This window comes from Heptranchias perlo, chromosome 2, assembly GCF_035084215.1.
Source record: "Heptranchias perlo isolate sHepPer1 chromosome 2, sHepPer1.hap1, whole genome shotgun sequence".
In the NCBI taxonomy this organism is placed as follows: Eukaryota; Metazoa; Chordata; class Chondrichthyes; order Hexanchiformes; family Hexanchidae; genus Heptranchias; species Heptranchias perlo.
The window spans coordinates 12,985,186-14,138,618 of record NC_090326.1 but is presented as its reverse complement, the minus strand read 5'-3'; the positions used below and the strand labels follow the sequence as shown (position 1 = coordinate 14,138,618).

The 1,153,433-nt window shown below is 44.8% G+C and overlaps 2 protein-coding genes and 2 long non-coding RNA genes across 17 annotated transcripts; all 4 read left to right on the top strand.

Moving 5' to 3' along the window:
- The first annotated feature begins 17,745 nt into the window (after window positions 1-17,745).
- On the top strand, window positions 17,746-26,500 carry LOC137333001 (uncharacterized). The gene is made up of 2 exons (XR_010965776.1): window positions 17,746-17,847; window positions 25,246-26,500. It is a non-coding gene; the product is annotated as an uncharacterized lncRNA (long non-coding RNA).
- A 263,270-nt stretch (window positions 26,501-289,770) lies between these two features.
- vstm2a (V-set and transmembrane domain containing 2A) lies at window positions 289,771-299,415 on the top strand. 2 transcript variants are annotated; one of them, XM_067997052.1, is made up of 5 exons: window positions 289,771-290,195; window positions 291,383-291,552; window positions 293,962-294,012; window positions 296,153-296,516; window positions 298,336-299,415. In XM_067997052.1, the coding sequence occupies exons 1-5, from the start codon at window positions 290,117-290,119 to the stop codon at window positions 298,419-298,421; spliced, it is 750 nt and encodes a 249-aa protein (XP_067853153.1). In that variant the 5' UTR covers window positions 289,771-290,116; the 3' UTR covers window positions 298,422-299,415. The 2 variants fall into 2 exon arrangements, with proteins under 2 accessions (XP_067853153.1, XP_067853162.1); XM_067997061.1 differs by having other exon boundaries at window positions 298,216-298,370.
- Window positions 299,416-375,682: 76,267 nt separating this feature from the next.
- On the top strand, window positions 375,683-398,390 carry LOC137332981 (uncharacterized). The gene is made up of 3 exons (XR_010965773.1): window positions 375,683-375,765; window positions 396,881-397,033; window positions 397,165-398,390. It is a non-coding gene; the product is annotated as an uncharacterized lncRNA (long non-coding RNA).
- Window positions 398,391-400,067: 1,677 nt separating this feature from the next.
- fhod3b (formin homology 2 domain containing 3b) lies at window positions 400,068-1,146,310 on the top strand. Of its 13 annotated transcripts, XM_068000337.1 has the most exons (30): window positions 400,068-400,472; window positions 436,482-436,588; window positions 467,379-467,443; window positions 741,365-741,432; window positions 780,305-780,410; window positions 856,862-856,956; window positions 920,213-920,324; window positions 938,878-938,972; window positions 943,114-943,257; window positions 946,117-946,370; window positions 947,750-947,842; window positions 976,951-977,055; window positions 977,507-977,926; window positions 984,489-984,560; window positions 1,005,656-1,005,781; window positions 1,015,684-1,015,818; window positions 1,024,319-1,024,369; window positions 1,028,081-1,028,292; window positions 1,035,670-1,035,957; window positions 1,039,900-1,040,780; window positions 1,067,933-1,068,091; window positions 1,073,492-1,073,674; window positions 1,074,511-1,074,630; window positions 1,089,032-1,089,193; window positions 1,097,337-1,097,527; window positions 1,099,017-1,099,209; window positions 1,105,221-1,105,244; window positions 1,109,790-1,109,970; window positions 1,111,667-1,111,828; window positions 1,138,016-1,146,310. In XM_068000337.1, exons 1-30 carry the CDS (start codon window positions 400,308-400,310, stop codon window positions 1,138,096-1,138,098), a joined length of 5,052 nt encoding a protein of 1,683 aa, XP_067856438.1. In that variant the 5' UTR covers window positions 400,068-400,307; the 3' UTR covers window positions 1,138,099-1,146,310. The 13 variants fall into 13 exon arrangements, with proteins under 13 accessions (XP_067856438.1, XP_067856473.1, XP_067856465.1 ...); XM_068000372.1 differs by lacking the exon at window positions 947,750-947,842; XM_068000364.1 differs by lacking the exon at window positions 984,489-984,560.
- The last annotated feature ends 7,123 nt before the right edge of the window (window positions 1,146,311-1,153,433 follow it).

Genomic DNA, 1,153,433 nt, shown 5'->3' with positions numbered 1-1,153,433 from the left:
CAAGCTCGACACCATCCAAGATAAAGCAGCCCACTTGATTGGCACCCCATCCACCACCCTAAACATTCACTCCCTTCACCACCGACGCACCATGGTTGCAGTACCATCTACAGAATGCACTGCAGCAACTCGCCAAGGCTTCTTCAACAGCACCTCCCAAACCCATGACCTCTACCACCTAGAAGGACAAGGGCAGCAGGCACATGGGAACAACACCACCTGCACGTTCCCCTCCAAGTCACACACCATCCCAACTTGGAAATATATCGCCGTTCCTTCATCGTCGCTGGGTCAAAATCCTGGAACTCCCTACCTAACAGCACTGTGGGAGAACCTTCACCACATGGACTGCAGCGGTTCAAGAAGGCGGCTCACCAACATCTTCTCAATGGCAATTACGGATGGGCAATAAATGTTGGCCTTGCCAGTAACGCCCAAATCCCATGAATGAATTTTTAAAAAGTACAGAATCATGCATGAGGATACCAGCTTCCTAGCAGTTGTCTTATGTCTTCATTTGTGTCACCCTTATTTGAAGGGGAGGATGAAATGGAAGGGTGGATTCTGGAAGACCAATGCTGCCCTCTCCAGCACTGGCTAATGACAGCTTTGTGGCAGCCAGTAGCAGATACAATGAGGCCAAAGAGAACCTCATGACCATTACTATGCATAAGGGGTGCAGAAGGGAGAAGGGGAAAGGAAAGAGTAAGTTAGAGGCTGATATATCAATGGGTTCAAAGGGGAAAGGTAAATGAAAGGTTGACATACCAATGGGTTCAAAGGGGAAAGGGTAAGTGAAAGGTCAATATGCCAGCGAATTTTGGGGGGAAAGAGGAAGTGAAAGGCTGATATGTCAATGGGTTCAGAAGATACTAGGGTTTAATTCAAGTGCAGAATTTGACAGAATTAATTATAAGGAGATGTGTGAACAAGCATTCAATAACAGCATTAATGTAATGCAATCTACTTCTTCATTTTCTGTTAATATGATGTTACGTATATTAATAATAGGGTGAGATTACTGCAGGCATTATGTACAGTTGGAATTTTTACTCGCAGGAACAAATTGAGGGAACATTGTCACCCTCGCACATGATCTCCATTGTGCTATATACCATAATTAGGAGGTAATTGTTAATCCTGGGTGCACTACTCTACACACAGGATGTATAAGGTTTGAGTCAGTTTGAATGCTTGCCTTTAATTTGTCCTCAACAGGCCAAAATATCGTTAAAATCAAAATCTGTTCATTAACGTGCACTATTCTGTCCCAAAAGGGATTTTGACAGCGAGGGTAAATTTGCACTAACATTCCATTAGTGCTAACGTGTTAAATTATTTCACATTAATACACACTTAGCCAATGTGTTAGCACTAATGTACAGAGGAATTTAATCCTTGATGTATTATTTAACAATCCTTTAGCAGTTTAATTATCACACAGCTAATTCCCACCCAAGCATCCATTAAAGGCAGGGACACAACTGCATGAATAGATAGTGGACAACCGGAAATGATTATAAGACTTTCATTTAATTGAAATACTGACAGAAACCATGAGAGTGAAATCTGACGAGCACACAATCATCACCTAGATCGTCAAAAGAAACTTCGATCAGTTCTAATTTATAATCTATGTATGGCACCCAGTCATTACATATGTACATCTTCAGTGTATTCTTAGTCATGAATTTGGAAGCTATTGTTGGTATCACTTTTATTTCTCTTGCCCATGATTAGTTTATTGCAAATTTCCTGCTGACAGATAAAAATTTGTTTTATAGGAACATAGGAAGATAAAAACAGGAGTAGGCAATTCAACCCCTCGAGCCTATTCCACCATTCGATTAGATCATGGTTTCTGTTAGTAACACTGAGAAAATGAAGAAGACCAAACCTGAAATTAAAATAAAATTGAAAATAAAATGCTAGCATTTCTGAAATATTGTACGTTTTGTTCCTTACAGAGTGGGGTGGTGTAGCAGTGTAGTTTGGCATTATCTCAAAAGGATTTTTCATATCCACTGTCTGGTATACAGTGAATAATGGATGTCTAAGAGATTACAAGTTAATAATCTCATTAAAGCTTCAACTAATGTCATAAAGCATGACAGCGAATCTTGAATAACCCATCCTCCGAACTCTGAAATTAGGTTAATTATTTATTAAAAATAATATGTACATAATACTGGTCAATCTTCCATAGTGCACACTATGGGACAAAGCAGCCCGCTTAATTGGCACCCAATCCACCACCTTAAACATTCACTCCCTCCACCACTGGCGCATCGTGGCTGTAGTGTGTACCGTCTACAAGATGCACTGCAGCAATTCACCAAGGCTTCTTCGACAGCACCTCCCAAACCCGTGACTTCTACCACCTAGAAGGACAAGGGCAGTAGGTGTATGGGAACAACACAACCTGCACGTTCCCCTCCAAGTCACACACCATCCTGACTTGGAAATATATCACCATTCCTTCATCGTCGCTGGGTCAAAATCCTGGAACTCCCTTCCTAACAGCACTGTGGGAGAACCTTCACCACACGGACTGCAGCGGTTCAAGAAGGCGGCTCACCACCACCTTCTCAAGGGCGATTAGGGATGGGCAATAAATGCCGACCTTGCCAGTAACGCCCACATCCCATGAATGAATTCAAAAAAAGGAAGTCAAGACCAGACATAGTCATCGGGTGAAGTGGGGTGAGAGAACAGGGGATAATTGGACCAGGGCACAGAGACATATTTCAGTCACTTTTAAATTCATACATTCTGTCCTTATTTTTGAAATTTCTATTACAAAATTTGATTTCTACATTTATGATGTAAATGTGTCACTGTGTAATTGCACCCTCCTGGGTAGTGCTATAACACTGTAGTTAGCCCCTTCCTCCTCTCCAGTGCAGGTGTTATAGCACTACCCTCCTGATAGAGGGGGAAGGGGCTAATTACAGTGTGACAAATTTACACCAGCAGTTTGACTATAAATGTGGACATAGGAATTTATAATGGAAAATGTTGACAGGAAGTGCTTGCAGCCATTATAGATTATAGATAGATATATTTGTATTGTACGAATATATTGCAAAGGCTGTGGGGTTTTATTCAGTTTTGTGTCTGCTGTTTTCACTGAAAGCAGCTGTGATAACAGAAGCCAACAATCATTACAGTCTATGAAAATAATGCATGATATTGTTCAAGGTGAACAACAATCACTGCAAGTTTATGGAGTAATAATCTATAGTTAATTATTAGAAATAATCACTATTATGCTGCTCTGACATTTATGTATTACCATACTAGCGTAGTTACGTTTGGGATATGACTGCAAAAGTGCTGTTACATGGCTGTTCATATCCCCTTAAAAGTGTCGCCAGAACTGAAGGACAAATATCAACTAATTGATGATCCAGTTAGGACCAGTATAAGACCAATCGATCAATTATTTAAACCATGATCCTATTAAATTCAATTGAATAATTGAAACTGCAATTAACCACGCATCATGAGAGAGATTTCTGTCACCTGCCTCAGCTCCTTTGTTTCACTTAGACTTGACTGGTTTATACTGGGTCTACAGGAATGATTAATATTGAAGTATAATCTTGGCATGGGGCTGAGAGAGAAATGAAGTGACTGGTGTCCATCCTATAGCAGTATGTTTATTATATTCAGATACATATTACAGAACTGTTAGGTTTACTGTGGCCTTCCTCACAGGAGGAACCAGGATTAGAACCACAGATTTTAAGAACCATGATTTCAGATCCACAATGATTGGGGCAGAATAACTTCTAGTAGCTCTCTATTACTCCAATACACAAACACCCAATGGCTGCTGACCCCTCACTCAGTCTTAGCGAGCGACCCAGAAAATTTGGCGGGGGGCACATTATCTTCCCTCACCCCTTCTCGCCGCCTTTTTTGCCTTTTTCCCCCCCCCTGCCCTTTTGCGGTTCCCCTTGTGAAATACCTCACAGAGATGGGGCGATCTAGCATGCCCCTGAGCTTTGGCCAGGGAGTCATTGGTTTTTGTTGGGCATCCACTCTGTCCACAGCCTTACTGAACAATTATCCAAGTATTTCATGCAGCCTATTGGATACAAAATTGGCTTGACGACAGAAGACAGAGGGTGGTTGTCGAGGGTTGTTTTTCAAACTGGATGCCTGTGTCCAGCGGTGTGCCTCAGGGATCGGTGCTGGGTCCGCTGTTATTTGTTATTTATATTAATGATTTGGATGAGAATTTAGGAGGCATGGTTAGTAAGTTTGCAGATGACACCAAGATTGGTGGCATTGTGGACAGTGAAGAAGGTTATCTAGGATTGCAACGGGATCTTGATAAATTGGGCCAGTGGGCCGATGAATGGCAGATGGAGTTTAATTTAGATAAATGTGAGGTGATGCATTTTGGTAGATCGAATCGGGCCAGGACCTACTCCGTTAATGGTAGGGCGTTGGGGAGAGTTATAGAACAAAGAGATCTAGGAGTACAGATTCATAGCTCCTTGAAAGTGGAGTCACAGGTGGATAGGGTGGTGAAGAAGGCATTCAGCATGCTTGGTTTCATTGGTCAGAACATTGAATGCAGGAGTTGGGATGTCTTGTTGAAGTTGTACAGGGCATTGGTGAGGCCACACTTGGAGTACTGTGTACAGTTCTGGTCACCCTATTATAGAAAGGATATTATTAAACTAGAAAGAGTGCAGAAAAGATTTACTAGGATGCTACCGGGACTTGATGGTTTGACTTACAGGGAGAGGTTAGACAGACTGGGACTTTATTCCCTGGAGAGTAGGAGGTTAAGGGGTGATCTTATAGAAGTCTATAAAATAATGAGGGGCATAGATAAGGTCGATAGTCAAAATCTTTTCCCAAAGGTAGGGGAGTCTATAACGAGGGGGCACAGATTTAAGGTGAGAGGGGAGAGATACAAAAGGATCCAGAGGGGCAATTTTTTCACTCAAAGGGTGGTGAGTGTCTGGAACGAGCTGCCAGAGGCAGTAGTAGAGGCGGGTACAATTTTGTCTTTTAAAAAGCATTTGGACAGTTACATGGGTAAGATGGGTATCGAGGGATATGGGCCAAGTGCAGGCAATTGGGACTAGCTTAGTGGTATAAACTGGGCGACATGGACATGTTGGGCCGAAGGGCCTGTCTCCATGTTGTAACTTCTATGATTCTATGATTCTATGATTCTATGATTCTATGATTCTATGAGTCTATGATTCTATGATTCTATGATTCTATGAGTCTATGATTCTATGATTCTATGATTCTATGATTCTATGAGTCTATGATTCTATGATTCTATGATTCTATGATTCTATGATTCTATGAGTCTATGATTCTATGATTCTATGATTCTATGAGTCTATGATTCTATGATTCTATGATTCTATGATTCTATGATTCTATGATTCTATGAGTCTATGATTCTATGATTCTATGATTCTATGATTCTATGATTCTATGAGTCTATGATTCTATGATTCTATGATTCTATGATTCTATGATTCTATTCTATTCTACCCTTTTCATCCAGTTTACAGTCTACTCCCCTTACCTCAAAAGGGCTTTCGAATTATCTGTCAATGCGAATTGAAATCGTGCTATTTTATTAAAATTGCTCAATTGTGCAATGTGAAGGGGTTAATTAATAATTTTGTTGTGCGGGGTCCTTTAGGGAAGAGTGACCACAACATGATAGAATCCTTCATTAAGATGGAAAGTGAAGTAGTCCAATCCGAAACTAGGGTCCTAAATCTAAACAAAGGAAACTACGTAGGTATAAGGAGTGAGTTGGCTATGATAGATTGGGAAGCTTCATTAAAAGGCGTGACGGTGGATAGGCAATGGCTAACATTTAAGGAACGAATGCATGAATTGCAACAATTATACATTCCTTTCTGGTGCAAAAACACAAAAGGAAAAGCGGTCCAACCATGGCTAACAAAAGAAATTAAGGATAGTATTAGATCCAAAGAGGAGTCATATAAAGTTGCCAGAAAAAGTAGCAAGCCTGAGGATTGGGAGCAGTTTAGAATTCAGCAAAAAAGGACCAAGAGATTGATTAAGAGGGGGAAAATAGAGTGTGAGAGTAAACTTGCAAGGAACATAAAAGTGGACTGTAAAAGCTTCTACAAGTATGTAAAAAGAAAAAGATTAGTGAAGACAAATGTAGGTCCCTTATAGTCAGAAATGGGAGAATTTATAATGGAAAACAAGGAAATGGCAGAGCAATTAAACAAATACTTTGGTTCTGTCTTCACGGAAGAGGACACAAATAACTTCCCAGAAATGCCAGGGAACCAAGGGACTAGTGAGAAGGAGGAATTAAAGGAAATTAATATTAGTAAAAAAATAGTTCTGGAGAAATTAATGGGACTAAAAGCCGATAAGTACCCAGGGCCTGATAATCTGCATCCCAGAGTACTAAAAGAGGTAGCCATGAAAATAGTGGATCCATTAGTTGTCATCTTCCAAAATTCTATAGATTATGGAACAGTTCCTGCAGATTGGAGGATGGCAAATGTAACCCCACTATTTAAAATAGGAGGGAGAGGTGGCAGGCAGTGACTAGTGGGGAACCGCAGGGATCAGTGCTTGGGCCCCAGCTATTCACAATATATATCAATGATTTGCATGAGGGAACCAAATGTAATATTTCCAAGTTTGCTGATGACACAAAACTAGGTGGGATCGTGAGTTGTGAGGAGGATGCAAAGAGGCTTCAAGGCGATTTAGAAAAGTTGAGTGAGTGGGCAAATACATGGCAGATGCAGTATAATGTGGATAAATGTGAAGTTATCCACTTCAGAAGGAAAAACGGAAAGGCGGAGTATTATTTAAATGGTGATAGATTGGGGAATGTTGATGTACAAAGGGACCTGGGTGTCCTTGTACACCAGTCATTGAAAGCAAACATGCAGGTGCAGCAAACAGTTAGGAAGGCAAATGGTATGTTGGCCTTCATTGCAAGAGGATTTGAGTGTAGGAGCAAGGGTGTCTTATTGCAGTTATACAGGGCCTGTATTGTGTGCAGTTTTGGTCTCCTTACCGAAGAAAGGATATACTTGCCACAGAGGGAGTGCAGCGAAGGTTCAGCAGACTGATTCCTGGGATGGCAGGACTGTCGTATGAGGAGAGATTGGGTCGACTCGACCTGTATTCACTCGAGTTTAGAAGAATGAGAGGGGATCTCATTGAAACATATAAAATTCTGACAGGGCTGGACAGTCTGGATTCAGGAAGGATGTTTCCCCTGACTGGGGGATCCAGAACGAGGGGTCACAGTCTCAGGATACAGGGTAGGACATTTAGGACTGAGATGAGGAGAAATTTCTTCACTCAGAGGGTGGTGAACCTGTGGAATTCTCTACCACAGAAGGCTGTGGCGGCCAAGTCACTGAATATATTTAAGAAGGAGCTGGATAGATTTCTAGACACAAAAGGCATCAAGGGGTATGGGGAGAGAACGGGAATATTGTATTGCGATAGCCATGATCATATTGAATGCTGGAGCAGGCTCGAAGGGCTGAATTGCCTACTCCTGCTCATATTTTCTATGTTTCTATGTTTCACCTCGGTGGTGGGCATATTATTGGAATCAATTCTGAGGGACAGGATAAACTGTGACTGAGAAAGGCACGGACTGATCAAAGACAGTCAGCACGGATTTGTTAAAGGGAGGTTGTGTCTGACTAACTTGATTGAATTTTTCGAGGAGGTGACAAAGAGGATCGACGCGGGTAGCGCAATCGATGTCGTCTATATGGATTTTAGCAAGGCTTCTGACAAGCTCCCACATGGCAGATTGGTCAAAAAAGTCAAGGACCATGGGATCCAAATGAAGGTGGCAAATTGTATCCAAAATTGGCTCAGTGGCAGGAAGCAAAGTGTAATGGTCGATGGGTGTTTTTGCGACTGGAAGACTGTTTCCAGTGGGGTGCTGCAGGGCTCAGTACTAGGTCCTTTGCTTTTTGTGGTATACATTAACGATTTGGACTTAAACGTAGGGGACATGATTAAGAAATTTGCGGATGACACAAAGATAGGCCATGTGATTGATAGATTTTTTTTATTCGTTCATGGGATGTGGGCGTCGCTGGCGAGGCCGGCATTTATTGCCCATCCCTAATTGCCCTTGAGAAGGTGGTGGTGAGCCGCCTTCTTGAACCACTGCAGTCCGTGTGGTGAAGGTTCTCCCACAGTGCTGTTAGGAAGGGAGTTCCAGGATTTTGACCCAGCGACGATGAAGGAACGGCGATATATTTCCAAGTCAGGATGGTGTGTGACTCGGAGGGGAATGTGCAGGTGGTGTTGTTCCCATGTACCTGCTGCTCTTGTCCTTCTAGGTGGTAGAGGTCGCGGGTTTGGGAGGTGCTGTCAAAGAAGCCTTGGCGAGTTGCTGCAGTGCATCCTGTGGATGGTACACACTGCAGCCACTGTGCGCCGGTAGTGAAGGGAATGAATGTTAAGGGTGGTGGATGGGGTGCCAATCAAGCGGGCTGCTTTGTCCTGGACGGTGTCGAGCTTCTTGAGTGTTGTTGGAGCTGCACTCATCCAGGCAAGTGGAGAGTAATCCATCACACTCCTGATAGTGAGGAGGAAAGCTGTAGACTGCAGGAAGATATCAATGGACTGGTCAGATGGGCAGAAAAGTGGCAAATGGAGTTCAATCCGGAGAAGTGAGAGGTAATGCATTTGGGGAGAGCAATCAAAGCAAAGGAATACACAATAAATGGGAGGATACTGAAAGGAGTAGAGGAAGTGAGGGACCTTAGAGTGCATGTCCACAGATCCCTGAAGGTAGCAAGACAGGTAGGTAAAGTGGTTAAGAAGGCATATGGAATGCTTTCCTTTGTTAGCCGAGACATAGAATATAAAAGCAGGAATGTTATGCTGGAACTGTATAAAACACTGGTTAGGCCACAGCTTCAGTACTGTGTACAGTTTTGGTCACCACATTACAGGAAGGATGTAATTGCACTAAAGAGGGTGCAGAGGAGATTTACGAGGATGTTGCCAGGACTCGAGAATTTTAACTATGATGACAGATTGGATAAGCTGGGGTTGTTTTCCTTGGAACAGAGGAGGCTGAGGGGTGATTTGATTGAGGCGTACAAAATTATGCGGGGCCTAGATAGAGTGGATAGGAAGGACCTATTTCACTTAGCAGAGAGGTCAATAACCAGGGGGCATAGATTTAAAGTGATTGGGAGAAGGATTAGAGGGGAGCTGAGGAAATAATTTTCACCCAGAGGGTGGTGGGGGTCTGGAACTCACTGCCTGAAAGGGTGGTAGAAGCAGAAACCCTCAACTCATTTAAAAAATACCTGGACATGCACCTAAAGAGCTGCGACTTGCAGGGCTACGGACCAAATGCGGGAAAGTGGGTTAGGCTGGATGGCTCGTTTCTCAGCCAGTGCAAACACGATGGGCCAAATAGCCTCCTTCTGTGCTGTAAATTTTCTATGATTCAAACTATTTGATAATTAAATTTCCTTTTGAGCAAATAAAAAGGACTTTGAATTAACAGAAGTAGACAATGTGTGCCACTATTGGTGGTTAAACGTCTCTCATTCCTTCAAATATAATTTTACAGCCTTCCTTTTTTGGGTACGTGTGTCTCTACATTCTCAGCAATCACTCTGATGGTCAGAGGACCGCTCGCAACTGCTGGACAAAAACCTAAAAGCTGCGCTAAGACGTGTTGTGTCTGATAAACTCATGCCATTCCACGTTTGGATGAAAGAGAAAAAATTTCTCACTGAATGGTGGTCAATATTTGTTCAGTAAATTACACATGTGTGAAGTGCACTTACCTGTCGTGTGTGTAAGGTGCTTTCCACTAAAGTTAGTGCATGTGGATAAAACGGTGTGGTTGTCGCATATGGTTAGTCAGCATTTTCTATTGGCCATTACTGCCCTACTTAAATATTCTTAAATGATAATTGGTATCGTTATCTGATAAATTCCAGTGATTTCATCACAATGGCTAATCCCTCAGAGTGAACATCATCTGGAATCAACGCTTTGACTGCATTGGTTGGTGAGTTAAATTCACTCCACCATAACAAAAACTATCAGCAAAACAAGTGAACTGGAAATAGATGAATCCTGCTCCCCATGAAATGCTCAGTGATTTCACACTATAATCTCATTTTTTGGGTTAACATGATAATTAGAAACAGCTTTCTGAGTGTTTGGTATAATCCCTAACGACCTCACCAGCTCATAATCACCCGGGTGTGGAAATCACACTGTTGGTTTTCAAACGATCGACCAGCTCGTCACTGTCGTCCTTGCTTTGGAAACGCAGCATTTTAAGTCACTGGAAAATGAATCAAAAGCCTATGGGACAGGGAGATCGAAATACAAGACTCTCGTTTAGTTTCACTGGGGATGTTTTTGTGTTCTGACAATCTGCAGTCCCCTAGTTGTCAACTGAGGTCTGCTGGCGGCATATTTTTACTTCTTATTCGCTTTGATGAAGACATGAAAAATAAAACGCAACCACTCCAACCGTCCTTTCCTGCCCGAAGGATCGATCCCCGAGGAATGATTTTGACTGTAACATTTCTACAGAGATCTGGGGCATGATTCTTACTTGGAGCCGGAAACCCAGCGGGTGGGTAGACTGCCTAGGAAACCCGGAAGTGAGGTCAGTGCGTTGAAATCTGCGATCGCAACTCAATTAAAGGTAATTATTTTTGCTTCCGGGTTTCCCATGTGACAGCCGGTCAAATTGACAGGTTGGCTGCCTGTCAGGAGGGAAAGCATCCGGGGAATGGATGTAAGGTGAGATTGGGGGGGGGGGGGGGGCGGGGAAGGGGTCGGCCACTGAGGGGTCTCGGCCATCAGGAAGTCTCGGCCATCAGGGGGGGCAGGGGGGGGGCTGAGCCATGGGGGGGGTCTCGGCCATCAGGGGTGGGGGCCACAGCCATCGGGGTGACTCGGCCATTGGTGGGGGGGTCTCGGCCATCGCAGTATCTAAGCCATCGGGGGGGTCTCAACCATCGGAGGGATGTTCTCAGCCATTGTGGGGGGGGACGTTCTTGGCCATCGGGGAGGTCTCTGCCATCTCGGGGGGGTCTCGGCCATTGGGAGGGTGTCAGCCATTGGGGGGGTCTGGGCTATTGGGGGGTCCTGGGCCATCGGGGGTGGTCTGGGCCATCAGGGAGTCATGGCCATCAGTGTGGGGGTCTTGGACATCTGGGGGGACTGAGCCATCGGTGGGGTCTGGGCCATCGGGGGGGTGAATTTGGGCCATCAAGGAGTCTCGGCCATCAGGGGGGGGATCTTGGCCATTCAGGGAGGTCTCAGCCATTATGGAGCCTCAGCCATCGGAGAGTCTCGGCCACTGGGGGGGACTCGGCCATTGGCGAGGCGGGGGGGACGTCTCTGGGTGAATGTTGGTTTGAATCCTAACCAGCAATTTGTGGGAGGGGGGTGGTTGGGGGTGAATGAGAGTTTGTGATTCTATGCCAGAATTTCTCCTCAGTGGTGGGGAGGAGAAGGTTTATTGTTCAAACCTGGAATTTCAGCTATGTGTTTATGGTCCTTTGCTGGGGGGATGCATTTGGCCTTATGGTCATTTTTTGGGGGGTTATTTCTGGATATATACTCATTGCCTTGGTTCCCCATCTTCACTCAGTGGGTGGGGTTTGATTTTTATTTTGCTCGGTTGAGTGAGGGCCACATTTATTATTCTACCGGGGGATGTAGAAAGTGATGCAATGGTGGTGCTGTGGGGGAGAGATATATTTTCATTGGTTGCAGTTTTTGCCAGTTGAACTCCCATGGGGAGATGGGGAGTCAAAACCAATGAAACTTTTCAGGTCAACCAAGGGAGATATTTGAACCAAGACGGGGAGGGGAGGGGTAAGAGAAAGGGAGGGGGTGAGAACAGCAAAGGCAGACTGAGTGAGGGTGAGAGGAAGGGTAGGGAAGGGAGAGGCAGTGAGGGGGAGCAATGGGGAGAGGAGAGAGGGTGGATAGAGGTTGAGGACAGGGGAGGGGTGGGGTGAGGGAGAGATGAGGGGAGAGGAGGATGGGAAGGGAGAAAAGGGAGAGAAAATGAAAGCGGAGGGGAGGAATGGAGAGGGAGCAGGAGGAGGGGAGAGGGAGAGAAAAAGGTGAAGTGGTGGAGGACAGAAGCAGGTGGGGGGAGAGAGGGACGAGTGGGGGAAGGAGCAATGAGGCAGGAGCTTGAGATTTATCCGATTTCTGAAGGGGGTGTCTTGGTACTTCCCAAGATCTCAGCAACAAGTCCGATTGGTAGTTTCCTCGGCAGGTTGGAAGTTTGCTGAGCTATTTGCAGGACACGTCCACCTGATGCCAGCCCCAAGTGTAATTTTAGTAGATTCATTAATGAACTTTCTCAATCATTTCTGGTTGGCTTCTGTGTTTCATGATATTTGGGATTCATTCTTTGAGGTTGCCTATTGCTCTGAAGATTCGACTGTTGATTCTGTGTGTGTTTCCACCACCCTGGATTTCCATGGACCTTTACTCTTTGCAGGTTACACATCTTGCTGTATTTTTAAGGTACCCTACACTTCCTTATGTTTACAAACAACTTTAGGTTTTTTATTACTGACCGTATATTGGTGGAGAGAAGCCAGCAGACAACATATACCAATATTAAACCAGGAAAGACCTGCAGTCAACGTACTGAGGTTGAGCAGGGAGTCAATGGGAGCCACCAGCATCTCGCACCCACTGCAGTACATGGCGGTCTGCAGTGAGGCTGCACGGGGAGGAGGGCACGAGGAGCTGGCTCCAGATTCAGGCCAGGATTAAGGGCATGTACCAGGGTGAGCAGGAGAGAAGTGATTTGGTGATCAGTGCAATATAAGTAACATTCATATTTTGAACTTCCCAACAGCACCAGCACCAGGATTAGCATTAAAAGATGAAAAGCGTAACGGATGTCCCTGGCAGTTATTTTCTGCTGCATATGGGAAATGTGGTGGATTCAATCAAAGGGCCTGTCAACCACTGAGGGAAAAGAAGGACCTTTAGGAACTCTGGTGTGGAAAGTAGATTAATTAGAGCAGGTATGACAGAGAAGGAGAAAATTAGAGAAAGTGATGAAGTATTTACTGGAAGTGGGGTGGGAAGAAACACAATCTAAATAGTTGAGAGAGTCTGAGCTTGTAATAAATATCTATGGAAAGCCTATTGCCAAAGATGAAGAGGGAGAAAGCCAGAAAAAAGAAGGGAAGAGATGGACCACACAAAGGTGAAGAATGGATGAGAATTGGAAACATATTTGGAGTGCTCGAATTTATATTAGCAAAAGAGTCAAGTTCTTATAAAATGTTCTGATTCTTTCAAGTAACTTGACTGCAGAATATTCCAATATTTCAGATTTTGGCATCATTCTTAAAAATATAAGCTTGCTCACATACTCAACATTCATTCAGGATGTTAACAATTGATTTATTTTCTGAATCTTAAATTTAATTGAGTGGTGGCTGGAGGAGTGAATAGAGACCCAACACAAAGAACTCTCGGCCAAACGTTTGCCTGAGAGAACGGAGAGCCCAGCTGCAATACCTGAGCTGTTATTGATGTGTCAGTCACAGGTTTAAAGGACCAAATCAACTTTGGCTGCATCTCACCTCTGTTTCAATGGTGAGATTCAGAAGCCATGGGAAACCTGTGCCGGTGAAGTAAAATTAGTTACAGGTTCAGAATCAACAGAAAATTACCCACCTCAAGTATTTCAAGTAGGTAAATTGCCCCTTTTTAACGATCCGCCCGCCAGCATTAATTGAGGACGCGACTTCCGGGTCTCGGCTGCACGCGCGCATTCAAACGCGCCAACGTTAAACCCAGAAGTTGTGGTCGAGCTTGAAAAAGATGTTATTTTAACCTCCCACCCGCCCCCAACCCACCCGTTCTTTGGGGTTAAAATTACCCCCCCGAAGTCTGCCTGGGAAATCAATGCCCAGCTTTTTCTAAATAACTACGATTTCAGCAGGAAGCCTCATTAAGTACCTTAACCATCACTTGAAAACTGGAGTGGTTTCCAGCCAATCCTGCTGCTGTTAACATACCTTAATTCCTTCCACAATTTGCATCTCGTTAAAAAGAGTCTAATAATCGCAGTGAAAAAGACCCTGACATAAAATGAGTGGAGACAGTTCAGAGCTACGTAATAGGACAATCAAAACAGAGGTCAACCTGCACTGCGCTGTTAAAATACTGTTTCGTTGGAGGTTCTCCATCTCCCAGTTTTCTCTGTTTCTCTTCTAAAGGTCAGACCAAAAGTCTGACCGCCCTTGTGTACCCTGCTCAATTGGCCATTCTTCATCTCTAAGCCTGTACAACAAGTGCAGTCAGGTTATTTCCACAGTGAATCATAGAAATGTTAAAGCATGGAAGGAGGCCATTCAGCCCATCAAGTCCATGCCAGCTCTATGGAACAGCAATCCAGCTAGTCCTACTCTCCCGCCCTATCCCCGTAGCCCTGAAACTTTTTTACTTGCAAATACTTATCCAGTTCCCTTTTAAAGGCCATGATTGAATCTGCCTCCACCACCCCCTCAGGCAGTGCTTTCCAGATCACAACCGCTCGCTGTGTAAAAAAGTTTTTCCTCATGCCGCCTGTGGTTCTTTTGCCAATCACCTTAAATCTATGCCCTCTGGTTTTTGACCCTTCTGTCAATGGGAACAGATTGTCTCTAAGTACTCTGTCTAGACCCTTCATGATTTTGAATAATTCTTGATTTTGAATACTCACCATGGGAAGTACCCTAAATGAGTCTAACCCTGGTTGACTTTCAGCAAGTGCCACTGATTAATAGCCAGGACCGTGAACCCAGACTGATTTTCCTGCCACCCCATTCTGACTGGAATCAGTTAAGTCAACAAAGACTTCATCGAGCCTGCAACGTTCCCCTTCTGTATGTGCGTGCCGTCATTGGGTCCTTCAGAATCACTGTAGTGTGAGGAGATGTCGGTCTGTGTTCTACTAGTTCTAATGTTGCTGCCATTCTTTGCTCTGTCCTCCTCTGGCAGGTTAGGGTAATTTTGCGACAGGTAATAGATATCAAAAATCACGGGCAGCAGCTGCCCGAATTTCCTGAGCAGCACTGTGGGAGCACCTTCATCGCACGGACTGCAGCAATTCTTCTCAAGGGACAACTAAGAATGAGCAATAAATGCCGGCCTTGCCAGCCATGCCCACATCCCGAGAATGAATGATAAAATAGCAGATATCTAGTGGAATCGATGGAATGAAAATCAGGTGGGTTCTATAACCATCGGGCAATCCGCTCTACAAGATTACTGCCTGAAAGCTGTCAAGCTCCGTGTCAACATCCTTTCCTACAGCTGATTGTAGTTGGACCTCCTCTGCCATCTGCTCATTGGCAACGCCTCGTGGGATGGCGAAGCTGTGCAAAAGGCAACCGACCGCAACAATCTTGGAGACCCTCACTGGGCTATACTGCAACACCCCCGATCTGTCAAAGTTACGAAACATTTGCTTCAACGTCCTGGCTGTGGCCTGACTATCTCAGGTGTAAAGGCACCTCCCTCTCATGCCTCTTCACATCTTCCTCCTCATCCTTCCAGAACCAGCTGCGTGCTCATGGGCAGAATTGTCAGGCTGTTACAGTAAACAGCCCTGGGCAAGTGCACACAGATGGCAGATGGAGTCCCAATGGCAAACGGACAGCATTAATGAAATGGGATCAAAAAAAAAAGCACTGCAAGAATAATTGGCAAAAAGTCAGCAACATAAGCAGTGCCAATAGACAACAACATTTGCCATACCTAAACCGCAAACTTCTATTTAAGACATGGCAGCCAATTTGTGCATAGCAAGGTCCCACAAACAGCACATGAATGAAGGTTAATCTGTTATCTGTAATATAATAATAAATTAGTGAGCTGGCAGGGAGAGCTTGTAAAATAATAGGGATCCTTAAGAACGCTCAGTCCTACAGTACAATGATTCAATTTCTCTCTCTTCTAGCATCCGTGAAATGTGGGCGAGCTATGCATTTCTCACAACTGCCCTTGTCTGCACCCTTTTGTTTACCACACAATGTGCAAATCAAGTTCAGTCGCTCCTCTGATCAAGCTTTCAAGCTCAACTGTGCAAGCTCTCTCCTTAAGGTTTGTTTTATGGAAAATGTAAAAACATATTTAGCTTTCTAAGCAAAACAATAATAATTTACTGCCAGTGTTGCAAAGATTGCCCTCGGGAACTCTGTTATCTCTTCCTTTTCAGGTGACTAATCTAATGATGATAATTAACTCCAAGGTATGTGTTTATTTAGTCTTCTCCTCATTTATCGCAGCTTCAGTTCATGCCAAAACAAACACTGTCATTCTGAAACGGCCACCACCTTCCTGCTCAACACTGCCTGAATATCTCTGCTAATTAACACATCAGATTGCTCAGTTTTAAATGTTCTGCAGTGGGTTCCTGCTGCTATCACTTTCTATCTGGCAGTCAGAAAACGTAAGGTGACAAGAACAGAAAGACTTGCATTTATAGAGCGCCTTTCATGATCTCAGGATGGCCCAAAGCGTTTTACAGCCAGTGAAGTAGTTTTGAAGTGTAATCACTGTTGTAATATAGGAAACGCGGCAGCCAATTTGCACACTGCAAGATCCCACAAACAGCAATGAGATAATGACCAGATAATCTGTTTTATTTGAGGGATAAATATTGGCCAGGACACTGGAGAGAACTCACCTGCTCTTCTTCAAAATAGGGCAATGGGATCTTTTACATCCACCTGAGAAGGCAGGCAGGGCCTTGTTTTAATGTCTCATCCAAAAGACAGCACCTCTGACAGTATAGCATAGGGAATACTAACCTGGATTATGTGCTTCAGTGGGACTTGAACCCATAAACTTCTACCTCAGCAGGCAAGAATGCTACCCACTGAGCCACAGCTGATACAGGGTGGTTGGGTACAGCAGTCGCAGAAAAGATCCAGCCTGGAGGAACCGTTTTACAACCAAACCAACCTGTAGCCTTCCACAGTGGGTATGAGTTCAGTTTTGTTTTGTTTTGATAATGCCATCCATTCTAATAAAATAACAGAAGAGTACACGGGGGAAGGGGGGAAGGGGGAGGGGAGGGGGAAGGGGAGGGGGAGGGAGGGAGGAAAGAGGGGGGAGGAAGGCGGGAGAGGAGAGGGGGAGGAAATGGGGGAGGGGGGGAAGGGGGGAGGGAGGGTGGCCATCCCTGGGTCAGTGCCTGGGTGGACTAGGTGCAGCGAATACCAGATAATCGGGTGGGCTGGAACATACTCCTGTAAAGGAAACTGCCAAATTACTGATATTCTCTGTGCCCAGGTGACCCAGTGTATCCGGACACAAACTGAGGAAAATCTCCCCAATAGATCGACATCCCCACCTTTTCACCATGTATGTAGAAGAGCTGTGTACATTTGTGTTAACATGTATACATGTAGATGAACTGTGTACACATGTGTTAACATGTATACATGTAGATGAGCAGTGTACATATGTGTTAATGTGCATACACATAGAGAAGCAGTGTACATATGTATTAACAGGTGTACTCTGCAGAGTTCTCTCTTGAGCAGGAGAATTGAAGTCAGAGATTCTGCCTTGAAGGAACAGTCACTGCAGAGTCAGCCTGCATCATAATTGTCTCTTGAATGCAATGACCCTGCCCTTTTCAGAGACCTTCCCTGGAAATATATTCCACAAGACGATTACGTTTTAGGTGCAAAGGTCCCTAGGAGCTGAGGCCTTCCCCAGGGTATTTACTTGCACGATTTTATCAATTCTCCACGGAACCTTGAAAACTGAATACGTTTATCTCACTGACATTATACGAAAATGGTAAGTGAAAGAGGTGCAGGAATGTTTTTGGTGAAAATATTGCAGCAATTCAGAATAAAAGTGATGTTAACTAAATGGTTCAATTTTAAAGGGAGTGCGGGAACAGAGAGACCTGGGAAGGCGTATGTACACAAGTTTTTGAAGGTGGCAGGACAAGTTAAGAAGGCTGTTAAAAAGGCATATGGGACCCTGGGATTTTCAAACAGAGGCACAGGGCATCATTTTAGCACCCGCTATCGGGTGCGTTCCTGGCGGGGGGGGGCTCCGAAAGTCGGAGAATCCCGGAGTGGGTCGGGAGCCCGACTCCAACCCGCCCACTTCCGGGTTCCCCGCTGAAGCACCGACGTGCGCGCGCAGCCCCAGCTGGTGGGAATCCCGCAGGCAATTAAAGCCAGCGGGGTGCCACTTGAAGGTATTTATTTTGCTTGTTCAGGTCATTAACTGACCTGATTAAGGGATTATGTGAGGAGGGGTGGGATTTTAGAGCAAACTGGGACTGTTTCCCACACTGGGGGAAACACTCCTAGTTCAAATGGACCTGTTGCAGCTATCAGCCTGTGGCAGCTCCAAAGATCCATTTGACAGGTGGGGGGGGGAGACCCTCACCCATTGCAGGAGGCCACTCTGTCACTTGGGACAAAGTTTGGCCTCCACCACCCTCATCCTGACAATCAAAGTCACCAACCTGCACTTACCCCGGGGTCCAGAGACATGTACCTACCTTGCGGACCCCCTCAGATGTACATCTTCCGGATGGGGGCCGCCGTAGCTGCAGTCATGACCTCCTCGGAGGACGAACAGCATCACCAGCCTCACCAGCCTCGCCATCCACGCCGTCCACCTCTGACACGTGGAGCTCCACAACAGAGTGCTGTGACACATCCACCTGTACAGCAGGAGGGAGGGCAACCGCAGAGAGAGATGCGTCGCAGAGGGCACTACCCTCGCCATAGGGTCCACAGACCGAGGCTCAGCTTCCTGGACCTCTCTGAGCAGCAGTGCACACGGAGGCTCAGAGTCACTCGACATGTAGTCATGGACATCTGCAGCCTCCTTCATGCCAAGCTGCTCCTGGCTGGCCCGAGCACCATCTTCTTACCTGTCGCTGTCAAAGTCACCACTGCCCTCAACAACTTCTCCTCCGCATCCTTCCAGGGTGCAACCGGGGACATCGCCGATGTCTCTCAGTCGTCTGCACAAAAGAGCCCTGCAAATACACCTACACCCACTCTGCAGTGACACAATGGGTGGCATCAGTTGTGGGTCTTCATCGTGATCCTCAGGAAAGGGCATTATTGCACAAACCAGACAAGATTCGCGAAGACATGGCAGTAGTGGTGACAATATAATATGTAATGTGAGTTGGTCAGAAATTCAATATAAGTAAAAACCATGACAAACCCTCAAACACCCTTGTGCATCCCCTTCATACTCACGACACGTTTGCCTTACGCTGCCTACTGCACATATGTGATGCATGCCCTGTGGCTGCAGCACAGGTAGTGGCAGGTTGAGTGAGGCTGACCATGAAAGAGATGAATGAGAGGGTGAGTATGAGAGAGAGCCATGAGATTGTATGAGGATTGGGTTGAGTGGTAGTGGCGGGATGAGTACTGGCGAGGTGAGTAAGTGCAGGTAAGATGAGGATGAGGTTTGAGTGGGTGTGAGGGGTGATGTGACAGAGTAGTGTTGGCAGTGCAGAAGGAGATGTGGGGTGGGGGCGGTGATGTGGCAGATGGAGTGTAGGGGAATGAGTAAGTGTACTCACTTCGGCTAACCTACTGAGGTCATTGGAGCGCCTCCTGCACTGTATGCAGGTGGGCGATATGTTGGTGGTGCAGGTGACCTCCTCTGCCACCTCGAGCCAGGCCTTCTTGGTGGCAGAGGCAGGCCGCTTCCTCCCGCCCACCGGGGGGAAGATCTCTGTCCTCCCCCTCCTCCTCACCCCATTTATTGATACCTGGAGTGAGGCATCATTAAACTGGGAGCAGCCTTCCCCCTGGGCTGCTCCATGCTGTAATTTTTCCTATTTGTTGCAGCATGTGTCAGTGGAGGACTGCCCCTTTAAATAGAGCTCCTCCAGCTGACAGATCTTACTGCGCATGCGCAGCCCGCCCGACGCGCAGATCAGCAGTGGGGAACCTGGAGGAGCAGGTAAGTGGATCCAATTGGGCTGCGATCGCACGGGTGGCTGACTAATTTCACCGGGCGCGTTACTCACGCGCCCGATAGCCCCCCTGCCGCGAACCCGCAGCCCTGGTAACATCGGGCCCAAAGAGTACAAAAGCAAGAAAGTTATGTTAAAGCTTAATAAAACACTGGTTAGGTCCCAGCTGGAGTTTTGTGGCCAATTCTGGGCACCACATTAGGAAGGATGTCAAGGCCTTAGAGAGGGTGCAGAGGAGATTTACTAGAATGGCACCAAGGATGAGGGACTGCAGTTATGTGCAGAGACTGGAGAAGCTGGGATTGTTCTCCTTAGAACAGAGAAGGGGCGATTTGATAAAAGTGTTCAAAATTATGAGGGGTTTTGATCGAGTAAATAAGGAGAAACTGTTTCCAGTAGCAGAAGGGTCGGTAACCAGAGGACACAGATTTAAGGTGATTGGCAAAAGAGCCAGAGGTAATATGAGGAAACATTTTTTTATGCAGCGAGTTATTATGATCTGGAATGCATTGCCTGAAAGGGCGGTGGAAGCAGATTCAATAGTAACTTTCAAAAGGGAATTAGATAAATACTTGAAGGGAGAAAAATTACAGGACTATGGGGAAAGAGCAGGGGAGTGGGACTAATTGGATAGCTCTTTCAAAGAGCCAGCACAGGCACAATGGGCCAAATGGCCTCCTTCTGTGCTGTATGATTCTATGATTTTGCGACACTATGATTCTGTGATTCAATGAATCTATGAATCCATGGTTCTATAATTCTGTGATTCAATGAATCTATAATTCTGTGATTCTATGAATCCATGATTTTCTGATTCTAGGATTCTGTGATTCTAGGATTCCATGAGTCTATGAGACTATGATTCTATGATTCTATAATTCTGTGATACTATGATTCTGTGGGCACTAAATTGGGTCGTGTAGCACCCGTTGTTTCAGCGCTACGCGGCCTCTCCGACATCCAAGATGGCGTCTTGGATGTGCACGCACGTTTCCAGCGTGACGTGCACTGGACGCCATCTTGGTATAGGAGTTAGCGCAGGTGCAGATAACGAACGCTGGAATCATGTAAAGTAGGGAGAAAATGGCTTTAATCAGTGTACAGAGCTGATTTAAAGTGATCGACACCATTTTGGGACTTAGCGGCAACCATCTGAACGTGTCTTAGAGTGCCTTGAGGACCCCAGCCAGTGCTATTTAAAAGGACCATGCAGGATTTACAGGTTAGTGGCTGGATTATTGCTTCTGGCTGCCGAGACATTTGTAACTGTTTTTGGAGTTGACTAGGATATGGGGACATGGCCTTACATTTAGAGCCAGGACGTGCAGGAGTGAAGTTAGGAAATGCTTCTACACGCAAAGGGTGGGAGACGTTTGGAACGCTCTTCTGCAGACGGCAGCTGATGCTAGCTCAATTGTGAATGTTAAATCTGAGATTGATAGATTTCTGTGAACCAAGGGTATTAAGTGATATGGGGCTAAGGCGGGTATATGGAGTTAGGTCACAGGTCCACCATGATCTCATTGAATGTTGAAACGGGCCCGAGGCGCTAAATGCCACTGCCACTTGCTGCCTCTTGATATTTGCCACCATCTCCTGCAAGAAAGCGGGACGTGTGTCTGGGTGATGTGCCTGTCATGGTTGAATAGCTAGTGTGTGCGGCCTGTGAGTTGTGGGTGGGCGGCTTGAAACAGTGGTAATGTGTAAGAGTGAGAGGAAGCATCTGGTTGTAAGAGTTGAGTACTGATGGAAAGAGTTTGTTGGTATGTGGGTGATGGGGGTGTAGTGTGTGGTGCAGTTGGTAGGAGACGCCACTTGACAGTTGACCTCACTCACCTTGCCCACTCATGTCAAATCATTGAACTTCTTCCTGCACTGCATCCATGAACATGATGCTGTGTGCCTGGCATTGACTTCATCCCCCGCTGCCTCCCACTGCCTTTTGGACATATGTCTGGAGGGCCTCTTGTTCCCCCCGCCCCCACCACTGCGGATATAGGATGTCCCTCCTTCTGTCTACCTCTTGCACCCAAGGTCTCTAGTGCATCAACAGGAAATCTTGGTGCATGCACTCTCGCAGGCCTGGTACCAACTCAGGGCAGCAGATTGGTGAGGTCTGGCGTACAGATTGGAGGATGTGGGATTTAGTGGTGCACAACCTTTATTCAATGTGTTAACATAACTCATCAGTGTGTAAACATAGGGATGGGACCTGCATCTGTGTTTCACGTGTGCGATGTCTGATCTCCGTTCAGACTCCGTGCAGACAGTGGACAGTGGTGGTGGTAGAAAGTGTGAATTGCATTGATTCTACGTGTAAGGCCTGGAATGGAACACTGATTGCAGGTGAGTCCTCGGATGGGCTGAAACTTGCGTCCTGCCTGCGCAGGGGTCATTGGGCGTGGGGTAATAGCACATCACGCCACCTACGCCCAAAAACAGCCCTTATCCAATTTTTCCCCTTGTGATTCTACGATTCTGTGATTCTGTGATTCCACAATTCTGCGATTCGACGATTCTATAATTCTGTGATTCTATAATTCTATGATTCTATGATATGATTCTGTGATTCTATGATTCTATGATTCCATGATTCTGTGATTCCATGATTCTGTGATTCTGTGATTCTATGATTCTATGATTCTATAATTCTATGATTCTGTGATTCCATGATTCTGTGATTCTGTGATTCTATGATTCTATGATTCTATAATTCTATGATTCTGTGATTCTATGATTCTATAATTCTATGATTCTATAATTCTATGATTCTGTGATTCCATGATTCTGTGATTCTATGATTCTATGATTCTATGATTCTATAATTCTATGATTCTATGATATGATTCTGTGATTCTATAATTCTGTGATTCTGTGATTCTATGATTCTATGATTCTATGATTCTGTGATTCCATGATTCTGTGATTCTATAATTCTGTGATTCTGTGATTCTATGATTCCACAATTCTGTGATTCTACGATTCTGTGATTCTATGATTCTATGACTCTATTATGCTTTGATTCTTTTATTTTGTGATTCTATAATTCTATGAGTCTGTGATTCTACAATTCTGTGATTCTATAATTCTATGATTTTATGATCACACATCAATTGAAGCCTATCCTCCACACGTTCTGATATAGTCTCTCTTTTACTGTAAGAACCTTCCTCACTAATAATAGTCACAGGCCCTCTGCTCCTTGCATGTGTAACTCACTATAAAGCCCTTCTGTTGGTTGAAGAAGTTAAAAGTCGAGCCTGCAGTTTTTGCCGCAGGGAGCTGGTTAGTAAAATTTAATCATGACAGTTTAAATGCGTTAGTCACAGCCCCGAGTTTGCAGGCTGTAAGAGCTAGGCAAAACTCACACCAACACATAAAACTCACACTATACATTTTATGGTAACTAAACTCTCCCATCATCCTGATAAAAGCCAATTCCAAACTGCATGAACAGATACTACTGTCAAACATCTGCTGACATCTCAATCCAGCTACAAGAATAATTTATTTCCAATTAAGGTTGGTCTTTTTTAAATATGATAGAAATGACTGTAAGTCAACATAATAAAGGCTTTTATTTTGCATTATTTCCACTGGGTTAGTTAATACACATTTTATTAAAAAAAAGATTGGCTTAATGCGTCCACTTCTGGGGGAATCCAAAACTAGAGGTCATAAACATAAAATAGTCGCTAATAAATCCAATAGTGAATTCAGGAGAAGCTTCTTTACCTAAAGAGTGGTAAGAATGTGGGATACGCTACCGCAAGGAGTAGTTGAGGCAAATAGCATTGATGCATTTAAGGGAAAACTAGATAGGCACTTGAGAGAGAAAGGAATAGAAGGGTATCCTGATAGGGTTAGATGAAGTAGGGAGGAGGAGGCTCATGTGGAGCATAAACGCCGGCAAAGACCTGTTGGGCCGTATGGCCTGTTTCTGAGCTGTAGTTTCGATGTAACTCGAAGTAACTCAATACCTATCCCATTGTAGTTAAAGCAAAGTTTAAGGAACATATTCATTTTGTTGGTTCACGATGATTTCTGGCATGTTTAACATAAGAAAAGTATTTAATTCTATGCAGCATGTTTCTGACGCGATTACAAACACCACGGTCTTAGTTCCCAAGATCACATGCTAGGTTTGGGATGAAGAATTTCCTTCGGCCCTTGCAGGATACCAAACACACTGGCCTAGAATTTGGATCATGCTGTGCCCTTTCTTTCAGGCCCTCATCTCCCCATTGCGGCATCTGACATTTTCTTCAAGGTTTCAAGCTGCTGATTACCCTCTACACAAAGGAAACATCTTGTTGTCTGCCCTAAAGTTGCTCCTCATAACTCAAAACCTGCATCCACTCCTTTTGTTGCCCTTGGTGCTGTTCAGTTTTTTTTTCTCCGTGCTGTTAATTATCTTTTGTACCGTTTTTTTATATTTGTTCTTAGGATGTGGGCGATGCTGGCTAGGCGCTCATTCATTGCCCATCTCTAGTTGCCCTGAGGACAACCATGTCATATGGAACTTGAGTCAAATATAGGCCACATTGGCCTGCTACCCCTCCCTGAAGGATATTAGTTGGGTTTTTACAATAATCCAGCGCCTTTCATGTTTATTTTATCTGGTGCCAGCCCATAAATCACCAACTTTCACCGAATTCATTTTACTGCCCCATTCCTCCCCAGCCTCACTAGCTGGAATGGCGCGCAAAATAAGCCACTCGACCCCTCTCAACGATTGGAGCATAAGAGGGGAAGGGAGGGTAAACCAGAACCGGCCTCTTTGAAGAGAAAAATGGAAATGATAGGATTGAGGACCCGTATTATTCAACAGCATCGGGACATCGTAAGAACTGCCCATAAAAATAACATTTCCAAAATAGGGTCAACGGGGAATGAGGAATATTGAGGAATGTGATTTTGTTGGTGGGAGCAGTGAAGAAGCAGCCAATCAAAGTGCGCCTGTAAGAACAAGACAGCTAACGAGCCTTTTAATCAATGTGAAAAGTTCAATAACTCACCCGTGCAAAACGTTCCTGCGAAACCACTGAGCACTTGGTTCAAAAAGTCTGTTTCAGCCATCAGCCCCTAACATTGCAGATTCACCTCGGTCTCCAACTTCAGCATTGTCCTGAATCCAGTGAATCTCTGTTATAAAATCTCACGGCCTAATGGGACTGAAAGTTTATTAGTGTTCATTTTCCTTTCTCACGACAGTTTTCCTTATTTTCCAGGTTAGGGTGACTGACTTCCACGTGAATAAAATCGAATTTCTGAAGAAGAATGCCGCAGAATAGAACCATTTAAATGGAAATCCAGTCACACCCCGGGGACTGAGAATAATGAAAGAGCAGAGTGTGGGCAACCTAATTCATGTTCCAACACACACCAGACATACAGTACAAAACTGCTCATAATCGGCTACTAATTGGAACTAATTTGACAAGTTAATCAATCACACCTTAAGGACAGATGATGTGGGAGAGATGTTTCAGTAACTACCTTCTGAGATTGGGGTAAATAAATGTCATTGAATTGATTTAGAAGGAGTTCCACCTTGGATATTTGACTGAATTGTATCCACAACTTCCAATTTTCAGCACTTTATTCTCCATTCCGCAAGAAGCAGCCAGCTGGAATCCTGTAATCTACAGCTGTATCCAATTCCATCAGCATGGTTGTGCATCATCATCAGGACTGTGCACAGTCCTGGTCTCCACATTATAAGGAGGATATAGAGACACTGGAGAAGGTGCAAAAAAAAGATTCACAAGGACAATAACAGAACTGAGATGATATAGTTATCAGGATAGGCTGAACAGACTCTGGGGCTCTTTTCTCTAGAAAAAAAAAGCTGAGGGGTGACCTGATAGAGGTCTTGAAAACGATGAAGGGGTTTGATAGGGTAGATGTGGAGAAGATGTTTCCACTTGTAGGGGGGAGAGCAAAACTAGGGGCCATAAATATAAGATGGTCACTAATAAATCCAATAGGGAATTCAGGAGAAACTTCTTTACCCAGAGAGTGGTGAGAATGTGGAATTTCCTACCACATGGAGTAGTTGAGGCAAATACCATAGATGCATTTAAGGGGAAACTAGATAAGTATATGAGGGAGAAAGGAATAGAAGGATATGTTGATAGGGTGAGATGAAGTAGGGTGGGAGGAGACTCGCGTGGAGCATAAATACCGGCATGGACCTGTTGGGCCGAATGGCCTGATTCTGTGCTGTAAATTCTATGCAATTCTATGGTTGCTGCAGGACATGTGCTGTAGTGAAATTATAGCAATCTAGATCCGACCCTATTCTCGGTTTGATAAAAGCAGAACTCCCCATTTTTAATTGTAATTTATGATCCACTAATGAGATTGCGAAATACACGGTTCAGGAACATGGAATACCGGAGAATGTGGTTTCAGTAATGGAAATGGAAAATTGCCAATTGTGATGCTCTTGTTCCAATAAAATCCTTTAACGCTTCTCAAGCAGCCTTTGATCCAAACATTCATTGATCCAACTGTACAATTCTGGAGCAGGGTGACTTGATGAAATTTGAAAACAAAGACAGACTTGTTGTGACTGGGACTGGACAGACCAGTAATCTCGGTTCTGAAGAAATATAACGGCCGAGAAATTCAGCATAGGAAGCAATCTCTGCACCAGAACGCGTAGGCCCAAGGCACACCCGATATTGGGCCTTATTAACATCAGACCGGTGAGCTGCAGACACCTACTGGCCATCCCCAGGCATCTCGCCGGTGAAGACCCCCGAAATTTCGGACCATGGCAGTGGACTGCAGGTAGGTCTTAAAGACGGGGCAATGGAAAGCAATCGTGAGGGAGGGGGCTACCTGGAAGGGAGGGAGGGGGGGAGTGAACCGTGAGAGGGTCGATCGGGCGACCGGAGCGAGGGGGAATTGAGACATCGGGATGGGGGGGGGGAGGTCGATTGAGAGAGGGGTGGAACCGTGGCCGGCAGCGGCCTGTGGTTTTAATGTGGCACCAGGAGGGGTACCCCTGCTCCTCCCAACTCCACATTCAGGTAAGTATATTTTTAAAACTTTAACGTCCCCTGGTTAGGCCGCATGTAGACCTGCTTTTCATGAACACAGTAGGCCCGGCATTGGCTGCGTTCAGGGCAACCCAATTTTGCACAGGGGACCTCAAGCAGACATTAGGCCCCTCATTTGCATATGCAATGGGGATAATGTCTGTTTCAGGTGCGGGCCCTGGACGCTTACCTTTTTGCCTACAACAATATGGCGGGAGGCGCACTCCTGGCTGGTAATGAGCACACACATCCTGCCCACTACATTGGAAGCTTGGGCATCCATTTAGCACCTGAGAAACAGGCGCAGCACCATCAAATTTCTGGGTGGAGAATTCTTTGCCGGCAGAATAGCTCTAATTTTACAAAGACCACAACGGAGTCAATAATGCACCTCGCTGGGTAAGGTGAGGTCAGCACATTTGCATGATTCTGTGGCGCACTGCGTGCTGACTCAGTCTGTACCGGGTGCACCAAGGGCTCAGAGTTGGGCCCCGCAGGGCTCAGGGCTGCTGGTTGCCTGTCGTGCACCGATAAATTGTCCAGTATGAGGGGGTGAGAGAGGAAGAGAGGCGTTGGGCATGTGGTTGGGAAGTAACAGGGAGCAGTGAGGGTCCGGGGCAGAGGGTGGAAGGGGTTAAAATTGTGGTATAATGAAAGCTACTTTCTTCCTCCGCCTTTTTGATGCTGGAGCGAAGTGCGGTTTAAACGCAAAGCTCCACACTGATAGTAAAATATATGATGGAACCTCTGGAGGAGAGAAAGCTGCAAAACCAGCTGAAAGGAGCAGAACAAATGTCAGAAACGAGCACAGCCACTTTACCTACCCTGGTACTTCTATTGAATCATCAGAGGAGCTTACAGTGCATGTTGTTCTTTTGGGAATACAAGCTGTTTAGTAAAGCACTTTCCACGGCTGCACATGATGACTAGGGACTATAAGCCGAGGCTGACCCATTTAAAGAAAATGGCATAGATAGTTTCTTACAGTAATAGTTCTGTAAGATAGGATTCCCTTCTTTGACAAGTGTTATTAACGCACTGAACAGCAGAACTAGTATAAAGTACATTTTCAATTTGAGTACGGAATAAAATTATCTCTTCGCAGGAGTGCGAACCTTTAATGGATGAGGACTACCTTTCAGATAATCCCCCCAGCTCCTCTTTCCCCAGCTTTCTCCATCCCTCATGCCTATTATAGATATATATATATACGTTCTTATATTCTCAAGCTGGGGAAAATGGGCAAAAGAAATCGCAAAAGTTCCCATTGACATGCAACACCAGCAGTTCAGGTCACAAGAGTTGTTGTCAGGATCGTGAAATACTGGAATACTGGTTTACCTTGTTGTGACACAGTGGTCTGGTTGGGAGTCGACTAAGCTTATTTTGTATTTTGGCATTGGTATTGGCATTGGCATATTGACACCTTTAAATAAACCTCTTTTATCACACGGATGCACATGTATACTCGAGAATGCCCTGCACACTGTGGCATTGCTCGAGAAATGGGTGCACCAGCCTCATTTCACACCTGATGTTGCATTTAGAGCCCAACGTTGGAGTTAAGGTACGTGGAGGGTAATTCCGCAGTCCCACACCCTCAGAGGGAACCATGCTCGCAGGGAATGTGAATCAGAGCCACAGCGTTACAGCCCTATCTCCAACGTGCCTTCCCTGTGACTGTGCTTCCCTGCTGGGAGTGTGGGATTACAGAATTACCCTATTGTTGGACCAATTACTTTCTTCTACATCTAGCAGGAAGTGCTTAAGTACACTAAGAAAATCATTCTCTGCAAATATAGAATAATAATGAATGTGTGCCTTCCATCACATGGAATCTGATGAGCTATATTACCTGTCCTTACTGTAAAATTATCAATTTGACCCCAATTATGGGCCTCATCCCATTGCAACACTTGCAAACATGATCTATTAGCACCTTAGCCTCTATTGTGGACGATACAACATCTCTGGGCCAAGAGAGTTAAATATCTTTCACAGCCTCAACGTTTCAGTCCCTTGTCCCTCTTTTATCTGTTTGCTTGTTTGTGTTATTGTGCAATTAATGCAAATGGCAGATCCTGAAACTCACCAACTTGGCTCTTAAAACCAACAGCTGAATTCTACATGAGCTCTGTGATGGTTACGATCATTTGACGTCATCAACATTTTAACTGAAAGAATTACACCTCACTCCTGCGTTTTTTTTAAAATCTAGGCCACAACTCCTAATGTATCCAGCCTAAAAAAAAAATGATAGCAATGGCTAAAGAAATTACAAAGGAAAGCAAAGGTGAATCTTTTAGTGACATTTCCTTCTCGCCCAGGACTGCCAGACATGGATTGACCCTCACAGGAGCTGGCTGGTATATGAAATCTGCTCAATGCCTCACCGTGGGTAACGGCACTGGGGGTGAAATCGGTCTTGACGGGCATCGCAGAACGGGCGACAGCGGATCGGCCGCCTGATTTACATCCCGCCCGATCTTCTTTGCCTTTGTAGTCATCGGGCATGGTGTCAAGCGGGCTGCCGATTCGCCATCCGCCTGGTTTAACGCTACTGCGAAGGCCAATTTCACCCCCTCTGTGTGGAATGTCACTGAGACAAGAAAAGGAGGGGAGCCCCAGGATCAACGCCAGACCTTTGCGGAGTTGGAGTGATAGCATGAGGGTGGCAAGTGACCTCAGGTTTCCTGTGCTGGGGAAGTAAATAAAACTGCATCCTGCTCCCAATCGAACAAAACCACAATCCCATGTGTGGATGTTGGACAAAGATAGAGTCGGCTTCAGAAAGACCTCCCATATTCATCATCCATCCTCACACAAGATGAACGGACACACACACAAAGTACTGGAGGCCCATTGGAACATTAGGAACAGGAATAGGCCATTCAGCCCATTGGGCCTGCTGTGCCATTGAATTGGTTGATCTGCACCTCAACTCCATTGCTCCATATCCCTTGGTACTCTTACCTAACAAAAATCGATCCACCTCATTCTTGAAAGCTCCAAATGTCCCAACATCATCAGCCTTTTGGGGAAGAGAATTCCAAATCTGTAGTTCCAGCACTGTCCATATCACACTGTGAGTTGATAAATTCAGCAGATGGCAGGCTAGCTGAAGAGGAGAGAAAAGAATTTAAAAGCAAGCGAAAGGTTAAGCAAAAGTCTGGTCTCTTCCAACAGAAGTTAAAGGAGAGAAAAGGAACTTGAATTCCAGCTGGGAATGGCTGTGAGGTACAATTGCTTCTAGTTTTGGCAGTGGTTTAACAATCTGAAGCTGCCACCTAAGATCTGAAATCTAACAACAAATGTTCGGATCATCCCACAAATCTCAAATGGACTGAATTTCACGATGCTGAAGTCCTTTGTGATTAGGCTGACTTAGCCCTTAGGTTCAGCCCTTAGGTTCAGCTTCATCTTCAGCTATCTAACATCCCATAATGAGAAAAATTTAGACCGAAATCCATTGAAGCTTTAAAGAAATGGAGCAAAACTGCAGGATTGCTATCATCGATGGTAACTTCACAAAACCTCCTGCAACTCCAAAGTCCTTTTTAAAAGAGAAATCCATCTATTACTACTATCATATCTCCGAGGCTTATTAAAATCATACATTTCAATCCACACTTTTTATTGTTTGGTCCTCCCTGTCCATTTACCTTTAGTTTTACTTCTTTCAGATCCTCCGCTCTCTGTTTCAAGAATGATTAACCATTCAATGCATTTGTGGAAAAGACCTCAAGCTCCGTGCCCTGTAATTTGGGTCAGGAAAGACTTCATCACTGACACACCAATGTTTTGAAGCAGTCATAGACTCTAAATAGAGACCTGAGAGGATCTTATGTTCTGGTTCTATATTACAAGTCATTCATTTGACTTTCTGTCTAAGCTGATTCAGTGCATTACCCGCAATATTCAAGAACTCAGGGGAATTTGCCCTGTCGTCAGCCTCAGCTCCTGAACTCTGTTTGTCAAATGCAGATAATTCAAGAGAGACAATCTCAAGGACCTTCAGGTCACTGTACACTGTACACTCGAGCAGTGCCGCAGTACACAGAGCCTGCTTGAGTAAACTTGGGCCTCCGAATTTCACCACCATATTTCTTCAGCCCAGCTGGAAAAAATTTTCAGGTGTCGTAAACTTTGAGCTGTCAGTTAATTCGCACATTTATATCGATGTCGAGAAATGGTTTCATCCAAGCTATTTAAATAGTCACTCCAAGGAGGGAGTACTGAGGGAGTGCTGCACTTTCAGAGGTGCCGTCTATCGGATGAGATGTTAAACTGGGTCCCCTTCTGTCCTATAAAACATTCCATGGCACCATTGGAAGAAGAGCAGGGGAGTTCTCCCCTGTGTCTTGGCCAATATTTATTCCTCAACCAACATCACTAAAGCAGATGATCTGGTCATTTTGCTGTTTGTGGGATCTTGCTATGCGCAAATTGGCTGCCGTTTTTCCTACATTACAGCAGTGACTACACTTCAAAAAGTGTAGTCACTGCTGTAATGTAAAATGCTTTGGGACGTCCTGAGGTCGTGAAAGGTGTTATATAAATTTAAGTTCTTCTTCTTCTAGTCAAGCATTTTTAAATCCCATTGCATCTGTGTTGGACGCCACAGATGGTAAGTAAGTTACGGTACGGTACAGGAGATGGTGATGTACTTTGGGGTGAGGACTCTTAGTTCCAACCTCAAAGGCCAAATGAGACTAAAGTGGTGTATTCAGAATTGGCCCAGTTCAGCTCCCTTTGGTTCAGAATTTTGTTTGACTTTCAATCCATCAGCATATGTATAACTAAGATAAAGGAAATTAGCATTTAAAGATTACAGGCTGGTCATTCCTGGGAGGACTTTTGGGGAGGATCTAGAGCGGAGCAGAATTTCTACCCCCCCCCCCCCCCCCCCGCCCCATGGATGTGCCCCTGACCCTAAATCCTGGACTTGGAGAGGCCTTTGGGAAATCAAAATTGGAAGTTTTTAAAAATGTTTGAAGATCTTCGCCTCGCAGCCAGCATGGTGCAGCAGTGATATCCGCAGCATGGTGCAGCAGTAATATCCGCAGCATGATGCAGCAGTAATATCCGCAGCATGGTGCAGCAGTAATATCCGCAGCATGGTGCAGCAGTAATATCCACAGCATGGTGCAGCAGTAATATCCGCAGCATGGTGCAGCAGTAATATCCGCAGCATGATGCAGCAGTAATATCCGCAGCATGGTGCAGCAGTAATATCCGCAGCATGGTGCAGCAGTAATATCCACAGCATGGTGCAGCAGTAATATCCGCAGCATGGTGCAGCAGTAATATCCGCAGCATGGTGCAGCAGTAATATCCACAGCATGGTGCAGCAGTAATATCCGCAGCATGGTGCAGCAGTAATATCCGCAGCATGGTGCAGCAGTAATATCCACAGCATGGTGCAGCAGTAATATCCGCAGCATGGTGCAGCAGTAATATCCACAGCATGGTGCAGCAGTAATATCCGCAGCAAGATGCAGCAGTAATATCCGCAGCAAGGAGCAGCAGTAATATCCGCAGCAAGATGCAGCAGTAATATCCGCAGCAAGGAGCAGCAGTAATATCCGCAGCAAGATGCAGCAGTGATATCCGCAGCATGGTGCAGCAGTAATATCCGCAGCATGGTGCAGCAGTGATATCTGCAGCATGGTGCAGCAGTAATATCCGCAGCATGGTGCAGCAGTGATATCCGCAGCATGGTGCAGCAGTGATATCCGCAGCAAGGTGCAGCAGTGATATCCACAGCATGGTGCAGCAGTAATATCCGCAGCATGGTACAACAGTGATATCCGCAGCATGGTGCAGCAGTAATATCCGCAGCATGGTGCAGCAGTGATATCCGCAGCAAGGACGAGTCTCTGTGTCATTTTCAGCAAAACTAGAAAGCCCCTCCACCATCAGAAGAGATATTACTGCTGCACCTTGCTGCGGATATTACTGCTGCATCATGCTGCGGATATTACTGCTGCACCTTGCTGCGGATATTACTGCTGCACCTTGCTGCGGATATTACTGCTGCACCATGCTGCGGATATTACTGCTGCATCATGCTGCGGATATTACTGCTGCACCTTGCTGCGGATATTACTGCTGCACCTTGCTGCGGATATTACTGCTGCACCTTGCTGCGGATATTACTGCTGCACCTTGCTGCGGATATTACTGCTGCACCTTGCTGCGGATATTACTGCTGCACCTTGCTGCGGATATTACTGCTGCACCTTGCTGCGGATATTACTGCTGCACCTTGCTGCGGATATCACTGCTGCACCTTGCTGCGGATATTACTGCTGCACCTTGCTGCGGATATTACTGCTGCACCATGCTGCGGATATTACTGCTGCACCATGCTGCGGCTATCACTGCTGCATCATGCTGCGGATATTACTGCTGCACCATGCTGCGGATATCACTGCTGCACCATGTTGCGGATATCACTGCTGCACCATGCTGCGGATATTATTGCTGCACCTTGCTGCGGATATTACTGCTGCTCCTTGCTGCGGATACTACTGCTGCACCATGCTGCGGATATCACTGCTGCACCTTGCTGCGGATATCACTGCTGCACCTTGCTGCGGATACTACTGCTGCACCATGCTGCGGATATCACTGCTGCACCTTGCTGCGGATATCACTGCTGCACCTTGCTGCGGATATTACTGCTGCACCATGCTGTGGATATCACTGCTGCTCCTTGCTGCGGATACTACTGCTGCACCATGCTGCGGATATTACTGCTGCACCATGCTGCGGATATCACTGCTGCACCATGTTGCGGATATCACTGCTGCACCATGCTGCGGATATTACTGCTGCACCTTGCTGCGGATATCACTGCTGCACCTTGCTGCGGATATTACTGCTGCTCCTTGCTGCGGATACTACTGCTGCACCATGCTGCAGATATCACTGCTGCACCTTGCTGCGGATATCACTGCTGCACCTTGCTGCGGATATCACTGCTGCACCTTGCTGCGGATATTACTGCTGCTCCTTGCTGCGGATACTACTGCTGCACCATGCTGCGGATATTACTGCTGCACCATGCTGTGGATATCACTGCTGCATCATGCTGCGGATATTACTGCTGCACCATGCTGCGGATATCACTGCTGCACCTTGCTGCGGATATTACTGCTGCTCCTTGCTGCGGATACTACTGCTGCACCATGCTGCGGATATTACTGCTGCACCATGCTGTGGATATCACTGCTGCATCATGCTGCGGATATTACTGCTGCACCATGCTGCGGATATTACTGCTGCACCATGCTGCGGATATCACTGCTGCATCATGCTGCGGATATTACTGCTGCACCATGCTGCGGATATTACTGCTGCACCATGCTGCGGATATCACTGCTGCATCATGCTGTGGATATCACTGCTGCACCTTGCTGGCTGCGAGGCGAAGATCTTCAAACATTTTTTAAAACTTCCAATTTTGCATTCCCAAAGGCCTTTCCAAGTTTTGATGGTCCCATTTCCTCCGGGACCAGGTCCTTCCAAGCATGTGCGACCGCTTCATGCAGGCGGGACCAGTGTAGGCAGAGCTAGCGCGGATTCCACTGGCTAACATCATCCTGCCAGTCCCACCTCTTTCTGCGGAAAGGTTTGGGAGCCTCTTGAACTTCCAGTGGAATTTATGATGGGTGTAAAAATGAGGCGGAGATTCGTCGTCACCGGGGCCCCGGCCCAAATGCCCCCACCAGCCCAGATTGCATGATCTTTCTGCACCCAGATGGAAGAATCTTGGGGCTATCATTTGAAACTTAGGGAGAAGAAGAGGGACCTTCTGGGCCAGAGACGAGTGTTCTAAAATGGTGATTAATTTGGATGGACTTTGGTTTCACTATCACAGGCTTGCTGAAATTCGAAGCTAACTAGTCAATAGAAGCAGTTGTTAAGAAGACCTCCTTCCTCTCTTCAGCAAGATAACACAGTGAACTAAAACCAGGTTAACTGATAGACTTTGTAATGGCAAAGATTGAGTGACTAAATCATTGAGTGTGTACAGGAGGCGATTGAAATGAGAAAGTATAAAAAGAACTTGCATTTATATAGCGCCTTTTACGTTCTCAGACCATCCCAAAGGGTTTTATAATCAATTAATTGCTTTTGAAGTGCTGTCGCTGTTGTTTTATAGGTAAACACGACAGCCAATTTGTACACGGTAAGATCTGGCAAATAGCAATGAGGTGAGTGATCAGTTAATCTGCTTTTTAGTGATGTTGGTTGAGGGATAAATGTTGCCAAAGACACTGGGAGAAATCCCCTGCCCTTCTTGAAATAGTGCCATGAGATTGTTTACATCCACCTGAGAGGGCAGACGGGGCCTCAGTTTTACATCTTATCCAAAAGACTGCACCTCCGACAGTGCAGCACTCCCTCAGTACCCCACTGAGGAGTCAGCCTGGATAATGTGCTCTAGTCTTGGAGTGGGGCTTGATACATTTATGATACCTTTTTCCTGCTTTAATTCATAAGGAGAAAAAAATACAACTGGTGTCATGACAGCGAAAGTTTAATTGAGTTGAAGAATTCCTCAAATTCATAGATTGGATGAACATTCAACCCTGGCGTCTACTTCTGCGCCAAGGAATTCAGCTTCCGTGCTTGTGATATAAAGAACATTGTGACTCACTACAGAAATATGCTGGTCAGATGCAAGACGCGTCATCCTTCAAAATTTCTGTCCATGTGATAGTCATTGCTGGATTAAAAGATGTTTACTCAACTCAATGCTGGATAACAGGTGCAGACTCCACACCATGAGCTGAGATGCATCACCATCAAGTCCATGGATTAGGCAATCAGCTGTGGAGCGTAGCGACGGAGGTACGTGCCTTGATCTGGCAGTGCCTCACAATATGACTGATGGGAAAGTCTGCAAGACCTTTGTTTTGACAAACGGTCCACACCCAAAACATTGACTCCTCCGTTCTCTCCACAGATGTTGCCTGACCTGCTGAGTGTTTCTGTTTCTGCAAGGTCTTTGCTGCCAGCCACAAGTTTTACAACCAGACGAAGAAAGAGAAAAATGGCCAGGGAAATCGGGAATCAGCTAATATGGCCGGCAATTTCCCCGGAGCTGTTCCTGCCCTGCTGTTGTAACTTTTCCGGAGTGACTGCATATTCTCTACTCTGTATTGAAAGCCTAGCTACAGATCAATGAGGAGCATGTGATGCAACATGATGAAAAATGGGGCACTGCTGCCTTCCAGAGCGGATGCGTTGGAACTGGTTGGCTACATCAGATATTATCTGATTGAAAATAGCATCACTTCAAGAATGGCAGATATATATATATATATACAAATATGTCAAAATCTGCCCTTTTTCTGATCATTGTTAAGGTATATTTCTGAATGTCGCTTGCTATATGGTGTGTCTACATTTATATTGAGTCACATACAACAACTACCCATAACGGGGGTAAAATTGGACTTTGGTGGCAGCACAAAACAGGTGATAATAAGTCGCCCATTTTACACCTCACACAATTTTTTTTCTATTAACTACTGCTGTAGATCAATTTCACCCCCAATACGATATATACTATCATATAAATATTAACACAATGTCCAAATGACCTGTCATCTGTTAATTGTATCATGTGATTTATATCAATGATTGCATTCGGGTGATGTGTGTCAATTGGGGAATCTCTTGTATCCTTTTTATACGAGAGCTTATTCTAGGGTGTGGTGTGCATGCAAGGGGGATCTCTATGAATAAAGGCTTGGAAGCAACTGAAGACCAGTTTTCCATCCATCACCACTTGGATATCCAATTCTAACATCATCTTCCGTCCTCCATAAACTTGAGCTCATCCAAAACTCTGCTGCTCATATCCTAACTTGCACCAAGTCTCCCATCACCCCTGTGCTCGCAGACCTACATTGGCTCCCGGTCCAGGAACGCCTCGATTTTAAAATTCTCATCCTTGTTTTCAAATCCCTCCATGACCTCACCCCTCCCTATCTCTGTAACCTCCTCCAGCCCTACAACCCTTTGAGATCTCTGCACTCCTCCAATACTGGCCTCTTGCGCATCCCCGATTTTAATCACTCCACCATTGGCGGCCGTGCCTTCAGCTGCCTGGGCCCTAAGCTCTGGAATTCCCTCCCTAAACCTCTCCGCCTCTCTACTTCTCTCTCCTCCTTTAAGATGCTCCTTAAAACCTACCTCTTTGCCCAAGCTTTTGGTCACCTGTCCTAATATCTCCTTATGCGCCTCAGTGTCAAATTTTGTTTGAAAATCGCTCCTGTGAAGCGCCTTGGGACGTTTTACTACGTTAAAGGCGCTATATAAACGCAAGTTGTTGTTGTTGTTGCTGCTTTGTTTGAAAGAAAAATAAAACTCCAATACATTTTATTTAGTATAGATGCAGTCAACTTTAAGATTTCACAGGCGTTCGAAAGGATACAAATACCGACAGTGAAATGCAAATGTTTTTATTTGAAAATGAATATAATTTCCTCTGTGCTCACTTTAAACTCCTTTCTGCACTATTTTACTCTGCTTGTAAACCCTTTTGAGCAGGTTGGTGACTGTGTACTGTCATTTTATTTCCACCGAGGAAACTAAACCACCTTTAGTCTAAAGCAATCTCAAATTCCTGACAAAGTTTATTTACAAGTTGTGCACTCACACTCCTGAGTAATATCACTTTGATAAGCAGAATTGCTGCTCCCCAAAGGCAGGGGAAAATAAAAGTTCAACAAAGTTTCCTGAATTGTAATGACAGTGGGGCTATGATTGTTGAGGCATTGTATCACACTGCCTGACCTTGGGATGTTTAGCACTACCCTCATACAAAGAGAAGTAAATATTTCATTCTCCTTAACTGTCAAGTCTTACTTCATGAGTCCTTTTCCACCAAAATAAAAAAGATAAGATGCATTGGTTTTGCTTTAATCTTTAATAGGCTACATTGCTACAGGAATAGATATGCTTTGTACTTTACATTTCATAAACCAACTGCTCCCAGTAGCTTTACAGAGGTATGCTATGAGGGTAGAGTGAGCAGATCTAAAATGACAACTGCTGCATTATATACTATTCACTGTGATTGAATTCGAGCCGAATCTGTGCACTGCAAGAAACATTGAAAAGCAGTGTTGTGACAAAAAGAATATTTTGTCTTGCAACAGATGCTGGAAAATAACACACAGTCTAGCATGTGGTGGGAAGTTCAATTTTCTGATACGCTCATGCACAGCAACAGAAAATGAGATTGGGCTTAGGCTCCCTGCTGATTCCAGTCTTGCATTTACCTTCCCGCTCTGTACAGTAATAAAGTGTCAAGATAAAAATCACTTTACACGGCTGCTACTTTAAAGACATTTCAATAAGGTACAGTCATCACAGTTTGTCCTTGTCACACTCTGTATGTCATAGAATTCGTGTAGTCATACTTTGGTCTGCAAATGTTGCTTAAAGTTAGCAATCCTTAAGGACTAGGCAATGTTTACGTTTAATACAACAATGAACACTCAGCTGTAACTGTTAGCATTTCCTGCAATCGATCACAGTGAAATTTGGGCCCAAGATTGGATCACGTGTGCCCCTTTTACAGGTGTAATACGGGCGCCTAAGGGTCCAATATGGCGGGCGCTGTGCGCGTGCTCATTCCACACTGGAAGTGCGTCACCTGCCATATTGGTTAAGGCTGCTCAGTAGGCGTCCATGGCGTGCGCACAAAATTGGCATTAAGCCCATTGCGTGTGTTTGTGAATAGAGCATACATTCATTCTTCAATGACGTCAGTGTGTGTGTTCCTCTGATTGGTGAGTTCATAGAGTGTACAGGTACACTACCTAGCTGCAGGTATAACTGTATATTTTTCCCAGTGCGCATCTTATCGTGGCACCTCTGAAGCAAATGAAGTAGCGTAAACCCAACGGTTTTCATAGATAACCTTAAAGTCTATGCGAAACATTTCAATGCGCATCATTCCTCGCTCCCCCAATGATGGAAATCTAAGGAAAAGATTTACCCTGTGAAAAAACTCACAATCCCGGCCACAAATAATTTAACAACTTTGGGTGGCTCATTACACAAATCAGCTCAAAGTGCTCAAATTACGGCTTCAGAAGATTGCTGGATAACAAAGTCTTCAGATTTCTGTGACTGGTTCCACTTATATTGTACTGGTGTTTGGGGCTGATGTAAAGTGAGTGTGATCCACAGTTTCATCCTATAGCCACATTCCCCCAGAGATTACAGTCAATTATCCATTCAGATAAGCGAGATTCCCGTAACTGGTTACAAATGAAACGGGTCACGTGTCGACCACAGATATGTCTCAGCAGCTGCCATTCACAAACTCCCTGGGTATTGAGGGCGGGTAGGATCTTGCAGTTGATGTGCCTCATTGAATTGATCGTACCAGAGTCTATTTTTGGATATTGCCACAATATGCAACATTCTGAGAAAGGTTATAAGTAAAGATGTTGCTTAGCAGCCAACTGGTTCTTAGCACTTTTAGAGAAATTAATGAACTATGAGCCCATCTAGATGCAGCTCCTGGCTGAGATAACAATGGTATTGGTTAAGGGCCCAGTGGCCAGCTGCATCTGTGCATGTAGCGGTTGCAGGTACCCCTTGAATACGATTACCTTGGAAAGAGTTCGAACGTTCTCGCTTTAGATTGTGTTGGGATTATTCTATAAATATTCTTAAAGTATTGGTCTAGCTTGTCACTGCGGTCATTGCTGAACAGGGTGAGGTTTGAGTTCTTTCTTTGACACAAGCCAACATTTTCATTTTAAATTTTAAGAATTAGACTTATTTCAAATTGGACTGGACTTATTTCAAAGTGCCTGCCACAACTGCATGAAAATCGGATGAGTTCGATAATAGTCGGGCGATCCGCTCAGCCAGAAGACGAAAATTACCCCAATGAAACTTGTAGTGATGCAATCTGATGGTGCCAGCAGTCCTTCCAGTCCCTTGTCTAGGTGGGCAATCTTTATGTGTGGCAATGGGATTTGGTGGGCTATTTTACACTGGAAGCCAAACCAGATCCCATCCTCACCACTGCCCAATTCTTATCCCAGGGGGAGCTTCCAACTGCTGCTCTACCCAAGACCAGTTAACTCAGCAAAGCCCAGAAATTGATTCTGGAACCTTCTGCTCTATATGCGTTGTGGAACATTGCCCAGTGCTTTTACCCCCAGTCACCTGGGGGAATGAAGATGGAGATATTTGAGCACTATTCTTGTTCCTCACCTCAGGAAACCTGCATTCAAACTGTGATCACAGGAAAGGAAACACTTTTGATTGTTGTACTTTCAGATAGCATTTGCAATGAACTTGCTGCACAAAAATTAGACACCAGAATGACTACACTCAACTCCAATAGGTCCAGCACTGAGTGCGATGCATTGGTGGGGCAAAGAGAATGCAATAATAACTGGCAATCTGCCCATGGCTCTAATCAGAGAGTCTACCACTTCAGTGGGGAAACACAGAAACGTTTCACTTTGTTTCTTTTCAACACTGTCATTCCTTATCGCAATCAGCACACGAAGAGAAAATACTGATAAATCTCCCAAGGACACTTTCAATTTCCATTAAATTTAGAGGGAAAAAATCAGCTCATGGATCCAGCAGTAGAATGGCCCAATGTCATCGCACCTAATATATTGGCCATTTATCTGGAATAAATCATGGCTTTAATACAATTGAATTCTGATAACTACAAGGTAATTATAATGAGAAGTAATTTTATGTACACTTGCGTGTCACGGCAGTTTAAATTTTTCCAATAAAATATCTATTTGAGCTTGCTTTCATTTTTTTTTCTTCTTTGAACATCTCATAGACCTAAGTGTTATTGCTAACGAAATGTGAGAAGCTTAGCCATACCCCATCACCATGTTAAAGAGAATTTCAGGACACGTTCCAATTAAGGTAAGGCACATGAATACAATTAGTGCACAATCAGTGCATCACTGGTACTGTATTGGCGCCCAACATTAATATCTAGCACTCTCCACTTAGGTTCAGCGCTATAGTGAAAATCTCCTCCAAAAGATGTGTCTCACCATCAGTCATAGAAGAGAGTGCCCATACTGGCATTTCAGTTTCCCACATCATTCATTGTTATGGGTTTTCTGAATTACATTGCCTGCTTTGCAGCAATTAATGATGAATTATTGACAGTTTGTGCTGTTGAGAGCTGGATTAAGATGGATCAAACTCATTCTTGAAAGAACCCTTAAAGGCCAAGGCGCTGAAATTCCGGGGCCCCGCCCCAACACCCGGAGTATGTTGGAGCGAGACTCCCAGTTGCCGAATCTTCGAGATATTAGCCTCAGCCCAAATTCCAGAGCTGGTGGGGGAAGCCAAAGTCCCTCGACAGGCTGAAGACTGAATTTTTTAAAAATCTGTCCCCCCTGCATGGGGAGCAAAATTTGGGCAATATAAGGTGATCTTTCCCCTCTGGGATCAGTTACCTTTCTTCCCTCAGGTGTATGGGGCCTCCTTAAGGCCCAATATGGACCCACTTCTGCACACAGCAGGCATGGCATCCTCCAGACCCAATCTGGACGTGCTGACAAAGATCCCGGAGTAGCCCAGGAACACCCCCAGACGCACCCCCAAAGCTGGCTGCGGACAAGGAAGGAGATGGATGGAAGTTGCACCCCACCCTGCCCCACTGCACTGAATTTATGGTGCAACGTTCCTGGGACAGAATTCTAGGAGACTCAGGTTCCACCAATCTTGTGGGTGCAACTTTTTATTTCCACTTTGCCCAAATCAGGAACTTCGGTCCCCGCAGTACTCACCCCAACTAAATCACAGTAGTTTGTTTTTTGGAGTTCATTTTCAGCCAGAAGTGACGAGTGGATGATCCATCTCGGCCTCCTCCCGATATCCCCACCATCACAGAAGCCAGTCTTCAGCCAATTCGATTCACTCCACCTGATATCAAGAAACGGCTGAGTGCACTGGACACAGCAAAGGCTATGGGCCCCGACAACATCCCGGCTGTAGTGCTGAAGACTTGTGCTCCAGAACTAGCTGCGCCTCCAGCCAAGCTGTTCCAGCACAGCTACAATACTGGCATCTACCCGACAATGTGGAAAATTGCCCAGGTATGTCCTATCCACAAAAAGCAGGATAAATCCAATCCAGCCAATTACCGCCCCATCAGCCTACTCTCAATCATCAGCAAAGTGATGGAAGGTGTCGTCGACAGTGCTATCAAGCGGCACTTACTCACCAATAACCTGCTCACCGATGCTCAGTTTGGGTTCTGCCAGGACCACTCGGCTCCAGACCTAATTACAGCCTTGGTCCAAACATGGACAAAAGAGCTGAATTCCAGAGGTGAGGTAAGAGTGACTGCCCTTGACATCAAGGCAGCATTTGACCGAGTGTGGCACCAAGAAGCCCTAGTAAAATTGAAGTCAATGGGAATCAGGGGGGAAACTCTCCAGTGACTCGAGTCATACCTAGCACAAAGGAAGATGGTAGTAGTTGTTGGAGGCCAATCATCTCAGCCCCAGGGCACTGCTGCAGGCGTTCCTCAGGGCAGTGACCTAGGCCCAACCATCTTCAACTGCTTCATCAATGACCTTCCCTCCATCATAAGGTCAGAAATGGGGATGTTCGCAGGTGATTGCACAGTGTTCAGATCCATTCGCAACCCCTCAAATAATGAAGCAGTCCGAGCCCGCATGCAGCAAGACCTGGACAACATCCAGGCTTGGGCTGATAAGTGGCAAGTAACATTCGCGCCAAACAAGTGCCAGGCAATAACCAGCTCCAACAATAGAGAGTCTAACCACCTCCCCTTGACATTCAACGACATTACCATCGCCGAATCCCCCACCATCAACATCCTGGAGGTCACCATTGACCAGAAACTTAACTGGACCAGCCATATAAATACTGTGGCTACAAGAGCAGGTCAGAGGCTGGGTATTCTGCGGCGAGTGACTCACCTCTTGACTCCCCAAAGCCTTTCCACCATCTACAAGGCACAAGTCAGGAGTGTGATGGAATACTCTCCACTTGCTTGGATGAGTGCAGCTCCAACAACACTCAAGAAGCTCGACACCATCCAGGACAAAGCAGCCCTCTTGATTGGCACCCCATCCACCACCCTAAACATTCACTCCCTTCACCACCGGTGCACAGTGGCTGCAGTGTGCACCATCCACAGGATGCACTGCAGCAACCCGCCAAGGCTTCTTCGACAGCACCTCCCAAACCGGCGACCCCTACCACCTAGAAGGACAAGAACTGCAGGCACATGGGAACAACACCATCTGCACGTTCCCCTCCAAGTCACACACCATCCCGACTTGGAAATATATCGCCGTTCCTTCATCGTCGCTGGGTCAAAATCCTGGAACTCCCTTCCTAACAGCACTGTGGGAGAACCTTCACCACACGGACTGCAGCTGTTCAAGAAGGTGGCTCACCACTACCTTCTCAAGGGTAATTAGGGATGGGCAATAAATGCCGGCCTCGCCAGCGACGCCCACATCCCATGAACGAATATAAAAAAAATATTCTAGTCTACCTCTTTGCACTCAAACTGCTTTGGGACATCGGAACATCGAGATCGATTTGGATAAGGTGTTCGCTTTCACTCCAGAACATCTCTTTGGACTTTTGAAAGAACAGTATACAGTCCATCTCTCACCAGCTTAGATGCTATAACTATGGAATGGACATGCTGCAAAGAAAAGAAAATTCTCAATTCATCTATGAACTCCACTGAAAGTGATCTCAAGGATCAAACAATGATGCAGCAGGTGAGAACATGACTAAGGAAACTGTGCCAGGGAGTAATAACTGGTTTGTAGCAATGATTCCTCACACGGTGAGTTCATTATCTCAGTCAGACGATCAGAAAAGACACTAAACACTGATTTTTGCCTTGTCTATGGATACTGAGGTCAATTGTAGCACCTTACGTGCTGCCTAGTTAAGATCAAGTAACACAGCACAGACCAGGCATCGAATTGTCACTTTCTATTCTGCGCAGCTGAGTCCAATGTCGGATAATCCACTTGCTCACTGTTGGCAGAGTGGACTTTTTCTGATACTTTATCCTCATGCCAAACACAAGAGCTAGCTCCCATGGGCAAGCCTCTTGCAAACTGGACGGTAGGGGATCAGCCGCCCGTTTCACACCCCCCGCATCTTTCTTTTCAAGTGAAGTCAACGGTAAAGAAAGCCGGGCGGGGGGTGTAAAACGGGCAGCCGATTCACTATCGGCTGATTGGCACTACCGCCCGAGACCAATTTCAACCCCATGAGTGCAAGTGATGTGGGCTAATGTGCCCACCGCAAACAATGGTCCCATTTTTTTGTCTCTGGATTCAAGTAGGATTCTCATTACTCATCCACAGGACTGCAGAAAATAATTAGAATTAGTAATACCCGACATTTTTGTAAATTACCAAATGGGTTTATTCACAGATTGAGTCCTTTACAGCAGCAAGCACAAACAGCAAACAGTTGAAGTCAGGCCAAATAACACAGCAGCTTTGGACCAGCTCATGAAAGGGTTAAAAACGCAAACCCATTGACTGTATTTCTTTGCAGGCTTTATTTAAAAAGTTGTCAAATGGGCTCTCTAAGTGAAGTGGCTGCCTGATCCCTATGGATGCAATTTTTCTTGGAACTACACAGCGTCCTGCAGACAGAGCTGCGTCATTTTCAGCTAGGTCAAAACTTCAACTGACTGGTGCATCTAAGGCGTTGGATTCCTTTATCCATAAAACCCTTTGATGTAGCCCCCTCTTTGAGAAGTTGGTCCACATTCAGAGGTGCCATAACTCAAACAATGAGCTGCAAACTCTGTCACACAAAAGCAGATGCCCATCCACTCACAGCATTAAACCTATCCTGATTAGATTAGAAATAAAAACAGAAAATGCTGGAAATACTCAGCAGATCAGGCAGCATCTGCGGAGAAAGAAACAGAGTTAACCTTTCAGGTCGATGACCTTTCGTCGGATTAGGTTGTTTATCCGTAGCCAAGTGATGCACATGAAGATGTTTCTAAGACCCTGGGTGATCTGTGAGTCTTCTCTCCCTTGCTGAACAATTGAACAATAAAGCTTTCACATTATCCCACGAATGTAATTAATAAAATCAGTGAAGAAAAGGAATTCAAAGTCATTCTATTCACAGAGCTACGAGTGTTTGATAGTGACAGTCCTGATTTGGGCAATTTTACACATTTTCAGCTAGACTACACTCAGTGCGACCAGTGCTCACCAGCTATGAAATCCCATAAGAAACATTAAAACATAAAGGGACTGATTTTCCTCCCCAATCCAAGCACACCTCAGGTGGTGCACTAACCAAATATGCCACACTCCAACAGATCTCAACCAGTCCATATATCCAGGTTCAGGTCATATACTAGGTGCGTGTAGAGCCTGACACTGGGCACATGCCCTTAACAGTGTTTAAAGTGTTTGCTTGGAATTAGGCTAAGATGTCTGGCATCAGTGGAGGGACAGACAGTATAGAAATCTTGCTGCAGGAAATGTAGCTAAGTAGGGACGGAGTATTTCCCCAAGATGACCACAGGTTCTCTAAGGCTGCGGGGTAAAGAGCATGGCGGGAGAAGGTGGTCAGCATTAATGCTGAAAGTGCTGTTCAAAGAGCACAGCCTCAGTGCCGCGTTCAATGACCTCACCAGGAGCCAGGAACAGCAAGGTCGGACCCTGCAACATCTCCTCACAATTACGCACAACACCAACTATAACGATCACGAGCACTTCCTTCATTCATACATACATTCCTTCACTTTCTCTCCACCTCCCCATAGCAGCCCATGATTCTGCACTGGACACTACCCAGCACCTCCCTTGCCCTTCAGTAGAAGCCTGATCTGCACAAACTGCTGTCAGCTCTTTCCATGACCAGCCCTTGCACGCTGCAACTCACTGTCTGCACGGCACCTGTCGACGTTGGGTGGGGAGATTCCATGCCGCCGATGTCGTGTAATCTATATAAGCTTCTGCTGCTGTAGGTGAAAGCAGATGTTATGAGTTCCCCAATCAGCAGCAATGTTGCATCATCCGTCCCACCCAAGGACACCAGGGAACAGACTTGCCGGAAGGAGCAGGAGATAGAGAAGGAGGAGGCCTGGCCCCAGCGCGGGGTTTGTGCAACACTGAACATTCCTTCCACACCCCACCCTATTCAGTCCCTGGCACACAAGCTTGCTCACATCAGGAACTGCGTGTCAGCTGTTTGACAGAGGTTGCTTGTCAATAGGTTACCATGTTGTAGGTTGTAGCGCCCGTATGAAGTTCTGACGCGGTTTGCGGTGTAATGGAGCCGGGTGATTGATCCGCGGAATGCATGATCAGGACCCGATCCTTGACCCCGCTGGTTTCCCGCTTGTCTTCAGCTGAGAGCGCCAAGGTTTTAAGAATTGAGTGCCGAGGTTTTAAGAATCGCGGCCGCAGCCAGGAAGGGCTCGTGGAATTAGGGCGGCACCTCGGAAGCTTCTGGAGATCTGCATTAATCGGGGTTTGCCGGGGCCCGATTCTATTGTCTGATTGTTGCTGCTTCTCTCCTGGGTGGAGGTAGCAAGACATCTTGATGCCCCGAATTAAAAAGGAGACAGCCACCATTCTTCAGCAAATCCCCCAATTAAAATAATTTGAATTGTAAAGATAATTTCTTACTGTCCAGAAAAAACAATTTGTCCTCCTTAGATTAAGCATTGGATATAACAGAGGAGGCACTGGAGGAGAGAAACTATTTGCTAATCTGCCGAGATTAAAGCGACCATTGCAAATTTAAGGTCCTCATCCGATCCATTATGGGATGTTCACTTTGAGAATCGTCACCAATGTTGCTTGTTAGATGGGATTTGCTTCAGTTAGTAATGTTTCTGGAGTGTATAAACTGAATCTCATCTGGGAAAACAGCCAAGCAACCACATAGATTTAATTAAATAAAATCTGGAATTAAAATACTAGTATCAGTAATGATAGCCATGAAACTACCGGATTGTCGTAAAAACCCATCTGGTTCACTAATGTCCTTTAGGGAAGGAAACCTGCCGTCCTTACCCGGTCTGGCCCATATGTGACTCCAGACCCACAGCAATGTGGTCGATTCTTAATTGCCCTCTGAAATGGCCTAGCAAACCACTCAGTTGTAAAATCTCGCTACGAAAAGTCATAATAAGAATAAAACCGGACGGACCACCCGGCATCAGACCACTAGGCACCGGACACGACAACGGCAAAACACCAAGCCCAGTCGACCCTGCAAAGTTCTCCTCACTAACATCTGGAGATTTGTGCCAAAATTGGGAGAGCTGTCCCACAGACTAGTCAAGCAACAGCCTGACATAGCCATACTCACAGAATCATACCTTTCAGCCAACGTCCCAGACTCTTCCATCGCCATCCCTGGGTATGTCCTGTCCCACCGGCAGGACAGACCCACCAGAGGTGGGGGTACAGTGATATACAGTCAGGAGGGAGTGGCCCTGGGAGTCCTCAACATTGACTCTGGACCCCATGAAATCTCATGGCATCAGGTCAAACATGGGCAAGGAAACCTCCTGCTGATCACCATCTACCGCCCTCCCTCAGCTGATGAATCAGTCCTCCTCCATGTAGAACACCACTTGGAGGAAGCACTGAGGGTAGCAAGGGCACAAAATGTACTCTGGGTGGAGGACTTCAATGTCCATCACCAAGAGTGGCTCGGTAGCACCACTACTGACCGAGCTGGCTGAGTCCTGAAGGACATAGCTGCCAGACGGGGCCTGGGGCAGGCGGTGAGTGAACCAACACGAGGGAAAAACTTACTTGACCTCGTCCTCACCAATCTACCTGTCGCAAATGCACCTGTCTATGACAGTATTGGTAGGAGTGACCACCACACAGTCCTCGTGGAGATGAAGTTTCATCTGCGCACTGAGGACACCATCCAACGTGATGTGTGGCACTACCACCGTGCTAAATGGGATAGATTCAGAACAGATCTAGCAACTCAAAGCTGGGCAACCATGAGGCGCTGTGGGCCATCAGCTGCAGCAGAATTGTATTCCAGCACAATCTGTAACCTCATGGCCCGGCATATTCCTCACTCTACCATTACCAACAAGCCAGGGGATCAATCCTGGTTCAATGAGGAGTGTAGAAGAGCATGCCAGGAGCAGCACCAGGCATACCTAAAAATGAGGTACCAACCTGGTGAAGCTACAACTCAGGACTACATGCATGCTAAACAGCGGAAGCAACATGCTATAGACAGAGTTAAGCGATTCCACAACCAACGGATCAGATCAAAGCTCTGCAGTCCTGCCACATCCAGTCGTGAATGGTGGTGGACAATTAAACAACTAACGGGAGGAGGAGGCTCTGCAAACATCCCCATCCTGAATAATGGCAGAGTCCAGCACGTGAGTGCAAAAGACAAGGCTGAAGCGTTTGCAAACATCTTCAGCCAGAGGTGCCGAGTGGATGATCCATCTCGGCCTCCTCCCGATATCCCCACCATCACAGAAGTCAGTCTTCAGCCAATTCGATTCACTCCACGTGATATCAAGAAACGGCTGAGTGCACTGGATACAGCAAAGGCTATGGGCCCCGACAACATCCCGGCTGTAGTGCTGAAGACTTGTGCTCCAGAACTAGCAGCGCCTCTAGCCAAACTGTTCCAGTACAGCTACAATACTGGCATCTACCCGACAATGTGGAAAATTGCCCAGGTATGTCCTGTCCACAAAAAGCAGGACAAATCCAATCCAGCCAATTACCGCCCTATCAGTCTACTCTCAATCATCAGCAAAGAGATGGAAGGTGTCGTCGACAGTGCTATCAAGCAGCACTTACTCACCAATAACCTGCTCACCGATGCTCAGTTTGGGTTCCGCCAGGACCACTCGGCTCCAGACCTCATTTCAGCCTTCGTCCAAACATGGACAAAAGAGCTGAATTCCAGAGGCGGGGTGAGAGTGACTGCCCTTGACATCAAGGCAGCATTTGACCGAGTGTGGCACCAAGGAGCCCTAGTAAAATTGAAGTCAATCGGAATCAGGGGGAAAGCTCTCCAGTGGCTGGAGTCATACCTAGCACAAAGGAAGATAGTAGTGGTTCTTGGTGGCCAATCATCTCAGCCCCAGGGCATTGCTGCAGGAGTTCCTCAGGGCAGTGTCCTAGGCCCAACCATCTTCAGCTGCTTCATCAATGACCTTCCCTCCATCATAAGGTCAGAAATGGGGATGTTCGCAGGTGATTGCACAGTGTTCAGTTCCATTCGCAACCCCTCAAATAATGAAGCAGTCCGAGCCCGCATGCAGCAAGAGCTTGGGCTGATAAGTGGCAAGTAACATTAGCGCCAGACAAGTGCCAGGCAATGACCATCTCCAACAAAAGAGAGTCTAACCACCTCCCCTTGACATTCAACGGCATTACCATCGCCGAATCCTCCACCATCAACATCCTGGGGGTCGCCATTGACCAGAAACTCAACTGGACCAACCATATAAATACTGTGGCTACAAGAGCAGGTCAGAGGCTGGGTATTCTGTGGCAAGTGACTCACCTCCTAACTCCCCAAAGCCTTTCCACCACTATAAGGCACAAGTCAGGAGTGTGATGGAATACTCTCCACTTGCCTGGATGAGTGCAGCTCCAACAACACTCAAGAAGCTCGACACCATCCAGGACAAAGCAGCCCGCTTGATTGGCACCCCATCCACCACCCTAAACATTCACTCCCTTCACCACCGGCGCACAGTGGCTGCAGTTTGTACCATCCACAGGATGCACTGCAGCAACTCGCCAAGGCTTCTTCGACAGCACCTCCCAAACCCGCGACTTCTACCACCTAGAAGGACAAGAGCAGCAGGCACATGGGAACAACACCACCTGCACCTTCCCCTCCAAGTCACACACCATCCCAACTTGGAAATATATCGCCGTTCCTTCATTGTCGCTGGGTCAAAATCCTGGAACTCCCTTCCTAACAGCACTGTGGGAGAACCTTCACCACATGGACTGCAGCGGTTCAAGAAGGCGGCTCACCACCACCTTCTCAAAGGGCAATTAGGGATGGGCAATAAATGCCGGCCTCGCCAGCGATGCCCATATCCCATGAACGAATACAAAAGAAGGAAGAACTATCATATTCAGCGTCGGAACTGTTGGGTTAGTCAGATGATCATAGATCGGCAGAGAAATGACTTCTTTATGCCTGTCAATATGTTTGGAGGAGCTACTTTTCCCCAAATGATACTGCACAGAATGTTGAAGAAACTTCAAATACCTACAAACACGACAAGAGTTCAGCCAGGAGAGTGTCTGGAACCTTCCGGGATTCTACCAGATGAAGTGAAGACTCAGGTTGACTGTAAAATTAAACACAATCCCCAGAGTAATACTGTTTTACTGCTTTAAACCAGTACAGGACCTGAAAATACAGTGCAGTCAGTATGGTGGGCCCTTATAGCTATTCCTGTTCATTCAAAGTCATGTTTTGCTTAAAAAAAAAATCATATTATCCAATGCTGAAAAGACTCAGCAGGTCAAACAGAAACCGTGGTGAGAACAGACAAATGAATGTTTCAGATGCAGACCTGAAGCGTTAACTCCTTCGTCCTCTCCACAGACAATGATGGACCTGCTGAGAGTCCCGGCTTTTCCTGTTTTTGCTTCAGATTTCCACAGGCTGTCGTTTTTTTTTTTGCTTTTTGTTCAAATTATCCAACAGCTTGAATGAAGCAATTTTAATAAAACAGCACAGCAAAGCAGGACAGGAATACTAAACACACCATAAAACAACCATAAAAATGCACCTGATCATGGGGTGTGTGTGAAATCCAAGACTCAGATGTGCAGGTCCTGGGATTTTTTTTGACTGTGCTGTTGCAGATTGTGAAGACATTCACAATCACATTACATTCTGTAATGAAATGCTGGAAACACTCAGCAGGTCAGGCAGCATCTGTGGAGAGAGAAACAGAGTTAACGTCTCAGTTCAATGACCTTTCATCAAACTGCAATCTGTGTCTGACACCGAGCAATAAATGGCCACAAAATTCTTTCCTCATAGAGTGCCTGAGGCTTGTGCACTGTGGGCTAGGCTCTGTGTAGTGCGCATTAAACCCAATAACTGGCTGACTGACTTCCAGCGGGAAATTTTAATTGAGGACATTATCCCCCCATCATCTGTCTCATTCCGAGACAACTACAGTCCTGCCAGAGATCTGGAGGGAAGTTATAGCCACAGACACGGTTGTGATAAAAGCAAGGCACTGCGTACCTCTGTAGGTACAAAACATCAGAGGATTGACAATGAAGGCTATGAACATCTGGCCAGCTGCAAACACTGGCTAACCATGAAGCAGGAAAAAGCAGCTTGTTGCTATCAAGAGTGTGTGAACAGAAAAAAAATTAATGAAATTATTATCAATTCATATTATCACACTAAAACCACTCAGTATAAACACAAACTTCCATAGAGGTTTCTGACAGATGATGGATTTGCAAGTTGCTTAAATGTGCCAATGTTTTGTGTTGGTGAACCAAAGCATATTCATGACGTTGATGAAAGATGACATCTGAGACTCCATTTAGTGATAAAATGACACGTAGGTCTGGCTTTGTGCTGAATTGAGTGGTAAAAGCCTCATTTTATATGGACACTTTGATGTTAGGAAATGTTCAGCCATGTCAAGATAATGCACCATTTACTGCACAACTTATTTTAGGTGCCAATCTGCACTAAGAAGGAAGCACTTTTCATAAAAAAAGAACTTTTCTGCAACTGCAATTCAAAAGCAAACTGGAACAGTTTTACAGAAATCGTGGAGTGGGTTTCCTCGGAGTTTCTCCCCTCTTCGCCGCTGCAACCTGGAAACGTAGAATCATAGAAAGGTTCCAGCGCGGAAGGAGGCCATTCGGCCCATCGAGTCCGTGCCACCGCGCAAGTTTAGCACAAGCGCCGTTTACGCGCATAAACGAACTTCCACCACAGGTACATGCGGTGGTGGAGCGGGGAGAAGGGCGGAGGAGATTCCTAGAGTGTGACCTACCTGAGTCTGCACGGCATCCCTTCCGTGTGACGTGTCCATGCAGCAACAAAAAGGAGCCATTTCACCTGGTAAATAGAATTAAACGGGGAGTGGTAGCCTAGTGCTTCTGGTACTGGACTAGCAACCCAGAGGTCCCGTCATGGCAAGAAGAAGTATTTTGCATTGAGAATGCTTTGCCATCCAGCACCATCTTCCTGTAATCTTGGTGATTCACGTAATGAGGATAGAGCTTCACTGATGGTTTAGTGAGTAATTGCACTCAGTTTATAACTGAGCGGCACTCCAGTATATACCGAGTTGCCCGATCTCGGCCAGAGCAACAGTAGGGGCGCTACGAGTAAAGAGAAAAGACTTGGTTTCAGGTTTAGAACTTACAGCTGGTAAAATCAATAGGTTAGGATGGAGGTGGGGCTAATAAAATAAAAAAATCAGCCAGATTTGCTGCTGCCGGTCGCTATTCAGTGACCCCTGCTGGAACCTCGATGGATGTCAGGTGAGGCCAGAATCAGGCCTGGCGGTGATGCAGTTGAATTGCCTGCTAGCACTCATCAGGAAGGGTCACATGTGAAGAATGGTCACTTGAACAGGGTATCAGAGGATGGACAGTCACTCTGCAACTATACCCCGGCATGGATCAAATGCCTTCAGGACAGATGGGAAGGAGAACAGGAAAGAATGGCACTGAGATAGATGATGTTCACATCTGCCAATTGCACTAGTGTTCACAGATGCATTATTCTTTATGCACTATAATTCCTGATTGCCTTCTGCTGTACTTCCAAAGGAGAAGGTGTTGTGTGATGTGCAGTATAATTGCTACTGGGTCAGCACATCGCATTTTTTGCATCAATCTATTTTTACGTTTATTTGATTAGGTACCTCAGCGCAAAATAGGACTCTGTTCACAAAACCTTTGTTTACAAGCCACACTTAGCATTTACTTCATTTGAATTGTAGAGTGACAGCGCACAGTATGAATGATTGCTAGGTTTTCTCAAGTTGTTTTGCCAGTTTCCCAAGAGCTGATCGACATTGGTGATCCTAAAACGCTCATACTGTGGAAAGACAGCTCCCCCGAGGATTTACTGATGGTATATAATAGATCTGTTGATTTGTCTGACTCACTTTGGGTTTTTTTTTGAGTGTTGAATTTAATGGCCCACATATTTCTGTCAAAACAACGTTGAGGCTAATGGCGCTCGCTGTTATTTATGTGCAAATGGTACAGTAACTTCAGGCGAGGGGCAGATGCGCGGTTAAACGTGGAAATCCTAAAGTTGCTGTCCGAGATGCATCACTCCACCGTTAGCTTCGTGAAAACGGCATCTCGCTGCCTGACTCATCACTGAAATTCATTGGATGGCCTGAAGTTGCTGTATTTGCACGGTAGATAAGAACTAAACTCGTCACAAAAGATAGGGCTGGTGTAAAGTGATACAAAGTGACTGTCTCAGAAACATTTAATGTCCACGCGTATTTAATTAAGCTTGGATTCAGACAAAGGAAGCTTTTTAGCTGTCAGAGATTCTTTTAACGATGAGATAAGTGTTATTTACTGCCAATTAATCCCTCTGGCACTGAAAATTAACTATTACTAATGTGGAGTTTCATTCCTCAGGTTTTAATTGTTGTTGGAGATTTTAAAAAATGTCAAATTTTAAATTAAGTTTTTTTTAACTGTTCCTTTCTGTCTCTTTTTTTTCTCTCTCTGTTAATCCAATCTTTCTTTCCCTCTCTTTATTTCTCTTAATGAACCTGATTTGACATTGAATTCACCCACTCTAATTTACACTTCCTTCTCAGTCCTTGCGCTGTTAATTTCACGATCTGATTGATTGAGGAGATACCCTGTTGCTTGCCCTGTTCACTCAGGACAGACGCCCGTTTCCCTCGATGCGAAGTTATCAGCTCACACTTTAAAAACCTAAACGGGCAAGTCTAACTCACAGCAGGCGCCGTTAGATGCCCTGCCACAGCAAAATCTGGGCCAAAATTAAAATGCCATTGTGAGTAGTTACTAACTCATGTTGTGCCCTGCAGTGTTTATCTTTCGTGTCAATAATATTCCGAATTTGCTTAATCTTCTGAAGGCGGTGAATAACTCTCGGTGAAACCTCCAGGAAGTGAAGGCAGCAAAACTCCTCCCTGACCCGAAAATATAGTGAAACATTTGAGAATAATAAGTGACGCTATCCAGCCCCATTGTATCAGACAGATAGCATTCCTACGATCACAATGGGATTTGAGACACAGCCCAGCATCGAGTGTTTGATATATTATGTACACATTTACCTATATAACCTTCACACCTTGCTATAACCACAAATCCATCCAGCTCCTTTTTAAAAGAAATTAATCAACTTATAATTAGTTAGCTCCCATAGGTGACTGTTCAACACTTCTATTGCTCTGTGCAAAATATTTTACCCTCTAAGTTTATTTGACTTTGCCAATTTTGAGCATGTTCTACACGCCTGCAGACGCAATACAGGTTGTATAGCCTGCGTGCATCTGCATCATCTAATCATCTGCATCATCTAATCATCTGATTATTTTGGCCTCTCAGCATTCTAAGGCTCATGCCTCTTTCAATTTTCTACCTCAGAATTCTCTATCCCTGAGGGCTGAGGATGCTCAGTCGTTGAGTATACTCAAGACTGAGATCGATGGATATTTGGACACTAAGGGAATCGAGGGATATGGGGATAGAGCGGGAAAGTGGAGTTGAGGTAAAAGATCCGCCATGATCTTATTGAGTGGCGGAGAAGGCTCGAGGGGCCCACTCCTGCTTATGTTCTTATGTTTTTGCACCACTGATGTAAATCACGAGATAGATCCAGATCACAAAGGCCATCCTAGCTCATCCATCCCGAAGGAGCATACAGTTCTCCCATCGCTGCATCCAGCTGCTTCTTGAATGGGTCTATGGATTTGCCTCAACTGCCCTGTTTGGAGATCTGATGCTGCTATGCTATCCTCCTAACTTAGGATTGTGAGTCCTGGAATCACATTTACTGCTCTTCTCTGAACCTTCTCCAATGCACCAGTGTGATAACTTATCGATTACTGGCATCAGACTTATACTTCACCTGACTGATGGTGCCATGTAAGCATTGATGCGCCACTTAAATGGGAAAGGTGCACCAATTTCTATGACAGAGAATTCTACACTCTGCGTCATAAGTGACTGAGATAAAGAATTGAGTCCAATGTAGGGAACAACCTGGACACATTTGATTCTGCTTTATAGAGTGCGAGTAATATATGCTACAGGTACAAATTACAGCTGCTCAATTCTCCTTAGTACTGGTGCGGTAATCCTATTGCAGCCCTCAGAGCTAATGGGGGCGATTTTCGTTTCGAGCGCTATTTAAGCCGGGGGAGGGTGGGGGTCATTTGCCACCAGGTGAAATCAGCAGGAACCCCGATCCATTTTGCTCTGGGGTCCTCCTTATACTGGGGACACTGAACTGCCGGGGTGAAACGCACTCCTCAGTCAGCAACTCGCCGATCTGGGGTGGGGGGGGGGTGGGTGAGGCGGGGGTGGAGGGGGGGAGGTCGGACGGGGTCTGCAGCAACGGCTTAAAGGGGAGGGGTATAATCAACGGGAATGAAAAGAAGCAGCACCTCAGAGCAACAGGTAACATGTGTGAAGAACCTACAGCAGCAAATACATTGAGTCGGACCTTGCTGCTGTGGAGGGTATGCCCCATTTAGTTAGACTTTAGTTAGACTTTTTCCTGCACCCTTCAGCTCGAAAATATTTGCGCCATAACTTGCTGGGAGTGCGAGTTGATAACAGGGGCAGCGAGGGCAACGGGACATCTGGGACCAACAGTGTATCTTCTTAATCAATGAGATTTAAGGATTGAGAAAGAAACAGAAGAACAATGGAGAAGGAACTAGGGGGAATTAGGGTTAGGGTTAGAAAGAGAAATGGAGAAGGAAAGAAAGATTGGATTAAGTGAGAAAGATAAATGACACAGAAAGGAAAAGTAAGGAAACATTTTTAAAATTTTAAATGTTTTAAATTTCCAACAACTTATTACATGCAAGAATGGGATTGAACACTTTAAATAGTTCCCTTTCTGGGCCAGAGAGGTTGGTTGGCACTGCATTAACAATTACCATGTCGTTAAAAAGGTACTTAAGCTCTTAATTGCCAGTCCTAACTTTCTGCAGCGAGTTTAATGGGCAATCAATGTGCAAATCCAGCAGTTTCTTAAAAATAACGGGGAGGCTAATGACGAGGTGCCGTTTGTGCGAAGCGAACGGAGGAGCTGTGTAAATCGACCAGCTAGTTCTGGAGATTTGCAACTCGTGCTGATTAGGACATCAATCACGGCGTGCGTCGTGAACTCACTGTTGTTTTTCCAGCAAGATTCGACCCCTTACTTTTGGACGCCTTTAAGTCTCAAAACCCGTAAGCGACTGTCGTAAATATCTCCCTAACCTCCATCCAGCTTCCCCTGATTGCAGCTGAGGTGTCCCTTTAGTTTTCGCTGGAAATTGCCTCCTCCCGACTTGCGCTGCCCGCGATTGGTGGCTGGGAGCTGGCGGGCTGAGACTGGTGTGGCTTCATGGGTCATCTGACCCCGATGTGGATACATGTGGGAGCCCTCCTGCCCACTTCCCCCCGGGAACTCTGACCGCCTGGGTGGACATCTGCCCGAAGATCAGGACGGTTGGCGATGCGCTGCGCGGCAGCTAAGTCAGCGCGACTACCAGCCGTGTTGTCTTGGTTCCCTCGCTGCCCCGACGATAAGGGCAAAGGGGGCGGTGTCAACACGGAAATCGCCCTCAGTGGCTTCGGTGGTACCTCGGAACAAAGTGCACCGCATTTCCTTCTGCTCATCCCCTGATGTCCTGTCACATACTAAACGTCTATCCATGAATGCGATGCATTTATTGCAATGTATCTGAATCAGGCGCTCAAGCAGATCCGTCTCACTCTGTTCCTGCAGTTTCTCAGTTAAAATATGAATTGTGAGTCTCTGACATGAGGTCAGTTAAAGAGCAGGTTGATCACTGTAGCCTAGAAATGACTGTGGGTGATATTAGGGGACGGACACTGAACATGTCCCATTGATATTCCTCTCTCCATCGTTTTTCTGCAGGTGTTCACCCCTTTATTCTTCATTGACAGCTGCAATGAAATTTGCCCTGTTTAACACCGAGCTCAGCTCATGACCCGATTTGACCTCCATCACAAAGGTTCCGTGCTTTCCTCACCCGCTTTCATTCCTTTCCCAGCCCACTGCCATTGAAACCCTCAGCAAACCCCCTGTCCCCTGCTGACTCCATTGCTCCAGTGCTGACACTGAGACACAGATGGGCCGTACAGTATCAGACAGGAGTGAATCGTTCCCTTTTACCCGCTGCGTGTACTGTACATTTACAGGAGCTGAGACTGAGAAACACGGGCTGTACAGAACCAGGCAGGAGTGAATTATTCCTTTTTATGCTCAGTGTGTTGTACAAGTAAAAGGGAAAACACACAGTCTGGAAAAAAAAAAGATTTTTTTTTAAAGAAAGATGTACTCAAACTGCTTCCAAACATGATTAACTAGTCAGACATTAGTGTTAAGATTTCAGAGACAAAACAGGAAAACAGCTGAACAAACAGGAAGAGGTGGAGCTCAGCAGTGTGGCAGGGTTTAGCGTCGCATACACTCAGTCCCGCTGACGATGGTGTTGGTGGAGGACAATTGTGAGTGTGATCATTGTGCTCTATTAACTGAAAACAAATGGACGCCCATTTTATCAGCCTCGTGCCTCTGTTTTCCATTATTCCTGACTGCAATTATATCTTCTTTGCGCACACACCATCCCCTCAAAAAAAAACACTGCTAGGTATTATAAATTTTCACTGGACTGGAACAGTCAACACCCTGAATTTAATAGATCCTTTTCTACAAAGAGACTGATGCACAATATAATTCCGAAACATCAGCAGACTTCATTAAAAAAAACACACAAACCAGGTTGCATGAGTGCATATCTAGACCAAAGAATTGATCGAATTATCAGATTTTGCTTCGTTTCATATGGAGCTACTTAAATTTCATGCAGTTTTCGTTTATCTAGCAAGATCACATTGTGTCGCTATATGTGCCTCTGTTATAAACTCATCAGAACAAAGTGGCATTCGAGAGTGAACTGTGAGGGATGGTGAAGAGAATTTGTTGGGTGTTCAGCCCAGGAACATCCAGGAATCGTCACCCAGGAGACTGCATTATTCATCATGGAAACCATCAGCTGGAAAACAGGGGGCTCGAATCCATTATAGTAACAGGATGCAGACCAGAAAATGAATGAAAAAGACACGATACCGGCTTACTTTGCTTCTGGTAGCGGGCGAGTGGAGTCGAGTATAGGTGATTGAGGGAGAATAGGGAATACTTTAGGACCTATAATGCAGGCTACATGTCTTGGCAGATTACATTAAAAGTTAAAAGTAGGGCGGGTGGATTTTAAGGTTTGTCAGTGGACAGTAGCAGTGGGGATTAAAACTGGAAACCAAACTTTACTTGGATCAATCACCCCCAACAGGCACCAAAATAGAAAGGACTGCACAGTCATTGTGGGTATAAATTGTATTATAAGTTGAATGTCCTCAAAAAAAGCAAATCACAGCGATGCCAGCACAGAGGCTTGTATCAGTGAGTAAACTGAGTGTTTATCATTGGTAAAGCCTGGTTTGGATAGAGAGGAAGAATGGAGAAAGGTTTGTGAATGCCAGTTAGTGAACTTTAAGTTTTGTTTAATGCTATACCCATTGATAATTTACCATAGCCATAAAGCCCATTGATTGGATAAACATTAATTCAATGGGGCAGGAGGGACGATAACCGACTAGGCTTGTATTCCTTTGAGATTGGAAGATTGAGGGGTGATCCAGTTGAGGTGCTAAAGATGATTAAAGGATTTGATGGGGTAGATAGAGAGAAACTATTTCCTCTGGTGGGGGAGTCCAGAATAAAGTGGGCATAACCTTAAAATTAGAGCTAGGCCATTCAGCGGTGATGTCAGGAAGCACTTCTTCACACAAAGGGCAATGAGAATGTGGAACTCTTTCCCCCAAAAAGCTATTGAGGTTGGGGGTCAATTGAAGCTTTCAAAACTGAGATTGATAAATTTTTGTTAGCCAAGGCTATTAAGGAATATGGAACCAAGGCAGGTAAATGGAGTTAAGGTACAGATCAGCCATGATCTAATTGAACGGCGGGACAGGCTGGAGGGGCTGAATGGGCTCCTCCTGTTCCTGCGTAAATCACGCTTTCTGCTGTCAAACCAAAGAACAACTAATGACAGTCGTAACTAACCTTGCTTCAAAGAACCTTCAGCCTCCTATTTTGCTGCAGGTGGCCTGCAATTACAACCAGAAAAAACATCTCAGAAAATGTGGGAAGAATAAATATTACAGCAGGAAGGATTGTAACTTCTCTAATAGTCTGATAGCATGGCGCACACTGGATGGTCCAAGGCCCCGAGTCCTACTCTTGTTTATTTTGCACTTCAGAATTTAAAAACACACAGGGGGTGAAATTGGCCTTAGGCAGTGGTGCGAAACGGGCGATAGTGAATCGATGGCCTATTTTACACTCACCCGAGTTTCTTTTCCACTGAAGTCAATTGAAAAGAAAGCCGTGCGAGAGGCAAAGTGGGCCGTAGATTCACCATCGCCAGTTTCACACTACTGCCTAAGGCCAATTTCACCCTCATTAAACTTTCACTGGACTGCTTCTTAAAAAGGATGTTAATATTGATCAGTATTCTTTGATCTTAGAAGAGATTCTGGTGGTGAAACTCCCTCTTTAAAATGCTTGCAACAACAACTGAATGATAAGACGCAAGTCTAACTGAAGTTGATCTTGGCTTAATAAAGAATCAGTCATGTCGTAAATGAACTCCTTAATGGAAAACATTTCAAATCTCCAAAGGTCTTTCCTATGACATGTGCAATGAAGAAATGGTTCTTTTGCTGACAGGAACCTATTAGCTTGACTTAATAGGAAATGCTTTTCTTTTTCCCTCACACCCAAGATGCAAGTGATTGACTGCATACTGAAATAAACTAAACTCTTTAAAAACTGATGGGCCAGATTTTACTCTCAAAATGACGGTGAGGCTAATGGCATTCGCCGTTACTTAGGCGCAAATGTTTTTTTTATTCGTTCGTGGGATGTGGGCGTAGCTGGCGAGGCCGGCATTTATTGTCCATCCCTAATTGCCCTTGAGAAGGTGGTGGTGAGCCTCCATCTTGAACCGCTGCAGTCCGTGTGGTGAAGGTTCTCCCACAGTGCTGTTAGGTAGGGAGTTCCAGGATTTTGACCCAGTGACGATGAAGGAACGGCAATGTATTTCCAAGTCGGGATGGTGTGTGACTTGGAGGGGTGCAGGTGGTGTTGTTCCCATGTGCCCGCGGCCCTTGTCCTTCTAGGTGGTAGAGGTCGCGGGTTTGGGAGGGGCTGTCGAAGAAGCCTTGGCGAGTTGCTGCAGTGCATCCTGTGGATGGTACACACTGCAGCCACAGTGCACCAGTGGTGAAGAGAGTGAATGTTTAGGGTGGTGGATGGGGTGCCAATCAAGCGGGCTGCTTTGTCCTGGATGGTGTCGAGCTTCTTGAGTGTTGTTGGAGCTGCACTCATCCAGGCAAGTGGAGAGTATTCCATCAAACTCCTGACTTGTGCCTTATAGATGGTGGAAAGGCTTTGGGGAGTAAGGAGGTGAGTCACTCGCTGCAGAATACCCAGCCTCTGACCTGCTCTTGTAGCCACAGTATTTATGGGGCTGCTCCAATTAAGTTTCTGGTCAATGGTGATCCCCGGGATGTTGATGGTTGGGGATTCGGCGATGGTAATGCCGTTGAATGTCAAGGGGAGGTGGGTAGACTCTCTTTTGTTGGAGATAGTCATTGCCTGGCACTTGTCTGGCGTGAATGTTACTTGCCACTTATCTGCCCAAGCCTGGATGTTGTCCAGGTCTTGCTGCATGCGGGCACGGACTGCTTCATTATCTGAGGGGTAATGCAACTGAACACTGTGCAATCATCAGCGAACATCCCCATTTCTGACCTTATGATGGAGGGAAGGTCATTGATGAAGCAGCTGAAGATGGTTGGGCCTAGGACACTGCCCTTGCCGTTATTTAGTTGCAAATGGTACAGCAAGTTCAAGCGAGGAGCAGATGCACGTTTAAATGCCAATATCCAAAAGTTGCTGTCCGAAATGCGCCGCTCCGCGGTTAGCTCCGCGAAAACGGCATTTAGCTGTCTGACTCATCATTGAAACACAATTGAATGGCATGAAGTTGCTGTATTTGCATGGTAGATACAAACGAAACTCGCCACAGAAAATTAAGTCTTGTCATTACAAGCGTAAGTACCCATTTTATGATGTGATATGTATTAATTACTGCCAATTAACCTCTCTGGCACTGAAAATTAACTATTACAAGTGTGGAGTCTCATTCATTCAAGCATTAATTGTTGTTGGAGATTTTAAAAATTTTAAATTTAATTTTCTTTTTACACTTTTCCTTTCTCTTGACAAATTCTCCTTGTTTCTTTGATCTCTCTCTCTTAATCCAATCTTTCCTTCCCTCTCTTTATTTCTCTTTCTGTACCTAATTTGACATTGAATTCACCCACTCTAATTTACACTTCCTTCTCACTCCTTGCGCTGTTTATTTCTCAATCGTTCAATCTGACTGGTTAAGGAGATACACAGTTGGTTGCCCTGTTCACTCAGATCCCAACCACCGTACACCTTGGAAATGGCATCTCTGGTCTGGAGTCGACCATCAATCAGTAAAATATTTAATCAGTTTCTTGCAATAAAAAAAAGCATGAAATAGGAATCTAATTTTTAGCTGATAGCCAACAAAATTGTTACACGACCTAATTATGGAGCATGCTTCTATTTTATTTTCTAAGCTGAAAACACTATTTTGAAATGTGAATGTTATTAGAGAAAAGAAAGGCTTGCATTTTTATCATGCCTTTAATGACATCAGGATGTCCCAAAGCGCTTTGCAGCCAATGAAATACTTTTGAAGTGTAGTCACTGTTGTAATGTATGAAATGCAGCAGCCAGTTTGCACACAGCAAGGTCCCACAAACAGCAATGTGATAATGACCAGATAATCTGTTTTAGTGATGATTGTTGAGGGATAAATATTGGCCAGGACACTGGGGAGAACTCACCTGCTCTTCTTTGAATAGTGCCATGCAATCTTTTATGTCCACCTGAGAAGGCAGATGGGCCTCGGTTTAATGTTTCATCCAAAAGACGGCACCTCCGACAGTGCAGCACTCCCTCAGTACTGCACTGGGAGTGTCAGCCTAGGTTTTATGCTCAAGACTTGGACCCAAGCCTTCTGACTCAGAGGTGAGAGAGCTACCTCTGAGACACGGCTGACACCTTAGAGCAATATAAGATTTCAGAACAACTGAGAACATAAGCCTTAAATGAAAAGGAAGAAAAGTGAGTTGTTAAATGCTACTTATTTAGCCTCCCACTCGTTTATTGGCAGTCATAGCGAGTTACATCTAAATGGTTGAATTTTTGCATCATCGTCGGGCACAATACATTTTCAAACACTAACAAGAGCTATCGGCATTTTGTATTTCTAGTTATTAAAGGAGTGGCTTTTTTTAACATTAATTCGCCTACTTAAATCTTTTTCAATACAATGGCTTAAATCCTAAACTTTCAATGTTGACAGCAGTAAAATTGCAATTTCAAAATAATCTTTCACTGCATTCTCAATTTTATTTCAATAATTATTGACCAGAATAACATCATAACAACCCAGCCTCACTGGAACTTCTCTGGATGCAAACAGGATCTGAACGAAGTGATACCCGAGTTAGAAAGGTAACATTTCATTTCTGGTGAACAAAACGAATGCGCTAATGTGCAATTGGCAAGAAAAATTAATGCACTGAAGCAGTGAGGAAAACTAATCTACTAATGCTGGAACATCTTTTACGTTAAAGAAATGAAATTCAGTAACAGACTTAAAATTAAATTCTCAAAGTGCCAGAGCAATTGGAAAATTAACAGAATTATCGGGTGCTATGAATTTTGATCAATGGAGGTTTCATCCAGGTACAGCTGCAACTTGCCAACTCTTGAAAATTGGGTTGTGCTTTCTCTGCAGACAGGAAGATTACTGCTCTTGATTCATGTTCACATTCCATGCTATCGGGAGATTTTTCTTTTCTAATTGCAAAGCCACAATAGAAAAGTTTGGAACTCAATGAGGCAAACAAACTTCACATTCTGTATTTGACCTAATATCCAAAAAAAACCTTCATAACTAATGATGCTAGAGAGATTTCTCCCCCCAATTTCTTTCTCTCTTTTCTTGAAGACACCACATACTGGTGTTTGGTTCCACAATCACCAACACCACATACTGGGGTTTGGTTCCACAATCACCAACACCACATACTGGTGTTTGGTTCCACAATCACCAACACCACATACTGGGGTTTGGTTCCACAATCACCAACACCACATACTGGGGTTTGGTTCCACAATCACCAACACCACATACTGGGGTTTGGTTCCACAATCACCAACACCACATACGGGGGTTTGGTTTCCACAATCACCAACACCACATACTGGGGTTTGGTTCCACAATCACCAACACCACATACTGGGGTTTGGTTCCACAATCACCAACACCACATACGGGGGTTTGGTTTCCACAATCACCAACACCACATACTGGGGTTTGGTTCCACAATCACCAACACCACATACTGGGGTTTGGTTCCACAATCACCAACTCCACATACTGGGGTTTGGTTCCACAATCACCAACTCCACATACGGGGGTTTGGTTTCCACAATCACCAACTCCACATACTGGTGTTTGGTTCTACAATCACCAACACCACATACGGGGGTTTGGTTTCCACAATCACCAACACCACATACTGGTGTTTGGTTTCCACAATCACCAACACCACATACTGGTGTTTGGTTCCACAATCACCAACTCCACATACTGGGGTTTGGTTTCCACAATCACCAACACCACATACTGGGGTTTGGTTCCACAATCACCAACTCCACATACGGGGGTTTGGTTTCCACAATCACCAACTCCACATACTGGGGTTTGGTTTCCACAATAACCAACTCCACATACTGGGGTTTGGTTTCCACAATCACCAACTCCACATACTGGGGTTTGGTTCTACAATCACCAACACCACATACTGGGGTTTGGTTTCCACAATCACCAACACCACATACTGGGGTTTGGTTTCCACAATCACCAACTCCACATACTGGGGTTTGGTTTCCACAATCACCAACTCCACATACTGGGGTTTGGTTTCCACAATCACCAACTCCACATACTGGGGTTTGGTTTCCACAATCACCAACTCCACATACTGGGGTTTGGTTTCCACAATCACCAACTCCACATACTGGGGTTTGGTTCTACAATCACCAACACCACATACTGGGGTTTGGTTTCCACAATCACCAACTCCACATACGGGGGTTTGGTTTCCACAATCACCAACTCCACATACTGGGGTTTGGTTTCCACAATCACCAACACCACATACTGGGGTTTGGTTCTACAATCACCAACTCCACATACGGGGGTTTGGTTCTACAATCACCAACACCACATACTGGGGTTTGGTTCTACAATCACCAACTCCACATACTGGGGTTTGGTTCTACAATCACCAACTCCACATACTGGTGTTTGGTTCTACAATCACCAACACCACATACTGGGGTTTGGTTCTACAATCACCAACTCCACATACTGGGGTTTGGTTCTACAATCACCAACTCCACATACTGGTGTTTGGTTCCACAATCACCAACTCCACATACTGGGGTTTGGTTCTACAATCACCAACTCCACATACTGGGGTTTGGTTTCCACAATCACCAACACCACATACTGGGGTTTGGTTCCATTAGTACCAACACCACATACTGGGGTTTGGTTCTACAATCACCAACACCACATACTGGGGTTTGGTTCCACAATCACCAACACCACATACTGGGGTTTGGTTCTACAATCACCAACTCCACATACTGGGGTTTGGTTTCCACAATCACCAACACCACATACTGGGGTTTGGTTCCATTAGTACCAACACCACATACTGGGGTTTGGTTCTACAATCACCAACACCACATACTGGGGTTTGGTTCCACAATCACCAACTCCACATACTGGTGTTTGGTTCCACAATCACCAACACCACATACTGGGGTTTGGTTCCACAATCACCAACACCACATACGGGGGTTTGGTTCCACAATCACCAACTCCACATACTGGTGTTTGGTTCCACAATCACCAACACCACATACTGGGGTTTGGTTCCACAATCACCAATTCCATATACTGGGGTTTGGTTCCACAATCACCAACTCCACATACTGGGGTTTGGTTCTACAATCACCAACACCACATACTGGGGTTTGGTTCCACAATCACCAACACCACATACTGGGGTTTGGTTCCACAATCACCAACACCACATACTGGGGTTTGGTTCCACAATCACCAACACCACATACTGGGGTTTGGTTCCATTAGTACCAACAGCTCTCTCATCCCTCATTCAAATGAACATTCTTTATGTATGTGCCTGTCTGGTGAGAGTCAGCAGACTATTCAAATTTGTGGATTTCTTTGAGGATTTAGTTACAAGGACCTTCCAACAGATACAATTCACTTGGATTTTAGAAAATAACGCTTGGTGTGTGTGTGTGTTTTTTTAAAGTAGGTTCTAGCTTATGGAACGAATAGAAAATGAGCTATTTACATTATTTGGTGGCTTGACAACGTAAAACATGGGTGATGTCAAATGGAACAGTCTTGTTCTGTGATGCAATGACCAGTCAGGATTTGCTGTAACCTGTTCGGTGTCCTCTGTTGCTTACACTCTTCATAAATGATGTGGACGATTGTGCCTCCCTATGAATGCTCACAGTCTCCCTTCTATTTCTCATGACCTTACAATACTAGAAAAGCCATTACCTCGATCTGTATTAATCCTGAAACCAGGAAACCCTGTTCTTAGCCAAGTTTTCATTCAAAAACCCGGATCACATGTCCCTCAATTTTCTTTTATCTAATGTAAACAAGTTCTGTCTGTAGATTTCTCTTCACAACTTAGATTTCAACCTCTTCGAAGTATCTGTTTTACTCTTCTCTGCATCTTCTCCAGCACAGTTACAAACTTTTGAAGGTAAGGTGCCCAAAATTGCATACAATATTCCAAATGTAGCCCCACCCAATAATCTACAGATGGTTAGAAAAGTTTGATTAGACAGTTATAATATAGTAGAATTTGATTATATTAACATGAAAGTTGGCTTATACAAAGTATAAGTGGTTTTCTCGGGCGTACCGAAAACACACCTCTTACTATAAGCTCTGGAACGATAGGGATTATAAGGACAGGTCAGACTTGGACGCACGTTTTCGGGCTCAACTGTATTGTGTTTAATAAGATTAACAATGACACTCATAAACAGTACAAACCGTACAACCCTGGCTTGTCCAATAAGCCCTACTGTGCTAAATTAGCACGGCCTAATAAGAGAAACACCCCCTCCGTGAAATAAACTAACACAGGACCCTCCCCCCAGCACTAAAACCCTCTAAGGTTTGGTTGGGACTTACAATCACCCCCTCACACAGCTAAGTGGTCTTGTGGATGTGTCGGCGCAGGCAATATGCTCACCCCAATTGACCGTTGTTGCTCGCAGTTTCTTCTTGCACGTCTCGCTCCTGGTTCCATACCGCCGACGCAGTATCCAAGTTCCAGTTTGAGTCGAGGTCCGTTGATGAGGGATGAAGAGCAGCGCTCAGCTTCGGGCGGTGTTCCATTGAATCGAGCAGAGCCCCACTCAGGAGATTTGCTGTAGATTGATGCCGAGGAGCAGAGAGAAGAGACCAGAGCAGAGCCCAGCCGAGAGCAGAGCCGATACGATACTGTTCGATGTATTGACTCAGGTCATCTGTCTGGGCCCCCCCGCCCCGCCCTCCCCGTGGCCTGGAGTGACTCATAACCTTTGAAATCTTTGTGAAAAATGCTATTTTGTTATCTCGCTCCCAGGCCTTGCACCTAGAGAGACAATGGATGCTGATTACTGGGTGTCTGTCGTTTCCTGAGTTGACGGCCCCCATTAGCAGGTAATGGGTTTCGATCTCGCTTAACTGGAAGACAATGGCCCAGCCATCTCCTGCCTTCCACCAGGAGACAGTGTGTCTCTGAGTTACCTCTCAGGGTATTGTTTCCAGTTAAATGGCAATGACGTCAATCAGCCTGGGTTCCCTTCCACCCAGCCTGTCAGTGTGAAATGTCCGTTTGCATATGAATGCACCTTAGTCAGGTTAGTCTGGCTCGAAACTTCTGCCAGTCAATCCTGTTCTCGAAGCCACACCCACAAGCTTGCCAAACAGTACAGTTCTTTCTTGTGGGTATTGGATTTAAAATATGATTCATAAAAATGGCCAGAACGCTGGTGCTACAAAAGCGAGCCTCAGAAATCTATTCTATTTGCAGAATAAGGCCCCATCTCAGTTCAGAGCAGAACAATACAGAAATGCAGTGTCATGCAAATAGATCTTTTTTGCCAATATTGGATGATGCAGTAATGTGGAGAAATTCATTAGTATTGATTCATGTTGGATCACATTGCATCACTAAAGCTGACATACTCACTTTAAATTGGAAATTCTGTCATCTATGGAAAAACAACATTGAACGTGTTGTTGATGTAACGAATCCTGGTCCAGCAGTGAGTTATACCATTGACGTCGCAAGGGTTTTGATATGTTGGAATGAGCAGTTCCTTAAGTTAATTGGATCTAATAATTGATGAAGTTATTGTCCAGTGGCAAAAACTCCTTACTATTGTTGTACTTCACATTGATGTTCACATGCTGAACGCAGCCTTAGTTCCTGGAGTACAACTGTCCTCAGACAATCATTGGGCAGGAACACAACCAACACCTCAAACATCTCCCTCTTAAACACACAGATTGGAATGAAATTTACAGCTGTGAAAATGCTTACACTGTTTCGATAAAATAATGTAAAGAAGTTGTGATGACATGAAAAAATTATTTGTCAGATGTTTGTGGGATTAAAAATAAAATTGTTGGACTATAACTTGGTGTTGTAAAATTGTTTACAATTGTCAACCCCAGTCCATCACCGGCATCTCCACATCATTCCATACTTAGGGGGTGATTTTAAACCCCAAGAACGGGTGGGTTGGGGGCAGGTGGGAGTTGAAAATAGTTGTTTTTTTGGGTCGCAACCGCAAAATTTTCAGACTTTGCATTCCCAGTGGGAGGCCTGTACTTTTCCGCGCCAACGTTAAACCCGGAAGTGAAGCCGGGTTGCAGTCGCGACCCAAAAGACAACTATTTTCAACTCCCACCCGCCCCCAACCCACCCGTTCTTGGGGTTAAAAATCACCCCCTTAGTGTTGCTGTACTTGTGGTGCAATTTTATCCCCTCACTTTCCACGTCTCCTCACAAGTGCTAACCCACTTTACTCCTCGTAGATTAGTTAAATTGATTTGGGTTTGCAGCGACAACGTATACTGCCTTTCAGGTTATTAGACTAAGTTACAAGGCTTCTCAGAGCGCCCACTTATATAGTTCTCTTTGTTTCAAACATTTTACAGTGAACTCTTTGGTTAAATGAGCTTAACTGTCTAATGCTTACTTGAGCCTGTCAATGTAACAAAGTAATAATTAAAGGGCACAACCAAAATTTCCTTCCCAGGAAATCTTTCAATAGGACCTGATCCACTGTACAAAATCATTTGTTTTCAACAATCTCCATTGCTAAAAGGAATCTGAAGAGTTAATAAACTATCAAACCAAAGTAAAAGGAAGTAACTTAGCCTGAAATTTACAGAGCTGAAAGTAGGACGAAAGAGAAATGCAGTATTAGATTTTGTAAAAGTTCTGGCATGATCCACATTCACACTTCCCCAAACAATGCTGCAGGCAGATGGCTCAGATTGCATTCGGTCAATGCTACTGAAGGACCGGCTTTCCTTTCAGACCCAAGGTTTATTATTGCAGTGTTAGTCTCTGCAAGACTCCAGAAAGATTGCTTTCCAAGTTAGAATTTATTTCTCTTTCTAGTTTCTTTGTTCAAGCAAGGGATTAACAATTAACAGAAGATGCCAAACACTGACAGCACAAGATATCACCAGTAGGCTAAATGGATTTGGTCAAATTAGTCCATTTTTAAAATTATAAGCTAGTTTGGGTCAACGGGTAAAGATAATTTGGTTTCCCACAATGGTAAATTCCTCATTTCAAGTGGGCCAGGTGGTGGATGAGTCACATGGTTGAGGGGCACCAAACAAAAGTCAACCACTTTCACACAGGGAGGGAGGAAGATTTGAAGCATAATAACCTGCAAGCTACTTCAAAAAAATGCCATGATGTATGGAGTGTTTGAATCTTCCTAACCTAGCAATCATAAATCCCTATTATATATCACGGCTAAAGGTTCTGATGGTTAATTTGTACCTTGGACAAATGACCTTCCAAAGTCCAACTTCCCATCATCTTGAACCAAGTTTGAAAATGGGAATAAATTTCCAACCTTGGCTCCAGGTGGAGTGATGTTACCTTGCTATTCTGAGCTGCCATCTGTAAGTATAGAAATTAGACTTTCAGCTCGACCCCAATTTGAACTTTCTTCCTCAAATCCGTTCTTTTCTTCCATTTCTGTAACATTGCCCATCTTGACCTTCCCCCATTGCTGCCAAAACCCTATTCCACACACCACGTTTTTCTAAAGATTTCCTAGATGACTTTGTTTCTCGACTCTTCAAAAATACAAATTATTCAGAATGCCATGGCCCAGTTCTCCATACAACGAAGTCCCACACTCCAATCGCCCTTGTCTTTGCTGAGTCTGGCCAACAATTTTCCCTCCATTAACATCTCCAAAGCCGATTAACTGTTCATTTATCTCATTGCTGTTTGTGGCACCTTACAATTGTTTGACAGCTGCCCGCTGAGTTTACCTACATAAGAACAGTAACTACACTTCAAAAGTAATTGAGTGGCTGTGAAGAGCTTTGAAACGTTCTGATGATCTGAAAGGTGCCAAAGTTCATTCTTTGTTTCCAAGGGTTATGCATGTCATCAATAATAATACCCTGCACAGTCGGAGAACCTGCCCGACGGAAAGTTCTGGGCACTTATGCTGCAGGTTGCTTCCCATCATAGCTCTGTGAGTGCCAAGCTAATGAAGTATAGATGGTGAAGACAAGTCTCCATCAATAAAGTCTGTCAGTGTATCGTGTTCTGGATGGTTGGATAAGGGCAGTTGGGCAGGACCATTTCATATGAATGCATCTACCTGTCATGTCTCTCCGAAAGCAGCAGGTAGGTCTAGGTGGATGTCTGTTCCCCACCCTAGATGGATGTCTACACCCCTATTCAAGAAGGGAGAGAAGGCTTTAAACTAAATAGAGGGGGGAGGGCTCAGGTGGGGCGAAGTTTAGATTGATAAAGAGAAAAGACAAGGAAAGTGATGGGGGTAATGATAAACAGAGTGTGTCAGGAAGGGACAGAGCGTACAAACATAAGAGTGCACTAGCAAATGGGGCCGGGGTAGGAAAGAATGGTAAAAAGACAAAATTAAAGGTTCTTTATCTGAATGCGCGTAGCATTCGTAATAAGATAGGTGAATTGACGGCACAAATAGAAACAAATGGGTATGATCTTGTGACCATTACAGAGTGGTTGCAAGGTGACCAAGGTTGGGAGCTAAATATTTAACATTTCGGAAGGATAGGAAGAAAGGTAAAGGTGGAGGGGTAGCTCTGTTAATAAAGGATGAAATTGGTATAATAGTGAGATATGATCTTGGCTCAGAAGATCAAGATGTCGAATCAATTTGGGTGGAGGTAAGAAATAGCCAGGGAAATAAATCACTGGTGGGAGTAATATATGGGCCCCCTAACAGTATCTACACTGTTGGGCAAAATATTAATCAGGAAATAAAGGGGGGCTTGTAAAAAAGGTAATGCAATAATCATGGGCAATTGTAACTTTCACATTGATTGGATAAATCAAATTGGCAAAAATAGCCCTGAGGAGGAGTTCAAAGAGTGTATTAGGGACTGTTTTTTAGACCAATAGGTCGGGGAACCAACCAGGGAACAGGCCATTTTGGATCTGGTAATGAGTAACGAAACAGGATTAATTGATGATCTCAAAGTAAAGGATCCCTTGGGAAGCAGTGATCATAACATAGGATTTCACATCCAGTTTGTGAGCGAGGATCTTGTGTCTGAATCTACTGTATTAAACTTAAATAGGGGCAATTATAAAGGAATGAGGGTGGAATTGGCTAAAGTGGACTGGGTAAACAGATTAGATGGTATGATGGTGGATAAGCAGTGACAAACATTTAAAAAGATATTTTATGACTCGCAACAAAAATATATCCCTGTGAGGAGGAAAGATTCCACAAAAAGGGTGAACAAACCATGGCTAACTAAGGAAGTCAAGGATGGTATCAGGTTAAAAGAAAAAGCATACAACATGGCAAAGATTACTGGTAAGCCTGAAGATTGGGAACATTTTAAAAACCAGCAAAGGATGACTAAAAGAATAATAAAGAGGGAGAAAATAAATCATGACAGTAAACTAGCAAGAAATATAAAAACTGACAGTAAAAGCTTCTACAAGTATATATAAAGGAAGAGAGTAGCTAAAGTAAACATTGGTCCCTTAGAGGATGAGACTGGGGAAATAATAATGGAAAACAAGGAAATGGCAGAGGAATTGAACAGATATTTTGTATCTGTCTTCACAGTAGAAGACACTAATAACATACCAATAATAGCAGAAAATCAAGGGGCAAAGGGGAGGGAGGAACTAAAAACAATCACTATCACCTGAGAAAAAGTACTAGGTAAACTAATGGGTCTAAAGCCTGACAAGTCCCCTGGACCTGATGGCTTGCATCTGAGGGTCTTAAAGGAAGTGGCTACAGAGATAGTGGATGCATTGGTTGTAATCTTCCAGAATTCACTAGATTCTGGATAGGTCCCAGTGGATTGGAAAACCGCAAATGTAACACCCCTTTTCAAGAAGGGAGTGAGACAGAAAGTAGGTAACTATAGACCAGTTAGCCTAACATCTGTCACTGGGAAAATGTTAGAGTCCATTATTAAGGAAGTAGTAGCAGGACATTTGGAGACTCATAATACAATCAAGGAGAGTCAATATGGTTTTATGAAGGGGAAATCATGTCTGACAAATTTATTAGAGTTCTTTGAGGAAGTAACGGGCAGGGTGGATAAAGGGGAACCAATGGATGAAGTATATTTGGATTTCCAAAAGGCATTCGTTAAGGTGCCACATAAAAGATTACTGCACAAGATAAGAGCTCATGGTGTTGGGGGTAATATACTGGCATGGATAGAGGATTGGCTAACTAACAGAAAACAAAGAGTCGGGATAAAAGGGTCATTTTCAAAATCTGTAACTAGTGGGGTGCCGCATGGATCAGTGCTAGGGCCTCAACTATTTACAATATATATCAATGACTTGGATGAAGGAACAGAGTGTCTTGTGGCCAAATTTGCTGATGATACAAAGATAGGTAGAAAAGCAAGTTGCGATGAGGACACAAAGTGTCTGCAAAGGGATATTGACAGGTTAAGTGAATGGGCAAACATTTGGCAGATGGAATATAATGTGGGAAAATGTGAAGTCATCCACTTTGGGAGGAAAATTAAAAAAGCAAAATATTATTTGAATGGAGAAATACTACAGAATGCTGCGGTACAGAGGGATCTGGGTGTCCTTGTACATGAAACACAAAAAGTCATCATACAGGTGCAGCAGGTAATCCGGAAGGCAAACGGAATATTGGCCTTTATTTCTAGGGGGATGGAGTATAAATGCAGGGAAGTCATGCTACAACTGTACAGGGTGCTGGTGAGGCCATACCTGGAGTACTGCGTACAATTCTGGTACCCTTATTTAAGGAAGGACATACTTGCATTGGAGGCAGTTCAGAGAAGGTTCACTCGGTTGATTCCGGGTATGGAAGGGTTGTCTTATGAGGAAAGATTGAACAGGTTGGGTCTATACTCATTGGAGTTTAGAAGAATGAGAGGACATCTTATTGAAACATACAAGATTCTGAGGGGACTCGATAGGGTAGATGCTGAGAGGATGTTACCCCTCTTGGGGGAATCTAAAACTAGGGGGCATAGTCTCAGAATAAGGGGTCACCCATTTAAGACGGAAATGAGGAGGAATTTCTTCTCCCAGAGGGTTGTGAATCTTTGGAATTCTTTACCCCAAAAAGCTGTGGAGGCTGAGTCATTGAATACATTCAAGGCTGAGTTAGACAAATTTTTGATCAGCGAGGGAGTCAAAGGATATAGGGAAAAGGCTCGAGGGGCCAAATGGCCTACTCCTGCTCCTATGTCTTATGGTCTTATGGATGTCCACCATCAGAACTGAGGCTCATTGGCAGCTGTAGAATGTTACCATAACTACAATGGGTGGACAAAAACTAGGCCACATAAGGAAACCAGCAACAAATACAATGAGAACAATGCAAAAAAAACCTCAAATCAACACTGAGTATTGCAGGAATACAAAGTTCTCAGCTAATAATGCACTCCTCTTTTTTTTATTCGTTCATGGGATGTGGGTGTCGTTGTCAAGGCCAGAATTTATTGCCCATCCCTTATTGCCCTTGAGAAGGTCGTGGTGAGCCGCCTTCTTGAACCGCTACAGTCTGTGTGGTAAAGGTTCTCCCACAGTGCTGTTAGGTAGGGAGTTCTAGGATTTTGACCCAGCGACGATGAAGGAACGGCGATATATTTCCAAGTCGGGATGGTGTGTGATTTGGAGGGGAACGTGCAGGTGGTGTTGTTCCCATGTGCCTTTAAGAGTACAATCCATGCAGCAGCTATTATAAACAGGCACTCTGATTTCAGTGCATTCAAATGTAGCCAGGAGATCATTCTCAGAATTTTCAATCCCTTACTGAGTGTATCACACCAAAAATAAGATTGCCTTCAGTGCTTGAAACATGCCTGGCTGCAGAACGGTGCACTCTGTGTACATTGGGTGAGATAAGGTCACACAATCCTCACTCATCTGTTTGCCGTTGGCACTACCGATGCCTGCAATCCCACAATATGCTTGTGGTGAAATCCTTGCCTCTCATGTGATTCACAAAGGGGCTCGTTTTGAACTTGGTTACAGAGAATCACTGTGAATGCCGAGGTGGGCTGTGTGACTGGACTAGATGGCAGGACCCCTTCCAATTACATGGCTCTAATGTATGTCTACACATTGGTATTGACAAAGACCTAAAAAAAAACACTGCCCGCGACTCCTTCTAATTCACTGTTGTATTAGGCATGTTGTAGGGAAGCCTAGAGACAGGGGAAACATACTGAGGTGGGGGTCCACTGTTGTTGAGTGGCTAGGATGGCAGAGATGGGCATTAAAATTGGCAGAACGCAGAGAGAAGCTGCCACTCACAGTTCTTTCTTTCCATTTCCACCCAAAAAAGGGGAGTGAAATTGCTAATGATTTTTTTTTTTTGAAAAATCTGTTACTGTTTGTTCAAGCTTTGCTAATGGGCTTTCAGAGAAGGATGCAGGAGTTTTCCAGTGTGAAAAATTAAAACAACCGGGTAGGGATTAGCTCACCCGCTGAGCTGAGGTTTGTTCAAAATGGAGCAGTTAAATTCCCTGGCAGATTATCAGATCAGGATTTTTCCACAGTTGTTAATTGCATTGAAATACACAGAAGTTACAACACAGAAACAGGCCATTCGGCCCAACCAGACCCTGTCGGTGTTTACCCTCAAGGCAAGCAAATAGTTCCGATCACATTTACCCATGCTGTTCCCAGATTCCTTCAACCCCCTTTTTCTTCATCCACCTACCCAATTTAATCTTAAATGTTGACATAATTTCTGCCTCAACCGCTTGACAAAAGATTTTCCCAATTATAAATGTTAACGTACTAAATGTCATTCAAAAATCTTAACTTAGGAGGTAGGGCTAGTCTCACAGTAAGTGCCCTCTGTACTCAAGACATTTAATGGATTATGAGTGGATGTGCCGTAAAATTAAACGTAGTGGGGGCGGAATTAGGCCATGTAGCGCCCGTATTGTAGGCGTTATGCAGACTCCTAAGTCCCGAAAATGACGTCTGAGATGCGCACGCACACTTCCGACGGGAAGTGCGCAGGACGCCATCTTGCTAAAGGTGTTTGTGCGCTCAGCCCTAACGACCGCCAGCAACATGTAGAGTGGGGGGATGATGACCCGAATCAGTGTGCAATGCTAATTTGAAGCAACCGGTGAAATTTTGGAACTCCCCTCTCCGGCCAACACAGGGTCTTAACCTTGCACAGCTGAACAGGACCCCCCCCCCCCCCACCAGCGATATTGAAAGGGATCATGAAGTACTTACAGGTTAGTTGCTGGATTATTTCTTCTGGATGCTGGTGCAATTGCACGTGTTTTAGGACATTTTCTATACTTGGCTAAAGTTTCAATATTCTATAAAGTGGTCTGACTGGTCTTGCAGTACCTTTCGTGGCATTTAAAATGTAATGCTGACAAAAGTTGCTTCCAAACAGGGGCGGCCTGCTACGGCTTTCTCTGGAAATTGATCATCTTGGCCTGGGCTGCAGCAATCTGGCCTGGCACGCTGACAGGCAACAGCAAGGGCACTGGCAGAGTGGCAAGGGTGAGAGCAGGAATGCAGTCATCCTGAGAGAGGACAGCAAGTTCGTCTTGCATGGTGTCACTGCCACTCTCCCAGGGCGGTGCCTCAGCAATCCTGGTGATCTGTTGGATAACAGATTGCTGGACTGCTGTGATGCCCTGGAAGCCCCTTTCAACAGTGGTACCCAGAGCCATGATAGCAGCAGTCTGAGCTTCCAACGCAGCAGACTGGGGTCCAAATGCAGTCAGACCTTTGATGGCAGATGTTTGGGCTGCGATGGAAGCTCTGACATCGGTCACCAGACGCTGTATCATGGTGGACTCCACAGGTGTGCTGATGGAGGTGACCACCCGTTCCATGAGGGAAAGGATGGGCTCCAAGCTCTGCACAAAGCCCTGCGCCAAGTTGGAGCTGGTCTCCTCCGTGTTCCTTGACATTGTGCGCAGACTTTCTAGCAGGCTTTCCAGTGCACTAAGCATTTGGTGGTGGACACCCCTCAGCCTTCTTCTGTAGCCTCGCCCATCGAAGTCACCATCTGACTCCTCTGCAGCAGAACGAGTGAGCGACCTCGTCCTTCGGCGAGCTGGCACCTGTGGTATCCGTTCCCCCCTCCCTGACTCCTGTGCACTTGAGCCCAGTGTCTCACCATGTGCAGATCCCTCCTCTATCCTAGCCTCTGAAGTACGTGCAGTGTCTGTCTCTGAGCTGGTGGCTGCGATCGAGTGATGGTGTGTTTTCATCATCACTGTCATCGTCCTCTGCCTCCTCTGACTGGGCAGGTTCCAGTTCTTGAGTATCTGAAATGACAAAGGGACACGGGGTTGAGTTGTGGTGAGGGGAGAGGAGAAAGTAAGACGTGTGTGCTGACACCATCTGCAGCACGTGAGTCAGAAAAGATTGTGGGATGAGGGAGAAGTGGGAAGTGAGAAGGAGGATTAGGTATGTAGAGGCCCTCGTCATCGAGACCTCCAGCACCGCCAGTGGCCACAACCTCAGCGATGGCCCTTCCAATGATGGCCAGCACTCTCTCCTTCATGGGGGTGAGGACGTGTAGGCGAGCCTGTCCTCCTCCAGTTCTTTCTTGCTGCCTATTGTTATGCGCCACCTTCTCCTGCAAGAAAGAGGGAAGTGTGGATCAGTGATTGTCCTGCAAGATGTTTGGGTAATGTGGCTGTCATGGTTGAACAGCTGCCAGTGTGTGTGAACTCTGAGTTGTGGGTGTGCGGCTTACAACAGTGGTAATGTGTAAAGGTGAGATGAAGCATCAGATTTGAAGAGTTGAGTACTGCTTGAAAAGTTTGTTGGTGCTTCGGTGATGGGGGTGTAGTGCGAGGAGCAGTGGATGCGGTTAGTGGTGCAGATACGCCATTTGAAACTTGAACTCACTCACCTTGACAACTTCTGTTAAATCATTGAACTTTTTCCTGCATGCATTCACGTTCTTGGCGCTCTGCTGTTGCCATTGACCTCGTCTGCTCCTTCCTCTCACTGCCACTTGAGCATATGCCTGGAGGGCCTCTTGCCCCCCTGTGGATATAGGATGTCCCTCCTTCCCTCCACCTCTTGCACCAAGGCCTCTAGTGCATCATCAGAGAACCTTGGTGCATGCTTTTTTTGCAGGCACAGCCATTCTTCAAAATATCACAGGAATCACTTCTCAAACGACTCCCACCACTTCTTGCAGCCACAGTGCTCCTCCCCTTTAAGAGGTGCAGGCTGCCTTTAAGTAGCGCTAGCCGCTCGAGATATCAATGCCCCCCCCCCCAGCTGAAGCATGCAGCCAATCAACAGCTGGTAGAGCTGGCTGCTCATAACAATCATTTAAAACAGCAGGCAGCACGAATGTAACGTGCTGCCTGCATCGTAACCAACAGGCGCGGGTTAATCGCGAACCGCGATCCCAGCTTCCATTTATCGGGCTTATCCAATTTAACCTTCAGCAAGTCGAGACCCACACAGTGAAGCAAAGTCGATACTCAATGTTCTCAAAGATTGTGATAACAATACGCCATAAAACACTGGGCAACAGAAGGTGTTTCTAATAATAATATGGAGATTAAAAATTAACTGAATAAAATAGTGAATTTAAATTTCAGCAAAATCTGTTATTTGTCTTTTACAACAGGAAAACTCATCCCACAGAAACCAACACAGAATTATAGAATCATACAGCACAGAAGGAGGCCATTCGACCTATCATGCCTGTGCTGGCTCTCTAAAACAGCTATCCAATTAGTCCCACACCCCTGCTCTTTCCCCATAGCCCTGCAACTGTTTCCCCTTCAAGTATTTATCCAATTCCCTTTTGAAAGTTATTATTGAATCTGCTTCCTCCACCCTTTCAGGCAGTGCATTCCAGATCATAACAACTCGCTGCGTAAAAAAATATTTCCTCATATCACCTCTGGATTTTTTTGCCGATCACCTTAAATCTGTGTCCTCTCATTACTGACCCTCCTCCCAGTGGAAAATTTCTCCCTATTTACTCTATCAAAACCCCTCATAATTTTGAACACCTCTATTAAATTTCCCCTTAACCTTCCCTGCTCTAAGGAGAACAATCCCAGGTTCTCTGGTTCTCTCCACAAAACTGAAGACTCTCATCCCTGATAGAATAATATATCACCACTCCCTCACAACCACGAAAGGTTACTGATGAATATTGTAGCAAAGCCATGCAGGAACCAGTGAACTAATAAATTAATATAACATTAACCACGACTGAATCAATTAATTGATAGAGCAGTGAGTATCAATGAATTAATAAATATAGCAATGAGCTCCAGCAGAAAATGAAGTGGATAGCATTGAATAAAAAAATTAAATGGACCAGCAGTCACACCACCAATATCAACAAGTTAATGAAGTAGTTGGCACTAATGAATTAATAAATTTGCTAAGCAGCAGGTGCGCCAACAAACCAATGGAGCGACAAATAAAGTAATCAATGAAGTATCAGGCACCAGTGAATTAATAATCCCTTCCTACTGCGTGCACAGCCTCCAACTGACTTTTGCTAGTTTTACTGCAACTTATTTTTCATGGTGCTGTGAGCACTGATAATGTATTTGCCATCTGGAATAGCAAGTTAGAAGTAACTAAAAACCACTAATATTTCAGGTAACAAAGAGGTTTTTAACTTGCTACAGTTCTTAAGTAGCTAATACTGTATATTTGTGTAATATAAGGAGTTTACAGGTTTATAAAGCATTTGCGTCCTTTGAAAAGTTAGAGAAGGCGTAGCGAAGAGAGGTCACTGAAAGGAAAGTTCTGAGGGGGGAAGGCTGCAAGTAAGTAAGGTGAGGCAGGGGGGAGGGGGGATTTGGTCAGGAAACATGGGGTGAAAGCTCATAATGTGCCCAAGGCCTAAATTTGAAGCAGCTGCTTATGGATTACATAGAATTACATGGAGTTACATAGAACATGCCCAACAGGTCCATGCCGACATTTATGTTCCACAGGAGCCTCCTCCCTCCCTACTTCATCTAGCACTATCAGCAAATCCTTCGATTTCTTTCTCCCTCATGTGTTTCTCTAGCTTCCCCTTAAATGCATCTATGCTATTTGCCTCAATTACTCCTTGTGGTAGCGAGATCCACATTCCAACCATTCTCTGGGTAAATAAGTTTCTCCTGAATTCCCTATTGGATTTATTAGTGACTATTTTATATTTATGGCCCCTAGTTCTGGTCTCCCCCACAAGTGGAAACATCTCTTCTATATCTACCCTATAAAACCCCTTTATAATCTTAAAGATCTCTATCAGGTCACCCCTCAGTCTTCTCATTTCTAGAGAAAAGAGCCCCAGCCTGTTCAATCTTTCCTGATAGGTATAGCCTCTTAGTTCTGGTATCATCCTTGTAAATCTTTTTTGCAACTTCTCCAATGCCTCTATATCCTTTTTATAATATGGAGACCAGAATTGTTCACAGTACTCCAAGTGTGGTCTAACCAAGGATCTATACAAGTTTAACATAACTTCTCTGCTTTTTAATTCTATCCCTCTAGAAATGAACCCCAGTGCTTGATTTGCCTTTTTTTTGGCCTTATTAATGTGTGTCGCTACTTTTAGTGATTTATGTATCTGAACCTCCAGATTCCTTTGTTCCTCTACCCCATTTAGATTCTTATTATCCAAGCAATATATGGCCCCCTTATTCTTCCTACTAAAATATAAAACATCACACTTATCTATATTGAAATTCATTTGCCAATTACATGCCCATTCTGCAAGTTTATTAATGTCTTCCTGTATTTTGTTGCAGTCCTCCTCGGTATTAACTATACCCCAAAATTTGGTGCCATCTGCAAATTTTGAAATTGTACTTCCAATTCCCGAGTCCAAATCGTTTATGTAAATTGTGAACAACAGTGGTCCCAGCACCGATCCTTGTGGAACACCACTTCCCACCTTTTGCCAGTTTGAGTAGCTATCCTTAACCCCTACTCTCTGTTTTCTGTTTTGTAGCCAGCTTGCTATCCATCCTGCTACCTGTCCCCTGACTCCACATGCTCTGACCTCAGTCATGAATCTACTATGTGGTAACTTATCAAAGACCGTTTGAAAATCCAAATATATTACATCTACTACATTACCCTCGTCTACCCTTTCTGTTACTTATTCAAAGAATTCAATAAGGTTGGTCAAGCATGACCTTTCCTTCTGATATCCGTGCTGACTATTCTTTATTATATTTTTGGTTTTCTCGATGTTTTTCTATTACATCTTTCAGTAAGGATTCCATTATCTTTTCTATCACCGACATTAAGCTAACTGGTCTATAATTCCCTGGACTTGTTCTATCTCCCTTTTTAACTATAGTAATCACATTAGCTGTCTGCCAGTCTTCTGGCACTATTCCCTTTTCTAATGAATTTTTATATATATGTAATAGTGTCTCTGCTATCTCTTCCCTAACTTCTTTTAATATGCGTGGATGCAATCCATCTGTACCAGGGGTTTTATCCTCTCTAAATTTGATTAGTTCATCAATTATCTCCCCCTTTCTACCTTTATATCTTTTTTGATCTCTTCTTCTAATGTCATGTTCACCATGTTAGTCTCCCTGGTAAATACTGAGATAAAGTAATTATTTAATAATTCTGCTATTTCGCTGTCATTACCTGTGAGTTTATCATGTGTATCGCTTAGTGGCCCTATCGTTATCCTGATTTTTCTTTTATTATTTATGTGTCTGTAGAATACTTTACCAATTATTTTTATATTCCTTGATAATTTAATTTCATAGTTTCTCTTTGCCTTCCTATTTTTTTTAAAACTTCTTTCCTAACCTTTTCATGGTCATACAATGCAACATTGTGTAAGATGGGACGGGTACAAGTTCTTGATGTGGTGGCAAAATGAAACCTTATTATGTTGTGATCGCTATTGCCTAGATGTTCCCCTATGCTTACTTCTCTTATCTGTTCTGGTTCATTTCCCATTACTAGATCCAGCAGTGCTTCCTCTCTTGTTGGGCTTTTTACATACTGGGTAAGAAAGGAGCCCTGCAGACATTGTTAAAACTCCATTCCCTGCACCCCTTTACCTAACACTTGCCAGTTTATTTGGGGATAATTAAAATCTCCCATGATTATTATTCGATGTCCTTTACTCATTTCACATATTTGTTTACATATTTCTTCCTCCATCTCGTTTCCACTATTAGGTGGTCAGTAGTATATCCCTATTAGTGTGATCGATCCCTTCTGATCTTTTATTTCAATCCATATGGATTCTGTTTCTATCATTCTGTTAATTATCTCCTTTTTTTCTACTGCCATTATGTTATCTCTAATTAGTACAGCTATTCCACCCTCCCTTTCTTCCTTCCCTATCCTTTCTAATTATGTTATAATCTGCAATATTTAGTTGCCAGTCCTGTCCTTTATGTAGCCATGTATCAATTATTCCTACTACATTATTGCTTCCACTCCCCCTTTTTATTTTGGACACTGTGTACATTGCTGTACACGCAGTTTAATTCATCTTTAATAATTGTTCCTTTTACTTTATTTTTAACAGTCCTTTTATACTTCTGTTTTATTACTGTATTTGTTCCTTGACTGTTTATATTATCTTTATTCCTTATTCTGGTCTGACCTTTACACTCATCTCGTGTTTCTTTTATCTTTAAGCTTTTGTTATTGCTACCAGATCCCTCCCCTTTCTTAGCTGGGTAAGAAATAAGAGAGAACTTGCATTTTTGTAACATCTTTCATGACCTCAGGAAATCCCTAAGTCCTTTTTAGCCAATGAAGTGCTTTTGAAGTGTAAGCACTATTGTAATTTAAGATGAGGAGGATGCTTACAGTAGGCTGGGGTAGAGATCCACATGTTCTACTTATAATGTGACTATCTTGAAATTAAAAAAAAAGAGTTTTTAGCATCTAATAAACGGGGGGAGAAATGAAAATTGGGTGAAAAACAAAATGGCAGCCTGTCCTCAGCAACTCATAGCCCAAGGCCTCCATTGGTTGGGGAAGCTTTGATTCCCTCAAGATGCACATCTTGAGCATTACCCGGGAAACCAGCATTCACTTGCAGTCATGGACCACGTGACCACGAAGGGAGCCGTAAACCATTCCCTTGAGAAAAAAGGAGGGCACCGCCGATCGATGCAGGAATGCTAAAATTGGCACAATCAATGGGCCTTTTACTTGGGAAATCACCGGGACTGCTTCTCCAGCTAATGCTGAATACCCATGTCCAGATGTGGCAGAAGAGAGCATCTGTTGCCAATATGATGCTCCGAGTGCCATCTCCTGCTGGTGATTGAAAGGTTTGGTGCAGCGGTCACTTTGCACTGACTGGTGTGGGCAAAGGTTAGTGGCAATTCCATTAACATCAAGTCAACATTATTACACCTCAATGCAGAGTTAACGTATGTGCCAGCTCTATCACTGAGAACAAATGAAACCCTGGACAGTATTCAGCTGGAGGCAAATTTCTTTCTTTGCTCCAATTTTATCATTCCTGTCTTTGCTGCAAGCTTTGCAGGGATATTTCCCCTTAACTCTGTTATATATTTGCTGATTATTGAGAATGAGAGCACCATTGAATTTATTCTTGACAGTTAGTCATGAATAATTAAGGTGAAGTACTGACTATGCAGTTATCACTACAGTTTAGATATCTAAGAATAACAGCGGACTTGGACAGGGAAGTGTGCAATCGAGTCGAAGTATCCGAAAGGTGTCAGGAGAACGAATAGAAGCAAACTACTCAAAGTAACCTGTTTTTATTTATACCATACTGCAGCTGCCTAATTTGACAGTTTAACTCCTCTCCTTTGAGAAGGATGTCTTGTTGATGTATGTTGGGTTCTGCTTTGCTGTAAACACCACAGATTTTATCACCGGGAGAGGAAAAGGTTCAGGATATTTCCAGGTACCCGGGCATTGGTGGGGGGGGGGGATTGGGGGGGGGGGGGGGGCAGGACTGGAAAATCAGTCCAATATCTTTAATTATCTATATCTATCTATCTAGTAAAAGAGAAAGAACTTCCATTTATATAGCATTTTTCACAACCTCAGGATGCACCAAAGCGTATTACAGCCAATTAAGTGCTTTTGAAGTGTAGTCATGGTGGTAACGCAATGAAATGTGCCAGTCGATTTGCATACAGCAGGATTCCATATACAGCAATGAAATAAATGACTGGATAATCTGTTCCAGTGAAGTTGATTAGGGGATAACTGTTGGCCAGGAACTCCTGTTCTTCTTTAAAGAGATTTTTTATGTCCACCTGAGAGGGCAGACCATTGGTAACAGCTCATCCGAAAGACGGCCCCTTCAACAGTGCAGCACTCCCCCAGTACTGCCCCTCCGACAGTGCAGCACTCCCTCAGTACTGCCCCTCCGACAGTGCAGCACTCGATCAGTACTGCCCCTCCTACAGTGCAGCACTCCCTCAGTACTACCCCTCCCACAGTGCAGCACTCCCTCAGTACTGCCCCTCCGACAGTGCAGCACTCCCTCAGTACTGCCCCTCCGACAGTGCAGGACACCCTCAATATTGCCCCACCGACAGTGCAGGACTCCCTCATGACTACCCCTCCGACAGTGCAGCACTCCCTCAGTACTGCCCCTCACAACACAAAAGAAAAAGTGGCCCAAACATGGCTAACAAAAGAAATAAGAATAGTATTAGATCAAAAGAGGAGTCATATAAAGTTGCCAGAAAAAGTAGCAAGCCTGAGGATTGGGAGCAGTTTAGAATTCAGCAAAAAAGGACCAAGAGATTGATTAAGAGGGGAAAAATAGAGTATGAGAGTAAACTTGCAAGGAACATAAAAGTAGACTGTAAAAGCTTCCACAATTATGTAAAAAGAAAAAGATTAGTGAAGACAAATGTAGGTCCCTTACAGTCAGAAATGAGAGAATTTATAATGGGGAACAAGGAAATGGCAAAGCAATTAAACAAATACTTTGGTTCTGTCTTCACGGAAGAGGACACAAATAACTTCCCAGAAATGCTAAAGAACCAAGGGACTAGTGAGAAGGAGGAATTAAAGGAAATTAGTATTAGTAAAAAAATAGTGCTGGAGAAATTAATGGGACTGAAAGCTGATAAATCCCCAGGGCCTGATAATCTGCATCCCAGAGCACTAAAAGAGGTAGCCATGGAAATAGTGGATGCATTCGTTGTCATCTTCCAAAATTCTATAGATTATGGAACAGTTCCTGCAGATTGGAGGGTGGCAAATGTAACTCCACTATTTAAAAAAGGAGGGAGAGAGAAAACAGGGAACTACAGAACAGTTAGCCTAACATCAGTAGTAGGGAAAATGCTAGAGTCTATTAAAAAACATGTGATAACAGGACACTTAGAAAATATCAATGGGATTAGACAAAGTCAACATGGATTTATGAAAGGGAAAACATGTTTGACAAACCTATGGGAGTTTTTTGAGGATGTAACTGGTAGAATAGATAAGGGAGAACCAGTGGATGTGGTTCATTTGGATTTTCAGAAGGCCTTTGATAAAGTCCCACATAAGAGGTTAGTGTTCAAAATTAAAGCACATGGGATTGGGGGTAATATACTGGCATGGATTGAAAATTGGTTAACAGACAGGAAACAGAGAGTAGGAATAAATGGGTCTTTTTCCGGGTGGCAGGCAGTGACTAGTGGGGTACCGCAGGGATCAGTGCTTAGGCTCCAGATATTCACAATATATACCAATGATCTGGATGAGGGAACCAAATGTAATATTTCCAAGTTTGCTGATGACACAAAACTAAGTGGGATCGTGAGTTGTGAGGAGGATGCAAAGAGGCTTCAAGGAGATTTAGACAAGTTGAGTGAGTGGGCAAATCCATGGCAGATGCAGTATAATGTGGATACATGTGAAGTTATCCACTTCGAAAGGAAAAACAGAAAGGCAGAGTATTATTTAAATGGTGATAGATTGGGAAATGTTGATGTACAAAAGGGACCTGGGTGTCCTTGTACACCAGTCACTGAAAACAAACATGCAGGTGCAGCAAGCATTTAGGAAGGCAAATGGTATGTTGGCCTTCATTGCAAGAGGATTTGAGTACAGGAGCAAGGATGTCTTACTGCAGTTGTACAGGGCCTTGGTGAGACTACACCTGGAGTATTGTGTGCAGTTTTGGTCTCCTTACCTAAGAAAGGATATACTTGTCACAGAGGGAGTGCAGCGAAGGTTCACCAGACTGATTCCTGGGATGGAAGGATTGTCATATGAGGAGAGATTGGGTCGACTCTGCCTGTATTCACTCGAGTTTAGAAGCATGAGTGGGGATCTCATTGAAACATATAAAATTCTGACAGGGCTGGACAGACTGGATGCAGGGAGGATGTTTCCCCTGGTTGGGAGGTCCAGAACAAGGGGTCACAGTCTCAGGATATGGGGTAGGACATTTAGGACTGAGATGAGGAGAAATTTCTTCACTCAGAGGGTGGTGAACCAGTGGAATTCTCCACCACAGAAGGCTGTGGAGGCCAAGTCACTGAATATATTTAAGAAGGAGCTAGATAGGTTTCTGGACACAAAAGGCATCAAGGGGTATGGGGAGAGAGCAGGAATATGGTACTGAGATAGAGGATCAGCCATGATCATATTGAATGGCAGAGCAGGCTCGAAGGGCCGAATGGCCTACTCCTGCTCCTATTTTCTATGTTTCTATGTTTCTCCGACAGTGCAGCACTCGATCAGTACTGCGCTGAAGTGTCAGACGAGATTATGGGGCTCAAGTCTTGGGAGTGTGGTTTGAGCCCACAACCTTCGGACTCAGAGTTGAGAGTGCTATCAGTGGGCCATGGCTCATGCCTGATGACCACTGCTTTCTCTGAAGACTATTGTGGCATAAATGTACAGACAATGGCTGACTTCACAAAAATCAATGCTGTAGACACCAGCAGGGGCCATTTCCTGAAAGTCTACAGGTGAAAATCCCTTTTAATAGAACTGCCATCAATTTCATACGCTGACTCTGTTTATCACTTTCATCAGCTTCTAGAATAGAAAGTGATCAAAATAAAGCATTTTTGTCTCTAATGTATTACAGTATTTGCTTCTTTCTTTCAGTCATGGAACATTTGGGGTTAAAGGTGAGATTCAGTTATAGGAAATGGTCCAGCTTGTTTTGAAACATAAACACGGGAACTTCCTTGGAGCTGGCCCCGCTCCTGGTCCCCGCTCCTGGACCCCGCTCCTGGACCCCACTCCTGGACTCCGCCCCTGGACCCCACCCCTGGTCCCCGCTCCTGGTCCCCGCTCCTGGACCCCGCCCCTGGTCCCCGCCCCTGGACCCCGACTCGAACACGCCCACTTCTGGTTTTAACAGAGGCAGGTTGGGGAGTGGGCGACTAACCTGCTCTCCAGAGGCAGGTCCGTCATTTAAATATTTTATGAGGCTGCTTGCCTCAAATTTAACATCTGTTTCACATTTAACTCCTGGGGGCCGGGTTTTCTGGGCCTCGGGCAACCTGAAGGGAGGCGGGAACGGCCGGATGGAACAGGTAAGTGCCTTTCCAGCACTGCTTGTGGGCCAGGAGGAGCAGGAATGCTTCCCTCCAGCCCACCAAGCTACCCTGTGGACCACCCCGCGATGCAGTCCCCTCGATCGGTCGACCCTCCCTCTCCCGGGATCTCCTCCCAGCCCACGATCTTCTCCCCGCTCACCCTCTACCATCCCCCCGCCCCGATGTCCTCCACAGCCCACCGTCTCCCCCTCCCTCCTTCCCTCCTCTCCACTCCCCGGCCGTGGCCCCATGCCGCAAGCCTTCCCGTCCGACATCCAGCCAGACTCTCAATCTGGCTGCGGCCTGGAACTGGATTCAAAAAATTTCAATCGGGTCCTGCCGTTAAATTCGTCAGGACCTCCAGGAAACACGTCTTACCGGGTTTCCCAGCCTGCTACACCTCCCCCTCTCTCCCCTCCCCCCCCCCCGCCTCTCCGTAAATATCGGGGCCATTAACCCTGTTTCTCTCTCCACAGATGCTGCCTGACCTGCTGAGCGTTTCCAGCATTTTCTGGTTTTATTTCTCTATTTAGGACTATTGTGTTATCAGTTTAAGTGCTGTTCAATGTCAAATGTTCGAAAATAACAGCTCTGCTGGATCATCCTGGAGGTTCAGGGAGGGATTTCACAAAGCTTCGAAATGTTACTTTTGATTTGTCGCTTCCCTCAGGAAATAATTAGCCAAATCCAGCTGTGTGGGGGGGGGGGGGGGGGGGGTGGGGGGTAACTTTAACCTAACCCGCCACGGAATCGGATGGAACGGCAGTTTTACACCCCACCCAATATTACTCCCTGTTGAAGTCCGCTCGGTGTGGTCGGGGGGGGGGAAACAGAGCAGAAAATCGAAACTGTACTATTTTAATAATGTTTCCTCTTTAACTTTTTATGTAGAATGCAACCTCTGTAAAAAAAAATCATGTATTCCACACAAATCTGTAATTTAAAAAAGTGAATAATTTCTTGTTAAAGCATAATGCTTGACACGCATGAATTTTTGAGTGCTCCCTTAACACAGTTACAACCTGCACTATATTAAAATATCACATGAAGGAGTTTCACACAAACATTATTACCTGGTGCTCTACCAAAATCAAGCCAAGCTCTCTGGTCGTAGTGACAGAGGACAAGGCTTTGTTCATTGATCCTTCATTGTCAATGATTCTTCGCCCACTGAAAACAGAAAGTCATCCTTCACAGGCTGTCCATTCCCTAGCTCTTCACCTGAGATATTATAATATAATCTGATTCACACTCTGTCATGTCTGACATGGAAGGAAGGAAACTTTGCATCGTGTCAGAGCGCTAATGATGGCCTCAGTTTTAAACTGGTAGCAGAAGGTGTTACGATGCTCGCTCAAAAGGTGGAAGCCATTTGTTTAGACAATTCAGCTATTCTTTAACTTAACTTTAGTAAAGTATTTTGCTTATGAGTGTTAAAAATGTCACAGGTGTGGAAAGGAACACCTTGGGTAGAAATTCCAATCAGCAAGGTTTATGTACAAAAACCTAATGCACTCAGACTTCATTCCTGTGTGCACTATTTTATACAAGCGTTAACCCACTTAAAGTAAGTATCAGTTCACACTGTAAAAATAGCACACACAGGAATATAGTGCAAGTGCATTAAACATCATAGGTAGAGTTTGCCAATCAGAATTTCTACTCTCCAGTGTGAGAGTGAACCACTCCCATGGATTAAATGGAAAGTCTGTTTAATCTCCAAGAATGTACCTGAATTTAATACTCAGGAAATCACCCCCCCATGCGAAGATTCCGATTTCCCAACACCAGCCATTCTTTGAATGAGCCTGCAATTAGCAGCAAGTTCTTGAAAATTGCAGCTGTCATCCCTTGCACACCAGCAGCTGGATTGAAACCACCCAAACTAACTTCACATCAAACTCTGACAGCCAACAGAGAGCGATATTCTCATTCCATCGGTCCGCACTGGATTGAAGTCTAAACCAAATCTGAATCACCGGTTTTCCAATATACCGCATCACAACACACCCTAAACTCAGTTACTTAGAAAAGCTAGATCCTCATGTAAAGTTGCAAGAAATCCAACAGAGCTTTAAATACAGCACGGTTTTTATTTTAATCACTTATTGAAAACTGAGCTTGGATTGTTTCCGTGCTTTTCCCATACGCTCATTCTCTGACACTCGGAGTTCTACAATAATAAACTACCTCTTCCCATCACGCAACAGCTGCAAGGTTCATTTCCTGGTCCTTTCTAATGCCGCTAATGTAAAGCAAGGATTGCTGAAATAAACAACACCATAAAATATTTCACTGATGCTGACCCGAGAACTAACTTTAAAAAAGCTTTGACTGTTGCGTCTAGTTGCAGATGTGCTACCGCATTCTTCAAAAACTTAATTACCTACAACAACAACTACTTGCATTTATACAGTGCCTTTAATGTAGTAAAATGTCCCAAGGCACTTCACAGGAACGTTATCAAACAAAATTTGACACCGAGCCACATTAGGAGATATTACGACAGGTGACCAAAAGCTTGGTCAAAGAGGTAGGTTTTAAGTGGCGTCTTAAAGGAAGAGAGAGGAGTGGAGAGGTTTAGGGAGGGAATTCAGGAACTTAGGGACCAGGCAGCTGAAGGTACGGCCGTCAATGGTGGAGCAATTAAAATCGAGGATGTGTAAGAGACCAGAATTGGAGGAGTGCAGAGATCTCGGAGGGTTTTAGGGCTGGAGGAGGTTACAGAGATAGGGAGGGGCAAAGTCATGGAGGGATTTGAAAACAAGGATCAGAATTTTAAAATCGAGGCTTTGCCGGCCCAGGAGCCAAATTAAGTCAGCGAGCACAGGGGTGATGGATGAACTGGACTTGGTGCGAGTTAGGATACGGGCAGCAGAGTTTTGGATGAGCTCAAGTTTACGGAGGGTGCAAGGTGGGAGGCCGGCCAGGAGAGCATTGGAATAGTTAAGTCTGGAGGTAACAAAGAAATGGATGAGGGTTTCAGCAGCAGATGAGCTGAGGCAGAGGCGGACACCAGCGATGTTATGGAGGTGGAAGTAGGTTCTGTCCAGTCATGGATTAAACTGCCAATCAAATGGCAAACAATGTTTGATCTCAAAGCCCGCTTAGGCTGGCAATGAACAGGTTAATCATGTCTCAACAACAACATGAAGCTGCTGAAGAATGCTTCCCCCAATATGAAGGACTTTCTGGTGCAATTAGCTGACTATCTTGAGATCTTCATCTTGCTGACTGGTGCACTGCACTCTAGCATTCAGAATCCACAGACAGAATTGATTCTGGATTGCATCCAGTCCAATTTTCCAGTCAGTAGCAAACACAGTTGGCTCGCAAGCTTCACTGAAGCCATCTAAATGCAACAAACATGGTGTAGTTTCACGGAAGGCTTAGCTCTATGCTATAGACAGGCAATAATTCTATTCATGGCCAATAATAATTATTTTATGATTCAGTTTGTATTGCTTTTTCTCATTCCACTCATGGTATTGTGAGTCTTTATGACAATTAAATAAGGGCCCAGAATTTACTGTGAAAATAACAGTGAGGCTAACAGCGGTCACCGTTATTTATGCGCAAATCGGACAGTAACTTCCGGCGAGCGCACATGCATAGTTAAACGTGGAAATCCAGAAGTTGCTGTTCAAGATGGGCTGCCCCTCCATAAGCTGCACGAAAACAAAATCTCACCGTCTAGCTCCCCATTCAAATATATTGAACGGAGTGAAGTTCCACTACTGACGTCCTAGATATGGACTAAACTCGCCAAAAAAAGTTAGGGCTTGTCCATTCCAGTCTAAGTACCCTTTTAACAGCGTGGTAAGTCTTAACTACTGCCAACCAACCTCTCTGGCACTGGAAATTAACTTTTACAAGTGTGGAGTCTCATTCCTTCAGATTTTAATTATTGGAGATTTAATACAAAATTTAAATACATTTTTTTTCACTTTTTCTTTCTGTCTCATTTTTCTCTCTCTCTTAATCCAATCTTTCTTTCCCTCTCTTTATTTCACTTTCTGTACCTGATTTGACCTTGAATTCACTATTCCAGCTTACACTTCCTGGTTCAGACTCTGTGCTGTTCGATCTGATTGGTTAAGGAGACCCACAGTTGCTTGCCCTGTTCACACAGGTCCCAGATGCCCTGTAGAGGTGCTGTTTGGATCTCTAATTTTCAGCAGCTTTCAGCGTGAAAGCTCATGGAAAGTCTCCGGGCAAGGGCAAGTCTAACGAATGTCAGGCACCGTTCATTCACCGCTCACAGCAAAATCTGGCCCATTATCTTCCCTGAATCTTAAAATGTCATGATGTCAGGAAGGAATACAATCTTTGTAAAGAAGTTTGTTAATTTGCTCTGCGAATATACTTTTCGCCTTCATTGTCTTTAGAGTCTGTGCTTTCTGGTTATGAGGTGCATGCATCTCCACTGTCCTGTAGTATGACACTGAATGGGAAATGCAAATGTTGGTAGCGAGGGTGTACTATTCTTATATCGTCAGAAGATCGAACATCATATGAGGAAAGAGCATCCAGCCCAGGAGATCTGTTTCTTCCACAGAATTCTATAATTTGACCTCCCGTGGTCTCTACCCACTCCACATCCTGCAGTAAAGTTCCAAGTGCCTCTTTTACTCTCCCTTGTTATGTGCAAAACAAGTTCCTTTACGTTAATTATACATGAAAAAGTACCGCCTGCTTTTATTGATGTAATAGTGCATGTTAGCAATGCAGCCCATTCTCACACTGGGCTGGTCATCGGGCAGGGAGCGGGCAGTGCCATCCTCGCGCCCACCTGGGGTCCCCGGCGAGAGGCCCAAGCGGTTTTGATGGCTGGGCCTAATCTGCATTACGCGCTGGCAAACTGCGGGCACTGAACCAGCGCTCATGGGCGACCCACCAGTCCTGGGGGGGATGAGGGAGAGGGTTGGGGGGGGTGGACAGGAAATCCAGCGGCTCCTCCGACGAGCCGAGGCAGAAGTTCAATGTTAAAAGGGGGGGTGAGTCACAGCGTGGGGTGAGGGGGTGGAGGGGGAGGGGAGGCTGGACACAGACAGTTATGGTTCTGGAGATCTCCCTGGGGCCAGGACAAACGTTCATGCTCCAAAATCAGAAACAAACCAAAGACTTACCTGTTTCCAGAGCAGCCTGGTTACTCCACCCACTTGTACCTCAAAATTGCACGGGGGTTTAATACAAGCGCACAGGACCCCAATTTCCATGTTATGAGTAGACTCCCGTGTGAAAGGGCCCCCCCATTTGAAGGCCTCCAAAGAAAGTGCCAGCGGGCAGATTAGGAGCGGGAACAGGCGGTAAATTCAGCCCCGAGATTTTGGGAGCGTTACCGCCCCGTTACCTCCCCAAAAGGAGGACAATTATCGTGCCCCCCCCCCCCCACATGTTTAACACTGTACAATGCTGGGCCCTCTTCATCCACTCTGAACTATTGTGCCATATACTCACCGGTGTGCCGTTGCTCATTGATGCTTTTATGCAGAGATGCGGACAATTCTTAAGAGAACTATGAGGACTTGTTTGTGATTCTGCTGACCTCTATGTCCCACGCTCAGTCAGCCTTGCCTATGTGTCAGGCGTAGTCTATTCAATTCAAGCCGTGGAGCCTTGCATGCTTCGAGGTGCCAGTTCTGTCACCTGCCCAGAGGCACGTGCTGGGTAAGTGACTGGTGTCAACGTGACAGCCTCCTGCCTGCTCCTATGGTCTCGCTTGCATGCTGCAACTGAAGGCTAAATCTGATGGCGACCACTGATCTCCATGTGCAGAGACAATTGCACTACTGTGAGTTACCTGAATCTGTCCTCAGTGGCTGTCCCTAAAGTGTTTCCAACTGTGCCAAAACTGTCCGTCATCATCATGTCTTTGACTGTAGATATTAATGTTCCAACATGATTAGTCAGAGCATTCCTGAGGGAGGCTTCAACTATTCTTGCCTCCTGCTGTCCTGAGCTCTCCCCTGTGCTGTACGCTGCCAGATGGCACATCACACAACAAAGAGCCCTTGCTGCAAGACTTTGGAGGGTAGGATCTTCAACGCGACCGAGAAGAGCTCCTATTACCTCATGCAACGACCAGTTCCTGCTCCTGAAGGATCCTTTGTTCCTTTGGTGAAATTGTGAGGTTGGAATCCCAAGGCTAATTACCAGGCACCACAGCCCTGCTCCATCTCCACACAGCAAACGCCTGTTCTTCTCCAGCCACCGTCTCTGCCCCTTCCTCACCCACCATCAGTGATTTACTCAGGGTTACCCAAACTCGACAAACACCCTCAAAAATACACGCGCCTCACCTGGCACCTGCGTCTCGTGATGTGGGTGACCCAGAGCACTGAAGTGTAAGTGACTGTCCGACTATACAGGCTGGGATATTGAACTTACTGCAAAAACCAGGTGGCACAAGATAAGCACAAGTGTTATTTGCATATATTTGTTGTAACAACAGCCCATGATCATCGGGAATTTCCTTAGGGGAGGGGGGGGGGATTCTCGCAAATGGCCGGAAGTAAGATCGGCAGAAAGTTCAGATACACTCCCGTTCACCGAGCTTCTGCCGAAGTTATTGCAGCTGATCAGGAGAGTCCCCAGGAATTCCCAGCAGGTACATTTTGCAGTGGAGCATAAACACGGCTCTGAATGTGCTGACGGTGAAGATCGCCAGCACGGTGAATGTACAAGATTATCATTACACAAAGGGCACAATCTTCTCCATAAGCTTCAATGTTCCTCAGGCACTGTAGGAACATAGGAACTGCTAGATGATAAAAGACCAAGGTCCATCTCGTTCATAGGAATATAGGAATAGGAGGAGGCCATTCATCCATACGAGTCTGTTCTGCCATTCAATTAGATCATGGCTGATCTGTATCTTAACTCCATTTACCCGCCTTGGTTCCATATCCCTTAATACCTTACCTAACAAAAATCTATCAGTTTTGACATTTTCAATTGAACTAGCCTCAACAGCATTTTGGGGAGAGAGTTCCAGATTTCCACTATCCCTTGTATGAAGTTTCTACCACCTGCAAAATTCTTGAGTAATTATTTCTACCTCTGTAAGATAATTGGCATTGATTCTAATATATATTGATGTAAGGTAATTGAGAGTCATATCTATGTAAAACAGTGTGACAATTGACAATGATTCTTATTGCTTGTCTTGGCATTTTTCTTCACGTCACCTGCACATCCTTCCAAACATAACAGTAGGTTAAGAGGGTGTTGATCTGCCGTGTGACTGCCTCCCACACCTGCTAGACCTTCTGTTGGGAGGTGCATTGCCCACCTGATCCATCGGCGGCATTCTCCATCCCTCACATCTCCTACCCTAAGCTGACGGGCTGCAAAAGTGAAGTGAGCCTTTCTATGCCATGCTCCCTCCACTAACACTCCAATTTGTGCATTCCATAAGTGAAGTGACATACGGAAGGGTAGAAAATAATGAGGACTCATTAGAGGAATTATGTCAGTTCAGGGAGAAGTACTGAGTGGGGTGCCCCAGGGCTCAGTATTGGGACCACTACTGCTTCTAATTTACATCAATGACCTGGATTCAGAAACTAAATGCAAACTGATTAAATTTGCAGCTCATACCAAACTAAAAGGAACTGTGGGATCAAAGGAGGCAGTCCAGAAACGACAGAATGAGTTGAACTAAATATGGACATGAGCAGAACAATGGGAGATGAAATTTAATGCATACAAATATAAAGTAGCTTGCATAAGAAGGAATAATAAACAATATGTACACCAGGAATGGTGTTGCAATAGCTGAGGATGACGTGGAAAGATACTTAGGAGACACAAAACTCAATGTGTCCCACCAATGCAGAGTAGCAAGCAATCAAGACAATAGAATATTGCACTAAAGCCAAAACAGTAGAGTACAAGTCAGAGGAAGTAATGATCAAACTGTACTGGGCTCTGCTCAGACTGCACCTTCAGTACTGTCTCCAGTTCTGGTCAGACTGCACCTTCAGTACTGTCTCCAGTTCTGCTCAGACTGCACCTTCACTACTGTGTCTTGTTCTGGTCAGACTGCACTTTCAGTACTGTGTCTTGTTCTGGTCAGACTGCACCTTCAGTACTGTGTCTCGTTCTGCTCAGACTGCACCTTCAGTACTGTGTCTCGTTCTGCTCAGACTGCACCTTCAGTACTGTGTCCAATTCTGCTCAGACTGCACCTTCAGTACTGTGTCTCGTTCTGCTCAGACTGCACCTTCAGTACTGTGTCTCGTTCTGCTCAGACTGCACCTTCAGTACTGTGTCCAATTCTGCTCAGACTGCACCTTCAGTACTGTGTCTCGTTCTGCTCAGACTGCACCTTCAGTACTGTGTCTCGTTCTGCTCAGACTGCACCTTCAGTACTGTTTCCAATTCTGCTCAGACTGCACCTTCAGTACTGTGTCTCGTTCTGGTCAGACTGCACCTTCAGTACTGTGTCCAGTTCTGCTCAGACTGCACCTTCAGTACTGTTTCCAATTCTGCTCAGACTGCACCTTCAGTACTGTGTCTCGTTCTGGTCAGACTGCACCTTCAGTACTGTGTCCAGTTCTGCTCAGACTGCACCTTCAGTACTGTGTCTCGTTCTGGTCAGACTGCACCTTCAGTACTGTGTCTCGTTCTGCTCAGACTGCACCTTCAGTACTGTTTCCAATTCTGCTCAGACTGCACCTTCAGTACTGTGTCTCGTTCTGGTCAGACTGCACCTTCAGTACTGTGTCCAGTTCTGCTCAGACTGCACCTTCAGTACTGTTTCCAATTCTGCTCAGACTGCACCTTCAGTACTGTGTCTCGTTCTGGTCAGACTGCACCTTCAGTACTGTGTCCAGTTCTGCTCAGACTGCACCTTCAGTACTGTGTCTCGTTCTGGTCAGACTGCACCTTCAGTACTGTGTCTCGTTCTGGTCAGACTGCACCTTCAGTACTGTGTCCAGTTCTGCTCAGACTGCACCTTCAGTACTGTGTCTCGTTCTGCTCAGACTGCACCTTCAGTACTGTGTCTCGTTCTGCTCAGACTGCACCTTCAGTACTGTGTCCAATTCTGCTCAGACTGCACCTTCAGTACTGTGTCTCGTTCTGCTCAGACTGCACCTTCAGTACTGTGTCTCGTTCTGGTCAGACTGCACCTTCAGTACTGTGTCTCGTTCTGGTCAGACTGCACCTTCAGTACTGTGTCTCGTTCTGCTCAGACTGCACCTTCAGTACTGTGTCTCGTTCTGGTCAGACTGCACCTTCAGTACTGTGTCTCATTCTGATCAGACTGCACCTTCAGTACTGTGTCTCGTTCTGGTCAGACTGCACCTTCAGTACTGTGTCTCATTCTGGTCAGACTGCACCTTCAGTACTGTGTCCAGTTCTGGTCAGATTGTACCTTCAGTACTGTGTCTCATTCTGGTCAGACTGCACCTTCAGTACTGTGTCTCGTTCTGGTCAGACTGCACCTTCAGTACTGTGTCTCGTTCTGCTCAGACTGCACCTTCAGTACTGTGTCTCGTTCTGCTCAGACTGCACCTTCAGTACTGTGTCTCATTCTGGTCAGACTGCACCTTCAGTACTGTGTCTCATTCTGGTCAGACTGCACCTTCAGTACTGTGTCTTGTTCTGGTCAGACTGCACCTTCAGTACTGTGTCCAGTTCTGGTCAGATTGTACCTTCAGTACTGTGTCTCGTTCTGGTCAGACTGCACCTTCAGTACTGTGTCCAGTTCTGCACAGACTGCACCTTCAGTACTGTGTCTCGTTCTGGTCAGACTGCACCTTCAGTACTGTGTCTCGTTCTGCTCAGACTGCACCTTCAGTACTGTGTCTCGTTCTGGTCAGACTGCACCTTCAGTACTGTGTCCAGTTCTGCTCAGACTGCACCTTCAGTACTGTGTCTCGTTCTGGTCAGACTGCACCTTCAGTACTGTGTCCAGTTCTGCTCAGACTGCACCTTCAGTACTGTGTCTCGTTCTGCTCAGACTGCACCTTCAGTACTGTGTCTCGTTCTGGTCAGACTGCACCCTCAGTACTGTGTCTCGTTCTGGTCAGACTGCACCTTCAGTACTGTGTCTCGTTCTGCTCAGACTGTACCTTCAGTACTGTGTCCAGTTCTGCTCAGACTGCACCTTCAGTACTGTGTCCAGTTCTGCTCAGACTGCACCTTCAGTACTGTGTCTTGTTCTGGTCAGACTGCACCTTCAGTACTGTGTCCAGTTCTGCTCAGACTGCACCTTCAGTACTGTGTCCAGTTCTGCTCAGACTGCACCTTCAGTACTGTGTCCAATTCTGCTCAGACTGCACCTTCAGTACTGTGTCCAGTTCTGCTCAGACTGCACCTTCAGTACTGTGTCTCGTTCTGGTCAGACTGCACCTTCAGTACTGTGTCCAATTCTGCTCAGACTGCACCTTCAGTACTGTGTCCAGTTCTGCTCAGACTGCACCTTCACTACTGTGTCTTGTTCTGCTCAGACTGTACCTTCAGTACTGTGTCCAGTTCTGCTCAGACTGCACCTTCAGTACTGTGTCCAATTCTGCTCAGACTGCACCTTCAGTACTGTGTCCAGTTCTGCTCAGACTGCACCTTCAGTACTGTGTCTAGCTCTGCTCAGACTGCACCTTCAGTACTGTGTCCAGTTCTGCTCAGACTGCACCTTCAGTACTGTGTCTCATTCTGGTCAGACTGCACCTTCAGTACTGTGTCCAGTTCTGGTCAGACTGCACCTTCAGTACTGTGTCCAGTTCTGGTCAGACTGCACCTTCAGTACTGTGTCTAGCTCTGCTCAGACTGCACCTTCAGTACTGTGTCCAGTTCTGGTCAGACTGCACCTTCAGTACTGTGTCCAGCTCTGCTCAGACTGCACCTTCAGTACTGTGTCCAGTTCTGGTCAGACTGCACCTTCAGTACTGTGTCCAGTTCTGGTCAGACTGCACCTTCAGTACTGTGTCTCATTCTGGTCAGACTGCACCTTCAGTACTGTGTCCAGTTCTGGTCAGACTGCACCTTCAGTACTGTGTCCAGTTCTGGTCAGACTGCACCTTCAGTACTGTGTCTAGCTCTGCTCAGACTGCACCTTCAGTACTGTGTCCAGTTCTGGTCAGACTGCACCTTCAGTACTGTGTCTAGCTCTGCTCAGACTGCACCTTCAGTACTGTGTCCAGTTCTGGTCAGACTGCACCTTCACTACTGTGTCCAGTTCCGGTCACTGGAGACATTCAAGAACTTAGACAAAGCAGAAAAGATCCAGGAGGTTGATCCTCAGTTCAGGGTTTGGACTGTTCAGCAACCAGAGGGATGTAAGATAGTTAAAGGAATAGAAAAGTCCAGAATATTACTTCAAGCTAAATTTCCAGAGTAGAAAGGTGAACTTCCTCAGAGCATCTACTCGCCTAACCTGGGCAGAATGTTGCAATTCACCCCATTTATATCCGTAGACAGGATTTCTGCCCAAGATACAGCAGTAGAGCAGGAGATGTTCCAAAGAAATTCAGCCCTATGGTGTTGCGTTTTAGGATTTTACACCACTTTACCATGGAAGGATTTAGGTGTGATTTACATTTAAGTGTTGCATTTAAGCAAACGTAAGTTCACCAAGGACTAAAATCCAGCTTGCAACTGGAGTTGGAGGAGGGGGAGAGCTGTGTACACAAGTCAGATGTACGACTATTGTAGCGGTTATCCTTAATGATCTGGGACAGTAGGGGAGGGTTGTTGTCTTGTTTCAGATTCTTCCGGTAGACATTCATACGTAAGCTATTTGGAGGAACTCAATTCATGCAAAGACAGCGTGAGGAGGCCTGGCTGATCCCCTGCCCAGATGAACAGTAGTTTGGTTATTTGGCCAACCCCTGGGTGGATAAGAAGGGGGAGATATGGCCCCCAATTTCCTGTTCCCAGGAACAACAAAAGAATGAGACACATGTTGAGGGCCAGTTCCAACATAGGCTGCAGTGGGCAGGTCAGAACCTAGGCTGAAAATTAAAGATATAGCCATTGGAGTTATAAGTAGGGGTTGACAAGAAAAGAAACCAGAAGTGAACATTTAGCCCACTGTTCGGAATAGCATAGCATGTTCTGTTGTTTTTTATGTTACAGGAAACATTACAGAAGTTAAAGTCTGGAATTGCTACTTTGATCAGTGGTTTATACTCTGCAAAACAAACTGGAGTGCTTATCAGTTCCACATTGGAGAACACATGTGGGCCTTAGCAGAGATCACGACATCTAGTTCATGCAACAATGGGGTTTCATTGTCATATCCACCCTGGTTTTTGCTATTGTATAACTAGCTATTGGGCAGTACAGGTGAGATCCTGAACATAAGAGATGTGCAGTTCACTTATGAGAGCCACTGAACCTGAGCGATTGACTGAGGCTTGACCGGAAGTTTCTAACAACAGGGTCACCGGTTCAAATGAGTAAATGGTAAATTTAGAATTGATATTAGGAAATCTTCCACCCGATACATGATCAACACACGGAATGAACTTTGAGGTAGAGTAGAGGAGGTGAAAACCATGGAATCATCGAAGAACAAATTGAATGTTGCAATGGGGTTTCTGCAAGGTGTTGCTGGATGGATAAATTAAGATGGGTCGAATGAGCTTTCTCATCCAAAATTATCTTATGGTCTTGTGGCTGATCACCACAGAGTAAAACAGCCACTATTTTTTTTCAGAGACACTTGTACATTTATGTTTTCTTCAGTATTACAAATGATTCAACCTCTGCCTCATTGCACAATTGCCCCATTTTTGATACAGAATCCCAATGGGATATTACATGAGCCTAATATTACTTGGGTCTCTCTATCCTCTTTTCCATTGGCTTCTCAGCACAATGCTGTAACGTTGACCATGTTGCAACCAGGAAAAACAATGGTTTGGGTGCAATGTAGACAGAAAGAACAGGTTTAATAACCTGTCAGTAATTAGTTCCTTTACATGAAGAATGCCACTGCATGTATAGCTACCATCTGAAGACTGCAATTCAAATATTATTCTGAAGATTAAATATTGGAAGCAAAAACATCAATAAACTATGGCCATTTATCTCATGGCACTGTACCACAGTGATTGAGTAAACATGGCTGATCCTTATGTGATCAATATAAGTGCATGACATTCCATATAAAATTTAAAAGATTTTGTCTAATGAGCACTTGAATGTGGAAAAAGTACAGCAATTGCTGAGAGTAAATTGTTAATAAAATAGGGATTACATACTGGGAATCATTGTCATGAGGAAATAGTTCCTGTTAGGCAAACATTGTCGAGTGGCTGCTATTTTTCAATTTTTTCAGTTAACTATCAATAAAGATCCATTTCTCAAAATAGGCACATTAGATTTAAATTACCATTTTTAAAATTCACTCCTTTAACTGAATGTCTTCAACAATAACATTCACTGCCTTTAGCACTGCATTAACACTGGGTAAACAGATTAGATGGTATGATGGTGGATAAGCAGTGGCAAATATTTTAAAAAATATTTTATGACTCACAACAAAAATATATCCCTGTGAGGAGGATAGATTCCACAAAAAGGGTGAACCAACCATGGCTAACTAAGGAAGTCAAGGGTGGTATCAGGTTAAAAGAAAAAGCATACAACATGACAAAGATTACTGGTAAGCCCGAAGATTGGGAAAACTTTAAAAACCAGCGAGGGATGACTAAAAGAATAATAAAGAGGGAGAAAATAAATTATGAGAGTAAGCTAGCAAGAAATATAAAAACTGACAGTAAAAGCTTCTACAAGTATATAAAAAGGAAGAGAGTAGCTAAAGTAAACATTGGTCCCTTAGAGGATGAGACTGGGGAAATAATAATGGAAAACAAGGAAATGGCAGAGGAATTGAACAGATATTTTGTATCTGTCTTCACAGTAGAAGACACTAATAACATACCAATAATAGCAGAAAATCAAGGGGCAAAGGGGAGGGAGGAACCAAAAACAATCACTATCACCAGAGAAAAAGTACTAGGTAAACTAATGGGTCTAAAGGCTGACAAGTCCCCTGGACCTGATGGCTTGCATCCAAGGGTCTTAAAGGAAGTGGCTACAGAGATAGTGGATGCATTGGTTGTAATCTTCCAGAATTCACTAGATTCTGGATAGGTCCCAGCGGATTGGAAAACCGCAAACATAACACCCCTATTCAAGAAGGGAGTGAGACAGAAAGCAGGTAACTATAGACCAGTTAGCCTAACATCTGTCATTGGGAAAATGCTAGAATCCATTATTAAGGAAGTAGTAGCAGGACACTTGGAGACTCATAATACAATCAAGGGGAAATCATGTCTGACAAATGTATTAGAGTTTTTGAGGAAGTAACGGGCAGAGTGGATAAAGGGGTACCATGGATGAAGTATATTTGGATTTCCAAAAGGCATTCGATAAGGTGCCACATAAAAGATTACTGCACAAGATAAGAGCTCATGGTGTTGGGGGTAATATACTGGCATGGATAGAGGATTGGCTAACTAACAGAAAACAAAGAGTCGGGATAAAAGGGTCATTTTCAAAATGGCAATCTGTAACTAGTGGGGTGGCGCAGGGATCAGTGCTAGGGCCTTAACTATTTACAATATATATCAATGACTTGGATGAAGGAACAGAGTGTCTTGTGGCCAAATTTGCTGATGATACAAAGATAGGTGGAAAAGTAAGTTGCGATGAGGACAGAAAGTGTCTGCAAAGGGATACTGACAGGTTAAGCGAATGGGCAAACATTTGGCAGATGGAATATAATGTGGGAAAATGTGAAGTCATCCACTTTGGGAGGAAAAACAAAAAAGAAAAATATTATTTGAATGGAGAAATACTACAAAATGCTGCGGTACAGAGGGATCTGGGTGTCCTCGTACATGAAACACAAAAAGTCATCATACAGGTGCAGCAGGTAATCCGGAAGGCAAATGGAATATTGGCCTTTATTTCTAGGGGGATGGAGTATAAAAGCAGGGAAGTCATGCTACAACTGTACAGGGTGCTGGTGAGGCCATACCTGGAGTACTGCGTACAATTCTGGTGCCCTTATTTAAGGAAGGACATACTTGCATTGGAGGCAGTTCAGAGAAGGTTCACTAGGTTGATTCCGGGTATGGAAGGGTTGTCTTATGAGGAAAGATTGAACAGGTTGGGTCAATACTCATTGGAGTTTAGAAGAATGAGAGATCTTATTGAAATATAAAGATTCTGAGGGGACTCTATAGCATTGATGCTGAGAGGATGTTACCCCTCATGGGGGAATCTGAAACTAGGGGGCATAGTCTCAGAATAAGGGGTCGCCCATTTAAGACGGAAATTAGGAGGAATTACTTCTCCCAGAGGGTCATGAATCTTTGGAATTCTTTACCCCAAGAAGCTGTGGAGGCTGAGTCATTGAATACATTCAAGGCTGAGTTAGACAAATTTTTGATCAGCAAGGGAGTCAAAGGATATGGGGAAAGGGCGGGAAAGTGGAGTTGAGGTAAAAATCAGATCAGCCATGATCTCATTAAATGGCGGAACAGGCTCAAGGGGCTGAATGGCCTACTCCTGCTCCTATCTCTTATGGTCTTATTAAACTGTGATCCTGTTGTTAAAAATGAAAAAAAAGTGAAAAAATAAAAAGAAATAGAGTAAACACATATACTCCAACCTCACACTGCCTATATACACAGAGGAAGACTTTCAATAAAGAATTCTACAATTCATAACTGGGAATACTTGAACTATGACTGTATGCTCTTATAAGTCATTGTATATAGTTGGACTCTCACAGTCTAATCAGTTAATCATTTATTTGGTGTTTTGCTTAAATTTTGCATTTAAGAGCTACTACACTGCAGATAGAATCATAAGATGGCTATTAATGTTTTGTAGTTCTAGTTTGTTTGGAAAAATATTCTGAGATTGAGAGAAAATATATTATTTATTTTATTAGCTCCCTCAATATGTTTGTTTTTACTCATGTTTTTATTAATTAAAATGTTGGAGGTAATTTTCACCTCCCGCACCTGAGTGGTAATATAGCGGATCGCTCACCCCGATTTTCATCCCATTCATTCAAAATGTACCTCGTTGAGCCTTGATTTGGATCCTTGCTTGGTTGTTGACACCACCCCTGCATTGGGACCAGTGGTGGGATGTTGGGAGTTTCTGTGCTGCATTCTCCATGGTGGCGGGGGGGGACTCCCTCATCCTTGTCTTGGATAATTCTGATGTCCCACCCTCTGCTCCTGAAATATTCCCTTGGCCCAGGTTTACATTCCCTTTATTTCTGCTGAGTGTTCCATTGTTGAGGTTGGGTGATCCTTCGTGTTTAGTCCACTTCACTGTTTGCGTTTTGAAAGAAGAATAACATTTAAAAGTAAAACAAAACATAAAACATAAGAATGTAGTTTTAGTCATTAATTTGGTCCAAAGATAACAATCTGAAGTAGCAACTATCTGTCTAGGAATGAATCATTGCCTGTACAATTGTTCCTTTTCAATGAACATTTCCATTAGCAGGATGCTTATTAATTGCCGTGTCCTGTATACTGTTGTTAATTTCTTTTCCGCAGTGATAGATGTGCAGATTTATAACATTGTTAAAGGGTTTGCTTCAGGTCATTGATATCCTCTGCCAACTCGGGATGCTTTTCAGTGAGGGTTCTAGTTACAAAGGACAAAAGCCTTCTTTTGGCTATTGCTATCAAAGGAATTTCACCAAAAAAAAAACTATTGATTCTCACTGCAAGATGTGCTTTGGATTTTTAGTCTAGAGATATCTGGTTCTTCCACACAATCACATTCTAGCAGCTGCAGAACCAAAAGAATGGCCACAGCTCTGCAGATTTTTCTCCTGATGTGATTGTGGGAGTCTTTGGGTTACTTTACAAAGGTCATGCTTGGATATCTAACAGAAAGCTTTCACTATCAAACTCTGGAGCACTGTAGTCATCATACTTTAGTCATCATACTTGAGTATGCCAAGGTGATTGTTAACCTTTACCAGTTAATGAAGTTCAATGATTGTGCCCTTGTCTGTTATTTAATGAATGCTAAGCGTTCCTGCCATGCATCCTAATCATTTTCCTAGCAGAAATAAATTGGACCTTTAATTCGTCTTTCTAAAGATTACATTTCAAAGCAAATATTTGTACTCTTCAGGAAGAAAAATGGCTATTTGATACCTTCCCAAACTAATAATCCTGTTTCAGAGTGGAGTGTAATGTGTATTAATGAACTCAATGAGCTGTAGTCCTAATGACATAACATTTTTCTTTTCCTAACAAAAATGGTACACCTTTTTGCAGGATCACCAGTTGTCCATTCTGTGCTCATATCTCCATTTTCTTCATTTTCTTCAGCACTCTTTACATGTCTCCGCCATCTCCTTGGTCAGGAATGCAGATTGGTCTCATACACAAATGTCTCCGCCATCTCCTTGGTCAGGAATGCAGATTGGTCTCATACACAAATGTCTCCGCCATCTCCTTGGTCAGGAATGCAGATTGGTCTCATACACAAATGTCTCCGCCATCTCCTTGGTCAGGAATGCAGATTGGTCTCATACACAAATGTCTCCGCCATCTCCTTGGTCAGGAATGCAGATTGGTCTCATACACAAACATCTTCACACCTGCCACAAATGCCACCTCTTGATCAAGCTGCTCGCAGTCAGTCACCCTCTGAGATTGACACATCTCAGAGCAGAAGTTTAGGAGTAAATATCTGTTGGGATTCATTTTCAAAGCAGTACTCCCTCGGCAACCCAAACCCATTGTCCTTTCTCATTTCATGATATTATTTTACATGTAGCTTAACTCCATGTGCTGTTCACTCAGCATGTGCAGTGCTTTTTAAAAATTGTAATTACAGTCCAACACTGCTGTGTCCCTCCTTGCATCAGGAAATTTTGTGATTATGTTCTGAATAATTGAATACCAGGAATGACATGAGGTATGTGACCATTCCTGCCCAAATCTGCATTGATTTCAAAGGTGCTGGGGATGGAGAGCAATAGAAAGAGACAATAATATTGGCCCAGATTTTGCTGTGAGCGGTGAACGATTGGCCCTCGCAGTTCCTCAGCCTTGCACTCGCCCATAGACTTTCTATGAGCTTTTACACGGCAAGTTACTGTCAACAGGACAGCCATTCAGCACAGGGCCCTCTACAGGGCATCTGGGACCTGTGTGAGCAGGGCAAGCAACTGTGGGTCTCCTTAACCAATCAGATTGAAGAATCGTTAATAACAGTAGAGACTGAACCAGGAAGTGTATGTTAGAATAGTGAATTCAATGTTAAATCAATTCAGTGTTAAAGCGAAATAAAGAGAGGGTAAGAAATATTGAATTAAGAGACAGAGTTAAAAGAGACAGAAAGAAAAAAGGTTTAAAAAAATTTCTTTACTTTTTTTTAAATGTCCAACAATAACTAAAATCCGAAGGAATGAGACTCCACACTTGTAAAAGTTAATTTTCAGTGCCAGAGAAGTTACTTGGTAGTAATTAAGACTTGCCAAGTCATTAAAATGGTACTTAGACTGGAAATGACCTGACTTAACTTTTATTAGCGTGTTTAGTCCGTATCTGCGTCATCAGTACGGGAACTTCACACTGTTCAATACATTTGAACGAGGAGTCAGACAGCGAGACGGCGTTTTCGCACAGTTTGCAGAGGAGCATCGCGCCTCGGACAGCAACTTCCCGATTTCCGCGTTTAACTGCGCATGTGCGGTCGCCGCAAGTTACTGTCCGATTTGTTCGCTTCACCGTTACTTTTACAGCAAAGTCTAGCTCATTAAATATACCTGTTACATATATACCAAAGAATAGGTTTAAATTAAACAAGCAGTTCCCAAAATGGATGAGTAGAGGAATAAAAATAAAAATAAAGGCAAACATTCCATATAAAGCCTACAGGGAAAAGGGACCAGAGTAGGAAAATGTTAAAACTAAAATAAAGAGGGCATTGGAGAGGAGCATAGCAAAAGATGTCCCCCAGCAACAACATGTTATTTCCCACTAAACGTCCCCCCACCCACCCAAACTCGTTACCTCTGACTGAACCCCCCCTCCCCCCACTCCCAACACCGTACTTCTGACTGAACCCCCCCTCCCCCCACTCCCAACACCGTACTTCTGACTGAACTCCCCTCCCCCCACTCCTAACACCGTACTTCTGACTGAACTCCCCCTCCCCCCACTCCTAACACCGTACCTCTGACTGAACCCCCCCTCCCCCCACTCCCAACACCGAACTTCTGACTGAACTCCCCCTCCCCCCACTCCTAACACCGTACTTCTGACTGAACTCCCCCTCCCCCCACTCCTAACACCGTACTTCTGACTGAACCCCCCCTCCCCCCACTCCTAACACCGTACTTCTGACTGAACTCCCCCTCCCCCCACTCCTAACACCGTACTTCTGACTGAACTCCCCCTCCCCCCACTCCTAACACCGAACTTCTGACTGAACTCCCCCTCCCCCCACTCCTAACACCGAACTTCTGACTGAACCCCCCCTCCCCCCACTCCCAACACCGTACTTCTGACTGAACTCCCCCTCCCCCCACTCCTAACACCGTACTTCTGACTGAACCCCCCCTCCCCCACTCCTAACACCGTACTTCTGACTGAACCCCCCCTCCCCCCACTCCTAACACCGAACTTCTGACTGAACCCCCCCTCCCCCCACTCCTAACACCGTACTTCTGACTGAACCCCCCCTCCCCCACTCCTAACACCGTACTTCTGACTGAACCCCCCCTCCCCCCACTCCTAACACCGTACTTCTGACTGAACTCCCCCCTCCCCCCACTCCTAACACCGTACTTCTGACTGAACTCCCCCTCCCCCCACTCCTAACACCGTACTTCTGACTGAACTCCCCCTCCCCCCACTCCTAACACCGTACTTCTGACTGAACTCCCCCCTCCCCCCACTCCTAACACCGTACTTCTGACTGAACTCCCCCTCCCCCACTCCTAACACCGTACTTCTGACTGAACTCCCCCTCCCCCCACTCCTAACACCGTACTTCTGACTGAACTCCCCCTCCCCCCACTCCTAACACCGTACTTCTGACTGAACTCCCCCTCCCCCCACTCCTAACACCGTACTTCTGACTGAACTCCCCCTCCCCCCACTCCTAACACCGAACTTCTGACTGAACTCCCCCTCCCCCCACTCCTAACACCGTACTTCTGACTGAACTCCCCCCTCCCCCCACTCCTAACACCGTACTTCTGACTGAACCCCCCCTCCCCCCACTCCTAACACCGTACATCTGACTGAACTCCCCCTCCCCCCACTCCTAACACCGTACTTCTGACTGAACCCCCCCTCCCCCACTCCTAACACCGTACTTCTGACTGAACCCCCCCTCCCCCCACTCCTAACACCGTACTTCTGACTGAACTCCCCCTCCCCCCACTCCTAACACCGTACTTCTGACTGAACTCCCCTCCCCCCACTCCTAACACCGTACTTCTGACTGAACTCCCCCTCCCCCCACTCCTAACACCGTACTTCTGACTGAACTCCCCCTCCCCCCACTCCTAACACCGTACTTCTGACTGAACCCCCCCTCCCCCACTCCTAACACCGTACTTCTGACTGAACCCCCCCTCCCCCCACTCCTAACACCGTACTTCTGACTGAACTCCCCCTCTCCCCACTCCTAACACCGTACTTCTGACTGAACTCCCCCTCCCCCACTCCTAACACCGTACTTCTGACTGAACTCCCCCTCCCCCCACTCCTAACACCGTACTTCTGACTGAACTCCCCCTCCCCCCACTCCTAACACCGTACTTCTGACTGAACTCCCCCTCCCCCCACTCCTAACACCGTACTTCTGACTGAACTCCCCCCTCCCCCCACTCCTAACACCGTACTTCTGACTGAACTCCCCCTCCCCCCACTCCTAACACCGTACTTCTGACTGAACTCCCCCTCCCCCCACTCCTAACACCGTACTTCTGACTGAACTCCCCCTCCCCCCACTCCTAACACCGTACTTCTGACTGAACCCCCCCTCCCCCCACTCCTAACACCGTACTTCTGACTGAACTCCCCCTCCCCCACTCCTAACACCGTACTTCTGACTGAACTCCCCCTCCCCCACTCCTAACACCGTACTTCTGACTGAACTCCCCCTCCCCCCACTCCTAACACCGTACTTCTGACTGAACTCCCCCTCCCCCCACTCCTAACACCGTACTTCTGACTGAACTCCCCCTCCCCCCACTCCTAACACCGTACTTCTGACTGAACTCCCCCTCCCCCCACTCCTAACACCGTACTTCTGACTGAACTCCCCCTCCCCCCACTCCTAACACCGTACTTCTGACTGAACTCCCCCTCCCCCACTCCTAACACCGTACTTCTGACTGAACTCCCCTCCCCCCACTCCTAACACCGTACTTCTGACTGAACCCCCCCTCCCCCCACTCCTAACACCGTACTTCTGACTGAACTCCCCCTCCCCCCACTCCTAACACCGTACTTCTGACTGAACTCCCCCTCCCCCCACTCCTAACACCGTACTTCTGACTGAACTCCCCCTCCCCCCACTCCTAACACCGTACTTCTGACTGAACTCCCCCTCCCCCCACTCCTAACACCGTACTTCTGACTGAACTCCCCCTCCCCCCACTCCTAACACCGTACTTCTGACTGAACCCCCCCTCCCCCCACTCCTAACACCGTACTTCTGACTGAACTCCCCCTCCCCCCACTCCTAACACCGTACTTCTGACTGAACTCCCCCTCCCCCCACTCCTAACACCGAACTTCTGACCGAACTCCCCCCTCCCCCCACTCCTAACACCGTACTTCTGACTGAACTCCCCCTCCCCCCACTCCTAACACCGTACTTCTGACTGAACTCCCCCTCCCCCCACTCCTAACACCGTACTTCTGACTGAACCCCCCCTCCCCCACTCCTAACACCGTACTTCTGACTGAACTCCCCCTCCCCCCACTCCTAACACCGTACTTCTGACTGAACACCCCCTCCCCCCACTCCTAACACCGTACTTCTGACTGAACTCCCCCTCCCCCACTCCTAACACCGTACTTCTGACTGAACCCCCCCTCCCCCACTCCTAACACCGTACTTCTGACTGAACTCCCCCTCCCCCCACTCCTAACACCGTACATCTGACTGAACCCCCCCTCCCCCCACTCCTAACACCGTACTTCTGACTGAACTCCCCCTCCCCCACTCCTAACACCGTACTTCTGACTGAACTCCCCCTCCCCCACTCCTAACACCGTACTTCTGACTGAACCCCCCCTCCCCCCACTCCTAACACCGTACTTCTGACTGAACTCCCCCTCCCCCACTCCTAACACCGTACTTCTGACTGAACCCCCCCTCCCCCCACTCCTAACACCGTACTTCTGACTGAACTCCCCCTCCCCCCACTCCTAACACCGTACTTCTGACTGAACTCCCCCTCCCCCCACTCCTAACACCGTACTTCTGACTGAACTCCCCCCTCCCCCCACTCCTAACACCGAACTTCTGACTGAACTCCCCCCTCCCCCCACTCCTAACACCGTACTTCTGACTGAACTCCCCCTCCCCCCACTCCTAACACCGTACTTCTGACTGAACTCCCCCTCCCCCCACTCCTAACACCGTACTTCTGACTGAACCCCCCCACCCCCCACTCCTAACACCGTACTTCTCACTGAACCCCCCCTCCCCCCACTCCTAACACCGTACCTCTGACTGAACTCCCCCTCCCCCACTCCTAACACCGTACTTCTGACTGAACTCCCCCCTCCCCCCACTCCTAACACCGTACTTCTGACTGAACTCCCCCCTCCCCCCACTCCTAACACCGTACTTCTGACTGAACTCCCCCTCCCCCCACTCCTAACACCGTACTTCTGACTGAACTCCCCCTCCCCCCACTCCTAACACCGTACTTCTGACTGAACTCCCCCTCCCCCCACTCCTAACACCGTACTTCTGACTGAACACCCCCCCACCCCCCACTCCTAACACCGTACTTCTGACTGAACTCCCCCTCCCCCACTCCTAACACCGTACTTCTGACTGAACCCCCCCTCCCCCACTCCTAACACCGTACTTCTGACTGAACTCCCCCTCCCCCCACTCCTAACACCGTACTTCTGACTGAACTCCCCCTCCCCCCACTCCTAACACCGTACTTCTGACTGAACTCCCCCTCCCCCACTCCTAACACCGTACTTCTGACTGAACTCCCCCTCCCCCCACTCCTAACACCGTACTTCTGACTGAACTCCCCCTCCCCCCACTCCTAACACCGTACTTCTGACTGAACTCCCCCTCCCCCCACTCCTAACACCGTACTTCTGACTGAACTCCCCCTCCCCCCACTCCTAACACCGTACTTCTGACTGAACTCCCCCTCCCCCACTCCTAACACCGTACTTCTGACTGAACTCCCCCTCCCCCCACTCCTAACACCGTACTTCTGACTGAACTCCCCCTCCCCCCACTCCTAACACCGTACTTCTGACTGAACCCCCCCTCCCCCCACTCCTAACACCGTACTTCTGACTGAACTCCCCCTCCCCCCACTCCTAACACCGTACCTCTGACTGAACCCCCCCTCCCCCCACTCCTAACACCGTACTTCTGACTGAACCCCCCCTCCCCCCACTCCTAACACCGTACTTCTGACTGAACTCCCCCTCCCCCCACTCCTAACACCGTACTTCTGACTGAACTCCCCCTCCCCCCACTCCTAACACCGTACTTCTGACTGAACCCCCCCTCCCCCACTCCTAACACCGAACTTCTGACTGAACCCCCCTCCCCCCACTCCTAACACCGTACTTCTGACTGAACCCCCCCTCCCCCCACTCCTAACACCGTACCTCTGACTGAACTCCCCTCCCCCACTCCTAACACCGTACTTCTGACTGAACCCCCCCTCCCCCCACTCCTAACACCGAACTTCTGACTGAACTCCCCCTCCCCCACTCCTAACACCGAACTTCTGACTGAACTCCCCCCTCCCCCCACTCCTAACACCGTACTTCTGACTGAACCCCCCCTCCCCCCACTCCCAACACCGTACTTCTGACTGAACTCCCCCTCCCCCCACTCCTAACACCGTACTTCTGACTGAACCCCCCCTCCCCCCACTCCTAACACCGTACTTCTGACTGAACTCCCCCTCCCCCCACTCCTAACACCGTACTTCTGACTGAACTCCCCCTCCCCCCACTCCTAACACCGTACTTCTGACTGAACCCCCCCTCCCCCACTCCTAACACCGTACTTCTGACTGAACTCCCCCTCCCCCCACTCCTAACACCGTACTTCTGACTGAACTCCCCCTCCCCCACTCCTAACACCGTACTTCTGACTGAACTCCCCCTCCCCCCACTCCTAACACCGTACTTCTGACTGAACTCCCCCTCCCCCCACTCCTAACACCGTACTTCTGACTGAACTCCCCCTCCCCCCACTCCTAACACCGTACTTCTGACTGAACTCCCCCTCCCCCCACTCCTAACACCGTACTTCTGACTGAACTCCCCCTCCCCCACTCCTAACACCGTACTTCTGACTGAACTCCCCCTCCCCCCACTCCTAACACCGTACTTCTGACTGAACTCCCCCTCCCCCCACTCCTAACACCGTACTTCTGACTGAACCCCCCCTCCCCCCACTCCTAACACCGTACTTCTGACTGAACTCCCCCTCCCCCACTCCTAACACCGTACTTCTGACTGAACTCCCCCTCCCCCCACTCCTAACACCGTACTTCTGACTGAACTCCCCCTCCCCCACTCCTAACACCGTACCTCTGACTGAACTCCCCCTCCCCCCACTCCTAACACCGTACTTCTGACTGAACCCCCCCTCCCCCCACTCCTAACACCGTACTTCTGACTGAACTCCCCCTCCCCCCACTCCTAACACCGTACTTCTGACTGAACTCCCCCTCCCCCCACTCCTAACACCGTACTTCTGACTGAACCCCCCCTCCCCCCACTCCTAACACCGAACTTCTGACTGAACTCCCCCTCACCCCACTCCTAACACCGTACTTCTGACTGAACTCCCCCTCACCCCACTCCTAACACCGTACTTCTGACTGAACCCCCCCTCCCCCCACTCCTAACACCGTACTTCTGACTGAACTCCCCCTCCCCCCACTCCTAACACCGTACTTCTGACTGAACTCCCCCTCCCCCCACTCCTAACACCGTACTTCTGACTGAACCCCCCCTCCCCCCACTCCTAACACCGTACTTCTGACTGAACCCCCCCTCCCCCCACTCCTAACACCGAACTTCTGACTGAACTCCCCCTCACCCCACTCCTAACACCGTACTTCTGACTGAACCCCCCCTCCCCCCACTCCTAACACCGTACTTCTGACTGAACTCCCCCTCCCCCCACTCCGAACACCGTACTTCTGACTGAACTCCCCCTCCCCCCACTCCGAACACCGTACTTCTGACTGAACTCCCCCTCCCCCCACTCCTAACACCGTACTTCTGACTGAACTCCCCCTCCCCCAACACCGTACTTCTGACTGAACTCCCCCTCCCCCCACTCCTAACACCGTACTTCTGACTGAACTCCCCCTCCCCAACTCCTAACACCGTACTTCTGACTGAACCCCCCCTCCCCCCACTCCTAACACCGTACTTCTGACTGAACCCCCCCACCCCCCACTCCTAACACCGTACTTCTGACTGAACTCCCCTCCCCCCACTCCTAACACCGTACTTCTGACTGAACCCCCCCTCCCCCCACTCCTAACACCGTACTTCTGACTGAACCCCCCCTCCCCCCACTCCTAACACCGTACTTCTGACTGAACCCCCCCTCCCCCCACTCCTAACACCGTACTTCTGACTGAACTCCCCCTCCCCCCACTCCTAACACCGTACTTCTGACTGAACTCCCCCTCCCCCCACTCCGAACACCGTACTTCTGACTGAACTCCCCTCCCCCCACTCCTAACACCGTACTTCTGACTGAACTCCCCCTCCCCCACTCCTAACACCGTACTTCTGACTGAACTCCCCCTCCCCCCACTCCTAACACCGTACTTCTGACTGAACCCCCCCTCCCCCCACTCCTAACACCGTACTTCTGACTGAACTCCCCCTCCCCCACTCCTAACACCGTACTTCTGACTGAACCCCCCCTCCCCCCACTCCTAACACCGAACTTCTGACTGAACTCCCCCTCCCCCCACTCCGAACACCGTACTTCTGACTGAACTCCCCTCCCCCCACTCCTAACACCGTACTTCTGACTGAACTCCCCCTCCCCCACTCCTAACACCGTACTTCTGACTGAACTCCCCCTCCCCCCACTCCTAACACCGTACTTCTGACTGAACCCCCCCTCCCCCCACTCCTAACACCGTACTTCTGACTGAACTCCCCCTCCCCCACTCCTAACACCGTACTTCTGACTGAACCCCCCCTCCCCCCACTCCTAACACCGAACTTCTGACTGAACTCCCCCTCCCCCCACTCCGAACACCGAACTTCTGACTGAACCCCCCCCCTCCCCCCACTCCTAACACCGTACTTCTGACTGAACACCCCCTCCCCCACTCCTAACACCGTACTTCTGACCGAACTCCCCCTCCCCCCACTCCTAACACCGAACTTCTGACTGAACTCCCCCTCCCCCCACTCCTAACACCGAACATCTGACTGAACTCCCCCTCCCCCCACTCCTAACACCGTACTTCTGACTGAACTCCCCCTCCCCCCACTCCTAACACCGAACATCTGACTGAACTCCCCCTCCCCCCACTCCTAACACCGTACTTCTGACTGAACTCCCCCTCCCCCCACTCCTAACACCGAACATCTGACTGAACACCCCCCCACCCCAGACCGGTGAGCTCACTGAGATTGCTGGAACAGTGGGCGCAAATTGACAAGAAACAAATCTGGCCAGTCCCTGAACGTGGCTCAGGCAAGGATCTCAGGTGGTCCTCACACTGCCTGACTGAAGTTATAATCACTCCCATGTTATTTAAATGTCCTTAATTGCTCTCATTATGTTTCCTTTTGCCTTATGTTAATATCACTTCAGCTATCTAACCTTCTCCTGCCTCCCATTTAATTTCTTTACAGGCCCTTCTACTCCCTCTCTCATCTGTGTGTTGTTCCCCTGTTCTGTTTCAAGCAGTGTCCATCTGTACTTTATTCCAGCCCCGATGAAAGGCTCCACACCTGAATATGAGCTCTCTTCCATTCCCTCCACAGATACTGACTGACCTGAGAGTTTCCAACACTTTCTGTTTGCAATTAAAAATTATTCTAAGCTTTGTGTTCCAGAATATTTTATGATTATTTCCCTTGTTCAGTCCCCTTGGCAAAATCATTGGGATTCCCACAACACGCACCACAACACGCACATGTGGAATAAATAATTCTCCTTCCGCATTCTGTCAGCAGCGCCACATCGCAATGCAAATATCATAAAACCTTCCGACACAAAATCAGTGCAAGAACAGGCTTTGAACTGTAACTGACAAAATTCTGGATGAGAGAGCTCTTGTGCAATTGACACACTTATTTCAGTACAGCATCATAATCAACCTCCACATTTCTAATTAATTCGGGTATTATACACAAGACTATCAAAAACAATTTTTAGAAGGTCGTTGAAGCATTCCTTCATAAATTATGTCTCATTCACAATCATCACAGTCGCCCTGAGGTGGGAGGAAAGGCCAGAGATGATCAGCAGCATCATTCAAGCTGTGGTCGTCACTTTGTAGGAAAATTAGGAACAAGTCGAGGCCATTCAGCCCCTCAAGCCTGTTCGGCCATCCAATTAGATCATTTTTGATCTGTACCTCAACTCCATTTACCATGGTTCCATATCTCTCGATACCCTCACCCAACAAAAATCTATCAAATTGTCTGCCCCGACCTGTGATTCTGAGTGCTCTAAAGTCGGACACTAGTTTCATTGTTGACTCTGCTACAGTCTGTCCATCCCTCTGTTACTCCCATAAATAAGACCGCCGCCCCCTCCCCCCACCCCCCCCCATTTTAACCCTTACCGCCCAGTGCGAATGGAGCGGGTGGGTAGTTAATGTGGCAGTCGGGGAGTTGGTACCGTGTTACCCGTGGGTTTCCGCCCTCCCCCAGTTTTAATTCCTGGGTTTTTGGGAACATGGAGGCTGCCAGCTGCTGACAGATGGGGGCCTCACAGATTTTGAAATGTCGGGGTCTGATGACGTGATTCGGCCCACGACGTCATTTTAATGTTGAAAAGCGCGAATCGCGCACAGTCTCAGCGGCGCCAGCCAACACTAGCAACAAGCAGGATCGGGCCAGAAGAAGCCCAGGCACGTGCTCCTCCTCCTGGCCCAACAAGGACACCTCGGTCCTCCTTTATCATGGACTTTCCCCCAACCTCCTCCGGCTGCAATCGGCCCAGAGCTCCTTGCCTCGCCGAGGACCATTTCCTTCTGTCCACAGAAGTGTCCTGCTCCCGCCCCCATTCCCGCTCCCGCCGCCATTCCCGCTCCCGCCCCCATTCCCGCTCCCGCCCCCATTCCCGCTCCCGCCGCCATTCCCGCTCCCGCCCCCATTCCCGCTCTCGCCCCCCATTCCCGCTCCCGCCCCCCATTCCCGCTCTCGCCCCCCATTCCCGCTCTCGCCCCCCATTCCTGCTCTCGCCCCCGATTCCTGCTCCTGCCCTGATTCCATTCCCGCTCTCGCCCCCCATTCCTGCTCTCGCCCCCGATTCCTGCTCCTGCCCTGATTCCATTCCTGCTCTCGCCCCGATTCCTGCTCTCGCCCCGATTCCTGCTCCCACCCTGATTCCATTCCTGCTCTCGCCCCGATTCCTGCTCCCACCCTGATTCCATCCCTGCTCTCGCCCCGATTCCTGCTCCCACCCTGATTCCATCCCTGCTCTCGCCCCGATTCCTGCTCTCGCCCCGATTCCTGCTCCCACCCTGATTCCATTCCTGCTCTCGCCCCAATTCCCACTCTCGCCTCGATTCCTTGCTCTCGCCCCTGTTCCCGCTCTTGCCTTGATACCTTCCCGCCTCGGTTCCCGCTCTCGCCTCAATTCAGGCTCCTGCCCCGATTCCCGCTCCCTCCCTGATTCCCGCTCCCGCCCCGAATACCTGCTCCTACCCCTATGCATGTGCCCACCGGCCACCTCGTTATACCTGGCGGTTTCAGAAGAAATATTTAAACAAAGCCCAGGAGTTAAAATGGCCCGAGGAGTCTGTGGGTGTTTCCTTCCTGCCCCGAGCGCACACCCAGTTAAAATCGGGGCTGAAGATATTGGCAGCATTACAATCCGGGGAAATGTAACCCTCCCGCAACGGTCGGGAGACTTAAATCTCTAAAATGTGAAACCCAACCCCAGTGGAATTGAGAGCAAATTATTGACCTGGTTAGGAAATTGGCTTAGCGCCAAGGGACAGAGAGTAGGGATAATGGGCAGGTACTCAAATTGGCAGGATGTGACTAGTGGTGTTCCACAGGGACAATTCACTGTATTTATTAACGACTTAGATGACAGGATAGAGAGCCACATATCCAAGTTTGCCGATGACACAAAGATAGGCAGCTTTGTAAGCAGTGTAGATGGAAGCATTAAATTAAAGAGAGATATTAATAGATTAAGTGAATGGGCAAAACTGTGGCAAATGGATTTCAATGTAGGCAAATGTGAGGTCATCCACTTTGGACCTAAATAGGATTGATCAGAGTGCTTTTTAAATGGTGAAAAGCTCGAAACAGCAGAGGTCCAAAGAGACGTAGGGATCCAGGAACATGGATCATTAAAATGTCATGAATAGATACAGAAAATAATCAAAAAGGCTAATGGAATGCTGGCCTTTATATCTACAGGACTAGAATACAAGGGGGTAGAAGTTATGCTACAGCTATACAAAGCCCTGGTTAGACCGCACCTGGAGTACTGTGAGCAGTTCTGGGCACCGCACCTTAGGAAGGAAATATTGGCCTTGGAGGGAGTGCAGGGTAGATTTACTTGAATGATACCTGGTCTCCAAGGGTTAAATTACGTGGAGAGATTACACAAACTAGGGTTGTATTCCCTGGAATTTAGAAGATTAAGGGGTGATTTGATCAAAGTTTTCAAGATATTAAGGAGAACTGATAGGGTAGGTAGAGAGAAACTATTTCCGCTGGTTGGGGAGTCTAGGACTAGGGGACATAGCCTAAAAATTAGAGCCAGGACTTTCAGGAGTGAAGTTAGGGAACATTTCTACACGCAAAGGGTGGGAGAAGTTTTGAACTCTCTTCCGCAAACAGCAGTTGATGCAAGCTCAATTGTTAATTTTAAATCTGAGATTGATAGATTTTTGTTAACTAAAGGTCTTAAGGGATATGGGGCTAAGGCAGGTTAATGGAGATAGGTCACAGATCAGCTATGATCTCATTGAATGGCGGAACAGGCTCAAGGGGCTAAATGGCCTACTCCTGTTCCTATGTTCCCAACCCACTGCACGTGTGCCCGTTTCCGTTCTAACCGCAGTGGATATCAGGTTGTCCAAGTAACCTGCTCTGGAGAGGTGGGTCAGTCATTATAATATTTAAATGAGGGTTCTTTGTGGCAATTTTGGCAGCGATTTGGAATTAACGCCTCCTGCACGGGTTTCCCGGGAGTCAGGAAACTCGTCAGTAAAATGGAGGCGAGATTGAGCGGCACTTTATCGGGATGGTTAAAGGTCAGGAGGCCCGATCTGAATAAAGGCTCAGTGCTCAGAGCTCAGAGCTGCTTTCACAGTTCTCTCTGGGACACAGTTTGCAGAGAGTTCTTGATGTGAGAGACTTATTTGTAGAGTTCGGAGATGTTCAAACAGAGAACATCATGATGGGTGGTGCCACGGTTGCTTATGATTGGACTTTGGGTGAGGAAGAGAATGAGTATCATCAGCAGCAAGGGCGTGTTGTGGAGGGAGCTGCAGGTGGACAACAGAGAGGGGAGCAACAGAGGGGTCGAGGTCGCAGGAGGTACCACCCACCTAACAGGGTCTATAGACAGAGGCTCAGCTTCCTTGACCTGTCGGAGGAGCAGTGCTTCCGAAGGCCGAGATTGTCACTTCAGGTGATCGCAGACATCTGCACCCTCCTGGAAGGAGATGTGCTGCCTGCTGGACCTGGTGGCCACACATTACCAGTCGCTGTGAAAGTCACCACCACCCTCAATTCCTTTGCCTCTGGTTCCTTCCAGTTCGCTACCGGAGACATATCGAGGGTCTCGCAGTCGGCTGCACATAAATGCATAAGGCAGGTGACGGATGGATTGTTTCCCAGGACCAGGAGGTATGTAAACTTCCCCTGTGATGAAAATAGTCAGAATGAGCAGGCACTGGGATTCGTGTCTCTGGCTGACTTCCCACAGGTACAGGGTGCCATCGACTGCACACACGTGGCAATCCGAGCACCACCTGATCAACCAGGAGCATTCGTCAACCACAAGGGATTTCATTCCATCAACGTTCAGCTGGTGTGAAACCACAAGAAAAGGTTCCTGCAGGTCTGCGCCAGATTCCCTGGGAGCTGCAATGATGCTTTCATACTGCGGCAGTCCAACATCCCCGACCTGTTCAGACCTGGAACCTGCCTTAAAGGATGGCTGCTAGGAGACAAAGGATACCCCCTTCAAACCCGGCTGTGACACCACTGAGGAACCCCACCGATGAACATCTGGAGCGCTACAACACCAGCCATATGACAACCAGATGGGTCATCGAGTAAGCCATCGGCATGTTCAAGATGTGCTTCAGATGCCTGGACCGGTCTGGAGGCGCCCTTCAGTACTCACCAGTGAGGGTCTCCAGGATAATCGCGGTGAGCTGCGTTCTGCACAACATAGCGCAGCAGCGAGGACTAGAGGTGGAGGAGGAACAAGCCGTTCAGCACTCTTTATATGATGAGGAGGAGGAGGAGGAAGAGGAAGATGGGGCCCCCAACACCAGACTACCTGCTCACTTTGCTGCTCGGGATGCCAGGAATGCCCTAATAGCTCGAAGGTTCAGTTAGTCACTCAGTCTGGATCAAAGTAACTTTCCGGCCCCCTCCGCCCCCCCACCCCGCACCGCACTGACACAATTTACTCATTACACACGAACCATTTGGTCTCAGTCAATTCATATCTTCACATTCATCACCAAACAACTGAAAACCCGAGTTGCCACTTGCCAGGCAAGAATGGTGAACACTGGAGAGTGATGCAAATTAATACATTTCATGTGAACAAATAAATAAATGAAACTTAATAACACAACATTTGCAAAAACATCCATGTGCCGACCCTCGGTGAACTACAAAGCTCTTCCCTTCCTTTATCACTCCGACCTGGTGAAACCCCTGTGACTTCAGCAGAGGTAGGGACCGGCTGCTCTGATCCCTGCTCTGACTTCTTTGGTGCTCACGGCTGACGACCTCTGGGCGTTTGAGCCCGTGAAGGCTCCGCCAAAGACTGCTCCACTTGCACCTGTGCAGGGGCAGACTGGGACAGCAGGAGAGGAAGCGGCATTGAGGATACTGGTTCCGGGGGGGCAACGGGTGAGACGTGGATACACTTTGAGTGGAGTCCCCAATTTCATCATCCCTTTGTCATCATCCCTCTCGTGGGCCAGCGACACATCACTCCTGCCTCTCTATGGGAGAACACCTTGGAGCAGATCAGTGGCTAATGTACCTGTCATTCTGTTTAAGGCGGCCGAAATGTTGGCATCCGTAGTTTGCGCGTCCGTGGTCAGGGACTGTGCGTCGCGATTGAAGATCCATGGAAGAGGTCACTCTATCCGTGGAAAACATTCTCACAATGGCCTGCGACATCACTCCACAAATGTTCGATCTGGACTCCTCCATCCTCTGGGACATTGTGGACAGTGTGCCTGACAGGACTGCCAATAGAATCATAGAATAATAGAAAGGTTACAGCACTGGCGGCCCCATGCCCCACCCCCGCTCAGATCCCGTCTCTGCGTTATTACCGGGCCTAGTGTGTCATTGCTTCATAGTCCACTGGCAAGATTTACTAGTTGTAAACAATTTGTTTACAATTGTCAACCCCAGTCCATCACCGGCATCTCCACATCAAGATTTACTAGAATATTATTCCCCACTTTGGCAGACTCAGGATAGGATACTGTTGCATAAAGCAATCATCGTAACACTTTAGCAAGCTTTTGTACAACAGCTCGGATACTTTGGTTAAAAACGTAACTGGTTTGAAAATATCTTAATTATTCCATTACTTTACACCAAACCTATTTGACACGACGTTGAGGTCATTTTGATTAACGCAATAGTTCACCAGGATTCCTTTCATTAAAGTATGACAATGCTGTCACATCTGACAGCGTGCTGCAGTTACCTTGGTAACATTGTTAGTCCTACAATGAAATTTATGACACTCTAATGAGTAATTAATTGAGATATTTGTGTAGCAGGTTATAAAGACACAGCACGACATAACCCTAAAGGCTTACTAATGAGGAGTGTTTGAACAAATCTCCCGTTGTTTCATTCAACAGATCGGCTGCAAACCATTTCTCGAATGCAAAATACGTTAAAAAAAACCTTATAAAATTCAGCGAGCCTCCACATTGCAGTGAAATGGCCTAAGGTGTGTTTCCTGGTTTAATTTTGTACAATCCAGTGTCCAGTGCTTAATTTTTTCACCAATATAAACCGGACTACAAGGTTCCAGAGGGTCAGTTTTATAAGTCTGTGTTTCCAATGAGGAGCTTCATTCATCAGCAGTCTGGATTGGAAATTAATAACATGATTGTCTGACCACCGCTGAGCTAGGCCCCACACCAGGGGCACAGACTCGTACAATGGCCCCCGATGTGCTCTCATCCACCACAGACTTTAGGGGAAAAATGTCCTGTGACTTACGGCATGAGGTGGGGGGGCCTTGAACGCGGCCAACGGTTTATCGGAAGATCACGGGCGCGCTGCTCAACTCGCGACAGAATAAGACAACTCGGATCGAACGGTCGGGTGGGATTTTCACCGGTGCTGTGGGGATTCAACACCCAGGAAACCCGAATTCGAATTCCCGCGCCCGATGAGAATGGGGCACGCGAGGGGGTTAAAATAACGGCAAAGTGCTTCCCGCTCCGCTCCCACTGCGCCTCCGCCAGCCGCCGTTTTCAACTCCCAGCCTTTTGGGAGAGCGCCAACGACTCTCCCAGCAGGCTGGCGTGGGCCTCACGAATATGATGCGATTGGGACCCCACGCGATTTTAACCACGGATCGCGTAAGTCACTCGCACATTGCCGGACCTGCCAGTCAAATCTGGTGGGCAATCGTGAGCCGAGCCAGTAGAGAGTCAGACGCACCAGTAGCGTTAATGGTTTCCTTGTGAGCCAGGATGCAGCGGGAGCCTTGGGCACCACCCCCCCCCTGCCCTGGATAGTCTCCTCCCACCCCCCAACCCCGCACCTTCTCCCGACCGTGAGGCGCTCCCCGCCCTCCTCCCCGCCCCGACAACTTACCTTATTGTCGGGAGCCATTCCCTCGGTTCCCTATGATTGTTCATAGAAACAGTTTACAAATTGTGGAAAGGCTTTAACCATTATTTAAGGGTGGAGGGAGGGTCAGAATAAGAGTCTTGAGATTAAAATCTGTTGCTCAAACGTCCCACTTAAATAGACCAGCCTGGATTTTCTGGCCCTGATGAAGTTCTAATCAGCTGATTAGCATAATTAATCATGGCTTCAAGCATAGCTCTTGATCTTGTGCAGGGAGGCGGCCTAATCGGGGGACAGGAAATGGGTCACTTGTACTTCAGGTGAAATTTAAAGCGATGCAAACATCGAAGGGGGGAATTTTAATGCTGCAGAACAGTCAGGGGGGAGGGTTAAAAATTTTTAAAAATGGGAAACCCCACCCCAGTCCGGCCCTAACACGCTCACTTCCAGTTTTACCAGAGGCAGGTTTGGGGGGGGTGGGACGGGAGAGTAATCTGCTCTCTGGAGGCGGGTCGGTCACTAAAATGTTTTTCTGAGGCTGCATGCCTGACGTTTTACGTTGCCCAGACTTCGGGAAACTCGGAGGAAGGCGAGAACGGTAAGTGCTTTTCCAGCACTGCTTTCGGGCCAGGAGGAGCAGGAGGACTTCCTCCCCCCCCCGGAACCCAATGTTAACCTGCTTCCAACCCCAGGATTGGACCCCCCCCCACTCCACAATTGGACCCCTGCGATCGGACAACCTCTGCAATCAACCCCTCACCCCCCACCATTCCCCAAACCCCCCCCTCAAATGTCCGACCGGTGATCTCCTCCTCCCTCCCTCCCTCCCTCCCTCCCTCCCTCCACTTCCCAGCTGCGGCCTGGTGCATCAGGTCTACCCACCCGACAATCAGCAGCCTCTCAATCTGGCCGGCCACGGACAGGAAACGGATTTTAAAAATTTAAATCAAGTCCCGCCGTTAAATTAGCTAAATCTTAACCCCCCCCACCCAACCCCCGCTCTCTCCCCGCCTCCCCGTAAATATCTTCACATGGGCTCTGACCAAGGCTCTGTACAACTGAAGCATCACTTCTGATTTTTCACTATAAACAAGGGAAAGGGCAGCTGCTGTCACCATTTAGGCTAAAGTACGAGATATAAACTTTCTGGTCCTGGAAGTCAATGGACATTCCGGCATTTTCCAACTGTAATTTTGGCAGGAGTTCACCAGAACAACCTGAAACCAGGCCCGTTTATGCCAGGTCCAGACCCTGAGACGAATTATCTGGTCTTACAAGGTCATCGTCGCAAGTGGGGATGAAGGGGCGTGGGCCGGGGACAGACCCAGGGACAGACCTGGGGACAGACCTAGAGACAGACCCGGGGACAGACTCAGAGACCGCCTCAGGGGACGGACCCAGAGACAGACCCGGGGACAGAACCAGGGACCACCTCAGGGGACAGACCCAGGGACAGACCCGGGGACAGACCCAGGGACGAATTATCTGGTCTTCTGGGGGCGGAGCTACCACCTGTCCCTTACAAGGTCATCGTCGCAAGTGGGGACGAAGGGGCGTGGGCCAGGGACAGACCCAGGGACCGTCTCAGGGGACAGACCCAGGGACAGACCCTCCCCGCCCTCCCCAGCCTCTCCGCCCTCTCCTCCCGCTCAGTCTTCAGAGATGATTCCAGCCAATGGAAACCCCTTTCAGAAAAAGTTGACCCAAGCGCCAAAATGGATTGTGAACGAAATGAGGTAGAGGGAAATGAGGTAAAAGTTAAACATTTTAAACTTTAAAAATTCATAATAAAGTATTTTCAGTCACTAGAAGACAGATGGGATAGGTTAAAAAGAGTAAAATTAAAGCTAAAATCAAAGTAGACAAATGAAGAAAGTGGAAACAAAAGGGAAAAGGCAAAACGGGTTGTGCAGAGGGGGAATTTTAAAAGGTAACTTTCTGACCTTTCTATGCAGGTTGGAGCTTCATCTGTTAGAGGCATAGGGGGGAAAATTGGATAAGGGCTGTTTGTGGGCGCGGGTGGCGTGATGAGCTATTACCCCACGCCCAACGACCCCCTGCGCAGGCAGGACGCAAGTTTCAGCCCACCCCAGGACTCACCTGCAATCAGTGTTCCATTCCAGGCCTTGCACCTGGAATCAAAGCAATTCAACACATTCCACCACCAGGGGGAGCTCAATCTCTTAAAGGGAGGATGTTTGTCAGAGATCTTTTAAAGGTAGCTGGTACCTGTTATTTGCTGAAAACAACAGTCTGCTGTCTGCACAAGTCTGAACCGAGACCCAACGGCGCACACGTAAAATGCAGGTCTCATCCCTATGTTTACACACTGATGCGTTATGTTAAAACATTGAATAAAGGTTGCGCACTACTAAACCCCACATCCTCCAATCTGCATGCCAGCCCTCACCAATCTGCCGATCTGAGTTGGTACCGGCGAGAGTGCGTGAACCAAGGTTCTCTGCTGATGCATTAGAGACCTTGGTGCAAGAGGTGGACAGAAGGAGGGACATCCTATATCCGCAGAGGTGGGGGGGGAACAAGAGCCCCTCCAGACATATATCCAAAAGGCAGTGAGAGGAAGCGGGAGACGAAGTCAATGCCAGGCGCACAGCATCATGTTCATGGATGCAGTGCAGGAAGAAGTTCAATGCTTTGACATGAGTGGTCAAGGTGAGTGAGGTCAATTGTCAAGTGGCGTCTCCTACCAACTGCACCACACACTACACCCCCCATCACCCACATACCAACAAACTCTTTCCATCAGTACTCAACTCTTCCAATCAGATGCTTCCTCTCACCCTTACACATTACCACTGTTTCAAGCCACCCACCCACAACTCACAGGCCACACACACTGGCAGCTATTCAACAATGACAGGCACATCACCCAGACACACGTCCCGCTTTCTTGCAGGAGAAGGTGGCGCATAGCAAGAGGCAGCAAATCGCCATGGCATTTAACCCCTCGAGCATGTTCCACCATTCAATGAGATCATGGCGGACCTGTGACCTAACTCCATATCCTGTGACCTAACTCCCGCCTTAGCCCCATATCCCTTAAAACGCTTGGTTCACAGAAATCTATCAATCTCAGATTTAACTTTCATAAGTGAGCTAGTATCAACTGCCGTCTGCAGAAGAGTGTTTTAAACGTCTCCCACCCTTTGCGTGTAAAAGCATTTCCTCACTTCACTCCTGCACGTCCTGGCTCTAAATGTTGGGCTATGTCAACCACGTCCTAGTATTCAAGTGTAGGAGACCTCCAAAAACAGTTACAAATGTCTCCACAGCTAGAAGCAATAATCCAGCCACAAACCTGTAAATCCTGCATGGTCCCTTTAAATAGCGCCAGTGAGGGGTCCTCCAGGCACTCTAAGACACGTTCAGATGGTCGGGGTTACAACTGCACGTTGAGTTGAGCATTAAGTCCCAAAATGGTGTCTATCACTTTAAATCAGCGTTGCACAATGATTGTATCCATTTTCTCCTTACTTTACGTGATTCCAGTGTTCGTTATCTGTGCCTGCGCTAACTCCTATACCAAGATGGCATCTGGTGCATGTCACGCTGGAAACGTGCATGCGCATCCAAGACGCCATCTTGGATGTCAGAGAGGCCGCGTAGCGCCGAAACAGTGGGCGCTACACAACCCAATTTAGCGCCCATCGAATCTTAAAGCACAGAAAGAGGCCATTCTGCCCATCGTGCCTGTGCCGGCTCTTGAAAGAGCTATCCTATTAGTCCCACTCTTTCCCCACGGCCCTGCAAATTTTTCCTTTTCAAGTGTTTATCCAATTCCCTTTTGAAAGTTACTATTGAATCTGTTTCCACCACACTTTCAGGCAGCGGAATCAGATCATAACGACTCGCTGCGTAAAAAAATGTTTTAAAACATTCCAGAAATCTGGGCGAGTGCTGCTTCTGAGCATTTAATTCTGATTGCTCCCTGCCAGGAAAGTGAAATTGAAAATGTTGCTCCTAAATATCTATCTTTTATGTTTCGTATTTAGGTGTTTTACTTTGTATTTTAGGGTTAATATTACAGTATAAAGGCAATTCCCAATGTTGGCTCAGCACTATTGTTGTGATAAGATCAGTCAGATCAGGGACACAGCGATGTCCCTGAACTCGCTGTGCTAAAGTCACTCGATAATACAATCCAATAGTTGCGGATAGTTTTCGATCTTATTTCTTGCTTTCAAATCCTACCATTCTTGGTGAAGGAATCATTGTGAAACATTACCTCCTGATAGCTGCAAAATTGCAGCCACCTCACTTGCAGTAGAATATTGACGAGAGATTTCCAGTGTGTTAACAGTGCAGGAAAAATAGTGAACATCACAGCTTGGCTCAGTTTATTGTCATCTGAATGTTTTAAGCTCTCATTATACTCCAGCTAGTGGCTTTACACTGCTCCCCATACAGTGCAATGCCCAGCTAATTACCTTGCTGATCATAGAATCATAGACTCATAGAAAGGTTACAGCACGGAAGGAGGCCGTTCGGCCCATCGAGTCCGGGCCGGCTCTATGCACGAGCAATCCAGCTAGTCCCACTGCCCCGCTCTATCCCCGTAGCCGTGCAAATTTTTTTCCTTTCAAGTACTTATCCAGTTCCCTTTTGAAGGCCATGATTGAATCTGCCTCCACCACCCCCTCGGGCAGTGCATTCCAGATCATAACCACTCGCTGTGTAAGAAAGTTTTTCCTCATGTCACCTTTGGTTCTTTTGCCAATCACCTTAAATCTATGTCCTCTGGTTCTTGACCCTTCTGTCAATGGGAACAGTTTCTCTCTATCTACTCTGGACCCTTCATGATTTTGAACACCTCTATCAAATCTCCTCTCAATCTTCTCTGTTCCAAGGAGAACAATCCCAGCTTCTCCAGTCTATCCAAGTAACTAAAGTCCCTCATCCCTGGAATAATTCTAGTAAATCTTTTCTGCACCCTCTCTAAGGCCTTCACATCTTTCCTAAAGTGCAGTGCCCATAACTGGACACAATACTCCCATTGTGGTCGAACCGGTGTTTTATAACGTTTCATCATAACCTCCTTGCTTTTGTACTCTATGCCTCTATTTATAAAGCCCAGGATCCCATATGCTTTCTTAACCGCTTTCTCAACCTGTCCTGCCACCTTCAACGATTTGTGCACATATACCCCCAGATCTCTCTCTTCCTCTACTTCTCTTAGAATTGTACTCCTAGTTTATATTGCCTCTCCTCGTTCTTCCTATCGAAATGTATCACTTCACATTTTTCTGCGTTAAATTTGATCTGCCATGTGTCCGCCCATTCAGCAAAGGAGCCCCGTTCCTCAGTGCTCCAGTGGATCGACAGGCAGCTTTTTAACATTGGCTTCACACCAGACTGTAGCCATTCAGCACCTGGTGTGAAGCTCGAGCGACACAGGACTACATCTGAGTTACGTTACCCCTTTCACATCGAGGTGTATCCAAAACTGCTTCCCCTTGACTCAGCAGTATTGTGCTGTTTAATATATTGGGGTAGAAGGTGGACCTCATTGCACCTGTTTTATGGACTTGAAAAGGGCGCCACAAGGTCCAATAAAAGGGACCAACGTCATGCGCCCCAAGTACACAAAATTGGGTTGGGCCATTTTCTGGGCGTCAGATGCGGCCACCTAAAACAGGCATTGGACCCCTTGCATAAGCTAATGAAAGGCCTAACGCAGAATACTTCACAGAAAAGATAAAGGAAGGAAAGGGAAAGAAAAAATCCTTTGGAAATGACATACCAGCCAAGGAAGAATTCATGGCTCTCAATCACATGTAATTGTGACAACACTACCTGTCACAGTAGGGGTGGATGTGGCAAGTGATTTTTATGTTAAGGGCTCCTTCCAGTCACAAGGAAGAGATTTCTGTTGCATTGCACAATCTACAATGTCTAGTTGCATAAAGTAATTCATGGATCATCAGGTACTGTGAGAGAGAGAGATAGAGCTACTTCAGATGATGAGCCTATATAATCCTTAACAAAGCCTCATTTGGAGCACAGTGAGCAGTATTGGGCTCCACACTATAGGAATGATATTGAGGCTTTAGAGAGGGTGCAGTGCAGATTCACTAGAATGCTACCTGGTATGATGAAATCTATGTATAAAAAAAGCCTTTCTTTCGTTAGAACAACGCAGATTACAGAACGATTTGCTAGAATAGCGATTTAAAATTATGAAGGATGGGACTGTGTGGATAGAAGCAAACTGTTTCCAGTAGTTGAGGGGTCAAGAATGAGGGGCCATAAATACAAGATTAAGTGGAAGAGATTTAGAACAGAAGGCAGGCGACACTTCTTCACACAGAGAGTTGTGAGGCTGTGGAATTCACTTCCAGGGTTAGTGTTTGAGGCAGAAACTATGTCAACATTCAAGATCATATTGGATAGATGGATGAAAAAAAGGGAATGAAGGGATATGGGGAGAGGGTGAGTAAATGCGATTGGAGCAATTTGCTCGTGTGAAGGGTAAACACCGACACGGACTGGTTGGGCCGAATGGCCTGTTTCTGTGTTGTAATTTCTGTGTAGCTCTATACAAGCTTGGGCTATGTTTTTAGTATCTGATAGAAACCAGATTAGTGGAGGTTGGCATTGGACGTAGAGATTTCAACTCATACCCTCACTAGCATCAATCAATCAATGCTGAAAACATTAGCCATCCTGCCACAATGAGCATTTCAGGCAGGACACCTCCTGGGGTTTTTATTGCAGCAAATATAGAATTTTATTAAGCAATCTAAAAATAAAGTTGGCGAGATGGCCAGAGATAATTTAATTTGGGCAGCGTGTTCATTTCTGATCTTCACCCTCGCCCACAGGCAGTGCTCCATCTTCAGATATCAACATCTAGCTTATTAACCAAGCGACTGAAATTCAGATTCATAAATTTATCCAGGACTGTGTCAAATCTGAGACCAAAATAATTCACCTGGTTCATCAGCCTGCTGTTTACTTGATCAAGGGCCAAGTTGCAATCATTACTTAGATTAATAATAACCAGAGACAACACAGAAAGCCCAACAAGCAGACCAAACTTTCGATCGAATTGGACCAGGAATATTTTCACAAATGCCGGACATCACATCTTCTCACCCTTCTGCTGAACGTTGAGTGAAGACAAACCTTCCATCATTATTCCGGTAAACATCCAATCCGACCTAGAAAGCCAGATACGGCTGGCCTGCGGCTTCACAAACGGTGAGGGAGCTGCCAGAAAGCTGAGCTCACAAACAGCCCTGAGTAAAGGACTTATGACATGTGAAGGAAAGGAGTTAGACCGAAAGAACAGGAGGATACAGGCTTGTTGTAATTTAATCTCCAAGTACAGCTAACGTTTGATTGTTTTTACTGCAAGCGTGTAATCCTGGACTACAGAAAGGCACAGTTTGCAGCAGTGATGTGTTTATGTATTTAGAAATTGCTAAAGGGGACTTGAATGCTGAAGGCAGGAGATTAGTCTTCTGGCACTATTGATATTAACACTTTAGGGCTGATTTTAACTGTTGGTAGTGGGTCAGCTGCCCATTATACACCCCGCCTGACTTCCCTTTCCATTTATTGCTTTTTGTTGTGTGATGAATGAACGACAGGGCTCAGCAAATTCCTCTTTAACAGCAGCATCTTCAAGTAAGACAGAGAATTACCTCACAGACTTTAACGATCAGGGCAGTAGGCAGACTGAAATTGCCCCCGTTGCGTTTAGTTTCAAAGATGGCACCCGAAACATTCAAACGTTTCTGATTTTATACTTTCTAGAGGACCAACCATTAAAATGAGGAAAGCTGGGGGAAACCTGAAGCCATTGGACTGAACCAACTATCAACATGTGTGTGCGATTGGTGAACAGTCGACATTGTTAAAGCAAATTCCACATTGTGCACACTCAGAAAGTTGGTTTCTTTCTTTAAGTTTTTTTTAAATCATTCTTGGGATGTGGGTGTCACTGGCAAGGCCGTCATTTATTGCCCATACCCTTGAGAAGGTGGTGGTGGGCCTTCTTCTTGAACTGCTGCAGTCCGTGTAATGCAGGTGCTCCCACAGTACTGTTAGTATTAAATATACAAAAAAAATGCTTATTCTTTAATATATTTAATGCTAAGGATATTATAACAATGATGGCAATTCCAAAACTTAAAACTGAAGTTTACAAAGATAAATCTTCTGTGTTATCGTCAGAATCAATGAGGTTGGTGAATCAGTCAGAAGATGACACTGACTCCAATGCAAGCATTTTATTGTGGACCAGCTTTCAACAGCCTTCAGCTTGTAAGATGAAATTCCATTGAGATTTGACCTTCGCAGGTGCCAGTGATATCAACATGCCATCGAGGCAATTCTGCCTGAAAATAATGGCAGCTGCAGAGTAGGAAATGGGAGAAAAAGTTAAGCATCCATCACAGCTTCCATTCAATATAAATGATTGAAAAGGTCATCGCAGGAAAGCAAAATGAAAAACACCGTCCGGACACATGGAGTCGGGGAAGTGATGTAGGAGAATGTTTTGTTTAGAAAGCTGCTGGTGAATGTCCATTTGGTAAAGACAAAGCAAGCGGCCATTGAAAATGTCATAAAAGCTTTGGAAGCTCAGAAAGTCATGAGGGCCAAACTTTGGTTGGGCAAACCATCTACAGAAAATAGTTTTTGCGTATCTCACTCTCCCTTCAGACCCTGCCCCAAGCCCCCCCCCCAACCACCCCCCAACAATTGCAGGCAGACCTCCTCCTCTCTGGAACTCCCTCCTTAAACTACTCTGCCTCCCCGCTTCTCTCCCCATCTTTTAGAAGCCTTCTCAAAACCCTCCTTTTCGCCCGAGTTTTTTGATCATCTCGGCATCTGTTGCTTTATTTTATTGATTTATTAGGGGGCATAATCTTAGAATAAGGGGCTGCTCTTTCAAAACTGAGATGAGGAGAAACTTCTTCACTCAGAGGGTGGTGGGTCTGTGGAATTTGCTGCCCCAGGAAGCTGTGGAAGCTACATCATTAAATAAATTTAAAACAGAAATCGACAGTTTCCTAGAAGTAAAGGGAATTAGGGGTTATGGGGAGCGGGCAGGAAATTGGACATGAATTTAGATTTGAGGTTAGGATCAGATCAGCCATGATCTTATTGAATGGCGGAGCAGGCTCGAGGGGCCGATTGGCCTACTCCTGCTCCTATTTCTTATGTTCTTATGTTCTCACTCTCCTCTGTGTAGCACTGTGGGATATTTTCCATGTTAAAAACGCTATATTAATGCGAGTTGTTGTTTTGCTGTCTAAACCCATTGTTTTCCAATAACCAACATCCTGTTTTATTTTTGACATGAAAAAGTGAATATTAGTTCACAGCTGATTTCACCCGAATTTAGGAAAAATTAATGCCCAAACATCAGAAGACATACACACGCACCATTGCTTTCTGCCCAAAGGGTCTGCACAAAGTGCCCCAGCAACGGGCACGCAGAACACGGTCAGGGAAAAGGTCCAGCAAGAGAAGGGAAGGATTAGGGAAGAGGAAGGCTGAAATCACTGTTGAAGAGCCAGGCTTTTCAGGAAGCTCCTTCTACATGTAAAACTGTCTTAGGCAGTTCAGATCTCCGTCCTCTGTATTCAGAGCAACAGAAGCAGAGCTAAGTATTGCATGCCGAGAGAGGGTTACTGGAACATGGATTGCACTGCAGGGTATCAATGGGTAGCACATTAGCGCCCCAGTGCATTTTGTGTTTCTCTGTTTTCAGAAGCCAACAGAGTGAAATTTGGGAGCTATCTGTGCTCCTTACAGTCACCTCACGATGCATACTGTTATCCTGCCAGCTAATAGACAGGGAAAAAAAAAAAGCTTTCATGAATGCTGACGTATTGAAACCCGAGTCATGATCGAAGGAAAAAAATGTACATTTTGTCAAGAATAACAGTCATTGTTCTTGAACCACTCTGTGCAATACTGGCAACAGTCAGCTCCGCAGTGATCAGGAACTATACTGATCCCCAGATTACATCGGGGTAATTTAGGACACCTTCCAGAAGGAAAGAATCATACTTGTTTCAAGTGACAGGCAAATTCGATGTGTCAAAGTCTCAACCACAGTGCGACAAAATAATTTAAGACGCTTAACACAGATTCTGTCCAAAACAGATAAACCGCTGTTGGCATATACTTGCAAATAGTCCAGAATGTCCCCATAACAGACACATTGGGAGGAATTTTAACCCCCCAAAACGGGCAGGAGAGGGCGGGGTGAAATTCTTAAAAATGTGAAACCCGACCCCAACCCGCCTCGAACGTGCCTACTTCCAGTTTAACCAGGGCAGGTTGAGGGCGGTGGTCAAGTAACCTGCTCTCGAGAGGCGGGTCAGTAGTTATAATATATTGGTGAGGCTGCATGCCTCAGATTTTAGCAGCCATTTGGATTTAAAGGATCCAGCAGGTAAGTGCTTTCCCAACAACGCTCGTGGGCCAGGGGGAGCGGAATTGCTTCTCCCCCGGCCCCTCAAGCAAACCTGGCGAGATCTGCCTCCCTCCCCGTGATCTCTTCCCCACTCCGTGATCTCTCCCTCTCCGTGATGCAATGTCTCCCCACCGTTATCTCTCCCTCCCCGTGATCCGATGTCTCCCCCACCCCCACAGCAATCAGCCAACCCCCCCGCGATCCAATATCTCCCCCCCTGCAATCTCTCCCTCCCTTCCCCCACCCCCTCCTCCCCAATGCCCGACTGCAGCCTTATGCTGCAGGCCTTCGCACCCGACAGCCAGCCAGCCTCTCAACCTGGCCGGCTGCCGGCCGGGAAACGGAGAAAAAAAATTCACACAAGGTCCTGCCGTTAAATTCAGCAGGGCCCCCGCCTTTCCCGCCTTTCCGGGTTTTCCGGCCGCTGACGGTCGCTCCCTCCCGCCTCCCTGAGAATATCGGGGCCATTATGAAACAAAAAGAAAAAAATGCTTGAATCACAGCTGCCACTGTGGAAAAGTACAGAAGATTTCCATTAACTCTGAAAGTAATTTTTCTTTAGCAGCATCTCTGTGCTAATGCAAAGTATACAGAGCATCTGTTTACTTAGCAGTATAAGAACTTAACCTGCATGTAATATTAGCAAAACCTCTGTTAGACATGTTAGATAATTCCCATGGATTTGAATATGTTAATGTTATTTGAATGACATGAGCTGAAGCAGAAATTTAATCTTATCCCACACCGAATTGCTAATGAAGTTTTAAAGTTATAACAATTTAATTTAATTCATGAAGCACGTTCAGCCTTTTTAAGTGGGATAGTCTTTCTTATTCGCCGACTGTCACTGCCTGTACGGATAAGCCTTGGTGATTTTCTCTTCAAATTTTCCTCCCCCTTCCCTCTGCACCTCCTGAATGTGGTGACTCGAGATGTGGAAGGTTTTCCGCGGGTGGTGGTGACCTTCCTGCATCACATCCAAGTGTTCGTTCTTCATGTTTGAGCCTGGACACCAAGAGTTGACGGTTTTACCACATTGGCGGCAGTGCCTTCAGCCGTCTCAGCCCACATTCTGCGACTCCCCCCACCCCCCACCAAACCGCTCCGCCGTTAAGACCCTCTTGAAAACCCATCTCACTGACCACGCTTTTGGTCAGCCCTCCTAATATTTCCTTCTTTGGCTCGGCATCAATTTTCTTGGTGACACCTTTGTGAGGCGCCTTGGGACGTTTTTCTCAGTTAAAGGCGCTATGTGAATGCCTGACTCTAAAGTCCATCTCTACCTGATTATGTCCTGACCCAGCCTACAATGAGTGTTCACTGAAAAAGTGGGTCAGAGTGGGAACCTTGCAGACTAGCCTGGGGACCACCAGCCAGTTGTACTATTCTCAGTACCAACCTGGCTGAATTGATGAAGCTCGGATAAAGAATCATTGAATGGTGTACAGCACAGTGGGAGGCCATTCGGGCCATCGAACCTATGCCGGCTCTTTGTAAGAGCAATCCAGTTAGTCCCATCATGGTTGGAATCTTCTGGTCTGTACAGTTCCTGGTATGTGGAAAGAGTTCTTCAATGCTCCCATCGCTGGCCCACACGCGCATCGTCCCTTTCATTACCAACCTCCACTGGTCGGTCCCCCAGATTTCAAAAGCTTTCAAAAATTAGAAAAGTCCTCCTTTGGAAAACTGTCCATGGCCTCCCTTGACCCTACCTCCGCCATCTGCTCCAATTCTCCAACCTGCTATGTACCCTCCACTCTTCTGCCTTTGGCCAACTGTGCATTGCCCTCCCTTTCCTCCATCCGCCATCAATGGCAGAGCCTCCAATAACTCCGCCTCTGCACAATCAACTCTCGCCCTAAACATTGTCAGCTGGTGACCTCTCTGCCCCCCCCCCCCCCCCCGTCGAAAACATCTTCACTTTCCTTTCGACTAGCTCTCCTAACTTCATTCCTACTTCCTGCCAGATGTCCGTAAGTGTTCCTGGAAAAGGTGCTGTGTAAATGTGAATTACTGTCAAAGTGTTGTGTGTTGATGCAATTACCCAATAAGGCATTTGGTTTCAATAGATCTAAATAATTTTTTAGACTTGTACATGAAGCAGATAAGAGCAGATGTAGTCAAAATACCAAGCGAATCGAAATTCATGACTTTGAAAGCTTAGTTCTTGCTATTAAACCAAAAATTCCACAAAAAATAATTATCACCCACTGAAAATAACAAACCTCTCGCTTGATTTTGCTTGTCTCTTGTGTTTAATGGAGAGCGCAGGTGGAAACTTGAAAATCTTTCCTCAGGTGTATAACACACCATCAGCCTTTGAGCTGTCCATCTGTTTTCAGGGAAAGTCTGGAGCCTCTCTCCTCCCACGAACTCTGGTCCTCATGCTTCGGTGATTTGTGCTAATTTTTGTTCATCATTGGAATCTGGCAGTAAGGCAGTGATAGGCACAGCACATTCCAGGAAAGAGAGGAGACAGTGTCCTTCAGTGGTGAAAAGATGAGGGCTGGATTTCCCCACAATCCAGCAGAGTATGATTCAGAAGAACTGTAAGAAGCCTCGTTTGAAATCTGCATTTTAATGAAATGTTACCCCTCTAAGTCTGGCTCCAGGATCATACTTAGTGGGTTTGACTGAGTTTGAATTGAGTTTGTGCCTGATGGAGCCATTGAAGTTTATTCAGATTTATCACCACTGATATCAAATTGTGGACCGAACCATGAAAAGCTGATTCAACATTATAGAACTGGAACAAGAACAGGCTGCTTCAGTGCTCTTACTAAACCTCTCAGAACTTTGTATATTTTTAATTTGTAACAGGGCTAGACAGACTGGATGCAGGGAGGATGTTTCCCCTGGCTGGGGGGGTCCAGAACGAGGGGTCACAGTCTCAGGATACGGGGCAGGACATTTAGGACTGAGATGAGGAGAAATTTCTTCACTCAGAGGGTGGTGAACCTGTGGAATTCTCTACCACAGAAGGCTGTGGAGGCCAAGTCACTGAATGTATTTAAGAAGGAGCTAGATAGATTTCTAGACACAAAAGGCATCAAGGGGTATGGGGAGAGAGCGGGAATATGGTACTGAGATAGAGGATCAGCCATGATCATATTGAATGGCAGAACAGGCTCGAAGGGCCGAATGGCCTACTCCTGCTCCTATTTTCTATGTTTCTATGTAATAAAGTGATGTACTTGGCTCCTAATTCCATGAAAGTTCTACTTTATACCCCTTGTTATATCTTCCTGTGAATAGTCTGAGCATTTTATTCTATAATGATTACATAGCACCAGTTTAGCTCAGTGGTAGCACTCTCGCCTCTGAGTCAGGTGGTCATGGGTTCAAGCACATAATCTAGGCTGATACTTCAGTGCAGAACTGAGGGAGTGCTGCACTGTTGGAGGTGCTGTCTTTCATGTTAAGTATAGGCCCCATCTGACTGTTAAGTTTGGTGTAAAAGATCCCATAGCATTACTTGAAGAAGAACAGAGGAGTTTTACTCCAACATTCATCCTTCAACCAATTCCCCAAATCTCATTGCTGTTTGTGTAACAATGGGCTGCTGCATTTGCCGACAAAGCAACAGTAGCTACACCTCAAAAAATAATTCATTGGCACCTTGGGACATCCTGAGGAGATGAAAGGCACTATATAAGTGAACATTCATTCTAAGCAACTTCTCAAAGTCTTCAATCAATATAATTTCAAAGTGACTTTAATTGTTACTAACATTGCTTTTATATTTTGAGATTGTTTACATGATTAAAAAGGAGAGATGCTGTGAATATAAAGATCTTGTGGTATTATGATCTCATCTGAACACTTACAGGTTGAAATTATCCCATGCATTAGAGCTAGCTAAACACACTAAATGTGAGTTAATGGATAACAATTTGATGCATTAGCAAAGCATTAATTCATTTTTGTTCACACTCCCAACATTTCCCCTGACCAAACCGGATTAATATGCCTCAATGCACAGACCAATCAAGGCGAGTTTGGAAAATTGCTTCTGTTTGGTATCCAGCCCATGTTGTATTAAGGGGAGGAAACATTGCGGAGAGCATGGTGCACCAGCAAGACTTACTTTGCTGGACATACTGGATGAGAAAGAGAGGAGGGTCAGTGAGGTCCGAGCCCATGGGAGGAGGACCATCAGGACCCACTACTGCTCCAGGGGCTTAAAGGGTTAAATTATGAGGACAGGTTGCATTAACGTGGTTTGTATTCCCTTGAGTTTAGAAGGTTGAGGGGTGATCCAATCGTGGTGTTAAATGTTAAACCTATTCGATAGGGTAGATAGAGAGAAATTATTTCCTCTGGTGGAGGAATTAAGAACAGGGGAGCGTAATCTTAAAATTAGAGCTCGGCCGTTCAGGGCTGAAATCAGGAAGCAATTTTTCACACAAAGGGTAGTGGAAATTTGGAACTCTGTTCCCCCAAAAGGCTTTATAGAAGTCTATAAAATAATGAGGGGCATAGATAAGGTCGATAGTCAAAATCTTTTCCCAAAGGTAGGGGAGTCTATAACGAGGGGGCATAGATTTAAGGTGAGAGGGGAGAGATACAAAAGGGTCCAGAGGGGCAATTTTTTCACTCAAAGGGTGGTGAGTGTCTGGAACGAGCTGCCGGAGGCAGTAGTAGAGGCGGGTATAATTTTGTCTTTTGAAAAGCATTTGGACAGTTACATGGGTAAGATGGGTATAGAGGGATATGGGCCAAGTGCAGGCAATTGGGACTAGCTTAGTGGTATAAACTGTGCGGCATGGACATGTTGGGCCGAAGGGCCTGTTTCCACATTGTAAACTTCTATGATTCTATGATGCTGAGTCAATTGGAGCTTTCAAGACTGAGATCAATAGATTTTTGTTAGATAAGGGTATCAAGGGATATGGAGCTAAGGCAGGTACATGGATTTGAAGTACAGATCATCCATGATCTAATTGAATGATGGAACAGGCTCGAGGGGCTGAATGGCTTACTTCTGTTCCTTTGTTCCTAAGTCTACCTCGGCAACAATACTACCTCGAGCACACTGAGCAGCAGTGTACAACGTGGCTACAGCAAAGAAGCCCATATAATCTGTGTCTTCTAGAACTATACCTGCAGCTAAGGAGCAACATCAGCACTGCACTGCCAGTACAGGTGAACCATGGCATTCATCTTTTTGTTGGCCACAGGCTACTTTTGGCGAGGTGAGGAGACTTCACAGGGATCAGTCAGTTTGTGGTTCATCAGATACCTTGTTTCAACATGTACGATAAAATCAGCGGTGAGAATGCCAACGCAGCAGGAGAGGCTCACAGGGCTTTTCGAAAGATATGATGTTGCCAGAGTACAGGACACCACTGACTATTCCACACCCACATAGTTATTCAAGCACCTGAGCAACATCCAATGCTGTCCAACAAAAGAAAAAAACAACACTCGATCACAATCTAAACAGTCTGCTACCAACACCAAATAACAATACTTGTGAATGCAAAGTTTCTAGGGAGTCCTTGTGGCTTTCATATCCTCACTTATTTGAGGGTGAAGACAGGATGTGGCGATATGGGTCACCTACTCAAACCCTGGCTCATGACACCACTCTACAGCCCCTTACCTCCAAACAAACAAGGTTAAAAACTTCATTCAGCTACGACATTGGAGATCTGTTCATCATTTAAAAAATGATCAAAAATGCTGGGTGGGATTTTCCATTTCCTAGTGGTCAGTAAATGCAACAATTTTTTTTTATTCGTTCGTGGGATGTGGGCGTCGCTGGCGAGGCCAGCATTTATTGCCCATCCCTAATTGCCCTTGAGAAGGTGGTGGTGAGCCGCCTTCTTGAACCGCTGCAGTCCATGTGGTGACGGTTCTCCCACAGTGCTGTTAGGAAGGGAGTTCTGGGATTTTGACCCAGCGACGATGAAGGAACGGGTTAATTACAACAGTGACAACACTTCAAAAAGTATTTCATTGGCTGAAAAGCACTTTGGGATGTCCTGAGGTTGTGAAAGTTGCTGTATAAATGCAAGTCCTTGCTTTCTTTCATTAGGCTGGTAGGATTTATTTGAATGACTAGCAGATCTCCTATGTCATTGCTCAATGACATGTTTTTGCCTATAGTTATTCATAAATTCAGGTAATCTAAGATTGACAATAGCAACATGGATACAGAATTGGCTAAATGACAGGAAACAGAGAGAAGTGAACGATTGTTTTTTGGACTGAAGGGAGGTGTGCAGAGGTGTTCCCCAGGGGTCGGTGCTGGGACCATTGGTTTTCTTGATATATGTCAATGACTTGGACTTGGGAGTACAGGGCACAATTTCAAAATTTGGGGATGACACAAAACTTCAAAGGGTAGTGAACAGTGAAGAGGATGGTGATAGACTTCAAGAGGATATAGACACTCTGGTGGCATGGGCGGACACGTGGCAGATGAAGTTTAACGTGGAAAAATGCGAGGTGTTGCATTTTGGTAGGAAAAATGAGGAGAGGCAATATAAACTAGAAGGCACAATTCTAAAAGGAGTGGAGGAACAGAGGAATCTGGGGGTATATGTGCATAAATCATTGAAGGTGGCCGGGCAGGTTGAGAAAGCGGTTAAAAAAGCATACGGGGTCCTGGGCTTTATAAATAGAGGCATAGAGTACAAAAGCAAGGAAGTCATGATGAACCTTTATAAAACACTGGTTCGGCCACAACTGGAGTATTGTGTCCAGTTCTGGGCACCGCACTTTAGGAAGACTATGAAGGCCTAAGAGAGGGTGCAGAGGAGATTTACTAGAATGATTCCAGGGATGAGGGACTTTAGTTATGTGGATAGACTGGAGAAGCTGGGGTTGTTCTCCTTGGAACAGAGACGGTTGCGAGGTGATTTGATAGAGGTATTCAAAATCATGAAGGGTCTAGTCAGAGTGGATAGAGAGAAACTGTTCCCATTGGTGGAAGGGTCAAGAACCAGAGGACATAGATTTAAGGTGATTGGCAAAAGAACCAAAGGTGATATGAGGAAAAACTTTTTTACACAGCGAGTGGTTAGGATCTGGAATGCACTGCCTGAGGGGGTGGTGGAGGCAGATTCAATCATGGCCTTCAAAAGGGAACTGGATAAGTACTTGAAACAAAAAAATGTGCAGGGCTACGGGGATAGGGCGGGGCAGTGGGACTAGCTGGTTTGCTGTTGCATAGAGCCGGCATGGATTCGATGGGCAGAATGGCCTCCTTCCATGCTGTAACCTTATATGATTCTAGGGGGGTGATTTTAAACCCCAAGAACGGGTGGGTTGGGGGCGGGTGGGAGTTGAAAATAGTTGTTTTTTGGGTGGCAACCGCAACATTTTTGGACTTGGCATTCCCAGTGGGAGGCCTGTACTTTTCCGCACCGAGGTTAGACCCGGAAATAAAGCCGGGTTGCGGTCGCGACCCAAAAAATAACTATTTTCAACTCCCACCCGCCCTCAACCCACCCGTTTTTGGGGTTTAAAATCACCCCCAATGATTCAATGATTCTATGACAACTACAAAATCAAAATAATCCAACTATAATATTCGAAAAATAGCAAGTGTAGTTTTCAAGTGAAGGAGGGGGTCAATTGGACTAGGGTGTGCTGACATAAATCAGTCCCCATTTTAAAGTCATACACTCTGTCCTTAATATTATATATTTCTATTATAACTTCCTTTGCGCACCCACTGGTGCAAGGCAGTAATTACAGCGTGACAAGTCTACATAGGAAAAAGTTGCCCGGAAGTCCACACAGAAGTAAGGTTTTAATAAGCTATAGATATGTTGCAAGAGATCCTTGAGGCAACGTAGGTGTTTAATCTTAGCTGAAACATCATGGGGTTGATTTTGGTGCAAAGCGCAGATTGGTCAATCATGGGGCCGGGGGGTGGGACGGTGGGCAGGGGCGACCGTTCCACCCACCTGATGCCAGTGCACCATCACACTCAAGTGCACATACTGAGCTGCAGCCAAGAAGTGGGTCAGATCATTCAGCGACTGGGCGAGAAATTCGTCTTGGGATGATAATGAATCAGCAGCCCGTTTTACACTCTGCCCAATTTTCTTTGCCAGTGTAAAATGGGCTGCCGATTCACTATCACTATTACCCAAGACAAATTTCATCCCCCACCAACCCCTGGTGGTCAACTAGAACTGAGTTTTAACCAGAGCTGAAGCCAAATTCTAGATGCTGATCCTATCTTACAATCCTGACCCTGAGCAGAACTGACCCTGAGCTGACCCTGAGCAGAATGTTATGGGATTTAGTTGCCCAGTGACTAACTGTTTTCAGCTCACTATTAGTCGTCACATACCACACTTTCGGGCTCTTGCCAGCTGACCGTAGAGTTGGATTGTCAGTGACTATGGAAATATCTGTGGACACCAGATAAAGTTAGGGGCTGTGAAGGAAAGGGAAATAAAATGAAATGTATAAAATAGAATAGAAACACTCAGCAGTAGGTTACTTAACTCAAGTAAACAAGTTATTATGAGCTAGAAATTTCTGTTGATAATATTTATCACTTGAATGCTTAAGAGGCTTGTACAATAACATTTATTTTAAATAGGCTAATGGCTCCATTAAAATAGCGGAGAGTGTGATTTGATCTGAGCACATTAACCATTTACACCAGAACATCGCTCACAGTCATTTTCAGCCTAACGGGTCCAAATGCAAAATCGACTGGTGTTTGAGCTCTTGGAGACAAAGTGCACATCTCAGAAAAAAAAATTAATCAATTGTACAATGTGCATTACACCTATTTAGGGTCTTACAGTATTTATGGAGGCTGAACTCAGCTGGTGTTTATTACCAGTGGAAATTAGTTTTGTATTCTGAATTTATGCCAATTTTAAATAGGAACATAGGAACATAAGAACAGGAGTAGGCCATTCAGCCCCTCGTGCCTGCTCCGCCATTTGATAAGATCATGGCTGATCTGTGATCTAACTCCATATACCTGCCTTTGGCCCATATCCCTTAATACCTTTGGTTGCCAAAAAGCTATCTAGCTCAGATTTAAATTTAGCAATTGAGCTAGTATCAATTGCCGTTTGCAGAAGAGAGTTCCAAACTTCTACCACCCTTTGTGTGTAGAAATGTTTTCTAATCTCGCTCCTGAAAGGTCTGGCTCTAATTTTTAGACTGTGCCCCCTACTCCTAAAATCCCCAACCAGCGGAAATAGTTTATCTCTATCCACCCTATCTGTTCCCCTTAATATCTTATAAACTTCGATCAGATCACCCCTTAACCTTCGAAACTCTAGAGAATACAGCCCCAATTTGTGTAATCTCTCCTCGTAACTTAACCCTTGAAGTCCGGGTATCATTCTAGTAAACCTACGCTGCACTCCCTCCAAGGCCAATATGTCCTTCCGAAGGTGCGGTGCCCAGAACTGCTCACAGTACTCCAGGTGCGGTCTAACCAGGGTTTTGTATAGCTGCAGCATAACTTCTGCCCCCTTGTACTCTAGTCCTCTGGATATAAAGGCCAGCATTCCATTAGCCTTCTTGATTATTTTCTGCACCTGTTCATGACACTTCAATGACCTATGTACCTGTAACCGTAAGTCCCTTTGGACATCCACTGTTTTTAACTTTTTACCATTTAGAAAGTACCCTGTTCTATCCTTTTTTGATCCAAAGTGGATGACCTCACATTTGTCCACATTGAATTCCATTTGCCACAGTTTTGCCCATTCACCTAATCTATCAATATCGCTTTGTAATTTTATGTTTTCATCTACACTGCTTACAATGCCATTGTTAAAAATCATTGCAATGTTAAAATGGTGCAAATTTGCCCCTAGATAAAGATGGGTGTAACTCTATTAGGGGTAATTTTAACCCCCAAGATTGGTTGGGCTGGGGGCGGTTGGGTAGTCAAAATTGTAGATTTCAACAGCGAGACCGCACCCCGGCTCCAACATGGCCACTTCCGGGTTTAACCCAGGCCCGTTTGGATGCACACGCATCTGAAACCCAGAAGTCACGTCCCCACTTAATGCCAGCGGGCGGATTGTTAAAGGGGCAATGAACCTCATTGAAATAGTTGAGATACTTAACTTTTTGTGGATTCTAAATGTGAAACAAAGGGTGGTAGAAGTTTGGAACTCTCTTCTGCAAACGGCAATTGATACTAGCTCAATTGCTAAATTTAAATCTGAGATAGATAGCTTTTTGGCAACCAAAGGTATTAAGGGATATGGGCCAAAGGCAGGTATATGGAGCTAGATCACAGATCAGCCACGATCTTATCAAATGGCGGAGCAGGCACGAGGGGCTGAATGGCCTATTCCTGTTCCAATGTTCCTATGTTCCTAACCTCACCTGCACAGGTTTCTCATGGATTCTCAATCTCACCAATGAAATGGAGGTGAGATTCACGCAGAAATTGATTTCGCCCTTTGAACTTGTGATTGACACCTCTCAATAAAAGCTCAAGCATTGGCAGCTGGTCTCTCAGTTCTCTCAGGCAAACGTCTGGTTGAGAGTTCTTCTTGTGTTCAGACTGGGAGTTCTTTGTTGAGACAGCTTTAGGAAGACTTTGGAACCTCTCAAACTGACAAGATTAGGATGGGGGGGGGGGCGCAATAGATGTATTCGAGAGGACATCTGAGGAGGAGGAAAATGACCATCCACAGCAGCCACTTCGTGCTTTGTTGGGATATGCTGGTGCACAAGACAGAGGTGCACAACAAAGGCTGGAGAACCGCAGGGAGGGGACCAACAGAGGGGCCGACGTCACAGGAGGGACTACCTGCGTGAGAGGGTGTACAGGCAGAGGCTGAGATTCCTGGACCTCTCTGAGGAGCAGCGCCTACCCAGGCTCAGATTGAGTTGGCAGGTGGTCGCAGGCATCTGCAGCCACCTTCAGGAAGAGCTGCTCCTGGCTGGAGCTGGTGGCCACGCATTGCCAGTCGCAGTAAAAGTCATCACTGCCCACAGTTACTTCACTTCTGGGTCCTTCCAGGGCACCACCAGTGACATCTCCAGGGTGTGTCAGTCATCTGCACGTACGTGTATGAGGCAGGTGATGGATGGGTTGTTTGCCCTAGTGTCCGAATACGTGAACTTCCCCCGCGATGACATCAGCCAGAATGAGCGGGAAGTGGGTTTCGCCTCTCTAGGAGGCTTCCCGCGAGTACAGGGCACAATCGATTGCACACACGTGGCAATCCGAGGACCACCACATGAGCCTGGAGACTTCATAAACCGAAAGGGCTATCACTCCATCAATGCACAGCTGGTGTGTGACCACAGGAAGAGATTTCTGCAGGCGTGCGCCAGATCCCCTGGCAGTTATCGAGATTCCTTCATTTTGTGCGAGTCCAACATTCTATACCTCTTCCAGACAGGAGACAGACTTAACGGCTGGCTCATCGGAGACAAGGGATACACCCTGAAAACTTGGCTCATGACACCTATGAGGAACACCAACGACGAGGCACAAGTGCGATACAACCAGAGCCACATGACCAGCAGGCATGTCAGTGAGCAAGCATGTTCAAGATGCGCTTCAGGGGCCTCGTTAGGTCTGGAGTACTCGCCAGTAAGGGTGTTCAGGATAATCGTGATGTGCTGCATCCTGCAAATAATGGTGCAGCGGAGAGGGTTACAGGCGGAGGAGGACGAAGGTGTTCATCAAGCATCCTCTGCTGGCGGCGACATTGAAAAAGAGGAAGAGGATGAGGAGGATGAGGAGGAGGAGGAGGGTGAGGAGGAGGAGGAGGAAAATGAAGATGGGGCACCCATCCATGCATTTTGCTGCCCCTGATGTCGGGGGTGCCCTCATACCTCACAGGTTCTCATAATGAGAGTTGTAAAATAAAGTAATTGAGATACTCAGGCTGCCTGTCACAACCAACACCCCCACCAACCACGCCCCCTCTCTTTGCACAAAATGGTCCTTCAACCATGCATTCACCCATTTCACGTCCGCCCAATGGGTATCGTCATGTATTGGCATTCATGATGAATCAAATGAAAGGGATACTTGACAGTCAGGACACTATAATGGGCAAGACGTGGTAGTGGTGATAATCAGTAAATGTAATGTGCCAATATAAAAGAAAGGACAATGAACAACATAACATTTTTTCAAACACCCTTGTGCAATACCCTTGGTGAACTACAATTGCTTTAACATATGCTTTCTGTGTGGTGCATCCCCTGTGGCTTCAGCAGAAGTAATGGCAGGCTGCTCAGATCCCTGCCCTGACTGCTGAGATGCTCTTGGCTTATGCTCTCTGGGTGTTGGAGCCCGTGAGGGTGCCGCCAAAGACTGCTCCACCTACACCTGTGCAGAGGCAGACTCGGCCATTGGGAGAGGAGGCAGTATGTCAAGTACTGGTTGAGGGAGGGCAACGGGTGAGACGTGGGAGCGCTTTGAGTGGAGTCCCCACTTCCATGGCCCCTTTCGCCATCATCCCTCTCCTGGGCCAGCGCCACCTCACTATCACCACTCTCCTGGAGAGCAGTTTGGTACAGAACAGTGATACCTTGTAAGGTCACGGATAATGTATTTGTCATTCTGTTTAATGCAGCAGACATGTTGGCATCCAAAGTACACACGGCCGTTGTCATGGCCTGCACAGACTCATTTGCGAGTCGTGCATGAAACTGCCATTCTCTCCATTGCAGACATTCCTGCACTTACCTACGACAACAATCCACTACTGTTGGAGTTGGACTCCTCCATCCTCTCCGCTATTGTGGTGAGTGTGTGTGGCACTTTTTACAGTTAATTGGAAAGGTAAATCTGTACCTCGATCATTCTCCTTCTCATGATGGCCCCCGGGGTTCAGCATCTGTGTCCAGCTGAGCAGAGCTTGGAGAGGAGTGCGCCCACCAACGCAGACTCTCCACAGCTGACCCTGCCACCAGTGTCTGCTTGTGCTCACTTGTGAATTGTGAATCACCAGGTAACAACCCAACTATCCGGCTAAAATGACCCACCAAAGTGCCAGTATCTGCGCTGGTGCCTGGCTGGATGTCCTGTGATGGTGCAAACTCAGAAGGAATGAGCTCCTCTGAGGAATCGATCTCTTCCGTCTCACCACATTCTTCTTGTACTCGTGACGGCCCTGGAAGACAACAGAAAGCGATATTAATTAATCATTGGCAAAGTGACAATCTTTCCAATCATCATACTGAGGTCTGTCAGAGTTCAATCATTGATGAAATAAAGTCATCATGTGTGAAAGGTGTTTAAGTTCTGTCACCAGGCATCTGCGGGTTCCCAGTCTCTCCACCTCCGATGGATAGGGATGCCAATGTCCCACTTATTTCCATGGCCTCCTCCTCTGCATCTGTGAGCTGGACTATCTGTGGTGATCCACCTCCAGTCCTCGTCCTCTCCCTTGGGTTTTGCTCTCTCTTCTCCTACAAGGGGAGAAAGAACAGACCTGTGAGCGACTGAAGGTGCCGTATCCTTCCTTTCTCCTCCAAAATCCATTTTTGCATTGGCCCTTTAAATAGCGGACTTCAGATCACGGCGTGTGGGTGCGCAGTACGCCCGCTGCGCAGCCTGCAGACCCGAAACCAGGAAGTAAAATTAGGTGCCTTCAATTTAGTTGCAACCGCAGATTCCGACGTGCTCAAATTACTTTCTGGTTTCCCACGCGATTACCTACCCACCCGCTGAGATCCCGGCTCCAGGTAAAAACTATGCCCATTATCTTCTTTTAATTACAATGCGATGATTTTCTTCCTCAGGTTCTCTTTCACCAGGAATTTTCATGGCGTTTCTCCCATTTGTCTGTCAAACGTCTGCCAGTGGAGCAGGAGAAGCGCCCAGGAACGACCCAGCAATCTTTTTTGATAGCGAAAGTTGGGGGGTAAATAACGTCACTGTTGACTCACAGTGACCGTCAAAACACTAGGGTCGATTCTCAACTCCCCACCTAAAACTGACCACGCAGAATGGCCGCCCGTTATAGAAACCGCCTGACTTTCAAATCCATTTTTTATAACGGGCGGCCAATCGGCAAAGCCAGTTTTCTATTGGATGGTGAGTTGAGAATCAGCCTCCTCTAATGCCATTCTATTTTAAGGGAGAATGAAAGTCCAGAGGAAATGCTTTTTGCTATTATTTTCTTAAAAACACCAAATTTCTCAGCCGTACAGAGCACTGCCATGCCTGGTTTCCTCACCTCTGGCTACGCCAATGATGTCACCGGTGGAGTGAAGCCAGAGAAGCTTGGCTGATTTCAGGTGGGGCTGTGTCTTCATTGCAGTGTCAAAGGAACCCCCAGATTACACACTCGCCCACCCAGAACCGGGCTGTTCCAGATTGTCTGTTTATGACTATCTGAGGTCTCTGATCCCATTATAATCAATAGAGCTTCTCTGGGACATCAGCCCATCAGTACAAGGGCAAAGAGGCCTGATGTGATCCATGGCTCAGTGGTAGCACTCTGGCCTCTGACTCCCACTCCAGAGACTTGAGCACATAATCCAAGCTGACACTTCAATGCAGTACTGAGGGGAGTGCTGCACTGTCGAAGGTGCCGTCTTTCGGATGAGACATTAAACCGGGGCCCTGTCAGTTTTTCTTTTGGAGTCAAGGTCATGATTCTGTCTGGATCTGCAGACGGGGCCCAGTACCACCATTCGGCAGGTCGGTATTACCACCAGTCACACCCTGTGAGATCATGGGAATTCCTGGTCTTGGAAGTCCCTGCCCCTTGCCCCACCGCTGGCCTTATCAGGAGCAGGAAGAGGCTGCGCCCTTTCCTGGACCCACAGAGTCTCCAACGTAAGGTCAGGACCCAGCATTTCACAGTCCCAGCCTATGTTTTGGTTCCTCCAGTGAACACCCACCAGAATTTGGCAGGAGATCACCTAAAAGGCCGTGGATTTTTGAACCCAAGCATACAAGGCGCTCCCTAAACTCAGCTGGGCTGGAGGATAGTTAAATGGCATCCTGATATTCAACAAAGAAATGAACCAGGAAATTAAAGTGATAATTTCACGAGTCTGCCTTGCCAGAGTGGAGCCTTGCTCAACCAGCAGAGTGAATCAGAAATTGGTCACACTTGGCCCATGATCTTCTGACAATTTGGAAAATCACAGGAAATAAAATGACTCTATGGACCAATCAGCCCAGGATCCCTAGTGTGGGCTGTGTTTGACAGGTTGGTACCAATACTCAGCTAAGAGCACAGAGGCCAGTGTAGAGAAACACACATTAGGCCATGTCTCACTAAACTACTGTAATTCCTAAAGAGGTAATCAAAATAGTGTTTCAGGGTTATCCAGTGGATATAATTTAATCCGTTATCAGAATATATTTGATAAAAGTTTTACATGGGAGACTTTTTAAGACGATCATAAGGAATAGGAGCAGGAGTAGACCATTGGACCCTTGAACCTGCTCCGTTTAGGTTGAAGGACAATGGCATAATAACTTGCCTCTGAGTCAGAAGGTCGTGAGCTCAAGTCCCACCCTTAAGCACATAATCTAGGCTGACACTTCAGTGCAGTACTGAGGGAGTGCTGCACTGTCTGAGGAGCCATCTTTCGGATGAGACATTAAACCGAGGCCCCGTCTGCCCTCCCAGGTGGATCTAAATCAACCCATGGCACTATTTTGAAGAACAGCAGGTCAGTCCTCCCCGGTGCCCTGGCCAATATTTATCTCTCAACCAACATCACAAAAAAAGATCATCTGGTCATTATCACATTTCCGTTTGTGGGGCCTTGCTGTGCGCAAATTGGCTGCCACGTTACTTACATTACAACAGTGACTACATTTCAAAAGTACTTCATTGGCTGTAAACCGCATCAGGATGTCCTGAGGTCATGAGAGGAGCTGTTCAAATGCAAGTCTTTCTTTTTTTCATTTAGCTGGATTGAAAATAGAAAGAAGAAACAAAGAGCTTGCATTTATATAGCAACTTACACACGTCACAGACAATACTGTTATATAGGCAAACACAGCAGCCAATCTGCACACAGCAAGGTCCCACAAACAGCAACGATATAAATGGTTGGTTGAGGATTAAATGTTGAATAGTTCCTGTGATCTTTTACACCCACCACAACAGGGAGACAGGACCTCGGTTTACTATCTCGTCCAATAGCACCTCCGACAGTGCAGCACCCCCTCAGCACTGCACTAAAGTACCAACCTGGAAAAGGTACTCAAGTCCCAGAGTGGGGCTTACAACCCACAATCTTCTAACTCAGATGTGGAGATGCCGGTGATGGACTGGGGTTGACAATTGTAAACAATTTTACAACACCAAGTTATAGTCCAGCAATTTTATTTTAAATTCACAAGCTTTCGGAGGCTTCCTCCTTCCTCAGGTGAACGAGTTGACCTGAGGAAGGAGGAAGCCTCCGAAAGCTTGTGAATTTAAAATAAAATTGCTGGACTATAACTTGGTGTTGTAAAATTGTTTACAAATTTCTAACTCAGAGGCAAGAGAGTACCCACTGAGCCACAGCTGACACCTAAAGTAAGTGGTGCTAAATAGAAAAAGCTCTGCCTTGGAGCCAATGACTGCCCTGCTGTTCACGCATCGATGCATTAAGAAGGGACCAGCAGTGAAGAATTCAGAGGGTGATTCCTGCACTGCAGGCTTGTAAGTTTTGAGAAGAAAATCAGACAAACCCGAGTTGTTTTCTGTTTGGAAAAAAGGAAGATTTTGCGGTCGGCAACGATGCCACAACACTGTTAGGAAACCAGAATTCTGGCTGCCACTTACGCCAGTAGAAGGCAAGAATGCATCATACATTCGGGGCGGAGGAGACAGAATTTCGGCCTCACCCTCCTCTTCTGACATCAGCACTGAAGGGGCAGATGAAAGAATTACCCCTTCCCCCCCGCCACCACCCTAGGAATTTCTTGTCTGACAAAAAATGGGTGGAGGCCAAGGTCTCGCCCCAAATTCCGTTTCTCTCCTCCCTGCTCCCACACGCACACCACGCCTGGCCTGTAGTGTCCATCCAAGTCCAGGAGTTTTCAGAACTAATAATCCTCAAACAAAACTAGCAAAAAGATGATATTTTTGTTTCAGTGCTGCAATGGAACAAACTCCCATTAAAAGCAGGTGGGTGGAGAGATTGTCTTTGGAGAGTAGCCTTCATTAACATAATGAAACATATGGTTTGGATTGTACAGTTTCACAAATATATGAATAATTTTTCATACTCATAAATTTTCGCATGGAAATTTTGCAAATATTCCGGTTCCTATAATGCAGTGATTTAAATTGCACTGACAAGATTTATGTTATGATATTTTAGTATGCAACAATATCTGAGAGTCAAAGGCTTATTGCTACAATTATTCAGAATGGAATAAGATGCAAATGCATCATGATATCACAAAATATCCCCTTTCCGTTACAGACTGTGCGGTTTTTAACCCTGGTTTCAATGAGCCCTGGTGCTGCAACGGCTGGAAGGAATCTCACCAGAAGCTTCATGTGGATTGGTTACAGCCCATAATAATTAGCTATAAAGGGGGCTTCAGACAATCTGGGGAGAATATTTTCCACCCAAATAAAAGATGGAAAACTCAGCCTCACAGAAACTTGGACAAAAAAAGGTTTCGAACCAGGATCCAATTTTTGGACCTGCCAAAAAGAAATGGGTGGAGAATTTACCAACAGTTCAAAGATAATTCCTAATAACTGATCACCAAGTGTGAAGAGGCCCACATCAGACAGAAATCAGATATTTGGAACATCTCCTAATTTTGCCTCCATTTTTTTGAGAACATAAGATAAATTTGTCAGCTGCGCCTGCACAATGTCATTTTCCAGTTCCCACGTGTATTTATTTTCAGATGTTTAATAAAGGATCAAAAACTTAGAACAGATTGAAACTTAGAAAAATTGACCCTATTACAACGTCTAGAGTGCCAAACTGGATCATGGAAACTCAATCACTGATAACCATACACCTTTAAAATACACCGTACAACACTGGCAAAGTTTTACAGTGTTGATCACACCTCTAACACCTGAAGTATTGACTGGTCATTCACTAGATGTGGCTTGTAAGTGTCTTACTGTGGAATATACAGATAGTACAATAGATATAGCTATCAGCGGTAAAAAGATACCATGCAAATTGTTTTTTTAACAAAATGAATGTCTGACCAAGAATTTTGATCCCTACATATTTTTGAAACAATGTTCAGAAGAGTTATAACTCTGTAAAAATACTTACATCTCCAATGTTACCACTTCTGTCCTTTGAAGGCTATTTTCAGTAAAATTGTCTTCAAAAAGAAGGAAAAAAAAGAAATGCAACTATTTCCCCACAACCTAGAAAGTATTTGGCACATTTCTAGTCAACATTTGTATTCATCAGTATCTAAGAGCTCCTTACACTCCTTGTCAAAGTTCCCTATGCAGATCTGAAATGTCTGGATAACTTTTCCTTTGCCCCAGTTTTTTTTTACACCATAATACATGTTAGTTGGTCTGTAATGTCAGTGTACCCCCTGAGCACTAATTTTACAATCAGAAGTAGGAACCTAGGAGAGAGAAAAGGCCTTTCAGTCGCTCTAGTTTAATTTATTATCCGAGTTGTTTCAGAACTCAGTCCTTCCTCTGTTTATTTCTCAATCCTTAAATCTAATCTGTTTGTCCCATTGTTCACCAAGGTCCCAGATGCCCTGTTTCCCTCGCACTTCCTGCAGCTTTGTAGGCAAAAAGTTTTTGAGCTGACGGGTGCAGGAACAAGTCTAACTAACAGGGCATACCGTGAGATACCCCACTCCAGCAAATTCTGGGCCATTATCCCTTAAGTTAACCTTAGCTGCTGGTGACTTCCTACAGGCAAAACACTTGGGGATAGATTTTGACTTTGCGCGATAGTGTAAAACGAGTGATAGTGAGTCGGCAGCCTGATTTACATCTCTCCCGACTTTTAATTTCATTGACTTCAAAATTTGAGAGAGATGTGAATCAGGCTGCCAATTCGCTAGCATGGGTTTTACACTATCGCACTAAGTCAAAATTACTCCCCTGATGCCTATACTTAGGCTCCACTTACATGCTACATCTGATTGATTCCCACAGTGACTCGTGTTTCACCACTTTTCCTCAAGTCCTTTCCCACAGGTCACACCTTTGTCCAATAAATTGTGACAAGCCTTTTGGGATAAATGTGTATCGGTATAATGCTGCTCATTTTCCCCCGTTTGTTGAGTATATCATTTGTGTTTCATTGTCAATGTGTTGTCAAGGTGTCTTTGTTCCCATAAACTGAACAACACAGTGTTTCAAAAATCTAATAATCTGTCTCCCATTAAGATAGGGGAATATCTTTTGGTCTTTTGTTTCCTTTAATTTTACGAGTTTTTGGGTGAGGGGATGCGCTGAAGACCTAAACTGAATTTGTTAAGATATTTCTATTTGTGCTATATTAAAAGGGACATGGTGACCTCCAATTCTATATATTGCCCAGGCTCCAATTTTGGAGTTCCATGGCAGATCCAAAACCTGATCCAAATGACTTCAAAACTGGTTTCTTGCTTCTAGTTAATGTGTCCTTGGGCTGAAGATTAAGATGAACATCCCCTGCCAACAAAATTAGTTTCAGTCCTCTTATTTGGTATTCGTCCTATTAATTAAACAACAATGAATGAGAAGACGAACATTAGTCTTGCTTTTTGCTATGTCTCCTGCTCAATAAATCTTGGCATGCATTGCTCATTAATTAATTCACACTTTCTCATTCAACTATTGTTGTTGCATTATGCAATAGGGGAGACAGTTTAAGAATTTGTGAAGTGGTACTTTTCCCTACATTACAATAGTGACTACACTTCAAAACTACTTCATTGGCTGTAAAGAGCTTTGGATGTTCTGAGGTTGTGAAAGACGTTACATAATTGCAAGCTCCCATTACTTTTGAGGAGAGTAATGTGCACTGTCACCATTCAGAATAACAGTTCTGTTTCAGCCATCAATATGAAATAGAACTTTTAAAATAATAATTGCAAATAGCTCAGTACTGATGAACACAAACATAGTTCACCAAGATAATTCCGTGCTTGGTTCAGTATTTCTATAAACCATGAATAAAAACAGCCAATTTACAAATTCATTGTACCATAACTCATTTAACTACTCAATTAACTATTCAATCCAAACTTAAACCAAAACTTAACAAGAATCACTAAATACATTTACTGTGTGACGTGATACTGGGTCATAGAATCAAGGAAGGCCCATCTTAGCTCACTGACATATTGCAAATATATAGTGCTTTAAGTTTTCTATGATTTTCCCCCTTTCCTCTCTCCCCTCTCCTGAATGAGCCACACTGGCAGTGACAGCCTCTGCTACTTTGCCACAGTCATGGGAGGGGTAGGGGGCATATCATCTGGGGTGGTACACTGTGGGGTGGGTACACTATGGAATGGTACTCTGTGGGTTGGGTACACTGTGGGGTGGTACACTGTGTTTGTGTACATTGTGGGGGGTATGCTTTGGGGTGGGTACATTGTGAGGTGGTACACTGTGAGTGAGTACATTGTGGGGGGTATGCTGTGGGTTGTGTACACTGTGCGCTGGGTATATTGTGGGGTGGGTGCAATGTGGGTGGGGTACACTGGGGTGGGTACATTGTGGGGTGGGTACACTGTGAGGTGTACACTATGGGGTGAGTAGACTGTGGGGTGTGTACACTGTGGGGTATACACTGTGGGGGGTACACTGTGGAGGTACACTGTAGGTGGGTGCTGTGTGGGGTAGACTGTAGGGTGGTACAGTGTGGTGGGTACACTGTGGGGTGGGTACATTGTGGGGTAGGTACACTGTGGGTTGGGTACACTGGGGTGGGTACACTGTGGGTTGGGTACACTGGGGTGGGTACACTGTGGGTTGGGTACACTGGGGTGGGTACACTGTTGGGTGTGGAGAGTACACCATGGCGGTACACTGTGAGGGATACACTGTCGGGTGGTACACTGTGGGTGGGTACGCTGTGGTGTGGTACACTGTGGGGCGGTACACTGTCAGTTGGTACACTACGTGGTGGGTACACTGGGGGTTATACTGAGATGGTACACTGTGGGGTGGGTACAGTGTGAGGGGTATGCTGTAGGGTGTGTACACTGTGAGGTGTCTATATTGTGGAGTGGGTACAATGTGGGGTTGGGTACACTGGGGTGGGCACACTGTGGGGTGGGTACATTGTGGGCTATACACTGTGGGGTGTGTACACTGTGGGGTATACACTGGGGTATACACTGTGGAGGGTACACTGTGGGGGTACACGATAGTTGGGTGCACTGTGAGGGGTAAACTGTAGGGTGGTACAGTGCGGTGGTTCCACTGTGGGGTGGGTACATTGTGGTTGGGTGCATTGGGGGGGTATACTGTTCGGTGTGTACATTGTGGAGGGTACTTCATAGCGGTACACTGTGAGGGGTACACTGTGGGGTGGTACACTGTGGGTGGGTACGTGTTGGGTGGGTAAACTGTGGGGTGGTACACTGTGGGTCGATACACTATATGGTGGGTTCACTGAGGGGGGGGGGGTGTACCCTGGGGGGGTTATACTGTGGTGGGTACACTGTGGGTGGGTACTGTGTTGGGGGTGTAAACTGTGGTGTGGTACACTGTGGGGTTGTACACTGTGGGTTGGTACACTACGTGGTGGGTACATTGGGGTGGGTACAGTGTGGGGTGGGTACAGTGTGGGGTGGGTACATCCTGGAGTGGGTACATTCTGGGGTGTGTACACTGTGGGGTGGGTACACTGTGGGGTGGGTACACTGTGGGGTGGGTGCACTGTGGGTAGATACAGTGTGGGGTGGATACAGTGTGGGGTGGATACAGTGTGGGGTAGATACAGTGTGTGTTAGATAGTGTGGAGTAGATACAGTGTGGGGTGGATACAGTGTGGGGTGGATACAGTGTGCGGTAGATACAGTGTGGGGTAGATACAGTGTGGGGTAGATACAGTGTGGGGTGGATACAGTGTGGGGTGGATACAGTGTGGGGTAGATACAGTGTGGGGTAGATAATGTGGGATAGATACAGTGTGAGGTAGATACAGTGTGTGTTAGATAGTGTGGAGTAGATACAGTGTGGGGTGGATACAGTGTGGGGTGGATACAGTGTGCGGTAGATACAGTGTGGGGTAGATACAGTGTGGGGTAGATACAGTGTGGGGTGGATACAGTGTGGGGTGGATACAGTGTGGGGTAGATACAGTGTGGGGTAGATAATGTGGGATAGATACAGTGTGAGGTAGATACAGTGTGTGTTAGATAGTGTGGAGTAGATACAGTGTGGGGTGGATACAGTGTGGGGTGGATACAGTGTGCGGTAGATACAGTGTGGGGTAGATACAGTGTGGGGTAGATACAGTGTGGGGTGGATACAGTGTGGGGTGGATACAGTGTGGAATAGTGTGGGGTGGTTACAGTGTGGGGTAGATACAGTGTGTGTTAGATAGTGTGGAGTAGATACAGTGTGGGGTGGATACAGTGTGTGGTAGATACAGTGTGGGGTAGATACAGTGTGGGGTGGATACAGTGTGGGGTGGATACAGTGTGGGGTGGATACAGTGTGGGGTGAATACAGTGTGGGGTGGATACAGTGTGTGTTAGATAGTGTGGAGTAGATACAGTGTGGGGTGGATACAGTGTGCGGTAGATACAGTGTGGGGTAGATACAGTGTGGGGTAGATACAGTGTGGGGTAGATACAGTGTGGGGTAGATACAGTGTGGGGTAGACATGTGGGGTAGATACAGTGTGGGGTGGATACAGTGTGGGGTGGATACAGTGTGGGGTGGATACAGTGTGCGGTAGATACAGTGTGGGGTAGATACAGTGTGGGGTAGATACAGTGTGGGGTAGATACAGTGTGGGGTAGACAGTGTGGGGTAGATACAGTGTGGGGTAGATACAGTGTGAGGTAGATACAGTGTGTGTTAGATAGTGTGGAGTAGATACAGTGTGGGGTGGATACAGTGTGCGGTAGATACAGTGTGGGGTAGTTACAGTGTGGGGTAGATACAGTGTGGGGTGGATACAGTGTGGGGTGGATACAGTGTGCGGTAGATACAGTGTGGGGTGGATACAGTGTGGAATAGTGTGGGGTAGATACAAAGTGGGGTAGATAGTGTGGGGTGGATACAGTGTGGGGTAGACAGTGTGGGATAGATACAGTGTGAGGTAGATACAGTGTGCAGTATATACAGTGTGGAGTGGATACAGTGTGGGATAGATAGTGTGGGGTGGATACAGTGTGGGGTGGATACAGTGTGGGGTAGATACAGTGTGCAGTATATACAGTGTGGAGTGGATACAGTGTGGGGTGGATACAGTGTGGGATAGATACAGTGTGGGGTGGATACAGTGTGGGGTGGATACAGTGTGGGATAGATAGTGTGGGGTAGATACAAAGTGGGGTAGATAGTGTGGGGTGGATACAGTGTGGGGTGGATACAGTGTGGGATAGATAGTGTGGGGTAGATACAGTGTGCAGTATATACAGTGTGGAGTGGATACAGTGTGGAGTGGATACAGTGTGGGGTGGATACAGTGTGGGGTGGATACAGTGTGGGGTGGATACAGTGTGGGATAGATAGTGTGGGGTAGATACAAAGTGGGGTAGATAGTGTGGGGTGGATACAGTGTGGGGTGGATACAGTGTGGGGTGGATACAGTGTGGGGTGGATACAGTGTGGGGTGGATACAATGTGGGGTGGATATGCTGGTCAAGAGCAATGCCTGGATCAGATAAGCCTCTGTGTTGCATGATAATGAAAAGCATTTGACACCTTCCTCACTTTCTGCAGCACTGTGTTCTGATGACTGGGTCTATTTGGTTCTTTTCCCCAAATGTCCTTGAGTCTTCTGGCCGCTTTTAAACATCATCAGCATCATATAATAACTACAGACAAAGAGGGAGGATGTGTGCAGCAGCATCCTATCCCTCACCTCAGCCGGATTATTCATCCTTCTAACCTTTGTTGCATAATCACAAGAAAATCAATAATACTGCACAGGACATTTATAAAGAAACCTGAATGCTTTGTCTGATCAGAGAGCCAGAAGGAGCATAGATAATATTTCCAAAACACAGCCCATGATTCTTTTTTTGGTCAAGAAACTTTCAAGGTATACTGCTTGAGAAATGTTAACCTCTTCATTGCAGGCATTTTACCACAGCCTTCAGCTGAAATATTTCTTCGATCTTCTCATTTTGCTGAATAGTTATTAAATAAACTTAAAGCTAGATCCCGTGCGTGTGCTCATCCATCTCTTCCTTCCTTTCCCTTCCTCTCTTGGCCATTTTAGTCCAGGCCCACAGACCTCCTTAACACTGACTCTAACCGCGATCAGAGAGTATTGACGAGGTGCTGCAGTCTTATGAGGTATTCAGCCTCGGGCACGTTTTAGATCCTCGATTATTGCTTTTCATTCCTTTTGAATTTCTTTTTTATCAAACGATATTTTAAAGTAAGATGACTGTGTAGCAATATCTTCAAAACAAAGACTGCTGTTGAATTACATTTTTATCTGATTTCTGCTCTTTTTGTCCCGAGATAGACAGATTTTCCAATTGACCAGAAGCAGGCGCCGGTGCGAAGAACTGCCCCGACCCAACATGTAGTGCGCTGACCCCGTGAGTTTTTAACAGGGTCACTTTCATTGCGGCTGGCTGCAGGTACGGGAAACACGTGCGTTTGGAGAGAACCTATTGATAGGCAGAGAACTGCATCATGCTGCAGGATTTATAGTCCTACATCGGGACAGGCATTGCGATTTGCCAACTTTGAACTGCAGCAAAAGTTGGGTCAAATGATTATGTCTCTAAGGAGTGTAGGAGGCCCGAGCGGGACCTGTAAAATGTCTCCTCGGAGAAGGGTCTTATTTCAGCAGCGAATGCCACAGGACCGCAAGAAGAGTAGTCGGGGGGAATAAGGGAGGAGGATGCCCCCAGTGTGAATGGCACCTCCACATCAGAGTGCACCTGGAAGGTCATACAAGGGAGGAGAACCCACCATGGCCATCCAATAATGCAACGTGCTAAGCACGGATGGCAACTACAATTAACTTCCCTCGCACACTTTCTTTAACTACTTTCAGTCCTATCATGAATGCCTACGACACAGCAGGATGCCAATTACAGCCCACGATCTTCACACAGGAGCATTCCTTCACTCACTCCTCGTTTGCAGTCAGTCCAAATGTATTCTCTCATCTAACGCAGCTGAACTGTGCGTGTACCTATCATCACAGCCACTAAGGGCTGCATGCTGACACTCGGGCATTACTGTATGTCATCTTGACAACTTTGACTTTTTTTAAATGACTGGGTTGCCGGAGAAGACAGCCCATAATAAAAGAGAGGGCCCCATAACTGGGACTTTCCACATTAGCAGAAACTCACACAGAAAGTCGGCGATGCAGGCTTTTGCATCCAGATAATTCGGCCGCAGCTGCTCCCGATGAATCTTCCAGGATCAGCCTCATTTAACTAATCTTCCTGAGCTCCGAACAAGATCCCCACCTGAGCTGAGGAGCCCATCTTGGGACGGGAAGGGGGTTTGGAGTTGGGGGGGGAGGAGAGAAATGGTTGTTGCGGGATTCAGGAACTTGCAGCTGGGTGACTGCGAGGCAGCTGGAGGGGAGGACCAGTGTTGGGGAAAAAAAATTACATTTCACAGGGCACTCCCATCGATCAGACCACGGTTGCAATCCTTTCGGGGGTCTGTTAAAACTTTAATGCTCCCTCGTCTGTCTGAGAAACAAAGGGCGCCAGTCACAAGCTGGTGTCTCTTGCATTACTATGGCAGTTATGAAAGTAAATGTGAGGTCGTAATGTCAGCCCATCATTATCGCCAACTTGAATATTGGATGTTTTCAACAGCTGCCCTCATTTCCTGTGGCAGTCCCCAGGAGAAGTGGCACCCAGTGAGGTGTCTGGAGCGTGGCTCTGGGCCGACACACGGGGGGTCAAGAACAAGTGCAGTCATCGGGCTAAAGATTAGAGGCCAGAGGATAATTGGATGCAAATGGACAGATGTAATTAATTCATCCTTTTAAAGTCACGCACTCTTATCTATCTATATTACAAATCTTACCTCCAAGCACATTTCCTGTCAGCTTTTTCCATTATAAATTCCGACGTCCATACTTATAATGGAAACTGACCATGTCAGCTTGTCACACTGTAATTACACCCTCGCTCAGGCTGGGGTTGCAGTGCTTTTACTGGGGGTGGGTGCAAATACACCCAACAAGTTTTACATAGGTGGTTGCCAATATAAATTAGTACACAGGAAGTTATAATGGAAACAGTTGACAGGAAATGCATGCAGACATAAGATTTTTAATATATTATTGATGAAATTCAATAGTGATGCTCTGATCAGCTTGCAATTTTTAATCATACTGTCTTAATCGATCTCTCAAGATTACCTCTTCCATGTATAATAGAATAATATATAATAGTTGCACTGAATTTGACGTGTGCACTGAATGTTCTTGCAAAGATTTGCCAGAATGCTCCATCTGGTGCTATAAATAGGAGATTTGTGAGTTGCTTGGAAAATGGAAGGCTCTGTAACTGAAGGCATATTCTGAAGGACATGGAGATGACACAGGGCCACTGACATAAAACTGTTAATGCTGCTGCCACATTTTCAAGTTAAGAGAAGTTCTCCTGTTTGAGAGCTGGACAGGTGGCTCTTGCAGCCAGTAACAGATTCCCTTTCACAGCCTCTCCAGGCTGCTCCTGCTCCTCTTGACCTTTGTGTGGGGGCCTTCTTACTCTAGGGTGTCCATGATGATGCACCTTTGCAAGATGAAGTTTTAAGGCATGCATCAGGCTACCAGGTCATTTGAAACCTTAGCCAAGCTGATAGATAGCAGCTCTATCCAGACACCCCAAGCACATTTCAACATGTCAGCGATGTGCTCAATAATTACTCAGGTGGATGTACGTACCTTACTATATCTTTGTTCAACTCCTATCTTTGGCTTCGAAGGATAGCCTCGATCGGCAGGAGCCACTCTGAGACATGCCTTTGTGGGTCAAATATTGGTGAGACCGTGGATTGCCTTAAAATTAAGGTATCCAGGCGGCTGCCTGGGTAGTCAGTGTTGATGGTTGTAAATGAGCTGAATATTGAGAGATTGTGGAATGTTATTCTATTCATGTTATGGGGCATCACTGCAATCTAAAGCCCCTTGGATCTTCAGGAATCCTGCCGCCATAATACTGCATAGCCCTCTCATACTGCCGAAAGACCCACTTTGCGAAACTTTCTCCCTAACACTCTATGATCTCTTTCCATCTTAAAAAGCTTTCTTAAACCCATCTTTTCAAACAATCTTTCAGTTACCTCTCCTAACCTGGGCCCAGTATCTGTTTCTTTTTACTTTACCCTCTGTGAAACTATGGTAAATGCAAGCTGCTGTTGTTAATGACCAGAGGGTACTGGCTTCCTCAGGGTCATACTGATCACTGCCTCAGTCTTGTGGGATATCTACAGAAACAGAAGAGGAACACTTGTCAAATGTTGGCCGTGGAACACGCATTCATGTACTGCCTAGATGCCATCACTGTACTTGGCCGAGTGAGTAGGAGAAGAGTAAATAACAGAAGAATGGGCTTGGTGGGGTCCTCCAGCTTCACTCTGCCCCACTCCCTTTCTGTTCTCTCTTCCTGCCATTCACAATGCAACCTTCTCAAATAAAGCATGATCTGAAATTTCTGAGACTTTCTTTCCCTTCAGTTACGAAACTGATTTTTTTTTTTAGTGGAGCCCCATAAGATGTCAGTGTGACAAGCTTTCCAGTATAAGTTGCAGCTGGAATGTATGCCATACTGTAGTAAGGCCATGCACGATAAGTAATCACAAACTGTAATGTTGCCTGAGTGCTTCGAATGGGGTAGCAGCCAGTGTGCAATAGTTTGAGAGGAAACACCATGTGCCTTGCACCAGTTGCCTGTAAAGAGGAAATGTTGGATAGTGATACCCTGGCAGTTTTTTTCAGGTGTGTAAACTTCTTCCTTATTTACTCCCAAGTCCTGCAGCATAATAAGTGCCACCTTCCATTGTTCAAACTCCCAGCAGTAAGGAAGACATGAATTTCTATAGCATCTTTCACATCCTCAGGGCACTGCAAAGGGCTTTACAGCCAATGAATTACTTTTGAAGTGTAGCCACTGTTGTTTTTGTAGGGAACCGTGGCAGCCAATTTGTGCACAGTAAGCTCCCCCTAACAATAATGAGATAAATGATCGGTTAGTCTATTTTGAGGCTGTTGGTTGAGGGATAAATGTTGGCCAGGAGACCCCCAGGAGAACTCTCCTGCTCTTCTTGGAGCTCGCACGGAATAGCTAATCAGGTGAGTTCCTGAAGGCATCAGCAGGAACAGCGATGCAGAAGCAGTCAGGCAGTTGGTCTACTGAGCATCATTCCCACCCTGGGAGCATAGGTGAGAGAAAATACACCCTTATAATACATTCCCCTCTATGCTAAAGTACTTGGGCAAATAGCCCACAGAAGATAATTGATGCGTAGGCTTAGTTCTTAAAATAGAATGGATTCTAATTGTTGTTCCTTTTCTATTGTAGTTCATTTTCTTGCAGTAGTTTTACTTTGTAAAGTAGAGCACAGCAGAGAGCTAAGTGAAATAAATCCCCTATGGAAATTACCAGTATGGTAGCTTTGATAATTAGTGCATAGTTTAACTATTATGAAATGCCTCATTGCTCTTCAGAATCACGCCATACTTCCTGCAAGGGCTTTTGTAGCTAATCTGTCCAATGTAACTTAGTTGCCGATGCAACTTCTCTTAATGCAAAAGAAATAAGTAAATATCATAGCATCCAGCTGATACTGGACAATGTAATCTCTGCTAGCTTCAAATCAAGGTCCAGGAACAAAAAGGAATCCCTGTCCATTTTAAAGCTTTGAATTTGCTGACTTACCTCTGGTTGAAGGTAGCTCAGTACTACTGCAGCCTCTTCCTGAATTGATGGATCTCCTCGGAGGTCCAAGGTATGGATTAAAACAATCCCAGACAGTCTCACAGCAGAGTATTCATCCAATCACTGCCTGGTCTGGGGGTAGGTATGCAACGTTCCAATATTGGACCTCTTGCCAATCTCAGTGAGCTAGGCAGGTGAGGTGGTCTCAGTGGTCCTGGCTCCAATCTGAGCTATACATCCCATCAGCAGTAGTAATCCTAATGGGAGAGTGGGATTGCATCCACGTTCCCTGACAGAGAAGGGGATATTGTGAATCTTCCTGCAAAAGATTGGGCTTGGTATTCAGCTGCAAATATGAGCCCAAATCCAAGAAGAGCATAAATGCTCATTCCTAATCTAGCAGAACACATAAAAGAATGCAAGTCCCCAGAGGTGAAACACAGGTAACAAACGCAACACAGTAATATTTTCCTGACATTGATCGACTGAAACACTTGTCAGCGAGATCCCAACAGAAAATTGCTGCTGTACTTTCCAGACTAGTCGATGATTAACATGTCGTGACTGAAGTGTGCAGTGATGCTTATCAAATGATGTTACGGGCAACTGAATTCTATTCTTTTCCTTCCTTCTTAAATCTGGCTGAGCTGTTGCCTTGTTATGACAGCTGAGAGCAATCTGTCAACCCAGAAAAGCATGAAGAATGCATTTTAGTAACCTAACAACACATCTCCATGATAATCAGATGTCAGAGTTCTTTATTAATTCAGACTGACCTATGCAAACCGTGATTGCTGCCTTTAAAATCCATTAAGTGCATTCATGTATCAAGAAGAAGAAAAGTCACCTGCAATAGCCAATCATTAAATTCCAAGCAGAAAATGCAGCACTGCGATTTATTCCAGACGCATTAATCCCGCAGACTCTACTCTTTGAAATTTCACAGTACCCATTTGAAACTGCAGTAACTGAGCTTCCCTGATAGATCAATCAGTAACTGAGTCGTACAAACGAGAATGCCCTCGGGTTCAAGTCCCAGTCTATGCTGAGTCAGCTGATCTCAGCTGGGGCAACACAAGCAGAGCTACAAGTGATAAAGGGGCCAGGAAGTATCACTCCCGGTCAGCATGGAGTGACACCCGCTAAAAGCACGCACCTGGATGTTGGGTGGGAGGAGCAACGAGCTCAACTGTGATGGCCCTGCGGTGAAATAGCCGACGGAGACTCAAGTCTTGATCTCACAAAAACAACAAACACTTGCATTTATATAGTGAAATGTCGCAAAGCACTTCAGAGGAGCGTCATCAGACACAATTTGATGCCGAGGCACATATGGAGATATTAGGACAGGTGACCAAAAGTTTGATCAAAGAGGTAAGTTTTAAGGAGTGACTTAAAGGCGGATATAGAGGTAGAGAGGCAGAGAGGTTCAGGGAGGGAATTCCAGAGCTTAGGGCCTAGGCAGCTGAAGGAACGGCCGCCAATGGTGGGACGACGGAAATCAGGGATGCACAAGAGGCCAGAATTGGAGGAGTGCAGAGATCTCGGAGGGTTCTAGGGCTGCAGGAGGTTACAGAGAGAGGGAGGGGCAAGGCCATGGAGTGATTTGAAAACTAGGATAAGAGTGTTAAATTCGAGGTATTCCAGGACCGGGAGCCAATGTAGGTCAGCGAGCAAAAGGGTGATGGATGAATGGGACTTGGTGCGAGTTAGGATACGGGCAGCAAGAGTTTTGGATGAGCTCAAGTTTATGGAGGGTGGAAAGTGGGAGATCGGCCAGGAGAGCATTGGAATAGTCGGGTCTGGAGGTAATAAAGTCATGGATGAGGGTTTCAGCAGCAGATGAGCTGTGGCGGGGCGGAGACAGGCCATGTTACGGGGGTGGAAGTAGGTGGTCTTGGTGATGGAGCGAATATGTGTTGGAAACTCATCTCAGGGCCAGTCTGGCTCAGCCTCGGGCAATGGCCAGGGAGAGGACTGGAGTCAGTGGCTGGTGAACGGAATTTGTGGCAGGGACCGAAGACAATGGCTTCAGCCTTCCCAATATTTAATTGGAGGAAATCTCTGTTCATCCAGTACTGGCAAGCGATGTGACAAAGAAAAGGGAGTGGAAGGCTCAAGGGAGGAGGTGGTGAGATAGAGCTGGGTGGTATGACATGAAACAACACAAGCTCCCAATGGTCTTTGAGCAACATGTAGATCACTTTCATCACACAAATACAGTGGAACTGTAAATAAACGGGATATAAAAGGAGGGTCAGTGTGATATAAACAGAGGGTCAGTGCGATATAAACAGATGGTCAGTGCGATATAAACAGAGGGTCAGCGCGATATAAACAGAGGGTCAGCGCGATATAAACAGAGGGTCAGTGTGATATAAACACCGGGTCAGTGCGATATAAACAGAGGGTCAGCGCGATATAAACAGAGGGTCAGCGCGATATAAACAGAGGGTCAGCGCGATATAAACAGAGGGTCAGCGCGATATAAACAGAGGGTCAGTGTGATATAAACAGAGGGTCAGTGCGATATAAACAGAGGGTCTTTTTTTATTCGTTCATGGGATGTGGGCGTCGCTGGCAAGGCCAGCATTTATTGCCCATCCCTAATTGCCCTTGAGAAGGTGGTGGTGAGCCGCCTTCTTGAACCGCTGCAGTCCGTGTGGTGAAGGTTTTCCCACAGTGCTGTTAGGAAGGGAGTTCCAGGATTTTGACCCAGCGACAATGAAGGAACGGCAATATATTTCCAAGTCGGGATGGTGTGTGACTTGGTGGGGAACGTGCAGGTGGTGTTGTTCCCATGTGCCTGCTGCCCTTGTCCTTCTAGATGGTAGAGGTCGCGGGTTTGGGAGGTGCTGTCGAAGAAGCCTTGGCGAGTTGCTGCAGTGCATCCTGTGGATGGTACACACTGCAGCCACAGTGCGCCGTTGGTGAAGGGAGTGAATGTTTAGGGTGGTGGATGGGGTGCCAATCAAGCAGGCTGCTTTGTCCTGGATGGTGTCAAGCTTCTTGAGTGTTGTTGGAGCTGCACTCATCCAGGCAAGTGGAGAGTATTCCATCACACTCCTGACTTGTGCCTTGTAGACGGTGGAAAGGCTTTGGGGAGTCAGGAGGTGAGTCACTCGCCACAGAATACCCAGCCTCTGACCTGCTCTTGTAGCCACAGTATTTATATGGCTGGTCCAGTTAAGTTTCTGGTCAAGAGTAACCCCCAGGATGTTGATGGTGGGGGATTCGGCAATGGTAATGCCGTTGAATGTCAAGGGGAGGTGGTTAGACTCTCTCTTGTTGGAGATGGTCATTGCCTGGCACTTGTCTGGCGCGAATGTTACTTGCCACTTATCAGCCCAAGCCTGGGTGTTGTCCAGGTCTTGCTGCATGTGGGCTCAGACTGCTTCATTGTCTGAGGGGTTGCAAATGGAACTGAACACTGTGCAATCATCAGCGAACATCCCCATTTCTGACCTTATGATGGAGGGAAGGTCATTGATGAAGCAGCTGAAGATGGTTGGGTCAAGGACACTGCCCTGAGGAACTCCTGCAGCAATGTCCTGGGGCTGAGATGATTTGCTTCCAACAACCACTACCATCTTCCTTTGTGCTAGCTATGACTCCAGCCACTGGAGTGTTTTCCCCCTGATTCCCATTGACTTCAATTTTACTAGGGCTCCTTGGTGCCACACTCAGTCAAATGATGCCTTGATGTCAAGGGCAGTCACTCTCACCTCACCTCTGGAATTCACCTCTTTTGTCCATGTTTGGACCAAGGCTGTAATGAGGTCTGGAGCCGAGTGGTCCTGGCGGAACCCAAACTGAACATCGGTGAGCAGGCTATTGGTGAGTAAGTGCCACTTGATAGCACTGTCGACGACACCTTCCATCACTTTGCTGATGATTGAGAGTAGACTGATGGGGCGGTAATTGGCCGGATTGGATTTGTCCTGCTTTTTGTGGATAGGACATATCTGGGCAATTTTCCACATTGTCGGGTAGATGCCAGTGTTGTAGCTGTACAGGAACAGCTTGGCTAGCGTCGCGATATAGACATAGGGTCAGTGCAATATAAACAGAGGGTCAGTGTGATATAAACAGAGGGTCGGTGTGATATAAACAGAGGGTCGGTGTGATATAAACAGAGAGTCAGTGCAATATAAACAGAGGGTCAGTGTGATATAAACAGAGGGTCAGTGCAATATAAACAGAGGGTCAGTGTGATATAAACAGAGGGTCGGTGTGATATAAACAGATGGTCAGTGCAATATAAACAGAGGGTCAGTGTGATATAAACAGAGGGTCAGTGCAATATAAACAGAGGGTCAGTGCAATATAAACAGAGGGTCAGTGCGATATAAACAGAGGGTCAGTGCGATATAAACAGAGGGTCAGTGCGATATAAACAGAGGGTCAGTGCAATATAAACATAGGGTCAGTGCAATATAAACAGAGGGTCAGTGTGATATAAACAGAGGGTCGGTGTGATATAAACAGAGGGTCAGTGTGATATAAACAGAGGGTCAGTGTGATATAAACACCGGGTCGGTGTGATACAAACAGAGGGTCAGTGTGATATAAACAGAGGGTCAGTGTGATATAAACAGAGGGTCAGTGTGATATAAACAGAGGGTCAGTGTGATATAAACACCGGGTCGGTGTGATATAAACAGAGGGTCGGTGTGATATAAACAGAGGGTCAGTGTGATATAAACAGAGGGTCAGTGTGATATAAACAGAGGGTCAGTGTGATATAAACAGAGGGTCAGTGTGATATAAACACCGGGTCGGTGTGATACAAACAGAGGGTCAGTGTGATATAAACAGAGGGTCAGTGTGATATAAACAGAGGGTCAGTGTGATATAAACACCGGGTCGGTGTGATATAAACAGAGGGTCAGTGTGATATAAACAGAGGGTCAGTGTGATATAAACAGAGGGTCAGTGTGATATAAACAGAGGGTCAGTGTGATATAAACAGAGGGTCAGTGTGATATAAACAGAGGGTCAGTGTGATATAAACAGAGGGTCGGTGTGATATAAACAGAGGGTCGGTGTGATATAAACAGAGGGTCGGTGTGATATAAACAGAGGGTCAGTGTGATATAAACAGAGGGTCAGTGCGATATAAACAGAGGGTCAGTGTGATATAAACAGAGGGTCGGTGTGATATAAACAGAGGGTCAGTGTGATATAAACAGAGGGTCAGTGTGATATAAACAGAGGGTCAGTGCAATATAAACAGAGGGTCAGTGTGATATAAATGGAGGGTCAGTGCAATATAAACAGAGGGTCAGTGTGATATAAACAGAGGGTCAGTGCAATATAATCAGAGGGTCAGTGTGATATAAACAGAGGGTCAGTGCAATATAAACAGAGGGTCAGTGTGATATAAACAGAGGGTCAGTGTGATATAAATAGAGGGTCAGTGCAATATAAACAGAGGGTCAGTGTGATACAAACAGAGGGTCAGTGTGATAAAAACAGAGGGTCAGTGTGATGCAGGGATCCTTCTCACAACCTCTGGTCAGGATTATTTCCAGTCAGAAAATCTGGGTCTCACACATAAATAGCAGCCACTTGTGCAAAATATCTGTGGGTGGGTGGTATTTGTGGAATTTTACCTCAGTCAGAGCCTGCAACGTCAGGAGAGGAGAGACATGCCGGGGAAATTTTCGAGGAATAAAAACTACAACATATCAATCTCTCTTAGCAAATGCAAAGTTTTCAAATAATGATTATCTGTTTCTTACCAGAATGACTCATCAAGATTTCTACACTATGTGGACAATGATTTGTATATTATCTTTAGATATATATAGTATGTGTATTTTGTTAATATGCACGACATTGTACGTGCAATATACATTCTGTACATATAATTCATAAATTCTGTGTTCTATGTTTGAGCTGATAATCCTATGTACAATACAGTCACTTGATCCACTTGCCCCAGTGGCAGTTGAGGTAGAAATTAAACAGCTGTCTGTGGGCTCTGACTATCGCTGAGTATTGACTGTATCCATTGCAGCTCCCCTCACCATGACTGCTCCTCAACATTCTAAGGTGTCAACAGAACAAAAAAAAAAGCTGCCACTTTCTTTAGAGATGAATCTGGAATCTTATGCCGAGGGATGTAACGAGTTGCGTAATTTACATCTGGTATTGTTTCGCATAAAGTGACCTCAATTAAAAAGAAACAGAGATAGCTAAACAAACGTATCATTAACTCTTAGCTTACCTCAGAGATGTTAAAAAGTAAAGACACCAATCCTACATCCCCCATAAGGAGCCACACTCGAAGGGAAAGCGGGATAGTGAATTGGTGCCGGTGTTGCAGCCCCATCTCCGGACTGCATTCCCTTCAAGCCCACTGGGAGCACAGGGGTCGTGAAGTAAGAACGGAGGAAACTTTTGAAGCAGGAAAATGCCATTTGGCCCAACGAACCAATCTCACTTTTGTGGATCAACTCTATCTACAAGGCTTCTCATCATTTATAAAGCAACTGTGTCTGTTACTTTAACAAAGTTGTTAACCACTTTAGTTTAAATAGTGCACAGAGGAATTTCAACCTGCATATACCTTGATCCTTTATCACTGCGGAAACACCTCTAATTGAACCTGAAACGTGTTTATAATGCACAGTCCAATTTCCTTCCCGAACAACTGTATTAACATTGGTGTAAAAGATTCCTGACTGCCTTTCTTATTGATTTTTTACCCGTGTCCATGCTATTTGAACCCTTACCCGCAATGAACAATTTGTCCACTTCAACTGTGACACTTGATTTCAACTTAGAATCATAGGGTGCTGAATTGGGCTGTGTAGCGCCCGTTGTTTTGGTGCAACACGGCCTCTCTGATATCCAACATGGTGTCCTGGATGCACATGCATGCTTCCAGCATGACGTGCGCCAGACGCCATCTTGGTATAGGATCAGATAAAAGCTTTGCAGTCCTGCCACATCCAGTCGTGAATGGTGGTGGAAAATTAAACAACTAACGGGAGGAGGAGGCTCTGTAAATATCCCCATCCTCAATGATGGCACAGTCCAGCACGTGAGTGCAAAGGACAAGGCTGAAGTGTTTGCAACCATCTTCAGCCAGAAGTGCCGAGTGGATGATCCACCTCGGCCTCCTACCGATATCCCCACCATCACAGAAGCGAGTCTTCAGCCAATTCGATTCACTCAACGTGATATCAAGAAACGGCTGAGTGCACTGGATACAGCAAAGGCTATGGGCCCCGACAACATCCCGGCTGCAGTGCTGAAGACTTGTGCTCCAGAACTAGCTGCGCCTCTAGCCAAACTGTTCCAGTACAGCTACAACACTGGCATCCACCCGACAATGTGGAAAATTGCCCAGGTATGTCCTGTCCACAAAAAGCAGGACAAATCCAATCCGGCCAATTACCGCCCCATCAGTCTACTCTCAATCATCAGAAAAGTGATGGAAGGTGTCGTCGACAGTACTATCAAGAGACACTTACTCATCAATAACCTGCTCACCGATGCTCAGTTTGGGTTCTGCCAGGCCCACTCGGCTCCAGATCTCGTTACAGCCTTGGTCCAAATGTGGACAAAAGAGGCGAATTCCAGAGGTGAGGTGAGAGTGACTGCCCTTGACATCAAGGCAGCATTTGACCGAGTGTGGCACCAAGGAGTCCTAGTAAAATTGAAGTCAGTGGGAATCAGGGGGAAAACACTCCAGTGGCTGGAGTCATACCTAGCACAAAGGAAGATGGTAGCGGTTGTTGGAGGCCAATCATCTCAGCCCCAGGACATTGCTGCAGGAGTTCCTCAGGGCAGTGTCCTAGGCCCAACCATTTTCAGCTGCTTCACCAATGACCTTCCCTCCATCATAAGGTCAGAAATGGGGATGTTCGCTGATGATTGCACAGTGTTCAGTCCCATTCACAACCCCTCAGATAATGAAGCATTCTGTGCCCGCATGCAGCAAGACCTCGACAACATCCAGGCTTGGCCTCATAAGTGGGAAGTAACATTCGCGTTGGACAAGTGCCAGGCAATGACCATTTCCAACAAGAGAGAGTCTAACCACCTCCCCTTGACATTCAACGGCATTACCATTGCCAAATCCCCCACCATCAACATCCTGGGGGTCACCATTGACCAGAAACTTAACTGGACCAGCCACATAAATACTGTGGCTACAAGAGTAGGTCAGAGGCTGGGTTTTCTGCGGTGAGTGACTCACTTCCTGACTCCCCAAAGCCTTTCCACCATTGACAAGGCACAAGTCAGGAGTGTGATGGAATACTCTCCACTTGCCTGGATGAGTGCAGCTCCAACAACACTCAAGAAGCTCACACCATCCAGGACAAAGCAGCCCATTTGATTGGCACCCCATCCACCACCTTAAACATTCACTCCCTTCACCACCAGCGCACTGTGGCTGCAGTGTGTACCATCGACAGGATGCACTGCAGCAACTCGCCAAGGCTTCTTCGACAGCACCTCCCAAACCCATGACCTCTACCACCTAGAAGGACAAGGGCAGCAGGCACATGGGAACAACACCACCTGCACGTTCCCCTCCAAGTCACACACCATCCCGACTTGGAAATATATCGCCGTTCCTTCATCGTCGCTGGGTCAAAATCCTGGAACTCCCTTCCTACCAGCACCGTGGGAGAATCTTCAGAACACAGACTGCAACGGTTCAAGAAGGCGGCTCACCACCACCTTCTCAAGGGCAATTAGAGATGGGCAATAAATGCTGGCCTTGCCAGCAATGCCCACATCCCATGAACAAATAATTAAAAAAAGTTAGCGCAGGCGCAGATAACGAACGCTGGAATCATATACAGTAGGGAGAAAATGGATACAATCTGTGCAAAGATGATTTAATGTGATAGGCACCATTTTGGGACTTAACGCTCAACTCTACGCACAGTCTTAACCCCGACCATCTGAACGTGTCATAAAGTGCCTGGAGGACCCCAACCAACGCTATTTAAAGGGACCTTGCAGGATTTACAGGTTAGTGTCATAGACTCCCATAGAATCACGGAACCATGCAGCACAGGAAGAGGATGTTCGGCCCATTGTGCCTGTGTCAGCTCTTTGAATGAGCTATCCAATGAGTCCCACTCCACTGCTCTTTCCAATAGTCCAACAATTATTTTCCCCTTCAAGTATTTATCCAATTACCTTTTGAAAGTTATTAATGAATCTGTTTCTTCCTCCCTTTTAGACAGTGCATTCCAGATCATAACAACTCGCTGTGTAAAAACATTTCTCCTCATGTTGCCACTGGTTCTTTTCCCAATTTCCTTAAATCTGTGTCATAGAAGTTTACAACATGGAAACAGGCCCTTCGGCCCAACATGTCCATGTCGCCCAGTTTATACCACTAAGCTAGTCCAAATTGCCTGCACTTGGCCCATATCCCTCTATACCCATCTTACCCATGTAACTGTCCAAATGCTTTTTAAAAGACAAAATTGTACCCGCCTCTACTACTGCCTCCGGCAGCTCATTCCAGACACTCACCACCCTTTGAGTGAAAAAATTGCCCCTCTGGACCCTTTTGTATCTCTCCCCTCTCACCTTAAATCTATGCCCCCTCGTTATAGACTCCCCTACCTTTGGGAAAAGATTTTGACTATCTACCTTATCTATGCCCCTCATTATTTTATAGACTTCTATAAGATCACCCCTAAACCTCCTACTCTCCAGGGAAAAAAGTCTCAGTCTATCCAACCTCTACCTATAAGTCAAACCGTCAAGTCCTGGTAGCATCCTAGTAAATCTTTTCTGCACTCTTTCTAGTTTAATGATATCCTTTCTATAATAGGGTGACCAGAACTGTACACAATATTACAAGTGTGGCCTTACTAATGTCTTGTACAACTCAACAAGACATCCCAACTCCTGTATTCAATGTTCTGACCAATGAAACCAAGCAAGCTGAATGCTTTCTTCACCACCCTATTCACCTGTGACTCCACTTTCAAGGAGCTATGAACCTGTACTCCTAGATCTCTTTGTTCTATAACTCTCCCCAACGCCCTACCATTAACGGAGTAGGTCCTGGCCCGATTCGATCTACCAAAATGCATCACCTCACATTTATCTAAATTAAACTCCATCTGCCATTCATCGGCCCACTGGCCCAATTTATCAAGATCCCGCTGCAATCCTAGATAACCTTCTTCACTGTCCACAGTGCCACCAATCTTGGTGTCATCTGCAAACTTACTAACCATGCCTCCTAAATTCTCATCCAAATCATTAATATAAATAACAAATAACAGTGGACCCAGCACCGATCCCTGAGGCACACCGCTGGTCACAGGCCTCCAGTTTGAAAAACAACCCTCTGCAACCACCCTCTGTCTTCTGTCGTCAATCCAATTTTGTATCCAATTGGCTACCTCACCTTGGATCCCATGAGATCTAACCTTATGTAACAACCTACCATGCGGTACCTTGTCAAAGGCTTTGCTAAAGTCCATGTAGACCACGTCTACTGCACAGCCCTCATCTATCTTCTTGGTTACCCCTTCAAAAAACTCAATCAAATTTGTGAGACATGATTTTCCACTCACAAAACCATGCTGACTGTTCCTAATCAGTCCCTGCCCCTCCAAATGCCCGTAGATCTTGTCTCTCAGAATACCCTCTAACAACTTACCCACTACAGATGTCAGGCTCACCGGTCTGTAGTTCCCAGGCTTTTCCCTGCCGCCCTTCTTAAACAAAGGCACAATATTTGCTACCCTCCAATCTTCAGGCACCTCACCTGTAGCTGTCGATGATTCAAATATCTCTGCTAGGGGACCCGCAATTTCCTCCCTAACCTCCCATAACGTCCTGGGATACATTTCATCAGGTCCCGGAGATTTATCTACCTTGATGCGCGTTAAGACTTCCAGCACCTCCCTCTCTGTAATATGTACACTCCTCAAGACATCACTATTTATTTCCCCAAGTTCCCTAACATCCATGCCTTTCTCAACCGTAAATACCGATGTGAAATATTCATTCAGGATCTCACCCATCTCTTGTGGTTCCGCACATAGATGACCTTGTTGATCCTTAAGAGGCCCTACTCTCTCCCTAGTTACTCTTTTGCCCTTTATGTATTTGTAGAAGCTCTTTGGATTCACCTTTGCCTTATCTGCCAAAGCAATCTCATGTCCCCTTTTTGCCCTCCTGATTTCTCTCTTAACTCTCCTCCGGCAATCACTATACTCTTCAAGGGATCCACTTGATCCCAGCTGCCTATGCATGTCATATGTCTCCTTCTTCTTTCTGACTCGGGCCTCAATCTCCCGAGTCATCCAAGGTTCCCTACTTCTACCAGCCTTGCCCTTCACTTTATAAGGAATGTGCTTAAATTTCTCTCCATCCAAGCCCCTAATGCTATGGCTGTCCCAGTCAATGTTGGGAAAGTTAAAGTCCCCTACTATTACCACCCTATTTTTCTTGCAGCTGTCTGTAATCTCCTTACATATTTGCTCCTCAATTTCCCGTTGCCTATTTGGGGGTCTGTAGTACAATCCTATCAAGGTGATCTCTCCCTTCTTATTTTTCAGTTCTACCCATATAGACTCCGTGGGCGAACCCTCGGATATATCCTCTCTCACTACTGCCGTGATGTTCTCCCTAATCAAGAACGCAACTCCCCCTCCTCTCTTACCTCCTGCTCTATCTTTCCTATAGCATCTGTACCCTGGAACATTGAGCTGCCAGTCCTGCCCCTCCCTTAGCCATGTTTCAGTAATAGCTATAACATCCCAGTCCCATGTACCTATCCATGCCCTGAGTTCATCTACCTTGCCCATCAGACTTCTTGCATTGAAATAAATGCAATTTAATCTGGACTTCCCTTGGTCTTTGCCCTGCTTTCTCAGACCATCTGTCCGGTCATGTTTTGTACACTCTCCCTTACTGCCTTTTGTTTCTGTCACCACTTTACTTCCCACTGACTTCTTGCATCGGTTCCCATCCCCCTGCCACATTAGTTTAAACCCTCCCCAACAGCACTGGCAAACACTCCCCCTAGGACATTGGTTCCAGTCCTGCCCAGATGCAGACCGTCCAATTTGTACTGGTCCCACCTCTCCCAGAACCGGTTCCAATGGCCTAGGAATTTGAATCCCTCCCTCTTGCACCATCTCTCAAGCCACGTATTCATCCTAGCTATCCTGTCATTCCTACTCTGACTAGCCCGTGGCACTGGTAACAATCCTGAGATTACTACCTTTGAGGTCCTACTTTTTAGTTTAACTCCTAACTCCCTAAATTCAGCTTGTAGGACCTCATCCTGTTTTTTACCTATATCGTTGGTACCTATATGCACCACGACAACTGGCTGTTTACCCTCCCCCTCCAGAATGTCCTGCAGCCGCTCCGAGACATCCCTGACCCTTGCACCAGGGAGGCAACATACCACCCTGGAGTCTCGGTTGCGTCCGCAGAAACGCCTGTCTATTCCCCTTACAATCGAGTCCCCTATCACTATAGCTCTGCCACTCTTTTTCCTGCCCTCCTGTGCAGCAGAGCCAGCCACGGTGCCATGATCCTGGCCGCTGCCACCTTCCCCTGGTGAGCCATCACCCCCAACAGTATCCAAAACGGTATACCTGTTTGAGAGGGGGATGGCCACAGGGGACCCCTGCACTACCTGCCTGCACCTCTTACTCTGCCTGGTGGTCACCCATTCACTTCCTGCCTGTACTCCCTTTACCTGCGGTGTGACCAACTCGCTAAACGTGCTATCCACGAGTTTCTCTGCATCGCGGATGCTCCACAGTGAGTCCACCAGCAGCTCCAGCTCCGAGATACGATCGGTCAGTAGCTGCAGGTGGACACACTTCCTGCACACATGGTCGGCAGGGACACTGGTAGTGTCCATGACTTCCCATATCTTGCAGGAGGAGCATATCACGGGTGCGAGGTCTGCTGCCATGACTTGCCTTAGCTTAGTTACCCTTTTAAATTACGTTGAAATTAGAAAATGTTAACTATACTCGGGACCTAGGTTCGCTAACAAAAACACTACCTGCTATAAAAGCTGCTTAGTTTCCCAGCTCTTAGTTTAAACCAATGCCCTAATTTAGAGGAAAAAAAACAGTAATACTCACCAACCAATCACTTACCTGCTGTCCTGTGTCGTCACTCCTTGGTTTTCTGTTGTTGTTTTTGATCCGTTCAGGTCCGCCGCCGCTCTGGTCTCTGGTCTCGGGCCTCGGGTCGCCGCTCTTTTATCCCCGCTCTCGGTCTCTCTCCTCTGCTCCCGTTCAGGTCTGCCGCCGCTCTGGTCTCGGGCCTCGGGTCGCCGCTCTTTTATCCCCGCTCTCCGTCTCTCTCCTCTGCTCCCGTTCAGGTCCGTCGCCGCTCTGGTCTCGGGCCTCGGTCCACCGCTCTTTATATCCCCGCTCTCGGTCTCTCTCCTCTGCTCCCGATCAGGTCCGCCGCCGCTCTGGTCTCGGGCCTCGGGCCGCCGCTCTTTTATCCCCGCTCTCGGTCTCTCTCCTCTGCTCCCGCTCAGGTCCGCCGCCGCTCAGGTCTCGGGCCTCGGGCCGCCGCTCTTTCTATCCCCGCTCTCGGTCTCTCTCCTCTGCTCCCGTTCAGGTCCGCCGCCGCTCTGGTCTCGGGCCTCGGGCCGCCGCTCTCTATATCCCCGCTCTCGGTCTCTCTCCTCTGCTCCCGTTCAGGTCCGCCGCCGCTCAGGTCTCGGACCTCGGGCCGCCGCTCTTCATATCCCCGCTCTCAGTCTCTCTCCTCTGCTCCCGTTCAGGTCCGCCGCCGCTCTGGTCTCTGACCATTTTATCTCTGACCAGTGTCCTCTGATTTCTGACCATTCTGCCACTGGAAACAGTTTCTCCTTATTTACTCTATCAAAACCCTTCATGATTTTGAACACCGCTATCAAATCGTCCCTTAACCTTCTCTGTTCTAAGGAGAACAACCTTAGTTTCTCTAGTCTCTCCATGTAACTGAAGTCCTTCATCGCTGGTACTATTTTAGTAAATCTCGTCCATATCCTCTTTAAGGCCTTGACATCCTTCCTAAAGTATGGTGCCCAGAATTGGCCACAATAACCAGTGTTTTATAAAGGTTTAGCAGAACTTCCTTGCTTTTGCTCTCTGCTTCTATTTATAAAGCCCAGGATCCCATATGCTTTTATTAACAGCCTTCTCAACTTGTCCTGGCACTTTCAAAGACTTGTGTACATACACCCCCAGGTCTCTCTGTTCCTTCATCCCATTTAAAATTGTACCATTTAGTTGATATTGCCTTTCCTCATTCTTCCTGCCAATATGTATCACTTCACACTTCTCTGTGTTAAATTTCATCTGCCATGTGTCTGCCCATTTCACCAGTCTGTCTATGTCCTCCTGAAGTCTGTTACTATCCTCCACATTGTTTACGACATTTCCGAGTTTCATTTCATTTGCAAACTTTGAAATTATGCCCTCCATACCAAGGCTAGATCATTAACATATATCAAAAATAGCATTGGACCCAACACCGAGCCCTGGGGGACACCACTGCACACTTCCCTTCAGTCTAAAAAACAACCACTCATCACTAATATCTGCTTTCTGTCCCTTAACCAATTTCATATCCACGCTGCCACTGCCCTTTTAATCCCATGGGGTTCAATTTTGCTAACAAGTAAATTATGTGCTACTTTATCAAACTCCTTTTGAAAGTCCATATACACATCAACCGCACTACCCTCATCAACCCTCTCCGTTACTTCATCAAAGAACTCAATCCAGTTAGTCAAACACAATTTGCCTTTAAGAAATCCGTGCTGGCTTTCATTTATGAACCTATAATTTTCTAAGTCCCAATTAATTTTTTCCCGTATTATTGTCTCTAAAAGTTTCCCCACCACCGACATTCAGCTGAATGTCCTGTAGTTGCCGGGATTATCCCCCTCCCCTTTCTTGAACTGGGGTGTATCATTTGCAATCCTCCAGTCCTCTAGCACCACTCCCATATCTAAGGAGGATTGGATGATTGTGGCCAGAGCCTCCACAATTTCCACCCTTACTTCCCTCAGCAACCTACGATGCATCCCATCCAGACCGGGTGACGTTTCTACTTTATCCTATCAAATTTCTCTATTATCTCCTCCTTTACTGTAACATTGGCAGCATCTTCTTCTCTAGTGAAGACAGATGCAAAGTATTCATTTAGTACCTCTGTCTGCACCTTTTTGGTCCCTAATTGGCCCCTTCTTTTGACTACACTTTTACCTTTTATATGTTTATAATAGAATTCTGTGTTACCTGCTAATCTATTCCCATACACTATCTTTGCCCCCCTTTATTCCCCTTTTTCAGTTCACCCCTGTACTTTTTGTTTCAGTTTGGTTCTCTGCTGAATTATAAAGCTAACCTTTATCATAAGTATCCTTTCTCTGTTTCATTTTAATCGCTATATCTTTCATCATCCAGGGAGTTCTAGCTTTGGATGTCCTTCGCTTCCCCGTCATGGGAATGTGTCTAATCCATACCCGAACTATCTCCTCTTTGAGAGGCTCCCATTACTCATTTACTGTTTTACCTGCCACTCTTTGATTCCAATCCACCTGGGCTAGATTCCTTTCCAACTCACTGAAATTAGCCTTCCTCCAGTTTAGTATTTTTACATTTGCTTGTTCCTTTTCCGTAACTGCTCCAAACCTAATGATATTGTAATCACTGATTCCCAAATGCTCCCCCACTGAAACATGTTCCACTTGCCCCACTTCATTCCCCAGAACTAGATCCAGCACTGCTTCCTTCCTCGTTGGGCTGGAAACACACTGCTCAAGAGAGTTCTCTCGTACACATTTCAGGAATTCTTCCTCCTCTTTGTCCTTTACAGTTTTATTTTCACAGTTTATATTCAGATAATTGAAGTACCCCATTATCACCACTCTAAGGTTCATGCATCTTTCTGCAATTTGCCTGCAAATTTGCTCCTCCATCTCCTTCCCACTGTTTGGTGACCTATGTTATACACCAGCAGTGTAACAGCTCCTCTATTGTTCCTTAATTCTAACCAAATAGCATATGTGCGGAACCACAAGAGATGGGTGAGATCCTGAATGAATATTTCACATCGGTATTTACGGTTGAGAAAGGCATGGATGTTAGGGAACTTGGGGAAATAAATAGTGATGTCTTGAGGAGTGCACATATTACAGAGAGGGAGGTGCTGGAAGTCTTAACGCGCATCAAGGTAGATAAATCTCCGGGACCTGATGAAATGTATCCCAGGACGTTATGGGAGGTTAGGGAGGAAATTGCGGGTCCCCTAGCAGAGATATTTGAATCATCGACAGCTACAGGTGAGGTGCCTGAAGATTGGAGGGCAGCAAATGTTGTGCCTTTGTTTAAGAAGGGCGGCAGGGAAAAGCCTGGGAACTACAGACCGGTGAGCCTGACATCTGTAGTGGGTAAGTTGTTAGAGGGTATTCTGAGAGACAGGATCTACGGGCATTTGGAGAGGCAGGGACTGATTAGGAACAGTCAGCATAGTTTTGTGAGTGGAAAATCATGGCTCACAAATTTGATTGAGTTTTTTGAAGGGGTAACCAAGAAGATAGATGAGGGCTGTGCAGTAGACATGGTCTACATGGACTTTAGCAAAGCCTTTGACAAGGTACCGCATGGTAGGTTGTTACATAAGGTTAGATCTCACGGGATCCAAGGTGAGGTAGCCAATTGGATACAAAATTGGATTGACGACAGAAGACAGAGGGTGGTTGCAGAGGGTTGTTTTTCAAACTGGAGGCCAGCGGTGTGCCTCAGGGATCGGTGCTGGGTCCGCTGTTATTTGTTATTTATATTAATGATTTGGATGAGAATTTAGGAGGCATGGTTAGTAAGTTTGCAGATGACACCAAGATTGGTGGCATTGTGGACAGTGAAGAAGGTTATCTAGGATTGCAACGGGATCTTGATAAATTGGGCCAGTGGGCCGATGAATGGCAGATGGAGTTTAATTTAGATAAATGTGAGGTGATGCATTTTGGTAGATCAAATCGGGCCAGGACCTAGTCCGTTAATGGTAGGGCGTTGGGGAGAGTTATAGAACAAAGAGAACTAGGAGTACAGGTTCATAGCTCCTTGAAAGTGGAGTCACAGGTGGATAGGGTGGTGAAGAAGGCATTCACCTTGCTTGGTTTCATTGGTCAGAACATTGAATACAGGAGTTGGGATGTCTTGTTGAAGTTGTACAAGACATTAGTAAGGCCACACTTGGAATACTGTGTACAGTTCTGGTCACCCTATTATAGAAAGGGTATTATTAAATTAGAAAGAGTGCAGAAAAGATTTACTAGGATGCTACCAGGACTTGATGGTTTGACTTATAGGGAGAGGTTGGATAGACTGAGACTTTTTTCCCTGGAGAGTAGGAGGTTTAGGGGTGATCTTATAGAAGTCTATAAAATAATGAGGGGCATAGATAAGGTAGATAGTCAAAATCTTTTCCCAAAGGTAGGGGAGTCTATAACGAGGGGGCATAGATTTAAGGTGAGAGGGGAGAGATACAAAAGGGTCCAGAGGGGCAATTTTTTCACTCAAAGGGTGGTGAGTGTCTGGAACGAGCTGCCAGAGGCAGTAGTAGAGGCGGGTACAATTTTGTCTTTTAAAAAGCATTTGGACAGTTACATGGGTAAGATGGGTATAGAGGGATATGGGCCAAGTGCAGGCAACTGGGACTAGCTTAGTGGTATAAACTGGTCGACATGGACATGTTGGGCCGAAGGGCCTGTTTCCATGTTGTAAATTTCTATGCTTCTATGATTCTATGATTTTGAACCCTCAAGTACATCATCTCTCTTGTGCTGTAACAGTATCTTTGATCAATACTGCCACTTCCCCATCCTTTTCTCCACCCCCATCTTTCCTGAATACACTGTTGCCAGGAATATTAAGTGCCCATTCCCCACCTTGTTTGAGCCACATCTCCGTTATTGCCACTATATCATAATCCCATGTATCTACTTGTGCCTGCACCGACCTTATTTACCATGCTTCTTGCATTTTCGCACATGCACTCCAAACCCAACTTAGTGTATCTCGCATTTCCCCTTATCTGATCCCTCCTATTTCTGAACTACTCTTTATTCTAATGCTGTTTAACTCTTTGGCAAATGAATTTAAATATAGATAAGTGTGAGGTGATGCATTTTGGTAGAAAGAATAAAAAGGTGGGAAGTGGAGTTCCATAAGGATAAGCGCTGGGACCACTGTTGTTCACCATTTGCATAAACGATTTGGACTCGGGAATCACAAGTAAAATTTCAAAATTTGCGGATGACACCAAATTGGGGGGTATAGTTAATACCGAGGCGGTAACACAGGAAGACATTAATAAACTTCCAGAATGGGCGTGTAATTGGCAAATGAATTTCAATATAGATAAGTGTGTGGGGCGTTGTGGTAGGAAGAATGAAGAGGCCACATATTGCTTGGATAATAAGAGTCTAAATGGGGTGGAGGAGCAGAGGGATCCAGGGGTACAGATACACAAATCACTAAAATTAGTGATGCCAATTAATAAGGCCATTAAAGAAGCAAACCAAGCACTGGGGTTCATTTCTAGAGGGATAGAATTGAAAAGTAGAGAAGTTATGTTAAACTTGTATCGAACCTTAATTAGACCACACTTGGAGTACTGTGCACAGTTCTGATCTCCATATTATAAAAAGGCTTAAGAGACATTGGAGAGGGTATAAAAAAGATTCACAAGGATGATACCAGAACTGAGAGGATATACCTATCAGAAAAGGCTGAACAGGCTGGGGCTTTTTTTCTCTAGAAACAGTTCTGGTCTCCATATCATAACATGGATATAGAGGCACTGGAGAGGCTGCAAAAAAAGATTTACAAGGATGATACTAGAATTGAGAGGATATACTTATCAGGAAAGGCTGAACAAGCTGGGGCTCTTTTCTCTAGAAAAGAGAAGGCTGAGAGGTGACCTGATAGCGGTATTTTAGATAATGAAAGGGTTTGATAAAGTAGACGTAAAGAAAATGTTTCCACTTGTGGGGAAATCCAAAGCTAGTGGTCATAAACATAAGATAATCACTAATAAATCCAATAGGGAATTCAGGAAAAACCTCGTTACCCATAAAATGGTAAGAATATGGAATGCACTACCACAAGGAGTAGCTGAGGCAAATAGCATAGATGCATTTAAAGGGAAGCTAGATAAGCACATGAGGAAGAAAGGAATAGATGGATATGCTGATAGGGTTAGATGAAGAGGGTTGGGAAGAGGCTCATTTGGAGCATAAACACCGGCATAGACCAGTTGGGCCGAATGGCCTGTTTCTTTGCTGTAAACTCAAAGGGGGTTAAATTTGATAACCCCCGAATCCAGGTGCGGGGGTCGTGGTGTGCGATTAACCCACGCCCGGTCGTTCCAATGCAGGCAGCACATGAGCTTCGTGCTGCCTGCTCATTTACCTGATTCCAGCGCGCGCAGCCAGGCCTAGCTGCATTGTTCAGTGACTTCTCACCAGCAGGGGGTCCCGATATCACATGAGTGCCTTGCACCTCCTCAAGGCAACTTGCATCTTTTATGTACAAAATGTAAGATATGGGTCTGCATGTAGTCTGAACAGAGATCACACATCGCACACGTTAAACACAGATGCAGGTCCCATCCCTATGTTTACAAACTGATGAGTTATGTTAAAACATTGAATAATGGTTGCGCACCACTAAATCCCACATCCTCCAATCTGCACGGCAGACCTCACCAATCTGCTGATCTGAGTTTGAACTTGGAGAATGTGCACCAAGGTTCTCTGATGATGCACAACAGGCCTTGGTGCAAGAGGTGGACAGAAGGAGGGGCATCCTATATCCGCAGGGGGGCAAGAGGCCCTCCAGACATACGCTCAAGAGGCAATGGGGGGGCAGCAGGGGAGAAAGTCAATGCCAGGCACATAGCACCACAAACATGGATGCAGTGCAGGAAGAAGTTCAATGCTTTGACATGAGTGGTCAAGGTGAGTGAGGTCAACTGTCAAGTGGCGTCTCCTACCAACTGCACCACTAGCCGCATCCACTGCTCCAGGCAATACACCCCATCACCCACAAACTCTTTCAATTAGTACTCAACTCTTCCAATCAGATGCTTCCTCTCACCCTCACACATTACCACTGTTTCAAGCCGCACACCCACAACTCACAGGCCACACACACTGGCAGCTATTCACCCAAACATCCTGCAGGACACTCATGAACACATGTCCCAATTTCTTGCAGGAAAAGGTGGCATAACAGTAGGCAAAAAGTGCCAGTGGCATTTAGCCCCTCGAGCCTGTTCCGTCAATCAGTGAGATCATGGTTGATCTGTGACCTAGCTCCATATATCCGCCTTAGCCCCATACCCCTTAATACCTTTAGTTAACAGAAATCTATCAATCTCGGATTTAAAATTAACAATTGAGCTAACATCAACAGCCATTTGCAGAAGAGAGTTCCAAACTTCTCCCACCCTTTGCGTGTAGAAGCATTTCCTAACTTCACTCCTGCAAGTCCTGGTTCTAAATTTTAAGCTATGTCCCCTCATCCTAGTATTCAAGTATAGGAGACCTCCAAAAACAGGTACAAATGCATTAGCAGCCAGAAGTAATAATCCAGCAACTAAACTGTAAATCCTGCATAGTCCCCTTAAATAGCACAGGTGGGGGGTCCTAGAGGCCGTCTATGACATGTTAAGCTGTTCATGGTTAAGACAGTGCATCGGCTGGAGCCGTTGAGTGCCAAAATGATATCTATCCCTTTAAATCAGCTTTGCACACTGATCTAACACATATTCTCCTTACTTTACATGGTACTGGAGTTCGTTATCTGCACGTGCACAAACGCCTTTACCAAGATGGCGTCCGGCACATGTAAGCATGCAAGCGCAGTCCGGACACCATTTTGGGACCTTAGGAGGCTGCATAGCACCTAAAAAACGGGCGCTACTCGACCCAATTTATAGCCCAATGTAACTCAATGGCCCAGAAATTGCTTCCACTGGCGAGCCAACAGTGCTCACCGCTCCATAGATTTATACTAAACCACTAACTTACTTCATCGTTTTTTCATCAGGCACTTCCTTGAATAGGAAGCGTGGACGAGCCCAGCGTCAGTCTGGTGAAGCTAGGACCCTGGGAGAAGTGAGAGGATCGATCTCTCCCCTCAACCAATCAGATTGGAGCATTTTTGACAAGCTGCGTTAACTGTCTCTGCAGACTTGGAAAGTTAAACCAGGAAGTGAAAGGTACGACATTAAAATCAGTGTAAAAACAGTTATAGACAGCGAAAAAAAGAGGGTAAGAAATAATCGAATAAAAGAGACAGAAGGGAAATGTAAAAAAAAAATTAAATTTTTTAATTTAAATTTCTTTTAATGACCAAAAACTATTAAAATAAGAAATAATGAGAATTCACATTTTTAAAAGTTAATTTTTTGATGTTTGGCAGTCATTAATACTTACCGCGTTATTAAAACTTAGTTCAGAGGTGGTATTTTTAAGCATACCTGTTTTGTGCTGATATTACTTACTTTCCAGCCGGGCAGATGGGCAAGTTAACACTTTTTCAATGATTTCTCTGATTGCAGCGTGCGATGTCCCTTTAATTTGAAGCTGTCATATCGCCGGAGAACCAGTAGGAGCAAGTTACAGATTTCCACGTTTCACTGCACATGTGCGAACGCCGGAACTTGCTCCTCCATTTCGCCACTAACAACGGAGAGCGCCGTTGAGTTCACCATCCTTTTCCAAGCAATTTGTGCCCCAGTGTAACCCCCAGTCCACTGATCACCTTGATTCTCCTCTCGAATAACTTCATCCTATGCCCCTCCCCCAGCCAAATTAGTTTAAACCCTCCCTCATAGCACTAGTTAACATCCCTGCGAGGACATTGGTCCCAACCCTGTTGAGTTGCAACCCGCCCATCTTGTACAAGTCCCTCTTGCTCCAGAACTAGTCCCAATGGCCCAGGAATCTGAAGCTCTCCCTCCTGCACAATGCCCTTCCCTCCTGTCTTATCTTACCACTCCTAGACTCACTAGCGCATGACACTGGGAGTGACACTTTATCTAGCAGCAGGGAGCAACACTGTATCTATCAGTAGGGAGTGACACTCTATCTATCAGTAGGGAGTGACACTGTATCAAGCATTAGGGAGTGACACTGTATCTAACAGTAGGGAGTGACACTGTATCTAACAGTAGGGAGTAACACTATATTTAACAGTAGGGAGTGACACTGTATCTAACAGTAGGGAGTGACACTGTATCTATCAGTAGGGAGTGACACTGTATCAAGCATTAGGGAGCAACACTGTATCTATCAGTAGGGAGTGACACTGTATCTATCAGTAGGGAGTGACACTGTATCAAGCATTAGGGAGTGACACTGTATCTAACAGTAGGGAGTGACACTGTATCTAACAGTAGGGAGTAACACTATATTTAACAGTAGGGAGTGACACTGTATCTAACAGTAGGGAGTGACACTCTATCTATCAGTGGGGAATGACACTGTATCAAGCAGTAGGGAGTGAAACTGTATCAAGCATTAGGGATTGACATTGTATCCAGCAGTAGGGAGTGACACTGTATCTATCAGTAGGGATTGACACTGTATCAAGCATTAGGGATTGATACTGTATCTAGCAGTATGGAGTGACACTGAATCTAACAGCCCTAGAATGGGAGTGAGCATCTGTCTAATACCACTTCTCCCATCTCCCCTGATGTGGCGGGCAAATGATATACATAGTGGTACCAGTGCCTTTTGGCAGCATTGAAATGAGCAAATCCCCCTGACTCCCCCCCCCCCCCATATATGGATGGGGTTAGCAGCAGAGGTGCCTGGCAGGTACATGCCAACTTGGGGATGTTGGCCCCACTTGCTTTGTGTCCTGTACACGGTCACATCTACACCACAGTGTGCTGTGGGCATAATTATGCAGCGCTACAAATGTATCAGAACTCAAGCCTTTAACAGAGCTCTAGCTGTGACAAGAGGTTATGTTTGCTTGTGTGGCTGGATTGGCGATCAATCTGGAAGAGCAGATAGGGAATGGATGCCAAAGTCTTCAAAAATGATGTGTGTAGGCTGTCATTTCAAAGCCTGAGATGGAAATATAAAATTGCCTGCCAGCTGTCCGAGAGTTGTACTTGGAAAGCTCACCATCAGAATGAAAAATAAATCTCTAAACATTTTGTTTGTCTCCAATTGGCTCAGCTAGCTGGCCTCTTCGTTTTGGTTCAAGGTCTGCTTGGGGCAAGTGAGTTTGTTTCTAACACTGCCACTCGTGTGAAGTGGTTGAGGAATAGTGCAATGTTGGAACTGTCATCCTTCAGATGAGACATCAAAGTGAGGTGCCATGTGCCAATCATGGAGGATAATAAAGATCTCAGGATACGAATAACAAAGGAACTACATCAAGAAACTGTTCCTGTATTTATGTAACATCTGTCTAAATATCCCAAATAATTATGATTTGTGTAGAATACAATACTTCATATAAGTAAACGTAGGTTTTATCCTTGTCTTTTTAATTTAGTATTCAATGCAGAATTTTAGTATATTAAGACAACTATCTGTTTTGTACCTCCCATAATTCTGGAACGGTTTACTGTCTGTTGATGATGTTTTACATCAACTAATGTTTGCACTTCCTTCTTTCATTGTCAAATTGTATATTGGACTAAATCTCAAAATGCACTCTAGGTTCAAATGTATATTGGTGCTAAATCTATTTAAGCATTGGTGAACAGGTTCAGTGCAGATTAGTCCAAGTCATCCTGTGTGGGGTATTTGGTTTTCTAATTCTATCTGATTAATCATCCTTCCCTGGAGGCAATGACTCATGTTAAATTTTGAATCTACAGACATCGGCTATGCTCTGCTACCTTTACTTGAATATCCACTCTCCATCTGTGAACCCTAGAGTGAGCCCAGCAGGTCCATCATTGTGGCAAGGTCTGGGTGGGGGTGAAGGGCCATTATATTGAGCTCCCTTCTGCCTGACCTTTACACTTGCATACTTTCCAGCAGGAGGCACTGGCTAGCAATCCGAAGCAGGAACCTTGGCTGATACTTCCCTCCCTGGCCCAGAGATACTGAGGCCAATAATGGGGATCCCCCACAGCCGCTCCAGTTGAGATCGGCTAAGTCAGCACAGTCCATCTCACTGGTCCGTACGGCTCAGTACCGAACCATGGGGCTGAAATTCTGTGGGGATTCTACCAGTAGCTCCAGCAGGAAACCAGCAGAATTGCCAGAGAAACAGTAAGTGTAAATGGCTATGTTCAGCCGGTCACGCCAATTCCCTAGGGATTCTGCTGGTCTCCCACCAGAGTTACAGTGGGAGGCTGGTAGAACCCTGTGGGATTTCAGGGCCTAAGTATTTACTCACCAGGCTATCTGGAAACTCAGTGTGAGGTAACATCAATGCTGCCGTCAGTAGGTTGTCACTGGTTGTAATTCAGTGTTTAAGCAAAGCTGCCTCATCCACGCAGTATCACACACAGACTCAACAGAATAGTAAAAACTCACTCGCATACCAACTAAAGTCACTACTTAGGTGATAGGTTTCACCAGGTTGGCATTATCACTGTTTTTGTGGGGGGAGGGAGGAGGGAGGGAGGGGGGGCAGTTTGTGGGACTGAGTATTTGTTATCAAAGTTCAGTTGAAAGCAAGGTCTAACCATTTCCACTGCCTGGTGTAAGACCCCCGTGGATACACTCATCAGTCAGGTCTAGAACCCAGATTAAGCGGGGACTTGATGCTGCGGTGGTTCTCCTGGTGGGGGGAGGGGTGCAGGCAGCCCATAAGCATGTCTGAGAAGGAGGAACTAATCTCTTTACCCAGGAGAGGAGCAGCCTGACTGGGAGCAGCCATACGGTTGGTTGTCATTAGCCTGAATTTTCTATTAGCCATGTTCTGTCTTGCCTCATTACCCTTTATTGTGGGGCAATACCTGGTGCATTTTAATTTTATTAAACACCAGGTTATCTGTGAAAAATATCCAATTGATTACATTATATGAGTCACTTTTTTTAAAAAAAGCTACAAGCTGCAGAGGAGATTTACTAGAATGGTACCAGGACTGAGGGGCTTCCATTTCGTAGAGAGACAAAGGAAGCTGGTGGTGTTCTCCTTACAGCAGAGAAGGTTAAGGGCAGATTTAATAGAGGTGTTCAAAATTATGAAGGGTTTTGATAGAGTTAACAAGGAGAAACTGTTTCCAGTGGCAGGAGGGTCGGTAACCAAAGGTCACAGATTTAAGATAATTGGCAAAAGAACCAGGGGGAGAGGAGGAGACTTTTTCATGTAGAGAGTTGTTATGATCTGGAATGCACTGCTCGACAGGGTGGTGGAAACAGATTCAATAGTAACTTTCAAAAGGGAATTGGATATATACTTGAAAAAGAAAAAAATGCAGGGCTTTGGAGAAAGAGCAGGGAGTGGGACTAATTGGATAGCTCTTTCAAAGAGCCGGCACAGACACGATGGGCCGAATGTCCACCTTGTGTGCTGTATGATTCGATGATTCGAAGTTTAAAGTTACCTGAGCATATTGCCCATCCCCCAACCCTGCTTGTACTGTTTTTCACTGAGCTCTTTTCAACGACTGGGTCGCTGCTCACATGTGGTTTCCTGGACTCCTGATCTCCTCTCCCATCAGGACCCGTGCTGCTCTGCTGGACTCCACTCGACCTCTGTGCTGCCGTATCTGTGCTCTGTCACTCAGTCACTTTGAGTGTTATGGTAACCTGTTCCAGCCCACAGTGCCCACCCCCACTGCCATTGTTACTCGCTCAGGGAGCTCTAGGCCTGTACTTCAGGGCTCTGCTGGCTCCTCAGCTTCACTCCGCTGCAAATCAAGTTGGAGAAATGTTGTATGGGAGTGAATTTCCGCAAAGGTTCTCCTACTTGTCCACTGTCACTTCCGTGGAAGAGCCACGGAAACCCTGGGATAATGAATGTAAACACCAATACTTTACATTGTCATCTGAGAAACTTTAGTGATTATATCATTAATACAATAACATATTTGATATGAGTTCTAAACAGAGAAAGTCAAGATGTTAACTGTAGATTGTGTATATATGAAGTGTCCATTCTTTACTCACATCTCGACAGACAAGCAAGCTTCAAAAACAAGGCACTAAATGTGGATTATACTCATACTAAGCACATACCCTAAAACAAATAACATTGTCACAGAGACTGTTACCTGCACAGAAAAATTAATGACAGAATTCATTTCTTAAGAGTGACGTTTCTTTCTTTGTCACCAATCTTTATGCCAATGTACCACAATGCAGGAAACAGCTGTGCAACTGTTTCCACTGTATTTACATCAGTTATAATTTTCTTATCCTATCATGTTCAGTCATTACCACAATCTTTGTTGACCTACAATGGGCCTTGGTCCCCCAATGCCTCAAATTTAAAACATTCGCCTTTGTGTTTAATTCCCTCCACGGTCATGCCCTTCCCTATCTCCTCTAGTGCTACAATCCGTCCATCCAAACTCTCTGTTCCTCTGACTTTGGCCTTTTGTCACTTCCTCCACCTTTGTCCACCATTGGCGACCGTGCCTTAAGCTGCCTAGGCCCCACACTTTGGAATTCCCTCCCAAATCCCCTCCAGCTCTCTCTCCGTCTTTACAACCCTCCTTAAAACGCACCTCTTTAACCAAGCTTTTGGTCACCCCTCCTAATATCTCCTTCTTTGGCTCAGCGCCATTTTTTCTTCATGCCTCTGTGAAGCACCTTGGCAAGTTTTACTATGTTAAAGACACTAAATAAATGCACGTTGTTATAATTTAAAACAGCAGTAAATCTTCTTTCCCTGATCAATTATATGGTGTATGGATCTAAAGTTATCTCTCCCATGACTCCATTTGATTCTCTTGGAATGGAATATAAAAGAAGAGATGTTTTGCTACAGTTGTACAGGGCATTGGTGAAACCACATCTAGCATACTGTGTGCAGTTTGGGTCTCCTTATTTAAGAAAGGGCATAATTGCTTTGGAGGCGGTTCAGAGAAGGTTCACTCGACTGATTCCTGGGATGAGGGGGTTATCTTATGAGGAAAGGTTGGACAAGTTGGGCCTGTATACATTGGAGTTTAGAAGAATGAGAGGTGATCTTATTGAAACATATCAGATCCTGAGGGGACTAGAAGGGGTAGATGCTGAAGGGATGTTTCCCCTTGTGGGAGAGACTAGAACTAGAGGACACAGTTTAAAAATAAGGGGTCTCCCATTTATGATGGAGATGAAGAGAAATTTTTTCTCTCAGAGGGTCGTGAGTCTGTGGAACTCCCTTCCCCAGAGAGCGGTGGAGGCAGGGTCATTGAATATTTTTAAGGTTGAGTTAGATAGATTCCTGATTAACAAGGGAGTCAAAGGTTATAGTAGGTAGATGGGAAAGTAGGGTTGAGGTCACAATCAGATCAGCCATGATCTTATCAAATGGCAGAACAGGCTCGAGGGGCCGAATGGCCTACTCCTGCTCCTAATTCGTATGTTCGTATGTTCGTACGTATGTTTAGTCTGAATTCTGCCACGTCCACAGTGCGAGACTGCCCGAGCCAGAGTTACCAGCAGTATTCTCGGTGACTGTGACGGCATTGCAACATCCTTCTTTTTAATTCCTGACCTCTCCATGGGGATTAACTTGGTTGATTTCTGATGTATTTGACACAAGCATTCAATAATCACACATTGTCCTATACACAATGGAAACACCATATAATTGGAAGTACAAATTGTGGCAGTGGTTTTGGTGATGATGATTATGATGATGGTGAGGATGGTGATGATGATGATGATGATGTGATGGTGATAATGATGGTGATAGTGATGGTGATGGTGATGATGGTGATGGATGTTGTGTTAGTGATGGTGATGATGGTGATGGATGTTGTGTTAGTGGTGATGATGATGGTGATGGATGTTGTGTTAATGGTAATGATGATAGTGATGGAGGTGGTGATGATAAGAACATAAGAACATAAGAAATAGGAGCAGGAGTAGGCCAATCGGCCCCTCGAGCCTGCTCCGCCATTTAATAAGATCATGGCTGATCTGATCCCAACCTCAAATCTAAATTCATGTCCAATTTCCTGCCCGCTCCCCGTGGTGCGGGGATGTGATGGATGTCGTGTTAGTGGTGGTGATGATGGTGATGGAGATTGTGTTAATGGTAATGATGATAGTGATGGAGGTGATGATGATGGTGATGGATGTTGTGTTAGTGCTGGTGATGATGGTGATGGAGATTGTGTTAATGGTAATGATGATAGTGATGGAGGTGATGATGATGGTGATGGATGTTGTGTTAGTGCTGGTGATAATGGTGATGGATGTTGTGTTAGTGGTAATGATGATAGTGATGGAGGTGATGATGATGGTGATGGATGTTGTGTTAGTGATGGTGATAATGGTGATGGAGGTTGTGTTAGTGGTGGTGATGATGGTGATGGAGGTTGTGTTAATGGTAATGATGATAGTGATGGAGGTGGTGATGATGGTCACCTAAAAACTGATGAGCTGATTATTTATTTCATTGCTTTTCGTGGGACTTTGCGGTGCACAAATTGGCTGCCGTGTTTCCTACATTACATCTGTGACTACACTCCAAAAGTACTTAATTTGCTGTAAAGTGCTTTGGGACGTTCTGAGGTTGTGCAAGGTGCTATATAAATTCAAGTTCTTTCTTTCATGAGCAAAAAGGGGTTCCTCTCCACCTAAGTCCAGCTAGTCTTTGATCATAGGCACAAAATTATTCATGTGAATGTCTGTTACCCTGGGAGAGTTGATGACGCCTTCATTTCCCAGCAACCTATGATGCCAGGAAGACTGGCTAGATGGCTCTTTGGGGACCAGGGATATCTTCAGCCCTAGCTCACAATCCGCTTGGGACAGCCACGAACAAGAGCAGAACAATGATGTAAAGACACTGTCACCAGTTTCTTACCAGCTCACTTTTCTTCCAGATCTATAGAGGCACATGAGAAGTTAGGGAGAACACAGGGACATGTGGATAAGTTACATCAGCATAGAAATAGGTTAGATTTTCACAGAAGGTCACAGATCTTTCGAATAAGTTGTCGGCTCATGCAGTGGATGGAGATTTTTAATGTACTCCGAGTTCTGTTATCTTATATTAAGTGAGTTTTTTTGCTCTATCACACATTTTACTGGATGTTCAGTTTAAATTGTACACAATAACTTGTTGCACAACCTCTGTTAAATCAAAAATCTATCAAATTACAGCAAGATAAAAAATTTAACAGTACAAAAGATTTGGACTTTGGACTTGCAGCAAAACCATGAAAGAAGCCATGTAGTAGAAAATTCTGACTGTTTTTTTTGTGCAATTCTGTTATTAATCCTCCTGATAAATGAAAAAAGCTGTTTTGCCTGTAATAATTTATCCCTAATGGCACAACATTTTAACTTACCGTCTTTAGTACAGTTAGACCTTGCCTGACTTATGAGGATAAGTTTATTTTTCAATTAACCTAATTTACAAATGTTAATTGGCATAATCCACAAATATGTCAGCACTAATAGAAAACAATTACAATTTTCTAGTTTGATAAAGGGAGGACTGATTTTTCTCATGTTACAGGAGTCTATTTTAATTAAACTCATTTGCATGAATTACGCCGAATTCCTATAACCGAAAAATAGTATCTCTCTGATAGTATAACAATACGCCACCAGACTTCATAAAAATCAAGAAACAATTTTGGAGTTTTATAAAAACGTACAGCGATTTTGCAACTTTCCTTCTCCTCCTCTTTTACGTATGAAGACATTTTTAAAAAATGAATCTTACAACGCACAGCTGTGAACAAAGCAGTAAAATTTATGGGGTTGAATTCCTGCGGGGGTTCCCTGATCATATGCCAGTTCTCCAGGGTGTCCATGGATCTTCCACAAATGTTACCTTGCATGATCAGGTGAACTCCTGCAGAAATTCAACCCCCATGTTTTTTATATATGACTGGAGATACACAGGTTAAAATGTAGGCAGGCCCTTTGACCTGTGGAATAGCCAGGATACAAGAGTTCTGTTAATGATCCTGAGAAACACAATGAGCATTTTCTGTTCAGGATCATATCAGACATTAAGAATGGGTACTCTGGAGGTCACATCTCAAAAGCAAACAAAATCCCAGAACTCCAAGAGAACACTGTTCATGACTTATCTATTTAAATGTTAGAAATGGTTAGTATATTAATCATCTGACTATTGAGAATCTCTGATCTGTGGTGATGAAATCTAACCTTGGAGTCCCAGAAAGTTCGATAAAAGGTTTTTTTTCCTGTAATTATTATTTCCTTTTTTCACATAGAATCATTATTATTGTGATGTTTCACCAGAGACTCGGTCAAAAGCTAGATTTTGGAGTTTTTAAAATAATTTTGGAACAGTTTATATATTGTGTAAATCAAGTATTGTATAACTGATCTCTTACTGTATTCTTATTCCCAATTATCTTACTGGTAAATAAATCTGATTCTTAGTTTCAGCCTGAATGTAGTGATGTGACAGTGTGATATTTACCATCTTTTGGAGTGGTCAGGACAGTACTGGGGGCAGCAGCCTGATTTCCCGGGAGTATTCCCGTGTTGAAAGGATTGTTGCTATCCTGTTCACATCATGCGCATAGGGTCAAGTTTCAGTTCATGGGTCTGCTTGCGGAAACTGTTTATTTGCTGCGTTGGGAGAGAGCCTGAATTTTAACAAAAGCTCCTTCTGGCAAACGGAGAGAATTGAAAAGGTCAACTTGAGTTTAAAAAGTAAATGAGGCTCCTTAAGGATGATGAGTGTGAGATAGTGGGGTGACGTGACAGTATCGTGGATTTTTAAAGGGAAAAAAAATTACTATGGTTTTTATTAGATGGAATATATCTAGAGTATCCAAGCCTGTGACTGGAGTACGTCTGACTTCCGGGAGTAAATAATGAGCAAGTAATGAAATGGTCATTAAAAAGCTAAAGCACTTAAATATTCTGAAAGCACCAGGACCAAATTCGATGCATTTAAGGGTACTTAAATAAATGAGGTTAGCAATAGGGGGTGTGGTAGAAGAAACATTTCATAGCTCACTGGACACAGGGGTTGTACAATAAGCTTGGGTCATGGCTCATGTTATTCAAATCTTTAAAAAAAAGATCTAAGCATTACTCTCAGGCTGTTAGTGTGACAACTCCACTGAGGAAAAAGTACTGGGCACGATTTTAAAAGCAAAGTGCGGGTGCGTTGGGGCAAAGAAAATTGGGATTTTCTGGAGCGGGAAGGAATCCCGGCTCCAACCCGCCGAAAAACGCGGAGGACCCAGAGTCATTTGAGAGAATGCGCTGTTCCCAAACCCGCCAGCGGGACAATATTTAAACCAACAATTCAAGTACTTAAAGTACTTGAAATGTGCATAAATATAATTAACAATGGCAAGTGATTTCAACGCTGCCTCAGCGTGTTTCCCGTGCTGTGTGAAACACGGCATGGGAAACTAGGTGGGTTGCAGCCAGCAGCCATTTGGACGTTTAAATCCCTGTTTGACAGATGGGGATAAAGTGGGGATGAGTTATTGCAGCAGGGCACTCAGTTCTCTCAGACAGGCTGGGAGATCTTTGTGTTTAGACTTGAAATTCTTAGTTTACACTCAGAATTGTTCTGTTTCCAAATATTTACCTACTTTTTGGACCCCCTCAAACTGAGACCATCAGGATGGGGGGTGGGGGGGCGCCATGGCTGCATTCACCAGTACATCCGAGGACGAGGAACATCACCATCCTTGCCAGGCACGGCGTGCACTTCCGCTACTGGCACTCCACCACACAGAGGTGTGCCACAGGCACCTGCATAAGAGCAGAGAGGGGAACAACAGAGGGAGAAACGTTGCAGGAGGCATTACCCTCGTGAGAGGGTCTACAGACTGAGGCTCAGCTTCCTGGACCTCTCTGAGGAGCAGTGCATACGGAGGCTCAGAGTGAGCCGCCAGGTGGTCGCAGACATCTGCAGCCTCCTTCATGTTATGAACGTTATCATTCTCAACACTATTGCCACGTCTTGCCCATTCTTGGCTGCCTTTTCTGATAGTGCCCTTTCATATGCTTCATCATGAATGACGAGACTTGATGCCACCCAGTGAGTGCGTTCGCAGTGGGTGTATGTGTAGTTGTAGGATTGTTTTATCCGGGGTGGGGGAGGGGGGAGGGTCGGGTGTTGGCGCTGCTCTTTCCAGGTGGTCTCAGGACCACCTTCATGCCGAGCTGCTCCCGGCTGTGCTGAGTGGCACCTCATTACCCGTCATTGTTAAAATCACCACTGCCCTCAACTTCTTCGCCTCCGGATCATTCCAGGGTGCCACCAGTGACATCGCCGGAGTCTCTCGGTCATCTGCCCACAAGTGCATAAGACAGGTCACCAATGGATTGTTTCTCAGGGTGTCACAATATGTCAACTTCCCCATGGATGACCTCAGCCAGACGGAGAGGGCAGTGGGATTCCACGCTGTGGCTGGCTTCCCAAGGGTGCAGGATGCAATCGATTGCACCCATATAGCAATACGAGCAACTCCACACGAGCCAGGACTGTTCATCCACAGGAAGGGCCATCACTCCATCAACACTCAGCTCGTTTGTGACCACCGCAAAAGATTTCTCCACGTGTGTGCGAGATTCCCTGGCAGCTGCCACGATTCCTTCATTCTGAGAGAATCCAACACCCTGCCCCTCTTCCACGCACCAAACAGCCTTAAGAGCTGGCTCCTCAGCGACAAGGGATAGCCCCTGCACAAGTGGCTCATGACACCTCTGAGGAACCCCACTAGTGAGGAACAATGTCACGATAATGACAGCCACATCGGCACCAGGTCTATAGCTCAACAGGTGATAGGATTGCTGAAGATGCGATTTCGGTGCCTGGATTGGTCTGGGGGAGCGCTTCAATGCGCACCATTGAGAGTGGGTCACATTATAGTCATCTATTGTGTCCTGCAAAACATTTCTTTTTTATTCGTTCACAGGATGTGGGCATCGCTGGCAAGGCCAGCATTTATTGCCCATCCCAAATTGCCCTTGAGAAGGTGGTGGTGAGCCACCTTCTTGAACTGCTGCAGTCTGTGTGGTGACGGTTCTCCCACAGTGCTGTGAGGAAGGGAGTTCCAGGATTTTGACCCAGCGACGATGAAGGAACGGCGATATATTTCCAAGTCGGGATGGTGTGCGATTTGGAGGGGAACGTGCAAGTGGTGTTGTTCCCAGGTGCCTGCTGTCCTTCTAGGTGGTAGAGGTCGCGGGTTTGGGAGGTGCTGTCGAAGAAGCCTTAGCGAGCTGCTGCAGTGCATCTTGTAGATGGTACACACTGCAGCCACAGTGCGCCAGTGGTGAAAGGAGTGAATGTTTAGGGTGGTGGATGGAGTGCCAATCAAGCGGGCTGCTTTGTCCTGGATGGTGTCGAGCTTCTTGAGTGTTGTTGGAGCTGCATTTATCCAGGCAAATGGAGAGTATTCCATCACACTCCTGACTTGTGCCTTGTAGATGGTGGAAAGACTTTGGGGAGTCAGGAGGTGAGTCACTCGCCACAGAATACCCAGCCTCTGACCTGCTCTTGTAGCCACAGTATTTATGTGGTTGGTCCAGTTTAGTTTCTGGCCAATGGTGACCCCCCCAGGATGTTGATGGTGGGGGATTCGGCGATGGTAATGCCGTTGAATGTCAAGGGGAGGTGGTTAGACTCTCTCTTGTTGGAGATGGTCATCGCCTGGCAACATGACGCAACAGAGAGGGTTACTGATGAGGCCCGATGCCCTCATCCAGCATCCACGTCAGCCATCAACATTGAGGAGGAGGAGGAAGAGGAGGACGAGGAGGAGGGGGAGGAACCCATCGGCAGAGCAGCGGCTCACCTGGCTGCTCGTGAGGCCAGGGAGTCACTAATATTTGAACGATTCTCATAAGGACGTATGGAAAGTGAGGATAGTCCAGTCCTAAGACCGCTTGGAAAGAGCAGTGCCAACACCCGACCCCCCAACCCCCCCACCCCGGACAAAACAGTCCTACAACTACACATATACCCACAGTGAACGCACCCACTGGGTGGCATCAAGTCTCGCCGTTCATGATGAAGCACATAAAAGGGCGCTATCAGAAAAGCCAATCAAAAATGGGCAAGGTGTGGCAATAGTGGTGAGAATGATAACATTTAATGTGAATTTAACAAAAACCAAATATAAATGAAAAACGTGACAGTCTGTCAGACACCCTTGTGCATCCCCTTTGTGATCACAAAACCATCGCCTTTCTCTTCCGCCTACTTCTACGTGGTGCATCCCCTGTGGCTGCAGCAGAGATAGTGGCAGGTTGCTCTTGTTCATGCCCTGGTCGATTAGATGCTTTCGGCCTCCGCCCTCTGGGTTTTGGAGCCCATGAGGGCCCCTCCAAAGACTGCTCCACCAGCACCTGTGCAGGGGCAGACTCGGCCACCTGGAGAGGAGGCGGCATTGTGGGTACTGGTTGAGAGGGGGGCAATGGGTGAGACGTGGGGACGCTTTGAGTGGCGTCCCCACTTCCAGGTCCCCTTTCGCCATCATGCCTCCCCTGGCCCAGGCCCACATCACTCCTACCACCCTGCTGGAGAACAGTTTGGAGGACGCGTGTGATGCCTTGGAAGCCTTGTTGTAAAGTCACTGTCTGCCTGTTTAAGACGGCAGAATGTTGTTCACCATGACTCCGAATGGCCGTTGTCAGTGCCTCAATGGAATCATTTGTGAGCCATGCTTGAAGCTCAATGCAGGCTAGCCTTCTCTCCATCACATTCCCGCAATTACCTGTGCCACTATTCCACTAATGCAGACGGTGGACTCCTCCATCATCTGCTTTATTGTGGAGAGTGTGCGTGGCACCTGTTCCAGCACCTCGCGGATGTGCTGCTGCCCCTCGATCATTCACCTTTTAAAGGATGGCCCCCAGGGTTCAGCATCTGCGTCCAGCTGAGCAGAGTCTGGAGAGGAGTGCGCCCACCGACGCAGACTCTCCACAGCTGCCCCTGCCACCAGTGTCTGCTCGTGCTCACATGTGTGTGGTGACTCACCTGGTGCCAACCCAATTAATTGACTAATAGGACCCACCGAGGTGTGAGTATCTACACTGGTGGATGGCTTGCCAAGATGTGACGGTGGACCCTCAGAGGCCGGGAGCTCCTCTGAGGAATCGTCCTCTCCCATCACTGCGGTCGTTGAATGGCCTGTAAGAGAACAGAAGTTAATATTAAGCATCATCACAGATGTGTCATGTTGCGATGAGCATACTGAGGTGTTCAAAATACCAATCATTGTTAACATTAATTCATATTGTGTGTGATGAATGTTAAAGTTGTGTCATCAGATATTTGTGGGGTGCCAGTCTAGCCGTCCCCAATGGACAGGCACTCGAGGGTGCGTCTGATCTCCAGGGCCTCCTGCTCCGCATCTGTGAGGACCACTATTTGTTGTGGCCCCCCTCCAGTCCTCGCCCTCTCGCGTGCATTTTGCTCTCTCTTCGCCTACAAGGGGAGAAAGTACAGGCGTGTGAGTGAGTGATGGTGAAGTGGCCAACTGATGAATGCATTGGTTTGGGTGAAGCTGACCGTGAAAGAGATGCATCAGAGGGTGAGTATGAGACAGAGACATCACATTGGATCAGGATTGTGGTGAGTGGCAGTGGTGGTTCACAAATGGGGAGGTGAGGAAGTGCTCAGGAAGTGATGGTAAGTTGAGGATGAGCCTTAAGTGGGTATGAGGAGTGATGTGATGGAGTAGTGTTGGCAGTACAGAATGATGTGAAGAGGGGAGGGAGGGTGATGTGGAACACCAAATGTAGGAGAATGAGTAAGTGTACTCACTTTTGCTGACCTAGTTAGGTCTTGCTCCTGCTGGCGACCTCCTCTGCCACCTCGAGCCAGGCCTTCTTGGTGGCAGAGGCAGGGCGCTTTCTCCTGTCGGCCGGGTAAAATAGTTCCCTCCTCCTCCTCACTCCGGCCAGCAGCACCTGAACTGAGGTGTCACTGAATCTCGGAGCAGCCTTGCCCCTCTGCTGCTCCATTCTGTCTCCTTACCCCTTGCTTCAGCAAAATCCATTGGTGCAATGGCCCTTTAAATGCAGACGCTCCAGCTGACAGCAGGTCCTGCGGGTGCGCAGTCCGCCCGCTGCACAGCTTTCGGACGGCAAACCCGGAAACAAGGTTAATGGCCACCAATTAAGTCGCAATCGTGTGGGGAACGGTAAGGTTTTAGTATTCGGGTTACCCGCGCGCCCATTCACCCCCCACCACCCCGCTGCCATCCCGCCACCCGTTTAAAATCGTGCCCATTGTTTCTGTTATAAAGGAAACAGTTCCCAGGATCCTAGTGAGACTGTGCGCAACCAATCCCAGCCAACATGAGTTTGTAAAGGTAAGTCGTGCCTATTGAATTTACTGGAATTCTTTCCAGTTAGAAATGAATCAGTGTGAAAATAATGTGAAGTAATATGTGTCTTCTCTTTCAATATATATTCATGATCTTAAAAGCTGAAAGTTTCTAGGTGACGTAAAGCTTTGTAGCAAAATGTTCTGAGCAGTTGCTTCTCAATCAAAGAGACCTAAAGCCATTTAGCAAATTGGAACATAAATGGCACGTAATATCAAGAAATGTGAAATAAAATGATCAATCCTCAGTGGAGGCTCCAAACACAGGATCTCCTCAGGATTGAGTGATAGATCGGTGCCATTGGATGATGTTGATAGTTCACTCAAGGTGGCCTGCTGGTTTCCTGATGAATGGTAACAACCGAGCGTAGCAAAGAGGCCCATCAGCCAGATAGACAACATACTATGAAAGCTGTGGTCCATGATGTGGTTAGATGTCGCATGCAGTTGAAACCGCATTGTACAGCTCCCAAGTGATTAGCCAGTGTCAGGCATATAGGACTGAATGGGCTGTTGTGCATGATAATTGACTGAGCGGTCCAGGAACCACACATGTCTTGTTTCCACCTATTGATTTCCACCAATGAACAGTGGCATTAATGCCATTTTCATAGATCATGTAGCATTCTAACTGGATTGCTCTTTCAAAGAGCCAGCATGGGCTCAATGGGCCGAATGGCCTCCTTCTGTGCTGTAACCATTCTATGATTCTTACCTAGAGTTATAGAATGATACAGCACAGAAAGAAGCCATCCAGACCATCCTGCCTGTGCCTGCTCTTTGAAAGAGCGATCCAATTAGTCCCACTCCCCTGTTCTTTCCTCATAATCCTGCAAATGTTTCCTTTGGTAAACTACCAAACCAGCTTTGCTAGTTAATGCAGTAAGTTTGATTTTAAAAATTGCTCAATGCTGATTGGATATCTTCATTTTCTTACCAATAGAATTTTATTTGTCATGTTGGGAAAATTCAAAGGAAAAAAACTGAAGGAATATTCTCCTCGAAAATAATCAGAAATCTTCACAAGGTGGCATTTTTATCCTACCCCTCGAAAATTAGACCATTAGTTTGGCAATTGTCCAAACTTTAAATTGTCATTATATTGTAAAGCAGATAACGCCAAGACAAAGATATTGGCCCGGAATTTGCTCTTAAAATAACGGCGATGCTAACAGGGCCCACTGTTATTTCAGGGCAAATGGAAGAGCAACTTCCAGCGAGCACATGTGTGCAGTCAAAGGTGGAAATCCAGAAGTTGCTCTACCAGATGTCCTGTCCCTCTGGAAGCTGCGCGGGAAGGACAGTCGCGGGCTGACTCACCGTTGGAATGAACGGAGCAGTGCAAAGTTTCTCTCCTGTCCAGCTGGAGACAAACTAATTTACATAGAAAAAGGTGCACTCAGTTTTTTTTAGGTCTAAGCTAACTTTTAACGTCATGGTAAAGGGGTAGGACTGAAAATTAACTTTTAAAAATAGGGAGTCTCATTCCTTCCAATATTAATTGTTGTTGGACATTTAAAAAGAAATTTAAAATCTTTATTTTTTTTATGTTTCCTTTCTGTCTCTTTTATCTCTCTTTTAATTCAGTACGTCTCACCCTCTCTTTATTTTGCTTTCTCTAACTGATTTTACAATGAATTTACAGCACTGTGGGAGAACCTTCACCACACGGACTGCAGCGGTTCAAGAAGGCGGCTCACCACCACCTTCTCAAGGGCAATTAGGGACGGGCAATAAATGCTGGCCTCGCCAGCAACGCCCACATCCCATGAACGAATAAAAAAAAAATTACTGTTGTGGTTTGCAATTCCTGGTTCTCACTCTGCGCGGCTTGTTAACGATGCTTCAATCTGAATGGCTGAGGGGACAGGCAGTTCCTTTCCCCGCTCACACAGCTCACAGATGCCCAGGAGGGGACGCTGCTCTTTTCTCGGTTCCCCATTGCAGCACGTTGGCGACCAGAAGGCCATGGATAGTTTGTGGGTAAGTTTAAATCTAATAAGCAGCGGGCGTTGTTCGTTCGCTGCTCAGTTCAAAATCCAGGCCAATATTTGGATAATAATAAGATCCCGAAAAGGAATGTTGTTATTTTATAAAACAGCGACCGTTGCTGTGGAATTGTCTCCAGTTTTGGTCAGCACACTTTAAAAAGGCAAGAGGTCTGTGGAAAAGAATCAAAGGACATCAAGACTGGACCCATGTTAAACTAATGGCTTAAGGAGAGAGACTAAGTGAATAACTGCGGGGGGGGGGGGGTGACTGGGGAGTATTATCCAAGCATTTAAATGAAGAAAATCATTGGAATATATGGAGAAATTATTTATAACTATAATAAATTATAATGAAACCTCAATTCAAACATAATCTGGAAAAAAAGTATTTTAATGCAATGTACTTTCCCCAACCCCTCCCTTATGCCCTTCAAAAGATTGTTTAAAATAAATAATTTAAAATATCTTCTACCTGAGATGGGAGACCTCCTCAGCAGCCACATGGGGAGCTGTCATGTCCAGTTGAAGAGTTGCTTGGTCATTGGCAAGTGTTATTGCGCTGGGATGGACACTGAGGCCTGGGAAAGATGGAACTCCCCACGGATGGTAGCTATAATGGCAGCTCGTTAGAAATGGACCTGTCACATATTTCTTTTCCTAGCCAAGAAAACCTGACGTAACTGCTTTTTTGGATTGACTCAACCGAGAATATTTCCTTTCAGATAGGAGATATCACAAATCATGTTTACACTCTTGCTGGAAGATTGAGTACCTCCCAAGAGTAATACTGTCCTTTAAGCAGTAACTGCTTGTGTTATAGAGAGAATATTACACTCTGCAATCTGTTTATGGTAAGTTAACAAAATACGACTCAAGTTTGTTTTCACCTCTTTTTACAATTGGGTATAATTTTCATGGTGGTCTCAGAGAGGATTAGGATTTTACGGTGTATGAAGTTGAACTTGGTTGAAGTATTCAGGAAAAAAATAATTGAGTAGATTTCAGATTCGACAGACAGTAGAGGGAATGATAGGAGATGGATTTGTGAAAGGTAGGTCGTGCCTGACAAACCTGATTGAATTTCTTGAAGAGGTGACTAAAGTAGTGGACAGGGGAATGTCAATGGATGTTATTTATATGGACTTCCAGAAGGCATTTGATAAGGTCCCACATAAGAGACTGTTAGCTAAGTTAGAAGCCCATGGAATCGAGGGAAAAGTACGGACTTGGTGAGGAAATTGGCTGAGCGAAAGGCGGCAGAGAGTAGGGATAATGGGAAGGTACTCACATTGGCAGGATGTGACTAGTGGAGTCCCGCAGGGATCTGTCTTGAGGCCTCAATTATTCACAATATTTATTAACGACTTAGATGAAGGCATAGAAAGTCTCATATCTAAGTTTGCCGATGACACAAAGATTGGTGGCATTGTAAGCAGTGTAGATGGAAACATAAAATTACAAAGCGATATTGATAGATTAGGTGAATGGGCAAAACTGTGGCAAATGGAATTCAATGTAGACAAATGTGAGGTCATCCACTTTGGATCAAAAAAGGATAGAACAGGGTACTTTCTAAATGGTAAAAAGTTAAAAACAGTGGATGTCCGGAGGGACTTAGGGGTTCAGGTACATAGATCATTGAAGTGTCATGAACAGGTGCAGAAAATAATCAATAAGGCTAATGGAATGCTGGCCTTTATATCTAGAGGACTGGAGTACAAGAGGGCAGAAGTTATGCTGCAGCTAAGCAAAACCCTGGTTGGACCGCACCTGGAGTACTGTGAGCAGTTCTGGGCACCGCACCTTCGGAAGGACATATTGACCTTGGAGGGAGTGCAGCGTAGGTTTACTAGAATGATACCCGGACTTCAAGGGTTAAGTTACGAGGAGAGATTACACAAATTGGGGCTGTATTCTCTAGAGTTTCGAAGATTAAGGGGTGATCTGATCGAAGTTTATAAGATATTAAGGGGAACAGATAGGGTGGATAGAGAGAAACTATTTCCGCTGGTTGGGGATTCGAGTAGGGGGCACAGTCTAAAAATTAGAGCCAGACCTTTCAGGAGTGAGATTAGAAAACATTTCTGCACACAAAGGGTGGTAGAAGTTTGGAACTCTCTTCCGCAAACGGCAATTGATACTAGCTCAATTGCTAAATTTAAATGTGAGATAGATAGCTTTTTGGCAACCAAAGGTATTAAGGGATATGGGCCAAAGGCAGGTATGTGGAGTTAGATCACAGATCAGCCATGACCTTATCAAATGGCGGAGCAGGCATGAGGGGCTGAATGGCCTACTCCTGTTCCTACGTTCCTATGTTTCGGAGTGTATCCTCCATCTAGGCCTTGACAAAAGGAACAGCTAGTTGGGCTGACTGCCTTTTTTTATTCCTACATTATTATGTCTAAAGAGAATGTCCATGGGATCCAGGCAAAAACTGTAAATTTAGTTATAAATTTGCCAAACAAATAGTTATCAATGGTAATAACGCCAATCAGGACCAATGGAATCCCACTTCACCTGTTCTGGGATCTCTTCTGGTTATATGTTATAAAATTTATTCATTACCTTCTAAAAGCAGTTTAAGTAGAATACCTACATTTCTGGATAAAACCAAGTTATCTGAAACAGCAAATTATTCTGAGGAGTGTTGGAAATTGGGTGGATAAATGGAAGATGGAACTGAATTTTGAGAAATATAAATGGAAATATATTCGTACCAGAAAGAAAGTATGATTCCACAGTGAAAGACACATCATTATATCATTCAGAACAAGAAAAGTCTGAGAGTTGATGAACCGTTAAAAGCATCATCACATTATACAGCAGCAATTGTCAAAGGACAAAGAATGTAAAGGGATCTGCAAGGAGTGTTTGTTGAAGGAAGTGCTACAGCCTTCTATAAAGCACTGGTGAGATGATATATTTTAAAATGAAGCAATGTTGGTCTTTCTTGTAGAAGAAGGAGTTGAATTGAGACTTTGACACAACATTGTCAGACATGCAAGGCATGATTAATGGAGTCTCACTTTAATTGCACATTAAGAATGACATTATTTACTTGATCAATAAAAAGAGTTGACTAAATATTGTTAGAACCAGATCAATGAATGTGTTGACGTTAGATATGTAAAGAAATGTTTGGTATCGGTGCAGTGTCATTTTTCATTTTTATGGAAATGTTTTTCCTGGAAATTCAATATGGAATCCAATATTTCATTCTTGAGCATTGCGTTATAGAGAGAATATTACATTCGACAATCTGTTTATGGTAAGTTAACAAAATACAAGTAAAGCTTATTTTCACCTCTATTTACAATTGGGTGGAATTTTCATGGTGGTCTCAGAGAATTGTAGAATTGTACGGTGTATGAATTCGGCAGATTCAGCTTCTGGATCAAGGATCAGGGCTTGTTATGGATGCAGAGTAAGCTCGCAGCATGACTTGAGCCGAGGATTGGGAGCTGGCAGTATTGGGATGGGGAGAAATTCCTACACAAGAACTCCCCTGCCCTGCTTCGAAACAGTGCCATGAGGGAGAGAACGGAATTAAAAGCCCCCCTCACCCCACACTCCCATCAACTGCATCACGGGGGGGCGGGGAACAGCGTTTCCCAGGCTTCTCCGCTAGGAACACACAATTTTAAATTCTTGCTGCTTTCTTTAATCTGAACTCTATTAACAAGGGGGAGGAGATGGTAAAAAATCATATACTTCCTCTCCAAATGATTAGATTCGATTTGTACGCTTAAGGCATCTTCTGATACAGAATGTCTGAGGTGCATTTTGGAGGATCAATATTCGAGTTATGTAGGAATTTGTCAGCATTTTCTAGAACCAATGATCTATGTGGTGTCATAAACATTTATGAAATCCTTAGTTCTTCAGTATGTCTCTCAACTTACTTTAAACAAAATGTTCTCATCCTTCATTGTGCATTATCAACTCCAGAAATAACTGGAACTCTACAACATTAACAGTTCTTTTTATCTTTGTTCAAATGTACGTATTATTCCACATCTCTACTCCTAGTAACAGAGCAGAACGTTCTAACACTCCATTAAGTGAAACAATATATGACCTGCATCTCAGATATTTAAAAATTAAAGGGTTGGGAGCTGGCAGTATTGGGATGGGGAGAAATTCCGACACAAGTGCAGCAATTTAAAGGGCTGCACAATTATTTAAACGTAAATATACTTGTTGCACAAATAAAGGGGGTAAAGTCTGCAACTTTTAAAGTGAACTTGTGATGGAGTCTCGTCAAGGAAAAACTACATGGTTTGCAGATTTGGAATTGCTGCTGCAAGAGCTGGGCCAAAGGAGGGTCATCCTGTTCAGTGTCAGTGCAGTCACATATTTCAGTCACACAGGAGAGGAGTGCAGTGCACCTGGAAGGATATGGCCACCATTGTGAATGCAAACAGGACCATGCCGGGAGCAGATGCACAAAAGGTTTTCACACGTCAAAAATTGCAGCTTGGTAAGGCTATCCAAAACATCCCTGCATGGGTAGGCAAAGTATGTCTGTCACAAAGTTTCCTCTTACATTGTGACACATTAACTGAGGCTGCATGCAAAGCACGGGGATACTCATAGAGCACTTTCTCTGCTAAACATGCAGTCCATACTACAGCAAGGCACCCTTTCCACCTGCAAGTTACAACTTATGACACCCTTATATCTTTAAAGATGTGCCCTGAAAAATTCTTGCAACATAATCCAGCTGCAAGATTCATGTTCATTTATTCACACACACATCATTCAGGATGGACAACTGTATTTATAAAATTCATTCTTGGGATATGGAGCAGATATGTGGTCTGAAGCTCCTCACTAGGTCAAATAGGACGCCAAGGTTGCCAACGCTCTTTACAGCCAATTACGTACTTTTAAGTGTAGTCACCGTTGTAATGTAGGAAACACAGCAGCCAATTTGGGCACAGCAAGCTCCCACAAACAGCAATGAGATTAAAGATCAGATCATGTTTTTTTGGTGGTGTTAATTGAGGGACAAACATTGGCTAGGACACCAGAAGAACTCCCCTGCTCTTCTTCGAAATAGAGCCATGAGGGAGAGAACGGAATTAAAAGCCTCCCTCACCCCACACCCCCATCAACTGCATCACGGTGGGGGAAACAGCGTTTCCCAGGCTTCTCCGCTAGGAACACACAATTTTAAATTCTTGCTGCTTTCTTTAATCTGAACTCTATTAACAAGGGGGAGGAGATGGTAAAAATTCATATACTTCCTCTCCAAATGATTAGATTCGATTTGTACGCTTAAGGCATCTTCTGATACAGAATGTCTGAGGTGCATTTTGGAGGATCAATATTCGAGTTATGTAGGAATTTGTCAGCATTTTCTAGAACCAATGATCTATGTGGTGTCATAAACATTTATGAAATCCTTAGTTCTTCAGTATGTCTCTCAACTTACTTTAAACAAAATGTTCTCATCCTTCATTGTGCATTATCAACTCCAGAAATAACTGGAACTCTACAACATTAACAGTTCTTTTTATCTTTGTTCAAATGTACGTGAGAATCCCTACGTGGTCAGTTTTCGGTAAAATATTAAGATGCCTACGTGGCAAAGAAGCAGAATGCAAAATGGTTAGAAAGGGTTAATTAGTTAGTAACTGAGATTGATACAAGTGGCCTGGCCCTCCTGCTGGGCCATATGTTTGCTTAGTCAGCAGGCCTGCATTGTCTTATCAATGATAGGTCTTTGATGTGAGTCAAGGACTGGTCTGAATGTCTCCATGTTTATGGCAGATCAATATAGGGAACGAGCTTAGCCAAAGTTGAAAGACATTCCAGGTTGGGAGATAAGGAACAGAAGGGACAGGGAAGAACATTCTAAGTTGGAAAGTGAGGAAGTTATCCCCTTTGATGTCTAACAGCAGCATGATCAGCACATGGACGATTTATGATTGGCCGGAAATAATGTAACCTCGCATGGCAACCTATGCCCGGCTTATGATTGGTGTTGACCCTCGTTAAGTATGTTCCAACCCTATTGATTTGTATAAAAACGTGTGGATTTCTGTATGTTTTTGTTCTTGCTCTGCCAGCATAGAGGGACTCTATCAGGAGTCCAAATCAATGCTGCAGACTAAGAACCCTGCTATTAAAGATGTGTTGGACTTTAAAATGTATTCGACTTCAGTTATTACTGAACCAGACTGAGGGGAAAGAATCCGGATCGTCATTTGGTGGCAGCGGTGGGATCTTAACGGTCATTCACCGAGAGTTCGCGGAGTAAGAGGCGGATTATCTCAGACACGGAGGAAGGAAATGGCGCCCCGATGTAAGTAGTCTTAATTTACTACGTCGGTTTTCCTCCAATCCGTCAGTCTGACGACGAATCGTCCAATCGCTAACACTCGTGTGCGTCCTTACAAGATTCAGGTCAGTCTGGCGAATACACAGAAATAGCAGGAAGAGGTCAGTGGTCGAATATCACTGAGGGGATAACTTGTAAGCGGTAGGTCAGTGGTTAATATCACTGAGGGTAGTCAGGGTTTAAGTTCCTGATGATTGGATATAAACAGGAACTATTGATAAAACTTAGATGCCGCCAAAAAGGCTCAGGAATTAATTTGGAAAATAACAGAGGTACCTCAGCCAAAGAACTAATTGCTTTATGGAAACAGTACTGTAAAAAAAAATGGATAGAATTAAGTGACTAGACAAATGTTTAAAAGACAGAGACCCGAAAAAGAAAGGTTTTGTTGTTTAAGTGTACTGTCCCTTTAAAAAGCCTGTCTTGATCAGTGTTTTTTTTGTCGGTGTTGTGGGCCACGCCCCCTTCTTACTGTGTCTTGTGTGTTTTCTTCCTTTGTGTAATGTATCTGTCTTGTCGTGTGTTTAATTCTGATACTGCCGAATTAAAATTGGAGTTATTGAGGTTAAATGACCTATTAAATTCTGGTTCTTATAAAGTGTGGGCATGTTAAATTCCAGACATGGAATCTTCAAAAAATTGGCATTTTGAATGTTTATTTTGTGATTGGCTGTGGTTTAAAAAGAGGTTAAAAATTAACGGGATAGATTAAAAAAACTATCTGGTATCACTGTGATAGGAAAAGTCGGAAAGCTGGAACAGCTCGGAGCGTTGATTATAATCACATCCACTAAAAGTATGTGAAAAAATAGTGTGCAAAAATATAGTATAAAGCAATCCACAAATGTGAGAAGTAAAAAAATCAGTCAAACCTGTGTGAAGTGAAATTGTGAAGGTGGGAAGTTAATCTCAAAGGGAGAAGGATCAAGTTACTCCTACCACAAGAGCAAGTTAATATTAACCCCTTCCATCCCAAGAAGCCAGACTGTCATGCCAAGACCAGTTCAAACAGATAGAAATGACCCAGTCGGTTGAGAATTGTCTGAGGCTTGCCCAGAACACAGGTGAACATGAGGTAATAATTGGTATAGGTTATATTAGTAAAATTGTCCCAATCACTCGGAAATGCCAAAGGCTACAATTGACTGAGATATAAGTTTTCACGCTACAGTGAAAAATTGATAAGAAAGGAATGTAAAACAAATCATATGAAAAGGAAGCATAGGTTAGACAATTGGAAGTCCATTACTTGAGCTATGTACTGACACAGGGTACTAAACGCCTATCAGTTTTACCCTGCCACAGTATGATAAGGAAGTTTTGACAAGTTCTGGGGCTATTCAATTTTATTTGAAATTAATAGTAGAATACAAGATCTGACCAAAGAGGGGAGACCTTCCCTGACAAATTATATAACTCGCATTGAGAATGCTAAGAAAACTCAACAATTAGATCAACACCTCCTAACTCAAGTGTTAAAACAAAGAGCGACATGGAATGGAGGTGGACATCGTAAAAAGAGATAGGCAAATATGGGGACGTAAAGATCTGTGATAAGTGATATAGCAACTGCCTTTGCCTTAGTTGTTAACACCATTGATTTGACAACATTAGATCAAAAGGTCAGAGATTTAGGGTCTCGCATTAATGATGTATTAAAAGATAAATGAAAATACAGATAAGGAATTGTCTGAGGATCAAATGCTGACCATATATTTGCAAAGGATAGCTACAGTGCTAGAAACACATGCCCAAACCATTAATAAATTAATAAAAGAGGAATATAACGTATCTTAGCAAGCGGCTGCTAATGATATCTGCTTAATGTGGTTACATCTTGAAAACACAGAGATTAGGACTTGGAGTTAGAAATTCCAGTCTGCAGCCCTGCGTACATCTGTATGTGGGAGAGACAGTGTTTATTTCAGACAGGCTGCGTGCTTCAGAGAGCGTGGAACTAGGCAAATTCTCTCTCCTGTTTTGTTTTCTGAATTTGTTTTGGGTATAGGGATTATTCCTTTGGATAAATAAATAATAAATGAAGATTTGACAAATTAATCACTTGGGCTCTCAAGAAGAGCCGCAATGGATTTTCTGTGTTTCTTTTAAAACAGGTGACCCTGGGTTTTTTTTTTGGGACCACGTGAGTGTTGATGGTGCAGGATTACCAAGAGTAGTTACAAAGTTACGGTGCAACCTTTGCTGGAGAAATTTGGTGCAGGAAACGATCCAGTGGTGTTAAAGATTTAAGACTTTAGCTGCAGACATCAGCGGATACCAAATGTCACAGCATGGTGATATCAACCTGATTCTCTTCTTTTGAAAACATTTTGATCTGTTTTGTTTTAGCCTATTTGTTGTCTTCCGAGACAGAATGCTCGAGGTGGGGAGATATGGGAATTTCTCTAAAGTCATTGAATTGGGCATGATAAAAAAATCAATCTGGCATAAATATACAATCTAGTGGAAGTCAGGAAAGTGTAGTTGAGAATAGTAAATTGATAGCTTTCTCGTGGAGATATTTGTGTCCTTGCCTATAATGAATAATGAGAAAACTACACTCAATAGCCTGGCCACTACCCTGACATCGGGACCATGCAGGGGGAGATAAGCACTCTAGATACCCCTGATCTTTTTGATAAGATAACCTGAAAACCTAAGAGTGGCTACAGTGGACATAAAAGATACAAATGTATGTTGCCATCATCTGAAACGGAGATCAGGATGAAGAACATGATTACAAAGGCCTATGGCCTGGTGAGCTATTGCAACCACTCTTTAAACAAACCAGTTGCTTTTACAGGACTGAATCCAACAGGACATATGATGTGTGCTATGGAAAATGTTCGGAAATACCATGAGGAAGAAGAGACTGGCCAGCAGAAAGTTAATATCCAAGAACACTAAGCTCATTCCTATGAGATGCTGCTAGTATGCGGAGATACATGAAGAAGATACATTGAAGAATGAGTCTCAGACAGGCTCAGTTACTTGACAACAGCACAACAGGAAAATGGTTAATGTGGTCCAGGCGAGTGAGAAATCCTTTTAAACAAGGCACTGACACATGGTCCATAGAGAAACCAACTAATTAATGAAACAGTCAGGAAACACTGGTATCAATCAAAAGGACTGAAATTAAAGTAAAGAGGGACACAGTAATTTGGATTTCCAAAATTCAGGGTTAGGTTCCCGTCAGTTAACAATAAAATTGGGAGAAACAATATTTAGAAGATATCCGCACGATGGATACAAAATTATAAGATTATGAGGGGCCCAGATAAAGTAGACAGGAAGTACCTGTTTCCCCTAGCAGAGGGTTCAAGAACTAGAGGACGTAGATTTAAGCTGATTGGCTGGAACAAAATTAAAGGGATGTGTTACTAGACATGTTGTCACTGTGTGTCCACATAGTGTTGGACACAGCTAGAAGCACAGTGTGGGTTTAATAATACCGGTACCAATCGGGATATTAACTGTACCATGGAGGCCCTAGAGGTGGATCTAAAACCCACTTAAGTGGCATATGCCGGAGAGGGCGAATATTGTGTTACAACTAATTTGAAAACGTTTAAATATGCCAATCTAACTTGTGATATTTTAAGTCCAGAATTCTACTCCATTTCTGAAGTCCTGGTTTGGATTGGACCCGAGGAACTGGTAGAGATACATCGGCATAACCTCACCACCGTACAAGTTTCTGAGAATGTCAGAAAGGACTTAAAAGCATATCAGGACACATTTGGGTATCTGACACCCCTGTTGCCTAAATACTTGGAAGCATTGCGAATGGAGATACGCCTCTCCCAGAAGGTTTATTATAACCTACAACAGGACAATAACAACATTAAGCATGACATTGACCAAATTAAAGTCACCACCTGGTGAAATGACCCCTGGAATTTGGGACTGAATATACAGATCCATCCTTGGATTAGATTAATTTCATATGTATTAGTCGTAGTGCAGTTTGTTGTAATGTGCTTCTTGATTTTCATTGCATGTAATAAATGTAAGCAGAGGATGAAGGGTTTGGCAAAGATAGTAAAACAGAGCCTGGGTGAGAATGTCCCCATTGTCTCTGTGGTTTCAACTAAGAACACATCTTAATGGTACCGGGAGTAGCACCCGCTGGGGTAAGGTGCATGTAAAAGGGAAGACAATTATAGTTTGATAGGATTATCAGATGCTCTGCCTCTCTTCCACCCGGACTGGTGGCCAACACGAAGGGAACCTGGTTAAGATGAGGTACAGCATCTAACGGGATATTGTAGGGAGAATTTGGATTAAGGGATATAATGGGGAGGGCACCAATTCACAGGTGTAAAATGGTCTGAAAGGTACCATTCAGTCTAGTTAGGCTGGAAACAAAATATAAAGCACCATGGGATATTTGACTATGTTAGCCTTTTCAAACTAACATGAAGAGGTTTAGCTGACCAAGGACATTCGCAGCTTACTTGAGAGATGTTTAGAAGGAGTCTGTTCCTGAGAACAGATAAGAGTACAAAGGCGTATTGATGAAACATGTCTGTGTTCTATTGGGACTTCTCCAGTTCAAGGGCTAGTCATATTCATTGTTATAATTCTTATAGTTTATTGCTTACTTAAATGTTGCTGCGCTGCAGAACCTGCAGAACCAGTGAGCACCGTAATAATTGGTTATCATAAAATGATAAAAGGGGGGAATGAGAATCCCTACGTGGTCAGTTTTCGGTAAAATATTAAGATGCCTACGTGGCAAAGAAGCAGAATGCAAAATGGTTAGAAAGGGTTAATTAGTTAGTAACTGAGATTGATACAAGTGGCCTGGCCCTCCTGCTGGGCCATATGTTTGCTTAGTCAGCAGGCCTGCATTGTCTTATCAATGATAGGTCTTTGATGTGAGTCAAGGACTGGTCTGAATGTCTCCATGTTTATGGCAGATCAATATAGGGAACGAGCTTAGCCAAAGTTGAAAGACATTCCAGGTTGGGAGATAAGGAACAGAAGGGACAGGGAAGAACATTCTAAGTTGGAAAGTGAGGAAGTTATCCCCTTTGATGTCTAACAGCAGCATGATCAGCACATGGACGATTTATGATTGGCCGGAAATAATGTAACCTCGCATGGCAACCTATGCCCGGCTTATGATTGGTGTTGACCCTCGTTAAGTATGTTCCAACCCTATTGATTTGTATAAAAACGTGTGGATTTCTGTATGTTTTTGTTCTTGCTCTGCCAGCATAGAGGGACTCTATCAGGAGTCCAAATCAATGCTGCAGACTAAGAACCCTGCTATTAAAGATGTGTTGGACTTTAAAATGTATTCGACTTCAGTTATTACTGAACCAGACTGAGGGGAAAGAATCCGGATCGTCATACGTATTATTCCGCATCTCTACTCCTAGTAACAGAGCAGAACGTTCTAACACTCCATTAAGTGAAACAATAAATGACCTACATCTCAGATATTTAAAAATTAAAGTAATATTACTGCATTTCATCAATCTTTGCTCCTCCACCTGACTCACTAGGAGATGCGTAGCTGTTGTAACAATAACCTTAAAATAACTCTTCGAAACTGAAGGCGCATTTTAACTCTTGCTGAAAATAACGTTTGATTATGCCATCTCTCATTGCAAACTGCAAAAGAAATGCATTGTGTGTTACATATTGGGTTTGGGGGTGGAGGTATATAGGTATCAGTGAATCCTGGACACCTGAATCGAAAGAGAAAATTCTAGAAAGTCACGGCAGGTCAATCACCATCTGAAAAAGATAAAAATAGGTTAAGATTTTAGGTGGGACTCTTGACCAGATCAAAACGTTACCTGATCTTTCTCTTCAGGTCATGGCTGTACTTTGCTTCAGGTGTTAAATCACCCCCGGGTGTCAGGAGTCTTTTTTCGGTGCTGACCGATTCGTGGGGCATTTCTGCATTTATTCTTTCTATGAGATTTTCATGGACATTTCATAGAATCATAGAAAGTTACATCACAGAAGGAGGCCGTTCAGCCCATTGTGTCTGTGCCGGCCAAAAAAGAGCCACCCAGCCTAATCCCACTTTCCAGCACTTGGTTTGTAGCCCTGTAGGTTACAGCACTTCAAATGCTCATCCAAGTACTTTTTAAATGCGATGAGGGTTTCTGCCTCTACCACCCTTTCAGGCAGTGAGTTCCAGACCCCCACCACCCTCTGGGTGAAAAAATTTCTCCTCGGCTCCCCACTAATCCTTCTACCAATTACTTTAAATCTATGCCCCCTGGTTATTGACCTCTCTACTAAGGGAAATAGGTCCTTCCTGTCCACTCTATCCAGCCCCATCATAATTTTATACATCTCAATTAAATCTCCCCTCAGCCTCCTTTGTTCCAAAGAAAACATCCCCAGCCGATCCAATCTTTCCTCAGAGCTAAAATTCTCCAGTAAATCGGATTGAAGTATCCTCCAGGTCAATGGGACGTGTGAGAGGAAGAAGGTCAGTCTCACGCCTAATCCCAGTATCCATTCCATAATCATTCAGACAGTTACTGCTGCTTATAAGTATTTGCTGAATCTACTTTGTTTCACAAGTCAGTACTTTCCCCCCAGTATTTCCCCTCCCTCCTGGTACTTACCCACCCCCCGGTACTTCCCACTCACCCTGGTATTTCCACCACCCCCAGTACTTCCTCCTACCCTGCTGCTCTCACTCCCCCAGTATTTAACCCTCCCCCCCCAGTAATTCCCCCTCCCCCACTATTACCTTCTCCCCAATATTTCCTCCTCCATAGTATTACCCCCTCGCCCCACTATTATCCCCTCCCTGGTATTTCCCCTCCCTCAGTATTTCTCCCTCCCCCACTATTACCCCCTCCCCCGTTATTTCTCCCTTCTCCACTATTACCCCTCCCCCGGTATTTCTCCCTTCTCCACTATTACCCCTCCCCCGGTATTTCTCCCTTCTCCACTATTACCCCTCCCCCGGTATTTCTCCCTTCTCCACTATTACCCCTCCCCCGTTATTTCTCCCTTCTCCACTATTACCCCTCCCCCGTTATTTCTCCCTTCTCCACTATTACCCCTCCCCCGGTATTTCTCCCTTCTCCACTATTACCCCTCCCCTGGTATTTCTCCCTTCTCCACTATTACTCCTCCCCCACTATTTCTCCCTTCTCCACTATTACCCCTCCCCCGTTATTTCTCCCTTCTCCACTATTACCCCTCCCCCGGTATTTCTCCCTTCTCCACTATTACCCCTCCCCTGGTATTTCTCCCTTCTCCACTATTACCCCTCCCCCGGTATTTCTCCCTCCCCCAGTATTTCTCCCTTCTCCACTATTACCCCTCCCCCGGTATTTCTCCCTCCCCCAGTATTTCTCCCTTCTCCACTATTACCCCTCCCCCGGTATTTCTCCCTCCCCCACTATTACCCCTCCCCCACTATTTCTCCCTCCCCCAGTATTTCTCCCTTCTCCACTATTACCCCTCCCCCAGTATTTCTCCCTCCCCCGGTATTTCTCCCTCCCCCACTATTACCCCTCCCCCACTATTTCTCCCTTCTCCACTATTACCCCTCCCCCGGTATTTCTCCCTCCCCCACTATTTCTCCCTTCTCCACTATTACCCCTCCCCCGGTATTTCTCCCTCCCCCAGTATTTCTCCCTCCCCCACTATTACCCCTCCCCCACTATTTCTCCCTTCTCCACTATTACCCCTCCCCCGGTATTTCTCCCTCCCCCAGTATTTCTCCCTTCTCCACTATTACCCCTCCCCCAGTATTACCCCTCCCCCAGTATTACCCCTCCCCCGGTATTTCTCCCTCCCCCAGTATTATCCCTCCCCCACTATTATCCCTCCCCCGGTATTTCTCCCTCCTCCACTATTACCCTCTCCCCAGTATTTCCCCCACCCCAGTATTTCCCCTGCCACAGTATTTCTCCCTCCCCCACTATTAATCCCTCCCCCACTATAACCCCCTCCCCAGTATTTCCTCTTCCCCTGGTTGAGCTGAACTATTCAACTTATGATCAAAGATCTGTACTTGCATTACATTTAGCTCGGAGTCACACTTTACCTCATTTATTCTCACTCCTTCTCCTCACAAGTGAACTCCCTGCTTCTCCTCCAAGCAATCCACCCTGGAAGGTGAACAATTGGTCTGGCTCAGTGAGGCGATCTCATGAGCAACAGTATGTCAATTCATTATCACTAAACATGACTGAGTAACTCGATTAGCTAATAGTTTTATACTCAGTCCTATTAAAGGAATTCTTAGCCTGGCTTCTACAGAAACAGACCTGTCACTCCGTATAGAAAATCAGTGAAAGTAATCTCCAGAATACTCAGCAATCTAAATAAAATGATAGGGAAATAAAATGCAGAACATGCTTAATCTAACCTAAATTTAGAGCTATTTAAGTATCTAAATACACATTTGTTTAGGGAGCTTTATACTTACCTATTAATCGTGCACCTGTTAATTTATTTCCATTTGCTAACCGTCTCGGCAATAGGTGTCCCCCAGTGCAGTGTTGTTGTTCCAGCTGCTCCTTTGCCTCCCTGCTTCCACTCCCATGAGATGAACCCTACTATAATCAAATTGCACATAATTGAGTTTCTTTTTACACATAAACCAGTGTGTGGTAATTCCAGCTCAAGTTGAACCTGTCAAGCAAGGGCTAATAGCACTGTGTAAACAGAGAAACTCAGCAGGTCTACATAAAGTAGCACTTTCTAGTTTGTGTTCTCATTTCTTATAATTACACGGGATTTACTACCTTCTGTTTATAGAATTAAAATGCCTTTAAATGGGAAAAACCCAACCTCGGGTAGCTATGGGACTTAAGTTTTCATTTTTTGAGGGTGAAGCTCAACTTTTAGACCTCTTCCACCTTGTTTAGGTTTCACTCTTGGTTGAGACTCTGTCAGGTGGATGAACGTCCTCACCCGCGTTCCCAATATATGCTCCCACAAAACTCCATGTCTGGAGCACTAATTTGTAAAATCTACACCATGGGAGTACTTCCCTCCCCCGGTACTTCTCCCTCCCTCGTTTCCACTCTGAAATTACCTGAATACCTTCCCCCTGATATTCTTCCCTGCTGGATCAACCTGGCCTCCACTTGGCATCGCTCAGCTCGGGAACTACTTCCAGGAATCACAGGTACAAACCCCCATTCTGTCATGCTGTGGGGTAAAGTCTTGTGGCTGCAAAGCACTATGTCACTGCAAGGATTGGGTTAAAGTTTAAAAGTTTAAGATAGGGAAAATCAAAAACAAAATGGACTCGTTTCTCCCCTTGTCTGCTGAAAGTGGTAACTGGTGCCAGAGGATAGTTTATGGCAGAGTAGAGCTCAATGCCTTTGAGGTGAGTTAGTGTGTTTCAGTAGATTGTTCAACCATGGGGGAGGGTAAAAAAGGATGATCCCATTCCATTCTTCACCCATTGTCCACAGACACACCTTCCAGATGTGATACCATGACAAGTGATAATCCTGGCTGATGTTGATGGTGGGGGCTTGGCGATGTTAATGACATTGAATGCCAAGGGGAACTGGTTAGATTCTCTCTTGTTGGAGATGGTCATTGCTTGGCACTTGCGAGGCACGAATATTACTTGCCACTTATCAGCCCAAGCCTGGATGTTGTCCAGGTCTTGTTACATGCTGGCACGGACTGCTTCATTATCTGAGGAATTGCAAATGGAGCTGAACACTGTGCAATCATCAGCGAACAGCCCTTTTGATGGTGGGAAGGTCATTGATGAAGCAGCTGAAATAATTGGGCCTAGGATCCTGCCCTGAGGAACTCCTGCAGCGATGTCCTGGGGCTGAGAATGTTTGGCCTCCAACAACCACAACCATCTTCCTTTGTGCCAGGTATGACTCCGTCCACGTTACTGGACTTCGCACTTTCTCCTCTTTTCCACCTGGAAACTGAGTATTTAGAATCTAGTCCTGGCTCTCTTACATTTCAGTTCTGAGGTTGACATGAAAATAAATTATACATTTATATGGCAGTTTATCACTTTGAAATATCTTGAAGTACTTCACACCGTGAATTACTGTAGGACTGCAGTGATCACTGTTGTGTCGATAAATGTTCAGTTGGATCCTTTGGCTCTAGATGCTTCACATCAGATTCCCAGCAATCAAAACATTTTCACAGCTGAGTGATGAGACTGGATTCTCCTTTCTCAGTTGAGGTTGCACAGTCGATGCAGGGCCCCATCCCATCAGCCTGAGAGAGCAACTGTTTTATTTCAGCTGGTATTACCTCGTCATGTGGTTGAGTTCAATTCCTTTATTTCACTTCCAAATCACCATTTCACTGTAGCGAGTATCTCTCCCCGAGTCGTTAGACTGTGACCCTAGTGCCGATGCATCGCATTCCTCTCGCTAAAATAACCTGACTGAGAAAGCTCAGAGCTGTCGTTGGATTGCATTTGCAGTATCCTTTTTAGTACATCATATTCTGGAGGCTTCGGCCTTGAAGCAGTCTGTTTATAGGCTCACATCTCCAGTTTGCATTCATTATGAAGTAATTTGTAGTTTGCTTAAAACCTGCATATTTTTGTAAATGGAAAGCTTGCTCAGCTCAAACCTCAGTGAGCTGTAGAATAGAACACGAAAACAGCGTCAATGTAAAAATCTGCACTTTGCATCACCATTTCTTGAATGCAATAACAATAATTAGTCCATAATTGTCGTTAATTCTATTATTCTTTTCCCATCTACCCTCTTCTTATTAGTTTTCTTCTCATCTCGTCCAATCCCCTATTTATGTTTCCATTCTTATCTGTTCTCAGTCTGCATGTTCCTTGACATACCCCATCAAAAGTCTGGGCTCTCACAGCACTGCACAACATTAATTCGCTTGTTAATCCAAACGGAGCCCCAGAAAGGAAGAAGGGCGCTAAAGTTTCGGCGCCACGCGGCCTCTCTGACATCCAAGATGGCGTCTTGGATGCGCAAGCATGTATCCGGCGTGACGTGCACTGGACGCCATCTTGGTATAGGAGTTAGCGCAGGTGCAGATAACAAACGCTGGAATCATGTAAAGTAGGGAGAAAATGGCTTCAATCGGTGTGCAACGCTGATTTAAAGTGATTGACACCATTTTGAGATTTAACGCTCAACTCAACGCACAGTCTTAACCCCAACCATCTGAACGTGTCTTAGAGTGCCCCACCAGCGCTATTTAAAGGAACCATGCAGTATTTACAGGTTAGTGGCTGGATTATTGCTGCTGGCTGCCGAGACATTTCTAACTGCTTTTGGAGGTCTTCTAGACTTGAATACTAGGACATGGAGACATAGCCTAACATTTAGAGCCAGGACGTGCAGGAGTGAAGTTAGGAAATGCTTCTACACACAAAGGGTGGGAGACATTTGGAACGCTCTTCTGCAGACGGCAGTTGATGCTAGATCAATTGTGAATGTTAAATCTGAGATTGAAAAATTTCTATGAACCAAGGGTATTAAGGGATATGGGGCTAAGACAGTTGACCTCACTCACCTTGACCACTCATGTCAAAGCATTGAGCTTCTTCCTGCACTGTATCCATGTTCATGATGCTGTGCGCCTGGCATTGACTTTGTCCCCCGCTGCCTCCCACTGCCTTTTGGACATATGTCTGGAGGGCCTCTTGTCCCCCCACCACCCACCACTGCGGATACAGGATGTCCCTCCTTCAGTCCACCTCTTGCACCAATGTCTCTAGTGCATCAGCAGAGAACATTGGTGCGTGCCCTCTCGCAGGCCTGGTACCAACTCAGATCGGCAGATTGGTGCAGTCTGGCGTGCAGATTGGAGGATGTGGGATTTAGTAGTGTGCAACCTTTATTCAATGTTTTAACATAACTCATCAGTGTCAAAACATAGGGATGGGACCTGCATCTGTGTTTTACGTGTGCGATGTCTGATCTCTGTTCAGACCCCGTGCAGACAGCAGACTGTTATTTTCAGCAAATAACAGGTACCAGCTACCTTTAAGAGATTTCGAAGAAACATCCTCCCTTTAAGAGATTGAGCACCCCCTGTTGGTGGACAGTGTGAATCGCACTGATTCCACGCAAGGCCCGGAATGGAACGCTGATTGCGGGTGAGTCCTCCTGCCAGCCGAAACTTGTGTCTTGGGCGCGAGGTAATAGCGGATCACGCTGCCCGCACCTAAAAACAGCCCTTATCCAATTTCTCCCCCACAGTGTCAAAAGTCAGCAAGTAGACAGGAACTGCTTAACCGAGTATCCAGGGTAAGTTCAGCAATGCCAAGCTTCCGGTCATAGACTATGAGCTGATTGTGTGACCCACGCTCCCGTTAAAAAGTTAAAAAAGAAAGACTTGCATTTATATAGCGCCTTTCACGACCACAGGACGCCCCAAAATGCTTTATAGCCAATTAAGTACTTTAGAAGTGTAAGCACTGTTCAAATGTGGGAAACACAGCAGCCAATTTGCGCACAGCAAGGTCCCACAAACAGCAATGTGATAACGACCAGATAATCTGTTTTAGTGATGTTGGTTGGACGCCTCTGGTCTGGGAGCGGCATCACTGAACTTCTTTAGAATTATCGATATTTAGATATTGTGTGGGTTATATTATCACTGAATGTATCTAGTACAAATCTCAGAAGAACTTTCACATGATATGAGGATAATTAGACATCTACATAAGGCTTGGGACCAAAGAAATAATGATAATGCAAAGATTTTACTGTAAATAATTGTCCTTTAATTGTAAAATGTGCACAGCAGTACAGTTCATTAACTACTTCTAATCTGAAGAAGACACAAGTTTATCAATCAACCAGTTCCCTGTTATTGTAGAAAACAAGTTGGCTGCTTGATTTTTGAAATGAAGGTCATGAATTTCTGATCCAGGGCTATCTGTCACTTAAGTTTGCAAGTTCTCTATTGACTCGTTAAAATGGAGCACCACACTGTTATGAGGCATTTCTTTTCAAGGATAGAAAACTGACATTACTCAATTGGCTTCAATTTTTTCCCTCTTGCTCAAGGATTACATTGAATTTACAGCACAGAAATAGGCCATTCGGCCCAACTGGTCTATGCCGGCGTTTATGCTCCACATGAGCCTCCTTCCAACCCTCTTCATCTAACCCTATCAATGATGTGGAGATGCCGGTGATGGACTGGGGTTGACAATTGTAAACAATTTTACAACACCAAGTTATAGTCCAACAATTTTATTTTTAATCCCACAAGCTTTCGGAGGCTTCCCCCTTCCTCAGGTCATTCCCACACCACCTGAGGAAGGGGGAAGCCTCCGAAAGCTTGTGGGATTAAAAATAAAATTGTTGGACTATAACTTGGTGTTGTAAAATTGTTTACAATTGTTAACCCTATCAACACATCCTTCTATTTCTTTCTCCCTTGTACACTTATCCAGCTTCCCATTAAATGCATCAATGCTATTCACCTCAACTACTCCTTGTGGTAGTGAGTTCCACATTCTAACCACTGTCTGGGTAAAGAAGTTTCTCCTGAATATCCTGTTGGATTTATTAGTGACTATCTTATATTTATGACCCCTAGAATTGGTCTCCCCCACAAGTGGAAACATCTTCTCTACGTCTACCCTATCAAACCCTTTCATAATTTTAAAGACCTCTATCAGGTCACCCCTCAGCCTGCTCTTTTCTAGAGAAAAGAGCCCCAGCCCGTTCAGCCTTTCCTGATAAGTGTATCCTCTCAGTTCTGGTATCACCCTTGTAAATCTTTTTTGCTGCCTCTCCAGTCCCTCAATATCCATGTTATGATATGGAGACCAGAACTGTGCACAGTACTCCAAGTGTGATCTAACCAAGGTTCGAGACAAGTTTAACATAACTTCTCTGCTTTTCAATTCTATCCCTCTAGAAATGAACCCCAATGATTAGTTTGCTTTTCTTATGGTCTTGTTATCCGTTGTCACAACTTTTAGTGAGTTGTGTATCTGCACCCTAGATCCCTTTACTCCTCAACATCATTTAGACTTATTATCCAAGCAGTACGTGGCCTCCTTTTTCTTCTTATCAAAATGTAACATTTGTCTATATTAAAATTTATTTGTCAATTACATGCCCTCTCTGAGAGTTTATTAATATCTTCTTGTATTTTGTCTCAATCGTCCTCAGTATTAACTATATCCCCCAATTTGGTGTTGTCGGCAAATTTTGAAATTGTACTTCCAATTCCCGAGTCCAAATCTTTTATGTAAATTGTGAACAACAGTGGTCCCAGCACTGATCCCTGTGGAACACCACTTCCCACCTTTTGCTAGTTTGAGTAACTACCTTTAACCCCTACTCTGTTTTATATTTTGTAGCCAACTTGCTATCCATTCTGCTACTTGTCCCCTGACTCCACATGCTCTGACCTTAGTCATGAGTCTACTATGCAATACCTTATCAAAGGCCTTTTGAAAATCCAAATATATTACATCTACTACATTACCCATGTCTACTCTTTCTATTACTTCTTCAAAGAATTCAATAAGGTTGGTCAAGCATGACCCTCCCTTTTGAAATCTGTGCTGACTATTCTTATTATATTTTCATTTTCTAGATATTTTTCTATTGTATCTGGGTCGAATACAAACTGTAACTGAAAAGTCAGAAAAATGACCTGATACCAAGTGTCACCTAAAGAGACTCTAAATTCGCTGCCAGAAGTTGTGCAATGGTGGTCTCCTGATGAATGTCCTGCTGGTTTTTCCTTCCTAGATGAAATGCTTGTCATTTGAACAGTGCTTTCCCACAGCAACATGCTGAGATCAGGACAATTGGGTTTGGGGAACTGCAGGTGCAAATCTGCATTATATCACAGATTTTTTTTCCACATTTAATCTACATCAGTCCCATCAAGCGACGACTAAAGTCAAAAATTGCTGTAGCTGCTCCAGAGGAAAGACATTGTCCAGAATAAACAGACTTTTTCATCATGTTATTGCAAAACACCTGTGTCGGGAAGCATGGTCATTCCCCTCAGCTACTTAATGTATATCATCACATTACTCTCCACAAGTCATCTCCTCATCTTAAGGATAAGTAGCAAGTGAATAGTTGAGGCGGATCTGAAAAGAACGGGGCAGATGGCTGAGAAATGCTCTGAGGCTCAACAGTGAGAAAGCCAAGCCAATAAATTGAGCAAGAATGCTACCCACCCAACTCTATGCTACAAAGGTACTGAGTTCTCTGTGGTTTGAAATATGCATTTCTCCAACTTGGTAATCACATTTGAGATACAGTGGGAAAACAAAGAAAATAATGAAGGAGCTGGTGGGCAAGTAGCACTCCCTCAGTGCAGCACTGAAGTGAATGCTTGGATCATACACTCAAGTCTCTGGAGTGGGGCTTCATTCCACAACCTTCTGATTCAGAGACAAGAGTGCTACTGAACCAAGGCTGACACTCAATTTGTTCATGGTGCACAGAATGGGGGGAGAAATTACGGGAGAAAGCGGACAGGGGCTGGATTGGGAGGAATTCAGGCAGGAGGACAGGCAGGAGAGTGTCAAATGAGACAGATGCAACTGCGAGGATGGCTTTGATTTCATACATCAAACGGTCACTAATTCTTTAGGTTTAGTATCCAAGATGGAATGTGTGATGGACCAGGAGAGTTTGGACTTGTTCCTGCTCTCCAGGATGACCTTGGAGTAGTATAAGGAGATGGCCAAAGAAAGGGAGCAATGAGACTGCAAGAAATGGTCAAACCAGATCTGGTGGTGAGTAGTGAGGCCAACTGCTTAACAAAGACAAACAACAATAGCCGTTAAGGTCATAAAACATCCCCAGGAACTTCACAAAGTGGGGGAATCGGGGCAAACAAATACTGAGCAGGAGTTAGAAGATTTAGAGTAGGTGACTTTAGACATGGTGGGAAGAGATGTAGCAGGACAAATGGATTTAGAATGCAGGGCCATAATGGAGGAAGACTGCCATTGATGGTGGAGGCAAGAGAGAGGGAACACAGAGTAGGCCAGATTTGGAAAAGAAGGGGATTCAAATTAGGACAGAGGGCTGGAGGAGGTTGCAGAGGTGGATACAGAAGGTTGGAAAGCACAGGGGTGAGGAGGACTTCAGGAGGCTGACAATGAGGGCATTGGAGAAACTGAGGGGGTGAAATTGGTCTTTGATGATAGCACAATGTGGAATCGACAGCCCGTTTCACTCCACACCCGATTCTTTTCCATTGAAGTCACCTCCTGAGCCTGGAATTGATGAAGGCGTGGACCAGAGCTTCAGCAGGTAGTCCGAGTGAAGTAGTGACAACCGGGTGATGCCGCAGAGGTGAATGAAAATAGGTGGTTTTTGTGGTTGACTGGATTTTGGTTTTGAAGCTCAGTTGAAGGTGGAAGAGAGCTGAATAAGAAGATTTCGAATGTATCTAAATGAAACTTCTGATTTTTTTCAAGCCATTGTGACCTCAGGTTTAAAAAAGAGATATGAAAGTTGCAATTCAGTGTAATTAGTGTCCTTGAATATTGCATCTTTTTTTGAAAATCAGCAGCACAAAATTTAGACATTGTTCCAGGAGAAATGTACGTTTCATTCATTTTACTTAGAAACTTACAAAAAATGCACACATGCCACATGCTAGAAAAGGAGTTGGTTGTTCAAAGATGTTCATTCCATTTCTAAAATAGAAAGAAAAAGACAAGAAAGGTTTAAAGAAATTATAATAATCTCTACAGTAAAGTAATTAAGAAAACAAATGAGCTCAGCTGTGTTCTGCACCGTATGACAAAAGGCACAGACAATCAGTAATTCTTATGAATTTTTTCCATTTTGAGTAGTGCAGCATTAATGTTGGAAATGTCTTTTCGAAACAGCAACATACTATAAGCTCTGCACTAACTCTCTTTTTGTACAACACAGCAGACTTGACCAGGACAAGCTAAGATTGCACAAGTCCACCTTACAAATTTGACTCAGGAATTTTTTTAAAAATCTACCAGGAGCTGCAATGACAGTCATCAGCAACTTGGGCCAGGCCAAGATTATCCTCACTCATGCTGAGCTTTTCTGTGTATCCCCATTTCACCTGAAGTGCTCAGAGAGGGTTCACAAGGTTGCTTTTTATATTTACAAAATTAAACCTTGAGGCTTCAAGTTGCATTTTAGAAATACAATGAAGACTTTTATAATATCGATCCCTACATTACAACAGTGACCGCACTTCAAAAGTACTTAATTGGCTTTAAAGCACTTTGGGAGGTCCTGAGGTCGTGAAAGGCACTATATAAATTCAAGTCTTTCTTTCTTTAGATAAAGCAAACTAGTACATGTTCTTATTTACCTCTGCATGGCAGGGCTTGTTCTAACCCTCAGCTAGTTAATCTAGGTAGGATTGAAAGCCAAAGGTGGTTAGACTTAGTAAAGGTGCCACTCGGCTAATGGCTTGAAGTCAGAGGTTTTGCAACATGATTTGAAGACCATTCACTCAGGACTCAAAAATCGTGAGCAGCATAGTACTCTAAGCTCAAACGTTAAGGCCTGAGACCAAAATCACTGCAAAATTCAAGGTTCAGCACCCTGATGAAGGCCAGTAGCATCAGGATAGGTGTGAATGTCCAAGCTTAATGGTACAGACTGGCTTGGAACCAAGCTAGAACAACAGGTTGGGGGGGAGGTAAGATCTTGCAGGTTAGGAGGAGAAATAGCTCTATTGAAGTGTGCCTTTGTAAATAAAAACTGGGGACTTTCAAATGAATCTGATCCCACCACAATCTCAAGTTATTATCTCCGTCCAAAAAGAACATGGTGGAAGTTTTGATATATGTCGAGTACCTTGTGGTCAAATGGACAATCAGTAGCGTCCACATTCCTAGTACGGTCCCTTTATGTTTAGTCGGGACCAATCAGGAGATATTCTATAGTAAGCCTTTCAGAAGGCCTGCAAGATCTATTCCTCAAAGAAACAAAGAGATACCGAAGGCTGGTTGACCAAAGTAACAAATATTTTTCCAAGCATGTTTTTGTAAAGGAAAGCACTGTTTCCAAGAAAATACCGAACTATAGTCATTGTCCTTCAGAATTAATCCTGAAGAAAATTTGCACCCCTCCTTAATCTTAATCTTCCAAATGAGCAATGCAGCCAATAAGACTAACAAACTATCTCACTTTGTGTACACACATGTACTTTTTGGTGTATTCTTTTACTGCCCAAGTAGATTTAACAACCACGTACTTTTGGTTTTGCATTTCCCATGCTTATCTAAGCTTTTTGCAACCAAGTTAAATTATTCAAAACCATTATCAGATATGCTGACAAATGTGCAGGAGCAGATTTATTATTTAGCTGTTTCAAGCTATGCTAACAATCTAAAACTAGTTTCATGTCATGGATGGGAGGAGGGTTCATAGAGTCGCCTGTTTTATTGTTTATCAATAAATGACCTTACGATGCTCTGGCCAACAGACCAAGTAATAGGTGAGAAAAACTGACTGAAATTAAACAACAGAAATGCCTCACCATTACTGTTCAGAATGTCTTTAAAGTCTGGAGGGATGTATTTAAAACATATTGCACAATCCTCATAATTTATAAAAGAAAGGTCTTGAATTGGGTACATTTTAATTTTGATTGCTCCTAATCCAGATCAGAACATGCATCAGGAATTCTGGTGTGCACCTTCCTTGATTTTCCATCCATTACTTGAAATGCAAAAATTTAGCTTTATATCTCCTCCCTGAGGAAAGATCTTTCCATTAATTTAGGTACAAAATTAGCCTCTGGAGACCACTGAGCCATTGGTTTACAGCACAGAAGGAGGCCATTCAGCCTATCATGTCTGTTCCAGCTCCTGACTTGACCAATCCAAAACTGCTCTGTTCTTTCCCTGGAGCCTGACATCTATACATATATTTAATTCATGCTCAACTCCAAAGAGTACTCCAATAAGCAAACTCTCAAACTCTACGAACCAGAGTGTAACTTTATACACCAGCATCTGGTAATGTAGCGAGGTCAGGAGATGAACAGAAACCCTCGTCACTGTATTTAGCTTACTGGAAGTGTCCCAAACTTTCTTGTGATCTCTCAGACTTCATAAAGTGGTAGAATAAACGATCTATCAGACTATGACTGAAGCTACAGGACAGGTTTATTAATAATAGCATTACAATAGCAAAAACAATACAACACATTACAGTATTTTGCAGAACATTTAACTCGTACTCTCTCCCCGGATACAAAAAACAATAAACAAATGCACCACTTAGCTAACTCTAGCGATACGAAACCGAGACTGACTAACTCTTTACTTGAGGATTGGCATTGGTCCTTGGGCTCTCCGCAGTGCTGTGGAACAGTGGTATGAGAGAGAGAGTGCCCCAATGTATATGTCTACACAGGCATGGAGCTGTCAATCACCCCCTGTCTGCTCCTGCAGGATAACCAGGCGACTTGAGTTCATCTTTCATCTGTTTCCAGGTCACAGAGGTGGGAGGGGGGTGCGATTTTCAAATGTTTACAAGTTGAAAATGGGCGGAAAACAACATCCACCATTTTGGACACACTGATCAGATTTGTCTCTGCTCAAAATTTTAATCTAACTGGTACAAGCTCTTTGACTTGGGTTTGAGCATCAGAATCGGCACCTTCAAGCAGGCAGGATACATATCCCCTTCAGATGACTGACACCATATTTCAGAGAGAGTCCTGGTTATTTAGTGTGTGTTCCCAAAGATGTTTTATGTGATAAGTAAACTGCTGAAATACAATTGTTTGAAACTTTTTTACTTTCATCAAAGGAACTTTCTGGACATTTCCAGCTGGTGTTTCACATGAAGCTTTATTCCCTTCAAGGCTGGTGACAGCTGCTTTTTTAAGTCAAAGGGCTGGATTTTCCTTCAAATTTACGAATTGTTCCAGAGGGCATTTGGGGCACAAAACAGAGTAAAATGGATTCTTGAAGATGACTGCCTCAAAACCGAAGGCATACAAAAGTCTCATATCTAAGTTTGCCAAAGACACAAAGATTGGTGGCATTGTAAGCAGTGTGGATGAAAACATAAAATTACAAAGCGATATTGATAGATTAGGTGAATGGGCAAAAATGTGGCAAATGGAATTCAATGTAGACAAATGTGAGGTCATCCACTTTGGATCAAAAAAGGATAGAACAGGGTACTTTCTAAATGGTAAAAAGTTAAAAACTGTGGATGTCCAAAGGGACTTAGTGGTTCAGGTACGTAGATCATTGAAGTGTCATGAACAGGTGCAGAAAATAATCAATAAGGCTAATGGAATGCTGGCCTTTATATCTAGAGGACGAGAGTACAAGGGGGCAGAAGTTATGCTGCAGCTATACAAAACCCTGGTTAGACCGCACCTGGAGTACTGTGAGCAGTTCTGGGCACCGCACCTTCGGAAGGACATATTGGCCTTGGAGGGAGTGCAGCCTCGGTTTACTAGAATGATACCCGGACTTCAAGGGTTAAGTTACGAGGAGAGATTACACAAATTGGGGTTGTATTCTCTGGAGTTTCGAAGGTTAAGGGGTGATCTGATCGAAGTTTGCAAGATATTAAAGGGAACAGACAGGGTGGATAGAGAGAAACTATTTCCGCTGGTTGGGGATTTTAGGAGTAGGGGGCACAGTCTAAAAATTAGAGCCAGATCTTTCAGGAGTGAGATTAGAAAACATTTCTACACACAAAGGGTGGTAGAAGTTTGGAACTCTCTTACGCAAACGGCAATTGATACAAACTCAATTGCTAAATTTAAATGTGAGATAAATAGCTTTTTGGCAACCAAAGGTATTAAGGGATATGGGCCAAAGGCAGGTATGTGGAGTTAGATCACAGATCAGCCACGATCTTATCAAATGGCGAAGCAGGAAGGAGGGGCTGAATGGCCTACTCCTGTTCCTACATTCCGATCTCCCCAAACTTCCATTCACCCTCCTATCCATCTCCCCCAACTTCCATTCACTCTCAGATCCATCTCCGCAACTTCCATTCCCCTCCGATCCATCTCCCCTAACTTCCATTCACCCTCCGTTCCATCTCCCCCCAACTTCCACTCACCCTCCGTTCCAACTCCCCGCAACTTCCATTCACCCTCCGATCCATCTCCCCCCAACTTCCATTCACCCTCCGTTCCAACTCCCCCCAACTTCCATTCACCCTCCGATCCATCTCCCCCCAACTTCCATTCACCCTCCGATCCATCTCCCCCCAACTTCCATTCACCCTCCGATCCATCTCCCAATTACTTCCATTCACCCTCCGATCCATCTCCCCCCAACTTCCATTCACCCTCCGATCCATCTCCCCCCAACTTCCATTCACCCTCCGTTCCAACTCCCCCCAACTTCCATTCACCCTCCGATCCATCTCCCCCCAACTTCCATTCACCCTCCGATCCATCTCCCCCCAACTTCCATTCACCCTCCGATCCATCTCCCCCCAACTTCCATTCACCCTCCGATCCATCTCCCAATTACTTCCATTCACCCTCCGATCCATCTCCCCAACTTCCATTCACCCTCCGATCCATCTCCCCAACTTACATTCACCCTCCGTTCCAACTCCCCCCAACTTCCATTCACCCTCCGATCCATCTCCACCCAACTCCCATTCACCCTCCGATCCATCTCCCAATTACTTCCATTCACCCTCCGATCCATCTCCCCCCAACTTCCATTCACCCTCCGATCCATCTCCCAATTACTTCCATTCACCCTCCGATCCATCGCCCCCCAACTTCCATTCACCCTCCGATCCATCGCCCCCCAACTTCCATTCACCCTCCGATCCATCTCCCCCAACTTCCATTCACCCTCCGATCCATCTCCCCCCAACTTACATTCACCCTCCGATCCATCGCCCCCCAACTTCCATTCACCCTCCGATCCATCTCCCCCAACTTCCATTCACCCTCCGATCCATCTCCCCCCAAATTTCATTCACCCACCGATCCATCTCCCCCCAAGTTCCATTCACCCTCCGATCCATCTCCCCCCAACTTCCATTCACCCCCCGATCCATCTCCCCCCAACTTCCATTCACCCCCCGATCCATCTCCCCCCAACTTCCATTCACCCTCCGATCAATCTCCCCCCAACTTCCATTCACCCTCCGATCCATCTCCCCCCAAGTTCCATTCACCCACCGATCCATCTCCCCCCAACTTCCATTCACCCCCCGATCCATCTCCCCACAACTTCCATTCACCCCCCGATCCATCTCCCCCCAACTTCCATTCACCCCCCGATCCATCTCCCCCCAACTTCCATTCACCCTCCGATCAATCTCCCCCCAACTTCCATTCACCCTCCGATCCATCTCCCCACAACTTCCATTCACCCTCCGATCCATCTCCCCCCAACTTCCATTCACCCTCCGATCCATCTCCCCCAACTTCCATTCACCCCCCGATCCATCTCCCCACAACTTCCATTCACCCTCCGATCCATCTCCCCCCAACTTCCATTCACCCTCCGATCCATCTCCCCCAACTTCCATTCACCCCCCGATCCATCGCCCCCCAACTTCCATTCACCCTCCGATCCATCGCCCCCCAACTTCCATTCACCCCCCGATCCATCTCCCCCCAATTTCCATTCACCCTCCGATCCATCTCCCCCCAACTTCCATTCACCCTCCGATCCATCTCCCCACAACTTCCATTCACCCCCCGATCCATCTCCCCCCAACTTCCATTCACCCCCCGATCCATTTCCCCCGAACTTCCATTCACCCTCCGATCCATCTCCCCCCAAGTTCCATTCACCCACCGATCCATCTCCCCCCAACTTCCATTCACCCTCCGATCCATCTCCCCCAACTTCCATTCACCCCCCGATCCATCGCCCCCCAACTTCCATTCACCCTCCGATCCATCTCCCCCCAAGTTCCATTCACCCTCCGATCCATCTCCCCCCAACTTCCATTCACCCTCCGATCCATCTCCCCCCAACTTCCATTCACCCCCCGATCCATCTCCCCCCAACTTCCATTCACCCCCCGATCCATCTCCCCCCAACTTCCATTCACCCTCCGATCAATCTCCCCCCAACTTCCATTCACCCTCCGATCCATCTCCCCCCAAGTTCCATTCACCCACCGATCCATCTCCCCCAACTTACATTCACCCTCCGATCCATCTCCCCCAACTTCCATTCACCCTCCGATCCATCTCCCCCCAACTTCCATTCACCCTCCGATCCATCTCCCCCCAACTTCCATTCACCCCCCGATCCATCGCCCCCCAACTTCCATTCACCCTCCGATCCATCTCCCCCCAACTTCCATTCACCCCCCGATCCATCTCCCCCCAACTTCCATTCACCCTCCGATCAATCTCCCCCCAACTTCCATTCACCCTCCGATCCATCTCCCCCCAACTTCCATTCACCCCCCGATCCATCTCCCCCCAATTTCCATTCACCCCCCGATCCATCGCCCCCCAACTTCCATTCACCCTCCGATCCATCTCCCCCCAACTTCCATTCACCCACCGATCCATCTCCCCACAACTTCCATTCACCCCCCGATCCATCTCCTCCCAACTTCCATTCACTCTCAGATCCATCTCCCCCCAACTTCCATTCACCCCCCGATCCATCTCCCCCCAACTTCCATTCACCCTCCGATCCATCTCCCCCCAACTTCCATTCACCCCCCGATCCATTTCCCCCGAACTTCCATTCACCCTCCGATCCATCTCCCCCCAAGTTCCATTCACCCACCGATCCATCTCCCCCCAACTTCCATTCACCCTCCGATCCATCTCCCCCAACTTCCATTCACCCCCCGATCCATCGCCCCCCAACTTCCATTCACCCTCCGATCCATCTCCCCCCAAGTTCCATTCACCCTCCGATCCATCTCCCCCCAACTTCCATTCACCCTCCGATCCATCTCCCCCCAACTTCCATTCACCCCCCGATCCATCTCCCCCCAAGTTCCATTCACCCTCCGATCCATCTCCCCCCAACTTCCATTCACCCTCCGATCCATCTCCACACAACTTCCATTCACCCTCCGATCCATCTCCCCCGAACTTCCATTCACCGTCCGATCCATCTCCCCCGAACTTCCATTCACCCTCCGATCCATCGCCCCCCAACTTCCATTCACCCTCCGATCCATCTCCCCCCAACTTCCATTCACCCTCCGATCCATCTCCCCCCAACTTCCATTCACCCTCCGATCCATCTCCACACAACTTCCATTCACCCTCCGATCCATCTCCCCCGAACTTCCATTCACCCTCCGATCCATCTCCCCCCAACTTCCATTCACCCTCCGATCCATCTCCCCCCAACTTCCATTCACCCTCCGATCCATCTCCCCCCAACTTCCATTCACCCTCCGATCCAACTCCACCCAACTTCCATTCACCCTCCGATCCATCTCCCCCCAACTTCCATTCACCCTCCGATCCAACTCCACCCAACTTCCATTCACCCTCCGATCCATCTCCCCCGAACTTCCATTCACCCTCCGATCCATCTCCCCCCAACTTCCATTCACCCTCCGATCCATCTCCCCCGAACTTCCATTCACCCTCCGATCCATCTCGGCCAACTTCCATTCACCCTCCGATCCATCTCCCCACAACTTCCATTCACCCTCCGATCCATCTCCCCCCAACTTCCATTCACCCTCCGATCCATCTCCCCCCAACTTCCATTCACCCTCCGATCCATCTCCCAATTACTTCCATTCACCATCTGATCCATCGACCCCCAACTTCCATTCACCCTCCGATCCATCTCCCCAACTTACATTCACCCTCCGATCCATCTCCCCCCAACTTACATTCACCCTCCGATCCATCTCCCCCCAACTTACATTCACCCTCCGATCCATCTCCCCCCAACTTCCATTCACCCTCCGATCCATCTCCCCCAACTTCCATTCACCCTCCGATCCATCTCCCCAACTTACATTCACCCTCCGATCCATCTCCCCCCAACTTACATTCACCCTCCGATCCATCTCCCCCCAACTTACATTCACCCTCCGATCCATCTCCCCCCAACTTACATTCACCCTCCGATCCATCTCCCCCCAACTTACATTCACCCTCCGATCCATCTCCCCCCAACTTCCATTCACCCTCCGATCCTTCTCCCCCAAACTTCCATTCACCCTCCGATCCATCGCCCCCCAACTTCCATTCACCCTCCGATCCATCGCCCCCCAACTTCCATTCACCCTCCGATCCATCTCCCCCCAACTTCCATTCACCCTCCGATCCATCTCCCCACAACTTCCATTCACCCCCCGATCCATCTCCCCCCAACTTCCATTCACCCTCCGATCCATCTCCCCCCAACTTCCATTCACCCTCCGATCCATCTCCACACAACTTCCATTCACCCTCCGATCCATTTCCCCCGAACTTCCATTCACCCTCCGATCCATCGCCCCCCAAATTCCATTCACCCTCCGATCCATCTCCACCCAACTTCCATTCACCCTCCGATCCATCTCCCCCCAACTTCCATTCACTCTCCGATCCATCTCCCCCCAACTTCCATTCACCCTGCGATCCATCTCCCCCCAACTTCCATTCACCCTCCGATCCATCTCCCCCCAACTTCCATTCACCCTCCGATCCATCTCCCCCCAACTTCCATTCACCCTCCGATCCATCTCCCCCCAACTTCCATTCACCCTCCGATCCATCTCCCCCCAACTTCCATTCACTCTCCGATCCATCTCGCCCAACTTCCATTCAACCTCCGATCAATCTCCCCCCAACTTCCATTCACCCTCCGATCCTTCTCCCCCAAACTTCCATTCACCCTCCGATCCATCTCGGCCAACTTCCATTCACCCTCCGATCCATCTCGGCCAACTTCCATTCACCCTCCGATCCATCTCCCCCAACTTCCATTCACTCTCCGATCCATCTCGGCCAACTTCCATTCACCCTCCGATCCATCTCCCCAAATTTAATTCAACCTCCGATCAATCTCCCCCCAACTTACATTCACCCTCCGATCCATCTCCCCCCAACTTCCATTCACCCTCCGATCCATCTCCCCCCAACTTCCATTCACTCTCAGATCAATCTCCCCCAACTTCCATTCACCCTCCGTTCCATCTCCCCCCAACTTCCATTCACCCTCCGATCCATCTCCCCCCAACTTCCATTCACTCTCAGATCGATCTCCCCCAAATTCCATTCACCCTCCGATCCATAGCCCCCCAACTTCCATTCACTCTCCGATCCATCTCCCCAACTTCCATTCACTCTCCGATCCATCTCCCCCAACTTCCATTCACCCTCCGATCCATCTCCCCCCAAATTCCATTCACCCTCCGATCCATCTCCACCCAACTTACATTCACCCTCCGATCCATCTCCCCCCAAATTCCATTCACCCTCCGATCCATCTCCACCCAACTTACATTCACCCTCCGATCCATCTCCCCCCAAATTCCATTCACCCTCCGATCCATCTCCACCCAACTTACATTCACCCTCCGATCCATCTCCCCCCAACTTCCATTCACCCTCCGATCCATCTCCCCCCAACTTCCATTCACCCTCCGATCCATCTCCCCCCAAATTCCATTCACCATCCGATCCATCTCCCCCCAAATTCCATTCACCCTCCGATCCATCTCCCCCCAACTTCCATTCACCGTCCGATCCATCTCCCCCCAACTTCCATTCACCCTCCGATCCATCTACCCCCAACTTCCATTCACCCTCCGATCGATCGCCCCCAAATTTCATTCACCCTCTGATCCATCTCCCCCCAACTTCCATTCACCCTCTGATCCATCTCCACCCAACTTACATTCACCCTCCGATCCATCTCCCCCAATTTCCATTCACCCTCCGATCCATCTCCCCCCAACTTCTATTCACCCTCCGATCCATCTCCCCCCAACTTCCATTCACCCTCCGATCCATCGCCCCCAAATTTCATTCACCCTCCGATCCATCTCCCCCCAACTTCCATTCACCCTCCGATCCATCTCCCCCCAACTTACATTCACCCTCCGATCCATCTCCCCCCAACTTCCATTCACCCTCCGATCCATCTCCCCCCAACTTACATTCACCCTCCGATCCATCTCCCCCCAACTTCCATTCACCCTCCGATCCATCTCCCCCCAACTTCCATTCACCCTCCGATCCATCTCCTCCCAACTTCCATTCACTCTCCGATCCATCTCCCCCCAACTTCCATTCACCCTCCGATCCATCTCCTCCCAACTTCCATTCACCCTCCGATCCATCTCCTCCCAACTTCCATTCACCCACCGATCCATCTCCCCAACTTCCATTTACTCTCCGATGCATCTCCCCAACTTCCATTCACTCTCCGATGCATCTCCCCAACTTCCATTCACTCTCCGATCCATCTCCTCCCAACTTCCATTCACCCTCCGATCCATCTCTCCCCAACTTCCATTCACCCTCCGATCCATCTCCCCCAACTTCCATTCACCCTCCGATCCATCTCCCCCAACTTCCATTCACCCTCCGATCCATCTCCCCCCAACTTCCATTCACCCTCCGATCCATCTCCTCCCAACTTCCATTCACTCTCCGATCCATCTCCCCCCAACTTCCATTCACCCTCCGATCCATCTCCCCCAACTTCCATTCACTCTCCGATCCATCTCCCCCCAACTTCCATTCACTCTCCGATCCATCTCCTCCCAACTTCCATTCACCCTCCGATCCTTCTCCCCCAAATTCCACCCCAAACTCCACCCAAATTATTACTGCCACTACATGAATGGTGATGGGAGCTGCAGCAATATATCCCTGAATCAAGTACCACAATGAGGGGCCCATTTTGTGTGCTGCTCCTGAAGGTTGGTGTTATTTTGCCTGCTCACCAATGCATCAAGAAGGTGACTGATGATCTTTTCAGGATGGCTGTATAATTCATATCCTTCCCAATGGAAGCAGCGAAACAATGTGATACCGATCACTTTATTCTGCATGTGAATCCCAGATTCCCAGATAGCTGCCAAGATAGCTGATGATTCCCGTGAGGCTTCAACAAGCAGAGGAGAACAACAGATATAATGAGGCCTAATCCACTCCAAGAAGTGTGATATCGAGAACTCTAGGCATTCTGAGGTCTCATTTAAGGTGCTGAGTTAAATCTGGTGGCACCGTAGAAGACGGCCCAACTGGAGACTCCAGAATCGTTGCAGTGAAGAAAGACCTTACTGCTTCCAGAAGCTGAATTGATGATGAAAAAAGACCAGTTGGAAGGATCCTGCTCCCCACAACATGAGGAGGGGGTGCAGGAAGGAGAGGACGGGGGGGCAGGACAGCCAGCAGCCACAGAGGGGACAGCACAAGTTATTGTCCAGGGCAATTAATAAAGGTTCACCCACCCAACAAAGTTACCTTACACCTGCCTATTCTCTGCCCCCTCTCCCCACCACCTCACGTTGGCTCAGTCCCTCACTCACTGTCAACGATTTCTGCCCAAGGTCTGTCATAATACAAAAGTTTACATTTCTCTTGCCATCGTTCAAACTCCCAAAAAGAGAAAGCATATGCAGAAATTAAATCAAAACTCAGTGTACAAACCATGTACGCTTTACAGAACAGCATTCACCAAACGGTTCCAAAAATTCCATTCACCCTGTCTATAACTACCGGCATCTCCACATCATACTTAATACTCTGAGGAGACAGCAACATCTGCACTCACTTCCTACAGCCCACTGGTGCTGGGCACAAGTTCAGAGGAACTCCTGGTCGATGTCAGTACGGACCAAATACTCCCAACCAGGACTTGGAAGCTCGGTGATAGTGTTCTGATCAAAGGTCTATTGCAGCATTGTTAGCTGCTACTCTGATGGTCACCATTGCCTTTAGAAGCTGTTGCTGGGGTCTTGATGCCACGGAAATCTCCCGGGCTGCCCAGGGTGTTCTGAAGTTCGTGAGATACTTCCTGCAGATGTGGGTAGTGACTCCTCCCACTTTTCCATCATCCTAACTAGGTGCGTGGAATCCATCGTCACTGCCTGTCCGTGAGATCCATGCACCCCAATCATTGCTTTTTTGAGGACTGGGCCCCTGAGACCTGGGTCCCTGACTTCTCAGTGAGAGCGGTCATTTCTTCACCCTCTGTGGAGGAATGGCACTCTCCCGCTCTCCCTCTCTCCACAGTCCCAACTACTGGTGCTCAGAGCTTTACCCGGTGAAGCCCGGTCTGATCCATTTCAATGTCACAAAATGAGTTTTAAATTTAAAGAAGACACTAGGATAAAATGGAATAAATTCCATTGGTTAAAAGGAGTTAAATTAAACTTAAAATAGTATTAACAGAAAAGAAAGAGTATTGGAGAGAGGGCAGATGGTGTGAGCGGAAGTGTTTAGAATTATCATTGTCCTTTAAATGTCTCAATCGCCTGTAAATTGCTGGTATTACAGTAACTAAACAACTCACATATGAGTGATTCTATTAGTATTTCTTTCAGCCTCATAGTGTATGATTTAAAGCCTTAACACCAGCGGGCCCAGCGACTGAAATTTCTATTGCTTAATTGCAATCTGGATCTGAGCCTTATCTGATGCTAACTATTAAACAATAATTCCCATGCACATTCTCTATTGTTTCACTTATCACTGTGAGAACCTGTGAAACTGTTGCCAGCGCACAGAAAATAAACACAAGATAAGTGACTGGCAGGGAGTAACAAGGCTGTAACTCAATTGAGCAGGTCTGATGTCATCATAAACCACAAGAGTGAAGACTGAACAGTTCGTGAGCAGCAGCAAAGTCCCAAGATTGAATTACTGCCTTAAAAATTCACTGCAAGCTGTTTGTTATTCATTCTAATAGATGTAGTGAATAATTTAAATGATGTTTGTTTTCAATTTTTCCTATGGTTATGCAGCAGCCAAATTCTGCAGAGTGCAGAAAATGTGATACATACAGGAAAGTAACCATGCAGGTACAAGACTTGGAGATATATGGTGCTATATCACTGGATAGCTATCAACAGGATTGGCAATCCTCCACATCAATGATCAAATTTTTTAATGTATATGTTTATTTATAATATTGCTACCTGACAGTGATTGTCGGGTAGTATTCTAATTACTGGGTAGAATTATGTCAGACCACAAAAATTAAGTTTAAGCAATTTCTATTATCCACCAATAAGATTAGAATGTATAATGTACTAAAAAAATCTTCCATCTGGCAACTTTTTCCATTCTAAATTCCTATGTTCACATTTACAATGGAAACTGCCTATGTAAACTTGTCAAGCTGTAATTACACCCTCCCCCCCAGTGGTGGCACTGCAACAGCATCACTGGCAGTAATTACAGTGTGACAAGTTCACATAGGCAGTTTCCATTACAAATGTGGACATAAGAATTTATAATGGAAATATAAAAATAAGGACCGAGCTAGGACTTTCAAATAGGGACTGAAATGCATCTCTGCGCCCCGGCCTAACTATACCCCACCCTCAGGCCTCACTTAGCCTTGACTCCCCAAGTTCAATCCGATGGGAGATCATCTAGTATAGTATTGAAATAACTATTTGCTATCTTTTAAATATATTTTTCTCTCTTCCAATTTTCTCCCTTCCTGAACCTCCTAACTCATGCTGGGTACCATTCAACAGGCACTGGTTACTCTCCAACAACTTGTTTAGGTGGCCATTGGTCATGGTGAGCCCAGAACCGAACAGTAATAACCTATTCACTATGGGGCTGATCACCAATTCTGCCCTCATCCAATGTACACCTGCAAGTACATCCTCGCGAACGGGCACGCTCTCTCCCTCGCGCATGCACACGTTCTCCCTCTCGGGCGCCCCACGCTCTCACGGGCGCACACATACATACACTCATATACACACTCTCATGCCCATACGCTCGCACACACAAGCACGCATACACAAACTTCCAGCTTCCATTAGACAGTGGTCAAGAGTGGAGACCATGGATGATTTTCCCATTGCCAAGCCAGGTTCACCGAGGCGAACTTTAATATTGCTTTGAGCATTTTTTATTTTAATGTGGGAATTTAATTCAGCAAGCAGTACCTGGCAGTGATGATGCCTCATCTCACATTTTGTCCTGATGAAGCTTACAATGAAGCAATAACAATTGTAATGTAATCACGATTACATGGAAATAATTTGCTTTACTTATCAGGACATGCTATGTTTAGTGCATAACATAGTGCCTGTATGTCTCATATCATATTTATGAAGAAAGGAAGAACTTGCATTTATATAGCGCCTTTCACACCCTCAAGATGTCCCAATGTGTTTCACAGTCCATGCATACTGTTTTTTAAATTGTGGTCACTGTTGTGATGTAGGGATACAGCCACTGCCAATCTGTGCATAGCAAGGTCCCACAAATAGCAATAAGATAAATAACCAGATAACCTGCTTTTTTTTGGTCGTGTTAGATGAGGGATAAACGTTGGATAGAACAGAGGACAACTTCCCTGTTCTTCTTCAAATATCGCCATGTGATCTTTTACAACCACCCGAGAGGGCAGGGGGGCCTCAGTTTAACGTCTCATCCGAAAGACGGCACCTCCAACAGTGCAGCACTACCTCAGGCAAGGTTATGTGCTCAAATTTCCGCACAGGGTGATTGAGCCCACAACTTTCTGATTTAGAGGCGAGAGTGATGCCAACTGAGCCATTTCCACTTGAAGTGGTTCTCCGACAGTCCTGCTAATCCACCCAATTTCCGCTGTGGGCAGAGTTTGGCTGCATTGGCGATGACAAGCAGCAGTCTACCCACGCACAATGTTCTCAATATCTCAAATCGCTGCTGGCTCGGCCTTCCCCTAAGTATAGAGAAGGTTCATGAAAAGCCAGCGATGAGGATACGGTGCTGCTGACCTTTACACGCAGGCTAAGTGCTCAACCAGCCACAGACACAAAACGTACTGCTGCCTCCAGAGTAGTCTGGGAAATCCCCCTCAGGGTGTGCAGGCTCCTCCAGGATCTAACACTGCATCATTCACCTTACAGCATGGTGATGGAAGCCAGGGCTCTAGCTACAACCTAAATATGGCATTTATTACATTCCTTTGAATTTCTGATCTTGTTTCAACCTATTTTACATTTCTGGGCAGAAGCACCTTGCTCAACAAAAATACACTTGCTTCCCATCAGGAACAAACTGCATTTTATAAAAGCTCTTCTCCCCGACCCTAGTACAAGCTTTCTACATGTGGAAGTCACTCTATTTTTGGCAAGGATTTGCATTTTAAAAAAAGCATGGGTTTTTCATGCTGTCTGTCAAAATGATTCTTACTTTTACCTAATTAAATTGGCACCTCTTTCATTTTAGAGAAATTTACAGTACCAATGGCAAGAACAAAATCGCTGCATGAAATATTCAAATCCATTCAGGATCACATCATTTTGAGTACAAGTTACTTTTAATATCTCAAATTTTTTAAATCTTTCTTTCATTCCAAAGAACATACAGGATGCAATATGGTGAGACAGTATCTAACGAGTATTTTCAATGTCAGATCACATGAGCGCGTATTTAGCATTCTGTTCATGCAGTGCTGAATTGATGTTAATTGTTAACATCTTACAAGGATTGCTACACAGGAAGGAGAGTGAAAAGCCTACAATATAATTGTACACACAACATGGCAGAATATGTTCATTGTGTACGGGGCTTCGGACCGTCTAGCAGCAGTAGGGGTCAGGTGCTTCCAGTCTGCATGCACTGTGAAGCACTGCATTTCCCTGGTTCTTTTAACCATTATGGTTGTCCTGAATGAGTTCTCTTGCCGTGATGAGACTGCCTATACTCTGGATGATACAACTCATCCTGTTGTACCACTCAACTATTTCATGCTTAGAAATGAGCTAAAAGTGGTCCTGTTTATTTTAATTTTCAGCAGGGGTGGGAGACTGGTAGCAGTGGATCGACTGATCCTGAAACATCCCGGCCAACTTTCCTTTCCATTGGGGTCAGTGGTAAGGAGTGTATTCCAGGTGTCCAGTCCGCTACTGCCCGTTTTACCCCCGCGGGATATCAATGGCTCAGCTTTCAGTGCTTGAATTGATAGAAAACGAGCCTTTCGAAGAAGTCTTCAGCAAAGCAGAGTCTAATTCTTATTTTGATTTGATTCCCAACTCCAAACTGAAGTGTAGGACTGGAGAGAGTCAGGGGACAATGTGTAAGGAAGTATTTTAAATTGCGTGGGCGTATGGGTCAGCAGCGCATAGGAAGGGCTATGGGGATGATTTTAAACCCCAAGAACGGGTGGGTTGAGGGCGGGTGGGAGTTGAAAATAGTTGTTTTTTTGGATCGCGACTGCAACCCGGCTTTATTTCCGGATTTAACTTCGTCGGGTAAAAGTACAGGCTTCCCACTGGGAATGCAAAGTCCGAAAATTTTGCAGTTGCGACCCAAAGTAACAACTATTTTCAACGCCCACCTGCCCCCAACCCACCCGTTCTCGGGGTTTAAAATCACCCCCTATGTTTCCGCAGGGGGGCTGTGTTTCCGCAGGGAGGCTGTCCCAGACCTGTGTCGCCCTCTGCAACAAGACCTGCAGCCCACAGCCACAGCTGGCACATCTGTTGCAGTCAAGTTTACTGCGGCCCTCAACCTCTTAGATGAGGGGACCGAGTGTAATGTATACAAGTTTGCTGATGATACAAAAGTAGGTGGGAAAGTAAGCTGTGAGGAGGACACAAAGATTCTGCAAAGCGATATAGGCAGGTTAAGTGAGTGGGCGAGAAGGTGGCAGATGGAGTATAATGTGGGGAATGTGAAATTATCCACTTTGGTAGAAAGAATAGAAAAGCAGAATACTAAGAGAGACGAAGAAATGTTGGTATTCAGATGGATTTGGATGTCTTTGTGCACAAATCACAGAAAGTTAACTTGCAGGTACAGCAAGCAATTAGGAAGGCAAATGGTAAGTTGGCCTTTATTGCAAGGGGGTTGGAGTATAAGAGTAAGGAAGTCTTGCTGCAATTATATAGGCTTCTGGTGAGACCACACCTGGAGTACTGTGTACAGTTTGGGTCTTCTTACCTAAGGAAGGATATACTTGCCTTAGAGGGGGTGCAATGAAGGTTCACTAGATTGATTCCTGGGATTAGAGGATTGTCCTATGAGAAGAGATTGAGTAGAATGGGCCTATATTTTCTGGAGCTTAGAAGAACGAGAGGTGATCTCATTGAAATGTATTAAATTCTTAGAGGACTTGACAGGGTAGATGTTGAGAGGTTGTTTCCCCTGGCTGTAGAGTCTAGAACTAGGGGACATAGTCTCAAGGTAAGAGGTCGGCCATTTAGGACAGAGATGAGGAAAATTTTCTTCACCCAGAGAGTTGTGAGTCTTTGGAATTCTCTACCCCAGAGGGCTGTGGATGCTCAGTCGTTGAGTATATTCAAGATTGAGATCGATAGATTTTTGGACACTAAGGGAATTAAGGGATATGGGGATTGTGCAGGAGTTGAGGTTGAAGATCAGCCATGATCTGATTGAATGGTGGAGCAGGCTCGAGGGGCCGTATGGCCTTCTGCTGCTCCTATTTCTATTGTTCTTACGTTTTTTGTCTCTGGCTTCTCCAAGGCTACAACATCAGTCAATCTTCAGTTGATGTTTGCATTAAGCGGGTCACTGATGCCATTTTTGCTAACTATCACACTCCCCTGGACAACTGGAAACAGCAGGTTAGGGCACTGGGGTTTACATGGATTACATGCTTCCCGCATATCCAGGGCCCCATTGACTATAGCCACATCGCTATGTGGAGTCCTACAGTATGACCCCACTGCCTTGATGAATTGCAAGGGCTTCCATTCTATTAATGTGCAATAATGAACCTTGCGAAGATGTGTGAAGAGCTTGGCATAGTGAGCAGGCCGAGAAGCAATAAGTGTGTGCAAAAGCGGGAACTCTTTGGATGTACACAATACGAAGTGTGAGAACGGAAATGTGAGAATGAATCCAAGTCCTAACAAAGTAAAATCAGAGTGTTGTTTGTGTCAGTTTTGAGGCAGTAGCAGGCGTCGAGTGTGAATGTGAGCAGAAGGGAGGTGTAATGAAGTGTCCCGCTGTGATTGGAGGGGCACTTTTTGCGGGGTGGGGGGGGGGGGGGAGGGAAGGATTGATAGTGCTGGGGGGAGGGGGGGAAGTCTGGTGTCACATGGCTGTATTCAGAGTAAAAGAGATGTGAAGAGGAGTCTTACCTTGGCAGTTCTGGTAAGGTCATTAATTTTTTTCTGGCACTGCAGCCAAGTCCTGGAAGTGATGCTGCTAGCACTGGCCTGCTCCGTCACCTCTCCCCAAGCCTGCTGACTTATTTGGTGTGGCTCCTGTCTGCCATCTGAGGAAACTAGGACCTCCTCCCAGGCCCTGACTTGCTCAATAAGCACCTCCACTGCAACATCTGAAAATTGGGGTGCCCTGGACCTCGACATTGTGCCAGCTCCAGAAATCAGTTTCCACACACCATCCAGTGAAAGCAGCACCTCCTCTTTAAGAGCTGCAGGGCGGCTTTAAGAAGTGGAAGGTCCGTCGGATTTCCTGCCCTCCGAAATGGCGAGATACCTATAAGCAGCGCGATTAGCGTTGGCGGTTCTCCGTTCAAATCCAAAGGATCACGAAAATCAATCAGCCTCCCACCAAGGACATCGAGCAGACAGAGTGGATGCCCCACTGTCCACCCTTGCCGCACCCCACTCCCCCTCCGCCCCCCCTCCCCGATTCATGACACAAGTTAAAATTGACCCAAAGTCTTCAAAATGATCGGGTGTAGGGTGGTGCATACAGGGAGTGTCGGCCCTCAGCCCCTGGTCTTCTGTTCATTAATTAAATGGATAAAAAAACTATGATGCCTCGACTAGCGCTCCCTGCGACTGTTACTCCTCAACGTGCCGAGCCCAACCTGGGGATCAGTGCCTTTTTTAAGCGTTCATTTTCGGTGGCAGCACTTTTGCAGCGGGGGAGGGAAGGATTGGTAGTGCTGGGGGGAAAATCATGGCTGTATTCAGAGGAAGAGGGATGTGAAGAGGAGTCTTACCATGGCAGTAACAAAGATGCTTCTGACATTTGAGAATCCTTCTAATTCTATATTGTTTCAGTGTCCCATGATGGGCAAGCTGAACGTTCTTTGTTACAACCGCATGAGCAGGCCGGGAAGGATAGAATTCCCCTTGTCTAGCAGTTTCTAAGAGTTAATGATAGCTCCACACCGTCACTAAGTATTTCTTTGTTAATATTCTCGTACATTTTGAGATTGGTTGCTATCTTTTTTTTAACTGACGTTGGATTTGAGAACAACTATACCATAGTGCAAAACAAGGACACTTTGTGCAACTCCGAGCAGTCAAAAGTAAAGAAAATGTATCATCACCCTGCTGTTATCACACTGTCAGAAGACTACAACCACTGAACAACAAATGCTTACGGTGACAAAAGAGATCTGTTTATGCCGTAAGCATGGGAGTACAATTGATGAATATGTTTTTTGTTATTCGACAGTCACTCATTTGTATAAGTTATTACACTGTAGGGGGGTTGAGCTAATTTCCTACTAACTCCCACAGACCCCGCAATTTCCCAAAACTCCAAACCTTATTTTAATAATTTGTCACGCAGTGTAAGTATTTTAAAGTATACATTTTAACATCACACCCATACTGTGAAGTGCAGGGAGCAGGGGAGGTGTTTCTCAATTAAATCCTACGTTGCACAGTCCTTCTGTAATCTGATGGATGCGGAACTGCAGTGAGGGGCTTGTGCTGGTTGCTAATGGTTCACATTAAGCCTCCTACAGGTTCAGTGATAAATGACTAAAAACACAGGGCTGGGTTTATGTCTCGGTGTTTGGTACAAGGTTAATAATGAAACACAGCTCCACTCCCACCCACATTTAAGGGTTTACCTCTTATGTTGTATTTAAACAAATTCTAAGCCATAAATTCTGGAATACTTACAGCATTCAATAGCAGAAAATCTATTTGAACAACTTCATAAGTTGTGACTTAAAATAATAATGAGTTACCTCTACGTATTACACAGATGAGCAAGCTGATTCCAATGACTGTTACAGCTACGTTAGGGGGTGAGTGGGCCAATCCAACCACTAGGCCTAATATTTTAGATTGTCAGGCATACGGATAATGGTATGACGATAACAACAACAACAACAACAACAACAACAACAACTTGCATTTATATAGCGTCTTTAATGAAGTAAAACATTCCAAGGCGTTTCACAGGAGCGACTGTCAAACAAAATTTGACACCGAGCCACGTAAGGAGATATTAGGACAGGTGACCAAAAGCTCGGTCAAAGAGGTAGGTTTTAAGGAGCGCCTTAAAGGAGGAGGAGAGAGAGGCAGAGAGGCGGAGAGGTTTAGGGAGGGAATTCCAGAGCTTAGGGCCCAGGCAGCTGAAGGCACGGCCGTCAATGGTGGAGCGATTAAAATCAGGGATGTGCAAGAGGCGAGAATTTGAGGAGCGCAGAGATCTCGGAGGGTTGCAGGGCTGGAGGAGGTTATAGCGATAGGGAAGGGGCGAGGCCATGGAGGAATTAGAAAATAAATCAAATAAACCTGCTCTATCCTAGTCTCGACTCCACTGTTGTTCATTATATATTTTTATTTTTTCCTTCCCGATTTTCTCCCCTTCTCTCCTTTTATGTAGGTGTTGACTTCTGGGCCGTGAGTCTACCTTTGGTGCGTCGCCCAAATGTCCGTCGTTCAGAAGTAAGCCTCGACAGTAGGTGTGCAGGGCCACTCCCAACCTTCCCCAGCCCAACCAACCCACAAACCCAGGGGCCAGACAGGCTGCCTTGGGCCTATAACCTGCATCACTCCCAGCGCACATTCCTCTCAGGCCTACAGAAGAAAAGAAGCTGAGAGTGGGTTAAGGTAAACTAGGAGGGAGTATGAGGAAATAATTTCAAAAGGTGTCAAAAGAAGCAGAAAGGTATTTTCCAAATATGTCAGGCGAAAGATAATTATTAAAGGACCCGTGAGAGGATTGTCAATTTATAGATGATCACAAAATGGCGGATGTATTTACTAAAGAGAAGGATATCTGAGAGGAGGTGATTCCTGAAGTGGTTATGAGGGAGATGAGCGATATTTATGATGGATAAAAGGAAAATTTAGATAATTTAGTTTGGCTAATGGCAGACAAAGCACCAGGGCCAGATAGGATACATCCTGGGATCGTGAGAGAGGAAATTGCCGAGACCCTAGAAATCATATTTCAGAGTTCTACTGAGTGTGGACTTGTGTTAGGGGACTGGAGAGTGGCCATTGTCATCCCATGTTCAAAAAGGGAGATGGAGTTAACCCAGATAATTATGGGCCAGTTAGTGTAACATCTATGTTAGGGAAAATTTTAGAGACTTTAATTAAGGATGAACTTACCATGTATCTAGATAAAGAGAAAATAATTAGAAGTAGCCAGCACAGATTTCAAAAGGGATGGTCATGTTTCACAAACCTCATAGAATTCTTTGAGAGGGTGACAGACCTGGTAGATGGGAAATGCAGTGGATGTAGTGTACATGGACTTTAGGAAAGTCTTTGACAAAGTACCACATGGGAGATTGCTACAGAAGTTTTAAGGGGGATAGAAATAGGGGAAGGATAACAAACTGGATTAAAATCAGTTAGAAGGGAGAACACATAGAGTAGGAGTTAAGGGTAATTTTTCAGAGTGGTTGAAAGTGGGTAGTGGTGTCCCATAAGGTTCAGTTTTGGGGCCATTATTGTTCACTGTGTGTATCAATGATTTGGATATAGGCCTAGAGGGAGTGGTGTTGAAATTTGCAGATGATACCAAAATAGGTGCTATTGTTAATTCTTTAGAAGACTAAAGGAGGCTGGAAAGGGACATGCAGATGGGGAATTGCCTAAACAGCAGCAGATTGAATTTAGTGTCAGTATGTGTGAGGTAATGCATTTTGATTAAAAAAGATAAGTGCAGTAATGATACTGTGAATGGAAGTAGACTCGGTGCTGTGGAAGAACGGAGGGATTTGAGGGGAGAGTTCACAGGACGTTAACAGAACAGGATGACAAGGCTGTAAAAAAAGAGAACGATCTTTTAGGTTTTATCTCAAGAGATATTGGGGGGAAAAAAAATTGGATAAGGGCCGTTTTTAAGCATAGGTAGCGTGATGTGCTATTATCACATGCCCAATGACCCCTGCACAGGCAGGACGGAAGTTTCAGCAGACCCGAAGACTCACCTGCAATTGGCGTTCCATTCCAGGCCTTGCATGTGGAATCGATGCAATTCGCACTTTCAACCACCAGGGGAGCTCAATCTCTTAAAGGGAGGATGTTTCTTAGAAATCTCTTAAAGGTAGCTGGTACCTGTTACTTGCTGAAATTAACAGTCTACTGTCTGCACGGAGTCCAAATGGAGATCAGACATCGCACACGTTAAACACAGATGCAGGTCCCATCCCTATGTTTACACACTGATGAGTTATGTTAAAATATAGAATAAGGGTTGCACACTACTAAATCCCACATCCTGCAATCTGCACGCCAGACCTCACCAATCTGCCGATCTGAGTTGGTACCAGGCCTGTGAGAGTGCATGCACCAAGGTTCTCTGCTGATGCTGAGAGACTTTGGTGCAAGAGGTGGACAGAAGGATGATATCCTATATCCGCGGGGGGGAGGGCAAGAGGCCCTCCAGACATATATCCAAAAGGCAGTGGGAGGCAGCGGGGGATGAAGTCAATGCCAGGCGCACAGCATCATGGACATGGATGCAGTGCAGGAAGAAGTTCAATGCTTTGACATGCGTGGGCAAGGTGAGTGAGGTCAACTGTCAAGTGGCGTCTCCTACCAACTGCACCACACACTACACCCCCATCACCCACATACCAACAAACTCTTTCAATCAGTACTCAACTCTTCCAACCAGATGCTTCCTCTCACCCTTACACATTACCACTGTTTCAAGCCGCCCACCCACAAATCACAGGTCACACACACTGGCAGCTATTCAACCATGACAGGCACATCACGCAGACACATGTCCTGCTTTCTTGCAGGAGAAGATGGCGCCTAGCAAGAGGCAGCAAGTGGCAGTGGCATTTAGCCCCTCGAGCCTGTTCCACCATTCAATGAGATCATGGTGGACCTGTGACCTAACCCCATATACCCGCCTTAGCCCCATATCCCTTACTACCCTTGGTTCACAGAAAACTATCAATCTCAGATTTAATATTCATAAGTGAGCTAGCATCAACTGCAATCTGCAGAAGAGCGTTCCAAACTTCTCCCACCCTTTGTGTGTAGAAGCATTTCCTAACTTCACTCCTGCATGTCCTGGCTCTAAATGTTAGGCTATGTCTCCGTGTCTATGTATTCAAGTCTAGGAGACCTCCAAAAACAGTTACAAATGTCTCGGCAGCCAGAAGCAATAATCCAGACACTAAACTGTAAATCTTGTATGGTCCCTTTAAATAGCGCTGGTGGGGGGGTCCTCCAGGCACTCTGAGACACGTTCAGATGGTCGGGGTTAAGACTGTGCGTAGAGTTGAGGGTTAAGTCCCAAAATGGTGTCTATCACTTTAAATCAGCATTGTACACTGATTGAAGCCATTTTCTCCCTACTTTACATGATTCCAGCGTTCGTTATCTGTGCCTGCGCTAACTCCTGTACCAAGATGGCGTCCGGCACACATCACGCTGGAACCGTGCGTGCGCATCCAAGACGCCATCTTGGATGTTGGAAAGGCCGTGTAACGCCGAAACAACGGGCGCTACACGGCCCAATTTAGCGCCCACAGAGTATAAAACCGAGAGGTAATGATGTGTCTATATAAAACCTTAATAAGACCTCAGTTAGAGCATTGCGTGCAGCATTGGGCTCCACACTATGGGAAAGATATTGAGGCTTTAAAGAAGGTACAGCAAATATTCACTCGGAGGCTGCCTGGTATGATGAAATTCAAATAGGAAGAAAGGCTTGAAAAAATGGGGCTCTTTTTCATTAGAATAATACAGATTAGAGGATAGAGGTGTTTAAAATGATGAAAGAATGGGACAGGGTAAATAGAATCAAACTGTTTCCAGTAGTTGAGGGGTCCAGAATGAGGGAGCGTAGATACAAGATTAAATGTAAGAGATTTAGATCAGAGGGCAGGAGAAACTTCTTTACGCAGAGAGTTGTGAGGCTGTGCAGCTCACTTCTAGGGTTGAGGCAGAATCTATGTCAACATTCCAGATTAAATTGGATAGGTGGGTGAAGGAAAAAGAGGTTGAAAGGATCTGGGAACAGGATGGGTAAATGCGATGAGGACTATTTGTTTGCGTGGAGGGTAAACACCGACAGGGACTGGTTGGGCTGAATGATCTATTTCCGTATAGTAACTTCTATGTATGTCTATATGGGGGAAAGGTTCGCTAGGGTCCGTTTTTGGGCGTGGGTAGCGTGATGTGCTATTACCCCACACCTAATACCTCTGTGCAGGCAGGTTGCAAATTTGGACCCACCGGAACACCTAGCTGCAATCAGCGTTCCATTCCCGGCCTTGCACGTGGAATCAATGCAATTCACACTTTCCACCACCAGAGGGGGTTCATTCTCTTAAAGGGAGGATGTTTCTTAGAAATCTCTTAAAGGCAGCTGGTACCTGTGTACTGTGCATGGAGTCTGAACGGAGATCAGACATTGCACACGTAAAACACAAATGCAGGTCCCATCCCTATGATTATACACTGATGAGTTATGTTAAAACATTGAATAATGGTTGCACACTACTAAATCCCACATCCTCCAATATGCACACCAGTCCTCACCAATCTGCCGATCTGAGTTGGTACCAGGCCTGCGAGAGTGCGTGCACCAAGGTTCTCTGCTGATGCACTAGAGACCTTGGTGCAAGAGGTGGACAGAAGGAAGGACATCCTATATCCGCAGAGGGGAGGGTGGGGATGGCAAGAGGCCCTCCAGACATATACCCAAAAGGCAGTGGGAGGCAGCGGGGGACGAAGTCAATGCCAGACGCACAACATCATGGACATGGATACAGTGCAGGAAGAAGTTCAATGCTTTGACATGAGTGGTCAAGGTGAGTGAGGTCAACTGTCAAGTGGCGTCTCCTACCAACTGCACCACACACTACACCCCCCCATCACCCACATACCAACAAACTCTTTCCATCAGTACTCAACTCTTCCAACCAGATGCTTCCTCTCACCCTTACACATTACCACTGTTTCGAGCCGCCCACCCACAACTCACAGGCCACACACACTGGCAGCTATTCAACCATGACAGGCACATCACCCAGACACACGTCCCGCTTTCTTGCAGGAGAAGGTGGCGCATATCAAGAGGCAGCAAGTGGCAGTGGGATTTAGCCCCTCGAGCCTGTTCCACCATTCAATGAGATCATGGCGGACCTGTGACCTAACTCCATATACCTATCTTGGCCCCATATCCCATAATACCCTTGGTTCACAGAAATCTATCAATCTCAGATTTAACATTCGCAAGTGAGCTAGCATCAACTGCTGTCTGCAGAAGAGCATTCCAAACGTCTCCCACCCTTTGCGTGTAGAGGCATTTCCTAACTTCACTTCTGCACGTCCTGGCTCTAAATGTTAGGCTATGACCCTGCGTCCTAGTATTCAAATATAGGAGACCTCCAAAAACAGTTACAAATGTCTCAGCAGCCAGAAGCAATAATTTAGCCATTAACCTATGAATCCTGCATGGTCCCTTTAAATAGCGCTGGTGGGGGGTCCTCCAGGCACTCTAAGACACGTTCAGATGGTCGGGGTTAAGACTGTGCGTTGAGTTGAGCGTTAAGTCCCAAAATGGTGTCTATCACTTTAAATCAGCTCTGCACACTGATTGAAGCCATTTTCTCCCTACTTTACATGATTCCAGCGTTCGTTATCTGCGCCTGCGCTAACTCCTATAGCAAGATGGCGTCTGGCGCACGTCACGCAGGAAACGTGCGTGCGCATCCAAGACGCCATCTTGGATGTCAGAGAGGCCGTGTAGCGCCGAAACAACGGGCGCTACATGGCCCAATTTAGCGCCCTGAATGCGTAAATGTGTACCTATATAATAGCTTCATAAAATGCATGGATGAAGGACACCTATGTGTATAATAACTTCATAAAAAAGTTGTGTGAATGGATACCTATATACAACTTCATAAAATCTACTTTCTTAACAACTCAATTAGAAAAGGGAACAAAAGCAGTCATAAGTGCTCTTAACTCCTACACATCACATTTTCATACATCCTCACCGGTCTGTGTGGTAATTGGATTCATTCTCCACAAATCAGAAGAAGCAAGCAACAGGTCAGGAAGAGATTGACTGATGTCAAGATCACAAAGCAGAAGATTGCAATGACCATTAACTCAAAACAACAAGTGGCAATTAATAGTTTTAAAAATCTAATTCAAACAAATTATGTGTTGTCTTCTTTTTGTAAACCAAGATGTCCACTGCCCCCTCCCCCTTCCCACCTGGAATCCCAATGAGGGGATTCCTTGATCTTGCTCGAGGTGAAGGCATTGGTTTGATACTATAAATGTTGTATCCAGCTGCTGACAGCTGTGTTTGTTGATTGGCATCATGGTGGCATGTGTTGTATCTGCAGCTGAGTATCCTAATTGGTGTCAACCTTGCAGTCCACCACATGTAATGTTTGTCAATAGGTGGCTGCTGTCTTGTTTGAAGTATATCCCGAAGTGTTGTTAGTTGTCTGGGTGTTAGCTCATCGAGCTTCGGCTAATCACAATACTTCATTGACAATTCTTCGTACAAATACTGATATTGTCACAACTGCAAGTCTAAAAACAATCAAAGTATTGCATTATTAAAAAACTGGCCCTTAGCGACTGGAGGGACTTCAATAGGAGGGATTGGTTATCAATAAAGCATTGTGCAGCAGCGATAGGAGAAAATAGCTTTCATCCGTAGCTTTTAATTTTCACTTTATCAATAAGAAAGAAGATAAGAAATAAGAGCAGGAGTAGGCCACATGGCCCCTCGAGCCTGCTCCGCCATTCAATCAGGTCATGGCTGATCTTCGACCTCGGCTCCACTTTCCTGCCCGATCCCCATATCAGAAGCTTCAAAGTGTAACAAATCCCTTGTGGACTACACAAAGGAATGATCATTGCACCGTTTAATATTGCATCATCAATAATTTTTTGTTTTGTTTTCAAGATGTGAACAACACAGACAAGGTCACATCTGTTGCCCATCCCTGGTTGCCTTGAGAACTGAATTGCATCTGCCACCTGTCTCTCTGTTTTACTAGTCTATCTGTATCCTCCTGCTAAAAGACATACTCTGTTTAAGTCAAGTGAGCCAACGCATCGATGTGGTATTATTACATAAAGACAAACTGTTCTAATTGAAACAAACAAATCCAATCATAACTATTGCTCTACATGTTCACATGACCTGAAATAAAGCACCGTAACAATTCATATCAAAGTGTTGTCTCACCAAGTGTTGATTGTTGGAAAGACTGAAGAAGTACATATGCAAAAGACATGAGTATCCAATTCAGGTCATGAAGGTGTACTCCTGTTTCACCCTGGGTTATGCTTTTCTGAAAGTAGATATAAGGCAGTGTGAGCCAACTCTTATACAATTAAAATACTCCATCAGTTTACAGGAGCCACTGGTGCCACTGAACCTGAGAAGGTACCTACGACAGACCCAACTTTGGAACAATGGGCTGCTATAGGCACAAACCATGGAGCCATCACACTTAGGAGGTGAGTTCCCCAGGAGTTCTCCAGCTCATCCATTGTAACTTCATCGGTTCTATTATCGTAGGTTGTTATTAATGGTAGTGGTTCTGCATGGAGACTGCTTACAGTGGGACCCCCGCAGGAATCAGTGTTAGGGTCATTACGCCTCATGGTCTATATCAATAATCTGGGTGAAGGTGTTGAGGCAACTGTCCGCAAGTTCACAGATGACACAAAAATTTGTGCCAGTATTAGAGCCTTGAATGAGGGAAAATGACTAGATGTGATGAAGGGATGGACCCACATCTGGCAGATGACATTTAATGTAGATAAATGTAATGTTATGCACAAGGGTAGGACTAACACCAACCATGTGTATACTGTGCAGGGCTCTGAGCTACAGTCTGTGGAGCAGGAAACAGACCTAGGTGTTATAGTGGCTAAGTCTCCAAAGGACCACAACCAGTGCCAAGAGGCTATAGCAAAAGTAAATAGAGTATTAAGACATATCACGAGGATAATCCAATATAAGACAAAAAGCACTATAATGTCCTTGTACAAGACCTTGGTTAGGCCTCATCTAGAATACTATGTCCAGTTTTGGTCCTGTCACATAGTGGGTGATACAGAGACCCTGAGAAAGGTTCAGCGGAGGGCCACTAGAATGATACCAAGCGTAAAATCCCTTCATTACCACGATAGGCTTATAGAGAGCTGAGCCTTTTTACGCTAGAAAACGGTGGACTTTGAGGAGATTTGATTGAGATATTTAAAATAATGAAGGGACTAAACTGTGCCCATGTGGATAGACTATTTGAGTTAGACAGGTTAGGGTGAACCAGAGGACATGTGTGTACATTATATAATAAGCAAAGAACTAGGTTAGATGTCAGGAGGTTTTTCTTTTTGCAGAAGGTCATCGATCTTTGGCTCGTGCAGAGTGTGGATTCACGGCACGTGTTCTAAAGGGAGCTGGGCACGTTCCTGGCTATCACCGCACACAAAAGGTTGGGGTGGGCTGTTAGGTTTGTGCCTCATGGTCACTGCCGTCTGCTGGAACTCGTTGTTGATCACCTTCAGGGTTCAGAGAGGAGTTTCCCGCAATTCGTTTTCCCTCAATTGGCTTAGGTTTTTTTTAAAGCGGGCTTTTTGCCTCTCCCAGGAGATTACAAGGCTGGTGGTGGGTGGCGAGCATTGTTGGGGGGGGGGGGTGTCATGATGCTTAGTGCAACAATCCTCTATGGGACAGATTCAATGGTCCAGCTGGTCTTTTCCTGTCTGTCTTTTTCACATTTGTAACTTTATCAGCGCAGTGTGATTCATAACCTCAGAAAAAACAAAATTGGAAATTCTGATGAAAATATTTTTACTGCTAATATCATTAATTGCAATGAAATTTAATTTTAAAAAGCTCTTAAGTTCAAACCTTTTGTTGCAAAACAGTGGAGGGTTTTCTACGACCAACACGATCCGAAGCTGTAGTACATTTACGCTCATAGTTATTGCGGTTTGATTTATTACAGATAATATAACTGATTAAAATCAGATGAGAAAAATGTGATGAGGTTAAAATAATATTTTTGGATGATCACTGTCCTTAAAGCAATTTGATCAGATTGATATCGATCAAATTGAATAAATCTTCAACAACAGCAATTGAAAATCATTGGCACATCTCTTGATTAATCAAACTGGTTTTGATAATGGCCTGTTTTAAGATAAATGTGTGAATTTTATCCAAACTTTTGTTTCAAAATGATTACGTTGATCAATTATAGAAAGATAATATCTTAATAAATGCTCATTTAATTTAATTCTACAAATAAATTGTTCTGTATTTAATTAGATTTTGAATAAGGAATATATTGTATCCTTCATCCCAAACTGTTAATATTCATAAAACCATGTCTTTGAAACTGAATTAGAAGTAACAGGAGTGAGTGAGGTTAGATGGTGTGGTCCTTTGAAATGTTAGGCTATATCCATTATAATAATTAAAATATGCAGAGAATATTGATGAATCTCTGATTCACTTACACTTACCATACTCCTACACGGCTGTGATCATAATAAAGTAATTACGGGCAGATGAGCCACATTCAGATTTCCACTTTTCGTTCTTACCCACTTATTACCATTATCCTTATTTTCTTCATTTTCAGTACAGTTGCAATGGCTTTCTGAGAAGCTCCAAACCAGAAGGGAGCAGTCGGCTGAACACAAAACTTTCAGCCTGCACAATTAGTTCATGGCTTTGCCATTATAGATATTGCAGAAATTACATCGCATTTTGGAGGAGAAAGAACTTACTTTGTTTGTATTGATGCACAGATTCAAAGCATGATGACATGCTTATTGCGATGGCAAACCAGCACTCGTTGCGTTGGAAGTTTTACATTCCATTGGATCCCCCGATTTAGTTTCCCCCTAAATCGATATGAACAAAGAGTTAGTTTGAAGCCCAAGCAGTTGAGAGTTTGGCTCAGCAGGTCAGTATTCAAATCCCAATATCGTCTGCTACTCAGTCAGGTGGGGATTCATTACCTTTCATTTAGCAGCCAAACATTACAACCATGCTGCAGACCCCTGACTACCTCGGAGCAATGACACTGGCTAGTATATTTGAAATTAACTGCATTCCGTAGATATATTGTCCTATTTTCTTTACTTACATGTTATGTAATTTAATTACTGTCCACTAAACTAAACTATTCAAATGCTTGCATAGTTTATTCTTTATTTACACTAAGCCATTAAATTCTTTTAATCCCATTTAATTTTTAAGTAGATGTAATTCATTTTAATGAGCTATTGTGAGCAAAACAAATTAGTCCCATTATCTCATCCACTCAATGATATTCTGAAGTTTCATAATTCAGTAATTAAATGTAATGTTTTCAGATCATATTTGCAATGCATTTTATTTTACGAAAATTCATTACAGAAACCAAGAAATGACAGTGGGTAATTGTTTGTATGTTGGTAATTTTAACTTGTCTTATTACCATGCATAAATTGAATTCGAGACAGAAATTCTGATTGGACAGGTTCTCCTTTTCTGGCATGGGTTTAAAATGGTGCAAAAGCTTCTCTGCTGATGGGTCACAAACAGAAGTTAAGGCCACTATTTGGTGGAAAGATCCAATTAATTGTAACCACGCTGCAATTTCAGACTGTTCATAAGAATAAACTTACATTTATGTAGCACTTTTAGGCATCAAAATCTCTCAAAGCACTTCACAAAGTTATTACTTTTGAAGTGCAGTCACGGTTGTTACGTAGGTAAACAAAACAAGCTTCAGTAAACAAAACGAGAATCGGTAAACATGACAGGAATCGGTAAACATTGCAAGAATTGGTAAACACGACAAGAGTCACTAAACATAACAAGAATCGGTAAACAGAAGCAGCATCTGTAAACACAATGACCATCGGTAAACATAACAAGCATTGGTAAACACAACAAGAATCGGTAAACACAAGATTCGGTAAACATAAGAATCGGTAAACATGACAGGAGTCGGGCAACAAAAGAAGCATCGGTAAACACAGCAAGAATCGGTAAACTAAGCAAGAATCGGTAAATACGACTAGAACCAATAAACACGACAAGAATTGGTAAACACGACTAGAATCAGTAAACACAACAACCATCGGTCAACACAAAAAAACGATAAACACAAAAAGCATCAGTAAACACAACAAGCAACAGCAAACAGGAGAAGCATCGGTAAACTAAATGAGCATTGGTAAACGCAAAAAGAATCGATAAACAAATGAGCATCGGTGAATACAATGTGCATTGGTAAACAGAAGTAGCATTGGCAAACACAACGAGAATCGGTAAAAACAACAAGAATCGGTAAACAGAAGAAGCACCGGTAACCAGAACGAGCATCGGTAAACCGAACAAGAATCGATAAACAAAAGACGCATCGATAAACAAAAGGATGATCAGTAAACAAAACAAGCATGTTGAACAGAAGAAGCATCGATAAACAGAAGAAGCATTGGTAAAAACAAGACAAGAATCGATAAACATAAGAAGAAATGGTAAACACCACAAGCACCGGTAAACATAATGAGCATCAGTAAACACAACGAGCATCAGTAAACACAAGAAGAATCGGTAAACAAGATTAGAATCGGTAATCATGACAAGCATTGGGAAACACAAAATTTGGCAAAACTGGCAAGAATTGGTAAAAAGCAGAAGCATCGGTAAACACAACAAGCATCAGTAAACAGAAGAAACATTGGTAAACAGAACAAGCATTGGTAAAAACAATAAGCTACAGTAAACAGAAAAAGCATCGGTAAACACGTCAAAAGTCGGTATACTCAACGAGCATCGCTAAACTGAAAAAGCATCGGTAAACACAAGAAGAATCAGTAAACAGAAGAAGCGTTGGTAAAAACAATAATGATCAGTAAACAGAATAAGCATCGGTAAACATGACAAACATTGGTAAACATGACAAGAACCAGTACACAAGACAAGAAATGATAAACATAAGTATTGGTAAAAATGCAAGAATCAGTAAACAGAACAAGCATCGGTAAACATGACAAGCATCGGTAAATAGACGAAGCATTGGTAAACAAAATGAGCGTTGGTAAACAGAAGAAGAATCAGTAAACACAACGAGCCCGGTAAGTACAAGAATTGGTAAAGACGACAGCCATCGGTAAACACGAGCATCGGTAAACACAGCATGCATCTGTAAACACAACCAGTATCGGTGAACAGAAGAAACCTCAGTAAACACAACAAGCATTGGTAAGCAGAATATGCATCTGTAAACACAACGAGCATCGGTAAACACAGTAAGAGTCATTAAACACAACGAGCATCGGTAAACAGAACAAGCATCGGTAAACACAACGGGGGTGATTTTTTTAAAAAATTTGTTCATGGGATGTGGGCGTCGCTGGCGAGGCCAACATTTATTGCCCATCCCTAATTGCCCTTGAGAAGGTGGTGGTGAGCCGCCTTCTTGAACCGCTGCAGTCCGTGCGGTGAAGGTTCTCCCACAGTGCTGTTAGGAAGGGAGTTCCAGGATTTTGCTCCCCATGAACAGTGGGTTGGGGGCGGGTAGGAGGTGAAAATAGTTGTTTTTTTGGGTGGAAACCACAACATTTTCAAACTTTGCATTCCCAGTTGGAAGCCCACGTTTTACTCGCCACGTTAAATCCAGAAGTGAAGCCAGTTTGTGGTCGCGACGCAAAAAAGCAACTATTTTCAACTCCCACCCGCCCCCAACCCACCTGTCCTTGGGGGTTAAAGTTACCCCCAACAAGAATCAGTAAATACAAGCATCGGTAAAGAGAAGATGTATCGGTAAACAGAACGAGCATTGAAAAACACAACAAGAATCGGTAAACACAACAAGAAATCAGTAAATACAATTATTGGAACATAAGAAATAGGAGCAGGAGTAGGCCATACGGCCCCTCGAGCCTGCTCCACCATTCAATGAGACCATGGCTGATCTTCAACCTCAACTTCACTTTCCCGCCCGATCCCCATATCCCTTGATTCCCCTAGAGTCCAAAAATCTATCGATCCCAGTCTTGAATATATTCAACAACTGAGCATCCACAGCCCTCTGGGGTAGAGAATTCCAAAGATTCACAACCCTCTGAGTGAAGAAATTCCTCCTCATCTCAGTCTTAAATGGATGACCTCTTATCCTGCAACTATGCCCCCTAGTTCTGGACTCTCCAGCCATGGGAAACAACCTCTCAGCTTCTACCCTGTCAAGCACTCTCAGAATCTTATTTGTTTCAATGAGATCACCTCTCATTCTTCTAAACTTCAGAGAGTATAGGCCCATTCTACTCCAGCTTTCCTCATAGGATAACCCTCTCATCCCAGGAATTAATCTAGTAAACCTTTATTGCACCGCCTCTAAGGCAAGTATATCCTTCCTTAGATAAGGAGACCAAAACTGCACGCAGTACTCCTGGTGAGATCTCACCAAAGCCCTGTACAATTGTAGTAAGACTTCCTTACTCTTGTACTCCAACCCCCTTGCAATAAAGGCCAATATGCCATTTGCCTTCCTAATTGCTTGCTGTATCTGTAACTAATACTACATTGGTAAACAGAAGATGCATCAGTAAACAGAAGCACCGATAAACAAAGCAAGCATCAGTAAACAGAAGATGCATCAGTAAACGCAATGAGCATCGGTAAAGACAACAAGAATTGATGAACACAATACGAATCGGTAAACAGAACAAGAATCGGTAAACACGAGAACAATCGGTAAACACAGCAAGAATCGGTAAACAGAAGATTCAGTAAGCACAATAATAATTGGTAAACACAACAAGAATTGGTAAACGTGACAAGCATTCTGTAGAAACGATGTTCCATGAATAGCCATCATATCAATCACCAGTTGCAAAAGCAAAATTACCAATGTGTCCTTCCAGAAATGGGTTGGCTTCTCCGGGCCTGTAGATGGCCCTGTCCTTAGGGTTTGGGACGGGCTCTGCATCTTTGGGCACGGGAGTTCCACTCTGCCGAACATCTGCCAACATGCTGGAATAGGGCTCCTGGAATTTCAGTCCCATTGCCTTTCCTGATTCCAATTTTCTCCTGGTAACATTCCTGCAAAGCCTGGGGACAGTTCCGCAGGCAGCAATAATCCTCTGGCACCTCGCCCAAGCTACCGTTCTTCATGTAAGAGCCTGCAGAATCATCTCTGAATTCACTCTAGAATCACACTGGATTCACTCTGGCACACCTTCGTTCATGCTGTAACACTGAGAGTATCACATTCTTGATTGAAGTGCTTCTGAAGAACCATCTAACATTATAGTTAGTCAGCCTTCACATATCTGTATCACTGAGTCAGCTGTCACCACCTTCCTTGGGAATTGGAGCATCCCCATTAACTGATCCTCTTGTGAGAGTGAGGTATGTGCAGTCACCAGGGCACCAGGGGCTGGGCACAGAGCACCTCTCGTACAGCCTGATCTGTCTGGTATCACTCCATTGATTCTCCTCTTCTTCTTCCATATCGATCAAAAGGGGGAATTCCCATTGGGAAACCCAATGACAGTGCAAGTAATAGCGATACAAAAAAAACCACAGAACAATTAGCACAAAGGCTGAAGTGGAAACAGATAGAAAATTAAGAAAACTAGTGCAGGATTAAGGAACTCAGTGATTTGATCATCTTGCTTTGCGCTTTAAATGAATTTTCCCCTGCAGCTGATGCCCAGTGACACTGGATCCCCAATGTATACTGGAGTGATTTCAATCTCGCACAGCACCAGTGTCACAGCCGGCAAATGGCACAGGTGAGGTAAGGAAATCACTCCCGTGGAATTTAATGAAGTTCCCAGCTGTTTCAGGACGAACCTTCCTGTGCCTGCCCCCAGGGAAATCTGCATCTGGCACAAACAGAGCAGAGACCCAACATTATACAGAATCTGCAGCACAATTCAGCCCAACTGGCCTATACCAGTGTTTATACTCCTCACAAGCCTCCTCCCACTCTAATTACCGCCGTCCACCCTGTTCCCCGTCCCTCTCTTCCCACCTCACTCATGTATGAATCTGGCCTAGTCTCTACCCATTTTTCTAGTCCACTAGGCCCCATATACTGAAGTTCAGCCACTCACTGGACAAACTTGCTGAACCTAATGGGAAATACCAGCACTGGTTTTCATTTCTGTTACCTGTAAACATCATTGATATTCACAATCCGAGTCTTCAGTGCTTTTCCTGGCCCTATCACTTGTCATGTGGAGGACAGGAGTCCATGAATTATCTTTTAAGCATATCTTTGCAATCATTGTGCTGTGCAAGCACCATCTTCTGATTGATACAATAAAAGAATGACAGACTACCGGATAAACTAAGAGTGAATTCATTCTATTAGGAGTTTCAGTGCTTGTGGTTTGTGTTTAATGGGCGCTAAATTGGGCCGTGTAGCGCCCGTTGTTTTGGCACTACACGGCCTCTCTGGCATCCAAGATGGCGTACTGGATGCGCAAGCACGTTTCCAGCGTGATGTGCGCTGGATTCCATCTTGGTACAGGAGTTAGCGCAGGCACAGGTAACGAACGCTGGAAGCATGTAAAGTAGGGAGAAAATGGCTTCAATCAGAGTGCAACGCTGATTTAAAGTGATAGACCCCATTTTGGGACTTAATGCTCAACTCAACGGACAGTCTTAACCCCGACCATCTGAACGTGTCTTAGAGTGCCTGGAGGACCCCCCCGCCAGTGCTATTTAAAAGGACCATGCAGGATTTACAGGTTAGTGGCTGGATTATTGCTTCTGGCTGCCGAGACATTTGTAACTGTTTTTGGAGGTCTCCTAGACTTGAATACTAGGAGGCGGGGATATAGCCTAACATTTAGAGCCAGGACGTGCAGGAGTGAAGTTAGGAAATACTTCTACACGCAAAGGGTGGGAGACGTTTGGAACGCTCTTCTGCAGACGGCAGTTGATGCTCGCTCACTTGTGAATATTAAATCTGAGATTGACAGATTTCTGTGAACCAAGGGTATTATGGGATATGGGGCTAAGGCGGGTATATGGAGTTAGGTCACAGATCCGCCATGATCTCATTGAATGGTGGAACAGGCTCGAGGGGCTAAATGCCACTGCCACTTGCTGCCTCCTGATATGCACCACCTTCTCCTGCAAGAAAACAAGACATGTGTCTGCGTGATGTGCCTCTCATGGTTGAATAGCTGCCAGTGTTTGTGGCCTGTGTGTTGTGTGGCTTAAAACAGTGCTAATGTGTAAGGGTGAGAGGAAGCATCTGGTTGGAAGAGTTGAGTACTGATGGAAAGAGTTTGTTGGTATGTGGGTGATGGGGGTGTAGTGTGTGGTGCAGTTGATAGGAGACGCCACGTGACAGTTGACCTCACTCACCTTGACCACTCATGTCGAAGCATTGAACTTCTTCCTGCACTGCATCCATGTTCATGATGGTGTGCCCCTGACTTTGACTTCACCCAATCCCCCCCCCCCCACCCGCTGCCTCTCACTGCCTTTTCGGTATATGTCTGAGGGCCTCTTGCCCACCACCCCTGCGGATATAGGATGTCTCTCCTTCTGTCCATCTCTTGCTTCCAAGGCCTCTGGTACATCAGCAGAGAACCTTGATGCATGCACTCTCGCAGGCCTGGTACCAACTCAGATTGGCACATTGGTGAGGTCTGGGGTGCAGATTGGAGGATGTGGGATATAGTAGTGCACAACCTTTATTCAATGTCTTAACATAACTCATCAGTGTGTAAACATAGGGATGAGACCTGCATCTGTGTTTTACGTGTGCGATGTCTGATCTTCGTTCAGACTCCGTGCAGACAGTAGACTGTTATTTTCAGCAAATAACAGGTACCAGCTACCTTTAAGACATTTCTAAGAAACATCCTCCCTTTAAGAGATTGGGCTCCCCTGGTGGTGGAAAGTGCGAATTGCATTGATTCCACGTGCAAGGCCTGGAACGGAACGCTGATTGCAGGTGAGTCCTCGGGCTGGCCAAAACTCGCATCCTGCCTGCGCAGGGGCCATTGGGCGCGGGGTAACAGCACATCACGCCACCTACGCACAAAAACGACCCTTAGACAATTTTTCGCCCAATGTGTTTTGTTGGTGCGTTTTACCGTTTTTTGTGTGTGGTGAACTTTATCAGCTGCTCGTTGATCCATCCGACCAAATGGCACTGGGAGTAGAACCCTTAACAGCCTTTAAAAGGCAAGTGGATAAATATTTGAAAAGGAAAAAAATGTAAAAGTGTGAGGGGTAAGGGCGGTAAGTGTATGGCCCTTTCAGACAGCCGGCATAGGCTCGATGGGTTGAATGGCCTCCTTCTGTACTGTATAAGTCTGTGACCGGGAATTTCCTCGGAGCGCCTGTGACTCCTGTGGAGCAACTCTAACATTGTCAGATATGCAGCAGAAACACCGGTGAAGTTACAGCGATAGAGCGGGACCAGCCTGAGGAGATCCCCGGCCTATGATTCCGCCACTAAATGCACTGTCAGCTGAGGGAGTAGCATAGGAACAGGAGCAGGCCATTCAGCCCCTCGAGCCTGTTCTGCCATTAAATTAAATCATGCTTGCAGGTAGCTCCACAGCCAGCTACAAACCGTTAAGGACGACCAAAGACATGTTACTGGTATTTGCAGTGAAACCTGAAGTACCTGCATCAGGACCAGATCACCTTTACTGGAGTTTCTGTAGGATCATTCACCTCAGAGGCAGCATCCACTGCCACTTGTGCAGAACTCTGTGATGGGTAACGAGCTGCTGCCAACATGCATGCCAACTGATTGATCCTGTGCTACGTCACTCACACTGCTGCTGCAAAGCACCTCCTCACATAACCCATTGTCTGAGCGGGAAGTCAAGGAATCCCTCTCTCTTGGTGGCCTGTAACCATTATTGCAGTGAGTTGCAGCGAGCCATGACTACATCCTGGAGTTCAACGGCAGCAGTGGGAATATTCACGAGAAGTGGTACCTCTCTGCATGCGGCCTAACTTTCTGAAGTCACCAGTGTAGATACCAACACCATCATACCATAACAAAATTATTCATGTTGCTGGTCAGCTCTGATTGTAATTTCTGCCATTTAAATCTTTCAAAAACTTTTGCATCAATCGCATAGCCATACCTCCTTGTTACTAGTAACTTTTTTGCATGTTAATTCAATTCTATAAGCAAATGTTACTAAATGTTAAACTATCAACTTTGTAAAATGTTCTCTTTCATTCACTGACTTTTCTTTTCCGTATGCTTCCTTCGAAGGGGAAAAATATCATTGTACAGAATGCATACTGCATTGCTCCTCCTTTGTGAATTATAGGTTTCTGATTAAATTAAAATTATTTAACACCATCGGTGTTAAAATCGCCGATCGCCGGCAACAAAGCAGGAAATGCAGCTGCTACAGTTTAACCTCTGCCCTGCTCCTTTCCCGCTGCTCGAGGAGAGTTAAAAGCACCCTCTCTATGTCCTGTATATGTCTTTGATTTCTCTCCTCTTGCCTCTTGCAAATATCACATCTTTTTTTTTATTATTCGTTCACGGGATGTGGGCGTCGCTGGCAAGGCCGGCATTTATTGCCCATCCCTAATTGCCCTCGAGAAGGTGGTGGTGAGCCGCCTTCTTGAACCGCTGCAGTCCGTGTGGTGACGGTTCTCCCACAGTGCTGTTAGGAAGGGAGTTCCAGGATTTTGACCCAGCGACAATGAAGGAACGGCGATATATTTCCAAGTCGGGATGGTGTGTGACTTGGAGGGGAACGTGCAGGTGGTGTTGTTCCCATGCGCCTGCTGCCCTTGTCCTTCTAGGTGGTAGAGGTCGCGGGTTTGGGAGGTGCTGTCGAAGAAGCCTTGGCGAGTTGCTGCAGTGCATCCTGTAGATGGTGCACACTGAAGCCACAGTGCGCCGGTGGTGAAGGGAGTGAATGTTTAGGGTGGTGGATGGGGTGCCAATCAAGCGGGCTGCTTTATCTTGGATGGTGTCGAGCTTCTTGAGTGTTGTTGGAGCTGCACTCATCCAGGCAAGTGGAGAGTATTCCATCACACTCCTGACTTGTGCCTTGTAGATGGTGGAAAGGCTTTGGGGAGTCAGGAGGTGAGTCACTCGCCGCAGAATACCCAGCCTCTGACCTGCTCTCGTAGCCACAGTATTTATATGGCTGGTCCAGTTAAGTTTCTGGTCAATGGTGACCCCCAGGATGTTGATGGTGGGGGATTCGGCGATGGTAATGCCATTGAATGTCATGGGGAGGTGGTTAGAATCTCTCTTGTTAGAGATGGTCATTGCCTGGCACTTATCTGGCGCGAATGTTACTTGCCACTTATCAGCCCAAGCCTGGATGTTGTCCAGGTCTTGCTGCATGCGGGCTCGGACTGCTTCATTATTTGAGGGGTTGCGAATGGAACTGAACACTGTGCAGTCATCAGCGAACATCCCCATTTCTGACCTTATGATGGAGGGAAGGTCATTGATGAAGCAGCTGAAGATGGTTGGGCCTAGGACACTGCCCTGAGGAACTCCTGCAGCAATGTCCTGGGGCTGAGATGATTGGCCTCCAACAACCACTACCATCTTCCTTTGTGCTAGGTATGACTCCAGCCACTGGAGAGTTTTCCCCCTGATTCCCATTGACTTCAATTTTACGAGGGCTCCTTGGTGCCACACTCGGTCAAATGCTGCCTTGATGTCAAGGGCAGTCACTCTCACCTCACCTCTGGAATTCAGCTCATTTGTCCATGTTTGGACCAAGGCTGTAATGAGGTCTGGAGCCGAGTGGTCCTGGCGGAACCCAAACTGAGCATCGGTGAGCAGGTTATTGGTGAGTAAGTGCCGCTTGATAGCACTGTCGACGACACCTTCCATCACTTTGCTGATGATTGACAGTAGACTGATGGGGCGGTAATTGGCTGGATTGGATTTGTCCTGCTTTTTGTGGACAGGACATACCTGGGCAATTTTCCACATTGTCGGGTGGATGCCAGTGTTGTAGCTGTACTGGAAAAGCTTGGCTAGAGGCGCAGCTAGTTCTGGAGCACAAGTCTTCAGCACTACAGCTGGGATGTTGTCGGGGCCCATAGCCTTTGCTGTATCCAGTGCACTCAGCCGTTTCTTGATATCACGTGGAGTGAATCGAATTGGCCGAAGACTGGCTTCCGTGATGGTGGGGATATCGGGAGGAGGCTGAGATGGATTATCCACTCGACACTTCTGGCTGAAGATGGTTGCAAACGCTTCAGCCTTGTCTTTTGTACTCACGTGCTGGACTCCGCCATCATTGAGAATGGGGATGTTTGCAGAGCCTCCTCCTCCCGTTAGTTGTTTAATTGTCCACCACCATTCACGACTGGATGTGGCAGGACTGCAGAGCTTTGATCTGATCCGTTGGTTGTGGAATCGCTTAACTCTGTCTATAGCATGTTGCTTCCGCAGTTTAGCATGCATGTTGTCCTGAGTTGTAGCTTCACCAGGTTGGCACCTCATTTTTAGGTACGCCTGGTGCTGCTCCTGGCATGCTCTTCTACACTCCTCATTGAACAAGGGTTGATCCCCTGGCTTGTTGGTAATGGTAGAGTGAGGAATATGCCGGGCCATGAGGTTACAGATTGTGCTGGAATACAATTCTGCTGCTGCTGATGGCCCACAGCGCCTCATGGATGCCCAGTTTTGAGCTGCTAGATCTGTTCTGAATCTATCCCATTTAGCACGGTGGTAGTGCCACACAACACGTTGGATAGTGTCCTCAGTGCGAAGACGGGATTTCATCTCCATGAGGACTGTGCGGTGGTCACTCCTACCAATACTGTCATGGACAGATGCATTTGCGACAGGTAGATTGGTGAGGACGAGGTCAAGTAAGTTTTTCCCTCGTGTTGGTTCGCTCACCACCTGCCGCAGGTCCAGTCTGGCAGCTATGTCCTTCAGGACTCGGCCAGTAGTGGTGCTACCGAGCCACTCTTGGTGATGGACATTGAAGTCCCCCACCCAGAGTACATTTTGTGCCCTTGCTACCCTCAGTGCTTCCTCCAAGTGGTGTTTAACATGGAGGAGGACTGATTCATCAGCTGAGGGAGGACGGTCGGTGGTAATCAGCAGGAGGTTTCCTTGCCCATGTTTGACCTGATGCCATGAGATTTCATGGGGTCCAGAGTCAATGTTGAGGACTTCCAGGGCCACTCCCTCCTGACTGTATATCACTGTACCGCCACCTCTGGTGGGTCTGTCCTGCCGGTGGGACAGGACATACCCAGGGATGGTGATGGAAGACTCTGGTACGTTGGCTGAAAGATATGATTCTGTGACTATGGCTGTGTCAGGCTGTTGCTTGACTAGTCTGTGGGACAGCTCTCCCAATTTTGGCACAAGTCCCCAGATGTTAGTAAGGAGGACCTTGCAGCGTTGACTGGGCTTGGTGTTTTGCCGTTGTCGTGTCCGGTGCCTAGTGTTCCGTCCGGTTTTATTCTTATTATGACTTTTCGTAGCAGAGATTTTACAACTGAATGGCTTGCTAGGCCATTTCAGAGGGCAATTAAGAATCAACCACATTGCTGTGGGTCTGGAGTCACATACGGGCCAGACCGGGTAAGGGCGGCAGGCTTCCTTCCCTAAAGGACATTAGTGAACCAGATGGGTTTTTACGACAATCTGGTAGTTTCATGGCCATCATTACTGATACTAGTATTTTAATTCCAGATTTTTATTTAGTTAATTGAATTAATTGAATTTAACTTCGCCAGCTGCCGTGGCGGGATTTGAACTCATGACTCTGGATTTTAGTCCAGGCTTCTGGATTACTAGCCCAGTAACATAACCACTATGCTGCCGTACCCCATGTAACCATCTCTTGTTCTCCACCGCAAGGTTATTCTATTTTTATTTGTGCATGTTTGTGTCTTACTTTTATTTTTCCCTTTCCCTTATTGTGTCCTTTTTTTAAATGCTGTTTGTCTATGATATCTCCTAGCCCCGAGGAAGGGTTTAAGGCCTGAAACATCGGCTGACTGATGACGGATGCTGCATTGACCTGCAGAGTATTTCCATCATTCATTCCATTACTGTTTATGGGATCTGATGTTTGCCTAAAGACACTCTCAAAAACAAACCGAATCACATAGTGATGTCTGTTGCTGAGCACATAAGCCAGGCTGACACTCAGTGCAGTGTTGAGGAAGTGTGACATTGTTGGAGGTGCTGCCTTTGTTCAACTGAGACCTTGTCTGCCTGTTCAGTTGGATGTAAAATACCCCAGAGCACTGTTTGAAGTAGAGCAGGGAAGCTCTTCCAATGTCCTGGTCAACATTTATCCCTCAACCAACACCAAAGAGAGAAAAAAAAACAAATGAACTAGTCTTGTGTCTTCTTGGCTGTTTGTGGGATCTTGCTGTGCTCCATGGAAGCTGGTGGAACCCTGGCTCTGATAAACGTTATTTTGCCTCCTTTCATGAAAAGCAATGGGGTCAGTCCGAAATCCTGGCTCATTCAACACTCCACAGCCTGCCCTGGAGGGTGTAGGGAATATCAACTTTTCCAGTGATTCATGAACCTGGACAATAATCAGTCAAAGAAAGTCTCACTTACACAGTTGTTTCATTAATCAAAGTGATTATTTAATGATTTAAAAAGTTCAGGCAAGCATGAAGCAAATCAAGCAATACATACAACATTACTCTACCCATTAAACACTTACGCGGTCGCATCACGATTATGTAATGATTTAAACAATTCACGCAAGCAGCAAGCAAATCAAGCAATACATACAACCTTCAAAACCAAGGGTTGAAGCATCAAGACGGAACAGTGATCAGCTCTTTCATAGCTCTTCAAGTTTCATCTTCTTGGTGTTGAACACCCATCCTCGAGGGGAAGTTTCGTTCGGCTCCACCGACTGAGGTGAAGAAGCTGCCAAAATATCCCACTTTGATATGATTTTTGCCAATTGGGGTGTGAGTGAAAGATAAGACAAGTCCCATTTTGGCCATTTTGTACCCATACTATGGGTACGGTAGCATAGTGGTTATGTTACTGGACGAGTAATCCAGAGGCCTGGATGAATTATCCGGAGTCATGAGTTCAAATCCCACCACGGCAGCTGGGGAATTTAAATTCAATTAATTAAATTCAATTAATTAAATAAAACCTGCAATTAAAATACTAGTATCAGTAATGATGGCCATGAAACTACCGGATTGTCGTAAAAACCCATCTGGTTCACTAATGTGCTTTAGGGAAGGAAACCTGCTGTCCTTACCCGGTCAGGCCTATATGTGACTCCTGACCCACAGCAACGTGGTTGATTCTTAATTGCCCTCTGAAATGGCCTAGCAAGCCACTCAGTTGTAAAATCTCGCTACGAAAAGTCATAATAAGAATAAAACCGGACGAACCACCTGGCATCGGACACTCGGCACCGGACACGACAAAGGCAAACCAAGCCCAGTCGACCCTGCAAAGTCCTCCTCACGAGCATCTGGGGACCTGTGCCAAAATTGGGAGAGCTGTCCCACAGACTAGTCAAGCAACAGCCTGACATAGCCATACTCACAGAATCATATCTTTTAGCCAACGTCCCAGACTCTTCTATCACCATTCCTGGCTATGTCATGTCCCACTGGCAGGACAGACCGACCAGAGGTGGCGGTACAGTGATATACAGTCAGGAGGGAGTGGCCCTGGGAGTCCTCCACATTGACTCTGGACCCCATGAAATCTCATGGCATCAGATCAAACATGGGCAAGGAAACCTCCTGCTGATTACCACCTACCGTTCACCCTCAGCTGATGAATCAGTCCTCCTCCATGTTGAACATCACTTGGAGGAAGCACTGAGGGTAGCCAAGGCACAGAATGTACTCTGGGTGGGGGATTTCAATGTCCATCACAGAGAGTGGCTCGGTAGCACCACTACTGACCGAGCTGGCTGAATCCTGAAGGACATAGCTGCCAGACTGGGCCTGCGGCAGGTGGTGAGCGAACCAACACGAGGGAAAAACTTACTTGACCTCGTCCTCACCAATCTACCTGTTGCAAATGCATCTGTCCATGACAGTATTGGTAGGAGTGACCACCGCACAGTCCTCGTGGAGATGAAGTCCCGTCTTCGCACTGAGGATACCATCCAACGTGTTGTGTGGCACTACCACCGTGCTAAATGGGATAGATTCAGAACAGATCTAACAGCTCAAAACTGGGCATCCATGAGGCGCTGTGGGCCAGCAGCAGCAGAATTGTATTCCAGCACAATCTGTAATCTCATGGCCCGGCATATTCCTCACTCTACCATTACCAACAAGCCAGGGCATCAACCCTTGTTCAATGAGGAGTGAAGCGTTTGCAACCATCTTCAGCTAGAAGTGCCGAGTGGATGATCCATCTCGGCCTCATTCCCGATATTCCCACCATCACAGAAGCCAGTCTTCAGCCAATTCGATTCACTCCACGTGATATCAAAAAACGTCTGAGTGCACTGGATACAGCAAAGGCTATGGGCCCCAACAACATCCCGGCTGTAGTACTGAAGACTTGTGCTCCAGAACTAGCTGCGCCTCTAGCCAAGCTGTTCCAGTACAGCTACAACACTGACATCTACCCGACAATGTGGAAAATTGCCCAGTTATGTCCTGTCCACAAAAATCCAATCCGGCCAATTACCGCCCCATCAGTCGACTCTCAATCATCAGCAAAGTGATGGAAGGTGTCGTCGACAGTTCTGTCAAGCAGCACTTACTCACCAATAACCTGCTCACCGATGCTCAGTTTGGGTTCCGCCAGGACCACTCAGCTCCAGACCTCATTACAGCCTTGGTCCAAACATGGACAAAAGAGCTGAATTCCAGAGGTGAGGTGAGAGTGACTGCTCTTGACATTAAGGCAGCATTTGACCGAGTGTGGCACCAAGGAGCCCTAGTAAAATTGAAGTCAATGGGAATCAGGGGGAAAACTCTCCAGTGGCTGGAGTCATACCCAGCACAAAGGAAGATGGTAGTGGTTGTTGGAGGCCAATCATCTCAGCCCCAGGACATTGCTGCAGGAGTTCCTCAGGGCAGTGTCCTAGGCCCAAACATCTTCAGCTGCTGCATCAATGACCTTCCCTCCATCATAAGGTCAGAAATGGGGGTGTTCGCTAATGATTGCACAATATTCAGTTCCATTGGAAACCCCTCAAATAATGAAGCAGTCCGAGCCCGCATGCAGCAAGACCTGGACAACATCCAGGCTTGGGCTGATAAGTGGCAAGTAACATTCGCACCAGACAAGTGCCAGGCAATAACCATCTCCAACAAGAGACAGTCTAACCACCTCCCCTTGACATTCAACGGCATTACCATCGCCGAATCCCCCACTATTAACATCCTGGGGGTCACCATTGACCAGAAACTTAACTGGACCAGCCATATAAATACTGTGGCTACAAGAGCAGGTCAGAGGCTAGGTATTCTGCGGTGAGTCACTCATCTCCTGACTCCCCAAAGCCTTTCCACCATCTACAAGGCACAAGTCAGGAGTGTGATGGAATACTCTCCACTTACCTGGATGAGTGCAGCTCCAACAACACTCAAGAAGCTCGACACCATCCAGGACATAGCAGCCCGCTTGATTGGCACCCCTTCCACCACCCTAAACATTCACTCCCTTCACCACTGGCGCTCAGTGGCTGCAGTGTGTACCATCCACAGGATGCACTGCAGCAACTTGCCAAGGCTTCTTCGACAGCACCTTCCCAACCCACGACCTCTACCACCTAGAAGGACAAGGGCAGCAGGCACATGGGAACAACACCATCTGCACGTTCCCCTCCAAGTCACACAGCATCCCGACTTGGAAATATATCGCCTTTCCTTCATCGTCGCTGGGTCAAAATCCTGGAACTCCCTTCCTTACAGCACTGTGGGAGAACCTTCACCATGCAGAATGCAGCAGTTCAAGAAGTCGGCTCACCACCACCTTCTCAAGGGCAATTAGGGATGGGCAATAAATGCCGGCCTCGCCAGCGACGCCCACATCCCATGAACGAATTAAAAAGAAATTCACCCACCATTGCATTACAATGGCCGGTTGGCTGGACCACTCAATACCGTGTGAAACCTGTTATTTCTTCTGGTCCACGTGAACCCAGGTGCAAGAATTGTTATTATCTTTCCCAAGGATTTCACTGTCTGAGCACTGTTTTTCCAGGTCAGTTATTTTTGAGAAGCAAAGTTGTTTTGAGATCCAAAGGCCTGTTCAAAGCTTCTTGAAGCTCCTGCTCATTGCGACCTTTACAGTTTTAAACGTACAATGCCCAAGGTCCTAATGTAATTTCCAAATGGGCACAGTTAACCCTTTCCTCCAAATGTAATGTCCAAAGGTCCAAATGTAATTTCCAAAGAGTTTTGAATTCACAATGTTCAAGGGGTTTTAACCACTGCCCCATAAGGGCATCTGGTGAAAGGAAGGTGGGCTACAAATGACCCCAGGCCTTAATGTTGCTTCTGGTCCAGAGGGTGAAGGCACTGTCTGGTGTAACAATAAGCCATGATGGCCAGACGGTTCGATTCTTGGTCTGTGCCGAGAGATAATTTCAGACAAATCAGCAGCTGAAGCATTACAATTGGTCTCAGAGTTACAGGGAGGTGGGGAATGGGGAACATTAACCAAGGTTTCTATCTCTAACCATTATCCAGTAACCTCTGCTAGAAAGAGTGGAGATGTGGCAATTGGGTGAGAACAGGATAGGCAGTGATGCCTCCATGGTGATATAACCTGTTGGAACTCAATCTCTAGCCTTACATGTATAAAATGGACACTTGGAGAAGGTACCTTAGAGCACATGGACAACGAATCTCAAAGCACATGGACAAGGTATATCGGAGCCCTTGCACAGGGTATCATAGAGCACTTGGACAAGGTATCATGGAGCACTTGGACAAGGTATCATGGAGCACTTGGACAAGGTATCATGGAATACTTGGACAAGGTATCATGGAGCACTTGGACAAGGTATCATGGAGCACTTGGACAAGGTATCATGGAGCACTTGGACAAGGTACCATGGAATACTTGGACAAGGTATCATGGAGCACTTGGACAAGGTATCATGGAGCACTTGGACAAGGTATCATGGAGCACTTGGACAAGGTATCATGGAGCACTTGGACAAGGTATCATGGAGCACTTGGACAAGGTATCATGGAGCACTTGGACAAGGTATCATAGAATACTTGGACAAGGTATCATGGAGCACTTGAACAAGGTATCATGGAGCACTTGGACAAGGTATCATGGAGCACTTGGACAAGGTATCATGCAGCACTTGGACAAGGTATCATGGAGCACTTGGACAAGGTATCATGGAATACTTGGACAAGGTATCATGGAGCACTTGCACAAGGTATCATAGAGCACTGGACAAGGTATCATAGAGCACTGGACAAGGTATCATAGAGCACTGGACAAAGTATCATAGGGTACTTGCACAAGGTATCATGGAGCACTGGACAAGGTATCATAGAGCACTGGACAAAGTATCATAGGGTACTTGCACAAGGTATCATGGAGCACTTGCACAAGGTATCATGGAATACTTGGACAAGGTATCATGGAATTCTTGGACAAGGTATCATGGAGCACTTGCACAAGGTTCATAGAGCACTTGGACAAGGTATCACAGCATGGACAAGGTATCAGAGCAAGTGGACCGGGTATCAGAGCAAGTGGACAGGGTATCAGAGCAAGTGGACAGGGTATCAGAGAGCACTTGCAGAAGGTATCAAAGCACTTGGACGAGTTATTTGGCTGAATATAGAAATTTAAGAGGGGAAATGACAAAGGAAATAAGAGGGGCAAAGAACGAGTATGAGAATAGACTGACGGCCAACATAAAAGGAATTCAAAAGTCTTCTATAAGCATGTAAACAGAAAATGGGTAGTAAGAGGAGGAGTGGGGCCAATTAGGGACAAAGTATGGTGGATAAGCAATGGCTAACATTTAAGGAAGGAATGCGTGAATTGCAACAATTATACATTCCTTTCTGGTGCAAAAACACAACCACGGCTAACACAAGAAATTAAGGATAGTATTAGATCCAAAGAGGAGTCATATAAAGTTGCTAGAAAAAGTAGTTTAGAATCCAGCAAAAAAGACCAAGAGATTGATTAAGAGGGGGAAAATAGAGTATGAGAGAAAACTTGCAAGGAACATAAAAGTGGACTGTAAAAGCTTCTAAAAGAATGTAAAAAGAAAAAGATTAGTGAAGACAAATGTAGGTCCCTTACAATCAGAAACAGGAGAATGTATAATGGGGAACAAGGAAATGGCAAAGCAATTAAACAAATACTTTGGTTCTGTCTTCACGGAAGAGGACACAAATAACTTCCCAGAAATGCTAGGGAACCAAGGGACTAGTGAGAAGGAGGAATTAAAGGAAATTAGTATCAGTAAAAAAAATAGTGCTGGAGAAATTAATGGGACTGAAAGCTGATAAATCCCCAGGGCTTGATAATCTGCATCCCAGAGTACCAAAAGAGGTAGCCATGGAAATAGTGGATCCATTAGTTGTCATCTTCCAAAATTCTATAGATGATGGAACAGTTGCTGCAGATTGGAGGGTGGCAAATGTAACCCCACTATTTAAAAAAGGAGGGAGAGAGAAAACAGGGAACTACAGACCACTTAGCCTAGCATCAGTAGTATGGAAAATGTTAGAGTCTATTTTAAAGGATGTGATAACAGGACACTAAGAAAATATCAACGGGATTAGACAAAGTCAACATGGATTTATGAGAGGGAAATCGTGTTTGACAAACCTACTGGAGTTTTTTGAGGATGTAACTGGTAGAATAGATAAGGGAGAACCAGTGGATGTGGTTTATTTGGATTTTCAGAAGGTCTTTGATAAAGTCCCGCATAAGAGGTTAGTGTGCAAAATTAAAGCACATGGGATTGGGGGTAAAATACTGGCATGGATTGAAAATTGGTTAACAGACAGGAAACAGAGTAGGAATAAATGGGTCTTTTTTGGGGTGGCAGGCAGTGACTAGTGGGGTACCGCAGGGATCAGTGCTTGGGCCCCAGCTATTCACAATATATACCAATAATCTGGATGAGGGAACCAAATGTAACATTTCCAAGTTTGCTGATGACACAAAACTAGGTGGGATCGTGAGTTGTGAGGAGGATGAAAAGAGGCTTCAAGGAGATTTAGACAAGTTGATTGAGTGGGCAAATATATGGCAGATGCAGTATAATGTGGATAAATATGAAGTTATCCACTTCGGAAGGAAGAACAGAAAGGCAGAGTATTATTTAAATGGTGATAGATTGGGAAATGTTGATGTACAAATGGACCTGGGTGTCCTTGTACACCAGTCACTGAAAACAAACATGCAGGTGCAACAAGCAGTTAGGAAGGCAAATGGTATTTGGCCTTCATTGCAAGAGGATTTGAGTACAGGAGCAAGGATGTCTTACTGCAATTATACAGGGCCTTGATGAGACCATACCTGGAGTATTGTGTGCAGTTTTGGTCTCCTTACCTAAGAAAGGATAGACTTGCCACAGAGGGAGTGCAGTGAAGGTTCACCAGACTGATTCCTGGGGTGGCAGGCCTGTCGTATGAGAAGAGATTTTTTTTTTTTATTCGTTCACGGGATGTAGGCGTCGCTGGCAAGGCCGGCATTTATTGCCCATCCCTAATTGCCCTTGAGAAGGTGGTGGTGAGCCGCCTTCTTGAACCGCTGCAGTCCGTGTGGTGACGGTTCTCCCACAGTGTTGTTTGGAAGGGAGTTCCAGGATTTTGACCCAGCGACGATGAAGGAACGGTGATATATTTCCAAGTCGGGATGGTGTGTGACTTGGAGGGGAATGTGCAGGTGGTGTTGTTCCCATGCGCCTGCTGCTCTTGTCCTTCTAGGTGGTAGAGGTCACGGGTTTGGGAGGTGCTGTCGAAGAAGCCTTGGCGAGTTGCTGCAGTGCATCCTGTGGATGGTGCACACTGCAGCCACAGTGCGCCAGTGGTGAAGGGAGTGAATGTTTAGGGTGGTGGATGGGGTGCCAATCAAGCGGGCTGCTTTATCTTGGATGGTGTCGAGCTTCTTGAGTGTTGTTGGAGCTGCACTCATCCAGGCAAGTGGAGAGTATTCCATCACACTCCTGACTTGTGCCTTGTAGATGGTGGAAAGGCTTTGGGGAGTCAGGAGGTGAGTCACTCGCCGCAGAATACCCAGCCTCTGACCTGCTCTCGTAGCCACAGTATTTATATGGCTGGTCCAGTTAAGTTTCTGGTCAATGGTGACCCCCAGGATGTTGATGGTGGGGGATTCGGCGATGGTAATGCCGTTGAATGTCAAGGGGAGGTGGTTAGACTGTCTCTTGTTGGAGATGGTCATTGCCTGGCACTTATCTGGCGCGAATGTTACTTGCCACTTATGAGCCCAAGCCTGGATGTTGTCCAGGTCTTGCTGCATGCGGGCTCGGACTGCTTCATTATCTGAGGGGTTGCGAATGGAACTGAACACTGAAGATTGGGTCGACTCTGCCTGTATTCACTCGAGTTTAGAAGAATGAATGGGGATCTCATTGAAACATATAAAATTCTGACAGGGCTAGACAGACTGGATGCAGGGAGGATGTTTCCCCTGGCTGGGGGGTCCAGAACGAGGGATCACAGTCTCAGGATACGGGATAGGACATTTAGGACTGAGATGAGGAGAAATTTCTTCACTCAGAGGGTGGTGAACCTGTGGAATTCTCTACCACAGAAGGCTGTGGAGGCCAAGTCACTGTATATATTTAAGAAGGAGCTCGATAGATTTCTAGACACAAAAGGCATCAAGGGGTATGGGGAGAGAGCGTGAATATGGCATTGAGATAGAGGATCAGCCATGATCATATTGAATGGCGGAGCAGGCTCGAAGGACCTAATGGCCTACTCCTGCTCCTATTTTCTATGTTTCTATGTTCCTATATATCTAATGGCACTTGGACAAGGTATCATGCAGGACTTAAACAAGGTATCTCAGGGCATTTGGACAAGCTTTCACACAGCACTTGGACTGGGTATCAATGAACACTTGGACAGTATATCACAGAGCAAAGACAAGGTACCTCAGAGCACTTGAGCAAGGTACATCAGAGCACTTGGACAAGATATCACAAAGCACGGACAAGGTATCTCAGAGCACTTGGGCAATGCATCATAGAGCACCGCAACGAGATATCAGAGCAGTTGGAGAAGGTACCTCAGAGCCCTTGGTCAAGGTATCTCAGAGCACTTGGAAAGCTATTACAGAGCATGAACATGGTATCCCAGAGCACTTGGACAAGGTTTCAAAGAGCACTTGCACGGGGTTTCTCAGACCACTTGGAAAAGCTACCACAGAGCACGAACACAGTATCTCAGAGCGCTTGGACAAAGTTTCTCGGAACACTTGAACAATTTATCTCAGAGCACTTGGACAAAGTGTCTCAGAGCACTTGGACAAGTTATCACAGAGCACGTGGACATGGTACATCAGAGCACTTGGACAAGGTATCTCACAGTACATGGACATGGTATCACAGAGCACTTGGACAAGATGTCTCAAAGTACTTCGTCAAGGTATCGCAGAGCACAGGCAAGGTATCACAGAGACTCGGGCAAGGTATCAGAGCATTTAGACAAAGTATCACAGAGCACTTGAACCAGGTATCTTAGAGCATTTAGACAAGGTATCACAGAGCACTTGGACCAGGTACATTAGATCAGTTGGACAAGGCATCACAGAGCACGGACAAGGTATCTCAGAGTACTTGGACAGGGTATCAAAGCAGAGAAGATATGTTAAGCTTGTATAGAACCTTAGTTAGACCACACTTGGAGTACTGGTCTCCATATTATAGAAAGGATATAGAGGTACTGGAGAAGGTACAAAAAAGATTTACTAGGATGATACAAGAATTAAGAGGTTATACCTATCAGGAAAGATTGAATAGGCTGGGGCTCTTTTCTCTAGAAAAAAGAGTGAGGGGTGACCTGATAGAGGTCTTTAAGATTATGAAAGGGTTTGATAGGGTAGATGTAGAGAAGATGTTTCCACTTGCAGGGGAGACCAGAACCAGGGGCCATAAATATAAGATAGTCACTAATAAATCCAATAAGGGATTTAGAGGAAACTTCTTTACCCAGACAGTGGTAAGAATGTGGAGCTCGCTACCACAAGAAGTAATTGAGGCGACTAGCATTTAGGGGGAAGCTAGATAAACACGAGGGAGAAAGGAATAGAAGATAGAAGGAAATGTTGGTGGAGTTAGATGAAGAAGGGTGGGAGGAGGCTCATGTGGCGCATAAACACCAGCATGGACCTGTTGGGCCGAATGGCCTGTTTCTGTGCTGTACATTCTATGTAATTCTATGTGTTCATTAAAACAAATCTTGTAAATATAATGAAATAAACTATTGGACTGTTTCTATTTAATAGATACACTTTTACCATCTGATGCCCATTTAGATACAGCTCTGCCACATATTTTTATTCATTCTCGGGATGTGGGCGTTGCTGGCAAGGCTGACATTTATTGACCATCCCTAGGTTCTCTGAGAAGGCAGTGGTGGACCTTCTTGAACCGTTGCAGTCCGTTTGGTGAAGATAATATTATTCTTTTGTAGTGTTTTGATGCAACTGTGTTGCTTGCTAGGCCACTTCAGGGGGCAGTTCAGAGTCAACCACATTGGTGTGTGATAGAGTCACACACAGACCAGACCAGTTAAGGATGGCAGGTTTCCTCCCCTAAAGGATATTATTGAAGCAGTTGCGTTTTTATGACAATCCGACTGCTTCATTGTCACTTTTACTGATACCAGCTTTATATCTCAGATTTTGCTTGAACTGAATTAAAATTGTCAAACTGCAATGGTGGTATTTGAACTCACCATTAAGTCCAGGTCTACTAGATTACCAATTCCAGTAACATAACCACTACATTACTGTACCCCACTTGCTAGCAATGTGATTATTCAGTCTACTGTTATGTACAGGTACTGCTCTCAGACCAGCATCTCTCCTGTAGGATCAGAGGTCCACACAGTGGCAAAGGAGCACCATGCAGGTGTGTTTGGGCATACGCACAACTCCACTCCCCGGGGAGCTGATTTTTACTGTTATGATACTGCACGTAGACGGACCCATCGTCTCCTAACATTAAAAAGATTCCATTCCAACTTTCACATTTATCCAAGTTTCCAACCAACTGCTTTTATTTTGTGGCTTCGTGTTGGGCTAGAGTTGTACTGCACTTGGTGCAAACCCAAGTCGTGTGAGACTATCTCCTGAAGGTAGAGCTTTAGCAGAGTTAGATCCCAAGATAACATTGGTAGACTGTGGTAGTATACTGGCACTCTAAAAGGAAATTCATGAACGAGAACAGCAAACAAAAAAATACATTTCCCCTGGGGATTAAATAAAATAAAATATGGATGTGTGACTAAAAGAATTATAGTGCTTTGATAAAATAATAGATAATGGGTGACAGAGAAAACCTTAGTCTCTGCAATTTTAAGTAATGGTTATTTTGGATGAGTAGTGTACAGTTTTGTGAGATCCCTGAGGCTGTTTTCAAGTATCTCCTGTTCATTTAGTACTCAAAAAATTTGAATACATTTCTCCACCAAGAATGACACATCTGGCTCTGAGCAAATAGAACCAGATATCTCATTCATTTGTTATTATTAGATATTAAAGTCCTATCTTATTTTGCATTAACTGCTATTGTTTTGACCCTCTCACATTTATTACTGCTCTATATTCACTGGAGAACGCTTGGTATGACAGTGTCTGCTGGTTGCTATTTATCTTTATTTGGTTAGAAGGTGTCCTCTGTTGAAAACTTGTCTGATTTTGTTAAAGTGGCAGTGTATTCCACTTTGCTGTCACACAGCCCTAAATGTTATAAAGGGAGATAGCCATATACGTGGTAGCGTCTCTGTGTCATCCTTACTTTGCTTACAGTAGAACTGCTGGTTCGATACTGTATTTACATTACAGCAACACCACAGCTATAATAAAAAGGAGGGAGCACCAGAGCCTCCAGAGGTTCATCTTGAAATTTTGCCTACCAAACACAAACAAGTGTCAGCAGCACGCAATATTGTAACCTTTCATCTTTACTGGCTTGCTGTGGGCTAACTAGGCTTTGTTTGCAGAATGTGGTACAAGCATTTTACTTATTGCATTTTTTAAAAAGGGCTTATAGAGTCCTAAACCTAAGTGCAGGTTAATGGCACTCGGGTAACAGTCTGCACAGAATCTCTCAGTCACAGGGAATTGCCGGATACCTGCACTCTGAGCATTATGGAGAGCAGTGAGCTGTGATTATCTTTTGCAAAAACGTCCTGTGGGCATTCTGTTCACTCTATGGATGTAGATTACCACAGAGTCTTGGGGCAGAGGAGGCTGGGGGTCTGGTGGGGGGAGGGGGGCTGGGGGTTGCTGGGAAGGGGTCTGGGGGCCAGGGAGGGGGCTGGGGAAGGGGGCTGGGGAGCCACCAAAATATTGTTAGCCAAAAACTGGACAACCTTGGGGCTGATTTTCATGTCCCGCTGTAAATCAGTTTTAAATAATTAAGATCTGATGCAAATCCCAGCAGGACATTAAAGTGCTAATAGCACTCAATTCTCCAGTATTATTATTCACAGCACAAAGCTCAGATTTGAAAGGGAGCATACCAGTGGAGGAAGTGGAAAATTGCATGTTTAATTTAGGGGGACGAAGCCAACTAAAGGGGGTTGACATTGCTATGTTTTGGGGTATTTTCTCAACTTCCTTCTCTGAGATCGTCAAACAGATTCTTTGATTTTTCAACTGAGAAGCTCTTTTATTTATATCCCAGAAAAGAATTTCTGGAATTCTTTGGAATGTGACCACTTAGATTTACAAAGGAACTGAGTCATGGGCAAACTGAAGCAATCACACAGCATTGTATTCCTGTCTTCAGCCCGTAATGGTGAAACTTGCAGCATTGTATTGGGGTAGACTTGGTACAAGATTCTGGCTTAGCCGACTGTTAAATTCCTGAGCCCCGAAATTCAGGAGGATCTGCTCTGCTTGCACGAGTGTGTTGGAGTGGAATCCCAGTCTGCTCCTTAGCTCCAGGCTGGAGACCCCATCTCAAATCCTGAGGGCAGAGTTATTTGCATGGCCAGGGCAGGTGCAGCGTGCCTGCAAGTGTGCCCCCTCACCCCAAACAACTGGCAATGTTGGACCAGTGCTGTGCTGCTCCGAAAGCAGAGAGGAGGCCCTTAAGGAAACATCTCCCCTTCTGTTTCCAATGGAGCAAGTGTGCCTCTTGGGGAAGCTAATCCCCTGTGTACGATCGCAATCTCTTTTGTCCATATTTGCAACTATCTGTTTAGGTGAGGCACAGTGACTCCTAGGAGCCTCTCTGCGGGTGGTTACACAAGGCTATTGGTAATGGTGAGCAGCATGAGGAAACAGAGAGAGAGAGAAAGAGAGAAATAGAAAGGGAGAGAAAGAGAGAGTGCAAGAGAGTGAGAAAGATAAAAATAGTAACCAAAACTAAAATGGTGCCAAGAGTATATTCCCTAGTAGTACATGGCAATTCATGGCCAAGAGGTCAGATAGACAATCAGCCTCTGCTCATGAGGGTCTGAAACTTTCTGCACTATCTGTACAGTTTACTTTGCTTATATAAATCTGTAGCTGCAAATTCCATTTATATCCTTGTGAAAAGCTGCCCAGTAACTTCTGAGCCCTGTCTGGTGTTGTGAATGATGCTAGTGAAAAGCACCTGAAAATACTTTGCGGCTCACTGCTCCTGGAATGAAGTGTTCACAGTATTAGAATTGGACTGGGTGATAGGCTCCCTGTTAGTTATCTGGAAGGAGGCACTATTTCTATTTCTGCTTTCATATCTTGTTTCAGAAAGAAAAACATGTCCGAAACCCCAGTCACTTCACTTAAAAAATACTCCAGGGGAATTGCTGCAGTTTCTGAAATGTGGATGGCAGCAGTAATCACTGGCTTCCTTTACAGTTAAAAAAAAAAGCAGGCTAATCAGCTTTGTCCTGACTAAAACTGAAACCTTTATGAATCCCTACCTCCTGCCATTACAGAAAAGGAGGTGCCACTTTCCTCTCCTGCTCACAATTCCCACAAAGCAAAGTGCTGAAAAAAGACAGCACTGAAATGGGACATCAGAAGCCCGATTTTACCGATGATTTTCCCCTTCCTATTCTCAGCGTATTGTTAAACAACACTTAAATCTCCCAAAGTTCTGTGAATTACAGGGATCTGCAAACTACAGTTCCTTTGAATGATTTCCATGGAGTTTTTTTTTTGTTAAGTTTAGCTGTAAAGATTTTCAACTGTTAAACAACCTAATTGAAGTCACTTACAAAAAGCAGTCTCTTTATCAAAAATACATACGTTGAAGAAAGTAATACATCTAAAACAAAGCAGCTGTCGCACACTTCCACCACTCACATTACACTCAGAGCTCCACAATTTGCAAACATCATTTTTAATTGAAATCTAATTCTTTAAGTTGCATCAGAAAGCAGCATTTAATCAAACTAATTTGAGTCTGGCTGAGAATACCTGGGTCACACTTTCACAAGTATCAAAGCTGAAGAGGCTGGGAAATATTATTCATCGTGGAGAAAATATAATTAAAGTGAGACTTTGAATTCTAATTTTTTAACTTCTTTTTCTCCTTTTTCTCTGCTGTGTTAGGGATTTGGGGAATTAGAATCCAAGGTTGGAACCTCATCAATATAGAGGCTGTTCCATTGTGTAGGTCGTGCAGTGAGATAGTTGACCGTTGACTGAGTATGGAAGAAGCCACTCTTGGTCCAATTGGCCTGATTTGTGCACCTTTCTTTTCCTCTACCCCTGCTGTGCGTTTTAGGGACCTCACAACCATTGCCATACAATGTGAATCTGTGATTTGCTCCTAGAGATAATAGAATGGAGCGTTACTGAGTGAACAGCGCATTCAATTCAAATCAAAGCTCTCTAGAGAGCATGAAAATTCCTTCTCTTTGAAATCCATTTTTAACCTGTCACGCTACAAAGGATCATTATATTCTGTTCTCTTTAGCACAAAGTCAGCAAGCACATTTAGAAACAACAGAAGGACAGTTAGGAAACATTGAATGTCACACTAGTGCAGTGAAGCTTGGGTTTAGTACCTGGGCACGGTGGGAGATCTCCATGTCGTCTGATTACTGTACCTGACATAGGAGTGATTGATATTATCACTAAGGGTTCCTGAATGGTCTCTGTCCATCCCAATGATTACAAATAAATAAAGGACATTTCATATCCCTGCTTTTATCTTCATAATATCATATAACTCACAAAACCTCATGAGTCATTCCAGACATTGCACAAATATAGGAAAAATAAATACTATTGTATAATTTCCTTTTTATATTAAGACTCTTGTGCCCATAATATTCTTTGTAATATTGCAGTCAACCTCCAACATTGTCATTGTTAACCATGTGGCACAATGTGCTAATCCAACCATAAAATGAGCCCATGTGAACCATGTGACCAACATAAGCCAATCAGATTTTGAGAAAAAACATTCTCACCACAATGGGAATTCCCTGTTACCCACTGTGTTAATCCCCCACAGCAGTATTTTACCCACTGTGTTAATCCCCCACAGCAGTATTTTACCCACTGTGTTAATCCCCCACAGCAGTATTTTACCCACTGTGTTAATCCCCCACAGCAGTATTTTACCCACCGTGTTAATCCCCCACAGCAGTATATTCCCCACTGTGTTAATCCTCCATCACAGTATATTACCCACTATGTTAATCCTCCATCGCAGTATTTTACCCACTGTGTTAATCACCCATCGCAGTATTTTACCCACTGTGTTAATCACCCATCACAGTACATTACCCACTGTGTTAATCCTCCATCAAAGTATTTTACCCACTCTGTAAATCCTCCATCACAGTATTTTACCCACTGTGTTAATCCTCCATTATGGTATATTACCCATCGTGTTAATCCTCCATCACAGTATTTTACCCACTCTGTAAATCCTCCATCACAGTATTTTACCCACTGTGTTAATCCTCCATTATGGTATATTACCCACTCTGTTAATCCTCCATCACGGTATATTACCCATCGTGTTAATCCTCCATCACAGTATATTACCCACTGTGTTAATCCCCCACAGCAGTATATTACCCACTGTGTTAATCCTCCATCACAGTATATTACCCATTGAGTTAATCCTTCATCACAATATATGACTCACTCTGTTAGTCCTCGATCACAGTATATTACCCTCTGAGTTAATCATCCATCACAGTATATCACCCACTGCGTTAATCCTCCATCACAGTATATTACTTACTCTGTTAATCCTCCATTACAGTATATTACCCATTGAGTTAATCCTTCATCACAATATATTACTCACTCTGTTAATCCTCCATCACAGTATATTACCCACTGAGTTAATCATCCATCACAGTATATCACCCACTGTGTTAATCCTCCATCACAATATATTAATCACTCTATTAATCCTCCATTACAGTATATTACCCACTGTGTAAATCCTCCATCACAGTATATTACCCACTGTGTTAATCCTCCATTGCGGTATATTACCTGCTGTGTTAATCCTCCATCACAGTATATTACCCACTGTGTTAATCCTCCATTACGGTATATTACCCACAGTGTTAATCCTCCATTACGGTATATTACCCACTGTGTTAATCCTCCATTACGGTATATTACCCACTCTGTAAATCCTCCATCACAGTATGTTACCCAATGAGTTAATCCTCCATCACAATATATTACCCACTCTGTTAATCCTCCATCACTGTATTTTACCCACTGAGTTAATCCTCCATCACAGTATGTTACCCACTCTGTTAATCCTCCATCACAGTATTTTACCCACTGAGTTAATCCTCCATCACAGTATATTACCCACTCTGTTAATCCTCCATCACAGTATTTTACCCACTGAGTTAATCCTCCATCACAATATATTACCCACTCTGTTAATCCTCCATCACAGTATTTTACCCACTCTGTTAATCCTCCATCACAGTATATTACCCACTGTGTTAATCCTTCATCACAGTATTTTACCCACTCTGTTAATCCTCCATCACAGTATATTACCCACTGTGTTAAGCCTTCATCACAGTATGTTACCCACTCTGTTAATCCTCCATCACAGTATGTTACCCACTCTGTTAATCCTCCATCACAGTATTTTACCAACTGAGTTAATCCTCCATCACAATATATTACCCATTCTGTTAATCCTCCATCACGGTATATTACCCATCGTGTTAATCCTCCATCACAGTATTTTACCCACTGTGTTAATCCTCCATCACAGTATTTTACCCACTCTGTAAATCCTCCATCACAGTATTTTACCCACTGTGTTAATCCTCCATCACAGTATTTTACCCACTCTTTAAATCCTCCATCACAGTATTTTACCCACTGTGTTAATCCTCCATTATGGTATATTACCCACTCTGTTAATCCTCCATCACGGTATATTAACCATCGTGTTAATCCTCCATCATGGTATATTACCCATCGTGTTAATCCTCCATCACAGTATATTACCCATTGTGTTAATCCCCCACAGCAGTATATTACCCACTGTGTTAATCCTCCATCACAGTATATTACCCATTGAGTTAATCCTTCATCACAATATATGACTCACTCTGTTAATCCTCGATCACAGTATATTACCCACTGAGTTAATCATCCATCACAGTATATCACCCATTGTGTTAATCCTCCATCACAGTATATTACTTACTCTGTTAATCCTCCATTACAGTATATTACCCATTGAGTTAATCCTTCATCACAATATATTACTCACTCTGTTAATCCTCCATCACAGTATATTACCCACTGAGTTAATCATCCATCACAGCATATCACCCACTGTGTTAATCCTCCATCACAGTATATTAATCACTCTATTAATCCTCCATTACAGTATATTACCCACTGTGTAAATCCTCCATCACAGTATATTACCCACTCTGTTAATCCTCCATTGCGGTATATTACCTGCTGTGTTAATCCTCCATCACAGTATATTACCCACTGTGTTAATCCTCCATTACGGTATATTACCCACAGTGTTAATCCTCCATTACGGTATTTTACCCACTCTGTTAATCCTCCATTACGGTATATTACCCACTGTGTTAATCCTCCATTACGGTATATTACCCACTCTGTAAATCCTCCATTACAGTATGTTACCCAATGAGTTAATCCTCCATCACAATATATTACCCACTCTGTTAATCCTCCATCACAGTATTTTACCCACTGAGTTAATCCTCCATCACAGTATGTTACCCACTCTGTTAATCCTCCATCACAGTATTTTACCCACTGTGTTAATCCTCCATTGCGGTATATTACCCATCGTGTTAATCCTCCATCAGTGATATTGGTTAAGGGCCAGGAGACTTTAGAAAATCCCCTGCTCTTCTTTGAATAGTGCCATGGGATCTATTACGTGCACCTGAGAGGGCAGACAGGGCCTTGGTTTTAATGCCTCATCTAAAAGAAGGCACCTCTGACAGTGTAGCACTCCCTCAGTGCTGCACTGAAGTGGTAGCCTGGATTATGCCTTCAAGTCTCTGGAGTGGAGCTTGAACCCACAACCTTCTGACTCCGTGGTGACAGTGCTAAGTTTAACATCTCATCCGAAGAATGGCACCTCTGACAATTCAGCACTCCCCCAGTACTGCACTGCAGTGGGGCTTGAACATACAACCTAGTGAGTAATATCAATTGAGCCAAGATGACACTGAACAAATTAAGAACCATCATCACTAAGTGTGCATTTTTGCTTAATACTGTGCAGTATTTCTGGTATAAATCTGATCAGACTGCAGTAACTCAGCAGCAACTTGCATGCCATCATTCCCATCACCAGCTCTCTGAAGGATTCTTGTGAACAAAGCCTAAAACTGTTCTGATTTACAGGTTATAATCTTATTGATGGAGTGCATTCTGTTCCTAGTCTGTCATCCAGCTTTAAACGCATGTCCTGGGGTGAAATGCTGCTGCTGTGGGCCAAACAAAAAGGGGAACAGTGATGATGTTGGACTTGATGTCAGCTCCATGGGTGGTGTGGGGGAGAAAAGCGATGAGATACAAGATGTACCTGAATCAAGAAATTCTACGTCACCAAAGTCCACTTTAGTTGCACGCGTTTCAATGAGCAGACTGGAAGTGTCACTCCTGTCACTGATAGATGTGCGTGTCAGTACAAAAATCAAACACTGCATCAGTTTCTGGATAATTCTGGAGCATGTTTCTGCTCTTGTCCACTGGTTTGAGTGTTCAGCATTATTTTGTGCAGCACCTTGTCTTGCTCATGGCACTACTGGGTTGTATGACTGTAGCCATGTTTGGTGATGTTTTTTATTATCTTGCTGTAAATATGGGCATTTCTATACCATCCAAAAAATGACTGCTTAATACCTTTCATGTTGCTAATTAGAGGCAGACACCAGGCTTGGCCTCACACAAGGCCTGGCCTTGGAGACGAAGAACGTTAAAAAAATGATGGACAAATACAAATAGCAGCAATTGAACTTTGCATTTATATAGCACCTTTAATGTAGTAAAACGTCCCAAGATACATCACAGGAGCGATTATCAAACAAAAATTGACACCGAGCCACATAAGGAGATAATAGGACATGTGAACAAAAGCTTGGTCAAAGAGGTAGGTTTCATGGAGCGTCTTAAAGGAGGAGAAAGAGGTAGAGAGGTTGAGGGAGGGAATTCCAGAGCTTAGAGCCTAGGCAGCTGAAGGCATGGCCGCCAATACAGGGGCGACGGTAGTGCAGGATGCACAAGAGGACAGAATAGGAGGAACGCAGAGTTCTCAGAGGGTTGTAGAGCAAGAGAAGGTTACAGAGATAGGAGGGGCAAGCCCATGGAGGGATCTGAACACAAGGATGAGAATTTTAAATTTGAGGTGTGGCAAGAAGGAGAACTATAGAGCAAAACAAATTATACATAAGATCACATGGCCTATAAAAGACCTATTGCCTAAACATAAAACAGTACTAGTCCACTGGCTCAGTGCGGCGTGCATCAGTGTGAACTTCAAAAGGTTCCACAAGGTGGATTGTGATACAGCAAAATGGATAACAGCAAAAGAACATATGGCTCGGTCTCATTGCAAAACAAACATTTAATGCTATCAAAATTAACAAGTAAAAGAAATTTCTAAAAGAAAATCCTGAAAGCTTTGACTAGGTGTCAGCTTGGCTCTGTAGCAACCTTTCACCTCTGAGTCAGAAAGTTGTGAGCTCTTACCCCACTCCACGATTTGATCACAAAATCGAGGCAGATGTTTCGATATAGTATTGAGAGAGCACTGCACTGTCGGAGGTGTTGTCTTTCAGATGAGACGTTAAACCAATTTGCCTGTTCAGGTTGACATGAAGGATCCCATGGCACCATTCAAAGAAGAGCAGTGGAGTTCCCCTGGTATCCTGGTCAACATTTCTCCCTAAATCAACAACACTAAAACAGACTATCTGCTCATTCATCTCATTGCTGTTTGTGTGACCTTGTCATGAGCAAATCGGCTGCTGTATTTACCAACAGTAGCTAGACATCAAAAGCAATTCATCGGCTGTGAAGTGCTTTGAGAGGCCCTATTTTCTTTCTTTTGAAAGTTTACAAAAAAGTTATAAGCATTGAATTCATATGTCATACAATGAAACAAACCTCAAAACTAGAATGTCATATTTAATATAAAATAGGCTTGCAAAGCCAAATGGCTTCTGGAAAAATAATCGTTACCCAGTGACATCAAAGTGCTATTGTCCAAAGGCATATTTTTGCTGTGTTTTTACTTTGGGATTGAAATTTGGAAAGGCACTGCTAACTGAAGATATACCACCACGCATGGTGACTTCAATACAAGACCATCCCTTGGATTTGGTTTCGCTGCCAATGTAAAATCCAAGAGATATCAACAGCTGCAACAATAACTTGCATTTATATAGCATCGTTAATGTTATCAAAACATCCCAAGGTACCGCACAAAACCGGAGGCCAATGGAAATGGAACAGCTATGGGAAGTATTCAGAGAAGTAATTGAGCTTCAATAGGGTAATAGGCTTTGAGGAGACTTTTGAAGACTGAGAGATAAAGCAAAGCACAGCATTGGGATGTCAATTCTAGAAGGCAGGGCTGTGATAGTATAAGGGGCACTGCTCATTTTTTCACTGCTATGGTGAGACACCAGAGCCAAATGTGCAGTATAAAGGATCCGTGCTGGGGCCTCAATTATTCACTATATTTATTAATGACTTAGATAACACAATAGAGAGCCATATATCCAAGTTTGCCAATGACACAAAGACTGGTGGCATAGTAAGTAGTATAGATGGGAGCATAAAGCTACAAAGAGACATTGATAGATTAAATGAGTGGGCAAAACTGTGGCAGATGGATTTCAACGCAGGTATGTGTGAGGTCATCCATTTTGAACCAAAAAAGGATAGATCTGAGTATTTTTTAAATAGTGAAATCTAGGAACAGTGGATGTCCAAAGAGATTTAGGGTCCATGTTCTAGCCCTTTATATCTAAAGAGCTAGAATATAAAGGGGAGGAAGTTTTGCTACAGCTGTGCAAAGCCCTGGTTAGACCACATCTGGAGTATTGTGTACAGTTCTGGGCACCGCACCTTAGAAAGGATATATTGGCCTTGGAAGGAGTGCAGTGAAGATTCACCAGAATGTTACCAGGGCTCCAAGGGTTAAATTATGAGGAGAGATTACATAAACTAGGCTAGTAATCCCTGGTATATAGGTTAAGGAGTGATTTGATTGAGGTTTTTATGATTTTGAAATGAATTGATAGGGTAGATAGAGGAAAACTTTTTCCGCTGGTGGGGGAGCCTACAACAAAGGGATATAACCTTAAAATCAGAGCCAGGCCGTTCAGGAGAGAAGTTAGGAAACACTTCTTCACACACAGGGTGTTAAAAGTGTGGAACTCTCCCACAAAAAGCAGTAGATGCTAGCTCAATTCATAATTTTAAGTCTGAGATTTATAGATTTTTGCTAGCCAATGGTATTAAAGGCTATGGAGCCAAGGGGGGTGGATGGGAAAATGGAGTTGGGATCAGCCATGATCTCATAGGATGACAGTCCTATAGAATCTATGATTCTATAGGAAATTGGGACTAGCTTAGTGGTATAAACTGGGCGACATGGACATGTTGGGCCGAAGGGCCTGTTTCCATGTTGTAACTTCTACTTCTATGACAGAACAAGCTGGAGGGGCTGAATGGCCTACTCCTGTTCCTATATTCCTGAAGACTGCAGGAGTCTTTGAGCAATACTGATGCCATATGTGAGGGAAGACATCAGAGCCTAGTGAGTCAAAAACTCTACTGATACAGGAGTTGCATTGTGAATAGCGTCAGTAAACTGGAGGAATCTAGAAAATGTTTTTATGAGACAGGAGCAGGGGATACGACATTGAAACCACATTGATAGCCAAATTGAGCTAATGTAAGTCAACTAACGTGCATTTTCATGTTACCCAGTAGGTCCTAACGTAATCTCTGTAATGCTAACTGACAATGAATATTTGGAGCATGAAACTGGCTGTGGAGTGCATTCCTATAAATTCGGTGTTACCATCACCATGAATACGGAGATCCCTGATATGTCATAGCCATGGGACGCACCATTAAATAGGTAGACATGTAACTTCGGGAGTGTTCCACAGATCCAGATATTGTAAAGCCAAAGATGAAGATTAGAAGCTGAAACGGGGACATAAAGAAATTCTCGGGTAGGAAAATGAGACAATGTTGTGGAATGAAGAGATTATACCTCAGGGGAAGAGAAACCAGGTGCCAAGAGAGAAAAGAAAACATGTTGAGAGATAGCATAGTTAGTGGGGAAGAAGGAAATCCTGGGAAAGACGGCATAGATGCGGACGATAGAGGAAAAAAGAAGCCACGGGACAAAGAAAGAAGGTCCCCGGAGAAGAAAAGTATCCCACAGGACTGAGCAAAGAGACACCAACGGAGTTAAGAAACTTCAAGGGAAATGGGAATATCGTGAAAAAGAGAAGGCACCAAGAGAAAGAGGGGATACTGAGAGAGAGAGAGAGAATAAAGGAACAGGAGAAAGAGATGACAGATGGGAAGAGAGAAATGCTTATCCTGCAAATTATTTAAATCTGCGATTTACCAGGCTGTAATGTGACGCTAGGTTACACTATAATGCAAGGCTGATCTGACCTATTACTTAACCATTTATTTTTCCCAATAGTGAAAACAAAATAGACATGAAATACTTTTTTCTGACCATCTTATTTGGATTTAGTAGGGGTTTTTTGTGTTACCCTTGGCAACGGTGACAGTTAGAAATAGGATTAACAGCAGAATGAACTAAACAAACAATTTAAAGGTAAGGTTTTTAAAACAGTGCTGAATCAAAATGAAACATTTTGTGTTCTTTCCAAAGTGAAGGGTGATAAACTGAATGGCTCCCCGCCTGTTCATCATGATTGTTCATTGCCTTGCCTCTGGCTAACGATCTTTGATGGTACTGTATACACGCCCTCTGCTACATCGTGAATGCATTGCCATTTCTGAGTAATCTCACAGCAGCGCATCAGCACATGTACAGAGCACGTGGCATACGGCACATGGAGGAGTGGGAACAGAATCTGAAACTCTCCAGCTGGTGTGCAAATGGCGCTAATCCTGCTGAGGATGTGAAGGTTTATCTGCACCGTGCTCATCATTTCTACAATAACTGCAATGAGCATGGAGCAACAGAAAACTGGGAGTGTGTCACCAGGGTATTCAGGGAGTGGAGTTCAGGTGACATAACCTGCAAGAACAATCAGCTTCTGCTAGATAACATTGCCCAGGCCAAAATTCTAGAAGCCTCTTTCTAACACACTCCTAAACACTCCTTACTGTGGATAAATAATGCATTTGGTTGTTTTTTTTTTACATATATGTAATAAAATATCACTGGCCTCTTGTTTTATTCCAGTCTACACGAAATCTTTGATTGTGATCTTAGATTCATGAGTCTGGAAAGGGTCTAGTGCCAAGCAGTGATCGCCCGGGTACCATGTGATAGCAGGAAAAGTGGGAAGGATTTTTTTTTTCCTCGGTGTGTTAAATGGATCCTGTTAATGTTCAATTCACCGAATCCCTGTTTGAAAATGAAGGTTGGGTGTGTTCCACGTGTATTATAAGCTCTCTGCTCCCTTCTGTTAACTCTGATCATTTTTCGGTATTGCACCACTCAGAGCTGTTAGGGTGTGTATAACACGCGGTCAGAGGCAAACAATGTCCTGCCCATGTACAAGGTTATTGGATTGTTTAATTATCCATTCATATTGCAGTGGCCATTCTGATTATCATTTTAATAAACAGATGATCAAACGAGCGACAATCGATGGATAAAAAGAAACACTTTATTCGATAAGTTTACTGCCTATTTGTGAAGTTTGTTTTACTCTTTCCTGCGGCTGATGCTACTGAGATAACTTCACAAAATGGAACTGGTTTAGGAAGAAACTGTTTATCTTGGCCCGGCTCAGCGCGGTCCAGTTGAACGATAAGCACCGAGTTGTTGAGGGGAGCTGCTGTGGAGGTGGCATTGCAAAAATAAGACATTTACTCGTGTTTAACCGCATTAAACCTCCGCCCCTATACAAACCACACGCTCTGCAGCGATATCCAGCGGTCTAAGCTGCATTAGTTAAAATGCAGGGGGGGGGAAACAAATACTTTGAATACAAAGCAGTAAAGTGGTCTTTTGCACCGTGCGCATTAGTTGGATTTGTTACTAACACGAGTGTTGCGATGCAAATAATGGCACTGGTTTGATCCGCCTTTTGCTCAAAAGTGGGTGAATGTGTTGTTTTGCATGGCGCAGATCGCTCGGTTCTAACCATTCGGAGCGGGGACCGAGAGCCCTGGAAGTTGCAGTGTGTAAGGTTGATTGGTCTGATGGGCGGATATTTCCTGGGGCTGCTCACAGAATGTGATGAGGGTGAAGACGCAATGGGGGGAAGTGACTGACGCACTGGAGACAGGTACCGAGAACAGCAGCAGCTCTCGCACTATTCTACAGCAGCGTCTCTCACTCCCGAGCTGGGCTTTGGGCTAACCAGCTGCAATATAGCTCACCTCCAGAAACACTGATCTCCAACAAACACACACACACACACACACGCGAAATCAGCACACACCGGGAGCAGAATGCAGCAGCTCACACACCGACTCCCGAAAAGAATTACTGTTTCGCTTTTATAATTTGTCAGGACGGCTGGATTCTTCGCTGCTGATGTCTGTTTGGGATGATGGGGACCTTTCCTCTTTCTCTTGGATTTGGTTGCCTTTTTGTTTTGTGCGCTCATCTGGGTTTTTCCTCCCAAGGTAAGTCTGTGATTGTTAATAAATAAACTCCTTTTAACGCTCCAGTGATTGAGATTAAAACGAGATAGAGAGACAGAGATAGACAGGGGCAGGTAATGACAGAGAACAGTGTCAGGGAGAAGAGACAGAGGGAGAGAGACCAGCGAGAGGGAGAAACAGAAAGAGTGACATGTTGCTGTTTGCAAAGCTGCCCTTGCTGGTAACTGGACTTAAATATATTTACAAAGGGAGAGGGGGTGCAATTTGTTGGAATGTGAAAGGCAAAATAAAAATAGCATGGAAAATATCGCGGTGGGAAAAAAAAACTATCAGGGTTCCGGGCTGTTGGTGAAGGGATGGAGTCGGTCAGTCAGTTATTCAGATAGAAGGAAAAGATAGCCGACAATAAACCCGCAGAAACACGGACCATCAATAAGCTCCTGTCCGTCTAGCACATCCCCTGACTGTCCCAGCAGTTTAACAATTAACATGGCCCTGCAAAAAATACGGTGTTTGTGTGTGAGCTTTACTGTGGGGCTTAGTCTTGGCTATTCTGAAAGGAATAATTTGATTAAACGGTGAAGTACAGAGAAGATGAAGAAAGGCAGAAAGATTAAATGTGAGTCTGGGCAACGAAGAACGAAGAGGGGGAAGAAAGGGGAAAAACAGGGGAGCGGAGAAAGTGTGAAATGAGGGGTCATTGGGAGTAAAAGTCGGAGGAAGGGAACAGTGTAACGGGGGAAGTGAAGGAAAAGGATAAACAGAAAGTGAAAAGATCGAAGGAATGAATCAATGAAGATCCGATGGAGAGAAGATATATAGAGAGAATAAACTCATTACTGTTCAGTCACTTAATGTGAAGCATTACTTTAAGTCCCCACGTGAGAAGGTTGCATTATCTGCCCGTGCCGATTCTCATTTGTATTCACCGTCTAACTTGTATTTTAAAATGTATTATTATTAATTGTTATTATGAATACGAGCACAGTGGAAGCGGGCGGAGAATGCGAACTGGTTTAATAACTGGATCAACACCTGGTCTTTTAAAAAACAGCTGTCCAGCTGTTGCACGCCAGGGCGCTACGAGTGGAGAGAATGGGATCTGAGAGCTTTCCATTCGGGTTGATAATGTTTCCAGTAATGGTTTAGCAGGAGGAGTCAGCTTTAACTCCGTTTTTTGGTAAGGTCTGAACATTTCTTATTTCCAGCGCGATTCACTGAACTCCCAAAGAGTGTGACGGCGAGGGAAGGGGACAATGTGGAAATGGCCTGTGCTTTCAGGGGCAGCGGCTCCCCGTCCTATTACCTGGAAATCCAGTGGTGGTTCATTCGAGCTCCATCGGAGCGGGAATACAGCCCAGAAACCAGCAAGATCCAGGTACAGGTACCTCGATAACTCCGGAGTTTACTACAGGGCTGCTGATTCCGCCCGGCTCCCCTGTCCGCCCCTCTCCCCACACACCCTCACACACTCACATGCACTTCTCACACACACACACCCTCACACACACACACTCCCTCACACACACACACACACACACACGCACTCACTCCCTCTCACAACACACTCCCTCACACACACACTCCCTCACACACTCGCTCACACACACACACTCCCTCACACACACACTCCCTCACACACTCGCTCACACACTCACACACACTCCCTCACACACTCGCTCACACACACACACTCCCTCACACACTCGCTCACACACACACACTCCCTCACACACTCGCTCACACACTCCCTCTCACAACACACTCCCTCACACACACACACTCCCTCACACACTCGCTCACACACACACACTCCCTCACACACTCGCTCACACACACACACTCCCTCACACACTCGCTCACACACACACACTCCCTCACACACTCGCTCACACACTCCCTCTCACAACACACTCCCTCACACACACACACTCCCTCACACACTCGCTCACACACCCTCACTCCCTCTCACAACACACTCCCTCACACACACACTCCCACACACACTCGCTCACACACACACACTCCCACACACACTCGCTCACACACCCTCACTCCCTCTCACACACGCTCCCTCACACACACACTCCCTCACACCCTCACTCCCTCTCACACACACTCCCTCTCACACACACTCCCTCTCACACACACTCCCTCACACACACACTCCCTCACACACTCACTCGCTCACACACACTCGCTCACACATACGCACTTCCTCACACACACGGACCTACACTCTCACCCCCTCACACGCACTCCCTCACACACACACTCCCTCTCTCATACATACACACACATACATACTCCTCACACACACATTCCTAGCATAAACACACACACCCTCACACAAACCCACCCTCACACATTCTCTCACACACACTCCCTCACACACACAAACCCTTACACACAAAGCCTCACATACCCTCACACACACATCCTCACACACACACTCACGCACGCACACACCCTTATACCGCATTATTTTTACCATGTTTTTCATCATTTGGATCGCTGAATTGAGCCATTTGTTTAAGCCTACGCGATTGTTCCATTGTGGTCTTGAAGTTGGCTGGATTTGGAGAGCATGTATCTACTCAGTGCCATCTCCTCTCCCACACCCTTCAGTGCAAATCAAACGCTCCGCAGTAACTCGGGCACATAAAAAAAAACACCAATGTAATAAATAAAAACTATAGGCAGTAGATCAAAACTGCACTCTCCCTTTTGTGGTTTGATTTTTTTCTTCGTGTGCCTTTAAAAAAAGAATTTGTTGTAAAATGGTGCGAAATTAAGACGATGGTTTACACAGTATAAGGCACGTTGAACTATTTGATTCGAAATCCATGTTTTATAACTGAAGGGATGCTTTCATTTATTGCCCACAGAACTGAACGCGTATTAACATTTATCACCTCTCTTCAAATTGGGGTCTTGACAGATTCGCGAATGTAAACTCAACCGGAAAGATCTGTCCGCCTGTCAGTTGGACAAGAAAAATCTTAGCGTGGTTGATTAATAGGAGGGGGAGGGAGGCATAATGTGAGGAGAATAGAATCCAGATGTACAAGAAATAAAGAGCAGTTCTGGGTCGAGGCTATCATGCAGCCCGTGATTCGAGAGAATTGCAGCTGAATGGAGACATCAAGTTATATCGCCTTCAACGGACAGACGTTATTACACTGTGCTGTGATAGTGAGGAGAGATTCACTTTGTCTTGCCCCATTCTAATGTATCACAGGCTGTGATACAGGGCAGGTTTGATAACTGACCCCGTGTCCGTCCAATTACTTCAAAGAAAAGAGCAGCCCATCGACCTTGAACCAAGCACAGCATTGGGAAAAGTTAGGTCGTTATATCTCATGGATTACCGCGAAATATCTGTACACATTTATATATTTTGAAGACTTGCCAAGCGTTTCATGCGCATAGCCCATCAGCCATAACAAAACATAAGGCCACATCTGGATACCTGGATAGGATTGTTCCATCAATGCGCCCGGTTTAACACCAGATACAATAAACATGGGCTGATTTAAAACAGTCATTTAATTCACACTGATCTAAGCATCATGAAATGGAAGATTTAACACTTCATGCACCCCGTGACAGGGGTCCTATATTATGTTGGACTCAATAATTCAAGTTTGACACAAACAAAATGTAATGGTTTTTTTTTAGTGTTTCCTCGTACATGTCCATCCTGTAATATAATGGTGCCAGCGCTGGCGCCCTGTTTGCCCTGGGTGATCTTATGTTGTATTCAATTGTTTTGTCTTTCATGCAGTTGGACAATTTGCCACAAAGCGAAATGATCAACGACGAGACGAAAATAAGTGTGAGTAAATAAATGTCTCGACAAAATGGGACAGGTGTCTGCACCAACGTGTTCGATTGTACCTGTGTAAATGTGTGGGCGGGCAGGGGAGGGAGATGTGGTTCGTTTCTCAGATGTGGTCAGTTCTGCGGGTCTGAGTGGACGGCCAAGGGAGGCAGATGTGGTCAGTTTCTGAGATGCGGTCAGTTTCTGAGATGTGGTCGGTTTGCGAGTTCTGAGTCAACGGGCAGGGGATGGAGATCCGGTCAGTTTCTGAGATGGTCAGTTTCTGAGATGTGGTCAGTTTCTGAGATGTGGTCAGTTTCTGAGACGTGGTCGGTTCTGCGGGTTCTGAGACAACGGGCAGGGGATGGAGATACGGTCAGTTTCTGAGATGGTCAGTTTCTGAGATGTGGTCAGTTTCTGAGACGTGGTCGGTTCTGCGGGTTCTGAGACAACGGGCAGGGGATGGAGATACGGTCAGTTTCTGAGATGGTCAGTTTCTGAGATGTGGTCAGTTTCTGAGACGTGGTCGGTTCTGCGGGTTCTGAGACAACGGGCAGGGGATGGAGATACGGTCAGTTTCTGAGATGCGGTCAGTTTCTGAGATGCGGTCAGTTTACCAGCACTGCTACCGTCTAATGTCTACCAGTGAATACACGGGGACAGGAACATTTACGGGCTGTAGAAATAATGCAAACCCTGATACCAATAATATGATACATAATACATTAGTCTAGTCAATGGTTGTTGCTTTTGTGCGCGCGTCGCTTTCTTGCCGAACGCGACAAAGTTGAAGGGAAATATGCAACTGGTACTTTTTTACGACTATAATCAAATTTAACAATTGAAGTTCATTTAAATTCGATTAATGCTTTAATGGAGTAAAAGCAATGAATGATAATGTTAATTAACAATCTCGCTCCTTTAATTGGTCACTGTTGCTATCACATTGTGTGACCAAATACGCATTAGAGGTTTCCCATATTAAGCGCAACAAACTGTTTTGTGATTGTAAATTTAATCGGCGATATTGTGTTCTTTAAACCAATCTCAACCCGGGGATACCCAGACACACCAGTAATCCCAAACCGACTTTAGTCCTAATTTAGGACGCAATCCTTACCATGATCCGAGCTCTGACTCCATGTGCCCTTTAGCCTCAGTTAGCCTGATCCTAACTCACGTCATCAAATATCAACACTAATGTATCATGATCGTAAACCTCCATGGGGAACCTCACTTTCCTTTACCCAATGCTTCTGACGGAAGTTGCACCGATTCTCTTCTTTCAGCATTAACTAATTTACATTAGAGTCTTCTTTAACTCGCCTCTAACCCGGCACTCGTACAGCCCTTCGTCATCCTTCCGCACTTTCTCTCTTTGTAAAAACTGCAAATCTAACAATGCCATTAACACATTGGGTAATTACAGGAAGGTGTAGCATCACCGGACAGTTACTACACTGGCAAGACCTTGATTATCTCTGGTGCGGTACTACACAGCTCAATACGTCAACATTTCAGCCCTTGGACAAAATTACTATTTACATGAGACATGGCCAGCTGCATTTTTACAATGACTTGCTTGCTCTAGTGGGAATCTTAATGGTCGAGCTTTGCGCTGGACGGGGTGATGATAATAATAATGATGATTATGATGACGGTGATGTTAGTGATAATGATGGTGATGTTGGTGACGATAATGGTGATGGTGGTGATTATGGTGTTTGCGTTGATGATGGTGGTGGTGATGATGATATGCTGATGATGATGCTGATGGTCATGATGAAGGTATTGTCGTTGGTGATGATGGTAATATTGATGATGATGATGGTAATGGTGATGATGATGATGATGTGTTGTCGTTCCTGATGGTGATGGTATTGTTAATGGCGTTGTTGATGATGACGATGGTGTTATTGATAGTTGAGTTTTCGTTGGTGATGGTGATGTTCCTGATGGTGATGATGGTAATGGTAATATTCCTGATGGTGATGATGGTAATGGTAATATTCCTGATGGTGATGGTGTTGATAATGACGTTGTTGATGATGATGTTATTGATAATTGAGTTTTCGTTGGTGATGGTAATGTTCCTGATGATGATGATGGTAATGTTCCTGATGGTGATGATGGTCTCATTTCCCCCCTTTTGCAGACAGTGAAAGTGATGGGCAGCGACATCTCACATAAACTGCAGATCTCCAAAGTGCGGAAGGATGACGAAGGGCTGTACGAGTGCCGGGTGACCGACGCCAACAACGGGGAGCTGCATGAGTACAAGGCTCAGGCGCATCTCTACGTGAACACCAGCCATGCTCGGGCCCTCCAGGCGCTGGAGGCGCCGCCGCTGCCCCTCCACGACGGCAAGGGCTTGCGGAGTCCTCCCGCGGTTGCGGCGCCTCCCAGCGAGCGACCGGGCCGCCGCTCCTCCAACAGCGGAGAAGCGCATAGGGGGCAGACAGGAGCCACATCCAGGCCCGCGGCCACAATCCTCAGGCAGAGCGCCACATCCACATCAGGTAGGCAAAGCAGAAGCTTCACCAAGAGTGAAAGCACCAGGCGGGGCCCGTTCACGCATCCAATTCTTACCCCATCTCTATACAGCTCACTTATTTATGAAGCATGACGATAAGTAACCTGTATATATGTACTGGAAGCATACGTATATAAACTAATGATTTATAGAGATAAACAATATAGTCATAATTTATTGAAAAGGAATAACCTAACGATCTATATTTGATCTAGTGAACATATATATAGGCAATAGATGGATACATCGATAAAGTATCTATATAATTGATTCATAAAGCATGATGTGTAATATAATTTAGGTATATAATGTAGTAAGTACATATACATATAGATTAACATGTGCATATACATAGCACTATAGTTGGGTCATTATTTGTGAAGAACGAGCTACTGGTAGAACATTATTTATGTGGCACCTTTTATCCGAGCTGCAGGACGTTCCAAAGTGTTTCCCAACCAAATGATCATTTTTAGACGTGCAGTCACTGTTCCTATGTAGGCAAAATCAGCAGCCAATTTTGTGTATAGCAAGATCCCACAAATGGGATGAATGACCAGTTATTCCATTTTGGTGATGTTGGTTGAGGGAAGAATGTTGACCAGAATCTATAATTGATGCAGAAGGCACGTGTAGGCTAATAGATGGAGCCATATAATAGTTAATATATAGAAAACGCGTTTATTCATAATGCATCCGCAATCTGTATATAATGCCTTAAGTACATTTGTATATAAATCACTAGGCTAACAGCGAGCTACAATTGAATCCAATGACATCACAGCACAAGAGGCAAGTGTGAGCAGGTTATAAGGAAGGCAAAGGCACAGGTTCTTGGACGTAATACAAGCTATTTGTAAATTAATAGGATTATTTAGACTAGGTACATTTCAAAAAGTAATAAAGACCACGTGATGTAAGATCCGAGGGCCCATTGCATGGGTCACGTGTGCTGCAATAGTAGCAGGATTTTGTCACCACTGGTTTGCTGGGAAATAAACTATGTAAATATGCTAACGGTGGCAATGTATCCACATATAAAACACAATGTTAAATAACTCAGCACCTTAACCGGCAGATATGATGGAACTGCCCTTTGTGTTAACCGTTTACTTCATTTCCCTGTTAAGATATACAACTTGCCTCCTTAAAATCTATTCCATCCGGCCTGTGTGCAATGTGTGTGGTCTGATTGTGTAATTACAATGCTAAACAACTGTATAGCTTGTATTCTACTGTAATTATTTATAACATTATTGTGGTATATAATTAGCACCGTATGTAATGTATACATTATTATATACGTTCTCTAGTGTGTAGAGTGTAGTTTTGTTTTAAAATTATCTTTGATAAGATCGGATTGTGCCCCTTCGGGCGAGAACATATTGCCTCTAGCTGATTTATGATGCACCAGATATACCATTTCCATGCTGTTTTGTCCTTCCATTAATTAGATGTTGCCTCTGAGAATCCTGCTTTCTCCTTGAGATCAATATCAACCCCTTTGGTTTCATTAGGGCCGGACTGCATGTCATGTTGTAGTTTGGAATGCATGCCAAGCCAAGCGATGGGCATTAACAGACAATGCCAGCGTTAATTTGAAATACATGTGTTGAAAAACGTTACTAAGAAATATTGGGAAACAAAATCTTCCAGATGAGCGAATATTTTAACTTCTTCCGCAGGTACGACGATCGTAGCTGCGAGCGATGGATTAGGTGTCCTGCTTCTTTTTTGTGGCTTTGTGAAGGATGCTTTGCTATAGTCTTAGTGCTGACTTTTCCACTATCACTTTCTCTTTAAAGCAAAGAGCGATTGGATGGTAAAATCCACGGATTGGACAGCAAACTCGACTTTAAACTCCCACCCTCCTGCACCCAATGTACTGTAATTCTCTAGAAACGGGAGCCCTTAGAGAGGAGCAAACCAGAGAAATAAAGCACCACTGACGGCATTGCTCAGGAGATTTACTGCAAATGGATTTCATATTGATAACGAACAACTTTTGGGGCAATTCACACGTGCAAGGTTTCAAGTCTAGGGGCGTCCTCTTACACAACTGTGCACTAGGAGATCACTGGTGCGACTAAATCTGTCAATTAACGAACCGCATCGGCGCGTGACGACTCAACGCGTGTGCAAGATTTTAACTGCACCATCTCCACTTTAATGGTATCCTGGTCGTCCTTTGAAGTTTTAAGAACAGTCTTGATTTCCATCATAAATATCTGTGTAAGTGTGTGCAGGATTCTTATTACAATAGAGACACCTTCAGGACATGTGCAACTGCGCTCAGCACCTGGATGTTTAATTTTACTTGTACTAGTTTGATATATCAATCCGTTGGAATCTCCTGTATTATGTGCAGAGCCGACCTATCCCTGATAATTTACTGCTTCCCAGTGTGCTGTCATTGTACCCTTCCCCAGAGAGGGCCCCAAAGCTTCCCCTCTGCCATTTCCGATACCCGTTGTGACACCAGTGCGTTTTTTTTATAACTGGCTAAATTCTAATTTTAATAATACGACACTGTGTGATCCGTTATTTTTCACTTCTATTAACGTATTCACTCAAGCCTCTGGACAATCTTCCCTTATCGAAATGCAAGTTGTGTATTTAAAACAATTTTCGTACGGTCTGTGAGTGAACAAATCAAAAAAAAAGCAACTTACGGTATGTTGTGAGTGTTTTATTTTTTAAAAAAAGAAAATATTGAGAATTATCTTACGAATCGCGTTGATGTTGACTGGGTTATGTTTAATTTCTCTGTAATAAAATGTCATCTTCGTGTGATCCGCCCTCACCCAACCGCAACACGGTGAAAGTTAGACCGCAGAGATACCGACTGGAAATATTATGTAGAGACTAAATCACTTGGAATTAAAAAAAAACACAAGGACTATGTTCTATTATTTTACGTTTCGTTCGTCTTTTTTTTTCCCATCTGCATTTAAGGGGCTGCCCCTGCTCTCCTGGCCGGTTCAAACATTGCAGTAAGACTTGTGCTCCCCCTATATATAAATTTAATCATTTCATGATGCTTTATTATGTGGAAGGAGTTGGAATGAAAAGAACAACGCAGTATCAGCTTCTCAAACGAGGTTCTCTGTTAGTAAAACCATGTAGATTATAGGCAATATTCAGCACTCTAAATCTAGATCACCGTCCATTCATTCCCAACATGCGCTGGGAGGATTTTCCTACATTGTTGGGTCGTTATCTATAGATAAATAAATGTTCAAATAGGGCACCGGGGGAGTTTCTCACGATGGGTCATTGGGGTGCAAGATATTTTGCATATATAAGTTTTCTATGTCTGATGAAATATTAAGGTGAAATATATGACGGCCCGGCCTCGGCACTATATGGAAAAGTGACCGTCTCTCTTCTCCCATTTGCCCACAAACATGATGCAAGGACTTAAATTTATGGACACAGATCACGGCATCTCCTGCACCCACCACTGTCCTTTGTGATAATGGTGCATTTATCTGAGGCTCTTCTGAAACAATAACTGGCTTCATGAAGACGACGCCCCTTTAATCACCCGGTTTGAGTTCTGACTGCTGGGACATGAATCCCCAAGTTAAGCGGATGAGTGAGTATCCCTTAGGTGCTGACATTATTTGCCAAATAATGGGGCCTACAATAAATTATTCTCCAGGAGTTTCAGGTAATGGCTGCACCCGGAAATGACCCAAGACTCCAAGAAGATTCAACCCACCCCCATAGAACGGGGTGTCCCACATTTATACAACTGGTGAACATACAATGCACAACATTTGAATGTAACTCCTGGCAGTAACACCGATATTTACAATCGGCCAGTTCATTGCACAAATAAGGCGGGCTATTGCCCCATTTCTTATTTTCTGCTTTTCTCTAGTGCTGATAGAAAGGAGTAAGGGCGAGCTTAAAAGAACTACCCACACATTGCCTGAGATTCCTCTCTGTGGCAATGCCCATCTCTTCCAGTGGGAATTCTTTTCCTTTGAACTTTTCCCAAATGAAGTATCCAGTCAGCCACAGATGGTATGATTCCAACAAAAATTCAATGGGGACAGTGAATTTTTTTGAACACTTTGATCAATGACCATGCATACTAATCGGTCAAATTTCCCTCCCTCTCTCGGGAAGGGGAACGTGTTTAAGAGTGCATTTACACTGCAAGTTTAATGTCAGTGCAAAAACAATTTGTGTTTTGCATCAACATCAAACCTGCCTTGCAGTGTTCAGGTCCCACCGGGTCCGGGGTAAAACGGATTGAGACACTCCCCGGTGGAGAGAGCCCTAAACTGCTTGGGTTTGACACCATGATGTGAAATCTGGTTTACAATGTGCTGAGTGGCGTTGACTCCGGGGAATTTAGAAATCTACCAGATCATAATTGAAATGTTTGGACAGCGGGATGTTCCCCTGCATACTGCCTGGACATTAACATATTTAACTGTTGGGAGAGAGCTCTGAAACCCAAACTGCAGCTACCAGTCTGAGACTGGCGTGTAAATGCAGCCAAAGATTCACTGGGTAATTATTAACATATCTAAATTTGACACGTATTTCTAGAGGATTTTTTTTAACAAAACTAACCAGTTCTAAGAGTTGGTGAAGCACACACCACATTAGTAAGTTTCAAGGTGTAATGGACTTCAAACCATCTGAATTTCCATTTGCTTTTGATAGTGTGTGATTTAGTGTGGCGTCACTTCAGAATAGCTTCACATTACATTTAAAGGGATTCCAGACAAATCCTACAACAGGGTTATTCACATGTACATTCTATCTATTTCCAAACCATAACTCTCCAAACCTTTTCTTTCTTTTGTTGAATGTTCCTTCCCCTCTGTACCCCCCACCCCGCACCCCCAACCCACTATCTCAAAATGAACACATCTGATGAAAGGTCATCGACCTGAAACATTAACTTTGTTCCTCTCTCCACAAATGCTGCCTGACTTGCTGAGTGTTTCCAGCATTTTCTGTTTTTATTACTGAAAAAGTTAGACCCTGCAATTCTATCCCAACTTCCTGACTCCAGGAGCACACTGTATAGGGCAAACACCAAGGTTAGATCACAAGTGTGTTTGTCACTATCTCTCGGAGGGGTGAGGAAAGGAAGCCTGGCAGGACAAACTAATCAAGTGTGTGCTGTCGAAGTCTCCCCACCCCCTCCCTCTCCCTCTCCCCCCCTCTCCTCCCTCCCCTCTCCCCGCCTCCTCTCCCCCTCTCTTTCTCCCCCCTCCCCCTCTCCTTCTCCCCCTCTCCTTCTCCCCCCTCCTTCTCCCCCCTCTCCTCCCCCCTCCCCCCTCCCCCTCTCCTTCTCCCCCCTCCCCCCTCTCCTTCTCCCCCCTCCCCCTCTCCTTCTCCCCCCTCTCCCCCTATCCCTCTCCTCCCTCCCCCCTCTCCCCTCTCTCCCCTCTCCTCCCCCCCTCCCCCTCTCCCCTCTCCTCCCCCCTCCCCCCTCTCTTCCCCCTCTCCTTCTCCCCCTCCCTCTCCTTCTCCCCCTCCCCCTCACCCCCTCTCCTTCTCCCCCCCACCCCCCTCCTTCTCCCCCTCTCCTTCTCCCCCCTCCCCCTCTCCTTCTCCCCCCTCTCCCCCTATCCTTCTCCCCCCTCTCCCCTCTCCTCCCTCCCCCTTCTCCCCCTCCCCCTCTCCCCTCTCCTCCCCCCTCCCCTCTCCTTCTCCCCCCTCCCCTCTCCTTCTCCCCCCTCCCCCTCTCCTTCTCCCCCTCCCTCTCCTTCTCCCCCTCCCCCTCCCCCTCCTCTCCCCTCTCCTTCTCCCCCCTCCCCCTCTCCTCCCCCTTCCCCCTCTCCTCCCCCTTCCCCCTCTCCTCCCCCCTTCCCCCTTTCCCCCTCTCCTTCTCCCCCTCCCCCCACCCCCTCTCCTTCTCCCCCTCCCCCCCACCCCCCTCTCCTTCTCCCCCTCTCCTTCTCCCCCTCCCCCCACCCCCCTCTCCTTCTCCCCCTCCCCCCTCTCCTTCTCCCCCTCCCCCCTCTCCTTCTCCCCCTCCCCCCTCTCCTTCTCCCCCTCCCCCCTCTCCTTCTCCCCCTCCCCCCTCTCCTTCTCCCCCTCCCCCACCCCCTCTCCTTCTCCCCCTCCCCCTCTCCTCCCCCTCCCCCACCCCCTCTCCTTCTCCCCCTCCTTCTCCCCCTCCCCCTCTCTTCCCCTTTCCTCCTCTCCTTCTCCCCCTCCTCTCCCTTCTCCCCCTCCTCTCCCCTCTCCCCCTCCTCTCCCCCTCCTCTCCCCTCTCCTTCTCCCCCTCTCCTTCTCCCCTCCCCCTCTCCTTCTCCCCCTCCCCCCTCTGTTCCCCCTTTCCTCCTCTCCTTCTCCCCCTCCTTTCCCCTCTCTACCCTCCTCTCCCCTCTCCCCCCTCTCCCCCTCCTCTCCCCCCTCTCTTCCCCCTCTCCTTCTCCCCCTCCCCATCCTCTCCCCCTCTCCTTCTCCCCCTCCCCCTCCTCTCCCCTCTCCTTCTCCCCCTCCCCCTCCCCCTCCTCTCCCCTCTCCTTCTCCCCCCTCTCCTCCCCTTCCCCCTCCCTCCCCCCTCTCCCCTCTCCTCCCCCTCCCCCTCCCCCTCCCCTCCCCCCTTTCTCCCCCTCCCCCCTCTCCTCCCCCCTTTCTCCACCTCCCCCCTCACCCCCTCTCCTTCTCCCCTCCCCCCCACCCCCCTCTCCTTCTCCCCCTCCCCCCCACCCCCCCTCTCCTCCCCCTCCCCCCCACCCCCCTCTCCTTCTCCCCCTCCTCCCCCACCCCCCTCTCCTTCTCCCCCTCCCCCCCACCCCCTTCTCCTTCTCCCCCCTCCTTCTCCCCCTCCCCCCCTCTCTTCTCCCCCCTCTTCTCCACCCCTCCCCCTCTCTTCTCCCCCCTCCCCCTCCCCCTCTCTTCTCCTCCCCCTCCCCCCTCTCTTCCCCCCCTCCCCCTCTCTTGCCCCCCTCCCCCCTCTCTTCCCCCCTCCCCCTCTCTTCCCCCCTCCCCCCTCTCTTCTCCTCCCCCTCCCCCCTCTCTTCTCCCCCTCCCCCCTCTCTTCCCCCCTTTCCTCCTCTCCTTCTCCCCCTCCTCTCCCCTCTCCCCTCTCCCCCTCCTCTCCCCTCTCCCCCTCCTCTCCCCTCTCCTTCTCCCCCCTCTCCCCCTCCTCTCCCCTCTCCCCCTCCTCCTCCCCCCTCTCCCCCTCCTCTCCCCTCTCCCCCTCCTCTCCCCTCTCCTTCTCCCCCCTCTCCCCCTCCTCTCCCCTCTCCCCCTCCTCTCCCCTCTCCTTCTCCCCCCCTCTCCCCCTCACCCCCCCTCTCCCCCTCCCCCTCCTCTCCCCCTCCCCCTCCTCTCCCCTCTCCTTCTCCCCCTCCCCCTCCTCTCCCCTCTCCTTCTCCCCCCTCTCCTCCCCTTACCCCTCCCTCCCCCCTCTCCCCTCTCCTCCCCCTCCCCTCCCCCTCCCCCTCTCCTCCCCCCTTTCTCCCCCTCCCCCCTCACCCCCCTCTCCTTCTCCCCCTCCCCCCCACCCCCCTCTCCTTCTCCCCCTCCCCCCCCACCCCCTCTCCTTCTCCCCCTCCCCCCCACCCCCCTCTCCTTCTCCCCCCTCCCCCCACCCCCTCTCCTTCTCCCCCTCCCCCCCACCCCCTCTCCTTCTCCCCCTCCCCCCACCCCCTCTCCTTCTCCCCCCACCCCCTCTCCTTCTCCCCCTCCCCCCCACCCCCTCTCCTTCTCCCCCTCCCCCCCACCCCCTCTCCTTCTCCCCCTCCCCCCCACCCCTTCTCCTTCTCCCCCTCCTTCTCCCCCTCCCCCCTCTCCTTCTCCCCCTCCCCCCACCCCCTCTCCTTCTCCCCCTCCCCCTCTCTTCTCCCCCCTCTCTTCTCCCCCTCCCCCCTCTCTTCTCCCCCTCCCCCCTCTCTTCCCCCCCTTTCCTCCTCTCCTTCTCCCCCTCCTCTCCCCTCTCCCCTCTCCCCCTCCTCTCCCCTCTCCCCCTCCTCTCCCCTCTCCTTCTCCCCCCTCTCCCCCTCCTCTCCCCTCTCCCCCTCCTCCTCCCCCCTCTCCCCCTCCTCTCCCCTCTCCCCCTCCTCTCCCCTCTCCTTCTCCCCCCTCTCCCCCTCCTCTCCCCTCTCCCCCTCCTCTCCCCTCTCCTTCTCCCCCCCTCTCCCCCTCACCCCCCTCTCCCCCTCCCCCTCCTCTCCCCCTCCCCCTCCTCTCCCCTCTCCTTCTCCCCCTCCCCCTCCTCTCCCCTCTCCTTCTCCCCCCTCTCCTCCCCTTCCCCCTCCCTCCCCCCTCTCCCCTCTCCTCCCCCTCCCCTCCCCCTCCCCTCCCCCTCCCCCTCTCCTCCCCCCTTTCTCCCCCTCCCCCCTCACCCCCCTCTCCTTCTCCCCCTCCCCCCCACCCCCCTCTCCTTCTCCCCCCCCCATCCCCCTCTCCTTCTCCCCCTCCCCCCCCACCCCCCTCTCCTTCTCACCCTCCCCCCCCACCCCCTCTCCTTCTCCCCCTCCCCCCACCCCCTCTCCTTCTCCCCCCACCCCCTCTCCTTCTCCCCCTCCCCCCCACCCCCTCTCCTTCTCCCCCTCCCCCCACCCCCTCTCCTTCTCCCCCTCCCCCCCACCCCCTCTCCTTCTCCCCCTCCTTCTCCCCCTCCCCCCTCTCCTTCTCCCCCTCCCCCCCACCCCCTCTCCTTCTCCCCCTCCCCCCCACCCCCTCTCCTTCTCCCCCTCCCCCCCACCCCCTCTCCTTCTCCCCCTCCTTCTCCCCCTCCCCCTCTCCTTCTCCCCCTCCTTCTCCCCCTCCCCCCTCTCTTCTCCCCCCTCTCTTCTCCCCCTCCCCCCTCTCTTCTCCCCCCTCTCTTCTCCCCCTCCCCCTCCCCCCTCTCTTCCCCCCTCCCCCTCCCCCCTCTCTTCCCCCTCTCTTCCCCCTTTCCTCCTCTCCTTCTCCCCCTCCTCTCCCCTCTCCCCTCTCCCCCTCCTCTCCCCTCTCCCCCTCCTCTCCCTCTCCTTCTCCCCCCTCTCCCCCTCCTCTCCCCCCTCTCCCCTCTCCTTCTCCCCCCTCTCCCCCTCACCCCCCTCTCCCCCTCTCCCCATCCCCCTCACCCCCCCTCCCCTCCCCTCCCCTCCTCCCCCTCCCCTCCCCTCCCCCTCCCACCCTCCCCTTCCCCCCCTCCCCCTCCCACCCTCCCCTTCCCCCCTTCCCCCTCCCCTTCCCCCCCTCCCCTCCCCTCCCCCCTCTCTTCTCCCCTCCCTTCTCCCCCTCCCCCCTCTCTTCCCCCTTTCCTCCTCTCCTTCTCCCCCTCCTCGTGTATGTGTATATAGGACAGTAATCATGCATATCAGACAGTAATCGTGTATATCAGACAGTGATCATGTATATATATACATATCGGACAGTGATCATGTATATCAGACAGTGATCATCTATATCAGACAGTGATCATGTATATGTATATATATATATCAGACAGTGATCATCCATATCAGATAGTGATCATGTGTATATATATATATATATATATATCAGACAGTGATCATCAAAATCAGACAGTGATCATGTATTTATATATATATCAGACAGTGATCATCTATATCAGACAGTGATCATGTATATATATATATATATATATATCAGACAGTGATCATCTATATCAGATAGTGATCATGTGTATATATATATATATATATATCAGACAGTGATCATCTATATCAGACAGCGATCATGTATATATATATATATATCAGACAGTGATCATCGATATCAGACAGTGATCATGTATATCAGACAGTGATCAACTATATCAGACAGTGATCATCTATATCAGACAGTGATCATGTATATCAGACAGTGATCATCTATATCAGACAGTGATCATGTATATCAGACAGTGATCATCTATATCAGATAGTGATCATGTATATCAGACAGTGATCATCTATATCAGACAGTGATCATGTATATCAGACAGTGATCATCTATATCAGACAGTGATCATGTATATCAGACAGTGATCATCTATATTAGACAGTGATCATCTATTTCAGACAGTGATCGTGTATATATATATATATATATATATCAGACAGTGATCGTGTATATCAGACATTGATCGTGTATATATTTTTTAAATTCGTTCATGGGATGTGGGCGTCGCTGGCGAGGCCGGCATTTATTGCCCATCCCTAATTGCCCTTGAGAAGGTGGTGGTGAGCCGCCTTCTTGAACCGCTGCAGTCCGTGTGGTGAAGGTTCTCCCACAGTGCTGTTAGGAAGGGAGTTCCAGGATTTTGACCCAGCGACAATGAAGGAACGGCGATATATTTCCAAGTCGGGATGGTGTGTGACTTGGAGGGGAACGTGCAGGTGGTGTTGTTCCCATGTGCCTGCTGCTCTTGTCCTTCTAAGTGGTAGAGGTCGCGGATTTGGGAGGTGCTGTCAAAGAAGCCTTGGCGAGTTGCTGCAGTGCATCCTGTGGATGGTGCACACTGCAGCCACAGTGCGCCAATGGTGAAGGGAGTGAATGTTTAGGGTGAGGGATGGGGTGCCAATCAAGCGGGCTGCTTTATCTTGGATGGTGTCGAGCTTCTTGAGTGTTGTTGGAGCTGCACTCATCCAGGCAAGTGGAGAGTATTCCATCACACTCCTGACTTGTGCCTTGTAGATGGTGGAAAGGCTTTGGGGAGTCAGGAGGTGAGTCACTCGCCGCAGAACACCCAGCCTCTGACCTGCTCTCGTAGCCACAGTATTTATATGGCTGGTCCAGTTCAGTTTCTGGTCAATGGTGACCCCCAGGATGTTGATGGTGGGGGATTCGGCGATGGTAATGCTGTTGAATGTCAAGGGGAGGTGGTTAGACTTTCTCTTGTTGGAGATGGTCATTGCCTGGCACTTATCTGGCGCGAATGTTACTTGCCACTTATGAGCCCAAGCCTGGATGTTGTCCAGGTCTTGCTGCATGCGGGCTCGGACTGCTTCATTATCTGAGGGGTTGCGAATGGAACTGAACACTGTGCAATCATCAGGGAACATCCCCATTTCTGACCTTATGATGGAGGGAAGGTTATTGATGAAGCAGTTGAAGATGGTTGGGCCTAGGACACTGCCCTGAGGAACTCAAGCAGCAATGTCCTGGGGCTGAGATGATTGACCTCCAACAACCACTACCATCTTCCTTTGTGCTAGGTATGACTCCAGCCACTGGAGAGTTTTCCCCCTGATTCCCATTGACTTCAATTTTACAAGGGCTCCTTGGTGCCACACTCGGTCGAATGCTGCCTTGATGTCAAGGGCAGTCACTCTCACCTCACCTCTGGAATTCAGCTCTTTTGTCCATGTTTGGACCAAGGCTGTAATGAGGTCTGGAGCCGAGTGGTCCTGGCGGAACCCAACCTGAGCATCGGTGAGCAGGTTATTGGTGAGTAAGTGCCGCTTGATAGCACTGTCCACGACACCTTCCATCACTTTGCTGATGATTGAGAGTAGACTGATGGGATGGTAATTGGCCGGATTGGATTTGTCCTGCTTTTTGTGGACAGGACATACCTGGGCAATTTTCCACATTGTCAGGTAGATGCCAGTGTTGTAGCTGTACTGGAAGAGCTTGGCTGGAGGCGCAGCTAGTTCTGGAGCACAAGACTTCAGCACTGCAGCTGGGATGTTGTCGGGGCCCATAGCCTTTGCTGTATCCAGTGCACTCAGCCATTTCTTGATATCACGTGGAGTGAATCGAATTGGCTGAAGACTGGCTTCTGTAATGGTGGGGATCTCGGGAGGAGGCCGAGATGGATTATCCACTCAGCACTTCTGGCTGAGGATGGTTGCAAATGCTTCAGACTTGTCTTTTGCACTCACGTGCTGGACTCCGCCATCATTGAGGATGTTTGCAGAGCCTCCTCCTCCCGTTAGTTGTTCAATTGTCCACCACCATTCACGACTGGATGTGGCAGGACTGCAGAGCTTTGATCTGATCCGTTGGTTGTGGAATCGCTTAGCTCTGGCTATAGCATGTTGCTTCCACTGTTTAGCGTGCATGTAGTCCTGAGTTGTAGCTTCACCAGGTTGGCACCTCATTTTTAAGTAAGCCAGTTGCTGCTCCTGGCATGCTCTTCTACACTCCTCATTGAACCAGGGTTGATCCCCTGACTTGTTGGTAATGGTAGAGTGAGGAATATGCCGGGCCATGAGGTTACAGATTGTGCTGGAATACAATTCTGCTGCTGCTGATGGCCCACAGTGCCTCATGGATGCCCAGTTTTGAGCTGCTAGATCTGTTCTGAATCTATCCCATTTAGCACGGTGGTAGTGCCACACAGCACGTTGGATGGTGTCCTCAGTGCGAAGACGGGACTTTGTCTCCACAAGGACTGTGCGGTGGTCACTCCTACCAATACTGTCATGGACAGATGCATTTGCGACAGGTAGATTGGTGAGGACGAGGTCAAGTAAGTTTTTCCCTCGTGTTGGTTCGCTCACCACCTGCCACAGGCCCAGTCTGGCAGCTATGTCCTTCAGGACTCGGCCAGCTCGGTCAGTAGTGGTGCTACCGAGCCACTCTCGGTGATGGACATTGAAGTCCCCCACCCAGAGTACATTTTGTGCCCTTGCTACCCTCAGTGCTTCCTCCAAGTGGTGCTCAAAATGGAGGAAGACTGATTCATCAGCTGAGGGAGGGCGGTAGGTGGTAATCAGCAGGAGGTTTCCTTGCCCATGTTTGACCTGATGCCATGAGATTTCATGGGGTCCAGATTCAATGTTGAGGACTCCCAGGGCCACTCCCTCCTGACTGTATATCACTGTACCGCCACCTCTGGTGGGTCTGTCCTGCCAGTGGGACAGGACATACCCAGGGATGGTGATGGAAGAGTCTGGGTCATTGGCTGAAAGATATGATTCTGTGAGTATGGCTATGTCAGGCTGCTGCTTGACTAGTCTGTGGGACAGCTCTCCCAATTTCGGCAAAAGTCCCCAGATGTTAGTGAGGAGGACTTTGCAGGGTCGACTGGGCTTGGTGTTTTGCCGTTGTCGTGTCCGGTGCCTAGTGGTCCGATGCCGGGTGGTCCGTCCGGTTTTATTCTTATTATGACTTTTCGTAGCGAGATTGTACAACTGAGTGGCTTGCTAGGCGATTTCAGAGGGCAATTAAGAATCAACCACATTGCTGTGGGTCTGGAGTCACATGTAGGCCAGACCGGGTAAGGACGGCAGGTTTCCTTCCCAAAAGGGCATTCGTGAACCAGATGGGTTTTTACGACAATCCGGTAATTTCATGGCCACCATTACTGATACTAGTATTTTAATTCCAGATTTTTATTTAATTAATTGAATTTAATTAATTGAATTTAAATTCACCAGCTGCTGTGGCGGGATTTGAACTCATGACTCTGGATCATGTATATATATATATATATATCAGACAGTGATCGTGTATATCAGACAGTGATCGTGTATATGTATATATATATCTCTCAGACAGTAATCATGTATATATATCGGACAGTGATCATGTATACGAACATACGTACAAACATACGAATTAAGAGCAGGAGTAGGCCATTCAGCCCCTCAAGCCTGCTCTGTCATTTGTTAAGGTCGTGGCTGATCTGATTGTGACCTCAACCCTACTTTCCCATCTACCTACTATAACCTTTGATTCCCTTGTTAATTAGGAATCTATCTAACTCAACCTTAAAAATATTCAATGACCCTGCCTCTACCGCTCTCTGGGGAAGGGAGTTCCACAGACTCACGACCCTCTGAGAGAAAAAAATTCTCCTCATCTCCCTCTTAAACGGGAGACACCTTATTTTTAAACTGTAGCCCCTAGTTCTCGTCTATCCCACAAGAGGAAACATTCTCTCAGCATCTACCCCTTCAAGTCCCCTCAGGATCTTATATATTTCAATAAGATCACCTCTCATTCTTCTAAACTCCAGTGTATACAGGCCCAACTTGTCCAACCTTTCCTCATAAGATAACCTCCTCATCCCAGGAATCAGTCGAGTGAACCGTCTCTGAACTGCCTCCAAAGCAATTATGTCCTTTCTTAAATAAGGAGACCAAAACTGCACACAGTATTCTGGATGTGGTCTCACCAATGCCCTGTACAACTGTAGTAAAACATCTCTTCTTTTATATTCCATTCTCCTTGCAATAAATGACAACATTCCATTTGCCTTCCTAATCACTTGCTGTACCTGCATACTAACTTATTTGTGATTCATGTACTAGGATACCCAGATCCCTCTGTACCTCAGAGTTCTGCAATCTCTCTCCATTTAAATAATATACTGCTTTTCTATTCATCCTGCCAAAGTGGACAAGTTCACATTTTCCCACATTACACTCCATCTGCCAAATTTTTGCCCACTCACTTAACCTATGTCTATCCCTTTGCAGACTCCTTGTGTCCTCTTCACAACTTACTTTCCTACCTACCTTTGTGTCATCAGCAAATTTAGCAACCATACATTCGGTCTCTTCATCCAAGTCATTGATATAGATTGTAAATAGTTGAGGCCCAAGCACTGATCCCTGTGGCACTCCACTCATTATATCTTGCCAACCTGAAAATGACCCATTCATGTCTAATCGCTGTTTCCTGTTAGCTACCCAATCCTTTATCCATGTTAATATGTTACCCCCTTCACCATGAGCTCTTATTTTATGTAGTAGTCTTTGATGTGGTGCCTTGTCAAAAGCCTTCTGGAAATCCAAGTACATCACATCCACAGGGTCCCCTTTATCCACGTTGCTTGTTACTTCTTCAAAGAACTCTAATAAATTAGTCAAACACAATTTCCTTTTCACAAAGCCATGTTGACTCTGTCTGATTGCATTGAGATTTTCTAAGTGCCCTGCTATAACCTCCTTAATAATAGATTCTAGCATTTTCCCTATCACAGATGTTAAGCTAACTGGCCTGTAGTTTCCTGCTTTCTGTCTCCCTCTCTTGAATAGAGGAGTTACATTTGCTATCTTCCAATCTTTCTTTTTATTCGTTCACGGGATGTGGGCGTCGCTGGCAAGGCCGGCATTTATTGCCCATCCCTAATTGCCCTTGAGAAGGTGGTGGTGAGCCGCCTTCTTGAACCGCTGCAGTCCGTGTGGTGACGGTTCTCCCACAGTGCTGTTAGGAAGGGAGTTCCAGGATTTTGACCCAGCGACAATGAAGGAACAGCGATATATTTCCAAGTTGGGATGGTGTGTGACTTGGAGGGGAACGTGCAGGTGGTGTTGTTCCCATGCGCCTGCTGCCCTTGTCCTTCTTGGTGGTAGAGGTCGTGGGTTTTGAGGTGCTGATTGGGACCCTTCCAGAATCTCAGGAATTTTGGAAAATTAATACCATTGCATCTACTATCTCTGCAGCCACTTCTTTTAAGACCCTGGGATGAAGTCCGTCAGGACCTGGGGACTTGTCAGCTTTTAGTTCTAATATTTTTTTCAGAACCCTTTCCCTGGTGACTGTAAATGTTTTAAGTCCCTCCCTCCCTTTCACCTCTTGATTCACAATTATTTTTGGCATGTTATTTGATACTCTACAGTGAAGATGGACACAAAATATTTGTTCAATTCATCTGCCATTTCCTTATTCTCCATTATTAATTCCCCAGACTCATTCTCTAGAGGACCAATGCTCACTTTACTTACTCTTTTCCTTTTTAAATACCTGTAGAAACTCTTACTATCTGTTTTTATATTTCTAGCTAGCTTTCTCTTGTACTCTAATTTCTCCCTCCTTATTATTCTTTTAGTCAATCTTTGCTTTTTTTTTATATTCTGTCCAATCTTCTGACCTGCCACTAATCTTCCTGAAATTGTATGCTTTTTCTTTCAATTTGATACTATCTTTAACTTCCTTAGTTAGCCACGGGTGGTACGTCCTTCCCCTAGAGACTTTCTTTCTCACTGGAATGGATCTTTGCTGAGTGTTATGAAATATCTCATTAAATGTCTGCCACTGCATCTCTACTTAACCTAACCTAATTTCCCAGTTCACTTTAGCCAGCTCTGTCTTCATGCCCTCATAATTGCCCTTATTTTAAGTTTAAAGCACTAGTCTTAGACTTATTCTTCTCTCCCTCAAACTGAATGCGAAATTCAATCATATTGTGATCACTGCTACCTAGAGGCTCCTTTACAATGAGGTCATTAATTAATCCTGTCTCATTACACATTACCAGATCTAGAATAGCCTGCTCTCTGGTTGACTCTAGAATGTGCTGCTCTAAGAAACTGTCCCGAAAGCACTCTATGAACTCATCTTCCAGGCTACCTTTACCAATCAGATTCCTCCAATCTATATGTAGATTAAAATCACCCATGATTATCACTGTTCCTTTCTCACAAGCCCCCATTATTTCTTCCTGTATACCCTGTCCTACAGTGTGGTTACTGTTAGAGGGCCTATAAACTACTCCCACAAGTGACTTCTTGCCTTTACTATTTCTTATCTCTACCCAAACTGATTCTACATCTTGGTCTTTAGAACTAAGGTCATTTCTTTCTATTACACTCATGTCATCCTTAATTAACAGAGCTATCCCTCCAGCATTTTCTAGCTTCCTGTCCTTCCAAAATGTCAAGTACCCATGAATATTCAGGTTCCAGCTTTTGTCATCTTGCAGCCATGTCTCTGTAATGGCTATGTATATATATCAGACAGTGATCGTGTATATCAGACAATGATCGTGTATATATAGGACAGTGATCGTATATGTATATATATATATATATCTCAGACAGTGGTCGTGTATATGCAACAATGATTGTACATATCAGACAGTGATTGTGTGTATATATATATATATTAGACAGTGATCATGTATATCAGACTGAGATCATGTTTATTTGTATGTACATATATCTCAGACAGTGATCGTGTATATCAGACAATGATCATGTATATCAGACAGTGATTTTGTGTGTATATATATATATCTCAGACATTGATCGCATATATATATTGGACAGTGATGGTGTATATATATATATCAGACAGTGATCATGTATATCAGACAGTGATCGTGTATATATATATATTTGACAGTGATAACGTATTTATATATATATATATACACACGATCACAGACTGATATACATGATCACTGACTGATATACACGATCACAGACTGATATAGATGATCACTGACTGATATACATGATCACTGACCGGTATACATGATCACTGTTTGTGATCGTGTATATATATATATATATCTCAGATAGTGATCGTGTCATTTCAACAGTGTCTGTTAAACTGTGTCAGGCTCGGTACCTCCTTTTCAATACACTGATGGGAAATCTGTATTCGGAACTAGATATGGGCCGGATTTTGCTGTGAAAGTAACGGTGAGATTAACAGCGGTCACCGTTATTTATGCGCAAATCGGACAGCGACTTCCGGTGAACGCACATGCCGCAGTTAAACACAAAATTCCGGAAGTTGCTGTCCGAGATGCGCTGCCCCTCCGTAAACTGTGCAAAAACGGCATCTCATCGTCTGGCTCCCCATGCAAATGTATTGAACAGCGTGACGTTGCTGTACGAACGTCGTAGATATGAACTAAACTCACCACAAAAAGTTAGTCTAAGTACCCTTTTAACAACAACAACAACTTGCATTTATATAGCACCTTTAACAAAGCAAAACGTCCCAAGGCGCTTTACAGGAACGATCAAACAAAATTTGACACCGAGCCACATTAGGACACATTACGACAGGTAACCAAAAGCTTGGTCAAAGAGGTAGGTTTTAAGGAGTGTCTTAAAGGAGGAGAGAGCGGTAGAGAGGCAGAAAGGTTTAGGGAGGGAATTCCAGAATTTAGGATCGAAACAGCTGAAGGCATGACCACTAATGGTGGACGATTAAAATCGGGGATGTGCAAGAGGCAAGAATTGGAGGAGCGAAGAGATCTCGGAGGGTTGTAGGGCTGGAGGAGGTTACAGAGGTAGGGAAGGGCGAGTCCATGGAGGGATTTGAAAACAAGGATGAGAATTTTAAAATCGAGACGTTCCCAGACCAGGAGTCAGTGTAGGTCAGTGAGCACAGGGGTGATGGGTGAATGGGACTTGGTGTGAGTTAGGTTACGGGCAGCAGAGTTTTGGATGAGCTCAAGTTTATGGAAGGTGGAAGATGGGAGGCCGGCCAGGAGAGCATTGGAATAGTCAAGTCTAGAGGTAATAAAGGCATGGATGAGGGTTTCAGTCGCAGATGAGCTGAGGCAGTGGTGGAGATGGGTGATGTTACGGAGGTGGAAGTAGGCCGTCTTGGTGATGGAGCAGATATGGAGTCGGAAGCTCATCTCAGGGTCAAATAGGACGCCAAGGTTGCGAACGGTCTTGTTCAGCCTCAGACAGTGGCCGGGGAGAGGGTTGGAATTGGTGGCTGGGGAATGGAGTTTGTGGCGGGGACCGAAGACAATGGCTTCGGTCTTCCCAATATTTAGTTAGAGGAAATTTTTGCTCATCCAATACCGGAGGTCGGACAAGCAGCCTAACGAATCAGAGACAGTGGAGGGATTGAAGGAGGTGGTTGTGAGGTAGATTTGGGTGTTGTTAGCGTACATGTGGAACCTAACATTGTGTTTTCGGATGATGTCGCCGAGGGGCAGCGTGTAGATGAGAAATAGGAGAGGGCCAAGGATAGATCCTTGGGGGACTCCAGATGTAACGGTGTGGGAGCGGGAAGGGAAGCCATTGCAGTTTATTCTCTGGCTACGACTGGATAGATAAGAATGGAGCAAGGCGAGCGCAGTCCCAACCAGCTGGACGATGGAGGAGAGGTGTTGGAGCAGGCTGGTGTGGTCAACCGTGTCAAAGGCCGCAGACAGGTCAAGAAGGATGAGGAGGGATAGTTTACCAAAGTCACAGTCACATAGGATGTCATTTGTGACTTTAATAAGAGCTGTTTCAGTACTGTGGCAGGGACAGAAACCTGATTGAACGCAGAGTTGAGGAAAAGATGGGCACGGATTTTGGAGGAGACAACATGTCCAAGGACTTTGGAGAGGAAGGGGGGGTTGGAGATGGGGCGGTAGTTTGCAAGGACAGAGGGGTTAAGGATGTTTTTTTTGAGGGGGGGGTGATGATGGTAGATTTGAAGGGGAGGAGGACAATACCTGAGGAGAGGGAACCGTTAACAATATCAGCTAACGTGGGCCAGGAAGGGGACTTGGGTGGTCAGCAGTTTGGTGGGAACAGGGTCGAGGGAGCAGGAGGCCGGTCTCCTAGTCAAGATGACCTCAGAGAGGGCGTGAGGGGAGATTGGGGAGAAACTAGAGAAGGATGCAAGTTCAGGGCTAGGGCAGGGGGGAATTATAGGGGAAGTTTGGCTCGGTGAGCTAGGGGAAGGGAGGGAAGTGGCAGAGGCAGCTGAACGGATGGTCTCAATCTTAGTGACAAAGTAACCCATGAGCTCCTCTCACTTGTGCTTGGAGGTGAAGGTGGAGAAGGCAGGGGAGAGGGATTTAAGAAGATGGTTTGTAGTGGAGAAGAGAAGCCGGGGGTTATCTTTGCATTCCAGGACAATCCTGGAATATTGAGCAGTTTTGGCAGAGGAGAGCATGACCCGATAGTGCTTTATGTGTTCCAGCCAGATCTGGCTGTCCAGTTGTCCGCCATAAACGTTCAAGTCTGCATCTCTTGGACATAAGGGAGCGAAGATGAGGGCAGTACCAGGGGGAAAGACTAGGGTGAGAGAGAGTAATGGTTTTAATGGGGACAAGAGCTACAAAGGTGGAGGTGAGGGTGTGCTTGAGCAGATCGGCAGCTGCAGAAATGTCATGGTGAACGGAGGGCCAAAGGCTAAACAGTTGGGAATTTGAAAGTGCCGTTGTAAGTGACTTGGGGGAGAGTTTTTCCCAGGAGCGATCACAGAAGGAAGTGGGGTTGGGAGGGGAAAGGGGGTTGTGAGTGGAAAGGGATACAAGGAAGTGATCAGAGATGGCCTTATCCGCGATTGACATGATGGGAGTAGAAAGGCCATGTAAGAGGGCAAGTTCGAGGGGGTGGCCGTGAATATGAGTAGGGGAGTTTATGTGGAGGGAGGGATTAAGGGAGGATAGGAGGGCAGTGAACTCAGAGGGGAGAGAGCATGATGAGTTGAGATAGAGGTTGAAATCACCGAGGATGAGAAGTCGCTCGGTGCAGAGGCTGAGGGAGGAAAGCAGTGAAGATATCTCAACAACAGCAACAACAACTTGCATTTATATACAGCCTTTAACGTAGTAAAACGTCCGAAGGCGCTTCATAGGAGTGATTTTCAAACAAAATTTGACACTGAGCCGCATAAGGAGATATTAGGACAGGTGACCAAAAGCTTGGTCAAAGAGGAAGGTTTTAAGGAGCATCTTAAAGGAGGAGAGAGAAGTAGAGAGGCGGAGAGGTTTAGAGAATTCCGGAGCTTAGGGCCCAGGCAGCTGAAGACACGGCCGCCAATGGTGGAGCGATTAAAATCGGGGCTGCGCATGAGGCAAGAATTGGAGGAACGCAGGGATCTCGGAGGGTTGTAGGGCTGGAGGAGGTTACAGAGAATGGGCGGTAGAGAACGAGAATTTTAAAGGAGAGGTGAGAGGGGTGGAACAAGATGAGATGATCAAAGGAGGAGAAGGTGCCAGAGGAGTAGGGGGACAGACCAAGGTGTGATTTGGTGATAAGGGCCACACCGCCATCGCGGTGGTCTGGGCGGGGCAAGTGGTGGAAGATATAGCCGGGGTAGGGGGAAGCTTCATTAAGGGGGAAGGTGTCATCACCCATCAGCCAGGTTTCCGTCAGGGCCATGATGTCGATGCAATCATCCACAATAAGCTCATGGATGGCAAGGGCCTTGTTCACAAGTGAACGGACATTCTGGAGGGAGATGCGGAGAGGGGCAGTGATAGCTGATCCTCTGGCAGAGTCCACAGGGTCATCGCTGAGGGGGGTGAGTGGGATGGGAAAGAGATGGGCAAGATTAGCCCCCAGCGGGCACGGTGGGCAGGAAAGTAAACGAGGGAGTAGGATGGGGCAGTTGGGGTTGCAGTTCGGAAGGAGGCAGTGACGAGTGCCTTGATGGGCCCTTCGGAGGATGCCAAGAGAGGCACTGAGGGAAGCTGTAGGCTTATCTAAGAGGGAGTCAAGCCTGATACAGTGGCAGGAGAGTAGGAAGGTCGAGGAGTGCTGAAGGGTTGAGGTAGGGATTTGGGGGGGCAGAGTACCTGAGAGAGGAGAAATAAAAGGAGGCATGACAACAGAAGAGAGGGGCCTAGGAGGGGTAAAGAGAAAAGAAAAAAAAAGGTGAATAAAGGGGAAATAAAAGTGATGGGCTCGGGTCCGGAGCGGCAGCCAAAACACGCACACGAATGGACACAGGGAAACTCAAGTTATATCGGTGTGGTTACATAGCAAGATTAGGATAGATCTGTCCTAGTAATAAACAGCGTGGTAAGTCTTAATTACTGCCAATCAACCTCTCTGGCACTGAAAATTAACTTTTACAAGTGTGGAGTCTCATTCCTTCAGCTTTTAATTATTGTTGGAGATTTTTTTTAAAAATTGAATAAAATATTTTAACATTTTCTTTCTGACTCTTTTTTCTCTCTCTCAATTCAATCTTTCTTTCCCTCTCTTTATGTTGCTTTCTGTCCCTGATTCGACATTGAATTCACTATTCTAACTGGTTCAGATTCTGCGCTGCTCACTAACGATTCTCCAATCTGATTGGTTAAGGAGACACACAGCTGCTTGCCCTGTTCACACAGGCCCCAGATGCCCTGTAGAGGGCGCCACACTGTTTAGATCTCCCGCTGACAGCAACTGGTGGTGCAAAACCCCATAGAAAGTCGATGGGCAAAGGGCAAGTCTAATGAACGGTGGGGGCCGTTCGATCGCAGCTCACAGCAAAATCTGGCCCAATGTGCTTGTAAGGGTAGCTTATATATTCGTTCGAGGGCCAATTTTCAAAATGCTACCAGTTGGGGAATATATTAGGGAATTACAGACACTGCCCACCGTTTTCCATCCAGTAAGGTCAATGGGCATTGCGCCCATGATATGTGCAACTGCTAAGCAAGGCTCCGCCAGTACCAAGCAGTGTGAAAACCTACCTTCTCTCTCCTTTTTTGGTCTTTTTTCTTTATCTCTCCTCTTTGTCCTTTCTCTCTCCGCTTCACTATCCAGTCGTAGAAAGCAAGATTAAAGCTACCCAGGAAGGACAGTTCCAAGGCTCCCAGCACCGGTGACAGGCGCTATCTACAATTCTAGTGCAATCTTTTCTCTTTGCTATGAATCCCCACCTCCAGAGAGTGTGCTGTCGCATTTTGTCACTGGAGGTCAGAGGAAGGAAAAGTGTCTCACTGATAAAATCCAGGAATCATGTGGGCAAGGCAAGCGGGGAATTGTTTTTTTTTTGCCATTTGACAATCTGGGCTGATGGCCCCCATCCTGGTGCTTTAGGCTACAACATGTCACAGACCCAACGCAATGCTCCTCTTGATTGCCCTATTTAACTTTTGGGATGAATAATGCAACTGTGTCTTTCCCATTGCGCAGAATCATGGAATTGGATGTTTGCATAATCTGACACGAAGAACCATTATGATCAACATTCTGTGATACACAACTGGTGTGACAGGAAGGAAGGTGCTCCATAGTTTGGTTCGCAGTGTCTATTGATCCCACTGTGTTGGCCAATGAGTTGGAGGCAGGGCGGGACTTATGGCAGGACTCACGGCAAACGGTGTATTTTATAGCAAACAAAGCAAACAGCAAAACAAGCAATATCTATTTACAGAGTCCATTTAGAAAGAGTCTTTACCAACTAGAAACTGTAGCAACTTCTCCCGATAAAAGCAGGGTGATTTCTCCAGCAATGTGCAGTGAGTAGAGGGAAGTTACATAATACAAATTATGTGCATGAAATCAATCTGTCAGTTACAGCAGTGTAATCCAGGCATAATTGACAGGGGAATTATCCAATCGTCTCCATTCTGGCCAGGAATATTGGTGTCACTATATGCAGCTGGTTTTGCTGGCTATATTTCTAGCAACGTGAGTTGCCACTGATACAGATTCTCAGAACATCGGCACTTGGTGTACAGACTGACATTACCTGTCATTTTCCAACACTAACTTTATAAATAATACGCCTTTGTTTGGAAATACAGCCCCTGACTTGCTCTTGGGGACATAAAGAATCAATGAGGCAACACATGGGGGCGATTTTAATCCTACCCACCTGGCAGATACTGAGTGCCCTGATTTACTCACCCGTCAGAAAGCTGGTCAGATCTCGACGGCCGTGATTTTACTCAGGCGTCTGGATGGGCAGCTAAGCCGCCTGCCCAAGGCCTACAGGGTCCTTCCTTAAATATGCAGATCGGGCCCCGACTGTGATTTTAACTTAGGACTGAGCTGTGACGTTCCCACCAGGCTGGAGAGAGTCCCGGGACCTGCCGGGTAGCTGAAGACGTGCAAACAGGTAAGTTTTGTACTTTCCTTGTGGGGCCACTCCTGCTCCTCAGAGCCCAGCAAGGAAGGTTTAGCGCTCCCCTTCCCCGAACTCTCCCTCCCCCGAGACCCTCCCGGGTCCTCCGACCCCACATCTACCTTCATGCCGGCAGGTGACCAGCAGCTGACTCCTACCCGGCAGAATGTTAATGAGGCCCAGGAGTTAAAATAGACGAGCTCTCAAATCTTCTCCAGCGAGTGGAATTCCTCAACCCCCTCCCCCGCCTGCTCGAGATCCGGCCGGAGTTAAAATCATCCCTCGGTTTCGGAAGTTTAATGAAAATCGTAAAAGAGAAAAAGATGAAAGAAACAAAACTGCAAGTTATTGAGCCAAATGCAAATAAGCCTTGTGTTCTCCTTGATCATATTTAGAAGCAGAGAGGGACTACATTACCAGAGAATTCACGGCCTTGTATGCATTATTGCAAAGTAAACGTACACACTATTATCAGAGGGCTCCACATCTGAAGGACTTATGTCAATACAGGGTTAGAAGTTGTACCAATGCAAACAACTGAAATTAGACAGAGCTGGCCTGCAGCTGAACACCACACTGGGCCCTGTCACCAACTGATGATGAGCTATGGGCAGAGGGATAATTTTCTATGTCTACATCACACACATATAGGCACCACACTCATGCACACAGACATACAAATACACACCACACATGCGCATATTCACCACATACGCACAGACATACACACATACACACAGACATATATACACATACACAAATATACAGACATACACACACACAGACATACATACACATATCCATTTACAGACATACACACATATGCACACATACACACACATACACATATCCATTTACAGACATACACACATATGCACACATACACACACATACACACACAGACATAGACATACATGCACACAGACATACATATACACACCACACATGCACATATTCACCACATACACACATACACACAGACATATATACACATACACAAATATACAGACATACACACACAGACCTACACACAAATACGAACACATATACACAGACATACACACACACAGACATAGACATACATTCAGAGAGACATACACACGTATTTATACACCACACATAGACACTCACACCTTGATCCAACCAGGGGAAGGGTGAACACAGATCAAGCACTCACTGCAACACAAATCTTACAACAAATCCATGTCCTGCACCTCCATGGCAAAGGCTAATTCTCCACCCATGTGTAGTGCCAGCAGATGGTCACCAGATGTGCTTTATTGCTGATGATTTATCATCTCCACCATCACCTTAGTCAAAGTTTTAAAGAAATGCAGTATTTCTCCATACAGTATTCACCCGTTGACCCGACTGGCCCTATAGTGAGATCCAGGCCATCAAAGTAGTTTGTAGTTCTCCCTTGCCCCTCCCAAGTGTTGAAATACGCAGTAGCTACTTGAATTTTACTTAAGCCCTCGTGGAGATGGGAAGATAAATGCAAACTGATGTATTATCAGCTGCATTATTTCCAAAGAAATCAAACACACTTATGCCCTTTCAACAAATTAATGCGATGAGACTGAAAATAGCCATATTAGCAGCAACCAGAAAGACAGAGGAACGTCACCTTTCAAATATGGGCCTTTGTATGGGCGCAAGTGAATAAATGATTAGCACCTATTAGTTTTATGAGGTGAAATATTGATTTGACAGCACAATAATTTGAAAACACAATGTAAGTGAAGTTAGTATGACCTCGAAAATAGACGGCAGATATTCTGGACTATTAAATCCTTCAGAAATATCCAATCATATTCCAGAAGCATTTCTATTCCTATTGTGAGGAAGACCTTCACCTCAGCCAGCTCCTGCTGTCAGACACACAACTGTGAATTTAAAAGAAAGTAAAAGAAGAGAGAAATAAATGTTAGCCATTAAAATAATTTACAACCCAACCACTTTCTAGAATCAACTGTCTGCTGTAATTTTATCGCAATATTTTTCAGTTTCCTAAGTATGCTTTTTACTGCAAAGCTATTACAAATATGCCAAAGGCCTCGTACCTTCCCCATTACTGTTACCGCTATTGTAATATGTCTGTTACAAAGCAGTCCAATCATTTTAATGGCAGTATTTAAAATAAATACACCTAATGACCTTTCTGGGGTATCAGCGTTAACAGTCCTCAATTTCAGTAGACAATGTGCAGCTGTCACAGTGCAGGATGCCAGCACAGGGTATGGAACCAACAAAGAAGCCTGTCCGAGGTGGATTGCACCCGCTGAGCCCAATGTGCTGAATGCCAGATGTGGTGGATGGGGATAATGTCGAGTGGGCAAACAGTTCTCTCCCAGCGGGCAGAGGACACTCAACGAGTAACTGCGAACCCCCTGCTGTGAGTGAGGATGATTGCACGGTTCAAGAGGGAAGAAGTCCCAAGTGAGTTATAAAAATCTTCCCTGTGAATGGGATTATGGGAACTGGGTAGACAGTTGGACAACATTATGAACTTCTCAGTTCTGGGCCTTGTGTTTCAATCTGGCCAAACTACTGGGACAAAAGTCTCCTTTCTCTGGCACTTCCAGGATCCAAGGCGTTCGGACTTGAAAGGCCAAGAGTTGGGCTTGTGGAAATCAAACATTTTATTGACAATCTCCTACAGCATAAGCATCACAATCTTACCACTGCGGAGTGAGACTCAGAACTCAGAGTCATTAGGTCCTCGTCCTGGGAGAACCGGAGCATCACCTTCTTCCTTCCTCACGATGAGGAGAGATTAATTACTCCTTCTCTTCCTCATAGCTCTCCTGATCTGCAGTTCAAAAAAAAAGCCTATTGTTACATTGTTACACTTTCAGAGGTTTGTGGCAGCTGGTCGCTCAGCCACTATCGCCCGACTCTGAGACGTTTATTCCCACACCACAATCACTCATTGTCTACTATCAGGCAAGATCTAATTGTTTGTAAATATAATCAAGCCAAGTCACGAGAACATCCAAAACTGCAGTATCTTCGGACTGTTAACTAAAATGGTCAACAGGCCCATCATCCTCTATGATTTTGGCCAAGCTTGCAGTCTTGCTGTGCATTCAGTCCTTTTCCTTCTACAGTTCAATGAGCTTGAACTGACTCAACTCAACTTTTAGTAGGAGATCACATTCAGCCTCAAACTGTCAGTGTGCAGCACTCATTGACACTAAATTTACATTCTTAGTCAGAGAGGCCATGGGATCGCTGGTGCAACAGAGAGTGCAAGCCTGAGGCTGGTATCAAACCATTGTTGGGGCAGAATAGAGGGAGCGTTACCCTGCGTCTTGTCCACGCTATACATGACTTAGAAGGGCTCTGTACTGATGATGGCTAAAATGGAAATGGTAATTCAACCTATAGCACCAACATCTCTCACTTCAACAAGTGCAAATCACTAAAACCAATAGAAAGTTTTAAAATGACATTTTACCGTTACTGCAGTAACGGTTGTTATGTAAGCAAACAGAGCAGCCATTCAGCATAAAGCAAGATCCTACAAACAGTAAAATAGGTTTGTTTTTTTTGTATGATATTGCTTTAGGGAAGAATATTGCCCAATATACTGGAAAAACTCCCCGATCTTCTTCGACTTGTCCCAGAGCATTTTTAACATCACCTGAACCATTGGGATATGCCCACAGTCTTTGATTTAACACCTCACTTGAAGAACAGTATACCCACAAGACTCCCTCGGTACTGCGTGGGAGATTAAATAAGTGGCTGGAATCAACGAAAGAGGATGTTGAATGTGATCTGTGGATGGAATGGGTTTAACAGTCTTTACTTGTTCCATGATTTCTTATTCTTAATTGGATCACATTTCATTCTGTGCTTGGTTCTGCAACTTGATCAAAGATGCGATGAAAAGGTTTTCTGCACAAATGCTGGTCACAAACAACGAGGATTGGAGAAGGAGGGAATAGTAACAGACATGCATGTGTGTCTAATCCTGAAGGTTAAATGCCAATGACTTTCCAACATATACTGCAGGCAGACAGATAAAATACATTAAGCTTTAGTGGAAAGAGATTATAGCAGAAGGCCCTGCTGTTTTGTTAATTTAGAGGCCTGTGAGACCCCCTAGGGATCCTCATACGCGTCCTCATTAACAACACAATGGTGTCTTTTGGTGTAATTGCTCTGCTGTGGAATAGTCACTGTGTAATCCCAGGGCCTGGGGTTAAAACCTAAATCTGAGCAGCACATTTGTTAAGTAACTCTTCATCTGTTAATGATTCTTTTGGTCAAACAAAAGGGATTTTATAAGAACATAAGAACATAAGAAATAGGAACAGGAATAGGCCATAAGGCCCCTCGAGCCTGCTCCAATCAGATCATGGCTGAACTTCGAACTCAACTCCATTTTCCCGCCCGGTCCCCATATCCCTTGATTCCCCTAGAGTCCAAAAATCTATCGATCTCAGCCTTGAATATACTCAACGACTGAGCATCCACAGCCCTCTGGGGTAGAGAATTCCAAATATTCACGACCCTCTGAGTGAAGAAATTCCTCCTCAAGTCAGTCCTATATGTCCGACCCCTTATCCTGAGACTATGCCCCCTAGTTCTAGATTCTCCAGCCAGGGGAAACATCCTCATAGCATCTACCCTGTCAAGCCCTTTTAGTATCTTATATGTTTCAATGAGATCACCTCTCATTTTTCTAAACTCCAGAGATTATAGACCCAATCCACTCAATCTTTCCTCTTAGGACAAATCTGTCTTCCCAGGAATTAATTTAGTGAACCTTCGTTGCACCACCTCTAAGGCAAGTATATCCTTCCTTAGGTAAGGAGACCAAAAATGTACACAGTACTCCAGGTGTGGTCTCATCAAAGCCCTGTACAATTGCAGCAAGGCTTCCTTACTCTTGTACTCTAACTCCCTTGCAATAAAGGGCAACATACCATTTGCCTTCCTAATTGCTGGCTATACCTACAGGTTAACTTTCTGTGTATCGTGTACAAGGACACTTAAATCCCTCTGAACACCAACATTTAATAGTTTCTCACTATTTAAAAAATATTCGGTTTTTCTAATCTTCTTACCAAAGTGAATAACCTCACATTTCCCCACATTATACTCCATCTGCCACCTTCTTGCCCACTAACTTAACCTGTCGATATCCCTTTGCAGACTCTTAGTGTCCTCCTCACAACTTACTTTCCCACCTTGCTTTGCATTGTCAGCAAACTTGGATACATTACACTCACTCCTTTCATCTAAGTCATTAATATAGATTGTAAAGAGCTGAGGCCCAAGCACCGATCCTTGCGCGTCCCACTAGTTACAGCCTGCCAACCTGAGAATGACCTGTTTATTCCTACTCTCTGTTTTCTGTCCGTTAACCAATCCTCTAACCATGTTAATATATTACCGCCAACTCCATGAGCCCTTATTTTGTGCAACAAACTTTTATGTGGCACCTTATTGAATGCCTTTTGAAAATCCTAATGTACTACATCCACTGGTTCCCCTTTATCTACCCTGCTAGTTAGATCCTCAAAAAATTCTAATAGATTTGTGAAACACAATTTCTCTTTCATAAAGCCATGTTGACTCTGCCTAATCATATTATGATTTTCTAAGTGCTCTGTTACCACTTCCTTAAAAATGGATTCCAGCATTTTCCCGATGACAGATGTCAGGCTATCTAGCCTGTAGTTCCTTGTTTTCTCTCTCCCTCCTTTCTTGAATAGCGGTGTTACATTTGCCACCTTCCAATCCACTGGGACCATTCTAGAATCTAGGGAATTTTGGAAGATCACAACCAATGCATCCACTATCTCTGCAGCCACCTCTTTTAGAACCCTAGGGTACATGGGAACAACACCACCTGCACGTTCCCCTCCAAGTCACACACCATTCCGACTTGGAAATATATCGCCGTTCCTTCATCGTCGCTGGGTCAAAATCCTGGAACTCCCTTCCTAACAGCACTGTAGGAGAACCTTCACCACACGGACTGCAGCGGTTCAAGAAGGCGGCTCACCACCACCTTCTCAAGGGCAATTAGAGATGGGCAATAAATGCTGGCCTCGCCAGCGACGCCCACATCCCATGAACGAATAAAAAAAATGTAGGCCATCAGGTCTAGGGATTTGTCGGCTTTTAATCCCATTAATTTCTCCAGTACTTTTTCATTACTAATATTAATTACTTTATGTTCCTCACTCTCATTAGACCCTTGGTTCTCCACTATTTCTAATGTTTTTTGTGTCTTTTACTGTGAAGACAGATACAAAATATTTCTTTAACGTCTCTGCCATTTCCTTATTCCCCATTATAATTTCTCCTGTCTCTGCCTCTAAGGGACCAATGTTTACTTTCGCTACTCTCTTCCTTTTTACATACTTGTAGAAGCTCTTACAATCTGTTTTTATATTTCTTGCTAGTTTTCTCTCATATTCTATTTTCTCCCTTTTTATCAATTTTTTGGTTGACCTTTGCTGGTTTCTAAAACTCTCCCAGTCCTCAGGCTTACTACTCTTTTTGGCAACATTATAAGCCTTGTCTTTTAATCTAATACTCTCCTTAACGTCTTTAATAGATACGAAGTTCCAGATAAATACATTTATGGCAAGAAAGTAAAGTGCCGTCAGGCAGCTGAAACAGAACGTTACCCACGGGGGGGGGGATCTTCAGCAAACTGTAATGAAGGATAAACACCCCCTCTCTCACTGGGCAAACCACTGGGACATTTGTTTATTATCAAAGCGACTTACACTGAAAGTGCTGTGCGATTATAGCCACATTATTCCTCTATCATATTTACATGCTTCACATCAACACGGCACTGTGTGAGTGAAGCTACCTGAAGTATCCACCACACCATTCACATTTATTTTTATTCGTTCATGGGATGTGGGTGTCGCTGGCGAGGCCGGCATTTACTGCCCATCCCTAATTGCCCTTGAGAAGGAGGTGGTGAGCCGCCTTCTTGAACCGCTGCAGTCCGTGTGGTGAAGGTTCTCCCACGGTGCTGTTAGGTAGGGAGTTCCAGGATTTTGACCCAGCGACGATGAAGGAAAGGCGATATATTTCCAAGTCGGGATGGTGTGTGACTTGGAGGGAGAACGTGCAGGTGGTGTTGTTCCCATGTGCCTGCTGCCCTTGTCCTTCTAGGTGGTAGAGGTCGCGGGTTTGGGAGGTGCTGTCGAAGAAGCCTTGGCGAGTTGTTGCAGTGCATCCTGTGGTTGGTACACACTGCAGCCACAGTGTGCCGGTGGTGAAGGGAGTGAATGTTTAGGGTGGTGGATGGGGTGCCAATCAAGCCGGCTGCTTTGTCCTGGATGGTGTCGAGCTTCTTGAGTGTTGTTGGAGTTGCACTCATCCAGGCAAGTGGAGAGTATTCCATCACACTCCTGACTTGTGCCTTGTAGATGGTGGAAAGGCTTTGGGGAGTCAGGAGGAGAGTCACTCGCTGCAGAATACCCAGCCTCTGACCTGCTCTTGTAGCCACAGTATTTATATGGCTGGTCCAGTTAAGTTTCTGGTCAATGGTGACCCCCAGGATGTTGATGGTAGGTGATTCGGTGATGGTAATGCCGTTGAATGTCAAGGGGAGGTGATTAGACTTTCTCTTGTTGGAGATGGTCATTGCCTGGCACTTGTCTGGTGCGAATGTTACTTGCCACTTATCAGCCCAAGCCTGAATGTTGTCCAGGTCTTGCTGCATGCGGGCACGGACTGCTTCATTATTTGAGGGGTTGTGAATGGAACTGACCACTGTGCAATCATCAGCCATCCCCATTTCTGATCTTATAATGGAGGGAAGGTCATTGATGAAGCAGCTGAAGATGGTTGGGCCCAGGACACTGCCCTGAGGAACTCCTGCAGCAATGTCCTGGGGCTGAGATGATTGGCCTCCAACAACCACTACCATCTTCCTTTGTGCTAGGTATGACTCCAGCCACTGGAGAGTTTTCCCCCTGATTCCCATTGACTTCAATTTTACTAGGGCTCCTTGGTGCCACACTCGGTCAAATTCTGCCATGATGTCAAGGGCAGTCACTCTCACCTCACCTCTGGAATTCAGCTCTTTTGTCCACGTTTGGACCAAGGCCGTAATGAGGTCTGGAGCCGAGTGGTCCTGGCGGAACCCAAACTGAGCATCAGTGAGCAGGTCATTAGTGAGTAAGTGCCGCTTGATAGCACTGTCGACGACACCTTCCATCACTTTGCTGATGATTGAGAGTGCACTGATGGTGCGGTAATTGGCCGGATTGGATTTGTCCTGCTTTTTGTGAACAGGACATACCTGGCCAATTTTCCACATTGTCAGGTAGATGCCAGTGTTGGAGCCGTACTGGAACATATCACACCTATACTTGACACCGCAGCATTGTTATTATTGTTCTCTGTGGAATGCAGAGAGATGAATACTAATAGTGTCTTCAGGGACCTTTCCAGCGACTCAGATCTTTTTACTCCCACATGTTTCTTTGTGTATTTTTTTCTGTTAAATAAATTTGAAAAATTATTTTTTTCCCCCCAACAGTTTCAGCTGAAATAGATTTTTTTGTGCACTGGGAGTTTGTTGCATGAGTCAAAGGTAGTTCACGGGAGCCTGTAATGAGTTTATATTCAAACCTGTCCAAAACTTACCCTTTCCTCTGTAAAATCCAAACCTGATAACAAACTTTTACTTGATTATTAATGGGATTCAAGGATTATTTATGCAGGAGATTAGAAGCCCAGAGGCAGTTCATGATAGAGTAGTTGTACACATCCTGGGGAAGGTTTGATCGGCCAAATGGTTTCACTTATTCATAAGAACATAAGAAGCAGGAGCAGGAGTAGGCCATACGGCCCCTTGAGCCTGCTCCACCATTCAATAAGATCATGGCTGATCTTCGACCTCAACTCCACTTTCCAGGGTGGATATATTTCTTATGCCCTTAAAGAACACATTGTAATGGAGTGACCTCCCCGGCTGTAGGGTCATTGGCTCCAATCCCACTCTCAGCTGTTGTCAGAACTGAGTTGGGCCAAATTCAGGCGCTAGACTGCAATGTCCTACCTTTCCAGTTAAAGGAAGATACCTGGTGTTCAGAGACAGTGGCACGGGAAAGTCAAGGTACATACATATTGGAAATATTTTACCACCATCGGATGGGGGAAGGAAAGGATAAAAATTTTGCAAAAAAAGAACAAAATGAGGAGGACAAATCCAAACAGAAAAGGAAGATCATTTGGTTTTTTTGTCTGATAACGCTCCTGTGAAGCACCTTGGGACGTTTTACTACGTTAAGAGCGCCATATAAATGCAAGTTGTTGTTGATTACTGTGCTATTCCCAGTGCAAATGTCCACTTGAAAGGTAAACGGTTTGATGATATTGACACATTTATTCCAGTGAATGGGCAGTCACCTGTGAATGAGGACACGTGCTGAAAGAAAACTGTCTCTGGCATTAGTTTAATCGTACACAATCTAGTGTTTGCTCACCAGGGATAATTGGATGAAAGGAATGTTTTGCTCACCATCAGAATGTATCCGTTAAGAGGCTTTTATTGTATATTGTTCAGCAAAGAGCATGATTAATTACCACTTTGCATTACACGCACTTTACCATGGAGACATAATTCTGTTGCTAAGGCTTCCCCTCTCCTACTGTTAATCAGTAAAAGCATAGTCCTGATTTTAATCTGAAAATCATAAATATTATGAGCTCTTCAACACTGCCATCTTGCGGTAACAGGAAGTAGCAACACCAGGGCAGCCTGGGGAAGTGATGGATGGGGGTCCGCGGAGGCCACATTACAGATGCTGACTTGCTTCCTCTGCCTGGTTCAGTCAATCATTCAGGGGAGAAGTCAGGACATATCTCAAACATGAACAGTGTACTTACAACGTAAAGGAACATTCATGACTCGCTCATTGCTCTCTAACCCACACAATGGCAGCAACCCATTATTCAACACGAAAGCTCGATCAGACATGGCCTGTGGGTCACATGCACCGTTGACCCCTGGTAATTCAGCCCCTCAAAGCAACTCAGTCCTATTTGTGCTTTTATTTCTTATTTAGCGGTTTGTTGTCTGAATGTTGTGAGCCCAGGAAGGGCCGTGATTGATTGCCTCATTGGTGGATGAATCCTAAATCAGGACTGTTACTGTCAGCATCTTGGGAGATACGCAAATTAATATGGGCATGGGTTTAAACATTTTCGGACCTGGAGTTTCCTCCGCATTTATGCCCAGAGACATGCGTAATCTGGGTGCAAACCAAACACAGGGTTAAAAAGATCTTGGGATTTTGGGCGCGAGTGAGTTACGCGCGTAACTACGATATGCCCACGTCTCCTCCATCTTTTACGTCCGTCCATCAGACCCTCCACTCGAATGAATCTCCGCCCGCAAAACTCCCCCCTCCACCCCCGTCCCCAACTCTCAAACGCGAGTATGCTCCAATTGCGCTTGTTCAGGGGTCCCTCAACATTGCAACCAGATTTTCAGGTGCAGCAGGAAAGAAAGTCATCCTTCTGGTGTCCTGTGGCAATTTTTTGAGCGTTTTAAAAAAAATGATCCTCACTGAGACCTGCACCGTATTTTCTGTTCTTTTTTAATAAGTCACATTAAAAATTGAAAAGCTTCCCTGATTGCAGGTTTTTAAACACGTACCTGGGGCCCGATTTTAGCATCGGGTTTCGTGTGTGTTCTCGGCGGGGGGGGCCTCGATAATCCCGATCCCCAGGTGCGGGACCGGAACGCGCCGCGATCCCGGCCACTTCCGAGTTCCACGCTGACGTGCGGGGCTGCGTGCGCAGGCCCCGCTGGTGGGAATCCCGCAGGCAATTAAAGCCAGCGGGATGCCACTTGAGTGTATTTACTTTACTTGTTCAGGTCATTAAATGACCTGATTCAGCTGTCTTATTAGGAAGTGTGGGATTTTACCTTCAACTCAGACTGTTTCACATACTGGGGGAAACAGTCTCACTCCAACCGGACGTGTTGCAGCCAGCAGCCTGTGGCAGCTGCCAAGGTGCATTCCACAGGGGGGGGGGGAGAGACCCCTCACCCACGCAGGAGGCCACTCCGTCACATAGGGCAACGCCTGCCCTCCACCACCCCCCTCCGAGCCAGAGGAAACCCCGACGTGGAACTGCAGCCCCAGTGCGAGGAAACACCTACCTCCCGTGCACAACCCCTCAGACCAACACCTGCCAGATGGGGGCCGCTTCGACATCCTCGGAGGACGAACAGCATCACCAGCCCCAGCAGCCTCGCAGTCCACGCCGTCCGCCTCAGCGACGTGGAGCCCCCCAACACGGTGCTGCGGCACACCCACCTGCACAGCAGGAGGGAGGGCAACCGCAGAGAGAGATGCGTCGCAGGAGGCACTACCCTCCGCAGAGGGTCTACAGACCGAGGCTCAGCTTCATGGACCTCTCCGAGGAGCAGTGCATACGGAGGCTCAGAGTCAATCGCCAGGTAGTCGCCGACATCTGCAGCCTCCTCAATGACGAGCTGCTCCCGGATGGACCAAGCAGCATCTTCTTACCCGTCGCCGTCAAAGTCACCACTGCCCTCAACTTCTTCGCATCCGGATCCTTCCAGGGTGCCACCGGGGACATCACAGGGGTCTGTCAGTCCTCCGCACACAAGTGCATAAGGCAGGTCACCGATGGGTTGTTCCACAGGGCCTCGCACTACATCAACTTCGCCATGGACGAGCGCAGCCAGATGGAGAGGGCGGTTGGATTCCATGCTATGGCTGGCTTCCCACGGGTGCAGGGTGTAATCGACTGCACCCACATCGCAATACGGGCACCTCCGCATGAGCCAGGGCTGTTCATCAACAGGAAGGGGTATCGCTCCATGAACGCCCAGCTCATTTGTGACCACCGCCAGAGATTCCCACACGTGTGCGCCAGATACCCCGGCAGCTGCCACGATGCCTTCGTCCTCAGGGAGTCCACCGTCCCGCCCCTCTTGCACGCACCCAACACAGGCAACAGCTGGCTCCTCGGCGACAAGGGGTATCCCCTGCACACGTGGCTTATGACACCTCTGAGGAACCCCATTATCGAGCCGCAGCGTCGATATAACGACAGCCACATTGCTACCAGGTCTACAATTGAGCAGGCTATAGGGCTGCTCAAGATGCGCTTCAGGTGCCTTGATCGTTCCGGGGGAGCGCTCCAATACACTCCACTCAGAGTGGGATGAATTATAGTTGTCTGCTGTGCCCTGCATAACATGGCACTACAGAGAGGGGTGCCGCTGGAGGAGGCCCCATGCACACCCGCCACCCACATTGAGGACGACAATGAGGAGGAGGAGGAGGAGGAGGACGAACGAGAGGAGGAGGAACAACCCATGCGCCGAACACCGGCTCACCTGCGTGCTCGTCAGGCCAGGGAGGCACTCATATGCCAACGGTTCCCCTAACATCACACTGTGTGAGGCGTTCACATGTCATAACGTGCACAGACGAGGGTCCATACAGGCTCCCTCCACAGAAGAGTGGTGCCTGTACACCTGCACCCACTGTATTATGCCCAATGGGTGGGACGGGGTGGTCGTCGTCATGATGAGGCGCACGGAAGGGACATCTTGCACAAGCCGCAGAATTATGGACAAGAGGTGGCAGCATTGGTGAGAAAAAGAGTGTATTTCGTGTTGCCATTCAAAGACTGGAAATAAAAATATAACAAATTGACAAACACCCTGGTGCAATCCCTGTGTGCTCACGGAACTTTGGGTTTTCGTTTCCTGGCACCTCTACGTGGTGCTACCCCTGTGGCTCCTGTTCGTGCCCTGACCTGGTAGATGCTTTGGGCCGACGCCCCCTGGGTTTCGGTGCCCGTGAGGGCACCTCCACAGCCTTCCAGGCTGCAACCGGGGACATCCCCGGTGTCTCTCAGTCGTCTGCGCAGATGAGCCCTGCAATTACACCTACACCCACTCTGCAGTGACACACTGGGTGGCATCAGTGGTGGGTCCTCATAGGGATACCCAGGAGCGGGCATTATTGCACAAACCGGACAGGATTCGCGAAGACATGGCAGTAGTGGAGCCAATATAAAGTGTGATGTGAGTTGTTCTTTAATTCAATAGACGTATGAACCATGACAAACCCTCAAACACCCTTGTGCATCCCCTTCATGCTCACGACACGTTTGCCTTACGCTGCCTACTGCACATATGTGATGCATGCCCTGTGGCTGCAGCACAGGTGGTGGCAGGTTGAGTGAGGCTGGCCGTGAGAGAGATGCACGAGAGGGTGAGTATGAGATAGAGCCATGAGATTGTATGAGGATTGGGTTGAGTGGTAGTGGCGGGGTGAGTACTGGGGAGGTGAGTAGGTGCAGGTAAGATGAGGATGGGGTTTGAGTGGGTATGAGGTGTGATGTGACAGAGTAGTGTTGGCAGTGCCGAAGGAGATGTGGGGTGGGGGCAGTGTTGTGGCAGGCAGAGTTTAGGGGAAAGACTACGTGTTCTCACTGTGGCTGACCTACTGAGGTCATTGGTGCGCCTCCTGCACTGTATGCAGGTGGGCGATATGTTGGTGGCGCAGCTGACCCCCTCTGCCACCTCAAGCCAGGCCTTCTTGGTGGCAGAGGCAGGCCGCTTCCTCCCGGCCGCCGGGGGGAAGATCTCTGTCCTCCCCCTCCTCCTCACCCCATCTCATGATACCTGGGGTGAGGCATCATTAAACTGGGAGCAGCCTTCCCCCTGGGCTGCTCCATGCTGTAATTTTTTCAGTTTGTGGCAGCATCTGTCAGTGGAGGACTGCCCCTTTAAATAGAGCTCCTCCAGCTGACAGATCTTACTGCGCATGCGCAGCCCGCCCGACGCGCAGATCAGCAGTGGGGAACCCGGAGGAGCAGGTAAGTGGATCCAATTAGAGTGTTGCCTGCTGCGATCGCGCGGGAAACCCACTAATTTCACCCCCCGCCCCGGGAACCTGCACCCCTGGTAAAATCGGGCCCCTGATGTGCATGAATGATGGTTAGATGAGTTGAAACTTAAATTTGCATGCTGAAAACAGAAATATATGGTGTGGATTTGGTGATTTCCTCGAGTCCCTGTGTTTAAGATGATTTACGCCCATTTTAAATTTGGGCGTATTCTAATGAGATCAGGAAGATATTTGGGCGTAACTTTACATTCAGCGTGACATTGGGTGCATTTCGGGATTAACTTCCGAGTTGCACCCACAGAGAAAACTTTATTCCTACATGTAACCTCCATGACACGTACCGATGTAACCCACCAGATAAAAAGATTGGACATCCTGCACCAGGTGACTCTGTGGGAGAAGTTCCTATCGAAGCAGGAAGTAGCTGCTTCACCCTAACGATACATTTCCTTTCAAGTTTTTCCGAACTTAGCAAATGCCAGTCAAAAGTCCAGTACATCAAATCTCATCATCCAGCATGAACCATTAGTTACTGCTGTTATTGAAATATTTTACGCACACTTAGCTCACAAGAGTCCATAACAAGCAAAATCGTTCAACAGTCCTGACAAATCCAGTCATAGTTCCCTGTGATCTTGATTGGATAACTGTTCTGGAAGCAGTAGCCTGTTCTATCTGCACTTGCTCTCCACTCTTATCTTGCTGCGTCTGGGGTTCGAGGGCAAGAGAGGAAAATGGGGTTCGGGGGCAAGAGAGGAGAAAGGGGTTCGGGGGCAAGAGAGGAAAATGGGGTTCGAGGGCAAGAGAGGAAAATGGAGTTCGGGGGCAAGAGAGGAGAAAGGGGTTCGGGGGCAAGAGACGAAAATGGGGATCGGGGCAAGAGAGGAAAATAGGGGTTCAGGGGCACGAGAGGAAAATGGGGGTTCAGGGGCAAGAGTGGACAATGGGGATTCAAAGGCAAGAGAATAAAATTGGGTTTTGGGGACAAGAGAGAAAAAAATTGGGTTTCAGGTGCAAGAGAGGAAAATGGGGGATTCGGGAGAAGAACCCTGCTTGTTATACACCCCGCCCGTTACACACCCCGTCCGTTACACACCCCGTCCGTTATACACCTCGCCTGTTATACACCCCGTCCGTTATACACCCCGTCCGTTACACACCCCGTCCGTTACACACCCCGTCCGTTACACACCCCGTCCGTTATACACCTCGCCTGTTATACACCCCGTCCGTTATACACCCCATGCGTTACACACCCCACCCGTTATACACCCCACCCGTTACACACCCCACCCGTTATGCACCCCGCCCGTTATGCACCCCGCCCGTTACGCACCCCGTCCGTTATACACCCCGCCCATTACACACCCCGCCCGTTACACACCCCACCCGTTACGCACCCCGCCCATTACGCACCCCGTCCGTTATACACCCCGCCCGTTATACACCCCGCCCATTACGCACCCCGTCCGTTATATGCCCTGTCCGTTATACACACCGTCCGTTACACACCCCACCCGTTATACACCCCGCCCGTTACACACCCCGCCCGTTAAACACCCCACCCGTTATATACCCCGTCCATTATACACCCCGCCCGTTACACACCCCGTCCGTTATACACCCGCCCGTTATACACCCCGCCCGTTATACACCCCACGCGTTACACACCCCGCCCGTTATACACTCCGCCCGTTATACACCCCGCCCGTTATACACCCCGTCCGTTATACACCCCGCCCTTTACACACCCCACCCGTTATATACCCCGTCCGTTATACACCCCGCCCGTTACACACCCCGTCCGTTATACACCCGCCCGTGAGACACCCCGCCCGTTATACACCCGCCCGTTATACACCCCGCCCGTTATACACCCCACCCGTTATATACCCCGCCCGTTATACACCCGCCCGTTATACACCCCGCCCGTTATACACCCCGCCCGTTATACACCCCGCCCGTTATATACCCCGCCCGTTATACACCCCGTCCGTTACACACCCCACCCGTTATATACCCCGCCCGTTATACACCCCGCCCGTTATACACCCTGCCCGTTATACACCCCCCCCGTTATACACCCCCCGTTATACACCCCGTCCGTTACACACCCCGCCCGTTATACACCCCCCGTTATACACCCCGTCCGTTATACACCCCGCCCGTTATACACCCTGCCCGTTATACACCCCGCCCGTTATACACCCCCCCCCGTTATACACCCCCTGTTATACACCCCGTCCGTTACACACCCGGCCCGTTATACACCCCGCCTGTTACACACCCCGTCCGTTATACACCCCCCCCGTTACACACCCCACCCGTTATACACCCCGCCTGTTACACACCCCGCCCGTTACACACCCCGCCCATTATACACCCCGCCCGTTATATACCCCGTCCGTTATACACCCCGCCCGTTATACACCCCCCCCCGTTATACACCCCCCCCGTTACACACCCCGCCCGTTATACACCCCACCCGTTATACACCCCGCCTGTTACACACCCCGTCCGTTATACACCCCGCCCGTTATACACCCCGCCCGTTATACACCCCGCCCGTTATACACCCCGCCCGTTATACACCCCGCCCGTTATATACCCCGTCCGTTATACACCCCGCCCGTTATACACCCCGCCCGTTATACACCCCCCCCGTTATACACCCCCCCCGTTACACACCCCGCCCGTTATACACCCCACCCGTTATACACCCCGCCTGTTACACACCCCGTCCGTTATACACCCCGCCCGTTATACACCCCCCCCGTTACACACCCCGCCCATTATACACCCCGCCCGTTATAAACCCCCCCTGTTATACACCCGGTCCGTTACACACCCCACCCGTTACGCACCCCACCCGTTACGCACCCCACCCGTTACGCACCCCGTCCGTTATACGCCCTGTCCGTTACACACCCCACCCGTTACACACCCCGCCCATTACAGACCCCACCCGTTATATACCCCGTCCGTTATACACCCCCCCCCGTTATACACCCCGCCCGTTATACACCCCACCCGTTCTACACCCCCGCCCGTTATACACCCCGCCCGTTATACACCCCGCCCGTTATACACCCAGCCCGTTACACACCCAGCCCGTTACACACCCCGCCCGTTACGCACCCCACCCGTTACGCACCCCGCCCGTTGTGTACAGCCCATTATACACCCCGCCCGTTACGCACCCTGCCCGTTATACACCCCGCCCGTTGTGTACAGCCCATTATACATCCCGCCCGTTATACACCCCGCCCGTTATACACCCCGCCTGTTATGCACAGCCCCTTATAGACCCCGCCCGTTATACACCCCGCCCGTTATGCACAGCCCCTTATACACCCCGCCCGTTATACACCCCGCCCGTTATACACCCCGCCCGTTATACACCCCGCCCGTTATACACCCCGCCCGTTATGCACAGCCCCTTATAGACCCCGCCCGTTATACACCCCGCCCGTTATACACCCCGCCCGTTATGCACAGCCCCTTATAGACCCCGCCCGTTATACACCCCTCCCGTTATGCACAGCCCCTTATAGACCCCGCCCCTTATACATCCCGCCCGTTATACACCCCACCCATTATACACCCCGCCCGTTATGCACCACCCAACATAATTCTCATTTGCCCACATGGTGAGTCCAGTGGTTTTGCCAGGACCTCGCCTGGCTGCGCCCTTCAGCACCGACCCTGCTGGGGTTTGCAGGGTCAGTGGGAGGCACCTCATTAGCTTGGGGCAAGAGAGAGTAAGCTTCATTTTGGGCACCTCTCTGGTGCCGGCCTGCTGCATGTTGCCGGAAACTCTGGCCTCTTCCCCCAGTGGTCAACTCGGGCCCCTGAGAAACATGGTCAATCTGGCTGAATTCTGCACTATAAAAGGAAAAAAGTCTTTTAGTTCTCTGGCCACCCAGACCACTTGCCTCACTGGGAGGACCAGGTGCCAGTGCAATGCCAGGACCAGGAATGCTAACTCTCAGTTTAGGGAGTCCTTGCTCCGAGCCCTGCACCCAGCCAGTCATTCGCCTGACAGAAGTCACACCCCACAAAAGCGCTGAGGAAAGAACCAGGTCACCGCCATTTCGTCGGGGTTCCCATTGGGAGACCATGGTCGCTGGAATTTCAAGCCTGCACACTTTATTTACAGCGTAAGAGAACACTGTTGACTCACTCACTGCACCCCAACTCTCAAAATGACAGATGCTATATACACGTTTATACACCGGTACAGCCTGTACATGTTGGGCTCGATGTTATCAGGGCTGCGGGTTCGCGGCGGGGGGGGGCGATTGGGCGCGTGGGTAACGCGCCCGGTGAAATCAGTCTGCCCCGCGCGCAATTGCAGGCTGATTGGATCCACTTATCGCTTGTTCCGGGTTCCCCGCTGCTGAGCTGCGCGTCGGGCGGGCTGCGCCTGCGCAGTAAGATCTGTCAGCTGGAGGAGCTCTATTTAAAGGGGCAGTCCTCCACTGACTGATGCTGCAAGAAATTGGAAAAATTACAGCATGGAGCAGCCCAGGGGGAAGGCTGCTCCCAGGTTTAATGATGCCTCACTCCATTGGATGGGGTGAGGAGGAGGGGGAGGATAGAGATCTTCCCCCCGACGGGCGGGAGGAAGCGGCCTGCCTCTGCCACCAAGAAGGCCTGGCTCGAGGTGGCAGAGGAGGTCACCTGCACCACCAACATATCGCCCACCTGCATACAGTGCAGGAGGCGCTTCAATGGCCTAAGTAGGTCAGCCAAAGTGAGTACACTTACTCATTCCCTTACACTCTGTCTGCCACATCACCGCCCCCACCCCACACCTCCTTCTGCACTGCCAACACTACTCTGTCACATCACTCCTCATACCCACTCAAAGCTCATCCTCATCTTACATGCACTTACTCACCTCGCCAGTACTCATCCCACCACTACCACTCAACCCAATCCTCATACAATCTCATGGCTCTATCTCATACTCACCCTCTCATGCACCTCTTTCACGGTCAGCCTCACTCAACCTGCCACTACCTGTGCTGCAGCCACAGGGCATGCATCACATATGTGCAGTAGGAAGCGTAAGGCAAACGTGTTGTGAGCATGAAGGGGATGCACAAGGGTGTTTGAGGGTTTGTCATGGTTTTTACTTATATCTAATTTCTGATGAACTCACATTACATATTATATTGGCACCACTACTGCCATGTCTTTGCGAATCTTGTCTGGTTTGTGCAATAATGCCCTTTCCTGAGGATCACAATGAAGACCCACACCTGATGCCGCCCATTGTGTCACTGCAGAGTGGGTGTAGGTGTATTTGCAGGGCTCTTTTGTACAGACGATTGAGAGACATTGGCGATGTCCCTGGTGGCACCCTGGAAGGATGCGGAGGAGAAGTTGTTGAGGGCAGTGGTGACTTTGACAGCGACAGGTAAGAAGATGATGCTCGGGCCAGCCGGGTGCAGCTCAGCATGAAGGAGGCTGCAGATGTCCATGACTACATGTCGAGTGACTCTGAGCCTCCATGTGCACTGCTGCTCAGAGAGGTCCAGGAAGCTGAGCCTCGGTCTGTGGACCCTGTGGCGAGGGTAGTGCCCTCTGCGACGCATCTCTCTCTGCGGATTGCCCTCCCTCCTGCTGTGCAGGTGGATGTGTCACAGCACTCTGTTGTGGAGCTACATGTGTCAGAGGTGGACGGCGAGGCTGGCGAGGCTGGTGAGGCTGGTGATGCTGTTCATCCTCCGAGGAGGTCATGACTGCAGCTATGGCGGCCCCCATCCGGAAGATGTACATCTGAGGGGGTGCACAAGGTAGGTACATGTCTCCGGACCCCGGGGTAAGTGTGCAATTTGGTGAATTTTGTTGTTAGAAGGAGGGTGGTGGAGGCCAAACTTTGTCCAAAGTGACAGAGTGGCCTCCTGCAATGAGTGAGGGTCTCCCCCCCCCCACCTGTCAAATGGACCTTTGCAGCTGCCACAGGCTGATGGCTGCAACACGTCCATTTCAACTGGGAGTGTTTCCCCCAGTACGGGAAACAGTCCCAGTTGTTTCTAAAATCCCAACCCTCCAAAAATATCTCGTTAATCAGGTCTGTAAACGACCTGAAATACCAAAATAAATAGCTTAAGTGGCACCCCGCCGACTTTGATTGCCTGCGGGAGTCCCACATGCGGGGGCTGCGCGTGCACGTCAGCGCGTCTGTGGGAAACCCGGAAGTGGGCGGGTTGGAGCGGGGCTCCTGCCCCGCCCTGGGAATCCCCGATTTTCGGAACACCCCCGCCAGGAACGCACCCGATTGCGGGTGCTAAAATAGAGCCCGTAATGTCTGTATTTCGGAGTCCCAATCTGGGCTAGTTGCTACTGCTCAGGCCACGTGACCAATTTTGCCACTTTGCTGCTCTTGAGTATGGTGAAGGGAGAGTAACTGTTATTGCTATTTTCAAACCTTTGTACTAATATGTGGTTAATAGCTTCAGACTCGCCTGCCGCACTCAGAAGTGCAGTCTAAAGGCAGAGGTAAGGCTTAATTTAAATTATCCACTGTAAATGAGTAATTCATTTGCATCAAACCCACAACCATTAAAATGAGTGGGTCTTTAATAACCAGCCACATTTCTAATTATTAATCCTACTACACTACTATAATAAGCAATTAATAATATTTCATTAAACTACAAATATAGAGTTATAATTATAACATTGTATGACACATGCTATTAATAGTTATAATAACTGTTCTAACATATTTTGTTCTGTATTATAGGGTTGGAGTGCATTAAATAGATCAAAGTCCTTTAATGTGTTAGCAGACTCATAATATATTTCTACACGTGCTTGGCCAGTCCGTGTTTAGTCTGTGGTTTTGATTTCCAAGGATGTAGGGTTTTAACATGTGGTAATGGCTGTTCTCTTAGATGACTAAATATATCCTTTTATGATATTACAGTTGCTGATTTGTAATTTATTCAAGTTGTTGTTTAAGATGTGATGGACGATTTGCATTTGTTCATCTTTATTAGAAGATGAAGGTAGCTGACTATCAAGAACTGGGATTGTGGGGAGCCTCCACAATGGCTTACAATAACAACAACCACTTGCATTTATATAGCGCCTTTAATCTAGTAAAATGTCCCTAGGCGTTTCACAGGAGCGTAATCATAGAAACATAGAAACATGGAAAATAGGAGCAGGAGTAGGCCATTCGGCCCTTCGAGACTGCTGCGCCATTCAATATGATCATGGTTGATCCTCTACCTCAATACTACATTCCCGCTCTCTCCCCATACCCCTTGATGCCTTTTGTGTCTAGAAATCTATCTAGCTCCTTCTTAAATATATTCAGTGACTTGGCCTCCACAGCCTTCTGTGGCAGAGAATTCCACAGGTTCACCACCCTCTGAATGAAGAAATTTCTCCTCATCTCAGTCCTAAATGTCCTACCCCGTATCCTGAGACTGTGACCCCTTGTTCTGGACCCCCCCAGCCAGGGGAAACATCCTCCCTGCAACCAGTCTGTCTAGCCCTATCAGAATTTTATATGTTTCAATGAGATCCCCTCTCATTCTTCTAAACTCGAGTGAATACAAGCCGAGTCGACCCAATCTCTCCTCATACGACTGTCCTGCCATCCTAGGAATCAGTCTGGTAAACCTGGTGTCAGACAGAATTTGACACTGAGCCACATAAAAGGATATTAGAACAGGTGTCCAAAAGCTTGGTCAAAGAGGCAGGTTTTAAGCAGCGTCTTAAAGGCGGAGAGAGAGATGGAGTGGCAGAGAGGTTTAGGGAGGGAATTCCAGAGCTTAGTTAACGGCCGCCAAAGGTGGAGCATAGGAAATCTGGGATGCGCAAGAGGCCAGAATTGGAGGAGCACAGAGATCTCAGAGGGTTGTAGGACTGGAGGAGGTTACAGAGATAGGGAGGGGCAAGGCCACGGAGATATTTAAACACAAGGAAGAGAATTTTAAATTTGAGGCATTGCTGGTCCGGAAGCCAATGTAGATCAGTGAGCACAGGGGTGATGGATGATCGGTGTGAATTAGGATACGGTACTTAGTAAATCCAGTGGCCTGTGTGGATTTGATCCATACCAACTAGAAAGGCTCCTGGTGAGATCTGAGTGAACTAATCTCAGCTGGGATGGGGGGCGGGGGGGAGGTAGGATCCTATAATCATCACCACCCCCAGGCTTGGAAGTTGGATAAAGAACACTCAGGATTCCTGCTCCCAATTGCCACTCACTAGGGGTCATTTTCACTTTGTGCGATAGTGTAAAACGGGTGATAGCGAATTGGAAGCCCATTTAACATCTCTCCCGATTTTTATTTCCATTGAAGTGAGTGACACCCACATCCTGAGAATAGATACAAAGAAACCATAGATGATTTACAAGTAAGCAGGCCTCACAAGAGTGGAACGTAAAGTCTCAGCACCAGAGCCTGGTCAGCCTTCAGCTTTCTTTAATTCCCAAATCTGTCTGTTCAGCACCGCTGCCATCTGTGAAATATTTACTGTGGAGCCTGGAAGCTTGTCAATCCTAAAGTCGAGGGGATAATTAAAACCTTTCCCGGAATAATGTTAGTATCATTGTGGAATCCTACAATAAACAAAGCAGGTTGTAACCCAGACTCAGTGCATTGAGTGTTACAGAGGAGGCTGAAGGGTGATTTAATTGAGGTGTATAAAATTATGAGGGGCTTAGATAGAGTGGATAGGAAGGACCTATTTCCCTTAGCAGAGAGGTCAATAACCAGAGGGCATAAATTTAAAGTAATTGGTAGAAGGGTTAGAGGGGAGCTGAGGAAAGATTTTTCACTGAGAGGATGGTGGGGGTCTGGAACTCACTGCTTGAAAGGGTGGTAGAGGCAGAAACCCTCAACTCATTTAAAAAGTACCTGGATGTGCACCTGAAGTACCGTGACCTACAGGGCTACGGACCAAGTGCTAGAAAGTGGGATTAGGCTGGGTAGCTCTTTTTTGACCGGCACAGACATGATGGGCCAAATGGCCTCCTTTTGTGCCATAAATTTTTCTATGTTTCTATCTACAATCCTCTCTGCAGCCCACTAACCTTTAATTAGGATGTGACCATGCTATCCCCATTTTGTTTTAACTTAGTTGATTGGTGGAATAAGATGATACAGATGCATAAAGTTCCTTTGGGTGCACAGATGCCTATCCAGAGCTAACCACATTCTCAGCTCTTGCATCCATAGCTTTATTAAACTGAATGTGCTGCACTCCACTGGCACATTGCTGCCAACATGATGCACCAAAGGCAAGGACACTCAAGGCTAATCACAGCCTTGGCTGATATCTGCTTTTGAAATTCTTTGGGACTCTAAGTTGCTGACAAAAAAAGACTTGAACCTGTCTCAAACGCCTCGAACGCTTCGCATGCACTGAACTACTGTGAAGTGCAGTCACTGTTAACAAGGTAACGTCAGTGTAACAGTCTGGGCTTTCCTCCAACACCTTCATCTCTTGATGATAAAGTGATTTTCCCGGGTAGACGGAGCCTGACGTGAGCTGAAACCTGCCCTCTTATACCTGCTGTGGATGAGGAAGTGTGCCCAGGATTAACAATTACTGTTCATCAGTGATATTGGCCGTTGGGGATCATGTACTTTGCCCTACATGTTCTCCTGACTGTTCTGATAGGCAGTAAATGCCTCACTGACAGACCAAAATGTATAGGTGAAAACAAATAGTCATATTTATTTGCAAATTGAACTATACACAGAAACCATAATACACAGCAAGGTATTTAAAGTACAATATTTAAAGCAATGAAATTAGAATAAATCCACAATCTTACGTCTTCGGTTTATGTTGGTTCTCGGGATGTGGCAAGGCCGCATTTATTGTCCATTCCTATCTGCCCTCAGGGCATTAAAAGTCAACCATTCAGTATGGGACTGGAGTCACATGTAGACCACATTGGGTAGGGACGGTAGGCTGCCTTCCCTGGACGACGTTAGTGAAGCAGTTGGGTTTCTGTGAGAATCCGACAACTATTTTAGAATGGAACCGTCACACAGTGGAGTAAATGTTCCTCTGAGTTTCACACCAGGAGTAAATATTGGAACACCAGACACCTGGGCAATTTCCATCCAGGAATTGCGGACTGTCGCCTGGTTTAGTAAAATATTGACAACGTTAAAAGTATTCCAAAGGGGATTGGGTTCATTTCTGATTCAGCTTGGACTGGAGATGTGGGTGAAGGATAGGAATGAGATGAAAATTGGTCAGGTCAAGTCCTAGGATGACTGACAAGATGATAAAGTTTTGCGGAAAAATAACACATTCTGCTTTGGAAGATTACAAGGTAGATGAGGGTGACTGAGGCCATTTAGCCAATCTTAACTCACCTATCCATACAAAGGATGTAACAAAAAGAACTGCAAATGCTGGAAATACTGAGCAAGTCAGTCAGCATCTGTAAAGAGAACTAACTCTTACATCTTCCGAATTATACTCAGCCGACCTGGCCATATAATCAAGCATTTATTCACTGTGTTTATTGCTGCCTGACAATGATTCGACACATTAGGTGCAGATTCTGCCATGACACCCTGATCCCTTTCTGCTTCACCTGTAACTATTTCTACAGTAGGGGTAATTTTCTGACTTTGCACTCCAGGGTGTACCTAAATTAGTCCTCCTAATGACCATTTAATTAAGTCATGAAATCATGCACAGCACTCATCCACATTTCTGATACATGCTCCCAGAAAGCAAGGCTCCCTTCTGTGAGTGTGAAGCCTTAGTATCACCCCTATTGTATCTGGGACATGCAGCTTTCCCTGCTAACATGTTATACCTTGCAGAAACTGCAGGGATGACAAACATTATAAAAACCCAAATATTTTAACACCAGTGACAGAAAATGGAGCTGCTCTATTCAGTCGTGTAAGGGAATGTTGCCAAATGGCTGTAAGTCCTATCAGTGTGACAATGGTGAGCAACAGTCTGCGTGCACCAATGCCCTCTGACACCACTCACAAAGAATGGTTTCTGTGCCAATAATAAAAAAGCTCTTGTGACATGTAATAATATAGCCATTCACACTCAAGGTATTTACATAATTCTGGAGCTGTTTTCTCTGCTTTAATGACTTGTGAATGTCACTTGAAGCCAGAGACTGAATTGCAGCTCATAATTAGCCCTTGGGGATCTATTACTCTACATGAATTTTATTCTGTAAAACAGAACCTGTTATTTTTCTGAAAAACTTATCTTATTGTCAGTTGGCCCCAATATATTCCTTGTCTGTCATCAAAATATTCTTCCAGACTCTCTCACACACACACACACACACAATCCTCTTGCATACTGCATTGCCCAGTCACAATCCTTCTCTTGTCTCTTTCTAGATCCTCTCAAGTCTCTTGCACACACTCACAGTCCTCCACTCACACTTTTGCACACTCACGGTCCTCCTCTATCATACACACTCACAGTCCTCCACTCACACTTTTGCACACTCACGGTCCTCCTCTATCATACACACTCACAGTCCTCCACTCACACTTTTGCACACTCACGGTCCTCCTCTATCATACACACTCACAGTCCTCCACTCACACTTTTGCACACTCACGGTCCTCCTCTATCATACACACTCACAGTCCTCCACTCACTTACATTTTACACACTCACAGTCCTCCTCTATCATACACACTCACAGTCCTCCACTCACACTTTTGCACACTCACAGTCCTTCTCTATCAAACACACTCACAGTTCTCCACTCACTTACATTTTACACACTCACAGTCCTCCTCTAGCATACTCACAGTCCTCCACTCACACTTTTACACACTCACAGTCCTCCTCTCACATACACTTTTACACACTCACAGTCCTCCTCTAATGTACACATTTACACACTTATAGCCCTCCACTCACATATACTTTTAGAAACTCACAGTCCTCCACTATCATACACTTTTACACACTCACAATCCTCCATTCACATACACTTTCACACTCACAGTCCTCCTCTATGATACACATTTACACACTCACAGCCCTCCACTCGTACACTTTCACAAACTTACACTCACAGTCCTCCTTTAACGTATACTCTCACAAACTCACAGTCTTCCATTCACATACACTTTTACACACACTCAGCCCTCTACTCACATACATTTTTACACACTCACAGTCCTCCTCTCACATACATGTTTACACACTCACAGTCCTCCTCTCACATACATGTTTACACACTCACAGTCCTCCTCTCACATACATGTTTACACACTCACAGTCCTCCTCTCACATACATGTTTACACACTCACAGTCCTCTCTCACATACATTTTTACACACTCACAGTCCTCCTCTCACATACATATTTACACACTCACAGTCCCTCTCATTCTGTGTCTAGTGAATAGAATCATAGAATCATAGAAAGTTAACAGCACGGAAGGAGGATCTTCGGCCCATCGAGTCCGTGCCGGCTCTATGCAAGAGCAATCCAGTTAGTCCCACTCCCCCGCTCTTTCCCCGTAGCCCTGCAATTTTTTCCTTTCAAGTACTTATCCAGTTCTCTTTTGAAGGCCATGATTGAATCTGCCTCCATCACCCCCTCGGGCAGTGCATTCCAGATCCTAACCACTCGCTGTGTAAAAAAGTTTTTCCTCATGTCACCTTTGGTTCTTTTGCCAATCACCTTAAATCTATGTCCTCTGGTTCTTGACCCTTCCACCAATGGGAAGAGTTTCTTTGTATCTACCCTGTCTAGACCCTTCATGATTTTGAATACCTCTATCAAATCTCCTCGCAACCGTCTCTGTTCCAAGGAGAACAATTCCAGCTTCTCCAGTCTATCCATGTCATTATGGTCCCTCATCCCTGGAATCATTCTAGTAAATCTCTTCTGCACACTTTCTAAGACCTTCACATCTTTCCTGAAGTGCGGTGCCCAGAACTGAACACAATACTCCAGTTGTGGCCGAACCAGTGTTTTATAAAAGTTCATCATGACTTCCTTGTTTTTGTACTCTATGCCTCTATTTATAAAGCCCAGGATCCCGTATGCTTTTTTAACTGCTTTCTCAACATGCCCTGCCACCTTCAACGATTTGTGCACATATACCCCCAGATCTTTCTGTTCCTGTACCCCTTTTGGAGTTGTGCCCTCTAGTTTATATTGCCTCTCCTCGTTCTTCATACCAAAATGTATAACTTCGCATTTTTCTGCATTAAATTTTATCTGCCACGTGTTCGCCCATGCACCAGCCTGTCTACCTCTTCTTGAAGTCTATCACTATCCTTCTCACTGTATATTACCCTTCCAAGTTTTGTGTCATCTGCAAATTTTGAAATTGTGCCCTGTACACCCAAGTCCAAGTAATTAATAAATATCAAGAAAAGCAGTGGTCCCAGCACCGACCCCTGGGAAACATCACTCTACACCTCCCACCAGTCCGAAAAACAACCGTTCGCCACTTCTATCTGTTTCCTGTCCCTTAGACAATTCTGTATCCATATTGCTACTGCCCCCTTTATTCCATGGGCCGCAATCTTGATGATAAGCCTACTGTGCAGCACTTTATCAAATGCCTTTTGAAAGTCCGTATACACCACATCAACTGCATTGCCCTCATCTACCCTCTCTGGTACCTCATCAAAAAAACACAATTTGCCTTTAACAAATCTGTGCTGGCTTTCCCTAACCAATCCACCCTTGTCCAAGTGACTGTTAATTCTGTCCCGGATTATCGTTTCTAGAAGTTTCCCCACCACTGAGGTTAAACTGAATGGCCTATAGTTGCTGGGTTTATCCTTACACCCTTTTTTGAACAAGGGTGTAGCATTTGCAATTCTCCTGTCCTCTGGCACCACCCCCCATATTTATGGATGTTTGGAAGATTATGGACAGTAGTTCCACAATTTCCACACTTAATTCCCTCAGCAACCTAAGATGCATCCCATCCGGACCGGGTGACTTATCTACAGCTAGCCTTTCTAGAACCTAGTAAGGATGTCCATGAGCTGGAACATTAGACCCCTTCGAGGTGTCCGGCATTGAGGAAGCATGAAAATATTGAAGGAGAATAAAACAGAAGGGTTTTTTCAAAGAAATTTAATTAAAAAGAGAAAGTCAGAATGGTTGCATTAGGTTCAAAGACTTAGGCCCCGATATTTACAGGGAGGTGGGGAGGAAACGGTTGTGCCAGTCACTGGCCAGGAGACCCAGAAATACAGGGAAAGTGTAGATCCCGCCGAATTTAACCCAGGACCTGAATAGAATTTGTTTTACTCCGTTTCACGCCCGGCAGCCGGCCAGATTGAGAGGCTGTCTGTCTCAGGGCAGGAAAGTCTGCAGTACAAGGCTGCAGCCAGAGAGGTGGGAGGGAGGGAGGGATGGAGAGATCATGGGGGGGCTGGGGAGGAGATCACGGTGGGGGAGGAAGAGTTTGGATTACGGGGGGGAGAGATCACTGGGGGGAGAGATCGGATCGCGGGGGGAGGGGGGTCTGAAGATCGGAGGGGGAGAGATTGTGAGAGGTCTGAAGATCAGGGCCAGTTTGCTTAGGGAACGGGGGAGAAGCACTCCTGCTCCTCTTGGCCCACAAGCAGCACTGGTCGAGCACTACTGGATCCCACAGTTCTTACCTCCCTTTACCTGCTGGCTTTCCCGAGCCCCGGAAAGCGCGTACTGGAGGCGTTAAATCCAAAAGGCTGACAAAATCTGAGGCACGGAGCCTCATTAACATATAATTACTGACCCGCCTCTCGAGAGCAGGTTATTCACCCAACCTCCAACCCACCCCAGTTTATCCGGGAGTAGGCACGTTTGCAGTGGGTTCGGGTCGGGTTTCCCATTGTACATTGTCCCTCCAACAACATCACCAAAACAGATGATCTGGTCATTTATCTCATTGCTGTTTAATTTAACCCCCCCCCACCCACTGCCATTGCCCCTCTCCCACCCATCCTGGCGGAGGTTAAAATTTCCCTTTATTTAATCAGGCAGATAATCTGTGTGTACACTTAGCTTCCCAATTGAAATATACTTATTGCGGTCACACATCCAAATAAAACAAAACCTCTCAAAGTCTTCTCCAATCTGTGCAGTTGATATAAACATACATAAAAATATCAGCTTTCACATCATTGAAAACTAAAGTACAGAAACAGAAGTATCCTATCCTATTGAGGAAAGAAAACTTGTTGAATTGGATGGGGGACATTGTACATTTTTTTTAAACAATAAAGAACTTGCATTCATAAAGCACCTTTCACATCCTCAGGATGTCCCAAAGCACTTTACAGCCAATTAAGTACTTTTGAAGTGTAGTCACTGTTGTAATGTAGGAAATGCGGCAGCCATTTTTGCAGAGCAAGGTCCCACAAACAGCAATGAGATAAATGACCAGATCATCTGTTTTGGTGATGTTGTTAGAGGGATAATTTTGGGCCAGGACACCTGGGAGAACTCCCCCGCTCTTCTTCGAATAGTGCCATGGGATTTTTTTTATGTCCACCTGAGCGGGCAGACAGGGCCCTGTTTTATCATCTCATCCAAAAGACGGCACCTCCGACAGTGCGGCATTCCCTCACTGCCGCACTGAAGTGTCAGCCTAGATTATGTGCTCAGGTCTCTAGAGTGGGACTTGAACGCACAACTTTCTGACTCAGAGTTGAGAGTGTTATCACTGAGCCACAGCTGACATTTAATGAGATAGCACCTCACTTGAAACCATGCCTGAACATATAGCATATTATCATTTTGCAGAAACAAACAAAAAAAACAGAGATTTAATTTTTAAAATAAAACCAGATGCTCTTCAATGCCTGTAGCACTTAGTGCATTAAATGTTTGTGTTTAGAATTTAAGTCTTGACAGATGCATGGATACAAGGAAGGGTAGGAGCAGGCACTGGTTGACAATTCAATCCTTATCATCACGGAGTGAGCAGCACGAAAAACTTTGGCGAATCATGTCCCCCTCGCCCCCCTCCCCAATGGCTGTGCCTATAACAAGATGCAGCTCAGTTTCCCAAAATATGTTTCCCAGATCAGAGTCCCAGTGGTACTGAGCAAACTTCAACTCTGCCATGACTCTCTTGAGTCAGGGGAACCTGTGAGCGCAGAATTTGCAGCTGTGCAAAGCCAGCCCTGTCAGCCTTGAATATGTAACTTCTGTCAATGAACGTGGAGCAGCACTGACAGCCCACCTGACTTCCCAGCTGAAAGAGAAGAATGTAAGGATGATGTGGGTGGAGATACAACAGAGGGAACACTGCGGAAAAAGAGAAAGGGATGTAAGAAGTGAGTAGTCCAATTTCAATTAGCCTTCTGCTCCAGCACTCTGACCGTCACTGTTACAGAAAACAGCATCATGAAAATCTGGATATGGGTTAATGTTAAAGCTGTTAACCTGGAAGCTTCTCTATTGACAAAGGAGAGGGAAGATGAACATGATTCGTGCATCTTCTGACAATGTGCTGAGGAGTTTAGCTCTTGGTTTTTGTAGAAGATAACGCCCTGAAAGAAATACTATTAGATATATGTTACATGGAGCGTACACTACACCACTGACAAAAGAAATCGCTGTAATCTCAGCATATAAGGAATTCAATTATATAAGCCTCATTTTCTAAAGCTGTGTTATGCCTCCGTGGCATTTTTTTTAATTAACTGATTTCACAAAAGCCTCTCAGTTAAAAAGAAAAACCTTGAATTCCAGAAATCCAAAATGAAAACAGAAAAAGTAGACAAAGAGAAAGATAGGTTAAAGTTTGAGCTGTGAATGCTTTCGATGAAAGGTTGTATATTCTGTCCTCCCACAATCTACAGGTCCTTGAACCCCAAGTTTGATGTCATTATTCCTTAATTTACTTTGACTTCTCCTTTTTCCAATCCCTGGTGTTGTTCTGTGCTATGATCACAGCTGTTCAGCCAGGGATCTTGGTAAAGAACGGGGCCGATCGATCTGCTGTGCGTCTCCAATGTTTTCTGTTTTTATCACAGAGCTTATATTGATTTTTAAAGGTTACACAGTGTGCACTTTATATTTTTGATAGATACCAAATAATAAAACATAAAACATATGAGTACACTATTTGTGGTGTTCTCTCAGAAAGCTGAACTAACATCAGGAGGAACACTATCATTAACCCAGCACATTTAACAATTCTGTGTGTGTGTGTGTGTGTGTGTGTGTACTCCATCTTCACACTGTCGAGATGCCTCAAAACTGGATCATCCGATAATGTTATCAGGATTCACTGCTGAGAGAAAATCTCCAAACTAGACAGAAACAAACAAGAGGTCCTCAAATTAATCATAATTCTCCCCCTCTGATGTAGCAGATGTAAAAAGGCCTGAAGCTATTAAACTCCAGATACCCATCATTGGGTAGGTGCAGGTTGCAGACAGCACATAGAGAACTGGTAATGTGAGCCTGAGTTTAGAGCATCAGGATAATCCTGTCTGTGCTGGAAAATAAGTCAGCAAAATGTAGATTTCAATCATTGTGCCATTGTCACGGTGGGGCAGTGAATGTCTGCAATAATTACCAATCCAATTAACAAGAAACCTTTTCTTTCTTTTAAAAGAATATTGTTCTGATACTAACCATCAAAATGCAGCAAATCACAACATGGAAACGGCCGTTCGCCCAGCCAGTCCATGTTGGTGTTTTTTCTCCACACGAGCAGTATCCTAATCTTGTGCCCACTCTGTCCCCATATCACTTTAACCCCCTTTCCTTCAGACACGTACCTAACCTATTCCTAAACCTTGACGTGGGCCCCGCATCACAGGCTGTCAGCTGGAGGAGCCCTATTGAAAGGGGGCATTGCTCCAATGGCTTTTGCTGGAGCAAACACCCACACACCACAATGGAGCAGCCAAGGTGCAAGGCTGCTCCAAGGTTAAACGATGCCTCGCTCCAGGTGCTGCTGGATGGGGTGAGGAGGAGGAGGGATGTGTTTTACCCGGTGAACGGGAGGAAGTGGACTGCCTCTGCCACCAAGAAGGCCTGGCTCGAGGTGGCAGAGGAGGTCACCAGCAGCAGCAACATCTCCCGCACCTGGATCCAGTGCAGGAAGCGCTTCCATGACCTAACTAGGTCAGCAAAAGTGAGTACACTTACTCATTCTCCTACATTCCATCTTCCACATCACTGCACCCCCCCAACTCATTCTGCACTGTCAAGACAACTCTCACTCACTTAAGGCTCATCCTCGACTTACCTGCACTTCCTCAACACTTCCTCACCTCCCCATTACTCACCCCACCACTACCACTCACCGCAATCCTCATCCAATGTGATGTCTCTGTCTCATACTCACCCTCTGATGCAACTATTTCACGGTCAGCCTCACCCAAAGCAATGCATTCACCGGTTGGCCACTTCATCATCACTCACTCACACATCTGTTCTTTGTCCCCTTCCAGGAGAAGAGAGCACAAAATGCACGGGAGAGGGCGAGGACCGGAGGGGGGCCGCACCCTCGAGTGCCTGTCCATCGGGGACAGTGAGATTGGCACCCCACAAACATCTGGTGACACAACTTTAACATTCAGCACACACAATATGAATTGATGTTAACATGTGTTGCCATCTTCAACACCTCAATATGCTCATCGCAACATGACACATCTGTGATGATGCTTAATATTGTCTTCTGTTCTCTTCAACGACCGTGGTGACGGCAGAGGGCGATTCCTCAGAGGATGTGCCGGTCTCTGAGGGGGCACTGTCACATCTTAGTGAGCCATCTGCCAGCGCAGATACTCACACCTCAGTGGGTCCTAGTACTCAGTTAGTTGGGTTGGCACCTGGTGAGTCACCACACACAAGTGAGCAGACACTGGTGGTAGGGGCAGCTGTGGAGAGTCTGTGTCGGTGGGAGCACTCCTCTCCAGGCTCTGCTCAGCTGGTCGCAGATGCTGAACCTGTGGAATTCTCTACCACAGAAGGCTGTGGAGGCCAAGTCACTGAACATATTTAAGAAGGAGCTAGATTGATTTCTAGAGACAAAAGGCATCAAGGGGTGTGGGGAGAGAGCGGGAATATGGTATTGAGATAGAGGATCAGCCATGATCATATTGAATGGCAGAGCAGGCTCGAAGGGCCAAATGGCCTACTCTTGCTATTATTTTCTATGTTTCTATGTTACTAACCCTGGGGGCCGTCCTTTAAATGGTGAATGATCGAGGGACAGCAGCACATTTGCGAGGTACTGGAACAGGTGCCACGCGCACTCTCCACAATAACGCAGAGGATGGAGGAGTCCAACTCCTGCATGAGTGGAATAGTGGCACAGGTACGGGAAGGAATCTCTGAGATAGTGTCACAAGGACGTGAGCAACTCTCTGAGATAGTGTCACAGGTAAGTGCGGGAATGTCTGCGATGGAGGGAAGGCTAGCCTCCGTTGAGCTTCAAGCACGGCTCACAAATGAGTCCATTCAGGCCCTGGCAATGGCCATTCGGACTCAGGGCGAACAACACTCTGCCGCCTTAAGCAGGCTAACAGATACTTTAGAAGTGGCCTTCCAATGCATCACACATGTCCACCACATTGTTCTCCAGCAGGGTGGTAGGAGCGATGTGGGCCTGGCCCTGGGGATGGATGACGGCGAAAGGAGACATGGAAGTGGGGATGACACTCAAAGCGCTCTCATGTCTCACCTGTTGCCTTCCTCTCAACCAGTACCCGCAATGCTGCCTCCTCCCCAGCACTGAATACTAGGATACGGGGACATAGCCTAACATTTAGAGCCAGGACGTGCAGGAGTGAAGTTAGGAAATGCTTCTACACGCAAAGAGTGGGAAATGGCAGTTGATGTTAGCTCACTTGTGAATGTTAAATCTGAGATTGATAGATTTCTGTGAACCAAGGGTATTAAGGGATATGGGGCTAAGGTGGGTATATGGAGTTAGGTCACAGGTCCACCATGAGCTCACTGAATGGCGGAACAGGCTCGAGGGGCTAAATCCCACTGCCACTTGCTGCCTTCTGATATGCACCACCTTCTCCTGCAAGAAAGCGGGACTTGTGTCTGAGTGATGTGCCTGTCATGGTTGAATAGCTGCCAGTGTATATGGCCTGTGAGTTGTGGGTGGGCGGCTTGAAACAGTGGTAATGTGTAAGGGTGAGAGGAAGCATCTGATTGGAAGAGTTGAGTACTGATGGAAAGAGTTTGTTGGTATGTGGGTGATGGGGGGTGTAGTGTGTGGAGCAGTTGGTAGGAGATGCCACTTGATAATTGACCTCACTCACCTTGACCACTCATATCAAAGCATTGAACTTCTTCCTGCACTGCATCCATGTCCATGATGCTGGGCGTCTGGCATTGACTTCATCCCCCGCTGCCTCCCACTGCCTTTTGGACAAATGTCCGGAGGGCCTCTTGCCCCCCCACCCCCCCACTGCGGATAAAGGATGTCCCTCCTTCTGTCCACCTCTTGCACCAAGGTCTCTAGTGCATCAGCAGAGAACTTTGGAGCATGCCCTCTCACAGGCCTGGTACCAACTCAGATCGGCAGATTGGTGAGGTCTGGTGTGCAGATTGGAGGATGTGGGATTTAGTAGTGTGCAACCTTTATTCAATGTTTTGACATAACTCATCAGTGTGTAAAAATAGAGATGGGACCTGCATCTGTGTTTTACGCGTGCGATGTCTGATCTCCGTTCAGACTCCGTGCAGACAGTAGACTGTTATTTTCAGCAAATAACAGGTACCAGCTACCTTTAAGAGATTTCTAAGAAACATCCCACCTTTAAGAGATTGAGCTCCTCCTGGTGGTGGAAAGTGCGAAGTGCTGATTCCACGTGCAAGGCCCAGAATGGAACACTGATTGCAGGTAAGTCCTCGGGTGGGCCGAAACTTGCGTCCTGCCTGCGCAGGGGTCGTTGTGCATGGGGTGATAGCACATCACGCTACCCGCGCCCAAAAACAGCCCTTATCCAAATTTTCTCCCGGAGTGTTTCCCACAGCACGAGAAACACGCTGAGGATGCTTCAAAATCAGACCCCTGCCTTAATGTGGACAAAATTAAGTACTTCATGTATCTACTTAAGTCTCTTAACTGTCATCCCGCCGGCTTTAATTGCCGGTTGGACTTTCGCATTCGGGAGGTGCGCGCGCACCCAGACGCCTCAATAGGGAACCCGGAAGTCTGGGGGTTGGAGCCGGGTTCCAAACCCACTTGGGATTTCCGCGATTTTCGGAGCCCCCCCCCCCGCCCACCAACTTCATTCCAAAATCAACCCCATGGTCTCTGTTTCAATCCCTAACTCTGGTAATACATTCAACAGCATCACAAACACTTGTGTAAAAAAGTTTCTGCTGCTCTCTGTCCTAAATCTCTAATGTTTAATCCTGTATCTATGTGCCCTCATTCTGGACCCTCATCCACCCTACAGGACTTGGTGCCCCTTTGATTTAGTTTTGAGTCCACTCCCTTCATTTGCTATAATTGACCCTTTTATGCTCTGCTGCTACTTTGTTTTATTCGTTCAGGGGATATGGGTGTCGCTGGCAAGGCCAGAATTTATTGCCCATCTCTAGTTGCCATTCAGAAGGTGATGGTGAGCTTTCTTCTTGAACCATTGGTGAAGGTACTCCCACGGGGCTGTTAGGTAGGGAGTTCCAGGAGATCACGGCACTTCAAGTGCAAATCCAAGTATTTTTTTAAATGCGATGAGAGTTTCTGCCTCTATGCCCCTTTCAAGTAGTAAGTTCCAGACCTCTACCACCTTCTGGGTGAAAACATTTTTCCTCAGCTCCCCCTCCATTCACTTTAAATCTATGCCCCCTGGTTATTGACCTCACTGCTAAGGGAAATAGGTCCTTCCTATCCACTCTATCTGGGCCCCTCATAATTTTATACACCTCAATTAAATCTCCCCTCAGCCTCCTCTGTTCCAAAGAAAACAACCCCAGCCTATCCAATCTTCCCTCATAGCTAAAATTCTCCAGTCCTGGCAACATCCTTGTAAATCTCCTCTGTACCCTCTCTAGTGCAATCACATCTTTCCTGTAATGTGGTGACCAGAATTGTACACAGTACTCAAGCTGTGGCCTAACCAGTGTTTTATACAGTTCTAGCATAACCTCCCTGCTCTTATATTCTATGCCTCGGCTAATAAAGGAAAGTATCCTGTATGCCTTCTTAACCATGTTATCCACCTGTCCTGCTACCTACAGGGATCTGTGGACATACACTCCAAGGTCCCTCTCTTCCTCTACACTTCTCAGTATCCTCCCATTTATTGTGTATTCCCTTGCCTTGTTTGACCTCTCCAAATGCATTACCTCACACTTCTCTGGATTGAATTCCATTTGTCACTTTTCTGCCCACCTGACCAGTCCATTGATATCTTCCTGCAGTCTACAGCTTTCCTCCTCACTATCAATTACACGGCCAATTTTTGTATCATCAGCAAACTTCTTAATCACGGCCCCTACATTTAAGTCTAAATCATTAATATAAACCACAAAAAGCAAGGGACCTAGTACTGAGCCCTGCGGAACCCCACTGGAAACAGCCTTTCAGTCACCGAAACACCCGTCGACCATTACCCTTTGCTTTCTGCAACTGAGCCAATTTTGGATCCAACTGGCCACTTTTCCTTGAATCCCATGGATCCACGGCAAGTGTCGAGCCTCTTGAGTGTTGTTGCAGCTGCACCAATCCAGCTAAGTGCAGAGTATTCCATCACACTCCTGAATTGTGCCTTGTAGCTGGTAAAGAGGCTTTGGGAAGCCGGGAGTTGAGTCACTCGTCACAGAATACCCAGCCTCTGACCTATACTAGTAGCCATGGCATTTATGTTGAGTTTCTGGTCAATTGTGACCCCCAGGATGTTGATGATGGGGTATTCTGTGATCGTAATGCTGTTGAATGTCAAGGGAAGGTGGTTAGACTCTCTCTTGTTGGAGATGGTCATTGCCTGGCATTGGTCTGGTGCGAATGTTACTTGCCACTTATCAGCCCAAACCTGGATGTTGTCCAGGTCTCGCTGCATGTGGGCATGTACTGCTTCATTATCTGAGGAATTTTGAATGGAGCTGAACACTGTGTAATCATCAGCGAACATCCCCACTTCTGACATTATTTAGGAAAAGTCATTGATGAAGCAGCTGAAGATGGTTGGGCCTCGGACACTGCCCTGAGGAACTCCTGCAGCGATATCCTAGGGCTGAGATGATTTGCCTCCAACAGCCACAACCATCTTCCTTTGTGTCAGATATGACTCCAGCCACTGGAGAGTTTTTACTCTGAACCCCATTGATTTCAGTTATACTAGGGCTCCTTGGTGCCACACTCGGTCGAACGCCGCTATGATGTCAGGGGAAGTCTCTCTCACTTAAATCTGGAGTACAGGTCGTGTGTCTATGTTTGGACCAAGGCTGTAATGTGGTATGGAGCTCAGTGGTCCTGGAGGAACCCAAACTGAGCATTGGTGAGCAGGTTATTGGTGAGTAAGTGCCGCTTGATAGCACTGTCGACGACACCTTCCATCGCTTTGCTGATGATTGAGAGTAGACTGATAAGACAATAATTGGCCAGGTTGGATGTGTGCTGCTTTTTGTGGACAGGATATATCTGGGCAATTTTCCACATTATCGGGTAGATGCCAGTGTTGTAGCCGTACTGGAACAGCTTGGCTAGAGGCGCGGCTAGTTCTGGAGCACAAGTGTTCAGCACTACAGCCGGGATGTTGTTGGGACCCGTAGCCTTTTTCTGTTTCTTGATGTCACGTGGAGTGAATCGAATTGGATGAACGCTGGCATCTGTGATGGTGAGAAGCTCAGGAGGAGGCCGAGAAGGATCATCCACTCGGTGCCTTATACTTATTGGGCATGATTTTAGCGTGGAGCCGGGAACTGAACGGGTAGATTACCGCATGGGACACTCGAAAATGAAGTCAGCACATAAATGTTGGTTTAATATCCTAACCAGCAATTTGTGGGAGGGGGGTGGTTGGGGGTGAATGAGAGTTTGTGATTCTATGCCAGAATTTCTCCTCAGTGGTGGGGAGGAGAAGGTTTATTGTCCAAAGCTGGAATTTCTGCTATGTGTTTATGGTCCTTTACTGTGGGGATGCATTTGGCCTTATGGTCATTTTTTGAGGGTTATTTCTGGATATATACTCATTGCCTTGGTTCCCCATCTTTGCTCAGCGGGTGGGGTTTGATTTTTATTTTGCTCGGTTGAATGAGGACAACATTCTACTGGGGGATGTAGAAAGTGATGCAATGGTGGTGCTGTGGGGGAGAGATTTATTTTCATTGCTTGCAGTTTTTGGCAGTTCAACTCCCATGGGGAGATGGGGAGTCAAAACCAATGAACATCACATCAACCAAGGGAGATAATTGAACCAAGACAAGGAGGGGAGGGGTAAGAGAAAGGGAGAGGGTGAGAACAGTGAAGGCCGACTGAGTGAGGAGGAGAGGAAGGGTAGGGAAGGGAGAGGCAGCAATAGGGAGGGATGGGGAGAGGAGGGAGGGCTGATAGAGGGTGAGGACAGGGGAGGGGTGGGATGAGGGAGAGATGAGAGGATAGGAGGGTGGGAAGGGATGAAAGGGAGGGAAAATGAAAGAGGAGAGGAGGAATGGAGAGGGATGAGGAGGAGGGGAGAGGGAGCGAAGAAGGTGAGGTGGAGGAGGACAGAAGCAGGTGGGGGGAGAGGGGGAAAATGAAAGAGATGGGGAGGAACGGAGAGGGAGCAGGAGGAGGAGAGAGGGAGAGAAGGTGGTGAGGTAGAGAAGGAGGGAGGCGATTTGATGATCAGTGCAATATAAGTAACATTCATATTTTGAACTTCCTAGCATAAGCATTAAAAGATGAAAAGCATAATGAATGTCCCTGGCAGTTATATTCTGTTGCATATGGGAAATGTGGTGGATTCAATCAAAGGGCCTGTCAACCACTGAGGGAAAAGAAGGACCTTTAGGAACTCAGGTGTGGAAAGTAGATTTATTAGAGCAGGTATGACAGAGAAGGAGAAAATTAGAGAAAGGGATGTAGTATTTACTGGAAGTGGGGTGGGAAGAAACACAATCCAACAGTTGTGGGAGTCCGAGCTTGTAATGAATATCTATGGAAAGCCTATTGCCAAAGATGGAGAGGGAGAAAGCCAGAAAAAGGGAAGAGATGGACCACACAAAGGTAAAGAATGGATGAGAATTGGAAATGTATTTGGAGTTCTCTAATTTATATTAGCAAAACAGCCAAGTTCTTACAAAATGTTATGGTTCTTTCAAGTAACTTGACTGCAGAATCTGCCAATATTTCAAATGTTGTCATCATTCTTAAAAATATAAGTTTGTGCACACACTCAACATTGATTTAGAATGTTAACAACTGAGTATTTTCAGTTTATTTAATTTAATTGAGTGGTGGCTGGAGGAGTGAATAGAGACCCAACATGAACAACTCTCAGCCAAACGTTTGCCTGAGAAAACTGGGAGACCAGCTGCAATCGCTGAGCTTTTCTTAACACAGTTAAAGGGTCAAATCATCTCCTGCATGAATCTCGCCTCCGTTTCACTGGCGAGTTTGAGAAACGATGGAAAAGCCGTGCAGGTAAGGTAAAATTCGTTTCAAGTTCAGAATGCACAAAAAATTAAGTACCTCAACTGTTTAAATGACCTACATTACCCCTTTAACAAGCCAGCCACCGGCATTAATAGGGGAGACAACTTCCAGGTTTCGGCTGCACGCGCATCTAAAGGCGCCTGGGTTAAACCCGGAAATGGGCACGTTGGAGCCGGGTTGCAGTCCCGCTGATTAAATCAACAATTTTTACTGCCCACCCTCCCCCCAGCCCACCCGTTCTTGGGGGTTAAAATTACCCTCATTACGGGGCCAATTTTTGGATGGCCGAGCGGGTGCGTTGGTGGTGGGGGGGCTCGTGAAATGGCGGAATCCCGGAGCGGGTTCGGAACCCGGCTCCAACCCGCTGACTTCCGGGTTCCCCAGTGACACGTTCGGGTGCGCGCGCAGCTCCGGAATGCGGGACTCTCACCGGCAATTAAAGCCGGCGGGATGCTGATTTACATTGTTCGTCAGATAGTTGAGGTACTTGACAGACCTCATTGAGTGGAGATTTTGGCAGGGGTGTGATTTTGAACGATCCTCAGCATGTTTCCCGTGCTGTGGGAAACACTCCCTGTTGGAGCAGATGTGTTTCAGCCAGCAGCCAGTGGGAGATGCAAAGGATTATTTGACAGGTGGGGGGAAAACCTCTTTTAATGCAGCAGGGCACTCTGTCACTTCAGACAAAGTTTTGGCTGCAAGACCTTTGTCTTTCCACTCAAAATGATTAATTTATACCCAAAACTCTGCTGTGCAAACACATTTACCTACTTTGCGGACCCCCTCAAACTCACACCGTCAGGATGGGGGGGGCGCCATGGCTACATTCATCACTTCATCCGAGGACAAGCAACATTACCAGCCTTGCCGGGCATGCCATCCACCTCCGCCACGTGGAGCTCCACCACACAGTGCTGCACCACAGGCACCTGTATAACAGCAGGAAGGGCAACAATAGAGAGAGCGACGTCGCAGGAGGCACTACCCTCGCAACAGGGTCTACAGACCAAGGCTCAGCTTCCTGGACCTCTCTGAGGAGCAGTGCATACGGAGGCTCAGATTCAGTCGCCAGGTAGTTGCCGACATCTGCAGCCTCCTTCATGCCGAGCTGCTCCCGGCTAGGCCGAGCAGCATCTCCTGTCGCTGTCAAAGTCACCACTGTCCTCAACATTTTCGCCTCCGGATCGTTCCAGGGTGCCACCGGGGACATCGCCGGGGTCTCTCAGTCATCTGCACACAAGCGAATAAGGCAGGTCACTGACGGCTTGTTTCGCAGGGCCTTGCACTATATCAACTTTCCCATGGATGACCTCAGCCCGACGGAGGGGGCAGTGGGATTCCATGCTGTGGCTGGCTTCCCATGGGTGCAGGGTGCAATCAATTCCACCCATATAGCAATACGAGCACCTCCACATGAGCCAGGACTGTTCATCAACAGGAAGGGCTATCACTCCATCAACACTCAGCTCATCTGTGACCACCGCAAGAGATTCCTTCACGTGTGCGCCAGATACCCTGGCAGCTGCTACGATTTCTTCATCCTCCGGGACTCCAACATCTCACCCCTCTTCCAAGCACTGAACACCCGCAAGGGCTGGCTCTTCGGGGACAAGGGATACCCCCTGTACACGTGGCTCATGACACCTCTGAGGAACCCCACCACCGAGCAACAGCATCAATACAATGACAGCCACATCACTACCAGGTCTACAATTGAGCATGCTGTAGGGCTGCTCGAGATGCACTTCAGGTGCCTTGATCGTTCTGGGGGAGCACAACATGACACAACAGAGAGGGGTGCCGCTGGAGGGGGCCCCATCCACATCTGCCACCCATATTGAGGAGGAGGACGAGGATGAGGAGGAGGCAGAGGGGGAGGAGCAAACCATGGGCAGAACAGCGGCTCACCTGGCTGCTCGTGAGGCCAGGGAGTCACTGATATGTGAACGGTTCTCCTAACATCAGACAGTGTGAAGAGTCCAGTCCTCACCACCTGGACAGAGGCTGGCCACACCAGCCCCCTCCCCCAACCCCCACCCCGCCCCCTGCACAAAATATTCATGTAACTACACATACACCCACTGTAGAGTGACCCAATGGGTGGCATCAAGTGTGGGTGTTCATGGTGAACCTCATGAAAGGGCCTTATTACACATCCAGTCAAGAATGGCCAGGACGTGGCAGTAATGGTGACAATAATAATATTTAATGTGCGTTTAACAGAAAGCAAATATAAATAAAAAACATGACAAACCGTCAAACACCCTTGTGCATCCCCTTTGTGCTCACAAAACCTTCGCCTTACGCTTATGACTACTTCTACGTGGTGCATTCCCTGTGGCTGCAGCAGAGGTAGTGGCAGGTTGCTCGTGTTCATGCCCTGGTCGATTAGATGCTTTGGGCCTATGCCCTCTGGGTTTTGGTGCCCGTGAGGGGCCTTCCAAGGACTGCTCCACCTGCACCTGTGCAGGGGCAGACTCGACCACCTGGAGAGGAGGCAGCATTGCGGGTATTGGTTGAGAAGGGGGCAACGGGTGAGACGTGGGGCACTTTGAGTGGCATCCCCACTTCCATGTCCCCTTTCGCCATCATCCCTCTCCTGGGCCAGGCCCACACCACTCCTACCACTCTGCTGGACGACAGTTTGGAGGACATGTGTGAAGACTTGTGAGGCCAGTGCCAGAGTATCTGCCTGCCTGTTTAATGTTGTTAACCCTGAGTCCGAAGGGCCGTTGTCAGGGCCTGAATGGACTCATTGATGAGCCGTGCTTGAAGCTCCACGGAGGCAGACATTCCCGCACTTACCCACGACACTATCTCAGAGATGCCCTCACGTCCATGTGACAGTATCTCAAAGATGTCCTCCTGTACCTGTGCCACTATTCCACTCATGCAGGAGTTGGACTCCTCCATCCTCTGCGCGATTGTGGAGAGTGCGCGTGGCACCTGTTCCAGCACCTCGCAAATGCGCTGCTGCCCCTCGATCATTCTCCTTTTCATGGATGGCCCCCAGGGTTCAGCATCTGTGTCCAGCTGAGCAGAGCCTGGAGAAGAGTGCTCCCACCGACACGGACTCTCCACAACTGCCCCTGCCACCAGTGTCTGCTCACGCTCACATGTGTGCGGCGACTCACCATATGTGACCCCCAACTAACTAATGAGGTGTGTGTATCTGCGCTGGTGGCTGGCTTGCTCAGATGTGACGGTGCCCCCTCAGAGGCCGGGAGCTGCTCTGAGGAATCGCCCTCTGCCGTCACAGAGGTCGCTGAAGGCCCTGTAAGAGAACAGAAGGCAATATTAAGGATGATGACAGATGTTGAGCTGCTGAAGATGGCAAGGCATGTTAACATCAATTGCTATTGTGTGTGCTGAATGTTAAAGTTCTGTCACCAGCCGTTTGTCGGGTGGCAGTCTCGACGTCCCTGACGGACAAGCACTCGAGGGTGAGGCTCAGTTCCAGAGCCTCCTGCTCCGCGTCTGTGAGGACGACCTGATGTTGTGTCCCCCCCTCCGGTCCTCATCCTCACCCATGCGTTCTGGGCTCTCTTCCCCTATAAGGGGAGAAAATAGAGAGGGCTGAGTATGTGATGGTGGCGTGGCCAACCGCTGAATGCATTGGTTTGGGTGAGGCTGACCGTGAAAGAGATGCATCAGAGGGTGAGAATGAGACAGAGCTATGACATTGTATGAGGATTGGTTTGAGTGGTAGTGGTGGGGTGAGTACTGGGGAGGTGAGGAAGTGTTGAGCAAGTGCAGGTAAGTTTAGGATGAGCTTTGAGTGGGTGTGAGGAGTGATGTGATAGAGTAGTGTTGGCAGTGCAGAATGAGTTGTGGGGTGGGGGCGGTGATGTGGAAGACGGAGAGTAGGATAATGAGTAAGTGTACTCACTTTGGCTGACCTAGTTAGGTCATTGAAGCGCTTCCTGCACTGGATCCAGGTGCAGGAGATGTTGCTGCTGCTGCTGGTGACCTCCTCTGCCACCTTGAGCCAGGCCTTCTTGGTGGCGGAGGTAGGCCACTTCCTCCCATCCTCCAGGTAGAATATATCCCTCCTCCTCCTCACCCCATCCATTAGGACCTGGAGAGAGGCATCAGTAAATCTGGGAGCAGCCTTTCCTCTGGTCTGCTCCATTCTATAATTTTGGGTGTTTGCTGCAGGAGCAGCATTGGAGAACTGCCCCTTGAAATAGGGTTCCTCCAGCTGACAGCCTGTGATGTGGGTGCGCAGTCCACCCACTGTGCAGGTTGACAACGGGAAATCCAGACGCCACGGTAAGTGGCTTCAATTTACCCGCGATCGCGTGGGGAACGGACGGATTTTACTGGGCGGGTTATCCATGGGCCCAGTCGCCCCCCCCCCCCCCCACTGCCATTCAGCCTCCCTGGTAATAACAGGGCCCTGGTGTTCATTCTCCATGTGAGAAATAGTCCTAACTCCATGTGCCAGCCCTATTCCCAAACCCCTTTATCCCCCTTTCCTTTAACCATCTGTCTAACCTATTGAGTGTTGACATGGTCTGTGCTTCAATCACTAACTCCATTAGTACATTCTATAGGCTTATGACCCTGTTTTTTTTAAAAGGCATATTAAATAAAAATTCTCCTACTGTCCTAAATATCTTGCACTTAATCTTGTATCTGTCTCCTTGTTCTAGACCCTCAATCACTGGAAACAGTCTATTTCCATCCATCATTTTAAACACCTCTATTTAATATCTGCTCTAATGAAAAGAGCCCCAGTTTTCAAGTCATTCTTTGTATTTGTATTTCCTCATACCAGGCAGCATCTTAATTAATCTGTGCTGAATCCTCCAATGCAACGACATGCTTCCTATAGTGTGGAGCTCAAACTGCTCACCATACTCTAACTGAGGTTTTATACAGATTCTTCATTGCATCTCAACTTTTATATTCTATGCCCCTTGCCATAATACCCAGGATTCCATTAGTTTTTTTTATTACCTTTTTATCCACTTGAGGTGCTACTTTTAATGTCTTGTGAACCTGAACCCTCAGATCCCTCTGCTCTTCTACATCAACCACCTTTCCCTCAAAGTATAATTAATACTTCTATATTTTTAGCCAAAATGTACCGCCTCACATTTATTGACATCATCCTTTGATTCACAGAATTATTTACTATGCCTCCTTTTTATCAAATAGTACTCAAAAATGTATCTACTGCCCCAATCTCAGTATCTAACACCTACAGTGTTTTAATCTAGTCAATCATGTAATATTTTGCTTCTGTAAACTTATTACAGAGATGGGTAAACAACTAACATTTTTGGGCTACAATGGGACTTCAATAAACGTCAAACTGCACTACTGGTCCGGGACTACCTGTAGGCATCACAGAAACTCATGTTTCTAAAACCAAAATGAGTTGTCTGGAGTTCGCAGAATCTGCAACGGTTCTCCAATTGCCTGGAAAAGAGGTAAAAGATTTTTTTTTTCTCTCAATGCTCAAGTACCATCTCAGTTAGAAAAATGTTGAACTTTTTTACTGCACTTTTTAAAAAAATCTTTATCTACCTTCTCATTGTTTGTAATATCTCCCAGCAGCATGCATTGAATGTGCTTGTGTTGCTAGAGCCTGTTTCACATCTAAACTGTTTCTTATACTGAGTGCGGTAATGTAAAGTGGCTTATGATGAATAATGTAACTGTGTATGCATGTACACTGACAGCGTACACAGGACGCTCAAACAATTACAAATAAAAACAGAAAATGCTGGAGAAGCAAACAATTACAGCTCTACCAGTAGCTCATGTTTTCAACTGATGCTGCTGTGCAACTTTAAATTGGATGCGTTTTTACCACTTTGTATTTTACTTCATGCAGAGGCTAAAGTTCCTATATTTGTAATGGTTAAAAATTACATAGTGGATGCAGCTTAATTTAATGAATCAATGTAAAAGGAGATATTTACTTTCACATACCGATTTTCTTTGCTTGAGGATAAAGAAGATTTTAATGAATTACTTTTTTATTCTCTTTTGCTTGGCCATCACAGTTTTTCATTTATGTTTCATCCAACAGTTCAACTTGGCAAGGCAATGTGAGGTCTGGTTTTGGAAGAGTTTTGTGAGATTGTCTGTTCTATGGAGCCCTCTTTTATTCAGTGCTCTAAATTGCGTTCTTCAGCATTGTATAGATTATGTTTCATAAAAATGACTTTTCAGATCACATTTTGTAAGTGTGTTTTTTCTAGACAATACCTCACTAATGCAACTGTACAGATTTACAATACAACAGAGAGATAATATCACTTGCATTTACACAGCACCTTTAATGGCCTCAAAGTGCTTGACAAAAAATGAATTACTTTTTGAAGTGTAGTCACTGTTGTCTTAGAAGCAAATGCATCAGCCAATTTGTGCACAGCATGATCCCACAAATTGCAAATACGTTTTTGGTGGTGGCTGAGGGTTAAATCTACCGCTGTTTTTAGAATAATGCTACGGGATCTTCTACACCCACCTGAACAGGCAGACAGGGCCTCAGATTAACGTCTCATCCGAAAGACAGCAGCTCCGGCAGTGCAACACTCCCTCAGTCCTGTACTGAAGTGTCAGCCTGGGATTATGTGTTCAAGTCCTGGAATGGAGCTTGAACCCACAAATTTATGTCTCAGAGGTGAGAGTGCTACCACTGAGCCAAAGCTGACACCTAAATGTATAAAATGAATGTGCCCCACAGTCTTTCTAGCCACAAAAGGCATCAAGGGGTATGGGGAGAGAGCGGGAATATGGTATTGAGATAGAGGATCAGCCATGATCATATTGAATGGCGGAGCAGGCTCGAAGGGCCGAATGGCTAATCCTGCTCCTATTTTCTATGTTTCTATGTTTAGTTTAACACTACGCATACTCCGACTACGCATACTCCTTTAGAATATTTTTAAAAATTATATATTCAACACAGAATCTGTATGAAAAGAAAAACAAAATGGTTTGTGTGGAGAATAAAACACCAGCATAGACCTGTTGGGCCAACTGGCCTTTTCCGTGCTGTAAATTTGATGTAATTCTATGAAATAGATAGTGTGGTTTTTAGAGCCCATCTCTGGTTTCAATTACACTTATGCAGAAATCATGCTTTCATAGTGGATGGTGGGGTTGAGTGTAAAATAAACAGATCCACCCTTAATAATTGGCTAATTTGCCAGATTTTCAGATTGTGCAGAAAAATTCCAACCGCCCCTCCCCCATTTTAGCATGGGATGGACAATACTAGCTTAGAACAACCACGATTTCCCAAATTTACCCGTTGGAGAATTCTGGATGATGCTCGGATAATTTCCCAATTGGATAATGCTGGATTATTTCCCACCCCTCCCCCAGCTAGTGACAGCCGCAGAAACAAAGAGAATTAAAAGAACCTGCGAATTTATGGAAGACCCATGCAGTGACCAGCGCTGTCATAGAATCATAGAACCTTACAGTACAGAAGGAGCCCATTGTGCCTGTACCGGCTCTATGAAAGATTTATCCAATTAATCCCACTCCCCTACTCTTTCCCCACAGCCCTGTAACTGTTTCCTTTTCAAGTATTTATCCAATTCCCTTTTGAAAGTTATTATTGAATCTGCCTCTACCACACTTTCAGGCAGTGCATTCCAGATCATCGTAACTCACTGTGTAAAAACATTTCTCCTCATTTCTCCCGCTTGGTTCTTTTGCCAGTCTCTTAATTATCAACTCTCCTGCCAGTGGAAACAGTTTCTCCCTATCTACTCAATCAAAACCCTTCATAATTTTGAACACCTCTATTAAATCTCCCTGTAACCTTCTCTGCTCCAAGGAGAACAATCCCAGATTCTCCAGTCTCTCCACGTAACTGAAGCCCATCATTCCTGGTACCATTCTGGTAAATTTCCTCTGCACCCTCTCCAAGACCTTGTCATCCTTCCTATCATGTGGTACCTAGAATTGGACACAATACTCCAGCTGTGGCCTAACCAGTGATTTCTAAAGGTTTACCATAACTTCTTTGCTTTTGCACTCTATGGGGTTATATTCAGGCACACCGTCACTCAATCTTCCACTTGCAGACACCAGCTCAGATACTGACACTGCACGTCCTTTAGAGGGTAGGATAGAGGAGAGATCTGCACGTAGTGAGACACTGGGTACAATTGCGCAGGAGCCGGGGCAGGGGAAAAGGCTACCGCAAGTGTCAGCTCGCCAAAGGGCGAGGTCGCACACTAGTTCTGCTGCAGAGGAGTCATATGATAACTTTGATGGGCCAGGCTACAGAAGAAGGCTGATGGGCGTACACAACCAAATGCTTGGTGCACTGGAAAGCTTGCCAGAAAGTCTGCGCACAATGTCAAGAGGCATGGAGGAGTCCAGCTTTGCGCAGAGCTTGGAGCCCATCCTTTCCCACATGGACTGGGTGGTCACCACCATCAGCACATCTGTAGAACCCACCTGATACAGCATGTCTCAGCTTCCATTGCAGCACAAACAGCTTCCATCTAAGCTGCGTTACAGGCTCAAACTGCTGCTATCGTGGCTTTGGGCTCCACTGTGGAACGGGGCTTCCAGGGCGCCACAGCAGTCCAGCAATCTGTTCTGCAGCAGATCACCAGGATTGCTGAGGCGTCGCCCCAGGAGAGTGGCAGTGGCACCATAGAAGACGAACCTGCTGTCCTCTCTCAGGATGACAGCATTCCTGCTCCCACCCCTGCCACTCCACCAGTGCCCTTGTTGCTGCCTGTCAGCCAGCCAGGCCAGATTGCTGCAGCCCAGGCCGAGATGGTGCAATCTGAAACCAGGTCCTCCCGGCCCAGAGCTGCTCGAGGTCATCCTCCACGGCCATCTACACTTTCCTCCATTGAAGGTCAGCAGCCTTTCACCACCCATGCTCCAGCCACTGGGGATGCACCTCATAGGAGCACTGGGAAAGGAAAAGGCACACGGACAACAGGCACTAAGGGAATGCACAGGGTGAATAGTATCAGTTTGTTTGAATCATTTCACGTGTAAATCTATAAATGTGGTTATGAATTTGTATTTAGTGTTGGTTTTTATTTCTGCGATGAGCTGAGGGAGGAAGCAATGTGTAATCATAAGGAGGATGATTTGATGGTCATGTGGGAGAGGAAAGGTAAGGAGTGTGGGACTGTTGGTGAATGGGGAGGTGTCGTTGAGGTTACTGGTATCGCTCATTAATCATCTGATCATGCAGAGCCCTGACAGGCAGGGCCTGTCTACCTTGTTGCCTCTCTGCCTCTTCCTCCACTTCCTCCACTTCCTCCTCTTCCTTCTCCACTCCCTCCTCCTCCACTTCCTCCTCCGTCTCTTCCTCCTCCTCCTCCACTTCCTCCCTCTTCTAGCAGCTTGTCCCGCTCTGCGTGGCCACTCTGCATGCTCCCAGTCATGTTCAATTCCCAGAGGGAGCCCTAGCAGGTCACCCATGTCTGGAAGCAACTTTGATCAGCACACTATTTTGAATGCCACTAACATGGCATTTCATGTGTAAATCTATAAATATGGTTATGAATTTGTATTTAGTGTTGGTTAGGAGACCAGACCAAGACCAGCCAGACCACTCTCTATAGAATATTGCAACTTTATCCAAGTATAGGAAACTTCCACAAACACGCACAATTGTACCAGCAGCCAGAGTAACTAATCCAGCAACTAACCTGTAACTCCTGCATGATCCCTTTAAATAGAGCTGGTGATTGGTCTTTCATGCCATTTAACTCCTGTTCAGCTGTGCGAGATTAAGACAGTGTGTTGGATGGAGCAGGGAGTTTCAAAATGCCGCTGGCTGCTTCAAATCAGCATTGCGCACTGACTCACGTCATAACCTCCCTACTCCACCTGCTGCTGGCATTCTTTAAGTGCGCGCCCGCAAACACCTTTACCAAGATGTCGTCCTGCGCATTTCATGTCGGAAGTGTACACACGCATCTCGGATGATATTTTTGTGGCTTAGGAGTCCGCCTAATGCCTACACAACAGGCGTTACACGGCCCAATTTCGCTCCCTATGCCTTTGTTTATAAAGCTCAGGATCCCGTATGCTTTTTTTAACAGTCTTATCAACTTGTCCTGTCACCTTCAAAGTTTTGTGTATGTGATCCCCCAGGTCTCTCTGCTCCTGCACTTCCTTTAAAATTGTACCATTTGGTTTATATTCCTTCCAAAATCCATCACTTCTCTCTTCTCAGCATTAAATTTCGTCTATCATGTGACTGTCCATCTCACCACTCTGTCTATGTCCTCCTGAAGTCTGCTACCATCCTCCTCACTGTTTACTACATTTCCAAATTTTATGTCATCTGCAAACTTTGAAATTATGCTCTTTATACCCAAGTCTAGGTCATTAATATATATCAAAAAGAGCAGTGGGGGACACCACTATACACTTCTGCCAGTCTGAAAAACAACAATTCACCACTACTCTGTGCTTTCTGTCAGTTAGCCAATTTCTATCCATACTGCCACTGCCCCTTTAAGCCCATAGGCTTCAATTTTGCTAACAAGTCTATTATGTGGTATTTTATCAAACGTCTTTTGAAAGTTCATATACACAACGTCAACTTCATCAACCTTCTCCGTTATTTCATCGAAGAACTCAATCAAGTTTGTCAGACATGATTTGCCTTTAACAAATCCATGATGGCTGCCATTTATTAACCCTTGTTCTTCCAAGTCACAATTATGGTCTCTAGAAGTTGGGGTTAGTCTTTGCGCACATAAATATTAGAGGGTGTGAAGACCTAGAGACTTGCCCCTAACCCAGAGAAGTACACAGCTTGACTGCAGGAGCTTGATGCAGGTGCCACAGCGACATTATGCAGGTTAAAAGTACAGTTACCCCCTACGGTGAGTTCCCTATCTCTGCTGTGAAATTAAGGATAAGCTACCTCCCAACAGGGAATGGGGTGAAGAAAATGAGCAGGTAAGTTACCCACCTCACCTGCTGTCGTGCAGTTGTTAGCAGTTAAATTCAAAGCAACATTGACAGAGCTCTCCTGTATCCTGATATGAGGAGGTTTAAAGGTAGGAAAGGGAGAACAATAATGAGGGTGAAATTCCTCCGAATTATTATTTTAGTGAAAAGATCTGCCTTATTACAAAGTAGAATTTCTTCTTTTTCACGCCAACTTTCTTAGTAAGGTTATCGACAGGAGGAATGTCAGCACTAGCGCAATGTGGCTGCAGTCTGTACGATCTACAGGTGCACTTCAACAACTCATCAAAGTTACTTCATCACCACCTCCCTCCCCTGTGACCTCAACCACCCAGAAGGACAAGAGCAGAAATGTTGTGGGAACACCATCACATCCAAGTTCCCCTCCATGTCACACACCATCCTGACTTGTACCTATATCACCGTTCCTTCACCGTTACTGGGTCAAAATCCTGGAACTCCCTCCCTAACACCATTGTGGGAGCACCATCACCACAAGGACTGCAGCAGTTCAAGGAGAAGGCCCAGCACCACCTTCCCAAGGGCAACTAGGGATGGACAATAAATGTGGCATTGCCATCGAAACCCACATCCTGAGAACAAGGAAAAAAAGTGTCATCCACAAAACAACTTACATTAAAAGAAAGTCTGTTACGAACTCAGAGTCTGACTGTCAAAATTTAAGAAACTCCCCCCAGGAAACTGTAACTATCTTATCAAGTCATTAATGGGCCAAAGTTTTATTATTTATTCATCTTTTACATTCGATATGAAGACAATGCAAATCTCTTCTCCGTTAAGTTGAACTGACTGTATCTGCACATTCCAATAATCCTTTTTTCCATAAAGTAGGTACCATGTGAAAACAGAACCTCACTTTTCCCTGAAACATTTCCCATTTTGCATTCACACTTTCTGGAATTTTATAAATGTAAGTCTTCATTTACTGGAAATTTTGGAATAAGTGAATTATGGCTTGATCTGCTTATTTCGCTGTGTTTTCTGAAGCCTATGAAATGCCTGTGTTTATTGCACATGCAGAGTAGGAGTACAGCTGAAGCTATTTAATTACAGCGTGACTAATTGAAATCTGTTAGTATGAAATAACATTACTAGAACCATTTTAATTGCTTCATTTAATTTGCTCTGTTTAATTAAAGTTGTTGGGTCCAGCAAATTAAATATGCTTAGGTCACAGATGCTCATTTCATTCACATTCAAAATGTCTAAAGCACCTGAAAGCACAATTTTTTTTAACATATAACTGATGTACATTGTGGGATTAGTTTTGGATTGATACAGGTCTATGGGAGAGAGCAGGGCAGTAGGATTAGTTTTGTATTGATACAGGCCAATGGAGAGAGAGTCGGGCAGTGGGATTAGTTTTGGATTGATACAGGCAATGGGGAGAGAGTGGGGCAGTGGGATTAATTTTGGATTGATACAGGGCTATGGGGGAGAGGGAAGCAGTGGGTTTAGTTTTGGATTGATTCAGGATTATGGGGAGAGAGCAGGGCAGTGAGATTAGTTTGGGATTTCTCCAAAGAGCCAGCACAGACGTATGATGGTCTGACTGGCCTCCTTCTGTGCTGTAAACTTCGATGGTTCTATGGCAGTAGATGCCTGAAATGAGAAAGTATTCCATTTCCCAGCTTCTAACATCTTTTGGCTTGATATACACAAAGAAAATAACTATAACAAATTTGTTTGCAAGCCAGCGATGATAATCCTTGGATCTGGCTAGAGAAATCACAGAACAGTAGAGCAGAGAGGGGAGTTACAATTTCAGACTTATATCAAACCAGTTCTCTTTTAACAGATTAGACAGCAGTTCCTGCAAATGAGTCTGATCCCTACAATACAGAAGATATTTATTTTTCCGTAATCTGTCGTCGCAGAAGTGCGTGGCCTATAGGATCAGTAATTACCCTTTTTGCTGTAATCTGCGTACAGCATTAACCCAAGACTTATGTTACAATGTCATTCAGTATATTGGCGAGATATCAAACAGACAAGAGTTTTTTTTTAACAGGCTAATGCAACTAAAATAATGATTTAAAATCACATGGAAAATTGAAGCTAAAAGGAATTTGTCACGTACCTATGAACAGTACGACACAGAAACAATAATCAATAAAGTCTATAAAGGATTAATTTATCCTTTTCAGTGATTCTTCCCAAAGCAATGAAACATACTGTCCATGTTGTTAAACAAAATCCTTAATAATACAGTGCAAAATTGTATTTTTCTGCCATTGAGAACATCTCCAGCTGACCTCCAACTTTCAGAAGATGTTTCCTTTCTAGGATCCTGTTTGAATCATTTGAAGTTGAATAATTAGATGAAACGTGATGAGATCTGAATGAATTTAGATGTAAATGGGGTTCATGAGCACATAATTCAAACCTGTCTGTGGAGGTGCCAAACAACCTTAACCATTTTCCATTGAATGATGATGGAAACAGCTTGCTTTGAACTTCAGAACAAAAGAGCTTTTTGATCTGTTGAGTGGAAACTACCCACTGAAAGGTACACAGCACAAGCAAATCCATATTTTTAATAGGGGATGTGGGAGCTTTGAGAGTTTGAACATAGACACTGGAAGCTACTGAACAGTGAGCAGCACTGAGAAAACATTGATTGAATTGAAAACTAACTGTACAGCTGGTTTCAGAATAGCAAAGTTCTGAAAATGTTTAGCAAGGAATATAAAGAAAAAAACGTGCATTTATATAGCACATTTCACAAACTCAGGACATCCTAAAGCACATTGCAGCCAATTAAGTCCTTTGAAGTGGAATCACTGTTGTTACGTAGGGAAACACAACAGCCAATTTGCACAGAGCAATGTCCCACAAACAGCAATGAGATAAATGAGCAGGTAATCTGTTTCTTTTAGTGATGTTGGTTGAGGAATACATATTGTCCAGGACACCGGGGAGAACATCCCTACTCTTCTTCGAAATAGCGCCGTGGGATTTTTTAAGTCCACCTGAGAGGGCGGACGAGGCCTCGGTTTAACATCGCATCCAAAAAGACGGCACGTCCGACGGTGGAGCGTTCCCTCAGTACTGCACTGGGAGTGTCAGCCTCGATTATACGCTCAAGTCACTGGAGTGGGACTTGAACCCACAACCTATTGACTCAGTGGCTGACACCTTAACACCAATTTTAACCTCATTCGCCCGGCCTCAATGGAGAGTAAAATCGGAAGGGGTTTAAAAACGGGCGACTGACCGAAATCCCGCTCCGTTGGAACTTACCAGCTAGAAACTAATGAATCAAGGCACAGAGGCGAAAATTGTTACTCAGTATAAACACAGAACTGTGAGTGCTAAAGTTAGTGATTGTTTGAGCGGCTATGGATCAGAACAAATTAAATGGAAAGGAGTGTGTGTGTGTAAGGAGCATAAGCCTACGAAACAAATTGCTATTTGCAGAACAGCAAAGGAGGAAACTGTACATGGATCAAAAAAATTATACAAAGGAATACAAGAGGATATTGAGGGTGAAAGTGGATCCTGCAAATAAATCTTAACGTAAGAAAGTTTAGAGAAGGAACAAACGCTTAACATATTACGAGCAAATTTACAAATTATGCGAGAGTGGAATTAGGAGGGACTGAGCAAAATCCATAGAGAGCACGGAGCTGGAGCAGAACGAGTAAATGTGTGAAATTTAAAATGGAACTGACAGGAGGAAACGCAAGCTGTTGCTGGAGGGCCCACAGTAGGACAAACAATAAAACCAAGGACACCATAGTTGAACAGACCCTGGCCCAACCACTTTGCAAGTGGTGTTTGAGCTGCACCTCACAACTTGAGCCGTCTCTCAGAGATTCTCTCCCTGCCACTCCACTCTGCGTGGAGGGATTTCCTGTCCGGGCTGCTCCTGCATACCCTCCGCTTCCTCACCCTCGTCTTCTCTCCGGACACCACGCCATCTGTCAGAGGCAGGGGTCCCCGGTGGAGGGCCCTCTACGTGTAAGTCCTCCCCTGCACCATTGGGGAACTGGGGGTGGAGAGTGTTGCGTGGAGCGGTCACAACAAATAGATTTTTAAATCACTTTCCAAGGCCGCCTGTACTTTTTGTAAGGAGTCGAGCAGAAATTGATAGCCAAGTTCCGCACCCATGAGGACGGCCTCAACCGGGATCTTGGGTTCATGTCACGCTACATGTAACCCCACCAGCGAAAAAAAGTTATCTGTTTTTAATACAACGGGTTATTCTAACTCTTTCTCTGCCTTTCGGATGTGTGTGTGTGTCTCTCTCTCTGTCTTTGTGTTGTGACCGTTTGTGTATTCGGTAGTCTTGTATGTAATGTTTCCCTGTCTGAACACCATTCAAGTCCTTTGATTGCTTTGATAACGGGCAGTTGGAAAGATTATCTGTAATCACCAGGCATTGTTCTCTGACTATATATGCTGTACTTTTATGGAATCCCACACTCACCTGACAAAGGAGGAAGCCTCCGAAAGCTTGTGATTTCAAATAAAACTGTTGGACTATAACCTGGTGTTGTAAGACTCCTTACATTTGTCCACCCTAGTCCATCACCGGCATCTCCACATCATGTACTTTTTGTGGCCTGGATGAGTCCGTTTTCCATATATGCATGGAGTGTGAGAGATTGCAGCCCCTATTCCACTATTTGAAAGGGCTGGTCCTCAACCTTTAGCTGCACTTCAGTCCCACGCTCCTGATCTCTGGCAGGTGGGGGTGGGCAAGTCGGAGGACCACCTCATGGGTCTGCTCTTGGGCCTGGCCACGGGTCCAGGTTGGACAGGGCCCGTGGGGGCGGTCACTCCAGCTGCCTGCCTCTGTCCATGGCTTTCTCTATGCCCGGGTGGCCCTGGATGCTTGAGGCCTTCCGCGACCGATGGACACTGCAGGGACTGGAGGGCATTGTAGTCACTGCCAATAATATTATGATTTAATTTGCTGCGTTTCCTTTGTCTTTTGTATGATTTGGGTGTTTATTGGTTGTACCCCTCAGGGGCACTTTTGTTAGATTTCTTTTATTTTGGGTTAATGATACTTGGGCAACCCAGTGGAGTTGGGTAAACTATACTGGAATATGTAATATATTATATATTAATGAATAGTATAGTGAAGGACACATGACTTTAAGTATCTCAGACAAAGTAACTGGGGAAGACTCATGGGAGGTTGATATATATTTTTTAAAAATCGAGTTACTAGGAATCTTCCACTCAGCCTTTTAATGGGTTAGCTTTAGTCGGTTTGTCTGATTGAATGAATTTCAATTAAGATTTCATAATGAGGAGCAGGGAAGATTTATAAAACCCAAATGAGGTAATTGCTCTGTGCAATGATGATCAGTTCCTTAAATGGAGACACCTGTGTGTATCTGGACTTGACGCAAGAGAAGATTCTGTATGTGTGTTGGGCTGTGAGGGTAAGTTAAGCAAATGCTAGAATCAATCAGAATTCTTTGACTTTTGTTAAATGGGTGCTTGGTGATATTTGGCCTTTGCAGGTTTCTGTCCTTTTACTATTGATGAGCTACCTTCTTGTTCCTATTAGCCTCTTTTGATCTGGTGACTGTAGATCATTCTGGAAGGTAGTGATTTGAGATGAGACTTGTTTGGTGTCTTGTAATAAAATAAATTTAATAAGGACTAACTTTATATTAAAAAAAAATGAACTGAAAAGGATGGGGAAGGAAGGACCTGTGACTCCTAACTGCTTTGACAAGTTAACCTGTGCTGTTCTATGGAAGAAGCTAATGTGGAAGAGGAGAGATAGAGAGGGAGCTAGCTGTGTATTCTGCTCCAATATTGCTATTAAACTGTGTGCACTTCCAAATGCAACTAACTTTGTTAAAAAAAGTTTGTGTCTCTGTAGTTAAATGTTCTGGTCAAGAGGAGGGTAAATGTGCTGTCCAGGGGTAATAAGGCAAACAGACTAGGACAGTTCCTAGTTCAGTCTCTGCTCTGCTAGTTGATTTCAGCTGGTTAGTTGTTGGGGTATGATGACTGGTCTTCTTGACTTGGGAGGGGGAAAATCTGCTGTGGATCCTGCATCTGCATGTTACCCAAGGACCTGTGTATGTGGCTGCCAGTGAGGATAGGATTGAATTGGGCTTGGCTGTGATGCCCTTGCTGGTTGAATATCCTACTGATACTCACTGTCTAGGCTTATGAGACTGGCTGGCTGTGGGTGTGAGGCTTTGGATGATTTGGGGGTGATTTTTTTTAAACCCCCAAGAATGGGTGGGAGTTGAAGATAGTTTTTTGGGTTGCAACTGCAACCTGGCTTTATTTCTGCTTAATTTTGCCGTGGAAGCACAGGCTTCCCACTGGGAATGCAAAGTCTGAGAATTTTGCAGTTGTGACCCTAAAAAAACAACTATTTTCAACTCCCACCTGTTCTTGGTTTAAAATCACCCCCTTTGTGTCTGAGTTGGTGCCTTCACCTGATTTTAGTGGATGATATGTCAGCTCTCTAGTAGAAAGAAATCTGACCTACCCTAGACAAAGGGTCCCTTCAGAAACTGGTTTAAGAGCACCAATTGGAGACTGAGCTCCTGGAATTAACTTGAGGTTTTTTTAATGTGGAAAGACTTCTCTCTAATTGGGAAGTCAGTGAAGAGGGGGTCATCAATTAGGAGAAATTTCTTTATGCAGAGGGATGTTGGAGTATAGACAAGGGAATGATTGAGGCAGAGACCATTACATCTTTTAATAGAATATTGGCAGCAGAGGAAGATACAGTGCTATAGGAAGAGAGTGGGGCAGTGAGATTAGTTTTGGCTTGCTCTAGCAAAGAGCCAGCACAGACCTGATGGGCCAAATGGCCCCCTTTGGTCCCCTCAGCTTCTATGGTTGAGTGTGTGCAGTCAGCTTGTTCAGATCTTTGAGATTTTCTTTTTTTTTTCTCCACTAGCAGATGTGAAAGCCCTGACTGTATAGATCTGTTTCCAATGATTTACACTTCTGCTAAAAACATAGATCACAGCTATTCCTCCTGAAAAGCTGTTATAGCAGAGGTGGAACACATGCCTACTTCATAGCTGATCAGTGAAAGATCAATCCAGCAGCCTGTCAGAGATTGATGCTTTGAATTCAGGCCCTTGAGCACGGCCACTAATTTAAGACGAAGGAAATAACAACCAGGAGCAAAAGGTTAATGTTTTGGAGTAATGGGATTGTGTCGCATGTGGGAGGCTGCTGCTCGGTGACCTCTAGTGATGTTACTAGGTAATTACAAGTAGCGCAGCAACATTTAGAATGATCTTGGGATAACTGAGTAATTGTAGAGACAGCACTGCTAATACTGTAGTGCACTCTGTGATTTGGTAGCTTGATCTAGTGTAAACTGTTAGTTTCTCAGACTGGTACTATATAAATGACTGCTGCAACAGTTTTTTTTATTCGTTCATGGGATGTGGGTGTTGCTGGCGAGGCCGGCATTTATTGCCCATCCCTAATTGCCCTTGAGAAGGTGGTGGTGAGCTGCCTTCTTGAACCGCTGAAGTCCTGCTGTGTGGTGACGGTTCTCCCACAGTGCTGTTGGGTAGGGAGTTCCAGGATTTTGACCCAGCGACAATGAAGGAATGGCGATATATTTCCAAGTCGGGATGGTGTGTGACTTGGAGGGGAACATGCAGTCTGATGAATGAAGCAGGCGGCACATAAGTTTAACCATTAGCCCTGTGGTTATTAGCTTTTAAACGGATCCTGTTTTTGGAATACTCAGTGTTTTAAATATTGCAACTAATACAAGTATCAGTTTATTCTGAATGAGCACCAACCACTATGGTGGTATGACGGTGTAGTAGTTATGTTACTGGGCTAATAATTCAGAGAACATGGGCCCGATGTTACCAGGGCTGCAGGTTCTCGGCGGGGGGGGGCTATCGGGCGTGTGAGTAACGCGCCTGGTGAAATCAGCCACCCACGCCAATCATAGCCCAATTGGATCCACTTACCTGCTCCTCCGGGTTCCCCACTGCTGATCTGCGCGTCGGGCGGGCTGCGCATGCGCAGTAAGCTCTGTCAGCTGGAGGAGATCTATTTAAAGGGGCAGTCCTCCACTGACAGATGCTGCAACAAATAGCAAAAATTACATCATGGAGCAGCCCAGGGGAAAGGCTGCTCCCAGGTTTAATGATGCCTCACTCCAGGTATCAATACATGGGGTGAGGAGGAGGGGGAGGATAGAGATATTCCCCCCCCCCCCCCCCCCCCCACTGCGGGCGAGAGGAAGCGGCCTGCCTCTGCCACCAAGAAGGCCTGGCTCGAGGTGGCAGAGGAGGTCACCTGCACCACCAACATATCGCCCACCTGCATACAGTGCAGGAGGCGCTCCAATGACCTAAGTAGGTCAGCCAAAGTGAGTACACTTACTCATTCCCCTACACTCCGTCTGCCACATCACCACCGTCCCCACCCCACATCTCCTTCTGCACTGCCAACACTACTCTATCACATCACCCCTCATACCCACTCAAACCTCATCCTCATCTTACCTGCACCTACTCACCTCGCCAGTACTCATCCCGCCACTACCACTCAACCCAATCCTCATACAATCTCATGGCTCTATCTCATACTCACCCTCTCATGCATCTCTTTCACAGTCAGCCTCACTCAACCTGCCACTACCTGTGCTGCAGCCACAGGGCATGCATCACATATGTGCAGTAGGATGCGTAAGGCAAATGTGTCATGAGCATGAAGGGGATGCACAAGGGTGTTTGAGGGTTTGTCATGGTTGTTACTTCTATTGAATTTCTGACCAACTCACATGACATATTATATTGGCACCACTACTGCCACGTCTTTGTGAATCTTGTCTGGTTTGTGCAATAATGCCCTTTCCTGTGGATCACTATGAAGACCCACAACTGATGCCACCCATTGTGTCACTGCAGAGTGGGTGTAGGTGTATTTGCAGGGCTCTTTTGTGCAGACGACTGAGACGTCGGCGATGTCCCCGGTTGCACCCTGGAAGGATGCGGAGAAGTTGTTGAAGGCAGTGGTGACTTTGACAGCGACAGGTAAGAAGATGGTGCTCGGGCCAGCCGGGAGCAGCTCGGCATGAAGGAGGCTGCAGATATCCATGACTACATGTCGACTGACTCTGAGCCTCCGTGTGCACTGCTGCTCAGAGGTCCAGGAAGCTGAGCCTCGGTCTGTAGACCCTGTGGCGAGGGTAGTGCCCTCTGCGACGCATCTCTCTCTGCGGTTGCCCTCCCTCCTGCTGTACAGGTGGATGTGTCACAGCACTCTGTTGTGGAGCTCCACGTGTCAGAGGTGGACGGCGTGGCCGGCGAGGCTGGTGATCCTGTTCGCCCTCCGAGGAGGTTATGACTGCAGCTACGGCGGTCCCCATCCCGAAGATGTAAATCTGAGGGGGTCCGCAAGGTAGGTACATGTCTCTGGACCCCGGGGTAAGTGTGCAGGTTGGTGACTTTGATTGTCAGGAGGAGGGTGGTGGAGGCCAAACTTTGTCCAAAGTGACAGAGTGGCCTCCTGCAATGAGTGAGGGTCTCTCCCCCCTCAACTGTCAAATGGACCTTTGCAGCTGCCACAGGCTGACAGCTGCAACACGTCCATTTCAACTGGGAGTGTTTCCCCCAGTGTGGGGAAACAGTCCCAGTTTGCTCTAAAATCCCACCCCTCCTCACATAATCCTTTAATCAGGTCAGTTAATGACCTGAACAAGCAAAATAAATAGCTTCAAGTGGCACCCCGCTGGCTTTAATTGCCTGCGGGATTCCCACCAGCGGGGGCTGTGCGCGCACGTCGGCGCGTCAGCAGGGAACCCGGAAGTGGGCGGTTTCGAGGCGGGCTCTGGGATTCTCCGATTTTCGGAGCCCCCCTGCCAGGAACGCACCCAACAGCAGGTGCTAAAATGACGCCCCATGAGTTCAAATCCCACCATGGCAGTTTGAGAATTTGAATTCAGTTTAAAACATCTGGAAATAAAAAGCTGGTATTTAGTAAAAATGACCATGAAGCTGTTGGATTGTCATGATAAACCCAACTGGTTCACTAATGTCCTTTTTTTTGAGAAGGAAACCTGCCATCCTTGCCTGCTCAGACCTATGTGACTCCAGTCCCACACCAATGTGATTGACTCTTAACTGCCCTCCTGAAGTGGTCTAGCAAGACACTCCGTTGTATCAAAACGCTACAATCACAGACTGCAGCAGTTTAAGGTGCTGGCTTACTGCCACCTTCTCAAGGGCAACTAGGCAATAAATGCCAGCCTTGCCAGTGACACCCACATCCTGAGAATGCTTTTTTTTTAAAAAAGCATCAACCACTTACTCATTTGTGGGGAGGAGCAGGAAGGGAAAGTGGGAGTAGAAATGGCCCAGTGCTAAGGAGGCACTCAGTCTGCAGCAGCCATTCGGGCAACTGTACGCTGGTTGTTGCTGCAGTCTTCTCTGGAGAACAAATATTGTAATGTCAGAGATCTGCAGCAGAACAATTTCCCATTTAAGAGGCTTATATGAAAAAATCTTGTCTTTTCCATCCCCAACATTTTCCTGATTCTGAGGTGTGAATGATGTTGAGGTCAGTTCAGAATTTTTCAGTGCCCATTACTGACTGCGTAGTACAAATCCCAGTCACAGAATGATGTGTTTCCCTTGGTGCAGTCCCAGTGCTTCAGCTGAATTTTACCTGAGTTCTATTCCAATTATTTTCAGTTTCTCTCTGATGTATAAATGGCATTCTTGTGATAAGGGTCCTCCTTTGAAAAAAGATAAAGCCTCTGATCAGTGAACTTTGAGGTATGAAGGCAGAAGTCGTGGTGGGGGGGGAACAACTTCAAGGAGCAGATGTGTACTAAATAACTTTATCCACTTGTGTATTTAAACCATTATGCATCTCTCTGCACACAGTTACAGAGACAGATATTACAATGTTGGTAATCTGTGACACCTTGCCGAATGGTATACCACAAAAAAAATCACTACAAATATTGTTTGATGTTTTATCATGGTGTATGTTGTGAAAATGTAATTTTTGTTCTTGAGGTATTAGCTGCTAAGCTTTGGAAGGACTTTTCGCTCTGAATATCCTCCAAAGACTGGTACTTTGGATTGGCAGCCATGTCGCTGCCAAGACAGCTGGACTCGGGCCTCTGAACTCTTGTAACAACATCCTGGAGCAGCACAGAAAGAAGGTTGCTGGTTTTGTGCCTGCACAATAAGCAGGTTGGTGGTGCTGAGCCCAGTTGTACAACATTTAATGTGTTTCTGGCATGCTCACTTTCAGTGGCCTGTCTGAAGGTCGTGTGTACCCATCCCAAGCCATCTCTAGGATGGTGGTGTGTGGATTGAAGGACCAGCAGCTGTTTCACGTTGCTGATTCGTCCCTTGGTCTTGGTTGAAGATCCTCCACCTTGATTGGTGTACTCCAGAGAAGGCCTTTTTTGGAGGATTTAGCAAAGGGAGATACTTCGTCTGGTCTCTGGGGAGGCACAGTTGTCAGCTCTTGGGGTTTTCTCTCCCGAGAGAGAGAGAGAACCCAACATTTGTTGGGCTTCTTAATGGCCCTCTGATTATGGCAATGGTCTCTGGGCTTGATTCACTTTACCTGAAAAGACATTCCATCTGAAGACTAGTTTGTCCTTTTTTGATTGCATTACACAGGCTGATTATCATTGGGTGAGGTCAGCTTATGTGAACAGGACTATGGAGTGCCTAAGGAGCAGCAGCCTTGTGGTGTCAAATTGCCTACCAGTAGATAGCAACATGCCACTGAGTCACATCAGCTCCAGCCCCACTACTGAAGCTATGGCTGTTTTGGTCTGCCCCTGGGCACCTTTTGGGTGTCAAAATACAATGACACTGCAGTTAGTGGAGTGACCGAGTGGTAAATGCTATGATTTTAGCACTAAAGTTGGTATGAAAGTTTATTGATTAACAATCAATGGGACTCCTTTCTCAGCTGCTGTCCTCAATGGGCTAGAGAGCTGATCGAGATGATTGTTAATTCCAATTTTTTAAAAAATTGGAAGATTTATGAAACTTGATATTACTAGTGTACTTCATCAAATTTGACTTCAATAGTCATTTTTAGATCTGCAACCATGTAGCATTTCTGAGACATGATATTAAACTTTAAAAAAGAACTTGCATTTATATAGCACCTTTCACAACCTCAGGACATCCCAAAGCACTTCAAAACTACTTCATTGGCTGTCACTATTGTATTGTAGGAAACATGGCAGCCAATTTGTGCACAATTTTTCCCACATCTGTTTTTATGTGTTGCTTGAGGGATAAATGTTGGCCAGGATATCAGGGAGAACTCCCCTGCTTTTCACATAGTGGCATGGGATCCACCTGAGGGCAGACAGGGCCTCAGTTTAAAGACAGTAATGCACTGGAATGTCAGTCTGGATAATGTGCTTGGGTCTCTGGAGTAGGACTTGAACCCACAACTGTCTGACCCAGAGGCAAGAATGCTACCAACTGAGCCACTGCTGACACTTGTTACTTTTTCTCTGCACTAAAGCAAACTCCTTTTCAACAATCTTGTTCTGCTATACTTTAATCACAGAAGCATTTGCACCCTGTGATTCATCTCATCTGTTACTTGAGGGAGATTGTTCCTCAATATTGGTCAATGGGTGTATTATAGTAACATAATAGGCCTCCTACCGGAGGTACAAAACTAACTTGCATCTCTAGTAGAAAATTTTCTGGAATACAGAGAAATAGGGCAGAACTTTCAATGTTGGCAGGCTGCCAAATGGGCAGTATCGAATTCTCAAATTGGGCGAGGTGTATAATGGGCAGCCGATCTGATTTACCCCTGCTGCAGCTGAAAGCATTGCCTGTATTCTTTTAGAAAAGGGGGTCTCAAATAGTAATGTATCTTTAACTACAATATTTCCAAGCCTGTTTAAACATTTGTTTTATATTTTTAATGTGAGCAGTCTTTGATCACTTTGCTTGGTGTAAAGTGGTCATTCCTGTCACTGGGGTGTTGGACCAAAATTGGGTGTTGCATTGGTTTAAACAAATCATCGCATTTCATTTGAGTGAAGCACGGAGATGCCTTGACATAAGGGACCATATAAATACAAGTGTAGATTGTGTGTGTGGCTGCAATTTGTCAAATTAAACAAGAGGTGGCGCACTCTGAAGGCTTTCTACACTATTTAGACCATAACTAGATAATGATTGTAGCAAGGCACTTTTCTGTAGTCCTAATTTTGTCTGTGTAGATAGGCGCAGTGACTATAAAACCCTAGATTGCTGTAATCAGTTTCCACTTTAAAATCTTGAGGTTTGCAGTCCTGGTAAACTGCTATACCCATTTGGAAAGGAGGACTGCAGTGTCAATGGATTGCTATGAATGAGCATTTGGATAGAATTATATAGGCATTAAACACCAAAACAGTCCATGTTGGTGTTTATCCTCAATGAGCAGTGTCCTAATCCCATGTGTCCATTCTGTTCCCATATCCCTTTATTCCCCTTTCCTTTAACTGCCTCTCTAACCCAGTCTTAAATTTTTGACAGTCTCTGCTTCAATCACTAACTCTGGTAGTACATTCAAGAGCCTCACAACCCTCTTTTAAAGTTTCTCCTGCTCTTTGTCCAGACTGCTTAATTTAATATACCTATGTTCCTTTGTTCTAGACCCTCAATCATTAGAAATAGTCTGTTCCTATCTATCCTGTCCCATTCTTTCTTAATTTTAAACACCTCTCCAATCACCCCATACTCTCTTCTGTTCTAACAATAACAGCCCCAATTTTTCAAGCCTGTCTTTACATTTGCATTCCCTCATCAATCAGTATCCTAGTGCCTGTACCCTCTCCTTTGTCACTCAACCACTCATGTGGAAGTGTCTAACACTCTGCCTCAGCACTTCCTCAGAGGGTGTAGGGCTGGAGGAGGTTAGAGATGGGGAGGGGAGAAGTGAGGCCATAGAGGGATTTGACGACAAGGATGAGAATTTTAAAATCAAGGCGTTCATAGACCAGAAGCCAATGTAGGTCAGCAAGCACAGGTGATGGGTAAACTGGACTTGGTGCAAGTTAGGATATCAACAGCAGAGTTTTGGATGAGCTGAAGTGTATGAAGGGTGGCAGGCTGGTCAGGAGAGCACTGGAATAGTTGAGTGTGGAAATAATTAAGGAATGTATGAGAGTTCATCTGCTGGCGAAACCGAGGCAAAGACCAGCAATATGCTGGAGGTGGAAGTAGGCAATTTTTATGATGGGGCGAGGAAATGGGGTTGGTAGCTCAGCTCAGGGTCGAATAGAATGCCAAGGTTGCGACCAGTCTGGTTCAGCCTGAGACAATGGCCAGGGAGGGGGATGGAATCAGTGGTTAATGAACGGTGTTTGTGGCGGTTGGGAACCGAAGGCAATGGCTTTGGGCTTTCCAATGTTTGGAAAGCCCAAAGTCATCCATTGGATGAAATTGCTGCTCATCAGGAGTGGATGTTGGACAAGCAGTGTGACAAATCAGTGGAGGGGGGGGGGGGGGGGTCAAGAGAGCTGGTGTGAGAAAAAGCTGGGTATCGTCAGCTTGCATGTGGAATCTGACTTTGTGCCTTCAGATGATTCTGCTAAGGGGAAGCATGTATGAGGAAAAGGAGGGGGACAAGGATAGATAAGTATCCAGAGGTAATGGAGTGGGAAGAGAAGTCATTGCAGGAGATTCTCTGGCTGGGTAAGAGTGGAACCAGGCGAAGGCAGTCCTACCCAGCTGGACAATGAAGGAGAATGGGTGTGGTCAACGTGTCAAAGGCAGATGAGGAGTGATAATGCACCATGGGCGCAGTCACAGAAGATGTCATTTTATGACTGATTATGGCCTTTTAGTGTGTAGCAAGTATTGTATGATGAAAGGAGAAAAATACATTTGCACATGTTGTATTCAAAGCCACTCCCTGTATGAGAGCTGGTGAATGTCATGGCAAAAGAAAATGATTGTTGGACAATGCTACAAAGTAACCTGACCTTGTATTCCTCAGCATGCACAATCTTCACAATGCCTCAACTGAGAGCTAGTAACCAAACAAATTAAACTTCTAAACTCCAGGCTGAAGGCTATATTCCTCCACAATTCTGGAATGTTGATGCGTCACAAGGGGCCAATCCCAAGTGGCAGTGTATTGTTTTAAACACCACCACTCTTGTATTCCTCTTGTTCCACACAACAAGGAATGTAGGCCTCTGGATTTATTGCATTTTTGTTCGTAATTTATTGCCATGTTAAATTTTAACCACCTTCATTGCTTTCTGTTTCCCTTATCGTGTTTGATCAGTTTTCTACTAAAACTTGCTTTCACAGCCACATCTCTTTCCTCAGCAACTGTCTCCAGCTCCGACTAATTCCACCCTTCATGTTTCAGATCCACCTATGATTACATATATCTCCATGATATCCAGCATTCCTCGACCCCGCTACTCTCGCCGCTTCCTGAGATCCACACTCAACGCCATGCGCTGCCGCAGTCATGCTCTCAACCTCTCTTCAGCAGCACTGACTCACTACTTTGAGTTGCCCTGGTCCGCAGTTCCAATTCATCCTTTGCCTCATCCATCACTTTTTAATAAAACTTTTTTTTTCAGGTGTCAAGGACCACAAGCTTCAACAACTCTTAAATACCAATGCCCCTCCTGAGCCTTCTCTTTCCCCTGACCACCCCCCCCATTCCCTCCAATACCATCCTTTGTTGTGTTTTCACCTTCCCCTCTGACCCCAAACAATCAGGCCTCAGCTTCATCCCCTTATGCTCCCACCTCAATGAATTTTGAGCTCGACACGATGCTGGGCTCTTCTTCCGTTGGCTTCGCCTCCGTGCCCACTTTGGCCAAGAGTCTTCTCCCCACACAGCGGACCTTTTCTCCCATCTTCTGAATTCTCGTTCCACCTAGACCCCTCCCTCTGGCCTCTTGTGCTCTCTTGATCTCTTCATTGCGATCTGCTGATGTGGCATTGGCCATCTCAATTTTTCCACTCTCCTCACTCACTCTAACCTACCTCCCTCTGCAGCATCCTGTCATCTCTGCTCCAACCCTAACGTTGTCATTAAACCTGCTGACAAGGGCGACTCTGTTGGGCGAACAGACCTCTACCTTGCGGAGGCTGAACGCCAACTCACCGACACCACCTCCTACCTCCCCTGGACCATAACCGCACTGCCCAACATCAAGCTATAGTTTCCCACACAGTCAGTGACGACCTCCTCTGGAGGCCTTCCCTTCACAGCCTCCAACCCCATACAGCCTGATTCTATCTCCTTCCCAGGATTCTCAAATAAGACTACTCATTGTTTCAGCCTGTTCTTGCTTATTTCTTCCTATCTTGGCTCTCTCCACTTGTCCAGTCACTTCCAACCTACATCCATGATTCTTCCGATTCCCTCTGCCACTTTAATTGTTTCCAGTTCCCCATCTACTTTTCACCATTGACGTCCAGTCCCTCTGCACCCCCATCCCTCACCAGAACAGCGTGCTTTTTCCTTGAATGGAGGCCCAGCCAGTCACCATCCTCTTCTGCCTGGCTGAACTTGTTCTTACGCTGAACAACTTCTCCTTTGACTCCGCTCATGTTCCCCCAAATCAAAAGTGTTGCATGGGTCCTAGCTGTGCCTGCCTTTTTGTGGGATACGTGAAACATTCTTTGTTCCTGTCTTACTTGGATCCCCTCCCTTTTTTTCCCCCGGTACATTGACTATATCAGTGCTGTTTCCTGCTCTTGCCCCAAACTGGAAAATTTCATCAACTTTGCTTCCAATTTCCACCTTTCCTTCACCTTCACATGGTCCATCTCAGACTCTTCCCTTCCTCAACTTCTCTCTCCATTTCTGGGGATAGGCTGTCAACCAATATCTATTATAAGCCCATCAACTCCCACAGCTACCTTAATTACACTTCCTCCCACCCCGCTTTCTGTAAGGACTCTATTCCTTTCTCTCTCGATCACATCTTTTCTGACTCTGCCATCTTCAACACCAGTGCTTCTGTTTTTTTCCTTTTTATCCTCAACTATGGTTGACAGGGCACTTGACCATGTCCATCCCACTTCCTGCAGTTCTTCCCTCTCCCTCCCAGAACCATGATGAGGTCCCCCCTTTGTTCTCACCTTCCACCCCACCAACTTCCACATTAAACATATCATCCTCCAGTGCGATCCCACCACCAAACACCTCTTCCCCTCCCCTTTCAGCATTCCGAAGGGACCGCTCCCTCTGACACCCTGGTCCACTCTTCCGACACCCGTTCTCCTCCCCACAGCACCGTCCTGTGTGAGTGCAGGAGATACAACACCTGCCCTTTGACCTCCTCCCTCCCCACCGTCCAGGGCCCCAAACACTCCTTCCAGGTGAAACAGAAATTTACTTGCACTTCTTTCAATTTAATATACTGTATTCACTGCTCACTATGCATTCCCCTTTACAATAGGGAGACCAAACGCGAATTGGGTGATCGCTTTGCTGAACACCTCTGCTCGGTCTGCAAGCACAACCCTGAGCTTCCAGTCGCTTGCCATTTTAATTCCCTGTTCCATTCCCACTCTTACCTCTCTCTTCGGCCTTTTAAACTCATCCAATGATTATCAAGGAACAGCACCTCATCTTTCGATTAGGCACTTTACAACCTTCTGGACTCAACATTGATTTCAATAACTTCAGATCATAACCACTGCTCCCATTTGCTTTTTTTCAGACAGCAGGTGCTGGTAATGGTTCTGATGTTGCCATTTATAGCTCCTCTAGACCCACCTTTTTTACTTGTCCCATTACCACCCTCCTTGCCTTGCACCATCATCCTTTTTGTCATTTAATCACTCGTGCTCTCCACCTATCAGACCTTTTTTTTTCCCACCACCAAAAACCTCCCCTGGCTCTGTACTTGCTTTAAAAACTGTTCAATCTTCAACTTCTTCCGGTTCTGAAGAAGGGTCATCGACCTGAAACGTTCACTGTTTCTTTCTCCACGGATGCTGCCTAACTTGCTGAGTATTTCGAGCATGTTCTGGTTTTTTTTTGTTTTAACAACTTCACTTGTCTATTGTTTAGGCATAAGGCTATATGGGGTCTGAGTTGTACATTTGTACAACTGCTGAAACTGGCTGGATGTTCCACTGTTCTTCATCACTAGTGTGATGTACAGTCTCTTACATTAAGGTCATATCACACCAGGATGTGTGTGGAGCTTTGAGTCCTTTTTTTTTCACAAACTATGAATGTTTTAGTTTTTTTCATTGTTTATACAAGGCAGTTGGTGTATGACATGATTATAATTTTATTTGCCTATAGTGAGCTTTAAAGCTAATAATTTCCAAACTGTTAACAGATTGTTTGTTAGCTGGTAACTACTGTTATATCAGCTATTAAAAAAATAATTAAATGGCTTATAAAATTGTGCAAAAACCTATAATTAACAGCAGGCAACCTGACAATTTTTTTAATTGCAATTTTAAAAGTCCACAAATAAGCACTGTCTTAAACTGGAAACGTGCTCAGTGTGATTCTTTGATCTTCTCAACTAATTGCACGGTTGTATGGCAGAAAGTTTGTTTCATAGGGAACATAAGAACAGGAGTAGGCCCTCGTGCCTGCTCCGCCATTTGATAAGATCATGGCTGATCTGTGATCTAGCTCCATATACCTACCTTTGGCCCATATCCCTTAATACCTTTGGTTGCCAAAAAGCTATTTATCTCAGATTTAAATTTAGCAATTGAGCTAGTATCAATTGCTGTTTGCGGAAGAGAGTTCCAAACTTCTACCACCCTTTGTGTGTAGAAATGTTTTCTAATCTCGCTCCTGAAAGGTCTGGCTCTAATTTTTAGACTGTGCCCCCTACTCGAATCCCCAACCAGCGGAAATAGTTTCTCTCTATCCACCCTATCCGTTCCCCTTAATATCTTTTAAACTTCAATCCGATCACCCCTTAATCTTCGAAACTCCAGAGAATACAACCCCAATTTGTGTAATCTCTCCTCGTAACTTAACCCTTGAAGTCCGGGTATCATTCTAGTAAACCTACGCTGCACTCCCTCCAAGGCCAATATGTCCTTCCAAAGGTGCGCTGCCCAGAACTGCTCACAGTACTCCAGGTGCGGTCTAACCAGGGTTTTGTATAGCTGTAGCATAACTTCTGCCCCCTTGTACTCTAGTCCTCTAGATATAAAGGCCAGCATTCTATTAGCCTTATTGATTATTTTCTGCACCTGTTCATGACACTTCAATGATCCATGTACCTGAACCCCAAGTCCCTTTGGACATCCACTGTTTTTAACTTTTTACCATTTAGAAAGTACCCTGTTCACCCTTTTTTTGATCCAAAGTGGATGACCTCACATTTGTCAACATTGAATTCCATTTGCCACAGTTTTGCCCATTCACCTAATCTATCAATATCCCTTTGTAATTTTATGTTTTCATCTACACTGCTTACAATGCCACCAATCTTTGTGTCATCGGCAAACTTAGATATGAGACTTTCTATGCCTTCATCTAAGTCGTTAATAAATATTGTGAATAATTGAGGCCCCAAGACAGATCCCTGCGGGACTCCACTAGTCACATCCTGCCAATGTGAATACCTTCCCATTATCCCTACTCTCTGTCGCCTTTTGCTCAGCCAACTTCCTAACCAAGTCCGTACTTTTCCCTTGATTCCATGGGCTTCTATCTTAGCTAACGGTCTCTTATGTGGGACCTTATCAAATGCCTTCTGGAAGTCCATATAAATAACATCCATTGACATTCCCCTGTCCACTACTTTAGTCACCTCTTCAAGAAATTCAATCAGGTTTGTCGGGCACGACCTACCTTTCACAAATCCATGCTGGCTCTCTGATTAACTGAAAATTCTGTGTTCAGTCACCCTGTCCTTAATTATAGACTCCAGCAATTTCCCCACAACAGATGTTGGGCTAACTGGTCTATAATTCCTTGGTTTTCCCCCCCTCTCTCCTTTCTTAAAAAGTAGAGTGACATGTGCAATTTTCCAATCTAGAGATTATAGTTAGGGCATCCACAATGTGCTCACCTACTTCCTTTAAAACCCTGGGATGGAAACCATCTGGTCCTGGGGATTTGTCACTCTTTAGTGCTATTATTTTCTTCATTACTGTTGCTTTACTTATGTTAATTTTATCGAGTCCCTGTCCCCGATTCAATATTAGTTTTCTTGGGATTTCTGGCATGCTATCCTTTTTTTCTACTGTAAATACTGACACAGTAATTATTCAACATGTCTGCCATTTCCCCATTGTCAATGACCATATCCCCACTTTCAGTTTTTAAGGGGCCAACACTGCTCCTGACCACCCTCTTTCCTAATATAACTAAAAGTTCTTCGTATTGGTTTTGATATCTGTTGCAAGTTTCTTTTTATACTTTTTGTAGCTCTTACTATCTGTTTTGTGACCCTTTGTTGATCTTTGTATCTTTCCCATTCACCAGGATCTGTGCCATTTTTTGCCTTTTTGCATGCCCTTTCCTTATGTCTTATACTGTCCCTTACCTATTTAGTTGTCCATGGCTTTTTTTGGCAAGTAGAGTTCTTGCCCCTTGGGTATAAACTGGTTCTGTATCTTGTTAAATGTTTCTTTAAACATTTCCCACTGATCATCAGTCGTTTTACCCACTAACAAATTTGCCCAGTTTACTGTGGACCGTCTGTCTCATCCCATTGAAGACAGCCTTACCCAAGTCTAGAATCTTAGCAGCTGATTCACTTTTTTCCCTTTTCAAACACTATATTGAACTCGATCATGTTATGATCGCTATTGGATAGATGTTCATGCACAGTTAAGCTGTTAACTAAATCTGGTTCATTACTCATTACTAAATCTAGTATGGCTTGCCCCCTTGTTGCCTCTAGGACATACTGCTGTAGAAAACTATCCCGGACACACAAGAAATTCACTACCTTTGACAGTTGCTAGTCTGCTTTCCCTAATCTATGTGAAGGTTAAAGTCCCCCATTAAGACCACTATGCCTTTGTTACACGCTTGTCTAATCTCTGCATTTATACAATCTAACTTCAGAGCTGCTGCCAGGGGTCCGATATACAACTCCCACTATAGTCTTAGATCCTTTCCTATTTCTCCATTCAACCCATAAGGTCTCTGTTGGCTGCTTACCTCTCGTTATATCCTCCTTTTTATCATTGAATTGATTTTATCTCTAATCACTAAGGCTACTCCTCCCCCTCTTCCATTTTCCCTATCTCTCCTGTAGACCTTATAACCTGGTATATTTAGTTCCCAATCCTGACCATCCTGCAGCCATGTCTCAGTAATAGCTATCATGTCATACCTGCCAATTTGAATTTGAACCTGTAGTTCATTTAATTTATTCCTTACACTCCATGCATTTGTATATAGAACTCTTGGTTGGGCCACACTCCCTAGCCTGACCTTCAGCTTTGATGCTGGGATAATCGCCTTACGCCTTCTAGTTTTCACTTTATCTGTAGTGTCTAAAGTACACTTTCTGCTGCTCTACGCTTTTCCCTTTCACTTGTTCTTGAACAACTGTTTGTACTATTTGTATTGTAGATTTCCCCTGGGTCTTCCCCTCTCTTGCTCTCAACTTTACTCCCTTCTGACTCCCCGCTAAGGTTCCCACCCCCCTGCCACTCTAGTTTAAACCTTCCCCAACAGCACTAGCAAACACCCCTGGATAGTTTCTACTATGAAGCAGTTATATTTCTTATTCAAAGGCTGTGTAACCTTATTGATAAACATGTGCAATAAACGTCTTTACAAAGCTAGATGCAGGATGCTGTCAGTACATATTGTGCTCCTTACTTGTAGGGCGATATCTCGAGGCATTTTACAGGTAGTGGGATCCTGGGCAAGGTTAGGGAGGAGGAAGGGCACTGGGGAGAGGAGGCAGAAATTTTGGGTGGGCAGTGAAAAGACCAGTTGGGAAGAGATTTTGCAAGAAGGGATGTTGTAAGACTAAATTTGAGGGCTGTGGTGTAATGGTTGGGACACCTACACCCTTCCCAGGGGTCTGAAGCTAGAGGGGATTGCCAAGGTCTTGGAGGGACTGGAAGATGAGCCAGTGGTGCTTGGAGGAAGGAGATAATGGAAATGCAGGACTTTGTGCAGTTGTGGGTTGTCGCATGCTGAGAATTGTCATTTGTCAAGGTTGGGAGGCTGCCTAAAATATCAATCCAGGAGTGATAAAGGTGTGGATTACAATTTTGAACACTTGTGAAGGGATGGTTAGTGTGTTTTTCTGTAATTGGTTATTTATCTAATCAGCTGCTGCAAAACCAATTGAACAAGCCATTAACATTACTGCACACTTTTCAGATGTTTCCTTTGTGCAGTTCAGTATGTAGGCTCAAAATAAAACTTCAAACAGGACATTGTGCAACTCTGGATATGTAAAATCATTAAATCTGCCTGTAGAATTAGTCATTTAATTTTGGTGATGCCTGCACAAAGTTTCCTGTAGATGGGCAGTTTTACACAGTTGCAATTGTTAAACACAAATTCAGAGCTTAAACTGTTTGGGATGAGGATTTCTGAATGGAACTTATTTGCATTGAGGCCAGGGAATGATCTTTGGATATTGTGACTGCAGTCAGTCCCAGACTATCGTGAATGACCGCTTGTTCAGGTGCTAGTGACTGGAATGAAAATCCCACCAAAGGGAGAAAGGCCTCCCGAGTAGGGAGATACCAACAGTTAAAGCAAAAAGAAAATATCATGAGCCACTTGAGAAAATCTTTTACCATATAAATAACTGAGGTGGGGTGGGGGGGGGAAATAACTAGTACTTGTATTCTAGGTAAACACTGCAAAAAAAAAAAAAAAGTAAATACCTGGAGAGGTTACTATAATCTTTACAGGTTCATTAGTGGTGAAATTACAACACAGAATGGGCTGTTTGGGCCAATCATTTGGTGTTCATTCTCCATGTGAGCAATAGTCCTAACTTCATGTGCCAGCCCTATTCCCAAACCCCTTTATCCCCCTTTCCTTTAACCATCTGTCTAACCTATTGAGTGTGGACATGGTCTGTGCTTCAATCACTAACTTCATTAGTGCATTCTATAGGCTTATGACCCTGTTTTTTAAAAGGCATATTAAATAAAAATTCTCCTACTGTCCTAAATATCTTGCACTTAATCTTTTATCTGTCTCCTTGTTCTAGACCCTCAATCACTGGAAACAGTCTATTTCCATCCATCATTTTAAACACCTCTATTTAATATCTGCTCTAAAGAAAAGAGCCCCAGTTTTTCAAGTCATTATTTCTATTTCCTCATACCAGGCAGCATCTTAATTAATCTGTGCTGAATCCTCCAATTCAACAACATCCTTCCTATAGTGTGGAGCTGAAACTGCTCATGATACTCTAACTGAAGTTTTATACAGATTCTTTACATCTCAACTTTTATATTCTATGCCCCTTGCCATAATACCCAGGAATCCATTACTATTTAAAAATACCTTATCCACTTGAGGTGCTGCTTTTAATGTCTTGTGAACCTGAACCCTCAGATCCCTCTGCTCTTCCACATCAACCACCTTTCCCTCAAAGTATAATTAATACTTCTATATTTTTAACCAAAATGTACCACCTTGACATCGTCCTTTGATTCACAGAATTATTTACTATGCCTCCTTTTTTATCAAATAGTACTCAAACATATCTAATGCCCCAATCTCAGTATCTAACACATGCAGTGTTTTAATCTAGTCAATCATGTAATATTTTGCTTCTGTAAACTTATTACAGAGATGGGTAAACAACTAACATTTTTGGGCTACAATGGGACTTCAATAAACGTCAAACTGCACTACTGGTCCGGGACTACCTGTAGGCATCATGGAAACTCATGTTTCTAAAACAAAAATGAGTTGTCTGGAGTTCGCAGAGTCTGCAACGGTTCTCCAATTGCCTGGGAAAGGGGTAAAAGATTTTTTTCTCTCAATGCTCAAGTACCATCTCAGTTAGGAAAATGTTGAACTTATTACTGCACTTTTTATAAAAAAAAAAAAATCCTTATCAACCTTCTCATTGTAATATCTCCCAGCAGCATGCATTGAATGTGATTGTGTTGCTAGAGCCTGGTTCACATCTAAACTGTTTGTTTGTTATACTGAGTGCAGTAATGTAATTGTGTGTTTGTGTGTGTGTGTGTATGTATGTACACTGACAGCATACACAGGACCCTGAAAGTTGCAGGCATGCAACTATGAAAGTTGTCCTTGTAAGGAAAAAGCATAAGACTTTGCAATTTCACTTATTCTACTGGTGTGGTTGGATTGGAGTTCGAAAAATCCTTCTAGTACAATTTTTTTTTGTTTAAAATTGTTTTTCACTGGAGTAAGGTAGTTTGACAGTGGGAGGAATAATGATAGTTTGATGCAGGATTTACTGGTTTCACTTCATGAATGTTTGACCCAGAACTTATTCAATATCAACAACTACTTGCATTTATATTGTATCTTTAACATAGTAAAACATCCCACAGTGCTTTACAGGAGCATAATAGGACAAAAATTGGCATCGAGCCAAATGAGACATGAGGTGGGTTTTAAGGAGGGTCTTTAAAGGAGTGGAGAGGTTTAGGGAAGGAATTGGAGCTTGGGGCCTAGATGGCTGAAGGCACAGCTGCCAATGGTGGGGGATGCACAAGAGGTTAGAGAGGAATGCAGCATTCTGAGAAATGTAGGGCTGGAGGAAGTTAGATATGGGGAGGGAGAAGGCCATGGAGGGATCTGAAAATGAGGATGCAAATTGTAAAATTGGTGGACAGGAAGGAAATGGGTGAAACCCAGAAATAAGTGCATTTGATTTGACTCCCTAAGGCATAATATGTTTGTGCCATCAGTATTCCCTCTAAACCAATCCATGCAGTGAGATGTTGACCTGAGCAATGTACAAATACACTCAATGTGACCAGGAAATTTTACTGCTGGCCACTTTAATGTGCAATTTTCAGTATAGTCTTGCACAGCCTGTGTCTAGTAAGGGAGAAGATTCTCTTATTAAAAATGATTGGTGGCCAGCATACTGGCAGTCTCTGCTGCTGCAGCAGACTCTGCAGCTGTGTTTCCCATTCAACTCCCTGATGGAGGCTGGGCCCTTTGCCTCTGTTGTGCTAATGACACTGACCAAAAACCGGCTGGGGTCAGGGGGCATCTCTAGCAAGCTGGTATGCCTGCTCACCTTTCCTCTGGCACTGCAGCTGCATAACAAGCCCAGGCCTTTTGACGATACATGATTTTTACAATGTGGCCTGGTCCCTGCTCTTCATCTATTGATCATCACTCAAACGAGCAGTGCTTGCACCTCCCAGTTTTTAGGATGTCATTGTGAATTTCATTGGCCCAGAAGTTGCACTGAGCGATGAATGAACATCGCCTGCTGTTAGTTTGTTGGCGAGTTTAAAACAATGTGGGCTTTTGGGCAGCAACCTGCCTCAATAGTGAGATGCAAAAAGTGCAACGTTCTTACCCAGGCTTCTGTGAGCGGGGAAGGGATCTCTCGCGCCCTTCTCCCATCAATCAGCTCAAAGCACCCTTGACAAGCCACACAGGCAATCAGGAAATGAAAGCTACAACAATTAGTTCAATGTCAATCAGCCAGAGAAAGCAAAATAGAGAGGGTAAGAAATATTGAATTGAGACACAGAAAAAGGAAATTTTTTATAAATGTCCAACAACAATTAAAATCTGGCACTAAATTTTTTTTTTCCAGTGGGGCAAGGTCCTGCTGGCCCATTCGTTCAGCCGGCAAGTTGTCCTTCATGCACAGCTTTCAAACAAGCAGGGCAAATGGTAGAGCAATTCCAACCTCTTCCATTTGCCCTGAAATAATGGTGATTATGTATATTTTTTATATACATTAAAAAAAATAAAATCTGAGGGCAGAATGTCTCCAGGATGGACAACTGCTCTGGAGCATCTAATAAAATTGGTTGCTGCACTGTGATGGGCCAATATTCCCTTGAGAGGAGGAATTTTAAGAAAGGACTTGATTCTTAGGATCATACAGCATTGTGCCTGTGCCATTCTTTGAAAAAGCTATCCCCTGCTCTTCATAGCCCTGCAAATTTTTTCTTTTTCAAGTATATACCCAATTACCCTTTGGAAGTTAGTATTGAATCTGCTTCCATCACCCTTTTTCAGGCAGTGCATTCCAGATAATCATAACTTGCTGTGTTTAATATTTTTTAAAATGTCTTTTCTTCCCCCTTGGTTCTTTTATGTTAAACCTGTTTCCTTGGTTACCAACCCTCCTGCCAGTGTAAAGGGTAGATGGGGAGAAATGATCAAAGTCCCCTATAATTTTTGACACCTATTAAATTGCCCCATAACCTTCTCTGCTCTAAGGAGAACAATCCCAGCTTCTCTAGTCTCTCCATATAACTGAAGTCCGTCATCCCCAGTACCACTCTAGTAAATCTCCTGCACCCTCTCAGGCCTTGAATCCTGGAAGACTTGCTCCAGATGGTGGCCTCTGTCTGCTGCAGTGTAAACTGTTACAATGTTTTAAATTTTAAAAAAATAATCTTTTCATGGTTTTTTTTTCAGATCTCACCTGGTGACATTATTTAACTTTCCACCCTGGTAAACCTGCAAGTTTAACCATATTACTGGATGGGAATTGCCTTTTTTTAAAAAAAGACCCATTTATCAACAGGGCTCTAGGACACTTCAAGCTCAGAACCACACACCAGAGAAAAGGTAATGATGTAAATATTTTTGAAATTGCTGTACTAGTTAGCTTGACAAGTGAGTGAACACTGATCTTGAAATGTGGGTCCATGAACCAGTCTTCTGCAATTTTTTTTCAACTCAATCTTGTGTGCCTACAGCAGGATCCAGGCTGCCATAGTGGAACTGCAGAAAAAAGCTTGATTCGTCTTAAAGCAACAGTCACTGTGCAGTTATTGCCACTTTAATGTATTCACAAATGGAAATTTTCACTGTTGCATCATGAATCGGCTGATCAAATGTTACAACCACTTCAGTTACAGACAATCTTCAAGTTGCATCATATCAAATATGGGCTGATTCAGAGTTTTGTAGCCCAAGAATAGTAAATGGGAGTTTACGCATGTGCCTGATCCAATCCCTGATACTGTGACTGAAGGATGGGCTGAGTACTGGAGGTATATTTTTGTTGATCAGTGGAGAGATAAAGCAAAGAAAGAACTAGAATATAAACCACTTTGGCTTGTTCTTGTGAATGGAACCATGTGTGAGAAATGGGGATAAACTTCAGCAAAAATAAAGCTGGGAAAATACACTCTTGTTTCAAAAAAAGCCTGCATCAAAAAGCAATTTATAAAAAATAATTGAAGGACTTATGCTGTTGTTGCCTGAAATTATATGTACCTCACTTTTTTTTAATAAACAGGCTAAATTGCCTTGCTCATATGATCTTTTTCAGAAAGTGGCCCACATGAATCATAAAGGCACTAGTCAATGTGTATGCTATGCTTCTCAAATACTTACCACAGAAGAGAATCTCTTACCATTTACTGTGTCTAAAGCAAAAGCTTCCCCTTTTTTAAAATCCAGTAGCTCAATAATGTTTGGGAGGGTACATGCAAGTGGGAAGTCTCTGAATGGTAATACATGCTTGTAGAGAGTAAACCTGCAGGTGCTGTCACCATGGTCCTAAAGTATTCCACCTGTTTAAACAGTCTGTTATATCACAGTAGGATCATGCTTCCAAAAGCTCCCAAGTACCTTCTCACTGGGCATGTTTGGTCACCCTCCAACGAAACTAAGTGTAGCACTCTTGGACTTGGTGATGTGTAGCAGAACACAATGTATGGAAGCAAAAATACTTTCATAAATCTTTCCCAGTGAGAGTCTGAGGGTAATAAATTCCCTTCATGCACCACTTGCAGCCTTTGTTTTTAATGGAAGAAGACGCTTTCATGGAACATTTGCACGGAGCGTGAAGAGGGAAATAACTTCATCCAAATATGAAAAACTGGATTGATGGCCACTTTTTGCAAAATATCCTGATTAACTCCTGTAGTTTGTCAATTGGAGGAAATATTAGATTTAACTGCAGTCTCCTTAAGGATAAATGGATACCTGGAAGTAATAATTTGACTGAATTTTGAACATGTGAAGTTGCAGTGGTTTTTGTCCCTCCAGCCCACAGTATGTCTGTACGTATATTGCAAACATGCTGATTTCAGGTAGTAATCTCACCCTAGATGGCGTTTGTGACTCCTAATTCCTTTTACTTTCCCCCCCTCACTGGTCAGTGGGGGGCTGATGACCTGTATATTCACCTGCAGCAGATATGAGTCAACTTGAGGATTTATAACCACTTATTGGAGTTTGAATGATTTAACAGTTTGTTTATGGGACAGTAACAATTTGATTCACTCAATGTGACCAGAAAAACTGTGTGCCTAGGACACAGCAACGGCTACCTAGCACTGTGTGCACTGGAGCAATGCCCCTGATGGCTGGAGAAAGTCTGCAGTGGTTTTCCTGATCAGTGTGTACTTCAAGGAGGATTATTGCTGGTATATTAACAGGGCCTGTGATGGGGAAGTGTATCTGATGCGGGGGGGGGGTAAAACTTAAGCATTAGGTGTCTGGGCAGCTGTGGTATGAAGGAGCTTTTGGTTTCCAGGGGGCACTGAGGTGGCAAGAAAATGGATGCACAAAGAATGAGTGGCTGGGGTAGATCTAAATCGGGGGCAGCGGAGTTAGTAAAAAGACCACTGTATTTATTCTGCTCTGGATGCTAGGTTTCCTACCCAACCATTTTATGTACATACATACCACCACTAGATGGTGCAGACGGTGTGGTAACTGGTCATTTTAATAGTGACCATTTACCTCTCACTAATTGGGAAATGGCGGGCAGCACAGGTATTGGGGCTTGTAAATCTCATTAAGGAGAACATGGTGGCAGTACGTTTCCCTTTCGTTCCCTACTACAATGCCCCAATAAGTGACTTCTTCCTTAATTGTCTGGCTTGGAACCCCTTGCAACTATTGACAGTGTTGTCACTAACCCACCCACGAAAGGAAAGCCAAGTGTGTCTGTAACAGGAATAAGTTAACAACTATGGACATCTGATGCACTCTGATCACCCAGGTCACACTGTAGCCGAAAAATCGAAACTCCATCTAGAATGGTAGTTCTTAAATTCGATTGAACTGGAATATCAAACGATGCAATAACCTCTTGATATTCCCCCCCCCCCCCCCACCGATTCATCAAGTCCCTGCTTTACCTTTTTAGATAATTTTCAAAAGCACTTCTAACTCTGCTCATGGCATTTGATATTGAACCGAAAAAATGATTTTTTTAAAAAAAAAACCAAAACAAAAAGGGGGCGCCTTTTTCTTCAATTGAAATAAATCCAGACGTCGAGGGGGTTAAACGCGTTTACTTGCTTGGCTTTAAATCCGAGCCAAAATTAATTTAAAAAAAAAATAAATATTAAGAAGCAACGATTAAAATGCAAACTAACAGTAACGGGGCTCCGGACACATGTTTGGGCTGATGTCGATTTAACCACAAAGGCACCGCTGAAACGTGCCTTCATCTGTCTGAAGTTTCAGTGTTTTTGTGGAGGTGGTGAGGCTCGACTCGCCGACTTTAACAGCTGGGGGCGCTGAGCGGCCGGGGCCGGGGGCCGGGGGCCGGGGCCAGTGCTCGGGCAGGCGGTGCAGGAGCCCGGTCGGTCTCTTGCTCTCCTGCGGGGAGGGTGAGAGAGAGAGAGAGAGAGGGGGGTTAAATGATGGAGGGAGGGGGAGCTCTTCGCCCATCTCGCTAGACCTGGGACTCGCTGAGTGACAGCAGCTGCGGGCTGGGAGCGGGAGGTTTGCAGCGTCCCGGGAGCCGGGATCATTCTGCACCCCCCCCACCCACCCACCACACACCCCCTCCCCGGAGCAGCGGGCTGGGAGCGGGAGTGGCGGCTCGGTAACAGGCTCTCCCCGACTCCGCTCTCTCTCTGTGTATGGACGGGCCATGGCCACCTTGGTTTGCAGGGTCCAGTTCCTCGACGACACCGATCCGTTCAACAGCACCAACTTCCCGGAGCCGACCCGGCCACCGCTCTACACTTTCCGGGAGGACATCTCGCTCATCAACCAGATCGCGGGGCTGCACCGACTGCTGCAAGCTCCGCACAAGGTAGGTCAGCCCGGGGGGGGGGGGCAAACACCGCACCGGTCACCCGGGGGGGGGGGGGCAAACACCCGGGGGGGGGGGGTAAACACCGCACCGGGGGGGGGGGCAAACACCCGGGGGGGGGGGGCAAACACCGCACCGGTCACCCGGGGGGGGGGGGGGGGTAAACACCGCACCGGTCACCCGGGGGGGGGGCAAACACCGCACCGGTCACCCGGGGGGGGGGGGGGGTAAACACCGCACCGGTCACCCCGGGGGGGGGGGGGGGGTAAACACCGCACCGGTCACCCGGGGGGGGGGGGGTAAACACCGCACCGGTCACCCGGGGGGGGGGGGGGGTAAACACCGCACCGGTCACCCGGGGGGGGGGGGGTAAACACCGCACCGGTCACCCGGGGGGGGGGGGGAAACACCGCACCGGTCACCCCGGGGGGGGGGGGGGTAAACACCGCACCGGTCACCCGGGGGGGGGGGGTAAACACCGCACCGGTCACCCGGGGGGGGGGGGGGTAAACACCGCACCGGTCACCCCGGGGGGGGGGGGGGTAAACACCGCACCGGTCACCCGGGGGGGGGGGTAAACACCGCACCGGTCACCCGGGGGGGGGGGGGGGGGTAAACACCGCACCGGTCACCCGGGGGGGGGGGAAACACCGCACCGGTCACCCGGGGGGGGGGGGGGCAAACACCGCACCGGTCACCCGGGGGGGGGGGGAAACACCGCACCGGTCAGCGGGGGCCATGGGCCGAAAAAAACATCGAGGCTGTGTGTGGGGGGGGGGGGGGAAGTGATCGATCAGCTGTGTGTGGGGGGGGTGATCGATCAGCTGTGTGGGGGGGGTGATCGATCAGCTGTGTGGGGGGGGGGTGATCGATCAGCTGTGTGTGGGGGGGGTGATCGATCAGCTGTGTGGGGGGGGGTGATCGATCAGCTGTGTGTGGGGGGGGTGATCGATCAGCTGTGTGGGGGGGTGAGTGATCGATCAGCTGTGTGGGGGGGGGGTGATCGATCAGCTGTGTGTGGGGGGGGGGTGATCGATCAGCTGTGTGGGGGGGGGTGATCGATCAGCTGTGTGTGGGGGGGGTGATCGATCAGCTGTGTGGGGGGGGGTGATCGATCAGCTGTGTGGGGGGGGGGGTGATCGATCAGCTGTGTGTGGGGGGGGTGGGTGATCGATCAGCTGTGTGTGGGGGGGGTGGGTGATCGATCAGCTGTATGTGTGTGGGGGTGGGTGATCGATCAGCTGTGTGTGGGGGGGTGGGTGATCGATCAGCTGTGTGTGGGGGGGTGGGTGTAATGTTTGACAGCCCCCGTATCCTGGGGACTGGGCAGCTGGTGTTGGGCCGTGTATTGGATGTGAGTCGATGCAGAGCCCAGAGCCGGTCCCTCGGTCGCCGGTCTCTGCAGCGCCGAGCCGCCAGAGTGCACATTCCGCAGGCTACTGGGTACCGAACTACCAGGGGGGCATCGCACCCCCCTCCCCTCCACCCTCCGTCCACTCCCCCTGGGTCACTGCTGCAGAGTGACCCGGCAGGGCTGCCGTGTGTTAAGTGGGGGTGAAGGAGCTGCTCCACATTTCGCCACCAAAGCTGGTGTTTACAGACTGATTATCGTCAAGGAACTAAATCCTCTTCTCGCCATCTGTTCTCCTTGTAATCTCCAATTTTTAAAATAGCCCCTGCGTCAGGTTATATTTGGTCCGTTGCTTTAATTCTGTTTGATCGCGGACTCCGAACCTCCATCACCTGCTTCCTTTTCTATCTCCGTCCTCCCTTTCCCTCGGCATGTTTAACACTTTGAGATCAATGTGCTTGTGGCAACTTGTGAATCAATAAAAGCAACATTGACCTTACAACTGAACGTGACTGAGAGACACCCCCCATCCCCCGCACGGTGTAGGGGAGGGGAATGGGGAACGCCACCCCCCCACAGGCATGGTGGGGACCCCCCCTCCCCCAGGGCTTGGTGTGGGTGAGGGGTCTGGGTAAGCCCCTGGGCACGGTGTGGGTGAGGGGTGTGGGGACCCCCTGGGCACAGTGTGGGTGATCCCCTGGGCACGGTGTGGGTGAGGGGTGTGGGGGACCCCCTGGGCACAGTGTGGGTGATCCCCTAGGCACGGTGTGGGTGAGGGGTGTGGGGGACCCCCTGGGCACAGTGTGGGTGATCCCCTGGGCACGGTGTGGGTGAGGGGTGTGGGGGACCCCCTGGGCACAGTGTGGGTGATCCCCTGGGCACGGTGTGGGTGAGGGGTGTGGGGGACCCCCTGGGCACGGTGTGGGTGAGGGGTGAGGGGTCTGGGTGACCCCCTGGGCACAGTGTGGGTGATCCCCTGGGCATGGTGTGGGTGAGGGGTGTGGGGGACCCCCTGGGCACGGTGTGGGTGAGGGGTGTGGGTGATCCCCTGGGCACAGTGTGGGTGATCCCCTGGGCACGGTGTGGGTGAGGGGTGAGGGGTGTGGGTGATCCCCTGGGCACAGTGTGGGTGATCCCCTGGGCACAGTGTGGGTGAGGGGTCTGGGTGACCCCCTGGGCACGGTGTGGGTCTGGGTGACCCCCTGGGCACGGTGTGGGTGTGGGGGACCCCCTGGGCACGGTGTGAGGGACCCCCTGGGCACGGTGTGGGTGAGGGGTGTGGGGGACCCCCTGGGCACGGTGTGGGTGAGGGGTGAGGGGTGTGGGTGATCCCCTGGGCACAGTGTGGGTGATCCCCTGGGCACGGTGTGGATGAGGGGTGTGGGGGACCCCCTGGGCACGGTGTGGGTGAGGGGTGAGGGGTGTGGGTGATCCCCTGGGCACGGTGTGGGTGAGGGGTGAGGGGTGTGGGTGATCCCCTGGGCACGGTGTGGGTGAGGGGTGAGGGGTGTGGGTGATCCCCTGGGCACAGTGTGGGTGATCCCCTGGGCACAGTGTGGGTGAGGGGTCTGGGTGACCCCCTGGGCACGGTGTGGGTCTGGGTGACCCCCTGGGCACGGTGTGGGTGTGGGGGACCCCCTGGGCACGGTGTGAGGGACCCCCTGGGCACGGTGTGGGTGAGGGGTGTGGGGGACCCCCTGGGCACGGTGTGGGTGAGGGGTGAGGGGTGTGGGTGATCCCCTGGGCACAGTGTGGGTGATCCCCTGGGCACGGTGTGGATGAGGGGTGTGGGGGACCCCCTGGGCACGGTGTGGGTGAGGGGTGAGGGGTGTGGGTGATCCCCTGGGCACAGTGTGGGTGATCCCCTGGGCACGGTGTGGGTGAGGGGTGTGGGGGACCCCCTGGGCACGGTGTGGGTGAGGGGTGAGGGGTGTGGGTGATCCCCTGGGCACAGTGTGGGTGATCCCCTGGGCACAGTGTGGGTGATCCCCTGGGCACGGTGTGGGTGAGGGGTGTGGGGGACCCCCTGGGCACGGTGTGGGTGAGGGGTGAGGGGTGTGGGTGATCCCCTGGGCACAGTGTGGGTGATCCCCTGGGCACAGTGTAGGTGAGGGGTCTGGGTGACCCCCTGGGCACGGTGTGGGTCTGGGTGACCCCCTGGGCACGGTGTGGGTGTGGGGGACCCCCTGGGCACGGTGTGGGTGAGGGGTGTGGGGGACCCCCTGGGCACGGTGTGGGTGAGGGGTGTGGGGGACCCCCTGGGCACGGTGTGGGTGAGGGGTGTGGGGGACCCCCTGGGCACGGTGTGGGTGAGGGGTGTGGGGGACCCCCTGGGCACGGTGTGGGTGAGGGGTGTGGGGGAACCCTGGGCACGGTGTGGGCGAAGGGAGTGACAGCTTTTCTTCGCTGTTATTTTTGAAGTTTTGCCAACACTACACACTCTCTCCGTTTAGCTTGATATTTGATCACTAAGATCTTCACTCTTCCTCACTCATGCTATTAAGTACTCGCTGTATTCTTTTGGTAGATGTTGTTCAGCATCACCCACCCCCCCACCCAATTCCGGGTCAGTCCCAGCACCTGTACTAGGACCAGTGCCTCGTTGCACTAACCAAACTCTGCTGTGTGTCTGGACTTTGTTTTAAAGGTTGTACATCATTTCTTGATCAGGGTCTTGCAAGGTAAATTGTTTGCAGCAAACTAAATAAGTTGTATGTTGATGATTGCAGTCCACTGCACTTCTTTTACAGGTCAGCCTGCACCTTGCAGTACTGCCTTGGTATTGGCACACTGGCACCATCACAAACCGAAGAAACATTTCATAATTGGCATTGCTATTTGGACAAGTTTTTAAATAAATAATGTCACCAAGTGGAGTAGCTGGTTGGCATTCACTGTCTAGTTTCATACAGAGAATGGCCATTTAGGTATCATGCAGGTTGGCGTCTAAGAGAGGACAGGTAAAGAGGAAACAAAACCTCTTTGAGCCCAGAGAATAAAAGACAATCACTAAGTCTTTTACCTGCAGGATTTTTGTTTAATGTGTGTGATGACCCTTGAGGTGCAGTAGTGGCATACATTGTTCCAGTATCAAGTTTAACAGGCGTTTAATGTTCTGCCAGGAGTTGCATGCCCAGAGCGAAGGGAATACAGTGTGTGCTATCAGCATTGTTTCACACTTAGCCAGTGAAAGGAAATAAAGATTTTAAAAAGGCCTTTGTAATTCTTACTGCTGCATGCAGCATAATGTGTTGTGAGCTTCAGGTTTTTCACACTGGTAAAAGTTCTGATCAGAACTCCGACTCCCCCTCCCCCTCCCCCTCCCAAACAGTGAGGTAAGAGAACATTATTTTTTATTTTGGTGCAAAAATATTACCAAGGCTCATGAAGGGTTAACACCTTGAAAAGCCTGTATAGAAGTCTGTTTTCTTGCTTACAAGGAAGAAATGGATAATAAACATTCTGCGGCGGTGATGAGGGCATTATTGTGTTAGTCTCATCTGATTGTGTGCTAGGCACGTGCCCTCATTGTCTCTAATGTATGTTGCTATTGGAGGCAGTCTGAGCTGTTGGATTGTATGAAGAGCTACATTTGCCGACACAAGTCACCCCATGCAATGAAATGCATTGTGTGACAGTGTCTTGAGATATTTCAGCATGATAAGGTATTATGTAAATACAAACATCTTTAACTTGCCTTTTATTGTAATGCCATCCCGCCCTCCCCCCACAAACTCTTCGTTCCTCTGACTTCAGCCTCTTGTGCATTTCCCCACCTCTTCACCCCACTATTGGAATTCCCTCCTTAAACTTCTCTGCCTCCTTTAAGACACTTGATTAAAACTCACCTCTTTGACCACCCCTCCTAGTATCTCCTTTCGCTTGGCATCCATTTTTTCCTTACGCCCCTGAAGTGGAACGTGTTTTTATGTTAATGGTGCATTTAAATGGAAGTTGTTGGGCAAATCGTAGGTATGAGATATTCAATTACACGTCCCCTACCCACATGAGGTGTCTCCCCGCACATCTATTGTACAAGATGTGCAGATCGGAGGGGAGGCCTGCCCATACTTTAATCAGGGTTTGGTGATATTGTTGTCTTGGTTCACTGGAAGAGGTGTCTCACGCTGGGAAGAATGGGCATTGGGTCAAGATCCTTGAGTTTGTTACTCAATACCATCATTGGGGCACCATCAATACAAGACTACAACAGTTCAAGGAAAAGGCCCACAACCATCTCAGGGCAATTAGGGATAGCACCCTATCAAAGAAGTTTTTACAGTTAAAACAAACTGACTTGCTGTATCGCCCTTCACGTTTTAATCATTCTTGTCAGCAATTTCTGATCATTAAAAATCACACTGGCAACAGGAGGCCAATAAACCATGCTCCATGTGTGTATTTGAGAATGTTGTTTGGAGTCATGTCTTCTGCTCCTGCGCCTCCCCCACCAACTTCACAACAAAGTGAAAATGTAGCTTCTATTTGTATTGCTGAGAAAATAGAATATTGCTTCCTTCAGTATGGTATAAAGATGACTTAATGTACTTTTATCTCACTGGGTGCTTTCAACTTTAGCCTCTTCCTCTTTAGTACTAACTCTTTTTAAGTTCTTTCTCTCTTCAAAGTCTGGCTGACTCTAGATGTGAGTGCCTCTGTCTGGTTGCTTTTTCTTGCTGTAAAGCGATATAATTGCTAATGTTATGACTCAGTCACCAACAATCGTGACCAATTAATATCTAACCTAGAAATCACTAACTTTGAGGAGTGCCAATCGTGTGGACGTGCCACAATGTGTAGAAGTAGAGTAGACCTTAGCTGCTCGTTCCTGACCTCCTGCAGCCTGACATCATTGTTCAGCCAGTATGTGGTACACTCAACTTGCAACACTGAAGAGGTCTCCTGTTAGCACACTGCTGCTACAGAATTGGTCTAATCACTGTTAACTACATTCAGCTAGTCAGCCTACACTTGTGTTGCTTAATTAAAGTAGTCTTTTAAGTGAGAGACCAAATGGTAATTATATAGTGCTTTTAATGTCAGTCCAAAGGTGCTTCAGAGGCATAATGGGGTGGGGTTTGGTGGGGGAGGAAGGACACTGAGCCAAAGAAGGAGATATTAGGAGTGACCAAAAGGTCGTTCAGAGATGGATTTTACAGAGGGTCTTAAAGGAGTTTAGGAAGGGAATTTGAATTGAAGGGCCTAGGTTACTGAAACATGGATGTTGTTTGTTAGGTGAAGGGGATGGGGCTTTACAAGAGGTTGGCATTAGAGGAACAGAGTTTGGGGATGTTGTAGTGTTGGAGGAAGTCATGGAGATATTTAAACAGAAGGATGAGAATTTTAAATTTGAGTCTTTGGTTCTCAATCTCCCAATGTAGATCAGTGAGAACTGGGATGATGGGTTACGGCATTTGGTGCAGAATAGCATGGGCAGCAGAATTCTGGATTAGCCGTTGTCTATGGAGGATGGGAGGTTGGCATGTGGGGGTTAGGGTAGATCTTAACTTTGTACGATAGTGTAAAATGGGTAATATCGAGTTGGCAGCCCATTTTACATCTCTCCCATTGAAATCTTTCAAATGACACATGATGGACTTGTGGATGAAAGCCTTGCCCAGTGAGGTATGAAGTAGTATCAAGGCAGCATTTGACCGAGTGTGGCATCAAGGAACCCTAGTAAAATTGAAGTCAATGGGAATCAGGGGGAAAACTCTCCAATGGCTGGAGTCATACCTAGCACAAAGGAAGATGGTAGTGGTTGTTACAGGCCAATCATCTCAGCCCCAGGATATCATTGCAGGAATTCCTCAGGGCAGTGTCCTAGGCCCAACCATCTTCAGCTGCTTCATCAATGACCTTCCCTCCATCATAAGGTCAGAAGTGGGGATGTTTGCTGCTGATTGCACAGTGTTCAGTTCCATTTGCAACCCCTCAGATAATGAATCAATCCGAGTCCGCATGCAGCAAGACCTGGACAACGTTCAGGCTTGGGCTGATGTCTGGTTGACTGTTACTTGCCACTTAAGTGCAGACAATGACCATCTCCAACAAGAGAGAGTCTAACTACCTCCCCTTGACATTCAATGGCATTACCATCGCCGAATCCCCCACTATCAACATCCTGAGGGTCACCATTGACCAGAAACTTAACTGGACTAGCCACATAAATACTGTGGCTACAAGAGCAGGTCAGAGGCTGGGTATTCTGTGGCGAGTGACTCACCTCCTGACTCCCCAAAGCCTTTCCACCATCTACAAGGCACAAGTCAGGAGTGTGATGGAATACTCTCCACTTGCCTGGATGAGTGCAGCTCCAACAACACTCAAAGCTCAACACAATCCAGGAGAAAGCTGCCTGCTTGATTGGCACCCCAATCACCACCTTAAATATTCATTCCCTCCACCACTGGCGCACTATGGCCATCGACAAGATGCACTGTAGCATCTCGCCAAGTCTTCTTCGACAGCACCTCCCAAACCCGCGACCTCTACCGCCTAGAAGGACAAGAGCAGCAGGCACATGCGAACAACACCCCCTGCACGTTCCCCTCCAATTCACATACCATCCTGACTTGGAAATATATCGCCGTTCCTTCATCGTCGCTGGGTCAAAATCCTGAAACTCCCTACCTAACAGCACTGTGGGAGAACCTTCACTACACGGACTGCAGTGGTTCAAGAAGGCGGCTCACCACCACCTTCTCAAGGGCAATTAGGGATGGGCAATAAATGCTAGCCTTGACAGCGAGGCCCACATCCCATGAATGAATTTTTTTTTTAAAGCGCAAAAAGGTAGCTGATTTGATTGCTTTTCTGGGCTGAGTTGCCTTGTCATGTGGAGAGTGAAATACCATTCAGGGTTTGTATCTCCTAATTGCCACTCAGTGAGCAGTTGCTTCAAAGTGCATGTATGGATGTTTTGATTGGGGCAGCATTGGGTTTAATGTGCGATGCCTTCTATGACTGACTGGCTTGCTAACACTGGACACACTTTTACTCGGCCACTGGGGTGAGGTACCAGATAGCTGCTGGGACCTGTGAAAGTGCTCTCCAGCAAGGGTCAGAATGTTGCAGGAGGGAATGAATAAAAATGTGGAATTGTACAGATCATTGGTTTGTACATACCCATGTCAATCGGAATGGGGTATAAGTGATGGCGACCTAGATTTGGATTGTGGTTTATTAAGATGTTGCCTTCATGGATAGTAAATTGGAACTGAAACAGTGCTTTGCGAGTTAAACGGCCTTATTGTTTTACTCTGTTAACAGTGGGAAAGAAATATATCATCTCATCTTATCAGCAGAGAGCAAACCTGTCAACAGGCAAAAGCTTTAGAAAGCCAGATTTATTCAAGTTGTGGGAGGGAGGTGGCCTTGCAATACAGGAAGGCGGGGTGGGGGGGTGATACTACAGAAGCCACTGCAAGTAGGACTGTTGCTGCTGGGAGGTATTTTTATTAGTTTCTCCTTGCTCTTGTCACAGGATTTAATGTAGGACAGCACTTCAGTGGGGAAGCTTAAAACAATTGGATCAAAGATCATCATGAATGCCAGAAGCACATAATGTACGTTGAGACAAGGTTGTTGAACAAGGAGAGCTGGAGGAGAATAGTAGATAACTCAATGGCAAAAGAGCTTCCGTTCATTATATGTGTGTAATATTTTATATTTATTTGTTATGGGACTGAGGAAACTCAGTCTATCTTCTACCACCACCACTAGCTTCCCCCCACCCCCCCCCATGAATTTCCTGAATTGAAGTGTCTCACTACAACATTATCACTCCATCTAATAGTCCAGCCTCACTGACTAATCCCACAACCAATGGCACAAGTGCATTTGAGTGACGGATGGTGCTAGAACTAGAACATACCACCACCCAAAGAGGTGACTTCCTATGGGCTTTTCCTTACTTTCTTCCCCAATCCCCCCACCCCCTATCATTTATCCATTCCTCTCCCATTGCTTATTGTAGCTATTTTTAATGAGAACACTGATGTTGAGTTACAGCAAGCAATTTCTCCATATATCCTGTTGTCAAAGGATAGTTTAATCTTATCCTCATGATGTTTTTGTTCTTGTACCTGTTCTGGTAAGGATGGAGTGGGAGGGCTGCTGATCAGGACTAATGTTCCTGACTACTGCTGCTGCATTTTTTTTGGTGCAATTAATTTTTCTAGTTTGATTTTGTTTGAGAAGGACAGTTTTTTGTTAAGCTTGTGTTGAGGGAAGCCAATGTTGGAAAAAGGAGGGACTCGTCAAGAGGCTACAGGTTGTGACCTTTAACTGGGCCTGAAAATATAATTCATCCTTCGGGAGACAATTAATAATTGCTCTAACAATGGGGCTACTTGCCTCTTCTAATAATGTAATCTCTTGACTCCCACTAAATTATTTATCTACTCATCTGATTTCTTCCTAGTTCTGAGATGGAAGGCCTCAAGGCCATCAAAAAACTGTCCTTGTTGGCCTAGATTTTCATCTTGGCATAACTGTACTACCCAATTTATAGTAGTAACAGCTGGCAGGTAAAACCCACTCCCCCTGGGAAAAACTGTAGTCACATTTAGGGTTTTTGGAGAAGGGCAATGGAGTTATACATTAGTTTCAATGCCAGCCAGAGGTGGCCCTGCCATTGTAAATGTTTAAATTTTTTCTAAATATTTTCATTGTTCCCTCATGGTTTGGGTCCTGTCTTCAGAGCAATAACTCATTTGGATGTTCAAATGACATTGGTTTGGGGGAGGGGGAAAACACGAGAAGGTTTTTGGAAATTTCAGAAACCCCCTTGATGGCCAAAATTCATGTAAAGAGAATGAAACACTGATTTGAATATTTAACCTGCCCATTAACGGCATTTGTCAAGGTAGTAAGAAATCATATTTATCATGGGTGTCACTGGTAAAGAGCATGATGGGCAGTATGTTCACAGATGGCTGTGACCTATACTATTTTTAGCAATCTGCTCCAGCCTTGCATGCACCCTGTGCTCCTCTGACTCTGGCTTAATCCGTCTCTTCTCTTTTTCCGTCCTTTATCTTTCCCCCTCCCCTGCTCCATCATTTGTGGCTGCTTGTCCAGTCTCTGCACCCTGTCCTCTGAAGCTCACTCCGCCTTCTTACTTCCCCCCTTTTTTTTCCCAAGACCCTTTTTTTTCCAGCCCCCTGTTTGACTTCGACAGTATTTTCTCTTTCACTTTGAAATGTCTTCCTGTGTATGAGGAGCCCTGGAGAAATTGTGAAAACCTTTTTCTTATTTGCAAGTGCATGGCAGTGATGGCAGTACTAGTGAAACACATCATGACTTCAACATAAGAACATAAGAAATAGGAGCAGGAGTAGGCCAATCGGCCCCTCGAGCCTGCTCCGCCATTCGATAAGATCATGGCTGATCTGATCCTAACCTCAAATCTAAATTCATGTCCAATTTCCTGCCCGCTCCCCGTAACCCCTAATTCCCTTTATTTCTAGGAAACTGTCTATTTGTGTTTTAAATTTATTTAATGATGTAGCTAAATGTTCAAATGGACTTCAGTTATGGAAGAGCTCTTCATGAAAATGATGCACATTTTATGTCCCTTTCCCTGTCTGCAACCTGCCAGTGATGGTAGGTTTTGTACAAGTGTCAGATGGCCAGTAAGTTTCTGTGATGCTCTAGCATTTCGTTGTAAGCTGCACCACATACACTGGTCACGGTCCCTTTTGTTAAGCAGAATAGTGGTTTAGTGTTGCTGTAGAAGTTAGTCCTGGTAATGCTTTATACCTGGAGTCACACTCGGTAATTGGAGAGGCTCGAACTAAACATAAAGCAATTAGCCTCCAACGATTCACTGGAACGGGTTAGAGCAGGCCGGCTTCAACACCTCTCCCCCGCTCGTGCTCGCTGGTCCTCCAATCACAGCTTCACTTTTTCCCGCTCGCTCTCTCCGGCCGCTCGCGCTTTTCCCGTTGGAGTTTCAGTGCTGGTCGCGCGTCCCTCCTTCAGCCACCCTCACACACTCTGCAGTTAAATACCGTTTTAGATAAGTTTTTTATTTATTTTATATATAATAATGATAATAAAAGGTGGAGTAGGGAATTGGAAAAGCTGAGGGGGGGAGGCTCCACGGCCAGGGGAACCGCTTCGCCCTCCATTTAAAAGAAGCAAAATACGAAGGCTGAAAGAAAAAGATGACGAGCTGGTGAGCGAAGACGGACTGGAACCAGGAGGAGGTGTTAGCGAACTTCCTCTCCGAAACCCAATCCAGGGACCACTTACATCGAGAGACCAAATCCAGGGGCCACTTACATCAAGAGACCAAATCCAGGGGCCACTTACATCAAGAGACCAAATCCAGGGGCCACTTACATCGAGACTATAAAGTGGGAATCAGTGTGCCTCAGTGTGGGGAATGGTCATGGCGGCAAAAGTAGCTCTGACAAAAGGTGGATAATGGGATGAAGATATGACCGTGGAATCAGATATGACTGGTGGGGCCTGATATGACCGTGGAATCAGATACGACTGGTGGGGCCTGATATGACCGTGGAATCAGATACGACTGGTAGGGCTTGATATGACCGTGGAATCAGATACGACTGGTGGGGCCTGATATGACCGTGGAATCAGATACGACTGGTGGGGCCTGATATGACCGTGGAATCAGATACGACTGGTGGGGCCTGATATGACCGTGGAATCAGATACGACTGGTGGGGCCTGATATGACCGTGGAATCAGATACGACTGGTGGGGCCTGATATGACCGTGGAATCAGATACGACTGATATGTTATTGTCTGAAGCCTTTTGTGGCCAGGCGGATGATTGGATGAAACCAACGCAACGCCTGGATCTACCTGGTCTTGTGTCAAAATCCCAAAGTCTGAAGTCCTTGATCTCTACATTTCTCTCAGAAAAAGACATGTGAAAGAAGGGAGGAAATCTGGCTCAGGCCAGAAAGAAAGTTCCTTGACTGAACAATTCCCAAGCCTACTATTTGACTTCTCTACGTGCGATTGAAAAAAAGTATGAAATGAAAAGGACAATGGTGTTGTCAACAGTGGCTTCTAATCCGAACCAGTAACCACTGATCCTAAATCGTGCAGCGTCAGTAGCATGATGCAGGGCCATGTTGTCAATAGTCACTCCGAGCGGGGAGGAAAAGAAAGTCTTCCAAAGAAACCTTGAAAAAGTCAGAAAGAAGATACTTTATTTGAACAGTAAAGGTTAGAGTAAAGCAAGCATATTGCCATGAGAAGGAAGAGCTCCTCTTTTCCCCTCTTCTGGAGGCCCCAGAGATAATGCTTACAAGGTGTGTGCAGCAGAGAGTGTTATATGCTTGTGGCTTATGACTAATAATTATTAAGGCAACCAGTTGTAGTTGCGTAACAGATTAAAAGTATAGGAGGTCAAACAAGACAGGTAGGTGGCTCAGTCTTTGTGCCCTTTTTGTTAGGACTCCTCCTTCTCATATTCAACATGCATTCCAGGACGATATGATGAATGTTTAAAATGATAAAAGGTGGGATGGGGTAGGTAGAAGCAGTCTGTTTCCACTAGTTGAGGGGTCATGATGAGGAGCTATAGATAAAAGATTAAATGCAAGAGATTTAGAACAGTGATCAAGAGAAACCTCTTTACACGGGGAGTTGTGAGGCTGTGGAATTCACTTCCAGGGCTAATGGTTGGGGCTCAAAGGTCTGAAGTAACAAGTGGTCGTCATGTTTTTAATCCAAGGCAGGCCTCAGCCCAGTCATTTGCTCCAAATGCTGATGCAATGGTTCAAGCTAAGAGGTGCCAGGTATCAGGAGTAGCAGTAAATAAAATCTAAATGTAAGTAAGTACGAATATAGTTCATCTTCTATTCCTATTTTAATAACTTTTGCTGAACGTGGCGCACACCAAGTGCCAGGATATCAGGTCAGGCCCACCACAGAAAATGAGTTTGACATTCCTGGGTAGAGTTTTTTTTTGTACTTTTTAATATTCTGCAAGTTTTCAAGCAACATTCTTCACCTCTTATCTGGACACTGGCACATTCAGTAGCACACTGCCATTTACTAATCATTTCCTTATATGCTGGTGAAATGGATTCCAGTGGCATGAAGCAGTAACTGTTATATTCTGTCACAGACTGAAACTTTTATTTGAATTAGCTCCGAACAGTAGCATTTTCTAATTTTTCTCCTGTACAATAACATAGATTTCATCTTTCATTAAATTGAGAACCAGCCAACCCTAGATGATGGAGACAGTGTTTAGTATCGATTCTGGGGAGCATCTCGTATGGATGGAGTTGTAAATTCAAAACGTGTGCTGAAACTGGTGTGATAATGTGGTTATAGCGCCCTGAATCAAGGGAAGAGAGGTGATAAACTGAATCGCCCCCACTTTGTATGAGTGCCTTATTAGGTAGGGTTGCCACGCTCCTGGAGATCTCCCAGAATGGGGCCTTCATTACAATTGGCTATTACTTTAAAGGGAATTAGATAAATGTTTGAAAAGGAGGTATATAATCTGGGAGGAATGGGGATACAGGAGAGAGCGCCAGCAACAAGGGCCGAATGGCCTCCTGCTGTGCTGCAATTTCTATTTTCAGGAAAACTCCTTTTATTGAGCCCTAGCTCAGAGTGGTTTAGAAATGTTGGTGCTGCGTTGACTTTAGGACAATATGCCCTGTGAGAAGTGCCCTAAACACTGAGCCCGCTGCACTTTGTGCGATCTCTCGATTTGGTTCAGGTCAGTCTGTGCCACCTGGTTTTGACGTGTGAATTTCAAGTATAGATCGGCTTTGTTTGAGGTTCCCAGTTCAGAGTTATCACCATTTCAAAAAAACAAGAATAGGCTCTGCTGTGATACTTTGCGTTTGAATAGTTAGCCTCTGTTGACTAGGGTCAAGTATGAAGAATGACCATGCTAAGGTCCTGGAGGATTCCTGGTGTCTGTGCAAATCTACTCCAGCATGAGTCAGTGCTTTAAGAAAGGTGGGAAAATTAAATTGTGGTGGTGGAAAGGAGAGGCATTTTTCTTTAAGCTTTATTTACTCTCCAGTTGCTCCTGAGTTAGTTTAGAGAGAAAGTTGATTACGTTTCTGGGGGCTGCAATATCAAAATTCTAGGAATTCATATATTTTTTTCTAATTCTGCTTTATTCTGTTCAGCATTAAAGGCTTAAAGAAATTAATTTCTTGCAGATGTGCAGCATAAGAAAATGTGCATATTTTGATCATTTGAACTTCTTGTGGCACCAAGCCATTAGGAATCTGTTTACTTTGTGAGCCAGGAATCCTGTTCACAAATTGAAGCAATAGTTAGACTCTTACTGCACAGAAGGAGGCCATTCAGCCTGGCATGCCTGTGCTGGCTTTTTCAAAGAGCTATCCAATTTACTCCCACACCCCAGTTTTTTCCCCCATAACCCTGCAAATTAGTCCTCTTCATGTCCAATTGCCTTTTGAAAATTCCAATGGAATCTGCTTCCACCATCCTTTCAGGTAGTGCGTTCCACATCCTAACAACCCTCTTAAAAACAATTTCCCCTCTAGTTCTTTTGCTGATTATGTTAAATCTTTGACTCTTGGTTACCAATCCTCTTGCCAGAGGAAACTGTTTCTCCCTACTTGCTCCATCAAAACCCTTCATAATTTTGAATTCCTCTATTAGGTCTCCCTTAACTTTCTCTGCTCTAAGGATAACAATCCCAGCTTCTCCAATATCTCCACATAATTTATGTCCCTCATCCCTGGTAAACCTCCTCTGTACCCTCTAAGACCTTGACATCCCTCCTAAAATACAGTGCCTAGAATTGTACATAATACTCCAGCTGAGACCTAACCAGTGATTTGTAAAGGTTTAGCATGACTTCCTTGTTTTTGTATTCAATGCCCCTATTTACAAAGCCAAGTATTCCATACACTTAATTGCCTTATGAACTTGCCCTGCCACCTTCAAAGATTTGTGAATATACACCCCCAGGCCCCTCTGCTCTTGCACCCCCCTCAAAATAGTATCACTTAAATTATAATGCCTCCCCGTGTTGTTCCTCCCAAAATGCATCATCATTATCCGCATTAAATTGCATCTGCCATATGTGTGCCCATTTCTCCAGTCTGTCTATGTCCTCCTGAAGTCTGCTACTATCCTCCTCACTATTTACTATGTTGTCAAGTTTTGTATCATCTGCAAACTTCAAAATTGTACTCCCTATACCCGAGTCCAGGTCATTTCTATATAACAAAAAAAGCAATGATCCTAATACTGACCCCTGGAGTATTCTCTCCAGTCAGAAAAACATCTGTTCACCACTACTCTCTGCTGTCTATCCCTTAGCCAATTACATACCCAAGTTACCACTGTCGCTTTAATTCCACGTGTTTCTACTTTCTGAATAAGTCTGTTATTTGGTACTTTATTAAATGCCTTTTGAAAGTTCACATAGACAAATGTACTACGCTACCTTTATCAACCTTCTCTGTTACTTCATCAAAAAACTCAATCAGGTTAGTCAGACATGATTTGCGTTTAACAAATTCATGCTGGCTGACCCTTATTAGCCCATGCTTCTCCAAGTGAGAATTGATTTTGTCCTTGACAATGGTCTCTAGTGGCTATTAAACATCTTACATTAAATATAACAAGTATACAAATACGTCATGGGTGTCAATATTTGTCAAGCTCAATCAGTTAGACTGATTTGGCCTGTAGTTACCAGGTTTATCCCTCCTTTTTTGAACAGCGGTTAAACATTTGCAATCCTCTGGCACCACTTCCATATCCAAGGAGGATTGAAAGATTGTGGTTAGTGCTTCTGCTATCTCCACCCTTGCTTCCCTCAGCAACCTAGGATGTGGACTGGATGATGTGTTAACTTTGAGTGAGGCCAACTTATTTATCACCTCCTTTCTATCTATTTTTATCTACTCCTACCCCCCCTCTACTGTGACATTAACTTCATACTCTTGTGAAGACAGATACAAAGTACTCATTCAGTACCTCAGTCATGCCCACTGTCTCCACAAAGATTTCCTTTTTTGTCCTTAATCGGCCCCACCGTTCCTTTAACTATCCTCTTTTTATATGCTTATAAAAGATTTTTGGATTCCCTTTTATGTTACCCGCTAATCATTTCTCATACTCTCTCTTTGCCCTTTTTCAATTTATCCTTTTTCAGTTTCCCCCTGCACTCTCTTCTGCCTGGTTTTTGACTGTATTCTGTACCTGACATTTGTTTTATTTTAACCTCTATTTCCTTTGTCATCCAGGGAGCTCTAGCTTTGGATGCTCCATCTTTCCTCCTTTATGGGAATATGCTTGGTTTGTACCTGAACTATCTTTGCCTTGAAGGCCTGCCATTGCTCATTAACTGTTTTTCTAGCCAGTCTTTGTTTCCAGTCCACCTGTGTTCAATCCCTTCTCAAATCACTGAAATTGGCTCTCTTCCAGTTGGGAATTTTCACCTTTGTTGTTTTTGTTTGTCCCTTTCCATAACTACTTTAAACCTAATTATATTATGATCACTATTACTCAGGTGTTCTCCCACTGAAACACACTCCACTTGCTCTACTTAATTCCCCAGATCTAGATCCAGCACTGCTTCCTTCCTTGTTGGGATAGAAACATACTGATTATACTGATTAACAAAGTTCTCTTGTACACTTCAGGAATTCTTCACCCTCCTTGCCCTTTTACTCTCTTTCCCCCCCCCCCCCATCCATATTAGGGCAATTGAAGTCCTCTCTTATTTTTACACTTCTCTGAAATTTGCCTACAGATTTGCTCCCCTATCTCCTTCTCACTATTTGGGGGTCTATAATAAACACCCAGCAATGTAACAGCTCTTCTTCTGTTCCTTAACTCTAACCAAATAGAGTTTGCACCCTTTAATATATTAACCCTCTGTAGAACTGTGATATTATCCTTGATCAATACTGCTACCCCCACTCCTGTCTTTTTTTCCTTCCCTATCCCTCTTGAATACATTGTAGCCAGGAATGTTTAGTTCCCATTCCTGTCCATGTTTAAGCCAGGTCTCCATTATAGCCACTATATCATAGCTCCATGTTGCAACTTGCGCCAGTAGCTCGTCAACCTTATTTGTAACACTCCTCGCATTAACACACATGCATTCCAACACCATGCTAGTTGGCTTTTCTTTTATCCTCCATCTAATTCCAGCTCTTTCTACACCATATTCTTTGTTCTGTTGCTGCTTGTCCCTTCTATTTTTCTATGCACCTTGTCTCTCCTCTCTGCTGCTGTGTCCTGGTGCCCCTCTGTTGATGACAGTGGCCTGTCAGGGCATGCGTGTTATACCTGTCGTGTTTGGAAATGGTGATGGACAGGCATCTCCTGCTCTGATTGTATTATTTGCAAAGCCAGAGCATTAGGATTTTGATAAACCTCTGTTCCTGCGGACCCCCTCTGTTCCTGAAGTTTCCAACAGACATTACTCTCAGCACCGAGTGAAGTTCTGTAAAAATTGAATTTCTGGTTTGCAAACTAGAAATTTCTGACAATTCGGTAGTTTTTTATCGTGACTAGTGAATTTGATTAACTCTGATTCAACATTTTACCGACTGCAGCAAATGTGATTTCCAGCATATATCAAGTAAAGTTTGACAATGCTCTTCCATCTGATAATGTTTGGTCTGTGTGATATTTCTGACCATTCTATGGACTTATGATGTGAACTTGATAAATTGTACAACTACAAAAGCAGGGGAGGAGATGTGCATTTTTAAGAATGAGGAAGATACCTGTTGGTTCAAACAAACCCAAACTTTGATATCTCAACCCAACTACCTGCCATTTTACCTTATCCCTCCATTCCTACTCACTCCAGGTGCAGTGTGCTAGTGATGGAGCATTTGTTGTTCACAAATGGTGCACAGCTCCAGTTCCCTTTTAAGTGTTGGACCAACAGACTCTGCACAGAAATCAACTTGTGTATATGTAATACCTGTTCCAGTGTCAGCTTTTACATGGTCTGCACTGTACAGGCATATTTTAAAACTCCTATATATATATATATAATACACAAGTACTGGTCCTTTTATATTTTTGTGACTACTACTGGTGAAGTATCCTCTTTTACAGGGTGTGATGGAGTGGAAGTGTTTAACAGATCTGAAACAACTGATCTAACACAACTAATAGGTCACATAGTAGTCTGTTACTCAATGCTTACTGAAATTTAGGAATTTACACTTACAATGAATAACTTGCTATAGAAGTGTGAACAGAGTTTGTTGAAAAGTCCTGCATGGTTAGAGTCACCTTCCTTCTCCACCCCCACCAAAAGCCTTGAACTTCCAGTATGTCTAGTCTTATCAACTGCCTACCTTTTAAACTGACTGGGTTCCCTCTTTCCCCACCCTGGGCATCACAAGTTGACTGCACCCAACAGGTCATCAGTAGTTCACCTCCTTCATCTCGTGCATAGCACCTAACATCCATTCTTTAACGGCTGCATACTTTGGAGCCGCCTGACCCTTCCACCCCAATACAGATCTCCTTACAGATACTGAGTCCTTCTCTCCCCTAAATGTGGTGAGAGCTGATCAGTTTACTCCTATGGGCTTTCTGCATTTTCCATTCTTTCATAAATTGCAAATTTATGTACACACATTAATATCTCTGGCTGTGCATCCTTTTTTTTGGATCATCATCCACAGCTCATCCACCTGACTTGTCTTGTTGGCCTTTCCATAAATCTCGTGAGTTGGTTGCTAATGGTGTCATCAGCCACCCAACTGGTCTCGCTTTACAGTTCCTGTGGATTGCCTGGCTCTCGCGCTCTCATGCTTGCGCTCGCTCCTTCCACCAATGAGTCTTATAAGCTGTGTGGCCTCCTTACAAATTTCATTAAAATCTGTCTGCTTGTATTGTGAGTTGGAGCTTCTTTGGATTTGACACACTCTAGCCTTTATAATGAATTACCCTCTTGTGCAGTGAACATCTGTACATTATTTTTTAATAAAGCTGCACTCTGTATGCCACAGTCATTAAATCTTTCTGTGCAACATCATGGCTTCTGAAGCCAATTTCTATTGATGAATCTAGCTTGGAAACCGGGAACTATGACAGAAATAGCAGCAGAGGGAGGTACACAGTGACTGTGATGCCATCACTTCGTATGTATTCATGCTATGTTTGAAAACTTCACGTTTACTGTTTTCTTTATCTGTATCTCTTCTGGAACATTTTTGTGAAATATATGGTTCTGCAAAAAAGGGGAAAATTCCAAAGGCCTTCTGTCTTCAGGCAATCTCTCTAATTAACATCAATGTACAAGAGCAATGAGGAAGTGACTGAAAACAGAATATTAGTTTTATCTGATGTATGTTCCATATGCAGATGCTGACCCAGACTCCCAAGTAGTTGCACATCTCTCCAGATCAGTGCGTGCTGAGTGTTGGGTGAGCCATGGATTTTCGGGGTCGGGTCAAGTCCAAGCCGAGCCAGGGATCTAACTTTGCTCTTCGAGCCAAAACTAGAGTAGAGCCAAACAGAAAATGTGAGTCACTCTTCACTGTAAACTGAGAACTGTGGGATCTCCTCTGTTGATGGCTGCCTGCCTCGAACACATCCATTCCTATGAATTAAAAATAAGACAATAGTTGTGTGGTCAGTGATAGCTGGGACACCCAAGTTCAATTCCCCTTCTTGATTTAACATTCAAAACTATCACTGGGAGTCAGAGGGAAAGCTGGCAACAGAGGAATTGTTCCTGTTTTACTCCTTTACCCTTGCTCGTTCAGCCATGGAATAACATTTATCTCTCTGGATTTGAGCTGAGGTGTAAGTGTTTCTTCACTTAAGTTTTGGTGTTGCATGTGCTGGGGGGAAGGGGACTAAAATTACAAAAATAAGGTAGAGCCATCTAATGTGTTAGTTAAAAGCAATGAAGTTTGCCATTCACATTTAATAAATGGTAAAATGTGTAAAACACTCATTTACCACCACTAACGTCACTCAATTACTTTAATTGTGCACAGTTCTAAAACAGTGAGGTACATTGGTGATAATAAGTGTCATTATCATCTATGGTATTTCAGAATAAAGCCTTAATCCTACAGTTCCAGATCATGAAATGCTTTGGATTTTACCCAAGGCAGAAAGGTTTTTCAAAGTTGTCATAACCATTTTTCATGTTGGTATATCTTTCTTACCATGGTTATTACACAGTAATATTATGTAATGGGAGCATTAAAAATATACCGGTAAACCAGTGTGGGAGGCCATACATCACCTGCACTAGTCTGCCATTAGGGGATTCGTGCTATACAGTTAGTGTCACTAAAACAAAATGTTAAAAGGCAAGTCATGAGTAGGTACCATCACTGATGGATAAATATGTATTACACCTGCATCAAAAATTCACATGTTTAGCTTTTTTTAAAAAAAGCTAGTTAAGTGTGTTGGGATTGAAGATTATAATAATGATGATGGTGTGTAGACCTGGGAGAGGGAGAGGGAGAGGAAAGCTCCTTTAAACCTGGTGCTTCATATGTGATGGGACCAGGCACCTGTAGAATGCGACTGGACACAGCTGAAGAATAGTGTGGATTGCAAGATTTGGTGTTGTGGAGTTTTATGTCTTTATTGGGTTCTATGGGGAGGGGGGAAAGAGGAGTTTCGCAGAGGTGTTTTCAAGTTTACCTGTGGTTGTTGGTCTGATAAATTGGAGAAGATTGTCTCAACAAAATGGTATGGCAATTTGCACACTCCCTGTAGCGACAACAGGGTTGATGGGCCAAATGGCCTTTCCTTCAATATTTTCTTGAGTTCTTCTAGCCAGCCAATAGAATGCAGACTTTCATCCCATTTGAAACCCAGAGCCTAGAGGTTGAAAGGGTAGTGTTTTAACCTACAAGTGTCAGAATTCTAGTCAATGGCATTGGCTGACATTTATTGCCCATCCCTAGTTGCATTTGAAAAGGTGGTGGTGGGCCACCTTCTTTAACAGCTACAGTCCGTGTGGTGAAGGTGGTTCCATAGGCTTGTTAGGTAGGGAGTTCCAGAATTTTGATCCAAAGCTCCAAGGCTAGACCATACTCTATGATTCTCTCCACGGCTAGACCTTACTATATGATGTTCTCCACGGTTACCAATGGGATAGTCACTCTCTGTCCAATCTTGCATATGATGAACAGCTGCTTGGGAAAATGCTAGATCACTGCTGCACCAGAAATTTGAGCCTTCAGGAGAGGAGGGGAGGAGATTGAAAGGTCTTCTGATTACCTACTGAAAAGGATTGGGATTTTGTGCAAAAAGCAGTATGGATGATGTGATGGTGAGTAGTTTACAATAACTGCAGCCATTGTAGTTAGTTGAGAGTAATTATTCATTCTGCCCCCACATTCTATCAGACATGAATTAGTATTGCATGGAGGAGTGGAGGGACTGCCAGGTAATCAAAGAGCAGTACATGGTTTATTATTCCACAGCAATGAAAGCTTCAGTTGTTTTGTGAAGTGGGTGGATTTGTTTGAATTTCTTGGCCAAGGTTAAGGGTTATCTACCTTTTGCGTTTCTTTTGAAAGCCAAGCAGAATAATTAATTGATAACACTGAATCTGGTAGTACAGCAACAGTAGAAAGGAGTACTTGTTTTTAAAAAGGAGAGCACAGGTCATCAAAAACATTGGAAATCATGTTCAAGTGTTTGTGCTAGATCCGTACTTTTGTTACACATCCTTGTTACAAAAGGCTCTTTTTACTGCTGTAAACTAGGGTACTTCCAGTATAGGTCTGAAGGCACGGAATGGGAAGGATCCAAAATTGGCTCAATCACAGGAAGCAAAGGACAGTAGTACATAAATGCCGTGGAGTGTATCATATAGTACAGGCTATTTTTAAAAGTTGGTCTTCTAACCTTGACAACCTGGCCTGTCCCCAGGGCAGGATCTGGGGAGTGACGAGCTCTACAGTACGTACCCTCAGCAGTTCACCTCAGCCTGTCCCTATTCAGGGAGTACCTGGGCTGCAGCCTAAAGGAGATGGGCCAGGTTAAATGCAGCTCCATCTTTGCAGCTAATCATCACAACTCTGCTCCAGATCCCTGGCTTCTTCACATCAGCACTTTTTTTTAAAAAGAAAAGCAGAATTATAACTGCCAAAAGTTTCTGTACCTCTGCCTTTTTAAGCCAAGACTTTATACATCTCCTCTTACCTGGCAGTTTTCCTAGTTTCCAAATGTGAGTTCATAAAACTGAATTTTAATAAGGTTGTTTGACCCAGGTGGTTTTATAATGAATTCATGGAGAGAGACACCATATCATTATACAAGTGAAGTGCATTAATTAGTTTGAGGTCCTTATTTGACTGTGAAAGTTGCTGAATCATTCCTTGTCGCTTTAGTACAGAATGAGTTATTTTTATATACATTCAAATAATTTGGGATTTTTTTCTGTGAAGAATTGAGATGTTTTCTTCCTCTTCATCTGTTGAAATTCAGGATGGGTTTTTGGAATATTTCCCGTTCTTATATAATAAACATGCTGAAAATATATAGCAGGTTACTCAGCATATATAAAGAGAAAAGACAGTTTCTTGTTTTGGGTGTATGACCTTCATAGCAGAACCATAGAACTGTACAGCATAGAAGGAGGCCATTTGGCTCATCGTGTCTGCTGACTTCACTGGAGCAATTCCAAACTAATCCCACTTCCTGCACTCACACTATAGCTCTATATCTTCCTCTGCTTAAAAGAATTATCTAATTTTCCCTTAAAAGATGCAATGATCTCGTCCTCAACCTGTGGTGCATCATTCCATGCTCCAACAACACTCTGTGTAAAGAAATTTCTCTTACCCCCTCTCCTCGCTTAGTGATAATTTTAAATTGATGGCGTCTAATCACTGACTTCCCAACCAGAGGAAATTGTCGATCCCTTTTCACTCTTATCATAATGTTTCATAATTTTAAAAACCTCTTTAATCTCTGATCCACTGGAAATAGTCCCAGTATCTCAAGTCTCTCCTCATAACTATAGTTTCCCATCCCTGGTATTAACCTAGTGAATCTACGCTGTACACTCTCTATGGCTTTAATGTCCTTTCTATAATGGGGCACCCAAAACTGCACAATGTGGCCTAATCTTTTTATAAATTCATCATTATTGCCTTACTGTTATAATCTGCCCCACTTTTGAACCTAAAAATGCTGTTGGTCTTTTTATTACCTATCTACCCGCACTCTCACATTCAAGGGAATGTGCATTTCCACCCCTCGGTCTCTTTTGTTCCTCCACACTCTTCAATGTCTTTCCATTGTGTATACTCCCATTCTTTGTTTCCCTCCCAAATGTATCACCTCACCCCTCTCTACATTAAGTTGCATCTGGCACCTGTCACCTTTTCTGCCAATCTGTTGGTTATCCTGAAGTATTTTACCATCCTTCTAGCTGTTTGCCAAACCTTTTACTCCTGCATCTTCAACATATTTCGATATCATGCTCCTTATGCCAAAGTGGGGTGTGTGTGTGTGTGTGTGGCAGATGTGGACCCAGCACTGACCCCTGGGGCACACACTTCTCACTTCCAACCCTTTTATAATCTGAGCAACACTTATTAAACCCAAGCCTTCGTTTTTTGTCCACAACCCATTTTGTTTTAATCCATGTTACATTTCCTCAGTTTTTGTAACCAGTATCCTGTGAGACACTTTATTGAATGCCTTCTGAAAATCTATGTACACTACTTCTACTGTATCCCTTTTCACAAGAATGTCACTTCAAAAAAAAAATTCCCACACTTTCTATATTCTTTTTGGTTTTTTTTGTATTAACCAAAGCTTGATCGTATGCCAGTTCAGTTTTTATTAGCCTCAGCTCATTAGTATCACTCTTGCCTCTGAGTCAGAAGGTTGTGGGTTCAAGTCCCACCCCAGAAACGTTAGCACATAATCCAGGCTGATGCTTCAGTGCACTGTCGGAGGTGCCGTCTTTTGGATGAGATGTTCAACCGAGGCCCCCATCTGCCCCCTCAGGTGGACGTAAAAGATCCCATGGCATTATTCGAAGAAGAGCAGGGGACTTAGCTCCGGTGCCCTGGCCAATATTTATCCCTCAACCAACATCACTAAGACCGATTATTTGGTCATTTTATCTTATTGCTATTTGTGGGATCTTACTGTGCGCAAATTGGCTGTCGTTTTTATGACTACACTGCAAAAATAATTCATAGGCTGTAAAGCGCTTTGGCACATTCTTAGTTCGTGAAAAATGCTATATAAATGCGAGTTCATTCCTTCTCTGTTTTTGTTTATCCATTGAACTCTACTTTGATGTATCGCTTAAGGAAATGCATCTATATCTATAAGGTTTAGCAGAACACTGTTGGTCATGTCGACCGTTTAACCCATAGATTGTTGAATTGTTAAGGGAAGATTCCTGGACTTTTACTGTTTTTAGTTCATGCATTATGTTGCTTAAAAAAACATAGTAAAGCTACTCCCAATGTCAGGAGTAACTTTTTATTACTATAATATCAACCATCCAGAACTAAATTGTAAGTAATAATCAAAAAAACTGAAAGAATGTTGGCCTTTATCTTGGGGGGGGCAGCAGGGTGGAATACAAAGGGAAGGAAGTTATGCTTCAGTTATTACAGAGCCTTGGTCAGACTCCATCTGGAGTATCATGTTCAGTTTTGGGCACTGCATCACAGGAAGAATATACTGGCCTTGCATATTCACAAGAATGATACTGGAGTTTAAAGTGTTAACTTGAGGACAGGTTGCATAAATCTGGTTTATATTCCCTTGAGTTTAGAAGGTTGAGGGGTGATCAGTGATGATTGTCAATCTATATCACTCCCTCTGATATTCCTTCATTTGATTGTTATAAAGTTATCTAATCCACTTGGCCAAAGCCAATCCGAATCAGTCCACCACGGAGTGAATCATAGAACGTTACGACACAGAAGGAGGCCATTTGGCCCATCATGTCTGCTGGCCGAAAAAGAGCTATCCAGTATGATCCCACGTTCCAGCACTCGGTCCATCGCCTGTAGGTTACGGCACTTCGAGTGCACATCCAAGTATTTTTTAAATGAGTTGAGGGTTTCTGCCTCTACTATCCTTTCAGGCAGTGAGTTCTAGACCCCCACCACCCTCTGGGTGAAAAAAATTCTCCTTAGCTCCCCTCCAATCCTTCTACCAATTACTTTAAATTTATGCTTCCTGGTCACTGACCCCTCTTCTAAGGGAAATAGATCCTCCCTATCTACTCTGTTTAGTCCTGTCATAATTTTATATACCTCAATTAAATCTCCACTCAGCCTCCTTTGTTCCAAAGAAAACATCCCCAGCCTATCCAATCTTTTGTCATAACTAAAACTCTCCAGCCCTGGCAACATCCTCGTAAATCTCCTTTGTACCCTCTCTACTGCAATCACATCTTTCCTGTAATGTGATGACCAGAACTGTATGTAGTACTCAAGCTGTGGCCTAACCAATGTTTTAAACAGTTCTAGCATTACCTCCCTGCTCTTATATTCTGTGCCTCGGCTAAAAAAGGAAAGTATCCCGTATGTCTTTTTAATCACCTTATCTACCTGTCCTGCTATCTTATGGGATCTGTGGACATGCCCTCCAAGGTCCCTTTGTTCCTCTACACCTCTTAGTACACAATAAATGAGAGGATACTCCTTTGCATTGTTAGCTCTCCTCTGGGCAAGGCAGGGGGGGTGGGGTAAGGGTGTTAAAGTTTTATGTGCAGGACCCTTTACCATATTTGATGTGATGAGGCTATTTTGTTGTCTGTGTGCTATAAATGCTGCTGCTTTTATTTAGAACTGACATAGTATAAAACCACACTGTAATAAACTGCATTAGCTGTAACTCTTTAAATGTTTATGGCTTCTATTGCCATACAAATATTCCCTGAAGGCCTTTGTAGTAGTGTAGTAAAGCGCAAGCTGGTTCAAGATCTGCCTTGTCCTTACTGAGGTGGTGTTCCAGAATGTTAAAATGCTAGCATAGGAGACTGAGAGTTTATAACTAGGTTCAATCTATTCCAGTGTAAAACATGATAGACCATTCATTCTGACCAGTTGTAAGCAGATTGTAATGTAATTGTTGAGCTTGTTTGAGAAGGTGAGCAATTATCAAGCAGTAATGCCAATCCAATCACAACTTTGTCAAGCTCCATCAGCTTTGACATAGTTGTACATTAAAGTGGCAGTGTCCCCTTCAGAAGGTGTCTTCAAACTCATTTCACCATGTTTATATACGGAGACCACAATGGAATGAGGACAGGACTGAATGGTGGAGATGGATGACTATCCTGGAGCTTTGCTTCCTTGTCTTTAAGGGTCAGGGAGTATTTATACAGAACTCTCCCCTCGGAAGATTAAATGACTGGATTATAGCCCATGACTGAGAGGATTGTACCTGGTTTATGTAAGGATCAGCTTGATGGGCTGAACGTGCTTTATTTAATTCATACTTTCTGTGTGTTGGTTTAAAGTTGGCAGTTTCAACAGATGCTGCAAATAATTTGAACCATAATTAAATAACGATCAAATAGGCAAATAAGAGTTAAAAGTTCACTTTAGCAAATACACAGCGTATTGCAGTGTACACTTGACATGGAAGAAAATACAGTGGCACTGGAACTGAATTTTTGGAACACAAAGTCCCAGGACTTTAAGGTACTGGTAGAAGCTCCATTTAATACAGCAATACCGCTGCTTCTGACTGTAATCCTGAAATAGCTGCATAGTTCAGAGCTTTTTAAAAATAATTGTAATTTTGACTGTCATACACAATTCAGCAGTGCCTTAACTTCCAGTGGTGAGAGGGCTCCGAACTGTGAAGGAAACTGTACTTGAAAGGTTCTTGCCCAGCTCCTTGGGGAAGCAAACAGCAGCTTAAAGTGGAATAAGTTACTATGTTTCTGTCAGGGTTTAGAATTTGTCCACTATACAGCTCCATATTTGCATAGTCACGTGTGCAAATTGGGCAAACTACAGATTGCCAAATTAAACTGGGAATGAGTTAACTGGGATTATCTTAGTCAAAGCCCTGTATTGTATGGCACTTAGTAAGGTTAACCCTTCCACTATTAAATCATCATTTCAGCTTTCAAAGCACACACTCGTTTTTTTTTATTGTGCCCCCCCTACCCCCCCGCCCCCCCCCCCCAAGTGAAGATTACAAAAATGTCTTTTGGAAGGGTGTGCAGGAAAGCTCTCAGGCCTGGGTGTCACTGCCGTGTTCTTTCCTGACACCCATGCTTTCCAGTAGGGATCACTGATCAGCTGAACTAGCTGAAGGTTCTCTTGCCTCTAGCACAGGGCCATTCAAGAGATGTGTGGACAAATGCAAGATCATGAGAGTAAGGAAGGGGACTAAGCAGTGGGGATATAAACTAAATAGCTATAGACTGCAGGACCCAATACAGGAGAGGGATCAGGGGATGGGAAAGCTCATTAAAACAACAGCTAAGTATGGTAGCAATAAGGAAAGCTAAACAGATCTTTGGGTGTATAGCCAGAGGGTAGACAACAAATCCCAGTGTTATGTACATCCAAGATACTGATATGGCCACACCGTATTGTTCTAGTCACCGTATTACAGCAGAGAGATCTAGGCAGTGCAGAAAAGGGTAACCAAACTGGCACCAAGCTTAAGGTATCTAAGCTCTGAGGGTTGGTGAAAGAGCTGGAATTGTTTACTTTGCCCCACTCCCGAGCCTTCTCCTCGCTAATTGTTACTGAAATATTCACAAGATTCTTCAGACAATAGATAAGTTAACCCCAATTTGTATTCGATTGTCACAACTCAAGAACTAGGAAACAAGGACTTGAGCTTAAAAGGGAAGGGATACACTGCTTGGATTTAATTACTTTGCACAGAAGGTGGTGTTTTGTGAAAGGGAGGCAGATAATTTAAGGAAGAATTAGATGGCTACTTGAGGGAATGGGCATTATTTAAAGGTATTCAGTTTTGGGACTGGCCTCCAGATGGACTGCAGAGTCTTTTCTGGTCCTCTATATGCCAGTGTTGCTGTTACCAAGAAATCTGAGATCCATTCACTTTGCATAGAGCAAGAATCAAATCTGGCCCTTCCTGGTGTGTGTGGCTCAGTGCCATCTCACAATGTCGATACCCACTGAGTCATCAGGTGATGTTAGCAATTTTATTTCTAAAGTTTGAGTCTTGTATAAAGCTCTTTTTTTGTTGAAATGTACAGACCCTGATGTAAATGGTGTAAAGCTTTGGAGTACCAGTGTGCTGCATCATAGATTGGTGGGATGCAGGATCGTGACTCCAATCCTCAAAATTTTCAATCCTAGAAGGGTGTCTAGACCCAACATCCAAGCAAGAATCTGAGGTAAATGCTGAAGCAGAGCTAAAGAAGTTGCATCTGACTCTTTCAGCTCTACTTTGGACAATGGGTTGGACTCCCATTGAGAATGTTGGCAATGCTGAATACTCCGCACAGAGCTAATGAGAAAATAGCAAGTAGAGATTAGGTACTTTCCCAAGAGCTGGGAAAAGTATGTCATTTGAAGCCAGCCTTTCTCACTTCCTAGTGACTGGCCTCACAGCAGCATCGTACATTGGAGTAGGTTATCAACCATCTATTGGCCAGAATTGCAAGGGGAGCGAGGCAAGGGACTAGATGGAGAAAATCTCAAAGTAAGTGTCTTTGCCTTGCCAGGAATAAAATGGCCTTTTATTCTGTACATGCAAGTTCTACATTGTTTCTCACATTGTAGATCATTGAAATTTTCAAGCTTCACACAAGCTTCACACAAGCTTCACACAACTGGGCGGCAGGGAAAAGCCTGGGAACTACAGACCAGTGAGCCTGACATCTGTAGTGGGTAAGTTGTTAGAGGGTATTCTGAGGGACAGAATCTACAGGCATTTGGAGAGGCAGGGACTAATTAGGAACAGTCAGCATGGTTTTGTGAGAGGAAAATCATGTCTCACGAATTTGATTGAGTTTTTTGAAGGGGTAACCAAGAAGATAGATGAGGGCTGTGCAGTAGACGTGGTCTACATGGACTTCAGCAAAGCATTTGACAAGGTACCGCATGGTAGGTTGTTACATAAGGTTAAATCTCATGGGATCCAAGGTGAGGTAGCCAATTGGATACAAAATTGGCTTGACGACAGAAGACAGAGGGTGGTTGTCGAGGGTTGTTTTTCAAACTGGATGCCTGTGTCCAGCGGTGTGCCTCAGGGATCGGTGCTGGGTCCGCTGTTATTTGTTATTATATTAATGATTTGGATGAGAATTTAGGAGGCATGGTTAGTAAGTTTGCAGATGACACCAAGATTGGTGGCATTGTGGACAGTGAAGAAGGTTATCTAGGATTGCAACGGGATCTTGATAAATTGGGCCAGTGGGCCGATGAATGGCAGATGGAGTTTAATTTAGATAAATGTGAGGTGATGCATTTTGGTAGATCGAATCGGGCCAGGACCTACTCCGTTAATGGTAGGGCGTTGGGGAGAGTTATAGAACAAAGAGATCTAGGAGTACAGATTCATAGCTCCTTGAAAGTGGAGTCACAGGTGGATAGGGTGGTGAAGAAGGCATTCAGCATGCTTGGTTTCATTGGTCAGAACATTGAATGCAGGAGTTGGGATGTCTTGTTGAAGTTGTACAGGGCATTGGTGAGGCCACACTTGGAGTACTGTGTACAGTTCTGGTCACCCTATTATAGAAAGGATATTATTAAACTAGAAAGAGTGCAGAAAAGATTTACTAGGATGCTACCGGGACTTGATGGTTTGACTTACAGGGAGAGGTTAGACAGACTGGGACTTTATTCCCTGGAGAGTAGGAGGTTAAGGGGTGATCTTATAGAAGTCTATAAAATAATGAGGGGCATAGATAAGGTCGATAGTCAAAATCTTTTCCCAAAGGTAGGGGAGTCTATAACGAGGGGGCACAGATTTAAGGTGAGAGGGGAGAGATACAAAAGGATCCAGAGGGGCAATTTTTTCACTCAAAGGGTGGTGAGTGTCTGGAACGAGCTGCCAGAGGCAGTAGTAGAGGCGGGTACAATTTTGTCTTTTAAAAAGCATTTGGACAGTTACATGGGGAAGATGGGTATCGAGGGATATGGGCCAAGTGCAGGCAATTGGGACTAGCTTAGTGGTATAAACTGGGCGACATGGACATGTTGGGCCGAAGGGCCTGTTTCCATGTTGTAACTTCTATGATTCTATGATTCTATAAGTATATCAACAGTGTTTTAAATTTCAGAAGTGCACCTTAGTCTGTGCTTAATCCTTGTTTACTAAATATAACTACAGAAGAAAAAGATGAACTTGTAACTGTTCGAAATGGCCAGTTAAAGCCTATGAAACAAAACTACTACCAGCTTTAAACATGGACCGAACCATGCTGTAAATAACCTCTATTAAAATTGCAGTAGGCTGGTGATTTTTACAGACCAATAAAGGTGGCCATTTGTTTTGACAGTACTGCCGCCCTGGTTTCTGGTTCTGAATGTTACTGGTACGGGGTTCTAGGGTTTAGAACGGGAGTTCCAGAACACACTATGCTAGTGGGGCTTTCCAAATCTGAAATCTGCAGAATATTAAATATTTCAACTAAAAGTCCACAGGTTCTTGTGATGTCCTTCATTGAACCACTAATCTATGTTTGCCCCACTGAATATTTTATATTTTTCTTTCCAGTTTTTACCCACTTTTTGTCTCGTCCAAAATGAGATAAAAGCAGAGCTCTGTTTGCCTCCATTTGATTTTTTTTAGAGGTGCATGTGTCATCCTGATTCAAATAATTTAGTCTAATTGCCCACGTAACCCTTTTTGTGATCTGTCTTGACTCCAGTATTGTTATCACATGTTGTTTATGGGCTTTGTTATGCTGTAGGCTCTGGTTTGACATCATTAGCTCCTTTAAAGCGATGAAGACATGGTAGCACAGATTTGTATTCCTAGTTCCACATAATTCCATAGTTAGTTAAACTTGACCTGTGCATGTGTATTGTAAGTGCGTATACACGGATCCATGCAGTCGTGGTTTTGGCATTACTAAAAAGCTGACTGTCCCCAGCATCAATGATTTAAATGTGGACCATTCCAAATGACTCCCATGATGAGGCAATATGTAACTGAGTCATGCAGACCAGAAGGTCCTGGGTTTGATTCCTGGTCTCTACTGAGTTAGGTAGTGGATCTAAGGTGTTTTGTGGGTTTGCTACAGTTGATATTGGTGTTCCAAGTTAAGGAGGAGCAAATCAGCCAGGGTTCCTGTTTCCAGTGATATCCACTGGCAAGCAGGCCTTGCTCAAAAGTGAGTGAATGAGAACAGATTGAGTTTAGCTGCTAAAACTCTGTCTAAGCTTGCACGGCAAGAATGAGCACCTGGGGAAAGGTATCAGAGGCTGACCAGTGCCAATGGAACTGTAATTGGGGGGGGGGTGGTGGTGGCAGTTGTACCTCAGTCTCTTATAGACTGCCATTTCCATTTTTGATCTTTCTTTTTTATAATTTTTCAAAGTTTCATACTAATTCTAGTTGTATTAAAGACCGTGTGAAGCACAAGTTCATATTCAATATGCCACTAGATCAGTGACTTCACTCCAGTTAGACTGGATTTTGTATGAAAAACACAGTATAACTGGCTATGTGAAACAAATGTTACAAAATCATCTGGCAGTCCATGTTTCTTACTTTTATAGTTGAAGAATCTTTTTATGCAGGCAAGAATGTGCAAGCTCAATTACCAATCTGACAATATACTGCTAGGTGCCAGTGCTGTAATATGACAAGAAGGGCTCACTTTTTCTCTTCCAACGCCCAGAGGTGCTGGTGAGGACTGGGCATTTGGGCAGAAACCCTATATCGCAGGGCTCAGTCTGTTTTGCACACCTGATCTTTTTTTAAAAATTGGCTTAAAATATGCAAGGGTTTTATTTAAATATTGGGCTGGATTTTGCGGTGAAAGTAATGGTGACGCTAACAACACTCATTATTTATGCGCAAATTGGGCAGTAATTTCTGGTGAGTGCACATGCGCAGTTAAATGCAAAAATCCGGTAGCTGCTATCAGAGATGCGCAACTCCTCCGTAAGCGGCGTGAAAATGCCGTCTGGCTCCCCATTCAAATATATTGAACGGAGTGAAGTTCCTCTACGGACATCATAGATATGGACTAAACTCGCCACAAAAATTTAGGGCTTGTCCATTCCAGTCTAAGTACCCTTTTAACAGTGTGGTAAGTCTTAATTACAGCCAAACAACCTCTCTGGCACTGAAAATTAACTTTTACAAATGTGGAGTCTCATTCCTTCAGATTTTAATTATTGTTGGAGATTTTGCTTTTTCTTTGTCTCTTTTATTGCTCTCTCTCAATCCAACCTTTCCCTCTTCATTTCTCTTTCTGTACCTGATTTGACCTTGAATTCATTATTCTAACTTATACTTCCTGGTTCAGACTCTGTGTTGCTTATTAACGATTCTTCAACCTGATTGATTGAGGAGATACACAGTTGTTTGCCTTGTTCACACAGGTCCCAGATACCCTGTAAAGGGTGCTGCGCTGTTTGGATGTTTGGCTGATAGCAACTTACTGTGCAAAACCCTGTGGAAAGTCTATGGGCAAGTGCCATTCGATCGCCGCTCACAGCAAAATCTGGCCCATTAACATTAATGGAAATGACTGCATACGAGCACAAACAAAAGTTACCTTTTTTTTGGGGGGAATGCACAGTTGGTCATGAAATAATGAGGGTCACAGCAGATACCAAGTGACTTCTTACAGGGAGAAGCAGTTGTGATTACTTACATAGACATTGCAACATGAAACAGGCCGCTCCGCGCATGTTGGTGTTTATCCTGCACATTTCTGACAGTGAAATTCAATAGTGAATTTCTGAGTGGTCACTTTAAGTTTTTTTTTGCCCAGATTTTTAGCAGCAACAGTTTTGATTGTTCCAACGTAATAAATGGAATATGGGAATTCCTTTGGTTTTGTTTATTTGGAGGAGAGTTAAAGGAAGGATGTGCATCCATGTGTATGACTTTTACCTCCTCTCGATAATCAAGTTTGAGAGTCTTCTCGGCGCTGGATATGCCCTTCAGACATTGCACCATCAGGGGCAGTGACTGATCTATGCCATTAACTAGAAGCTGACCTGCAGATATTCTCTATCACAGGAGTGGCACTCGAGGTGGGGGGGTGGCCCTCGACCCTGAATTTTTATGCCTTGGGCCTCATTCTCACTTACCACATCAATCATCCAGTGTACACATGTTACAGATGATGTGTCAGGGCACCTTCTGTCTTCCTGTAGCAATCTGGCAGCAGAATGAAAGGGCCCTGCACCATTTCCATGTTGCAGGAAAACCGTGGAGTTACTGATTGCACCCACGTAGTGACAATCTAGACACTATGCTATTTATGGAAGTAGCTTTAAGGAACCCTATAAGAAGATTAGTAGGAGCATTTGGAGGTTATTTCTGCAGTGTTCCTCTTTTTGTTTTTCCTGTTGCCGCTTTGTTTATTTCTGCCCAAATATTTGTCCCAAAGGCTCCTGCCATTTTCCAATCACCACAGCAGGAACACCATTGATTTCCATTTGGGAACCCTCAGTGTCTTTTGTGGAAGACGATGAGGAGGACCAATGGCAAATCGGTTGTACCAGAGATGTTCTGCACCCAGCTACCGATACCTAAGCACACTACTCCAGCAACAGTGCACTGTGGAGGCTTCTGTTTACAAGGGACACTGACTGTGCTGTGCTACATGCTTCAAGATAACCTGTAGTCAAACTCCTCCTCTAGCAGTGCTGTGTGTGTAGCTGTTGACTTCACAACCACCCTTAACTTTTAAGCTTTGGGCTTATTTTCAGTCAACCACAGTTATGGTTTTCCTCTCATTCTTCCCTTCCCCACTGTTTTTATTCGGGCCTCGTATCAATATGGCCTATTCCTGTCAGCAAGGTACACGGACAGCTAGATTTTTGCCAACACCATTCAGAAATTTTTGGTGAGTGCGCTGCTGAGTCGTGCACCCAGACTTACCCCCGCCTGCTCAAACCTCCCGGCTTCCATTTAGTGTCCCATCCTAAACACAGGCATGTCCTCGTGTTCTGCTGGTGTGATATAAAGCTTTGAGTGCACCAGGCTACCAGCCAGCTTCCTGTCTAATCTTATTTTAATATCATAGTCACTTAATTTGATGAAGGATTTAGATTCACTGTTGCAGTTTTACCAACATCTACAGAATTCATTGCTCAGCAAATATTGTTCAATTGATTTTAGTCTTAACTGCCTGTAAGTGGTATTCAGTGGTGTCCCCCAGGGATCGGTACTAGGACCACTGCATTTTTTTGATATATAGTAATGTCTTGGACTTGGGTGTACAGGGTGTAATTTCAAAATTTGCAGATGACACAAAACTTGGAAGTGTAGTAAACAGTGAGGAGGATAGTAATAGACTTCAAGAGGCTATACAGGCTGGTGGAATGGGCGGACACATGGTAGATGCATTTTAATGCAGAGAAGTGCAAAGTGATACATTTTGGAAGAAAGAATAAAGAATTCTAGAGGGGGTGTAGGAATAGAGAGATCTGGGCTATATGTGCACAAATCTTTGAAGGTGGCAGGACAGGTTGAGAAAGCAGTTTTTAAAAAAAGCAAATGGGATCTTGGGCTTTATAAGTAGAGGCAAAAGAGTACAAAAACAAGGAAGTTATGATGAACCTTTATAAAACGCTGGTTCGGCCACAACTGGAGTATTGTGTCCAATTCTGGACACCTCTCTTTAGGAAGGATGTCAAGACCTTAGAGAGGGTGCAGAAAAGATTTACTAGAATGGTTCCAGGGATGAGGGTCTTCTGTTATGTGGATAGACTGGAGAAGCTGGGGTTGTTCTTCGAGCAGAGAAGGTTAAGGGGGGATTTGATAGATGTGTTCAAAATCATGAACGGTTTAGATAAAGTAAATAAAGAGAAACTGTTCTCGTTGGCGAAAAGATTGAGAACCAGAGGACACAGATTTAAGGTGATTGGCAAAAGAATCAAAGGCGACATGAGGAAAAAAATTTTTGCGCAGTGGGTAGTTATGATCTGGAATGCGCTGCCTGAAAGGGTGGTGGAAGCAGATTCAATCGTGGCTTTCAAAAAGGAATTGGATAAATATTTGAAGGGAAAAAAATTGTAGGGCTACAGGGAAAAGCAGGGGAATGATACTAATTGGATTGCTCTTACAAAGAGCTGGCACGGGCTTAATATGCTGAATGACCTCCTTCTGTGTTGTAACCATTCTATGATTCTAAGTGAGTAGCCCTATGGAATCAAACAACATAAAAAGACAATATAATTTAATCCAGATGCAATTAAGTAGTTTTTTGAGACAATTTTTGTACCTTTTTTTGAAAATAATTGCTCGAAATGCATATAGTTCCCCTACTTTATGTTCACCTGAAGGTTGACACTGGTAAGGAATTAACCCATTGACTGACCTGAGTCCAATTCCAAAGACTGAATAAGTAAACTGAGGTCATGGGTTGGGAACTGATATTGGATTAATGAAATAAACATGGAATTATGAAATACTTGAGGACATATAGCAGCCCCTATGCTCTTTAAGCAAGTACCTGGTTGAGTAGCTGGGAGGATGACTGGGTTTGTGCATTGTGGTAATGATCAATAAGTCAATGTTTGCTTCTCTGTTGCAGCTTGATGATTGTGCACTGCAGCTGTCTCACAATGGTACCTATCTGGATCTGGAGTCTAACTTGGCAGAACAGAAAGATGAATTGGAAGGCTTCCTGGAGGATCCTGGGTAAGGGAACTCTGTCGCCATAAAATGACTTTGTTTTCAATTGGGTAGTGGCCTACATGTCTAATTTTATCCTGTAATAACACAATATCTCAAGAGATTGTCCCTGACAAGGCATTACAACTTGAACCTACTCTGATGTTGTAAACTGACTAAAACTTTAGTTCTTTTTTATTCATTCATGGGATGTGGGCATCGCTGGCAAGGCCAGCATTTATTGCCCATCCCTAATTGCCCTTGAGAAGGCAGTGGTGCACCGCCACCTTGAACTGCTGCAGTCCGTGTGGTGAAGGTTCTCCCGCAGTGCTGTTGGGTAGGGAGTTCCAGGATTTTAACCCAGCGACGATGAAGTTGCTGTTGTGTGTACTGAGCTTGAGCATTGGGCGTGAGGACCATGCAAGACTGTGTGCTTCAAGATGGAGACTTACCATCAGAAAACTTTTTTTAAAAAATGATTGATTAATCAAACATTCTCTGGGTTTTTTTGAGTCTGGTTGTTTTGGTTAAATAGTAATGACTGATGACATAATTAAGGGAATTGACTTGGAAAACTGATGGTTCGCGGGAACTGGATTAACATCAATACAGATACATCTATCAACCCAAAGAGCTTTTGCAATTGTCATTTTCAACCATGTTCATTAATTCTGTTCCTTTGGTCATTCTTCCAGCCCAGGTTCCTCTCACCAGTTTAAATAAGTTATTGGAAACTGAAAACAAAACTGATTATAATTTGTTTTAATAGTTTCATTTATTAAAGTGATCTAGTAGTGAAACTCCCCGTTTTAGTTCTACCCATAAACTTATGAAGTTATATAGGGCTTTGTTCTGGCCTATTGCTGGCTGAGCTTGGTAATATAGTTTACTGTCCTTGTGTATATGTAAGTTAGAACCATAGAAAAGATACAGCACAGAAGGGGGCCATTCAGCCCATCGAGTCCGCGCCGGCTCGAAGGACAACCAGTTGCCCATTCTAATCCCACCTTCCAGCACCCAGTCCATAGCCCTGCAGCTTTCAGCACTTTAGGTGCAGGTCCAGGTCTTTTTAAAAGAGTTGAGGGTCCTTGCCTCTACCACCAATTCAGGCAGCGAATTCCATACACCCACCACCCTCTGGGTAAAAAGATTTTTCCTCATGTCCTCTCTAATCCTTCTTCCAATCAGCTTAAATCTATGTCCTCTAGTTCTTGAACTCTCCGCTAGTCGAAACAGGTACTTCCTGTCTACTCTATCTAGGCCCCTCATAATTTTGTACACCTCAATTAAGTCTCCCCTCAGCCTCCTCTGCTCCAAGGAAAATAACCCCAGCCTATCCAATCTTTCCTCATAGCTGCAATTTTCAAGCCCTGGCAACATTCTTGTAAATCTTCTCTGCACTCTCTCCAGAGCAATTACGTCCTTCCTGTAATGTGGTGACCAGAACTGCACACAATACTCCAGCTGTGGCCTTACCGGCGTTTTATACAGTTCCATCATTACGTCCCTGCTTTTATATTCTATACCTCGGCTAATAACGGAGAGCATTCCGTATGACTTCTTCACAACTTTATCTACCTGTACTGCCACCTTCAGGGACCTGTGCACATGCACTCCAAGGTCTCCCACTTCCTCTACCCCTCTCAATATATTCCCGTTTACTGCGTATTCCCTTTTAATGTTTGCCCTTCCTAAGTGCATTACCTCACACTTCTCCGAGTTGAACTCCATTTGCCACTTTTCCGCCCACTCCACCAACCCATTGATATCTTCTTGGAGCCTACAGCTATCCTCTTCACTATCAACTACACGGCCAATTTTTGTGTCGTCTGCAAATTTGCCAATCATGCCCCCTACATTCAAGCCCAAATCATTAATATATACCACAAACAGCAAGGGACCCAACAGTGAGCCCTGTGGCACACCACTGGAAACGGATTTCCATTCGCAAAGACATCCATCAACTTTTACCCTTTGTTTCCTGTTACTAAGCCAATTTTGGATCCAATTTGCCACATTTCCCTGTATCCCATGGGCTTTTACCTTTCTGACCAGTCTGCCATGTGGGACCTTGTCAAATGCCTTACTAAAATCCATGTAGTTGAAAATGCTTAAAGGAGTCAGGCTGCCCTTTACAAGAATAATATTGGTGGACTGGCGCAGTGTGAAGGCACCACACTTACTAGAACTACACATAGTTTCTTGAATACATCTGTGTACTCATCAAATTTGAAAGTATCCAATAGGTTGATAGCATGGCAATTCCAGAGCACCTATCCTGTTGTCTAAACACTCCCAAAATGGCCTTATTTAAAGATTACAGTGAACCTGAAGCCGACTGCCACCTTGAATACTGACAGTTGGGTGCATGCCATTTATAAGTGTCTATTCTGCTCTAAATTGACCTCCTCCCCATCTCCCCTCTTCTTTCTGTGCCCCTTTCCTCCCCTCCCATTCCTTTCCTAAAACAACACAATAAGTGTCCTAAATTGTTTTAATAAGCCAAACTTGTCTCCCTTATCACCCTTCTTTCCCTTACATTTTGCTTTCAGTTCTGTGCAAACCTGTTTTGCTTGGTGTATGACAATAATTGTTCAGCTTTGCAATCCACAAATACAAAACATACTTCAGTGGCAGATTGAGTGCTGGTTGCCACCTTTTGGAAAATATAGATGCACTCATTTATTCATCAGCTGAACACCACCAAACTCTGTTATACTCTCACCTAACCACTGTTGCTTTGTATTGTTCATGTTGGTAGTTAATGAAACTAGAGAATTTTAAAAAAATTGTTACTGTATACATAATATTAAGTGTGTGTATGGTGTGAATAAACTGTTACACACTCATCTGAAGTATAATGTAGTGCCTAATGGGAGTTGAAGCAGAATTCTCATGGATTCTGCACTTTTTTGCATAGGGATGAATGCTATTTGTTAAATATTTGGTATAAGTGGATTATTGCCCTGTGCAACTGTGTGGAAATCTCTTGCTTGCAATGGTAATGCTTCCACCATGAGGCAAGTGTACATTTGGGAGAAGTTCTGCTTAAAACTCCGTGGGCATAATTTTAGCCTGGATCCGGGAAGGGGGCAGAGGGGTCGAATCACGGACGGGAAACCTGGAAGTACAGGTTTCCCGATTTTTGACGTAAGGACGTCTTTTATTTTTTGTCAGTTTCTCATCCGATAGGCCAGCCTGATTGACAGGCTGGTCTCAGTCGGACAGGAGAAGAGCAAGAAAGAGGTAAGTGAACAGGTAAGTCTTAGATTGTATGGATTGGGGGGAGGGGGGGCATGGGGACATAGGGGTCACCAGGGGGTGTTAGTCAGCTTAGGGGGTGGTGGTGGGTCAGGATTGGGGGTTCGCTGCAGGTAGGCTTGTTGGGCCTGGAGGAAGCACTCCTGCTCCTCCGGGCCCACAAGCTGTGCTGTAAAGGCATTTACCTGCAGTTTTGGGCCTTCTCACCTCCTCTCACGCAGCGTGAGGAGAAGGCCCAGGAACCCTGGCCCCCAGAGGTTGAAATCGCAAAACCTTTCAAAATGGAGGCCCACAGCCTCCTTGAAAGGTTTTAGTGATCAACTTGCCTTCTGAGAACAGGTTGGTTGCCCGCCCCTTATTCCGCCCCAGTGAAAACTTGAAATTGGGGGGGGGGGGGGGGGGGAGGGTCTGAAATTTTTGCAATTTTCAATGCCCCCCCCCCCCCCACCGCCCCATGGGTCTAAGGCCTGTGGGAAATTGTAGGAAAATGTGTTAGAGATAGGACTAGCGGAGCAAATTTAAATGCAACAGTACTGGTTTTGTGTCAGAAGAGGGTGCTCTACTGTTGGCTCACTGAGGTGCCCTGGGGGCAGAAGCTGGTCTTGCAATGTTAAATCTCGGTAAAAATCTAATAGGCCATTTGGTAGTTCATTGGCATAGCACATGAGTGTTCCCAAAATGCCGTATCCAAGAGTGCACCTTCAGTTCCTCATGAGGTGAGTTCATGATCTTCAGAATACCATGAGGAAATAGCCAAGTGCTGCCCTCGGAGAGAGTCTATCTGAAGGTGAGTCAGACTATTCCACTCTTCTGTACCTTCTAGGTGCTGACTGATAGCTGAGTTGGCAATGGCCTGGGAGTAGGTCAGCTTTGCAGCCTTCTGGCCAGAGAAGAATGCACAAAATGGAAAGACCTAAAGAGATTTCCGATGGGCAGAGGATGTGGAGAGAGATGCGTTGGTATCTGTCCTGGTTCATCCCAAACAGTTCGGTAACACAGGACGCTGTGCTCTACGGACTGTTCCCCAGGACGCACACCGAGACAGATATCACCTGCGGCTGGAAGACCATCAGCTCGGTGAAGGAGGCCCTTTAGGCTGCCTGAAACATACTGGTCTTCCAGCTGAAGGAGGTGTCCACGGCCGACTGGCATGCTCCAAGATCCAAGAGTATGTGCTGCGGGACGCACTGAGGCGAGGTTCAATCTATGCAAAGGCTCCATGGGGAAAGGCCACCGTGTAAGACCACCCCACCTTGTATTGTACACCATGAGTCATAAATACTGTGTTTGAATTGTAATAATGAGATTGCCTTGTGTACGATCTGTAGTGTTCTTGGTTTGAAATGTACTGAAATAAAGTATATTTTGAAATCAAAAAAAAGGAAAGACCTAAAGAGAAATTAAGGTTAAATGAGGAGCAGTAGATTCACCACTATTTTCATCACCCCTACATTTTATGGGCTTGGAACTTCAGCAGAACAAAACTGGATGGAATGCTCTGCCAGTTTTTCAGCTCTGAAAATGTTGGCTCCTTGCAGGGGTATAGTTTCCTGGGCAATGGTTGCCATCTGGCATTTTGCCCAGTTTTCCATTATTTACAGTTGAGACTTGACCAGGAACCTTGCCACTTTACTCAAGCACAGGGAACATTACAATAGAGTCCAATTCTGAGCCCAACATTCACTGTACCTCTTGCAGAGCTCATTGACTGGTGAGATTCACTCACGATGTGCTCTGAAAGTGTACAGTTACTGGTGTACCTGTACTACCTGTGAGTGGATATAGAGGAAGTTCTAGCTCAGTAGGGTTAGCTCCTCTGACAGAAGGGTGAAATTGGCCACAGAAGTTTGAGAACAAGTGACATATGAAGATTGGGGTTGTTTCCCAAGGACTTTGGATTACACTTTTTTTTGTTTGAGTCTCCTAATGTTTTAAAGATGGTCTGCCATCTGGATTCACAGGGATGGGACGCAGTCCAAAACTACCTGCAGGTATTGAATTTATAAGGTTCCCGAATTTATGAAGCAGTGAATCTTTTTCCAATTAACCACAAGAACAAGGGATCCACATTATACAGTAAAATCTAGTGTGGGTTATTTGAGGGCACTGGGCATGAAGTATCTCGGTGTTGGGTTACTCCAGAAGCTTGTTTGGCAGTGTGCCTGCTCTCTGTACCTCCTCCTGTGGGAATATGTGAAATGGAAACTTGTAACTTTGAAATCAGTGGTTAAATGCTTTTTCAATCAAATGTAGAAAACTAGAGGAAGTTGTAATTCAGGTGTGAGTTTTTACTGACTTCCTTGTTGTAATATTTTACAGTTGATTAGGGAATGTAGCAACATTGCACATTACAGACTCTCAGCTTTCACCCTTTTAAAGAAAACAATCTGTTGCCTTGAACCATGAACTTGTGTTTTTTTTATTTAAGTTTATTAACTTCTCTAATTAGGAAGGCAAATGACATGTTAGCCTTTATTGCAAGGTGGTTGGAGTATAAGAGTAAGGAGGTCTTGCTGCAATTATATAGGCCTCTGATGAGACCACACCTGGAGTACTGTGTACAGTTTTGGTCTCCTTACCTCGGGAAGGATATACTTGGCTTAGATGAGGTGCAACAAAGGTTCACTAAATTGAGTCCTGGGATGAGAGGATTGTCCTATGAGGAGAGATTGAGTGGAATGGGCCGATACTCTCTGGAGTTTAGAAGAATGAGAGGTGATCTCATTGAAACATATAAAATTCTTAGAGGGCTTGACAGGATAGATGCTGAGAGGCTGTTTCCCCTGGCTGTAGAGCTTAGTACTAGGGATCATAGTCTCAAGAGGTCGGCCATTTAGGACCGCGATGAGGAAAGGTATCTCCACTCAGAGGGTTGTGAGTCTTTGGAATTCTATATCCCGGAGGGCTATGCTTAGTCGTTGAGTGTATTCAAGAATGACATCGATGGATATTTGGACACTTAAGGGAATCAAGGGATATGCGGATAGGGCGGGAAAGTGGAGTTGAGGTAGAAGATCAGCCATGAGCTTATTGAATGGTGGAGCAGGCTCAAGGGGCCGTATGGCCTAGTCCTGCTCCTATCTCTTATGTTTTTGTGCACCTCCCGACCACCCCCTGTCCCTCAGGTACTGGATGCACCACATGGGCTGAGCCAACAGGCAGGCAACCTACTCCTAGCCCTGTGTTAAGCAATCTAGGGAGTGGAGAGGTGACTGCCCTTCTGACATTTTAGTTTCTCCTCCCCTTCATGTGGGATGAAGCCTGGTATCTGCTCTCACTCTCTCCTGTTGTCTCTCCTGTAATGGCATAGCTGAGATTGGGAACTCTTTGGAGTAGTGTAAATATGAAATCTCCCCTTTTCGACTGGTTATGTCTCATCCACTTGCGTATTCAGTTCACACACAAAACCAATTCCACATGTGTCTAAGTTTTAAATGACCAATTATGTTTTGATCCATTTGAATGCAAGTTTCTACAAAGACAAACTGTATGTGAAGAAAGAGGTGCTAATATTTAAATCACTGGATAGCTTTTGCAAATCAGAAGTTGCGCATGCCTGAAGGAACTTGTGTTTATGCAGCACCTTATGTCCTCCAGATTTCCCAAAGCATTTCCCAATCAATGAATTACTTTTTTTAAAGTGCAGTCACTGTTAAATGTGAAAATCAGGTGCAGAATACAAATACGGATCTGATTGCATCAGCTGTACCTTGAGAACATAAGTTCATAAGGAGTAGGCCATATGGCCCCCTGAGCCTGCTCTGTGATTCAATAAGATCATGGCTGATCTTCAACCTCAACTCCACTTTCCTGCTCGATCCCCATATCCCTTGATTCCCTTACAGTCCAAAAATCTATTGATTTCAGTCTTGAATATACTCAATGAGCATCCACAACCCTCTGGGGTAGAGAATTCCAAAGATTCACAACTCTCTGAAGAAATTCCTCTTCATCTCAGTCCTAAATGTCTGACCCCTTATCCTGAGTCTATGCCCCTAAGTTCTAGCCTCTCCAGCCAGGGGAAACAGCATCTACTCTGTCAAGCCCTCTCAGAATCTTGTATGTTTCAATGAGATCACCTCTCATGCTTCTAAACTCCAGAGAGTATAGGCCAAGGCTCCAGTGTTCAACCTGTGGAAAATTTAAGCCATGTTATTTGGGGGGGAAAAAACCCTGGAGCCTGTTGATCCCTGGAGTTTGATCAGTGGAAGAGATTTCATTCAGCATTTAAGTCCAGTTTAACACATCTGCTTATCTTATAAAAAATTTGAGAACATCCGTCACATACCAGATGTGTTCAGTTTGATTTTTACATAAAAAGAGAAAGTTACTTCCTGCTCTTTTTTTCTGACCTTGAAATGACCTGGAGTGGCTGTTGAGATAACGAGGAGAGGAGCGAAGCAGCTGTCAATTTAAAGAAACCGCCAACAGTAAGAATTGACTTCTAATCGACTGCACGATTATTTTTAGATTGCGTCCAGACAGAGGCCATCTTGAGAGGTGTTTTTAGGGAAAGGATAGATTAACAGTTGAAGATGCAGACCTACCCATGAGCAATGACACAGGTGATCAGCTAAGATATACAATCTTTGTTCAGGTGGGTCCTAAATCATAAGAGAAACTTACTTTGGATGTAACCATCACCTGAACATTGATCGAATTACAGTTTTGAATCCCTTTGCAATAAAATTATGAAAGAATGGAAGAGATATAGAATCAGACTTTCCAGTGATCGAGGGGGTCTAGAAAAAGGAACTATAGGTATCAAATTAAATGTAAGACTTCTAGGGAAGAGAGCAGGAGAAACTTTCTGACAGAGAGCCATGAGGCTGTGGAATGTGCTACTTCCTCAGGTGAACGAAATGTTTTCATTTCGTTCACCTGAGGAAGGAGGAAGCCTCCGAAAGCTTGTGAATTTAAAATAAAATTGCTGGACTATAACTTGGTGTTGTAAAATTGTTTACGAATGTGCTACTGGAGTTGGTGATTGAAGCAGAAGCCATGTCAGCATCTTAAGAATGGGTCAGATAGGCGGTTAAAGGGATATGGGATTAGGATACTGCTCGTGTGGAGGATAACCACCAACATGGATTGATAGCCTGTCCCTGTGTTGTAATTATTCTTTATATAATGTGTATATTATTGGGGCGGGGGGTCTTTCATTAAGTTTTGGATCAATGATGACTGACTCGCTTGAGGATAGATAATGCACAATATCCATATTGTGTGATAACCAATAGGAAATGATCATTGGTACATAGTTTACAATGTACATTTATACACCTTTCAGAACTGTTCACAGTTGACCAGAACATTTTCATTTTCAAATTGTCTAATCTTTATGCTTACTATTAATTCCTTTTCTATTAAGTGTGGAATCATTATCCTGGAGAATAGCCCAGCTTTGTGCAGAACCTTTTACATTGGCACACAGTCTCCACATGAAAGATGTGGTAAGAAACATGAGACGTGCAGCTTAGTGCTGACAGGCTGGAGGATTTGAAGACCTTGAATAAACCGGTTGAAGAGTGGGGAAGTGGTGGTGAGGAGGAGGAAGGCTAATTACAGAAAGCCTGATGAAAATTGAAGCACTTGGTTCAGGAAATCCACCACCTTTTTATACACAATAACCTGAAAAAATTATCTCTCGTGCGTTATCGTATTCCTCAGGGTAACCACTTTTTGAAACCGCCCCAACATGTTGTCGAACTAACGTTTGTGTTCGAGCCATGAACACTTGCCTGAGGGGGATGGAGACTGATTAATCATCTGAGCTTATTGCTGCAGAAGTGGAATGAAAGATTAATGTTGTAGGTACTGAGAATGAGTAACATCGTCTGCTGTTTGATGTGAGCCTGTTTATGTTGGTACTATGGCTGTAGGTGTTTGATTGCTGATGGACAGTAATAGACTGTGGTAAAGATAGAGTCCTAAGTGATTCCTTCAGGACCAGTGCATTTTTATGCCTTGGAGCCTTTAAGGTGAGAGCAGGTATTTAACATGACGTTTTCTGGGCAGGGGTGAGGGTAGAAAAATGTAAAGAATGAGAATTCGTTCTCTGGGTCCTGATCTCTCTTCAGGAATCGTGATAAGCTCAAAGCACTTTGTAACGGTCCTTAGTTGTGATAAGCTATCTGATTCTGTTTCCATGCAAACCGATTGAAAAAGACCTTTGGCTAGTCTTTGTCAAACAAAACTTTATTTTTTTTAATAAAATGTCTGCGTTTGAGAAACATCGCATCAAAATACTTCGGCTGCATACCAGTAGCCAGTTAATACGATAATCTGATTTCTTCTGTACCGGTTTAAACAGTGACAGACTTGTGCCAGTGGAAATGTGTCCCTAGGCTGCTCTGTTTCAGAGTACTTTCTAAACTTTAGCTTCTGTTGACCAAAAGACCAGTAGTGGTATCCTGTTATTGCTCCTCTTGTTTCTATCTGTCACTGAATAGGTTGTATTTTTTAAGAAGCTATGCTTATGGCCATTCCTGAGCTGTGGATTTGATAGAATGTTTATTCTCCTGAGTGATATGTGGAGTTGAGTGCATTGTGGGAGAGCAAAATCAGAGACCAAATCTGTCTGCTCTCTCCTTACACCACCTAGGAATCTGCTTTGAGAGCAACAGGGGCAGAAATGGTGCATGGCATGGGTAGGATCAAAAGGAGAGACGAAAATAGATCTAAAAATTTGCTTTTTGTTCCTAATAAACTATCCCAGCACTCCTGACCAATTGGGAGCACGCATGCTGACCTCTCGACAACATTTGGGCCACATAGGGTGACTGAAGTGTGTGCTTACCCTGAGACCATTCTGTCCCCATTAAACCATCTGCCTGTTCCTGTGATTTTAGAACATTTTTAAACTCTGCATAGTGCTCATTTCAAACAGGCAGTTCAGTTTGTGAAGCTGCTTGTTAAATGGGAGCTGTTTGTTTTAAAATCCCCATTTAATGAGCAATGTGCTGAATTGAATCAACCTGCAGAAATTTTATAGTGCCACTTGGAGGCACTTCCCTCTGCATTGACGATAGCTTCGCTTGATTGCCTCTCGCGGACCACAACTGCTGAGTTAATGCCTTGAATTCCAGAGCACGGGAGGTGATCATGCGAGTGCACGTTTGGTTTGTAGGTAAATGCCCTGAGTGCTGTCATAAAACTCTAGTATTTTAATCAGTTGTTTTGTGAAGCTGCGCTCTCTGATAGAAACAAGTGTTCCTTCACCGAATACATTCTCAGCTCCACTCCTGATTTACAGATCTCCAGACTTCAAATGTAACATTTTTGCAGCTGTTTATGCTCTATAGCTCCCCCTGCACAGAGCACGGATTGCAGAAGGCAGATAACCGAACATTATGAATTCAGGGCTCCTATTGGTAAATTGTTGATCTTGGCATTTCCATCTACATGCAGGTGTTATCTTGCTGCTAATAATCTGTTGACTAGATCTACTGGCCTTAAATATTTGTGTTCATTTTTTTACCACGTGTCACGGGCAGCTTTATGCTACAATTGGCCTATTAGGGACACCTAGAAGGGAGGTCCATCTGATAAAATGTTTGTTTCTGTTTACCCGTTGGCAATGTTCATGGCAACGCCATTTATTATTTCAGGTGTTGAATGTTGGTAAAATAACAATGTGTCATTTTCTTCTGCTCAGAATTAGCTACTACTAACTCTAGCACTTATTTGTTCAACTTTCTACAATGGATATTAACTTGCATGATAAGTCAGCACTTTCCAGCAGAATCATTGCTGATCGGCAGTGTTAATCTTGTCAATCTGTGTAGAGAGGCTGGACCAGCATTAATTGAACTGTTGTTAACCACAAGCACCAGTGTCATCATTGGTGTCTTTAATGCTGTGGTTAAAGTGGGATTTGTTATGAGGGAGGCTCTTGGTCTTTAGAACTGCGAGGGGTCCATAGATTTTTAAAAACCTTATTGTAAAGGTTCCTGATTAATGCAGAGGATGAATTAATAGGGAGAAACATTTTATGGCAAGATTTTAGCATAGAAAATCCACATGTGTATGAATACATTTGATATGTTTGTTATAAATATTGGACAACAGAAATCCTCCTCTTTGTTCTTCAAGGATCCCAATAATGGAGATTCAAACAGTTGCTTTGGGTCTTTTGCCCTATTTCGTATTCAGCATTTTCTTCAAAAAAAAAAGTAATGCTGGAATGAGACTGGGTGTCTGATTAGACTCTAGACTCTCATGGAGAGAAATGGAAGGCTAGAAGCAGAAGAAACATGTGGGGAGGAGAGAGAATGTGGGGCACGAGGGCCCCTGATTTATAGAATGTTACTGGCAAAAGATCACTAACCTTTTACAAGTCAAGTTGGTCCAACATAGTAGAGACCGTGATGAACACCCATAGGTAAAGTGCAACTCCTGTGAGTAGCTGAGCAGTTCAAACCAGCTGAAGGTCCCATATTCAATGCCTAGTCTGTGCTGGGTGTCTCTCAGTTGGCGCAGCAACTGGAGTGTGTGTGTGTGTGTGTATCTAAGTCTAACTGGCAGTTGGATTTATTATTCTCAATGGTTTACACTGCAGTTGGAAAAGCAAGTTCCTTTTCTGGTTCAGGAGAAATGGGATCTATTTTCCTAGAGACTGGCTAGATTACTCTTTTTCACCCAATGGAATTGGTGTCTGAGGGTAATAGCACTGAGTTTATTTTTGTTTTCATGCCAGACATAAGCTGCTGTCTGTCAATGCTTCCAGGAGCTGATTAGTTAAGCACTTTTAGTAATCGCTTATTAACACATGGGATTCAATGGCTGTACTGGAGTTCATCCCTGAGATGTCGAGAGGAGGAGGGCAGGGGTCATTGCCATGGCAAAGACCACCAGGCGGGACTTTGGCAAACAAGGAAAGTCCTGTAATTTCTTTTTAAACAGGCAATGTTTTGCTTGTCTTTGCTTTTTAACCCTGCACTGAACATTCTTATCACACGTAGTGCTAGCAATCACTTTTGAATTTGATGCATTATCTGTTTAAACTATTCATCATTGATTATAAAACCTGTGATTTCAGTCTGTTTATGTCCCCTCTTTTTCCCCTCACCCATCAAACAGGCCAATTTCTTACTTCCAGTTTTTAAACTTTTCTAATTTTGTCTTAGTGGCACTTGGGTGAAGTGAATCCCTTTAATCAAGTTGTTATAATTCTGATGCTGGATATGTATCTGATCCAGGCTGGTTTATTATGCCCTGTTTCCTGGGGGTCATAGTGAGTAACGTTCCTATAACGTGGGTTGCATTTGTGTTCCGCTATATTTTAGTGTGGGAGAGGGCATGCATTTCATCCTTAATGTTCTACTGATGCATAAGGGTGTGATCCATCCCCTTTTGATTGGCTGGAAGGAGGGGAATGAAGTGATGTATGTTCTGTAACTATCAAGGGAGGGATATGTATCTGTTCTTGGTGTGTTGGGTTCTCTTTGCAAATTCCTGTATTTTGGACCATCTTGAGTCATGCATAACTCCTGAGGTGGAAGGACAGGATCAGGATGTTTTTAGGTTTATAAACCAGAGTTATCAAATTTTTATTAGGGTAGGGCATGCTGGCATACAGTTTCCAGAATTCTTTGTTTTACTAGTATCTCTTTTTTGCTGAATCTAACATTATATTGATAATCGAATCAAAAATTCTGACTTCAATGTGCATTTCATTAAAAATTCCTATATCTACATTTGTAATGGAAACTCCCTATGTAAACTTATCACACTAATTACACTCTTCTGCCAGTGGAGGGGCTGAAATTATAACAGAAATATAAAAATAGGACAGAATGTATGACTTTTAAAATGGGGGACTGAATTACATCTGTGCACCCTGGTCCAATGATAGGAACAGGAGTAGGCCATTCAGCCCCTTGAGCTTGTTCTGCCATTCAATTAGAACGTGGTTGATCTGTATCTTATCTCCATTTACCCGCCTTTGCTCCATATCCCTGGATACCCTTACCTAACAAAAATATATTAGTCTCTGTCTTGGAAGCTCCAATTGACCCAGCATCCCAGCCTTTTGGGTGAGAGTTCCAGATTTCTACTACCTTTTTGTGTGAAGAAGTGCTTCCTGATTTCACTCCTGTATGGCCTGGCTCTAATTTTGAGGTATTGCCCGCTTGTTCTGGATTCCCCCACCAGAGGAAACAGTTTATATTTATCTACTCGATTGGATCATTTTAAACGACTCAATTAGATCAACCCCCAATTATATATGCCTTTTAAATCTGCTTCACCTAAGACAACACTTGGTCTGGACTCCCTGTATGTAATGCCATGGGAGATCAAACTAATATTAATCGGCATGTTTTCTGCAGTAACAGCATGGTTTTCCTTTGGGTAGCTGACACTACTGCAGTCGTTGGAACAGGTGGTCCCAGTGAGTGTTAATATTTGCAGCAGATTTCTCCCACATAAACTTTTGGAAAGCTCTTTTTGTGGCACCCATTGTATTTTTTTTGCACAACTTGACCAAAATGAGGAGGAGAAACAATGGAGATGTAAAGATCAACAAAGTATAATACATGAATATAGAAGTTACATCAATGGATTACTAGCTCTTAACTAAATGGCCTTTCCTCTGTAAGCCTGAACAGTAAGCAATCGCAAGCTGGTTTGTTGTGAGGAGCGTACAAAATGTTCTTTCTTAATGTAGAAAAAAACATACATAGCTAAGAGCCATTTCTTCCCCACACTTGTACTTACTGCCTGCATGTGTGCATAAGTATAGAATTGTATAACTACCTTTCAGACTCAACTCAGCAGTTGAAAAATGGCAAATTAAGACTGAAAGTCTTGCTCAGAACACATGTGCCTGAAAGATTTGTTTTAAATAGCTGTTGGGTGTTTAGGAGGAATGCAGGTCTAGTTTCGGCAGTTGGTCTGCTATAGGTTGAATTAGCCAAGATTTGTTGAAACCAAATCTCTGTTGATCTTCTCATTTGCCCCATTGTCATTGCTGCCACTGCCATGAAGGGTAGCAAATGTTGTGCCTTTGTTTAAGAAGGGCGGCAGGGAAAAGCCTGGGAACTACAGACCGGTGAGCCTGACATCTGTAGTGGGTAAGTTGTTAGAGGGTATCCTGAGAGACAGGATCTACAGGCATTTGGAGAGGCAGGGACTGATTAGGAACAGTCAGCATGGTTTTGTGAGTGGAAAATCATGTCTCTCGAATTTGATTGAGTTTTTTGAAGGGGTAACCAAGAAGATAGATGAGGGCTGTGCAGTAGACGTGGTCTACATGGACTTCAGCAAAGCCTTTGACAAGGTACCGCATGGTAGGTTGTTACATAAGGTTAGATCTCACGGGATACAAAATTGGATTGACGACAGAAGACAGAGGGTGGTTGTAGAGGGTTGTTTTTCAAACTGGAGGCCTGTGACCAGCGGTGTGCCTCAGGGATCGGTGCTGGGTCCGCTGTTATTTGTTATTTATATTAATGATTTGGATGAGAATTTAGGAGGCATGGTTAGTAAGTTTGCAGATGACACCAAGATTGGTGGCATTGTGGACAGTGAAGAAGGTTATCTAGGTTTGCAACGGGATCTTGATAAATTGGGCCAGTGGGCCGATGAATGGCAGATGGAGTTTAATTCAGATAAATGTGAGGTGATGCATTTTGGTAGATCGAATCGGGCCAGGACCTACTCCGTTAATGGTAGGGCGTTGGGGAGAGTTATAGAACAAAGAGATCTAGGAGTACAGGTTCATAGCTCCTTGAAAGTGGAGTCACAGGTGGATAGGGTGGTGAAGAAGGCATTCAGCATGCTTGGCTTCATTGGTCAGAACATTGAATACAGGAGTTGGGATGTCTTGTTGAAGTTGTACAAGACATTAGTAAGGCCACACTTGGAATACTGTGTACAGTTCTGGTCACCCTACTATAGAAAGGATATTATTAAACTAGAAAGAGTGCAGAAAAGATTTACTAGGATGCTACCGGGACTTGATGGTTTGACTTATAGGGAGAGGTTAGAGAGACTGGGACTTTTTTCCCTGGAGAGTAGGAGGTTAAGGGGTGATCTTATAGAAGTCTATAAAATAATGAGGGGCATAGATAAGGTAGATAGTCAAAATCTTTTCCCAAAGGTAGGGGAGTCTATGACGAGGGGACATAGATTTAAGGTGAGAGGGGAGAGATACAAAAGGGTCCAGAGGGGCAATTTTTTCACTCAAAGGGTGGTGAGTGTCTGGAACGAGCTGCCAGAGGCAGTAGTAGAGGCGGGTACAATTTTGTCTTTTAAAAAGCATTTGGACAGTTACATGGGTAAGATGGGTATAGAGGGATATGGGCCAAGTGCAGGCAATTGGGACTAGCTTAGTGGTATAAACTGGGCGACATGGACATGTTGGGCCGAAGGTCCTGTTTCCATGTTGTAAACTTCTATGATTCTATGAAAGAATAAACCCTCCCATGTACAACAAAAAGACAAGTAACCCAGCATTCCCAGCACCTCAGCTAGCCTACTCCGACTGTAAAAGGAAATAGAGGCCTCCCTTTTACAGATATCCTCAACACATTCGGTTCCCTTCCCACTGTAAGTTCCCTTCTTGATGCACCAGGCTTTCTCTCTAGTGCTTCTGAAGTCCCAGACAACAGCTCAATACTTCATGCTGCTCAAAGCTTCATGGATTAATGTACAAGGCCCTCTGGATAGATACTCTTTGAATCAACACTTAAAACTTCCAGAACCAATACACAAGGTATCTTTAAATCTACACTATTTTGTTTGATATCATAGACACTTGATCACTAGTCTCGATTGCTTCATCTGTTTAAAAAGCGTACGGGATCCTTGGCTTTATAAATAGACGGATAGAGTATGTTTATTATTCGTCCATTGGATGTGGGCGTTGCTGGCAAGGCCACATTTATTGCCCATTCCTAATTGCCCTTGAGAAGGTGGTGGGCCGCCTTCTTGAACCGCTGCAGTCCATGTGGTGAAGGTTCTCCCACAGTGCTGTTAGGTAGGGAGTTCCAGGATTTTGACCCAGCGACGATGAAGGAACGGCAATATATTTCCAAGTCAGGATGTTGTGTGACTTGGAGGGGAACGTGCAGATTGCCCTTGTCCTTCTCGGTCGTAGAGGTCGGGGGTTGGGAGGTGCTGTTGAAGAAGCCTTGGCGAGTTGCTGCAGTGCATCCTGTGGATGATATACACTGCAGCCACGGTGCGCCGGTGGTGAAGGGAGCGAATGTTTTGGGTAGTGGATGGGGTGCCTATCAAGCGGGCTGCTTTGTCCTGGATGGCGTTGAGCTTCTTGAGTGTTGTTGGAGCTGCACTCATCCAGGCAAGTGGAGAGTATTCCGTCACACTCCTGACTTATGCCTTGTAGTCTTTGGGGAGTCAGGAGGTGAGTCACTCGCCGCAGAATACCCAGCCTCTGACCTGCTCTTGTAGCCACAGTATTTATGTGGCTGGTCCAGTTAAGTTTCTGGTCAATGGATGTTGATGGTGGGGGATTCAGCGATGGTAACGCCATTGAATGTCAAGGGGAGGTGATTCGACTCTCTTGTTGGAGATGGTCATTGCCTGGCGCTTGTCTGGCGTGAATGTTATTTGCCACTTATGAGCCCAAGCCTGTATGTTGTCCAGGTCTTGCTGCAGGTGGGCATGGACTGCTTCATTATCTGAGGGGTTGCGAATGGAACTGAACACTGTGCAATCATCAGTGAACATCCCCATTTTTGACCTTATGATGGAGGGAAGGTCATTGATGAAGCAGCTGAAGATGGTTGGGCCTAGGACACTGCCCTGAGGAACTCCTGCAGCAATGTCCTGGGGCTGAGATGATTGGCCTCCAACAACCACTACCATCTTCCTTTGTGCTAGGTGCGACTCCAGCCACCGGAGAGTTTTCCCCCTGATTCCCATGGACTTCAATTTTACTGGGCTCCTTGGTGCCACACTCAATCAAATGCTGCCTTGATGTCAAGGGCAGTTACTCTCACCTCACCTCTGGAATTCAGCTCTTTTGTCCATGTTTGGACCATGGCTGTAATGAGGCCTGGAGCCGAGTGGTCCTGGCCGAACCCAAACTGATCGTCGGTGAGCAGGTTATTGGTGAGTAAGTGTCGCTTGATAGCACTGTTGACGACACCTTCCATCACTTTGCTGATGATTGAGAGTAGACTGATGGAGCGGTAATTGGCCGGATTGGATTTGTCCTGCTTTTTGTGGACAGGATATACCTGGGCAATTGTCCACATTGTTTGGTAGATGCCAGTGTTGTAGCTGTACTGGAACGGTTTGGCCAGAGGTGCAGCTAGTTCTGGAGCACAAGTCTTCAGCACTAGCCGATGGACTTTGTTGTATCCAGTGTACTCAGCCGTTTCTTGGTATCACGTGGAGTAAGTCGAATTGGCTGAAGACTGGCTTCTGTGATGGTGAAGATATCGGGAGGAGGCCGAGATGGATCATCTAGTCAGCACTTCTGGCTGCAGACGGTTGCAAACGCTTCAGCCTTGTCTTTTGCACTCATGTGCTGGACTCTGCCATTGGTATAAAGGCAAGAACGTTATGGTAAACCTTTATAAAGCACTGGTTAGGCCTCAGCTACAGTAGTGTGTCCAAATCTGGACACCATATTTTAGGAAGGATGTCGAGGCCTTAGAGAGGGTGTAGAGGAGATTTACCAGCATGGTACCTAGGATGAGGGACTTCAGTTATGTGGAGAGACTGGAGAACATAGAAACATACGGTCAGGAGTCGGCCATTCAGCTCCTCAAGCCTGTGTCGCCATTCAGTTAGATCATGGCTGATCTGTATCCTAACTCCATCTACCTGCCTTGGTTCAGTAACCCTTAATACCCTTGTCTAACAAAAATCTATCAATCCAGTTTTGAAATTTTCAATTAACCTAGCCTCAACAGTTTTTTTGAGGGTGGGGTGGGTGAAGATAGATAGAGAGAGAGAGAGAGAAAAAGAGTTTCAGATTTCCACTACCCTTTGTGAAGAAGTGCTTTCTGACATCACCCCTGAATGGCCTAGCTCTAATATTAAGGTTATGCTCCCTTGTTCTGGACTTTCCCACCAGATGAAATAGTTTATCTCTATCTACCTAGCAACTCCTATCAATGTCCCTTTGCAATTTTTTGCTCCCATCTACACTGTTTAGTGTGCTACCTAACTTTATGTTGTCAGCAAACTTGGATATATGGCTCTCTATTCCTTCATCTAAGTCATTTGTAAATATAGTGAAATGCCAAGGCCCCAGTTCAGATAATTGGGGCACACCGCTGATCACATCCTGCCAATTGGAGTACATATCCATTACTCCTACTCTCTGTTTCCTATGTCCTAACCAATTCTCCACCCATGTTAATAGGTTGCCTCCAATTCCATGTGTTCTTCCTTTTGTTAAGTTTCTTGTACGGAACCTTTATCGAATGCCTTCTGGAAGTCCATATAAATAACATCCATCGATACTCCCTTATCAACCATGTGAGTTACCTCCTCAAAAAATTCAACTGGGTTCGTTAGACATGACTTTACAAATCCAGGCTGGCTCTTTGATCAGGTCATGTTTGTCCAAGTGCTTAGACACTCTGGGGGGAAAAATTGGATAGGGCCTGTTTTTGGGCGGGAGTAGCACGATCCACTGTTACCCCACGCCCAATGGTCCCAGCGCAGGCAGGACGAGATTTTTGTCAGGCCTGAGGACTTACTTGCAATCTGCGTTGGAAATCAGCGTTGAACGAGGATTCTATGCAATTCGCACTTTCTACCAGCAGGGGGTAGCTCCAATCTCTTAAAGACAGGCTGTCTGTTAGAAATCTCTTAAAGGTAGCTGATACCTGTTATTTGCTGAATATAACAGCCTCCTGTCTGCACGGAGTCTGAACTGAGATCAGACATTGCACACATAAAGCACAGATGCAGGTCCCATCCCTATGTTTACACACTGATGAGTTATGTTAAAACATTGAATAAAGGTTGCGCACCACTAAATCCCACATCCTCCAATCTGCATGCCAGACCTCACCAATCTGCAGATCTGAGGCTTCGTGCATCAAGGTTCTCTGCTGATGCACCAGAGGCCTTGGTGCAAGAGGTGGGCAGAAGGAGGGACATCCTATATCCACGGTGGGGGTGGGGGGAGCGAGCAAGAGGCCCTCCAGACATGCACCCAAAAGGTAGTGGGAGGCAGGAGGGGATGAAGTCAATGCCAGGCGCACAACATCATGAACATGGATGCAGTACGGGAAGAAGTTCAATGCTTTGACATGAGTGGTCAAGGTGAGTGAGGTCAACAGTCAAGTGGCGTCTCCTACCAACTACACCACGAGCTGCATCCATTGCGACACGCACTACACCCCCCATCACCCACATACAAACAAACTCTTTCCATCAGTACTCAACACTCTCACCCTTAGACATTACCACCATTGCAAGCCGCCCAGCCACAACTCACAGGCCACACACACTGGCAGCTATTCAACCATGATAGGCACATCACCCAGACACACCTCCTACAAGAAAGCGGGACAAGCTGGCACATATCAGGAGGCAGCAACTGGCGGTGGCATTTTGCTGCTCGAGCCATTCGATCAGATCAGGGTGGACCTGTGACCTAACTCCATATACCCGCCTTCGCCCCATATCCCTTGGTTCACAGAAATCTATCAATCTCAGATTTAGAATTCACAAGTGAGCTAGCATCAGCTGCTGTTTGCAGAAGAGCATTCCAAACTTCTCCCACCCTTTGTGTGTAGAAGTATCTCCTAACTTCACTCCTGCATGTCCTGGCTCTAAATGTTAGGCTTTGTCCCCGCGTCCGACTATTCAAGTGCAGGAGACCTCCAAAAACTGTTACAAATGTCTCTGCAGCCAGAAGCAATAATCCAGCCACTAACCTGTAAACCCTGCATGGTCCCTTTAAATAGCGCCAGCTGGGGGGTCCTCCAGGCACTCTAAGACACGTTAAGATCGTCGGGGTTAAGACTGTGCATTGAGTTGAGCGTTAAGTCCCAAAATGGTGTCTATCACTTTAAATCAGCGTTGTACACTGATTGAAGCCATTTTCTCCCTACTTTACATGATTCCAGCGTTCGTTATCTGTGCCTGCACTAACCCCTATACCAAAATGGTGTCTGGTGCACGTCACGCTGGAAACGTGCGTGCGCATCCAGGACGCCATCTTGGATGTCGAAGAGGCCGCGCCGCGCCGAAACAACGGGCGCTACACTGCCCAATTTAGCACCCATCATCCATAATAATAGATTCTAGTAACCTCCCCACAACGGACGTTCGACTAATCCAATCCAGCCAATTACCGCCCCATCAGTCTACTCTCAATCATCAGCAAAGTGATGGAAGGTGTCGTCGACAGTGCTATCAAGTGGCACTTACTCACCAATAACCTGCTCACCGACGCTCAGTTTGGGTTCCGCCAGGACCACTCAGCGCCAGACCTCATTACAGCCTTGGTCCAAACATGGACAAAAGAGCTGAATTCCAGAGGTGAGGTGAAAGTAACTGCCCTTGACATCAAGGCAGCATTTGACCGAGTGTGGCACCAAGGAGCCCTAGTAAAATTGAAGTCAATGGGAATCAGGGGGAAAACTCTCCAGTGGCTGGAATCATACCTAGCACAAAGGAAGATGGTAGCGGTTGTTGGAGGCCAATCATCTCAGCCCCAGGGCATTGCTGCAGGAATCCCTCAGGGCAGTGTCCTAGGCCCCACCATCTTCAGCTGCTTCATCAATGACCTTCCCTCCATCATAAGGTCAGAAATGGGGATGTTCGCTGATGATTGCACAGTGTTCCGTTCCATTCGCAACCCCTCAAATAATGGAGTCCGAGCCCGCATGCAGTAAGACCTGGACAACATCCAGGCTTGGGCTCATAAGTGTCAAGTAACATTCGCGCCAGACAAGTGCCAGGCAATGACCATCTCCAATAAGAGAGAGTCTAACCACCTTCCCTTGACATTCAACGGCATTACCATCACCGAATCCCCCACCATCAACATCCTGGGGGTCACCATTGACCAGAAACTTCACTGGACCTGCCATATAAATACTGTGGCTACAAGAGCAGGTCAGAGGCTGGGTGTCCTGCGGCGAGTGACTCACCTCCTGACTCCCCAAAGCCTTTCCACCATCTACAAGGCACAAGTCAGGAGTGTGATGGAATACTCTCCACTTGCTTGGATGAGTGCAGCTCCAACAACACTCAAGAAGCTCGACACCATCCAGGACAAAGCAGCCCGCTTGATTGGCACCCCATCCACGACTCTAAACATTCACTCCCTTCACCATCGGCACAGTGGCTGCAGTGTGTACCATCCACAGGATGCACTGCAGCAACTCGCCAAGGCTTCTTCGACAGCACCTCCCAAACCCGTGACCTCTACCACCTGGAAGGACAAGAGCAGCAGGCACATGGGAACAACACCACCTGCATGTTCCCCTCGAAGTCACACAGCATTCCAACTTGGAAATATATCGCCGTTCCTTCATCGTCGCTGGGTCAAAATCCTGGAACTCCCTTCCTAACAGCACTATGGGAGAACCTTCACCACACGGACTGCAGCGGTTCAAGAAGGCGGCTCACCACCACCTTCTCAAGGGCAATTAGGGATGGGCAATAAATGCCGGTCTCGCCAGCGACGCCCACATCCCATGAACGAATAAAAAAAAATAGGCCTAGTTTATCTCTCCCTTCTTAAATAGTGGAGTGACATTGGCAACTTTCCAATCCAAGGGGACAATTCCTGAATCGCGAGGTTGGGGAGATCATGACTAGAGCATCTACAATTTTCTCACCTTTTAATACCATGAGGTGGAAACCATCAGGTCCTGGAGATTTGTTTACCTTTAGCCTCATTACTTTCTCCATTTTCCATTTTTTTTTACTTATTAAATCTAGTAAGTTCCTCCCCTTGATTTATTTTTACGTTTCCTCGTTTCTTTGGTACTTTTAACCTCATCTCCCAATGTGATTGCAAAAGTTGGGGTTGTTCTCCTTAGAGAAGAGAAGGTTCAGGGGACATTTAATAGAGGTGTTAAATTATGCTGGGTTTTGATAGAGCAGGTAGGGAGAAACTGTTTCCACTGGCAGCAGGGCCGGTAACCAGACGACAGGGATAACTGGCAAAAAAAAGCCAGAGGGGAGATGAGAATTTTTTTTACGCACCGAGTTATTATGATCTGGAATGCTCTGCCTGAAAGGGTAGTGGAAGCAGATTCAATAACTTTCAAAAGGGAATTGGATATATACTTGAAAAGGAGAAATTTGCAGGGGAAAGAGCCGGGAAATGGGACCAATTGGATAGCTCTTTCAAAGAGCTGGACATGATGAGCTGAATGGCATCCTCTATGCTGTATGATTCTATGATCTAATGATTAAGGCTCCTTGAAATTGTGAACACTTCAATTCATTTGCAACTACTGCAATCTTACTTGTGGCTCGATACTTGGAATCTCCTGCAATAAGTAAGATTATGTCAGATTGTGCTGTTTTTAATAGAAAATTACAGTATCTTGCGAAGTGGGCTTGAATGGAACTTTTAGGACAAATTCCACTTCTGCCTTGGTCAGAGTGAGTAATCATAGAAAGGTTACAGCACGGAAGGAGGCCATTCTGCCCATCGAGTCCGCGCCAGCTGTGTGCAAGACCAATCCAGCTAGTCCCACTCCCCCGCCCTATCCCCATAGCCCTGCAAATTTTTTCCTTTCAAGTACTTATCCGGGTCCCTTTTGAAGGCCATGATTGAATCTGCCTCCACCACCCCCTCGGGCAGTGCATTCCAGATCCTAACCACTCGCTGTGTAAAAAAGTTTTTCCTCATATCACCTTTGGTTCTTTTGCCAATCACCTTAAATCTATGTCCTCTGGTTCTTGACCCTTCTGTCAATGAGAACAGTTTCTCTCTATTTACTCTTTTTATCTCTCTATTTATGAAGCCCGGGATCCCGTACACATTTTTAACCGCTTTCTCAATCTGCCGTCACCTTCAACAACTTGTACACATAAACCCCCAGATCTCTCTGTTTCTGTACCCCTTTTAGAGTTGTGCCCTCTAGTTTATATTGCCTTTCCTCGTTCTTCCCACCAAAATGTATCACTTCGCATTTTTCTGCATTAAATTTCATCTGCATGTGTCCACACATGCCACCAGCCTGTCTATATCCTCTTGAAGTCTATCACTATCCTCCTCACTGTTCACTACACTTCCAAGTTTTGGAATGCGATGTTAATAATGATAACTGCTTGTGGGATTTGTAGCATGTGGCGGAACTTGGAAAATAAGGCTCGAACAATTGAAACCCGACTAGCCCTGGCAAATCAATTCTAGAGTCTCCAAAGAGTTGAGCCGTGCTATCAAGGGGGACTGTTGTATACATTGGGCCGGAGGCAAACAGCGCTCACCGTTACTCGTGCAAATCGGACAGTAACTTCTGGCAAACGCACATACGCAGTTAATCGCGGAAATCCGGATGTTGCTGTCTGAGATGTGATCTTCCTCCAAAAGCTGCGTGTAATGGCATCTCGCTATCTGGCTCCCCCTTTAAACGTATTGAACGGTGTGACGTTTCTGTACTTACCCAATAGATACGAAATAAACTCACCAAAAAAAGTTAAGTCAAGTCATTTCAAGTCTAAGTTCCCTTTTAATGGTAGTAAGTCTTAATTGTCGAACAACCTCTCTGGCACTGAAAATTAACTTTTACAAGTGTGGAATCTCATTCCTCTCTTTATTTCGCTTTCTGTTTTGACATTGACATTGAATTCACTATTCGAACTTACTCTTCCTGGATCTGACTCTGCATTATTAACAATGCTTCAATCTGATTGGTTAAGGAGATAGACAGCTGCTTGCCTAGTCACACGGGTCCTCGATATCCTGTAGAGGGTGCAGCATTTTTGGAGCTCTAATTTCCTGGAATCTGCCGTGTAAAAGCTCATAGAAAGTTTATGGGCAAGTGCAAATCTAACGAATGGCGCAGCAAAATCCGGCCCATTATGTTTATTATGAATCATCGTGCTATGCGAACTAAAATTATTTGGTCTCGAATGCTCATCCCACATTTTTTTTAAAGCAGTGAACGAGTTACATTTTTGGCTAACTGTAAGACCCCATTCTTGTAAATTACCAACCTGTGTAGGATGAAATCGACCTAATTTCCTGTGGTATGTGAACAAACAGGAAATGGTAATCTCTTGCGGCACTTTGCATGGTTGGTAACTATCAGCGTAATGAGCAAGTATTTCTCATTTCCATCGACACAACTTGCTATTGAGACAAATGACAAAACTGATGGTGTCATTCAAGAATCTGAAATCAAATTTCATTTAGTTTAAAAGATGGAGAATGGTGCTACAACCTTACTCAAAAATGGTAGTGAGTGTAGAAAATATTTTTTTTTTCTTTCATTGATAAAGGTTCATGCATCACTCAGGTAAATGCATCACCACTGTCGAAGAAAGTCATTTAACACCAAACTTCATATACATCACTTCATATACATCACTACCTCATTACTTGACAAACTTTGACCTCTATTAAAGTCAGTTAATAGTTCCAGAATGATCCTAATCATTTATTTAGCAATAGTACTGATATGGTCATTACTCATTTTTAACAAATCTCTTCTAAGATAGCCTTGTTGAAAATCTTCACAGCAGTAACCTGAAGCATTTCTTTTTGGTTTTTGCCTTTCATACAGTCTTCAAATATCATCATAAAGCATTGGTTGGCTCTAACTGTGCATCAAGTGACAGGGAAAATGTTGTAATCTTTAAAGATGAAATTACTAAATATCTATCTAGATGAAAAGAAAATAAGTAGAAGCAGCCAATACTGATTTCAGAAAGGAAAATCATGCTTAACAAACCTAATGAGCATTTTTGAGGAGGTGACAGATATGGTGGATGGGGTGTACATAGATTTTGAGAAAGCCTTTGGCAAAACATGAAGGGGGAATTGGGAGCGTAATAATAAATTGGATTTGAAAACTGGTTAGAAGGGAGGAAACGGAGAGTAGCTGTTAAGGGCAGATTCTCTGGTTGGTAGCAGTGTCTCATAGGGATCTGTTCTGGGGCTATTTCTGTTCATTGTGGATGTCAATGATTTGGATATAGTCTAGAGGGATTGATGTCCAAATTTGCAGATGATCCTATAATAGGAGGTATAGTAAATAATTCTGACCAAATGAAGCTGCAAGGTGATATTGATAAGATGGTGCAGTGGGCAAAAAGAAGTGGCAGATGGAATTCAATGTCAGTAAAGTGAGATGGTACATCAACAGATAATTATTCTTTAGGGACAGGTGAGTGATGTGGAAGAGCAGAGGGATTTAGGGGTTTAGGTTCACAAGACATTAAAAGCAGTAGCTCAAATGGATAAAACCATAAAGAAAGCTAATGGAATACTGGGTATTATTGCAAGAAATATAGAATATAAAAGCTTAGTAAGCTAAGTACTTAGTTGGAGTACTGAGCAGCTTTGGGCTTCACATTTATAGGAAGGATGCTGAGGCAATAGAGGGGGTACAGTGCAGATTTATTAGGATACTGCCTGGTATGAGGAAATCTAAATATGAAGAAAAACTTGAAAAATTGGGGCTGTTTTCATTAGAACAAAGCTTACATGGTAATTAGATAAGGTGCTAAAAATTATGAAGTGTTGAGACAGAGTAGATAGAAATAGACTGTTTCCAGTATTTTGAGCGTCTAGAACAAAGATATACAAGATCAAATGTAGGAGATTTAGGACAACTTCCCCCATGGATTCTCATTTCCATTCAGGTTGGACCCCAACTCTGATTTCAGGTTGCATTTGTACTATAGCTACAGTACTGGAGCAAAGGGAAACTGCTTCGCAAAGATGCTACAGTTACGTTGTGTGAATACCTGTTTTTATTTTTTATTTTGACTGACTGTCAAAATTGAAAATCTTAGATCTTTTACGAATTGTCTAATTTGGAATATCAGCAGTCAACTAGGCACTTGGACATCTTGCTAGATTGACAAATTGATCTATCTTTCTTATCTTAGCCTATTTTCTTTATTTCCCCCTCAGATTTTTTAAATTCCCCCTGAGTTAGGACCTGCCTTTACTTACCTCTTTCCCCCCCACCCCCCTCAATACACATGCAATAACTCAATCCCTTATTCAACTATTCATAGTTACTTACCTTGGGCAGGATAATGGGCTGGCCCACCCCAAGGATATTTCCAGAAATAGTGTCAGTGCCACACTCTTGCTCTACTGTTTTCTGCTCATGTCCTCGCCAATATCACTGACTATAGTAAACTCAACTTCTGGAGTAACCCAGGGGCTAGTGAAATCAATAAATTTGAGATTCTAACAAAAGTATCCTAGATTTTCCAATCAGCATATTTTTACACTGTTAACCCATTTAATGTAAATGTTCTCCAATGTAAGGAAGTGTGCAGTAAAGATATGAGTGGCCATTAGATAATGGTAAAGGAGAGGGAGAAGGATTTAGGAGTGATCATTGACTGTGCTTCCTTCCGCACCTCTGCCCGCCCCCCGCCTGCCCCAAGGTTCCAGCTCAATGTTGGGATGCCATGGCCAAAGTAAATCAGTTTCTGGTCTGTACTGTCCATAAGGATTATATAAGGATTTGGTATGACCACTTAGGAGTACTGTCTCCAGTATATCATCTCTTCCCCTTCCCCCCCCCCCCAACCTAGTTCATTTCTAGAGGGATAGAATTGAAAAGCAGAGAAGTTATGTTATACTTGTATAGAGCCACACTTGGAGTACTGTGAACAGTTCTGGTCTCCATATTATAAAAAGGTTATAGATGCATTGGAGAGGATGTAAAAAAGATTCACAAGGATGATACCAGAACTGAGAGGATATCCTTATCGGGAAAGGCTGAACAGGCTGGAGCTCTTTTCTCTAGAAAAGAGAAGACTGAGTGATGACCTGATAGAGGTCTTTAAGATAATGAAAGGATTTGATAGGGTAGAAATAGAGAAAATGTTTGTACTTGTGGGGGAGTCCAAAACTAGAGGTCATAAATATAAAATAGTCGCTAATAAATCCAATAGGGAATTCAGGAGAAACTTCTTTACCCAAAGAGTGGTAAGGATGTGGGACGCGCTACCATAAGGACTAGTTGAGGTAAATAACATAAATGTATTTAAGAGGAAGGGTTAGATGAAGTAGGAAGGGAGGAGGTTCATGTGGAGCGTAAAAGCCGGCATAGACCAGTTGGGCCATTTAGCCTGTTTCTGTGCTGGAGTTTCGATATAACTCTATGTAATCTCTAGAAGGACATTAACTCTGGTAGAAGGTGCAGAGAAAAGCAAAAAAGATCCCTGGCCTGAAATGATTGAGCTATGAAGATACCTTGATCCCCTGGAGTGACAAATTTAGATCTGATTCATGTATTTAAGGTGATTAAAGCAATGAGAACCCTGCAAATATTGTCCGTTTGAGGTGATGGGAGTTGGATAGAACTAGGAGCCACCCATACCAGCTGAGGAAGCATGAGGAAAAGATGGCTGTATGAATGTGTTACTTATCCCAGAGGGTGATCGAGTTGTGGCGTAGGATTTGGAAAGAGATCGTGGAGACTAATTCCTTTTAGTGCTTCACAGAGGTGGACTTTTGAAAAACGAGATGCATATGGGAGTAAGAGTGGATTTTTCTGGACTAGTGCATGGAGCTTCTGGGTTTGAATGATTGCCTGAGAGGAATGGGAGAGGAACATTTTGGTTCCACGTAAGAGACTGTTAACAAAACTAAGAGCGGAATTGGAGGCAACCTATTGGCTTGGATAGAGAATTGGTGTCCCCCACAGATCTGTATTGGGGCCATAGCTTTTCACTGTATTTATAGATGACTTGGATGAAGGCATGGAGAGCTGTATATTTAGGTTTGCTGATGACACTAAGTTAGGTGACACAGTAAATAGTGTAGATGGGAGCAGAAAATTGCAAAGGGACATTGATAGATTAAGCGAGTGGGCAAAACTGGCAGATGGAGTTCAATGTGGAAAAGTGTGAGATCATCCACTTTGGACCCAAGAAAGATAGATCAGAGTATTTTCTAAATGGCGAGAAGCTAGGAATGGGGGAGTGGGACTAGCTGGATTGCTCTTTTGCATTGAGCCGGCACGAACTTGATGGGCCAAATGGCCTCCTTTCTTGCAGTAACCTTTCTATGATTCTATGATTTCTATGAACTGTGGATGTTTGGAGAGAATTAGGGGTCCAAGTACAAAAATCACGAAATGCTAGTGGACGGGTACAAAAACTAATTAAAAGGGCTAATGGATTGTTGGCCTTTATCTCAAGAGGGCTGGAACACAAAGGGGTAAAAGTAATGTTACAGCTCTATAGAGCTCTGGATAACCCCCATCTGGAGTACTGCATTGAGTTCTGGGCACTGCACCTTTGGAAGGATTGGAGGGGTGCAGTGCAGATTCACCAGAATGATACCAGGGTTTGAGGACAGGTTGCATAGTCTAGATTTGTATTCCCTTGAATATAGAAGATGAAGGGATGACCTAATTGAGGTGTTTAAGGTGATTAAAGGATTTGATAGGGTAGATAGAGGGAAACTATTCCCTCTGCAGGGAGAGTCCAGAACAAGGGGCAAAACCTTAATATTAGAGCTAGGCCGTTCAGTGGTGATGTCAGAAGAATCTACTTCACATAAATGGTTGTGGAATTCTGGAATTCTCTTTCCCCCCCCCCTCCCCCACCCCCGCAATTGAAAAGCTGTTGAGGCTAGGTCAATTTTTGTTAGGCAAGAGTAGTAAGGGTTATGGAACCAAGGCAGGTAAATGGAGTTAAGATACAGGTCAGCCATGATCTAATTGAATGGCTCGAGGAACTGAATGGCCTACTTCTGTTCCTATGTTTTAACAGAGCATTCCTCAATTGGCAACAGTTCTCTGGATTTTGCCACTTGCCTTGTGGGGGCAGAAAGAAGTGATTGTGCACTGTGCACTGTGCACTGGCATGGAATCAGCCGAAGGATGGGGGTTAGCAAATATGAGCAAAATAAGTAGTTTCACTCTGGTGTTAAAATGCTGAATGGAAAAGTCTTTGTATGTACTGTGCTACCCCATTCAGATGCTCAATGCTGCTTGGAGCCATCTGTGTAATGACTGCACTGGCTGGCATTCTTATCCAACATTTTCATGTAAAGATGTTGCTATAGCAAAAGCTTAGGTTGTTAGGAAAGTTGTGTAAACACTCTTGTCTCTCTTGCAATGATACAAGACATATAATACAGCCCAGTGTAAGTAACTTAGAGCACTACAGAGCAGTGGGATCCTAGCATAATTATAGGCTTTGTACTGGTGTCTGTGTGCTGCCATTGTTTCTTCACAAGGGTGAAATTGAGAAGAGTGGGTAGCTGGGAGTGATTGCAAGGCAGAGAGGTTCAGCAATAAACTAATTATGTTTCAGTGGTTTATCTCTGAACTTTGAGATTAGGTTATTGCCCATCAATCTCTCAGTGATATATATTTAAGTTAATGTACACTTTCAATTCTGAGGGATAGGTGGAATAGCTTCTCATCTATACTTCTGGCCATCTTCTAACATCGAATTCACTACTAATATCTAACCTATTCACCCATCTGTGATACACTAGCTGCGTACTTGCTGTATATCCTTGATCCAAGATGATCATTAAAGGATTAATAATCGTGATGTCGTTCCTGCAAATTTATCAAATAATCAGCCGTCAAATACTAGGAAATTCTATTTGTGCGTGAGGTTCATCCAAGATGTACAACTGACCAGCACTGAGTGCAATTGTATTTTAAAAGGAATTGATTTAATTCTGTGGCATGAATCAATTTACTGATTATCTGTGATCTGGGTCAGGCTAAATGAGTACTCTGAGACTCATGGTTCATTGGTTTGAACAGAGTGCATGTGGAAACTGCAGTTTCACACATCCCTGTCTGTGTTATGATAATTTTCTCCTCTCCCTTCTCCTGATGACATTGACTCTGTGCAGTTCTACAGGCCTCCAATATGTTCTGGTATCTAACCCAAGTGGTCATGTTAACAAGTTATTCAGTCATGTGCGGCTAGGGGTGTCATTGTTGCCTTTACCTAACAAACTCCAAACGTGTACAGCCACCTGCAGGATAAACCTGCTGGGTATCTGGTTCAAAACCATATTGTGGGCTATAAGTACATATAAAAATGATCAAAGGTTGTGTGAAAGAAGATGGCTCGTGAGCTGCTGGACCAAGGAAATGCCAGGCTGAGGACAGCAACTGGGATAAGATGTAGAGAGTAAGATTAGATGGGTGTGTTTGTTGCATACCTTTTTTGGAGGCTAAGAGATGTATTGAGAATTTTTCTACTGCATCTGAATTAGGTTGGGTGACTCTACAAATGAGCCTTCGTCCCAAATTTCAAAGAGTTTGCATGAAATGCTGTGAAGTAATTCTGTTTTTCTTATGGCCCAGATAGAAAACTCGGGCAGGTTAATTGAGGTTCCGCATTAAATAAAGTGCTGCGTTCAGCTCTTGTGTTTTTTTAAAAAATCACTATTTCCAGCCTGAATACTCTTTCTTTCTGTTTTCAGGAGGGGAAAGAAGCACAGTATGATCCTGCGGACACAGCTCTCCGTCAGAGTCCATGCCTGTATTGGTAAGTCAAACCTTTCCCTCGTAAGGAGAAGGTGAGTGGGTTTCAAGCTGGAACACCTAGCATCGAAATGGAAATTGACCAAAGAGCAATGAAAGTGAAACACAGCAAGCTTGACTGACTTGTAAAGTCTGGGGTTTATTTGTGGGATTGCACTGATGGATTTGTGTTGGAGGCATATTCAAAGAGGGTCGTTAAAGTTGATAGCCATTTTTTGGGGGGTAAATGTTCTCCGTTTCTTAACGTGATGGGTTATGAATTTGGTGCAATAAACAGTCTTGTAATCTAGAACACTGCGAAACAGACACCAGCATTCATATCTTGCAGGAACAGTGTGCCATTTCCACAGGAAACTTGCATCAATTGTACGAGTAAGTAGTGATGCTGTTGTACCTAGATCCAGTGCTACACAAATGAGTATCGGGTCTCCAATCACCACTACAGCTTATTTTACTCTCCATTGAGCTCTTCTGCTATGCTGGGTTTGCAACTTATCCCATTTACAGCATTTGTGCACAGAAGTCGATATCAAAACTTGCATCAGCCATATAGTACCAGCTGAAGGCCTCGAGCTCAAGTGCTTTGTGTTGTACTATTGCCTTTAGCTCTCCCAGCATAAGGTTAGTTGTCTTAAGCCAGGTAAAACTGAGTGCTCTAACACAGTAACACTTATTATGGGATTATCCCAGCAACACATTGGCACTACTGGGTGCCTGTTTCACCGTAGAGGATAGAGCCTTTTAAACAGACAGCTTAGATATCAAAGTGATTGTTGCTGCTTCTCTGATAGATTCATGCGCATTGGATAGGGTGCAGAGAAGAACAATAAAAATGGTTCATCTGCTAAGAGGATGACCAGTGGGGAAAGATGAGAAGCTAAAGCTCTATAATCTAGATAGTCAAAGGTTAAGTGGAGACCTCCTTGAGGTGTATAAAAAAATATTAAATGATAAAGTTAAGGTAAACTGTCAGGCTGGAAGATCTGCAGAATGTAAATTTTAGATTATGAAAGTAAATTTAGAACAGATACTTGGACCAACTTCACTCAAGGGTGATCAACATTTTGAATAATTTAGGAGTTTTCGGAATGTAGTTTGATGCTAGGCTGAGTAAGTGCAGGCTCAGTGGCTTTCAACTTTTTTTGGCATGCACCACTTTGTAAATATTCACAGCCATAGACCCACTTCCAGGGATCCCGTATACGAATATTTGAAAGACTGCGACAGCTACCCAAAGGGGAACAGGCCATTATTGCAGAAAATGTGTTTTGTTGTTGTACTGCAACGTAAATAATGTTAGTAAGTCAACATACGAGGAAAAATTAAGAAATTTGACGACAGATGGACAGAAATCTGATTATCTTGGATATCCTGCGATCTCCTTACAGATCGTTTCAAGGCCCGGGGTCCCAGTTTGAATGTTATTATGATCATCTTATGTACTTAATGCTAGAAAGCCTACAGAGAGGAGGCAGTTGGTCTTCCAGAGCAGAAATCTGTTTTCAGCTGAGACTGGTAGGAAGTGGAGTCTTTCAAGATGCATTTTAGTTTATGCATCTGGTGATGAGGCTATTAGTAATATTTGTGTGTGAGTAGTGAATCATTTTTTTTTTACCCACTTGCAGACTATATTTGGTGCTGGCTTTGCCACATGAATAAGTGGATAATATGGTTTCTGGCCTCCTGCTAAGCTTCTGGCCATGGTCCCCATTCACTGCAGTGAGGAGGAGCAATTGTCCACAAGCCTAGGCCATTCTGAGAGATTAGGGATTTACCTAAAGTTGCTAGAAAGGTGAATGAACTGTGGATATCAATTTATTTTGGTATCCCCTTCGCCTGGAAATTTACAGCTGACCTTGAGACAGATAACGATGTGATTCCAGATCCATATTTGCTCAGCACCAGCTCTGGATTTATCCCAGAGCAAAACCTTGCCAGGCTTTATGGCTTGATACTGAGTCGAGACCTTTAAAATTTAGTATATAAATCATATCTGCATGCAAGCTTTTAAGATTTCCAGACCTGGGCGTGTGAATTATGTGCCCATGCAACTAGGGTGTCTCATTTTATGGAGCTTGACTTATCATTCTGTAACTGTTTGAATTTTATGTACTCTGTGAACTAAAGCATTCTGTATAAGTGTGGTAATGCTAGGGAATTCCTTGACATCATGCATCACCAAAAAAAACCTTCCTGTTGTTTCCTTAAGGATTGGACCATTACAGATGAATTAATCAAGTTTGAGCCAAACCTAAATTACTGGTCATCATCTGTTTTAGCTCAAAGGAAAAGTGAAAACTTGGCTCATCTCAATTTTAATTTGAAAGCTGAGCTTGAAATTAGAAAAACTCAGTTACGAAGTTAAGTTACACTTGCTTTTTCAGGCCTGTTGATGTAGCGATGTTTTGCAACATTAAGCTTGATAACGTGCCTGTCCAGGTTTTAAGCTTCATTTCCCTGATTGACTTTCACATGTACACTACCTCGTAAAAAGTTTCTTCCGTTGAAAACTGGAGGATGAAATAGTGCACCAGCTGCAGGGTTTGCTGAGAAATCACACTGGGATGGGTGTGGAAGTCTGAGGGACTCTGGGCCAGGTAACTAATATCTGTCATACTCTTCCTTGATTCATACAAATCATTAAGCCTGGCCATCTAACAGAAGCGTGCTGACATCTGTGTATGCTAAATTACTAGTGCCTGGAAGTCATGGTTGTTGGTTAAGGAAGGTCCCTTGTCTTCTGAACTGGTCCTTGAGCCAGTGTTGAGGCCAATGGATATGGTGAGGAAAGTGTCAGGTGTATTTTATAACCAAGCTTTGAGCTTATTTGGTATGTTAAGTAAAAGCAAAGATAATAAATCACATTGGCAAACATGAAACTTTTTCTGTTTTTCACATTTTTATTTTGTCCCCCCTCACTTCAGGTTCCCTGGTGTTTGTTATTTCCCCAATCAAAAAGCTGGGGGTGAGTGATTTGCTCCCCGCTGTCGACCAGTGCCATTCTGTAACTTTGACCAATTGGCACAAAGTGTTCAGGTGCAGTGTAGGGATAACTCTCTCCCTCAAAGTTTGCCTTCATGTAAAGTAGCCTCTACACTCCCATCAGAGCCAGCCTTAATAGAATCATAGAAAGTTTGCAGCTTGGAAGGAGGCCATTCGGCCCATCAAGTCCATGCCGGCTCTAGCAATCCAGCTAGTCCCATTCCCCAATAGCACAGCTTGGCTAAGGGCATTACAAGTGGAAACCTGCATTCTAGCATTACAGGCACCAGCATGTCACTGTGTCTAAACACGGGAATCCTGAATGCCTGATTACTAGGATTAGCTTGTAGCTGCAGTTTTGTTTTGCAAGTTAATCCAGGCTGCAGCGTACAATTCTTCTGTAAATCAAGTCTACGTTCTGTTCTTTGTCACCTTATCCGATCAGCAGAGTTTCTTGTAATTGCCCTGAGGAACTGACACCTGTTGAAAATAGCTTTTAACTCACCTAATAAAGAATAATATATTGGAGGTGAAAATTTTGCTAATCTGCCTCCAGCAATTCAGGAAAAGAATCTAGGAAGGGAGTCTATTAGGAGAAAGGAAAAAACTATTCAATCAGCTTGTATAAATGAACAAAAATATGATATTGCAGTTTTTTTTAACCACGAGGATCTATATGCATTTCAACACTGATTTAATAACAGTAAAACAGAAGTGAATTGCCCTCCTGAAGGCCCTGCTGCTCTACTGGACTCTCCAGGGCCCATCAGAAATATGTCAAACTTCTTGCAGGTACTTGGTATGCAGGAAATAAACACCCAGCAGGCTGAGACCTTGCACAGGTACTGAGTGCAATGGAAAGGTTAAACCTGAATACTATTTCAAGTCAGACCAGGTCTGTAGTTCAGGGAGACCAAGTACAAACTGGTAAAAGGCAAGTTCAGGACTGATGTCTGGCAGCATCTCCATAAAGTGATTAATAACTGGAATAGTCTTCTGGTTAGGGGAGTGGGAAAATTATTCAAGAGGCAGTTGGAGGCTGTGAAGGTGGGATTTTGAGTTTCTAGGGAAGGATGAGCTGGATGGGCTCATCTCTGTACTTCATTTTGGCTGTTCCAAAATTGATATAATCCAGGCAATCACTAGGATCACTACTGACTATACCATTGAAGCAGATATTCAGATGGACAGACAGGGCATTCATTATAGGACAGCTGTTGTCCTCCCCACAATCTCTAAGATCCTGTAATGCATGCTCCATAACTTTGCTCTACTAAGAGGTTCAACCATGAAGAGTTGAATTCAGAAGGCATGCCACAGTAAGTGAGATAGTGGCCAAGCTTTGTTACAAACATGTGACACCTAACCTAACCCCTAAGTCATTCTCTTATAGAAGGAGTAAGTGTATAACTGTCAGCAAGGCTTTACTGATATGCTGGGATTCCGGTGGCCTGAGATATTTCTGGGCTGTACATTGAGAGTTCTGCCATGTCTGAGACAGTGGTCACTGACATGTTCCTGCCTTCGGCTACCTCTTCCCATGCCTGGTGCTTCAGGGAAAGGGGTGGTCATCGGTCAGTTAAATTGTGTGCCTTCTCTCCTTTGTGCCTTAAAGAAGGGCTTGCATCTTTTGGCCTGTCAACTGATTTTCTGACTCTCTAACGTCCAAACTACAATTTGATAAGTTATCTTCTAGCTTTGCCTTTTCAGTGCTATTTCAGCTCTTTACAATTCACAGCTGATATAGTGCTACTTCCTTTTTAGTTGGCCCATTGTGTGGAAGAGAATGTCCATGGAATGAGAACAGCAATATCGTGATCGAGCCACCAACGGTAAATTCACCCAAGAACGTTTAGTAACCCTCAGTTTACCCAAGAATAACAGTGTGTTTATGGGTCTTTCTACCCTTCTTGCTCTAGATTCTTTGGCTTCCAAATTTTAGAGTATTACCAAAAGTGTTGCTATCAAGGCTAGTATCAAAGGTTTCGGGAGCCGCCTATGAGTGTCTTTGCTAACTTTGATATCTACGCTTGTAATGCATCCAGGATAACGAACAGAAGAACGTTTTTGTATAAAAGATTGCGGAAGCTCCAGCGTAAAGTGGTTATGGGTGTAATTCACTTATGCTTAAAATTCCACCATAATTTGCGTTATTTCATTTCACTCTGCTCAGATTCAGCTATTACCTGGGCGGAAATCATGCGGAAACTCCAGGCTCTTGTGTGGTGTAAGTAGATTTAAAGGGCCAAGCACCAAGCCAAAGCCATACACAAAAAAAGCTTAACTTTGTCATATACACTAGCTCTGGGCTCATGTATTTTGGTGTTTTTGCGATTCTGTGAGTCACTCTGGTCAGTCAGGTCCTGCAGGTCCACATCGCTACATAGCTCTGTAACAAAATAAATCTGCCGTTAATGCCATCTGTACATCTTCCGCTTGTTGTAACTTTCCTAGTGTTCAATAAAATGTAATCATGCAAGTAACAAGTTATGCTATAAAGATTGTCTAGTGTCTTCAGTTAATGGCTTCCAGAATGTTTTATTAGATACATCATTTTCAACTATTTCTCTGACCTTTGTAAGAGGACCGAACTATTATAATAAGGAATGTTTAACCCACAGGATTCAAAATCATACTAGAAATCTTTAATTAATTTGTTTTCATTTGCTTCCTGTTGGCTTTTTTGAGTGACATGCAGCTGGTTCCCCATTAGCAGCAAGGAAGTGATCAGAAATCTCATCTCCCCCGCCCTCCTCTGAACACACCAAAATCTCCAGTTCTCGTCACAACTGCCAGTGAACATGAGCAGAAAGTCAAAGCAATCGTAACAAAAGGCACTCCTACCTGCCTCAAGTTGCCAACCACAGCCTGCATGTCTGCTAAATGATGGTTCACACTCGACACGGACACTGTCACTACAATGGGTCGGATTTTGCTCTTTTTAAAAAAAAAACGGCGAGGCTAACAGGGCTCACCGTTATTTCTGTGCATCTGGTACAGCAACTTCTGGCGAATGCACATGCGCAGTTAAGCATGGAACTCCAGAAGTTCCTCTACCAGATGCCCTGCTCCACCGGTGAGTCAGCCGGCGAGAACTGCACTTCGCTGGCTGACTCACAGTTAAAATGACTGCAACAGCGTGAAGTTTCTCTACTGCCTTGATGGAAATGAAGTAGTCTTGCCAAAAAAAAAAGGTATGTCAAGTTTTTTTTAAGTCTAAGCAAATTTTAACAGAATGTTAAGTCTTAATGACTGTCAGACAATCTCTCCGGCACTGAAAATCTACTTTTAAGTGTGGAGTCTCCTTCCTTCAGATTTTAATTATTGGACATTTGTAAAGACAAAATGTTTAACTTTTTTATTTTACTTTTTCTTTCTGTCTCTTTTCCTTGTCTTTTTAATTCAATATTCCTTGCCCTCTATTTTGCTTTCTGTTCCTGATTTGACATTGAATTCACTATTCTAACTTACAATTCCTGGTTCTGACTGCACTGCTTATGAACATGTTTCAATCTGATTGGTTAAGGGGTTACACAGTTGCTTGCCCCATTCACACAGGTCCCAGATCCGGGAGAGGGTGCCGCATTGGATTGAGGGCCTCATGAGAGGAACTCGGTGTGAAAAAGCCCATCAAAAGTCTTTGGGCAAGTGCAAGTCTAAGGAACAGCGGGTACCGTTTGTTCACTGCTCACAGGAAAGTCCGGCACAATATATCTGTATCTAGACTTAAGGATTCAGAAAGCCTACTCCTATCATATGGTCTCAATGATGAGACGAGGTCCTTTTGTGAACAGTTTTGCTGACTATCAGTTTAAAAACAAAGCATCGGCCTCAAAGTAAAGTCCATATATTCTTTTACTTGTAGATGTCTAGAATGAATGTAATAAGAATGCATCTACATCATAATTCTTGGTTGTCACTGGTGTGCTGAGCTGAAAGTCCTGAATTGAGTCACTAGCGGTATTTTCCAGATTACACTTCAGAAATAATGAATTTTTAACAGAAAATCACTAACATTCAAGTGGGAACATGTGGATGCTGTTAGTAGTTCAGTTCAACAACAATCTGACTTTAATTTTTTTTTTAAGTACCTGGAGGATTTGTGGGAAGGACTGTTTTTGTGCTGCTACTTTTAAGCCTGCACTGGAAAAGGGGAGGGGGTACCTTGGATTATTGTACTGCTTCAGATGTCTGGCAGACATGATCGGTTAGAAAGACATTGTATGATCAAAACCCTTCCTGTTTTCACTTCACACAACATCAATATCAACTTTCTTAAATGCTAGCCATTGTTCTCAACTAGCCCTAGCCTGTAGGGCATCTTTGAAGAGCCAGATGCAAACCTACACCTCTGGAAGAATTAGGTACTAGGGATCAAGAAGGTGACTGTTTAACATGCAATAAATGATTTAACACAAATGGCAGAGGTTGGGCCATTGGGGAGGGATAATGGCAACCAGTCTTGCCCTATTTGGGACTTTAGAGGCAGCTTTGATTGCTTCGAACAGCCTGATGTGAAACGCTGCTGTAGGAAGCCTGTGTTGGATGCTGTGCCTCAATTGTGCTGCAGCAGATGTTCATATCCACGGTGGTGCAAGCATTTGTGATGTGGTTTTCACAAAACTAAGATTAGAAATAACAAACTTTTAATGGCAGGTGTGATTTGGTGACCATGAAATGACTAGGTTATCCATAGTGTTATTGTGCGGGTCTCTTTCTGTGTATATATCTTACTAGATTCTTCAGCACCTACCTTGTAATTGTTTTCTTGGGAGCAGTAGCAATGAAAGTGTGTGGTTCATGGCAATATTGGTGTTTATTTATCCGTAAAAACCTAGCTAAGCCGGTTTGTTTTGTAACTAGTGCAGTGGGAATTGGTAGTCCATTGTTCTGTCTGTTTTACAGTAGTCCTGTTATAATTTTGTAACGACATTGGATTATTAGCACTAGGTGAATTTGGTTACTAAAGGAGTAATTAAAAGTATTGGATAGAAAATTGGAGGGGAGGGAGAGGGGAGAGAGGAATTGTGGTACTCTCCTGAATTCCCAAAATATGTTCCGAGGATGAGTTCTGCACTGGGAGTGGGAATGTGTAAAGTTACCCTCTAAATTTATTCGTGGTAGTCTGATAATGAAATAAAGGCTCAAGTGTTGCTCCTTCATTAAGTTATACATTATTGTGTGGGGAATATAGTAGGTAGACGGGAAAGTAGGATTGAGGTCGCAATCAGATCAGCCATGATCTTATCGAATGGCAAAGCAGGCTCGCGGGGCCGAATGGCCTACTCCTGCTCTTAATTCGTATGGAATGCGACAAGCAAACAAAGCAGCGGAAAAATGTATTCTTTGGAATAGCAACAACAGAAGAGGCTGACACTACAGAGAGGCTGGTAAATGTATAAGATAGCTGATAAAATAACCTGTGATCATGTGAGTGCTGTTTTGAGGGAGGGCTGTCCAAGTATCAATCAGTGACTATATTTATACATGAAAGTAGTGAGGAATGTCAGTAGTTTCATTGTATTTAAATAGTTACTGCCTTTGGGGAGGGAGAAGATTCACATGAGCCACGCGCCATTTCGAACATATATACATACATACAAAATTGACGGGCAAGAAAAGATCAGCTGGTCCATCAAGCCTGCCCCACACTTCATGACAGCTTGAGCATCATGACGCAACATTTGCCAACCCAACCCCTCTCCCCTCAGCCATGTAATCTCCTGGGAGAGGCAAAAAAACAGGAGAAACCCAGGGACACTAAGGGAAAAAATATTCTGGAAACTTTCCCTTTGACCCCCTCAGGCAATCGCAATCAGTCCAGGAGATAACATGGACCAAGTGTTACCTATATCGACACTTATCTTCTATATGATACGATCTCTGCCTCAGTCAAGAACTGGTCTAGCTCCCTCTTGAAGGCATGCAGAGAATCAGCACCCACCACACCAGCGGGCAATGTATTCCAGAGGCTCTCAATTCTCTGGGAAAAGAAGAACCGCCTAACATCTAGTCTATTCCTACTCTTGTAGTTTAAACGCTCCAGTATGCTAAATTGGAATAATCTATCAATAGACACGCTATTCAGCCCTTTCATTATTTTATAGATCTCTATCCGGTTGCATCGAAGTCTATGGTGTTCCAAAATAAATAGACCAAGGTCCTTAAGTCTAAGTAGCTGAGGTTTTTTAAGCTAGTAATCGTTCTTGCAGCTCTCCTCTGGACCTTTTCCAAGGCCACTATAATCACCCACCATGTGGGGGGACGCAAAATGGGCACAGTACTCTAGATTTCCTCAGGACATCATGTGAAAGTATGTATTTTAATACAATTTGTCATCTCATTTTATGTTTGTAAACAAAGGTTTTACAAATAGTATTTGTTAAAGGTATTGTGCCTTCTTAAGAACTTAGTCATGTTTCAGGGTGTTCTGAACATTTTGCCACAGAATGATCTTGGTGTGATTTATATTGAAATGCTTCTATTAAGTTAAATTTAGCTCTCAAAGGCTTAAATTAACTGAACAGAAGGGCTTGCAGATGTGTATTGGAGCCAGATGAACCAGTTTGTGGAATGGTCCCTTCAGGTTGAGACAATTCAAGTCATTTAGATCTTCCTGTGGACCATGCAGATTGATTTGTCTAGGATGGTCCTGTTCATTTGAAAACAGCAGGAGATAGTTTCTAGGGACCCTCATCCAGGGGAGTGGTAGCTGGGTTAATTGATAGCCCTACTGGCCAACCTCATGACGGGGAGAGGATGAGAGGTCAAGCTACAGACTTCCTGTCCAACCATGGAATAAAACGTACACATGGACTGCAGCAATGTTTTGAGCCGATCTGTTCAGTGAGTCAGTCGGGGAATCAGCGTGACCTCCTTAAGATAGAGCCGATCAGGGTCAGCAGAATTACTGACCAGAAAATTGCTAGTTAATCCACTAACAGTGTGGTGTGTTTTATTTTCTTTGTTATGAGAAATGATGCTGAATTAAGTCAAACAAACAGTGAGATTTACTATAAATGTTACTCTGCTCATTTAATGGTAAAATAAACCAGTTTCATCTCAATAAAGCGTTAATCAGTCCACCCTTGGAAAGATTGGAGAAGTGCACCAGAAGGCACATGCAAGATTACCATATCCAGTTCATTGTTGTGGCCCAAGTCACACTATTGTAGGACTAGATAGTACTTAGGCCCTCCCCCCCCACCCCCCCCAACACCCATTGGGGGAGGGTCCCAGAAGAATCTGACTCAAACCACCATTGGGCCCTTTTGAACCATAAGACCCTGAAGTCCCTCCCACATGTTAGGTAATCCCATCACCGCTATCACCATTATCAGTTGGTTCCTATCTTTATATTCATGCCTTCAAATATTCATGTAAATGTTCTGCTTGTTAAAATTAATGGACAGAAAATCATGGTATTGGGAGGACACTATTTTCTGATTTAAACTCCTGGTATGCTTAGTGAGTTTGCTGACTGATAGTCTTTAATAAACATAAAGTGCCATAAACAAACAAAAATTACCGCAAAGAATGCTCAAATGTTATTGTTTATATAGTTTCCAATTTTTTGGGATAAAAAATCATTAAGGCTCAGAAAATTGTTCAGGAGAGATTTATTTAAGTGCATATGTTACTATCTATCTATTCTCTATAAATAATGTTTTCTGACATCAAAGATTATTAACAGCTCTTTATTCCCATTTATTTAATCAATTATCTGAAATAAAAGCTTTGAGTACTCCATTTTCCTCCAGTTTCCTTTAGTATTTTGGGGAGAAAAAAAAGCAAAGAAATAATCAAGGTCTCGGGATGAAGAGATGCACTCTTTTACCATTCAACTCCTCGGCATGCACAGATTACATGCTGGGAAATTCTACAAATGGCACATGCTCAGAATGTACAGATGTGATTGAAAGTGCTCTCTCAATTATTATGAGCTACAAATATCCAGTCGCAGCCCAGGTTTTAGAGACCGGCCGAAGCCTTCAAGTAAAAACTTTAATGAAGGAATTAAAAGACAATTCCATGGATTAATTTAAATTTGTTATGAAATATGTAATTTGTTTTGTTTAAACCCTTACTTTAGAAATTAAAAATTAGTAAGGAAAAAATGGCATCTGAAAAAAAAATTCAGATGAATGTTGACAAACATTCTGCAGCTCTGCAGCTGCACCCAGTAGCCAGAATATGGAACTACTAAGTCATGGGCTTTCACATTAATGGGAAAATCATACTAAAGACACGATGGGTCAGATGTGGACACAATTTTATATAAACTCCTCAGTGGCGCACACTGGATCTCCAGCCTGCCCCAGATGAAAAGTTGCTTTCAGCATGTGGTTTATAATATTGGAGTGTTCTGTTTATTCTCTAGGCCAGCATTCGTTGAGTAACACCTTAGCTTTTAATTCAGAATGTGGTGTACTAGGCCAAATTTCATAGATCTTGTACCAATGAAATCCATCTTGTCTCAAGATGACTAAACACAAGTAAACTAGTCCCAGCAAAGCTTTTTGAACATTTTAAAAGGAAGGGTAGTTCTGTTAATTGTCACTGAATGCAACTGATATCTAAGTCATCACAACTTTTCTTCTGGTGGCTAATATAATTGCACATTTTAGTGACAAAGTTGGTTATCAGACTGCTTAATTTTAGCAGAAATAAAATATTATGTAGAGTAAGGCTGGGATCACACCAATTTGCCCATTTCCAATGATGCTGATGAACATGCCTGCTTTACTATTTGTGTGCTGGAATCTATATTTCTATATATATATATATATATATATATATAAAAAGAGATGACAGGATATAATATTTTTAATATACTGCAAAGTGGTGAAGTTAACAGGGGCTTGGTACCAAATTAAATAAATTTTTAAAAAGCCTGCCTTTTATCACTGCCCCAGATATGAAATGACTTGTTGGGTAGGCAATAAACTAACTTGTATTTGAGTAGACCCATTTCTGTGGGACAAAACTCAAATATAATAGTGATGCAAACTGGCTGTGCTTCTATAATGGCTGCTGGGACCCCAGCCTGTTTTTTTTACCTCACTGGGATCATAGGACAGTTGAGCCTCTAAGTAGATGAGGATTCTCAGTAAGATGACAGCCAGCTGTCACTGATCTTCTCTTACTGCCTGATGATTAGCCTGTAGCTACATTTCCAGACCTGTACACCTGATGACAGATTCTCCTCACCCTTATTCATTGGACGTATTATGGGGCAGGCAGATCTGGAAGCTGAAATCAGAGCTATGCAGCATTTAGGTCAATTCACTTTCATCTCTAAAAGCCTGATCAAAGAGTTTCAAAGCACACCTGTCCTTTGGAAGTCTACTGATGCTGTAATATGTGCAGGGCTGGAAGCTTGGACATGTGGTGAAAGATTGCTACTGTAGGGAGTGGGATTGAAACCCCTGGATTCGGCTCAGCAAAGCAAAATAGCAAGTTTTATTATAATTTCAAGTGTGGCATGGCTTAGCTTTCCCTAAGGGAGTTAACTTGAGTGCTGAGTATTTCCATATGAACCCTCTTGTTTTAATAATGTGCTTGTATCCCAGTATTTGAAGTGGAAGCTCACATGGTTTCAAAGTAGAGCACCAAGAAATGGCTTGAAAGAAAGTTGCTGGTTTGTGAATCCACGTATAAACGGTGTCGTTTGTATTTGCTCCAATTACGTGGTTGTTGCTGATTTAAAGGCAAATTAATGGCATGTTAAAAACCATAAAACATAAAACTTGACTGCAATATTAGCAGATGACTGCTTTACACGTTTGTATGACTTTCCTTTGTCTATTTTATTAAGTATTTATTAACTATTTATTTTAAGTGAGTTCACATTCCCATTAAAACAGCAGACGGGAATGTCATTCAAAAGTGTTGAGCATTACATTAATCACAAACAGTTATTTCTAAGCAACCTATTGTTCTATTGATCTTTTGTACCTCTCTGCTTCAGAACCTCAGGATCCAAGTTTGATATGTTCCAGAGACTGAACCAATTAAAAGGGAGTTTATGCCAGTCTAAAGAGCCAACAAATCGATAAAATGTGACTTAGAGAAACCCTTTTTTATTTACAAAAATGTAATGCTGATGTAAATGACTTCAAAACATATCACTTGAGTAATGTCATTGTGACCAAAAGTAACAATTGGTTCATAATATGAAACCTGGTACCACAGCCAGCTACAACAACATATATCCTGAATTATTGAAGAACATTTGTCCACAAGTCTCTAAATTACTTATTTTTCTTCACTTATGTCGTCCTTGAAGGCAGAATTCTAGCAGTATGGCACCGAGCAAAGACATTGGGCTACTTAAACCAGGCAAGGACCCACAGTTAGCTGCGAGCTACCGACCAATCTCCCTTCCGAGCGTTTGCTATAAGATCCTCGAGTGACTGATTCTCCAGCGTATATCTCCAGTAGTCGATACTCCCCTGGTCCCCCAGTGTATATGTCCAGTAGTCGATGCTCCTCTGGTTCTCCACTGTAGGGGCTTGCCCACTGCTTCTGATTCACACCTGGTGAGGGAACAAGAAACTAAATAAATTAAATAAAAAACCATAGACGGAAGTGAAAGCACAAAATGAACCTACCTTTGCACCCTGCTCCAATGTCTCCCTCTCCGATGTCCCCCTTTTCACGCCCCCAATTTCCCCCAATGTCCTCCCGATGACCCACTCTTCACCCCTCCCCCCCCTGATGTCCTTCCAATGTCCCACTCTTAACCCCCCCCCGATCTTCCCCCTCCCCCCACCCCCCCCCCCGTCTTCCAGTCCAGTGCCAGATCTTCCACTCTCCCCCCACCCGTGTGTTCCAGTCCAGTGCCAGATGACTCCCCGCTCGCTCTTTCTCGCACTCGCCCCTTCCCCCCACTCCCCCTCAGGCTGGCTGCCAGGCACGAAACCCAGAGAGGATGTTAAACTTCAGCAATCAACATGTGATTGCATCGGAAACGGTAAGTTTTGTTTATTTGGGTTTGCCACCTGCACTTTCACCCCCCCCCACCCCGCTGCCAACCCGCCACCATTGCAAAATCGAGCCCATATATGTCCAGCAGTCGATGCTGTGCTGAGCCCAGATCAGGAAAAGAAGTGTCTCCTAATTCCCAATTGGATTTATTGGTGACTATCTTATATTAATGACTCCTAGATTTGGTCTCTCCCCACAAGTGGAAACATCTTTTCTATGTCTACAGTATAAAACCCCTTCATAATTTTAAAGACCTCTACTGGGTCACCCCTCCACCTTCTATTTTCTAGAAAGAAGAGCCCTAGCCTGTTCAGCCTTTCCTGATAATTATATCCTCTCAGTTCTAGGATTATCCTTGTGAATCTTTTTTACACCTTCCACAGTACCTCTATAGCCTTTTTATAATTTGGAGACCAGAACTGTGCACAACACTCCAAATTTGGTCTAACCAAGGTACTATACAAGTTTAACAATGTCTCTGCTTTTCAATTCTATCTCTCCAGAAATGAACCCTGGTGCTTGGTTTGCTTTTTTTATGGCCTTATTAACCTGCGTCAGTGATTTGTGAATGTGTACTACTAGATCTCTTTGCTCCTCTACCCCATTTAAACTCTTATTATCCAAGCAACATATGGCCTCGTTATTCTTGCTACCAAAATGCAACACCTCACATTTATCTATAATGAAATTCATTTGCCAATTACATACCCATTCAGATTGTTTATTAACGCCATCTTATATTTTGACGTAGTCTTCCTCAGTATTAACTATACCCCCAATTTGGTGTCATCCGTAAATTTTGAAATTGTACTTCCGATTCCCGAGTCCAAATCGTTTATGTAAATGTTGAACAACAGTGGTCCCAGCACCGATCCTTGAGGAACACCACTTCCCACCTTTTGCAAGTCTGAGTAGCTACCTTAAATCCCAACTCTCTGTTTTCTGTTCTGTAGCCAGCTTGCTATCCATTCTGCTACTTGTCCCTGATTCCACATGCTCTGATCTCAGTCATGAGTCTACCATGCGTAAATTGATGTGAAGTACTTAAGGTCCAATTTGACACATAGATCTACACTGAAATTACAACATGAAAACAGGCTTTTGGCCCAGCCAGTCCATGTTGGTGTTTGTCCACCAGTAGTTCTAATCCAATATGCCTGTTGATGTTCTTGTATCCCTCTAGCCCCCTTTCTGATGCATATTTTTGTGACTTCCAAGTTACAGTATATACTATACAAAGGACAACAGATCCCCAGGAGTGATTGCAAGGCAATAATCTCATTTCTCAAAGGTTTCAGATGATCTCTCAAACCATGGAGGTTAGTTGCCATCTTAATCTTGAGACCACAGCCAGAAACTCAGTGCAGGGTACTAGTTGTGCTGGTATTTAGAACTAGTATATCTCCTGTGGTATTGATGACTGGCCAAGGACCTGAGGCTCAGGAATGAACAGTTTTATGTGCAAGGTGTATTCTTAATGGCGAGAAACTGGAAAGTACTGCAGTACAAAGGGATCTGGGGGTCCTAGTGCAAGAAAATCAAGAAGTTAGTATGCAGGTGCAGCAGGTGATCAAGAAGGCCAACGAAATGTTGGCTTTTATTGCTAGGGGGATAGAATATAAAAACAGGGAGGTATTGCTGCAGTTATATAAAGTATCGGTGAGACCGCACCTGGAATACTGCATACAGTTTTGGTGTCCATACTTAAGAAAAGACATACTTGCTCTCGAGGCAGTACAAAGAAGGTTCACTCGGTTAATCCCGGGGATGAGGGGGCGGACATATGAGGAAAGGTTGAGTAGATTGGGACTCTACTCATTGGAGTTCAGAAGAATGAGAGGCGATCTTATTGAAACATATAAGATTGTGAAGGGGCTTGATCGGGTGGATGCGGTAAGGATGTTCCCAAGGATGGCTGAAACTAGAACTAGGGGGCATAATCTTAGAATAAGGGGCTGCTCTTTCAAAACTGAGATGAGGAGAAACTTCTTCACTCAGAGGGTAGTAGGTCTGTGGAATTTGCTGCCTCAGGAAGCTACATCATTAAATAAATTTAAAACCGAAATAGACAGTTTCCTAGAAGTAAAGGGAATTAGGGGTTACGGGGAGCGGGCAGGAAATTGGACATGAAGCTGAGTTCGGATCGGTCAATGCCCTGTGGGTGGCGGAGAGGGCCCAGGGGCTGAGCGGCCGGGTCCTGCTCCTACTTCTTGTGTTCTTTAGATTTGAGGTTAGGATCAGATCAGCCATGATCTTATTGAATGGCGGAGCAGGCTCGAGGGGCCGATTGGCCTACACCTGCTCCTATTTCTTATGTTCTTATGTAGGTGTAGTTCGTGGGGATAGCTTTATCCATTTTGGGCTCTTCATTTTTAAACCGATAACAGATATTATCACACCAGATGCTGAAGATGCACATTGACTGATGACTGCAGATCATCAATTGCGACCCAATCATTGCAAGTTTATTGTGTGGTAACCAGCAGTCAAATATCAGAGGCAACACTGGCACTATGTACAGTATTGCTATATTTACAGTATAATACCTTTTTATTATAACTTATCATATCAAGATCCTGTGCTTCACACGTGATTAATTACTTTGAAGTGCAGTGGTTTCTTAGGTGAGCAAATGTGGCAACTGTTTTGGTCACACTAAGATCCCGCTCACAGGAAAGAGATAAATGAATTTTTTTTAATGCTATTTGGTCAAGAAAAAAGTGTTGGCCAGGGCACTAAGAGAATCTCCACTTTTAAATAGTGTAATGGTATCTTTAACATTTGCCTGAGCTAGAGATACAGGCACGTAGGACCTTGGTTTATTGTCTTCTCTAAAGGACGAACATAATTACATTCCACCATCAACTGAGCTTGGCATCTACATGGTGTAACTGATGTATGTGAAGTATGCAATACGAGACTTTTTGATCACTGGAGCCCCTTGCCATCAAATCTACTCTTGGACTGAAAAGTACTGATCAAAGGAAAGAAGATTGGCATCCTGTAAAGACTGTAAAATAGTGAGGCAGGGAAACATGTCTAGGAATGTTGCAAGTAAAGATTAAAGGATTAAATGACTGGTCAGGGCTGTGCACTTGATCATTCACTCATTCATTTATTCATACACTATTGAGGTCATCAGGCTATTCATAGCTTGGCAAGGTATGAATCTGTTTGTGTGTTGAATTCACATCAGTTTTTTGAGGAGGTTTGGTTTAGAATAAAATGTTGACCGTTTGTTATTAAATAGACATTACTGCCATCACTTTCATATTGTATTCCAGAATACCTAGGGATATCCAGCTCCAAAAACTTCACTTAAATGTCATCGTTTTAAATGGCAAAACAAGATATTTCACCAGCTGCAGTACAAAACCATTGCTCTTCATTCATTGATTATTTAAAATCTTGCTGCAGTTTTGTTGCAATGGCATTGCATTATTACATCACAAATCTCATCTTACCTGTAGTTACAAACTTAACGGAGAAGGGAGCTAACTGTAGGGATAGTGTTTCAGTATAAACCATGCCCATTCCCAATAAAGGGACTGCAGAGAGAGAAAATTAGGAAAAAAGCTTTATGAAGAAATTGTCTTGTTTTAAAGAGTAAATCTGAAGGGGAGATTGATTTCTCTATAAAGCTCCTCTTCCCTTTCTCAGTCCTGATACTGTGAAAATGAGTTTAGAAATCAATCTCTCAAAATATCCCCCTAATTTCTAAAATGTCTATCTCTGATCCTGTGATCAGCAAAGGGGAGCTGTGGACAGACTTTGCTATATGCAACCCAAACTTGAAGAAGCACCAAACAATAAAGTGCTTTACCAGGCAATCGGACTCCTTTTGAATGGGCTCTGTGAAGAGATTATCCGGAAATGATTGTTATGTGGAATGTGTAGCAATAATGAGATACCTTATGATATAAATAATGGCAATCACTGTACTTGCCTCCTGTAGAAGATTTTCTTCCTTGATCCTTGTTTGAGAATGGAATTTACAGAATTTTGGAACTACCTTCAAAGCTGAGAACTTGTAATGATTAACACAGAGACTCGGCCTCCAGGTGGCCTATACAAAGAAGTGTTGTCACAGCATTCGGGAATGTCTTGTCTTTCTATTCTCCTGGGCAGGTTCTGTACTTGGAACAAGAAGCATTAAAAAGTCTTAGGTTATTACCCATTCACCATTGGGGGTATTTTCCTCAGCATTGTTGTTAGAGAGGAAACTTTCTACAAATACTTTTAACCCTAGGATTGCTGGCAGCTCCCAGCAGTTCCAATCTCCCTTTTTTGAAAAAACATTATTCAGATTTCAATCATGGAAGTTTCAAATAACAAGAGAAGCTTTATTAATGCTTAAACACTTTTGATCGCCCCATCTTCCTTTTTCATGATTCTCCCCCAGTTTACTCTATTCTATGCCAAGATGTTGGTTCTCAGTGGAAACTGAGTGGGAACTTTTGGAAAGGCTTCTTAAGCTTGATGTGGGGTATCCCAGCTTTCAAGACTTGGTTTAGGGACACATTGCCAGTGTTGTCATCCCATGGTGAATCACTAAATGCTCCATATCACCGTGTATTTGCTAATCAATGTTCAGTAATATAACACAACATTGTTTTGGAATTTCTCAGTCTCTGATGCTGTAATCAAAATAGCTGCTGCAGTTCATTAACATTTAACTCACTGTGCAGCATTGCAAATGGAGCTCCCACAATGACACAGGGAAACATCTAGATAAGTAAAACTCTTGTTCATCGTAGAGTTGTATCACGGGCAAAGGCTAGAAGGAGGAGAAAGCTGTTTTCAGGATCTAATTGCTGCACTGAGCAAACTTGTGTATTCAATGGTTCATGACATAAAAGAGTCTGGGTGTGTTCCATTGCTGCAGTGTGTAATTATTGGCAAGATGTGATGGCCAGTTTATTGTTGAAGAGAGAATGCACTAAAGTGCGAGGGGAAACTTTTCTTTCAAATTTCACCAAGGAAAATTTATCTCAAATTTACCACCAGTGTTCTGCAGATTTCTTATGAATAAGAGGATCTAACAATCTTCCTCTTTTGTGAATTTGCATGTTTGCTTTGGATACAGACCAGAAGCAGTGCTTGAGACCAAAAAGAGTTAGGATTTCACACACTGAAGTCTCAGCCTTTGCATTTCCAGCAGTAAATGCAGCCATTCAGGATTGGGATGCTCAGTGAGCTAAGGCATGGCTTCAGTTAAGAGCTGGAGCTGTGGTTTGAATACGGTCTGCTTCTTAAGATACTGAAACTGTTTGTTGCCTTTTTTTTTTAACAGGTGGTTTAGGTGAGACCTGAGTTAACGTGACTCACATTTGGCTTCTTCCAAAGAGGAGTTGTAGTAACAAACATTAATAGAGCTTAGCAACGCACCTGGTTTGCCTGGGCATGTTACTGCATTGGTGAAATTCAAAATACTGCAATTGGTGCAGTGCTGCTATTGGTGTTTAATATCCAACTACTGAGCGCTGCGTGAGAATGGAGTGGGTTGACTCTCTTTGGCTTGTCCCTGCTTATGAGGAAGTGCCCAGCCTCTGCTGTGAACGTCCTTTCAGCAGCACTGCCAAAATCTGGAAATCTTATGTCTAAGGAATCTAAGGCACAAACCCTCTCCGCTCTACTGTAAGGCACACTGTATCATTGCTCCAATCCATTGTCCCACCTTTGCCTTTATCTATAGAAATCAGCCATTGCTGTATGCTCCAAGGAGGACACACACATGCAGTGTAATGTCATGCAAAGGATTTTTCCTCTGTTTTTCTGTCCAGAAGTGATCATTTTGGAAGGCATCTGCTTGTGCACAAAGATTGTGCTAACTAGTTTCCAAGCCAAAAGCATCTTTCAGTGGTATGATAATTTGAAGATGTTCTGGTTGTTCATGAGAAGACGCAGCAGTGATGTTCTTATACACTGGAATGTGAGGAGGAAGATCTGACATTTGTTTTTTGCACTGTCTTTTGTGTCGCACTTAGTGAGTGATAAGAGCTGGAAATCTCTCAGTTGTGCCAGGCTGAGAATTAATGATGGATTCCAAGTTTTAGTGATGTTTAGAGAACAGTAATATTTATATTGCGCCTTTCACAACCTCAGGACATCCCAAAGCGCTTTATAGCCAGTGACGTATTTGTGAAGTGTCGTTGCTGTTGTAACGTAGGAAACACAGCAGCCAATTTGCGCACAGCAAGGTCCTACAAACAGCGATGAAATAATGACCCGATGATCTCTTTTTAGGTGTTGGTTGAGGGATAGTTGTTTTTAGGTGTCGGTCAGGACACCGGGGAGAACTCCTAGTTTTTTGATTTATTATACCTGGCTTAACTCAGCTAATGTGTTTAAAATCAATGCATTTAGTTACATGGCTATCATATCAAGTGAAGTGTATACAATACCTCATAGATTTCTTTCATGAATAAGCTTTCTCCCACTAATGTTAAACTACTGATGGCAAACATTGACGGGAGTACTATTTCTATTCATTGCAGTGGAAGTTCACCTATTTTAAATATAGCCAACATTGGCTAATAGCGGTTTTCCATTACATTTTGTTTCATAAAGGCCATGGATAGTGCAGTGGGTTTCAACACTGACCCTTCACACCCAACACCTGTGTTTCAATCAAGCCCAGACTGATGGGATGATAATCTTGATAGTCTCCTCTCTATGTCTCTACTGGCTGTAAGGTCCTTACTTTGGGCAATAAATATTCCAGGTCAGGGAATGTGATTTTCAACAAAATACAAGAAGACATTAATGGCGCATGTAATTGGCAAATGAATTTCATGTGGAAAAGTGTGAGGTGTTACATTTTGGTTGTAAGAATAAGGAGGCCTCATACTCCTTGGAAAATAAGAGTCTAAATGACATAGAGGAGCAAAGGGATCTAGAGGTACAGATACACACATTACTAAAAATAATGATGCAAGTTAATGAGGCCATAAAGAAAGCAAAAAATGGATTTACAAGGATGATACCAAAATGGAGAGGTTATACCTATCAGGAACGATTGAAGAGGCTGAGGCTCTTTTCTCTAGAAAAGAGAAGGCTAAGGGGTGACCTGATAGAGGTCTTTAAAATTATGAAAGGGTTTGATAGGGTAGTTGTAGAGAAGATGTTTCCACTTTATAGGGGAGACCAAAACTAGGGATATATATTTGAAATATAAAAATGTCACTAAACAATCCAATAGGGAATTCAGGAGAAATCTCTTTACCCAAAGAGTTGTTAGGATGTGGAACTCACTACCACAAGGAGTAGTTGAGGCGACTAGCATAAATGCATTTGAGAAGCTGGATAAACACATTAGGCCCGATATTAGAAGGGCAGCGGGCTCACAGCGGGGGGTCGACTGGGCGCGTGGGTAACGGGCCCTGTGAAATCGGGGTGCTCCGCACGCAATCGCTGGTTAATTGAAGCCACTTACCTTGGCTTCCAGGTTTCGCGCTGGAAAGCTGCGCAGCGGGCTGTCAGCTGGAGGAGCCCTATTTAAAGGGGCAGTCCTCCACTGACTGATGCTGCAGAAAATAAGAAAAATTACATCATGGAGCAGCCCAGGGGAAAGGCTGCTCCCAGGTTTAATGATGCCTCACTCCAGGTATTATTGGATGGGGTGAGGAGGAGGGGTAGGACAGAGATCTTCCCCCTGGTGAGCGGGAGGAAGTGGCCTACCTCTGCCACCAAGAAGGCCTGGCTCGAGGTGGCAGAGGAGGTCACCTGCACCACCAACATATCGCGCACCTGCACACAGTGCAGGAGGCGCTTCAATGACCTAAGTAGGTCAGCCAAAGTGAATACACTTACTCATTCCCCAACACTCCGTCTGCCACATCACCGCCCCCACCCCACATCTCCTTCTTCACTGCCAACACTACTCTATCACATCACTCCTCACACCCACTCAAAGCTCATCCTCACCTTACCTGCACTTACTCACCTCGCCAGTACTCATCCCGCCACTACCACTCAACCCAATCCTCATACAATCTCATGGCTCTATCTCATACTCACCCTCTCGTGCATCTCTCTCACGGTCAGCCTCACTCAACCTGCCACCACCTGTGCTGCAGCCACAGGGCATGCATCACATATGTGCAGTAGGCAGCGTAAGGCAAACATGTCGTGAGCATGAAGGGGATGCACAAGGGTGTTTGAGGGTTTGTTATGGTTTTTAGTTGTATTTAATTTCTGATCAACTCACATAACATATTATATTGTCACCACTACTGCCACGTCTTTGCGAATCTTGTCTGGTTTGTGCAATAATGTCCTTTCCTGAGGATCACCATGAAGACCCACAACTGATGCCACCCATTGTGTCACTGCAGAGTGGGTGTAGGTGTATTTGCAGGGTTCTTTTTGTGCAGACGACTGAGAGACGTCGGCGATGTCCCCGGTGGCACCCTGGAAGGATGCGGAGGAGAAGTTGTTGAGGGCAGTGGTGACTTTGACAGCGACAGGTAAGAAGATGGTGCTCGGGCAGCCGGGAGCAGCTCGGCATGAAGAAGGCTGCAGATGTCCATGACTAACATGCCGAGTGACTCGGAGCCTCCGTGTGCACTGCTGCTCAGAGAGGTCCAGGAAGCTGAGCCTCGGTCTGTGGACCCTGTGGCGAGGGTAGTGCCTTCTGCTACGCATCTCTCTCTGCGGTTGCCCTCCCTCCTGCTGTGCAGGTAGATGTGTCACAGCACTGTGTTGTGGAGCTCCACATGTCAGAGGTGGAAGGCGTGGCCGGCGAGGCTGGTGATGCTGTTCTTCCTCCGAGAAGGTCATGACTGCAGCTACGGCGGCCCCCATCCGGAAGATGTACGTTTGAGGGGGTCCGCAAGGTAGGTAAATGTGTCTGGACACCGGGGTAAATGTGCAAGTTTGTGAATTTTATTGTTAGGAGGAGGGTGGTGGAGGCCAAACTTTGTCCAAAGTGACAGAGTGGCCTCCTGCAATGAGTGAGGGTCTCCCCCCACCACCTGTCAAATGGACCTTTGCAGCTGCAACACGTCCATTTCAACTGGAAAATCCCACCCCTCCTAAAATATCAGGTCAGTCAGGTCTATAAAAGACCTGAAGTACCTAAATAATTACCCTAAGTGGCATCCTGCCGGCTTTAATTGGCGGCGGGAGTCCCATATGTGGGGGCTGCGCACGCATATCAGCGTGTCACTGGGGAACCTGGAAGTGGGCGGGTTGGAACCGGGCTCCGGACCCGCCCCGGGAATCCCTGATTTTCGCAGCCCCCCCCGCCACGAACTCACCCGCTCGGGGGTGCGAAAATCAAGCCCATTGAGGGAGAAAGGAATGGAAGGTTATGCCTATAGAGTTAGATGAAGAAGGACGGCAGGAGGCTCGTGTGGAGCATAAACATTAGCAAGGACCAGTTTGGCCGAATGGCCTGTTTCTGTGCTGTACATTCTATGTAAGACATAGAAAGACTTGGAAAAATGGGCTTTTTTTGTTGGAACACTGCAGATTACCGGGTGATATGATTGTGTTTTAAAATTATGAAAGGATTGTACAGGGTAAATAGAAGCGGGCTGTATCCAGGAGTTGAGGTCTAGAATTAGAGGTTATGAATGCAAGACTAAGTATGAGATTTAGAACAGCGGGCAGGAGAAACTTCTTCATAGAGTTGTGTGGCTGTGGAATTCACTTCCAGGGCTGGTAGTTGGGGCAGAAAGTGTGAAAACATTTAAGATTAGATTGGATAGGTTGATTTAAGGATAAAGGGATCTGGAAATAGGGCGGGTAAACGTGATTAGAACTATTTGCTCGCTTGGAGGGTAAACACTGACACGGACTGGTTGGGCCGAATGGCCTGTTTCTGTATTGTAATTTCTATGTATTTCTGTGTATAAACTTCAACCCAATTCTTTGAGTGCAGGTCTAAAATACACAACTGACCATAATTTGGCACTAATTGGCAATCTAACTCTTAAGATGTCACAGGGATGACTAATGTGGGAAATGAAAATTGAGATTGACCCAATAGATTTTCTAAAATCAAATGTATCATTAACAATTCCTTCATAATTTAAATTTCACACTGAAACTTTTAATAAAACAGCAAAGTACGTCCGTGTTATTCAAGAAGAGAGCAGATTTCTGGTAAAACGTTTAAAGAGGGGGCAATGGGAGAGGGAAAATGATAGTGAGGCTCACATAAGCTTCAGACTATGTAACACGAGACCTGATGTAGCATCTTTTGTCTGCTTGACAGAAGCTGGGAACATTGGGTCTTCTCATCTGTAACCACTGTTGAGACTATACGGGGTTAAAGGACAAGAGCTGCTCACAGTTTTGGTTGACTGGCTGGAATTCCTATAGACATCAGCCTAATGTGCATGCGGCTGTAAAGGTCAAAGGCCAGGCTAATCCGGGGGTGGGGGGAGAGAAACGGTAAGAGTGATTGAAGCAAAATCAAAGACATTCTGCTCTTTAGCCAAGAGGGGAACCTCCATGGAGATGGGAGCAAGTTTCAGGGTGGGGGAGGTGGTGGGAAGGACTCTTTTTAAAGTCTCCTTGAATCAACTGCTTAAGCACTAGTGTTCCCATAGTAACTACACTTCAAGTTTTATACTTGGGAGGTGTTGCAAAAGTGGGGGAAGGTTAGGATGGGGATGCAGGCCACTGTTTTTTATTGATGAGGGCATATGTGGAGAGGGCAGATGCCTGGGAGTGAGGTTTGCATTGCTTGTGATTTACATGCTCTAACTGCTCTGTCTAATATTTAGAACTTTTAAACTTGTATTCCATCCATTTGTTAAATGTCTATAAATGCTATATATTTTACTCTTGTCGTTATTTATTAATTACATAAAATTACAACATGTAAACAAGCCAATCTGTTTATTGACTGTCAGAATTTATCAGAATACAAACTGCCTTTTCATTTGACATTGCCTAAGATGAACACGAGTAATTAAAAGTGAATATGAAGACTACAACAGTGTTTGCTCTGATATAAATTCAGGATCTGATATTACATTAGCCAATCGGGAGGGAGTTTTGAAATGAGCTATTGCTGGCTGTTTCGAGAACAAATGTCTGCCTAAAATCTCCCTAATAAGGCAACAGGGCCCCTTTAAGATTGGGTGTTCTAAGTGTTCTGATGACTCGGCTGGTGACTAGCTGAGCAAGACAAACCAGGAAGGCGTCTGATCCGATCATCAGTCTGTGCTGAGTTAGCAGATCTTAGCCACCTTAGGAGTGGGAATGTCAGGGCTGAGGGGATAATCAGCCACAATTCCAGATCCTGAATGTTATCTTCCAATCCCTGCTGGAAGTGCACGTGTGTAGACAGATGAGAACTAGATTCGGTGTATGTGTGATGCCCCTGTGGTCCAACACGCTGTCTAGGTTTGTTGAAAAATGGCCACTTGAATGAGGTATTGAAGGTGACCAGCATTTGTGGACCATAACCCAACAAGAGTTAACTCGTTCTGAAGAAGAGGTGAAAAATGTTGTGATTATTAAATCAATTTGTTTGTGTGCAGAGTTTTGAAAGTTTCTCGCTACAATTCATTCTGAGCCTTTTCGATTATCAATGATTAAGTGAACTAGTTCAGGCTGCTAACTCTCTCTCTGTTAAATATTACAGCAAATGTGAAACAAGAGTTGAGAGCAGGAAGGGTGGAAAGAGAATGAGGAGTTTCAGTGCGTTCCCTGTTATAAGTCACCCAAATAAGTCATTTTACCGAACTGTTGCTCATTCTCACAGGTCTGCATACTTGCTTAAAGGGTCATTGCTGTTGAGTAGCCATTGCCTTTGGTCCCCACCACAAACTCCTTTCCTTAGCCATCGACTCCATCCCTCTCCCTGAGCACTGTCTGAGGCTGAACCAGACCATTCGCAAGCTTGGCGTCCTATTTGACCGTGAGATGAGCTTCCGACCACATGTATGCTCCATCACCAAGACCGCCTACTTCCACCTCTGTAACATCACCCATCTCTGCCCCTGCCTCAGCTCATCTGCTGCTGAAACCCTCATCCATACCTTTGTTACCTCCTAGACTTGACTATTCCAATGCTCTCCTGGCCGGCCTCCCATCTTCTACCCTTCATAAACTTGAGCTCATCCAAAATACTGCTGCCGGTATCCTAACTTGCACCAAGTCCCTTTCACCCAACACCCCTGTGCTCGCTGACCTACATTGGCTCCCAATCCGGGAACGCCGCAATTTTAAAATTCTCTACCTTGCTTTCAAATCCCTCTATGATCTCGCCCCTCCCTACCTCTGTAACCTCCTCCAGCCCTACAACCCTTCTAGATTTCTGTGCTCCTCCAATTCTTGCCTCTTGCGCAGCCCCGATTTTTATTACTCCACCATTGGCGGATGTGCCTTCAGCTGCCTAGGCCCTCTGGAATTCCCTCCTTAAACCACTCTGCCTCTCCACTTCTCTCTCCTCCTTTAAGATGCTCCTTAAAACCTACCTCTTTGACCAAGCTTTTGGTCACCTGTCCTAATATCTCCTTAGGTGGCTCGGTATCAAATTTTGTTTGAAAATCGCTCCTTTGAAGCGCCTTGGGACGTTTTACTATGTTAAAGGCGCTACATAAACGCAAGCTGTTGTTGAGTAAAGTATCCTGTCCTGTAATTTACCTAGTTAGAAAACCAAGGGATTTTATTAGTGTTATAATTGTGTCACATGTGTCTGACAGGACAGCGCAATCTTATTTTTGTCCTTTTTAGCAACAATTCAAGACAAAAGAAATCACAAGGTGACTGGTCAATGGCAGTGATTTTGTAGCAGGCTGTTTCTGATACTGACTCTGCCAAAAAAAAGAGTTCATACAAATAAAACCCTTTTAAGCAAGCAGTTGCTCTTAGTGCAATGCAGGAGTTGGGGATATTGGAGATTATTTAAAGCTGAGCTGTCAGCAAATAAAATTGAAATTACTACCAAATAAGGAGGCTACAAATCTGGATAATTATCAAATGAAACTGTTCCATCAGGACCGAAGAATTTCAGAACGATGCAAAGATGATTTTGGAGTGTCAGAGAACAGTAAAGGTTTGCTCCAGTGTCATTCAAAACCCACCCAAAAAGCCTAGCAGATTATAGCTTTGGCTCATTTTAAACCAAAAGTGTGTATATATAGTGATTAATGGTACTTTTAAAATAAACACTCTTGATAGTTGTCTGGAGTCAAGCAGCAGGGTGATCAGCAAAAGCCGACTGCCAGGAAGGATGTTGAGGGTTCGACATGAGACTCATTTACAGGAAAACTACCAGATGCTTTACTGGGAAGATGATAGGGTTGGTATTCTGACAGGCGGTCAAATGGACTGCAAAAGTACTCCTCATACTTGCTTTGTTACATTGAAACATCTCGCACAATTAAGTGCTGTGACTGTTGTGTCGGCAAGTGAGGCAGAAACAGGAGTCGGCCATTCAGCCCTCAAGCCTGTTACTCTATTCATTTAGATCATGGCTGATCTATACCTCAATTCCATCTTCCTGCCTTTGCTCCCTATCCCTTGATACCCTTAGCCAACAAAAACTTATCGATCTCAGTTTTGAAAATTTCAATTGACTTAGCATCCACTGCCTTTTGGTGGGGAAGAGTTCCAGATTTCCACTACCCTTTGCGTGAAAAAGTACTTCTTGATTTCACTCCTAAATAGCCTTGCTCTAATTTTAAGATTATGCCCCCTTGTTCTGGAGCTACAACCCCACCTTCACATGGAAAATAGTAACCATGGAAGAGATGCTAATACTCAAAATATTTTAAAATTAATTTTTGAAAGGCAATATTTTTAGTGGGCAGATTGGTGATCGAATCGAACACTGGAAGTTATACCACACTGCCACTGATGATATGGCGCTGCTGTAAAATACCTGTACAGCATCAACAAAAAGAATTCCTTTGGTATTTATAAAGTAAAACTGGGGAAATATACCAATTGCCTATTAATTCATGGTGTTACTGCAATTAACCAAATAAAATATATGCAAACAGTTAACCACTTCGATTTGAAATGGCAGCAGATGACAGCAACAGGAAATGTGATTGTGACCTTTTAAGTACAAGTCCGGGGGTAAGTGCTAAGCATATGGAGTTCCTATTTGTTCAGGGCAAGGCGCCAGCGTCCTATTTGTCAAACCTAATGGGATATTTTTGTCATCATGAATCTTTGACTTGTCCATCTATATTTGTTACAGAAAGCACTTTTTTTAGATTGATGCCTGATAAAACCAATTGGCTCGGGGTCCATATAATTGAACATTTCATTTCATTTTAAGGCTACAGTATCTTACGTGCTTTGGGTTTATTATGGGCTTCCATTAAAGCTTATTATAAATCAAGTTGTCAGTGGCAGCCATTTGGAATGTAGCATTTGCTGTGCTAGCCAATATCTTGTTATGGAAGGTAAACATGCTGACTGGGAGGCGCTCAACGAGGAGAGCTGCAATCAGAAACATTGGAGTTCAAGTCTCGAAGCTCAAATTCACTAACCTCACTTGGAGAGTTTCATTAATTGCCATCTGTACTATTAGCTGGAGCATGCAGAGGCTTTGAATTCCAAGTGTTCCTCAATGCCCTCTACCAAAAACTGCTCACTCTCCTCCAATTGATGGATTCCCCCTGTTGGTTAAGCACAGAAATTGTGGAGAAATTTGTAGCCAGGATTGTTTGTTTTTGTAAAGGGTGGTGTGCACCTGATAGGAGAAGAAAAAAATCTAACTTGAAACCAATAAGTAAAAATTGAGACCTACCATTCTGCGCTGTTTCAAATCTGGTTAACTTAGCCTGATCACTAACATAGATTGATATTGTTCATTTGATGGGACAAAAACCACTCACAAATGGAGCTTGGGTTTGAGTAAATGAGGCTATGGAAATACCCGTCCAGATTTCATATTCAACTTTGGTTAATTTATATAGCTGTCAAGTTCTGAGATGTTGAATAAAAATATGTAAACTGATTCTATTGGGGATGATGTATAATTTGTACTTAGCAATAAGATTCTGTGATGAAATCAGTGTAATCTTTTGCACTAGTTAGTGAATCCCTTACATTAATGTCTAGTAACTACAATTTATAACAGATTTAAAAATATATAACTTTCTAAATGCTTTGTTAGGATTTAGATCTCTCTCTATTCTGAAGTCTTATTTGTAGTAATATATATTAATGTGCATGAGATCTTGGGATTTTGGATCATGTTATTCATTAGGGAAACTGAGAGCTACAAAAGTCTTCCTCTGACTGATAAGACAGTTACAATGTACGTGAGTGAATTTTTGAGGGAAGCAGGCGTCTTCATGAGTGGGACTAAGTATGCACTTGTGACGCTCCAAGAGTTGTCCACCAATCCGTTGCAAGATCAGTTCTCTTCATTGAGAATAGGCCATTCCTATTGAATGTGCAGGCCCATTGTTCATGTCCATGATGAGCTTCTTAGCAACAGCAGTAATCACTGCTGGTTACCATGCTGTTCTTCACGTTTGTTAATGCCAGAATTCCAGGGAGAACAAACATATAAAGGTCAAATCTTTGAAGCATCTCAAACGCCTATCCCCTGCACCTTGGAAAGTCGACTGAACAAACAGAATTGAAGGAGATCTGTAGCAGTTCTAGGAACAGCTGGTCTTGCTCTCAACTCGAGATCAAGCGATGGATTCAATTTTGTTTTTCTCTATAAGCCTAGTGAATGAATGGACTCAGTCTTGCATGTTGAGAACAGACCTATTTTAGTGAAAAACATGACCCAATAGTTCCTGTCTTTCGTTGTTGGCAGAGTCTGTGAGGGACACCATAGCAACAGCTGTAGTCACTAGTGATGACCATGCTGCTTTTCATGGGTCTTGCTGCCAGAGCTCTGTAAAAGATGAATGTAATTAAAAGCAAATGATCTCTATCTCATCAATACAAGCTAAATTGACTCTTAAAGAATATGTTTCTCGCTTGGTAGAATACCTCAGTCAAATGTGAGTGGCTGGACTACATAGCAGTAGGATACGTTATTGATGCCCATTAATACCCACACTAAGAGTTCCTGATCTCCAGCCCAGGAAGGTATCAAACACAAGCTAATATTTCTATTCCCCTCAGTCTTGGGAGGGGAAATTGAAGGGAATTTTAGGGCCTCTGTCGCTATCTGCTAATGACTGGATTATACGAAAATAGACAACATTTCAGCAATAGATGCCATCTGCCACAGACATAATGATCAGTGATGCAATAGAATTACCACTTGCATCAACCATGAAACTAACCATTGGCAGTTACCATTGCAGTCAATTACAAAGGTGCCGCTTATAACATATTAAGCGGACCGCCTATTTCGGGCAATTCATCAAGCTTCTTGCACCTCGATAAAGTGCGACTAAGTGCTTTTAACTATTTACCTGAGGAGCTGAGTGCCTCTGTGCACCGTCCACCCCTTTATCTGTTTTTATTGCCCCGGGAACAGCTGATTGAAGCTGCCTGAAGTCTCCATCAGCTTTTGGTTAAAGACAATCTGTCGGTGTTCATTTAAATAAGCCGTCACCATCCGATCTTGGATCGATTTAGCATTATGCAATACTGCCCCCACTATGCAATACCGCCCCCACCACTTTTTAACTCGATTAGGGATCCAATAAATTCATAGAATCACTGGCTTCCTTCTGTGCTGTAAGATTCATTCAGCCCATCATGCCTGTGGTGGCTCTTTGAAAGAGCTGAAAAATTAAGTCCCAGACCCCAGCTTTTTCCCTATAATCCTTCAAATTAGTGCTTTTCAAGTAAATGTCCAACTGCCTTTTGAAAGTTCCTATGGAATCTGCTACCCTTTCAGGTAGTGCGTTCCAGACCTCAACAACCTTCTGTGTGAAAAAATTTCTCCTCATTTCCCCTCTAGTTCTTTTGCCATTTATTTTAAATCTATGATCTCTGGTTACCGACCCACTTGCCAGAGGAAACTGTTCCTCCCTACTTACTCTATCAAAACCCCTCATAATTTTGAATTCCTCTATTAGGTCTCCCCTTAACCTTCTCTGTTCTAAGGAGAACAATTCCAGCTTCTCTAATCTCTCCACATAACTGAAATGTAGGCAATCACTACAGTTGTTAGATAATAAATTTTGTATTAAGCCACTACTTTTCCAACAATATGGATAAGGTTTGGTTCAGTGCAACTCTTCACCCAGGGTGGTTAGAATGTGAACTCGCTGTCCAATGGTTAAGACAAATAGCATAGATTTAAGGGGAAGCTAGATAAGTACATGAGAGAGAGAAAGGACTAGAAGGATATGCTGATAGGGTTAGATGAAGTAGGGTGGGAGGAGGCTCGTGTGGAGCCTAAACCCCGGCATAGACCAGTTGGGCCAAATGGCTTGTTTCTGTGCTGTAAGTTCTATGCATATAGTATGTATGCAGCTTTTGAACCTAGATCCTTATTTGTTCAAAATCTTCGGCATCAGGGTTGCCAACTCTGGTTTGATGTATTCCTGGAGATTTGATTCCGAAAGCTTGTGAATTTAAAATAAAATTGCTGGACTATAACTTGGTGTTGTAAAATTGTTTACAATTGTCAACCCCAGTCCATCACCGGCATCTCCACATCATGGAGATTTGATCACATGGCATTCTATCATGTGACAACACTCGTGCGATGTTTAATCACATGATATTTGATCACGTGACATTTGCCCACTGTTTGTAAATGTTATTCCATTTACCCTAGTTGAGTGTCTCAGTATCACCAAGCCCCGAATAAAATATTTGACTTATTCATCTCACTACAAAACAATAACATGATTTATAAATCAAAGAAAGAACACAGAAGAATAAAATGATTTAAGGATAAGTAATGTTTGAATAAAAACTACTTCTGTGATGTTTCTATAGAATCGACCGCAATGAGAAACAACAAGTAAATTCCACTGATTCAACAAAAACACCATCGATATAAGTAACCTCTAACTAAAGTTTTCATACAATTTTATGACTTTTTACAATACACAGCAAGTTATAAAATAATAAATAAAACCAAAACCTCATTCAATTCACTGACTCCCACTGAAGCCCAGCTTCAGGGAGTTGAGGCTCAGTCCTTTGGGAGCAGCACCAAACCTGCCTGACTTCAGTAATAAAACACATTATTCAATAGAGCACATCACAGGTCAACATGAACGCTCCCTCCACCAGTTTGTGTTTCTCTCTTTCTTCCCTCCTTTCCTCAGTTTATGTTTTTTTTTCTCTCTCTCTCCCCTTCCACAGTTTGTGTTGCTCACGCTCTCCCTCCCTCCCTCAGTTTTTGTCTCTCTCTCTCCTCCTTTCTCTCTCCCTCTTTCTCTCTCTCTCTCCCCCTCTCTTTTTAAATTTTTTTCTCTCTCCTCTCTCTTTCTCCTTTTTCTCTCTCTTCTTCCTTCTCTCTCTCTTTCCCTTTCTTCCCCTTTCTCTCTCTTTCTCTTTCCTTCCTTTCCCCTCCCCCCCCCACTTTTGGAGATACTGATGAATTCCTCTTATCGCCCTTTCCTAGTGGTATGGTAGAAATATTTGGCATGCAGTGTAGGGGAAAGCTTGTGCCCCACCGTTACCTGTCCCACTGTGAGAAATGCTATTTATACTTCACATGCATAAATGTAGATATTATTGTGCCATTCCACTGTGAAAAAGAAGAGTTCCTTTAGGCTCCTACAAAAATAAAATTGGAGTCCAATCTAATTTTTCCGCTTGAAGTGAGGATTGCTTTATCTTACTCGTTTTTCTTTTAAAGGTTATTTACATTGTATTGCCCTTTGCATTTGCCACTGAGCAAGGTCAAATCCCTTGAACTGGCATAATTTAAAGAACGAAAAACCCTTACAGCTTTATTCCAAAATTGGTCCTAATTGGTTAATTACTCAACTCTCTCTCGTTGTTGTATACCTACCATGTCTAAGAACAGTGTGAATGAATTTTGTGAATGACCTCCAATAAACTCTGCTGAAAGCATGTTGGGATAACAGAATTGCAGCAATTAGTAGCAGCTTTTTAGAGCCAATCTATGTGGGGGAGGGAGAGAGGATGGTATTGCCAGGAGAGTGTGCAACATTTAAGTACATCGGCAATAAAAAACACACAGAGGATTAAACTAATTGTTTTGAACTGGGGCAGCTCGCGTATGCATAAACTAAACCAATATTTAGAATTTATTTTTAATCTCTTCGATTGTTGGTCTTAAAGAGGATTAATTAAAATAACTTTTTGGCTTGGATGCACATAACTAAAATCAGTTTGGATCTAACTGGGCTTAACTGTAACTCAGTGTGCACAGTCTAGGCAAAGCCCAGGGATAATACAGGAATCTGTGAAAATTGCCTAACCGTTTCACTGATGGAATTTCTGTGGAGTGATGGAATGTGAAGGAGTATGTCGATCGTAATATTTTATCAAATTGCCTGTCTGCTGCTCCTTGGGGGGAGAAAATGGCAACAGTAGGTGCTGCCATGTTTAAGGAGCTTATAAGACTATACTACAGGGCCATCTCTAATCAGAACTGATGGAAGGGTGTATTGGCTGAAAATACATGCAGCAAATTCTCACCCGTGGATCTTCCACAGCATTGTTGGTGATCCGAAGAGCAGGAACTGTGGTGCAGGAGGTTTAAATGGCCACACCAGCCCACTTGCTGTCTCCAGGCTAATATTGGGAAAGGTTATCCAGGGTTCCTGTTCCTGTTCCTAATTATTATACGAGCCCTGTTGAGGGTGGATGTGGCTGCACAGTAATGCTCTCCTCCACCAATAGTCCGAGTCTGCCGACACTCTGCCTAACTCGCAGATAAGGAATGGCCATTTGGGTGTTGGCCTCATAGGGTTGTGAGCACCTACAGCACTGTACCCGAGCAAGATTGGTGGTCTCGTGATGGGAGGGGTAAGGATACCAATTTTAAAAATTAATTCTCTCCAATTTTATTTTTGTGATTCTCTTCCCATCTCCCTGGGAAACTCTCTCTTCCTTGGTCAATAGAGATGGTTATTGACCTCCTCCAAGGCCTCTGGTAATGAACCAGCCATTGAGAGGTATGCAGTGGGGTGGAGTCATTCTTTTCTTTCTTTTCTTTTTTCCTCCTCCTCCAGATTCCCCTGGAGAAGCACCAAGCCTCCTCAGTAGCCCAGACAGGATCAAAAATTTGCTTTGTGGGATATGGTATTGTTTTGCCACTCCTTGGCACAGCTTATTGGAGCCATTGTGCTGGCACTTTGCATTTGGTCATGGCAGATCGATCATTCGTTTCCAACAATGTAGTAAAATGACCCATAAGAACCAGATCTACATAACAAGAACTACACAGAGCTATCCATTTAACAGTAGGGAGTCTCTGATATCCCAAACAAGGACCCCCTGCAAAAACAACAGTCTCTCAAACACAATCCATCAATCCACAGTGATCAGAGAATTCAACAGAAACACCCTTTAAACTCTATTTAATCTTTTGATCCATGTAGTTGATCTAAAAGTTCTTTATAAACTGATATTAAAAAGTATGAGCCAGAGAACTATGGGCCCGATATTAGCAGGGCGGCGGGTTTGCAGCGGCGGGTCGACTGGGCGCGTGGGTAACGTGCCCAGTGAAATCAGGGTGCTCAGCATGCGATCGCAGGCTAATTGGAGCCACTTACCTGTGCTTCTGGGTTTCGCGCTGGAAAGCTGCGCAGCGGGCGGACTGCGCATGTGCAGCTTAGGCTGTCAGCTGGAGGAGCCCTATTTAAAGGGGCAGTCCTCCACTGACTGATGCTGCAGGAAATAAGAAAAATTACAGCATGGAGCAGCCCAGGGGAAAGGCTGCTCCCAGGTTTAATGATGCCTCACTCCAGGTATTATTGGTTGGGATGAGGAGGAGGGGGGAGGACAGAGATCTTCCCCCCCGGCGGGCGGGAGGAAGCGGCCCGCCTCTGCCACCAAGAAGGCCTGGCTCGAGGTGGCAGAGGAGGTCACCTGCACCACCAACATATCGCGCACCTGCATACAGTGCAGGAGGCGCTTCAATGACCTAAGTAGGTCAGCCGAAGTGAGTACACTTACTCATTCCCCTACACTCCGTCTGCCACATCACCGCCCCCACCCCACATCTCCTTCTGCACTGCCAACACTACTCTGTCACATCACTCCTCACACCCACTCAAACCTCATCCTCATCTTACCTGCACTTACTCACCTCGCCAGTACTCATCCCGCCACTACCACTCAACCCAATCCTCATACAATCTCATGGCTCTATCTCATACTCACCCTCTCATGCATCTCTTTCACAGTCAGCCTCACTCAACCTGCCACTACCTGTGCTGCAGCCACAGGGCATGCATCACATATGTGGAGTAGGAAGCGTAAGGCAAACGTGTCGTGAGCATGAAGGGGATGCACAAGGGTGTTTGAGGGTTTGTCATGGTTTTTACCTATATTGAATTTCTGATCAACTCACATAACATATTATATTGTCACCACTACTGCCACGTCTTTGCGAATCTTGTCTGGTTTGTGCAATAATGCCCTTTCCTGAGGATCACGATGAAGACCCACAATTGATGCCACCCATTGTGTCACTGCAGAGTGGGTGTAGGTGTATTTGCAGGGCTCTTTTGTGCAGACGACTGAGAGATGTCGGCGATGTCCCCGGTGGCACCCTGGAAGGATGCGGAGGAGAAGTTGTTGAGGGCAGTGGTGACTTTGACAGCGACAGGTAAGAAGATGGTGCTCGGGCCAGCCGGGAGCAGCTCGGCATGAAGGAGGCTGCAGATGTCCACGACTACATGACGAGTGACTCTGAGGCTCCGTGTGCACTGCTGCTCAGAGAGGTCCAGGAAGCTGAGCCTCGGTCTGTGGACCCTGTGGCGAGGGTAGTGCCCTCTGCGACGCATCTCTCTCTGCCGTTGCCCTCCCTCCTGCTGTGCAGGTGGATGTGTCACAGCACTGTGTTGTGGAGATCCACGTGTCAGAGGTGGACAGTGTGGCCGGCGAGGCTGGTGAGGCTGTTCGCCCTCCGAGGAGGTCATGACTGCAGCTATGGCGATCCCCATCCGGAAGTTGTATATTTGAGGTGGTTCGTTAGGTAGGTAAATGTGTCTGGACCCCGGGGTAAATGTGCAAGTTTGTGAATTTTATTGTTAGGAGGAGGGTGGTGGAGGCTAAACTTTGTCCAAAGTGACAGAGTGGCCTCCTGCAATGAGTGAGGGTCTCCCCCCACCACCTGTCAAATAGACCTTTGCAGCTGCCACAGACTGATGGCTGCAACACGTCCATGTCAACTGGGAGTGTTTCCCCCAATACGGGAAACAGTCCCAGTTGTTTGGAAAATCGGGTCTGTTAACGACCTGAAGTACCTAAATGATTCCCTTAAGTGGCACCCCGCCGGCTTTAATTGCCGGCAGGAGTCCCACATGCGGGGGCTGCGCGCGTATGTCAGCGTGTCACTGGGGAACCCGGAAGTGGGCGGGTTGGAGCCGGGCTCCAGACCCGCCCCGGGAATCCCCGATTTTCGCAGCCCCCCCGCCACGAATGCACCTGCTCGGGGGTCCAAAAATCAAGCCCTATGTTTCTATTGTACATATGTTCCAACTTACAAAACTAGCAAGAGCTGCTCAACAGCTTCAAAAAAGATGGAGGTTGAAAAACAGCCCTGAATGTAGACTCATGACACATGCAGATGAGGAGTTCCACGAATGAGATTCATGCAAATGAGGAATTATATTGACGAGACACATGCAGATGAGGAGTTATACTGATGATACAGTGGCATACTGATTTCTCATAACTTGTCTTGTAGTTGGACCCACTATTCCATCACTTTAATGGGGGGTGGGGGGGGGGAAGGAAAGACTTGCACCAAAATGCAATTTGCAGCAGTAGATTCAGAAATTTCTGAAGGGGGTTGTGAGTGTTTTAGATGCCAGTTGCATTTTCGAGGGGCTGTTTGCGGTATCCCCTCCTCCCAAAATCTGATTTTTGAAACTTGGTGCAGTTTTCTGCATTTTGCACTCTATTGTCATTCTGCTTTTAAGCCAAAAAATTCTTTTGGATGGGTTACATAATTTAAATATGAAAATGAAGTAGTTATACAAATTTCAGCACAATATTAAAAGTGCCATTCCTTCTGTTGGGAATCTAACCCCAGGTACACATTATCGGTTTGTGAACTGAAACCTTTTACAATGCATGCCAACAATAAGGGATCCAGTCGGGGCTGGTTCTATCAAGAAATTTGAGAACGTTGGATAAAGATCTGTAGAAAATTTGATAGAGGGGAGTGAGATCTATTGTGGGACCTGATACTGGGGCCATCCAGATGGACTGCAGTGTAGCAATCAGACAGCAGTACATGCTGTATCTATGAGAAAAATGTCTCACTATTTCATCTGCCCCTCTCCCAGATCCCATGGCAACCCAGAAGCAAGTGGATGTTATCTGGAATTAGACTACGCTGACTAAAAGTAAAAACTGCTTAACAGTTGAAGTAGCTTCAGGAAGGATAGGGATAGACTGTCATTAAAGCCATAGCTTAAAGCAGAACCCTGATGAAGGGTTCGCCTAAACAATAACCTGTCTTTTCTGCCTTCCCCTTAAAGGGTGTGGCCTGTACACGCAGGGTCCCCATTAAGGGACACGGCCTGTACACGCAGGGTCCCCATTAAGGGACACGGCCTGTACACTCAGGGTCCCCATTAAGGGACACGGCCCGCGTGTACACACCCCACAGCATTCTAAACACCAATAATTCTCCCCATCATGTTTTATGCTTGCCACCTCCCTTATCTTCTTGGGCATTTACATGATTTGCCCTAAGGGGTCTGCACAAGAAAACTCTTCACTCCAGTTCTGCACCAGAGTATGTTGAGAGAGAGAGAGACAGCGAAAAAGTTTGTCAGTCATGTTGCTCTACTTGTACTGCAGATGTTGAGGGGTATGGGAGCCTAAAGAAAAGGTTCCAAGAACTGTGTCTATATACTTTAAAGAAGCGTAAACGCAAAGGTTTTATGTAGGGGCAGATCTCTTGTTGAATGTTGGTGGTTCTTCTTTTCCCAGACAAAAGTCGACCTGTGGAACCGATGCCGGCTTGTGCAATGAGCACTGATTTGCTGTTTTCCTTCAAGACATTAGGGGATAAAGTTAATACTGAGGAAGATGTTAATAAACTTGCAGACTGGGCATATAAATGGCAAATGAATTTCAATATAGACAAGGGTGAGGTGGTACATTTTTGGTAGGAGGAATAAGGAGGCCACATACTCCTTGGAAAATAAGAGTCTAAACGGGGTAGATCTCTGGGTACAGATATACAAACCATTAAAAGTAGCAATGCAGGTTAACAAGGCCATAAAAAATGCAAACCAAGCACTGGGGTTCATTTCTAGAGGATTAGAATTGAAACGCAGGGTAGTTATGTTAAACTTGTATAGAACCTTAGTTAGACCACACTTGGAGTACTGTGTATAGTTTTGGACTCCATATTACAGAAAGGATATAGAGGCACTGGAGTAGGTACAAAAAAAGATTTACAAGGATGATACCGGAAACTGAGAGGTTATAACTATTAGGAAAGACTAAACAGGCTTGGGCTCTTCTCTCTAGAAAAGAGAAAACTGAAGAGTGACTGATAGAGGTCTTTAAGATTATGAAGGGATTTGCTCGGGTAAAACGTGGAGAAAATGTTTCCACTTGTGGGGGAGTCCAAAACTAGGGGCCATAAATATAAGATAATCACCAATAAATCCAATAGGAATTCAGGGGAAACTTCTTTACACAGAGTGGTTAGAATGTGGAACTTGCTACCACAAGGAGTAGTTGAGGCGAATAGCATAAACGCATTTAAGGGGAAGCTGGATACATACATGAGAGAGAGAAAGGAATAGAAGAATATGCTGATGGTGTTAATTGTATCTGTGATTTGTATCAATTAGTGTTAATTGTATTCAGGTGGTGGGTATCAATTGGGGACTCTTGTATCCATTTATGGGAGAGTGTATAATGTTGAGTTGTGTGAAAAAAGGCTTGGAAGCAACTGAAGACCAGACTACAGTATTCTATCCTTCACCACCAGGCTATCCAGTTACAATAGATAGATGAAGGTAGGTGGGAGGAGGCTCATGTGGAACATAAACACCAGTATAGACCAGTTGAGCCGGGTGGCCTGTTTCTGTGCTGTTAATTCTATGTAAAGAGCTGGACCGGTTTCTGGCTAGGATGGAGAGCACCTCGTACAAGAGGTAGGTAACCCTATAATGTAAATCAGGGTCAGTGTGATCTCCTGGACTAATTTTGATCGCCTAAAGGGATCGGAGAGGATTTTCCCAGGTTTGTTCCCTAATTGGCCTGTGTTTTTATTTGGTTTTTCGCCTCTCTCAGTAGATTACATGGGTAGGGATTGTTTGTATTGTGATGCACAAGGCATCACAACTATATGGGACAGGCTGAATGGACCAGTGGGTCTTTTCCTGTCCTTTTTTCATGTGTTCATATAGAATAGCTTATTTAAAGTGCTTTAGAAGTGACTTCTAGTGCAGCACGGAAAGTTTGAATCCTGCACTGATTTCTGCTGGTACATGGGCACAGTCTGTGTAAAATGTTGACCTGTTTGTATCTGTAGGGACCAATATCCCATTTCTAGAAATCACTTGATTTACAGAAACTGATATAATCATATTAGTTCTAATGATGGTGGCAGCCTGTATGTTAAATATATTAGAGGACTTCATGGGGTGAAATTTTTTTCAATTGCTATAAATTAGATATTTCCTAAGAAACGATTTGTCCCATAGGCTCTTAAATTACATTTTATGAATGTTTGCATCAATTCACAGGATGGTTTCGTAGATTGCAGAAGTTTGAGTTAGGACCCCCAGGACGATACAATTGAAGAAACTGTAGTTATTTGAGAAGGTTACAACTTTATTTACTGTTTACAAAGTGAGCAACCTGTGAAATCAATCTTTGCAGATCATTGCATATTAATCACTAGCTTCTTCAATGTTTTACTCCTGTCTGGAAACCTGGACTTTAGCCTTCCTGGGTTAACGTGAGGACTTTTATCTGCTAAGAATTCTGAGTAAAATCACATTATTTGGGATAGCTGCTTTTTTGACATCACCCTTGTCTGGTTAGTTTGGATAAAGTTGAGAGGTTAAAGAAGAGCAGAGTGCAATGTAGGAATCGAGTAGTATTTCAGCTTAGTTTTCATCTCAAAAGAAAAACATTGGGAGCAGTTGAGTCATCGATTGTAGAGAAGTGCTTTTACCATAGATTACAGTTAAAATATATTTCGCACTGTTACTGTGCCAGCAGCCACATCTATACCTTTAAGGGAAAACTCCCCAGTGAGTTTTAGTAGCAGGAATTGCTGAACTTGCAGCTTTATTTGGTCTGTGTTCCTAATGAGTGAGGATTTATATCCCGAGAACCGGTTTATGACACGATGAATTAATGAGAACTATCCACTTTAATCAGCAAAGCTTGTCCTTTTTTGTTTCTGTTCATGAATAATGATGTTGAATTAAGGTTCAGTTCGGCCTCACTGCACTAATGCGAACATTAATATCTTGATTTTGTATCACTTTTCTTGTTAAAATGTTTATGGTTTGCTCAATGTTAATTTTTCTTTTGTGAAGGTGGCTTAAATGAGTTGGAGTGGAAGGTGTCTGATGGGGTCCCTTTTTAACTGAGTTAGCTGCTGTATCAAATCAACTGTTTACTTTTAAGGTGATGATGCATGATAAAAGTCCTGTATTAAACAACAAAAAGTGTCTGGGTTAGATAATCCAATCCTCTTTGCTCTTGACTCTACAGACATGTTTCCCCCTCTGCAGTGTTCCTCCCTCCCCTCCCCTTCTTTCTTGGATGCATGGTGTCATTGTGAGGTTCTAGTTCCACAGGCACCAGCCACTCTTCAATACCTTGCTGACGTGGTTCGTGTAAACTTGGACAGTGACTGATTGCAAGTTATTTGGTGGTGGTGCACCTCACAGCTTTGTTGAGTGCCCACACTCTGCTCTATCCAGCAGGGGTCATTGGATCGTGAACTGCAATAGAAATCCTAGCCCACACCAAGTTCAATGTCTCGATTGCCATCTGAGGTAACATTGATGACATCGCTAGGAATGTTGCATAATAAATGTACACAGCACACCTCATCTAACCATGTGATTTTCTTTTGCCAGATTGATTCATACCGTGCTGCTAATCTGAATTTTCTTTCTCTACCTCCTAAAGTTTCTACGGCTGAGGTCAGTTAGGTCAGATGGCGAGCAGACTAGCTTCAGAGATTAGCTAGTTTGCTCTTTTTAAAAAAAAAGTAGGACCGTGTCCTGGGTCTGTATCTGGTGGGGCTCAGGTTCTGTAATGTAGAGTTGGCGAGGGTACAGAAGAGGTTGCTGTGTCTGGAACAATTGTGCTTAATGTTCCAAAACTAGGGGCCATAAATATAAGAGAGTCACTAATAAATCCAATAAGGAATTCAGAAGAAACTTCATTATCCTGAGAGTGGTTAAAATGTGGAACTAGCTACCACATGGAATTGTTGAGGTGAATAGCATAGATGCATTTAAGGGGAAGCTAGATAAGTACATGAGGGAGAAAGGAATAAAAGGATATGTTGATAGGGTTAGGTGAGGTTGGGTGGGAGGAGGTTTGTGTGAAGTATAAACACTGGCATAGACCAGTTGGGCTGAATGGCCTGTTTCTGTGCTGTAAATTCTATGTAATTCAGTTCATTGTTTTATTCATAAATGATTGCACATTAAAGAATTGTACAGCTTTGATGTGAAGCTGGACAGTATGGGCAAGTTGCAGCACCATTCAAGGCTTCAGGTTAGAAAATTCAATATGGAAGGGGAGGCACAATCTTTATCGGAGGTCCATCTCACTAACATATGGTTTCTTGTGATTTAACGGTGAAGTTCCTGACATCTGCTCTTCTGGGTCAAAACCTGCAAAATTCCTGTGGGTGAACTGCAAGTCTGAATGGAATTTGCTGTGCAGTCTACTGTAATATCTTCCCAGGATTCTGTAGGGCAATTTCAAATCATTGGATTTTTAGTAAATACTGCATTTGACCGTGCGATCCGTTAACTTTACAGGGATATAAACTTTGAGATTTGTCGGTGTGTTGAAAAATAATCAGGCAATTAAGTGATAAATGAATCGTTAGGGAAACTCCAGTGACTGGTGTGTCTTTGCTAAAATGTGTTGTATATTAAAAAAATAGGGTAAAATACTTAATTGTGTCAACATGTTTTTATAAATTCATTTTTTTTTAAAACTTCCCTATCTGCAGATTAATGGTCAGTGACAATTGCTAGAATCTGTGCAGATAAGATTATGTAGAATTGCATACCTGGACAATTGATTCTGAGATGTCTTCCTTGTTGAGTCTTAGCACTGCCAAGCAGTAATCGGTTTTGCAGCATGGAAATAGGATCTCCGTTGTTTTGAGGTGAAACTGATTAGTATATTAACGCTGCCAATTCCGTGTGAATGGAAGTCTTTATTATTTCCTTGAAGATTGATGTGTGGTGAGGATGCCTAAGAAACTTGGAATTTTCTATAACAGCTTGTAATTAAACTGCTTAGAGGAATGGAACAAATGATTTAACTATTTCTGTAACTAACTTGTCCGTCTGTAACTAATTTGATCTCTTGACATTGAGCTATATCTATGCCTCCCTCCTAGTAATCAATGAGTAAGACTTTGAAATCTTAGTTACTCAGATAGGCTGAAAGAAAGTCTGTTATACTTTGGAGAAGCGTAGACTTAGGGGTGATCTGATCGAGGTTTATATAACAATGAGGGGCCTAGGTTGTGTTCCTGTAGACCAATTGTTTCAACTGAATGGGTTAAGGAGGACCAGTGGTCACTTATACAAGATATGTAAGGGCAGAACTAGGTTAGATCTTAGGCTTTTCCCAGAAAATAGATGTCCAGGCTGCTGGCTTGTTTGTGAACATTAATTTACTGATTTCCTTAAAGCGGGAACTGGACCTGTTCCTCACTGGAGTGGAGATCACCTCATACAAGAGGTAGGTATCCTGTAGCGTTAATCAGGGCTAGGGTGGTCTCCTGGACTAGTTTTGATCACCTAAGAGGGCCGGAGAGGAGTTTTCCAGACTTCTTTCCCCCAGTTGGCTTGGATTTTATTTATTTTTTTGCCCCTCCCAAGTGGTTAATGGCTCAGGGGCTGGGATGGGGAGGGGAGGGGAAGGGAGTGTCTGTATTGTGTTACATAAGGCATCACTACACCACTGGGACAGGTTGGATGGACCAGTAGGTCTTTGCATGTCTGTCATTTTTCGTATGTTCGTAAGTGGGATTGTATCAGCCTCACTCCCTCCAGAGGGACCTGAATGTTCAGATGAGGTCCAACCAGACTGCAAATTGATTAAGAAACTTAAAGGCCATTTAATAAAAATCAGTAGATTGTTTGTTTGTTTTCTTTTGAAATTTCTTAAGAGTATTAAGTTAGAAGATGGCTGCTGCCTCTGTGCATAACTAATACCTTTTTAAAAAATTCATTCTTGGGATATGGGCATCATTAACAAGGCCAGCATTTATTGCCCATCCCTAGTTGCCCCTGAGAAGGTGGTGGTGAGCCACCTTAAATTGCTGCAGTCTGTGTGGTGAAGGTGCTCCCACAATGCTGTTGAGGAATTCCAGGATTTTGACCCAGCAACGATAAGGAACGGCGATATATGTCCAAGTCAGGATAGTGTGTGACTTGGAGGGGAACTTGGAGGTGGTGGTCTTCCCATGCGCCTCGTGCCCTTGTCCTTCTAGGTGTTAGAGGTCGCGGGTTTGGGAAGTGCTGTCAATGAAGCCTTGGCAAAATGCAAACTAATTTGTATTATTGGTATTCAGTTTTACATTATATACTTTTAGATGATTCCACTATTTCTAATAAAAACACCAAATGGGCTGGAGTTCAGAAAGGTAAAGAAAGGGTTAACTGAGCAGGGAGGAGTCACCTGTCCTACACTGGGCTATGTCCCAGGGAGCCAAAATAATTCAATTGCACTCAATTTAAAGCACAGTGCTCCTTGCAGTGCCCATTCTTTTCACTGGGCTTTTGCCCTCCTGCTGGTAAAACCACGTGTGCATTGGCGGTTTAGTAGCAACAGGGCAAAACCAGTAGCCGAGAATCCATGGCTGTTACCAGCCTGACTACTTGAAACCCTTCTTCTCTTCCCTATACTTGTACCAGTTGGTTTACTAGCACTTGCAGGCATAGAGCCAAGTTGGTAGTGTTTGAAATCCAGAGTAAAAACATGTTGAAAAGAAAAATGTATGTGGATTTTTTTCTTATCCTGGTGTCTGTTTAACAACCTTTCCTTCTCCCTGACAATTTCCCAGAAGTGACTCCATACCGGTAAAACCTGTGTGTTAAGGAGCATGGGGAGGGATTTGGACAGTCTGGCTGGATACAACTGTGATTAGCAGCCCATCACTCTTTTGCTTCAACCATGGGTTTACAGTGGTTTGAAAGTACTGTCCCAAATCAGATCTATTAAATATTAAATTAGATCTCCAAAAAATTTGATGTTTTGTAATTATGTCAATAGAGGCAAACAAGAGCTAAATGCTTGGTTTGTTTAAATTTGAATTTGATTCTATCGCAGTGCAGTATGTCGAGAAGGATATTTGGTTTTTTTCCCCATTGCAAGGCGAACTATCGTAGCCGTAACAAGGGAATGGATTGTTTTCCATAGTCTTTTGCTTACCTGTAACTACAGTTTTGTATTGTTCCATCTTGATTGAGTTGAGTTGATGTGGGTGTTTCTGTTGGATTTGAGTTCAGTTGCTAACCAACCAAAATGACCTATTTGGATTTACCATAATTAGTGTAAACTGGATGCTTTTCAGTTGATAAAGAAGATAGGTGAAGTTTTTTTTTCCTTCCATGATTTAGTCATTAAAGAACTGAAAGCTGTTCTAAATTTGTATTCAGTTGGTCATATTATTTGATGAGTGAAACTTGTTTATCAAAGAGCACTGAAAGGGATCAAATTCTAAACTAACCCTTCCATCTTTCCACAAACAAAACCAAGGCAGGGGAGAACCAAATGCCATCACTAATGAGGGAAATAAACTGCCTGTGTTACAGATGACATCACCGCTTAGCCTGATTTCTGATTCAGTTTATTCAATCAACTCATTTAGTTCCTGGCTTCTGCCTCATTGTTTGGACGCTGTAAATTTGTACAGCCTGTCTGACTCTCGCATTTGCTACCAATGTTGTTCTGTGCTTATGCCTGAATCCTCCAGCCTTGTGGTATTGTGAGATGGGCTTTGCTTGTGCTGAGATCAAAGTGAACTACATGAAGCTCACTTAATGCACGTATTTAGAACAAGAGGAAGGATGAAAGGGGAAAATGCCATTTGGCTTCTAACCCACTCATTAGAACAGACCCCACACTTTTTTATTGTCATGGACTTTATCTAATTTAGTTAACCACTCACTCGACTTTATCTTCAGTTAGAAAAGGAAATTCATCTGTTTTGGAAGCAAATAACTTATCATACTAGTCCTGCTAATTTTTATTTTGCTTCAGTCCCTGCCCCCTCCTCCCCAGGAAGGGGTGATATGGTACAATAGTGTTTCATCTAACTGTCAAAACTCACAACTCACCCAATCAGAGTTCAAAAACCGTTGTGGGCCGAGTGCATTGAAAGGCCATCATTCACATCTGCTGCCACCTGGGCACATGTGGACTACATTAGCATAATGAATAATAACTCTGTGCTTTCACATACACTTGTACTAGTTCCCTAATCACACATCTAGCAGACCTTCATTACACAGTTTCCTACATTACAACAGTGACTGCACTTCAGTTGTACTTCATTGGCTGTTAAGTGCTTTGGGATGTCCTGAGGTTGTGAATGGCGCCCTGTAGATGCAAGTTTTTCTTTCTTTCAGAACTGAGGTTTTATTCTAGTCTGATTGTGGAGTTGGTAATTTTAATTTGTTATGCGGGACTGTTGCTTCAGTAATGGATCCATCATGGCTGTTATAACTATCTCTCTCCCTACTCTCCTGTTTACTAATTTGATATTGCTCCATACCCTGTTTGTAAAATGTAGTAGCAGGCGTACCAACATCACTGCTTCAACGCAGCAGCTGAAAGCTTCAGACGGCCGAAAGGCATGGGACTGATGGCCTGCAGGTTTCTAGCATGACTGTGCAGCTTTCTGATCCCATACACAAGTTCCAGTATCAAATGCCTTCATTGGCTGCAGATTTGATGTCTCAGCACTTATCACAGAGCCCACTGCCTTGCAAAATCTAGCTTGTCAACAGAGAAACATTTCAGAAGCTCAATCACTTCAGTGAATAGAGAACTAGAAGGGGTAGTTATTAAACAATGTAGCACTTTCATCTTCAAAGAAAGCACTATCTGATTTATTAACATTGCCAGCTATATTTTTGATTTAATGACACATTAAAACCTATATAAATGCAGTGAAAGTCATACATGCCCTGCTGTTCCTCCAGGTGCAGTCGTGTGTGCCTGCTCACTCAACACTGCAGTAAAACTGGGCCTGGGGTCACTGTAGGGGCCGGGTCCGGGGATCACTGCAGGGGCTGGGCCCGGGACAGGGTTCGCTGTAGGGGCCGGGGCCAGGGGTCACTACTTGTGGTGGAGCGATTATAATCGGGGATGTGCAAATGGCCAGAATTGGAGAAGTGCCAAGATCTCAGAGGGTTGTAGGGCTGGAGGAGGTTACAGAGATAGGGACGGGCGAGGCATTGGAAGGATTTGAAAACAAGGATGAGAATTTTAAAATTGATGCGTTGGTGGACCGGAAGCCAATGTAGGTCAACGAGCACAGAGGTGATGGATGAGCATGACATGGTGCCAGTTAGGATACAGGCAGCAGAGTTTTGGATGAGCTTAAGTTTATGGAAGGTGGAAGGTGGAAGATGGGAGGCTAGCCAGGGGAGCACTGGAATAGTTGAGTCTAGAGGTAACAAAGGCATGGATAAGGGTTTCAGCAGCAGATGAGCTGAGAAGGGTTATGTTATGAAGGTTGTCTTGGTGATGGAGTGGATAAAAGGTCGGAAGGTCATCTCGGTCAAATAGGACGCCAAGGTTACGATCGGTCTGGTTCTGCTTCAGACAGTTGCCAGGGAGATGGATGGAGTCGGCAGCTAGGGAATGGAGTTTGTGGTGGGGACTGAGGACAATGGCTTCGGTCTTCCCAATATTTAGTTGGAGGAAATTTCTGCTCATCCAGTGCTGGATGTCGGACAAGCAGCGAGGCAAATCAGAGACAGTGAAGGGGTTGAGAGAGGTGGTGGTGAGGGAGAGCTGGGTGCAATTCAGTGTAACACACAAAACCTGCATGCAGCCGTTGAATCAGGTTCATATAAGCTTGGTATATTATGATATGATTTGCTTTATTACTAATGCAGTGTGTAAATGTTCTACGGGCCTATTTCTTCATGCATTTTACTGCATGTTTTCTGTTTAAATGGATATGGGGGGATGCTGTAGGGGAGGGCGAAGGGCCCCCATATATTCTTTGGTGTCCATGGCCCCAAGAATTCTTAATCCAGCTCTGGGCTTGAGGTTCTGCCATATTTCAAATCCAATGAAAAGCTTTTTAATATCCATGGGATTTTGGTGGTCACTTCAGTTTTTGCTTGGGGCACATTTGAATTATCTGGGATAGGAGAGAATCCACCTTTCTCCGTGACTGGAACTCGCAATGTCAATCACTCTTTTAGTTCGAGCAGTTGATTTTAGATGCAATCGCCTCAACTGTTTTGGTTATTGAATTGCTTTGGGCCTTTAGGTCGAAATATTACAATCCAGGAAGCTACAGACTCATTCATCCCTGATGGTTAGGCAATCAGAATTGCCTTTGTTCTGCATAAAAGCCAGCTAGGTGACATTGGGCCTGTGAAATTTGAACTTAAGCAGCCCAGTTCCCACGACGGGAGGATATCCCACATTGTAGCCCCGATTCTCATCTAATCTGCTTGGCGGGTTCGGGTCAGGTGCCCATTTTACTCAGCATCCAATATTACTCTTTGACCAGAGAGACAGGTAAAAGGCAAATGATATTCTTTAACTTGCTGTGTCCAATGCCATGGGAAATCTGCTAGTTCAATCGAAAGCCACAAAAGACACGGGATATTCCAAGGCTGTGTGGAAGGTGACCAAGCAGTACAGTGAAAGAAAAGAATTAAGAATGCCCAAACCTTCAGTCAAGTTTTGATTTGGAATTGGATGCGACCTGGGAGACTTAATGTAAATTAAGTACAAAGGAGGGAGTTGGTTTACAGCAGTCACCGCCACATAAAAATCTTCAAACCTTTTGAAAGCTTGACCTTTGAACTTTACACTTTCCCCTTATTGCCATTATGGTTTAACTGCAAAAGAAGGCAGGTTTCCTGCCTCTGTGATTAAATTGTCATCCTGCATCGGAGTTTATATTTTAGTCATCCAACGGTGTCCAAGTTTGTTGGAGTGCAACTATATGCTTTGGGATTAACTAACAGTAAAACACAGAAGGCCTAGAGCACAGACACACCACAGTTTGGACAATTTTTCTGTGGCGATGATATTTCACCTCTAATGCAGGAAGTGTTAATTCTTCAGGTAGGTACCATCAATGGTAAATACTTAGCTTACTGATCACCTCTACATCCTTTTTCTTTTTGGTTAACTTTTGTGGGTCTGGGTTCCCTGTTTGGAAACCTATGATTTGGAAGGCTTTCTATGTTTCTGCATTTGATGCTGCACAAATTGGAGTTCATGAGAGAATTGCAAGGGATCCTCTCGCAATATATCTGCTCAGTCCACTTTTTTAAAAAAAAAGTCTCTATAGTGAACGATGAAAGTAAATATGGCTAGCATTACCGTGCATGAATGCAGTGTGATGTATCATAATGTCTAGTGATTTGTAAGGGGTCTGGGGAGGGACTTTTACTATTGTGTTTTTTTAGCTCCATGTCAGTCCAGTTCTTCGCCCAGTGAGTTGAACTTTCCTCCTGAAGCATAATGGGCTCGATATTTGGAAGTCCGAGTGGGTGGGTTCGTGGCGGGGGGCTCTGAAAATCGGGGATTTCCGGGGCGGGTCTGGAGCCCGGCTCCAACCCGCCCACTTCCGGGTTCCCCAGTGACGCGCTTAGATGCGCGCGCATCCCCCGCATGCGGGACTCCCCCGGCAATTAAAGCCGGCGGGACCCCACTTAAGGCAATTAATGTGATAGTTCAGGTCGTTAGCAGACCTGATTTGTAGGATATTTTAGGAGGGGTGGGATTTTCAACTAAACTGAGTGTTTCCCGTACTGGGGGAAACACTCCCAGTTGAAATGGACGTATTGCAGCCACCAGCCTGTGCAAAGGTTCATTTGACAGGTGGGGGGAGGAGACCCTCACTCATTGCAGGAGGCCACTCTGTCACTTTGGACAAAGTTTGGCCTCCACCACCCTCCTCCTAACAATAAAATTCACAAACTTGCACACTTACCCCGGTGTCCAGACACATTTACCTACCTTGCGGACCCCCTCAAACGTACATCTTCTGGATGGGGGCCGCCATAGCTGCAGTCATGACCTCCTCGGAGGACGAACAGCATCACGAGACTCGCCGGCCACGCCGTCCACCTCTGACACATGGAGCTCCACAACACAGTGCTGTGACACAACCACCTGCACAGCAGGATGGAGGGCAACCGCAGAGAGAGGTGCATCACAGAAGGCACAACCCTCGCCACAGGGTCTACAGACCGAGGCTCAGCTTCCTGGACCTCTCTGAGCGGCAGTGCACACGGGGGCTTAGAGTCACTCGACATGTAGTCGTGGACATCTGCAGCCTCCTTCATGCCGAGCTGCTCCCAGCTGGCCCGAGCACCATCTTCTTATTCTTACCTGTCGCTGTCAAAGTCACCACTGCCCTCAACAACTTCTCCGCATCCTTCCAGTGTGCCACAGGGGACATCGCCGACGTCTCTCAGTCGTGTGCACAAAAGATCCCTGCAAATACACCTACACCCACTCTGCAGTGACACAATGGGTGGCATCAGTTGTGGGTCTTCATTGTGATCCTCAGGAAAGGGCATTATTGCACAAACCAGATAAGATTTGCAAAAACGTGGCAGTAGTAGTGACAATATAATATGTAATGTGAGTTGATCAGAAATTAAATATAAGTAAAAACCATGACAAACCCTCAAACACCCTTGTGCATCCCCTTCATGCTCACGACACATTTGCCTTACGCTTCCTACTCCACATATGTGATGCATGCCCTGTGGCTGCAGCACAGGTAGTGGCAGGTTGAGTGAGGCTGACCGTGACATGGATGCATGAGAGGGTGAGTATGAGATAGAGCCATGAGATTGTATGAGGATTGGGTTGAGTGGTAGTGGTGGGTTGAGCACTGGCGAGGTGAGTAAGTGCAGGTAAGATGAGGATGAGCTTTGAGTGGGTGTGAGGAGTGATGTGACAGAGTAGTGTTGGCAGAAGGAGATGTGGGGTGGGGGCGGTGATGTGGCAGACGGAGTGTAGGGGAATGAGTAAGTGTACTCACTTCGGCTGACCTACTTAGGTCATTGAAGCGCCTCCTGCACTGTATGCAGGTGCATGGTATGTTGGTGGTGCACTTGACCTCCTCTGCCACCTCGAGCCAGGCCTTCTTGGTGGCAGAGGCAGGCCACTTCCTCCTGTCCGCCGGGTGGAAGATCTCCCTCCTTCTCTTCCTCCTCACCCCATTCAGTAAGACCTGGAGTGAGGCATCATTAAACCTGAGAGCAGCCTTCCCCTCGGGATGCTCCATGCTGTAATTTTTCCTATTTTCTGCAGCATCAGTCAGTGGAGGACTGTCCCTTTAAATAGGGCTTCTCCAGCTGACAACCTATGATGTTGTCAGCCCACTGCACAGCTTTCCAGTGCAAAACCCGGAAGCCAAGGTAAGTGCCTTCAATGAGGCTGCGATCGCGCGCGGAGCACCCCGAATTCACTGGGCATCCAATCGACCTCCTGCTGCCAACCCGCCTCCCTCCTAATATCAAGCCCAATGTTTCTCTGTAGCAGTTGACCGATTTTTTTTTTTTAACGGCACTTTGACTTTAGATGACTGTTCAAAAACAGCACATCCAAAATAGTTTGTCATGTATATGATCTCCTAGGCACTGCAAATCAACAGATTGTACAGATTTAAATATTGGTACACGTAATGTGCTTATTTAAATATCGGTACACGGAACATGTGCACATTTAAATATTGGTACACAAAGCATTGCGCACATTTAAATATTGGCACATGGAACATGTGCACATTTAAATATTGGTACACAAAGCATTGTGCATATTTAAATATTGGTACATGGAACATGTGCATGTTTAAGTGATCTATTTTAGATCTAATATTGTGTAATAGACAGGGTTAATTAGTAATCTTATAGTTAAGGATCCTCAAGGGTAGAGTGATCACAATATGACAGAATTTCACATTGAGTTTGAGAGTGATGTAGTTAAGTCCGAAACTAGGGTCTTAAATTTAAACAAAGCCAATTATGTAGGTATGAGGGGCAAGTTGGCTAAGGTAGATAAGCAATGGCGAACATTTAAAGAAATAATTCCTAATTCTCAATGAATATACATTCCCTTGAGGAATAAAAACTCCATGGGAAAAGTCATCCAACTATGGCTAACTCGAGAAGTTAAGGTTAGTATTAGATTAAAAGAGGAGGTGTACAATGTTGCCAAAAAGAGTAGTAAGCCTGAGGATTGGCAGGATTTTAGAAATCAGCAAAGGATGACCAAGAAATTGATAGAGGGAGAAAATTGAATGAGAGTAAACTAGCAAGAAATATAAAAAAAATTTAAGAGCTTCTACAATTATGTAAAAAGGAAGAGATTAGCAAAAGTAAACATGTGTCCCTTCGAGGCAGAGACAGGAGGAATAAGGAAATGGCAGGGATGTTAAACAAATATTTTGTTTCTGTCTTCACAGTAGAAGACACAAAGAACATACCAGAAATAGTGGGGAACCAACGGTCTAATGAGAACGAGGAACTTAAAGTAATTAAGATTAATAAAGAAAAAGTACTGGCAAAATTAATAGGACTAAAAACTGACAAATCCCCAGGACCTGATGGCCTATATTCTAGGGTTTTAAAAGAGGTGGCTGTAGGGATAGTGGCTGCGTTGGTTTTGATCTTCCAGAACTCCCTAGATTCTAGAATTGTCCCCGTGGGTGGGAAAGTAGCAAATGTAACCCTGCTATTCAAGAAAGGAGGGAAGAGAGAAAACTGAGAAAAATAGGCCAGTTCGCCTCACGTCCATAGTAGGGAAAATGCTGGAATCTATTATTAAGGACGTACTAAAGGGCATGTAGTAATGTGAAATTATCCACTTTGGTAGGAAGAATAGAGAAGCAGAATATTTTTTAAATGGTGAAAGACTAAGAAATGTTGGTAATCAGAGGGATTTAGGCGTCCTTGCACACAAATCACAAAGTTAACATTCGGGTACAGCAAGCAATTAGGAAGGCAAATGGTATGTTAGCTTTTATTGCAAGGTGGTTGGAGTATAAGAGTAAGGAGGTCTTGCTGCAATTATATAGGGCTCTGGTGAGACCACACCTGGAGAACTGGTCTCCTTACCTAAGGAAAGATATACTTGCTTTAGAGGGGGGGTGCAACGAAGGTTCACTAGATTGATTCCTGGGATAAGAGGGTTGTCACATGAGGAGAGATTGAGTAGAATGGGCCTATATTCTCTGGAGTTTAGAAGAATGAGAGGTGATCTCATTGAAACATATAAAATTCTTAGAGGGCTTGACAGGGGAGATGCTGAGAGGCCGTTTCCCCTGGCTGGAGAGTCTAGAACTAGGGATCATAGTCTCAAGATAAGGGGTTGGCCATTTAGGACCGAGATGAGAAGGAATTTCTTCATTCAGAGTTGTGAACTTTGGAATTCTCTACCCCAGAGGGCTTGGATGCTGAGTCATTGAGTATGTTCAAGATTGAGATCATTACATTTTTGGACACTAAGGGAATCAAGAGATATGGGAATAGGGCAGGAATGTGTAGTTGTGGTAGAAGATCCGCCATATCTTATTGAATGGCAGAGCAGGCTCGAGGGGCCGTATGGCCTACTCCTGCTCCTATTTGTTATGTTCTTATGTAAATATTGGTACAGATAGCATTGCGTACGTTTAAATATTGGTTCACGTAGCATTGTGTACATTTAAATATTGGTACATGGAACACGTGCACATTTAAATATTGGTACACGGAACGTGCACACTTAAATATTGGTACACAGGATATGTGCACATTTAAATGTTGGTATAACGAACAAGTTCCGTTTAATTATGTGCACATTTCGAGTTGTGAAATATGTCGACCTTAAATTTATACGGAATATTACTTGCAAAAATATCAACTTTAAAAATAAGTCTCAAAAGTGAGGCCAAAGAAAAAAACTAAAAACCAAAGTAGATCTGTAGAAGTAGGTAGTATGTTTAGCATTTTCCAACTATTTTGATTGATAAGCATGGATTAAGACTCATAAAGTTTTAATTATCATATTCATAATCTACTAATAAGAGAGTCATAAAAGGACTTGATGTTCTCTAGAAGCAGCTCAGAGAACAAGAATCCCAAATAGGTTTCTGTCCTTTGAGACAGGACTCTTTATTTTTCCACAGCTGATCTCTGACTGACAGCCCTTTGATAGTATTTGAATGTAAAACAAGGACTGAAAAGTTCTAAAGCCGGGTGTGAAAAGGCCTCACCACCAGAGTCACAGCGGACTGTGGGAAAAATAGGAGCAGCTTTGTATCATTGCACAACTGAAAGTGGGAGTGACATCAAAATCTGACCTGCAGAACCAAAAGATACTCCGCTGAGAAAGAAGCAAGATAGCATTGTGCACTGAACTTTGACATCCTGTGAAGTTTGCATTTCCCAAGCCGTATCAAAAAGCTAACATTTTTAGGCTGGTGGTAGTGAACGTTTTATGTCGTTTTTATATTCCCTACAGCAGTGTCCCACTCTCCCTTTTCCATTGTCTTCTCACCTCCTTCTTGCCTCGTTTCACCTAAACCTTTCCATCATGTGAAGCTGAGATTTGTGGCCCTTTCAAATAAAGTTGCCAACTCTGGTTGAAGATATTCCTGGAGGTTTGGTCAAGCGACATCTGATCACATGATGCTTGGCTGCTCTTTGCAAATGTTACTGCATTTACCTTGTAAAGGCTGGGTCCCCCTTTGTAGTTGAGTGTGTTTGCTTGTGGTTTTGTGGCTGCAGCTGTTGTGTGAGAAGTTCTGAGAACGAGGAGGCCACCTGTGTACAGGTGAAGAAAGTACAAGGGCGCAAATCACCGGCGGCAACTAGGAAATGCAATCTCTACTTTTCTCCCGGGTTGCAAGCTGTTAGTGCCCGGGAGATTAATCTTCCATTCCTGGAGACTCCCAGACAATCCGGGAGGGTTAGCAACCCTAGTTGGAATCATAGAATCACGGAAAGGTTACAGGATGGAAGGAGGCCATTCGGCCCATCGAGTCTGCGCTGGCTCTATGCAAAAGCAATCCAGCTAGTCCCACTCCCTCGCCCTTTCCCCGTAGCCCTGCAACTTTTTTTCCTTTCAAGTACTTATCGTTGTACCCTTTCTAAATCCTGAATATCCCTCCCATAGTATGGAGCAGAATACTGCACACAGTGCTCTAACTGAGGTCTTATTAATGTTTTATACAGGCTTGTCATCATCTCTTGGCTTTTACGTTCTATACCTCTTGAGATAAAACTCAAAATTCTATTAGCTTTGTTTTATAGCCTTATCAACCTGAGGTGCTGCCTTTAATGTTCTCTGAATTTGTACCCCAAATCCCTCTGCTCTTCCATAGCACCGAGCCTACTTCCATTCAGAGTACAATTACTGCTATTTTTTTTAGCCCATTCCCCCCATCTTACCAATATCCCTTTGCAGCTTCCTTTTAGTCTTCTAAAGAATTAACTGTACCTCCTATTTTGTTTTAATCTTCAAATTTCAACACCATTCCCCCCAGGCCTTTGGGCTGGAAACAGTTTGCTTCGCAAACTCTGCGCAGAGCTGATTGCGTTGGCCAATCTATGCTCCTGCTTCAAATGCTGCATCTAAAACAGCAGGAGTAGTGGGTGAATTTTATGCTGTTTTGAATGAAATTTAAATGCATTACAGATTAGTCATAAGACCAAGCAGCACATTTATTAATCAAATTGTTCTGCCTTTCTACTTATAAACGTGCCAAAGATTTTAGTTAAACACTTCACCGAACGACAGCGCCCCTTCAGTTAAATCTGTTGAACATTCTTTTTCTATAGCTAGAAATCACAATGTACATCTCACTCCCCCCACCCCCCAATACCAGAGTAAAACCATCAACTGTACAGATAGTTTTTACAGACAAGGCACAGGTGTGGCAGGCTGAAATTTATAAGTTCATATTTCAGAGATGCTGCTGGAATCATTTTTTCCTTTTTCCTATTCTTTGTCTTGGACTTTATTCACTTTTTTTCTGTCATTTTCTGTAACTTTTTTCCTCTAACCCCTGTTTCCTCTCAATCTTCAACATGCTACAGCCACCAAAATCCCACATTATTGAGCACAATTGTCTTTTAGCCTTGATTGAAGTCTTGCTATTTCTTGCACAGTTGTGTACTGACTTGGGTTTCAGTTGGGACCTTATGTCATTGCACTGTATGTGTAGAAGGAGGGAGGGAAGGAAAGAGATACAATGTTGCCCCCATCAAGAGCTATTTTACTCCCTCGTGTATCCTTTGTGCTCCTATCAGTCTCCATTTTCATATAGTACCTACATTATAATGAGGGTAAGAAACCCAGTTGCACAGAGCCGGCATTTACCCTATGGTCTGATCCATGTATGTTGGTCTCGGAGAATTCTTTACGATGACTGTTAGACGGCAATGGTCTGCGTAGAAACATAGAAAATAGGAGCAGGAGTAGGCCAATCGGCCCTTCGAGCCTGCTCCGCCATTCAATATGATCATGGCTGATCCTCTATCTCAATACCATGTTCCTGCTCTCTCCCCATATCCTTGATGTCTTCTGTGTCTAGAAATCTATCTAGCTCCTTCTTAAATATATTCAGTGTCTTGGCCTCCACAGCCTTCTGTGGTAGAGAATTCCACAGGTTCACCACCCTCTGAATGAAGAAATTTCTCCTCATCTCAGTCCTAAATGTCCTACCCTATATCCTGAGACTGTGACCCCTCATTCTAGACCGCCCAGCCAGGGGAAACATCCTCCCTGCATCCAGTCTGTCTAGCCCTGTCAGAATTTTATACGTTTCAATGAGGTCCTCTCTCATTATTCTAAACTCGAGTGAATACAGGCTGAGTCGACCCAATCTCTCCTCATACGACAATCCTGCCACCCCAGGAACAGTCTGGTGAACCTTCGCTGCACTCCCTCTATGGCAAGTATATCCTTTCTTAGGTAAGGAGACCAAAACTGCACACAATACTCCAGATGTGGTCTCACCAAGGCCCTGTATAACTGCAGTAAGACATCCTTGCTCCTGTACTCTTGCAATGAAGGCCAACATACCATTTGCCTTCCTAACTGCTTGCTGCACCTGCATGTTTGTTTTCAGTGACTGGTGTACAAGGACACCTAGTTCCCTTTGTACATCAACACTTCCCAATCTATCATCATTTAAATAATACTCTGCCTTTCTGTTTTTCCTTCTGAAGTGGATAATTTCACATTTATCCACGTTATACTGCATCTGCCATGTATTTGCCCACTCACTCAACTTGTCTAAATCGCCTTTGCATCCTGTAACTCTCCTTCTACGCACTGTTCCATGAGTAAAAATCACTGCAACAACAAAAGGCATGGTTAAATAAATAATGTAATGGAAGAAGGTGATGCGGTAGAATTTCTTTCGAAAGCAACTGGTTCCTTGATTGCTTGGCTCTGATATCACAGTGAGATTAAAAGCAGCCAGTGAGGTAAGAAAGGCAACCAGGGAGGGAGTTGAAAGTGACAAAGTCATGTTTGTCTATAAATCTGTTTTCTTGGCAATTTATTCAGACTCAAGTGAAGTATTTAAAGTCAACACTGCATCTTATGAATGCCCCCTGTGTACTAGACTTATAAGAGTTTCATTTCACTTTACTGTTTCCTCACCTTTAGTACATTACCTGTAAAAAAAAAATTATCACTGATCTAAATTCTCTTGCGAAGCTTGTAATCATTGCATTTGCAGCTGACTTTGTTTTTATAGCTTTAAAACTGCTTTATTTAAAGGTAATACAATGGGACTTTGTGTTGGAGTCGCAATGAGTGGCATCATGGAACAGGAGGACACAGGCATGATTTCCGTCACCACTGAGTTCCTGATCTCAGCAACTATATACGTATGATACTTCCATAGGAACAGGAGGAGGCCATTCAACCCCTTGAGCCTGTTCTGCTGTATCAATGTTGTATGTTATTAATTCAACACTGATGGGTGAGAACATTGTAGCGATTATCCTTCTCTTGTATTAGTTTGTTGTTCTTTGATTAAATACTCTGGAGATGCTGGGAAACAAAAGCAGTTAGTTAATACCACACCAATACAAGTGGTTGTTCAGATATAAGTGAAGTGCCCAGTCAGGCTAAGTACTTCCCCCAAAGGAGGCATGGAAAACTGGAGGAAAAGTTTTCTCCCAGTCACTTGCCTGCGTCCCATGGAATTTGTCAGTGAATTTGGTGCCGGTCACCAACTCTGGTTCATGCCCATAGCTGGTGTTTCAGGGCTGCCAAGAAGGACTAGGGAGAAAATTGGGGACTCCATACCCTCAAAAATGTTTTTTTCTAAATGGAAGCTAAGCTTACGACCCCATATCCTCTCCATCACCAAGACCGCCTACTTTCACCTCCACAACATCGCCCGTCTTCTCCCCAGCCTCAGCTTATCTGCTCCTGAAACCCTCAACCATGCCTTTTGGTACCTCTAGACTCGACTAATCCAACTCTCTCCTGACCGGCCTCTCATCTTGAGCTTATCCAAAACTCCACTGCCTGTATCCTAACTCTTACCAAGTCCCATTTACCTATCAACCCTGTGCTCGCTGACCTACGTTGGTTCCCAGTCTGGCAATGCCTCGATTTTATTTTTAAAAATTCTCCTCCTTGTTTTCTAATCCCTCCATGGCCTCGCCCCTCCCTATCTCTTTAACCTCCTCCAGCCCTACAACCCTCCGAGATCTCTGTGCTCCTCTAATTCTGGCACTTGTGCATCCCCGATTTTCATCGCTCCACCATTGGCGGCCGTGCCTTCAGCTGCTTAGGCCCCAAGTAGAATTCCCTCCCTAAACCTCTCCATCTCTCTCCTCCTTTTAAGACACTCCTTAAAAGCTATCTCTTTGACCAAGCTTTTGGCCACCTGTCCTAATATCTCTTTATGTGGCTTGGTGTCAAATTTTGTTTGCTAACGCTCCTGTGAAGCACCTTGGGACATTTTATTATGTTAAAGGTGCAATATAAATGCAAGTTGTTGGTTTATGAAAAATATTTTGTTCCCCTGTCAGTTCCTAGGGCTGTGGTCAAACAAACTCCACCAAATTACTGCAGTTTTTATTGTGACCATCCCCAGTTTAATTTTAGCAATCTTGTCGGTCAGCTCAGTTATACCGGGCATGACTCCAAAGAGCTGCTATCTTTGGAAAGTGTTGACTTGACAGGAACACACGGGCTCACATTTTATTCTTAGACTGGTGCTGTCAGTTGTCAAAGCCAGTGCGTGAAAAGTCAGTGTCCCTCAGAGCTCTTGAGAATGTGGCTGTCTTGTTCCATCAAGCAGAGCTAAATGGGGAGACACAGTTGTTGTTTCTCTAAATGGAGCCTATGTGGACCACTGGGATTTCAAACACTTTGCAAACCTCTGATCTGGGGCTCAGTGCTGACCCACATCAACAAACATGTTCCCCTTATTCTGATTATTTGTAACGACTGTTAACTATGAATTGAATTTAAACTTTATTTTCTCTTTCTCCCTCACTCACCCCGCCACCCAAATATTCTCTCTTCTTTGCCTGAAGGTGTTGATCTCGTCATGCTCTAGTTCCACAGCTGTCAGCTGCACTCGGAAGTAACTGAAGTCTCCCATTGTTCAGGCAGAGAGTATCCATGGTACATTCGACCATGGGAATCAGGTGTCCCTGCCAAGGCTGATCCTGCCCACACAAAACATCCATGTGTCTGCACTTTCTAAAAGAGATCACTGGATAGAAATCAGAAAAGGATCCCTATCTGATTATCCCCTCATTGGCCCTTTAGTGATTTGATTCCAATATGACAGTGTTCCTCTTGAGTGGTGATGCTTATGGTAGCAAGCATAATTATATTCTGGGACACACATTTTTGGTTTTCTTGGAACAATGGATGGAATAGTGGTATGATGTCCCTAAAATACTGGTCACAAATCCTGGAATGCCATGTAATAAAAATGGATTTCGACTCTCAGTCGCTGTAGCATCACTGTCTGTTTTGAGCTGTAACAATCTATCAAGTGTTTTTTTCCCACAAGTCTACATTAATTCTAATTCTCCTGCTCGCTTCCAATTCCTTTTAATATCCCTTTTGTCAAGCAACTATCTAATTCCCTTTCAAAATACAGCAACAGTTTGTGGCACAGAATTCCACATTCTAACCACCCTCTGTAGAGGTTTTATTCTCTAACCTCCCCTTCTTTTGTGATTGTCCACAAGGACTGCAGCAGTTCAAGTACAAGGCCCACCACCACCTTTTGAAGGCAACTAGGGAAGGGCAATAAATGTCGGCCATGCCAGCCCACATCCCGAGACTGAATGTGCCCACTCATCACCCTCTCACTGATCTATCTCTACTCACCGATCAGAACCCTTGATAATTTTGAAGACTTCTCCAGGTCATCCCTACGACCCTCAGCTCCAGTGAAAAATTCCGGCTTTTAAAATCTCTCTCTTTGAGTTGTAACCCCTCACCCCATGTAACATTCTAGAGAATCTACTCTGTGCCTTTTCCATTGCTTTTATAGCCTCCCTTAACGGGATGCCCATAAGTACACATTACTGCAACTGAGCTAACTAAAGTCAAGTTAACTACGTCTTTTGTATACATAACCAAGGATTCTGTTGTCCATTTAATGACCTTTACTTGCACTGTCGCCTTTAATAAACTGTATTTCTGCATACCAATATAATTCTGATCCTCTTTAGCCATTTAAAATCTTACCATTTAAGGTGTATTTCGCTCCCCATTCCCATGCGGCGCCCCGCTCCCCGATGAATAAAAATGAGCCTATTTACATGAAGTCACTGCGCAGTGATTGATAGATTTATTCCTCAATACTTTGGGTATCAAAACCGTGGTTTCGCTGGATTATATAATGGAACAGGAGAGGGCTGTTTATTCACAATCTGGGCGGTGAAATCTAGGAATTCATTGACCTGCCAATCAGACTTGCTGTCTGAAAGTGGCTGCTTGAGATTAGATATTGACCAATGATGGAAAGTTGTCACTAAACTAATCTTGACGGATGTTATTGTTTAGATTTTCTGCATTCACATGTAAGCCAGATATTGGAAAATCCAGAACTACTTGAAACTTCACCAAAACAAATGTGAATAACAGTTTGACTCATTTTAACAACTCATTTCAAACTAGTCAACAAATACTTCCAACTTTGTAAGGGCAGTGAGACTCCTCTAAGTCGCTTTAAAGAACATTTATTTTTAATGAACAAAACAAAATAGTTCAGTCAGAAAGTTTAAGTGCTGCTACATTCTGAGACACGGTCAGCCCATACATAAAAAATGTTACTGATGATTTTACAGGCAGCTTTTGGCACTTTGGATTTTGGAGGTACACTAGAGTATACCTAGAGTACACCTGGGATTGAGGCGTAACCAAGAATCACTCTGGCTTCCCGTTGTCCTGTCATCATCTTGTTTTTTTCTGTTGCTTAAACAATATTTCATTGCCACACAGCATTTTAATGAATTTTAGCAAAGTGGGGGGGAGGGGTGAGGAATTCCCCTGATTAATAGAAAAGGATGACTTGAGAAGCTTTGGAACAACCATGTCCTGATGGAGACGCACTAGCTGCTGACTCTGCATAGACTTTTGCCTGGTTACATTTCTGTGAAACGCCTTGGGGCGGTTTTCTGTGTTAAAGGTTCTATCTAAATGCAAGTTGTTGTTGATGAACAGACCTCACAGGTGAAAGCGTTAAACTGCTTGTAGTCCATGAAAAGTTCATCTGTATGTCAAAGGCAGCCACGTGGTGTAGCTTCAGTCTCATTTCTCATGGAACTCGTAACGTTATACACAATCATCCGCACTCAGTGCTGATTGCACTTGAACTCGAGCTTGAAGAAAAAATGACTTGCTGCCCACCTCCAAAGCCCATTGTGTTTATTTCCCTTAATGTTTAACCAAGAGACTTGATTTGCACAGCCAGGAGAGGTCGCATTCCTGGGAAGCTCTGATGGGTGAAGATGGTGGATTTATTATTAGCTGGCGATGCAGCTGCCTGGCACTAATGGAAGCTCATTGTTCTGAGAAGCTGGTGCCTTTTGTGACCTTACATTAGGGCCTCCAGGTGATTTACGTGTACACTTCGCAGATTGTGTAACATGGCTGTGTGAAAACTTAATTTGGATCAGTACAAAAAGGAGGCTCACTACAAGCTATTGGAATGGGGCAAGAGAATGCTACTTCTGATCACTGAGGATAAAGATACTGTAAGATACTGAACCATACAGACCAGGAAGACACCAGTTTTGATGCCTACCTTGTGCTCAGTCCTGTCACGGCAGCTGTAGAGGTGCTACAATTGGCCTAAGTGTTCCTGGGCTTATGAGGGAAGATTCATTGGCCCCGATTACCAGGGAGGCGGGTTGGCAGTGGGTGGGGGGGGGCGACTGGGCGCGTGGGAAACCCACCCAGTAAAATCGGTCCGTTCCCCACGTGATCACTGCTAAATTGAAGCCACTTACCGTGGCTTCCAGGTTTCCCGTCGTCAACCTGCGCAGAGGGCGGACTGCACACCTGCATCACAGGCTGTCAGCTGGAAGAGCCCTATTTAAAGGGGCAGTCCTCCAATGGCTGCTCCTGCATCAAAGAACCAAAATTATACAATGGAGAGACCAGGGGAAAGGCTGCTCCCAGATTTACCGATGCCTCACTCCAGGTCCGACTGGATGGGGTGAGGAGGAGGAGGGAAATTTTCTACTCGGCGGACGGGAGGAAGTGGCCTGTCTCCGCCACCAAGAAGGCCTGGCTCGAGGTGGCAGAGGAGGTCACCAGCAGCAGCAACATCTCCCGCACCTGGATCCAGTGCAGAAAGCGCTTCAATGACCTAACTAGGTCAGCCAAAGTGAGTACACTTACTCATTCTCCCACACACCGTCTTCCACATCACCGCCCCCACCCCACAACTCATTCTGCACTGCCAACACTGCTCTATCACATCACTCCTCACACCCTCTCAAACCTCATCCTCAACTTACCTGCACTTACTCACCTCCCCAGTACACATCCCACCACTATCACATACAATCCTCATACAATGTCATGTCTCTGTCTCATACTCACCATCTGATGCATCTCTTTCACGGTCAAGCCTCACTCAAACCAATGCATCCAGCGGTTGGCTACGTTACCATCCCTCACTCACGCCTCTCTATTTTCTTCCCTTGTAGGAGAAGAGAGCCCAGAATGCAAGGGAGAGGGCGAAGTCCGGATGGGGGCTGCAACATCAGGTCGTCCTCAGAGAGGCGGAGCAGGAGGCGCTGGAACTGAGCCGCACCCTCGAGTGCCTGTCCGTCGGGGACGCCGAGACTGCCACCCGACAAACGGCTGGTGACAGAACTTTAACATTCAGCACTCACAATAGCAAATGATGTTCACATGCCGTGCCATCTTCAGCACCTCAACATCTGTCATCATCCTTAATATTGCCTTCCGTTCTCTTACAGGGCCTTCAGCGACTGCCACGACGGCAGAGGGCGATTCCTCAGAGGAATTGCCGGCCTCTGAGGGAGCACCGTCACATCTGAGCGAGCCATCCACCAGCGCAGATATACACACCTCGGTGGGTCCCCGTCCTCAGTTAGTTGGGATTGCACATGGTGAGTCACCACACACATGTGAGCACGAGCAGACACTGGTGGCAGGGGCAGCTGTGGAGAGCCCGGGTCAGTGGGAGCACTCTTCTCCTCCAGGCTCTGCTCAGCTGGACACAGATGCTGAACCCTGGGGGCCATCCATGAAAAGGAGAATGATCGAGGTGCAGCAGCACATTTGCGAGGTGCTGGAACAAGTGCCACGCGCACTCTCCACAATCGCGCAGAGGATGGAGGAGTCCAACTCCTGCATGAGTGGAATGGTGGCACAGGTATAGGAGGGAATCTCTGAGATACTGCCATAGGGATGTGAGGGCATCTCTGAGATAGTGTTTGCGGGCAAGTGCGGGAATGATGGAGGGAAGGCTAGCCTCCATGATCTTCAAGCACGGCTCACAAATGAGTCCATTGAGGCCATGACAATGGCCCTTTGGACTCAGGGTGAGCAACATTCTGCCACCTTAAACAGGCATGCAGATGCTCTAGCACTGGCCTTACAAGGCTTCACACATATCCTCCAAACTGTCGTCCAGCGGGGTGGTAGGAGTGGTGTGGGCCGGGCCCAGGGGAGGGATGATGGCGAAAGGGGACATGGAAGTGGGGACGCCACTCAAAGCGCCCCCATGTCTCACCCGTTCCCCCCCCCCCCTCTCAACCAGTACCCGCAATGCTGCCTCCTCTCCAGGTGGCCGAGTCTGCCCCTGCACAGGTGCAGGTGGAGCAGTCTTTGGAGGGGCCCTCATGGGCTCCAAAACCCAGAGGGTATAGGCCCAAAGCATCTAATCGGTCAGGACATGAACAAGAGCAACCTGCCACTACCTCTGCTGCAGCCACAGGGGAGGCACCACAAAGGAGTACCCATAAGCGTAAGGTGAAGGTTTTCTGAGCACAAAGGGGATGCGCAAGGGTGTGTCATGTTTTTTATTTATATTTGATTTTTGTTCATGGCACATTAAATATTATTATTGTCACCACTACTGCCACGTCCTGGCCATTCTTGACTGGCTTGTGTAATAAGTCCCTTTCATGAGGTTCACCATGAACACCCACACTTGATGCCACCCATTGGGTCACCCGACAGTGGGTGTATGTGTAGTTGCACGACTATTTTGTGCAGAGGGTGGGGGAGGGGGCTGGTGTGGCCAGCCTCTGTCCAGGTGGTGAGGACTGGACTCTTCATACTGTCTGATGTTAGGAGAACCGTTCACACATCAGTGACTCCCTGGCCTCACGAGCAGCCAGGTGAGCTGCTGTTCTGCCCTTGGGTTGCTACTCCTCCTCTGCCTCCTCCTCTTCATCCTCCTCCTCCTCCTCATCCTCAATATGGGTGGCAGATGTGGATGGGGCCTCCTCCAGCATCACCATCTCTGTTGTGCCATGTTGCACAGCACAACATACGACTATAATGCGTCCCACTCTGTCTGGTGCATATTGAAGCGCTCCCCCAGAATGATCAAGGCACCTAAAGTGCATCTTGAGCAGCCCTATAGCATGCTCAATTGTAGACCTGGTAGCGATGTGGTTGTCGTTATATCAATGCTGTTGCTCTGTGGTGGGGTTCCTCAGAGGTGTCACGAGCCACGTGTGCAGGGGGTATCCCTTGTCCCCGAGGAGCCAGCCCTTGCGGGTGTTCGGTGCGTGGAAGAGGGGCAGGATGTTGGACTCCCGGAGAATGAAGGAATCATGGCAGTTGCCAGGGTATCTGGCGCACACGTGAAGGAATCTCTTGCGGTGGTCACAGATGAGCTGAGTGTTGATTGAGTGATAGCCCTTCCTTTTGTTGAACAGTCCTGGCTCGTGTGGAGGTGCTCGTATTGCTATATGGGTGCAATCGATTACACCCTGCACCCGTGGGAAGCCAGCCACAGCGTGGAATCCCACTGCCCTCTCTGTCTGGCTGAGGTCGTCCATGGGGAAGTTGATATAGTGCGAGGCCCTACGAAACAAGCTGTCAGTGACCTGCCTTATGCACTTTGTGCAGATGACTGAGAGATCCCGGCGATGTCCCCGGTGGCACCCTGGGACGATCCAGAAGCGAAGAAGTTGAAGGCAGTGGTGACTTTGACAGCGACAGGTAAGAAGATGCTGCTCAGGCCAGCCGGGAGCAGCTCGGCATGAAGGAGGCTGCAGATGTCTGCGACCACTTGGCGACTCACTCTCAGCCTCCGTATGCACTGCTCCTCAGAGAGGTCCAGGAAGCTGAGCCTCGGTCTGTAGACCCTGTTGCGAGGGTAGTGCCTCCTGCAACGCCACTCTCTCTGTTGTTGCCCTCCGTGTTGTTGTGCAGGTGCCTGTGGCACAGCACTGTGTTGTGGAGCTCCACGTGGCGGAGGTGGACGGCGTGCCTGGTGAAGCCGGTGATGTTGCTCGTCCTCAGATGAAGTGATGAATGCAGCCATGGCACACATCCTGTCGGTGTGAGCTTGAGGGGGTCCGCTACGGAGATAAATGTATTTGCACAGCAGAGTTTAGGGTATAAATTAATAATTTTGAGTGAAAAGACAAAGGTGTTGCAGCCAAAACTTTGTCTGAAGTGACAGAGTGCCCTGCTGCAATAAATGAGGTTTTCTCCCCAACCTGTCAAATAATCCTTTGCATCTCCCACTGGCTGCTGGCTGAAACACGTCTGCTCCAACAGGGAGTGTTTCCCAGAGCACAGGAAACGCACTGAGGATCCTTCAAAATTGCACCCCTGCCAAAATCTCCAGTCAATGAGGTCTCTCAAGTACTCAACTACCTAAATAAGTATCTAAATTATCATCCCGCCGGCTTTAATTGCCGGTGGGAGTCCCGCATGCGGGAGCTGTGTGCGCACCCGAACACTTCATTGGGGAACTCGGAAGTGAGCGGATTGGAGCCGGGCTCCAGACCCGCTCCGGGATTCCACCATTTTCGGAGCCCCCCCGCCCCAATGCACCCACTCGGCCATCCCAAAATCGGCCCGTGTGTGTGTGTGTGTGTGTGTGTGTGTGTGTTAAACAACGCTCCTTTAATAATCTCAGAACAGCTCTCTTTGAGAAGCTATATTCCTGCTAGGCAACATGATTATTTGTATGCATGGAGTGTAAAGATGTAATATACAACTTCTGATATTTATAAATGTCTATAATGTAGGGGCTAGTTCTGTAACTGGCTAAACTTAACTGGTACCATCAACTCCCATTCTGCAAGAAATATCTCCTCAATTCAGTGGCAGTAAAGGACATCACTGCTCTTCTCCATTCCCTGCTGTGTGTCTCTTCACTCTCTCCTCCCTCCCACATCACAACCCCTTGCTGATCTCCTCCTCCCCATCCCACGTTCAATTAAACACTGCAACTACGTACGCAGCTTGTGAAAGGCTCTAGACAGCAGAATCGCCTGCTGTGAAATTGATTTCTTGTCAGTGACAAACTCCCAACTTTAATGTGTGCCCTGATTGCTCCATCAAGAGCTTGCAGACTTTTAAAATCTGGGATATTCGTTAATCCAACATTAGAGGTTTCATTTCGTCCCGTCCCCCCACCGATCTTGCCGAGCTCCCTGAGGGCACCGCCCCCTCTTTGCTGCGCTGCTGGGGGTGCCAGATTATGGAGACACTCCTTAAATAACCAGTAAGAGGAATGCCTTATTCAATGTAACTGGGTGCCCTTGATGAGCAAATGTGTTCTATGCAAGACTTGAGCTTGCATCACGAATTCCCAACAATTAGGTTTTGCACAGCATGCTATACCTCAGCAGCAGATCCGGCAGCTTTGCCTTTGGCTGCAGCCAGCTGTGCAAGACCTGTACATTGGGAATCACTGCTGCTAGTACTAGTGTCTCTTGGTACTGTGCAGTTATATTGTGACCCTGAAGGTAACACTGAAACTTGCTGTATCATCATTATGGCCAGCCATGATAGTTTGTGTCTAAAACACAGATTGCGTGATCCAGGTATTGGACTGAACATCTTGAACAGTATGTTATCAAATCATATCATGGCTATATTTTCCTTACTTTTTTTTTAAGTTGAGAATTGGCCATTTTTTATCATGTTCGGCCCACTAACGAAACTGCAGGAATGTGCAGCTGTGAGATCCTGAGAATGCAATTTCGTTTGTGGATATAAAAAGAACTAGCTAAACGTGATGTAGCTGTGATATTATCCTTTAATGCTTCTCAAGCAGCTAATAAACCAGTTAATCAGTATAAATGTCAAAGTTTGTTAATGCAGCTGTAGAAGGGACAATAATTGTGTGGAATGAACGTACGAACACATGAAAATGGGCAGGAAAAATCAGCTCATCCATTAAGCCTGCTCCACACCATGATGGTCGAAGCATCATGACTAGACACTTCCTCCCATTTCCCCCCCCCTCTGCAGCCATGTTATCTCCCGGGAAAGGCAAAAACCCAGGGCCAATAAGAGAAAAAAATATCCTGGCAAACCCCTCTCCGACCCCCTCAGGCAATCAAAACCAGTCCAGGAGACCACAATGGATAAGTGACGATTGGAAAAAGTACGATTTAGGAAATAAAGTGCTGACACATTGCTAACTGGAGAAATGTTGTGATGTGGAGATGCCGGTGATGGACTGGGGTTGACAATTGTAAACAATTTTACAACACCAAGTGATAGTCCAACAATTTTATTTGAAAATCACAAGCTTTCGGAGGCTTCCTCCTTCCTCAGGTGAATGTGGAGTCCACATTCACCTGAGGAAGGAGGAAGCCTCCGAAAGCTTGTGATTTTTAAATAAAATTGTTGGACTATAACTTGGTGTTGTAAAATTGTTTACAATGGAGAAATGTTCGCAGAGTTATGGAGGGGGAGCATGTGCCGCCCCCCCCAATATACCACAAACCATTTCAGAGTGAATAATTTGACAATGATTTGGAGGACTTTGCCAAAAGCTTAGAAGCAGCTGCACAAGATAAGCCTTGAATAATATTATAAGGTAGAAGCAGAGCATGTACACGACGTGAAGGATAGCAGTTATTCTGAAGGATGTATGCAAAAATGCTGCACTACACACCCAAAATGTTTGTAACTAGCAGGGTTATACACTGATGAATTCACAAAGAAGGAATCCCACTGACTCAACCCCTCACCTCCCGCCCCCTGCCCTAGGCTCTTGTTTTTAAAGGCAAGATTGGCACATAAGAGAGCACCACCTGTTGCATCCTGCACCAAGCATTGACCAGATCTCAGTACCTGTGAGGAATTAGTTGACTTACTCAACAATAGGGAGCGTCTGGAATATGTTGAGATTACAAAACTTGGATGGGTGAACAGAACTACTGGCATATTACTTCAATCACTCATTCTATGCTTTACCTGCATTGTGCATTAATGTGTCCAAATTGATGAGTGTGCTTAAAATGCTCGTAATATGCCATCCGTTCTGCTCACCAAGTCAGATGCACATGAGAAAAACCCTAGTAAATATCCCCCTCCCTATCCTCCCCTTTCCTTTCTCCTCCCCTTTACTTTCTCCTCCCCCCTCCCCTTTCTTTTCTTCGCCGCCGCCGCCTCCTCCTCCATTTTCTTTTCTCCTCCTCCTCCTCCCCTTTTCTCCTCCTCCTCCCCTTTCTTTTCTCCTCCTCCTCCTCCTCCTCCTCCTCCCCTTTCTTTCCTCCTCCTCCTCCTCCTCCCCTTTCTTTTCTCCTCCTCCTCCTCCTCCTCCTCCTCCCCTTTCTTTTCTCCTTCTTCTCCTCCCCTTTCTTTTCTTCTCCTCCTCCTCCTGCTCCTCCTCCTCCTCCTCCCCTTTCTTTCCTCCTCCTCCTCCTCCTTCTCTTCTCCTCCTCCCCTTTCTTCTTCTCCTCCTCCTCCTCCTTCTCTTCTCCTCCCCTTTCTTCTCCTCCTCCTCCTCCTCCTCCTCCTCCTCCTCCTCCTCCTCCTGCTCCTTCTCTTCTCCTCCTTCTCTTCTCCTCCTCCTCCTCCTTTTCTCCTCCTCCTCCTCCTCCTCCTCCTCCTCCTCCCCTTTCTTTTCTCCTTCTTCTCCTCCCCTTTCTTTTCTCCTCCTCCTCCTCCTGCTCCTCCTCCTCCTCCTCCCCTTTCTTTCCTCCTCCTCCTCCTCCTTCTCTTCTCCTCCTCCTCCTCCTTCTCTTCTCCTCCCCTTTCTTCTCCTCCTCCTCCTCCTCCTCCTCCTCCTCCTCCTCCTCCTCCTGCTCCTTCTCTTCTCCTCCTTCTCTTCTCCTCCTCCTCCTCCTTCTCTTCTCCTCCTTCTCTTCTCCTCCTCCTCCTCCTTCTCTTCTCCTCCTTCTCTTCTCCTCCTCCTCCTCCTTCTCTTCTCCTCCTCCTCCTCCTTCTCTTCTCCTCCTTCTTTTCTCCTCCTCCTCCTCCTTCTCTTCTCCTCCTTCTCTTCTCCTCCTCCTCCTCCTTCTCTTCTCCTCCTTCTCTTCTCCTCCTCCTCCTCCTTCTCTTCTCCTCCTTCTTTTCTCCTCCTCCTCCTCCTTCTCTTCTCCTCCTTCTCTTCTCCTCCTCCTCCTCCTTCTCTTCTCCTCCTTCTCTCCTCCTCCTCCTCCTCCTCCTTCTCTTCTCCTCCTCCTCCTCCTTCTCTTCTCCTCCTTCTCTTCTCCTCCTTCTCTTCTCCTCCTTCTCCTCCTTCTCTTCTCCTCCTCCTCCTCCTTCTCTTCTCCTCCTTCTCTTCTCCTCCTCCTCCTCCTTCTCTTCTCCTCCTTCTCTTCTCCTCCTCCTCCTCCTTCTCTTCTCCTCCTTCTTTTCTCCTCCTCCTCCTCCTTCTCTTCTCCTCCTCCTCCTCCTTCTCTTCTCCTCCTCCTCCTCCTTCTCTTCTCCTCCTTCTCTTCTCCTCCTCCTCCTCCTTCTCTTCTCCTCCTCCTCCTCCTTCTCTTCTCCTCCTTCTCTTCTCCTCCTCCTCCTCCTTCTCTTCTCCTCCTTCTCTTCTCCTCCTCCTCCTCCTTCTCTTCTCCTCCTTCTTTTCTCCTCCTCCTCCTCCTCCTCCTCCTCCTTCTCTTCTTCTCCTCCTCCTCCTCCCCTTCTCCTCCTCCTCCTCCTCCTCCTTCTCTTCTCCTCCTTCTCTTCTCCTCCTCCTCCTCCTCCTCCTCCTCCTTCTCTCCTCCTCCTCAGTGCATAGCTCTTGTCATTTTTTCTGTTGGCAACTTTTAACTTTTTCTATAAAGTGTGGGGGGAGAAAAAAACATTCCATCTATCTGGTGAAGTCACAACTGCAAGTATCTGTCTACCATCCAGCAAATGTGTCTTGTAAGTGGTGACAATGTGGAACTTGCTACCACAAGGAGTAGTTGAGGCGAATAGCATGGATGCATTTAAGGGGAAGCTGGATAAGTACACGAGGGAGAAAGGAATAGAAGGATATGCAGATAGGGTGAGATGAAGTAAGGTGGGAGGTGGCTCGTGTGGAGCATAAACACCGGTATAGACCTGCTGGGCCGAATGGCCTGTTTCTGTGCTGTAAATTTGATGTAATTCTATGTAAGCTACTTTCAGATAAAGGCTCTTATTTTTGATTATTATTCCTCATATGACTGTGTTATAATTAGGTGGAATCACTATTTGAAATGAACATATTGGGGCAAAAATTGCTTGGAGCGGCGAGCACTGTTATAGATTTATACTAACCCACTAACTTACCGCGGACTTTACTTTGGGAACTTTCTTGAATAAGAAGCAGAGAAGTGCCCAGCATCAGTTCTGGTGAAGCTAGAACCCTGGGAGAAGCAAGTGAATCGATCTCTCCCCTCAACCAATCAGATCGCAGCATTTTTGACAAGCTGCGTTAACTGTCTCTGCAGGCTTAAAATGTGAAAACCAGGAAGTGGAAGGTACAACAATAAAATCATTGTAAAAACGGTTATAGACAGCGAAAAAGAGGTCAAGAAATAGTTGAATTAAATAAGAGACAGAAGGAAAAGATTTTTTTTTAAAATAATTTTTTAAACATTTTTTTTCTGACCAAAAACTATTAAAATAAGGAGTAGTGAAACTCCACATTTTTAAAAGTTGATTTTTAGTTATTTAGCAGCCATTAAGACTTCCCGCACTATTAAAACTTAGTTTAGACCTGGTATTTTTAAGCGTACCTGTTTTGTGGCGATATGAGTTACTTTCCAGCTGGGCACATGAGCAAGTTGGCCCTGGTTCAATGATTTCTCTGATTGCAGCAGGTGATATACCTTTAATTCGAAGCTATCATAGCAAGTTTCAGATTTCTGCGTTTCACTGCACATGTGCGAATTACGCCACTAACAATGGTGAGCGCAGTTGAGCACTCCGTTATTTTGCAAACAATTTCTGCCCCAATGTTTTAGAGCAGGACTATAATTAACTTGACCGAATTGATCCTTGAATTTAAAAATGGGAACGCTCCATCTTGAAAGCATGGGTTGAGGGTGAAGGTAGGATATAATTTAATAAACTGGTTTAAAGAGTTGAAGGGGGAAAAGCCTTGTACCTGGGGATCGGTTTGAAGGAAGACTGAAAGACGAGAGATGAATATTCACCAAATACTGGCTGAGTTTGGGACTTCGATGATCAGATGATCTGTTTTTAAGCATGGCAACTCGTCAGAAGATTAGTAACCCAGAGTCCATGGTGGTGTGGATTATACATGGCCTTTAGAAACAATGGCCAGATGGGCTAGGTCATTCCATTCTTTCTCTGGTTCTTGTCCGAATAGTTCTTGCATGACCACCATGTGAGGTCATTAGAATGAGTTGTTTTCCAATGATCTCCCATGTACAATGTCATAAACAAGCTCATCCTTTTGACTTTCGCTGTGGCTGTAATCCTATGCAAATTCTGCAGAATCTGACTTCACATTCGTATTTTTGTTGCTTTTTGAAGGTGAAAGATCTCTCTCCTTTCTCTACAGTCCTCTGATGCTCCTGGGCTACACTATCTCTGTAACCTCCTCCAGCCCTAAACCCTCCCAGATCTCTGCGCTCCTCCAATTCTGGCCTCTTGCGTAGCCCTGATTTTAATTGCTCCAACATTGGTGGCCATGCCTTCAGCTGCCTCGGCCCTAAGCTCTGGAATTCCCTCCCTAAACCTCTCTGCTTCTCTACCTCTCTCTCCTCCTTTAAGTCCTTAAAACTACCTTTTTGACCAAGCTTTTGGTCATATCTCCTTATGTGGCTCGGTGTCAAATTTTGCCTAAAGGCACTATATAAATGCAAGTTGTTGTGTTGTTGTTACACATCTGCTCACTGTGGCTGAGAGGACATTTGAGCGAGCAGTCTGCTCCCTGGTCCCACCCAGTCCCATTCTGCAACTGCGCCTCTTGATTTTCTTTGTCCCCACAGTTTGGATTAATCTTACTCAGAACACCAGAGCTGAGAACTGGAACTCTGCACCTCTGAACTTCATGTTAATATTCAGATACACAGCTTTGTGTAAAGCTCATAGAAGATGATTGCAGTAAGAATTTTAAGAGAACTTCTGACATTCCTATCATCACAAACAATAGCTGTCGTAAAGGTTTATCTTTTTAATACTTTTTGTTTGAAACTTTTGCAAAATTATAGGAAACGAAACAGAAGATAAATGTCTAACAATAACATGCATTTTATATCCAATTATTTGAGCAAGGCATTAGACTATATAATATTCTTGCAATAAAAACAGAGCATTGGTTACACTTAGTGCACTGACATAAATGGATTGCTGAAACCTCTGCTTATAATCAGGCTGTTCACCACAATCAGGGTCTATTATATCATTGTTTGAAAAGGGCTTTACCTCACCTTGATAAACAATGTGTGTTGGTCACCTCCAGGTTGTTTACTGTGTTTTAAATCAGACTCCACGAGGAAGCGCTGTACTTGCCACCGTTCTAACTTCATCAGTCCAGTCCTGATTTAAAGAGCTACTATGTTCATGAAAAAACATTTGATAAACTTCTTACTGAGGGAGGGAGACGAGTTAGAAAAGGGCCTTTTATTTTCATCACAGTGGCATCATGATGCGTTGAGGCATTTTGATCTGATTGCATCATTGCATTCCCTTTGTTAATATGAAAAATGTTAGACAATTTCTTTTACATAGCAAAGAAAGTGCCCCCTTTGACTGTTTTTGTGCAGAGTGTGATTTTCACAAGTTCTGTTCCCATTTTAAGAATTGGCAGAAAAAACCTAATTTCTGAAACTTGGGAGATTGGAAAACTGTGGTTCTTTGTATACTATGTATCTTGTGAAATGCCATATACCTCATTCAGGAAATACTGCTTACCTTTCATATGTTTAAAATTCCAAAAAAATACATTTCTTTGGGGGAAAGTTCTATCTCCTGAATCCGACAGTGGGAGGACCTCTTCGCTTGCCTCCCATTGGACCGCAATTAATGAGTATAAATGACAGTAGCTCGTAACAGGCTAGAAGCAGAGCTTTGGCTGAGCTCTACATAATGCTTTTCCCAAATCCTCCACTACTTATCCTAGGTTTCTTAATTCCTAGAAATCTATATGAGAGTTACTGTGTTTTGCTCCCCCTCCCTAGCTCCCTCCTTTACTCTTGGTAAATCTGGCATGAAATAGCAGAATAAAGCCGTTTTCTGAATGATTCTTTGGCCTCTGGTAACCATTAGTCATGATTTTTTTTTCTTTGACATGCTCCAGGGGAATGAAAGTTATTCTAAATGAATTATTGACAGGCTCCTGGTTTTAATTGTCAGCAGATTTTATAAAGGCTGAGCTGCAGATTTTTTTCCATTTTCTTCAGAGAATCAAGACAAGCTGGGTTGCGCTCTTGAACAAGTAGAGTTTAATTTGGTGTGGGGACAATCCTTCTGAAGGCAACAGCTGCCCAAATGGTTACTGACCTAATGTGTTGTAAAGCAGAGGTCCCCTTCTGGTAATCCTTTCTGTTGTTTGTTTATTCCCCTCCTGAAGGCACTGACACATGTTAGGGTATAATTCCACACCCATTCACTACCTTGTATAATAGTGAATGTTCAATAGTGGGAGGGGGGTCTGAGCCTGATGCCATCCTCATTTAACATCAGTACATGCACTTCCGAACTGCAAAATAATTTTGTTGTGTGATCAAACTGTGCAGAGGACAGGGGAAGGAACGGTGTGTGGTTCCAGAGTGTGCATTGCAGAGCTCCCTTTCAAGTCCCAGAGCTTCTGCAATTTAAACGGCTTGCGATATATTCCTCGGCACCTCTAAGACATCCTCGACGTGATTCCTCCAAATCATGGAGAAATGATTTGGCAGCGTGCGGTCTGGTAAGGGTAAATGCTGTAAATCAAAGCCAGGTTCAGTCTAGAATGAAATCTCTACCGTGCACTAGGTTTTGGAAGAGATTTCGATGGACTCGCCGAAGCTCCAGCTGAGTCATTCAGAACAGATTGGCTGAGGCCAGCCAGGGAAATGCGGCACTCTCACCACCAATCGGCCTCCGTATTCCTGGGTTAGGGGAAGGGAGGGAAATTGGGCAGCATTCCTTTCTCTTGATCACTATCCATTGACCACTGCTGGAAGAATGTATGGATACCAGGTGAGGACAAGATTGGGCTTGACTGTTATGCCTCCTGTGGTTGAACAGCTTGCTGACTCTCTCTAGCTAGGCTCACACATGAATAACAGCAACTTGGACAAGTTACTGGACAGCAACTAGTGACCATGCAACCATAACTCTGCAAGTAGTCAACAGCTTTGAAGGAATGGGAAGAGAAAATTGGCAAAGGGAGAAAAATATGATTTGACACAGTTTTTGAATACAGATTCGACTCCAAGATCTGGCCATAAAAGGAGTGCTTGGCGGTCTAGCATTTTTTGTAACATTTCTCTATGTCTCTATTTTGTGCCTTTTGATAACTGTTGCCAACTCTGCCAAAGTCGAACAATCGTTCCAAAAGGATAAAGCCTTTCTTGATCCAGACAGAAAGGAGCTTTTAAGATTCCTCATTTAAATGAAAACTGAAGGAATCCCTTTTCTGAAGTTTCTATAGCGACTTATCTCATTTGAAATCAATCCACTGTCAAGCCAATCCACACCGTCTTTACTTCTCACTTTTATCTGACTTTGAATGCAGTGTTCAAGCTGATCTCCTTTAGTACTGTTATTACCTTAGGCAGTGAGGTCCCACGAGGGTGTTGGCCACATGCCAGAACCAGCCCGATCAAGCCCTTGCACTTTATATAGGATAAGACATGGGCTGGAGTGTGTTACAAGGCAGGAACATATGGAAGATGTTGAAATTATGTCATAAATGGCAAGAACAAAACTCAATGTTGCCACTCCAAAAGATATTTAATATCCTTCACACCACTTGGCCTGTGTTTAGTCTGTGTATGTATGTGTGTGTATATATATTATAAGTGTAGTCTTCAGGTGAAGTAGGGTTAGAGGTCGAGAGATAATGGGACCAGGATGTGCAGTGTTATTCGTTCCCCATTTTAAAGTTGTACATTGTGCCCTTATTTTTAGATCATATTTTGATTTGCTATTATTTATAGTTAAATTGCAAAACACACTGCAGTTTGAGAAGAGAGATGGCTGGAGTGTAGGAGTTTCTTTGACGTACTGGCTGAAGAGCTGAGCAAGACAAAGTGAAGGTGCTATAGTGCCAACACTGGGAGGAGGGTGCAATTACAGTACAACTGGTTTACATAGGTGGATTCTATTATAAACGCGAACATAGGAACTTATAATAGAATATTTTCAAGTGTAAGATTTTTAATATTATGGATTATATATTTTATATGACATCAGTTACTTAGCAGTTGGTTTCAATGATAGAAGCATGAGTGCATATCGTGTGATTCAGTGAAGCCCCATTTTACCACCAAATTAAAACTGCATAGATAGGGTGTTATAAGGTTAGAATGTACCCTGTATGTAACTAGTCAAGCACTGACTCTTTAACAGCTGGAAACAAACAGCTGTAAGCTGTTCTTCAATACGGATCCTTGAATTGGCAGTAAAGCAATTTCTACAGTGGATCATATATCCCTTAATTGACCAATTTCTCTCCACCCTCACATTTATTTTCGGAGCTCGGTTAGTTTGTCAGCATGGTTATTTTGACTTTGGACACCTCTGGTGTGCTGCATCACATTTGCTCAATTAGCGTTGTTAATTTGATAGTTGAAGAGAAATTATTTTTTGCAGATGCTTTCTTACAATATCTTTAGTACTTGGAAATTTTTGGTAATTTTAGTTCAGACCGTTAATATCCCAAAGTAGCTGATTTATTTTCCCTCTTTCACAGTGCGCACTCCCCTGCAATGTTCTCTCTGGGCAGCTCCTGCTGCTAGCTATGGACACTGAGGTGCAGCCTTCAGCATTAGCATTACCACTGGTGCTGATTCTAGCCTGGTCAATGCATAAAGACCATTTGTCTGTCATGATGCATCTTTACTTCTGCTAATTGAAGATAATCAGTCGGTTAAATCAGTGTACACTCCCTCTGTGAATATGTTGCATTAACAGATAAATCACAGGCAGCCTGAATAGTTTTTCCTTTCATTGGCTATATTTACATGAAGGTATCAGCTTGCTGCTAATTTGTTGTTAAATAATTTGTCGACTAACTTTCCTGCTATAATGTCAGCTGGTGTTTTGTGATATGGTAACTCAGGCAGGGAGTAAATGCATCAGTTTGGCTGGCGTAGCTGTTAGCCTAGGTGATGGGATTCATCCAAAAACAATTTTTGACTCTATCTTCAAGTTACCAGTATTTCCCTGAAATGACCTCAGACATGCTTTGAAGTGTTGAATGTTGAGACCATTATGTTGCCTTGTTGCGTACTGTTGAGTCAATACCAACATTTATGATATGGGTGTTCGTGGTTGACACTGGTCATTAAATTTAACTCTGTAAATTGATTTTGAATTAAACTTAACTTTGTAAACTCATCTGTATCTCTAAACAGGATACAAGTACAGGTGCTCTCATTTGCTGACTAGAGCACACTGGTTGAGAAAATTGGGCACCTTCAGGCCTGAATTCCTCTTTCAACGCAGCAGAAGAATGAATATTTTACTCCATAATTAATAGCAATTAATGAAACACCAGTACAATTTCTTAGAATGTAATTTTTAAACAAGCCATTAATTACAGAAAAAAATGAGCAATCTCAATTTTTTTTGCATTATCAGGATTTTCAGCCCTTGTTCAAATCATATAAATAACCCATATGATTATATATTGATCATCGGTTTACACCTTACTTTGGGCCTCTGGACCAATTGAAGATGGTTTTTACCCAGTGTTCAAACCCACAGCAAGTCTAATATAAATGACCTGGTGTGTGAATTGACTATTTCCACCAGCCGCTCCAGCCCAACTTGTTGCGTGAAACCTGCTCTGCTCAATACATTCCCAGTGTATGTGCTTTTTTTTAATTCATTCATGAGATGTGAGCATCTCTGGCGAGGCCGGCATTTATTGCCCATCCCTAATTGCCCTTGAGAAGGTGGTGGTGAGCCGCCTGCTTGAATCGCTGCAGTCCGTGTGGTGAAGGTTCTCCCACAGCGCTGTTGGGTAGGGAGTTCCAGGATTTTGACCCAGGAATGGCAATATATTTCCAAGTCGGGATGGTGTGTGACTTGGAGGGGAGGCCTCCAAACCCTGCTGCTAAATAACTGATATTTGCAGCACTTGCATCCTCCTGCAGTACCTGATAAAATCCTCCACTGCTGCAAGCTGCTTTGTGGACTTTAGGTTTTTCCCCCGCAACAAAAATGTTCAAGTTATCGTTGTATTCTCAGGCTATAAGCTCTACATTCAAGGCTGTTTCTGAAGTCAGATTTTGAGCTGACATTTCTTATCAGCTTTTGCTGATTTTATAGGTTGGCATGTATGTTGTGTGTCGAACGCAATGTTATTGACTATATTTTATACCCAGGGTAAATACAGTTCCTATAGGACTGTTCTGCTTTTCAGTTGGTCAACTCCATGAGAGGGTGAGTTTGCTGGATGGAGGTATGAGTAAGGCTGAAGCGCACTGACAGAGTTCAGAGGGAAAATCCTGTTGGTTATTGATTGTTTCACAGTTTTATTGTGTTGTTTCAACTTTACCAGGTTGAGTAAATCTTGAACCTTTCATTGTGCAGTCTATTCTCTGAACTAAGGAAGCATGGCTTGCACAGATTCAGAACATTACTGCGCTAATAACAGAAGAAGGAAAAGGGTTGAGGTCCTGCAGTCAGAGTTTCAGGAACTAGGGAGGAAGTTAGTAATCTCTGAGGTAGTAATCTCTGGATTACTCCCAGTGCCACGTGCTAATGCATATAGGAATAGTAGGATAAAACAGGTTAATGCATGGCAGGAGAAATGGTGCAGGAGGAAGGGCTTCTGGTTTCTGGGGAATTGGGATCAGTTCTGGGGCAGGAGGGACCTATACAAGCTGGATGGGTTGCACCTCAACAGAGCTGGGACCAATGTCCTCGCGGGCAGGTTAACTAGTGCTTTGGGGGAAGGTTTAAACAAATTGGCAGGGGCGTGGGCACCAGAATGAAACATTAGAAAGGAGAAACAAGGTGCACAGAGGACAGGGAGAGAAAAATAGCAGTAAACATAGAAACATAGAAAGTAAGAGCAGGAGTAGGTCATTTTGCCCTTCGAGCCTGCTCTGCCATTCCCTATGATCATGGCTGATCGTCTATCTCAATACCATATTCCCGCTCTCTCCCCATACCCCTTGATGCCTTTTGTGTCTAGAAATCTATCTATCTCCTTCTTAAATATATTCAGTGACTTGGCCTCCACAGCCTCCTGTGGTAGAGAATTCCACTGGTTCACCACCCTCTGAGTGAAGAAATTTCTCCTCATCTCAGTCCTAAATGTTCTACCCCGTATCCTGAGACTGTGACCCCTCGTTCTGGACCCCCCAGCCAGGGGAAACATCCTCCCTGCATCCAGTCTGTCTAGCCCTGTCAGAATTTTATAAGTTTCAATGAGATCCCCTCTCATTCTTCTATACTCGAGTGAATACAATCTCTCCTCATACGACAGTCCTGCTATTCCAGGAATCAGTCTGGTGAACCTTCGCTGCACTCCCTCTATGACAAGTATATCCTTTCTTAGGTAAGGAGACCAAAACTGCACACAATACTCCAGGTGTGGTCTCACCAAGGTTCTGTATAACTGCAGTAAGACATCCTTGCTCCTGTACTCAAATCCTCTTGCAATGAAGGCCAACATACCATTTGCCTTCCTAACTGCTTGCTACACCTGTATGTTTGCTTTCAGTGACTGGTGTACAAGGACACCTAGTTCCCTTTGTACATCAACATTTCCCAATTTATCACCATTTAAATAATACTCTGCCTTTCTGTTTTTCCTTCCGAAGTGGATAACTTCACATTTATCCACATTATACTGCATCTGCCATGTATTTGCCCACTCACCCAACTTGTCTAAATCGCCTTGAAGCCTCTTTGCATCCTCCTCACAACTCACGATCCCACTTAGTTTTGTGTCATCAGCAAACTTGGAAATATTGCATTTGGTTCCCTCATCCAAGTCAATGATATATATTGTGAATAGCTGGGGCCCAAGCACCAATCCCTGCGGTTCCCCACTAGTCACTGCCTGCCACCCCGAGAAAGACCCATTTATTCCTACACTCTGTTTCCTGTCTGTTAACCAATTTTCAATCCATGCCAGTATATTACCCCCAATCCCATGTGCTTTAATTTTGCACAATAATCTCTTATGTGGGACTTTATCAGAAGCCTTCTGAAAATCCAAATATACTGCATCCACTGGTTCTCCCTTATCTATTCTACCAGTTAAATCCTCAAAAAACTCCAGTAGGTTTGTCAAACATGTTTTCCTTTTCATAAATCCATGTTGACTTTGTCTAATCCCATTGATATTTTCTAAGTGCCCTGTTATCACATCCTTTTTAATAGACTCTAGCATTTTCTGTACAACTGATACTAGGCTAACCGGTCTGTAGTACCCTGTTTTCTCTCTCCCTTTTTTAAATAGTGGGGTTACATTTGCCACCCTCCAATCTGCAGGATCTGTTCCATAATCTATAGAATTTTGGATGATGACAACCAATGTGTCCACTATTTCCATGGCTACCTCTTTTAGTACTCTGGGATGCAAATTATCAGGCCCCTGGGATTTATCGGCTTTCAGTCCCATTAATTTCTCCAGCACCTTTTTTTTTACTAATACTAATTTCCTTTAATTCCTCCTTCTCACTAGTCCCTTGGTTCCCTAGCATTTCTGGGAAGTTATTTGTGTCCTCTTCTGTGAAGACAGAACCAAAGTATTTGTTTAATTGCTCTGCCATTCCCTTGTTCCGCATTATAAATTCTCCCATTTCTGACTGTAAGGGACCTACATTTGTTTTCACTAATCTTTTTCTTTTTACATAATTGTAGAAGCGTTTACAGTCCACTTTTATGTTCCATGCAAGTATACTCTCATACTCTATTTTTCCCCTCTTAATCAATCTCTTGGTCCTTTTTTTGCTGAATTCTGAACTGCTGCCAATCCTCAAGCTTGGTACTTTTTCTGGCAACTTTATATGACTCCTGTTTGGATCTAATACTATCCTTAATTTCTTTTGTTAGCCATAGTTGGGCCACTTTTCCTTGTGTTTTTGCGCCAGAAAGGAATGTATAATTGTTGCAATTCATGCATTCGTTCCATAAAATGGTAGCCATTGCCTATTCACCGTCATGCCTTTTAATGAAGCTTCCCAATCTATCATAGCCAATTCACTCCTCATACCTTCGTAGTTTCCTTTGTTTAGATTTAGGACCCTAGTTTCGGATTGGTAGAGTAAAGAATAGTTCAGAAATAGGAGGGATCAAACAGGGAGCAAATGCGAGGCAGTCGAAGATGAGTTTGGAGTGCATGTGTTTAAATGCACGTAGCTTGATCAGTAAGGTTGGTGAGCTGCAGGCACAAGTCGTCACATGGGACTATACAGAGACCTGGCTCAAAAAAAAGGGAGGATTGGGTACTTCGTGGCTACAAGGTATTCAGGAAAGATAGGGATTGATCAAAGAAACTATTATAGCACTGGAAAGGGATGATGTAGTTGAGGGGCCAAAGACAGAATCTATTTGGTTAGAATTAAGGAACAATAGAGGAGCTATTACAAACTGGGTATATACTATAAGCCACCAAATAGTGGGAATGAGATTGAGGAGCAAATTTGCAGGCAAATTATAAAAAGATGCAAGAGCTATAAGAGTAGTGATAATGGGGGACTTCAATTATCCCAATATAGGTTGGGATAGTAACAGTGTAAAAGGGAAAGAGGGGGAGGAATTCCTGAAATGTATATAAGAGAACTTACTTAAGCAGTGTGTTTCCAGCCCAATGAGGAAGGAAGCAGTGCTGGATCCAGTTGTGGGGAATGAAGTGGAGCATGTTTCCGTGGGGGAGTATTTGGAGAACAGTGATCATAATATCTTTAGATTTAGAAAAGTTATGGAAAAGGACCAGGAACAATCAAGCATCAAAATACTTAACTGGAGGAGGGCTAATTTCAATGAGTTAAAAAGGGATCTTACCCTGGTGGAATGGAATCAAAAATTGGGAGGCAAAACAGTAATTGAACAATGGGAGACCTTCAAGGAGCAGATGGTTCGGGTACAGAGTAGACACGTTCCCACAAGGGGGCAAGGAAGGACATCCAAAGTTAGAGCTCCGCGGATGACGAAAGATATAGAGATTAAAATGAAACACAAAAAGGAGGCTTATGACGAATGTAAATTTATAATACAGTAGAGAACTAAGCTAAATACAGAAAGTACAGAGGAAATCTATAAAAGGGACTAAGGGGGGCAAAGAGAGAATACGAGAATAGATTTGTGGCTAACATAAAAGGGAACCCAAAAGTCTTTATAAACATATAAATAGTCAAAGGAAGGGTGGGGCTAATTAGGGGCAAAAAAGGAGATCTTCTAGTGGAGGCAGAGTGTATAACTGAGATACTAAATGAATACTTCGCATTGGCTTTCATTAGAAAAGAGTATGCTGCCAATATAGCAGTAAAGAAGGCGGTAGGAGTGATATTGGATAGGATAAAAATAGATAAAGAGGAGGAACTTAAAAGGTTGACAGTACTCAAAGCAAAAACAAAGTCACCCGGTCCAGATGGTTACTGAGGGAAGTAAAGGTAGGAATTGCAGAGGATCTGGCTCCAATCTTCTAATTCTCCTTAGATATTGGGGCGGTGCTGGAGGATTGCAAATGTTACACCCATGTTCAAAAAAGGAGAAAGGGATAAACCCGGCAATTACAGGCCGGTCTGCCTAACATCAGTTTGGAAAAGTATGGGCTAATAAATTAAAGTCGGCATGGATTTGTTAACAGAAAAGTCAGGTCTGAATAACTTGATTGTATTCTTTGATGAAGTAACGGAGAAGCTGGTTAAGGTTGTGTGGTTGATGTTGTGAATATGGACTTTCAAAAGGCATTTGATGAAGTGCTACATAATAGACTTATTAGCAAAATTAAAGCCCATGTGATTAAAGGGACAGTGGCAACATGGATACACAATTGGCTAAGAGACAGAAAGCAGAGAGTAGTGGTGAACAGTTGTTTTTCAGACTGGAGGAAAGTATACAGTGGTGGTCCCCAGGGGTCAGTATTCGGACCACTTCTTTTTGACATATATTAACGACCTGGACCTGGATATACAGGGTATAATTTCAAACTTTGCAGATGACACGAAACTCAGGAATGTAGTAAACAATGTGGAGGATAGTAACAGACTTCAGGAGGACATAGACAGACTGGTGAAATGGGCAGACACGTGGCAGATGAAATTTAACGCAGAGAAGTGCGAAGTGATACATTTGGTAGGAAGAATGAAGAGAGGCAATATAAATTAAATGGTACAATTTTAAAGGGGGTTCAGGAACAGAAGACCTGGGGGTGCACATACACAAATCTTTGAAGGTGGGAATATAAGAGAACTTTCTTGAGCAGTGTGTTTCCAGCCCAACAAGGAAGTTGAGAAGGCTGTTACAAAAGCATCTGGGATCCTGCCTTTATTAATAGATGTGGAGATGCCGGTGATGGACTGGGGTTGACAATTGTAAACAATTTTACAACACCAAGTTATAGTCCAGCAATTTTATTTTAAATTCACAAGCTTTCGGAGGCTTCCCCCTTCGTCAGGTCACCTGACGAAGGGGGAAGCCTCCGAAAGCTTGTGAATTTAAAATAAAATTGCTGGACTATAACTTGGTGTTGTAAAATTGTTTACATTTATTAATAGAGGCATAGAGGACAAATGCTTTATAAAACACTGGTTAGGCCTGAGCTGGAGTATTGTGTTCAATTCTGGGCACCACACTTTAGGAAAGATGTGAAGGCCTTTGAGAGGGTTCAGAAGAGATTTGCTAGAGCGGTACCAGGGATGAGGGACTTTAGTTATGTGGAGAGACTGGAGAAGCTGGGGTTGTTCTCGTTAGAACAGAGAAGGTTAACGGGTGATTTGATACAGTAATTAAGGAGAAACTCTTTCCAGTGGCAGAAGGGTCGGTAACCAAAGGTCACAGATTTATGGTGATTGGCAAACGAACCAGAGACAACATGAGGAAACATTCATTTTAAGCAGAGAATTGTTATGATCTGGAATGCACTGCCTGAAAGGGTAGTGGAAGCAGATTCAATAATAACTTTCAAAAGGGAATTGGATAAATACTTGAAGGGAAAAAATTTACAGGGCTATGGGAAAGAGCAGGGGAATGGGACTAAGTGGATTGCTCTTTCAAAGAGCTGGCATGGGCACGATGGGCTGAATGGCCTCCTTCTGTGCTACAACATACTATGATCACCCTTTTCACCATTCTGACTCTTTTAACTCTTCAAATCCAACACCAACTCCAGAAAATTGTAAGTGAGTCCGAAGCATCAGAGTGCAATATTTGATGGTGATTTATGGCAAACGCTTTCCATACTGATGCAAGATAAAGCTATGGTTGAAGTTTTTCTTTGTTTTACTTTATTTAATACATGAAATAATTCTGGGTGAGTCTTCATTGTTTAATGCTTGTGTCATGCAGTCTTCATTCAAAGCTTGTCATGCAGCTGTGCTATGTTTGTTCTATTCATGTTTGGGGATGAGGTTGATGGTTTTTGTTTTACCCAAGGTTTATATTGTGTGTTGCGTTTCTTGTAGTGGTTTCTTCTCTTCCGTGAGCCACTGCTGAAGCCATTTGAGATGTGTGGTCTATATGCCACCCAACAGCTTGTGGTTTACTCCACAAATGTTGACTAGGGATGATGGGATATATCAGGAATCACATCATGCCTTGACTTACTGAGTGCTAAAACAACGACTGGTGTGGTGAAATCCCAGATGTATGCAAATACGTTGTTGATCCTGTATAGCATCCATTGATTGAAACAAAAACAATTATTGTTTTTAAAACTTGGGATCTCTTGCTACATTCACGTTTCAAAGGGAATGTAAACTTCTAATGACATTTCAGTGCAGCTCGAGCAGGCAAAATACTTGGACTGAAGCATTCAGAGAACATTGTTCTTAGTACTCAGGCATTATAGAACACGAATAGTCACATACAGCAATTATATTGACTAGTAATGATCACTCATTGGCAATTAATGGTCCAAGCTCTGCATTTCACTGATTTACTAATTGAACATAGGCACAGGAGTAGGCCATTCAGCCCCCTAAGCCTGTTCCGCTATCTAATGAGATCATGACTGATCTGTATCCTAACTCCATGCACCTGCCTTGGCTCCATATCTCTTAATACCCATGACTAACAAAATTCTATCAATCTCCGATTTAAAATTATTAATTGAGATAGTATATACTGCTTTTTGTGGGAGAGTGTTCCACACTTCTACCATCCTTTGCATGAAGAAGTGTTTCCTAACTTCTTTCCTGAATGGCCTGACTCTGATTTTGAGTTGATGTCCCCTTGCCCTCGACTCCCCCACCAGCAGAAAAAGTTTCTCTCTCTCTGCCCTATCAATTCCTTTCAAAGTCTTAAAAATCAATCAAATCACCCCTTAAACTTTTTCTATTCCGGATGGCTTGTCTTTTAGGCCCACATTTGGTGTCTGCTTTCCAGATTTGCTTTCCAATACAACTGTTCACTGTGCATCTTTTGTAAAGAAATAGTGAGTCATTTTCAACTTTGCTGCCAAGGAGAGATAAAAAAGATTTTTTACACTGTCCTCTCATGTCTCACATGAATACTGAAATTAGGCAGTGAAATGGTGATATTGTAGGGGGAATTTTTAGCTTTGCCGCCTGGGCAGTTGTCATGTAGAGCAGAGCCCACCGGCCTTTTGCTCCATTGATACAGTTCTATGATGCTAGGGATTGATCTTGTGTTCTTCTCTGAACTGTTTACAAGGTTTAAATATCTCTCTTGCTTGTCAGTAACCAGAACATGCCACTGTACTCTAAGCTGGTCTGACAGGGATGAGGTAGTGTAGTGGTTATGTTACTGGACTAGCACTCAAGAGGCTTTGACTAATAATCTAGAGATCAAATCCCACCATGGTCGTTTGTGAATTTGAATTCAGTTTTTTTAAAATCTGGAAATTAAAATAAAACACAAAGCTTTTGGACTGTCATTAAATCCCAACTGGCTCACTAATGTCCTTTTTAGGGAAGGAAACCTGCAACTCAGGTCCAAAACCAAGAGTAGCTGACCCTTAACTGCCCTCTGAAGTGGCCTAGCAAGCCACTCACTTGTATTAAACCGTTATAAGCAGTTCAAGAAGACCCATCACCTTCTCATTTAGGGGATGGACAATAAATGCTGGCTTTGCCAGCGATACCCACATCCTGAGAATCAATTAAGATAAAAGCAATATCTGCGTCAGGATACTTCCTCATATTTGTACTCTACAGTTTTGTCTGTACTGTTCAGCGTTTTGTTTGCTTTGTTAATTGCTGCTCGGCAGTGATTGCAGATGTTGAACATAAAGTAAACTAAAACTCGCACATCAGAATTCAGCGTATCCATCCAAGATGCATGTCCATCAAGATTTGCAAAAGTCTGAACTGGTGTATATTTTAGGTAAATACAGAGTTGCTTCTACAGTTGCAGCAAGATAAATGTTACTTGTTGACAGGTTTTTTCCACTGCTTGACCCAAGACCTCAGTAATATCAGTGTTTGAAGATAGTTGGTCCCACAATTTTTGTAAAATGCCTCCCTGGATAATTCTCTTTAACTACTGAGGTCTAGTGATGTAAAGTTATTTGTATTTGTTTACCTTGAGAGCTATCAGTCAATTGTATGGGTGTGTCTAGGATTATAGGTTGCTATCAAATGGGATTTTAGTCACACCTGCGGGGATAAGTAAATTAATAAAACAAACTTATGAGCAATCAGAAACCAATTTGTTTTTTTCAATTTGGGGGTATTTGGGAAATATATTAGAACTAGATGAGAATTATGGGCTCATTCAGCTTTATAAAGTTTATCTGCATTTATAATGAAAAATGACATTGTGTCCTAAATCTAAGTGATGATTACCCTGCATCGGCAGTTTTCAGTCACTTTTTAGGAGTAATTCTGGTGAAATTGGCAGCTTTAAACTTCTTGGAGATACTTGTCCAACTTTAAGCATTGAAGACGAAGGAGCTGGAAGAGCTTGGAAAATGGAATGAACAGCTGAAGGTTGGAGGTGTCCACAGACTCACTCCAGAATGCATTCTGACCTTCCCAGCTGTTTATTTCTTCAGCAATCATTGATTTGTTTCATGTTTGGGGTGTTTTATTTGAAGGCACTTTGCAGGTAGACTTAAAGAAATCCAAGATTATAGCAGCTAATGTACATCTGGCAAGTGTGCATACTTAGCAGTTGAATTGAGAATGAAATGTTTCAACATTGCTGAGGTTGCAAGAGGAATTTAGCAGGATGATTATTTTATATCTATTTTCATATGGCTGCTGGGATGGTACTGGCAACAGTGTGAAAAGTTTCTCTGATCTGGGCTAGTATCTACGTTGGATATTTGTCACCCCCACATTTGCAAACCTGAGACTGAAAAAGGATTTTACAAACCCAAATAATTCATTTATCAAACTTTGGAGATTTATAGTTAGTCTATAACGAACCTCTAGGTATATACATGATGAAAAATTGACACTTTTAAAGAAAGATGTACAGTGTGTACTGGGGTGAATGGGTTACATAGTGAATAGCTAATTTGTAAAGGATACACAGCATCACATGTTTCCAATCCCAATCACAAGAAGATACATTTTAGTTGTGAAAATATATATAAAAGTATATGTGGCGATTGGATAACTGGAAGAGATTACTGGGCAATATCCTAATCAAGCAGTTCAGATGGTTTCGAAAAAGAAGAATCGATACCAGAGAGTGATTACACATTGGTAATACAGATACCGGACTGATTACACATCGGTGATACGGATATCGGACTAATTACACATCAGTAATATGGATACAAGGGAATGATTACACATTAGTGATATGAAAATTGTAGCCAGCACCTGACCCCCTTATGTTTCAGGTTTGAAATCACCCCCTGGTATCTGTTACTGCTTACAATTACATAGAATGTACAGCACAGAAACAGGCCATTCAGCCCAACAGGTCCATGCCGGTGTTTATCTTCCACACGAGCCTCCATCTAACCCCATCAACATATCCTTCTGTTCCTTTCACCCTCATGTGTTTATCCAGCTTTCCCATAAATGCATCTATGCCGGTCGCCTCAATTACTCCTTGTGGTAGCAAGTTCCACATTCTAACCGCTCTCTGGGTAAAGAAGTTTCTCCTGAATTCCCTATTGGATTTATTAGTGACTATCTTATATTTATGGGGCCCCTGGTTCTGGTCTCCCCCGCAAGTGGAAACACCTTCTCTATGTCTACCCTATCAAACCCTTTCATAATCTTAAAGACCTCTATCGGGTCACCCCTCAGTCAATTCTTTTAGAACCATAGAAACGATACAGCACTGAAGGGGGCCATTCGGCCCATCGTGTCTGCGCCGGCTCGAAGAACAACCAGGTGCCCATTCTAATCCCACCTTCCAGCACCGAGCCTGTTCAATCTTTCCTAATGGGTATAACTTCTCAGTTCAGGTATCATCCTAGTAAATCTTTTTTGCACCTTCTCCAGTGCCTCTATATCCTTTTTATAATATGGAGACCAGAACTGTTCACAGTACTCCAAATGTGGTCTAACCAAGCTTCTATACAAGTTTAACATAACTTCACTTTTTCAATTCTATCCCTCTAGAAATGAACCCCAGTGCTTGGTTTGCCTTTTATGGCCTTATTAACCTGTGTCGCTACTTTTAGTGATTTGTGTATTTATACCCCAAGATCCCTCTGATCCTCTACCCCATTTAGACTCTTATTTTCCAGGGAGTATGTGGCCTCCTTATTCTTCCCACCAAAATGTATCATCTCACACTTGTCTGTATTGAAATTCATTTGTCAATTATACGCCCATTCTGCAAGTTTATTAATGCCTCCCTGTATTTTGTTGCAGTCCTCCTCGGTATTAACTATGCACCCCAATTTGGCGTTCTCTGCAAATTTTCAAATTGTACTTATAATTCTCGAGTCCAAATCGTTTATGTAAATGGTGAACAATAATGGTCCCAGCACTGATCCTTCTGGAACACTATTTCACACCTCTTGCCAGTCTGAGTAACTACCTTTAACCCCTACTCTCTCTTTTCTGTTTTGTAGCCAGCTTGCTCTCCATTCTGCTATTTGTCCCCGACTCCACATGCTCTGACCTTAGTTGTGAGTCCACTATGTGGTATCTTATCGAAAGCCTTTTGAAATTCAAATATATTACATTTACTGCATTATCCTTGTCTACCATTTCTGTTACTTCTTCAAAGAATTCAGTAATATTGGTCAAGCATGACCCTCCCTTTTGAAACCTGTGCTGACTATTCTCTTATTTTCGGTTTCTAGATTTTTTTTATATTCCATTATCTTTCCTACTATCGACGTTAAACTAATTGGTCTATATTTCCCTGGGCTTGTTCTATCTCCCCTTTTTAAATATAGGAATCTCATTAGCTGTCCACCAGTCCTCTTGCACTATTCCCTTTTCTAATGAAGGGAATTTCTAATGAATTTTTATATATATGTTGTAGTGCCTTTGTTATCTCTTCCCTAACTTCTTTTAATACACATGGATGCAGTTTATCCAGACCAGAGGTTTTATCCTTCTGTTTTTTTTATCTTTCGGCTTTTGTTATTTCTACCAGATCCCCGCCACCAATCTTGCTAGTTTAAAGCCTTATCCACCGACCTTTTTATCCTTTCTGCTGGGACTCTGGTTCCATTCCAGTTCAGGTGGAGCCTGTTCCAGCCGGTACAGGTCCTTCCTATTCAGTACTGGTGCCAGTATCCCATGAAATGGAACCCCCCCTTCCCACACCACTCTTTCAGCTATGCATTCACCTTTCTGATCTGTCTATCCATATGCCAATTAGCACGTGTCTCATGTAGTAATCCTGAGATTACCGCCCATGAGGTCTTGCTTTTTAATTTAATTTCTAGCTTCTGATATTCCCTTAGCAAGACCTCCTCCTTGTTCTTCCTTATGTCATTATGCCGACATGGACCATGATAATTGGATCCTCTCCTGCCCCTTCCTAGTTTCTCTCCAGTTGCTCCGACATGTCCTTTACCCTTGCACCAGGTAGGCAGCACACCCTCCTGGACTCTCTGTCGTTACTGCGGAGGATGCTGTTGATCCCCCGATTGTAGAATCCACTATGACTACAACCTTTCTATTCTGAATTTCCTCTTCCGTGCCAGGGGCGTGGGCATTCCCCAAATGCAGGGAAGAAGCAAAAGGGTGGAGTCTTGTTATGCTGAGTCTCCCGCCTCCCTATGCACTGCCATGGGATTTCCTCAGGCTTTTCCCACTGATGTAAGTGGGCCTAGGTTTGTAGTTGGCACAAGCCCATTGTTCTAATTTAAATGAGGTAGGTAGAAGTGTTACCCACTTCCCACCAAAGCTTACTCTCTCTGGGTGACCCAGCTTGTGGGGCCTGAAGAAAGCCAGTGCAAGAGCTGGTTCAAGAACCCTGTAGGCCGGAGGGTCTATGGAGGTCCCAGGGCAGACTGCAAATTGTTCCCCCTATCCAGCCAAGGTTGTTCAAAAGGCCTTATGTTCTCCAGCAGCAGTCAGAAGGTCCCGATGGCCAGGATCACAGCTGCAGGCCTCAGACTGGCGAGGTGCACCAGTGAGCTGTACCTGTCGGGCACCCATAGAGGTAAATCTACCTTATACCCTATAGAAGGTGATGCAGCAATTGTCTTAAAATCTTACAATAAAAAGAAAATAAAGAAAGACTTGCATTTCTACCTGGAGTACTGCATACAGTTCTGGTGCCCTTATTTAAGGAAGGATATACTTGCATTGGAGGCAGTTCAGAGAAGGGTCACTAGGTTGATTCTGGGTATGGAAGGGTTGTCTTATGAGGAAAGATTGAACAGGTTGGGTCTATGCTCATTGGAGTTTAGAAGAATGAGAGGAGATCTTATTGAAACATACAAGATTCTGAGGGGACTCGATAGGGTACTTGCTGAGAAGATGTTACCCGTGAGGGGGCATAGTCTCAGAATAAGGGGTTGCCAGTTTAAGACAGAAATGAGGAGGAATTTCTTCTCCCAGAGGGTCATGAGTCTTTGGAATTCTTTAACCCAAATGCAGGAAAGTGGAGTTGAGGTAAAAATCAGATCAGCCATGATCTCATTAAATGGCGGAGCAGGCTCGAAGGGCCAAATGGCCTGCTCCTGCTCCGATCTCTTATGGTCTTATAGTGCCTTTCATGACCTTAGGACGTCCCAAGGCACCCAATTAAGTACTTTTGAAGTGTAGTCAATGTTGCAATGTAGGGAAATAATACTGGTAACAAACCTGCCAAGAAGAAGGAAGATAATGAGGAAACATATAGCTTTTGCACAGTTCCAATTATGAAATGCTTGTGTAAGCTTGATTTCTTTTTTGCAATGAAAGAAATGCGTAACTTGGATCAATGGCTTGGGTGTAAACAGAATAAAACGGTGTAGTTACTGTGCCTCCCTACACTTCAAAAGTACTTCATTGGCTGCGAAGCCCTTTGGGACACCATGCAGTTGTGAAAGGTGCTATATAAATGTAAGTTCCTCGTTTGTTTTTACGTGGTGATACCAGGCCTTGTTGCTGTTTTCTTAATTGCCTTTTAGGAAATGGGCGAGTTCTATTTGGTGGATAAGTGCTGCCTATTTGATTTTGCTAAGTTTTCGATGACTAGTGTAGTTGTTTATAGTTATGCACAAGTTTTTTTTGAATCATGCAGTCCATATTGGTTTATTTGTAGGTGTCTTTTTTTAAATGAAACTTTTGAGAAATACCCTTAAACTGTATACTACAGTAATGGGGCAGCATAAATATTCATATTGCAGTTATGAAGTTTTGCTGAAGGAATTCACAAATGCCTACCAAAAATAGAATTTCATATACAAAAGCTTCATTTTTTTTCAAAGATATGTATTTGTTCCGCTAAATATAGTTTTGTGTGGATTTTTGAAAGGAACTGTAATTACAATAAACATTATGTCCACTTTGTGGGATAAACTGCACATTTTGGAGGGAAAGAGATGTTAATTACCTGCACTGGAAGAGTACTTTGTGAAAAAAGCACCATTTTTTCTAACCACAGATGGGAGATAAGAGTTCATTCTAAATCTGGAACAACTAAAACAGCTTCCAGTGGAGAACATGTTCACCTCTGCATGACATGATGATCAGTATATGAAGCAGCGATGGTGGAGCATCTCCTCGAGCTGCACAGGGTAGAAAACAGCCAGGTTTGTGGATGACATGTGGAATTAATTTGAATTTGCGCAACTGGCTGCGATGCCAGAGATGCGAAGGTCACGCATCGTGGCTCACCTCAAAATCTCATCTCCCCACTCCATTCTCTTTTTCCTTTTTTGAAGTTCAGAAACATTCATAATTTTATCTAGGAAATAATGTCTTCCCCTCCTCCTCTCTGTACCTTTTTTTTTTAGTTTAGGTTTTGGTTAGTTGCTGAGACTGGTATGGCATTTTGTCTTCAGTGAGCCTGCAGCCTGAAACAAGGCTTGCAACAAGAGCTACAGCAGGACCAGTTCTGCTGCGGCACCAAGGGACGATTTTCAGGATGTGGGTATTTACCTCCATTCCCATCTCTCCCTTTTTACACCCCCACCCATGAAGAAAAACAAGTTGTAGGAAACTTGTTCTTTGTGCAGGGGGGCATGGGCAGGCTGCAATATTGTGGAATGGAGGGTTTTTGGCAAACTGCCAGTATATTTTTGTTATTTATGAAAACTGGTTTATGTAAAGAAGTTACTTCAGTACTCAAAGAAAAACAGGAATCCAGAAATATTGTGGGTTTTACTGTTGTTGGGTGGTAGGGAGGGAAGAGAGAAACATTTAAAAAAAAACAAAATGGCAACAAACACTTTTGTAACTGTAGGATTTTGGGGTTTATCCTGTGGAACTTCCTACTAACTTCAAATATATTGGCAAAAAAGTATCTGGTGTAAAGGAAAGCTTATCACCACAGTTTAGGTGTAAAAGACACAAATCCTCCCATTCAATTCTGTGCTCTGGCCTCCCCAACTTGTAACTCAAATCCTTTCTAAGTTTGGCTTGCCATTCGCCACGATACTTCTACAACCATTGATCTGCTCAATCACTCCCTCAGCTCAGCTGTGGTTCAGTGGTAGCACTGTCGCCTCTCAGTCAGAAGGTTGTGGGTTCAAGTCTCACTCCAGAGACGTCAGCATAAAATCCAGGCTGACACTTGAAATCAGTACTGAGGGAGTGTTGCAATGTTGGAGGAGCCGTTTTTCGGATGAGATGTTAAATCGAAGCCCCATCTGCCCTCTCAAGTCGACGTAAAAGATCCCATGGCATTATTTGAAGAAGAGTAGAGGAGTTCTCCCCAGTGTCCTGGCCAATATTTATCCCTCAACCAACTTTACTATTTTAAAAAAAAACAGATGATCTCATCATGTATTTCATTGCTGTTTGTGGAACCTTGCTGTGTGTAATCTGACTGCCGCTTTTCCCAACATTATAACAGTGACTACACTTCAAAAGTACTTCATTGGCTGTAAAGCGTTTTGGGATGTCCTGAGGTAATGAGGATCTTTCTTTCCTTATTTCCACCTTTTTGATATCCTTGACCTCAGCAAAACCCTTACTGTCTCCCATCCCAATCTTATCCGCCTTGGTATGGCTCCTGTCTTCGCTCCCTCAAGACCAAAGGGCAATAACTTGAGTGTATCCGGCTGACAACTGGTTTAGACATACATCACCACATCTGGCTGGACCACATCAATGGCTATCAGGCTTCAATCTCCTCTGCCAAAACCGCTCATTACTCCAGGATTGTCCTGGAGAGAAAAAATGCCCCTGGTTTCTTTTCTCCACTATCGACTGTTTCCTTAAACCTCTCTCCCCTGCCCCCTCCACCCTCACTTCCAGGTGGAAAGAGCTCATTGACTTTGCCACCAAGTTTGAGACCATCCATCCGTTCAGCAGCCTCTATCACATCCCTCCTTCCCCTTGTGCACCAAATCAAACTTCTCCCCAGGCTCCGCCCCTGCCCTAGCCCTGAACCCCTGTCTGTCTCTAGTTTCTCTGCCATCTCCACCCATGCCCTCTCCAATTCACCACCTGCTTCCTTGACCCCATTCCCACTAAATTGCTGACTGACTAACTTCCCCTCCTTGCTCCATGCTGGCTGGCATTGTAAATGGTTCCCTCTCCTCAGGTATTGTCCTGCTCCCTTTATAAAACCACCGACATCAATCCTCCTTTTTCTAAAAAGAAAAACACCCTCGACCCCTCTGTCCATCTCCAACCTTCCTTCTCAAGTCCATATGATTTTCTCCAATCAAGTTTCTGCCTCTGCCACAGCCCTGAAACAGCTCTAACTAAAGTTACAAGTGACCTTCTCTGTGTGTATGATCATGGTGCACTGTCCCTCCTTATCCTTCTCGACCTCCCTGCAGTTTTTGCCACGGTTGACCATGCCATCCTTCTTCAATGCCTCTTCTCCACTGCCCAGTTCTGAGGGACTGTCCTCGCTTAGTTCCACTCTGATCTTTCTGATCATAGCTAGAGAATCTTCAGCATTGGCTTGTCTGCCCACCCCCGCACCATTATCTCTGGAGACCCCCAAGGAACTATCCTTAGCTCCGTCCTCTTCCTCTTGACATCATCTGCAGACATGGGGTCAGGTTCCACATGTACACTGACGACACCCAGCTCTGGTCCACCACCTCTTGGTTGTGATACTTCCTGTGGTGAGTAGTCTGCTGAGGCTCACATGAAACATGGCCGCTGGGTGGACTACCAGAGGGTGGCTGCTGCCTCCAGCAGGACTGGGTACCTTCAGAAAACATGGGGAGGAAATTTAAGATTTCATTTTTAGATCTTAAAATGAAAAGAATTTGCCTTTTTGTTCTGTGTTGTACCCTTGACAGCTGGAAGGGTCTGATCCGGGAAGTCATTCTACACCTGGATGTTTGTGTAGGATGTGTCCTTTCTCCTGTAATTAATTACCTTATTCCGCACTCCCATTTAGCCACAACACATCTCTTTATGATCATTGCAGAGGAATAATTGATGATATCACCATAACTCTTTTAATAGAAGTGTCGGGGGCATCATGCCCACTGCAAGCCATGTGTTGATAGTGATGAAGCGCTGTGACTGACATGATGGTGAACTGCTCGGTTTCCACTTGACGTACTGAGCTTGTGATTTTATTGTTGTATAATTGAATGACTTGAGAGCACAGCAGTTCATTGAAGTACTGATTGACCTTTGTGCTGTGGAAGTTATCGGCTTAATCATGTAACATGGTCTCATTGAAGAAAGAACGTTCCACCAAGACAATACTCATTCTAGATCATGCTCAGTTATTTCTGAAGGTCCTTTTATGTCAACTACATGGTCTGCACTGCAGTGAGTTTAAATGCTCTTATCCTGGCAACAAGGCACATAACCTCGGGTCGAAGGGTCATGTCTCTCATTGGCACCTTTATTATTGGACCCGACAAATGTGTCTTAAATAGACTCACAGACAAGAATGTGGTGGAATGTGGGGAGATAATTCAGTGCTGCTGTTTGGAAACACATGACCTATTGTACTTTTTTAGGTTGCATTTTCCTGGTATCAGCGGGTGAATTTGCTGCCAGTTCTACAGCTACTCAGCAAGGCCAGGAGCTACAAAATTTCCCCAAACACAGTGCATGGGCTCTCTGATCCTGTTGCTTTGTTAAAGTTGAAATCAATCAGTATGAACTGAATGAAGACCCAATATAGACTAAGACATCACAACCTGAGCTGCCACAGAATGTTGGCTTTTATTGCTAGGGGGATAGAATATAAAAACAGGGAGGTATTGCTGCAGTTATATAGGGTATTGGTGAGACCGCACCTGGAATACTGCATACAGTTTTGTTCTCCATACTTAAGAAAAGACATACTTGCTCTCGAGGCAGTACAAAGAAGGTTCACTCGGTTAATCCCGGGGATGAGGGGGCGGACATATGAGGAGAGGTTGAGTAGATTGGGACTCTACTCATTGGAGTTCAGAAGAATGAGAGGCGATCTTATTGAAACATATAAGATTGTGAAGGGGCTTGATCGGGTGGATGCAGTAAGGATGTTCCCAAAGATGGGTGAAACTAGAACTCGGGGGCATAATCTTAGAATAAGGGGCTGCTCTTTCTAAACTGAGATGAGGAGAAACTTCTTCACTCAGAGGGTGGTAGGTCTGTGGAATTTGCTGCCCCAGGAAGCTGTGGAAGCTACATCATTAGATAAATTTAAAACCGAAATAGACAGTTTCCTAGAAGTAAAGGGAATTAGGGGTTATGGGGAGCGGGCAGGAAATTGGACATGAAGCTGAGTTCGGATCGGTCAATGCCCTGTGGGTGGCGGAGAGGGCTCAGGGGCTGTGTGGCCGGGTCCTGCTCCTACTTCTTGTGTTCTTTAGATTTGTGGTTGGGATCAGATCAGCCATGATCTTATTGAATGGCGGAGCAGGCTCGAGGGGCCGATTGGCCTACTCCTGCTCCAATTTCTTATGTTCTTATGTTCTTATGAGCCTATTGCACCCAGAAGCTGATTCAGATGTAATTCAAACTAAACACTTTGTTCTAATGAAATAATTTTATTTTTGTGTTGTTTTGTCCCTCTCTGCACCACATGATATTTACCATCTGGATCATCAGGTTGGCACAATCTCCGGCTTCTGCTACTCCCACTTTGTAATTCATTCGTGTTCTCATTTTAAAAAAATCTTTTCCTCTGTCCGTTGGGTCAGTCCCCCTCCTGGTGCATTGCCCTTGCAGCAGAGCTAAGATCAGGAACTGTCCAGGAGCAAAGCCTGGACACACACCTATTCTGTAGAACAGCACAGATAAAAAGAAACCTGTGTAAATACTGACTCTCTGAAATAGAGCAAAATAATAGAGTAAAAATAGAGCTACAATGTATACAAGCATCAGGACGATAATGAGAGTCCAGCTGAAAATGTAACACGTCTTTTTTTCAGATTCCGAAAAAGCTGCTGTGCATTTCCAGCATTTTCTGGGTTTTCTTCCCTGCAGTTTTAAGGCCCCACACGTCCATGCCAGCCTTGAATAACAACCAGTTAATGTTAATTCTAGATTCGTCATCATTCTGCACCTGTGCATTAAGTGGCCCAGAATATTACGGAGATAGCTGCCACCTCAGCGACCTTTGCACTAAAATCGCATTCTAGAGACCCGAGATTACATTTAACACCAAAAGTCAGCATGACCTTGCAGTCGGACATCCTACACGGACCTTCAGATGTTGAACATCTTTCAGGTCCTAACCAAAACATGCGGCCTCGCGTTTCCTCAGGCCTGGGTTCACTTTAATGCCAGAAGTTCCTTATCTGGCTGCAGGAGCATCATTGGTTCCGATTCAAAACACCTTCCCTGTAATCACCAGCAGAACTTCAACAATTTCTTGGGATTTCAGGCTTCCTGCAGTTATTATTCTGGCACTCAAACGCTGTTTTGGGCCCAGTGTTGAAATTCTGGTCCATGATAATCAAACTTATGGTTTAGTAGGAAGGGGTTAACTTAGTTCCTAGTGAATGGAATCAAATAATTAAACAAACTTTGAACCTGCCTTTTTTTTTCCTTTCATTTAAATCCAAGAGTAACAACCAAAGTGGTTTCCACTGGAAACTATTTACTGATATAAAGTCTCTTATCACTTTACAAGCGTTCTGATGAAGCGATATCCATGCAAAAACAGGATTAAAACTTAACCCTCCTGATGATGATTTTGAAGTCATTTTATTTCCTCGCCATAAATTAGTGACAAAGGCCCAAGAACAGTAAACACCAGCACTGCCCCATCCCACACTCTTCAAGAGAACCAGTATTAGCATCACCGTAGGCTAATTTAGTTCTTCACCTTGTGGAAACCTGTGTCTCAGATGCTGCTACTACTTGATCCATTTAAAGAGAATCATCTTTATTGGTTTAAAGTGGAGGGTGATTCTTCATTCAGAAGTGTTCAGCCCCAATGCATTGTGCTATCTCATCTGTTTTTGTATCTGCCAGTTTTGTCTCCTCCCCAGGCCATATCTCTTAGGGTTGCCAACTCTGGTTGGTTATATTCCTGGAGGTTTCACCACATGCTTTCCTCCTTCCAACTGTCCCGCCCAGTCAAACAGTCTTTTTTCCCCAACTCCAATATATTTACAATTAATAACCAAAAGTGTTCAAAGAAAATGGAAAAAAACACCCTTTTTTTTGTTAATGCCTCCCATGAATTTTCTCCAGGCAGCGCCCAGGAGATTAATCTTTAATATCTGGAGACTCCAGGACAATCCTGGAGGGTTGGCAACCCTTAATATTTATTGAAGGCATTGATTTCTTGCTGCTTGCTCTCCTGTACCTTGTCCAAATGACCATTAGTAATGTGAATTTAGACAGTGACCATCAGCAGGTTATTCAATCCCATCCTGTCCTTGCCCAGCATCCTTACGTGACTTTCCAGCAGAGATTTACCATGGTCATAAGCTGGAAACCCGAGAACTGGGAACTAGCCTTGTGACCTTCCTGGGCCTTACGCTGAAATATGCACTGAATAAACATGCTGAACCATAATGTTGACATCCCTCCAGATAGTATTGTGCCTTTTTTTTAAGTTTATTTTTAAGATTTGCTTCATTGCATGTCTAACCCAGATAGCAAGCCTGTCCCATCTTGTCGTAGCCCAGTAGACAGTTTGTGAACTGAGGGCGGGTAACATGGACAGAGCACACAGCTGCTGTCTGCCACTGACATTGAAAATGGGCTCCGGGAATGTAGCAGAAGGGGTAGTCTTAAATTTAAAAAGCTATCATTTTAATAAGTTATGTTGGTAGACTTCCAGTATTACTGATGCCATAAACTTTAAATGTTAATGTTAAAGCATCAAGGTGTTGGCGTGGAGATTGGAAACGCCTGATGCTCACTGTGCTTCTCCACCCGATGCTGCAGTGTGATTAGTGGTTAGCCTGATTCCGGCCAGTACTTGCACCCAGTTACAAGGGAGTAGGTGCAAGTACTGGCATGAACACGCCTTTCCTTAGAGCAAGAGCCTCTGCGTTTCTCAGTGATATCGAGATTATGAAATGTTATGCAGAGAGAAACGCATACCCAGAAGTAATTGCAAGCAAGTAAATGAATTGAGAGTTTAAAATGGCATTACAAAGCAAAGCATAACTGAAATTACTGCCTTCAGATCGCTTCAAGGTGTGTGCGCATGTGTGTTATTTCTGGAGATTTGGTCATGTGATGGCCTGATCTCACAGCTTCTACGCATGTTATTGCATTTACCTTATAAAGGTTGGGTCTCCTGTACTTGAGTATTTTTGCTCGTGGTTCCAAGAACCAGGAGAACAGGGGAAACTGAAGGTGGGGAAGTGATTCACAGAGGGGAAATCAGAGGTGGGAGGAACTTTGATTCCACCAGTAACTAATGGTAACTCACTGAAATTGCAGTGGCAACACTCAGATTCCCTTCATAACCAACGGTAATATAATGACTCACTGATACTCTATATGTAACTGGTAGTAATAGGTGTAATGCCCCGATATCCTACCTATAACTAATAGTAATCCTATAACCTGCTGATGTTTACCCTGAACCCTTGGCCAGAAACCCCCTGCATCGCACAAGGTGCGATTAGGTTCCCCAGTTGATGCCACTTTTAATAGGCTTGATCTCTCTTCCTACCTCCTTGGACTCCAGTTCCGTGTGAAGATGACAACTCTGAACTTGAAAGCTCAGTCAGAGCTGATCTGTACTTGGACTTCACACGTCAAAACGAGCCGGTATAGACCAACCTGAACCAAACCGAGAGATCGCACAAAGCGCAGTGGGCTCAGTGTTTGGGGCACTTCTCACAGGGCACATCGTCCTAAACTCAGTTCAACGTTAACATTTCTAAACCACTCCCTGGGCTCAGTCTCAATAAAGGAAAGTTTTCAAAGAATTATAGAAATTACAGCACAGGAGGCGGCTATTTGGCCCCCAGTACCTGGTCCGAAAGTGGCGCTTTTCCTGTAACCCCATTCCCTCGATCCTTATATATTTCTCCTTTTTGAATATTTATCCCCATCCCTTTTAAATTAAGTTTTAGACTCTACGGGCTCAATTTTAAACTTAAATTGCGGCGGGGGTGGGGTGCTGCCAAAATTGCAAAAATGCAGAGCGGGTTCGGAAGCTGGCTCCAACCCGCCGACTTCCGAGCTTCCCACAGACGCACCTGTGTGCACGCGGTTGTCCTGAATCCAGATGTCCGGCCGGTGAAACCAGGCATGAAGGGCCGGATTAGGCAAAAATAAACTAAATAAATTAAATGAAAAACCATTGCACAAAATTAAAACGCAAAATCAACCTACCTTTCCACTCTACTCCGGTCCGATGTTTCCCTCTCCGATGTCTCCCTCAGCCTCAATGTCTCTCTCTCTCCGATCTCCCCCTCTTCCCCCCACGGTGTCCCTCTGATCTCCCCCTCTTCTGTCCCCCCAATCTTCCCCTCCCCTGATTTTCCCCCCGCCCCCCCCCCCCCCCCCGATCTTCGGTTCCAGCGCTGGATGACTTCTCGCTCTCTCTCTTTCTCTCCCCCCACCTCGCGTTGCAGCTCCTGTTGGCAGCCAGCCCATCACCTTCACCCCCCTGCTGCCAATCCACCACCATTTCAAAATTGAGCCCCACATCACTAACCACTTGTGGTGAAGGATCCCACGGTCTAATATCCCTCAGTTCAAGAACCTTCCTTCTTTCCTTCCCCCTTGGTTCTTCCAGTGAGAATTCTTGGTTTCTGTTCCCTTGTTCCCCATTTGCCCACCAGTGGTAATGATCTTTTACTATTTACTCGTACAATGAAGTTACCACTCACCCCTTACCCCTTTTACTGGCTGCTCCTCTCTCAGTGCTGTTCCCACGCACCACCTTGCTGCTGCTGTTGCTCCCTGCTTTGCAGGAAATGCTCGTCTCCACGCCCCCACCCAACCCCCAGTCCCCTTCTCTTCCTCCAACCCCCAGTCCCCTTCTCTTCCTCCAACCCCCAGCCCCCTTCTCTTCCTCCAACCCCCAGCCCCCTGCTCTCCCCTGACCTCCCATCCCTCATCCCCTGTCTCTCTCGTTCCCCGAGCCCCCAGTTCTCAGTCTCCACCTTTGCCCCAGCAGAAGTCTGATTACCAGTGCCGTGTGCAAAGCTAATGTCCGGATTAGTGGTTCAAGGCTGCCAGCGCTCTAGAATTCATTCAGTTTACACCAGGCTCACCAGCAGACAGCTGTGGATACATGGACTTGTACATGTGCAATTCCTTCCTCGCCATTTTTGAGAGTTCAAGTTTCTGGCTGCCGACCTTCCTCATAAATTTCATTTTTGACTCGAGCAGGTGATCTGAGCTCACCCTGCCCATAGCCCTTAAAAACTGTCTTGTGTCCAAACACAGCTAGCTGAAGTGGGCCTCTGAGTGCCAGAGGCTGTGCTGGAGTACAATGGCATGTAATGGGGTCATTCTCCCCAGTCTGGACAGGTCTCTTGGAAATGCTTTCTGACCAAGCATGTAAACAAATGCAAAGAAACACACTGCAGTTTGAGATCTGGCCCATCTAAAACTCTGCAGCTGAGGCAGTGAGTGGTTCTCACCCATTCACTGCAGTTGCCCTGGGCACAACTGCCTTGGCACAGCTTGTCAAACATTCTTGATGTGACTTGTCAAATATTTCTAGACTTTTTTTTTATTCCCTGTGTGGAATGCTGTTTGTGAACAGGGCAAGTCTTTCTTTATAAAGAGGGGTTTATAAAAGCTGCAGGTGCATGAAAGTTCAGATGAAGGCTCAAACTGCTGACTGATGTGCTGTGCTCTTCAAATATTTGATTTTAAATATATATGAAAGTGTTTTATATCTGTCATCTGAATGTAGAGATTAAATTACTGTCTTCAAATCACTTCAGGGTATCTGTTATTTTCTTAAATATATAATCATTTAGTTCATTAATTCACAAGGGAGTTTTATTTCCAGTTTTATGCAAATTGTCTAACCTTATTGTTATAAACTTGTGGGAAGCTGTTGAAGTATTTCCTATCTGAAGTTCATCCAGTGGAGGTTTGAGTTCCTTTGCATGGAGATCCTGCCAGGACGAAGAAGTTTGAAATGGCCGAGTTTGTAATGATGAGATTGCACGATGCAGAGGTAACTACAGCATTAGTGTCGTATTGCCTTACAAAACATCTTAACCATGCTAGTATCGGTGAGTGTCATGTTGTGTACCACCAGTGACATCTGTGGCCTTCTATCTGAAGGTATGAGAAGTACCGTAGGAAAGGAAAGTTTTTTCATAGTGCCGTACACCTTCAGGATCTCCCAAAGTGCTTCACAGCCAATGGATCACTTTACAAGGAAAGTCAACATTGTTATACAGGCAAATGCAGCAGCCCATTTGCAACAGCAAGATCCCACAGACAGCAAATGAATGAATAACGGTGGTGTTGGTGGAGAGAGAAAAATTAGCCTTTGTATTGGGAGAACGTTCTTGCTCTTCGAATAGCCATGGGTTCTTTTTCATTCACCTGAACAGGCTAAGGCTCGGTTAAACATTGGCCCTGATATGTGCGGGGGAGGCCAAAAACAGCCGAAGAACCCGGCAAGGCCGTGACGCGGAGGTCCTGCCCAACTTAACAGCAGGTCCTTGTTATCTTTTTTTGGGTCCATTGCCCGCCCTGCAGACGGACAGCCTGGCGAGTGGCCGAGATGGAAAGCCAGTGGCAGGAGGCTGCAGTTGGGGACACCAGGGGACAGTCCATGGCAATTGGGAGGGGTGTGGGGGGGTGGTTGACGGCATCGCAGCTGGGGAGGGAGAGAGGCTGATATCAGCAGAAGGGAGATGGAAAGCTTCCTTATGGACTGGGGTAGCACTTTTTTTTTATTCGTTCACGGGATGTGGGCGTCGCTGGCGAGGCCAGCATTTATTGCCCATCCCTAATTGCCCTCGAGAAGGTGGTGGTGAGCCGCCTTCTTGAACCGCTGCAGTCCGTGTGGTGACAGTTCTCCCACAGTGCTGTTAGGAAGGGAGTTCCAGGATTTTGACCCAGCGACAATGAAGGAACGGCGATATATTTCCAAGTCGGGATGGTGTGTGACTTGGAGGGGAACATGCAGGTGGTGTTGTTCCCATGCGCCTGCTGCTCTTGTCCTTCTAGGTGGTAGAGGTCGCGGGTTTGGGAGGTGCTGGCGAAGAAGCCTTGGCGAGTTGCTGCAGTGCATCCTGTGGATGGTGCACACTGCAGCCACTGTGCGCCGATGGTGAAGGGAGTGAATGTTTAGGGTGGTGGATGGGGTGCCAATCAAGCGGGCTGCTTTATCTTGGATGGTGTCGAGCTTCTTGAGTGATGTTGGAGCTGCACTCATCCAGGCAAGTGGAGAGTATTCCATCACACTCCTGACTTGTGCCTTGTAGATGGTGGAAAGGCTTTGGGGAGTCAGGAGGTGAGTCACTCGCCGCAGAATACCCAGCCTCTGACCTGCTCTCGTAGCCACAGTATTTATATGGCTGGTCCAGTTAAGTTTCTGGTCAATGGTGACCCCCAGGATGTTGATGGTGGGGGATTCGGCGATGGTAATGCCGTTGAATGTCAAGGGAAGGTGGTTAGACTCTCTCTTGTTGCCTGGCACTTATCTGGCGCGAATGTTACTTGCCACTTATGAGCCCAAGCCTGGATGTTGTCCAGGTCTTGTTGCATGCGGGCTCGGACTGCTTCATTATCTGAGGGGTTGCGAATGGAACTGAACACTGTGCAGTCATCAGCGAACATCCCCATTTCTGACCTTATGATGGAGGGAAGGTCATTGATGAAGCAGCTGAAGATGGTTGGGCCTAGGACACTGCCCTGAGGAACTCCTGCAGCAATGTCCTGGGGCTGAGATGATTGGCCTCCAACAACCACTACCATCTTCCTTTGTGCTAGGTATGACTCCAGCCACTGGAGAGTTTTCCCCCTGATTCCCATTGACTTCAATTTTACTAGGGCTCCTTGGTGCCACACTCGGTCAAATGCTGCCTTGATGTCAAGGGCAGTCACTCTCACCTCACCTCTGGAATTCAGCTCTTTTGTCCATGTTTGGACCAATGCTGTAATGAGGTCTGGAGCCGAGTGGTCCTGGCGGAACCCAAACTGAGCATCGGTGAGCAGGTTATTGGTGAGTAAGTGCCGCTTGATAGCACTGTCGACGACACCTTCCATCACTTTGCTGATGATTGAGAGTAGACTGATGGGGCGGTAATTGGCCGGATTGGATTTGTCCTGCTTTTTGTGGACAGGACATACCTGGGCAATTTTCCACATTGTCGGGTAGATGCCAGTGTTGTAGCTGTACTGGAACAGCTTGGCTTGAGGCGCAGCTAGTTCTGGAGCACAAGTCTTCAGCACTACAGCTGGGATGTTGTCGGGGCCCATAGCCTTTGCTGTATCTAGTGCACTCAGCCGTTTCTTGATATCACGTGGAGTGAATCGAATTGGCCGAAGACTGGCTTCCGTGATGGTGGGGATATCGGGAGGAGGCTGAGATGGATTATCCACTCGGCACTTCTGGCTGAAGATGGTTGCAAACGCTTCAGCCTTGTCTTTTGCACTCACGTGCTGGACTCCGCCATCATTGAGAATGGGGATGTTTGCAGAGCCTCCTCCTCCCGTTAGTTGTTTAATTGTCCACCACCATTCACGACTGGATGTGGCAGGACTGCAGAGCTTTGATCTGATCTGTTGTTTGTGGAATCGCTTAGCTCTGTCTGTAGCATGTTGCTTCCGCTGTTTAGCATGCATGTAGTCCTGAGTTGTAGCTTCACCAGGTTGGTACCTCATTTTTAGGTACGCCTGGTGCTGCTCCTGGCATGCTCTTCTACACTCCTCGTTGAACCAGGGTTGATCCCCTGGCTTGTTGGTAATGGTAGAGTGAGGGATATGCCGGGCCATGAGGTTACAGATTGTGCTGGAATACAATTCTGCTGCTGATGGCCCACAGCGCCTCATGGATGCCCAATTTTGAGCTGCTCGATCCGTTCTGAATCTATCCCATTTAGCACGGTGGTAGTGCCACACAACACGTTGGATGGTGTCCTCAGTGCGAAGACGGGACTTCATCTCCACGAGCACTGTGCGGTGGTCACTCCTACCAATACTGTCATGGACAGATGCATTTGCGACAGGTAGATTGGTGAGGACGAGGTCAAGTAAGTTTTTCCCTCGTGTTGGTTCGCTCACCACCTGCCGCAGGCCCAGTCTAGCAGCTATGTCCTTCAGGACTCGGCCAGCTCGGTCAGTAGTGGTGCTACCGAGCCACTCTCTGTGATGGACATTGAAGTCCCCCACCCAGAGTATATTTTGTGCCCTTGCTACCCTCAGTGCTTCCTCCAAGTGGTGTTCAACATGGAGGAGGACTGATTCATCAGCTGAGGGAGGACGGTAGGTGGTAATCAGCAGGAGGTTTCCTTGCCCGTGTTTGACCTGATGCCATGAGATTTCATGGGGTCCAGAGTCAATGTTGAGGACTCCCAGGGCCACTCCCTCCTGACTGTATATCACTGTACCGCCACCTCTGGTGGGTCTGTCCTGCCAGTGGGACAGGACATACCCAGGGATGGTGATGGAAGAGTCTGGGACGTTGGCTGAAAGGTATGATTCTGTGAGTATGGCTATGTCAGGCTGTTGCTTGACTGGTCTGTGGGACAGCTCTCCCAATTTTGGCACAAGTCCCCAGATGTTAGTAAGGAGGACCTTGCAGGGTCGACTGGGCTTGGTGTTTTGCCGTTGTCGTGTCCGGTGCCGGGTGGTCCGTCCGGTTTTATTCTTATTCTGACTTTTCGTAGCGAGATTTTACAACTGAGTGGCTTGCTAGGCCATTTCAGAGGGCAATTAAGAATCAACCACATTGCTGTGGGTCTGGAGTCACATGTCGGCCAGACCGGGTAAGGACGGCAGGTTTCCTTACCTAAAGGACATTCGTGAACCAGATGGGTTTTTACGACAATCCGGTAGTTTCATGGCCATCATTACTGATACTAGTATTTTAATTCCAGATTTATTGAATTTAATTAATTGAATTTTTTAATTCGCCAGCTGCCGTGGCGGGATTTGAACTCATGATTCTGGATTTTAGTTCAGGCCTCTGGATTACTAGCCCAGTAACATAACCACTATGCTACCGTACCATGCTCTTCCTAGCCCTCACGGAGTGCTGAAAAAGGCAGTAACCTTGTGGAGCCAACAGCTCCCACCTCCCTTTCACTGCTGAGTTTCCCGACCCCAGGGTAGAAAATTTATGGCACAGTAGGAGGCCATTCGTCCCATCATGTCCGCGCCCGCCGAAAATGATCCACCCAGCCTAATCCCACTTTCCAGCACTTGGTCCGTAGCCTTGTAGGTTACAGCACTTCAGGTGCACATCCAGGCACTTTTTAAATGAGTTGAGGGTTTCTGCATCTACCGCCCTTTCAGGCAGTGAGTTCCATACCCCCACCATCCTCTGGGTGAAAATTTTTTTCCTCAGCTCCCCTCTAATCCTTCTACCAATCACTTTAAATCTATGGCCCCTGGTTATTGACCTCTCTGCTAAGGGAAATAGGTCTTTCCTATCCACTCTATCTGGGCCCCTCATAATTTTGTACACGTGAATTAAATCACCCCTCAGCCTCCTCTGTTCCAAAGAGAACAACCCCAGCCTATCCAATCTTTCCTCATAACTAAAATTCTCCAGTCCTGGCAACATCCTCGTAAATCTCCTCCGTGCCCTCTCTACTGCAATTACATCCTTCCTGTAATGTGATGACCTGAACTGTATGCAGTACTCAAGCTGTTGTCTAACCAGTGTTTTGACCAGTCTACCATGTGGGACCTTGTCAAAAGCCTTGCTAAAATCCATGTAGACTACATCAAATGCACTACCCTCATCGACACTCCTTGTTACCTCCTCAAAAAATTCAATCAAGTTATTCAGACACGACCTTTCCTTAACAAATCCATGCTGACTGTCCTTGATTACTCCGTTCTTTCTGAGTTTATCCTGTCCTTAGAATTGATTCCAATAATTTGCCCATCACCAAGGTTAGACTGACTGGCCTGTAATTACTCGGTCTATCCCTCGCTCCTCATTTAAACAATGGTATAACATTAACAGTCCTCCAATCCTCCAGCACCACGCCTGTATCCAGTCAGGATTGGAAAATGATGGTCAGAGCATCCGCTATTTCCTCCCTTGCTTCTTTTAATAGCCTGGGATATATTTCATCCGTCCCTGGTGATTTATCTACTTTCAAAGTGCTAATCCCCTTAATACTTCTTCTCTTACTAAGTTTATCCCAAATCCCGGGCAACCCGTGCAGCAGCAGTGGATTTTAAATCGGGCTCCCAATTGCAGTGTGGGAGCCCGATTTCAATGTTAATGAAATGTCTCCCCTTTCCAACGCGCGACACCCAGATGCCATGAAGCCTGCCGTGGTAAAAACAGTAACTGGCACGTATGGGGCGGGTTAGGGTCGCGTTTCACGCCTTTGATGGTTTAACCCCCCCCCCCCTCCCCCAATCTCACCATTGCCTGCCTGTCAGGAGGGGGTTAATATCGAGGCCACTATCTCCTAAAGATAATAGCTCTGACCAGACTCACTCCCTCAGTGCCATACTGCAGCGGCAGCCTAAATCATGTGCTGAAGTCTGGAGTGGAGCTTCAATCCGTAACCTTTACACACTGAAGTGAGAGTGCTACTAGCCGAGACAAGCTGACATTTAAACAGAGTCAAACTGCTTCCCCACATGGACAGACGGACAGTGATATGGCAAATTGCCCACTAGCTACTCTCATCTACCTCTTAGCAGCTGACTCCATAGGCGTTAATGCCCAGAAGCAGCACAGCTGCCTATATTCAGATTGGTAAATGAAGGGAGGGCAACATTGATTTTGTGGGAAAAAAAATAGAAATGAGAACAAAAATGAACAAATCACAAACTTCTGTGTCTTTATAGCTTTTAAATCTCATGGATACATCAAAAATGTCCTTGTTTTCTCCAGTGTGGAGCATAAACACGGGCATGGACCCGTTGGGCCGAATGGCCTGTTTCTGTGCTTATACATTCTATATAAAGTCCATTATTTAATGACATAATGTAATGGGTTCGCAGCCTAAGGGAAGGGTGATTCCACTCTTTTCACTAGTGGCATGGTCCTATGCACGTGCATGTCTGTCAAAACCTGAAGATTTGGCCTCGTACTGTACTTAATGTACCTGGAGCAGTAAATATTGAGCCCCATGTTGGCAGATAGTAACCCAGAAAGAACCATCTTTGCAGGAGAGTTGGCGGATGTAAAAGTGGGTCACTCTGTTTTTATTCCTGAAGCTGCTTGCAGCGATTGCTAAATCTCTGTCAGACGTAGCCGTACCTTGTCAGACAGCAAACAGTTATGAAGGGAAGACAGAAGGAACAATTTAAAAAAAACACTTGCTTATGGACCGCTTCAAAAAAGCTTGTAAGAACATAAGGATTTACAGTGCAAGAAAACGTGTTTTAAAAATCTAATTGACTATATCCAATGTTAAATGTCTCAAACTATGTATTCTGAGGCAGTTAATTCACTTTCCCAGCTGTTTCTTCAGAAGTAGAAAGAATCCATTCAAAGGGGCAATAGAGTGCACCCAATGTTCTGCTCATCGGTCCTCAAAACGCTGACTCATTGCTGGGATACGGTTCCATTGGCACCAACTCTCCTCTGATGCGTCACTCAAGTCATTGTTTATGAAGAGCAGTAATAGAGAGTAAATATTAACCAATTATTTAATGGAGGGAGATGAAGAGGAAACGCTGGTGGCTTTAACAGCTGAACCTTCAGAAGAGGAGAAAATTGACCCCAAACGCCACCCTGCCCTTACCCTTGTGCTCTGATGAAAGGTGGTCGACCTGAAACGTTAACTCTCTTTCTCTCTTCAAAGATGCTGCCTGACTGATCGTTTACCAGCAGTTTCTGCTTTTAGTTTAGATTTTGATCTTCTCAAGTTGGGACTGAGATTTTAGGACAGAGTAGAAGGAACTTTATTCCGTACATGACGCATGCCATATCTTATCCCAGGGGAATGCAACACTGATACTTAATACCAGAAAGGGAAATGGTGTTTAATTCACCAGCACCAATGCACAAATCAAAAGGAAAACCCAAGCTCTTATATCTGGATGTGTTCTCTTGATGTGTAGGGAATTGACAAGGTTGATCTCGGCTGATCGCTTACTGTGGCAAAACGTTTAAATACCAGAGGACACAATTTTGAAGTATGAAAGTTAGGAATAAGAGAGCTTAATAAACCCGTGTAATTTATCATGGAAGCTTGCTATATCAACAGATAATTGGATGAGTTCCTGGAGAGAGAAGGGCTTGAGAGATATGGTGAGAATGAAGGTAGGGGGACTGATCTATCAAAAAGAGACCAGTGTTTTGGACTAATGGCCCTTATTGGGGACTTGGTGCTGGTGAGTAAACACAAATTGACTGTGATACAGAGGGAGTTGGTGTAAACTTTATTCTCATGTTAACAGATCTAAAGCTGTGCAACTATCCCAAAGCTAAACCTCATATTTTGATTTTTATTAGTCAGCATAAAGAATCTTCTCTATTCTCTGTAACACTTGCAGAATTTGATGGAGGAAATTGTTACAAGAAAGCACTCATTGTAATTGTCACATCGATCACATGTTCTATCTATAGGACAGAGGTTCCCAGTAATAAGCTTCAGATTATTTCTCAAAAGATCTACTGTAACAATGTTTTACTTGTTAAAATACTCTTTTGATTGACTCCTCCTGCGTGAATATTATCACGTCAAGGATATCAAGCTCAATCACAGTTGGCATCCATTCTAGTTGTTGCTATGCAAAATTTTGAACAAAAATAGAATTAATACCCACATAAAATGTACTGTGCGTGTCTGTGTGCTTGTGTGTCTATATGGTTACTTCCTGTGCCCCATGTTGATGTGACTTTCGTATACAAATTTCTTTTCATTGAAGGCAAATTTCTTCCAGCTGATTGGCTGAATTAATAATTGTGATTTAAATTTCTTAATTGTATTTGTCTTATACAAACTCAAGCAAGGAGAAAGCAAGCCAAATTCCTCAAAATACATCTTACAAATTACTTTATTCATTTCTTCCCCTTTCCGCCTGCCGATGACGCCAGTTAAACTAGGGAACTCAGTCTTCCATGTGAGTTATACCCCTCTCCTGCTTTACTGGGGTGGGAGATGTAGGTGGAGCTGATTTGCTGCCTCATCGCTCGTCCCTGATGCCTCAGGGATTTCCCATTGGAGGTAACAGGCCCGATACAATACGCCCGGCCATATATAAGCAGGTGCATTGTAATGTGCAAATGAGGGATTCATTTCCTATCATTTGCGCCAAAGCAACACTGGAAGCCTGGGATGCCTGTTCATCCCTTGTGTCCATTGTTACTTCGGGTAGCATTAGGGCCCTTTTAAAAGCCTGGGCAATTGATTTGCACAGGCCTATAACCTGCAGCACTGTGGCTATCAGCATTGCAGTGCTGTGCCATGTGGTGCAGCCACTCTTTAATTCCATTCCAGATGGAATGATGCAAATGGTCCTGAAGCAGAGAAATCTGAAAGCAGGGTAGGGGTCAAGGAGTGTTGTGATAGGTGGGCAGGCGAGCGGACCTGCTATGCCAAAAGTGAACACAATTCTGCTAAAGATGGAAATCTAGGCCTAACATTATAAAAATTACATGACCTTCAATAACATGAGTGAACTTAAATATCAAGTAGTGTCGAGCACCTTCACTAATGTTTTTACTTGAAGGCTGCAGCCTCTATCGAAAGCCTCAACTTGATATTTTCCCCCATAGCAATCACTGTCGGCTGAAGGAAGAAGCTGCAGTCTGACCATGAAATGTGTGCACATTTTGGTAAGATGCTCAGTGCAACTAAAGGGATATTTTGCTCCATGGTATAAAAGGATTTCTGAGTGTTTCCAAATTATGTGAAAATAATTTGCAGAATGAATTTTCCAGGTAAAATTTCGGATTTGTTCATTTTTCAGCTCAGAGAGAATGGGCTCGATTTTAGCACCCGCTATCGGGTGCGTTCTCGGCGGGGGGGACCCGAAAATCGCGAAATCCAGGAGCGGGACCGGATCGCGCCTCGATCCCGCCCACTTCCGGGTTCCCCGCTGACGCGCCGGCGTGCGCGCGCAGCCCCCGCTGGTGGGAATCCCGCAGGCAATTAAAGCCAGCGGGATGCCACTTGACAAAATTTAGTTTGGTACTTAAGGTCATTAACTGACCTGATTAAGGGACTGTGTCTGATTTTTGATCAACATGGGACTGTTTCCCACACTGGGGGAAACACTCCCAGCTCGAATGGACATGTTGCAGCTGTCAGCCTGTGGCAGCTGCAAAGGTCCATTTGACAGGAGGTGGGGGGAGACCCTCACCCATTGCAGGAGGCCACTCTGTCACTTGGGACAAAGTTTGGCCTCCACCACCCTCCTCCTGACGGTCAAAGTCACCAACCTGCACACTTACCCCGGGGTCCGGAGACATGTACCTACCTTGCGGACCCCCTCAGATGTACATCTTGCGGATGGGGGCCGCCGTAGCTGCAGTCATGACCTCCTCGGAGGGCGAACAGTATCACCAGCCTCACACGTGGAGCTCCACAACACAGTGCTGTGACACATCCACCTGCACAGCAGGAGGGACGGCAACGGCAGAGAGAGATGCATCACAGAAGGCACTAACCTCGCCACAGGGTCTACAGACTGAGGCTCAGCTTCCTGGACCTCTCTGAGCAGCAGTGCACACGGAGGCTCAGAGTTACTCGACATGTAGTCGTGGACATCTGCAGCCTCCTTCATGCCGAGCTGCTCCTGGCTGGCCCGTGCACCATCTTCCTACCTGTCGCTGTCAAAGTCACTACTGCCCTCCTGAACTTCTCCTCCGCAGCCTTCCAGGGTGCAACCGGGGACATCGTTGATATCTCTCAGTCGTCTGTGCAGAAGAGCCCTGCAAATACACCTACACCCACTCTGCAGTGACACAATGGGTGGCATCAGTGTTGGGTCCTCATAGCGATACCCAGGAGTGGGCATTATTGCACAAACTGGACAGCATTCGCGAAGACATGGCAGTAGTGGTGCCAATATAATGTGTGATGTGAGTTGTTCTGAAATTCAACCATGACAAACCCTCAAACACCCTTGTGCATCCCCTTCATGCTCACGACACGTTTGTCTTACGCTGCCTACTGCACATATGTGATGCATGCCCTGTGGCTGCAGCACAGGTGGTGGCAGGTTGAGTGCGGCTGACCGTGAGAGAGATGCACGAGAGGGTGAGTATGGGATAGAGCCATGAGATTGTATGAGGATTGGGTTGCGTGGTAGTGGCGGGATGAGTACTGGCGAGGTGAGTAGGTGCAGGTAAGATGAGGATGGGGTTTGAGTGGGTATGAGGGGTGATGTGACAGAGTAGTGTTGGCAGTGCCAACGGAGATGTGGAGTGGGGGCAGTGATGTGGCAGACGGAGTATGGGGGAAAAACTACGTATACTCACTTTGGCTGACCTACTGAGGTAATTGAAGCGCCTCCTGCACTGTATGCAGGTGGGCGATATGTTGGTGGCGCAGGTGACCCCCACTGCCACCTCGAGCCAGGCCTTCCTGGTGGCGGAGGCGGGCCGCTTCCTCCCGCCCGCCGGGTGGAAGATCTCTGTCCTCCCCCTCCTCCTCACCCCATATATTGATACCTGGGGTGAGGCATCATTAAACTGGGAGCAGCCTTCCCCCTGGGCTGCTCCATGCAGTCATCTTTGCTGTTTGTTGCAGCATCTGTCAGTGGAGGACTGCCCCTTTAAATAGAGCGCCTCCAGCTGACAGATCTTACTGCTCATGCGCAGCCCGCCCGACGCGCAGATCAGCAGCGGGGAACCTGGAGGAGCAGGTAAGTGGATCCAATTAGTGGTTTGGCTGCTACGATCGCGCGGGAAACCCACTAATTTCACCGGGCGCGTTACCCACGCGCCCGCTAGCCCATCCGCCGAGAACCCGCAGCCCTGCTAAAATCGGGCCCAATGAGTCAGAGACTGAGTTCACTGCCTGGGCTTTATTTTGTTGGAATTTAAGAACAATTTTTCTTTTATAGACAGATAGTTAAAATTTGAGAAGTGTTGCAGTTTTAGTATTTTTTTCTGTGTTTTTCACGTGATGTAAAATGATTTTTGAGCTTTCCGGTTAAACGTTTCACAAAGACCAGCTAATTATGGATAGCTGTGCTTTTCTTAATACTTTTAGAACAAAAGCAGTTCAATTAATGTAGCATTTTATGGGTAATGGAAACGAGGGAACTTTGGAAACATTTTTGAGCAAAAATGTTTCAGATGAAAACTGTTATTAACCCCTGCCATAGTGCAAAAACATCCACTTCCCTGAGCTGCCAAATTGTTGCCCTCAGTGTTAGTAAAACATCAGGGAGCAGAAATTCTGTGGGGATTCTGCCTATCTCTCGCAGGGTACCGGTGGAATTACGTGAAATTCCAGCCCCATGCTGTTATATCTTGCCAGTCATCTTGCTGCTTTATCCTTGGTTTAAAAAAAGTAAAATAAAATTGAGTATGTAAAGAAACTTATTATCGAGTCCTCTGGTTCTGTTTTCACAGAACAGAATTCAAGTCTTGAAAATATCAATAAAAAATTCACTGACAGCATGGAATGAAAATGCACTTTGACTGTCAATCATCTTAAATCAGTGGTGTGAAGATACATTGGGGCCGATTTTCCGATGGTGGAGCGGGTGCGTTGGGGGTAGGTGGGCTCCTAAAATCGTCGAAATCTGGAGCAGGTTTGGAGCCAGCTCCCGCTGACTTCCGGGTTCCCCAGTGACGCGTTCGAGTGCGCGCGCGCCTCCTGAATGTGGGACTCCCACCGGCAATTAAAGCTGGCGGGATGGTGATTTACATACTTGTACACATAGTTAAAGTACTTGAGATACCTGATTGAGTGGACATTTTGGCAGGGGTGCGATTTTGAAGGATCCTCAGCGTGTTTCCCGTGCTGTGGGAAACGCTCCCTGTTGGAGCAGACGTGTTTCAGCCAGCAGCCAGTGGGAGATGCAAATAAGTACTTGACAGGTGGGGGGAAAACCTCTTTTATTGCAGCAGAGCATTCTGTCACTTCAGACAAAGTTTTCGTTGCAAGACCTTTGTGTTTCCACTCAAGATTCTTACTTTCCACCCAAAACTCAGCTGTGCAAACATATTTGCCTACTTTGCGGACCCCCTCAAACTCACACCGTCAAGATGAGGGGTGGGGGGGCGCCATGGCTGCGTTCATCACTTCATCCAAGGACCAGCAACGTCACCAGCCTCGCCAGGCACAGCGTCCACCTCCGCCTCATGGAGCTCCACTGCGCCACAGGCACCAGCACAACAGCATGGAGGGCAACAACAGAGAGAGCGACGTCGCAGGAGGCACTACCCTCGCCACAGGGTCTACAGACCGAGGCTCAGCTTCCTGCCACACCGTTGTCTCCACACTCAAAATTATTACATCATACCCTAAACTCTGCTGTCCAAACACATTTCTGGACTTCTCTGAGGAACAGTGCATACGGAGGCTTAGGGCCCGATATTAGGAGGGAGGCGGGTTGGCAGCGGGGGGGTCGACTGTGCGCGTGGGTAACGAAATTGAAGCCACTTATCTTGGCTTCCGGGTTTCCCGCTGGAAAGCTGCGCAGTGGGCGGACTGTGCACCCGCATCAGAGGCTGTCAGCTGGAGGAGCCCTATTTAAAGGGGCAGGCCTCCACTGACTGATGCTGCAGAAAATAGGCAAAATTACAGCATGGAGCAGCCTAGGGGGAAGGCTGCTCCCAGGATTAATGATACCTCACTCCAGGTCTTACTGGATGGGGTGAGGAGGAGGAGGAGGAGGGAGATCTTCCACCTGGCGAACGGGAGGAAGTGGCCTGCCTCTGCCACCACGAAGGCCTGGCTCGAGGTGGCAGAGGAGGTCACCAGCACCAGCAACATATCACACACCTGCACACAGTGCAGGAGGCGCTTCAATGACCTACAGGTCAGCCGAAGTGAGTACTCTTACTCATTCCCCTACACTCTGTCTGCCACATCACCGCCCCCACCCCACATCTCCTTCTGCACTGCCAACACTACTCTATCACATCACTCCTCACACCCGCTGAACCCTCATCCTCATCTTACCTGCACTTCCTCACCTCCCCAGTACTCATCCCGCCACTACCACTCAAGCCAATCCTCATACAATGTCATGGCTCTGCCTCATACTCACCCTCTCATGCATCTCTTTCACGGTCAGCCTCACTCAACCTGCCACCACCTGTGCTGCAGCCACAGGGCATGAATCACATATGTGGAGTAGGAAGCGTAAGGCAAACGTGTCGTGAGCATGAAGGAGATGCACAAGGGTGTTTGAGGGTTTGTCATGGTTTTTACTTATATTTGATTTCTGATCAACTCATTGCATATTATATTGTCACCACGACTGCCACGTCTTGTTCATTCTTGACTGGCTTGTGCAATAATGCCCTTTCATGAGGTTCTCCACGAACACCCTTGATACCACCCATTGGGTCACCCTACAGTGGGTGTACGTGTAGTTGCACGACTACTTTGTGCAGGTACCTGTTGCGCAGCACTGTGTTGTGTTGCTCCACGTGGCGGAGGTGGACGGCGTGCCTGACGAAGCTGGTGATGTTGCTCGTCCTCCAATGGAGTGATGAATGCAGCTATGGAACCCCCCCCCCGCATCCTGACTGTGTGGGTGTGAGGGGGTCCGCAAAGTAGGTAAATGTGTTTGGACAGCAGAGTTTAGGGTATGATGTAATAATTTTGAGTGTGGAGACAACGGTGTGGCAGGCAAAACTATGTCTGGGGTGACAGAGTGCCCTGCTGCAATGAATGAGGTACTCCCCACAACTGTCAAGGAATCCTCTGCATCTCCCAATGGCTGCTGACTGAAACACGTTTGCAACTGGATGACAGTTTGGAGGACATGTGTGAAGCCTTGTAAGGCCAGTGCTAGAGTATCTGCCTGCCTGTTTAAGGTGGCAGAATGTTCTTCACCCTGAGGCCGAAGGGCCATTGTCAGGGCCTCAATGGACTCATTGGAGACCCGTGCTTGAAGCTCCATGGAGGCTAGCCTTCCCTCCATAGCAGACATTCCCGCACTTACCCACGACACTATCTCAGAGATGCCCTCACGTCCCTGTGACAATATCTCAGAGATGCCTTCCCTTACCTGTGCCACCATTCCACTCGTGCGGGAGTTGGACTCCTCCATCCTCTGCGCGATTGTGGAGAGTGCGCGTGGCACCTGTTCTAGCACCTCGCAAATGTGCTGCTGCCCCTCGATCATTCTCCTTTTTAATGGATGGCCCCCAGGGTTCAGTATCTGTGTCCAGCTGAGCAGATCCTGGAGAAGAGTGCTCCCACCGACGCGGGCTCTCCACAGCTGCCCCTGCCACCGGTGTCTGCTTGTGCTCACGTGTGTGGTAACTCACCATGTGCGACCCCAACCAAGTGAGGACGGGGACCCACCGAGGTATGTGTATCTGCGCTGGTGGATAGCTTGCTCAGACGTGACGGTGCACTATCAGAGGCCGGCAGGTCGTCTGAGGAATCGCCCTCTGCCGTCAAAGCAGTCACTGAGGCCCTGTAAGAGAACAGAAGGCAATATTAAGCATGATGGCAGATGTTGAGGTGCTGAAGATGACAAGGCATGTTAACATCAATTGATATTGTGTGTGCTGAATGTGAAAGTTCTGTCACCAGACGTTTGTGGGGTGCCAGTCTCGGCGTCCACGACAGACAGGCACTCGAGGGTACGGCTCAGTTCCAGCGCCTCCTGCTCCGCATCTGTGAGGACGACTAGATGTTGCGGCCCCCCTCTGGTCGTCGCCCTCTCCCGTGCATTCTAGGCTCTCATCTATAAGGGGAGAAAGTAGAGACGCTTGAGTGAATGATGGTGATGTGGCCAAACGATGAATGCATTGGTTTGGGTGCGGTTACCCATGTGCCAAATTGCCCCCCAGCAATTGAAAATAGTATTGACAAAAGAGCCAGAACATCTGTAACATCTGATTGACTGTACCAATCACACTCGCACAAAAACCTAGTGTTATACCATGAGGTATCCTCAATTCACCATGAGGAGTACTATGGTGTAGACCTGCAGTTTGAAGAGTAATTAAATTCTGATCTTACCTGTGTTTACTTAACAGTAATTAGATTTTGTGGTCTTAAAATCTATTCACCAATTGTGTTTTTTGTATATTTTAATTATTTCCCCCCACACACATAACTCTGAATTCCCAGTGAAAATTTATGCAAATCGCTGAAGTATTGAATAAGAATGGGTTAAAGGAATGAAAAAGTATCAGTAATCAATAACTTAATGTAACGGGTCCCTTAACAAACTGGCGTCCAGCATATCAGAAGCATAGCTTGGTATCGAAATAAAATTGGTATGTGTCACTGGTGACGTTAAGCCGGGCGCTATGAGTGGTGCAAGAGGCCAACGTTTTACTTATTACAGTGTGAGAAAGTGTTTCTGGTGATAAAGGATTATGTCCGTCTCATGAGCAAATACAAAACCTGGATTCTGTCGCAGCAGCAGGACTGATCAGGTCCTTTCTCCTGAATGGAAGAGAGACTGAAGAATTCCCATAGCCACAAGCAGGGCAACAGCATTGTGAAAAGATCAATTCACAAATTACCCAACACCGCCTCTCGTATCTCATTACAGGAAGTTGAATATCATAGAATAATGAGCCCATCATCCAAAACTATTTAAATCAATTGTTTGCCTCTAACAAAAGCTCCCTTTTAATACTTTAAATACAGTGATTGGTTCATAGCATCAAGGTCTTACAGCTCATTTAGGGCTGCCTTTACTATGGGTTTAAACGATCAGCCCTCAGAAATGGAGGACTAGGCTAAGATAAAACAAAAACATTGTGGGCTTTAAAGGGGGATTGCCATCTAGAATTTCTGACTCGGAAGCCAAACATTCCTGATGTAAACAGATTTTCTGCTTGACCGTATCTAATGTGAGGGATAAATTGTAGGTCTGGTGTAAGCTTTTCCGTATAATGCTGTTTTTGACGATCTTCAGCTTCTAGCTCTTCATAGGTAACGTTGAAAATGTGACCACAGACCTGTACCTATCAGTTGGGAAGTGCTGTTGCATTGCTTAGCTGCCGGGGGGGCCAGTTTTGGACCAACAGTCCAGTTTTTGAAATGGGCTTTCTGGAAATTTCTAAAATACAAATCAGACACCAAAAGCATGTTTTTAAAGGTGCATTTTCCCACTTACTTCTGTATCTCACAATGTGAAGACATTAGTTATCAGTTGTTGACATTTTTTATAAATTTACATTCTGAACAAAGCAAATGTCAGACCTCAGGCAATGATCATCTCACTCACCCCCAGCAATGCCATACCCTGATGTGGCCTCTTGTTGAGTTTTAGATCTGGTACAAGGTGACTACCCTGTGTTATAATTGCTCAGGCCTTTACCAGCCTGCCTCGAACTCACTTAAAGTTTCATGATTCATTTTTTTAAAAAGAATTAGTTTGACAATTTTTGTACTTTGAAATAAAGCAGCAATTGTAATCCTCTGTGTAGTGAGAAATGAATGAACAGTATAATTGGAAAGAGGATACTTTGTATTAGACCTGGGTGTGTCATGGTGCATTTAAACACTCAATAGCCTCAGAAATCTCTCACTCCAGTATACCGAACAACCACTTGCTCATTTTTTGAAGTTTGTGTCCTGATTATTTTGGACTGTCACAATAGGCTGCCACACATGTAGTTGGTGCACTAGTGTTTTTTTGAATAAAGCCGCGTTGAGAGAATATAGGAACAGGAGTAGGCCATTCAGCCCCTCGTGCCTGCTCCGCCATTTGATAAGATCATGGCTGATCTGTGATCTAACTCCATATACCTGCCTTTGGCCCATATCCCTTAATACCTTTGGTTGCCAAAAAGCTATCTATCTCCGATTTAAATTTAGCAATTGAGCTAGTATCAATTGCCGTTTGCGGAAGAGAGTTCCAAACTTCCACCACCCATTGTGTGTAGAAATGTTTTCTAATCTCACTCGTGAAAGATCTGGCTCTAATTTTTAGACTGTGCCCCCTACTCCTAGAATCCCCAACCAGTGGAAATAGTTTCTCTCTATCCACCCTATCTGTTCCCCTTAATATCTTATAAACTTTAATCAGATCACCCCGTAACCTTCTAAACTCGAGAGAATACAACCCCAATTTGTGTAATCTCTCCTCGTAACTCAACCCTTGAAGTCCGGGTATCATTCTAGTAAACCTACGCTGCACTTCCTCCAAGGCCAATATGTCCTTCCGAAGGTGCGGTGCCCAGAACTGCTCACAGTACTCCAGGTGCGGTCTAACCAGGGTTTTGTATAGCTGCAGCATAACTTCTGCCCCCTTGTACTCTAGTCCTCTTGATATAAAGGCCAGCATTCCATTAGCCTCCTTGATTATTTTCTGCACCTGTTCATGACACTTCAATGACCTATGTACCTGTAACTGTAAGTCCCTTTGGACATCCACTGTTTTTAACTTTTTACCATATAGAAAGTACCCTGTTCTATCCTTTTTTGATCCAAAGTGGATGACCTCACATTTGTCTACATTGAATTCCATTTGCCACAGTTTTGCCCATTCACCTAATCTATCAATATCGCTTTGTAATTTTATGTTTTCATCCACACTGCTTACAATGCCACCAATCTTTGTGTCATCGGCAAACTTAGATATGAGACTTTCTATGCCTTCATCGAGAACTAGGGGGCATAATCTTAGAATAAGGGGCTGCTCTTTCAAAACTGAGATGAGGAGAAACTTCTTCACTCAGAGGGTAGTAGGTCTGTGGAATTTGCTGCCCCAGGAAGCTGTGGAAGCTACATCATTAAATAAATTTAAAACAGAAATAGACAGTTTCCTAGAAGTAAAGGGAATTAGGGGTTACGGGGAGCGGGCAGGAAATTGGACATGAATTTAGATTTGAGGTTAGGATCAGATCAGCCATGATCTTAATGAATGGTGGAGCAGGCTCGAGGGGCCGATTGGCCTACTCCTGCTCCTATTTCTTATGTTCTTATGTTCATCTAAGTCGTTAATAAATATTGTGAATAATTAAGGCCCCAAGAAAGATCCGTGCGCGATTCCACTAGTCACATCCTGCCAATGTGAGTACCTTCCTATTATCCCTACTCTCTGTCGCCTTTTGCTCAGCCAACTTCCTAACCAAGTCCGTACTTTTCCCTTGATTCCATGGGCTTCTATCTTAGCTAACGGTCTCTTATGTGGGACCTTATCAAATGCCTTCTGGAAGTCCATATAAATAACATCCATTGACATTCCCCTGTCCACTACTTTAGTCACCTCTTCAAGAAATTCAATCAGGTTTGTCAGGCACGACCTACCTTTCACAAATCCATGCTGGCTCTCTCTGATTAACTGAAAATTCTCGAGGTATTTAGTCACCCTATCCTTAATTATAGACTCCAGCACTTTTCCCACAACAGATGTTAGGCTAACTGGTCTATAATTCCCTGGTTTCCCTCTCTCTCCTTTCTTAAAAAGCGGAGTGATGTGCAATTTTCCAATCTAGAGGGACAGTTCCTGAATCTAGAGAACTTTGGAAAATTATAGTTAGGGCATCTGCAATATGCTCACCTACTTCCTTTAAAACCCTGGGATGAAAACCATCTGGTCCTGGGGATTTGTTACTCTTTAGTGCTATTATTTTCTTCATTACTGTTGCGTTGCTTTGCTTATGTTAATTTTATAGAGTCCCTGTCCCCGATTCAATATTAGTTTTCTTGGGATTTCCGGCATGCTATCCTCTTTTCCTACTGTAAATACTGACACAAAGTAATTGTTCAACATTTCCGCCATTTCCCCATTGTCAATGACAGTATCCCCACTTTCAGTTTTTAAGGGGCCAACACTGCTCCTGACCACCCTCTTTTTCCTAATATAACTATAAAAGTTTTTTGTATTGGTTTTGATATCCCTTGCAAGTTTCTTTTCATACACTCTCTTTGTAGCCCTTACTATCTGTTTTGTGACCCTTTGTTGATCTTTGTATCTTTCCCATTCACCAGGATCTGTGCCATTTTTTGCCTTTTTGCATGCCCTTTCCTTATGTCTTATACTGTCCCTTACCTCTTTAGTTGTCCATGGCTGTTTTTTTTGGCAAGTAGAGTTCTTGCCCCTCAGGGGTATAAACCGATTCTGTATCACGTTAAATGTTTCTTTAAACATTTCCCACTGATCATCAGTCGTTTTACCCATTAACAGATTTGCCCAGCAGGATGTCAGTGAGTAGCAGGCAGGTAGGTTAGTGCAATACCAGCAGGTTAGTGTGGTATAGCTGTAACACTGAATGGATTTGCTCCAATTTTTAAATTAGCCTGAGGCCCACTATTTTGGAGAGAGCAGCATTCTGATGCAGTGTAGTAAACATAGAAAAACTGATGGCACAGAAAGAGGCTATTCTGCCTATCGTGTCTGTGTCGGTTGAAAAAAAGCTACACAGCCTAATCCTACTTTCCAGCACTTGATCTGTAGGTTATGGCACTTCAGGCGCATATCCATGTACTTTTTAAATGTAATGAGGGTTTCTGCCTCTACCACCCTTTCAGGTCGTGAGTTCCAGACCCCTAGAACCCTCTGGGTGAAAAAATGCCCCCTGGTTATTTATTTCTCTGCTAGGGGATATAGGTCCGTCCTGTCCACTCTATCTAGGCCCCTCATAATTTTATACACCTCAATTAAATCACCCCTCAGCCTCCTCTGTTACAAAGAAAACAACCCCAGCCTATCCAGTCTTTCCTCATAGCTAAAATTCTCCAGTCCTGGCAACATCCTCGTAAATTTCCTCTGTACCCTCTCTAGTGCAATTACATCTTTCCTGTAATGTGGTGACCAGAATTGTACACAGTACTCAAGCTGTTGCTTAACTAGTGTTCTATTCAATTCTAGCATAACCTCCCTGCTCTTATATTCTATGCCTCAACTAATAAAGGAAAGTATCCCGTATGTTGCCTTAACCACCCTGTCTACCTATCCTGTTACCTTCAGGGATCTGTGGACATGCACTCCAAGGTCCCTCTCTTCCTCTACACCTCTCAGTATCCTCCCATTTATTGTGTATTCCCTTGCTTTGTTTGACCTCCCCAAATGCATTACCTCACACTTCTCTGGATTGAATTCCATTTGCCATTTTTCTGCCCACCTGACCAGGCCATTGATATCTTTCTGCATTCTACAGCTTTCCTCCTCACTATCAACCACATGGCCAACTTTTGTATCATCTGCAAACTTCTTAATCATGCCCCCTAAATTTAAGTCCAAATCATTGACATATATCACAGAAAGCAAGGAACCTAGTACTGAGCCCTGCGGAACCCCACTGGAAACAGCCTTCTAGTCACAAAAACGCCCGTCAACCATTACCCATTGCTTCCTGCCACTGAGTCAATTTTGGATCCAATTTGCCACTTTCCCTTGGATCCCATGGGCTTTTACTTTTCTGACCAGTATGCCATGTGGGACCTTGTCAAAAGCCTTGCTAAAATCCATGTAGACTACATCAAATGCACTCCCCTCATCGACCCTCCATGTTACCACCTCAAAAAATTCAATCAAGTTAATCAGACACGACCTTCCCTTAACAAATCCATGTTGACTGTCCTTGATTAATGCATGCCTTTCTAAATGCTGTGCATCAGAATTGATTCCAATAATTTGCTCACCACTGAAGTGAGACTGGCTGGCCTGTAATTACTAGGTCTAACCTTTTCTCCCTTTTTAAACAACGGTACAACGTTAGCAGTCCTCCAATCCTCCGGCACCATGCCTGTAGCCAAGGAGGATTGGAAAACGGTGGTCAGAGCCTTTGCTGTTTCCTCCTTTGCTTCTCCTAACAGCCTGGGATACATTTCATCCAGGCCTGGAGATTTATCTACTTTCAAAGATGCTATACCCCTTAATACTTCCTCTCTCACTGTTTATCCCATCCAATATTTCACATTCCTCCTCCTTAACTACAATCTCTGCATCGTCCCTCTCCTTTGTGAAGACAGACGCAAAGTATTCATTAAGAACCATATCCACATCTTCTGCCTCCACACATAGGTCACCTTTTTGGTCTCTAATAGGCCCTGCTCTTTCCTTAGTTATCCTCTTGCTCTTTATGTATTTATAAAACATCTTTGGGTTTTCCTTAATTTTACTTGCCAGTATTTTTTTCATGTCTTTATATTCCCTGATTTATGGTTTTCAATAAAAACTGAACCTCCCAAACACTCAAAATCCTTGAATCCCATGCAGTAAGAATATAACTTGACTTATTCATTCACAGTGAACTGGTTGTTAGACTGTGGTATTTCCACTTTTTGAAATGTGATTGAACAGCGCTCTCACCACAGCAAGGAGTCAATTCTTTGTGGGGGTGAGGGGGGTGGTTGTAGGAATTCTGACCCCCCCCTGCCACCCCGGCCTATAAATCAAATAATATTTCTACTAATCAGTTTTTAAATGGGAATGTGGTATGTCTTAGTGATAGAGCATGCTTGCTGAAGATTTAGTATTGGTTGTGATTGTGCTGTGCTGAAGTAGGAATAGCATTAGAAGTGCAATGAAGTGGTCACAGAATGGTTGGTTATGTGGTTTAAATCAATATATTCCCAGAGAATAGTCTTCCACTGATCGTTCTTGTTTATTGTACACCAATAGAGTAGAGATTAACAAGGAGCAATGGCTTATTGGAGGTTTGTCATTGGCACCACTCTGCATTGTAAGATGACCTTGTGATCCGTGTGATCTTGAGATGTTGCTCAGGTCTTTACCCGCTCCAACCAAACAAAAGTAGAATTTTGTAGAGGCCTTAGAGCCCCTAATATTTTCTTCTTTCCAGACATGGTGATCTGTAAATACCTTTTTGTCAGTGATGTTTGGGGAAAGAATTGCACATCATAATAAATAGGAGCCTGCTCTGCCATTCAATAAAATCATGGCTGATCTTCTATCTCAACTCCACTTTCTTGCCCTATCCCCATATCCCTTGATTCCCTTCGTGTCCAAGGCTCAAGACCAATCTGCTCTGTTTCAAGTAATTTTGAATGCTGTAAAAAAAAACAAGTATTACCGTTCCACCTGTCTCAGACTACTCAAACTAGCAATTGACCAGTATGAGCGATCCAATGCATTCTATTGCCCAACTCCTACTTTCCGAACTATTCACACATGCAGGTACCTGCTTATGCAGAGTTTCCAGAAACCATCTACAAACAAATGCATGTCTGTACATATAAGGTACACTCATTTCTTAGATTGTGTTATGGTGATGGGCCAACAGTTTTTAATATAAATCAGAGGCCTCTATTGGCCATTGATTCTGCTACATAATGGTCTTGCAACTTTCATCTGGAGGCTAGCAGATAATCAAACAACGTTCATAGTTTTTTATTTAGACGAGAGTTGTTGGGAAGGAGATTTCTTAACTTGGTACCCAGCTTTTCCTGAATTGGCTGTTGGTCCAGACTAGTCTCAAATCGTGATTCTGGACTGTTACGGTGAATGTATTTCTCCATATACCCAGTCTATCATCATCAAGGTGGCTTCCTGGTCAAAGGAGATACCGGTAATGCAGACCTTCATGGGAAGGGAGAGAAGAGAGACTGGAATCAATATATATTTTTTAAAAAATCAACGGAGGAGATTTTTCCCTTTCTCGGAATTCTAAAGGTGGGATCGTGTTTTATGCTGAAACCAGTTCTCTCTGGCTGTCCTGTTTCTCAAAGGCAGGAATACAAATTACTTTTCTGAACAGTGGCCCATCTTTCTTAACTAATAGACATGAATTATAGTGGCTTGCTATAGGTGGCAAACCATATATTGGATGGCCTACAATGAGTGTTTTGATTTGGATGTCATATCCCCCCTTTTTTTAAATTTTCGGTTTTAAACAGATTGATCATTTTGCATGGGAGCTTATGACTAATAGAAAATTGTTGTTATTAAAGATTGGCGCCAAGCTATTCATGGCACGTCACAGATGTGCTTCCGTAATTGGATGTAAAAAAATAACTGAAATTGCTAATACTTTAATGGCAGCAACAATACTGAGGAAGAGCAGGCTCCGTATCACAAGGGTAAATCACACTATGAGCCATCACCATCTAAAACCTTTTCGATGGCTCCATTTTCTCTTGAAATCAATTGGTGAGAAGGCTGCATAACTTACCGACTACCAGTAGTAAGATGCAATGAGGATGTCTTGCATTGTCAGAGGTGCTGTCTGTCCAGTGAGATATAAATTGAGCCCCATCCATCTGCGCAGATGGTTATTAAAGATTCTATTTGAAAAAGAGCAGAGTTCTCAGTGTCTTGACCAACACCACTAAAAACCAATGAACTGCTCATCCATTGGCTTGCTTGCAAATTGGCTGCTGCATTTGTCAGACCTAACTGAGGTCTCTAAAATTATGAAGGTTTTTGATAGGGTAGACGTAGAGAAGATGTTTCCACTTGTGGGGGAGTCCAAAACTGGGGGTAATAAATATAAGATAATCACTAATAAATCCAATAAAGAATTCAGGTGAAACTTCTTTACCCAGAGAGTGGTTACAAACTTGCTACTACATGGAGTTGTTGTGAATGGCATAGATGTCTTTAAGGGGAAGCTAGATAAGTACATAACAGAGAAAGGAATAGAAGGATATGCATATAGGGTTAGATGAAATAGGGCGGGAGGAGGCTCGTGTGGAGCATAAACACTGGCATGGACCAGTTGGGCCGAATGGCCTGTTTATGTTCTGTAAGTTATATGTCAACATAACCTTGACTTCACCTCAAAAGTAATTCATTGTTTGTGAAGTGCTTTGTGATGTTGGAAGGTTGTGATAAAGTGCAATATAAATTGTCCCTATTCGTGCTCTCGCTCCCTCGCTGTCTCGTGCTGTCTCTCTCTCCCCTCCCTCACTCTTTTCTCCACCCCCCCATCTATCTTCTCCCCCCTCCCTCACTCTACCTCCACCTTCCCTGTCACTCTCTTTCCCCCCCCCCCCTCCCCCTCTCATTCTTTCTCCCCCTCCTTATCTTTCTAGTCATGATGTGGAGATGCCGGTGATGGACTGGGGTTGACAATTGTAAACAATTTTACAACACCAAGTTATAGTCCAGCAATTTTATTTTAAATTCACAAGCTTTCGGAGGCTTCCTCCTTCGTCAGGTGAACGATGTGAAAATCGTTCACCTGACGAAGGAGGAAGCCTCCGAAAGCTTGTGAATTTAAAATAAAATTGCTGGACTATAACTTGGTGTTGTAAAATTGTTTACACTTATCTTTCTAAGCACTACAAGTTCCTGGAAGAACCATCAGTGCAGGATTTAGAGAAATACATGTGACATAGTGGTCTGCGCATTCCATGTAATGTTTAATTAACCTAGTCTGGCAGATTGTGAACACGACTAGTTGCCTACAATAGCAGCAGATGGAGAATATTAAAAGAGCATGCTCAGAATGAGGCTTCATGTGGGTAAAACCGGAACAGTGCATTTATAGTATTACTGTACTCATCAAAGGAACTCCTTTATGTTTCCAAGTTCCTTTGTTCCTAAGCAACTAGAGAATGGCTGGAGAAGAATTTTTATAGTTGGATTTTATGCAACTCTTATTTTCTGCCAACAGATCTCAAGCTTCTTATTTTCTGTATTCCTTTTTTAGAAAAAAAAAATGTGGCAATTGGTCATTGAATATAAAATATGTGGCTAGAGCACATTATTCATGAATCCTTTTGCGTTCCTGATAGTTGGCCCGTGACTGAATACTTTTTACATTCAGTCACCCATCATAAAAGGGCCAGAGATTGTTGGAATTTCAAAGCCATGTTTTTGTTTTTTTAAAACTTTTTAAAATTTCTATTAATCTTTCCTACCTTAATAAATATCTTCCCAGATGTGATGGTAATTGGTGACTGGGTGATGCAGGAGGAGCTGACCTGTTGCTATGGAACCTGGTCTGTGTGGTTCTGTACAGTACACTTATTCATTAGGATATTGCTCCCAAAGATGTCTCAGTGGGTAAATACACCATATGGTGTGATACACAACCATTCAAAACCAGGAGGTATTCCTGTTGTAATCCCAGCTTTGGTTAATCACAACCAGGGTGGTAGAATGTTTAGCCTCATTCCCACTTTCCTCTGATTCTTGTTGGAAGTGTACATCTGTGTGTGGAGGTACATACATGAATGATGGTAACTTGGTATTGCAAGATGGCCAGTATGTGGAACTGTAGCCTAGCATGAGACATCACCTTTGAGAGGTGGATTAAGGGGAGACAACTGGAAGGGGATAAAAAAGGAGTTAAGTGCCATGTAAAAGTGTTTTTTATTCTATTCCACTGATCCAATGGCTGTTCTCATGGTACAAGTAATTAAAATGGTTGGCTCAAGTTAGTTTGTTGTTTACAGGTGGGTTTGTGTTTTTTTTTCTATTCTCTCCTTTCTTCTCCTAAAGATTTTCATGTTGGGTCTACAGCTTTACTAATGTTGTCCGACCTTTGGAATTTCATTCAAATGGCCAATCTTCATGTGTGATTATAAACACAGAGGGCTCAATTTTAAAATCAAATTGTGGGGGCGGGGGGCCTGCGAAAATGGCACAAATCCCGAGCAGGTTCGGAAGCTGGCTCCAACCCGCCGACTTCCGGGGTTGCTACAGACGCACCTGCATGTGAGCGTGCGCTTCACGAATCCAGAAGTCCCACTGGCAATTAAAGCCGGTGGGATGATAGTTAAAGAACCAAATGTACCTCATTGAGGTACTTAAGGTACTTTATTCCTGAAATAGTAGATAGTTAAAATGGTTTTCAACTTACCTGGGCGACTTTCCCACGGCTTTCGATTCAGGCCTGGTGAAATCAGGCGTGAAGGGCCGGATTAGGCACAAATAAACGAAATAAATTAAATAAAAAACTGTGCACAAAGTTTAAAAAAAACAAAATAAACCTACCTTTCCACCCTACTCCGATGTCCAATGTGTCACTTTCAGCGTCCGATGTCTCCCTCTCCGATGTCCCTCTCATCCCCCTGGTGTCCCCCTCTCCCCTCCCGGTGTCCCCCTCTCCCCTCCCGGTGTCCCCCTCTTTATCTCCCCCTCTTTCCCCCCCCCCACCCCGATCTTCAGCACCCTCCACTCTCTGTTCCAGCGCCGGATGACATCTTGCTCTCTCTCTTTCTCTTCCCCTCCACCCCCCACCGGCTGCCCGGCGCTGCAGCTCCTGTCGGCAGCCAGGAAACCTGGAAACAACTTTAATCACCATCAATTACATCGCAATCACGTCGGAAAAGGTAAGGTTTTTTTTCAGGTTTGCCACGTGGACCTTCACCCCCCCACCCCCCCTGCTGCCCACCTGCCACCATTTCAAGATTGAGCCCAGAGTATGTGATCACAGGGAGCCTTTGCAGCTGGTCACAAGTGGAAAACATTCCTTTTTTTCTGTTCGCTTCTGTAGCCAGGATGCTGAGGTCAATTGAAGCACCTATACCATTGCTCCACCTGAGCCAAATCAGCATTGATTACAGAGTGAACCTGGGGCTTTTCTGGTGTCTAATGGCTTTGTTCCACGACACGCATAGCGCTTAACAACTGGAGCCTCAGCAAAGTTGTAGCTGATTCAGTTTAAACACTTTTTATTATGCATTTGGCCATTGGAAATGCAATTTACTTGGGTTTTTGCTTTCCAGCCTTTAAGGCCTATTTTGAGAGACCTCTATGTTTGTCACCGTTGCCTCTCACTGCAACTTGTACTTATGTCATTTAATAGATGATAAAAATAAAACTCACCCTTCTAATTACCCTCCTTACCTCATTATCAGAATAAACATTGCAATAAGACGATGTAATTTGAATGATCTGGTAACATTCTTCCAATATGAGTTCTTTTATTACATCAAAAAAAATTGCAAACGTCAAAAAAAATTGTCAAGCAGATAAAAAGGGGTGCAGTGTAGATTCACCAGGATGATACCGGGACTTGGGGGGTTGAATTATGAGGACAGGTTGTGTAAACTTGTCTTGTATTTCTTTGAGTATTGGAGATTGAGGGGTGAGCTGATCAAGGTGTTTAAAATGTTAAAAGGATTTGATAGGGTGGATACAGAGAAACTGTTTTCTCTGGTGAGGAATGAAGAACAAGGGGGCATAATCTTAAAATTAGAACTAGACCTTTTAGGAGGGAAATCAGGAAGCACTTTTTCACACAAAAGGTAGTAGAAATTTAGAATTCCCTCACCCAAAAGGCTGTGGATGCTGGGGGTCGATTGGCACTTTCAAGACTAAGATCGACAGATTTTTGTTAGGTAAGGTAAGGGTATCAAGGGATATGGAGCAAAGGCAGGTAAATGGAGTTAAGATCAGCCATGATGTAATTGAATGGTGGAGCAAACTCGAGGGGCAGAATGGCCTACTCCTATTTCTGTGTTTCTAAACTTTTATTTACCTTGGGGTACATTGTGGAGCAACAAAACAAAGACTTTTTTTAAAGGTCATTTCTTTATTGTTTGTCTTCTAGAACAATACATTAAAATACAAAAAGCTGAAATGGGCAGATGACTTCATTTCTTTTCACTTTGCTTCTGGTCTAATACAGCATTGAATATACAGCAGCTCTCTGGCATTAGTTCACATTTACCTTCAGCCTTGGTTGGACAGGATAAAGAGCGGAATAACCATGAAACACAAAAAGTAACACACAGGTGCAGCAGGTAATCCGGAAAGCAAACGGAATATTGGCCTTTATTTCTAGGGGGATGGAGTATAAAAGCAGGGAAGTCATGCTACAACTGTACAGGGTGCTGGTGAGACCACACCTGGAGTACTGCGTACAGTTCTGGTGCCCTTATTTAAGGAAGGACATACTTGCATTGGAGGCAGTTCAGAGAAGGTTGACTGGGTTGATTCCGGGTATGGAAGGGTTGTCTTATGAGGAAAGATTGAACAGGTTGGGTCCATACTCATTGGAGTTTAGAAGAATGAGTGGAGATCTTATTGAAACATACAAGATTCTGAGGGGACTCGATAGGGTAGATGCTGAGTGGATGTTACCCCTCATGGGGGAATCTAAAACTAGGGGGCATAGTCTCAGAATAAGGGGTCGCCCGTTTAAGATGGAAATGAGGAGGAATTTCTTCTCCCAGAGGGTCGTGAATCTTTGGAATTCTTTACCCCAAAAAGCTGTGGAGGCTGAGTCATTGAATACATTCAAGGCTGAGTTAGACAAATTTTTGATCAGCAAGGGAGTCAAAGGATATGGGGAAAGGGCGGGAAAGTGGAATTGATGTAAAAATCAGATCAGCCATGATCTCATTGAATGGCGGAGCAGGCTTGAGGGGCCGAATGGCCTACTCCTGCTCCTATCTCTTATGGTCTTATGGTCTAACCTGTAAGTACAAAGTCAAAGCATAGGGCCAGCTCAAACATGTAAAACAGTGGCTGTGTTCAGTGCCGGGGTCCTCTATTGGATTTATCTAATGTCTTTGACTGGAAATCTTTCTTGTCCGATGTCGTTCAAGTTCTAGTCCAATGCGCAGCTGAGGCGTTGAGTGTCAAAGTTATCAGCTCCATAAACTGTCACTAACTGCACGTTGTGACAAGTACAATGCGTATTTGGTTCAGTTAGTAGTTACTCTGACCTTGTCTTTAATTGCATTGAATTTGTCAGTTTGTATTGGTATCTGACGAGCTGCCAGTATATTTGGCCGTTGGATTCTTAACTTTGTCAAATGAAGCAGATTTCTAGTGATTCGGGCAGTCTTCAATTCAAGAATATGTGTTGCTCGTTAGATATTTTAACTAGAGCTGTATCTCTAATGCACATATATCTTTTGCCCAAACTGTTTGTTCACTCAATCTTTCATATGAGAGAATTGATTTTATAAACCTTTTCGTTTTTGTTGAATTGAAGTACATCAACGTGAACATTACTGGAACACTCTTTTGTACCCGTATCAGATGCAGGTACTCCTGGGTCATATGTTGAATAAAGCTCCCTCTACTCTAACATTGTGCATTAAAACTAACCTTGGTAAACCATGACTGCTTTAACTGAAAATATTGTTTAACTTGTTTTTTAAAAATAATTAGTAGACATAATGTAACATAGACATTTGAATTTGTCTCCAATCTTCAAAGAGGTAGCAAAGTAATAGAGCATGCTTTTGCTGGTAATTGCGAGCCTGTAAATGTCATTTTTACGTAGATGCTTTAATTGAGAATGATCCTTGACAGCAAAATTGTTAGTCGCATTTGAATGCAAGCAGTGGGTTTGCAAACACCTAAAAATGTGTTCCCGTTATCTAAATTGCAGTCAGCAGCTGACTTAGCTCTTTTTTGAGCAATAATAAGTGATCTTAAATTGCTGTGATACCAACTCAAACCTCACTTTGGTTAAGTTAAGTGGCAGTCCAGAGGTTGCATGAATGGGACCCTCAAAGTTCTATAAGATAGGTTTAAGAATAGCGCACTGGTTACTTTCATTGTTTAGCTTGAATCTACCTGGAGTTACTGAATTATCTCTTGCAAACAGCAGGATGACCCTTCAAGAAAGAGAGCTGGGTCATATGTGTTCCTTGTCTGCATTCAGCTTTTGAATTCCAATTGAAAAGGGTTAATCCTGATGCTATAACTTACACACCATCACAACACCATTCTAGCTTGTGATAAACTTAATTATAGGGAGAAGCTTGGTGCTGTGGAGAACTGGGAGAGATGTCACCGCCCCTACCTCACCTTGTCTACGCCACTGATTGACTGTTAATGCCTTCTGAGATTTCTTCTTGGGATGTGGGTGACAGCATTTATTGTCCATACCTAGTTGCTTCAAGGGCATTAAGAATCAAACAGTTAGTGTAAAATTAGAGGTTCATATAGGCAGACCAGGTAAGGATGGCAGGTTCCATTCTCTGAAGAATATTAGTGAATCAGTTGAGTTTTTATGGCAATCGAGTAGGTTTCATAATTTTTGCTGGTGACAGCCCATAAGTTAACAGATTTATTGAATTGAATTTCATAATTTGCCATGATGCGATTTGAACTCTCGACCTTTACTTTGCTAGATGAGTTCGGTACCATGCTTAATATGAGTGACCTAACAAGCACTCCGATGCACAAACAATTGCTAGGGGCAACTAGGGATGGGGAATAAATGACCCTTGCTGTCGTCACCCACGCCCAAGAACAAAAAATATTAATAGATTCTACAGAAACTCAACAGGTTCAGAGATACAAGTATTGAAAATGTCAAAATACAGAAGTTTACATCCCTATAAAAGTAGGAGTACTGGGGCAAAGTTCCACGGGATCCATGAGAGGCAACACAGAGGGACTGACACAGATGCCAGCAGTCTGTGTTACTCTGACTCCCAAGGCAATCATGGCATCGGGCTTCAACTGGCTCGCGTTCCCTTTAATTAAGTCAGAATTGTATTGTGGTGTGCAATTACCAAAGTACTGTTCTCGAAATACTCTATACTCTTTCTCAAATGTCACTGTAATCAACAAGCAGATCAAATTACGTTGCAAGTACTTTAAATAAACTCTCACCAAATACATAAATGTGATTGTAATGAAGAAAGAAAGTTTTAAAAACTGCCTCCAATTTAATAGAATCTAAATAGTCACCTAGGGCTCAATTTTGAAATGGCAGCGGTGGGGGTGGGGTGCATAGCGGGGGGTGAAGGTGCAAGTGGCAAACCCAAATTTTAAAAAAACTTACCGTTTCCGATGCGATTGCAACGTAATTGATGGTGATTACAGTTCTTCGCGGGTTTTGCGCTGATTGACAGGCTGGCTGCCGACAGGAGCTGCAACGTGGGGGGGGTGGGGAGAGAAAGAGAGAGAGCAAGACGTCATCCGGCGCTGGAACGGAAAATCGGGGGGAGGGGAAGATCGGAGAGAGAGACATCGGAGCAGGGTGGAAAGGTAGGTTGATTTTGAGTTTTAACTTTGTTATTTAATTTCTTTTTGCCTGATCCGACCCAAAACCAGGTGTGAATCAGAAGCCGTGGGAAAGCAGCCCAGGTAAGTTTAAAAATCGTTCTAACTACCTAATATGTCACAAGTAAAAGTGCCTTAAGTACCTCACATTCAGTTCTTTAACTATCATCCTGCCGGCTTTAATTGCCGGCGGGACTTTTGGATTCGGGATGCCCACGCGTCTGTGGGGAACTCGGAAAACGGCGGGTTGGAGCCGGCTTCCGAACCCGCTCTGCAATTTTCGCAGCCCCCGCCCCCAATGCACCCGCAATTTACGTTTAAAATCGAGCCCCTAATGTTTATTCTGCACCTACCTTCATAGTTGAATGGGCTGGGAAAGGCTGGTTGTATTTAGGGATGAATTGGAACGGGATGGGTTGGGTTGGGCAGAGAGCTGACCTTCAGGAACTTTCTTTTGTTCGGCCACCTCCTATAAGTTCCCCTATAACCAGTGGCTTAACTGACCAAGTTGCTACACCCCCCTTCCATTGTGGTATCTTTGACTGGATCTCCACCAACAAAGGCTTTCTTGTTCTAAATTGTGTTTCCCTCTTGGCTTTTCTCCCTTCCCTGACTTGACTCCCTCACACGTGTATGTCTTAGTCCTGACTCCTCTGCATAGCCTTCCCTAAGAATGATCAAGGAGCAGCAGTGGTTAAAGTGGAATTTTGTGAGAAAGGACATTCAGCAGTTCCATTGTGGGATTTTAGTAAAATGGAATTCTGTGCAATATTGTTCCCACCTGTCATTGCACTTGAGTCCTAGCTGTTCATTTGTATGCCAGTCACCCAAAGACGGATGGAGGCTGCGTGTGGGCCTCGGATGAAGTGCAGTTTGAGTTGTCCCAAATGAGTTTGGTTAACGAGATCTCACGATAACGTTTGGTTAATCAGTTGCCAAAAATGAATTTGGTTAATGAGTTACTTTGCTCCCACGAAACATAAGGACAATCTATATTACAGAGTGAGGGAGATCTGCTTCTTGTGTATATATTTATATAATCTGGCACTTGGAACTTGCTGGGTCCATGGCAAAAGAGGAACCTAGAGACATTTCTACAGTTGAAACTCAAACCAAAACCCTAGCATATCTTAACTACTCGCTTTACAAATTTACCTTTAAATATATTGTAGTATTTGCTGGCAGTCCAAGAGCAGAAATTCACCAGCTGCCTGTTTCTGTCTAACTCTTTCGTCTCCTTTCCATTGTTGTAAGCACCACTGGATTTGCTTATTTAAAGAAAACTTTGCAGCCACTTTTAACCAATATTTTGTTTCTGGTGGACTGTAGAAGACTAACAGGGTTAGAAATTCATCTTGGGGAGATAGCATAAAGTGGGCAGCATCGAATTGGCCGCCCGTTATACGCCCTGCCTTATATTCAGTTTCACTGATTTCAATGGAACTAACTCTCGGGCGGTGCGTATAACGGGCAGCCGATTCGATAACATCGCTTTACACTACTTCCCCATGACACATTCCTGCCCCTTTATGTTTGATTTGATTTGTTAAAGGTCACAATCACAATACCTTCTATTAAAAATAGCGGTACAAGCAGGTGGGATGAGCAGTAGTGGTACTAATGGGGTCCAAAATTGGAGCAGGGGAGCAGGTGAGCAGTGACACTAATGGAGGGGGGGAACCTAGGAGCAGATAAAAGCAATGCTGAAATCAAGGGTAGGGAGCAAAGCAATGCATACGTAAAAGGCTCAGATCACATGCTAGTGTCTTTTAGTAAAAAAATAAATAATTTGAATGCAAAATATCAATGAATAAAGAAGCTGATTTATGAGTCTCATTAAACAGGACAATTCAGTCAGGTTTTAAAAAAAAATCATTTGATACAATTTTACATTGGAATGTTTTGCCCAGCAGAGTCTACTGCAACTATTTAACAACATTTTTTTTTAACACAGCACCTCTATCTTCCTACCCCTGGTTCTAATGTCCCTGATTTGGCATCAATTTTATTCCCTTCTGGGAAGTTTAGGTAGGGCTTGCTAGACTTGGCTGGGCCAGTTTGGGCTGAGAGATGGTCATTGCAAGGTTGGGTCAATAAGAAGGATGCGTGCTGCTAGGCCCCACCTGCACAGAAGAACTCCACTGAGCAACGTCTTAGGCGCTGAGAACTGTTGAGAGTGTTTGGTGAAAGGCTTGAGTCCCTAACAAATATGGAAAGTTGGTGTCTCTGGATGAATAGTACACAATGCTGTCATATGAGAACCTAACACAAAATAGCTTGCAGAAGGCAACATCCTATTCAAGAATTCTGCAACACCCAGCTGCATTGTTTAGGTAATGGATCATATTTGTAAGGCACAGAAGTTTCTTTGAACACTTTTAATCAAAATTTGATGCCATCTGTCCTGTCAAATTGTTGCAGAAGCAGGGCCTAATTTGTAACCATGAAGCTGCAGTGGTTTGTCTTCTACAGCTTTCAGAGACCAACAAAGGGTAGAGATTGTCAAATTGGAACTGTAGTGAATAAGGAACAGAGGAAATGCCTTTCTTTAAAACTGTTCAGAAACACCTTGCATGCTGTCCACTAAATGATTTTTCTCAGCAACATCTCAGACTCTGAACACTTCCTTCCAACTACCTCGCTGAATAAATTTCTCACAAAATATGGAGTGGATTATTGTGTCTGCACTAAAAATTGGAGTATATGAAATACTTAATGCAATTTTTAAATGGTTATCTTTTGAGTTGTAATGTAAAGCTGCATGACAAAACTTGGAATTGTAAGCATACCAGTGAAGGAATAGCTGGTGATAGTAGAAGATAAAGTCCATCTGTAGAACTTGCACAGAAGTTCAAACAAAAATTAAGAGTTTATGCATCTGCCTATAACACATTAAAAGTCTTGCATGTAACACACATTTCATGTGTCATGCTAACTACCCATTACACTTTATTGACAACATCCTTCTAATCAGCACAAGCAATGCCAAGGCAGGTCTTCTAACATATTAGATGGGGGAACTAACATATTAAGTTTTATGTATAGTTTCTGTAAATGTTGGACTTATTCCTGAAACACTGTTGATAGCAACCCAATTGCTATAAAACAACATATCCTCCAACTCACCATGAGCATATGCCATTGGAGATCGGTTAGTATATTGTAAGTATATACTATAGGACAAAGATTGAGCATGTGCTCAAGACTCACATTGATGAACCAGTTAAGCATCACATTTGTAATTTATGAAATCATTTAAAGCTCCGGAATGTGTTAATGCCATATAACAGTCCCTCGGCCAGGTGTAAGATAACATTTCAGGGTTTGTTGCTAGGTTACACTTATCAGAGCTTATCTAATACCATAATTAATTTTGACTAATTGGTTATGATTATGGAATTTACATGTATGATTTAGAAATACATTCCTAATTGCCCCTAGGATTTACTTTACCAAATACCAACATGATGAACCATTTTAAAGTTTGTTAAAGCTTTTTTTTGCAACATTATCATGCATTGCAGGAAATTGTTGACGATGATCCAATTGAACAACATTACGAAGCTATGTACGATTACTGCCACACCCACAATGCTCATAGTTCTGAGCAGATGCTGACTTGGCTTCATTCAGTGCAAGTTTGAAGTGTTTGATTGATCGTTAACTTGTGTGAGGTCTGCAGTTCGCAAAATGAATCAATGTCTGTCCCCGAATCCAGCAAGTACCAAAGCAATGTATGTTATAATGAAGCTCACAATCAATGTAGCAGGATCAGTAGCTGGAAGGTAGTGGGGTCCACCAAGATAAAGGAATTAAAACTGATTTCTATCTTGCACATATTGGTCTGCCAGAGGCGGTTTATAATATGCCTGCATTATGAATTTACTGTGTGAGGAAGCACTGTTCAGCGAGTATGTGTTAATGTTGGAATTTATCTACTCACTGTCACTGGCCCACTGGTAAGTGCACTGGGACAATGAATTCATCAGACTGGTCACTCTCACTGTAACTGGGAAGCACTTCCCTGTGTAGCTGCATCCCAGGTATTTATTTTTAGTATAAATCCATCACTAAAACATTGCAGAGGTTCGGTGGAAAGTTAGTGAATTACAAAAAACAGCAGGTGCTGGGCCTGAAGCCTGGCTGATCGTTCTTACAGGGGTGCTACAGTGCTCTCCAAGAAGGATTCCCCATGGCTGCTGTCAGCTGCATGGAGTGGCTTTTGGGCTGCCTTGAGTGATTTCACCCACTTGAAGGAGTTTGGATAACAACCAGTGCTATTCAAAATTCCATGTCCCACAGTAGCGTAACCACAACCATTCCAGGGAACCAGGAATGAGATTACACCCCATGAGAATGAGCGCGAGTTGTAATGGGGTCACGAGAGTTGGTGTTTGTGTCCTGACCATTGTGGATTTGTTGCCTTGTGCATTAATGCATCGGGCAAAGTTTGTCTTGATCAGACTCCCTCTCTCCCAATTCTGGGTCACTTCTCAGTAATTAACTTATTTTGACAGTTGCACCAATGTCAGCAGTCACATGTAAAGTGTGTGTATTGCACAGCGCTATACATTAGCTTTTACTGATTGGCCCAGTGAGGCTTGTTAAAATCCTGCCAGTTGATTCGCCTGCACCACTCTGCATGTACATCTTGCAATTACACTTATTGTAACCTTGAACCAAAAGACTTAATAGGGTAAGAACTGCTCTGGTGGTTATGTTCAGTGAAATCGTAAATGCATTCTTTTTGAATGCATGTACGATATAGCAGCACATAGCGGTGAGAGCACTTCTTCCACCTATATAACTGGCTGAACAGCCTTTGTATGTCGGTGAATAGTATCACCTTTATCAATTTTATCACTGATATCAATTTTAGGAAAATAGCCGCCTGGGAAATCATGACTGCAATAATGAACAATACTGCCCTGCGGAGTAGGGGAAGCAAGAAATAACTCTCAGATAATGGGGTTCTGAAGCACTCCTAATCAGGGGACTGCACTTCTTCCTTCCGAGTCCTGCCTACCCTTTCCTTTTCTCTCACCTGCTCCCATGATTCCTCAACAGGTGGTAGAATTGGTTCAGAATGGGCCCGATATTAGGAGGGCGGTGGGTTCGCAGCGGGGGGTTGACTGGGTGCGTGGGTAACGCGCCCAGTGAAATTGGGGTGCTCCGTACACAATCGCAGCTTGATTGAAGGTACTTACCTTTGCTTCCGGGTTTCGCGCTGGAAAGCTGCACATTGGGCGGACTGCGCATACTCAGCACAGGCTGTCAGCTGGAGGAGCCCTATTTAAAGGGGCAGTCCTCCACTAACTGATGCTGCAGAAAATAGGAAAAATTACAGCATGGAGCAGTGCCGGGGGAAGGCTGCTCCCAGGTTTAATGATGCCTCACTACAGGTCTTATTGGATGGGGTGAGGAGGAGGGGGAGGATAGAGATCTTCTCCCCGGCGGACGGGAGGAAGCGGCCTGCCTCTGCCACCAAGAAGGCCTGGCTCGAGGTGGCAGAGGAGGTCACCAACATATTGCGCACCTGCATACAGTGCAGGAGGCGCTGCAATGACCTAAGTAGGTCAGCCGAAGTGAGTACACTTACTCATTCCCCAACACTCCATCTGCCACATCACTGCCCCCACCCAACATCTCCTTCTGCACTGCCAACACTACTCTATCACATCACTCCTCACACCCACTCAAACCTCATCCTCATCTTACTGCACCTACTCACCTCGCCAGTACTCATCCCGCCACTACCACTCAACCCAATCCTCATACAATCTCATGGCTCTATCTCATACTCACCCTCTCATGCATCTCTTTCACAGTCAGCCTCACCCAACCTGCCACTAACTGTGCTGCAGCCACAGGGCATGCATCACATATGTGCAGTAGGCAGCGTAAGGCAAACGTGTCGTGAGCATGAAGGGGAAGCACAAGGGTGTTTGGGGGTTTGCCATGGTTTTTACTTATATTGAATTTCTGATCAACTCACATGACATATTATATTGTCACCACTACTGTCACGTCTTTGCGAATCTTGTCTGGTTTGTGCAATAATGCCCTTTCCTGAGGATCACCATGAAGACCCACAACTGATGCCACCCATTGTGTCACTGCAGAGTGGGTGTCGGTGTATTTGCAGGGCTCTTTTGTGCAGACGACTGAGAGACGATGTTCCCAGTGGCACCCTGGAAGGATGCGAAGAAGAAATTGTTGAGGGCAGTGGTGACTTTGACAGCGACAGGTAAGAAGATGGTGCTCGGGCCATCCAGGAGCAGCTCGGCATGAAGGAGGCTGCAGATGTCCACGACTACATGTCGAGTGACTCTGAGCCTCCATGTGCACTGCTGCTCAGAGAGGTCCAGGAAGCTGAGCCTCGACCTGTAGACCCTATGGCGAGGGTTGTGCCTTCTGCGATGCATCTCTCTCTGCGGTTGCCCTCCCTCCTGCTGTGCAGGTGGATGTGTCACAGCACTGTGTTGTGGGGCTCCACATGTCAGAGGTGGACGGCGTGGCCGGTGAGGCTGGTGATGCTGTTCGTCCTCTGAGGAGGTCATGACTGCAGCTACGGCGGCCCCCATCCCGGAAGATGTACATTTGAGGGGGTCCGCAAGGTAGGTGAATGTGTCTCGACACTGGGGTGAGTGTGCAATTTGGTAAATTTTATTGTTAGGAGGAGGGTGGTGGAGGCCAAACTTTGTCCAAAGTGACAGAGTGGCCTCCTGCAATGAGTGAGAGTCTCCCCCCTGTCAAATGGACCTTTGCAGCTGCCACAGGCTGATGGCTGCAACAGGTCCATTTGAACCGGGAGTGTTTCCCCCAGTACGGGAAACAGTCCCAGTTGACTAGAAAATCCCAACCCTCCTAATATATCAGGTCAATCAGGTCTGTAAACGACCTGAAGTACCTGGTTAATTACTTCAAGTGGCATCCCACCGGCTTTAATTGCCGGCGGGAGTCCCACATGCGGGGGCTGCGCGCGCATCACTGGGGAACCCGGAAGTGGGCGGGTTGGAGCAGGGCTCCGGACTCGCCCCAGTAATCCCCGATTTTCGCAGCCCCCCCCCCCCCCGCCACGAATGCACCCGCTCGGGGGGTGCGAAAATCGAGCCCAATGAAACCGAAAAGAAACTGTTCCTTTTACAAAGTGGCTGCCTCCTTCTTCAGCAGATGCTCGAATTCACTGACCACCTAAATCTCAGTCAGCAGCTCACCAATCGATTGATCACATTACCTCCTTGGGTATCTCCTCCTGCTGGATACCGTATAATTGTAAACTGCAGAGAGAGGTGTCGGATGAATTGCTCATTCGTCGTTGCCAAGCTAATGAAGTGGTAACCTATTCTTGGACACTTATCTCAGGAGGTTGCAGAGACTTTTATACCCACAACACGCACCGTCGTATTCTGTCTTTCCGATTTTGTCTTTTTAAATTACCTGCTGCTGAGTCGCAATTTTCAAGTGTGACTTTATATTTATTGAGGCCAAATTTTAATCTGTGCTCAGTAGGTAAGAATGCAAAGAAAAGATGGCTCATTGTGCTAATTATAAACAGCCTGCATCTGTGTCTCTCTCTCACACAAATGGGTGAAGGGCAATATTTAAAAAGACAAGGCAAGACATTGTGTTTCTGTGGGCCAGTATCAGCTGAGCACTTAAGGTGGCTCTTGGCCAACACAGATAATATTCCTGTAGTTCCACTGCTTATTCTTTCACACATATTCCAAAATTGTTCTGTCTCAAACTCACAAATACTCAGTGGGTGACTGAACTACATGGTGTGACACAAATCAAGTACATTCCAGGAAGGTCCCACATTTGTACCAGGTCTATGCTGTGTTGCTGATCTCAGTTGGGATGATATTGGATGCTCCAATTGGCTTCAGTGCCCGTGGGTTAAGGAGAAGAGGGAAATATATCAGTCTGGGTCTACTCCTGATTAGCTGTCCAACAACTTTGAATTGCACAAGTGTTGGCAGAAATAGCTCCACAATCAACTGGCAAATTCACACTCGCTCAAACCACTGACTACGTCACACCATTGGACACTGTCTGTAACGGTCACTGCACTGACCGCATCACACCATCGGACAGAGTCCGTAACGGTCACTGCACTGACCGCGTCACACCATCGGACACAGTCCCTGACGATCACTGCACTGACCGTGTCACACCATCGGACACAGTCCCTGACGATCACTGCACTGACCGCGTCACACCATCGGACACAGTCCCTGACGATCACTGCATTAACCGCGTCACACCATCGGACACAGTCCCTGACGATCACTGCATTAACCGCGTCACACCATCGGACACAGTCCCTGACGATCACTGCACTGACCGTGTCACACCATCGGACACAGTCCCTGACGATCACTGCATTAACCGTGTCACACCATCGGACACAGTCCCTGACGATCACTGCACTGACCGTGTCACACCATCGGACACAGTCCCTGACGATCACTGCACTGACCGCGTCACACCATCAGACACAGTCCCTGACGATCACTGCACTGACCGCGTCACACCATCAGACACAGTCCCTGACGATCACTGCATTAACCGCATCACACCATCGGACACAGTCCCTGACGATCACTGCACTGACCGTGTCACACCATCGGACACAGTCCCTGGACGATCACTGCACTGACCGTGTCACACCATCGGACACAGTCCCTGACGATCACTGCACTGACCGTGTCACACCATCGGACACAGTCCCTGACGATCACTGCACTGACCGTGTCACACCATCGGACACAGTCCCTGACGATCACTGCACTGACCGTGTCACACCATCGGACACAGTCCCTGACGATCACTGCACTGACCGAGTCACACCATCGGACACAGTCCCTGACGATCACTGCATTAACCGTGTCACACCATCGGACACAGTCCCTGACGATCACTGCATTAACCGTGTCACACCATCGGACACAGTCCCTGACGATCACTGCACTGACCGTGTCACACCATCGGACACAGTCCCTGACGATCACTGCATTAACCGCGTCACACCATCGGACACAGTCCCTGACGATCACTGCACTGACCGTGTCACACCATCGGACACAGTCCCTGACGATCACTGCATTAACCGTGTCACACCATCGGACACAGTCCCTGACGATCACTGCATTAACCGTGTCACACCATCGGACACAGTCCCTGACGATCACTGCATTAACCGCATCACACCATCGGACACAGTCCCTGACGATCACTGCACTGACCGTGTCACACCATCGGACACAGTCCCTGACGATCACTGCACTGACCGTGTCACACCATCGGACACAGTCCCTGACGATCACTGCACTGACCGTGTCACACCATCGGACACAGTCCCTGACGATCACTGCATTAACCGCATCACACCATCGGACACAGTCCCTGACGATCACTGCACTGACCGTGTCACACCATCGGACACAGTCCCTGACGATCACTGCACTGACCGTGTCACACCATCGGACACAGTCCCTGACGATCACTGCACTGACCGTGTCACACCATCGGACACAGTCCCTGACGATCACTGCACTGACCGTGTCACACCATCAGACACAGTCCCTGACGATCACTGCATTAACCGTGTCACACCATCGGACACAGTCCCTGACGATCACTGCACTGACCGAGTCACACCATCGGACACAGTCCCTGACGATCACTGCACTGACCGTGTCACACCATCAGACACAGTCCCTGACGATCACTGCATTAACCGTGTCACACCATCGGACACAGTCCCTGACGATCACTGCATTAACCGTGTCACACCATCGGACACAGTCCCTGACGATCACTGCATTAACCGAGTCACACCATCGGACACAGTCCCTGACGATCACTGCACTGACCGTGTCACACCATCGGACACAGTCCCTGACGATCACTGCACTGACCGTGTCACACCATCGGACACAGTCCCTGACGATCACTGCATTAACCATGTCACACCATCGGACACAGTCCCTGACGATCACTGCATTAACCGTGTCACACCATCAGACACAGTCCCTGACGATCACTGCATTAACCGTGTCACACCATCAGACACAGTCCCTGACGATCACTGCATTAACTATGTCACACCATCGGACACAGTCCCTGACGATCACTGCATTAACCGTGTCACACCATCGGACACAGTCCCTGACGATCACTGCACTGACCGTGTCACACCATCGGACACAGTCCCTGACGATCACTGCATTAACCGTGTCACACCATCGGACACAGTCCCTGACGATCACTGCATTAACCGCATCACACCATCGGACACAGTCCCTGACGATCACTGCACTGACCGTGTCACACCATCGGATACAGTCCCTGACGATCACTGCACTGACCGTGTCACACCATCGGACACAGTCCCTGACGATCACTGCACTGACCGTGTCACACCATCAGACACAGTCCCTGACGATCACTGCACTGACCGTGTCACACCATCAGACACAGTCCCTGACGATCACTGCACTGACCGTGTCACACCATCGGACACAGTCCCTGACGATCACTGCATTAACCGTGTCACACCATCGGACACAGTCCCTGACGATCACTGCACTGACCGTGTCACACCATCGGACACAGTCCCTGACGATCACTGCACTGACCGTGTCACACCATCGGACACAGTCCCTGACGATCACTGCACTGACCGTGTCACACCATCAGACACAGTCCCTGACGATCACTGCACTGACCGAGTCACACCATCGGACACAGTCCCTGACGATCACTGCATTAACCGTGTCACACCATCGGACACAGTCCCTGACGATCACTGCATTAACCGTGTCACACCATCGGACACAGTCCCTGACGATCACTGCACTGACCGTGTCACACCATCGGACACAGTCCCTGACGATCACTGCACTGACCGTGTCACACCATCGGACACAGTCCCTGACGATCACTGCACTGACCGTGTCACACCATCGGACACAGTCCCTGACGATCACTGCATTAACCGTGTCACACCATCAGACACAGTCCCTGACGATCACTGCATTAACCGCATCACACCATCGGACACAGTCCCTGACGATCACTGCACTGACCGTGTCACACCATCGGACACAGTCCCTGACGATCACTGCACTGACCGTGTCACACCATCGGACACAGTCCCTGACGATCACAGCATTAACCGAGTCACACCATCGGACACAGTCCCTGACGATCACTGCATTAACCGCATTACACCATCAGACACAGTCCCTGACGATCACTGCACTGACCGTGTCACACCATCAGACACAGTCCCTGACGATCACTGCACTGACCACGTCACACCATCGGACACAGTCCCTGACGATCACTGCATTAACCGAGTCACACCATCGGACACAGTCCCTGACGATCACTGCACTGACCGCATCACACCATCGGATACAGTCCCTGACGATCACTGCACTGACCGTGTCACACCATCGGACACAGTCCCTGACGATCACTGCACTGACCGTGTCACACCATCGGACACAGTCCCTGACGATCACTGCACTGACCGTGTCACACCATCGGACACAGTCCCTGACGATCACTGCACTGACCGCATCACACCATCGGATACAGTCCCTGACGATCACTGCACTGACCGTGTCACACCATCGGACACAGTCCCTGACGATCACTGCACTGACCGTGTCACACCATCGGACACAGTCCCTGACGATCACTGCACTGACCGAGTCACACCATCGGACACAGTCCCTGACGATCACTGCACTGACCGAGTCACACCATCGGACACAGTCCCTGACGATCACTGCACTGACCGTGTCACACCATCGGACACAGTCCCTGACGATCACTGCACTGACCGTGTCACACCATCGGACACAGTCCCTGACGATCACTGCACTGACCGCGTCACACCATCGGACACAGTCCCTGACGATCACTGCATTAACCATGTCACACCATCGGACACAGTCCCTGACGATCACTGCACTGACCGCATCACACCATCGGACACAGTCCCTGACGATCACTGCATTAACCGTGTCACACCATCGGACACAGTCCCTGACGATCACTGCATTAACCATGTCACACCATCGGACACAGTCCCTGACGATCACTGCACTGACCGCATCACACCATCGGACACAGTCCCTGACGATCACTGCATTAACCGTGTCACACCATCAGACACAGTCCCTGACGATCACTGCACTGACCGTGTCACACCATCGGACACAGTCCCTGACGATCACTGCATTAACCGCATCACACCATCGGACACAGTCCCTGACGATCACTGCACTGACCGCATCACACCATCGGACACAGTCCCTGGACGATCACTGCACTGACCGTGTCACACCATCGGACACAGTCCCTGACGATCACTGCACTGACCGTGTCACACCATCGGACACAGTCCCTGACGATCACTGCATTAACCGCATCACACCATCGGACACAGTCCCTGACGATCACTGCATTAACCGCATCACACCATCGGATACAGTCCCTGACGATCACTGCACTGACCGTGTCACACCATCGGACACAGTCCCTGACGATCACTGCATTAATCGCATCACACCATCGGACACAGTCCCTGACGATCACTGCACTGACCGTGTCACACCATCGGACACAGTCCCTGACTATCACTGCATTAACCGCATCACACCATCGGACACAGTCCCTGACGATCACTGCACTGACCGCATCACACCATCGGACACAGTCCCTGACGATCACTGCACTGACCGCATCACACCATCGGACACAGTCCCTGACGATCACTGCACTGACCGTGTCACACCATCGGACACAGTCCCTGACGATCACTGCACTGACCGTGTCACACCATCGGACACAGTCCCTGACGATCACTGCACTGACCGTGTCACACCATCAGACACAGTCCCTGACGATCACTGCACTGACCGTGTCACACCATCGGACACAGTCCCTGACGATCACTGCACTGACCGTGTCACACCATCGGACACAGTCCCTGACGATCACTGCACTGACCGTGTCACACCATCGGACACAGTCCCTGACGATCACTGCACTGACCGCGTCACACCATCGGACACAGTCCCTGACGATCACTGCACTGACCGTGTCACACCATCGGACACAGTCCCTGACGATCACTGCATTAACCGCATCACACCATCGGACACAGTCCCTGACGATCACTGCACTGACCGTGTCACACCATCGGACACAGTCCCTGACGATCACTGCACTGACCGTGTCACACCATCAGACACAGTCCCTGACGATCACTGCACTGACCGTGTCACACCATCGGACACAGTCCCTGACGATCACTGCACTGACCGTGTCACACCATCGGACACAGTCCCTGACTATCACTGCATTAACCGCATCACACCATCGGACACAGTCCCTGACGATCACTGCACTGACCGCATCACACCATCGGACACAGTCCCTGACGATCACTGCACTGACCGCATCACACCATCGGACACAGTCCCTGACGATCACTGCACTGACCGTGTCACACCATCGGACACAGTCCCTGACGATCACTGCACTGACCGTGTCACACCATCGGACACAGTCCCTGACGATCACTGCACTGACCGTGTCACACCATCGGACACAGTCCCTGACGATCACTGCACTGACCGTGTCACACCATCGGACACAGTCCCTGACGATCACTGCACTGACCGCATCACACCATCGGACACAGTCCCTGACGATCACTGCATTAACCGCATCACACCATCGGACACAGTCCCTGACGATCACTGCACTGACCGCATCACACCATCGGACACAGTCCCTGACGATCACTGCATTAACCGCATCACACCATCGGACACAGTCCCTGACGATCACTGCACTGACCGTGTCACACCATCAGACACAGTCCCTGACGATCACTGCATTAACCGCGTCACACCATCGGACACAGTCCCTGACGATCACTGCACTGACCGTGTCACACCATCGGACACAGTCCCTGACGATCACTGCACTGACCGTGTCACACCATCGGACACAGTCCCTGACTATCACTGCATTAACCGCATCACACCATCGGACACAGTCCCTGACGATCACTGCACTGACCGTGTCACACCATCAGACACAGTCCCTGACGATCACTGCACTGACCGCATCACACCATCGGACACAGTCCCTGACGATCACTGCATTAACCGCATCACACCATCGGACACAGTCCCTGACGATCACTGCACTGACCGTGTCACACCATCAGACACAGTCCCTGACGATCACTGCACTGACCGTGTCACACCATCAGACACAGTCCCTGACGATCACTGCACTGACCGTGTCACACCATCGGACACAGTCCCTGACGATCACTGCACTGACCGCATCACACCATCGGACACAGTCCCTGACGATCACTGCATTAACCGCATCACACCATCGGACACAGTCCCTGACGATCACTGCACTGACCGTGTCACACCATCAGACACAGTCCCTGACGATCACTGCATTAACCGTGTCACACCATCGGACACAGTCCCTGACGATCACTGCATTAACCGTGTCACACCATCGGACACAGTCCCTGACTATCACTGCACTGACCGTGTCACACCATCAGACACAGTCCCTGACGATCACTGCATTAACCGTGTCACACCATCAGACACAGTCCCTGACGATCACTGCATTAACCGCATCACACCATCGGACACAGTCCCTGACGATCACTGCATTAACCGTGTCACACCATCGGACACAGTCCCTGACGATCACTGCACTGACCGTGTCACACCATCGGACACAGTCCCTGACGATCACTGCATTAACCGTGTCACACCATCGGACACAGTCCCTGACGATCACTGCATTAACCGAGTCACACCATCAGACACAGTCCCTGACGATCACTGCACTGACCGTGTCACACCATCAGACACAGTCCCTGACGATCACTGCATTAACCGCATCACACCATCGGACACAGTCCCTGACGATCACTGCATTAACCGTGTCACACCATCAGACACAGTCCCTGACGATCACTGCATTAACCGTGTCACACCATCGACACATTCACATAAGAACATAAGAAATAGGAGCAGGAGTTGGCCATATGGCCTCTCGAACCTGCTGTGCCATTCAGTAAGATCACGGCTGATCTTTGACCTCAACTCCATTTTCCCGCCCGGTCCCCATATCCCTTGATTCCCCTAGAGTCCAAAAATCTATCGATCTCAGTCTTGAATATACTCAATGGCTGAGCATCCACAGCCCTCTGGGCTGGAGAATTCCAAAGATTCGCCACCCTTTGAGTGAAGAAATTCCTTCTCATCTCAGTCCTAAATCGCCCAACCCTTATCCTGAGGCTACGCCCCCTAGTTCTAGACTTTCCAGCCAGGGGAAACAGCCTCTCAGCATCCACCCTGTCAAGCCCTCTAAGAATTTTATACATTTCAATGAGATCACCTTTTATTCTTCTAAACTCCAGAGAGTATAGGCCCATTCTACTCAATCTCTCCTCATAGGACAACCCTCTCATCCCAGGAATCAATCTAGTGAACCTACGTTGCAGCGCCTCTGAAGCAAGTATACCCTTCCTTAGGTAAGGAGACCAAATCTGTACCCAGTACTCCAGATGTGGTCTCACCAAAGCCCTCTACAATTATAGCAAGATTTCCTTACTCTTGTACTCCAACCCCCTTGCAATAAAGACCAACATACCATTTGCCTTCCTAATTGTTTGCTGTACCTGCATGTTAACTTTGTGTTCGTGGACAAGGACACCCAAATCCCTCTGAACACCAACATATAATAGTTTCTCACATTTAAAAAATATTCTGTTTTTCTATTCTTCCTCCAAAGTAAATAACTTCACATTTCCCCATATTGTACTCCATCTGCCACCTTCTCGCCCAATCACTTAACCTGTCTATATCCCTTTGCAGACTCTTTTCCCAACAACTGATGTCAGGCTAACTGGCCTGTAGTTCTCTGTTTTCTCTCTCCCTCCTTTCTTATATAGCAGGGTTACATTTGCTCCCTTCCAATCTGCTGGGACCTTTCCAGAATCTAGGGAATTCTGGAAGATCACAGCCAATGCATCCACTATCTCTGCAGCCACCTCTTTTAGAACCCTAGGATGTTGCCCATCAGGTCCAGGGAATTTGTCGACTTTTAGTCCCATTAATTTCTCCAGTACTTGTCTTTACTAATCTTAATTACTTTAAGTTCCTCACTCTCATTAGACCCTTGGTTCCCCACTATTACTGGTATGCTTTTTGTTTCGTCTACTGTGAAGACAGATACAAAATATTTGTTTAACGTCTCAGTCCCTGATGGTCACTACACTGACCACGTGACACCTTGTACATAGATACCAACAGTCTGTGACGGTTGGTATCTATGTACAAGGTAGAAAGTCTAATACAAGTGGGATTTGAATGGTCAGTAGATTCCCTCTGGGCACTGGTAATCTTTATCGCTTAAAGCTGTGCAGGAGAGAATCAGATGATGGAACTGGGAGCTGTCGATAAAGTAAGAAACCCAGGGCCACAGGTTTTATTGCCATCATAGATTGTTTTCATACTAGCATGATGCCAGTAAAATAGCCACAGCTAGAACAGTTTTTTTATTTCTATAGTGTAGCTTGATGCAAATTTGATATCCATATCAGGCCTAAAGGTATGCTGCTGGGATTGAGGGTGAAGGGAGGGATAGTGTGCTGGGATTGGGGAAGATGGGAGAGGCAGTGTGCTGGGATTGCGAAGGGAGAGACAGTGTCCTGGGATTGGGGGGGATGGGAGAGGCACTGTGCTGGGATTGGGGGTGAAGGGAGAGGCAGTGGGCCAAGATTGGTGGCGAAATGAGAGGCAGTGTCCATTTTACCGCATAAAGCATTTCTTGGAGGCTTTCACTCAGTACAAACCTAACTGTGAACAATGTCGTTTCTCCTGCCACTCTGATCGACGCCCCTTTTTCTATTTTGATCCACTCGTCATGACAGAAGCCAGGAGATAATTGCTAAGTGCAATAGACATAAGGAAGCGAACAGACCACCTAAAATTAATATTTACAATAAAAACAGATCTGTTTCCATAATTGTGGTATTGTGGAATAGCATTAAGCAATTTGTCCATGAATTATAACTTGTCATTCATATAAATGGCTTATTTTTGATCCTTTCATTTTTCTCCTTACATATAAGTATATGAAGATTGAGATTGTTACAGGATTGGACTGTTACAAATGGGGAAGAAGTGGGCAACAATATGATTTTATCCTGAGCTTTTGACAGTACTATAAACTCTAAACTTCATGTATTCTTAGTGTCCTCTAATACTCAGGATTTGCACCAATTCACACCTGCAGTACAACAACCTAAAGATATATAATAGACCAGGTCCTGCACCATAAGTCCATTTGCAGTGCACAAAGAGGGCAATACACCAGGCTCCTCGCAGTATCTGTGCTCTCCTAATTCCCCCCCCACCCCACCCAGCCTTCCAATGCTGCTGCTAGCGGGACTCCATGGAATGCGGAATTGATTTCTCTTTTCCATCACCTCTATCACTTTAAAAATGATTGTGGGAATAGCCGGATGGCCTGTGCAACTGTTACAATTTATAATTCTGCTTTGAAAGCACTAACATCTTAGAATATTCAGTGCCAAGTCTAAACACTTTGGAACCAAGCCACATGGCAGCTCTTGAAGTTAATAATTTTGTCTGGGAGCATTTGGCTTGTACAGGATAACATTTTAGGAGACAAGTTAAAACATATTGGAACTAAGCTGTCCTCCCGGAGTATTGCAGGTTACGGAGTCAAAGAGCCATTACAGAATAGATGAGCAACAATTGGCAGTCAAGAGTGGGGCAGAATTCAGACCTAGTCAGGATAGACAAATTGACGCCCTTTTTAAAGTTGTAAGACTTCACCAAGACCAAAGTCTTCATGAAGAAGTGTTTGGCAAATCTTTTACTGTTTGCAGACTGAGTCATTTGCATAAACTGTATTAAAGCTTTACTTGTGGCTGACATATTCGTAAAAAAAATGGCACACAGATCTTTTGGCTTTTCTTGTTTACCAAACAAAAACCGATTTGCCGTTGCATAAAATTACATAGAAATTACAACACAGAAAGAGACCATTTGGCTCAACCAGTCAGTGTTAGTATTTATGTTCCAAACGAGCAGTAGTTCTAATCCCATGTGCCCATATCTCTTGATTCCTCTTTCCTTCACTATTTATCTAACCTCTTCTTAACGCTGGTGCTGAACAAATCTTTTGTGCTTCACAATATATCCCTCGTGGTCCAACTTTGTGACACGACCCTAGCTTGGTTCCATTTCTACCTGTTGCAATGCAGCCAGCACATCTGTTGCAATGTTTTCTCCTCTCATGTCCATAAGCTGCCCCGTTCCTTGTCTATATTTTGCCCCACGGTGAAATTATCTATAAGCTGACAATACCTAGACTTGTATCTCCCCACCACCACCACCACCATCTGTGACTGTCGCTGCGCTGTCAATTGGTGGATGAGCCAGAATGTTTTGCAGCTCCATGTTAATAAGATTGAAACCATCCTGTTTAACCCCCATCAGAAATTCTATGCCTTAGCCCTTGATCCTCTTCCTCCTCCCTGGATGCCTGCTCCGGTTCAACCCAACAATATGCATCCTTAGTATCCTGCTTGACTTTCAACTGAACTTCAAACCCCATAACCAGTCTATCGCCTATCAACCCTCGCCTTGCTCTCTTCAATGAGTTCCCCTTACCTCAACACATCAATGCAAAAATCTTTGTCTTTAGCAAATTTCTCAATAGCCTCCTTCACCGTCCACCCCTCTCTTAATGTTCTGGTCCAACTGTGTGCCTCCTGTCCCCCACACCCTACTATTGGTGGTAGGGCCTGCAGCCATCTTGCCCCTCACGCTCAAATTCTCTTCTTACACACATTTCTGTTGCTATATCTCTTCCCCATCTTATAGAATCATAGAAAATTTATGGCACGGAAAGAGGCCATTCGGCATGGCTAAAATTCTCCTATCTTCCAAACTCCCCTTGAAACCAACCTCTCCAACCATGTGTGCGTGCCAGTCGAAAATGAGCCACCCAGCCTAATCCCATTTTCCAGCACTTGGTCCGTATCCCTGTGGGTTACGGCACTTCAAGTACATATCCAAGTGTTTTTTAAATGAGTTGAGGGTTTCGGCCTCTACCACCTTTTCAGGCAGTGAGTTCCAGACCCCTACCACCCTCTGGATGAAAAATATTTTCCTCAGCTCCCCTCTAATCCTTCTACCAATCACTTTAAATCTATGCTCCCTTGTTATTGACCTCTCTGCTAAGGGAAATAGGTCTTTCCTGTCCTCTCTATCTAGGCCCCTCATAATTTTGTACACCTCAATTAAATCACCCCTCAGCCTCCTCTGATCCAAAGAAAACAACCCCAGCCTATCCAATCTTCCCCCATAGCTAAAATTCTCCTATCTTCCAAACTCCCCTTGAAACCAACCTCTCCAATCTTGCCTTCAGCTATCTTAATTTCTATCGTACTCCTGGTCTGACTCACCTCCAACTGTGAGAGGCCTTGGGATGTTTTGCTACATTAGGGCACTATATAAAGAAAGCACTCCTTTGGATTTTCTAACTATAATTCTCATTAGTCATCCAAAAAAACATTAAAATTTACATTCTGTATGGAGATCACTTTTTGGATGTTTGTTGTCCCAGTTGCATTTACATTTTTTTTAATAGAGATGAATCATGTCTCTGATCCCCATACTGAACAAAGTAGCACAAGTCTAGCGATCTGTCTGAGAAGTAAGGTGGTAGGGGTCTGGAACTCACTGCCTGAAAGGGTGGTAGAGGCAGGAACCCTCAACTCATTTAAAAAGCACCTGGATATGTACTTGAAGTGCCGTAACCTACAGGGCTACGGACCAAGTGCTGGAAAATGGGATTAGGCTGGGTGGCTCATTTTCAACTGGCGCGGACACAATGGGCCGAATGGCCTCTTTCTGTGTCGTAAATTTTCTATGATTCTATAAGATGGGGAAGAGGTATAGCAACAGAAATGTGTGTAAGAAGAGAATTGGAGTGTGAGGGGCAAGATGGCTGCAGGCTGTCTGAAAATGGGTGATGGGTGAACATACAAAAATGATGGCTGGGGAGACAACAGCTGGTCCATCGAGCCAGTCCTATACAGTCGTGTTGCACCGAGCATCAGGACCCCCAATATCTACCCCCCACCCCCTCCACCCCCATCCATTAGTAGGAACAGGAGTAGGCCATTCAGCCCCTCGTGCCTGCTCCGCCATTTGATAAGATCATGGCTGATCTGTGATCTAACTCCATATACCTGCCTTTGGCCCATATCCCTTAATACCTTTGGTTGCCAAAAAGCTATCTATCTCACATTTAAATTTAGCAATTGAGCTAGTTTCAATTGCCATTTGCGGAAGAGAATTCCAAACTTCTACCACCCTTTGTGTGTAGAAATGTTTTCTAATCTCGCTCCTGAAAGGTCTGGCTCTAATTTTTAGACTGTGCCCCCTACTCCTAAAATCCCCAACCAGCGGAAATAGTTTATCTCTATCCACTCTATCTGTTCCCCTTAATATCTTATAAACTTCGATCAGATCACCCCTTAACCTTCGAAACTCCAGAGAATACAACCCCAATTTGTGTAATCTCTCCTCGTAACTTAACCCTTGAAGTCCGGGTATCATTCTAGTAAAACTATGCTGCACTCCCTCCAAGGCCAATATGTCCTTCCGAAGGTGCGGTGCCCAGAACTGCTCACAGTACTCCAGGTGCGGTCTGACCAGGGTTTTGTGTAGTTGCAGCATAACTTCTGCCCCCTTGTACTCTAGTCCTCTAGATATAAAGGCCATCATTCCATTAGCCTTATTGATTATTTTCTGCATCTGTTCATGACACTTCAATGATCTATGTACCTGTCCCTTCGGACATCCACTGTTTTTAACTTTTTACCATTTAGAAAGTACCCTGTTCTATCCTTTTTTGATCCAAAGTGGATGACCTCAAATTTGTCTACATTGAATTCCATTAGCCTTGTAATCTCCTTGAAGAGGCAAAAAAAATTCAAAAATAACACTAGGCCAATTGTAGAGTAAAATGAGAATTTGGAGAAACTCCTCTCCAACCGTTGAAGGCAATCAAATGAGTTCCAGGAGACCATAGTGACTATGAACCACAAACCCAACATCCCACGCAGTGATATCAGCTACAGGCACCAACTTGACCAGCTCCCTTCTGAATTCTTGCAGCAAATTCACACCCACAGTAGACAGGGTGAAGGGTGTTCATTTAAATTTGCTGTCTGCTCACATTTGCACATAAGTAACTTTTGCGACATCATAAATTCTTCTGTGTTGCTCTTTTGCCCTGTTTTTCCAAAATCAGTCGTGTCCACAATTGGGATACCCTCCTGGTATGACCAGCCCTAACGGGGCACACTGCCCTCCACTCTGTTTTTGCACTATTTATTCTTCTACTACATAATGCACAATCCTCTATTATAATGAGCACGATGAGATTTGTTGAGATAAAATGCCACTGAACTGATCTTCTCTGGCAAATAAGAATCATCTTTGTTGTGTCCTTGGTGTCTCACTAAGGTGCTATTCTTCAGTGTCTATTTTCCATGACCTGCTCAGCAGATTTTTCTGGTTAGGTCAGATGCTTGCTTGTTTGGCCAGCCATTTCTTTGGCAGAACATTCATCCAAATGGAATGCACTCTGTCCATACCTTTACATCTGATCTTGTGTCAAATAACTTGTGGCAGTCAGTCTACCAACTTTCATTAAGCAACGGTTACAGTATTTCTGACATTGCTGCTAATATATTTCCATGATTACATCTTCATAAAATACAGAGCAATAGTAACTAAACAGTAAAAGTATCCAAGTGCTTAATGCGATACCACACTGAACTTTAGAGTGCAATGCATAATGATTTCGCTTTTAAAAACCAGCATTCATCTGCACTGTGCAAAGACTGGAAATTAATTTTTGGGTGATCTTTATTTACAATGTGATGCGGCTCTCTTGTGTCATGGAAAAGCTTTGTTGGTTGAGTTTGCTTGGCTTATCTGTGACATTTCAGTGTGTGTTGGACCCCCTGCTGTTAGGAGGAATTCACCTCCAGTGTTGCTTGATAGTGTGAACCTTGAGGATTTTATAGCTTGTTTATTATCCTGCTATTTATATCCTAAGCCACTTAGTGTGAGTTAAGAGACCAATCCATTTCTGCATCAGTTACTCTATTAGAATATATGCAGATATTCAATGCTTTCATTAAACAGGCTGTATGCTGTTTTTGTAATATTCTCCCTTGATATAAAACACTTAAACCATAACATGACACAAGTGTGATGGCAGTGGTTAGTGGCAGTAAAAGACAGCATGAATTCAGTAAAATTCAATGATAAAATGCTAATTCAAATTTGTGTTATTAAAATAAAATGTGTTTGGGATTATAAAGGCTCTAACTCTTCACAGCCATATTTTTTCCTTGGTACAAATATAATTCATTGAATTTTCAAGAATTAAATGCAGATTATGTTTTGTTTAAAACCTGGCAGTGGCAGGGATTAACACTGTGAATGTCATCCTGGGTCAATGACGTAGAACAGAAAAGCAGAATAGTCCATACTTTTTGTCTTGGTGGATCACTAGGTGTATAGCGCTGAGCCTGTACTATTACAGTGCAAAAAAAAACACAGCGAGAGGGGCACATTTCCCCAAGCTAAATTTGAATTAAATTGAACATTGTTTTTCGTAAGTAAATATACATAAAAGCATTCTCCGCCCCAAAGCTAAGTAACTGTTTGAACTAGCCTCACTTCGTTGGAATTAATTTTTCATGCAACGGGTTTTACCTCATTGAATTTGGTCATTCTGGTAGTTTGGAACAATTTGTTCTCAGCGATGCTTCCTCACTGGTGGATAAATCCTAAATCCACCAAGGGAAGAACAGGGCTGAGAATAGACTTTGCCAAAGAAACAGGTGGCCAAATTCAAACCACCAAACACAGCAGCATAAAAATATAACTGGAAATGGAAAGCGCGAGTCAGTGGAGCTTGGTAAGCCAAATAGCCAGGACATGCTGGCTACAAACGGGCTGAAGGATCAACACCTCTCATACATGCATCTCATATATGCTTTGCAGGTGATAGAAAAGATGGCTAAAACCACTTCCCCAGTTCAATCCTTGGTCTTAATATTATTAGGCAGGGCATATGTGTCTCTGGGTTAGGGAGGAAAGAATCAGCAAGGATTGCCATTCCTGACCCCTATCGAATGACTCCTGCCAGAAAGTGTGTGCATGTGGAGGAGGATATGATCACTCTCTACAATCGAATAGTCTACCGATGCTGAGCTAGGCTCAGACAAAAACAAACCCCTGAGTCGAGGTACCAGAGGGCAGTCAGTGTCCAATTACCTGTATTTCAGTATGAGGAGGTGAGAAAATTCTGTAGTGGGGGGGGAGGGGAGGGAAAAGAGTGAGTTACTAAAATTGAGCCAATTCCCCCGTCCCACACTTGTATTCATACATCACCTGATCACATCAATATTTCTCCGAGTCTTCACATGATGAACTACTTGTGAAGTGCAGTGATTGTTTGTTTTATAGGCATAATGCCACTGGAGCTGAAACTTTATAATGTCACAGTTGCGTCAGGAGACTTTCTACCCTACATATCTGCTCCCAGGCCGCCACTACCCAGCAATTCAAAAGCATAAAATATGGAAAAAAACGATCATCTGAGGAACACCAGTATGTGGGCAACTGAAATTATTGGACGATTCAGTGGATCCTCTGACCTGGCAGTTGTCAGGAAACCAACTCGCCTCTGTTCCTCCCCACACCACTGTTTCTCCTCTTTTCCTCTCCACAGCCCCCCAGTTCCTGCTGGCAGTCTTCACTCTCCCTCTTCCATCAGTTCATGCCAGAATTCTTTTTCTCTTTAACCTGTCCAGTTCACGCTGATACAAAAACCTGGAAATATTCATTAGATCCTGAGGAAAGGTTTAAGGCCTGAAATGTCTACTGGCTCCTGACTACTGAGTATTTGCAGCTTATTCTGATTTTATTTCCAGGTTTCCAGCATCTGCGGTATTTTGTTCTGCTGATACTGTTATTTTTGTCTAAAATATTTTTTTCTCCTCTTTGCTGTCTTGAAGTTGCTGCACGGTGGGGTCAAAACTCACTGCAGACTGGAATTCCTGATCTCTTGAAATGATTGAGTTTCAATGCCCCGGATTTAGCTAGGGTCAATAAAAAAAAATTAGGAAGCGGCGTTAACTTTCAGCTCCGATACATTCAAGTCCAAAGCACTGACTGTCCATGTGAAACAGGTCACGTGGCATATATGAGCCCCTTGTGGCCAGACCAGTGGGCTGGTGGACATTTGTTCCCTCTCCACACAGGAGTCCCTGTGCCTTTTTTTCTAAAGCTTGACATCACCAAATTGGGGCGATATTCAGCAAATTGAGCCTGAACATGACATAGTTTGTGTCTGGAATTTGGTTCATAGCTCACTTCTACTGGTGTTTTGTGCTGGTGTAATTTTTCTTCCACATGATTTCAACAATCAGATAGTGGTGAGTAGAACAGTTTGCATTTACGTAGCGCCTTTAATGTAATAAAACATCCCAAGGCTCTTCACAGGAGCAATATCAAACTAAATTTGACACTGAGCCAAATGTGATATTAGGACAGATGACCAAAAGCTTGGTCAAAGAGAGAGGTTTTAAAGAGCGTCTTAAAGGAGGAGAGTCTGAGAGGTTTAGGGATGGAATTCCAGAGCTTAGGGCCTAGGCAGCTGAAGGCACGGCTGCCAGTGGTGGAGCGGTTAAAATCGGGAATGTGCAAGAGGCCAGAATTGGAGGAGTGCAGAGATCTTGGAGGGATGTAGGGCTGGAGGAGGTTAGGAATAGGGAGGGGTAATTAGAAAACAAGGATGAGAATTTTAAAATGGAGGCATTGCTGGACCAGGAGCCAGTGTAGATGAGCGAGCACAGGGGTGATGTGTGAACGGGACTTGGTGCGAGTTAGGATATGGGCAGCAGAGTTTTGGATGAGCTTAAGTTTATGGAGGGTGCAAGGCAGGAGGCTGGCCAAGAGAGCATTGGAATAGTCAAGTTTAGAGGTATCAAAGGCATGGATGAGGGCTTCAGCAGCAAATGAGCTGGGGCAGGGGCGGAGATGGGCGATGTTACTGAGGTGGAGGTAGGCGGTGTTTGTGATGGAGCGGATATGGGGTCGATAGCTTATCTCAGGGTCAGATAGGACGCCAAGATTGTGAAAGGTCTGGTTCAGGACCATTCCTCACCCCAAGTAGAATTGTTGAACCACTTTGCACAGTTTTTGCAGTTATGTCCCTGGGCAATAAGCCAGAAAGGTGAGAGGATTCTATATTATTTTTTACAGATTGGGAAGCAAAAGCCACCAGGAGCAAATGATTAATGCAAAACAATGTGGTGGCACATCTGGTTGTTCTGTCCCAGAAGAAAGGTCCACTTAACGGAAGTCCCTAAGGCCTAAACCTTTACCTTGAGCGAGGTTCTTCCGGCAAGCCAGTGACTGATGAACAGTTCCCTTCAGACATATATTTCATAGCTACAGTGAAGGAAAGTCTCTGAATGCTACAGACTGTCACATTTAGGTTGATGTATTATAAGGATAGCCCTTTGGATACTCCTACTCTTAGGTATGCAAGAGAATAGACTGGCAAGTACCTAACATGCAGCAGAATTTGGATTGAGTAGTTCTTCTAAATCAACAGTCAAACATCTACAAACAGCAGCCTGGTTTGCTGAAAGCTCCCTCAGTGAAACCACTTACATGTATTATTACAAAGTATTTTTGAACCACGTATTTGTTATTTCTATCTTTTTTCACAACTTCATGGACATCATCTCATCACACTCCGGTTACTGGAACTACTTGGAGTTGAAGTTGGGGCAACACAATTGCCTTCTGCGCCCAGATCTGAGAAGCAGAAAAAAATTGGCGTGCATTCTCAGATCAGGTCACTGTCCAGTGATCTTTGCAGGAAAGTTCGCCTGTGTGGATGCTGAATGAGTACAGGATTGGGTTTAGTTCTGATATCCACGTGGTTGAATAGGCAGCCAACAAACACTGCCTGGGCTCAAACATCAATAATAGCCCGCAGGATGTATGGGTGGGTTACTGACAGGTTTACTACAGCATAAGTTCATGTCTTCAGGTGAGGAAATTGGAAAAAAGAAATTTTGATTGTGCACCCACCCATACCATATTCAGATATGTACATTAGACTTAAGTGTGTGCCACTAACCCTCCCGCGGGGCAACTAACCCTCCTGCAGTGCCAGTAATCCATCAGTACATCCAGCTGCGATGCCAGGAACACACCAGTACCTGTATGCTGGGGGATCTGGCAGTCTTTATTATGCCTTAGAGTCCAGTGAAGCTGGACTACAGATACTGTCAGTATCACATTGTTGCCATCTCTCTTGTAGTATCATACAACAGCACTGGTATTCACCCATTGCAGGTAAGGATGTGGGTGAGGTGCAATTCCACCATCTGATATTCACTCAAGTGATCAACAAGGCAAAGGAGTGGGAAGCTATGGAATTGTTTTATTTTTAATCCGAAACATCATATTTTGAAAATTGTTTTCCACCATCTGCTTAATGATTACCATCTGAATTGACTGTAGATTTTTCCATATGTTGGGTGACTGCTGCAATATTCATTGCTCAGAGTAAGACCAAGTAAGCTCCAAAAGGGATGTTGAGAAGTTCTCTGGAGGACTGATGACAATGGGAGAGTATAAACAAGCAGCATAAACAACAATGTTGATGAGATTAACTGTAATAGAAATTCTTCAAACAAAGCTTCTTCAAAATGCCATGGTTAATATTCCTGATGAACTCAGCTGTTTAACATGCCAGTTGATCTAAGTTTACAGAAGATGTGTTTTTAAAACTCTGGTATCTGATTATAGAGCATGATATTTGAAGCTTTACTAAAATAACTGGTCTGTATCAAGAGAAATGGGACTAACTCGAGCACTAATAGTGCAGACTGGCCAAGGCTAGATGTGGAATTTCAGTCTTCGACTTGAGTTCATTTTTGACTATCAAATAGAAATCAAGTGAAAATCAGCGAAAGTACTGGAGCCAATATGATCCTTTGTCCCTTTTGACAGTGAGAACTGTTCTTTTTTGCATCAGATTCCATACTGTCGGGATATGTACAGTGCACTTGGTATGTGCAGTATCTTGAGTTCTAGAACAGAGTAAGCACATGAGTCGCCAGTTAACAGCAAGGCTCTTGGGGTAAGCCCTTGACTTTCATAGTGAGTGCTGTATCTTGGGGCAAATACGTGCGCAGGGCAAATAAGTCCAGTATTGGCATGGCAAGTCACAAGCTCTCGGTGTTGAGCATTCCATTCAATTATAGAAAAAGAAGATTCTTGGGACAATGCCAGATTTGCTCCAGGCTACATAAAAAAATAATTCAAAAAAACATATTTCTCCCATTTGAACTTATGTAATTACTTCCATCGGATTGTTTGCCTTGTAAAAGTTATTGAAATGTGGCAAATGTGTTTAGTCAATGATATACATTGTGAAGGGACACTGGAGAAACTTTCATTAAACATTGAACAAGGCAAATTAATTTATGTACACCATCAAAGAGATGGAGCTGGAAGGGATAAGGGTGAATGATGTGGGAAATGAATTTCCATATTTCGGATATCCAGGTAGGAGCTGGGGGTGAGGGTGTGTGACCATCTCACACTGAACCCCTGAACTGTTGGTGGTGCAGTAGCAGATATGGGTAGGAGTGGGGGTTGAGGGTGTGTGACCATCTCACACTGAACCCCTGAACCGTTGGTGGTGCAGTAGCAGATATGGGTAGGAGTGGGGGTTGAGGGTGTGTGACCATCTCACACTGAACCCCTGAACCGTTGGTGGTGCGTAGGGGATATGGGAAGGAGCTGGGGGTGAGGGTGTGTGACCACCTCACACTGAACCTCTGAACCGTTGTTGCTGGAGCTGGGTGCCAAAAGCTGAAAAGCCTTCCTTCCCTCAGAACTGACATCCTCACTTCGATGAAGAAGATATTAAAAAAAATCACAAAAGTATCAATCAAGAAAAATACTTGACACGATTGCTATTTTAGGGGTAAGGTTGTTGCATGTAAAGTAACATTGGCAGAGAAAAGAAACTGTCTTATCTAATATTTTCCCAGTAATGTTTGACTTTAGCCAAGATGTGAACTTGTGGAATTTTATTTTCCAGTTAGCTCAAGCTTGACGGTAATGAGATGCTTTTGACAAATCAGATCTGAGAAAAACTTTCACTTCCTGGAACAATACCTCAGTAACAGAACACTGATTAGGTGAAAATGTGCTGTGAGCTGGCACAGAATGTTTAAACCTTATAAGTACAGTACTGAACACTATATCTGATAGTATAATCCAGTGCAAAGTCTTCTGACTGAATGCATGGAAAAGATGAACAGAATCTTTGCATTTCAATTGTTCTTTTAAGCACCAAGCCCTCTGACCTTAGACAGCTGTGAGTGGTAGTGTACACTATCCAGTCTGGGATCATGCTGTCGCAGTATTTATAAATGATTGTCTTCCATCGAGTTATATCAAAACTACAGCACAGAAACAAGCCATTCGGCCCAACTGGTCTATGCTGGTGTTTATGCTCCACACAAGCCTCCTTCCTCCTTACTTCATCTAACCCGATCAGCATGCCCTTCTATTCCTTTCTCCCTCATATACCTATCTAGCTTTCCCTTAAATGCATCAATGCTATTTGCCTCACCTGCTCCTTGTGGTAGCGTGTCCCACATTCTTACCACACTTGATGATGAAGGTTTCAAAGCAGAATGCTTAAGTGAGCAGATGATACATAATTATAGAAGGAAATGGGATGTTCTGAGTGAAGGGATAAAATTCAGAGAGGTGAAGAAAAGCTGTACGTGCTGGAGGTCTGAAATAAAAACAACTTTGGAAATGCAAAGCAGGTCTGTTGGCATCTAAAGAGAGAAAAAGGCAGGTTACTTTTGTAGTTAGAGGCCAGAGCCGGATAAATGCTTTGTGTGAGCAGAAGCCAGCAAAGGATTGGTTGGGAGCTGGCAGACATTCTGGTTGCTCTGGGCACTGTGCTAATTTCCATACCTGGTTGCCTCTTGGCAATGTGCTGTCTTACACAGAATGTGCAAGAGCTTTGTTTCAAAATTCAAACGCACTGCACATACCAGTGAAATTCCTGTTTTCCCCCACTGCACGAGTAGTGTCCTCAGCTGGCCAGTTAAAAATGGGCATCAAAGGCCATCCAGGTTCTTGCTGGTTCGGAAGGGATCCATTAGAGCTACACTGTTCATCTCTTGTTGCTAAACAGCAGTAAAAACATGACCAAGCAACTCAATATCACTGGACTACAACAATCTTTTATAAGAGGGCCCTGTGATGTCAGAATACCTAGGCTGAGGAAAAGAACTGAGCTAGCTATAGTCAGCAGGTCCATGCTCCTCCTCCCTTGTCACCACCCCTTGTTCCTCATGATATCTCTGATAAGTTGTGAAGCAAATTTAACAGTGATTTATGGTAGCAGTCCCATGTTGGGGTTTTGGTTGCTTTTCCATTGCTCCTCACCCAGGGGTGTTCCTTCTGATGGGATAGGAGGATAATTTGGCTGTAGGCTTCTGGCAATGCCACTATTAGGCCAGCCGGAAGGAAGCCCATGAGAGCTGTGTGGGCTGGCTTGTTTTGTAGTTGTTGTCCTGGTTCCTTGTTGTCACGTGCCTACCTTTACAGGTTACGTTAAACACTCTTATAAATCAAATAACCACTGGAGAATGGTGGAATATGGCATATATTCTGGTGAAGAAAACCCTGATAGTTTTTGAGTAGAAAGGCCATGAATGCATTTCATAGCCTTCCTTACTCGTGGAGTAAATTCTGTATTTCCCAACTACGTAGCCTGAGACGAGCTTCTCCTATCGACTGGAGCCCATCGAACCTAGCATCACTGTTTCAAATGTCTCAAAAAACTGCGCATGTTATGAATTACTTCTGAAGTGCAATAGTTGCAACCATTTTGCACATAGCAAGATCCCACAAACAGCAATGAGGTGAATGACTAATCTGTTTTTGGTGTTATTGGTTGAGGGATCAATTTTGGCCAGCACTGGTAAATTGCCTACCCCTCTTCAAATACTGCCATGGAATCTTTAGTATTAACCTGAGCAGGTGCACTTCCTTGGTTTAACGAATCATCCTAAAAATTACTTCTTAGAGCCCCACTCTCTCTCTTCTACATTGTATCAGCTTGGATCATGATCATGTTGGGACATTTTGGTATGGGGCTGAAATCCACAACTACATGTGAGGGTGCTACCAGCAAAGCCAAGCTGGTGATGTTCATCCCTTTACTAAATGAAGCAGCACCATAGGAATTGCTGGCACTTCATCCTTATATCAGGAACACAAGCTACTGCACCTCAAACACTCTGGATTAATCTGGAAAAACTGAGTACAAACAGCAAAGTTTCACACACCATTGATCTTAGCTGAGGAACTCTCACCCAAACAGTGTCACTCTCTTTAATAATTGAAAATTTAGGTGAAGGATCAAGGCCTTTAGTGCTTAACACAACCAAGGTTGGAAAGAAAAGTGGGAGAAGACTCCCACTAAAATAAGAAGTGGTAAGATAACACTAAGCTTGGGTTTGGAAGATTGTGGGAGATTGGTTCTAACTGAGTGAACGTCTTAAACAAATTTATCCAGTGAATAGCTGAGCCTTATAAACCAAAAGGGTTCCATGTTTAATCCCCAGCCTGTGCTGAGTTACCTGATCTCAGCAAGGTCACGAACAGGAATGTTACAATTGGCCCCTGGGTTAGGGCTGGATAATTGACTAGAGTTATTGCTGCTTTTCACCATTCAGCATGTGTAGACATTGGTTGAGGACAGGATTGGGTTGTCCATGCTACCTCAATGGTTCAATAATTTACCCAACATTCCCCTTCAAGCCTCAATTATAGATGATAACCACTCGAGCAAAGCACTGGAGTAAGCATGGTGCCTGTGGAACTGTACCCCTGAAAGGAATCCCTAAGGACAGGAGAAGAGAGAACATTTGTGAAGAGGAATAAATAGTTAATTTTCAGATCCAAAGAAAGAAAACTCCAATTTATGTAACACCTTCTCAAAGCTCCAATTGTTTCACGTATAATAAATTGCTTTGACATGCAATAACTCTTCCGTGGGCAAATCTAGCAGTCATTTTGCACACAGCAAAAACCCATCAGTCAGCAATGAGATGAATGATGATGGTGTTGGTTAAGGGAGAAATGTTAGCCAGGATACTGGAAGAACTTTCATCCATTAATGGCACGGGTTCGTTAGGGTCCATTTGAATCCCTGGAGATAGGGCCTTGGTTTCACATCTCATTTCGAAAGCTGGCACCTTTGACAAGGATGTGCACTCCCAGTAATGCAATCTAGAGTACACAATCAGATCTGTAGTGGCGTTAATCGACAACCTTCTGACTTAGAAGGAAGAGCGCTACCAACTAAGCCAAGTTCATACTGGCAAAGGATGAGCAGGGTAAAGAGATCGTGCTTAGGGCCTTCAGGATCGTGAGGGGAAAAGGATGGAAGGGAAAATAATTTGGAGCTTGTCTGGAACCCTGAACGTGCTCATCGAATTTCAAGCGCAGTAAACCATGACCTTGCAGAAGCTCATTTGCACTATGCTGACATGAGAAGCACATGACCATTGACTCTCCAGATCTTTATATTCTTAACTATCAACAGAGTCAATCTCTAAGACATCTGTCCTTTGTTCCAGCTTCACCCTATTTTTATGCCCATTTCATCAAAAAATGTTTTGTGTGTGTGGTTTTCTGGAAGTAGAAAATTTCATTTATTTTGGTATTAAAAGTGGTGCCTTAGAAGTGGAGTGCGATCCATTCGAACATTTCCTTTGTGTTAGTGATGTGGCTTCTACTGTACTGGCTGCAATTTTAAGTAACGTTTAATTTTTTTTTCAGCAGATCGCATTTTATGTCAGGCTCAGCACTGTGGTTTCCTCAGACAAAACTGCTGCCGAGGAAAAATTCCATTGTGCACTTGCTACATGGTGCCAATGCTCAACGTGTCCTTGGCTCTGCGGTTTCATACAGAAATGTCTAATAATCATTTATTGCATCCAAAAATGATTCTGTCTGTATGCGCGCACGCCTGTGTGTACGTGCAAGCTGTATGTGTGCATGTGCGTGTCTGTGTGTTGGTACATGTGTCTGTCTGTGCAATTGTGTGCGTGCGCACGTCTGTGTGTGCACGCGCCTGTGTCTGCATGTCTGTCTGTGTGTGACCGTAGATCATTTAATCACATCGCAAAACAAATACAATTTTAAAATATTTTTGGCAGTGAAATTGAAATAATAAATGGCTTGCCAAAGGTTTGGGTTTACAGTACCCAGGTGGGTTTTTAAGTTAAAATTACTGTCCTACCCTTGTCTTTTTATTTTGGCAGCACTTAATGTGGCAACTAACCCTTTGAGCACCACAATCTTATTTTTTACGGGTGATCTCTCGTGAGAGAGGTTTCAGTTGCTGGCTATCCCAAAGGCCGCTATGAGACTAACCACCTATCTTACCAGTGTTTACTATTGAATAGTCACCAGCTGCAACAAAACTATATCTGAGTGACTACTATGTACATGGCACCTGGGACCCAGCTGTTTGTAAACTCTGCCTGAAGGCATACAGTGCCATAAATGGTTAATCTAGGCAATGTACCTCAGTGTTCATTAAAACACAACTTAGACTCTGTGAGTCACAAGAATAAGTCTATAACTAACATAATAGATGAAAATATTTGGCATTCTTTATTCAATATGTGATTGACGTTAGCGTAAAGAATGTCTTCAGAATGTTTTATAAAGGTACTTTCTGACCTATTAAAATATGAAAATGTTCATAATTGCCCTTACTTATATCTTGGATTGTAGGGTTTTCTTTGTTCTGTTCATACTGTTTACCTTTTAGAAATCAGGAGAAGTTGGTTTTGTTCAGAAAGGGGAATTTATTTTGAAACTTAGTGCGATGCTGTTCCTAGCTTCAGAAGCTTTAAGCACGCCCTTAACTGTGGCACAGGTGACCCAAGGAAATGAAGTCTATTTCAGAATTAGCAATGAAACAATAGAACTCCATTGGTTGTGTTTTTATTCAGTTTGGCCACACTTCAAGAGGGATCTGATATCTGAAATTGCCTGGTTGAGATTTTGGATATGAAGTTCAGAACTTGGCTTGTCTTCTACCCTCCTCCTTTGCACCCAACACAGTTCCCACCCATACTGTTTAATTGCTCTCAAATGCCTTCAGCAGATGAAGGATGCTATATAATTGCAACTACTTGTTCTGAACATTGTATTACTAACTCGGTGGAGGAATCCCGCTATTCTTAACAGAAGAGTTTGGTTGAGTAAACTCTTGACTGTCTCATTTTGAAATAGGTTAACATTTACAGTTTAACATTAGCCGATTGCAAGAGCAATGTAAGAGCTGAATGGAAATGTGATATTTAATCTGTCTGATGTTATTGGGGAGGCAGCTGAATAAGATGTGTAAAGCAGATTGGTCCCTAAGATCAAACAGAAGGCTTTTATAGATTCCTAATAAAAACAACCAGAGCTAAATCATTCTGTGCTGCACCAGATGCTGCCATAACAGTTTGTAGAAACTGGATATCTGCTTCATTTTGTATGAAAATATTTGAAAGATTCTCACGGCTCAGTATTAAAGTGTGCTAAAGAGACCTGTTAAACCCCACTTGTGTGAAGAGAATCTCATTGCTTTTGGTCTACAAATGTGACCTAATTTGATGCACCTCTCTCTGTCAAACCCATTAAAACAGATGCAGCCATATTTTATTTTTGTGATGTGTCTTGCTCTCTGATCACATGTCCTCACTCCTAAAACTTCTTGAATGTTGACAGATCTGGTGATCCATTTTTAGAGGAAAGTACCAGCAGTCAGTGAAAATATTAATAAAACCAAGGGCCCCCGTAGGTGGCTTTTTAGGCTTGTACTGTGCGTTTTGTGTTCCTGAGTACTTGGCTGGTACTGAATGACAAAGAAGCTGATGGTTTCTGATTAACAAACAGGAACAAAAAAGGAAGGCTTCCCCCCAACCCTCCCCCCCCCACCACCCCGATTCAGTGGAGCCTGCCCCTGAATGCACTTGTAGCCAACATCAGCTAAGTGGGGCTCCAGTGACTTTTGCAGCATGAAATTTTAGCTTTCTGTGAGGGTGTCGGGAGAATAAATGATAAAGGGATTCGGGTAGAGTTTTTTCTTCAAAGTTCCAAAAAGCTAGAAGCGGGTATTTTGCATTAAATGTCCTGACTTCACCCCAAAACCTGTGAGCTCCTTTTCATTAAATATTTTAGAGTTTTCGAAGTAAGGAATTGAACCCCAAACCTGCTGGACCTGGGGGCAGGGTGCAATTTACAAATGTCTAAAGTTACTCTAACCAATGTTGGATCAGTGGAAATAAAACACCATTTTTGAATATGTTTTTTTTTTGAAGAGCTGTGATTTGAAACTTTAGGAATGTTTGTGTTTCTCTGGTTATTGATGAAGTCATAATGTTGTTCATACCTTTAACACTGGTAGATTAAGGCACACAACTCCTTAATCTTTACTGTTACTAGTATATATCCTGGGGAATTTTCGAGCATGAGACTGGGCTGTGGGTACGGCAGGGCCATGTGTAGGGGCAGCATTACAGCTCACGAAATGTAGCTTTATCATCTATAAGGAACGTTACAGAATCATAGAAATGTTACAGCATGTAAAGAGGCCATTTGGCCCATCGAGTCCGTGCCGGCTCTATGCAAGAGCAATCTAGCTAGTCCCACTCCCCCGCCCTATTCCCATAGCCCTGCAAATTTTTTCCTTTCAAGTTATCCAATTCCCTTTTGAAGGCCATAATTGAATCTGCCTTCACTGCCCTCTCTGGCAGTGCATTCCAGATCCTAACCACTTGCTGTGTAAAATAAAAAAAGGTTTTCCTCATGTCACCTTTGGTTCTTTTGCTAATCACCTTAAATCTATGGCCTCTGGTTCTTGGGGTTGTATTCTCTACAGTTTAGAAGGTTAAGGGGTGATCTGATCAAAGTTTATAAGATATTAAGGGGAACAGATAGGGTGGATAGAGAGAAACTATTTCCGCTGGTTGGGGATTCTAGGAGTAGGGGGCACAGTCTAAAAATTAGAGCCAGACCTTTCAGGAGTGAGATTAGAAAACATTTCTACACACAAAGGGTGGTAGAAGTTTGGAACTCAATTGCTAAATTTAAATCTGAGATAGATAGCTTTTTGGCAACCAAAGGTATTAAGGGATACGGGCCAAAGGCAGGTATGTGGAGTTAGATCACAGATCAGCCATGATCTTATCAAATGGCGGAGCAGGCACGAGAGGCTGAATGGCCTACTCCTGTTCCTATGTTCCTATGTTGACCCTTCTGCCAATGGGAACAGTTTCTCTCTATCTACTCTGTCTAGACCCTTCATGACTTTGAATACCTCTATCAAATCTCTTCTCGACCTTCTCTGTTCCAAGGAGAACAAGCCCAGTGTTTCCAGTCTATCCACGTAACTGAAGTCCCTTATCCCTGGAATCATTCTAGTAAATCTGTTCTGCACTCTCTCTAAGGCCTTCACATCTTTCCTAAACTGAGGTCCCCAGAACTGGATACAGTACTCCAATTGTGGCCGAACCAGTGTTTTATAAAGATTTTTTATAAAGATTCAACGTGACTTCCTTGCTTTTGCACTCTATGCCTCTATTTATAATGCCCAGGCTCCCATATGCTTTATTAACCACTTTCTCAAACTGCCCTGCCACCTTCAATGATTTGAGTACATATATCCCCAGATCTCTCTGTTCCTGTCCCCCTTTTAGAATTGTGCCCTCTAGTTTATATTGCCTCTCCTCGTTCTTCCTACTGAAATATATCACTTCGCATTTTTCTGCATTAAATTTCATCTGCCACGTGTCCGCCCATGCCACCAGCCTGTCTATACCCTCTTGAAGTCTACTATCTTCCTCACTGTTCACTACACTTCCAAGTTTTGTGTCATATGCAAATTTGGAAATTGTGCCCTGTACATAGAAGTCTAAGTCAATAATACATATCAAGAAAAGCAGTGGCCCCAGTACCAGCCCCGGGGAACACCACTGTACACCTCCCTCCAGTCCGAAAAACGACTGTTCACCACTACTCCCTGTTTCCTGTTACTTAGCCAATTCTGTATCCATGCTACTACTGCCTCTTTTATTCCATGGGCTTCAATCTTGATGACAAGCCTATTATGCGGCACTTTATCAAACGCCTTTTGAAAGTCCATATACACCACATCAACTGCATTGCCCTCACCGACCCTCTCTGTTACCTCATCAAGAAACTCCCTCAGGTTAGTTAAACATGATTTGCCTTTAACAAATCCGTGTTGGTTTTCCCTGATCAATCCACACTTGTCCAAGTGACTGCTGATTCTGTCCTGGATTATCATTTCTAAAAGCTTCCCCACCACTCAGGTTAAACTGACTGGCCTGTAGTTGCTGGTTTATCCTTACACCCATTTTTGAACAAGGTGTAACATTTGAAATTCTCCAGTCCTCTGGCACCACCCTTATATCTAAGGATGTATACTGGGAACCAGAAAATAATAGCCCCAAAATTGCGAGATTGTGCTGTCCGACGGGAGCATAGATCAGAGTATTTTTTTTTATTCGTTCATGGGATGTGGGCGTCACTGGCGAGGCCGGCATTTATTGCCCATCCCTAATTGCCCTTGAGAAGGTGGTGGTGAGTCGCTTTCTAGAACCGCTGCAGTCCGTGTGGTGAAGGTTCTCCCACAGTGCTGTTAGGAAGGGAGTTCCAGGATTTTGACCCAGCGACGATGAAGGAACGGCGATATATTTCCAAGTCAGGATGGTGTGTGACTTGGAGGGGAATGTGCAGGTGGTGTTTCCATGTGCCTGCTGCTCTTGTTCTTCTAGGTGGTAGAGGTCGCGGGTTTGGGAGGTGCTGTCGAAGAAGCCTTGGCGAGTTGCTGCAGTGCATCCTGTGGATGGTACACACTGAAACAACAGTGCGCCAATGGTGAAGGGAGTGACTGCTTAGGGTGGTGGAAGGGGTGCCAATCAAGTGGGCTGCTTTGTCCTGGATGGTGTCGAGCTTCTTGAATGTTGTTGGAGCTGCACTCATCCAGGCAAGTGGAGATTATTCCATCACACTCCTGACTTGTGCCTTGTAGATGGCGGAAAGGCTTTGGGGAGTCACTCACTGCAGAATACCCAGCCTCTGACCTGCTCTTGTAGCCACAGTATTTATATGGCTGGTCCAGTTAAGTTTCTGGTCAATGGTGACCCCCAGGATGTTGATGGTGGGGGATTCGGCGATGGTAATGCCGTCGAATGTCAAGGGGAGGTGGTTAGACTCTCTCTTGTTGGAGATGGTTATTGCCTGGCACTTGTCTGGCGCGAAAGTTACTTGCCACTTATGAGCTCAAGCCTGGATGTTGTCCAGGTCTTACTGCATGCGGGCTCGGACTGCTTCATTATCTGAGGGGTTGTGAATGGAACTGAACACTGTGTAATCATCAGCAAACATCCCCATTTCTGACCTTATGATGGAGGGAAGGTCATTGATGAAGCAGCTGAAGATGGTTGGGCCTAGGACACTGTCCTGAGGAACTCCTGCAGCAATGTCCTGGGGCTGAGATGATTGGCCTCCAACAGCCACTACCATCTTCCTTTGTGCTGGGTGTGACTCCAGCCACTGGAGCGTTTTCCCCCTGATTCCCATTGATTTCAATTTTACTAGGGCTCCTCCGTGCCACACTCGGTCAAATGCTGCCTTGATGTCAAGGGCAGTCACTCTCACCTCACCTCACCTCTGGAATTCAGCTCTTTTGTCCATGTTTGGACCAAGGCTGTAATGAGGTCTGGAGCCGAGTGGTCCTGGCGGAACCCAAACTGAGCATCGGTGAGCAGGTTATTGGTGAGTAAGTGCCGCTTGATAGCACTTTCAACGACACCTTCCATCACTTTGCTGATGATTGAGAGTAGACTGATGGGGCGGTAATTGGCCGGATTGGATTTGTCCTGCTTTTTGTGGACAGGACATACCTGGGCAATTTTCCACATTGTCGAGTAGATGCCAGTGTTGTAGCTGTACTGGAACAGCTCGGAGGTCATCGAGCCCCATTCACGATGCTTCTGATTTTAAAATTAATGGCCAGAAAATGACAAATGTCATCGATCGGGCCGGCATCCAATTCTCCAGTGTCCACTCCTGCTGAGGAAGAATATACGCTGGCAGCCAAGTCTTGTGAAACCAGAGCTGATAGGTACAGGAATGCTGCATCTCCCTCAAACAGTACATCGTTCATAAAGCCCTCACTTCCTGTCAGCAGGAACCCCTTGCTAGTATCCTAATGTTGTCAAATATGTCAGGAGAAGGAATGCTGTAAAGAAAATTGTGTGCGCTGTAGAGGACCAACTAGTCGAGATAATGGAAGATATAAAACCTATCTTGCTATACCTCTATATCTATAATATTGCTTTGGACTATGTGCTGACGTCATTCAGGACAGATTGGATTAATATAGGGATTGAGGTGGATGTAACATGGGCATTTTCATAAGATGTTTGATGCGAAGGTTTGGCAAACAGTGAGGTGGACTGTAAAAGTCTTCAGAAACATGTGGGCAGATTAGTGGAATAGTGGAGGAGTGTGAGCTAATATAGTATGGGAGGAAAAACAAGTAATTGGAGGGTATCCCCAATTGAAAAGATGCTGAAGGTTGTGGATGAACAGAGAGACCCAGGGGTTCAAATACATAATTCCATGAAAATGCAAGTACAAGTGGATAAAGCCATAAAAAATATCAACAGCATTTTATGTTTTATAAATCAGGGTATCAAGTACAAGAGTAAAAATTTATATGAAACATTGGTTCGTTCACAATTTTTAAGTGCTGTGTGCAGTTTTGGGCACCCTATTATAGAAAGGACATTAACATCATAGAAAGCGTACAGCGTAGATTCGCCAGGATAATACTAGGGATGGTATACCATAATTAGTAGGAGAGACTTCGATGATTTCCACTGGTGCAGAGAAAGCTAAGAGATCATTGCATCATTAAAGCGAAAATTGGATAAATATTTGAAACTGAGGAAGATGCAGAGCTATGGTGAGAGAATAGGCATTGGGATTAGTTTTGGATCACAGACGCAATGGGCCGAATGGCATCTTTCTTTATTGTAAACTCCTATAGTTCTTTGGTGCTTAAATGAGAGAAGAAGAAGAAATAGAGAGAGAGGGAGAAAAGACTGAATGGGAATTGTAACCTCCATTCTTCTGAATTGCTGGTAAAGTAATGGCATCACCAGTGTGCTAGTATTACCAATAATGACATTCCATATCCAAGCAACATTCCTGAATGTTTACAGATGCCATGATAGAACCACTATGCAATATAATGTGTGTTAGGATAAAGTTTGGTCCAGTAGCTGTTTGCATATTTAATTTTCTTGTTATAAACCCTTTTTCTTTGATTAAAAAGGATTTATATAAAATGCTGACCTCAGTGTGCAGGTTTGGCCCACAAATGTTGCTGTAGTCTGTTATGGTTAATGAGGGATCGCTACACAATGGCAGAATGCAACAGCCGAGGGTTATTAGTTTTTAGTGCTGGGATGGTGCAATGTGATATAGCTCGAGTTATGTAACCTGCAGTTTGTCTGACTCCGCGCCTTTGAAAAAGGAGCCTCAGGTCAGGGTTTGTTGGATTTTTCCAACAAGTGGATAGAAGAATGCCAAGTCTGTGGTCAGGTGACAGCGGCAGATGCCTCTGAGCCAAAGAAAGCTGCAAATGGAAAAGATACTCTGCTCTTTGTGTTCATCCATCACACTTAGCCTAGCTTCAAACTTCTCTGACATATGCCTTATAATTTCAAATTAAAGAAAATGACTTTAGCCTCTTGGACAAAATTTATTGTAATTTAAGAGGACTTGTTTTGAGTGGGCATTCATTCACAAAACAAATTATTATTCTGGATGTTTTAAAACCCTGGTGGTATTGTAATACAGGAAAAAAAAATCAATTTTAACTACCAGCTCCTAACTAGAGAAATTCTACATGCTGTAGCTCTTAAATGAATGACTGAAAATGATAGCAAAATACTGCAGATGCTGGAAATCTGAAGTACAAACAGAAAATGCTGGAAACACTCAGGAGGTCTGGTAGCATATGTGGAGAGAGAAATACAATTAATGTTTCAGGTCGATGACCTTTCTATTTTGACGAAATAGGTAGTTTTGACAAAAGGTCATCGACCTGAAACGTTAACTCTGTTTCTCTCTTCACAGATGCTACCTGATCTGCTGACTGCTTCCAGCAACTTCTGTTTTTACTATAAATGATAGTGATGCTTCATTATAGCACTCTAATATACCACGGATAGGACACAGGCCGCGTGTTCCTGCCGAGGGAGAAAGTGTATCAAAAACCTCTACAACAGGTGGCTGAGCTTTCAAAGCTCACCAGCCAGAAAAAGAAAATGGTATCTGACAAAGAGCTGCACATGTTCAAGCCCCTTTGGCACAGCATCCGGGTGCAGGGAGAGCAAAACCCACACTGGGGGCCCCTCTGGCCACACTGGGGCTCCCCCGGCCACACTAATGCCGTGTGCTTTAGGGAGCTCAGTTCATTAACGTCCAAGACATTAATGAACTGCCCACAGCATGAGACTCACACACCTGCACTTGAGCTATGGATTGCTGCATACAGTTCACAAGCCACATGGTGAGCACTACTGTCCTAGAACACACATTGACACATCTTTCTCTTTTTTTTCTCTCTCGTGCGTTCTCTGTTTCATTCGTTCTTACTCCCTCTCTCGTTCATTCTCTCTCTCATTCTTTTCTTTTTCTCTTGTTTAGTGCAGGCTATTGACGCAGTTTTTTTGATTGCTTAACTGTTCCTTTCATGGATATGACCATGCTGAGATTGAAGGGGGGGGAAAAAAATCAGCTGCCGTGTCAGTTTCCTGCTTTACAGTGACCCAACCAACATAGGAAAACAAAGGTCCTAACTTACTTCCACAGCTGCTGTATTGCCTGTTTGCCTTGCAGTCCCTCCAGTGACCCTATCACCTCATCCATAACTCACTACTTCTTCCCTCGGCCTCCTAATGCTCTTTCCTCTTGCCTGCAACTTGTTCCCCTCGGTGCCTTAAATCCCCCCCTCCCATTTGCTCCAACCCCCCTCCCGCCTGTAAATAATGCAGAAAGAGATTTATTAGTAGTAATAATTTTGGGGGGGAGGGAGGCTGTGTAATGTGTTATCCATGTATAATCTAATCTATTCCCAGCCAGTTTTGATGTGCACTATAATTTGTCAAACTATTGTGAAAGCTTATAACAGAAGTCCGACAATTAAAACTAGTAAGTCTGCTAAAGAGTTTTGTGTACGGTGTAGCACGAAGGCATATGGTAAATCAACTGTAATTGACCCATTAATCATGGCCAGCAAAGGAAGTATCAGTATTACAGTGCTGTGATCCTCGTTGGTGCTTTTCTCTCTGGTCCATTTCACCAGCACTGCTGTAAGTTCCTCACCATTTAATCCAGATTTTGCTTGAACAAAGAACAAATCTAGATGTACAAAATATTGGGTTCAAAGATAGCATTTGGAGAGTAGGTCCCTTGTGTGTGGAAAAGGCACGAGATCTGTTTGGGGAGGAGGCAAATGGAAAGAACATCAGTGCTGCTTTATTTCGTGCATTGTGTGTGTGTGTTTTTTTTTAGCCTCCCTGGTTTTCATCCTTTTATTCCTAAAGGTGGTGACATATGCTTGGATACTGTTTCATGGGTATCGGCAACTGTTCGGTTCATCACCCAGCTTGCCATTCTTCAAGCTCGACATTGAGTGTTGGCAAACTATTCAACTGTGATCAGCACATGTGTCCAGCCTAAAACTGGCCCCACTCACTCCCTTCACCACCGGCGCACTGTGGCTTCAGTGTGTACCATCCACAGGATGCACTGCAGCAACTCGCCAAGGCTTCTTAGACAGCACCTCCCAAACCCACGACCTCTACCATCTAGAAGGACAAGAGCAGCAGGCACATGGGAACAACACCACCTGCACATTCCCCTCCAAGTCACATACCATCCCGACTTGGAAATATATCGCTGTTCCTTCATCGTTGCTGGGTCAAAATCCTGGAACTCCCTTCCTAACAGCACTGTGGGAGAACCTTCACCACATGGACTGCAGCGGTTCAAGGCGGCGGCTCACCACCACCTTCTCAAGGGCAATTAGGGATGGGCAATAAATGCCAGCCTCACCAGCGATGCCCACATCCCATGAACGAATAAAAAAAAAAACCTCTACATTTAAATACATGCAATTTCCAGCAGGGGTCAAGAGACAACAAGTGTGGCAATCCTGACCGATATTTCCCTCGTTAACCCATGACTGATTCCACAGCCCAAATCTCCACCCAGCTGAAATCATCTGACTCGACACAGACTGAAGATTGAATCTGGGACCCTCCTGGTCTGTGTGATTCAGTGTTACAATGCATTTACTGGTCACCGTGACTCAACACAGCAATGCATTTACCGGTCTGAGACTGAACATAACAGTGCATTTACTTTTTTCTTTATTCGTTCATGGGATGTGGGCGTCGCTGGCAAGGCCAGCATTTATTGCCCATCCCTAATTGCCCTTGAGAATGGTCATTGAGTCTGAGACTCAACACAACAGTGCATTTACTGGTCTGAGATTCAATACAACAATGCATTTGCTGGTCTTTGTGACTCAGTGCAACAATACATTTATTTACACCACTAGGGAGCTTTCCAATTTTTTTTCATTGCAATTTTGTTCCTTTATATTATAATCTCTCTTGTCCACATGTATAATCAATATCTAATGCCCAAAGTATACAGATGAGCAATTTCTTTGCATTCTACAAAGAAAGTCGGCCAGTCACAGCGACTAGGCAAAGTTAGCAAATTATCATGTGCATAAACCAGGGCATTTTCATAAATGGACAAGTTTAGTTCATTCGAAACTGAACCCATATGAAGTTACACAAATCCATCTGAATCAGCATAATTTTTAAGGCTTCAATTTGAATTGGAGTTGATGCCGAGTTATTGACACCCCCCAGATTTCCCAGTGAGCCTCATTGTTGCACTGTAATCTCATAAATAATAACTCTTCCTTAATTATAACCGTAAAATTCTTTTTTTGATTTGTTACAAAAATATTGTAGCCTAGTCATGAGTCTCTCATCAGTTAAATATCAGTTTACTCAGACATGCCCAGTTACACTGTGCCTTATCACACCTGCCCAGTTACACACAGATACAAATACAGAATTTAACATGCAATTCATCAAATAGATGGCAAATCTAAATGTACTGGGTTATTGTTATGGATGGAAGACTGATGGTCAGCTAGCAGAGCAGTTCAAACTAATGTAGGTACATCAGTAGATCTTTTCGGAGTCAAATACAATGTTTTGGATGTGAAAGTGATTTTTTTTATATATGGCTTCTCTATCACGGAAATGGTGATGACTGATGTTGGTTATATTGGAGAGTCTGGTATGTTGGAAAGTGTTGTATCAAAGAGCTGCTAATGTACTTGTCCTTGAATTCGTCTGTACCGATTGTGAGATGTCACGTCACCAGTGTTACATATGGGAACTTTTATTATGACTTTGAGGATTTTAGTTGCTTAAAATGTTTGATGCCTAATAGTTTTCTAGTCTGTTTTAAAAGGTTCTTCTCTGAGATTTCTTTTGAAGGTTACCACCTGTATTTCTGTTAATGTTAGTTGTAATGAGATCAGTCGATGTGTTTCCAGTCCTAAGTTTTATTTAAGAGCAGATGTGTGCCTGTCACTAATGCTGTAATAGTGCAAAAGGCTACAGTTTTAGGAGAAGTTGTGTGAGTGACTCGTACAATACCTTGTGCTAAAATCAAATGAGCAGTTTGTTATCTGGCATTAGTAGGACACCTGTTCATTATTAAAAGCACCCCAGCAGATTGGGTGCACTGCTTAATAGAGAACTGTTACTGCAAAACAACTTGAATCAAAAGTATTATGAAATTGCTGTTTGTGTTAAGGATTTTGCTGCAGCTAGCGTAGACTTGCTGGGTGTAGGAATCAACATAGTAATCGGGGGCTAGGGATCAAGCACAGTTGAGCACCTATATGCGGTGCCATGAGACAGATTGGGAGCAAGTTCTGATTCAGCTGAGTCATCTAGATAAGGCACAAACTAGAAAGAAAGTCTTGCATTTGCACAGCACATCCTCAGGTCTCTCTCATTACTTTTTGAAGAAATTTGAGACTTTTCTGTTTCATAGCAAAATTTGGCTCCCACTTTTTGCTCACAGCAGGTCACAAAAACACCAATGAGAAGAATGACCAGTTAATCTTGTTTCGGTGGTAGTTGAAGGACAAACATTGACCAGAAGAACAGGAGAACTCCCTGCTCCTCTAAATATTACTTGGGGATCCTTAATATCGACATGAACAACTAAAAAAGGCGGGCAGGGCCTTGATATAACATCCCATCAGAAGGATGCCATCTCTGATAACGCAGCACCTGCTCTGTACAGCATCGATGTATCAGCTGACATTATATGCTAGTTCTGGAGTGGGGCTTGAATCCACAACCTTCTGATTCAGAGATTAAATCTAAACAAACTGACAGAACTTTGCCATTTCTAGTACCCAGGTGCAAGAGTGATATCGACAGTGGTCTAGTAACCAGGTGTGAGTGATATCGACAGTGGTCTAGTAACTAGGTATGAGAGTGATATCGACAGTAGTCTAGTAACCAGGTGTGAGTGATATCGACAGTGGTCTAGTAACTAGGTATGAGAGTGATATCGACAGTAGTCTAGTAACCAGGTGTGAGTGATATCAGCAGTGGTCTAGTAACCAGTTACGAGAGTGACACTGAATGACAAAGACCTGCAGCAGTGAAATCGTTCATCCTGTTGAGATATTTGTGACATCACACCAGTAACGGTGAGTTTCTGGGTCTATATAGTGTGTGTGTGAAAGGTCTCTCATTTACAAATCTGGAACAAGGATGGAACAACCATTCCACCAAAATACTGTTCCCTTCAAGTTTACAATCTTAGTCTGTCAGGGACTCTACTCCACCCACTTAATTTTCAGAAGGAAAATTGTACATCAATACCCCTAATCCCCAAAGGTGATGGAGCAAAGATTCAAGATATTATCCGTCTCCACTATTTGGTCTGCCCTCCTCCACAAACATTCAAGTACAGTGGAACAGTTTTCCTGTGGACTATTGATCATCTAATTTTATACCGGCAATCCTGTTCCCAGTGAGATGGTTAACACAGCTTCTTTTAAAGGAGTTAATTGACTTGGCCTCTACTGCTTTTGCAATGCAGAGTGTGACAGTGAATTTCAGAGATTCTGTCATGCATATAATTTTATTGACACAGCATGAATTGAGGCCATAAAAGTAGTACTTCATAGGCAGTATGACCTTGTTTTATATCTATCACTGACTCTGGTTGCTCCGGATAAATTTTTCAAGGACATTCAGTTCTATGGTTTGAAACTCAGGCCAAATTTGTCTATTATGGAGCCTCATAATTCACTCACTGCATCTTGGCATCATAAAAGCAGCATCACTTTCACCACAGAAGATCTGATTAGGCAGTGTCCAAGATCTTGACAACTGCAGGAAGGCAAAGCCAGTAAAGATCACGGCTTTTCTACTTGGTGTCCCCGAAGAAAACAAATGGAATGACTAAAAACAGGCCATTCAGTTATTGGTTAAATATAAAGCTCAGCGTTTCCCTTGTTAATGAGTATCTTGTTCTACACAGAAGTTGGTGTAGGATGATTTGAACACGAGTTGATGAGTACTACAGGAACCGGGTTATTGACGCCCAGAAACATTGTCACGAGTTTCAGACTTTTGCTTTGCAGCAATGGATGTCATCAAGTGCCACTTTACATCCAAGGAACTGAACACGACATACAATACCTAGAAAATACCGCACAAAAATATGAAGTTTGTCAGCATTTCAAACTCTCTTTTTGGAGAAATATCTATCTAACTAATGTAATTTTGAGCCCACTATTGAGGTGCATGCTGGAGTTGTGTGACATTTTGATAGAATATTTTGCCATTCGTATTGGTTAAAGGGGCATTGCCATTGATGGTAATAATTCCTGCAAAACACTTGTTTTCTAAATAGAGTGAAGAGATTGACATTATTGCATTGCTCTAATTCATTTTTCTATTTTTATCTGACTCAAACAAAGGGAGGATTGGGAAGTTAATATTCCTGGCTACAAGGTATTCAGGAAAATTAGGGAAGGAGAAAAAGGACGGGGGTGGAATGCCAGTATTGTTCAAAGAAACTATTGTAGCACTGGAAAGGGATGATGTACTAGAGGGTTCAATGACAGAATCTATTTAGATAGTGGAGCTATTATCCTGCTGGGTTGTATGTTATAGGCCGCCAAATAGTGTGAAGGAGATAGAGGAGCAAATTTACAGCCAAATTTCAGAAAGATGCAAGAACTATAGGGTAGTGATAATGGGGGACTTCAATTATCTTAACACTGTTATTTTCCCAGTCTATATTAAGGGCAAAGAGGGGGAGGAATTCATGAAATGTGTACAAGGAAACTTTCATGATCAGTATGTTTCCAGCCCAATGAGGAAGGAAGTTATGCTGGATCTGGTTCTGAAGAATGAAGTGGGGCGAGTAGAGCATGTTTCAGTGGGGGAAGCATTTGGGGAACTGCGATCACAATATCATTAGGTTTAGAGTAGCTGTGGAAAAGGATAAGGAACGATCAAATGTGAACATACTCAACAGGAGGAGGGCTACTTTCAATGAGTTAAAAGGGGATCTGGCCCAAGTGGATTGGAATCAAAGATTTGCAGGTAAAACAGTAAATCAGCAATGGGAGGCCTTGAAAGAGGAGATAGTTCAGGTACGGATTAGACACATTCCCATGAGGGGGAAGGGAAGGACATCCAAAGCTAGAGCTCCCTGCATGGTTATAGATACAGAGATTAAAATGAAACAGAAAAAGGAGGCTTATTATAAATGTCAGGCTCATATGACAGTAGAGAACCAAGCTGAATACAGAAAGTACAGCAAAGAGCTGAAAAAGGAAATAAGAGGGGCAAAGATAGTGTATCAGAATAGATTAGTGGCTAACATAAAAGGAATCTAAAAGCCTTTTATAAACATATGAATAGTAAAAGGATAATTTAAAAAAAGGTTAGGAATCGAAAAGGAGATCTTCTTGTGGAGGCAGTGGGCATGGCTGAGGCACTAAATGAGTACTTTGCATCTGTCATCATTAAAGAAGAGAATACTGGCAATGTCACTGTAAAGGAGGAGGTAGTAGAGAAATTGGATAGGATGAAAATAGATAAAAGGTTGGCAGCCCTCAAAGTAGAAAAGTCACCCGGTCTGGATGGGATGCATCCTCGGTCGCTGAGGGAAGTAAGGGTGGAGATAGTGGAGGTTCTGGCCACAATCTTCCTTCGATACTGGAGTGGTGCCAGAGGACTGGAGGATTGCAAATGTTACATCCCTGTTCAAAAAAGAGGAGAGAGATAAACCCGGTAACTCCTGGCCAGTCATTCCAATGGTGGTGATGGGGAAACTTTGGGACAATAATCAGAGATAAAATTAATTGTCACTTGGAAACATATGGGTTGATAAATGACAGCCAGCAAGGATTTGTTAAAGGCAAATAGTGTCTGACTAACTTGATCGAGTTCTTTGATAAAGTAACGGAGAGGGTTGATTAAGGTAGTGCGTTTGAGGTTGCGTACATGGACTTTCAAAAGGTGTTTGAAAAAGTACTATGTAATAGGCTTGTTAGCAAAATTGAAGCTCATGGGATTAAAGGGGCAGTGGCAGCGTGGATACGAAATTGGCTAAGAGACAGAAAGCAGAGAGCAGTGGTGAATGGGTGTTTTTCCAAACTGGAGGGAAGTATACGGTGGTATCCCCCAAGGATCGGTTTAGGACCACTGCTCTTTTTGATATATATCAATAACTTGGACTTGGGTACAAAGGGCATAATTTCAATGTTTGCAGATGACACGAAACTCAGAAATATCATAAACAGTGAGGAGGACGGTAGCAGACTTCAGGAGGACATAGACAGACTGGGTAGACACATGGCCAATGAAATTTAATGCAGAGAAGTGTGAAGTGATGCATTTTGGTGGAAGAAAGAGAGGCAATATAAACTAAATGGTACAATTCTAAAGAGGGTGCAAGAGACACCTAGGGGTGTATGTTTACAAATCTTTGAAGATGGCAGGGCAAGTTGAGAAGGCTGTTTTTAAAAAAAAAAAGCATATTGGATCCTTGGCTTTATAAACAGAGGCATAGAGTACAAAAGCAAGGAAGTTATGCTAAACCTTTATAAATCACTAATTAGGCCCCAGCTGGAGTATTATATCCAATTCTGGGCACCACACAGGAAGGATGTCAAGGCCTTAGAGAGGCTGCAGAGGAGATTTACTAGAATGGTACCAGAGATGCGGGATTTCAGTTATGTGGAGAGACTAGAGAAGCTGGGATTGTTAACCTTAGAGCAGAGAAGATTAAGGGGAGATTTAATTGAGATGTTCAAAATCATGAAGGATTTTTATAGAGTAAATAAGAAGAAACTGTTTCCAGTGGCAGAAGGGTCGGTAACCAGAGGACACAGATTGAAGGTAATTGACAAAAGAACCAGAAGCGAGATGAGGAGAATTTTTTTACGCAGCGAGTTATGATCTGGAATGCACTGCCTGAAAGGGTGGTGGAAGCAGATCCAATAGTAACTTTCAAAAGGGAATTGGATAAATACTTGAAGGAGAAAAATTGCAGGGCTAAGGGGAAAGTGCAGGGGGAATAGGACTAATTGGATAGCTCTTTCAAAGAGCTCAGGCACGGTAGGCCGAATGGCCTCCTTCTGTGCTGTATCATTCTATGATTCTAGTTTTGTTAAATTTAATCTTTTTTAAAATTAGAAACTGAGCATTTACTTTTAAGTTTTTGAAGCTGACTTGTACTGCAGGAAATATGTACCTAGAAATTACACTGTAATATTACTGTATATGGGCTTAACGCATTTGTATGATATTATCTTCTGTGTTATTTCACTGGCTCCCTTAACGCATCTAAAGCTGGTCAGTGCCGCTGTTAAAATAATGAAAAAAGGGATGTCATAAAGAAGCATTAACTGTTTGGTAACTTTTCGCAGTGAATTTCTAGGCTATAATATATATTGCAGTGTATGTATACTTAACATAAAAGTCAGCAACTTTAATGCTGCAACAATTTCCAGAATTAAACATGAAATATCAAATATGTTGGTAGAGCAAACCAAAGTAACCACATAGGCATTTGTTTAAACTATCATTGAGCATTTGTCCAGGTCTTTTTGTAAGCTTCTCAATGTACAAGAAGTAGAACTCCAGCCACTGTACAAGAAGTAGAATTCAGCCAGTAGAAGTCCAAAAGTTCCACATGCTCTAAATATGGGCTTTTTCTGGATTGAATCTCTTTCTGTCCAGTTCATTGCTGAGAGCAGTGGACGATTTACCATCTTTGAGTGTTGTTGGTAAAGCCTTCACTGTGGCACTGGACCTGACTTCATGTCAAGGAGTTGTGGAACTGCATTCATTCCCTGTCATTCCGTTGAGAGGGCCAACAAATCAATGTCACATCAGTTGAGATGAAACAAAAGATGTGAAAGAAGGGCAATGCAGAGGATCAAAAGCCCAGAGTTGAGGCTTTCGCTGGTCCCAGTGTAAATGAACCAGAGCCTGGTCTGGATCATTGGTGTTTGGCTGGACAGACTGCATCAAGCTGTGTGTTCCAGCTGCCTTTCTGACTAAAGATGAGAAGCAGAATGAAAAAAGCAGTTGTACTGTGAACTCTGCACAGACTGATAAATGAGAGAAGTGATGTCATTTTGTTTCTGTTGATTTGAAGATTTGGAAAGGAATCGATAAAAGATGGGCTTCTTTACATCAAGAAAACATGTATAGTAGTCATCATTTAATAAGTAGCTGCTACATTCTTCAATTCCAATCATTCTCCCAGCAAAGCAGTTCTGTACTTCCTATCTTCAAGCATGAAAATTAAATAAAGGAATATGGTATTATATTGCCTCATGTGCCCAAACTGCCCAATGGACAGTTGACTTGCAACTGCACAGTACAGAATGAATCCACGGTGTGCAAATTGGAGACGTATGGAAAATGCTCTGCCATTAGAAGTAACTAGTGCATTTATTATTACATTGCATAAGATATCTGAATCATGCTGAGGTCATTTAGGGATCATCGGTGCTGTGCCAAAGTTTTCTGCAAGGAACTCCTTGCACCTGATTTGTGCCCTGAAAGTTGTAAATTGGAGTTGAAATTATTTCAGAATCCTGGCCGTTCCAGGAAGTGGAATACAAGAACACTCCCAATACAGTAAGAACAACCATTTCAGCAATGCATTGGAGAGATGCAGAGAGGAGCAAGAAGAATGACCCCAAGTTTTAAAGGAATGAGCTATAAGGAAATAATTGAAAAGATAAAGTTCTACAGTCTAGAGAGAATGTGCTGAAGGACAACCTAATTGAAGTATACAAATTATTAATGTCCCAAAATAATACTTCCAGCTAGGCCAGGTCAATTGGATAAGAAAGAAATTAATAATAAGCTTAGCACATATTTCTTTCTTCAGAGAGTGATATAGGTTTGACTCTATTGCCGCACCTAATTTAGTTTATTGGAAACATATTAGAGAGGTTCAAAATACAATTATATACTAGACTGGGTGAACTGGAATACTAGAGGGACAAGATTCTATCCCTGCCACAGCATTGAATTGGTCCTAATTGAAGTTGCAAATGATATCTTCTGTGACTGTCACCAGGGTGTATGTATTTTCACTCCTCAACCTCTCTGCAGCCTTTGACACAGTTGACCACGCCATCCTCCTCCAACACCTCTCCTCCATTCTCCAGCAAAGTGGGATTGCCTTCACTTGATTCCACTCTTGCCTATCCAATTGTAGCCAGAGCATTTCCAGCAATGGCTTCTCTTCCCACTCCTGCACCGTTACCCCTGGATTCCCAGGATCTATCCTTGGTCTCCTCCTCTTCCTCATCAACTTGCTGGCCTTTGATAACATTATCTGCAGACATGGTGTCAGCTGAAACATGTACGCTGATGTCACCCAACTCTACCTGTCCATTACATCTCTCGACCCTTCCACTGCATCTGTGCTGAAGGACTGCTTGTCTGATCCAGTCTTGGATGAGCCACAATTTCCTCCGGTTAAACTCTGTAATTCCCCTCCTAAACCCCTCCGCCTGTCCACCTCTCTGTCCTACCCCTAGCCACTGATTCCTTCCTCCCAGGCCACTGTCCCAGGTTGAACCAGACTGTTTATTACCTTGGTGTCCTATTTGACCCAGAACTGAGATTCCAAACCTGTATCCTCTCCATCACAAAGGCTGCCTACATCCACTTTTGTAATATCATCTGTCTCCGCCCCTGCCTTAGCTCATCTACAGTTGGAACTCTCACCCCCAGACTCAACTATTCCAATGCTCTCCTCGTTGGCCTCCCGTCCTCCATGCTTTGTAGCCTTATATTCATCCAAAACTCTGCTGCTCATATCCTATCCCGGACCAATTCCCGCTCACCCATCACATCTGTTCTCGCTGACCTACATTGGTTCCTGGTTCCCCAGTGCCTCCAATTGAAAATTCTCATCCCTTCATGACCTCATCTCTCCCTATCTCTGTAGCCTATTCCAGCCCCAGAACTCTCCGTTTCTCTGACTCTGATCTCTTGTGCAACTGCCCCTGCCGCCCCCCGCACCATTGTCTTCAGCTGTTTAGGCCATGCACTCTGTAATTCCCTCCATAAATCCCTCTGCCTATCCAACTCTCTATCCTTCCACTCGTTCTTTAAGACCCTCCTTAAAACCAACTCTTTGACCAAACTTTTGATCACCCCTCCTGATATCTCCTCCTTTGGCTCGCTGTCAATTTTTGTCTCATTACGCCTCTATGAAACTCCTTGGGATGTTTTTCTCCTTTAAAGGTGCTAATCAAGTGCAAATTGTTCATAGTATCATAGCAAGGTACAGCACATGAGGAGGCCATTCGGCCCTTCATGCTTTTGCTGGCTCTTTGAAAGAGCCAATTAGTCCTTTTTTCCACAGCCCTGTAAATTTTTTCTCCAAGTATTTATTGAATTCCCTTTCGAAAATTACTGTTAAATCTGCATCCACCACCCTTTCAGGCACCGCATTCCAGATCATTACAACTTACTGCTTAAAAAAATGTTTCCTCATGTTGCTTCGGGCTCATTTGCCAATCACCTTAGCTAACAGTCTCTTAGGTGGGACCTTAGCTAACAGTCTCTTATGTGGGACCTTATCAAATTCCCTCTGGAAGTCCATATAAATAACATCCATTGACATTCCCCTGTCCACTACTTTAGTCACCTCTTCAAAAAACTCAATCAGGTTTGTCAGGCACTACCTACCTTTCACAAATCCATGCTGGCTCTCCCTGATTAACTGAAAATTCTCGAGGTGTTCAGTCACCCTATCCTTAATTATAGACTCCAGCATTTTCCCCACAACAGATGTTCTATAATTCCCTGGTTTCCCTCTCTCTCTTTCTTATGATGTGGAGATGTCTGTGTCGATATGCGCAATCTTCTTGGCGATCCTCTCCACTGTGAGCCGGCAGTTTGTGGTGTCGATAGTAGCCATGATGTGGAGTTCGAAATTGCAATTTTCCAATTTTTGATTCCAATCCACCTGGGCAAGATCCCTTTTTAACTCACTGAAATTAGCCTCCTCCAGTTGAGTATTTTCACATTTGATTGTTCCTTGTCCTTTTCCATAACTATTCTAAACCTAATGATATTATGATCACTGTTCCTCAAATGCTCCCCTACTGAAACCTGCTCCACTTGCCCCACTTCATTCCCCAGAACTGGATCCAGCACTGCTTCCTTCCTCGTTGGGCTGGAAACACATTAGTCAAGAAAGTTCTCTTGTACGTTTTTCATGAATTCCTCCCCCTCTTTGCAATTTACACTGTTACTATCCCAGTCTATATTGGGATAATTTAAGTCTTCCTTTATCTAGTCTATGCTTATTGCATCTTTCTGAAATTTGCTTCTCAATTTCCTTCTCACTATTTGTTGGCCTATAGTATACACCCAGTCGCGTGTTGTTGCATAAAAAGCCTTTTCTTGTCCTTGGTAAAGAACCAAGGTCAAGAACTTGATAATGAACCAAAGACAAGGACATGATAATGAACCATATAAATTAGATGGGTCTAGCTGACCTCATTTGGGGGGTGGGGGGGGGCGTGGTAGGTCTGTTGCTGGGCTAGGGAGTCAAAAATGTTTCATAGTTCTGATCCTGATCATTGTCCAGTGATTCCCACTGGTAAGTGTACATGTACACTTTTAAGAAAATTAGCAGAAGAACCAGAGGTGAAATGGTGGAAAAAAAATTTACGCAGCAAGTTGTTATGACCTGGAATGCACGTCTGAAAGGGTGGTGGAAGCAGATTCAATAGTAACTTTCAAAAGAGAATTGGTAAATACTTGAAGGGGAAAAATTTGCAGGGCTATGGGGAAAGAGCAGAGGAGTGGGAGTAATTGGACAGCTCTTTCAAACAGCTGGTATAGGCACGATGGGTCGAATGACCTCCTTCTGTGCTGCATCATTCCATGATTCTATGATTACATCCAGCATGACTGGCAGAAAAAGTAAAACTAACTTGGCAGAAATGGTCTTTGCGAATATTCTAATGCATCTCATTCCAATGCTTGCCTAACCTAATGTAGAATGAATGGGTGCATAATTCATACAGTATCATAATTCTGCAATGCAGGTACTTCATGTTAATGCAGCACTGAGTCCACAGCTGATCGTAAATGTTATGTGTTAATGTTTAGCTGGCCTCAGTCACAGCACGGGGTAGGATAAACAATAGAAAGAGTTTCAGGTATTTTTTTGTGAATCGTCGCTTCGAGATAAATATTGTTGTGAAGCAAGACGAAAGAGCTTCTCAGATGGCCTGATTGGTAGAAGCACTTTTTTATGTGACATCTAAACCATGCAGACCAAGAGGTCCCTGATTCAATTCCCAGCCTTTGCTGACATAGTTGATCTGAGCTCGGTTTGTAGCCTCAACGCTGCTGGGCTGAAGAGGAAGAAGTCAGTTAGGGTTCTTGTTCCTGATTGCCACCCACTGAGCCCTGCTGAAAGTTGGATGTACGATGGATATTGGTGAGAACAGGATTGCTTTCCGCTGTTCTCCATGGTTGATCTGATTTCTGTCACTCTTTATCCAGAATGGAGGTTCTTGGCATCAATTGAAGAGGCAGAACTGTCAGAGGAGAAGGGGGAAAAATTGATGCGGGGGTGGTTAAAAACTGGTCAAAAGGAAATCATATCCCTTCATTGTTTTAATTTGCATAGTGTGTACGATGTCATGCGGTTTAGAAGTGAGAGAGGGGCAACTGATGAATTTATCTTTGTTCTTTTAGAAATACAAATATTTTTATTTTGGGGTTAAATAAATTAATCTTTAGATGAGTGGACAACTTGTGCTTTGTTTTGAATTCTCAGTATAAACAATCATTGTTGGCATCAAGATTTATTTTTCTTGCTGTGAAGTTCAGGACATTTTTTTTCCTCGGGCTGTAACATTATTTATGGATTTGCTTGTTTTCCGAATGAATGGGAAAAACAAAGTGAAGGAAGCTTTTTGAAATAAACTTTGAGGAAATCTATTATCAAGTGCTTATCTTTTTACTTCCTCTCCGTCAAGAGAGAGTTTAACCATCGCTCCTTGACATGCAATGTCATTACCATTGTCTATTCCCCCCCCCATCATACTGGGAGTCACCTGGACTGGACCAGCCACATAAATGCCATGGCTACTAGACCAGGTCAGAAGCTGGGTATTCTGCAGCAAATGGCTCACCACCTGACTCCCCAGTTCCTCCCAGGCACGTCGGGAGTGCGATGGAATACTCTCCGGTTGCCTGGATGGGTGCAGTTGCAACAACACTCGAAGCTCAACACCATCCAGGACAAAGCAGTCTGCTTGATCGGCAACCCATCTACCACCTCAAGCAATAACTCCCTCCACCACCGGTGCACCAAGGCTGCAGTGTGTACCATCTACAGGATGCACTGCAGCAACTTACCAAGGCTTCTTCGACAGGATCTCTCAAATCTGCGACATCTACCACCTAGAAGGACAAGGACAGCAGGCACATGGGAACAGCACCACCTGCACGTTCACCCAAGTCACACACCATCCTGATTTGGAAATATATCATCGTTCCTTCATCGCTGCTGGGTCAAAATCCTGGAACTCCCTACCGAACAGCACTGTGGGAGAACCTTCACCACACAGATTGCAACGGTTCAAGAAGAAGGCGGCTCACTACCACCTTCTCAAGGGCAACTAGGGATGGGCAATAAATTGCTGGCCTTGCCAGCAAAGCCCATAACCCAAGAATCAATTTTTTAAAAAAAATTACACAGTGTGTTGTCAGACACTGGGACCAGTGCAATGCAGAGGAAATACTTTAGCTGCTCAATGTATTACCCTGACTGATGGGGCACGTGGCCAAGCAGAGTAACCAGAGGTCATTCTCACCAGCTGCCAGGAAGTTAATGACAGTGATGAGCCCTGGTTGATTTCACCTCTTGAGAAACCACCTGGTTTTTGTTTAACATCTCTCTCGAGGAAACCAAGAGGAGAAATTTGTAGTGTGGGGAATCGCAGTGTGAATTTGCTTCCTGCCATACCGCAGACAAACCTATGCACTTACCCCATCAGATGATCCATAAGTGTCTTAGAACAGGATAACACTTGGTCAAGTTACTTGCTTGAGGGCTGGCCACAAGGCAACCCCATAATTTATTTATTATATATTAGTGTTTTGTGGGCCCCCAGTTAGCTTTGCCTTGATGCCCTTTAACACAGCCTTTCCCATCTCACGATGGCAACCAGTTTTTTTGTTTAACCTTAACCAGGCCACATATCACCACTCATTCTCTCCCAACCCTGAGGGAGTGCTATATTGTCAGAGGCGACTTCTTTCATAAGAACATAAGAAATAGGAGCAGCAGAAAGCCATATGGCCCCTCGAGCCTGCTCCGCCATTCACTAAGATTACGGCTGATCTTCGAGCTCAACTCCACTTTCCCGCCTGATCCCCATATCCCTTGATTCCCTTAGAGTCCAAAAATCTATCGATTTCAGACTTGAATATACTCAACGACTGAGATCCCAAAGCCTTCTGGGGTAGAGAATTCCAAATATTCACAACCCTCCAAGTGAAGAAATTCCTCCTCATTTCAGTGCTAAATGTCCGACCCTTTGTCTTGAGACTATGCCCCTAGTTCTAGGCTCTCCAGCCAGGGGAAACAGCCTCACAGCATCTACCCTGTCAAGCCCTCTCAGAATCTTGTATGTTTCAATGAGATCACCTCTCATTCTTCCAAACTCCAGAGTGTATAGGCCCATTTTACTCAATCATTCCTCATAGGACAACTCTCTTATTTCAGGAATTAATCTAGTGAACCTTCGTTGCACCCCCTTGAAGGCAAGTATATCCTTCCTTAGATAAAGAGACCAAAACTGCACACAGTGCTCTAGGTGTGGTCTCACCAAAGCCCTGTACAATTGCAGCAAGACTTCCTTACTCTTGTACTCCAACCCAGTATCCAAGTTTGCTGACGATGCAAAGCTAGGTGGGAAAGTAAGCTGTGAGGAGGACACAAAGGACGTTAAATTGGGCTGTATAGCACCTGTTGTTTCAGTGCTACACGGCCTGTCCAAAATCCAAGATGGTGTCTTGGCTGCGCATGCACGTTTCCAGCGTGACGTGCGCCGGACACCATCTTGGTATAGGAGTTAGTGCGTGCGCAAATACCGAACGCTGGCTACATGTAAAGTAAGAAGAAAATGGATACAATCAGTTTGTAACGCTGATTTAAAGTGATACACACCATTTTGGCACTTAACACTCAACTCAACGCACAGTCTTAACCCCGACCATCTGAATGTATCTTAGAGTGAGTGCCTGGAGGACCCCCACAAGCACTATTTAAAGGGACCAAGCAGGATTTACAGGTTAGTGGCTGAAATATTGTTTCTGACAGCCGAGACATTTGTAACTGTTTTTGGAGGTCTCCTGTACTTGAATAAGGGGACTGCCTAACATTTAGAGCCAGGACGTGCAGGAGTGAAGTTAGAAAATGCTTCTACATGCAAAGGGTGGGAGAAGTTTGGAACGCTCTTCTGCAAACAGCAGTTGATGCTAGATCAGTTCTGAATTCTAAATCTGAGATTGATAGATTTCTGTGAACCAAAGGTATTAAGGGATATGGGGCTAAGGCGGGTATATGGAGTAAGGTCACAGGTCCGCCATGATCTTATTGAATAGTAGGCTTGAGGGGCTAAATGCCACTGCCACTTGCTGCCTCCTGATATGTGTCCACCTTCTCCCGCAAGAAAGCGGGACGTGTGTCTGGGTGATGTGCCTGGCGTGGTTGAATAGCTGCCAGTGTTTGTGGTCTGTGAGTTGTGGGTGGGCAGCTTGCAACAGTGGTAATGTGTAAGGGTGAGAGGAAGCATCTGATTAGAAGAGTTGATTACTGATTGAAAGAGTTTGTTAGTATGGGGGTGTAGTGCATGGGGCAGTGGATGCAGCTAGTGGTGCAGTTGGTAGGAGACGCCACTTGACAGTTGACCTCACTCACCTTGACCACTCATGTCAAAGCATTGAACTTCTTCCTGCACAGCATCCATGTTCATGATGCAGTGCGCCTGGCATTGAGTTCGGCACTTGTTGCCTTCCACTGCCTATTGGGCATATGTCTGAAGGACCTCTTGTCCCCCCCCCCCACCCCCCTGTGGATATAGGATGTCCCTCCTTCTGTCCACCTCTTGCATCAAGGTCTCTAGTGCATCAGCAGATAACCTTGGTGCATGCACTCTCACAGGCCTGGTACAAACTCAGATCAGTAGATTGGTGAGGTCTGGCATGCAGATTGGAGGATGTGGGATTTAGTAGTGCGCAATCTTAATTCAATATTTTAACATAACTCATCAGTTTGTAAACATAGGAAAGGGAGTTGCATCTGTGTTTCACATGTGCGATGTCTGATCTCTGTTCAGACTCCATGCAGACAGCAGACTGTTATTTTCAGCAAATAACAGGTACCAGCTACCTTTAAGAGATTTTTAAGAGACAGCCTGCCTTTAAGAGATTGGGGCGCCCCCTAGTGGTGGAAAGTGCGAATTTCATAGAATCCTTGTTCAACGCTGATTTCCAATGCTGCTTGCGGGTAAGTCTTCAGGCCTGACGAAAGTCTCGTCCTGCCTACGCAGGGGCCATTGGGCACGGGGTAATAGCGGATCATGCTACCCCCACCCAATAATAGGCCTTATCGATATAGACAGGTTTAAATGAGTGGGCAAGAAGGTGGCAGATGGTGTATAATGTGGGGAAATCTGAGATTATTCACTTTGGTAGGAAGAATGGAAAAACAGAATATTTTTTAAATGGCGAGAAACTATTAAATGTCGGTGTCCAGAGAGACTTGGGTATCCCGGTATAAGAAACACAAAAAATTAGCATGCAGGTACAGCAGGCATTAGGAAAGCAAATGGCATGTTGGCCTTTATTGCAAGGGGGTTGGAGTACGAGAATAAGGAACTCTTACTACAATTGTACAGGACTTTGGTGAGACCTCACCTGGAGTACTGCTACAGTTTTGGTTTCCTTACCTAAGGAAGGATATACTTGCCTTAGAGGCGGTGCAACAAAGATTCACTAGATTAATTCCTGGGATGAGAGGGTTGTCCTATGAGGAGAGATTGAGTAGAATGGGCCTATACTTTCTGGAATGTAGAAAAATGAGAGGTGATTTCATTGAAACATATAAGATTCTGAGGGGGCTTGACAGGGTGAGAGGTTGTTTCCCCTCGCTGGAAAATAGAGGGCATAGTCGCAGGAGAAGGGGTTGGCCCTTTCAGACTAAGATGAGATGGAATTTCTTCACTCAGAGGGTTGTGAATCTTTGGAATTCTCTATCCCAGAGGGCTCTGGATGCTGAGTCATTGAGTATATTGAAGGCTGAGATCGGTAGATTTTTGGACTCTAGGGGAATCAAGGGAAATGGGGATCATGCAGGAAAGTGGAGTTGAGGTTGAAGATCAACCATGATCTGATTGAATGGCGGCCCAGGCTTGAGGGGCCATATGGCCTACTCCTGCTCCTGTTCCTTATGTTCTTAACCCCCTTGCAATAAAGGCCAACATACCATTTTCCTTTCTAATTGCTTGCTGTAACTTTCTGTGTTTCGTGTACAAGGACTCCCAAATACCTCTGAACTCCAACTTTTAATAGTTTCTCACCATTTAAAAAATATTCTGTTTTTCTATTTTTCCTACCAAAGTGAATAACCTCACATTTTCCCACATTATACTCCATCTGCCACCTTCTTGCCCACTCACTTAACCTGTCGCTATCCCTTTGCAGACTCTCACAGCTTACTTTTCTATCTAGCGTTGTATCGCTGACAAACTTGGATACATAACACTCGGTCCCTTCATTTAAGTCATTAATATAGATTGTAGATAGCTGAGACCCAACACTGATCCTTGCAGCACCCCATTAGTTACGGCCTGCCAACCTGAAAATGACCCGTTTATTCCTACTCTCAGTTTTCTGTCCGTCAACCAATCCTCAATCCACAGTAATATATTACCCCTGATCTCATGAGACCTAATCTTGTGTAACAACCTCTTATGCGGCACCTTATCGAATGCCTTTTGAAAATCCAAATGTACTACATCCACTGGTTCCCCTTTATCAACCCAGATAGTTAGACCCTTAAAACCTCTAATAGATTTGTCAAACATGATTTTCCTTTCAGAAAACTGTGTTGACTCTGCCTAATCATATTATGATTTTCCAAGTTACCTGTTACCACATCCTTAATAATAGATTCTAGCATTTTCCCTCCTACTGATGTCAGGTTAACTGGCCTGTAGTTCCCTGTTTTTTCTCTCCCTCCTTTCTTGAATAGCAGTGTTACATTTGCCCCCTTTCAATCCATGGGGACCGTTCTAGAAACTAGGGAATTCTGGAAGATCAAAACCAATGCATCTTTTAAAACTCTAAGATGTAGGCCATCAGGTCCAGGGGATTTGTCGACTTTTAATCCCATTGATCTTTCTAAAACTTTTTCTTTACTAATCTTAATTACTTTAAGCTCCTCATTCTCAGTACACCCTCGGGTCCCCACTATTTCTGGTGTGTTTTTTGTGTCTTCAGATGCGATATTACAATATAGCACTCCCTCAGTACTGCACCAAAGTGCCCGCTTAGATGTACTCAAGTCTATGGAGTGGGATTTGAACCCAGAATCGTCTGACTCAGAGATGAGAGTGCTAACACTTGGACAAGCTGATACTTGCGTCACTACACAGTGCAAGCTACCACCGTAAAGAATGTAGCACGTTCTCACCACAAAGGCAGAAATCAGGGTATGAGTGCATCAATCCGCAATATCTGTCAGACTAAACACACGAAATTGTGTTTTAAGATCTTGAACCAAACCAATTTAGCAGTCTCTTTCTCCTCTCTCCCCTGACAAAACCGCTAACTCTCCATGGGGCTGGTTATCTTTCACCATTCAGAGTTGGGTATTCGGATTCAATTGGTTAAAATTTAAAGGATTATGTAAAAGGTGCTGTTGTGTTAAATTTACAATTTGAATGGCAAGTCCCAGAAAACATTCACCAAAATAATAATTTTTTTTTAAGAAGTGAATTCCCATAATTTGGTGAAATGCAGGACCTCCAGCAGCCAGGTACCTAAAACTGGCTGAGCTGGAGATGGAGAGCGAGAAGATAAAAAGAGAGAAGCTGCCACTCAGTCATGGAGAGAGATGTGGAGATGCCGGTGATGGACTGGGGTTGACAAACATTTACCTGAGGAAGGAGGAAGCCTCCGAAAGCTTGTAGATTTCAAATAAAAATTGTTGGACTATAACTTGGTGTTGTAAAATTGTTTACAATGGAGAGAGAGCAGGAGAGAATGAGTAGGAGCTCACACTGGGGGAGGGGGCACTGGGGGTTGGGAGAGAATGAGTCGGAGCTCACACTGGGGAAGGGAGAGCTGGGGGTTGGGAGAGAATGAGTCGGAGCTGACACTGGGGGAGGGGGCACTGGGGGTTGGGAGAGAATGAGTCGGAGCTGACACTGGGGGAGGGAGCACTGGGGGTTGGGAGAGAATGAGTCGGAGCTGACACTGGGGGAGGGAGCACTGGGGGTTGGGAGAGAATGAGTCGGAGCTGACACTGGGGGAGGGAGCACTGGGGGTTGGGAGAGAATGAGTCGGAGCTGACACTGGGGGAGGGAGCACTGGGGGTTGGGAGAGAATGAGTCGGAGCTGACACTGGGGGAGGGAGAGAATGAGTTGGAGCTGACACTGGGGGAGGGAGAGAATGAGTTGGAGCTGACACTGGGGGAGGGAGAGAATGAGTTGGAGCTGACACTGGGGGAGGGAGAGAATGAGTAGAAGCTGACACTCACTTGGTTCCCAGTGCAGCATCGCCTCAATGAATTTAAAATTCTTATCCTTGTTTTCAAATCCCTCCATGGCCTCGCCTCTACCTATCTCTGTAGCCTCCTCCAGCCCTACAATCCTCCGAGAACTCTGCATTCCTCCTATTCTGTCCTCTTGTGTATCCCGATTTCTTTTGCCCTTCCATTGGCGGCCGTGCCTTCAACTGTCTAGGCCCTGTGCTCTGGGATTTCCTCCCTAAACCCCTCTACCCCGCTTTCCTCCTTTTAAAATGCTGCTTAAAAACTACCTCTTTGACTAAGCTTTTGGTCACCTATCCTAATATCTCTTTATGTGGCCCAGTGTCAATGTTTGTCTGACTACGCTCCTGTGAAGTGCCTTGGAACGTTTTACAACGTTAAATGTTAAGTCGTTTAGTAGCTGCACCTTAAATCACTGTTTACAGTGATTGAGAGACCTACAACGAGGGGACATAGATATAATATTAAATATAAGAGGTTTAAGACAGAGAGCAAGAGAAACTCTTTTACACTGAGGGTTGTGAGACTGTGGAATGCACTACCAGAGTTAGTGATTGAAGCAGAGACCTTGTCAACATTTAAGAATAGGTTAGATAAGTGGTTGAAGGCAAAGGGGATAAAAGGATATGGGAACAGAGCGAGCACATGGGATTAGGATACTGCTTGTGCGGAGGATAAACACCAACACGGGAATGGTTGTGCTGACAGCCTGTTTCTGCACTTTAATTTCAATATGATTCTATGCAGAGACGAACAATGGCCACAGTTGGCTGTGTAATTAGTACTTCTGTCTGAAGATAAACCTTGTTGCAAGCTGTTTGTGATGTTCGACTTGGGATTTCTGCTTAATGCTATAGGGGTCATGTGTTGGATGGGTCAAAGAATGAGGCTCCTGAATTACAGCCTGACCTTGGTAGCTTGGCTATTACTAATGGGAAAGCTCCCTCTGGCCTGAAGGAAAAGGATGGTCTTTTCCACTTGGTATCTGACTGTCCACAAATGCAGTAACTTAAGATTTTGTGGTAGATTTCAGTCCAGTTTTGCATATTATGGAGGTTAATATGCTGGATGAATTTAATATTGGTTTAGGGCTGATGTGTAATCATATAGAGTAATGACAGTTTTAAAAAAAAGTCAAGCTGACATTGTCGTCCCTGTTTTGTGCACTAGTGCTGTCCCTGGTAAGTTCTACTGATGCCAAGCTGAGAGGCCAAGAAGAACTTTTCTTTCCCTTCTTGCTCACTCCTTTGCTGTGAGAGGTCCTGGTCCCTAAAAGAATGCTGCAGTGTTGACCCCATGAGGGTTAGAGGCACTTGCTGTTCCTCCAGCTTTAGGACAATTTATGGTATTCTTATTAAATGTGACTCAATGTGTACTGATTCATGAATGTGTGTACATTCTGTGAATGTTTTGAGGGGTTTATAAGAACTTGACACAGATTCTGGGCATCAGCTATGGAGGTAGCATAGTTAAGTGAGGTAAAAACAGTTCTAACCTGAAATGTTAACTCTGTTTCTTTCTCCACAGATGCTGCCTCACTTGCTGAGCTTTTCTAGCATATTTTATTTTTAATTTCCGATTTCCAGCATCTACAGTATTTTGCTTTTGATTTACTGTTAAGTGAGTCCATTAATATTTTATAAACTTTTAATTTTGTGAGCCTTTACCAAGTTCCATTCCTTTTGGTCTTAATGGGGGTGGGGGGGTTGCGATGTGTTGGTGGTCTAACATACTGGAAATCTTCACTGTCGTGGAGGTCACTTGTTGCTTGCCTGTAGGGATATACAAGCAAATGCCAATTTTCCCCTTCCTGCCTCAGATGACCTGACCAAGCACACACCAGCTTGGAAATCCCCAAACTGTTGAGATTTGAATACTGGGTCTCCCAGTCCACCACTATGAGGCAGCATGATTAATTTATTTAAACACTGAGCAGACTTCCACCAGAAGACTAGATTCTCCTCCTCCAACTTCTAGCTTTCTGTGAGTCAGATTTTATCAACCGTCTGTTGCTATTACTCATTACTGATGAGGTTAATGGGTTTCCTGGAGTCAGATTTGAACAACAAACTGCTGTCCACTAGACAGTGATGTGTTCCAAGAAGCCACTTCAGTTTTTATGGTTGTCTCAGTCAGTTATAGAACATTACACCACATCTGGAAGCAGATTCAGTAGTAACTATCAAAAGGGAGTTGGATAAACACTTGAGACAGGAAAACAGGGCTATGGGGAAAGAGCAGAGGAATGGGACTAATTGGATAGTCTTTCAAAGAGCTGGTACAGGAATGGTGGGCTGAATGGCTTCCTCCTGTGCTGTACCTACTATGATACTGTAATGATCTGACTGAATATTAGGCCTGGCAATCGGGCGAAGATAGAAGGTCACAAGATCTTTTTTGTCAATTTTCTTCCCTCCCCCAATCTCCCCTTCCCCCAGGAAAGCCAGCAGGATTTGTTAAAGGCAAATTGTGTTTAACTAACCTGATAGAGTTTTTTGATGAGGTAACAGAGAGGGTTGATGAGGGCAATGTGGTTGATGTTGTGTATGTGGACTTTCAAAAGGTGTTTGATAAAGTGCCACGTGTCAGCAAAATTGAAGCCCGTGGAATAAGAGGGCCAGTGGCAGCATGGATACAAAATTGGCAAAGTGACAGAAAACAGAGTAGTGGTGAACGGTTGTTTTTTGGACTGGAGGAGGGTATACAGTGGTGTGAAAAGTGGTTGGTACTAGAACCGTTGCTTTTTTTGATATATATTAATGACTTGGACTTGGGTGTACAGGGCACAATTTCCAAATTTGCAGATGACACAAAACTTGGGAGTGTAGTAAACAGTGAGGAGGGTAGTGATAGACTTCAAGAGGATATGGACAGGCTGGTGGCATGGGCGGACACGTGGCAGATGAAATTTAACTCAGAAAAATGCGAAGTGATACATTTCGGTAGGAAGAACGAGGGGAGGCAATATAAACTAGAGGGCACAACTCTAAAAGGGATACAAGAACAGAGAGATTCAGGGGGTATATGTGCACAAATCGTTGAAGTGGCAGGGCAGGTTGAGAAAGCGATTAAAAAAGCTTACGGGACCCTGGGCTTTATAAATAGAGGCATGGAGTACAAAAATATGGAAGTCATGATGAACCTTTATAAAACACTGGTTCGGCCGCAACTGGAGTATTGTGTCCAGTTCTGGGCACAGCACTTTAGGAAAGATGTGAAGACCTTAGAAAGGGCGCAGAAGAGATTTACTAGAATTACTCCAGGGATGAGGGTCTTTAGTTACATGGATAGACTGGAGAAGCTGGGGTTGTTCTCTTTGGAACAGAGACAGTTTTGAGGAGATTTGAGAGAGGTATTCAAAATCATGAAGGGCCCAGACAGAGTAGATAGAGAGAAACTCTTCCCATTGGCGGAAGGGTCAAGAACCAGAGGACATAGATTTAAGGTGATTGGCAAAAGAACCAAAGGTGATATGAGGAAAAACTTTTTTACACAGCGAGTGGTTAGGATCTGGAATGCACTGTCTGAGGGGGTGATGGAGGCAGATTCAATCATGGCCTTCAAAAGGGAACTGGATAAGTACTTGAAAGGAAAAAATTGTGCAGGGCTACGGGGAAAAGGGCGGGGTAGTGGGACTAGCTGGATTGCTCTTGCATAGAGCCGGCGCGGACTCAATGGGCCGAATGGCCTCTCTCCGTGCTGTAACCTTTCTATGATTCTATGATCCCTGGAACCATTCTAGTAATTCTATTCTGCACCCTCTCTAATGCCTTCACATCCTTCCTAAAGGCGGTGCCCAGAATTGGACACAATACTCCAATTGTGGCCAAACCAGTGTCTTATAGAGGTTTAACATAACTTCCTTACTTTTGTACCCTATGCCTCTGTTTATTAAGCCCAGGATCCCGTATGCTTTTTAAACTACTTTCTCAACCTGTCCTGCCACCTTCAAAGATTTGTGCACATATACCCCCAGATCTCTCTGTTGGAATTGTATAATTTAGTACACCTCCCTCCAAATTTGGAAATTGTTCCCTGTACATCCAAGTCTAAGTCCTTAATATATATCAAGAAAAGCGGTGGTCCTAGTACCAGCCCCGGGGAACACCACTGTACACCTCCCTCCAGTCCGAAAAACAACCGTTCACCACTACTCTGTTTCCTGTCCCTTAGCCAATTCTGTATCCATGTTGCTACTGCCCCCTTTATTCCATGGACCGCAATCTTGATGATAAGCCTATCGGTGGCACTTTATCAAATGCCTTTTGAAAGTCCAAATACACCACATCGGCTGCATTGCCCTTGTCTACCCTTTCTGTTACCTCATCAAAAAACTCTATCAGGTTAGTTAAACACGATTTTCCTTTAACAAATCTGTGCTGGCTTTCCCTAATCAAAGGAATCTTACAACACCAGGTTATAGTCCAACAATTTTATTTTAAAATCACAAGCTTTCGGAGATCACCTGACGAAGGGGATAATCTCCGAAAGCTTGTGATTTTAAAATAAAATTGTTGGACTATAACCTGGTGTTGTAAGATTCCTTACATTTGTCCACCCCAGTCCATCACTGGCATCTCCACATCATTTCCCTAATCAATTCACCCTCGTCCAAGTGACTGTTAATTCTGTCCCGGATTATTGTTTCTGAAAGTTTTCCCACCACTGAGGTTAAACTGAATGGCCTGTAGTTGCCGGGGTTATTCTGACACCCTTTTTTGAACATGGATGTAACATTTGCAACCCTTCAGTCCTCTGGCACCACCCACGTCTCTACGGATGTTTGGAAGATTATGGCAAGTACCTCCACAATTTCCACTCTTACTTTACTTAACATCCTAGATTGTATCCCATCCAGACCGGGTGACTTATCTACTTTAAGTACAGCTAGCCTTTCAAGTACCTCTTCTTTATCAATTTTTAGCCCATCCAGTAGCTCAACTATATCTTCCTTTACTGAGACTGTGGCAGCATTTTCTTCCTTGGTAAAGACAGGTGCAAAGTACTCATTTAATACCTCAGCCATCCCCTCTGCCTCCATGAGTAGATTCCCTTTATGGTCCCTAATAGGCCGCATCCCTCCTCTTACTACCTGTTTACTGTTTACATGCCTGTAGAAGACTTTTGGATTCCCTTTTATGTTGGCCGCCAGTCTATTCTCATACTCTCTCTTTGCCCCTCTTATTTCCTTTTTCATTTCCCCTCTGAACTTTCTATATTCTGCCTGGTTCTCACTTGTTTTATTAACCTGACATCTGTCATATGCCCCTTTTTTCTGTTACATCTTACTCACTATCTCTTTTGTAATTCAGGGAGCTCCGGCTTTAGTTGCCCTACCTTTCTGCCTCATGGGAATGTGCCTAGACTGTATCCGAACCATCTCCTCCTTAAAGGCCGCCCACTGTTCAATTATAGTTTTGCCTGCCAATTTTTGATTCCAATTTACCTGTTCTCATCCCATTGAAATTGGCCCTCCTCCAATTCAGTATTTTTACTTTAGAGTGATCCGTGTCCTTTTCCATTGCTATTCTAAACCTTATGATACTATGATCGCTGCTCCCTAAATGCTCTCCCGCTGACACTTGCTCCATTTCGCCCACCTCATTCCCTAGAACCAGGGATGAGGGACTTCAGTTATGTGGATAGACTGGAGAAGCTGGGATTTTTCTCCTTCGAGTAGAGAAGGTTGAGAGGAGATTTGATAGAAGTGTTCAAAATCATGTCTGGTATAGATAAACTAAATGAAAAGAAACTGTTTCCATTGGAGGAAGTAGGACACAGGTTTAAAGTGATTGGCAAAAGAACCAAAGGTGACGTGAGGAAAAACTTTTTTACGCAGTGAGCAGTTATGATCTGGAATGCGTTGCTTGAAAGGGTGGTGAATGCAGATTCAGTCGTGGCTTTCAAAAAGGAATTGGATAAATATTTGAAGGGGAAAAATTTACAGGGCTACGGGGAAAGAGCGGGGGAGTGGGAGTAACTGGATTGTTCTTCGAAAGAGCCGGCATAGGATCGATGGGCCGAATGGTGGCCTCCTGTGCTGTAACGATTCTAGGCATTCACTCATTGATGGAATACAACTGCACAACTTCCTGGTACCCTTCATTGGACCTTCATGCTTCAAGCAAAAAGTTTTACTGGCATATTTCCCCATTCTCAAAGGTTATCTGTGGCAAATTTTAAGTTTTTCTGCCTGCCAGTTGACATTTGTGATGGAAGAATTGATCTATTTATTACAGATAAAGAACTGTCTTGCTCTTGAGCCATATTTAACCGGTATTTTAAACGTTGCTGTTTTTCAAGTATTTGGAGAAAGCATAGTGGGAAATATTTTCAAGGCCCCAGTAAAAATAGTCAAAGCACAGGTGCAAGTTTGAGTCCTGTTCCACTCATTCCCAGCAGTGAGCAGGCACTGAGTGGGGCTGCTGTTTCACAATAGAGAAGAGGAGATTCAGGGAGGTCTATGCTGCCCATTCTACAGGGGCCATGGTGCCAGCCTGTGACCTATTCCCATCTGAATGCCCAACAAAGAAAGTGAAGAGGGAAACTTACCCAAATATGCCTTAAAATAAAGTGAAATGAAAAACATTTCAGCAAAGGCCACGTTTGCTTTCCATCAAGTATTCCTTTTTTTTGCAGTGAATATTGTCTGTTGTTTATGAAGGGAAGATTATAGCCAACAATTTTCTTCTTAACTGTGCTCAGGTTGCTCATTGCTCACAAATTACATGTGCAGTTGAAAATGAAGTCTGTTTTTAAGTGGATAAAACTTTTCACCCATTATAATCTCCAGTTTTGCTGTCTCTGCACTGTCTTCGTCCAGGCAGCTAGAGTTGACACCTGGGAGTGGGTTTGGAGCGAGTGGGAGGTTAAAATAGCAGATTTTTGGAGTGGGACCGCATCGCGGCTCCAACGCGCCCACTTTCAGCACGCCCACGGAAACCCAGAAGTCCCGTCCCCATTTAAAGCCGGCGGGCCGATATTTAAAGGGCCAATTCAGGTAGTTGAAACACTTTTTAGGTACTTAACTTTTTGTGGATTCTGAAACAGAAACGGATTTAACGACTCCTGAACGTGTCTCCTGTGGCTTCTGAAACACGCCATTGAAGCGGAGGCGAGTTGCATCGTAGTTCATTTGGCCCTTCAAACCAGTGATTGACACATCTCAATAAAAGGTGAGGTATTGCAGCTGGGCACTCAGTTCTCTCAGTCAAAAGTTTGGCTGGGAGTTCTTTGTGTTTAGATTGAGATTTCTTTGTTGAGACTGAGAATTCTTGTTCAGACAAATTTACCTACATTTTGGAGCCCCTCAAACTGACATGGTCGGGATGGGGGCACAATGGATCTATTCCATAGTACATCTGAGGAGGAGGAAAATGAAGTTGGGAAACCCATCACCAGAACAGCTGTGCACATTGATGCCCGTCATGCCAGGGATGCCCTCATCTTTAAACAGGTTCTCATAATGAGATGTTGAAGACTTGGAAATATTCAGGCCACCTGGAATAACCACCACCGCCAGCAGCAACCCCCCCCCACAACACCTTTGCACAAAACAGTCCTTCAACCATGCATTCACCCATTGCACACGCACCCAATGGCTGGCATCATGTCTTTGCATTCATGATCAAGCACATGAATTCACAAAAAGGACTCAATAATGGCCAAGACGTGGCAGTGTTGGTGATGATTAAATTTAACGTGCCATAACAAAGAAATAAATTAACAACATGACAGTTCGTCAAACACCCTTGTGCATACTCTTGGTGAATTACAATTGCTTAGCCTTTCTCTTTCTACCGCTTCTATGTGTTGCATCCCCTGTGGCTTCAGCAGGGGCAGTGGCAGGTTAGATACCTGCCCTGACAGATGAGATGCTTTTGGCCTAAGACCTCCGGGTTTTGGAGCCTGTGAGCACCTTGCCAAAGACTGCTCCACCTGCACTTGTGCAGGGGCGGACTCGGCCATCTGGAGAGGAGGCAGCATTGCGGGTTCTGGTTGAGGAGGGGAGCTTTGAGTGGAGTCCCCACTTCCATGTCCCCTTTTGTCATCATCCCTCTCCTGGGCCAGCTGAATATCACTCCCACCACTCTACTGGCCAGCAGGTTGGTGAACAGATGTGCCGCGTTGTAAGGCCACGGCTAATGTAGCTGTCTACCTGTTTAAGGTGGCAGACATGTTGGCATCCAGAGTCCGCACGGCCGTTATCATGGCCTGCATGGACTCATTTGCTTGAAGCTCAATGGAGGCTACCATTCTCTCCATCGCAGACATTCTCGCACTTACCTGCGCCACCAGTCCACCAGCAATGATGTTGGACTCCTCCATCCTCTCTGCTATTGTGGAGAGTGTACGTGGCATTTTTTCCATTACCTCGCAAAGTTGCTGCTGCACCTCTATCATTCTCCTTCTCAAAGATGGGTCCCGGGGTTCAGCATCTGTGTCCAGTTGAACAGAGTTTGGAGAGGAGTGCTCCTTCCGACACGGACTCTCCACAGCTGCCCCTACTATCAATGCCTGCTCGTGCTCATTTGTGAGAGGTGAATCACCAGGTGACAACCCAACTATCAAACAGGACCCACCAAAGTGCGAGTATCAGCGCTGGTGCATGGCTGTATGTACTGTGACTGTGCGCTCTCAGAAGGAATGAACTCCTCTGAGAAATCGCTTTCTTCCATTTCTGCTGATTCCTCGTGAAGGCCCTGGAAGACAACAGAAAGTGATAGTAATGATTCATCGCAAAAGTGACAATCTTTTTAATGACCATATTGAGGTCTGGCACAGTTACATCATTGATAAGATCAATTCAGCATGTGTGTGAAAGATGTTAAAGTTCTGTAACCAGCCACCTGTGGGTTGCGCGTCTCTCCATCTCTGATGGATAGGCATGTGACGGTCTGACTTATTTCCATGGCCTCCTCCTCCACATCTGTCACCTCCACTATGTGGTGTGCCACCTCCAGTTCTGCCCCTTTCCCCTGCGTTTTGCGCTCTCTTCCACAATAGGAGAAAGAACAGACCTGCGGGTGACTGAAGGTGATGTATTCACCCTATGAATGCATTGCTTTGGTGAAGCTGACCATGAAAGAGATGCATCAGAGGGAGACTATCAGACAGTTACATCACATTGCATCTGGATTGGGGTGAGTGGCAGTGGTGGGTGAATAAATGGGCAGTTGAGGAAGTCCATAGAAAGTGAAGGATGGTTGCTGCTGCTGAAACTTAAATGGGTGTGAGGATTGATGTGATGGGGTAGGCGAGCCATACAGATTGACGGGGGAAGGGGCCGGGGGGGCAGTGGGGGGGGGGGGGGGGTTGTTGAACAATGCAGGATGTGGGTGAATCAGCAAGTATGCTCACTTTTCCTGATCTGGTTCGGTCATTAAAACGCTTCCTGCACTTAACCCAAGACCTGGGCACCGTGCTCCTGCTGCTCACCTCTTCTGCCACCTCCAACCAAGCATTTTTGGTTACAGAGCCAGGTTTCCTTCTGCCATCCATTGGAAACATTACCTCCGTCCTGGCTCTTATTGCAGCCAGCAGCACATCCAGGGAGGCATCATTAAATCTAGCGCAGCCTTTGCTTTCCTGGACTCCATTTCTCCTTCAAAATCCATTCTTGGTCTGGCCCTTTAAATAATTGGCTTTAAATCGCATTATTTGGGTGTGTAGTAGGCCCGCTGCGCAGCTTGGAGATGCCAAAACTAGAAGCAAAGATAATTGACTACAATCGAGATACGATCGCAGATTTAAACGCACTCACTTTGCCTCCAGGTTCCCCACTCAAAAATCCACCCACCCGCTGACTTCCCACCACCATGCTAAAATCATGGCCCTGGTGTCTCTGCAGGTGGTTTTCTGAAAAAGAAACTATGTGCATTGTGACCACTATAATTCTCACTTGATCGCTGTTTTTTCTGTTGTAAACCAGTGCTCCTGCCCTTTGCCCTCTAGCCTCTTAACATGTATTTTGTTCAATACCAAGATAATTAACAACCCGATTCTATTTTAAAACTTCTTTCTCTCAGAGGCAGCACATAATCCATCAGTGGGTGAAAAATAAAAATATAGAAAGTGCCAGGTTTGCAGTTCAATATTAAACAAAGCACTTGTACCAAAATTTAAGTTGAAATTCTTTCCCAGATAATCAGTGCGTAGAATGCAAAAAAGATGTGTTGTGTTCTAAATGCTTTATACGGAGATGGTGTTGCTTCAGTGATGAGTTTATGTGTGGTCCAGTGGCAAATTTATGTTGGAGATTTAATTATTGTGGTTCCCAATACACTCCGATTCTCCTAATTTACATTGTTGGCTAAATGCACAACTTAAATTACAAGCCTAAGTACATGAAAGACTGAAATGGGGTAAAATATCTATTTTCTCAAGGATCTTGTGTCCAGCCCCCTCCACCAGAAAAATCTTGATCTTTGACCTTTATTTGGTGTATTTTCCAATACTTTTGCATCTTTCTATTAATCTTAAATGTAAGCAGCTTTTGGTCAGTTTTATTGAAGACTATTCTCGAATTGCCATTAGGAAATTCGTTCTATTTTGAAACTTATTTCTCTCAGAGACAGCACATAATCAATCAGTGGGTAAAAAAAGTTCTCGTTTTCTTTTAAAAATTCATTGCTCTGTTCCAAATAGGTCATTTGAACCCAGTCTTATTGTCCCAAGGAACGTTCCATCAGGACGCTACAAACGTACACTTTTAACAGTCCTTTTAAATGCTGTCCTGGTCGATAGAACTCTAGGAAAATTGTGTGTGTGTGCGTGCATGCGTCTGTCCGACCATTGTCCATTGAAAAGCTTTGTCACCTTCAGACTCAATTATTCCAATGATTTCCTGGCCAGTTTTCTATCCTCCATAGACTTTAGCGCATCCAAACTCTGCTGCCCCTTTCCTGTCTCATTCGCCCATCACCCTGTCCTTGCTGACCTACATTTTACTCCCAGTGCCTCAAATGATCACCCTTGTGTTTAAACGCCCTCCTAACTCTGTTAACCTCCTCGAGCCCTATAAACCTCCCCCAATCTCTCTATTCTTGTGACTCCGGCCTTTTGTGCCTCCCTTCATTCCACCATTGGATGCTGTGCCACTCTCTGGAATACTTTTTAAGCCCCTCCACCTCGCCTCCTCCCTTTTCTCCTTTATGAGCCCCCTTAAAGTTCACCTCTTAGACCAACCTTTTGGTTACCCCTCCTCTTTTCTCCTGTTCTTTGGATCGATTTGTCCAATCATTTTTCTGATGCCTCTGTGAAGAACCCTAGGGAGATTTTTTTTCCCCCAAGTTAAAGGCGCGATGCAAATGCGATTCCTGCCCACTGTGTCACTGCAGTAGAAGCTGAGGAAGAGTCTGGTCAAAGCACCAGTTTCCCCAGAACACTGACTATCCACATCAGATGCAGATCATTGGCACGCATGCATCAGTGCTCGAACATTTGTGTTATCACACTGTCCTCTTTGCAGAGATGGTAAGGGGTCGTAACGTAATAATGCGGTCCCTTTAAAAATCGGCATGGTGCTCCTGTTAAATACACAGGACTCTTCAGCCAGCCATAGTATAAACTACAGCTTGAGGAGCTGGCACAATCGTACAACCTAAATAAAGCTCTGGAAGTGCCACTGGGCTTTGTTTATTTTCATATTGCACTGACTGTGCTGTGTTCAAAGTCCACACTGCTACTTCAGAATAGAGCTGTTTTCAAAATGTTTTTATGACCTAGACAGCTCATGATACTCCGCTTCCTAACACTATCTTCTCTCACATACACCAGGAAAACAAAACTGAAACACACCTCAATTTCACGGTGATTAATGTTACTTTTTCCTGTGACATGACAAGCTGGCTGATGTATCATGAGCCTCAGGGCAAACGTTCCCTGACACAAATCAGGGCTTGATAGTGGGGAGGGTCGTAGACTCACTACAAGGACAGCTGTTAAAGTCAAATGGCTTGAATTTGCTCTGTGTGATAACAGTGTATGAAAGCTCATAGTGTTTGTATGGAGACTTTTGCTACTTTAGCATAGGCGTTAACCCATTTAGTACAGTTTGACCGAATTAAGATTGCTTTTAATACCCATCCTCCCCCTCTATTTCTGTTGATTTATTTTCAATGTGGGTGTATATACAGCTATACACTCAAAGTGCTGGAGTTCATTTCTAGAGGAATAGAATACAAAAGGTAATGTTAAATTTACGTAAAACCTTGGTTGACCACACCTGGAGTACTGTGTGCAGTTCTGGTCTCCATACTACGAAAAGGATATTGAAGCATTGGAGAAAGTGCAGAAAAGTTTTACAAAAATATTACCAGAATTGAGAGGATGCAACTATCTGGAAAGATTGAGCAGGCTGGGGCTCTTTTCTCTGGAAAAGAGAAGACTAAAAGGAGACCTGATGGAGGTCATTAAAATTGTGAAGGGTTCAATAGGGTGGATGTGGAGAAATTGTTTCCATTTGTGGGTGAGTACAGAACAAGGGGACATAAATATAAGATAGTTACTAACAGATCAAGTAAAGAATGTGGAACTCAGTGCCATATGGAGTGGTTGAAGCAGATCACATTGATGCATTTAAGGGGAGGCTTGATGCATACGAGGCAGAAAGGAATAGAGGAATATGCGGACAGGGTAGAGGACGAGGTAATTAGAGAGGGAGGAGGCTCGTATGGAGTATAAACATCAGCATAGACCAGTTGGGCTGAAGTGCCTGTTTCTGTGCTGTAGATTCTATGCAATATTTATATTTTTAAATAGTGAGTATTGATGACTCGTGCAATATAATGTACCATCTTAGCCTGTTTAAGAATTTAATTCCCATGTGACTGGAAACGTTCTCATCTGTTTGGAACTTGTTTGGATCAGACACTTAGCCCAGCAGCACGAGGGTGATGGCTTAACATGCACCTACCTAACTATATTGATAGAACTGGTGGGGAGAACTGGCAAAGTGATTAAATGGGTGGTGATCTCCCTCATGTCAGGCTCAGTCGCTCCTCTGTGTTGGGTAACCCATCTTGATACTACTTAAATAAAAAATATTTATTTTTCACAAACCAAGATGGATAGAAATAAAAGTTAACAAAAACCTGTGGAAAAATATATATTTTTAAAAAGGTGACATCCCTGTTTGGAATCTGGAATGTCTTTCTGGAGAATGCAATGTGTGGTATTGCAGCAACAGACAAGTGTGAAGTAAATGAGATTCAATTAATTGCAGGCTTTCTGTTTATGACACACTATTATTTACAATTTTGCAGTCCATTTAGTTCAGCGCTGCCCTGGCATGCAGCTGTTTGGCAGCTGTGACATCACCCGAGGAAGGAACCCTTATGTTTGCGAACACCTGTGTAATATAATGTGCCAGATGGGAGCTTGCATACCAGCCTTTGCTAGTCTAAGAATTTAATTCTCATTTGGCAAATTTCATCATCTGATTGGCACTGGCATCACTGTAAACACTGCCTCTGTTTCCCAAACAGTTGTGAAACAGCTAAGTATCTCGACATTGTTTACAACCAAGAGATGCCGGACCCCATCTATAAGGCTCAAATTGGGAGTGTGATGGAATACTCACCACTCACCTGGATGGGTGCAGCCTAAACAACATTCAAGAAACTGGACACCGTTCCGGACAGAGCAGTTCACTTGATTTCCTGCCCCCCCACCCCTGCCCCCGGGCTCAATATCCACCCTCTCCAACAACAGCACACTGTTGCTGCAGTATATATGAACTACAGGATATACTGCAGCAACTCACCAAGGTGACTGCTCCAAGATCCACTCCAAATCATTCACTGTCCTGATTTACATAGAAATACGTAGAAATTACAACACAGAAACAGGCCATTCGATCCAACCAGTCCCTTTCTATGTTTACCCTCCACACGAACAAATAGTCCTAATCACATTTACCCATCCTGTTTCCACATCCCTTTTACAACCCCTTTTTCTTCATCCACCCATCTAATCTAATCTTGAATGATGACATAGTTTCTGCCTCAACCATTAACCCTGGAAGTGAATTCTACAGCCTCACAACTCTCGTTGTAAAGAAGTTTCTCCTGCCCTCTGTTCTAAATCTCTCACATTTAATCTTGTATCGACAGTTCCTTATTCATGACCCCTCAACTACTGGAAACAATCTGCTTCTGCCTACTCTGCTCCATTTTTTTATAATTTAAATCACTTCTAACATAATTGCTCTGTAATCTACATTTGTTTTAATGATAAAAAACCTGATTTTACTGCTCCAAACCAATATCAAGATCATTGATATACACAGTGAACAGAAGTGGTCTCAGAACAGAACCCTGTGGGACACCACTACCCACTTCCAACCACTCTTGAGAAACTGTTCTTAACCCCTACTCTCTGTTTCCTCCCCTCTAATCAGTTTTTAATCAAGTATATTGTCCTCCCCCTTATTCCATCTCCCTTCATCTTCTCCAATAGTTGCCTGTGTGGTACCTTTTCAAAGGCTTTCTGAAAGTCCATGCACACCACATCCACCGCATTTTCCCATCTACCATATCTGTCATCACCTTGAAGAACTCGATCAGGTTTGTTAGGCGTAATCTTCCTTTATGAAATCCATGTTGGCTGATTCTAAATATTTTATCTTCATCTAGATATCTAATAATTTCATCTTTAAAGATTCCAAACATTTCCCTACACAGATGTTGCACTAACTGGTCTGTAATTGCCCAGAGTAGCTCTGTCTCCCTTTTCTGAAAATGGGTATTACATTGGCCACTCTCCAGTTCTCCGGAACACATCCATTCTCGATAGATTCCTGAAATATAATTTCTAGGGCTTCTGCTATTTCTTTTCCATTTCCCTCATAATCTGTGGATGTATCCCTTTAAGTCCCGGCACTTTGTCCTCCTGTAGCTTAACTAACTTCTCTAATACTTTCATAGGAACATAGGAATTGCTAGACGAAAAAAGACCAAGGTCGATCTAGTTCACCTTCTACCATCCTGGAAGTCACATGATACAACGATAATGGAGTTGTTGACGAATCACGGCAATCAATCTGTCAATTAGTCTACAACAAGCCCAAACATGAAGTGAGGAAAGCCCCGTTGGTGGAGAGTTTTGGGAACCATAGGTCCGAAGTCACCTGTTCCTCTCAAGCATGACACTTACCACATGTCATGTCTTTCCTTTTATTTATTATAATATCTCAACTTGCTTTTAACCAATTCAAAATTTATCTCCTCTCCAATATTCTTTTTATTTTGTAAACACTGAAGTGAAGCATTTGTCAAGAATCGCTGGTCCTTCGTCATCACTTGGTCAATTGGGGACTGTAGTGTAGTGGTTATGTTACTGAACTAGTAATCCAAAAATCTGGAAATAAATAGCTGGCGTCAGTAAAAATGACCATGAAACTACCAGATTGTGGTAATCTGGTTCACTAATGTCCTTTAGGAAAAGAAACCTGCTGTCCTTACCCGGTCTGACCTTTATGACTCCAGTCCCACACCAGTGTAGTTGACTAACTGCCCTCTGAAGTGGCCTAGCAAACTACTTAGTTGTATCAAACTGCTACAAAGTTGCAGTGGTTCAAGAAGAAAGCCCACCATCACTTTCTCAGGGCAGCTAGGGATGGGCAATTAATGCCGGCCTTGCCAGCCCACATCCTGAGATTGAATGATAAAATCAAAATTCCTTGCTTAACACCATTGTGGAAGCACCATCACTACAAGGACTGCACTGGTCCAAGGAGCAGGCTCACCACCAACTTCTCGAGGCATCTGGGGGTGGGCAACAAATGTGGTCTTGCAAGCACGGCTGCATCCCGAGAACAAATTTTTTAAAATACTAATTATTCAGCAAGAGATGGAACGAGGTGCTCAGTAAACTGAAACACTTTAAATCACCACGGAATCAACCTAAGCAGTGCAGCATTGTCATACCTTCAATATGCTCACTCAGTGTTTTGTATGAGCTAAAGTTTATGGAGGATGGAAGATGGGAGGCCAGCTAGGAGAGATTTAGAATAGTCAAGTTGGGAGGTGTCAAAGGCATGAATGAGGGTTTCAGCAGCAGATGGGTGAGGTAGGGATGCAGGTGGGCAGTGTTACGGAGGTGGAAGTAGGTGGTCTTTGTGATGGAGAGCATATGGGGTTGGGGAAGCTCAGCTCGGGTTCAAATAGGATGACAAGTTTGCTAAGTCTTGTTATGACAGCATTGTAAAACCTCTAATACGCTCTCTTAGTTTTGGTTGTCGAATGTTTTCTAAGATACTGCCCATGCTGGTGCAGCTAAACTGTATATGTTCCAAATTCATGTGTTTAAGAAGAATTTTGCTTTATTGTTACAGATTTAGATTTTTTTTAAATGGTCATTTTTCTTTACACCTTAGTGAAAATATTGAGATACAATGATTGTAATGAATGAGCCAGCACGTGTATATCACTTTTTTTTCATTTCACTGGTGTTGCATCATTGTTGTAGTTATCTCCTGCCCCTCAGACCAATGCAGCCCCTGTTTGTTATTGTCACAGTTTAGCTGGCCCTTGTCACACTTAAACTCAGTTTATGAACCTGTCTTGAAAATCATCTGTGAAATTAGATGTGGCTCCCTGACATTTTAAGTCCCAGTCCTAGCGTAGACCACCCACACCGGAACCGATCTTTACGCAGCACCATCCAGTACCCACATCAGAGTAAATGATGGCTGTTGGGAATGGGTTCTGACCACATTCTTCATCAGATCGACATGACGTAAGGAAGGGCAGATTACAGCGCACGTGCAGATCACAACACACGTCCATCACACTCTGCCTTTGACGTGCAAAAAGTGGTGATACTTGCAGCTAAATAAAACTGAGAAGTTTTTTTTTATTCGTTCATGGGATGTGGGCGTCGCTGGCGAGGCTGGCATTTATTGCCCATCCCTAATTGCCCTTGAGAAGGTGGTGGTGAGCCGCCTTCTTGAACCGCTGCAGTCCGTGTGGTGACGGTTCTCCAACAGTGCTGTTAGGAAGGGAGTTCCAGGATTTTGACCCAGCGTTGATGAAGGAACGGTGATATATTTCCAAGTCGGGATGGGGTGTGACTTGGAGGGGAATGTGCAGGTGGTGTTCCCATGTGCCTGCTGCTCTTGTCCTTCTAGGTGGTAGAGGTCACGGGTTTGGGAGGAGCTGTCGAAGAAGCCTTGGCAAGTTGCTGCAGTGCATCCTGTGGATGGTACACACTGCAGCCACAGTGCGCCGGTGGTGAAGGGAGTGAATGTTTAGGGTGGTGGAAGGGGTGCCAATCAAGCGGGCTGCTATGTCCTGGATGGTGTTGAGCTTCTTGAGTGTTGTTGGAGCTGCACTCATCCAAGCAAGTGGAGAGTATTGTGCCTTGTAGATGGTGGAAAGGCTTTAGGGAGTCAGGAGGTGAGTCACTCGCCGCAGAGTACCCAGCCTCTGACCTGCTGTTGTAGCCACAGTATTTATATGGCTGGTCCAGTTAAGTTTCTGGTCAGTGGTGACCCCCAGGATGTTGATGGTGGGGGATTCGGCGATGGTAATGCCGTTGAATGTCAAGGGGAGGTGGTTAGACTCTCTCTTGTTGGAGATGGTCATTGCTTGGCACTTGTCTGGCGCGAATGTTACTTGCCACTTATTAGCCCAAGCCTGGATGTTGTCCAGGTCTTGCTGCATGCGGGCTCGGACTGCTTCATTATTTGAGGGGTTGCGAATGGAACTAAACACTGTGCAATCATCAGCGAACATCCCCATTTCTGACCTTATGATGGAGGGAAGGTCATTGATGAAGCAGCTGAAAATGGTTGGGCCTAGGACACTGCCCTGAGGAACTCCTGCAGCAATGCCCTGGGGCTGAGATGATTGGCCTGCAACAACGACTACCATCTTCCTTTGTGCTAGATATGACTCCAGCCACTGGAGAGTTTTCCCCCTGATTCCCATTGACTTCAATTTTACTAGGGCTCCTTGGTGCCACACCCGGTCAAATGCTGCCTTGATGTCAAGGGCAGTCACTCTCACCTCACCTCTGGAATTCACCTCTTTTGTCCATATTTGGACCAAGGCTGCAACGAGATCTGGAGCCGAGTGGTCCTGGTGGAACCCAAACTGAGCATTGGTGAGCAGATTATTGGTGAGTAAGTGCCGCTTGATAGCACTGTCGATGACACCTTCCATCACTTTGCAGATGATCGAGAGTAGACTGATGGGGCGGTAATTGGCCGGATTGGATTTGTCCTGCTTTTTGTGGACAGGACATACCTGGGCAATTTTCCACATTGTCGGGTAGATGCCAGTGTTGGAGCTATACTGGAACAGCTTGGCTTGAGGCGCAGCTAGTTCTGGAGCACAAGTCTTCAGCACTACAGCTGGGATGTTGTCGGAGCCCATAGCCTTTGCTGTATCCAGTGCACTCGGCCATTTCTTGATATCACATGGAGTGAATCGAATTGGCTGAAGACTGGCTTCTGTGATGGTGGGGATATCGGGAGGAGGCCGAGATGGATCATCCACTCGGCACTTCTGGCTGAAGATGGTTGCAAACGCTTCAGCCTTGTCTTTTGCACTCACGTGCTGGACTCCGCCATTATTGAGGATGGGGATGTTTGCACAGCCTCCTCCTCCCGTTAGTTGTTTAATTGTCCACCACCATTCACGACTGGACTGTGCGGTGGTCACTCCTACCAATACTGTCGTGGACAGATGCATTTGCGACAGGTAGATTGGTGAGGACGAGGTCAAGTAAGTTTTTCCCTTGTGTTGGTTTGCTCACCACCTGCCACAGGCCCAGTCTGGCAGCTATGTCCTTCAGGACTCGGCCAGCTCGGTCAGTCGTCTTGCTACCGAGCCACTCTCGGTGATGGATATTGAAGTCCCCCACCCAGAGTACATTTTGTGCCCTTGCTACCCTCAGTGCTTCCTCCAAGTGGTGTTCAACATGGAGGAGGACTGATTCATCAGCTGAGGGAGGGCGGTAGGTGGTAGTCAGCAGGAGGTTTCCTTGCCCATGTTTGACCTGATGCCATGAGATTTCATGGGGTCCAGAGTCAATGTTGAGGACTCCCAGGGCCACTCCCTCCTGACTGTATATCACTGTACCACCACCTCTGGTCGGTCTGTCCTGCCGGTGGGACAGGACATACCCAGGGATGGTGATGGAGGAGTCTGGGACATTGGCTGAAAGATATGATTCTGTGAGTATGGCTATGTCGGGCTGTTGCTTGACTAGTCTGTGGGACAGCTCTCCCAATTTTGGCACACGTCCCCAGATGTTAGTGAGGAGGACTTTGCAGGGTCGACTAGGCTTGGTTTGCCGTTGTCGTGTCCGGTGCCTAGTGGTCCGATGCCGGGTGGTCCGTCCGGTTTTGTTCTTATTCTGACTTTTTTTAGCGAGATTTTACAACTGAGTGGCTTGCTAGGCCATTTCAGAGGGCAATTAAGAATCGACCACATTGCTGTGGATCTGGAGTCACATATAGGCCAGACCAGGTAAGGACGGCAGGTTTCCTTCCCTGAAGGACATATTCCTGCCCAATTCATGATGCAATTAAACGAGCTCCTCAAATTCCATGGGCATCCACTTGTCATTGTAAAAATAACCTGGGAATTGGGAGAATCTCTCCATTGTGTCAGTCTCTTCATAGGAAATAAGAACATAAGAACATAAGAAGTAGGAGCAGGAGTAGGCCAATCGGCCCCTCGAGCCTGCTCCGCCATTCAATAAGATCATGGCTGATCTGATCCTAACCTCAAATCTAAATTCATGTCTAATTTCCTGCCCGCTCCCCGTAACCCCTAATTCCCTTTACTTCTAGGAAACTGTCATAGAATCATAGAATCATAGAAGTTACAACATGGAAACAGGCCCTTCGGCCCAACATGTCCATGTCGCCCAGTTTATACCACTTAGCTAGTCCCAATTTCCTGCACTTGGCCCATATCCCTCTATACCCATCTTACCCATGTAACTGTCCAAATGCTTTTTAAAAGACAAAATTGTACCCGCCTCTACTACTGCCTCTGGCAGCTCGTTCCAGACACTCACCACCCTTTGAGTGAAAAAATTGCCCCTCTGGACCCTTTTGTATCTCTCCCCTCTCACCTTAAATCTATGCCCCCTCGTTATAGACTCCCCTACCTTTGGGAAAAGATTTTGACTATCTACCTTATCTATGCCCCTCATTATTTTATAGACTTCTATAAGATCACCCCTAAACCTCCTACTCTCCAGGGAAAAAAGTCCCAGTCTGTCTAACCTCTCCCTGTAAGTCAAACCATCAAGTCCCGGTAGCATCCTAGTAAATCTTTTCTGCACTCTTTCTAGTTTAATAATATCCTTTCTATAATAGGGTGACCAGAACTGTACACAGTATTCAAAGTGTGGCCTCACCAATGCCCTGTACAACTTCAACAAGACATCCCAACTCCTGCATTCAATGTTCTGACCAATGAAACCAAGCATGCCGAATGCCTTCTTCACCACCCTATCCACCTGTGACTCCACTTTCAAGGAGCTATGAACCTGTACTCCTAGATCTCTTTGTTCTATAACTCTCCCCAACGCCCTACCATTAACGGAGTAGGTCCTGGCCCGATGTCGATTTCTGTTTTAAATTTATTTAATGATGTAGCTTCCACAGCTTCCTGGGGCAGCAAATTCCACAGACCCACTACCCTCTGAGTGAAGAAGTTTCTCCTCATCTCAGTTTTGAAAGAGCAGCCCCTTATTCTAAGATTATGCCCCCTCGTTCTTGTTTCACCCATCCTTGGGAACATCCTTACCGCATCCACCCGATCAAGCCTCTTCACAATCTTATATGTTTCAATAAGATCGCCTCTCATTCTTCTGAACTCCAATGAGTCGAGTCCCAATCTACTCAACCTCTCCTCATATGTCCGCCCCCTCATCCCCGGGATTAAACGAGTGAACCTTCTTTGTACTGCCTCGAGAGCAAGTATGTCTTTTCTTAAGTATGGACACCAAAACTGTATGCAGTATTCCAGGTGCGGTCTCACCAATACCTTATATAACTGCAGCAATACCTCCCTGTTTTTATATTCTATCCCCTAGCAATAAAAGCCAACATTCCGTTGGCCTTCTTGATCACCTGCTGCACCTGCAAACTAACTTCTTGATTTTCTTGCACTCGGACCCCCAGATCCCTTTGTACTGCAGTACTTTCCAGTTTCTCGCCATTAAGATTATAACTTGCTCTCTGATTTTTTTCCTGCCAAAGTGCATAACCTCACATTTTCCAATATTGTATTGCATCTACCAAATCTCCGCCCACTCACCCAGCCTGTCTATATCCCCCTGTTGTTTTTTTATGTCCTCCTCACTCTCTACTTTCCCTCCCATCTTTGTATCATCTGCAAACTTTGATATGTTACACTCGGTCCCCTCCTCCAAATCGTTAATATAGATTGTAAAGAGTTGGGGACCCAGCACCGACCCCTGCGGAACACCACTGGCTACTGGTTGCCAGTCCGAGAATGAATAATTTATCCCAACTCTCTGCTTCCTGTTAGATAACCAATCCTCCACCCATGCCAGAATATTACCCCCAATCCAGTGATTCTGGACGGTACCTATGACTCCACTGCTGTTGGCTTATTGGTGCATTAATGTATTGATCGTTACTGAGGATATGTATGTTGGTGAAAAAGGGTAAGAAAATCCCAACTACCTATTGACATGGTTCGGGAATTGGTTAGGAGGTAGGATACAGAGTGGGGATAATGGGTACGTACTGCAATTGGCAGGATGTGACTAGTGGTGTCCCCCAGGGATCTGTACTGGGGCCTCAGCTTTTCACTATAATTATAAATGACTTTTGATGAAGGAATAGAGAGCCGTATATCCAAGTTTGCTGATGACAAGAGGTTAGGTGGCACAGTAAATAATGTGGATGGGAGCAGAAATTTGCAAAGGGAGTGAGTGGGCAAAACTATGGCAGATGAAGTTCAATGTGGGGAAGTGTGAGGTCATCCACTTTGGACTTAAGAAAGATGAATCAGAATATTTTCTAAATGGTGAGAAGCTAGGAACTGTGGAGGAGCAGCAGAGAGATCCAGGGGTCCAAGTACAGAAATCACTAAAAGCTAGTGGACCAGTACAATAATCAAAATAATTAAAAAGGCCAATGCAGTATTGGCCTTTATCTCAAGGGAGCTGAAATACAAAGGGTTGGAAGTTATATTACAGTTGTATAAAGCTCTGGTTGGAATAAAGCATTCAGTTCTGGGCACCTCACCTCAAGAGGATATATTGGCCTTGGAGGGGGTGCAGTGCAGTGCATATTCACCAGAATAATACTGGGGATAAAAGGGTTAAATTATGAAGACAGGTTACATAGGCTTGTGGTCACTTGAGTGTAGCAGATTAAGGGGTGATCTATTGGGGTGTTTAAAATGATTAAAGGAGTTGATCGGGTGGATAGAGAGAAACTATTTCCTCTAACGGGGGAGTCCAGAACAAGGAGGCATAACCTTAAAATTAGAGCTAGGCTGTTCAGGGGTGATGTCAGGAAGCACTTCTTCACACAAAGGGTAGTGGAAATCTGGAACTCTCTCCCCCAAAACAGCTGTTGAAGCAGGGGTCAAGTGAAAATTTCAAAGCTGAGATTGATAGATTTTTGTTGGACAAGGGTATTAAGAGTTACGGAACCAAGACAAGTAGATTGAGTTAATGTACAGTTCAGCCATGATCTAAGCGAATGGCAAAACAGGCTTGAGGGGCTGAATGGCCTACTCCTGTTCCTATTTTCCTACTTGCACCTCAAATGTTCTGTCAGTTGCATAAAGCAATCGGCCCAGAATTTCTGCAGGATTTCCGCCCAGATAATAGCAGAATCTGAGCAGAGTGAAATCAAATAGCGCAATTATCGAGCTTAAAAGAGAATTTCAAGTGTAAGTGAGTTACGCCCAGAACCACTTTACGCTGGAGTTTCCACGATCTTCTACATGGGTTCAAAAGTCCATTCGCTTGAAGCAGTCCCCGCCCACAAAACTGGCCACGACCCAGGGTGGAATGACGTGTTGCCTCCAGTTGCGTCCATTTGTTGGGGGGGGGGGGGGTTTCATCACACAGCACCCAGAATCTGGGGCACACAGGCACCCGTGGTCAAAAGAATCCATCGCTAATGACCTGCAGTGAGCAGCAGTGAATTGAAGCCTCAAAGGTCTGTTTCTCATACTGATGCTGCCACTACTTTTAAATTACTTTTTAAATTCAGTTTCAATCATTTGACCTGCTCTTGGTACATAAGACCTGTGACCAGCAGTCAATTAAACCCACTGATTGGCCTGTTTGTTCAGCTGCAGCAATTACTTGATCACATTATCAGTTTAAATTAGTTTAAATTCAGGCATCATGAGGCCCCATTGGCCATGTTCCAGTCAATAATCGATTACAATTGATAACACTGCTTGATTGCCCTGATTCATGGGAGGTTTTATGTTCGGGCTTATGTTAATGAGTTTAAGCGGAAACTTGGGCGTAACTCCACCTCAGCAAAACCACATAGTGTCCAGCTTATTGTGGTTCATTTTACTGAATGCACCCCTAGCGGAAACTTTTCAACAAATGTATCAAAGAAGCTGTTGCGTTTTATCTGCTGTGGCCAGCTGACTGCGGCTGCCCTTTTTTTAATACTGAGGCAACTCTTAGAATCATAGAAGTTTACAACATGGAAACAGGCCCTTCGGCCCAACATGTCCATGTCGCCCAGTTTATACCACTAAGCTAGTCCCAATTGCCTGCACTTGGCCCATATCCCTCTATACCCATCTTACCCATGTAACTGTCCAAATGCTTTTTAAAAGACAAAATTGTACCCGCCTCTACTACTGCCTCTGGCAGCTCGTTCCAGACACTCACCAGACACTCTTGTAATTACTTTTGCCCCAAGGGAGGAATTGGAGGTGTTGTAATCTGTGTTTCCTTTCTACGTGTCTGCCCGCCCCTGGAGCTGTCTTGCTCCTTACTTTGTGGCAAGACCTTTGTGGCTCAATGATCTTGGCTGTTGGTGTACCTGTCATCTTATGTGAGGGGACTGAAAGCCATGACGATGCAGTGTTGCTACAATTCGGAGCACCAGCACACGGAATAGATGGACGTGCTTGATTCCTCGGTGAGCCCAGTTCCTGATCTGTGTGACGAGGAGTCAGGCAGTGGCCGAGTATCTCCCAGAAGCTGGGAGGGAAGATCAGAAAAGCTGTTGCCACCAGGTTGCTGTTCCGTGCCACCTGGCAGCTATGTAAGTGCCATGATGCCAATGGCTTTAAAAGAAGAAGGCTCTTCAACCACAGAGGCATGTGAAGAGACACAATGGGTAAACTAGGATAATGTACTTTCAAAGAAGAAAACAAGAACGGTATGTCTCAAGATCTAAGGTTGTCCACTTGATTAGGGAATAGTGCATGGCATGAGGGATATGGACATGAAGATAATTTGCAACAAAGCCATAGAAAGAAAAAAGGTACAGTTGTTTTGGACGAGATGTCATGAGGAGCTCATCAGTGCAGTTAGAGATGTTTCCATTGTGTCACCTCGTGAATACAAATATTGTTCTGTACAATTATAATACAATCTTTGTGTAATTCTAGAACACATCTCAAAATAACCCAAACTGAGAGAAAACAAATACTTCCCTGTTCCCTTTAATTCCAGAGGTCTACTGATGTAAAGTTTGTTGTATTTGTTCACCTTAACAGTAGTCAGTCAACTCTTTGGGTATGTCTCGGGTCACAAGATGCTATCAGATTGGAACCTTAGGTTTTAGTTGCACCCTCATTGGCTGACTGAAAGTATCTGAGCAAAAGGAGCAATACGCTATTTCAGTAACCGAAGGGAACTGGAGCCTTAATCTTTTAAAGGTAGGAATATTCTGAGAAGTATATTAGAACTGAGTTGTTCTGGTCCAAGTTTACATCAACACCTTTTTCCTCATGTGGATGGTTTATTTGCTTTCTGACCACTTTCCTGAATTATCATTGCTGGAGTCCAACAGTTATCCCTGATCTGTGTGCGGTCCTTACTGGTTGAGATATCCATTACATCTTTCATCAATCCAGAAGGTGGAAAATATCAACATTTTACCACTTTGTACGGACTAAACCTACTGAGTGAATTTACAAATGGATGATCTATAGAAACGAAGATATAGAGAAATAGCACAATTGTTAATTTGCAATACATAGAACCAGGACCATAGTTGAAAAGAATTTGGTTCTTCCTGCTCCTTCTGACAAGCTCTTGAAATGTTGGTCTTTTGTGTAAGACATTAAGTGGCTGCTTATGGGATTTGCTCCCACACATATATCCATGCAGTACCAGAACTGCTGAGCCTTTGAAGCCGGTTGTTTTAATATTTTCCTTTTTATGTTGAGATTCTGTTTGCTAAGGGCAATCTTTGCAAAAACGTTTAAGTGTGTAACATCATGTGAACAACAGGATGATGATTTGGGTTCTTTGTGTCTGGCACTTGCTTTTTCACAAATTTCAACCAGAGTTTTAACACACAATGGCAATCAGAAATTACATTTACAAATGTTCTACCTATCATTAAATCTCAATAAACTTTCGATCAACAAATCTTTAGATTTGACAGGACACAAATTTCACACTTCTGAGGACAGTTAGTTACTTTTCAAAGAATGGAGTACTTGGGCCTCTTTTGAAGTACTTAAAACCAGTCTGCTGATTTGAACTAGCACAAATTTCCCAATCTGTATTCTTAGTAAAGAACATTTGAGAGCTTGGATAACATTGGGAGTGTTAGGGTACTAGAGGAACATGTTTCAATGGGCTGAATGGTCTTTTCTCCTCTGTGACTTTTCTTGTATTCTTCAGTGTTTTATTGGGGGTGCGGAGGAAGTGAAAGTCTTTCCCTCTTTTTTTTGGGATTGGATGTTGTATCTGTTACCTTAGTCATCACAGAGTTGCTGACTGATTGCAGCAGTTGACAGATTTGTGGTTAACAGTCATTTAGCCACTATGTTGGTTCTAAGCCAAGTAATCGCACAAGAATGTAATCATCACAAAGTTGTCCAGGAATCTGGTAAACATTTGACTTTTGGCACTTGCACTCCCCATTATTTTGCTGTGTATATGTCAAAACTTAATATGTTGGTGGTTATGGATGATTGAAGGGCGATCATAGCTAGGGCCAAGTAATGTTTGAGGTAGAGATGTCAGACTGTTGCTATTTGCTTGTAATGGACACACTAGCTGCCAATCAATATATGTATACTGTGTCCATCACTATATGTATACTGTGTTACACTCCATGACAAAATAACAGCTTGACTTGCTGAGCTGATACTACAGCATTAAAGTATGGAGCAGGAAAAGGCCATTCAACACATTTTACCCTCTATGTCCCAGGCACCTTTACAATTTGCATAGTCATAGACTGTCCCTAACTTAATGTACAGATTATCCACACTTAAAACTTTAAAAGAAAAAACATTGTCGAATTTCACACTGAGCCCAAAGTTGATTACATGTAACTCTCATTGTATCCTGACTGATGGGATTCCACAGATGACATTCCATGGTCCCACTAGGATTTGAACCACAGTGTTTAGGGAATTAGATCATGGGTCAACTCAACAAGGAGTAAGATATCTGCAGCAACATTTGCAGTACACAGAAACTCAATGAAGAATAGCTTCCATTCCCATTGCTGTACCTCTACAACTCACCTGGTATGTTTCTGCCAGTCAGTATCTCCCAAGATGGTGGATTTTAAGAGAGTATTTTATTACTTTTCACAAGGGCCAGCACTGTGAGGCTCTAAACAGCCCAGATCCTAGCTGGACAGATTGGAGCTCCGCATTCTCGGCAGATGGCCACGCTCCATGCTGTTGTACTGGATTTTTTCACCTTTGCACCTTGCAAAACTGCAGGGTGCTGTGAACAGAGTTGAAATACAAGCCTTGCACAGCAACTTAGATATAGTAAAAAGTCCCAAAATGCTTCACTGAGGCAAAAACTGGGAAACATTGGGAGAAGAGCAAGGAGAGATGACCAAAGACATGTCAAGGAGGAGGCTTGAGTGCGGCAAGGGAGATAGTATGGCAGACAAGAGAGTGTTCCAAAATGTGGGACCAACACTGTGGAAGGCTCTGCAGTTGATGGTGGAGCAGAAAGGCAGAGTAGGTAACAAAGCAGGCCAGATTCTGAAGAGCAGAGGGCATGTGCTGGCCTACACAGTTGGAGGAGGTAGGGAGTAGGAGAGGTTATGGAGGGCAATGATTTTGAAATTCAATGCATGGGGACAGGGAACCAATGGAGGTTGGCAAGCATGGGGCAATGGTAAATGCAGTATAGGATATGAACAGTGCAGTTTTGGATGAGATGTAGTGAGTTTGGGAGGCTGGGGAGAAAATTACTAGAGGCATTGAGCCAGGAGGTGGGAAAGATGTGGATGAGGGTTTTAATGGTAGCGGGTGTGGGTAAAGGTAGTAGCAGGTGATGTCAGAAGTGGAAATAGGTTGTCCAGGTGATGGCAAGCATGTGGGATCTGAAGTTCAGTTTAGGGTCAAATAGGTCACTAAGGTTGTGCACTTTTCGATTCAGTCTGAGAAAGCAGCTGAGAAGGGGAATCGAAATGTGAGCTAAGGAACAAGTTTTTGGTGGGAGCCAAAAGCCAAAATAAAACTCATGGGGGAGGCAAAAGAGAGGGGGAGAAAGCTTAAAATTTGTGAAACACTGTTTCATGGAAATAGTGCCTCTTAACCAAGTGTCCGTGTAGAATTATGAGCTGATTAATGTGATATTAATGCATGGGTTTTAAGTTATCCTGGGTCAGATAGATCTTTGCATGAAGGATGTTGGAGGCAGCCTAAGCTATTTTGAGTAGGTGATGCTATCTATAATTTTTCTGGACTGTTCCAGACCACCTGTTGCCATGCTTTCTGGAGATGGTATTACCACCGTATCTGATGACAGCAGAAATCCCATAGATTACAGACATATTTAGTTTTGTTACACGAGCAGTGCTTTTCTTTCCATTAATCTACTTTGAAACTATTAACAAATAATGTATAGATCACATGACCCCATAACCATGAGTTAAAATATCACTAAGTCTTGAGTACAGTGTCAATTTTAAATTTCTGACTGCTAATCTATTGGTAGGTAACTAACACATGCAGATATATAACCAACATGGCTGCTAGTTATACTATTTGCCCTTTTTCAGCATCAAGAGTAGGTTTTGTGGATTTTAATGAACAGAAAATCCCTGTGGAACTCCCCAATTTTCTGATGTGATCCCAGCATGCAAAACTCCACATTGCAAATGTGCATTCTTAAAATCCACCTAGCATTGTCTGTCTAAAGTAACTGTTTTGTTTTACACATAAACTTTGTAACTTCATTCCAGTGAAAATTAATAGGCTGTTGTGAAAAATTTTAAAATGAAATCTAATTTGCTAGTCATGGGGGGAAGAAAATTAAAATTGGAGAACAATTACTCTTTACCTTTTAAGGCCCAGGTCTGATACCAAGTAGTTTGAATGATTTCAGCTCATGATACAGGAATAAATGGTAGTTCATTAATTTTACATTATATTAGTGTTGACCTATTTTAAGCTGTGGCTTTGTACAAAAAACAGAAAATGCTGGCAACACACAATAGGTTTGGCATCTTAATTTTTTTAAAAAATTCATCAGAACTCAAAATATTACATTTGAAACATTAGCCCAATTCTCTCTCTCTCGCTCGGATGCATTCCAGCTTGCTATATATGCCTGTTTTTTGGATTTGCAGCATTCTTAGGTTTTTTTTATTCTCTTTGTACATGTCTTCGAATCAGTTAGAAATGTTATTTCGCATATTGTTCCACTTTGAAAACTATTGCGTCTGTCTATGGTACTTACAATGGCGTTGAACTTTATTCGCAGATAAGAAATGCAGTACCTGATTCCAACTACATTCATTCTCTTAACCCATCCCTTTATAATTGAACAATTGGACGACAGAAGGTTAATGGGAGATTTGATAGAATCATAGAATGGTTACACAGAAGGAGGCCATTCAGCCCATCTAGCCCATGCCGGATCTTTGTAAGAGCAATCCAGTTAGTCTCTTTCCCTGTAGCCCTGCAAATTTTTTCCCGTCAAGTATTTATCCAATTCCTTTTTGAAAGCCATGATTGAATCTGCTTCTACTACCCTTTCAGGCAGCGCATTCCAGATCATAACTACTCGTTGCGTAAAGAAGTTTTTCCTCATATCGCTTTTGGCTCTTTGCCAATAACCTTAAATCTGTGTCCTCTGGTTCTCGACCCTTCCGCCAATGGGAACTGTTTCTCTTTATTTACTTTATCTAAACCCTTCATGATTTTGAACACTTCTATCAAATCTCCTCTTAACCTTCAATCAAAAGCAAAATACTCCGGATGCTGGAAATGTGAAATAAAAGCAGAAAATGCTGGCGAAGCTCAGCAAGTCAGGCAACATCTGTGGAGAAAGAAACAGAGTTAACGTTTCAGGTATTTTCTGTTTTTAGTTCTCCTCTTAACCTTCTCTGCTCTAAGGAGAACAACCCTAGCTACTCTAGTCTATCTACGTAACTGAAGTCCCTCATCCCTGGAACCATTCTAGTAAATCTTTTCTGCTCCCTTTCTAAGGCCTTCATATCCTTCCTAAAGTGTGGTGCCCAGAGTTGGACACAATACTCCAGCTGTGGCCAAACCAGTGCTTTACAAAGGTTCAACATAACTTCCTTGCTTTTGTACTCTATGGGCTCAATTTTGAAATGGTGGCAGGTTGGCAGCGGGGAGGGTGGTGAAGGTGCACGTGGCAAATCCGAATAAACAAAACTTACCATTTCTGATGCGATCGCAATGTAATTGATGGTGATTAAAGTTCTTTCCGGGTTTTGGGCCCTGCAGCCATCCTGATTGACAGGCTGGCTGCCAACAGAAACTGTAACAGGGCGGGGCGGGGGGGGGGGGAGGCGGGGAGAGAGAAAGAGAGAGCGAGACGTCATCCAATGTTGAAACGGAAGATGTTGAGGGGTGGAGAGTGGAAGATCGGGGGAAGAGGGGGACATTGGGGAGTGAAGAGGGGGAGATCGGGGTGGGACATGGGGGGGAAGGGGGGAGATCGGAGAGGGAGACATTGGATATCGGAGCAGGGTGGAAAGGTAGGTTGATTTTGTTTTTTAACTTTGTGCAATGGTTTATCATTTAATTTATTTTGTTTCTTTTTGCCTGATCCGGCCCTTCACGCCTGGTTTTACCAGACGTGAATCAGAAGCCGTGGGAAAGCCGCCCAGGTAAGTTTAAAAAAAGTAGTTCTAACTACTTGATATGTCACAAGTAAAGTGCCATAAGTACCTCAGTGAGGTACATTTGGTTCTTTAACTATCATCCACTTCCGGATTCGGGATGCCTGCACAGGTGCATCTGTGAGGAACTCGGAAGTTGGTGGGTTGGAGCCGGCTTCTGAACCTGCTGTGCATTTCTGCAATTTTCGCAGCCCCCACGCATCTGCAATTTAAGTTTAAAATTGAGCCTTATACCTCTATTTATAAAGCCCAGGATCCCATATGCTTTTTTAACCGTTTTCTCAACCGGTCCTGCCACCTTCAAAGATGTGTGCACATATGCCCCCAGGTCTCTCTGTTCCTGTACCCCTTTTGGAATTGTACCCTTTAGTTTAGATTGTCTCTCCTCATTTTTCCTATCAAAATGTATCACTTCGCACTTCTCTCTGTTAAATTTCCTCTGCCATGTGTCCGTTCATTCCACCAGCCTGTCTATGTCCTCTTGAAGTCTATTACTATCCTCCTCAATGTTTACGACACTTCCAAATTTTGTGCCATCTGCAAATTTTGAAATTGTGCCCTGTACACCCAAGTCCAAGTCATTACTGTATATCAAAAAAGCAGTGTTCCTCGTACTGACCCCTGGGGAACACCACTGTATACCTTCCTCCAGTTCAAAAAAAATAACCGTTCACCACTATGCTTTCTGTCACTTACCCAATTTCGTATCCATGCTGCCACTGCCCCATTTATTTCATGGGCTTCAATTTTGCTGACAAGCCTATTATGTGACACTTTATCAAACAGCTTTTGAAAGTCCACATACACAATATCAACCGCATTACCCTCTCTGTTACCTCATCAAAAAACTCAATCAAGTTAGTTAAACATGATTTGTCTTTAACAAATTCATGCTGGCTTTCCTTTATTAATCTACACTTGGCGAGTAACTATTAATTTTGTCCCGGGTTATCGTTTCTATAAGCTTCCCCACCACCGAGGTTAAATTGACTGGCCTGTAGTTGCCGGGTTCAACCTTACACGCTTTTTTGAACAAGGGTATAATATTTGCAATTCTCCAGTCCTCTGGCACCATCCCCATATCTAAGGAGGATTGAAAGATTATGGCCAGCACCTCTGTAATTTCCATCCTTACTTCCCTTAGCAATCTAGGATGCATCCCATCCGGACCTAGTGACTTTCTACTCTAAGTATAGCTAGCCTTTCTAGTACCTCCTCTTTATCAATTTTTAGCCCATCGAGTATCTCAACTACCTCCTCTTTTACTGTGACTTTGGCAGCATCTTCTTCCTTGGTAAAGACAGATGCAAAGTACTCATTTAATACCTCAGCCGTGCCCTCTGCCTCCACGCGTAGATCTCCTTTTTGGTCCCTTTTCAGTCCCACCCCTCTTCTTACTACCCGCTTATTGTTTATATGCCTATAGAAGACTTTTGGATTCCCTTTTATGTTAGTCGCCAGTCTATTCTCATACTCACTCTTTGCCCCTCTTATTTCCTTTTTCACTTCCCCTCTAAACTTTCTATATTCTGCCTGGTTCTCACTTGTATTATCAACCTGACATCTGTCATATGTCCCCTTTTTCTGCTTCATCTTACTCTCTATCTCTTTCGTCATCCAGGGAGCTCTGGCTTTGGTTGCCCTCCTTTTCCCTCTTGTGGGAATGTACCTAGACTGTACCCGAACCATCTCTTTTTAAAGGCCGCCCGTTGCTTCAATTACAGTTTTGCCTGCCAGTCTTTGATTCCAGTTTACCCGGGCTAGATCCATTCTCAACCCATTGAAATTGGCCCTCCTCCAATTCAGTATTTTTACTCTAGATTGCTTCTTGTCCATTTCCATAACTAACCTAGGTGGTGTTCAAAATGATAAGGGGTTTTGATAGAGTAAATAAGGAGAAACTGTTTCCACTGACAGGTGGATCGGTAACCAGAGGACACAGATTTGCACTCCAAAATCATTAAAACAGATTCTCCACCACTCCCTGGGACAACTTTAAAGTGGAATCATCTCCATAAACCAGAGTTTGTTAAACAATATTTTCTCTTTGCTTTTGAGCACAAAGCTGAAAGTGATCCATTCACTTCTGGTTTCTTTTTTTCTTCTTCAAGCAAACAACATTTTCCAAATAATCCTTTCCTTGAAGGCATAGTACCTAAAAACTTCTTATGGGGGAAGTAGTGTTAAAAATCATTTTTCACAACATGTGAAATGGTGCAAAAAAAGCAGAACATTAGGTTGGGTCAGGTAAGTTAGGTTGGGTGAGGAAAGATTGAACAGGTTGGGGTCTATACTCATTGGAGTTTAGAAGAATGAGAGGAGATCTTATTGAAACATACAAGATTCTGAGGGGACTCGATAGGGTAGATGCTGAGAGGATGTTACCCCTCATAGGGGAATCTAAAATTAGGGGGCATAGTCTCAGAGTAAGGGGTCGCCCGTTTAAGATGGAAATGAGGAGGAATTTCTTCTCCCAGAGGGTTATGAATCTTTGGAATTCTTTACCCCAAAAAGCTGTGGAGGCTGAGTCATTGAATATATTCAAGGCTGAGTTAGACAAATTTTTGATCAGCGAGGAAGTCAAAGGATATGGGGAAAGGGTGGGAAAGTGGAGTTGAGGTAAAAATCAGATCAGCCATGATCTCATTAAATGGCAGAACAGGCTTGAGGGGCCGAATGGCCTACTCCTGCTCCTATCTCTTATGATCTTAGGTAATTCCTGGGGGTACCCACATATTGGAATAAAATGCATTGAGTAACCCATGAGGCACACCTCCTAGCAACCAATTACGCAAAGATTGGCAAAGGCCTTGGAAAAAGACGAGGGGGGTCCAATCCTTTTGTCTTCATGCTCCCCATAAGTATGTACAATGGAGCCTTGATAGCCACATGAAAAGTTTAAATATAAGTGCTATTAATTTGTATATATTAGTATATAGATGCTGATACAGATGTTCAGATTAGGATTTATCCATCAATGAGGCAACATTACTCAACCTTTCCAAACCTCCATCTCCAAATTCAAGCAGGAGAAACCAGTGAATAAGAAATTCAGTTACCTGGGATTCGACAGCTGGGATTACAGACTCTGCTTTAGGCTGTGCAATAGCATGGCCACCAAGTTGGAGGGGAGGAAAGAGAGGAACCTAAATGAGGGGAGTGCATAACTTGTTTTATTTTGTTCAAAGGCACTGCTGGGATTCGAATCCAGGATTGCTTATTTACAAGACAGGTGCATTAGCCACTTGCACAATAAAAATAGATTTAAGAATAAAAACATCTCCATTACAAACAGTCAGTTAAGAGTAAGGAACATTTCAGAAAGATGTCGTGTCACTTTGGCATGCGTTCACCTTGCAGATGCTATTTACAGGTCAGGCTGAGGGCTCATGGTATTTGTTAGGTTAATACAACAATGCATTTTCTGACAAGAACCTGCGTGATTTTTGCATGGAATTCTCAGAACTCAGAAATGCAAAAATTTATATTCTTTACTGTGTGTGCATGCATGCATATATGCGTGTGTGCAGCCTTGGTTTGAAGCCACCTATTGTGAGCAGGATCTCCTTAAGGAAGCAGTTGCAATCCAAAGCTGGAGATCCCCATTTCATTTACTTATCAGTTGCAGCGACATGGTTGGGTACACAAATCATTGTATTTTTTTTATTTTTTTTTATTCGTTCACGGGATGTGGGCGTCGCTGGCAAGGCCGGCATTTATTGCCCATCCCTAGCGAGATTTTTACAACTGAGTGGCTTGCTAGGCCATTTCAGAGGGCAATTAAGAATCAACCACATTGCTGTGGGTCTGGAGTCACATATAGGCCAGACCGGGTAAGGACGGCAGGTTTCCTTCCCTAAAGGACATCGTATCATAGTAGGTACAACACAGGAGAGGGCCATTCGGCCCATTGTGCCTGTGGCGACTCTTTGAAAGAGCTATCCAATTAGTCTCATTCCCCTGCTGTTTTCCCATAGCCCTGTAAATTTTTTCCCTTCAAGTATTTATCCAATTCCCTTTTGAAAGTTACTATTGAATCTGCTTCCACCGCCCTGTCAGGCAGTACATTCCAGTTCACAACAACTCGCAGCGTAAAATAAAAATTCCTCGTGTCGCCTCTGGCTCTTTTGCCAATCACCTTAAATCTGTGCCCTCTGGTTACCAACCCTTCTGCCACTGGAAACAGTTTCTCCTTATATACTCCGACAAAACTGTTCATGATTTTGAACACCTCGATCAAATTTCCTCTTAACCTTTTCTGTTCTGAGGAGAATAACCTCAGCTTCTCCAATCTCCACATAATGGAAGTCTCTCATCCCTGGCACCATTCTAGTAAATCTCTTCTGCACCCTCCCTAAGGCCTTGACATCTTTCCTAAAGTGTGGTGCCCAAAACTGAACACAATAATCTCGTTGAGGCCTAACCAGAATAATACTGCACAGAAGGAGGCCATTCGGCCCATCATGCCTGTGCTGACTTTTTGAAAGAGCTATCCACTATCCAATTAGGCCCACTCCCCCACTCTTTGCTCTTAGCCCTGCAAATTTTTCCTTTTCAAATTTATCCAATTCCCTTTTGAAAGTTACTATTGAATCTACCTCCACCACCCTTTCAAGCATTGCATTCCAAATCATAGCAACTTGCTGCATAAAAACATTTCTCCTCCTCTCCACCCTGGTACTTTTGCTAATTATCTTAAACCCTGTGTCCTCTGGTTACCGACCCTATTTCTCCCTATGTACTGTATCAACACTCCTTATAATTTTGAATACCTGTATTGAATCTCCCCAATTCTGCTCAAAGGAGAATCCCAGCTTCTCTAGCCTGCCTAATGTGTAGCTATTCCATACAGTCTGACGTGGGTTAGGTTTCTTGCTTCACAGACCTGTGTATGTGTTTTGAATTTGTGAATAGCGGGGACTGGTATTTGAATCTGCCAGCCACAGATATGCTGAGTTTTTGAACACACTCTGACCATCAGATAGCCTTGCATATCTCCTGTAATTGAATGAGGAGGGGAGGGGAATTGTAGGAATGAGTGTGAATCTGGGATACAAATCAAAGGAAGTCTGAATTTGGTTGGCTTCCTAAATAAATGAATCATTATCGACCAGGAAAGAAGCATTTTTTTTTTGTGTTTAACACGGTGAAGGATGTTGGTGCTGGGGAATAGAACTCTTTCCATTTCAGGTACCCAGCATCAGCATCAAGCAGTCCAAGCTCAGCTAAGGTGCAGCCAGATGCAGACTGAAATTCCCTTTACTCCACCTCGACATCATGCCTCAGTTCCGCCTCAAGCAGCACTGTGACATTCTTTATCCATTTCCCGCATAAGCCATCCTGTGGCCTCTGAATGTGCATTAGCAGCTGTTTAGTGGTCAGCTTGGCTCAGTGGTAGCACTCTCGCCTCTGAGTTAGAAGGTTGTGGGTCCAAGTCCCACTGCAGAGATTTAAGCACATAATCTAGGCTGAGACTCGAGTGCAATACTGAGGAAGTGCTGCACTGTTGGAAGTCCCGTCATTGGGATGAGACGTTAAACCGAGGGCTTGTCTGTGTTCGAATGGATGTAAAAGATCCCACGGCACTATTCAAAAAAGAGGAGAGTTCTCCCCGGTATCCTGGCCAACATTTATCTCTCTACCATCACCACCAAAACAGATTAGCTCTTCACTTATCTCATTGGTGTTTGTGAGACCTTGCTATGCACAAATTGGTTGCCATGTTTTCCAAAAGTCAACAGTGATGGTACTAAAATAATAATCATTGGCTTTGCAACTTTCTGAGGATGTAAAAGATGTAGCTGGAAGAACCTGAATGGAACCGGATAGGGACTTGGAGCAAGCAGTAAGATGAGACTTTCATCCCATCAGTCTGGGCTGATTTGAATTCACGTATCAGAAGTGCAAGGTCAGTGTCTAGCTCGCTGCACCACTCAGGTCCCAGGTTTGATCACTGGCTATGCTGAGTTAGCTGGTTTCAGCCAGAGCAGCGGTAGTTTTGCTATAATTGGCCTCACGTCTCTTGGCTAAGGAAATAAAAATCCTTATGTTCCAACTCCTGGGGCTCAATTTTCCGGGGAAATCGCAGGTGTGTTGGGGGCGGGGGGGCTCCGAATATCGGGGAAATCCCATTCGAGTTTGGAAGCCGGCTCCAACCCGCCGACTTCCGAGTTCCCCACGGACGCACCTGTGTGCGCGCGGGCGTCCCAAATCCGGAAGTCCCGCCGGCAATTAAAGCCAGCGGGATTATAGTTAAAGATCCAAATGTACTTCCTTGAGGTACTTAAGGCACTTTACTTGTGACGTATTAGGTAGTTAGAATGATTTTTAACTTACCTGGGCGGCTTTCCCACGGCTTCTGATTCATGCTAGGGGTGAAGGGCTGGATCAGGCAAAAAGAAACAAAATAAATTAAATAAAAAACCATTGCATGAAGTTAAAACTCAAAATCAACCTACCTTTCCACCCTGCTCCGATGTCCAATGTCTCCCTCCCTGATCTCCCCCTCTTCACCCCCTCCGATGTCTCCCTCTTCACCCCCCCCCCCCGATGTCCCCCTCTTTACCCCCCTGATCTCCCCCGATCTTCCCCCTCCCCCCTCTTCGCCCCCCCCCCCCCCCCCCCGCCCACAACCAATCTTCCGTTCCAGCACTGGATGACGTCTCGCACTCTCTCTCTCTTTCTCTCTCCCTCCTTTTTGTATCAGCTCCTGTCGGCAGCCACCTGTCAATCAGGCTGGCTGCCTGGCGCGAAACCCGGAGAGCACATTAATCACCATCAATTACGATGCGATCGCTTCGGAAACAGTAAGTTTTGTTTATTCGGGTTTGCCACACGGACCTTCACCCCTCCCCCCCCCCCCAGCTGCCAACCCGCCACCATTTCAAAATTGAGCCCGTGATCTCTATCCATTGACTACTGCTAATGCGTGTATGTAGGAAAAGAGCAGGCTTGAGTGTGATTTGGTTGAATTGCCTACATAAAGGATGGCTACTTGAATGATTTACCTTCAGGAAAGTAGGGAAGAAAATTGGAAGGGAGAAAATCTGATTTTCCCTTCACCATATAAGCAGATGATTATTTTACCACCCTCCTTGCCTTGCACCGTCATCCCTTCTGTCTTTTAACCACTCTTGTCCTCTACCCTATCACAGACCTTCCCTCCCCTACCTCCCCACCTTTCCCTGGCTCTGTACTTGCTTAAAAACTTTAACTCTTTTAACATTTTCCAGTTCTGACGAAAGGTCTTCGACCTGAAACGTTAACTCTGTTTCTTTCTCCACAGACGCTGCCTCACTTGTTGAGCTTCTCCAGCATTTTCTGTTTTTATTTCAGATTTCCAGCATCTGCAATTTTGCTTTTGATTATTGTAGTGTTTAGAAATGTGGTTTTGGTTTCTTTCAGCTCAATTAAATCATGTATCATACTGTAAATTACTGCTGTTTGAACCTAGGGTTCCAATAAAATTACATGTCGAGGAGGACTTCTGCTGTTCCCCCCCCCCCCTCCCCCTTTTGGCAATGCAAGGAGAGTGTGTTCAAATGAGAAACAATGATTGTAGAGAATGAGAAAGGCTTTTAACAATGAAATGATTAAAATCACACAATGCTTGCCATAGTTATATTTATTTCTATTTATGATCACTGTGGAGCTGCAAGAGAATTTTAAACAGCTGCTTTTGGTAGTATTGATGCCAATTGTGCAAAGCACAATATTACATCAGATTCAGTAAACCCAGCAATTCTGTACGGTTCAGAGTAGGGATATGCTGACAAATGCTTCCCGATGCCAATATACATGTCACTCTGCTGCTGCTGCCTCATCATTTTAAATGGTGCTGACCGTACAGATACATCCAGTGCTGGCACCCTCGAGGGGTGCCATATCTGTGTGAAATGTATCTTCAGTATGAGAATCCTCCCCAGACCAAGGAAGCTGAGCCTGTGTACTGAGCACGTTTAAGTGGGAGGAGAGAGGTCGTTCATTCCCCATCCGATGCCCCGCTGTCTTCCCTTTGGCCTGAGATATACGAGTGAGCTGCAGTTAAAGCTGTGTCACCCCCCTTTTGTCGATGATGTATTGGACAAACATTGAGCTGAAGTTTATTAAGGATTTACAGCAACTGGCGAAATGGCTCTCCTTGTCACAAGATAATCTTATAAAGCTTTGAGCTCTTCAATTGACAGCAAAGCTTTGGCCAGAATGAGGCAAAGATTTAATTGAGGGAGTCTGCTAAAACCTCCACAATATTTCTGAACATGACACAAGTCAATACAGCTGAGGTACCGTAGAAGCAAGATAGTGTGTTCAACGATTCAAGTACATGTGGATAAGAGGAGCAGAATGATAACTTATCAGGGTTGAAATCTCACTGTGAAATATTAGTTGCAAACATGCTATCACATTTGTATGAAATTCCTTTGTCTAATGTTTTGTTAAAGGCATTATCCCATTTATTTTAACAGAAGATTTTTATGTGGACCCTTGAACACATTTACTAATATTGTACAGTGTGATTCCAACCTATTAAAATGCAAACTCTCTAGATTGCACACTGGTACATCCACCATCAGCAACTTGCGGAGAGGGTCCCACCCGGGATTTCGTGTAATACCCCATTAGCGCAAGTGGACCCAGACTTTTAACACATGAGCCACAAAGAAGCAAGGGCAGTATATTTTGTTGCTAAATGTAGTATGATAGTGTTTGCAGGGCCTTTCTCATTATATGTACAGTATGCGTTTTGTTCACTTTCAGGTGGTCTTGCCTATTATCAATGAATGAAAGAAATGTTTATAGTCATAATATAGAGAATTTTAATGAGTTTCTTTTCTTGACACTAAATTTCTTTTACAGATGATGGTATTTATAACTGGAATTGTGCCAGTGAGGGTAATTATTTGGCACTGGATGATGCTCTGGGCCGGGTGCCATCTTTGTGTGCCGCTGTATTGAGGTTTTGGGAAAGAACTAGAAAGTTATAATTATCAGAGGAATATAAATTCTAACAGAACAGAACTGCTTCAATTTCTTTTTATTTAAACAAAATATTCTGAAGTATTTCCTTAGACTGCAGTGCAGAAATTAATTGAGACAGCAACAATCATACAGCATTCCTACATCCAGATACCATTCTAAATTTAAAGTAGTAGGAATGACTACAGCTTTAAATGAGAAACCCTTCGAACCTGAGTTATTGGCTAATGTAATGGGACTTACTTCAAAGGTCACCTCCATAGAGGAACCGCCTGAAGGCAGTGACCAATAATATGCTAATGATTTTATTTTGCAGCCCTGCCAGTGTTTTGTCGTCCTGATTTTGGCCATTACAGTAAGTGGGGACGCACTGCTACCTCCCGGATACCCAACTCCACCCAAGGATGTCATTTCTGCTGTTAGCAACCTTGCCTCCCTCCCCCCCAGCAACAAATATAAATGCTGTCGCCAGGTGAAGAGGTTGCCAGATCTCCTAGCCATCAAAGACCCGAGTGCTGAGCCACTTGTGTGTACTGGTGATGCACATTTCTCACTTACTAGCTTGTGGGGAGTTTCTGTAGCCTTAAGCAGGGCACAGCAGCCAGAACTACAGTCGCGAATTGCGGCTTTCAAACAGTTGTGTATGGTGATGTTTGCACTTGGCACGAGTTTTCCTAGCCCAATAATGTGAAATTGCTGGGTTGAAAGCATACTGGCGGCCCTGCTTCAAGTGGTTCTGCCATATGAAGAAGACATTACATGTGATCACTCATCTGTAAAGGCCATATTTTAGCTCGATCTTTTTCCCAACATCCTTTTCTTGCATGTCCATAAGCAGGCTGGGTCTGTTATTAACCAAGATCATGGGCATGATTTTAAATGGGAAAAACGGGTGGGTAAGGGGGTGGGGGGGTGGGGGGCACAAAAAATTTTAAAAATCTAAAACCCGTCCCTCTTTCGCATCCAACCCGTCCACTTCCGGTTTTCAAGGAGGCGGGACGAGGGGAGGGCGACCAACCCGCTCTTAGGAGGCGGGTCGGTCAGTAAAATTTTCAAGGAGGCTGCGGGCCTCCATTTTTACAGATTTTTTGTTTTTGACCCCTGGTGGTCGGGATTCCTGGGCCTTCCACTTCACGCCACGTGAGAGAAGGCGAGAAGGCCCGAAACTGCAGGTAATTGCCTTAATAGCACAGCTTGTGGGCCCGGAGCAGGAGTGCTTCCCCTAGGCCCAACAAGCCTACCTGCAGCGACCCCCTCCCCCACAACCTCCGACTCCCTCCACGATCTCCGACTCTGATGACTGAGCCCCCCCCCCCTCCGCTGACTGAGCCCCCTGATGACTGACCCCCTCGCCCCCTGACAATCTAACACTTACCTTTTCACATCCTCTCCCTGGCTGCTCTTCCATCCGACTGAGACCAGCCTGTCAATCAGGCCGGCCTGTTGGGCGGAAAACATACACAAAAAAATAAAATAAAATACGTCCTTCTGTCAAAATTGTAAGGACTTCCGGGAAACCCATACTTCCACGTTTCCCGTCAGGAATTCTACCCGCACCCTCTTCCCAGCTCCCCGATAAAATCATGCCCCATGTGTTTAATCTCCACCATATGCAGCTTAGCCTAGCTGACATCTGACATTTAATTCTGAATCAGAGTATCCTGCTCACTGGAGAATATCTGTCACTTCAGAAGGTGAAAAATACCTCATTGCTGGACTATTGCATGCAGGCTAAAGACTACCTGTCCAGGTTTTATTTATAGACCAAAGAGCAGAAACCCGAGCAAGGTGCAATCTGGTACAACATTCTAACTTAAACCATGTACAAACCGGGGTTGATCACTTTAAAACTAGTCCATATGGCCTAGAAATCTCTGTTGGTGCACTATTCAGGGTTAACTGGAGGTCACTAAAACATTTTGGAAGTAATGAAGCCTGCTGGATTACACATGAGTTTTATGAGGGTTGCACACTTTGGTGGCTTTGCACCCTATTTTTTGGATAGAGGATAAAGTGCTGAGGGGGGCACAAATTAATTCCTATGAATGGCCTAAACTGACGACTCATGACTGCTGAAAACACGAGTGAGTTATGATCAGCAGCACGAGTAGGCTATAGTGTAATCCTTCATGATTTAGATGAAAAATGTTTCAGGAAGGTCCCATTCTTATTAGTGCTAGAAATTTGATTCTATCCTCTTTGAGGCTACCCGTTCCACCAACCCTGCCCTCTTCCCTCCCCCTCCCCCCCCCACCCCCGTTGCAGCTTGTGGTGATGGGCAGTGTAAATCGATTGCAGGATCACTTTCTCCAGTCCCCTTCCTTGATGGGTAAGATTGGTGAACAATGGGTTCACACCATGTTAGTCCATCAGTGAACACATCACTCAGCCACCCCAGAGCTTCAGATTAATCTGCACTCGGTTATTTTGCAATACAGCTTGAAATCCTGACTGAACTCTAACTGCCCCCAAGCATACAGAGCATAATCGATTGAGGAAAAAATTCTTAATGTTACACAAATATACTTTTGAATACTGTTTGTAAATGCATTGAAAACTAGTCAAGATGATTGAAATTAAGCTGATTTAGGAGCATCGTGGAGCAATAGCAATACAACTTTCACCAGCAGAGTGCCAGGAATTAAGCAGTACATTATCTAAGCTAATGGTTTTTCTCAAGAGAACATTGACTTTTGTGTGAGTGTAGCACCCTAATTAATGAATGTAGTGCAGTTAGTTTGTGTTTTTTGAACCTGTGATATATGTAGAAAACACAGTGGGGACAGTGACCCACGGGAGACATTCCCTTTATTTTACCCATGGGGTTAGCGAGACATTCCATGGGCCAGAAATTGCTCCGAGCGGCGAGGCAACACTCACCGAAGTTCCTACAAATTTAATTAACGAAAATACTTACTGCGGGCTCTGTGGCGTTGAATTGCTCAAATTTGAACTTAAAAAAAAGTACGCAATCAACCCATCCTTTGAGCAGTATGAGTTGCCACATGGCTGGAAAAGTGTGTGGGGAGGAGATACGCCCACAAAATCTGTCAGGAAGATAAGTCATGCCCACAGATTCAGGCTGCATCGCTCAAGCAGGCAAGCAGACTTCATTCATTTAAAGTTAGTATTCTGTATGTCATTGTATGTAAAAATTTCAATTTTTTAAATAAAAAGTCAAAGAAATAATTGAATTGAATTAAAGAGACAGAAGGGGAAAGTTTAAAAAATAATAATTTTTTACACAGTAACTGCATACAATTTTGGTCTCCCTATCTAAGGAAGGATATACTTGCCATGGAGGCGGTGCATTGAAGGTTCACTAGATTAATTCCTGGGATGAGAGGGTTGTCCCATGAAGAGAGGTTGAGTAGAATGGGCCTATACTCTCTGGAGTTTAGAAGAATGAGAGGTGATCTCATTGAAACATATAAGTTTATGAGGGGGCTTGACAGGGTAGATACTGAGAGATTGTTCCCCCTGGCTGGAGAGTCTAGAACTAGGGGGCATTGTTGCACGATAAGGGATCGGCCATTCAAGACTGAGATGAGGAGGAATTTCTTCATTCAGAGGGTTGTGAATCTTTAGAATTCTCTACCCCAGAGGGCTGTGGATGCTGAGTCATTGAATATACTCAAGGCTGAGATAGATAGATTTTTGGACTCTAGGGAAATCAAGGGATATGGGGATCAGGCAGGAAAGTGGAATTAAGGTCAAAGGTCAGTCATGATCTGATTAAATGGCAGACCAGGCTCGAGGAGCCGTATGGTCTACTCCTGCTCCTATTTCTTATGTTCTTTAATATTTTTTTAACGACTAAAAGCTATTAAAATAAGGAGTAATATGAGACTCCACATTTTCAATAGTTAATTTTTAGTTATTTGGCAGTCATTAAGACTTACTGTGCTGTTGAAACTTAGTTCAGACCTGGTATTTTTAAGCGTTAGTGTTTGGTGGTGTACTTAGTTACTTTCCAGCTGGGCAGATAAGCAAACTTGCCGCTTTTTCAATGATTTCTCCGATTGCACCGTGCGATGGCCCTTTAATTCCAAGCTGTCATATCGCCAGCGAAGCGGTAGAAGCAAGTTCCAGATTTCCGCGTTTTACTGCGCATGTGCAAATGCCAGAACTTGCTCCTTCAATTCGCCACTAAAAACGGAGAGTGCTGTTGATCTCCTCCGTTATTTCGTGAGCAATTTCTGGCCCTGTGTATTTTACCCATGGGGACCGTGAGACATTCCATGTACTTAATAACAACAATTTGCATTTATATAGCACCTTCGATGTCGTAAAACGTCTCAAGGCGCTTCACAGGAGTGCTATCAAACAAAATTTGACACCGAGTCACATGAGATATTAGGGCAAGTAAGAGGTATGTATTAAGGAGCTTCCTAAAGGAGGAGAGAGTGGTAGAGAGGCATAAAGGTTTAGGGAGGGAATTCCAGAGCTTATGGCCTTGGCAGCTGTAGGCATAGCTGCCAATGGTGGAGCAATTAAAATCGGGGATGCGGCAAGAGGCAAGGATTGGAGGAGCGCAGAGATCTTGGAGGGTTGGAGGAGGTTACAGAGCTAGGGAGGGGAGAGGCCATGGAGGGTCAGTGAGACATTCCATGTATTTTACCCATGGAGTCAGTGAGACATTCCCTTTATTTTACTTATGGGGTCAGTGAGACATTCCCTTTATTTTGCTCATGGGGACAATGAGACATTTCCTATATTTTACCCATGGGGGTCTGTGAGACACGCCATTAGGCAGATTTTCCTGTAGCAGGGCACCGAATGGTGTCTGCCGTTAGACTTGCCCCTGCACCCTTCAGCTCAAAACATTTTTGCCCACTAAGTTGGTGAAAGTGTGAGCTGATAACATTGCAGCGAGGGAAACAGGGAATCTGGGACCTGAGTGAACAGGGCAAGCAACAGGGAATCTCCTTAATCAGTCAGATTGAAGGATTGGGAAATTAACAGTGTGAGGACTGAGAAAGAACTGTAAATTAGAGTGGGTGAATTAAATTTCAAATCAGGTACAGAAAAAGAAATGGAGAGGGAAAGAAAGATTGGATTAAGAGAGAAAGAAAAAAAAAGACAAGGCAAAGTAATTTTTTAAAACATTTTTAATTTTGTCAATTTTAAAATCTCCAACAACAATTAATACCTGAAGCCATGAGACGCCACGTTTGTAATAGTTAATTTTCAGTGCCAGAAAGATTGATGGGCAGTAATTAACAATTATCACGCAGTTAAACGGGTACTTGCGCTTGTAATGGCAAGTCTTAACTTTCTGTGGCGAGTTTAGTTTGTATCTATCGCGCAAATACAGGAACTTCACAAAATTCAATGCATGCCAATGGTGAGGCAGACAGCAAGATGCCATTTTTTGCGAAGCTAACAGCGGAACGACACAACCCGGACAGCAACGTTTGGATATCCGCGTTTGACCGCGCATCTGATCCTTGCCTGAAGTTGCTGCGGCATTTTCGCTTAAATAACAGCGAGCGCCATTAGCCTCACCATTACTTTGACAGCAAAATCTGGCCCCGTGTATTTTATCCACGGGATCAGTGAGACACTCCCCCTATTTTACTCATTAGCCCAGAATACCTTGTAACCCTTAGGTTTCTTTGTTGCCCGAGAGTTAAAAGGCCTTCCAAACTCATGCAACATAGTTATCATTCCTACTGCTTCTCGCTGTGTGTCCTCTGAATAAACTTCCAGTATAAACGCTCCAGGGGGGAAAAGGATACTATAACTTTAAATGAATACCATGACTATTTCTGTTAATTGAATATAAGAAGTATAAACTGAAAAAGGTGGAGAATATTCTGTTTGGGGGAACATTTTCATCATTCGTGAAGCATAGTGCATAAAGCTATAAATCCCTTTTTATTGAACCCAGCACTTTATTAAAAAAAAGTCTGATTACATGACATGCTTTACTAGTTTTCAGTCTGAATTACAATGTCATGCATCACATCATGTCTTGGATCTACCATGAATATATTCCTTTTTAACTTATTCAATCCCGTCCAGATAAAGTTAAGATTGTTGTAATTTAAAATCAGTACAAATGCATAACCAGTCTTATGAAACATATTTCGAACACTGGACCACAAAACCCTGACTGAAATAGGTGTTTGCAATTTTTATTGCTATTAGTGATTTTTATGTTTATCAAGATGGATGTCAATGGGAAATAGAACACTTTTCCGTTTGTTCGTGCCAGCATTGAGCATTCTCAGATTCGGTTTGGCATGGATAATATATAGAGTAATATGGAAACTCTCCAGTGGCTGGAGTCATACCTAGCACAAAGGAAGATGGTAGTAGTTGTTGGAGGCCAATCATCTCAGCCCCAGGACATTGCTGCAGGAGTGTCCTAGGCCCAACCATCTTCAGCTGCTTAATCAATGACCTTCCCTCCATCATAAGGTCAGAAATGGGGATGTTCGCTGATGATTGCACAGTGTTCAGTTTCATTCGCAACCCCTCAGATAATGAAGCAGTCCATGCCTGCATGCAGCAAGACCTGGACAACATCCATGCTTGGGCTGATAAGTGGCAAGTAACATTCGCGCCAGACAAGTGCCAGGCAATGACCATCTCCAACAAAAGAGAGTCTAACGACCTCCCCTTGACATTCAACGGCATTAACATCGCTGATTCCCCCACCATCAACATCCTGGGGTTCATCATTGTCTAGAAACTTAACTGGACCAGCCATATAAATACAGTGGCTACAAGAGCAGGTCAGAGGCTGGGTATTCTGCAGCGAGTGACTCCTCAAAGCCTTTCCACCATCTACAAGGCACAAGTCAGGAGTGTGATGGAATAATCTCCACTTACCTGGATGAGTGTAGCTCCAACAACACTCAAGAAGCTCAACACCATCCAGGACAAAGCAGCCCGCTTGATTGGAACCCCATCCACCACCCTAAACTTTCACTCCCTTCACCACCAGCGCACTGTGGCTGCAGTGTGTACCATCCACAGGATGCACTGCAGCAACTCGCCAAGGCTTCTTCGACAGCACCTCCCAAACGACCTCTACCACCTAGAAGGACAAGAGCGGCAGGCACATGGGAACACCACCACCTGCACGTTCCCCTCCAAGTCACACACCATCCTGACTTGGAAATATATCACCATTCCTTCATCGTCGCTGGGTCAAAATCCTGGAACTCCCTTTCTAACAGCACTGTGGGAGAACCTTCACCATACGGACTGCAGCGGTTCAAAAAGGCGACTCACCACCACCTTCTCAAGGGCAATTAGGGATGGGCAATAAATGCTGGCCTCGCCAACGACGCCCACATCCCATGAACGAATAAAAAAAAGAGTAAAATCCCCTCTCCACCCAAACGATGCATGTTAGACCTGACCTCAGCAGAGCATCCCATAATACTTCAGGGTATATATTTCCATTTCTCACACCAGCGATCATTCTGATTTCTCTGAGTGAGATTCCCAATAGATTGATGAGTAATGTTATGCCACGCACTTACATTTATCATAAGTGGGTGAAATCAACCAGCCACATTTCATGCAGAAGCCTTGCAGCTATCCGTGAGAGTAGACTTTCATCCCATCAGCAGAGCTGGATTCAAACTCAGACCCTAGAGGCGGTAACTCAGGATGTCACTCAGGCCTCTGGAATATTTTTGTCAACCTGTTACTGACTTTAACATTGACCTTATTATAACTGAGAACACAATCTAGATAAATGAAGAAATCTACATAATGTCGTAATCTTAGTAGCACAGAGGTAAGTGACACTGCTCCAACATGATGTCTGAAAACCTAAATGGCCTTGCGATTTAGATTGTCAATTTGCTGGAGTTACCTTGGTCATTGCTGCTGATTTGGGCAAGTATCCACATGGGGAGTCATTGTAAAGATTCTCAATAGGATCTTGGGGAAGATTTCCAGGATTTTTCGAAACACACTTCATCGATTATAATATACAAGATGCAATAAGATATATTCCAGCAATTTTGTCTTAAAAAAGTAATTGCCAGATAGAGAATGTTTAAAGATAATGTGCAGTCCACTCTTTGAGGTACTTTGTTAATTCAGTGGAAATCTGATATAGGTGCAACTTATTTGGCACAAGGTTTTCTTTTTTTAAAAAAAAACACTTCACTGCTTAAGGACCCAGCTGATTATGTGACATTGGCTGGTAGAGAATGCAACAGAATCGGATTTAGTTACAGCAAACCATTACCTCAACTGCATTCTCCACACAATTTGAAGAATGATTTATGGCCTCACTCATCCAAGGTGCTTTTTTCTCCATTTCACACTGAAAGTTTAACCTTAAAATAGCTGCATGCTTTGCAAAATGACTGTATTGCACAAAAATGAATGCTTCCTGCAGCTTAGCTGGAATGAAGATCTTTTCAAAGTCTAATTAAGTGATTTAGTCAGTGTGTAAGAGCGATGTGAAATCTTTGTAACTGAAAGCATTGATTTAGGGAAAGTATTCTACAGCTGCTAGATGCGAAACACTGAAGAATTGAAGGCTGCACTTCTATTTTAAGAGAATGATAATTTCATTATTACACATTCAACTACATGTTGAATGAATTGGAACATCACAATAATAATTTAAATGGTATTACAGTGACCTAGTTCAGTGTGAGAAGATTCAATGTGATAAGAACAGATATTAAAAAGAGGTATACTTATAGGATTTAATCACAGCAAAATACTGACAATTGCCTTGAGATTATAGACAATGCATCTTAAGTGCTGACATTACCAAGGTCCTTTTGTAAGTTGACTCACATCCTGGAAATTAAGTTAATGCGATCAAAAAGTTTGTGTTTTAAGCAGGGCACACAAGTAAGTAATGGGCAAAATTCATGGTGGCCTTCACTTTAGAGGGAGTTAATATGGTCAAGATAACTATAATCTGTCATGGAAGATTTGTCTGTGTATTTTGAAACATAGAAATATAGAAACATAAAAAATAGGAGCAAGAGTAGGCCATTGTGCCCTTCGGGCCTGCTCCGCCATTCAAAATGATCATGGCTGATCGTTTCACTCAGTACCCTGCTCCCGCTTTTTCCCCATATCCCTTGATCCCTTTAGCATTAAGAAATATATCTATCTCCTTCTTGAATACATCTAATGACTTGGCCTCCACTGCCTTCTGTGGTAGAGAATTCCACAGGTTCACCACCCTCTGAGTGAAGAAATTTCTCCTCATCTCGGTTCTAAAAGGCATACCCCGTATCCTGAGACTGTGACCCCTGGTTCTGGACTCCCCATCCATCGGGAACATCCTCCCTGCATCTAGTCTGCGTAGTCCTGTTAGAATTTTATATGTTTCGATGAGATCACTTCTCATTCTTCTAAACTCTAGTGAATATAGGCCACGTAGACCCAATCTCTCCTCATACATCAGTCCTGCCATCCCAGGAATCAGTCTGGTAAACCTTCGTTGCACTCCCTCCATGGCAAGGACATCCTTCCTCAGATAAGGAGACCAAAACTGCACACAATATTCCAGATGTGGTCTCATCAAGGCCCTGTATAACTGCAGTAAAATATCCCTGCTCCTGTACTCAAATCCTCTTGCAATGATGGCCAACATACCATTCGCCTTCCTAACTGCTTGCTGCACCTGAATACTTGCTTTCAGCGACTGGTGTACAAGGACACCCAGGTCTCGTTGCACCTCCCCTTTTCCCAATCTATCACCATTCAGATAATAATCTGCCTTTCTGTTTTTACAACGAAAGTGGATAACCTCACACTTATCCACGTTATAGTGCATCTGCCATGTTCTTGCCCACTCACCCAACTTGACTAAATCACATTGGAGCCTCTTTGCATCCTCCTCACAGCTCACATTCCAGCTCAGCTTTGTGCCATCTGCAAACTTGTGTAGGGTGTTTTGGGGTTGTTCTCACCCTATTGATCGGTGCAGATATCTGGTTACCGGTCTAGCCAAGGAACACTTATACCTCACGGATCGGGGGTTCAGGAAAGCAAGACTTATGCTAACGCACCCAGTTATGGATCACGCAGTCGAATAGCACGGAGAACACACAAACTCGGTGTTTGAATTGAATTGGAATGTTGGTTTTATTATACCGTCAACACGAAGAAAATAACAATACAAACGGTCCTACACAGTACATTGAGTTACACACACCCACTACAGTACTTTATCCCGCCAAACTAAGAGGTTGGTGGGGACCCTGGAGACACCTATCTCACACACACACACACACACACACACACACACACGTATGGTCGAGGCTCACCAATCCTTTGCACTTGCAGGTCTGGCTGACCAGTTCTCTCACGTAGAGTTTGTTGGTTTCACTGGAAGCTGCTCTCCTCCCTGAAGAGTGCAAACCAAGAGACAGCAAAAAGCAAGGCTGAAAAACAAGCGAGAGGCAGAACAAGAGCAAAAGCAAGAGAACGAACCAAGAGCCAGGCAGAACAAGAGGAGCAGAACAAGCCAGAGCCAAAGCAAGACTGCAAAACAAAAGCCAGGCACAACAAGAGAGAGCGAACACAAGAGAGAGAGGAGTTTCGAGTTTCTACTTATATACCCCTCTCTTGCAATGGTCTTTGTCACTTAAATGAGGCACTTCATGTCTATTTAAACAGTTCTTACAAAGTCCTTAAGAATCTTTGATGGCTTTTGATGGTCTCTCATCATGTTGCAATTGCTTTTCTCGATGGGACATTGTTAATTCCGATTTGTTGAGTACTTGCCACACAAGGCTTCCTTTTGTATCCAACGTCCCAGGTGTTGATCGGCTTTGCTTTAAAACAAAGACATGGCCCCACCTTATCCGGAGCAGTTGCCTCTCTCAATGGCCTACTGCCTTTCTGATCGTTGACCACCTGCTGTAGGTTTTGCATTAAAACAAAGACATGTCTGAAGCAGTAATTCTCCCACATTCCACTGTACGTGTTGTTAATTCGTCTGGTGACCTCTCACCTATCCTTCCATCTTAGGATTTTAGTCAATGGCCAAAGTTTTCCATACTCAGGGAAAAGGTGGAATTCCCAGAATTCTTTCACTTGGAAATGTTACATTTAGTTCCCTCATCCAAATCATTGATATATATTGTGAATAGCTGGGGCCCAAGCACTGATCCCTGCGGTACCCCACTAGTCACTGCCTGCCACCCTGAAAAAGACCCGTTTATTCCCAATCTCTGTTTCCTGTCTGTCAACGAATTCTCAATCCATGCCAGTATATTCCCCCCAATCCCATGTGCACACTAACCTCTTGTGTGGGACCTTATGAAAAGCCATCTGAAAATCCAAATACACCACATCCACTGGTTCTCCCCTATCTATTCTACTAGTTACATCCTCAAAAAACTCCAGTAGATTTGTTAAGCATGATTTCCCTTTCATAAACCCATGCTGACTTTGTCCAATCCCGTTAATGCCCTCCAAGTGTTCTGTTATCACATCTTTTATAATAGACTCTAGCATTTTCCCCACGACTGATATTAGGCTAACTGGTCTGTAATTTCCTGTTTTTTTCTCTCCCTCCTTTTTTAAATAGTGGGGTTACATTTGCCACCCTCCAATCTATAGAATTTTGGAAGATGATCACCAATGCATCCACTATTTCCAGGGCCACTTCCTTTAGTACTCTTGGATGTAGATTATCAGGCCCTGGGGATTTGTGCATTGCCTAGTGCATTGTAGAAAGAGGCACAGTACTGGGTTTGACCACCAATTCCTCTTCGTTAATAGATGCCAAGCATCAGTAGAAGACAATAATAGAAAGTTGTCAGTAGAGGATTCAGGGTTTAGTTGCCTTTGAGGCTATCCCTCTCACTCGGGAAGATTTCAGTCTGAACCTCCCCTACAGTGCTCTTTCCAAACCCTACACACTGTAAAACAACATTTTCATACATTGAAAATCTGAAATGTCTCAAATGAAATACCTGTGCTGACTATTCAAGAGTTTAAACCAAAACATCCTGGGATATGATGAACGTTCCAGCTTCCCTGACGCGAGATGTATAATAACGTTACATAATAACCTTCCACGGCTGCTAAAATATGTGCCTCCATTGCACAACAGTGCATTTGAACACAAATTGTAAAAGATGGGGGAAGAAAATCTATACCATGCACTTTTTAGTGCTGAGCTTATCGAGGGAGTTTTTCTCATTCTGGGATCTTACTGCAGCAAATATCTTGAGACATGAATGCTCAAAATACAGTGAACCACAACATATTCACATCCACATAGATCTCATTTGGCAGACATTTCAGATTTTTGTCAAATTGCTACAAAATACTGTTTTAAGCTCTCTGTCAATCTCCACACACCTGCAGACTATGCTCTTTTGTAGTGCTGTTTCACAGTATTTTCATAAATTCATTTAATTTAATGATGGATTTGCCAACATTAAAAGATTCTTCAGTGGTCTGTCCAATTGGCAACTGTTGCTCAGCCTCAGGCCTCAACTTTACTACCACACTGGTTAATTGTTTGAGTCAAACCACCAAAATGTTTGTGATGTTCCCCATTGCAGTTCTCCACTTGCACCATCCCGTGACAATCTTAAACCCTCAGAGCCGAGCACTCTGATGCTTTAGTTATTAAACCACAAACCAATATTTCGAGTTTTTTTTAACCCTCAGACTGCCCAAAAGGTTTTTCCAGTAAATCCAAAGCAAAGACTTGGAAGCCTGATCTGTTCACATCATGGATACAACCAATTGCCATTTTATTTATCAGAAACTTTTCTGCCAACGCGTATACTCATCAGAGGCCCACAGAGCCTGATATTAACCCTGGCAGTGGTGTTGGAGGACGAAATGAGGAAAGCTTCCTGGGAATCTTTTTTGAACTCTTTTCTCAAGCCAATGAATAACCATAATGACTGGTTTTTAAAAATAAATACACTCCCAACAATGCTGACCCATTCAGTAATCTTGGGAACAGATCAGAAAACAATATTTACAAACAAGTTTTTTCCTTATTTTGGAAAAAAACAAGAAAATCGACAAATTATTTTTCACTTGGAAAAACATGGGTTGATAAGTGACAGCCAGCATGGATTTGTTAAAGGGAAATCGTGTCTGACAAACTTGATTGACTTCTTTGATGAAGTAACAGAGAGGGTTGATGAGGGTAGTGTGGTTGATGTTGTGTAGCTGGGCTTTCAAAATGTGTTTGATAAAGTACCACATAATAGACTTGTAAGCAAAATTGAAGCCCATGGGATTAAATGGACAATGACAGCATCGATACAAAATTGCCGAAGAGACGTAAAGTAGAGAGTAGTGGTGAACGGTTGTTTTTCATACTGGAGGGAAGTATGCAGTCGTGCCCCCCAGGGGCGGTACTTGACTCTTTTTGATATATATTAATGACCTGGACTTAGGTATACAGGGCATAATTTCAAAGTTTGCAGATGACACGAAACTTATAAAAATAGTAAACAGTGAGGAGAAATGGGCAGACACATGGCAGATGAAATTTAATGCAGAGAAGTGCGAAGTGATCATTTTGGTAGGAAAAATGAGGAGAGGCAATATAAACTGAAAGGTGAAATTTTAAAGGGGGTGCAGAAACAAGAGACCTGGGGGTTTACGTACACAAATCATTGAAGGTGGCAGGATAAGTTGAGAAGGCTTTTTTTTAAAAAAAGCATAAATAGCAGCATAGAGTACAAAAGCAAGGACGTTATGCTAAATCTTTGTAAATCACTGGTTAGGACTCAGCTGGAGTATTGTGTCCAATTCTGGGCAACACACTTTAGGAAGGATGTCAAGGCATTCGAGAGGGTGGAGAGGAAATTTACTAGAATGGTACCAGGGATGAGGGACTTCAATTATATGGAGAGATTAGGGAACCTGGGAGTGTTCTCCTTAGAGCAGAGAAGGTTAAGGGGAGATTTAATAGAGGTACTCAAAATTTTGAGGGGTTTTGATAGAGCATATAGGGAGAAACTTTCCACTGACATGAGGGTCGGTAACCAGAGGACACAGGTTTAAGGTAATTGGCAAAAGAACTAGGGGGGAGACGAGGAGAACTTTTTTGGCGCAGTGAGTTGTTATGAACTGGAATGTACTGCCTGAAAGGGTGGTGGAAGCAGATTCAGTAGTAACTTTTAAAAGAGAGTTGGATAAATACTTGAAAAGGAAAAATTTGCAGGGCTATGGGGAAAGAGCAAGGGAGTGGGAGTAATTGGATAGTTCTTTCAAAGAGCCAGCACAGGCATGATGGGCCGAATAGCCGCCTACTATGCTGTATGATTCTATGTATACCAATATAAATGGATAATCATACACAATAATTGAAAGTTGAATTAAGTAACAGTAACCAGGCTCAAGTGAGATTAGGATCATTTTTCCTCCATTTGAATAAGGACATGACTGCCAGCAGAAGGTTAACGAGGTGACAAATACCTCCTTTAATAATGTTGGATTAATAGTTGGTTGGGAACAGGACTGGAAGGTAATTGGGTTTGACTGAGATGCTAAAAAATTCCATGGGACAGGAAGAGGGTGGGGTCGTTTGTCAGTATCTAAGGTAGCAGGCCAGGTTTAAATGGTGGGAATGTGAAGGTAGATAGATAATGTGGAGTTTTACTTGATCAACTTTCAAGGTCTTGGAGTATAAAAGAGACCATGAAACCTGGGCCATCGGGTCTGCTGCTTCCACATACTATGTAAAGTCTTTGCCAGCATGGACCCTATTGTGTGCCAATTGCTAGCACTCTCACCATTTAGTCAGAAGTCATGGGTCAAGTCTCATTCCAGGACTTGAGCACATAGTTTAGGCTAACACTCCACTGAAGTACAGAAGAAATGCTGCACTGTTGGAGGTCCTGTCCTTCGGATCAGATGTTTATGGTTCAGTTGGATGATAAATGGCACTATTCAAAAGAGCAGGAAGTTCTCCTGGTGTCCTGGCCCACATTCATCTTCTACCAACACCACCAGAAATATAGATTAACCAGTTATTCTTTCATCAATTGCCATTTGTGTGATTTTGCTGTGAGCAAATTGGCTGCTACACTTAACCGACATAACAGTACACTTCAAAGCAATTAATTTTATTCAAAGCCGTTTAGGATATTTCTGAGATGTGATAAGATGAAATATAAGTCCAAGTCTGTCTTTCTTTCCCATTTAATCTCCCTAGGAAATGTTCTACATAAATACTCCTTTACCCCCAAAGGTGATCAAGAAAATTCCAGAATATTCATCCACTGCCCCACATCGGCTGTGCACCTGTTCTGGTACCTCCCATGAGCAACCACTTTAATTCAGGACTTTAAATGGTGAGCTCGGTTGTACATGATCTTTGGGAAAAGCAAGCTTGATGGAATGAATTTTTTGCTCCATGCTTTCTTTTGCCCTTTATATTGTGATAAGGGATTTGCTTAATGAAGTATTTGAAGTTTCATTCATTTCACATTAGTATTTTGTTCGAAGTAGGTTTTCAGATATGTCCTGTCAACTTGTTAAGTAAGATTAGGCACAATTTGCTTCTATACTATGATGATAGAGAGGTTGGAAAGGGTCCTGTTGCCCCAATGATTGGCTTTTAAGCAAAACCATCCTGGAACAGCTCAGAGCACCCTGCGAAGAGAGATTTCTGTCTGGTTTCAAGTTATAAGAATTCCAGTTCTGTACATTTTGTAGGAACTTTTAGCAAGGCCAAGGCACTATTATTTAAAAATTTAAGCCATGGTGGCTGTATGGGATTTACTTTCTGCTTTTTGACATGTTGGCTGAATATATGAATTATTGAGACATCAAATGTTAAAAGTGCAAAGGAGTTCCCTAATGCCAGACCACCAAGTAAGCTTTGTGTCACAAAAGCTGTTCAGATGTATATTCTGTCATTAGCATCTCCTGGGTACCCAGTGAGATTTGCCTCTACCCTGACTAGGTGTACAACCCATTCATATAGTCCTCCTGTTCCCGTCACTCGGGTGATTAGAAATAATTAACATTGATTACCTGGCTGTTGAGAAAGAGACCATAGTAATTGGGCTTGGTTTTAACTGTTCCTGCCAGGAGCCCGTTTTAAACCCTACCCGATTTTCCTATCCATTGACTTCACTGACCCGCTGCCACTCATTTCCCGCCTGTTAGGAACAGTTTTCTGAGCAGGAGGCCTAGTTTCCTGCGTTCATTGCAACCGTGTATCTAGGTTACTACAATGCCACAAAACCCCATGAGCGTTTCCATCCATGGAAGAGTTAAAAGGATATGCGAGTAGCCCGTATTGTTTCTCTGTCCAATGGTCATTATTTTTCCTGTAGCATGCTGCCCCAGTCACTTCATGCATGAGGCAAAATTTTTTTTTTTTAGGAAGCGCAGCCTTACGTAAGTAAAGGTTACCATAACATCCCCACTTTGCAAACTTGCCCACCTCCTTAATGACCATGCTGAATGACTTCTACTATTGAAAACGTTATCAAAGCATTTTCTGAGCACTTTTATCCCAGCCTTGGCTAAAGGATAGCAATCACTGTCGGTGACACTATCATATTAATGCTTAACACGCTTGTATCAAGTTCTTCTCTACGATGTTTAATAGTGGCATTAGCCCAATTATTTTAAGCAGGTTAACAACTCAGAGAGGAATTTGCGAAAAGATCATGGCTGACAATAATTCCTACCCTCCAGGCACCAGTCGTTTTTTCTTTGCTCGGGCAAAGTGCCAGTTATCTCTGGCCATTGTCAACATGGTGCAGGTCGGTAGCTTAGCATACGGGGGGTTGTGGGTGTAAACTCGCGTGTGGGGGGATTGTGGGTGTAAACTCGCGTGTGGGGGGGATTGTGGGTGTAAACTCGCGTGTGGGGGGGATTGTGGATGTAAACTCGCGTGTGGGGGGATTGTGGGTGTAAACTCACGTGTGGGGGATTGTGGATGTAAACTCGCGTGTGGGGGGATTGTGGGTGTAAACTCGCGTGTGGGGGGGATTGTGGGTGTAAACTCGCGTGTGGGGGGGATTGTGGGTGTAAACTCGCGTGTGGGGGGGATTGTGGGTGTAAACTCGCGTGTGGGGGGGATTGTGGGTGTAAACTCGCGTGTGGGGGGATTGTGGGTGTAAACTCACGTGTGGGGGGATTGTGGATGTAAACTCGCGTGTGGGGGGGATTGTGGGTGTAAACTCGCGTGTGGGGGGATTGTGGGTGTAAACTCACGTGTGGGGGGATTGTGGGTGTGAACTCGCGTGTGGGGGGGATTGTGGGTGTAAACTCGCGTGTGGGGGGGGATTGTGGGTGTAAACTCGCGTGTGGGGGGGATTGTGGGTGTAAACTCACGTGTGGGGGAATTGTGGGTGTAAACTCGCGTGTGGGGGGATTGTGGGTGTAAACTCACGTGTGGGGGGATTGTGGGTGTGAACTCGCGTGTGGGGGGGATTGTGGGTGTAAACTCGCGTGTGAGGGGATTGTGGGTGTGAACTCGCGTGTGGGGGGATTGTGGGTGTAAACTCGCGTGTGGGGGGATTGTGGGTGTGAACTCGCGTGTGGGGGGGATTGTGGGTGTAAACTCACGTGTGGGGGGATTGTGGGTGTAAACTCACGTGTGGGGGAATTGTGGGTGTGAACTCGCGTGTGGGGGGATTGTGGGTGTAAACTCGCGTGTGGGGGGATTGTGGGTGTGAACTCGCGTGTGGGGGGGATTGTGGGTGTAAACTCGTGTGTGGGGGGATTGTGGGTGTGAACTCGCGTGTGGGGGGATTGTGGGTGTAAACTCGCGTGTGGGGGGGATTGTGGGTGTGAACTCGCGTGTGGGGGGATTGTGGGTGTAAACTCGCGTGTGGGGGGGATTGTGGGTGTAAACTCGCGTGTGGGGTGGATTGTGGGTGTAAACTCACGTGTGGGGGGGATTGTGGGTGTAAACTCGCGTGTGGGGGGATTGTGGGTGTAAACTCGCGTGTGGGGGGATTGTGGGTGTAAACTCACGTGTGGGAGGGATTGTGGGTGTAAACTCACGTGTGGGGGGATTGTGGGTGTGAACTCACGTGTGGGGGGATTGTGGGTGTAAACTCACGTGTGGGGGGGATTGTGGGTGTAAACTCACGTGTGGGGGGATTGTGGGTGTAAACTCGCGTGTGGGGGGATTGTGGGTGTAAACTCACGTGTGGGGGGATTGTGGGTGTAAACTCACGTGTGGGAGGGATTGTGGGTGTAAACTCACGTGTGGGGGGTATTGTGGGTGTAAACTCGCGTGTGGGGGGATTGTGGGTGTAAACTCACGTGTGGGGGGATTGTGGGTGTAAACTCACGTGTGGGGGGATTGTGGGTGTAAACTCACGTGTGGGGGGATTGTGGGTGTAAACTCACGTGTGTGGGGGGATTGTGGGTGTAAACTCGTGTGTGGGGGGATTGTGGGTGTAAACTCGTGTGTGGGGGGATTGTGGGTGTAAACTCACGTGTGGGAGGGATTGTGGGTGTAAACTCGCGTGTGTGGGGGGATTGTGGGTGTAAACTCGTGTGTGGGGGGATTGTGGGTGTAAACTCGCGTGTGTGGGGGGGATTGTGGGTGTAAACTCACGTGTGGGGGGATTGTGGGTGTAAACTCGCGTGTGGGGGGATTGTGGGTGTAAACTCACGTGTGGGAGGGATTGTGGGTGTAAACTCGCGTGTGTGGGGGGATTGTGGGTGTAAACTCACGTGTGGGAGGGATTGTGGGTGTAAACTCGCGTGTGTGGGGGGGATTGTGGGTGTAAACTCACGTGTGGGGGGATTGTGGGTGTAAACTCGCGTGTGGGGGGATTGTGGGTGTAAACTCACGTGTGGGGGGGATTGTGGGTGTAAACTCGCGTGTGGGGGGATTGTGGGTGTGAACTCGCGTGTGGGGGGATTGTGGGTGTAAACTCACGTGTGGGGGGGATTGTGGGTGTAAACTCACGTGTGGGGAGGATTGTGGGTGTAAACTCGCGTGTGGGGGGATTGTGGGTGTGAACTCGCGTGTGGGGGGATTGTGGGTGTAAACTCACGTGTGGGGGGATTGTGGGTGTAAACTCGCGTGTGGGGGGGATTGTGGGTGTAAACTCGCGTGTGGGGGGATTGTGGGTGTAAACTCGCGTGTGGGGGGGATTGTGGATGTAAACTCGCGTGTGGGGGGATTGTGGGTGTAAACTCGCGTGTGGGGGGGATTGTGGGTGTAAACTCGCGTGTGGGGGGATTGTGGGTGTAAACTCGCGTGTGGGGGGGATTGTGGATGTAAACTCGCGTGTGGGGGGGATTGTGGGTGTGAACTCGCGTGTGGGGGGATTGTGGGTGTAAACTCACGTGTGGGGGGGATTGTGGGTGTAAACTCACGTGTGGGGGGATTGTGGGTGTAAACTCGTGTGTGGGGGGATTGTGGGTGTGAACTCGCGTGTGGGGGGATTGTGGGTGTGAACTCACGTGTGGGGGGATTGTGGGTGTAAACTCACGTGTGGGGGATTGTGGATGTAAACTCGCGTGTGGGGGGATTGTGGGTGTAAACTCGCGTGTGGGGGGGATTGTGGGTGTAAACTCACGTGTGGGGGGATTGTGGGTGTAAACTCGCGTGTGGGGGGATTGTGGGTGTAAACTCGCGTGTGGGGGGATTGTGGGTGTAAACTCATGTGGGGGGGATTGTGGGTGTGAACTCGCGTGTGGGGGGATTGTGGGTGTAAACTCGCGTGTGGGGGGATTGTGGGTGTAAACTCGCGTGTGGGGGGGATTGTGGGTGTGAACTCGCGTGTGGGGGGATTGTGGGTGTAAACTCGCGTGTGGGGGGGATTGTGGGTGTAAACTCGCGTGTGGGGTGGATTGTGGGTGTAAACTCACATGTGTGGGGGGATTGTGGGTGTAAACTCGCGTGTGGGGGGGATTGTGGGTGTAAACTCACGTGTGGGGGGGATTGTGGGTGTGAACTCAGACGGTCTCACCACTGAGGTGTCCGTCAGCATCCTCTAATGCAGTGTGCCACCCGGCCACTATAGTTTTAATCTTTAAAGTGTCGTGCAGTGATGTGGATACAATTTCCCGGATCTTTGAGACAGTGATACAACCGTTTCTGGAACCTAGCCTGCCTGCTGAGAACTCGCCTCTACAATACTTTTTAAGGTGATCCTTTACCTTGCACCAATGTATGTTGCAGCTGTTGGTGGCAGCTGCATGCCTGTCCAATCTGAACATTTGTGAGCAAAAATGTGACAGGGATGGGGAGCATATCGTAGCTATGTCCGATTCATCCAGGACCAAAGATTCTGGGGAAGGCATCATCACCAATATATTCATCAGCCTCGTATTCCAATTGTTTATATTTCTATAGACGGTTGATGTAAATGACAGGAGTGGTGCTGTGCTGTGATGTGAGTCATTCGACTTGGGCGAATCCAGCGTATCCAAACCGGAAAATTCCAATCTTCCTTAGCTTTAAGTTTTAGTCGAATTAGTTATAGACACTTTGGGATCACTGTCTTGCTGTGCCTCCCTCCAGTTTTGTCCTTTGCCACTCCTTTCCTGAAGGTGGTGATTTGTGCTGGGACATTGTTCTGCGGACAGCAGTTACCCTCTGGTACCTTGTCCACCTGACCATTCCTCACAATTAATCCTGGATGGTTCCAGGCGTTTTGAAATTGAGTTCTGAATTCACCCCTGGTTCCCACTGGCTGGAAACCCTTTAAATGACACTTTATCTAAACAGTGCAGTACTAACAGCATCCTTGGCACCAATAACAGGGCTACAGAACCCATTGGAAAGCAGCCATTGACACAAACATTCAAAGACTCCATGAAATTTTCAAAAGGTATAAACCAACAGCGATAAGTTACTTCCATGCACTCTACCAGGAAACAAAGGAGAGGCAGATCATCTTGAGGGCTTGCCTTGGTGGTCTTGTCATTCAGCCGGCTTGCTTACTCTCCAATTCTGAGCGACAAACCATGTGCGGGGAAGTTGTATTGCATGGTTTATTGAAAAGAGAATTCTAGCATGCTAAGACAGAGTTTGTTATGCTCTTCACATAGTAATATAACATGGCCTAATCTAGGACTGGTATCTTTTGTCCAATCCAGAACTGGGTCTGGGTGGGATTTTAAGGTAGGGGGGTGTGTGTATGTGAAAGAGAGGGAGGTTAGATTACAAATACACAAAATACTTCTGTTGCACATTTGTGAACATGAAACTGTGGGAGAAAAATTGGATAGGGGCTGTTTTTAGGCATAGGTACGTGATGTGCTATTACCCCACGCCCAATGGCCCCTTCGCAGGCAGGACGCAAGTTTCAGCCCACAGGAGGACTCACCCGCAATCAGTGTTCCATTCCAGGCCTTGCACATGGAATCAAAGCAATTTGCACTTTCCACCACCAGAGGGAAGCTCAATCTCTTAAAGGGAGGATGTTTCTTCGAAATCTCTTAATGGTAGCTAGTACCTGTTATTTGCTGAAAATAACAGTCCACTGTTTGCACGGAGTCTGAACAGAAATCAGACATGGCACACATAAGACACAGATGCAGGTCCCATCCCTATGTTTACACTCTGATGAGTTACATTAAAACATTGAATAATGGTTGCACACTACTAAATCCCACATCCTTCAATCTGCACACCAGACCGCAACAACCTGCCGATCTGAGTTTGTACCAGGCCTGCGAGAGTGCATGCACCAAGGTTCTCTGCTGATGCACTAGAGACCTTGGTGCAAGAGGTGGACAGAAGGAGGGACATCCTATATCCGCAGGTGGGTGGGGGGGATGGGGGTGCAAGAGGCCCTCCAGACATATATCCAAAAGGCAGTGGGAGGCAGCAGGGGAGAAAGTCAATGCCAGGCGCACAGCATCATGGACATGGATGCAGTGCAGGAAGAAGTTCAATGCTTTGACATGAGTGGTCAAGGTGAGTGAGGTCAACTGTCAAGTGGCGTCTCCTACCAACTGCACCACGCAAAACACCCCCATCCCTCACATACCAACAAACTCTTTCCATCGTACTCAATTCTTCCAATCAGCTGCTTCCTCTCACCCTTACACATTACCATAATTTCAAGCCACCCACCCACAACTCACAGGCCACACACACTGGCAGCTATTCAACCATTACAGGCACATCACCCAGACACACGTCGTGCTTTTTTGCAGGAGAAGGTGGTGCATATCAGGAGGTGGCAGTGGCAGTGGGATTTGGCCTCTCGAGCCTGTTCCACCATTCAATGAGATCATGGTGGACCTGTGACCTAACTCCATATACCCGTCTTAGCCCCATATCACTTAATACGCTTGATTCACAGAAATCTATCAATCTCAGAATTAACTTTCACAAATGAGCTAGCATCGACTGCCGTCTGCAGAAGAGCGTTCCAAACCTCTCCCACCCTTTGCGTGTAGAAGCTCCTCCATGTCCTGGCTCTTAATGTTATACTATGTCCCCGGGTCCTGGTATTCAAGTGTAGGAGCCCTCCAAAACAGTTAGAAATGTCTCGGCAGCCAGAAGCAATAATCCAGCCACTAACCTGTAAATCCTGCATGGTCCCTTTAAATAGCGCTGGTGGGGGGTCCTCCAGGCACTCTAAGACACGTTCGATGATCGGGGTTAAGACTGTGCATTAAGTTGAGCGTTAAGTCCCAAAATGATGTCTATCACTTTAAATCAGTGTTGCACGCTGATTGAAGCCGTTTTCTCCCTACTTTACATGATTCCAGCGTTCGTTATCTGCGCCTGCGCTAACTCCTGTACCAAGATGGCGTCTGGTGCACGTCACATAGGTAACGTCCGTGCACATCCAAGACGCCATCTTGGAAGTCGGAGAGGCCGTGTAACACTGAAACAATGGACGCTACACGGCCCAATTTAGCGCCCTATGTTTTACTTTAAAGCAACAATGTAAAAACTGGATTTTTTTTTACTTGTTTTTGGTTATAAAGATCAATTGGACGGGTGGGTCACTCTCTGAAACCAAACTATCCAGTGTAAAACTGATAGATGGTCTTTCCACAGATTTTCCAAAAAAAAACTTACTTTGAAAAGACTTGTAAACCAACATAATTTGATGTTTAATATCCAGTGCTCTGCACCACCATCATGATTGATAGACGTGTTTCCTCTCCTTTACTCCCCCCTCCTGTTCTTGCACCCCAGTTTTTACTTTGGACTCAGACAAGGTAAATTCTCTTCATATTATCCAAGACTGCCACGTACCTCAACTTCACACGAGTTTTTGGGTTAAATTGACAGAGCATTTTGTTTTTAATAGGCTGCAAATTTTTGCCTAGTGACTGCAACCTATATGTCATCAGCAAACTGATGTTGGTAATGGAAAAGACAATTAGTATCAAACCTAGATGCAAGGCCAAGATAATTAAATGAAAGCACGGTGTTGTAACCTTGCCAGTGTCGTTCAGCTGGCCTATGAGTTTCTAGCTTATAGATATCAGCTGTTTTGTGTTGCTTTGGACTGAGAAATTCCTCATCATTTTGGCAAGGAGTTAGCAATGCATTGAATCCCAAATTCATTTACAATTTGAAATTACTATCTCATTTAAAAGCGAGTAAAACAGAATTTTTTTTGTGGGCAAGGCCAGCATTTATTGCCCATCCCTAATTGCCTTTGATTGACGAGCCACCTTTTTGATCTGAGTGGCATGCTAGGCCACTTCAGAGAGCAGTTAAAAATCAACCACATTGCTGTGGGCTTGGAGTCATATAGGCCAGACCACGTAAAGATGGCAGGTTTTCTTCTGTAAAGGGCATTAGTGAACCAGATGGATTTTTACAACAATCCAGTAGTTTCATGGTCATCATTACCGAAACTAGCTTTTTAATTCCAGATTTTATTTAATTAACTGAATTTAAATTCCCCAGCTGGTGCTGTGGCAGGATTTGAACTTGTGTCTTGAATATTCATCTAGGCCTCCTGGATTACTCGTCCAGTAACACAACCACTATGCTACCATACCCTCATACCATATCTGAATGCTGGAATATTTCTGATGGGTTAATAAAAGTTGGTGAGATTAGTCTCAATATCCTCTCACATGCCAGGCCTCCTCTTGCCTCTTTCTAAAAATTAATGTTTATTTTTCACACTGGGATATAAGATGCAGTGCAACCCAAAAACTAAAGGCAGCCTTGCTCTCTTCTAAAAGGCCTGAAATGTATCCTTTTGCCCCGCTCCACACCGAAGATTCTGGAGAACCGGGACGTATAGGTTGAATACGAATTGTCTTTTCCATATTAACATCGGTTTGCTGATGACATATAGGTTGCAGTCACAAGGCAAAAATTTGTAGCTTATTTAAAATAAAATGCCCTGCTGATTTGACACATTGGATAATGTGAGGAGAATTTACCTTGTCAGTTGTCTATTTCCCAAGGCTGGTCTGTGTAAACTTCGTGCCTCGATGCCTCAGTGGCCGTAGCAACGAACCAAAGTTTAAAACGTCCTTCACTTCCTCCTCTCTGACAAAAAAAAAAGTGAGATCAGGAATTTATTTTTCCATGACTGAGAGCCCATCAAATTCCATGAGGCTTGGCAGGTCTGGGCAGTCTTGAACCAGAGCGGAGTAAATATTTACTCAAATACTTCACAATGTCTGCATTGGCTATCGTGCTATGTGGGGACTCACTGTCTGCAACAATGTTCAACAACTAGATTCGACCTGCAGACTTTAGTTTGAATTTAAACTCGTCTCTCCAGAGATGAAGCATGCGACATATCTCCGTACACCCCCACCCACATTGTTTGAGAAGTTAAGTATAACACAACAATCAAGTTTTAATAAAATAAACCATTTTCAATCTGCGGTGTTGTAGGAGTATTTACTTTAATGTAGACAGACCTGGCAGTGTAATGCTATATCAACAGATAGGAGAGAAGTACCAAGGTATGTTTTCAAAGAGTCGATATTTTTAGCTTTTCAGTAGCAACAGGGAAGCTGGGCTCCATCTTTAATGAACCTGGTTCAAGTTCATGAAGTTAAAGGTCAGACTGTTAAAATGTTAAATTGATTGGATTTTATTTTGAAAATGTTGTGTTCTAGAAGGCTCTACCTTCTAAAACTTCCAGTTTTGTACTTTGTCCACTCACTTAATTGCAGAATGTGATTCAAAGCACAAATATCTGACGGGTCAAAAAAAAAATCGCAGTTTAACTGACAGAAACCCTCTGTGCAATGTTTAAATAATTTGATCAGTGTTAATAGATTCTGATGCCTGCTTTCAACCCAGCAGTCTGGCTGTCTGAAATTTCTAATCCTCTGTGCACAGCGGCTCTTAAACATCTGTTTTTTTGCCAGTTTAGCTTGAAACAAAATTACTTCAAATCTACAAAAGGTAGTTTTAGTGACACATAAAGAGCTGCCCCTGCCCTGCCCTGCCATGCCCCACAAACAATGATGCAGCTAAAATATAGAGATAAAGTTAGGGATGAGCCCCAAAGCCAAGTCCAAAAATAGGTAACAGGCCAAAATTCATATCTTAATAAATACTGAACTTTGGAATAATTTTTTTACAAGTACATGTGCAGAATGTGACAATTTACCATTTTTGGTTACTTCAAATTAGACATAGAGCCGTTTCTTTATAAATTATCAGAAGGTATATTGCAAACAATTAGAAAGGAAGGAGAATGAAAACCCGTGAATCAGCAATGGCACTATGTTCATGTGGCACTTTCAGAGTAACTGATACAAGAACACAATGTACAGTGACTTGATGTGTGTCGAGAATTACTGCTTCATATTTTGAGTGTGAGGATTGGTTTTGGTCCTTCTCCCTGGCCCTCCTCCATTGTCTGCAAGGCTAGGATACCGTTCCCCAGAACCCTTTCAGTTCCATTTGTTTTAAACCCATCCAGAATAGTGAGAGACGAAGAATGAAGGGGTTTAGCACCTTTGAAAGTAGATATATCGCCAGGCCCGGATGAAATGTATCACAGGCTGTTAAAAGAAGCAAGGGAGGAAATAGCGGAGGCTCTGACCATCATTTTCCGATCCTCCCTGGCTACAGGCGTGGTGCCGAAGGACTGGAGGACTTGCTAACGTTGTACCGTTGTTTAAAAAGGGAGAAAGAGATAGACCGAGTAATTATAGGCCAGTCAGTCTAACCTCGTTGGTGGCCAAATTATTGGAATCGATTCTGAGGGATAGCATAAATCGTCATTTAGAAAGGCACGGGTTAATCAAGGACAGCCAGTATTTATTTGTTAAGGGAAGGTTGTATCTGACTAACTTGATTGAATTTTTTGAGGTGGTAACAAGGAGGGTCGATGAGGGTAACGCCTTTGATGTAGTGTACATGGATTTCAGCAAGGCTTTTGACAAGGTCCCACATGGCAGACTGGTCAAAAAAGTAAAAGCCCATGGGATCCAATGGAAAGTGGCTAGTTGGATCCAAAATTGGCTCAGTGACAGGAAGCAAAGGGTAATGGTTGACAGGTGTTTTTGTGACTGGAAGACTGTTTCCAGTGGGGCTCTGCAAGGCTCAGTACTAGGTCCCTTGCTTTTTGTGGTATATATTAATGATTTGGACTTGAATGTGGGGGGCTTGATTAAAAAGTTTGCAGATGATACAAAAATTGGCTGTGTGGTTGATAGTGAGGAGGAAAGCTGTAGACTACAGGAAGATATCAATGGACTGGTCAGGTGGGCAGAAAGGTGGCAAATGGAATTCAGTCCGGAGAAGTGTGAGGTAATGCATTTGGGGAGGGCAAACAAGGCAAGGGAATACACAATAAATGGGAAGATACTGAGAAGTGTAGATGAACAAAGGGACTTTGGAGTGTATGTCCACAGATCCCTGAAGGTAGGACAAGAGATAAGGTGGTTAAAAAGGCATACGGGATACTTTCCTTTATTAGCCAAGGCATAGAATATAGGAGCAGGGAGGTTATGCTAGAACTGTATAAAACATTGATTAGGCCACAGCTTGAGTACTGTGTACAGTTCTGGTCACCACATTACAGGAAAGATGTGATTGCACTAGAGAGGGTACAGAGGAGATTTACGAGGATGTTGCCAGAGCTAGAGAATTTTAACTATGAGAAAAGATTGGATAGGCTGGGGTTGTTTTCTTTGGAACAAAGGTGACAGGGGGAGACTTAATTGAGGTATATAAAATTATGGGCCGAATGGCCTCCTTTTGTGCTGTAACTTTCTATGATTCCAAGGTTTTCCTCCAGTTCTGAGAGCAGAAGTGCCTGCAGCGTGGGAAGGAGTAAGTGAGATATGTTGGTGCATTGTTTCTGACTCCGACTCCTTGCTGCTTTGTATCCTAACACTACCTCTATGCTGTGTCTATAAGCAGTAATCCCACACTAAACTGTTCCCTTAAAGCAATAGTTTTTTTTCCCCCATTGTAGCAAACAAATCTATCTGTGCCAATGTACCCATTACACGATTGTTCCCACTAGCAGGCTGTGTTCAGGAACTGACATGTAGCGTATACAAGAGTATTATGATCCAATAAAACAGTATTATTTTTTAGTAATACTCTCTTTTCCTGTCATCCGATAAGACCACACACTTTCTGTTTCAGTAAAACTCTCTGACTTAGACTGTACGAAACCTTTGTTTGAAAGATTTTGTTTTTCCGCAGGAGATGAATCTTTCTTCCACATTGCTGCGTTGTCACCAGTTTGCTGATAGTCCAATTTTTGAGTGAATGATGTGGAAATTTCTAAAATGGAAAGTTTTTTAATATTAGTTTATTTCCCATTTTTTTTCAGAGTCTCGTGATATGGAGCTGTCAGTTAAAGTTGTCGAAGTTTTCAGTGAATAGCTAAGACAACATTAGGACTGATACTAATATTCCATCCTCCTGTCCTCCACACATGTCCAGCCCATGTCTGGTTTTGGACATGGCAGGAGGTCACAGCCCTAATGTGACCCCATTCACAAGTTCAGGTGAGAGTGAGCTAGCAACATCTTCAACATGAAAATAGGGAACGGTCAGATCATTTGGATCACTTTAAGTGGAAGAAGCAAGAGGTAGGATTCCACTCATTGGGTAAATTGGATGTTCAGATACAATCCAATTTGCTGACAGTTGCCTGTTGAAGATGTTCTATAACACAGGAGATACATTGATAATCTTGGTCACCAGCCTGTTGTGCTTGTGCCAAGGTTGAATTGCCTCCCAGCTGTTTGTGGTCTTACATTTTCAATTTGACTTTTGTTCATTATTTGATTGCAATTATTTAAAAAGTTTCCATCTGCATCAGGTGCAGTTAATTCAGAGAATGCTCCAAAAAGGTCTAATTGCATCGGAAACATTGGAATTACCTCTGGGCTTTATTTTTGGCAACGACTTAAAAAATATATATTAACCAGTCTATTAAGAACCTGCACATTGCTGATTTTATTATATCTTCAAAGGCAGCACTGTTGAGTTTTATCATTCACGAGTTTCTGAGCTTCTATTCCTTAAGGCAGCACAGTGCTTATTGTTAATGGGCAGCACATCAACCCAACAAAATTATGTCCTTTTTTTCTGTAATTAAAATGGCAGGTATACAGGAAAATTGATAAGTAATGACACAATGCAAAGGGAGTGACTTTTCTCACATTACAGATCTGTACATACCAACCTAGAAAACCAGCAGCTTCAGCACGTGTACCTGCTCAAAAATAACCCTGGATATAGAACTTATGGCATATGAAGACCAGGAGTTACACTGCAATTGCAGTGGGCACAGGCTTGTCATGACATAAGCTGCAGTCATACCCTAATGACTTCAATCATTTTTATTGCAGTGCACAAAAGCAGAGTTTGCAGCAGTGGTGAATTTAGAAATGACTGAAGGGGATGTGAATGCTGAAGGAATTAGGTTTATTTTCTAGACCAGAGGAAGTATGGGGGCTCTTCATACCCCAAAAATGGTATTTTTAACACCCAATTTGATGCATTTATTGGAATTTTGGAGCAATTGAGTGTAAATCTTAGTGTAATTTTAAAATTAAGTAAAACTCATCACTCTCAACCATACACCCCAGTTTATTTCCAAACGTGATAATTCCATAACTGCACTGACGAGAGGACAGTTAATGGATTCACACCAGAGAGCATTCTCCTCATCTCAAAATAAGGCTGCATCCGATTTTGAAGGAAATAAACTTTAGCACAAGACAACAGCAGGCCACGCCCCAGAAAGTTCTTTTAAGGAAAATGTAAAATTTTTAAAAGCTGCATTTTAGCAGCTTATTTGTTGTATTTAACTTCTTTGAAAATAAATATTTTAAATAAATCAGTATCCCCAGGAGTTTATTTTTTATCTGCCTCAGGTTTGTGTGGAACAAACAATGGGAGAAAGTAACCTTCAGTCCCACTCTCCAACAGACCTGAGTGGTTCTGACTGGCTTCAGTGTAATCTTCCAAATTATCTGATTGGTTCCGACAGTCTCTAGTCCTTGATACCGACCATCTCGAATACAGTGGAAAACAGTTGATTTTTATTGTGTCAGCTTAACAGGCTGATGATTATCATGTATGTAGGTAAAACAGCAAATGAGCAATGGGAGGCCTTCAAAGAGGAGATGGTTCAGGTGCAGACTCGACACATTCCCACGAGGGGGAAAGGAAGGGCATCCAAAGCTAGAACTCCCTGCATGACAAAAGATATAGCGATTAAAATGAAACAGAGAAAGGAGGCTTATGATAAATGTCAGGTTCATAATACAGTAGAGAACCAGGCTGAATACAGAAAGTACAGAGGAGATCAGAAAAAGGAAACAAGGGGCAAAGAGAGAGTATGAGAATAGATTAGTGGCTAACATAAAAGGGAACTCAAAAGTCTTTTATAAACATATAAATAGTAAAAAGGTAGTCAAAGGAAGGGTGGGGCTGATTCGCGACTAAAAAGGAAATCTTCTTGTGGAGGCAGAGGGCATGGCTGAGGTACTAAATGAATACTTTGCATCTGTCTTCACGAAAGAAGAGGATGCTGCCAATGTCACAGTATAGGAGGGGGGAATAGAGAAATTGAATAGGATAAAAATGGATAAAGAGGAGCTACTTAAAAGATTGGCAGCGCTCAAAGTAGAAAAGTCACCCGGTCCAGATGGGAAGCATCCTAGGTTATTGAGGGAAGTAAGGGTGGAGATAACTGAGACTCTGGCCACAATCTTCAAATCCTCCTTAGATATGGGAACAGTGTCAGGGGACTGGGAGATTGCATTTGTTATATCCCTGTTCAAAAAAGGGGAGAGGGATCAACCCGGCAACTTCACGCCAGTCAGCCAAATGTGGTGGTGATGGGGAAACTTTTAAAGACAATAATCAGAGACAAAATGAATTGTCACTTGGAAAAATATGGGTCAATAAATGACAGCCAACATAGATTTGTTAAACGGAAATCGTGTTTGACTAACTTGATTGAGTTCTTTGGTGGAGTAACAGAGAGGGTTGATGCAGCTGTTGCGGTTGATGTGAATGTGGACTTTCAAAAGGCATCTGATAACGTACCACACAATAGACTTGTTAGCAAAATTGAAGCCCATGGGATTATAAGGACAGTGGCTAAGGGACAGAAAGCAAAGAGTAGTGGTGAACGGTTGTTTTTCAGACACGGAGGGAAGTATACAGTGGTGTCCCCCAGTGGTCGATATTAGGACCACTGCTCTTTTTGATATATATTAATGACCTGGACTTGGGTATAGGGGACATAATTTCAAAGTTTGCAGATGACACAAAACTTGGAAATGTAATAAACAGTGAGGAAGATCGTAGCAGACTTCAGGAGGACGGTGAAATGAGCGGATGAAATTTAACACAGAAAAGTGTGAAGTGATGCATTTTGGTATGAAGAACAAGGAGAGGCAATATAAATTGAATGGTACAATTTTAATTGGGGTGCAGGAACAGGGAGACATGGGGGTGGACGTACACAAATTTTTGAAGGTGGCAGGACAAGTTGAGAAGGCTGTTAAAAAAGCACATGGGGTCCTTGTCTTTATAAACAGAGGCATAGGGGCCGATTTTCTGATGACCAAGCGGGTGCGTTGGGGGCAGGGGGGGGGTCTCCAAAAATGGCGGAATCCCAGAGCAGGTCCGGAGCCCGGCTCCAACCCGCTGACTTCCGGGTTCCCCAATAATGTGTTCGGGTGCGCGCGCAGCTCCCACATGCGGGACTCCCACCGGCAATTAAAGCCGGCGGGATGATAATTTAGATACTTATTTAGGTAGTTGAGGTACTTGACAGACCTCATTGAGTGGAGATTTTGGCAGGGGTGTGATTTTGAAGGATCCTCAGTGCGTTTCCCGTGCTGTGGGAAACACTCCCTGTTGGAGCAGACGTGTTTCAGCCAGCAGCCAGTGGGAGATGCAAAGGATTGTTTGACAGTTGGGGGGGGAAACCTCATTTATTGCTGCAGGGCACTCTGTCACTTCAGACAAAGTTTTGGCTGCAACACGTTTGTCTTTCTACTCAAAATTATTAATTTATACCCTAAACTCTGCTGTGCAAACACATTTACCAACTTTGTGGACCCCCTCAAACTCACACCGTCAGGATGGGGGCGCCATGGCTGCATTCATCACTTCATCCGAGGACGAGCAACATCACCAGCCTCGCCAGGCACGCTGTCCACCTCCGCCACGTGGAGCTCCACAACACAGTGCTGCGCCACAGGCACCTGCACAAAATAGTCATGCAACTACACATACACCCACTGTAGAGTGACCCAATGGGTGGCATCAAGTGTGGGTGTTCATGGTGAACCTCGTGAAAGGGTCTTATTACACAAGCCAGTAAAGAGTGGCCAAGATGTAGCAGTAGTGTGACAATAATAATATTTAATGTGCGTTTAACGAAAAGCAAATATAAATAAAAAACATGACAAACCGTCAGACACCCTTGTGCACCCACTTTGTGCTCACAAAACCTTTGCCGTACGCTTATGAGTACTCCTACGTGGTGCATCCCTGTGGCTGCAGCAGAGGTAGTGGCAGGTTGCTCTTGTTCATGCCCTCACCGATTAGATGCTTTGGGCCTACGCCCTCTGGGTTTTGGTGCCCGTGAGGGCCCCTCCAAAGACTGCTCCACCTGCACCTGTGCAGGGGCAGACTCGACCACCTGGAGAGGAGGCAGCATTGTGGGTACTGGTTGAGAGGGGAGCAACGGGTGAGAAGTGGGATGGCTTTGAGTGGCGTCCCCACTTCCATGTCCCCTTTCGCCATCCTCCCTCTCCTGGGCCAGGCCCACTCCTACCACCCTGTTGGACGACAGTTTGGAGGACCTGAAGCCTTTAAAGGCCAGTGCTAGTGGATCTGCCTGCCTGTTTAAGGCGGCAGATAGTTGCTCACCCTGAGTCTGAAGTGCCGTTGTCAGGGCCTCAATGGACTCGTTGGTGAGCCGTGCTTGAAGCTCAATGGAGGCTAGCCTTCCCTCCATCGCAGACATTCCCGCAGTTACCCGCGACACTATCTCAGGGATGCCCTCACGTCCCTGTGACAGTATCTCTTAGATTCCCTCCTGTACCTGTGCCACCATTCCACTCATGCAGGAGTTGGACTCCTCCATCCTCTGCACGATGTGGAGAGTGCGCGTGGCACCTGTTCCAGCAACTCGCAAATGTGCTGCTGCCTTCGATCATTCTCCTTTTAAAGGATGGCCCCCAGGGTTCAGCATCTGTATCCAGCTGAGCAGAGCCTGGAGTGAAGTGCTCAGGTGGGCAGTTGTGGGGTGGGGGCGGTGATGTGGAAGACGGAATGTAGGAGAGTGAGTAAGTGTACTCACTTTGGCTGACCTAGTTAGGTCATTGAAGCGCTTCCTGCACTGGACCCATGTGCAGGAGACGCTGCTGCTGGTGACCTCCTCTGCCACCTCGAGCCAGGCCGCCTTGGTGGCAGAGACAGGCCACTTCCTCCCGTCCGCCGGGTAGAAAATATCCCTCCTCCTCCTCACCCCATCCAGTAAGACCTGGAGTGAGGCATCAGTAAATCTGGAAGCAACCTTTCCTCTGGCCTGCTCCATTCTTTGCTGCAGGAGCAGCATTGTAGGACTGCCCCTTTAAATAGAGCTCCTCCAGCTGACAGCCTGTGATGCGGGTGCGCAGTCCGCCCGCTGCGCAGGTTTCCGACGGGAAACCCGGAAGCCACGTTAGGTGGCTTCAATTTACCCGCGATCGCATGGGGAACGGACGGATTTCACTGGGCGGGTTACCCACGCATCCAGTCGCCCCTCCCCCCCCACCCCCCCCCCACCCCCCCCCCCCCGACCCTCACAGCCATCCCGCCTCCTTGGTAATATCGGGCCCATAGAGTACATAGAGGCAAGGAAGTGATGCTAAAACTTCACAAATTACTGATTCGGCCCCAGCTGGAGTATTGTGCCCAATTCTGGATACCACACTTTAGGAAAGATGTCAAGGCCTTAGAGAGGGTGCTTAGGAGATTTACTAGAATGGTACCAGGGTTGTGGGACTTCAGTTATGTGGAGAGACTTGAGAAGCTGCAGTTGTTCTCCTTAGAGCAGAGAAGGTTAAGGGGAGATTTAATGGAGGTGTTCAAAATCATAGTGTTTTGATAGAGTAAATAAGGTGAAACTGTTTCCAGTGCCAGAAGGGTCGGTAACCAGAGGACACAGATTTAAGGTAATTGGCAAAAGAACCAGAGGGGAGATGAGGAGAATTTTTTTTATGCTGCGAGTTGTTATGATCTGGAATGCGCTGCCTGAAAGGGCGGTGGATACAGATTCACTAATAACTTTCAAAAGGGAATTAGATAGATACTTGAAGGGGAAAAGTTTTCAGGGCTGTGGGGAAAGGCCAGGGAAGTGGGACTAATTGAATAGCTCTTTCAAAGAACCTGCACAGGCATGGTAGGCCAAATGGTCTCCTTATGTGCTGTATCGTTCTATGATTCTGGACCTTCTCTGGAATGCTGCCTTTGGGAACCTGTTACCTTGTCCCATAATAATATTGAAAAACTGTTATACTGATCAGTCTGTGTGGTTTCTCTATTGGTGACAGATCTGCAGATCATGTGTGTTATATTGGAAGCTGTGTTATATTCAGGAATGTTGAATGAGGGCCAAGTTATGTAGATTAAGTGTGTGTTTGTAATTAGAAAAGGGGCTGTAGAAAATATGTGATTATACAGGTTGTTGTATGTTAGAGTGAGGGGTTATGGAAAGGGTGCTTTATAATTCCTGCTTTCGAGGAAGGCCTAAACAATGCAGAGACGTCAGAGGCCAGAGTATATCCAAGAATATTATCGCAGAGCGACCGTACAATGTGAAATTTAGTACACCCATGAATTGCTGATGGAAAGGACATGCCACTGGGACACGTTTGATTTTCTGCTTCTGGTTGCCTGGCATTGAAGACAAAACTTTTCATGGGATTATAAAACAATAAACCCACATTGAACAATGCCACAATTACATCCTGGTTATAAATAGATTCACAGGTCCGGGGTTCTAAATGCTCTCCAGACCTGAAGAATATTTTATAAGCTTGAATATGCTACCATCTGTTTTTTAATCCCTTCTAATATGTGCAACCTAAAACACGTTCCTGCCCCCCACCCCAACCATTCAATGTTGCAGTATGAGTTTTGCCATTGAAAGTTAGTCTTCTGGTCATCCCAACATTATAGAAGTTGTATTTTGGCACATGCCGTTTTTAGTCAAATCATCGAATATTTTACAGCGCAGTCCCTTCCTGGTAGATGATCACCCATAAGAGCGTGTTTTAAATGACTTCAGGTGTCTTGCACATGCTGGGCTTACACTACACACACATTTGTGGAGAGGTTGATCAAATAACTGACTGAGAAATTAAATCTAACTCACATGGAGTATTTTAGTGGGCTGCACATTTTACCCCTTTGAATGATAATTGTGTTTGTTTTGTAAGCTTTTGGTGATTGTGTTATTTAACTATTAAAGTTTCATAACACTTTTACAGATTTTATTTTTTCAAAGTTCTTGTATGTGGAAGAAATGTATTGCAAACTTGAAAAATGTTCCAGGCTAGTCATTCGTGCCAGGTTCACCGTGACCTGCCATTTTAAGGCCTGCGTAGATTATGCTGCCTTCCGAGGTTTAGTGTAGTTCAGTGCTGCCGCTATGTGTGAAAATCACAGAGAAGCGGATTTTTAGTGAAACCCATAATGTCGTTGGGGACTGCAGTAATTGAGCTAATCTTTGACCATTGCCTATTCCATTACGGGAACGTAGAGGGTGTGCAGGAGTGGTAGAGGTTACAAGTTGATCCAGAGTTAAAATAAAGCTCCCTGGTCCCATTGTTCATGTCCTGTTTTGAATTTCTCAGCATTATAATGGGTGGCAGGAGAGTGGCTGCTATCTATAAGAAGATCCATGTCAATGAGTGTAGTAATAGTGTTCTTGTCTGTCTTATGAGGAGATCCAACCCTGGTGGTCCAGCGGCAGAATATGCATTCATCATTGTGTCACAGATAGACTGATGGGGAGGGGGTTGTGCCTGATTCCCTGCAATGTAATCTTTCAGTTAATTTCCTCTCCCTCCAGGTAGATGTTGTTATTTTTATTGCCTTACCTTCCCTCCCCTCTTCCTCCTCCGATACGGAGAGCAAAAAACCTGTGCTCCTATTGTTCTTGTCTTTCCTCTCCAGGTCCACTTGATAGCAGAAGCTAGCAGTACACCAACTAACAGGTACAGCAGAGGCTACAGATCCAAGTCACTCTCTGTCCTGAACAACCTCTGCGCTCAAGCTCTGTGCTTTTGCAAAGATCCTTGTAATATATATTGTTCTGACACATCCTAGTTACAATTGATTAGTCAACTTCCAGAGCCACAATAATTAACACCTAGTCAGGGACCTACTTGCAGCTGATTGTCTGTTTTAAATTATCCCTGATGTGGAGATGCCGGTGATGGACTGGGGTTGACAATTGTAAACAATTTTACAACACCAAGTTATAGTCCAACAAATTTATTTTAAATTTCACAAGCTTTCGGAGGCTTCCTCCTTCGTCAGGTGAACGGTATGGAAATGACATTTTCGAATCCTTCGCATTTGAAAATCACAGAACAATGCCTGGTGATTACTGCCCATTGCCAAGGCAATCACAGTGAGCAGACAGAAAGGTGTCACCTAAAAAGGCCACCGAATATACAAACCCCCAAAAAAAAGAGAGCGAGAGAGAAGGAAGACAGTCAATGACCCGTTATATTAAAAACAGATAACATTTGTTCGCTGGTGGGATTACTTGTAGTGTGACATGAACCCAAGATCCCGGTTGAGGCCGTCCTCATGGGTGCGGAACTTGGCTATCAATTTCTGCTCGACGATTTTGCGTTGTCGTGTGTCTTGAAAGACGCCCTAGTAAGAACGGGATATGATGCTCGACTCATCGATCGACAGTTCCGACGGGCCACAGCGAAAAATCGCGTAGACCTCCTCAGAAGACTAACACGGGACGCAACCAACAGAGTACCCTTCGTCGTCCAGTACTTCCCCGGAGCGGAGAAACTACGCCATGTTCTCCGCAGCCTTCAACATGTCATCAATGATGACGAACACCTCGCTATGGCCATCCCCACACCTCCACTACTCCCCTTTAAACAGCCACCCAACCTCAAACAAACCATCGTTCGCAGCAAATTACCCAGCCTTCAGGAGAACAGCATCCACGACACCACACAACCCTGCCACGGTAACCTCTGCAAGACATGCCAGATCATCGACACAGATACCACCATCACATGAGAGGACACCACCCACCAGGTGCACGGTTCATACTCCTGTGACTCGGCCAACGTTGTCTACCTCATACGTTGCAGGAAAGGATGCCCCAGAGCATGGTACATTGGCGAGACCATGCAGACGCTGCGACAACGGATGAACGGACACCGCGCAACAATCGCCAAACAGGAGGGTTCTCTCTCTGTTGGGGAACACTTCAGCAGTCATGGACATTCAGCCACCGACCTTCGGGTAAGCATACTCCAAGGCGGCCTTCGAGACACACGACAACGCAAAATCGTCGAGCAGAAATTGATAGCCAAGTTCCGCACCCATGAGGACGGCCTCAACCGGGATCTTGGGTTCATGTCACACTACAAGTAATCCCACCAGCGAACAAATGTTATCTGTTTTTAATATAACGGGTCATTGACTGTCTTCCTTCTCTCTCTCTCTCTCTTTTTTTTGGTGGTTTGTATATTCGGTGGACTTTTTAGGTGACACCTTTCTGTCTGCTCACTGTGATTGCCTTGGCAACGGGCAGTAATCACCAGTCATTGTTCTGTGATTTTCAAATGCGAAGGATTCGAAAATGTCATTTCCACACCATTCACCTGACGAAGGAGGAAGCCTCCGAAAGCTTGTGGAATTTAAAATAAATTTGTTGGACTATAACTTGGTGTTGTAAAATTGTTTACAATTAAATTATCCCATTAGGAGACACTGGGTTTTCCCCAGTGTCATCAACCCAAATAAACTTAACAAAAGTATCCCCTTTTTGGAGGGGCACAAACACTAAACACTCAAATCATAAGAAAGGGACACAGGAAACTTATCAAATCGTATTATTTCCACTATCAAGCATGCCCTCCAGTTCCTGCGGTGCCCACCGGTCGCGGAAGGCTTCAAGCATACCAGTGGACACTGCGTGCTCCCTCTCCAGGGCCACCCAGGTGCGGAGGAAGCCGCGGAAGAAAGGCAGGCAGCCGGAGTGCCCGCCCCTACGGGCCGCGTCCAACCTGGACCTGTGGATGGAAACCTTAGCCAGGCCCAGGAGCAGACCCACAAGGAGGTCCTCTGACTTGCCTGTCCCGCACCGGGTGGCTAAAGACCAGGAGCGTGGGACCGAAGTGCAGCTTGCAAACGGTAACCATCAAGACATACACACTTAATCCCCAGCTCTAAGGGTGGCGGTTGATTAGGTGGCACTGAACTGCGATGGCCGGGCATCGAACACTGGTCAACTGCCTAGAAGGCAGCTATGTTTGCCACTCTACCACCATCACTCACAAAATCAAGTATTTGAAGCACTGAGCCCGACATTTTAGCAGATCCGCTGCGAGCAGGGCTCGAACCTACGGGGAAAACCCCATTGGATTTCAAGTCCAATGCCGTAACCTCTCGAAGTATGTATTCACTTTTTTCAGTGGTACAGTGAAACTAAAGTATAGGAAAGATTCGCAACAATGAGGTCATGGGCCTGTCTTGATGAAGGAAGTGGTGGTGTCGGGGACAGGACTGGATTAAATTGAAAGTTGCAACTGTCTGCTTCAATTAGTATCAATGGCTTTCATTACCTGGAGTCTCCGAATACTAATACAATTACTACAAGATTGCAAATACCTTTAGGCAAAGTATTTAAATTTACAGGATCTAACTTGTAATTTGAACTGAGTTTTTTTTTGGAGAAAGTGTACATCACCAACTGTCTGAAAGCAGATTTTATTGCAATAATAAAGTTCGTAATTTTAATACATGGAAGCACAAGCAAGATGTTTAAGATTCACTGAGACTGTTGGAGTTGCAAATTTAATTTTTTAAATTATTACCAATTCATTTTATTTAACTGAGAGGGATACAGAAGTCAGGCAGACTGAACTGGGGAGTGTCAAAGTACCAGGTTATCTCCAAACAGAAGCATTTAATTTGGTAGTGATGTTATGACATTAGCAGAGGAAATTACATTTTTCAAAGATTGGCTTTGATATACTTAGTTTTTTCTTTGAACAGTTATAAAACTTTAACTTTGTGCCTCTCTGTATGGTAAGAATTGCTGTATGGTTATTTGAGAAACTATCCTCAATATCTTTCTCCCCATTCCACGGTTGTAAATATTGTCAGGTAGCTACAGCCTTGTCAAAGAAAGCGTCAAAGGTCAATGGTTCATGGGAAGGTCCATCTTTTTATTGTGTGCTCTGTTGGTTCTTTACATGTATTTAGCAATTAAGCTCAGATAATGAAGCAGTCCGTGCCCACATGCAGCAAGACCTGGACAACATCCAGGCTTGGGCTGATAAGTGGCAAGTGACATTTGCGCCAGACAAGTGCCAGGCAATGACCATCTCCAACAAGTGAGAGTCTAACCACCTCCCTTGACGTTCTACAGCATTACCATTGCCTAATCCCCCACCATCAACATCCTGGGGGGTCACCATTGACCAGTAACTTAACTGGACTAGCCACATAAATACTGTGGCTACAAGAGCAGGTCAGAGGCTGGATATTCTGCAGCGAGTGACTCACCTCCTGACTCCCCAAAGCCTTTCCACCATCTACAAGGCACAAGTCAGGAGTGTGATGGAATACTCTCCACTTGCCTGGATGAATGCAGCTCCAACAACACTCAAGAAGCTCGACACCATCCAGGACAAAGCAGCCCGCTTGATTGGCACCCCATCCACCACCCTAAACCTTCACTCCCTTCACCACTGGCGCACCGTGGCTGCAGTGTGTACCATCTACAGGATGCACTGCAGCAACTCGCCAAGGCTTCTTCGACAGCACCTCCCAAACCCGCGACCTCTACCACCTAGAAGGACAAGGGCAGCAGGCACATGGGAACAACACCACCTGCACGTTCCCCTCCAAAGTCACACACCATCCCGACTTGGAAATATACCGCCGTTCCTTCATCGTCGCTGGGTTAACATCCTGGAACTCCCTACCTAACAGCACTGTGGGAGAACCTTCACCACACGGACTGCAGCGGTTCAAGAAGGCAGCTCACCACCACCTTCTCAAGGGCAATTAGGGATGGGCAATAAATGCCGGCCTCGCCAGCGACGCCCACATCCCATGAACGAATAAAAAAAAACAATTAAGGTTTTGAACCTTATAAAATGTATCATCGCCTTCTTTTTATAACAGCAATTTATAGCATTGTGCCTAAGTACTGTGATATCTGTGGAATGGAATGGGTTTTGAAAAATGCCTCACATGTGTGATAGATTTATAAAACAAATGGCTGCTGACAAATTCCAAAGATAAGGGATATTAGCTTTCAGTTAATATGGGACCATCCAGTCAGGCACAGACTAAGACAAATATTTTCGTGCAGGGAAGACTGCAGCTTTCTGTGCAGGGTTTTGTATTGGTGCCTCAACCAGGAATGTGCTCTTCATGGATTTTACAGCTGTGGGGGGATGTGTCAGTCAGTCAAATTGAGGGGCTTTTGGCCTTTGATTTGTCACCATCACTCACCTTCTCAGAGTTTGATATTGATGAAGTTTTAATCTTTTGTTTAACCTTTAGCCTATAATAATAAAACTTTTTTTCTGTTTTGTGCAGAAAAGCTCTACAATTCTTGTGGCCGAGAACTAAGAAGAGCCCTTTTTTCCCTCAAACAAATATTCCAGGTTAGTACTGATTGACACCTCACTGTTATGCAGATATCCCAGGTTAGTATTGATCGACACCTCACTGTTTTAAGGTGCCTTACGTTCCCAGCCTAGTGGCATGTTGTAGTTCTGAGATATTTAAATCTGAAGATTGCAGGTTCAATACCTGGTTTGTACAGAGTTAGTTGGTCTGAACTCAGGCAACAATTGGGCTGTTACTGTTAACTTCAGCACCCCTAAACTAGCAAGGAGAAGGTCAGGGTTCCTGCTCCTCATTGCTATCCCACGCCTGCTACTAGAAAATGCACATGAGTAGGTGCCCGATGAAAGCAGGATTAGGCTTAGTTGTGATGCTGTCTGTGGTGAATGGCCTGTTGGTACTCGATGCTTAGGCTCACACATGTTGGGTGCTATTTGGGATGAAGTACCAGAGAGTTATGGCTGCCTGTGGAGCTGTTCCCCAGAAAGAGTAAGCATCTTCAGGACAGGAGGGAAATAATTTGGGGGAAGGTGAAGAGTCTGAACATCTGGCACATGAATAATTCCACAAAGATATGAAGACCAGACTAATAAAGCAAGATAACTTGTGAGTAGGAATGGAGATGAGTTCAGTTGTAGTGTATTTCCGGGACCCAATAATGTAGGCCAGATGCTAGTGGAATGAAAGTTAGTTGTTGAATGCCAAAATGAAAATAGCTATTACGCAGGAAGTATCGGTATCTTATAATTAGTGGCTGAGTGAGGCTTGTGATTAACAGGTAAAGAACTGTACATAGCCAAAGCGAGTGATGATCTTGAAAGAAAGGATATTGCACCAAAAGTCAGGCTCTGTTTCAGCTCCAAATCATGACTGTTTAAACTCAAAATGGTGTAATTCCCATTCCAGAATGTGACTTTTATTCTAAGCCAGATAATGTGTGTTCAGTGAATGTTGTCTGGTGTGCAGTACGCAGTACAATGAAATGTGTTTCTGAGTTCATTGTGTGTGAGTGTGAGCTTCAGGCCACTCAGTTCCTGATCTAAGTTGCACAGCACGACCACTCACAGCAGGATAATCACAGACGAGGAAGTCCATTTGGCCCATCTTAATTCATTCACCCAGGAAGACCCTGGGTATGAGCTTCGAGCTAGTTTTGCCTTTAAGCATAAAAACAATGGGATTGACGCAGTGTAAATTGGTGAATGGAAATTCCTTCCTTGTTGCAGTCGATTCATGCTCCCATCACAGGATTTGTAATGTACCTTGAATAACCATGCTATTTTCACTTCTACTTTACGTGCTGCAAACTTACTGACGTGTCTTTGAATTAGTACAATGATCTTGACGAAAATATTTAATAGTTGCTGCTTTCATTCACACCTTCCCTTTAGGAGCTTTCCATTGTGCAAGTTTTTCTGGGCCTCCTGAAGGTTCTCTGTACAGTTGATGGCGGAGCAGGCTCGAGGGGCCGATTGGCCTACTCCTGCTCCTATTTCTTATGTTCTTATGTTCTTATAAGAGATCTAGGATACTTTCCTGAATTCCTATTGGCCTGCCTCTATAATATTTTATGAGGGGGTAACTTTTCTAGTATGTTTCTTCCACTGAATCTGAAAATTGCAGAAGAAGCATAATTGAAGGAAATGGAGAATTTGATTTTTCTTTGGTTAAAGAATTTTAATTATTATGCAGATTTTCAGAAAATAAGGCTGAATGCTGGTGTTAGAAGAAGCAGTACCATGAGCTGTTGACCCAGTGGAATCCAGGAAAACTTCATAATCATATAGCAGTCACTGCCTGACCTATAAATCATGAGAAAATTGTTGGATAGAATACTTTCAGTAAAATTGTTGTAATATCTCATTTGAAGATAGTTTGTTACATTAAAGTCTTTCCAAGCCTGGTTGACAGAAACATATCATCTTATAGGTTGAATGTCCCCAGAATAATTCTACTTGTCTTACACAATTAGACACAAACAGCAGTAAAGTACGAGCCTATGTGTACATGCCAGAAGTTTAACACGAGCAGTCAGTGTTTGGACCCACGGTTTTCATTGTCCACTCCTAAAGCAGTGTGGAGGCTGCCCACTTTTAAACTCCTGGGTTCCTGTAAGTGAAGCTATTCCCATTATGGTTTCAGTGCTACACACGGTGGGAGAGGACTAGATTCTGGGAGAGAAGTGATGGCTGAACTTGTCACAAATGAGCTAAGATGCTGCATTTGTGAAGCATTCCGTATAATCTACTGCAGACAGTGGCACTGCAGCTTTCAGTGTTGCTGAACTTTAGAAATGGAACATAAGACAGAAGAGCGACGAGTAAGAGAAGCAGGTTTTACATGTGCAATGAATATACATTCCCTTGAGGAATAAAAACTCCACAGGAAAAGTGATCCAACCATGGCTAACTAGAGAAGTTAAGCACAGTATTAAATTAATTACATTAAGCACATTGTTGCCAAAAAGTGTAGTAAACCTGAGGATTGGGAGGTTTCAGAAATCAGCAAAGGATGACCAAGAAATTGTTTGATGGAGAAAATTGAATATGATAATAAACTAGCAAGAAATATAAAAACAGATTGTAAGAGCTTCTACAAGTATATAAAAAGGAAGAGATTAGCGAAAGTAAACGTGGATCCCGGGGAGGCAGAGACAAGAGAAATTATAATGAGGAATAAGGAAATGGCCGAGATATTAAACAAATATTTTGTATCTGTCTTTACAGTAGAAGACACAAACATACCGGAAATAGTGGGGCACCAAGGGTCTAATGACAGTGAGGAACATAAAGTAATTAAGATTAGTAAAGAAGTAGTACTGGGAAATTAATGGAACTAAAATCCGACAAATCCCCTGGACCTGGTGGACTACGTCCTAGGGTTTTAAAAGAGGTAGTTGCAGAGACAGTGGATGCATTCGTTTTGATCTTCCAGAATTCCCTAGACTCTAGAATGGTCCCCATGGATTGGAAGGTAGCAAATGAAACCCTGCTATTCAAGAAAGGAGCGAGAGAGAAAACAGGGAACTATAGGCCAATTAGCCTGACGTCCTTGATAGGGAAAATCCTAGAATCTATTATTAAGGACGTAGTAACAGGGCACTTCGAAAATCATAATATGATTAGGCAAAGTCAACAAGGTTTTATGGAAGAAAATCATGTTTGTCAAATCTACTAGAGTTTTTTGAGGGTGTAACCAGCAGGGTAGATAAGGGGGAACCAATGGATGTAGTACGTTTGGATTTTCAAAAGGCACTCGATAAGGTGCCACACAAGAGATTGTTACACAAGATTAGGGCTCATGGGATTGGGAGTAATTTATTAGCATGGATTGAGGATTGGTTAATGGACAGAAAACAGAGAGTAGGGATTAATGGTTCATTTTTGGGTTGGCAGGTTGTAACTAGTGGGGTGCCGCAAGGATCAGTGCTTGTGACAGCTGTTTACAATTTATATTAATGACTTAGATGAGGGGACCGTGTGTATTGCACCCAAGTTTGCTGACGATACAAAGCTAGGTGGGAAAGTAAGCTGTGAGGAGGACACAAAATGAGTGGGCAAGAAGGTGGCAGATGGAGTATAATGTGGCGAAATTTGAAATTATCCCCTTTAATAGGAAGAATAGAAAACATACGAATTAAGAGCAGGAGTAGGCCATTTGGCCCCTCAAGCCTGCTCTGCCATTTGATAAGATCATGGCTGATCTGATTGCGACTTCAACCCTGCTTTCCCGTCTACCTACTATAATCTTTGACTCCCTTGTTAATCAGGAATCTACCTAACTCAGCCTTAAAAATCTTCAATGACCCTGCCTCCACCACTCTCTGGGGAAGGGAGTTCCACAGACTCACGACCCTCTGAGAGAAGAAAATTCTCCTCATCTCTGCCTTAAGTGGGAGACCCCTTATTTTAAAACTGTGGACCCTAGTTCTAGGCTCTCCCACCAGGGGAAACATCCTCTCAGCATCTACCCCTTCTAGTCCCCTCAGGATCTTATATGTTTCAATAAGATCACCTCTCATTCTTCTAAACTCCAGTGTATACAGGCCCAACTTGTCCAACCTTTCCTCATAAGATAACCCCCTCATCCCAGGAATCAGTCGAGTGAACCGTCTCTGAACCGCCTCTGAAGTGATTATGTCCTTTCTTAAATAAAGAGACCAAAACTGCACACAGTATTCTAGATGTGGTTTCACCAATGCCCTGTACAACTGTAGTAAAACATCTCTACTTTTATATTCCATTCCCCTTGCAATAAATGACAACATTCCATTTGCCTTCCTAATCACTTGCTGTACCTGCATACTAACTTTTTTGTTTCATGTGCTAGGATACCCAGATCCCTCTGTACCTCAGAGTTCTGCAATCTCTTTCCATTTAAATAATATACTGCTTTCCTATTCCTCCTGCCAAAATGGACAAGTTCACATTTTCCCACATTATACTCCATCTGCCAAATTTTTGCCCACTCACTTAACCTATCAATATCCCTTTGCAGACTCCTTGGGGTCAATTTTCGGATGGCCGAGCGGGTGCGTTCGTGGCAGAGGGGCTCCTAAAATTGGGGATTCCCGGAGCGGGTCCAGAGCCCGGCTCCAACCCACCAGCAATCAAAGCTGGCGGGATCCCACTTAAGATCATTATCTGGGTACTTGAGGTCATTTACAGACCTCACTAGTTGGAGATTTTAGGAGGATTCGGATCTTGGACTACCCAGAGCGTGTTTCCCATGCTGGGGGAAGCAGCCAGTGGCAGCTACAAAGGTCCATTTAACAGGTGCGGGGTAAACCCTCATTCATTACAGCAGGGCACCCTGTCACCTCAAACAAAGTTTGGCCTGCCACACCTTTGTCTCCACACTCCAAATTATTAAATCATTCCCTAAACTCTGCTGTCCAAACACATTCACCTACTTTGTGGACCTCCTCATACTCACACCGTCAGGATCGGGGTGGGGTGGGGGGTTCCATTGCTGCATCCATCACTCCATTGGATGACGAGCAACATCACCAGCCTCGTCAGGCATGCCGTCCACCTCCGCCACGTGGAGCTACACAACACAGTGCTGCGCAACAGGCACCTGCACAAAGTAGTCGTGCAACTACACATACACCCACTGTAGGGTGACCCAATGGGTGGCATCAACGGTGTTCATGGAGAACCTCATGAAAGGGCATTATTGCACAAGCCAGTTAAGAATGGCCAAGACATGGCAGTAGTGGTGACAATATAATATGCAATGAGTTGATCAGAAATCAAATATAAGTAAAAACCATGACAAACCCTCAAACACCCTTGTGCGTCCCCTTCATGCTCACGACACGTATGCCTTACGTTTCCTACTACACATATGTGATGCATGCCCTGTGGCTGCAGCACAGGTAGTGGCAGGCTGGGTGAGGCTGACCGTGAAAGAGATGCATGAGAGGGTGAGTATGAGATAGAGCCATGAGAATGTATGAGGATTGGGTTGAGTGGTAGTGGTGGGATGAGTACTGGGGAGGTGAGTAAGTGCAGGTAAGATGAGGATGAGCTTTGAGTGGGTGTGAGGAGTGATGTGATAGAGTAGTGTTGGCAGTGCAGAAGGAGATGTGGGGTGGGGGCGGTGATGTGGCAGACGGAGTGTAGGGGAATGAGTACGTGTACTCACTTCGGCTGACCTACTTAGGTCATTGAAGCGCCTCCTGCATTATATGCAGGTGCATGATATGTTGGTGGTGCTGGTGACCTCCTCTGCCACCTCGAGCCAGGCCTTCGTGGTGGCAGAGGCAGGCCACTTTCTTCCGTCCACCAGGGAGAAGATCTCTGTCCTCCTCCTCACCCCATCCAGTAGGACCTGGAGTGAGGCATCATTAAACCTGAGAGCAGCCTTCCCCCAGGCTGCTGCATGCTGTAATTTTGGCTCCTTTCTGCAGCATCAGTCAGTGGAGGACTGCCCCTTTAAATAGGGCTCCTCCAGCTGACAACCTATGATGCGGGAGCGCAGTCCGCCCGCTGCACAGCTTTCCAGCGCGAAACCCGGAAGCCAAGGTAAGTGGCTTCAATTTACTTACGATCGCATGGGGAACCCACCGATTTTACTGGGCGGGTTACCCACGCGCCCAGTCGACCCCCTGCTGGCAACCCGCCTCCCTCCCAATATCGGGCAATTTTTGTCCTCTTACTTTCCTACCTACCTTTGTATCATCAGCAAATTTAGCAAATACATTCGGTCCCTTTGTCCAAGTCATTGATATAGATTGTAAATAGTTGAGGATCAAGCACTGATCCCTGTGGCACTCCACTCGTTACATGTTGCCAACCTGAAAATGACCCATTTCTGTCTACTCTCTGTTTCCTGTTAGCTAACCAATCTTTTATCCATGCTAATATGTTACCCCCTACACCATGAGCTCTTATTTTGTGTAGTGGCCTTTGATGTGGTGCCTTGCCAAAAGCCTTCTGGAAATCCGAGTACACCACATCCACAGGATCCCCTTTATCCACGTTGCTTGTCACTTCCTCAAAGAACTCTAATAAATTAGTCAAACACGATTTCCCTTTCACAAAGCCATGTTGACTCTGCCTGATTGCATTGAGATTTTCTAAGTGCCCTGCTTTAATAATAGATTCTAGCATTTTCCCTATGATAGATGTTGAACTAACTGGCCTGTAGTTTCCTGCTTTCTGTCTCCCTCCTTTCTTGAATAGAGGAGTTACATTCGTTATTTTCCAATCTGATGGGACCCTTGCAGATTCTAGGGAATTTTGGAAAGTTCTACAATCTCTGCAGCCACATCTACTATCTATTCTACATCTACTATCTTTACAGCCACTTATTTTAAGACCCTAGGATGAAGTCCGTCAGGACCTGGGGACTTGTCAGCTTTTAGTTCTAATATTTTTTCAGAACCTTTTCCCTGGTGATTGTAAATGTTTCAAGTTCCTCCCTCCCTTTCACCTCTTGATTCACAATTATTTCTGGCATGTTATTTGTATCCTCTACAGTGAAGATGGATGCAAAATATCTGTTCAATTCATCTGCCATTCCCTATTCTCCATTATTAATTCCCCAGACTCATTCTCCAGAGGACCAACGCTCACTTTACTTAGTCTCTTCCTTTTTAAATACCTGTAGAAACTCTTACTATCTGTTTTTATATTTCTAGCTAGTTTTCTCTCGTACTCTAATTTCTCCCTCCTTATTATTCTTATAGTCATTCTTTGCTGTTTTTTATATTCTGTCCAATCTTCTGACTTGCCACTAATCTTTGCAGAATTGCATGCTTAGAAAAGCAGAATATTTTGTAAAAGGTGAGAGACTAAGAAATGTTGGTAGTCAGAGGGATTTTGGTGTCCTTGTACATGAATCTCAGAAAGTTAACATGCAGGTACAGCAACCAATTAGGGACAAATGGTATGTTAGCATTTATTGCAAGGGGGTTGGAGTATAAGAGTAAAGAGATCTTGCTGCAATTATACAGGGCTCTGGTGAGACCACACCTGGAATATTGTGTACAGTTTTGTCTCCTTACCTAAGGAAGGATATACTTGCTTTAGAAGGGGTGCAATGAAGGTTAACTAGATTGATTCCTGGGATGAGAGGGTTGTCCTGTAAGGAGAGGTTGAGTAGAATATGGTTATATTCTCTGGAGTTTCGAAGAATGAGAGGTGATCTCATTGAAACATATAAAATTCTTAGAGGGTTTGAGAGGGGAGACGCTGAGAGGCTGTTTCCCTTGGCTGGAGAGTCTAGAACGAGAGGGCATAGTCTGAAGATAAGGGTTCAGCCGTTTAGAACTGAGAGGAAGAAAAATTGCTCTACTCAGAGGGTTGTGAATCTTTGGAATTCTCTACCCCAGAGTGCTGTGGATGCTGAGTCATTGAGTATATTCAAGACTGAGATCGATGGATATTTGGACACTAAGGGAATCAAGGGATATGGGGATAGGGCAGGAAAGTGGAGTTGAGGTCGAAGGCCAGCCATCATCTAATTGACTGGCGGCGCAGGCTCGAGGGACCTTATGGCCTACTCCTGCTGCTATTTCTTATGCTTCTTAGAACATAAGAAATAGGAGCAGGAGTAGGCCATCCGGCCCCTCGAGCCTGCTCTGTCATTCAACAAGATCATGACTGATCTTCTACGTCAACGGCATTTTTCTGCACTATCCCCATATGCTTTGATGCCTTTAATATCTAGAAATCTATCGATGTCTGTTTTGAATGTACTCAATGACTGAGCCTCCACAGCTCTCTGGGCTAGAGAATTCCAAAGATTCACCACCCTCTGAGTGAAGAAATCTCTCCTCATCCCAGTCCTAAATGGCCTACCCCTTATTCTGAGACTGTGACCCCTGGTTCTAGACTCCCCAGCCAGGGCAAACATCCTTCCTGCATCTAACCTGTCGAGCCCTGTAAAAATGTTGTATGTTTCCATGAGATCACCTCTCATTCTTCTGAACTCAATCTCTCCTGATATGACAATCCCGCCATCCCAGGATTCAGTCTGGTGAGCCTTCTTTGCACTCCCTCTATGGCAAGTATATTCTTTCTTAGGTAAGGAGACTAAAATTGTACACAATACTCCAGGTGCGGTCTCACCAAGGGCCTATATAATGGCAGTAAGACATCTTTACTCCTGCATTGAAATCCTCTTGTAATAAAGGGTGACATACCACTTGCCTTCCTAATTGCTTGCTGCACCTGCATGTTAGCTTTCAGTGACTCATGTACAAGGACACCCAGGTCCCTTTGAACACCAACATTTCCCAATCTCTCACCATTTAAAAAATACTCTGCATTTCTGTTTTTCCTACCAAAGTGGATATCTGCATATTTTTCCACATTATATTCCATCTGCTATGTTCTTGCCCTGTCTATATCCCCTTGAAGCCTCTTTGCATCCTCGTCACAACTCACATTCCCACCTAGTTTTGTGTCATCAGCAAACTTGGAAATATTACATTTGGTCCCCTCATCCAAATCATTGACATAGATTGTGAATAGCTGGGGCCCAAGTACCGATCCCACTAGTCACATTCCGCCAACCTGAAAAAGATCCATTTATTCCTACTCTGTTTTCTGTCTATTAACCAATTCTCAATCCATGCCAGTATATTACCCCCAATTCCATGTGCTCTAACTTTGTTCACCAACCTCCTGTGTGGGACCTTATCGAAAGCCTTCTGAAAATCCAAATACATCGCATCCACTGCTTTCCCCCTTATCTAATCTACTAGTTACATCCTCAAAGAACTTCAATAGGTTTGTCAAACCGGATTTCCCTTTCATAAATTCATGTTGACTCTGCCAAATCCTATTATTATTTTCTAAGTGTCCTGTCATCATACCCTTTATATTAAATTCAAGCATTTTCCCTACTACTGAGGTCAGGCTAACAGGTCTGCAGTTCCCTGTTTTGTCTCTCCCTCTTTTCTTAAATAGTGGGGTTACATTTGCTACCCTCCAATCTGCAGGAACCGTTCCAGAATCTATAGAATTTTGGAAGATGACAACTAATGCGTCCGTGATCTCAATAGCCACCTCTTTCAAAACCCTGGGACATGGATCATCAGGTCCTTGGGATTTATTAACTTTCAGTCCCATTAATTTCTTTCAGTTCCTCATTCTCACCAGACCCTTGGTTCTCTTGTATTTCTGGGAGCTTTTTTGTGTTTTCTTCCGTGAAGACAGACGCAAAGTATTCGTTTAATTTCTCTGCCATTTCCTTATTCCCCATTATAAATTCTCCCGCCTCTGTCTGTAAGGGACCCACATTTGCCTTCGCCTGTCTTTTTCATTTTACATACCTATAGAAGCTTTTACAGTCCATTTTTATGTTTCTCTTATGCTCAGGGCTATAGTTCGATCATTGGCTACGAGCAATCCAACCCAATGGGAACTGCAGCCCCATCATACTGGGTCCCTGGTGTTGCTATGTAGACTTAAATTCGCAAGAATTTTTGATCAGGTTGCAAATTATTTTACAGTTCAGAGTAGGCGCAAGAGTTTAGGTTCCTAACAGTTTTGACATTTTTTTCTAAACAAAAAAAAGAACTTGAAAAATGTTATTTCCACCCCTCCCTTCAATATTACAGGTAGCTGGAGTTTTGAATTTAAATGCTCCAGTCTCTGGTGCAGAGGATCTCTGCGCTCGAGCAGTAATTAGCCGCACTCTACAGCATTACGCTGAATTATGGAATTACGGAAAACATGGAAACAGGCCATTTGGCCCAACCAAACTGTGTTGGTTTTTAACTTCCACATGAGCAGTATCCTAATCCCATGTACCATATCCCTTTATCCCACTTTCCTGCAACCACCTATCTAACCTATTCTTAAATATTGACAAAGCTTCTGCTTCAATCACTAACTCTGGTAGTACATTCAACAGTCTCACAACCCTCTGTGTTTAAAAAAAACATTGTTTCTTCACTGTCTGAAAGCTCTTGCATTTGATCTTATATCTAGGTCCTTTTGTCCTAGAGGGTGGGGAATTTCTGGATTATACTCTCCAGAATGTGGCCACCCGTGAAATAATGCAACAAAGTTTAGGACACAGTGTGGAAAGAGAGAAATGGGTAACCACCTGTAGGGACAGCAGAGGGAGACGGGACGCGGGGGGGAGGGAGATAGGACACGGGGGCGGCGGGGGGGGGGAGGGAGACGGGTCACGGGGGGGAGGGAGACGGGACACGGGGGCGGCGGGGGGGGGAGGGAGACGGGTCACGGGGGGGAGGGAGACGGGACACGGGGGCGGCGGGCGGGAGCGAGACGGGGCGGCGGGGGGGGAGGGAGACGAGACGCGGGGGGGAGGGAGATAGCTCACGGGGGCGGCGGGGGGGAGGGAAATGGGACACGGGGGCGGCGGGGGGGAGGGAGACGGGACACGGGGGCGGCAGGGCGGGAGGGAGATGGGACACGGGGGCGGCAGGGCGGGAGGGAGATGGGACACGGGGGCGGCGGGGGGGAGGGAGACGGGACACGGGGGGCGGCGGGGGGGGGAGGGAGACGGGACACGGGGGGCGGCGGGGGGGGGGAGGGAGACGGGACACGGGGGTGGCGGGGGGGGAGGGACACGGGGGCGGCGGGGGGGAGGGACACGGGGGCGGCGGGGGGGAGGGAGACGGGGGCGGCGGGGGGGAGGGAGACGGGACACGGGGGCGGCGGGGGGGGGAGGGAGACGGGACACGGGGGCGGCGGGGGGGGGAGGGAGATGGGACACGGGGGCGGCGGGGGGGAGGGAGACGGGACACGGGGACGGCGGGGGGGGAGGGAAATGGGACACGGGGGCGGCGGGGGGGAGGGAGATGGGACACGGGGGCGGCGGGGGGGAGGGAGATGGGACACGGGGGCGGCGGGGGCGAGGGAAATGGGACACGGGGGCGGCGGGGGCGAGGGAAATGGGACACGGGGGCGGCGGGGGCGAGGGAAATGGGACACGGGGGCGGCGGGGGGGAGGGAGATGGGACACGGGGGCGGCGGGGGGGAGGGAGATGGGACACGGGGGCGGCGGGGGGGAGGGAGATGGGACACGGGGGCGGCGGGGGGGAGGGAGATGGGACACGGGGGCGGCGGGGGGGAGGGAGATGGGACACGGGAGCGGCGGGGGGGAGGGAGATGGGACACGGGGGCGGCGGGGGGGAGGGAGATGGGACACGGGGGCGGCGGGGGCGAGGGAAATGGGACACGGGGGCGGCGGGGGCGAGGGAAATGGGACACGGGGGCGGCGGGGGCGAGGGAAATGGGACACGGGGGCGGCGGGGGGGAGGGAGATGGGACACGGGGGCGGCGGGGGGGAGGGAGATGGGACACGGGGGCGGCGGGGGGGAGGGAGATGGGACACGGGGGCGGCGGGGGGGAGGGAGATGGGACACGGGGGCGGCGGGGGGGAGGGAGATGGGACATGGGAGCGAGGGAAACGGGACACGGGGGCGGCGGGGGGGGGGGAGAGAGACGGGACACGGGGGCGGCGGGCGGGGGGGAGACGGGACACGGTGGCGGGGGGCGGCGGGCGGGGGGGAGACGGGACGGGGGGCAATAAATGGTGACGGGACCGATGGGACAGCAGAAGGAGATGGGACCCACAAGGGGACAGCAGAGGGAGATGGGTGACAGGGGGACAGCAAATGGCAACGGGACCAATGGGACAGCAGAAGGAGACGGGACCCACAAGGGGACAGCAGAGGGAGACGGGACACACAAGGGGACAGCAGAGGGAGATGGGTGACAGGGGGACAGCAAATGGCAACGGGACCAATGGGACAGCAGAAGGAGACGGGACCCACAAGGGGACAGCAGAGGGAGACGGGACACACGGGGGTGGCAGAGGGAGACGGAACACGGGGGAGCAGTGGGAGACGGGACTATCGGATAATTTATGGACTGCTTCCTGTGCCACATACTAGACAGGTTAAAGAGAGGAAAGAAAGAATGGAAGACTTGCATTTATTTACCGCCTTTCGTGACCTCAGGACGTCCCAAGATGCTTTACAACCAATGAAGTACTTTTGAAATGTAGTCACTGTTGTAATGTAGGAAAGGTGGCAGCCAATTTGCTCACAGCAAAGTCCCAAAAACATCAATGAGATAATGAACAGATAATATTTTTTAGTGATTTTGGTTGAGGGATAAATATTGGCCATCACACCAGGGATCATTCTTCCCGGGCTATCGATATAGTGCCACGGGAGTTTTAACGTCCACCTGAGAGGGCAGACGGAGCTCGGTTTAATGTCTCATCCTGAAGACGGCATCTCCGACAGTGCAGCACTCCCTCAGTACTGCACTAGGAGTGTCAAGCCTATATTTTGTGCTTAAGTCTCTGGAGTGGGACTTGAAGCCACAACCTCTGACTCGGAGGCGAGAGTGCTGCCGACTGAGCCATGACTGATTCGGAAGGTTAGGATGGTCAACGCATGTCTGCAGGGCCAGTGCAGGAGGGAAGGGTTCACATTCTTCGGGCATTGGAGCAAGTTCTGGAACAGGGGAAGGCCTTCTGAAGGGATGGCCTTCACCTGATCCGAAATGGGACCAGTGTCCTTACGCAGTGGGTATACAGAGCAGTGGAACAGGATTTAAACTAATATCGCACAGGGGTTGGAGAAAGTCTAGGTTTGAAACTATAGGGGGAGAGCAGGATTAATAGAGCAGTTGAAATTGAAGCAGAAGGATAAACCAAAACAAGTTAGAGGAAAAAGAGAAAGAAAGAGGCTATGAATCAGTGAGAGATAAAAAATATTATTGAAGGGGCAAGGGATATCAAAAAATTAACTGAAAAGAATAAGGATCAGCATCTGGAAAAATTGGAGGCAGGATTGAGAGGTATGTATGTGAATGCACAAATCATTCAACAAAATAAATGGAAAGTTAGAAGCATTAATAACCAAGAAATGATCTAGGACTGGGAAATTAATATTTCTGGTTTGCACATTTTCAGGAGAGATGAGAAGGGACAAGGGGTGGGGTGCGGGGGGAGGTGACAGGGTTAGTGAATGATTCTAATCCAGTGCTAGATTGCAAGGATGTCCTAGTGTGGTTGCTGTCAGACAGAATGTTTATCAATAGAAGGAAGAGGAGAACTGGTACAGTTGAGATAGAGGGGGAGATCTGCAACATGTAAAAACAACAGGGCAATGAGTTTGGGGCATTTTAACTTTCCCAGAATTGATTGGGTAAAGGTAATTCATGTGGTCAAAGTGGAGAATGGTTTTTGAAATGATTGCAGGACTGCTTCCTATGTTTCTAGTCCAACAAGGAAAGAAAGAATATCAGATGAACATTGAATGCATTTGTATCACATTTGTATGATAGGAGACTTAGGGATGAAGGAGGGAGTCTAATTGTGGAGGATGAAGGTATGGCAGAGATATTAAATAAATATTTTGTATCAATTTTATAAAATTACAGTAGATATGAGTCTGTAGGTGTACTCGAGGAGGATATGGAACAATTGTTGGAGATAACTGGAGAAAAGGAATTGGTTCTGGAAAAAAACTGAACACAACTCAAGGCAGATCAGTCACCCTGGGCTATTGAAATAAGTCAGAAAGGAGATAGCAGAGTCTCCAGTCACAATTTTTCCAATCCTCTTTAAGTATGAAAATCATGCAGTGAGACAGGAGATTAGTCGATGTGACTTTTTTGTTCAAGGAGGGAGAGAAGGATCATTTAGGGATTTTATATTTCTGTAAGATTGGTAATGATCTGTTAGGCTTGTGTATTTTCAGTTTTACCTTCTAAGTGCCTCTGAAACAACCACATGATTTAATTTTCTTTTACTGCTAGTTCAAACATCAGTGGAGAAGGATAGTGCTCCAGGACTTGCGTGATGTGATTGGTGTGCTGCCTGTTCAAGTCCATCCTTAAATCTAATTATAGAGGAACACCGTTTATATCAATTCAGATGTTCCAAATGAATTGAAGGGGTTCCTACATCAGTGATGTGATATCCTAGTTAAACGCAGATTAGGAAGGTTATCGTCGGGTATTTTTCAAACAGTATATGACTGGAGTTAGCTCAACTCACTAAGCGTGTTAACCTAGAGAAATCTGCAAAACAGAATTATTTACATTTGTTTCCATTTTCATAAACTACCTAAAAAGCTAAAAATTGCTTTTCAGTGTTTTTGTGAATTTTGTGCACATGACGGTGAGGACTGTTAGTGCTGGGCAGTGAAAATCCCATTTTGGACAGGCCGTGATACATTTTGCCATTGTTAACTCTAGACTTGACTATTCCAATGCTCACCTGGCCAGCCTCCCATAAACTTGAGCTCATCCAAAACCCTGCTGCCCATATCCTAACTCGCACCAAGTCCCGTTCACCCATCACCCCTGTGTTTGCTGACCTACATTGGCTCCCAATCCGTCAGTGCCTCAGTTTTAAAATCCCCTGTGTGGCCTCGCCCCTACCTATGTCTGACCTCCTCCAGCCCTAAAACCCTCCGAGATCTCTGCGCCACTGACCACTTGCGCTTCCCCGATTTTAATCGCTCCACCATTGGCGGCCATGCCTTCAGCTGCCCAGGCCCTAAGCTCTGGAATTCCCTCCCTGAATCTCTCTGCTTCTCTACCTCTTTCTCCTCCTTTTAAGATGCTCCTTATGACCTACCTCTTTGACCAAGCTTTTGGTCACCAAGTTGTTGTTGACTGGTTAAGGATATACCCTGTCAGTTGCCCTGTTCACTCAGGTCCCAGATGCCCTGTTTCCCTCGCTGCAACATTATCAGCTCGCACTTTCAGCAACATAGTGGGCAAAAATGTTTTGAGCTGAAGGGTGCAGGGGCAAGTCTAACTAACGGCAGACGCCGTTAGATGCCCTGCTGCACCAAAATCTAGCCCATCGTGTTAAACTGTTGTCCTCCAATGTCGAATTTGTACCAAACTTTGCTGGAGAACTCACTTGAATACGCAGCAGCAAGCATAGCAGCAAATCAGGAATGGCTGATACTCATCCAAGGTATCGGGGCTGGACACTGAATGGAGCAACAGGCTACATTTTCGTAAAAGTGTAAGATATAAACAATTCATGCAGATTTCCTATCTTCATATTTTAAAATCTCCTTTACCTGATTAGAATAAATAGAATTTCGATTTCACCCAATTTACTAGTAACAACAGTGCACTCTTGCATAGTTAATTAAAGTCGGTAATATTTTACACGCCAAGCTGCAATAGATGATATAAAACCATAACCCGGTACCCCTCTACAGCCTGGAATCTGATCACTTTTTCCCGGTCCTGCACACAGTATGTAATTTGCTCTGAATCGGGCTTAACTTTCGCAATTATGAGCAAAGGAAGTATGTGTCTAAGCACCAAACTCACAACCGATTTATATGGTTACTCTGCCTGAATGTGGGTCTATCAAGGTGGTCAGTTTCAAAACAACGTGACTGTCATTTTGGTAAAGTTTGAACATCAACTGAGCAGCGATTGTCTTGTGTACTGGCTAGAACATGCCTGGCTGTCAAAACACTTATTTTATAACTTAATTGAGGTTTAAGATTTCAATGAAGTTCCCAAAAACAAGTCAGTAAAAATGTTGGGCGCTAAATTGAGCTGTGTAGCACCCGTTGTTTTGGTGCTACACTGCCTTTCCGACATCCAAGATGGCGTCTTGGATGCTCACGCCGTTTCCAGACGCCATCTTGGTATAGGAGTTAGCGCAGGCCCAGATATCGCACCCTGGAATCATGTAAAGTAGGGAGAAAATGGCTTCAATCAGTGTGCAGAGCTGATTTAAAGTGATAGACACCGTTTTGGGACTTAATGCTCAACTCACGCACAGTCATAACTCCGAACATCTGAACGAGTCTTGGAATGCCTGGAGGACCCACCACTGGCGCTATTTAAAGGGACCATGCAGGATTTACAGGTTAGTGGCTGGATTATTGCTTCTGGCTGTCGAGACATTTGTAACAGTTTTTGGAGGTCTCTTACACTTGAATACTAGGACGCGGGGACATAGCCTAACATTTAGAGCCAGGATGTGCATGAGTGAAGTTAGAAAAATGCTTCTACACGCAAAGGGTGGGAAACGTTTGGAACGCTCTTCTGCAGACAGCAATTGTGAAAGTTAAATCTGAGATTGATAGATTTCTGTGAACTAAGGGTATGAAGGGATATGGGGCCAAAACGGGTATATGGAGTTAGGTCACAGGTCCACCATGATCTCATTGAATGGCGGAACAGGCTCGAGGGGCTAAAAACCACTGCCACTTGCTGCCTTTTGATACATGCCACCTTCTCCTGCAAGAAAGTAGGACGTGTATTTGGATGATGTGCCTGTCATGGTTGAATAGCTGCCAGTGTGTGTGGCCTGTGAGTTGTGGGTGGGCGGCCTGAAACAGTGGTAATGTGTAACCGTGAGAGGAAGCATCTGGTTGGAAGAGTTGAGTACTGATGGAAAGAGTTTGTTGGTATGTGGGTGATGGGGGGTATAGTACGTGGTGCAGTTGGTAGGAGACGCCACTTGACAGTTGACCTCACTCACCTTGACCACTCATGTCAAAGCATTGAACTTCTTCCTGCACTGTATCCATGTTCATGATGCTGTGCACCTGGCATTGACTTCGGCCCCCACTACCTCCCATTGCCTTTTGGAAATATGTCTGGAGGGCCTCTTGCCCTCCACCCCCACTGCGGTGATAGGATGTCCCTCCTTCTGTCCACCTCTTGCACCAAGGTCTCTAGTGCATCAGCAGAGAACCTTGGTGCATGCACTCTCGCAGGCCTGGTACCAACTCAGATCGGCAGATTGGTGAGGTCTGGCGTGCAGATTGGAGGATGTGGGATTTAGTAGTGCACAACCTTTATTCAATGTTTTAACATAACTCATCAGTGTGTAAACATAGGGATGGGACCTGCAACTGTGTTTTACGTATGTGAAGTCTGATCTCTGTTCAGACTCCATGCAGACAGTAGACTGTTATTTTCAGCAAATAACAGGTACCAGCTACCTTTAAGAGATTTCTAAGAAACATCCTCCCTTTAAGAGATTGAGCTTCTTCTGGTGGTGGAAATTGCAAATTGCATTGATTCCATGTGCAAGGCCTGGAATGGAACACTGATTGCAGGGAAGTCCTCCTGTGGGCTGAAACTTGTGTCCTGCCTGCACAGGGTTCCATTGCGCATGGGGTAATAGCACATCACACCACCTATGCCCAAAAACGACCTCTATCCAATTTTTCTCCCGTTATCCTTAAGGATTCCTTTAAGATCAGAATAACATTAAACTTTTAAGTTAGCTGCAGGCAGCCTGCCGAGCGATAACTTTACTGATCCTGTGAGCCGCTGGCTCCACCCAGTTATTGTCTAACTGTCAGTGGCGATTCAAGTAGTGTTAAGTCAACACATTTGTGATTGCTGTTGATTTTGTTGAGGTGGGGGGGAAACTATAATAACTGTTTCAGTGAGTGTCTCTGCAGAGCACCATAAAAGTCCCAAGAAATTATGTTGCGGCGTAAATAATGGCATAAGTCGCTCATGCTATAATTTCCTGGAATTTCTGTGCCCCCATATTAATGACGTATGCCGTAGATATGCCGGTTACTAAGACGCAATTTTTCTTGAAAATCCGAGCCAATAGATTTTTGTTTGCTCAAATCTGTTTACCATTCAGAAAACAGCAGAATGTAGATTCGATCACCTTTTAAATATATTCTTAACATCAGCTCAATGAAGTGGAGGTTAAAAGTATGTGTGTGAGTGTGTGTGTGTGTGTGTGTGTGTGTATGTGTGTGGTTCCCTCTACAATGCAGTGTTCTATAAGTGAAGCGATGTGCCCTTTAAAATATCATTGAATAATGTGCTGGCTGGCACCCAAGATCTATAACTTCAGCATCTCTGCAATTCCATCCATCGATGCCAAGCTGTGTGTTTTAAAAAAAAAAATCTGCAGGAGTTTCACAATTTATATCACAGATGCACTGCAAGGTCTGGCTGGCACCATGTGACCTCGATGCATATGTTCCATGCCATGCAGAATGCAGATCGTTGTAAATGGTGCCAGCTCAGCCCTGGCATTTCCGTTCCTTGTGCTAAACCGACACTTACCAAACCCGTGGACTTTGCATCCCAAAGGATGGGTCTGTGCGTACTGTTCACATCTGACATGGACCATACAGAAGGCAAACCCAGTGTTAAGTCACAGGACTCAATTGTGAGATTTGATGAGTTATTTATCACTGCAAACAAATCAAATTATCAAGAGCAGGCTGATTTAGACTTTATAACTGTGCTTTGAGTTTGTACCTGTTGAGGAATTTATTCACTTTGAAGATAGCTGCTCATTTTTGTTTTAAGTGCCTCTCATGGAAAGACATATTTTACTTAAGTTCCCTCGGAGCACAGGGCACTCTGTCTGGGCCTGTTAGGCTGTGAGTCAAATGAAAGATAAGCCAAGGATGTGATTTAAGATAAGGCATCTGTTCCTTTTGTTAGACACAATTGAAATTATTAACAAGAGATTATCTATTTCTATCAAAGTGATTTGCGTGACACATACATGTTTCACATGGAGTTGCTACCAAACATATCATCACAATAACACTTCTGAGGAGCAGTTTGGGAAGGTGTAAGGCGAGGAGCAACTATCCTGGCTTTGTCTCATAATTCACAGAAATCACTCAGTGCAGATTCGAGCAATATTAACACACAACAACTTGCATATATACAGCACAGTTAATGTAGAACAATGTCGGGTGATTCTTCAAAGGTGCAAGGAAAACGGATACTGAGTCAAAAGAGATATGGGGGCAAAGGGTGATCAAAAACTTTGTCAAAGAAGTGGGTTTTACGGAGGATCTTCGAGGAGGTGTGTGGAGCCTCGTCGGCTGAAGGCACAACTGCCTGTGGTGGAACAAACGAGGGAGAGGGTGATGCACGAGAGGCTGGAGTCAGAGGAATGGAGAGTACCAGGGAACAGGGAATAGGGCTAGCGGAGGTTACAGAGATAGGGAGGGGCAAGGCCATGAAGGGATTTAAACATAAAGATGAGAACTTTAAATTTTGATGCATTGGGGGACTGTCAGTCAGTGTACCTCAGCGAGAACTGCGGGAGCAGCAGAAACTTGCACATTCATTTCCAAAGCATGAGCGTTTGAGAACAATTCTCGTTCTCTGTTGCGACGCTTTCATCTGGACATGCAGGCGATGATTTTCCAATTTGCGGATTGCTGCTGCTGCGTTAGTGGGTTAGGACTTCACATCTGGTTCACTAATGTCCTTTAGGGAAGGAAACCTGCCGTCCTTACCCGGTCTGGCCTAGATGTGACTCCAGACCCACAGCAATATGGTTGATTCTTAATTGCCCTCTGAAATGGCCGAGCAAGCCACTCAGTTGTGAAATCTCGCTAAAAAAAGTCACAATAAAAATGAAACCGGACGGACCACCCGGTATGGACCACTAGGCACCGGACACAACAAAGGCAAACCAAGCCCAGTCGACCCTGCAAAGTCCTCCTCACGAACATCTGGGGAGTTGTGCCAAAATTGGGAGAGCTGTCCCACAGACTAGTCAAGCAACAGCCTGACATAACCATACTCACAGAATCATAGTTGCCAGATTGGGCCTGCGACAGGTGGTGAGCGAACCAACACGAGGGAAGAACTTACTTGACCTCGTCCTCACCAATCTACGTGTCGCAAATGCATCTGTCCATGACAGTATTGGTAGGAGTGACCACCGCACAGTCCTCGTGGAGGCGAAGTCCCGTCTTCGCACTGAGGACACCATCCAACGTGTTGTGTGGCACTACCACCGTGCTAAATGGGATAGATTCAGAACAGATCTGGCAGCTCAAAACTGGGCATCCATGAGGCGCTGTGGGCCATCAGCAGCAGCAGAATTGTATTCCAGCACAATCTGTAACCTCATGGCCCGGCATATTCCTCACTCTACCATTACCAAAAAGCCAGGGGATCAACCCTGGTTCAATGAGGAGTGTACAAGAGCATGCCAGGAGCAGCACCAGGCGTACCTATAAATGAGGTGCCAACCTGGTGAAGCTACAACTCAGGACGACAGGCACGCTAAACAGCAGAAGCAGCGTGCTATAGACAGAGCTAAGCGATTCCACAACCAACAGATCAGATCAAAGCTCTGCAGTCCTGCCACATCCAGTCGTGAATGGTGGTGGACAATTAAACAACTAACGGGAGGAGGAGGCTCTGTAAACATCCCCATCCTTAATGATGGCGGAGTCCAGCACGTGAGTGCAAAAGACAAGGCTGAAGCGTTTGCAACCATCTTCAGCCAGAAGTACCGAGTGGATGATCCATCTCAGCCTCCTCCCGAATTCCCCACCATCACAGAAGCCAGTCTTCAGCCAATTCGATTCACTCCACCTGATATCAAGAAACGGCTGAGTGCACTGGATACAGCAAAGGCTATGGGCCCCGACAACATCCCAGCTGTAGTGCTGAAGACTTGTGCTCCAGAACTAGCTGCGCCTCTAGCCAAACTTTTCTAGTGCAGCTACAACACTGGCATCTACCCGACAATTTGGAAAATTGCCCAGGTATGTCCTGTCCACAAAAAGCAGGACAAATCCAATCCGGCCAATTACTGCCCCATCAGTCTACTCTCAATCATCAACAAAGTGATGGAAGGTGTCGTCGACAGTGCTATCAAGCAGCACTTACTCACCAATAACCTGCTCACCGATGCTCAGTTTGGGTTCCGCCAGGACCACTCAGCACCAGACCTCATTACAGCCTTGGTCCAAACGTGGACAAAAGAGCTGAATTCCAGAGATGAGGTGAGAGTGACTGCCCTTGACATCAAGGCAGCATTTGACCGAGTGTGGCACCAAAGAGTCCTAGTAAAATTGAAGTCAATGGGAATCAGGAAAAATCTCTCCAGTGGCTGGAATCATACCTAGCAGAAAGGAAGATGGTAGTGGTTGTTGGAGGCCAATCATCTCAGCCCCAGGGCATTGCTGCAGGAATTTTTCAGGGCATTGACCCAGGCCCAACCATCTTCACTGCTTCATCAATGACCTTCCCTCCATTATAAGGTCAGAAATGGGGATGTTCGCTGATGATTGCACAGTGTTCAGTTCCATTCGCAACCCCTCAGATAAAGAAGCAGTCCGAGCCCACGTCCAGCAAGACCTGGACAACATCCAGGCTTGGGCTGATAAGTGGCAAGTAACATTCGCGCCAGACAAGTGCCAGGCAATGACCATCTCCAACAAGAGAGGGTCTAACCACCTCCCCTTGACATTCAATGGCATTACCATCGCCGAATCCCCCACCATCAACATCTTGGGGGTCACCATTGACTAGAAACTTAACTGGACCAGCCATATAAATACTGTGGCTACAAGTGCAGGTCAGAGGCTGGGTATTCTGCGGCGAGTGACTCACCTCCTGACTTCCCAAAGCCTTTCCATCATCTACAAGGCACAAGTCAGGAGTGTGATGGAATACTCTCCACTTGCCTGGATGAGTGCAGCTCCAACAACACTCAAGAAGCTCGACACCATCCAAGATAAAGCAGCCCACTTGATTGGCACCTCATCCACCACCCTGAACATTCACTCCCTTCACCACCGGTGCACTGTGACTGCAATGTGTACCTTCCACAGGATGCACTGCAGCAACTCGCCAAGACTTCTTCGACAGCACCTCCCAAACCCGCGACCTCTACCACCTAGCAGGACAAGAGCAGCAGGCACATGGGAACAACACCACCTGCACGTTCCCCTCCAAGTCACACACCATCCCGACTTGGAAATATATCGCCGTTCCTTCATCGTCGCTTGGTCAAAATCCTCGAACTCCCTTCCTAACAGCACTGTGGGAGAACCGTCACCACACGGACTGCAGCGGTTCAAGAAGGCGGCTCACCACCACCTTCTCAAGGGCAATTAAGGATGTGCAATAAATGCTGGCCTCGCCAGCGACGCCCACATCCCATGAACGAATAAAAAAAAACCACCAAGAGGAGACTCCCCTGACTCCATCCCCTGGAGAAGACACGGTGAGTGGCCGTGGCTGTGCTCGGAAGCCTGGCACAGGATAATGTAGCCGACGGTCTCACAGCTAGGGGCGGGCATGCAGGAGAGGTTTTTTTTATTATTTCTAATTTGTGGGTGGGGCAATTGAAGGAAACAATTTGCCTCCCTTCAGAGGTTTTAAAATTGAAATGCCCCCTCTGTTGCCATGGCAATACTGGATGCCAGAAACTCGCCTGCATCCTGCACCCACTGTATGAGGATATCCTGTTTTGGTTGAAGTTGTGTTGTGCTCTCGGGTATGTGCAGATGTCTATTTGTGATGTGTGTAATACCTGCATGTAGCAGGGATGGTGGTTGACTTTTGGAAGATGGCTGCAGGATGAGTGTTGAGGTAAGGTCAGGGCACGTTGCTGATTGGGTGTGAGAATGCATGGTGCTTAGTGGCATTTGGGTAGATAGTCAGGAGTTGATAAATGGCCCCTCCGGGGTGGGGTGCAGTTGTTGCGGTGGAATGAGCATGTAGAGGGGAGCCCACTGTTTCTTATGATTTAGCAGCTCTGGGTGCAGCCCATGCTTTGTTACTTGGGCTCGAGACTTTCCACAGGCGTTTCCAGTGGATGGAGAGAAGGACGTGAATGGCCAAGTTGGGGTATGCATCTTTCTCTGACTAGGGAGACCTGTGCGAACCAGTTCACCACAGATAAAAGTTAGACTCATGAAATGGAAGATTGCTTACAGTCGGTAGCTTCAGTCCCATTGAACTGAATCTCTTATTATTGCTTTTGGTACATCCTCGACTACCCCAGTGCTGTCCTTGCTGCCTCCCATACTCCATTCTCCATAAACTCCAACTCATCTAAAACTCTGCCGTATGTATCCTGTCCCCTGCTAAAACCTGCTCTCTTATCACCGCTGTTCTCGCTGACCTACACTGGCTCCCCATCCCCCAGGAGGATCCTTTTCCTCCATCCTTCATGTTCCCAACCCCCCCCCCCCCCACCGCCCCCACCCACAACTGCAATCTCCTTCAGTCCTGTCTCTCCTCCAGAATGCTCTGTTCCTCTGACTGGCTTTCTGAGCTTCTATCTAACCCCCTCCCTCACACCCTAACCCAACACTGGTGGCAGAACCTTCAGTTCTCTCAATCCCAATCTCTGGAGCTCCATTTTGGTCATTTCTTTGCTCATGAAAATGTGAAATATCAGTGTTAGGGAATTAAACGCCTGTTTGTTTTCCTTCCCCTTCAGCATCATGAAGACAATATGATTTAATGCAGATTAAAGCTTTAACCTCCAACCTCAGTACATCGTCCTGACAGTACCAGTGACATATATCCATTTCTCCTACCAGCCATTCCTGCAGCTTGTTGAAGTGATATTCTTGTTACTACAAATTTGGGTGCTGGAGGCCAACATTGCAAGACCCAATTCCATCTCCACCCAACATGTGCAGTTCAGACAGGGCCACTGGATGGCATCTGAAGCAGGGAGCCTGGCTGATTTTCCTCTCCCTGACCTAGATACATGGAGGCTACCTGCATTGCCTTAATTGGGGTCAGATAATTCAGCGCAGACAGTGCATTGAACCTTGTGACCTTGCTGGAAATGCCGACCTTCCCGTATTGTCCTGGGGTCTCCGGAATTAAAAATTAATTTTTCGACACTCCTGTGAGCAACCGGGAGAAAAATCATAACATTTTCTCTTCCCGTTTCCCTCTGGATGAACACTCAAACTGCAAGGCCGCAACTCACCCAGGATGCAATGCGACTCTGCTGCATGCGTGCTCTCACCAGTAAAACTATGGGATGGATAGAGCAGTTTCTGGAGTGCAGAGGATGTGGGAAAGCCTAGAGCTCCCCACTCTGTCTGAGATACTCACTGGATCAACTCAGAGCAATCACTGTACGTTGTTGATAGTTGAAAAATCACTGCGGTTGCTCTTATTTGGAATCGAGGTATTAATAATCTTTCGTACTTGTGTTTGAATTCACTCTTTCAGCATGGCCGACCAGTTTAGTGAGAGGGATGCTATTATGCTGCATTTCTGAGATATTATCTAAATATTACCCTCATTATTACATTCCTGCTCCCTGCCCGGTTTTGGTTAAACACCGTGTCCTTTAATGTTTAATGCCTAACATAAAGAAAGAAAGACTTGCATTTATTTAGCACCTTTCAAGACCTCCCAAAGCGGTTTCCAGCCAATGAAGTACCGGTGTGGTCATTGTTGTAATGTAGGAAACGCAGCAGCCAATTTATGCACAGCAAGGTCCCACAAACAGCAATGTGATAATGTCCAGATAATCTGTTTTAGTGATGTTGGTTGAGGGATAAATATTGACCAGGACACCTGGGAGAACTCCCCTGCTCTTCTTCGAATAGTGCCATGGGATCTTTTACGTCTGCCTGAGAGGGCAGACGGGGCCTCGGTTTAACGTCTCACCTGAAAGATACATGAGTGTTATTTAAGGATAAAAGGAAACTGGTTGGGTAGCGAGTTCGCATTCTGGCAAAGGGGGCTTTCAATACACAGAATGATGGAATGAGAGTCTCCTGGGTTTGCTGGCTATGGTGATCCGCCATGAAATGAGTTACCCAGGTCTCGCCCCAGTTCCTACTGGATGAGAGTCCACAGCACAGAGCAGATGTTAGGAACATATGAACAGGAGTAGGCCGATCAGCCCCCCGAGCATGTTCTGCCATTTGATTAGATCATGGCTGATTTGTATCTTAACTCCATCTACCCGCCTTGGTTCCATATCCCTTACCGAACAAAAATCTATCAATCTCAGTTTTGAAATTTTCAATTGTTCTAGCTTCAAGAGTTTTTTGGGGAAGAGAGTTCCAGATTTCCACTACCCTTTGTGTGAAGAAATGCGTTTTGAGTAATATAGACTAGGACAATATAGACTAGGACAGTAATAGTGTAAAGGGCAAAGAAGGGGAGGAATTCCTGAAATGTGTTTGAGAACTTTCTGGAACAGTGTGTTTCGAGCCCAACCAGGAAGAAAACTGCTGCATCTTGTTCTAGGGAATGAAATGGGGCAGGTGGAGCATGTTTCAGTGGGGAGCATTTGGGGAACAGTGATCATATTAGGTTTAGAATAGTTATGGAAAAGGACAAGGACCAATCAAAGGTGAAAATATTTAACTGGAGGAGGGCAAATTTTGGTGAGTTGAAAAGGGATCTTGCCCAGATGGATTGGAATCAAAAATTGGTGGGCAAAATAGTAATTGAACAATGGGAGGCCTTCAAGGAGGAGATGGTTCGGGTACAGAGTAGATACATCCCTATGAGGGGGAAAGGAATGGCATCCAAAGCTAGAGCTCCCTGACGATTAAAGATATAGCGATTAAAATGAAACAGAAAAAGGAGGCTTATGACGAATGTAAGGTTCGTAATACAGTAGAGAACCAGGCTGAATATAAGAGAGTACAGAGGAGATCTAAAAAAGGGAATAAGAGGGGCAAAGATAATATGAGAATAGATTAGCGGCTGACATAAAAGGGTACCCGAAAGTCTTTTATAAGCATAAGAATAATGAAAGGGTAGTCAAAGGAAGCGTAGGACCGATTAGGGATAAAGAAGGAGATCTTCTTGTGGAGGCTGAGGGCATGGGCTGAGGCACTAAATGAATACTTCACATCCATCTTCATTAGAGAAGAGGATGCTGCCATTGTGGCAGTAAAGGAGGTAGGAGCAATATTGGATAGGATAAAAATAGAGGGGGTAATTAAAGATTGGCAGCACTCAAACTAGAAAAGTCACCCAGTCCAGACGGCATCCGAGGTTACGAGGGGAAGCAAGGGAGGAAGTTGCGGAGGTTCTGGCCACAATCTGCCGATTCTCCTTGGATATGGGGATGGTGCTGGAGGATTGCAAATGCTGCACCCCTTTTCCAAAGAAGAGGAGAGGGATAACAATTACTGGCCTGGCAATTACAGGCCAGTCAGCCTAATGTCGGTCGTGGGGCAACTTTTAGATACAATAATCTGGAACAAAATTAATTGGCACTTGGAAAAGTATGGGTAATAAATGAAAGTCAGCACGGATTTGTTAAAGGAAAATCGTGTTTGATTAACTTGATTGAGTTCTTCGATGAAATAACGGAGAGGGTTGATGAGGGTAGTGCGGTTGATGTTGTGTATGTGGATTTTCAAAAGGCATTTGATAAAGTACCACATAATAGACTTGTTACCAAAATTAAAGCTCATGGGATTAAAGGGACAGTGGCAGCGTTGGTACAAAATTGGCTAGGGGACAGAAAGCAGAGAGTAGTGGTGAACGATTGTTTTTCAGACTGGAGGGAAGTATACAGTGGTGTTCCCCAGGGGTCAGTATAAGGACCACTGCTCTTTTTGATATATATTAATGACCTGGACTTGGATATAGATAGTATAATTTCAAAGTTTGCAGATGACATGAAACTCGGAAATGTAGTAAACAATATGGAGGATGATAAAAGACTTCAAGAGGACTTAGACAGACTGGTGAAATTTGCAGACACATGGAAGATGAAATTTAGCGCAGAGAAGTGTGAAGTGATGCATTTTAGTAGGAAGAATGAGGTGAGGGAATATAAAATAAATTGTACAATTTTAAAGGGCGTGCAGGACAGGGAATCAAGGACAGAATCTATTTGGTTAGAGTTAAGAAACAATAGAGGTGCCATGACACTACTGGGTGCATTCTATAGGCCACCAACTAATGGGAAGGATATAGAGGAACAGATTTGCAGGGAAATTACAGAGAGGTGCAAAAGGTATATAGTAGTAATAATGGGAGACTTCAACTATCCTAATATAGACAGGGATAATGATATAAGGGGCAAAGAGGGGGAGGAATTTTTGAAATGTGTTCAGGGTAACTTTCTTGACCGGTACGTTTCCTGCCCAACGAGGAAGGAGGCATTGCTGGACTTGGTTGTAGAGAATGAGGTGGGCCAAGTGGAGCAAGTGTCAGTGGGGGAGCATTTAGGGAGTAGCAATCATATAATCATAAGGTTTAGAATAGTAATGGAAAAGGACACAGACCACTCTAAAGTAAAAATACTGAATTGGAGGAGGAACAATTTCAGTGGGATGAGAACAGCTCTGGTCCGGGTAAAGTGGAATCAAAGATTGGCAGGCAAAACTGTAATTGAACAGTGGGTGGCCTTTGAAGAGGAGATGATTCGGGTACAGTCTAGGTACATTCCCAAGAGGGAGTAAGGTAGGGCAACTAAAGCCAGAGCTCCCTGGATGACAAAAGAGATACAGAGTAAGATGAAGCAGAAAAAAGGGCGTGTGACAGATGTCCAGTTGGTAACACAAGTGAGAACCAGACAGAATATGGAAAGTTCAGAGAGGAAGTGAAAAAGGAAATAAGAGGGACAAAGAGAGAATATGAGAATAGACTGGCGGCCAACTTAAAAGGGAATCCAAAAGTCTTCCACAGGCATATAAATAGTAAATGGGTAGTAAGTGAACGTGTGGGGATGATTAGGGACCATGAAGGAGACTCGTGGAGGCAGAGGGCATGGCCGAGGTACTAAAAGAGTACTTTGCATCTGACTTTACCAAGTAAGAAGTGCTGCCAGAGTCTCAGTCAACGAAGATATAGTTGAGATACTGGATGGGCTAAAAATTGATAAAGAAGAGATGCTAGAAAGGCTAGCTGTATTTAAAGTAAATAAGTCACCCGGTCCAGATGGGATGCATCCGAGGTTGCTGAAGGAAGTAAGGATGGAAATTGCAGAGGTACTGGTCATAATCTTCCAAACATCCTTAGATACAGGGGCGGTGCCAGAGGATTGGAGAATTGCAAATGTTACACCCTTGTTCAATAAAGTGTGTAAGGATAAACCCAACTATAGGCCAGTCAGTTTAATCTCGGTGGTGGCAAAACTTTTAGAAATGATAATCTGGGACAGAATTAACAGTCACTTGGACGAGTGTGGATTGATTAGGGAAAGTCTGCACGGATTTGTTAAAGGCAAATTATGTTTAACTAACTTGATTGAGTTTCTTGATGAGATAACAGAGGGTAGATGAGGGCAATGCAGTTGATGTGGTGTATATGGACTTTCAAAAGGCATTTGATAAAGTACCACATGGTAAGCTTGTCATCAAGATTGCGGCCCATGGAATAAAGGGGGCAGTAGCAACGTGGATACAGAATTGGCTAAGTGACAGGAAACAGAGAGTAGTGATGAATGGTTGTTTTTTGGACTGGAGGGACGTGTACATTAGTGTTCCCCAGGGGTCGGTGCTGGGACCACTGCTTTTCTTGATATATATTAATGACTTGGACTTGGGTGTACAGGGCACAATTTCAAAATTTGCAGTTGACACGAAACTTGGAAGGGTAATGAACAGTGAGGAGGATAGTGATAGACTTCAAGAGGGCGTAGACAGGTTAGTGGCATGGGCAAACACGTGGCAGATGAAATTTAACGCACAAACATGCGAAGTAATACATTTCAGTAGGAAGAACAAGGAGAGGCAATGTAAACTAGAGGATACAATTTTGAAAGGGGTATGGGAACAGAGAGATCTGTGCACAAATCGTTGAAGGTGGCAGGGCAGATTGAGAAAGCGGTTAAATAAACATTTGGGATCCTGAGCTTTATTAATAAAGGCACAGAGTACAAAAGCAAGTAATTATGCTAAACCTTTATAAAACACTGGTTAGGCCTCAGCTGGAGTATTGTGTTCAATTCTGGGCACCACACTTTAGGAAGGATGTCAAGGCCTTAGAGAGAGTGCAGAGGAGATTTATTAGAATGGTTCCAGGGATGAGGAACTTCAGTTATGTGGAGAGACTGGAGAAGCTGGGGTTGTTCTCCTTAGAACAGAGAAGGTTAGGGGAGATTTGATAGAATCATGAATGGTTTTGACAGAGTAAATAAGGAGAAATTATTTCCAGAGGCAGAAGGGCTGATAACCAGAGGACACAGATTTAAGGTGATCGGCAAAAGAGCCAGAGGCCACATGAGGAAACATTCTTTTTAAGCAGCAGGTTGTAATGACCTGGAATGCACTGCCAGAAAGCATGGTGGAAGCAGATTCAATTGTGACTTTCAAAAGGGAATTGGTCAAATACTTGAAGAGAAAAAAATAACAGGGCTATGGGGAAAGGGCAGGGGAATGGGACTAATTGGATAGCTCTTTCAAAGAGCTGGCACAGGCACGGTGGGCCGAATGGCTTTCTCCAATTTGTATCTACTATAATGCTATGATCAGCCCTGAACAGCTTAGCTCTAATTTTAAGGTTATGCACCCTTGTTCTGGACTCTCGCACTAGAGGAAATTGTTTCTAGCTATCCTATCAAATCCACTAATCATCTTAAACACCTCAATTAGATCACCCCTTAATATTCTATACTCAAGGGAATACAAGCTTAGTCTATGCAACCTGTAAATTAACTCTTTTAGCTCCAGTATCATTCTGGTGAATCTGCGCTGCACCCCCTCCAAGGCCAATAGATCCTTCCTGAGGTGCGATGCCCAGAACTGAATGCAATACTCCAGATGGGGCCTAACCAGAGCTATGTAGAGCTGTAACATAACTTCTACCCCTTTGTATTCTAGCCCCCTTGAGGTAAAGGCCAACATTCCATTTGACTTTTTAATTTTTTTGTACCTGTCCACTAGCTTTTAGTGATTTCTGTGTTCCCTAACCCTAACCCTAAATCTCTCTGCTCATCCACAGTTCCTAACTTCGTGCCCTTTTGAAAATACTCTGATCTATCTTTCTTAGGTCCAAAGTGACCTTGCACTTTCCCACATTGAGCTCCATCTGCCACAGTTTTGCCCACTCACCTATGAAGGTCCCTTTGCAATTTTATGCTCCCATCTACACTATTTACTGTGCCATCTAACTAAGTGTCATTAGCAAATTTAGATATATGGCTCTTTATTTATTCATCCAAGTGATTTGTAAATATAATGAAAAGCTGAGGCCCCAGTACAGATCCCTGGGGGACACCACTGGACAAATCCTGCCAATTTGAATCATGTCTAACGAACCTAGTTGAATTTTTTGAGCAGGTGACTAACATGGTAGATAAGGGAGTGTCTATGGATATTATTTATATGGACTTCCAAAAGGCATTCAACAAGTATCCCTACTCTCTGTCTCCTATCTCCCAACCAATTCCCTATCCAAGCCAATAGGTTGCCTCCAATTCCATGCAGTCTCATTTTTGTTAACAATCTCTCATGTGGAACCTTGTTGAATACCTTCTGGAAGTCCATATAAATAATATCCATAGACACTCCCTTATCTACCACATTAGTTACCTGGTCAAAAAATTCAACTAGATTCGTTAGACATGACTTACCCGTTACAAATCCATGCTAGCTCTCTGATCAGCTCATAGTTGTCCAAATGCTCAGTCACTCTGTTGGTAATAACAGGGTAGTAGGGGCCTGTGGAACGGTACCCAAACAGGGAGTTGGTCCTTTCAGATGAGGAGCGGAGAGGTTGATGGACAGACTGTGTAAGAATCCCCTGTACAGTGAATATTTTTCTTCCCTCTTTTTCTTTCCAGTGGTGCCCCTCCCTTCCTCTCAATGACTACCAGGCTGGACCATGGGACCTGCCCAATTCTTTGTGCGACCTTCTACGATGGATGTCACTCAATTCCAGCGAAGGTTGCTGGATTAGAATCAGGAGACATGGGGACCCTGGGCAATCCCACTCCGCCTCCCCTCCCTCACTCTAACCCAGTGATGCTCGAGCTGGTTTTAGCCTTCACCATTATCCTTGCCAAAATGCGGCTTTTAAACCACTTTTTAGCTCTGATACCAATATTATGATACACTCTGCCGTGATTATTGAAGTGTTTATTACTTTGGAAGCTCACAGTGGTTAGTAACCAGCTGCGATTTAAATCAGAACTCGCATTTATTGGTTTTGATAGGAGGCCCTTTAAGTTTTATATCTAAGCTTGAGTTTTGCGTTCTGACAACATAATTGAAGTCAATAATTGAAACCTGGTTCCCACTGTCTCGATTCCCTGTGACAGACGGGCTAAATCAAAGGCTATATCGCCATCTGGAATTTTGGAAGGCAACTGCAGGAGGGGGATGTCTGGCTGTTGTAGTCAGCTGCATTAACCCTCAAGGATTATGGAACCAAGCGTCTGTAAAAATAGGTGCGGGGAAGAATGTGATGGAGCCTCGGTGAGGATCTCCTGCAGGTGACCTGCTAGACAGAGGTCAGAGGTTACTCATCCAGGGCTGGATATCTGAGGGGAGATGGACTAAACTGAAATTGTGTCAGATGGCCAGGCATCCTTGCATTCTGAATTTAACTTTGACAGTCTTAATTGTGATGTGTAATTAAAAAAGTACAGTGAAACTTAATAATCTCTAAGACTTTTCATGTTATTTTGGGCTTAGTTTTGCAGAAACCATTTAAAATAGAATTAGCGTTTTTAAATGATTTTTCACTGGCTCTGCGTTCCTTATTCAACAGAATAAATAGTTGTTATTTGTATCTTTGGTATCAAGTAAAATTTACTATCCATGCAGCTCTGACAATCCATGAGACCATCAGGAGCTGGGGCTTTGAATCAATGAGACCAGCAGGAGTCAAGTGCCAGCCTTCAAGAATAAAACCTAGAAATGATTGTTGGCGATGTTAGCGGACAAACGCTCAGTGCCTCCTTTGTTATAAATACAGTGTTGTTCCGTTTATTTTAAGTTTCAAGCATTCATCCCTGACATCACTAACAGTAAATTCTAGGCTCATTCTGAAAATGGAAAATGGTCTTATCTGCACCTTCTGAGAGTTTGATTAATCTAAATAGTACAGTCAGATGCTTGAAAGCTCATTGTACCAGATTAAAGGGACGATTTTAACTCTGAGCGGGAATCATATGGGCGGGGTCCAAGGCGGACAGCAAACTGTCCGGCCCTTCGCAACCTGGAGAGGGCAATGGGATTGGAGGGGATAGGTTGTGGCGGCCATTTTAACTACTTGGCCACTGGATTTCCAGGAGAGAGTTAAAATCGGCCCTTAAGTGTAAGTTGACGCCACTATCTGCCAATTTCCATTATCCATTACGTAGTCCCTCTCATTAATCGAGGTTTCAATCCTTCACCTGAGGGACACGTGTTAAGCTTCAAACAGTACCAAAGTATTGTGATTAACTTAAAAACAGAAAATGCTGGAAATACTCAGCAAGTCAGGCAGCAACTGTGGAGAAAGAAACAGAGTTAATGGGCTCAATTTTCAAACGGAGCCGGTAAGCGGGCGGGGGGATCAATTTGAGGTCAGGAAACCCATTAGTACGGATTTCCCGGATGTTCTTACGATTTTGACGTAAGGGCATCTTTTATTTTTTTTTGTCAGTTTCCCGTCCAGCTGATTGACAGGCTGGTCTCAGTCGAACGGGAGACCAGCCAGGGAGATGGCGTCTGCAGGTAAGTCATTGTTTGCATGGACGGGGGGGGAAGGAGGAGATGGGAGGCATGGGTGGGAAAGGGGCATGCGTGGGCACGGGGGTTGCAAGTCATGGGAGTGCGATCGGGGGTCAGTCCCGGGGGGGCGGCGGGATCGGGGGTCATCGTGGGGGGAGGATCGGGGGTTGGGGGATCGGGTTGGGGGTCCGCGATCGGGGGAGGGAGGGGGGCCGGTGCAGGTAGGCTTGTTGGGCCTGGGGGAAGCACTCCTGCTCATTTGGGCCCACGAGCTGTGCCTTTCTAGGCACTTACCTGCAGTCTCGGGCCTTCTCGCCTCCTTTCAAGAGGCGTAAAATAGAAGGCCTGGGAATTCCGGCCCCCCGGGGTTGAAATGGGGAATTAGTTAAAAATAGAGGCCTGAAGCCTTCTTGAAAGGTTTTAAGGCCTGACCTACCTCCTGGAAGCAGGTTGGCCGCCCGCCCTTCGTCCCGCCCCCATGAAAACCGGAAATAGGCGGGTTGGGGGCGGGTCTGAAATGGTGGCAATTTTCAATGTCCCCCCACCCCTAACCCACCCGTTTTTTACTTTGAAAATCAAGCCCAATGTTTCAGATTGATGACCTTTTGTCAGAACTATCGTGATTGGCTTTGCAATCTAAGTAATTGCCTCCATAAATACTGTGATAATTTCTAGTTTCTCCTAAATTTCAGAGGAATCATGCAACCTCCTCTTAGAGCAATAATACAGAAACAATAAGGGAGGGAGGGTGAGGGTGAAATTCAATCCAAAGAATGTCTTTAGGTACTGTTTTAAAAAAAAAACAAATGGAAAGTCCTGTTTCTTTGGAGCCACGAAGTAGCCCCGTGGAGTCCCAGAATGATGTTTGAGGTGGATTCACCTTCAGCTGCCTGCCCCTATGTTAAGTGGGGATTGACTAGCACCCTTGTCTTAGAAATTGATTTTGGCTTGTAGTGGATTGAGCTCCGACTGATACTGAAGTCTTTAATTACATTGGAGGAGGTTGATGATTAGTATCCAGGACTGAGAAAGATGCCTGCTCAACATGGTGACAGCTGGTAAAGATGGTCCGATGGCCACCCAGATATCGTCCAAGTGGGCAATTTCCATTTGGGATGCCCAATAAGCCAGGTCTGCTGAGGGCTTCTCTGTGGCTCCAAAAACTATGAACACCTCCTCTCCGTTGGAAAAGCTCAGACCGAACTGAAAGTATTTCTCCTCCCCCCCACCCTCTCCTTATTTAAACATCCTTTTGTTTCTCTTGATTTTGTAAACAACGATGCGCCACACTGATTGCAAGAAGAAGGCCCACCACCACGTTCTCAAGGGCGACCAGGGATGGCAATAAATGCCCGCCTTGCCAGCAATGCCCACACCCCGAAAATGAATATATTTTAAAAATTGTATTATACACTCGCCGAAGTTGCACAGTTCCCATTCTTTGCCAACTCTAAAGTTAGTGTAAATCCAAAACGGGACCAGTCAGGATTCTGGAGAAATGGTAAGCTCGTCTTGCACTGTTTGCGTTTTACCCTTCCTCAGTGTAATCGGTGAAATCTTCCCTGGGACTCCCCGCAGTCTTTTTGAAGCTACCTGCAATTAATTTAAATGATTCAACAAGGCCGTGCTGCCTAAACATTTGAAATTCAACCGCTGGGAGCAATTATAGTGTGGGCAAGTACATGCAGAGCTCTCCAGAGCAGCAGGATTGAAGTTTCAGTGTAACGGGGTGCTGTCTGGGAGCAATGCATACTGCAGCTACCAGGCGTCATCTAAATGCATCCAGATATTGATGAAAGGACTTCAGCTGGTGAAATCAGCATGTGTCACTTTGTCAGCTTTGCAATCAGAAAAGTGCAATAATGTGATTCGTGTGCAGTGGCCTGAATGGATCGCAGATCATAACTCTTGGGGGAAAAAATGTTCTCCTTTATTGAAAGTTTGCTCAAAAACAAATTTAAGAAAACTGCATGTGCTCGATGTGTCTGTCCTTGAAAGTTCTGATTGTTTCCAGTGCTGCTACACCTTCAATTAACTAATCAAATATTTGCCTGAATCTGTTTGAGTACTTACCTGATAAACAGCAAATAGTGGTAAATATGAGGTGAGAAGGCATCGTGTGGGATTGTGAACAACGGTTCATTGACTAAAATAAAATGAAGTATAATATTTAAGGTTAAGGACTGTAATTCTGTTCAGCTTAACACCAAAGAAAGAAATATTTAACACAAGTTTGACGAGCAGAGTTGTGTAAATATTGTCAGTATGACTGTACTTGGCTGGACCCCGCAGCTCTGCTCATTAGAGTCACTTGCAGTAGTACAGTGCCCTATCCCACAGCACCTTCTAATGATGGGACACAGATTTGGGTGTGCAATTTCTCTACATCACAGAGCTCCCAATCTCTGATGCACTGTTGTGATCAAAGGCAAATGTGTGCAGTCTAGATTGGAAGGCAAATCGATGGAAGAGTTATTTATTCCATGGGTCTTGCGTGCCCCCTCCTAGTGGCTGGAATAATGTGGACTCAAAGATCCCACTGAAGGAAAAGGGAAGGAATGACTTCTCCACTTGAAAAAGTTCCATACAATATAACAACTCTGGAGCTCTTAACAAATAACTGTGGAACATGAGTTAATTAAAAGGTTACTTCAACATGTTAGCAAGTGTACTTGTTAAATATTATTAGATCCTGTGTGTATGTCATACTTATGGCCTGCTCCGAGCCTGTGGTCCCTGTGCGGTTGAGAGGGGCAAATGTCTTGATATGAGAAGGGGAGGGAAACCACAGTAAGTTTGTCTCTGGGCTGTTCATGTGTCCAGCTGGCTCAGGGCAGCACTGGTACACTGCTGAGGATATGTCAGTTGTACACTTACCTGGTCTCTCAGATACGGGTGATGCAAGGGCCAGGAAAACCAGGTGGATTAGAGAGAAAATGGAGGGATTTTCAAATCTCTCTCTAAAAAAGAAGTATCTGATTTGTAGTTAGATTTGAGCTTTTCTTATTCATAATATAATGGCCAGTGTCCACTTAGTGGTTTTAAGGTTCAGTTACCGTTTAATAGTAACCCACATACAGGCCCTGAGATTTACGGGGAGGCCGGGAGGGAACAGGGGAGCGTATTTGCGGGGGGGGATACCCGGAAACCCTGGGAAGGCGGAGATCCTGCCGAATTTAACAGCAGGAGTTCATTATAATTTTTTAATTCCATTTTCCGCCTGGCATCAGGACAGATTGACAGGCTGGCTGGGTGCTGGGCGGGAAAGCCTGCGGTAGAAGGCTGCAGCCAGGGACCGTTGGGGATGGTCCCTGGCTATTGTTAAAGATCACGGGTTGAAGGTGGGGGTCAGCAGATGGCGGGGCAGAAGGCTCGGGATCGTGGGTTTGGAGGGTGGGGGGTCGGCCGATCGCGGCAGCGAGAAGAGGCTGCGATCGTCAGATGGCTTCCTTGAGGGCTCGTGATGGGGGTGGGGGGCGAATCACCTGCTCCTTCTGGCTCACAAGCAATGCTATAAAAAGCCTGCTTGATCCGGCTGCTACTGTCTTCATGTTGCTTTCGGGTTTCCCGAGCCCTGGGTAACCTGGCTGGCAACCGTTAAATTTAAATCAGACTCCCAATTGCACTGTGGGAGCCTGATTTAAATATTATAATGAAGCGTCCGCCTCTCCGCAACTGGCGGGTTGGGGTTGTGTTTTGCGATTTTAAATTTTTAACCCACCTGTTGCGGGGGGCGGGGGTAATATCGACCTCACAGTTCCTAAGCTGGCCAAGGTATCTCTAGGAAATCCATTAATATTTATTCTGTTCATTTTAAATCTTTGAGATCAAAACTTATGACTGAATGTATATGACAGTAGAGTTTCCTGTTATAGGTTACAGATTATTCATGATTAATATACACAGTTAGTGTTGGCACTGGTGGTCACTGCTGTGGTGTAAAGACAGACCCAAAATCGAACTAAAGTTGACCTAAAATGAGAGCTGTGTATAAGAAATAACTTGTGGACTGGAAGGATTAAAAAGCACCAGTGGAACCAGGGTTGGGATGATGGTTACAACCTGCCTGGTTTTCACTCTGGAGCTCTGTGGTGCCAGTGGTCCTTTGTTGGGTACATTGCTTGTAACTGTTCCCGAGTGCTCATTATTCTCCAGCCTTCCTCTGTCATGAAGTCATTATTGGCAATCTGTTACCCTTTTACTTTTAAGAGAAGTTATGATTGTACAATGAGGAATGAAGGAATCTGATTTTTTTTTAAGAACGGAAATGTGTTTCGACTTTGTTGCGCAGACTATATGGAAATTATAGTTACTCAGCATGGTGTGTTTTAATTGGGACTCAGCATTGGAGGTTGCAGTGTGCCCCAGGCCCTGGATGGTGTATGAAGGTAAATATGTGACACTGTAAATTGATGCTGTTCCATCCCTCTAGTTTTGACAATGGACAAGTGTAGCATCTCTGAGAAAGTGTGGCACATGGGACATCAGAGCAAAGGTAGGAATGAAAGACTGAAATACAGGGAGAGAAAGATGAGAGACAGTAGAGAATAATGAGTTGATGCTTTTTCTAGTATTGAAATGCTGCTGTTACTGGGCCAGGAAGCAGTTCCTATACTGTTGCCCAAGATAGCACTGTATTGGGAAATCATGTTAGAACAGGGATTAATTGCGAAAGGTTATATGCAGACAGTAATAACTACTCATTATTAATTCAATCAATAAGACTGGTATTTGGACATACCAACTATGTTTTCTTTTAAAAATCTAACTTTGAGCCTCAGTTTTAGCGCACGAATGTATTTGTATTTTGTCAAAGATGCACACATTTGGGGATTGAATGGTGCAGTGAATTAGCACACAACTTTGACACAAAGATTGGTGGCATTGTAAGCAGTGTAGATGAAAACATAAAATTACAAAGCGATATTGATAGATTAGGTGAATGGGCAAAACTGTGGCAAATGGAATTCAGTGTAGACAAATGTGAGGTCATCCACTTTGGATCAAAAAAGGATAGAACAGGGTACTTTCTAAATGGTAAAAAGTTAAAAACAGTGGATGTCCAAAGGGACTTAGGGGTTCAGGTACATAGATCATTGAAGTGTCATGAACAGGTGCAGAAAATAATCAAGAAGGCTAATGGAATGCTGGCCTTTATATCTAGAGGACGAGAGTACAAGGGGGCAGAAGTTATGCTGCAGCTATACAAAACCCTGGTTAGACCGCACCTGGAGTACTGTGAGCAGTTCTGGGCACCGCACCTTCGGAAGGACATATTGGCCTTGGAGGGAGTGCAGCGTAGGTTTACTAGAAAAATACCCGGACTTCAAGGGTTAAGGGGTTGTATTCTCTAGAGTTTAGAAGGTTGATGGGTGATCTGATCGAAGTTTATAAGATATTAAGGGGAACAGATAGAGTGGATAGAGAGAAACTATTTCCACCGGTTGGGGATTCTAGGAGTAGGGGGCACAGTCTAAAAATTAGAGCCAGACCTTTCAGGAGTGATATTAGAAAACATTTCTACACACAAAGGGTGGTGGAAGTTTGGAACTCTCTTCCGCAAACGGCAATTGATACTAGCTCAATTGCTAAATTTAAATGTGAGATAGATAGCTTTTTGGCAACCAAAGATATTAAGGGATATGGGCCAAAGGCAGGTATATGGAGTTAGATCACAGATCAGCCATGATCTTATCAAATGGCGGAGCAGGCACGAGGGGCTGAATGGCCTACTCCTGTTCCTGTGTTCCTAACTTTGAACTCTAGGACTGGGATTTGAATCCAGTCCAGTATAATGGGGTAAGAAGTCTCCTGTTTTTGTGCTGATATGCAGTCAGGGTTGCTCTTCTGAGGGTGCGACTGAAACAAATTGTTGTGGCAATGTAGAGAGAGCTCTTCTCTTCCGATGTGTCATGAGATTTGATACTGTTACTGGTAATGCTTTCGTTACTCAGCATGCAAAGTAGAAAATGCAACTATTTCATTTCGTGTGTACAACACAATAGTAAGTATTTTCATACCACGTTAACCCCAGTGTTGTGCTTTAATCCCATTAGGATGACAAGGATTTGGTTCATGAGTTTGTCGTTGCTGAGGGTCTGACATGTTTGATAAAAGTAGGAGCAGAAGCAGACCAGAACTACCAGAATTACATCCTGAGAGGTAAGCAATGCATTCCCTGCTGTCTCTGTGCTTTCTAAAGGAAACGCATGGTTTATTTCTTTTCACTCACTTTGTGCCAGAGCTTGTGCAGACTTCGCTGTCTGGTGGCTTCAGCTGACACAGTCTGGCCTAGTTTTGACATGAGGCCTTTGTGGTTGGAATTGATGTTCTATTAAATAGGGCCGTAGCCAGCCTAATGTTCTGGAGGCTTCGATGATTTTGCTCTGTCTACCTCCATAGAGGCCTTATAAGAAGAACATTCGAGCATTTGCTGACATGCTGCAATGGCCTTACCACAGAACGACAGTGTGAAAATATTCCATAAATTGATTTCAATATTGATGTTTGGAATGTTCGATCATCAGAACTGTGTCCTGCTGTGGATTAACCAACACACGGCACAGTAATGGAATGAGCAGCATTGCCCCACATTGAGCTGTCCTACATCTTGTGTTGAATCTCCTGTGGCTACATCCTGTGCAGTTTTGTATGAAGTTCTGGTGTCATAAAGGAGATCTGTATAGTGCAGTGACGAACATTTAAAACTTTGTGCTGTGAGTTTTTCTAAAGCAGAATCTCATTACTCTTGAACAATACAGTTGCTCTCAGCTGATGTTCTCACACACAGCTCTTGCTTGCTCTCTCCCTCTCTCTCCTGCGCTCTTCCCCTCTCTCCCACTTTCTCCCTCTCTCTCTTTCTCTCTCTCATACACACACGTACACACACATACACTGACAAGGCATGGAAATAATAAGCTCTAACAGGCCTTGTTGAAAATGAATGATGAGTTTAGAAATATGGTTTGTGTTTTCTTTTCTGCTGGATCCAATGGGTCACATTTAAAAACTACCAAAAGATCTATGTTGTGCTGCCAATCGGATGATTTATCCTTGCTCCAGAACTCCTTATTTGTATTTGGTCTGTGATGTCTCTGGTTATCGTTTGTTTTATCAGCCCAGTGGCTAGAAAAGCATTGTGTTCATCCGCAGTATTTCTTTCCTCCTGGAGGCTCAAATAAATCTAGGTTAATAGATGACGGTCAGAGAGTTGCAAGGAGGAACATCCAGAGATTCCGATGCCATCCTGAACTATGGGAGCGAAGCTTGGGTCATTACTGAGCACTAGCAGAACTACAAGAATGAACGGCTGCTTTAAACTAGCTGCTCGAGATTTCTTATTAATACATGGAATCTGCAGTTCTAAGGGAACGTTACTGTGATAGGAATTGCTTTTATATAAAGTGTTTTCCTCTCCTCCCATATATGTGTGATCAAAATTGTTGAATAGCTGTGCTGCCTATTAAAAGAATTCTATATTTTCCTGCACAGTTCCAGTAGACTGTCACATTAGGTTTCAAAGCCAGAAGAGGGGGACTGCCTGGCAGACCCTCCCCTCCCCACCCCTTCCCTCCTACTCTCACCTTTCCCCCACATACAATAAACTTGTTGCAATTGATTTTATGTAGTACTTGGAGATGTTTGCACGCTGTAATAAGACACTATGTAAATGTAATTTCTTTTTTTTCAGCAATGCTAAGGGAAGTATACTAGTTGGAATTTCATGGCACTAACTGTATCCTCTTAGGCACATGAGACTAGTACCATTTTTTGGCAAGTTATTTTTCATCCATAGAAGCGTTTTCTGCATTTCACATCTTCACTGTCCACTCACAAATGTGTGTCCTCCAAGTTTCCCTCCTTGAGAGGCGAGCTGATAGCCTTTTCTTGGTTATCTCTCCTAACTGCACCTTTGTGATCTGAAGTCTCAGTGGAAATATGGGGCACACATCTTGTCCTACCTCTCAAGGGCCTCTTGGCATATCCTTTAACAACGCTGTTTTTGAAGTCTATTGTTTATGCCTACTGCATAATTCTCAATGACCTAATCCATCAAGTAGAATCAAAGGAGTCTGTACCAGTTTTTGATATTGTTGGTGAAAGAATCTTTAACATTGCAAGTCTGCCATTAACAATCTGATCAATAAAAACAAGTTTTAAAAAATACCATTCCAGTCACACTCCTGCTCCGTATCAGGGCTGCCATTTTGTCTCTGAGTAGTTTTCATCTGCATCATCCCACTCACAAATAAACTGCCCCATTATCCAGGCAACTCTGGATACAGTGGCGATGCTGTAGGCTCACAATCATACCTAGCATGGAGACCAGGTGCCATGTGGCCAGACTAACTACATAATGGACTAATTCCCCAAAATGTATGAAGAAACCCTCAAATTTATATTTCAAAAGTATTTACTTTTAAATAAACATATACAACTTTAATTTAATTAAATATATGGCTTTATGGTAGCAAAAGAAAATGTCTGGAATGCAAGAAATCAAAATACTGCACAGGAATGTATTGCTGATTTAGTTGCCAGTGTATTACCTTGGATCAGTGCAGCTTTATCAAGGATCTGATATAAGATGGCATGTTGAACACTAAAAGCACTCTGGTCCTTTGGAGCAGTGTGTCAGCCTGTTGTGTACATTCCAGATCATGGTTACTGTAACACTGATTGGAATTGTTGTTTTGGCCAGCATCAGGCATGTTGAAAAAATCGGAGCCTCTAAACTCTTTAAGTGCCAAAGGATTTTTTTTTTTACCTTTTGCAAAATGGTATCCTTGGGTGAAATAGCAGGAGTCATTAGTATGTCTCCTTGACAACTGAAATGACGGGTGATACTGTCGGCCCATTGTATGCTGTGTTTCCTGTGAAATGGGTCTGGTTACTGGCGTGTGGGAAGGTATAGCTGAATAAAAACTAAACTGTCCATGCTTTTTAGAACTTTCAGTTAAAGATTTTTTTTTCTGTAAGGTTTCTAATGAGTATTAGAAAGTGCAGTTCGAGGAACAGCCAGAGCTAAAAGGAGCCTCTAATTTATAGTTCATCAAATCAGCAGAGGAGAGAAAGTGGTGACTGTTGTGACTTCCCACAGAGCGAGCTCTTGATCTTCGTTGGTGATAGGAAAAGAAGGTGGTGATCAAAGGCTAGAATGGTTTACCAAAAGGGGAATGGAATAATCAATGGATCTGCTCTTGTGCATCCGAGCACCTGATTTCAGAGCAGTATTGACACAGCCCAGCAAATCGGTTACTGGTTTGCATTTTTTCTCAAGAGATTGTGTAGCTAGGATATGTATGATTGTTTGAGCCAGTGTGGATATATAACCATTAGCTGATGTATTCATGCTGCCTTATCCCATGCCTTCTATGCCATATGTAAATAAAACAGCAATTCATTAACCCTATGTAATACTCAATTTATACAGTGGCAAGTAGTCATTCACACTGGCACTAAATCCGTAGCTTGTGGAAATCTGTGTGACGGTGTGACCTTTGCTCCAAATGTTATGGTATTGAATTGAGAATTTGGATTCTGTCGTAGAACACTGACCATTTCAAAGCAACAATCTACCTGTAATGGCAACACTCCGCAGTCCTGACAAACAGTCGTGGTGTGTCAAAGGATATCGCTTTCTATCGTAGTCAACCGTGTATGTACTGAGGCCATCCAGCTATTCCTTACTGTGGCCATAGAATTTATGCCCATGTAGAAAGGACAAACCAAGATCAGTTAGAAGTCGGAGGCTGCTGAGTTGGGCCGGGATTGGGTGGGAGTTGGTCAGGATGATTAACCTAGGTATTTGTGACCGTTCTTATTTTCCAATTGGTAGTTGTATTGTGGCATTTATGTCAATTAGAATTATACTATTGAAGTCATCGCCAACTTTGTTTCCAAATAAGACATTTGTTATATTTATTTTTCCATATGGATTATAACTTCAATTGTACTGTTATGGTGATTACAGTTTTGTGTATTTGGGAACACAATATCTGCAGTGAACGTAATTTTTTTAAAATTCAGTTTTACGTACTCCGGCACTGCAGTCATTTCTATTTTAGTTACTAGGTAGTTGGGAAGAAGTCAAACTTGGAGCCTGCTCACTGAGATCTCCCAAAGTGGCCACATGAATTTTGGCCAATTCGGCCAGTCCAGTGGGTGACCACATTTAGACATGTTCCACTCTAGAAATGCTGTTCGATTCCTCAATGTTAATTTGCATTATTTCACTGGATTTGCAAGTAAATCCAGGGCCCCAAATACTCCTTCCAGATGAAACAGCGATTTATTTGTACTACTTTCAATTTAGTATACTTTATTTGCTGCTCACGATGCGGTCTCCTCTACAGTGGGGATACCAAAGGCAGATTGAGTGATCGCTTTGCTGAACACCTCCGTTCAATCCGCAAGCGTGACCCTGACCTTCTGGTCACTTGCCATTTTAATTCCCCGTCTCACTCCCACTCTGACCTCACTGTCTACTGCCTCTTACACTGTTCCAATGAAGCTCAACGGAAGCTCGAGGAACAGCACCTTATCTTTCAATTAGACATTTTAAAACCTTCTGGACTCAACATTGATTCCAACAACTTCAGATCATAACCACTGCTCCCATTTTTTTGATGTGGAGATGCCGGTGATGGACTGGGGTTGACAATTGTAAACAATTTTACAACACCAAGTTATAGTCCAACTATTTTATTTGAAATTCACAAGCTTTCGGAGGCTTCCTCCTTCCTCAGGTGAATGTTGTGGAAATGAAATCCTCGAATCCTTCGCATTTATAAATCACAGAACAATGCCTGGTGATTACAGATAGTCTTTCCAACTGCCCGTTGCCACAGCAATCACAGTGTGCAGACAGAGAGGTGTTACCTAAAAGGCCACCGAATATACAAACCACCAAAAAAAAACAGAGAGAGAGAGGCAGAAACAAACATAGAAAAGACAGCAAATGACCCGTTATATTAAAAACAGATAACATTTGTTCGCTGGTGGGGTTACGTGTAGCGTGACATGAACCCAAGATCCCAGTTGAGGCCGTCCTCATGGGTGCGGAAGTTGGCTATCAATTTCTGCTCGACGATTTTGCGTTGTCGTGTGTCTCGAAGGCCGCCTTGGAGAATGCTTACCCGAAGATCGGTGGCTGAATGTCCTTGACTGCTGAAGTGTTCCCCGACTGGGAGGGAACCCTCCTGTGTGGCGATTGTTGTGCGGTGTCTGTTCATCCGTTGTCGCAGCGTCTGCATGGTCTCGCCAATGTACCATGCTCTGGGGCATCCTTTCCTGCAACGTATGAAGTAGACAACGTTGGCCGAGTCACAGGAGTATGAACCATGCACCTGGTGGGTGGTGTCCTCTCGTGTGATGGTGGTATCTGTGTCGATGATCTGGCATGTCTTGCAGAGGTTACCGTGGCAGGGTTGCGTGGTGTCGTGGACGCTGTTCTCCTGAAAGCTGGGTAATTTGCTGCGAACGATGGTCTGTTTGAGGTTGGGTGGCTGTTTGAAGGCGAGTAGTGGAGGTGTGGGGATGGCCATGGCAAGGTGTTCGTCGTCATTGATGACATGTTGAAGGCTGCGGAGAACATGGCGTAGTTTCTCTGCTCCGGGGAAGTACTGGACGACGAAGGGTACTCTGTTGGTTGCGTCCCGTGTTAGTCTTCTGAGGAGGTCAATGCGATTTTTCGCTGTGGTTTTTAGATTTTTTTTTGGTCAGCAGTTGCTGGTAATGGTTCTGCTGTTGCCATTTACAGCTCCTCTAGACCCATCTTTTGTTTCTTGTCCCATTACCACCCTCCTTGCCTTGTACCATCATCCCTTTTGTCATTTAATCACTCCTGTCCTCCATGCTATCAGAGACCTTCCCTTTTGTTCTTCTCTCCCCCCACCCCCCCCCCACCCCCGCCTGGTTCTGTAGTTGCTTATAAACTGTTAAATCTTTAGCTTCTTCCGGTTCTGACGAAAGGTCATCAACCTGAAACATTAACTCTGTTTCTTTCTCCACAGATGCTGCCTCACTTGCTGAGTATTCCCAGCATTTTCTGTTTTTATTTCAGATTTCCAGCATCTGCAGTATTTTGCTTTTAAATCCTTAGAGATTCGATTCACCAAGATGAGAGACTTGAGATAATGGGACTATTTCCACTGCAGCAGGGAAGGTAAAGAGGGGATTTAATAAAGATTTTTAAAATTACGGAGTTTTGATTGAATAGGGCAAGACTTCCTTTGATAAGGGAGTTAGTGTCAAGTGGTCATCGATTTAAAGGAACGTGGAATGTTTTGCCATTGGGCAGAGACCATTGCATTTTTCAGGATAAACTGGATAAATGTTTGAAGCAGAGGAAGATACAGGGCTATGGGGAGAGAGCAGGACAGTGGGATTAGTTTTGGATTGATACAGGGCTATGGGGAGAGAGCAGGACAGTGGGATTAGTTTTGGATTGATACAGGGCTGTGGGGAGAGAGCAGGACAGTGGGATTAGTTTTGGATTGATGCAGGGCTGTGGGGAGAGAGCAGGACAGTGGGATTAGTTTTGGATTGATACAGGGCTGTGGGGAGAGAGCAGGACAGTGGGATTAGTTTTGGATTGATGCAGGGCTGTGGGGAGAGAGCAGGACAGTGGGATTAGTTTTGGATTGATACAGGGCTATGGGGAGAGAACGGGACAGTGGGATTAGTTTTGGATTGATACAGGGCTGTGGGGAGAGAGCAGGACAGTGGGATTAGTTTTGGATTGATACAGGGCTATGGGGAGAGAACGGGACAGTGGGATTAGTTTTGGATTGATGCAGGGCTATGGGGAGAGAGCAGGGCAATGGGATTAGTTTGGGATTGATACAGGGCTGTGGGGAGAGAGGGGGGCAGTGGGATTAGCTTCAAATTGATACAAGGCTAAGGGGAGAGAGTAGGGCAGTGGGAATAGTTTGGGATTGATACAGGGCTATAAGGAAAGAATGGGGCAGAGGAATTATTTTGGGATTGATATAGGGCTATGGGGAGAGATCAGGGCAGTGGGATAAATAGTCCCATTATCTCAAGTCTCTCATCTTGGTGAATCGAATCTCTAAGGATTTAAAAGCAAAATACTGCAGATGCTGGAAATCTGAAATAAAAACAGAAAATGCTGGGAATACTCAGCAAGTGAGGCAGCATCTGTGGAGAAAGAAACAGAGTTAATGTTTCAGGTCAATGACCTTTCGTCAGAACCGGAAGAAGCTAAAGATTTAACAGTTTATAAGCAACTACAGTTTTGGATTGATAACAGGGCTGTGAGGAGACTGCGGGGCAGTGGGGTTAGTTTTGAATTGTTCTAGCAAAGAGCCAGCCTCCTTCTGTGCTTTAAACTTCAGTGGCTCTCTCGTTAAACCAGGCATTTCACTGACGCTGTAGAGCATGTGATTTGCTACAGTGGCAGATCATTTTTTACTGTCCCACATGGACAATTAAAATAGTAAACTGTTGGGTGAAACTCATCTGTGATCTTTAAAGACTCTTGTTTATTTTTGTGCCAGATGCAATATCCTATAGCATTCTGCCATTAGGAAAGAGAAAGGCAGAATATATAGTGGTCCCCTAACAGTTTTCTCCCATTCAACCACTTTTGCTTCAATGTCCCAGTTTTCTGCCAGTAACTGACCTCTCTGCCAAGTAGAGTATCCACAAAATACGTTGGTTAGAACATGGAAGAAAAGGGAGAAAGAGATAGACTGAGTAATTACAGGCCAGTCAGCCCAACTTCGGTGCAGGGCAAATTATTGGTAAAAATTCTGAGGGACAGTATTAATCGTCATTTAGAAAGGCACAGATTAATCAAGGACAGTTCAGCATGGATTTGTTACGGGAAGATCATGTCTGACTAACCTGATTGAAATTTTTGAGGAGGTAACAAGGAGGGTCAAAGAGGGTAGTGCATTTGATGTGGTCTGCATAGATTTCAGCAAGGCTTTTGACAAGGTCCCACATGGCAGACTTGTAATAAAGTAAATGCCCATGGGATCCAAGGGAAAGTAGCAAGTTGGATCCAGAATTGGCTCAGTGGCAGGAAGAAAAGGGTAATGGTCGACGGGTGTTTTTGTGACCTGAAGGCTGTTTCCAGCGAGGTTCCGCAGGGGTCAGTACTAGGTCCATTGCTTTTGTAGCGTATATCAGTGATTTGGACTTAAATGTAGGGGGCTCCATTAAGAAGTTTTCAGATGATAAAAAGTTGGCCGTGTGGTTGATAGTGAGGAGGAAAGCTGTAGACTGCAGGAAGATATCAATGGACTGGTCAGGTGGGCAGAAAAGTGGCAAATGGAATTCAATCCAGAGAAGTGTGAGGTAATGCATTTGGGGAGAGCAAACAAGACAAGGGAATACACAATAAGTGGGAGGATACTGAGAGGTGTAGAGGAACAAAAGGACCTTGGAGTGCTTGTCCATAGATCCCTGAAGGTAGCGGGACAGGTAGATGAGGTGGTTAAGAAGGCATACGGTATATTTTCCTTTATTAGCTGAGACATAGAATACAAGAGCAGGGAGGTTATGTTAGAATGGTACAAAACACTAGTTAAGCCACAGCTTGAGAACTGCATACAGTTCTGGTCACCACATTATAGGAAAGATGCGATTGCACTAGAGAGGGTACAGAGGAGATTTATGAGGATGTTGCCAGGACTGGAGAATTTTAGCTATGAGGAAAGATTGGACAGGCTGGGGTTGTTTTCTTTGGAACAGAGGAGGCTCAGAGGAGATTTAATTGAGGTGTATAAAATCATGAGTGGCCTAGATTGAATGGATAGGAAGGACCTATTTCCCATAGCAGAGGAGTCAAAAACCAGGGGGCATAGATTTAAAGTAATTGGTAGAAGGATTAGAGGGGAGTTGAGGTGAAATTTTTTCACCCAGAGGGTGGTGGGGGTCTGGAACTCACTGCCTGAAAGGGTGGTAGAGGCAGAAACCCTCATCACCTTTAAAAAGTACTTGGATATGTACTTGAAGTGCCGCAACCTACAAGGCTACGGACCAAGTGCTGGAAAGTGGGATTAGGCTAGATAGCTCTTTTTAGGCTGGCACAGACGCGATGGGCCGAATAGCCTCCTTCTGTGTTGTAAATTTCTATGATTTTATGATTCTATGACCGCAGAAAGACATTTGTGTCTCACATGCAGGGAAAATTTCTGCAGAGTTAAAGAAAGAACTTTCATTTATGTAACGCCTTTCATCAGCTCAGGAAGTCCCAATCTCCTGCTGCATAGGACTTTTGATGCCATTTCTCCACCGTTTCCACCAAGGTTGCTTTGGGAGATCGGGAAACTCCCATAAAAATTCCAGGCAATATTTTTCAAGATGATTCCATTATACCCAGGAAATTAGATGAAAGACAATGTCTGTATTGTCTGTTATGACTCCAATAGAAATATTAAGTAAGTGAAACCTGGAGTTTTACAACAGGCTTGTGATTGATATAAAATCTGCGAGTAATACCCATTAGCAAGATGGTTGTCTTGTTCCCGGCGCAAGCTTATAGTGAGGCTGCATCTTGCACAAGTGCTGCAGTGCCTTACATGAACGCAGTTATATTGCTTGCATCATCAGCTGACAGCAGTTGCCTTATCTCACTAGACGGGATGCAGAGTGCAACGGCCTCACCACCCCTCTCTTTCCCCCTGCCCCCAAGCTAAAGTTTCCTGATACACCACTGTAGGTCTCCTATTGTTTCTAGAACAATATGTCATGGAACCAACCAGGAAACAAGCTATTTTAGATCTTGTATCATGTAATGAGACAGGGTTAATTAGTAATCTGCCAGTAAAGGATCCTCTGGGGAAGAGTGATCATAATATGATAGAATTTCACGCTGAGTTGAGGTTGAAGATCAGCCATGACCTGATTGAATGGTGGAGCAGGCTCGAGGGGCCGTACAGCCTACTACTGCTCCTATTTCTTATGTTCTTATGAGTTTGAAAGTGACGTACTTAAGTCAGAAACTAGAGTCTTAAACTTAAATAAAGCCAATTACATAGGTATGAGGGGCAAGTTGGCTGAGGTAGATTGGGAAATTAGATTAAAGGGTATGATGGTAGATAAGCAATGGCAAACATTTAAACAAATGTTTCAATATTCTCAACGAATATACATTCCATTGAGAAATAAAAACTCCATGGGAAAAATGATTCAACCGTGGCTAACTAAAGAAGTTAGGATAGTATTAGATGAAAAGAAGAGGCCTATAATGTGCCAAGAAGAGTAGTAAGCCTGAGGATTGGGAGAGTTTTAGAAACCAGCAAAGGATAACCAAAAAATTGATAAAAAGGGAGAAAATAGAATATGAAAGTAAGCTAGTAAGAAATAAAAAAACTGATTGTAAGAGCTTCTACAAGTATGTAAAGAGGAAGGGAGTAGCAAAAGTAAACGTTGGTCCCTTGGAGGCTGAAACAGGAGAAATTATAGTGGGGAATAAGGAAATGGCAGAGACATTAAACAAATATTTTATATCTGACTTCACAGTAGAAGACACAAAATGCATACCAGAAATAGTGGGGAACCAAGGGGCTAATGAGAGCGAGGAGCTTAAAGTAATTAATATTGGTAGAGAAAAAGTACTGGAGAAACTAATGGGACAAAACCTGAAAAATCTCTTGGACCTAATGGCCTACATCCCAGGGTTCTAAAAGAGGTGGCTGCAGAGATAGTGGATGCATTGGTTGTGATCTTCCAAAATTCCCTAGATTCTAGAACGGTCCCAGCGGATTGGAAGGTAGCAAATGTAACCCCACTATTCAAGAAAGGAGGGAGAGAGAAAACAGGGAACTACAGGCCAATTAGCCTGACATCAGTCGTCGGGAAAATGCTGGAATCCATTATTAAGAAAATGGTAACAGGGCACTTAGAAAATCATAATATGATTAGGCACAGTCAACATGGTTTTACGAAAGGGAAATCATGTTTGACAAATCTATTAGAGTTTTTTGAGGATGTAACTAGCAGGGTAGAAAAAAGTGAACCAGTGGATGTAATATATTTGGATTTTCAAAAGGCATTCGATAAGGTGCCACACAAAAGGTTGTTACACAAGATAAGGGCTCATGGGATTGGGGGTAATATATTAGCATGGATAGAGGATTGGTTAATGGACAGAAAACAGACACTAGGAGTAAATGGGTCATTTTCAGGTTGGCAAGCTGTAACTAGTGGGGTGCCACAAGGATCAGTGCTTGGGCCTCAACTATTTACAATCTATATTAATGACTTAGATGAAGGGACCGAGTGTAATGTATCCAAGTTTGCTGACGATACAAAGCTAGGTGGGAAAGTAAGCTGTGAGGAGAACACAAAGAGTCTGCAAAGGGATATGGACAGATTAAGTGAGTGGGCAAGAAGGTGACAGATGGAATATAATGTGGGGAAATGTGAGGTTATTCACTTTGGTGGGAAGAATAGAAAAAATGAATATTTTTTAAATGATGAGAAACTATTCATTGTTGGCGCTCAGAGAGATTTGGGTGTCCTCGTACAAGAAACACAAAATGTTAGCATGCAGGTACAGCAAGCAATAAGGAAGGCAAATGGTATGTTGGCCCTTATTGCAGGGGGGTTGGAGTACAAGAGTAAGGAAGTCTTACTACAATTGTACAGGGCTTTGGTGAGACCTCACCTGGAGTACTGTGTACAGTTTTGGTCTCCTTATCTAAGGAAGGATATACTCGCCTTGGAGGCAGTGCAACGGAGGTTCACTAGATTGATTCTTGGAGTGATAGGGTTGTCTTGTGAGGAGAGATTGCGTCGAATGGGCTTATATTCTCTGGACTTGAGAAGAATGACAGGTGATCTCATTGAAATATATTAGATTCTGAAGAGGTTTGACAGGGTAGGTGATGAGAGATTGTTTCCCCTGCCTGGAGAGTCTAGAACTAGGGGGCATAGTCTCAGTGTAAGGGGTTGGCGATTCAGAACTGAGGTGAGGAGAAATTTCTTCACTCAGAGGGTTTTGAATCTTTGGAATTCTCTACCCCAGAGGGCTGGTGGATGCTGAATCAATGAACATATTCAAGGCTGAGATATAGATTTTTAGACTCTAGGGGAATCAAGGGATATGAAGATCGGGCGGGAAAGTGGAATTGAGGTCGTAGATCAGCCATGATCTGATTGAATGGCGGAGCAGGCTCGAGGGGCCGTATGGCCTACTCCTGCTCCTCTTATGTTCTTATGTTCTTACGTTTCCAAACTTTCAGCCTTCGTGAGTCACTTAGTTGAATACCATAAATAATGACAAAACACGGACCACCACTTCTCAATTTAAAAACTAATTTTCTGTAATTGAATCCACCTAAAAGCATTCTGCTCCCAGGTGAAGTTTGGGATGGATTTAAAATGTTTGCACCAATGAAGCAGCAGCACCAAGAATAGACTTTTTAAAAAAACTGCCAGGTCAGTGAAACTGAAACAGGCAAACACAGCAGAGGAAGAAATATAAGCATCAGGCTGGTCAGTCAGAGCTCACAAGCTACTTCTGGCCCACAGGTCATAATGTGAACACCCAGATTAATATAATGGCAGCTGTTTATAGCTCCCTCACTAATACAGCATGCATTTATAAATTGATTGGCACAATGCCTCAATTTAAAACTGTATATCAGTTTTTCCTTTTTGCTAGGACATGACCAAGAACAGCCCTGTATGATTCTTAGTGTGCAGCCTCCACGCTGTGTCCCGGTGATAGGAAGGCTGAGATCCTGCTGCCGCATGCAGGGGATAATGGGTATGGTTTTTAATGTAACGTTCTGATGGAGCTGCCGTACTGTATCAGTCGTTCTGTTTTGCGATGACACGCTCTTCCAATTGCGAGTCATTTTATCTAGAGCCAGTGGACGACAACTGACGAGAGACTCTTCCCATGGACTGGTGGATCTGAGCGACAGGCAGCCCTGGCAATCAAACGCCCTCCCCTTCTCCTAACCCCTTCAGCTTCCCTGGCATCCGGTTGTGCTGCTGTCTGTGGTGTGGCTATTTTTTAAATTGAAGAAATTGGCAGGTTGATCGTGGCAGCTGGCACTGACCTCCAGAACACTGGCAGCTGCTTTCCGTCCTGATCACGATACAAATTCCAGCAGTGATGGTACAGAGCAGACAAGCCACTGATCTACAGTGAAGCTTACAAGAAAAAAAAACATGTTCCATCTTGTATTCAGAAACCGTAAAACAGCACGAATGTAGCAATATTTGACAGATTTAAATAAACAGAAGCTGGCGAGGTGAAAGGAACTGGATAAACAGCAGATTATTCTCCTCCACTCTTCAATAGATTTGCTGATATTTCACCCCCAGATTTATATATTCTATCGTCCAATTACAGTATTATGGGTCAGAATGATGGGCATGTATCGGAAATGCTTCCAAGGAATGGGTGCATACATTTTATAACCAGTCTGAAATAGCAAGCGGTGACAACACTCGAATGCCTAGTGTGACTAGTGTTAGTAACTGCTGCAGAATTCAGATTTTAAAAAGCAATGTTTCCCATAGAATTAGTGTGCCTTGAGTAGAGTTCAAAATCATGGATATCTGATAATAAGCAAAATAATCCAGCTATCTGATATATTTTCCTTAGAAATAGTTTAAAAGGCTTCAGGTTTTCCTGATGTAATCACATTGAGGGAAAATGCCCCCCGGCCTCCTTTTCCTTGTCCCCCTGGCCTCCTTTTCCTTGTCCCCCTCCCCAGCCTCCTTTGCCTTGTCCACCCCGCACCCCCACCCCCGACGTTGAGGGTTCTATAACAAGGGGACATAGATTCAAGGTAAAAGGCGGGAGCTTTAGAGGGGATTTGAGAAAGAACTTTTTCACCCAGAGGGTGGTTGGAGTCTGGAACTCACTGCCTGAAAGGGTTGTGGAGGCAGGAACCCTCACAACATTCAAGAAGCATTTGGATGAGCACTTGAAATGCCATAGCATACAAGGCTACGGACCAAATGCTGGAATATGGGATTAGAGTAGACAGGGCTTGATGGCCGGCGCGGACACGATGGGCCGAAGGGCCTCTATCCGTGCTGTATGACTCTATGACTCAATGACTCTATGACCTCCTTTTCCATGCCTCCCCCAACCCCCGGCCTTCTTTTCCTTGCCCAGTGGCCTCCTTTCAGGGCTACGGGGATACGGTGGGAGAGTGGGACTAGCTGGATTGCTCTTGCATAGAGCCGGCGTGGACTCGATGGGCCGAATGGCCTCCTTCCATGCTGTAACCTTTCTATGATTCTGTGATAATACCACAGCACTGTCTTGCTGTTTCTTTCAGAGCAGCTGCCCGGCCCTACATTGGCAGTTTGAGCTCTGCTTCGCCTTGGAATGTCCATTCTCGTTCAGAAGTGAATCAGAATAAATGAGACCTGTTGTAATAATTTCTGGTGGTTTAATGACTGTTGAACACTAGTTTTCCCCACTAATGGTCTCTGTCGCTCTCCTGAAGGTGCTGCCTTATGTTGGGCTTTTTTAAAATTCGTTCACGGGATGTGGGCGTCGCTGGCAAGGCCGGCATTTATTGCCCATCCCTAATTGCCCTTGAGAAGGTGGTGGTGAGCCGCCTTCTTGAACCGCTGCAATCTGTGTGGTGAAGGTTCTCCCACAGTGCTGTTAGGAAGGGAGTTCCAGGATTTTGACCCAGCGACGATGAAGGAATGGCAATATATTTCCAAGTCGGGATGGTGTGTGACTTGGAGGGGAACGTGCAGGCAGTGTTGTTCCCATGTGACTGCTGCTCTTGCCCTTCTAGGTGGTAGAGGTCGCGGGTTTGGGAGGTGTTGTCGAAGAAGACTTGGTGAGTTGCTGCGGTGCATCCTGTGAATGGTACGCACTGAAGCCACAGTGCGCTGGTGGTGAAGGGAGTGAATGTTTAGGGTGGTGGATGGGGTGCCAATCAGGCGGGCTGCTTTGTCCTGGATGGTGTCGAGCTTCTAGAGTGTTGTTGGAGCTGCGCTCATCCAGGCAAGTGGAGAGTATTCCATCAAACTCCTGACTTGTGCCTTGTAGATGATGGAAAGGCTTTGGGGATTCAGGAGGTGAGTCACTTGCCGCAGAATACCCAGCCTCTGACCTGCTCTTGTCACCACAGTATTTATATGGCTGGTCCAGTTAAGTTTCTGGTCAATGCTGACCCCCAGGATGTTGCTAGTGGGGGATTCGGTGATGGTAATGCCATTGAATGTCAAGGGGAGGTGATTGGCCTCTCTCTTGTTGGAGATGGTCATTGCCTGGTACTTGTCTGGCACGAATGTTACTTGCCACTTGTCAGCCCAAGCCTGGATGTTGTCCAGGTCTCGCTGCATGCGGGCACGGACTTCTTCATTATCTGAGGGGTTGTGAATGGAACTGAACACTGTGCAATCATCAGTGAACATCCCCATTTCTGACCCTATGATGGAGGGAAGGTCGTTGATGAAGCAGCTCAAGATTTTGGGCCTAGGACACTGCCCTGAGGAACTCCTGCAGCAATGTCCTGGGGCTGAGATGATTGGCCTCCAACAACCACTACCATCTTCCTTTGTGCTAGGTATGATTCCAGCCACTGGAGAGTTTTCTCCCTGATTCCCATTGACTTCAATTTTATTGGGGCTCCTTGGTGCCACACTCGATCAAATGCTGCCTTAATGTCAAGGGCAGTCACTCTCACCTCACCTCTGGAATTCAGCTCTTTTGTCCATGTTTGGACCAAGGCTGTAATGAGGTCTGGAGCCGAGTGGTCCTGGCGGAACCCAAACTGAGCATCGGTGAGCAGGTTATTGGTGAGTAAGTGCCTCTTGATAGCACTGTCGACGACACCTTCCATCACTTTGCTGATGATTGAGAGTAGACTGATGGGCCGGTAATTGGCTGGATTGGATTTGTCCTGCTTTTTGTGGACAGGACATACCTGGGCAATTTTCCACATTGTCGGGTAGATGCCAGTGTTGTAGCTGTACTGGAACAGTTTGGCTAGAGGCGCAGCTAGTTCTGGAGCACAAGTCTTCAGCACTACAGCTGGGATGTTGTCGGGGCCCATGGCCTTTGCTGTATCCAGTGCACTCAGTCGTTTCTTGATATCACGTGGAGTGAATCGAATTGGTTGAAGACTGGCTTCTGTGATGGTGGGGATATCGGGAGGAGGCTGAGATGGATCATGCACTCGGCACTTCTGGCTGAAGATGGTTGCAAACACTTCAGCCATGTCTTTTGCACTCACGTGCTGGGCTCCACCATCATTGAGGATGGGAATGTTTACAGAGTCTCCTCCTCCTGTTAGTTGTTTAATTGTCCACCACCATTCACGACTGGATGTGGCAGGACTGCAGAGCTTTGATCATATCTGTTGGTTGTGGAATCGCCTAGCTTTGTCTACAGCATGCATGTAGTCCTGAGTTGTAGCTTCACCAGGTTGGCACCTCATTTTTAGGTACGCCTGGTGCTGCTCCTGGCATGCTCTTCTACACTCCTCATTGAACCAGGGTTGATGCCCTGGCTTTTTGGTAATGGTAGAGTGAGGAATATGCTGGGCCATGAGGTTACAGATTGTGCTGGAATACAATTCTGCTGCTGCTGATGGCCCACAGCACCTCATGGATGCCCAGTTTTGAGCTGCTAGATCTGTTCTGAATCTATCCCATTTAGCACGGTGGTCGTGCCACACAACACGTTGGATGGTGTCGTCAGTGCGAAGACGGGACTTCATTTCCACGAGGACTGTGTGGTGATCACTCCTACCAATACTGTCATGGACAGATGCATCTGCGACGGGTAGATTGGTGAGGACGAGGTCAAGTAGGTTTTTCCCTCGTGTTGGTTCGCTCACTACCTGCCGCAGGCCCAGTCTGGCAGCTATGTCCTTCAGGACTCGGCCAGCTCGGTCAGTAGTGGTGCTACCGAGCCACTCTTGGGCTGTGGTTCCATGCGCACTGGCTGTTCTCCAATGCCTCGCCTGAGTGTGTGAGCCCCAGTTGTGAGTGTTGGCAGGAGAATAGAGAGTGTGGGTGATGGGGGAACAACACAACTGAGCCAGATCCCGTTCTCTCCTGATGTCAAAGCACGCACACTTTCTAGTACGGATGACGGACCAGCGATCAAGAGCAGGAACCTGTTGGAGGCCAATTGTTGTGTCATTATTGCCACTCTGCTTAATTCAGCACAAACTGCAAATCAAACCTGAGGCCTTCCAGGCCTGTATGATTTAGTTCCACATTGGGCAGAGCATTTGTCAACTGAGCCATTTATTGTCTGCAGATTAGGAGCACGGAAACAGTTATAATAAAATCCAGCGAATTATATCCTTTTCCAGAAAACTGTCACTTTAAGAAAATAACCTTCCAGTGCTCACGCACCTTCTAAAAATACAGGTTTGGACGATTGAACCGACAGCCTAAGTGTGGTTTCAGATTTTTCCAAATATTTTTGAGCATGTTATTAATGAAACGTCCCGATGGACCATTAATATCATAAGAGCTTTCGGGCCGGTGTAATGCAGAGTTTGCGGAAAGTATCTATTTTCCAACTACATCCTTGCCAATTTCAGGTCAGTTTCATGTGGCTTTCAGGGAACCAATGCTCACGGGTCAACGGTGTGGCCTTTGACCTAAGCATCCGTGACTTCCTCTACGGTACACAAAAGTTTGGGGTGAAACAAAAATAGTCAAGTGAGGTTAAAGATTAAGTAACTTTTCAAATAAATGATCAGAATGTAACATTGTAGGCCCACGCTAAAAGAGTCACCAGCATGGAGCAGTGGGATACTGCAAAACAATCCATTGATTGACCTAAGGAAGGTGTCAATCTTCTCGATGAGGTGCTTCTCAATTCCATGAGTCGAACTATTCCATGGTATCCTACCACACTTGTTAGTTTTTGTATTTATATTTAATGTTTGATAAAACATATTAAAATATTTAGCTCTCCAGATGTTTTAGTGGGAAAATGCATCATCAGGTACTGATCGGGCAGACAAATAAATTGGGGCCCCAAGTTCAGCACCCAGTCTGTGCTAAAGTAGCTCCTGTTAGGTGAGATCCAGTCAGGACACTATAATTGTCACTGCTCCCTGGGCAAGGAAAGGGGAATATCTGCCAGGTTTCCTGCTCCTAATCACTAGCCAGTGACTCCTACTGAAAAGTTCTTGTGTGTGGACGTTGGGTGAGACCAGGAGCAGGTGCGATAGGATGCCCCAGTGTTTAGATCCTGTTGGTATTCACTCTCATTGGCCACTCATGGGACGATGCCCAGCAAGAGTCAATCCCTGGTGAGGTTGTGGGCAGGGGGTGTGGAATTAGGTGGAAAATAATTGAAGTGTATTAATGCCAGATACTGCTTCTTTTGGCTCCCAAAAACGAGGAAGGGAATACCATACTGAAATCCTTTAAACAGAGGCATTGTACTTTAAAAGACATTTGAATGGGTTTCAGGTCCATAAAAGACTCGGAGAAAGGAATGGATCCTGAAACTCTGCAGAACAATTCAAAGGACTGGAAGACGAGCAAGCTTTTACAGCTGAAAGGTCTTGCATTGGAAAGAGCGTGCTCAGTGCTGCAGACATTTCCCCAGAGTTTCAGGCTGTGGTAGACTTTATTTTACTGCTCGTCTTAATTGAAGATGATCAACATTTAATAAGTTTTTTTTAGAACTATCACTTTAGATCTTGAAATAGTTGAAAAGGTTATGCTTGAAGCATGTCTCATGAGGACCCAGAAGTATTTGCCTTGTAGTATTTCTTTATAAAAGAAGTGAAATCTAGGAAATTAAAACAACCTCTTACAGCACTGGTTTATTTGCCTTTGGATTTCAAGTGTCGCTCATCTCCAGTAGAGAGTGTGTGCCTGCTGCGGATATTTTCTCGAAGGAGTGAAATTGAGCCGAGCCAAACTAGCCATAACAAATAGACTGCTGCCTTTCTGAACACTGCACCTCCCGGTGTAAGGGTGACAATTAGTTAACATTTGGGTTGATAAGCTTTTGTTTCTAAAATCAGTTCTTTCTAATATCTTTACACAAACACAGGAACCAGTGAAGTTGCACAAATCACACTCTATGAAAGTGACCGAGTACTAATGTGCCCCTCGGGCAATAGTTTATCAGGTTTTTATAGCCCTATAACTCTGCTCAGCGTTTATTTTGCTGCAGTACTAGCTTAATTTATATTTAGAAAACTTAAACTATTGAGGGAGCGTTTGGTAGGATGCAAAACCTGATCTCTGTACACTTTTAAATCATCCTTTAACTAGCTTTGGGGGGGAAGGGGTTTATTCAGCAGTGCCAAGCACCAGGAGAGTCAGTGCTGCAGAACTGAGGGCAGCCTTGCACCATTTCCTACCAGGCTACAATTATCGAGCTGTATTTTGTCTGACAGTACATGTGTCCGTTATGTACTTTAGCTTTATTGAGCTCCCAGATTTGATGCAGAAATGAGTGATCAACTGGCACAATAGGCTCTGGGTTTTCTGTTCTTTTCTTTGTGCCAATTTGGAATGCCAGGGAGGGAAGCTCCCGTGAGCGGTGGAGCTGCCAAAGGGTTTGTTTGGGGTTTTTCCACTTTTTAAACGGACATTATCCCATATTTCTAAGTGCCTCAAATACTGTACTTCCTGGTTGAGGCATGCTGGGTAGATCAGCAAACATGAGCCCTGAACGCACGTACCTATCGGGGACCGAGGAAACTTCCACCCCCCCGCCCCCCCCGGCTTGCTCCAGGTCCTGACGGACACCTTCACAATCATGACCCTCCCCCCCACCTTCCTCCTCGGCTTGCTCCATGTCCCGATGGATACCTGCAGCACGTGACGCCCCACCCCCGGCTTGCTCCAGGTCACGACTGGCACCCGCAGTATTGTGACCGACCAGCCCCCCCACCCCCGGCTTGCTCCAGGTCACGACGGGCACCCGCAGTATCGTGACCACCCCCTTCCTTGGCTTGCTCCAGGTCATGACGGGCACCTGCAACATCGTGGCTGTGTTGTCAGGAGTCAAGGTCACCACTGCCCTCAACTGTTGTTTGTAGTTCATTCATGACAAACACCAATATGCTGCCCATGCAGGTATCGGACCAATTACTACAACTGAGTTATTAGCAGAATTAGTTGAAAGATGGCTACAAAACAGTGAGTAGGAGTTAAGAGAAGTTTCTCAGACTGGCAGAAAGCGGGAAGCACTGTCCTGCAGGGATTCATGCTGGGACCGCTGTCGTTCACCATAAACAGGCTTGCGGAGTGGGCGGATAATTGGCAAAAGAAATTGAATGTAGCGAAGTGTGAGGTAGTTCATTTTGGTACGATGAATAAGTAGGCCACTTATTTCTTGAAAGATAAGAAACTAAATGGGGTAGAGGAGCAAAGAGATCTGGGAATAGAGATACATGAATGACTAAAAGCAGCAGCACAAGTTGTTAAGGCCATAAAGATTGCAAACGGAAGTGCTGGGGTTCATCTCTAGAGGAATTGAATACAAAAGCAGGAGGTAATATCAAATTTATATGGAACCTTGGTTAGTCCATACTTTGAGAACTGTGTGCAGTTCTGGTCTCCATACTACAAAAAGGATCTTGAAGCACTGGAGAAAGTGCAGAAAAGAGTTACAAGGATGTCACCAGAATTGAGAAGATGAAACTGTCAGGAAAGATCGCACAGGCTGGGGCTCTTATCTCTGGAGAAGAGAAGATTAAGAGGAGACCTGATAGAGTTCTTTAAATTTATGAAGCGGTTCGATAAAATGAATGAGGAGAAACTGTTTCCACTTGTGGGTGAGTCCAGAACAAGTGGGAATCAATATAAGATAGTCACTATCAGATCAAAAAAAGAATTTAGGAGGAATATAGGGATATGGGGGCAGGGTAACATGAGGTAATTAAAATGGGAGGAGGCTCGTGTGGAGTATGAACACCGGCATAGACTAGTTGGGCCGAATGGCCTGATTCTGTGCCGTAGATTCTATGTAATTCTATTTAGCAAGGTCAGTACTTTTCTCTCAACTTTTTCCACTAAAGGTGAATAGACAGTGGTGAGCAGTGGCCACTCTGGATGGTTTTTCTCACCGCCCTCATCCCAGCCTAGAGACACTAAGGATAATTGTTAGTCCCTTTATCCCACTGCTTCCCCAGCAGAGATCAGCTAACCCAGCACACACCAGGGATCAAACCTGGGACTTTCCTGGTCTGCATGGCTTAGTAAGACACCATGACAATCCATGACATTACGAAATAAGTGTTCCATGGAGCTCTTCAGGGCTGATGTTACCAGAGCACCTCCCCTCTACCGTATTGCGGAGATGGAGGCTGCACAAGGTTGGTTAGAGAGGCCTTGTAAATGAGACCATTTTGAAAAACTATTCAGCAAAGGTTAAGGTATTGCCCATTTAGGGAGGCATAGCAAATCATAGAAACATAGAAAGGTTGCAGCATGGAAGGAGGCCATTCGGCCCTTCGAGCCTGCGCTGGCTTTATGCAAGAGCAATCCAGCTAGCCCCACTTCCCCGCCCCCTCCCCGTAGCCCTGCAAATTTTTTCCTTTCAAGTACTTATCCAGTTCCCTTTTGAAGGCCATGATTGAATCTGTCTCCACCCCCTCCTCGGTCAGTGCATTCCAGATCCTAACACTCGCTGTGTAAAAATGTTTTTCCTCCTGTCACCTTTGGTTCTTCTGCCAATCACCTTAAATCTATGTCCTCTGGTCCTTGACCCTTCTGCCAATGGGAACAGTTTCTCTCTATCTACTCTGTCTAGACCCTTCATGATTTTGAATACCTCTATCAAATCTCCTCGCAACCGTCTCTGTTCCAAGGAGAACAATCCCAGCTTCTCCAGTCTATCCAGGTAACTAAATTCCCTCACCCCTAGAATAATTCTAGTAAATCTCTTCTGCACCCTCTCCAATGCCTTCACATCTTTGCTGAAGTGCGGTGCCCAGAACTAGACACAGTACTCCAGCTGTGGACGAGCTAGTGTTTTATAAAGATTCACCATGACCTCCATACTTTTGTACTCTATGCCTGTATCTATAAAGACCAGGATCGTATATGCTTTTTTAACCACTTTCTCCACCTGCCCTGTCACCTTTGACGATTTGTGCACATATACCCCCAGATCTCTCTGTTCCTGAATCCCATTTAGAATTGTGCCCTCTAGTTTATATTGCCTCTCCTCGTTCTTCCTACCGAAAAGTATCACCTCGCATTTTTCTGCTTTAAATTTCATCTGCCACGTGTCCGCCCATTCCACCAGCCTGTCTATATTCTCTTGAAGTCTATTACCATCCTCCACACTGTTTACCACCCTTTCAAGTTTTGTGTCATCTGCAAATTTTGAAATTGTGCCCTGTACACCCAAGTCCAAGTCATTAATATATATCAAGAAAAGCAGTGGTCCCAGCACTGACCCGGGGAACATCACTGTACACTTCCCTCCAGTCCGAAAAACAACTGTTCACCACTACTCTCTGTTTCCTGTCACTTAGCCAATTCTGTATCCGTGTTACTACTGCCCCCTTTATTCCATGGGCCGCAATCTTGTTGATAAGCCTACCGTGCAACACTCTATCAAATGCCTTTTAAAAGTCCATAAACACCACATCAACTGCATTGCCCTCATCTACCCTCTCTGTTACCTCATCAAAAAATTCTATCAGGTTAGTTAAACACAATTTGACTTTAACAAATCCATGCAGGCTTTCCCTAATCTATCCATTGACTGTTAATTCTGTCCCGGATTATCGTTTCTAAAAGTTTCCCCACCACTGAGATTAAACTGACTGGCCTAAAGTTGCTGGGTTTATCCTTACACCCTTTTTTGAACAAGGGTGTAACATTTACAATTCTCCAGTCCTCTGGCACCATCCCCGTATCTATGGATGTTTGGAAGATTATGGCCAGTACCTCTGCAATTTCCTCCCTCACTTCACTCAGCAACCTAGGATGCATCCCAACCAAGAGGGAGAACGAGTTCTTTTGCAGGCCATTCTGTGTCACCTGTTTGCAGCTGAATGCAATGAAGATTTGCAAGGGCCTGGAAGCAGCTGTTATCCAAATTAGGCGTGCAGCATTGGGGAGCACCTAGACGAAGGGAGACCAAGAAAACAATACAAAGGCATAAAAAGAGATGAAGGCAATGGTACTGTAGAATCTTTTAGAAATAATAGTGGAGAACTCTGTTAACGACTAAAGACAGATGATGAAAATGGCTTGGGTATAATTCACTGGAAATGTTTCTTCAGCCAGTAACCTTGAATAAGTGGAGCACCCACATTTCAGCTTGTTCAGGTGCACATTTCACAGAGCTGAACAGGGTGTCAGTGTCAATCTGCTGGCTGTGAAATTAAAGTATTGCTGCAGTGTGTTAGCGAAATGGAGAGCAATCATTTCTGTCTGATGTCCTGTTACGTATGGTCAGCAGATTTATTGAAATAGGTTGTAGATATTGTTGACCCCAGATAAGCAGGCACCTAATTCAACCCAGTGAAGAATTCCAAGGTATCAAAGGACTTCTCATTCACTCCCAATGTGTGGAGTTCCTGAGCCAAGTATGAAGTGTTCTTGAGTTACCTGCTTTTTTTAACTACCACATTTTTATTGTATTTTCAAGAGTTTCTATTCACATATTTTGTGAAGTTATTGTCTGTTTTGGTCACACGATACTTTGGGAGGTGTGCTTTGACACATTAAGGTTTCTTGACATAGTAGTGCTTGTGCATGGAGCAACTGGTGGTTTTACAGTTGAAGCAAATTTATTTGTTTGTGGTCTCAGGAGTGTTCGGGTGATCAGGAAATGGTCCTGCTTACTGGTGGCCCTGTTAGTTGGAGTTGTCTTAGCCCGTCAATGGGTGGGTCACTACTGGCCAGTTAGTCTAACCTCGATGGTGGGCAAATTATTGGAATCAATTCTGAGGGACAGGATAAACCATCACTTAGAAAGGCACGGAGTAATCAAGAATAGTCAGCACGGATTTGTTAAGGGATGGTCATGATTGACTAACTTTTTTATTCATTCATGGGATGTGGGCGTCGCTGGCAAGGCCGGCATTTATTGCACATCCCTAATTGCCCTTGAGAAGGAGGTGGTGAGCCGCCTTCTTGAACCGCTGCAGTCCGTATGGTGACTGTTCTCCCACAGTGCTGTTAGGAAGGGAGTTCCAGGATTTTGACCCAGCGACGATGAAGGAACGGCGATATATTTCCAAGTCGGGATGGTGTGTGACTTGGAGGGGAACGTGCAGGTGGTGTTGTTCCAATGTGCCTGCTGCTCTTGTCCTTCTAGGTGGTAGAGGTCACGGGTTTGGGAGGTGCTGTCGAAGAAGCCTTGGCGAGTTGCTGCAGTGCATCCTGTGGATGGTACACACTGCAGCCACTGTGCGCCGGTGGTGAAGGGAACAAATGATTAGGGTGGTGGATGGGGTGCCAATCAAGCGGGCTGCTTTGTCCTGGATGGTGTCGAGCTTCTTGAGTGTTGTTGGAGCTGCACTCATCCAAGCAAGTGGAGAGTATTCCATCACACTCCTGACTTGTGCCTTGTAGATGGTGGAAAGGCTTTGGGGAGTCAGGAGGTGAGTCACTCGCCGCAGAATACCCAGCCTCTGACCTGCACTTGTAGCCACAGTATTTATATGGCTGGTCCAGTTAAGTTTCTGGTCAGTGGTGACCCCCAGGATGTTGATGGTGGGGGATTCGGCGATGGTAATGCCGTTGAATGTCAAGGGGAGGTGGTCAGACTCTCTCTTGTTGGAGATGGTCATTGGCTGGCACTTGTCTGGCGTGAATGTTACTTGTCACTTATGAGCCCAAGCCTGGATGTTGTCAAGGTCTTGCTGCATGCGGGCTCGGACTGCTTCATTATCTGAGGGGTTTGCGAATGGAACTGAACACTGTGCAATCATCAGAGAACATCCCCATTTCTGACATTATGATGGAGGGAAGGTCATTGATGAAGCAGCTGAAGACGGTTGGGCCGAGGACACTGCCCTGAGGAACTCCTGCAGCAATGTCCTGGGGCTGAGATGATTGGCCTCCAACAACCACTACCATCTTCCTTTGTGCTAGGTATGACTCCAGCCACTGGAGAGTTTTCCCCCTGATTCCCATTGACTTCAATTTTACTAGGGCTCCTTGCTGCCACACTCGGTCACATTCTGCCTTGATGTCAAGGGCAGTCACTCTCACCTCACCTCTGGAATTCAGCTCTTTTGTCCATGTTTGGACCAGGGCTGTAATGAGGTCTGGAGTCGAGTGGTCCTGGCTGAACCCAAACTGAGCATCGGTGAGCAGGTTATTGGTGAGTAAGTGCCGCTTGATAGCACTGTCGACGACACCTTCCATCACTTTGCTGATGATTGAGAGTAGACTGATGGGGCGGTAATTGGCCGGATTGGATTTGTCCTGCTTTTTGTGAACAGGACATACCTGGGCAATTTTCCACATTGTCGGGTAGATGCCAGTGTTGTAGCTGTACTGGAACAGCTTGGCTAGAGACGCAGCTAGTTCTGGATTGAATTTTTTGAGGAGGTAGCAAGGAGGGTCGATGAGGGTAGTGCATTTGATGTAGTGTACATGGATTTTAGCATGGCTTTTGACAAGGTCCCACATGGCAGACTTGTCAAAAAAGTACAAGTCCATGGGATCCAAGGGAGAGTGGCAAGTTGGATCCAAAATTGGCTCAGTGGCAGGAAGCAAAGGGTAATGGTCGATGGATGTTTTTGTTACTGGAAGGCTGTTTCCAGTGGGGTTCCACAGGGCTCAGTACTAGGTCCCTTGCTTTTTGTGATATATATTAATGATTTGGACTTAAATGTAGTGGGCATGATTAAGAAATTTGCAGATGATATAGAAATTGGCCGTGTGGTTGATAGTGAGGAGGAAAGCTGTAGACTGCAGGAAGATATCAATGGACTGGTCAGGTGGGCAGAAAAATAGCAAATGGAATTCAATCCGGAGAAGTGTGAGGTACATTTCGGTAGGAAAAATGAGGAGAGGCAATATAAATTAGAGGGCACAACTCTAAAAAGGGTACAGGTTCAGAGAGATCTGGGGGTATATGTGCTCAAATTGTTCAAGTGGCAGGGCAGGTTGAGAAAGTGGTTAAAAAAGCTTACATGATCCTGGGCTTTATAAATAGAGACATAGAGTACAAAGGTAAGGAAGTCATGATGAACCTTTATAAAACACTGGTTCGGCCGCAACTGGAGTATTGTGTCCAGTTCTGGGCACCGCACTTCAGCAAAGATGTGAAGGCCTTGGAGAGGGTGCAGGAGCAAATTACTAGAATGATTCCAGGGATGAGGAACTTTAGTTACATGGATAGACTGGAGAAGCTGGGGTTGTTCTCCTTGGAACAGAGGTGGTTGCGAGGAGATTTGATAGAAGTATTCAAAATCATGAAGGGTCTGGACATAGTAGATAGAGAGAAACTGGTCCCATTGGGGGAAGGGTCAAGGACCAGAGACATAGATTTAAGGCGATTGGCAAAAGAACCAAAGGTGACATGAGGAAAAGCTTTTTTACACAGCGAAAGGTTAGGATCTGGAATGCAATGCCCGAGGGGGTGATGAAGGCAGATTCAATCATGGCCTTCAAAAGGGAACTGGATAAGTACTTGAAAGGAAAAAAACTGCAGGGCTATGGGGAAAGGGCGGGGGAGTGGGACTAGCTCTTGCATAGAGCCGGCACAAACTCAATGGGTCGAATGGCCTCCTTCTGTGTTGCAGCCTTTCTATGATTCTATGATTTTAATGCATTTGGGGAGGACAAACAAGGCAATGGGAGGATACTGAAAGGTGTAAAGGAAGTGAGGGACCTTGGAGTGCATGTCCACAGGTCACTGAAGGTAGTAGGTCAGGTAGATAAGGTAGGTAAGCAGGCATATGGAATACTTTCCTTTATTAGCCGAGGCATAGAATATAAGAGCAGGGAGGTTATGCCGGAACTGTATAAAACATTGATTAGGCCACAGCTTGAGTACTGTGTACAGTTCTGGTCACCACATTACAGGAAAGATGTAATTGCAGTAGAGAGGGTACAGAGGAGATTTACGAGGATGTTGCCAGGACTGGAGAATTTTAGTTATGAGGAAAGATTGGACAGGCTGGGGCTGTTCTCTTTGGAACAGAGGAGGCTGAGGGGGATTTAATTGAGGTGTACAAAATTATGAGGGGCCTAGATAGAGTGGATAGGAAGGACCTATTTCCCTTAGCAGAGTGGTCAATAACCAGGGGGCATAGATTTAAAGTGATTAGTAGAAGGATTAGAGGGGAGCTGAGGAAAAATGTTTTCATCCAGAGGGTGGTGGGGGTCTGGAACTCACTGCCTGAAAGGGTGATGGAGGCAGAAACCCCCAACTCGTTTTTAAAAGTACCTGGATGTTCACCTGAAGAGCCGTAATCTACAAGGCTACGGACCAAGTGCTGGAAAGTGGGATTAGGCAGGGTGGCTCATTTTCAGCTGGCTCGGACACGATGGGCCGAATGGCCTCCTTCTGTGCCATAAATTTTCTATGATACTGCTAGTCTGGGAGGTAATGTTGGAGTTAGGGCTGGAAGAAGAGGGGGTTTGTGCCAGTTGAGTCTCCAGGGGTAGCCCCAAACTGCCTGGCATTTCTCCAGCTCCAGCCTGATCATCACCTCAGTAGATTGTGATGTATCCCTGGTTACCACAAATGACATGACATCAGACAGAATGAATGCTCCCCATTTCATTTCCATGCAGCTAGATTTCATCTGGAGACATTCAAAAGCTTTGTCAAGATTGTAAAAAATGAAGGGTTTTGTTCAAAGTCTTTATGCTGTGGAAGGGAAATCCGTTTATCATTTTTGATATAATATTACATCCAAGCAACAATAGAATCATGCAGCACAGAAGAAGGCCGTTCTGCCCATCGTGCCTTTGCCAGCTCTTTGAAAGAGCTATCCAATGATTCCCATTTCCCTGCTCTTTCTCCACAGCGCTGCACCACTTTCCTTTTCAAGTATTTATCCAATTCCCTTTTAAAAGTTATTATTGAGTCTGCTTCCACTGTCCTTTCAGGCAGTGCATTCCAGATCATAACTCACTGCGTCAAAGAAAATTCTCCTCATCTCCCCTGTGGTTCTTTTGCCAATTATCTTAAATCTCTGTCCTCTGGTTATTGACCCTCCTGCCAGTGGAAACAGTTTCTCCTTATTTATTCTCTCAAAATCCGTCATAATTTTGAACATCTCTAAGTCTCTCCTGTACCTTCTTTGCTATAAGAAGAACAATTCAAGCTTCACTAGTCTCTCCACATAACTGAAGTCCCCCGTCCCTGGTATCATTCTGGTAAATCTCCTCTGCATCCTCTCCAAAGCCTTGACATCCTTCCTAAAATGTGGTGACTAGAATTGGACACAATACTCCAGATGAGGCCCAACCAATGTTTTATAAAGGTTTAGCGTAACTTCTTTGCTTTGTACTCTATGCCTCTATTTGTAAAGCCTTAAATGTTTTTTTAACAGCCTTAACAACTTGGCCTGCCTCCTTCAAAGATTTGCGTATGTGAACCCCCAGGTGTCTCTGTTCCTGTACCCCCTTTAAAATCGTACCATTTAGTTTACACTGCCTCTCCTCATTCTTCCTTCCAAAATACATCATTTAACAACTCTACCTATGCCCTTTTGAAGTCTGCTACTATTCTCCTCTCTGTTTACTGCATTTATACATTTGCAAACTTTGAAATTATGCCCCTATATCCAAGTCCAGGTCATTAATATATATATATATATATATATATATCAAAAAGAGCAGTAGTCCTAGTCCTGGTGTACATCACTGTATACTTCCCTCCAGTCTGATAGACAATTGTTCACGACGACTCTCTGCCTTCTGCCTCCTAACCAATTGTGTATCCATGCACACAACATCTACTGCACTACCTTCATCAACCGTCTCCACTATTTCATCGCAGAACTCAATCAGGCTTATCGGACACAATTTACCTTCAACAAATCTATGTTGGCTCTCATTTATTAACCCAATGCAGTGACATTTTCACAAAGTAACGCATTTTAACAAAACTTCCACGATCAGATTGCACCATTTGGCAAATACTTTTTCCTTTCAGTGTTTGCTGTGGTTGTTCAGATTGAGTTGCTTAAAGAACTGACATGTGACTGTTTCTATCTGCAGGTTTTTTCCCCCAATAAACTAGTTACTCATTAAGAGGATCATTTACAGTTTCTGTTTTTTGTTACAAGCTCTAAACTTTTTTCTAATGTTCTTAAAAATGATTTGTCTGGGGACATTAATCATTAAATGACATTCTAGTTACCCATGTTATTATCTGGCTAAAATAGAGAATCAGATGAAGAATATTGCAGGGGGAGGCTGACAAACCCTACAGGCAGATAGTATAATGTAAACAAAATGACCATGTTTTAGAGACCACAACAGATGCCTTTTGTATTGCGATGGCTGCTGCTGTTACTCTGTTCTTCTCCTTTAATGACATGTGATGGCTCAGGAGATCAGAATACTGAGTCTGGGACTCCATGACCTCAGTGCTGATCCCAGCACTAGGTCCCAATAAAATTTTATTTTACCAGTACACTGCCGTCCCAATGGTCACTTAGACTTTTCAGCTCATTCAAAGTCTAGACAGAGAATTAGATTTAGATCGTGGGTGAGTGTTCCAAATGGAGGGTTAGTGATTGAAAGGGAACACGAAAGGAAGAGAGATCTTAACAGATAGATAGACTGATGAAGGAAGTAAGCTATGGAGACTTAGGGGCCAATTTTCAGATTGTGGCGAGGGGGCGCGTAAAATGGCAGAAATCCGGAGCGGGTTCGGAGCCCGGCTCCAACCCGCTGACTTCCGGGTTCCCCAGTGACGCATTTGGGTGCACGTGCACCTCCCGAATGTGGGACTCCCACCGGCAATTAAAGCCGGCGGAATGCTGCTTTACATAGTTAGTCAGATAGTTGAGGTACTTGAGAGACCTCATTGAGTAGACATTTTGGCAGGGGTGCAATTTTGAAGGATACTCGGTGTGTTTCCCGTGCTGTGGGAAACACTCCCTGTTGGAGCAGACGTGTTTCAGCCAGCAGCCAGTGGGAGATGCAAAGGATTATTTGACAGGTGGGGAGAAAACCTCATTTATTGCAGCAGTGCACTCTGTCACTTCAGACAAAGTTTTGGCTGCAAGACCTTTGTCTTTTCACTCAAAATTCTCACTTTCGACCCATAACTCGACTGTGCAAATGCATTTACCTACTCTGTGGACTCCCTCAAACTCATACCATCAGGATGGGGACGCCATGGCTGCATTCATCACTTCATCCGAGGACGAGCAACATCACCAGCCTCGCCAGGCATGCTGTCCACCTCCGCCACGTGAAGCTCCACAACACAGTGCTGCACCACAGGCACCTGCACAGCAGCATGAAGGGTAACAACAGAGAGAGTGACGTCGCAGGAGGCACTACCCTCGCCACCGGGTCTACAGACCGAGGCTCAGCTTCCTGGACCTCTCTGAGGAGCAGTGCATATGGAGGCTCAGAGTCAATCGCCAGGTAGTCGCAGACATCTGCAGCCTCCTTCATGCCGAGCTGATCCCGGCTGGGCTCCTTACATGTCGCTGTCAAAGTCACCACTGCTCTCAACTTCTTCACCTCCGGATCATTCCAGGGTGCCACCGCGGACATCGTCGGGGTCTCTCAGTCATCTGCACACAAGTGCATAAGGCAGGTCACCGACGGCTTGTTTCACAGGGCTTCGCGCGACATCAACTTCCCCATGGATGACCTCAGCCAGACGGAGAGGGCAGTGGGATTCCACGCTGTGGCTGGCTTCCCATGGGTGCAACGTGCAATCGATTGCACCCATATAGCAATACGAGCACCTCCACACGAGCCAGGAATGTTCATCAACAGGAAGGGCTATCACTCCATCAACACTCAGCTCATCTGTGACCACCGCAAGAGATTCCTTCACGTGTGCACCAGATACCCTGGCAGCTGCCACGATTCCTTCATTCTCCGGGAGTCCAACATCCCGCCCCTCTTCCACGCACTGAACATCCGCAAGGGCTGGCTCCTCGGGGACAAGGGATACCCCCTGCACACATGTGGCTCATGACACCTCTATGGAACCCCACCACCGAGCAACAGCGTCAATATAACGACAGCCGCATCGCTACTAGGTCTACAATTGAGCATGCTATAGGGTTGCTCAAGATGTGCTTCAGGTGCCTTGATCATTCTGGGGGAGCGCTTCAATATGCACCAGACAGAGTGGGACGCATTATAGTCGTGTGTTGTGCACAGAGAGGGGTGCCGCTTGAGGAGGCCCCATCCACATCTGCCACCCACATTGAGGAGGAGGAGGAGGAGGAGGAGAAGGAGGAAGAGGAGCAGCAACCCTTGGGCAGAACAGCGGCTCACCTGGCTGCTCGTGAGGCCAGGGAGTCACTGATATGTTCACGGTTCTCCGAACATCAGACTGTGTGAAGAGTCCAGTCCTCACACCACCTGGACAGAGGCCACACCAGCCCCCTCCCCCGCCCCCTGCACAAAACAGTCCTGCAACTACACATACGCCCACTGTAGAGTGACCCAATGGGTGGCATCAAGTGTGGGTGTTCATGGTGAACCTCATGAAAGGGACTTATTACAGAGGCCAGTCAAGAATGGCCAAGACATGGCAGTAGTGGTGACAATAATAATATTTAATGTGCATTTAACAGAAAGCAAATATAAATAAAAAACATGACCAACCATCAAACACCCTTGTGCATCCACTTTCTGCTTACAAAACCTTCGCCTTTCGCTTCCGCCTACTTCTACGTGGTGACTCCCCCTGTGGCTGCAGCAGAGGTAGTGGCAGGTTGCTCTTGTTCATGCCCTGACCGATTAGATGCTTTGGGCCTATGCCCTCTGGGTTTCGGTGCCTGTGAGGGGCCCTCCAAAGACTGCTCCACCTGCATCTGTGCAGGGGCAGACTCGGCCACCTGGAGAGGAGGCAGCATTGCGGGTACTGTTTGAGAAGGGGGCAACGGGTGAGACGTGGGGGCGCTTTGAGTGGTGTCCCCACTTCCATGTCCCCTTTCGCCATCATCCCTCCCCTGGGCCAAGCCCACACCGCTCCTACCACTCTGCTGGATGACAGTTTGGAGGACATGTGTGAAGCCTAGTAAGGCCAGTGCTAGAGTATCTGCCTGCCTGTTTAAGGCGGCAGAATGTTGTTCACCCTGAGTCCGAAGGGCCGTTGTCAGGGCCTCAATGGATTCATTTGTTAGCCGTGCTTGAAGCTCCATGGAGGCTAGCCTTCCCTCCATTGCAGACATTCCCGCACTTACGCGCGACACTATCTCAGAGATTCCCTCACGCCCTGTGACAATATCTCAGAGATGCCCTCCCTTACCTCTGTCACTATTCCACTCTTGTAGGAGTTGGACTCCTCCATCCTCTGCGCGATTGTGGAGAGTGCGCGTGGCACCTGTTCCAGCACCTCGCAAATGTGCTGCTGCCCCTCGATCATTCTCCTTTTCATGGATGGCCCCGAGGGTTCATCATCTGCGTCAAGCTGAGCAGAGCCTGGAGAAGAGTGCTCCCACCGACTCCCCACAGCTGCCCCTGCCACCAGTGTCTGCTCATGCTCACGGGTGTGGTGACTCACCATGTGCGACACCAACCATGCGCTGGTGGATGGCTCGCTTGATGACAGATGCTGAGGTGCTGAAGATGGCAAGGCATGTTAACATCAATTGATATTGTGCACGCTGAATGTTAAAGTTCTGTCACCAGACGTTTGTGGGGTGCCAGTCTCGGCGTCCCCGACAGACAGGCACTCGAGGGTGCGGCTCAGTTCCAGCGCCTCCTGCTCCGCGTCTGTGAGGACGACTAGATGTTGCGGCCCCCCTCCGGTCCTCGCCCTCTCCCGTTCATTCTGGGCTCTCTTCTCCTATAAGGAGAAAAAATAGAGAGGCGTGAGTGGGTGATGAATCCATTGGTTTGGGGGCGGCTGACCGTGAAAGAGATGTATCAGAGGGTGAGTATGAGACAGAGGCATGACATTGTATGAGAATTGGGTTGAGTAGTAGTGGTGGGGTGAGTACTGGGGAGGTGAGGAAGTGGTGAGCAAGAGCAGGTAAGTTGAGGATGAGGTTTCAGTGGGTGTGAGGAGTGATGTGATAGAGTAGTGTTGGCAGTGCAGAATGGGGTGGGGCGGTGATGTGGAAGAGGGAGCGTAGGAGAATGAGTAAGTGTACTCACTTTGGCTGAACTAGTTAGGTCATTGAAGCACTTCCTGCACTGGATCCAGGTGTGGGAGATGTTGCTGCTGCTGGTGGCCTCCTCTGCCACCTTGAGCCAGGCCTTCTTGGTGGCAGAGGCAGGCCACTTCCTCCCATCCGCTGGGTAAAAGACATCCCTCCTCCTCCTCACCCCATCTGGACCTGGAGTGAGGGATCATTGAACCTAGGAGCAACCTTTCCCCTGGACTGCTCCATTGTGTAATTTGGGTGTTTGCTCCAGGAGCAGCCATTGGAGGACTGCCCCTTTAAATAGTGCTCCTCCAGCTGACAGCCTGTGATGCGGGTGCGGAGTCCGCCCGCTGCGCAGGTTTCCGACGGGAAACCCGGAAGTCAGGTTAAGTGGCTCCAATTTACCCGCGATCGCGTGGGGAACGGATGGATTTTACTGGGCGGGTTACCCACGCGCCCAATCACCCCCCTGCTGCCATCCTTCCTCCCCGGTTATATGGGGGCCTTAGTGTTTGCTTTCCAAACTGTTATTGCCCAAGCCTGAACACAATAAAAGCTGTTTGTATTGTTTATATGATCATCCATTACTGTGACACTCTGCACTACACACCATTGATGATTCCCTCACTAATGCAGCACCCCTTTGGGGCACCCTCTTTGTAGCAAATCACACTCTTCTTGCCCCCTTTCATACCACTTGGGCTGCCATTTGGTTTTGGAGGAGTTCAGTTGCTGCATCCAGTATAAATATGGGCATTTGGCAGCAAAAAGAACCCTATCAATATGTCAGACACGAGGCCTGTTTGTTCACTGCTGCTTTGATTCTGGGCCCAGTAAATAATGCTGATATGTTACACGCTGGGCTGGAATGGGGTCCCCAAGAAACAGGAGCAGCAGCTATAGTGCTGCATACAACCTGAGCTCCAGTGTACAGCCCAAGCCTCACCGCGCACAACCCAAGTTCCACTGTACAACCTGACCCTCACAATGTACAACCCGAACCCCAGTGTACAACCTGAGCCTCACGGTGTACACTGAGCCTCACATTATATACCATTTTTAGCAGTAGTGAATTTAGAAATGATTGAAGTGGGTGAGTGTTTAAGGAGGAGATTTACTTTCTCGGGGAGCGGACGGGCCTGCTCTTACATTTTCCAACATTTTGGCAACTACTGTAATTCTGCATTTCAAACCAAAAATAATTTCTCCTTGAAGGATTACAAATCATTTTTATATGGAGGAATTTTAGGGGCTTCATTACAACTGTGCAGGATCAGTTTCTTTCATTGGGAATATAACTCGAGATACATTCGTGTTAATTTATGAACTGAACTCTTTCGCAACATGCACCTACAATAACCCCAACCAGCAGCGCATTCTACATTGACGAGACAAAACACGACTCAGTATTACAATTGGCCCCGTCCCAGGCCCTGTGACAGGCAGGCAGTAGGTTACTTAAATTGAGGCCATGCTGATTTAAGGATGCTGAGTAAATATTTCTTGTTTTTAAGTAGCTTCAGGAGGGATAAGGATGTGTCATTGAAACAGAACCAAAGAACCAAACATTTACCTGTTTTCTTTCCTCTTTTGAATGCTGATCACCCTGCTGTACATTTCAAACGGTTTTAAAACCTTAACGCTTGAAGCTGGAAGTTACTGTCAGGGATTAATATCAGATGAACACTAAATGGGTTTTTATGGCATTCCTGTGTCTACTATATTAACAGGCCTGAACTCCAACCCCTATTTTTTTCCTAATTCCCCAGCCCTGGAAATTCCACAATCGTAGTGATAGGAATTTTCAAATAAAGCCTACTTGTTGCGGTCACACCAGGGAACATCTGCCTTGTCTCAAAAAAAGCAATTGCAACTGATCTCGAAGAAAATAAACCTTAATATAAGATTAAACAATACCTGGGAATGCCCTAATAGGTTCCTTTTGAAGAAAATGAAGTTTGTGAAGCTGTATTTTAGCAGTGTATTTGCTGTTTATAACCCGTCTTAAGAGCAGATGCTGAATAGGCACACGTGTAATTGTGACTGTCAGAAACAATCAGCTTATCTTAAAACTTTTCTGCCTCAAGATTGTCTACAACCAACAATGGGAGAATGTAACATCTGATTCTAACAGCTTCCAGTCCCACTCTCCCATTCACCTGATTAGGTCCGACAGACTCCAGTCCTCTCCTCCGACAGATCAAACTGGTTGATATTGTTGACAGGTTCTAAGCTCAATGAAAGAAGTTTATTTTCCTTGTGAAATGCATGTGTTGAAATGCTGCCTGTTGATTTAAAATGCTAATGGTTGGTGTGAATGCAAAAATGTGCAAGATGTCTCCAGTATTGGTTGTAAACAATTTTACAACACCAAGTTATAGTCCAACAATTTTATTTTTAATCCCCCAAGCTTTCGGGGGCTTTCCCCTTCCTCAGGCGGTGTGGAAAAGACAATTTCGAATCCTTTGCATTTTAAGATCACAGAACAAAGCCTGGTGATTACTGCCCGTTGCCAAGGCAATCACAGTGAGCAGACAGAAAGGTGTCATCTAAAAGGCCACTGAATATACAACCCCCCAAAAAAAAAAGAGAGAGAGAGAGATAAGGAAGACAGTCAATGACCCGTTATATTAAAAACAGATAACATTTGTTCGCTGGTGGGGTTACGTGTAGTGTGACATGAACCCAAGATCCCGGTTGAGGCCGTCCTCATGGGTGCGGAACTTGGCTATCAATTTCTGCTCGACGATTTTGCGTTGTCGTGTGTCTCGAAGGCCGCCTTGGAGTACGCTTACCCGAAGGTCGGTGGCTGAATGTCCATGACTGCTGAAGTGTTCCCCGACAGGGAGAGAACCCTCCTGTTTGGCGATTGTTGCGCGGTGTCCGTTCATCCGTTGTCGCAGCGTCTGCATGGTCTCGCCAATGTACCATGTTCTGGGGCATCCTTTCCTGCAACGTATGAGGTAGACAACGTTGGCCGAGTCACAGGAGTATGAACCGTGCACCTGGTGGGTGGTGTCCTCTCGTGTGATGGTGGTATCTGTGTCGATGATCTGGCATGTCTTGCAGAGGTTACCGTGGCAGGGTTGTGTGGTGTCGTGGACGCTGTTCTCTTGAAGGCTGGGTAATTTGCTGCAAACGATGGTTTGTTTGAGGTTGGGTGGCTGTTTAAAGGCGAGTAGTGGAGGTGTGGGGATGGCCATAGCGAGGTGTTCGTCATCATTGATGACATGTTGAAGGCTGCGGAGAACATGGCGTAATTTCTCCGCTCCGTATTGGTGGTTAATGCAGTATTGGTGGTTAATGCTGTAATATTTCGATCAATTCTCCACAACGGTTTTAAAAACCCAGAACTAAATTTTTCTGTCATCAGCATTTCATTTGTAACATAATCAATTTTGGGGATATTTTTGCTTTTCTGTGCAAAATGTTAGCATCCAACTTTGTGGTAAGTAAGGTTCAGGTCAACACCTAATTAACTGGTTGAAGCTTATTTCATGCAGTGTTTGATTCCTTTATTCACTGTTTCATCTGAAGAGCTGCTCAGTTATGCATTGATGTTTTATACGTTTCTGTCAAGACAAATAATTAGGCTGTGCCCGTTGCTGTGGCAACAGTGTTAGGAGATGAAAATGCATTTGTTGCAGAACAATGCAGGCAATTTATTTGGGGATCACAGAACATATAACCTGCGAGAGATCCAAGAAACGTGCAACACAAACTGAGCAAGGACAGCAAGAAGTCGCCGCAACTTGCTGATAATGAAGAGGTTGTTTGATCATCCAGTCATAGAATAGTTACAGCACAGAAGGAGGCCATTCGGCCCATCGAGCCCATGCCGGCTCTTTGTAAGAGCAATCCAGTTAGTCCCATTCCCTCGCTCTTTCCCTGTAGCCTTGCAAATTTTTTCCCTTCCAGTATTTATCCAATTCTTTTTTGAAAGCCAAGATTAAATCTGCTTCCACCACCCTTTCGGGCAGCGCATTCCAGATCATAACAACTCACTGCATAAAAAGGTTTTTCCTCATGTCATCTTTGGTTCTTTTGCCAGTCACCTTAAATCTGCGTCCTCTGGTTCTCGACCCTTCCCGCCAATGAGAACAGTTTCTCTTTATTTACTTTATCTAAACCCTTCATGATTTTGAACACTTCTATCAAATCTCCTCTTAACCTTCTCTGCTCTAAGGAGAACAACCCCAGCTTCTCCAGTCTCTCCACGTAACTGAAGTCCCTCATCCCTGGAACCATTCTAGTAAATCTTTTCTGCACCCTCTCTAAGGCCTTCACATCCTTCCTAAATTGTGGTGCCCAGAATTGGACACAATACTCCAGTTGTGGCCGAACCAGCCTTTTATAAAGGTTCAACATAACTTCCTCGCTTTTGTACTTTATGCCTCTATTTATAAAGCCCAGGATCCCGTATGCTTTTTTAACTGCTTCCTCAACCTGTCCTGCCACCTTCAAAGATTTATGCACATATACCCCCAGGTCTCTCTGTTCCTGCACCTCCTTTAGAATTGATATGAATTGGTAGATAGTTCAATGACTTGTGATCAGATGCACTCATGCATGTCCCAGCCAAAGATGTTTGAGTTTTAATCCCTGGGTTGCACAAAAATGCCTCTCAAAACCACTGAGAGGATTTATACTGCTTTTCATTGACTTGCTTATTTAAGGACTGTCGAGGCGGATAGCCGTACTGCACTCCATGTACTAAATCAGTGTCTGATTGTGTGACTGAGATGAGAACGATGCCTTGGTGGATTAAAATATTGGGATACCAGATTGCTATTCTGCAGTATGGTTGAGAGCACCTTCAGGGCCAAGGTTCTCTGCGTGATATCTACCTAATTGTCACTGGAGAAGCAACTAGCGGGGATGAGAGGCTTCTCTTTAGGAAACAAAGAAAAGTTGGAGAATGTGATTTTCCTTGCTCCTCTTCTGCACAGTTTCATGACTAGTTATGGATGGCAGAAGGCCATTTGCTCACACTCTTAGACAAGGAAGGGTGTGTGGTGTGGGCTGAGCGATAAAGGCACCTAAAAGAGGTTAGGAGATTTTGGGGGGAAAATTGGATAGAGCATATTATTGGGCAGGTATAATGCGATCTGCTATTACCTCGCACCAAATGGCCCCTGCTGACGCAGGACGAGACTTTCGTGAGGCCTGAGGACTTACCTGCAAGCAGCGTTCTGAAGCGTTGACATGAGGATTCAATGCAATTTGCACTTTCCACCAGCAGGGGGAGCCCCAATCTCTTAAAGGCAGGCTGTCTCTTAAAAAAATCTCTTAAAGGTAGCTGTTACCTGTTATTTGCTGAAAATAACAGTCAGCTGTCTGCACAGAGTCTGAACGGACATGAGACATCGCACATGCAAAACACAGATACAGCTCCCGGCCCTATGTTTACAAACTGAGTTATGTTAAAACAATAAAGGTTGCGCACTACTAAATCCCACATCCTCCAATCTGCATGCCAGACCTCACCAATCTGCTGATCTGAGTTGGTACCAGGCCTGCGAGAGTGCGTGCACCAAGGTTCTCTGATGATGTACTAGAGGCCTCGGTGCAAGAGGTGGACAGAAGGAGGGACATCCTATATCAGTGAGGGGGGTGGGCAAGAGGCCCTCCAGACATATGCCTAAAAGGCAGTGGGAGACAGCGGGGGACAAAGTCAATGCCAGGCGCACAGCACCACGAACATGGATGCAGTGCAGGAAGAAGTTCAGTGCTTTGATATGAGTGGTCAAGGTGAGTGAGGTTAAGTGGCGTCTCCTACCAACTGCACCACTAGCCGTATCCACTGCTACACACACTGCACCACCCATCACCCACATACCAACAAACTCTTTCCATCAGTACTCAACTCTTCTAATCAGATGCTTCCTCTCACCCTCACACATTACCACTGTTGCAAGCCGCCCACCCACAACTCACACTGGCAGCTATTCAATCATGAGAGGCACATCACCCGGACACACGTCCCACTTTCTTGCAGGAGAAGGTGGCGCACATCAGGAGGCAGCAAGTGGCAGTGGCATTTAGCCCCTCGAGCCTGTTCTGCCATTCATTGAGATCATGGCGGACCAGTGACCTAACTCCATATACCCGCCTTAGCCCCATATCCCTTAATACCCTTGGTTCACAGAAATCTATCAATCTCAGATTTAGAATTCACAATTCAACTAGCATCAACTGCCATTTGCAGAAGAGTGTTCTAAACTTATCCTACCCTTTGCGTGTAGAAGCTTTTCCTAACTTCATTCCTGCATGTCCTGGCTCCAAATGTTAGGCTATGTCCCCTATGTTCACTCAAAGGGTGGTGAGTGTCTGGAACGAGCTGCCAGAGGCAGTAGTAGAGGCGGGTACAATTTTGTCTTTTAAAAAGCATTTGGACAGTTACATGGGGAAGATGGGTATCGAGGGATATGGGCCAAGTGCAGGCAATTGGGACTAGCTTAGTGGTATAAACTGGGCGACATGGACATGTTGGGCCGAAGGGCCTGTTTCCATGTTGTAACTTCTATGATTCTATGATTCTATGATTCAAGTATAGGAGACCTCCAAAAACAATTACAAATGTCTCGGCAGCCAGAAGCAATAATCCAGCCACTAACCTGTAAATCCTGCATGGTCCCTTTAAATAGCGCTGGTGGGGGGTCCTCCAGAGCCTCTAAGACACGTTCGATGATCGGGGTTAAGACTGTGCATTGAGTTGAGCGTTAAGTGCCAAAATGGTGTCTATCACTTTAAATCAACATTGCACACTGATTGATTGTATCCATTTTCTCCTTACTTTACATGCAGCCGGTGTTCGGTATTTGCGCAGGCGCTAATTCCTATACCAAGATGGCGTCCAGCGCATGCCACACTGGAAACGTGCGTGGGCAGCCAAGATGCCATCTTGGCACCTTGAGAGTCTGCGTAGTGCTGAAACACCGGGCACTGCAGAGCCCAATTTAGCGCCCATAGAAGTTTTGGATACCATCTTTGATGACTAGAATTTATTTACCATAAAATCTAGTATATAAGTCACACCTTTTTTGTAGGCTTTTAACTACCTGCAAAATTGGAGGATACAGCCTCAATCTCTGCATTCAATATAAAAGTTGTAGATTTAACTATTAGAAATGTGATGTTTGGACCACTTTTTTGGCACTTTGATATCAAGGAGTAAAGACCAAACTATACACCAATTTGCCACAGACTGTGAAGTTCCATGGACTACCTTTAAGTTGATGTTAAATGGTACATGCGTTTTAATTGACATTGAATATTTTTTTTTAATTCATTTTTCTTTTTGGGAAGTGACTGAAAGTTCCACTTGTGTTGTCAATAAATGCATCATTCTGTCAAATAACTTTTCTTAAATTAAGAGAGGTGCTTGTGGCTTGTGCAGTGAGGTTACATCGAAGTTTTTTCTGAAATTTTGTCAGCTTTAACAGTGTTAGGGTGCTGTCTCCCAGTATAATGGGACTGAGCTCTGCACCATTTCTGCAAATCTCTTGAGCAAAGCACTTTGTAATAATGTTGGGAAAGAATCCTGGAAAATGGAATGTTCAGACTGGTTAGGAAAATCAGCCATCCTTCAGAGAAAGTGCATGCACTTGGATAATCCAAGTTATTGAGTGAGTAGGAAAATAATAGGGACATGGTCCTATTAAAATGCTTCACAAAAGCCAGTGCATGATTCCCTTCTCAATGGGCAGAAGTATTGTGCCCAAGGACATTCTTCTCTTCATTTCACTCAAGGAAGCAAAATGGGTAGAAGAAATTAGATAATCCTGTACAGTAATGTGAACGCTATTAATTAACTTCTTACGCACACTTCAGATGAGAGAAGGGGGTTTAAAGTGTTTGAGCCTGGTAACTGATAGAAATACATAGAAGTTACAAATCGAAAACAGGCCATTCGACCTACCCAGTCCTTGTTGGTGTTTACCCTCCACTCGACCAAATAGTTCTAATCACATTTACCTGCCCTGTTCCCAGATCCCTTCAACCCTTTTTTCTTCATCCCCTTATCCAATCTTATCTGGAATGTTGACCTAGTTTTTACTTCATCCACTAACCCTGGAAGTGAATTTCACAGTGTGCAAATTAGTTTCTCCTGCCCTCTGTTCTAAATCTGTTACATTTAATCTTGTATCTATGGCCCCTCGTTCTGCACCCCTCAACTACTGGAAGCAGTCTGCCTTCATCTAGCCTGACCCATCCTTTCATAATTTTAAACACTTCTGTCATATCGCCCTGTAATCTGCATTGTTCTAAAGAAAAGCCTCAATTTTCCAGGTTTTTCTTTGCATTTGTATTTTCTCATATCAGGCAGCATCCTGGTGAATCTGTGTGTACCCTCTCGAAACCCTCAACATCTTAACTATAGTGTGGCACTCAATACTGCCCACAGTACTCCAATTGAGGTCTTATTAGGTATGTGTCAGGATAACATAATTCAAAGAATTTTTTTTCAATATTCGTTCATGGTATGTAGGCATCGCTGGCGAGGCCGGCATTTATTGCCCATCCCTAATTGCCCTTGAGAAGGTGGTGGTGAGCCGCCTTCTTGAACCGCTGCAGTCCGTGTGGTGAAGGTTCTCCCACAGTGCTGTTAGGAAGGGAGTTCCAGGATTTTGACCCAGCGACGATGAAGGAACGGCGATATATTTCCAAGTCGGGATGGTGTGTGACTTGGAGGGGAACGTGCAGGTGGTGTTGTTCCCATGTACCTGCTGCTCTTGTCCTTCCAGGTGGTAGAGGTCGTGAGTTTGGGAGGTGCTGTCGAAGAAGCCTTGGCGAGTTGCTGCAGTGCATCCTGTGGATGGTACACACTGCAGCCACTGTGCACCGGTGGTGAAGGGAGTGAATGTTTAGGGTGGTGGATGGGGTGCCAATCAAGCGGGCTGCTTTGTCCTGGATGGTGTCGAGCTTCTTGAGTGTTGTTGGAGTTGCACTCATCCAGGCAAGTGGAGAGTATTCCATCACACTCCTGACTTGTGCCTTGTAGATGGTGGAAAGGCTTTGGGGAGTCAGGAGGTGAGTGACTCGCCGCAGAATACCCATCCTCTGACCTGCTCTTGTAGCCACAGTATTTATATGGCTGGTCCAGTTAAGTTTCTAGTCAATGGTGACCCCCAGGATGTTGATGGTGGGGGATTCGGCGGTGGTAATGCCGTTGAATATCAAGGGGAGGTGGTTCGACTCTCTCTTATTGGAGATGGTCATTGCCTGGCACTTGTCTGGCGCGAATGTTATTTGCCACTTATGAGCCCAAGCCTGGATGTTGTCCAGGTCTTGCTGCATGCGGGCTTGGACTGCTTCATTATATGAGGGGCTGCGAATGGAACTGAACACTGTGCAATCATCAGCGAACATCCCCATTTCTGACCTTATGATGGAGGGAAGGTCATTGATGAAGCAGCTGAAGATGTTTGGGCCTAGGACACTGCCCTGAGTAACTCCTGCAGCAATGCCCTGGGGCTGAGATGATTGGCCTCCAACAACCACTACCATTTTCCTTTGTGCTTGGTATGACTCCAGCCACTGGAGAGTTTTCCCCCTGATTCCCATTGACTTCAATTTTACTAGGGCTCCTTGGTGCCACACTCGGTCAAATGCTGCCTTGATGTCAAGGGCAGTCACTCTCACCTCACCTCTGGAATTCAGCTCTTTTGTCCATGTTTGGACCAATGCTGTAATGAGGTCTGGAGCCGAGTGGTCCTGGCGGAACCCAAACTGAGCATCGGTGAGCAGGTTATTGGTGAGTAAGTGCCGCTTGATAGCACTGTCGACACCTTCCATCACTTTGCTGATGATTGAGAGTTGACTGATGGGGTGGTAATTGGCCGGATTGGATTTGTCCTGCTTTTTGTGGACAGGATATACCTGGGCAATTTTCATTGTCGGGTAGATGCCAGTGTTGTAGCTGTACTGGAACAGCTTGGCTAGAGGCACAGCTAGTTCTGGAGCACAAGTCTTCAGCACTACAGCTGGGATGTTGTCGGGGCCCATAGCCTTTGCTGTATCCAGTGCACTCAGCCGTTTCTTGATATCACGTGGGGTGAATCGAATTGGCTGAAGACTGGCTTCTGTGATGGTGGGGATATCGGGAGGAGGCCGAGATGGATCATCCACTCGGCACTTCTGGCTGAAGATGGATGAGAAGGCAACAACAACAATATCAACAAATTGCATTTATATAGCGCCTTTAACATAATAAAACGTCCCAAGGCGCTTCACAGGAGCATAATGAGATAAAACTTTACACCGGGCCAAAGAAGGAGATATTAGGACAGGTGACCAGGAGCTTGGTAAGAGAGGTAGATTTTAAGGAGTGTCTTAATGGAGGAGAGAGTGGTAGTGAGGTGGAGAGGTTTAGGGAGGGGGTTCCAGAGCTTAGAGCCTAGACAGCTGAAAGCACGGTCGCCAATGGTGAGGCAAATGAAGTGGGGGACGCATAAGAATCCGGACTTAGAGGAATGCTGAGGTCTTGGAGGGTTGTAGGCCTGGAGGAGGTTGCAGAGCTCAGGAGGGGTGAGGCCATGAAGGGATTTGAACACTACCAAAGGCAGGTCAACTATATTTAAACTTCATTTAATTATCCTCAACTACCATGCCAAATAACCTCGTGTTGGATTAGGAGTTGATTTTAACTTTTCATGAAGTAACTAGCAAGTTATGATGTATTTTCTGGCTAGACTTGATGAAATTGCTTATTTTTCATGAAAAAAGTATTGAATAGTGATGTATGTTTTTAGTCTGGCAACATTTTAGAGGGAATGCAACAAAAATGACTGCTAGTTTTTCTTGTAAAGCAGTCACATTCTTACTTGAGGTTGCATTATCCACTTCAGAAGTCCAATAAATGTAGGATGTGAGAGTCTGCAGTGTGGCACAGCTGTAGCACACAGAAAGGTTGAAATAATATTATAAACCACAAGAGTGAAGCTGGACCTGTTTATCAAAGTCATCTCAACCCTGAGATGTGTTTGCTGCCTCAGGGGCCTGCTCCAGAACATGTTATTCTTTATTACATCGATACAGTTTTATTTATCCTTTGTTCATTATTTCCTGTGTTTTGTTTTGTGAGTGCGATGTCATGGTGAACAGCCCAGGTGGTACAATGCCTCGTACAAAAGTGGTATTGCACCATGTGATTTGAACAGCCATGATACTGAAATTCATTTCACGACAAGTTTCGAAAGAGTACCCAAGCTTTCATATGTCAACAGGTTCAGGGAAACTCCTGTTTTGTTGGGCTTGTTTTGTTTATTTGAAACCTCTCAAAGTTTGGAAAGCGTAACCTAGATTACTCTTCTGCTCTTCCTTGCTCCTACCTTGGAGATGGGTGCACGCAACTCAAAAAAGAGATTTTAGAGACTGAAAAAATGTTTTAAATGAAACTTTTCTCAGCCAATCAAAAGCTGAGTTTCTAAAGATTGACATGGTTACATCAAAGATATGACCAAGTCAAACTCAAAAATCATGCCCGAATTAGGAAGTGCTGCTGTCGACCAATGAATTTACTTGCAGCCCCCCACAGCCTAACTGCATCCAGATGAGCAAATTCAAAATGGTGAAAGAATACCCCTATTGTAATATCTTATATAGTCATCACAGGCATTGCATCTACAAACAGGCTTTAATATTTCTATTGTTTGCATGTCTGAAGGCTTCCAAATAATTTGTAAAATGCACAAAGTATAACGTACTCTCGGAGGAGAGGCATGTTCACACAACAGCAAAACACACCATAACTGCCTGATAGTTTCTCTGAAGGAACATAGGAACAGGAATAGACCATTCAGCCCCTCGAGCCTGTTCCGACTTTCGGTTAGATCATGGCTGATCGATATCTTAAATCCATCTACCCGCCATGGTTCTGTAACTATTAATTCCCTTACCGAACAAAAATCTATAGATTTCAGTTTTGAAATTTTCAATTGACCTCCCAGCCGCAGCAACTTTTTGGGGTAAGAATTTCAGATTTTCACTACCCTTTGTGTGAAGAAATGCTTTCTGACATCACCCCTGAATGGCCGAGCTCTAATTTTAAGGTTATGCCTCCTTGTTCTGGACTCTCCCACCAGAGGAAATAGTTTCTCTCTATCTCCCCTATCACATCCTTTAATCATCTTAAACTCCTCAATTAGATCACCTGTTAATCTTCTATATTCAAGGGAATACGTGCCTACTCTATACAACTTGTCCTCATAATTTAACCCTTTTAGCTCTGGTGTCATTGTGGTGAATCTACGCTGCACCCCCTCCAAGGCCAATATAGCCTTCCTGAGGTGCAGTGCCCAGAAGTGAATGCAGTACTCCAGATGGGGTCTGACCAGACCTCTGTACAGCTGTAACATAACTTCCACCCCTTTGTGTTCCAGCCCTCTTGAGCTAAAGGCCAACATCACAACCAACGGATCAGATGAAAGTTCTGCAGTCCTGCCACATCCAGTCGTGAATGGTAGTGGACAATTAAACAACTAACGGGAGGAGGATGCTCTGTGAACATGCCCATCCTCAATGGTGGCAGAGTCCAGCACGTGAGTGCAAAAGACAAGGCTGAAGCGTTTGCAACCATCTTCAGCCAGAAGTGCCGAGTGGATGATCCATCTCAGCCTCCTCCCGATATCCCCACCATCACAAAAGCCAGTCTTCAGCCAATTTGATTCACTCCCGTGATATCAAGAAACAGCTGAGTGCACTGGATACAGCAAAGGCTATGGGCCTCGACAACATCCCGGCCGTAGTGCTGAAGACTTGTGCTCCAGAACTAGTCGCGCCTCTAGCTAAGCTTTTCCAGTACAGCTACAACACTGGCATCTACCCAATAATGTGGAAAATTGCCCAGGTATGTCCTGTTCACAAAAAGCAGGACAAATCCAATCCGGCCAATTACCGCCCCATCAGTCTACTCTCAATCATCATGCAAGTGATCATCGACAGTGCTATCAAGTGGCACTTACTCACCAATAACCTGCTCACTGATGTTCAGTTTGGGTTCAGCCAGGACCACTCGGCTCCAGACCTTATTACAGCATTGGTCCAAACGTGGACACAAGAGCTGAATTCCAGAGATGAGAGTGACTGCCCTTGACATCAAGGCAGCATTTGACCGAGTGTGGCACCAAGGAGCCCTAATAAAATTGAAGTCAATGGGAATCAGGGGGAAAACTCTCCAGTGGCTGGAGTCATACCTAGCACAAAGGAAAATGGTAGTGGTTGTTGGAGGCCAATCATCTCAGCCCCAGGACATTGCTGCAGGAGTTCCTCAGGGCAGTGTCCTAGGCCCAACCATCTTCAGCTGCTTCATCAATGACCTTCCCTCCATCATGAGGTCAGAAATGGAGATGTTCGCTGATGATTGCACAGTGTTAAGTTCCATTTGCAACCCCTCAGATAATGAAGCAGTCCATGCCCACATGCAGCAAGTCCTGGACAATGTCCAGGGTTGGGCCGATAAGTGGCAGTAACAGTGCCAGGCAATGACCATCTCCAACAAGAGAGAATCTAACCACCTCCCCTTGACATTTAACGGCATTACCATCGCCAAATCCCCCACCATCAACATCCTGGGGGTCACCATTGACCAGAAACTTAACTTGACTAGCCACATACTGTGGCTACAAGAGCAGGTTAGAGGCTGGGTATTCTGTGGCGAGTGACTCACCTCCTGACTCCCCAAAACCTTTCCACCATCTACAGGCACAAGTCAGGAGTGTGATGAGTGTAGCTCCAACAACACTCGAGAAACTCGACACCATCCAAGATAAAGCAGCCCGCTTGATTGGCACCCCATCCACCACCCTAAACATTCACTCCCTTCACCAACAGCGCACCGTGGCTGCAGTGTGTACCATCTACAGGATGCTCTGCAGCAACTTGCCAAGGCTTCTTCGACAGCACCTCCCAAACCCATGACCTCTACCACCTAGAAGGACAAGAGCAGCAGGCACATGGGAACAACACCACCTGCACGTTCCCCTCCAAGTCACACACCATCCCAACTTGGAAATATATCGCCGTTCCTTCATCGTCGCTGGGTCAAAATCCTGGAACTCCCTTCCTAACAGCACTGTTGGAGAACCTTCACCACACGGACTGCAGCGGTTCAAGAAGGCGGCTCACCACCACCTTCTCGAGGGCAATTAGGGATGGGCAATAAATGCTGGCCTTGCCAGCGACGCCCACATCCCATGATCGAATAAATGAAAAATCACATTAGCCTTTTAAATTATTTTTTCTACCTGTCCACTCGGTAGCATTCTTGGTGGGTAGTTTTCTCGGTGGGCACTATTAGTATCATACAGTATAGAAGGCGGCCATTTGCCATGGTGTCTGTGCTGGCTCTTTGAAAGACCTATCGAATTAGTCCCACTCCCCTACTCTTTGCCCCTACCCCTGCAAATGTTTCCTCTTCAAGTATATATCCAATTCCCTTTTTGAAAGTTACTGTTGAATCTGCTTCCACATTTTCAGGCAATGCATTCCAGACTTTGTGAGAATGTTCAGGGTTGACGTTCAACTCCAGAGACTTTAGCATATAATCTACGCTGACACTCTGGTGCAATATTAAGGAGGTCCTGCATTGTCAAAGTTCTGACCCTCCAACATTCTGCCTGTTTAGGTGGGTATTAAATATTCTATGACATTATGATGAGTAGGGAGTTGTCCCGTTGTTCCTGGCCAACATCGTTCCCTCAAACAACACCAAAAAAACAGGTTCCCTAATCATTGCTGATTGTTGGGGGATGGTTTCTGCTGTTCAATATTTGTAGAAAAATATTAAACTTTTATTCATATACCCATTTATAATTGTGCTATAAATAGTGATTAGTGGAAAATTTACCCCTTGGTCACAGTTAACTATTTTATATTATTTCTTCTCTGTACTATCTATTTTAACCTTTATATTTTATGTGTTTAACATCTAACAGTGTCTTTTCTCCTTGTGCATCCACTGACGTGCTTCATTCGGGAATTGGGTTCCACATCTCTCAAATTCTGCTTCTAATTGGTAGAATACTGGTTCTAAAAGCCAGTTTTCAGTGACTCAGGAGACAGAACATTAAAGTTCAATCTGTGTGCATCACTGAAGCAAAACAAAACAAAAAATCAAACGTTGATATGCTTCTCACGCAGACTTTCACAAGTGAAGCACCCAGTGAACTATGCCATTGGTGGATACTGCTGAAGGGAATTTTGTCATGCACGACACTAGGAACTAAATATACTTTTTATCTCTGAAATATTTCTTGCGATTTTCTTCCTTTCCTCGTCCCCCTTTCCTGAATGCAGTGATTTACATCCAAGCTTTCATTCTGCTAATGCTAGTGCCTCAGTGATTCTGGAAATATCACACTGAACTTGATGCTACCCTGGCCTGATGCCTGCACATGTACTTCCAGCAAGGATCATATGACAGTGATCAGGAGTGGGGAAGCCGAGCTAATAATTTACCCTTCTCAGCTGAGGTTTCCTGGGGCTAACTGTACCGATTCTATTACTGTGTCCTGACTAAGATCAGCCAACTCAGCACAGACCACAGATTGAACCTGGCAATTTACTGATCAATTATACCAGACAATTCAAATGTCTGATGAGTCATCAAGGGAGCTTAAAGTATACCCGTTGTCGAACAAGTCTTTAAGGAGCACAGAGGCCTGTGTGGGTTGGTGAAGTAAGTTTAAGTGACAAAAATTACGCAAGAAAACAAACTAGGTCACCAATTAAAAGTATAAAATCACTTTTTAGCCTCTTTCGATGAGCCAAAGTGACCAAAACATCTTTCAATTTGTTAACAACACATAAACTTGTTCATTCAAGCAGTAGTTTACAATTTACCTGCCATGTAGGGAGAAAGTCCAGCTTACAAACATTTCGGGGGAAAATAAAAAATTGGATAAGGGCTGTTTATGGGCGGAGGTGGGGTGATGTGCTATTACCCTGCGCCCGATGACCCCTGCGCAGGCAGGACGCAAGTTTCGGCCGGCAGGAGGACTCACCTGCAATCAGTGTTCCATCCCGGGTCGTGCACGTGGAATCAATGCAATTCGTACTTTCCACCACCAGGGGGAGCTCAATCTCTTAAAGGGAAGATGTTTGTTAGAAATCTCTTAAAGGTAGCTGGTACCTGTTATTTGCTGAAAATAACAGTCTACTGTCTGCACGGAGTCTGAACCGAGATCAGACATCGCACACGTAAAACACAGATGCAGGTCCCATCCCTATGTTTACACACTGATGAGTTATGTTAAGACATTTAATAAAGGTTGCCCTCTGCTAAATCCCACATCCTCCAATCTGCACACCAGACCTCACCAATCTGCCGATCTGAGTTGGTACCAGGCCTGTGAGAGTGCATGCACCAAGATTCTCTGCTGATGCACTAGAGACCTTGGTGCAAGAGGTGGACAGAAGGAGGGACATCCTACTGCAGAGGGCGGGGGGGACAAGAGGCCCTCCAGACATATTTCCAAAAGGCAGTCGGAGGCAGCGGGGGATGAAGTCAACGCAAGGCGCACAGCATCATGGACATGGATGCAGTGCAGGAAGAAGTTCAATGTTTTGACATGAGTGGTCAAGGTGAGTGAGGTCAACTGTCAAGTGGCATCTCATACTAACTGCACCACGCACTACACCCCCCATCACCCCATACCAACAAACTTTTTCCATCAGTATTCAACTCTTCCAACCAGATGCTTCCTCTCACCCTCACACATTACCACTGTTTCAAGCCGCCCACCCACAACTCACAGGCCACAAACACTGGCAGCTATTCAACCATGACAGGCATATCACCCAGACACACGTCGCACTTTCTTGCAGGAGAAGGTGGCGCATAGCAGGATGCAGCAAGTGGCAGTGGCATTTAGCCCCTCGAGCCTGTTCCGCCATTCAATGAGATCATGGTGGACCTGTGACCTAACTCCATATACCCGTCTTAGCCCCATACCCCTTAATACCCTTGGTTCACAGAAATCTATCAATCTCAGATTTAACATTCATAAGTGAGCTAGCATCAACTGCCGTCTGCAGAAGAGCGTTCCAAACGTCTCCCACCCTTTGCGTGTAGAAGCATTTCCTAACTTCGCTCCTGCACGTCCTGGCTCTAAATGTTAGGCTATGTCCCCTCGTCCAAGTATTCAAGTGTAGGAGCCCTCCAAAAACAGTTACAAATGCCTCGGCAGCCAGAAGCAATAATCCAGCCACTAACCTGTAAATCCTGCATGGTCCCTTTAAATAGCGCTGGTGGGGGGTCCTCCAGGCACTCTAAGACACGTTCAGATGGTCGGGGTTCAGACTGTGCGTTGAGTTGAGCGTTAATTCCCAAAATGGTGTCTACCACTTTAAATCAATGTTGCACACTGATTGAAGCCATTTTCTCCCTACTTTACATGATTCCACGTTATCTGCGCCTGCGCTAACTCCTATACCAAGATGGCGTCTGGCGCATGTCACGCTGGAAACGTGCATGCGCATCCAAGACGCCATCTTGGATGTCGGGGAGGCCGTGTAGCACCGAAACAACGGGTGGTACACGGCCCAATTTCGCCCTCATACTCTGTTATTAGCTACGTAGGTAGAGAAAGATATCCATATACATGGAGAAAGATAAACGTGGAAACTGGCAAAAAGAAGAGATACCTTAAATAGAGAAAAAGAAAAACCAGTAGTTAAGTGGGGAGATAGAGAGGCTGATATAAATAGGGGGTTAGATAAGTTGATTTGTCGATAGAGAAAATGAGTTATATCAGGGCAGGGAGAAAAAGAGAGACAGATACGGCGATGGAGGTCGGCAGGTTGTGCAGACAGATAAGCAAAGTCCATTTAGGGAGATGGAAATGAGCAGAGTCAGGTAAGGATGCAGAGTAGTACGGACGGACAGACAAAGTGAGGAATTACCAGAAGTAGGAAACAATATAAAGATGGGTAGGTAGAGGGAGAGAAAACTGGAGAAGAACTGACAGATAGGCAGAGACAAAATGGAGACAGATATATGTGATTAATTTTAATCCACTAGAAGTTCGGCAGCGCCATGAATCATGCACTCTGGCCTCTGCGTTCAATTCTCTGATGCATGTGAATGTGGCTTGATGCTGGAAGCCCCATGCAAAATTTACCATTAGTCTGTAGATACAGATTGATAATGCAATGTAGCAGCCATAGACAATGGATTCAGCACATGCTATGCATAAGCTTGCACAGTTCTCGTTGGGACTGTAAAATGCTGGGCTAGATGCGCACACTGTTTATTTTGCAATGGAAGGCCACAAATGTCATGTAATTAGGATTCTGAAATGGGTAGCTGGGGAATTCCACTAATGAAAGATGTGTCTCTCCTTTGCCCGGGTGACGGTCACTTGGAAATAATCACCCCTGGCTCAGAGCTCTTTAATAAGCTACAGTTGAGTTTTTTCTAATTTTTTCACTACTCGTATTTTCTCCCCAATTTTTCCCTTCTCCCTTCCTCTCATCTGTGGAAGTGGATTAGTGACTGCCACAGATTTCTGCTTGGCCAGCCTTGCCTGGTTGTGTATTAATCAGATGGACTTTCTGCAGGATTGGGAACCTGTTCCTGTTTTGTCCATTTTGAGTCAAAGCATTAACTCACTGCCTATCTCACTCTGAAAAGTAAACACCACTCCATTTGTTTAAATGGATTTGCAATGGTCTCACTCTTATCATAAATCGACTCCTGATATTTGCCCAGTGTTGACAATTCTGTTCTCAGGAAAATATTTTTTTTCTCTGACATTTTTCCATTGTGAAATGTCGTATCTGCATTCGTACTACAGGACTGCTAAAAGCTGACAACACTTGTTGCACATACAAAGCTTGTACAGATTCCAGCCTTGCCCAACACAATGTACCCAGACAGCAAACTCATTTTCTTTTCTGAGCTTCTCTCTATTGCTGAGGTGTTCGCTGCCTGGCCTCATACATGTTTTCCATTCAATCATTTTAAAATAGCTCTCTAGTTTCCACTGCATTTTAATTTAAAATTATTCCCCAGTTAGCAATCAGCACAGAGGGGCAAAATGTTCAAGCACCAATGCAGTCTGCTGCAGGTGTGACTGGACACAGGGGCCTGGGTGTTCAAGCACTATTGTAATCTGCTGCAGGTGAGACTGGATACAGATTCAGATTAGCATGAGTGCTTTCTGATTGCAGCCTCGTTGCAATGGGCAGGTGCCAAGCAAAAGACAGCTACATGACTAAGGAGGGAACTGTTATGTTTGGGCTCACACCTAATACTATTTCTTGTTTATCATGCAAAAGGCAATTTCTATAAGTGAGATCATGCTCCTTATGATAAGAAATGTAATTTTATGCAATTAGCATATTGGACTGTTACAAATTCATTGCTGCTGTGGACCCTTCTCCGGTTCAATGGCATCAGTTACTCTCATAAGCGACACTGAGGATGTGAAAGGTGCAAGTTCTTTCTCTTTTCTTTGACTTAAATATGGTCAACAAGAGATCAATAAACTTTCAACACAATGGGTATGAGAAGTACATCAATTAGAGACAATCCACCAAATTACTTGATATTTATACAAAAGCAAAATACTGTTAATGCTGGAAATCTGAAATAAAAACAAAATGTACTGGGAACACTCAGCAGGTCAGGTAGCATCTGTGGAGAGAGAAACAAGTTTCCTCAGACTGAATTAGAATAAGAATTGCATAAACTTTAAGGAGCCTAATTTATCTCCACGCACCACGGAAAGGTAAACCAAACTGCTAACACACAATGTGTGCTTGTTTTGTTACCCATTATCCCTTTGAAGAATAGGCACTGGCTTCAAAAGTTGTCTTAACAATACCACAATATTTACAAGCTAGAAGCACAAGGGCATGTGCATTGCTGCATGAGATGTTTGATGAGGATTAATACACATGACCAGGGTTTGGCAATTTTGACATAATTTCAAACCACAATAAGCATTTGACAAGTTCCACTTGCACCTTTTAATTTAAGTTAATTATTTCTGGTCAAAAACAAACCTCCCCTCAGTCAATTCTAATGAATGCATTAGCATATAAACAACAATGTCACCTTCGTGTTGTGTCTATTTCAGACCAAGTGAAAATAATAATAATAGTGGACAATAAGTTCCATTTTTGTCACAAGAAAACCAAAAGAGTCTTTATGAGCCTTCAAGTAAATGGCTCACTAAAGCCCTGGCAGAAGGCTGTTGGTTCTTTGTCCTAATGTCCTTTGGTCTGGAGATGGTCAGTAGACTAAGGACACCTGGACGACTCTGGTTGTAAATAGAAAGAATTCAAAATCTTGTGTTTACTGTGAATTGAGGAGATTATTCTTACTAATAATGATCGGTATAATCTCTCAGTTCTATCAGTACAGATTGAACAGACTGGGGCTCTTTTCTCTAGAAAAGAGAAGACTGAGGGTGACCTGATAGAGATCTTTAAGATTATGAAAGGGTAGACGTAGAGAAGATGTTTCCACTTGTGGGGGAGACCAAAACTAGGCCATGAATATAAGATAGTCACTAATAAACCCAACAGGATATTCGGGAGAAACTTCTTTATCCACAGAGTGGTTAGAATGTGGAGATCGCTACCACATGGAGCAGTTGAGGTGACTAGCGTAGATGCATTTAAGGGGAAGCTAGATAAACACACAAGGGAGTAGAAGGCTATGTTGATCGGGTTAGATGAAGAAGGGTGGCACGAGGCTCGTGTGGAGCACAAACATGGATCAGGTGGGCCGAATAGCCTGTTTCTGTGCTGTACGTTCTATGTAATACCATTGAAAAGTTAAACATCCTGACTAATGTAGAAAGTAATGAATACCTGGGAGCGATTCCAAGGCAGCTATCAGATCAAGGAATTCAGGTGACCTGAAATTGGAGTGCAGCTTGAGTGGTTTATGAGGCTATTTAAATTCAAGAGAATTTTACAGCCTTGTTTCAAACACATGGACAATGTTTAATTCCTTTTGGGTCTTGCTGTTAGTTGGTGCAATGGATTATCAATGTCCTGTGTTGAGGTGTGATGACACTGAAATGTTATTGATTGTTTTGTAATAATCACTGTAGATTTATTGTGCGATGTTTAACATTTAATTATTGTGGTATAATACATTCGCTATGTTACAGACCTTGCTGCCACATTCGAGCCTGCCTTCAGTGGACTCTTCTAATCTCACCAGCTCATCTAAGCCAATGTATATCTGAGAGTCGGGACTAGAATCATAGAAAGGTTACAGCACGGAAGGAGGCCATTCGGCCCATCAAGTCCGCGCCGGCTCTATGCAAGGGCAATCCAGCTAGTCCCATTCCCCCGCCTTATCCTGCAAATTTTATCCTTTCAAGTACTTATCCGGTTCCCTTTTGAAGGCCATGATTGAATCTGCCTCCACCACCCCCTTGGGCACTGCATTCCAGATTCTAACCACTCGCTCTTTAAAAATGTTTTTCCTCAAGTCACCTTTGGTTCTTTTGCCAATCACTGTAAATCTATGCCGTCTGGTTTTTGACCCTTCTGCCAATGGGAACAGTTTCTCTCTATCTACTCTGTCTAGACCCTTCATGATTTTGAATACCTCGATCAAATCTCCTCTCAAACTTCTCTGTTCCAAGAAGAACAATCCCAGCATCTCCAGTTTATCCATGTAACTAAAGTCCCTCATCCCTGGAATCATTCTAGTAAATCTCTTCTGCATCCTCTCTAAGGTTTTCACATCTTTCCTAAAGTGTGGTGCCCAGACCTGGACACAATACTCCAGTTGAGGCCGAACCAGTGTTTTATAAAGGTTCATCATGACTTCCTTACTTTTGTACTCTATGCCTCTATTTATAAAGCCCAGGATCCCGAATGCTTTTTTAACCGCTTTCTCAACCTGCTCTGCCACCTTCAATGATTTGTGTACATATACCCCAGATGTCTCTGTTCTTTTACCCCTTTTAGAATTGTGCCCTTTAGTTTATATTGCCTCTCCTCGTTCTTCCTACCAAAATGCATCACCTCGCATTTTTCTGCGTTAAATTTTACCTGCCACATGACCGCCCATGTCACCAGCCTGTCTATGTCCTCTTGTAGTCTATCACTATCCTCCTCACTGTTCACTACCCTTCCAAATTTTGTGTCATCTGCAAATTTTGAAATTGTGGCCTGTACACCCAAGTCCAAGTCATCAATATACATCAAGAAAAGCAGTGGTCCCAGCACCGACCCCGGGGGACACCACTGTACACCTCCCTTCAGCCCGAAAAACAACCGTTCACCACTACTCTCTGTTTTCTGTCACCTAGCCAATTCTGTATCCATGTTGCTACTGCCCCCTTTATTCAGTGGGCAGCAATCTTGATGACAAGCCTACCATATGGCACTTTATCAAACGCCTTTAGAAAGTCCATATACACTACATAACTGCATTGACCTCATCAACCCTCTCTGTTACCTCATCAAAAAACTCTTATCAGGTTAGTTAAACAAGATTTGCCTTTAACAAATCCATGCTGGCTTTCCCTGATCAATTCACACTCGTCCAAGTGACTGTTAATTCTGTCCCGGATTATCATTTCTAAAAGTTTCCCCACCACCGAGATTAAACTGACTGACCTATAGTTGCTGGGTTTATCCTTACACCCTTTTCTTGAACAAGGGTGTAACGTTTGCAATTCTCCAGCCCTCTGGCGCCACCCCCAAATCTAAGGATGTTTGGAAGATTGTGGCCAGTACCTCCGCAATTTCCACACTTACTTTCTTCTTGCATCCCATCCGGACCGGGTGACTTAACTACTTTAAGTGCAGCTAGCCTTTCAAGCACCTCTTCTTTGTCAATTTTTAGCCCATCCAGTATCTCAACTATATCTTCCTTGACTGAGACTCTGGCAGGATCTTTTTCCTTGGTAAAGTCAGATGCAAAGTACTCATTTAGTATCTCAGCCATCCCCTCTGCCTCCATGAGTAGATCTCCTTTGTGGCCCCTAATCGGCCCCACCCCTTCTCTTACCACCCGTTTACTGTTTACATGCTTGTAGAAGACTTCTGGATTCCCTTTTATGTTGGCCGCCAGTCTATTCTCATACTCTCTCTTTGCCCCTCTTATTTCCTTTTTCACTTCCCCTCTGAACTTTCTGTATTCTGCCTGGTTCTCACTTGTGTTATCTACCTGACTCCTGTCACGCGCACCTTTTTTCTGCATCATCTTATTTTCAATCTCTTTTGTCATCCAGGAAGTTCTGGCTTTAGTTGCCCTTCCTTTCTCCCTCGTTGAAATGTACCTGGAAAGTACCGGAACCATCTCCTCTTTAAAGATCGTCCATTGTTCAATACAGTTTTGCCTGCCAATCTTTGATTCCAATTTACCCGGACTAGGTCTGTTCGCATCCCACTGAAATTGGCCCTCCTCCAATTAAGTATTGTTCCTTCATAGTGGTCCGTGTCCTTTTCCATAGCTATTCTAAACCTTATGATACTATAATCGCTGCTCCCTACATGCTCCCCCACTGACACTTGCTCCACTTGGCCTGCCTCATTACCTGGACTAAATGGTGTTGATTTTGGTGCAGAGCGCAGATCAGGCAGGATATTGGTGGGGCGGGGGGGGAGGGTATGGAGAGGGGGGAGTTGAATGACCCCTCAACCCACCTGACGACGTTGGCAGGGGCCCAATTGATTTTTATGGTCGTACTTCAGTACAACAACAATTTGCATTTATATAGTGCTTTTAATGTAGTAAAACATCCCAAGGCATTTCACATGGGTGATATCAGATGAAATTTGACATTGAGCCACGTAAGGAGATATTAGGACAGGTGACCAAAAGCTTGATTAAAGAGGTAGGTTTTAAGAAAGAGAAAGAGGAGGAGGCTGAGAGGTTAAGGGAGGGAATTCCAGAGCTTAGTGCCTAGACAGCTGAAGGCATGGCCGCCAATGGAGGGCCGAAGGAAATCGGGGATGACCAAGAGGCCAGAATTGGAGGAACGCAGAGTTCTCGGAGGGTTGTAGGGCTGGAGGAGGTTACAGAAATAGGCAGGGGTGAGGCCATGGAGGGATTTGAACACAGAGATGAGAATTTTAAATTCGAGCATTTCTGGATCGGGAGCAAATGTAGGTCAGCGAGCACAGGGGTGATGGGTGAACGCGATTTGGTGCGAGTTAAGATACAGGCAGCAGAGTTTTGGATGAGCTGAAATTTATGGAGGATGGGAGGCCGGCCAGGAGAGCATTGAATTAGTCGAGTCTGGCGGTAACAAAGGCATGGATGAGGGTTTCAGCAGCAGATGGAGCTGTCAGTACTACTTGCGCTGCTTATTGATAGCTTGGCATTTGAGAGGGCAGGAAATCCAGCGGGATGGACACTGATCATGAGCCTGCAGCAACACCTCAAAGGGGAGGGCAGGAATCAGGGGGTTAAAAAAAGCCGCAGGTCTTAATGTCGGGGAAATCTAAGGAGCACACACAGTAGCGAGGCGATGAATCTCAGGAAGCTTTTACGATTCAAAACTCTCGAGACTGGTGAACAAATCAGTTTCAGACCTGCTTCCAGCTTTGCCCGACTGTAGCCAAGGTTCCCTTTAAGTATCCCTATAATGGCTGCCCGACTTGTACCGCCCATGAGTTGTGGGTAGGTTGAGGAATTGGGGGTGGCAGAATTGGTTAACGTGAAATTGATGACGCCAGTTAACCCCTGTTTGAATATTTGAATTAGTCTCCCCCCCACTGATTCCGGCAAGAACACTGGTCACCTAAATCAAGGACCGCCCAGAAATCGGAGTGGGCGGGCCTCCAGCGCTAAGTCGGCCATATTTCTTTTCTCTGGTTTTTGTTTCAGTACCTCCCCATTTACAGGCAAAATTTCATCTCCATGGTGTTTTAAAGCTTTTCAAGCAGGTATAGGAACACTGGTAGTATCAGAGACTACTGGTGCATTGTTGAGCAGGCTAACACTTGCATTTAAAGAGCAACAACAGCATGGCAGGACTGTCTAAATCCATTGATACCACTGATCCTACTCTTCATCGTCCTCTCATGCCTCTTCATGCATTCACTTAACTCACCCGGTGTTCCCTCATCAAGCTCATTTTATAAGTCTCCCAGGGTGTGTCTGGCAGTGCTGGTCCATGCAAATGCTGATGAGAGTGACATGGGGTGCTGTGAACTGCTGGCTTGCTCAGGGCTACTAACGGTGCTGCCAGGCTGCTCTTCAGACCAACCGTAACAAAAGAGGAAGATATGTTACAGTGCTGGCTCGAAGGGACCCTTCAAACAGCTTGCACTGCAGTATATTTTGTGTGATGGTTTTGTGGTTCTGTGTTAGTGAATGAGTAGAAGACCAAGGCATTGGAAGAGCAGGATGCTACCAACCCTGAGCTTGGTCACTGGCCTCCATCTCCACTTCCCCTTCCTGCCCTCCTTCCTCCTCTCCTTCCCCTTCCCGTCCTCCTTCCTCCTCTCCTTCCCCTTCCCGCCCTCCTTCCTCCTCTGCTTCCCCTTCCCACACTCCTTCCCCTTCCTGCCCTCCTTCCTCCTCTCCTTCCCCTTCCCGTCCTCCTTCCTCCTCTCCTTCCCCTTCCCGCCCTCCTTCCTCCTCTGCTTCCCCTTCCCACACTCCTTCCCCTTCCTGTACTCCTTCCTCCTCCCCTTTCTCTTCCCCTACTCCTTTCCCTACACCTTTAATGCTGTTAGAGTCAAGGATGTCCATGATGGCCTCCTCAGAAGGAGTTAAGGGCTTTAAACTTCTGGCCTATTTCAGTTCAGGTCTGTTCCCTTTGATAATGGGTCATCTTGTCCTGCGAGCAGAGAAGTAGCCTTGAGATGTAAGTTTAAGGAGCAAATATAGTGACAAACTTGTGCCCAGTCTGCAGCTTATCCTTTCAGTCACTAACTAAACATGCACCGTTCAGTTGGGGTGTGTTGGAAGGATTTTTTGTGTGAAGGTTTCAGTGTAATAACTGTTTGAGGTATAAATTGCAGCCTGCATGTGTGCCTTGCCATGCACACTAAAGATTTAAAGGGCTGTAAGGTTGCATGAAAGTTTTATGTGGCCCGACAGTAAGAGTAGGAGGTTCTGACGGCATACTTTGTGGCATGTAGACTTGGGGCAGGTACTTGCTAAAGCAACCTTCTGGGTAGCATTACCCTAGCATCTGTCCTCAGGTCATCACGCCTGGAGCTAGGTCCTCTGGCTGTTGCAGAGAGCAATCATACTGCTGTCCACATCCTACCAGGTGTCTTCATGACATTTCTCTGGGGAGGGTGCCCTTTAGTGCCAACCAGGGCAACTTTCTGTTGCCTCACTGCATGCATCAGCATCTCAAGGGCACATCTGTACATATGGCCATGCGATATCTGGAATGCAATAGTGTCCAACTTCAACCCCTTACACATTTTTAAATTGCTGCCTTTTAAATGGTGAAGCTTTAAAGTTGCAGTTCTGTGTACACGAGCTTCCACAGGCGAAGGCTACTGTACGAGGGAGCTTACCTGGAATAAAAAAGCTTACTATATCGAATCCAGCACAATTTCTCCCCTCAAGTTCCTTCTAAAGCTGCAAACTGTAATCAAGTGACTTCAGATACTTGCTCAGTTATAATTAACACTGTAATGTTTCAAGTTTACTTTATCAGCAAAAATACACAGCAGCTGTAATGTTTGTTTTGTGATTTGATTGATACCTTTTTGCATTCTAGTAGCTGCTCGAGAGCTGTGTGTACACCGTTTTGTTAAGAATTCCCTTAGTATTTTGAAAACTTTGAACCCATTTTAACACCTACTGTGAGAAGAAAAACTGAACTACCCAAATTTTTGAGATTGGTGAAATATAAACATTCTTGATCCAGTTAAATACTCAAGCCCCGATTTTAAGTGCCCGATTTACACCCCGCCCAGTTTTTGGCTCCAGTGAAGTCAGTGGAGCGTAGAATCAGACGAGGTGCAAATTGTACATCTGACCCGAACCCGTTCTGTTCTCACCGGCTGCTTCAGGTTGAAACCGGGGCTTCAGTGATAATTTTCTTTACAGGTTATGGAATTAACTAGTTGCTCCCTCGGTGCCTAAATGGACCACGTGGGATGGTAATTGAGTTGTACAATTCACGAGGGTTCTGCTTTTGACCTCTGGTCTGTGCTGAGTCAGCTGATCTCGACTCGTGTGGCTGTGGGGATGCCACACTTGGCCAATGTTCCTGGACCAAGGAGTGGGGAAAAACTCACCAGGGTTTCCCTACCTGCTTTGGCTGAGAAGTGTGCATCTCTGGAGATTGAGTGTGGGCAACATCAAGCTCAGCCAGGATGCCTCCCATAGTTAAATAACCCATTGACACTCTCTTTGCAGTCTTATACATGAAGAATTGTCACTTTGATGTGCAGGAGGGCCCCTGGTGATTGTAGAATCTCAGCATGAGAAACTTCCTTCAGGAAAGGTGATGAGGAAATAAGTTATCTCGAAAGTATTTGTATTCAGAGGATATTACCCTAATGTAGACTCTGAGAAATAGATATGACAAAGTCATGAGTGCAGTGAAGTGTTAGGTCCACATGTTGGATGAGTATTGCATCTAATAATTTCCCCAACATGCTTCTTTTTTGTACCAATGCCAACTACAAACATTATTTCTTGTACCTATAATACATCAACATGTAGATAGTAGCAACAGGTAGTGTTCTACATAATAAAGTCATAAAAGACTTGACATCTGTTGAAGCCTACAAAATGAAAGGACGGTTTCTTCCTTCTGGTAAACTAAGAAAGAATTTTCTGAATTATACCCAGAGTAGATTTTGACCTTGCAGCAATGCCCAGTGGAGAACTCTGCCACATTGGTGCATTGCAGGGAGAATTTAATTTAATTTATGGGTGCCTGAAGAGGGCAATTTAGCCTACCAATGTGCCAAGGAAATAATTGTCCCTATGATTTAATGCTAAGCATATGGTCATCCTGGGGCATCAGTGATTTGAGAGTTAGATGGTAATGAAAATGTTTTTGACCATGGGCGGAGATGAGTGGAAGATAGGTCCCTCAGTTGAAAAGGAAAATCCAAAGCATCATTGTTTGTGTGCCAAGTTCTTGGTTTCTTTCAATTGTTATAATTTCAGTGTCTGAAAGGGAGAGGCAATGTTGAAATACCATCATGACCACAAATCCTGATGCTGGCAGTTGTTTCAAAGATGTGGCTTTTGTTTCAATTAAACAGTGCTCTATTCAATTTATTCATTTTGGAGAAACGGCAAAATTGTAGGTAACAGGACACCCTTTCAGTTAGAAGCAGTTTCTTGATGGGTGCAGGAAAACTGTGTTCAGGCCTGGATCTCAAGTATTTGACTTCTGGCCAGAGGTTTGAGGATTGTCTGACACTTTGGCTCACTTGCCTTATTTGGGTGGGCTTCAACATTTCTCAGAAGATAAAACACTGTCCCGAACGGGTGTTGCATCTTGGAGTGAAGAGCGGGGAAAAGGGAGTTGCATCTTCAATGTCACCATACTTGAATCATGCCTTCTCATGACCAATAATACCACTGGCAGTGGTTGTAGAGCAAAGTTGGATAAAACAATAGAGGACGTCGTTCATTGTATCCCTCAACCAGTCAGTGGAAAGTCAAGTTGCACTTTAAAGAAAAGTTGAATTTTTTTTTTACTTTGAAAAGAGGACACTGTCCACATCTTTATTTCTCCCTCTGCATCTGTTTTTCTCTCATTCTTTGTATTTATCCTGTTACATCGGCATGCACTTCCAGTCATGTGACTGCCACACTTATGGCTTTATACTATGTCAGTGGGCACTAAACAGCAACAAATTAGAACTGGGATGATATAGAGATTCCCTATATCAGGAGTTGCCCCCATTCTTGGCAGTCAGTGGGACCTGGCATTTGGTCAGCAGAATATGTCTGGTCACACCAGGGGCTTGATTTTGAAATGGTGGCAGGTTGACAGCGGAGTTGGGGGTGGGGGAGATGTGAAGGTGCACGTGGCAAACCCACATAAACAAAGCTTACCGTTTCTGACGCCATCGCATCGTAATTGATGGTGATTAAATTTCTCTCCGGGTTTTGCACCCAGCAGCAGGCCTGATTGACAGGCTGGCTGCCGACAGGAGCTACAACGCGAGGGGGGGGAGAGAAAGAGAGAGAGCGAGATGTTATCCGGCGCTGGGACGGAAGATCGGTGGGGGGGGGGGGTGCAGAGGGGGAGATCAGGAGGCCACTGGGGGCGGGGGGGGTGCAGAGGGGGAGATCAGGGGGGTGAAGAGGGGGAGATCGGAGAGGGAGACATCGGAGCAGGATGGAAAGGTAGGTTGATTTTGTGTTTTAACTTCGTGCAGTGGGTTGTTCTTTAATTTATTTTGTTTCTTTTTGTCTGATCCGGCCCTTCATGCCTGGTTTCACCAAGTGTGAATCAGAAGCCGTGGGAAAGCCACCCAGGTAAGTTAAAAATTGTTCTAACTACCTACTATGTCACAAGTAAAGTGCCTTAAGTACCTCAATGAGGTATATTTGGCTCTTTAACTATCATGGGACTTCTGGATTCGGGACGCCCGCGCGCACACAGGTGCATCCGTGGGGAACTCGGAAGTCGGCGGGTTGGAGCCGGCTTCTGAACCCGCACTGCATTTTTGCAATTTTCGTAGCCCCCCCCCCCTGCCCCCAACGCACTCTCAATTTACATGTAAAATCAAGCCCCAGGTATACTATGCCAACCAGGGATGGAAGTGAGTGAATGGGAATTACAAAGGGGGCAGCTGGGGGCAGTCTTGTGTTTCTGGGGGGGAAGTTCCTGACAACCCCCAGCCCGACCCAGCCACCTCTGCTGGAACCTTCTGGCATGCTTTCTGTGGCAAGTGCTGTAGATTTGCTCCCATTGGTGCAGGCACTTGCCATTGACTGGCAAATGAGGGAACCTTCCCCTGGCCCAGGAAAGTCCGCCAGGGTCAGTGGGGAGGTCCCCAGCAGGTGTGACCCTGTCACTCAGACTAAGATGCGCCCAACCACAGATTACTGTGGCTCAAGAACTTGGATCTTGTCTATCATCTTGCTGCAAATCGTGGGCTTTAAAAAAGTACAAAACACAGCCAGAAACACAAACTTTAAAATGATCAATAGAATTCTGTTCTGAAACAATTTTTTTTCCTGCAACATATTTTAATTCAGTGTGGATATTCCTCATTGATATAACTGAAATAATGGAGGCTGAGGGGTATATTTCTGTGTGTGTGTGTTAAAGAAAAAACCTTTACTAAACTGCTGTTGGTTTATAAAAAGGGTTTTGTAAAAAAAAATAATGTAATCTTTTAAGAGAAAGCATCACAATCCATTAGGCTTTTCAGCCAAGGCCAGACCTGATGCCAGGGTGAAAGTCTGGCCCAGCTTTGAATGCTCATCGAGCTTTGATGAAGTCGTAGCCAATGGCCCTTTAATTTTCTCCTCGTGTAAGTTAAAAGAGAAAACTTATGGCTGAATGGCAAACAAATTGCTGAGTCTGGGATGGTAAACAGCCATTGTAATTGGCCACCAAGAATTATATCCAGAAATGAGCTTACGTGCTATTAACTGAGTTAGGAGGGACAGTAAATAATGCAGATGAAAGCAGAAAGGGACATAGTCAAATTAAGTAAGTGGACATAACTGTGGCAAATGGAGTTCAGTTTGGGCAAATGTGAGGTCTTCCATTTTGGATCCAAGAAAGATAAATTGGAATATCTTCTAAATGGTAGGGAAGCTAGGAACTGTGTAGGAGCAGACAGATTTAGGGATCCATGTGTACAAATCATTAAAAAGGTACAAAAAGCAATCAAAAAGGTGAATGGAATGTTGGTGCGATCTCTGCCCCGATCAGCTCCCTCTTGAAGATATGCAGGGAGTCATCACCCACCACACCAGCAGGAGCCAGTCTTCAGCCAATTCGATTCGCTCCACGTGATATCAAGAAACGGCTGAGTGCACTGGATACAGCAAAGGCTATGGGCCCCGACAACATCCCGGCTGTAGTGCTGAAGACTTGTGCTCCAGAACTAGCTGCGCCTCTAGCCAAGCTGTTCCAGTACAGCGACAAACTGGCACCTACCCGACAATGTGGAAAATTGCCCAGGTATGTCCTGTCCACAAAAAGCAGGACAAATCCAATCCGGCCAATTACCGCCCCGTCAGTCTACTCTCAATCATCAGCAAAGTGATGGAAGGTGTCGTCGACAGTGCTATCAAGCGGCACTTACTCACCAATAAACTGCTCACCGACGCTCAGTTTGGGTTCCGCCAGGACCACTCGGCTCCAGACCTCATTACAGACTTCGTCCAAACCTGGACAAAAGAGCTGAATTCCCGAGGTGAGGTGAGAGTGACTGCCCTTGACATCAAGGCCGCATTTGACTGAGTGTGGCACCAAGGAGCCCTAGTAAAATTGAAGTCAATGGGAATCAGGGGGAAAACTCTCCAGTGGCTGGAGTCATACCGAGCACAAAGGAAGATGTGGAGATGCCGGTGATGGACTGGGGTTGACAATTGTAAACAATTTTACAACACCAAGTTATAGCCCAACGATTTTATTTGAAATTTACAAGCTTTCGGAGGCTTCCTCCTTCCTCAGGTAAATGTCAGGAACTCCTCGAAGCCTACGCATTTATAAATCACAGAACAATACATGGTGATTACAGACAGTCTTTGCAACTGCCCGTTGCCAAGGCAATCACCGTGTTCAGACAGAGAGGTGTTACCTACAGAACCCCCGAATATACATTCAACGAAAAAAAACAAACAGGAAAAAAAAACAGAGAGAGAGAGGCAGAAACATCCGGAAGGCAGAGAAAGCCAGCAAATGACCCGTTATATTAAAAACAGATAGCTTTTGTTCGCTGGTGGGCTTACGTGTAGCGTGACATGGACCCAAGATCCCGGTTGAGGCCGTCCTCATGGGTGCGGAACTTGGCTATCAATTTCTGCTCGACGATTTTGTGTTGTCGTGTGTCTCGAAGGCCGCCTTGGAGTACGCTTACCCGAAGGTCGGTGGCTGAATGTCCCTGACTGCTGAAGTGTTCCCCGACTGGGAGGGAACCCTCCTGTCTGGCGATTGTTGCGCGGTGTCCGTTCATCCGTTGTCGCAGTGTCTGCATGGTCTCGCCAATGTACCATGCTCTGGGGCATCCTTTCCTGCAAGGAAGATGGTAGTGGTTGTTGGAGGCCAATCATCTCAGCTCCAGGACATTAATGCAGGAGTTCCTCAGGGCAATGTCCTAGGCCCAACCAACTTCAGCTGCTTCATCAATGACCTTCCCTCCATCATAAGGTCAGAAATGGGGATGTTCGCTGATGATTGCACAGTGTTCAGTTCCATTCGCAACCCCTCAGATAATGAAGCAGTCCGTGCCCGCATGCAGCAAGACCTGGACAACATCCAGGCTTGGGCTGACAAGTGGCAAATAACATTCGTGCCAGACAAGTGCCAGGCAATGACCATCTCCAACAAGAGAGAGTCTAACCACCTCCCCTTGATATTCAACGGCATTACCATCGCCGAATCCCCCACCATCAACATAAATGCTGTGGCTACAAGAGCAGGTCAGAGGCTGGGTATTCTGCGGCAATTGACTCACCGCCTTTCCACCATCTACAAGGCACAAATCAGGAGCGTGATGAAATACTCTCCACTTGCCTGGATGAGTGTAGCTCCAACAACACGCAAGAAGCTCAACATCAGCCAAGACAAAGCAGCCCGCTTCATTAGCACCCCATCCACCACCCTAAACATTCACTCCCTTCACCACCGGCGCACTGTGGCTGCAGTGTGTACCATCTACAGGATGCTCTGCAGCAACTCACCAAGGCTTCTCTGACAGCATCTCCCAAACCCACGACCTCTACCACCTAGAAGGACAAGGCCAGCAGGCACATGGGAACAAGACCACCTGCACGTCCAAGTCACATGTTCCCCTCCAAGTCACACACCATCCCAACTTGGAAATATATAGCCGTTCCTTCATTGTCGCTGGATCAAAATCCTGGAACTCCCTACTAACAGAACCTTCACCACATGGACTGCAGCGGCTCAAGAAGGCGGCTGACCACCACGTTCCCAAGGGCAATTAGGGATGGGCAATAAATGCTGGCCTTGCCAGCGACGCCCACATCCCATGAACGAATAAAAAAAAATCCAGCCTATTCCTACTCTTCCATAGTTTGAGCTATGAATAAGGGGGCATAACCTTCAAATGAGAGCTCGGCCGTTCAGGAAGATGAATGATCCACTCAAAAGAGGGCAATCAATCCTCATTCGTTTTATTTAAATCTAACATTCATAAGCTAGCAAGTGCCACAAACAACCAATCAAATGCCAAAATATTTCTAGACACTTTACACGACATTTTCCTCTTTATGAGAGTGCAGAGCTAATATTTATAACACAAAGAAATGCTGAAAAAAAAATTACAAACATTTTCCAAGTTACTTAATGTTAGAAATGACTGCAAGAAACCTCACCCCGACAATCAGTTCTTCGATCTAAAACCTACACCTTGAGTTGGAAATTTCTTCGTGTTGAGTGTTGATGATTTCAAGTTGCTTTGGAGTGTTAGGAGGAAAAAAATTGGATAAGGGCCGTTTTTGGGCACAGGTAGCGTGATGTGCTATTACCCCACGCTCAGTGGCCCCTGCGCAGGTAGGACGCAAGTTTCAGCCCATTGAAGGACTTACCTGCAATCAGTGTTCCATTCCTGGCCTTGCACCTGGAATCAATGCAATTTGCAGTTTCCACCACCAGAGGGAGCTCAATCTTTTAAAGGGAGGATTGGAGGATGTGGGATTTAGTAGTGTGCAACTTTTATTCAATGTTTTAACATAACTCATCAGTGTGTAAACATAGGGATGGGGCCTGTATCTGTGGATGTTTCTTAGAAATCTCTTAAAGGTAGCTGGTACCTGTTATTTGCTGAAAATAACAGTCTACCATCTGCACGGAGATCAGACATCGCACATGTAAAACACAGATACAGGTCCCATCCCTATGTTTACACACTGATAAGTTATGTTAAAACATTGAATAAAGGTTGCACACTACTAAATCCCACATCCTCCAATCTGCATACCAATGTGCTGATCTGAGTTGGTACCAGGCCTGCAAGAGTGCATGTACCGAGGTTCTCTGCTGATGCACTAGAGACCTTGGTGCAAGAGGTGGACAGAAGGAGGGACATCCTATATCCGCAGGCGGGGGGGGGGGGGGGGGGCAAGAGCCCCTCCAGACGTATATCCAAATGGCAGTGGGAGGCAACGGGGGACAAAGTCAAAGCCAGGCGCACAGCATCATGAACATGGATGCAGTGCAGGAAGAAGTTCAATGCTTCCCATTCCCCACATACCAACAAACTTTTTCCATCAGTGCTCAACTCTTCCAACCAGATGCTTCCTCTCACCCTTACACATTACCACTGTTTCAAGCCACCCACCCACAACTCACAGGCCACACGCACTGGCAGCTATTCAACCATGACAGGCACGTCACCCAAACACATGTTGCGCTTTCTTGCAGGAGAATGTGGCGTATGTCAGGAGGCAGCAAGTGGCAGTGGCATTTAGCCCCTCAAGCCTGTTCCGCCATTCAGTGAGATCATGGTGGACCTGTGACCTAACTCCACATACCTGTCTTAGCCCCATACCCCTTAATACCCTTGGTTCACAGAAATCTATCAATCTCAGATTTAACTTTCACAAGTGAGCTAGCATCATCTGCCGTCTGCAGAAGAGCGTTCCAAACGTCTCCCACCCTTTGCGTGTGGAAGCATTTCTTAACTTCACCCCTGCACGTCCTGGCTCTAAATGTTAACCTATGTCCCCGCGTCCTAGTGTTCAAGTGTAGGAGACCTCCAAAAACAGTCACAAATGTCTCAGCAACCAAAAGCAATAATCCAGCCACTAATCTGCAAATCCTGCATGGTCCCTTTAAATAACGCTGGGTGGGGGGTTCTCCAGGCACTTTAAGACACGTTCAGATGGTCGGGGTTAAGACCGTACGTTGAGCTGAGCGTTAAGTCCCAAAATGGTGTCTATCACTTTAAATCAGTGTTGCACACTGATTGAAGCCATTTTCTCCCTGCTTTACATGACCAGCATGCGTTATCTGTGCCTGCGCTAACTCCTATACCAAGATGGCTCCCGGCGCACGTCACGCTGGAAACATGCGTGCACATCCAAGACGTCAACTTGGATATCGGAGAGCCCATGTCGTGTCGAAACAACGGGCGCTACACGGCCCAATTTAGCGCACTGTGTGTGTGTGTGTGTGTGTGTGTGTGTGTGTGTAGTACATCATGAGAATTGTAACTTTCACCCTGTCCCTGTCGTCCTGCGATACCGAGCGTGCATCGTGATAAACCTTATCACATGATAATCAGGTTGAAAAGGACTGGGAAATTTGCTCCTGTGGAGGAATTCTTGGGAGTTATTTTAACCCTGCTCCTGTGGAACAGATGTACTCTGACAATCGGGAAGACAATCTACAAACAACAACTCTGAGGCATGAGCAGCAGGGGGAAAAACAATCAGCAACAAAAGATTCATTGGTGAGGGTGCAAAGAGCTGGTTCACAGAAAGCAGTCTCTGGACTCCAAACTAAAATAGCTCCTACGCAAAAGTATCTGCAACGAGCAGATAAAATAGAGGCATAAGCTAATGTCTTACTTGTAATGTTAATTAGCCTGTGGACCAGTGTATGACCCTGGGCCTGGTCAGGAATACGGAAGTTCCAAGAGAGGCTATGGAATGTGAAGGGTGCTGATATCCGAGAGGTTCCATCATTTGCTTTTTATTTTTTATAGTAAGCTTTTCTATCAAAAACTGTTTACAATATAGATTTAAAAACACAATCAATTAAATGATTATTTTTTGTGTTGACTAGTTGGATGCTGCAGTGGCTGTTCATTGCTTGGAGTTTCTGTGAGAGAGAGAGAGAGCTGTTAAAAGTAAAAACACTTATACAAAGTGAAGACCTGCACTCGTATCTAAAGCTCATTGCCAGACTGCTTCCTTGATTTACCTCAACACTGAAGTACATAATCTAAATGACTCTGTGCTACATGCACAGCCATTTATTATCTTCCTCTCAAATTACTGATCTGAGCTGAGCTAAGGCGTGAAGGACAGCAATTGTTCTCCACCTCCCAAAAGTAATAATGACAACACATTTATTATTTAGATTAAGAGTATATGTCAAGCTCAAACTGAGAGTTTTTGTTTAAAAAAGAAATGGAGGCTTATTATGACCGATTTTTCTAGACAGATGCTATATATATTCGTCACTGTTTTATGAGCTGCCGAGCTTTCTGAGTGGGGCCTGGTAGATCTCACACAATGCTAACTCTTGGGTCTCTATAGTGATACTATTGAGAGAGGGCCAGAAATATATGCCGTTTAATCTTGCAAATCCTTATAAGGACAGTTATGAATGTTCTCTGTTGGAGAAAAGGAAAGGTCCTCCATAGTCTCACTAACTGATGAAAAAAGATATGAAATGGAATGGAATAGACAGTAGGAGTGTTTCTTTTTGTGTGTAGATAAACCCCACTTCCTGCTTCTCTCATATCTAAAGAATGAGCAGCAGCAGAGAAAAGCTATTGTCAATAAGGTATATGAGAGGGGGAGAAAAGGACCAAGAACCTGGGAACAGATGGGGAGGGTAGCTGAAAAGGGGGTAAGCCAGGAAAGAGAGCTACTGCTTACGTATCACATAGAATTTCTGCATATTGTGCTCTCTGCTGGGGCTCAGATGTTTCAAATCCCAGTTGTGTAATTCTGATGAGTTTGTATACAGCAATGATCTTTACACAGCCGTGTTGCATGAATTGTCTGAATTGTATCACCATCATTAGATATAAAGATTATTCTCAAGTATATCCAGATCCTCCACAGACCCTGGAGTTTTACAGCACCAGAACAGCCGTTAATCATTCTTTAACTTAACTTGGGGTCTGTGTTAAACATTGTGGCCAGAAGTTTCCATCTTTGATTACAAGTATCGGGGGATTCCTTATATATGCCGCCCATCAGCATTTCGGTGGACCTGGTGTCATGGTTTGCTGACAAATCGGTACAGACCAGGCCCCCTCCTCTCAGTACTGTATACCAACAATGGAAGGGATAAGCTTTGAATCCAGTTGAATGGCGGAACAGGCTTGAGGGGCTGAATGGCCTACTCCTGTTCCTATGTTATGGCCCCTGCATACTGTAGGTGGGAATTTTCATGTACAGTATGTAGCAGCTGGAATTACTTGATCAGGGCTCAGGTAGGAGTGGTGCTGAGGGGAGAGGCAATGAAAGAGAGAAAGGAAAGGGAGAAATGAATGGCAAAGGAAGTGGGAAATGGATAGTAATGAAGGGGAAAGGGATTGGGGAAATGAATGGCAAGCAAGTGGCAAAATGGAAAGCAATAAAGGGGGAAATGAATGGTATTGAAGGATAAAATGAAGAGGAAAGGGAAGGGGGAATGGATGGTCATGAAAGAGAGAGAGGCAGAAACTGGGAATCGTGCCTTTCAGGGAAGGGAGATGGTAGGAGCATAGAAGTGGCTCTGAGGTGGGAAAGGAAGGGAAGTGCCAGCATTAACTGGTGGGGGTGGGGAAGAAGAGTGCCCGCTGAAGTGGGGGAGGTAGCAGAGGGAGTGCACGGCAGCATGAACTGAGAAAGGGGGAGAAGTCTTAAGTTGTTGGGGGAGAGGGGAGGGGAGAGGAGAGGAGATAAACAGTGGCAGCATGAATTGAGTGCCAGTTTGAACTGAGGGGTTTGGAGCGGGAATAAGAGTGCCAGATTGCACAGGGGTGAGAAGAGTACCCACTTGATGTGGATTGGAGGGGCAGCAGGTTGAACTGAAGGGGAGAGGAAGTAGGGTATGAACTGGGTGGGTTGAGGGGTAAAGTGATAATCTAGTTGGTCTGTTGAAAATCCAGAGGTCATTTTATTTTCTCTTTCTTTAGATTAAAAAGCTGTAAATTGTGAAGAATGAAACTGGTTACAATTAATTAGAATGCATCGTTGTTAGTGTTAACATTTTCATGGGGAGCATGTCCCTGATCTCCCTAGAAATGCACCATCAATTTTGTCTGTTCATTGTTTGTAATTTCTCTTTCAGGATTTCATGTACAGTATTTCTACTTTTTCCCTCCAACACAAGTGAAGTAACATTGGATATATCGATGGCTTAAGTAATAATGCACTTGTCATAGGCTTGCAATCAGGGCTAATCCTGAATTGCCACTATTTTAGGGGGTTGTCAGCTTTTGCTAGTTTTCTAGGTTGACATGTATGATTCTCCCCGATACATTTTGTGCATTGGAGGGGAAACTTTGTTGCAGCTCCTTGCATTTCCAATTTCCTAGGATATTAATTGCAACTCAATGTAGATGTAGATTTGTAAGTTTCAATTGCAATTTTCGACAAATCACAAAATGAACTAGGTTTAGAGATTAAAACTTTCCTTCCCACAGATTATTAAATGTCACCCGTCAAGTGTAGTTTGCAGGCTGGGTATTAAGAGGCCTGCAGAGATCACCATGGAATATTGTCTGCAAACATCCATTCAGGATCATGGATGGAGGACAATTACTGGATTCCTCCTGACAGCTGAAAGCTTTGTAAAAGGATAAATAGAATATCCTCCAAAACACTAAATCAGCTAAATAAATAGAGGGCCTAGGCAGTTGGACAAATCCTTGCTTGGCAGTTGGACAAAAAACAGCTTGTTGCCAGTATTTATCTGAAACGAGCGCTGCACAGAAAGGGTTAAAAAATGTTACCTGTTAGAGATTGGCACCAGCTATCAACGAATTTGGCAGAAACTATTTGAACTGACAAGACTGGGTTTAACCAAGAGGATTTTATTGCATTTTAAGTACTCCAATGTGAATAGATAATTACAAATGGTTTTGTGAACAGGAGTGTATTTATATCCATCTCTCCCTGGATCTGTAACCTTGTTCTGCATAATATCTGTTGTATTTTTTAAGATTATGCCTGCTTCTTCTGGAATTTTTTGCTTGACTTTAGATTCAGACTCTGTCTTTTTCCAGTCGTATGCAGCATGTGTCAAAATTAGAATTGAGGGCTTTTAGATCTGGATGCTCAATTTTTGCACCTGCATGGTCAATTGTTGGATTTCTGAGGAGAATCACTGGATAGGAACATAGGAACAGGAGTAGGCCATTCAGCCCCTCGTGCCTGCTCCGCCATTTGATAAGATCATGGCTGATCTGTGATCTAACTCCATATACCTGCCTTTGGCCCATATCCCTTAATACCTTTGGTTGCCAAAAGCTATCTAGCTCAGATTTAAATTTAGCAATTGCTGTTTGCGGAAGAGAGTTCCAAACTTCTACAACCCTTTGTGTGTAGAAATGTTTTCTAATCTCGCTCCTGAAAAGTCTGGCTCTAATTTTTAGACTGTGCCCCCTACTCCTAAAATCCCCAACCAGCGGAAATAGTTTCTCTCTATCCACCCTATCCGTTCCCCTTAATATCTTATAAACTTCAATCAGATCACCCCTTAACCTTCGAAACTCTAGAGAATACAACCCCAATTTGTGTAATCTCTCCTCGTAACTTAACCCTTGAAGTCCGGGTATCATTCTAGTAAACCTACGCTGCACTCCCTCCAAGGCCAATATGTCCTTCCGAAGGTGCGGTGCCCAGAACTGCTCACAGTACTCCAGGTGCGGTCTAACCAGGGTTTTGTATAGCTGCAGCATAACTTCTGCCCCCTTGTACTCCAGTCCTCTAGATATAAAGGCCAGCATTCCATTAGCCTTCTTGATTATTTTCTGCACCTGTTCATGACACTTCAATGATCTATGTACCTGAACCCCTAAGTCCCTTTGGACATCCACTGTTTTTAACTTTTTACCATTTAGAAAGTACCCTGTTCTAAGCACATAAACTGACAAACATGCTTTCCTCCACAGCAACTGGGACCAAGAAAATTGGATGTTTAAAATTATCTTTTTTAAAGCAAGTGTTTAGAGTAGAACAGAAAACATGTTTCCATCATGAGTTTAAATCGTGGCACTGGTATGGTTGCTCTTTCAAACTTTCCTCTCCCGTTCCTCCTAAGCTTCCAATATGCCATCCTATGCACTGTTCCTCCTCTCTGTATAGAAATCAAGAGTCAGCACATCATAAACAATCAAAATGCACCCTTTTCCTTAAAACTGTGAACTCCTTAACTGGCTGACTCTCCCCTTCCTTCTACAATTTGCAGGCTTTTAAAACCAATGCTTGCATTACTTAAACGCTATATTTTGATTTATCTTGTCTTCATTTGTACCCCTTTCAGACTTGATGTACTATAAGCCTCGACTCCTCACTGAGGTTCTCAATTTAAAAACTCCTCCAAATAAGCTGGTTTTATCAGGACTGACATTTTCGTTGTCCACATATAATATTGGAGGATGAAGGGTTGCACACAGCACACTCTGTCTTATGCCTTAGAACCATAAGTTACTTGCCTGGGGATCATCGGTGTGCACCTAGAGGAAATTGGGCATCCTTCTCCAATTTCTTTGACTATGACAGTTAAGTTTTACTCTCTCTCTTTTCTGTCTCACACACCCTCCCCTTCCCCCTCTCGAGTATACCTTCAGTCTCAAAGCCAGTCCAATGACATCTCTGTGCCCTTTGTTAATACTATCCTGTGATTCTCTATTGCTAAGAAGCAGGACATAGAATTACATCGAATGTGCAGCACAGAAACAGGCCATTTGGCCCGACATGTCCATGTTGGTGTTTATGCTCCACATGAGCCCCCTCCCTCCCTACTTCATGTAACCCAATCAGAAAATCCTTCTATTCCTCTCTCCCACGTGTGTATATCTAGCTTCCCCTTAAATCCACCTATGCTACTCGTCTCAACTAACCCTTGTGGTAGCAATTTCCACATTCTAACCACTCTCTGTGTAAAGAAGTTTCTCCTGAATTCCCTATTGGATTTATTAGTGACTATCTTATATTTATGGCACCTAGTTCTGATCTCCCCCGCAAGTGGAAACATCTTCTCTACATCTACCCTAACAAACCCTTTCATAACCTTAAAGACCTCTATCAGTTCACCCCTCGGTCTTCTCTTTTCTAAGAAGAAGAGCCCCAGCCTGTTCAATCTTTCCTGATAGGCATAACCTCTCAATTCTGGTATCAACCTAGTAAATCTTTTTTGAACCTTCTCCAGTGGCTCTATATCCTTTTTATAACATGGAGACCAGAATTGTTCACAGTACTCCAAATGTGGTCTAACCAAGGTTCTATACAAGTTTAACATAACTTCTCTGTTTTTCAATTCTATCCCTCTAGAAATGAACTCCAGTGTGTGGTTTGCTTTTTTTAATGGCCTTATTAACTTGTGACGCTACTTTTAGTGATTTGTGTATCTGTAACCCCAGATCCCTTTGCTCCTCTACCCCATTTAGACTCTTGTTATACAAGCAGTATGTGGCCCTTTTATTCTTCCTACCAAAATGTACCACCTCACACTTATCTATATTGAAATTCATTTGCCAATTACACGCCCATTCTGTGTTTTGTTCCAGTCCTCCTCGGTATTAACTATACCCCCCAATTTGGTGTCGACCGCAAATTTTGAAATTGTATTTCCGATCCCCGAGTCCAAATCGTTTATGTAAATGGTGACCAACAGTGGTCCTAGCATCGATCCTTGTGGAACACCACTTCCCACCTTTCGCCGGTCTGAGTAACCACCTTTAACCCGTACTCTCTGTTTTCTGTTTTGTAGCCAGCTTGCTATCCATTCTGCTACTTGTCCCCTGACTCCACATGCCCTGACCTTAATCATGAGTCTACAATGTGGTACTTTATTGAAGGCCATTTGAAAATCCAAATACATTACAGCTATTGCATTGCCCTTGTCTACAATTTCTGTTACTTCTTCAAAGAATTCAGTAAGGTTGGTCAAGCATGACTTTCCCTTTTTGAAATCCGTGCTGACTATTCTTTATTATATTTTCGGTTTCTAGATGTTTTTCTATTGCATTTTTTGAGGAGGTATCAAGGAGGGTTGATGAGAGTAGCATGATTGATATAGTCTACATGGATTTTAGCAAGGCTTTTGACAAGTTCCCACATGGCAGACTGGTCAGAAAAGTAAAAGCCCATAGGATCCAACGGAAAATAGGAAATTGGATCCAAAATTGGCTCAGTGGCAAGAAGCAAAGGGTAATGGCTGACAGGTGTTTTTGTGACTGGAAGACTTTTTCCAGTGGGGTTCCACAGGCTTCAGTACTTGGTCCCTTGCTTTTTGTGGTACATATAAATGATTTAGACCTAAATGTACGGTGCATGATTAAGTAGTTTGCAGATGGTACAAAAATTGACCATGTGGTTGATAGTGAGGAGGAAAGCTGTAGACTGCAGGAAGATATCAATGGACTGGTCAAGTGGGCAGAAAAGTGGCAAATGGAATTCAGTCCGGAGAAGTGTGATGCAATGGTTTTGGGGAGGTCAAACAAGGCAATGGAATACACAATAAAAGGGAGGATGCTGAGAGGTGTAGAGGAAGAATGTGTCTTTGGAGTGCATGTCCACAGATCCCGGATGGTAGCAGGACAAGTAGATAAGGTGGTTAAGAAGGCATATGGAATCCTTTCCTTTATTAGCCGAGGCATAGAATATAAGTACAGGGAGGTTATGCTAGAACTGTATAAAACACTAGTTAGGCCACAGCGTGAGTACTGCGTACAGTTCTGGTCACTACATTGCAAGAAAGATGTGATTGCACTTAAGAGGGTTCAGAGGAGATTTGCGAGGATGTTGCCAGGACTGGAGAATTTTAGCTATGAGGAAAGGTTGGACAGGCTGGGGTTGTTTTCCTTGGAACAGAGAAGGCTGAGGGGTGATTTAATTGAGGTGTATAAAATTATGAAGAGTCTGGATAGAGTGGATAGGAAGGACCTATTTCCCTTAGCAGAGGGGTCAGTGACCAGGGGGCATAGATTTAAAGAAATTGGTAGAAGGATTAGAGGGGAGCTGAGGAGATTTTTTTTCACCCAGAGGGTGGTGGTGATCTGGAACTCACTGCCTGAGAGGCAGAAACCCTCAACTCATTTAAAAAGTACTTGGATGTGCACTTGAAGTGCCATAACCTACAGGGCTACGGACCAAATGCTGGAAAATGGGATTAAGCTGGATAGCTCTTTTTCAGCTAGCCGGACTCGACAGGCTGAATGGCCTCCTTCTGTAACTTACTATGATTCTATGCATCTTTGAGTAAGGATTCCATTATCTTTCCTACCACCGACGTTAAGCTAATTGGTCTATCGTTCCCTGGACTTGTTCTATCTCCCTTTTTAACTATAGTAATCACATTAGCTTGTTTCAATAATTGACAACAATTATGGTTACATTTCTGAGACACCAGCTGTTCATGGTTCACCATGGTTGTTCTCAGATCCTTAATATGTGCAACATTTTTGTTTCTGCAGCTCTTGGCCAGATTATGCTCTACGTGGATGGGATGAATGGGGTGATAGGCCACAATGAAACAATCCAATGGCTCTACACACTCATAGGGTCAAAGGTAAGAAGAAATACGAACAGTGGAAAATATGAGTATCATAAGTCTAACTATCTTATTGTTTATTTGCAACATAACAATTGCTCTCTGAGAACAACAATTTGTGCAGGATATTTAGGTATGTAGTGGCACACTGTTAGTCTATCCTGCAGTGATGGGGTAATGTTACTTGGCGATGATTTTCTGCAACTAGAGTTGGTGATCTCAACCAGTTCATGTGATGGGAAAGCACCAAGTGAAAGCAGGGTACCTACTAAGAAGACAAGAGAGAGAAAACCAGAGATTGTCTTGCACACCTAGTAGCGACATCAGCAATGGCCTGGAACCAAGTCATCTTGACTCTCTCCCTCTCATCAGAGAATAATGAAGTGGTACTTAAAGAGGACAAGGCAAATATAGAAAATGCCTCTTGAACCCCATTCGATATAGCGTATCTCTAACAGGCAGATGTAATGGAACACTGCACAACCAAAGGTGCTTATGTGTTATGATGTGGGGTCATACCCAACAAGATTGTGACTTTTTGGTGATTAAGATTTATTGCGGATTAAAGAGATTTGGCCAGACCTCAATCTCTGAATGATCAAATCAGGGATGTAAACCAGAAAAATAATGGACAAAGTTGTCGGAAACAGGGATATTTTTGCAGTGTACAACAGCTCCAGCCTATTCCAGCTGTAATTTGAAATGTTTTAGGACAGCATAGTAACTCATCTCTTAATCCCAGAGCTCCTACAACAGAGCTGATCCTTCGACAACAAGTAAGCTGCTTTTCTCCTCTCAAAGGAACACTTTTTTGGCTGCAGATTGAACTCGAAAATTGCATTATAAAATGGGGAAGATATTGGAGCATATCTGAAAGAAGTTGTCCCACATTGAGAAAGATGGGCAAGACTGAGTTGTAAAAATAGGATTACACTCCTGTACTCATTATTGGAGTTCTGGAAATGATATGTAGACATGTTCTGATCTCGGGTGACATGATGCTTTCTCTGGACAGTGCTTAGCTTGAGGTGATTGCAGAGAGTGTCTAAAGCCATGCTGGTGCTTACATAGATCAGATTCCAAGAGACCAGTGTCCACGAGTTGTCTGGTAAATCCAGTTCCCTTTCCCAGCAGCAGACTCACAAAAAGCTGATCCTATGGGGCCGATGTTCGGATGGCGGAGCAGGTGCGTTGGGTGTTCATAAAATGGCAGAAGTCCAGAGCGGGTTCGGAGCCTGGCTCCAATCCGCAGACTTCCGTGTTCCCCAGTGATGCACTCGGGTGCGCGCGTACCTCCCGAATGCGGGACACCCACTGGCAATTAAACCCGGTGGGATGCTGATTTACATAGTTAGTCAGATAGTTGAGGTACTTGAGAGACCTCATTGAGTGGACATTTTGGCAGGGATGCAATTTTGAACGATCCTCAGCATGTTTCCCGTGCTGTGGGAAACACTCCCTGTTGGAGCAGACGTGTTTCAGCCAGCAGCCAGTGGGAGATGCAAAGGATTATTTGACAGTTGGGGAGAAAACCTCATTTATTGCTGCAGGGCACTCTGTCACTTCAGACAAAGTTTTTGGCTGCAAGACCTTTGTCTTTTCACTCAAAATTCTTACTTTACACCCAAAACTCTGCTTTGCAAACACATTTACCTACTTTGTGGACCCCCTCAAACTCACACCGTCAGGATGTGTGCCATGGCTGCACTCACCACTTCATCCGAGGACAAGCAACATCACCGGCTTCGCCAGCAATGCCGTGCACCTCCACCACGTGGAGCTCCACAACACAGAGCTGCGCCACAGGCAGCTGCACAAGAGCACGGAGGGCAACAACAGAGAGAGCGACGTCGCAGGAGGCACTACCCTCGTCACAGGGTCTACAGACCAAGGCTCAGCTTCTTGGACCTCTCTGAGGAGCAGTGCATACGGAGGCTCAGAGTCAGTCAACAGGTAGTCGCAGACATCTGCAGCCTCCTTCATGCCAAGCTGCTCCCGGCTGGCCCGAGCAGCATCTCCTTATCCGTCGCTGTCAAAGTCACCACTGCCCTCAACTTCTTCGCCTCCGGATCGTTCCAGGGTGCCACCGGGGACATCGTCGGGGTCTCTCAGTCGTCTGCACACAAGCGAATAAGGCAAGTCATCGACGGCTTGTTTCGCAGGGCCTCGCACTACATCAACTTCAACTGGGTATTCTGCGGTGAGTGACTCACCTCCTGATTCCCCAAAGCCTTTCCACCATCTACAAGACACAGGTCAGGAGTGTGATGGAATACTGTCCACTTGCTTGGATGAATGCAGCTCCAACAACACTCAAGAAGCTCAACACTATCCAGGACAAAGCAACCCGCTTGATTGGCACCCCATCCACCACCCTAAACATTCACTCCCTTCACCACTGGTGCACCGTGGCTGCAATGTGTACCATCCACAGGATGCACTGCAGCAACTCGCCAAGGCTTCTTCGACAGCACTTCACAAATCCGCGACCTCTACCACCTAGAAGGACAAGGGCAGCAGGCACATGGGAACAACACCACCTGCACGTTCCCCTCCAAGTCACACACCATAATGATTTGGAAATATATTGCAGTTCCTTCATCGTCACTGGGTCAAAATCCTGGAACTCCCTACCCAACAGCACTGTGGGAGAACCTTCACCACACGGACTGCAGCGGTTCAAGAAGGCGGCTCACCACCACCTTCTCATGGGCAATTAGGGATTCGCAACAAATGCTGACCTTGCCAGCGACGCCCACATCCCATGAACGATTAAAAAAAAACTTCCCCATGGACGACCTCAGCCGGACGGAGAGGGCAGTGGGATTCCACGCTGTGGCTGGCTTCCCACAGGTGCGTCGATTGCACCCATATAACAATACGAGCACCTCCACACGAGCCAGGACTGTTCATCAACAGGAAGGGCTATCACTTCATCAACACTCAGCTCATCTGTGACCACTGCAAGAGATTCCTTCACGTGTGCGCCAGATACCCTGGCAGCAGCTACGATTCCTTCATCCTCCGGGAGTCCAACATCCTGCCCCTCTTCCAAGCACTGAACACCCGCAAGGGCTGGCTCCTCGGGGACAAGGGATACCGTCTGCACACGTGGCTTATGACACCTCTAAGGAACCACACCACCGAGTAACAGAATTGATATAACGACAGCCACATCGCTACTAGGTCTACAATTGAGCATGCTATAGGGCTGCTCAAGATGTGCTTCAGGTGCCTTGATCATTCTGGGGGAGCGCTTCAATAGGCACCAGACAGAGTGGGACGCATTATAGTCATGTGTTCTGCTCCGTACAACATGGCACAACAGAGAGGACTGCAGCTGGAAGAGGCCTCATCCACATCTGCCACCCACATTGAGGAGGAAGAGGACGAGGCGGAGGAGGAGGCAGAGGAGTAGAAACTCATGGGCAGAAGAGCAGCTCACCTGGCTGCTGGTGAGGCCAGAGAGTCACTGATACGTGAACAGTTCTCTTAACTTCAGACAGTGTGAAGCGTCCAGTCCTCACCACCTGGACAGAGCAGCAGCCACTCCAGCAGTCCCCCGCCACCCCCTGCACAAAACAATCCTTCAACTACACATACACCCACTGTAGAGTGACCCAATGGGTGGCATCAAGTGTGGGCGTTCATGGTGAACCTCTTGGAAGGGCCATTTTACAGAAGCCAGTCAAGAATGGCCAAGACGTGGCAGTAGTGGTGACAATAATAATATTTAATGTGCATTTAACGAAAAGCAAATATAAATAAAAAACATGACCAACCGCCAAATGCCCTTGTGCATCCCTTTTGTGCAGACAAAACCTTCGCCTTTCGCCTCCGACTACTTCTGCGTGGTGCATCCCTTGTGGGTGCAGCAGAGGTAGTGGCAGGTTGCTCTTGTTCATGCCCTGACCGATTAGATGCTTTGGGCCTATGTCCTCTGGGTTTCGGTGCCCGTGAGGGCCCCTCCAAAGACTGCTCCACCTGCATCTGTGCAGGGGCAGACTCAACCACCTGGAGAGGAGGCAGCATTGTGGGTACTAGTTGAGAGGGGGCAACGGGTGAGACTTGGGGGTGCTTTGAGTGGCGTCCCCACTTCCATGTCCCCTTTCGCCATCATCCCTCCCCTGGGCCCGGCCCACACCGCTCCTACCACTCTGCTGGATGACAGTTTGGAGGACATGTGTGAAGCCTAGTAAGGCCAGTGCTGGAGTATCTGCCTGCCTGTTTAAGGTGGCAGAATGTTGTTCACCCTGACTCCAAAGGGCCGTGTCAAGGCCTCAATGGACTCATTTGTTAGCCGTGCTTGAAGCTTGATGGAGGCTAGCCTTCCCTCCATCTCAGACATTCCCGCACTTACCCGCGACACTATCTCAGAGATGCCCTCACGTCCCTGTGACAGTATCTCAGAGATTCCCTCCTTTACCTGTGCCACCATTTCACTCATGCAGGAGTTGGACTCCTCCATCCTTTGCGCGATTGTGGAGAGTGCGTGTGGCACCTGTTCCAGCACCTCGCAAATGTGCTACTGCCACTTGATCATTCTGCTTTTCATGGCTGGCCCCCAGGGTTCAGCATCTGTGTCCAGCTGAGCAGAGCCTGGAGAAGAGTGCTCCCACCGACACGGACTCTCCACAGCTGCCCCTGCCACCAGTGTCTGCTCATGCTCATGTGTGTGGTGAATCACCATGTGCAACCCCAACTAACGGAGGACGGAGACCCATCGAGGTGTGTGTATCTGCGCTGGTGGATGGCTCGCTCAGATGTGACGGTGCTCCCACAGAGGCCGGCAGGTCCTATGAGGAATTGCCCTCCGCCGTAACAGCAGTCGCTGAAGGCCCTGTAAGAGAACAGAAGGCAATATTAAGCATGATGTCAGATGTTTAGGTGCTGAAGATGGCAAGTCATGTTAACATCAATTGATATTGTGTGTGCTGAATGTTAAAGTTCTGTCACCAGACGTTTGTGGGGTGCCAGTCTCGGCGTCCCCGACAGACAGGCACTCGAGGGTGCGGCTCAGTTCCAGAGCCTCCTGCTCCGCGTCTGTGAGGACGACCTGATGTTGCGACCCCCCTTCTGGTCTTCGCCCTCTCCCATGCATTCTGGGCGCTCTTCTCCTATAAAGGGAGAAAGTAGAGAGGCGTGAGTGAGGGATGGTGACGTGGCCAACCGATGAATGCATTGGTTTGGGTGAGGCTGACCGTGAAAGAGATATATCAGAGGCCGAATATGAGACAGAGCCATGACATTGTATGAGGATTGGGTTGAGTGGTAGTGGTGGGGTGAGTACTGGGGAGGTGATGAAGTGGTGAGTAAGTGCAGGTAAGTTGAGGATGAGCTTTGAGTGGGTGTGGGGAGTGATGTGATAGAGTAGTGTTGGCAGTGCAGAATGAGTTGTGGGGTGGGGGCGGTGATGTGGAAGACGGAGTGTAGGAGAATGAGTAAGTGTACTCACTTTTGCTGATCTAATTAGGTCATTGAAGCGCCTCCTGCGCTGGATCCAAGTGCGGGAGATGTTACTGCTGCTGGTGACCTTATCTGCCACCTTGAGCCAAGCCTTCTTGGTGGCAGAGGCAGGCCACTTCCTGCCATCTGCTGGGTAAAAGACATCCCTCCTCCTCCTCACCCCATCCAGTAGGACCTGGAGTGAGGCATCACTGAATCTAGCAGCAGCCTTTCCCCTGGGCTGCTCCATTGTGTAATTTGGGTGTTTGCTCCAGGAACAGCCATTGGAGGACTGCCCCTTTAAATAGTGCTCCTCCAGCTGACAGCCAGTGATGCGGGTGTGGAGTCCGCCCGCTGCGCAGGTTTCCGACGGGAAACCCGGAAGCCAGGTTAAGTGGCTCCAATTCACCCGCGATCGCGTGGGGAACAAATGGATTTTACTGGGCGGGTTACCCACGCTCCCAATTGTCTCCCCCACTGCCATCCCGCCTCCCTGCTAACATCAGGGCCTATGAGTCTGCCTCAGGGTAAGAGAGGCGGATTTAGCATAGTAAATGCTGGTCTTCCGGAATCTGCTCTAGACCAGCACCAGTATAAATGCCGTACCCCTGGAGTCCATTCTAGACGAGCACCTGTATAAATGCTGTACCTCTGGAATCCATTCTTGCCAAGCACGAGTATAAATGCCGGACCCCCGAAGTCTGGTTTAAATGATCACCAGTATAAACGCGGACCCCCAGAGTCTGGATTAGATGGGCACCAGTACAAATGCAGCTTTAATCGATGAGCTTTGGTCTCTTGTTCCGTGGTAGCAGTGTGGTTGCTTGGAATGTTTGTATCGTACATGATTGCCTCCAGTGATTGTGTAAAGGAAAAACAGCTGTTAGTGTAAACGCTAAATGTGTTCATAGAATAAACGAGTTTGATGAAATCCTTGGTCAGACCCCATCTGGAGCACTGCATTCCGTTTTGGGCACTGCACCTCAGGAAGAATATATTGGCCTTGGAGGGGGTGCAGTGCAGATTCACCAGAATTATACCAGGGCTTAAAGAGTTAAGTCATGAGGACAGGTTGCATAAACGAGGCTTGTATTCCCTTGAGCTTGTACGGTTGAGAGGTGATCTAATAGAGGTAATTAAAATGATAAAAGCTTTTGATAGGGTAGATAGAAAGAAACTATTTCCTCTGGTGGAGGAATCCAGAACAAGGAGACATCATCTTAAAATTAGAGCGAGGCCGTTCAGGAGTGAAATAAGGAAGCACTGTGGAACTCTTTTCCCCAAAAGGCTGTGGATTCTGCGGGACAATTGGAGCTTTCAAGACTGAGATCAATAGAATTTTGTTGGGTCAGGGTATCAATGGAAATGGAGCAAAGGCGGATAAATGGGGTTGAGGTACACATCAGCAATGATATAATTGAATGGCACAACAGGATCGAGGAGCTGAATGGCCTACTCCTGCTCCAGTCTGAGGGCTATTATTTCATGCATGGTATGCACCGTACAAAGAATTTTTCCCTCAAATATTTACTCAATATAAAACCTGTGAAACACCTTTTTTAAAAAAAAGCCTTGAAGTTAAAAGCGTGTCTTGGCGTGAAATGTTGACATTCTGCAATATGGTTAAATTTGCAAAATTTTCAAAGGAAGATAATTTGGGTGAAAAATCACAATTGTTCAGACAGTAGATGATCTTCAGTATAGAGACCTACAGGATAGTCAGCCCATACCAGTAGATTGTTTTCAGTAAGCAACAAAAAAACTTCTTAAAGTGCTCAAGCCACCAAGTTTACTCATGAAGGGAACAATTAGATGAAAAACATTTAGATTGCACTTTCATTTTAGGAAGTTGGGGAAACAGATTAATTACATACATTAGTTTGTGCTTTTGCAGTATCAATCAGCATGTTGTTTTATGATTCTTCAACACTGGTAAAAAGTAACAAAATACTCTGCTTACTGAAGCCAGTGCCTAAGGTAAGTGTCTTTTCTTGTGATCTGAATTGTTTTGGTTGTAGGAGTATTCAAAAAGGGATGTTGGGCCTTGAAGGCTTGTATTCTTGACTGATGAAAAATACAGGGTAAAAAAAAGGACAAGTAACAAATTGGAACCCCTCTCACAGACCTGACTTCAGTCTGACTCGGTTCTTACTGCCTTTAATCCTGCTTCACCAGCAACATAAGTTTGGAGCTCAAAAGAGCTATTTGGCCCATCAAACTCAGTCCTTCCAACACATACAATTTGCAGTCCTGAGCCCACACCGACTTATTTAATCTAATGAAAAAGTGAATAATCACAGGTGAAGCTTCTAAAATAAAAGTTTCAAGCTGATTTGTGACCCCTGAAGAAAATAGAACGAATGCTATTGGATACCAATCTAGCACTTCCAGTAACTTACAGGGCAAAACATTTTCGAGTTGAAAGGTGAGGGAAAAAGTCTAACTAACAGTACGCGCCATGAGATGCCCCGCTCCAGCAAAATCGGGGCCAATGTATTTGATAATCCGTCTATAACTGTAAACCTTGTTCTTAAACAAATATTCATCCTACTCTTCTACATAAGAACAGGACTAAGCCACTCAGCCCCTCGGGCCTTTTACGCCACTCAGTTAGATTATGGCTGATCTGTATCTTAACTCCATTTACCTGCCTTGGTTCTGTAACCGTTAATTCCCTTACCGAACAAAAATCTATCAATCTCAGTTTTGAAATTTCCAACTGACCTCCAGCCTCAACAGATTTTTGTGGGAGAGTGTTCCAGATTTCCACTACCTTTTGTGTGAAGAAGTACTTCCTGACATCACCCTTGAATGGCCTAGCTCTAATTTTAAGGTTATGCCCCTTTGTTCTGGACTCCCCCACCAAAGGAAATTGTTTCTCTCTATCCACCCCATCAAATCCTTTAATCATCTTAAATATCTCAATTGGATCACCCCTTCATCATCTATAATCGAGCTAATATAAGCCTAGTCAATGCATTCGGTCCTCATAATTTAACCCTTTAAGCCCCGGTATCATTCTGTTTGCAACCATCTTCAGCCAGAAGTGCCGAGTGGATGATCCATCTCAGCCTCCTCCCGATATCCCCACCATCACAGAAGCCAGTCTTCAGCCAACTCGATTCACTCCACGTGATATCAAGAAACGGCTGAGTGCACCAGATACAGCAAAGGCTTTGGGCCCCGACAACATCCCAGCTGCAGTGCTGAAGGCTTGTGCTCCAGAACTAGCTGCGCCTCTAGCCAAGCTGTTCCAGTACAGCTACAACACTGGCATCTACCCGATAATGTGGAAAATTGCCCAGGTATGTCCTGTTCACAAAAAGCAGGACAAATCCAATCCGGCCAATTACCGCCCCATCAGTCTACTCTCAATCATCAGCAAAATGATGGAAGGTGTCGTCGACAGTGCTATCAAGCGGCACTTACTCACCAATAACCTGCTCACCGATGCTCAGTTTGGGTTCCGCCAGGACCACTCGGCTCCAGACCTCATTACAGCATTGGTCCAAACATGAACAAAAGAGCTGAATTCCAGAGGTGAGGTGAGAGTGACTGCCCTTGACATCAAGGCAGCATTTGACCGAGTGATGCACCAAGGAGCCCTAGTAAAATTAGAGTCAATGGGAATCAAGGGGAAAACTCTCCAGTGGCTGGAGTCATACCTAGCACAAAGGAAGATGGTAGTGGTTGTTGGAGGCCAATCATCTCAGCCCCAGGACATTGCTGCAGGAGTTCCTCAGGGCAGTGTCCTAGGCCCAACCATCTTCAGCTGCTTCATCAATGACCTTCCCTCCATCATAAGGTCAGAAATGGGGATGTTCGCTGATGATTGCACAGTGTTCAGTTCCATTCGCAACCCCTCAAATAATGAAGCAGTCCGAGCCCGCATGCAGCAGGACCTGGACAACATCCAGGCTTGGGCTCATAAGTGGCAAGTAACATTCGCGCCAGATAAGTGCCAGGCAATGACCATCTCCAACAAGAGAGAGTCTATCCACCTCCCCTTGACATTCAACGGCATTACCATCGCCGAATCCCACACCATCAACATCCTGGGGGTCACCATTGACCAGAAACTTAACTAGACCAGCCATATAAATACTGTGGCTACAAGAGCAGGTCAGAGGCTGGGTATTCTGCGGCGAGTGACTCACCTCCTGACTCCCCAAAGCCTTTCCACCATCTACAAGGCACAAGTCAGGAGTTTGATGGAATACTCACCACTTGCTTGGATGAGTGCAGCTCCAACAACACTCAAGAAGCTCGACACCATCCAAGATAAAGCAGCCCGCTTGATAGGCACCCCATCCACCACCCTAAACATTCATTCCCTTCAGCACCGGCGCACAGTGGCTGCAGTTGTACCATCCACAGGATACACTGCAGCAACTCGCCAAGGCTTCTTCGACAGCACCTCCCAAACCCGCGACCTCTACCACCTAGAAGGACAAGAGCAGCAGGCACATAGGAACACCACCACCTGCACGTTGCCCTCCAAGTCACACACCATCCCGACTTGGAAATATATTGCCGTTCCTTCATCGTCGCTGGGTCAAAATCCTGGAACTCCCTTCCTAACAGCACTGTGGGAGAACCTTCACCACATGGACTGCAGCGGTTCAAGGCGGCGGCTCACCACCACCTTCTCAAGGGCAATTCGGGATGGGCAATAAATACTGGCCTCGCCAGCGACGCCCACATCCCATGAACGAATAATAAAAAATCTGTGCCGGACACCCTCCAAGGCCAAGATATCCTGCCTGAGATATGATGCCCAGAGCTGAACGCAGTACTCAAAATGGGGTCTAACCATAGCTTTATATAACTGTAACTGTAACATAACTTCCACCCCTTTCTCCCATAAAGACTCTTTGAGGCAAAATTCTGATGGTTCTTAATGGAGAGGATATGGGGTCTGAAACTTAGCTCATGGTCAAATAGGATGCAGAGGTTGTGAACAGGCTTATTCAGCCTCACTGTGGCCAGGGAGGGGGATGGAGTTGGTAACTAGGGACCAGAATTGATTCTATGATTCATTTATAATATGAATCACTATATATAGATATGTATAAAACATTATTATACACACACATTACCGACCATGTTAACATAGTCAGGATAATGATTGGCAGAATATGCCATGAATTTTACACTTAAATACTTACAGTCTTATTTCTCTGCTCAAGTGCTGTGTAATTTTGTATTAAAAGCCCCTGAGGTTGTGAAAGTGTCAGCTTGTTAGCAATCCGAATGATAAATCATTTCCCTAAACGTGGTGTGTTGTAGCTGCACAATGTTGTACTAATGGTTCGAAGGATGTGCATTTGCCCTCACAATATCTTATTGGTGGGGAGAATTGCACTGCTTGCTCTATCACAAGTGCATTAAAAAGAGTGACCAGGAAAATTCTTTTCCCCACTTCTGGCAGGGAGAGCTGGAAAAATCAGAGGGTAAGTTACTCAAGATATCTGTTGCACTTTCTAGTGACTGGTTACAGTACAATGTGAAAGCCCATTGTATGACCCATCATCTCAGCTGAATCCTAGCGCATGGGAATTGGAAACCTATTATAGCACTGTACTGTAAAGTGTCAGTTTCAGACTGACTTGTACCTGCTTAGAGTAATAAAGAATTGCCAATACTGCGTTATACTGCCAACTCTGCATTGCTTGCAGGTAAGTGAAGCTCTTGCCCGTCAGCTCCACTGACTGCCATTTAAATAGCAGATAAATTTTTAATGTTGGCAAAGAGCCAACAGGATAATCCAAAACTTTAAAAAAATTAATTTCTAAAGTTGCTGCCTGGGAACTTTCTAAAGTTGCAATGATGCTACAGCTTATGAAGCCAAAACATCGTCAGACTATCTCCTCGAGCTGGTCTCACACTACTAGCCAACGTCGCTGTATGGCGTGGTCAGTAACTTCACTCCCCAGTTAACCTACATTTTTATGTTTGTGTAATGTGAAAACCATGGACGCTAAATTGGGCTGTGTAGCGCTCCTTGTTTTGGTGCTACATGGCTGTCCAACATCCAAGACAACGTCTTGGATGGGCATCCATGTTTCCAGCGTAACGTGCGCCAGACACCATCTTGGTATAGGAGTTAGTGCAGGCGCAGATAACGAACGCTGGAATCATGTAAAGGAGGGAGAAAATGGCTTCAATCAGGGTGCAATGCTGATTTAAAGTGATAGACACTATTTCGGGACTTAACGCTCAACTCAACGCACAGTCTTAACCCCGACCATCTGAACGTGTCTTAGAGAGCCTGGAGGACCCCCCACCAGCGCTATTGAAAGGAACCTTCCAGAATTTACAGGTTAGTGGCTGGATTATTGCTTCTGGCTGACGAGACATTTGTAACCGTTTTGGAGGTTTCCTACACTTGAATACTAGGTTAACATTTAGAGCCAGGACGTGCAGGAGTGAAGTTAGGAAATGCTTCTACACGCAAAGGATGGGAGAGGTTTGGAACGCTCTTCTGCAGATGGCAGTTGATGCTAGCTCACATGTGAATGTTAAATCTGAGATTGATAGATTTCTGTTAACGAAGGGTATTAAGGGATATGGGGCTAAGGCGGATATATGGACTTAGGTCACAGGACCACCATGATCTCATTGAATGGTGGAACAGGCTCGAGGGGCTAAATGCCACTGCCAATTGCTGCCTCCTGATATGTGCCACCTTCTCCTGCAAGAAAGCGGGACGTGTGTCTGGGCGATGTGCCTGTCATGGTTGAATAGCTGCAAGTGTGTGTGGCCTGTGAGTTGTGGGTGGGCGGCTTGAAACAGTGGTAATGTGTGAGGGTGAGAGGAAGCATCTGGTTTGGAAGAGTTGAGTTCTGATGGAAAAAGTTTTTAGGTATGTGGGGGATGGGGGTGTAGTGTGTGGTGCAGTTGGTAGGAGACGCCACTTGACAGTTGACCTCACTCATCTTGACCACTCATGTCAAAGCATTGAACTTCTCCCTGCCTGGCATTGACTTTGTCCCCCGCTGCCTCCCACTGCCTTTCGGAAAAATGTCTGGAGGGCCTCTTCCCCCCCGCCGCCCCCCCCCCCCCCCTCTGCAGATATAGGATGTCCCTACGTCTGTCCACCTCTTGCGCCAAGGTCTCTAGTGCATCAGCAGAGAACCTTGGTGCACGCACTCTCACAGGCCTGGTACCAACTCAGATCGGCACATTGGTGAGGTCTGGGGTGCAGATTGGAGGATGTGGGATTTAGTAGTGCACAACCTTTATTCAGTATTTTAACATAACTCATCAGTGTGTAAACATAGGGACAGGACCTGCATCTGTGTTTTACGTATGTGATGTCTGATCTCTGTTCGGACTCCGTGCAGATAGTAGACTGCTATTTTCAGCAAATAACAGGTACCAGCTACCTTTAAGAGGTTTCTAAGAAACATCCTCCCTTTAAGAGATTGAGCTCCCTCTGGTGGTGGAATGTGTTGAATTGCATTGATTCCATGTGCAAGGCCCGGAATGGAACACTGATTGCAGGTGAGTCCTGGGGTGGGCTGAAACTTGCGTCCTGCCTGCGCAGGGGGTCATTGGGCGCGGGGTAATAGCTCATCACACTACCTGCGCACAAAAACGGCCCTTATCCAATTTCCACCCCCCACCCCCCCATGTCCCTAAAATGCAAACATTGCATTGGAACTGGGTGATAAGACAGCAAGGGGCGGGGTAATATTTTCAAAATATCCATGTAAATGTATTAATCAGTGACATCCTCTCACCAGACAGTGGGTTATTTTCAAAACTGGGGATGCTGTGTGCCCCCGGGGTAAGGCGGAAGGTCCTCTCTCCTAATCTTTGCCATGCCTATGTAACCTGAATTCCTTCTGTGTCCATTCACATCTGCGATTTGGTTGCTGCTCTGGGCTTGAGCCCATTACTTCTATCTCCATCTGTTACTCTCTTGGCTGCTCTTGGGCCTTTTTCTCCAGTTTCCTCCACTTGCTGTCACGCAGTCATGCCACCTTTCATTTTCTTCCTCTTGGGTACTTTGCCCACCCCCCTTCCCCCAATCCCTGCCCTAATCCATTAGTACTCCTTTGCCTTCCTAATGCTGCTGTCCCAAACTTGAATCCCCCTCAGATCAACCCACAGCTTCCCTCTGTGCCCATTGAAGCACCCGTCTCTGCCTCCTTGTGAGCAGCAATCCCAACTGCCCCATCCTCCTCTCTCTCCGACTTTCCCAACCCATCACGCCCACTGGAGCCTAACCTCCTTCCTGTCTCACTCACCCTGCCCACCACTGCTTCCTTGGACTCTGCGAGCAGATCAACAATCACCGTCCTTCTCCACGTGACCGCTTCACGAACAGGGCCCTTGCCAAGTACAACTTTATTGTGGTTGATTCCATCGACTTCCTGGCCTTTGCTGAAACTTGGCTCATGGGTAGTGACACCTTGCCCCTTGCCTGACCATACTTTCCACCTCTCCTGCCCAAACTGCTATAGTGGCAGTGTGGCTCTTATCACCAATCTCACCTTGGCTTCTCGCCATACTTATAGTACTTTCTCTTCCTTTGAGCACCTCAATTTCCACCCCTCTCGCCTCCTTTAAAATCGTAATTGTTTACCGCCCGCTCCCCCCCCGCCCCCACCAAGTCCCACACAATATTTCTCACTAAGGTATCTTCCCTCCTTTCCTCATCCTCGGTGATTTCATTCTCTATCTCTGCTCCCCTTGCTCTCTTTCCTCTGAATTCACTGCAGTGGAACTGGGCGATAAGAGAGCAAGGGGTGGGGTAATATTTTCAAAATCTACCATTACCAACAAGCCGGGGATCAACCCTGGTTCAATGAGGAGTGTAGAAGAGCATGCCAGGAGCAGCACCAGGCGTACCTTAAAATGAGGTGCCAATCTGGTGAAGCGACAACTCAGGACTACATGCATGCTAAACAGTGGAAGAAACATGCTATGGACAGAGCTAAGCGATTCCACAACCAACGGATCAGATCAAAGCTCTGCAGTCCTGCCACATCCAGTCGTTAGTGGTGGTGGACAATTAAACAACTAACGGGAGGAGGAGGCTATGTAAACACCCCCATCCTCAATGATGGGCAGAGTCTTGCACGTGAGTGCAAAAGACAAGGCTGAAGCGTTTGCAACCATCTTCAGCCAGAAGTGCCGAGTGGATGATCCATCTCGGCCTCCTCCCGATATCCCCACCATCACAGAAGCCAGTCTTCAGCCAATTCGATTCACTCCATGTGATACCGAGAAAAGGCTGAGTGCACTAGATACAACAAAGGCTATGGGCCCCGACAACATCCCAGCTGTAGTGCTGAAGACTTGTGCTCCACAACTAGCTGCGCCTCTAGCCAAGCTGTTCCATTACAGCTACAACACTGGCATCGACCCGATAATGTGGAAAATTGCCCAGGTATGTCCTGTCCACAAAAAGCAAGACAAATCCAATCCGGCCAATTACCACCCCATCAGTCTACTCTCAATCATCAGCAAACCGATGGAAGGTGTCGTCAACATTGCTATCAAGCGGCACTTACTCACCAATAACCTACTCACCGATGCTCAGTTTGGGTTCCGCCAGGACCACACGGCTCCAGACCTCATTATAGCCTTGGTCCAAACGTGGACAAAAGTGCTGAATTCCAGAGGTGAGGTGATAGTGACTGCCCTTTTTTTTTATTCGTTCATGGGATGTGGGCGTCACTGGCGAGGCCAGCTTTTATTGCCCATCCCTAATTGCCCTTGAGAAGGTGGTGGTGAGCCGCCTTCTTGAACCGCTGCAGTCCGTGTGGTGAAGGTTCTCCCACAGTGCTGTTAGGAAGGGAGTTCGAGGATTTTGACCCAGCGACGATGAAGGAACGGCGATATATTTCCAAGTTGGGATGGTGTGTGACTTGGAGGGGAACGTGCAGGTGGTGTTGTTCCCATGTTCCTGTTGCCCTTGTCCTTCTAGGTAGTAGAGGTCCTGGGTTTGGAAGGTGCTGTCGAAGAAGCCTTGGCGAGTTGCTGCAGTGCATCCTGTGGATGGTACACACTGCAGCCACAGTGCGCCAGTTGAGAAGGGAATGAATGTTTAGAGTGGTGGATGGGGTGCCAATCAAGCGGGCTGCTTTGTCCTGGATGGTGTCGAGCTTCTTGAGTGTTGTTGGAGCTGCACTCATCCAGGCAAGTGGAGAGTATTGCTTCACACTCCTGGCTTGTGCCTTGCAGATGGTGGAAAGGCTTTGGGGAGTCAGGAGGTGAGTCGCTCACCGCAGAATACCCAGCCTCTGACCTGCTCTCGTAGCCACAGTATTTATATGGCTGGTCCAGTTAAGTATCTGGTCAATGGTGACCCCCAGGATGTTGATGGTGGGGGATTCGGCGATGGTAATGCCGTTGAATGTCAAGGGGAGGTGGTTAGATTCTCTCTTGTTGGAGATGGTCATTGCCTGGCACTTGTCTGGCGCGAATGTTATTTGCCACTTATGAGCCCAAGCCTGGATGTTGTCCAGGTCTTGCTACATGCGGGCACGGACTGCTTCATTAACTGAGGGGTTGCGAATGGAACTGAATACTGTGCAATCATCAGCGAACATCCCCATTTCTGACTTTATGATGGAGGGAAGGTCATTGATGAAGCAGCTGAAGATGTTTGGGCCTAGGACACTGCCCTGAGGAACTCCTGCAGCAATGTCCTGGGGCTGAGATGATTGGCCTCCAACAACCACTACCATCTTCCTTTGTGCTGGGTATGACTCCAGCCACTGGAGAGTTTTCCCCCTGATTCCCATTGACTTCAATTTTACTAGGGCTCCTTGGTGCCACACTTGGTCAAATGCTCCCTTGATGTCAAGGGCAGTCACTCTCACCTCACCTCTGGAATTCAGCTCTTTTGTCCATTTGGACAAGGCTGTAATGAGGTCTGGAGCCGAGTGGTCTTGGCGGAACCCAAACTGAGCATCGGTGAGTAGGTTATTGGTGACATGAAGGCAGCATTTGACCGAACGTGGCACCAAGGAGCCCTAGTAAAATTGAAGTCAATGGGAATCGGGGAAAACTCTCCAGTGGCTGGAGTCATATCTAGCACAAAAGAAGATGGTAGTGGTTGTTGGAGGCCAATCATCTCAGCCCCAGAACCACTGTTGCAGGAGTTCCACAGGGCAGTGTCCTAGGCCCAACCATCTTCAGCTGCTTCATCAATGACCTTCCCTCCATGATAAGGTCAGAAATGGGGATGTTCGCTGATGATTGCACAGTGTTCTGTTCCATTTGCAACCCCTCAGATAATGAATCAGTCTGTGCCCACATGCAGCAAGATCTGGACAACATCCCGGCTTGGGCTGATAAGTAGCAAGTAACATTCACGCCACACAAGTGCCAGGCAATGACCATCTCCAACAAGGGAGAGTCTGACCACCTCCCCATGACATTCAGTGGCATTACCATCGCCGAATCCCCCACCATCAACATCCTGGGGGTCAGCATTGACCAGAAACTTAATTGGACCAGCCATATAAATACTGTGGCTACAAGAGCAGGTCAGAGGCTGGGTATTCTGTGGCGAGTGACTCACCTCCTGACTCCCCAAAGCCTTTCCACCATCTGCAAGGCACAAGTCAGCAGTGTGATGGAATACTCTCCACTTGCCTGGATGAGTGCAGCTCCAACAACATTCAAGAAGCACGGCACCCATCCAGGACAAAGCAGCCCACTTGATTGGCATCCCATCCACCACCCTAAACATTCACTCCCTTCACCACCGGCGCACTGTGGTTGCAGTGTGTACCATCCACAGGATGCACCTGCAGCAACTCGCCAAGGCTTCTTCGACAGCACCTCCCAAACCCGCGACCTCTACCACCTAGAAGGGCAAGGGCAGCAGGCACATGGGAACAACACCACCTGCACGTTCCCCTCCAAGTCACACACCATCCCGACTTGGAAATATATTGCCGTTCCTTCATCGTCATTGGGTGAAAATCCTGGAACTCCCTACTAACAGCACTGTGGGAGAACCTTCACCACACGGACTACAGCAGTTCAAGAAGGCGGCTTATCACCACCTTCTCAAGGGAAATTAGGGATGGGCAATAAATGCTGGCCTTGCCAGCGATGCCCACATCCCATGAACGAATAAAAAAAGGCCTGTCCTCCCTAAACATCTCGCCCCATTTAAACTCTCCTACCCATATTCACAGCCACCCCCTTGAACTTGCTATCACCTGGGCCTCCTTTACTCCCATGGTCTCAATCACGGACAAGGCCATTTCCAACTACTTCCTCCTACCCCTCCCTACCCATGTCCCCTACTCCCTTCCAACTTAACTCCCTTCTGTGCTCATCCATGGAAAAAACTCTTCTCCAAAATCACTTTCAGCTGCCTTTCTCTAACCTCCTCCAGCCCTACAACTCACCCAAACTTTCTGTTCCTCTGACTCTGACCTTTTGTGCATTGCTCTCCTCTCTTAGCTCACCATTGCGGCCGTGCCTTCAACATCCTAAGACCCACATTCTAGAATTTCCTCCCTTAACCCCTCCGCCTCTCTCTCCACCTCTAAAACTCTCCTTAAAACCCACCGTTGTTTAAAGAGGGAGAAAAGGATAGACCTGGTAATTACAGGCCAGTCAGTCTAACCTCGATTGAGGGCAAGTTATTGGAATCAATTTTGAGGGACAGTCTAAACCGTCATTTAGAAAAGCACAGATTAATCAAGGACAATCAACATGGATTTGTTAAGGGACGGCCGTGCCTGATTAATTTGATTGAATTTTTTGAGGAAGTAACAAGGAGGGTTGATGAGGATAGTGCGTTTGATGTAGTCTGCATCGGTTTTAGCAAGGCTTTTGACAAGGTCCTACGTGGTAGACTGGTCAAAAAAGTAAAAGCCCATGGGATCCAAGAGAAAGTGGCAAATTGGATCCAAAATTGGCTCAGTGGTAGGAAGCAAAGGGCATTGGTCGACGGGTGTGTTTGTGACTGGAAGGCTGTTTCCAGCGGGGTTCTGCAGGGCTCAGTACTAGGTCCCTTGCTTTTTATGGTATATATTAATGATTTAGACTTAAATGTAGGGAGCATGATTAAGAATGATGATTGCACATGTTACAAAAATTGGTCATGTGGTTGATTGTGAGGAGGAAAGCTGTAGACTGCAGGAAGATCAGGTCAGGTGGGCAGAAAAGTGGCAAATGGAATTCAAACCGGAGAAGTGTGAGGTAATGCTTTTGGGAAGAGCAAACAAGGCAAGGGAGTACACAATGAATGGGAGGATACTAAGAGGTGTAGCAGAAGACAGTGTCCTTGGAGTGCATGTCCACAGATCCCTGAAGGTAGCAGGACAGGTAGATAAGGTGGTTAAGCAGGCATATGGAATCCTTTCCTTTATTAGCCGAGGCATAGAATATAAGAGCAGGGAGGTTATGCTAGAACTGTATAAAACACTGGTTAGGCCACAGCTTGAGTACTGTGTACAGTTCTGGTCACCACAATACAGGAAAGATGTGATTGCACTAGAGAGGGTACAGAGGAGATTTACAAGGATGTTGCCAGGACTGGAGAATTTTAGCTATGAGGATAGATTGGACAGGCTGGGGTTGTTCTCTTTGTAAAACAAGAGGAAGCTGAGGGGGATTTAATTGAGGTGTATAAAATTATGACGGGACTAGATAGAGGGGGCAGGAAGGACCTATTTCCCTTAGCAGAGGGGTCAATAACCAGGGGGCATAGATTTAAAGTGATTGGTAGAAGGATTATGGGGGAGCTGAGGAAAAAATTTCTCACCCAGAGGGTGGTGTGGGTCTGGAACTCATTGCCTGAAAAGGTGGTGGAGGCAGAAACCCTCATCACATTTAAAAAGTACTTGGATATGCACTTAAAATGCCGTAAACTACAAGGCTATGGACCAAGTGCTGGAAAGTGGGATTAAGCTGGGTCACTCTTTTCGACCAGCACAGACACGATGGGCTGAATGGCCTCCTTCTGTGCTGTAAATTTTTCTATCTTTCCATGATTCTACGTTTCAACCTCTTTAACCAAGCTTTGGGTCACTCCTCCTAATATCTCCTCCTTTGGCTCGACGTCTGCTTTTGTCTGATTTTGCCTGTAGGCCCTTGCGATGTTTTGTCTATTTTAAAAGCCCTATATAAATGTGCATTGTTTTCATGCCATCAGCATATTTGTAAACTCTGAACTGTCCTCTCTATAACTTTTGAACGCTCTTTGTTGGCTTTTCACTCAAATTGTAATGCACGATGCCTTCCGGCTAACCTTTGGGCTCTCCCCGCCAGCCATCGCTTTGGGCTCTCCCCGCCAGCCGTCGCTTTGGGCTCTCCCCGCCAGCCGTCGCTTTGGGCTCTCCCCGCCAGCCGTCGCTTTGGGCTCTCCCCGCCAGCCGTCGCTTTGGGCTCTCCCCGCCAGCCGTCGCTTTGGGTCGTCCCCCGCCAGCCGTCGCTTTGGGCTCTCCCCGCCAGCCGTCGCTTTGGGCTCTCCCCGCCAGCCGTCGCTTTGGGTCGTCCCCCGCCAGCCGTCGCTTTGGGCTCTCCCCGCCAGCCGTCGCTTTGGGTCGTCCCCCGCCAGCCGTCGCTTTGGGCCGTCCCCCGCCAGCCGTCGCTTTGGGCTCTCCCCGCCAGCCGTCGCTTTGGGCCGTCCCCCGCCAGCCGTCGCTTTGGGCCGTCCCCCGCCGGCCGTCGCTTTGGGCCGTCCCCCGCCGGCCGTCGCTTTGGGCCGTCCCCCGCCAGCCGTCGCTTTGGGCCGTCCCCCGCCGGCCATCGCTTTGGGCCGTCCCCCGCCAGCCGTCGCTTTGGGCCGTCCCCCGCCAGCCGTCGCTTTGGGCCGTCCCCCGCCGGCCGTCGCTTTGGGCCGTCCCCCGCCGGCCGTCGCTTTGGGCCGTCCCCCGCCAGCCATCGCTTTGGGCCGTCCCCCGCCAGCCGTCGCTTTGGGCCGTCCCCCGCCAGCCGTCGCTTTGGGCCGTCCCCCGCCGGCCGTCGCTTTGGGCTCTCCCCGCCGGCCGTCGCTTTGGGCCGTCCCCCGCCAGCCGTCGCTTTGGGCTCTCCCCGCCGGCCGTCGCTTTGGGCCGTCCCCCGCCGGCCATCGCTTTGGGCCGTCCCCCGCCGGCCGTCGCTTTGGGCCGTCCCCCGCCGGCCATCGCTTTGGGCCGTCCCCCGCCAGCCGTCGCTTTGGGCCGTCCCCCGCCAGCCGTCGCTTTGGGCCGTCCCCCGCCGGCCGTCGCTTTGGGCCGTCCCCCGCCGGCCGTCGCTTTGGGCCGTCCCCCGCCAGCCATCGCTTTGGGCCGTCCCCCGCCGGCCGTCGCTTTGGGCCGTCCCCCGCCGGCCGTCGCTTTGGGCCGCGTGCCTGTAATCAGTCAGTCACCGTGCAGCAAATCACCTGAGAAACTTGAAACACTTTCAGCAAACCTTCACCAGCCAGTGCTTTAGGGGGCTTGATCTGCTCACTTCCTCACACACTCAGTAAACCGCAGAGCGTTATGTAGGAGTAATCGTTCTTTAAGTTAGCATGCACAGCTTCAGTGACAAATGTCTGTCGGTATTGCCTTTTATATTGCTGTACGGTTGCTGCTGTTTGTTTTCTGATGGGACTCGTAACTGAGGTTCAAATACACAGAATCAACACAAGCTTGGCCAAAAACTATAAAGAAGAAAGACCGAGCTCCCAGCATTTCCATGTCTATAATCTTTTGCTAACTGTAAATTTTTCTCCTCTGAGGCCTTAACCTGCTTTTGGTTCCCAAAAGGCATCACTTTTAGTGGAAATTAATCCATTTTCAAAGTGCTGTTGACTAATCTCCAAAGACTGAGTGGAATGTCAGGATGAGGTTGATACAACAAGGTTGATTAAAGATTTATATCGCACATATTGTTTTAATTTCTATTCCTTAGCCCCTGTCTGAGTCTAGCACTGCAGGGATAAGTGTGGAGCCTGCTCTCCTGACCTCCTGTACTTACAAGCCTGAGGTTCACATCTTGTTGGAAGCTGTTGCACAGCATCATTGAAGTAAAGCTGGAGATCAAGTAAAATACTGAAATCTGGTAAAGGTATTGGATCCATGTAGGTGCATCCCATAATTAAACAGGAGAGTCACTGTTAGTCTGTTTGGTCCACATCATTCAGTCTCTCCTGAAAGGAGGAGGAAAGTATGATGGGAATACTTTTCGTGCAAAGTACTGTCCCCCAACATTTAGTATATTTTAAAATGTATATTAAATATTTGTATATAATAAATCTAGCAATTAATTTCCTTTTTAAAACTGTCACGCAGTTTTGAGTCCTGACAAAGACTTGCTATTTTGGGCCTCCTGCTGCCCCAAGCCACACGGCCGAGCTCAGCGACAGGGAAGAGCCATCTGCAGTCGTAGAGTGGCTCCTTTCATTTCACGCTATTTCCGACCAGTCTGGGGTTTGATCTGAATTGTATGACCCTGGGGAAAAATCGCCACTGATTTGGTAATGTGCAGTCTTCTGGTACATAACTTACAGCATGGCATGACTGTACGTTACATCAACATCAAAGCCTAAATTGACGGACAGATTTGCAAGTTCAGGGGTATGGAAAAAGTCAAAATGTGCCTTGTATTCGATGTGACTTTATCCACTTATGTTAGCAAATGCACTAAAACATATCTCTAGATGCCACTGACGCCGGCAGTAAATGTTGGCAGAAAATTATTTATAAAAAGAGTAAGTGCAAGTGGTATGCAGACGAGTCAGTATCATCTCATTATACTATTACAGGAGTTCAATACCTAATCTTTCAAGACGAAGATCAGGATTGGGAATTAATCTTCACAGTCTATTGACAAAACATCTGTCTTTTCACAAATCATGTTAATGAAATGTGAATTTTTAAAAAATCTCATAATTCTGCAGAAACTGGTGGTTGAGTTCCAGATAATGAGTAAAAAATCCCAGTGTCAGATTGATGTAGCTGACTTTTAATTACAGATTAAGTCTTTGTACTTGGTATATGTTTATTTATGTATATTTTGCCTTTGCTCAAGATTTCTATTAGATTCTTCTGGGGTTTGTAAACAAATTCTGCAGGAATCTCAAACACAAAGTGCAAATCCACATGGAAATTAACTTTTTCTTTCTAGATTTGGTCACAGTCCTGTTGAATTGTTGGTAATGGTTCCTTGGAGCAGATCTCAGCAACTCTTTGATGGCTGGAGTGACATCTCTGCAGAAAGAAATACATTTTTAAGAAGAATGCATTTTAAAAAATTTATTTCAAATATAGCTTTTTTTACTTTTCATCCTGCGCACTCCCATATTTTGTTAATATTTGTCTCAAATATTCTTTAGATTCTCATATGCCACACACAATTTCCCGACTAAGGTGACAAGACATCTGTCCTGTTCCTGGTCTTTCTTTTGGTTTCTGCTCTCTTACTGGCCGCTAGGAAATGTAAGAGTTTATCAGGCTGCCTCAGTCAGACAAGATTGTGAAAGCCAGCGTGTGGGTATTCATCTGTGCATCCCTGTGACCAAACAGGTAAGTGCAGGAACACACAGCATCAGTAGGAAAAAAAAATGAGGATTGTCAATTGAGAAATAGTCTTTGTCCATGTGTGTTCTACAAGTCCAACGTTGCAACAGTCATCAGTGGAAATTCACAGAAAATAATTTTTGCAGCTGTTAAGTGAAAGGAAAGATTTCTCGATTTGGAAAGCTTGAAAAGTCTTTGGGCTCGATTTTCGCACTCCCGATCGGGTGCGTTCGTGGTGGGTGGGGGGGGGGGGCGATTTCCGGGGCGGGTCCGGAGCCCAGCTCCAACCCGCCCACTTTCAGGTTCCACAGTGACACGCTGACATGCGCGCGCAGCCCCCGCATGTGGGACTCCCGCCAGCAATTAAAGCCGGTGGGGTGCCACTTAAAGTAATTGAACAGGTACTTCAGGTTGTTTACAGACCTGATCGACCTGATATTTTAGGAGGGCTGGGATTTTGAAATTAACTGGGACTGTTTCCCGTACTGGGGGAAGCACTCCAAGTTCAAATGGACGTGTTGCAGCCTGTGGCAGCTGCAAAGGTCCATTTGACATGTGTGGGGGAGGAGACTCTCACTCATTGCAGGAGGCCACTTTGTCACTTTGGACAAAGTTTGGCCTCCACCACTCTCCTCCTAACAGTAACATTCACAAACTTGCACACTTACCCCGGTGTCCAGACACATTTACCGACCTTGCGGACCCCCTCAAATGTACATCTTCCGGATGGGGGCCGCCGTAGCTGCAGTCATGACCTCCTCGGAGGGCGAACAGCATCACCAGCCTCGCCGGCCACGCCGTCCACCTCTGACACGTGGAGCTCCACAACACAGTGCTGTGAAACATCCACCTGCACAGCAGGAGGGAGGGCAACCGCAGAGAGAGATGCATCGCAGAGGGCACTACCCTCGCCACAGGGTCTACAGACCGAGGCTCAGCTTCCTGGACCTCTCTGAGCAGCAGTGCACACGGAGGCTCAGAGTCACTCGACACGTAGTCGTGGACATCTGCAGCCTCCTTCATGCCGAGCTGCTCCCGGCTGGCCCGAGCACCATCTTCTTACCTGTCGCTGTCAAAGTCACCACTGCCCTCAACAACTTTCCTCCGCATCCTTCCAGGGTGCCACTGGGGACATCGCCGACGTCTCTCAGTCGTCTGCACATAAGAGCCCTGCAAATACACCTACACCCACTCTGCAGTGACACAATGGGTGGCATCAAGTGTGCCTGTTCATGGTGAACTCCATGAAAGGGACCTATTCCACAAGCCAGTCAAGAATGGGCAAGACGTGGCAGTAGTGGTGATAATAATAATATTTATTGTGCATGTGAAAGAAAACAAATATAAATAAAAAACATGAGAAATCGTCAGACACCCTTGTGCATTCCCTTTGTGCTCACAAAACCTTTGCCTTGCGTTTCCGGGAACCCCTACGTGGTGCTACCCCTGTGGCTTCAGTAGAGGTAGTGGCAGGTTGCTCTTGTCCATGCCCTGACGGATGAGATGCTTTGGGCCGACGCCCTCTGGGTTTCGGTGCCCATGAGGGCCCCTCCAAAGACTGCTCCACCTGCACCTGTGCAGGGGCAGACTCGGCCACCTGGAGTGGGGGCAGCATTGCGGGTACTGGTTGAGAGGGGAGCAACGGGTGAGTCGTGGGAGCGCTTTGAGTGGCGTCCCCACTTCCATGTCCCCTTTCACCATCACGTTGTCGGGGCCTGAATGGACTCATTGTTGAGCCGTGCTTGACGCTCGAGGGAGGCTAACCTTTCCTCCATCGCAGACATTCCCGCACCTACCCGCGACACTATCTCAGAGATGCCGTCACGTCCCTGCGACACTATCTCGGAGATACCCTCCTGTACCTGTGCCACCATTCCCCTCATGCAGGAGTTGGACTCCTCCATCCTCTGCACGATTGTGGAGAGTGCGCGTGGCACCTGTTCCAGTGCCTCGGCAATGTGCTGCTGCCCCTCGACGACTCTCCTTTTCACGGCTGGCCCCCAGGGTTCAGCATCTGTGTCCAGCTGAGCAGAGCCTGGAGAAGAGTGCTCCCACTGATGCGGATTCTCCACGGCTGCCCCTGCCACCAGGGTCTGCTCGTGCTCACGTGTACGTGGTGACTCACCATGTGCAAGCCCAACTAAGTGAGGACGGGGACCCACCGAGGTGTGTGTATCTGCGCTGGTGGATGCATGGCTCAGATGTGACGATGGACCCTCAGAGGCCGGTAGGTCCTCTGAGGAATCGCCCTCCACGGTCACGGCGCTCGCAGATGGCCCTGCAAGAGAACAGAAAGCAATGTTAGGTGCTGCAGATGCCAAATGATGCTAAGATCATTCGCTATCATGAGTGCTGAGTATTAGCTTTCTGTCACCGGCCGCTTGTGCAATCCCAGCCTCGGCATCCGCTATGGACAGGCACTCCAGCATGTGGCTGATGCCCAATGCCTGCTGCTCTGCGTCTGTTAATGTCACCTGGTGTGGCGGGCCCCCTCCGGTCCGTGCCCTCTCCCGAACATTCTGGCATCTCTTCTCCTATCAAGGCAAAACACAGAAGCGTGATTGAGTGATGGTTGCATGGTGAGCCACTGCATGCATTGGTGAGGGTGGTGTGAGTGTGAGGGAGATGCATGGGAGGGTGCGTGTGCAACGTAGCCATGATATTGTATGAGGATTGGGTTGCATGGTAGTGTTCGAATGGGGACAGGGGCGGTGAGTACGTGCAGGCAAGGTGAGGATGATAGTTGAGTGGATGTGAGGAGTGATGCGAGAGCGTTGTGGTGGCAGTGCAGAAGGAGTTGTGCGGTGGTGGAGGTGATGTGGAAGACAGAGTGTGGGAGAATGCGTAAGTATACTCACTTTGGCTGACCTGGTTAGGTCATTAAATCTCTTCCTACACTGTACCCAGGTTTGTGGCACATTGCCGCTGCTGGTGACCTCCTCGGCCACCTCCAGCCAGGCCGCCTTCATGGTGGAGGGAGGGCACTTCCTCCCATCAGACGGGAAAAGGATTTCCCTCCTCCTCCTCACCCCATCCAGCAGCAGCTGGAGTGAGGAGTCCGACAATCTTGGGGCAGCCTTCCCTCTGGAGTGCTCCATGGTTCAGCATTGGTTGTTTGCTGCAGGAGGAGCATTGGTGGACTGCCGCTTTAAATAGGACTCCTCCAGCTGACAGACCTTGCTGCGCATGCGCAGTCCGCCCGCCGCGCAGCTTACCAGCGGGAAACCTGAAAGCACAGGTAAGTGGCTCCAATTAGCCTGCGATTCTGTGTGGAGCACACTGATTACACCGGGCGCATTACCCACGCGCCCAGTCGACCACCCCACTGAGAACCCGCCGCCCTGCTGATATCGAGCCCTTTGTGTTCAAAGCATTTTTAAACCAAATACTGCTCCCTGTGCTAGACTTTTAAAGACTGAAAGCAAGCTCAAATTTGGCATTAAATAGCGAGATGTATATTAAGCAATCATTCAGCATCAATGTTTTATTACTTGCTGATCTGCTTCTCATAAATTAATAGGTCTGCTATTAAGGGTAGATTTTGACAAATTTGCACTCCCAGCACGGAGCTTCATGTGCGTGGAGTGTTTCTCAGGGGTTTGAGTGCGGCGGAGCAAGTCCTGCACAATTTTCCACACATAAAATGAATGGAAGGAAGATCCTGCAGGGCCAATGACCTCTGAACTGAATTGCCAATATGCAGTCCCAGGGACTGGAGCTCTGAGCGAGGGGTGTGAATTTGTAAAAACAGCCCTCTGGCCTTTAAACTTGGGCATTCTTTTTAATGCCAGATCGGCCATCTGCAACAATCATGCTGTTTCTAACAACATCTCCCAAAGTGACTTGAAAATGTGGTACTAATTTATGTACATTTTTGGAATTGATATACAGTAGCAGCTCAAACGGAGACAGTTAACAACCCACAGTCACAGACTGCTCAAAATCTTGCTCATTCCAGCCAGTGCTGGGGATGTGTTTACACGTTTGACAATTTGTTCTCCTTTTTCATGCATAAAATTGCATCCACAATTGATGTGACAATTGTAAACTTCAATGTCGAAGCTAAAGTGGCTGAAAACGCCTGTAAACCTTGTTTTCTTTCACCCATTGAAAAATCATTTTTTAATATTTTCTTCCATCTTCAAAATGTTGCGAGACAGCGGAAAGAAAAAAACAAAACTGCTGCGCATTACCCCATTTAAATAAATGGGTGGGAGACAGTCCATGGGTCTTAAAATAGCACAGAAAGGAATTTAATGCAAAATTACTAGAGGAAATGAAAACCCAAAGTTGGTGTGAATTTTTTTTTAAAAATCAACACTGCCCGCCCTGTCTTTGCGATGTCTCCCAGCCTACATTCCAACTCTGCTGTTGATGTATCTCTCCTCCCTCTGCTCCACCATCAGTGACAGAACCCCTGCACTCTTCAGTTCTATTGCTAAAACCTCTGCATTGCTGCACACATCCCACCTTCAAAAGCCTCCTCAAAATCTACTTTTTTGACCTTTTTATATTCACTGCGTTTTCCTCCTCACATCCCCTGCCACACCTTGATTTGTTTTGTTACTATGGCACCTGTTGTGGTTGTCGTTGCTCCATTACTCGAGCTACAGCCGAGCCATTCAGAGTGGAAGGACCTTGTATTGATTTCTGGGTTAGCTGTGCCTGTTCCCATGGTACTATCTCCAAACTTGGGCCTGTAAAATGACAAAGGGCAGCGATGCTGCCCACCTTGGTATGCTTCTGGGGGGTGTTGCGAGTTCTGTGTTATCATTACACTGGAATTCAATTTGACTGCAATGAACTGCACCTGGAGGCATTATTCTGCTCCTGATAATGAATTAAGTGCCGTGCCTAGTCTTTAGTCAGATATTTATGGAGAATTCCATAACTTGTACTTGCAGTTTAATGGATGTACGTTTTGACTAGTCTGCCCATAACTGTATGGTGTGTTGCTCGGTCAGTTGTGTTCTGGACAGGGGTCCAGTGTATTAATCCTGGCGGTATTCGTTCAGTTGTTCGTGTTTGATATTGGAGACAAGAGTGCCATATCTTAGGATCTGGGCAAGAAAACACACAAACAAACACGCCACACACACACACACACACACACACACACACACTAAAATAAGCTCATATTATGAGCAGCATGTATGTTTCTTGCTGCTAGAAGGGCAATTTCTGAATTCTTAAAGGAACAGTGCAATTCTGCTCCTAGTTCCCGTTTCCAGCAACTCTGTTTTGATGAAATGTAGTATAAAGATGAGAATTATGTAGCAGAAAATTGCCTGCTTGCTGGTTTGCAGCTTCAGAATAATATTACTGCAATCTAACTGAATGATCACGGGGCTTTTTTTTTTACTGCGCTTGTTTTCACTCATTCCCTCTCCTCCTGTAGCTGTTAGCTCTTTGCTTGGGGACAGTTCTCCAATACCTCAGCCAAGTGCCCATTGACCGGGAGCGACATGCTTTTTGACTAAGAGCAGTGCATCAAGCCAGATCCGGTCATCACTTAATGACCACACAGGAGGTACTGGATAACATTCAGGAGCAAGTTGTCTTTTTCCTTTCTGTAACCCAGGGTGTTGATGCCATTTGCAGCATCACTACTGAAACTAGCTGCTCACTGGGCAAACCCATTGAACCAACGGGAGAGCAGAGAAATGGTGATATTTTGATGAACTGATAGATATTTTTATGGTTGAGATTTAAATAACTTATATTTGCTTCCGTTCTTGTTATTCTTAAGTTGCTTTTTGCAGTTTTATTGTTCATTCATATTTAGATCATCAGTTTGAAATGATCAGAGTGAGGAGCAAGGTTAACACAGGGTTGTTGGAGCATGTAATGGGAGTAGTTGAGGCAGAAACCATTGCCTCTTTTAAGGGAAAATCAGGTAAGTATTTGAAGTAAAGAAATATATAGGGAAGAGTGAGGGGTTTTGGGAATTGTTCAGGGTTGCTGTGGCAAAGAGCTGGCACAGGCAAAATGGGATAAATGGCCTCTTTCTGTGCTGTAAACTTCAAGAGACAAGTTTATGCTTGCTCCCGTTCTCCATTACTCCCACTCTCCTGCCCAATCTTTAATCTTTGTTAATTTGCGAGCATCAATTACATTATTATCTCTGACTTGATTCTTTTTAGATGAATATTTCAACTCAAGTGGGCAGACTGAGGTAGGGTTGCCAACCCTGCAGGATTGCAAGGGACAGGTCCCAGCACAGGCTGGCCCGAGGGGGGAGGTCCCAGCACAGGCTGCCCCTAGGATGGGAGGTCCCAGCACAGGCTGCCCCGGGGGTGAGTGGGGGCCTTAAGCCTGAATGTAGCTCAAACAGAAGGGTAAAAATTGTCTTCTCTCTGCTGGCCATAGTCTTCTATATGAAATTATTTTTCAGTTTGCTACACCGCATTTGATGTAAGGGGCGTTAAGAAAGGAGGAACTCACATTTACACTGCGCTTTTCACGACCTCAGGATGTTCCCAAGCGCTTTACAGCCATTTAAGTACTTTTGAAGTACTTGTGCACAGCAAGATCCCACAAACAGCAATGAGATTCATTACCGAATAATCTGTTTTAGTTGTGTTGGTTGAGCAATAATTTTGGCCAGAATAGCAGGTGAAGTCCCCTGCAACTCTTTTAATAATGCCATGGGAGCAAATCATAGAATCATAGAAAGTTACGGCACAGAAAGAGGCCATTCGGTCCATCGTGTCCGAGCCGGCCGAAAAAGAGAGAACCAGCTTAATCCCACTATCCAGCACTTGATCCATAGCCCTGTAGATTACGGCCCTTCAAGTGCACATCGAAGTACTTTTTAAGTGAGTTGAGGGTTTCTGCCTCTACCACCTTTTCAGGCAGTGAGTTCCAAACCCCCACCACCCTCTGAGTGAAAAAGTTTCTCCTCAGCTCCTGTCTAATCCTTCTACCAATTACTTTAAATCTATGCCCCCTGGCCACTGACCCCTCTGCTAAGGGAAATAGGTCCTCTCTATCCCGTCATAATTTTATTTACCTCAATTAAGTCTCCCCTTAGTCTCCTTTGTTCCAAAGAAAACAACCCCAGCCTATCCAATCTTTCCTCATAGCTAAAATTCTCCAGCCCTGCCAACATCCTCGTAAATCTCCTCTGTACCCTCTCTAGTGCAATCACATCTTTCCTGTAATGTGGTGACCAGAACTGTACACAGTACTCAAGCTGTGGCCTAACCAGTGTTTTATACAGTTCTAGCATAACTTCCCTGCTCTTACATTCAATCCCTCGGCTAATATAGGAAAGTATCCCGTATGCCTTTTTTGACCACCTTATCTACCTGTCCTCCTGCCTTCGGGGATGCACTCCAAGGTCCCTTTGTTCCTCTACACCTCTCAGTATCCTCCCATTTATTGTGTATTCCCTTGCCTTGTTTGCCCTCCCCAAATGCATTACCTCACACTTCTCTGGATGAATTCCATTTGACACTTTTCTGCCCACCTGACCAGTCCATTGATATCTTCCTGTAGTCTACAGCTTTCCTCCTCACTATCAACCACACAGCTAATTTTTGTATCATCTGCAAACTTCTTGATCAAGCCTCCCACATTCAAGTCCAAATCATTAATATATACCACAAAAAGCGAGGGACCTAGTACTGAGCCTTGCGGGGCCCCACTGGAAACAGCCTTCCAGTCGCAAAAACACCTGTCAACCATTACCCTTTGCTTCCTGCCACTGAGGCCAATTTTGGATCCAACTAGCCACTTTCCATTGGATCCCATGGGCTATTACTTTTTTGACCAGTCTGTCATGTGGGACCTTGTCAAAAGCCTTGCTAAAATCCATGTGCACTACATCAAAGGGGTTACCCTCATCGACACTCCTTGTTACCTGCTCAAATATTCAGTCGAGTTAGTCAGACACGATCTTTCCTTAACAAATCCGTGCTGACTGTCCTTGATTAATCTGTGCCTTTCTAAATGCCGATTTATACTGTCCCTCAGAATTGATTCCAATAATTCGCTCACCACCGAGGTCAGACTGACTGGCCTATAGTTACTCAGTTATCTCTTTCTCCCTTTTTAAACAACGGTACAACATTAGCAGTCCTCCAATCCTCCGGCACCACACCTGTAGCCAGGGAGGATTGGAAAATGATGGTCACAGTGTCCGCTATTTCCTCCCTTGCTTCTCTTAACAGCCTGTGATACATTTCATCCGAGCCTGGCGATATATCTACTTTCGAAGATGCTAATCCCCTTAATACTTCCTCTCTCACTATGTTTACCCCATCCAATATTTCACACTCCTCTTAACTACAACCTCTGCATCATCCCCCTATTTTGTGAAGATGACGCAAAGTATGCATTAAGAACCATACCCACATCTTCCTCCTCCACACATAGGTTACCTTTTTGGTCTCTAATAGGGCCTACTCTTTCTTTAGTTACCCTCTTTCTCTTTATGTATTTATAAAACATTTTTGGGTTTTCCTTAATTTTAGAGTCATAGAGTCATAGAGTTATACAGCACGGATAGAGGCCCTTCGGCCCATCGTGTCCGCGCCGGCCATCAAGCCCTGTCTACTCTAATCCCATATTCCAGCATTTGGTCCGTAGCCTTGTATGCTATGGCATTTCAAGTGCTCATCCAAATGCTTCTTGAATGTTGTGAGGGTTCCTGCCTCCACAACCCTTTCAGGCAGTGAGTTCCAGACTCCAACCACCCTCTGGGTGAAAAAGTTCTTTCTCAAATCCCCTCTAAACCTCCCGCCTTTTACCTTGAATCTATGTCCCCTTGTTATAGAACCCTCAACGAAGGGAAAAAGCTCCTTAGTATCCATCCTATCTGTGCCCCACATTTTACTTGCCTGTATTTTTTCATGCCCTCTCTTTGCTCTCCTAATTTCCTAAATAGTGCTCTGGGACCTTTAACATCCACCTGAGAGGGCAGGCAGCTCCTCAGTTTCATGTGTCATCTGAAAGATGGCAGCATTCTCTACTGCACTGAAGTGTCAGCCTAGATTGTGTGCTTAAGTAGCTAACTAACTCAGAGATAAGAGTGCTATCACAGAGCCAAGACTTTATAGGTCACAAGGGGAAAGCGGCACTTACTAATCTGAGCTTTAAATGGCGAGAAGGTGGGGAAAAGTGAGCTCTGTCTGACTTCAGCATCAGATTGCCTCTGTCATTGCCATTTTAAATAACAAATGGAACTGTTCCTAGTTCCATGAATGACAGAGAAACTATAGAAAATAATGCGCTCTCATTACATCGCCATCTCTGACATAGGAAAAATCATTTATGGTCCCCTCATTTAGAGAAACCATATACATTGTGCCCTTTGCTGTAAAGTATATGACAAGTTATAGAGGTGATGTTTTATAACAAAGCACGAAGTTATTGAAAGATAAGTGTTTCCATTCCCTAAGTTTTTAATACAATGGGCTCTTGGTCTAATTCCCTGCATTGAAAATTCATATTTAAACTAGGGCAGTTCTACCTGAGTAGTGATCTCATGGAAAATTCCAGACATTAGCAGTGACCCTGTTTGAAACTTCATTCTGAAAGGCTGGGAAGGGTTAAAGCACTTGGATATTTGGACCACTTTTCACAAGCTAAACTGGCAGGAAATGCAGCCTGAGGCAATTGACTCATATACAAATCATAGCTGTAGAATGATCATAAATTGAAGAAACCTTCAAGAGCTTTTTGATTTTAGACTGAACACAAACCTGGATTTTGTTAAGTACTTTCTCACTCAGAAACAAAGGAGCTAGCTGTAAATTCTCTTACCATTTTGGGCATATGTTCAAAATTGCTTACTGCAGACGAGCTGAATCTGGGTAGCTAGTGATAAGTGATTACTTTCAAACCAATGCACCAAGGGGAACTTTTGTTGAAAAATTTGCTAAAGCAAAACAGCATCTGTATTTCAATTTCATTTGACCCCCCAGCAAGGTGACTGTCTGCTACAAATGTTTAACATTTGTAATGAGTTTGTTATTGCAGGTAATATAGTGTGCACAGATGAATTGGATTTCTGTAGTATGTAAATACTTGCAGAGATAGTATCTTAAATGGTTCTCGCACTGTGACTTTACAACTTCTCATTTACAGTCCCCATGCACTCCATCTTGTAGGGGTTTACAGAATTTTAATAAACTATTTAATAAGGCTCTGCATTGTTGTTAGGCCTTTCATAGTGGGACGTTTATCAGATAAGGAGATCTGGTGATGTACTAGGTTAAACGCTGCCCTTTCATCTTTGGGACCTGGATTCAAATCCAGGCCAGACTGAAGGAATAAAAGCCTTCTCTGCTGGCTGTAGGGCCATACATAGACTGAGTTTGGGCAATCTTCATTCAGTTCTCAGCACATATGGACCCAAAGTATAAAACGGCAATTAATGCCAAAGTTAGAAAGGCTACAGGGCAGCTGGTGGCTGTACCTCCAACCCCAAAGGTACCACTCTCTGGAATTCCCTCCTTAAACCCTCCACTTGGACCCTTTTTAAAACTTACTTCTTTGACAAAGAATTTGCTTGCTCCTCCTAATTTCTTCTTTGACTCGGTGTGCATTTTCCTCACACTGACCGCTCTGAAGCATGTCTTTCTACGTTGAAATTAGTGCGATATTAGTGCAAGTTGTTGTTGCATTCTAAAAATTGTACTCCACCATAATGCTTGCATAAAGTGACACTGGTGCATTCTGGCAATCATATTTCACTACCTAGTAGAGCCTTGTCATTCAGGGGAGGTGAGTGACATAGTGTCAGCCGTGGCTCAGTTCGTAGCACTCTTGCCTTAGAGTCCAGAAGGTTGTGGGTTCAAGTCCCACCCCAGAGACTTGAGCACAAAATCCAGGCTGACACTCCAGTGCTGCACTGCTGGCGATGTGGTCTTTCCGACAAAATGTTAAGCCTCTCAGATGGACGTAAAATTTTGGTCGACTATTTTAAAGAGGAGCAGGGGAGTTCCCTACGGTATCCTGGCCAACATTTATCCCTCTACCAACATCACTAAAACAGATGATCTGGTCATTATCACAATGCTGTTTGTGGGAGCTTGTGAGGCGCAAATTGGCTGCCGCGTTCCTACATTACAACAGTGATTACACTTCAAAAAAGTAGTTAATTGACTATAAAGCGCTTTGGGACGTCCTAAGATCATGAAAAGCGCTATAGAAATGCAACTCTTTCTTTCTATGGACGCATGTTTGCTACAAACTTGATTAAATGCATAAATATCTTTTTCACCTGATACTGCCAAGATTCCAGTGAGGATAGTTGTTAACAATCCAGTTACTACGGTTTGTTACTATTACCATTATGAGCGCACAAGGTTTTTGTTAACTCAGTTTGATTTCATTGAATTATGAACTGTGGCAGGCCGACCAGATAATAGCATTACTGGCGCAAGTTACAAAGCAGCATGGCAGTCTGGCTGTTACCTGTCTTTCAGCTCGATTTAATGTTCTGCATGACCTTGTGGATCTAGTAACTCTAAAGATAATAAAGCTGCAATTTGTAGCCTGATTATACATCACATATCTGCATTGTTTGGGCCAAAACAGTCTTGAGTCTTGTGATGAATGGCTTTGACTGTCACCTCATTGTCCTCATCATGTGATTACTTGAGGCAATACTGTTATCTTAAAACATGTCACATAAACATATCACTTTCAGTGAAAGAAATGGATCAATATAGTCTAAGTTAGCATGTTTCATTTTAACATTCTGAGATGCGTGTGCAGTTACTTGTCGTGCTTGGCTTTGCTTTGGCTACATCAATCTCATTCAACACCCTTGTTGAAAACCGAACCGCTGGGTGAAGCAGTGGGACATTGACCTTTCACCTCTGGAACTTGGGTTCAAATCCAGCCCAAACTGATGGGATCAAAGTCTCCTTTTCTGTTGGTTCCACACGTCCATGAAATGAGTTTTGGGAAGTTTCAAGTGGCCCTAATTTGGCACTAAATTGATATTTTCACCAAGAGAACAGGGTGCCCAATGCCTTTATCATTTTAGCTTGAGTTGTTGCGAGAGATTGAGCAGTTTGGGGATGCTCCATGATAGGACAAATTTTACAAGTTTGCGGAGGGAATGGGTTCAGAAAGTACACAGAATTACATAGAATGTACAGCACAGAAACGGGACATTCGGCCCAACAGGTCCATGCCGGTGTTTATGCTTCACACGAGCCTCCTCCCACCCTTCTCTATCTAACCCCATCAGTGTACCCTTCTATTCCTTTCTCCCTCATGTGTTTATATAGCTTCCCCTTAAATGCATCTTTGCTGTTCGCCTCAACTACTCTTTGTGGTAACGAGTTCTACATTCTAACCACTCTTTGGGTAAAGAAGTTTCTCCTGAATTCCTTATTGGATTTAATAGTGATTATCTTATATTTATGGCCCCTAGTTTTGGTCTCCCCCACAAGTGGAAACATTTTCACTACATCTACCCTATCAAACCCTTTCATAATTTTAAAGGTCTCTATCAGCTCACCCCGCAGCCTTCTCTTTTTCTAGAGAAAAGAGCCCCAACCTGTTCAGTCTTTTCTGATAGTTATAATCTCTCAGTTCTGGCTTCATCCTTGTAAATCTTTTTTGCACCATTTCCAGTGCCTCTATATCCTTTTTATAGTATGGAGACCAGAACTGTGCACAGTACTCCCAAGTGTGGTCCAAGTACAGAATGGGAAAGGGTATTTGACTTGGCTATATTCTTACCTTTTAAAACTGCGAGAGGCAGCCTGTTGTCAGAGACCTGGTACATAAAGTATGTGACCTGAAGTTCTATTCTATGTCTGACTGGAGGAGAGGAGAATCTACAAGGAATGCCTTTGGCTTTTCTAACCAATAGTTCTGAGGCATAAAACATGGCATCAAATGGCAAGTGAGCAAGACAGTGAAGATAGGAGTATCTACCTTTATATATAAAAATAGGACAGTAGATCATAGTTGCCTTTTAACTAATTAAAGCTATACTTCTCCAACTGATATTTCTGTATTAAAAATGACTCAATTGTGTTTGCTGTGAAATATGATTAGTTTTTAAAAACAATTTTTCAATAGTAAAGGCTGAAAATAGAACTGTGAATGTGAATGTTATGTAAGTGCCCTGTTCTCATGCTCTCAGTTTGTGAATCTGTAATTAGCAGGAACTGAGTGCTCTAAAAATGTTATTATTCAGTTCAACTAGCTTTTAAAAAAATCTTCAAAAGTAGTCCTGTTAGGACCGTGACTTTTACCCCTTGCTTCACCTCCCGCCCCTACCTGTCCTCATTACTACCCACCCACCAGCTAGTTATTTTGCCACTGTCCTACCGATTGGGGAAAATGTAACAAGACTGATCAACCCCCAGGACCTGATGGCTTTAAAGAAAGTAGCTGAGCAAATTGCAGATGCTTTAGCTATAATCTTCCCAAGCGCTCTCGATTCAGGAATTGTCCCTTTAGATTGGAAAATTGCAAATGTAACTCCATTATTTAAGAAAGGTGAGAGAGAGAAACCAGAAAATTATAGACCTGTTAGCCTAACATCTGTTGTGGGGAAGTTATTGAAATTTATTAATAAGGACAGAGTGACTGAGCACTTAGAGAAATTTGAGCTGATTAGAGAGAGCCAACATGAATTTGTAAAGAAAAGGACATGTCTAACGAACTTAATTGAATTTTTTGAGAAAGTAACTAAAGTAATAGACAGGGAATGTCTATGGTTGTAGTTTATATGGCCTTCCAGAAGGCATTTGTTAAGGTTCCACTTAAGAGACTGTTAGCTAAAATTAAAGCTCATGGAATTGAAGGCAAATTATTAGCCTGGTTAGGAGATTGATTAAGCGGTAGAAGACAGAGAGTGGGGATAATGGGTACGTACTCGAATTGGAAGGAAGTGACTAGTGGTGTCCCACAAGGATCAGTGCCGGGGCCTCAACTTTTCACTGTATTTATTAATGACTTAGATAACACAATAGCGAGCCATATATCCAAATTTGCCAGTGACACAAAGATAGGTGGCATAGTAAGTAGTGTAGATGGGAGCATAAAATTACAAAAAGACATTGATAGATTAAGTGAGTGGCAGATGGAATTCAACGCAGGTAAGTGTAAGGTCATCCATTTTGGACCAAATAAGGATAGATCCATGGATATTTTAGATGGTGAAAAGCCAGGAACAGTGGAGGTCCAAAGAAATTTAGGGGTCCATGTACACAGATCACTAAAATGTAGTAGTCAGATGCAAAAAATAATCAAAAAGGTTAATGGAATGTTAGCCTTTATAATTGGAGGGCTAGAAATATAATGGGGAGGAAGCTGTACTACAGCTATACAAAGCCATGGTTAGATCACTTCTGGAGTACTGTGTACAGATCTGGGCACTGCAACTTAGAAAGGATATATTGGCCTTTGAAGGAATGCAGTGCGGATTCACCAGAATGTTACCAGGGCTCCAAGGGTTAAATAATGAGATGAGATTACATAAACTAGGCTTGTGTTCCCTGGAATAAAGAGGTTAAGGGGTGATTTGATTGAGTTTTGTCAGATTTTGAAAGGAATTGATAGGGTAGATAGAGAGAAACATTTTTCCGCTGGTGGGGGAGACTAGGACAAGGGGACATAACCTTAAAATCAGAGTCAGGCCGCTCAGGAGAGAAGTTACGAAACACTTCTTCACACAAAGGGTGGTAGAAGTGTAGAACTCTCTCCCACTAAAAGCAGTAGATGCTAGCTCAATTAATAATTTTAAATCTGAAATCAATAGATTTTTGCTAGTCAAGGATATTAAAGGATATGGAGCCAAGGTGGGTGAATGGAGTTAGGATACAGATCAGCCATGATCTCATTGAATGGTGGAACAGGGTCGAGGGGCTGAATGGCCTACTCCTGTTCCTATATTCCTATGTGCCTACTGGAGCGTTCACTCATCAGCTTCCAGCTATCAAATAATTTAGTTACTGACGTATGATCAAATTGTGAATTAGATGCTCCTACTGTGATTCTATCCTGGGGACAGCAACATACAGAAAGCTTTAGCTGCATAAAGTTCACCATATCTAAAGTTAGTTGCCAATCTGGAAACGTTTATCAGCTTTTCCAAACCTAGGTTAGACTGTAATCAGCAAGGTTTCTCTTTCTGAATCATTCAATGACCAAGTTTATGTATCGGATTTATATAACTGTCTCCACTTTACAGGAAGTTTGAGGCTAGGTAGGAAAATGGGACGAAATATGCCATGACTGTTTGTTATCCTTGATCTCAACAAGTAACAACAACTTGCATTTATATAATACCTTAAACATTATAAAATGTCCCAAGGTGCTTCACAGGAGTGATTATCAAACAAAATTTAACACCGAGCCACATAGGCGATATTAGGACAGGTGACCAAAAGCTTGGTCAAAGAGATATGTTTTAAGGAGCACCTTATAGGAAGAGTGACAGGTTTAGGGAGGGAATTCCAGAGCTTAGACAGCTGAAGGCACGGCTGCCAATGGTGGAGCGATGAAAATTGGAGATGCGTAAGAGGCAAGAATTGTAGGAGCGCAGAGATTTCAGAGGGTTGTAGGGCTGGAGGAGGTTACAGAGATAGGGAGGGATGAGGCCGTGGAAGGATTTGAAAACAAGGATGAGAATTTTAAAATCGAGGCATTCCTGGACCGGGAGACAATGTAGGTCAGCGAGCACAGGGGTGATGGGAGAACGGGATTTGGTGCGAGTTAGGATATGGGCAGCCGAGTTTTGGATGAGCTCAAGTATATGGAAGGTGGAAGATGGGAGACCAGCTAGGAGAGCATTGGAATAGCCGAGTCTAGAGGTAACAAAGGCATAGTTGACGGTTTCAGTAGCAGATGAGCTGAGGCATAGGCAGAGACAGGCAATGCCATGGAGGTGGAAGTAGGCAGTCTTGGTGATGGAGTGGATTTGTAGCCAGGAGCTCATCTCAGGGTCAAATAGGACGACAAGGTTGTGAACAGTCTGGTTCAGCCTCAGACAGTGGCCATGGAGAGGGATGGAGTCGGTGGCTGGGGAACGGAATTTGTGGCAGGGACAGAAGACAACGGCTTCGGTCTTCCCAGTATTTAGTTGGAGGAAATTTTTGCATACTTGTGGAACCTGACATGTTTTTGCATGATGTCGCCAAGGGGCAGCATGTAGATGAGAAGTGGAAGGGGGTGAAGGATAGATCCTTGGGGACTCGAGAGGTAACAGTGCAATGGTGCGGGAGTGGGAAGAGAAGCCATTGCAGGTGATTCTCTGGCTAAGACTGGATAGATAAGAATGGAGCCAGGTGAGCATGGTCCCACCCAGCTGGGCGACGGAAGAGAGGCATTGGAGGAGGATGGTGTGGTCAACCGTGTCAAAGGCTGCAGACGGGTCGAGAAGGATGAGGAGGGATAGTTTACCCTGGTCACAATCACACAGGATGTCATTTGTAACTTTGATAAGGGCTGTGGCAGGGGCAGAAACCTAATTGGAGGGATTCAAACATAGAGTTGCGGGAAAGACAGGCACAGATTTGGGAGGCAACAATACGTTCAAGGATTTTGGAGAGGAAAGGGAGGTTGGCGATGGGGCGGTAGGTTGCAAGAATAGAGGGGTCAAGAGTGGGTTTTTTGAGGAGGAGGGGTGATGACAGCAGATTTGAAGGGGAGGGGGACAGTACTCGAGGAGAGGGAACCATGAATAATACCAGCTAACATGGGGGCCAGGAAGGGAAATTGGGTGGTCAGCAGTTTGAGGGAGCAGGAGGTGGGTCTCATGGTCAAGATGAGGTCGGAGAGGGCATGAGGGAAGATAGGAGAGAAACTAGAGAAAGATGCAAGTTCAGGGCTAGGGCAGGGGGGTATCTTTGGGGAAGTTTAGCCTGGTGGGCTAGGGGAAAGGAGGGAAGTGGCAGAGGCAGCTGAACTGATGGTCTCAATCTTAGTGACAAAGAAATCCATGAGCTCCTCGCACTTGTTGGAGGTAAGGGTGGAGGAGGCAGGGGAGAGGGGTTTAAGAAGATGGTTTGTCGTAGTGATTTGGTCTGGGTTTCTGATCCCTGGTGGTGATCCCCAATCTTTGGTGATCTGGTGCCAATCTACTGAGGTTGAGCCAAACTCCGCTGACCCTCTATAAAGTGGCTACATCTGACCACTGTTGGTCTGGAAGCGAAGATGTGTTTCTCGTATTGCTTTATCTGCCTGAGGGAAGATTCTGTAAAGGTTGCCACTGTAGGAATCAGTATCTAGCTCCCCAAGCAGTGTAGTCAGTGAAATGCATCCATGTTTCATATCTGTAAGCATGGATAGCCAGTGGAATTGGGATCAGGATCTCTTGCTCCAACTTCATCAATCCTGATATTTATCATTCTGCAAACTGAAACTGAATCCTGAGGTAGTCTACCTCTTTAGTGACTGCCTTCACTTACAACTACAATCACCTGACATTCCCACCATAACATGCACCACATTTATTGCAACTGATAACAGAAAGTCTCTGGAGTAGCTGGTCATCACACACAGAATAATGAACCTTCGCGCATCTCCATCAATTATTTGGAATGTTTGTCATAATTATTTCAGCTGTCCTCTTACGGAACCTCTGAAAGTCCATTAAAAGCATTGGAAGGATAACAAAATTTGAAGACTGATGCGGTAATAAATTAATGGTAGATTATCTTCACAAAAAAGGTGAACAAAAACAAATTACTGCAGATGCTAGAAATCTGAAACAAAAATAGAAAATGCCAGAAGGACTCAACAGGTCAGGCAGTATCTGTGAAGAGAAGAGAGGAGGTAACGTTTCAGGTGTGGAGAGAAGAGAGGAGGTAACGTTTCAGGTGTGGAGAGAAGAGAGGAGGTAACGTTTCAGGTGTGGGCCCTCCGGGAAGGGAAAAGCTCTCACACTCTCTCTCACTCTCTTTAGACAGAAATGAAAGGAGGTGGATTGAAAATCAGATCTGTAACAGGCTCATTCTTGAAGATTTTTGCTTTTTTTAGCAGCTGAACTCAGTGTCAAAGTACATAGACTCATAGGGGGAAAAATTCGATCGGGGCCGTTTTTGGATGCGGGTAGTGTGATAGGCCATTACCCCGCGCCCAATGGCTCCTGCGCAGGCAGGATGCAAGTTTTGACCCACCAAAGCACTTCCCTGCAATCAGTGTTCCATTCCAGGCCTTGCACGTGGAATCAATGCAATTCTCACTTTCCACCACCAGAGAGCGCTCAATCTCTTAAAGGGAGGATGTTTCTTAGAAATCTCTTAAAGGTAGTTATTTGCTGAAAATAACAGTCTGCTGTCTGCACGGAGTCTGAACGAAGATCAGACATCGTACAGGTAAAACACAGATGCAAGTCCCATCCCTATGTTTACACACTGATGAGTTATGTTAAAACATTGAATAAAGGTTGTTCACTACTAAATCCCACACGATCCAATCTGCACGCCAGACCTCACCAATCTGCCGATCTGAGTTGGTACCAGGTCTGTGAGAGATCTCTGTTGATGCAGTAGAGACCTTGGTGCAAGAGGTGGACAGAAGGAGGGACATCCTATATCCGCAGGGGGTGTGGAGGTGGGGGGGGGGGGGCAAGAGGCCCTCCAGACATATACTCAAAAGGCAGAGGGAGGCAGTGGGGGATGAAGTCAATGCCAGGGGCACAGCATCATGAACATGGATGCAGTGCAGGAAGAAGTTCAATGCTTTGACATGAGCGGTCAAGGTGAGTGAGGTCAACTTTCAAGTGGCGTCTCCTACCAACTGCACCACACACTACACCCCCATCACCCACATACCAACAAACTCTTTCCATCAGTACTCAACTCTTCCAATCAGATGCTTCCTCTCGCCCTTACCACTGTTTCAAGCTGCCCACCCATAACCACAGGCCACACATACTGGCAGCTATTCAACCATAGCAGGCACATCACCCAGACACACGTCGCGTTTCTTGCAGGAGAAGGTGGCACATATCAAGAGGCAGCAAGTGGCAGTGGCATTCAGCCCATCGAGCCTGTTCCACCATTCAATGAGATCATGGTGGACCTGTGACCTAACCCTAACCCCATATCCCTTAATACCCTTGGTTCACAGAAATCTATCAATCTCAGATTTAACATTCACAAATGAGCTAGCATCAACTACCGTCTGCAGAAGAGTGTTTCAAACATCTTCCACCCTTTGCATGTAGAAGCATTTCCTAACTTCATTCCTGCAGATCCTGGCTCTAAATGTTAGACTATGTCTCTGCGTCCTAGTATTCACGTCCAGGAGACCTCCAAAAACAGTTACAAATGTCTCGGCAGCCAGAAGCAATAATCCAGCCGCTAACCTGTAAATCCTGCATGGTCCCTTTAAATAGCGCTGGTGGGGGGTCCTCCAGGCACTCTAAGACACGTTCAGATGGTCGGGGTTAAGACTGTGCGTTGAGTTGAGCGTTAAGTCCTAAAATGGTGTCTATCACTTTAAATCAGCATTGCACACTGATTGAAGCCATTTTCTCCCTGCTTTACATAATTCCAGCATTCGCTATCTCCGCCTGCGCTAACTCCTATACCAAGATGGCATCTGGCGCACGTCACGCAGGAAACGTGCATGCGCGTCCAAGTCGCCATCTTGGATGTTGGAGGGGTCGTGTACCGCCGAAACAACAGGCGCTACACGGCTCAATTTAGCGCCCATAGAATCATAGAAAGGTTACAGCACGGAAGGAGGCCATTCGGCCCATCGAGTCCACACCAGCTCTATGCCAGAGCTATCCAGCTAGTCCCACTCCACCGCCCTATCCCCGTACCCCTGCAAATTTTTTCCTTTCAAGTACTTATCCAGTTCCCTTTTGAAGGCCATGATTGAATCTGCCTCCACCACCCATCATCTCAACTGCAGGACATTGCTGCAGGAGTTCCTCAGGGTAGTGTTCCAGGCCAACCATCTTCAGCTGCTTCATCAATGACCGAGGTGAGGTGAGAGTTACTGCCCTTGACATCAAGGCAGCATTTGACCGAGTGTGGCACCAAGGAGCCCTAGTAAAATTGAAGTCAATGGGAATCAGGGGGGAAACTCTCCAGTGGCTGGAGTCATACCTAGCACAAAGGAAGATGGTAGTGGTTGTTGGAGGCCAAGCATCTCAGCCCCAGGGCATTGCTGCAGGAGTTCCTCAGGGCAGTGTCCTAGGCCCAACCATCTTCAGCTGCTTCATCAATGACCTTCCCTCCATCATAAGGTCAGAAATGGGGATGTTCTATGATGATTGCACAGTGTTCAGTTCCATTCGCAACCCCTCAGATAATGAAGCAGTCCGAGCCCGCATGCAGCAAGACCTTGACAACATCCAGGCTTGGGCTGATAAGTGGCAAGTAACATTCGCGCCAGACAAGTGCCAGACAATGACCATCTCCGACAAGAGAGAATCTAACCACCTCCCCTTGACATTCAACGACATTACCATCGCCGAATCCCTCACCATCAACATCCTGTGGGTCACCATTGACCAGATGGGTTTTTACAACAATCCGCTAGTTTCATGGCCACCATTACTGATACTAGTATTTTAAATCCAGATTTTATTTAATTAATCGAATTTAAATTCCCCAACTGCCGTGGCAGGATTTGAACTCATGACTCCGGATTATTAGTCCAGTAACATAACCACTATGCTACCGTACCAATATATCGCCATTCCTTCATCGTCGCTGGGTCAAAATCCTGGAACACCCAACCTAACAGCACTGTGGGAGAACCTTCACCATATGGACTGCAGCGGTTCAAGAAGGCAGCTCACCACCACCTTCTCAAGGGTAATTAGGGATGGACAATAAATGCTGGCCTTGCCCGCGACGCCCACATCCCATGAACGAATTTTTAAAAAAACCCTCGGGCAGTGCATTCCAGATGCTAACCACTCGCTGTGTAAAAACTTTTTTCTTCTTGTCACATTTGGTTCTTTTGACAGTCACCTTAAATCTATGTCCTCTGGTCCTTGACTCTTCTGCCAATGGGAACAGTTTCTCTCTATCTACTCTGTCTAGACCCTTCATGATTTTGAATACCTCTATCAAATCTCCTCGCAGCCGTCTCTGTTCCAAGGAGAACAACCCCACCTTCTCCAGTCTATCCACGTAACTAAAGCCCCTCATCCCTGGAATTATTTCTCGGAAATCTCTTCTGCACCCTCTCTATTGCTTTCACATCTTTCCTGAAGTGTGGTGCCCAGAACTGGACACAATACTCCAGTTGTGGCCAAATCAGTGTTTTATGAAGGTTCATGATGACTTCCATACTTACGTACTCTATGCTTCTATTTATAAAGCCCAGCATCCTGTATGCTTTTTTATCCGCTTTCTCAACCTGCCCTACCACCTTCGATGATTTGTGCACATATACCCCCAGATCCCTCTGTTCTTGTACCCCTTTGAGAATTGTGCCCTCTAGTTTATATTACCTCTTCTCGTTCTTCCTACCGAAATGTATCACTTTGCATTTTTCGGCATTAAATTTCATCTGCCACGTGTCTGCCCATGCCACCAGCCTGTCTATATCCTCTTGAATTCTATGCATTATGCACTAATGAGAGTTATTTCGTAAGAAACATAAGAACATAAAAAATAGGAGCAGAAGTAGGCCATACGGCCCCTCGAGCCTGCTCTGCCGTTCAATAAGATTATGGCTGATCTTCTATCTTAACTCCACTTTCCCGCCCTAAGCCCATATCCCTTCATTCCCTTAGTGTCCAAAAATCTATTGATCTCAGTCTCGAGTACATTCAACGACTGAACACTGACAGCCCTCTGGGGTAGAGCATTCCAAAGATTCACAACTCTCTGGGTGAAGAAATTTTTCCTCATTTCAGTCCTAATCTTGAGACTATGATGCCTTGTTCTAGACTCTCCAGACAGGGGAAACAGCCTCTCAGCATCATGCTCTGTGTTTGTAAATAAATGGCTTGCCAAACATTTCTTCATGAAACAGTGTGCTCTTTGAATAGTTTTTTTTATTATTACTATTTAATTCTTTTAGTTAAAGTGTTTATAAGTGTGGTTTAATTTCTGTGCATGTTTTCCAATGCACCATTACAGGAGGCCCTGAGAATAAGATTATTTCCATTGGCTGCACACAGATGTTTTTTCTCTTTAGTTTACTCTTTGAGCTGCATTTAGTTAAGTAACTGGTCGGTACTATGTTGCTGTATGAGAGTAATACCTGGGTGCCGACACCAAGGCAGTAGTCCAGTTACGAATAATATTCTTGGGAAATTTTTTTTTTAACTAAGCAACGCGTTCATCGGAAATTGTTTCCAGAAACCCTTTGTAGTGTTCCCTGTGGTACCCTGGGGAGGGAGTAATGAGTAGATGTTATCCAGGATTTTTAATGAGCTTCCAAACAGTAGTCTGGTTTGGCACAGGGTCCCTAATGCCACGTTAATTTTCCAGAACATTCTTTACTGTGAGAAGAACGTGTTTAATGATTGATTCGTTAGACAGACATCAATCCATAGGAACAGGAATAGACCATTCGGCCCCTCGAGCCTGTTCCGCCATTCAGTGAGATCATAGCTGATTAATATCCTACCTCATTTATACCCCTTGGCTCCATATCCTTTAGTAGCCTTGGCTAGCAAAATCAATCTCAGATTTAAGATTATTAATTGAGCTAGCATCAACTGCTTTTCGTGAGAGTGTTCCACACTTCCACCACCCTTTGTGTGAAGAAGTGTTTCCTAACTTCTCTCCTGAATGGCCTGGCTCTGATTTTAAAATTATGTCCCCTCGTCCTTGACTCCCCCACCAGTGGAAAAAGTTTCTCTCTATCTACCCTATCAATTCCTTTCAAAATCGTAAAACCTCAATCAAGTCACCCTTTAACCTTCTATATTCCAAGGAATGCAAGCCTAGTTTATGTAAACTCTCATAATTTAACCCTTGGAGCCCTGATAACATTCTGGTGAATCTGCGCTGCACTCCCTCCAAGGGATATCTTTTCTAAAGTGTGGTGCCCAGAATGGTACACAGTACTCCAGATGTGGTCTGACCAGGGCTTTGTATAGCTGTAGCAAAACTTCCTCCCCTTTATATTCTAGCCCTCTAGACATAAAGGTTAACATTCCATTCGCCTTTTTAATTATTTTTTGTACCTGACCACTACATTTTAGTGATCTGTGTACATGGACCCCTAAATCTCTTTGGACCTCCACTGTTCCTAGCTTTCACCATTTAGAAAATACTTTGATCAAATCAATAGAGCAGTGTCTGCATTGCAGTTCATTCATACACTGGAACTCCAGCAAGTGGCCAATTGGACTCAGGCTGAGATTGAGAAGGAGTGTGCCATTGCTGACACATGTACTGTCTCTTTCACATTTGTTTTGTATTCACGAGTATACCCGTTTCCTCACTCCATAGTACCAGCTCAGACCATTTATTCCTGTGCTGATAATGTGGTTCCTTATCACTAGCAACATATGCAACCAACTGCACTTTTTAATATAAACCTATAATGCACTTGAGATTCATTGCAGACACAGTTGAGAGGGCCATTTTGATTAAATAAATGTCACTTTTGTTTTTCCCATTAGACCTAACCAACACAGCACAGCGCAAGAGGAGTAGAAAATGCACTTTTGATTATTCTCTTCAGTGCCATCAAACTGGTATCCCCTGTTTTTTGTTGACTGCTGTAGTAGTGGATTTAATGGAACAAAAGCAATATACAGAAAGTGAAGAGAACTGTAAAAGGAAATAAGAGAGGCAAAGAGAGTGTATGAGAATAGATTAGCAGGTAACATAGAAGGGAACACCATAGTCTTTTATAAACATATAAATAGTAAAAGGATAGTCAAAGGAAGAGTGGACCAAAATGGAAATCTTCTTGTGGAGGCAGAGGGCATGGCTGAGATACTAAATGAATACTTTGCATCTGTCTTCGCAAAACAAGAGGATGCTGCCAATGTCACTGTAAAGGAGGAGGTAGTAGCGATATTAGATAGGATAAAAATAGATAGAGGAGGTAATTTAAAGATTGGCAGTATTCAAGGTAAAAATGTCACCCGGTCCAGATGGGATGCATCCTAGGTTGCTGAGGGAAGTAAGGGTGGAAATGGCAGTGGGTCTGTCCACGATCTTCCAATCCTCCTTAGATATGGGGGTGGTGCCAGATTGCAAATGTTACATCCCTGTTCAAAAAAGGGGAGAGGAATAAATCCGGAAACTACAGGCCAGTCAGCCTAACGTCTGTGGTGGGGAATCTTTTAGAGTCAATAACATGGGTTGATAAATGACAGCCAGCACGGATTTTTTAAAGACAAATCGTATCTGACAAACTTGATTGAGTTCTTTGATGAAGTAACTGAGAGGGTTGGTGTGCGTAGTGCGTTTGATATTGTTTATCTGGACTTTCAAAAGGCATTTGATAAAGTACCATATAATAGACATGTTAGCAAAATTGAAGCTCATGTGATTAAAGGGGCAGGGGCAGTGGCAGCGTGGATATGAAATTGGCTAAGGGACAAAAAACAGAGAGTATTGGTGAACGTTTGGTTTTCAGACTGGAGGGAAGTATACAGGGGTGTCCCCTGGCGGTCGGTATTAGGACCACTGCTCTTCTTGATAGATATTAATGATCTGGACTTGGGTATACAGGGCATAATGTCAAAGTTTGCAGATGACACGAAACTAGGAAATATAGTAAAAAATGTGGAGGGTGATAACAGACTTCAGGAGGACGTAGACAGACTGGTGAAATGGGCAAACACATGATAGATGAAATTTAATGCAGAGAAATGTGAAATGATGCATTTTGGAAGGAAGACTGAGGAGAGGCAATATAAACTAAATGGTACTATTTTAAAGGGAGTGCAGGAACAGAGAAACCTGCGGGTTTACGTACACAAGTCTTTGAAGGTGGCAGGAGAAGTTTATACATCTGTTAAAAAAGAGTACGGAATCCTTGGCTTTATAGAGTACAAAAGCAAGGAAGTTATGCTAAACTTTTATAAATCACTGGATAGGCCTCAGCTGGAGTATTGTGTCCAATTCTGGGTACCATACTTTAGGAAGGATGTCAAGGCCTTGGAGAGAGTGCAGAGGAGATTTGCTAGAATGTTACCAGGGATGGGAGAATTCAGTTGTGTGGAGAGATTAGTGAAGCTGGGGTTGTTATCTTTACAGCAGAGAAGATTAAGGGGAGATTTAATAGAGGTGTTCAACATTTTGAGGGGTTTTGATACATTAATGGGGAGAAATTGTTTCCACTGGCAAGAGGGTCGGCAACCAAAGGACACAGATTTAGGGTAATCGGCAAAAGAACCAGAGGCGAGATGAGGGAATTGGATGAATAGTTGAAAAGGAAAAATTTGCAGGGCTATAGGGAAAGAACAGGGAAGTGAGACTAATTGGATAACTCTTTCAAAGAGCTGGCACAGGCACGATGGGCCGAATGGCTGCCTTCTGTGCTCTATGATTCTACGAAAAGCTAAAAATGTTTGGAGAGAGGCGATTTGACACACCTCAATGCCTTGGTATTTATGATGCTTTGTAATGCAAAATATTCAGTCCTTTTAAAGGGCATTGTCACTGGGCAGATTATCAGGGGAGCACAAGAAGTTCACTTCACCAGTCAGACCTGTTGTTGAAACAATTTGATAGTAATAAAAGCTAAGCCTACAATGAGCCTGAGTTGGATTATGCAGAATCCGAAACTCCAGTGTGCGACATAACTGCAATGTTGACACTCCTGAATTAATTTGACGCCTGCCTCCTGCTTGAATTGTAAATGCAGCATTTGAGTCACTCAATTTAGGATCTGCTGCCATGACTCTATTAGCCAATCTGGCAATTCGAGAGGAGCATTTGATAGAAGTTTTCCCAGGAAATGGGCCTCCCTGAAATTGCAGCATTGAGGCAGTAATGGTTCTTTAGAAGTGCAGATAGGAAAAGAATGCAGCAACAGGTGGTGCACTGGCAAATTACATAGGAACAAGCTAGAGGAAAAAACATCAAGGTCCATCTAGTTTGCGTTCTACCATCCTGGTACAACGATAATGTAGTTGTTTGATTAACAATGGCAAACAGTCTCTATAAATTAGTCTACAGTGGACCCAGACATGAGGTGAGGAAAACCCCAGTGGTGGAGAGCTTTGGGAACCATTGGTCCAAAGCCACTTGTTCCTCCCAAGCATGCTACACTTATCACATGTCATGTCTCAAATTACTCATATCCCAAAATGTTATCTGGGTCCTGAGTTCAAATTCAGTCCAGATTTACAGAATGAAAGTCTTTCGTGGCTGCTGACTATAGGGGACTGAACTTGGGCAGTCTTAGTCCAGTGCCCAGGGGCTGTCTTGCACTAAATTGATAACATCAACACAAGCATACTGGGCAGTGGATGTATGGCAGAGTAGAAAGAGCTTTACTCTGTGTCGAACAGCACCATTCCTGACCAGAAACGGCTTGACGCTGATGCTGGGTACCTGAAATGGGGCGGTATTTAAATTCCCATTGCAGACATCCCTCACTAATGATATCTAACTACAATACTGTAAGCGCTAGGATCGGAATGGGTCAGATAATATATGGAGAGTAATTGGAAGCTCAGAGGGTTCCATCCCCTGAACCTGAGATTAATTGCTATTGTGTATTTTAGAAGAATTAGGGGGAAAAATTGGATAGGGGTCGTTTTTGGGCGCAAGTAGCGTGATGTGCTATTACCCCATGCCCAATGGCCGCCGTGCAGGCAGGACACAAGTTTCTGTCCACCCCAGGACTTACCTGAAATCAACGTTGCATTCCAGGCCTTGCACGTGGAATCAATACAATTTGCAATTTCCACCACCAAAGGGAGCTCAATCTCTTAAAGGGAAGATGTTCCTTTGAAATCTCTTAAAGGTAGCTCTGGTACCTGTTATTTGCTGAAAATAACATTGTACTGTCTGCACGGAGTCTGAACAGAGATCACATATCGCACACGTAAAACACATTTGCAGGTCCCATTCCTACGTTTACACAGTGATGAGTTATGTTAAAACATTGAATAAAGGTTGCACACTACTAAATCCCACATCCTCCAATCTGCATGCCAGTCCTCACCAATCTGCCGATCTGAGTTGGTACCAGGCCTGCAAGGGATCATGCACCAAGGTTCTCTGCTGATGCACCAGAGACCTTGGTGCAAGAGGTGGACAGAGAGCGGGACATCCTATATCCGCGGGGGCGGGGGGGTGGGGGGGGGTGGGGGAGGGCAAGAGGCCCTCCAGACATATGTCCAAAATGCAATGGGAGACAGTGGGGGACAAAGTAAATGCCAGGCGCACAGCATCATGAACATGGATGCAGTGCAGGAAGAAGTTCAATGCTTTGATATGAGTGGTCAAGGTGAGTGAGGTCAACTGTCAAGTGGAGTCTCCTACCAACTGCACCACACACTACACCCCCATCACCCACATACCAACAAACTCTTTCCATCAGTACTCAACTCTTCCAACCAGATGCTTCCTCTCACCCTTACACATTACCACTGTTTCAAGCCACCCACCCACAAATCACAGGTCACACACACTGGCAGCTATTCAACCATGACAGGCATATAACCCAGACACACGTCCCGCTTTCTTGCAGGAGAAGGTGGCGCATATGAAGAGGCAGCAAGTGGCAGTGGCATTTAGCCCCTCGAGCCTGTTCCGCCATTCAATGAGATCATGACCTAACTCCATATACCTGCCTCAGCCCCATATCCCTTAATACCCTTGGTTCACAGAAATCTATCAATCTCAGATTTAACTTTCACAAGCGAGCTAGCGTCAACTGCCGTCTGCAGAAGAGCGTTCCAAACGTCTCCCACCCTTTGTGTGTAGAAGCATTTTCTAACTTCACTCCTGCACGTCCTGGCTCTAAATGTTAAGCTATGTCCCCACACCCTAGTATTCAAGTGCAGGAGACCTCCAAAAACAGTTACAAATGTCTCGGCAGCCAGAAGCAATAATCCAGCCACTAACCTGTAAATCCTGCATGGTCCCTTTAAATAGCGCCTTTGGGGGTCCTCCAGGCACTCTAAGACACGTTCAGATGGTCGGGGTTAAGACTGTGCGTTGAATTGAGCGTTAAGTCCCAAAATGGTGTCTATCACTTTAAATCAGCTTTGCACACTGATTGAAGCCATTTTCTCCCTAATTTACATGATTCCAGCGTGCGTTATCTGTGCCTGCGCCGGCGCACATTATGCTGGAAACGTCCACGCCCATCCAAGACGCCACCTTGAATGTCGGAGAGGCCGTGTAGCGCCGAAACAACGGGCGCTACACGACCCAGTTTAGCGGCCCCAGTTTCCTAACACAGCTGAGCCTTTAATTATCTTCTCATTGAACACCCACTTTAACACCAGAAATCAGATTTTAAGGGTATATTCTGAAACATATTCAAGAAAAAAAATCAAAGTTCTTGTTTTCTGCCGGAAGTATGATGAAGTGGAATTGGGAAATCCTTCACATAGTGTACCATAATCTCCAGCTTCCTCTTGGTGGCCCCCTGCTGTGTTAGTCTTATCATTTTCCCATAAAGGTCTGGAAATCACTCATGCAGGGCAGTACTTTAAAAATGTGGAGAAAGCTGTAACAACTAGTGCAGAACAGACAAATCTGTGTAGATTTGCGACCTTCATCAACACTGCTGTATTGTGTCTCTGTGTTGTGTTCGACAGCTTCCTTCCCCGGGTCCCCTAGCTCCTCACCTCCAGACACCATAACAGAGGGAACGGGTCAGTGGCTAAACGTCTCTGTTTTAACACCAGAACCTCTCTGTGGTTTGGCTGGGGCTCAGATTTAATACCAATAACTACAATATCCAATAAATCTGTCCGTTTTACTGCTGTCCTCTGCAGTTGGAAGAAAATGTTGCGGGTGACTCAACATTATTTGGAGAAAGATAAATAGAAAATATGTAAAGAGTAAGAATGATAAATGACTTGTGTCATTTCAAACGGACACCTTGGGGGTGATTTTAGGGGGCAATTGCGTGTGCGTTGGGGGCGGGAGAGCTCCAAAAATCACGGAAATCCCGTTTGGGTTCGGAAGCCGGCTCCGACCCGCCGACTTCCAAGTTTCCCAGGGACCCAATTAAAGCCGGCAGGATGACAGTTAAAGAGCCAAATGTACCTCATTGAGGTAATTAAGGCACTTTACCTGTGACAGATAAAGTAATTAGAAAGATTTTTAACTTACCTAGGCGGCTTGCCCACCACTTGTGATTCACACCTGGTGAAACCAGGCGTGAAGGGCTGGATCAGGCAAGATGAAACTAAATAAATTAAATAAAAAACCATGGAAGGAAGTGAAAACACTAAATGAACCTACCTTTGAAACCTGATCCGATGTCCGATGTCTCCCGCTCCGATGTGGCCCTCTTCACCCCCCCCACCCGATGTCCCCCTGTTCACCCCCCACCCCGATCTTCCCTGATGTCCTCCCGATCTTCCCCTCTCCCCCCCCGAAATTCCCCTCTTCCACCCCCGCACCCACCCCCGGTCTTCCAGTCCAGTCTCCGATCTGCCATTCTCCTCTCCCCCGGTCTTCCGTTCCAGCACCGGATGAGGTCTCGCTCTCTCTCTCTTTCTCGCGCCCCCCACCCCTCGCGTTGCAGCTCCTGATGGCAGCCAGTCTGTCAATCAGGCTAGCTGCTGGGCATGAAACCCGGAGAGGTCGTTAATCACTATCAATCAACGTGCGATCGCGTCGGAAACAGTAAGTTTTGTTCATGCGGGTTTGCTACACGCAGCTGCAACCTCCCCCCCAGCTGCCAACCCGCTACCATTGTAAAATCGAGCTCCTTGTTTTTTTATTCTAACACTTTTTTATTTATCCAACATGTACCCAACATTTCTGATGGGTCCCCATCTCCACTTGTATATATCAAAAAATGTGTGTGTATCATGGAGCTGATCAAATTGAGGAGTGCCCTTGCACCCAGTGTTAACCTCAAGAGCTCTCATATTAAGAATAATGAGGAAGACACACCAACCATTGGCATTTTAAGCTAACAGCCAGTGCTCCAACACATGCATTAGCTTATCAGAGTGTCGCAAGGGAAAGTGGCTTTCTTCAATGGGATTGGAGATTGTTACTATCAACTAATCAGATCTGTTTTTAAAGGTTGGCTCTGAGCTTGTCAGAACCAATCGGATCAACGGAGAGGCCTGAAGGCTGTTAGAATTGCAGACTTTACTTTCTCCCAATGAATATAAAACAGGCGCAGCGATGACAAATTTAGCTGGGCCTTGTATTCGGCAGCAATGGCAGCCCAAGACGTACGTACAGAACAAAAAGATTTTCTTTTCTCAGCTGACGTACTGTTTCAGAGGGGAAACAATATAAATAACACAGTACCAGTACTATACCACTGAATAAACCCAAAGATAAAGGAACACTTGATGACTTTCCCTTATCTCAGTGAGTACGATGAGCAGTTTGCTGCTACCGCGCAGTTTGTGGAATCTCAATTTGATTTCAGAGAGTTTCAATCACAAATCAGCCTCTACTTCAAGCAGCTTCCAAACTCTCTGCCTATATTTCCAGGCCTCAACTAGTTTATAACTGAATTGCACAAAAATTGGATCTTGGGAGAAAGTGACCATTCCACACAGAATAAAATCAAGTTTTTGGTATTTCATTATCCCTGAAATAAAAATCCCTGACCAAAGTATTTGCAACTCTTTTACCCTATTTTATCTTCACAAAGGAGCTTGCTGTCGGAAAGCATTATTGAGTCCACATTGATCTAAAATGAATAAAATCTCTGGTTTCTTGTTCCACTTTATCACCTGCATTAAATGTATTTCCCGGTCTGAATTACAACCAGAAAGAACCCACATTTGTTGTTGCAACTGCCCCAAATGTTTGCAAATCTACAGCCAACTGTCAGCCAGGCTCACATTCTATCCCCAAATTAATACTTTCAAAGCGCTGACCTGAGTTAAGTACAAGATTGAAGAAAGGTCTCCTTGGTTTGTTGGCCAGGCCAGTATTGGCTGCCATTATAGGGACTGGACAGGACGTGTTTTCACATTTGTTACACTGCCTAGGCCTCGTTAGGCAGAGCTTCTCAAGTGCTATATGTTTCTCCGGACTACATGTTACTGTTCTGTATTTTTAAGACACGGCTGTGATAATTGAAGGAAGCAAATCCATTATACCCCTTGCTGCAATGCTCCGAAACACTCATTGGAGAGATTTATTGTTATTTTATATGGTTGTATTTCTGGATGAGCTGCATGTGGGATAAATCGATGACAGTATACCCGTGTAATACGCTTTCATTTCATGCAGTAGTCTGCCGTGGGCTATCTCTGTGTTGACCCAGGTGTTTCCAAACAGCGAGGGGGGGAAAGATCACACGCAGTGCATCAGAATGTTAGGAACTGAAGCGTATCCTGTGCATATAATCATTACTGGCTGCATCATACTGTACTCTAGGGCTATGACCCCTTGACCTGGATGTACATTACACAAAACATATGGCTGCTGGTTATCCTAGACTTGAAACGTTTTGCTCGGTTGCTGCAAAACCCTGATGCACACAATTCATACCTTGACTTTTATTCGCTCACTGGTCTGTGGTTAACCAATCACAAATTTTCTTATTTGCTCTGTGTCTGTCTAATGCCTGGGTGTAGCGAGGTAACAGTGATATCCCCATATGGAACCATTTATAGTTTCTTCCTGCACCTCTTGGGGGCTCACAGCTTGGCTTCCTCTACTGGGAATGGATGTATTGTTCAGTGATAATGGCAGAGTGCAGTTTACAATTCGTGTAGCGGTTTTAGTACCACAGGCAGCCACTGCCCAGTGGAACCTCATCGAAGGAACTGTTGTCCACGTATGAATTTGAACAGTCAGTGTCAGAAGACTGTCCGACTGTGTAAAGGGAGGTGGTGGCAACAGCCACACTCAATCCTATCCTCCCCCAATGCACCCCGCATCCCAATTTCCAACCTGAATACAGACCAGCAGCAGGAACACTAGCTGGAGTTACCTACCGTTTCATAATAGCTGAGGCCAATTTTAGTTTCCCACTATCAATCTGATTAACTCGGCACAGACCAGGGAATGAACCAAGCACTTCCCAGGTCCGTAGGGCTATTCCACACCATAAAGTGTAATTACCCACTAAGTGATTGTGAAGCATACTTTTTAAAGAATTATGATGTTCTTCCTTTTGTAATCCATCCCACACTCGACCGAGAGTGAGCATAGGTTGGTTCAGCTTTCATTGTGTCAGCTTGCTGTGTTTTGGATTACATTTTTCTCTTTTTTTTCCAAGTTAATTTCCCTTTTTCCTTAGCTTTTTATGAGCCACTAACAAAATGCCAGGTGCTCCCGGTTTAAATGGGTGATTTTGTTAATTTTACCTTTACCAACACTGAAAGGTGACCAAAAATCAGACAGTCACAATGCACTTGTAACACTCCTTTACCAGTTTATCTAAATAATCACTTACCCGGCAAATTGAGGAAAAATTCAGTAATTCAACTGTAGAGTGTACAACTGATGTGTGTAATGGCTCAATAATAATTGTGAAAATCCCCATTTACATACAAGGCCCAGCATGTAATACGAATTCCAGTAGATACCCAACAAAGACAACTGGATATTTAATTTATGGATAGTTAAACTCAATCTGATATTAATTAGATTACTGAGAAAGGGAATAAGCATTTTTCCACATAATGAAATATTATTTACCCTTCCTTAGTCATATTACAGTGAATGTTATTTTAATAGATATTTTAATATGTATAGCTTTTAAACAATGAAGCTTAAATCAACATAACAATTTTACAAAAATTGACTTGTGGAAGCTAAAATCTTTTCATCTGCATGAATCATCCAGGCTCGATCATTGCTGTGATCCAGCCCACATACAGGTTACAGAACAAGAACAATCACTGCTGGCTTTCTCCTGCCCTCTACGATCATGTTTCCTCTTTTCAAAAGTGCACTTTTTATAGTCAATTTATTTATAAACAATAAAACACTTGAAGCAGGCGAGGTCCCTTGCATATGTTCATGACTGGACCTGTCACTGGTTTTAGGTGGCTGCCAGGGATGCCTGAATATTGACCCAACAAAATATGGCATCATTTAGCTGTTACCATGTGATATTCGGATGTGGCATGTGTTTGACAAACCAGGAGAAGGTCACATCTGAAAAAGAAGTACCTCTCCATTCCTTCTTGAAGGAATAATAACTCTCGATGAAAAGAACTAGACTTCTTTTATCATTGTTTTATACAATTTTATACAATTTAAAATAACACAGCTTCAAACGCTCGTTAGAAAAGGTAAAGAAGACGATGACGAGGCAAATAAGAGGACTAATTTGCAGGGTTATGAGGGAGAAAGCTGGGGTGTGGGACTAAATTGGACAGCTCTTTCAAGGAGCCGGCACAGGCATGACAGGCCGAATGGCCTCCTTCTGTGCTGTAAGATTCTATGATTCTATGGACTATTGAACTCTTTTGGATCAATTTAATCTGTAACTCCGATACCATTTCAACTGAGACCAAAAAAGATTGTTACTTCACAATAAACAGAATCAGCATGAAAACATTACTGCTGGATTTGCAAGCTCATTCACACTCAGACTAGCCCACACTTTACACTTTAGAAACTAACACTGCCCCAGGATTGATCAAAGAAACTATTATAGCACTGGAAAGGGATGATGTGGTTGAGGGGTCAAAGATAGAATCTATTTGGTTAGAATTAAGGAACAACAGAGGAGCTACTACACTGCTGGGTGTAACTATAAGCCACCAAATAGTGGGAAGGAGATAGGGGAGCAAATTTGCAAGCAAATTACAGAAAGATGCAAGAACTATAGAGTGGTATTACTGGGGGACTTCAATTATCCCAGTAGAGAGTGGGATAGTAACAGCGTAAAGGGCAAAGGGGGGAGGAATTCCTGAAATGTGTACAAGAGAACTTTCTTGATCAGTGTGTTTCCAGCCCAACAAGGATGGAAGCAGTGCTGGATCTAGTTCTGGGGAATGAAGTGGGGTAGGTGGAGCATGTTTCAGTGGGGCAGCATTTGGGGAACAGTGATCATAATATCAATAGATTTAAAATAGTTATGGAAAAGGACAAGGAACAATCAAATGTGAAAAACTTAACTGAAGGAGGCTAATTTCAGTGAGTTAAAAAGGGATTTTGTCCGGGTGGATTGGAATCAAAAACTGGGAGGCAAAATAGTAATTGAACAATGGGAGGCCTTCAAGGAGGAGATGGTTCAGGTCCAGAGTAGACACATTCCTACGAGGTGGAAAGGAAGGGCGTCCAAAGCTGGAGCTCCCTGGATGACTAAAGATATAGAGATTAAAATGAAACTGAAGAAGGAGGCTTATGACAAATGTAAGGTTCATAATACAGTAGAGAACCAGGCTGAATAGAGAAAGTACAGAGGAGATCCAAAAAAGGGAATAAGAGGGGCAAAGAGAGAATATGAGAATAGATTAGCAGCTAACATAAAAGGAAACCCAAAAGTCTTTTATAAACATATAAATAGTAAAAGGTAGTCAAAGGAAGAGTGGGGCTGTTTAGGGACAAAAAAGATTATGTTATGGAGGCAGAGGGCATGGCTGAGGTACGAAATGAATACTTTGCATCTGTCTTCACGAGCGAAGAGGATGTGGCCAGTGCAGCAGTAAAGGAGGAAGTAGCGATATTAGGATAAAAATAGATAAAGAGGAGAGACGTAAAGAGTTGGCAGTACTCAAAGTAGAAAAGTCACCCGGTCCAGGTGGGATACATCCTAGGTTACTGAGGGAAACTGACACTGGCCCACATTCACCCCATTCACACTTTATAAACTGACACTGACCCACATTCACCCCATTCACACTTTATAAACTGACACTGGCCCACATTCACCCCATTCACACTTTATAAACTGACACTGACCCACATTCACCCCATTCACACTTTATAAACTGACACTGACCCATATTGACCTCATTCACACTTCATAAACTGACACTGGCCCACATTGACCCCATTCACACTTTATAAACTGACACTGACCCACATTCACCCCATTCATACTTTATAAACTGACACTGACCCATATTGACCTCATTCACACTTCATAAACTGACACAGACCCATATTGACCTCATTCACACTTCATAAACTGACACTGGCCCACATTGACCCCATTCACACTTTATAAACTGACACTGGCCCACATTCACCACATTCACACTTCATAAACTGACACTGACCCACATTCACCCCATTCACACTTTATAAACTGACACTGACCCACATTCACCCCATTCACACTTTATAAACTGACACTGACCCACATTCACCACATTCACACTTTATAAACTGACACTGACCCACATTCACCCCATTCACACTTTATAAACTGACTCTGGCCCACATTGACCCCATTCACACTTTATAAACTGACACTGGCCCACATTGACCCCATTCACACTTTATAAACTGAAACTGGCCCACAATAACCCTATTCACACTTTATAAACTGAAACTGGCCCACAATAACCCTATTCACACTTTATAAACTGACCCACATTGACCCCATTCACACTTTATAAACTGACACTGACCCACATTAACCCCATTCACACTTTATAAACTGACACTGACCCACATTGACCCCATTCACACTTTATAAACTGACACTGACCCACATTCACCCTATTCACACTTTATAAACTGACACTGGCCCACATTCACCCCATTCACACTTTATAAACTGACACTGACCCATATTGACCTCATTCACACTTCATAAACTGACACTGGCCCACATTGACCCCATTCACACTTTATAAACTGACACTGACTCACATTCACCCATTCATACTTTATAAACTGACACTGACCCATATTGACCTCATTCACACTTCATAAACTGACACAGACCCATATTGACCTCATTCACACTTCATAAACTGACACTGGCCCACATTGACCCCATTCACACTTTATAAACTGACACTGGCCCACATTCACCACATTCACACTTCATAAACTGACACTGACCCACATTCACCCCATTCACACTTTATAAACTGACACTGACCCACATTCACCCCATTCACACTTTATAAACTGACACTGACCCACATTCACCACATTCACACTTTATAAACTGACACTGACCCACATTCACCCCATTCACACTTTATAAACTGACTCTGGCCCACATTGACCCCATTCACACTTTATAAACTGACACTGGCCCACATTGACCCCATTCACACTTTATAAACTGAAACTGGCCCACAATAACCCTATTCACACTTTATAAACTGAAACTGGCCCACAATAACCCTATTCACACTTTATAAACTGACCCACATTGACCCCATTCACACTTTATAAACTGACACTGACCCACATTAACCCCATTCACACTTTATAAACTGACACTGACCCACATTGACCCCATTCACACTTTATAAACTGACACTGACCCACATTCACCCTATTCACACTTTATAAACTGACACTGGCCCACATTCACCCCAATCACACTTTATAAACTGACTCTGGCCCACATTGACCCCATTCACACTTTATAAACTGACACTGGCCCACATTGACCCCATTCACACTTTATAAACTGACACTGACCCACATTAACCCCATTCACACTTTATAAACTGACACTGACCCACATTGACCCCATTCACACTTTATAAACTGACACTGACCCACATTCACCACATTCACACTTTATAAACTGACACTGACCCACATTCACCCCATTCACACTTTATAAACTGACTCTGGCCCACATTGACCCCATTCACACTTTATAAACTGACACTGGCCCACATTGACCCCATTCACACTTTATAAACTGAAACTGGCCCACAATAACCCTATTCACACTTTATAAACTGAAACTGGCCCACAATAACCCTATTCACACTTTATAAACTGACCCACATTGACCCCATTCACACTTTATAAACTGACACTGACCCACATTAACCCCATTCACACTTTATATACTGACACTGACCCACATTGACCCCATTCACACTTTATAAACTGACACTGACCCACATTGACCCCATTCACACTTTATAAAGTGACATTGACCCCATTCACACTTTATAAAGTGACAATGACCCACATTGACCTCATTCACACTTTATAAACTGACACTGACCCACATTGACCCCATTCACCCTTTATAAAGTGACACTGACCCACATTGACCCCATTCACACTTTATATACTGACACTGACCCACATTGACCCCCATTCACACTTTATAAACTGACACTGACCCACATTGACCCCATTCACACTTTATAAAGTGACACTGACCCACATTGACCCCATTCACACTTTATATACTGACACTGACCCACATTGACCCCATTCACACTTTATAAATATTCTGGGGTGTTTCTGATCTTAAATCAAGGAGTCTCAATGTGCTGCTCATCTTGGGGGGCATCACAGCCAAGCCAAGATCACCTCTTTTCATCACAGCTCATTGGACACTGATCGGAACCAGCACCCCAGTTGATTTTATTTCCTGTTTTTCTTTCGTGACTCAGAATGCTGAGGCCAATATTAACACCTCTCTGCTTTTCACCCTGTTCCCTCCAAATTCTCGCACATTCCTTGGTGTGCACCTGAGTTCAGCTAACTCAGCACAGAACTGGGAATCGAACTGGGGATCAGACCTGGCATATTTCACGATGGTGTACTTGCCTCCATCACAACAAGCAGTGAAACATTTATGTTCAAAGTAGCAGTTTTGCCTGGCTCCAATCTGAATGGAGTTGCCCAGTGGCTGCTGAGACATGGGGGGAGCCCACCACAGTCTCTGTAAAATTAGGGTACTGTTCCACAATTTAATGGTGCTCACAAAATTTGCAAAATCTTTATCTGAATCAATCTTCTTTTGAAATTTCTTTGTTCATCAGCAGAAGCTCACTATTGCTCATCTTTAGTTAATTATTTGTGACTGCAATATTCTCACTGGGATCGTCCCACTTTTTTGCCCAAGCTTCCACCACTTACACTGCCTGGATGTTGCACACAAAAATCCACAGTTTTCCCCATGCTTTTCCCATTTAGATAATTTGATCAATCAATTTTTATGATTCTTTATTTTAGGAGGGAAAGAAAGTTATCTTATCCCCACTCTTTGTGATCCCCATTTTTTATCCCTTAATTAAACAACTTATTCTGTCCCCCCACTGACAGGTCTACAGTACAGTTGTGCCACAGTGTGTAGAAGTAACAAAGATAAAGGTTGATGGGGGTGGAGATAGGAGGAGAGCAGGAGGTAAAGAGGAAGTATCTGGGAATTGTACTGATAATAGCAGGCAGGACTCGTCGAGTGGACTGAAAATTGGTCAGTTACAATCCTGTATGTGATTGCCATCTGCTGTTGCAAGTCACTCATCGCAGGCACTGTGCTCAAGTTTTTCTCTTGTTAAAAAAATAATCCCGTTTACTGATTTCTGGATCTATATTTTTAAGTACATTCGACGGCTGGATTTATATCATGTTCATCACATAAAAGAGTATCTTAAAACCCTTTACGGGGCTCCGTAGATCACTTTCTGTATGTACGTTAATATGGTGAAGGTTGGAATACAAATAAACTGTGATCAGGTCTGCTGGGCCTGTGTCAGCTTGACCTATTTTAAATGCTAAAATGGAGGATCTCCCAGAGGAAGCCTGAAGATCTGATTATCTGTAATGTCAGATGTTTAAATAGCTTTAATTACTTGTGGAGATACTTCCCATTCATAGCTGAGGTTCCCCTACAATGAGATCAGTGAGATAAAGGAATGTTTGTTTTTCTTGAAAGTGGCATTCTTCTTTAAAAGCTCTTGTGTGCAAGTGATTCCTCATAAACGCATAACACATTTTCCAAGCCTGTTCATGTACGGGCCTGGTATGTATTTATTGGATGATTTTCCGGTTGATATATGCAATTTGGATTCTTACTTGAGGCATTATTTATACTTTGCGTAAATAGACAGTAGTGGTATTTCGGTGACCGGTGTTTTTCCTTTATCAGCCTGTGTAATAAACAGTTGTAAAATGAACAGCTTGATAAAAATGAAGCAGAGATCAATGGAAAAATAATTTTTTGGATGGGGTTCTACAGTGGCCTTATGTATTTATCTGCAAAGTCCAACCCTGCCTCTAACTAATGATCATTAAGAAACACTGGTAGATGAGGCCTGGTGACAAAACCTTGAGAAACCTGGGGAGGTGGCAGTAGGACCTGGGGAGATGGCATTAAGACCCGGGGAGATGGCAGTAGGACCTTGGGAGATGGCAATAGGAACTGGAAGAGCCAGCCAATTCATGTGATTTTTAAGAGGAACTTTTTTTAGGTGCACTGCCTTCAATTTGCAGACAGCACTTGACGAAAAGTCTGTTTTAGTTGGTGCAGAGTTTACACTCAGCAGTGACAGAAGCTGATCACAAATCAAAACTAACCACAAGACCTTTCAGCTGACCTGTTTGGAATTAGGGAAGTTTGTTACTTTTCAAAGAAAAGTTTTCTTATGGGTCTCAAGTGATTGACAACTTGAAAGTTACAATGGGGAATGCTCAGAGCTGCCACTCAGCCCCGGTTTATATGATGTAACTGGCATGCTTGCTGAAGTACCATTCTGCTCTTGAAAGCACAGAGCAAAACGATATGATATGGTTTTCCTTCCAGCCTCGAAAGGCAAAGTGCGGCCACTGTAAAATATAAACGGCAAGCTGACACAATCGGCTCTGCTATGCAGCCTAATAATGTGCACTAATTCCTCAGTTTACGCCAGTGCCCAGAATTCCACTTCAGTATGCAAATAGAGTGAATTAGGAGCACCAGCAGATTGTGGTTCTATTTGAAGTGGTTCTGCAGTATAAACAGGATTCCGGATTCACCTGTTGTGCACTTCTCATTCTGACCTACAGGTGGAGCACTTCATTGGCGAGGCCTTCGCTCTGGACATAATCCACCTCACTCCGGTTAAGCCAATAGCAGCACTGATGCTGTCCCATCCGCCTTCTTCGAAAAGAAAGACTCTCAATAACTTTAGCCTCTAGGGAAGAAACACTGTGCAACACAAGGAGAAAAAGGGGAGAAAATTTTTTTACATCCATTCAATTTATACATGTGCACAGCCACTCTCAAAGTACAGAATACAATCTGTCTGCCTTGTCCTTGCAGCCTGTATAATGCTGGTTATCTGACAGTGATGACAGTTTCTCAGTCAGTATTGGCGGGTACTTTCTATCAATGCAGGTTGATTTCTGGAGGTGTCGCTCATTTGAAATATTGCAGTTCTTTCTCCCGTCGTGAAATTAGAGTGAGATTTCTCAAGGTAAACATGGTCTTCATTTGTCATGCAGTTTCGACTGGTGGTGAAAACAGCATTGAAGCTGCTGCTGGTGTTCGTGGAGTACACGGAGTCGAATGCTCCACTCCTCATCCAGGCTATCACCACAGTGGACCACAAGAGCGGTGAGTGTCATTGCTTTATTTATACTTGAGACTCCCCTCCCTTCTGAATCAGAACTACAGTCACTAGTTACACGAGTGTTCCATTCTTTGCCAAATACAGTCAGAGGCATTATTTAAAACAATGCAACCTTGTACAGGATTCCAGCAGCATTTAGACAACGAGCTACACGAAGAAGAGCGGCAATAGTAGACAAACTTATTCGCTGGCCCAGACTAATTCTTTTTAATAATTTTGTCTTTTTAAACTAGTTACAAAGTCCCATGTTTTGAATGGCAAAGGGGACTCTTCACTTGTCCCGGTGATCTGATCCTCAATCTTACAACAGTTTCAGATGTCCAGGTTAGACCAGCTGGAATCCATGGTGCGCTCAATATCATCTGCTCCAGGAAATGGACTGCCACAGCGCAGGCCGTTTGAGATTACACTGAATTACAGAGAATGTGCAGAACAGAAACAGGCCATGCTGGTATTTATGCTCCACATGAGCCTCCTCTCACCCTTCTTCCTTTCTCCCTCATGTGTTTATCCAGCTTCCTCTTAAATGCATCTACGCTAGTCACCTCAACTGCTCCTTGTGGTAGCGGGTTCCACATTCTAACCACTCTCTGGGTAAAGAAGTTTCTCCTGCATTCCCTATTGGATTTATTAGTGACTATCTTATATTTATGGCCCCTAGTTCTGGGTTCCCCTGCAAATGGAAACATCTTCTCTACCTCTACCCTATCAAGCCTCTTCATAATCTTAAAGACCTCTATCAGGTCACCCCCCCCCCCGAGTTTTCTCTGCACTATTCAAACATCACTCTCTTCCCTAAACAGCTTCATTTAGATTGGTTAGGCAGCAGTGAGTAAAGTGAAAGAGGCAAATTAAATTTTAGTGACGGAAATTCGAACAGTGATTTCTCTACATTAGTGTCACTCCTGCTGTGCGCTGCACGCACTGCGGTCCTGTAAATGGTACAGTGCCAGACTTTCCATTCAGCCCTGCAACGAGAGAGACAATGGAGGAACTTCCCAGACCCGGCAACTCTCACCCATAAGTACTGATTATCGCCTATTTTGCTTTAAGACACAAAGATCTATTCGTATCAGCAGCTTAGGATATTTTTTGATGTGTGTCGCTGTTAAAAAAAAAAAAAATAATCAGAGCAGGTTTCCTCTGGTTGCTTAAAAACTGCTGCAATTATGAAATTGTTTTCTCCTGTTTTATACTCGCATTGAATTTTTTTGTTGGCCGTGGTGACCCAGAGGGATAGTGTTGCTCTCGCTGCAGGATATGTGCACTGTGGCCTGTAGAGCTCTGACTATTGGCCCATGAAACCCCAGCACTTGTGTTTCATTACTTGCTGGTTTTATCCTAGTTGATTTGGGAAGTTTTTTTGAATTGTTGCCTGATTGGTGGATAAGTCCTAAATCTGAACACCAAAATTTGTTCCTTTCAGCAGCTTAGGATATACAAAGATTATTGAGAACACGGATCTACCTGTAATTTACTGCTGCCGCCACACCCAATGCCAGCAATATTGCTGGGTTACTGAACACTCATTTTAGGAGGGCTCTTAGTGCACACTCCCAGCCTATTTCTTGCATGTTGCCAAAGTGCTATTCTGCGAAAGTGTGTTCTGTGCATAACTTTGTTATGACAGGATAATTGATACTGAAGTGGAAAGTGTTTGTTGTTCCAGTACCAGCGCTTCACACGTGCAATGTGTCACATTCAGCCAGTGCTGCAGCATATTCTTTACTTGACTGATGCGGTACGGGAAGCATAGTGGTTATGTTACTGGACTAGTAATCCAGTAGGCCTGGACTAATAATCCGGAGTCATGAGTTCAAATCCCACCATGGCAGCTGGGGAATTTAAATTCAATTAATTAAATAAAATCTGGGATAACAAGAAACTAGTCTCAGTAACGGTGGCCATGAAACTACCGGATTGTCGTAAAAACCTGCCGTTCTTTCCCGGTCTGGCCTATATGTGACTCCAGACCCACAGCAATGTGGTTGATTCTTAATCGCCCTCTGAAATGGCCTAGCAAGCCACTCAGTTGTACAATCTCGCTACAGAAAGTCACAATAAGAATAAACTCAGATGGACCAGCATTGGACCACTAGGCACCGGACACGACAAAGGCAAACTCAGCTCAGTCGACCCTGCAAAGTCCTCCTCACGAACATCTGGGGACTTGTGCCAAAATTGGGAGAGTTGTCCCACAGACTAGTCAAGCAACAGCCTGACATAGCCATACTCACAGAATCATACCTTTCAGCCAACATCCCTGACTCTTCCATCACCATCCCTGGGTATGTCCTGTCCCACCGGCAGGACAGACCGACCAGAGGTGGCGGTACAGTGATATACAGTCAGGAGGGAGTGGCCCTGGGAGTCCTCAACATTGACTCCGGACCCCATGAAATCTCATGGCATCAGCTCAAACATGGGCAAGGAAACCTCCTTCTGATCACCATCTACCGCCCTCCCTTAGCTGATGAATCAGTCCTCCTCCATGTTGAGCACCACTTGGAGGAAGCACTGAGGGTAGCAAGGGCACAGAATGTACTCTGGGTGTGGGACTTCAAAGTCCATCAGCGAGAGTGGCTCGGTAGCACCACTACTGACAGAGCTGGCCGAGTCCTGAAGGACATAGCTGCCAGACTGGGCCTGCGGCAGATGGTGAGCGAACAAACATGAGGGAGAAACCTACTTGACCTCGTCCTCACCAGTCTACCTGTCGCAGATGCATCTGTCCATGACAGTATTGGTAGGAGTGACCACCGCACAGTCCTTGTGGAGATGAAGTCCCGTCTTCGCACTGAGGATACCATCCAACGTGTTGTGTGGCACTACCACCGTGCTAAATGGGATAGATTCAGAACAGATCGAGCAGCTCAAAACTGGGCATCCATGAGGCGCTGTGGGCCATCATCAGCAGCAGAATTGTATTCCAGCACAATCTGTAACCTCATGGCCCGGCATATTCCTCACTCTAACATTACCAACAAGCCAAGGGATCAACACTGGTTCAATGAGGAGAGTAGAAGAGCATGCCAGGAGCAGCACTAGGCATACCTAAAAATGAGGTGCCAACCTGGTGAAGCCTCAAAACAGGACTACATTTATGCTAAGCAGCGGAAGCTATAGACAGAGCTAAGCGATTCCACAAACAACGGATCAGATCAAAGCTCTGCAGTCCTGCCACATCCAGTCGTGAATGATGGTGGACAATTAAACAACTAACGGGAGGAGGAGGCTCCGTGAACAACCCCATCCTCAAATTTGGCAGAATCCAGCACGTGAGTGCAAAAGACAAGGCTGAAGCGTTTGCAACAATCTTCAGCCAGAAGTGCTGAGTGAATGATCCATCTCGGCCTCCACCCAATATCCCCACCTTCACAGAAGCCAGTCTTCAGCCAATTTGATTCACTCCACGTGATATCAAGAAATGGCTGAGTGCACTGGACACAACAAAGGCTATGGGCCCCGACAACATCCCGGCTGTAGTGCTGAAGACTTGTGCTCCAGAACTAGCCACGCCTCTAGCCACACTGTTACAGTACAGCTACAACACTTGCATCTACCGACAATGTAGAAAATTGCCCAGGTATGTCCTGTCCACAAGCAGCAGGACAAATCTAATCTGACCAATTACCACCCAGGTCTCTACTCTCAATCATCAGCAAAGTGATGGAAGGTGTCGTCGACATTGATATCAAGCAGCACTTACTCACCAATAACCTGCTCACCGATGCTCAGTTTGGGTTCTGCCAGGACCACTCGGCTCCAGACCTCATTACAGCCTTGGACCAAAGCTGGACAAAAGAGCTCAATTCCCGAGGTGAGGTGAGATTGACTGCTCTTGACATCAAGGCAGCATTTGACCGAGTGAGGCACCAAGGAGCCCTAGTAAAATTGAAGTCAATGGGAATTAGGGGGGAAACTCTCCAGTGGCTGGAGTCATACCTAGCACAAAGGAAGATGGTAGTGGTTGTTGGAGGCCAATCATCTCAGCCCCAGGGCATTACTGCAGGAGTTCTTCAGGGCTGTGTCCTAGGCCCAACCATCTTCAGCTGCTTCATCAATGACCTTTCCTCCATCAAAAAGTCAGAAATGGGGATGTTCACTGATGATTGCAGTGTTCAGTTCCATTCGCAACCCCTCAGATAATGAAGCAGTCCGTGCCCGCATGCAGCAAGACGTGGACAACATCCAGGCTTGGGTTGATAAGTGGCAAGTAACATTCATGCCAGACAAGTGCCAGGCAATGACAATCTCCAACAAGAGAGAGTCTAACCACATCCCCATGACATTCAACGGCATTACCATCACCGAATCCCCACCATCAACATCCTGGGGGTCACCATTGACCAGAAACTTAACTGGACCAGCCACATAAATACTGTGGCTACAAGAGCAGGTCAGAGACTGGGTATTCTGCGGTGAGTTACTCACCTCCTGACTCCCCAAAGCCTTTCCACCATCTACAAGGCACTAGTGAGGAGTGTGGTGGAATACTCTCCACTTGCCTGGATGAGTGCAGCTCCAGCAACACTCAAGAAGCTCGACACCATCCAGGACAAAGCAGCCTGCTTGATTGGCACGCCATCCACCACCCTAAACATTCACTCCTTTCACCACTGGCGCACTGTGGCTGCAGTGTGTACCATCCACAGGATGCACTGCAGCAACTCGCCAAGGCTTCTTCGACAGCACCTCCCAAACCCGTGACCTGCACCATCTAGAAGGAGAAGGGCAGCAGACATATGGGAACAAAACCACCTACACGTTCCCCTCCAAGTCACACACCATCCCGACTTGGAAATATATCGCCGTTCCTTCATCGTCGCTGGGTCAAAATCCTGGAACTCTCTACCTAACAGCACTGTGGGAGAACCTTCACCACACGGACTGCAGTGGTTCCAGAAGGCAGCTCATCACCACCTTCTCAAGGGCAATAAATGCTGGCCTTGCCAGCGACGCCCACATCCCATGAACGAATAAAAAAAATTGGCACAGCAGCTGCCACATGTTTCTGTCAGACTGCAGTGCAAACAATCGTTCATCCATAATTGCACAGGACCAGCTACTGAATGAACCCGTACACCTGCCCAGACCTTGCGATGCACTTTGTCCAACTAAAGTGACTCATGCAGCTTAAATGGTCCAGATATGAAATTAATTGTAACTTGACCTGTGAAGTGTGAATCTTTCAAAGCTTCAGCAGAGTTAAGAACTGTGCTGCGGCCACAATTTGTTCTTCCGTTGCTAAGAAAGCAAAAGGGAGCAAAATTCTGTCTCTAATAACCAGCACTTTCATTGCATTTGGCTCTGTGTGATGCTGTTGCAGTTGAGTGTGTGCCTTTGTGACTGTCACACAGTAGGATAGCGTGACATGACGTGAACAATATGGTAATCATCCTGAGCTGTGGGGAAGCCACGGACTTCACTGCCCCACCTCCTTGATGTTCTCACGGCAGATAATTTCTAAGGTGGCCTCTTCTAAAGGAGTCAATGGCTTAAATTGCTTCAGACCACTTTATCTATGTGCCTGTGTATCTCAATTACCTTATCGAATAGCACACTGAAATATCGAGTGTAACAGCATGTACATGTGAACAGCTACACATCATCAAGGGCATACTGCGGGCCATATATTGAGGATGCATGTCCTTTCGTGAAGCTCCTTTAAGAATCTTGCTGCGTTCACACTTCCTAATTGTAACCATATCGTACATAAGGCTGATAACATTTTAGGTTTTATAAATAGGGGCATGAGTACAAGAGCAAAGAGGTAATGATGAATTTGTACACAGCAATGATTAGGCCACAGTTTTGGGTATCCCATTGTAGAAAAGACATTACAGCCATAGAGACCGTGCAGCGTAGATTCACCAGGGGAAAACAACTATAGTTATGACAAAAACTTGAGTTACTGGGCCCATTTCCACTGGAGTTAAGAAGGCTAAGAGGAGATTTAATTGGGGTTTGAAAATTAAGAATAGTTTTTGATAGTGAATTCGGGAAAGATAACTTCCTCTGGCTGAGGAGTCGGTAATGAGGGGTCATCCATTTAAAATTGTCACTAAAAAAGCGAGGAGAGAGGTTAGGAGAAATTTTTTTTGCACAGCGCGTAGTTAGACCGTGGAATTCTTTGCCACAGGTGGTGGTTGAGGCAGAGACCATTGCATCGGAAAGGAAAGCTGGATAAATATTTGAGGCAGCGGAAGATCCTGGACAATGGGGAGAGCGCAGGGTAGTGGGATTAGTTTTGGATTGCTCTATGGAAGAGCTGCCACGGAGGTGGGACGAATAGGCTCCTTCTGTGTTGTAACCCTTTATGCTTCTGTATGGGAGTGATGACCATGCCTCCAACAGTGTCTAGTTCAGCAGTAAAGCAATGAGGCAGGAGAGAAGGTGAATGGAGTATCCAAGAACCACAACAGCAAATAGTTGTCAGACCTGAAGAAAGGTGCTACATTGAGCCAATGTTCTACGTGACAAGCTGGCCCCAGTAAACGTGCAAAAAAAAAGTCCTCTCTGTTCACGGCGATGCTGGCAAGGCCATATTTATTGTCCTTCCCTGAGAAGGTGTTGATGGGACACTGCATTGAGCCACTGCATTGTGGTGATGATGCTCCTGTGATGGTGTTAGGTTAAGAATTCCAAGATTTAGACCAGTGCTGGAGAAAGGACAACATGTGTTACAGAATGGTGCGCAACTTGGAGGGAATCTCACAGATTTTCTTTTTATTCGTTCATGGGATGTGGGCGTCGCTGGCGAGGCTGGCATTTATTGCCCATCCCTAATTGCCCTTGAGAAGGTGGTGGTGAGCCACCTTCTTGAACCGCTGCAGTCCGTGTGGTGAAGGTTCTCCAACAGTGCTGTTAGAAAGGGAGCTCCAGGATATTGACCCAGCGATGATGAAGGAACAGCGATATATTTCCAAGTCGGGATGGTGTGTGACTTGGAGGGGAACGTGCAGGTGGTGTTGTTCCCATGTACCTGCTGCTCTTGTCCTTCTAGATGGTGCAGGTCACGGGTTTGGGAGGAGCTGTCGAAGAAGCCTTGGCGAGTTGCTGCAGTGCATCCTGCGGATGGTACATTGAATGACGCACTATTAGGATGTTCAAACATCGGTTTTAGCACACCACACCTACTGAAATCGGCAGCTTTCTTTGTAACCTTCAAAAAATTCAATGCAGCACACTGTTAATCCCTCGGGAGCATTCCAGTGGCAATTTCCAGGCTTATACGTGACTCTGGGACTCCGTGATATACACCTAAGTGGCCTATTTAAACACGCCTGATTAGCAAGTCTTACTAATCATTAATGTTGTTCCTTATGTTTCCCCTGCTATTGGGGATAGGTTGTCAATATTTCCTGTTGTAGATCTTGATGGGACAGGAGATAACCTGCCCCACCCCCCCACAACCTTTCGCCCCAACACTGGCAGCTGTGCCTTCAGCTGCCTCGGCCCAGTGCTCTGGATTTCCTTCCCTAAACCCTTCCACCTCTCCACCTCCCTCTCCTCCTTTAAGACCTTCCTTAAAACCCATCTGTTCAACCAAGCTTTTGATCACCACTCATAGTATCTCCTTCTTTGGCTTGGGGTCCATTTTTTGATTATGCCTCTATAAAGTGCTTTGGAACATTTTTCTATGTCAAAGGTGCTATATAAATGCAAGTTGTTATTGAGTATTTTATCTCTTCTGTAAGAGGGAAGAAAACAACAATTCTTAGTCCAATGCCTTGGATGGTTCTTGCCTGTCTAAAAAAGCATTTTCATCACAATGGGGAGAAAATAGTGAGAACAGCCTGCTCCAAACCTACTGCTGTGGTGTCATCAAGGATACCACAGGGAGTTCATGCCGCTGGTCACACTTCTGAATATTTTATCACAGCAAAGTACTCCTCATTTTTTACCTTTCCTCTGTGTGTCCCTTTATGTGTCCCTTTATATATTTTTGTGTGTGTGTCCCTATTTGTGTGTGTGTGTGTGTGTTCGTCTTTGTGTGCGTGCCTTTGTGTGTGTGTGTCTTCGTCTTTTTGTGTGTGTTTGTGTGCGTGTGTGCCTTAGTCTTTGTGTGCGAGTGTGTGACTTAGTCTTTGTGTGCGCGTGTGATTATTAGTCTTTGAGTGTGCGTGTGATTATTAGCCTTTGTGTGTGCCTTAGTCTTTGTGTGTGCGTGTGTGTGTGTATGTCTTAGCCTTAACATAAGAACATAAGAAAAAGGAGCAGGAGTAGGCCATTAGGCCCCTCGAGCCTGCTCCGCCATTCAGTAAGATCATGGGTGATCTTCGACCTCAACTCCACTTTCCCACCTGATCTCCATATCCCTTGATTCCCCTAGAGTCCAAAAATCTATCCATCTCAGCCTTGAATATATTCAATGACTCAGCATCCTCAGCCCACTGGGGTAGAGAATTCCAAAGATTCACATCCCTCTGCACGAAGAAATTCCATCTCATCTCAGTCTTAAATGGCCGACCCCATATCCTGACACTATGCCCCCTAGTTCTAGACTCTCTAACCAGGGGAAACAATATTTCAGCATCTACCCTGTCAAGCCCCCTCATAATCTTATATGTTTCAATGAGATCACCTCTCATTCTTCTAAACTCCAGAGAGTATAGGCCCATTCTACTCAACCTCTCTTCATAGGACAACCCTCTCATCCCAGTGTTTTTGTGTGTGTGTGTGTCTTAGTCTTTTTGTGTGTGTGCGTGTCTTAGTCTTTTTGTGTGTGTGTGTGTGTGCATGGCTTAGTCTTTTTGTGTGTTTGTGTGCGTGTCTTGGTCTTTTTGTGTGTGTGTGTCTTAGTCTTTTTGTGTGTGTGTGTGTGTGTGTGTCTTAGTCTTTTTGTGTGTGTATGTCTTAGTCTTTTTGTGTGTGTGTGCCTGAGTCTTTTTGTGTGTGTGTGCCTGAGTCTTTTTGTGTGTGTGTGTGTCTTAGTCTTTGTGTGTGTGTGTGTATTCGAGCTACCTTTGCTCAGAGTCTGTTCTACAGATCCACTAGGCTTTACAGGGGCAGGGGGAGGACAGAAGTTGCTTCTGCATTGATTTGGAAAAAATAAAATAATATCGGTAGAAGCAGCAACAGACAGTGTGTTGACATACCGATCACCGATCGCATCACCTCAGCTTTCTATGTTTATACACATAATATAAAAAGGCTTTGTTGGATGTTTTACCAAGATGACACAGTGCTTCGAAAGGCTTCATAGTATATTTACTTCCCATCTATGTTGACTGCTTAGCTTCATGTCAGGCAGCCTTTTGCTCACAACCTAATGTTCTTCTTTCTGTCTCACTTCATGAAGAAAACTTGCAGTGAGGCAGTATTTCCTACCGAACATATATCTCCAGTTCTGGACTGGAAGAATCTGTTCCACAAGTCTGTTCAATCCACCCCCTGTTTATGATCTGTAATTGAATGGTTGAATATATTTTTAATGTGGAGACCTAAGGAATTTGGAAGGTCTCCCAACACCTTTAGTAATTACTTTCAATGCTGAGAACCATTAATTTAAAAAAGAATGTGGGACGAGAATCCTGGATTGCAAACTTTTGAAGTCTTGCTGTAAATTGCTCTGTTTAAATGTCATTTTTTCGACTGTTTCACCTCAAGCTGTAATGTGGATTTGTGGTTGCTACAAATTGGCATGAAGATCACTGATGACCTAACAATATTCTTTCTGTGGAGTATTATTTGAAACTGCCATCCATAGATGTGGCTTTCAGCTACAATAATTAACATCTGCCTTCTGGCCTTTCCAGTATTGAGATTTTTCCTTCCCTTTTCAAAATACATCCCTTTTCTTTTGTACACAACATCTGCCAAGCCAATGCTCCATGTGCTTCTGAAGATGATGAACCTACAGAGCATTTCTACAATTGCTGCTATTCTTAAAGTAAACCTAAGAAGATAGTGTAATTTTGCAGAATTGTTGATGTTTACGAAGGACAGGCAAAAAGGAAAAGGAGGTGGGGTGGCATTGTGAGTAAAGGATGAAATCAGAGCAATAGTTAGAAAAGATATTGGCTCAGAAAATCAAGATGTAGAATCAGTCTAGTTAGAAAAGATATTGGCTCAGAAAATCAAGATGTAGAATCAGTCTGGTGGAATTAAGAAGCGCCAAGGGGCAGAAAACACTGGTGGGAGTTGTCTATTGGCCTCCAAACAGTAGTGGTAATGTAGGGGACGGCATCAAACTGGAAATTAGAGATGGATGTAACAAGGGTACTACAGTAATCATGGGTGACTCTAATCTACATATAGGCTGGCCAAACCAAATTAGCAATAACACTGTGGAGGATGAATTCCTGGAGTGTGTACGAGATGGTTGGACAAGGTATTTGAACAAGGTATCTCAGAGCATTGCGAAAGGTATCAGAGCACTGAGACAAGGTATCTCAGAGCATATGAACAAGGTAGCAATAATACTGTGGAGGATGAATTCCTGGATGAATTCCTGGAGTGGGTACAAGATGGTTTTTTGGACCAGTACGTTGAGGAGCCAACCAAGGGAACAGGCTATCTTAGATTGGGTATTGTGCAATGAGGAGGGGTTAATTAATAATCTTGTTGTGTGGGGTCCTTTAGGGAAGATTGACCATAACATGATAGAATTCTTCATTAAGATGGAAAGTGAAGTAGTCCAATCCGAAACTAGGGTCCTAAATTTAAACAAAGGAAATTACGAAGGTATGAGGAGTGAGTTGGCTATGATAGATTGGGCAGCTTCATTAAAGGGCTTGATGGTGGATAAGCAATGGCTAACACTTAAGGAACGAATGCATGAATTGCAACAATTATACATTCCTTTCTGGTGCAAAAGCACAACCATGGCTAACAAAAGAAATTAAGGATAGTATTAGATCCAAAGAAGAGTCATATAAATTTGCCAGAAAAAGGAGCAAGCCTGAGGATTGGGAGCAGTTTAGAATTCAGCAAAAAAAGACCAAGAGATTGATTAAGAGGGGAAAAATAGAGTATGAGAGTAAACTTGCAAGGAACATAAAAGTGAACTGTAAAAGCTTCTACAAGTATATAAAAAGAAAAAGATTAGTGAAGACAAATGTAGGCCCCTTACAGTCAGATACGGGAGAATTTATAATGGGGAACAAGGAAATGCAAAGCAATTAAACAAATGCTTTGGTTCTGTCTTCACGGAAGAGGACACAAATAACTTCCCAGAAATACTAGGGAGCCAAGGGACTAGTGAGAAGGAGGAATTAAAGGAAATTAGTATTAGTAAAAATATAGTGCTGGAGAAATTAATGGGACTGAAAGCCGATAAATCCCCAGGACCTGATAATCTGCACCCCAGAGTACTAAAAGAGGTAGCCATGGAAATAGTGGATGCATTAATTTTCATCTTCCAAAATTCTATAGATTATGGAACAGTTGCTGCAGATTGGAGGGTGGCAAATGTAACCCCACTATTTAAAAAAGGATGAATGTAAGGAATCTTACAACATCAGGTTATAGTCCAACAGTTTTATTTCAAATAAAACTGTTGGACTATAACCTGGTGTTGTAAGATTCCTTACATTTGTCAACCCCAGTCCATCACCGGCATCTCCACATCATGCCTAAAAAAGGATGGAGAGAGAAAACAGGGAACTACAGACCGGTTAGCCTAACATCAGTAGTAGGGAAAATGCTAGAGTCTATTAAAAAGGATGTGATAACAGGACACTTAGAAAATATCAACAGGATTAGACAAAGTCAACATGGATTTATGAAAGGGAAATCATGTTTGACAATCCTGGAGTTTTTTGAGGATGTAACTGGTAGAATAGATAAGTGGTTTATTTGGATTTTCAGAAGGCCTTTGATAAAGTCCCACATAAGAGGTTAGGGTGCAAAATTAAAGCACATGGGATTGGTGGTAATATACTGGCATGGATTGAGAATTGGTTAACAGACAGGAAACAGAGAGTAGGAATAAATGGGTCTATTTCCGGGTGGCAGGCAGTGACTAGTGGGGTACCGCAGGGATCAGTGCTTGGGCCCCAGCTATTCACAATATATATCAATGATTTGGATGAGGGAACCAAATGTAATATTTCCACGTTTGCTGACGACACAAAACTAGGTGGGATCGTGAGTTGTGAGGAGGATGAAAAGAGGCTTCAAGGCGATTTAGACAAGTTGAGTGAGTGGACAAATACATGACAGATGCAGTATAATGTGGATACATGTGAAGTTATCCACTTCGGAAGGAAAAACGGAAAGGCAGAGTATTATTTAAATGGTGATAGATTGGGAAATGTTAATGTACAAATGGACTTGGGTGTCCTTGTACACCAGTCACTGAAAGCAAACATGCAGGTGCAGCAAGCATTTAGGAAGGCAAATGGTATGTTGGCCTTCATTGCAAGAGGATTTGAGTACAGGAGCAAGGATGTCTTGTGCACTTCCGAACAATTGGTTACAGAGTACCACAGTCAGTGACCTTGGAATCGGCTGCTTATTCGGTCTCGCAGCTGAGGATGTACGTGGTCCTGAGAAAGTCACAGGAAGGAATCTGAAAGCAAATAAAGTACTCGACTGCAAGTGTTTCATGAGCCAGGGCGGCCTGGGCGCTGGCCTTGAGCCAGGGCGGCCTGGGCGCTGGCCTTGAGCCAGGGCGGCCTGGGCGCTGGCCTTGAGCAAGGGCGGCCTGGGCGCTGGCCTTGAGCAAGGGCGGCCTGGGCGCTGGCCTTGAGCAAGGGCGGCCTGGGCGCTGGCCTAGAGCCAGGACGGCCAGGACTCTTTACTTGAAATGGGAAATGGTACAGCATCTGAAACAAAATGGGGAACTGGAGACATAAATTCGTATCGAGGAACCAAATGTAGTCGGGTTAACTGAAACGTGGCTACATAAAGAACAGGATTGGCAGTTAAATATTGCAGAATACAATATATTTAGAAAGGATAGGGAAAGAAGAAGGGGGAGTGGAGTAGCTGTACTAATTAGAGATAACATAATGGCAATAGAAAAAAGGGACATCAGTAATAAGATAGAAACAGAATCCACATGGATTGAGACAAAGGATAAGAAGGGATCGATCACGTTAATAGTCATATTCTACAGACCACCTAATAGTGGAAGGGAAATGGAGGAAGAAATACGTAGACAAAGCTATGAAATGAGTAAAAAGCATCGAATAAAAATCATGGGAGATTTCAACTACCCCCAAATATACTGGCAAGTAGAGGTAAGGAAAGGAGAAAGTGGAATGGAGTTTTTAACAATGTGTGCAGGACACCTTACTTACCCAGTATGTGAGAAGCCCAACAAGAGAGGAATCACTGCTGGATCAAGAAATGGGAAATGAACTGGAGCAGATAAGAGATGTGAGCGTAAGGGAACATCTAAGCAATAGCAATCACAATATAATAAGGTTTAAAATAATGATTGAAAAAGACATAAGTGAGACAAAGACCAAAGTAATAGATTGGAAAAAATCTAATTTTAGGAGGATGAGAATGGAACTGGGGGAAAAAAAACTGGGAAAAATTACTGACAAACAAATAACTAGAACAACAGTAGGAAACATTTAAAATGGTGATCAATAGAGTTCAGGAGAAATATATTCCTCTTAAAAAAACAGGAACAAACTAACCAATAATGAAACACCATGGATGAATAAAGAGATAAGGGTAAAATTGAAACTGAAAAAAAAAGGCATACTCTATGTACATAGACAATAAAGGAGAGGATGACAAAAGGGAATACAAAGAGGTTAGGAAGGATGTCAAAAAAACAATTAGGAAAGCAAAGAGGAACTATGAAATCAAATTATATCAATATAAACAGAAATAGTGAAGTATTCTACAGAAAGATAAATAACAAAAGAAAAATAAGGATAAGGGCCGCTAAGGGAATATAAACTCCAAGATAAACTCAAAGGTAATGACAGCAAAATGGCAGAAATATTGAATAGTTACTTTGCCTCAGTATTTACCAGGGAGACTAGCAAGGTGGGTATGACATTAGAAGAGAAGATCAAAAAAGGTATATAGACATTTAAGATAGAAAGGGGGGAGATAATTGATAAACTAATCAAACCTAGAGAGGATAAAACCCCTGATCCGGATGGATTGCATCCAGGCATATTAAAAGAAGTTAGGGAAGAGATAGCAGAAGCACTATTACACATATATTAAAACTCATTAGGGAAGGGAATAGTGCCAGAGGACTGGCGGACCCCTAATGTTATTTCTATGTTTAAAAAGGGTGTTGGAACAAGTCCAGGGAACTATAGACCAGTTAGCTTAACATCGGTGATGAGAAAGGTAATGGAATCTTTACTCAACTATGTAATAGAAAAACGTTTAGAAAACAAAAATTTAATGAACTGTAGCCAGCACGGATTTCAGTAGGGAAAGTCATGTTTAACCAACCTTATTGAATATTTTTAAGGCTGACTTAGATAGATTCCTGATTAACAAGGGAATCAAAGGTTATAGTAGATAGACAGGAAAATAGGGTTGAGGTCACAATCAGATCAGCCTGATCTTGTCAAATGGCAGAGCAGGCTCGAGGGGCCGAATGGCCTACCCCTGCTCTTCATTCGTATGTTCGTATGAATTCTTTGAAGAAAGTAACAGAAAGAGTAGACAAGGGTAATGTAGTTGATGTAATATATTTGGATTTTCAAAACATCATCGATAAGGTACCGCATTGTTGACTCATGACTAAGGTCAGAGCATGCAGAGTCAGGGGACAGTAGCAGAATGGATAGTAAGCTGGCTACAAAACAGAAAACAGAGAGTAGGGGTTAAGGATAGCTACTCAGGTCATTTTCAGATTGACAGGCTGTAACTAATGGGGTGCCGCAAGGATTAGTGCTTCGGCCTCAGCTATTTACAGACTATATTAATGACTAAGATGAAAGGATCGACTGTAATATCCAAGCTTGCTGATGATACAAAGTTGGATGCGAAAGTAAGCTGTGAGGAGGACACAAAGAGTCTGCAAAGGGATAGAGACAAGTTAAGTGAATGGGCAAAAAGGTGTCAGCTGGAGTATAATGTGGGGAAATGTGAGGTTATTCACTTTGGTAGGAAGAATAGAAAAACAGATTATTTTTTAAATGGTGAGAAACTATCAAATGTTGGTGTTCAGAGAGATTTGAGTGTCCTTGTACATGAAACCCAGAAAGTTAACATGTAGGTGCACCAAACAGTTAGAAAGGCAAATGGTATGTTGGCCTTTATTGCAAGGGGTTTGGAGTACAAGAGTAAGGAAGTCTTGCTGCAATTGTACAGGGCTTTGGTGAGACCATATTTGGAGTACTGTGTACAGTTTTGGTCTCCTTACCTAAGGAAGGATATACTGGCCTTAGAGATGGTGCCTGGGATGAGAGGGTTGTCCTATGAAGAGAGAATGAGTAGAATGGGCCTATACTCTCTGGCATTTAGAAGAATGGGAGGTGATCTCATTGTAACATATAAGATTCTGAGAGGGCTTGACAGGGTAGATGCTGAGAGGCTATTTCCTCTGGCTGAAGAGTCTAGAAATAGGGGGCATAGTCGCAGGATAAGGGGTCGGCCATTTAGGACTCCTTCACTCAGAAGGTGGAGAATCTTTGGAATTCTGTACCCCAGAGGGCTGTGGTTGCTCAGTTGTTGAGTATATTCAAGACTGAGATCGATAGATTTTTGGACTCTTAAGGGAATCAAGGGATATGTATATCGGGCGCGAAAGTGCAGTTGAGGTCGAAGGTCAGCCACGATCTTATTGAATGGCGGAGCGGGCTCAAGGGGCTGGATGGCCTACTTCTGCTCCTATTTCTTACGTTCTTATCTTCAGAGTGGCAAAAGGTGGGAAGTGGTGTTTCACGAGGGTCGGTGCTGGGACCACTGTTGTTCACAATTTACATCAACAATTTGGACTTGGGAATTAGAAGTACAATTTCAAAATTTGCGGACAACAGGAAATTGGGAGGCGTAGCTAATACAAAGGAAGAATGTGTTAAAATGCAAGACAAAACAATCAGACGTGATCATTTTCAATGGTGGAGCAGGGCCGAATGGCCTACTCTTGCTCCTATTTTCTATGTTTCTATGTTTCAAGATGACATTAATAAACTTGCAGAATGGGCGTGTAATTGGCAAATGAATTTCAATATCAATAAATGTAAGGTGGTGCATTTTGGTAGGAAAAATAAGGAGGCCACATACTGCTTGGATAATAAGAGTCTAAATGGGTTAGAAAAGCAAAGGGATCTTGGGGTACAGATACACAAATCACTAAAAGTAGCGACGTAGATAATAAGGCCATGAAAAGGCAAACCAAGCACTGGGGTTCACTTCTAGAGGGATAGAATTGAAAAACAGAGAAGTTATGTTAAATTTGTACAGAACTTTGGTTAGACCACATTTTGAGTACTGTGCACAACTCTGGTCGCCATATCATAAAAAGGATAGAGGCATTGAAGAAGGTGCAAATAAGATTCACAAGGATGATTCCAGAACTAAGAGGATATACTCATGGAGGAAAGACTGAACAGGCTGGGGCTCTTTTCTCTAGAAAAGAAAAGGCTAAGGGGTGACCTGATAGAAGACTTTAAGATAATGAAAGAGTTTGATAGGGTAGATGTAGAGAAAATGTTTCCACTTGTGGGGGAGTCCGAAACTAGAGGTCATCAATATAAGATAGTCACTAATAAATCCAACAGGGAATTCAGGAGAAACTTCTTTACTCAAAGAGTGGTAAGAATGTGGAACATGCTACAACAAGGAATAGTTGAGGTAAATTGCATTAAAGGGGAAGCTAGATAAGCAAATGAGGGAGAAAGGAATAGAAGGATGCTGATTGCATTAGATGAAGTAGGGAGGGTGGAGCTTCACGTGGAGCATAAACGCCGGCATAGACCAGTTGGGCCGAATGGGCTGTTTCTGTGCTGTAGACTCGATGTAACTCAATGGAACTCTGGACTTTGGTCTGGTCTGCTTCCTGAGCTAGGACAGTCTGTACTCTGGCCTTGAGCTAGGACAGTCTGTACTCTGGCCTTGAGCTAGGACAGTCTGGACTTGAGCTAGGATAGTCTGGACTCTGGCCTTGAGCTAGGATAGTCTGGACTCTGGCCTTGAGCTAGGACAGTCTGGACTATGATCTTGAACTAGGACAGACTGGACTCTGGCCTTGAGCTAGGACGGTCTGGGCTGTAGCCTTGAGCTAGGACGGTCTGGGCTGTAGCCTTGAGCTAGGACGGTCTGGACTCCGGCCTTGAGCTAGGACGGTCTGGACTCTGGCCTTGAGCTAGGACAGTCTGGACTCTGGCCTTGAGCTAGGACAGTCTGGACTTGAGCTAGGACCACTTTGACTATGGCCTTGAGCTAGGACCATCTAGACTCTGGCCTTGAGCTTGGATAGTCTGGACTCTGGCCTTGAGCTAAGACAGTCTGGACTCTGGTCTGTTTCCCGAGCTACATTAGGGCCATTAGCTAGCAGGCACTGCGCTGAGACTCAAACTCAGAGGGATTATCATACTCTGAGGAAAATAAGCAGCAAAATAAAAATTAATTAGAAATACAGGAATTAAAGAATTTGCAGGGCAGCTTACTGTAGTAAAAATTTAGGAAAAGGAAGCTGAAAAGAACAATAAGCTGCATTTGTTCCAATAAAGGACACAGACAAATAATACCCATTCAGGACAGTTTCCAAGTGCAAAGGATGCCTTGTACCATTATACCCAGACTAGCATCAGGCTGTTGGGGCTGAAGTCCCTCGGGTTCTGCCAGTCTCCTGCTGTAACTCTGGAAGGAGACCAGCGGAACGCCCCGGACAATGAAGGTTCCACCCCTTATCATACCCCTCAGGGTCTCCTGGAAATGTCATCTCCCCTTTAATTGGGCACGCATGTGAATAGATGCAAGGCCAAGGGTAGGGACCCCCAACATTGAGACTTCCTGGCCCCACAGCCTACAGGAGACCCAGTGTAAAATCAGAGGCTGCTTCACCAGGGAGAAGATGTCTCCAATCCTGGTGCAAGTGAGCCTACTGGGAGGGGGCATCCAGGTTGAGATTGGGGCCTGAACCCCAAAGATGAGCCATACTTTTTTTAAAAAACAGGAAGGGGACAACAGGGAGCTCACAGATTCTATTTTGGGAGAAGGCCTGGACCTACCCCCGCTGGCCACTTAGGCTGTACAATTTGGCTCCTGCAGGAATGAATTGTGGCGGGGTCAGTGCCATCGACTGAGGGTGGGCGTGGAGCGACCATGCAATTTCAGCTCGGTTTTCTCATTCAGAAGTGAGAATTATTCCCATATTGACAGTGCGGTTTCTTGCTCCTGCTGGCCATGTCTAAAAGGCACCAGGGCATTGTGAGATTCTGACTCCCTATCCTACCCATCTGTTGTTGAATTAGAAGTAGAGGTTTCGGATTGCATTATGCCAACTGGATTAACTACTGAAGTAGTGTCATTTATGACACACACATGCAGCCTCAATTTAGTTTCCCGTGTCCTTTACGTTAGCAGAAACTCCAGCTAGTGTGGAATTCCGGGGCAAGACAGATTGTTAACATTTGTGTTTGTAATATTTTTCTTCAGGTGTGAGACCATGGTCAAATGTTATGGAAATACTGGATGAAAAGGATGGGATTGACACTGAGCTTCTCGTTTACACAATGACTCTAATAAATAAGGTTTGTGCAACATCCAGTTGAATTTGGTGTGCCTGGTTGTGCCGTGTGCCTGTAATGTGGCAATCACTGTCTGTCACCAAATGACCCCCAGGCTCATGACAGAGCAGGTTTTACAAGAACATGTTGTCTTGCTGTTAGTATATTGATGGTTACCTTCGGCTGGCTGTTTAACTGCGATGCTGCGGGATATGATTTTCAAAGCAGCCCCTGTCCCACTCATGTTTTGAGTTTGACAGTTGAGTTTGAAATTCTAATATTCTTGGTTTTTATCATCATGGCAGTTGTCAGTCAGTCCAGAAACCCTCAGATCAATGATTTACCTGTATGTTCCTCAGATGTAGTGAATATCTACAAAATTTTGTGATGGAAATTAGTACAATTAGTGATTTGATCATTAATGCTGTTTTTAAGCAAATTGCACTACATTTACCTCCATTTTCTAATTCTAGCAATAAAGTTGGTGAGATTATAAAATTGGGAAACCCTCTTAATACTCTTTCCATTTCCTACCAACATTTAATGAATGCTAATAAAGTTATAATTATAACCCTAAAATGCTACATTAATTTCAAAAGGGCTCCCTATTAAACATAGACCTCTACCACCTAGAAGGACAAGGGCAGCAGGCACATGGGAACAACACCACCTGCACGTTCCCCTCCAAGTCACACACCATCCCGACTTGGAAATATATCGCCGTTCCTTCATCGTCGCTGGGTCAAAATCCTGGAACTCCCTTCCTAACAGCACTGTGGGAGAACCTTCACCACACGGACTGCAGCGGTTCAAGAAGGCGGCTCACCACCACCTTCTCAAGGGCAATTAGGGATGGGCAATAAATGCCGGCCTCGCCAGCGACGCCCACATCCCGTGAACGAATGAAAAAAGCACGGTCAGAGGTGACTGACATTTGCGCCATCCAGTGCTGAGATGGGAATGTGCACTCAAGATTATTCACAAACAATTTTCTAATCTTGGGCTTGGGGGAAAGGTACTTAATGCGAGGTAGAGACAATGTCAGCGGGTAAGGCAATTTACTGTAAACATCACCTAGAGTTGGTGGCCAAGGAGTTTTGGTAGAGGCTTGGGAGTAGCTTGTCTGCCTGTGGGCAGCTGAGATGTGATGCGGCAGGTGAGCGAGGGTGAAGTAAAAAAACAGGCAAACAGCCTCAAATAGCGACAGAAACACAGGAGTAATTAAGAACTGAGAGCCTCCTGTTTGTTACTTTTACTCCCCATTCCCCAATGAGTGATAAACTGTGTAATAACCCATCAAGTTTGGATAAAGATGTCATAGGTGAGGTTAATAGATTAAAGTAACAGGCTTGAACCTGTGCCCGTTGGATTATGCAGTTTGCTTACGTCAAACCCTGCACCTTCATGTGTACCTTTGCACTTTCTTTACCCGTGGATCCAAAAATTAAACTGAATCTGTAGTGACATTACTGACATTTCGAGTGTTTGATAGCATACTTCCAAAGGGCATTGCCGATATCCTTCCAGGAATCACACCTGTGCCAGCAGTACCTGGGCACCTGGACGTAACCCCATCATTACACTGCACCACTGTGTTGAGTCGCATTACTTGCACTGTTCAAATACTGAACTAATCACCTCATTCCATTATATAGATATCACTCACCTGTCTACTACAGTTAACAGAATCATTCTGGAGTTAGCCGGCCTTTCTCCACCTCTAACTAGCTAATTAAATTATCTGTTAATCTAATGTGCAGCAGATTTAGGTTTTTACAGATTGTAGCTCCTTTTTCTACATAGTTCAAAGTAAAATCCTTGCTGTAGAAGTTTATTGATGCTCAAGTTACATAGTGAGGAATGTGTATAAACAAGCAATCTCAAGGGAGCTTGGTAGTACGGAACTTAAAGGTGAAGTAATCTCTCTTATCTCGGCACCTTCATCATTTTAGCTCATTCAACATTGTTTCTCAGTCACAAATCACTCTTAAAATAAAAAACAGTAGATGGCAGACGGACAGAGACCCAGCAGGTAGATGGCAGATCAAGAGAGAGATATGGCAGGTAGATGGCAGACAGATGGCGAGACGGCAGATAGATGGCAGATGGATGAAGAAACTCCAGGTGGATGGCAGACAGATGGCGAGACGGCAGGTAGATGCCAGTCAGTTGGAGAGGCGGCAGGTAGATGGGAGACAGATGGCGAGACGGCAGGTAGATGCCAGTCAGTTGGAGAGACGGCAGGTAGATGGGAGACAGATGGAGAGATGGCAGGTAGATGGGAGACAGATGGAGAGACGGCAGGTAGATGGGAGACAGATGGAGAGACGGCAGGTAGATGGGAGACAGATGGAGAGACGGCAGGTAGATGGGAAACAGATGTAGAGACGGCAGGTAGATGGGAGACAGATGGAGAGACGGCAGGTCGATGGGAGACAGATGGAGAGACGGCAGGTATATGGGAGACAGATGGAGAGACGGCAGGTAGATGGGAGACAGATGGAGAGACGGCAGGTCGATGGGAGACAGATGGAGAGACAGCAGGTCGATGGGAGACAGATGGAGAGACGGCAGGTAGATGGGAGACAGATGGCGAGATGGCAGAAAGGTGGCAGATGGATGAAGAAACTCCAGGTGGATGGCAGACAGATGGAGAGACGGCAGGTAGATGCCAGTCAGTTGGAGAGACGGCAGGTAGATGGGAGACAGATGGAGAGACGGCAGGTAGATGGGAGACAGATGGAAAGACGGCAGGTAGATGGGAGACAGATGGAGAGACGGCAGGTAGATGGGAGACAGATGGAGAGACGGCAGGTAGATGGGAGACAGATGGAGAGACGGCAGGTAGATGGGCGACAGATGGAGAGACGGCAGGTAGATGGGAGACAGATGGAGAGACGGCAGGTAGATGGAAGACAGATGGCGAGATGGCAGAAAGGTGGCAGATGGATGAAGAAACTCCAGGTGGATGGCAGACAGATGGAGAGACGGCAGGTAGATGCCAGTCAGTTGGAGAGACGGCAGGTAGATGGGAGACAGATGGAGAGACGGCAGGTAGATGGGAGACAGATGGAAAGACGGCAGGTAGATGGGAGACAGATGGAGAGACGGCAGGTAGATGGGAGACAGATGGAAAGACGGCAGGTAGATGGGAGACAGATGGAGAGACGGCAGGTAGATGGGAGACAGAAGGAGAGACGGCAGGTAGATGGGAGACAGAAGGAGAGACGGCAGGTAGATGGGAGACAGAAGGAGAGACGGCAGGTAGATGACACTCGGCAGGCAGCTGACAGATGGGCGGAGAGACAGCAGGTAGATGAGAGGCAGATGGCAGACAGCAGGTAGATGACAGGTGAATGAATAGACGGCAGATAGATGGCAGACGTACGGAGAGACAGCGGGTAAATGGAAGACAGAGCAATAGATGACAGGTGGATGACAGATGGATCAATAGACGACAGGTAGATGACAGACAGACGGATCAATAGACGGCAGGTAGATGACAGACAGACGGATCAATAGACGGCAGGTAGATGACAGACAGACGGATCAATAGACGGCAGGTAGATGACAGACAGACGGATCAATAGACGGCAGGTAGATGACAGACAGACGGATCAATAGACGGCAGGTAGATGACAGACAGACGGATCAATAGACGGCAGGTGAGAAGTGGAAGCCCACGGCAATTTTTGCAAAAATAGATTGGTCCGTTTTAAAACACATTTGTGCCTTAAAATTAATTTCTTTGAATATTAACATAGAAACACTTAAGATAGTCTTATGAAATTCCTTTGTGTGCTATTTTAACGGATACACTAACTCATTTAGAGTGAAGGGGTTAATGGCTACTGTTAAAATAACATAAAGGAATTCCGTATAAATGCAAAGTGTGTGTACCCTAATACTCAAAGAGCTTAATTTCCAAGCACTTGTTTCAAAGTTTTTATATGAAGTCTCAAACAAACAGGTCCAGTTCTCAATGCAACGTGACATGAACATCTTACTGCCTAAATTTGGTCTAAATGGTGATTTCTGGCAGCGAGAAATGGCGACAGTGAATCTCCTTTAAAGCCATTTTATAGATGCTTTCTTAGTGTGCTGCTTAACAGTTTCTCTCTCTTAGTGGAATGAATGTATTCATGTGCTCTGTTGGAATTCCCAGACATTGGCAGGTTTGCCTGATCAAGATTCCTTCTATGATGTAGCGGACTGTCTGGAAGAACAAGGGATGGAAGCTATTTCACAGAGACACTTGAACAAAAAAGGAACTGACTTGGACTTGGTAGAACAATTCAATATTTATGAGGTAATATTTCACACTCACGCATTAATGTGAACACAGTGACATAGTTTTTAAAAATCTGCTGGGGAGGAAGAGCTTTGTGCCTGTGTGTCATTATGAAAGGAAGCCTGAGGCATGGCCCACGTGGGCTTATATTCAGGTTTAAGCCAGCAGAAATCACAGGAATTAAGCTGCACTTGCCTTACAGAGAAAATTGTTGGGTTTTAAAATTATAAAACTGCAGAAGCTGCAGTCTACAATAAGCAATTCAACAGATTAACCTTTCTTGAAAAGATAGAACATTTTACAGGCATTCTATTATGTGGTGATGTAAGTTGATAATTTATGCTTTTAATATCAGAATCGAAAAAACAACACTGATGGATTGAGACAAATGGCGACAAGCTCAGTCCCAGGCCAAGATGCAGTCATTTCAGAGGCATGAAAGTGTACGGACCAGTAATTTTTCCACATCTCTCGCTGCTGGAATAATCCACGTTGGCAGTAGCTCACCCAAGTGACCATTCTTCAAGTGTGAGCTTACAAGTGTCAGAAAACTATTGCGCCTTGGTCGAGGGCAGCACAGCTAAGTTAGCTATTGGCCTCAGCTGCACACTTTTCAGAGGAGTCATTAGATACCAATCAGGAGCAAGAATCTTGGCTGATTTCCACTCTTTCCAATAAACTGTCCCCAAAACTCTTCAGCCTCGCGTATGCTGGGGCCAATTGTAACTCTCCAGAAGATTAGCACAACACATACGTGCAGTGGTGACAGTGCATTTGAGATGTGACTGATGGATGAGAGCTGTCCACTGAGCCACACCTTAATCCCTTAATCATCCTGGATGTTGATAGCAGAAATTGGCAAACAAATGCATAGAGGAATTATGGATCAAACACACGTTGCATGTCAGTCAGCATCTTTACAGAGGAAAGGCAGGTTAATGCTGTGAAGGGTACATACTCGAAATGTTAACCTATCAGATCCCTCTGCTGTTAACTGTAATGTGTCCCCCGCCCCGGAATCTTCATGTCATATGAGAATTTTACTTTCAAATCATTGGTAGCAGGTACGGTAACCTAATGGTTACGGGCCTTCCCCTAGTAACCCAGAGGTTGTGAGTTCAAATCCCATGATGACAAGTTGTTGAATTGAATATAATTAACCCCCCCACACATACTATCACAGGAGAGAAAACACAGGTGAATTAAACCCCCCACATGCTATCACAGGAAAGAAAACATGGGTGAATTAAACCCTCACATACTATCACAGGAAAGAAATTCATTTTAGTCTGTGTTTTTCATTACGGTTGTCCCCCTCCCCTTATACATTTACCTGTCATAGGTTACTTATATTAGTCAGTTATTGTCCATGCACTAGGATTCCAGTTGCTGTTTGATGCAAAGTTTGGAGTGTAATTTGGGTGTTAAATCACTGAAATCAAATTTAGGCCAGTGATGCAGCCCACATCCTGGAGGTGTCCTGAGGATGCATTTATACCACAGCTGCAGTGTTGGTGCAACACAGTTTTGCTTCGATTGTAGTGTAAATGTAGCCTTTAGCTGATGTAATTTGGGCTTCAGACCTGATTTACACTTCAAGTTTCACATCAGGTATTGTAGCGTGGTAGTTATGTTATTGGGCTGGTAATCCAGTAGCCTGGACAAATGATCCAGAGAATATGAATTTAATTCCCACCATGGCAGTTTGTGATTTTGAATTCAGTTAAATAAAAAAATGCAAAATATTTTTAAATAAAAAGCTGTTAAAGTAAAAGTGACCATGTAGCTGTCGAATTGTTGTAAAAACCCAACTGGTTCACTAATGTCCTTTAGGGAAAGAAACCTTATCCGGTCTGGCCACATGTGACTCCAATCCAACACCAATGTGGTTGGCTGTGAACTGCCCTCTGAAATGGCTGAGCAAGCCCCTCAGTTGTATTAAACAGCTACAATAAGAATAATAATAACGGACTTGGCTCCGACCTAGGCATCGAATTCGGAAACAACGACGACGACACACCCAGCCCACTCGTCCCTCACTAACATCGGAGGACTGGTGGCAATGTTGGGAGAGCTGTCCCACAGTCAAGTCAACAGCCTGACATAGTCATACTCACAGAATCATACCTATCAGCCAATGTCCCAGATTCCTTCATCACCATCCCTGGGTATGTCCTGTCCCACCGGCAGGACAGACCCATCAGAGGTGGGGGCCCATAGGTATATCATGTGGGAGTGGCCCTGGGAGACCTTAATATTGACTCCGGATCCCATGAAATCTCATGGATTCGGGTCATACATGGGCAAGGAAATCTCCTGCTGATTGCCACCTACCACCCTCCCTCAGCTGATGAATCAGTCCTCCTCCATGGTGAACACCACTTGAAGGAAGCACTGAGGATAGGATGGACACAGAATGTGCTCAGGGTGGGAGGCTTCTGTGTCCATCACTAAGAGTGGCTCGGTAGTACCACCACATACCAAACTGGCCGAATCCTAAAGGACATATCTGCCAGACTGGGTTTGCGGCAGGTGGTGACAGAATCAACACGAGGGAAAAACCTACTTGGTCTCCATCCCACATCAATGTGATTGTCTCTTAACTGCTCTCTGAAGTGGCAGAGCAAGGCACTCAGTTATATAAAACTGATGCAGCGTTATGGGAGCACCTTCACCACACAGACTGCAGTGGTTTAAGAAGGCCCACCACCGCCTTCTCAGGACAATTAGGGATGGGCAATAAATGCGAGCCTTGCCAGCGGTGAATAATAAATAAATAACTTCCAGGATATTTTCACTTGGGGAAACAAATGAAATTTAATGTGAATTTTTGCATTTGTATTGTAGCGTAAATCACTTTTCTTATTTGATTTACAGATGGGCCTGAAACACGAAGATGGAGATGATAGTGTTAGTCTGAGTGGACGCAAGGACCGGAGGAGATCAAGCCTTGGCATGAATGAGCGACGTGGTTTAGAACGGAGGAGAAGCCGAAGACATTCAGTGCAGAATATCAAGAGCTCGTTGTCTGCCCCTGCGAGTCCTTGCAGTCCTCTGCCTGGCCATTTAAGTCAGGCTGCTCCACACTTCCTGTCACCCAATGGCCAGAGGCACGAAGATCTCAGCGAAAAGTAAGTGTTTGGCAAAAATTGAACCAAGCATTGAAATCATATTGAGCTTTGGTAGTGCAACTTCAGTCGTTACTGTGAAGTGGTCTTTACTCCAGCCTTATTCCCAGTTACTTAACATTGCTTTTTATCCTGTCATATCATCTTCTTGCATTAGTGACCATATCGCAGATGAGTTTGGGGAGCAACTTGGACTTATGTTTAAGACTAAAAAAGCACATGAGAACCTGTCTGCTACTAATATTTATATTATCGCAGTGGCCCACAAGCCTAATGTACTAGTGTCTGAATTCACGTGCACTCCAGCCTGTCCAGTTCAGATATGGTGATGTAACTATGGGCTTCCATAGAATAGTGCAACAGGAAACTGCTGCAGGTGAATAAACACAGATTTAAATATCTCACATCCATACAAATCTGGAATTTTACCCAGTGGATTGGGGGGGAGGGGAAGATCCTCAATTGTGAAATGAGATGTGATTCACAAGCTGGTTAGACATACAAGTACATCATTATGGGTGCATGTGCATTAATGCCAATTGAATGAAAATAGTTTGTTATGTTGGCAATTGGGAACAAATGTTTCAATCACGAGAAGACACTGGACCCAGCAACCTAGTTTTTACCTGTAGGTGAAATGACTAACAATATCAGCAGTCAGAGTTTTCTAATGCCTGGAGGGGCAGATGGAGAATTTGCTAGTGCATGTATCCTTGGAGTTCCAGTTTCTGTGATAGTGTCAACAAGAGTCACCTTGTGCCAAGACACTGAAGGTCAGTTGTAAGACATAACTATAGCTAAGACCACCTTTTAGGAACCCGTTGTCTTTGTACTCTGGTGGTTCTTTATTGGTTTTGAGACAAACATGGCTGTCAAAATGCAGCTGTTCACTTCACTTTAATATAATTTACATGTGGCTGCAACATATCTCAGCTCTGTACCAGTGGCAAGGCTTGGGCTAATCGCACCCTGTTCCGCACGCAAAGTTTGCACCTATAGAGAAAATCAGCCCCATCCAACATTCTAAAGGAGTGCAATGGCTGTCATAAACTAAAGAAAGTGGTTACTTCGATTCCTATCTACTTTTCCATACAAATTAAAGTGTTTAATCAAAAGTTTACATCTCCAAATAGAGGTTTTTACCTCCTAGTGCTAACTTCCACCTGAACCAAAATCCTTACACTGCAGCAAAATGAAAGCCTTATCCTGACCCTCCTAAATCGGGAATCCCCATGTGATGTTAATCCAAGGTCCATTTATCTGCCTGCTATATGATGCAGCCATGGGCTGATGTCTTTCCCCATGTCCTCCTGCACTCCACAGTTCATGTCTGATTTTGTTTCATTCATTCTTGTTTTTGACATCCAATTTGCGATGTTCAGCAAAGATGAGGCTCAGCACCACGTGATCTGCCATGCTGATGAACCCAGCCAGTCTGATGATGTATTTGAGGCAAATCACACAGCACATAATGCGTGAGTACAGGGGCTGCATTGAATTGCATGATTGCAGCTGGGTGACTCTTCTGTTCCTTGTGCTTCTCCTCTCTGGTGATAGGGGACCTGATGTGAAAAGCTTTCGTGGCTGGGCATGCTGTGTCTATGTTACTAAGCAATCTGTTTTCTTTTTGTAGCAATTGTCCTTTTTGGGCCGAATGTTCATAGTTTATAAAGCTGACAGAACTCCAGAAAAGTTAAGACATAGTTGCAATTTTTCCGAAGTTTGTTGAAATTTGTGACACGTTTGTCAGTGATGTATCACTGTGACGTATTGATGTGGATGATACTGGTGTGGATGCTACAAGAAGAGAGTGGAATCCAGGCAGGGCTGAATAAGCACCTCGAGTTGCAAAGATCAAATCATGCAGGTGTAAATGAACAGGTTAGGTGCATCTTTACTGGGACCTTCCATACTTCACCCCTCCCCCTTCCGTACTTCACCCCTTCCCTTCCGTACTTCACCCCTTCCCTTCCGTACTTGACCCCTTCCCTTCCGTACTTCACCCCTTCCCTTCCGTACTTCACCCCTTCCCTTCCGTACTTCACCCCTTCCCTTCCGTACTTCACCCCTCTCCTTCCGTACTTCACCCCTCCCCCTTCCGTACTTCACCCCTTCCCTTCCGTACTTCACCCCTTCCCTTCCGTACTTGACCCCTTCCCTTCCGTACTTCACCCCTTCCCTTCCGTACTTCACCCCTTCCCTTCCGTACTTCACCCCTCCCCCTTCCGTACTTCACCCCTTCCCTTCCGTACTTCACCCCTTCCCTTCCGTACTTGACCCCTTCCCTTCCGTACTTCACCCCTTCCCTTCCGTACTTCACCCCTTCCCTTCCGTACTTCACCCCTCCCCTTCCGTACTTCACCCCTCCCCTTCCGTACTTCACCCCTCCCCTTCCGTACTTCACCCCTTCCCTTCCGTACTTCACCCCTCTCCTTCCGTACTTCACCCCTTCCCTTCCGTACTTCACCCCTTCCCTTCCATACTTCACCCCTTCCCCTTCCGTACTTCACCCCTTCCCCTTGCGTACTTCACCCCTCTCCTTCCGTACTTCACCCCTTCCCTTCCATACTTCACCCCTCCCCTTCCGTACTTCACCCCTCCCCTTCCGTACTTGACCCCTCCCCTTCCGTACTTGACCCCTTCCCTTCCGTACTTCACCCCTCTCCTTCCGTACTTCACCCCTTCCCTTCCGCACTTCACCCCTCCCCTTCCGTACTTGACCCCTCCCCTTCCGTACTTCACCCCTTCCCTTCCGTACTTCACCCCTTCCCTTCCGTACTTCACCCCTTCCCTTGGGTACTTCACCCCTTCCCTTCCGTACTTCACGCCTTCCCTTCCGTACTTCACCCCTTCCCTTCCGTACTTCACCCCTTCCCTTGGGTACTTCACCCCTTCCCTTGCGTACTTCACCCCTTCCCTTGGGTACTTCACCCCTTCCCTTCCGTACTTCACCCCTTCCCTTCCGTACTTCACCCCTTCCCTTGGGTACTTCACCCCTTCCCTTGCGTACTTCACCCCTTCCCTTGCGTACTTCACCCCTTCCCTTCCGTACTTCACCCCTTCCCTTCCGTACTTCACCCCTCCCCTTCCGTACTTCACCCCTCCCCTTCCGTACTTGACCCCTCCCCTTCCGTACTTGACCCCTCCCCTTCCGTACATCACCCCTCCCCTTCTGTACTTCACCCCTCTCCTTCCGTACTTCACCCCTTCCCTTCCGTACTTCACCCCTCCCCTTCCGTACTTCACCCCTTCCCTTCCGTACTTCACCCCTTCCCTTGGGTACTTCACCCCTTCCCTCCCGTACTTCACCCCTTCCCTTCCGTACTTCACCCCTTCCCTTCCGTACTTCACCCCTTCCCCTGCGTACTTCACCCCTTCCCTTCCGTACTTCACCCCTTCCCTTCCGTACTTCACCCCTTCCCTTCCGTACTTCACCCCTTCCCTTGGGTACTTCACCCCTTCCCTTCCGTACTTCACCCCTTCCCTTCCGTACTTCACCCCTTCCCTTGGGTACTTCACCCCTTCCCTTCCGTACTTCACCCCTTCCCTTCCGTACTTCACCCCTTCCCTTGGGTACTTCACCCCTTCCCTTCCGTACTTCACCCCTTCCCTTGCGTACTTCACCCCTTCCCTTGCGTACTTCACCCCTTCCCTTCCGTACTTCACCCCTTCCCTTGCGTACTTCACCCCTTCCCTTGCGTACTTCACCCCTTCCCTTCCCTTCCATACTTCGGCCCTGCCCTTCCCTTCCCTTCCCTTCCATGCTTCATTCTTTCATCCAAGTGATGTCAATTTATTTTGGGCTCTGACCACTACCCTTTAAAATACACATGTCAACACTTCTCAAAGCATCAGCCTCTTTTGCACCTTGCGTGCATATAATCTAGGCTGATAATTTACTCCTGCACCGAGGGAGTGCTCCATTGTCAGAGGGGCAGTACTGAGGGAATGCTGCATTGTCAGAGGTGCCGTCCTTTGGATGTGATGTTAAACCTAGGCCCAGTCTATCTGCTCAGGTAAACGTAAGAGATTCTGCGGCATATTTAAAGAATGGAAAATCTCACAGTGCCATGGCCTACATTCCTCCCTCAACCAATACCACCAAAAGCAGATTATCTGGTCATTCCTTTGCAGTTTATGGGACATTGTTGCATGCAAGTTGGCTGTCAGATTTGCCTACATACAGCCTACTCCTGTTGACCCAGTCATTGTTTGTCCCAAAAATTTTTAATTGCCCCCTAATTTGAATCATGTGGCCTTGAGCTAACAGGAGTATACTGAAATAAGAGTGACTGCACTTTAAAACTAATCCATTGGTTATAAAAAACTTTGGGACATAAGATGCTGTATAAATGCAAATTTGTTTGCTCGTTGTCTTCAGTCTGCAGTGACCACTTGCTCTGGTTGAAATGGCAAACAGATACTGTAATATGCTCCTGGACTTTCCCCAAAAGGCAAGATTACCCTGAAATGACTCTTCTTCCAATTGTTTTCTTTCCTCTTTCCAGCAGTGGGAAGTATGTGGCTTCCACTTCCCTGCCCTTCTCCTCCCTTCCCGAGTGATGCAGGCAGGACTTGGAACCTGGCAGAGGACCAGGCAACATGGTGCTTTAGAACAGTGATGTGACTCATTTCTTTACACAGAGGGGGCTGGGTCTCGTGCCTTTCCAACAGTTGTTAAAGGTCACAATTAATGCCATTTCCCTGTGAGGAATTTGTTGATGCACCAGTCATACACTGAGGAGAATGATTAGTCTTGCGAGGAGGAATAAAGGTTACTGTCCGGAGGATGCGGGTCAAGCCCAGTTGTCCATCCACCCTCGCCGTTACAGTTAGTATCTGGGGAGAGTGGTGAAGTTGTACTTTCCTGACAATGTGCGTAGGTGAGGCTGTGATTGTGTTGTCTTCACCTTGTGGCATACTTGACTAAGGAATGCTTGATCCTGTCATTGAGTGAAGGAGATAGGTGAGGGGACATTCTGTTTATTTGCACAGTTGTCACACAAATGGTTAGAAAATGGATTTTAGCTTGTAACGTTTTAGTTTTACGCAACTATAAGTGGATTCAGTATGAAATTTGTGTCTCCTAAATATGCGTTTAATTAGAGAAGTGTGAGCAGCTAGCACTTAAAGGTTCTGATCATGAATTAAACTATTACGGATTCTGCATGATTCAAAGGTGTTAAGTGACTGAAACAGAATAAAAGCCCCTTTTAATGGATGTTTACACAGTGTGAAAACATAAATCTTCATTAGGCAGAAGGTTTTAAAGCTTGCTGCTAGATCAAACAGAATGCTTGGATGAAGCAGTTTCTTTCCAGTGAAATGCTGCTTATCCAAACATTGATGGTCTGAGTCCTTTGATTACTCAAATTGCCTGATATTAGCCATTCCCTTTATATATACTTTACAATAACATTACGTTGCAGCATTAGGAGACCACCTGTTTGCAAGGGTAAAATCTTCAGTGCTTTTATCACAATTTGGTACAAATTATAGTATAATTATTTACAGTTTCAAAAAGATTATTGTGTTTTGTTGTTTGTTTTATTAGTATTTAGTTCACTACTTTTAACAAAACCACCAAAAGATTCGGGTTAAATTCTCGATCCTAAATTGCCCATTATGGATATTACGTTAGACAATAAATGCAAGGTCTGCTGCATCCGGTTTCCAGATTCAAGTTTGATTATTCAAGACCCTCCTCCCATTCACTGTTAGATTTGAGTAATTGCCATTCTGCCATGTTCCTTTGGCCATGCAATATTTTAATTACCTTTTAGCTGTGTATGTCAGATCTAGATCTTACTTTTCCTTTTGAGGCGTTTCACTTATGGTGTTGGTTCATAGAAGATATTTCCCAAGACTTTTGGGTTACATTCAACACATGCTCCACTTACTGGCATTGGGCAAGCTCCCTATTCATGTTGCAGTGTCAGCCGTGGCTCAGTGGTAGCACTCTTGCCTCTGAGTCAGAAAGTTGTGGGTTCTTAATCCCACTCTAGAGACTTGAGCACAAAATCTGGACTGACACTCCAGTACAGTACCGAGGGAGAGCTGCACTGTTGGAGGTGCCGTCTTTCAGATGAGACATTAAACCAAGGACCTGTCTGCCCCTTCAGGTGGACATAAAAGATCTATTTCGGCACTATTTTGAAGACGAGCAGAAGAGTTCTCCCTGGTGTCTTGGACAATATTTAATCCTCATCCATTACATAGAATTACATAGAACGTACAGCACAGAGGGAGTACTGCACAGCACTAAAACAGATTATCTGCTCATTATCTCATTGCTGTTTGAGGGACCTTGCTGTGTGCAAATTGGCTGCAGTGTTTCCTACATTAAAACAGTGGCTACACTTCAAAAGTACTTCATTGGCCATAGAGCACTTTGGGAAGTCCTGACGTCACGAAAGGCACTATATAAATGCAAGTCTTTCTTTCTTTTACCCACTGAGACCATCCCAGTAAAGTTCTTTGTAATCCAAAACTGAATGGAAATGAAGGTTTGCAAACATTATAGGTTCGGTTTCCTGGGTCAACGCATGATCCAGCGTGGGAGGACTTCCAATATCTACTGATAGATATGGAGCAGCTCAACGTTTGCAAACTGAACTCTAATTTCAATCCTCTGGGCAATCTGCCTGAAGCCAGCTGCTTAAATGGTCAGATACTGACTATTAAAAGAATGATTCTAAACTGCATACTGAAACTGATGTGAGGTCTTAACACTTGCTGAAGTTGCATTGCCATCAGGGGAGTATTTGAGCTGTCAATGTTGGTTCCAGCAGCTGAGTCATGGGCAGCTTTATGGGGAGTTTTAAGCAGTCCCAGTGCTGCCAGGTTGCTAGGGAATTTTCCATTACCTGCCAGAAAGGGGGTGGGGGGGTGGCTGGATAGTTCGCTCCGTTATCCAGCAGTTTCCATTACCTGCCTGAGTGGGGGCGGGGGGAGACTGAGGAGGTAAAATTTAAATATTGTAAGTTAGTGAAATCTGCTGTATTGATCTTTGTTTAATTGACTGTTTAATTTTTACTTTAATTAACCTGATGAATTTATTCTAGCTTAAGCCATATGATGTGACAAACTGATTATCCTCCCACTAGCTGAAAAACTGGGAGAGTATGAGAGGGAAATTCACATTCACAAGTGCTTGTGTTTGATTCTGGGCAAGGCTACATTATAGCAGAAATTGGGGCCAATTTTCCTCTGCTGTGCATCCCAAGTGTGTCTACTTTTGAGATGCACTCAAGAAGAAAAATGGGCAGAGAACTATTATGCCAGGCTTCCTCCATCCTCTTTGTCTTGCCCCAGCATTTCCGGGGCGTCCCTTGAGGGGATCATAGTTCTTGCATTGGACAGTCATGGAAATGAGGTGGGAGAGGTTCAGCCTCATTTTCTTCCCACTTAGAGGGAAGTTGTGAATGGCACTGGTGCCATGTCCCTGCCCCCCTCAGATTGAAGGAGCTGAGTGGAACAGGCAGAAATAGCAAAGCAGCCTGAAGGGATAAACCAACATTCTTTTACTGACAGCCAGTGGATCTCCAGAAGTGGAAGGCTATTGCCTGCTGTTTTTGGAGGCCCAGTGGCCATTACCTCCAGGCCCTGCAGCAGCAGCTGGATTTTCATCCCTGATCTTGAGGTATCCTTTGCCTAACTGGTGTCCAGGTGCCATGGGATGGCACTCTGATGAGGTCACATTTTGGCTCACTTACTGGAGTTGTGCTTGACGCTGAGCCCAAGGGAAACATATGGAGAGCCATAAAATTTAGAAGTGAGTTCCTTTTGTTTCATCAGCTCATCAGCTCATAACAGCAGCAGAACGTTGCAAAGATATAAATGTTACATAACTTGAAAGAAATTTAACACGCATTTGTAAACTTCACGAGAATACATGAAACTCCGAAATGAACCTCTGCAGTGACCTTGATCAAGCTGCTTGAGGACAATATGTGCTTTCCTTCTCAGCACTATATGGGCATAAATCCGGATTAATAAGGACACAAATACTCTTCAGTAACCTAATGTCATCAGGGTCACTTGTGAGGTTTGTAAAACAGAATATTTTAAATGACCGTCACCCCCATAAATTCGGTTGCAATAACTGTACATTTGATGCTAAGCTAGTAATTAAAACACTGGTATGATCTGACAACTTGACTTTTCAGTTGTGCTTATCTTCAAGTTTGAAGTAATGGTTGTAAAATTAGGCCCCTTTTTTAAACTACAGTCATTACAGGCCAACATCTCTGTTTCTCTCTCTTGTCAGCAGAATGATGGCATGGACAGATGATTGGGGGCGGGGTTATAGCATCAGCTGTGAACTCTAAACTTGTGGAAATATGTCCATGTTCTTGTGATGCTGCTGAGAAAGGAACGATGCTGTTCGTCCCCCGATCATTCTAACCCTGGCACTTGGTTGAGTTTGAAGAGAGGACTTTTACATCGTTTACATTGAGTTGTAGTAACGATGGTGGGCTTGCTGGTTGTTCTATGAGGTTAAGCAAGGGGGAGATGTAATAATCATTGCGTTATCAGAAATCTAGTAGTGACTCTCTGCACTGAATGGGAAGATGAGTCTTCACAAACTTCTTTTTTAATTAAATAAAACTGATCAATATTTATATATGTTTTATAACATTGAAACAATGTTTAATGATTTTTTAAAAGTTTTTTTATTAATTATTTAAGGGAATTGAGTATTTTTTTCTAACATAAATTAAATAATCAGACACAACCAAAAGCAACACAATGGTTCAGGTGCTAATAAAGCACACCGTACCATTAGTTTAGATTTATTAAATTAATAAGAATCTGGGCATTGAAATTATGGTACTGGCGCATGATTACTTGATGCGTTCATCTGAAATTAAATGGTTTAATTCCTCTGCTAAAATAGCACAGAGTACAATTTCAGGCAAACATACATAGCATCCCATAGTGTAAATTCAGGGTCCTGATGCTTGCTGTTGAGTCTTAACGAGTAAAGGGGAATGCTATCAAGCTGTAATAATTAAGTAATTTTTGTGCTTTAAAAAAAATTGAATAATTCAATCATTTGAATTAAGCAATGTCAATAACAATTTAATATTGAAAAAGTTTTAACTCATATAGTTTGAATTAAGAGTATACTAAATAATAACAGAGTGGAAGTCTGTCTGAAGATGGGGAAAGCTTAAGTGCACTGTTGCCAAAATAAATCACGAAGTTGCCTTGATGCGGTTAGGCAGTGTTTATCTCCCAAGGTTTGATTGCCATCTTAGAGTTTTATTATTTTTGAATTCTAAAGCAATACCTACAAAATGTGAGTACAAATTGCAAGTTAAACATCTGAAGCAACATAAAGCAATATCAAAAATACACAAAAAACAAAATGAAGTAGGTGACATGAATCTCGAGAAGGACCAAGCCAAGCACAGCATTAGAAAGCCTTTCCAGTCCTGTACTGGCAGGAATGGTTGGGATCAGTCATGGACTAAGCACCAGAAAAGGCCTTTTGGCATGATTTCCATGATTGGAGCACGGAAAGGATAATTAAGGCGGACAATGTAATGTCACAACTGAGGGAGGATAATGTTGGGAATAATAATATGGAAAGGGGAGGGGTCAGGTGAAGCCAGATCAACCTACTAGATCAACCTACCCCCATACAGTGAGATGAGAGGGAATAGTACAGAACACTCCAGACTTCAGCACTACCAAGTTCCCAAGTCACATTGGGGACAGCAGAATCTGCTGTTTTTTCATGTGCAATAATTCAGAAAGGGAAATAGCCTGACATAGACATGGAGAATACATAACCCTTTTTGATTGAGCTACCTTCCATGATTACTCATTGCGCACCGAGCAAGATGTTGTTATCACCTATACGCAGAAAACTGGAAAGCAGCAATACATTGCAAAAATCGGAAGGGCAATCAAATGTCCCATTCCAGTTTAAATGGGACCGCCACAGGAAGGATAAAGATACCATAATGATATCTGGAATGACTTCCTGCAATATCATGGCCCAAAATAACTGGGATAAGTGTGACAACTTGGCACTTTGTTCTAAAGCATCTGGTTATATGTTGTCATCTAGAGCACAAGATTAAATGGTGTTCAAGTGGTTCTCAGTCATTTGTGCAATATTTTGAAGGTCTTAATCTCTGCTGCAAAACGAGCTTTGATGGCGGCAAATTGAGCTGTAGTGGGGACAGTGAGCGCCTCAGAATAATGCAGGAAGGGAATCTTAATTGTGCAAATCAGTCATTACAGTGGAATCCCATTGGTAAATGTGTTAGATCAATTCTTCTTTTAAAAAACTTGAAATGGCTGGAATAAAGCTTATATAAAATCAGAAACATTAAATTTTGCCTAAGTTATCCAATTTGCTGGTGATGTCACTCATAATTCATTTTTAACTGAAGAATTTCTGTACTAAAATAAAATAGAACAAAATTACAATTAAGTTTCACTTTAAAAACAAGTCTAGTTTTAAAAGAAATCCAAGCAAATTTCCTGTGGTCTGGTGGATCAAATTATCTACATTCAGATCAGTTGAGATTTTCTGGCACAGATTTTGCCTAAAGTAATAAAAGATTCAGATTTTCCATTTTGATCAGGATGTGTTGCAGAGACAAGCTCAGTGTGCTGATACCATTGTTTTCATTGGGCGGCTGTAAAATTCGCTCTCTTGCTTGTAAGAAATATCATAGAAGAAATAGGATAGACAACAGGCTTTACTATATTTTAAAACAAAACTTCTAGGTTGAACTCTTATGGCTGAGCCACTGCACTTAAGGAGTGGAGATCTAGAATGGAAGCCAATTGAAGAATCCTTCTCCACTGCCATCCAAACTAGTCAAGTTCAACTGACTCACACCAACCAGAGATCAAGCCTGGGACCTTCCTGATTGTTATTGCTTGGTACAACCATCTCTACTATTTACCCTTTGATGTTATTTCTCTAAAACTTGAATCGATAAGAACCTCTATTTGCACCTCATTAAGAGTAATTGGAGTAGTGTGTAATATTTTCAAACCTTTTCACATTTGTTCCTCTTAAGGATCTCCCCCTGCCCTACTCCTTTTTGCCCTCCCTCCCTGCCTTCTCCTCTCTTCCCCCACCCCGAATTATATCAAATCTGATTTAAAAGTCTATTTTATGACAAAGTTTAATTAAAAGCATTCCAGAATTTATTCACATATTTTGTTAACAAGAATTAAGTCAAAATAATGTCATTTCTACATCCATTCCAGGTCATACCATTATCCAGGTCCTTTGCTCCAATTCAGAGATTCCCATTACCCAGGTCCTTTGCTCCAATTCAGAGATTCCCATTACCCAGGTCCTTTGCTCCAATTCAGAGATTCCCATTACCCAGGTCCTTTGCTCCAATTCAGAGATTCCCATTATCCAGGTCCCTTTGCTCCAATTCAGAGATTCCCATTATCCAGGTCCTTTGCTCCAATTCAGAGATTCCCATTATCCAGGTCCCTTTGCTCCAATTCAGAGATTCCCATTATCCAGGTCCTTTGCTCCAATTCAGAGATTCCCATTATCCAGGTCCTTTGCTCCAATTCAGAGATTCCCATTATCCAGGTCCCTTGGCTCCAATTCAGAGATTCCCATTATCCAGGTCCTTTGCTCCAATTCAGAGATTCCCATTATCCAGGTCCTTTGCTCCAATTCAGAGATTCCCATTATCCAGGTCCTTTGCTCCAATTCAGAGATTCCCATTATCCAGGTCCTTTGCTCCAATTCAGAGATTCCCATTACCCAGGTCCTTTGCTCCAATTCAGAGATTCCCATTATCCAGGTCCTTTGCTCCAATTCAGAGATTCCCATTATCCAGGTCCCTTTGCTCCAATTCAGAGATTCCCATTACCCAGGTCCTTTGCTCCAATTCAGAGATTCCCATTACCCAGGTCCTTGGCTCCAATTCAGAGATTCCCATTATCCAGGTCCTTTGCTCCAATTCAGAGATTCCCATTATCCAGGTCCCTTTGCTCCAATTCAGAGATTCCCATTATCCAGGTCCTTTGCTCCAATTCAGAGATTCCCATTACCCAGGTCCTTTGCTCCAATTCAGAGATTCCCATTATCCAGGTCCTTTGCTCCAATTCAGAGATTCCCATTATCCAGGTCCTTTGCTCCAATTCAGAGATTCCCATTACCCAGGTCCTTGGCTCCAATTCAGAGATTCCCATTATCCAGGTCCTTTGCTCCAATTCAGAGATTCCCATTATCCAGGTCCTTTGCTCCAATTCAGAGATTCCCATTATCCAGGTCCTTGGCTCCAATTCAGAGATTCCCATTATCCAGGTCCTTGGCTCCAATTCATAGATTCCCATTATCCAGGTCCTTTGCTCCAATTCAGAGATTCCCATTATCCAGGTCCTTTGCTCCAATTCAGAGATTCCCATTATCCAGGTCCCTTTGCTCCAATTCAGAGATTCCCATTACCCAGGTCCTTTGCTCCAATTCAGAGATTCCCATTATCCAGGTTCCTTTGCTCCAATTCAGAGATTCCCATTACCCAGGTCCCTTTGCTCCAATTCAGAGATTCCCATTATCCAGGTCCTTTGCTCCAATTCAGAGATTCCCATTATCCAGGTCCTTTGCTCCAATTCAGAGATTCCCATTATCCAGGTCCTTTGCTCCAATTCAGAGATTCCCATTATCCAGGTCCTTTGCTCCAATTCAGAGATTCCCATTATCCAGGTCCTTTGCTCCAATTCAGAGATTCCCATTATCCAGGTCCTTTGCTCCAATTCAGAGATTCCCATTATCCAGGTCCTTTGCTTCAATTCAGAGATTCCCATTATCCAGGTCCCTTTGCTCCAATTCAGAGATTCCCATTACCCAGGTCCTTTGCTCCAATTCAGAGATTCCCATTATCCAGGTCCTTTGCTCCAATTCAGAGATTCCCATTATCCAGGTCCTTTGCTCCAATTCAGAGATTCCCATTATCCAGGTCCCTTTGCTCCAATTCAGAGATTCCAATTATCCAGGTCCCTTTGCTCCAATTCAGAGATTCCCATTATCCAGGTCCCTTTGCTCCAATTCAGAGATTCCCATTATCCAGGTCCCTTGGCTCCAATTCAGATTCCTATTATCTAGGTCCCTTAGCTCTGACTCCATACTGTAATAGGCAAAGTTAAAATACTTTACTCATAAATAGTCTGACAACTGCAGCATCATTATGTTTGATATGTCCTTATATAAGAATGTTGGGATGCCAGATCAGACATGAAGGTGTCCCTTGCTGTCTAAAATCTCCCCCTCTTTAGCTATTTGGTTATAAATCTCAGTCAGTCCCTATGTCCCTATACAGTTACTGATGTTATCATGTTTACTTTGGGTCAAGTGCATCACTACTAAAAAGTTCATTTGCTTGGTGAGAAACAGTACATAAATATTTGAAAAAGTTCTCTGTTATAATCAATGAGTCATATCATGGATACGTAGAAACCTTGGTTGGGGGAACCACAGAGCTGGTACTAACGCCTTCCTCATTATGTTCTATTAGTTTACTTTTGCAAGATCAGATATTGTTTTTTTAGCAGTCCATAATACAGTTGTCAATTGTGGCCCAGCTTTGCACTTTAGTTGCTTACTTGTATCCAAGCTGTAACTACTGATGAGGATAGATTTAGATTTTTACCTTCATGTTATTAGCAGTGCTGTGGCAGCCAGGCTGTCTGCAGCACGTGAGAGTTAAGTCGCCTGATGGTGAGATCAATGCTACAAAAGTCACACGAAGGCTCTGGTTCAAATGATACCATGGGCCAAACTTGAAGTCAATGGAAAGGAAAATCGGAGGGTGCGGGGTGGGTGGGGAGGCTGTATAATGGGCAACCAATCCATTACTGCCCGTTTTGTGCATTGCCAAAGCTGAACGTTTTGCCCCCTATGTAGTTACAGGATCCATGATGAATATCTGTGGAATATGACTGAGAGTTTGGTGCGGCATCTTAATTCAGTTATGTCTGCCATCTTACTATCTCTCGTAAAACTTCTGTCTATCGCACCTGGAATCTATATCAGTCAGAGATATCCTGAGGCTGTTATACCTTTATAATAGTTTTGGGCTGCTCTAGCAAAGAACTGGCACGGACATGATGCACCAAGTGTGCTATCAACTTTGATGGTTCTGTCTCTGCCTGTAAACTCTGTAAATCTGTCATTGCGGCTGCTAAATACAACTTTATTAAAAAGTTCCTGCCTTCCTGCCCTTCCAGCAGCTGCTCTGTTGGATTTTATTTTGCTGTGGTCATCTCTCTGATCTTCTATGAGTCCTCCTTTCTGTACCCATTCTAATGCTACCAGTTGCTGGCTCTCCTAACGAGAAAGCTAACCTTTATGCCTCACATTTCTGTTCCAGCTCTTGATGACTTTGGCAAACAGCCCCTCTGCTCCATTCTGTTTTAACATTATGATTAATATTAAGGTTTATTCTCGCGCCCGGTCTGTCAGATCCTCTGATCTCTGGACTCCAATAAGACCTGTGGTGTTAATGATTTCCCTCCCATCATTCTTAAAATGTGCAGCAGGTTCTGTACAAGCTCTCTAATTTGTCTTACCAGTCCACTTTTCCTTCTTACACACTTGCTTGTGTTCGCCCTATACCGAAGAGGATGACCTCAACCTTTAAAATACTGGTCTATTCCAGTTACACTGGTACTTTTTCTTAAATTACGGAAACTGGTGTTAACTCTTAAATTGAATGTTTTAGCTTAATCCATGATCACGAGTATGAATTTCGGGATGGCTGTTCCACTGGTGATCATGTTCCTGTGATATACACTTCTGCTTTGCTCTTGGATATTTTCGTAAGTCAAATGCTATTTACTTTTTTGATGAATCACGCAGTGTACTAGACTTCAAAGTTTTCCACGTTTTTATGTGGAGCGGACAAGGTGATCCCTAATGTCAGAGAACTGAGTGATGAGAAAAAAGTGGAGAAACTAGGGGGGGAGTTTTAACCCCCCCCCCCCCGCCAACCCCGAAGACGGGCGGGATAGTGGCAGGGGAGTAGGTTAAGATTTCAAAAATCTAAACCCGATCCCAACCCGCCTTGAAAGCGCCCACTTCCAGTTTTAACGGAAGCGAAATGGGTCATGGGCGACTAACCAACTCTAGAAAGGCAGATCAGTTCTTTAAATATGATAATTGGGTGCCTCAAATTTCAACAGACTTTTACATTTAACGGCTGTGGGGTAGGTTTCCCAGGGCTTGGGAAACCCAGCAGCTAAAGGGAGGCAAGAAAGGCCGGATCCAGCACGCAAGTGCTTTTCCAGCACTGATTGTTGACCAGGAGGAGCAGGAGTACTTCCCCCAGGCCCCCGAAAAAAAACCTGCTGCGATCGGCCTCCCTCTCCGCGATCCGTCGGCCCACGCCCCCATGATCCGGAGTACCTCCCGATCTCCCCCCACCCCCCCCCCGCCGCGATTTCTTCGACCACCCCCCCGCGATCACATTGATCTCTCCCCCCACGATCACATTGACCTCCCCCTGCGCGATCTCTTCGACCCTCCCCCTGCGCGATCTCTTCGACCCTCCCCCTCCGCGATCTCTTCGATCCACCCCCTGCATGATCTCTTCGACCCTCCCCCTGCGTGATCTCTTCGACCCTCCCCCTGCGTGATCTCTTCGACCCTCCCCCTGCGCGATCTCTTCGACCCTCCCCCTCCGCGATCTCTTCGATCCACCCCCTGCGTGATCTCTTCGACCCTCCCCCTGCGCGATCTCTTCGACCCTCCCCCTGCCCGGTCTCTTCGACCCTCCCCCCCCGAGATCTCTTCGATCCTCCCCCTCTGCGATCTCTTCGACCCTCCCCCCCCCCGCGATCTCTTCGACCCTCCCCCCCGCGATCTCTTCGACCCTCCCCCTCCACGATCTCTTCGACCCTCCCCCTCCGCGGTCTCTTCGACCCTCCCCCCCCGCGATCTCTTCGACCCTCCCCCTCCGCGATCTCTTCGACCCTCCCCCTCCGCGATCTCTTCGACCCTCCCCCTCCGCGATCTCTTCGACCCTCCCCCTCCGCGATCTCTTCGACCCTCCCCCTCCGCGATCTCTTCGACCCTCCCCCTCCGCGATCTCTTCGACCCTCCCGGTCCGCGATCTCTTCGACCCTCCCCCTCCGCGATCTCTTCGACCCTCCCCCTCCGCGATCTCTTCGACCTCCCCCTGCGCGATCCCTTCGACCTCCCCCTCTGCAATCTCTTCGACCTCCCCCTTCGTGATCTCTTCGACCTCCCCCTCCGTGATCTCTTCGACCTCCCCCTCCGCGATCTCTGTTCCCCTCCCCACTGTGATCTAAACCCAAAGTATGGCATTGTGCACTTCCAGATAAATTATGGCCTGCCACAAAATCTATGTTCAGGACAATTTAGTTTCTTCTCATGTTGCTCTATCTATGTTGTAGCTGATGGCTCATCATTTTGATTTTTTTTGCTAACTTAGAACTCCATCCTCTCTTCCATTCTGTTTCTTCATATCAGTGACCTCCCTTGTGCAACCCAGTCCATTCCTTTGCTGACAATTCTACTCTAATGTTCACCAACTTCGTTCAGTGCACACAGCCACCAGTCCTCTTGCAATGTAATGGTTCAATCGATGCATTACAATCTCATCCATGCCCTGCAATGGGGCAATGAAAATTGTGTTTTGTTTAATTCTTCAAAGACCGTTTCCTCACGACTCTTGCAAATATAACCCAACAGTGATGGTCGCTTACTTTTGATGACTCCATTCTTAGTCCTTCTTCATCTCTCAATGGTCTCACTATTTTCTCTGACGTCAAATAAAACTGTCACAATTACAATATGGCTAAAGTCACTGCTAAGAAGTTTGGTTTTCTTTTTCATGCCAAACAACTCTTAGCTCTCCATCAAGCCCAACATTCGAATATTGATCCCATAGCTTGGAAGCCTCTTTTAATATTGTTTGGTCCTCCTGGACAGGATACAAGAAAAATCTCATCAACAAGAATTCCAACTTCCTTTCGGTGTCGCTCTCTATTGTGTACTCTCACGTATGCTCATTCTCTCTCTCCTCTCTCTTTCTTTCTCTGCCTCTGAATCTCTCTCTCTCATTAATACTATTATGGTCAATGTTTCTCTTAACTTTCCTGTCTTGTCTATTTAAATTTCAAGTATACTACCCTACCCATTCTTCTTTCTCCCTTTATTGTCATTAGTTCAATGCACAGTCTCCTAGTAGTTATTCCCAGGGGCTTGATACTGTGGAGCTCCTGAATTCCCTCCAACTTTTTTCCTCCTACAGTGTTTAGATTTTTAAAATTACAAGCTTGTCATCATTCACTTGCTACTTGATTTAACTCATCCTCTTTTTTTTGTTTACTGTCTTGAACCCTGGCAATGTTCTGTACTGCAGGCCTTAATCCTTCATCTTGGTTTCCCAATAAAAATAAATAGAAATTGCATGAGTTGGCTCAACTTATTATAAATGACTTTTGTTCAATGTCATGATTGTGATAACGGGCCAGATTTTGCTGTCAAAATTACGGTGAGGCTAATGGCGCTCGCCGTTATTTAAGTGTAAATGGTTAAGCAACTTCAGGCGAGGGGCGGTGGATATCCAAAAGTTGCTGTCCGAGATGCACCACTCCGCAGTTAGCTTCGCAAAAACGGCATCTCGTTGTCTGCTTCACTATTGAAATGCATTGAATGGCGTAAAGTTGCTGTATTTGCTTGGTAGATACAACCTAAACTCGCCACAGAAAGTTAAGTCAAGTCATTTCAAGCCAAAATACCCTTTTACCGACGTGATAACACAACTTGCATTTATATAGTGACATTAATGTAGTAAAACGTCCCAAGGCGCTTCACAGGACCGTTATCAAAGAAAATTTGACACTGAGCCACGAAGGCGAAATTAGGACAGGTGACCAAAAGCTTGGTCAAATAGGTAGATTTTAAGGAGCGTCTTAAAAGAGGTGAGAGAGGTAGAGAGGTGTTAATTACTGCCAATAAACCTCACTAGCACTGAAAATTAACTATTATAAGTGTGGAGTCTCATTCCTTCAGGTTTTAATTCTTGTTGGAGATTTTAAAAATTTAAAAGTTTTTGCATTAAATTCTTTTTTACTTTTCCTTTCTGTCTCTTTTTTTTTCTCTCTCTCTTAACCCAATCTTTCTTTCCCTCTCTTTATTTCTCTTTCAGTACCTGATCTGACGTTGAATTCACCCACTCTAATTTACACTTCTTTCTCAGTCCTTGCGCTGTTGATTTCATAATCCTTCAATCTGATTGTTCAGGGAGATACACAGTTGCTTGCCCTGTTCACTCAGGTTCCCCTCCAAGTCATCCTGACTTGGAAATATATCACCGTTCCTTCATCGTCGCTGGGTCAAAATCCTGGAACTCCCTTCCTAACAGCACTGTGGGGAGAACCTTCACCACACGGACTGCAGCGGTTCAAGAAGGCGGCTCACCACCACCTTCTCAAGGGCAATTAGGGATGGGCAATAAATGCCGGCCTCGCCAGTGACGCCCACATCCCATGAACGAATAAACAAAAAAGATGCCCTGTTTCCCTTGCTGCAACGTTATCAGCTCACACTTTCAGCAACTTGCCATGCAAAATATTTAAAAACCTAAACATGCAAGAGCAAGTCTACCTAAAGGCTGACACCGTTATATGCCTTGCTACAGCAAAATCTGGGCTATTAACTCTATCCCATGGATATTCATAATGTATGCAATTTATGCCATACACAGAATATTGGTTGGGTGAAGTTGGATAACAGTAAAGTTAAATGGTTCATTTTACTGCAGCATTAGTTCTAGCAATTAGAATGAAAGAAGATTAAAAATATTTACTAGAAATGGCAACATCACTAAAAGAGCTCAACCAGGCCAGCAGTAGGCACCACATTTGGTTTCTGTCTCCTTGAGCTACAAAGGGAAAAGTGCGGCATCATTCCTACCCTTGATCTGAACGCAGTGACACCTCCTGGAAATCCAATGCGTGGACATTCAGTGAGGACCTGCTCAAGCTGGGCTGTGCTGACCCTATGGTGGAATAGCTTGCCAATACTCTCCCTTTAGGCTCACACACGCTGATTGTTTGTTTTTGCGCGTTGCGGCGGGTTGCTGGTAGCCATGGAAATGTACCTCAGAATTAATCGTCAGCTACAGATAAGGAGGGGGTAAAAGGAACAAATTGGAGAATGTGGAGAAATGTCAGGGAGTATGTGAATCTCATTCACAAGTTGCACAAGCAGCCTCATTTGTGAATATAGTTACTGCCTCACAGTGCTTGTCACAACAGATTCCCTCTTTGTTAAGCCTTGAACTGAGCAAACAGAAATTATATTTTTGCAATTATATGATCACAATCAATGCCTTGGGGTTTACTGATAATGTTAATGTTCCCTCATTTATATTTTTAAAAATTGCAAAATTTTAATGAAACACATAAAAGAGTCTCACAGAGCCTCGTGAAATATTGGCCCAGATTTTGCTGTCAAAATAATGGTGAGGCTAATGGCGCTCGCCGTTATTTATGCACAAATGGTACAGCAACTTGAGGCGAGGGGCAGATGTATAGTTAAACGCCTAGATCCAAAAGTTGCTGCCGAGTTGCATCACTCCGCCATTAGCTTTGCAAAAAAAGGCATCTCGCTGTCTGTCACACCATTCAAATACACTGAATGGCGTGAAGTTGCTGTATTTGCGCAGTGGATATGAATTAAACTCGCCATAGAAAGTTAGGGCTGATCTGAAGTGATACAAGGAGCTTGTCATGAAGCCATTTAAGGTTTGCGCATATTTAATTAAACCTGGATTCGGACAAAGGGAGCTTTTTAGCTGTCAGAGATTCTTTTAACGATGTACTAAGTGTTAATCAACCTCTCTGGCCCTGAAAATTAACTACTACAACCAAAAATGCTGCCAATACTTAGCAGGTCAGGCAGTGTCTGTGGAGAGATTTCAGATTTCCAGCATCCCCAGTATTTTGCTTTTGAATTAATGATTACAAGTGTGGAGTCTCATTCCTTCAGATTTTAAATGTTGCTGGGGATTTTTAAAATGTAAAATTTTAAATTATTTTTCTCTCTCTCAATCCAATCTTTCTTTCTCTCTATTTCTCTTTCTGTACCTGATTTGACATTGAATTCACCTGCTCTAATTTGCACTTCCTTCTTAGTCTTTACGCCGTTTATTAATTTCACAATCCTTCAGTCTGATTGATTAAGGGGATACCCTGTTGCTTGCCCTGTTCACTCAGGTCCCAGATACCTTGTTTCCCTCGCTGTGATATTATCAGCTCACGCTTTCAGCAACTTGCCATGCAAAAAATTTAAAAACCTAGACTTGCCCTTGCACGTTTAACAGCCCATTGTGTTCACATGACTTGCTTTCCCTCATGAGGCCATTTGTAATTTGCCATGACTTTGCCAATAGTGAATTATATTTGTAGATGTAAAACTCGTACACAGACCTATGTGAAATATCCAAGTAAAGCTGACTATCTCATCTGTTTTTCGACTGATTAGCTTAGGTGCTGTCCAGTAATTTTGATAGTAGAAAGCCAGACAGTAAAAATCTTCTTTGCATAAGAACATAAGAACATAAGAAATTGGAGCAGGAGCAGGCCAATCGGCCCCTCGAGCCTGCTCCGCCATTCAATAAGATCATGGCTGATCTGATCCCAACCACAAATCTAAAGAACACAAGAAGTCGGAGCAGGACCCGGCCACATAGCCCCTGGGCCCTCTCCGCCACCCACAGGGCATTGACCGATCCGAACTCAGCTTCATGTCCAATTTCCTGCCCGCTCCCCATAACCCCTAATTCCCTTTACTTCTAGGAAACTGTCTATTTCTGTTTTAAATTTATCTAATGATGTAGCTTCCACAGCTTCCTGGGGCAGCAAATTCCACAGACCGACCACCCTCTGAGTGAAGAAGTTTCTCCTCATCTCAGTTTTGAAAGAGCAGCCCTTTATTCTAAGATTATGCCCCCTAGTTCTAGTTTCACCCATCTTTGGGAACATCCTTACTGCATCCACCCGATCAAGACCCTTCACAATCTTATATGTTTCAATAAGATCGCCTCTCATTCTTCTGAACTCCAATGAGTAGAGTCCCAATCTACTCAACCTCTCCTCATATGTCCGCCCCCTCATCCCCGGGATTAACCGAGTGAACCTTCTTTGTACTGCCTCGAGAGCAAGTATGTCTTTTCTTAAGTATGGAGACCAAAACTGTATGCAGTATTCCAGGTGCGGTCTCACCAATACCTTATATAACTGCAGCAATACCTCCTTGTTTTTATATTCTATCCCCCTAGCAATAAAAGCCAACATTCCGTTGGCTTTCTTGATCACCTGCTGCACCTGCATACCAACTTTTTGATTTTCTTGCACTAGGACCCCCAGATCCCTTTGTACTGCAGTACTTTCCAGTCTCTCGCCATTAAGAAAATAACTTGCTCTCTGATTTTTCCTGCCAAAGTGCATAACCTCACATTTTCCAATATTATATTGCATCTGCCAAATCTCCGCCCACTCACCCAGCCTGTCTATATCCCCTTGCAGGTTTTTTATGTCCTCCTCACTCTCTACTTTCCCTCCCATCTTTGTATCATCTGCAAATTTTGATATGTTGCACTCGGTCCCCTCCTCCAAATCGTTAATATAGATTGTAAAGAGTTGGGGACCCAGCACCGACCCCTGTGGAACACCACTGGTTACTGGTTGCCAGTCCGAAAATGAACCATTTATCCCAACTCTCTGCTTCCTGTTCGATAACCAATCCTCCACCCATGCCAGAATATTACCCCCAATCCCGTGATTTTTTATCTTAAGTAATAATCTTTTATGTGGCACCTTGTCGAATGCCTTCTGGAAGTCTAAATACACTATGTCCACTGGTTCCCCTTTATCCACCCTATACGTTATATCCTCGAAGAACTCAAGCAAATTTGTCAGACATGACTTCCCCTTCATAAAGCCATGCTGACTTTGTCCTATTAAATTATGCTTATCTAAATGTTCCGTTACTGTCTCCTTAATAATAGACTCCAAAATTTTACCCACCACAGATGTTAAGCTAACTGGCCTATAATTTCCAGCCTTCTGCCTACTACCCTTTTTAAATAACGGTGTTACATTAGCAGTTTTCCAATCTGCCGGGACCTCTCCTGAGTCCAGGGAATTTTGGAAAACTATCACCAAAGCATCCACAATCCCTACTGCCACTTCCCTCAAGACCCTAGGATGGAAGCCATCAGGTCCAGGGGATTTATCCGCCTTGAGTCCCATTATTTTACTGAGTACCATCTCCTGAGTGATTTTAATCGTATTTAGCTCCTCCCCCCCGAGAGTCCCCTGTTTGTCCAGTGTTGGGATATTCTTAGTGTCCTCTACTGTAAAGACTGAAACAAAATATTTGTTCAGCATTTTTGCCATCTCCATGTTTCCCACCATTAATTTCCCGGTCTCATCCTCTAAGGGACCTATGTTTGCCTTAGCCACCCTTTTTCTTTTTATATAACTATAGAAACTCTTGCTATCTGTTTTTATATTTTTTGCTAATTTCTTTTCATAATCTAACTTCCCTTTCTTAATCAATCCTTTAGTTACTTTTTGCTGTCTTTTGAAGAATTCCCAATCTTCTATCCTCCCACTAAGTTTGGCTACCTTATATGTCCTTGTTTTTAGTCGGATACTATCCTTGATTTCTTTACTTAGCCACGGATGGCTGTCATTTCTTTTACACCCTTTTTTCCTCAGTGGAATATATTTATTTTGAAAGTTGTAAAATAACTCCCTAAATGAACACCACTGCTCATGTACCGTCTTACCCTTTAATCTATTTTCCCAGTCCACTTTAATCAATTCCGCTCTCATACCATCATAGTCTCCTTTATTCAAGCTCAGTACGCTTGTTTGAGAATCAACCTTCTCACCCTCTAATTGGATATGGAATTCAACCATGTTGTGGTCGCTCGTTCCAAGGGGATCCTTAACTAGGACATTATTAATTAATCCTGACTCATTACACAGGACCAGGTCCAAGGTTGCCTGCCCCCTTGTAGGATCAGTTACATACTGCTCAAGAAATCCATCCCTGATGCACTCAATGAACTCGTCCTCAAGGCTGCTCTGCCCAATTTGATTTGTCCAGTTAATATGATAATTAAAATCCCCCATAATTATGGCTGTTCCCTTATTACATGCCCCGACTATCTCCTGATTAATACTTCTTCCAGCAGAGTTGCAACTATTAGGAGGCCTATATACTACGCCCACTAATGTTTTTTTTCCCTTATTATTCCTTATCTCCACCCAAACTGTTTCATTATCTTGATGCTTTGTCCCAATATCATTTCTCTGTATTACAGTGATTCCTTCCTTTATTAACATAGCCACCCCACCTCCCCTTCCTTCCTGCCTGTCCTTCCTGATTGTTAAATACCCTGGCATATTTAATTCCCAGTCGTCGTCACCCTGCAGCCATGTTTCTGTAATGGCCACAAGATCATACCCATACGTAGTTATTTGTGCCGTTAACTCGTCCATTTTATTACGAATGCTACGTGCATTCAGATAAAGAACTTTCAAATCTGTTTTGTGACGCTTAGTTCCTGCTTTTTCTTTTTTTAACACTTTACCTATTACTCCATACCTTCTGTCCCTTCCTGTTACGCTTTCCTCTCTCTCCCTGCTCAGGTTCCCAACCCCCTGCCACTTTAGTTTAAAACCCTCCCTAACAGCACTAGCAAACACTCCTCCTAGGACAGCGGTCCCGGCCCTGCCCAGGTGCAGACCATCCGGTTTGTACTGGTCCCACCTCCCCCAGAACCGTTTCCAGTGTCCCAGGAATTTGAATCCCTCCCCCTTGCACCATTCCTCTAGCCACGTATTCATTTGAAATATCCTCCTATTTCTACTCTGACTAGCACGTGGCACTGGCAGCAATCCTGAGATTACTACCTTTGAGGTCCTATTTTTTAATTTACCTCCTAACTCCCTATATTCTGCTTTTAGGACCTCATCCCCTTTTTTACCTATATCGTTGGTGCCTATGTGCACCACGACAGCTGGCTGTTCGCCCTCCCCCTCCAAAATGTTCTGTAGCCGCTCCGAGACATCCTTGATCCTTGCACCAGGGAGGCAACACACCATCCTGGAGTCTCGGTTGCGGCCGCAGAAACGCCTGTCTATTCCCCTTACAATTGAGTCCCCTATCACTATAGCTCTGCCACTCTTTTTCCTCCCAGCCTGTGCAGCAGAGCTACCCGTGGTGCCAGGAAGTTGGCTGCTGCTGCCTTCCCCTGATAAGTCATCCCCCCCAACAGCATCCAAAGTGGCATATCTGTTTGAGAGGGGGATGGCCACAGGGGACCCCTGCACTACCTGCCTGCATCTCTTACTCTTCCTGGTGGTCACCCATTCACTTCCTGCCTGTATACCCTTTACCTGCGGTGTGACCAACTCGCTAAACGTGCTATCCACTAGTTTCTCTGCATCGCGAATGCTCCACAGTGAGTCCACCCGCAGCTCCAGCTCCGAGATACGATCGGTCAGTAGCTGCAGGTGGACACACTTCCCGCACACATGGTCGGCAGGGACACTGGTAGTGTCCATGACTTCCCACATCTTGCAGGAGGAGCATATCACGGGTGCGAGGTCTGCTGCCATGACTTGCCTTAGCTTAGTTACCCCTTTTAAATTACGTTGAAATTAGAAAATGTTAACTATACTAGGGACCTAGGTTCACTAAAAAAAAAACACTATCTGCTATAAAACCTGCAGATCTTCCCTTTCTTATTACTTTACTTACAATAAAATGGTAGAAATACTCACCTGAACCTACTCACCAATCAGCTGCCTCCCCTGTGCCGCGTCACTTTCTGACTGGTGACGTCACCCTGAACTCTGCCGCTGGTCTCAGAGTCTCGCTCTCAGAGTAAGCTCTGGTCTCGCTCTCTCCCGCCGCTCACCGACTGAACTCTCGCTCTCTCCGCGCTGTTTTTATCCCCGCTCTGGCCTCGCTCTTTACCGCCGCTCACCGCTCTCAGGTCCACTACCGCTCTGCAGGAAAAGCAAGGCAAAGCAGCACCTCCTTCCCCCACTTTACCAAACTCCCACACGTACCGAACTCTCAGCACACTGTGTTGTCCTCACACCGTGCTGTCCGCACTGACAGGCCCCTGTATTTCTACAGTTGAGACTCAGATGAGTCAGGCCTGCCCCACCTTCAGGGACCAATTGAATCTAGCTAACCAATTAATTTGCTACAGCAGCTCTCTGCTGAAGCCAGACAGAAACTTAGAAATTTAAACTTTTAAATTGAGAAATTTAAGTTTGCAACTGATACATTTTGAAAAGAGCTGTGTAGATGGGTGAATGAGGCCACCTTGCATCCACGCATGCCTGAATGGACTCAGCTCATGTTTGCATGTGTGAGTGGCAGTCTTGCATTTGCACACGTATGAGTGGACCAGCTCTCATTCGAGCAAATCCATCTCACATTTGCACATGAACATTCTTTTGCACGCATATTAGCCAGTGACTCTCCTGCATTTTCAATTCAGCAATAAAAACTTATATACTTTAAATTTTATAAATTCAGAACTCAAAAGGCTGATTTAACAATCAGTGAAAGTGGCTGAGTTTTTAAGTAACATTATTAAATCCCTCGTGAGTAGGTAGTTGGATTCCAACTCCATATAATGATGGTGCTGGGAGATAATCTGCTACAAGACTGCCTTCCTCCCTCTTGTAAAAAGTGGATGCTATGTCCTAAGAGTCACTGTTACAGAAAGATCTGCAGGCACACACAAACATGTATTTACAGCAACGGTTTGTGCTTCAGAAGCCCCAGATTCAGCCGGTGGGCAGCACATTTTGGAGTGGCTGCTTCCTTGGCTGTCTCTGTCTTGTGTAATCTGGATTATTAAAGTCAATAGGTCACCCCACGGTGAGGTTTGATAAGTGACCCTGGATAATGTGCTTCTAATTATGACCTGTCTCCACACCACTTTGGCAGTGACCAAAAATAATGGAGAGTGTATCAGGTTTCATTGGCTGAGCAGATAGTTGAACTCAGTCCATCGAGATTAAATATCCCTTGTACTGCTGGCTAATTGCAAACTAGAAATGCGGCCAGCATTCAGAATGATGTATTTTCACTACATCGATTTTATGATAAACGTTGTAAAAAAAATCTGAGTTTTGAAAAAAAAAAATTACTGAATAATTCCCCCCCCTCCCTGATTGCAGTGGCTCATGCTGATGAACAGTTCACAGGCTTCAGTACCTCAACAAACACCCATTATTTCTTGTCGAGCTAAACAGCGAGTGCTGGTAGACAATTTGTTCATCTGTGGAATGTATCACAACTGAGCCAAATCCTGCCTATAGCCAATATTCATAAATGGATGTAACCTGGGTAACGGTGTACCCTGGGTCACGGTATGACCTGGGGCCATGGGTCACGGTGTGACCCTAGGCCATGGGGAACATTTTAATTCTCTACTTGGATTAAGTCGATATTTTAAAATTATAAATGTAATAATCCTACAGTATTTTAAAAAATAATAGGTATAACTGGTTAATTTAAATGATGGCATCATCATGCATAGCTGGAAGACCAAAGTCATTGTCTTTGGTCCTCACCACAAACTCCGTTCCTTAGCCATCCACTCTACCCCTCGCCCTGGCCACTGTCTGAGGCTGAACCAGATCATTTGCAACCTTGGTGTCCTATTTGACCCTGAGGTGAGCTTCTGACCACAAATCTGCTCTATCACCAAGACCATCTACTTCCACCCCTGCCTCAGCTTATCTGCTGCTGAAATCCTCATCCATGCCTTTGTTACCTCGAGACTTGACTATTCCAATGCCCTCTTGGCTGGCCTCCCATCTTCCACCCTCCATAAACTTGAGCTTATTCAAAACTCTGCTGCCCGTATCCTATCTCGCACCAAGTCCCGTTCACCCATCACCCCTGTGCTCGGTGACCTATGTTGGCTCCCGGTCCGGCAATGCCTTCATTTTAAAATTCTCATCCTTGTTTTCAAATTCCTCCATGGCCTCGCCCCTCCCTATTTCTGTAACCTCCTCCAGCCTTACAACCCTCCGAGATCTCTGCGCTCCTCCAATTCTTGCCTCTTGGTGCATTCCCGATTTTAATTACTCCACCATTGGTGGCCATGCTTTTAGCTGCCTAGGCCCTAAGCTCTGGAATTCCCTCCCTAAACCTCTCCACCTCACTACCTCACTCTCCTCCTTTAAGACGCTCCTTAAAACCTACTTCTTTGACCAAGCTTTTGGTCACCTTTCTTAATAATCTTCTTATGTGGCTCGGTGTCAAATTTTGTTTGATTACGCTCCTGTGAAGTGCCTTGGGACATTTTATCGTTAAAAGCCCTATATAAATGCAAGTTGTTGTTTAAGTAGCACACGCTTGAATTTCTAATGTATCCGACCAGTTGTAGAATGCTGGAAAATTCCACCAGTAATTGAAAAGATAGCTTTGCGTCTATAATTCATTTTCCCTCCCATGTGGAACCACCATTTCAGATGCGCTCCAGAAACGATGCCTGAAGGTAGCACTTTTGGCCAAGGAAAGAATAACTTGCATTTCTATAGAACCTTTTGCATCTTCCGGACCTCCCAAACCGCTTTACAGCCTTTTAAGTACTTTTGGAAGTGTAATTACTGTTGTAATGTAGGGAAATGTAGCAGCCAATTTGCACGCAGCGTTCTGCAAACAGCAGTGAAATAACTGACCAGACAATCTGTTTTAGTGATGTTGGTTAAGGGATAAATATTAACCAGGACATCAGGAGAACTCTCCTGCTCGTCTTCGAAATAGTGCCTTGGGATTTTTTGCGTCCGCCTGAGAGGGCAGACAGAGCCTCGATTTAAAGTCTCATCCGAAAGACGACACCTCCAACAGTGCAGCACTCCCTCAGTACTGCACTGGAATCAGCCTAGATTATGTGCTCAAGTGTCTGGAGTACCAACTGAGCCATGGCTGACACCTTAATTATCCATGCCATCTCCCTCCACATGGCACCAGAAACATATTTTGTGGCTTCCTCTCATGGAGACCCAGCAGTGTCTCTGCTCAAAAAGAGTTTGGCGCTCAGTCTCACTGAAATTTTCAATTTATTTTTGGAATGTGGTGACATACAAGGGCATTAAAAGTCAACCAGGTATTGTGGGACTGGAATCACATGTACGCCAGACCAGGTAGGGATGGGAGGTTCCCTTCACTGAAGGATGTTGGTGAACATGTTGGGTTTTTATGACAGTCTGGCAGTTTTCATGGTAATTTTTTCTGGTGTCAGCCCACAAATTACCAGATTTATTGAATTTGATTTCACAACTTGCCACAGTGGAATTGAACTTATTATCTCTGTGTTGCTAGTCCAGTACCATAACCACTCACTGAAATTGTGAGCGCTTACTTTTTTCCTATTTGCAATGCCTTTGTCCCTTCTTCGACTGTCTGTCTGCCACTGATGGGTCTGGCACATTCTGGAGAAGTGGGGCAAAATAAGACATGAAACATCAAATGCAGCTACCTCACAGCGAACTCTCCGAGTCAAGCACTTTCCAACTTAACTACTGCTCCCCAAACTTCCCTTTTTTAAAGAATGCGCTCTGTTTTCCAAGCACCCCCGTCACAGTACTCCTGTTTTGCACGAGATTTGTGTTGCAAAACCACCAATGGATATGTAAATGACCAACAGGATTCTGGAAGATTGATCCAGATGCATTGATGCACAATTGGTGCAACTCATCCTGTGGAATTTCAGGGACAATATGATTTTTTATGGCTCTTCCTCTGTGGTTTTGTGTCCATTGGGGTTGGATCGAGATTGTCCAGACTTCCTTCATGGGAGCATTTGCAAATACAGAATACCAATCTACAATTGGCAGAGAGAAGTAGTGTTTGTTACATAATTTCCAGCCGTTTGGCTAGCATTTCATTTTCTGACATATATTAACAATGTGAAGAAACAGATTGATGAATTATGCCAGTTCAAGGGACACAGAGCCAGTGCAGTACTCTCATTTCTCAGTCTGCAGTGTTTCTCTGTAGTATTGTCATTACTGCTTGTGTGAGCTTGGATTATCTATCTGCTTGTTCAAATCTGGCTTTTTCTGATTTGAGGATATTGCAGGGTTCTATTTTAGAAGTTATTTCTGTTTTCCTGTTTGATTATATTACATTTCCAATTGCAATACCTTTTTAAAAATGGAGTTTTTTTTGAATTGCCAATATAATCTCCATGGGCATTTTGGTTGAAGATATTTTGAGCAAAATACCTTTTGTAAAGTATTACTACAACGAGTAAAAATCCAGAGAGGATAGTTTGTTACATGCTGGATGTTATTATAAAGGCTCCTCTAATAGCTCCATTGGTAACTTCACTCCTCTTTCCCCCAAACTTGTGCAACTGAACCAGATAGACCAGGGAGCCCCAAGTCTTAGCTCAAATGGCCTGGGATAGGGAAGGGAATACCATCAGAGTTCCTGTATTTATCCAGCGATCTCTGCTCGAAAGTGTCCATGTGACATTGGGTGAGTCTTGGCTGTGATGCCTCCCATGACTGGATAGTCTGCCGATATTCTCAATCTCGACTCATGCAGTGAATGGACACTTGGGTAAGGAATAGGTGTGCTTCCTGCTAGGATAGAACCATACCCCAGGAGGAACATGCTCTGAAGGAGGTGGGGGTGGGGTGGGGGGAAGATAAAAAAAAGTATGATGATTTCTCCCGCGATCTATAGTAATAACGTGGCAAACATGCAAAGTACCCCTGAAATTGTAGCAGACTGCACAGCTCTCGGCTATGGGTTTACCACAGAAATCTGCAAGAAATTTTTTAAAAGTAATATTTCAAGCAACATGGTAAAAATAAATAAATGATCTCAGCTGGTGTCAGCTCCCTTTTCATCGTTGTTACAACAAATAGGAGAAGGTCAATGCACAGACAGGATTTTTAAAAAAAGCTGTTGCCACCTGTGGACATGAAAGGCCACAGCTTCCTAACCACACAAAACCGACCTGTCAGCAATAAACTTAATGCCTTAAGCAAAATTGTAACAAAGAGGAGACATTTCAAGGCTGTAATGGAATCCTGTGTTCAAGTGGCAGTCAATAATATTTGAGTTTGCAGATTATGATGTCACATGATTTCCTCAATTCGATTAGTGTCTTGTAACATGTTTCCTGTGATCTACTATTCAATACACTGCTGATGCAATAACAAAATGGCTTAAGGAAGGTTATATTAGCTTCATATTAAATATGTAGGAATGATAACAGCTGTCAAACTTTCCAGTTACTGGTGGCTCGTTCTTCCATGGAAACTCTCTCTAGCCCTCATTGGTCCTTCTGTACACTTTATCCATGTTTATTCCATTTAGGGTCATTGCTTGGAACAGCGATGCTCGTTGTTCCATCACTCAACACTGTCTGTCCATGTTCCTTTCAAATCATTGTGTTTAGCCTTCTTTCTGTCTGTCTCATTACTCTTTGCTTTTTCATTCTCACTGTCTCTTTGCATCATTTTTCCCTCCACCACATCCCACAAACAGAGACGAAGAATACGAAGAGGAAGAAGCAGAAGAAGAGCAGCCAATTACTGAATCTAATACAGAGGATGAGGGGGAAGAGGACACTTCTTGTCAGGGTCAGGAAAGGTATTAGGAATAAATCTGATGTTTCATATCCGATTTAATACTTACAATATGTGTGTTTAATATCCAATAATTATAACCTTCTGGTGTATAGATGGGTTCACTTCACAACTACTTACATCAAATACCTTTTGGGTAATATTTCCTACCACAGTAGACTTCTGTAATAACATAGAAAGTATTTAGATCTTGTGAAGCCTTCTCATAATGAACAAACCTTTACCTCTTGTATGAAGTAATCTAATATTGACAATTTGTTTCAAACTACAAATAAAACAAGGTTAGTTATGAAGTAATGCAGATCATATTTTATAAATGCATGATACATTTACACCTTCAAAAGATTGTTTGAATGTTTTGAATTAAATTTGATTACATTTTCAAATATTCTCTTACTTTGGTCCTAATCCATTCTTCCCATCCTCCCTGCCTCTTCATCCCTTTCTCCTACCAGTGGGTTGAAGCAAGATGCAGCGATCGAAGATGCTGAAAATAGTTCCCAGAGTTCAAAATATGTAGCGAGCTTTATCCCTGTGCCTGAAGAGAAAGGATCTTCCAGCCAATTCCAAACTCCTGAAACAAATGACCCATCAGCCAGCTCTCCTGCTCAGTCACCCAGTTCTCTCAGTGATTACCAGCTTCCTTTGCAACCATCACCTTTGCCATCATCATCGTCATGTATTGTCATCCATCAGTCACCAGCAGTTTCGCAAAACAATTCTCAAGATTCATCAGCAAACGTTACCCCAGCTGTGTCTCCCACTGTTGAGAAGTTACCGTATCTTCCCCATATGCCTTTCCATCTGTTCTCTTACGATCTGAGTGAAACTCCTACAAGGGCCAAAGATAAAGATGCAGAAATGAGGGCAAACAGGTAGATTAGTGTTCCTGTGTGAATCTCCTAGTTTGTTATTAATGTTTGTTCTTTTTTAAGAAGTGCTGTTTTGAATTATGCTGGTTTTCAGTCAATACCCTAGGCTTTTTGTAGGTTTGTTAACTCTGTGTTCTCCTAACACAAACTTGCTCAGATTTATGTTTGCTAAATGTTTCCCAAATCTTACTGTTTTTCCCACTTTATTTCATGGCTGCCCGCTATATGTACAGACCTTTCCCATGCCTTCCAAAGATAGGGCCATTCTCTGGGATGGTGGAAGAAGGTGGCCATCAAAGGGTTTGGATGAAGGACAATGTGCATTAGAGAATGTCAAAAGTTTCTGTTTTGATTGACTTTCACCCCCTTAAAGATCCAATCTCAGCATTTCTTACAGACCAGCAAGTGGCATAATTAACTTCTGACACTTCAAGTGTATGGGCTTGTGCTAGCACCAACAAGTAGAGTTCAAAAAGGAAAATGAAATGTCTGTAGTAAAGGTAAAGAACTAAAATATTACCAGGAAATCTCAAAGTATGTTGGTTCACTATTTCTCTTGCGTATGTGTCAAAAGTAACTCACTACTCCAGTAATTACTTTTGCCACTTTTATTGTACGTTGGGGCAGAAATTGCTTGCGAAATAACGGTGAGCTCAACAACGCTCTCCGTTGTTAGTGGCGAAATGGAGGAGCAAGTTCCGGCGTTCGCACATGTGCAGTGAGACGTGGAAATCCAGAACTTGCTCCTGCTGGTTCGCCGGCGATATGACAGCTTCAAATTAAAGGGACATCGCACGCTGCAATCAGAGAAATCATTGAAAAAGCGGCAACTTGGTCATCTGCCCAGCTGGAAAGTAACTAATATCGCCACAAAACAGGTACACTTAAAAATACCAGGTCTAATGTAAGTTTTAATAGCGTGGTAAGTCTTAATTACTAAAAAAAAACCTAAAAATTAATTTTTAAAAAATCATTATGCCTTATTTTAATAGTTTTTTGTCAGTAAAAAAAATTCTGCCTCTTTTATTTAATTCAATTATTTCTTACCCTCTCTTTTCGCTGTCAATAACTGTTTTTACATTGATTTTAATGTTGTACCTTTCACTTCCTGGTTTAACGTTCCAAGCCTGCAGAGACAGCTAACGCAGCTTGTCAAAAATGCTGTGATCTGAATTGTTGAGGAGAGAGATCAAACCTCTCGCTTCTCCCGTGGGTCCTAGCTTCGCTTGAACTGACGCTGGGCTCTTCTCCGCTTCCTATTCGAGGAAGTGTCTGAAGTAAAGTAAGTTAGTGGGTTAGTATAAATCTATGGAGCGGCGAGCACTGTTGGTTTGCCGCTCCAAGCAATTTCTGCCCCATTGATTCTTTTATGTTGAAATGGTGCAGTCAACTAGTTAAAGAAGAAAAAGAAACTCTACAAGTGCTAATGACATCAGATGAATCACAAGTCATACCGTTATTCCTCTGCATGAAAATAACTAACTTTATGCAAAGAAACAAAAACTTGGACGAATGTTGTTTAATACCTGATGGTCAATTCTGAAGCAGATTTTTGTTATAGAGTATCATGCCTCTGTGCAGTTGAATGAAGATTATCTCAATCTAGGACCTTCAGAATATAAGATTGTGAAGGGGCTTGATCGGGTGGATGCGGTGAGGATGTTCCCAAGGATGGGTGAAACTAGAACGAGGGGGCATAATCTTAGAATAAGGGGCTGCTCCTTCAAAACTGAGATGAGGGGAAACTTCTTCACTCAGAGGGTAGTAGGTCTGTGGAATTTGCTGCCCCAGGAAGCTGTGGAAGCTACATCATTGAATAAATTTAAAACAGAAATCGACAGTTTCCTAGAAGTAAAGGGAATTAGGGGTTACGGGGAGCGGGCAGGAAATTGGACATGAATTTAGATTTGAGGTTAGGATCAGATCAGCCATGATCTTATTGAATGGCGGAGCAGGCTCGAGGGGCCGATTGGCCTACTCCTGCTCCTATTTCTTATGTTCTTAGAATGTTTTTTTCCAGGCCTTTGTCTCCCATTATGTTTTTGGGTCTTTTTCCCCCTAATTTCATATGTTTTTTTTTTGTCTCTCATCACTCTGATAGGTGAGTTACCTCTAGGCTTGCCTATTCCAATGCTCTCCCAGCCAGCCTCCCACCTTGCCCCTTCCATAATCTTGAGCTCATCCAAAACTCTGCTGCCCATATCCTAATTCGCACCAAGTCCCGTTCACCCATTACCCCTGGGCTCATTGACCTACCATGGCTCCCAGTCTAACAACACCTCGATTTTAAAATTCTCATCCTAGTTTTCAAATCCCTCCATGGCCTCGCCCCTCCCTATCTCTGTAACCTCCTTCAGCCATACAACCCTCCGAGATCTCTGCGCTCCTCCAATTCTGGCCTCTTGCGCATCTCTGATTTTAATTGCTCCACCATTGGCGGCCATGCCTTTAGCTGCCTGCGCGGAGACGGGCGATGTACCGCAATGTTTTTAAATTGTTCCGCAAATTTATTAAATAAACAATGAATATGTGAATGTGTAACTATATAGCATATATAAATGTTTGTAGTAGAAATTCTAACACTTCCTCAAAGGAAAAATAATTAAAAAGTTGCAAATCTGAACTGCATCTCTATAAACAACTGCTATTTATACAGCTCCTGTTCTCATGATGTCCTTATGTGCTGTGGGAGATGGCTAAAACCTACTTACCTCTCAATGTTAGATTCAACTATACTTGGGGCTGTCGCTGCTTCATTCCTTATTCTCAGCCTGTTTCCAAGGCTTATTATAAATTCATAATGACCAGCCTCATTCAAAAAGGAACAGATTATCATGTTCATAATTGAACCAATCACAAATTCTGTATATATTTGAAAGTTGTGTGTTAAACTTTCACTCATGCCTATTACCAGGGAAAGTATAACTGCAGTTTTGTAATGAGGCTGAGCTAAGGCTTTTTTACAATCTCAGGTATTGCGCCTGATTTGAAGGGACAGGTACTAAAACAAAACAAGACAGAACGGCTTCATATTTGTCACACATCTCAGTCCAGGTTGAATTGTTTCTGTGGTAGTGAAAACCTGCAGAAATGTTTATTTTTAACCACATATAAGTCAACAGTAGATATCTTAGGGGCCTGTGACTGAACCTTTTGCTGATTCACACTAAATTTGTGCAGCCATGATGTACTTGTGTACACAGCCTGTGTCTTAATGTATATGTGTATGCAGCCTATATCTTAATGTACTCGAATACACAGCCTGCACCCTAATGTACTCGTGTATACAGCCTAAACCTTAATGCCCTCGTGTATACAGCCTGAGCCTTAATGTACTCGTGTATGCAGCCTGATCCTTAATGTCTTTGTCTATACAGCCTGAACCTTAATGTTCTCGTGTATACAGCCTATACCTTAATGTACTCGTGTATGCAACCTGATCCTTAATGTACTGGTGTACGCAACCTGATCCTTAATGTACTGGTGTATGCAACCTGATCCTTAATGTACTCGTGTATGCAGCCTGGATGTTAATGTACTCGTGTACACAGCCTGAGCCTTAATGTACTCGTGTACACAGCCTGAACCTTAATGTCCTCGTGTATACAGCCTATACCTTAATGTACTCGTGTACACAGCCTGAACCTTAATGTCCTCGTGTATACAGCCTATACCTTAATGTACTCGTGTACACAGCCTGAACCTTAATGTCCTCGTGTATACAGCCTATACCTTAATGTACTCGTGTACACAGCCTGAGCCTTAATGTACTCGTGTACACAGCCTGATCCTTAATGTCCTTGTCTATACAGCCTGAACCTTAATGTTCTCGTGTATACAGCCTATACCTTAATGTACTCGTGTACGCAACCTGATCGTTAATGTACTGGTGTACGCAACCTTATCCTTAATGTACTGGTGTACGCAGCCTGAACCTTAATGTACTCGAATACACAGCCTGTACCTTAATGTACTCATGTATACAGCCTGAACCTTAATGTTCTCGTGTATACAGCCTATACCTTAATGTACTCGTGTATGCAACCTGATCCTTAATGTACTGGTGTACGCAACCTGATCCTTAATGTACTGGTGTATGCAGCCTGGATGTTAATGTACTCGTGTACACAGCCTGAGCCTTAATGTTCTCGTGTATACAGCCTATACCTTAATGTACTCGTGTACGCAACCTGAACCTTAATGTACTGGTGTACGCAACCTGATCCTTAATGTACTCGTGTACACAGCCTGAACCTTAATGTACTCGTGTATACAGCCTGATCCTTAATGCCCTTGTCTATACAGCCTGAACCTTAATGTTCTTGTGTATACAGTCTATACCTTAATGTACTCGGGTACGCAACCTGATCCTTAATGTACTGGTGTATGCAACCTGATCCTTAATGTACTGGTGTATGCAACCTGATCCTTAATGTACTGGTGTACGCATCCTGAACCTTAATGTACTCGAATACACAGCCTGTACCTTAATGTACTCATGTATACAGCCTGAACCTTAATGTCCTCGTGTATACAGCCTGATCCTTAATGTCCTTGTCTATACAGCCTGAACCTTAATGTTCTCGTGTATACAGCCTATACCTTAATGTACTCGTGTACGCAACCTGATCCTTAATGTACTGGTGTACGCAACCTGATCCTTAATGTACTCGTGTACACAGCCTGAACCTTAATGTACTCGTGTACACAGCCTGAACCTTATTGTATTTGTGTATACAGCCTGATCCTTAATGTATCAATTGGAAACTCAAGTTAGACATTTTGAAGGAACCTGTTCAGCCAGGTAGAGTTAAAACGGCACCATACAAATGTCATTTGACAGAGTCAAACTGGATCCAATATGGGTTTTAAATGCAGCTTATCTTTACCAATGTAGGTGCCACAGAAATTCAAAACCATCACCGCAACAAATGTTAAGCAAGTGGTGGTTCTGCAATGCTACTGAACCATCTTTAGTTAAAGTAACATCACCATTTTTGTCCAGTCTGTATTGTATCATAGTAGGTACAGCACAGGAGGATTCTATTCGGCCCATCGTGCCTGTACCAGCTCTTTGAAAGAACTATCCAATTAGTCCCATTCCCCTGCTCTTTCCCCATAGCCCTGTAAATTTTTTCCCTTCAAGTATTTATCTAATTCCCTTATCTAATAGCTCTTTAGCAAGACTGTTGCACATCACATCAATGCAGGGCATTATTACGTGTTTACCCAAAAAGCTTCTCATAGCCAATGTAAATGGTTTATGTGCCAGCCAATAAAGTGAGTAATCTCAGCAATAATATTATAAATATAAATGAGAACCAGCCCTGGAGCGTTCCAAAGATTTTATTTGTGATGGCTGATAACATTTTGATTCAGACAGTATTAAATTATAAATGGGTTATATTCTGAACCCTTCTCACTAAGTGCTCAGTGTAAACTGACACACTGAACTTTAAAAACATAATGTCATTGTTGTGTTGAAAGCCATCTAGGTTATCGTCACTTTTAGATTAGTGGTAACGTGGAAGGTAAATCGCCTAAGTATTCAACTTCTTAGTCTTATTATTTGACTGAGCAGATAATCATACTGATCTATTAGCTTTACATCCCAACATGTCTATAACTTAAATGTGGTTTGCAGTGTGTTAATTTTATTTGCTTTTCTTTCATGTACGTCTGTATTGACACTTTTCCAGATGGGAGAATGAAGTCATCTTTTGTAAGACTGGCTTCACAATAAGTCTTGAAAGTAAGATGTGCTAAACCAAAACCCAAACGTAGAAAATCTCAAGGCTGGAAAGGACCATAGATCCATCTCAATCACCTTCCTTCATTTCCAGTAGTTGTATCTTATGATGTAATTCTTCAAGATACTTGTCTAATTTGACATTGAAGTTATTGAAGCTACTTGCCCTTACAACTCGGTAAACTTTTTAAAAATTCATTCATGGGATGTGGGCGTCGCTAGCAAAGCCAGCATTTATTGCCCATCCCTAATTGCCCTTGAGAAGGTGGTGGTGAGCCGCCTTCTTGAACCGCTGCAGTCCTTGTGACGATGGTTCTCCCACAGTGCTATTAGGTAGGGAGTTCCAGGATTTTGACCCAGCGACGATGAAGGAACGGCGATATATTTCCAAGTCGGGATGGTGTGTGACTTGGAGGGGAACGTGCAGGTGGTGTTGTTCCCATGTACCTGCTGCCCTTGTCCTTCTAGGCGGACTATTGCAAAAGCTGAGCACTTCCTCAGTGAAGTAAAGCATCCTTCCATCCTGCCTGAATCTATCCCTCTTCAGTTTACACTCGTATCCCTTGTTCTGCTATCCTACATCAAATCAAATATTCCTGACTGATCTGCTATATCTCTGAGCCTTATTAATTTGAATACTTACATCAAAACTTCATATTGAGATCACACTTATTATCTTTCTATGGAGGTTCAAAGCAGTGGGAAGCAAATTATTTCACAACGATCCTATCACATTCCCCAGTTTCAACTTTGTTCTATTGCTGAAATTTCTCTTGTCTTTATTCACTTCTAGCTTCTCTGTGTTTCTGTTTGCAGTCAGTCGGAATCTTCCTACATGAACAAATATACTGATTCCTTTGAACCTTACACATCCAGGCCTTCTAGTAGGTGGGTCATCAAAGTATCTCTTTCTTTCATTGATAGTTGTAGCATGCTGCAATCCGTTGGAAGCTAAATAGTCTGCAGTGTATCTCTGAATTTATAGATTTACATTTATGAATTGAGCTCTGAGTTTATATTTGTGGATGCAATTGTCCATTATCACTGTGTACTACTTCCATTTAAAATGAAATTGTACTTAATAATGTATATTAGAAGACCACAGCCCAATAATGGAACATTTTTGAATGGGCGATCTTTTGATGTGAGCACTAAGGTGCAAATGCCGATTTTTTTCCAGTGTCATCTTAAAGCAGGCTTTAGTCTATTTAAGTTAACAGATTAATGCCCACCTTACAATATGTGGAGATGCCGGTGATGGACTGGGGTTGACAATTGTAAACAATTTTACAACACCAAGTTATAGTCCAGCAATTTTATTTTAAATTCACAAGCTTTCGGAGGCTTCCTCCTTTGTCAGGTGAACGATTTTTTCACATCGTTCACCTGACGAAGGAGGAAGCCTCTGAAAGCTTGTGAATTTAAAATAAAATTGCTGGACTATAACTTGGTGTTGTAAAATTGTTTACACCTTACAATAATACAAGTAGGAATTCCATGCACATTAAGAGCTTCCATCAAAAGACGCCCACAAGAAAATGTGCCCTAAAATGTGTGAGAGAGAGAGAAAAAACAAATAGTTCACCATGATTTCTTGAAAATAACTTATAGAGTTCAGTACAAGTATTGTTCTGCAGTTGGTGTGGGTTGTTTTCATGCTGCGTTTTAACTTTGGTGCTTTTTCAGCAGGTTGGACTTGCCAGTTTCATTTTGTCAAATTAGAGCAGACTTGTCCAAGATGCTTTTGATATATTTTTGCTGTGATAACATTGAACTGTGTTTGCATCATGCAACATGGTGTAAATGCTTCTTGGTACTGTTGTAAATGATGATAAAAAAGTCTTTTATATTTTGTTTGGATGCAGCAGTGGGAGTTAGAGCTTTGCAAGCTTGGGAGGGAACAAAGATCCATTGTCGTGACTACAAACGAGTTGCTGAGTTGGTATTTGTGCATCTGTATGAATGATTGAATCTGTATACGTAGACAGAAAACATAGGAACAGGAGTAGGCCATTCAGCCCCTCGAGCCTGTTCCATTAAATTAGATCCTGGCTGATCTGTATCCTAACTCCATCTACCCGCCTTGGTTCCATAACCCTTAATACCCTTGCCTAACAAACATCTATCAATCTCAGTTTTTAATGTTTCAATTGACCCCCAGCCTCAACAGCTTTTAGGGGAAGAAAGTTCCAGATTTCCACTACCCTTTGTGTGAAGAAGTGCTTCCTGACATCATCCCTGATAGGCCTAGCTCTAATTTTAAGGTTAGCCCCCTCGTTCTGGACTCCCCTACCAAAGGAAAAAGTTTCTCTCCATCTACCTTATCAGCTCCTTTGATCATCTTAAACACCTCAACTAGATTTCCCCCCCGACATAATCTTTTATATTGAAGAGAATACAAGCCTAGTCTATACAGCCTATGTTCATAATTTAACCCTTCTAGCCCCTGTATCATTCTGGTGAATCTGCGTTGCACTCCCTTCAAGGCCATTATAGTCCAATTAAGTGGTAGTAAATTCACGGACAATATTTTGAAGGGGGTGATGCACTCTTTCCCGACGAACTACCACCTCCATATCCACCATCCAATCGGATATAAGAAGGCTACCCCCACGAATTACGCTTCTGCATCCATTTCCTCAAGTAATGACCCCAAATTATAGAGTACATTCAAAAGAAGAGTATGTTTTTATTTAATAAAACTAAATGAGTAGTGGGTATGTGGGTAATATTGCTTTTGTGAAATTACCATACCGTTGGTTGTAGGAAAGGAAATCTTCAACATACTTTTGTAAGGATGTCCATATACTGCAGTTCTTACCACAGAGAGTTGAGAGCAGTAATAGAGTTTTAGAGTACAGAGTCTGATTACAGCCAAAAATGACCAGAATCTGGATGAGCAATTCCATCCATTGGGCAGTGACTGCCTTTCAATGACTTTAGGCACTTTACATTGCTATGTTAGTTTTAGGAGAGCGGTGCTCTGCTGGCTGCCTCCTCTCCACCATTTATATTTCTACCCAGTGTCAGTTCCATTAGATGCTGAACAGAAGCAGAGGCAGAGAATCCAGCAGCAGCTGATACAACGCACAGAAAAGTGGTTTCTGCTGCTGCTGGATCAAACTAAGTTCAGGATTCAGAACAGATCTAGCAGCTCAAAACTGGGCATCCATGAGGCGCTGTGGGCCATCAGCAGCAGCAGAATTGTATTCCAGCACAATCTGTAACCTCATGGCCCGGCATATTCCTCACTCTACCATTACCAACAAGCCAGGGGATCTGAGGAGTGTAGAACAGCATGCCGGGAGCAACAACAGGCATACTTAAAAATGAGGTGCCAACCTGGTGAAGCTACAACACAGGACTACATGCATGCTAAACAGTGGAAGCAACATGCTATAGACAGAGCTAAGCGTTTCCACAACGAACGGATCAGATCAAAGCTCTGTAGCCCTGCCACATCCAGTCGTGAATGGTGGTGGACAATTAAACAACTAACGGGAGGAGGAGGCTCAGAAAACAAACCCATCCTCAATAATGGCAGAGTCCAGCATGTAAGTGCAAAAGACAAGGCTGAAGCATTTGCAACCATCTTCAGCCAGAAGTGCTGAGTGGATAATCCATCTCGGCCTCCTCCCGATATCCCTACCATCACAGAAGCCAGTCTTCAACCAATTTGATTCACTCCACGTGATATCAAGAAACGGCTGAGTGCACTGGATACAGCAAAGGCTACGGGCCCCGACAACATCCCAGCTGCATTGCTGAAGGTTTGTGCTCCAGAACTAGCCGCACCTCTAGCCAAACTGTTCCAGTACAGCTACAACACTGGCATCTACCCGACAATGTGAACAAAATTGCCCAGGTATGTCCTGTCCACAAAAAGCAGGACAAATCCAATCCGGCCAATTACCGCCCCATCAGTCTACTCTCAATCATCAGCAAAGTGATGGAAGGTGTCGTCGACAGTGCTATCAAGTGGCACTTCCCAATAGCCTGCTCACTGATGCTCAGTTTGGGTTCCGCCAGGACCACTCGGCTCCAGACCTCATTACAGCCTTGGTCCAAACATGGACAAAAGAGCTGAATTCCAGAGGTGAGGTGAGAGTGACTGCCCTTGACATCAAGGAAGCATTTGACTGAGTGTGGCATCAAGGAGCCCTAGTAAAATTGAAGTCAATGTGAATCAGGGGGAAAACTCTCCAGTGGCTGGAGTCATACCTAGCACAAAGGAAGATGGTAGTAGTTGTTGGAGGCCAATCATCTCAGCACCAGGACATTGCTGCAGGAATTCCTCAGGACAGTGTCCTAGGCCCAACCATCTTCAGCTGCTTCATCAATGACCTTCCCTCCATCATAAGGTCAGAAATGGGGATGTTTGCTGATGATTGCACAGTGTTCAATTCCATTCCCAATCCCTCAGATAATGAAGCAGTCCGTGCCCGCATGCAGCAAGACCTGGACAACGTACAGGCTTGGGCCGATAAGTGACAAGTAACATTCACGCCAGACAAGTGCCAGGCGATGACAATCTCCAACAAGAGAGAGTCTAACCACCTCCCCTTGACATTCAACGGCATTACCATCGCCGAATCCCCCACCATCAACATCCTGGGGGTCACCATTGACCAGAAACTAAACTGGACCAGCCACATAAATACTGTGGCTACAAGAGCAGGTCAGAGGCTAGGTATTCTGCGGCGAGTGACTCACCTCCTGACTCCCCAAAGCCTTTCCACCATCTGCAAGGCACAAGTCAGGAGTGTGATGGAATACTCTCCACTTGCCTGGACGAGTGCAGCTCCAACAACACTCAAGAAGCTCGACACCATCCAGGACAAAGCAGCCCGCTTGATTGGTACCCCATCCACCACCCTAAACATTCAGTCCCTTCACCACCAATGCACTGTGGCTGCAGTGTGTACCATCCACAGGATGCACTGCAGCAACTCGCCAAGGCTTCTTCGACAGCACCTCCCAAACCCGCGACCTCTACCACCTAGAAGGACAAGAGCAGCAGGCACATGGGAACAACACCACCTGCACGTTCCCCTCCAAGTCACACACCATCCCGACTTGGAAATATATCGCCGTTCCTTCGTCGTCGCTGGGTCAAAATCCTGGAACTCCCTTCCAAACAGCACTGTGGGAGAACCTTCACCCCATGGACTACAGCGGTTCAAGAAGGCGACTCACCACCACCTTCTCAAGGGCAATTCGGGATGGGCAATAAATGCCAGCCTTGCCAGCGACACCCACATCCCATCAACGAATAAAACAAAAGGTGAAGAGGGCAGTTATATTCCTAGTGCAACCAACAGGCAGAGAATCATTATTTGAGCGGTTGGATGCAGCTTTTAAATGTACAAAATGCCTAGTTTTGCCATTTCATTGCATCTCTCTTCAGTGCATTCTTCCTTTGAGGGTACTGTAAGGTCATTGTTTCGAATTTGTTTGGCTATTTTAATGGTCTTGGTCAGTACAATGTTGTGGATGTTCTTCATGATTATATTGAGCTTCTGTGTGTGTGTGTGTGTGTGTGTGGTGTGAGTGCCTGCACACATGCGTGTAGGGTGCGAGTGTGTACTTGCACAGGTGTGCCTGTGTGTGGAGGAGAGTCTTGAGACGCTGGGCTTGCTCTCCTTGGAGCAGAGAAGGTTAAGGGGAGATTTAGTAGAGGTATACAAAATTATGAAGGGTTTTAATAGAGTACATAAGGAGAAGCTGTTTCCACTGGCAGGAGGGTCAGTAACCAGAGGACACAGATTTAAGGTAACTGGCAAAAGAACCAGAGGGGAGAGGTGGAAAGTTATTTTCCTCAGCGAGTTATGATGACCTGGAATGCACTACCCGAAAGGGTGGTGGAAGCAGATTCAATAGTAACCTTCAAAAGGGAATGGGATAAATACTGGAAAAGGACAAATTTGCAGGCCTATGGGGAAAAGAGCCAGCACAGGCAAGATGGGCCGAATGGCTGCCTCCTGTGCACAGGTAGCAGGCCTGAACTCAGTCAACTCTTCCCCTAGCTTACTCTCAACAAATCTAATTATACAACACCTGACATATATCTTCAGCCTTTTCATTATTCCACAGAATCATTTATTCAGTTAGAAATTGTACATCAGAATAAATAGTGTCCCTCTTCATTCCAATATCCTAGGGCTACACTTTCTTTCTTATTGCTTCATCATTGAGCAATGAGGACCCACATTACAGGCAAGGTGCCAACTACTTTGAAAACTAAATCCCATTTGTTTTATCATATTTGGGATGACTCTTGGATTCATTCACATTGCTGTCAAACTGCAATGTATTTTCATTTCAAATTATGTGCATATTTAATCAAGGTTTGAGTGCATGATAAAATAAATCACAGAATGATACCGGGACTAAAAGGATTAAATTATGAGGACAGGTCGCATAGACTAGGCTTGCATTTCCTTGAGTGTAGAAGAATGAGGTGTTTAAGATGATTAAAGGATTTGATAGGGTAGATACAGAGAAACTATTTCCTCTGATGGGGGAAGTCCAGAACAAGGGGCCGTAACCTTAAAATTAGACTAGGCCATTCAGAAGTGATGTCAGGAAGCACTTCTTCACACAAAGAGTCGTGGAAATCTGGAACTCTCATCTCCCAAAAAGCTGTTGAGGCTGGAAATTTCAAAACTGAGATTGCTAGATTTTTGTTTTGTAAGGGTATTAAGGGTTACAAAACTAGGGCAGGTAGATGGAGTTGAGATACAGATCAGCCATGATCAAATTGAATGGTGGAAGTTTAGTGAACAGTGAGGAGGTCAGTCATAGACTTCAAGAGGACAGAGACAGGCTGGTGGAATGGGCGGACTCATGGCAGACGAAATTTAACGCAGAGAAGTGCTAAATGATTAAGAACATAAGAAATAGGAGCAGGTGTAGGCCATATGGCCCCTCGAGCCTGCTCCACCATTTAATAAGATCATAACTGATCTTTGTCCTCAACTCCACTTTCCCGCCCAATCCCCATATCCCTTGGTTCCCTTAGTGTCCAAAAATCTATCGATCTCAGTCTTGAATATACTCAACGACTGAGCATCCACTGTCCTCCGGGGTAGAGAATTCCAAAGCTTCACCAACCACTGAGTGAAGAAATTCCTCCTTATCTCAGTCCTAAATCGCAAACCCCTTATAATGAGAATATGCTCCCTAGTTCTAGGCTCTCCAGCCAGGGGAAACAGCCTCTCCGCATCTACCCTGTCAAGCCCTCTAGGAATTTTATATGTTCCAATGAGATCACCTCTCATTTTTGTAAACTCCAGTGAATATAGGCCCATTCTACTCAATCTCTCCTCATAGGACAATCCTCTTATCCCAGGAATTAATCTAGTGAACCTTCGTTGCACTGCCTCGAAGACAAGTATACCCTTCCTTAAGTAGGGAGACCAAAACTGTACACAGCACTCCAGGTGTGATATCACCAAAGCTCTGTACAATTGTAGCAAGACTTCCTTACTCTTGTACTCCAACCCCCTTGCGATAAATGCCAACATACCATTTGCCTTCCTAATTGCTTGCTGTACCTGCATGTTAACTTTCTGTGCTTTGTGAACAAGGACCCCAAATCTCTGTGAACACCAACATTTAATAGCTTCTCACCATTTAAAAATTATTCTGTTTTTCTATTCTTCCTACCAAAGTGAATAACCTCACATTTCCCCACATTATACTCCATCTGCCACCTTCTTGCCCACTCACTTAACCTGTCGATATCCCTTTGCAGACTCTTTGTGCTCAATTTTGAATCCAGATAGTCCCACTGCCCGCCCTATCCCCGTAGCCCTGCACATTTTTTTAATTTCAAGTATTTATCCAGTTCCCTTTTGAAGGCCATGATTGAATCTGCCCCCACCAATCCATTGGGCAGTGCATTCCTGATCCTATCCACTCGCTGTGTAAAAAGGTTATTCCTCAAATCACCTTTGGTTCCTTTGCCAATCACCTTAAATCTATGTCCTCTGGTTCTCGACATTTCCGCCAATGGGAACAGTTTCTCTCTATCTACTCTGCCTTGACCCTTCACGGTTATAAATACCTCTATCAAATCGCCTATCAACCTTCTCTGTTCCAAGGAGAACAATCCCAGCTTCTCCAGTCTATCCATGTAACTGAAGTCCTTCATCCCTGGAACCCTTCTAGGAAATCTTTTTTGCACCCTCTCTAAGGCCTTCACATCCTTCCTAAAGTGTACTGCCCAGAATTGGACACAATACTCCTTCTGCGGCCGAACCAGTATTTTATAAAAGTTCAACGTAACTTCCTTGCTTTTCTACTCTATGCCTCTATTTATAAAGCCCAGGATCCCGTATGCTTTTTTAACCGCTTTCTCAACCTGCCCTGCCACCTTCAAAGATTTGTGCATATAAACCCCCAGGTTTATCTGATCCTGCACCCCCTTTAGAATTGTACCATTTAGTTTATATTGCCTCTCCTCATTCTTTCTGCCAAAATGTGAATGAGAGTGAGGAACTTAAAATAATTAATATTAGTGAAGAAAAAGTACTGCAGAAATTAAGGGGACTAAAAGCTGACAAATCCTCTGGACCCGATGGCCTACATCCTAAGGTTCTAAAAGAGGTGGCTGCAGAGATAGTGGATGCATTGGTTGTGATCTTCCAAAATTGTCTAGAATCTAGAATGGTCCCAGTGGATTGGAAGGTAGCAAATGTAACACTGCTATTCAAGAAAGGAGGGAAGAGAGAAACAGGGAACTACAGGCCAGTTAGCCTGACATCAGTCGTTGGGAAAATGCTGAAATCCAATACTAAGGAAGTAGTAACAGGGCATTTAGAAAATCAGAATATGATTAGGCAGAGTCAACAAGGTTTTATGAAAGGGAAATCGTGTTTGACAAATCTATTAGAGTTTTTTTTGAGGATGTAATTAGCAAGGTTACATCTGCACAGGTCCTGAAATACAAGTTTCTCATGGCAGCCAGTGAGTAGAAGCAGTGGATGTGCACTTAATCTGGGAATGAAATAAGAAGAATCTTTTAGCCATGCGTTTCTGATTGTGTGATTATGTAGGCAGCAGTTAGTTTTATCCATTTAAGTCAGATTGGATTTATCAAGAGGGAAACTTGGCTAAAGGTGAGAATACTTTATCCTTTTTCCTTATTTCTCTGATGTTTGTCAGTGTTACCAACACAAAACACCAACTTCAGAATCTTCCAGTGGGCTACAGTCATTAAACCTGAAAAGTGAAAGATTCGTCCATTATTAACACTAGTAAACCTTCCATGCTGATTCTCACAGGTAGTCCAGGACTAGTTACATGGCTCCTGATGCTTTCTGCAGTTCCTCAACAGCCAAAATGTGACACCAGTATACCCATTGCTGTAAATTTACTGTAACAATGTATGACATGACTAATGCAAGAGAGAAATATTACATATCATAACAGTGAAAGATACAGGAGAACGGTGAGAAATGTAACTCCCATGAGCATGTCTCTCTCACAGAATTTGTCAATAGTACCTAAAACTTTTTTTAATTAAAAAAAACACTAAAAAGAACTTATAATTTTTAATGATTTTTTCTTCTGCTATTTGTAAACTTGCTGTCTGGTTGTCATTTGGCGTGGCTTACCCAGAATACTGCAGATAACAGAGCCGTGGTGAAAACTACAACTCCCATGATGCATCGCACACAACACGCACATGTGATTTGTCATCCAGAGCTAGAAATACCTGTCCCAGTTGAAGAACAGAAGCTTTGGGAACAAAGCAGAACTTAAGCCATAGGCCCCAGAGAGAAGAGAAGGTCTTGGTAGTGGCCATTTGTTGGAATCATTTCTAACATACAGTGGCTAACTCTGCGAGTGCATTTAGTTGTGTTTTGTCATATTTATGTAATTTTTAACGGTAATATTTTAACTTATATACTGGGGAAACATCATGACTCTTCAAAGGACTTGAAAGTTTGAGGGATCTAGTCATTTTTGTGGTGCTTTTCTAATAGCAGCTTTAAAACAAATTGAACAATTTGGTTGGTGATTTTGTGCTTGTTGATTGGTAACTTTACCTTTTCTAATGAATGTAAGGACTTGCACAACACCAGGTTATAGTCCAACAGTTTTATTTGAAATCACAAGCTTTCGGAGCTTTCCTCCTTCGTCAGGTGAGTGAAGGGTTCTAAAAACGCATAGCATATATAGTCAGAGAACAATGCCTGGTGATTACAGATAATCTTTCCAACTGCCCCCTATCACACCTCGGCTGGGAGACGATCACAGCAATCAAAGGAGTCGTTGGTGTTCAGACAGGTTAGCCACGGAAAACATTACAGAATACTGAATACACAATGGGTCAGATCACAAAGACAGAGAGAGAAAGAGACCCGAAAGGCAGAGAGAGAGAGAGAGAGAATGACCAGTTGTATTAAAAACAGATAACTTTTTTTCTCTGGTGGGGTTACATGTAGCGTGACATGAACCCAAGATCCCGGTTGAGGCCGTCCTCATGGGTGCGGAACTTGGCTATCAATTTCTGCTCGATGATTTTGCGTTGTCGAATGGACCTGTTTTTTGATCTGTATCCAATTAGCATAATGAAATTAATTGATGGTGAAGACTTGAGACAATCCCAATGATTACTTGTGTCAAACACAATTTTTGGCTCTATCTGTTTTGAAGTTTGACACTGTTGAGAGGTGAGGTACTACAGACACATGTTAGATGCAAGAACTTTTCTTATATATTTTATCTACAAGGGAATGCATGTTGAACTCAACCATATCAGAACTACAACATACAGAATAATTTTGAAGTAATAATAATACAACAGTAATGCTAAAATGAGAATTTCTAGCTCTCCCAATGGTTTCAGTTTATTTCTAATTGTAGAGTACAACTTTGTGTCAGCACATTTACTTAGACATTTGAGAAGTCTTTTTACTAGTGTGATGTTGTCAGTGCTTTGGGATAACTCTATACCTTTTCAACCCAGTAAAGTCAAAAGTTTGGGACAGGGTTAAAATAATGATAAAGTCAGTTGACAGATGATTAATGATTACATTCAAATCCCTTCTCGTGCTGCTCCTTGTCTTTTCTGGCCATCCTGAGAATTGTAGACAGCATCTTTGGAGATTTGTAACGGAAAACACATTTGCATTCTGCAACTTGACAGGGAAACCTTAGAGGAGAAAAAATACAAGCTCAGGCCCCAAATGGTCTTAGAGCCATTCAGTTGCCTCGCTTCACCAGAAAATCAGTCATGAAACAAAGTCTGCAATATACTTATTTATATCAACAACTTAGATTCAAATAGTAGAGGAGTATCTTTGTCTCATCAGAGTCTATGTGGAAGGAGTTTTCAAATCAGATGATTAGAGACAGCAGAACAACATCTGTTTACATGTGCTGATCACAGTGGTACAATGGCCATTATATTGTTAGCAGTAAGTATACAGGAGCTGTGACCACAAAGTTGTGTGAATTAGGATGTATTATTTTCATGACCAAGAATAAAATTGTTGACCTCTTTTTGTGACACTGATCCTATTATTGGAGTGAGGCCATCTTGTGTTGTTAGTGTGCAGTAATTTGCTTCTCTGTTGTCATTTGTGAACCTCTGATTGTTCTAATGGAGTGTAAGAAACTTTTCAGGGCTAGATGTGTTCAGTGTAACTCCTTCAATAACCAAAGGATGTGACCCTCCGTAAGTAAAATATGTCGGAATAACATTGTGATATAACTCGAATATGTTGGGATTATAGTTTCTCGTAGACAGTAGGACTAGGCTAATCCAGGTTCTTCTGGGGTGTTCCCAAATGCTATAACATGCAATCCTTGTATGATGTACAAAAAATAGTGTACAGATCTGTCGAGACTGGAAAATCCTTAGGGGCTCAATTTTGAAATGGTGGTGGGTTGGCAGCGGGGTGGGGGGGGGGCGGTGGTGAAGGTGTGCGTGGCAAACCTGAATTTAAGAAAAATCAACTTTTCCGACGCGATCGCGATGTAATTGATGGTGATTAAACTTCTTTCCGGGTTTGCGCCCGGCAGCCAGCCTGATTGACAGGCTGGCTGCTGACAGGAGCGGCCACGCCGAGGGGAGGGGGGGAGAGAAAGAGAGAGAGCGAGACGTCATCTGGTGCTGGAACAGAGAGTGAAGGACGCTGAAGACCGGTGGGGAGGGGGGCAGGAGTGGAAGATCGGTGGGGGGGGGGGGAGAGAGTGGAGGATTGGGTGGGGGAGAATGGAGAATCGTGGGGGAGAGGTGGAGATCAGAGAGGGACATCGGGGGGTGGGGGAGATGGGGACATCGGAGAGGGAGACATCAGAGAAGGGTGGAAAGTTAGGTTTATTTTGATTTTTAACTTTGTGCAATGGTTTTTTATTTACTTTATTTCGTTTATTTTTGCCTGATCCGGCCCTACCAGGCGTGAATCAGAAGCCGTGGGAAAGCCACCCAGGTAAGTTTTAAATCGTTTCAACTATCTACTACGTCAGAAATAAAGTACCTTAAGTACCACAATGAGGTACATTTGGTTCTTTAACTATCATCCCGCCAGCTTTGATTGCCGGCGGGACTTCCGGATTCACGAAACGCGCGCGCACACAGACGCGTCTGTGGGGAACTCGAAGTCGGCGGGTTGGAACCAGCTTCCGAACCCGCTTGTGATTTTCGCCATTTTGCAGCCTCCAACGCACCCACAATTTGATTTTAAAATTGAGCCCTAGGTGTGAGATTGTAACCTGAGGTATAGACTTGTGCCAAAAAATATAAACATGGTAAAAAGTGGTTAATTGTGTCCATCACATGTGGCATAGACAACCAAGTGACAATATATTCTCTCTTTTTCTCTCTCTTTAGGGCCTTTAGATTAAACGAGGGATTTTCCCTGTTATTTCAAATGCTGAATAGCCTTCTCTTGTTTTCTCTTGCTTTGCATGATGAGAAACCTGGACCTATGCCGGGAATTATCACCAGCATCAAAAAAAGGTGGAAAGTCGCCGCCCCTCAGACAGGAGATTGCGACTTCCCAAGTCAGGTGTGCAGGAGAGTTTGCAAGTCTGGATATAAGCTGATAAAGTAAAGTGTACGGCATTTTAGTACAGTGCACTCCAATTGTCAACTCATGTTGACACATTTTATTTTTCAGAGAAAACAAAGTTTAAAAAAAAAGTCTGGTGTCCATACCCTTATTCTTTAAAACGTCTCCTCTATCACAATATGCAGATATGGGGTAAAATTTAGCAGCCATATTGATGGGAATAAAGAAGGAAAAATTAATGGTTTAATGAACGGAAATTTCACTGAAGGGAAGTAAGCACAGAAAATTAAATGTATTGTGAAGTTTTTTTAAATAATAAATGTTTGTGAGTGTGATTAAGGATGTATAGGGCATCCATAAATTACTTTGACATCAGGATGTCAATGCAGAGAGCATATTATGACCTCACAATGTTTATTATCTCTTTGGATCACTCACAGGTGTATAAAATTCTGTGTTTCTGCGTTGGGTCACGTTATGATAGCACTGCAGTTTGAAACTCTTACGTGATCTAGACTGCCACTATATAATGATATGCTTGCACTACACTCATTGGAGCATTGCATTCCCTAATGTTTCAAAATCTATGAACATACTGCTCACCTTTACCTCTGATTCCCCCTAAATAGTAATTATTTACATTTTGTGATTGTGTGTATCTTTGTGTTCAGGCGATACTGGTAGATGACCGATTTGAGCTTCACCTTTAATGGTTGCCACGTGAACCTCTTAATGTTTTTCTGATTTACAATAAACTTCCAACTACCTGTCGCAGATGCATCTGTCCATGACAGTATTGGTAGGAGTGACCACTGCACAGTCCTTGTGGAGACAAAGTACCGTCTTCACAATGAGGACACCATCCAACGTGTTGTGTGGCACCACCACCGTGCTAAATGGGATAGATTCAGAACAGATCTAGCAGCTCAAAACTGGGCATCCATGAGGCGCTGTGGACCATCAACAGCGGCTGAATTGTATTCCAGCACAATCTGTAACCTCATGGTCTGGCATATCACTCTACCATTACCAACAAGCCAGGGGATCAACCCTGGTTCAATGAGGAGTGTAGAAGAGCATGCCAGGAGCAGCACCAGGGATACCTAAAAATGAAGTGCCAACCTGGTGAAGCTACAACACAGGACTACATGCATGCTAAACAGCGGAAGCAACATGCTATAGACAGAGCTAAGCGATTCCACAACCAACGGATCAGATCAAAGCTTTGCAGTCCTGCCACATCCAGTCGTGAATGGTGGTGGACAATTAAACAACTAACGGGAGGAGGAGGCTCTGTAAGCATCCCCATCCTCAACGATAGTGGAGTCCAGCACGTGAGTGCAAAAGACAAGGCTGAAGTGTTTGCACCATCTTCAGCCAGAAGTGCCGAGTGGATAATCCATCTCAGCCTCCTCCCGATATCCCCACCATCAGCCAATTCGATTCACTCCACGTGATATCAAGAAACCACTGAGTGCACTGGATACAACAAAGGCTATGGGCCCCGACAACATCCCGGCTGTAGTGCTGAAGACTTGTGCTCCAGAACTAGCCGCACCTCTAGCCAAGCTGTTCCAGTACAGCTACAACACTGGCATCTACCCGACAATGTGGAAAATTGCCCAAGTATGTCCTGTCCACAAAAAGCAGGACACTCCAATCCAGCCAATTACCGCCCCATCAGTCTACTCTCAATCATCAGCAAAGTGATGGAAGGTGTCGTCGACAGTGCTATCAAGCGGCACTTACTCACCAATAACCTGCTCACCGATGCTCAGTTTGGGTTCCGCCAGGATCACTCGGCTCCAGACCTCATTACAGCCTTGGTCCAAACATGGACAAAAGAGCTGAATTCCAGAGGTGAGGTGAGAGTGACTGCCCTTGACATCAAGGCAGCATTTGACTGAGTGTGGCACCAAGGAGCCCGAATAAAATTGAAGTCAATGGGAATCAGGGGGAAAATTCTCCAGTGGCTGGCGTCATACCTAGCACAAAGGAAGATGGTGGTGGTTGTTGGAGGCCAATCATCTCAGCGCCAGGACATTGCTGCAGGAGTTCCTCAGGGCATTGTCCTAGGCCCAACCATCTTCAACTGCTTCCTCAATGACCTTCCCTCCATCATAATGTCAGAAATGAGGATGTTCGTTGATGATTGCACAGTGTTCAGTTCCATTCGAAATCCCCTCAGATAATGAAGCAGTCCGTGCCCACATGCAGCAAGACCTGGACAACATCCAGGCTTGGGCTCATAAGTGGCAAGTAACATTCGCGCCAGGCAATGACCACCTCCCCTTGACATTCAACGGCATTACCATCGCCGAATCCCCCACCATCAACATCCTGGGGGTCACCATTGACCAGAAACTTAACTGGACCAGCCACATAAATACTGTGGCTACAAGAGCAGGTCAGAGGCTGGGTATTCTGTGGCGAGTGACTCACCTCCTGACTCCCCAAAGCCTTTCCACCATCTACAAGGCACAGGTCAGGGTGATGGGATACTCTCCATTTGCCTGGATGAGTGCAGCTCCAACAACACTCAAGATGCTCGACACCATCCAGGACAAAGCAACCCGTTCAATTGGCTCCCCATCCACCACCCTAAACATTCACTCCCTTCACCACCGGCGCGTGTACCATCCACAAGATGCACTGCACCAACTCGCCAAGGCTTCTTCAACAGCACCTCCCAAACCTGCAACCTCTACCACCTAGAAGGACAAGCGCAGCAGGCACATGGGAACAACACCACCTGCACGTTCCCCTCCAAGTCACACACCATCCCGACTTGGAAATATATCGCCGTTCCTTCATCATTGCTGGGTCAAAATCCTGGTACTCCCTACCTAACAGCAGTGTGGGAGAACCTTCACCACACGGACTGCAGTGGTTCAAGAAGGTGACTTACCATCACCTTCTCAAGGGCAACTAGGGATGGGCAATAAATGCTGGTCTTGCCAGCGACGTCCACATCCCATGAACAAATTTTTTAAAAATCTGTTATCCTATGTGTATGACAGTAGTCTGTTATTGATACAGCACACACTGTTTATTTGTTGCAGTAATTACAATGTTTGTTATATGGACACACCATACTCCAATTAAATAAAATATGCTGTGCTATGAAGCTGATGAGACAATTGGGCCAACAGTCCATTGAGAGCCAAGGAATTAGCTGGAGCAATGCATGGGTCTACTGCCCTCTAGTGATCCCACAATCTTCAATGTTGAGATTCATTCCATTGTTATATAGAGCAGTAGGACGATGCTATGGTAATATTCTGTGCTTTTATGTTTTTAATCATTGTGGATTACGATATAAAATAGCTTTCAAACTAGAAATGTTTGTGTAATCATGTTGTCCTTATCCTTGCTCTCTCCCTTGTAGTTCCCATACTGCAGATTTGTACCTTAGAAATTATGACCCCTTTGCCCCTTCCAATTTAAGGAGGTTTGTATGGACATACACTTTAATGCCATTCCATCATTGCCATCTGTGTCTGAAGCACACTCATCACTTCAGACAGCAATCTAATTCTGTCCTCAGCTGCATCATACTAACTAATTCAACTTCAGCTGCTTACCTTTCTGCTGAACCTTGCTGGTGAGGGAAGGGTTTATAACACACACTACTCCTGTTACTGGACCAGATCCATGGGTGTAAATCACAAAATTTTGGCATGAAGTAGCTCTTCTTTCACCCCATCTGCCCCCCCCCCCATTCGAGTTTTCTGCAGGTCACCTGATGAAATGACACGTGCAACCTCCCCCCACCAAAAGTTTGTTTGGTTATCACCTTGTGTTTTAGTATTTTTCTGGCAAACCAGAATATCAATTAGTCGTACCCTGCAATAACTTCCTTAATGAAGGTGGTATTATGTGTTGAGAAGAGCTTGTGTGTAGCCACTGCATAGTCAATATTGCAAATGGTTATGTCCCAGCCAACTAGGAGCGCTGTGTTTTGAGGACCAAAGACTTTCCACCCGCAGGACAATATTTGGAATGCGTGTGCTCCACGCGGTTTGTTCTATGGCAACAATTATTGGTTGCCTGACCTCAAGCAAATTCCACATTTCAAAAATAAAACAGAACTCTTATGTTTTTGTAATTTTTAAAAAAAACATTTTTCTCATTTTTTTGGACTCCATTTTGAAAAGCTTATGATGACACACTGAGATGTTTCTCTGTGTTGAGAGACCATTCTCTGAACTCCCTCTCATGTGCCAGAATTTTCTTGGCTCACACCTCATTCTAGAGCGCAGATAGAAGTCTCCGTTAGTACTGAGGTAAGTGTCTCTATGTGCCAATAAACAACAAACAACTTGCATTTATATAGCATCTTCAACGTGGAAAAATGTTCCAGCACACATCACAGAAGCATAAGAAAAAAATGGACATTGAGCCAAAGAAGGAGATGTTAGGAGATGTGACCAAAAGCTTGGTCAAAGAGTTGGGTTCAAGAAGGGTCTTAAAGGAGGATAGACAAGGGGTTTAGGGAAATAATTCGAGCGTGCGGCCTAGGCAACTGAAGGCACTGCCACCAATAGTGGAATGATGGAAAGGCTAATACACAAGAGGCCGGAGTCAGAGGTCGGCGAGTTCAGGTGTGTTTGTCGGCCTGGGGGCAGTTACAGAGATGGGGTCGGCCTTGGAGGGATTTAAGCACAAGGACAAGAATTTTAAACTTAAGGGGTAATGGAAATTTGGAACTGTCCCACCAAAGGCTGTGGATGCAGGGACAATTGAAATTTTCAAGACAGAGATCAACAGATTTTTATTACATGAGGGTATCAAGGGATATGGAGCAAATGTGGGTAAATGAAGTTGAGGTACAAATCAGCCATGATCTAACTGAATGGTGGATCAGGCTTGAGGGGCTGAATGGCCTACTTCTGTTCCTATGGAGGACCCAGAGCCAATGTAGGTCATGAGGACAGGGTGATGTGCAAGTGCGACTTGGTATGCGATAGGATATGCTCAGCAAGCTTTGGATGAGCTAAAGTTTATGGTAGGTGAAAGATGGGAGATTGGCCAGGAGACCATTGGAATAGTCGGGGCTGGAGGTGACAGGCAAGGTTGAGGGTTTCAACGGCAGATGGGCTGAGGTAAGGGTGATGTAACGGAGATGGAAATAGGCAATATTTGTAATGGTAATTGGGAGGGGGAAGGGATCAACTGAACCTCTAGGCTGACCTTTGAACCAGTCTAACTGATGCATATTATTATATCATCAGCTCGGATCTGCCTGAGTAGTGAGGAACACCCCGTGCACCACCCCCCCACACCACCCCCCTTCTCATGGTGTCCAGTACAGTTACAGTGCATGGGATAGCCTAGCTTCTGTTTAAGTTCTTTGCGAAAATTGTCCCACGTCAGGTTCCTATTAATTAGAAGAAAAGCCCTCATTGATCTTTGGAAAGGTGCAATTGCTAAATAAAGTAATCAATGTGTGGGCCAGTGCACTGTCCTTCACTTTGGGTCATGGGTTCAAATCCAGTCCTTTTTCTGCTGGATGTAAGGATCCTATGTGAATTGAGTTTGGGCAGCACAAAACTACCCATAATTTAGCAATAATTGGCAGTAAAGGTGAAGGTGGTGGGGGTGGGGGCGGGTCCCCTTCCTTCAACGACATACTGTACTCCTTTAACTTGCAGTGCACTAACCTTCTCCTTGTACCAACTCCCTTTACTTTTACTTGCACAATTTTTGCACACACAATTGTTAAACTGTGATTCCGTGCATCCTCTTCTTGGACCACCGTCGTGTCACAGCACCAAAATAATGAAGCCAGGCATCGTGCCTGCAATGTGTCAGTGTGTCCGTGTGTTGCAGATATTGCTAGGAATTTCTGCTCTGCAGCAACTAGCCACAGTGGAAACACCAACATGCTTTCTGTAAAAGCAGTAAAGTCATGACAGGGGTTGAAATGTGTCTCCTTATCTCGTGCACATAAAATCCATAATTTGGACCACCTTATGTCTTCTATTGGCTGGGTCACAAAATTAGCTCGAAATACCAGGGGGAAATCTGCCTGTTCACGTTTCCTTTCTCATAACAGGATGGGCCCATGAGAGCAAAGGGGCTGGTGTATGTTAAATGGTCCATAAGGCTGAATTTTTAAAAAAACAAAGTGTGTGTGTGTTATAAAAGATCTTTGTCCTTTATGATATATTGAAAGCTTGGAGACCTGACAAGCTCATTTAGTTGTCAGTAGCTGCTTGTCTTTGTGTTATGGAGAAATGTAGATTTTGAGCTCATAAGACAAAGTCAACAACAACCCCCACCCCCACCCCCCTTCCCTTAAAAAATAAAATGACTGCTGCCCACTTTGGGTTGAAGAGCATTCCATTACTGTTTACATTTTTGAGCTTTCTGCATTACATTTCATCAAATATGTCTGATTAGATAATTTAATATTAGCCCAGGATGAAAAGCTGCAGTATCCTTTTACCAGTGACCTTCTCAATCATGGGGCTTTTGTTTAAATTCAAAACCAAGCATGCATGAAATTCAGCCTGACTAAACAGTCAGCAAGAAGATTATTACATCAAAAAAGAAACAATTGGGATGAAATAATCGTCTCAGAAAACAATACAGTATTTTTGAGATCAGATGTATTCAGGCTGTGAGCATCTATCACTTCCATCTCGTGATCGACTTCAGTACTATTCTCGAGGTTCAGAAAAAGGGATGCAAGGAGCTTTACAAAGGTTCTGTCTGTCACTGGGAAGGGGAGGCAGCTGCTCTTCATTCACATTATTATGTTGTGAACAAATGATGCAATGTTTTTGGTGCAGTAGAGTGTTCAGACATAAACTATCTCAAACACAGAGGGTTGACCACTTTTGTCAAAGACAGTGCTCCTTGAAGCTTATTATAATTTGATTTAATTTAATTTTTTTAATACTAAAATCAGATTGAATGGAAGGCACACTCCATTGTGATTGAAGACAGTGGAGCTCCACTGAGATCGCTGAACTAATAGTATGATGTCATAGGCTTAATGGATTCCTGGGTGCAATATCTTGCTCAATTAAGCAATGTGCCATACGTTCTTGACATTTGGGGAGCTCAGATGCTGTGACGTTTCCTTTTTGGCATTTGGACTGAGGATTCACAAAACTCATCAAAAGTGTAGCTGGGTAGATTTAAGACTCAGCCAGCACCATGAACCAAACGCACTGCTGGTTTGTAATCAAGCGCCCTGATCATGGCATTCATAGAATCATAGAATCATAGAAGTTACAACATGGAAACAGGCCCTTCGGCCCAACATGTCCATGTTGCCCAGTTTATACCACTAAGCTTGTCCCAATTGCCTGCACTTGGCCCATATCCCTCTATACCCATCTTACCCATGTAACTGTCCAAATGCTTTTTAAAAGACAAAATTGTACCCGCCTCTACTACTGCCTCTGGCAGCTCGTTCCAGACACTCACCACCCTTTGAGTGAAAAAATTGCCCCTCTGGACCCTTTTGTATCTCTCCCCTCTCACCTTAAATCTATGTCCCCTCGTTATAGACTCCCCAACCTTTGGGAAAAGATTTTGACGATCTACCTTATCTATGCCCCTCATTATTTTATAGACTTCTATAAGATCACCCCTTAACCTCCTACTCTCCAGGGAAAAAAGTCCCAGTCTATCTAACCTCTCCCTATAAGTCAAACCATCAAGTCCCGGTAGCATCCTAGTAAATCTTTTCTGCACTCTTTCTAGTTTAATAATATCCTTTCTATAATAGGGTGACCAGAACTGTACACAGTATTCCAAGTGTGGCCTTACTAATGTCTTGTACAACTTCATCAAGACATCCCAACTCCTGTATTCAATGTTCTGACCAATGAAACCAAGCATGCCGAATGCCTTCAATTGGCATTGCTAAAGCGGTGCAGCAGCCAGGATTTTTTGGGATATTAACGTGCCACAAATTGATGAAATGCCACAACCAAAAGCAACTTTTTATTTTGAAATGTTTTTCCAGAGCAATAACCATCACAAGAACACACTTTCCTTTTTATATATTTATTAGTTGAAGGCACATTGTCAACCTATAGAGGGAGTTATTGGAGGATGCTTAGCCCAAGGAATAGCATTCACTGACACCTAGCTGATACTCCAGCAGGAACTTACGCAGTTTGGTCTTTGGATTTGTATCTTATTCTTAATCTAAAGTATGGTTTAAAAAAACTCAAGTTGTACCTGAAGATGTAATCAGTGATGCAACAATGCCAGCATGTTACCAATTGCATGTGTGTATTCTCCTTTTATATAAATATAGATAAGTTACGCAAAATTGCAAAACACTTTACCATTGGCTGCATCACCTCTTTAACTAAACTTAAATCAGTGATAGAGGTATAATAAATTATGACTGTTGTAACATCAATGGTGATCATACCGCAAAGATGCAATAACTGTCAGCTAAAGCTACTATAAGCTCTTTCAAAGAGCCAGCTCAGGCAGGATGGGCCGAATGGCCGCGTTCTGTGCCTTATCATTCTATATGTGTGATGCACAGAGATGATCCTGCGCATGTGGCATGTCAGCTACATCTAGGCCACACGCTTAACATAGTGTCAGCTTTATGTTACTTGCACTGTCCACACATTGAAAATGTGACCACATGTGTGATGTAAAAAGGTTGGAAATATTGCTGTAAAACTAATGGTTCTATCTGTTGCCAAGGACCAGTTTAGGACAACTGATAGAAGCAATCTCACTGAACTTTAAAGTAAATAAGTCAGTGTGGAAAACACCATATCAGTGACAGTTTAATACATTGGGTTCTGCATACATATCCTGCCGCTTTTCTATTGTGTCTGGTACAGCCGTGACTGCCTCTTGTGTGTGCTGCTTTCTGTTTCGCTGTGCACTGAGTGATGGGCTCTTTAGCTTGCTCACCTGCTAACTGTTACTCTTCTCCCTGTCTCCTTTGCTTCACTGTTCTTGCAGATACAGCAGCTATGGCAGCAGTGCCCACACAGGATCTCGATCTTACTCTGGGCTCAGTACACCCACCACCTCCAGCTCTCGCTACAGGACCTCTATCTCGCCTGCTCCTGAGGCAAAATCCGACAGGTTTGTGTAATTATTCCCAACAGGAATTAGTCCTCAAAACACAAATATAAACAGAAGTTGTTGGAAATACACAGCAAGTCAGTCCGTATTGGAAAAGTTGTTCTGCTTTCCTTTGTCAGTTCAATGGAAAGTCTGAACATGAAACGTTAACCTGTCTTTTCTCTTTTCAGATGCTGAGAGATCTGTGTATTTCTAGCATGTTCTGTTTTTATTTCAGATTTGCAGAATTCACAGCTTTTCTTTTTATTTCAAAACACAAATCCTTTTTTTATTTTGAGATCTCTACCCTCACCCTGTCTTTGCTTTGAAGATGCTTATCCTAAGTGTCATAGTCAGAGCTAGGCAATTAGATAAGGCTATAATATTAGACTATGGGATAGTAGCAGACAAATGCTTAAACGTGTGTCTGAAATTCTGCTTAGCTATTCACATATTTAAAATAAAACGGTTAGCACGTCTGCTGAAATTGCTACTATCCCACGGTGCAATTTTGGGGCCAAAGTGTTTAAATGTAGTTTTTGTTATGTGATAAAAGATCTTATTTATTATACAGTTAACAGAAGTGTGATGTGATTAGTTGCCATCTTTTCTCATGCCCTTTAAGAGTATATACTAAATTGTACCGTAAGTCACAAATAATCGTGCTGTTTTATATTTATTCTAATGGAATAGTCTGCGATCAAAGGGCTCAGATGTAACATTTAGATTCTAGCAGATAGGTCAACAATAAGTACAACGTAAAGAAACAGACCTTAATAGCACAGGCTCTCTCAGAAATTAATAGTAGGGGCACTTTTACAAGGTTGTACGCTCTGCAGAAGTACACACTTTATAAGGGAACATGCTTTACAGGAATGTATTTCACAGCGATACATGTTTTACAGTGCTATACATTTAACATTTTGCAAGCTGCTAATAATTACAAGGCATGTTATTTCCCTGCACATTAAAAAGTTGAATAAAGGTATGGCCAATTGAGCTTGTCAAATATACTTGCATGTACATTTTATCCATGTAGACATTCCACTCATCTGTGATAGCCCAGCACTTCCTCATCAACTAAGTGTTTCCATTTGATAGACTATGAAGAATGATATTCGGAGAATACATTTCATCTAAGTGATGTTACCTAAAGCCCGCTGTATATAGGACACTGCTAGCTATATGCTCTCCTATTTGTCAGTTTGCCAATTAGTGCCAAATTTGGGACAATTTTATACTGTGACCCATGTCGATTTGGAATAACTATCGCATCTAACTGATTAGAATTACATAGATTTTACAGCACAGACACAGGCCATTCGGCCCAACTTATCTGTGCTGGTGTTTATGCTCCGCACCCTATTTCATCTCACTCTACCTGGTTAATGATTAATGCTTATTAGCTTAAGCATTTGACAAATTTCCAAATCTGACCAACTATGTAGCAATTAAGTCGCACTATGTTATTGCACCACATAACTGACTAGCTGTTAGCATGCATATTGCTACTCGATGACCTTGTTTATAGAATCAATAGATAGTCATGGTCTCTTCCAAAAGTAACATAAATTGAGAATCCAGATTGGGCACAGCCTTGACTTTGAGTGTGGAGCAGCAATGTAAGTGTGCACTGCATGACTTTGATTGTTAAGCTTTTCCTATTCCAGTTCCAAATAGGCCAGGCAAAGAGAATACCGTTGTTTTAATAATTTAAAGAAACACTCTTCAAGTTCCTTATAAGTTTCAAAATTATTAGATTAAATGTCAGACAATGAGATTCTAATTAAAAAATTATCACTTGCTTCGTTATCTGACGAGAACAGAGGAAAATGTTATTGATTCTGCAAAGCACTTAACATTTAATGCTTGAGTTGAATATTGGCTTGTTGTCACTTTCTGGTTCATGCTCGGTGCTATGTTATATTTGCAGCATCAAAACATATCACTTTTCCATGTAGCTTGAAATTCCCACAGTGTGCTTATATTATTGTAAAAATAAGTTGTTGAAATGTGTTACTGGTCTTTATGTAAATGGCAGCTAAAACTTCAGATCTTTGCTTTTTCAACTTTGCTTTACTGTCTAGAATGTCTTGCATTGACACTGGTCACATTTTCAGGTGCCGAAGATGATAACATTTTGTATGCAGAAGGAAATTACAATTCTTTTATCATAAATGTGAGGACAAGGAAAAGAGGGTTGTCATTCTTTATTCCTAGTCAACAAACAATCATAGAGAACAAAGGTTTTAGGTTCACATCAAGAATTGTGAAGAAGTTTTCAGATACACTGCAGTAAGGGAATGAGAATTAAATTTTAGAGCAGCCCTATCATCACCTCCAAATCCTTCTCCAGTTCACATTCCATCCTGACTTGTATCACCATTCCTTCATTGTTACAAGGTCAAAATCCTGAAATTCCCTACCTAATGGTATCATGGGAGCACCATAAATGCCAAGATTGGAGCAGTCCAAGGGGAAGTCCCACCGCCAGCTTTTCAGGGCAACTAAAGATGGGCAATAAATGTGACCTTGCCAGTGTCAGCAATATCCCAGGAACAAATAAAGAATTTAAATTGATTTAAATCTGTCACCCGGTCAACACTATCAGAAATTAAGCATTACTTTATATCCACAAAAATAACAAATTATAAAATGTTCTATAATTCTGTACATTTCTGTTTTATAATATTCAGTGTTAAAATGTGTAGTGAATAGGTTTTGCCCTTATCGATAAAAATTTGAAAAATTGAAAAAGAAACTTTCAGTACTCCAAGTTCAGCAGTTTGGTGCACAAAATAAGGATGGTGCTCACTCAGGAACATGTGGACTCTCAATGTCCAGAAGAAACTGTTTTCTGACAGACCCTAAGACTTTGACACTTAAACTTGTAGTGCAACTGTACTCCAATGTCGATGCAAAGCAGTTTGCATTAACACTAAATATTTAGGAAACAAAAATCTGCAGCCTTTCCAGCGCATTCCCATTGTAACTCCAGCAGCAGAAGAGCTGGGTTCCATAAGAACATAAGAAATAGGAGCAGGAGTAGGCCATACAGCCCCTCGAGCCTGCTCTGCCAGTCAATCAGATCATGGCTGATCTTCAACCTCAACTCCACTTTTCTGCACAATCCCCATATCCCTTGATTCCCCTAGAGTTCAAAAATCTATTTATCTCAACCTTGAATATACTCAACGACTCAGCATCCACAGCCCTCTGGGGTAGAGAATTCCAAAGATTCACAACCCTCTGAGTGAAGAAATTCCTCCTCATCTCCGTCTTAAATGATCAACCCCTTATTCTGCTACTATGCCCCCTAGTTCTAGATTCTCCACCCAGGGGAAACAACCTCTCAGCATACTCCAACCCCCTCATAATAAAGGCCAACTTTCTATTTACTTTCCTTGTTGCCTGCTATACCTGCATGCTAATTTTTTGTGTTTCTTGTACGAGGACACCCAAGTCTCTCTGGACACCAACATTTAATAGTTTCTCACCATTTAAAAATATTCTGTTTTTCTATTCTTCCTACCAAAGTGAATAACCTCACATTTCCCCACATTATACTGCATCTGCCATCTTCTTGACCACTCACTTAACCTGTCTATATCCCTTTGTAGACTCTTTATGTCCTACTCACAGCTTACTTTCCCACCTAGCTTAGTATCTAGTATCGTCAGCAAACTTGGATACATTACACTCGGTCCCTCCATCCAAGACATTAATATAAATTGTAAATAGCTGAGGCCCAAGTACCGATCCTTGCATTACCAACCTTCCATTAATGATTTGTTGGGGCTCGAAGGGCCGAATGGCCTACTCCTGCTCCTATTTTCTATGTAAGGGGTGGTGCCTCTATCAGCCCCCTCTAAAGCCAGCAGTCCAGGAGATGCGGAGACGACGCAGAATCTCTGGAGTTCCCACATTACCCACCTCACAGGGACCTGGTGAAATATCAGCGGTGGTTTGCCTGGTGAGACCAGGGGCATGATTTTGACCCCTAGCCGGTCAAATTGCGGAAGTAAGGTTTTCCCAGACGCCCTTACGATTTTGACATAAGGACGTCTTTTTTTTTGGTTTGCCGTCCGACTGGCCGGCCTGATTGACAGGCTGGTCTCAGTCGGACGGGAGAGCAGCCAGTGAGAGGACATGTTCAGGTAAGTCTTTGATTGTATGGGTGGGCATGGGCGCACCAGTGGGTATGAGGGTCACGGGGGTGGGGGAGTCATTCATGGGGGGAGGGATCGGGGATCAGTCACTGGGGTGGGGGGAGGGGGTCGGGATCTGGGAGGGGTTCGCGATCATTGCGGGGTTGCTGCAGGTGGGCTTGTTGTGCTTGGGAGAAGCACTCCTGTTCCTCTGGGCCCACAAGCTGTGCCAGAAAGGCACCTACCTGCAGTTTCGGGCCTTCTCACCTTCTTTCACATGATGTGAAGGAGAAGGCCTGGGAATCCTGGCCCCCAGGGGTTGAAGTTGCAAAATCTGCAAAAATGGAGGCCTGGAGCCCCCTTGAAAGGTTTTAGTGACCAACCCGCCTCTTATTAATGTAATCTACATTACAAACATCTTTCCATATAGGTTAAAAAATACTGTAGGCACTACGTGTAATTGAGACATCATGAAGGAATGGACCTCCCTTCCAATCACCCGTTTTATATGGAAACTCTATGTATCATAGTATGGTACAGCACAGGAGGAGGTCGTTCGGCCCATTGCGCCTGTGCCGGCTCTTTGAAAGAGCTATCCAATTAGTCTCATTCCCCTGCTCTTTCCCCATAGCCCTGTAAATGTTTTCCCTTCAAATATTTATCTAATTACCTTTTGAAAGTTATTATTGAATCTGCTTCCACCACCCTTTCAGGCAGTGCATTCCAGATCATTACAACTCGCTGCGTAGAGAAATGTTTCCTCGTGTCGCCTCTGGCTCTTTTGCCGATCACCTTAAATCTGTGTCCTCTGGTTACCGACCCTTCTGCCACTGGAAACAGTTTCTCCTTATTTACTCTGTCAAAACCATTCATGATTTTGTTCTCTGTTCCAAGGAAAACAACCCCAGCTTCTCCAGTCTCTCCACATAACTGAAGCCCCTCATCCCTGGTACCATTCTGGTAAATCTCTTCTGCATCCTCTCTGAGCCCTTGACATCCTTCCTAGAGTGTGGTGCCCAGAATTGAACACAATACTCCAACTGAGGCCTAACCTGTGTTTTATAAAGGTTTAGCATAACTTCCTTGTTTTTGTACTCTATGCCTTTATTAATAAAGCCCAGGATCCCATATGCTTTTTTAACAGCCTTCTCGATTTGTCCTGCCACCTTCAAAGACTTGTGTATGTGCACCCCCAGGTCTCTCTGTTCCTGCACCCCTTTCAAAATTGTCCCATTTAGTTTATATTGCTTTTCCTCATTCTTCCTACCAAAATGCATCACTTCACACTTCACTACGTTAAATTTCATTTGCTATGTGTCTGCACATTTCACCAGTCTGTCTGTGTCCTCCTGAAATCTGTTACTATCCCTCCACATTGTTTACTACATTTCCAAGTTTCTTGTCAACTGCAAACTTTGAAATTATACCCTGTATACCCAAGTCCAGATCATTAATATATAGTCTTTGTCTAATTTTCTTTTAAATGTCAAAAAATGGCCCTAGTAGGACCATTCTTTCTCCTGCTAGTTGGAGATCCTTACTCATCACCAGGTTGTTTTTGACTCCAGCATATCTCCATTTTGTGTTCTGCATCACACTCCAGAAGGGAACGGCAAACCCTCGGGTATTTGACATCAAGATTTTGATGCATCGTAAAATCAACGTGGGGGAGTCTGAGTTACAGTTGATTGTGCTCATCTCACTTTGCAATGTTTATTGGTGCTGTCACAGTCATAAAGTTAAAATGATTCTACTCCAATATTATCTTCCCTCCCACAATACAAATTAAGTTGCAGATTCATTTGAACTCATTTGCTACTGAAGATGTTATTGGCTTTGATCCCAGTGTAATTCTGGGTCTGTGAAAGACCTAAAGGATCCCTTATTGTAACTCTACAGATTGGAAACAGGCTCAATAAGTGATGATTCAATGATTCTGGATTGGGCATGAGTTGAATGAAAATATACCTTATTTATCCAGTGACATCTATACATTCTGTATGCACATTACCATTAGGACACTTTAGGATCCAAGTCGTACGCTGCCAGACACCAGAATTTTTTTTTTCAGTAAATTTTTTCAGTGCATTTTATACATGAATGTACAGTTTATCTCATGGTGTTGATGGGCTTTGATTGGCAGGTTCATGTTACCTATAATTGTTCTGATGTCCCATATAGTGACTGACTCCATTCAGTCACTGGGTGAAATTATTTCCCTTAATGGTGTATTGTGGCCATTAGCACCGAACTAAATCTTCCATCAGCTTCCTCTGTCCCTTCCCCTAGTTTGAAACACAGCCATTACTTACTAGTTGCTACTAAGAATTCCTGTTTGTTTACACTGTTCAGATTCTCTGGAGTCTAAATGTCACAGAGCAATCTCCAACAGCCCATGCTGAAAGTTACTTTCTGTTGAAATCAGTGCAAAATGGATGAGCCTGTCAGGATGACAGCATTCCTTTTTGAGGCAGCACAAATCACTACTCGAACAATCTGAACAGTTGCTGGCAAATTTGCTGCAGTAAAGTTAGGGCGAAAGGTTAACATTAAATGAACAATATCATGCATGACTTTCTTTGGAACTCTGAACATAATAACCTGGCGCTCTTTGCACCACAGTCCTTTGTGCTTTTTCCCTTCAATAAAACACATGCAGCTGTCAGTTAGTTATCATAGCCAAAATTCTCTCACCGTTACTTAAGATTTATTCATCTAAAAATATATCTCAACGTCACTGCTCAAGGATATCTCTGTTTTCTCCCCCTCCGGGTTCTGGAGCTGAAATACATAACCTTGATTTTAGCTAGAGTCCTCCAGTCCTCCCTTGAGTTTATCAGTTAATTTAATGTTCAAAACTGTATTTGGTCACCTAATAAAATTGCAAAATGACGCACAATCATATCAATTTTGTTCCAGCAATCACGTTAATCCACAAACATTACCACCACAGCCACAGTAATCATTCTTCTCTATTAAAGGCTCAATATATTCCTGATAAACAACATAGCAAGCCAGTTCAGGTTCTGCCCCTCCCACATCACCGAAACAGCTCTAACAAAAGTTACAAATTATGTTTTCTCTGACTATGACCATGGTGCATTATCCTTCCTCGAATTCTCTGCAGCCTCCTCCTTCAATGCCATTCCTCCATGGTCCAGCTCAGTGGGACTGCACTTGCTTGGTTCCACTCATCTATCCAATCATAGCTACAGAAGCTCTACTAGTGGCTTCTCTTCCCAACTCCACACTGTTCAGAGACGGTTCACTCGACTGATTCCAGGGATGAGGGGGTTATTTTATAAGGAAAGGCTGGACAAATTGGGCCTGTATACATTGGAGTTTAGAAGAATGAGAGGTGATCTTATTGAAACATATAAGATCCTGAGGTGACTTGAAGGGGTAGATTCTGAGAGGATCTTTCCCCTCGTGGGTGGGACTAGAACTGGGGACACAGTTTAAAAATAAGGGGTCTCCCATTCAAGACAGAGATGATGAGAAATTTTTTTCTCTGAGGGTCGTGAGTCTGTGGAACTCCCTTCCCCAGAGAGCGGGGGAGGCAGCGTCATTGAAATTTTTAAGGCTGAGTTAGATAGATTCCTGATTAACAAGGGAGTCAAAGGTTATAGTAGGTAGACGGGAAAGTAGGGTTGAGGTTACAATCAGATCAGCCACGACCTTATCAAATGGCAGAGCAGGCTTGAGGTGCCGAGTGGCCTATTCCTGCTCTTAATTCGTATGTTTGTATGTAATCCATCCTTGCCACTTCCGCTTCCTCATCAACGTGCTGCCAGTTGGCGATATCATTTGCAGACACAGGATTAGCTTCCAACTGTATGCCGATGACACCCAGCTCTATCTCTCCACCACCTCTCTGGACCCTTCCACTGCCTTTGGATTGTCAGATTGCTGACCCGACATCCTTTCTCGGATGAGCCATCAATTTCCTCCAGTTAAACACTGGGAAGACAAAACCAATGTCTTTGTTCCCCAACACAAACTCCATACTCTTGCCTCCAACCCCATCCCCTGCCTCACCCACTGTCTTGGGCTGAACCAAAGTGTTGACAACCTCAGTGACCTATTTGAGCCTGAGCTGAGCTGAGCTTCCAACCCCATATCTTTTACATTACAAAGACCAGCTCTGTAACATCACCCTCCTCCACTCATCACCTCAGCCCCCACCTACCGCTGAAATTATCATCCATGCCGTTGCAACCTCCAGACTCCACTATTCCAATGATCTCCTGGCTGGCCTCCCCTTCTCCACTTTATGTAAAATTCAACCAATCCAAAACTGCTCTTTGTACTGTATCCTACTCATCCATTGCTGACTTACATTGGCCCATGGCCCCCCATCACTTCAAATTTAAAAATCTCATCTAACTCTTTAAATCCCTACAAGGCCTCAACCCTACCTCTGTAACCTCCTCCAGCCCTACATCACCCTCAAACTCTCGATTGCTCTGATTCAAGCATCTTGTGCACCTTCCCTCTCTTCACCCCATCATTGGCACTGTGCCCTCAGCCTCCTAGGCTCATGTTCTGTAATTCCTTCCCGAAAATCCTTCACCTCTCCACCTCCCTCTTCTTTAAGACCATTCTTAAAGTTTGCCTCTTTGACTAAACTTTTGATTACCCTTCCCAATATTTCCTCCTTTGGCTTGGTGTCCCTTTTTTCCTTACACTTCTATGAAGTGCCTTTGGATGATTTGCTGCAAAGGCAACAGTCGGAGCTGCAGAACATGTTTAAACATTGGAGCCAGCAATAAATATATTTATTAAAGGCTGGGAAGTTGTTTCCAGTAAATTCCACAGATAGAACAAAAACATGACTATGAATAGATTATCATATGTTATGTTCCGCCCTCTCTCCTGTTTCTGAAAAGGCAATTTACTCTTAAAGGGGCTTTATTGTCTTGTTGAGGGGAGAGATAGCGGTTGGATGATTGTGATAACACTTGGAATGACCAAAATTGTTACCAATAGTAAGACAGCTATTGATTGTATTAGACTCAGAGGGGGTGATTTTAAACCCCAAGAACGGGTGCGTGGGAGTTGAAAATTATTGTTTTATTGGGTCGCAACCGCAACATTTTTGGACTTTTCATTCCCAGTGCAAAGCCTGTACTTTTACGCGCTGACATTAAACCCGGGTTCCAGTTGCGACCCTAAAAACAACTATTTTCAACTCCCACCTGCCCCCAATCCACCCGTTCTTGGGGTTTAAAATCACCCCCAGAGTCTCAGCCTTTTGGAACAAGGTGTGTTTTGAAGAATTTAAAGAGTGCAATTTTCCTACCTGAAGTTCTTGTGCTTCAAACTTTTATAAATAGCATTGATGAAAGTGTCAAGTTGAACTTGAAGTCTGCTACCATCTTAGATATCACCAAATGGAAGCAGAAAGACTCAGTTCCAAAGTTATTGCTCTTTGTCTGTGGTTTTGTGCACCAGCTCTTCCTCTTGGGATGCACTACAAAAATATATCAAAGCTGGTTATTCAATATAAGGTATTCTGTTGGTGCATTAAGAACAAGCACCCTTTATGTCTAATAAATAGCCAGAGTTATTGCAACAAAATAACTGGTTCAGGAGGTAATATTTGTACAATAGGCATTCATAGGGATTAGAATAGAAAGCCAGTCAAGGAGGTGATTGTTGCTTTCTTGCTAGGAAGAGAGCACCGTCATAATTTTAGAACCTAAAAATCTAATTCAATGTAAGTGGAAAATTATTGAGACTTTACATGATTTAATTTGTTTGCTTGGTCCACAGGCCAGTGCTGGGAGGTCTTCTTTCCTCATCCTACCGACAGCATCAAGAGTCACTGGCAGCTGAGCGAGAGAAACGGCGTCAGGAGAGAGAGGAAAGACTACAACGGATAGAACGGGAAGAAAGAAACCGATTCAAGTAAGATCTGGTGATAGGAAAACAATAAAAATAAATCAGTAAAAGACACAAAGGAGCTTGGAATAACTGAACACTGTTTCATTTCTCATGCATTATAATGTTTCATAATTTGTGAATTTATGATTGATTTGCATTAAAGTGGCATCAGGGCACCATATTTCTGTGTTTGAAATCCCATCCATAGCAGAGGCTCTTGTTGGCCTTACTCCAGCTGGTGAATTGCCAATCTCAGCTAGGTTTTGAACAGAAATAAAGTGACGACCTTATGGGAAGAAATAAAGATTGACTGAGATTCCATGTTAAGATACATTTAACATAGATAAATGTAAAGAATGTGGTAATCCAGCGGACTGGGGAGCTATAAAAGGGATAGAGAGAAAGTATTGAGAGGTGCAAAAAATGGAACATGAAAAAGTCTTACAAGGAATATCAAGGCTAACAGTAAAAGTTTTTATAAATATGTTCAGAGAAAGAGATTAGCAAAGGGAAATGTGGGCCCGTTAAAGACAAACACGGGTGATACTGTAATCAACAATAAGAAAATGGCAGACTTGTTTAATGAGTATTTGGCATCGGTCTTCACAGTAGGAGAGGACAAAATACCAGCAGCACAAGAGAAATAAAAATAACTCAAAGGGAAGAACTTCTTGGATTTAATAGAAGTAGAAAAATGGTAATGAAAAAATAATGCAACATAAGATAGACAAATCTCCAGGACCTGATGGTTTCCACCCGAAGGTATTAAAAGAAGTAGATGAAGGAATTGCAGATACATTAGTAATAATCTTCCAAAACTCTCTAGATTCGGGAATTGTGCCATTGGATTAGAAAATTGCACATGTTTCTCCATTATTTAAGAGAGGAGGGAAAGAGAAACCAGGTAACTACAGACCTGTCAGTCTAATGTCAGTTGCGGGGAAATTATTAGAATCTGCCATTAGGGACACAGTGGCTGAGCACTTGGACAAATTTGAGCTGATGAGAGAGAGTCAGCGTGGATTTATGAAGGGTAAGTCATGTCTGACTAATTTAGTTGAATTTTTTGAGAAGCTTACTACCATGGTAGATAAGAGAGTGTCGATCGATATTGTTCACATGGAGTTCTTGAAGGCATTCGATAAGGTTCCACACAAGAGATTATTGGCAAAAATGAAAGTGTGCGGAATTGGGGGCAACTTTGTGATGTGAGTTGGAAATTGGTTGGGAAGTAGGAGACTAAGAGTAAGGATAAAGAGTACGTACTCTGATTGGCAGGATGTGACAAGTGGTGTTCCCCATGGATCTGTACTGGGGCCTCAACTCTTCACCATATATATCAATGACTTGGATGAAAGAATAGAAAGTTGGATATCCAAGTTTGCAGATGACACGAAGTTGGGAACTTCGGAGCAGGAGTAGGCCATTTAATGAGATCATGGCTGATCTGTATCCTAACTCCATCCACCGCCTTGGCTCCTTTTCCATAAATACCCTTGGCGAGCAAAAATGAATCGATCTCAGATTTAAAATTATTAATTGAGCTAGCATCTACTGCTTTTTGTGGGAGAGAGTTCCACACTTCTACCACCCTTTGCGTGAAGAAGTGTTTCCTAACTTCTCTCCTGAGCGGCCTGACTCTGATTTTAAGGTTATGTCCCCTTGTCCTAGACGCCCCCACCAGCGGAAAAAGTTTCTCTCTATCTACCCTATCAATTCCTTTCAAAATCCTAAAAACCTCGATCAAATTGCCCCTTAACCTTCTATATTCCAAGAAACACAAGCCTAGTTTATGTAATCTCTCCTCATAATTTAACCCTTGGAAACCGGCAGTATTCTGGTGAACTGTGCTGCACTCCTTCAAAGGCCATTATATCCTTCCTAAGTTGCAGTGCCCAGAACTGTACACAGTACTCCAGATGTGGTCCAACCAGGGCTTTGTATAGCTGTAGCAAAACTTCTTCCCCTTTATATTCTAGCCCTCGAGATATAAAGGCTAACATTCCGTTAGCCCTTGATCACTACATTTTAGTGATCTGTGTACATGGACCTAAATCTCTTTGGACCTCCACTGTTCCGAGCTTTTCATCATTTAAAAAATACTCGGATCTATCCATTTTTGGTCCAAAATGGATGACCTCACACTTCCCTGTGTTGAAATCCATCTGCCACAGTTCTGCCCACTCACTTAATCTATCAATGTCTCTTTATAATTTTATGCTCCCATCTTACTACTGACTATGCCACCTATCTTTGTGTCATCAGCAAATTTGGATATATGGTTCTCTTGTGTTATCTAAGTCATTAATAAATATAGTTAATAGTTGAACAGATCTAGCAGCTCAAAACTGGGCATCCATGAGGCGCTGTGGGCCATCAGCAGCAGCAGAATTGTATTCCAGCGCAATCTGTAACCTCATGGCCTGGCATATTCCTCACTCTACCATTACCAACAAGCCAGGGGATCAACCTTGGTTCAATGAGGAGTGTAGAAGAGCATGCCAGGAGCAGCACCAGGCGTACCTAAAAATGAGGTGCCAACCTGGTGAAGCTACAACTCAGGACTACATGCATGCTAAACAGCAGAAGCAACATGCTATGGACAGAGCTAAGCAATTCCATAACCAACGGATCAGATCAAAGCTCTGCGGTCCTGCCACATCCAGTCGTGAATGGTGGTGGACAATTAAACAACTAACGGGAGGAGGAGGCTCTGTAAACATCCCCATCCTCAACGATAGTGGAGTCCAGCATGTGAGTACAAAAGACAAGGCTGAAGCGTTTGCAACCATCTTCAGCCAGAAATGCCGAGTAGGTGATCCATCTCAGCCTCCTCCCGATATCCCCACCATCACAGAAGCCAGTCTTCAGCCAATTCGATTCACTCCACGTGATATCAAGAAACGGCTGAGTGCACTGGATACAGCAAAGGCTATGGGCCCCGACAATATGCCGGCTGTAGTGCTGAAGACTTGTGCTCCAGAACTAGCTGCGCCTCTAGCCAAGCTGTTCCATTACAGCTACAACACTGGCATCTACCCGACAATGTGGAAAATTGTCCTGTCCACAAAAAGCAGGACAAATCCGATCTGGCCAATTACCATCCCATCAGTCTACTCTCAATCATCAGCAAAGTGATGGAAGGTGTCGTCGACAGTGCTATCAAGCAGCACTTACTCACCAATAACCTGCTCACCGATGCTCAGTTTGGGTTGCGCCAGGACCACTCGGCTCCAGACCTCATTACAGCCTTGGTCCAAACATGGACAAAAGAGCTGAATTCCAGAGGTGAGGTGAGAGTGACTGATCTTGACATCAAGGCAGCATTTGACCAAGTGTGGCACCAAGGAGCCCCAGTAAAATTGAAGTCAATGGGAATCAGGGGGAAAACTCTCCAGTGGCTGGAGTCATACCTAGCACAAAGGAAGGTGGTAGTGGTTGTTGGAGGCCAATCATCTCAGCCCCAGGACATTGCTGCAGGAGTTCCTCAGGGCAGTGTCCTAGGCCCAACCATCTTCAGCTGCTTCATCAATGACCTTTCCTCCATCAAAAAGTCAGAAATGGGGATGTTCACTGATGATTGCACAGTGTTCAGTTCCATTCGCAACCCCTCAGATAATGAAGCAGTCCGTGCCCGCATGCAGCAAGACGTGGACAACATCCAGGCTTGGGCTGATAAGTGGCAAGTAACATTCGTGCCAGACAAGTGCCAGGCAATGACCATCTCCAACAAGAGAGAGTCTAACCACCTCCCCTTGACATTCAACGGCATTACCATCGCTGAATCCCCCACCATCAACATCCTGGGGGTCACCATTGACCAGAAACTTAACTGGACCCAGCCACATAAATACTGTGGCTACAAGAGCAGGTCAGAGGCTGGATATTCTGTGGCGAGTGACTCACCTCCTGACTCCCCAAAGCCTTTCCACCATCTGCAAGGCACAAGTCAGGAGTGTGATGGAATACTCTCCATTTGCCTGAATGAGTGCAGCTCCAACAACACTCAAGAAGCTCAACACCATCCAGGACAAAGCAACCCGCTTGTTTGGCACCCTATCCACCACCCTAAACATTCACTCCCTTCACCACCGGCGCACTGTGGCTGCAGTGTGTACCATCCACAGGATGCACTGCAGCAACTCGCCAAGGCTTCTTCGACAGCACCTCCCAAACCCACGACCTCTACCACCTAGAAGGACAAGGGCAGCAGGCACATGGGAACAACACCACCTGCACGTTCCCCTCCAAGTCACACATCATCCCGACTTGGAAATATATTGCCGTTCCTTCATCGTCACTGGGTCAAAATCCTGGAACTCCCTTCCTAACAGCATTGTGGGAGAATCTTCACCGCACGGACTGCAGCGGTTCAAGAAGGCGGCTCACCACCACCTTCTCGAGGGCAATTAGGGATGGGCAATAAATGCTGGCCTTGCCAGCGACGCCCACATCCCATGAACGAATTTTTAAAAAAAGGCCCCACCACTGATCCTTGTGGGACACCACTGGTCACTTCCTTCCAATTCGAGTACATACCCATTATTCCTACTCTCTAATCAGTCTCCTAACAAGGTCAATAATTTGCCTTCGATTCCATGATGTTTAATTTTAGCTAATAGTCTGATATGTGGAACCTCATCAAATGCCTTCTGGAAGTCCATGTAAACTACATCCATAGACATTCCCCTATCTACTCCTTCCTCAAAAAATTCAATTAGGCACAGTAATTCGTGCAGATGGGAGCAGGAAGTTACAAAGGGACACAGACAGATTAAGTGATTGGGCAAACCTGTTGCAAGTAGAGTTCAATTTTTGGAAGTGTAAGGTCATTCACTTTGGATCCAAGAAGGATAAATCAGAGTATTTTCTAAATGGTGAGAAATTAGGAACTGTAGAGGAGCAGAGAGTTTTGGGTGTCCATGTACACAAATCATTAAAAGCTAGTGGACAGGTACAAAAAGCCATCAAAAAGGATAATGGAATGTTGGCCTTTATCTCAAGGAGGCTGGAATACAAAGGAGAGGATGTTATGCTTCAATTGTACTGAGCTGTGGTCAGAACCCATCTGGGCACCGCATCTCAGGAACGATAAATTGGCCATGAAAGGGGATGAAACGCAGATTTATCAGAATGATACTGAGGCTAAAATGGTTTAATTAAGAGGACAGGTTGTATAAACTTGGCTTGTATTCCCTTGAGTATCGAAGATTGAGGGGTGATCTAATCAAGGTGTTTAAAATGATAAAACAATTCAATTGGGTATGGTGGTGGAATCCAGAACAAGGGGGTAAAGTCTTAAAATTAGAGCTAGGCCACTTAGGAGTTTAAATCAGGCGGCACTTCTTCACTCAAAGTGTAGTGGAAATGTGGAACTCTCTCCCCCAAAAGATTGTGGGTGTTGGGTTAATTGGAGCTTTCAAGACTGAGATCGATAGATTTTTGTTAGGTACGGGTATCACGGGATATGGCGCAAAGGCAGGCAAATAGGGTTGAGGTTCAGATCAGCCATGATCTAATTGAATGGCGGAAAAGGCTCGAGGGTCTAAATGGTTTAGTCTTGTTCCTATGTTCCTAGCATTCCTAACCCTTTTGATGACAGAGCTTTATTGATGGAGACTATTGAAATCCTACAGTTATCCGTCTGCTTTCTGTCAGTCAAAGGATGCTCAGCCCAAAAGGGTAAATAACAGAACAGGGGTAAAATGCATAAAAAAGCCAACTTGAGTAGACTACTTATCACTGACTGACAAGGAGGTGGCCAATGATTAAAAAAAAAATGGAGTTTGACTCTGTAGCCCCATAATTCCCAGTGGGTTGCCACTCTGTGACCTTGCAAGGAGCAAGACTTCTGCCCACCAGACTGTTCCTGGATTTGACCCCACCCCAAACCTCGGGGGACAGGGCCATTTATAAAAGGGGTGGGCATTCACACCATTTACAGCAATGCTTGGGCATCCGCCTTGCAGGTAGGGGTCAGAAAAATCAGGGGTGTGGGGGGAGAGGGAAGTTGCATGTTCCGACCAAAGTGTCGAATCTGTTTCAAAAAAAGCTGACAATGCCTCTGTTGGTTCCTAACACTGCTCTGTGATTGATTGCCATTTGGATACGGCGTTGAGGGCCTCACTTGCGCTTCTATGCAGAGAGCACACCTGCATCACGAGAAACACCCAATTTCTCCCGTCACAGTTTCGGATCGACGTCAGAAAAGAGTTTCGCCCAAAACTCTTTACTCCCTCCCCTGCCCAGATTGCATGATTTTTGCACTCAAAATACTCAGGAACATCCTGGTTGGATTTTAACAGAACTTAGCAGCGCAACAATCAAACAGCAAATCCCCCCCCCCCCCAAGTCCTGACTCCGTGCAGAGTGCAGCAGCAGAGAGATTTCCTTACATTTGGAGCTTCTAACCTTAATTGCGTTGTAAAATTGTAAGAAAATAATGCTGTTTAAAAATGGAAAAAATAGTTTGCTGCAGGATATACATGAATTATCTTCAGAGACCGTGAGGGCAATTTGAACCCTATCTGCCTGGCGGAAGCTGGCACTTAAAATTACCTAGGTTACTCACCTGCCGCCGGAAAGCCATCAGGAACTCGCCATTCCGAAATTTAATGTCCTCTTCTGAGCACCTGCCCAGTGCCTGCAGGGTCCTTCTTTACATACGCATGTCGGGTTCTGATGATGTCATTGGGACCTGTCTGCAATTTTAACTGGTGGCCTGAATGGGGAAACTGCTGTAGTTTACCTGCCAGGTGAAAACAGCGGGAAGAGGAGCTGGGCCAGAAGAGGCCCAAACAGTTCAGTCTTTTTACTTTCCTTGTGGGGCCAGGAGGAGCAGAAGTGTTCTCCCGGGTTTGACAAAGAAAGCTTAGGCCTCCCCTGCCGCAGGCTCCCCCCACCTTCAGGAATGTGAGACCCCTCCCCACCCCCCCAAAGCTGAGTCCGCCAACTCCCTGTTGTCAGTGAGCGGCCTCGGGGCCACATGAGTTTTTGCTGCTTCCTGTCTGTTCCAGGTGGGAAGTCAGCCAACTGGATTTAAATGAGGCCCAGGAGTTAAAGCAGCCCAGACCCTGCTGGTGGGGCAATGGGTGAGTTTCTAGTTCACCTCATTACCCACCCAGCCAAAACCTGCCCGGGAATAAAATCGGGGCCAAAATTTCAGTTAAAATTTTTTAATGTTTCGCTACTTCAAGTTACTTAATCAAATTTTATTACAACTGTTAAATGGTTAAATATTTTGTTGATATGATGCCTGCTTTTCCTGGTTTGTTTTGTGTTCTATTTGAAATAGCTGAGGCTATTTACCCCACATCATCTATCACCAAGGCCACTTTTGTCCACCTTCAGAATATTTCCCACTTATCTTCCTCCATTCCCCAACAGCTGCTGAAAGGCTGATCCGTGCCTCCTTCTGGTAGCTGGCTTGCCTTCTCTCGTGCTCTCCCTGTTTCTATCCTTCACAGCTAATTCAGAATTCAGTGCTCTTCATCTTGTCCCACACACCCACCAGTCTGTTGTTGCCAAGCTCGATTGGCTCCCTGTTCCTGATTAAATCAACCAATATTCTGTACCTCAAGCCCCACTATAGCCTTGCTTTACCCTATCAGTGACCTTCTCCAGCCATACATCTCTGCCCGCACATCCCTCTTCCTCTGACGCTAGATTACTGCCCGTTCCTGCTTTGTAATCCTCATCAAAGACTGATCTTTGCCACTACGCCCGGGATCTTTGGAATTCTTTTGTAAAACCACATTGCCTTGCTAACTTCATCCCTGCCCTCAATACCTGCCTAAAACTCTTCTCTTTAGTTTCCCCACCCCGTAAATATTCCTACTTTTCGTTGAGGGTTCTATAACAAGGGGACATAGATTCAAGGTAAAAGGCGGGAGGTTTAGAGGGGATTTGAGAAAGAACTTTTTCACCCAGAGGGTGGTTGGAGTCTGGAACTCACTGTCTGAAAGGGTTGTGGAGGCAGGAACCCTCACAACATTCAAGAAGCATTTGGATGAGCACTTGAAATGCCATAGCATACAAGGCTACGGACCAAATGCTGGAATATGGGATTAGAGTAGACAGGGCTGATGGCCGGCGCGGACACGATGGGCCGAAGGACCTCTATCCGTGCTGGATAACTCTATGACTCTATGACCTTCTGCCTTATTAATCACTCAGATGTTTTCTTTTACTTAAAGAACATTATACAAATGTAAGCTGAATTCTAAAGACGATTAAGACCCTTGCATGTTTTACCTGTGTCATTTTGGAATTGGTTTGAGGACACTAGTGTTTTTCATACAAGTTGGCTGCAGCCATCACCATTTGTATAGAAATCCATAGGTGCATCAGTGCAAAGAATCCTCCAAAGCACCATGTCACTTAAATGTTGAAGGTTTTCTAGGTAGAATTCTGTCTTTGAATAGCTAGAGATAAAGAAAGTATCTGCTGACCTAGTGTCACTACCTTTCTTGGTAACTTCTGCTGATACCTTTTACTGCATTTCTTTATCTGTTCTGTCTTTTAGTCGGGGGTATATAGAAAAACGAGAAGAGCAAAGACTGGCAAGAGAAGAAAGGTTTGCATATTCTGCTAGAAGTGTATACAAACTTTTGTTTATTTTAAAAAGTAATAATTTATTTTAATGAAACTAATCAACTTCGTAGGAGGTTAGCATTTTTCAATAATCTTTGTTGCTGTGTAGTTGTTCAGGGCCTAGTGTCATTCTAGAAATAGCTACTTGCGATGCCTTCAGACGGACTGCAGAACTGGGGCAAACCTGTCAGGGATTATATCCATTCTAACCACTTTGAAGTTCAATTAATGAACAAAGGAAATCAAATATGTATCTCTCTTGATTGCATCATCCACAGAACTTCATAAATAATGGCTGAACTTCCCAAAATTGTTCTCCAAAGTGATAATGGGGTTTCCACCGCACTTGTGTCAAAGTTACAGTTGTGGTGCGGTACCAGGTTTGAGAGAATTCCCAGCCTGTTTATTTCTGTAATATGCTTGTGCTTTAGACCCACTGGAACGGTGAATTGTTCCAACCCGGATTGAACCATATCCTCTGCCCATCTTCATAAATACCAAACATCTCCCACTTCACACCATTAGTCAGTATAGATGGTGATCACACAAGCATGGACAGTGTGTACTCACACAAACTCACACTCAATATCACTCTCACATTCACACACACACACACACACACATACACAATCACACATAGCCAATTACACATATGCAAACACACACACAATCACCCATAATCGCACGCTCAAACGCACCCGGACACGCATGCACCCAGACACGCTCAAACACTAGCACTCATTCACACGTTCAAACACACACGCTCAAACGCACCCAGACACATTCACACTCACTTACACTCACGCTCAAACACACTCACACTCACATGCTCAAACACACTCACTCAAACATACACACAACCACACTTACACACACAGTTACACACATACACACACAACTACATACAATCACACATGCACATGCTCATGCTCAAACACACAATCACATGCTCAAACACACTTGCACTCACACTCAATCACACACAACTGAACACTCAAACACACACACAATCACATATGTACATGCTCATGCTCAAACACACATGCTCAATCACACTCAAACACACAATCACACTCAATCACATGCAAGCTCAAACACACACACACTTTTGTGCAAACACACAATTACATTCAAACAATCACACACAAGCTCACGCTGTAACATACATACATTCAAACAAACACATTCACACACTTAAACACACTCTCACTCCTCTCATCTGACTCTCTCACACATTCTCTCAAACACTCGCACACAAGCTCACGCTCACACACAAGTTCACATTCAAACACATTCACACACGCAATCACAGACTCACACTCAGTCAAACGCACACTCACTCAAACACACTCAATCACGCTCAAACACACACTCAATCACGCTCAAACACACACGCAATCACGCTCAAACACACACACACACACGCAATCACGCTCAAACACACACACACACACACAATCACGCTCAAACACACACACACACACGCAATCACGCTCAAACACACACACACACACACAATCACGATCAAACACAGAGGTGGAGAGGAGTGATTGCTTCTTCAGCCTACCCCTGTGCCCCATCCCAACATCAGTTTTGGGTTCAAATCTGAAGAATTCAAGGTTATCCCAGAAATCTCATCAGATATTCCCCTGCCACAGACCGTGCTACATAGGCCCGCAGGAAGCAACCATAAATGCCACACTTGGCTGCATGTGGACCCCACTATGCCATAATAAAACAGCAATCGACCCAGGTGGATTGATTGTTGTTTGGATCTGTGGCCTATCATTCAAGGAGCAAGATGGTACTTTTCAACTCATTGACCAGACCGGTCTGTGGCCTCTTTTCCAAACCACCCACCTTAAGAGTTGCAACATACCGCTTAAAATCCTGGCAGTTCTGCAAGGTGAGTGCTTGTCCCTAATATGTAAATGTCTCCGTCCCTGGGATTTGAGATGTTGTCATAGCGAAGACAAAGCAATGGGCAGAAGTTCCACCCCAGTGTGTAACGGGCAGAGCAGTGAACACTGCCAGCGTTTCTAATCTCCATGTGCCGCCCACAATTGCCCTGATGATGGAGAAAGATTTTTCCCTCCTCACCACTTTTTCTTTTGTAGAGATGTGCACATCCAAGCTCAAAGTATCTGAATTGGGTCAGTTCATCTATTTGAATGAATGTACACTTGGAGTTTGAGTCAGTGCTGTTCTCTATTGCTCACCATTACTAATGTAATTTGTTTCATTTTTGACCTCTCTTTTGCTACTTTGAAATTGACTGAGCCAGAACAAAAGTAAACCTGTGAATCTACTGGCTGAATCTATTTCCATTCTTTTCAATGGGCACGTATTGCACAGGTGCGACCTTTGGCTGTCTTCGCAATACAGGAGCGTCATCTCCGAAATCAATAGGCCCACCGCTTACACCCTCTCATCCTCCTCTTATTCTCAGTAGTGTTTGCAGTACTCTCTTATATATGTTGATTAAAAAGCTGCCAAAGATAACGTGGATCTTGAAATAAACAAAAAAAAATTGGGTAAAAAATTTATCTAATTTTGAGGGCAAATGGGTTTGCTCATTAATATGAAGATACCATGTTGAGATAGTGACTGTTTCCCACTTTAGCACCAAGACACTCACAGATGCAGACTAAAGCTACCTCTGCTCTTCCCCAGCAATGAGCCGTACCTCCAAGCCGAGAAGAGCACCTCTTTACTGCAGCAGTTTGACATTTCTATTTGCCGCCCATGCGTCACTTTGGCTTTTCTAAATGAGAATTCTAACTTGTGGGCAGTTGTGGGACGTAACACTTGTTGATAATTTTAGCACATAATTTGGCATAGTGCAACAGGATTTCTTATTTTGTACTTGTCCTCATTTTTTTGGTGAAATTATCGATGAGAGGAATTTCACCTCCCACAACTGTCCAAACTTAAGAACTTTACAGCTGCCAAATAGTGGTGCTCTTCCACTCCATCCGGATGGGCTGAATTTGAACCTGGGTTCCAGACGAGAATTACTATCAAGGTGTTCCTGCATATACTTTGATGCTCTTTTATTGGTGCATTTTTCGTTGCTGTTGATTATAGTTAGCCTATTTAACAGAAACATATATTTAATTTTAGTTCCATACAAATAGTTGTTGGAAAAAATTCTGAGTAAAAATAAATCTAAAGATTTTTGGCTGGGAGCAGCGAGGACTGCAAGTTATTTTGGTGCTAATGTTTTTTAAGTATGAGGACTATGATTGGTAGCATGCAGTAATAAACAGTTCAGAAGCACTGTCCATGCAAATGCGAAACAGATGTATTTTTCTTTTCCTAAGCAGCCTTTGATGACTAAACCCAACATGACGTAAAATTCCAAATTGTTGGAATAAGATGCAGGTTCAGGGAGGCGAGGCAACATTTAGAAAGTGGTGAAAGCTCCTGTGTCACGTTGCATCAAGGATCTAAAAGGAGCGGAAAAGACCCCATTGATAAATATCTCACAGGAACTGTTGATGTGTTGAAGCTTTTTTGCAGTCCGTCTGTGGGTAAACTCAAGCTGCAGGCAGTTCTTCTTTCCTTAGATTCAGTCTGAATTTGGTTTAAAGTAGTTTATTTTGGCAGTGTTGTTGGCTTAGGATGTGAGAGTGTCTGAAGTGTAACGCACGCAATGCACTACTTGCTGAAACTTATGTGGGCTTCTTTTCAGATACAAGTACCTGGAAAAATTAGCAGCGGAGGAATACGAGAAGGAAGCCAGGAATCGGGTGCCACGGGCACGGAGCGACCTTTCCCTGAGTCTGAGCATACCTGCAGCCCCATCATCCCCCATCCCAAGTTGTGTGGCTCCTTCCCCTGCAGAGCCTCAGGAACAGCCTCAGATTCCATCCACACTGTGTGTTTCACCGCAGCCTATAGAACGTGAGTACCTAGAAAAAGCAGTGAAGCTGCTTTCTGCCTAAATGGGTTACCAATTTAAAGGTAAATTCATCAGTGTCACACTCCCAGCAGGAGCCAACGTTCCAATGGAGCCTGAATTAGAGGTGGGAATACGAGACGTGCTTCCTTAAGCCTGGCTCCCTGTTGGGAGTGCATGATTGTTGAACTTACCCTAGTGCCAAATTAAGGTCAATTTAGGAAATAAACTTTGCGAAATGAAATCCTGCTGTTAAATTCGACAGGTCTTCCGAATTACCTGCATTTCCAGGTTTCCCAGCAGCTACGACCCCAAACCCCCTACTCCCTCCCAGTAAATATTGAGGCCCATGACTTTGCACTTTCTACTCTGCAGAATGAATATTCCCAGGGATTCACAATGATCACGATTGTGACGCTGCTACTAGGTTACTCTTGCTTTACTCACACACTTGATAATTGAATATAAGAAAACGAAACACAGGAAAAGACCCATTGGTGCCATCGAGTCGGTCCTATCTGGACAGGGTGTAAAGTTTGCACACCAAACCCCCCCACCCCCACCTCCGCCCCCCCCCCCCCCCCCCGCCCGAGTAACTGTACGGACTGTTCATTCCCCCTGTTAACAGATTGTTGTCTTGAGCCATGTTCCTAAAGTAGGGATTTTCCTGTGCACTGTGAACCAGACCCATATGGAGTTCATCTGATTATCTTGCAGAGAGTGCCTGCTTCTCTCCGTTTAATTTCTCTCCATTTAATTTTCTTGAAGAAGGAAAACAAGCTATTTGTATAGATATTACTAAACAAAACTATGGTGGGACACACTTTCAAGCCTTAGGACAGCTCTCAGCCCATCCCTAATTGCCCTCGAGAAGGTGGTGGTGAGCCGCCTTCTTGAACCGCTGCAGTCCATGTGGTGAAGGTTCTTCCACAGTGCTGTTAGGAAGGGAGTTCCAGGATTTTGACTCAGCGACGATGAAGGAATGACGATATAATTCCAAGTTGGGATGGAGTGCGACTTGGAGGGGAATGTGCAGATGGTGTTGTTCCCACGTGCCTGCTGCCCTTGTCCTTCTAGGTGGTAGAGGTCGCGGGTTTGGGAGGTACTGTCCAAGAAGCCTTGGCAAGTTGTTGCAGTGCATCCTGTAGATGGTACACACTGCAGCCATGCTGCGCCAGTGGTGAAGGGAGTGAATGTTTAGGGTGGTGAATGGGGTGCCAATCAAGCAGGCTGCTTTGTCCTGGATGGTGTCGAGCTTCTTGAGTGTTGGAGCTGCACTCATCCAGGCAAGTGGAGAGTATTCCATCACACTTCTGACTTGTGCCTTGTAGATGGTGGAAAGGCTTTGGGGAGTCAGGAGGTGAGTCACTCGCCGCAGAATACCAGCCTCTGACCTGCTCTTGTAGTGGCTGGTCCAGTTAAGTTTCTGGTCAATGGTGATGTTGATGGTGGGGGATTTGGCGATGATAATGCTGTTGAATGTCAAGAGGGTTGGTTAGACTCTCTCTTGTTGGAGATGGTCATTGCCTGGCACTTGTCTGGCACGAATGTTACTTGCCACTTATCAGCCCAAGCCTGGATATTGTCCAGGTCTTGCTGCATGCGGGCACAGACTGCTTCATTATCTGAGGGGTTGCGAATGGAACTGAACACTGTGCAATCATCAACGAACATCCCCATTTCTGACCTCATGATGGAGGGAAGGTCATTGATGAAGCAGCTGAAGATGGTTGGGCCTCTAGGACACTGCCCTGAGGAACTCCTGCAGCAATGTCCTGGGGCTGAGATGATTGGCCTCCAACAACCACTACCATCTTCCTTTGTGCTAGGTATGACTCCAGCCACTGGAGAGTTTTCCCCCTGATTCCCATTGACTTCAATTTTACTAGGGCTCCCTGGTGCCACACTCTGTCAAATGCTTCCTTGATGTCAAGGGAAGTCACTCTCACCTCGCCTCTGGAATTCAGCTCTTTTGTCCATGTTTGGACTAAGGCTGTAATGAGGTCTGGAGCTGAGTGGTCCTGGCGGAATCCAAACTGAGCATCGGTGAGCAGGCTATTGATGAGTAAGTGTCGCTTGATAGCACTGTCGACGACACCGTCCATCACTTTGCTGATGATTGAGAGTAGACTGATGGGACAATAATTGGCTGGATTGGATTTATCCTGCTTTTTGTGGACAGGACATACCTGGGCAATTTTCCACATTGTCGGGTAGATACCAGTGTTGTAGCTGTACTGGAACAGCTTGGCTAGCTTAACGTGCAACCACAGCAAAACCGCATTTGCGTCTTACACAATGCTAAAATTCATACAATTTCTGTTCTGAATTAAATGACAGGATCCAGTTTACAGAATCAAGTCCTGTTAACAATTAAAGGGAGCGATATCCCTCTGCTTTGCGCCCTAGGAGGGCAGAAACCCACTCTACAGGGTCTCCTCTTCTTTGTTCTTCACATATACATGCAGGGGTTTCCCCGAGAGGTGTGGGTGAAGTGTTGCACTGCATCTGTGCTCTGTCTGACCTAGGAGTGATGGATGCTGACACTGTCTACCCAAAATGGAAAATTGTTCCACTTCCCAGCACCTGATCACAAAGATTCAACCCATTCCTAGTGGCATTACACACACACCACACGGTGCGTCACAAAGCCATTCAAATGAGTAAACAGCTGGTCTGCACGGTTCCTGATCTCAGCCAGGGCAACAGTGGTGGTAACCTGGGCTGGGGATCGGAAAAATCACTCACAGTTCCTGCTCCTGTTTGCTATCCAATGATCTTGCGTGTATGTGGATGAGGACAAGATTCAGTTCAGCTGTGGTGCCCCCCACGGTCCAATAGCCCATTGACTTTCACTGTCTAGGCTGACAAGCTGAAAGGCACCTAAGGACCACCAGCACTTGGAGAATAACATCCTCACATGAGTCACTGCTTAACAGAAAGAATGGATAAGGGGAGAAAATCGGCAAGTAAATTGTTGGGCAGGCACTCACACATCAGGAGGAGCCTTCTAAAAAATCTTCTGTGGAACTTCAGTTTTTTTTTTACTAGGATGTGCCACTTATTATTTTTACCCTTGACAAAGCTCCTCTTGACCCCATTGCAGGTGCAGGATGACACGGGAAAGTAAAGACATCTCAACAGTAGTAAACTGATTCTGTTGCAATCAGCACCCCCTGAATCTCGTCCCATAACCTAGAGCACGATTCCATGTGATGACATGCCATGAACACATTAGAATTGAAATGGCAAACTAAATGCTTAATGCACTAATGCTATATTCCTGGGTGTGCTATTTTTATGCAGGTGTTAACCTGTAAAATAGGTTAACAGCTGCACTTGCATAAAAATGGCACATCCGTGAATATGGAAGAAGTACATTCAGCATTCCTGTTGAAACTTCACTGATCAGAATTTCTACCCTATAATCTAATATTTAAGATGTATATAAAAATCAAGTTGCCATAATGAATTCCAGATTCCAGTCACAGAACTGGTAGCCTGCCCTCAGACATGTCTGCTAAAACTCATCACAGCTCCACAGTCCAGCACTGCTGTGGGAGTTAGGGAGTTATCAGTTGGGTGAATGAGATGAATCTGAAGGCTTGATAAGCATTGTCTAGCTCTAGTTTAAGTGTGAAGCAGCATATTTTAAAACACCTTTCCACAGGTTTCCAGTGTGCCAGGGAGTCGAGCTTCTCATGCTTTTTTACATCCAGCACTTTGGAGTGATGTGTTTTTTTTTGTAGCATGGGCTGTATGCGAGGCAGACTTCACGTCTGCACCAGCTCAAAGGAAGAATCTGTTTTCACTTAAGTCTGAAATTAATGCAAGCAATTTAATATATGTACGGGTCAGCTTAAAAAATAGATCAAGTTGAGCAGTGGCCATCAGACATAATTACCTGATGAAGAGATTAATAAATTCTGCCGCTAGGCATTCATGCCAGAAACTCCAGTTTGTTGGAAGTGTACAAAAGGATTGGAATTGTTGGAGTCTGCTGGGGGCAGGTGTCCTGGTGGCATATTTCCTGTATTCCAGTTGGAGTCTGTACCTAAAAACATAAGCCTCTGTGTTCAGTTCTTCTGTGGATTCAGAAGTCCACTTGCTTGTATGGTAAGGTCATTAACCTCTTGCTGTGCAAAGTCTCCTCTCCACAATTAAATGACTCATGTCGTCATTTTCAATGCCTTCAGAATCTTTTTAAAAGTCATCTCTTCCCCCCCTCCCCCTTTCTCCAGTTGAACCTTGCAGCAGCTTACAAAAATTATTAAGCCATCCTTTTAAAGAACAACAGTCTTCCTTTATGAAATCTTCTGCATCAGTAAATTGCATGTATGTGAGTGAATATGCATGTGTATACGAGTCTATAGAAATATATAAAATAATGAATTAGTAGGAGGGAATACAAGGCAATTGCACAGCCATAGAGTTCCAGATGACACCAGCCACAACAGCTTGAGTGGTTTGTGTGTGGAACCCTACATTTTTTAACTCTGTTTTATGTTTAATATGTTCTGTCATTTTGAATGTTATTTGTGGATTGCCAGTGTTTGGAGCTGCCCTGGGACCTTGTGAAGTGTATCTGTTGCAAGTATTATGATATAAGCAAATCCATTGCATTGGTAACGTAACTGGTGGAATAATGTTGCAGGATTATTTTGCAGTCAGGCTGCATTGTTTAGATTGTAAATTTATTTTCATTTAATGTACAAAAACAGTCTCTAATTTCATCGACTCCCTTGGAACAGTGCTGTTACTAGAAATTCATTTTTAACTGAACTAAATTTAAAAACAAGGATGATTTTTTCCTCTAATTTTGTTAAAATAAGACTTTACAATAAAATGTGGGGTAATATGCTCCTGTTGTATGTGATTATTTGTCTTGTAAAGTTGAATATCACCTTTCTGAACAGCTTGCATATATTTTTAAACACAAGAGGTTTTAAGTTTGACTATCAACAGGACTTCTTAAAGCACAGATGTGAGATCTAAGTTTTTTTACATTAGAATTTGAAACATTACTATATCATTAATTGTTTGTGTTATTTCAGCCTCGTTTCAGAATATCCTTTACAGCTGTTGACTTGGATCTTTTTATCGTTAGGGTGTTGTAAACCAAATTGTTTCTGAACTTAATTGAAGAATGCAGCATCTGCCTGAAGGAGACATTTTCAGGACAGTTCCTTCACTCACAGAGATGAGATTATGCCAGTTAATAAAGCCATTGTAAAATGGGACCATTAGATTGCATGTGTCCCTGTTGCTAGGCGGCAGGAGAGGATAGAATAGATTATTTCATTAACTGCAACTTAAAGACTCAGCTTTACCCCTCTGTGTTTGGAGGTAAATGATTGTGCTTGTATTTTGTGGGTCAGAAACAGCAGGGAGTCTGTACATGGGCTCAATGGAAAGAATTGACCAGATGGAATGGTGGGTAACTTTCATTCCCTCCACCCACCCACCCACCCACTCCCCCCAACCTCCACCGATGACACAATCACCAGTTTGCATTGCCCTGTATTCTGTCTGCTGCATAATAGGAAAAATGATCAAGATGAGACAAACTGTATGGCCAACATTTTTTTCACAAAAGCACAATTTTTTTTAATGGACTACACAAGTTCTGCGCCGTACAGACCAAGAAGATCTCAGGTTTGATCCCTGATCTGTGCAGAGAGATCTCAGTCACAATGTCTATAGAGATGCTGGAGTTGGCCCCAATGCTCCCGAGTTGGGGAGGGCAAAACCAGCCAAGGTTCCTGCCCCTGATGGGAACCCTGCCAGGCGTGCGTATATGTGGATGCTGAGTGAAGACAAGAGCGGGCTTATATGTGATGCCTCCCAAAGTCAAATAGCCTTTCTGTTCACTTGTGAATAATGGCCTCCTGGTCAACATACCAGAGGGTGACTAGCCACTGTGCAACTGTACCCTAGCAAGGTGGCAACATCTTCAGGATAGGATGAGGGGAGAGGATAGATTCGGTGAGATGATTTTTAGTAGGAAGCCCTTATGCTCCTTGAACAGGAGTCCAGCGATGTGCGAGAGGCTAGTTTCTGACAGAATTTAGCAAACGTAAAACAAGTAGGAGGAATAGCCATTTAACCAGTTGTACACAGAAGAGAACAAACGCATCCTGCTGCACAAGTCCAGTCCGCCCTGTAGTATTCAAATTAAAACTAACATATAATATGTCGACCTTCCGCTGCACACGGTAAAAAGATATAGGGCTTGAAAATCCTTAGGCTACAATCTCAGCAGTTAAGGTAGGAGTCTACCAGAATAACCAATCAGGGAGCTGACGGCAGCCCTGTTCCCAGACCTCAGTGTTGTTCCGTAACCACCAGTTAAGAAGAGCTGCATGAATGACTGGTCCTTTGGCTTTTGTCTGCCTGTGGGTGTCTGAGATTGTAAGTCCCCTATATGTGGAATCAGATTTTCATCCTGCTATCTGTGTACAGTGCACGGGAACCCTTGCATCGGTCTTGTGCAGTAGCATTGGGACTTTACACACAATTTATCAGAAGCGCAAAGAAAGGAAAAATTGTTACTTTTCATTTCTGTCCTCTGGTGACCACAGTAACAAAACTGTTTCTGTTGTCCTTGATAAGAACCTTCCCTGGCTAAACTGTGCCAGTTTTTAAAAATTGTATCCATCATATGCAACATCCATCCGGTGTTACTGGTGCTGCAAGTGCAAAAGGTTAAATGACACGAAAGTTTCATTGCACTGTACACAGATAGCAGTAGGAAAATCTGACCCGAGTCCACATACGGTGAATTTACAACCTCGAGCACCCAAAGGGAGAGAAAATCCAAAGGACCAGCCGCTCTTGTACTGGTGGTTATAGAACATCGAATGAGGCCTGGGAGCAGAGCTGCAGCTGGGTCCTAACTCTGAAAAGCACTGGGAAACTCTGGAGTCTAAAAGAGGGAAAACTTATTCACAACAACAGAAAAGTAAGTAACAGAAACTTTGTGTAATCAAAATACAGATCTGTGAACACCAACGTTAGAAATGAGATTTAGGATGCAAAAGTGTGGGTGAGGTCGCAAAAATCCTTTTGAAGAAATGGATCTGTCTACATGTTTGAGTGAGATATATTAAAATAGGTTACCTTTTTAAACAAATGTAGTTCGTCTCACTCCCAATAAGTGAGCCTTGATAGTTCCAAGTTTTTAGTAGGTTAATATTTTGCAGTTAATTATAAAATAGTTTTAAAGAGCTTTGCTGCCTTTTGCAGAGAAAAGCTGAGGAATTTTTTCTCTTGTAACAGTAAAACAGATGCAGCACGCATGCTGAAACAGTACAAAACTAACACTGTGAAGTACTGTGACTTTAACAGTATCTAAGAATCCCTCCTCCTTCTGTTCCTGTTAGTCTCTGCCAGTGAGCCTGAGCCTGAGCCAGAGCCAGAACCTGAATCAGAAGCTGAACAAGAAACAGAGGAGGTCACTGAGGCAGGATCCGCGGAGCTGGGACCAGAGCTGGAGACTGAGCAGGGACCAGATCGAGAACTAGAAGAAAATACAATACTGAGTGAGAAGGAGAGGCAGAATGAAGAAGTGAATGAGAAAGATAACTGCTCAGCATCCAGCATCTCATCAGCCAGCAGCACTTTAGAAAGAGAAGAAAGGGAAGACAAAATAACCAGCGACAATGAAACTGGTAACAGTCATATTTTCTGTTACTCTGTCTTAATACTACACTGTGTTAAACAGCTGAGTAATCCTCAGAGCACCAATTAGTAATTACAGGTTGCTGTGTTGTACTGAAATAGCTGCTTTACTGTGTTTCACCGCATGAAATATACTTCAGCATAATTATATATTAGCTTTCATTGGATCAGTTTAATAAATGTGAATTACATGCAAGGTTTCTGTTCAGAGCAAACATTTTCTGAAGGAGCCATGTCACAATATTAAGATATTTCTTTGCTTGGAACTGTTAATCTCTGTGATGATCTTTTTCCCTATTATAATATTCATTACTCATGTGAATTGTGCTCATTATGACAAATGAACAGGGTAAGTGGCTTAAATAACTACTCTGGATGACTTTTAATCCAGATTAAAACATGCACACGTATCGAAGTACTGTACTTCAGTGCCATAATGACTGGGGACATGGGAGCATGGAGAGGCATGGGTTGAAAGGGTACAATTCCCAATCTCAGTTATGCCACTGGGGCAACAAGCAAAGTACGGACTCACACTGCAGGGATGGGGAGGAAAGCAGCAAGACAGTGGTCACTGCATGCTTCCTAGCAAGTGGCATGGCTAACACGCCCCTATCCACATTCTCCACTGACAGGTGTAGCCCAGCAAATGTGTGGGGGGAGAATAGAGGATTTCATGACCTTAAAAGCCTGAATATTTAAACTTTAACATTTTCCTTTATTGTCATGGGAGGACTTTGTTTGATTCCCTGGGTTGGTCCAATAAAAGGTTTAGACTATTTTGGCTATTCCAGTGATTGTTCATGAAATAATGACCTGAACCCTCACTGATGTCTTGGCTATGAAGCAGACTTACAATGCAACGAGTGTTCGAATGGCTCCTCTAAATCCACACAGCTATAACGTCAACGCTCAAGGATAGTTTTGTGCAATCTGATTTGCTGTGATAGTCACTATTCACTGATAAAAATCCTCTTAAAGAAACTTGATTTGAAGTTCAATGCGGTGCTACTTGCATCCTTAAAGAGACAATACCCAAAGATCTCGAATAATAGTATCAATGTAAGAATGCAAAAGTTCTGATCAATGACCCAACTCCAAACAATAATAATTAAAATTAGACCTTTTATTAAAAGTGGCACTGTCTTCACATAAAAGTGTTTTGCAAACCTATTTTGCCAGGGGAGAGAGAAGCCATGACATCATGTGTAAGTGGGACAGTGATCTATTTAGACATAATTAACTTTAACACACTATAGGGCCGATTGCCTGCCCCATGTCGTGAGGGAATGCCCTCAAGACATGGGCACGATGGTAAGACTAAAAGGGAGAGGGGAGGAGATCAAATTCTGTGGCTATAAAATGGGAAATCCAATTGGATTACCATTATTAGTTTTACCCATTTTGTTAATTCAATTTTTTTGTTCCTTTTTAAAAAAAGCACTCCCTTCATAAAATGGCAAACCTTTCATAATCCCCATATAAACGAGACAAGGATACAATTTCTTCCTCGCCGTCCCCCCAACCCCCCCTCCCCCCCCACCCATTCAAAGTGCCTATAACATGGCTTGAGGCAAACCGCAGCACAGGCCTTTTATGTTGATAGTGGGGGTGGGGGCGGGGGTAGGCCTTTTCCAGCTTTAGATGCATGCTCAACTGTCCATTTGAATGAGACAGGATGGGCCATTCCTGGCCACAGACCTCATTGTCCTACTGCAACTCTGGGGTGTCCAGTAAAATGTGTCACACCTGCCTGCCCCTGAAGTCCTGTTGACCAGATGTCTTGGGGACAGGCCAAGGATGTTGACAAGTAATCTCCAGCGGCCAGAAGGCCTCCATCTCGGAGTCCAGAGGCACAGCAGCAGGTCTAAGAGGTCTGCAGCTGTGCTTCAATTTCCTACCCAGGGGGCAGGCCTGTGCTGCGGTTTGCCTCAAGCCATGTTATAGGCCCGGGACTGGAAATTGTGGTGTACTGGGCCTAGTCAGGTGCAGTGCACTTTGAATGGGGCGGGGGGGCTGGGGTGGGGGGGAGGGGGAGGAAGAAATTGTATCCTTGTCTCGTTTATATGGGGATTATGAAAGGTTTGCCATTTTATGAAGGGAGTGTTTTTTTTTAAAAGGAACAAAAAAATTGAATTAACAAAGTGGGTAAAACTAATAATGGTAATCCAATTGGATTTCCCTTTTTATAGCCACAGAATTTGATCCCCAGTGTTGATTCAGTACATGGATAGTTGATTCTCGTTAGCTGCAATCTTACTAGATAAGCTGATATGTTTCATGCCACTTGTACTGGCACCATGGGATCTGACCTTGTTTATTTCTCTAGAAAATGAAGCAGTCTTTCACACACAGTTTGTGGGCTATCATTGGACGTTAACTGTAGTTTGTGTGTACATTTTATTCTGCCTGTATACTTTAGGCCTCCCTCTGTACCTCATGTCATTTCCCACTGAAAGGGTGGCAGAGAACCTGTAGGGTGCGTGAGAACATCCTGGTTTTCCCTCCTCCTCTCCCCATGGGAGGGAATATCTCAGTCCATCCCTTTCCCTGCTATGTGGTTTGGTACGCTGCAATATCAGTAACACCACATCACATACAGTGGCACATTCAGTACAATCCAGCAGTAAAACCAGCAACCTGTGTGGATCAAAAGAACCTTATTGAACAGCCACAGCCCGGAATCCATTCCATTAAGGACAGTTCTCGAGAAGCAGAGCTGAAGGGAGAGGGGCCAGTCAAAGCTTGCTGACAGCTGATGGAAGAAGCATCTGCCACCAGTTTTAGTGGCTGAAAAGTGAGCATGTGCTTCTCTCCTGAAATTAAATTGGGGTATACCCTTGCCAATAGCAAGCCTTACTTTTCTACTTAAGATGTATAGCCTAGATTTCCCACATCAGCTCCCCTGTAGCCTGTCTGATGGCTAATTCAGTGTCCATTTGTTCCAAGTTGTATGTAGTCTAGTTCTGTGGAGTCCTGTCTACTAGGAACAGGGTTGAAGTTGCCCAGGACCATTACAGCACAGAAGTGGAGATTTCCATTCTGTCAGTCTGGAATGGATTCCAACCAAGGTCCCATAATGATGGGATAGTGTTTAGCCCATGGTACCACCTACATAAAATATTTGATGAATCCACTGATTTCTTTCTTACTAATAGTGGAGGTCAATATGTTTTCCACATTGTTGTGTCTTCAGTGTGCTGGACGTCCTCTAAAAGAGCCTGGAGACATTTTGATATGATGAACCACTGTGTAAATGCAAGCATTTTTATTTATGTAAAGAAGAGCATGTGATTTTAATGTTCTTGTGATGCAATGTTTTCCATACTCGTGCACAAAACCCAGAGTGTCTTCCTCTGCCATTCAGCAGCATAGAAACTTAAAGCAGGCTCACATACATTTTATTTGCAACAGCATGAAGCCACATTGACTTTAAAGGAGCTAAAATCCAAATCAGAAATCATTTGCCACCCAGGTTACAGACTGTGTGGAAAGCTTTTTTTAAAAAAAACTTATGCTAGTTCTGTTCTCTTTAATATATATAAAATAATCTTGATCTGTCTCCAAAACCACCTTTTGGAATGAAGATTTTGAACAGCTGGGCTGTCTCACCATGTGTTTGTTACTGCACTGCATGTAACTTATCATTTTGTTTTAAAAAAAATTGATTTATAATGTTGCTTAAGAAAATGGATTGCACTCCTGGAAAATGGTAAGGATAAGCATTACAAAGATCCCTTCAGTTAAGAAGTCAGACCATATTTATTTAACATTCAGCTCCATCAAATTAAAGTCAGTGTGTTAACTTCATATTAAGAAAAGTCAGCAGCTGGGCCTCCAGTTCTGCCTGATGGAAAAACCACTGCCACGACCAGCCTTCAGTACATCCTATTGCTGTATTCTAACTCTTGGTGTCTCTTTTCGGGCAACAGGTAAATGGACGCAAAGCATTAAGGAGGTCGGTGTAAATGATCAGTGCAGCAACATTCTCAATAACAAACGGTTCATGCTGGATATGTTGTATGCTCAGAACAAAAAGGCAGAAGATGATGGAGAAACAGAGCTTGAGAAAAAAGAGGAGGAAAAACAAGAGTCCCTCGCGAGCCTGGCCAGCCGAATTTGCATTCTGCAGGCCAGCAAGCAGGCCTGTGAGGACAATGTGAAGAAAATGGAGATTGACCATTTAGAGAACCACGGCAGTGTGAAAGCTTTTACTGACAAGTTTAACAGTGGGGAGCTGAACAAAGGACCTGCATTATCTGATTCGGAAATGACTGCTAAGGCTGTGGATAAAGTGACTGCACAACCCAAAAAAGAATCGGATTATATTTGGGATCAACTAATGGCTAATCCGAGGGAACTAAAAATCAAAGATATCGACTTCACAGATTTGGAAGAGGAGGACGATATCGATGTGTTGGACATGGAAAACTTACTTAGTTCTGGAGACTCAATACTTCCTCCACCACCTCCCCCACCTTCTTTTATGGGCTTGCCTCCCCCTCCCCCTCCCCCTGTACCGCATTGCCCACCTCCTCCTCCAATACCTGGTGTGTCAGTGCCCCCACCTCCACCTTCTGGCCTTCATCAAGCCATGGGGTCACCCCATCTGTCCAGGGGTGAGCCAACGTTCATCAAGAAAAAGAAAACCATCAGACTCTTTTGGAATGAAGTCCGACCGATTGATTGGCAGTACAAAAATCACAAGCGATGCAAAGAGCCCCTGTGGACCCGGCTGGAGCCTGTAAAAGTGGACATATCCAAGCTGGAGCATCTCTTTGAATCAAAATCAAAAGAATTGCCAGTCACTAAGGTAACATAAGCACTAATAAGACTCACTTGAGGAGGGTTCAGGAGATATAAAAAAGGAAAAAGACGTTAACAAACCTGCAGAATGGGTGTGTAATTGGCAAATGAATTTCAATATAGACAAGTGTGAGTTGATGCATAAATGTGAGGAGTCCACCGACTGCTTAGATAATAAGAGTCTAGAGGCGCAAAAGGATCTAGAGGTACAGATTCACAAATCACTAAAAATAGCAATGCAGGTTTACAAAGCCATAAAAAATGCAAACAAAGTACTGGGGTTCATTGCTAGAGTGATAGAATTCAAATGCAGCGAAGTTATGTTAAAATTATATAGAACCTTAGATCACACTTAGAATACTGTGCACAGTTCTGATCTCCATATTACAGAAAGGATATAGAAGCACTGGAAAAAGTGCAAAAAAGATTTACAAGGATGATATTAGAACTGAGAGGGTACAACTATCAGGAAAGACTGAACAGGCTGGGGCTTTTTTCTCCAGAAAAGAGAAGACTGAGAGGTAACTTGACAGAGGTCTTTAAAATTATGAAGGGGTTGAATAGGGTAGACGTAGAGAGAATGTTTCCATTTGTGGCGGAGTCCAAAACTTGGGGTCATAAATATAAAATAGTCACTAATAAATCCAACAGAGAATTCAATAAGAAACTTCTTTACCCAGAGAGTGATGGAAATGTGGAACTCGCTAGCACAAGGAGTGATTGAGGCGAATAGCATAGATGCATTTAAGGGAAAGCTAGATAAGTACATGAGGGAGAAAGGAATAGAAGGATATGGTGAGATGAAGTAAGGTCGGAGGAGGCACATGTGGAGCATAAACACTGGCATAGACCAGTTGGGCCTGTTTCTGTGCTGTGTAATTCTATGTAAAAAGAAAGTTGGATGTAAGTATTTGAAAACATCCACCATTTCAGTTGAAGAGCTTTCACAATCTGCTGCTCATCCACAAATTACCAGATTTATTGAAATCAATTTCATCGTTTTCCATGGTGGAACTCGAACCTTTGGGTTGCTAGTCATGGACAGTAACCACTACACTAAGGTACTGTAATAGTACTAGTTTAATGCACATCAAAGCTGCTGCTAGACTGTATCACAACCTAACATATTCAGCAAAATATCTCAAGCGCACCAACCTGATAGTTCTACACCCCACACCGTCCAGCTGAGTGAGCGAGTTCAGCAAGCATCAAGTGCTAACAATTTTATGCTCCCAATTTAAGTCCAGCAGGAACTAGGTTAAGAAGCTGTCCAAATGATTTTAAAGTAGATCATGAAAGGCATTGCCTAGCAGAGATTCGTCCCACCTCCTTAGACTGGATTTAAATCCGGAAACCAACGGTGAACAGGAACTTTTCCAATTCACTACCAGTCAGTCACCAGGCGAGTCTTAATTTTGTCAAAGAAATATTGTAAGAGAGCAAGAATGTGGGTACTTTCTCATATCTTTAAATCTTACTTTATAAAATGCATTGTAAGGCTATTACAGTGTGTAGGTATCGTGTTACATTCAGGAGATACCTGTGCAGGGAATGAATGCTGCAGTGATTCATTGCTGAATGTCAATGTAATTTTATACAGGAACATATTATGATAAACCTTTATAAAACATTGGTTAGGCCTCCGCTAGAGTATTGCACCCAATCCTGGGCACCACACTTTAGGAAGGATGTCAAGGCCTTGGTCAGGGTGCAGAGGGGATTTATTAGAATGGTACCAGGGATGCAGGACTTCAGTTATATGGAGAGACTAGAGAAGCTGGGATTGATCGCCTTAGAACAGAGAAGGTTAATAGAGGTGTTCAAAATTATGATCGGTTTTGATAGAGCAGATACGGAGAAACTGTTTCCACCAACAGGAGGGTCGGTAACCAGAGGACACAGCTTTAAAGTAATTGTCAAAGGAACCAGAGGGGAGATGAGGAGAAATGATTTGATTCAGTGAATTGTTACGATCTGGAATGCCTGAAAGGGTGATGGAAACAGATTCAAAAATAACTTTCAAAAGGAAACTGGATATGTACTTGGCTAGAAAAAAATGGAAAAATTGCACGGTTGCAATAGAGGTTGGTCTTCTGAGATTGGGGTTAAGACACATGTTTGGGCAAAGTAGAGTGGGTATTAATCTGCACATAACCCATGCTGTATCTGTTCGAGGAATACTTAATACCAACTGGATGTAAAAGTAGAGTAATGCTCTATTCTGTGGCATTGGTAGAGCTCTCCCTTTGACAAGCGCAGTAACCATTGAAAATAATTCTGATTTTGATACATTCTGACACTTCAAAACCTAACTGGCTAACAACTCCTTCATGTATTACATTTATCCTTCAGGCTGTCGCAGTGGGAACATAACTTTGCTGTTGTGATAAGTTTAACGTATAGTGGAAATTTTAGCCAAATTAATCTTAATGGAGTCAGGATGGCAACTAATCCAGTAGTTGGCCTTCTAAAGCCTTTCAACTTGCCTTAACCTCTGATAGACCTTCAATACAAAAGGCATGGTTTGGGTCTCTCGAATAGTGATCCCTTCTAAATAAACCTTTTCGTGATGCCACCTCATGTTTAAATATCCATAAAAGCAGAATATCTTTATAATTACACTAGTTTTAGAAATACCAGACGAGATCATGACATTTACACCTTGGATTTTCGAAAGCCTTTTCAACAAGTACCATTATCTGCATTAAAACTTTCAAAATTATTATGTATTATCAATCTATGGCAGTGTCCCATCTCTTTTATCTCATTCCTTTTGCATGAATCCCAAAAAGAATTTTATGTGGGGAGAGCGATCTCTATAAGGCTATTCATGATTTGATATATTCGCTACAGTACCAATATAAAGATGTTACAGTTCGATTGTTAATATTGTTACACAGGACAGGGAATTAATCTGTTCAGTGCTCAAATTCCTTTGTAAAAAAATTCTGACTTTACAGTAGAGAATGATATAGTGAGATCAGAAAACTGCCAAATCCAAAGTATTGCTCATTGAAGTTGATGTTTTGTAATTTTGCTGCTTTTTATATTTTGATGCAGAACAGCTCCCACATTTCTACAAGGTTAGAAGTTGAAGAATTCCTCACTTTTTTTTCCTTTCTTCCCATTTGCATGTATCTATGCTTGCTGTGCATTTATACTGCATTATTTTCAGGCTATCTGCCTTCTGAGGGCTACCCATTCAGCAATGTTCAAAACTTTAACAGTCAGTTACAATATTTTCAGTAACATTGGCCACAATATTCACAGGGAGGCAGGGAGGGTGCGGGTGAGGCCGAAGAACCCGGTAAGACCGGGGACACGGTCGTCCTGCCGAGCTTAACGGCAGGACTCATTAACATTTTTTAGCTCCGTTTCCTGCCCGGCAACTGACCAAATGGACAGCCTGGCTGGTGGGCAGGAGGGAACATTCGCGGCAGGAGGCCACAGTCAGGGACCCTTGGAAACGGTCCCCGGCAATCGGGAAGGGCGAGAGAGGTCAGCGATCGGGAGGGCTAGGGGGAGGTTGGCAATCGGGAGGGTTGGGTGTGGGGTGGGGGGGGCAGTAGAGGCTGGAGATCGGGGCTGGGTGAAGCTAAAGGCTTCTTGAGGGGGCTGGGGGAACACTCCTGCTCCTCCTGGCCCCCAAGACACTTACATCGTGGAGCCGGGAGCTCCCACTTCCCTTTCACTGCCGAGTATTCCGACCCCTGGGAAACTGGCGCAGCAACAGTTAATTTTAAATCAGGCTCTCAATTGCGATTGGGAGCGTGATGTGAATACGTTATTTAAGTGCCCCACCCCTCCACGTCGGTACACTCGAATGCCCCGATATCCACCGCCATAAAAACAGAATGCGGGGTCGAGTTCCCTGCGTTCAACAATTTAACCACCACCCTGATCCTCTCCTGTCCATCGTGCAGGGATTAATAGCGAGGCCACTGTATCTGAAGAAACCTACTTGACCTCGTCCTCACCAATCTACCTGTCGCAGATGCATCTGTCCATGACAGTATTGGTAGGAATGACCACCGCACAGTCCTCGTGGAGATGAAGTCCCGTCTTCGCACTGAGGACACCATCCAACCTGTTGTGTGGCAATACCACCGTGCTAAATGGGATAGATTCAGAACAGATCTAGCAGCTCAAAACTGGGCATCCATGAGGTGCTGTGGGCCGATCAGCTGTAGCAGAATTGTATTCCAGCACAATCTGTAACCTCATGGCCTGGCATATTCCTCACTCTACCATTACCAACAAGCCAGGGGATCAAACCTGGTTCAAAGAGGAGTGTAGAAGAGCATGCCAGGAGTAGCACCAGGCCTACCTAAAAATGAGATGCTAACCTGGTGAAGCTACAACTCAGGACTACATGCATGCTAAAGAGTGGAAGCAACATGCTATGGACAGAGCTAAGCGATTCCACAACCAACGGATCAGATCAAAGCTCTGCAGTCCTGCCACATCCAGCCGTGAATGGTGGTGGACAATTAAACAACTAACGGGAGGAGGAGGCTATGTAAACATCCCCATCCTCAATGATGGCGGAGTCCAGTACGTGAGTGCAAAAGACAAGGTTGAAGTGTTTGCAACCGTCTTCAGCCAGAAGTGCCAAGTGGATGATCCATCTCGGCCTCCTCCCGATATCCCCACCATCACAGAAGCCAGTCTTCAGCCAATTTGATTCACTCCACGTGATATCAAGAAACGGCTGAGTGCACTGGATACTGCAAAGGCTATGGGCCCCGACAGCATCCCGGCTGTAGTGCTGAAGGCTTGTGCTCCAGAACTAGCCGGGCCTCGAGCCAAACTGTTCTGTACAGCTACAACACTGGCATCTACCCAACAATGTGGAAAATTGCCCAGGTATGTCCTGTCCATAAAAAGCAGGACAAATCCGATCCGGCCAATTACCGCCCCATCAGTCTACTCTCAATCATCAGCAAAGTGATGGAAGGTGTCGACAGTGCTATCAAGCGGCACTTACTCACCAATACCCTGCTCACCGATGCTCAGTTTGGGTTCCGTCAGGACCACTCGGCTCCAGACCTCATTACAACCTTGGTCCAAACATGGACAAAAGAGCTGAATTCCAGAGGTGAGGTGAGAGTGACTGCCCTTGACATCAAGGAAGCATTTGACCGAGTGTGGCACCAAAGAGCCCTAGCAAAATTGAAGTCAATGGGAATCAGGTGTAAAACTCTCCAGTGGCTGGAGTCATACCTAGCACAAAGGAAGATGGTAGTGGTTGTTGGAGTCCAATCGTCTCAGCACCAGGACATTGCTGCAGGAGTTCCTCAGGGCAGTGTCCTAGGCTCAACCATCTTCAGCTGCTTCATCAATGACCTTCCCTCCATCATAAGGTCAGAAATGGGGATGTTCGCTGATGATTGCACAGTGTTCAATTCCATTCGCAACCCCTCAAATAATGAAGCAGTCTGTGCTCACGTGCAGCAAGATCTGGACAACATCCAGGCTTGGGCTCATAAGTGGCAAGTAACATTCGCGCCAGACAAGTGCCAGGCAATGACCATCTCCAACAAGAGAAAGTCTAACCACCTCCCCTTGACATTCAACGGCATTACCATCGCCGAATCCCCCACCATCAATATCCTGGGGGTCACCAGTGACCAGAAACTTAACTAGACCAGCCACATAAATACTGTGGGTGAGAGGCTGGGTATTCTGCGGCGAGTGACTCACCTCCTGACTCCCCAAAGCCTTTCCACCATCTACAAGGCACAAGTCAGGAGTGTGATGGAATACTCTCCACTTGCCTGGATGAGTGCAGCTCCAACAACACTCAAGAAGCTCGACACCATCCAGGACAAAGCAGCCCGCTTGATTAGCACCCCATCCACCACCCTAAACATTCACTCCCTTCACCACCGGCGCACCGTGGCTGCAGTGTGTACCATCCACAGGATGCACTGCAGCAACTCGCCAAGGCTTCTTCGACAGCACCTCCCAAACCCGCGACCTCTACCACCTAAAAGGACAAGGGCAGCAGGCACATGGGAACAACACCACCTGCACGTTCCCCTCCAAGTCACACACCATCCTGACTTGAAAATATATCGCCGTTCCTTCATCGTTGCTGGGTCAAAATCCTGGAACTCCCTTCCTAACAGCACTGTGGGAGAACCTTCACCACACGGACTGCAGCGATTCAAGAAGGCAGCTCACCACCACCTTCTCAAGGGCGATTAGGGATGGGCAATAAATGCTGGCCTCGCCAGCGACGCCCACATGCCATGAACAAATGAAAAAAAGATAGTGCTTCAAAGTTGCACACAGCTAGTGTTGGTACTGCTCGAAATAGTTAACACCAATTCTCACTTCTTTCCTTCTCCCACTGAGATGACCATGCCCTTTAACCCTTTGCTTTTACTCAGATTCCATTTAGTCTTTTTTATAAAACAATTAAGGAATGATTTTTGCAGTGGACTAGGAGTGAATGATCTATTTTTTCTTTATAGGTCTAATTTTGCTTTATAGTTTCCCTGTGTGGGAGATTGTCAAATAACTGGCAAACTAGCAGCTTAGGTCATGGAGGGTGAAAGGCCACACAGTGGAACAGCAGGACTTCATGCCATGATCTACATAATCACCATTGGGCAGGAAACAGTTAACTTTTGCTGTGCCTAGAATGTTGGCAATGAGTGAAGCCTGTATTTTTCAATCATGACCCATTGCAAGCTGCAGTAAATCTGTTCATTGAGTCTCATACATTGTAACACATGCAAGATCTCAGGTTGATGATTTTGCAACAGTATCAGTATGCACCTGACTTTAAAGGAGCATTCCTCGGATGATAGAATAATTTATTTGCATATGGAATAAAGCACACACATCTAAGTGGAAATGGGATGAAATTGCAGTGTCATTAATCGGATTCAAGGCTACAAATTATTTTATTGCAGTTTTGAGGAAAAGGTCTGCTAAATATCTGAAAACCGTATTTTCAGAATTTACAATGCAACTGGTAAGAATATCGGAACAGGAGTCGTACAGTCAGCCCCTCGAGCCTGTTCAGTCATTCAATTAGATCATGACTGATCTGTATCTCAACTCCATTTACCCGTCTTTGCTCTATTTCCCTTGATACCCTTACCCAACAAGAATCTATCAATCTTAGACTTAAAAGTTTCAATTGACCCCCAGTAGCCACAGCCTTTTGGGGGAAGAGAGTTCTCGATTTCCACTTCCCGTTGTGTGAAGAAGTGCGTCCTACGCCCTCTACAGGGCATCTGGGACCTGTGTGAACAGGGCAAGTATCTCCTTAACCAATCAGATTGAAAAATCGTTAATAAGTAGCGCAGTCTGAACCAGGAAGTGTAATTTAGAATAGTGAATTCAATGTCAAATCAGGTACAGAAAGCGAAATAAAGAGAGGGAAAGAAAGACTGGATTAAGAGAGAGAGAATAAAGAGACAAAAAGAAAAAGTAAGAAGAAATGTATTTAATTTTTAAAAAATCTCTCGCAACAATTAAAAACTGAAGGAATGAGACACCACACTTGTAAAAGTTAACATTCAGTGCCAGAGAGGTTGTTTGACAGTAAAACCTATCACGCCGTTAAAAAGATTACTTAGACCAAAAAGGACAGGCCCTAACTTTCTGTGGCGCGTTTAGTCAGTATCTACCGTGCAAGGAACTTGACGCCACTCAATGTATTTGAATAGTGAGTAAGACAGTGCGATACTGGTTTCATGAAGCTGGTGTCGGAATGGCGCATCTCGGACAGCAACTTCCGGATTTTTGCATTTTACTGCGCATCTACCCGCGCCTGAAGTTGCTGTACCATTTACGCATAAATAACGGTGAGCGCTGTTAGCCTCACTACTATTTTGACAAATTCTGGCCCATTGACAACGTTTGTTTAAAACCTTGGTTTAAAAATAACTATTAACGGGAAAGAAGAATGGATCAAAGAATTTGGAGAAGACTGGGGAACAAAGGGAAGTTTCTCCTTCTTTGGAGAGGTGCAGTGGGGAAAGGCACAGAGGCAGATGTGACTGTCAGATGGCAACTTACTAAGATCTGATTTTCAGAATTTTGTCAAGTTTGCTTTGTACAGCTGCAACCAATTTTGTATCAGAAACAGCCTTCAACAATGAGTTGTAAAAACTGCAGTTATAAACATGTCCTTTCACTCCTAACTTTAAAGAGCCTTTTTGTTAAAACAAAAACAAAAAATGAACACCTATAACAAGGCTTTTAAATGCTTTACTCGTAACATGGCGTCAGTTTTTTCTCTTTTAAATTCATTTTTGGTATAATTTCAAATAGTCAGACATCTGCATTGTAATTACAGGCCTCAGAGATTCCTATGTTTTGAGAAAGAGAGTTTATTGCTCTTCAGAAGAGGTACGTCCAGAATCATTGCAGACAATAAAAATGAAGGAACTTCATTATAGGTTTTACCCACAGCACGGGTTGAGTTGTATAAAACCATAAAATGGTTCCACATGAAGTAGAGCAGCAAACACACTTTTTGTGGTAACCGTGAACCATTGTTACACAAATGTGCAATGAACACATCTGATACATCGAAGTACTGGAAGCATTATGAAAGGTGGTTCTAACAAACCTAGCACAGATGGCAAAATTCCTGTGGCTTGTTGTTTATAACTGGGAATGGAAGGGTAGTAAAAGTGAGTTTACTCTGAATTTTTCAATAACTATTTAGTTTTGCTTGTTTTCTCCAAGTGCATTGGTGACTAGCCTTTACAATTTAAAACAAAAAGTTAAAATTCAGGACTAAGCTTCACAGGTCTCAAATTAAATTTTCAAATTTCACCCAACTACAAGATTTCTCCTCATACTCTTGCACTGTAATCTGGCACCAAATGTAGCTCTGGTAGAAAAGCTGTAATCAGTGACTAGAAGCTGTGGAAGAGCACCCAGGGGTGAGTTGCTCGCTCATTTTCCCAACCTTTTGGGATGTGGCAGCCATATCAGCAGCACCCCTACCCTCTCCCCCCAACACACGGAGCAACCCAAATCAGCACCTTACTGTGCGGGAAATCCTTGCTGCAAATTTAAACCCATGTTTATTTCGGTGGTCATTTAACATTACATTTTAATAGAGAAGGAGTATACTAAGCAGACGCTAAATTCCGTGCTCAACAGATGGCTTCTATTGTTGTGACACCAAGCATCTCTTTGTCCAGTTCAGTGGGAATATTTAATCTGATGGTATAATGCAGTTTCATGCATTATAAATATCAGCTTTTGCCAAATTTGAAATGTGTCCCTGGCACATTTTTGAATCCGTGTAACAGAATTACAGCAGCATAGTAGGCAGGAAGGTACATTAGAAATACCCTAACTTTCAAAATAATTTATTTTTAGACACATTTCCCACTAACTTCAGACCATCTCTTGGTGTTTGGTCACTTTGCTCCTCTTTCACCTCCCCATAATAAATAGCGCTGTTTTCACTACATCAGTTGTTTCATTTTCTCCAGTCCAACTTCTTACATGTAGTATTGTCATAATAGTAGACAAACTATTTACTCCAACTGTGATGGTTTGTGTCCTTAGCAGTGTTAAGACTCCTGCTTATTGGTTTTCACAAAAAATTGGATGGAATTGCAGAATGCGACCCCAAATCACCAGTAAAAATCCCAGGTAACAAAGCCTTGTTTGGTCACAGTAATCTAATGGCCCAGGTCATGGTATAATGTTGTATCAAACTATCTGTATCTTAAAATATCTTGCTTGTGGTATTTGCTACACCGCACACTCTGGCTAAATCAACATAAGAGATTGGAACAGAATATTTATGCTGCATTCGCAGTGCAATTAAAGATCTCCAACCAATAGCTGCAGCACTGGTTCCAGCCAGTTTAGTATAGTGTCTCCTGTGCCTCATGGCACATGAGGCAACCCATTTCTTCTACTGCTGTCTGTCCAGAGCAAGATGTTTGATTTCATCGTAAGTTGTCTCCCATGATGGCTGTATCCTTTTCAATCGTCCTGTGATCTATCACTCTTTCTCCTCCATTCCTTCTGTTTCCTCCAGGTGGAATCCAGTCTATAGTGTACCTTGTGTGTCTGTCACAGGGTAGCCTGATGGCATGATCAAGCCACCATAACCATCTCTATCTGATAATTGCATCCTCATTGGTTACATGATCACTCTAATGAAGTCTCCAGATTCTTCTTAAACAAAGCTGGTGGAATGCGTTCATCTTCCTGTTGTGTGCTTCCACCATCTGCCACGTTTTCGAGGGATACAGTAGTGTTGGGGGGACAATAGCATTGTACAATCTCATTTTAATGTGTAGATATATCTTCTTACTCTTCCAGATGTTGGACAAACAAGAAAACGATCCTCTGGCTCTGCCAGTTCTTGCCTTCAATTCTTTAGTGAGCCGACCATTGGTAGACATTATACTTCCAAGGTAGACAAAGCCGACTCTTTTGTTCTCTTCACCAATTGCACATCCACCAGTGTTGACAGCATTCTCTCCTATCTCCATGATCTTGGTCTTCTGCAGACTGATGCAAAGTCCTACTTTGGCAGTTTCTGCTTTTATGCTCAAAGAATCTTTTCATTCTATCCAAGTCGGTATCCAGTATAACCACATCACCTGCAAAATCTCGATCTTGCAGCTCGCCTCTTACCCAAACACCAGTGTCCTCAGCAATAGTCATCGCTTTTCTCATTGCAAAGTCTATGACAATGCAGTAGAGAAGTGGGGTCAGTATGCAGCCTTGCCTTATACCAAAACAATATTAGTCCATTACGTGTCTCCACTCTCTGTCCTGACGCAGCTCACAGATTCATCATACAAAGCTTCTCTCAGATTAACAATCTTTGCTGGAATTCCATAGTGTCTCAGGATCTTCCAGAGAGCTTCTCTGTGGACACTCAAATGCTTTGTAAAATCATTGACGTTAAAAACCATCTTCTGCTGGTATTCTAAGCCTTTCTCAATAAGTCTTCTCAAGGTGGAAATATGATCTGAACATGACCTGCCAGATCGAAATTTAGCCTGTTCTTACCTGAGTACTTTTACATGGAATTACATAGAATGTACAGCACAAAATCAGGCCATTCGGCCCAACTGGTCCATGCCGGTGTTCACATGACCACACGAGCCTCCTCCCTCCCTACTTCATCTAACCCTATCAGCATAGCCTTCTATTCCTTTCTCCATCATGTACTTATCTAGCTTCCCCTTAAATGCATCTATGCTATTCACCTCAACCACTCCATGTGGTAGCAAGTTCCACATTCTCACCACTCTATGGGTAAAGAAGTTTCTCCTGAACTCGCTATTGTATTTATCAGTGACTATCTTATATTTATGACCCCTAGTTTCCAATTCTCTCGGCAGCGGATACATTTGTTCTACCTTGACCCTATCAAACCCCTTCATAATTTTAAAGACCTTATTCGGTCACCTCTCAACCTTCTCTTTTCTAGAGAAAAGAGCCCCAGCCTGTTCAATCTTTGTCAACAACAGATTTCATCCTATTCAAAACATTGTAAAATCACTTTTCCAGGTACAGTTAGGAGTTATCAGTTATTTGCAGTTATCACAAATAAGCTGTAGTGATTTTACAGATGACAACTCTTTAGGACGGTCGCGGTTTCCTACACCACTCTACACAACTTGCACATATAATTCACCATCACTTCCTTTCCAGTTGGTAGCATCTATATTATCATAGTCCTTTGCCACTCTTCAGTTGCTTTATGATCTTAGTTACTTCCTCAAAGGCGATTATTTGTAGTGATTATAGGGAAGTCCACTATTTCTTTGCAGCTCCCATTGTGCTTTAGTAGTTTTGGCTGGTTGAGCACAGCCTGGAAATGCTCCATGTCCTTCCCCTGTGATTAAAATTGTACCATCTCAAGCCTTCACAATGCTTCAGTGGTTTGAGAGCTGTGATGTCAGTTGTTTGGATGCTGGGGAAAGCTTTTTAGAATCCCCTCTCTTATTCACTTCATAGTAGGTACAGCACAGGAGTAGGCCATTCGGCCCATTGTGCCTGTGCCAGCTCTTTGAAAGAGCTATCCAATTAGTCCCAGCCTCTGTCTCTCTTGCTTTGTTTTCCACCCATTCTCTCTTATCTTTTCTCCGGCTGACCATTTAACTTCCTTGTCATTGTCTACATGTTCTTGTTGCAGAATAGCCTTTTTACTGCTGCCTCAATCTTGAATTCTCTTCTTTTTTCCTCTACAACAAGCCTCCATGTATTTAGTTGAAGCCATTTTTCTTTCTTAGATCTTCTTATCCCCATGGCTACTTCCTCACTTGATTCTTTTAAAAAGCTGCAATTGTTCCGCTATGTGCCTTTAACCCTTCAAATCTATTGCCAAGTCGCATTTTTACATGCTCCTTCGGTGCCAGATCTGCCAACTTTCTTGTGTCATACCTACTCTCGGCCTTGTGTGGGGGTATTGCCGCCTTTAGTTTTATTTTGATTGTCCAAATCACAAGATGGTGACCACTTTCTGATTGTACTGTGCATGGGCAGAGCTCCTGTCCCAGCCATTCTAAATTTTAAACATTTAGGTAGCGCTGGCAGCAGTGTTTGCATTGTCAAAACGTTTAAATTAATTGCAGTTTGGTTTATAAAGTGTCCAAGGAGGTTCAAGGAAGCACCACACTTGTTCCAATCAGTGAAACGTTGGCCGAAGGTGTATGAGATTGTCCGCTTGTGGAGTTGGGTTGCGCCCTGACTCTGTATTTATGCTACAGTTTTTGATTTGGAGGGAAGCAGTCTGCTAAAGTGTCGTGTAAACACGCACTAAAGTCCTGTCCTCATTTGTATAAGTGTACAATGAAAGCCACCTGCTCTAAATAAGCACAAACTCAGGCCTTGGCAACATATTTACAGCAATGCGGGAGGCATTTTGTGCAAAGTACATTCATGCCTAAGCAAGTTTTCTACTATTAAAATATACCTCAGGGGCTTTCAGACTGAGATACTTAAATAGGGCTGGAGACATTTACTGTGAACTAGAACCGGTAATAGGCTAGTGCTCTGTGTCATGCAGTCTGATGCTTACTCTACTCATAACTTAATCTTAGCTGGACGGTCAGTCTGACCTGAACAGAGTCAGTTGTTCTCTTATTTTTGTGACAAGTTGTTTGTCTCTCATCTTGTATGGCTGTGACAGATTGGGGGGTGGGGGGGAATGGAAAATTGCTGATAGCAATTTCTTTTACAGGTACTAGCAAGTGGAAAGTTCATGCAGACGATAAACCTGCTCCTGCTGACTTAGAAAATAATGACCACTATTTCTAGATGAGACAATGGCCGTCTTGTCTATCAAGCTGCATTTGTTTAACACAACTAAAAAAATAGAATAGCTGGTTGAGCACCAATGAAATGCAAGGCCTTTTGCAGGACAGATATAACAGCATAAAAATTTCCATTATGAATCTCGTTGCAGGGCTACCCTAATAGCTCAATTGGGAATTCATCGGCCAATGTGAAATGGAGTTGTACAGACAGGGCAGTTCCTCCGTGGTTCAATCCTTAGTCTATGCCGAGTTAACTCAACATAAACGATTTGGACTTGGGAATCAGAAGTATAATTTCAAAATTTGCGAATAACACCAAATTGGGGGGTACAGTCAATACTGAGGAAAATTGCGGTAAAATACAAGAAGACATTAATAACCTTGCAGAATGGGCGTGTAATTGGCAAATGAATTTCAATATAGATAAGTGTGAGATGATACATTTTGGTAGGAAGAATAAGGAGGCCACATACTGCTTGGAAAATAAGAGTCTAAATGGGGTAGAAGCAAAGGGATCGTGGGGTACAGATACACAAATCACTAAAAGTAGCGACGCAAGTTAATAAGGCCATATTTTTTAAAAAGCGAACCAAGCACTGGGGTTCATCTCTAGAGGGATGGAATCGAAAAGCAGAGAAGTTATGTTAAACTTGTATAAAACCTTGGTTAGACCACACTTGGAGTCCTGTGAATAGTTCTGGTCTCCATATTATAAAAAGGATATAGAGGCACTGGAGAAGGTGCAAAAAAGATTCACAAGGATGATACCAGAACTGAGAGGATATATTTAGCAGGAAAGGCTGAACAGGCTGGGGCTCTTTTCTCTAGCCTAATGGAGATCTTTAAAATTATGAAGGGGTGTGATAAAATAGATGTAGAGAACATGTTTCCACTTGTGGAGGAGACCAAATCTAGGGGCAATAAATATAAGATAGTCACCAATAAATCTAACAGGGAATTCAGGAGAAACTTCTTCACCCAGAGAGTGGTAAGAATGTGGAACTCGCTACCACAAGGAGTAGTTGAGGCGACTAGTATAGATGTATTTAAAGGGAAGCTAGATAAAAACATGAGGGAGAAAGCAATAGAAGGATATGCTGATAGGGTTAGACGAAGAGAGGTGGGAGGATGCTCATGTGGAACATAAATGCCAGCATAGACAAGTTGGGCTGAATGGCCTGTTTCTGTGCTGTAGATTCTATGTAACTCTAGATAATTATGGGGCCGAACTTCGGGTGACGGAGCGGAGGCGGGGGGGGGCTCCGAAAATCGCTAAAATGCCGAGCGGGTTCGGAGCCCAGCTCCAACCCGCTGACCTCCGGGTTCCCCAGTGACGCGTCTGGGTGCGCGCGTCTCCCGAGTGCGGGACTCCCACCGGCAATTAAAGCCGGCAGGATGATAATTTACATAGATTGTCTGATAGTTGAGGTACTTGAACTACTTGATTGACTAGACATTTTGGCAGAGGTGTGATTTTGAAGGATCCTCAGCGTGTTTCCCGGGCTGTGGGAAACACTCCCTGTTGGAGCAGATGTGTTTCAGCCAGCAGCCAGTGGGAGATGCAAAGGATTATTTGACAGGTGGGGAGAAAACCTCATTTATTGCAGCAGGGCACTCTGTCACTTCAGACAAAGTTTTGGCTGCAACACCTTTGTGTTTCCACTCAAAATTCTTACTTTCCACCCAAAACTCTGCTGTGCAAACATATTTAACTACTTGGCGGACCCCCTCAAACTCACACCGTCAGAATGGGGGACGCCATGGCTGCATTCATCACTTCATCCGAGGACGAGCAACATCACCAGCCTCGCCAGGCACGGTGTCCTCCTCCGCCACGTGGAGCTCCACAACACAGTGCTGCGCCACAGGCAGCTGCACAAGAGCACGGAGAGCAACAACAGAGAGAGCGCTGTCACAGGAGGCACTACCCTCGCAACAGGATCTACAGACCGAGGCTTAGCTTCCTGGACCTTTCTGAGGAGCAGTGCATATGGAGACACAGAGTCAGTCACTAGGTAGTCGCAGACATCTGCAGCCTCCTTCATGCCAAGTTGCTCCCGGCTGGGCCGAGCAGCATCTCCTTACCTGTCGCTGTCAAAGTCAGCACTGCCCTCAACTCCTTCGCCTCCAGATCATTCCAGGGTGTCACCGGGGACATCACCGGGGTGTCTCAGTCGTCTGCACACAAGTGCATAAGGCAGGTCACCAACGGCTTGTTTCGCAAGGCCTTGCACTATGTCAACTTCCCCATGGATAACCTCAGCCAGACGGAGAGGGCAGTGGGATTCCACGCTGTGGCTGGCTTCCCACGGGTGCAGGGTGTAATCGATTGCACCCATATAGTGATACGAGCACCTCCACACGAGCCAGGACTGTTCATTCAACAGGAAGGGCTATCACTCCAACACTCAGCTCATCTGTGACCACCGCAAGAGATTCCTTTATGTGTGCGCCAGATACCCTGGCAGCTGCCACGATTCCTTCATCCTCCGGGAGTCCAACATCTTCCCCTTCCACACACCGAACATCCGTAAGGGCTGGCTCCTCGGGGACAAGGGATACCCCCTGCACACGTGGCTTATGACACCTCTGAGGAACAGTGTCGATATAACGACAGCCACATCGCTACCAAGTCTACAATTGAGCATGCTCTAGGGCTGCTCAAGATGCGCTTCAGGTGCCTCGATCGTTCTGGGGGAGCGCTTCAATACGCACCAGACAGTGTGGGACGCATTATAGTCGTGTGTTGTGCCCTGCACAACATGGCACAACAGAGAGGGATGCCGCTGGAGGAGGCCCCGTCCACATCTGCCACCCACATTGAGGAGGAGGAGGATGAGGAGGGTGAACCCATGGGCAGAACAGCGACTCACCTGGCTGCTCGAGAGGCCAGGGAGCCACTGATATGTGAACGGTTCTCCTGACATCAGACAGTATGAAGAATTCAGTCCTCAGACCACCTGGACAGAGCAGCGGCCACACCAGCCCCCTCCCCCGCCCCGCACAAAACAGTCCTGCAACTACACATACGCCCACTGTAGAGTGACCCAATGGGTGGCATCAAGTGTCGGCGTTCATGGTGAACCTCATGAAAGGGCCTTATTACACAAGCCAGTCAGCATGGCCAAGACGTCGCAGTAGTGGTGACAATAATAATATTTAATGTGAGTATAACAAAAAGCAAATATAAATTAAAAAATGACCAACCATCAAACACCCGAGTGCATCCCCTTCGTGCTGACAAAACCATCGCCTTTCGCTTCCGACTACTTCTACGTGGTGCATCGCCTGTGGCTGCAGCAGAGGTAGTGGCAGGTTGCTCATGTTCATGTCCTGACCGATTAGATGCTTTGGGCCTATGCCCTCTGGGTTTTGGTGCCCGTGAGGGCCCCTCTAAAGACTGCTCCACCTGCACCTGTGCAGGGGCAGACTCGGCCACCTGGAGAGGAGGCAGCATTGTGGGTACTGGTTGAGAGGGGGGCAACGGGTGAGACGTGGGGGCGCTTTGAGTGGTGTCCCCACTTCCATGTCCCCTTTCGCCATCCTCCTTCCCCAGGGCCTGGCCCACACCACTCCTACCACTCTGCTGGACGACAGTTTGGAGAACGTATGAAGCCTTGTAAGGCCAATGCGAGTGTATCTGCCTGCCTGTTTAAGGTGGCAGAATGTTGTTCACCCTGAGTCCGAAGGGCCCTGTCAGGGCCTGAGTGTACTCATTTGTGAGCCATACTTGAAGCTCCAAGGAGGTTAGCCTTCCTTCCTTCACAGACATTCCTGCACTTACCCGCAACACTATCTCAGAGATGCCCTCACGTTCCTGTCACAGTATCTCAGAGATTCCCTCCCATACCTGTGCCACCATTCCACTCATGCAGGAGTTGGACTCCTCCATCCTTTGCGCGATTGTGGAGAGTGCGCGTGGCACCTGTTCCAGCACCTCGCAAATGTGCTGCTGTCCCTCGATCATTCTCCTTTTAAAGGATGGCCCCCACGGTTCAGCATTTGTGTCCAGCTGAGCAGAGCCTGGAGAGGAGTGCGCCCACCAACGCAGACTCTCCGCAGCTACCCCTGCCACCAGTGTCTGCTCGTACTCACGTCTGTGGTAACTCACCATATGCGACCCCAACTAACTGCAGACTGGAACCCACCGAGGTGTGTGTATCTGCGCTGGTGGATGGCTCGCTCAGATGTGACGGTGCTCCCTCAGAGGCTGGCAGGTCCTCTGAGGAATCGCCCTCTGCCGTCACAGCGGTTGCTGAAGCCCCTGTGAGAGAACAGAAGGCAATATGAAGCAGGATGACAGATGTGTCATGTTGTGATGAGCATACTGAGGTGCTGATGGCAAGGCATGTTAACATCAATTGATATTGTGTGTGCTGAATGTTAAAGTTCTGTCACCAGACGTTTGTGGGGTGCCAGTCTCAGCGTCCCCGACAGACAGGCACTCGAGGGTGCGGCTCAGCTCCAGCGCTTCCTGCTCTGCATCTGTGAGGACGACGATCTGTTGCAGTACCCCTCCGGGCCTCGCCCTCTCCCGTGCATTCTGGACTCTCTTCTCCTATAAGGGGAGAAAGTACAGATGCGTGAGTGAGTGATGGATTGACTTAGGTGCAGCTGACTGTGAAAGAGATGCATCAGAGGGTGAGTATGAGACAGAGCCATGACATTGTAGGAGGATTGGGATGAGTGGTAGTGGTGGGGTGAGTTATGGGGAGGTGAGGAAGTGCAGGTAAGTTGAGGATGAGCTTTGAGTGGGTGTGAGGAATGATGTGATAGAGTAGTGTTGGCAGTGCAGAATGAGTTAGGGGGTGGGGCTGGTGATGTGGAAGACGGTGTGTGGGAGAATGAGTAAGTGTACTCACTTTGGCTGACCTAGTTAGGTCATTGAAGCGCTTCCTGCACTGGATCCAGGTGCGGGAGATGTTGCTGCTGCTGGTGACCTCCTCTGCCGCCTCGAGCCAGGCCTTCTTGGAGGCAGAGGCAGGCCACTTCCTCCCATCAGCCGGGCAGAAGACATCCCTCCTCCTCCTCACCCCATCCAGTAGCACCTGGAGTGAGGCAACAGTAAATCTAGGGGCAGCCTTTCCCCTGTGCTGCTCCATTGTGCTGTGTGGGTGAAGCTCCAGGAGCAGCCATTGGAGAACTGCCCCTTTAAATAGAGCTCCTCCAGCTGACAGCCTGTGATGCGGGTACGCAGTCCGCCCGCTGCGCAGCTTTCGAACAGCAAACCCAGAAGCCACGTTAAGTGGCTCCAATTGACCCGCGATCGCGTGGGGAATGGACAGATTTTATTGAACGGGTTACCCATGCATCCAATCGCCCCCACCGCTGCCATCCCGCCTCCCCACTAATATCGGGGCCTATGTAACTGATCATAACGGGAGCAGGATTAGGGATACAGCAAATGTCCTCAGTACCCTAGACTATAGGGAGCTGAAAATTCGGTTTGAGTTACTGACTACTGCTGGGAAGTGTACATTTGCGGACTATGGACGATGTCAGGATCGAGAGCTACTGTGAAATTGCTCATAGTTAAATAACCTGCTGACATACGCTGTCTATGCTCACACATGAAGAATGCTCACTTTGCAAGGTATTGGAAAGTAAGTGGCACTGTGGAACATGTACCCCAGCATGATTCAGCACCTTCAGTTAGGGAGGGGACGCAGTGGTGATGCAGGAGTCTGTGATCAACCAGATTGTTAAATGGAATTACATAGAAATACATAGAATGTACAGCACAGAAACGGCCATTCAGCTTAGCAGATCGATGCCAGTGTTTATGCTCCATACGAGCTTCCTCCCACTATTCTTCGTTTAACCCCATCACGTACCCTTCTATTCCTTTCTCCCTCATGTGTTTATCTAGCTTCCCATTAAATGCATCTACTCTAGTCGCGTCAACTACTCCTTGTGGTAGTGAGTCCCGCATTCTAACCACACTCTGGGTAAAGAAGTTTCTCCTGAGTTCCCTATTGGATTTATTAGTTATGATGTGGAGATGCCGGTGATGGACTGGGGTGGACAAATGTAAGGAGTCTTACAACACCAGGTTATAGTCCAACAGCTTTATTTGAAATCACAAGCTTTCGGAGCTTTCTTCCTTCGTCAGGTGACCTGATGAAGGAGGAAAGCTCCGAAAGCTTGTGATTTCAAATAAAGCTGTTGGACTATAACCTGGTGTTGTAAGACTCCTTGGATTTATTAGTAACTATCTTATATTTATGGCCCCTAATTCTGGCCTCCCACACAAGTGGAAACATCTTCCTTACGTCTACCCTATCAAACCCTTTCATAATCTCAAAGACCGCAATCAGATCACCTATCAGTCTTGTCTTTTCTAATGAAAAGAGCCCCAGCCTTTTCAATCTTTGTCAACAGCAGTTTTCATCCTATTCAAAACAATGTTGCAAAACACTTTTCCAGGTATAGATAGGAGTTATCAGTTATCTGCAGTTATCACAAATAGGTTATCTATATCCTTTTTATAATATGGAGACCAGAACTGTTCACAGTGCTTCAAGTGTGGTCTAACCTAGGTTCTATACAAGTTTAACCTATCTTCTCTGCTTTTCAATTCTATCCCTCTAGAAATGAAACCCAGTGCTTTGTTAGCTTTTTTATGGTCTTATTAATCTGTGTCGCTACTTTCAGTGATTTGTGCATATACATCAAGATCCCTTTGCTCCTCTAGCCCATTTAGACTCTTATTTTCCAAGCAGTATGTGGCCTCCTTATTCTTCCTACCAAAATGTACCACCTCACGCATATCTATATTGAAATTCACTTGCCAATTACCCGCCCATTCTGCAAGTTTATTATTATCTTCCTGTATTTTGTCGCAGTCCTCCTCAGTATCAGCTATAACCCCGATTTGATGTCATCTGCAAACTTGAAATTGTACTTCCAATTCCCGAGTCCAAATCATTTATGTAAATAGTGAACAACAATGGTCCCAGCACCGATCCTTATAGATCACCAGTTCCCACCTTTTAACTACCTTTAACCCCTCTTCTCTGTTTTCTGTTTTCTAGCCAGCTTGCTTTCCATTCTGCTACTTGTCTCTTGACTCCACACGCTCTGACCTTAGTTATGAGTCTTCTATGCAGTATCTTATTGAAGGCCTTTTGAAAATCTAAATGTATTACATCTACTACATTACCCTCGTCTACCCTTTCTGTTACTTCTTCAAAGAATTCAGTAAGGTTGGTCAAGCATGACCCTCCCTTTTGAAATCTGTGCTGACTATTATTATATTTTCGGTTTCTATATATTTTTCTATTATATCTTTGATTAAGGATTCCATTATCTTTCCTACCACTGACGTTAAGCTTATTGGTCTATATTTCCCTGGACTTGTTCTATTTCCCTTTTAAAATATAGGAAGCACATTAGCAGTCCACCAGTCCTCTGGCACTATTCCCTTGTCTAATGATTTTTTATATATATATATGTAATAGTGCCTCTGCTATCTCTTTCTTAACTTCTTTTAATATGTGTGGATGCAATCTATCTAGACCAGGGGTTTTATCCTCTCTAAGTTAAGTTAGTTTGTCAATTATCTCCCCCTTTCTATCTTAAATGTCTTTATATCTTTTTGGATCTCTTCTTCTTATGTCATGCCCACCATGTTAGTCTCCCTGGTAAATACTGAGGTAAAGTAACTGTTCAATATTTCTGCCATTTCGCTGTCATTACCTGTGAGTTTATCTTGTGCATCCCTTCGTGGCCCTACCCTTATCCTAATTTTTCTTTTGTCATTTATATGTCTGTAGAATACTTTACTATTTCTTTTTATATTCCTTGATAAATTAATTTTGCTTTCCTAATTGTTTTTTTGACTTCTTTCCTAACCATTTTGTATTCCCTTTTGTCATCCTCTCCTTTGTTGTCTATGTACTTAGTGTATGCCTTTTTCTTTAGTTTCAATTTTACTCTTATTTCTTTATTCATCCATGGTGTGTCATTACTGGCTAGTTTGTTCTTGCTTTTTAGTGGAATATATTTCTCCTGGACTCTATTGATCACCATTTTAAATGTTTCCCACTGCATTGTTCCATTTCTTTCTTTGTCAGTAATTTTTTCCAGTTTATTTTCCCTAGTTCTATTCTCATCCCCTTAAAATCAGCTTTTTTCCAATTTATTACTTTGGTCTTGTGTCTTACTTATGTCCTTCTCAATCTTTATCTTAATCCTAATTATGTTGTGATCACTATTGCCTAGATGTTCCCTTATGCTTACTTCTCTTATCTGTTCTGGTTCATTTCCCATTACGAGATCCAGCAGTGCTTCCTCTCTTGTTGGGCTTTTTACATACTGGGCACACATTGTAAAAACTCCATTCCCTGTACCCCTTTACCTACCTCTTCTTGCCATTTTATTTGGGGATAGTTAAAATCTCCCATGGTTATTATTCTATATCCTTTACTCATTTTGCATATTTGCTTTCATATTTCTTCTTCCACCTCCTTTCCACTATTATACTCCTCTTAGCGCGATCAATCCCTTTTTATCTTTTATTTCAATCTATATGGATTCTATTTCTATCGTTCTGTTAATTATGTCCCTTTTTTCTACTGCCATTATTTTATCTCCAATTAGTACAGTTACTCTACTCCCCCCCCCCACCCCCGCTTCTTCCTTCCCTATCCTTTCTAATTATGTTATAACCTGCAATATTTAGTTGGCAGTCCTGTTCTTCATGTAGCCATGTATCAATTATTCCTACTACATCTGGTTCCTTGCTATGGATTATTGCCTCCACTCCCCCTTTTTATTTTGGACGCTGTGTACATTGCTGTACAGGCAGCTTAATTCGACTTTAATAGTTATTCCTTTTACTTAATTTTTAACAATCTGTTTTATAACTACATTTGTTCCTTGGCCATTTGTTATATTTATTTCTTACCCTGGTCTGACCTTTACACTCGTCTCCTGTTTCTTTTATCTTTAGGCTTTTACTATTGCTACCAGATCCCTCCCCCCATCTTGCTAGTTGAAAGCCTTATCCACCGTCCTGTTTATCCTTTCTGCTAGGACTCTGGTCCCACTCCAGTTCAGGTAGAGCCCGTCCCAGCGGTACAGCTCCTTCCTGTCCCAGTACTTGTGCCAGTGTCCCATGAAATGGAACCACTCTTTCAACCATGCAGTCATAGAATCATAGAAGGTTACAGCACGGAAGGATTCCATTCGGCCCATCGAGTCCGGGCCGGCTCTATGCACGAGCAAGCTAGCTAGTCCCACTGCCCCGCTCTATCCTCGTAGCCCTGCACATTTTTTAAATTTCAAGTACTTATCCAGTTCCCTTTTGAAGGCCATCATTGAATTTGCCTCCACCACTCCTTCAGACAGTACATTCCAGATCACAACCACTTGCTGTGTAAAAAAAGTTATTCCTCATGTCACCTTTGGTTCTTTTGCCAATCACCTTAAATCTATGTCCTCTGGTTCTCGACCCTTCCGCCAATGGGAACAGTTTCTCTCTATCTACTCTGACTAGACCCGCAATGATTTTGAAAACCTCCATCAAATCTCCTCTCAGCCTTCTCTGTTCTCAGGAGAACAAGCCCAGCTTCTCCAGTCTATCCAATAATTTAAGTCCCTCATCCCTGGAATAATTCTAGTAAATCTCCTCTGCACCCTCTCTAATGCCTTCGCATCCTTCCTGACATGTGGTGCCCAGAACTGGACACAATACTCCAGTTGTGGCCGAACCAGTGTTTTACAAAGGTCCATCATGACTTCCTTGCTTTTGTACTCTATGCTTCTATTTATAAAGCCACCAGAGTGTCTATATCCTCTTGAAGTCCATCACTATCCTCCTCACTGTTCACTACCCTTCTAAGTTTTGTGTCATCTGCAGATTTTGAAATTGTGCCCTGTACACCCAAGTCCAAGTCATTAATATATATCAAGAGAAGCAGTGGTCCCAGCACTGACCCTGGGGAACACCACTGCACACCCCTCTCCAGTCCGAAAAACAACCGTTCACCAGTACTCTCTGTTTCCTGTCATTTAGCCAATTCTGTATCCATGTTGCTATTTCCCCCTTTATTCCATGGACCGCAATCTTAATAGCAAGCCGACCATGTGGCACTTTATCAAACGCGTTCTATATAAGAACATAAGAAATAGAAGCAGGATTAGGCCGTCTGGCCCTTCGAGCCTGCTCCACCATTCAACAAGATCATGGCTGATCTACTCAACGCCCACACTATCCCTATATCCCTTGATGCCCTTAATATCTAGAAATCTATCGATCTCTGTTTTGAATGTACTCAGTGACTGAGCCTCCACAGCCCTCTGGGGTAGGGAATTCTAAAGATTCACCACCCTCTGAGCGAAGAAGTTTCTCCTCATCTCGGTCCTAAATGGCCTACCCCTTGTTCCGTGACCCCAGGTTCGAGACTCCCCAGATAGGGGAAACATCCTCCCTGCGTCTACCTTGTCAAGCCCTGTAAGAATTTTGTATGTTTCAATGAGATCACCTCTCATTCTTCTAAACTCTCGAGAATACAGGCCTAGTGTACTCAATCTGTCCTCATATGACAATCCCGCCATCCTAGGATTCAGTCTGGTGAACATTCGTTACACTCTCTCTATGGCAAGTATATCCTTTCTTTGGTAAGGAGACCAAAATTGTACACAATACTCCAGGTATGGTCTCACCAAGGCCCTATATAATTGCAGTAGACATCTTTACTCCTGTACTCAAATCCTCTTGTAATAAAGGCCAACATACCGTTTGCCTTCTTAATTACTTGCTGTACCTGCATGTTAGCTTTCAGTGACTTATGTACAAGGACACCCAGGTCCTTTTGAACATCAACATTTCCCAATCTCTCACCATTTAAAAAATACTCTGCATTTCTGTTTCTCCTACCAAAGTGGATAACTTCACATTTTTCCACATTATATTCCATCTGTCTGATCTGCCTATCCCTATGCCAATTAGCACTCGGCTCGGGTAGCAATCCTGAGATTACCATCCTTGAAGTCCCGCTTTTTAATTTATTTCCTAGCTTCTGATATTCCCTTAGCAGGACCTATTCCTTGTTCTTCCTTATGTCATTGGTGCCAACATGGACCACTACAATTGTGATTTGTGGTGTTACTGTTGTCACATTTCTCTCGAATTCCGTCAGAACTTTTGCTTTCTATTGGACTTTCAACAACAAACCAACTTTCTCTGCCTGCTGAAATGAAGCTCCTGCATGTTTATTTGAAATAAGCAAAGAAATAGAAGGAAACAGACTCAACAGCAGTCTCAATGAACCACAAAACTGCATTCTTCCATTTTTTTACTTTGGTCCTGAAAGACTCCCATGGCTGTCAAAAGGTAGTGTCTGTTTGTTTTGGTTTTCTTTTCAGAGAATACTGTATCGGAGAAATAATCTGTGGGGTTTAATGCATTCCAGGAGTTCTACTTTATAATATTCTGCAGGTGGAATTACCAGGAAATTATTCCTACAGATGTTATTTTATTGGAAATGCGTGTATGTTTTCATTTTTGAAGACTGTTTTCTTAATAAGTGAATGGTTCCTGTAAGGTCGGGGATGTGCTTCGTGTTTGTTCATTTGTAAAGAGTACACATTTTTATAGATTTTCTTGTTTTCGAGTTGCGTTTCCCCCTTTATTTCGTTTATTTTTAAAATAGTCTCTCTGGGCCATGCACTATTGCCAAGTTGATTTGTCAGGCAGTTGACCTGCTCCCAGTCTGTTGCCAATGGCTCACTCCTTCTGCTGCTTGATGTTTTGACACGACCTCTTTCCAATTTTTCCTCTTTCACTGTTTGAAAGCGTCTCATTGGTGCTCATTACCTGTTCTTGGAGAGCAGGTACAGAGTAATCTGGAACATGTTACAAATGGAGGCCACAATCCTATCAGACTATAGCATCACAATGTTCCAAGCTATATTGTCGTAGTACTTTTGCAGTGCAGTGGGATAACAAGGTTTTTGCTCTGGGTACTCTTCTATATATGTGACCTAATTGATATATTTAATTGTAAACAATTTTACAACACCAAGTTATAGTCCAGCAATTTTATTTTAAATTCACAAGCTATCGGAGGCTTCCTCCTTCCTCAGGTGAACGAAGGAGGAAGCCTCCGAAAGCTTGTGAATTTAAAATAAAATTGCTGGACTATAACTTGGTGTTGTAAAATTGTTTACAATTGTCAACCCCAGTCCATCACCGGCATCTCCACATCATGATATATTTAATGGGTGAGGAGAATGTTAGTATGAAGGTGTCATCATCTGTGCAGCCCAAAAATTCTTCACATACTTCATATTTTTATTTTTAAAAATATAACGGGCAACATGGGGGTGGCCGTGGGTAGAGCCCAAGGACTTTACTACAGGGAAGAAGGTGAAATTGGAGTGACGTCATGGCAACCACACTCAAAAATATTTCCTAGAGGCTGGTTACACAACAGCATTGGTAAAAGTTTGGGAGTGTGGTGTTGTGCTCGCCTCCCATTTGAAGTAAGGTGCATGGCATGGGAAGCTCAAAACAAGATGAGGATAAAAAATATAAAACAATCTATGAGGAAAATATATATAAAAAGATAGAAGTTTTTTGAAGGAGACTTTCTGTAATTTTCCAATGTTGACTACTGGAATGTTGAATTCAAGATAAATTTGGAACCATTGTGACATTTTGTAATTTGCTGAGCAAACTTCAAACACTAATCTCTTTCTTTTCAGTTTGATGTGCAGATACTATTGAAGTCCTCAAAGGTTAATTAATATATTTGTTCTCATTCCTTTTACTTTTATTGTGATCAATTTAGCGAATAAACGGGTTCTCAGCACGCGTGTAAAGCATACAATTTGATTGCCGCAATCAAACTGTGCTGTTCACATAAAATGGAAATGCAACACATCGTGCCCACTCAGAACACCCCATTCTTTCAATTCTCACTAATGATATAATCTCCTTTTTTCACTAATGTTAGTGAGAAAGTTAGCATGGGTGTAAATCTGAAATTCTATGTCGTTATTACAGGATCACGCCCACTGATGCCCTCCAGCACTGACCCCCTCCCTGGAGTTTGCAGGGTCAGTGGGAGGACACATAAATTGCATGGCCTAGGTACTAAAGGCCCACCTCCAGCACTCACCTGCTCATGCAGTCGGAAAATCCGGTGCCTGCCCCCTCTGCTCAGCCCCAGCCAGTGCCCTTTCCATCCCCTGTCTAAGGGGATTGAATAACATGATGTTTTTTTTAAGAAGTCCCCTTTGGGGTTGCAAGTTACTCCCTGGCCAGGACCCCCTGGGAGAGTGCACTTCTGCCCACCTGGAGGCCTACGCGTCAACTCACTCAGCATTCCGGCCTCCAGACATACGCCGGATCCCGAGTGAGCTAGATGAGTGGGAACTCCCAGAAAAGTAACAGTCACATTCTCCTTGTAAGTGGGGTAGATAGAGGTTTCAACCATTACATGGCGTTTCATAAACTCCTGGAAACAACTGAGACCCGATACAACCAGGTCTCCACTCTTTTCTTTGGGGGGAGGGGTGTTTCTGCTGATCTTGAGCGGAGTTACAATGGGAGACCAGCAGGCCCCTGTGGATTTTCAGAGCTGTGGTTTCCACCAACTTTCTTTTGTTCATAGTAGCGAACAGAGCATAATATAGATTAGCAGAGGTGGTTCTCATGTCTGCTTTCATCTCCATTTGAGAAGACGAGGAGTATGGGTGGGCAGTGTGCCCAAGAAAAGATACATTTTCCTGCATTTTTACACTCCTGATATTTCTCAGTGGGAGCCTGGACAGTGATGTGGTGTGTTCTAAACATGGAGGCTCCATCCTGTCAACTTACAGGTTGTTTTGCGCACAGACACTGTATGGGTACAACTTATAGTATCTGTGCTTATCTTAGAAAACAGCTGCAGATGGGAAGAGACAAGAAGTAATTGTTTTAGACTCAAAGCGGAGCAATGCCATCAACATCGGACTTACCGTATTACCTCCTCCGAGAACGATCAAGACTGCAATCCTTAACTTTGATGAATATGCCTTGAACAAGGAAGGTATAGAGGTAAGCTTCCTTGTTCATTTATCTTTTAACTGTCTGTGCATTAAAATATGCCACGTGTAAGGGTGTAGGATCAATCAATCAAGGTGAGCCTCATATTGAGGCAATCTGGTAAAGTTTTTCAATTGATGTTATTTTAATACCAGAGTTAACACATTTGAAATAAATGGCTTCACACCACAGTTAAAATAATACCAATAGTAACATTTCAGCTTGTGCATTAGTAAACCAGCATGGTCTAGATTTCCTGCACGTTCACAGCACCTCATCCATGCTGTCGGGGCAAAGGTCAAAGCTGTTGGGCCTCCAAGTGGAATTATGAGAATTGAGTTGCTATGGGTCAAATAGATAAGTATTAATAGGAAATAAGGTACATCTATAGCCTACTATTTGATGTACATGTAGACAGACTAATCTGTCTATTTTACTATATTTATATTATGCTTATCTAGGTGATGAATCTAAGTGATAGGAAATGGAACATTTTCCTCGTTTTAAAAATAAGTATCAGCATTAAATCATGCAGGCCAGACATAACACAATGTATGTTGCAGGTATATCCAATGTTCCATCACTTTTATTGAAGTACACATGAGCACAGTTAGCAACAGTAGTGATTTAAGAATTACTGATGAGGGATGTGAGTGCTGAGGGGTGATATATATTTTCTGTGGGGGCGGCATTTTGATTTGGTATATTTATTTGGCAATTTGGAGCCCACTGTAATTCTGAGTGTGAACCACAGTATAATTGAATAAAATACATCAATCCGATCTAACTTCCAATTTTATTTCCTAACCTTTGCAACACTATAAGCACAGTGAGGGGAGTCATCACGTTTAGCCAGTTAATACATTCACATACAGGAACTTGCAGCTTATCTCAAAAAGCAGCTGCAACCAATATGAAAAAAAGTAAATCTTCATGTGAGACAACTGCTGGGCACGCCCCAGAAAATTCCTTTGGAGGAAACGGCATTTTAGCAGCTTATTTGTTATATAAGTGTTTGGGGACAAACACGAAATAAATATATCTGTAACTGTGACTCTCAGAAACCAACAGCTCATTTAAAATTGTTCTGCCTCAAGTTTGTGTGCCACAAAGAAGGGGAGAATGTAATGTCTCATTGGCTCCAGTCCCATCCTCTAATCTATCTGGTTCAAACAGGCTGCACTGTGGGATGTATGGTGGGCCATGCCAACTAGAAATTTCATCACAACTGCCCAAACTCATTTCATAAAGGACCTTTTAAAAATGACAGATGGAAGGCTTTTCTCCCATCAATCTGAGTGGATTTGAATCACTGTGCCACCAAGTCCCAATAGCAGGTCAGATTTATAAGATATCAATTTATTGCAATTGTCCCTAATTGCACTCTTTTAATACACCACCCAAAAAACTAAAATACCTATACAAGATTTGGGGAGATATTCTCAACAGCTAGGAAGTGTAGAACAAAAAGCAAAATATTGCGGATGCTGGAAATCTGAAATAAAAGCAGCAAATGTTGGAAACATTCAGAAGGTCAGGCAGCGTCTGTGGAGAGAGAAACCGAGTTAATGGGCTCGAATTTAGCAGGCCTGCGGGTTCCCAGCGGGTGGTCCTCCGGGAGCGTGGTCAACACGCTCGGCGAAATTAGTGGGTTGCCCGCGCGATCGTAGCAGGCAACACACTAATAGGAATCAATTACCTGCTCCTCCGGGGTCCACGGCGCTGGCCTGCGCGTCGGTCGGGCTGCGCATGCGCAGTACGATCTGTCAGCTGGAGGCTCTCTAGTTAAAGGGGCAGTCCTCCACTGACAGATGCTGCAACCAATGGGACAAATTGCAGCATGGAGCAGCCCAGGGGGAAGGCTGCTCCCAGTTTAATGATGCCTCACCCCAGGTATCATCAGATGGGGTGAGGAGGAGAGGGAGGACACAGATCTTCCCCCCGGCGGGCGGGAGGAAGCAGCCTGCCTCTGCCACCAAGAAGGCCTGGCTCGAGGTGGCAGAGGGGGTCACCTGCGCCACCAACATATCGCCCACCTGCATACAGTGCAGGAGGCGCTGCAATGACCGCAGTAGGTCAGCCACAGTGAGAACACAAAGTCTTTCCCCTACACTCCGTCTGCCACAACACTGCCCCCACCCCACATCTCCTTCGGCACCGCCAACACTACTCTGTCACATCACCCTTCATACCCACTCAAACCCCATCCTCATCTTACCTCCACCGACTCACCTCGCCAGTACTCATCCTGCCACTAACACGCGACCCAATCCTCATACAATCTCATTGCTCCATCCCATACTCAACCTCTCGTGCATCTCCCTCACGGCCAGCCTCACTCAACCTGCCACCACCTGTGCTGCAGCCACAGGGCATGCATCACATATGTGCAGTAGGCAGCGTAAGGCAAACGTGTCGTGAGCATGAAGTGGGTGCACAAGGGTGTCTGAGGGTTTGTCATGGGTGTTACCTATATTGAATTTCAGAGCAACAAACAGCACACATTATATTGACACCACCACTGCCATGTCTCCGCGAATCCTGTCCGTTGTGTCCAATAATGCCCGCTCCTGGGTATCACTATGAGGACCCACCACTGATGCCACCCATCGTGTTACTGCAGAGTAGGTGCAGGTGTATTTGCAGGGCTCTTCCGCGCAGACGACTGAGAGACATCGGCGGTGTAGCCGGCTGCACCCTGGAAGGATGCGGAGGAGAAGTTGTGGAGGGCAGTGGTGACTTTGACAGCGACAGGTAAGCAGTTGGTGCTGGGGCCAGCCAGGAGCAGCTCGGCATGAAAGAGCCTGCAGATCTCCACGACTACATGTCGAGCGAATCTGCGCCTCCCTGTGCACTGCTGCTCGGAGAGGTCCGGGGAGCTGCGCCTCGGTCTGTGGACCCTGCGGCGAGGGTAGTGCCCTCTGCGATGTGTCTCTCCCTGCGGTAGCCCTCCCTCCTGCTGTGCAGGTGGGCGTGCAACAACACCGTGTTGGGGGGCTCCACGTCTCTGCGGCGGACGGCGTGGACTGCGAGGCTGCTGGGGCTGGTCATGCTGTTCGTCCTCCGAGGGTGTCCACGCACCACCCATCTGGCAGGTGTTGGTCTGAGGGGTTGTGCAGGGTAGGTGGGTGGTTCCTCGCACTAGGGCTGCGGTTTCGTGTCGGTCTGTCCTCTGGCTTGGCGGGGGGTGGTGGAGGGCAGAGGTTGCCCTACGTGACGCGGTGGCCTCCTGCGTGGGTGAGGGCTCTCCCCCGTGGAGTGCACCTTGGCACCTGCCACAGGCTGCTGGCTGCAACACGCCTGGTTGGAGAGAGACTGTTTCCCCCAGTGTGGGAAACTCACTGCCTTGAACCCAAAATCCCACACTTCCTCTTTTGACAGCTGCTTCAGCTCATTAACTGACCTCAACAAGCAAAGTAAGTACTCTCAAGTGGAACCCCGCTGGCTTTAATTGCCTGCGGGATTCCCACCAGCGGGGCTTGCGCGCGCAGCCCCGCACGTCAGCACGGTACCCGGAAGTGGGCGGGATTTCAGCGCGATCCAGTCACGTGACCGGATATCGGGATTTTCGGGGCCCCCCCCGCTGGAAACCCGCAGGTAACCCGACGCGAAAATCGAGCCCAATGTTTCTGATGCAGCCTCTTCAAACTCTTCATTAAGAAGTATAGAAATTGGGTTGGAAGAAATTGCAATGAAATTCTACTATTAAAATCCTTTCATTTCAAATCTTGGCAGGGTGGGATGCAACTTTTTGGTGTTGACATGCTTTCAATCATCCATTGCGGAGCAACGAGGGAACGGAAAGGAACTCGGAGGCTAAACTACCCTAAACTAGTGTTGCACATGCTCTGGTGGCTGATTGGCAGAGGCTGTGGAATAGACTTGATGGGGAGGGATGGCCAAAGGACTAAAATGAGGGAGAAAATAAGTTGACATAAAATGAGGAATTAAAATCAAACAGCTTGGTCCTTTTGGTGCTGCAGGCAATTCATGGATGCTGTTCAGTAATTTAGTTTGGACTTTCAGTTTGCATTCAAGCAACCTGGAGTTTGGATGCCCGATATGATCGGTGCATGAGAAGGGACATATTCCCAGCAATTTCTGCTTATCATTCCCACAAGAAGTGTTGGGGAGCTCAAATCCGTCCCCTTTCCCCCCTCCCCCCACTCCCACACCACAAGTTTTCCAGAAAATTAAGACAGAATAAAGCAAGTACAGTGGAATAAATACAGCCAGTCCTTTCCAGCCACTACTCATCCACACTACAAGAAAGAAAGACTTGCATTTATATAGCGCCTTTCACAACCTCAGGACGTCCCAAGCGCTTTACAGCCAATTATGAAGTGTAGTCACTGTTGCAATTTAGGAAACATGGCAGACAATTTGCGAACAACAAGGTCCCACAAACAGCAATGCAATAATGACCAGATAATCTGTTTTTTGTAATGTTGGTTGAGGGATAAATATTGGCTAAGACACTGGGGAGAACTTCCCTGCTCTTCTTTTGATCTTTTACGTCCCCCTGAGAGGGCAGAAGGTGCCTCAGTTTTAATGTCTCATCTGGAAGACTGCAACGCTGACAGTGCAGCTCTCCTTCAGCACTGCACTGGAGCATCAGCCTAGATTATGTGCTGAAGTCTCTGGGGTGGAACTTGAACCCACGAGATGAGAGTGCGACCCCTGCGCCATGGCTAACAAAGGGAAAAGTCTGAGATGAGAAATGGCCATTTGGCCCATTAACCTTTGGTCCCCTTGAACCCTGACTTTCCCATTATAGCATTTAGTTGCATTTTGAATGTCCCTGATTTTGCCTCTAATATCCTGCCTAGCAGATTTTTCCAGACATTACATCTGCTGTGAGAGTATTCCTCACATCTTACAAATTGCCTGAGGCACATGTGCAGAAGGACTCCGAGAGGCTGAAATCTCTATCTGTGTATGTTTTATAAACAGAATCTAAAGGGTCCAAAGCAGGCCAAAATTGAGATTTTCCAAGTATCACTTTTTGACTGTATTTTGTTACTGAGTTCGCTTTCAATTTTCATCCTGTTTTGAGGTATTTAACATTCAAATATTAGTGCTCACCAGTCATCCTAATGGATTGTCTATCACTGGTACCAGCCTTCACCCACATTGTTGTTAGGCAAGTCAACATCTGGGGACAGACAACATATGAGAATTGTGATCCTCTCCAATACATCAGGAGACTTGAAGTATAAAATATTTCATTGCCAAGAGCACTAGGTTGCACTAAACACCAGCGACGCACCTGTTATTTCATATAATTAGGGGATTGTCCTTTCGTGGGAGGTTCACTCTCAAAATATAAAGTGCACAGATCACCAAAAAGATCCCTAATTCCTGCAGATGATTATCAATCAAATGGCTGACATGTGTCTGATTTTATTTTAGAAAATCCTGACCATGATTCCCAGTGAAGAGGAAAAGCAGAAGATCCAGGAGGCCCAGTTGCTGAATCCTGACATTCCTTTGGGTTCCGCAGAGCAGTTTCTTCTAACTCTGTCTTCCATTAGTGAACTCTCAGCCAGACTCCAACTCTGGGCCTTCAAACTAGACTATGAAACAGTAGAGAAGGTAACTCCGACTGAGAAACAAAAAGATTTATTATATGTGCAGCACTTATTAACAGCATGAACTTTATGATGTCCAGTGCGACAGATGGATAAATAATGTCCAATGGGGCCTTGAGATATTTGCTGCTTATACCATGGCTATAAACAGAAATGATGATTTGTTGCTATCAATGAGGAATATTAATGAGAATGTTGTTGGATTTCCCACTGATGTAAATGATATGCAGCATAGTGATACCATGATATTAGAGAAAGTGTCAAGAGGTATAGTTTGGAGCATGACTATGATTGCAAGGATGATTTTAATTTGTTCACTTTAGTCCCTAGCATGTGCATTAGATGCTAAGGGAATGTGTATCGTTTAAGGCCATTCTCTAGCATGTGAATAATGCAACTTAATGTAGTCTGAAAGTTGTGTCCTGAAAGGTCCCTATAGAGTACAAATGTAGTTCCCTGAAAATTATCGATGATCAGTACTGTTTCTTGAGCTCAGCAGTACAGCTGATGCCACAAACTATGTGAAGCTGCTAAACTGTAAGGAATTGCAAATGGGATTATTGTTCCAGCTGTTGTGTCATTTCACAAAGTATCATGGATATGCAGCAAAGGTTTATGGAAAATATTTACAGTATACAAGCCAGGAATCTACAAAACAAATTCATTTCCCTAGCTGCCTTCTTAATAAACAGCCCACTTTTTGGTGTAATGTATATGTAGCTTCTGAGACTCCAGTATGTAAATGTTACATTTGCTTTATTGGGTGATCCTAGATATATTGTACAATGCATCAATTACTTGTGACCTTGGAGATATGACCTTTACATGTTCTGGTTACAGGAAGTTGCAGAGCCTCTACAGGACTTGAAAGAAGGAATGGACCAGTTAGAGAATAATAAAACTTTAAGATACATCCTGGCTACATTACTGGCTATTGGGAACTTCCTAAATGCATCAAATGTGAGTTTGAGCATCTTCTTTCTCCTGTTTGCTCATTATTACTTGATAATATATACATCAGCATTAGAAATCTTGGAAAGAGCTCTATTATTTCTCACTAAAATGTACTGTGCTCAATTTTAAAAGGGAGCTGGGAAGGGGACGGGGGGGGGTCAAATTGAGGTCGGGAAACCCATTAGTACAGGTTTCCCGGACGCCCTTACGATTTTGACATAAGGACGTCTTTTTTTTGTCGGTTTCCCATCCAACTCACCGGCTGATTGACAGGCTAGCCTCAGTCGGACAGGAGACCAGCCAGGGAGAGGACATCTTCAGGTAAGTCTGCAGGTAAGTCTTTATTTGTATGGATGGGGGGAGGCACGGGGGGGCATGGGTTGGCACGGGTGTCGTGAGTCATGGGGAAGGGATCAGGGGTCAGTCACGGGGGGGTGTCGGGATCGGGGGTCATCGCGGAGGCCCGTGATCATTGAGGGGGAGGGACGGAGGATCAGAGTTGGGGGGAAGTGTCGGGGTCGAGGGGTGATCGGGGTCAGGGACCGGGGAGTCGGGGGTCCGTGATCGGTGGGGGGGGGTTGGGGATCCGCGATCGTTGGGGGGTCGGTGCAGGTAGGCTTGTTCAGCCTGGGGGAAGCACTCCTGCTCTTCCGGGTGCACAAGCTGTGCCTTTCTAGGCACCCGCCAGTTAGTCTCGGGCCTTCTCGCCTCCTTTCACGAGGCGTAAAACAAGGCCAGGGCATCCCAGCCCTCCGGGGTTGAAATCGGGAATTGGTGAAAAATGGAGGCCTAAAGCCTCCTTGAAAGGTTTTAAGGCCGGACCCGCCTCCTGGGAGCGGGTTGGTCGCCCGCTCCTTGTCCTGCCCCAGTGAAAACCGGAAATGGGTGGGTCTGAGAAGGTGACAATTTTCATTCCCCGCCCCCCCTCCGCCCCCAACCCACACTTTTTTTTTTATTTGAAAATTGGGCCCATTGTGTCAGCTGTCCCATTATAATTTTGGACGCACATCAAAATGACGCAAAATAATCTTTCTCCCTGTCATGTGGAACTGTAAATGTTTACAGCACAGAAGGCAGCCATTTGGCCCATGATGTCTGTTCTGGTTCTTTGCTAGAGCAATTTCACTGCCATGCTCTCTCCCCATATCCCTAAATCCTGCTCTGATTCAAATATTTATCCAATTTTCCCTTAAAAGATATAGGGCGTTAAATTGGATCGTGTAGCGCCCATTGCTGCAGCGCTGCACGGCCTCTCTGACGTCTTGGATGTGCACGCACGTTTCCAGCGTGACGTGCGCCAGATGCCATCTTGGTATAGGAGTTAGCGCAGGCACAGATAACGAACGTGTAAAGTAGGGAGAAAATGGCTTCAATCAGTGTGCAACGCTGATTTAAAGTGATAGACACCATTTTGGGACTTAATGCTCAACTCAACGCACAGTCTTAACCCCAACCATCTGAACGTGCCTCAGAGAGCCTGGAGGACCCCCCGCCAGCGCTATTTGAAGGGACCGTGCAGGATTTACAGGTTATTGGCTGGATTATTGTTTCTGGCTGCCGAGACATTTGTAACGGTCTCCTAGATTTGAATACTAGGACGCAGAGACATAGTCTAACATTTAGAGCTAGGACATGCAGGAGTGATGTTAAGAAATGCTTCTACACACAAAGGGTGGGAGCCGTTTGGAACGCTCTTCTGCAAATGGCAATTGATGCTAACTCACTTGTGAATGTTAAATCTGAGATTGATAGATTTCTGTGAATTAAGGGTTATGGGGCTAAGACAGGTATATGGAATGAGGTCACAGGTCCACCATAATCTCATTGAATGGCGGAACAGTCTCGAGGGGTTAAATGCCACTGCCACTTGCTGCCTCCTGATACGCGCCACTTTCTCCTGCAGTCTGGGTGATGTGCCTGACATTGTTGAAAAGCTGCCAGTGTGTGTGGCCTGTGAGTTGTGGGTGGGCGGCTTGAAACAGTGGTAATGTGTAAGGGTGAGAGGAAGCATCTGGTTGGAAGAGTTGAGTACTGATGGAATGAGTTTGTTGGTATGGGGTGATGGGGGGTGTAGTGCGTGGTGCAGTTGGTATGAGACACCACTTGACAGTTGACAGTTGACCTCACTCAACTTGACCACTCATGTCAAATCATTGAACTTCTTCCTGCACTGTATCCATGTTCATGATGCTGTGCGCCTGGCTTTGACTTTGTCCCCCGCTGCCTCCCACTGCCTTTTGGATATACGTCTGGCGAGCCTCTTGCCCCCTCCCGCAGATATAGGATGTCCCTCCTTCTGTCCACCTTTTGCACCAAGGTCTCTAGTGCAACAGCAGAGAACCTTGGTGCATGCACTCTCGCAGGCCTGGTACCAACTCAGATCGGCAGATTGGTGAGGTCTGGCATGCAGATTGGAGGATGTGGAATTTAATAGTGTGCAACCTTTATTCAATGTTTTAACATGACTCATCAGTGTGTAAATATAGGGATGTGACCTGCATCTGTGTTTTACATGTGCAATGTCTGAACTCCGTTCAGACTCCATGCAGACAGTAGACTGTTGTTTTCAGCAAATAACAGGTACCAGCTACCTTTAAGAGATTTCTAAGAAACATTCTCCCTTTAAGAGATGCAAGGCCTGTAATGGAATGCTGATTGCAGGGAGTCCTCGGGTGGGCCGAAACTTGCGTCCTGCCTGCGCAGGGGTCGTTGAGTGCGGGGTAATAGCACATCACGCTACCTACGCCCAAAAAGGGCCCCTATCCAATTTTTTTCCCCCATAATGTTCTCTGCATCAACCAAGACATTAAAGCTACAGAGAGCATACAGTGTAGATTCACTAGGGTGATGCCAGAGATGGTGAACTATTGTTATGAGGAGAGAGTTGAGATACTGGGACTATTTCCACAGGAACAGAAAAGGAGAAGAGAATTTAATCGAGGTTTTTAAAATTGTGAAAAGCTTTGATTGCGTGAATAGGGAGAGACTGTTTCCTCTGGTCAGTAATGCAGGGTCATCAATTTTAAATTCTCACTTACATAATGAGGATAGAGGTTAGGAGTAATTTCTTTATAGAACCATAGAATAATATAGCTAGATGTAAGCCATTCGGCCCATCGTGCCTATGCCAGCTCTTTGAAAGAGCTATCCAATTAGTGCCACTCTGCTTTTTTTCCCATAGCCCTGCAAATTTTTCGTTTTCAAGTGTATAACAAATTCCCTTTTGAACCTACTTCCAACATCTTTTTAGGCAGTGCATTCCAGATCATAATAACTCCCTGTGTGTAAAAAAAAATTCTCCTCCTCTTACGTCTGGTACTTTTGCCAATTATCTTAAATCTGTGTCCTCTGGTTGCCGATCCTCCTGTCAGTGGAAACAATTTCTCGTTATTTACTCTTCAAAATCGTTCGTAATTTTGAATTAAATCTCCCCTTAACCTTCACTTCTCTAAGGAGAACAATCCCAGCTTCTTTAGTCTCTCCACATAACTGAAGTCCCTCATCCCTGGTGCCATTCTAGTAAATCTCCTTTGCAGCCTCTCCAAAGCCTTGACAAAAGTGTGGTGCCCAGAATTTGACACAATACTCCAGTGTTTATAAAGGTTTAGCATAACTTCCTTGCTTTCGTACTCTATGCCTCTATTTATAAAGCCATCGAGGAACTCCTATGCTTTTTTAACAGCCTTATCAACTTGTCCTGCCACCTTCAAAGCTTTATTTATGTGATTCCCCCCCAGGTCTCTCTCTTCCTGCATCCTGTTTAGAATTGTACCATTTAGTTTAACTTGCCTCTCCTCATTCTTCCCACCAAAATGCATCACTTCACACTTCTCTGCATTAAATATCATCTTCCATGTGTCTACCCACTTCACCAGTCAGTCTCTGCCAGTCTCTGCCCCCTTGAAGTCTGCTACTGTGCTCCTCACTGTTTACTGCATTTCCAATTTTGTGTCATTGCCAATTTTGAAATTATGCCCTGTATACCCAAGTCCAGATCGCTAATACAGTGAAACCTGTAGAAACGGACACTCCCAAAAAATGACACTTAGTGAGAGACCCAAATAACTTACATGGTAAAATATACATGAGGCACTCTGAAACCACAGACATTCACAAATTACGAACTACGTACAGCTTTCAATGCACCAAGCCCTTTTGCAACTTAAAACGTGGGAGACGGCCTGTTGCAAAGCTGCTGCATCTGGAACTTTCAATGAGACGGGATCACTGGCACTTCCCTTTGCAGCTTGCTTCCTACCTGCTCCCAAATTCACGTGAGGTCAGTGTATACAGGTCAGCACAAGGCGGCAGCAGGTTTTGTGAAAGAAACAGCTTTTGTGGAATCGGGAACTCTTTACCCAACATCCATAGCAGCAGAGAAACCGCTCTAACGCTGGGATTGAACGGCTCCACTGTGCAATTTCCCGCCTTCGGCCCGGTGACATCACCTCCACTGTCAGAGAGCCGGGACTGGCTGGTGTGTTGGGAACACTCGAAGATTGACATTCGGGGGGAGTCGGCCATCAGGGAGAAATGGAGACTGGGGAATGGGAATTCGGGGGGAGAGAGGTGGGGAATGGGAGTTCGGGGAGAGAGAGGTGGGGAATGGGAGTTCGGGGAGAGAGGTGGGGAATGGGAGTTTGGGAAGAGAGGTGGGGAATGGGAGTTCGGGGAGAGAGAGGTGGGGAATGGGAGTTCGGGGAGAGAGGTGGGGAATGGGAGTTCGGGGGGAGAGAGGTGGGGAATGGGAGTTCGGGGGGAGAGAGGTGGGGAATGGGAGTTCGGGGAGAGAGAGGTGGGGAATGGGAGTTCGGGGGGAGAGAGGTGGGGAATGGGAGTTCGGGGAGAGAGAGGTGGGGAATGGGAGTTCGGGGGGAGAGAGGTGGGGAATGGGAGTTCGGGGGGAGAGAGGTGGGGAATGGGAGTTCGGGGAGAGAGGTGGGGAATGGGAGTTCGGGGGGAGAGAGGTAGGGAATGGGAGTTCGGAGGGAGAGAGGTGGGGAATGGGAGTTCGGGGGGAGAGAGGTGGGGAATGGGAGTTCGGGGAGAGAGGTGGGGAATGGGAGTTCGGGGAGAGAGGTGGTGAATGGGAGTTCGGGGGGAGAGAGGTGGGGAATGGGAGTTCGGGGGGAGAGAGGTGGGGAATGGGAGTTCGGGGAGAGAGGTGGGGAATGGGAGTTCGGGGAGAGAGGTGGTGAATGGGAGTTCGGGGGGAGAGAGGTGGGGACTAGGAGTTCGGGGAGAGAGGTGGGGAATGGGAGTTCGGGGGGAGAGAGGTGGGGAATGGGAGTTCGGGGAGAGAGGTGGTGAATGGGAGTTCGGGGGGAGAGAGGTGGTGAATGGGAGTTCGGGGGGAGAGAGGTGGGGAATGGGAGTTCAGGAGGAGAGGTGGGGAATGGAAGTTTGGGAAGAGAGGTGGTGAATGGGAGTTTGGGAAGAGAGGTGGGGAATGGGAGTTTGGGAAGAGAGGTGGTGAATGGGAGTTTGGAGAGAGAGGTGGTGAATGGGAGTTTGGAGAGAGAGGTGGTGAATGGGAGTTTGGGAAGAGAGGTGGTGAATGGGAGTTTGGAGAGAGAGGCGGGGAATGGGAGTTCAGGGAGAGAGGTGGGGAATGGAAGTTTGGGAAGAGAGGTGGTGAATGGGAGTTCAGGGAGAGAGGCGGGGAATGGGAGTTCAGGGAGAGAGGTGGGGAATGGGAGTTGGGGGAGAGAGGTGGGGAATGGGAGTTCAGGGAGAGAGGTGGGGAATGGGAGTTCAGGGAGAGAGGTGGGGAATGGGAGTTGGGGGAGAGAGGTGGGGAATGGGAGTTGGGCGAGAGAGGTGGGGAATGGGAGTTCAGGGAGAGAGATGGGGAATGGGAGTTCGGGGGGAGAGAGGTGGGGAATGGGAGTTCAGGGAGAGAGGTGGGGAATGGGAGTTCGGGGAGAGAGGTGGGGAATGGGAGTTCAGGGAGAGAGGTGGGGAATGGGAGTTGGGGGAGAGAGGTGGGGAATGGGAGTTGGGGGAGAGAGGTGGGGAATGGGAGTTGGGGGAGAGAGGTGGGGAATGGGAGTTCGGGGAGAGAGGTGGGGAATGGGAGTTCGAGGAGAGAGGTGGGGAATGGGAGTTCGGGGAGAGAGGTGGGGAATGGGAGTTCGAGGAGAGAGGTGGGGAATGGGAGTTCGGGGAGAGAGGTGGGGAATGGGAGTTCGAGGAGAGAGGTGGGGAATGGGAGTTCGGGGAGAGAGGTGGGGAATGGGAGTTCGGGGAGCGAGGGAAACGGGAATGGGGGCTCGCGGAGAGTTGGAGACTGGGGAATGGGGGTCGAAGAGAGATGGAGACTGGGGAATGGGGGCTCGCGGAGAGATGGAGATGGGGAATAGGGGCTCGGGGAGAGATGGAGACTGGGGAATGGGGGCTCGCAGCAAGATGGAGAAGGGGAATGGGGGCTCGCGGAGAGATGGAGACTGGGGGCTCACGAAGAGATTGATATGGGGAATGGGGGCTTGCAGAGAGTTGGAGACTGGGGAATGGGGCTCGCGGTGAGATACAGACTGGGGAATGTGGGAGAGCGATTCTTAACATTGTCGCAGCTGATTAGGTGCTGATCGTAATCTCAGCTGGTTCTTCACAATTGTGGAGCATTTTTACAGTACATACAATAACAATTTTGAAAATAAGGACAGCTAATGCCTACGGTGTCCTTATTTATAGGTTTCACTGTATATATATATATATATATATAAAATGGAGCAGTGGTCCTAATACCGACCCCTGGAGAACACTACTGTATAGTTCCATCCAGTCCAGTCTTAAAAACAACTGTTCACCACTACACTACTTTCTGTGTCTTAGCCAAATTCGTATCCACGTTGCCACTGCCTCTTCAATCCCATGGGCTTCAGTCATGGGATGAAGTGCAGACCAAGTCTGAACTGGTTGAGTTTCTCTGATCATTACAATATGAGAAATTCACAGCTGTGATGCCAGGAACTAAATCCATGCTGAACTGGATTAATCCTCGGCACAATCAACTTAATCAGATTTAGGTGTTGACGGGAGGGAGAAGAAAGTTGATACTTATTCCAAGTACTGTGCTCAGTGCTACCAAGAGACTTTTAAATAAGAGAGAGAGGATACATATCCTTTCTTTACCTTCTTAGCACTTTCTGAGTAGACACAATGCTGTAGATGCAATGACAAAGGTGTCAGCCATGACTCAGTGGGTAGCACTCTCGCCTCTGAGTTAGAAGGTTGTTAGTTCAAGTCCCACTCCAGAGACTTGAGCAGTCAAATCTAGGCTGACACCCCCATGGCAGGACTGAGGAAGTGCTGCACTGTTGGAGGTGCTGTCTTTTGGATGAGACATTAAACCGAGGCCCCGTCTGTCCTCTCAGGTAGATGTAAAAGATCCCATGGTACTATTTCGAAGAAGAGCAGGGGAGTTCTCCGCAGTGTCCTGGCCAATATTTATCCCTCAACCAACATCACTAAAACAGATTATCTGGTTATTATCACATTGCTATTTGTGGGAGCTTGCTGTGCGCAATATGGCTGCCACGTTTCCCAAATTACAATAGTGACTGCATTTCAAAAATACTTAATTGGCTGTAAAGCGCTTTGGGACATCCTGAGGTCATGAAAGGCGCTAAAGAAATGCAAGTCAGTCTTTACAGAATTATTTATGAGGTTGGTTGACCCTAAAATTACCAGAAATGGTCACTGAAGGAAAAACTGAAATATTGAGCAGGGAAGTTGATGCATAGAATTGCATAATGTGCAGGAGACCTGGATAGTGGGACTGGCGATACTAGAGAAAATATTGCAAGGCTTCGCTCCTGACATGCTCAAAGGGAGCATTTATCAACAAATTGAGTGTGGAAGTCTGCTTGCCTGATTTATGACTCCGCCAATTTTCCAATTATTAAAATTACTGCCTCAATGTATCCTGTTATTTGAAAGGGCAATAGAATCAGCAAAAATAATTTTTTTAAATGTTACATACTTAAGATGAGAAAATAAAATTAGACCACAGTGAAAGAAAAGCTTAACTTAAGAAAACACTTGGAGAACTGAGATAACAAGCAGAGAGGAGCTCTTCACAGTGCTCATTGGGAGTTAGCACCATAGCTGGCAAAACTTGACAGAATCTGTTTATAAAGGGAGAAGAACTGAAAGCAACAAGAAAATGGGAGGGAACTAGATAAAGATGCTAAGTTCTAGTAAGCCTTTCTATCTATAAGAGCTAACAAGCAAGTTGAAATAGAAACAGAAAATGCTGGAAACACTCAGCAGGTCAGGCAGCATCTGTGGAGGGAGAAACAGAGTTAACGTTTCAGGTCGATGACCTTTCATCAGAACTGGAAGATGTTAGAGATGAGTCAGGGAAAAGTGCGGGGTGGGTGGGGGTGCAGGAAAAGAACAAAAAAGAGAAGTCTGTGACAGGGTGGGGGCAAGGGTGATTAAATGATAAAAGGGATGCTGGTGGAAGGCAAAAGGGGGTAATAATGGGTCAAGTATAGAAACAAAAGATGGGTCCAGAGGAGGTTTAAATAGGTCCAGTAGAATAACAGAGGTGGGGGGATGCATGGAAAATCTAGCAAAGCGGAGAGGGTTGCCGTGGCCCGGGAATGTGGCAGAAGAAAGGTTGTCAGACCCCAGGGGCACGGACCACCCCGCTGGCTGTGTATCGATAGGGGATCCCCACCCCAAGCACAGCCCACATCTCCTCCACTCCCAGTGGCTCTGGTGCAGCCATCCTCCATTACCAGCACCCACTGTCAGAGAGAAAATGGAAGCGGTGGTTCAGATCTAAAGTTGTTAAACTCAGTGTTAAGGCCAGAAGGTTGTAAAGTGCCTAATCGAAAGATGAGGTGCTGTTCCTCGAGCCAGTACTGGGGAGAGAGGGAGCTGTTCCAACGGGACGGGCTCCATTTATCCAGACGGGGACCAGTGTCCTGGCGAATCGAATAACTAAAGCTGTAGATAGGACTTTAAACTAAAAAGGGGTGGGGGGGTGGTCAGGTGAGGGGAAATTTATAAATCTAATGAGAAAAGTCAAGGCAACAGAGCAGTGTGGTGATTTGGGTAAAGATATGCAGAGTGTGGCAGGAGAGGTCAGAGTATTTAACGGTAATAGTGCGTCAGCAAATAAAGTCAAAGCAGGGAAAAATGGTAAGAAGTTAAAATTAATAGCTCTTTATCTGAATGCAAGGAGCATTCGTAACAAGATAGACTAATTAGTTGCACAATTAGAGATAAATAGGTTCGATCTAATAGCCATTACAGAGACATGGTTGCAAGGTGACCAAGGTTGGGAACTAACTATTCCAGGGTACTTGACGTTTCAAGAAGACAGGCAGAATGGAAAAGGAGGAGGTGTAGCCCTGATAATAAAGGATGACATAAGGACAGTGGTGAGAAAGGATTTTTTTTTTATTCGTTCACGGGATGTGGGCATCGCTGATGAGGCCAGCATTTATTGCCCATCCCTAATTGCCCTTGAGAAGGTGGTGGTGAGCCGCCTTCTTGAACCGCTGCAGTCCGTGTGGTGAAGGTTCTCCCACAGTGCTGTTAGGAAGGGAGTTCCAGGATTTTGACCCAGCGACGATGAAGGAACGGCGATATATTTCCAAGTCGGAATGGTGTGTGACTTGGAGGGGAACGTGCAGGTGGTGTTGTTCCCATGTGCCTGCTGCCCTTGTCCTTCTAGGTGGTAGAGGTCGGGGGTTTGGGAGATGCTGTTGAAGAATCCTTGGCAAGTTGCTGCAGTGCATCCTGTGGATGGTACACACTACAGCCACAGTGCGCTGGTGGTGAAGGGAGTGAATGTTTAGGGTGCCAATCAAGTGGGCTGTTTTGTCCTGGATGGTGTCGAGCTTCTTGAGTGTTGTTGGCTCGGAAGATCAGGAAATAGAATCAGTATGGGTGTAGATAAGAAATAACATGGGGCACAAAACACTGGTGGGAGTAGAATCATCGAATCATAGAAAATTTACGGCACAGAAGGAGGCCATTTGGCCCATCGTGTCCGCGCCGGCCGAAAATGAGCCACCCAGCTTAATCCCACTTTCTAGCACTTGGTCCGTAGCCTTGTAAATCACGGCACTTCAGGTGCATACCCAGGTACTTTTTAAATGAGTTGAGGGTTTCTGCCTCTACCACCCTTTCAGGCAGTGAGTTCCAGACCCCACCATCCTCTCAGAGAAAAAATTCTCCTCAGCTCCCCTCGAATCCTTCTATCAATCATTTTAAATCTATGCCCCCTAGTTATTGATCTCTCTGCTAAGGGAAATAGGTCCTTCCTATCCACTCTATCTAGGCCCCTCATAATTTTGTACACCTCAATTAAATCACCCCTCAGCCTCCTCTGTTCCGAAGAGAACAACCTCAGCCTGTCCAATCTTTCCTCATAGCTAAAATTCTCGCGTCCTGGCAACATCCTTGTAAATCTCCTCTGTATCCTCTAGAGCAATTACATCCTTCCTGTAATGTGGTGACCAGAACTGTACACAGTACTCAAGCTGTGGCCTAATCAGTGTTTTATACAATTCCAGCATAACCTCCCTGCTCTTATGCTCTGTGCCTCGGCTAATAAAGGAAAATATTCCATATGCCTTCTTAACCACCTTATCTACCTGTCTTGCTACCTTCAGGAATTTGTGGACATGCATTCCAAGGTCCCTCATTTCCTCTGCACCTTTCAGTATCCTCCAATTTATTGTGTACTCCCTTGCCTTGTTTGCCCTCCCCAAATTCATTACCTCACATTTCTCCGGACTGAATTCCATTTGCCACCTTTCTGCCCACCTGACCAGTCCATTGATATCTTCCTGCAGGCTACAGCTTTCCTCCTCACTATCAACCACATCGGTTATAGGCCCCCTAATAGTAGCTATACCGTTGGTCAGAGTATTAATCAAGAAACTATAGGAGCTTGTAACAAAGGTAATGTAATAATCGTGGGGGGCTTTAATCTTCATATAGACTGGACAAATCAAAGGTAGTCTGGAGGACGAGTTCATGGAATGCATTCAAGGCAGTTTCCTAGAACAATACATCATGGAACCAACCAGGGAACAGGCTATTTTAGATCTTGTCTTGTGTAATGAGACAGGGTTAATTAGTAATCTCACAGTAAAGGATCCTCTGGGGAAGAGAGCTCATAATATGATAGAATTTCACATTGAGGTTGAGAGTGACGTCCTCAAGTCAGAAACTAGAGTCTTAAACTTAAATAAAGCCAATTATATAGGTGTGAGGGGCGAGTTGGCTGCGGTAGATTGGGAAATTAGATTAACGGGTATGACGGTAGCTAAGTAATGGCAAACATTTAAAGAAATAATTCAATATTCTCAACGAATAGGCAGGGTCAACATGGTTTTATGAAAGGGATATTGTGTTTGACAAATTTATTAGAGTTTTTTGAGGATGTAACTAGCAGGGTGGATAAAGGGGAACCAGTAGATATAGTATATTTGGATTTTCAAAAGGCATTCGATAAGGTGCCACATAAAAGTTGTTACACAACGTAAGGGCTCATGGGGTTGGAGGTAATATATTAGCATGGATAGAGGATTGGCTAATGGACAGAAAACAGAGTAGGGATAAACGGGTCATTCTCAGGTTGGCAGGCTGTAACTAGTGGGGTGCCGAAAGGATCGGTGCTTGGGCTTCAGCTATTTACAATCTATATTAATGACTTACATGAAGTGCTGATGATACAAAGCTAGGTGGGAACGTTAGCTGTGAGGAGAACACAGAGTCTGCAAAGGGATATAGACAGGTTAAGTGTGTGGGCAAGAAGGTGGCAGATGGAGTATACTATAGAGAAATGTGAGGTTATTTACTTTGGTAGGAAGAACAGAAAAACTCGTGGCTGGAGAGTCTAGAACTAGGGGGCATAGTCGCAGGATAAGGGGTCGGCCATTTAAGGCAGAGGTGGGGAGGAATTTCTTCACTCATAGGGTTGTGAATCTTTGGAATTCTCTACTCCAAAGGGCTGTGGATGCTCAGTCGTTGAGTATATTCAAGGCTGAGATAGATAGCTTTTTGGACTTTAGGGAATCAAGGGATATGGGGAAGGGGGGAAAGTGGAGTTGAAGTCAAAGATCAGCCGTGATCTTACTGAATGGCGGAGCAGGCTCGAGGGGCCGTATGGCCTACTCCTGCTTCTACTTCTCATGTTCTTGCGTTGACCTTCACTGGAAAAGTGTAGGAGGCCAAGCACAGAGAGATCAGCGTGGGAGTGGGATGGACAATTCAAGGGCAAGCAACCGGAAGCTGAGGCTCATGCTTGCAGTCTAAACGGAGGTGTTCAGCAACGCGATGACCCGATCTGCATTTGGTCTCCCCAATTTAGAGGAGAACGCATCATCAGCAGTATGCTAAATTGAAAGCTGTACAAGTACATCATTGTTTCACCCAGAAGTAGTGTTTGGGGCCCTGGATGGTGGGAAGGGAGGAGGTGAAAGGGCGGGTTTGCATCACCTGCGTTTGCACAGGAAGGTGCCAGGCAGAGGGGAGCGGGTGTTAGGGGTGATGGAAGAGTGGACCAGGGTGTGGTGGAGGGAATGATCTCTTCGGAATGCTGAAACATGAGGGGAGGGGAAGATGTGTTTGTTGATGGCATCACGCTGTAGATGGCAGAAATGGCAGAGGATTTCCGCAGAATCCAGCATACTAGATGAACTATAACAAGCAACAAAGGAATACAAAAAAAGTTATGAGGTGCAAAAAGGGAATATAAAAAAATAAGATATCTTAGCTAACTGCAAAGGTTTTTATAAATATATTAAGAGAAAGAGAGTGGTAAAGGGGAATGCGGGCCCATTAAAGACGGATGCAGGTGAGACTACAATGGATAGTAAGGAATTGTAAATGGTAAATCTGAGGAAGGAGGAAGCCTCCGAAAGCTTGTAGATTTCAAATAAAATCGTTGGACTATAACTTGGTGTTGTAAAATTGTTTACAATTGTCAACCCCAGTCCATCACCGGCATCTCCACATCATAGTAAGGAATTGGCAGACTTGTTAAATGAGTACTTGATATCTGTTTTCACAGTGGAGGAAGTGGACAAAACACCAGCGGTTCAAGGGAACCTAAATGTAAGGGGAGGAACTTAGTGAATTTAATATAAGTTTTTTTTAAAAATGGTAATGGAGAAAGTAATAGGACCTACCTCCAAGTGTCAGCAAAATGATTACAAATCAGCAGAGAAAAAATTAAGGAGCACATTTGCTTCCTGGTTGAGAGCACGTCTTTTATGCACCTCTCCACTTATTGAGAATGACTTTTGAGCAGATGGAACAACTATTTATAAAATCTACTAGCCAGAAGCCAGGCATATTAAGAATAAAGTCACCTTGTATGCTAATTTTGAGTATATTAATTTTTAAAAATCAATCACAGCTGAAATATGAAAAGAAGGGAAGCTGCCTCAAAACCATGGTATAGACCCAGCACTGTACAGAGAAACAGCTAATAGTGTGACGTGGTGGTTTCATTTTTGACTAGTTTCAATTTTGTAGTTTACTCAGTCTAAAAGTAAACTGTACAAGTAAGTCACACACGAACAGTGAGTAAGTATGTCTTTAAATCTAATTGCGGTCCACGATTACTCTCTTTTTATGTTATGGCATTTTGGTGTTGGTCGAAGATTTTAAAGGGATAGTATCGAGATATTAGTGAGTTGCTTGTCAGACTTGGCTGCTTGAACTGAAAATGTCTTGCTATGATATCTACATTGTTGTGGTGGTCGACAGGAGAAAATTTACACGGAAACGAGCACTATTTGTACTGAGCACAAACTTTAACAATGTGCCCTTCATATTCGCCCTCCGTCAATTTTCTCTCATCCTCTCCTGAAGGCACTGGCTCTTGTTGGGGTACAGTTTCATGGGTGTCGACAGCCCTCCACCCAGATCCAATAAGTGTCGACTGTCTATTCGAGCTCGAGGGCATTGCAGCTGAGCCCAGTCCTATCCTCGCCCAAAGCTCCCACATGTATGCTTCCCAGCCGGGGTCACTGGATGGTGAAGCAGGAGTGGGAACCATGGTGGATTTATTTTCTCATCTCCATATTCCAGGGGATGATGTCAATTGTAGCACCACCCATTCATTGCTATATTTCTGTTTAATATTAAAACTCTGGTTTTGGAAAACAATTAATTTTTAAGCACTTGACTGAATCACTGACGGTAAGATCATCGTTGATCGCATAATTGTACCTTCATCTGGGTAAAAATGGGTCACGGCCGGACTGTCTTTCCTTTTGAGGCAAAGCCACCTGGATGTTCAAATTGTTCCAATAGTCTCAGCCACGATTATCAGCTCTCAAGTTCTGTTTTGGAAACAAAGGAATGATTGCCAAAAGCACTAAGTATATATCTTTGTGGAGTAAGCATTTTTCTCCCCTTCTCCCTGCAGGCCAAAGGCTTTGAGCTGGGGTACTTGGAGAAAGTACCAGAAGTGAAAGACACAGTGCATAAGCAATCTCTGCTGCATCACACTGCAACTATTGTGGTGGAAAAATTTCCAGATAGTTCAGACCTGTACTCTGAGATTGGGGCCATCACAAGGTCAGCCAAGGTATGTCAGTGAAAAAAATTTCTGTCTGTCTATTATCCAGATGTTGCAGCTGTATTTTCCAGCCAGAGCAGAAGGTAACAAAATATTGTTCTGCCTTTTACTCGAGGTTTTCAAGTTAAGGAGGATGCGGTATTTTGGCATCCTCCGCTACCTCTCTGCATTTAAATGGGGTCTCAGGAGTCAACTAACTTCACCCTGATTTTCAAGTTGTAATAATACCCTAAACATTCAGACATAAATATTTTTGGGAGTTGGGGAATACGAAGACTTGATATGTCACTCGTGAAACGGAGAAGGTTGTAAAGTTACATGTGAAATCCAGCCTAGAGATTTGAGGTTATGTAACACTACCTTAAAAAACAGCTCTCCCTTCCACACTCCCTGTGCAGCAGGGATTACTGAGGCCAGCAACCTAATGCCTTCCAAAGCATTCCATCTGCCACTGAATCGTCTTCTTGACTTTATCCCTCGTTCAGCGCAGACCATCATTGCCTTTGATTCCCAGTACATGGCGCAAGACTGCCTGAGCCCCAGTACATGGCGCAAGACTGCCTGATGCCCCGTGCATGGCTCGTTGCCATTGAGCCTAGTGCGTGGCGCAAGGGCCCCAGCGCGCGGCGCAAGGCCCCCCGAGCCCCAGCGCGTGGCACAAGACTCCCTGCTATCTCTGACCCAAAGAAGAAAAGGACCAGTGTCAAACAAAAATTAATTTAACAACAGGCTCTGTGGGAGTTATTTTACCAACCGGCCTCAACTACTGGAAGTCCCTCTGGGAGGAGCCATTTGATAGTGAAGCTCTTTCATAGACATAAAAACAGTAACACTAGTGAGACACAGGTGGTTAGTGGGCACCTGATGGGTTTAACCCTCTGTTAGAGTTCAAAACGCTAGCCTCTCTGTCTGATTCAGCTGCTGACTTACATTACCAGTATTTTCTGCATTTTTTCTAATTTCCAGCATTTGTGGTTTTTCTTTTCCTTTCTTTTACAGTTCTCTTTCCCTTCTACTAAGCTTTATCCTTCGTTGCATGTGTGCACAGCAGGTACGCTATGCATCAGAAGATAATTATTCCACATCTGTTTGTGGATCTGATAGTCATGTGAGCAACAGTTTCACAACTTGTAGGATAGAGGTCTGGGGTCACAAACCAACATTAGTTGCCTATACTTGACACTGATTGGAAAATGCATCATGTCGTCTGCCATATTATATAGTCATATTATGATTTAGTTGAATTCTGACCAATTAAAAAAAAATTCACAGATACAGATATTACTACAAGTGGTTCTGAAATAATTCTATCGTCCAATAGTTCATGCGCTATAATTTATATTGGCACATGTGTGTTATGTACCAGATGATAAATCTTAATTATTACATGTGTGTGAATGGTTGTATAATATATAATTAGATGTAAATAAAAAAGAAAAGCTGAAAATCTGAAATAACAATAGACAATGCTGGAACAACACGGCAGAACAGTGAGCATCTATAAAGACAAAAGACAGGTGATTGGCTCAGAATTTGCTGTAACCGGTCAACGAACGGCACCCACCGTTAGTTAGACTTGCCCTTAGCAATTTAATCACCAGGATATTTTGCGCTGCAAGTTGCTGGAAGTGGGAAATGAAAACCGCGCAGCACACTCTACTGGGCATCTGGGATCTGTACGAACAGGGCAAGCACCTGTATATCTCCTTAACCAATCAGATTGAAGGATTGTTAAATGAACGAGGAACTGTAAGTTAGAATAATGAATTCAATGTCAAATCAGGTACAGAAAACAACAAGAAAAGAAAGATTGGATTCAGACTTAACTGGAGGAGGACTAATTTCAGTGAGTTAAAAAGGGATCTTACCCAGGTGGATTGGAATCAAGAATTGATAGGCAAAACAGTAATTGAACAATGGGAGGCCTGCAAGGAGGAGATGGTTCAGGTCCAGAGTAGACACATTCCTACGAGGGGGGAAAGGAAGGGCGTCCAAAGCTCGAGCTCCCTGGATGACTAAAGAGATAGAGATTAAAATGAAACAGAAAAAGGAGGCTTATGACAAATGTAAGGTTCATAATACAGAACCAGGCTGAATATGGAAAGAACAGAGGAGATCTAAAAGTGCAATAGTGCAATTAGGGATGGGCAATAAATGCTGGCCTCGCCAACGACACCCACATCCCATGAACGCATAAAAAAAAAGGGTACTTAGACCGAAATGAACAAGGCCTAACTTTCTGTGATGAGTTAAGTTCGTATCTACCATGAAAATACACAAACTTCACGCCATTTCGTGCATTTGAATGGTGAATCAGACAGCGAGATGCCGTTTTCTCAAAGCTAACGGCAGAGTGGCGCATCTCGGACAGCAACTTCTGGATTTTCGCGTTTAATTGCGCGTCTGCCCCTCGCCTGAAGTTGCTGTGTGATTTGCGTATAAATAACATCATTAGCCTCACCGTTATTTTGACAGAAAATTCTGGGCCATTATGTTTTGGCTATGTACGTTTCATCAGCCTAAAGGCTAAGAGTTAAACAGGCATTCTGGTAAGATTAGAAAAATATCCTTTGGTCCCTATCATCTCCTTTTCATCCTGACTTGCTTGTGGCTTGCCACTTTAACTCCCCCTCCCATGCTGATGCTGACTCGTCCATCTTTGGTCTCCTGCAATGTTCCAATGAAGCTCAACATGAATTTGAAGAACTGTTGTCATCTTTCTGCTGAGAACACTGAAGCCTTCTGGTCTGAACATTGAGTTCAGTAACTTTACAGGCTCAATTTTAAAAGTGAAAAACGGGTGGGTTGTGAGCGGGAGGCATTGAAAATTGCCACCATTTCAGACCCGCCTCCAAGCCGCCCATTTCTGGATTTCACCAAGGCGGGAAGAGGGGCGGGTGAACAAACTGCTCCCAGGAGGCGGGTCGGGCCTGAAAACCTTTCAAGGAGGCTTCAGGCCTCCATTTTTCTGGACATCCCGATTTCAACCCCGTCAGGCTGGGATTCCCGGCCTTTCTGTTTTACACCTTGTGAAAGGAGGCGAGAAGGTTCAAGGCTAACAGGTGCCTAGGAAGACATAGCTTGTGGGCCCAGAGGAGCAGGAGTGCTTCCACCAGGCCCAACAAGCCTACCTGCACCGATCTCCCCCACCCCCCCCCCCCTTCCCCCAATCGTGGACACCCAATCCCGACCCCAACCCTCCAACCCCCGATCCTCCCCCTTAACCATCGTGGACCCCCGCGATGATCTCCGATCCTGACAACCCCCCTGCTTGTGACTGACCCCCGATCTCTCCCGCCATGACTCATGACCCCTGTGCCAACCTGTGCCCACCCATGCACCTCCCTGTGCCCACCCATGCCCTTCCCCGTGCCCACCCATGCCCCCCCCCGCCCCCCTCCATCCATACAAACAAAGACTTACCTGAAGGTGTCCTCTCCCTGGCTGGTCTCCCGTCCGGCTGAGACCAGTCTGTCACTCAGGCCGGTCAGTGGGACGGGAAACCGACAAAAAAAAATAAAAGACATCCTTACGTCAAAATCGTACGGACGTCGGGGTAACCCCTACTAATGGGTTTCCTGTCCTTAATTTGACCCCCCGCCCCCTCCCGGGCTCGGTTTCAAAATCGAGCCCCGTGTCTTAGTTACAGCCCCCGTTCTCTTCACAGCAGAGAATGGGTTACTTCTAATGTGGGGAGGGTCTGTCAGTGTCCAGGGGGAGACAAAGTGGATTGATAATTGGGTTGGATACCTTTGATCAGAGCGCAGTGGTGATGGGGTTAGGGGCTATGATGTCAACCCATTCTTTTTCTCTTCTTGATACTGACAGATCCACTGTTTCACTGGCATTTTCTCTTTTAATTTCATTTCTGCTGCATGTCCAGGCCTTTTCTCCCACTTTATTATTTCTTTATTTCTCATTCTTGTGTTGTACACGGACCTCTCCTGTGTCTTTTGTTGTACATGGACCTCTCATATTTTGTGTTGTACACCGACCTCTTCCCCCACTATTAACCCATTCTTCATCCTTGCATTATTGCACTGATTATCTTTTATATCACCTCACTGTTTTCTATTAAGCAGTTTGCATGTTATTTAACGCATTAACTCTGTTTCAGTTGTTGCTTTTCCCCGCTCTGCATTTTTGTCCTTATTTTTCCAACCTTATTAAAATGTCTGTTTATCTCTTACCCTTCAGTCTGATGAAGGGTACACACCTGAAACATCATACCTTGTCTTTTCTCTTTACTGGTGCTGACTGACCTGCTGTATTTGAAGAAATTCTGTAATCAGCCACATTACTTTAATTTACCAAATGAATGAGAGAAAGAAAGAGATAAATAAATAAATTTATGCAGCACCTTTCATGACCCTAGAACATCCCAAAGTGCTTTACAGCCAATTAAGTACTTTTGAAGTGTAGGCACTGTTGTACTATAGGAAATGCGGCAGCCAGTCTGGGCATAGGAAGCTCCCACAAACAGCAATGTGATAATGACCAGATAATCTGTGGATACGAAATTGACGGGCAAGAAAAGACCAGCTAGTTCACCAAGCCTGCCCCACACCATGATGGCCAGACCATCATGGCTAAACACTTCTTCCCTCCCCTGACCTCCCACTCATCCCCTCAGCCATGTAATCTCCTGAGAGAGACAAAAACAGATAAAACCCAGGGCCAATAAGGGTAAAAATACTCTTGTAAAATTCCTCTCCAACCCCCTCAGGCGATCAAAACCAGTCCAGGAATCACATGGACCAAGTGTCGCCTATAAAGACAATTACCTTCTATATGATGCGATCTCTACCCCAGTCAAGAACTGGTCCAGCTCCCTCTTGAAGGCAGAGAGTCAGCGCCCACCACACCAGCCAGCAATGTATTCCAGAGGCTCTCAACTCTCTGGGAAAAGAAGAACCGCCTAACATCCAGTCTAATCCTACTCTTGTAGTTCAAACTCCTGTCCCCGGTCCTCCCCAATCTGTTAAACTGGAATAATCTATCAATAGGGATATTATCCAGTCCTTCAATTATTTTATAGACCCCGATCACGTCACCTCTAAGTCTACGCTGCTCTAAAGTAAATAGACCAAGATCTTTGAGCTAGGAATCATTCTTGTAGTTCTCCTCCTAAACTTACTTACCATGCTCTCAACACCACTGTCCAGGTCATTAATAAGGAACATGAAGAGTAGCGGGCCTAGGGCCAATCCTTGGGGGACACCACTAGTAACATGTCTCCAAGCTGAAGCACATCTACAACTACAACGTTTTGGCTGCGGGATTGGAGCCAATTCCTAATCCAACTTGTCAAATTTCTGCTGATACCGCAGATTCTATCTTGTGAAGTAACCTAGTGTGAGGTACCTTATCAAAGGCTTTCTGAAAGTCCAGGTAGATAATGTCTACTGGATTACCCTCATCGACTACCCTAGTGACTTCCTCAGAAAACTCTATCAAATTTGTTAGGCACGACCTATTTATTCAGAAGCCATGTTGTGTATTTCTAATGTCCCCTTCCCTGTCCCAATGATCATAGAGGGCATCTCTTACAATCCTTTCTAGCAGCATCCTAATACTGGATATCAGGCTGATATCTTTTGTTTAGTGATATTGGTTGAGGGATAAATATTGGCCAGGACTTTGGGAAAAACTCCCCTGCTCGTCTATGACTAGTGCCATGGGATTTTTTGAGTCCACCTGAGAGAGCAAATGGAGCCTCAGTTTAACATCTCACCTGAAAGACTGCACCGTCGACAGTACAGCACTCCCTCAGTATTACAGTGAAGTTTCAGCCTAGATTTTGTATTCGAGTCTCTGGGATGGGGATTCGAACCCACAATCATCTGACATAGAGGCGAGTGTGCTACCAACTGAACCACAGCTGACACCCGGGGGAGAGGGATACAAGCATTCGCTGACTGGCACTGAAATCCACACCCTGCCAGAACTGAATGCTGTAACTTCTAGATTATTGGATATGAAAAGAGTAACAACCCTGGGCCATCCTTAGGAGCTCCCAGTGTTACTAGCAGTTAGCATTAGTTGCCTGCCGCTATGAAGGAGCTGAATTGGTAAGATTGTTGTAATCATTTTAGCTTGTTTGTAGCAATGTTAATTCAGCTCCTTCACACTGCCAGGCTCAGCAGTTGCTCCAAATCAGCTCTTGATTCCCTGACGTTATAACTGTCAGCATTGCAGTGTTTTAAAAAAAAAATAGAAAAGTGCAAATGAATATTAAAGCTGCAAGCAGCTTTTTAAAATTATTTAATTTTACTTGACAATGTGATCCCTTCTCGAATGCTCGACATGTGGTTTTCCTGTTTTTTTTATCGCATAGTATCTTTACGAAAGACCTCGCAATGAAACCTCAGAAACTGACAGTAATGTGTTAATAGGCTGCCGTCCTCAACAATCAATCAACCTTAAGGCAGCTTCCTGCCAAGCACTTGCCCTACAATATAAAATATGAGCCACTAACTCAACTCACTTTTCATGCTTAAATGTTCTAATCAACCCTGAACTGGCTTTCAAATGTTCCATTACATTTAAGATGGAAGGCAATTGACAACTGTCAAGAGACACTTCATTTTTAAAAATTAAATGCTCTTATTTCTCAGCCATACAAAAGGAAGCCGAACCCTAACCCTAACCCTTACACCTTCCATTTCTCCATATTCTTAAAGCAGTCATCCACTTTTTTTCTTTGCTGTATTACCACCAGCAACAATAATCTGTTGACTTAATCAATTTAGTCCGGGACAGTAATGGGAGCAGGGTGTTTTGAAATGCTGCTGTCAGCCATGTAAAGGTCAAGTTTACAATCCAGCTGGTCTGTTGGGATCTATGCTCCTGTATCCTCTTCCTCACTGGAGTAACTCTCTATTTGTCATAAATAAAATATGGGGAGCAGTTGGGAATTAACATTTGCTAAACTAATTGCTTTATCGTGCACAGGAGCTCCTTGGAATCCCTGAGGTCCCTTTATCTCATACAGTTAACCATTCTACCACCTGAAAAGGAGACCTCCAAGAATTTTGATAATTGCCTATGTTTACTGTAAAACATATCAGTCTAACAAAGGATATCATCTTTCAATATGATTTTTCATAGGAAACCACTGATAAAATCATGACCTTAAACAACCTAAGGGTAGATTTTCTCTTCTAAATGCTGGTGTCACAAGCACAGAATAGGCAATTGGGGCCCATGAAACAGGATGGCAATCACACTCACTGGATCTCTGCCAGCTTGCAATAGTCTGTTCCAAGGTCAGCGACAGCCTCATTTCGGTCTAAAAATCAATGCAAATGATATTAAAATTAGCACAGGCAAGGTTCTCCAATTTTCTCCTGATGCACACCATAAAATGGAGGCATTCTGTCTCCTTAATCAGCTACATCCAGGATTGTGTCCAGAAAGAATGCTATATGTAGCTTCATGCTATTCCTTCCTCTTGCTCTCTCCACCCCTTAGCTGATGGTGAGCTGCTGCTGGTCGCCTCAACATGGGAAATGCAGCAAAATAAAATTCATAAAGTGAAGTGACTACAAAAAAAAAAAATCACTTTTTTTTAGTAAATGTTTGTGCTCACCAAGCTGAGATATACTCTCATGGTGGCGAGTGGAACTTTTTTGCATTTTGATCATCCGGTGGCATTGTCAAATGCTCCCGGGTCACACTCTCTCCACTCTGTCCCAATGACATGCTTAACCCAAGCATGCTCCACTGTGCTAGTATGATGTTCCCATTTCCTGCACCAGTTTTCTTCTGGCTCATGTAATAGAATTGAGACTACCAAACTTATTATGCTAAGTTCCCTTACAGGCAGTAGGTATACAGATAGAAGATAATTGTCCCATTAATTTGAGTTGTATTCAAATAAAGTCCCAGAAGTAAAAAGAAACATTGTTCTACCCCCTCGACCACCCAGTCTCCATAAAGTTTAGCCTAGGTTTGGCTCTGGGTAGATCTAACAGCTCATTCCTAAATGATCTGTATTCTGATGGCACTGTCCTTTCTACCTCTGCTCTTTGGCTGAGAGTTTGTATGGCACTAAGTTTTGAAATAAAAGAAAATCACGTTAAACTCAGAAAAATGGTTGTCTCATTGTGCAGAAAAAATCAAATAAATGTTTTAAAACTGTTATTCTCAGGTTGACTTTGATCAGCTTCAAGAAAACCTTTGCCAGTTGGAGAGGAGGTGCAAAGCCTCATGGGATCACCTAAAGGCGATTGCAAAACATGAAATGAAACCTGCCCTGAAGCAGAAAATGTCTGAGTTCCTGAAGGATTGTGCGGAGAGGATCATCATTTTAAAAATTGTTCACCGAAGAATAATAAATAGGTACAAGATATGGGTTCTTTTCCAGAAATGTTCAATCTCTCTATTGTCCTATTCTCTACTTTTTGTGAGGAAGTTAAAGACATTTTCATGATAGTTTTGTTTTAGGGATGTTTTTTATTCAGAAAGCTGGGCGAAGGGACAAGATCTATGCTTCAGACACCTCCAGAATTGAAAAAAGTAGGCGATTATACTAGATGAGTCAAGAAGGAGTGGTGAGGTGCGGTTGAGCTTGTTTTTTTTAAAAGGTTGTTGGTTGTTTGGGGAAAATTAAACATTTGCAGAGAATTATGATTAACTTTAATCTTTCTTTGTTTATTTTGAAATAAACATTTATGTTTGTCCTTATGAGGATTTAAAAAAAGAATTTTGAATATGCACACACTCATTCTTGCAACATGTGGAAACAAAAACAGTTTGCTGTAAATTTTTAAAGATGAATATAACAGCCTAGAATTCAGAGTAAGCGCTGCAGTAGTCTTCATGTGCAAGGAGATGTCTCAGAACACTTCACAATAAGGAGGGAAGGAATACAGCGGACACTGAGCATGGGTAAAGGGAGAAGAATGGAGATGCTATAATGGGACACTCTCACTCTCAAAAATAATCTTCACCCTTCTGCAATTGTGCTTTCCTATGACTTGTCTTTGAGGGATGTTATGATTATTTTCAATGTGTAAATTTTTCCCAGGTGCCTATATATGATTTCGCCAGTCACATTTGGAATGGTGGAATCACCCAATAGTTTTATCTTGAATAATCCACCAGGATACAGAAGTTATAGAATCTCCTGAAGTGTGCCAAAAAAGGCACTGTCCAAACTTGGACCCAAACACTCACCATAGGTGCAGTTGAAAATTTATTTTCCCTAAATCCACCCCTAAGTTTTGTCGGATGTGAAGATGTGTTTGAAGTTTCCATTTGTTTATTATTTGACTGAATATTTAAAGTGATTATGTCAAAGCATTTTTGGGCCTGTATCTGTTCCATTTGTTGCTCATTCCCACAATGCTGCACATCTGTGACATTTGCTTGATTCTACAAAAAGGGAAACAGCAGTGTAAACTGCAATTAAACAATAAAGACCACATGTTGTGGACCAGCACACCAAATTCTGGGCGATCGAAGGGGAGGATCAGAAGTAAATTCTGTCAGTCTTTCAGTTTGGCAAGATTGACTGTTTACATCTGAAACCTGTTCAATGGGATCCCCGTTAGAAGTGAAATTATCCCATTTTCCAGAGTCCCTCTTGAGCATAACTCATATACATTGGGAAACAGTTGCTGTCTGTGGAAATGCTACTGTATGGAATGCTCTCCTTAACAACATCCCATTAAGTGTTTGCAACTCTATCACTGTCTGTCATGTAAAGAAATTTGTACAGTTAACTGTCATGCATGGACATTTTGCTCTAGTGATCATATACTCACCTGTCCAGTGTACAGTGCATGAACAGATTGTTCTGAAAACATCGTTCCCCTTGCCTTTCTAGATTCCATGCATTTCTACTCTTCATGGGACATCCCCCATATGCAATCAGAGACGTGAACATTCACAAGTTCTGTAAGATCATCAGTGAGTTTGCTCTTGAATACCGCACCACCAGGGAACGGGTGTTACAGCAAAAGCAGAAACGAGCCAATCACAGAGAAAGAAACAAGACCAGAGGCAAAATGATTACAGATGTAAGTAACAACATTTGTTTGTTGCTAATATTCACTGGAGCGGAGATGAACATTCACTGATATCCTCTCTGTCAGAGCTTCAGCACTTCATCAGTAGTCTTCAAGTGAGCTGTGGGTAGGAATGAGTAGATGATTTGGGGTTTGGAAAGTTTCTTTACATCAGGAAAGTAAATCATTTACATTTTTGGGAATGAGCAGCAGCTCTTGACCTCCAACTGAAGAGTTGCCATGCTGGAATCCTCTCCGTCATTCACAATCACTGCAAGAAATCTTATTGTCAGCCAGTTGTAGAGCAGCTTCGATTGCAGATATGGAAAAAGCCAGGCCTCAGATTGTTTTCAATGCTTTCTGGAGGCTGTGGGGTGATCAGGATTGCTACAGGCACCTAGAGGGATAGGAGGACAGAACTGAAAATAAAACTAAAAATGCCCTTTACTAGCAATGACCTTTTCGTTTTTTTGTTGCGGGTGAGGTTCTTCGTGACTTCCACATAAATATAGGGATGGGTGAACTGTGGAGTTCCCTTTGATCTGTGTCCCTCTGCTTGGTCACACTGAAATGAATCTGCCCCAGAAAAACTTTAACTTTCTCTCTCAACCAAAAAAGGAAAATGTCACATAACTTTGTACATATGTGATTTTTGAGAGTTTGAAAATATTGTATTCATTTTATTGACAACAACTGTGCATGAATGAAATCACACACTTGGTTGAGTATTCTAGGGTCTTCAGAATCAACTAATAACACATCAAACCAGCAAAAACTCTCAAAAGGCTTACTTCCTTCATATATCTTGCAAATCTAATCAACAGTAACCACCTCTTATCTTGGACTCCAGCCTTAGTCCTCTTTCAACTATCTACATTCTATTTCCTCTGAACTCAAATGCAGCTCCCGAATCACTATATTGCTTAAGGCTGCCTCTAGAAAGCTCAATTTCCTTTTTAATGCCAAACTCTCCTCTTCCCCTCTGTAAGATCGCTGTAATTTTCTGTAAAGCCCAAGCCCATCCAAAATGTGAATACTGCTCCCATATTTTGGGAAACTCTTGTGGCACCCTCTCTTGGGCTTCTGTACAGGATGCATGAAAAAAATTATTGCCTGATAGACAGAGGCCAATCTATCAATTTACCTCTAGCCTCCAGTATTTTTTTTTACCACTACTGTGGTCAGTGTTCCTCTTCACCTGATTTTCTTGCTGCTTTTGAGCTGCAAATATATTGTCCCACATCATCTTCCTCATCCCAATATCCCCATTGTGTTGAAATTAAGATTCATGCACTGTCTCTTATTTTAGCTCATTATTTCTTAGAAGTATCTCATCTAAAAGACCTGAAGAATGAAAACAAAACTAGTTGTACAAACTGCAAATCAATTAGTTGATAATATCTTTAAAAATATATATATTATATTTGTAAGCTGTTATCAATGCCATTAGTATAGTTATACAAGGGAGAGAGATAGTTTGCAAAAGAGAAGTTATTTTTTCTGTAACATTGAAGGAAAGTTTCCTCTGAATGCTGGGTGAAGTGAAATCATGAAATGTATCTGTATTATATTTTACAATTTCTGTACTCCTACAGCAGAGAGGAAATCTTTTCTTCCCCCACCCGCACTGTTTGTCAAACAAACATTAGGCAGAATTAAGTCACCATGCAACAATTTCAGGCTCAATTATGTTAATTATTCACTTAAAAAGCTGTTGATATGTTTCTTGAACTGTAATGCCAACATTTACTAATTGGATTTGGATAACATTGTACTACAGTCTGGCCCCAGCAGGATTAACTGTTCTTTTTGAGTGATTTGATGTATTTGAGATGTTTCATTGTGCCAAGGAGGATATCACAACAATGCTCAGTGGCAGTGAGTAAAGCAAATCAGATGTTGGGAAGTATTAAAAGGTCAATGTTGAGCCAAAATAGTTAGGTAATCTGCCACTTCATAAATCATTGGTGTGACCACACTTAGAATACTGTGTACAGTTCTCGTCACCACAGTACAAAAAGGATATTGCAGCAATTGAAGGGATACAGAAGAGAGCAACCAGAATGATTGAGGGGATGGAAGGATTGGATTATGAGGAGCAATTAGGTAAACTGGGCATGTTATCACTGGAAAAGAGAAGGTTGAGAGGTGATATGATTGCTGTTTTTAGGATTCTAAAGGGACTAGATAATGTAGACCATGACAAGCCATTTCACCTTGTCCACAGCAGTCGAACCAGAGGACGCAGCCTGTGTTTGAAGGGGGGTAAATTCAAAATTAATCTGCGGAAACAATATTTCAGTGAGCAAGTGGTCGATCTGTGGAACAGGCTCCCTAGGGAGATGGTGGAAGTAGTTAGTATTGATTCATTCAAATGAGGTAAATGTCTTTCAGAAAATAACATTTTGGGATACAGTATACGAATAATTTGAGATACGACTTGATAAGTGTAGCATGCTTGGGAGGACTTTGGACCAATGGGGGGTAAATTTAACCCCCAAGGATGGGTGGGTTGGGGGCGGGTGGGAGGTTAAAATAATAGCTTTTTGGAGCAGGACCATGTACTGGCTCCAATGAGCCCACTTCTGGGTTTGACCCAGGCCGGTTTGGTTGCATGTGCACAACAGACACCCGGAAGTCCCATGTCCACTTCAAACTAGCGAGCCGATACTTAAAGGGGCAATGTACCTCATTGCCGATATTTGAGGTACTTATTTTTTTGTGTATTAGAAAAGTAAAACAACTTTAACCTTACCTGTTCGGGTTTCCCATCGCTTCCGATTCACGTCAGGTGAAGGCAGGCGGGAACGACTGGAGGAGCAGAAGAGCTTCTTCCAGGCCCAACAAGCTCACCTGGTGTGATTGGACCCCCGCGATCGGCCACCCCCCCCCCCCCCCCCACTGTTGCTGGATGCCCCGATCTTCCGAAGCTGGACACCCCCTCCCCCCCCCGTTGGTGGCCCCCCAGTCTTCAAGGCCATCCAATGCCGTCCATGTCCCCCCACCACCTCCCCCTCCAACTTTTTTCCAGGGCCCACAATCGCTCTCTCGCTCCCGTCCTCCTCTCTGATTCGTGGCTCCTTTCCCTTCCAACAGGCAGCCAGCCTGTCAATCTCTGCCGCTGAGCCAATGCTGACACCTAAGCTCCGATTTTAACCTAACGCACTTGGTGGGAATGGACTGGATTTGAGACAGCTGTTTGTTTTACACACCATCTGATTTTAGTCGCCATTGAAGTCAACAGGGTGTAAAATCGAGCTGGGAGTAAAATGGGCGTTCGACCCAAACCTGCCCCTTTGCTGCCAAGCAGGTTAGGTTAAAATCGGGGCTTTTATTTAGATAATATTTTCTGGTACCATATCCTGCAAGAAATATCCAAAGCTCACTGTCACGAAATCAAATGACTGCTGAAAGATTTCTGGTCCTTTCCCAGTCATGGGCAGAATTTGAGGAGGCGAGTGTATCTACAATTAATCAACACGAAAGTGTTCTATATTTCTAATAATAGCCTTTCAGTTGCAGTGTACCCATGGCATGAAGCTTTATCGGGTCCTTCTGTTAAAATGGTCATTGAGTGAGGATAGTTTCAGTGTCTCAGGCACTTTCCCATCAGCATTCATTCCAGGGTACCTATTTGACGGTACAATGGTTTGGGATATGAAACGGTTAGCTTTGCTCAGTGCTGTTCTGAAAATTCCTCTTTTAGTTGAAGATTCCTTTAAAACAAGGAACAATTGTCATCTGGCAACAAGTGCACAATTATAAATTATATATTGTTCAATTTTACATCTAATCTCTTATACATTTGGGATCTAATTTATAGCTAGATCTATTTATACGCAAACTATAAGCAAATAAATTCCCAAGATTAGCATATCTTGCCTAAATTACAATCACGATTACATTTCAAAAATATTTCATTGGTTGTAAAGTGCTTTGGGATGTCCTGAGGTTGTGAAAGGTGCTATATCAATGCAAGTTCCTTCTTTCTTAAATTCCAATTTGTTCCTGACTTAGCATAATGTTAATCACACTGATCCAGCCAATCCATCGCACATAGATTGATTCAGCCAGTATCTGTTGCATTATGTACCCAGTCTTATAGACATAATTATCAGGAATAAGATGTTTTGTCAACCATTATATGTAACAGAGCTGTGCTGTTTAATTTGTCACCTCAGAAGTGGCTGCCGATAATTTTCTTTATTGTTTGAACTTGCCTCTCAAGTCTATAAAGTTCTATTATAATTTAACCCACTGCCCATTTAAATATCATTATAGTTCACTGAATTACCTTTGCCATTACTTTTAGCTGCATTGCTCTTTGAGCGCTGAATCTCCTTTTCAGCTGTCGTAATCCACATGTGCTTTTTATCTTAGAACATCCGCAGAAAAAAATTACTACAGAAATATCTGAAATATAAAAATTGTGAAATATATCAATTATAAAAATACATAGAACAAGACAATCATTTAGTTTGCATTGGTGTCTGAAGATACACAATTTTGTCATGTTGTCTCGTTGTAAAACTACTATCTTGGTCCTACCTAAGCTCTCAAGATAGTAGAAAAATTCAGATGCTTCAGGATTGATAGTTGTTTGACTCAAAGGAAGCTTTTTTTTAATTGGGGGAACTACATGCTTCCAACTCAATCATCCACCCCGTCTGCTTGTTAATTGTATCTATGTGATTTATAGCAATTAGTGTTAATTGTATTCAGCTGGTGGGTATCAATTGGGGACTGTCTCATATCCATTTATAGGAGGGTGTGTAACATTGAGCTGTGTGAATAAAGGCTTGGAAGCAACTGAAGACCCAGCTATAGTATTCTATCCTTCACCACCTGGCTATCCAATTTATTACATGCTTTCTCAGTGAGCTTGGTAGTGTACAACTTTAGTATTTTGTTCAACCCTGAACGGAGCTTTCTACCCATTTGGCCTTCACAGATATGTGTCGTACCACCCCCAGAGCATTGTGTGCTTACAGCCTTATCTCACCCCTTCACTGATGAAACCCTCATCCCCACCTTAATCACCCTGCATTCCTTCCCACTTCCACTATTCCCAAACTGCTGCTAATACAAATCTCTGCAGTCTGAGTATTCGCCCACACAACAATCTATGCCTTCTTCATCCTTGTCTTCCTCCTGCTCACAGGCCCTCTCTTCTTTAGCAAATGAACTTCAAGATCCTCATTTTCTCTTTCAAACCCTTCCACAGCCTCATCCCACCTTTCTTGAGGTAATCTTCTCAAGCCTTGTGTCTCTGCCTGCACCTGCCACTGGCTTTGGATTATTGCTTGTCCTCTGTTTCCTATGTTCCTCCATCAGATGCTGATCTTTCAACTATTATGATAGTAGTGCTCAGCAAGTGCATTAAGAGATTAAGGTTTAACCAAGTGGAAAACTTGTTAAGCTACAATTCAGTCCAGGATTGAACTCAAGACAGGTGCATGTGCACCAAATTGCATATAGAATCACAGAATCATATCGCACTGATGGAGGCATTCACCCATCGCACCTGTGCCAGCTTTCTGAAAGAGCTACCAATGTATCTTGTGGCTTATGTTCAGTTGGGTATCCAGCACAATTACTGGAATTTTGAGCGATTGAGCTAGTTGAATGTATTACCAGCAAGACAAGTGGCATGGTTTGTGCTTAGTTAGCTCTGACCAAGGAGACATTTGAGCTACTGTTATTTGCTGAATTAAATTGCTGATGTAGAAAAGTATAAGGAAGAGGTAAACTATTGGTGCAAGGACTCTATGGAATTGCAAAGCATAAGAAGAGTCATAGTTACTAGCTCCATAGTTTAGTCAGAACCAATCAGTGCTACCTGCTATTCAGTGTTTCTTTATATGTCTTGAATGTAATATAGATTATGTGTGTTTCCATCCATTCTTTGTATTTCTTGCCTGTTTTCAAATGCCTTTTGTTACATTTCTAATTGTCCATTTTCCTTTCTGTACATCATGCTGTTTCCTCTTCACTTTCTTCTCCTCCTCCCATCTCCTTTTTAGACTGATGACGAAGATGATGGTGAGGTATGGCTGCTGTCTGAAATTGCGGTGACCATTGTCTTGGGAACACAGAATATCACTAACATCATGTCGATACTAACTGTATTGCTATCACTATGCATGGCCAACGTGAGAAGCAAGTGGTGGCCAGGCCCTCGTGTTGAATTGCACCCCTACAAACAGCATTAACCTTCTGGCCTTGTGTCCGAGTGGTTTGACAGCATAATTTCATGTGTATTAATGTCTGGGGACCTTGGGATACTCTCATTTGTTGGTTGATGATTGTGACGGTTTCTGATTCTTTCCAGATGCAGATGTCACAGAATTTCCTGTCTTTTTTTTAATGCTGGCCGAAGACATCCAAGCTTTCCATGTCAGTGTTTAATCTGATAATGCATATCCAGACATCTGCATTTGGAATTCCTTTTCACAAAATGTTAAATGATTATTATTCTTCACTAGTTTTGGTTTTGTTGCAGACCATTAGTACTATACATGCAGTACTACTTATCTACAAAAATAATCATCAGAACATCCCCGAATGCTGTGACTAAATCTCTCTGAATGCCTTGTAAACTTGTGCTTGCTGTATCCTCCATGTTCATACAGCAAGGCAATTCTCAATGCTGAATAGATCAAGAGAAAGTACTGCAAATTTTAGAAATCTGAAATAAAAACAGATAATGCTAAAAATACACAGCAGGTCTGTTGATATTTGAGAAACGAAAATATTGGTTCATGTTTAGAAGCGGACTGCCAGAATTCTATATTGATTGTACTTTTCTTCAAAGGTACTATAGATAATGCCTTGCATCTTAGCTGTATGACAGTCAGATGCTATAATGGTATTGTCTTAAAAAATCTGAAACCTTCATCCTTTTAAATAAAATAATTTTCTATAAAGCTTCCATTTAATTTACAATTTTTGTAAATGACAGTCTTGCCTTTTACCAATGAAATCTGTAGACAATAAACAAATGCAGGAAATTACAAGACAGTGCTTTCCCCGATAAAGTGTCTGTTGAAGCATTACTGATAATGTCAGCATATAGTAATTGTGCACTGGATGGATAATCCATTGATATTCCATTTACCCTTCCACGCGTTCTATGTCAGAAGGGAAGTGTTGATTAGAACCATAACAGTTTACAGCACAAAAGGAGGCCATTCAGTCCATTGTCTCTGCTGGAGAAATCCAGAATTAATCTAACTGAGTTGTTCCATGATCATAGCCTTATATCTTTCTCTGGGTTTACATGATGTTCGTGTTTGTTAAAGCACCTTAAAGGGGGTGCTGTTTTAGTTGAGTCTTTCAAACAATGGTGGAGAATTTCAAAAAAGTTAACATGCTGATTATTATTTTGATAAAAGCTTTGGCACTGTAAACTGAAGAAAAATGTTGATAATTTTAAAATATAAAGCTATCAAGCATGTTGACAGCTGGAAATATAAGTTGCTTGCATGCCTCATTCTTTCAGTTGCACTCCAGCTGTCAACATGTTATTTCATGTGAGTCTTGTTTTCCTTGTTGTGGGGTAGGGGGACTGGACAGCAGCACATCCTCAGCAGCAAGAATTCAATCCCATGGGGAAATTAAATTGCTTTCGTCCAGTGAAGTTTCAACTGGAAGGGCACATAAAAGTAAAAAAAATGACTGACAATGTCTTTAAAAAAATAGTCTAGCCTTTGTTGAGCAGAGAGGGCCCATGTGCAGCTGCTCCGTGCTTGCTTGTCACTAAACACAGTGATTTGCAGGAACAGCACCACACACAGCAACAGAAGCTAAGTGGCCAGGGTCCAACTGCCAAAATTATTAATCTGCAGATATTCCCAAGGCTGCAAGAACAGGCCTAGTGCTAGGAAAGCAGCTGCTTACAAGCTTGTCCCTCGCTGCAACTTGGCCTTGAGCAGTTCAATCATATCGTACAGCCTTTGTTTGATGCATCTGCACGCCCCTCTTTTTTTAATTACACTTCAGTCTTCCCCTACTCATCAGCCCACAGGCATTAAATCACTTGCATCCCTCCCTTTACTCATGTTGGTGAGTAAACTATTTACTATATGTTCCTCCTAACAACTTAAATCTATATCCATTCAGAGATTTTTTTTTCTCAATACCATGTTCTACCTTGTGGGTAAATGGTTGCTTGTACTTAAGGACTAGATATCAGACAATTTAATATATGGGGGGCTATTTTTGATTATCGCATAAATCGGGCAAGATGCTCTGTGCCTGCCAGATGACATCGGTATGAGGTGCAATCTATTTTCATGATCAGGCCTCATTTTAATATGCGCTGTGAGTGAGTGGTGACAGACAGCTTGCCAATTAGAAAAGGGTACATAAGAACATAAGAAATAGGAGCAGGAGTAGGCCATTCGGCCCCTCGAGCCCGCTGCGTCATTCAATAAGATCATGGCCGATCTTCAACCTCAACTCCACTTTCCCGCCCGATCCCCATATCCCTTAGTGTTCAAAAATCTATCTATCTCAGTCATGAATATACTCAACGACTGAGCATCCACAGCCCTTTGGGGTAGAGAATTCCAAGTATTCACGCCCTCTGAGTGAAGAAATTCCTCCTCATCTCAGTCCTAAATCTCCGACCCCTCATCCTGAGACTACGTCCCCTAACTCTGGACTCTCCAGCCAGAATCCGATAGAAGTGTATCATTAAAGGGAGTGGCCATTCCTGCTCCTCTAGATCCTAAAAAATAATTGGAAAAGCTGTTATTTCCCTTTTTTGGAGTGGCCTGCAGTGGCCCCTTTAAGGACCGCTGGTTTAGACGCTCAACATTCAGTTTCACTGGGCAGAGCATGCGCTGCGCCCAGTGAAGTACCAGATTTGCATCTGGGTCCTAAACTCATCTTAGGATCCTAATTTAAATATTTTAAACTGGTTTCTGCCTGTTTCGAGTGATAATGCGAGCTGCGTAAATCAAGGCCTGCTTAAAAATCATATTGGTAAGATCTCGGCCACAAAAAGTTTAAAAAACAAATTTCAGTAGTTGATGCAGAAAAACAGGGTGGTAGGTAAACAGAAATCGCCCTCTGTATCTCTTAATATTGGGGGTTGCAATTAAACTATTAAATATGTTATATATCAGTTCTATACATTTGGTGCAGACTTGTCCATTCTCTCTTACCCACACACTCTGCACAGGGGATAAAGTGTCTCCATCATTTCTGATATATTGCACACCATTTATAATTTTGTAAATATGATGGCAATAACTTAACAAGAACTGCAGCAGTAAGTAAAGTTTTCCCCAACACTATGTATCTTAAACTTGTCATCAGCTACTTTAACATGACAGTGGACTAAGAATCTGCTGCAAACTTTTAAATACCCCATTTTGAAGAGTTCAAATAGCTCTGTTTTCATGCCGAGGTTTACAACTCTTTGGTCACCATTGAATAGATAATGGGCTCGATTTTAAACGTAAATTTTGGGGGCGGGGTGGCTGCGAAAATTGCAGAAATGCAGAGCGGGTTCGGAAGCCGCTGACTTCGGAGTTCCCCACAGACGCACTTGTGTGCATGCGGACATCCCGAATCCAGAAGTCCCGCCGGCAATTAAAGCAGGCGGGATGATAGTTAAAGAACCAAATGTATCTTATTGAGGTACTTAAGGCACTTATTAGGCAGTTAGAACTATTTTTAACTTACCTGGGCGGCTTTCCCTCGGCTTCTGATTTACGCCTGGTAGAGCCAGATTAGGCAAAAAGAAACAAAATAAATTAAATAACAAACCATTGCACAAAGTTAAAATACAATACCAACCTACCTTTCCACCCTGCTCCCAAAGTCCGAAGTCTCCCTCTCCGATCTTCCACTCTTCACCCCCCATGAACCTCCCCCGATCTCCCGCTCTCCCCCCGATCTTCCACTCTCCCCCCGCCCCCCCCAATCTTCTCCCCTCTCCCCCCTCCATTCCACTGCCAGATGACCTCTCTTCTCTCTCTCTCTCTCTCTCTGTCTTCCCCCCCCCCCCACCCACCCACCGCGTTGCAGTTCCTGTCAGTAGCCAGCCTGTCAATCAGGTTGACTGCCGGGCACGAAAGAACTTTAATCATCATCAATTACATTGCGATCGTGTCGGAAACGGTAAGTTTTTGTTTATTTGGGTTTGCCACGTGCACTTTCACCACCGTCCCCTCCACACCCCCCCCCCCAACTGCCAACCCACCACCGTTTCAAAAATGAGCCCAATATATTTACAATAGAGAGTTGCTAGCTTGCAAACAGAAAACTCCTGACAACAGTCCACCTTCAAATATTACATAACAGTTTTAAAAACAACTTCATTAACATTCCTCAGAGCCATGAATACATTATAGGATATTTGGTAGGCAATGCTAAGTTTTCGGGTAGTTTAATATAATGACAATATATATTCTTTTAAAATTGCAGCATGTAGAGGCTCAGATAATGCTGCTTTCACACACTTATTTACCCACACACACTTCCACGGACTCATATTATGCATATGCACTAAAGTGAATGAATATAGCCCCATGCTTTGGGCAGCTAAAGGAATGATGATATGTATCTGATTTGTTGTGCAGACAGGAAAGTTCTCCAGCAACACTGCAAATGTCTCGAGTGAGAGCCAGCCCCAGGGATTGCAGTACGCAGAAGAAGCAGCAGAACATGAAAACATGAAAGCAGTTCTGAAAACCTCGGTACCAAGTGGAGAAGTCAGTACCTGTGTGCCAGGTGTGCGAACCCGAACAAGAGCCAACCGAGGTAAAAGGCACCATTTAGCCTGGCCACTCGTCCAGTGCTAATGTTGAACTCTTTCCTGTTGTGAACCAGTTTGTGTCATAGCTAAGGATAGGGAAGGGATCAGCTTAGCGATATGCTACCCAAGCATTCTCATGGTTAAAACATGCCAAGGGTTTGTATCAGTCTTATGAGCCAAAGCTCCAACTGATCCAAATGCAAAAAGTATTAATTCTTCAACCACCATTTATTAAGTGTTTTAACAAATAGTGAAACTATAAAAATCTCCTTTCACACAGGTCATTCAACAAAAAGATTACCCAGCACAGAGAAAGAGAGGCACATGACAAGCACTGTGGGTTCACTTGCATACTGACTTTCTCTCGCTCCTCAGGAAGAAAGTCTCATGACTTCCCAAATAGCCTGACTCGAATCAGGAGAGCAACATGTGGACTGCCCATGTTCTTCATCTGTGATTTTTCTCCAAAAGAATATTTTGGGTGGCATAGCGCTGGGCCTATACAATTAGAAATGTGTATTTTGCAACACCTATAAAAATAGAAAACACAAGCTGTGTTCTGTGTCATTAATGGCAGTGATCTACCCAACATTGTTTGCAGATTGCCTCTCCAAGTGTCTGAGGATTCTTGGACCAGTTCTGCAGCCTAAGAAACAACATACAACGGAATGGCAAATTTTCCACCCTTCTAGATCTGATCCCTTTTTGACCAACTAACTGAGAGATTCTATTAGAACTAATTAAAAATGCAATTCCCAGTATCCTCTGCAAACTCTTCAAATTAATGATGCAATTTATTTTTGTGCATCACTGGATAGTTACAGCTTGAAAATAATACACTTCTACATTTTCAGCACCTACATCTACCGGGTTAGTTGGAAATATCAACCAACAGGTAGTAAAGCTGAAAAGTTTCCCAAAAGCAAAGCGTACACCTTTAGAATTGAAGTGAATCATTCTGGTTTGCAGGAAGGTTTAAAAATATGAAACCTTGTTCAATAACTTGACGTTGTACGCGACGGAGAGGCTTCAATTTTAACCCCCCACCCCAACGAATCGGGGAAGGTCGGGATGGGTTATAATATCAGGATCGGGCAACCCGACCACATTCTTGTCCATTTGAATTTTTACTGCCCCAAATCAACGAGGCTCCCCTAAAAGGTAGACGAGGTTCTAATTAACATTCAAAAGTTAACTCAACTGCAGGTCAGCGGGAGGTCCACTCTTTCGGCTGCCTGAGGTGGGAGCAGCCGACTGCCTAAGGTAAGTACTGAAGATCAGCTCCTTTTAGCACTCCTTGTGGGCCATGAGGAGCAGGAGTGCTCCCTCCAGGCATCACAAGGACGCCTTCAGCCTCCCCCTCACCCCTGCCCCTGCCCCTGCCCCAGCCCCAATTGTGGCCCAGAGCATCCCCACGGGTTACCGGCTACAGCCTCCTGCCGCTACTGACTGCTCCCACCCGCTGGCTGGCTGTCGTGCGGGAGTATGCCCAAAATTATTTAAATGAGGCCCTGCCGTTAAGATCAGCAGGGCATCCTCTTCCCTGCCTTGCCAACTTCTGCGCCTATTAACAGGGTCCCCCGCCTCCCCATTAATATCGGGGCTGCAGACTCTGCATTACTGATTTTAACCATTTTAATTCGTACAAAATTCTCGAAATCCTAAACCCCTGACTGTGCAACGTTTCTCTCCTACTTCCAGGCCGTGGTGGATCATGGAATGCAGGCAATGATGATTCTCCAAATGCCACAGATGATGCTGCAGATGAAATTATGGATCGAATTGTAAAGTCTGCGACTCAAGTGCCAAATCAGCGAGCGGTGCCGAGAGAGAGGAAACGCTCACGCGCAAACAGGAAGTCTCGTAAGTAGCCTTTATCCCTGAGTTTGTTGCGTGTGTCACTGTAGTAAGGATAGAGAAAATGCTGAGGAAGGGCCCCATTCCTGAACTGTGGACTAAGTTGTGTTCCTCTCTCCATAGATGTTGCCTGACCTGCTGAGTGTATCTAGCATTTTCTGGTTTTGTTTCAGACTTTCAGCATCCGCAGTATTTTACTTTATGTATTTGTCATCTTTTCACCCCACGACCAAATGGTTGACACATTCTACTATCTTTATTACTGAGCTAACAGAACAAAGTGTCAAATAGAAACTTAAGGTTTTTTCTGCATCATAGACCTCAGCTTCTGACTCAATATTATTGCAGTTATTAGTCATTCATTAAAACACAAAACATTCAGTTGTAGATGAATGCCATGTGTTAATGAATCATAGAATCTTATAGCACAGAAGGAGGCCATTTAGCCCGTTATGCCTGTGCCGGCTCTTTGAAAGAGCTATCCAATTAGTCCCACTCCCCTGCTCGTTCTCCATAGCACTGCAAATGTTTCCTTTTCAAATATATATTCAATTCCCTTTTGAAAGTTACTATTGAATCTGCTTCCACCGCCCTTTCAGGCAGTTCTGGTTCTTTTGCCAATTACCTTAAATCTGTGTTCTCTGGTTACCGACCCTCCTGCCAGTGGAAATAGTTTCTCCTTATTTACTCTATCAAATCCCTTCAGAATTTTGAACACTTCTGTTAAATCTCCCCTTAACCTTCTCTGCTTTAAGGAGATCAATCCCAGCTTATTTAATCTCTCCACATAACTCCTCATCCCTGGCACCATTCTAGTAAATCTCCTCTGCACTCTCTCCAAGGCCTTGACATCCTTCCTAAAGTGTGGTGCCCCCAATTGGACACAATACTCTAGCTGAGGCCTAACCAATGTTTTATAAAGGTTTATCATAACATGTTTCTGTGTAAAATTACATTGACATTCAGCAATGAATCACTGCAGCATTCATTCCCTGCACAGGTATCTTCTGAATGTAACACAATACCTACACACTGTAATAGCCTTATAATGCATTTTATAAAGTAAGATTTAAAGATATGAGAAAGTACCCACATTCTTGCTCTCTTACAATATTTCTTTGACAAAATTAAGACTCGCCTGGTGACTGACTGGTAGTGAATTGGAAAAGTTCCTGTTCACCGTTGGTTTCCGGATTTAAATCCAGCCCAGGGAGATGGGCTATGAGCTATAGGATCAACTTTAAATTCATTTGGACAGCTTCTTAACCTAGTTCCTGCTGGACTTAAATTGGGAGCATAAAATTGTTAGCACTTGATGCTTGCTGAACTCGCTCACTCAGCTGGACGGTGTGGGGTGTAAAACTATCAGGTCGGTGCGCTTGAGATATTTTGCTGAATATGTTAGGTTGTGGTACAGTCTAGCAGCAGCTTTGATGTGCATTAAACTAGTACTATTACAGTACCTTAGTGTCGTGGTTACTGTCCATGACTAGCAACCCAAATGTTTGAGTTCCACCATGGAAAACGATGAAATTGATTTTAATAAATCTGGTAATTTGTGGATGAGCAGCAGATTGTGAAAGCTCTTCAACTGAAATGGTGGATGTTTTCAAATACTTACATCCAACTTTCTTTTTACATAGAATTACACAGCACAGAAACAGGCCCAACTGGTCTATGACAGTGTTTATACTAGATTCAAGCCTCCTCCCGCCCTACTTCATCTCACCATATCAACATATCCTTCTATTCCTTTCTCTCTCCTTCATAAGAACATAAGAACATAAGAAATTGGAGCAGGAGTAGGCCAATCGGCCCCCCGAGCCTGCTCCGCCATTCAACAAGATCATGGCTGATCCGATCCCAACCACAAATCTAAAGAACACAAGAAGTCGGAGCAGGACCCGGCCACATAGCCCCTGGGCCCTCTCCGCCACCCACAGGGCATTGACCGATCCGAACTCAGCTTCATGTCCAATTTCCTGCCCGCTCCCCATAACCCCTAATTCCCTTTACTTCTAGGAAACTGTCTATTTCTGTTTTAAATTTATCTAATGATGTAGCTTCCACAGCTTCCTGGGGCAGCATATTCCACAGACCGACCACCCTCTGAGTGAAGAAGTTTCTCCTCATCTCAGTTTTGAAAGAGCAGCCCCTTATTCTAAGATTATGCCCCCTAGTTCTAGTTTCACCCATCTTTGGGAACATCCTTACTGCATCCACCCGATCAAGACCCTTCACAATCTTATATGTTTCAATAAGATCGCCTCTCATTCTTCTGAACTCCAATGAGTAGAGTCCCAATCTACTCAACCTCTCCTCATATGTGCGCCCCCTCATCCCCGGGATTAACCGAGTGAACCTTCTTTGTACTGCCTCGAGAGCAAGTATGTCTTTTCTTAAGTATGGAGACCAAAACTGTATGCAGTATTCCAGGTGCGGTCTCACCAATACCTTATATAACTGCAGCAATACCTCCTTGTTTTTATATTCTATCCCCCTCGCAATAAAAGCCAACATTCCGTTGGCCTTCTTGATCACCTGCTGCACCTGCATACCAACTTTTTGATTTTCTTGCACTAGGACCCCCAGATCCCTTTGTACTGCAGTACTTTCCAGTCTCTCGCCATTAAGAAAATAACTTGCTCTCTGATTTTTCCTGCCAAAGTGCATAACCTCACATTTTCCAATATTATATTGCATCTGCCAAATCTCCGCCCACTCACCCAGCCTGTCTATATCCCCTTGCAGGTTTTTTATGTCCTCCTCACTCTCTACTTTCCCTCCCATCTTTGTATCATCTGCAAATTTTGATATGTTGCACTCGGTCCCCTCCTCCAAATCGTTAATATAGATTGTAAAGAGTTGGGGACCCAGCACCGACCCCTGCGGAACACCACTGGTTACTGGTTGCCAGTCCGAAAATGAACCATTTATCCCAACTCTCTGCTTCCTGTTTGATAACCAATCCTCCACCCATGCCAGAATATTACCCCCAATCCCGTGATTTTTTATCTTAAGTAATAATCTTTCATGTGGCACCTTGTCGAATGCCTTCTGGAAGTCTAAATACACTACGTCCACTGGTTCCCCTTTATCCACCCTATACGTTATATCCTCGAAGAACTCAAGCAAATTTGTCAGACATGACTTCCCCTTCATGAAGCCATGCTGACTTTGTCCTATTAAATTATGCTTATCTAAATTTTCCGTTACTGTCTCCTTAATAATAGACTCCAAAATTTTACCCACCACAGATGTTAAGCTAACTGGCCTATAATTTCCAGCCTTCTGCCTACTACCCTTTTTAAATAACGGTGTTACATTAGCAGTTTTCCAATCTGCCGGGACCTCTCCTGAGTCCAGGGAATTTTGGAAAACTATCACCAAAGCATCCACAATCCCTACTGCCACTTCCCTCAAGACCCTAGGATGGAAGCCATCAGGTCCAGGGGATTTATCCGCCTTGAGTCCCATTATTTTACTGAGTACCATCTCCTGAGTGATTTTAATCGTATTTAGCTCCTCCCCCCCTAGAGCCCCCTGTTTGTCCAGTGTTGGGATATTCTTAGTGTCCTCTACTGTAAAGACTGAAACAAAATATTTGTTCAGCATTTTTGCCATCTCCATGTTTCCCACCATTAATTTCCCGGTCTCATCCTCTAAGGGACCTATGTTTGCCTTAGCCACCCTTTTTCTTTTTATATAACTATAGAAACTCTTGCTATCTGTTTTTATATTTTTTGCTAATTTCTTTTCATAATCTAACTTCCCTTTCTTAATCAATCCTTTAGTTACTTTTTGCTGTCTTTTGAAGAATTCCCAATCTTCTATCCTCCCACTAAGTTTGGCTACCTTATATGTCCTTGTTTTTAGTCGGATACTATCCTTGATTTCTTTACTTAGCCACGGGTGGCTGTCATTTCTTTTACACCCTTTTTTCCTCAGTGGAATATATTTATTTTGAAAGTTGTAAAATAACTCCCTAAATGAACACCACTGCTCATGTACCGTCTTACCCTTTAATCTATTTTCCCAGTCCACTTTAATCAATTCCGCTCTCATACCATCATAGTCTCCTTTATTCAAGCTCAGTACGCTTGTTTGAGAATCAACCTTCTCACCCTCTAATTGGATATGGAATTCAACCATGTTGTGGTCGCTCGTTCCAAGGGGATCCTTAACTAGGACATTATTAATTAATCCTGACTCATTACACAGGACCAGGTCCAAGGTTGCCTGCCCCCTTGTAGGATCAGTTACATACTGCTCAAGAAATCCATCCCTGATGCACTCAATGAACTCGTCCTCAAGGCTGCTCTGCCCAATTTGATTTGTCCAGTTAATATGATAATTAAAATCCCCCATAATTATGGCTGTTCCCTTATTACATGCCCCGACTATCTCCTGATTAATACTTCTTCCAGCAGAGTTGCAACTATTAGGAGGCCTATATACTACGCCCACTAATGTTTTTTTTCCCTTATTATTCCTTATCTCCACCCAAACTGTTTCATTATCTTGATGCTTTGTCCCAATATCATTTCTCTGTATTACAGTGATTCCTTCCTTTATTAACATAGCCACCCCACCTCCCCTTCCTTCCTGCCTGTCCTTCCTGATTGTTAAATACCCTGGCATATTTAATTCCCAGTCGTTGTCACCCTGCAGCCATGTTTCTGTAATGGCCACAAGATCATACCCATACTTCTATATCCATTCTGTAATATGGCGATCAGAATTGTGCACAGTATTTTAAGTGTGATCTAACTATGGTTCTATATAATTTTAACATAACTTCGCTGCTTTTGAATTCTATCACTCTCGCAATGAACCCCAGTACTTTGTTTGCATTTTCTATTGCTTTGTTCACAAGTATAGTTACTTTTAGTGATTTGTGTATCTGTACCCATAGATTCCTTTGGGCCTCTAGGCTCTTATTGTCCAAGCAGTATGTCCTTATTCTTCCTACCAAAATGCACCACCTCACACTTATGTATATTGAAATTTATTTGCCAATTACATGCCCATTCTGAAAGTTTGTCAACATCTTTTTCGTTTTTATATATCCTATGAATCATCCTCAAGTGTGCCTTATTAGAACTTATGTTGCCTTAGTGACTGGCAATTCTTTTGATTTTGGGTGACCCCATTGGCATGATGAAGGCCAGAAGGTGGAGGTGGGGGCACTGACACACCAGGTATTGGAGGAGGAGGTGGGCAATGCAGGGGTGGGGAAGGGGGAGGCAAGTCCATAAAAGAAGGTGGGGGAAGTGGTGGACAAAGTATCGAGTCTCCAGAACTAAGTAAGTTTTCCATGTCCAACACATCGATATCGTCCTCCTCTTCCAAATCTGTGAAGTCTATATCTTTGATTTTTAGTTCCCTCGGATTAGCCATTAGTTGATCCCAAATATAATCCGATTCTTTTTTGGGTTGTGCAGTCACTTTATCCACAGCCTTAGCAGTCATTTCCGAATCAGATAATGCAGGTCCTTTGTTCAGCTCCCCACTGTTAAACTTGTCAGTTGTAAAGAATCTTACAACACCAGGTTATAGTCCAACAGTTTTATTTGAAAATCACAAGCTTTCGGAGATTATCTCCTTCGTCAGGTTGTCAGTAAAAGCTTTCACACTGCCGTGGTTCTCGAAATGGTCAATCTCTATTTTCTTAACATTGTCCTCACAGGCCTGCTCGCTTGCCTGCAGAATGCAAATTCGGCTGGCCAGGCTCGCGAGGGACTCTTGTTTTTCCTCCTCTTTTTTCTCAAGCTCTGTTTCTCCATCATCATCTGCCTTTTTATTCTGAGCATACCACATATCCAGCATTAATCGTTTGTTATTGAGAATGTTGCTGCACTGATCATTTACACCGACCTCCTTAATGCTTTGCGTCCATTTACCTGTTGCCCGAAAAGAGACACCAAGGGGCCGATTTTCGGATGGTGGGGGGGGTCGTAAAATGAGGAATCCTGGAGGAGGTTCAGAGCCCGGCTCCAACCCGCTGACTTCCGGGTTCCCCAGTGACGCGTAGGAGTGCGCGTGCACCTCCGGAATGCGGGACTCCCACCAACCAGCCCACCAGGGATGATCACTTACATAGTTAGGCAGATAGTTGAGGTACTTGAGAGACCTCATTGAGTGGAGATTTTGGCAGAGGCGCAATTTTGAAGGATCCTCAGCGTGTTTCCCGTGCTGTGGGAAACACTCCCTGTTGGAGCAGACGTGTTTCAGCCAGCAGCCAGTGGGAGATGCAAAGGATTATTTGACAGGTGGGGGGAAAGCCTCATTAATTGTAGTAGGGCACTCTGTCACTTCAGACAAAGTTTTGGCTGCAAGACCTTTGTGTTTCCACTCAAAATTCTTAATTTATACCCAAAACTCTACTGTGCAAACACATTTACCAACTTTGCGGACCCCCTCAAACTCACACCGACAGGAGGGGAGTGCCATGGCTGCATTCATCACTTCATCCGAGGACGAGCAACATCACCGGCTTCACCAGGCACGCCGTCCACCTCCGCCACGTGGAGCTCCACAACACAGTGCTGCACCACAGGTACCTGCACAACAGCACGGAGGGCACCAACAGAGAGAGCGACGTTGCTGGAGGCACTACCCTCGCAACAGGGTCCACAGACCCAGGCTTCCTCAAGAGCAGTGCATATGGAGGCTCAGAGTTAGTTGCCAGGTAGTCGCGGACATCTGCAGCCTCCTTCTTGCCGAGCTGCTCTTGGCTGGCCCAAGCAGCATCTCCTTACCTGTCGCTGTCAAAGTCACCACTGCCCTCATCTTCTTTGCCTCCGGATCCTTCCAGGGTGCCATCGGGGACATTGACAGGATCTCTCAGTTGCCTGCACACAAGTGCATAAGGCAGGTCACCGACGGCTTGTTTCGCAGGGCCTCGCACGATATCAACTTCCCCATGGATGACCTCAGCCAGACGGAGAGGGCAGTGGGATTCCACGCTGTGGTTGGCTTCCCACGGGTGCAGGGTGTAATCGATTCCACCCATATAGCAATACGAGCACCTCCACATGAGCCAGGACTGTTCATCAACAGGAAGGGCTATCACTCCATCAACACTCAGCTCATCTGTGACCACCGCAAGAGATTGCTTCACATGTGCACCAGATACCCTGGCAGCTGCCACGATTCCTTCATCCTCTGGGAGTCCAACATCCCGCCCCTCTTCCATGCCCCGAACACCCTAAGGGCTGACTCCTCGGGGACAAGGGATACCCCCTGCACACGTGGCTCATGACACCTCTGAGGAACCCCACCACCGAGCAACAGCATTGATATAACGACAACCACATCGCTACCAGGTCTACAATTGAGCATGCTATAGGGCTGCTCAAGATGCGCTTCAGGTGCCTTTATCGTTCTGGGGGAGCACTTCAATACGCACCAGACAGAGTGGGACACATTATAGACTGCACAACGGAGAGAGGTGCCGCTGGAGGAGGCCCCATCCACATCTGCCACCCACATTGAGGAGGAGGAGGACGAGGAGGGTGAACCCATGGGCAGAACAGCGGCTCACCTGGCTGCTCGAGAGGCCAGGGAGTCACTGATATGTGAACGGTTCTCCTAACGTCAGACAGTGTGAAGAGTCCAGTCCTCACCACCTGGACAGAGGCTGGCCACACCAGCCCCCTCCCCCACCCCCTGCACAAAATAGTCCTGCAACTACACATACACCCACTGTAGAGTGACCCAATGGGTGGCATCAAGTGTGGGTGTTCATGGTGAACCTCATGAAAGGGACTTATTACAGAAGCCAGTCAAGAAGGGCCAAGATGTGGCAGTAGTGGTGACAATAATAATATTCAATGTGCCATTAACAAAAAGCAAATATAAATAAAAAACATGACCAACCATCAAACACACTTGTGCATCCCCTTCGTGCTCACAAAACCTTCGCCTTTCGCTTCCGCCTACTTCTACGTGGTGACTCCCCCTGTGGCTGCAGCAGAGGTAGTGGCAGGTTGCTCTTGTTCATGCCCTGACCGATTAGATGCTTTGGGCCTACACCCTCTGGGTTTCGGTGCCCGTGAGGGCCCCTCCAAAGACTGCTCCACCTGCACCTGTGCAGGGGCAGACTCGACCACCTGGAGAGGAGGCAGCATTGCGGGTACTGGTTGAGAGGGGGGGCAACGGATGAGACTTGGGGGCACTTTGAGTGGCGTCCCCACTTCCATGTCCCCTTTCACCATCTTCCCTCCCCTGGGCCAGGCCCACACCACTCGTACCACTCTGCTGGATGATAGTTTAGAGGACATGTGTGAAGCCTTGTGAGGCTAGTGCCAGAGTATCTGCCTGCCTGTTTAAGGCAGCAGAATGTTCTTCACCCTAAGTCTGAAGGGCTGTTGTCAGGGCCTCAATGGACTCATTGGTGAGTCGTGCTTGAAGCTTGATGGAGGTTAGCCTTCCCTCCTTCGCAGACATTCCCGCACTTACCTGCAACACTATCTCAGAGATGCCCTCACGTCCCTGTGACAGTATCTCAGAGATGCCCTCCCTTACCTCTGTCACTATTCCACTCTTGCAGGAGTTGGACTCCTCCATCCCTCTGCGCGATTGTGGAGAGTGCGCGTGGCACCTGTTCCAGCACCTCACAAATGTGCTGCTGCCCCTCGATCATTCTCCTTTTCATGGATGGGCCCCAGGTTTCAGCATCTGTGTCCAGCTGAGCAGAGCCTGGAGAAGAGTGCTCCCACCAACGTGGACTCTCCACAGCTGCCCCTGCCACCAGTGTCTGCTCGTGCTCATGTGTGTGGTGACTCACCATGTGCGACCCGAACTAACTGGGGACGGGGACCCACCGAGGTGTGTGTATCTGCGCTGGTGGATGGCTCGCTCAGATGTGACAGTGTCCCCTCAGTGGCCGGCAGGTCCTCTGAGGATTTGCCCTCCGCCGTCACAGCGGTCGCTGAAGGCCCTGTAAGAGAACAGAAGGCAATATTAAAGATGATGACAGATGTTGAGGTGCTGAAGATGGCAAGGCATGTTAACATCAATTGATATTGTGTGTGCTGAATGTTAAAGTTCTGTCACCAGCCGTTTGTCGGGTGCCAGTCTCGGCGTCCCCAACGGACAGGCACTCGAGGGTGCGGCTCAGTTCCAGCGCCTCCTGCTCCGCGTCTGTGTGGACGACGATCTGTTGCGGCCCCCCTCCGGTCCTCACCCTCCCCACCACCACCCCCCCCCGCATTCTGGGCTCTCTTCTCCTATAAGGGGAGAAAGTAGAGAGGCGTGAGTGAGGGATGGTGACGTGGCCAACCGCTGAATGCATTGGTTTGGGTGCAGCTGACCGTGAAAGAGATGCATCAGAGGGTGAGTATGAGACAGAGCCATGACATTGTATGAGGATTGGGTTGAGTGGTAGTGGTGGGGTGAGTACTGGGGAGGTGAGAAAGTGGTGAGGAAGTGCAGGTAAGTTTAGGATGAGCTTTGAGTGGGTGTGGGGAGTGATGTGATAGAGTAGTGTTGGCAGTGCAGAATGAGTTATGGGGTGGGTGTGGTGATGTGGAAGACGGAGAGTAGGATAATGAGTAAGTGTACTCACTTTGGCTGGCCTAGTTAGGTCAGTGAAGCACTTCCTGTATCCAGGTGCGGGAGACGTTGCTGCTGCTGGTGACCACCTCTGCCACCTCGAGCCAGGCCTTCTTGGTGGCAGAGGCAGGCCACTTCCTCCCGTCCTCCGGGTAGAATGTATCCCTGCTCCTCCTCACCCCATCCAGTAGTACCTGGAGTGAGGCATCACTGAATCTAGAAGCAGCCTTTTGCCTGGGATGTTCCATTGTGTAATTTTGGGTGTTTGCTCCAGGAGCAGCCATCGGAGGACTGCCCCTTTAAATAGAGCTGACAGCCTGTGATGCGGGTGCGCAGTCCACCCGCTGCGCAGGTTTCCAACGGGAAACCCGGAAGCCATGTTAAGTGGCTCCAATCTACCCACGATCGAGTGGGGAATGGACGGATTTTACTGGGCGGGTTACCCATGCGCCCAGTCGCCCCCCTGCTGCCATCCCGCCTCCCTGGTCATATCAGGGGCCCAAGAGTTAGAATACAGCAATAGGATGTACTGAAGACTGGTTGTGGCAGGGGTTTTTCCATCAGGCAGAACTGGAGGCCCAGCTGCTGACTTTTCTTAATATGAAGTTAACACACTGACTTTACTTTGATAGAGCTGAATGCTAAATAAATATTGTATGACTTCTTAACTGAAATGATGTGGAGATGCCGGTGATGGACTGGGGTGCACAAATGTAAGGAATCTTACAACACCAGGTTATAGTCCAACAGTTTTATTTGAAAATCACAAGCTTTCGGAGATTATCTCCTTCGTCAGGTGAGTGAGTGAAAGGTTCTCAAATCGCATATCTTATATTAGGCTGGGACACGATCACACCAATCAAAGGTGTCGTTGGTGTTCAGACAGGTTAGCCACGGAAAACAGTACATCCCAGTATACTGAATACACAATGGGTCAGATTACACAGACAAAGAGAGAAAGAGACCCGAAAGGCAGAGAGAGAGAGAATGTCCAGTTGTATTAAAAACAGATAACTTTTTTTTCCTTCCTGCTGGTGGGGTTGCGTGTAGCGTGACATGAACCCAAGATCCCGGTTGAGGCCGTCCTCATGGGTGCGGAACTTGGCTATCAATTTCTGCTCGACGATTTTGCGTTGTCGTGTGTCTCGAAGGCCGCCTTGGAGAACACTTACCCGATCGGTGGCTGAATGTCCTTGACTGCTAAAGTGTTCCCCGACTGGGAGGGAACCCTCCTGTCTGGCAGTTGTTGCGCGGTGTCCGTTCATCCGTTGTCGCAGTGTCTGCATGGTCTCGCCAATGTACCATGCTCTGGGGCATCCTTTCCTGCAACGTATGAGGTAGACAACGTTGGCCGAGTCAAAGGAGTATGAACCATGTACCTGGTGGGTGGTGTCCTCTCGTGTGATGGTGGTATCTGTGTCGATGATGTGGCATGTCTTGCAGAGGTTACCGTGGCAGGGTTGTGTGGTGTCGTGGACGCTGTTCTCCTGAAAGCTGGGTAATTTGCTGCGAACGATGGTCTGTTTGAGGTTGGGTGGCTGTTTGAAGGCGAGTAGTGGAGGCATGCGGATGGCCTTACCGAGGTGTTCGTCGTCATCGATGACATGTTGAAGGCTGCGGAGAACATGGCGTAGTTTCTCCACTCCGGGGAAGTACTGGACGACGAAGGGTACTCTGTTGGTTGCGTCCCGTGTTTGTCTTCTGAGGAGGTCTATGCGATTCTTCGCTGTGGCCCGTCGGAACTGTCGATCGACAAGTCGAGCGTCATATCCCGTTCTTACGAGGGCCACAGCGATGGACACCTACAGACGCTGAAAGACGCCCTCGTAAGAACGGGATATGACGCTCGACTTGTCGATCGACAGTTCCGACGGGCCATAGCAAAGAATCGCATAGACCTCCTCAGAAGACAAACATGGGACGCAAGCAACAGAGTACCCTTCGTCGTCCAGTACTTCCCCGGAGCGAAGAAACTACGCCATGTTCTCCGCAGCCTTCAACATGTCATCGATGATGACGAACACCTCGCTAAGGCCATCCCCACGCCTCCACTACTCGCCTTTAAACAGCCACCCAACCTCAAACAGACCATCGTTCGCAGCAAATTACCTAGCTTTCAGGAGAACAGCGTCCACGACACCACACAACCCTGCCACGACAACCTCTGCAAGACATGCCACATCATCGACACAGATACCACCATCACACGAGAGGACACCACCCACCAGGTACATGGTTCATACTCCTTTGACTCGGCCAACGTTGTCTACCTCATACGTTGCAGGAAAGGATGCCCCGGAGCATGGTACATTGGCGAGACCATGCAGACACTGTGACAACGGATGAACGGACACCGCGCAACAATCGCCAGACAGGAGGGTTCCCTCCCAGTCGGGGAACACTTCAGCAGTCAAGGACATTCAGCCACCGATCTTCGGGTAAGCGTTCTCCAAGGCGGCCTTCGAGACACACGACAACACAAAATCGTCGAGCAGAAATTGATAGCCAAGTTCCACACCCATGAGGACGGCCTCAACCGGGATCTTGGGTTCATGTCACGCTACACGTAACCCCACCAGCAGGAAGGAAGAAAAAGTTATCTGTTTTTAATACAACTGGACATTCTCTCTCTCTCTCTCTCTGCCTTTCGGGTCTCTTTCTCTCTTTGTCTGTGTAATCTGACCCATTGTGTATTCAGTATACTGGGATGTACTGTTTTCCGTGGCTAACCTGTCTGAACACCAACGACACCTTTGATTGGTGTGATCATGTCCCAGCCTAATATAAGATATGCAATTTGAGAACCTTTCACTCACTCACCTGACGAAGGAGATAATCTCCGAAAGCTTGTGATTTTCAAATAAAACTGTTGGACTATAACCTGGTGTTGTAAGATTCTTAACTGAAGGGATCGTTGTAATGCTTATCCTTACCATTTTCCAGGAGTGTAATCCATTTTTTTAAGCAACATTATAAATCAATTTTTTTGCACAAAATGATAAGTTACATGCAGTGCAGTAACAAACACACGGTGAGACAGCCCAGCTGTTCAAAATCCTCATTCCAAAAGGTGGTCTTGGAGACATATCAAGATTTTGTTTTTTTGTATTAAAAAAGAACAGAACTAGCATAAGTTTTTTTTAAAAAAGCTTTCCACACAGGCTATGTGACAAATGATTTCTGATTTAGATTTTAGCATTTAGCTCCTTTAAAGTCAATGCGGCTTCATACTGGTGCAAATAATAAGTATGACCCTTCAGCCAGTGGAATCAGTTTCTCCTTATTTATTCTGTCAAAACCCCAAAACCCTTCAAGATTTTGAACACTTCTATTAAATTTCCTCTCTACCTTCTCTGCTCTAAAGAGAACAATCTCAGCTTCTCCAGTCTCACCACTTAACTGAAGTCCCGCATCTCTGGTACCATTTTAGTAAATCTTTTCTGCACCCTCTCCAAGGCCTTGACATCTTTCCTAAGGTGTGCTGCGCAGAATTGGATGCAGTACTTCAGCTGAGGCCTAACCAGTGATTTCTAGAAGTTTACCATATAACTTCCTTGCTTTTGTACTCAATGGGAGTGATTTAAAACCCAAGAACGGGTGGGTTGGGGGCAGGTGGGAGTTGAAAATAGTTGTTTTTTTGGGTCGCAACTGCAAAATTTTCTGACTTTGCATTTCCAGTGGGAAGCCTGTACTTTTACGCGCTGACGTTAAACCCGGAAATAAAGCCGGGTTGCGGTCACGAACCAAAAAACAACTATTTTCAACTCCCACCCACCCTCAACCCACCTGTTCTTGGGGTTTAAAATCACCCCCTATGCCTCTATTAATAAAGCCAAGGATCCTGTATGCTTTTTTAACAGCCTCATCAACTTGTCTTGTCACTTTCAAAGATTTGTGTACCTGCACGTCCTTTAAAAAATACCTCTCCAAAATGCATCACTTCACACTTCTCTGTGTTAAATTTCATCTGCCATGTGTCTGCCGATTTCACCAGTCTGTCTATCTCCTGCTGAAGTCTGCTTAGAATCATAGAAAATTTACGGCAGAGAAGGAGGCCATTCGGCCCATCGTGTCCGCACCGGCTGAGAAACAAGCCACCCAGCCTAATCCCACTTTCCCGCATTTGATCCATAACCCTGCAGGTCACGGCTCTTCAGGTGCATATCCAGGTATTTTTTAAATGAGTTGAGGGTTTCTGCCTCTACTGCCCTCTCAGGCAGTGAGTTCCAGACCCCCCCCCCACCCTCTGGGTGAAAAAAAGTTTTCCTAATTTCCGCTCTAATCCTTCTACCAATCACTTTAAATCTATGCCCCCTGGTTATTGACCCCTCCACTAAGGGAAATAGGTCCTTCCTATCCACTCTATCTAGGCCCTGTATAATTTTGTACACCTCAATTAAATCAACCCACAGCCTCCTCTGTTCCAAGGAAAACAAGACCAGCTTAACCAATCTGTCATCATAGCTAAAATTCTCCAGTCCTGGCAACATCCTCGTAAATCTCCTCTGCACCCTCTCTAGTGCAATTACATCCTTCCTGTAATGTGGTGACCAAAACTGTACACAGTACTCAAGCTGTGGCCTAACTAGTGTTTTATACAGTTCCAGCATAACATCCCTGCTTTTATATTCTAGGCCTCGGCTAATAAAGGAAAGTATTCCATATGCCTTCTTAACCACCTTATCTACCTGTCCTGCTACCTTCAGGAATCTGTGGACATGCACTCCAAGGTCCCTCACTTCCTCTACACCTCTCAGTATCCTCCCATTTATTGTGTATGTCCTTGCCATGTTTGCTCTCCCAAATGCATTTCCTCACACTTCTCCGGATTGAATTCCATTTGCCACTTTTCTGCCCATCTGACCAGTCCATTGATATCTTCCTGCAGTCTCCAACTTTCCTCCTCACTATCAACTACATGGCCTATCTTTGTGTCATCCGCAAATTTCTTAATCATGCCCCCTACGTTTAAGTCCAAATCAGTAATTTATACCACAAAAAGCAAAGGACCTAGTACTGAGCCCTGCGGCACCCCACTGGAAACAGCCTTCCAGTCGCAAAAACACCGGTTGACTATTACCCTTTGACTATTACCCTTTGCTTCCTGTCATTGAGCCAGTGTTGGATCCAATTTGCCACATTGCCTGGGATCCCATGGGCCTTTACTTTTTTGACCAATCTGCCATGTGGGACCTTGTCAAAAGCCTTGCTAAAATCCATGTAGACTACACCAATTGCGCTACCCTCATCGATCCTCCTTATCACCTCCTCAAAAAATTCAATCAAGTTAGTCAGACATGACCTCCCCTTAACAAATCCGTGCTGACTGTCCTTGATTATTCCGTGCCTTTCTAAGTCACAATTTATCCTGTCCCTCGGAATTGATTCCAATAATTTGCCCACCACCGAGGTTAGGCTGACTGACCTGTAATTACTCGGTCTACCCTTCTCTCCCTTTTTAAACAATGGTACAACGTCAGCAGTCCACCAATCCTCCGGCACTATGCCTGTATCCAGTGAAGTTTAGAAAATGATTGTTAAAGCCTCCGCTATTTCCTCCCTGGTTTCTTTTAACAGCCTGGGATACATTTCATCCGGCCCTGGTGATTTATCCACTTTCAAAGATGCTAATCCCCTTAATATTTCCTCTCTCACTATTTTTAATCCCATCCAATATTTCACACTTCTCCTCCTTAACTTCAATCCCTGCATCATCCCTCTCCTTTGTGAAGACAGATGCAAAGTATTCATGAAGATCCATACCCACATCTTCCGCCTCCACACTCCACACTCCAGATCTTTTTGGTCTCTAATAGGCCCTACTCTTTCCTTAGTTATCCTCTTGCTCTTAATGTATTTATAAAACATCTTTGGGTTTTCTTTGATTTTACCTGCTAATATTTTTTCATGTCCTCTCTTTGCTTTCCTAATTTCCTTTTTAACTTCACCCCTGCACTTTGTATACTCCTCTAAGCTTTCCGTAGTATTGATTTCCCGGTGTCTATCATTGGCTTTCTTTTGCTGCCTTATCTTATCCCGAGTGCTTGTTGACATCCAAGGAGCTCTAGATTTGGCAGCCCCTCCCTTTTTCTTTGTGGGACATGTTTACCCTGAATCCCTTGAATCACCCCTTTGATTGTCTCCCACTGCTCTGACACTGATTTATCTTCAAGTAGCTGGTTCCAGTTTACTTCTGCTAAATCACTTCTCAGTTTAGTAAAATTGGCCTTTCCCCAATTGAAAACTTTAACTCCTGCTCTGTCTTTGTCCTTTTCCATAACTATGCTAAAACTAACTGTATTATGATCACTACCACAAAAATGCTCTCCCACTGCTACTTCTTCCACCTGCCCTTCTTCACTTCCTAGAACTAAATCCAGAACTGCCCCCCCTCTCGTTGGGCTTGCTATATGCTGGCTAAAAACATTCTCCTGTATGCAATTTAAGAATTCTGCGCCCTCTATACCTCCTCACCATTTACTACTTTTCCGAGTTATATGTCAGCTGCAAACTTTGAAATTATGCCCTGTATTCCCAAGTCTAGGTCATTAATTCATAGCAAAAAGAGCAACGGTCCTAATATTGACCCCTGGGAGACACCACTGTATATTTCCCACCAGTCTGAAAAACAACCATTCACCACTATGATCTGCTTTCTGTCCCTTAGCCAATTTTGTATCCATGCTGCCACTGCCATTTCAATCCCATGAGCTTCAGTTTTGCTAACAAGTCTATTTTGTGGTACTTTATCAAATGCCTTTTGAAAGTCCATATACACAACAACTGCACTACCCTCATCAACCCTCTCCGTTACTTCATTAAGTTAGTCAAACACGAATTGCTTTTAACAAATCCATGCTGGCTGTCATTGATTAACCCAAGTTTTTCCAAGTTACAATTAATTTTGTCCCGGGTTTCCCCACCACCGATGTTAAGCTTGTTAGCCTGTGGTTGCCGGCTTTAACACTCTCCCTTTTTGGAAGGGGTATAACATTTGCAATCCTTCAGTCCTCTGGCACCACTCCCATATCTTAAGGAGGATTAGAAGATTGTGGCCAGAGCCTCCACTATTTCCACTCCTATTTCCCTCAGCAACCTAAAATGCATTCCATCCGGACCGGGTGACTTTTCTACTTTGAGCGCTGCCAACCTTTTATGTACTCCTCTTTATCTATTTTTATCCTATTCAATTTCTCTACTACCTCCTTCTTTACTGCTCCATTGGCAGCATCCTCTTTGGTGAAGACAGATGCAAAGTACTCATTTAGTACCTCAGCCATGCCCCCTGCTTCCATAAGAAGATCTCCTTTCTAGTCCCTAATCGGCCCCACCCTTCCGTTGACGATCATTTTACTGTTTATATGTTTATAAAAGATTTCAGTGTTCCCTTTTATGTCTATTTTCATACACTCTCTTGCATCGCTTATTTCCTTTTTCAGTTCTCCTCTGAACTTTCTGTATTCAGCTTGGTTCTGTACTACATTATGAACCTTATATTTATCATAAGCCTCCTTTTTCTGCTTCATTTTAATCTCTATACCTTGAGTCATCCAGGGAGCTTCAGCTTTGGATGTCCTTCCTTTCCCATCGTGGCAATGTGTCTAGTCTGTACCCAAACCATCTCCTCTTTGAAGGCATCCCATTTGCAGATGACACCAAGATTGGTGGCATTGTGGACAGTGAAGAAGGTTATCTAGGATTGCAATGGGATCTTGATAAATTGGGCCAGTGGGCCGATGAATGGCAGATGGAGTTTAATTTGGATAAATGTGAGGTGATACATTTTGGTAGATCGAATCGGGCCAGGACCTACTCCGTTAATGGTAGGGCGTTGGGGAGAGTTATAGAACAAAGAGATCTCGGAGTACAGGTTCATAGCTCCTTGAAAGTGGAGTCACAGGTGGATAGGGTGGTGAAGAAGGCATTCAGCATGCTTGGTTTCATTGGTCAGAACATTGAATACAGGAGTTGGGATGTCTTGTTGAAGTTGTACAAGACATTAGTAAGGCCACACTTGGAATACTGTGTACAGTTCTGGTCACCCTATTATAGAAAGGATATTATTAAACTAGAAAGAGTGTTGATGGTTTGACTTATAGGGAGAGGTTAGATAGACTGAGACTTTTTTCCCTGGAGAGTAGGAGGTTTAGGGGTAATCTTATAGAAGTCTATAAAATAATGAGGGGCATAGATAAGGTAGATAGTCAAAATCTTTTCCCAAAGGTTGGGGAGTCTATAACGAGGGGGTATAGATTTAAGGTGAGAGGGAAGAGATACAAAAGGGTCCAGAGGGGCAATTTTTTCACTCAAAGGGTGGTGAGTGTCTGGAACGAGCTGCCAGAGGCAGTAGTAGAGGCGGGTACAATTTTGTCTTTTAAAAAGTATTTGGACAGTTACATGGGTAAGATGGGTATAGAGGGATATGGACCAAGTGCAGGCAATTGGGACTAGCTTAGTGGTATAAACTGGGCGACATGGACATGTTGGGCCGAAGGGCCTGTTTCCATGTTGTAAACTTCTATGATTCTATGAAATAAATGCTCATTTACTGTTTTACCTGGAAATCTTTGTTTCCAATCCACCTGGGCTAAATGCCTTTTCAACTCACTGAAATTAGCCGCCCTCCAGTTGAGTATTTTTACAAACATTTCTCCTTCCATATTCAAAAGCCGATGCTATTCATGTCCTGATGAATTGACGTGATGTTTGGTTTGAGCTTTCCGTCAGCAAATCCTCCTCTTCTAATGACTACTTGAGTTTTCCATAACTGCTCTAAACCTAATGATATTGTGATCACTGTTTCCCAAATGCTCTCCCACTGAAATATGCTCTCCCACTGAAATATGCTCCACTTGCCCCACTTCGTTCCCCAGAACTAGATCCATCACTGCTTCCTTCCTCATTGGGCTGGAAGCATACTGATTAAGAAAGTTCTCTTGTACACATTTCCGAAACTCCTCCCTCTCTTTGTGCTTTATGTCATATTTAAAAAAGAAAGCAAATATGACTCGTATTAAATGTTACCATTTTATTAGTTTCTATTTCTGACATTGTTTTATTACCCCATATCAAAGATAGAATTTGTCAACCAGCTTTTCGTGAGTCCCATTTTCAGGTCTGACCTGCCGAATTCTCAGATATATCTACCTGCGATCTGGGCATGTCTACAAATACTCAAACCTATTGGCCTGGCATTCAACCTATCCGGTACACATGTATGCCTGTGTGGTGTGGCTGACAATGACTTCTACCAGTTCTCAGCTGCTTTCCACAGAGAGGCAAGAAAACACACATTCAGCTCATACCATTAATGGTCAGTGATGCAGCTTCAATAACTGCATTAATGGACATGCATAACCTAGACTGCTCTCCCATGTGAAACAGTGGCCCCGATATTTACAGGAAAGCAGGGAGGGAAAGGGGGCACGTGTCAGCGGGCGGGAAACCCGGAAATACTGGGAAGGCGGAGGTTCTGCCGAATTTAATGGCAGGAGCTCATTAGAATTTTTTTTTTTTACTTTCTTTCCTGCCCGGCAGCCGGCCAGATTGACAGGCCTGGCAATGAAGAAGATCAGGGGGGGGGGTGAGAGGGTGGGGGTGGGTGCGGCTCGGAGCACAACAGCGAGGGTGGAGGAAGAGATCGGGTGGGGGGAGGGAGTTGGGGGGGGGAAAGAGATCGCGGCAGAAGGATTATATGAGGAGCCGGGAGAAGCACACCTGCTCCTTCTGGCCCACAAGCAGAGCTGGAAAAGCATTTACCTGCCGGAGCCGGCATCTCCCGCCTCCCCTTAACTGTCAGGATTTCCCAGGGCTTGCGAAACCCGTCAGCCAGCGTTAAATTTAAATGGTTGCCAAAATCTGAGGAACGCAGCTTCATTTAAATATTACAATCACTGTCCCGCCTCTCCAGAGCGGGTTATTTGGATGGCCTAAGCCCATCGCGGTAAAACTGGAAGTAGGTACGTTGCAGAGAGTTGGGGTCAGGTTTCACATTTTTAACAATTTGACCCTGATGCTGTCATGGGGGTGGGGGATGGTCAAATTCCCCCCAGTATGTCTGACAGTACAACGAGGGACTGCAGGCATGTGAGCAAGAATCAGGAGTTCAAAAAAAAAATTAGATTAATTTCTGGGTCAAGATTTGGAAAACATTTGGGAATATTCCTTCATTGTAATTATGCCAACCGTTAACAATGCCATTGGTGGATGTAACTTTATTTCATTACCTTGAACTTTTTGGCCCTAACATGACTTTTTTTGTATTTAAGCTGTTTGATAGTGGAGGATGAATAAAATGAGATGGTAAAAAAACATTGATGGCTTATTTTGGCAGTGTTTCAAGAAGCTAAAGATCCAATTAAAATTATTTGAAAATAAATAATACATTTATAAATGTTTTTAATATTTTTTTAAATCTCATCTCTCATGTCTCTGGTCCTATAAACTCCTGTTTTATTTACTTCCACCTCATTCTAAATGTATTCCACCCTTCCTCCATCAGTTGGTTCCTGCCAGAGGATGGGCTTGATTTTCCGATGTCCCAGCGGGTGCGTTCGTGGCGGGGGGGTGCTCCAAAAATTGGGGATTCCCGGGGCGGGAGCGGAGCCCGGCTCCAACCCGCCCACTTCCGGGTTCCCCAGTGACGCGCTTAGCTGCGCGCGCAGCCCCCGCATGCGGGACTCCCACCGGCAATTAAAGCCGGCGGGACCCCACTTAAAGCAATTAATTGGATACTTCAGATCGTTAGGAGACCTGATTGGGAGGATATTTTAGGAGGGTTGGGATTTTCAGGTCAACTGAGACTGTTTCCTGTACTGGGGGAAACACTCCCAGTTGAAATGGACGTGTTGCAGCCGTCAGCCTGTGGCAGCTGCAAAGGTCCATTTGACAGGTGGGGGCGGGAGACCCTCACTCATTGCAGGAGGCCACTCTCACTTTGGACAAAGTTTGCCCTGCATCACCCTCCTCCTAACACTAAAATTCACCAACTTGCAACCTCAACTCCGGTGTCCAGAGACATGTACCTACCTTGCGGACCCCCTCAAACGTACATCTTCCGGATGGGGGCCGCCGTAACTGCAGTCATGACCTCCTCTGAGGACGAACAGCGTCACCAGCCTCGCTGACCACGCCGTCCACCTCTGACACGTGGATCTCCACAACACAGTGCTGTGACACATCCACCTGAACAGCAGGAGGGAGGGCAACGGCAGAGAGAGATGCGTCGCAGAGGGCACTACCCTCGCCACAGGGTCCACAGACCGAGGCTCAGCTTCCTGGACCTCTCTGAGCAGCAGTGCACACGGAGGCTCAGAGTCAGTCGCCAGGTAGTCACGGACATCTGCAGCCTCCTTAATGATGAGCTGCTCCCGGCTGGGCCGAGCAGCATCTTCTTACCTGTCGCTGTCAAAGTCACCACTGCCCTTAACTTCTTCGCCTCCGGATCCTTCCAGGGTGCCACCGGGGACATCACAGGGGTCTCTCAGTCGTCTGCATACAAGTGCATAAGGCAGGTAACCGACGGCATGTTCTGCAGGGCCTCGCACTACATCAACTTTCCCATGGATGACCTCAGCCAGATGGAGAGGGCAGTGGGATTCCACACTGTGGCTGGCTTCCTACGGGTGCAGGGTGTAATCAATTGCACCCATATAGTGATACGAGCACCTCCACACGAGCCAGGACTGTTCATTCAACAGGAAGGGCGATCACTCCATCAACACTCAGCTCATCTGTGACCACTGCAAGAGATTCCTTCACGTGTGCGCCAGATACCCTGGCAGCAGCTACGATTCCTTCATCCTCTGGGAGTCCAACATCTTCCCCTTCCACACACCGAACACCCACAAGGGCTGGCTCCTCGGGGACAAGGGAATACCCCCTGCACACATGGCTTATGACACCTCTGAGGAACCCCACCACCGAGCCACAGCGTCGATGTAATGATAGCCACATCGCTATCAGGTCTACAATTGAGCATGCTATAGGGCTGCTCAAGATGCGCTTCAGGTGCCTTGATCGTTCTGGGGGAGTGCTTCAATACACGCCACACAGTGTGGGATGCATTATAGTTGTCTGTTGTGCCCTGCACAACATGGCACAACGGAGAGGGGTGCCGCTGGCGGAGGCCCCATCCACATCTGCCACCCATATTGAGGAGGAGGAGGAGGACGAGGACGAGGAACAACCCATGGGCAGAACAGCGGTTCACTTGGCTGCTCGTGAGGCCAGGGAGTCACTGATATGTGAACGGTTCTCCTAACATCAGACTGTGTGAAGAGTCCAGTCCTCACCACCTGGACAGAGGAGCGGCCATACCAGCCCTCTCCCCTGTCCTCTGCACAAAACAGTCCTGCAACTACACCTACACCCACTGTGGAATGACCCAGTGGGTGGCATCAAGTGTGCGTGTTCATGGTGACCCTCATGAAATGGACTTATTGCACAAGCCCGTCAAGAATGGGCAAGACGTGGCAGTAGTGGTGATAATAATAAGATTTATTGTGAATGTGAAAGAAAACAAATATAAATAAAAACCATGACAAATCGTCAAACACCCTTGTGCAGCCCCTTTGTGCTCACAAAACCTTTGCCTTACGTTTACGGGAACCCCTACGTGGTGCTACCCCTGTGGCTTCAGCAGAGGTAGTGGCAGGTTGCTCTTGTCCATGCCCTGACCGATGAGATGCGTTGCGCAGATGCCCTCTGGGTTTCGGTGCCCGTGAGGACCCCTCCAAAGACTGCTCCACCTGCACCTGTGCAGGGGTAGACTCGAGCACCTGGAGAGGAGGCAGCATTGTGGGTACTGGTTAAGAGGGGTGCAACGGGTGAGACGTGGAAGCGTTTTGAGTGGCGTCCCCACTTCCATGTCCCTTTTCGCCATCATCCCTCTCCTGGGCCTTATGGCATCCCTTCTCCTATCAAAGCAAAACACAGAGAGGCGTGATTGAGTGATGGTTGCATGGTGACCCACTGCATGCATTGGTGTGGGTGGGGGTGACCGTGAGGGAGATGCATGGGAGGGTGCGTGTGAGACATAGCCATGAGATTGTATGAGGATTGGGTTGCGTGGTAGTGTTCGAATGGGAACTGGGGCAGTGAGTACGTGCAGGCAAGGTGAGGATGATGGTTGAGTGGATGTGAGGAGTGATGCGAGAGCATTGTGGTGGCAGTGCAGAAGGAGTTGTGTGGTGGTGGAGGTGATGTGGAAGACGGAGTGTGGGAAAATGCGTAAGTATACTCATTTTGGCTGACCTGGTTAGGTCATTAAAGCGCTTCCTGCACTGGACCCAGGTTCGAGAGATATTACTGATGCTGGTGACCTCCTCTGCCACCTCGAGCCAGGCCTTCTTGGTAGCAGAGGCAGGCCACTTCCTCCCGTCCGCTGGGAAAAACGTTTGCCTCCTCCTCCTGACCCCATCGAGCAGCACCTGGAGTGAGGAGTCTGAGAACCTTGGAGCAGCCTTGCCTCTGGCCTGCTCCATGCTGCCAATTTGGTTGTTTGCTGCAGGAGGAGCATTGGAGGACTGCCCCTTTAAATAGGGCTCCTCCTGCTGACAGCCTGTGATGCGGGTGCGCAGTCCGCCCGCTGCGCAGGTCCGAACGGGAAACCCGGAAGCCATGGTAAGTGCCTTCAATTAGGCTGCGATCGCGTGTGGAGCACCCCAAATTCACTGGGCACATCCAGTGCAGTCAGCATTCCTTGATGTCACATAGAATTAATTGAATTGGCTGAAGACTGGTATCTGTGACGGTTGGGACCTCAGGCGGAGGCTGAGAAGGATCATCCACTCGGCACTTTTGGCTGAAGATAGTTGGGAATGCTTCAGCCTTGTCTTTTGCACTCAAGTACTGGTCTCCGCCATCATTGAGGGTGGGGATGTTCATGGAGCCACCTCTTGCTTTTAGTTGCTTAATTGCCCATGACCGTGGTGATTGCCACTGGATGTGGCAGGGCTGCAGAGCTTTGATCGTTAGTTGTGGGATCGCTCAGCTCTGCCTATAACACGCTGTTTCTGCTGTTTAGCATGCATGTAGTCCTGTGTTGTAGCTTCACCAGGTTGGTACCTTATTTTCAGGTATGCCTGGTGCTGCTCCTGGCACGTTCTTCAACACTCCCCATTGAACCAGGGTTGGACATCTGGCTTGATGGTGATGGAGAAATGAGGGATATGCCGGGCCATGAGGTTACAGATTGTGGTGTACACGCACACTTGATGCCACCCATTGGGTCATTCTACAGTGGGTGTAGGTGTAGTTGCACCACCGTTTTGTGCAGGGGGTTGGGGGGGGGGGTCTGGTGTAGGCCGGCCGCTCTTCTGTCCAGGTGATGAGGACTGCACTCGTCACACAGTCTGATGTTAGGAGAACCGTTCACATATCAGTGACTCCCTGGCCTCGAGCAGCCAGGTAAGCCGCTGTTCTGCCCATGGGTTGCTCCTCCTCCTCGTCCTCCTCCCTCCTAATATCGGGCCCCATGCGTTCTGATTGTTGCTGTACGGCCGATAGGCCACTATGGAATATGTGACGTAACCTGGATTGACCCTTCGTTATGATTTTCCTTGCTTTTTTGCTGCCTCTTCTAGTGATTGCTCCCCAGGAGCATCAGTTGATATCAAAGTACCCTTACTTTTAAAAGTTGGTTTCTGCATTATTATTTGTACAGCAAGTCTCTACTCAATAAGTCATAGAAATAAACAGGCATCATAGGTACTTCATCAGTTTAGTGTAATACATGTGGGAGCCTCATGAGCAAAACATGCATCATTGACAATCACTTTTAAGGAAATTCTTAGTTTTCATTGCTTTCTGTTGGTATTCATTTGTCCTCCTTGACATAGCACAGATTTTACTGAAACAGTGCTACTCAGCATTAAATTCAATATAATTTTCATTTCAAACATGAGGACATTGATGTGAAGAGATAAAAACAACCTTCTGAAAATACAGTTGGTGTCCCACAAAAAGTGTCTTTTAGCGATTGTATTTCATTTTTTTTAGGTTCCCTCCTCAAGTTATGCACCATTCACAACCAACCAATCTGCCTGTCGCAGATGCATCTGTCAATGACAGTATAGGTAGGAGTGACCTCTGCACAGTTCTCCTGGAGACCAAGTCCCGTCTTCACACTGAGGACACCCTCCATCATGGCGTGTGGCACTACCACCATGCTGAAGTGGGATAGATTAAGAGCAGTTCTAGCAGCTGAAAACTGGGCATTCCTGAGGCGCCGTGGGCCATCAGCAGCAGCAGAATTGTATTCCACCATAATCTGTAACCTCATGGCCCGGCATATCCCTCGTTCCTCCATGTCCAACCCTGGTTCAATGGGGAGTGTTGAAGAACGCGCCAGGAGCAGCACCAGGCATGCCTGAAAATAAGGTACCAACCTCCTGGTGAAGCTACAACACAGGACTATATGCATGCTAAACAGCAGAAGCAGCATGTTATAGGCAGAGCTGAGCGATCCCACAACTAACGATCAAAGCTCTGCAGCCCTGCCACATCCAGTGACAATCACTACAGTCATGGGCAATTAAGCAACGAACAGCAGGAGGTGGCTCCATGAACATCCCCACCCTCAATGATGATGTGGAGATGCCGGTGATGGACTGGGGTTGACAATTGTAAACAATTTTACAACACCAAGTTATAGTCCAACAAATTTATTTTAAATTCCACAAGCTTTCGGAGGCTTCCTCCTTCCTCAGGTGAATGGTGTGGAATTCACCTGAGGAAGGAGGAAGCCTCCGAAAGCTTGTGGAATTTAAAATAAATTTGTTGGACTGTAACTTGGTGTTGTAAAATTGTTTACATCCCTCAATGATGGCGGAGACCAGTACTTGAGTGCAAAAGACGAGGCTGAAGCGTTCGCAACTATCTTCAGGCAAAAGTGCCGAGTGGATGATCCTTCTCGGCCTCTGCCTGAGGTCCCAACCATCACAGATACCAGTCTTCAGCCAATTCAATTAATTCCATGTGACATCAAGGAATGCTGACTGCACTGAACACAGCAATGGCTACAAGTCCCAACAACATCCCAGCTGCAGTACTAAGGATCTGTGCTCCAGTACTAGCCATGCCTCTAGCTCAGCTGTTCCAGTGCTACAACGAGGCATCTACCCAACAATGTGGAAAATTGCCCAGGTATGTCCTGTCCACAAAAAGCAGGACAAATCCAACCTGGCCAATTACTGCCCCATCAGTCTACTCTCAATCATCAGCAAAGTGAAGGAAGGAGCACTTACTCACCAATAATCTGCTCACATTTCCATGACACCGAACACTGCTACTTCACCAGTGCAATTCAGTTGTTCAGTAAACTGCAGATACTGGCTCAGTGTCACTGGGAAGAGAGAAACAGGAGGGAGCATTTCATTTTCTTTTTAATGCTTTCTTTTTTCATGTTGGTTTGTAAATATCTTGTAGTATTTGTTTGCATTGTTCTCCCTTTTGTCAGTCTGATTCCTCAACTACTTCAAATGCTACAGAATCGCTTTACAAATGACTGGTGTGAGGGAGACACAACATTGTGTGCTGAAAAAGTAGACGGTTTCTTCAGGCATTATAAAAAGGCAGTATGTCATGTTACAAGTGTGACATTCTTGATGTGGTGTATTTATTTCTCTTTTACAGTAAGAAGAACATTAAAGAGTGGCCTGACACCAGAAGAGGCTAAAGCACTGGGTTTGGTCAGCACCTCAGAGATGCAAGTGTGAAGTGACTGAGCATAAACTGAGGCAGAAAACATCACTGGCACCTGGACAAGGCACAGCTAGAAACATCCAACTGGCAACCATTTGCTGCTCCTGACATCAGTCATCACCCAGCTCCATTCATCATATGACACATATGAGAAACAAGAGCTAGAAAGAGATGTCGCATATTGGCACTAAAATTCTGACAGCTTTTTTAAAAATTAAAATCAGGATTGTTCAGAAATATTTATACCTAGGTAAAAGTATTGCTTTTTGGTTTTTTTTATCTAATTGAAGTGATTAGAAAAATTTATTGAGTAAGCTGTTGTACGAGATATGTTTACGTTGGCTTTACTTGTGGCCTACTTATGTAGCAGTAACATGCAGCATGTCAGTGTAAGCACCAGGCCTTAAGGAGACAGTATGCTGATGTTTGCTGGCCAAAAACCCAGCCATGTGTCAGAACTTTCATCTGACTGTTGTCTAACCTATATCCAAAAAGGATTTAATATACTCCAACACTTAACAGAAATCCCTCAATTCTGCAAAGTATTATTTTTGTGGGCCTTTTTAGTGATGGCAATTTTTTTCTGGAGTATTACTGCCATTGATGTGCTTTTAATATTTTAAAAAATACCTTGAAATATTATGGAAAGCTGTGTGAGTTGGGCCGGAGAAGGCTCTAAAACAGGTAACAGACATTGTCGTATTCATTCAGTGGATTTAAATATTAAAGGTTAAAAAGGTGGTGTCTATAAATAAGATGAAATTGCCTCTTTCTTAGTATAAACACTGCATTTTTTTCTAAAATTAGTATTGCAGTAAAATTTTATTGACTGGCTTTGGTCAGAGGAGGTAAAATAATTGTTTTCGGTAAGTGAAGTGATTGAATATGTTGGTGCCTTAGTGGCGCTGCACGTACTGGTACCACATGTGATAAAACTCATCACTTCTCAGCCAGGTTATGTGGAAGAACATCTGCTTGAAGTCTTGGCACTTTGGCTGGTGATCAGAGCTTGGAGCCCAGCTCACCCACTATATCTCACCTCTTGAGTGAAGACTTGCTCTGGTCACTCATTAAGTGTAGAACATTCCCAGTGGATACATACAAAAGATGTTTATGATGTTGCAGCGCATGACGAGTTCTTCCCCCAGTCCCTGCAGTGACCATGGCTTCCACTTCCCAGTATGGGGAACAGCACAGTAATTGCTGTCAGGGGTAGCCCACCACTCAATCCTTGCTGGAAGCTCATAGATCGCAATAGAATGAAGGAAGTTGGGGGGGGGGGCGGGGGTTACCTCAGAAGAAGGATGTTTTCAAAGGATAATGATGTTACAAATTCCGCAAGGGCACTGGTCTTATATACTAACCTATAAGTTGTAAAGTACTTAAGTAATGATTGCATGTGTATTATACCCAAGAGTGAAAGATGGGTCACTCGACTGAAGAACAAGACAATCAAGTCGAATCCTCAAGCTCAGCAATTCTCAATTCCCTGGTACAATGCGCATGATTGTTGTTTTAACTTACCCTGGTTAATATGAGAAGTAGGTACTTGAAGTGGAAAGATTTCTTATTTTATGTAATGGGGGTAGGTGCCAGCTGAGTGACGTGTAAGTAGTGTGGTGTGTATGAATCTGATATTTGTGTGGATTCACCTCAAGTCTATAAAGTGATCCATATCCATTATATAAAGGAAAGCTGCAGTGTTTCACTGGAGCATGACAAAACCGTAAACGTATTAAGTGGTATTGTGAGAGCAGAAGATGGTTGGATGCATGAAATGGCACGCAAGAGTATCGTTTTAATACGTCAAGTGAGGATATTTTCAATCATACTGAGATATTCTCAGCCAAGTTTGGGCATTAGGGAATCAAAAGTCAAAACATTTTAAGAGCTGTGATTGCAAATGCATTGAAGCTGCTTCTAACTGTTTTCAAGAGCCTACAGTTTATATCGGTTTCAAGTCAATTCAGAATTCAACCCACCAGTAATCTCCATGCACTTGGACTTGAACTTGTTTAGAAGTGAGACTGTGATCAAATGTTTCTGAAACTAGTGTTTAAAAGATAATCAAAATAAAACAATTGTAGAAAGGCAGATAAGGCAAACATACTTATTACTTTTCTGTGCTTCAAAAAGGGCCTGTGAAAAGGCCAGGAAAAAGGGATAGTTATTTTTTAAAATACATAGAAAAACATATAGAAAGCACAGTAAATATCTTATAAAGTGTAGTTTCACTTCTACTGACCATGACTGAATGCTAATACAGCCTATACCTCTTAATTCAAATTATTAGATAATTCCATTTTTTTGTTCAAGTATTACTTGTATTATAATAAGCAGTGGAGAGCAACAGTGCAGTAACACAATAAAGGGATTCGGACAAGGTCATTGCCTATGAGTTCAAAGATTGAGCAATTTCTACAACTATCTGATTACAACTATCATGGTTGTGTTGCTGCTTTTTAGCTGCCTTGTTCTTACGTAATTTTTATTCATTAAACTTGGAAAATGTCGTAGTGATTTAAATAGAGTGCAGTGTAGAATCCAAGAACAGATTAGTGAGGCCATGGGCTAAGATGGCTGGGCCAAGAATTTTATATTTTTTTATATGCCATGAGCTGGTTCTGGCTATGCCATTGTCTTACTAATTCAGTAAAGTTTCTTGCTGTTTATTTTTTGTCCAGCAGAGAAATCTTTAAATCTCCATGGTGCTCCTTATCCGTGGTGTTTGGTGTGCATGCCCAAAAGGTCATTACTGACCATGACTAAGTGCTAATACAGCCTATACCTCTTAATTCAAATTATTAGATAATTCAATTTTTTTGTTCAAAAACCAACTTTGAATTATCAGGAGTAGACGTATTGGGCGTATGCACCTGATTCAACAGTTTGCAGAGGTGATGGAATGATCTGGAGATATGTTGGTGGGCCAAGCATATGTGACCTGTGCGGGACTCTAAACACAGAATTTCCATGTGCCTTGGAATGGGTAACATCAGCAAATTGTTAAAAGATTGAGGCTCTATCCGTGAAGGAAGGTCCAGGATGAGTACTTTCTGTTCAAAATATTCCTCTCCTATCTCTATCTGAAAAAACAAATAAGTTTACCTCTTGTTTGTATTAAAATAATGGCAATTTTCTGGCTTAACAGAAACTGGTTTTTCATACCTCTTTCTCTTCGGAGCTGCTTAAGTGAAGTTAGTTATGGAGAGGTGAAAGGGGCACCTGTGTCCTCGAGCATCTTCATTCACTTCAGTATAGTTGAGATGTTTTGAATGGGTTGGGACCCAATTTGAAATTAGAAAAATCACCATTAATGGCTGGATGCAGTTGCATATTTTCGCATTCACATGTTTCAGGCTTGGTCAGTTGTGGATTTGTTCCCAGGCTGGTACAAACTTCTGTTCGTTGAAATGAAGGGAGCCACTTCTGGGGATGGGCGGTCCCTCCTACAGATCAGATGTCACTGGTGAAGCTCGAGAGGAAAGAGACTGAAAATGTCATGTCTCCTTGAAGCCAGAATATGGACATTATTTTAATACATGTGAGAGATCTATTTATTTGTATAACTAGCCAATATTGAAATATCATGGATGAATAAAGAGATAAGGGTAAAATTGAAAGTAAAGAAAAAGGCATACTCTAAGCACACAGACAATAAAGGAGAGGATGACAAAAGGGAATGCGAAGAGGTTAGGAAAGAAGCCAAAAAAACAATTAGGAAAGCAAAGAGGAACTACGATATTAAATTATCAAGGAATATAAAAAGAAATAGTAAAGTATTCTACAGACACATAAACAACAAAAAAAAAAATCAGGATAAGGATAGAGCCACTAAGAAATGCACATGATAAACTCACAGGTAATGACAACAAAATGGCAGAAATATTGAATAGTTACTTTGTCTCGGTATTTACCAGGGAGACTAACAAGATGGGTGTGACATTAGAAGAAGAGATCCAAAAAGATATAAAGACATTTAAGATAGAAAGGGGGGAGATAATTGATAAACTAATCAAACTTAGAGAGGATAAGACCCCTGGTCCGGATGGATTGCATTCATGCTTACTAAAAGAAGTCAGAGAAGAGATAGCAGAGGCACTATTACATATATATAAAAACTCATTGGAAAAGGGAACAGAGCCAGAGGACTGGCAGACAGCTAATGTGATTCCTATATTTAAAAAGGGAGATAGAACAAGTCCAGGGAACTATAGACCAGTTAGCTTAATGTTGGTGGTAGGAAAGATAATGGAAACTTTACTCAAAGATGTAATAGAAAAACATCTAGAAAATAAACATATAATAAAGAGAAGTCAGCACGGATATCAGAAGAGAAAGTCATGCTTGACCAACCTTATTGAATTCTTTGAAGAAGTAACAGGAAGAGTAGACAAGAGTAATGCAGTAGATGTAATATATTTGGATTTTCAAAAGGCTTTGATAAGGTACCGCATAGTAGACTCATGACTAAGGTCAGAGCATGTGGAGTCAGGGGACAGGTAGCAGAATGGATAGCAAACTAACTATAAAACAGAAAAGAGAGAGTAGGGGTTAAGGGTAGCTACTCAGACTGGCAAAAGGTGGGAAGTGGTGTTCCACAGGGATCGGTGCTGGGACCATTGTTGTTCACAATTTACATTAACGATTTGGACTCGGGAATTGGAAGTATAATTTTAAAATTTGAGGATGACACCAAATTGGGGGGTATAGTTAATACAAAGGAAGAATGCATCAAAATGCAAGAAGACATTAATAGACTTGCAGAATGGGCATGTAATTGTCAAATGAATTTCAATATAGATAGGCGTGAGGTGGTACATTTTGGTAGGAAGAATAATGAAGTCACATACTGCTTGGATAATAAGAGTCTAAATGGGATAGAGGAGCAAAGGGATCTCAGGGTACAAAAACACAACTCACTAAAAGTAGCGACACAGTTTAATAAGGCCATGAAAAGGCGAACCAAGCACTGGGGTTCGTTTCTAGAGGGATAGAATTGAAAAACAGAGAAGTTATGTTAAACCTGTATAAAACCTTGGTTAGACCACATTTAGAATACTGTGCACAATTCTGGTCTCAATATTATAAAAAGGATATAGAGGCATTGGAGAAGGTACAAAAAAGATTCATAAGAATGATACCAGAACTGAAAGGATATATTTATCAGGAAAGGCTGAACAGGCTGGGGCTCTTTTCTCTGGAAAAGAGAAGTATGAGGGGTGACCTGATAGAGGCCATTAAGCTAATGAAAGTGTTTGATAGGGTAGACATAGAGCAAATGTTTCCACTTGTGGGGGGAGTCCAAAGCTAGAGGTCATAAATATAAGATAGTCACTAATAAATCCATAGGGAATTCAGGAGAAACTTCATTAACCAAACAGTGGTAAGAATGTGGAATGTGCTACCACAAAGTAGTTGAGGCAAATAGTATAAATGCAGTTGAGGGGAAGCTAGATAAGCACTCGAGGGAAAAAGGAATAGAAGGGTATGTTTATGGGTTAAATGAAGTGGGGTGGGAGGGGGCTCATGTGGAGCATAAACGCCGGCATAGATCAGTTGGGCCAAATGGCCTGTTTCTGTGATGTAGACTCAATGTAACTCGATATATCCTTTAGATTAAAAATAGGGGACTACTTTGAACAGTGTAACCTGTTTTACATAAATCAACTTCAGTTTTAGTTGATAAAATTGTTGACCAAACATCAAATAGTCTCAAGTTAACATCTAATTCTGGAATGTTCTAAATCAAATACATAAATGAAGCATGGGGTTAGTGATGACTGAATCTGTAGAAAACAAGTCAACTTGATGTTACTACCGTGTGAAGCCTGAAGTATTATCTATTGCCTTTTTTATGAATACCCATAACACAAAAATGTAACTTTTCTTTTCCGGCTCACCTCATTACCTAACCTCGTGCCTCATTTATTGCTATGTTTTAGTTGTAGCGTTTAGCTCTGTTGCATATGTAGTAAAACTAGTCAACAGCAAATTAAGGCACAAGATGACACAACATGATAAATAACATTGTGATCTATATGGATGCGCAGTTATTAATTATACTTTTGGTGGAAGAATATTAGAAAGACAGTTTTTTTTTACCAAAGAAGTACAAGAAGTCTGCAGTATATAATGGAGCTCCATAAAGTGGATATTAGGCAGTTACAAGAGGAATTACAAGCCCAAAACCAACAAGGGGCATTATGCACTTTAATAGTTCATCACCTGGCCCTTGGTTATTCCATTAATATATATTTCTCAATTTGCTCCTATTTTTTAACAATAAAAGAGTTGCCATCATGCATCAAAGTGAGTTGACAACATAAGTAGTTTACAACTAAGAATAACAGACATATGACATTGGAGATGCAAAAAACACATGGGATCAGAATTGCTATACTACAGGAAAATTCTCGTGTGTGCTGACAGATTATTCAAAATGCCAGCATCTTTCTTTCAGTAGCCATAAAGGTTTGCCACATGTCTGTTGTAATAACTTTCACAAAACCTTTACACTTCTTCATATTTCAGTCTAAAAAGTGCGAAGTGAACAGTAAAGGTTGTTATTTATCTTAGCATTACAGACCTGTTAATAATATTTAGATAAGTTTTTTAAAAAACAAAAAGGATATTACTTTTTTTATGTTTAGTTTTATTTTGGAAAAGCTGGTGTATTCTGAGAGAAACAGTTTTGATACTTTATCACTAGTAGTTTAGTGTTGCTTGATAAAAAAAAGCAGGTACTGTTAGACATTGTCAGTGCATGGAAAACACTTTCTTTTCCCTTTATTTCTTTTCCTTTTTTGGCTTCCTATCGTGGTGATTTTTATTTAAAGACTGCAAAATAAAATAATACACAATAATGCTTTTTTCAGATTACTCAGCCTTTGCAAAATGTTCATTCTGGTGTTGGTAAAACTTTTGTCTTTGAATAACAAAAGTCAATTTTAGTTTTCCAAAAGTCAGTATTATATTTGGCTTTCACAGCATAATTTTATTTTGTGATTACATGTATCTATTTTATCTGGTTACAGCTCAAATACTGAGTAAGCATAATTGATTTTCTTCAATCATTCAAAAGACTTATCTTGCCTTGGCCTGCAACATAGCGACTGTCTCTTTAACTTACTTGGACTGCATAAGGTGGCTGCATTACACTGGCAACATGAGCATTGGATTCTTGAAAGGTTACATACTGTGTAATGAAGCTCCCTGGAGCATATGGAAAAAGATGAATTTATTTGCTTTTTTAAAAAAAAAGAAAGCAAGCACATTCTTTGAAAAAGAAACCATCAATATGTAATCCTTTTCAATCTGAACCCAGGCTTCCTCATAAACTCTGCACTTTTACTGATACAGTAGAGCTGAATATCAGACTTATGTAGTTTACCAGCCCTTGCAAAGGGCTGCCAGTACAAGATACACAGCCTTGTGGTACCCTGGTAAGACCATACGCAAAGCTTTAACACTGTAGCAAGGTCACAGAAATAGTCATCTCCGCTTCTGGTTAAAGGAGAAAAAACATTCACCAATTTTCATTTAATTTGAAACTGTCTTCAGGAATATTAACACCTTTTATTTTGATAACTGGGAATTGTAAAGAAAATAAACAATAAAAAAAGACTTGTAAAGTAGAAAGGGCAAGTTTCTAAGAACAATAAAAATAAAAGAAGGACAATGGTGTACAGTTGTGTAAATGTCGCTATTCATGTTTTTGTGTAGCATAGTGTAAAATAAATCAGACACGCTGAATGCAGTGTTATTCTGTGAATTGTAATTTAAAAAAGCCATGCATGGTCATTTATTTACTTCATGAATTGTTCATTATAGATAAGGGAGTTTGTTATATGTTACATTTATGTGTCGGAAACTGCATTTGTTTTGTGTTTTTATTTTAAGAACTTGAAACTACTGTTGTAGAACTATTCACTCCACAGCCAACATGTATTCAACCTTAAGAAACATTGTTGCTGAATTAATTAATACTAGTGGGAAGGAAAGTCACAGTCCACCCTGTCTCTTCCCTCTCAGTCCACCTGCCCTACTCCCTGCTCTACCAGAACCGCAGCATTCTCTGAGATTCTCTCGGTGCCATTCAAATTAAACATGTGAAACTGGCTGCAGACCCCTATATTTTAACTCTCACCATAACTCTAGCAGTTCAATAGCTTGCAGCAACAGTACTGTGTACAAACATATTGCAATAAAGCTTTATTAAGCACACTTTGCCAGTTGCATTTGTGTTGTGCTTTGTCAAGTTCAATAAATAGAAGACACAGGTGCGAGTGCAATCCTGATGCATCAGATTTTCAAGATCATGTCTGGTGCTAGTTGATTTCAAAAGTTGTTACTTTTCCTCACCAAAAGTGGTGATTCCACGATCCCACACTCCCAGCTGCGCTCACATGGAGCACTGGTTGCAGAATTGGGGCTACAATGTTCCAGCTCCATCTCTGACGAGCACTCCCCGCAGCTGGGAGTGTGAGTGTGGAATTATTCCTTTCAAATGTCAGTCAATTTTTATTATTTTGATAAACTTTTTTGTTATTTGATTTGCATGTGTCGAAGAATTTATCAGAAAGTGTTTGTTTCCCTCATGTGGCTCTCCTGGTTTCCAAGGTAAAAGAACACTGTACCATTCAGCCAGTCACTACTCAAAGATTCAATAAATGACTGATTGCCTAGTCATAGGAACAGGAGGAGGCTATTCAGCCCCTCGAGCCTACTCCACCATTCAATTAGATCATGGCTGATGTGTACTTCAATTACATTTATCCGCCTTGGCTCCACATCCCTTGATACCCATACCCAACAAAAAATTATTGATTTTGGTCTTGAAAGCTCCAATTGTCCCAGTATCCACATTTTTTGGGGAGAGAGAATTCCAGATTCATACTACCCTTTATGTGAAAAAGTGCTTCCTGATTTCCCTCCTAAATGGCCTAATTTAGCTCTAAATAGTTCTAATTTGAAATTATGTTCCCTTGTTCTTGCTTCCCCCTCCAGAGGAAATAATTTCTCTATCTACCCTATCTACCCAATCAGATCACCCCTCAATCTTCTATATTCAAGGGAATACAAGCCAAGCTTATACAACTTGTCCTTATTATTTAACCCTCTAACCCCCGGTAACATTATGATGAATCTGCACTTCACCCCCTCCAAGGCTAATACATCTTTCCTGAGGTGCGGTGCCCAAATCTGAACGCTATACTCCAGATGGGGTCTGACCAAGGCTTTATATAACTGAAGTATAACTTCCTTCCCTTTGTATTCCAGCCCCCTTGAGATAAAGGCCAACATTTACCACACCGCCTTCTTGAACCGTCACCACACGGACTGCAGCGGTTCAAGAAGGCGGCTCACCACCACCTTCTCAAGGGCAATTAGGGATGGGCAATAAATGCTGGCCTTGCCGGTGACGCCCACATCCCATGAACGAATAAAAAAATATTTCATTATCCTTTTTGATTGCTTTTTATACCAGCTTTAAAATGATTTGTGTACTTGGATTCCCAAATCTCTTTGCTCCTCTACAGTTCCTAGTTTCTCAGCATTTAGAAAATACTCTGATTTAGCTTTCTCGGAGGTAAGTGCCTTTATTGCACAGTTTGTAGGCCAGGAGGAGCAGAGGTGTTTCCTCCAAGCCCAACAAGCTGACCTGCCGTGATCGGACCCCTGCGATCAGCCGATCCTCCCTGATGTCCGAGCTCCCCACCCACCCCCCCCCGATGGAGGGATGAACCTCCCATTGGCCACATTGTGCACCATCTGCTATAGTTTTGCCCACTCACTTAATCTATGTCCCTTTGCAACTTCATGTTCCCATCTGCATTACTTACTGTCCCCCTTAATTTAGTGTCATCTGCAAACTTGGATATACTACTTTCTATTCCTTCATCCAAGTCATTAATAAATATGTTGAAAAGTTGAGGCACTAGGACAGATCCCTGGGGAACACCACCTGTCACATCCCGCCAATCAGAGAACATACTCTTTATCCCCACCCTTTTTATAGGAGGGCTTATCTAGGGTCAGGGGAATCTCTGTGCATAAAGTCTTCGAAGCAACTAAAGAGCAGGCTCGAGTATTCTATCCTTCTCCACAAGGCTATCCAATTTTAACACCGCCTGCTGGCACTAATTGGTAATATGACCTCAGCGAAGCAGCTCCCCGCAAGCATCCAAACGCACCCATGTTAACCCCGAAGTGAGCGCGTTGGAGCCGGGTTGTGATCGCAATCAAAAAAAACTTCGATTTTCACCTCCCACCCACCGACAAACCACCCGTTCTAGGGGGTTAAAACTATCCCCTCTGTCTCCTACCTCCCAGCCAATTTCCAACCCAAAAAAAATTTGCAGGACTACGGCGAAAGCGCGGTGGAATGGGACTAACCGGACTGCTCTTACAAAGAGCTGGCATGGGCTTGATGGGCCGAATGGCCTCCTTCTGTGCTGTAACCTCCAATTCCGTGTGCTCTCATTTTTGATAATAATCTTTTGTGCGGAACTGTATTGAATGCTTTCTGGATGTCCATATAAATAGCATCCATAGACACTCCTTTGTCTACCTTATTAGTGACTACTTCAAAAAATTCAACTAGATTAGTCAGACATGATTTACCTTTAACAAATCCATACTGGCTCTCTGATCAGATCATATTTGTTCAAGTGCTCAGTCGCTCTATCCCGAATAACAGATTGTAGTAGCTTCCCCACAGCTGATGTTAAACTGACAGGTCTGTAGTTACCTGGGGCATGATTTTGACCCCAAGCTGGGAAGGGGGCGGGAGGGTCAAATTGCGGACAGGAAACCCGGAAGTACGGATTTCCCGGACGTCCTTACGATTTTGACGTAAGGACGTCTTTTTTTTTGTCGGTTTGTCGTCTGACTGACCGGCCTGATTGACATGCAAGCCTCAGTCGGACGGGAGATCAGCCAAGGAGAGGATGTGTTCAGGTAAGTCTTCAGGTAAGTCTTTGTTTATATGGGTGGGCATGAGGGGCACGGGCATGGGTTGGCATGAGCATGGGTTGGCAGAGGTGGGCAGGGGAGTCACGGGGGGGGATTCATGGGGGGAGGGATCGGGGGTCAGTGACGGGGGTGTCAAGATCTGGGATCCGCGATCGTTGGGGTGGGGAATTGGGGGTCATTGCGGGGATCCACGATCATTGGGAGGGGAGCAGAGATCGGGCCATGGTATGCGATCGTGTGGGGTCGGAGATCGGGGGGGGGGGTCCACAATCTTTAGTGGGGGGGGGGTCACTGCAGGTAGGCTTGTTGGGCCTTGGGGAAGTACTCCTGCTCTTCCAGACCCACAATCTGTGCCAGAAAGGCACCTACCTGTTAGTTTCAGGCCTTCTCGCCTCCTTTCATGTGACATGAAAGAGAAGGCACGGGAATCCCGGCCCCCCGGGGGGTTGAAATTGGAAATTCTGGAAAAATGGAGGCCCGCAACCTCCTTAAAAGGTTTTAATCACCAACCCGCCTCCTGGGAGTGGGTTGGCCGCTTGCCCCTCGTCCCGCCCCGGTGAAAACCGAAGTGGGCGAGTTGGGGGCGGGTCTGAAATGGTTGCAATTTTGAATGTCCTCCCGCCCCCAACCCACCCGTTTTCCCCTTTTAAAATCGTGCCCCTGGTTTCTCTTTCCCACCCTTCTTAAATAATGGAGTGGCGGTAGCAATTTTCCAGTCGAACGGCACAATTCCTGTTTCAAGAGAACTTTTAAAGATTATAACTAACACTTATGCAATTTCCTCATCCACTTCTTTTAATACCCTGGGGTGGAAACCATCAGGTTCTGGAGATTTATCTGTCCCTAGTCCCATTATTTTCTTCATTATTTAAACTAATATTGAATACAATAAGTTCCTCCCCTTGATTTATTTTTAGTTTCCCTACTATCACTGGTTATTTATTCTCTTCCTCTACTGTGAAAATGGATACAAAGTACTTGTTTAATAGATCTGCCATTACTTTGTTATGTATTACCGTATCACCTGCACCTGTCTTTAATAGGCCCACACTTCTGTTAGCCACTCTCTTACTCTTAATATATTTATAAAAACTTTTACTTTTAGCCTTTATATTACTTGCAAGTTTTTTTCTGTATTCCCTTTTTGCAGCTCTTAATATTTTCTTTGTGTCCCTTTGTTGCTTTCTATATTTCTCCAAGTCCACTGGATTACCACTCCCCTTGGCATTTGTGTAAGTCACTTCCTTTAGCTTTATGCTGCGTCTTACCTTATATGTTGACATGGTTGCTTGACTGCAGTAGTGGAATGTTTGCTCTTTGGGGTATGTATTGGTCTGGTATTGTACTAAATACCTCTTGGAATATCTCCCACTGTTTTTCTGTACATTTACCTGTTAACAGCTCAGTCCAGTTTAACATGTTCAGATTACGCCTCATTCCTTCAAAGTCCAACCTTAAGTTTAAAATCTTAGTTTCTCCTTCTCAAACTTAATGTCAAACTTTATCATATTATAGGCACTGTTTGCAAGATACTTCCTTACTGTCAGATTATTAATTAATTCTGGCTTGTCACTCATTACTAAGTCCAGTACACAGGGCACAATTTCCAAATTTGCAGATGACCCAAAACTTGGAAGTGTAGTGAACAGTGAGGAGGATAGTGATAGACTTCAAGAGTATATAGACAGGCTGGTGGCATGGGCGGACACGTGGCAGATGAAATTTAACGCAGATAAATGCGAAGTGATACATTTCGGTAGGAAGAATGAGGAGAGGCAATACAAACTAAAGGGCACAACTCTAAAAGGAACAGAGGGATCTGGGGGTATATGTGCACAAATCGTTGAAGGTGGCAGGGCAGGTTGAGAAAGAGGTTATAAAAGCATACGGGATCCTGGGCTTTATAAATAGAGGCATAGAGTACAAAAGCAAGGAAGTCATGATGAACCTTTATAAAACACTGGTTCAGCCAGAGCTGGAATATTGGGTCCAGTTCTGGGCACCGCACTTTAGGAAAGATGTGAAGGCCTTAGAGAGGGTGCAGAAGAGATTTACTAGAATGATTCCAGGAATGAGGGACTTTAGTTACGTGGATAGACTGGAGAAGCTGGGGTTGTTCTCCTTGGAACAGAGATGGTTGTAAGGAGATTTGATAGAGGTATTCTAAATCATGAAGGGACTAGACAGAGTAGATAGAGAGAAACTGTTCCCATTGGCGGAAGGGTCAAGAACCAGAGGACATAGTTTTAAGGTGATTGGCAAAAGAACCAAAGGTGACATGAGGAAAAACCTTTTTACACAGCGAGTGGTTAGAATCTGGAATGCACTGCCCGAGGGGGTGGTGGAGGCAGATTCAATCATGGCCTTCAAAAGGGAACTGGATAAGTACTTGAAAGGAAAAAATTTGCAGGGCTATGGGGAAAGGGCGGGGGAGTGGGACTAGCTGGATCGCTCTTGCATAGAGCCGGCACGGACTCGATGGGCCAAATGGCCTCCTCCTGTGCTGTAATCTTTCTATGATTCTATTCTATGATTCTAGTATGGCCTGTTCCCTTGTCAGTTCCAGAAGATATTGGCCCCGATATTTGCGGGGCGGTAGCGCGTGGGGAACCCGGCAATGCCGGGGACGCGGAGGTACTGCCGAATTTATCGGCAGGACCTCATTGTAATTTTTTTTCTTCTGTTTCCCGCCCGGCAGCCAGCCAGATTGACAGGCCGGCTGGTTGCTGGGCTGTGCAGGAGGCTGCAGCCGGGGACCGTTGGGGCTTGGGTTGGGAGGGGAGAGGTGATCCTGGGGCGGGCTGCAGATCGGGGCTTGGGGGGGAATCGCTGATCACGGCAGGGGCTGGAGAGAGACCGTGATCGGCAGAAGGGAGGCCAAAGGTTTCCTGGCCCACAAGGAGTTCTGTAACAGACACTTAACCTCGTGAAGCCGGCAGCTCCCACCTCCCTTTCACTGCCGGGTTTCCCGAGCCCTGGAAAACCCGCGCGGCAACTGTTAAATTTAAATCGGGCTCCCAATTGCATGTAGCAAAGACCATGCAGTTATAATGGGAGATTTTAATTTTCACATAGACTGGGAGATGCAAAACAGCTCAATTTGCAAAGGCAATAAATTTCTAGAGCGTTTCCAGGACAGTTTTCTGCAACAACGGCCTCGATATTAACGGGTAAATGCTTAAAAACGTGAAACGTGAGCCTGATTTAAATATTATAATAAAGTGTCCACCTCTCCAAGATGGGACACTCGCATGGCACGCTACCCTCCGCTGTAAAAATGGTGGCAGACGTGCATGCAGCGCGTTGCGTTTCACGTTTTTAAGCATTTACCCGTTAATATCGAGGCCGTTGTTTCAGAAAACTGTCCTGGAAACGCTCTAGAAATTTATTGCCTTTGCAAATTGAGCTGTTTTGCATCTCCCAGCCTATGTGAAAATTAAAATCACCCATTATAACTGCATGGTCTTTGCTACATGCTTCCCTGATCTCCATATTTATGCATCCTGCTACTGCATCATTGCTATCAGGAGGTCTGTCGACAATTCCCATCAGAGTCTTGCATCCTTTGCTGTTTCTTAATTCTGCCCAGAGTGTTTCCACTGCCTGCTCACCTTTACTGATATCCTTTCCTTCAACTGCTGTAATATTGACCCCGATAATACTGCGAAGACAGGATCGGAGCAGGGGAGGGCGATAGCCGGCCACAAACGCGGAAGATCGTGGGACGCATGGGAATGTCCAATTTCGACAGGGATGCCTCATTATCCTTTGACTTCCGGGTTTCGCGCCTCCAATGTATTTGAGTGGGCGTGATGCGGACCTGCATGATGTAATTTCACCTTGACTATGTAAAGGCCACTTCCACGGATGCAGTTTGGAGGAGTTGGGTGAAATGAATGAGGTGAAGTAGAAGTAGTAATGGAACCAGGGAAGGCAAAGGCTGCACCCCGATTTAATGAGGCACCTCTTGAAGTACTGCTGGGTGCAGTAAGAGCTAGGAAGGAGGTACACTTCCCTTGTAATGGAAAAAAAACCTTCTGCCATAATGAAGAAGACATGCCTGGAAGTGGCTGAAGAGGTAAGCAGCAGGAGTGTTGCAATGAGCATGTGGATCCAGTGTAGGAAGCATTTCAATGACCTAACCAGGTCAGGAAAGGTATGGACAGGTGCAGATTCACCTACATCCTATAGTGTACCACCCCCACCGCCCCCCCCCACCACTCTGTCTTGTCAAGCGTACTCCATTCACATCACTCCTCACACCCACTTAAGTTTCAGCAGCCCCTATCATTCCGTTTTAATACACTTCCTCACTTCCCCCTTCATCTACCACCGCCACTCACCCCAATCCTTATGCAATGTGATTCTAACT

Coding starts and splice junctions, on each gene's coding strand:
- vstm2a (XM_067997052.1), top strand. CDS start 290,117: ATGATGGGGACCTTTCCTCTTTCTCTTGGATTTGGTTGCCTTTTTGTT. Junction 290,196..291,382: donor TCTGGGTTTTTCCTCCCAAG/GTAAGTCTGTGA, acceptor TCTTATTTCCAG/CGCGATTCACTGAACTCCCA. Junction 291,553..293,961: donor CAGAAACCAGCAAGATCCAG/GTACAGGTACCT, acceptor TCTTTCATGCAG/TTGGACAATTTGCCACAAAG.
- fhod3b (XM_068000337.1), top strand. CDS start 400,308: ATGGCCACCTTGGTTTGCAGGGTCCAGTTCCTCGACGACACCGATCCG. Junction 947,843..976,950: donor AATCACACAGCACATAATGC/GTGAGTACAGGG, acceptor TCCCACAAACAG/AGACGAAGAATACGAAGAGG. Junction 1,035,958..1,039,899: donor AACCAGCGACAATGAAACTG/GTAACAGTCATA, acceptor TTCGGGCAACAG/GTAAATGGACGCAAAGCATT.